The sequence below is a fragment of the Orcinus orca genome, chromosome 6 (genome assembly GCF_937001465.1).
Source record: "Orcinus orca chromosome 6, mOrcOrc1.1, whole genome shotgun sequence".
Taxonomy (NCBI): domain Eukaryota; kingdom Metazoa; phylum Chordata; class Mammalia; order Artiodactyla; family Delphinidae; genus Orcinus; species Orcinus orca.
In genome coordinates this window covers 103,076,263-104,064,559 of record NC_064564.1, presented here as the reverse complement: position 1 = coordinate 104,064,559, position 988,297 = coordinate 103,076,263, and the positions used below count along the sequence as shown (strand labels likewise).

General features: G+C 44.2%; 2 protein-coding genes and 1 pseudogene across 10 annotated transcripts; 2 read left to right on the top strand and 1 right to left on the bottom strand.

Annotated features, from left to right (window-relative positions):
* The first annotated feature begins 37,952 nt into the window (after positions 1-37,952).
* Positions 37,953-955,649, top strand: ASTN2 (astrotactin 2). 6 transcript variants are annotated; one of them, XM_049711016.1, is made up of 24 exons: positions 37,954-38,492; positions 188,441-188,628; positions 265,237-265,621; positions 324,032-324,184; positions 371,346-371,453; positions 419,885-420,031; positions 459,801-459,968; positions 487,919-488,003; positions 488,519-488,593; positions 489,380-489,505; positions 596,757-596,907; positions 628,064-628,230; positions 643,249-643,437; positions 709,489-709,613; positions 712,808-712,912; positions 715,933-716,112; positions 767,985-768,250; positions 798,535-798,668; positions 800,219-800,367; positions 901,393-901,534; positions 938,936-939,036; positions 940,748-940,931; positions 954,821-954,854; positions 954,938-955,649. In XM_049711016.1, the coding sequence occupies exons 1-24, from the start codon at positions 38,060-38,062 to the stop codon at positions 955,154-955,156; spliced, it is 4,014 nt and encodes a 1,337-aa protein (XP_049566973.1). In that variant the 5' UTR covers positions 37,954-38,059; the 3' UTR covers positions 955,157-955,649. The 6 variants fall into 6 exon arrangements, with proteins under 6 accessions (XP_049566974.1, XP_049566973.1, XP_049566972.1 ...); XM_049711015.1 differs by having other exon boundaries at positions 489,368-489,505; XM_049711017.1 differs by lacking the exon at positions 324,032-324,184 and having other exon boundaries at positions 37,953-38,492; positions 489,368-489,505.
* LOC105747966 (40S ribosomal protein S12-like) lies at positions 569,639-570,331 on the top strand (annotated as a pseudogene).
* TRIM32 (tripartite motif containing 32) lies at positions 737,165-748,876 on the bottom strand. Of its 4 annotated transcripts, none has more exons than XM_004269292.3 (2): positions 748,805-748,876; positions 737,165-740,809 (listed from the first exon to the last, which is right to left on the bottom strand). In XM_004269292.3, exon 2 carries the CDS (start codon positions 740,730-740,732, stop codon positions 738,771-738,773), a length of 1,962 nt encoding a protein of 653 aa, XP_004269340.1. In that variant the 5' UTR covers positions 740,733-740,809; positions 748,805-748,876; the 3' UTR covers positions 737,165-738,770. The 4 variants fall into 4 exon arrangements, with proteins under 4 accessions (XP_004269340.1, XP_012388237.1, XP_033283236.1 ...); XM_012532783.3 differs by having other exon boundaries at positions 737,165-740,812; positions 748,805-748,874; XM_033427345.2 differs by lacking the exon at positions 748,805-748,876 and adding an exon at positions 748,509-748,647.
* Positions 955,650-988,297: the final 32,648 nt, after the last annotated feature.

The window sequence follows — 988,297 nt, the reverse complement described above, 5'->3', positions numbered from 1 at the left end:
CACTTCTCTAACTTTGAGTGTGTATTTTCTTACTCCCGTGAACAGGCAGGAGGATGGGTATACAGTGGACCCTTGGCATACCCAAGGATGTGGTACCCATATGGAACAGGTTCAACCAACTACAGATCAAAAATATTTGGGGAAAAAAATTCCAGAAAAACAAAGCTTGAATTTGCTGCACTGACAACTGTTCACATAACATTTGCATTGTGTTTATAAAATTTACATAGTATTTACATTATATTAGGTATTATAAGTAATCTAGAGATGATTTAAAGTACATGGGAGGATGTGCATAGGTTATATGCATAGACTGTGCCATTTTCTATAAGGGACTTAGGCATCCACAGCAGATATTGTGGGACAACTATAATTTGAAAACCTGGAAATGTGATAAAAGAGGATATTCCAAAAGGAGGGAACAATCTGGATATAAAAAGGCATCATCACCTCCAACAGCATCAGTGCCATCATCTACCCTCTACTGGATTTTTCTATGTTTCAAATAATACCACCTTATTTATTCTACACAGAAGACCTACAAGATAAGCATCACTTTAAACATTCTGTAAATGGTGATCCTGAATTTCCAAGAGATTGAGTTCCTTCATTAAGGAAATGCAAATCAAAACCACAATGAGACACCACTTCACAGCTACTAGAATGACTGTAATTTAAAATGTTTAATTAAAAAAAAAGAAAATAGCAAGTGGTGACAAGGACGTGGAGAAGTTGGAACCCTTGTATTACATTGCTAATGGGAATGTAAAACAGTACGGCTGCTGTGGAAAACAGTGTGGTGGCTCCTCAAAGAGCTAAACTTATGGGAATTCCCTGGTGGTCCAGTAGTCAGGACTCCATGCTTCCACTGCAGGGGGCACGGGTTCAATCCCTGGTCAGGGAACTAAGATCCCACAAGCTGCGCGGCACAGCCACCAAAAAAAAAAAAAAAAAAGCTAAACTTAGAATTACCATATGACCCAGCAGTTCCACTTTCCAAGTATATACCCAAAATAATTAAAACAATGACTCAAACAGATACTTGTACACCAGTGTTCATCACAGCATTGTTGGAGGAGGTAATCAAGAGGATGTGACTGCCAGTTGACCCAGGAGCTGGACCCAGGCAATCCTTACCCCCTCCTATCCTCGGAATGTGCATTCTGCACACAGTTCCCACAGTGGGTGCTGCTTTCAAGGATGTAGCCTTGAGAGAGCAACGTGATGTTGAGACCATCTGTACGGTATACATGACTGAACCCCGTTAAGACCTCTATATAAACTTTCAAGAGTCTGGTGGACAGGTGCAGAGATCTACTTGTCTTGCAGCCACTCAAGACAAGCCTTGTATGTAAGTTCCCTTGCACTGCCACCTACCAACCTGGAGGGGTCTGCCTCTTTCTCTGCTCTCTCCCTGCCCTCTGTGTATGGGGGTGAGTTTCAGAATTCACCTGGGAAACTCCTGAGGTTTCAAGCCAACAAGTATCATTGTCAATAGTCAAAAGGTGGAAACGACCCAAATGTCCACCAGCGGATGAATGGATAAACAAACTATGGCAAATTCATACAATGGAATATTACACAATGGAATATTATTCAGTCTTTAGCACATGCCGACACATGGTACAAGATAGATGAATCTTGAAAACGTAGTACTAAGTGGCACAAACCAGACACAAAAAGACAAGTATTGTATCACTTAAAGGGAATAAGGCAAACTCATAGAAACAGAAAATATGTAGATTAGAGGTTACCAGGGGCTGAGGGGAGAATGAATGAGGGGTTATTATTTAATGGGTAGAGAATTTCTGTTTGGGGTGATAATGTTTGGAAATAAATAGTGGTGATGATTGCACAACACTGTGAATGTGATCGATGCCAATGAATCGTACATTTTAAAAATGGTTAAAATGGCAAATTTTATCTTATATATATGTTACTACAATTTTTAAAAAGAAGAGGTAGAGTTACTTACCAAAGTCACACAGTGAGTAGGTAGCAGAGGTGAGAGGCAAAGCCATATCTGTCTAAATCAGATATCTTACATACTAGATTGTTCTACTTTTCTATACTCATGAACTTAGGGAAATTGCAGATTGCAATGGAGACACATACATTAATTCCTTTATTTTGTGTAGAAAAACTCTCTTTAACTCTTGCTTTCTTGTTCCCTGCATCTAGCAACTTGGAACAAATCATCATTTTCCATGACCTTAAATCTTGTAGTTTAAGAATCTTAACCCCCATTCCTCCATCACCCCAACTGCTGAAAATAACAAGGTTTGGATATATTTTCATTCATTTCATAGCCTTACAGGAACAAAGACATTGTACCATGTTAATGACCTTTCTATTTTCTCTGTTTATCTTTTTTAAAAACATCTATCAGTCCTGATTCTGTGGGAGATTTCAATGCTATGTCATTGAAACTTTGCTATTCTTTGAATTTGAAGGGGATAAAATATAAACTTATCAGGCTTTTCTATGTGGTCCTCACTTTAGAATTTAGTATAAAAATAGTAGCAGTTGGAAAACCTAGCCTCTGGCCTATTTTCTCCCACTGACTGGCTGGGGACCTTGGAAAAGTGACTGACAAATATTCAATGCTGAATAAATAACGGTGGTTGTTATTGTTATTACTATGATTATTAAATGTCAGTGATACCTTAGTCGCTGTATCCATAAACTAAAGAAGTTTGATTTGATGATTTCTAAGGACCCTTTCTGCACGTGTTTTCCAGAATTCTAATTTTTTATGAAAAACATTAGGAGAAAATGAATCTGCAAATCTCTCTCTTCTAACCCTCTTCTAGTTCCTCATTGCGGGAACTTTTTTTCTAACTTTCAAAGGTTGCTTTTGTTGTTAACCATAACTTATTGTTTTCCCACACTTGGTCAGATTTTTCTTCCCTGGTCTCATTACCCCTCAGGTGAAATTGACACTTTCAAAGCTTGGTGAGTGGAGTGTGAAATAATTAAATTTGACAAGCCTATTGCTTCAGATTGAGTCCAACTCTCAAAAAGTGGGATTGATTTTCCTCCAACTTAGGATAAGAAATGGGTCTGACAAGTTACCACTCAAAAGGAGGCTTTTCAGAGAATTTCAAGCAGGTGAAAGTTGGGCTTATATTGAAAACTGTCCTCCCTGCTATGATGCAGAGAACAGTGAGTCAACTATGTAACTCATCTACATAGAGCCAGAGCTGTCATTTGTACTAATTAAGGGAAGGCCAGTCTAAACTCCAGAAGTGCATGTTTTAGAATTTAATTCAAGTCCCTATGGGGACATGTTGATGGAAATAGAAAAATATTCATTGGTAACTAGCACATAACGTGCTAGTTATAACACAGTGCTTGAAAATTGTTCTCTTAAGGAGTCTAATCATTCTGTGGACTCTAGATCAGTAAGCTTTAACTTACTTGCAAACTTTGCAGATAATGCAAAGAATTTTATCCACTCTTAGTGGACCCCTGAAATAATAGCATTAAGTGGAATGGCTTTTACTCAGCTTCTCTTGTTTCCATATAAAGGAACTTCCATTAACATATTATTCTTGGTCTTTCTATACCCCCAGGGAAGTGGCTTATCTGATTGGTGAGTTCTGCCCCCAAAATGGGTATGTAAAGCTCCTCAATTTGCATCTTTGTTTGTTTGTATTGTTTTTTTCAGGTCTGCCTGCCTGTAGGGAGGGTGCATGTTCAGCTGCCCTTTGTCATGTGCTGAGCTTAGTTGAGCACTGCCTGGAGGACTGTGATTGCCCACTGTACCAGTGACTGGGCAGGTAAGCTTAACTTATTCAGAGATAAAGTGTTGGTAGGCCCACCTGGGCAACAGACCCAAAGCCACATCGTCTAAGAGCTTCGACAGTAACAGTGGTGATAGACTGATTTTTCTCTTGGTTCCTGTGCCTACCTCTCAATTGGTTCTAAACACGGGTGGAAAATAAGATGTCACTTATTGGAACAAACATTATGTTCCATAGTGATATACAGGGCATGAGCCTAAAATTAGCTCATCGTGTCTCTGTGTGGACGGGGAGAGACTGAATATGTATATTTTGCACACATTTGTGTAAAGGTCACAAAATTAAAGGTTAGGTGATCCAAGTTCAAGTTGAAACTCTATCTAACTAGAAAGGCATCGTGGATGGATTCTGGAGCCAGATCTGCCTGGATTAGCATCCTACACCTGCCAAGTAGTATATAGCTTTGCTAACTTTGGAAACATTCCATGACTTCCCTTTATCTCCTTCCCTCTTCTAAATGGGAGAGAATAATACCTACTATGTGAGGCTGCAGTAAGGATTAGCTGTGACGGTATGTGTAAAGAATGTGACACGTATTTTGCCTTGGAAAAATGGCTTTCCCTCTGACAGCCTCTGTCTCTTCATTTGCAAAAAATAAGTGGCAAGACTCAGATGTTTAAAACGTTTCTGCAAGTCTGATGGTCTATGATTCTGTTCTGAAGACTCTGAGAGTAAAAAATCATGGTGCCTGTGAGTTTGTGTGTATGTGTGAGTATGGGGTTTATGTCTGTGACCCACAAATTCTTGCTTCCTCTCTAGATCTCCAAAATTTTACCATTACTGGAAAACACCAACAGAGGGCATCAGGATTTAATTCTGGGTGAGTTGTTGCTGGAGGCTGAGGTTCTGGTTGCCTGACAGGTCTCTAAGCAGAGCTCTTTCCCCAAAGGCACGATAAAGATCTCACTCTCCTTCTGACACTGCAGCAACCTCAGCCCCTTCCTTCCCATCTGGCGCTGGGGTACATGCTCTGGCTTCTGTTTCTAGAGTTTCTTCCCCAGGGGTATCTGCCTTTGCCTGGTAAGGGTGCTGACGCATTTATGGAAACAGAACAGTGATTAATGACATCTGAGCTCTTTCTGCTGAGTGCTGAACTGAGATATGCGGGTCTACCCAAGGGCTGCTCTCCTGTCTAAAATGACACCAGGGAACCTTCCAGCAGGCATACAGAGTAGGGCGGGCAAAGCAGAGAGGGGAGTAAGGAGGGAACCCAGGCAAACAGGTGGTCCGCTCTGTGCTTCAGTGTACCCTCTTGCTAAAGGTGTAATTACACTTCACTCCGGGGACACTTCCACATCACACTGAAGGAAAAGGGCTACGTTTGGAGCCAAGTGTCCTGGTATGATCTCTGTCACTAAATGTATTCTTACGGCAAGAAACAAATTCCGAGCTTCATTGTCTTAATCTGCAAAATGGGAATAATCCCATCACAACTTCCTTGTGGGATGGTGTTGAGAAGCAACGGGGAGGAGGCATGAAAAGGCATTTTGGAGAAGTGTGAAATGTCTACATAAAGGGTAGCCTATCGAAAGCACCTTTAGGTCTTGCAATGATTCTGGTGGTGGTGGCAGTGGCATTAGTCATGTCAGTTGGGTCGTAACCACACTCAGAGATGCTGGGAGGGGTTGCCATTCAGAGTGCCAGCTGTGGAATCAGATGGTCTGAGTTCACATTTCGTCTTGCCGTTCACCTTGCAAATCACCTGTAATCTATAAAGAGGGAATAATAGTCATAGCACCGACCCCATGTTTTGTGAGAAACATACCAGATGTTGCACGTAAAGCACTTAGTACATGTCCTGGAATTGAGTGAATGCTTAATAAATTGTAGTGATCATTTTTATCATAATTATTGTTTCTTCCTGGTAAGAGGAGACATTCCTGAAGGATGTCCTAATGCCTCACACCTGGAGAACCTTTCCAGATGACTGTGACTCGCAAAGGCTCCCCGTTTCCCTAAACTGCCTTAACACTTAAAATCTGTGCCAGCAGCCCCCAGGCACAATCCCACCTTACATGGCCTGGAACATCTCATAGCAGCTTGTATAATTCTGTCCCCACTTGGCATCCTAGTTCCTGCATGCTGGACACTGTGAACCCCTCTCCTCTCCTTCAGCACCCAAAATATTTATATTCTCATCTAGCATTATAGTTGCATTGGTTTGCAGATATGCAAATACATCCAGGGCCACACACTCACACTGGCTGACTCTCTGCATTTGGTCTCTTTCCAGAGCAGGACCCAGGGGGAGTTTGAGCTGGAGATGCCCTGGGGCCAGGCCTTGGGCCAGTGTAACTGGGAATTAGCCATGCCTTTGCTGCTGTGTCCCTGGACCGTGGGATGGGCCTATGCTCTCAGATGCTCCACACTAGAGGGACTTCGGTGGCAGGTCAGGCCGTGGGGTCTGCTTAGGTGTCTGCAGGCTGACCTGATGGGAGAGGAAAAGAACAAAATGAGATCCGTTGTCACAGCAAGGGAGTTCTTCTGTATAGACATGTACCCGGGGATCAGCTTGTGGTCCAGGAAATGATTTCCTCTAGCAGGGCACAAAAGAAAGAATGGTGAGCAGTCTTGAATCTCACAAAAAAAATTATAAAAGGAAAGAAACAGCCACAACAATGAAAATAATCCGAATTATTTATCCTGCTAGGTTGTAATTACTTGGCCGCTCCCCCGCTCATTAATAAGAGCAAACATTGACTTCGCCAGGCACTGAGCTAAGCACTTTACACTTACAACTTACAGTAGTGCTGTTGGGTCTCTTATTGTGTCTGTTTTTTTAAATATGAAAAACTGGAACTTGGGAAGGCCCAGCGACTCTCCCTGAGCCACAAAGCAAGCACATGGCAGAGTTCAGGCTTTAACCTCTGTCTTCTGCTCCCTCCTCCTCCCCGCCTGTGCTTCCTGCTGCCCAATCTGTAAAATGTGACTGTCATTCCGTTGAATTAGATCAAAGGTGCCTCCAGCTACCTGATCATCAGCATTTCTCAAGGTGCTCTTGAAAAGTGCAAAACCCAGGCCTCTAGAGTCTTAGGTGAGACTCGCAATGTGTGTTTTTTCACAATGCCCCAGATAATTGTGTGGACCGGCCAGGGCCTCATCTAAGGGGATCCCAGAAGACACAACCAGGTTCAAGATTCCATACTTCTTGTGTCTTTTACCTCTCGGCTGGGAAGTAAGAAAAGGGGGTTGGGCCCCATGTAGAGACAGCTGAAATAGGACCTGGAGCCAGTCTCAACCCTTCCCCCATGGGCCTGCCCATAAATATCACCCTTTTGGGACTGGAGCCAATGTAGATCAGAAGCATTTTCCCCTCGAAGCATCTGATGTCTGGATATGTCAGCTAAGTGGAGCAGCAAGACTGTACAGGCTTTGCTGGTTTTTGGATGGCAGCAGCTCGTCTGGACTCACAAGACATTAGCTACCAGCCTTTGCAAAGTCGCTGTGCAAAGATCATTTTCTCTGAGCGCTTATATTTGGCCCATCTAGAGAGTCAGTCGCTGGTATCCTCCTCCTCCTCCCACATCCACTTGGGCCAAACTTATCTTCCTAAATTGTTCTCCCAAAGCAAGATTATCATCTGAGATTAGCTGCAAGATCTGGGATCTAGTTCCAGCTCCGCCTGTGTCTGTGTCCTCCAGACAGGTTTCTTTCCTTGTTCCTAGATCCTCATATGACTTCTTGAACTGCAAAAGGGGTAAGGAAACTAATGCTTGTTCACTCAGCTGAGATGCAGACTCAAGTCACTGTAACCTAGTGTTTAAGGGCAGAGGCTCTGAAATTCACATCTTGAGGTCACATCTTCTCTCTGCCACTAACTGGCTGTGCAAGCTGAGGCTAGTCAGTTTACCTCCCTGGACCTTACTTTTACCATCTGAAAATTAAGGATAATAACAGTACCTAAGTTATAGAGCTGTTGGAAGGATTAGATGAATAACATACATAAAGTGCCTGGCATTTAGCAATTAGTAACTATTATTGTCATTACTATTATTAAATAAGCATATAAACAGATAACTATACTCTAGTGCCATACATATTTGAATAGAAAGTGCAGGGGTCTCTGAGTTCCTGATAAATGATCCAAACCAAGCCCAAGGTCCCAAAAAACTCCTCTGGCAGGGATGTTAGGCTCAAGTTGTTGTAAAGATTGAGTTGTGGCTTTCCAGGCAAACGCCAAAGAGACTTTCCCAGGCAACATGGATTCTCCGTGGCAATACCGCTGAACCCATCCCCAGCATCTCTAGCTTTCTTCCTTTTCCTGGCATGTGCCCAGACGTTCCACCTCAAGGTCATTGTACAGCTGCTTTCCCTCTGCCCACCCCCACTCATCACCAGGTGAGCCCTCTCACTGTCCCTCCCACCTGACACTGCACTGCTGAGGCCTGTTTCTGCCCTCTGCTCCCAGCGCTGGTTTCCCTATTCCCTATGGACTTGCACTCCCCTCTTGAATGCAATGGAAGCCCCTGATACTGAGTTTGCCTGGTAATGAACTTGTCTATTTCTTTAGGTTCAAGCACCTCTGTTTTATTTCTGGCTATTCCGGGCAACTGTCCACTCCCATTTGGATTCTAACCCACTCTCTCAAGATACCCTGGTGTCCACAGACGTGTGCTCTGGGAATAAGGCATCCCGGGTGAAAGCATAGCTGACAGGGGTCTTCCGAAGTCAGAGAATGGTACAAGGCACTTGGAAAAAAATCTTTTTCATTTGTTTGCTTATTTAATCAGTAAATATTTATTTCACCAGGTGTCACAGTAAGAACTGGGATATCATTCTGAAGAAGGTCTATTGGCCCAACCCTGAGGAAATGGATAGGACAAATAGGAGGACAGATAGCCAGATAGAACAACTTATAACATGGAGTGAAGGGGAAGTTCGGGGGCTGTAGGGGCACAGAGGAGGGCGTACTGTCTCATTCAGGGTTCTCAGCTGAAAACAACTCTTTCAGCAGAGAAAGAATTGAGGAAAGGAATGAGTTAATGGTGGCCTGCAGAGAACCAGCCTTGTCCACCACACAGCACCCAAACCACAGTGTGGGGATGTGCCAGCCCCTGACCAAAGATGGCAGCACATCCCACTGGCCCTGGGTGCTGGACACCAGAACTCCCTCTTCCTGTGGCCTGAACCCCAAATGCTTCTACTATCAGCCTCAGCAGGAAAGAGAGTTTGTACAAATCTCCTTCCTCACGTTCCTGACTTTCTACTCAAGGTTTCACTTGGGTGTGCCCAGTTGGTCAGGCTGGGACTGTAACCGATCAAATTGGAATAAGGCAGGACATTGCCCAACCAGGGTGTGTGTGGTGTGTGTGTGCGTACATGTGTGTGTTCCAAAGCTGCTGAGTAGCAGAAAAAGCAAGACAAGGATCCATTACAGATCCCCACAGGAGAGTTTGTGGGGGGCGGATAGAATGTGGAAGGGAACATGACCAATTTCTCAGAGGCATTGATCTCTTAGCTGAGCTCTGAAACAAGGAAAGAAATTAGCCAGGTAAAGACAGGCCTGGGGGAGTGTTCAAGACAGACAGAATAGCAGGTGCGTATGCTTGGAGATGGAGAACAGCAATAGTTCAGTTTATCTGGAATAAATTTGGATGGGGGCATGGTCAAAGTTGAGGTTGGAGAGGTCAGCAGAGCCAAGCTCCTAAAATCTTAAATCTCCTGGGCTGAGAAGCAGAAGCAAAAAACAAGGCAGCAGTGTTCTTTTGAGAGACCAAAAAAAGATGGTTACACATTCCAAGACTATCTCTGTAAGTGTCTCTGATGTTTCATTTCTTCTTTTATTGAAGACTCTTCATTGCAGCTCACTTAAAAACTCCCTGTAAGTAGAAATCCCTCACCATTGTGGAGAATTTCTTCCATAATATCACACAGGCGTGGGCTGTTTATGGAAGCATGAAACATTCCTTGCAGGAGACGTTATTTAGCGTTCATGATGGAAATATTATCAGTCTCCCTTTGGAAATTAACACAAGAGCTGCATTCTTCTGCCTCTGGTCTGCAGGTTCGCCTTGCACCTCTTGACCTGTGCAAGGCACAGTTCATACCCCATCTCCTGCATGCAGACTTCCTCAGCGGCACCCATCCTTTCTCATCTGACTTCCTCTGGCTTTGAGTACCTCATGTTCTCAGGTGCATATATTACTAACTTTTAACCCTCTTGCAATGAAAAGCAAAAGGAACTCTTACTACTTTTCACAAGTTGAGATTCCTTTTTGTGAGTTCTCTCCAGAGGAGGAAGCTGGAGCATAATCTGGGTATCTAGATTTACTGTTTTATGGAAAATAAAAGCTCCTCACCAGAGCTCCTTTGCACACAGTAGGCTTAGTTTCCATGCCAAATTAATATCCAAGCCAATGCAGAGCCCCACAGGGAAGTGTTCTTTCCCTGAGACAGAGTCCACCACAATAAGCAATGCAGGGGTGTGACATCACGCCTGCCTGTCCAGCTATTCATCATGGCAAGTCACGGGATTCAGAGGGGAGAGATCATTGTTCCAGTGCTGTGTAAATCTCTTCTGTTCTTGAACCTGGGCTTTGTAGAAATGAGTGAACAGGCATCTACAGAAGACATCATTTTCTTAGTTATGTCTCTATTTGATACTAGAGAGATTGCATTATCTCTTTAAATCACAATAGGACTGTGTGAAAATCACTTTCTCTAAGCCATTTATTTGCCTGTAAAATAAAGAGATGACAAGGAAAGCATGTTACTTCTTCCATGAAACGCTGCCTCTTAAGAGCTCAAGTCCGGAGCCCTTTCCTCTAGGTAAATATCCCAACATCTGGAAAAGTGATCCTCTGATAACTTTTGATGGTACTTTTGCCTCAGGACCCTTTGAAGTGCACCTTATATTGGTTGAAATCAAAGGATCTGAAACGTCATGGAGACCTGGAAATTCAGAATTGGCTTCGAGTACCCCGAGAAGAGGGACTAAGAAGCCTGTAGGATCCAAAGCTACTTTCTCATTTTTGTTTTATTTTGTTTCTCTTCTCTGCTTCTCTCTTGCTTCTTGTCCTTCCTCCTCAGTCATAGCATCTTCTGCTTTCTGCTTGTCCCTGGCTCCTGGTGGCTGACAAAACCCCCAGCTCTCTATTCCTTTTTCAAAAGCAGCACCCACCTTACTGAGCTGATTCAGCTCAGCTGTGCTCATTCATTAAGCGTTATATAAAGGTAGCTTCTCTAAAATGGGATATGGACAGAGCAGAATTTTCAACCTGCATTAGTCATCTATTGCTGCATAACAAATTACCCTAGAATTCTGTGACTTAAAATAATAGTAAATATTTTTTTTATCTCAGTTTCTGTGGGTCAGGAATTTGGTAGCAGCTTAGCTGAGGTTTTATCTAAAAATCCCTCTTGTGGTTGCAGTCAAGATGTCAGCTAGGGCTACAGTCACCTGAAGGCTTGACCAGGGCTGGAGAATGCACATCCAAGGGGGCTCACTCACATGCCTGAAAGTTGGTGCAGGCTTTGTCCAGCAGGCCTCAGTTCCTTCCCATAGGGGCCTTTTTGTGAGCTTCTTGACTCTCTTCGTGATATGACAGCTGTCTTTCCCCTGTGTAAGCAATTGAAGAAAGACTATGAGGAAGCTGCAATGTCTTTTATGACCTAACCTCAGAAGTAGCACACTGCCGTTTTCTATAGTATCTTATTGGTTACACAGGTCAGCCCTATTCATGGTCGGAGAAGACCATGCAATGACGTAAATACCAGGTGGTAAGAATCACTGGGGACCACCTTGGATGCTGGCTACCACAAGAGCCAGCACTAGAACAGGTTTCCAGGGACAGAGATGCAATATCTTCATTGAATGGCTCATACCGTTGTTTCCCCCTGGGTGACCAAGGAGCTCTCTTTTAGCTACAACCTGAATATTTTTTGCTTTAAATTCTGAATTAAAACCAACTCCTTGTGCCATAGAGTGAGAGATGCTGTACAGCTGGTTAACTACATATTCATGATTTGTAGGACACCGCTCACCCAAGAGATCTGTTCTAATTTCCTTGAAAATGACGTTGCGTGAGCCCCCGCAGAGAGCCATGCCTAGCTCAGTGTGAAGCTCTGAGGAGTGGGTGCCCATATGTATTAATTGATGACACTGATTCATAGGCTGCTGAGTGGAGATGCTCTTTAAATGCTCTTAAAAGAAGGTAGGGGACAAGGCAAGGAAACACATCACTTCCGTGTGGGAAATCTGAACAGTCAATAGCTTTGACATCTGCAACGTTGGCCACTTTCTCAGAATCCAGAGTTGGCAGAAAAAACAAAGAGCTAAATAGAAAATAATAAAAGAAAATTGTATGTGCTCTGTGCCAAAAAAGGAATGCTTCTAGGAAAAAGGTTACATTCTGAACCCTGGGCTGTCACAATAATATGTGCTTCAAAGCCCTTATGAGTGTGGAAAAATATTCTGTGTCAAGACCAGAAGTTGGGAGACCTGGCTCCTAATCTTCAAATCAGGTGCACTGCCTTTGGATTCTCCAATGCAGAGTACACCAGGACTAAAAGCTGAATTTTTTTTTTTTTTTTTTTTTTTGCAGTATGCGGGCCTTTCACTGCTGTGGCCTCTCCCGTTGCGGAGCACAGGCTCTGGATGCACAGGCTCAGCGGCCATGGCCCCCAAAAGGCTTTTTTTTTTTTTTTTTCACACTGTATGTGTATAATTATAAATAGGTTTTTTAGAAGTCCAGATTGGCGTCAGGGCTGGAAACTTGTTGACTTTTCTTCCCATAAGATGAAGCAATGATAAATGACCTTGATTATGTAAAAACTCATTCAATCCTCACAATCCTCTAAGGTAGGTATTATTATTATTTTTTTATCAGCATTTGTCAGATAGAGAAACTGAGTCACAGAGAGGTTAAGGGATTTGTCCAGAGACTTGATCGCAGGTGGCCTGGATCCTGGGTCTAAACTCTCAGTCATCGTGCTTCTATGTTTCTCAACAATACCGTAGTCTTTGCTGCATGAACACCAATATCAATTCTATTGGAATCATAAATTGACACAGATCATTCTTTTTATAAGAATGATATTAGTTAGAACTATTTTGATTCTGAATAAAAGAAATCAGACTCATATTTAACATATGCAAAAGGGGAAATTTATTATAAGGGGGGAGGGGAATGTCTCTTGAGGAAGCCAAGGTCAGGAATGCAGCTGGACATCAGAAACAATGGGAACCAGGAACTGAAACAGCATTAGGACGCTCTCCTTGTCTCTTTTCCTTATTTCTTTCTATTATCACCTACACCTGCTTTCTTCTTCATTCTGTCTGTCTGCAGAGTTACATCTTAAAATCCCTGTTCCTTACAGAGGAGAAGCACATGTCCACAGATTCTGAGCTTTATTTTTGACACACTTGGACCCAAAGAGAGACTAGTCCAGTATTTGCTCCTAATATGTCCATAAAGCCCAATATGAAAGTGATGATTATTATCGTTGTCACGGAGGCCCTTGTGGTGGATAACTCTATTGATTTCTGTGTCTGGTGCTTGGACCAGCTCCTTTGCCCTACCTCCTCAGGTGCCTGAAGTAGGAGCAGCTGCCTTTTAAAGCAAAAGCATTACAAGCGTCCCCAGTCCTTACTGGGCCGGTAAGGAGCTTCCTTGGACCTTTTCAAATCTGTAACTGTCTTCCAGAATTTGATACCTGAAACAGCATCAAGAAGTAGGAAAAGTGGTTATTACTATTCTTTTTCTTTCTTTTTTTTTTTTTTTTTTTTAACAGATGAGGACTCAGGTTCAGAGAGATGACAATACTTATCCAATTTTGCATTGCTCTCAAGTGGTAAAGTCCTTTCTCAACGACTTTTTGTACAATGAAAGCAAAATTCAAAATTCAGCTTTTAGGGCTTCCCTGGTGGCGCAGTGGTTGAGAGTCTGCCTGCCGTTGCAGGGGACATGGGTTTGTGCCCCAGTCCGGGAAGATCCCACATGCCGCGGAGCGGCTGGGCCCGTGAGCCATGGACGCTGAGCCTGCGCGTCCTGAGCCTGTGCTCTGCAGCGGGAGAGGCCACAACAGTGAGAGGCCCGCGTACCGCAAAAAAAAAAAAAAAAAAAAAAAAAAGGAAAAAATGCCTTTTGAGGGTTGAAAGGAGCCATTGTTCCCTGTGATAATGGGATAACTTGAAAGTAATCAAAATTTCATGTTGAAATTGGCTGCCACTGCCACATGGAAGATCGCTGAGACCCCAAGCTTCAGATGGGGAGCCCCTAGTGAAAATGTACGTCTGTGCTCAAAAATCCTGGAAATAGGGATAGATAATTGAGATTCTGGCTAAAGCAGAGTGAACAAAGATGCTCTAATTAAATGCTGCATAGGAGCTAATTAACCCATTTATGTGTTTACTTCCTTTGTGTAATAGGGGAAGCAAATATCAGCGTTCATATATTTGCAGCCTATCAGTATGTTGTGTGGGATTCTTTTCCTCTTGAGTACGGTGGGAGGATGCCCACCATGGGATCTCCAAGCCCTAATTCATCTGTCCCGAGGCTTCCGCTTAGTTTTGACATTAGCTCTGGGAAGCACATGCAGGCTTTGCTCTTTGGGCCAATCACAGAAGTAATCCTGGAGGGTACCACCAGTAATCATAGCTGTCTCCTGACACAGGGTCCTTCAGACCATCCCGGAGCTGGTCTCGGGAGTCACCTTGAGGAAAGGGCCTTGGTGCTGGTAGTCCAGTGTGGGCAGCTCTCCTGACTGCTCAGCGATCAGAGAGGCTCTCCTCACTGTGGTGCTAAACGATTGACAGTTGACAGACAGGGTATTTCAGGATGCAGAGTCCCCCCACCCACTCCAGCTATGTGGCACAGGTATTTGCTTCCTTGGGGAGGAAGTGATTTATCTGTGGGAGAACACTTTTGGCGAAGTTTGCATAGGGACAGCCTCTGTCTCTGCAAGCATGTGCGTGTGTGCGTGTGTGTGTGCGCGCGAGTATGCACGAAGCAGTGAGAGTGAAAGATAAAGACAACATGAACGCCCTAAAAAGGCACTTCTTTATACGAATGCTTGAAAACACATGATGCAGAAAGACATCAGACCACAGAAATGAATTTCACGGCTATACTTTCTTCTTAGCTATACTAATTCAACACAGCTGTACTACTTCTTCAGAATCAGGAGCGTGCAGTGTCACTGGCTTTATTATGAAAACCTTCACAGAGAGGAAATAGTCTTAGAGGGAAATGGGTGGAAGAAAAGAAGAAACAGAAAACAAAGCTGGGTGGGAGGGTTCTGGGTAAGGGAGCAAAGAAAATGCATTTGCTCCAAGTTTGAGTTGAAAATGTTATAAGGACTCCACATAGCAGTGTCATTAGTTGGCGTCTTATAGTTGCGTATGTATGTATGCTTTGCCGTTAGCTAATTACCTAAACATTAACCTTCTGGTTACTTGGCCTAGTGTTTAAATTCAGAGAAGAAACAGTTTCCCTGAAGGATTTTGATCCTTAGTGATTTAATTTTGTTGATTTCATTATAAGCTAGGTATGTAACCAAATGCTTTTAACTTTAGATGAATATAAGTTCATGTTACTCATTTGTTTCTAGCATTACTCATTTGTTTCTAGCAATTACTCATTTGTTACTCATTTGTTTCTAGCATTCACCATTACACATATTAGTAAAGCACAAGGACCCAATTTTTATAATTGAAGAAATTGATTTCTTTGGTCAAGCAGGAAGATATAACAATTAAAAATCATTCACCTATCAAAAGATCATATTTTAAGACTTTATTAAACATTGCACAGCAGGTTGAGTTACTGGCAGTTGTCCTTAACACAAATATGTTTTTTGTGATAAAAATATCTCAAATAGAGAGCTTACCGACACTGGATTGGAAGGGTTTGATTAATTGGCAATTATGACACCTTGGGTCCCATCCTTAGTTGCATAAGGATTGCTGTGTGGCCTTGGACAAGTCATTTGCAATGTGAGCAACATCTGCTATGTGAGCACAACCATGTGTTCCTCACCTGCACGTATTTCCTGTGCAAAGGAAACAAGGTTCGAGTTGTGGAAGTTCTTTGAAAAGTTAAGCCTCTGAGTGAAACGCAAGTTTTTATGGATCCATGTACACATACACTATTCATGATCATGAATACATAAGGGGCGCCCTGCGGAATATGCTATAGGTGTTTTGTGCTTTGAATGCATGCGCCTGGAGATCCCAGCCCGTAACAGCACATAACAGGTGTCCTCCGTGGGATGTAACCTAGGTGACACTCTGCACATTAAGCCGCACCTGTGCTCTGACAGAGACAGCGGTGTGCAGAGAATTTGGAAGATCAACAGGTGCCAAGGCAGAGAGAGAACAGAGCTCTGCATTGGCAGCACCAAGCCTGTCTGTCCCTCAAGGCCAAGCAGAAATACCACTGTATCCACACAGCTTCCCAGGGCTCCTCTCTCTCCCTGAAACAATTAATTTCTCCCAGATCTGTGTAGTTGGTGCACTTTATTGGGGTAGCCCTGACCTTTAAGCACCCATGCCAACCCTCACAGTATTCAACTGGCTCAAATAAATAGGGTGCCCAGCCTGCTCTGAGTTTGCAGCCCTGGTTCTAAAACTCTGACCCTGAACCATTCCTCAGATTAGATTCTACCCTGTTTGGACGCTCCTGGCTTCCAACTCAAGCCAAGTCAATAAATAGGTAGCACGAGCCTGGTATTTGCTAGGCTTGTGCTAAGTCATGGAACACAGCAATGGGCAACAATTCATGTGCTCGCCCTCATGGAGGTTATCATCTAATGGAGCGATAGACAAACAATTCCAATCTCCAGACTGAGGAATCTGTGGAGAAACTTCCAGAAAAGGTGATGTCCAACCTGAGACCTGAAGGCTGAGAGGGTGTTAATCAGATGAAAGGAAGTTGGGAAGGAAGAGAAGGCAGAATATTCCAAGTAGCACATCCAGGAGACAAGAGAGAACCTGTTGCATTTAAGAAACTGAAAGATGTTTAGTCTGGACAAAGGTACGTGGTGAGCAAAAGCCAACTTCTTTATGTCTTTATTTCCAGCTTCCCCTTAGATTTTGCACCTTCACACCTGATGTTAATCTCCACCACCTTCAGCTCCAATCCCTCCCCCACGGACTATTAAGCACCTCCCAGCGTGATTGGGTTTGTATAATATCTTCTGGGTGGAGACCCCATGAGGACATTGGTGCCCTTATAAGGGGATAAGAGACCACAGCTGACCTCTCTCCACCCCGTGAAGACACTGGTGAAGGCAGCCATCTGCAAACTGAGAAGAGAGCTCTCACCAGACATGGAATCTTCCAGCATCCTGATCTTGGATCTCCAGCCTCCAGAACTGTGAGAAATAAGTCTTGTTGTTTAAATCCCCCAGTCTATGGTATTCTGTTATAGCAGCCCACACTGACTAAGCCAGGACTGATTTCCCCCGGCCTTGTAAATGGAAACCAATCTGTCTCAAGTCTTCTTTTACACGTAATTGTATCACAGCTCTCTGACTTTATTTTATTTTGCCTATTAGACTGCCAAGGCACAGATGATCTTGTATTTCCTCTCAAGTACGTGGGACAGTGCCGAGCAACATGTTTTCCTATAACAAATTTCTATTGTGTCGCTTTTTGGTTTAAAAGCCTTCAGCGATTCTGCATTCATCTTCAGACAAAACTCTATCACTAAGCACGGCTCACAAGTCCCAGCCCCTGTTAGCCTGCCAGCCCCACCTCTGCGCCTTTCCCCTTCTCACTCTCCCCTCCAGTTTCACTGACCATTCATGTCCTCAGTGGCTCCGAGCTCTCCTGCCTTTGAGCTCTCACACATGCAGTTCCCCCTGCTTGCCCCGTCCGACCCCTTCACTCGTGCTCATCTCCAGAGTCTCAGCTTATAAACTACTTCTGCACGGAGGCTTCCCCTGACACTAGCTTACTTGCTCCTGCTAGAGCGTGGCACTTACTACGCTTTATTGAAATTGCGTGTTGGAATGTCTGCTCTCCCACTGTCTCAGCCTTGGCACTCTGGATCGTTTGGACCGGGTAACTCTGTGGTGGGGCTGTTCCATGCACGGGAGGATGCCGAGCAACGTGCCTGGCCTCTACCAACTAGATGCCGGGCTCTCTCCCCTCCCCACCCTCTGCCCCCATGGTTAGGACAACCAAGGGTGTCCCAAAGGTCCCCTGGGAACAAAAGTACCCTCATTGGAGAACCACTGTGCCAGACTCTTTCAAAGGTAGAGACTGTGTCTTTTGCACAACTCTGTCCCCAAGCTGGCAGGTATAATAGTAGAAGCCCACTAATCATATGCTGCAAGAATGAACAGAAGTTCCTACTATAAACTCCTCCTGAATGAATGAACGTTGGGAAGGAAGCTGTGTCAGAAGCCCTAGTAGCTCAGAGCCCTGCGTTTCTCTTTAATGAATGGGTAGGACCTGCACAAATGTGGTGGTCTTCTCACTTTGGAACCAGTCTCCTCCCTGCCTGTTACATCTGTCCTGGTAGGCAACAGGTCATCTAGTCTTCCGCCCCCTCCCCACACACACCTCTTTGGGCTGCCCTGTCCACCCATCTCCCCTCTACAGAACAGGAAAAAGGTTCCGGCTCTCTGAGCTTCCTGCATCAAAGATGTTTAAGCTTTTAATGCGAATCCTGATTAATTAACAAGGGCACAGGACTTATAAGCATTTCAAGTTGCTTTTATCTCTGGAAGAAAAGATGCCTTTTGTTAGATACTTTCTGTTCACTGTCTAGTTCAGCATTTCAAAGGGCACGCTTTGATGGGCTGAGCAGGTTACCATTTTTTGTGTGTGAAGGGCAATGACTAGTAATTAAGGTTCAGACCCCTTTATGTCAACTCAGGGAAGAAGAATCAAATTCAATCTCAGCTTCATCCAAAATTGACTTGTGTCAAAGCTGGAGGGCTCTTCCTGGTGGCAGAAGGCAGAAGGAAGAAGGGAAGAGGGTGTGCAATGTGGTAATGGTTGCAGCCTTTTGGATTTCAATTTAAAAAGCTAACATTTGTTGAGCACCTACAGTGTGCTATGTCACCTTTCCCACAAATTCTGTGAAAGAGTAATATTATTTCATTTACAGATTGAAGAAACTAAGTTTTGGAGATGTTAAGTAATTTGTCCAAAATATAACAAGTGGGCCAGCCATGCTTAGAATATGGTGGGTCTGATGGTGGGCTTTCTCTTTGAATTCTGTATCCTTAGTGTTTCACACAGTGACTGGCACAGAGTAGGTTTCAAGAAATAGTTGTTGAATTGAATATTTACTGAGGACCTATAATGATGAGGTTGCTGGTTGCTTCCAACACCTACTTATCCCTTCTTCCTTAATAACATAATACTCATTTTTACCTGGAAGGTCATAACTCCAACTAAATGGCTAAAAAGACATCCCCAGCTCCTTTGCAGTTAGGAGTAACTGTGTAACAAAATCTGGTCCATGAGATATAAGCAGAAGTGTTGTGTTGCACTTCCATGAAGTCTTCTCTTACTGTCTCCTACTATTTAGATCATGCATGTGATGGCTGGAACTCAAGCAGCCGTTTTGGACCAGGAAGATCAGAGCCACACCTTGGGGATTAAGAAGCAAATATATAGAAGCAACCTGGGTACCTTATGGCCAAAGAAATGCTAAAACAGGTCCGTACTGTCTATTTCCAGACTTGTTTTATAAGAGAGATAAATAGACTTCTATCATTAAATTCACTGTTTTTGATTTTTTGTTACTTTCCACTGAACCTAATCCTAGCTGCTCTAACTACTAAGTGCAGAGCACTGTTCTAGGGATTGCGAGGCATGCTGACATGGCTACCCCATGCTTTGTGAAGCTCACAGCCTGTAGGAGAGCTTTGATGTATCCATATCTGATGATTATGTGCCACGCTACACTACAGTCATATAAATTTTCTTCTCAGTCCCCAAATGGTAATCACCACAGAGAAGATAAAATGCTCAGTGGGAGATGAATTGGGAGATGCCGCTTACAGCGGGAGGGACCGTGACAATTTTCATGGAGGAGACACCCCTAGAATCTGGTCTTGAATATTCATGGGAGTTGGGATCTGCAGAGAATGGGATGATGTTGAATACCCCAGGAACAGAAAAAATATAGGCCATGTTTGGCAGAAGGCCAGAGATTCTGTCACATGAAATGCATGAAGCAAGCGTGTTGTGTAGTATTTGTGAGCGTGGGCTCTGGAGTTAGATGTCTTGGCTTTGAATTCTAGCTCTGCTGTTTACTAGCTATGTGACCTTGGCCGATCCACTAAACTTCCATGAACCCTGTTTCTTCATCTGTAAAATGAATGAGGGCAGTAAGTCCTGTCTTCTCAAGTTGTCAGAATTAAGTGAGTTTATATGTATAGAAGGCTCAGAACAGTAGCCATTTCAAATAAACAAGCCCTAAATGTTCTCTCTGCCAGTCATCTCAAAAAGCTGGAAGAGTTAGTTGAAAAACAGCACACAGAGCCACAAACGCCAACTTAAGACTATTATTATGAAGGTACCAAAAAGCTGCTGAAGGTTTGTAAGCCAAATTGTGAGTGACGGGGCTTCCCTGGTGGCGGGTGATTGAGAGTCCGCCTGCCGATGCAGGGGACACGGGTTCGTGCCCCGGTCCGGGAAGACCCACGTGCCACGGAGCAGCTGGGCCCGTGAGCCATGGCCGCTGAGCCTGCGCGTCCGGAGCCTGTGCTCCGCAACGGGAGAGGCCACAACGGTGAGAGGCCCGCGTACCGCAAAAAAAAAAAAAAAAAATGTAGGTGACAGGAGAGCTATTTTGGGGGACGTCTTAATGTGTCAACATTTACCATCTTATCATGCTCTCTCTCCCACTCCCACCCTGTCAGCCTACTGACCCGGGTACCTCCTGGCCCCAGGGCACATCAGTATTCAGCAATTCCCCGAGGCCCTTCTCCAGGAGTCTCTGGGGATCCCAGATCACTGACTTAGACAAACCTGGCTGCTTCTCAGAGCCCTGGGAAAGGAAGCCCTCTGGCTCACAGCTCCTGGGTCTCCTTGTTCCTTTGGGATTTGCTAAAGCATGTGATTCCTGTCTCACTCTTCTGCTTTCTCTGCCCCAAATTCCCCTGCCCCCAACCCCTCAGGTTTGGGGTCATCAATGCTGACATTCTGACTCTCGGCTGTGAAATACAGACCAATGATTACATCAGAGCTCGATAACATGAGCCATTTTTTTCCTCCTTAGGGACAGTGGGAACCATGCCACCTTCACAGAGAAGGTTGACCATACTGTATGCTATGGACTAAATTGTGTCTCCCCCAAATTTACATATTGAAGCCCTACCCCCCAAAGTGATGGTATTTGGAAATAAGGCCTTTAAGATATAATTAAGGTTAAATGAGGTCATGAGTGTGGGACCCTAATTCAATAGGATTAGTAGCCTTATAAGAAGAGGAAGAGCTCTCTTGCTCTCTCGCTCTCTCCACCCCTGGCCACAGGCACACATCAAGGATACAGAGAAAGTAGCCATCTGCAACCCAAGGACAGAGATCTCACCAGACACCAATCCAGCTGCTCTTTTATCTTGGACTTCTAGTCTCCAGAAATGTGAGAAAATACATTTCTGTTGTTTAATCCCCCCAGCCTGTGGTATTTTGCTATGGTAGCCTGAGCAGACTAATAACATTATGTCTACATGTACAGTTCATTGTATGCCTGTTGCTGTACAGACGCTCCTCTGAGCTTGGGAGCCAACTGCAGACCTCTTCCGACAGCAAGTTGCAACCCTCTATTTTTTTTTTTTTTTTTTTTTGCGGTACGCGGGCCTCTCCCATTGCGGAGCATAGGCTCCGGACGCGCAGGCTCAGCGGCCATGGCTCACGGGCCCAGCCGCTCCGCGGCATGTGGGATCTTCCCGGACCGGGGTATGAACCCGTGTCCCCTGCATCGGCAGGCGGACTCTCAACCACTGCGCCACCAGGGAAGCCCGCAACCCTCTATTGGTAGCTTATTAATAGCCTCCTACTCTTCCATGCCAGTTGATGAAAGATGCATTGGATTCCCTTGTCCAGATTCCAGGTTGCCAAGCCCAAAGTCACAATCCTATGCTACCTGTGACCATTTAGCAGCCGCAAAGAGAGTAGCTTCAGCTTTCTCCCCCCACTTCTTCTCAACTTAACATTTTATTGACATTTTAAGCATCTTCCACTTAAGACGTCTGCATGTGGACATCCAGTGAGACACACATCACAGCTACAGAGAATATTACAGTATAGACAATATCAAGTCAGGGGCCTGCCTTGGTCCAGACAAAAATAGAATAAGAAAAGTTAAAAAAAAAAAAAACAACACCCTACATGTGCATTGCTGTTTCACCCAATTTTTATTCCCTCGAAAGATAACATGGAAGATGAATATCCATGGTGAGAAACGTGAGGCTTCAGCCTTGGAAGCATAATTTATCGTTATTTCGAATTTCATTAGCGCTTTACATTTGTAAAACCCATTTGGGGTGAGGCATTTTGTTTCTTTCCTCCCTTGCCTTTTTCTTCCATGCTTCCATCCTTCCCTAAACACCCTGTCTTCTTCCAAGAGCTAAATCAGACACTCACTGTCATTTTTTTTTTAAAACATCTTTATTGGAGTATAATTGCTTTACAGTGGTGTGTTACTCACTATCATTTTTTACAGAAATGAAAAGTCAGGAGTGAAGAGGGGAACTGACTTTGAAACAGAAATAACCAATTGTGGCAATGGAAATAATTACTCTAGAAAACTTGCTCTGAGGCTGTCAGGCCATCGTGTGTGCTGATGGTGGAGCTGCAAGCTCCTGGTACAAGAGGGTCGGTCACATGCTGTCTCTTGCTTCACTTCCCAACCTGAGCAAGGAGCCAAAGTGGAAGGATACAAGGTATCCTTGAGTTTCCTTCCTCCACCTGTGTGACTGAGGATCTTAACATAATTTTGGGACTTTCACTGGCAGGAACTAAAACTTTTCTGATTGATTAAAGAGGTAGGAAAGGGCAATATTTTTTATTCAACAGGAGCTATGTGTCAGACACTGGGCATAAGTATATATGAACATTCTCTGTACTGGTTACCTGTTACTGCTTAATAAACCACCCCAAAATTTAGTGGCTTAAAGCCATTATTTATGATTATAGCTTACATGTCAGTGGGTTGGTTGGAGGTTGGCTCTATGGGCTAGGCTCATCAATGCATCTGTGAGGCAGCAGGGATTCAGCTCTAAGCTGAACTTTGTTGCGGCACCTTAACTGGGAAATCTCTGCTCCATGTGTTTGCCGTCTTCCTTCTGAGACCAGTAGGCTGGCCCAGGCATGTGCTTCTAGCGACTGCAGAAGCATAAGACAGAAATCAAAAACACACAGGGCTGGGAACTGACCCACCATTCACTTCTGCCTCATTCTATTGGTCAAAACAAGTCACATGGACATGTCCTGATTCAAATAGTGCAAAAATAGACTCTGGCTCTTCAGTAAGAGTAAAGACACCTGGCAAAGGTTGCAGACACTGAGAGAGGTAAAGAATTAGGACCATGATATAATCTACTGCATTTCATTTTTCAAATGATTCAGGAAGTACCTTGCCTAGGCTACCACATGGTGAAGTGAGAACCAGGTATTTTGGATTCAACCTTTCCCTTCCTTTTTACTTGTCTCCTATGGTTTGGCCCTGAAGACCACACTTAAACTTGCATCCTTACTTTTCAATCAACCATTTCTTTCAGTAGAAACATTCCAGAAAATACTCTCATGCAGTGACTTTTCTTGTTATGGTACCTAATAATTATGACCATAATAAAATGATGATGATGTTAGCTTTATTCATTGTATGTCTGATCTTGATGATGAAAGGGGATATGAAGTAGTGTTTATAACCAGGAGCTCTAGAGTAAGATGCCTGAGATCAAATCCTGGCCTCATCACTTATTAGGTGTGTGACTCTGGACAAGGAATTTCACATTTCTTAGCTTTAGTTTCTTCACATGACAGACGACGATGCTTACACTTCCTAACTCTTAGAATTGTTGGAAGGGTTAGCTGAGATGAGACCTTCACAGCATTTAGCATACTGCCTGGTACACTATAGGGACTCAATCAATGATACTATTATTATTTTTGTTGTTGCTGTCATACACTAAATAGTGTACTAAATGTCGTAGTGCATTATCATATTTAAATTGCACAGTGATTAGAAAGTAGATCTCTGTTGATATTTGTCTACTTGACCAAAACATTTATTTTCTTATGGCTGCTGTCCCCATTAAGGTCTGCTAGCATATCAAGGTGGCATTTATTGAAGGTAGGAAAAAAATCCAACTTATTCTTTCAGGCTAAGAGATGCCAGTTTTGGAAATAGCCATGCATTTCTTTTGGCGTGTCATTCTCCAAGCCATGCAAAAGTTGCCTTTTCTCTCTCACAGTCCATCTGTACTAGCCACCTGCTCTGTCAAAAACATAGACACAAACAAAAAGCCTTAGGTGATATTAAAGCACGTGCAGGATGAATTTTGCTCCCCAGTGGCTGGTGTCCAAGGCAAGGAAGCTGGACTTAACGCTTGGTTCTGTTGATGCCTTCCATGATGCAGGCATTTTAGCACTCTAATCCTCATTCCTAGAGTTCCTTGTGTTGCAGAATTGAAGTCATCAGCAATAAGCTACTTTAGCCACACCTTTGGGGTGAGTAGGTGGGGTAGGCAGGAGAGTGTGACAGAAATGCTTAATAATCAGGAAAAGCTCTCGGAAAAGGGCATTGAGGTCACACTGTCAAATCTAGACGTCATGGATCCAGGTTTTTGATTTACAGGTGATGATGGCATTTAGGCTCGGCATGCCCAAAGCCTCTCCATGATAGGGGAAAGGGAGAGAGGTGTCACTCAGCAATCAGAAAATGACCCACCAGTACCTGTCCCTACAGATTTCAATTTTACCCTTGGGTCAGCTTCTACGACTCATTTTCTCAAATGGATGCAAATTCCTCCCATCTGTCTGGGGATTTGCTCTTAACCTGAGATAATGGGAATCAGCAGTGAGAGAGGGATCTTCTGCTCTTTTCTATCCATTATCACTTCTCTGATTATTTTGCTGCCCTCGCATGCAATTCAAGGATAATCAGGGTTTGCACGTTGACTGAATTATGAATTCCTGATTCTCGAGCCTTCCCAAGCCACCAAGGAGCATCAAGACTCCAAGTCTGGCTTTTTTGGCACTGAATACTGTTCCTCTAGTACAATGCCTGACACAAAATAAGTATTCAATTAATTCTTGTTGAACTAATGAGTACATTAGTGTTACTGATTCTTGAATCTTGAATTTCTCTCTAGAGTTCTTTAATCATTCATTTATTAATCCATTTATTTGTTCAAAAAATATGTATTAGGATTGTGTTTTGGAATTTTGCATGAGTGAAAAAAGATGGATCAAACTGTCCCTAGCTTCAAGCAATTCAGAGTATAGGAAAGGAGTTAAAACTTTGTATCAGTCAGTGATTGGCACAATAACGCTGTGTAATAAAACTCAGTGGCTTAAAATGGCAACAATTTATTTTCCCTCAGATATCTGAAGGTTGGCTGGGGGGGTCTGCTGATTTGGGTTGGCTTGGCTAGGCTTGTCTCCAAACCATGGCTTACGTACAGATCTTCTATCATATCTGTCACCCTACATGGACCAGTGAGCTAGACAGGGCATATTACTCTCATGACAATGGCAGAAGCACAAAGAGACAGCATCACTACAAAAGCCTTGGCTCATATCATGACTTCCAGTACCTCACTAGCCAATGCAAGTCACATGGCCAAGGTCAACATCAACAAGTTCTGGGGAAGACTCTCTACTCACAGAGGAAGAAGGGAATGACTATTTATTGGACAATAATCTAAAGCATCACAGCATTAAATGCAAATAGGATATGTGATAGAAAATATTAAATGTTATAAATAAGTTATACAAGGAATAAGGACATACAAAGGAAAAAACTATTACTCATAAAGGATATGATGAGAATCAGAAATGGCCCTGAAGGATGGATGCTATCTGTGCATGCAGAGTACTAGTGAGGGAAAAATAATCTAGACAGAGGTAACAGGGAATTTGGAGTGTGTGCAGGGAATAGTAAGGACATGTATTTTGATGAGGGCAGAGATTACAGGAAGAAAAAATAGCAAGACAGTAGATCAGAAAGGTTGTTTAAGAACTTGAATATCATGCTAATGGGTTACATAAGACTTAGAGCAGCAAAAATTAATTAGAGAATAACAGGTGAGAATTAAAGCTAACAACAAAGTGCATGGCTCATTGTCAAGGTAGGTGTTAAGACAATATATTAGTTCCTAAGAATCTCCATAGATGTCAGGGAGAATGAGCTACCCATAGACCGAGGTGATAAATACTAGACATTACACTTTTTCAAGTATTATTTTTTCCCAGTGAATCTTAGTGGGCATCTCAAACCCCAGGCTTAATGCCACGACTGCAGTATATCTCTCCCCGTGCAGCCTCCTCTGCTTTCCCATCCTGTCACCTTGAGGAGAAACCCCTCCTGCCTTCCAAGAAGAGGGTGAGAACCAGCTATTGGCCAGCTGTTCAGACAGAAGCCATGCTACTGAGAGTCCAGAAGACCCAGTGCAGGGCCAAAGGGAGTCCTATCTCTGTGCAGTCTTCCTCGTTCCCCAACCCAACTTCGTTTAAAATGCCACTAACTTTCACAAGAACGTAAAAAGTATAGATTGACCTAGCCATTGTTTTTAAGTTACAAAATAAATTCCATAATTAATAAATGCATGCAATTGTTAATTTTCCATCAAATACTTATTGAGCACCTCCTGTGTGTCAGTGTGTCTCCTAAGGGCTGGATACACAGCAGTGGATGAGAGAGGCAAAATCCCTTTCCTAGTAAAGTTTATATTTGAGTGACGGAGGCAATCCATCAATCAATCCATGAATCAGCTGTGGTGGAGAAAATATCGACATAGAAATGATGGTGAATGGGTGGTACTTGTGGAGTAGGGAGTCGTGAAAGTCCTCTCTCTGGGGATGACATCTCCACTGAGACCTCAACAAGTAGAAGGAAGCAGTGAGTACCCCATCTGTGCCGGCCGTGCAAACTGGGATGCATAATTCAAACCCCCTCTTGCCTCAGTTCCCTGATACACAGAGAATGATAGTACACCTTCCTAGGTTTATAGAAAGATTAAATACATTGTTATTTGTAAAGTGCTTAGAACAGTACCTGGTACATCAAACAGCTCCAGGTTAAAGGTGGAGACAGAAGAGCAGATACTTTTTTTTTTTTTTTGCGGTACGCGGGCCTCTCACTGTTGTGGCCTCTCCAGTTGCGGAGCACAGGCTCCGGACGTGCAGGCTCAGCTGCCACGGCTCACGGGCCCAGCCGCCACGGCTCACGGGCCCAGCCGGAGGAGCGGATACTTTTAATGCAGCATATTCTCTTCTCTGCTCCAGGTTGATGCAAGGTGCTAGAAGCAAAGAAAGGAGGGTGTCTAACTCAGCCTGCGGCATCAGGGAAGCCTTCCTTGGGGGAATGATGTTAAATCAAAGCAAAGATGAGGGAAATTAACATTTATTGAGTACATAGTTCTTGGTGCTAGGTGATTTCTCTTATTAGTTACAGAATTTACTTTTCACAACAATTTTGTAAGCCAGGTATGCTTATGTCCACTTTATAGATGAAGAACCAGCTCACTGATTATATACCTTATCCATGACACTATGGCAGAGTCAATATTCTAAACCCAGATACCTTATATTACACCCAAAGCAACTTTTATTTTACCACTATTGCTTTAGACCAAGATGGTCTAAGATACTATAATAACTAACATCTATTGATTATGTTTATTGATTATTAATGCAGGCTGGACACTTTCATTGTTTCATGCTTTTAATCTATTAGCTCATTTAATGTCATCCAACTCCATGAGGTCATAACTTTTGTTGTTCTCAGATAAAGAAACCAAAGTTCAGAGAGGTTAAATGAATTTTCCAAGGTCACACAGCAAGTATCAGAGTCAGGATTCGAACACAGACAATCAATCTGATACCAGAACAATTGAGCTTATTCTACATCTATGCTGCCTCTCACTCTAGGGTGAAAAGAAGCTTGCACTTGGAGTTGAGGACCTTGATTCAGGACCCAATTCTTCCACTTATTTGTCCAAACTTGGTAAGTCACATCTTTGAATTTTATTCTCACCACTTATAAATTGAGGCTAAAAACTCTTGTCTTGCTGCCTCACAAGGTTATGGAAGTCAAACTTACGGTGATGAATATGGAAGCATTCACTGTAAATGAAAGTTATTGTTAATTTTTATTGTTTTTATTTTCATACCCATACAGAGAATAGTGGAGGTAGCTGACAGGGACAGTCATTTCTTGAAAGGGAGAAGGAGGTAGATGCCTTCAAATACTTGGAGAATTTTTATGCAACTTGCCCCACATAGCTTCTCAAATTTATACAATTTGAATCCATAGTGGTAGATTAAACAAGGAAAAGATGAATCAGTACATTCTATTGGTCAGAACCAACCAAAGAGAGAACCAGTTTTCAATGGAGATAATGAGTACCCACTATCAGTGTGTGAAAGCTATAGGACTTCATGGTGGGGGGATATTGGAATGGAAAAGTCTGCGTCCTAGACAGGTTTACACCTGGGCAGCTGTGATGGACTCCGTGCTAGACTCCTGCTGTTCTGTCTTGTACTATTCAAATCCATCTCTACCTAAAGCCAAAGAAGTATTTTAAAAAATGTCTATGACTATGCCATCTTCTTACCTAAAATTGCCCATGGCTTTCCATTTAAATTAGAATTAAACCCAGACTCCTTGCCATGGCCTACATAGACCTGAACAATTTAAGCCATACTAACTTTCTGAGACTCATTTTATCCTTTTCTTGTCTTCCCTCTCAACTGCCTAGCCACGCTGACCTCAAATGTTTGCCTCCTAGAACTTGCCAAGTTATCTCTCATAGCATTTGGCCCTGCTGCTCCCTCTGCCTGGCTTTCCCCCCTCACTTCCCTTCCCATAACAATGCTATTCATTCTTCCTTGTTTCTAATTAACTGCCATGTTTTCAGAGATGCATCACCTGGTCCTCAAATATAAATCAATACATCTCTCATCATTCCACTTCATAGAACTATGTTCTTTTCTATCACAGAACATTTAAAATCATATATTCTCTTTTTTATTGTAACAAGAGTTAACATGAGATCTACCTTCTTCATAATTGTTTATGAATACAGTATAGTATCGTTAACTATACAATATAGTATTGCACAGTGTTATACAGCAGATCACTAGAACTTGATCATCTTGCAAAACTGAAACTGTATACCAGTTTGTTGAATAGCATCTCCCCATTTTCTCCTCCCATATATTCATTTTCGATTATTTGTTTTTGTCTGTCTCTTGACTAGACTGTAAGCTCTGTAGGGGAGGAAAACCTTTCCCTTCTTCCTTTCTAGTTTGTTTGTCTGGTCTAATAATTAAGTTGACATAAGACCAAAAAAAAAAAAAAAGGAAAAACTAATTTAATTGCATATGTATGGAAGCTCATAAAAGTCTGAGACTCCAAGAAGTGACCAAAGCAGGCAGCTTCTATATCTTTTAGACAAAGAAACAATAAATTTCTAAAGAATTGACAAAACAAAGGAGTTTGGGCTTGGGGCAGCTAATTAGTGAAGAAGTAACAAGTTTGTTTATACAGCCTTCTCTGCCCTGAATTCTCTGTCTCTGGTGATAAGGATGTCTCTCTACCTCCTGGTACAGAGAGGGTACTTTTCACATGGAAGATGTATTTCCTACTTTCAGGGTACAAAGGAGGATCAGAGTTCCTGCACCGGCTGTTTCTTAAGTAACTTGAATTCAAAGCAATCAGTATGCCAAGGTGGCATATTCTGGAGTGGCATATTCTGCTCCCCTTTAGCTCTGGGAGTGCAGGGACCATTTTAGTTTTGATCATCACTGTATCCACATTCCTGGAGCACAGTATTGCATAGTCCTCCATGCATGAGCGATAACAGGAAGAAAGGGAGGGAGGAGGGACAAAGGGAGGGAGGGAGGAAGGAAGGAAGGGCTCTTTTGAGTTTAAATATTTTTTTCTTTTTCCCTCCATAGACCAGAGTCTCAGTAAAAAAAAAATAAAAAAATAAAAAAAAATTTACATGTATATTATATATAGTGCCTAGAGCTGAGATGAGGGACTTTCAATAAATTTCGCTGAAAGCCTCTCTAAATGAGATGGAATGCAGCTGGACTTTCAGGAGACTTAGGGAGCCTGCAGAGCCTCAGCCTTGCTGAGTCTGCATTCTCATACAATAGTCATCAAATATAGCTTGGTAAGTGGGTCAGGAGCCGGGGATGTCCTCTGTATTCCTGAGATACATCCAAGCGGAGGCCCTTGGAGTTATGTTTACATAAAGCTCCTTGAGATAGTGGGAGAAATAGTGAAAGGAGGCCATGGAGTTGGGAGTTCAGGGCAGTGAGATCCCTGGTGTAATAAAATGTGCAGGGGACTTGAAAACAGGCAGTCTTGGGGTTTCACCCCAGATCATCAACCAAACTAGCACTTGTCCTTGAGTATAATAGAGAGACTGCATTATTCTCATTTAATAGATGAAGAAGTGATGCTTGAAGAGATAATTAACTTGCCCAAGGCATCAAAACTGGCAACTGGGAGAGCTGGGATTTGAACCCTGGTTTGCCCGACTCTAAGGGTTGCTAAATAAGATTACTTAAAAATGAAAAAAAAAACTATATGCACACAACAGCATGCGTCAACAAACTTAAAGATATAGACTGAAAGATGTCTGCTGTCTCCCTACTGTGTTCAAGGTCACATGGGTATTAAATGGCAGAGCTGAAATTCAAAACCAGTGTCATCTTATGCAAGAGATTTTTCTTTTAACATTCATTCATTCATTCAACAAATTATCATTGATGACCTAACACATGCCAGGCAGCAGAGAACAAAATTGACAGGATTTCTGCCCTTGTGGTAACTATAATTTAACAGGGAAGACAAATGTCAAATAACACTCTTGCAAAGTGGTTATTATCATCCCTGTTACAAAAGTATGGAAACTCTTAACCCTTAAGCTATACTGTCTTGTTGGAGGAGGTCACAGAGAGGACGTGACTGCCAGTTGACCTGCAAGCTAGACCTGGGTTCGTTACCCTCTCCCGGGTCTTCGAAATGTACATTCCATCCATTGTTCCTGGAACCATGTCAGGAACGCAGTCTTGAGAGAGCAATGTGTTGTTGAGACCATCTGGACGGTGTATGTGACTGAACCCCGTTAAGGCCTCCATACAGAATTTCAGGATTCTGGCAGACAGGTGCAAAGATCTACCTGTCTTGCAGCATCCAAGACAGGCCTTGCATGTAAATTGCTTTCATCTTATTAGCACTGCCACCTGCCAATCTGGAGGGGTCTGTCTCTTTGGTCTCTCCTTGCCCTCCGCCTACAGGGCTTACTTTCGGAATTTCAACCCAAAGAAGTTAGAAGGACTTCATTAGATGTAAATTGCCTAGTATATTACAGGCAGCACATTTTCTATGTGTTCCCAATTGTTTCTATGTAAAGCTGAGATTAACAATTGCAACCTCACAGGTGGTTGTGAGAATTAAATAAGAAAATATGTTTTGTGCCTAACTCATAGTAGACACCCAGAAAATGTTGTAGAAATAGTCACTCTATGCTGCATCACCTTCACCAGTTCAAAATGTAATAGTACAAATAATGTGCTGCAGAAAGGAAGACAACCTAGTACTCGCTAGCAGAGAATAAAGCTTACACTTTTCATTAGTAAAATACATTCTAATGTACCAGGTTAGAAGTTCAGCTTGAATAAATATAAAGAGGATACTGCAAGGCTTTTTTTTTTTTTTTTTAAACTAAAGCAGGGTTCCAAAGAGAAAAATATTCCAGACAGGAAGAGCCAATGGAACGCAGACAGAGGGTCCTGAAAAATACACCAGTAGTAAGATTTGGAAGGAAAAAAGATCCAGAGGAATATCACCTATTGCTATGAGCTAAGGATGAAAGATGACAAGAGTAACAAAGGAAGAAGGAAACACGAATAGGTGAAATGATTAAGTAGGCAAAGAGGTACAGAGATTTGGGCACAAGCAAATGAATGATGGGGATGAATTAAAGATGAGCGAACTTGAAACAGAAAATGCAACAGGATGAATGAGGAAAGAGAGTCTTTCAAGGAGTTTTGCGAGGGTTTTAACTAGATGGTGTAAGAAGGATTTGAAATGACTGTGTAAATCATGGAACAAGAAGGGGTTGATTTAGAGGACCGGGGACAGGGAATGTGGGAGGTAATGAAAGGTATGAGCTGGAGAAAAAAAATAATAAATTTGAGAACTGTTAAGGGAAAAGAGTCAGATAAGTCCTGGGTTGAAGCAGAAATCAGTTAAACGGATGCAAGTAGAAATGAAGAAAGACAACGGTGATTAAAATACTCTTTCATTTTTCATGAAGGAGAAGTTAGAGACAATGGTAAAAGTTTGCTCTAAATGAGATATAGTGGAAATGTTCTGGAAAGGGAGATGAGAAATGGAGGGAGGAAAGCAAAGAGACAGAAAGGTCACAGAAGGACCAAATAAATAGACATTTGGGGTTGGAAACAAGCTAGCGTTACTGAGGACCTACTATGTGCCAGAGAGTACTCAGTGCTTCCACTTATACCTGCTGGCTCATCCAACTTTCCCATCACCCAACTTACAAGAAAGATAATTAAGGCTCAGAGAGGTAGTGAATCACTAAAATTAGCCAACTAGTAAGTGATCGAGAAATGAATTTGAGCTTACGTCAAAGAGAGGTCTGAGTCAAAGAAACAGCAGTAATAGAAATGTTTACAGTGATCTAATTTGGAGACATCAACAGTAAAAGGAAAAGCTTCAAGATTGACCTTCATCTTGTAATTGCTCCTGTACCAACGGAAGGAGTTGGGCTCTGCATGGTTTAAGATGCTGAGGTTGGCAGACCTAAAAGGAGAGTGTCTGTGGGGAGGTGGCTGAAGGGAAGAAAAGGAAACAATATGCTGGGTGATAAATGGATTCAGAGTGCTGCAGGGAGCGAGGCAGGATTAAAAGAACAAGGTGAATTACAGAGAGGGCCATGATTGAAGCAAGAGAAAACAAACGGTGGACAGGTGTGGGTACAAAGAGGACTGATGGAGGATTGAGCTTAGATAGAGTAGAGATGGAGCAAGAGATAACAAGCTCTTCTCCTGAAGTGGAGTTTGTGTTCTAGACATCATTTTGAAGCTTAAAGAAGAAAGACTTTTAAAAAAAATCACTTGAATCATGGAAATCTGGGAAGGGAGAAAAGAAGGAAGGAGGGAAAGAAGGAAAGGAGGAAGGAATAAAAGGAGGGAAGGAGGGACAGACAGATAGACAGAGGGAGGATAATGTACTCATTGTGGAAAACCAAAAGGATGGGTCTCTTTTCTTCACTGCAGAATTATGGCTAGTGCCTAATACAATACCTGTCTTAGACTTAAAAGTCAAGAAAGGCGTGATGATTCATTAACAAAATACTGATTTTGTGTCTCTACCCTATGTCAGACACAGAGCTAGCTTGTACAAACAGGGTGGTAAGCAGGACATACATGGCCTTTGATCTCTTTGAGTTCCCAGTCTAGAGGGGAAGACGCATCAAGGAAATACACTAATAAATGGACAATTATTAAAATATGTAATGAGTGCAATTAAAATATATACGAGGAGATGTGAAAGGAAATAACACGGAAGTCAGAGAGGAGCTAGCTTGAACTGGGGGCTTAGTCATCTTAAAGAAAGTGCTTTATGCACTAAGACTTACATGTAAATGAAAGGTAGCAAGGTGAAGTCTGGAGGGAGATCCCTCCAGGCAGAAGGAAGAGCCTTTGGGAAAACACTGGGGACACAAGAGCTTGAAACATTCCAGGAACAAAAAAGACGTGTATCTGGCCGGAACAGAGTGATGGTGCTGAAGATCTTGTCAAATGGGGCTGGAGAGGAAAACAGGGAGTGAGATACCAGAAGATGTTTGGATTTACTTATAATGTTAATAGAACCCATTATGGGCTAGGCATTTTCACATATGTGATCTCATTAAATTCCCATAATGATCCTGAGAAATGGGTATTACTTTCCTCCTTTCACAAATAAGAAAATGAGGTCTAATAGGGGCATTATTGAGTGATTTGACCCAATAGGTAAATAGCAGAGATGATATCTCAGCCAAGCCTGTCTCTCCCCAATCCTTGCTTCTCCAAATACACTAGGCTGTCTCACTCATGTGGTCTGAATAGATGGAATTTTTTAAAAACAGAATAGCGTAAGGTGGGGGAAGAAGGAAAGGAGAAAAATGTTACAAAACTACCTAGAAAGGCAAATATGAAATATTCAAGATGAAGCAAGAGGAAGCATTTGCTGGGGAGCGGGGGAGCTGGAAGGGGTTAGAAAGAATGAAAAGGAATTTCAGATCAGTGGAGTCAGAGATGGGGGTATGTGGGGACCCTCTAGGAGAATAAATTACATCAATCATGAACTGTAACTAATTAAATCAATAATGAACTGTGACTTAGGAGGAGAGGGGAAGGGTGAGAAGAGTGATACCACTGGCCACAAGACAGGGTATCAGAGTGTGAATAGGGAAGTCCTAGCATCCTGAGGGTAGGTGGGAAGGGTTGGGGCAGAAAGGTGGCGTGATGTGGCAGAGAGAGCAAGGACTTAGGAGTCAGGCAGATGTGTGTTCCAGCACTTGGTTACTGCATGATCAAAGTCAAGTTTCTTAGCTTCCCTGAGCCTCAAACTCCACATCTATCAAATGGGGATAACAAGCCTCCCTCCAGATGTTGCTGGAATTAGACATCAAAACAGCAGTTATAATTTATCGAGCACCTATTTTGTTAAGCACTTTGCGTAATGGTTTCTGAAGCCTCACTACCACCAGGAGGCAGGAATTGTTATCATCATTCATTGATGTTCTGCATAAAGTTTTGAAGCTGCAGAGTATGTGTTCAGAAATATGAGTTCTTTTCCTGTGGTTGTTCCCGATTCGACACTGCCTACTAGATAACGTAGGTCCTCCTTCAAAATGAACAGCAAATTCCTCGCCTGCCTTTTTTGTCTTGTCTTCAATCTCTCCTCTCCCTCTCAATGAACTTCCTCCATTTCCCTTCGTGAGCTTTGCCCTCGCTGCCTTCCATTTGTTTCCACTTTCTGTTCTTAGTCAGGTGTGTTAGTCACAAGCAACAGAGACCAATTCTGATAATTGAAGCAGTAACAGAATTCAGTAGTGATATTACTCAGAATATCCAGGAGGGCACGGTATCTGGGCTGAAAGTCTGTGAAGTTGAGAGCAGCACTCCAAATCACATCACAGAACTGGCTGACGGAGCTATTGTTGTAGCTGCAGCCAGACACCAAGAAGGCATTTCACACTTTTGACACCAAATGACACTGGGCTCTGAGCAGCAGTGTTAGAACGATTTCTACTAGTGATGAAATCAGGATGTAACTGCCCCACCTGTTACCACTTTGGTCCCCAAGTGGATTCTGCCTAATTCCAGCTTCCTTCCCAGAATCTGGGGTGGGTGAATCTGATTGGTGAATTCTGAGTCATGTGCTCAAGTCCTAGATGCAGTGGAGGCTGAAAGTATCTGGAAATTGTAGCCTCTTCATGGGAGGTGGGCTGTGGCTTAGAGAGTAAAGCCCCCTCTAAGGGATTCATCCAGATGCTGAGCAGTTGCCAGGAATGCCAAATGGCAGATTTAACCGCATGCTACTAGGCCTACATGGCTCAATTCCAATGCCACCTCCTCTGGGAAGCTTCCTTTGATTTCTCCAAGCATATGTTTCAGAGCACCTCATAAAAGAAACACATGTCTGTCTGTCTGCCTGCCTGCCTGCCTGGTATCTGAGATATTTCTGTGTTCTCTCATCCCCACACCTCCCTCCACATCGTTATAAACTCTCCAAGGGCAGGAGTTGTGTTTATGCATCTCTGCATCCCCTTATAGTGCCTGGTAGGAGCCCTAGATATTTGGTGGTGAATGAATGAATGAAAGTGTTGGTCTCATTCGACAGGCCTTTGTACCAGGGGTCCATGAAGGACTTGCACAGACTCTGCCTTACATAAGGGAGCCCTTTTTTCCTGGTGTGCACTTCTATAAATGGACTATGTCAGCATATTTGAAGAAAGGGGCATAGAAAATCAGAAAGCCCCGTTGCAGAGGATAGTGGCGGATTGTAAGGGTACAAAGGAGAGACTGAGGGAGCCAGGGCGACATATTTTGGAGGAGTAAATGAACTGGAGCAGGCGTCAGAGAGGCAGGAGACAATTTAGAATCAGAGGACTTGAAAAGCCAGATTTCCACACCCCCGCCCCCTCCCTGGGTTCACAGATTAGTAAACTGAGACAGGAGAAGCATACCTTACAAACCTCAGAGCTGAAAAAGACCCAGATGCACTCATGCGGATGTGCCTTTCACAACATCTTTGATAGGTGGGCTTTTCCAAGGTCACTGAGGACAGTGTGTTTCAGTGGAAACAGCCAAGGCTTTGGAGCTTGGGGTTCAGATCTGAGCTCTTGTGCTCATTAGCTGAGTGACCCTGGGAAGTCCCTTTACCTCCCTGACCTCCTGATCTCAGTTTCCTCATCTGGAAAATGGGAATCATAATACCCATCTCATTGGAGTATGTTTATGTATAAAAGTTAACACAGGTACATGTCTAGCACTTGGAGAATGCTTAATAAACAGTATAATTAAGTCCAACTTCACAAAACAGGTTTTGATTTTTCCTTCTTTTAAGTCCTCTTCCTTTATCCAAAATCATGAAAAAGTAAATAAAATGTGCTGGGAGAGGGAAAAAGGCCTTTCCTATGAAGGGTTAAATACAGAAAGGAGAAAAGAGGCAGAAGAGGGAAGAGCTAAGATGAGAGAAGTTAATGCACGGAGGAGACCACACCAAAGGTGTGCAGATGGGCAAGAAATACCGGGAGATGGGAAATGGCTCACAAATAATAGGTAGGAAGCATTTATAAGATTAAAGTCAAGACAAGGTTAAGAATGAAATCAGTGGAGAGATGAAAGAGAGAACAGAGAGAGGAAAGAGGAAGAAAAGGAGGGGAGTAGAGAAGGCGGGGCCCCTCAAGGCCCAGATTCCTGCAGAGGTGATGGCTCGCTGGGGGATACCAGGTATGTGGGTCAGAGAGAACCGACCCAGGGCCAAAAGGCTGCCCTGTGTCCGAAGACCTAGGTTTAGAGCTCAGCTTGAATCCAGGAGAAAAACGACCAGGCTTGGGGGTGGGGTGGGGCGGGGTTGAAGAGTCGCGAGGGGGGCAGAGGATGTGGGAGCCCGTGGGAGCCAGAAGCAGACAGAGTAGTAGGTCTCTACCTCGCACCCTTTTCAGGAATTTTACACCAGAGCAGCCAAGTAGTGCTGTCCAGGTTGGGAACAGGATCCAGAAAAAAGCGCTGGCTTGCAGGGCGGCAGCTGGGGGCCGGAGCATCCTCCTGGTCAGTGCAGGAGGGTGGGGGCCTTAGAGGGTGGAGTTCGACAACCCTTTGTCCATTAGCTGTTGGTGCAACCTCCGAGGCCTGGGTAGATGGGAGAGGTGGGAGAAGGAATGCCAGAGTTGTGGGCAAGTGGGTGGGCAGGGGTCTCAAAGGCCACGAGGAATTATTTCAGGGACTAGGAAAGGGTACAGGACTTGTTATTAGGCTTGAGGGGAGACAAAGTTGTCTTGACCATCCTCAGGCGCCCCTACCCCCCAGAAGGCGGGGTCTGGAGCAAGGCTGGGCTAAGGCGCGCCCCCAGGTGCAGCCTCTGGGTTGGGCCAGGGGTGGGGTAAAGCTGGGCGAGCTGGGTTGAGCCCAGGGGAATAAGGGGAAGCACCCGGGGTCCCTAAGTCTTAGGAATTTGCAGAGGGGTGCTGTGGCTAAAGAATATTGTGAGGGCGGATTGGGGGATCCTGGGAAAGGAGAGGGGGCGACTGGGATTCGCACGAGGCTGGGCGGAGCCTCCGAGACGCTCGGGGTCTGAGTGGGGAGCCAGAGAAGGGGCGGGCGGCGGGGCCCGGGGAGGTGGCGCGGGGGGGGGGGGGCGGGCCAGGGCCGATCGGGAGGCGGAGCCCGGAGCCGGGGGCTGCTAGCGAGCGGCTCCCACGGCTCCTTAGCTCCGGCGTCCTGGTTCGCTTCGGCGTCCGCCGCCGCCGCCACTGTCTCTTCCTCCTCCTTCGCCACCGCCGCTCGCAGCACCGCAGCCCCTCCCGCCATGGCCGCCGCCGGCGCCCGGCGCAGCCCCGGCCCCAGCTCGGGGCTCCGGGGGCGGCTGAGGCTCGGTTTCCACCCGGCGCCGCCGCCGCTGCTGCTGTTCCTGCTCCTGCTGCCGCCGCCGCCGCTTCTGGCCGGCGCCACCGCCGCCGCCTCGCGGGAGCCCGACAGCCCGTGCCGGCTCAAGACAGTCACGGTGTCCACGCTGCCTGCCCTGCGGGAGAGCGACATTGGCTGGAGCGGCACCCGCGCCGGGGCCGGGAGTGGGACCGGGGCAGGAGCCGCCGCTGCCGCCGCCGCGTCCCCGGGCTCCGCTGGCTCCGCGGGCACCGCCGCCGAGTCGCGCCTCCTGCTCTTTGTGCGTAACGAGCTGCCGGGGCGCATCGCGGTGCAGGACGACCTGGACAACACAGAGCTGCCCTTCTTCACCCTGGGTAAGGCTGGGCGCCGGCACACGCGGGGTCCCAGGGAACCGGGAGCCCCCAAGTGAAGCCAGACGGGTGGGGGCGCCCTGGGGATTCCCGCCCCGGCCTGCCCCGAGCAGGGTTGAGTGAGGGCAGCTGAGGGGCCCGGAGGGCGTACAGGTGGTTGGAATGAGTCCGGGGCAGTATCTGAGCGAGCGCGTGGCGGGAGACCGGAGGCGTGCCAAGCCTCCCGCGGTGGGGACCTGTCCGTCCGTCTCTCAGTGCAGACGTTGAGCTCTGCCGCGATCCGTCGCTGACGCCGAAACCCCAACTGCCTGAGTGTGCTTGAGCTGGGGGCCGTGGTAGTCCCCCGCTCGGGAGCCAGGTCTGGGTCCAGCCGCCCACTGCTCCTGGGGCACGGCCAGTGGCCGCCCGCGGTCACCGCCCCCTCGCTGTCGCCTCGGAGTCGTCGGCTCTGCTCTTCCGGTTCGATTTTCTCGAGAATCGGAGCGGAGTCGCTCCATGTAGAATCCCTTGGTCCGCATAAATTCGGCCTCCCGATGGGTTGGGTGACCTTGGCCAAGTCGCTTCCCCTCTCTGGGCCTCAGTTTTAGCCATCTGTGAAATGGGGCTGGGGAGGATTGAGTGATTTCCGAGCACTGGCGTTCGGAACCCAAGGTCTCCCTCCACTTTCAGATTCTCCCTCCATCCCCGTGGTCGCATTCGCCTTCCTACCCCCCTCCCGGCGGAGAGCAGGTTTGTCCTCGCAGCTCACTCACTGGGCTAATAATACTAACTTAAAGGCATGAAAAAGGAAGGGGAGAGGAAAAGGATGGGGGTGGGGGCTCAAACGTAAAAGTTAATCAGAAAGTTCGCCCGCAGCTTGCTGCCAGCTGGTTCCCAGCGCGATTCCCGGAGGAGTCGGCCCTTCCAGGTAGCTGTGGGAGGCGCAGCTGATTTCCCACCCGGGTAATTGATCGCTTAATCATCTCGGAGAGCGTTTACAAAAATGTTGTTTCCCCTTAGCTCTCCCGCGCTCACCGGTCTCTCTCTCCCCCCTCCCCTCTTGGGGGAGCGGGGTGCGATTGGTTGCCGGAGTCTGGCCAGCAGCAGCTCCAGGAAGGCGCCGGGGGCTCGCCCCAGACTCCAGACCCCGGGATCCGGCTGAGCTCCGGCACCGCGGGGGTGATGGGCCTTCGATGTCCGCGCCTTCGGGGTCCCGGCTTGAACCTCTGAGGTTAACTCCTTGCTCGCCCGAGAAGCCCCAAAGAGTAATCAAGGGACTAGACTCCTCTCTCCTGGGAGCCATAATATTTTTGATGTATTTTTGTGACGCCCCCCTCCCTCCCGCCCGCCCGCCACTTCCCTTTCGTGCTGGCCGCCTTTGGAGCTTTGAGCGAGCGCCAGGCCCTTTCCTGGTCTGAGCATGTGCCTCGGGTTTCTGGCCCCTGGGCTCTCCCCAGCTGGCTGTAACTTGAGCGTGCTGAGCTTTGTGGGGTGCTAGGCAGGAGAGCGCCTTGCAGGTTCCCAGGGGACTTTCCGCGGCGGCACGTCTCCTGTGCCACACACACACGTTCAAGCATACACACGCGTGCGCGGACACACACATACACCAAGAGCCATTCCCACGTGCACTTGTGAGCTGCCCATTTCCAAGTAAGTGGATGGGGGTGAAGATGGGGTTCCTTAGGGCGAAGAGCCAACCTTGGGCTCATGGCCAACTCCTGTGACCCCGCCGCAGGGAAGGGTCCTTCCAGAGAAACGGAGGGTGTCCCTCACCACTTTCAATCCCAACCTTCTCCCTCCACCCTCGAGATCTCTCTACTCCCGGATGTCCGGAGAGGGAGGGAGTGGGGGTCCTTCTAAATGGCTGTTCAGATGAGGGGGAAAGGGGGGGCATCCTTGGGTATGGCATGACTTGGAAGCGAGGACCCCAGAGCGTTCCAGTTTCCCTAGGATGTGGAGGACCTGGTCCAGCCAGCTACAGGAGTCGCTCCAGAATTCCTGGAGCTGGCAATCTCTGCGTTTTTAAACTTTGGCTTTCAAGAGGAAATGGGTACCTGGGAGCTCAGGGCAGGCTGACTGAGGAACTGAGTGAGGAGCTGCAAGTGTCAGATCCCCCAGACCTGTGCTTCAGCGTCAGTCTTCTGGTGCTCTCCACTTGGAGGCTTCCGCCTTCTCTGACGCAGGCGGCTGAGCCTCGGCGGCTGGGGACTGCCTGCTGTGGAGTGGCAGGTGCCGTCCTCCTTGGAAGCCCTGAGCCCTTTGGGGAAGCAGGTTCCTCCTCCTCCTTCCCCGCAGCCCGAGGCACTCCTACCAGGGATTTGGCTAGCGAGGTAGTCGCCAGATGGCCGAGCATAGCAGGATCTGTGTAGGGAGACGTGGGCTTTTTATTTGTGTTGTTCTTCCACTGTTTGTGTGTAAACACAGAGTGCACGATGAGCTCTGGGAGGGCCAGGCTGGCTCAAAATGAGGGCGGAGGGGGGGTACTCTGAGTCATTTATGGCCGTATCTCCCCCAGGGTCCCCAGGCAGCCCCATCCCATCATCCCATCTTCAGACCTTCTAAACATCCTTCCCTAGTGTTTGTCTCTGGAGAGTTGGGTGAGTCTTTCACTACTAGGTCACCAGTTCAAGGGATTTGGAGATGGCATGCGCCGCAGATGCACATGCAAAGTCGGAAAATGCCGAATCCTGCCAATAGCGGGGTGTGTGGAGCCACCACTAGGGGGGGATAGTGTCTACCAAAGCCCTCAGGCTATGCTTTGGGTTGTGGGTCTAGAGTTGGTGGTGGTAAAATGTCCCTGGTGTTAAGGGGCGGTGAACAAACAAATAAAAGGTAAAGTTCCCATTCTACTCCAAGTCCAGTTGGGGAAGCTCAAAATTATTTTGCACACACTGTCTACCATCCCTATTCACCAAAGTCACCGACATACCTGGCCTTTCCTCCCTCCATTGTGCCTGCCTCTCCTGTTTGAATTATCAGCTCTATAATTGGTAGTGCCCAGACTTAAAAGACTTTTCTTCAGGTCTTTTCCTCTTCATGTTTAATCTTCCCTTCATGTTCCAGCCTGCTTTATGTAGGTGGAAGTTTCCCTCAGAGGTGAAATGCCCCCCCAAGTTTCTGTGTCTGGGCCTCTTCTTTAGAATCTAAGTCAGTGGTCCTGATAAAGTGAATTTCCTTGAAATACATCAAGGAATAGCAAATAGTTGTTGAATCCTTACTGTGCTGCTCAGAGCTTTACTCTTGCCTTTTATTATTTACTCACATAAAATATATGAAGTGGGCACTGTTGTAATTTATTCCCATTTTACAGGTAAGGAAACATTCTTTAGAGAGGTCAGGTGCCTAGTCCGAGGTCTCACTTTGAGTAAATGCAGTCCTGGGACTGGAATCTCAGCGCATCGGACACCTACATTCTTGGTAATTGCTAAACAGCCATCCTGAGCCAAACATGCACTGAGGGGCTGGTTACATTTATGTAGGGCATGGTGCAGGGTCCTGGAGAGGAAACATAACAATCATCAGCACGGCAAGAACCTTTCTCAGGGGGACTTTAGCTACATTGGTGCTGAAGTATGAGAGTGTGAGAGTGAGGCAGGAGTTAAATGACCTTCAATGACCCTGCCAACGCGAAGTTCCATGACTCATGGGATGTCAAAGGGCATCCTATGTAGTGGTGCAAGTGAGTGATGGGTATGACACATTCTGTAACATCAGGGAGGGAGATATCTCTTTAGACTTAGAGAAAGCTGGGGACATTTCCTGGACAGGAAAAAAACAAAAGCAAAACCAAAAACTGAGTGAGGTCATGGAGGATGGGCTGGAGGAGAATTTGAATGCTCCAGTACAGCTTGGGGGCTTGATGTTGCTTATGACCTGGAACTCTCAGCTGGGGCCTGCTCTGACCTTGAACAAGTCATTTACCCCGGATCTTCAGTTCTTTGTGTTATAATATGAGTGGGTAGCTGAGCCCTAAAATAATCCTTTGGTGCAAAGATTCTGTGAACTTGAAGTGCCCTGACCCACTCTGTAACTCTGACCAGCTGCTCTTACTTCTCACTGTCTCCTTTCCTTTGCTGGTAACATGGGGGTGTTGGGGAGGACTGACGGAAAAGAAAGAATTTGAATGGGAGCAACTGTCCTTGCAGGGCTTCTGAGGTGAACCCGCACATCACCCAGTGTTCATCTGCCCCCAGGCAGCTCCAGAGTCTGCTTGTGGATTTAGCTTTCATGCCCACCGCTAGGGAAATGGCATCCTTCTTCCTGTGCTTGATAGTGGCCAGGTTGGACTGTTTACCATGAGCCTTGATTCAGCAAAAGGGGGAAAGGGGATAAAACTGAGTAACTACTCGTTGTCAACATCCATTACTAATTTACCTTGTCATATAAATCACACAGGTGAGGAGCGTGCTCTATATTTGGGGGAGGGTGTGTGGAGAAAGAAAAACCATCCAGTAGTATGTTTTTAAATGCATCTGCATGAGCAGATCTGGCAGTGTCCTCAAGATCTGTCCTGAAAGGATGCTGTTTGCAGGAAGCTGATTGGCCTGGGTGGAAGACGAAGATGCTCTGAAATGCCCACTTGGTCAGTCTGCAAAGATTCCTTAAAATACAGGCAAAAATGGACACCAAGAGAGAAGAGCCCCCAGAAGGGGTGAGGGACCAGGCACAAGGTCAGAAAGGTGGCTAGAAGCAGGGAGTTTAGCCTAAGGACAGTCCACAAGGGCTGGAGAAACGTTCTTCAAACATCAACAGGGAATGAGGCATGTGCTTTTTTTTCTGTCTGGTTCTAAAGAATGTCCTAAAGGTGCAAATACTAAGGGGATGGAGTACAACATGACAGGAGGATGTGTCCCTGGGAGCTGTCCACCAGCCAAGCATTCTGACCTCTAATGATGACAGGGTCCACATGGGAGGAGGTCTTCAAGCAGGGACCACACAGCTATTTGGCAGGCATTTGGAGACAGGACCAGAGGCATTGAGGCTATCTGCCCCTTTTGGTTTCTGCCTTGATTCTGAAGGTTGATGACAGTTATTAAGTGGGAGAAAAAAAACAGATACAAACAGTATAAGCTGGGTTTTCTGTAGGGATTTCTGACCACAGAATATTCATTAAAATCAATCCCAGTGTTTTTTCCAGAATGGGTAAGAGGGAGAGATTCCGGGGTGGGTGAGAGGGCGAATTTGATGTCTTCAGACAAAGCTTACAAAATGTTATTTCCTCATTTGGGCTCCAGGTCCCTTATCACTAAAATATTTCAGTAGCACTCAGACTCCAAGGTCCCGTCCTGCTCTGATGGTCCAGGTTTCTGGGATATTGTAAATAAGGGTGTGTGTGTGTGTGTGTGTGTGTGTGTGTGTGTGTGTGTGTGTGTGTGTGTGTGTGTGTGTGTGTGTGTGTGTGTGTGTGTGTGTGTGTGTGTGTGTGTGTGTGTGGCGGTTCAGTGGTCTCTGATCTGAGTTTTTCCCCCTTTTCATTCACTTCCCTTACTCCATCCCCACCCCTTTGCCAGTTCAGGTCTGATGAACTCTAATAATTAGGGCAGAGACAGATATATTATCTGCCCTTAGAAAGTATAATTAGCCCACCGTAGCCGTGGGTTCTACATCCCCAGATTCACCCAACCGTGGGCCGACTGCACTATTGCCATTTTATATAAGGGACTGGCACATCCTTGGACCTTGGAAAGGGGTGGGGTCCTGGAATCAATCTCCTGCAGATACCAAGGGACCATTATACTATGTTACTGAGAGGGTGATGGGGCAGGGTGAGAGGAGGATTCGTTTTAGCTGTTACAGAGGCCCAGGTTGGGTCAAGGCCATCCAGATTTGCTGTTTCTGGGGGTCAGGAACAATAGCTATCAAGACAGCACAGCTCTGCGAGCTTTTGTGACCCAGAGCTTGCTCCTTCTCCTGAATGGGGCCCTCAGGCTGCAAGATCATTCAATAATACTAATTTACAGCAAGTCCAACGGTAGGTTTGCCTAGGCCCCTGGCAGGCAGAGCCTCCTGCTTCTCACCTCCTTGCTTGGCTGTAAACTAGGCGTTGGCTGCCATAGGATGGTGTGAACACATGTGCTGGGGGGAGAGAAGGACAGAGAGTGACAGTGACTTCTTTGGGTAAAGCCATGAAAACTGTGACCATGACCATCAACTCTGATGGCCTTACAGAATCACAGACTCTCAGAGCACATTGAATCTAGCCCTTCCATTTAAATGGTAACACCGCGTCCCAGACAAGGGAGGTAACCTACCTAAGGACCAGCTGGGTTCACACTTAAACCCAGTGGTCTTGAATCCCCATCCACGCTTCTTTCCATCACACTGACTACCAACACGTGGCTCTGGGTTAAATATGTCTCAGGTCTGCAACTTGGTTGAACATCCTAAGGTGCACCAAGTCTCTCCTCCTCTCCCTGCAAAACAAACAAACAAAGAAACAAAAATCTAAGGAGAAAGATATCCCTGGGGAAGTTGAATTTGTTCTCCTGCCCAAGGTATCCACCTGGTTGGCTCCAGTCTCTCCTGAGAGCCTGAGCCAATGGGTTTTGTGCTGGGGAGGAGGGAGCCTCATTGCTTTTCACTCTAGCTGCCCTGAGGGTGAGAAGAAGCCTGCTCTTTTCCAGAAAAAGAAAGAAAGAGTCAGATTTAACCTTGAGGTGCAGCAGCATTACAGGGATGCTTTCTTTGTAGGGCTGATACTTCCCCAAGTTCTCATACTGACCAGCTAGTGGCAACAGAAGATTAACTATAGCGAGAGAGAGCTGGCTTTTCTTTCCTCCCAGCAGAGCTTGCAGTCTCTCGGCCCCAGAGAAGGCAGGCAGCGGTGCTTGGCGGGACTCGCTCTGCTCTCCTCTCACTGGCTCTTCACTGCCGTCTGCAGTTCTTTAGGACAACAGCCCCCAGGAAGACTTTTCCTTGGTTTGGAAGGGGGTTGGGTGGTGACTACCCAATGTAAGATTCAGGACTGGAAGATTTCTAGCTTCCTTATTGGCATACTGGAGCGTGCAGGCAGCCCTTCTGTGAGTCGAAAATTGACAAGGATGTTGTATGTCATAAACCATTAGGGTTTTCACCTGAGAAGAAACCCTTTCTCCATGCCCGTTGTCACGGCCCCCGGCAGGGTCAGATGTCAACACTTCTCTCGACTACGATTTCAGCTGTCAACTCACTGGTATCTCCCTCTAGTCTTATTCTCTCTAGTCCATCGTCTGTACTTGCAGACAGAGGGAGTTCATTAAAAGCCCAAATCTGATCATGGCCATCCTCTCCTAAAGCACTTCACTGGCTCCCCATAATTCTTAGTATGAAGTTCAAGCTCCTTATTGAGCTACAAGGTCCATGATCAGACTCTGCCCAGACTGTCCTATGCTAAGAACCCTTCTTTCTTGTTCTGTAACTCTGCCCCAAAGGCCCTGGGAAAATTCCTTCTTACATTTCAAGGCTGAATTCAACTATGAACTTACCTTTGAAGCCTTTCCTGACCTCTTGGCACTAAAGTTGGACACTCTGAGCCTTGGTACCCACTAGCGATATAAAGACTGGTGTAACAGTGGCTGGTCCCTTAGAACCACTGAGCGCCTACAACATGCTAGGCACTGCTCCAGCCACTTAAGATGTATGGAGAACAAAAGACATAGATTCCTGTGTTCAGAGAGCTCATATCCAGGAGTACGTGTATATATGCATGTGTGTGTGTGCATGTGTATGCGTGTTGGGGAGAAGATGATAAATGTAATAGATAAGAAAATTATGTGGTATGTGAGAAGGTGATAGATTCTATAAAAAAAAAGGGCAAAAAGAAAATGAACATTATTGAGGTGAGGAAATCAGTTTTAATATTAAATAGGGCCAAAGGATTGTTTATTGAGATTATAGGATTGGACCAAGACCTGAAGGCCATGAAGGCCTCACCAGGCAGATGTGTGGAGGAGTATTCCGGGCAGAGAACGGCTCCAGCAAAGACCTGACTCCAGAGCACACCTGGATCGTTCAAGGGCCAGCAAGAAGGCCAGTATGGCCGGAGTGGAGTGAGTGGGGGGTGGACAGGACAGGACAGGATTTAGGCTTTTACCGTGAGTGCCATGGCGAGCCAGGCAGGACGTTAAGCAAAAGAGTATCCGTAACTGACTTCTGTCTCAAAGGAATTACTCAGGCTGCTCTGTAGAGGAGCAAGGATGGGAGAGGAAGGTCTGCAGGAGTCTGTTCAGGTGAGAGATGATGGTGACTTGGGGCAGAGAGCAGAACTTAATGTGTTTCTCTGTCTGTCTTGTGGTACTTGCCTAAGAGCTCCACAGGCAGAGAACATCCCTCCTTTATCTCTGGGGCTGCAGTGATTCACCCTGTGCTTGGCACATCCTAGGTGTTCAGGGCATCTTAGATGACTAGAAACAGGTTTGCCAAGTCTCATCTCAGAATCCATACTGTGCAGAACTGGAGAGGTATTGCAATTCCACTCCTCTGTTAAGGCTGAGCTGGAATGCCACCTCTTCCATGAAACCTTCCCTCTTCTGAGCTTCCACAGCTACTGCCTCTACCTTCTCCTGCCTCCTCATTATTCTGGGGTGTTTGTAGGATGAGGAATGAGACCAGTTTGATTAGAGGAGAAAGAGTTGGGTTTAGGGAAGACCTTTTCTTGAGAATCATGGAAGCCAGATAAGGGATTAGCACCTTTGCATTGTGCCAGACAGAGAGGCACTGAATGTTTGGGGGGAGATGATCCATCCATGGTGTTGGGGTCATCACCTGCCATAAATGGCAAGAATTTAGGACATTTTCTGAATGAAACCCTTTTATATAAAGATGGAGAAGTCAAGGTCACCGTAGCAAGTCAGTGGTGGAGCAGGAACCAGATCCAACCTTTTGACTCCTGGTCTGGTGTACCTTCCTCCCACCTTAGTCCAGGCCACTGGGGGTGGGGGGAGCTGGTGTGCTGGACTTCCCCCTTCTGGTATGGGGTAGGCTATGCAAAAAGCAACCATTCATTGAACGTTTACTATGGCCTGGATGCGGTGCTGGCACGTTTGTTATTGCAGTTCCTTCTTTCCATAGTGCTGAAAGACAGGTCGGATTCATCCCATGTTATAGGTGAGCACGGAAGCTCAGAGGAGTTCAGAAACACACCCAAGATCACTACAGCTGAGCTGGGTCCTGTCCCAGGTGTGCCTGCTTCCAGGCTCCGTGCTCTCTCCGCCTTCCATACTGCACAGAACTAGGGGTGCCCTTGAGTTTTCACCACTTTGACAACCTCTTGTACTTTTTATCTCTTCCTCCTCTCATTAGCAAGAAGTTGCAGACGTTTCTTATAGAGGAACTTCAGGTGTGACAGCCTCACAGGCCTGAGGGACTCAACACCTTATTTCTGGGCTGCCAGGAGCTGACTCAGCCTCTCCCCAGGCCCTGTCGCTCCTTGCTCGTTTGCCAGGAGAGCACCGGGCCTTGTCTCATCTGCTCTAGATGTCACTCGTTAGCCCTGGACTCCTTGACAAGCAGATTCCCATGCTGCCGTGGCTTCTTGATTTTCCTCCTTCCCTTCATCCTTCCTCCTTTCCCTTTCTTCTTCCCTTTCCACTTCCTTCTTCTCCCAGTGCTTAGGGAATTCCCACCTTCTGCTGGGCATACAGTTATACTAGGGAACCTGTTACCTAGACCTTCCAGGAACTTAGAGAAGCTCTGCATTTCTTTTCTAGAAGTTGTCAAGCATCTGTTGTCTGAGATGCAGCCCCTGTTTGATTGGGTGACCTTCCTTGTCACTCCTCCCCTTCAACCTAAGTTGACTTTTGTCGCCTAGTGCTTCTTAGCAGCATTGTGCAGTTTTTATGGTCCTACCTTGAAAACGGAATTTATATTACATTATCTATACATATGGGATATATATAATAATAAATATTTATATATATATATATATTATAATGCTGTAAAAGTCCTAATAAATAGTGTATAGTTCTCCTAGAGTATTAGAGCTGGGTAAAAGAATGCCTTTGAGATCCAGCCCAACTCTCTCATTTACCTAGCAAAAAGAAGTACATTTGTGGGCTTCCCTGGTGGCGCAGTGGTTGAGAGTCCGCCTGCCGTTGCAGGGGGCACGGGTTCGTGCCCCGGTCCGGGAAGATCCCACATGCCGCGGAGAAACTGGGCTCCGTGAGCCATGGCCGCTGAGCCTGCGCGTCCGGAGCCTGTGCTCCACAACGGGAGAGGCCACAACAGTGAGAGGCCCACGTATAGCAAAAGGAGTACATTTGCAAGGTCCCACAGCTAAACCATGGCAAAATCCAGTCTGTAGCCCAGCTCCTCTGACTGGTGTGCCGGCTCTGAAGACCCAAAGCCCTGGGATAGAATCCCGGCTGCACTACTTCCTAACTGTAGACCTCTGTATGCCCATGAAGAAAGTGGAGGTAACACAGCAATCCCTTCTCTGGATTGCTGCGATCATTATTTTTGGAGAGTCCTCCATCTTCAGCTGTCGTCAGTGTCCAACACTGTGCTCAATTTTTACTTACACTAAGCCATGTGATCCTTACGGAGATAGTGTGTGCAGAGCACCTAGCACAGCATCTGGCACCATTTGTGCTCCGTGCCTCTTAGCCACCTGGAATCCTTGTTATGGGAGGAGGTGGAGGTATGAATAACTAATGCATGCAAATTCCCTTTCCCTCCCCCCTCTTTCCACTCCAGCCTGCTGGCTTTGGCCTCTGCCCTCCCTCCCTCTCTCCCCACCAGGAGGAGAAAAAGGATGAAATTGACCATTGATCTCTGCTCTCTCTCCAAGAGCAGGGGGAAGCTGTTGGGGGGGGTGCTCCTAGGGGGCTCCCGGGTTGTCTGAGGACAGTTTGGCCAGAGAAACTCGGAGAGGCTGAGTCTAAGGCAGGCGGGTCTTGGGGGAGGCAATCGGGGCAGAACCCTCTCCCTTCTGGTGGCTGCCTGCTGACAAAGCCTTGCTGTCAGGCACCTGGGAAGTCACGAATGGCTTTGCAAGCAGCCGCAAAGGGAAGGAACATTTCCATTAGCAGAATCAGCAGTAAAGAGATTTCCAGTCACAGTCATAGCTGCATTTGGGGGAATCATTTCGGTGGTGGCTGTGGGCTGAGGAGGGAAGGAGGCAGGGCGGCAACGAGAGGCATGGAGACGTCTGTCTCCTTGCAGGAGCTGAGAGCTCCAATGAGAACCAGGTACCAGATGCCTAGGGACTCTTGGGGAGCTGGGTGGGTCCTTGGACAAACATTCTGGACCACCAGCTTCCATCCAAACGGACAGAACCCCCTTCTCAGGAGTCCCCTTGGGAGGCTGCAGGCTTGTTCTCTGCCACCTTTGTTCTGATTACCTGGGTTACTCTTTTCAAGACTTCACAGCCAGCAGCAACTTCCTAGGCTCCTGGGATTTGTCACTGGGAAAGGTCCCAGATTATTTAGCCCGGTTTTTCCCAAAGTTAGCGACTCCTCAGAATCACCTTAGAGGCCAGGTTTTCCCTTCCAGATCAGTGGAAGCACCTGGGAGGGGCCTGGGTATCTGTACTTTAAGAAGTATACCAAATCCTTGGTGTGTCCCTGGACACCCTGGGTGCACTGGTCCCTGGGTATCTCTTCGGTCTCACCTCCTGACATTCCCCGTGGCACTTGGGGCTCTAGCTTCACTGATTACTGGCAGATCTCTGGGGGGAACCAGGCACATTCCCCCTTCCTGAGTCCTGAATAGAAACACTGTTTTCTCTGCTCATAATGCTTTTCTGGTCTCTCATTCACCTGGCCATCTCCTAGCCTTAGCTCAGCTATTACCTCTTCTGAGGAACCTTCCTTTCTCCTCCAAGGCTACCCCCCTAGTAGGATTGGCATATCTTGTGAACAAAAAATAAATGCAAAAAATAAAATGCCGGATGCCCAGTTGAATTTCAGACAATGAATACTTGCTTAGTATAACTATGTCCCATATGTCCCATGCAATATTTGGGATGTAGTTATGCTAAAAATGACTCTCTGATTATCAGGAATGCAAATTTAGCTGGACAGCCAGTATTTTTTCTGGCAACCTGCAGGGACCCTGTTTCTCTCTCTGCTGTCAGGAATCATATTACCAATGTGTGATTTGTCCCCCAAACCTGCTCTCCCTTCCATCTCAGGAAACCAGACTACCATTCACCCAGTTATTCAAGCAAAGGAATCATCTTTGATATCTCCCTTCCTTTGCCTCTCTCATTCTTTCAGTCAACCAGCCTTGTTGGTTTTACTTCTAAAATGACTGTCAAAATTCTTCACTTCTCATGATGTCCTACTGCCATCACCTTTGTCCAAGCTCACTTGGGCTGTTACCTCAGTCTCCTAACTGGTCTTCCTGCTGCCTCTCCATCCTCCTTATCCTTTCCTTATATTTTTTGATATATAGCACACGGGCCAAATCCAGCTTGCTGCCTGCTTTTGCGTGGCCTGTAAGTCTATTTTCTTGTTTAAATACTTGAAAAAATCAAAAACAGAATAATATTTCATGATATGCGTCAATTATATGAAATTCAAATATCAGTGTCCATAAATAAAAAAAAGATTTATTGGAACACAGTCACACTCATAGCCTTGTGTATGTATTGTCTGTGGTTGCTTTTGCTTTACAACAGCGGAGTTGAGTAGTAGCAACAATGAGTATCTGGCCTACCAAGCTTAATATATTTCCTAATTGTTCCTTTACAGAACAAGTTTGCCAGCCCTGCTGTATACAGTAACCAGAGTGATCTTTTTCAAAAATCAAATTGGATCTTGCCACTCTCTTGTTTAAAGCCTTTAAATGTTTCTCATTGCTCTTAAGATAAAATCTTAATTCCTTTTCACAGTCTAAAAACTTTAAAAAATGTTGCCTTCTTCTCTGGGTTCATATTTCCTTTTCTCATAGAACTCAAGTCACCTCCTCCAAGAAGTCTTCCCTGACCAAAGCCTTCCCTGGTACACCGTCCCCCTCATAGCTTTCTATCCCGTTTATTTAAAAAAAACAAAAAACCCAAAAAACTTTATCTGGCAGCTCCTTGATGGTAGGGAATGTGTCTTGTTCATTTTTTTTGCTCCTCTCAACTATATAATGCATTACACAGCACAGAGTAGGTGCTGAGTAGATGTTTCCTGACCAAATGAATGACACATGGGCAGCGGTAGGGGTGGTAGTTTGTGAACACCATCTTACAAGGTAGCGGCCTCATTGGGTTGTTCTGTTGCTTATCAGGAGATTGCTATCAGGATTCCAAGAGCTAAAGTTTGCAGAGCAGGTAGACCAGTGCCCACCACTCAGCAAATGCCATCTAGGTGTCTGTTAAATAAACAGACCTATACTTTAATCCCTAGGACACATCTCCTCCCCACTTTATTTGCAGTTGGAGCATGTTCAGGGCAATTCACAGGAAGTCCTGTGAGTAAAGACCTCATGGAGCCAGGGGGCAGGGTCATCTGGTGGCTGGAACTAGGAGCCAGGGGTCCTGGGGTTTGGTCCCAGTTCTGCTGGTGTCTGTGGTCAAGTCCCTTCCACTTTCTGGGCTTCCTACCGTTTCTCATGTGATGAGATTAAAACAAGTGATATTTGAGGTTCTTCTCAGCCCCCGCAGCTCAGCAGGAGCCCAGGAGGGAAAGAAAGATTCCCGTTAGGAGCTTCTGAGTCTGGAAGCTCAGCTGCAGCAGGAGAAAGCTGACTCTCTCCCTTCCTTCCTCCATCTCTGCATCCTTTCTCGGGCGTCTGAAGATCAAACCCTCAGCTCTGAACCCAGGTGCAACTCAAATTTTTAAGCCCAGTCTCACACTAATTTGTTCAGGCACCTTCTTCAATTACTTTCTCTCTAGCCTTCCCCAGGGAGGGAGACTGGAAGAAGCTGACAGCCCAAAGTAACCAATTACCTGTCTGCCAATAGGAGGACTCCTACCGTCCCTCCCTCCCTCCCTTCTTTTCTTTCTCCACTTTATTCTCCTGGCCTGTAAACCATCTCCAAACTGCAGAACCCTCCAGGGAATGGCCCCAGTTCACCTGCTCCCAGCTGGGGAAGAGAAGGCAACCCCTCCCCCAAGAGAGACAACAGGTGGGAAGGCTGGTGGCTGAGAAGGGGCAGCTGCGGATCTTGGAAAGCCAAGCAGGTTTTGCAAGCCTGCTAAATACCAAACTGTGCTAGATTGAGAGGCAAGTGCTTTGGGCTCTAGCCCTGTTTCTGCCATCTACTTGCTGTGGCCTCAAATAAATGACAGTTCCTCTTTGGGCCTCAGATAAGATTAAGTGAATATTGTCAGAGCCATCTTTCCTTCAGGTAGGTGGGGAAGATTGGCCTGCATAAGATACTCCATGAGAGAGGAGGAACCTTCCAGTCCTGTCCACTACTGGAATCGCAGGTGTCTAGAGCTGTGCCTGTCACATAGTAGGCACTCAGTAACTATTAGTTGAATGAAGGAATGAATAAATGGAAAATGTGTGTGTTTAGACATTGCTAATGAACTTAATCACAGCTTCAGATGCCTCATCAGTCACTAGGATCAACTGGGGTTTGCATGGGTGATGAATTCTGTTCACGTTCCCTAGACTCAACCAGTTCACCCAAAACCTGTGGTTCACCTTAAGTTCCCCTTGCTTGGAGCTAAGCCCCTTCAGTCATTATTCAGTCGTTCTTCCATCCCAGACATTGTGCTGAGTACCTTGGGGGCACAGAAATGCAGGGAGTTCAAACTATTAGGATAATAACACTTGAACTTTATGATTAAAAAAAAAAACAAACCTCCCTTTCATGGGTATTTTTAGCATCTCCATATTACTGATGAAGATGTGGCCATTCAAAGAAATCAAGTCAATTGCACAAGGTCACATAGTAAATGGGATTAGCTGTATTTATTTTTTAAAAGGAATCTTTGTATCACTCTCAAAATGGAACACCAGAATAACTTGCTATAAATGGAAGGTAGCCTGTAAAAGTTAGCGTAGTGTCCACGTGCCGTCTAAACTCATCTCTCATACCACAGTTCGGGAAACATGGATTTAACCCAACTGCTGAGATAAAGATATTCATTTAAAATTTAAATTTTGCCCACTTAATTGTGAGATTTCCCTTAACGTGTACATTTAAATAATATCTTTCCTGCCTCATAACTCCTACCCGTATTTTAAGATCCAGCTTGAATGTGCCTTTGCTACTTCCAAGATGACTTCCCTGGCTCCCCCGAGAACAGTTATCTCGCAAGCACTTTGTATATTCACTGCAGTCCGTGTTTTCATGAAAATATGGTGATTGTTTAATTGTCTGTCTCTCTTGCTAGCCTTGTAAGCTTCCTGAGTTAAACATCATGTCTCTTTAATATCTGTAACTCCAGCAATGAGTGCATACATACTTAGTAAATTTTTAACCTTAATTTTAGGTTTCAACAAAAGGAATGCAAGCTTGTTGTAGTAACAAATTCAGGCAATTCAGGAATGTTATACGGGAAAAGGTGAAAGTCTCTCCCCCGCCCAATCTCATTCCCCAGAAGTGATCATGATGAAGAGCTTGCTGGGATCCTAGTGAAATGTAGAGTAAGTATGTGCCTGACCAGCCACCTTTGGTGATGGGACAGAGAGGAAGTGACTTGTCCGAGGTCATCCGGAACCATCTTTTGTTAGGGCATTGGTTTTTCAAACTGGGTTCCATGATAGATCTGGGGAGGATGAGTCGCTCTGGGCTCCAGCTAAAGAGACACTCCAATGTTAAGCCAGCTCCGGGTCCCAGCATCTACTTGCATACTTGCAGACTTCTTCCAGACCACAGGCAGGGAGTCCTCTTCTTGACTGACCCTATGTGAATGTGTGTATATACACACACACACACACACACACACACACACACACACACACACATAATGTGTGTTTATATATGTATATGTACAAATGTGTGTATGTATATACACACACACACATATATATACACGTATGTGTGTACATACATATAGATACATATGAGAGATAGAGAATAGGATAATGATTCTCCTCTCTGCAGAACTAAAAGAAGAAACTGAAGCCAGCAGGGGAGGAGCCAGAAAGGAAACAATGATCACAAGTCTGGGGTGGGTGTCTCTTTCTGGCACAGTATTTGACATGATGGGTAAAGCAGTTCTTCTTTTCTTCCTTAAATTATTTTCTCACTTGAATGGGGAGACAGACTATTCAGGAGAGGGTTACCTGTGCTTAGGTTGAGTTGCTTCCTTTAGAAGCCCTCATTTGTGAAGCCATGTAGATTGGCAGCTGGTCAGTTAATAGAAGAAGCCTATTAAAGCAAGGAATCATAAAAAAAATAATAATGCACATTAAACGTTTCCTTTTTAACTTAAAATTCGTAAATGTGTATACGTTTGCCAGTGATTTGATGTAGGCCCAGGGCCTCTTCTTCGAGTCTGGGTCAACTGATTGGAGTTCCATGTCATCTTTCTTGTATAAGCCATGCTCGTAATATTCCGAATATGATCTCCAATGTTGGTCTCATTAAAGGGGACTGAGAACTTAAAGATGTTTGCCAGGTAATTCTTCTAGAGTTTGATGATTCCTTTCTAAATTTTTATAGTTGTCACACCTGACCTAACTCAATAGCAATGTTTAAGTGACTTTATTTTTATCGTAAGATTAGCTCAGTCCTCCTAGAAGCCACTTTCTTTTGATGCTCATAAATTTTTAATCTGCACAACATTTCATTAAATTTTAGAGTTATGAGAAACACAACAGGCATAAACAGGTTTGGGAAACTGGCTCTGTAAAAACGCATCTGGCGGTCAGTGCAGAGAAGCCTAGCTGAAAGCTTTTTAAAAAAAATAATTAATTTTTGGCTGAGTTCGGTTTTTGTTGATGTGTGTGGGCTTTCTCTAGTTGCGGCGAGCAGGGGCTACTCTTCATTGCGGTGCGCAGGCTTCTCATTGTGGTGGCTTCTCTTGTCGCAGAGCACGGGCCCTAGGCGTGCGGGCCTCAGTAGTCGAGGCTCACGGGCTCTAGAGCGCAGGCTCAGTAGTTGTGGCGCACGGGCTTAGCTGCTCTGCGGCATGTGGGATCTTCCTGGACCAGGGCTAAAACCTGTGTCCCCTGCACTGGCAGGCGGATTCTTAACCGCTGTGCCACCAGGGAAGCCCACTGAAAGCTTTTGAAACTTATACATGTTTCAGGTTGACAGAGGCATTAATGTCACAGAAATTTTAGCGGTTGAGCCATTAGATAGCATTTTGCCCCAAACCCTTATTTAAAGAAGAAGAAAAGGGGACCCACTTGCACTTTTGGGGGGAATGTAAATCTTTGCAGCCACTATGGAAAAAGGCGTGGAAATTCCTCAGAAAATTAAAAATAGAACTACTGTATGATCCAGCAATTTCACTTTGGGCTGCTTATCTGAAGAAAATGAAAAACAGTAATTTGAAAAGGTATATGCACTCCTATGTTGATTGCAGCATTATTTACAAGAGCTGAGATATGAAAGCAACCTAAGTGTCCATCTCAGGATGAATGGATAAAGAGGATGTGGTTTATACATATAATAGAATATTATTCAGCCATAAGAAAGAAGGAAATCCTTTCATTTGCAACAATGTTGGATGGACCTCCAGGGCATTATGCTAAGTGAATAGTGTATGATAGCACTGATATGTGGAATCTAAAAACGCCAAACTCATAGAAACAGAGACTAGCATGGTGGTTCCTGGGGGGTGGGAGAAATGGGGAGATGTTGATCGAAGAGTACGAATTTCCAGTTATAAGATGAATACATTCTGGGGATCTAATGTACAACATGGTGGCCACAGTTCACAATACTGTATTATGGTCTTGAAAGTTGCTAAGAGAGTAGCTCTTAAATGTTCTCACCACAAAAACAAAATGGTAATTATGTGACGAGATGAAGGTGTTAGCAAGTGCTCTGGTGGTAATCATTTTGCAATATATAGTTGTATCAAATCAACACATTGTGTAGCTTAAACTTACACAGTGTTATGTGTCAGTTGTATCTCAGTAAAACTAGAAACTTTTTTTTTTTTTTTTAAAGATGGGAAAACTGAACCCCAGACCTGTGTCAGGAACCCAGGTCAATTAGACTCTTGGAGTTCATGGCCCCCCCTGGGACTCCACAGCAATTGTCATGATGCCCCCTTCCTTTTGGGTGGCCTCTTAAAGGAGGCACCCCAACACTTCCGTTTTACAGATGAGGAAACTGTGGTTCAAATACTGAAGTGACCTAGCATGGGATGCAGAGCGAGATGGAGCTGCAGTTCAATTCCCAGATCAGGCCAACTTCCTGCATGCCATGCCAAATATCCCTGTGCTCAAGGGTAGTTTTTCAATATCTTTTAAAATAATTAGGTCTTATCAACTATTTTTTTTTCCACCTATGACCACACCTTATCTTTCCTTCACTTCAGGAGGGAATGCGAACAGGGATTCCACTTCAAGTCCCTTTGTCCTCACCCCAGATCTTTCTATAAAGGCACAGCTTTTCAGGGGATCTTTGTGCATCCCTGAGCCCACATTGCAGGCCATCCAGATTCAGAACTCTCAGGGCCCTCAGGCCTATCCAGACCAGCCCTCTCATTGCACAGAGGGAGACCCAGGGCCAGAGGAGGCCAGTACCTTACTAACGTCAAGGGGCTGGGGCTGCTTCTGAGTGCAGACCCCAGTCCCTTCACCTCCACTGGGCTGCCTGCATGGCCCTGGGCCTTCCAGCGTGCCTACCTGCTGGGGAGGGTTGGTCAGGTAACGAGAGGGCAGTGTGTGTGCGTGCAGGCTGCCAGGGGTTTCTGTGCTTTATGAGGTGCACAGTATAATTCAGTATAAAAACCCATTTTGGGGATGTCTTGCCCCATAAAATCTCCTCCAGCAGGAATGGCTGGAAATTTGTTTTGACTTCCCTAGCACATGTTTTTTTAAAAAATACCTTCTCCATCTCATTTTGCTCTTTGCTTCCTTTTTTCCACCCAGTTCTCTTTGGATGATATGCCCGTAGTGGCTTATGAGGGGACACGGTGGGGATGACACTGGGGGAAGGGACCCTGCAGTATAGGTTAATGGGCTGGCAAATCGTTGTGAAAAAGCTCACCTTTCTTGAATGATTCTTCCTCTGCAAAGACTGTGGCTCAGGGCATGACTTCAGGGAACTGCCTTCAAGAATTATAATCAGACTTCTGGATGTCATTCTTTTTTTTTTTTTTTTAATTTATTTATTTTTAAAATTTTTGGCTGCGTTGGGTCTTTGTTGCTGCACACGGGCTTTTCTCTAGTTGCGGCGAGCGGGGGCTACTCTTTGTTGTGGTGCGCGGGCTTCTCATTGGGTGGCTTCTCATGTTGCTGAGCACAGGTTCTAGGTGCGCGGGCTTCAGAATTGTGGCACGTGGACTTCAGTAGTTGTGGCTCGCAGGCTCTAGAATGCAGGCTCAGTAGTTGTGGCACACGGGCTTAGTTGCTCCGTGGCATGTGGGATCTTCCCGGAGCAGGGCTCGAACCTGTGTTCCCTGCATTGGCAGGCGGATTCTTAACCACTGCACCACCAGGGAAGCCCCTAGATGTCATTCTTATTTGGGGCAAAATAAGGCTTCCGTACAACCCTCTCTCTTGTAATCCAATAGCAGCTACTCCTCCCTCATTTCCCACCTTCTTCGTGTCACATCATCTCTTTCCCAGTCTCTTGCAATACTGCTTCAGTTTCTTCCTTTGAGTAGATACTTCATATGCTGCCTGAAGGGTCATTCCCATAGGTCATTTCTCCCTCACTTAGAATCCTCAGTGGCTCCCTACTGTGTACAGGATTAACAGCAAACTCCTTGGCATCTGAGCTCTCCACCTAAGGACCAAACCCACCTAAATTATCCTTCTCTCTCACCATTCCTCTGCCTACACTTCAGATAAACTGGGTTTTTTTTTATTGCTCTCAGAAAACAAGCTCTACTAAAGTCGCATTTCAGCGACTTGACTCAGGCTGGTCCTCTACCGTGGATGGCCTGCTTCTCCTCCATTTCTGTTGGTGGAACCCTATCTACCCTTCTTAAACTGCTTTCTTTATGGAAACTTCCATCCTTATTCTTTCCTCCTCTTTCCTCCCTCCCCTAATTCAGATTGAATAACTTTATTCAGAAACGTTTTTTTGTATCTCTTAGGCCACCCACCTCACTTATAATGAAACGTTTATGTCCGTGTCTTATCCTCTGCCTGCGTAGTACAGTACAGAAGTCACTAGCCGCATGTGGCTATTGAACACTTGAAATGTGGCTGAAGGACTCAATTTTAAATTTTACTTAATGGTAATTAGTTTGCATTTAAGGATTGATAATAGCCGCATGTGGGTAGTGGCTACCCTCTTGAATAGCACAGATATAGAACATGCCCACCATTGCAGAAAATTCTGTTGGACAGAACTGCTTATGAGGTCTTTGAGGACAGGCATGGAGCCTTGTCTCTTCTGTACCCTGTTCCTAGTACAGGGCCTGTTATTGAATGAGTGTCAATAAATGCTGGTAGAACTGACATTCGGGCAAGACTGTGTAAGCACTGACCCCAAAGAGATTCGGTTTTTAAAATTAATTAATTAATTAATTAATTAATTGGCTGTGTTGGGTCTTCATCGCTGCACGCGGGCTTTCTCTAGTTGTGGTGAGCAGGGACTACTCTTCGTTGCGGTGCGAGGGCTTCTCATTGCAGTGGCTTCTCTTGTTGCGGAGCACGGGCTCTAGTCATGCGGGCTTCAGTAGTTGTGGCTCGCAGGCTCAGTAGTTGTGGCTTGGGGGCTCTAGAGTGCAGGTTCAGCAGTTGTGGTGCATGGGCTCAGTTGATCCACGGCATGTGGGATCTTCCTGGACCAGGGCTCGAACCTGTGTCCCCTGCATTGGCAGGATTCTTAACCACTGCGCCACCAGGGAAGTCCCAAGATTCAGTTTTAAAGAAAGAAATTCACAGAAATTTACTTAAGACCAAGGTTTGTTAATAAAAGTATTGCTTTGTAGGCTTTGCAAAGCCTGATACATCTTATAGTCTGGGATGTCTTAGGTTAATCCATTAATGACACTTACTGGTAGGAATTCCGGGTCCTTGATGGGTCATTTCTCAACCGTGCCTTTTCTTCCCATCTTAATCCCCTCCCTCCCTTCCCAGAGCAGGTCCGTCCCATAGCTGGGACTTAGAAAGAGCAGTCCCAGGAGTTCTCATTTCCTGGGAGACAGGTGTGGACAGACCTGTCTGACACGAATGCTCAGGTTTGCGCTTCCATTGTTGCTTCATGGAAGATTTACGAGTGTTTCTTCGAGAGAGAATTCCTGAAAACTCTGCCCTATGACTGATGGGATGAGAATGGGATACAAGGGTCTCTCCCCTTTTTTCTCCTGCCCCCCATCCTTTTTCCTTCTTCTCTTTTCCTCCTAAGTTTCTCTTCATGTCCACTTTCTCTTTTCTCTCTTTAACCTCTTCTCTTCTCTCTTCTTTGTCTTTCTCTCCTTTGTTCTCTTTACTGCTCTTAATGTCTCTTTCCTTTTTTCTCCCTGCCGTGCTGTGTGTGTGTGTGTCTTCCTCCTTGTATCTCCATGCCTCCCTTAACCTTTCTGTCTGCTCCCCATAGCCTTGAGTTCTCGTAAGAATTCCTGAGCACAAGTCGCTCCTGTCTGCCTACCCTGATCAAGCCCCTTGTTGACCAGCATGGAGCCATGCACGGCTCAGAACTGGCTACCTCTGGTCTTCACCTCTAGCCCAGGATGGTATTTGGAGTGAAGGAGACCAGAGGTGCGGGAGGTATTGCAGGGTGCAGGTCTACCTTGCTTCTAGTGTCAGGGCCTCCCTCCTCCTCACAGGGCTGCCTCCTTGCCTGGCCCTGTTGTCAAATGTGATTCCAAATGTCCTGAATGAGTTTAGAGGCCTCGATGACCATTTGGTCCATATTGGACACATTTGACTGTGACCTTGATTTTCAGTGTGAGGTGAGTTTTTGAGAGCAGCTGGTACAAAGCATCTGAGTGTCTTAAAATTTCTGTTTTGCTAAATATTCAAAGCTCTTTTTCTGCAACTCTGGTGGGCTCCTTTTTCTCAACCCCCTCTGCTGCTCTAGCACTATTCATCAGCTCTCTTTTCCCTCAAGGCATTAGAAACATCTGTTGGAGAGTTTCAGAAGAAAAGTTGCAAGAACGATAAACCTTTTTTTTTTTTGCGGTACGCGGGCCTCTCACTGTTGTGGCCTCTCCCGTTGCGGAGCACAGGCTCCGGACACACAGGCTCAGCGGCCATGGCTCACGGGCCCAGCCGCTCTGCGGCATGTGGGATCCTCCCAGACTGCGGCACGAACCCGTGTCCCCTGCATCGGCGGCGGACTTTCAACCACTGTGCCACCAGGGAAGCCCCTGATAAACCTTCTTAAGAGATCATTTCTTCTGAAATGTCAACCCTTGGCTGTAACTGACAACAAAAGGCATCTGAGCCAAGTTACCTTATCCCCCAAATATCATGTGCCCTTTTGAGATTGACCTTAAGGGCATATGCTCAATTATGAAACTTGCAAGAGTTTCTTAACTTTAAAATAGCAGTTGGTCCTGAGTCAACAGGATTTCTTGTTCCAAAAATACAAAGCAAACAAAAGAACAAAATAAAGAAAATGGTGAAGAAGAAGGACAGGAAGAGGAAGAAGAGGTGGAGGGAGAGAAGACAGAAAATAAAGTAGAGTTTAAGTCATCTCATGTGTCTATCCATAGGGTAGACTTAAGTTTGCTGCTGGAGCAGAAGTGGAAGTATCTTTTTACAATCATTGCATTTCTCTTTGTTTCCTCCCATTTCAATATGTAACCTGTAACCACAGCTTATTAGTTTTTCCCCCAACATTTGTTTTGAATGCATCCATTTCTTTCTGTCGTTATCCTGGTACAAGTTCCTTTCATCTCTGACCTGTAATTCAGTAGACTCCTAACCGGTCTCTCAGATTCATTCCTGCTCTTACTCCCCTCCCAGCCCTTCCCAGTCCATTCTCAGACGCGACCAGAAGGACTTCGTAAACGTGTGCACCAGATCACACCTCTGCTCTGCTTAAATTCATAATGACTTCCCATTGTGCTTATAATGAAATACATAGTCCCCAACCAAGGCCTACATGATCTTCAACCATAGCTGCACATTAGAATGCATGGGAAGCTTTTAAAAATGCCAGGGCCTGGAATCTACCCTAGACTAATTAAAGCAGTATAACTGGGAGTTAGACAGTTCAGCAGTTCCTTGCAAAACTAAACATGCTTTTACATATGACCCAGCAATTGCATTCCTTGGTGTTTACTCAGATGAGTTGAAAACTTACATCCATGTAAAACCCTGACTGCGAATGTTTATAGCAGCTTTATTCAAAACTGCTAGAACTTAGCAGCAACCAAGATGTCCATCAATAGATGATAGATAAATAAACTATGGTATATCCAGACAGTGGAATATTATTTTGTTTGTTATCTTCCCAGGTGACTTAGGGGTTCTAATACACAGCTGGGGTTGATGGCCACGACCCAGGGGGACCCTGCCAACCTCTGCCTCCACCCATGCTGCTTCTCTCTTACTTGCCAAACCCCACAGAATCCCTCCCTGCCCTCCCGATCTAAACTGTACTTGGCTATCTGTCCGTGTTTATTGTCTGTTGGCTTCTCTAGACTGCAGACATTTTGAGGACAGGGGCTGTGTTTAGCACTGTGCTTCTCAAAACATGTGTTTCATAGTTAGTCCTTAGTAAATGTTACTGAGCAAATGAACAGATGAATGGCTAGGTCTGAAAGTTTAATAGATCCCTCCTTGTTGCCCCCATAATGGCAAGCAGAGGAGACTATCAGGGAAAGCGGTGATATCTGGAGCTGGGTAAGATGAAATGTACACATACCCTCCTTCCACTCCTGAAGGGACCTACAGAACACAGAATAATTTCTTTAATCACCCATGGGCATTCCCCTCTGCTCTTTTTGCCCTCCAGCTGATGGCCTGGCTCTCCCACGTTTAAGTTAGGGAATGGATGAGATAAACTTGTCTCTGTCATTTCCGTTTTCTTTCTCTGCAATAAAGTTAGTGATTGCTTGGTCAAACTGCAGTATAATGCAGTTAGGCTCGTGTGTTCCTATCTCCTTCAGGTGCCTTGGGAGTGACTTCTGCTACTGTAGGAAACAGCTCTGTAGTCAGTGAGCAAGCTGAAAGAAGAAAACCCAAAAGCCCTACCCTTGGCCTTCCAATGCCAGCCCCCTTTGCTGCTTCTTTCATACAAGGAAATTAAATTGCCTTTAGATTGTGAGCAAAGGGAAGAGTGATGTAGAAACAGGATATTCACAGGTGCTTTCTGAAGCAGGGATAATTGCAAAGGATTCCTTTAATCCTTGCTTAGTTGGGAGAGAGACACACATATACTGTTGGAGAAGCAGAGTCAGGAAGCAGTTAAGGATGTTTCTTGTCTCTGTTTGGCTTGAGTTCTAGCTCCCGGCATAATATCTGTACTTGTTTCCCTGCACATTCAGCAAATTATCTTCTAGCCAATGAGGAGTGACTGATGTCAGATTTATGGTGACGGACCCCGAGGGCAGGATAGCCTGTGAGCTCTGTTGAAGGATATAGAGAGGAAGGTAGGCAACTATATTTTTTATCCTCATGAGACTTAGGAAAAGAGGCTGGGAAGACAAGGCAGAATACTAGGAATTAAGGACCCAGTTAAAGTGGAGCTGCAAATAGTTACCAGCCCAGGGAGCCCCAGGCTGTGGTTGAAGAGCTCTGATTTCTAATCTTGGGTAAACTTCTAACTCTCCGAGTGCCCTGAGCAAGTCATCCATACAACCTCCAACTGTATGGGGGGGTGGGGGTGGCAAGCAACGGAAAGCAGCTCTGTTTACTTAAGCATAGAGACTTTATGGGATGACTCAGGAGGATGGAAGAGCTGAAGACACAGGCTCAGAAAGGACAGCTCTGGGGATCTTGAGCAGTAACCTACCCACAGTCTCATCCGAGCATCCGCATCAGGACAGAAGGGCTCCAAGTGTTCGTCCGTCCTTTCCTCTCTCACTTTGACATCCATTGCCTCAAAGTGGCCTCGTATGTACCCCTCATCTAGGGAAGAAGAGGACACGCGGATTGACATTCCCTCCAGGCTGCACATGTTGGAGAGAGAGCTATATTTTGCAAGTGAGTCTAGGGGCTGATACCAATATGGTTTCTGGGTAGCAAAAAACAGCACATGTCCTCATCAGGGACCTCGGTATTCTCATCTGTAAGATGATTGTGGTTTTCCAAATCCTCTTTTAGCATCTGAAGCTTTCCTTCAGATAGAACCTTGGGCAACCCACTGTAAACACCAGAGGAAAGCAGTATTGTTCGGTTGAAGTAGGGGTGAGGAGGCCCAAAGCCCTGCCCTTTAGGCTTTCTCTTCCTCCTCCCCTGAAGTGGTCCTTGAAATATCTATTTAGAACCTAGAGATCCATGAATTGCAGTTAGGTACCAGTGGACTATATGATCTCCAGGACCGTTTTCAGCCCTGGCCTTTGCAGCGAAACAGAGCATCTAAGTCAAGGGCTCTATAAAGACTTGTGTAGAGGAGAGGGGGGTTCAAGGAAGTAGTAACAGGGCTGAGCAGCCTCTGGTTTGCCTGACAAAGATGATGACCTTCGTGTGACCTGCTGCACTCATGCCCCAAAGCGTGCCCAGAAGAGTCAGGACTTAGCATCTCTAGAGAGAAAGGCTTTGCCTTAGGGAAATGATGCTAGGCAGGAGGTGTGTGGAACTTCTGGTTCGAGCCCTGTTTACATCTTGCCAGTCTCCCTGTGTTCTCTGTTTCTCCATCTCTGCTGGGCTTCTTTCAATTCCTCTAATGTAACAATCCCCCTTCTGCCTCTGGGCCTTTGCACAGGCTGTTTCCGTTACTTCTTTTGTCTGTCTGACTCCTACCAATTTTTCAGATCCTCAATTAATATCACTCCTTCAGAGAAGCCCTTCTGAATTCTCAGGTTAGAGCTGGTCTCCCTGTTTTATATATAAGCTTCTGTTATTGGTAGCACTTAGTCACAGATTGTAATTATACATTTATTTCTTTTTGGTATTTATCTTTTCCAGTATAAGCTCAGTAAAGGCAGGAATCAAACCTTATTAGATACCAAAAGATGTATGGGGAATGAAGAACTAAATATAGAGCATCATACGATTTTCAGAGTGTTGATTCAGTTCAGTATTTACTGAACTGAACACCTTCTGTATACCAGGTCCTCTCATAGGTACTGGAATGGATCTCTAAATAAAGACATAGATCCAACCCCTGAGTTGCTCACTCTCTTGGTCAGGAAAATTTTGCTGTTTCTCATTTAATCCCCAGCCTACCCCCAGGAAGTCAAGAGGTATAGACTGTAAGGCCCAGAGAGGTCAAGTGACCTGACCAGTGTCACACAGTGAGTTGGTGGCTATGCCAGGATTGAAGCCTGAACTTCCTGACTCCTGGTCTGGTGCTTCTCTGTTTCTCCCATTCTTATGGAGAATAATGTAATTAGTGGAAATGGACTTTTTAAAATTTAATTTTTATTTTATATTGAAGTATAGTTGATTTACAATGTTGTGTTTCAGGTAAAACAGCTAAGTGATTCAGTTATACAAATACATATATCCATTCTTTTTCAGGTTCTTTTCCCATATAGGTTATTACAGAATATTGAGTAGAGTTCCCTGTGCTATACAGTAGGTCCTTGTTCTTTTAGTTTTTGGGTTTTGTTTTTGTTTTTTCTTTTTTAAAAAAATTTTATGGGAGTATAGTTGATCCACAATGTTGTGTCAGTCTCAGGTGTACAGCAAACCGAGTCAGTTATACATATTCATAGATCCACTCTTTAGGAGGTCCTTGTTGATTACCTATTTTATATATAGTAGTGTGTATGTTAATCCCAAATGCCTAATTTATCCCTCCCTGCCATATTTCCCCTTTGGTAACCGTAAGTTTGTTTTCAAAGTCTGTGAGTCTGTTTCTGTTTTGTAAATAAGTTCATTTGTATCATTTTTTTTTAGATTCTACATATAAGTGATACCATATGATATTTGTCTTTGTCTGACTTACTTCACTTAGTATGATAATCTCTAGGCCCATCCATGTTGCTGAAAATGGCATTAATTAATTCTTTTTTATGGCTGAGTAATATTCTATTGTATATATACACCACATCTTCTTTATCGATACCTCTGTCAGTGGACATCTAGGTTGCTTCCATGTCTTGGCTATTGTAAATAGTGCTACAGTGAACATTGGGGTGCATGTATCTTTTTGAATTATGGTCATCAAAAAGTCTCCAGACAATAAATGCTGGAGAGGGTGTGGAGAAAAGGGAACCTTCCTACACTGTTGGTGGGAATGAAAGTTGGTACAACCACTGTGAAGAGCAGTATAGAAGTTCCTGAAAAAACTAAAAATAGGGCTTCCCTGGTGGCACAGTGGTTGAGAGTCCGCCTGCCGATGCAGGGGACACGGGTTCGTGCCCCGGTCCGTGAAGATCCCACATGCCTCGGAGTGGCTGGGCCCGTGAGCCATGGCCGCTGAGCCTGCACGTCCGGAGCCTGTGCTCCGCAACGGGAGAGGCCACAACAGTGAGAGCCCTGCGTACTAAAAAGAAAAAAACAAAAAACAAAAAACACCTAAAAATAGAATTATCATATGATCCAGCAATCCCACTCCTTGTCATACATCTGGAGAAAACCATAATTCGGAAATGGACTTCTTAGCACACAACCGAAAGTGCTTTCCCCCAGGGAGAAAGTAGTCTTGGCTAGACAAGGATGAGGTGTGTGGGTGCAGAAAGAGGAAATAAGGGCAGGGGCTTAGCAAAGGAGGGTGCAGCAGCACATGTGGGTTTCTGCAGTCCAGATGCTCCCCGTGGTACCCAAGGCAGCTGAGGAATTGAGCTGGCATCTTAGAGTGCCATGCCCTCTGCTGTCAGAGAGAGAGAGAGATGTTCATTCTGTGACCTCAGGGAGCTTGCCTTCTCCTTTGCATCCCAGGTCCCTACCTGCTCTGCCTCACTTCCCCGTCTCTTTCCCAGCTCTCTCCTCCAGAAATGTACTCTGAAAGCAGCTCATGCTCCATCATGGTCCCAGTAGTGTTGTCCCCAAAACAGTGGGTCCTGATGTGGTACAAAGGCTGCATCAGTTCATTTTAGCCCTGCTGGTCAAAAAGAGCACCATGTTTCTGGGTCATTGAGACTCACCAGATCACGGCAGCAAAATGGGTAAAAATCCCCCTTCTTCTCGTCTTGCCTCTCTTACACCCCATTTAACCTTGCTGGAGGCGTCAGCAGCTCCCTACTAATTGGAAATAGCTGCTCATTCCCAGCTCTCTCTAAGCTGGTGACAGAGGGTGGTCCTGGTGAAGGCAGAGTCTTCTTTGACTGCAGGCAGAGTTTCTATGATTGTGGAGCTAGTTGTATTATCTTCTTCTTGTCTAAGTGTATGAAATGTCTGCTTTCATTTTTTCCCCCTTCCCTCTTGATCTTTGTCAAAGAGTGACAGCTTCTCTAATTAGGCGGTTGAGAAGGTAACCGTAGCAACTCAGAGCTGGCAGTGGAGAAAGAGACAGGGTTCCAGGTGCCCCCCTTGCCCAAGCACTGAGCGCTCTGGGCTAGGCACGATTGCTCCCTGCAGACATTAGCGAACTCCAGACCTTCCCCACCAGAAGGCTCCAGAGCTGCCTGGCCATTCTCTGCTGCCTCTCTGCTGCCGCAGGAAATTCAGCCTCATCCTCGTCCTTTTTCAATCGGGGATTAAAACTCCTGGATGCAGGGAATTCCCTGCGTTTCCCAGGGCAGGCAGAAGACTAGAGATTCATGCACTCTCGGTTGGCACTTCGCTTGCTGAGCTCCTCCCAACACTCCAGGACGCTCCTGCCCCCGTGGTCTTGATCAAGCAGTTGTCAATATCCCCATCCTCTCATCCTTGCATCTCCCCAGTCTGCTCTGTGCTCATCCCCTGCTCTGTGCTCATCCCCTGAACAGCATTCCCTGTGCTTTCCATCTTCCAAAGCTCTTTCTTGAGAAATCTAGTTACCTGCACTCCCCATTCACACATATTTCTCTCTGCCTAAAACTCCTTATTTAATGCTTATCGTCTGGACCACATAATCTAGAAACAGTTTGTTTAAAAAAATTAATTCTTTTATTCTTTGCACGACGTGGTTTTCTGGATCTGAGTTATGCTTTCCCATAGGTGAAGGGCTCACATATTCCCTTATATTCTTTTCACAGTTAGCATATTAATAGGCACCATGTGTGCTTATAATTCATGTGCTTACTGTGAAACAAAAGGAATGTTATGGTCTGTTTCCTGAAGAGGGGGCTTCAGAAAGCTTTGGAAGTTACGAGAATTTATATAATGGGATTTATCACAGTGGGTACTCCGTGTACTGGGACTGAGCTATGGTAGTAAAGGAGGTGCTGAGATATTGTCTGTGGATGTCTTTCTTCCCATTTCTCTGTTCTCCAATATTCCCCAATTGCCTGTCATCCATTTTTCCATCTTGTCATCATACCACTGATTAATCCATCAGCCATCTACCCATCCACCCTTCTGCCTCTTCACCTACCATCCATCCATCCATTCTCTGTGCTAAGAATTATGGGATTAGTATCCTTAGGGAGCTTTCAGGGCAGGAAAGGTTGGGGTAGGAGGGATGACGTATGCTCAACTGTAATCCAAGGTGCAGTCTAATGAGAGCAATGAGATGAATGCCCTGAGTCTTCTGAGCAGGCAAGAGCAGAAGACTCCAAATGTGGGAGGGTCTTTAGGGATTTGTCCCCTTCAGCCCTCTAAGTGTATAATGTGGCGCCCAAGGTTCAGAGGAAGTGACTTGCTCAGCGTCACCTGTCAAGCTGGAGAACCAAGGTTGAATGGAAAGAACTGTAGAGCTGAAACGGATTGCTGACTTTGCTCTTCCCTTCTCACAGATGGGGAAAACAAGGCTCAGAGGTGGGAAGGGACTGGTACCATATTACTAGTACCATTCATCTGGCAGCAAAACTGACATTTGAGCAGAAATCCCTTGACATGGTTAGGCTCAGTTGTGTGTTATGCTGAGAAAGGACCAGTGATTTGCTTAGGTGAAGGTTATACTGGGATTCACTTTTGTGTTTGAATCACCAGTCCACTTCAGTACTTTCTCCAATGAACCACACCACTCTATCCCCAGATCCCCCAAGACACCTTGAGTTCTAGGTAAAACTGGACTCCACAATCCATCCCTTTGCATGCAACCCAGCCTTGTCCTGTGTGACCACGCTGTCTGCTCACCTTGCAAGGACCACCACTTTTACCCAGTCCAGCCCTGCCTGGTGGCCCAATTTTACTACCCAGATGTGGACTCCTCTCCAGATATTCCTAGGCTTCCCTGAAGCTGGCAGCTGAAGCCAGGTCCCAGGTGCCGAGGAGACAAGGTTCTTGGCTGTCAACGGGAGGTAAGTGGAGACGTAAAAGGTGATTTTCTGGCCTGTGAGCCCCTGTTTGTGGATTTCATCTTTGAATGGAAGTGCAGTAAATAAAAGCCGTTTTCACAATATGCCAAGCAACAGGTCAGAAACATCTGAGCCGCTGGAATTGATAGAAGGGAGCTGAGCGTGACAAATCTCCCCAAATTGCACCTGGCTCCACTTGTATCAGCTTCCAGACTGCATCCCCCAGTTATGTGCAAGGCAGTTACTTCTGAGCTGGAGCTTAAGGCATGTGGATGGGGTATACTCTCACTGCTTCTCGCCAAACAGAATCATTCACCCCATTTTTTGGTTAGTGTTTGCGCGCTGATTGAATCTTATCCCTACTCCCCTTCAACAGTTTCTTCCCCACCTTGGAAGCTGAATTCATTCTTCAAGCCTCATTCAAATGGCACCTCTTCCATGCAGCCACTTCCTACCCGTCCCCCCCACCCCCCCACCCCCACCCCAGTGTTTCAGTTCAAAGCAATAGTGTTACATTGAAGCTAAATTTACATGCAATGAAATGCTGAGCTCTCTGTGTACATTTCAGTGAGTTGTGACAAAGGTCTACATCCATGTAACTAAGAACATTTCCATTGGGATTGACATATATACAATACTATGTATAAAATAGATCACTAATGAGAACATACTGTATAGCACAGGGAACTCTACTCAATGCTTTGTGGTGACCTAAATGGGAAGGAAATGCAAAAAAGAGGGGACATATATATATGTACAGCTTATTCACTTTGTGGTACAGCAGACACTAACACAACATTGTAAAGCAATGATATTCCAATAAAAATTAAAAAAAATAAAAATGAACATTTCCATCACTCTAGAAAGTTCCCTTGTGATCCCTTCCAGTCAGCCTTCATCCACCCATAGGCAGCTACTGGGCTAATACGTATCATTATTAGTTAATTTTGTCTGTTCTTGATCTCTTATAAACGGATACATATAATACAGGGAACAGAACACTATGGCCTATGGTCCAAATATAAGCCATCACTTCTTTTTTTGTTTGTTTGTTTTTTGCTGTATGTGGGCCTCCCACTGCTGTGGCCTCTCCCGTTGCGGAGCACGGGCTCCGGACGCGCAGGCTCAGCGGCCATGGCTCACGGGCGCAGCCGCTCCGCGGCATGTGGGATCTTCCCAGACCGGGACACGAACCCGTGTCCCCTGCATCGGCAGGCGGACTCTCAACCACTGCGCCACCAGGGAAGCCCGATTACTTCTTTTTGTATGACTTATGAGTGAATTTTTTTTTTTTAGGGAATATAATAAACTTTTTTTTTTTTTTTTGGCCCACAGAACAATATAATTTATGTAAATTAAAGTTAGTCATAGGAAGCAATTTGTGTTTTGCAAGAGCACAAATAAATGGAAGGAGCTACACTGTGATAGTTTCCTAGGGATGCTAGGAAATATCACAAACTAGGTGATTTAAAACAACAGAAATGTATTCTCTCACAGTTCTGGAGTCTAGAAGTTAAAATCAAAGAGTCAGCAAGGCTGATTTCTTCTGGAGGCTCTGAAGAAGAATCTGCTTTGTGACTCTCCAACTTCTGGTGGTTGCTGGCAGTCCTTGGTGTTCCTTGGCTTGTAGACACATCACTCCAGACTCTGCCTCCGTCTTCCTTCTCTTTGTATCTGTGTCCAAATTTATTTCTTCTTTTTTTTTAATCTTTTTTTAAATTTATTTTTTATTGAAGTATAGTTGAATTACAATGTTATGTTAATTACTGCAGTACAGCAAAGTGACTCTGTTATACATATATATATATATATATCACTACATTCTTTTTCATATTCTTTTCCATTATGGTTTATCACAGGATATTAAATCTAGTTCCCTGTAAGAATGGTTTTTACATTTTTAAATAGTTGGCAAGAAAATCAAAAGAAGAATGATATTTAATGATACATAAAAAATATATACAATTCCAATTCCGGTGTTCATATATAGTTTTATTAGCACCAGCCATGCCCGTTGGTTTGTGTATTGTCTATAGCTGCTTTCAGGCTGCAATGGCAGGGTTGAGTGGTTGTGACAGATTATCTGGCCAAGGCCTAACCTGTTGATTATCTGACCCTTCACTCAAAAAGTTTCTCCTTGATCTATTATACACTCTTCTTTCTGACACCTTTGCTCAAGTTACTGTTTTTGTGATTCATCTATTGTTGTGTATAAGGTTACTTTACCAGTGGCTATTTCTAATTCCTTTAGCTAGAACGTTGTGTCTTATTCTTTGAACTCCCAGAGCGGTGATGGCAAATACGGTGTGCTTTCACCTCTTTCTGTGCCTATGGCTTCGATTCCTGATCACTCATGGTCTGTTTTCCTGCTGGCCTGAATTTGGGATCAGAATTCATCTCAAGCCAGTGCCACAGGCAGTCACTGCGAAAAGATCAGAGTTGAGTATCTGTTGAAGGTCATTTGCCATCCTGCTCTAGGAGCATTATAGTGTTGAGCAAAGGTGCAAAGAACTTTGGCATCAGACAAAACTGGATTTGAATTCCTGTGCCGCCACTTACCACTTCTTTGTATTTGGGCAACTTACTTAGCTGCTCTGAGCCTCAGCTCTCCTCCCTAAACAATGGGAGAATAATAAAACCAATCTCATTGGTTTCTTGCTAACATTAAAAGAAGTACAGATATAAAACACCTTGTTCAGTTCTGACACATAGTAGATGTGTAGATGCTAACTAAATGTCACTGTGGAACAGACTTGTTCTACTTGCCCAAACCTGCTATTCCTCCTGGTTGGTGAACTCAGAATCCTCCCCATCATCCACTCGCAAAACATCAGACTCATAGCCTGTCCCCTCCATGTACACACGCCCACCCCCATCACCCTCTCTTGACCTGACACCTTCTCTTACTTTGACCTGTGCAACTGGTCACCCTCTACACCCTCTCTGTGACTCCATCCAATTTATGCTGCCTAATACAGGCAAAGTGAATGTATGACACACATACAGCTCCCCACCAATAGCCCATTATTCTAAGGATAAAGACTAAGCTATTTAAAGTGGCCTAAAAGTACCCATGGTAAACCCCTGTCTACATTTCTAGTCTTAGGTACCATCATTCTCCCTTGCTCCCAACAGCCAGCCACATTGACCTTGACCAGTTCTCCTATGAACCACAGGACCACATCTCCCCGCCCACGGTGATCAATATATTTTCTCCTCTCTCTTGGGAATGCTAATCACTCCCATCATTTGGGGTGATGAAATTTTCTAAAAGTTCAAAACAGCTGTACCACTGTATAATCCTACCAGCAGTCATGAGGGTTCTGAGTTCTCCACAGTCTTAACAAAACTTTTTAAAAAATAATTAATTAATTTATTAATTAATTTATTTTTGGCTGAGTTGGGTCGTTGTTGCTGCGCACGCGCTTTCTGTAGTTGCGGCGAGCGGGGGCTATTCTTCGTTACAGTGCCTGGGTTTCTCACTGCGGTGGCTTCTCTTGTTGCGGAGCACGGGCTCTAGGCGTGCAGGCTTCAGTAGTCGCGGCTCGCCGGCTCTGGAGTGTAGGCTCAGTAGTCGGGGCGCACAGGCTTAGTTGCTCTGCGGCATGTGGGATCTTCCCGGACCAGGGCTCAAACCCGTGTCCGCTGCGTTGGCAGGCGAATTCTTAACCACTGCGCCACCAGGGGAGCCCCCAAAACTTCTTACTGTTTGTCTTTTTGATTATAGCCATCCTAGTGGGATGAAGGTGGTATTTTATTCACCTAGTTTTTTCTTCCTTGTCCTTTAGATCCAAATCAAATATCAACCCCTTAAGGAAGACTTCCCCCAATGGCATCACCCCTAACTAGAACAGGCCTTACCGTTCTTTCATAGCTTCCTGTGACCTTTTCCTCCAGAATCCTTATCATGCTTTTTGAATCGTATATGTATTTTTATGATGTTGGATTATTCTGTGACCCCCACAGTCAACACTGAGCTCAAGGAGGGTAGAACTCATCTGTTGTATTTTGAGGGTCCCGCACACTGCCTTGCATGTAGTAAGTGCCCTACCCCCAAAAAAATCTGTTGAAAAAAACCATGGCTCGATTCCTTCATCTTCTACTGTATACTCTCATGACCTGTGGTTTCTTGTTTTCTAAAATCTTTCACATTAACTTCTCATCTTTTTTTCGGCCCCTAGCCTTGCCATTTTTACCCATCATCCACAGAACTGTCAGATTGATCTTCGTAAAATACTTTAAAAAATCATGCCACTCGGAAAATATCCATGGCTACCTATTCTATTTCAAATAAAGTACAAAATGCTGAGCCATTTTGATGAAAGCCCCCCAAGGTGATATGTACTGTAGTTGAGCTCTTGATGAAATATACAGAAGAAAGGGCAGTTATGGAACTTCCTTTCTTCTTTACCTTATTTTTGAGTTTTCTCCCTTGTTTTAAGTTTGGTTGGCACACAGCTTACTGCTCTAATGAGCTATAAGCTCCTGGAAGACAGGAAAGTATCCTATTCATCTTTGGATGTCCCACTATGCCTCACAAGTGCCTGGTTTAAAGGAACTGTCAGTAAATGCTTGTTCACTTGGATTAAATTTTATTATTCCTCCCAAGAGAAACATTTACATGCTAACAAAGGCCTTGGAAGATTTAACTGGAAGGACTAATGATGGAATTCCAGGCATCTAACGCAGGCTGGTTGGGGAGATATTCTTGGAGCCTGCCAATCACCACCGCCTCATGTTGTCAAGGCCACGTCTTTACATGAACTTGAAGCTAGTTCTCCCTGAGTCAGGTTAGTGACTCTCCTTCTTGCAAGCTGCAGAGCCCTGGGTGCCTTCTTTTCCTCCAAGGGGTGTCTAGCCTCACATGCCCCTTCCTGTGCAGACCCTCTGGCTCCAGACCCCAGAGATGGAGAAGCACATGGAACCCTTTGTTCCTGATGACAGCATTTTGACCCAAAGACGTATTTATTTTTTCCTCCTGATAAGTAGGAAGGATCCAAAGGCATTCAGAGAATTGTGGGGTAGGGGGTAGAGATAGAGGTGCACACTAACATATAGAGAATGTTTTAATGCTGGAGAAAAGGGAACCCTCTTGTACTGTTGGTGGGAATGTAAATTGATACAGCCCCTATGGAGAACAGTATGGAGGTTCATTAAAAAACTAAAAATAGAACTACCATACGAGCCAGCAATCCCACTACTGGGCATATACCCTGAGAAAACTATAATTCAAAAAGAGTCATGTACCACAGTGTTCACTGCAGCTCTATTTACAATAGCCGGGACATGGAAGCAACCTAAGTGTCCATCGGCAGATGAATGGATAAAGAAGTTGTGGCACATATATACAATGGAATGTTACTCAGCCATAAAAAGAAACAAAATTGAGTTATTTGTAGTGAGGTGGATGGACCTAGAGTCTGTCATACAGAGTGAAGTAAGTCAGAAAGACAAATACCGTATGCTAACACATATATGTGGAATCTAAGAAAACAAACAAACAAAAAAAAAACAATGGTTCTGAAGAACCTAGGGGCAGGACAGGAGTAAACACGCAGACGTAGAGAATGGACTTGAAGACATGGGGAGGGGGAAGGGTAAGCTGAGACGAAGTGAGAGTGGCATGGACATATATACACTACCAAATGTAAAATAGATAGCTAGTGGGAAGCAGCCGCATAGCACAGGGAGATCAGCTGGGTGCTTTGTGACCACCTAGAGGGGTGGGATGGGGAGGGTGAGAGGGAGACGCAAGAGGGAGGAGACATGGGGATATATGTATATGTATAGCTGATTCACTTTGTTATAAAGCAGAAAATAACACACCGTTGTAGAGCAATTATACTCCAATAAAGATGTTAAAAAAAAAAAAAAAGAAGGAGAATGTTTCAGACTTTCTCAGATGCTACCAGATGGGTCTAGGGTGGAGCACAAATTCAAACCCTGAGTTTTGAGACGCACTCAACCTAGTTGTCCCTGACCTTTTCCAGGAGAGATATCTCTCTGATAAAAGAAGGGGAGGGCATGAGTGAAACTGTGCACCTTAGATTGGGACTCCAACCCAGCTTAAACCTAGATTGAGACTTGAACCCACCGTCTTTTAATTAGAATCACTCATCTGCTGTCTGGACTTACTGAGGCTCAGGTTCTTTGTGTCTCAGCGCAGAAGGAATTCAGCGAGAGGCAAAGTGATAGGCAAGAAGTAGATTTATTAACATAGGACACTTCTGAGAGATGTAAGTGGGCAGGTGAGTAGGCTCTGCCTCGAGGATTAAGTGGGCTACAATTTTGTGATCAAAGGAAAGTGGGGCCATTCTTACTGGTGTGAGATGATATCTCATTGTAGTTTTGATTTGCATTTCTCTAATGATTAATGTTGTTGAGCATTCTTTCATGTGTTTGTTGGCAGTCTGTATATCTTCTTTGGAGAAATGTCTATTTAGGTCTTCTGCCCATTTTTGGATTGGGTTGTTTGTTTTTTTGTTATTGAGCTGCATGAGCTGCTTATAAATTTTGCAGATTAATCCTTTGTCAGTTGCTTCATTTGCAAATATTTTCTCCCATTCTGAGGGTTGTCCTTTGGTCTTGTTTATGGTTTCCTTTGCTGTACAAAAGCTTTTAAGTTTCATTAGGTCCCATTTGTTTTTTTTTTGTTTTTATTTCCATTTCTCTAGGAGGTGGGTCAAAAAGGATCTTGCTGTGATTTATGTCATAGAGTGTTCTGCCTATGTTTTCCTCTAAGAGTTTGATAGTTTCTGGCCTTATATTTAGGTCTTTAATCCATTTTGAGCTTATTTTTGTGTATGGTGTTAGGGAGTGATCTAATCTCATACTTTAACATGTACCTGTCCAGTTTTCCCAGCACCACTTATTGAAGAGGCTGTCCTTTCTCTAGTGTACATTCCTGCCTCCTTTATCAAAGATAAGGTGACCATATGTGTGTGGGTTTATCTCTGGGATTTCTATCCTGTTCCATTGATCTATCTTTCTGTTTTTGTGCCAGTACCGTACTGTCTTGATTACTGTAGTTTTGTAGTATAGTCTGAAGTCAGGGAGCCTGATTCCTCCAGCTTCATTATTCGTTCTCAAGATTGCTTTGGCTATTCGGGGTCTTTTGTGTTTCCATACAAATTGTGAAATTTTTTGTTCTAGTTCTGTGAAAAATGCCAGTAGTAGTTTGATAGGGATTGCATTGAATCTGTAGATTGCTTTGGGTAGTATGGTCATTTTCACAATGTTGATTCTTCCAATCCAAGAACGTGGTATATCTCTCCACCTATTTGTATCATCTTTAATTTCTTTCATCAGTGTCTTATAATTTTCTGCATACAGGTCTTTTGTCTCCTTAGGTAGGTTTATTCCTAGATATTTTATTCTTTTTGTTGCAATGGTAAATGGGAGTGTTTTCTTGATTTCACTTTCAGATTTTTCGTCATTAGTGTATAGGAATGCCAGAGATTTCTGTGCATTAATTTTGTATCCTGCTACTTTACCAAATTCATTGATTAGCTCTATTAGTTTTCTGGTAGCATCTTTAGGATTCTCTATGTATAGTATCATGTCATCTGCAAACAGTGACAGCTTTACTTCTCCTTTTCCGATTTGGATTCCTTTTATTTCCTTTTCTTCTCTGATTGCTGTGGCTAAAACTTCCAAAACTGTGTTGGATAATAGTGGTGAGAGTGGGCAGCCTTGTCTTGTTCCATCATCAAAAAATCTAGAAACAATAAATGCTGGAGAGGGTGTGGAGAAAAGGGAACCCTCTTGCACTGTTGGTGGGAATGTAAATTGATACAGCCACTGTGGAGAACAGTATGGAGGTTCCTTAAAAAACTAAAAATAGAACTACCATATGACCCAGCAATCCCACTACTGAGCATATACCCTGAGAAAAGCATAATTCAAAAAGAGTCATGTACCAAAATGTTCATTGCAGCTCTATTTACAATAGCCAGGACATGGAAGCAACCTAAGTGTCCATCACCGGATGAATGGATAAAGAAGATGTGGCACATATATACAATGGAATAGTACTCAGCCATAAAAAGAAACAAAATTGAGCTATTTGTAATGAGGTGGATAGACCTAGAGTCTGTCAAGCAGAGTGAAGTAAGTCAGAAAGAGAAAGACAAATACCGTATGCTAACACATATATATGGAATTTAAGGAAAAAAAAAATGTCCTGAAGAACCTAGGGGTAAGACAGGAATAAAGACACAGACATACTAGAGAATGGACTTGAGGATATGGGGAGGGGGAAGGGTAAGCTGTGACACAGCGAGAGAGAGGCATGGACATATATACACTACCAAATGTAAGGTAGATAGCTAGTGGGAAGCAGCCACATAGCACAGGGAGATCAGGTCAGTGCTTTGTGACCGCCTGGAAGGGTGGGATAGGGAGGGTGGGAGGGAGGGAGACACAAGAGGGAAGGGATATGGGAACATATGTATATGTATAACTGATTCACTTTGTTATAAAGAAGAAACTAAGACACCATTGTAAAGCAATTATACTTCAATAAAGATGTTAAAAAAAAAAGAAAGTGGGGGAGGGGGAAAGACCGCCTTCTTCCAGTAGACGTCAGGCTTACGACACCAGCTCCTCCTTTGTATCAGGCATGAGAGTGTCTGATCCTATTAGGTCAAACTAGGACTGTCATAGCGCTTATTCAAATCAGTAGAAGGGTGGTAACATTTTTCTCTCACCTAATGAAGTGGGGCATATGTCGTGCTTTTATTTATGGCCTTATAGTTAAGGAAGGCCGCTTCGTTCCACGATGTTCTAATAACTTTTTTTTTTTTTTTGGCGGTACGCGGGCCTCTCACTGTTGTGGCCTCCCCCGTTGCGGAGCACAGGCTCCGGACACGCAGGCCCAATGGCTATGGCTCACGGGCCCAGCCGCTCCGCGGCTTGTGGGATCTTCCTGGACCGGGGCACGAACCCGTGTCCCCCGCATTGGCAGGCGGACTCTCAACCACTGCGCCACCAGTGAAGCCCTCCAGTAGCTTTCTTGAGCGATCATTAACTTACAGTGGTCTCCCAAAGTTTCCTTGGTTTCTCTCTCTATCTGTAATCCCCTACTGGGACTTCTACAACTACCTGTATAACTCTCCTCTTCTATCCCCATCAGTGCCAGAGATAACATCCTGATTCAGGCCACTTACAGCACGCGTTCCCCGGGAGTCTCATAATAATTAAAGTTCTCCTGCTATCTAGTGGGAATGTTCCTTCATAACACGGATACCCAAGGAATCCAGACCTTGAAGGTGGTGGGAACAGCTCTGGATTGGGGTCCAGGAGGCCTGAGTCTACTCTCTGAACCCACCAAGTGACCTTGGACAGATCACTCCCTCAGTCTCTGCTCTCCCCATCCAAGAAATACAGGACTTGAATCCACCTGTCGAGCCTCTTCCCACTCTCATCAGCTGTTGAAATGGGCTTCATTTTTTAAATGTACACTTTTCTAAATTACATAAATAATATATAAAGCCATTCTTTTTGTAAAAATATAAACAAAATAAAATCAAACGGAGTAAAAAGTAACAGTCTGCCCTTGGCATCCCCCATCTCCCTTCCTACCTAGAGATAATCACCGTTTGTTTGGTATATATCCATCCCAATTACTTTTTTCTTTATTTACATCCACATATGTGAGTAAGTTCAAGTATGTATCTGTGCTTTTACTATATGCAGGATTATGGCTCTTTTTTTCTGAGACTTGCCTGTGTGTGTTTTTCACTGAGAGATAATAGGAAATTTTTCAATATCGGAACATTTGGATCGACCTCATTTCTAATGACCCCATTTGGTAGTATGGATATACTACGATTTATCCAGTGCGTTTTCCTATTGATGGACATTTATGTTGTTTCTAATCTTTCAGTATCAAAAGCATGCTACAGTGAACTCTTTGTATAGAAAGCTTTCTACTGTATATGAGTATTTCTGTAGGTTAGATGCCTAGGACTAGTATTGCTACGTCAAAGACTATGAGCATTTTCAATTTGAATAGATACTGCTGAATTGCCCTCCAAAATAGCTGTACCCGTTCACACTCAGATTGTCGAAGTGGAATTTTAAGGGTATCTTTGTGGGTCCAGGATGCTGTCCATCACCTTTCAAAACACCCTCTGCAAGCTATTAGTGATTCCGTTTACAGGTCAGGCGGGTCCTGCCCCGAGTGCCTTCTGCGTCTGGTTTCCTGCAATTCAGCGCTTGCATGGCTTTCAAACAGGGTTTTAGAATAGGCTTTCCAGAATGGGGAGGTGGCTTGATTAACCTCCTGCCCAGCTCAGAGCCCTGCATTTCCTGAGAAGGCCCCAGTGGATGGCCAAGGGCTGGCAAATAGCTGACTAATAGGGGCTGCGGCATCTGGCCTCGCTCAGAGATCGGCCAAGTCCCGAGGAGTTCAAAGGACCTCTCCAGCTCCCTCGCCCCTTCCTGACAAAGGCCCACCACCCAACGCCCTGAATAATGCATTGTGTTCATCCTCGCTTGGTCAGATGGATGGCTGCATTCTTCCCTCCACCTGCCTGCTTTTCCTCCTTTGTCTGCCTTGTGTCTCTTAAGCCTTCATCCACGCCTGGAGCTCAGGCAAGAGGAAGGAGTGGCTGTTTTTTTAAAGATTACTTGCACGGCTAGCGGTCTTTCTTCGAACAAAGCCCACTTGTCTTTGTTTCTTACTCTGAATCCTGAGTCAGGACAGAGAAAGAGAGAAAATTAAAATGCCCACGTTTATTCAACTCCTACTCTGTGTTCGATATAACATTGGGGAGGCACGTCATCAGCTCTTCCCAAGAAGACCTTGTTGTCACTATTTTCAAACGAGGAAACTGAGCCCAGAGCCATGACATAACCTACTTATAGCTGGAGTCAGGAGCTGAGACTTCAATCTGCAGCTGTCTGACTGCCTAGCCCAGGTTTTTTTCCCCCACTGTGCGTGACTGCTGAGAGGAGGACTTTAAAAAAAATATATTTATTTTAGTTTGTTTTATTTTATTTATTTTGTTACCTTTAGCTACAGGCATCAGCATTCAACTAACCCCCAAACATGTATTTCTCGGTATTTCCAAAGATGCAAAGCATCAGATCCTCCACAGCCACTTCCTGCCAACCCAGAGAATCACTGAGTCTGTCTTGAAACCTTCCCTGATGATTATTCATTGGGATTTGGCTGCCTCTCTGTTTGACTGTGCCAAATGGTTTATCTAGCTTTGACATTTTCCTGGAGGCTGTGTCATGGGAAGGGGGGGAAAATGGACTTGGAAGTTAGACCGATCTGGGTTCAGACTTCCTTTACCTTTGCCACTTGCACACATGTCCCAAAAGCCTCGCTTTACCTCTGTGAACTCCGGTGTCTTCTTTAGGACAGTGGACTTACTATTTATAGTTTCTACTATAGTCATGTGTGTGTCTGCTGTCCTGTGGTGTGCTGAATAACTCCCCCTCCCAGGATGTCTACATCTGAATCTCCTGACCTATGAGTGTGGTATGGCCTATGGCAAAAGTGACTTTGTATTAGATTGATTAACTCAAGAACCTTGGGATGGGAAGATTATCCTGGATTATCAAGATGAGTCCAATATAATCCTTTTTTTTTTTTTTTTTTTTTTTTTTTGTGGTACGCGGGCCTCTCACTGTTGTGGAGCACAGGCTCCGGACGCGCAGGCTCAGCGGCCATGGCTCACGGGCCCAGCCGCTCTGCGGCATGTGGGATCTTCCCGGACCGGGGCACGAACCCGTGTTCCCTGCATCGGCAGGCGGACTCTCAACCACTGCGTCACCAGGGAAGCCCCAATATAATCCTTTTAAGAGTGAAGCACTAGCCTGAGAGTCTGAGAAGGAGATGTGGAGAGAGAGGCAGAGAGAGACTTTTATGGGGGAGGAAGGGGCCAGGAGCCAAGGTATGCAGCTGTAGGAACTGGAAAAGGCAAGGAAGTGGGATTTTTCCTAGAGCCTCCAGAAAGGAAGGCACCCCTGCCAACACCTTGATTTTGGCCCAGTGAAACCTGTTTTGGACTTCTGACCTCCAGAACTGTAAAATCATAAATTTGTGTTGTTTCATGTCCCTAAGTTTGTGGTGATTTGTTACAGCAGTGATAGGAAACTGATACATATGCTCACTAAATGGTGGGCTTCTTACCGTCTATAGGCAGACAAGACAAAATGGAGCTTGAATCTCTCACTTCTGTACTTACAAGCTGTGGGTGACTTTATGCATCTCGGAGCCTCCCTTTCCTCACGTGCAGTATGAGGTTAGTGATGACTCTTCATTAGGATTTGTGAAATTTGCACAAGACCATGTGCTAAGCAATACGCCTGGCACCAAACAGATGCTCAGTCATGAAAATGATTAATTTCCTTGACCTATGACCTAATTTCCTTGACCTATGACCTAATTTCCTAGCCGTGAACTGGTGGTACAGATATCGGCGGTGGATGATTGTGGTGAGCTGTGTGGTAGAGTGGAGAATACTTGGGCTTTTGTGCCGAAGAGATTTGAATGCCAGCTCTAGTATTTGCCAACTCTGTGATCTTGGACAATATGCCTAAACCTCTATGAAGGACAATGAATCTCCTGAACCTAAATTCAAGCAAGTTTCAATGAATACACTGTGCAAACCCTAGCTCAAACATCCTTGTCTAGCTTGAGCTTCTGGAAGGCGAGGCAAAGACTCCTGCCTTGTCCATCTCTCTATCTTTATGATCTAATGCAGTGTATGTCACGTAATTGTTCATGGAGATTCTTGTTGCATAAACTGAACTGTGATGGGAGGGAGTTTGGTTTAGTATGATCAGAGTAAATCCCACACCTTACAGATGAGTCTGGGTAAGGACTAGAGCTCAGGGAGATCCATCAGCAGGAAGAATTGGTTCTAAATATCAGCCTGCTGGTCAACTGGAAAGGGCAGGGTGGGGACCACAGTGGTTAGGCAGGACCTGACATAATGGGCCTCCAATTCTGGGTTAGTGGTATTTGGTACATCCAGATATTCAGGCTTCTGTCCCGCCTAATTCCTCCTTTATGCCATGCCCACAGCTCCTCTTTTGTAGGTGCTAATGGTAAGAAAGGAAATATCCTTATCTGGACCTTACTTCTTCTATTAACCCCAGGCCTCAAATGAGGCTCCGTTCAACAAGATTCCTTCACCCAGTCCTGCTGTGCATTACTAACCAGACAGGAGGATTCATAGAATGACATTGTGGGGGGCTCCGAGCTCCCCTGGCTTAGTGCCTTCCCTTGTATTTGAATTACTTCCACCATTATCCTTTGTTTATTGCCTTTGAGCTAATTTTTGAGTCTTGCAGTTATACAGCCTCTCCCAGTCCATTTGAATTAATTTTGCGGGAAATGTTTTTGAGTTATTGTGGTCCAGATTAAGTCATTTTGTGATCTTTTCATCCACTGTCTTCGTAATTCTGTTGAAAAGCTATCATGTTTATGGGCTGTGATGGGTGCTTTTTTGTTTTTTTTTTTGTAACCCCAGCCTTATGCAGTCTCATAATTCCTTTGTTTCCAAACTGGGCTGTGTCCAATTTGTTAATCCTTGGTGTAGAAGGGCAATAAAAATGGTAAGACATGGGCCCCGCCAGAGTAAGGCAGAGACTGGGGTTGAATTCCAGCTCAGGCAGGGACGAGCGGCTGCCCTTGGGCAATTTGCTTCCGCCTCTTGAGGTCTGGTTTCCTGGTCTGGAAGATGGGAAGACCCCAAGCCTGGCTTGCAAGTGGATGATTGAATGAGATGCTCTGTCTGACAATGCCTGTCACATACCAGCTGCAGGTATTTCCCTCTCCTCTTAGTTCTTAAAACTCCTACTTCATGTATTTTTCCCTTCTGCCTAAAAGATCAACATGATATTTGATATTTTAAAAAAAATCAGTGTATGTTCTGTTGCTCTTCTACAGTGACTTTTCAGAAATAATTGTTAAGTGCTTCACTAACTATACTAGCTCTTCTCTGGAACACCTTAGGATACATGCTGTCCAACCTGCTGATTTGTGTTTTCCCCCAAATCGCTAAGTATCCCCTTAACTGCGTTCTGTCATAGCTGTTTCTGTGAGAACTTAATTACTTCCTAATTGTCCACATTTCTTCTCTTTCCTTTTTTTTTTTTTTCTTTTTCTGGCAAAAGACAGATTATCAAAGACGGGTTCAGGATCTTTGCCACCTTAGAGTCATCGTTAATTTCCTTTCTTCCTCATTATGAAGGCAGGGATATGTTCCAGTTCGCTTTCTGATTTCCCACCTGGATTCCTTCTAAGAACTCTTGATAATCTCAGCCTCTCTGAAATCACATTTCCCCTTCAAAAGAGACCTTTCTGAGCAGATGCTTCTCACACTGTACCAGCACATTTCACTGGTCTGCATCCCATCCTTTGACCTTATGGTTTTTCACTGCAGTGGGCAATAATTTACTCATGTCTATTAAATGCAAGGCACCATGTGAGATACCAGGGAGGCAGAAGTGAAGATAGCTCTGTCCTTGGTTTGAGCACTTCGTGTAGATAAACACATGCTCAAATAACAAACAGTAAAATGTTAAAGATCGCATTAGCAGCTAAGGGAATGCAAGCCAGACTGACAGTTTGAGCAAGTGGACATCAGAGAAGACTACAGAAGTGAGAGTTTAACTAGGTATTTTATAAGATGTAAATTTCCACATCTATAAAATGGAATGATTAACACTAACTGTTCAGTTTGCACGTAAAACCGGGTAAATTTTTAAATGCATTACTTATGCTTAGCATTCGATAATTATGAATATGCTCCTTCACTAATAATAATAACAATAATAATAATGCTAGTGACAGCAACAAAAATGTGTATATCACCTTTTCCCACACTCATTTTATGGTGGCAGATCAGGAAATGCCATCATCCCCAGTAGGGAGATGAGGAAACTGAGTCTCAGAGAAATTCAGTGACTTACCAGACATAATGCTACAACTTAGAAGGGTTAGAACCATGGGAACTGAGTGGAAATCTGTCTCCACATTCAAATTTTCACTTTATGCTTCTACCTTCCAGTGTGCTTGCAGACAGGAACCTGCCAGATGAATTTGCAAAGTATTCCTCCAGACAGCCAACATCAGCCAGGAGATAGCAGGGAAGGGGTGGTGAGCTGCAAAACCTTGGGATTTTGAGCATACATTAGCCAGAATGTATTTTTAAAAAATATTTTTTAATAATAGATAAAACTTATTCATTACCTACTGTATATCAGGCATTGTGCTGTGTGTTTTGCATTTATCATCTCATGTAATTCTTGCAGTCTTTTGAAGTAGATACTACTGTTCTTCCCAGTTTTCAGATGGAAAGACTGAGGCTTAGTGAGCTAAAGGGAGTTGCCTACATTTCATGGCTAACCAGTGGCAGCACTAAGGATTTGCACCCTCCAAATCCAGGATCCTAGTTTGCGACTGTGGAAACACCCCTCAACTCTCAAATGTCCATATGAATGGGGTGCGTGTTACAGCCATTGCACTGGAAGCCTTGGTGAGGGTTGCTAACTAGTACCAGTGTTTGATCAGCCACTCAGAAGCTCTCCCCTCCCCTCCTCGCCCCCTAGGGGGACAGAGTCAATGAGCCATGAAATGACCAAGGGGCATCTGAAAGAGAGAGGAAAAGCCAGGCACATGGCTACTCCACCAAGGACATGATCAGCCTTCGAGTCATTGCATTGGCTGGAAGTTAATGTGCCCACACTTGCCCTGGGGACTGCAGTCTGGCCTCGTGCAGCTCTTGGATCGAGGGTGTTCAACAAGACGTTGGACATATCAGTAGCTGCTTTGCCAAGCAGCATTAAGGATTCCCTGAAAACTCCACTCGGCCAAGGCCAGCCCACCACTTCTCACAAGCAAGAGAGGGACGCTCTTTGCAGGCGAGCGGTCCTGTGGGAATAGGAGACTGAGAAAAGTGTGCATTTGCAGCCAAAGACCCCCATCTGGGCACAGGAAGCCATCCCTGGTTCTCGGAGTGTTCTGGAGCTGAGGTGGGAGGAGGGGCTTCCTCTCTCCAAACCTCAGTTTTCTCCTCTGCAGAATAAGAAAATTAGACGAGAAGACTCTGCAGGGGCCTCCCTGACTTTGCATCCTATGATGCAGCAGTGCTTTGACATCTAGCGATGATAATAACAAAATTTTATGAAATGCTTTCCATCTTCCAGACACTGTCTAAGTGCTTCAGGTATTATCTCATTAATCCTTACAACTCCGAGGGGTGAGGTGCACTGTGATGCTGGTTTCCGGATCAAGAAACTGGGGCACAAGGGGGTCACGGGTCTTGCTCAACGTCATACAGCTATTCAGGGTGAACTGGGATTCGAATTCACATCGTCTGGCTACTGAGTTTGCATTTTTAACCACTGTGCCTCGTTGCCTTTCAGTCAGTCCTCCTTGAAAACATGGCTCCCCACCTCCCTGTCTGCAGGTGACAGGACACTTTTACGGGAACGGTACTAAGGGAACTTAAAGCGTTGCTATTTTTGTTCAAGTTTTGCTTGGAGGGGACAGGCAAGGCAGCGGGTGACATTACCATATTAAAATATACATAGGCCCTTTTAATCCCTCTGCTGGGATGAGCTTGCATTGGAATAAACAGAATGCCCCCAGCTGGGCATGTGGTACTTGCAGCTGGATTTAGTCTTGGCTCTCCCTTGGGTCATGAGGGCCATTTGCTAACGTGGAGTTTAAGAGTTTGGCCTACGGGGTTCAAGGGACCTGGGTTCATATCCCAGCCACTTGCTGGTTGTTTGATATTGAGCACATTACTTAATTATTCCCGTTCCATTTCTTATTTATAAAGTAGGAATTCTAGTAGTACCTACTTCCAAAGGTGTTTGTGAGAATCAAATGACCGAATGTAGTTAAAATGGTTTCTAAACTGTAGAGGTTCCTTCGGATGATTGAACATGGACCGGACTGCAGTTAACCTTTTGGGTTTTTTTTGTTTTTTTTGTTTTTGCGGTATGCGGACCTCTCGCTGTTGTGGCCTTTCTCGTTGCGGAGCACAGGTTCCAGATGTGCAGGCTCAGCGGCCATGGCTCACGGGCCCAGCCGCTCCGCGGCATGTGAGTTCCTCCCGGACCGGGGCACGAACCCGTGTCCCCTGCATCGGCAGGCGGACTCTCAACCACTGCGCCACCAGGGAAGCCCTGCAGTTAACCCTTTGTGGGTCTGTTTCCCATCCTGTTCCTTCTCTCTCCCACTGCTGCCACCCTGAGGACTGGCCTGCAGCTCAGGGGCCCTGGGCCTTTGGTGTTCACCGAGGCATTGCTGGGGCCCGGGAGAAAGAGTGGGATTGATTTGCTTTGCATTGACTGCGCAGGCTGAAAAGTGTTTTTTTTTTTTTTTTTTTTTTCTTCTCCTTTCTTCTTTAGTCCTGGGAATTCTATTTTTCTTAGAGTGTTTTTAATGGAAAGCACTGAACCAAATTCCCTCAAATTGAATTTGGCTGCCTAAACTGTCAGCTCTCCATCTACTACCCTCTGCATCCTCATCCACCCCCAAGCAGGAGCCTCCACGTTTATACCCACAATCACTCGTGGGCTTCCAGCCTGGGCTGAGAAAGAGACGGGGGTGTGGAGGGAGGTGGACAGTATACCTAGGCTTACGGCTGGCCTGCAGCTCCTGCCTACTGCTTGTCAACCAATGTTTCATGACACAGCAGATAGACATGTTTTTGATGCTATCAGGTGGCAGCCTGGCCCTGCGGATGGCCAATCACACCAAGAGTCAGAGGATTGAGGGTGGGGTCCTGGCACCAAGCACTTAACAGCTCTGTGCCCTTGGGGAGGTCGCTTCACCTCTTAAGTTTCAACATCCCTGTTTATTAACAGAGAACATATCAAGTAATCTCCTTGCCTCAGAAGAGATGTAAGAATTCACTCATTTGCTCATGTGTTCATTCATTCTTTTAGCAAATATTGGTCAAGTGCCTACAGTGTTCCAAGCTTTGTGCTAGGTAATGATGTTAGGACTCTGAATAAGATACGTTTCCTGCCTTCCAAGAGTGTTTAGTCTAAGAGGATGACAGATAATAGTTAACAAGTAACTTGAAGGTCACATGAAATGCCATATTTAGAGTGAAAATGGCCTGGATCTTGGGGTCAGGCAGGCAGGAGTTTCAGTCCCATCTCAGCCACTTATGAGCTGTGTCATCTTAGGCTGGTTATTTGACCTCTAAGGGCCTTGGTTTCCTCCCATATAGAACTAGTGTTACAACCTCCTTGTAGGGTTATTGTAAAGATTAGAGATATTGTGTTTACTGTTCACTGAACAGTGCCTGGACCCTAAAACGCTCACAATAAATGGTAGCTATTATTAGTAGTAATGATAATACTAATAATGGATGGAAAAGTGCTTTCCAAGCTGCAAAACCGTACACAAATATAATGAATCTTTATAATCACGTTACATAGAGACTCATTTCCCAAGGGATTCCAAGAGCAATCAGGATCACTGGTGCCTAGAAAAATAAAATAATATTATTAACAAGAAGAAGAATGCTTTACGTTTGAATAGCACTCTTCCAGTTTTAACAAATAGCGGTGGCAGGGAAGAACACTTAGAGAATTCATTAATCCCAGCTGGCCTCTACTTTTGTTGGCAAGTATTATCCTGTGTGTGTTGTAAGATTTTCTGTCTTCGTGAGCAGCACTTTCGTTTCCCCCTAAGTAAACGATGGTTTATATAGATTTGCCCCATTTTACTTGACCTAAATTCAGCCAGGACTCTTCTGTGCCGACACCTGCCATCAAGGTTTGGGGCATTTCTTAAGCCTGCAGCTGATTATGCTTCCTCCCGTGCTAAATGCACAGTAATCCCTGGAGACTTGGCTGACTGTGCCTTTGTGATAATGGGGTTTTATATTTATAAACCAACATGTTAAAAACCTGCGTTATTTTTATGTACAAGTTTTTCAGATCAGAACTCTTAAACAGCACATGACAATCATTACGGTCCCTGGGGAACCAAACAGTTCTATGGATTAGTGTAGACAAAAGAGAGCTGTTTACTTTCCTTTTCAACAGAGGGTTAGGATACTATCTCCCACCCACTTGTGCCCTGAACCCAGTGATCATGTGAAAACCTTATCTGTTACATACATTGGGAAGATTAATAAGGGAGATGGAAGGTATAATCATATACTTTCCTTCCAAAATACGTGGCATTAGTTTAGTCTAAACCCTCTGGAATGAGGTGCAGGCTCCTAATGGAAACCATGTATGAGAATCTCCTTTGGCAGTTCTCACCACCAGGTGAAAAGAGGTCATTATTTAGTATATTGGCTACTTTTAGCAGGTTAAAAAAAAAAAAAAAAAAACTCCTATGACTCTTGTTTTGTTTTTGTTTCAATGGATGCCTTCTTTAGTTTGTATTGGGTGTGATATTCATAACTGTGAATGCGCGTGTGTTTGTGTGTGCATATGCTCATGGTATATTTTTTCAAACCCCTAAGAAGAATTCTAAATCTCTCAGATCTATTCTTGTCAATTCTTGTACTTTTCCAAAGTCAATGAAGAGTTACTACATAAATATTACACTCCTTGTGTGAATTCCTGATCCTTAGTTTCTGCTTAAGCCATGTCCATTCCCAGATGGTTAGCTACAGGAAAGCCATTTTTGATTCATTTTTCTTGTGGTCAGGTTGCTATCTGTTTTACAAGTGAGAAACTGAAGAGTTACAAGTGGAAGTTGTTTGTTAAAAGAGCACATACTGCACGCTGTGTAGAGGGATACTGTACAGAGTTCATCGTATGGAAATAAGACAGGGCATTTTGTAGAGATGACTTTTGCAAGTGGATGGGGCTGGCTTAGAGTCCTTTCTTCCTCAAGGTTTCTGTGATTCTCACTGAACCTAAAAATAGCATTAGGTGAAAGCTAGCCAAGTTCTGTGTGTCTGAGAAGCAAGAGTGTCAGTGACTTGATAGATAAATATCTATGTGCACTCCATCAAGTCCCATAATCATTTCAAGAGTTGATGAGCAGTGACCATAACCCAGGCCCTGTGTTACATTCTGGGGAATCGGCTGTGAACAAGCAGAGAGGACTTCAGCCTTTAGGAACTTCCCATCTAGAGGGAAGGCAGACAGGAGGAAATGACTCACGCACTCATTGTTTACCGTGAGGAGGGCCTGTGCAAGAGCTTCATATGCATCCTCTCGTTTATCTTTACAGCAGCCAGAAGAGGATGGGGAAAATGCCCCTCCTTTTGCAGAGAAGGAATTTGAGACTTAGAGGTGTCAGCGAGGAGCTGAAGGTCACAGGGCTCGTAAGTGGCAGAGCCAGACCTAGAACCAGATCGAGCTGACTCGTAGGCCTCAGGCTCACAAATTGTCACCAGACCGCCTTTCCCATTGCTTAATGTCTACAAACCTCATCGATGAAATGGGTGGCCCTGCTTCATCGAAAGCACTCTTCCAGGAGATGGTCCAGAGAAGCCTGTACAGTAATATGACTTGTTTTTATTGTAGTTGCTTTGTGTTTATCATTGTTGCTCTGAAACACACAAAATGGAGAGGTAGTGAAGTCTGTGTAAGCCCGTGCCTCCATTCTGCTCTGGTAATGTCCCCACTCATTACAGAACTCACGGAAGAAGATGTAGTTGATGCTATTTGTAGTTCAGAGCAGGTGTTCCCAGAGAGTGGGGGTTGCTGGAGCAGGAAGGCAAAGCCGGTGGCTGTGGTGGGGGCAGGGAGTTCACACACCAAGATCAAGGCCAAGGTCATAAGGATGGCTCAGGTGTCTAATCTGCGCGATGCAGGGAAAGACTGAGTCCACTTATAACAGTAAGGGCTTATTCCCTTGTTATGGGAGGAGTTAGGGAGAGGAGAAAAATTCTTACGGAAAGATCATGGGCAAAAAGTGCCCAGCTCTAGCTTAACGAGCTAGATGACCTTGGGGAAAGTCCCATTCCCTCTTGGGAACCTCAGTTTCCTCATCTTTAAGATGCTGATGACAGTTTCTGCTCTGCTTTCCGCACAAGGTTAATGAAAACATCAAAAGAGAGAATAAAGGTGAAAAGGATCTGTAAATTGGAAAGCGCTCCATACATGTTATTTTCTTCTTAATGTTTATCATTAATATTATTAGCTGATCACTGACATCGTCAGTATTATCATTGTATGCATTCATTGGGACATCCACAGAGTTGGCTGGGCTGAGTCCTGGAAGTCATTGTTTTTTGGAAATTTTAATCCGTTCGTTTATTAAACAAACATGCGATGAGCGCCTCCAGTATGTAAAGAAGTATGCTAGGTTTTGCAAGATGAGTCAGACAAGGCCTCTGCCCTCAAGGAGTTTGCAAGGGGAAATGAGCAGAGGCCTGGGATAACTGCAGAACAGGGCTAATAAGTTATGTAACGCATCAGGAGCACAGAGCAAACAGAATGCCGTGTTAACTTGTCACATCCCGCCGAGGTGACTCTGTGTGCTGGGAGAGCGCTGAGAAGGAGCTCAGAGAGCATCACACACGCGCAGCAGGGAGGGGATACCTACCAACTCCCAGGCTGGTGCCTTCCGCCAGGGATTCAAGCTGCCTTCTCCCTGTGCTAGAAAGCTCAGCCTCGCATATCATCAGGACACGGCAGGCTTCCTGAGAGGTTCTGTTGGCCAGCCTCTGAGTACTGTTTTGTCAAGGCTTTCTGATGCTTCTCCTTTCTGAGTTCATGCTAGGCTTGCCTGTCCTCCTGGCTTACTGTTCTTTGCAAGTCTCCAGTAACTACATTGTGAGTAGAAGTGATCGGTGCCACTTTTGGGCCAGAGCCCATTTTACCTGCCAGGGGAAGCCCTGCAGAGCTCCCTTTCCTTCTCATGTGGAGATTGGCAACATTTGACCTGGTGGCTGCCCGCTCCGCCTGGGTCATTGAGAGCCTAGTGAGTGGAGGTCCCCTGTTGACATGGGATGGACGTATAGTATAGCATGAGTAGAACATCCATCGTGATCCCTGAGGTTTGGGGCTGAAACAGGCTGTAGCTAATGTTAACTGGTATAGGAGCAATGGCATAACAGAGGTGGGGAGAGTCCAGTGATGCCGGTTTTCTCATTTATCGAGCCTCTTCACAGGGTCCTTGATGCTGCGGTGTGGGGACTCAGAGTTCCTGAGGCACCTTGTAATCCAAGTTTGAGCCCGGCCACGTCTGTTAGTCTAGGGTGATTTTCTTGCGCTTCTCCAACTAGCATTTTTTTTCTTCTTCGAAGCTGCCAGAACTTCATTCCCTGAGGCTTCACTGCCTCCTGTTCTGCACCCCATCCCCTGGCTGTTTATCTTCTGTAGTCTTTTAGGAGGTACCTCGTCAACAGCGTTTGGAAAAACTAAGTAAATCATCCTGCCTTTTATTCCACACTTGATTAAACTTGTCGGAGAATTCAAACAAGTTTATAAGGCTCGTGTTTTCCTCTGCTCACAGAAAGGAAGACCCACCTGATCTGTTTCTTGGTTTAACCTCCCATGTGTGATAGCAGATAAGAGTCAGCAAACTGTGCCCTGTGGCCTGCAACACAAGCCCTTGGGGATGAATTTTTGGTGGTTGTTGTCGTATATTTTTTATTGATTAATTTATTTTTAAATTATATATGTATATATTATTGAATGAAAGTCTTTAAATTCTATAGTGCTTTACAATTTTCAGAAGTTTCACACTCATGATTTCATATAATCCTGTAATAACCCTTTTTTTCCCTTATCCCTGTATTGCCCCTCCTCCCTTCCCTCTCCTCACTGGTAAACTCTAGTTTGTTCTCTATATATGGAAGTTGGCTTCTTTTTGTTTTATTCATTAGTTTGTTGTATTCTTTTAGATGCCACATGTAAGTGATATCATACAGTATTTGTCTTTCTCTGTGTGACTTACTTCACTTAGCATACTGCGCTCCCAGTCCATTCATGTTGCTGCAAATGGCAAAATTTGATTCTTTTTTATGACTGAGTAGTATTCCATTGTGTGTGTGTGTATATCTATATATGTCTATCTACATCTTTATCTATACCACCTCCTCTTTGTCCATTCATCTGTTGATGGTCATTTAGGCAATTATAAATAATGCTGCAGTGAACACTGGGGTGCATGTTTTTTTTTTTTAAATGAGCACTTTTGTTTTTTTTGGATATATACCCAGAAGTGGAATCGCTGATCCACTTCTGGACCACTATATATGGTAACTCAAGTTTTAGTTTTTCGAGAAATCTCCATACTGTTTTCCACAGTGGCTGCTGTAAGGCCATCTGCCCCTCAGACCCAGTGTAACTTGCACAAGTAGGTGATGAACAGATGTTTGATGAGTGAACGTGCTCCTGGACCTTCAGTGTTATTTATTTATTTAATTTATTTTTGCTGCATCAGGTCTTAGTTGCGGCATGCAGGATCTTCGTTGAGGCATGCGGGATCTTTCCTTGCGGCACGCGGGCTTCTCTCTAGTTGTGGCGTGCAGGCTCCAGAGCACCTGGGCTCTGTAGTTTGCGCGCAAGCTCAGTAGTTGTGGCACGTGGGCTTAGTTGCCCCGCAGCATGCGGGATCTTAGTTTCCCGACCAGGGATCGAACCCGTGTCCCCTGCATTGGAAGGCGGATTCTTTACCACTGGACCACCAGGGAAGTCCCTGGACCTTCGGTGTTATATCATTCAGGGCCCAGGAAGGAAACAGACAGCTCCCTTCTGAACACACTCAGAAGAGGGTAGAGAGTTTCATGGAGGGTGTGGCACGGGTAAGGGGACTGACCCGGGGTCATGAGGCATTCTAGATTAGCATCTGGGGTGCCTCGGTCTCCTGGCAAAGCAGGAGGGATTGCCACCCAAATCTGGTTTAGGTGTTGAGTCCGATGATCACACACACACACACACACACACACACACACACACACACACACACACACACACACACACACACACACACACACACACACACACACTATGATAGGGTCAAAAGGGACTGGCCTCAGTTTTGATTGTGGTTCGAGGTGGGGCTGGGGTGAGAGATCCCATGCATGGGCAGAGGCTTGCAGAGTTTGAATCTCCAGCCAGTGCCAAAAGGAGGGAGCATTCAGGCGTTCTTGTGAGCTTGTTCAGATATAAAGCACAGAGGCGAGACGGAAAGGTGAGGCTTAAAAACTGTCTGTGGTCAAACATCAAAAATAGGAGCCAGACTGCTCTTTTCGAGGGGAAAGATCCTGCCGCCCCAAAGGAGCCAGAAGAGGGACCTCGCTTACAGGGACCGGCCATATGGGGTCCGCACTCGCTGTGTTGAGAACACAGTTCAACAGGGAGCAAGTGAGGATGATTAATACTCTGACCTGCTGCTCACCAATCTCCTGCCAGTGTGTCTCCTGAGCAGAACCCACCTGGAAGCAGAGGGCAAGAGAACCTGGGTGATATGGTCTGGAGAGGTCAGTCAGCATCCTGGGGTTAAGGGCATCACAGAAAATGGTTTGGGGATGGGGCAGAGCACATGGAGGATACCCAGCAGATAGGGATCAAATAGAAACCAGTGAGATTCTGAATCTTTGCTAGCCACCATTTACTGCGCACACTTCATGTGCCAGGTGTCATACTTGATATGCAACATTTTTTTTTTTTTTTTTTTTTCTGCGGTACGCGGGCCTCTCACTGCTGTGGCCTCTCCTGTTGCGGAGCAACAGGCTCCGGACGCGCAGGCTCAGCGGCCATGGCTCACGGGCCCAGCCGCTCCGCGGCATGTGGGATCTTCCCGGACCGGGGCACGAACCCATGTCCCCTGCATCGGCAGGCGGACTCTCAACCACTGCGCCACCAGGGAAGCCCATGCAGCATCTTTTTTAATCCTCACAACCTTAAGTAGATACTACTTTTCACAGATGAGGAATCTGAGGCTCAGAGGGGTTAGAGTCTTAAAGATGGGTGGAGCTAAAATTTACACCCAACACTGTGTAACTCCATTGCCGGTATGCTTTACGCTGTACTGTGCTGTCCCTTCTCTTCTTGGGCGCTGGAGAAGTCCCCACGTGAGGTGTCTGGCACCAGAGAGGTGGGAGCCACAGACACTTCCTGCCAGCTTTCCACAGAGCCCCACCTTGCTTTAGCTTCAGCTACTCTTCATTATGCGGCTTCGTTTTACCCTTATGGTGATTCCTTGAGGAAATGATAGTGGTTTCACTTTCCAGCAGGGGAAACCAAGTCTCAGAGCAAATGAAATCACTGGCCTGAAATCACACAGCTTTGAATGGGGTGGGGCTCCAGGTCAGCTCTGCATGGCCCCAGGTTTTGGGAATTCCTGCTCTGCCTGGCTTTGCTGGCTCCTTCCTTTTGAGAATGAGAAACAGAGATCCAAACTTCAGTTCCCTCAATATGCTGGGGGCCTTTGAGATGTATCCAGAGGGAAGCTGTTTCTTTTGTCTGTTTGCAAATGCCCTACTTTACGTGTCTTTCTTTCCTTTTTTTTTTTTTTTTTTTGTTTTGTTTCCTGCTTGCCTCCAGCCTGACTTGGTACAACATTTTCCTTGGGGCCGTGGAGGAGCCAGATCCCTGATGGAGGTCACAGGAGTGGCAGCCCCCGTTTATCTCCATGCCCCTGGGACTGAGAATTTATTTATGATGGCAGGCCAGGGCAAGATTTAGAATAATTGAGGGATTTAAGTCCTGAGGATATGAGAAATAAATAATGTCACCCATTCCACATAAAGGGGCCTAATGTAGAAGAAGAAGAAGAAAAAAAAAAAACAACAACTATGATTCTATGAGAAGTTAAGAACAAATCCTAAAAATCGCTAAGTCATTCTGGAGCATAGCATTTTCAGTGTAGAAAGGTGTAGATGGTGGTCTGGAATAGTCCCCTCTTTTAAAGATGGGTGAGTGTGGCCAGAGAGGGGAGTGCCTTGTTCATGGTCACACAAAGGCTACTAATAAAGCCAAGCCTTGAAATGAGGTGGGCTGCTTGGTCTCAGTGTCTGCTGCATTATACCCTGCCCACCGTGGATGCAGAGTCATGAGGTGGGAAGGAACTTTGTGTGATTCCGGTTGTTTGTACAGCTCAGACTACACTCTGTCCACTAGACTGGCAGTGTCATGAGGGCAGGAATCACATCTTACTTAACTGTGTGTCTCCAGCACACTTGCTATTTCCTTTCTCTGGTATAGTTTCCACTCTTCTTTAACTGACTACCTTTGATTCATCCTTCAGTTCTAACTTGCACAGTGTTTCAGATGGGAAATGCTCTCTGACTCCTGGCTAGGTTAGATGCCCCCTGTTGTATATTCCCATATTCCCTGGACTCTTTCCTGATTTCTACATTATGCTTCATTTTTGTTACCTGTTTAATTCTCTTACCCACTAGACCAGAAGCTTTGTGAGAGCAGGGATTATTTACTCGTATTCATTTCAGTAAGTATGCTTAGCACAGGGCCAGACATACTCCATAAATGTTTGACAGATACGTGAAGGATGAAATTAAGAGGGTCCTAACCTCAGAGTGTAATCCAAGGATCTCCGAGTGCTGGACAACTGCCCACATGTCCTGGGACTCAATGAGTCATAAAGACACTCATCAATTTCTACTACTTCGTGTTTAGCAATCAGTAGGAGCCAATGGGTTTGCATCCACTTTCTCTTTTCCCCTGGTTTATCCCTGCTGAGAAAAGCTGCCGTCCACCCTTATTGACTTCCTAATTCCTGCTTCTATATTTTGTTCTTCATCGAGTTGTCCTTGGTTTATATAGTCATTGCATCCTTCCCTCCTGACTTTCAGGGAAACTGAGGCTCAGAGAAGTAAAGTTACTTATACAGGCTCATATCAAGACAGGGAGGCCAGGTCAGAATTGAGTCTGTAATCCCTGAGTTCACTCCTCTCTCCTGCCTCTGATAGTTTAGGTCTAAGTTCCTGTCTTCCTTTTTCAACTTATTTTGCTCTCATCAGAGAACCTGGCCCAAATCTGTACTGCCGTACTAAAGTTTCTGTTCAATATTCATGCAGTAATTTCACAAATACTGACTACATACTGACACTGTGCTGGCTGTTAACCAAAAGACTCCCACTTTCCAGACAGGGACCCGTAGCTTTTAAGAACCATAGGATTCAGCAGTGTTAAGCCATATAGGCCAGTTCTTCGTATGGCGTTTTGATGGCATTCTAACTCTGGAACCTCGATGGGTGTGTAGGTATTTAATGGTTATCTTTTAACTCACAGCTGAATGACTAAACCCTTATCTCAGCATATAATAGGTACACCTGGAAGACAGCGTTTGCCTTTCTTGAGTCACAGAAAAGGGAGGAATATCGGCTTTGTTACTTTCTTTAACACACCGATTGTTCCTTTTGGAGTGGTAGTAATATCATTCCTGGCATTTATATTGCATTATCATTGCCTGCAGTCATATTTTGCTTTCTTTTCAAAACAACCCATCAAGGTTTAAGCACTTTCTTCCCATTTTACAGATGGGGAATCTGAGGCTCGGTAGCAGGAAGGGGCTTGACCAAGGGCACAGCATTAGGGAAGGGGCAGAACCGGAACAATAACCAAGGGGTCCAGAATATAAGATTGATCCTCTTACAGTAGCCAGTGTTTATCATTGAGTCTGTGCCTTGCGTTACGTGGAAAAAAGGGCTCTGAACGACATCAGGGACCAACCAGGGTTTACTCATAGAGTAACTGTATTTGGGTTGAACTCAAAGCATGCTTAACTCCCCACTCCCCTCCCAGTTCACAGGTAGTGGAAATTGACTTGTCAGGAGCAGAGGAGTGGGAGGTGAGTTGGGGTAGGCAGGTTCTTGGAGAAAAGTGGGATTTATGAAGGGAAGTTCTGAAGGATGGGTAGAACTTCAACAGCAGGTATAGAGAGAGGCATGACAGGATGAGGGAAGCAGAGGAAGGAGATCTGTTTGAGGAATGTGGGGGGAGGCTGTTGAAGTGTTGGATGCAACTGGAGGAGATTACGGTTCTCCAGCAGCCCCGAGAGCTTTCTTCATTCCCCTGCTCTTGGGACTACTAGAGAGCAGATGCTGAAAAACCACTTTCAGGCACTTCCTGTTGCAAATTACATGATAATTTCCACACTCCATGTCAGTGCCACCAGAGGCGGGTGGCCCGCAAGTTTGTGATTAGAGGTGGTGCCCGGGGTGATGTAAAGACAATTGCCCTCAGTTTAATATTGGCCCCTTTCTCATTCAAATGATGGGAAAGGAAATGGAATTTCTTATTCAGCTGTCATGCCCAGGAGAGTTTTCAACTCTGGGTTGGAGGTATTTGTAATATGACAACTCAAGCAGGGGATATAGCCATGCCCGCACCCCTATACTGTCCCCAGGTCTTGAACCTTGCATTGCCCCTGATTTACTCTGTGTGTGTGTGTGTGTGTGTGTGTACATGTGTGTATGTATTTGAGTGTGTGTATGTGTATTACCTAATCTGTCTGACCTTTACTGTCTCTCTGCAAATTCTTAGAAATGATACTGTCTGTGCAGAAACTAACAGGCATATCCTGACTTTTGGACAAACTAGATAGAAGAAGGCTTCTTAAACACCAAACATGATAGATCCTTACTATAACACTGATTTTACTATAAGTGGATCTGTGATAGGATCATCCATGATATCCTAAATGTTCAGTATTAAAAGGTCTTTCAAATTTATATATGCCTGTCACTCTCCTTTTTCTGATAGGGGAAACCAAGGCCCAGCAGGGGAAGTGACTTGCCCAGATCACACACACATTTACGACGGAATTGTTACTACAGTCTGTGTCTTCTCACTGCCATTCAAGTGTTCTGCCATTCAAGTGTTCTGTCCATTCAAGAGGTTATATACTCAAGCTTCCAGAAGGACGTTATTAGAAGGAAATCCTTGCAACAATGCCAGGAAAGCAACACTTGCAGATTTTCACTCTTAAAAAGCAAAATTAAGGACTGTAGCTAGAATAGGCAGAGTTTGGGTTAGGCGTCAAAGGCCTGCTTAGCCATTGATTGGGTATTGGTTTCAACCTCCAGAATCCCATTAGGTTCCAAGGACCCATAATAAGTGTGATTCTTGAAATGGAGAAAATGATAAAGCCAAAGGTAACTTTAATTTAGCCTCTTCTCAGCTTGGCATAGCCAAAGGCGAAGTGCCGACATGAACCCAGGGGCCCGATTCCAATCCTCTTGGTAATGCTAGAACCTCAGCTCTGCCCATGGTAATTCCATGCAAGTGCCCATCAGAACACAGCTGAAAGCACTCTTCCCCAATCCCATGAATCCTCATCAGCTCAGTTTGGCTCCACATTCAATGGCCAAGGTTGTATAGTAACAAAGTCAGCATACAGGCAGCTTTATGACATTTGAGGGACTAGGCACTTTTGCCTTTGGGGGCTGTTCCTCTATAACATTTAAAAAAAAATCTTATTATCATTTACTTTAAAAATTGTACAATTGTGTTTGTATAAAGATGAGGATATTAACATCACAAATGGAGACATTTTCTTTGAACTAAACATTATTTTTGCTTCTGGTTTCAAGAAAAGTTAAAACATTTTTGTTGGTTCCTAAAAGGTCTGTAGGCTCCAGACACAGTGCCTGACGGATAATCCACCCTGCCAGGACATGCTTCATATTCAATTCTTTATCTTTGCTGAGATGATATGAAGAGGGTTTTTTTACCTTCTTTCATCTTTTCTCTGAATGCCCCTTTCCTAACCATTCTTGACATACTTCAACTTTGTTTTATTTTTTGAGCAACAATACTTACATGAAGCCCATAAAAATGGGAAATCAGATTGAACAGACATGGTACCACCATTTCATTGTACTGCAGAGCCAGTCCCGGCATATTTCTTGAGAAAAGGTAAAGGAGCTGGCTTCCTGCATTGCTGTTGCTTCTCATGTTCTCAGAGTGAAGTCTAAAGACCTTGGTGTGTTTTAACTGCTGGCCCTGCCTCTTGCAGTAAATGGCTTTGCCTCTCAGAACCTCACTCAGTTTCATCATATCAAACATGAAATAATAGTGTCGTCCGCACAGGTTGTAAGTGATGGCCCATATGGAGTGCCTGCTGGCACATAGTAGGTATACAAGAAGAATCAGATCCATGATCATCTTCCTGGGAAAATCCAACCCCTCTCAGTATTTAAAAATTTTGACTTTACGTTGGAGACTCGTGCTTTGGATTGATCACAGGGTACTTGGAGACAGACTAGGGCAGACTTGTAACTCTTGTCTCAGCCTTACCTTTATACCCTATAACTTTGAGCATGACATTTCCCCTCTACCAGCCTAGGTGTGTGCATCTATAAAGTGGGCATTATAACACTGATTTCAGTAGGGTTTGGGGGACGACCTAATGAGACTAGAAGTTATATTACTTTGGAACCTGTTGCACACTCTGCAGTTGTAAGGGGTTGTTTCCATTACTCCTCTGTCCCCTGACCCCCAGGACAGGCTGCTCCCCTTCTCTGGGTTCTTGGGGGAAGCATTTTTTATTAGCAATGCTGTGAATGGGTAAATCTGTCATCCACCACTTTAGCTGTAGCCTGAAGCTGTGGTGCTCCTGTGTCCCCCAGCCTGTCCCCCAACAGCAGGCCAGCCTCTGCCTCCAAATTTCCAATTCCAGCTGCTCAGAGGTAGCCAGAGGGTGTTTGATTGCCCACAGACTCTGGCATTACAGCACAATCCAATCAACTCTCTTTCAGAGAAGAATCCCCCTCAGATTGTAATCAGGGTCCATTCTGTCTCTCCCCATCTGGCTCTGGTCCCCAGGAATCAAGAGGGCTCATTTGCTTCTCTGTCGTGGCAGCTTCTCAGCCTCTGTTCTCACCCTGGGAGCCAGCAGCCTGGCATCTGGTTGGCGCCTCACTCACTACGTTATACGTGGCAGGTCAGGTTCTCTCTGTGAACTCCATTACCCATTTCTAGATGTGGGTTTCTATCACCCAACACTGACATTACTGAAAGAATAAGGTGAGAGAGCATGCTTGAAAAATATTTGGTAAATGAAAAGAACTGTTGTCATCGTACTCATAACATTATTTTTGCATACGCTTGCAGTGGCGTCTTCAGTCAGAAATGCGAATGGTGCTCAAGAGTTTCTACCATGAAGGAATGGAATAATTCATTTATGCAAGGATTTCTGAACTTCTCATTCATTCGTTCATGCAACAAATACTGAATTTGCTGACCACTCATTCTGTGTCAGAGACTGTCCTAGACCCTGGAGATAAAAGAAATAGAGTCATTTTACAAATAATAATTATCATCCACCCGGACCCTAGAGGGGTCTCTGGAGGATAGAGAAATGAATCCATTTATTCACATATATACTGGTAATGTCTGATATGGCAGGAACCATGGGTACAACTGTGGGGGGAAGAAAAAGAAGGACAACAGGGTAAGAAGCTGGTAAGAAGGTAAGAAGCCTGAAGAAGGAGATAAGAATTAAACAATTTTTAAAATTTTTTTTATATATTTTTTTGCGGTACGCGGGTCTCTCACTGTTGTGGCCTCTCCCGTTGCGGAGCGCAGGCTCCGGACGCGCAGGCTCAGCGGCCATGGCTCACGGGCCCAGCCGCTCCGCGGCATGTGGGATCTTCCCGGACCGGGGCACGAACCCATGTCCCCTGCATCGGCAGGCGGACTCTCAACCACTGCGCCACCAGGGAAGCCCTAAACAAATACTTTCATAAGTAATTATTGAGACACATTTTTAGTAAATGCCTTGAAGGAGAAAGCATTGAATATTTTGAGAATGTATAACTGGGTGGTTTATTTTAGGCTGGGAAAGCAGGGAAGGCTTCCTCAAGAGGTGGAGTCTGAGGTCAGTTTGCTGAGGTTTAGCTGGGGAGTGGGTTCCAAGCAGAGGGAAGAGAGCCAGCAGCCAGAGGAGTTCTGGTGTTCTAGGATGGTGAGAAGGCCAGTGCTTGGCTGGAGGGAGGGGGGCGTGATGGGGCCTTAAGAGATTGCCTGCGGCCAGGTCATGCAAGATCTGGTGGGGAGGAATAAGACCTACCCTGGAACAACTGAGAGGTTGTTAAAAGAGAACATCAGTAACAAAGCAAGGATAAAAACTGTGATATTTATTCAGTGCATGACCGGCAAAGGAAGGGGGTGTTAACTCAGTCTTCATGGCTCAGCGAAGTATTCAAAGAGGGGGATTCTGGTTTTTAAAAGATATGAGGGAGTCTACCGAGCAGCTCTAGTAGAGAGATGAGGAACATTCAACTCTGAGGGAATAGCATGTGCGAACATGGTCTGCGGGAGAAGTCGCTGGTGAGTTTAGGGAACTGGCACGTGGCGTGAATCTCCAGAGCAATGAGAAAGGGACTGGAGGAGAGGCAGGAGCCAGACGACGAGTGAATTTTAGCGGTATTTTACCTTTCAGTGGTTTTTTCTTAATTGACTTTACTTTTTAGAATAGTTTTAGGTTCATAGCAAAACTGAGCAGAAAGTACAGAGTTCCATTGACCCCCTGCCCCCACTCCCAGGATCTCCCAATAGCAACTCCCCCCACGAGAGCAGTACATTTGCAACTGAGGAACCTGCACTGACACACCATTATCACCCAGTGTCCATAGTGTACGTTAAGATTCACTCTTGGTCTTGTAAGTTGTGTGGCTTTTGACAAAACATGTATCAACCATTATTATTCATACAGAGTAGTTTTACTGCCCTAAAAATCCTCTGTGTTCTACCTATTCATCCCTCCCTCCTTCCCTGAACCCCTGGTAACCACTGATCTTTTTACTGTCTCCATAGTTTTGCCTTTTCCAGAATGTCATGTAGTTGGAATCATACAGTGTGTAGCCTTTTCAGATTGGCTTCTTTCACTTATATGTGTTGAAGGTTCCTATTTAGTGCAGATTTTGGAAAGCAGATGACATGGTCGGGTCTGCTGTTACTAAGGCTGCTTTTCCTGATGGATTGGAGGTAGACGTGGACCAAAATCAAGGAGACAGGTTGGAGGCTGTGCTGGTTATCTTCGGAGCTTAAGTGGCTAGTATTTAGATTAATTAAATTAAATTAAGTTTTTAGTTGCTCAGGCACATTACCCACATTCCAAGTACTCAGTAACCATATGTGGTTAGTGAGTACCGTATTAGATAGTGCAGATGTAGAACATTTCACTGTGGAAGAAAGTGCTGGATTAAATGGATTAAAACAGCAATGGATTAAATCTTTGAGGACCTCTTTATGGTTTTCTGGAAAGATTACAGACTTCAGAATCATAATAGGTTTTGAGTTGTCAAAACATTCAGTAGTGATGCAGTTTTTTAAATCAGCGTATGTATATGTACACATATATAACATAAAATTTGCCATTTTAACCATTTTTTCAGTGTACAGTTAATTAAGTGGCATTAATTGCATTCACATTGTTATGCAACCATCACCACTATCTGTTTCCAAAATCTTTTCATCACCCCAGACAGACACTCTGCAACCACTAAGCAGTAACTCCCCATCTCTCTCTCTCTCTCTCTCTCTCTCTCTCTCTCTCAACCACCACCCCACCCCGCCCAACCCCTGCTATTCTCAATCCACTTTCTGTCTCTATGAATTTGCCTCTTCTGGACATTTAATATAAGTAGAACCATTCGATATCTGACCTTTCATGTCTGGTTTCTTTAATGTAGCATAATGTCTGTAAACTTCATCCAAGTTGTAGCATGTATGAGAACTTAATACCTTTATGGCTGAATGGTATTCCATTTTAGGGATATACCATGTTTTGTTCACCCACTCATCTACTGATGGACCTTTGGATTGTTTCCACCTTTTGGTTCAGTGTTGGGATTTTGAATCGTCTACTTAATTTCTGAGCTTCATTTCAATAAAGTGGGTGTATTAATACTTAAATCCTAGGATTATGCTGAGAATTAGAAGACTCGCCCAAGATAAAGCTCTTGGGATGAGGTTTCCTGTTCGGCAGTGTTAATTTTCTTGCCCCTCTTCCTTCATCTCTGTCAACCACCCTCTCGGTGCCCGGATCCTTGTGCGTTAGAAGCTCAGCAACTGTTTGCCAGTCGTTGATTCTCTCTGGGCCCATTAGCTCAGCTCTGATTCTTGGACTGTGGAATGTGAGCAGAATCTTTTATTTGACCTCTGCCTGTTTAATGTGTGGGAGGTTCCAGGTCGGTGGAGATAATGCCTCTCAAGTGTCGCAACTCCTAGGATGCGGACGCCGGCCTGTGCTCCTCATTAAACTAATAATTCCTCTCGGGAAGTGTGGCGAAAATCAGCACTTGACATTTAAAAGTAGATGAAGTCATAAGGAGATTATGACTTGGCCTTGGATAGCATATCTTGGGCCAGATTAGAAATTCACATGAGAGAGTAATTGTTTTCTGGGGTCATACTCTGTGTTCTCTCCTTCCAGGGCTGGAGGCATAGATTCTGAGTCACAAGGGACTGTTTCTCTCTGAAGGAGGTACATTGAGAAGTCCGGGTTTTCCTCTTAAAGGGACTCAAATGATAGGGAATTCTCACATTCAGTTCAATTAAAAAGATATTAGTCAGTGTCTTACTTAGGATACTTTTACCTGTATCCCAGAGGCTTAGACAGTGAGGACATTTAATCATCTCATGTGACAAAAGGTTTGTAGATTGGTGACTTTGCAGCTGAAGACTGCAGTACCCAGGGTTGGAATCTCTCTGTCGTAGCCTTCTCCTTGGGGTTCCCAGTTCCCAGGTGGCTTTAGAGCCCCAAGATTCATGAACTAACGTATGATCTAAAGCAGGGATGAGGGTAGGGCAGGCAGAAAGCAGCTTTCCTTGTGAGCTTTTCCCTTTATTAGAAGAAAAGCCTTTTCCAGAAGTGCCTTCAAAGGTTTCACCTTATGGTTCATTAGCCAAAAGTGAGTCACATGGCCACCTCTGTTTGCAGTGAAGTCTGGGAAAGTGAGCTTTTTCATTCTTTACAGAGAGAAGACGTGGCTAGGAATTGAGCACTGGGTAGCCAGCCGACACTATTTACCTAAACACCTGTGTGCAAGGTGCAATGGAAATATAGATACTGATAAGGTATGGACATGCATGCTCCCAGCAAACCAAAACCATAGTAAATGGAATACATCCTAAAACAGATACATAAGAAAGCTGGGATGTAGAAAATTGAAGGGAGGAACAGTTTATACTGTCTGTGTGGTCAGGGAAGCCTTCACGGATGCAGTGACATGTGCATGAAGTATTAGGATCTGGACTCAAGGCAGCTCAGGCTGAGAGAACAACTTACACAAACGTACAAGAATTGGAAATTTAAGTTTTTATTTTTATAGGATGTAGAGTTGAAATATCTGTAGTAAAGCAACAAGGAAGAAAGTGAGATATAAAGGTAGTTTATTGCAAATATAATAGGTGTTGAATGCCAGGCTTAGGTGTTTGGACTTTACTCTGGAGACATTAGGTAGCTATTAAGGTTTTTGAGTTGGGTTTGCCATGATCAGTTTCCCCAAAGCCTACTACTTCTTCATTATCTAGTGATAGATTTGCCATCGTGACTTTATCTTAATGTTTGTGACTCCATTTCTCAGTTGTATCCAGTTACCCATATCCTTCCCCCAATTCTCTGAGTAGCAGTGTAGACATGGGTGCTGCAAGCAGAACAAACAGGCTTCCACGTTCGTGGTCTTTACGCTTTCAAGTCAAAAGCATGAAAAACATTTCACTTTCTCCCATCTGCCACTCAACACAGAAGTCACATCAGAGCAGGGCCCACATAGGATGGCTTCATTGTGATTTTATTATACTTGCTGTTTTCCCCATTTTGCTGCTTCCATATTAAACAGGACTTGCTGGTTGTCTTTGCCAACTCCTCTGACTTCTAGACACTTTGCTCCTATCTGACAGGCTTTCTCTGCTCTAAAACATTCATCGACTCACTAACATCCTTCACCTCAATTAGTAGATTCTTTGCGCTGTTGTCTCTGATACTCAGTCTCTTTCCCTCTGCCCAGCAAGCCCTCCTGCCATAGCAGGTACACAAAGTGCTCTGAACACATCATCATGCTGTACACGTTTCCCTCTGATGACAGTGTCTTCCTATGGTTTTTATTTCTCCCTCCCCCAGACTGCTTTGCAGGAGTAATTAATCTCTCAAAACCCTTCTTAAGCACCATATCTTTTTATCTTCTTATATATATATTTTTAAAATTTTGGAATAGTTTTCTAAATATATAGAAAATTGGCACAGACAGCACAGAGATGTTCCATATATCCTTTACCCAGCTTCCCCTAAAGTTGACATCTTACATTTGTACATGTACAAATGTAAGATGTCAACCTTTGGTATATTTGTCAAAATAAGAGATCAAGACTCCCTCTCGCAAGAGCACCAGAATCGCAACTAACTACTGAACAGTCATCGACAGGAAGATACTGGAACTCCCCAAAAAAGATAGCCCACATCCAAAGACAAAGGAGAAGCCGCCTACCAGTGAGATTGTGGTAGGGGCGCAATCACAATAAAATGAAGTCGCATAACCACTGGGTGGGTGACTCACAAACTGGAGAACAATTATATCACAGAAGTCCACCCACTGGAGTGGAGGTTCTGAGCCCCATGTCAGGCTTTCCAAACTAGGGGTCCGGCAATGGGAGGAGGAATTCCCAGAGGATCAGACTTTGAAGGCTAGTGGGATTTGATTGCAGGATTTTGACAGGAATGGGGGAAACAGAGACTCCACTCTTGGAGGGCACACACAAAGTAGTGTGTGCACCATGACCCAGGGGAAGGAGCAGTGACCCCATAGGAGACTGAACGAGAGCTACCTGCTAGTGTTGGAGGGTCTCCTGTAGAGGCAGGGATGTGGCTGTGGCTTACTGCAGGGACAAGGACACTGACAGCAGAAGTTGTGGGAAGTACTCCCTGGCGTGAGCCCTCCAGGAGTCTGCCATTAGCCCCACCAAAGAGCCTGTAGGCTCCAGTGCTGGGTTGCCTGAGGCCAAACAACCAAAGAGAGGGAACTCAGCCCCATCAGCAGACAAGCGACTGAAGTTTTATTAAGCTCTGCCCACCAGAGCAACAGCCAGTTCTACCCACCACCAGTTCCTGCCATCAAGAAACTTGCACAAGCCTCTTAGATAGCTTCATCCACTAGAGGACAGACAGAAGAAGTAAAAAAAGAACTACAGTCCTGCAGCCTGTGGAATGAAAACCACATTCACAGAAAGAAAGACAAAATGAAAAGGCAGAGGACTATGTACCAGATGAAGGAACAAGATGAAACAGCAGAAAAACAACTAAATGAAGTGGAGATAGGAAACCTTCCAGAAATAGAATTCAGAATAATGATCCTGAAAATGATCCAGGACCTTGGAAAAAGAATGGAGGCAAAGATCGAGAAGATGCAAGAAATGTTTAACAAAGACCTAGAAGAATTAAAGAAAAAAATAGAGATGAACAATACAATAACTGAAATGAAAAATACACGAGAAAGAATCAATAGCAGAATAACTGAGGCAGAAGAACGGATAAGTGACCTGGAAGACAGAATGGTGGAAATCACTGCCAGGGAACAGAATAAAGAAAAAGGAATGAAAAGAAATGAAGACAGCCTAAGAGACCTCTGGGACAACGTTAAATGCACCAACATTCACATTATAGGGGTCCCAGAAGAAGAAGAGAAAAAGAAAGGGTCTGAGGAAATATTTGAAGAGATTATAGTCGAAAACTTTCTTAATATGGGAAAGGAAATAGTCAAGCAAGTCCAGGAAGTGCAGAGAGTCCCAGGCAGGATAAACCCAAGGAGAAACATGCCAAGACACATAGTAATCAAAGTAACAAAAATTAAAGACAAAGAAAAATTATTAAAAGCAAGAAGGGAAAAACGACAAATAACGTACAAGGGAACTCCCATAAGGTTAACAGCTGATTTCTCAGCAGAAACTCTGCAAGCCAAAAGGGAGCATGATATATTTAAAGTGATGAAAGGGAAGAACCTACAACCAAGATTACCTGGCAAGGATCTCATTCAGATTTGACGTAGAAATCAAAAGCTTTACAGACAAACAAAAGCTAAGAGAATTCAGCACCACCAAACCAGCTCTACAACAAATGGTAAAGGAACTTCTCTAAGTGTGAAACACAAGAGAAGAAAACGACCTACGAAAACAAACCGAAAACAATTAAGAAAATGGTGATAGTAAGATACATATCAATAATTACCTTAAATGTGAATGGATTAAATGCTCCAACCAAAAAGACACAGGCTCGCTGAATGGATACAAAAACAAGACCTATATGTATGCTGTCTACAGGAGACCCACTTCAGACCTAGGGACACATTCAGACTGAAAGTGAGGGGATGGAAAAAGATATTCCATGCAAAAGGAAATCAAAAGAAAGCTGAAGTTTCACTACTCATAGCAGATAAAATAGACTTTAAAATAAAGAATGTTGCAAGAGACAAGGAAGAACACTACATAATGATCAAGGGATCAATCTGAGAAGAAGATATAACAATTATAAATATACATGCGCCCAACATAGGAGCACCTCAGTACATAAGGTAAATGCTAACAGCTGTGAAAGAGGAAATTGACAGTAACACAGTAATAGTGGGGAACTTTAACACCTCACTTACACCAATGGACAGATCATCCAGACAGAAAATTAATAAAGAAACACAAGCTTTAAATGACACAATAGACCAGATAGATTTAATTGATATTTATAAGACATTCCATCTGAAAACAACAGATTACACTATCTTCTCAAGTGCACACGGAATATTCTCCAGAATAGATCACATCTTGGGTCACGAATCAAGCCTTGGTAGACTTAAGAAAATTAAAATCATATCAAACATCTTTCTAACTACAGTGCTATGAGATCAGATATCAGTTACAGGGAAAAAAAAAACATAAAAAACACAAAGACCTGGAGGCTAAACAATACGTTACTAAATAACCAAGAGATCACTGAAGAAATCAAAGGGGAAATCAAAAAAAAAAAAACCTAGAGATAAATGACAATGAAAACACGATGATCCAAAACCTATGGGATGCAGCAAAAGCAGTTCTAAAAGAGAAGTTAATAGCAATACAATCCTACCTCAAGAAACAAGAAAAATCTTAAATAAACAACCTAACCTTACACCTAAAGTAACCAGAAAAAGAAGAACAAACAACCCAAAGTTAGTAGAAGGAAAGAAATCATAAAGATAGAGCAGAAATAAATGAAATAGAAACAAAGAAAGCAATAGCAAAGATCAATAAAACTAAAAGCTGGTTCTTTGAGAAGATAAACAAAATTGATAAACCTTTAGCTAGACTAATCAAGAAAATGAGGGAGATGACTCAAATCAATAAAATTAGAAATGAAAAAGGAGAAGTTACAGCGGACACTGCAGAAATACAAAGCATTGTAAGAGACTACTGCAAGCAACTCTGTGCCAATAAAATGGACAACCTGGAAGAAATGGACAAATTGGTAGAAAGGTATAACCTTCCAAGACTGAACCAGGAAGAAATAGAAAATATGAACAGACCAATCACAAGTAATGAAAATGAAACTGTGATTAGAAATCTTCCAACAAGCAAAAGTCCAGGACCAGATGGCTTCACAGGCGAATTCTATCAAACATTTAGACAAGAGCTAACACCCATCCTTCTCAAACTCTTCCAAAAAATTGTGGAGGAAGGAACACTCCCAAACTCATTCTATGAGGCCACCATCACCCTGATACCAAAACCAGACAAAGATACTACAAAAAAAGAAAATGACACACCAATATCACTGATGAATATAGATGCAAAAATCCTCCACAAAATACTAGCAAACAGAATCCAACAACACATTAAAAGGATCATACACCATGATCAAGTGGGTTTTATTCCAGGCATGCAAGGCTTCTTCATTATAGTCAAATCAATCAGTGTGATACACCATATTAACATATTGAAGAATAAAATCCATATGATCATCTCAATAGATGGAGAAAAAGCTTTTGACAAAATTCAACACCCTTTATGATAAAAACTCACCAGAAAGTGGGCATAGAGGGAACATACCTCAATATAATAAAGGCCATATATGACAAACCCACAGCAAACATCATTCCCAATGATGAAAAACTGAAACCATTTCCTCTAAGATGAGGAACAAGACAAGCATGTCCACTCTTGCCACTATTATTCAACATAGTTTTGGAAGTTCTAGCCACTGCAATCAGAGAATAAAAAGAAATAAAAGAAGTACAAACTGGAAAAGAAGAAGTAAAACTGTCCTTGTTTGCAGATGACATGATACTGTACATAGATAATCCTAAAGATGCCACCAGAAAACTACTAGAACTAATCAATGAATCTGGGAAATTTTCAGAATACAAAATTAATGCACAGAAATCTCTTGCATTCCTGTATACTAACAATGAAAGATCAGAAAGAGAAATTAAGGAAACAATCCCATTCATCATTGCAACAAAAAGAATAAAATACCTAAGAATAAACCTACCTCAGGAGGTAAAAAACCTGTACTCAGAAAACTATAAGATGAAAGAAATCAAAGATGACACAAAGAGGTGGAGAGATATGCCATGTTCTCGGATTGGAAGAATCAATATTGTGAAAATGACTATACTACCCAAAGCATTCTACAGATTCAGTGCAATCCCTATCAAGTTACCAATGGCATTTTTTATAGAACTAGAACAAAAAATCTTAAAATTTGTGTGAAGCCACAAAAGTTCCTGAATAGCCCAAGCAATCTTGAGAAAGAAAAACGTAGCTGGAGGAATCAGACTCCCTGACTTCAGACTATACTTGAAAGCTACAGTAATCAAGACAATGTGGTACTGGCACAAAAACAGAAATATAGATCAGTGGAACAGGATAGAAAGCCCAGAGATAAACCCATGCACCTATGGTCAACTAATCTATGACACAGGAGCCAAGGACATACAATGGATAAAAGACCAGTCTCTTCAATAAGTGGTGCTGGGAAAACTGGACAGCTACATGTAAAGTATGAAACTAGAACATTCCCTAACACAATACACAAAAATAAACTCAAAATGGATTGAACCCTAAATGTAAGACCAGACACTATAAAACTCTTAGAGGAAAACAAAGAACACTCTTTGACATAAATCACAGCAAGATCTTTCTTGACCCACCTCCTAGAGTAATGGAAATAAAACCAAAAATAAACAAATTTGTACCTAATGAAACTTAAAAGCTTTTGCACAGCAGAGGAAACTATAGTAAGACGAAAAGGCAACCCTCAGAATGGGAGAAAATATTTGCAAATGAATCAACGGACAAAGGATTAAAATCCAAAATATATAAACAGCTCATGCAGCTCAATATTAAGAAAATAAACAACAGAATCCAAAAATGGACAGAACACCTAAATAGACATTTCTCCAAAGAAGACATACAGATGGCAAGAGGCACATGAAAAGCTGCTCAACATCACTAATCATTAGAGAAATGCAAATCAAAAGTACAATGAGGTATCACCTCACACCAGTTAGAATGGGCATCATCAGAAAATCTACAAATAACAACTGTCTGAGAGGATGTGGAGAAAAGGGAAACCTCTTGCAGTGTTGGTGGGAATGTAAATTGATGCAGCCACTATGGAGAACAGTATGGAGGTTCCTTAAAAAGCTAAAAATAGAATTACTATATGACCCACAATCCCACTACTGGCATATACCCAGAGAAAACCGTAATTCAAAAAGAGTCATGTACCACAGTGTTCACTGTAGCTCTATTTACAATAGACAGGACATGGAAGCAACCTACGTGTCCATCGGCAGATGAATGGATAAAGAAATTGTGGTACATATATACAATGGAATATTACTCAGTCATAAAAAGGAACGAAATTGGGTCATTTGTAGAGATGTGGATGGACCTAGGGACTGTCATACAGAGTGAAGTAAGTCAGAAGGAGAAAAACAAGTATCGTATGTTAACACATATATGTGGAATCTAGAAAAATGGTACAGATGAACTGGTTTGCAGGGCAGAAATAGAGACACAGATGTAGAGAACAAAAGTATGGACACCAAGGGGTGAGAGGGGGTGGGGGGGTGGTGCGATGAATTGAGAGATTGGGATTGACATAGATACACTAATATGTATATAATAGATAACTAATAGAAAAATACGTCTCAAAAAAGAAAAAAAGAGAAAAACTAAGAAATCAACCCTTGTACATTACCATTAACTAAACTTACAGACATTATTCAGATTTCACGTGATTTCCACTAATGTCCTTTTTTCACTCCCAGAACCCAATTCATGTTTCTGTGTTGCTTTTAATCATTGTGTCTCCTTGGTTTCCTCTGATATGTGATGGTTTCTTAGTTTTCCCTCCCTTCCTCCCTTCCTTCCTTCTTTCCATTCTTTCTTCTTCTTTTATTTTTTTTAATTATCTTAACAGTTGTTCAAGAAACTGGTCACGTATTTTATAGAATGTCCCGCATTTTGGTTTGGTATGTTTTTTCATGATCAGACCGAGGTCATGTGGGTATGGAGAAGCACACTGCAGAGGTCATTGTATCGTACCAGAGAGTATATGATCTCAACCTGATGTTCCCCGGATCACCTGGTTAAGGTGGTATCCACCAGGTTTCTCCACTGCAAAGTTACTATTCTTCATATTCTTTATTCTGTTCCTTAGAAGCAAGTCATTAAGTGCGGTCTACATTGAGGGAGAGGGGAATCAACCTCTACCTCCTGTAGGGGGGCATAACCATCTCCTTTTTTGAGCCTTCCTAGCCCCTTAAGAACCAGGGAGCTATTTCCTTTCAGTACTTCTTCTGATCCATTGGCAGTCACTTGTCTGCCATCCCTCCCCCCACCCTCCATTAAGCAGTGGACTGCTGAAGCCAGGGGTCATGTCCCATTTGTCTGTCTCCTCAGAATTTAGTCCATGACAGATGCTCAGCAATAAATATGACCCCAAGTTAACTTCTCCCAAATTGGGTGCTTTTACTCTGCTCTGACCTTGGAGACCTCTTCATGGGCGGTGCTCGCGAGGGGGGGACGGAGTCTCTGCCAGTGCCCTTAGCCCCTGTCTGCTGCATCTGTGTTTGAGCTTGCCATTTAGATTTGAGGACAGAAGATAAAATCCCTTTTGACCCATGTGCCTGATGATCAATGGCCTTCCCGACATGCTTCACTGCCCCCGCCTAGCTCTCTGTGGCACCAGTTGTCACTCGATAAATCCATAAAGAGACAACTCAATTGTTTTGACTTTCGTCCACCTTTTCCACTGGTTCTTCTTTTCCAAGTTAATGGGGCAGAGGGAGGGGAGGCAAACGATTAGAAGCTACACACGCTTTCATTTTTGGCAGAGACAAATGCCTCTATATGCTGACAGGGTCGTAAAACATGAATTAAGAAATCAGTTATTAATGAAATACTCCAACCTAATATCATAGCAATGAAGCCCTTGGCTTTACACAAAGTGTCTGGCACTTGTAACGTAAAAGCTTCGAGTTCTTTTCCTTGCCTCTCTTTTTTCCACAGTAGAATACAGCTGGAACAATCAAAACCAGAATTTTCAAGTTCTGGTCTAGGATACATGTGGGCCAATGGCTCTCTACACCCAAACACACACATATACAGACACATTAGAGGTTCATAGTACAAATCAGTGTATCAAGGAAGTCCGCTCTGAGCAGCTTTACAGGAAATAGATGCATTTCTCTTTGCTCGTCTCAGTATTTCCTAAGTTTATTTGACCATAGAAGACTCTATTTCCTATTAATGTCTAACAAATGTAGGGTTCCACAGAACATATTTTGAGAAACAAGAATGTAAGTGACATCGCCCAGCACCTCCTGGATCACATGGATGCAGAAGAGTGGTGAATTGAAATAAGAATGTGTAGAGTTAAAAGGGAGATACAGCAAATCACCAATATTTTTTGTGTTCAGTTGTGTTGCTTCTTCAGTCAGAGTGAGAAATTTTAGATTGAAGTGGCTGGAAAATTGCCTTGAATCCCTGCTTCATTTTTCCTTTGGCCAAATTGTTTAATCTTCCCCATCCTGGGAGCAGGGTTGACCTGAACTCTCAGGCCCAGGCTGAGCAGGTCCCCCCAGTTACCTACCTACTTACTTATAAATAGATTGTGCTCCTTCCTGATTTTAAGCTTGGTGCAGTGTTGGTTAGAAACACTAAAAATAATGAGAATGTAGATTAAGTGTAATCTTCTGATCTGGTAATAGACTCTGATTAGCATTTTTTCATTTCCTCTAGATTCCAGCTAAGCGGCACGCACAGGGCTTTGGAATCTAAATGACTATGACAGTTTAGTTTTCAGAAAGCTGGACATGTAGCACCCAGGTCCCTGGGCCTTCTCTGCCCTTGTCATCTGGTGCTGAGTGCTTTGCCCAAGAGGCGTGAGGTCAAATGCACCTTTTTGTTCCCTTTTAGCAATTCACACTTTCTCTGCCCTTGAGAACCTGCTTCTGTCTTTGTGTGGTTATAGCCATCATCTTCTCACTTTTTGTTTATTACCTACTTTTTTTTATTTCCAGAAAGACATATGTATATATGAAGGACAGAGCATTGAGTGTAGTGGAAAAAGGGAATTGCACTACACAAAGCAGAAGACCTTACTAAACAGCTGTGTGATTCTGAGCAAATTGTTAACCTCTCTGAACCATGGTTTTCTCATTGATACAATCTTGGATAACAGGGACAACCTCCCAGGGTGGTGGTGAGAGCAAATGAGATACTGAACTAGGAAGTGCCTCTCTGATTACTGAGAGCCATTTACAAGTGAGCTCTCAGTATAATGTGTTTAGGTAGTAATTTCTAAAGTGTCACATTCAAAAAATTCACCTCTCCCTGAAGTCTGTCATTGTAGAGAATGCTTCCTAACCGGGAGCCCCTTAATGATTTTGGAGCCATGTTGCATGTGCCTTTTCTCCTTGACAGCACCTCCATTAAATATTCCACAATTTCCACTCCAAAATCTGCTCCTCGGATGTCCATGGGTACCAGATATACCAGGTCACCCTGCCTCAGGTAACACACACCACTGAAGCAGCAGGATACCCTTCAGGTTGTAGGTTGGTGGTAGAGGAGTAAGCGCCGCCCAGTTTGATGATACTTACCTGCATCTCTGGCTCTGGTCAGTTACCTTGCATTTCATTTTCCCCAGATGTTAAAAGGGAATGCATCTGTATTGAGCACAGATTATTTGTCACCATCATTTCCAGTTCTTCTCATGACTCCCCATTTAATCCTCATCCCAACCTTAAATATGTAGGTGTGAGTGTCCCCATTTTACAGACAATGAAAGTTAAGCTCAGAGAAATTAAGTAAATTGGTCAGAGTTGGCAGTGATAGAGTTTGAACCCAAATCTGTGTGATTTCAATACTGATGTAGTAGGTACATCCCCTTGAGAATACAGAGATGGCTTCGGGCAGATTCATTCACATTCCTGGCAAGAGAAGGAGATGGAGGAGAAAATCTAAGGCACTTATATTCCTCCTTAACATATGAGGGCAGTTTAATGGTTTATTTCTGCTTAATGATTTACCAGTAAACTGAGCTTCTCTTCTTCCTTGGTTTCAGTTTCTGTGTCTGCAAAATGAGAGAACTGGGCAACCCTTCCTGCACTAAGAGAACAGGATTCTAGAGGGTGAGTGCAGGTGAACGTGTTAGTTTGGTTGATGGGTGGACAAATGCTGTGTAAATAGGCGGTCAAGTTCAGAGCTTGGTAGGATGTGCAGTTCTGGGTGCTACCTGAGAAACTAATCCATGCTATATTGGTCATACTCAGTTTCCTAGTTTTCTATGCTGTGCCTTGATTTGATATCTGCAAATGCTTTTGAAAAGTAACCAGAACACTGGTGGAATAGCGTATTGCACTGGACAGAGAATCAGTGCACACAAGTTTAGTCTTGACTGACACCCACGGGCCATGTAGCTTTGGGCAAATGTCATAACGCCCCTGAGTCTCCACGGGGGATTAGACAAGATAAAATCTAGAAGATGCCTGGTGTCATCATGCCCTCTCCTCCTTTCCTTTCTCTGCCCGTCAGTTTGCCTAACTGCGAAGTGAAGGTTAAAATTATAGGCCAGAGTGGGAGCCACAAGAAGACCTGCAGAGTGGGTGCAGGGAACTAATTAATGGGACTAGGAAGGTGTTAGAGGGGAGAGAGAAAACTACAGAATGGAGAATGTTAGTAATGGAGGAGCCAGAGTACAGGGATAGGGTAGAAGAGAGAAAGAAGAAGAGATAAAAGAGAATGGGCTAAGGAAGGGTGCGTGTTTTCTTGAAATCAACTTCTTTCCTGCTTTCCTCATGGCCAGTTTCTTCTCATCTGTCACCTCCTTCGGTTTCAATGTCACCTCCTCTGAGAAGCCCTCCCTGACTGTCCTGTCTAAAAAAGTATCTGCCTCGGTTATTCTCTATTGTTGCAGGCTGTTCATTTAACTCTGGCACTTAACACCCATTGTAACCATGCACTTAAAAAAGTTATTTTTAAATTTTTATTGAAGTTTAGTTGATTTACAATATTTCATGTGTACAGCAAAGTGATTCAGTTATACGTATATATGTATATACTTTTTCAGATTATTTTTCATTATAGGCTATTACAAGATATTGAGAATAGTTCCAGGTGTTGTACAGTAGGTCCTTGTTTTGTTTTGTTGTGATTTTTGGATAAAGGCCAGACTGCTTGGGTTTGAAAACCCAGCTCTACCACGTCCCAGCTGTGCGACCTTAGGCAAGTTCATAGTCTGTGAGTCACAGTTTCCTCATCTCCCATCCAGGGATTTTGTAAGGATTAAATGATTTACTATGTCTTAAGCACTTAGAATTGTGCGAGGTACATGGAGAGCTCTCAAAGCAGCTGTGGCTGTGATTCACACTTGGTTATGTTCTACATACATCCATAAGGGCAAGGATTTTGTCTGTTTCTTCTCCACTGAACACCCGGAACCTAGTCTATGTCTGACACATATTAGGTACTCAGCATATACTGGTTGCATGACTAAAATTAATGTAAAATATAATAATAACTAAAAAAAAAAAAAAAAGATAAAAGAGTGAGCATTAAGGGCAAGCCTTGCAGGCCGGGGCATTCACCAGACACAGGCTTGGTTCCAGGCACTCCCTGCCTGGGCTCCTTTGTGCTGCGGCAAACACAGTTCCAAGGCAGAATGTTGGGGTGGCTTCTTTTATTCTGATGGACCCTCCCACCTGTCACCCTGGCTCCCTTAGGATCCTGGGTCTCTTCATTCAGCCACAACCTGTCCGTGCCCCGGGAGGGGAGGTGATGGGGGATGTCCTCCACTCTTGTGCAGGCCGCATGTGTCAGCATTGCTTTCCACATTCTGGAGAAAAAAATAAATAAGTAAAAGTAATTTATGTTTGGGTGAAAAATGCATTGGGGCCCTTAGGAGAAATGAGCCATGGGAGGTCAGCGCTGGCATTAGCATTGCTCACAATACTTCCGCCGGCTGTTCCCCTCCCCGCCACTCTTGCCTCACGCTTTTCATTACTCTTAGGTCTAGAGCTGAAACCCATGTTCATTCTTTCCTCTTCCCTTAGCTTCAGGCTTGTGGGCTGAAGAAATGAAAACAAAATAAATCATCAAGAAACAGGGGGAACTGCAAGAAGGAAACAGGGCTTCGAAGCAGGGAGAGGTGTTACCTGTGTGTCTGTGTCACTCTGCGGGGTGTGTGAGCCTGGGGTGTGTGTACACACAAATTAATATGGCCGCCCCTGGGCACTGCTGTGCTCCAGAATCCAGATAGCTTCCCCAGATGTCTGTGGGGCTCAGAGTTAACATGGCCCTTTTCCTTGTGGGACTCCCGGGGTCCTGGGGGTGAACGAAGCTGGGGAGGGACGGGGTCTCTGGGGTTCGGGGCTCATTAAGGCTTTGGCATCTCCACTCTGCCTCTGCTTTCATCACCCTCAGCACAAAGCGTCCTAGCTCCCAACCTGCCTGAAGGATTCATTTCTGTATGCAGAGGGCTTTGAAGTCTTATTAGCTGTGCCATGGTGTAGGGTTTAATTTTCTCTTGTTAATGTTGCTTTTGGGAATGGGTTTTCCCTCCACGTGTTTGGGTAGACGGTTGTGTAGTTTCTCTGGCTTCTTTTCTCAGTCGTGCTATGCTGGAGCTCTGTCTCCTCCCTCCCTCCCTCTCTCTCTCTCTCTCTCTCTCTCTCTCTCTCTCTCTCTCTCTCTCCCCCCCTCCCCCTCCCCCTCCCCCTCCTTCTCTTCCTCCCTTTCCCCCTCTTTCCATATGTCTCTCTACTAGAACTAATGGTGGGGCCACCTTGGGAGTTGGCTTCTCCTGCTTCAGGAATTTTTGGAGTAACATCTAAGTGGCAGACTCTCCGGGTGATGCTTTCTGAGTAGTTCTAGCCCTTCACCCCTCCTCCTTCCCTTTTCTCTTCTCCTATTCTCCATACCTTCCTTGATCTCTTCTTCCTTAATTTTCTTTTATTTATTTTTCCCTTATTCATTTATTCATGGCACCAAGGATTAGGCCAGTGGTAGGAGGGGTACAAATCTGCAGAAAGTGCTAGCTCAGCCTTTAAGAAAGGCACAGTTTAGGAGGAAAGAGAAAGTTGGTAGAGAACTAATTAATGCAGGATAGAATGGGCTTGGGAGGTGGGCAGTGAGCAGGGAGTAGACACTATAGATTGTGTTGAGAGCTGCGCTTCTGGAACCATACATGTGGGTGGGGCTGGAATCTCTTTCCACGCCTGGTTGGTTAATCCATCTTGGGCAAGTTAAGTTACTTAACCTCTCCAGGTCTCAGTGTTCCCGTCTCTGTAAATGGGGATGGAAATAAGAAGATGTACCTCACAGGGTATTTGTGAGGATGCAATGATGTTATTCATTGAAGCATCAGCCCTATGCCTGAGTTTTAGTGCTACACAAACATCATCTGTCAATACCACTTTTCAATGAGATCATGACAGTTCAGCTAATGTTTTCTGTGAGTCTCTCCCAGGAAAAGTGAGTTCAGGCACTGGGGTGATCTGAGAAATCGTCTTGGATGAGTTATTTTCATATCAATTCTTCAGGGTGAGTAGACTGTGTACAAGTGTATTTGTATTTGGGGTGAGAGCTGAGTGTAGTTCTCACAAAAGGAACAGATGAGCAAAGTGACAAAGGGGCCCTGGAGATTTTCTCTTTGCAGAGTTTAAAAAGCTTCCAAGGTGAGTTATCGGGTGTACTTGTTTGCATTCTTAAAGTTTGCATTGTGACTATAAATAAAGAACAACAATATGGTGGACTGAATAATGCCCCACCACCAAAAAAAAAAAATCACATCCTAATCCCTGGAACCTGAGAATGCCACCTTATAAGGAAGAAAGGTCTTTGCAGATGTGATTAAGTTGGTGCTCTTGAGATAGAGAGATTACACTGTATTATCCAAGTGGGACCTAAAAGTAATCACAAACATCCTGATCAGAGGGAGGCAGGAGGAGATTTGACTTTAGACAGAAGTGGAGAAGGCAGAGATTGGAGTGACGTGGCCATAAGCCAAGGAATGCCGGCAGCCACCAGAAGCTGGAAGACACGAACAGATTCTCCCCTAGAGCCTCCAGAGGGTGCACAGCCTCCCCGACACCTTGCTTTTTGGCCCAGTTAAACTGATGTTGGATTTTTTGGCCTCCGGAAATGTGAGAGAATAAATTCCTGTTGGCTTAAGCCATCAGATTTGTGGTAATGTGTTACAGCAGTCAGAGGAAACAAATACAAACAATAATGATATTTGCGTGTGTTTCCAGCCCAGCACGGGGATGGCCTCTTAGTAGATACGCTGTCCCTGTGTGGGAATGAAATGGCAGTGGACAGGATTCCTTTTGGCTGCCTCTTCTTTCCTAAAGCTTTGCTTCTCTTATCAGCTCTCCCTGTCTTGGTTTTTTGTTTTGTTTTTTTTTTTTTGGTGATGAGGGTGAAAGAGCAAGCATGACCAGTAGCCATCCTGATCAGAAGCCAGCTTTGGAAGCTGGTCAGGAAAGAGCTGTCCAGCAAACCAAGCTCCTGAAATTCCCACGGCACCTGGCCTCTGTGGTCTCACAGAATGTCCTTAGGATCGCAGAGTCATATGCTACTGAAGGTAGTCAGGGGCAGGGGCAGGGGTATAAGTGGGGCTCATGGCCCCCATGCCCACGAAAATATCCACTCTCATTTGCTAGGCATGTTCTGCTTGTACTTCTGTAATAAAGCTGTGTTTGAAGAAATGATTCTGTTCTAAAAACACAGTTTGAAAATTGCTAAATTACATGTCAAGTCCACCCCCCTCATTTTATATGTGAAGAAACAGGGACTCAACCAGGGGAGACAAATGACCAGATGTTCCTGGTGAATCAGCGACAGCGCAAAGAGTTAAACAGGAGGTCCCTGAGCTCCTCTTCTGGCACTGAAAATCCAACTGTAAGTCCACATAGTGGAGGGGGATCCAGAGATAGCACTCAGTTTGGGAAGCTCCAATTCACTGCAAACTAGCCTTTCCCAAATTCTCTATGCTTCCCACAGACTTTCTGCCGTTCTTGCCACATTAAGTTGAATTATCTCGCCCAGCACGTATCTTTTTGTTTTAGTTTTCACCTGATAATACTGAGTTTCAGGAGGACTAAGTGACTTGCCAACAGTCAAGCAGCTAGAGGTGGCAGGATGGGGGATTCAGACTCCTGACCATCTGGCACTTTAGCTTATGTGTTCTTGCAGCTCTGAACCTGATTGTGCCATTCACAGAATGGAGATGCCTTGGTGGGTGTGGACCTTTCAGGGATCTGTGTTTGGTTAACGACAGTTAATGAATAGCTCTGTGCTGCTTTGTAATAGATGCCGTGAAATGGAGATGTTAAAGATTACCTCTTCAGCCATGGGGAGAGGTGATGTTTGACCAGGTGTCCACCTAGCCAACCATAGCAGAAAATAGCCATGGCTATCACTGCAAACTCGGGTCCACACTTCCACTTGAGTCAAACAGCTCATATATTCTTGTTTCCCTAAATGAAGGATGCACTCAAGCAATTGAAAACAACTTCTGGGACAATCTTGTTCCATTATGTCTAATGGAATTGAGTGTCTGTGGCGCACAGTGTGTGCTATTTTGCAGACACAAGGCGGGATTTTCCCATTACTATCAGGATGGATGAGACGTGAAATGAACTCCTCAGAGACCTCTCACTTTGTCACAATAGAGCTAGTGAGTCACATTAGGAGATTTGGGGAACAGAATGCATTTTTGGTTCCTGCTTTGTATCCTCCCCTACACTCTATGCCTTCGTTCCCGTGCATTTCTCTTTCTGCTAATAAATTGGGTGGCAAGAGACCCATATGAAAAAAGCCTATATAAAAGGATTCATCTTGCTGTTTAAAGAAATGTCACTGCTGTTTGGAATACAGAGACCCTGCTCTGAACATGGCATTGTCTTTGTCAATGATTGTTTGCTACTTTACATTTTTTTCTTTCCTTTTCTTCCTCATTTTGTTTTCTTTATCTTCGGCTCACGAAGATGAGGAAAGTCACTGCCTCTAGCTTGGAGGCTGTCTCTGCCTCTGTCTCTCACCATCCGTCTGTGTATCTCTGTCTCTCACCATCCGTCTGTGTATCTCTGTCTCTTGTGTGTAAAAATGTTTTGGCAGCTCACTCCTATCTCAGTGAATAAAGTGCCCGTAACAGAGCAAAAGGCAGCGACCAGAAAAGAAACTATTGGATTCATGAACATATACTCTCTCTGGGGTCCATTTCTACCTGGACTATTTCCTTGTTTCTTTCTGTCCTCACTTATATTAAGTTGTTTTCTCCTCAGAGAATGACATGAGATTTCCTTGCCCAAGGAATTTAAGAGACACAAAATGTCCCATCTCACAAAATGTGAGAGCGGCAGTAGTTCTGAAAGACCATCCTCCCTCCCTCCCTCCCTCCCTCCCTCTCTCTCTCTCTCTCTCTCCCTCTCTCTCTCTCTCTCTCTCTCTCTCTCTCTCTCTCTCTCTCTCTCTCTCTCCCCCCCCCCCCACTCCAGCCTTAACCAAGGGTAGTCTTGGGTCTGTAGAGAAGCCAGCACCATGACCAGCCTCCTCCTGAAGTCTCCTCTGCGTTGTCATAGGCACGAGGCTGTGCAAAGGTCCTGAGGGGTGTTCTAGCAGTGGTCCAGGCTGGCTGTGCTGCTGATGGCCAAGCTGAGGCCCAGAGGGATGAAAGTCCCATGTGATAGCTGCTCAAGGTCACATGTAATAGCTGGCAGAGCTGGGACTGCTGGCCTGGCTCCCTTTGCTTTTACTTTCTAACTCATCACATAGACATAAAGGGATGGGGATCTCTTCCAAAAGCAACATTGTCATGCCTTTTGTGGTACTTTACAGTTTATATTAAGGGTCCCCTGTCGGTAACCTCATTTGACCCTGGAGGCAGCGATTCTATGAGATAGGCTAAGGCTGCTGTTAGCATCGCCTTTTTACAGAGGCAGGAAGTGAGGAGAGCTGTCCAAGGTAGCAGTCAAGAAAGGGGCAGAACCAGACTCTTCCGCTCTGTGGGTTGGGACCACACATTTCTGCTGCTGTTTGGGCTTCACTCCCCCAAAGGGCTTAGCATGGGAGAGACTGGTAGCCATGAGGCACTGACTGATCCTTTGGGTGCGGGTATTTAGCAGGGCACACAGGCATTTCTCTTTTACAGCCTCTCTTCCTGCCAGGCTAATGTCTCTCCCCACGTGGTCACACCTTCCCTCTTTTCCATGTATCTTTCTCTTGGCCTGGAGGGGTATGGGTGAGGGAGGGGGTATGCTGTCTCAGGAGAAGAGACATCTGTCCTTCCCGTGCAGGGAACAGAGGTTTCTATTCGGGCCCCACCTTTTCCTCCACAAGCCTCAGTTCCCATCTCAACAGTGCTTCAGCATCAAGATGAGTCTTCTTTGTCTGTCTTCAAAAAAATTACTTTTTGGTAAGAGTGAATATTTCCAGACTTAACAGATCAGTGCATTAAAATCCATAAATATTTGATCAGCATGTGGTCTTCAGAGGTTCTTGTCCGAACAGCTGAGTGCGTGTGTGTGCCTCTCTCCCCCTTTCTCTTTCTTCTTTCACCCCCTTCCTGCCCTCACCCCAAACATTTGGGTAATCTATTTACTAATGAACTCAATATTAATGTATCCATTTTTCTCCATTAGTGTCAGATTTCATTAGGAAACATGGGAGGCCTGACATTAATTGTATGAAAAATGGGTCTCAGGGAAGCTGCTGGGTTCTTGCTTCTTAACAGAGAAAAAAGTTTCTCCAGGAGAAAACATGGTGTTTCTCTGCTGCTCTGATGACATTGGAGACGTGGCAGCAACAGATTATGTGCGTGTGTGTGTGTGAGAGAGAGAGGCGTATCTCAGTGGACCTTTGGGATTGTGAGTCTGTTACCATGCCTCCTCTTGCCTCTGCAATATACAAGGATCATCTGTACCTTTCAAATCTCAGCTCCAGTGTGGTAGAAATATCAGTCATTGTGGAGTTAGACTCCTTTACATTCCTATCCTGACCCTATTCCTTGAAAGTTCTGTGACCTGGAACGCTCGGAGCCCTGGTTTCCTCATTGGCAAAATGGGAAGTACTAATACCAGTTGCTAAGAGCAAAATGAGGGGATTGGCAGTGTTGTAGCCAGGAACCCAGCAATGCCTGGATCCTGCCATGCCTATCAACTCTCCTTCTCCTGAGGGATCCAAGATCACCTGGAGGGATACTTTGCAATGCTTCAGGGAAGGCTGGGATGAAACCAGCAGCTTAACAGCAGCCCAAATGGGGTCTACACGTCCTCCATCATCACCTCTCAGCCAGTCCAGACTGTGAGGTCTAAATATCTCTGGATAGCTGCATGAACTCTCATGGTTGATGAGAGAGAGCCATCACAGCTGGGTGATTGAATTTATCCATGAATTTATCCACCCATCTGTGGGGTCAGGAGAGGTAGAAAAGGGAGGGATGTGCTGTTTGATTTCAGTGACCCAGCCTGAAAGTGAAGGTGACCCAAACATTTTCATAGGTCTCACCAATCCATTTAAGAGCTAAAGCTTGGGAGATTAGTGGTTGTGATGGGGGTGGGGGAGAGAAGACACTCCTCCCTTTATATTTATCTTATATAATTGATTTATTGTTAAAAGAAAGTAAGATGATAAATGAAATGTGCCTAGCGTGATGCCTGACACATATTGGGTGCAGACTGAGAGCGCCCCTCTGCGGTGAGGTCTGTCCTGCTCTCCCCCTCTCCTTTACCTGCATTTGCACAGAGACAGATCTTCGTCTTTCTTACCCTAGTGCATTTATCACTTTCTTCTGTGTCTCAGAGTATGTTACAAATGTCATCTATATTTACAATTAGCTGCTAAGCCCTTTAGGGCAAGGACCCTGTCTTATGAGTGCCCATCACAAGGTACTCCATCTGAAAAAGTTTTCGGACAGATTTTCAGATGCCTGGTTGGATGGATGGATGAACAGATAAATGGAGAAGAGCTTGGGCTTGAGTGCTTGTCTGCTTAAAGAAGTGAGTCTTTAGGTGTAGATCTAGAAGGAATAAGTAGGCATGTTTTATTTGGGGAACTAAAAGATTGGGGGGGAGACACATCTGTTAAGATTATGTTCAATGTGACTCAGGATGTTAGGGTGTCCTAAAGGCTAATGTGAGTAGAAAATAATAATTTAAAAAGAAAGTCAGCTATTACACAGAGTACTGGTAGCTTCACTTTCTTATTTGCAAAATGGGAACCTTTCCTAACCCTCCTGTTCTCTCCAGGTAGTCTGTGAAGATGAAAGGATGATTAGAAAGTATTACACACTGTAAAATTATAGATAGATAAATGATAGTCAGTGGCTCCGTATTTGCTCTGTTTTTCGTATGAATAAGAACAGAATTAGATTCAGATGGATACTTGGCAACACTTCAGCTGCACGAGGGAAAATGAGCTGACTTACTATTTCCACTAGATGGGCTTGCCCAAGGTCATGAGCACTGGTCAGCCCATTGCCCTTGATCCTCCTTGGATACTAGGTTAGTTGTGTGTGCTTCTGCTTCTCCCCTTGATTCTGAGCTTACTCAGCGTGCCCTACACAGCGTTTTCACTTAAAACAGAGTCGCTACTTGTTGGTTATTTGTGGAGAATTCTCCACTTTTCCCCCCGTTGTGATGCCTCATTACCTGATAACCTGCTTCTTTAAGAGGGAATCTCAACAGTGAAAACAACAACGGTTGGAGTTAGACATATGTACTGACTAGGTTTAAAAGCTGTTCTGTCTCCAGAAAGTCACTTTCTCTCTCTCAATATCCTCAGTATCCTTATCTGAACAATGGGTGTACTGTACTACTTTTACTTCATGGTGTTTTTAAGATAATGGAATGAACTATAGTAATGCTTGCAAACCACTCTGTCTAGTGCCAGGCATGATTGTTCACATGGTCTTGTGCAACATATGGTGCATAATAAACACATGAAAATGACCTCTCTTTTCATTGCTCTCTGTTATAACTTCTCTAGGATTGGTAGCTTGGACAAAATCCAGAGATTTTGATCTCTGGAACCCAGAAGTCACAGGTCATTGCCCTGCAACTAAACAATTTTAATTCCTTGAAGAAGCCATTTAATTTCTGGCTGCCTTTCTTCCATTGCGCTCTGTGGACCCATCTGTACCGTAGGAACTCATGTAGGAATTCACGGTAATTTGTTGCATGGGGCAGAGGTGCAGGGGGGATGTGTATGATTCCTTGGAAGCCTCACATTAAGTGTGATTTGCATATGGTATTTTTAAGATCCGTCTTCATTCATTCAGCGTTACCACTCTTCTTATGTACGTGTTTATCTATGTTGCTCCTCTTTCCAAAAATAATGTTACATGGCTTATTGATTCATACAAATAGTGGCAACAAACAGATACACAGCTAAGGGGGAAAATGGAAGGTCTACACTTTTGAGTATGGACCTAGTGTTGTTTTGCATTTCTTTTTTTTTTTAACATCTTTATTGGAGTATAATAGCTTTACAGTGGTGTGTTAGTTTCTGCTTTATAACAAAGTGAATCAGGTAAACGTATACATACGTTGCCATGTCTCTTCCCTCTGGTGTCTACCTCCCTCCCATCCTCCCTATCCCACCCCTCTAGGTTGTCACAAAGCACCGAGCTGATCACCCTGTGCTATGCAGCTGCTTCCCACTAGCTATCCATTTTACATTTGGTAGTGTATATATGTCCATGCCTCTCTCTCGCTGTGTCACAGCTTACCCTTATCCCTCCCCATATCCTCAAGTCAATTCTCTAGTAGGTCTGCGTCTTTATTCCCATCTTGCTACTAGGTTCTTCATGACTTTTTTTTTTCCTTAGATTCCATATAGATGTGTTAGCATACGGTATTTGTTTTTCTCTTTCTGACTTACTTCATTCTGTATGACAGACTCTAGGTTCATCCACATCAATACAAATAACTCAGTTTCCTTTCTTTTTATGGCTGAGTAATATTCCATTGTATATATGTGCCACATCGTCTTTATCCATTCATCTGTTGATGGACACTTAGGTTGCTTCCATGTCCTGGCTATTATAAATAGAGCTGCAATGAACATTGTGGTACATGACTCTTTTGGAATTATGGTTTTCTTAGGGTATATGCCCAGTAGTTGGATTGCTGGGTCGTATGGTAGTTCTATTTGTAGTTTTTTAAGGAACCTCCATACTGTTCAACATAGTGGCTGTATCAATTTACATTCGCACCAACAGTGCAAGAGTGTTCCCTTTTCTCCACACCCTCTCCAGCATTTATTGTTTCTAGATTTTTTGATGATGGCCATTCTGACTGGTGTGAGATGATATCTCATTGTAGTTTTGATTTGCATTTCTCTAATGATTAATGATGTTGAACATTCTTTCATGTGTTTGTTGGCAATCTGTATATCTTCTTTGGAGAAATGTCTATTTAGGTCTTCTGCCCACTTTTGGATTGTTTTTTTTTGTTTGTTTTTTTTGATGTTGAGCTGCATGAGCTGCTTGTAAATTTTGGAGATTAATCCTCTGTCAGTTTCTTCATTTGCAAATACTTTCTCCCATTCTGAGGGTTGCCTTTTCGTCTTTTTTATGGTTTCCTTTGCTGTGCAAAAGCTTTTAAGTTTCATTTACAAATGTTTCTTTGTTTGTTTTTTATTTTGTTTTTATTTCCATTTCTCTAGGAGGTGGGTCAAAAAGGATCTTGTTGTGATTTATATCATGGAGTGTTCTGCCTATGTTTTCCTCTAAGAGTTTAATAGTGTCTGGCCTTACATTTAGGTCTTTAATCCATTTTGAGTTTATTTTTCTGTATGGTGTTAGGGAGTGTTCTAATTTCATTCTTTTACATGTAGCTGACCAGTTTTCCCACCACCACTTAGTGAAGAGGCTGTCTTTTCTCCAATGTATATTCTTGCCTCCTTTATCAATGATAAGGTGACCATATGTGCATGGCTTTATCTCTGGGCTTTCTAACCTATTCCACTGATCTATACTTCTGTTTTTCTGCTAGTACCATACTGTCTTGATTACTGTAGCTTTGTGGTATAGTCTGAAGTCAGGGAGCCTGATTCCTCCAGCTGCATTTTTCTTTCTCAAGATTGCTTTGGCTGTTGGGGTTTTTTTTGTGTTTCCATACAAATTGTGAGATTTTTTGTTCTAGTTCTGTGAAAAATGCCAGTGGTAGTTTGATAGGGATTGCATTGAATTTGGAGATTGCTTTGGGTAGTATAGTCATTTTCACAATGTTGATTCTTCCAATCCAAGAACATGGTATATCTCTCCATCTGTTTGTATCATCTTTAATTTCTCTCATCAGTGTCTTATAATTTTCTGCATGCAGGTCTTTTGTCTCCTTAGGTAGGTTTATTCCTAGGTATTTTATTCTTTTTGTTGCAATGGTAAATGGGAGTGTTTTCTTAATTTCACTTTCAGATTTTTCATCATTAATGTATAGGAATGCAAGAGATTTCTGGGCATTGATTTTGTATCCTGCTACTTTACCAAATTCATTGATTAACTCTAGTAATTTTCTGGTAGCATCTTTAGGATTCTCTATGTATAGTATCATGTCATCTGCAAACAGTGACAGCTTTACTTCTTCTTTTCTGATTTGGATTCCTTTTATTTCTTTTTCTTCTCTGATTGCTGTGGCTAAAACTTCCAAAACTATGTTGAAGAATAGTGGTGAGAGTGGACAACCTTGTCTTGTTCCTGATCTTAGTGAAAATGGTTTCACTTTTTCACCATTGAGGATGAAGTTGGCTGTGGATTTGTCATATATGCCTTTTATTAGTTTGAAGTAAGTTCCCTCTATGCCTACTTTCTGGAGGGGTTTTATTATAAATGGCTGTTGAATTTTGTTGAAAGCTTTCTCTGCATCTATTGAGAGGATCATATGGTTTTTCTCCTTCAGTTTGTTAATATGCTGTATCATATTGATTGATTTGCATATATTGAAGAATCCTTGCATTCCTGGGATAAACCCCACTTGATCATGGTGTATGATCCTTTTCATGTGCTGTTGGATTCTGTTTGCCAGTATTTTGTTGAGCATTTTTGCATCTATGTTCTTCAGTGATATTGGCCTGTAGTTTTCTTTCCTTGTGACATCTTTGTTTGGTTTTGGTATCAAGGTGATGGTGGCCTTGTAGAATGAGTTTGGGAGTGTTCTTCCCTCTGCTATATTTTGGAAGAGTTTGAGAACGATAGGTGTTAGCTCTTCTCTAAATGTTTGATAGAATTCGCCTGTGAAGCTATCTGGTCCTGGGCTTTTGTTTGGTGGAAGATTTTTAATCACTGTTTCAATTTCAGTGCTTGTGATTGGTCTGTTCATATTTTCTATTTTTTCCTGGTTCAGTCTCGGCAGGTTGTGCATTTCTAAGAATTTGTCCATTTCTTCCAGGTTGTCCATTTTATTGGCATAGAGTTGCTTGTAGTAATCTCTCATGATCTTTTGTATTTCTGCAGTGTTAGTTGTTACTTCTCCTTTTTCATTTCTAATTCTATTGATTTGAGGCTTCTCCCTTTTTTTCTTGATGAGTCTGGCTAATGGTTTATCAATTTAGTTTATCTTCTCAAAGAACCAGCTTTTGGTTTTATTGATCTTTGCTATTGTTTCCTTCATTTCTTTTTCATTTATTTCTGATCTGATCTTTATGATTTCTTTCCTTCTGCTAACTTTGGGGTTTTTTTTGTTCTTCTTTCTCTAATTGCTTTAGGTATAAGGTTAGGTTGTTTATTTGAGATGTTTCTTGTTTCTTAATGTAGGATTGTATTGCTATAAACTCCCCTCTTAGAACTCCCTTTGCTGCATCCCATAGGTTTTGGGTCTTCGTGTTTTCATTGTCATTTGTTTCTAGGTATTTTTTGATTTCCTCTTTGATTTCTCCAGTGATCTCTTTGATATTAAGTAGTGTATTGTTTAGCCTCCATGTGTTTTTATTTTTTTTTCCTGTAATTGATATCTAGTCTCATAGCGTTGTGGTTGGAAAGATAGTTGATACGATTGCAATTTTCTTAAATTAACCAAGGCTTGATTTGTGACCCAAGATATGATCTGTCCTGGAGAATGTTCCATGAGCACCTGAGAAGAAAGTGTATTCGGTTGTTTTTGGATGGAATGTCCTAAAATATCAATTAAGTCCACCTTGTCTAATGTATCATTTAAAGCTTGTGTTTCCTTATTTATTTTCATTTTGGATGATCTGTCCATTGGTCAAAGTGGGGTGTCAAAGTCCCATACTATGATTGTGTTACTGTTGATTTCCCCTTTTATGGCTGTTAGTGTTTGCCTTGTGTATTGAGGTGCTCCTATGTTGGGTGCATAAATATTTACAATTGTTATTTCTTCTTCCTGGATTGATCCCTTGATCCTTATGTAGTGTCCTTCTTTGTCTCTTGTAATAGTCTTTGTTTTAAAGTCTGTTTTGTCTGATAAGAGTATTGTTACTCCATCTTTCTTTAGATTTCCATTTGCATGGAATATCTTTTTCCATCCCCTCACTTTCAGTCTGTATGTGTCCCTAGGTCTGAAGTGGGTCTCTTGTACCCAGCATATATACGGGTCTTGTTTTTGTATCCATTCATCCAGTCTATGTCTTTTGGTTGGAGCATTTAATCCATTTACATTTAAGGTAATTATCAATATGTATATTCATATTCCCATTTTCTTAATTGTTTTGGGTTTGTTATTGTAGGTCTTTTCTTTTTCTTGTGTTTCCTGCCTAGAGAAGTTCCTTTAGAATTTGTTGTAAAGCTGGTTTGGTGGTGCTGAATTCTCTTAGCTTTTGCTTGTCTGTAAAAGTTTTAATTTCTCCATCAAATGTGAATGAGATCCTTACTGGGTAGAGTAATCTTGGTTGTAGGTTTTTCAGCTTCATCACTTTAAATATGTCCTGGCAGTCTCTTCTGGCTTGCAGAGTTTCTGCGGAAAGATAAGCTGTTAATCTTATGTGTCTTCCCTTGTCTGTTGTTTGTTGTTTTTCCCTTGCTGCTTTTAATGTTTTTTCTTTGTATTTAGTTTTTGATAGTTTGATTAATATGTGTCTTGGCGTGTTTCTCCTTGGATTTATCCTATATGGGACTCTCTGTGCTTCCTGGACTTCATTAACTATTTCCTTTCCCATATTAGGGAAGTTTTCAACTATAATCTCTTCAAATATTTTCTCAGTCCCTTTAATTTTCTCTTCTTCTTCTGGGACCCCTATAGTTCGAATGTTGGTGCATTTAATGTTGTCCCAGAGGTCTCTGAGACTGTCCTCAATTCTTTTCATTTTTTTTTCTTTATTCTGTTCTGCAGTATTTATTTCCACTGTTTTATCTTCCAGGTCACTTATCTGTTCTTCTGCCTCAGTTATTCTGATATTGGTCCCTTCTAGAGAATTTTTAATTTCATTTATTGTGTTGTTCATCACTGTTTGCTCTTTAGTTCTTCTGGGTCCTTGTTAAATGTTTCTTGTATTTTCTCCATTCTATTTCCAAGATTTGAGATCATTTTTACTATCATTTTTCTGAATTCTTTTTCAGGTAGACTGCCTATTTCCTCTTCATTTGTTTGGTCAGGTGGGTTTTTTCCTTGCTCCTTCATGTGCTGTGTTTCTCTGTCATCTCATTTTGCTTAACTTTCTGTGTTTGGGGTCTCCATTTCGCAGGCTGCAGGTTCGTAGTTCCCATTGTTTTTGGTGTCTGCTCCCAGTGGCTAAGGTTGGTTCAGTGGGTTGTGTAGGCTTCCTAGTGGAGAGGACTGGTGCCTGTATTCTGGTGGATGACGCTGGATCTTGTCTTTCTGGTCGGCAGGTCCACGTCTGGTGGTGTGTTTTGTGGGTGTCTGTGGCCTTATTATGATTTTAGGCAGCTTCTCTGCTAATGAGTGGGGTTGTGTTCCTGTCTTGCTAGTTGTTTGGCATAGGGTGTCCAGCACTGTAGCTTCCTGGTTGTTGAGTGGAGCTGGGTGTTGGTGTTGAGATCTAGATCTCTGGGAGATTTTCACTGTTTGATATTATGTGGAGCCGAAAGGGCTCTTGTGGACCAGTGTCCTGAAGTTGGCTCTCGCACCTGAGAGGCACAGCCCTGACGCCTGGCTGGAGTACCAAGAGCCTGTCATCCACATGGCTCAGAATAAAAGGGAGAAAAAAACAGAAAGAAAGAAGGAAGATAAAATAAAATAGAATAAAATACAATAAAGTAGAATAAAATTAAAAATAATTATTAAAAAAATTAAAAATAAAAAAAGAAGAGGCAATCAAACCAAAAAACAAATCCACCAGTGATAACAATTGCTAAAACTATACTAAAAAAACAAAGAAATGGACAGACAGAACCCTAGGACAAGTGGTAAAAGCGAAGCTCTACAGACAAAATCTCACACAGAAGCATACACATACACACTCACAAAAAATGAAAAAGAGAATAAAAATATATATTGTTGCTCACAACGTCCACCTCCTAAATTTGGGGATGGTTCATTGTGTATTCAGGTATTCCACAGATGCAGGGTACATCATGTTGATTGTGGAGCTTTAATCCGCTGCTCCTGAGGCTGCTGGGAGAGATTTCCCTTTCTCTTCTTTGTTCGCACAGTTCGTGGAGTTCAGCTTTGGATTTGGACCCGCCTCTGCGTGTAGGTCACCGGAGGGTGTCTGTTCTTTGCTCAGACAGGACGGGCTTAAAGGAGCCGCTGATTAGGGGGCTCTGGCTCACTCAGGCCGGGGGGAAGGAGGGGCACGCAGTGCGGGGCGAGCCTGTGGCGGCAGAGGCCAGCGTGACGTTGCAGCAACCTGCGGCGCGCCTGCATTCTCCGGGGGAGTTGTTCCTGGATCCCGGGACCCTGGCAGTGGCGGGCTGCACAGGCTCCCCGGAAGCGGGGTGTGGAGAGTGACCTCTGCTCACACACAGGCTTCTTGGTGGCAGCAGCAGCAGCAGCAGCCTTAGCGTCTCATAACCGTTTCTGGGGTCCGCGCTCTTAGCCGCGGCTCGCGCCCGTCTCTGGAGCTCCTTTAAGCAGCGCTCCCAATCCCCTCTCCTCGCGCACCGGGAAACAAAGAGGGAAGAAAAAGTCTCTTGCCTCTTCGGCAGGTCCACATTTTTCCCCGGACTCCCTCCTGGCTAGCCGTGGCGCACTAATCCCCTGCAGGCTGCGTTCACGCGCCAACCCCAGTCCTCTCCCTGCGCTCCGACCGAAGCCCGAGCCGCAGCTCCCAGCCCCCGCCCGCCCCGGCAGGGGAGCAGACAAGCCTCTCGGGCTGGTGAGTGCTGGTCGGCACCGACCCTCTGTGCGGGATTCTCTCCGCTTTGCCCCCCGCACCCCTGTTGCTGCGCTCTCCTCCGCGGCTCTGAAGCTCCCCCCCTCCGCCACCTGCAGTCTCCGCCCGCGAAGGGGCTCCTAGTGTGTGGAAACCTTTCCTCCTTCACAGCTCCCTCCCACTGGTGCAGGTCCCGTCCCTATTCTTTTGTCTCTGTGTTTTCTTTTTTCTTTTGCCCTACCCAGGTACGTGGGGACTTTCTTGCCGTTTGGCAGGTCTGAGGTCTTCTGCCAGCGTTCAGTAGGTGTTCTGTAGGAGTTGTTCCACGTGTAGATGTATTTCTGATGTATTTGTAGGGAGGAGGGTGATCTCCACTTCTTACTCTTCCGCCATCTTGAAGCTCTGCATTTCTTTTTAAATTCACCCTTTATAGCAGAACTTGTCACAGCAGCTCAGCCTTCCACTTGGGGGAAATTGACATGATGTAGTCCAATGAAGGCACAGACACACGGGGACCTGGGACTTCTGAGTACAGAACAAAGGAATGAGAAACCACCTGGGAAGTGGGAGGAGTGATGGGGATGGTCCCTTACTACAGGAAGCCAGTTGGCCCGGAGGGTGAATAATCAAACGTCCTCAGTGAGGTCGGGGACACTGTAGAAGACTGAGCTGGCTGGACGGTGATAGCAGTCAGCTGGTGGGAGTTGGTAAGGTGCTTGCAAGTCAGTCAACACACACGAGGCACAGAGTAGCTATGAGATAGTGTTATTACTTACCGGGATCTGGAGACAGGATGGAGCAAATAAGGACGAAGGCAAGCTTCGTCCTTGTCCCCGTGGGGAAGCAGGGCGGCAGGTGCTAATTGCCCAGGCTTCTAGGGCCCCGAAGCCCTGACTTCCCCTTTTCACCTCTTGAAGAACTTTCTTTAATTCTCCACTGATCTCCCCAGCTGAATGTCAAGGAAACAAAGAGCAAATTAATCCCGGCATGAGGGGGTTGGAGGTTAATTTGTATAACAGATGAGTGACATCTTACGAATGGATTATTACCCATGCAGTCTCTTGGGAGCTGTGTGAGCATGCGTGCACACACACGTCATGTATGCAACTCTTTCAAACTCTCACCATACCCCAGTGCCTCTGGTTTGAGCCCTTGTCTTATAGACAGACTTCGAAAAGATCAGAATGGGAAGGTTTCTATGTGCCTTCTTGTCTTTTCTTTCTTTCTTTCTTTTTTTCCCCAGACCTCTTGCCTCCTTAAGCTGCCTACACTGGCTGCCAATTTGTTCAACAAAGCTGTCGTGTGTTGTTAATATTGTCAGGATTTATGGGCATTGCTCAATGTGTGCCTGGAATAATTTATTTTCCTTTTCTTTCTTTTCTGTTTCTCTCCAAAGAGCAGCATGGAGGGTGGAACTCTGGGTACAGACAGACACGGGTTCTAGTCTTAATTCTGCCACTGACATGCTGTGTGATCTTGGGCGAGTCCATTTTTCTCTCTTGCCCTGAGTTCTCCATCTGTATTATCAGATGGGGTGATATTGAAAGGACCTTATGGCACTATGGTTTTATGACTTGACTGATTTAAGTGGTTCCTCATTCAGTGAAGAGGAAGACTGTGAGAAAGTCCATTCTCCTTTCTGAGCCTCAGTTTCTCTATCAGCAAAATGTAAGTAGGGAGGGAGTTCAAGGATGCTTGAAGGTCTAATTTAATACGGAGATTAATGAAATGGCCTTTCTGCAACCTGGGTGCAATGCCAGCTCTTGGCAATTAATGTCATTAGAGACCCAGATCATTCCAAACAGTGTATCTGAGTTCCAAGTAAGTCTGTGCCTAACTGAGGGGTATATCATTAGATTGACCTTCCTAACATGGAGGTGTTTATATTATATTCAAGCCCAGTACTCCCCAAACACAGGAGCTTAAGGTGGAGAAGTCAATTCAGAAAATTGTAGCAGTGGGGGGGGGGGGAATCATTATTCCTTTTTTTTTTCTTTCAACAAATATTTACTGAGTGCCTACTATGTTCCAGCCAGCATTTTGATTCTAGGAAACCAGAAGAATCCAGTAAGATCTTTATGGAGCATAGAGAGAAACAGACAATAAACAAGTAAATAAATACATAAGTGTTGGCATTTAAGGTAGCGGGAAGGGCTATGAAGAAAGTAAATCAGGGTGATGTGATAGAGTGCCTGGAGGTACAGGGTAAAATGGGGGTTGTTGATTTAGATAGTGTCATCAGGAAAACTCTGCCAGGAAGTAGCAATTGAGCGGAAATTAGGAAAATGACAAGAATGAGCTGTAGGAAGGTCTGGGGGAAGGCATTCCAGGGAGAGGCACCTGTGAGCGTAAAGCAGCAGAGTGTGTAAAAGGAACTTAGCAAGGTAGGCAGTGTGGCTGGTTCTGCGTGAGTACAGGGAGACAGTCGGGTAGAAGCAGAACGATGAGAGATGAAGGCGGAAAGTGGGAATGGCTTTGCTGATCATCATTATTCTCCGCACTGTTAAAGGCAGCCCTGATTTACCGCTTCTGTGTAATCCTTGCCACATCCCCTAGGGCGAACACTGTTGTCGCCATGTTGCAAGTAAAAGAAAGGGCTCAAAGAGGTGGCTGATTTAGTCTTGTCTCAGAGGTAAGGGGCTGGATATCTGGACCTGAAAATCTGCCTGACTCCAGGTACAGGGCTTTCCACCCAACCACACTGCCACCTGAGGCAGTTCTAACAAAGGCATTGAGGAGGGGCCACTTCTCTCATCATATGCTGCCCCTTCTATCCCTGGGGAGAGACATGAGTGACAGTGAGGGCTCTGTTCAGGGCAGGAGTCAGCAAACTGTGCCCTCCTCCCCGATCTGTTTTATTGAAACACAGCCACACCCCTTTTTATGTATTGTCTGTGGCTGCTTTTGTACTACAATGGCCAAGTGAATTGCTAAAGAGACCAGGGCAGGCAAAGCCCAAAATATTTACCATCTGGCCCTTTACAGAAAGGTTTGCTGACCTCTGGTTTGGAACATGAGTTGGTGAATGGAACCAAGTTCTCCAACCTCGTCGTCTTGCTCCAGGCCATTAATCTGGGCTAAGAGGAACCTGTGATTTGGAGGGGGAGGAAAACTAGCCCTCTGCCCAGCCCTAATATTAACTCACCACGTGACTCAAAAGAGACCTTTTTTCTCTCGTGTGTAAATTATCTTATGTTTAAAATGAGCAAATTGGACGAGATCTGTGGCTTCCAAACTATCTTATCCGTATTTTCCATAAAAATCTTATATGGAAGCCTAGCATGTAAAGTAGAATTTAAAAACTGCTCTGTTGAACGTCCCAATCCCCCTGCAATCCCCCTGGAGACCTTCATGGGCGTCTTTAGGGGATGACACTTTGGGGCCATTTGAAAATCACTGGATTAGATCATTTTAGGATCTGTTCTGGCTCAGATTCTCTGTTTATAATGAACACAGGTGGGTACCTCCTGTATGGAGATGTTGAGAAAATCAGTTTTCTTTTCTGTAAATTAAAATTGCCTTTGGAAAGAGAACACATTATTTTTCCACTCTGTCTCTCAGTTTCCTCATTTATGGAATGAGAACAGTCATCCACACCTCACAGAACCATCCTGAGAACTCAGTGAGGTGGCACATGCCAAGGGCAAGGTGATGAGGTGGAATGAACAGGAACTGGAAACCTTCCAGACATGGTTTCAGGCATCAGCTTAAAAAAAAAAAAAGGTTTATTGAGCTATGTCACGTACTATATTTCACCCATTTAACGTATACGGTTCAATGGATTTTAGTGTATTCACCAGTGCAGTCATCACTGGTCAGTCTTAGAACATTGCATCACTTCAAAAAGAAACCCCATGCCCTTTAGTGAATACCTCCGTAAGGAATCACGAATCTACTCCCTGGACACTTTGCATATATGGAATCATATAATGTGTGGTATAATATGTGGTATTTTACGACTGGCTTCTTTACTTAGCATGATGCTTTCAAAGTTCATCCATGTTGTAACATGTGTCAGTAAATTCCTTTTTAAGACCATCTAATATTCCACTGTATGAATATAGCATATTTAGTTGATCATTCGTCAGTTGATGGGCATTTGGGTAGCCTTTTGGCCATTGTGAATAATGCGATTGTAAATATTCATACACCATTCTGTGTGTGGGCAGGCATCAGCTCTTGCCTTGGGTGAGCAGCTTAAGCTCCCTGAACCTCCATTTTCTCCATTTTTTCATCCGTTAAACAGGCTGAGCCTGCATACGTGTGGGCTTGTGAGGGTTATAAAAGAACCCATGGTAGGACATCTAGCATAGAGCCTGCCATAGCACAGATGTCTGATAAGTAGTTGTTTACTCTTATTATGAGACAAAGCAAGTTCTCAAAAAGCAAAAAGGAGTTTGTTTCTTCCTCTCTTTACTTTTTGTGTTAAGTCTACAGGCTCCTTGGTGGCAGGGAGCTGACCCACTCCCTCACAGTGGGCCTTATATTTTCTAGATTTGGGGGTTCTGTCCCTTTCAGGCAGAAGCCGAGGAGCCTGCCTGGTGAAGTCAGAAAGAAAATTAGCATCTTAGAATATCTGTGAAAATTAAATGAAGCATAAATGGAGCAGTTGTTGAGGAGAAATGTTCTTGGAAGGTTGTAGAGAGAGGAAGGTAATTATCCTTCAGCTTTCCAACTTTAAAAGGGCAAAGAGACCCTTCCTAAGTGTTTTTGCAGCAAAACTCAGACATTTAACTCACAGACCGAGCTTTTTTTTTTTTTTCTCCCGTGTTCGATAGTCTTTTGGTTTATATTCAAAAGATCCAATGGGGAAGGTATATTCGTACTGTGTTGGTGATTAACAGTGTTCCGAGTGCACCCACGATGGGCCACGTGCTTGGTGCACCCTGCCCATTTATTCATCAGTTCTTTATCCAGCATTCACCACGTACCAATAACATTTTGCTAGCGTTGCTGGATAGATATGCCAGTGATCAAGACAGACACAGCCCTTCCTCCATCGGGGTATAGCTTATCTCATTTAACCCTCAGAGCCCCATTTAATGGATGAGAACATTGAGGCTTGGTAAGTTAAGCTGTCTAGTAAGTGGTAGAAACCTATTGGAATTCTAGTCTGTCTCCCAAGACTTTGTTCTTTCTATTAACCTGCACTGTTTGGGGATAAACACATGACATAGGAAATGTGACTCCTGCAGTCAAGACATTCATAGTCTTCACCGTCTAATCCCTTCTCTCTGTGTAAGTATTGATTAAGCTACAAGTAACAGGAAATCCAGCACTCCAGTGGCTTACACAAGAGAGATGTTTGCCTCTCTCATAGGTGTTTCTGATGTAGGACACTGTGTTGGGTCCTTTTACCTTGTTGCTTTGTTGCACGTGGCCTGCATTCTCAAATTCACCTCCTAGACCAACACGGTTGTCCCAGCAGCATCCACTGTGTCCAAAATTTAGCCATGTGAAGGACAAGAGTCCAGGAGAAGGGCGTGTCCTCTTCATTTCATTTCGGGGTTAGGGTTAAACTAATTAGGTCAAGTTCAACTAATTTCCATTTACATCCCTGTAGCCAGCACTCAGATGTATGGTCACAGTCAGTTCCAAGGGAAGGTGGAAATTGCCCAGCTAAACTTGGGGGATTCTCTTCCTGCTGAGAGGGGAGGATTGTGTTTTCAGGGTGTGGGGTGGAGCATGAACCATCTCTGCTGTGTTCTCTGTCCCTCCCTACTTGTTCTTGGAGGCTGACACGCAGGAGGGGCGTGGTGAGGAGGGGGCAGAAAAGGTTATTTGGGTGGAGGCAGGATCTTGCACCAAAGGTCAAGCTGAAGTGTTGAAGTCCAGATGGGGGGCTGTGAGCCATTGGCTGCTTTCATTCCCGGAGTCCAAGGTGTGACGCCTTTCTCTCTTCCCTTCTGTTCTCTCATTGGCATCGGTCCCCAGGGAGTCCTCCAGGAACCCACCTAGAGGGCCTTTGGAGAGGGGCTCAGGGTGAAAAACTCTGCTCTGTGTTTCCATCCGTCCCCAACATCTGGCTAAGCTTTCTTACTCTGTGTCTCAGATGGACTCATTCTTAACCATGTCAGGTGGGTTTCCTGCAGGCTTAGGCAGAGGCTGTAAAAAAAAAAAAAAAAAAAAAAAAAAAAGGTGAAGGAGTTCTTTACCACCTTTATTCCCTCTTGGAAACTGGCTGGAGTGACCTAGCGGGAGGGTGTGATGGGGGCAGCCAGGCTCCCTTGGGGATCTCTCCTTCAGGGTCTCTGGCCTCATCAGCTTATTTCCCTGGTAATGGAGAAGCTGTAGGTGCAGACAAGTAAGTGCTCAAATGGGTGCATAGAGGTTAGGAGCAAGGGCTGTGGGGCTGCGAAGTCCTGGGCTTGAGTCCCTGCTCTGCCGTCACTGGTGACCTTAGGGAAACTACATAACCCCTCTGAGTCCCAGTTTCTTTGCTTAGATTTAACAGTGATTAACAGTTCATACTTCACAGGGCAGGTTAAGGATTAAAAGAGCTAGTGTACAGGAAGCGCCAAGTGCAGGCTCCCAGGACAGTGTGTGCTTAAAAACGGTCATCATGTCCATTATTCTTCACGTGTCCAGCTCCATTCCTGGAACACAGTAAACAATAAGTGGAAGTTATTATCATTACAGTCTCCTGGCTTTCCTGGGCCCTGCATTTATGACCTCAGCGGCAACCGAGCACAGCCCGCTTTACGTGGAGTCCTGAGAGCTTGCACCTCTTGCCAAGTGATCGTGGAGAAGTAAATGCACGTGGCCCCTCTTTTCACCTTCACTCCATGCTCCTCTCCTTCATCATTTAGTTGATTAAAAACAGCAGGCTTTCTTTTTCCTCCCCCTTTCTGGGTGGTTCTCCTCCCCTCTGTTCCTTTAAAACCCTATCCTAGTTCATCCTCACCCATCAGTGACAGGGACCCGGAATGCATGTTAAAAAATGAGAGACTTGGGAGCAGCGAGTTGGACAAATTAACCGCCTGTCCTGAAGAGGGCGCTGCAGCTGCGGCTTGCTCAGAGCTGTGACAGTAGCTTCCCATGTCTGCTCTTTTTTTTTTTTTTTTTGACCTGTAGTTCTTTAAGGGCAATCAACTCAAATATCTCTTCTTTTTGTAAGTCTTCTCTGCCCTCCTATAGAAGGTTACCCATCCCTGGTCCTCCCAACTAGAGGTAAACCTGCTATGATCCTCTTACCAGAGGTTACCTTTCTCTGGGGAGACATCTCCTATAGGCCCAGACTCCTTGGGATGGTACCCAAGCCTTCAGTTTCCCTTTCAGTCTCCAAAGAGCATCCACTCTTCTTTTTCTCTCCATGAGACTCCTATTCATCACCCACTCTGTGAAGGGTTCGCCATCGCTTTCTTCTTGCAGTGACTCGTTGCTTATTCACTCAATCACTTTGTGCCTCTCTGGCTGCATTAACCCTGGGGCTGGTGATGAATGGCTGTAGAAAGACCCCAGGTTCCAGTCTTGACTCAGCCTCAGCCTGACTGAGTGACCCTTCAGCCCCTTTCTGTGCCCATTTCCCTGGGATGAAAAATGAGGCTTCTCAGCAGTCTCTGCCTGCCCAGGGGTGGTGAGGGATTAATTAACAGTCATCAGGAAAGTGCTTTTCTTCAATGTATGGAATACCTAGAGAAGACCAATGAACTCAGTAATTATAATAATGCAAGTGATGGGAAACAGCACTGGCCATTCAACCTGAGGTCTTTACAGGGGCAGGTCAAGGTAGAGAGGTGATTCTGGAAGCTGGCAGATATGCAGCTCCACAGCTCTGAGTAGCCCCAAAGCTTCCCGAATCTAGCTTTCCTCTCCTTCCTCTTTGCGGCACTCTATTTTTCCAGACTCAGAGATTTTGCACATATTATACTCTCTTCCTCCGTCTCAGTCTACCCCATTTTACCATGATTTCAATTTCACATATGACTTTTGGGACATAGAAGCTTGGAACTTCCCCAAGCTCCTCTATTTTGTAGATGTGGAAACTGACCCCCAGGCTGGGAAAGGGAATCGTTTAGGGTTGTATAACAATTACAAAGACTCAAGAGAAATCCAGAATCCTGATCTCGGAATCAGAGATCTTTTCTCCCACCGTGCATCTTCTCTCTCAACCATGCCTTTGAGCTCTGCTGGAATTACTCAAACTTGGTCCTTCGATTTATCCTTTGGACCTGTCCGCTTAGATGGAGCAAACCATCACTGAGCACTTACTCTGTGTCAAGCTCTGTGCTTCGCTGTCAAGAGAAGAGGCTGAAACCCTCTTCTCAAAGGGTGCTTTGTACATGCTGGGTGTGCAAGACATGTATTGAATGGTTGCTTTCTTCATCACTGGATCGCCAGCTCTTAGCATAGTGCCTGGAACATGAGAGTTGTTCAACAAATAAATAGTCATTGAACGAGGACTTTTGAGTTCTTAGCAACCTTTCAAGAGGCTTCTGCATCAGGTTTTTACCCTCTGGTTCACTCTATACATGACTCTTCCCCAGACGCAGCGCCTATAGTGTCATCACCTCTGGTCTTTGTTCACAAACTTTCAGCAGCTGTCCATTTCCTGCCTAACATATACATATTTCTTTGCTTGGCACACTCGGCCTTGTCAGGTGTGGGCTTGACTCCCCTCTTCAGCCCTGCCACTCAAGGCTATCATCTTGAACAAATACTGTAGCTAAAATGACCTCTGCTTCTCAGCTACATATACTCCCCCTGCATTTACATCTCAGGACCATGTTTGTATGCTCCCATTGCCTAAAATCCATGCTCTCCACTCAGTTTCAAATGTCCCAGTCCTTGAGAGTTAACCTATAAGTCATTGCTCCTCTCCATGGTAAACTAATTACCCTTCAAACTCCATCTTAAGTGTCATTTTATTTTTGAGAATCTTCTTGTCATCATCACTTCCACATAGATTAGACACCCCTTTTTTTGACCCTGTTTCTTTGAAGATTCTTTCTTGGCACCTGCACCGCTTTATCTCCCCTATCAATTTATGGGTCTACTTGCCCCCGCTCCAGTCTACCAGCTGCTTAAAGGGTTGGGATTGTGCCCATGTCCCCAGTCTCAACCCCCTAACACAGAAGTGGGTGCTCCGAGATTCTCATACGGAAGCAATCCATGGTTCAGTCTCTTGCATATGAAGCCTTTTGTCTACCCTTCCTCCTTCCTCCACAACCACCACTGGAAGTGATTTCTTCATTTCCCGCTGTAGAATTTTCTTTGTGCAGTTGGATATCTCTGCTCGCACTCATTAGTAGTATTTACATGCCTGTTTGATTCCTGTGATCTGTGATCAGCCTCCAGTGTTTAGTGTTGTGGAAAGCGGGAGGGTGGGACATCAAGAAAGCTTGCTTGAGTCTTGGCCGACCATAAACTTGCTCCGTGACCATGGGCAAGGCCCTCTTTGACTCTGAATGCCTGTGTAGTCTCCACGTCTGTAAAGAAGGTGTTGGATTAAAATAGCCATCTCAAACTGGCTGCCCGCAGGCCACATCTCGCATGCAGATATCATTTTGCTTGGTTCGTAAAATATTTTACTTTAAAAAAAGTGGATAGGTTTCTAGAATGAAAAAAAAAAATTACATGAGAAATTTTACACAACAGCTGGATTTCTAGCTTCTCTGGAAAAATTAGAAGAGCTGCCCAAACTGGGCCTCCTTCCTGCACGGCAGTGCGCTGCTGGGGCTCCATTGTGTTGATTCTTCTGAAAGGGATATGAAGTCCCCGTCCCTCCCCCCGCCCCCCGTAACTCCCTGCGTCAGAGGCCAAGTGTCAGTTGTCATTTATCATCATGTATGTGCTGCTGATTTTCCCCCATCCATTCTGTGCCCCTCATTTAACTACCAGCCTGGTGTCTGAAAGGCTTTGACATTGGGACTCCTGAATTGGGTGAGAGTTCAGGGCTCCTTTCGTGCATTTCCACCCCCTTCCTCCATTCCATTTCCTTGACTCCCCTTCCAGCTTCTCCATCTCTAAAAATACCCCAATCCTGTTCAGTCATTTGTCAGGGAAGGGGGTGGTGGGAAAGTGGCCTTATCTTGACAGTGGAATATTTTGCCTTCCTGTAATCCCTGCATGTCCATCCTAATTACTTCCTTATCAGTCTCTGTGAGGATATACAGCAGGTAATTAGGAGGGGAATTGATAAGCCAGTCTTCATCATTAAAGAGTCTGGTAGGAAAGGGAGAAGGGAAGAGGAGCCTCTGAATCCAGGAAGGACAGTGGGGTTCCAGCCCCAAGTGCCCAGCTCTTGGTCACATGATCAGTCTGGGTCAGCCTAGCTCAGACTCGGCACCGGCCGGGCTGGCTGCTCTCACAGACATCAGAGAGGGGGTGACTGGAGAACCCACGGCGACAGAGGAGATGGGAGGAGGCTGTGCTGTCTGTGTCTGTGTTGTAGGGCCAGGAGGTGAGAGGTGAGCCCTTGCACTCTGACCCAGACCCCTCCTGTGGACAATCCGGAACAGTCTAGTGCTTTCTGGAAGGGCAGGCCAGTCTGTGCTGGACCTGCAAGAGTCTGGCCTGTCATCAGCCTCTCCCTCAGGGACCAGGGCCAAGAATCTCCACTTCAGATGGCGTCTCTTGTCTGCCTGCTTTATTATTAAATAAGTTACATGGGCGATGCCACAGTCTCTCGCCAGCCAGCTGCTCCGGCAACATCTCACTCCCGCCCTCTCAAGTTTATTGCTCCTGAAACACAACATGCAGTGTGCTCGGCCCCTTATTTCCCCTTATGCCCAGGCCACCCTTGCTTCTCCAGCTGTAGGTCACCCAGGACAGGTCCTGCCTGCTGCAGTAAGTTTCCCTCAATACCACTCTTAACCCCCTCCAACTGCCTTCAGATCTGATCTCTTCCTTTTGCAGTAGAGTAGGAGGAGGGCCAGCCTACCAGTCTCATCTCTTTTTAAGGTGCTTAAATCTCTGGAGAGGCTCCTTTTGGATATCAGGGGAAATCCCACCTCCTGAGCATGGCCTGCAAGGCCTGGCGTGATCCAGCCTGCAGTCCGTCTCTCCAGCCTCATTACCCACCATGGTCATGTTCCTGCTTCCTCAAATCTAGATATCAGCTAGGCTGCATTTTTTTCCAGTTTTTTGAAGGATCCATATTCACCATTTTTTCCTGTATATTCACATGTGCTTCCTCTGGATGGAATGCTTTGGTTCACCTTGTTCTCCTTGAAAACTCAACTGACCCTATAGCTCTCAATGGAGGCGTTACCTCCTCCCATGAGCCTATAAGACCGTGCTAGGGTTGGGTCTCCTCCTTCAACTCCCATAGCCCCGCTGTGCTCAACTCACTGAGTACTTTCCACATGGCTGTGGGTACCATATGGCTAATTGGCACATATTTCTTCCCAGCTAGGAGGGCACATGGCCATGTTTATCTTGTTTCTCTTTATGTCCCCTGAGTCTAGAATGGTGTCCAGCTGATAGTTAGGCAGTTAGTAAAATATTGGTTGATTGATTACATGAATTGAGTTAAATACAATTAGATGCAACTCAGTTTTACTTTGAGCCTTTATTTCCTCATCTGCAAAGTGTGTTATGTCATATATTTACCTTCTTACAATAAAGATGAAAAGCAAAAATGTACAGGAAGAAAGAAAAACAATTAGAATGTCTGCTACGTGATTCCATACGAGGGACATAAATAATATTGGGATGAGAGTCAATCCTGGACATAGTTCATACTAAAAGGATGTTGACTTTTTTTTTTTAATTTAATTTATTTTTGGCTGCGTTGGGTATTCATTGCCGCGCACAGCCTTTCTCTCGTTGAGGTGAGCAGGGGCTACTCTTTGTTGGGGTGCGCGGGCTTCTTATTGCGGTGGCTTTTCTTGTTGCAGAGCACGGGCTCTAGGCGAGTGGGCTTCGGTAGTTGTGGCGCGTGGGCTCAGTAGTTGTGGCTTGTGGGCTCTAGACCGCAGGCTCAGTAGTCGTGGTGCACAGACTTACTTGCTCCGCGGCATGTGGGATCTTCCTGGATTGAACCCATGTCCGCTGCATTGGCAGGTGGATTCTCAGCCACTGCGCCACCAGGGAAGTCCCAAAAGCATGTTGTTGACTTCCAATACTGAAGGTTTCTTTGTGGTCATGGAATCTTCCCCCACCCCTCCCAACTTCTTTTCATGAATACAGTGTTGGTGATTCAGGATGAAGCAGGGGGTGGGATGGTATTAGGTCTTTAGTTGGTAAAGCCATAAAGCTTTTCGGAAGATAATGTTCATGTTCCCCGAAGAGACTCTATCTGGGAAGGCCCAGAACCAAGAAGTCAAGTACAGACACTGAGTGAAAGCAGGTAGGATCAAATGTGTGCTGCTTGGCCAGAGCGAAGGTCTTTTTTTTTTTTTTTTTAAGAACCTACAACTTTTGACATACATACATTTATTTATTTATTTATTTACATCTTTATTGGAGTATAATTGCTTTACAATGCTGTGTTAGCTTCTGCTTTATAACAAAGTGAATCAGAACAAAGGTCTTAATTGATTGCCTGGAATGTCAGTTTACATTTAAGAACGTGCCTTCAGGAATCAGAGATGGGGCAGACAGACTGTGCCCAGATCAGTTTATTGCAGCTCATTTTTTGTTTTTGTTAAAGAAGTTGTTCTTTTCAAGCTGTGTGTGTGCGTGTGTGTGTGTGTGTGTGTGTGTGTGTGCATAAAAATGGCTCACTCTATGTCTGCACCAGACCCGTTATGGGAATGGATAAACTTCAGCCCTCAGGACTGTCAATCTAACATCATGACTAAAACTAAATTAAAAAAACCAGAAACAAAAAACAGAGAGAGGAGGAATTGGAATACCTTAGTGTATATATATATATATATATATATATATTTTTTTTACCTTTATTAAATTCTGGTCTTGACTCTAGGAGAGGGGGAAAAAATCATTGTTTCTATTCTAGCCCCCGAAGGTTCCCATTACTGGGCAGGTTGAAGGAGTGTAATAACACCACCAGAGACAGGAGAGTGTGTTGAGAATGCCCGCATATTCTGCTCAGGAAGCAGAGCTGGGGAGGAGCCTGACTGCTGAGCTGGAGCCCACCTGTGCCTGTGCTGTGCTGGGGGCAAGACCCACCATCGACACCACCCGCACTGCCCTGCCTGCTGCTCCACTGCCCAGAGCCAGCAGGGTCGGGAGCCCTGGTGAGAGGAAGCAGTGGGGTCACCTTGGAGCCCCAGGGCCCTAAGGCAGAGGGCTCTGCCATCCGGCTATGGTAGGAAGCAAGGCAGGTGAGCCCATGAGTGGAAAGCCAGGAGGGCAGGCTGGCAGAGCGGGAGCCCACAGACTTAAGTGTACAACACCCCATTGTGCTATTTGCTGCCTGTGTGACACTGGTGAGTCCTCCCTGCTCTCTGGGAGTCTGTTACTCACTAGAAACATGTGGTGATAACAGCCCATGATGCTCATGGACAGCGGCATGACGGCATGCGGACATAAGATGCCCGGTGGGCCTGACGTGTCCCAGGCAATCATTAAGGGTTAGTGTTAGTGTTCCATTCCTGCATTTATTTACTCAATCCTAGGCCACAGTAGCCACAGTATTAGGAGCTTGGGATTTAAACACGAATAAGGTAGGGACCCTGCCCTCCAAGAATGCAAGGTTTCCTTCAAGGGTGCAGAGAAATAACCACGGTGTGACCAAGCGAGCATAACTTGCTTGTAGACGTGGAAAGCATCTCTCTGCTGTCCCAGTTTCAGGAGGCCCTGGAAGGCTTGGCAGAGGAAATGGCCCAGGAGTTGGGGAGCAGTAGAGACTTGCCAGGTGGTGAGGTGCGGACAGGCAGGGAGAGAAGATTCCGGACGGAGGGAACAGAATGTGCAGGTGGGAAGAGATACCATGGTGTATTCAAGACCCTGGGATTGATTAGTTTTGTATTACTGGGTTAGTACATTTTTATTATTTTTACTCTAGACCAGTGGTTCTCACCAGGAGGCAATTTTGCCCCGTTGGGGACATTTGGCCATGTTTGGAGACGTTTTTGTTTGTCCCAACTGGTGGAGGCAGAGATGCTACTGGCATTTAGTAGATAGAAGCCAGAGATGCTGCCCAGTATCCCAACCAGCACAGGAGAATCCCCACAACAAAGAATTATCTAACCCCAAATGTTCATAGTTCCAAGGTGGAGAAACCCGGCTCTGGTACATCAGAACCTGGCCTGGTAGAGAAGGTGGTTCCTTAGGTGTTGCCTCTTTGATTTTAGTCAAAGACTCATCCCCCATCCCTGTCCCAAATATCCCCTAATGTTGTCATGGTGCCGGCCACTCCCCTCTTAGAACTGAATATTCATGACAGTGACTGAAATGCACATGGGATCTATGACTTGATTCCATCCATCCGAATTCGTCATTAGCAGCCATTTGCACCTTAGCCTGAATCATTTCATCAGATTATTCAGTCATTTAGCAGGGAACACAGCTTTGGATGTGGGGGGCATGGGGGCTGTAAAGTTCTGGAACTGGGTTGCTTGGAGGGCCAGGAAAGCCACATCAGGTTCTGTAGCTAGAGAGGTATAAGTGGTTTTCCCAGCATCACAACTATTCCGTTGATCATCTGCTCTTGGCCCAGTACTGATCTAGGTGTGTCACTGAATCATTTCTTAGGCACTCATCAGTTCCTCCATTTGGTCTATAAGTATTCACTGAGCATCCACTCCATGCCAGACACCTTGTGAAGTGCTGGACCTCGTGGTTTGGGTATTACCACTCCATTTCACAGATGAGGAAACAGAGGCCCAGAGAGGGGAGGCCACTGCTAAAGGCCACAGAACCAGGACTCACATCCAAGGTGCCTTTTAACAGCCAGGTCGCCTTCCCATGGATTGAAGTGGCCGTGTCCGTCTCACCAGCTGGGCTAGGACTTTGGTTTCGGTCTGTGTCTGACAACATTAAGTGAAAGAAACTTGATGGAGTGTAGTACGTAGTACTCATCCCTGCTTGACAGAGTGGTGGAGGAGATATGCCTTTTCGTGCATCAGGAATGTGTGCTAGCGGACAAGGAGCTGGAAAATTAGACTGCCCATCAGCCTGGGCCACCTCTGCATGCTTCACATTTTAATTTCCAGAGGCTTTCTTTGATTCTTGCTGTTATGTTTGTCCCAGGCAGGGAAGCAAAGAGGAAATGGGTTGCTGTTCTTTGGGCTGCATGATGAGGTGTTAGTGGGTGGCCCTTATGGGGAGCTTGGGGTGGAGGAGGGACTGTCTGACTTCTTGGTTAGGCTCTAGGTCAGGAAAGCAAAGAGCTATGAGAGGGGCACTTACTTAGTACACCTGACTGAGCTGTCCAGAGTCTGAGAACACAGCAGAGGTTCTGCTCTTCCACGTGCCTTGAAAGGAAGCAGAAGGTGCTGGTTCTGGTCAGTAAGGAGGGGCAGAGTGACAATATGGGGTCAACATAGACTTTAAATGTAGACCTTCATGGAGTACAAAGTCCAGAGCTACCACTTCCTAGCTCTGTGACCCTGGGCAAGTTACTCAACCTCTCTGGGCCTGTTTCTTAATCGGTTGATTCTAAGAAGTAAATATGGTCCTATATGCAAAGGTCTTTCCATCTTCTCCTCTGAAAGGCACACAGAACAGCCTTGTTTGATGATTCTCAAACTTGGGCACAAAGTCATCCCAGGCAGAAGCTGATGAAAATGCATATGCCTTGGCTCCTGCCACATTCCTGTATGAGTCCAGTGAATGTGGGCCCTGGGAATATGCATTTCAAGGAGCATCCCAGTCATCCTTACTGGGGATAAATAAGCAGGGGAAACAAACCTTTGTGATCTCTTAAATCAATGCATCTCTCCCCTGCCGGCAAAACAAGCTCACTTGGTGGCTTGCTTTGGTTCTCCCTGCTGCCTGGTAAAGTAGATATTTTCACTATCTTCATTTTGTGGACGAGACAAGAGGACCAAAAGGCTTATTTAAAACAGTTTCTACCTTTACATCAGCTTTCAATGTGTCAGTTCCAATGTTATGAACTCGAACCCAGGGCATAGTAGAGAAATTGTGGGGCTGGGAATTGGGCAGCCTGCCTCTCCCACTAAGTGTCTTGTGGGTCTTGGGCATTTTTACCTCCATGTCCAGATCTCTTGGCCTCAGCTTCCTAATATGTGAAATTGGGACCACTGACAGGGAATGAACTCAGACTCCTCACTTCTTTTTTTTTAACCTCTTTATTGGAGTATAATTGCTTTACAATGGTGTGTTAGTTTCTGCTGCATAACAAAGTGAATCAGCTATACATATACATATATGCCCATATCTCCTCCCTCTTGCGTCTCCCTCCCTCCCACCCTCCCTATCCCACCCCTCTAAGTGCTCACAAAGCACCGAGCTGATCTCCCTGTGCTATGTGGCTGCTTCCCACTAGCTATCTATTCTACATTTGGTAGTGTATATAGGCCCTTGCCACTCTCTCACTTCGTCCCAGCTTACCCTTCCCCCCACCATGTTCTCAAGTCCATTTTGGGATGAATTTCTTATTCCCATTTTACAGGGCAGTAAAGTAACTTGTCTGAGGTTTTACAGTTATAAAGTGGGAGAATCCAGGTTTTATTTTTTTCCTACTGGGCTGGAGGCCTCGCTGTGCTGCCGGGAGAAAGCACTGGATTAAAATATAGGTGGAATCGCGTTGAGTATTAGTCTGTCACGTGAGGGTGCAACTATAGATCTGCATGAAGCAACTCATTATGGGGCCCCACTACATATAGAATAAAAAAGCATGTTCAGAGCGGAGCACGACCCTTAATGATTACTTTGATCTTATCAGAATAAATGGTTCCTTTAGAGCAAAAGGCTCACTCCTTGGAAGAGAAGGGATTATTCCCAGGAGCCTTTGGAAGAAGCAGTTTTCTGAGTGGTGCCCTGTATGAAACACATGTGCCTTCATTTGCCTCTCACAGTGACTAGTTGAGTCCCCTCCCCTCAGAGCGGGAGAACCAGCGTCGGGTTTGGTCCTTCTGGAGTACTGTATGTTCACAGAGTGCTTTATAACAGTTAGGTCTGGTACCCTCTGTAACCCCAGGCCTTTCTCAGGGCAGCCCTGCGTGGGAAAAGTGGCAGCCAGTGGCTGAGACGCAGGACTTGGTTATCATCCAGCTTGGGCACCTCCTGGGTGACCGTGGGCACACCTTTTCCACTGGGGGCCCCAGGTTTCCATCACAAAATGAGGGCATTGCATGCGTGCATTCTGAACCCCCTCCGGAGTCATGCTCCACATTTGAGTTAGCTCTCTTATACTTGGAGCCCCAAGCTGGGAAAGGGGTGACACATCCCTCAGAGAGCACAACACCACTGAATCAGCCCTGACCTTGGATTCCTGGCCTCCCTTATACCAGAGGCTCTTCAATGTCTGCTGATTCTCCCAAGTGTCTTCTTCCTTCAGCCAGGAAGAAGGAAAGTCTAAGATGGACCAAGCCTGGAGCAGGGGCCTGGGGACTTTGGGGTAACCTACACTGTGAGACGGCTGTGGTCGCATTATATTCAGATGCACGATGATAATAATAATAGCTAGCATTTATAAAATGTAGATTTTCCTGCCACAGTTGTAAGCGTGTTACACATTATAACATATCTAATCCTCACAAAATTCAGGGATAGAGGCATTATTATATCCCCATTTTATAGATGGGAACACTGAGGCCTAGAGAACATGAGCAACTATTGAAAGGCCTACACATCAGCGAGTGGAAGAGGAGGGATTTGGACTCAGTCAGGCTGACCCCCAAGACCATGCCCTTACCCTGGGCCGCACAGCCTCACTACTGAGCATCTTGTAACTTGGCAGGACAGTTCCATTCTGCCTGCACTCCAGTGTGGCTCCAACAGGGATCCAAAAGAAAGCAGAGACATTCTGGGCCACCTTGGATCTGGTACCTTGCTGAGCCGCCAGCATCTCTGACCAGGGGTTCAACTACCCTCCACACACCCAGTCCTGCTGGTTCTCTGCCCTGGCTCCCGGCCCCTCTCTGGACTGGGCAGCTAGGGCCTGGCACTTGGCCTGCCTTCACCGAGTGTCAGAGCCCTGCCAGTACTGTAGCCGGGAGGGCTGCTCCTGTATCCAGGACCCAGCTCTCTGGGGACTCCTCCCTTCAGTTCTCCCAAGGCTGGGGGGTGGTCTCTGCAGCGGTGTTAATAGCTGGCAATGGATGGAATCACAGGGGTACCTTCAGTGCCTTAAATCAAAGGCCTGGGTTTGACAATCCCAATAGTTGGGGGGGTAAGAAATGAGATGTGAGGCAAAAGCTTGGTTCTACTGTTAACTCACAGTGTGATCCTGGGAAGGAGACTCAGCTGTCTTGGAACCTTGGTTTCCCCACCTGTAAAACTGGGGTCAAGAACTTACATTTCATTACTTTATTCATTCAACATCTGTATTGAGTGCCTGCTATTTCCCGGGCATGTTTTAGGCTCTCCTAACTCAGCAGTGAATAACAGCTGAGTAAAGCCAGCCCCAAGTTCCTTTTCAGTCCTGGCATTCGATGGGCCCATGAACTTACGGTGGGTGGGTGTGGAGGCGTATATGGGGCAGAGATGCGGAGATGCTTCCTGAGGCTCTGAAACCTCATCTAGGGGTGCAAGGCTCCAAAGGTGTTTCGTTTCTGCGTCCTGAGGGAGAAGAGATTGTGCGTGAGTGTGTGTGAATGAGAGAGAGAGAGGAGGGGAGGAGAGAGAGAAGAGACAGTGTGGTGACGGATAGAGGAGGGACAGTAGACAGAAAGGAGAAAGCAGAAGGAACAGCGAATAGAGGAGGAGGCAACAAAGGGAAGAGGTGAGAAGAGGGATGAATACACAGAGCCAGAGGGTTCTCTGTTTATGTTCCTGGAGCCCAGATAGACCCACAGAATGTACCCTCCTGAGCTCCACTCCGCTTCCCTCCGTCTTTCATGGATTCTGGCATAGCTTCTCACCTCCCCCGGCCTCAGAGGCAAAAGGATCCCGAGACTCGAGTCCGCACTACACTAGGATCCCACCAGCTGTCTGTGTGTCTGTCAGGAAGCTGCTGGCCGCACACTGGTCTGTGGTTTGTTCTCCTCCCCACAGTGCCCACTAGGAAACCTGAAAGTGGAAGGCCCAGCAGTATTCAGATTTTAGGGAGTCCGAGTCCAGCTCTTCTTGGGGACAGGGAGGCAAATCGTGGGGGTGATGCCCTCAGATAGAGGGCATGTGCAGACGGAGAGTGTCATCCTGTACGTATCCCTCCAGGCTAGGGCTCCGGGCTCCTTCCTGACCACATAGAGTACTATGGCCCAGGAATCTACAGCTTCATCCCTTTCAGTGCCTCTCCTCCCTCCAGCCCCTCAAGAGGCTCTTGTAAGGGAGAGAGTAAAGATGCTGCTATAGAGAGAAAGCCTACCGTACCTCCTTCCTTCCTTTCTTTTTCTCTCCCTCCCTCCCTCCTTCCCTCCTTCCTTCCTTCCCTTCCTTTCTTCCTCCCTCCCTCCCTCCCTTCCCTCCTTCCTTCCTTGCTTCCTTCTTTCCTTCCTTCCTTCCCTCCCTCCCTCCCTCCCTCCTTCCTTCTTTCCTTCCTTCCTTCTCCTTCTCCTTCTCCTTCCCGCCCCCCCCACCCCGTTCATTGAATTATCAGTACTGTTTGGCAAGTTATGCTTACTTTTTAATTACCCCTAGTTTATGGATGAGATCCCCAAGCACAGAGAGAGGAACTGGCTTACCTGGAGGTACTCAGGTAATCCGTGTTGGACCCTACACACTTCACAATGCTGCCTGATTCCAAAGCCCACAGTCAGGGAAGCCACCACAGAGGAGTGGTTAATTGCATGGGCTGGATTGCCAGAGAGTGTGTGATTTGCAATCAGTGATCAAATCTTTCAGCACTTCATGTTTGTCGTTCGTTTTTTTCATCTGCATGATAGGATTGGTGTGAATATCTACCTCCTAATATTGTCGTGAAGGTGACACGAAATAGTTCATTTAGATCACTTAAAGTTCTGGGCACACAGCAAGCCCTCAACTGATATTACCTATTATTACCATCTGACCACAATGAGTGGCAGATTCAAATTAAGATCCTCCAGCAAAGATGTATCTTAAGAGGTCAGAGTTAGGGAAAGCTGGCTCACTCCATCCTGGACTGAATTTAGGGAACTGAAACTTAACACAATGAAAAGTGCTGCTCAAGTGTTCAAAGAAACAACTGCAAAGTTTTGAAGAAAGAAACGAGGGAACAAATATTTGCAGAGAACTTCTGTTTGCCAGATGTTGGATGGATCACAGAAGCCCTGGTGAGGAAGGTGATATGATCCTATTTTTTTAGACAAGGAATCTGAGTTTTAGAGAGTTAGAAGGATTTGTCTAAGCTCACATGTCTGGTAAGAAGTCCAGGTGGGATTGTAATCCAGGCTGGCTTCAGAGACACATGCTTGTCAGTCTCCCAGCTGTGGGCCGAGCTTGGCAATTGCGGGAAAGCTGGTGAAGCAATTGACCTTCAGTGTCTTAGCAACTCAGCTGAGTACATAGACAGTGTCTCTGGGTTGTTATTCTTAAAGAAAACTGGAAAACGGGCTCGACCCTTTCACTGCTGAGGATTCTGTAAGGACTTCTTAAATATTGCTGTGCTTATTCTTTGAAATAAAAGGGGAGAAAACTACCCTGTATAATATTTAAAAGTTCCTAAAACATTGTGAAGTACCTAGGTCATTTAGGAAGGTGTGACCACTTATGGTTCTAGCAAGGCTAGAGGTTCTAAATTCAGGGGATTTTGATGGAAAACATCAGAGTATATTGGACTAAATATTTGTTATTCGTGTCATGGATTTGTTTTGAAGGAGGCAGTCCAAAGGTACCCTGCTGAGCAGTTCTCTTGTGGTCCTGCTGTAGTATCTCAATTTCAGATCATTCTCGGTTCCTTCTATGTGGAAACACTTCCCAAGGGTTTTCTTTACTGACATAGGTGGCCTTAGGGAACAATCTCAGGTACACTATGAAACACAAGAATCTGAGCGTTCACCTATAAAAATATGAAAGGATAGGACACAGCAAGGGCAGGTTTTGGTGATCAGTAAAGATCTGAAAGAATTTGTCCTTAAATAAGCACACTCAGGTCAGAGCTGGGTAGGGGATGATCCAGAAAACCCTGGAAGCTAAGAGGACAACTGTAGGGCCACAGGGCCTTGTCTTGGAGTTGATAAAGTGGGGAGCGATATTTAGATCTCGGCAAAAGAGATCTGAATTGTGTTTTGGGAGATGGAAGTGAGCTTCAGGTTTGGCCACTGACGCCTGTTCTCTGAACCCTGTATCTTCATTGCTAACGCAGACCCTGGTTGTCCTGGGATGCTCTTTGTTCTAAATGAAATTAGGCTTCAATCTATAAGTCACTTCACTTAAACATTCAGGATGGGGGTAGGCAGACTCGCTCTGTGTGTGTCTGCCTGTGAGTGAAACAGACATGTTCTTAGCAGTGTTTTATGAAAACAATAAAGTCCAAAGCCCCAATAACTACAGATTCTCTCTCCTTTTCAGCTAGGTGTCCTTTGGGGATTCAAGCCTTAAGGTGTTGTCTTGCAGTGCATTAGAAACCTGTTAAAAGCCTCTGCCTGTTAGTTAGGCAAGTGATACATAGTGTTTTTGCTTTGTTCCTGAGAAGAAGGGGATTTGCAGGAAGAGAGGGATGGAAGGAATGCTTAGGAAGCAGCGACATAAGTGTCAAAGCACAAAGGAAGAAAAGAAAGTTCCAGAGAACACTTAGAAGGTTGAGACAGGTCTCGTCTGGTCTGGCTTTCAAAGCCTCTGTACCCTTTTCCAAATTGCCATGAGACACGGAGGTCCTGGTCTTCAGTGCGCATCCGTGACTGTATCCTGAGCCATCTCATCACAGATGGACCACATGTCTTACGTGTGAGATCATCCCCAGTGTCTGACACCTGTCGGGACTGGCTGGTGCTGGAGACTCATGTCTCAGAGAGGTTTGGTGACTTTGCAAGGTCACCCAGCAGGCAGTGGCCCCAACGTTGTGAGTCAGGGACACCCAAGGCCTTGTTTATCTTCAGCATGGGGTTTTGCACTTTCTTGCACAGAAAGCTTTTAGAAAACTTTTCCCATCTTCACTTGACAAACATTTGACCACTCCTCATGGCTGTGCTGGGACACCGTCTGCCCAGGAAACCTTCCATCGTTGCCCTTTAAGGTAAAGTTAATCATCGCCTCCTGTGCATTAGTTCTCTGTCACATGATTCCGGAGCTGTATTTCTCACTCCCGTGTGTTGAGGAGCTGAATGCTCATCCCACCAATGTGAGGCCTCACTGAAGCAGGAGGAGACCTGGTCTGATTCCTCCCTGTCTCTTGGCCATCTCACGCTCACAGGCTCCTTGGAGCTGGAGCTCAGTAAATACAAAATAATCCAAACAGAAGAGCCAGGTCAGAACCAAAGCCCTGGGTTGCAGTGTCCTAAGGGTCTGCCGTAACTACACATGTGTCCTCCCCAAGACCCTTTCCATCAAAACCCCACACAGAGGACCTCAGTGCAGACAGTGAGGGGCGAAGGAGATAAAGTAGCACCCGGTGCTGTGTGTCAACAAAGGGGGGCTGCAATGAGTCAGGTTTCTAAACAAGGAGTCTTAATGCTGGCTTTATTTACTTTGTCAGGAGTTGGGCAGGGAGGGGGGAAGCAACATAAAAAGTGAAACCACGTTAGTAAACAAAGGGATGCCACAGTCTGTGGAGTCTGTAAACTTTCATCGGGGAGTGAGACATCATGAAGATAGGCGCGGTGGCCACATGGCTTTGATGCATTTTCCACGGGTTTGTTCCAGTTTTGATCGCAGTCCTGAAAGGATTTAATACATTTCAAAAATGTTCAGAAGACTTGGACTTCTGAGCCCTTCATTTTAGGGGTGGGAGGATGGAGGCTCCAGGAGGGGAATGGGTCTGTTCAAAGTCATAGCACATAAGTGAATGGCAGGGTTGGGTCTGGAGCCCTGGACCCCATGTGCCTATTCTAGGGAGACTTATGAGCCAAGTCTAGACCGGAACTCCCAAACCTTCATCATCTCAGGGATATCATCATCATTTTGGCCATATCTGCATTTTCTTTTTTACTTCTTTTTTTCCTTACAGTAATATGTGCGTTGTAAATGGAAACTTTAATATCATGATGATAAATGGAAAACTAGCGTCACTTACGAAAATTAGAAGAGGCCGCTATAAAAATGAGTACAATGAAAGCAAAGCAGTGCTATTACATTCTGGCCCCTGGTGCTACCAGCCAGGGGGATTTGAGCCTGAGGGCTGCTCTCTCTGGCTTGTTAGGGACCTTGTAGCCCCTCACCGATACTTTCTCCTTGAGGTTAGCGGAAGGGCCAAAAGACACTGGAGAGGTTATAGCTTTCTCACGTTGTTATTCTCTCTTCATTAATTTGATGAAAATGGACTGCGTGCAGTCATCCTCTGCGCCAGCATCCGTGCATCTCCCTGTACTTTGGAAAATTTCCCCTAATATATTAGCAGCAAGAGAGAAGCCTTAGGGGCAAGAGGGCTTTTCTTGTTACCTTCGTGATAGCTAATCTGTACTAAGTGCTTACTCTGGGGTTCGTGGTTTACCTACTCTACTTCCTTGGATAGATACGCTCAACTGCCCTATTTAAAGATGGGGAGACTGAGGGTCAGTAACGTGCCCAAGGTCTCATAAAGGCTAACTCGCAGTGGACCCAGGGGTCACCTTGGCCATCTGGCTCCAGATCCCCATTTTACCATGCTATTCTGATCATAATGGGGGGACAGCTCAGAGGCCCTTTGGAATTGTTTCCGCCAAGGAAGGCCAGAAAGAGCTTCAGCAGGGATATACTATGGGTACCATGAGAAGAGCATTTGCTCAGTTAATACATACTAATGAGCACTTAATATGTGCCAGGCACTGCACTAGGCTCCTGGGGGACACAGCAGTGAACAACACAGGCAAAAATCCTTGTAGCTGTGGAGCTTACTTTCCAGTATGTATGCATAGGGCAACTAAAAAGAAATAATAAATCATAAATGATGTTTATTAGGCAGGCCACCTGATTTCTTCTTTTGAACTTGCCCTTTATGCATTAGTTTGGCCTATTTGGGCATGTTTCTGTCTGTCAGTTTCTGAATCTGTAAAACAAAGGGTAGACAAGATGTTCAGTTTCTAGGCTCTGAGATTCTGGGTGGGTTTGTGCTTCCCTTTTGCTGCTGAGTCCAGGAAGGGAGTGGTTGGTGATTCCTTGAGCTTTCACTTGGGGTTGGGTCCTAGGAGCCACAATGACTGGCATCTGCCTCTGGTGGGAAGTGGGGCCCTGAAAATCAGTCCTGACTGGTCATGAGCAGGGTCTGCGGACATGATTTCACTAGGAGGATAAATTTAAAAATTTATCTAGTTAAATTTATTTAACTACGTTCTGTAGTCTTCCTCATGTCTTCTCATGAAGCAGCTTTTCTTTGGTGGGGGGAGGGTAAGCCTACCATTTATTGAGAGCTCATGTCTATGCCTGATGCTTTATTAAGCACTTTACATGCATTATCTTAATGAAGCTCACAGCAGCTCTGTCTTAAATTAGGTTCCTCTAGAAGCAGACCCTGGGAAAGGAGATGAGTGCAAGTAATGTATTTGGCAGTTGGTCCCAGTAAGCCCCAATAGGGCAAATGAGGCAGGCCTAGGCAGGGAGCCAGTGAAGGGTGTATAGCTGAGCAGGGGGCTCTTGTGGGCATCAGAGAGGGGCTCAGTCCCACTGAGGAACTCTGGGCGACAGTCTAGAACATGCCACGGACCATCCCAAGCTGGGGCATTTATTCCCCACCTCCCATCTGTCATTGGCTAAGGGCTATGACATTGAGGGATGGGGGGAAACAGGTGGAGGACATTAAAACTCCTTGGCATTTCTGGCCTCTTCACGAGGGTTAGGAAGGGCCTGGGTGGAGTGCAGGTACCTACAGGAGAAATCGCTATCGCCTGTACAGGGAAGGTGTGTCCCAGGGAGGATGTGGGTAAGGCACAGATGGTGTTGGCTACACACCCTGCCAAGTTAGCACCTAAGTTAGTCACTAACTCACTCAGAGTTGAGGACACTGAGGCTCCGAAAGGGGAAGTGTCGAAGACAGGACCAGGGATGGAATTGCGGGGCCCATCCAAGATGAGAACGTGGGGCACCTTGTTCACAAATTATTAACACTTTCAAGGTGGTGACAGCGAAGCCTTAACTAAGCCCTGTGTGACCTCACAAGTCATACACCAGGAGCTGGCTCTGGTCAAGGATCTCAGAGGTATAAATGACACCTCTGAAGCCACTGGTGTGCCTGTCACCACCCGTTGTCTTTTTAACGTCAAAACTCAGTGGCTTCCAGTGCAGGTCAGAGTAGATGCTATGGGAAAGGAGCCTGGATTTTGTTGAAGCCTGCTCCATTTTTTTCTCAGGCAAATCCTTTCCTCTCCATGGGCCTCAGTTGGCTCATTTGTTTAAAAAAAAAAAAAAAAAGGTAATCCTGTTGCCTCTGGGATGGAGGGATTACTTCCCCTCCAGCTCTTTCACCCTCATCTAGGAGAGGAGAGCTCTCTCATATCTGTTCCTGCTTTTGGGTCAGTGACCTCAGGGTCAGGATTTCTCATCTTGAAAATGCACTGCCTGCCACAGAGCACATTCGGAAAAGAGCATTGATCTGGGGGGGTCAGAAGGGCAGGCCCTAGTCCCCGTCCAGACGTTTATTGTACAGTGACCTTGGCCAAGACACTTCACCTCTTCCAACCTCAGTGTTGCTAACTCTGTATTATCTCCCAGGGATCATCCAGCGGTGCTTTCCTCTGCTAAATAGCCAATATTATCGAGATTAGCCAGCCACCTCAGGTAGTACATGCAGCTGCAGGAGGGCCAGTAAGAGGAGTGAATACTGTACGGTGAGGACCATGGACTTAGGTTGTGTGGGTCTGAATGCTACCTCTGCTGTTGAAATCCCCTGTGATCTTTGCGTAGCGTCATTTCTCTGACCCAAATGTGCATGTATGTATGTGTGTGTGTATATACAGATATATGCATCCATACACACACACAGACATCTATGAATACATAATGGGTTGTAATAACTGTCCTGAAAGGTGGTTGTGAGGATTATGTGGGAAAGTGTGTGTGAAAGGGTTGGTGGGTGGTTAATGCTTCTCATTGTGGCAAGGGGCAGAGGGGTATATTAAGGTAATTTTGCATCTCTCTTTCCTTGCTGCTTTGGAAAATAGTTGTGCAAATATTTTTAAAACATCTAGTCCAGATCCCAGGGGGAAGACTGGGGTTGGCTGCGTGAACACAGCCTAAGGGGGCTAGTGCGCCACAGCTAGCCGGGAGGGAGTCCGGGAAAAAGTCTGGACCTGCCTAAGAGGCAACAGACCATTGTTTCGGGGTGCGCGAGGAGAGGGGATTCAGAGCGCTGCCTAAATGAGCTCCAGAGACGGGCGCGAGCCGCGGCTAAAAGCGCGGACCCCAGGGACGGGCATGAGACGCTGAGGCTGCTGCTGCTGCCACCGAGAAGCCTGTGTGCGAGCACAGGTCACTCTCCACACCTCCCCTCCTGAGAGCCTGTGCAGCCCGCCACTGCCAGGGTCCCGGGATCCAGGGACAACTTCCCCAGGAGAACACATGACGTGCCTCAGGCTGGTGCAACGTCATGCTGGCCTCTGCCGCCGCAGGCTCGCCACGCACTCCATACCCCTCCCTCCCCCAGCCTGAGTGAGCCAGAGCCCCCAAATCGGCTGCTACTTTAACCACGTCCTGTCTGAGCAAAGAGCAGATGCCCTCAGGCGACCTACACGCAGAGGCGGGGCCAAATCCAAAGCTGAACCCCAGGAGCTGTGCGAACAAAGAAGAGAAAGGGAAATCTCTCCCAGCAGCCTCAGGAGCAGCGGATTAAATCTCCACAATCAACTTGATGTACCCTGCATCTGTGGAATACCTGAATAGACAATGAATCATCCCAAAATTGACGGGGTGGACTTTGGAAGCAACTGTAGACTTGGGGTTTGCTTTCTGCATCTAATTTGTTTCTGGTTTTATGTTTATCTTAGTTTAGTTTTAGGGCTTATTATCATTGGTAGATATGTTTAGTGATTTGGTTGCTCTCTTCCTTTTATATATATATATATTTTTTTTTCTCCTCTTTGTGAGTGTGTATGTGTATGCTTCTTTGTGTGATTTTCTGTGTATAGGTTTGCTTTTACCATTTATCCTAGGGTTCTGTCTGTCCTTTTTCTTTGTTTTTTTTGGTACAGTTTTTAGTGCTTGTTATCATTGGTGGATTTTTTTGGTTTAGTTGCTCTCTTCATTCTTTCTTTTTTTAAATAACTTTTTAAATTTTTAATAATATATATATTTATTTTAATAACTTTATTTTATTTTATTTTATTTTTTTTTCCCCTCCCTTTTCTTCTGAGCTGTGTGGCTGACAGGGTCATGGTGCTCCATCCGGGTGCCAGGCCTGAGCCTCTGAGGTGGGAGAGCTGAGTTCAGGACAGTGGTCCACCGGAGACCTCCCGGCCCTACGTAATATCAGATGGCGAAAGCTCTCCCAGAGATCTCCATCTCAATGCTAAGACCCAGATCCACTCAATGACCAGCAAGCTGGACAGCCTGTGCCAAACTAGCAAGACAGGAACACAACCCCACCCATTAGCAGAAAGGGTCCTTAAAATCATACTAAGTTCACAGATACCCCAAAACACACAACCAGACGTGGTCTTGCCCACCAGAAAGACAAGATCCAGCCTCATACACCAGAATACAGGCACCAGTGGCCTTCACCAGGAAGCCTACACGACCCACTGAACCAAACTTACCCACTGGCAGCAGACACCAAAAACAACGGGAACTATGAACATACAGCCTGTGAAAAGGAGACCCCAAACACAGTAAGTTAAGCAAAATGAGAAGACAGAGAAACACACAGCAGATGAAGGAGCAAGGTAAAAACCAATCAGACCAAATAAATGAAGAGGAAATAGGCAGTCTGCCGGAAAAAGAATTCGGAGTAATGATAGTAAAGATGATCCAGAATCTTGGAAATAGAATGGAGAAAATACAAGAAATGTTTAACAAGGACCTAGAAGAACTAAAGAGCAAACAAACAATGATCAACAACACAATAAATGAAATTTAAAATACTCTAGAAGGAATCAATAGCAGAATAACTGAGGCAGAAGAACGGATAAGTGACCTTGAAGATAAAATAGTGGAAATAACTACTGCAGAGCAGAATAAATAAAAAAGAATGAAAAGAATTGAAGAGAGTCTCAGAGACCTCTGGGACATTAAACGCACCAACATTCTAATTATAGAGGTCGCAGAAGAGGAAGAGAAAAAAAAGGGACTGAGAAAATATTTGAAGAGATTATAGTTGAAAACTTCCCTAATATGGGAAAGGAAAGAGTTAATCAAGTCCAAGAAGCACAGAGAGTCTCATATAGGATAAATCCAAGGAGAAACATGCCAAGAAACATATTAATCAAACTATAAAAAATTAAATACAAAGAAAAAATATTAAAATCAGCAAGGGAAAAGTGACAACAAATAGCATAAAAGGGAATCCCCATAAGGTTAACAGCTGATCTTTCAGCAAAAACTCTGCAAGCCAGAAGGGAGAGGCAGGACATATTTAAAATGATGAAAGGGAAGGACCTACAACCAAGATTACTCTACCCAGCAAGGATCTCATTCAGATTCAACACAGAAATTAAAACCTTTACAGACAAGGAGAAGCTAAGAGAATTCAGCACCACCAAACCAGCTTTACAACAAATTCTAAAGGAACTTCTCTGGGCAGGAAACACAAGAGAAGGAAAAGACCTACAGTAACAAACCCCAGGCAATTAAGAAAATGGTAATAAGAACAAACATATCGATAACTACCTTAAATGTAAATGGATTAAATGCTCCAACCAAAAGACATAGACTGGCTGAATGTATACAGAAACAAGACCCGTATATATGTTGTCTACAAGAGACCCACATCAGACCTAGGGACACATACAGAGTGAAAGTGAGGGGATAGAAAAAGATATTCCATGCAAATGGAAATCAAAAGAAAGCTGAAGTAGCAGTTCTCATAACAGACAAAATAGACTTTAAAATAAAGACTATTACAAGAGACAAAGAAGGACACTACATAATGATCAAGGGATCAATCCAAGAAGAAGATATAACAATTGTAAATATTTGTGCACCCAATATAGGAGCACCTCGATACATAAGGCAAACGCTAACAGCCATAAAAGGGGAAATCAACAGTAATACAATAATAGTAGGGGACTTTATCACCCCACTTTCACCAATGGACAGATCATCCAAAATGAAAATAAGTAAGGAAACACAAGCTTTAAGTGATATATTAAATAAGATGGACTTAATTGATATTTATAGGACATTCCATCCAAAAACAACAGAATACACTTTCTTCTCAAGTGCTCATGGAACATTCTCCAGGATAGATCATATCTTGGGTCACAAATCAAGCCTCGGTAAATTTAAGAACATTGAAATCGTATCAAGTATCTTTTCCGACCACAATGCTGTGAGACTAGATATCAATTACAGGAAAAAAACTGTAAAGAATACAAACACATGGAGGCTAAACCATATGCTACTTAATAACCAAGAGATCACTGAAGAAATCAAAGAGGAAATCAAAAAATACCTAGAAACAAATGACAATGAAAACACGATGACCCTAAACCTATGGGATGCAGCAAAAGCAGTTCTAGGAAGTAAGTTTATAGCAATACAGTCCTACCTGAAGAAATAAGAAACATCTCAAATAAACAACCTAACCTTACACCTAAACCAATTAGAGACAGAAGAATAAAGAAACCCCAAAGTTAGCATAAGGAAAGAAATCATAAAGATTAGATCAGAAATAAATGAAAAAGAAATGAAGGAAACAGTAACAAAGATCAATAAAACTAAAAGCTGGTTCTTTGAGAAGATTAACAAAATTCATAAACCAATTGCCAGACTCATCAAGAAAAAAAGGGAGAAGTCTCAAATCAACAGAATTAGAAATGAAAAAGGAGAAGTAACAGGTGACCCTGCAGAAATACAAAGCATCATGAAAGATTACTACAAGCAACTATATGCCAATAAAATGGACAACCTGGAAGAAGTGGACAAATTCTTACAAAAGCACAACCTTCTGAAACTGAACCAGGAAGAAATAGAACATATAAACCGAGCAATCACAAGCACTGAAATTGAAACTGTGATTAAAAATCTTCCAACAAAGATAAGCCCAGGACCATATGGATTCACAGGCAAATTCTATCAAACATTTAGAGAAGAGCTAACACCTATCGTTCTCAAACTCTTCCAAAATATAGCAGAGGGAGGAACACTGTCAACCTCATTCTACAAGGCCACCATGACCCTAATACCAAAACCAGAGGGGGTAAAAAAAAAAACCCAAAAACTACAGGCCAGTATACTGATGAACATAGATGCAAAAATCCTCAACAAAATACTAGGAAATAGAATCCAACAGCACATTAAAAGGATCATACACCATGATCAAGTGGGATTCTTAGTATATGCAAATCAGTGTGATAAACCATGTTAACAAATTGAAGGAGAAAAAACTATATGATCCTCTCAATAGATGCAGAAAAAGCCTTCGACAAAATCCAACAGCTATTTATGGTTAAAAAAAAAAAAAAAAAAAAAAAAAAACTCCCCAGAAAGCAGGCATAGGGGGAACTTACCTCAACGTAATAAAGGGCATATATGACAGAGCCACAGCCCACATTGTTCTCAATGCTGAAAAACTGAAACCATTTCCACTAAGATCAGGAAGAAGGCAAGGTTGCCCAATCTCCCCACTATTATTCAACATAGTTTTGGAAGTTTTAGCCACAGCAATCAGAGAAGAAAAAGAAATAAAAGGAATACAAATTGGAAAAGAAGAAGTTAAACTGTCACTGTGTGCAGATGACATGATGCTATACATACAGAATCCTAAAGATGCAACCAGAAAACTACTAGAGCTAATCAATGAATACGGTAAAGTAGAAGGATACAAAATTGATGCACAGAGATCTCTTGCATTCCTATACATTAATGATGAAAAATCTGAAGGAGAAATTAAGGAAACACCCCCATCTACCACTGCAACAAAAAGAGTAAAATACCTAGGAATAAACCTACTTAGGGAGACAAAAGACCTGTATGCAGAAAACTATAAGACACTGATGAAAGAAATTAAAGATGATACAAACAGATGGAGAGATATACCATTTTCGTGGATTGGAAGAATCAACATTGTGAAAATGGCTATAGTACCCAAAGCTACCTACAGATTCGATGCAATCCCTATCAAATTCCCAATGGCATTTTTCACAGAACTAGAACAAAAAATTTCACTAGTTGTGTGGAAACACAAAAGACCCCAAATAGCCAAAGCAATCTTGAGAAAGAAGAATGGAGCTGGAGGAATCAGGTTTCCTGACTTCAGAATATACTACAAAGCTGCAGTAATCAAGACAGTATGGTACTGGCACAACAACAGCAATATAGATCAGTGGAACAGGATAGAAAGCCCAGAGGTAAACCCACACACATATGGTTACCTTATCTTTGACAAAGGAGGCAAGAATATACAATGGAGAAAAGACAGCCTCTTCAGTAAGTGGTGCTGGGAAAATTGGACAGCTTCTCATAAAAGAATGAAATTAGAACACTCCCTAATACCTCACACAAAAATAAAGTCAAAATGGATTAAAGACCTAAATGTAATGCCAGATACTGTAAAACTCTTAGAGGAAAATATAGGCAGAACACTCTATGACATAAACCACAGCAAGATCCTTTTTGACCCACCTCCTAGAGAAATGGAAATAAAAATAAAATGAACAAATGGGACCTAATGAAACTTAAAAACTTTTGCACAGCAAAGGAAACCATAAACATGACAAAAAGTCAACCCTCAGAATGGGAGAAAATATTTCCAAATGAAGCAACTGACAACGGATTAATCTCCAAAATATACAAGCAGCTCATGCAGCTCAATATCGAAAAAACAAACAACCCAATCCCAAAATGGACAGAAGGCCTAAGTAGATATTTCTTCAAAGAAGATATCCAGATTGCCAACAAAAACATGAAAGGATGCTTAACATCACTAATCATTAGAGAAATGCAAATCAAAACTACAATGGGGCTTCCCTGGTGGCGCAGTGGTTGAGAGTCCGCCTGCCGATGCAGGGGACATGGGTTCGTGCCCCGGTCCGGGAAGTTCCCACATGCCACGGAGCGGCTAGGCCCATGAGCCATGGCCGCTGAGCCTGTGTGTCTGGAGCCTGTGCTCCGCAACAGGAGAGGCCACAACAGTGAAAGGCCCGTGTACCTAAAACAAAACAAAACAAAACAAACACACAAACTACAATGAAGTAACACCTCACACCAGTCAGAATGGCCATCATCAAAAAATCTACAAACAATATATGCTGGAGAGGGTGTGGAGAAAAGGGAACCCTCTTGAAGTATTGGTGGAAATGTAAATTGATACAGCCACTATGGAGAACAGTATGGACGTTCCTTAAAAAACTAAAAATAAAACTACCATATGAGCCAGCAATCCCACTACTGGCTATATACCCTGAGAAAACCATAATTCAAAAAGTGTCATGCACCACAATGCTCATTGAAGCTCTACAATAGCTTTACAATAGCCAGGACATGGAAGCAACGTAAGTGTCCATCGACAGATGAATGGATAAAGAAGATGTGGCACATATATACAATGGAATATTACTCAGCCAAAAAAAGCCATGAGTTATTTTTAGTGAGGTGGATGGACCTAGAGACTGCCATACAGAATTAAGTAAGGCAGAAAGAGAAAAACAAATACTGTATGCTAACACATATATATGGAATCTAAGAAAAAAGAAAATGGTCATGAAGAACCTAGGGGCAAGATAGGAATAAAGATGCAGACTTACTAGAGAATGGAATTGTGGACACGGGGAGGGGGAAGGGTAAGCTGGGACAAAGTGAGAGAGTGGCATGGACTTATATATACTACCAAATGTAAAATAGATAGCTAGTGGGAAGCAGCCGCATGGCACAGGGAGATCAGCTCGGTGCTTTGTGACCACCTAGAGGGGTGGGATAGGGAGGGTGGCAGGGAGACACAAGAGGAAGGTGGTATGGGGATATATGCGTACTTATAGCTGATTCATTTTGTTATACAGTAGCAACTAACAGAAATTGTAAAGCAATTATACTACATTAAAGGTTAAAAAATAAAAATCTGGTCCAGCTTTAAGATGGAACAGACCGTGGCCCCACTAGTCTGGGAGTTCCCCAGTGGAAAATCCCGGCGGCACCTCTCGCGGGACTCAGCAGCGAGAAGGGGCTCAGCGCACATTATCAGATGAAAGATGGACTCTACCACCTCTTCAGCTGTTTCCCTTCGTCCCTATCTTCACTTCCCCCCTCTCTTCCCAACACTGTCCTGTTCTCCTTCCTGACTCCTTCCCTTCCTTTTTCCCCCCAAACGTATTCTCCTTGCTCATCTTCTTATTCAGTTCCCTGTTGGCTGGGAAAGCACCTCTGCAGTGTACCAAGTGCTCTTCTCTGGAAGGAAACACCTGAAGTCAGGAAGATTCCAGAGGCCAGGCAGTAAGCCAGGGCTGGCCAGCATGCTTCCAGATCCCCCTGAGTCCAGAAAGTGCTCCGGGGCAAGAGGAGCCACGTTCCCATTCCTCCTCATTCGCTGCCGTAGCACTTTAGCAAGTGCCTTCACCTCGTGGAAGCCCAGTCTCCTCCCTGTAAAATGGGCTTGCTTATAGCTCCCTGGAGAATGTTCTGAGGATCAACTGAATTCACTGTGTGACGATGCTGAGCATCCTGTGTGGCCATCAGAAGAGCGTGCAGAGGATTAGGAGCGTGTTATTTCTGCTCCGGACTCTCCAGCCCCTGCATCCAGGGCGCTGCTCTGGCTTTCCAGCCAAGCTGCCTGCACAGTACATGGAGTCAGAGCCTCACAGGAATGTCACTGGGGCCACCGGGGGCCCGGCATCAGCGGGTCTCTTTCTACCTCATGTGAGTCTTTCTCTTTCAAGGACATCAGCCTGTGGGCTGAAGTAGGAATTTTTTTCCCCCGTAACAGAATCAGAAAGCATTGAGTGGATGGACAGGCAGGGAACAGAGACTGTTCTGTTCTTCTTTGCTCCACGATGGCCTGTCAGTCATGCTAGGAAAGAGGAAACAGCTTTCAGAGACTGTGGGGGAGAGGATTTGCTCTTCCTCCTTGGGTACAAAACCAGGCCTCTTGGAGGACAGATCCAGAGATATTCCTATGGCAGAGAGGGGCTTTTCCTGATGTCGGTTATATGAGGACATAAATGAGTGCTTGGGTGTATCCTTAGGCTGGATATAGTCCTAGCTGTAGGTGTGTGCACGCCTGAGCACATCTGTGAATTTCTACCCATGAATGTGGCCATCTGCACCTATGTGTAAAGATACCAGTGCACATACATGTGAATTTGGATATGCAGGATAGAGCATGCACGGCAGTGTGCAAATGGGGTGAACACACGGTGAGAGTGTGCATGTGTGAGGATCCTGCATACGCCTGTGGTTGCTGTGTTGTCAGTGTGCACGTATGTATGTGGATATGTACATGGAGATGCCTGTTTACATGTGTCGGGGGATGCATGAATGTGCGTGCACGCACAGCTACTCGCGATGCTAGTGTGAGGAAGGGAGCAGTTTTGAAAGATGGACATGTGAGTCTACACGCAGCCACACATATTCTGTAGCACTGGTGTCTGTATCGTACATAAATGCTTCGATCCGTGTATTCATGCATGTGCATGAGAAAATGACTGCGTGTGAACACGTGTATTTGTGTGTGCAAGGAGATGTGGATGCCTTCCAGGAAGTAATGTAGACATTCGTGAGGAGGTGCCCATGTCTGTGAGCACACTTGTGCTTTGGGAGCACAGACAGATGAATGTGTATGCTCACCTGCTGGGCATCTCTGCAGGTACTTTGAGGTTGTGCAAACTTGACTTCCTGCTTACCTCTAACTCCCCTGGGCTAATTCCCTTATATATTCTCTAGAGATGATTTCTCTAACTTTGTCCTCACTTCCAGTGCCAGCGCACTGCCCGGTTGCCCCTGTGATGGGCACACCTGCCAATCACAAGAGCATTCTGGTAACATGTTTTTTTCTAGTGTGTTCCACATCACTCTGTGGACAAGAACCTGGGTGGTGATGATGGTGGTAGGAGTTAAACCACCAAGTGGTCATTAAAGAGCAGAATTCAGAAAAGATAAAAAGCCTGTCAGGAAGGTGTATGGGATGAGTGCATGGGGCACCACGTTGGGGGGGCCCTCTGCTCCCCGTTTCCATTTGTAACTATCATGCGATAGAACTGATGATGAGAGTCCCCATGAGACTGTGAAGTGGGAGACATGGTCCTCTATGTTCTCTGGTAGCAGTAAGATACAGAATAGGGTCCAAGAACCTTTCCCACTAATGACATTCTCTAGTAAATCCTCTGAACAGCATCTGAAGATGGCATGGCTGTTCCCATTTTACAGGTGAGAAAAGTGAGGTTCGGAAAGGGAAGCAGGTCATTGGTGGAGCCAGGAGGCCACTTAGAATCTGGCAGATGGAATATAAGAGTCTGTCCTTGAGGTCAAGAGGCTGGATTCTTGCCGACCCAATCCCTGATTTACTAGGTAATCTGGGACCACCCCCTGTCCTCTCTGAGTTTCAGTTTTCTTGTCTCTAAATGAGAAGTGGAGATTCAGGAAAATGATGCCTAAAAACTCCAGCACAGGGCCTGGCATGGCAAAGGCTGAGTGGGCTGCATTGGCTCAGTCTACTGTGGTTCCGGACATGGAGCCGGCAGGTGGTGTGAGGGTGGGGGAGGTGTGACACTTCAGAGATCACGGTTCCTAATCCCATGCCCCAAGGATATTCCAGGTGGTAACCAGAGTGCCCTGAAGGGGTAATTGGACAGATGTGATTCTTATTCTCCAGAAATTTACAATCAAAGACAAGCCCCGGAGCCTCAGAGCACACAATCCCCAAACTCCACATTAACTGGCATAAAAACAATGAATCTGTGTAGCCCAGAAGAGGTGGAGGGAGAAGCAGCACACTCTGTTACAGACCTCACTGAGCCAGTGCTGGTGCCAGGTCTCGTGCTGACACATTATCTCAACGCTGCACACGTGTGGATTTGTTATGATTTGTAAGCCATAGCGATGTTGGGAGGATGAAATGAGATGAAACATGCAAACAGCTAGGAACAGAGCTTTAGCACATCATAAGCATTTAATAAGTGTCAATCATTCCATTCTTTCAGGGTAAGTGGCTACGTTATAGCAGGTGCTGTTCTAGGCGCTGGGACACAGGGATGAAGAAGACAGTACAGTCTGTGCCTTCCTGGAACTCACACTCCAGTGATTATTATGACATTATTCCCCCCAGTTTATGAGGAAAATGAGACCTTGGGAAGTTAGGTGACTTCTGCAAGGTTACTCAACAAATAAAGAGAGTGGCAGGGGTGAGAACCCAGGTGGCTGGTTTCAGAGACCAAGCACTGCCCCTGTGCTGTATTAGGGAAGCTGATAAATAGGGAGCAGTCAGAGCCAGGGAGCTGGGGTATTAACACGGGGGAAGGAATTGTGGCCTTTCTCATTGAGCCTCTTGGTTTCAGTTTTCCAGACATCTTCCATCAGGTTGAATAGTATTAATCATAACTATGAATTTGGCACAGACAACATTTTATTCAAAGTATCTTCTCATGAATTTCTCCCTTTACTTATTCCAGTCTTCTAGTGAAGGTGTCAGGGGGAGGGATCAGTCCTCCCATGTGACAGGTGAGGGGACTGAGGTCTCACCTAGGGTCACAGAGGCAAGATGAGAGTGGAATTCGTCTTTCCTGACTGCTAGCGTGGCAATATGGGAACCACATTCTGTCCGCTTACCGGGGAGCCTGGAACTTAAATCAAATGAAAAGGTGTCCAGCAACGGGTCACAGGAGTCCTTGGACCTGAGCCTGTCGGAGAAATCCATGATTTGCCATCATTAAGGCCTCACTGCCCTGGTCCAGAAGGATATTGGACATCCCGAGCCTTTTTCTCCTTCTGCTCTGACGTAGTCAGAAAATCAAGAGGGTCCTTTCACCTTCCCCATCCCCAGCCTGGCATCCTCTTATCCTCCCTTTCCTGCCACAGGGCACCATCTGTAGCAGGTTTAAATTGGACTGAATGGTGTGGAATTGCAAGTCAAAAGGATCCTGTGATCATTCTGCCGAAGGCCCGGGGCTCTGTGCTCTGCCGCGTTATAAATAAGAGTAATGGAGTAACGGCTGAATGACAATCAAGGCTGCTGTGAACACACCGAACAGGCACGGGGCTTATTTAAGGAACGTAGAGGCAGATTATGCTCCCGAAGCTATGCCGTCAGAGCCAGTCAGCACCTGCTCACTCTTTCAAATCAGGGCCACGGAGATTTTGATTAGGAGGAAGAGAGGCTGGGGGGATATGGTAGGATCCCGAACTCTGGGAAGTTTTCAGAATCCATTTGTCCTGTTCTACACATGCCCACTGAGAACCTATTCTGAGCTAGGTTTTAGGGAGAGAGAAGGCATTAAGGGAGTCTAAGCCTTCTTAAAGAAGCTGGGAGACTTGGGGAGCAGAGGGGTAGGTGAACTGTGAAATAACTAAATTGATAATTATAATACAATGTGATAAACACAGCAGTGAAAGGAAGCAGAGAGCAGGGGCCCCAACGCAGCTCTGGAGGGAGAGAGGCTTCGTGAAGGAGGAGAAGTCTGCGTTATTCTTCCAATTAGCTATTGCTGTGCAACAAACACCCCTGAAACTTAGTGCTTAGAGCAGTTTTTAAGCTCGTAATTTTGTGGGCTGGGAGTTTAGGCTGAGCTTAGGTGGGCACTTCTGCTGGTGTTGGAAGATATCCTCCGGGCTCTCTCATGTTCTTGTGGTCAGCCGGAAGTTCTGCTGGGAGCTGGATGATCTGGGATGGGTTCTCTGGCGTGTCTGGTGGTTAGCAGCAGGCTTCGTCTGGGGGTGCTGTGGGCAAATGGGCCATGTTTCTCATCATTCAGCAGTCTAGCCTGGGCTTCTTGCCATGGACGTTTCAGAGTTTTCAAGAGCAGCAAGAGGAGAAAGCAAGACCCTGGTTCACAAACACTTTTCAAGCTTGTGTCATTTTTGGCGTTGCCCCTTTGGCCAAAGAAAGTCATGTAGCCGACTCTGATTCAAAGGGAGAAGAAACAGACTCGTCTCTTGATGGGAGGGGTGGAGATCTGCACTGTCACATTACACTGGTGTGGAGGTAAGGAGGAGAAGAATTGTTGATGGTTTAGTTTACTTACAGCTGAATTCTGAAGATTAGGCGAGCAAAAAACAGTGAGAAGAACAGCCTAGGGAGAGAGAACAGTGTGAACAAGAGCATGGAGGTACGCTTCTAAAGGCAGGGAGACAGGGAGGGAGTGACACACCTGGAGACACAGACAAGGCACAGGAGGGTCACTGTCATGATTTGACCTTCAAATGCCGTAGGATCCAGGTTGGTCCTGTTTTGATAGATGCTGCAGAGGCTATAGAGTGTGATGGGGGCGAGGGTGGGGGACAGGTGGACCCATAGGCTCTTAGGATAAGGGACTTTACCTGGTTTCTTCTACTTCTGGGTCTCCATCTCTCTAAGTACCTTTGGCACCCACTGTGCCTTAACATTACCATCTGTGAATTGGACCAGGGAGTCTCACCCTCTTGGACCTCTATTTTAATCTTGTATCAGCCTGTATTTATCAAGCAGCTGTTATTGCAAAAAATGCTGAGCTACCATGAGGGGGTCAGAGGAGGCAATAGGGATTCCTGGCTCAAAAGGATCTCATGATCTAGCAAAGGAAATGAGAATCATGGACAGGTGAGGTTGGTGAATCATGAGAGGGAGTAGAAACCTGGCAGAGGAGTTCAGAGCTCAGAGGAGGGAGAGGGCATTTTGGGGAGGGCTCTTCAGAGGGGTCGGTTCAGCTGGGTTTTGCAGGGTAGGTAATGTCTGTGTGCAGAAGAAGAGGTTAGAGCGTCCCAGGAAGGAGGCAGCGTGAACCAAGATTGGGAGGTGGGGCTGTGCTTGGGGCCTGTGGGCTGTGGCTTGGAGCACAGACGCAATGGGCTTAGTCCAGAGCATGGCCCTGGAATGAATCCATCATGTGAAGGCATTCCTCCTGGTCCAGCCCCTCACCCCTTGCTGCAGATAGTTGGTAGTCAGTGGCAGATGTGTTCACTCTCTTCATCTGCTCGTTGCTGGGTTTTAAGGTGTCATTCTTCCTCTCGCAGCACCCACAGCACTGCACGGTGCCATGCTCTCCTGACTCATCACATTTTGTGACCTGTCAGGTCGCAATCCAAGCACGTGACACTCCCACGTGGAACCCTGTGGGCTGAGGTGAAGGTGCTGGAGGTTGACAAGTCAGACTCAGCCACAGACATAAGGAGCCTTCCTGGTAGCATCTTCAGGAGGGGCTGAGGGAGACCTGGAGTTATGAGGGAATTCTACACACTCCCCCATTGCTGCAAAATCCCTTTTAGGCATCAGAGAGGTTCCACATCTCACCTCTGTCCTGGTCCCTGTACATCCGTGTCTCCTCCCCCTCACCCCACCCCTGTGATAAATCCTTGTTTCTGGCACCCCTGTAATCCGTGAATGGCACTGGATTATGAAGCTGTGTGTCTTTGGGCAAATTGCTATCTCTCTCTGGTCCTCATGTTCCCAGTCAGTACAGTGGTAGACTAGATCATTGATCACCATACCTTTACACTCTTTTCCTGTTGTGATTTTATGTGATTCCAAGTCAGAGCCAATAGGAGTGACTTAAAAAGGGTGGAGGGCACTGGGAACCAGAGAGAAGGGCCTTGAAGACTTTCCAAGTGAAACGGGAAGTTTTATCTCTGTGACCTCTGCCTCCTTTTTCTCTATATTTGATACCGTGTCATCCTCCACTGCTCTCAAAACAACCTGATTGTTCTTGTCTTGCCAGTAGCGAGTTAGAGAAAGAGTGAAGAGAAGGCAGACAACTTACAGGGAACGTGCATACGCTAAATGCTGCGCTGGCTCCTCCAAACACTTTATCTCCCTTAATTCTCACAAGATCACAAGGCATTGCTTTCATGATTCCCATTTCCCATGTGAGGCAAGTGAAGCTTAGAGAGGTGAACTTAATTTGTGAAAGATCACCCAGTGAAATATAGGAAGGAGCAAAGTGGTCCTAAAAAAAAAAAAAACTTCACTCACTGTAAGACAGAATGCTTCCTATTTCTCTTTCCCAGGGGAGATTTGCATCCCAAAAAAAAAAAAAAAGGGCACACCACTTAACCCTGGCAAATGACTTATAAGAAGGGATGTATAGACAGAGCATCTGACTCACCCAGGTGGATGCCTGCCTGGGTACTTTTATCACACCTGCAGTGTGGACTTGAGCCCTCAGTCTGTTTACTCCTTTTCTCAGCCCTAATCCAGAAAACACTGGATTTGGAATCAGGAAACCAGAGCTTGAATTCATGCTCTGCCCCTTGCTTAGATGGAAGATCTTGGGAAAGTCCAGTCACCCTTTGGGGCCTCAGATATCTCAGGTGAAAAATGGGCATTCTTCTACCTACTGTATCCATGTGGGTTTCTCATGAGGGCTACCAAGGCAGTGAATGAAAGCTCCGAGCTTACTGCCTGGCACACAAGTAGGCACTGGTGAAAGACCCTGTCTTCCTTCTGCATCAGTTTGTGGAATGGCAGAGAGGGGCGGGGAGAAAAACTCATTGACTGTTTGGATGTAATTTTTTAAAAAAAAGGAAAAAATAAAAGAAACAGCAAACCCACAAAGAAACCAAGGGTGCATAGCGAAAGCTAAATGACAAAAACAGGCAAAAAAATGCAACAAGGAGGGTGGAAAATGGTTCAGGAGAGAATAGCTAAGGGTAATGAGAATCAATTCCATCAACCCTCCATCTGTTTTCAAATCTAATCTGAAATGATATGTTCTTCTCTCTTGCCAATATCTCTTTTTTAAAATTTATTTTTTTATACAACAGGTCCTTCTTAGTCATCAGTTTTATACACATCACTGTATACGTGTCAATCCCAATCGCCCAATTCATCACACTACCACCCCCACCCCCCTGCCGCTTTCCACCCTTGGTGTCCATACGTTTTTCCTCTACTTCTGTGTCTCAGTTTCTGCTCTGCAAACAAGTTCATCTGTACCATTTTCTAGGTTCCACGTATATGCATTAATATACAATATTTGTTTTTCTCTTTCTGACTTACTTCACTCTGTATGACAGTCTCTAGATGCATCCACGTCTCTACAAATGACCCAGTTTTGTTCCTTTTTATGGCTGAGTAATATTCCATTGTATATATGTACCACATCTTCTTTATCCATTCGTCTGTCGATGAGTATTTAGGTTGCTTCCATGTTCTGGCTATTGAAAATAGTGTTGCAATGAACATTGGGGTGCATGTGTCTTTTTGAATTATGGTTTTCTCTGGATATACGCCCAGTAGTGGGATTGCTGGGTCATGTGGTAATTCTTTTTTTAGTTTTTTAAGGCACCTCCATAGTGTTCTCCATAGTGGCTGTATCAATTTACATTCTCACCAACAGTGCAAGAGGGTTCCCTTTTCTCCACACCCTCTCCAGCATTTGTTGTTTGTAGATTTTCTGATGATGTCCATTCTAACCGGTGTGAGGTGATACCTTACTGTAGTTTTGATTTGCATTTCTCTAATAATTAGTGATGTTGAGCAGCTTTTCATGTGCTTCTTGGCCATCTGTTTGTCTTCTTTGGAGAAATGTCTATTTAGGTCTTCTGCCCATTTTTGGATTGGGTTGTTTGTTTTTTAAATATTGAGCTGCATGAGCTGTTTATATATTTTGGAGATTAATCCTTTATCCATTGATAAAAAAAAAATTTGCAAATATCTTCTCCCATTCTGAGGGTTGTCTTTTCATCTTGTTTATGGTTTCCTTTGCTGTGCAACAGCTTTTAAGTTTCATTAGGTCCCATTTGTTTATTTTTGTTTTCAGTTCCATTACTCTAGGAGATGGATCAAAAAAAACCTTGCTGTGATTTATGTCAAACAGTGTTTTTCCTATGTTTTCCTGTAAGAGTTTTATAGTGCCTGGTCTTACATTTAGGCCTCTAATCCATTTTGAGTTTATTTTTGTGTACGGTTTTAGGGAGTGTTCTAATTTCATTCTTTTACATGTAGTTGTCCAGTTTTCCCAGCACCACTTATTGAAGAGACTGTCTTTTTTCTATTGTATATCCTTGCCTCCTTTGTCATAGATTAGTTGACCATGGGTGCGTGGGTTTATCTCTCAGCTTTCTATCCTGCTCCATTGATCTATATTTCTGTTTTTATGCCAGTACCATATTGTCTTGATTACTGTAGTTTTGTAGTATAGTCTGAAGTCAGGGAGTCTGATTCCTCCAGCTCTGTTTTTTCCCCTCAAGACTGCTTTGGCTATTTGGGGTCTTTTGTGTCTCCATACAAATTTTAAGATTTTTTGTTCTAGTTCTGTAAAAAACTAGTGTCATTGGTAATTTGATAGGGATTGCATTGAATCTGGAGATTGCTTTGGGTAGTATAGTCATTTTCACAATATTGATTCTTCTAATCCGAGAACATTGTATATCTCTCCGTCTGTTGGTATCATCTTTAATTTCTTTCATCAGTGTCTTATAGTTTTCTGCATACAGGTCTTTTGTCTTCTTAGGTAGGTTTATTCCTAGATATATTCTTCTTCTTGTTGCAATGGTAAATGGGAGTTTCCTTAATCTCTCTTTCAGATTTTTCATCATTAGTGTATAGGAATGCAAGAGATTTCTGTGCATTAATTTTGTATCCTGAAACTTTACCAAATTTATTGATTAGCTCTAGTAGTTTTCTCGTGGCATCTTTATGATTCTCCAAGTATAGCAGCATGTCATCTGCAAACAGTGACAGTTTTACTTCTTCTTTTCCAATCTGTATTCCTTTTATTTCTTTTTCTTCTCTGATTGTCATGGCTAGGACTCCCAAAACTATGTTGAATAATAGTGGTGAGAGTGGACATCCTTGTCTTGTTCCTGATCTTACAGGAAATGCTTTCAATTTTTCACCATTGAGAATGATGTTTGCTGTGGGTTTGTCATATATGGCCTTTATTATGTTGAAGTAGGTTCCCTCTGTGCCCACTGTCTGGAGAGTTTTTATCATAAAGAGATGTTGAATTTTGTCAAAAGCTTTTTCTGCATCTATTGAGGTGATCATATGTCTTTTATTCTTCAGTTTGTTAATATGGTGTATCACATTGATTTGCATATATTGAAGAATCCTTGCATCCCTGGGATAAATCCCACTTGATCATGGTGTATGATGCTTTTAATGTGTTGTTGGATCCTGTTCGCTAATATTTTGTGGAGGATTTTTGCATGTGTATTCATCAGTGATATTGGTGTGTAATTTTCATTTTTGGTAGTATCTTTGTCTGGTTTTGATATCAGGGTGATGGTGGCCTCATAGAATGAGTTTGGGCGTTTTCCTTCCTCTGCAATTTTTTGGAAGAGTTTGAGAAGGGTTGGTTTTAGCTCTTCTCTAAATGTTTGATAGAATTTGCCTGTGAAGCCATCTGGTCCTGCACTTTTGTTTGTTGGAAGATTTTTAATCACAGTTTCAATTTCATTACTTGTGATTGATCTGTTCATATTTTCTATTTCTTCCTGGTTCAGTCTTGGAAGGTTATACCTTTCTAAGAATTTGTCCATTTCTTTCAGGTTGTCCATTTTATTGGCATAGAGTTGCTTGTAGTAGTTTCTTAGGATGCTTTGTATTTCTGTGGTGTCTGTTGTAACTTCTCCTGTTTTCTTTCTAATTTTATTGACTTGAGTCCTCTCCCTCGTTTTCTTGATCATTCTGGCTAAGCTTTATCAATTTTGTTTATCTTCTCAAAGAACCAGCTTTTAGTTTTATTGATCTTTGCTATTGTTTTCTTTGTTTCTATTTCATTTATTTCTTCTCTGACATTGATGATTCCTTTCCTTCTGCTAACTTTGGGTTTTGTTTGTTCTTCTTTCTCTAGTTCCTTTAGCTGTAACGTTAGATTGTTTATTTGAGATTTTTCTTGTTTCTTGAGGTAGGCTTGTATAGCTGTAACCTTCCCTCTTAGAACTGCTTTTGCTGCATCCCATAGGTTTTGGATCATCGTGTTTTCATTGTCATTTGTCTCTAGGTATTTTTTGATTTCCTCTTTGATTTTTTCAGTGATCTCTCGGTTATTTAGTAACGTATTGTTTAGCCTCCATGTGTTTGTGTTTTTTACATTTTTTCCCCTGTAATTAATTTCTAATCTCATAGTGTTGTGGTCAGAAAAGATGCTTGATAATGATTTCAATTTTCTTAAATTTACTGAGGTTTATTTTGTGACCCATGATATGATCTATCCTGGATAATGTTCCATGCACACTTGAGAAGAAAGTATAATCTGCTGTTTTTGGATGGAATGTCCTATAAATATCAATTAAATCTATCTGGTCTATAGTGTCATTTAAAGTTTGTGTTTCCTTATCAATTTTCTGTTTGGATGATCTGTCCATTGGTGTAAGTGAGGTGTTAAAGTCCCCCACTATTATTGTGTTACTGTCGATTTCATCTTTTATAGCTGTTAGCAGTTGCCTTATGTATTGAGGTGCTCCTATGTTGGGTGTGTATATATTTATAATTATTATATCTTCTTCTTAGATTGATCCCTTGACCATTATGTAGTCTCTTCCTTGTCTCTTGTAACATTCTTTATTTTAAAGTCTATTGTATCTGATATGAGTTTTGCTACTCCAGCTTTCTTCTGATTTCCATTTGCACGGAATATCTTTTTCCATCCCCTCACTTTCAGTCTTTTTGTGTGCCTAGGTATGAAGTGGGTCTCTTGTAGACAGCATATAGATGGGTCTTATTTTTGTATCCATTCAGCAAGCCTGTGTCTTTTGGTTGGAACATTTAATCCATTCACGTTTTAGGTAATTATCAATATGTATGTTCCTATGACCATTTTCTTAATTGTCTTGGGTTTGTTTTTGTAGGTCCTTTTCTTCTCTTGTGTTTCCCACTTAGAGAAGTTCCTTTAGCTTTTTTTGTAGGGCTGGTTTGGTGGTGCTGAATTCTCTTAGCTTTTGGTTGTCCGTAAAGCTTTTGATTTCTCCATTGAATCTGAATGAGATCCTTGCCGGGTAGAGTAATCTTGGTTGTAGGTTCTTCCCTTTCATCACTTTAAGTGTATCATGCCACTCCCTTCTGGCCTGTAGAGTTTCTGCTGAGAAATCAGCTGTTAACCTTATGGGAGTTCCCTTGTATGTTATTTGTTGTTTTTCCTTTGCTGCTTTCAATAATTTTCTTTGTCTTTAATTTTTGCCATATTGATTGCTATGTGTCTCGTCGTGTTTCTCCTTGGGTTTATCCTGTATGGGACTCTCGTGATTCCTGGACTTGGGTGGCCATTTCCTTTCCCATCTTAGGGAATTTTTCGACTATAATCTGTTTGAATATTTTCTCGGGTCATTTATCTGTCTCTTCTCCTTCTGGGACCCCTATGACAGGAATGTCGTTGCGTTTCATGTTGTCCCAGAGGTCTCTTAGGCTGTCTTCATTTCTTTTCATTCTTTTCTCTTTATTCTGTTCCGCAGCAGTGAATTCCACCATTCTGTCTTCCAGGTCACTTATCCGTTCTCCTGCCTCAGTTATTCTGCTATTGATTCCTTCTAGTGTAGTTTTCATTTCAGTTATTGTATTGTTCATCTCTGTTTGTTCTTTAATTCTTCTAGTTCTTTGTTAAACATTTCTTGCATCTCCTCGATCTTTGCCTCTATTGTTTTTCCAAAGTCCTGGATCATCTTCACTATCATTTTTCTCAATTCTCTTTCTGGAACATTGCCTATCTCTGTTTCATTTAGTCGTTTTTCTGGGGTTTTATCTTTTTCCTTCATCTGGCACATAGCCCTCTGCCTTTTCATCTTGTCTTTCTGTGAATGTCTTTTTTGTTCCACAGGCTGCAGGATTGTAGTTCTTCTTGCTTCTGCCGTCTGCCCTCTCGCCAATATCTCTTAATTCTCTCCTCCCCTCCCTTATTTAACCAGGTATAACTATATTAGTTATCTCCACCATGTGGCTGGGGAAAACAGTTTTGTGTAAAAGATGCATTTCTAAAGGGTGGGAATGGACAGATTGGAGGCAAAGGCAGAGATGAATGCTGACAGATGGGGGCTGGGAAGGAGGGGGTCTGAGGTTCTTCTGGGACTTTCTCTTCCAGTTGCTGCTGCTGGGCCTGGCTGTGTTACTGCCCCTGCCATCTCTCCACCTTCTGTCTCTGCCCTCCCTAGGGGGCTTCCTAAACCTAGCACCACTGTGATGCCATCATGCAGGCATTTAACCTCAGCATACATCAGGATCTCGACTTATAAAATGTCCAGCTTATAAGCTCTGCCTGCTGGCCTCATCCAAACCTTTGATAAACAAGGAGCGTTAACTCAACTCTCTTGCGTGTTCTCGTGACATCCTGTGCATACTCTCTTATGGCACCAGACGGTGGTCTCTGTTGATTTCCCTTTTCTGCTCTCCTAGGTTATAATTTACTTGAGGACAGGAAACTTATAAAATGTGTATCGAGTGGTATGTTTATTCAACAAGTATTTATTGAACACCTGCTGTATGCTAAGCACTGAGAATAGCAATTACCTAGACAGACACAATTCTCTGCCATGAATGAATGAATGAATAAGTGGATGAATGAATGAATGAATGGAAGCAAGAGGAAATGGTGCTGCTGTTGCTTAGTGGGAACAGAGGAGAATTCAGACTAGAATGGAAGGTCTGTGAAGGCAGCAATGAAATGCATCTTTTTCTCCAATCTATCCACAAAACCTCACATTGTGCCTGGAACATTTTAGACAGTCAATAAATATTCATGGTAAGGTACATTGTTGAATGATGGGAATCATGATTGTATTTGCTTTCAGGACTAGCCATGGGACTTTGCAGATTTCTAAGCACATTGCTAGGTATGACCTTATTTTCTCTCAGTTCTACATTAGATGTGATGTAAGTAGGACAGATCGTGACACTCCCCCCACCACCGGCCACACACACTTTCCAAAGAAAGAAAGAAAATCAGAGAAGCTTTGTGATTTGTCCTCAGGTAAACTGTCCAGTTGGTGCAGAGGTATCACACAAACCTACGCTTCCAACTCCAAATTTAGTGTTTCTTTCAGTAACCCAGGCTGTGTGATTATTGATGAAATCAGAAACATAGGAATATATCCATCCATCCATCCATCCATCCATCCATCCATCCATCCATCCACCCACCCATCCATCCATCCATCCGTCCATCCAACCGTCCACCCATCCATATATCCAGCCATACATCCATCTGTCCATTCATCTGTCCATCTTTGTCTATCCATTTGTCTATCCGTCCGTCAGTCCATCCATCCATCCATCCATCCATCCATCCATCCATCCATCCATCCATCCTTTTCATTTATAGCAGTTGAAGAGATTCATTAGCCTCTGAAGTAGGACTTGGTCTGATTGCATGAGGGAGTCCCAAGTTGGACTTAACACTTTTTATTCTGCTGGCAGATTGTCCATAGGTATAGCATGGTAACCCCCATTTTACTTTCCTCTCTACAGAACGCTGTATCAGTCTCTCTGTGTTTCCTCTGCAATGATGAGCTTCCATATTTTCTACTGGCTTCCTCCCACTTCACTCCTCTGCTCACGTGCAACCTTCCTGCCTTCTTGTCCTTGTGCCACTCCTCCATCCGAAATATCCTTTACTACGTGGGTACCTGTTGAAATTTTGTCCATCCTTTAAGACTCCTCTCTGAATACTTTCTAGATTCAGCCAGATGTTCTCTCCTCTGCTCTAAGCTTCCTGTTTTGATTTATAGCTACTTATAGCCTGATTTTTTTTTTCCATTCCTTGGACTGAGCTCCTGAGGATAGAGTTTCTTTATGCCAGACCTCAGAAAAGGTTGGTTGACTAAGTGAATTTTAAGGTGAGCACATATTTGTATCTGCTACAGAGGTAATATATATTCAGTGTAGAAAATGTAGAGAAAAATGAATCATGATTAAAATCACCTCTGATCCCCCCAATCTTGATGTTCCAGTGTTTTTCTTCCCAGCTGTATATGCATATACTTATCTCTAAACAGAATCATAGGACTGTGTATTTTCTATATAAACTTCCTCTGCTGCTCCATAAGAATGCAACCTCCTTGAAAGTTAAAGTTCTGTCTTTCTCTTCATTTGCATTCTTCAGGGTGCTTAAACTTGAGCCAGTTGTTGAATACATTTCTGTAGAGTGGTTATATGGGCATCAAGCCGTCATTAGCCTCCTGAGTTGCCATCTCCTTTCTCTGTCTTCTGGGGATGCGCATCTGAATTCAGATATGAGGACAGCTCAGTTCAACTCACTAAAGATTTATGGAAGCTTCTTCTCTGTATTCGACTACCGTGTCAGGCATGAGGGCACACGAATGGCTCTGATGTATCCCTGCACTGGAGCCCAGTGAGAGAAGTCAGCTGTATAAACAGACCATTTTAACATAGATAAATACCATGTTACAATAAGATGCTATCACCTGTGTATATGAAGTAATATGTAACAAATGGAACTGTGGAATGCTCACTGAGGATCAAGATTAATGTTAAAAGCTAATTTGTTTGTATTATCTCATTTAATTCTCACGACAACCCTACTAAGCAGGTGCTGTTAATATTATTCTCATTTGATAGATGGGGAAACTGAAGCATGAAGAAGCCAAAAAGCTTGTCCAAAGACATACAACTTGAACACAGGGGAACTGGGGTTCAAAATCCAGCAGTTGGTCTCCAGTCTATAATGTTATGCAGCAGGCAGTATTTCCTCTTAATGGAAGCATAAAGAGGGGGTCATACGGGGGTCAAGGAAGTCTTCCAGAGCGAGGGGTGGGGTTTGGTAGGAAAGGTTATACCAAGCTCTGAGAAAATGTCTTCAAAGATGTTGAAGTAAGAAACAGGATAGTGTGTATGGAAGATTACGTAAGTATTTGATCAGATTTAACATACAAGTGCAAAGGAAGGAGTGAAATAAGGTAAGGCGTGGAGAAATGCAGGTGCCAGGTTGGCGAAATTAGGTTTTATCCTAAGGGAAATCAAGAGCCATTGAAAGGTTTTCAGCAAAGGAGTGACATGAGCATATTTATAAGTTAGACATGTAATCGTGGTAGCCCTTTAAAGGATGGCTGGAAGGAAAGAAGCCTGGGAGCAAGGATAATAGTTGGGGCTACTCGGTAGTCTCCATTTGCCCCCTGAGATCCACTCTCCATGCTTTTCCCCCCTGCTGTGTGCCTTGGAAGGCTGACCCGTATGATTTGCTTCACTGGAGCACCCTTGGGTGCTTGGTTGAGGTTTGTCCATGTTAGGCACCTGCAAGAGATTAGCAGGTACAAAGAGGGTGAGGTTGAAGCATTTATTACCCTATCACCTCCATGCTTGGTCATGCCTTGTCAGAGTTAGGTTATTCTGCTGGATTATACTGAGGTAGGAGATAGCTGGGCCCCAGGCTGAGCAGCTACAACCAGTCTCCTGCTGACACTTTGAGATAAGATACTAGCAGGTGCATTGGGCCCTGATTGGGTGGGTGCAAAGAGACCATTTTCCTCATTCTTGTGGTCAAGGGGATTTCCCAGCCCGACACATGTGCAGAGAGTCTAGGGGGGAGCCCAAGGAGCGAGGCGACACCAGCCCTTAATATGTCCTGCCAGCCTCCCAGAAACCTTCGCGTTGGAATCCATCTTGGCTGGGAGATGTGCACACCCACCAGGAAGGACCCTGAGTCAGGCCAAATATGGGCACAAGCAAGATGATTGGCCAGAGACCACCTGGAAGACTGCCTCCCCCGTAAGCGACCTTCGTTGCCCCTCTTCGGGGCAACTCCCTCTGAGTTCACCTGTGTGCTCTTCCACATGCACACTGCTTCTAATAAATGCTTTATCTGTTTCACAGTCTTGATCTCTTTGCTAAATTCTTTCTTCAAAGAAGACAAGGACTGAGGTCCTTCTTCCAGCCGCCTCACCCCTGAATTCAATACTACCTGAAAGCCACAGCAGCTGACTAGCAGCCCTTTCCTACAGCTATGGCTCTTTCAGGGTGATAGAACCCTCCCTTCCTTTGCCCCTTCAGGCCTAGGATGGTGACAGCTCCTTGCTGTTGCCGGCTTTGAGATGCTTCATCATTGGTTGGCCTTAACCCTGCCTGTGATGATTAATTTCATATGTCAACTTGACTGGGCTAAGGGATTTCCAGAGAGCTGGCAAAACATTACTTCTGAGCTTGTCTGTGAGGGTGTTTCTGGAAGAGATTAGCATCTGAATGGGTAGACTAAGTAAAGGATAAAGGCCTTTGTCAGTGCAGGTGGGCATCATCTTGTCCCTCTAGGGCCTGAATAGAACGGAAAGGTGGAGGAAGGGGAGATTTGCTCTCTGCCTGAGCCAGGACACATCTGTTCCTGCCCCCTGAAATTAGTCCTCGATTCTCAGGCCTTTGGCTCAGACTGGGACTTACACCATTGGCTCCCCTGGTTCTCAGTCCTTTGGGTTTGGACTGGAACCACACCACTGGCTCTCCTGGGCCTGCAGCTTGAAGATGGCAGACTGTAGGACTTCTTAGTCTCCGTGGTCATGTGGGCGAGCCCCTCATAATAAGTCTCTTTCTATATATCTATATATGTTCTGTCGCTTCTGCGTCTCTGAGAACCCTAAGACACTTCCAAAGCCTTTGTAAATGGTCCCATTATTAAACACTTCTCAGTCACCTTACTGAGTGTGTCTTCTCTTTTCTGATGAGACACTGACTGGCACAGAGCCATTTAAAGCAGTCCACAAGAGAGATGATAAAGGTTTGCAGTAAGGCAACCACTTAGAGATAACAATGTAGAGATTGATATTGTAGAGATGATAAGGAAGGGTGTGTATTTGAGATGTATTTCCCAAGCCCACTCCTCATGACTTACTGTGTAGAGGCTGGAACAGCTAATGTCAGGGGTGCGTGAAGTCAATGTCACTACCTTTCCCAGCTCTCCTTCTACCTAGGCTGTGAGTTCATCTCACAGAACGTCTGCTTTCCCCCTCATGGCGAGGCAAAGACCATTTGCAAACTCATCAGAAGAGCTCTCTGGCCTTAACGTGAATAATCTGCAGGAGGGTCAGCTGGTGCTGTGGAATCTGAAGACGGGTTAGTTAGCCACTTGGGAGACGTTACCAAGATGGCTGGTGAACAGAAGAGCTGCTTATTTTCATAATGACCTTCAGGAATTAAATAAAAATACAATGAATGCCATAGATTAGGGAGAACAAGCCAATTAAAACCACAACACGCCTTTGGGATTTTTTATTTCTTTTCCAGGAGGCTGAAAGGCATCCGTGGCTGCTGAGGCAGGGTGGAGGTCTTTCCAGAATCACTGATGAAGGCTGATCCCCTTGCTTGGCTTTAGCGGGCAGTGGAGGGGATTTGAGCCTATTGAATATTTCACGAGTTGCAGCCCATGTGGGGAGAACAGTGAAAGGTGAAGAGGCAATGCCTGGGTTTCTTTACGATTCCAATATAAAACTAAGCTCTTCGGGGTGGGAGGGAGGCAGGCATTGGAGTCAGTCTACCGCCGGAAGGCATGGTGCACCAATTCTCCCACTTTAATATCTGCTGTTTCATTTTATATTCATCATGTCAGCATAATCTGCCTTTATGGGAATCATCTTTGTTGCCAACCAAATGCATTTAGTCCCCCTTTTGCTTTAAGTTTGATTGTAATATGACTTGAAGACTTCAATGAAATGTTTATATGCAGGGGCTAGGGGAAGAGGAGAGGGAAAATGCAATTGGAAAATCAATCATCAGGGAATTTCAAGAACCTAGCCTTGGTTGTGCTACTATTTATTTGACCTGTTTTTAACGGACCCAGGACCGGCTCTCGGAGTAAATCTACCTGCTGATTCCCTACTGCATGCTGAAAAAAGTATACTCTGTTGCCGGACACCCAAAGCTCTTAACTCTGTGTCTGAACCATATTCCCGCCCTGACATTCTACTGCCCTCCTTCTGGTGCATGTGGCTTCACTGCCCTGAGATACCCAGCCGCCCAGCCCATCTCTCTGCCTCCTTCTCTCCTCCGAGGGCTAACAAGATGCCCATCCTCTGCAACACTCATGTTACCACGTTTTGGGAGTGGTTCTTGGTCTCAAAGCTAGGAAAGTCCTGTCCCACCCTCGAGTTCCCCGTGGACCTTTACTTCTTCTTTATTTCCCTAATGAACCTCAACACTGCTTTCATCATCTTATTACGGATATGTATAAACACATGTATGTATGAGTGTATATCTGTGTGTGTATTCATCATTCAGCAATTCAGTTTTTTTTTTTTTAATTGATCACTTATATGTGCCAAAGTACTTGAAATGTGGCAGGAATAAGACACACGGGGTCCCTGCCGTCCTGGAGAGACAGGTATTAAATGCATGTTCTAGAAAATACATGAAGTAAAATTCTAAGAGTGATAAGTTCCATAGAAAGTGTTTGTAAAGGTGGTACAGTAGAGAGTGCATGTATATGGAGAGAAGTACTTTATTCTTTTTAATCTTTTTTTAATTGAAGTATAGTTGATTTACAATGTCATGTTAGTTTCATGTCTGCAGCACAGTGATTCAGTTTTGTATATATTTTTCAGATTCTTTTCCCTTATAGGTTATTAAAAAACATTGAGTATATTTCCCTGTGCTATACAGTAAGTCCTTGTTGTGTATCTATTTTATATATAGTAGTGTGTATATGTTAATCCTAAACTCCTAATTTATCCCTCCCCCTCTTCCCCTTTGGTAACCACAGTTTGTTTTCTATATCTATGGATCTATTTCTGTTTTGTAAGTAAGTTAATTTGTATCTTTTTAAATTTTAGATTCCATATATAAGCAGTGCTGTATGATATTTGTCTTTGGCTCACTTCAGTTAGTATGATAATCGCTATGTCCATCCATGTTGCTGCAAATGGCATTATTTCCTTCTTTTAATGGCTGAGTAATATTCCTTTGTGGATATGTACCACATCTTCTTTATCCATTCATCTATCGATGGACACTTAGATTTCTTCCACGTCTTGGCTATTGTAAAGAATGCTGCTATGAACATAGGGGTGCATGGATCTTTTCGAATTATAGTTTTGGAGAGGAGTACTTTAGGTAAGAGTGGCATGGCCTCTCTGAGTAGGTGTTAGTTGGACTGAGAGACAAAGGCTGAGAAGAAGCCAGCTTGCAGGCTTTGGGTGGAGAGTTCCAGAGACACTGGACAGAAAGTCTGTATGTGCTGAGACAAGAGGAAGCCTGGCCTGTGTGAGGAGTAGTTGTAATTCCTGTAGAGCTGGGGTATGCTATGAGCAGATGATGTGAGAGGTGGATCAGGATGCCGCATGGTGTCCTGGGTCACATTAAATGGAAAGTGTGCACATGTGTGGACAGTGACATGGGGCAGGGGTAGAATTTCTGCCATTAAAGGACTGTGGGCTTCCCGAAGGCAAAGCTATGTCTCATTTCACTCCAGATTCCAAGCTACTAAGCCACCTGCTATTGAGTAAGTCCTCGGTAAGGTGTGTTGAGTGTCTAAACAAAGAAACACATGAATAAATGAATGAATGAGAGAACAAATGACCAACACCTTCTGCTTCCGCTGAGGCAGTTTTCCCTCTGAGGTTTCATGCCCCATCTCCCCTCCCAGCAATAGTTTGTTTTTTTTTTCCCCTCTTTGTAATAGAGTAAGGCCAGAGCTGTTCTTGTGATTCAATATTTACTGTGTTTCACACACTGCTATTATCATTTAGCGTTTACTGTCTGCTGACTGTGCACTCATCGCCGTAGCAAACAAAGAGCTCAATTGGTTTATGGGCTAATTTAGTCAAGGAAAAGGAGATGTTATAAGAGCAACTGGCATAGTAGAAATTACATAGTCTGGAAATCCACTGGGTCCAGCTGGGTACCAGTTCACCAGTGACCTTAAGCAAGTGACTAACCCTGCGTGACCCTCTGTTTTCTAATCTGAACACGGGGATGGCGGCAAGCTCCTTTAATGGTGGGGTTGCAGGCACAGGTGGGGAGAGCTCCAGAAGTAAGGGGTGCAGATTTCAGGAAGGATTCCTCCGCTTCCTCTGCCTGCTTCTGTACCAGGCTGTGTCAACCAGATGTGGCCTGCCTTGGGGCTCTCTGCCGGTGCCATTTCAGGGACTCTTAGCACAGTAAGTGCCTGCCCAGCTGACAGCACACAGATCCTCCTTCTTGAGCTGCTTAATGAGAGACAACAATTTCCAGAGGCAAATCCCAGCGCTGGGTTCCCTGGACGTCTGGTTCTGGCTTTGATGCACAGAGAGAAAAACGAGCAAAGGCACTGAGCAAGGCCATTCACCATAACGTCTTCACGTTGCCTTGGCCCAGCTGGCTGGCTGCCAGAGAAGCTTCTGCCACGTCCTCCGATGCTGAGGCTGGGAGGCTGGGGAGAGGAGGTGCTGGGGAGAGACGTGCTTCATAGACTAGGCTCCCAGCCAGTCTCCTCCCCGGGGCCACACAGTGTGCTCTGGGGGGCCCCTTGGGGCCTACGTTCTAGGAGCCGATGTACTCCTGAGATGATCTCAGCCCTCCTCCACTCTTACTGCAGCAAGGGAAGCCCAAGCAGGTTTTCACTTGGACTCATAACTTACTATATTCCAGCCACTTTGTCTTTGCCTTGGGATGAGGTGGGAGGCTGTTGGTTTAGAGCAGAGTGGTGACGTGAGCTGACTTATGCTGTGGCAGGATTCTTCTGACTTCTGGTTGAGCGTAGACAGAAGAGGCAAGGGTGGAAGAAAAGAGTCAAGTTGAAGAGCCCTTGCAGGAAGGCAGGCAAGAGAGGAGGGTGGGTGTCTTGGCCCAGGTGGCTTGCGGTAGAGGAGCTGAGAAGGGTTGCATTGCGGATGCCTTTTGAAGGATTTCCTGATGGACTGGATGAAGAGTGGGAGAGAAAGCAGGCAATCAGGAATGTCTCAAGAGCGTCTGAAGGGTGCATTAGATCCTGTCCCTATTAATAATAATAATAATGATCATAAATGTTAATAGCTAACTTTTTATAGCACTTATTAAGGGCCAGATGCTCTTCCCCTAAGGACTTTTTTTTTTTCGAAGAACATGAGTAACCTTTTTTTTTTTTTTTTTTTAATTATTTTTGGCTGTGTTGGGTCCTCGTTCCTGTGCGAGGGCTTTCTCTAGTTGCAGCAAGCGGGGGCCACTCTTCATCGCGGTGCGCGGGCCTCTCACTGTCGCGGCCTCTCTTGTTGTGGAGCACAGGCTCCAGACGCACAGGCTCAGTAGTTGGGGCTCACGGGCCCAGTTGCTCCGCGGCATGTGGGATCGTCCCAGACCAGGGCTCGAACCCGTGTCCCCTGCATCGGCAGGCGGATTCTCAACCACTGCGCCACCAGGGAAGCCACCCTAAGGACTTTTGATTGTGAAATTGAAGGAGTTAGAGTCTACTGGGAATGGACATATAAGAATAATTCAGTAGAATTTGGTGAGCAAATATCATCATCTCATCTCAAGGTGACTCTTTCATTCAGTGTCAGCAGGTGTGATGGGGGCTGCCGTGGGCATGGGTTGAGCTGACTAGATAAGAAGTTCTAACTCGTCTTCCTCATCAGTCCTCCCCAAGCTCATGTCTGTGTGCATGTACATGAGGTCTTTGGGGACCGTAGAAATACTGTCTCTAGGTCAGCTCTGTAGCTCCGTCCAGAGGTCCAAGCGTTAGACGCTGTTAAGGCCACTTGTCTATTGATGGATTGATTGCCTCTGTTTCCTACAGTAACTCTCACTTGAGGGAAGATCTGATAATTCACCAACCCCATCACCCTTCCCCTTCATTCACAGGACACACTGATAGGCCTTGCCCTTCAAAATATTTTCAGGGACACATCCCTTTAGCAGACAGCACTAGGAAAAGGTTGTATGATCCCACTGCAAGGATGCTTTTGGTACTGTATGCTCTCACCCTTCTTAATAAGAAGCTATATTGGTACAATTACATTGACTGGAAGTACTATTAAAGGGATACTTACTATTTTTAAAGCATTTTCAGAGGGAAAAACAGCATAGAGGCAAGAGTTAGGAAGTTCAAGTCAGGTGACCTTACAATTGACTAGAAAGTCCTAACTTCCCATTGGTTATATGAGAACATTGAAGTAGGAAAGAGGGTTTTGAAGTATTTTTAAGCCATGGAAACCTTTGTGCCAGTACTTCCTGGCTTGAGAGTACAGTATATACAATATGAGGGAAAAAATGGAGTGGCTCTGACTGAAGCAGGAGAAATGGCTCAGAACAACCCACTTGCCAGGCTCCTTTCCCTTAAAGGATGATCCCGAGGCACCTCAGCTGGGCCAGATGTTCTTTTGGGCCTTCCCGGCTCTGAGGTTCTGCGTTTCTGCCATGAGCATTTCCAACTCATCTTCTGAAGAGTTCGCACTCTGAGCTCCCACTCTTCAGAGATGTCCTTCCTTCACCTTCTTATAGTTCCGTGGCCTCAGAAGAACGTAAGCACGTCCACCTCTTGCTTAGTTCGCCTCCACTGTTGGAGTAGAATGAATACCTTATCATGCATGCTGGTATCAAAAGGGCACCAGGCAGACCTGGGTTCAAATCCTGCCTCTGCCATTCTGTTGTTTGGGGATAACCTTGGCTACAGTTGACTCATCTGTAAATGGAAGTGATGATCTCTGGCTCAGAGATTCCATGTGGGGAGAGGCATCCTGGTACAGGTAGGTGCCTTCAGAGCTCCTGAATACATGTGGCCCCTCTCCTCCCTGGAGCGCTGAGGCCAGACCTGCCGCTCACCCAGCACCTTGGGTCTTGTCTTGCAGAGATGTCAGGCACGGCAGCGGACATCTCGCTGGTGCACTGGAGACAGCAGTGGCTGGAGAACGGCACCTTGTACTTCCACGTCTCCATGAGCAGCTCCGGGCAGCTGGCCCGGGCCACCGCCCCCACCCTCCAGGAGCCCTCAGAGATTGTAGAGGAGCAGATGCACATCCTCCACATTTCTGTGATGGTGAGTGAGTGGGAATGCAGTGGGGGCTTTGAGGGGTGGGTAGAGGGAAGGGCGAGTGGAGAGACTGTGGCAGGAGGCAGGGGATGGCCAGCAGGTGGAGGGAAGGAGCTGGCCAAGTGTGAGAGGTTAGAATGATAAACAGAAGGTCGGATGGATCCCACGGTGTCACTTGGACTGATGCATACTCGTCCATCATCTGTCAGCTGTGACAAACTAATTGTGCTTCAGAGGAGAAAATAAAGGGTCTCCAACTCCTTGGCCTTTTGGCCGACATCTCTGGGAACAACTGTTTAACATCTGTCACGTGCTTGACCTGCTTTGCCGAGGGCTGAGATTCAGCGCTCCACAACCGGCCGTTCCAAGAATGACAGAACAAACAAAATTGGAACGGGGCTGTCCTTCCCCAAGTGCCCTTGATGTGCCAGGTGCTTTAACTCTCACAACACCCCCTGCAGTGTAGACCGTGCATGGTGGTCCCTGGAGCTGGACTGGGCATAGCCGGGGCTGTCACACACCAAAGCCCCCCCCCCCCCCCATTACCCTCACTTTATAGCTGTGAATACTGAGTCAGAGGGGTAGAGAAACTTACCCAAGGTCACATAGCTAGGAAGAGATGGAGCTGCTCTTGGGTATTTGAACCCATGTGTATCTGGCTACAAAAACTGAACTATGCCCTTTACACTCTCTCTCTCAATGCAAGAATTTTTTGACTATCCACCATGTGTGAAGCATTGTACCAGGCACATTCATGGACATGATTTCATTGCATTCTCACCAAGAAGTCAGACATGTCACTTCCATGTTAGACATGAAGTTATGGACACATAGAGATCTGTTGCCTGTTGGCCCCAGGGTCTGGAACACTCCGAGGCTGCTGCCTCCCCAGAAAAGCGTGCTAGGACAGAAATCACCTGAATGGTAAAGTGTATGTAGAGTCACATTAATGATGTATTAGAAAAGCTGTAATTAATGGCTTTGCACAGTAGATAGAAAAAAATGCAGTGTGCAGAATGTACGGGGTCTAACTGGCTCAAGAAGAGATCAGGTAATAGCTACAGCTGACATCCCTCTAGTGCTTTCACTCCTGAAGCCGTTCTTACGTTATTTTCCCCTTTTTACCTTTAGCACAGCTCTGCCAGATGCAAGAGGGTAGGAAAAGTTATTCCCAACCTATGTGTGAGAAAGGTAGGGCTCAGAGAGGTAGAGTGATTGACCTAAGGCCACTCAGCAAAATAGGGCTCTAACCCAGCCCTTCATTTTTTCCTTCCATTCAATAGTCAACAGTACTTACCAGGAGCCTACAATGGAGCAGATCTTGCCTTTTAGTCTCTGTTCTCCTGGTCCCTCTTCAACCTGCACTGTGCATTAGACATTCTCATTAGGGCTGAGTAAGTGCCTGGAAATGTTCTCTTTTTGGAAAAACACACACATACCCCAGCCAGACAGCGACGTTAAATTTGGACCTAACGCATGCTCGTCACGTGGAGGAACAAATCAAGGCCTTTGTGTTATTCATGGAATGAGTGTGATAGACTTTTCCCATTTTTATATTTAGCGAGTGATGCAGCCACACGCCAAGCCAAGTGGATGCCTGCATGCTAAGTTTGGGTTGCAAGTTTGTAAGCACCCTCTCAGGGTACTTGCTGAGTTCCTCAGAGGGCCCGGGGCACCAGCTGACGGGCACGACAGCTCTTCTTTTAGTCTGAGTGAGACTCGGTTTGAACTAATATTTATTAAGCATTTTCTGTTCGGCATGGCGTTTACTCACCTACGTCCTTCCCATAACCCAGTGACCCAGACAGTATTATCTCAATGATCAGTGAGTCCTGCATGGCCTTTCTCTGCTTCCATGCCCAGTGTTAGTGTTAGTGAAATCAGACCTCTCCCCAAAGACTGAAGGCGTTTCTCACTTTTTTCTGCTCAGTGAGTTTATCTTGGAAAGAAGAACTCACTAAAACCCAGATGTCGCTCCAGTTCCCTGTAATTCAGGATGTGGCTGGTGGAGTAGGTGGTGTGGAGGTTGCCAGTCTCTAGACCCTCCCTGCCCGCAAGCTGGAGTGGCCCAAGGCTACCACCTTGTGGTCCCACCCATTCTTTCCCCCTTCAGTGCTCCCAAATCTTGATCTTTCCTGTCCTCACCTTACCCTCAGCAGACAGTCCTGTCCAGGAAACTTTGGTCCCCTTTGCATCCGTTGATGGCAGCCCAGCCTCTCAGAGGTGGGACATGCCTCAGAGAACCCTGCCCTCTACATAGAGGTAGGACGACATGGCTATAAGCATAGATACCTGAGCCCGAGTGCCTGGGTGTAAAGTTTCACTCTGCCACTTAGCACTCTGGGTGATGTTGGGTAAAGTATTTAACCCATCTATGCCATGTTTTGTCATCTGTAAAAATGAGGATTATACGAATACTTACTGTGTATCAGAGCACTTGTATCAGAGGAGCTTGGCATACAAGGGCATTAGCTTTTATTATTAGGCACACTTTTATTATGGAGACGTGCTGATGTATTATACCCATTCATTTCACAGATGGATAAACTGAGGTCCAAATACAGACTAAGACTTGTCCAGGACCCCCAGCCAGACAGTGGGGCTTGGCCAGGAGGACAGACCTCTCCGTGGCTCAGACTCTGTCCTTGCCGTTCTGGCCACAGATAATTCAGCAAGAACAAAAAGAGTGTTTGGTTCTCCCCACTCCCGCCTTACCAATCTTTTTAATTTTTAAGACAAATCTTGAATCTTTTAGATTTTTAAATCCTAAACATTTAAAATGGCATTCATGGTGGCTGGGACCTGCCTTCCCATTTCACAGATGAAAAATCTGAGATTCAGTGAGTTTAACTGACTTGCCTAAGGCTGCGTGGCTAACAAGAAAGCACTTCTGGGCCCAGGCTTTTCCAAGATTCCAAACTCATTTCACGGGGCTACTCAGGACACCGTGACTCTCCCTCTGTCAGACTTTGCATTGTTATCATCTTCGGTGAAGATCGGAGATGGTTTTGTGAGAAGACCAAATCATCCAGTCAAATCTCAAAGAAACCTGGAGGTCAGAGTCAATGTTTTCCATCCACTTTCCTGAGCATAAATATCCTGCCCACCCATGCAGGGCAACCAGTTCCAGCTCAGTCACTGGAACCTGCTACAATCCGTGCCTACTGGAGTGGAACCAGCATGCCCTTTTGGGCTTGTTAAGCCCTGAGTTGAGCATCTACTTTATCCCAGAAGGTTACATCATCTGACTATTAATATCCCAAGAGTCAGGCAACAAAGAGGTACTCGGTGAAACCCTGGGCAGAGGAAGAAAGTAGTGGGTCATTCATCTAGTCTGCAGCCCCGACTTCAGCTACTCAGAGCAGTCCCATGCCTGCCTCAGCCATGCAGGGGGCACGGTGGATGCAGAGAACAGAGCAGAGGTTCGGAAGGCATGGTCTTTCTTGCTTCCTGCTTCCTGATGGTTTTACTCTTGGGAGTTCCATCACCTCTTTGAGTCTCAGTTTACCTATGAAACAACTGATCATACCAGTCTCACAGGGTTATTGAGAAGAGTGGAAGAAATATATAAATCGTACCTAGTATCTAGTCTGGCACATTGTGGGTATACAGTAAAGGTGGCTATTACTACTACCGGTGCAGCAATTTTAAAGGACTCTAATGTAGGAGTAAGGAGACATTGGATTGAGTCTTCTTTTTGCTGCTATCTTGCTATCTGATCTAGAGAAATATTCACAATACCTGACATTTACTGAGTATTCACTACATCCCAGCTAGTGTTCCAAATTTTGTTTTACATGCATTATTAAATTTAATCCTTACAACAGATCTTAAGGTGGATACTCTTGTTATGTTTACTTCATAGATGTGGAACCTGAGATGTTAATGATATCAATAGCTATTGGTGTGAGTTGGTTAAGGTTAAATGGTAAAACCAATATTTAGTTCTATAGCGGCAGACTCCAGATCCTCTGCTCTTTTTTTTTTTTTTTTTTAACATCTTTATTGGGGTATAATTGCTTTACAATGGTGTGGTAGTTTCTGCTTTATAACAAAGTGAATCAGTTATACATATACATATGTTCCCATATGTCTTCCCTCTTGCATCTCCCTCCCTCCAGACCCTCTGCTCTTAATCTGTAAAGCAGACCATCATTTCTCTTCTCCCTGAATTAGTTGCTGACTTAAATTATAAAATGTTATGGACAAATTAATACAAAGACTCCCACCTTATGTGGAATCTATGGGTGTGTTAAGGGGGGTTATGACTTGGGCGTCAACTCCAAGGTTAAACAGCATCTCTGTTGCTGGCTTTATGACCTTGGCCAAATCAACCTCATCATTCGTAAAATAGGAATAATATTTCCTAATTCTCAGATTTGTTTCTAAGTACTGAATGAGGTCACACACGCATAATAAAAACAATGGCTACCCTCACTGAGGACTTTCTGAATGCCAGGCACAGTCTAGGTGTGGTACATGCACATTCCATTTAATTGTTCTGGTTCCTCTATAAGATAGATACTGTTTCTGTCCCTCATTTACAGATGAAGAACCTGAGAGCTAGTGAGATTTTATAACCTGCTGAAGTTCACATCACTAATGAGTACCAAAGCTGAGATTCCAACTCCAGTCTGCACAAATTAATAAGAATCTTTGCTCTTGGGCATGATTCTGCATGGTGCAGTGCCTGAAATTCAGTAAGTGCTCACGAAGTGGTAGCTGTCATTACAATGTTAGCTGTAGTGACAACAGTGATGAATATTGTTGCCACAATGTTTTGAGCAAAGGGATGAAAGGAAATGTTTGATTTGATGAGTGAGAAGAGAAGACCTTGAGGACATGTTTCTTTCAAAGGGACCATTCCACAGAAAATGCCACAGATTTGTACTGGTGGGCCCCAGTGAGGAGGGCTTATAAAGGACCAAGCTTCCAAAGTGTTTGAGCTCTCCAGAAATGGAGGGGACTGAGTCAGGGGGTAGTGAGGTCCTTGTCTTTGGGGGTATGCAAGCAAAGGCTAGAAGCCATATTTGTCAGGACTTTGAGAGGAATAATAGTTAAATTAGATGACTATTGTATTCCTTCAAACTTGAAGATCTATGATTCTATGGCATAATATATAGAAAAACACTTTGAGGATTATAAACGGCCCCATAAATCTAAGAAATTATTATTACCATTCTCAATCAGTAGCTTTGTCTGAAGGATCTGTGTGATATGGGGATAGTACATTTTAAAGCTTTCTGTGAAAAATGGCTTTAGATCATTTCCCCAGTCATTGCATTTATTCATTCACAGCATATCATGCATTCCTTAGTTTATTGATTTAATCACTCAATCATGCAATGCTTTACTTGCCCACTAAACCCAACAATGAAAATCCTATCTGGTAGAAAAAAATAAAAAAGTAAAAGGCTCTAAAAAGTCAACCACAGGCTCAGAACACGCCAGCTCTGTGGGATTTGATCATTAAAAGGGGTCCTACGTTTTAAGTTGTATTCATGAAAAATGAGTTTTCCGAGCAACTAGTTTTAGAAGGTTCTAGGTGAGACTTGAAATATTGTGTTTACTTTTGGGGATCATATGTTAAGATAAACAATAACTGACTAGAAAATGTATGAGAAAATAGTCAAGACAGCGAAGAGTCAAAATAATGCTCACAAGCACTGTTATAATGCTTAGTTAGTGTTATAGTCATTGACAGATTGTTAACTCATTTAATCCTTACGATAATCCTAAATCAATAGATGTCATTATTACTCCTGTTCTACTTTTGAGAACATGTAGGCATAGAGAATGTAACTACCACGCAAGCCCTGTGGACCTGGTATCCCAAGGTTCGTCACTGACTTACCGGCCATGTGACTTGGGCATGGTCCTTCCCTCTGCTTCTTCCATTTCCTCATCTACAATGGAGTGAGGGTGGAAATACCTGACAAAGAATGCTGTTGTGAGGATCACCTGAGATGATACACATAAAGCACATATGCTAGAGCCTGACACAGAGTCAGGTCATCATAAGTGTTCAGACTCTGCTTTTTACAAGTGTATGTTTCCTAGGGCTGCCGTCACAATGCACCATAAACTGAGGGACTTAAACAACAGAACTTTACTGCCTCACCGTCCTGTAGGCTAGAAACCTGAGATCAAGCTGTGGGCAGGCCAAGATGTGGATCTGTTCCAGACCCCTCCCCTAGCTTCTTATAGCACCTGGGCTTGTGGCAAGATAACCCTGTTCTTCCTGGCATTCTCCCTGTGTGGGTGTCTATCTCTGTGTCCAAATTTTCTCCTTTTTATAGAACACTGGTTACATTGGATTGAGGCCCACCGTAATGACACCATCATAACTTGATTACCTCTATATGTAAAGATCCAGTCTCCATGTAAGGTCACATTCTGAGGTACTGGGGATTTGGAGTCCAACATATCTTTTTTGGGGAGACACAATTCAAGAAATAACAATAAGTGCTATTGCTGTGTTATTTATAAGTGATATTAATGAGGGATGCCCAGGGCCACCAAGTGCAGGCAGAGTAGAAGGGGAAACATCTTGACTAAGAGGAATATTTTTAAAAGGTGGCAACAGTGGTAGGAAAATCATGTGATACACATAGCACAAAAAACTCTGGCCTGGGACTCAGCTGTTGCAGCCCTGCCCCTCATGTGCTCTATGACCTTGAGCAGGTCACACTCCCTTCTTAGCCTTAATATCCCCATCTGTAAGTTGAGATCCTCAAGCTTATATCTGTTGCCAAGACATGCTGAAGTTTGGACGTACAAATATCCCAAGTACATTTTATATGTATGCCATACCTCGTGAATCCCATTTACTTTTTTTGTTTCCCCAGAAAGTGAAATTTTTAAAATCACAAATGCATTTTTTAGTTTTTAAAAATGTAAATCATATGTACCTTGAAGCTTGGCCATGGCTTGCCTCAACAACAAGGATTAAAATCCCACAGAGTCTCTAGCTAGGCTAATGGGAAGATGAGGAGAATAAGCCATGGCTTCTGTCCTAAAGGAAATATGGCTTATCTCCCACGACATTTAGGGATGCAGCTTAGGGAAGTATTGATGGAATGAGCCTGAGGTGGTGTCGGGAGGCCTGGTTTCACGTTAAAGACTGTACCTTGTACCAGCTGCAGAGATTTGGACAAACCTTCACCTCTCTGAGCTTCTTGGTTGGTCATCTGCCAAATGGAAATAAAATTAGAATCAAAACATTGAACTGAGATAGTGCACATGAAAGCATTTGGCTAGGTTCCCCCCCAAAGCAGCAGAACTATACAGTTTGGTTGGAACGTTGGAGCTGAAAACACCTTAGACCTTGCAGAATCCAGTTCTTGAGATGTCAGCTTTTGCTTGCCTTTTCTGTGAACAGATCACTCTGAACCTCAGTGACTGACCAAACAATGCTTTATTTCTCATGCACGTTACGTGTCAGCAGCTGCAGTCACGGTGGCCCAGATCTGCTTGTCTTCGCATGCTGGGACTGTGGCTGAGGGGAGCCCCAGTCTGAGACATTTGGTTTTCATGGCAATGAGCAAGACAGCAGGCAGAAATCTAGGATGGCTCTTAAAGCAAATGCTTAGACATGGGTTCTCGCACATTCTGTGGGCCAGAGCACATCGTGTGGCCAAGCCATTGGCAGGGGTGTACGGTCCTATATGGAGAATGGGCACGCGAATGATTGCAGATAGCAGTTAGATGAGACCACGCCTCATGTTACAGATGGAGAAGAATGAGGCCAGAAAATGGACCTTCTCCATCCCTACTCCATTCTTCTGGGCCAACAATCAAGCCCAGCTGGAGAAGGCTGACAAAGGCATCCTGGATATACATCTCAGGAAGGGGGCCTGGAGGCCATTCCTTTGAGCCTTCTGGTCAAAAAGAAATGCAAGATGGGAATGTATATAAGAAAAAAATCTGCATAAGGGGGAGGAGCAAAGAGATAGACAGGAAAAACAGACATCCACCAGTATTTATTGAGCAACTGTTGTATACTAGGTGTGTAGAAACTACCAGCGGCAGAGAGAAATCAAAGGAAACCGAAAGAGGGAGCCAAGGACAATGAGAGAGATGTAGAAAAATAAAGGGAAATTGGCAGGAACAGACAGAAAAGGATTTAGCAATAGAAGCAGAGGTGGGGAAAGAGGAAACAGAGAATAAAAGCCATGGAGGAAACCACACAGAGACAAGTAAACAGGGAAAGAGAAACAGCTGAGTGAGAGGGACCAGAAAGATTGGGATCCCCAGAAAGAGCTTTGGAGGGTGGACTGACAGGGTGAAGGGTGGGGTGCTAGGAGCAAGGCAGAGGCTGAGGAGGAAGTCCGGAAGATGGGGCAACATCCAGCAGAGATGGGGAGGCTCTGAGGCGGGACTTCGGGACCAGCGGATCTGAGAAGAGGCAGGGGAGGTTGAGGTGGGTGAAGCTGCAGTGCCGAGTCCTGGAGGGTGGGGGGGATCCAGAGACTGCAGAGGGGCAACACGGGGAGGGGCCAGATGGGTTGGCAGAAAAGTCAAGGAGAATGTCCTCTCCATGGCCACGCCCCACCTGCTTTCCTCCAGCCTCTTGTCCACATTTCATCTTCCTTCAAGAACCCAGGGCTTTCGTATGGTGTTCTAGCAACAGGGAATGAATGAATGGGGTGTGTGTACAAGTGGGGTGCCATGTTCCCACTGTTTACTCCCCTTCCCGCATGTTCTGAGTCTATCCTCAGTGAAGATCAAGGTGGGCTTCCCTTGGGTTCATTAGTGGGCTTCCACTTCCTGCTTCACTTAACTCCCCTTTGTCCCCTCTCCCCATCTTCAGGAGGCAGCTTGGTTTGGTGGAAGTAATGTGTGTTTGGAGACAGACAGCTGTGCATTCAAATCGTACTCTTTCCCGTATTGCTGTTTGACCTCAGATATATTCCTGAACTTCTCTGATTCTTACTTTCCCCTGAGGCTTATTTTCCAGTGAGGCTGTGAATCTCTCATTCATGGGGCTCAGGGGAGAAATAAATGATAAAAGACACATGAAGTGTCCTAGAACAGTGCTCAGAGAAGATCCCTTTCTTTTCCTTTTGCCTCCTAAAAATTCCTTTCTAATTCACTGTTGGGCTTGGCCTTGGAAAACATCCTTAGAGCTAAGCTGGGCAAGAGTTATTAAGAATATTGACTCTAAAATACTGATATAAATAATTGACTAATAAATAAATGGGATAGAAGAGAGAGCTCTTTCTTACAGTGGAATTCCAATTAATAAATGTAGAGGAAAGAGGGAACTAGAAAGTCACCATTAGACCATCACCACTGTAATAATTACTACCAACAAGATCCACCCATGTATACTAAAATTAATGGGTGAAACTTCAAGAAGCAGCAGGACATTTGCAGTCTCAAGGAATTACACCACCACCCACCCCCTCGGATGTGTATTAATTACAAAAAGAAAATGGTGACTTTACAGTGGGACAGTCTGGCAGATACCACTTGCATTAACTTCCTAGGGCTGCTATAACCAATTACCAAACACTGAGGGGCTTCAAACAACAGAAACTGATGTTGATGCTTTTCCAGTTTTGGAGACCAGAAGTCCAAAATCAAGGGGTCGGCAGGGCTGCGTGCTCTCCGGGGCTCTAGGGGAGGATCCATTCCTTTCGCCTCTTCTAGTTTATGGTGGCTCCATGCTTCCTTGACTTGTGGCTACTTGACTCCAATTTCTGCTTTCATCTGCCTCTCACCTTCTCCTCTGTGTCCTTTCTTCTATGTCTCTCGTAAGGACATGTGTCAGTGGATCGAGGATCCACCTGGATAATTCAAGACGATCTCCCCCTTGCAAGACCCCTAGCTTACTTACATCTGCAAAATAAGGTCATATTCACAGGTTCTGGGCACTGGGATATGGATATATCTTTTTGGGGGGTCCACCATTCAACCCACTGCATCACCTTAACCAAGTGACCCAAGTTAGCTTCACCAGGAATAAGACATACGGACAGCCTGAATCAGCTGATAGGATGCAGTGAGAAGATCACAATGCCGTTTCTTTGGTTTTCTTGCCAAAAAATGGTGTAACTTGATTCTAATCATGAGAAAACATTAGAGATAAACTCAAAGTGAGGGACATGCTACAGAATAGCTGACCAGTGTTCTTCAAAGGTATTAAGATCATGAAAGACAGGGAAGACTGAGAAATTGTCACAAATAAGAGAAGACAAGGGAGACTCGAAAATTAAATGCCACGTAGGATCCTGGGTTACACCTGGCCCCCACCTTCCCCCTCCCCCCCAAAAAGAAACGTTGGTGGAAAACCTAGTGAAATCCAAATAGGTCTGTAGTTTAGCTGATGGGATCGTATTGTTAACTTCCAGGTTTTCATTATTCTACGGTTGTCTCTCAGTATCCATGGGAGGTTGGTTATAGGACCCCCACAGAGACAAAAATTCATGGATGCTCAAGTTCTTTAGATAAAATAATGTAGTGCAGTTGGTCCTCCGTATCCATGGGTTCTGCATATGTGGATTCAACTAACAGAAGGTCGGTTGAACCCATGGATACAGAACCCGCAGATAAGGAGGACCAACTGTATTTTGTTATGAGAAATGTTACCTTTAGGGGGAAGTGAGTGAAGACTATGCAGGAACTCTCTGTAGTAACGTTGCAACTTCTGGTGAGTCTATAATTATTTCAGTATAAAAGAGTTAAAAACAGAAAGACTATTGCATCTGGAGCAGGACTGTTTGGGTTAGATCCTGGACTCATGGCTGACCTCCCAGTGTGACATGGTTAAGTTACTCCCTCGTGCCTCAGTTTCCTCCACTGTAAAATGTGATAATAATAGTTTCTACCTGCTGGAATTAAAATGAGGTCACACATGTAAACTCTACGCAAATGTTGTATCATCAATTTCATTAATATTGCTACTGTCATTGTTCCTCTTTCACCAATGATAAAACCAAGGCCTCGACAGTTAAAACTACTGTTTTCTAAGATCACACAGCCAGTGCCCGACCCCAGAATTAAAGTTAAGTTTCTGATTCCAAGTGATCTCTCTCCTCTATAGTATTTCTTCTCTTACAGGGGCAAGGATGGGTAAAGATCTTTTAGGGACCCATCTTCATAATCATCTAGTTAATACTTGACTCTGTGTTGTTAATGCAGGTCTGCCCTTGGACTGTGGAAGGAGGTAGCGTATCCTCTTTAGAAGTGATGAGAGCAGACATTTCTGACTTAGATTCCCCCCAAAAAACAAAAGCAGCTACTTTGAAACTCCTCTAGTCCAACTCCTTCATTTTAGAGCGAAAACAAATACAGAAACCAAGGCTGTAGGTCTCAAAGAGTGATGTGGTCAATGTCATGTGGCAGGTCAATGACAGAGCTGGCCTTCCCATTTGGATCTCATGACTCTGTGTGTGTGTGTGTGTGTGGCCCCCACTGAACCACACTTTCTAAACCTCCCCCAGCTGTGATCTGCACTCAGTAGATGGCCCCTCACTCTGTGCTGTGGGAGCCGTAAACATATAGGTTCAGCACAATGATATTTCACTTCATTGTGGTAATCATGCTGTCTGCAAATCTACCAATACAGTCAAACAATCACCCAATTCAGACTTCTGCTGCTAATGTCCCCCAGCTCAAGGGTGTCTTTAATAGCAAAATAATACTTGTTTTTTCTTCCTTCCCTCTGTGTTTTTCCTAATCTCTCCCCAATGAGACATAACATTAATTACAGCAGTTAACAGAAATTCTGTCTCCATTACTGCCTGCCACCTTCTCCATCTTGACTTCTGCCTCCAAAATCTCTCTCCTGAATGAAGGGAGGGGAGTTTATGCAGATGTGTGATTGTCTGTATTTACCTTTTCTCTGCCACCTCCTTGGTGCTGAATTTTAAGTCAAGGAGGATCGATATTTTCACTGGGGGGGGGTGTGTGTGCGTGAGTGTGAATGTGTATGCATTGTTTGTGTGTGCCTGCTTTGTAATCTAGCTGTCATTTTGGGCTAATTGTGTTGTTTCCTCTTGTGTGGAAGGAAATCTTATCTGTTTTGGATTAAAATTCAATGAAGGTCATAGCGGCTGGAAAACTTACCAGACTGCTGCAATTAATGTTCATTTGGCTTTGATAAATTGGTACGTTCCCCTCAATAGGACTGGAGTGGATTTCAGAGGCAATAATTCTTCCATTAACTCAATGATTCTGCCTGTGATGGAGGACCTTGTCCTGCTTTTGTTTGTCATCTGTCACTTGGAGGAGCTGGGCATATGTCGGAGATGATTTATCATGATTGCAGCGCCTGCTGCTTGTATCAAAGCATTTAAAACCACAAATTATTTTTGCCCCCTGTAAATTGCTTGATTAAACAAACGTGAGGTTGAAATTAAGGTAGAAAGAAATTTTTGTGCCTCTGTTCCCACCCCTGGGTTTCCACAGTTATGGGGTTATTGCAAGTTCCTTTCAAGCTCAAGGTGAAAACGCGTTTGTAGAGGAATAATACTGAGCGCTAACTGTATGCCAGGGATTGTGCTGGGAGCTTTACGTGCATTATTTTACTTAATTCTTAAAATAATTCTGTAGGGTAGTTTGTCTTTATTACCTGGGAAGAGGTTGAAATCCATAGATCATAAGCGTTTCATCCAATATAAGCAACATAAGATTGGAAACCAAGTGTCTTGATTCTAAAGCCCTTGCATTACCACTCTGTGCATTAGGATCTTTAAAAATTGCCTAATATTATTAAGTTCTACTGTTTACTTCTGGTATTTCACTAGATGTGGAGCCAGATCTCTCGTCTATACATAAGAATTACCTCAGGTGTTTGTTTAAAAGGCAATTTCCTGGGCCCTGCCCCAGGTCTGCCAGAGCTGAACACCTGGTGTGGGGTTCTGGGGAATCTGCACTATGGCAGGCTCTGCCCCTAATGTTTGCCGATAGCAAAGGTGGAGAATCACTCACCTGCAGCTCATTGAGACCAGCAGTGGGAAAACCACAGCCTCAGCCCACTAAGTTTTTAAATTATTATTTAGTTCTCACGAAACCCCGCCATGCAGGCATTGGTATCACCATCTTACAGATTGAAATGTTGAAGTACATCAAGTTAAGTGGGTTTGGTCAAGGTCACACAGCTAGGGAGAGCCCAAGCTGGGGTCTAGACCCTGCATCTGCCTCACTGGCTGTAAAGCTCTTAATCAGCATCCCCATCTCACCCTCTCCTGCCCTTGACCCTCTATGTCCCCAGCCCTCCCTCCCTTCTCTCAAATTCTGCAGGGGCACCAGCAAGAGTGGCTCTCTGTGCTCTCCCCATGGACACTCTCTTCAGCTCCTGGTTTACTGAAGTCCATATGTGTCCTGATGTTCCCCTAATGAAGCGTCTAGAGGCCTGCCCTGTCTCCGCCTCCCTTAATAGGGAGTGAAATATGTTGGTTTCTGTGCCAGGGGCTTTATTGAGATGGTTCAAGAGCCCCCGGGAGGAGATGTGGGGGGAGACGAGACCCCCTTCCCCTCATTGCAGATGATCTCAGGTAAAGGAAACTCATGCAGGGCAGGTCTGTGCCATTACAGTAATTATAGAAGCATGGCTGAGAGGGGAAGCTGATCAGCTGGACCTGGGTCTGACAACCTTTTGCTGACTTTGTGGTCTTGGGCTAGCTACTTGCCCTCTCTGAACCTTGATTTCCTCAAATGGAAAATAGGTGTAACAATAGTACCTCCTCTGATAAAAACACTGCCAGATGTGGGAGTCCATGGTGAGTGCAGGCTTGGTATATGATACGTAGAAGTTTCTCAGGACTTTGTAGCTGTTCTTAAAGCTCTAACACTGGTGACCCACTAATGTTAATAGAACATGCCATTTAACATCTCCTGAAAGCTTGACAATCTATTAAGTAGGTGTCCATTTTAACACCCTTTTATAGCAGGTCAGGCCAAGCCTCAGAGAAGGGGCTTGCTCAGGGTCACACAGTTGGTCAGCACCAGAACAAGAAGTCTCTGGATCCCTGACAGAACTGGGTAGGTGGGGCCGTTGGTGGACGGTTGCCTGAAGTCCCGTAGCAGGTAATTTAAGGTCCATGGTAAAATTGGGGCTGGGTACCCTGCCTGCCCTTCATTTTTGAGATTGAGTGGCAGGTGTTATGAACTGAGCCTTGTCCTCCTCCCCCCAAAAAATCCTATGCTGAAGTCCTAACCTCCAATGTGACTGTATTTGGAGATAGGGCCTTTAAGAGGCTAATTAAGGTTAAATGAAGTCATAAGAGTGAGGTCCTAATTTAATAGGACTGGTGTCCTTATAAGGAGAGGATGCTGGAACATAGTGGAAAGACCATGTGAGGACACAGTGAGAAGGTGGCCGTCTATAAGGAACCCTTACCAGAAACCACCCCTGTCAGCACCTTATCTCCGATTTCCAGCCTCAGAGCTGTAGGACAATACGGTTCTGTTGTTCAGTCCACCCTGTCTGTGGAGTTCTGCTATGGCAGCTTGAGCAAACTAATACAGAAGAGAGTTGTGGTTAGTGCCTCCCTAGCCGACAACGGCTGAGGGATGACAGAAGCTGGAATACATATTTCCCTTTTCCTGCGTTCTTATTCCTGGGACAAAGGGGAAAAAGAAAGAGGGGAGGAAATGATCACAAAGCAGAAAGGGGACAGGATGGAAAGGGGAGAGAAGAGGGGAAAGAGGTTTTTAGAGTGTCTGGCATATACTAGCAGCTCAGTAAACTGTTAGATGAATGGCTTGGGAGATAGATGATTGGATCCTGTCACGTGTTACAGTTTTTAACTTTTTGCAACATTGTAATACTGGGTGCAGATTCCCAGGTTGCAGGGAGAGGGGCTGATGGTAACAGCTTCCACTTAGTTACTGCAACAGTTATTTGAGAGTGCCTTTTATATGCTTGCATGGTCTTCCTCACACACTACTTCATTAGAATTTACAAAACTGCCTGTTAGTGATTATTCACAGATGAGATGTGTAAGACTATGCCCATTTGATGGATGAGGAAACTGAGGTTGCCCAAGGTCACACGCAGCCAGAGACCTGGACTCTTAGTCTCAAGCCCATGCTCTCCCTGTTGGCACGTTGAGGCCAGTGAAACTGGAAGAACGGTTCACTCAGAGGAGAGACCCACACATTGTTAGGTTTCTCTTTACCCAGTTACTACCTGTGCGACCTAGAAAAAGTTGTCTAGCCTGACAGAGATCCTCACAGTGGTGGAGGGAGGCTTCAACGAGGGAGCCCAGTGAAGTGCTCAGTGCCTTGTCGGTAGGAAGTGCTCTGTAACAGGCAGCTCTGAAGTCGTGCAAACCTTCCTTCTTATCTCCAATATCCTGTTTCCTGGACCTTAAATTAAGAACAGCAACTCATACCTTAAAAGACTGTGTTGAATGAAATGAGATAACCCAGGTAGAATGCCGGGATAGTGCCTCGCACGTAAAAGATGCCCAGTTCATGGTGACTCTGATTATGATTACCTGTAGTCTCCCAGACCCCATGCAGATTAGGGAGTCCTCACCTTGGGAATCGCCTAGAAAAAGCAAAGACAAAGATGATGTTTTTCTGGCCTATCCCACCCCAGGTTGCTAGTGGGAGGCCCCTGAGTGGAGGAAAGCCCGCAGCCATGGGAGGTGACAGCTGGGGTCTCGGACCCACGCTGGGGACCACCTCCTGCTCCTTGGAAGGTGGAGACATGGCTGGCCTGCCCAAGTGGCGCAGAGTGACAAATGAGGTTGTGAAGCAGCAACAACATCTGTGTCATCATTTCCGCACCAGGAGGTCAACTGGCTTCATAAACCGTGTTGCTGCTGGAGCAGTCTTTGTTTAGGAATTAATTAGGAGAAGCGAAGAACTGCTGCCCATGCAGATTTTGGTCTCTGGAAGTTATAAAAAGCAGATGGATTTTATAAGCAAATGCGGTTTTCACCCTTTAACATCAGGTGAAAGGGTACGTATTAGAGCAGGGGCACCCGGGAAGCAGGCATTGAAAAGAACACCTGAGCCCTCTTCCTAATCCACTTCCGTGTGCCCACGCGCATGGCACCATTCTTTTGGCTACTGCAGTTTGTGCATTGATACCACTTTGGTATTAATAATAGCAGAGTCTGCTGAGTCTTTTTTTTTTTTTTTTTTTTTTGCAGTACGCAGGCCTCTCATTGTTGTGGCCTCTCCCGTTGCGGAGCACAGGCTCAATGGCCATGGCTCACGGCCCAGACACTCCGCGGCACGTGGGATCTTCCCGGACCGGGGCACGAACCCGCGTCCCCTGCATCGGCAGGCGGATTCTCAACCACTGCGCCACCAGGGGGAAGCCCTGCTGAGTCTTTTTATGTGCCAGGAACACTGCTAGATGCTTTCCACACTCTTATCTAATCTCCATGAGAGTCCAGTGAGGAGGCTTTTGGTTACTGCCTTTTACATGTGAGAAACCCGAGGCTAAGAGCAGCAGATTCTTTTCTTAGAAGTGATGGAGCTCAGGCTTGAACCCAGGCTTGTAGAAGTCCAAGGTCGATGCCTGTAGCTGCTGTGCTATAGTAGAAGCTCCTCACCTTCTCCATGAAATGCTCTGAGTATCCATTTGTAACAGATATCCTAGTATCTGTTAAAAGCTGAGTGAGGGGGCTTCCCTGGTGGCACAGTGGTTGGGAGTCCGCCTGCCAATGCAGGGGACACGGGTTCGTGCCCCGGTCTGGGAAGATCCCACATGCCGCGGAGCAGCTGGGCCCGTGAGCCATGGCTGCTGAGCCTGCGCGTCCGGAGCCTGTGCTCCGCAACGGGAGAGGCCACAACAGTGAGAGGCCCGCGTACCGCAAAAAAAAAAAAAAGCTGAGTGAGGAATTTTGAAGAGCAGATCTTGTAAAGCACAGGGATTCTCATGTGAGGGCCAGTGAGGACCATTTACACTTTCATGCATCACCTCTATTTGGATTTGGAAGTTAATTATCCTCAAAGAACGCATTTTACCCTAGCAGTCATGACACTGTTGATGATAACTAACATTCGTACAGTGCTTTTGGCAGTTTCAAGGCAATGTTCACAGCATCTTCTATTGCCTTTTATCTTCAAAAACCATCCTTGGGTATTTAGACATTGAAGCTATTATTATTATTATTAGCTCTGCTTGAAGCTTAGAAGGGTTCATCCTGTCGAAAATCACAGTGAGTCCATGGTAAAGACCAATCTCCTTTTACCAAATATCTCAGCATCCCCTGGGGATAATTGGAAGGTTAGGGTTGCCCTGTAGAGGCAAATGGGGAAGAACTCGTGTTGGAGAAGCACATACAATTATGATATATTAGAGGCACAAGGAACCTTTAAATCTCTGCTTATAAGCATTTCATTTTTAAAAGGAAGTAAACCAACGGCCAGTGAAAGAAATTCCCTTCTTCAGAGTCACACAGTAAGTTAGTGTGACATCGAGGATAAAAGATGGACACATTTGAGTTTAAACCCCAAACTTTCTTTCCCCTCTACTTATGACTTTGGGCAGGTTAATTTATTTGAGCCTTAGTTTTCTCTTCTGTAAAATAGAGAGAAAGTACTACCAAACAGGATAAGGATTCAGTGAGATGATGTATGTGAAACGGGTGATACAATGCATGTCCACAGAGCATGTGCCCACTGAGTGAGAGTCTCTGGGATGGTCGATGAGGAAGAAAACACATGGGCTGGGGACCAGTTAAGGCTGAGTGCAGCTCTAAGATCCTCCGTCATCAGCTCTGTGATCTTGGAATCCCTCCAATCCTCTAAACCTCGGTTTTCTTCTAGAAAAATTAGAATGGTGGTTATACCTACACCATTTTGTTTGCTGTGTGGGTTAAAACTAATTTATGACAAAGATCAGCCCAGGGCTTTGCCCACAGTGAACTTGAACTCTCCTGGGTCCCAGTGTGTTCTGCTCTTCCCATCCCACGATTTTCTTTCTCAGCTCCATGCTCCTCAGGCAAACAAAGAAAGCCCATGGCTCCTTCCCTGAAGCACCACTGTTGATATTCTTCCTTTGGACACAGGAGCTGGGAAGCAGTTTTGGATTCCAGCCATTTCTATAAAAATCTTCCCAAATTTGTGGAGTGATGTGTCCCCTCCATGCACAGAGCTAGAGGAAAAAGATAGCATTAAGTGTGATTAAATATGCACTCCTGCACTTGGGGAATGCACTGGGGGATTTGTCTTTAAAGTGTCATTCTTTTTGCAAAGGCACCTGTTATGCTAATGGTGCTGCGTTAGTCTCTCAACTGGGGGCCTGGATGCTTTCTTTGCAGACCTACTGTGCATACATTACACCCCACGCTGCACTCCATGGTCTAGCATGTTTTGCTTTTTCTCAAATGTTAGCACCTTGGATTCTTAATTTGGCCTCCATAATGAAGCGCATGGCTGGGAGAAGTGCTTAAGTGAGTCCCCCCATTGGAGAGAATGCCTGATGGGAAAAGACTAGAAGAGAAACAAACATTTGTTGGGCAATTGCCATGCACCAGGCGTGCTCAATGTACGACCATTCTCTGCTATTTAATCTCACCACAGAGATGCCAGGTAGATATTTGTATCGTTACTTTACAGATAAAGAAACAGAAACTCAAAGAGGCTACAATTTAGTATTTATACAACTCATATTTCTTGAACAACCACCCACTGGATGTCAAGTACTGTGTCAGACCCCTGGGCTTGTGTGATCTGGTCTATAGGGTTTAGGACACGGGGAGGGGGAAGGGTAAGCTGGGACAAAGTGAGAGAGTGGCATGGACATGTATACACTACCAAATGTAAAACCGATAGCTAGTGGGAAGCAGCCACATAGCACAGGGAGATCAGCTCGGTCCTTTGTGACCACCTAGAGCGGTGGGATAGGGAGGATGGGAGGGAGGGAGGTGCAAGAAGGAGGAGATATGGGGATATATGTATATGTATAACTGATTCACTTTGTAATAAAGCAGAAACAAACACACCATTGTAAAGCAATTATACTCCAATAAAGATGTTAAAAATATATATATATATATGTATAGGGTTTATTAACAGCACTAACCAGAGGCTGACTTGAAATTGAGGCCCCCAAGGACATTAAGCAACTTTTCTAAGGTCACACTCTAGGAATTGGCAGAGCTGGAATTCAAACCTAGATCTCCTGGAGTCTTGTTTAGTTTCCTTTGAACCAGGAGGCCTGGAGCTTGTTCCTTCACTTCTTCGACTTCCATGGAGCATCTCATATGCACAAGGCACTGTGTTAAGCATGGCACTGGGTTCTGAGATGAAGGTTTCATATCTTTGGGTAGGGATGTTGAGTCAAGTATTCAAGGAAGACAGGGTAGTACCATGTCAGGGGCCAGATCAAAGACAGTGGGAAAACAGAGGAGGAAGAGGTAACTTCTAGCTGGAGGGATCAAGGGAAGCTTCCTGGGGAAAGGGAAAATTCATCCAGGTCTTAAACTGTGGCATGGATTTGGACATCAGTCAGTAATTGACAACTTCTGCCTCTTTGTCAAGATCTCTTTGCAGTAGCTGGTATTAGCAAGACTTTGGGGTCAGGGATGTGTTCCTCACTCATTCTCTTTCTCAGAGGTTATTAGACTCTTAGCTTCCTATTCAGCACAGATTCACGTGGTATTGACTACTCTGTCCCAAGACAAGGGCAGGGGACTGATCAACCTAGGTAAACAGACATGGCTCCTCCTATGAAAAACTCCCAGACTAGAGAAGGAAGGGAGTGTTTAAGTCCTTTTTAGTTCATTCAGGAAAGTCTTGGCAGGGGAAGGTGAGCGTAAGTTTAGAAAAGAACCATATCAGTGATCGATTCCAGTACTTCTCAACATTTTACATCAGAAACCTTCCATCTAAATGAAATGTTGTGTAGATACCTAATATGTAACAGACAAAAATGGATCTGTTTTGGCTGGAAATTTGGAAGAGTTAGTGGTAGGTGAGGGTAGACAGGACTTGTGTGGCATAGCCACACACCACTAAGGCTGTGCCACGTGAACATGACTTGAGCATGACTAAAACACCCTCCACTCCCCGTCGTGTAACAGACAGAGGAGCTGCCCTGAGAGGGGAACTTACTCAAGGCCGGAGTCAATGAGCCAGCCAGCACCAGGTGCAAGCTCTCTAGTATCCTACCCCAAGGCTTTCTACAACACCATTGAGAGAAGGGATGGTTTTGGTTTTGGGGTTTTTTTTTGGGTGGTGGTGGTGGTGTTTTTTCACTTCTTATTTTGAAATTTCACTTATTTATTTTGATTTACAGAAGAATTGCAAAGAAAGCACAGATAATTCCCATATACCTTTAAGCTAGCTTCCCCTAATGTCAACATCTTTCATGACCATGGTATATTTGTCAAAACCGAGAAGTTAACATTGATGCCACATTGTTAACTAAAGACTTTATTTCCCCAGTTTTTCCACTGATGTCCTTGTTCTGTTCCAGGACCCAATCCCGGGTACCATATTACATTTAGTTGTTCTGTCTCCTGAGTCTCCTTCTCCTCAGTCTTTCTTGCTTATAACCTTGACCTTTTTGAAGAGTATTGGGTCAGGTATTTTGCAGGATGTCCCTGCATTTGGGTCTGTCTGGTGCTTTCTCATAATTAGACTGGGATTATAGACTTGGAGGAAGAATACCACAAAGACCAAGTGGCCTTCTCGTCACATCATATCATCAGATGTGTGACACCAACAGGATTTATTACTGATGATGTTAACCTTGAGCACTTATGTGAGGGGGTGTCTGCCAGGTTTCTCCACTGTAAAGTTTATATCTTTCTCTTTCCATACTCAATTATTTGAAGCAAGTTTACAAAGTCCAGCACACACAAGGAGAGGGGGATTAAGGGCCACCTCCTGGAGAGAGAGGTGTCAAAGAATGTGTGGGTATTTGTTAAAACCACCGCCATAATTAATAAATATGGGGGATAGATACTTTGAGACTCTACAAATACCCTGTTTCTCCATGAGGTCTTTTCCCACTAATTTTAGCATTCCTCAGTGGATCTTACCTGCAGTGATTTATTACTGCAGTGGAAAAAAGGAATTTTAAAGCAAAATAAAAACAAAAATGTAAGGGGAAAAAAAGGAGACAAGAAAGGAAGAAGAAAAAGGGTTCACACTTATTAACGCCAACCTCTTTCCTAGGTGGTAGACCTGGGTCAGGGCAGGTGTCATGGAGAAAGAAGCTGCGGTATCCTCACCGGCTTCGCTGACCTCCTCTCAACATGGAGTGTTCTAATTGGCATCACCATGGCACTGTCAGTAACCATCACACTCTGAGGCCGAGGGAGGCTCTTTTAACTCTGTTAGGAAAAGGTCAGCGTGGAACAATATAATAGCACCTACCTTGCGTATTTCTTTCTCCAGATTTCATTTTAAAATACACCTGGTTGAGGAAGCAGGAACCTGGCAGACACTCCCTCACTTAAGTGCTCAAGGTTAGCATCATAAGTAATAAATCCTGTTGATGTCACGTACCTGCTGATATGATGTGATGAGAAGGCCACTTGGTCTTTCTGGCGTTCTTCTACCAAGTCTATAATCCCAGTCTAATTATGAGAAAGCATCAGACAGTTTCTATGCTTTCACGTGTATGTGTGTTGTATGTGTGTTGTATGTGTGCTTCTTGTTTTTCTCTGTACGTGTGTTTACTACTGGGTCCCCTGGGATTTAGGGAGGAAGGGAATAACAGATCCTTCCTTTGCCTGTATCTTAGCTTTGGGCAGTCACTTAGAGCAGCTTGAATCCTTGGCGAGGTTCCATAAGATCTAGATGATAAAATACAGCTGACTCGAAGCTCAAGGATGGGGAAGCACAGGAATGTATATAAACTGCCCATGCCTGGCACGTCGTGGGTGTATCTGGTGCAGGTCACTGAGTTAAGTATGTCAGATCATCTTGTTTAGCCCTTGGAGCAAATCTAATGGAAGAGGTGACCTTTGAGATGGTCCTTGAAGGGATGAGGGTGGCAGGAATTATTCCAAACAGAAAACAGCATGCAAGAGCTTAAGGACCTTAGGGAATTCCCTACCCATGAAAATACTGGGGGGCTTCCTACTCATTTTGCCTGGAATTATCTCTGATCCTGAGGAACTGGTGTGTAGGGATGTGGCTACTTGCATCAGAAGAGTGATCAAGCACTTGAACGTTCCCTCTCTAACATCTTGCAATAGTCACACAGTATTAATGATTGTTTCTTAATTGATTAGTGGGTTGCTCGGTCTGCTGGTTGGTAGCTTTAGGCTCATTCAGAGACTCTGCCTCGTTACCCTTTGAACTTTGGAGCAGACGCTATTGGTGTCCAGCTCAGATCCCCTGAGCACTAACCCTTTCCGTGCATGCTGGCTTGACCAGTTGCCAGCTCATGTGCCTCTGGCTAGAGGCTCTCTGGCAGCTCAGTAGCCCTCTGCCCAGGCTTGAGGCAGGCTGGAGTGCCTGGGAGTCATCAGCTCTTCAGCGGCAGCCCTTAACTGATGATTGCTGGACGATGGTTAATACATACCCCCCTGCCCCTGTCACCCCAGCAGGATAGACCTCCTGTGGTCCACTATGCTATCTGGCTTAATAAACCATCCTTTACTGGACTCTTTCCCTTCCCCGCCTCATTTCCCCACTTCTCTATGAACGTTTCCTGGAATCACTTTCCAAATAACCACGTGCACTCAGATCCTTTTCTGAATTTCTTCTGGAGACAGACAGACTTCAGTGGGCTTCCTCTGTGGCCTCTTTGACCAGGATGTTTGGGCCCAGAGGAGGAAAAACAAAAAGATGACCTTGACTTCCAGTGACTCTGAAACTGATTTGCTGGTTGAAATAGAGCCAAACACTGTCACTCTCTGAGGCTACATCCCTTACTTGTAAGGGGAGACATTGGCTCAGGTGTTGCCAAAGCCCTTCCTGAAGTTTTTGTTCTGAGGTTTCAACTTCCAGACACTTTCATTTCCCCCTATGGGTGTGATTTCCAGGAATTTATTTAATTTGCTTTAAGGAAATGTGTATGCTTCCTGCCTACCAAGTCCCATTTTCAAAACAAACTCTTTAACACTTTACCGGGGGTAGGGAAGTTTGGCTATCCCGTCTTCTAGGAGTACTTGTCTTGACTTTGGATGTAAACCCAGAATATGGAGAAGGATAGTCGTATTTCCTCTTCCCCCTCCTCCTCTTTCTCTGTCCCTCTACCTGCACTAACTTTTCCATTTGCACACATGGAAGAAAACAATCCTGAGCTTGAAAGAGCTGACTTTTATTTTATTTTATTTTTCCTGATTGAATATAATAGTAGGTACCGTTTTTTAAGAGCTTAGTACATGCCAGGCACTGTGCCAAGCACTTTCCATACATTATCTTGTTTATTTCTACAATGGCCCTGTAAGGAAGGTACTATTATTATGTTATCATTAGGAAGCTAAGATTGGGAGAGATTATGCAGTTGTTCAAGGTCATATAACTGTCAGTGGTAAAGCCAGGGTTTGAATCCAGGCTCATCTTAATTGAAATGCTGTATTTTACCTATTCCCTGCTTCTCTGCATGATGAAATGCGATAGGCATAACTTTAAAGACCTCTGTGTACTTCAGAACATTAATCATAAGAACCGGGTGAATGTAGAGGGAGGGGCAGAGAAATGACCCAGCAGCACCTTGGAAAAACACAGGTAGGTTTTATTGGACAATAAGCTGAGGGAAGTAATAGTGTTCAACAACAAAATATTTTTTTTTTTCAATTTAGATTTCATCAGTATAAGTTCTTACCTAGAACAGGGATATTCTGATCTGCTTAGTCATTTCTTGGAATATTGTGCATAGTTGTGGTATTATCTTTAAAAAAATAAAAAGCATAATCAGAATCGAGTGTGTCTGAGGAAGATTAACCACAGGGTAGTGAAAGCATTCAGAACCATATTACCAAAGTTCTGAAGACGGCTGGGAGGATTTAGCCTGGAGGAGAGAAGACTAGGGGATCTTGGTGGGGATTACTATTTAAAATCCTAAATATCTCTCAAGGGGAGGTGGGAGTTAAATTTGTCCTGTGTGGCCTTCAGACATAAGAAGCAGTGGGGGGAAGCCACACGGCAGCCGATTCCAGCTCTATTTTAAAAAGAAACAGTAACAAAAGTATCCAAAATTGGAATAGGATATTTCAAGAGGTGGTATTCACTCCACCATGCCTGTGTTAGGATTTTTTTTTCTCTTTTGCAAGTGATATAAATCCAACTCAAACTGACTAAAGGCTAAATAAGGTCTTCGCTTCCTCAAGGAATGAAGTATCTAAGTGTAGCTTTAGTGCAGGGATTGTTAGATCAAAATGTCCATATAGAGTCTTTAGGAATATGTCTCTGTTCCTTCACTCTGGTTTCCTTTGGGTAGGCTTCATTCTTGGACGAACTCTCCCCAGGTCACGATAAGATTACTTTATACTTAGCACCAGCAGGAAGGAAAGAAAGTGCTTCTTATTTTTAAGTTAAGTGCCCGGACAAACTATCATTTGCTCATGTGTGTATCCCTGTGTTAGTTTTCTATTGATGCTGTAACAACTTACCACAAATTTAGTGGCTTAAGACAATACACCTTTAGAGAACACATGTATGGATACCAAGGGGGAAAGGGGTGGGGTGGGAAGAATTGGGAGACTGGGATTGACACAAATACATTATTGATACTATGTGTAAAATAGACAACTGATGGAAACATACTGTACAGCACAGGGAACTCTACCTAATGCACTGTGGTAACCTGAATGGGAGGGAAGGCCAAAAGGGAGGGGATATATGTATGTGTATGGCTGATTCATTTTGCTGTGCAGTGGAGGCTAACACAACATTGTAAAGCAACCATACTCCAATAAAAATTAATTTAAAAATACACCTTTATTATCTTATAGTTCTGCAGTTCCTAAATTTGAAATGGTCCTCGCTGAGTTACTTTCATGCTGTTGGTGGCAGGACTGTGTTCCTTCTGAAGGCTCCAGGGGAGACTCTGTCTCCTTGCCCCTTCCAGCTTGTAGAGGCTGCACACAGTCTTTGACTTGCACCCACTTCTTCTATCTACAAAGCTAACGAAATGGAGTCAAGTTCTTCTCGCACCACATCACTCCGACCTCCTCTGTTGCTTCCCTCTTCCATTGATAGGGACCCTTGTGATCATATTGGGCCCGTTTGTATAATCAAGGACACCCTACCCTTCAAAAAGCCAGCTGCTTGGCAGCCTTAATTCCATCTGCAACCTTAATTCTCCCTTGCCATGTAACCTGACATTTTCACAGGTTACAGGGATAAAGACGTAGGCCGATTGGGGACATTCTTCTGACTACCACAAACCCTAAATAAGTTACTGTGATGCTCTACTGGTCAACTCTGGGTCAGGCGGCCACTCCTAGACTTAGATTCCAGTAAGCCAGAGCCAGACCATGTCGATGGAGAGTTTTGAAGGGGTATCATGTAGTCTCTCAAGGAAAAACTAGGTCCTTGTTACAAAAGGAGAGGAAAGAGATACTAAGGGGTTACAAAAATCAACCACAGTGTGGGGTGGGATATTCGGTATTAGGTAGGGGATGAAATTAGTGATTTCAAAGATTTTTTTTTCATATTCTGATGTTTGAATACCATATCTGATGGCTGTGCTTAACCACAAAGAAAGGGAAATAGCTTATTTCTTTCAATAGATAAGAATTCTATTCTCTATTCCTAGATAAGGCCCTGGGGATTCCTAAGCCCAGACTTACTCTCTTGTTTATATGATTTCCTGGTTCCTAGATGAGAGAATCAACTAGTGAGAGTCATGGGAGACATTTTAGGAGAAATGGAGTTGTATTAATTAATTTTTTTCATACTTTAGAGTCCCAAATGGTCAAGCAGGATTCTTGACCACTGGAATAATGCTAATCAAAAACGTTTTGGTATCATACGTATTTTTTTTAAGAAATGAAGAACACTGTCTTCCTCACCCGAGAAGGATATTTTTAAGGACATATTCTAAAAGATGCCATGCAAGTCTCCAGCAAAATAATTCCAAAGGGACAACAACAACAACCTTTCTTTCCAAACTTTGCCTTAAGAAAAGCAAAAAGTATAGGTCTGCCCATAACTGAACATTTTCCCCTCCTTGCCTGATGCTAGCTGAAATAGGATGGGACCATGAAATCCTAACCAGTTTCACTCCACTGCAGGTGCCCTGAGTGATACATTTCCAGTCATATGCACACTTTAGGGCTACAGATGGTGGAAAATATAGAAAGCAGAGGTAAGAATGAGAAGCGAGTCATCAGAGGTGTTTTAGGAGAAATGATGTGCTATTAAATTTTTTTCTGACTTTTGAGTCTGCAGTGTTTAAGCAGGAAGCTTGGCTGGGGCACTTATTGGGGAAACCTTTAGTGATATAGGCAATTTAGGCATAGCTATGGAAGTGGAATCAGGTCCTGCATACAAAACACATGCACTTTGAGGATCTGTAAAGGTCTTTTAAGCCAAAGTCAGATTGAACAGATCAGCTGCCCCAGCAATGCCCAAGGCATAGCTACTAGATAGGGTGCTGTCCTGGGTGCTGAATAAGTACATGTCCAAACTTCTGCTTGGTCTGATTTCTGCTGAACACAGCCTCAACTTGTCCTGGCTTCTGTTTGTGACCAAAACCCCACCTCTAATTATACCTCCATAACTGGGTGAAAAAGCCCAGGGCTCCTTCTTTTCCCCCTCAGATGTGACATTTTCATCCATAGAATGTAAGCTTTATGAAAGCAGAGAATCGATTATATTCACTGTTCTGTCTGCAGGGTCTCAAATCTCATTCATACAAAACACTTGCTGAGTTTGGGTCAGAGGGATTTACTAATCATATTGTCCTCACTTTCCACTCATTCACTGGAATAATGCATACCTACATATGTACATGCATACACACACACACAATCAAAAGAGCTGCAGTCTTCCTGTAGCACACCTTGTAATGTACGGAATTCATCATGTATGGAATACTTCCAAATTCAGTCTTCCTAATCAGTTTAAGCTATATGTTATTTGCCTCTGTATCTGTGTCTAGCTCCATGTCTGGAAGGCACATGGTAGGTATGCAGCATTTTTGTTGAACTGAACTAGGTTAATTTTACAGACCAAAAAACTAAAGTTCAGAGAGAAATGAATGGCCCAAGGTCATACAGTAAATGGAGAACAGTGACATTTCCCTTACCTCCTCTTACACAGTGTCAGTCTCCAGACCTTTCAGTTCCCCCACTTTGGTGACTAAATTTAAAGACCATATGAAGGAATCACGATTCCTGACCTTTTAATTCTCTCAAAAATATTCATGTTTTCCTAACACCAGGTATGGTGTGGATCCCTGTCATTTATATACACACACACACACACACACTTTTATGCATATATATGTATACACACACACACACACACACACACACACACATATATATATACAGCAGGTTTGGGGGGGATTTATGTGTAAAAGTTATGAAGTGTGTTACCAAGATGTAAGTTTTAGAACTGAAATCACATTGCTTCAGATCTTCCCTCAATCTTGGCACCTGTTTACTAGGAAGTGGACTGGAATGATGAGGTTTGCATCTAAAGATGGGTCCTCAGTAGAATAGCAGGAATTCTCAATTCCTTTAATTAATAATAACCCTCTCACCCTCTGTTCACGTGGTAGCTTGCTCAGTGGAGCTCAAAGCGCAGTGCAGGGGCAGAACACTGCCATCTCACTGCTCTGCATTCGCGTGTCCCGCTGAAGGGGTAGAGAGCTTTGAAGTTGTATCACGGTCCTCAGGGATAACGCTGGGCTGTGCCTAACCCCTTCACCCAAGGCCACGAGAATTCCAAAATCATACTTCGGGGAAGAAGGAAGGTGTGAGGGGCTAGTAAGAGAAGAAATGAAGGAAGGCAGGAAGAGAGGGAAGGATGAAAGTAGAAGCGGATATGAGACAGTGAGCTAGAAAGCTTTTATTGAGCTTCCACTCTGTACCTCATCCTACGAAAGTCACTTTAGCATTCATCATTTCAATGATTTGCATCTGACGTACATACTGAAAGCAGGGGTGAATGAATGAATGTGTTTAATCTCCCCAGCCCTCTAGAGTTTAGTGCATACACTTCACATATGAAGAAACTGAGCTGCAGAGAAGTGAAGCACAGGGGCAGCTAAGAGGAGGGTTTTGGAGAACAAGAACCTACGTTGATACTTTCACCCAAGGGGAGCTCTGAAAGGCACTGGGAAGGTGGGAGGGCTGAAAAGGAAAACATCCTTTATGAGCAGTCACACTAATATCTGCGAAGGATGTCGTTTTATTTATATCTGAGAAAACAAGAGGATTGGAAACTTGAAATGTCTTGTCCAAAGCTACTCTCTCATTCATTCATAGATTCTACTTTTTTTGAGCCATCTACACTGGACAAAGGGTGAAACAGACAGTCCCTGCCCCTCAAGGCTCTGTTAGTTCGGTGTGTGGCTTTTTCTGTGGCCAGGGTCCTCTGGATTAAAGGAAGGTAGATGGAGGTGAGGTGGAGAATGGAGAGGAGCAAATAAGGCGTGTTCCATGCAGAGGGCATAGCACGTGCAGACACACAGAGGCTTCAAGGTGTGAGAACACGGCACTTTTTCAGGAGCGGAAGTGAGTTGTTGTGACTGAGGTACAGGTTGCTTGGGGAAGCGTGATGGGTGGTAAGGCTAGAGCAGTCTGATGGTAGAGACTTGAGTTTTATCCTGCAGCTGTGGAGAGACAGCAAGTCTTCATAAGCGAGCACAGCATAGACTTGAGAAATGAGAGTACAGAGCGGTGGAGCGGGGGTGTCGGCTTGGGGCTTGGCATGGCCCTGTGTGAATTCTTGCCACTGTAGTCTAGCCACCTCCCCTGCTGCAAGCCGTAGGGCAGACCATGACCAGGCAGGTGCTTCCAAAGGAGCAGGGAAAGGGAACAAATGAGTAACCCAGTTTGAGTCTGAGTTGAGCTGTTGAGAGCCTGAGCTGCGTGGTAACAATTTGCAACATTAAATTGAAATTGGGTCTGATTGGCTGGAAAGCACTTGGCCTACATTACTGCCTGGGGAGACTCTCTGGGTCTGATTAAGCTGCATCTCCTGGTGATCCATCATTATTCATGTCAGCACCAGGCCTGTCAGCCTCCCTCCACCACCGAAATTAATGAATTGAACTCCATGACCCACCCGTTTGATGGGATGAGACTCTCCAAGTCAGCACAAGGCCATGGGGATGGACCACAATTGTTCGTTACTTCTTTCCTCCAAAGGAGAGGCTAAGCTACACCCTACTCTTCCCTTCACCTTCTTTAGCTGCTGAGCCGGCCTCGTGAGTGGTGACAGGGAACCCAGGAATAAGGCAACAGGAATACCTAGAACCTGAGACCAGAAATAGTCCTTGGAGATATAGTTCAACTGTATACCCCCACTGCTTAGCTGTGAAGAGTGAGGCTGTGTCCCACAATGAGAAAAGAACAGAAGAGGGAGTAAAACAAATCTCTCCTGTTCTTTGATTTCCTGTCGTCTTTTATACCTTCACTTGCCCCCTAGACTGCTGCTTTTTTCCTCATTCCCCCTATTTTCTGAGAATGGAGAGAGGTGTGTTAACATTTCCCATTTTGCCAGTGGAACGGAAATTCAGCATCTCTGTTTCTCCTCTGTGTCCTCTCTGACATCAAAGCCAAATTTTCTGTGATGGCTGCTGCCATAGGGAGAAAAATGAGAAAAGCAGACATTAAATTGTATCTCTAGCCTAGAAAGAAACTTGGGGGTCACCTTCAGTTCTATCTACAGCATCCCTGCCAAGTGATCTTCAAGCTTCTGCTTGTATGGCTCTAGTGCCAGGGAGCTCACTACTTCCCAAGGTGATCTTTCTTTTCTGGACAGTGTTACCTATTTAGAAAGACATCTTTATGTTGACCTAAAATTTGTGTTCATTTTCCACTCTTTGGTCATAGTTCTGCCATCTCTAGCAGTGAAGCGTGAATCTATTTTTTCTTCCATGTGGGAGTCCTTCGGATCCTTTGAGCTGGTTCATGCTTTCGTGCTCTGAAAGTCCATGGTTCATTCTCAGACTCCTGTGTTGGACTCATTAGTAAGCTATTCAATCCATTTAATGAGTCAGGACCATCACTGTCTGCAACAAAATAGAATGGAATAGAATAGAATGCAATGGAGAGTATCAGGATTGATTGTAGAAAGTAAGGACCAGTCTTGTTCCTGAAATTTTGTTGTTTGCATGTGTGTGTGTGTATGTGTGAATATGTTGAGTGGGTCCCCTTGAAGAATGTTTTCTTCCATGTCTTGGCTATTGTGAATAATGCTGCAATGAATATGGGAGTGCAGATACTTCTTCAGCTTAGTGATTTCATTTCCTTCAGATGTATAGTCAGAAGGGGGATTGATGGATCCTATGGTAGTTATGTTTGTAATTTTTTTGAGAAATTTCCATACTGCTTTCCATAATGGCTGTACCAATTTTCATTCCCACCAACAGGGTATAAGGGCTCTTAAATTTATACAATATTGCTTCTCAATTATATCTCAGTAAAGCTGGAGAAAAAAAAAATTTCTTACCATGAGTAGTGCTATAAAAACATTGCAAGGAATATTGCTCGGTCTTCCCTTTTTCAGGCTAAACTTTTTTTGAATTGGGTATCATTCCAGCTTTGTAACCGACTATCTTTCAACAATTATTTAACCTTTCTGGACCCCAGTCTCACCATCTTTCAGATGCAGAGAAAGTGCCGTGCATCTTTCCTCTCATCATTTTTGTGAGGATCAAGTATGGAGTTGAATGTGAAACTAACTTGGAAAGTGAGAGGGTCTGAGTTACAATAGTAGTGGTGGAATGGTAGTACTCATGGGAGGAAGAGTAGTGATAATTTCTCTGATTCCTTCTTTTTTTCCCCCTCCTCTTCTTCCTTTCATGTTTTCTCCTCTTTAGTGCTAGTTTAGCACAGTCTGGATTTCCCATTATTGTTTCTTTAATCAAGAGACATCATGATATGGTGAGATGAACCTGGGCTTTGTGAACACACAGACCCAAGCTGCAACCCAGCCTTTTGCACGGTTGTATGATCTTGACAAGTCTTCTAACCTCTCTAAGCCTCAGTTGCTTTACCTTTAAGGTGGGAATCCCAGCCTGTAAAAACGATAAGGTTTCATGATTGAACAAGTTATCCAATGTGCGTGACACATCATAGAACTTGATAAATAATAGGTTGCTTTCTCCTGTCCCACCCACTCCCAAATCCCCATCCTCAGAAAGACTCATATTCTCATAGGTTGAAGTCAGTCTTCTCACCCAGGATTGGGGTGAGCCCAGATCCACTAACAGGGAAGGGAGATATGTATGAATCTCTCCAAGAGGTTTCTTGGCGATGAAGTTGCTCTCTAATAACCTTCTGGAAATAGTGGCATTTCTGAGGCTTGTGCCAGAAGCAGATGCCTCAGGATTCCAGGAATCAGTGTTTGTGCTGCCTCACTTTGGCAGCAGCCTCTGCACAAGGAAAGGAGATTGGGTTCCCTGGAAAGCATGGGAAGAGGAAGCATAGAGCTATAACAGGAGTCCTAGGTGAGGCTACACCAAGCCCTGAGTCTTGACACCTGAGTCTCCATTTCCCCATCACCGCGCAGAGAAAACGATCATCTCTGCCTACCGACCTCACAGGCTGGGTGGCAGCATCAAATGAAATTGAAAATGAGGCGGTGGTTTTCAGTGATCCAAATGGGAGAATTTTATTTTTGTCTACGTAATTTTAATTCAGACCAAGTCTGTCTTTTTCCCGTGGAGAGATGGCCAGTTCTGGACACGTGCTTCTAAAGAATTAATTTGTTCCTGCCATGAGCTGTGCCCTTCCCACATCAGGGCTGAAGCTTAACCTCTGCCAGAGGCCTGTCAACCCTGCCCTTCAGCCTGGGACTTGGCCTGGAGGGCCCCCACCAGACAGCCCAGCCTCCTTGCCTTTCCCCTCCCCCCCCCCCGCTCTGTGTAGCTTCCAAGCACCACTGAAATCCTCTCTCTCTCTCATGCAGTCTGTACCCCAGCCAAATTTGACTTCTCCATGTTCTCGCAAAATGCTTTGTAGCTCCAGCCTTCTTCCTGTATTTTGCTCACACTATTCTTTTCTTTTTTTTTTTGAGAGGCAGAGGAAAGGCTTTCCTTTGCCTCTAAAGATAGAGTCATCTCAGAAAGCACCTCCTCTGAGAACCTTTCTTAGATTGCTCTAGCTAGAACTAAAGAATCTGAGATTTAAACAACCTGGGTTTAAATCCCAGCTCTAATATGTAGCACTGTATGACCATGGGCTACTTCTGAGCCTGTTTCTTCATCTGTAAAATGGGTCCAACGCCAATAGTCTCTCAAGGGAACAGTGGGGGTTTAATGTGCGGCTGTGTGTAAAGTACTTTAGTACTTGGTGGGCGTTTGATAAATCCTCATAAGGGTAAGAATCATCTTATTCAAGCCCAGCTCTAGCACTTGGCATGGCACACATAAGCGTCTGATAAGTATATACACATGAACTGAATTAACCAACAATTTAAATCATCTCCCTCCCATCCTTTCTCTGAAAGCCTAAGAGGGGGCTCTTTATCATCAATATCAGCCCTAAGTCATCCTCACCAATTGTTAGGGGTCTAGAAAGGTGGAAATGGCCAGTTAATTCTGGGCCCTCACCCTTTCAGCCAGAGTAACTCCAATTATTTGTTTAATAATTATTAAGATATTAGTATTAGCTAGGATTTAATTTCAAGAGAGTATCTCAGATATAGATAACTGGAACAAACAGCTTCTTTATACTAGTGATTTTTGAAAGATAGGTCAAAACCATGTAATGGGCCATAAAATTTTGAGTGGCTTGCAACAAACATTTTTAAGAGATATCAAAGAGAATATAAAAGCGTAGAATGGAACAAAATAGATAATAATAGAACAGAATGCAATGGAAAGGAATTACACAGATCAGAATAGAATGAAATAGAATAGAAAAGGATAGAAGATGACAGATGAGAATATAAAAGGATAGAGTGGAATGGAAGAGAACAGAATGGAATAGAATAGAGTTGAATGGAATAGAATAGAACAGAACAGACATTTTGGCATTCATCCATTATACTAAAGGCCAGTAGTTTTTAGTGTGTGAAACTTTTTTTGGGTCAGTTACATACATACATACACATATGTAAAACTATGTATGTCTTATTGCAAGCTTTAATGGAAAATAAGTTAAATTCACTACTTTATGGTTTGGTAGTCAGCTATGCCTTTGTTTTACCGCTTAAGTTAATGATAAGCTCCCTGACCAGGAACTGTAACTAATCCCCATCTGGGTCTCCCCATCCTCTAAACATGGGCCTGGCCATTTAGAGAAGCTCAAGATCTATTGGTCAAATTAAATGGCCAAGAAAACATCGAGCTTTGTGGCAGTCATCCCTATAAAAACATGGAAGCTGAAGTGTATAGTGGATTTAAGGAAATATATCAGTAATAACAATACGTTCTACTTAGGGATATCAGTCACTGCTCACATGTTTCGAACAGGGTCTGGCACGTAGTAAATGCTCAATGAATGAGCATTATCTTCAGTATCACCCCGCCTCCTCAACTACCACCATTTATCTAATGCTTACTAGGCGCTTCAATGCCTCTTGTCCTGTATTCCTCACACCATCCTTTGGAGGTAGCTGTTAATGTCCCCATTTGACAGACGAAAAAATTTGAGGCTCGAAGAGACAGAGCGATTTGCCAAAGGAGGTAAATCCCAATAGAAGCAGAGCTGGCATGAGAACCCCTACCCCACCCTCTCTGTCAGGTTCAAGAGTTCCGTGCTCTCTAAGCACTTCAGAGGCCACTCAAGGTAGGTGAAGTAGACCGGCCACAACAGTTCAGACCTGGCAAGGCTTCCCGAGGCTGGCCACCCATGCAGATAAAAAACCTCTGGGTATGTGGCTGGCGAGACTGCCAAACAGAAGGCACAGGGAGGGATCAGGTAACTGGGTTTTCCAGGCCAGGTGTCCCCGAGGTGAGTTCAGCCTTATTTTAGGACAGGAGGCTGGCAGGGGGAGTCGGGATCATTCCAGACCCACTCGCTCCCCCATTGTGCCCTGAATCCCCCTTCATGGCTCTGAGTCTGCTACTGGTAACCACCCAATGGGCCAGGCAGCAAAGGGGACACAGTGTACACCACCTCTTTAAATGTTTGTAATCCTCATTAAACTCTGCGATGCATTAGTGTTCCCATTTCACAGAGGAGGACGCTGTGACTCAGAGCTGAAGTAACTTGCCTATTAGTAATAATAACATCGACATCAGATACCCTCATATAGCACTCACCGAGAGGCAGGTGCTGTTCTGAGCACCTCCAGGGCTGTCTGACTTCACAGCCCGACTTCTGCAAAGGCATGAGGCTGCCCAGGACCGTAGAAGGGCTTTGGCCAAAAACCTGACATGGGTTTAAATCTGTGCTCCCACATCCCAGGCTGCCTGCTCTCTGGCACATTCCTAAACCTCTCTGAGCTTCTGCTTCCTTGTTTGACAGATGAGAGTGATGCTAATGGACTTACAGAGTTGCTGATTAAAGGGTACAAGACATGTCTAGTCCCTGACAAATATAAAACACTCTAATGAGGTAGCGATGATTTGATTTTTGTAATGGCCTTGTGCAAAGAATGTAGTCAGGAAACACTGGGCTATTCAAACCAAGTGGACACAGACTAGGCTCTGTCCTGCTGCTTGTTTTGTTCTCCATGGCAGTGCTGTGTCTTTGAGGGTATCAGAAGCGTTAGTTGATGATTGACTAAATGAATGAATGAACAAGTAAATGAATGCAGTTGACTTAGATATGTACAGCATCTTCTTGATTTCTTTCCAGGTTTTGTTGGAAGGAAAACCACCACCTTTTAGTTCTGCCTCTCCATTCTTGGCCGCCGATGGCCAGGTGTATGCAGAGAGTAGGGAGGCTAGAAGTGCTGTCCAGGGGGTCAGCCTGCTACCCTTCAGGTATCAGGCTCTGCCTTAGGTATCTACCTCACTGACTATTAGGTGAGCCTGGCCTCGACTTCCACACGATTTAGACATTCATCTCCATCATTATTAGGCAGAACAATTTTTTTTTTTCCTTTTCTAAAGACACCTCTCCTCCAACCCATAGACAGTGTAATTTTATCAGAGGCTGTTCTGGAAATATTTAATCTGAGAGACTGTTCTTGCCACTTTTATGTTTAATCTCCAGAAATGGGAAGAGCTCTGCCTTCCTGGAGATGTGACCTTCCTTCTCTGGCCTCTTTTATTAGTGGGCGGCAAGTCTTGGGCTGACGGTCTGCCTGAGGCTTCAGGTCCTTTGCGGGGGGGTCTTTCCTCTTCATCCCTCTTACTACTCCCTGGTCTAGACCATCATCTTCCCTGGCAAACAATAGCGCACTGCCTCTTCTCTGTTCTCCTGGCCCCCAAGAGTGTCTTTGTCGAATTCATCCTCTACATTGCTACCAGCATGGACTTTCTAAAGCCACATCCTGTCGTATTCTTTTCCTGGCAATAGTAACTAAAAGGTCACAGGCTCCCTGTCAGTCATGGGAGTGTAATACAGCATTGAGTATCAGAGCAAGGATTTTAAATTGAATGAATGAATGAGTGAATTTCATTCATTTAACATTTATTGCATTCCTTCTGTGTGCCGGGTACTGTTATGACTACCAGGTATATAGTATGAGTAGAAACAAGTCCTTATCCTCATGGAGCTTACATTTTTGTGAGAAGAAGGTAATGCACAAACACATACATTTATATTATATTATCAGACTGTAATAAGTGTCATGAGGAAAGATGAAGCGGGGTCATGGGCTAGACAATGACAGGTGGTTCTGTTTTACATAAGGTGACCAGGAGACAGTTCTCTGAGAAGATTTCATTGGCTTGGTTCTGTGAATGAGGCAAGAGGGTAAACAAGCCGCTCAGGCATCTGGGGGAGTAGAGTTTCAGGCAGAGGGACAGACCTGGGTTGACAGTCTACCTCCAGTTGCTTCCCATTTGCGACCTTGGACGGATCATTTCATCTCTGTTGTTCTCACTTTCTTCTCTAAGATAATTTATCTGGGATAGTTCTGACCTCTTAGTTTTACTTACAGCACCATTCAGGCTTTGACCTGTGCTTATTCCTGACCCAGCCTCATCCCTTACGCCTCCCTGCCTGGTGCAGCCACACTGAACCCCTAGAGCCCCCTTCCACCTGCTCTTCTCTCCATCTGGGTGGTCCTCTGCTTCCCTCTCTCATCTTCATCCCATTCCCTTTTCCTGGATTACTGCAAGTCCGCCTTCAGATATCAGCTTAGGCATTACTTCTTCCTGGATGCCTTTGGTGACTCTCCCGCCCCAAGGCTGGGGTATGTGCCACTAAGTGCTTCCATGACTCTGTTTCCTCCATTCCACCACTGCCCACAGGATCACCAGTGTCTGTGCCCCTCATGAGACTGTGAGCTTTGTAAGGCCGACAGAGCCAGTGTTTGCTACATAGTAGGTGCTCCTGAGTGTTTGTTGAATGAATGAATTAATTAATTAATAAACTGTTTGGGTAGAAGTCTGGATCAAATAATGACTAGAAAGGTCTTTTTAAAAAAGAGTCCATTCAAAGGATTAATCTCCAAAATTTACAAGCAGCTCATGCAGCTCAATAACAAAAAAACAAACAACCCAATCCAAAAATGGGCAGAAGACCTAAATAGACATTTCTCCAAAGAAGATATCCAGATTGCCAACAAACACATGAAAGAATGCTCAACATCATTAATCATTAGAGAAATGCAAATCAAAACTACAATGAGATATCATCTCACATCGGTCAGAATGGCCATCATCAAAAAATCCAGAAACAATAAACGCTGGAGAGGGTGTGAAGAAAAGGGAACACTCTTGCACTGCTGGTGGGAATGTAAATTGATACAGCCACTATGGAGAACAGTATGGAGGTTCCTTAAAAAACTACAAATAGAACTACCATACGACCCAGCAATCCCACTACTGGGCATATACCCTGAGAAAACCATAATTCAAAAAGAGTCATGTACCAAAATGTTCATTGCAGCTCTATTTACAATAGCCAGGACATGGAAGCAACCTAAGTGTCCATCGTAGGATGAATGGATAAAGAAGATGTGGTACATATATACAATGGAATATTACTCAACCATAAAAAGAAACGAAATTGACTTATTGTAGTGAGGTGGTTGGACCTAGAGTCTGTCATACAGAGTGAAGTAAGTCAGAAAGGGAAAAACAAATACCGTATGCTAACACATATATATGGAATCTAAGAAAAAAAAAAAGGTCATGAAGAACCTAGGGGTAAGACAGGAATAAAGACACAGACCTACTAGAGAATGGACTTGAGGATATGGGGAGGGGGAAGGGTAAGCTGTGACAAGGTGAGAGAGTGGCATGGACATATATACACTACCAAACGTAAAATAGATAGCTAGTGGGAAGCAGCCGCATAGCACAGGGAGGTCAGCTCGGTGACCACCTAGAGGGGTGGGATAGGGAGGGTTGGAGGGAGGGAGATGCAAGAGGGAAGAGATATAGGAACATATGTATATGTGCAACTGATTCACTTTGTTATAAAGCAGAAACTAACACACATTGTAAAGCAATTATACTCCAATAAAGATGTTAAAAAAAGAGTCCATTAATAAATTAATGAACAAATGGAAATACTTGTAAAATATTAACTGAAATTGATGAAAATGTCCTAAGGAAAATGATGGAAAATATACCAAATAAAATTATTCCTTGCATGTGTGAAGTACTTTACAGCTTATCAATCCTTCCACCTTCATTATCTCACTTGATTGTCAAACAAACTAGTAAGGTAGTGAGGGAAGTGTGAAGACCTCAAGGGGCAAAGAAGCTTGTGTCAGACAAGATCAGCCAGGTTGAAAAGCACGGGACCAGATCTCAAACTCAGTCTTCTGATTCTTTGCCCACTGCAAGCTTTGCCAACTCCTAGGACTGCAGCATTAAAGCCTCTGTGGGAGTGTGCAGGCGTGTGAGGGTGCAGGCGTGTGTGTGGTGTTTCCTACGAAGCCTCCTGCTCCCACCCGGACTCAGAAGTCCCAGCATGGGCAGCAAGCACAGGAAAAGCCCGAGGCTCTGAGAATATGTCTGCCAGGTCAGGGGAGGCTGATACAGCTGCTTCCAAAAAGCAGAGTTGGCACTGAGTGTGGGCGGTTAGTGAGTTGACTCTCCAAGGAAAGGGAAAAAGGAGGTGAGGAGGCAGTGGCATTCTGGAGAGAAGATCCCTTTGAGGGCCCCTGTGGCTGTTGTCTCAACTGGCTGGGGCAAAGAAGGCAAGTAGGACAGTGGCATACATGTGGGTGTGGAGTCCCAGAGACCGGGGTTCTGGTTCCAGCTCTGTTACTGCATAGTGTCGCAGCTCGAGCAAGTGCCGCCTTTAGTCTGGGTCTCAGTCTCTTTATTTAAAAAATAATAGTAAAGATTAGGTCAGTGGTTTTTAAATCGTGCTTCTTGGGACTTCAGGGGTTCGTGGCTGTGCTTCTGGGCCAAGAAGGAAAGTGGTGGAGAGTAGGGAAAGGTACAACATGCCCCCTCATTCTTACGGAAACATTCCTCTTATAGGTTTTGTATGTGGGATTTTGAGTATAAAGTTTCATTTGAACAAAATGTTCTGCTACAAAATGAAGTTTGAAAACCACTGGCCAAAATGATCTGAAGTGGTTTTCCAGTTCGGGCAATCTGTGAAAGGTGAATCAGAGGGAAAATAAAGCCTTCGATTTCAAGTACTCCTTCAAGGAAAGAAAGCGGGCAGGCTGCAGGGAGGCAGCTATGGGATTAAATGGGGACGAAAAGAAGCTACCATCATTGTCTGTGACTTTGTGATTTAAGACTGGAGAGAGTGGCTTCCCATGAACCTTTGCTTTCCCTCACGATTTTGTTACCCTTTTCCCTTCTCTTTCTGTCCAAATAGCTACTTGAAGAACTTAATAGGACTTCAGCAGTTGTGTGTTATCAAGCCACAACTTGATCAGATCATCTTTGTTCTCTTACAAGCGTGACTTGCAGAAGTTGGCCATGAGAACGGATGTTGTCAATACTCATTGAAAAGTTTGTTGTCTCTAATTCAAAAGCATATATGCACCCAGATGTTCACTGCAGTACTATTTACAATAGCCAAGACATGGAAGCAACATAAGTGTCCATTGACAGATGATGTGGTATATACATAAAATGAAATATTACTCACCCATAAAAAGGACTGAAATAAAGTTAAGCAAAATGAGAAGACAGAGAAATATGCAGCAGATGAAGGAGCAAGGTAAAACCCCAACAGACAAAACAAATGAAGAGGAAATAGGCAGTTTACCTGAAAAAGAATTCAGAGTAATGATAGTAAAGATGATCCAAAATCTTGGAAATAGAATGGACAAATACAAGAAACTTTTAACAAGGACCTAGGAGAACTAGAGAGCAAACAATGATGAACAAAACAATAAATGAAATTAAAAATTCTCTAGAGGGAATCAATAGCAGAATAACTGAGGCAGAAGAACGGATAAGTGACCTGAAAGATAAAATAGTGGAAATAACTACCACAGAGCAGAATAAAGAAAAAATAATGAAAAGAATACAGGACAGTCTCAGAGACTTCTGGGACAACATTAAATGCACCAACATTCGAATTATAGGGGTCCCAGAAGAAGAAGAGAAAAAGAAAGGGACTGAGAAAATACTTGAAGAGATTATAGTAGAAAACTTCCCTACTATGGGAAAGGAAATAGTCAGTGGAGGCCAGGAAGTGCAGAGTCCAATACAGGATAAATCCAAGGAGAGTAACGCCAAGACACATATTAATCAAACTATCAAAAATTAAATACAAAGAAAAAATATTAAAATCAGTAAAGGAAAAACAACAAATAACATACAATAACAACAAATAACATACAAGGGAATCTCCATAAGGTTAACAGCTGATATTTCAGCAAAAACTCTGCAAGCCAGAAGGGAGTGGCAGGACATATTTAAAGTGATGAAAGGGAAAGACCTACAACCAAGATTACTCTACCCAGCAAGGATCTCACTCAGATTCAACAGAGAAATTAGAACATTTACAGACAAGCAAAAGCTAAGAGAATTCAGCACCACCAAACCAGCTTTACAACAAATGCTAAAGGAAATTCTTTAAGCTAGAAACACAAGAGAAGGAAAAGACCTACAGTAACAAACCCAGAACAATTAAGAAAATGGTAATAGGAACATGCATATGGATAATTACCTTAAATGTAAATGGATTAAATGTTCCAACCCAAAGACATAGATTTGCTGAATGGATACAAAAACAAGAAATGTATATATGCTGGGTACAAGAGACCCACTTCAGACTTAGGGACACATCCAGATTGAAAGTGAGGGGATGGAAAAGATATTCCATACAAATGGAAATCAAAAGAAAGCTGGAGGAGCAATTCTCATGTCAGACAAAATAGACTTTAAAATAAAGACTATTACAAGAGACAAAAAAGGACACTACATAATGATCAAGGGATCAACCCAAGAAGAAGATATAACAATTGTAAATATTTATGCACCCAACATCGAAGCACCTCAATACATAGGAAAATGCTAACAGCCATAAAAGGGGAAACTGACAGTAACACAATCATAGTAGGGGACTTTAACACCCCCCTTTCACCAATGGACAGATCATCCAAAATGAAAATAAATAAGGAAACACAAGCTTTAAATGATACATTAAACAAGATGGACTTAATTGATACTTATAGGACATTCAATCCAAAAACAACAGAATACACTTTCTTCTCGAGTGCTCATGGAACATTCTCCAGGGTAGATCATATCTTGGGTCACAAATCAAGCCATGGTAAATTTAAGAAAATTGAAATCATATTAAGTGTCTTTTCTGACCACAATGCTGTGAGACTAGATATCAATTACAGGAAAAAATCTGTAAAAAATACAAACACATGGAGGCTAAAGAATACACTACTAAATATCCAAGAGATCACTGAAGAAATCAAAGAGGAAATCAGAAAATACCTAGGAACAAATGACAATGAAGACACAATGACCAAAAACCTATGGGATGCAGCAAAAGCAGTTCTAAGAGGGAAGTTTATAGCCATACAATCCTACCTCAGGAAACAAGAAACATTTCAAGTAAACAACCCAACCTTGCACCTAAAGCAATTAGAGACAGAAGAACAAAAAAACCCCGAAGTTAGCCGAAGGAAAGAAATCATAAAGATCAGATCAGAAATAAATGAATAAGAAGTGAAGGAAATGATAGCAAAGATTAATAAAACTAAAAGCTGGTGCTTTGAGAAGATAAAAAAAATTGATAAACCATTAGCCAGACTTATCAAGAAAAAAGGGAGAAGACTTAACAGAATTAGAAATGAAAAAGGAGAGGTAACAACTGACACTGCAGAAATACAAAATATCATGAGAGATTACTACAAGCAACTATATGCCCATAAAATGGACACCAGGAAGAAATGGACAAAATCTTAGAAAAGCACAACCTTCCAAGACTGAACCAGGAAGAAATGGAAATATAAACAGATCAATCACAAGTAATGAAGTTGAGACTGGGATTAAAAAGCTTCCAACAGACAAAAGCCCAGGACCAGATGGCTTCACAGGTAAATTCTATCAAACATTTAGAGAAGAGCTAACACCTATCCTTCTCAAATTCTTCCAAAATATAACAGAGGGAGGAAAACTCCCAAACTCATTCTACACAGCCACCATCACCCTGATACCAAAACCAGAAAAAGATGTGACAAAAAAAGAAAACTATAGGCCACTATCACTGATGAATATGGATACAACAATCCTCAACAAAATAGTAGCAAACAGAATCCAGCAGCACATGAAAAGGATGATACACCATGATCAAGTGGTGTTTATCCCAGGAATGCAAGGATTCTTCAATATATGCAAATCAATCAATGTGATACACCATATTAACAAAATGAATTACTAAAAACCATATGACAATCTCAATAGATGCAGAAAAAGCTTTTGACAAAATTCAACACCGATTTGTGATAAAAACTCTCTAGAAAGTAGGCATAGAGGGAACTTACCTCAACATAACAAAGGCCATATATGACAAACCCCCAGCCAACATCATTCTCAATGGTGAAAAACTGAAAGCATTTCCACTAAGATCAGGAACAAGACAAGGTTGCCCACTCTCACCGCTGTTATTCAACATAGTTCTGGAAGTTTTAGCCACAGCAGTCAGAGATGAAAAATAAATAAATAAATAAAAGGAATCCAAATCAGAAAAGAAGAAATAAAACTGGCATTGTTTGCAGGTGACATGATACTATACATAAAGAATCCTAAAGATGCTACCAGAAAATTACTACAGCTAATCAATGAATTTGGTTAAATATCAGGATACAAAATTAATGCACAAAAATCTCTTGCATTCCTATACACTAATAATGAAAAATCTGAAAGATAAATTAAGGAAACACTCCCATTGACCATTGCAATGAAAGGAATAAAATACCTAGGAATAAACCTAAGTAAGGAGACAAAAGACCTCTATGCAGAAAACTGTAAGACACTGATGGAAGAAATTAAAGATGATACAAGCAGATGGAGAGATATACCATGTTCTTGGATTGGAAGATCAACATTGTGAAAATGACTATACTACCCAAAGCAATCTATAGATTCAGTGCAATTCCTATCAAACTACCGATGGCATTTTCCACAGAACTGGAACAAAAAATTTCACAAGTTGTATGGAAACACAAAAGATCCCGGGTAGCTAAAGCAATCTTGAGAAAGAAAAACAGAGCTCGAGGAATCAGGCTCGAGTACAAAAACAGAAATATAGATCAGTGGAACAGGATAGAAAGCCCAGAGATAAACCTACGCATATATGATCACTTTATCTTTGTTAAAGGAGGCAAGAATATACAATGGAGAAAAGACAGTCTCTTCAATAAGTGGTGCTGGGAAAACTGGACAGCTACATGTGAAAGAATGAAATTAGAACACTTCCTAACACCATACACAAAAATAAACTCGGAATGGATTAAAGACCTAAATGTAAGGCCAGAGACTATCAAACTCTTAGAGGAAAACATAGGCAGAACACTCTATGACATAATCACAGCAAGATCCTTCTTGACCCACTTCCTAGAGAAATGGAAATAAAAACAAAAATAAACAAATGGGGCCTAATGAAACTTAAAAGCTTTTGCACAGCAAAGGAAACCATAAACAAGATGAAAAGACAACCCTCAGAATGGGAGAAAATATTTGCAAACGAAACAACTGACAAAGGATTAATCTCCAAAATATACAAGCGGCTCATGCAGCTCAATAACAAAAAAAGAAACAACCCAATCCAAAAATGGGCAGAAGACCTAAATTGACATTTCTCCAAAGAAGATATACAGATGGCCAACAAACACATGAAAGGATGCTCAACATCACTAATCATTAGGGAAATGCAAATCAAAACCACAATGAGGTATCACCTCACACCAGTCAGAATGGTCATCATCAAAAATCTACAAACAATAAATGCTGAACAGAGTGTGGAGAAAAGGGAACCCTCTTGCACTTTTGGTGGGAATGTAAATTGATACAGCCACTATGGAGAACAGTATGGAGGTTCCTCAAAAAACTAAAAATAGAGCTCCCGTATGACCCAGGAATCCCACTACTGGGCATATACCCTGAGAAAACCATAATTCAAAAAGAGTCATGTACCACAATGTTCATTGCAGCACTGTTTACAATAGCCAGGGCACGGAAGCAACCTAAGTGTCCACTGACAGATGAATGGATAAAGAAGGTGTGGCACATATATACAATGGAATATTACTCAGCCATAAAAAGAAACGAAATTGAGGTATTTTTAGTGAGGTAGATTTACCTAGAGTCTGTCATACAGAGTGAAGTAAGTCAGAAAGAGAAAAACAAATACTGTATGATAACACATATATATGGAATCTTAAAGAAAAAATGTTTTGAAGAACCTAGGGGCTGGACAGGAATAAAGACGCAGATCTAAGAGAATGGACTTGAGAACATGGGGAGGGGGAAGGGTAAGCTGAGATGAAGTGAGAGAGTGGCATGGACATATATACACTACCAAATGTAAAATAGATAGCTAGTGGGAAGCAGCTGCATAGCACAGGGTGATCAGCTCAGTGCTTTGTGTCCACCTAGTGGGGTGGGATAGGGAGGGTGGAGGGAGACACGAGAGGGAGGGGATATGGGGATATGTGTATGTGTATAGCTGATTCACTTTGTTATACAGCAGCAACTAACACAGCAAGGTAAAGCAATTATACTCCAATAAAGATGTTAAAAAGTAACAAATACATATATGGTGCTTACAAAAAACAAAAAAAGGACTGAAGTAATGCCATTTGCAGCAACATGGATGGACATATAGATTATCATGCTAAGTGAAGTAAGCCAGACAGAGAAAGACAAATACCATCTGATATCAGTTATGTGTGGAATCTAAAGTATGATACAAATGAACTAATTTACAAACCAGAAACAGACTCACAGATATAGAAACGAAACTTATGGTAATGAAAGGAGAAAGGGGCTAGGGAAGGGATAAATTATGAGTTTGGGATTAGCAAAAACAAACTACTCTGTATAAAATAAACAAGTTCCTACTGTATCGCACAGGGAAATATATTCAATATCCTGTAATAAACCATAATGGGAAAAGAATATGTAAAAATATATATGTATGTATACACATATATATATATATGAATCACTTTGCTATACATCAGAAGCTAACACAGCATTGTAAATCAACTATATTTCAATTAAAAAACTAAAGAATATTTTCTCAGAAAGTAAAACTCATTACATACCTGGGGTAGACGCAACCATAGTGAGCTTCTGGTTCCGTTGCTCATTGCACAGATGGGAAATGGAGACCTGAGGAGGGAAGAACCTTGCCCAAAGTCACAGCATCAGCAGTGAGGCAGCCGATAGTCTAGCTATAAGGGGTGCAGTCACTGATGGAGGGACACAACACACAGAGTTGTTCAGAGGCACTGTGGGAGTTGCTGAGCTTGAATTTATTTATTTATTTATTTAAATTTTATTTTTTTTGGCTTCGTTGGGTCTTCTTTGCTGCGCATGGGCTTTCTCCAGTTGCGGTGAGCGGGGGCTACTCTTCGTTGTGGTGCGCAGGCTTTTCCTTGTGGTGTCTTCTCTTGTTGCGGAGCACGGGCTCTAGGGCCTGCGGGCCTCAGTAGTTGTGGTGCGTGGGCCCAGTAGCTGTGGCTCGCGGGCTATAGAGCGCAGGCTCAGTAGTTGTGGCACACGGGCTTAGCTGTTCCGCGACATGTGGGATCTTCCTGAATCAGGGATCGAACCCTTGTCCCCTGCATTGGCAGGCGGATTCTTAACCATTGTGCCACCAGGGAGGTCCCTGACCTTGAAATTAAATGCAGATTATTGACATTATATCTTTGGGGTCGGTTTGGGGTCTGTACTACATGCTACCTTTCTGCTTTTTCATCAAATACACGATTGTGTAATAATGCAGGAACTACACGTACTCTGCTCCCATCTCTAGAAAGGTACAGTCAACATAGATCTTATTTTGTTTATGTTCAAGATCGTGGGACAAGAGCCGAGGGCCCAACCCTGTCACTGGACACACATCTTCCCCCCTGCTTGCAATGTTCCATTGCTCTCATTCCCTTCAGGATTAAGTCCTAGCTCCCTGGCCTTGTATCTAGGGCAACTAGGGCATCCCCTGCCACTCCCAACCTCACATTTATGTCTGGACTAGACATTGTGAAGTTCTTATAGCATCTAAAACGCTCCATGATGTTTTAACCAGAAGGCCTTTGCTTCTACGATTCCCTCCACCTGGAACACTGACTCCTCTTTTTATTTCATTCTACTTAAGTCAGAGTCAATATTCCTCATTTATAAGTCAGTTCAAGTGTCAGCTTCTCCACGAGACCAGCCTGGCTTTCATCCTCAGTGTCTGAATTGCAAAACTGTCCTAAGTGTGGGCAAGTCATCTTAAGCTCACTTCGACCATAACACTTTATTGAATATGGTAAAGAGCCCCTCCTCCTTTCTGAAGTCCTGCAGGACAGGGGACAGTGTGAGATCAGAGCCTCCATCCAATTCTCCGGTTAAGTGTTAGGTAAATAGATCTGCATGTGTCTGTTTACCTGAATACACCTGAGCCCCTTTGAATTTCACTTTCTTTGTCTGAGTGATTCAGAGACTAAGGCTATTGGACAGCGGTCTGTGAGAGGAAACATTTGACTGTATATATATATATGTGTGTGTATATATATATATATATATTTATTTATTTATTTATTTATTTATTTATTTATATAAAGGGCTTCGTAAGCCATGCCTCATATGGATAAGCAAGTTGTCGCTTTAACACTCACACACCTGGATCGTGTCTCAGGATCTCCTGCTGCACCCAGAGCCTTGTGCCAGGCCGCTGAGAGATCTAGGAAAAGAGAATGACACAGCCTTCTACCTCTCCTCGTCCTTCAGAAATGAGGCTTTATTTCTAGAAGGGCAGCTCAGCTAGGTCTTGGGGCCAGTCCTTTAGAGGTGTGGGCAGCTGCTGGCCTGTAACTGCAGCCCTGCCTCTGCTGTGAGGATGGAGCTTCTGCCCTGGGTACGCGCACTGACTTCCTTCCTCTGCACACATCAGAAACCCAGACTAGCTCCAGGACCGTGACAGGACAAACTGTTCCATACCTGAGACCCTCACACATTGCTTTTCATGCCTTGAAACTTGTCTATTTACCTTTTCATCCAAACAGGCTTTAAAAAAAGGAAAGCATTGTAGGTCAACTATACTTCAATGAAAAATAAAATTAAATTAAAAAAGGAAATAAGAATTCAGGGAGTTTAAGGGAGAAGAAGCTAGCTCACCATTTCACCTACACTCAAAACTCCCCAAGGAAGCAGAACATGCACTACAGAGAGGGAAGGTTATTTCATTAGCGACATCCTCTCACTCTTTGGCCAGTGAAAACAAAACAAAACAAAACAAAAACCTGAGGGACAGAGTATAAGGGTTTTTCCCGAAAGCATGCATGAATGTAGGATCAGAGGAAGGACCAGTGCCTGGGACCCTCCAGCCCAGGGTGCATTTCCCTGAGCCACAGGGGTTTTACTGCTTGGCCACTTATTCACTGTTACCCTCGGACCAGTGCCCCTTCCCATCCCTTTACCTCGTTTGCCCTTTCTATAGAGTCTATTTACCTTCTCTGTGAGATTCTTTCCAGCCGGGAGGTGTGTGTCTGTATATAGTCGTCACTTGGTATCCACAGGGGACTGGTTACAGGACCACTGTGAATACCAAAATCCCCAGATGCTTGAGTTCTTTATATAAAATGGTATAATATAGTTGGTCCTCTGTATCTGTAGATGTGGAACCTGCAGTTATGGAGGGATGACTCCACACACATATACTGTATACACTTCATTTCATGATATAATAGAGTTTTGAAGTTAAAATATGTCCCTTTTCATTCATCCATCCATCCATCCATTAATCTATCCATACTTAATTCAATTCATTCATTCATATCTTATTGATTATCTACTATTAGGCACCTTATTCAGGTTGGAGTCTCTGCTGTCATGAGACTTAAGCTCTGGCAGACTCCAGCAGGCATTTTAGATCCAAAGAAAATTAAGATGCTCTTAAAAACCTTGACAGTCAAGAGAACAATATTTATTTTATTTTAATTGAAGTATAGTTGATTTACAATGTTGTATTAATTTTTGCTGTACAGCAAAGTGACTCAGTTATACACATATATGCATTCTTTTTTATATTCTTTTCCATTACTGTTTATCCCAGGATATTGGATATACTTCCCTGTGCTATACAGTAGGACCTTGTTGTTTATTCATTCTGTATGTAATAGTTTGCATCTACTGACCCTGAGCTCCCGGTGCATTCCTTCCCTCATCCCCCTCTCCCCCTTAGCAACCACAAGTCTGTTTAAGAGAACAAAATTTTTTTGTGTTTCTGGTTAAAAGTAGTCTTGCCAAAAGTATCATGTTTATACATGATGCTTTCACGTATATTCTCATATATGATTTTAATAGTGGCCCCTTGTGAATTCAGCAGGATTAGGGAGGATTTTCCCACTTTGCAGATGAGGAAACCAAGGTCTAAAAGGATGAAGTCATTTTCCTTAGGTTCCCACAGACGGTTCTTTGCAGAAGAGGCATAAACATAAATTGCCGGGGTTTTTGTCCAGGTGTTGATGACAGGGCAAGAGAGAGGAACCTTGTAGTGGGCCACCAGGCTTTAGAAACAGGACTACACAGTAGGGCTCTGCTTACATCTGCTCGCACTGGGAAGAGGCTCTTCTGAGACATAGGGTCCACCTCTGATCACTGTGCGCAGACCTAGCTGTAACTGGGGTAAAAGAGGTTGGGGTTAGTTCAAAGATCCAAGCTCTGGGCAGAGATGGCCTCTTCCCTTCATTTGGCTTCAGGCCCTATGTCTGCACAATAAGGATGATGCTTACCTAGCTACTTCACAGCAATTCTGAGTGCCCAGTGAGACATGGTACATTCCTTGAGCAGACCCCAGGCAAGGCATCGTCTTCCTCCACGCCTGGTACACAGTGGGTGCTCAGTGTTGTTTGGTGATCTTGGGTCTGGAGTGAGGCAAAGGTTGGATGAAGGGGAAGGACATGAATGCACTCCTTTGTTCTAGGAACTATATTAGGTGTCTTTCATGTAGCCTTTCCTTTGACGCTCTCATCACTCTGTGATGTAGGTGCTGCAGATGAAGGGACTGCAGATCAGAGAGGTTAAGTAACTTCCCTACCTCACTCAATGCAGGTGGGCCAGAACTGGGATCAGAATCCGTGCCTCTGTTGTGCCTCTGTTTTCCCTCTGTTTCTTGCATCTCCTTCAGTGATAGAGAGTCCGTTTGGGTAGGTTTCTGTCCTGTAGCCAGGAGTGCAGCCTGAGTGATGAACAGCATAGGCAGTGGATGGCCTCAGAAATCCTTAAGATAAGGAGGCAAGCCATTAATCCTTGCTTTTTCTGTCTTTGTCTTTACAAGTTTCTTATTAGGCATTCTCTCCTCACATTTTCAATTAACATTTCTTTCTGATTCTCTCTTATTTTTCCCTCCCGTTCCGCTACAGTTTTTCTTTCTCCATTTTTCTCTCCGAAGTTCTGAGAAGACTCCTGTCATGGTTTCCTTTATTGGTGCTTTTGCCTCTTTGCCTGTTTCCAGAATGTTCTTTCGACTGCTAAGTCTGACCTGGTCATTTTCATGTTCAAAATCCCTCACAAGATAGAATCCAGGCACCTTCACCTATTCCAGAAGTTCCTTCAGGATCAGGTCCGAACAGTTGTGTCAGTGTCAATGCCTACCGTCCCTCTGTTCCTGCAGCTCACAGCTTTGCAGAGACACCTGCCATATAGTAACCATTTCTTCACCCACCTGCGCCCCTCACCCCCACCCACCAGGGTGGAAGGTCCTTGAGGGAAGGGCATGCTTTGCTCACCTCTTACACCCCAGTTTCTAGAATAGCACTTTGCTCAGCACATAGTAGATGCTCAGTACATCTGCTTAGTAAACTTAGTAAAGAAGTGCATCAGACACCCCACACTCTCCTTTACCTCTGTCCTCTTCCCCAGGATTTAGAGATCGGAAATCCAAATTCCAATATCCACTGTCTGTTTGCTAGAGACACCAGCAGGAAGCTATTAAAGTGACACTTCCATAGCATTTTGCAGACTACAAGCCATTTTATACAGATTAACTGTTTGATTTTCACGAAAACCCATGAGCTCGAGGGTGGAGATTTTCATTCCGTCGCACAGGAGAGGACAGCAAGACCCAGAGCAGCTGCAGGACTTGTCCAGGGCCACACAGTCGTTGTGCCACGTGCCAGGATTTACATCCTGCATGATCGCTTGCTGCCGTGGACCTTGGCTTCTCCACTAACAAAGACACTCTGTCTTAATTACAACGAATGAGGGAAGGAAAAGCCAGGGTAATTATTGGTGACACATTGAGCAAGTGTGAAGCTCTTAAAGAATTGAAATGCTTTCTTTCTGTACCTTCAAGGACTTTTTCATTACTCCTAATTCCTTAACATTTGTATATCAATTTGGAGGTTTGCAACGTGTTTTTTTTTTTTTTTTTCCCCCTCAATCCTACATTCCATTTGCTTGCCTCTTACTCTGTTTAGTGACATGGGCAGAACACAGCTTTAACACACACATTTTTGTCTTATCTCTGTTCCATGCACTATGCCAGGCACCAGGGACATAATTGTGGGCCATCAGACGTTGCCTCTGCCCTCAGGGAGCTAGTAAGCACACAGTTGTGAGGATGCCAGGAACACAGGATGCTGTGTAATATAGAGAGCCCTAGGTAAGTGGCGGCTGGAGAAGGTTTTCCAGAAGGAAGCAGTGATCTAAAGGATAGGAAGAAATTAACTAGGCAGACAGTGGTGGGAAAGGATGTACCAGGCAGGGAGAGTATGTGCAAATTCCAGGAGGCAAAGTAAGTCTGGTTCAAGATTATTGCAGCCCTGTTCATAATCATGATCGCCGAGATGCAGAAACAACCTAAATTTCCATTGACAGATGAATGGATAAAGCAAATGTGATATATAGGTATAGAATGGAATGTGTGTGTGTGTGTGTGTGTGTGATGGAATATTATTCAGCCTTGAAAAAGAAGGACATCCTACCATAGGCAACAACATGGATGAACCTTGAGAACCTTATGTTATAAGTGAAATAAGCCAGACACAGAAGGACAAATATTGCCTGATTCCACTTACATGCAGTCTCTAAAATTGTCAAACACATAGACGCAGAGAGTAGAATGGTGGTTGCCAGTGGCTGGCGGGGAGGGGAAATGAGGCATTACTATTCAACAGGTATATATGTTTAGTCGTGCAAGATGAATAAGTTCTAGAAATCAGCTGCACGGATCTCATTAACAGTACTGCATTGTACACTTAAAAGTTTGTTAAGAGGGTAGGTGTCAGGTTAAGTGTTATTACCTTGATTTAAAAAAATGATTGTGAGTCATTCAGATGAGTTAATTGAAAGCCACAGAGAGGGAGGGACTTGCTTGAGTGGCCCAGTGGACTCAGGGAGGATTGGAAGCCATGGCAGAGACCGCCCGCCTCCCCGCCTGTGTCCAGACTCCTTGGACGCCTTTGCCGGCCTCTGCTTTTCAGGAGGCAGAAGGGCAGTTGGGGGGAAAGCCTGGGCCACGTGGGTTCAAACACAGATGCCGAGGACTAGCCGGAGCCGGCGCCAGCTGCTGAGACCGTGGTGCCCTGAGCCCCGGCCCTCTGCTGCCCTGCAGACTGGGCCTCCCGCCACTCAAAGATTAGTCACAGATGCTGCAAACACATCCCCAATATTATGTCAGAAAAAGGCGTGAGGCAGCATTCATATAGCAGGCTCATTAGCCTGTGGGTATCCGTTCACCCAAATATTCCCACTAATCAGCCTTCAGATGGGCAGGATTAATTGGTTACAATCCTAGCACTGGGCAGAAATGAATGCGTTTGCCTTTCAGAATAGACAGCTTATCCATTGCCATTACACAGAGCACGCCCTAGCCCATGGGTTTTGCTATCAGGGCCATGACAGCAGAGCCCACGGGAGATGAATGGAACCGTTTTCTCACCTTTGTTTGGGGCTGGAGCCCCCTTCTTGTATCTTGGTGATCAGTTTGCTGCATGTCCATCTTCCCTACAGGACTGGGAGCTACTTGAGGGCAGATCTGTATCAATTAGCATCGGGTCTGACTACATATAACAAGAAAGCCATAATAATAGTGCCGTAACTAGGTGAAATGTATTCCTTCCCTCTTTCCTTCCGTATTTTCCCATCATCCTAAGGCGTAGCTACATCCTCATGGTCCAAGATGGCTGCAGGAAAGTCAGCCATCATATCTGAGCCTCAAGCAGCAGGAAGGGGAAAAAAGAAAGGGAAAATGAGGCACACCTCCTAGCTGAAGCAGCTCCCTTTAAGTAGCTTTTGGAAATCCCTCACAACACTTACATTTAATATCTCATTGACCAGAACTTATTCACCTGACAGATGCAGTTGTTAGCTGGAAGTGTAGCCATTTAAATAAAACCAGGGCCTGTCACTAAGGAAGAAAAGGAGAATACATATTGGACAGGCACCTTGAAGTCTTTGACAAAGTGTCTGGGTCTGATTCAGCTTTGATATCCCTCACAAGGCCTTCCTTGTACATCATGGGTGTGGTTAAGAATTCAGGTCAGAAAAACCTTGGTATCAGTGCTGGCTCTGCTCTTTGCTAGCTGTGTAGTGTAGGCAAGCATCGTTTACTTTTCTGAGCCCAGTTTCTTTGTTATGGTAATAGTCACACTGACTCTATAGGGTGGTTATGAGGATTAAATGAGTCTGTTCTATTCAAGTGCTTAGTAGGACTTCTGGCACACAGTGAAGCATGAGTAATTGACAGCTTCCAGGGTTACGAATGATTGTCATTCCCACCGTACAGGTGGGTATTATGTCCTGTTTTAAAGAATTCTGGGCTTGGAGGGAGAAGACATATGTTTCAGACCCACACAATGGCTGTGTGGCTCTGGCAAGTCATTTAAACTGTCTGAGACTCATTCTCATTTCTGGAAAATGAATATAATTCGATCCACTCCCAGTTATGAGAATCAAAGGATTTCTTTCCAACACACTATAAAATGTTATACTATTAACAAAGGTAGTGTATTGCAATGAGAAAACCACAATTTTAGCGGAGTGGGGGGGTCAGACAACTTAGTTGCACGCCCCAGCTCTGTCACTTCATAGATATGTGACTTTGGCATATCACGTGACCTGGCTGGCCCTTGGTTTCCTTACTAGTAAAATGGAATAGCAATACTTTCCTTGCAGATTTCTTATAGAATTGAAGAGAATTATCTATGCAGATGCAAAGTGCCTGAAAAATAGAAGACTCCAAATAGATGACATTGATGTTTCTGGTGATCATGGTGACAGTGATGGTGATGAATCACTCAATATTTATAGAATGAATGAATAAGTGAAAGAATGAATGAGTCAGCAGGCAAACTAGAAGCTTGGAGTTGGTGTCCTCCATCTGCAGGGCCACATAGAGGGGACACACAAAAATCCCTGTGGCATTCGGGTACCAGGTTTTGCTCTGGGCAGCCTCCGCCTTGCATGGCGGGTTCCACACGCCAACAGGGCCCACATGACATGTGTCGAGGAACCCCCCTACGGACGTCTTCTTATCATGTTCCAGGGAGAGAAGGTTTACCAGCCAAACATCACCTCCAGTCATCCTTGGGCCCACCTGCCTCCTACTGAGAATCAACTCCTGGCAGCGGCCGCGTCCTCATCCATGTCTCCAGGCCACCTGTATATATGTATATACATATACATATATGTATATATATGTATATACATGTATATATGTATATACATATATATACAGCCCAGCTGTATATATGTAGCTGGGCAGGGTAGCATAAAGCCTTGATTTTGCAGAGAGTGAAGTGATAACATTACTTATGCTTTTCTCTTCTAACAAGAGGCGACGAAACCTTTATGATACCCCCAGCCCACATATCCCTGTTACACTTCCACGTTATTCTTGCTTTTTCAGACTCCTCCTGACTTTCCTCCATTAAGTACATCGAGTACTAAGAACGCGGAGCTCATCTGGTACAGAGAGAAACTCAATTATATCCACCAGCAGAGTGTCAAAGAAATGGAGGTTTGAGATCTATTTATAGGTTACAGCCTCTAGGTGGAAACTTGCCCGTTTTCAGTCCAGCAGTCTATAGGAATGCTCAGGAGGACGTCAGCTGAGTCCAGGGGAGCCAGTCCACATAGGAAGCACTCTCCAAGAGGATCTATAGTAATGTGAATGTCAAAGTTAGCCCCAAGTTCAGTGAAACTAATTGGACCCTGTAGAACAGTTTGTAAACTGGGAGCCCAAGAGCATCTCTAAGCCACAGATGAGTCTCATTTTGTCCACAGTTAAAAAAAAAAAAAAATCGGTTGTCCAAAATTTGAAAATCAGATTTCAAACGAAATTATAGAATATGTGTGTGTGCGTGTGCAAAACTGCGTGCTCTACGTACAGTGGATCCCCATTCTTGATGGTAACGATTGGCTGGATTTCAGTAGCAGATACCCCTTTGGAAAGATCACATGTGCTGTAGTTTGCCATTGTCCCCACCACTCCCTGTTGTCTCTTTTATTGTATTGTCTTCCCTTCCCTATGTACGTTCTCTGTAGGTATTTGTGTTTAGGCCCCTTCTTCACAAGACACTCACTGCTTGAAGTGATACACAAGTCAGAATGACCTCTAGTGTGAATGAAACCAGATGGATCCTTTAGAAGGTACTCCTGGCTTGTAGGAGTGCAGCTGTCAAAGTTTCTTCTAGCTGAAAATGTACCCAAACGAATCCATTAGAGAGAACTCGTGAGTCATGCAGGCTCTGAGGAGCTGCAGTGTCAACTCTGAAAAGCATCATAAGGACAAATTTAACCAGGACTCAGGTAGTCGGGGAGTGAATGTGAACCTTGTGCTACAGCCTCATGATATGCAGAAAATGAGGTTGAGAGTATGGTGTCGAGGGCTGGAGAGTGTCTGCCAGGGAAGCAGAAAGCCAGGGTTCCATCCTGAGTTACATCCCTGATGTGCTAAGTGAGTCTGTACAAAGCCCTTCCGTCTCTGGACTTTGGACCCCCATTTGCAAAACTGGGATTGGACTAGATAAGTTCTAGAAACCCTTTCAAAGATTGTTATCCTGGAGAAAGACCTGACAAACGTTACAGAAGGGCGAGTCTGTAAGAAGGACCATCTGAGGGCAGCTCGAGCGTCTGCTCCGAATTTACGACGACTGCCCTGGATTATTGTCACTGCCTGGTCTCTTGGTCCTCTGCTCTCTGTCTTCATGATATGTCCCCACCTCAGCTCCTCTCCCCCTCCTCACTCTGCTCCAGCTGTAGCAACCTCATGTTCTGGGAGCATGCCAAGCACAAGACATTGCTTCAGCCTGTGACGCCCTTTTCTTTATTCTCGCAGAATCCTACTTCTCAAGACTCAGTCCCTCCTCCTTGAAACCTTCCCAGTCCCCTTCCACTATCACACACACAGTCACACCCAAAGTCGACTGGCTTTGGGAGTCAAAGTCCGGCTCTGCCTCTTGCCAAGAGTGTCACACGGTTTGCAAGGATGGCAGGGCCGGGAACCCAGTGTCCCCAGCCCTTCCCACCAAGTCCCTGGACCTTCTAGTCGCCACTGTGACCACAGGTAGGTCACTTGACCTCTCTGCGTCTCAACGTCTGCATCCAAAAAGGAAGGATCCAAAAAGTAACATTTATCTCATAACGTTGAGAGAATTCACGAGTAAGCGTACTACCCACGTGATCCTGTGCCGGGCACCTAGTACGCGCTCACTTTCTTTAAATATAGAGAGAGGGCTGCGTTCACTTTTGTGCTCACTTGCAGCCCATGCCTGAGCCGAGCGCAGAGAAGGAGTACTGTTCTGGGAGTCACAGGGCTTTGTGTTCGGGCCCTAGCTGCCTTATTAGCTCTGTGATTTGGGGCAGGAAGCTTAACTTCTGTGAGCCTCGGTTTTGCCTTCTAAGCAGTGGAAATGGCCCTGCCTGGCTTTGAGACAGCTGCTGTGTGCAGCACTCACTGGGGCTAATGAACGGGAGTGAGAAGGATTGGGGATGTTTCTTGAAACCGGAGAGAACACTCCGCAAACGTGAGCTCTTGATTATCATTCCTCACACCAGCGGTGTCTTTTCTCCAGTGGGAGCTGAGAGCCACTTGCTGCCTGACAACGGCGGCCCAGATGTTGTCAACATCTGTCTGCTCCGCTGGGCCTTTTACAGAGAGAGGAGGAAAAAAGGAGTGAGGGAGGATTATATTCCGGAAACTGTGTGGACAGGTTTCCCTAACTCCTCTGCCGTCCCTCCCCCACTTGTAGCCCCCCTGGGAGGAGGGGCCACTTCTCATTCCTCTCTGGACTCCAAGTGTCCTGCCCAGTGTCTGGCTTCGGAAACACGGGCTGACTTGATTGTGGGGACTCAGTGCTGCCTTTTGTCTCTGGGGGGATGCTGTTAGCCAAGGATGACAGGGCCTCTTGGTTACCCCAGTAGAGTATATGATGACTTTGGGATTCAGGAATCCTGCGTCTGCTGCTGCCTTGCTGTGTGACCTTGGGCAGGGCAGATGCACCCTCTGGGCCTCAGTTTTCACACTGATAAAGTGACGCACCTCAGGTTCTAGGAAGAAACATTCCCTGCCTGATGGATCCTTGAGTATTGTGGAATATCTTCCAGCAGGGAAAGGCTGGAAGTTTAGTATCTGCATGTGAGTAGACCATTTTTTCCCCTTTTTGTTTGTTTCTACTTGGGAGAGTGGCAGCTTGGCAACTTGGAGAATAATAGCCAATGCTACTGGGTACCAGGAACTTCGCTCACGTTAGCTCATTTAATCCTTACAGCAATCCTTCCAGGTGGGCACCAGCATCCTTGTTTCTCTACTGATTAAACTGAGACTCAGAGAAGAGAATTCATTCTCTTATGTCACACAGTTCATCAGAGAGTCATTCAAAATTTCTTCCAGGGTGCTATGCTTTCCAAGAAGTAATGAGTCTCGGGCTTCCCTGGTGGTGCAGTCGTTGAGAGTCCGCCTGCCGACGCAGGGGACACGGGTTCGTGCCATGGTCTGGGAGGATCCCACATGCCGCGGAGCGGCTGGGCCTGTGAGCCATGGCTGCTGAGCCTGCGCGTCCGGAGCCTGTGCTCCGCAACGGGAGAGGCCATAACAGTGAGAGGCTCGCGTACCACACACACACAAAAAAGAAGTAATGAGTCTCTCATCACTGAAGGGTGTTGTGGAAGAGATTCAGTTATGGGCTGGGCCAGAGCCGGAGATGCTGGTTGTGACCTTATCGATGCATACACTCATAAGATGTTCTGCGCTGGGAGGACCCTTGCAGACCACCTGGTACAAGCTCCTTTCATAAATGAGGCTCTGAGAGGAGCAAGGACTTGACCAGCATCGCTCACCAGCCTCCCAGAGTCAGGCCGGTCTGGGTTGGAACTCTGTCACCTACATCCCTGACATCCCACTGTCCCTCAGTGAGAGCCTACAAAGGGAGCCCAGCCTCTGTTCCCCTGCCATGGATACACAGGGCTGGGCCAAGGGACCTGAGGGAATACCTGCAAACCAGTGGGTCCTCTTGCCCAGAGCCTCCGGGGATACACCTCTGCCCTTCCTTCCTGCACTGGATGGGGGTGGGAGTGTCTTTATTAAACACCTCTTTCCTCCCTCCAGGGAGTGGGGTGGTAATTGCAGCTCTGTAAGGTGGTGGGGTTTCACTTTGCCACCTTCCCAAAACCATGGCCGGTGGCAGCCCTCACCCTGGGCTCCTTGGGAAACACGACTGCATGTTTCCGAGGAGACTGGCTAGCCTGTATCCACTAAGTGTTGGAGGCAGGAGGCCTCGCACCAGTATCTCCTCTCTGACTTCCTGCTTGCAGATGGGTGCACAGAGAGGAAGAGTGAGGTGTGCCAGAACGTGGCACAGTGGCCATTGGAACTTGACCTTCAGAGCTACTTGGCCTCATTGACCAGCCCTTCTAACAACCTTGAACAAATTACCTCCTCTCTCTCAGGCTCAATCTGGGAAAAGGGGATAATAATAGAGCCTACTTCACAAACTTGTAAGGATTAAGTAGAATAATGTTGGTAAAGTGGGGAGGGCCGGGACTGGTGGGCAGAAGGTGTCTCCCTCCCTCCATGGTTCAGGCCTTGCTCTGCATTCTCTCCTCTGAGGCCAGCAGTGGAGCCTGAACCAGTGTCAGACACAAAAAGAAAATATCAGCTACCTCTATTCTGTTTGCTTTTGGGGGCTAAATTTCTTATTATCTTTTTTTTTTTTTTTGCGGTACATGGGCCTCTCACTGTTGTGACCTCTCCCGTTGCGGACGCAGGGTCAGCGGCCATGGCTTACGGACCTAGCTGCTCCGTGGCATGTGGGATCTTCCCGGACCGGGGCACGAACCCGTGTCCCCAGCATCGGCAGGCGAACTCTCAACCACTGCGCCACCAGGGAAGCCCTCTTATTATTCTTTTGCCTCATTTATGTAGCGCTTATGAGGTGCCAGACACTGTGCCTAGAGCTTGACCTATATTAACTCACCTTTCTCTTCCAGCATACCCATGAGGTATGTTGTATTTATTTTACAGGTGAGGACGTTGAGGCAGAGAGAGGTTGCCCATTGCGTGGGAGCAGTGGAAGAACTCAGAGTCTAGGGCTCATTGTACCCAACTGAATCTCAAAGTCTGAGATTTGTCCATTATCTTGTCTATTATCAAGCCCCTGCTATGTGTTAGGCATTGTTTCAGGCACCGAAGATACCAAGCATTGAACAGATAACACCCCTGCTCTCACAGAGCGTACAGCTCAATACGGAGGGAGACTCAAATGTCAGAGCCAGCCCCCGGGATCCCACATCCTGCCCTGAGTACTCTCTCCTTTGCTCATGACATTCTTTGGACAAGTCTCCAACCAACCAACAGGCTGGTGTTTCTTCCACTGCTTGCCCACTGCCCCACTGTCTCCAGCTCACTGCCTGCAGCCCAGGACAGCCTCCTTGGCATTTCCCCAGGATGGTAGGAAGCACAGAGCCCAGTTACCACTGCTTCAGAATGGTGGCCATCTGCAGGCTCTCTCAGAGCCTTCACGTTTCTGCATCTTATTCACAATAATCCTCATGTTTTGGTAATGATGGAAGGCTGTGTGGACTGTGGGATCCTATCAGAACTGAGTTTATTACTGAGCTCTGCCACACCGTAACCCTGGGTTTCTGCACAACTCATTTGGCTACTGTGTGCTTTGGTTTCGGGGTATGTGTAATGGGACTCAGCTCTACCCTTACCCCATCACACCGACATCACTGGATTCCCAGGGCTGAGAGGCCCACAGCTGGCCTAAGAGGAGCTTAAGGCCTGGAGTCAGAAGGACCTGCCTTTAGTTCCCTGGAAATGTTATTTAATCACCTTCCTCATAGTAAAATAGTACAATAATACATTTCCTCCCCATTTCAGGGATCTTCAGACTGTAGGGCTGGGGCTAGAGTAGGGGAATGAATGCTTCACTCATCTTGGGCACGGAATTGAAAGGGTTGTCAGAACACTCAGGAATGCATTCATTTTGATTTTTTAAAGTAGTGTTTTAAAATATTATTTATCTTGATTACTAAGTTTTTGGCATCCCTTTACGTTTTGTATACAAGATGAGCACCTCCCTCGCCTCTCCCTGGTCCCAGCCGTGTAATGCAGAGCTAGCTGCTCAAATGAGGGAGTGCTGCAGGGAAAGGCTTTTAAACCTAAGTGCTGTGCAAATGATGCTGTTTTGTTGCAGTGGTGGTGGTTTATATTGTTTGCTTGTAGTTACAGTAATACGCTTTTAGATGGGAGGAGATTTTTCCGGAGGGGAGAAGAAACCCTCCCAGAGTTTCTACTGAGTCTTACAGGTCTGGGTTCTGATCATGGGTCTGATACAGATTCATTTTGGGACCTGGAGCAAATGACATAACTTCTTTGAGTTTTCTTACCTGCAAAATGGGTATATTAGCACCAACCTGATTCCCTGTGAAGATTGATTCAGTTAGCGCAATTAATTTGTCAGTGCCGATGAATGTCTTGATATTCCCCTTGGCAAAATGAAAGAGTACATTTTTTTCTAGTTCTGTTCCATGGAACCCTAGAAATTTCAGACTCCCAATCTTCACTTGAACTGGAAATTTTTTATGTTGTTTTTTTATTCCAGAAATTGGTACCCAATCAAGATTTTTTAAAAAGGAAAGCGTTCACAAACTAATAATCATAACAGTGTTGGCTAGCCTGAAGAGCTCTGAGTTCCTTTCTCTTCTGACAGTTGGAAAGGGAGATTTTAGTTTAGAAAGATGAATGTGTCTGTCTGCTCCCACCAGGTTTCTCTCCAGCCCCTGCCAAGCATGGCATGAGCGTGGTATGAGACACGTGGACTGATCAGGAGAGCTTAGCTGGCACTGGAGGGCCGGGAAGAGAAAGAGGAAGCGGGGTCATGGGGCAGTGGTCTGGACCCCAGGCACGTCTGTTTGGTCTCTGCTGAGTTTAACTAGTCTCACTCTGCATCCCAGACACCATCTATCCCTGCCCACAGCTTCCTTTGCAGCCTGGTTGCGGGCAGCTGGGTACCACTGCTGCCTTCTCTGATCTGGGGAGAGAAGGTTGGCTCTGCCTCTAGCCCTCTGCCAGTTACTTCTCCTGTAACTCCCCTTCCTGCTGCCCAGCCCTTGTACACAGCATTGCAAAGATCCCCTTCTGTTACAGCGAGAGTCCATCAACATTTTAGTGGGGAGTCCAAATGGAATCTTACAGGGAGGGATCTCCAATTCCTAAGACAGATACAAGAAGCGTTTTATAACAGTGGAGTCCTATCATATGCACATTTAATTTGCGTGAATTAACCTATATATGTTTTTATGACAAGAGATACAGAGACAGAAATTTAAGAAGTTGGGTCATTTTCTCTCTGCTACACTCAGTGAGCATTTATAATCCAGAGGGAAAATGGGATGGGAAACACGAAACTACTGTCTTCCTTGGTCAGTCTGAATGTCCACTGCTCACAGTTGGTGCTGCTGTGCCCTGTGTGCAGTTCTCTTGTTTAAATATATCCTTTTCTTTCTTGCTTTTTTTAAGTGTGGTTCTAAATTCAAGCCAATTATTTCAGGTGCTGAGTCAAATAAATAGGAACAGGGACATTTCAACCGGATCTTGAAGGATGAGCAGAAATGTAGGTTTTCAGTATTTATAATGCAGTGAGAGTTTTGAGAGCATATTTTAATTTCATGCATGTGTATTGCTTACATACATACACATGTATGTAAATAACACTTAGTGAATTTCAAAACCTCTTCGCCTGCATCCTCTCATTTGCTTCTCCCAACCACCCTGGGAGTCAGGGAAGGTAAATCATCATTGCCACTTGACTGGTGAGGAAGGAAGCTTGAGTGACTTGCCTGAAAATCTCATTAAGAGAGTTAAGTTCTGAACTCCTGACTTCCACTGAGCCTGATACTGATTTAGGTCCAGCAATTTTCCACGATATCCTCCTTTTGAGTGAGGACCAATTGCTTGAGGGAAACTGCAGACAGGGCATCCTTCCAGAATCCGGCCCCTCCCTGATTTCCTCAGGAGTTCCACTGCCAGCCTGCTCTCTGCCTCCTGGAAGGGCCATGCAGCCCTGCATCCAGGGAGGCTTCACGAACGGGAGACCCTGGCTAAGCCGCTCGAAAACTCGCTTGTTGACAGCAAAGGGGGAGGAACCCCAGAAACCAGTCACAGACAATAGGAGGGAGGGAATCATGTCAAAATTCCTCCCTGTGCAGAAAAAAGAAACAAATATTCAAATTGAAAGTGTCCACTGAGAACAAAAAGGGGAGGAAAAACCCACACCTAGTTGCATTGTGGTGCAATTTCAGAACAGTATGGATAAAAGGCAGGGGGATGTAAAAGCTTTCAGAGAGAGAGAGAGAAATGCAAAAAAAAAAAAAAATGTTCCCTATAAAGGAAAGAGAGACAATGCAGTTGTTGGTGAATATGATAGTAGTAACAGAACAATTTGCTGAGAACATCTATGGACCAAGTAGTGGGTATCGAGCCACCCAGTTTGTGGTGACTTTTATGGCAGCCTTGGAAATGAATATCCCCAGCTTCCTTGGGGGCTCAGGATTAAGATGAGGATATGGGGAGGGGGAAGGGTAAGCTGTGACAAAGCGAGAGAGTGGCATGGACATATATACACTACCAAACGTAAAATAGATAGCTAGTGGGAAGCAGCCGCATAGCACAGGGAGATCAGCTCGGTGCTTTGTGACCGCCTAGAGGGGTGGGATAGGGAGGGTGGAAGGGAGGGAGACACAAGAGGGAAGAGATATGGGAACATATGTATATGTATAACTGATTCACTTTGTTGTAAAGCAGAAACTAGCACACCATTGTAAAGCAATTATACTCCAATAAAGATGTAAAAAAAAAAAAAATGAGATTCAGAAACAGGGACTTTCTCTGGGGCAGTCCTATCCCACCTCCACCTGTTCCTCCAGGGTGTTCTGGTTGGTTCAGAATCCACAGGGCTCTGGAGGGGCCAGGAACCCAAGCTAGTTGTCCTTGATTGAGCTCAACCCGTCACCAACATGGGAAGGAGGTGATTCTATGACGTGGTCATTTAGTTGAGCTGCATCTAATTCCTCTTTAATTGACACAGTTCCTGGGCTCTCCCACACCTCATCCTTCCAGCCTCAGGCTCTAGTGGCCCCTGAATGATATGTCTTCTTGGGTGGCTGGTTTGGGGGAGCTATCACTGACCCCTTTAGGCTATGAAGTGCTGAGGTTTGGGGTTCCTGTACTTCACCCTGGACTTGAGCTAAGGACAATGTACAGTCTTGGAAGCCCATCTGGGGCTGGATCTGAGGGAGGTCCGTGGAAGGATATAGATGCAGAATCTTAGGGAGAGATTGGGGAAGCAGAACTTGGAGAGCTGCCTTGGAGCAGCCCAGCTTGTGACAGCAAGGCCTCAGGGAACACGTTCTGAGGTGCTTAGCGCTCATGGCGAGGGTAGGGGCTTAACCGTGTTTCAGTTGGGATGTTCCCTGAACAAGGAAGGAAAGCATCGCATACCAGCGCCCCCTGCAGCCTGTGCCCTGGGTTGCCAGAGGTGTTCCCCAGGGTGGAGGGCATCGCCGAGGTAAGAAGAGTTACTAAGAATAAGGCGGTAGGTGGCTGGCAGTTCTCTCCGCTAACTTGGGGGACTCAGGAAATGCTGAATTCTGTGTTTTTGAAAACTCAGGAGGCAAGGAGCAAGCAGGTAAAGAGGAAAGGGTGAATCGTACCAGGTCAGCCGTGATGGTTGCAAGGAGGGCACTGAGCGATTTTTGCTTCCCGCCTCTGTCATTGCTCAAATCTGCCTCCCCTTGAGTCCCCTCCCTTCTCCGTTCTCATTGGTTGTCATCTTGTGCTTGACCCTCTGCCCTTAGTAACTACCTTTCCCGGGGTTTTCCTGATCAGACCCAGTAGGGGAGGCCCCCCCAGGCTGTCACAACACGCCTTCCAGACAACTGACAGCTCCATCACCGGTGCTGGGAAATGGCAGCAAAGCACTGCCTCCTAAAGACCCCTAGTGTGTGACTTGTGATACGTTTTGCAGAAACTTGATGGGTAGAATGAAGGCATTGGAGATGCTGGAAAGCCTCTGGGTTTGCATCTTTGCTTTCTGTGACTGCAGTGACTCTCTGCCCGAGTTGCTGCTGGTGTCGGGTTTCTTCTTTCTTTTTCAACACTTACTTTACTAAACATTGCTCTGTGTCAATCACTTTGCAACAGAGAAAGTTCTCTTATAAACATGAGTCTCAAGATGGGTCCTTACATAAAGAGGAAAAGGTACCTGTTATCATGGTCTTTTTAAAGATGGGGAAACTGAGGCTCAGAAAGGTGAAGTGGCTGGCCCAGGGCTGTACGGCCGATCAGTGACAGCCAGGACTTGATGCTGCATCATGGATGTCCCCTTTCACTTAAAGTCCTATTATTTCCATCCAGGTCTAGGACTAGGAATAGCAAATAGATATAGCTATCAATTTGCTTTCTGTGGAAGGTGATTGTGCATGAATAATTGGGTCGGACATCACCTCACCTCTTCGCTTTCTGGTTCATTGTCTCCTGAGCATTTACAAGTAAGTAAATGATTAAACAGGCTTGGAATGCAGACCAACTTCTCCTCTTTGCCCTCAAAGCAAGGAGAAGTAGCCTGACTGTTGTCCTGTTTGCCTTTTAATTATCCACAGTGCCCTTTCCCTGGCCCTAGGAGGGAACTAACAGCAGTGTGTGTGTGTGTGTGTGTGTGTGTGTGTGTGTGTGTGTGTGTGTGTGTGTGTGAATTCACTAAGTATCTTCCAGACTTCTAGCCCTAGGACAGGACTCAAGGATGCTTCAGACTCAGCCCTTTCCCTTTTGGGACTTCCAGGCCATTTGTAGAGACATCTATCTGCCCACTCATTTATCCGCTTATCCACTTATCCATCCATCCATCCATCCAAAAGATATATAGTAAGCACCAACAAAGCACCTAGTGCTACTCTCAGCACTGACAATAAAGTAATGAACAAAATGGAGGTCCTATCTTATGGAAGTTCTATTCCATTAGAGCCATAAACAAAGTTAACACATGAATGTATAATATAACAGCAGGGAGAGGTAAGTTCCCTTTGAAAACAGTTAAATCAAGGAAAAGAGATAGAGATGCTGTGATGGACACAAGAGTGAGGAGCACCATTCACCAGGGATGCAAAAGGAGGTCTTCACTGATGAGGCTGTGTCTTGTTTGCAGACCAGCACCGCTACCAAACCTCCTTTCCCCACCCAAGATTTCTCAAGAAGCCAGCTCACGTGCGAAGCTCCCTGCCTGTATGAAAGTTATTTTGAGTGTATTAAGTGTTGACCAGCTTCTCCATAGCCTCCTTGAGAGTCTGAGCTCTCTTTTCTGTCTCAGAAGGCTGGGTTGTTGGCACAGTGGTGTAAGGTTGGCACAGTATTAGGGATCTCTCCATGGACCGTGTGTGTCTGCAACACATTCCCTGAGAATGATGCCCTGAGCAAAGGCCACAGAGTCCGGATACCGCCGACTCTAGGGACAAACTGAGAGCTTCAGGATTCTCATGGACTTTGGATTCTGGAACCAAATGTGTGCCCTGCCTCTAACTGACTCTGCGACCTTGGGCAAAGTCACTTCTAGGAGGCTGTCTTTCCTTGTCTGTTAAATGAAGAACACTTCACTCACAGGGCTGCTACGGCCACCTCGTTAAAAAATTACACATGAGGACCAGTGAACTTTCTGCAAACTTCTTCAGTTTATAAGGGGGCAGGGCCAGGGCTAGGACATAAGTTTTCTGATTTCTTTCTCAAGGCAGTTTTCCTCTGTCTGAATTTTTTAAACCGCCATTTACTGACCACTGGCTTTGTTCTAAACATCATCTTGAATGCTTTGTGCATTGACTTGTTTAATACTCACAATAGCCCCATTCTGTGAAGACTGCTCTCCTCAACTTCCCAATGAGAAAACGGAGGCTTAGAGAAGGGCAGCGACCCACCCAAAGCTGCACAGCTGGTACACGATAGCTCAGGTATTGGAACTCGGGACCATCACCTCCTGCATGGTTAGCCAGGCTGTTTAGTTGGTTATCCAGCCTTTCTGTCACATTTGGGGTATGAGTATACTTGGTAAGATGGGCCAGCCTACTCCGCTACCTTTGAACTTAACTGTAATTGGAATGACAGGGAAGTCCTTTTTATTCCCAATTCTTCTATGTTTTGCATTTAGAAGCTATCAGAACCTTTGCTTCTTACTATGTTTCGTTCTGGCATAGAGCTTATCAAACTGGGCATTGCAGTCATTATCTGCTTACTTATCTATTTCTCCAGACTGACTGCAAGTTCTTGAGGCCTTATCTGGGTATTCCTAAATCTAGGCAGAAGGTTTGGCACAGGGACGGGGCATGACAGTAATAGCAGTAACAGTCAAGCCAGTAACGGCCATGTATTGAATGTTTTTTTATAGGTCAGGGGCTGTATGACATATTTTACATACATCATCTTATCTAATCCTCACAACAGCCCATTTTGGTTAATGGTTTTATTCCATGTTGGGACTGCAGAAGCTGAGCTTCACAGAGAGAAGGTCACACCACTGGAAAGAACAAGAACTTGAACTTGGACCTGCCTGGTTCCAGGCATGCCCTTAATCTGGTGAATGAGTGAATCAGTGAATGAGTGCAAGGCTCCTCCATAGTCACTTGGGTTCATCTGTTTATCTTCATGACTCAAAGAATAGGAAAAAAATCAATCCTCTCAAGGATGCTCCCCCCGCCCATCCATCTTCAGAGTGGGGTTTCTGACAGAACTGAGAGGCCACCTGAGGATGTGGAGAGGATGCTGATTTGCGCTAAGTGCCTCCTGTGAATTGTTTTCAGCTCTCTCTCCCACACAGATGGAGAATTGCCAGACAGATGTAGGTATATGTCAGTCACCTACCCTCAAAGAGGCATTTATAATGGATTCATTCGTTAATTCTTCCAAGAAGTAATTGAGGATCTACTATGTACCATGTACCATTCAAATTTATTCAGAAATAAATAAAACCCTGCCCTTCCCTTCACTGCCTCTCACTGTAGAAATACAATCAATGCATAACGAGATCTACTCATTATTGGACCCTGGGCTTGGTCTTGGGTACATGGAGTTGATTAAGGATGCCCTCCAGGGGCACTCAGGGTGATGAGAGGGTAGTTGGAAGACAGAAGCATGAGTCACTGAGGGTCCTAACAGGTGAGTACTTAACCAGCCAGAGACAGCAGGTTTCACAAAGGCTTGCTGAGAACTCATGACCCAAGAGCTGAGGTTTAAAGGACTAGACAGAGAAGTGGGGGAAGGACATTTCAGGCAGAGTGAGTGGCATGAGCGAAAGCACAGCTGCGTGAGATGGTGCGAGGGATACAGGATGTTTCACTGGTGGTGTTAGTTCATGCTTATACAACTGAAATGCGAGGCGGGATGTCATGAAAATATATATATTTCATCTGTTCGAAAATGCTTTCACGTTTGCCTTTGCTTTTCTGATCTGGAATATTGGAGCTGGAAGGACTGTTAGAAACCAGCCAATTTTATCTACTCGCCCTGAAGAGGGGAAGGGCCATGGCCAAGGTCACACAGCTTGGAATCTGTAGGAGGAGAGCAGGGTAATCAGGGGAATGTTTTGGGAGACGGTACAGAGAATATCTCATACTTCAATGGAGGGAGTTTGGTGGCTCCACCATTACCTTGTATCTAACTTTTCAGGAAACAAGGCCTTGCATCAATAACAAGGATGCTGACATTTCCTGAGATCTACTACTTGCAAGCCATTATGCTCAGTGTTCTATAATGCAATCTCATTTGATCCTCCCCAAACCCTCTCAGTTACGTGTTAGTGACCCAGTTTATAGCTGAGAAAACTGAAGAAGCACAAGGGATATACCAGTGACACCCAAAGGAAAGATAGTACAGCCATGACTCACGTCCACGTCTTCCTGACTCAACGTGCGTTAGCTTTCCTCTTGATGAACTGCTGTAGCGTTCAGAATGATCGCCCAGGATTTGGCCCCCATTCTCATCTGATCTAAAGATGATTAAGAAAGTTTGAGCTGGATGGGGAGTGAGTATGTCTCAAAGAATTTCTGCATTTTTACTTTATTCCCTTGACATCATCTTGGGAAATAAAATAGGGTCGCTAAAAGATACATTATAAGTAGATGATTACTTTAAAAGAAAAAAGGTTTCATTTTCTATAATGGGACCTCCTTAAATAGGTCACCCTACATCTGTCTAGTGACAAAGAGATAACTATAGATAAATATAGCCAGCCATATATATATATATATATATATATATATATAAAAAGATGTGAATATATTTTTATACACATGAATACATACATACATGTATATAATATATATTATATACATGCACATCTTTGTTGTGCATTTATCCGCTCCTCATTGTTCATACTTATGAACAAAGTATGTAAGTATAAGTTCAAACTTATCTCTTCATTTGATTCTGTGCTGGGATCTTCCATGACCTTCTGGGAGCTTACCTAGGAAAAGAATTAACACATAGGTAGAGTCACCTCTAATCCAGCGACAGAATCCACACCTCACTGTCATGCTGGTACTTTCTTTCTCTCCCCTTCCTGCCAATCAAACACCAGTTCTTTCCACCCCGTGGTGTGTCTTATTTCTACCCCATTAGCTAACTACTCACTTCAACTGCCCTAATCTCAGGTCTCATCTTCTCTCTCTTAGACCAGGGCTTCCTCAACCTCTGTACTATTGAAAGAAATCATTATTTGTTGTTCCTGGCTATCCTGTACATGTAAGATGCTTACAGATTTCCTGGCCTCTACCCATGAAATGCCAGTAACACCTCTTCCCTAGTTGTGACAACCAAAAATGTCTCCATGACCAAATGTCTCCTGCGGGGCAAAATTGCCCCCAAGTCGAGAAGTGCTGTCCTAGACGATTGTGAATAGCGACCTCACTGGTCTCGCAGTTTCCAGTCTCCTCACCACATACATCCAGTGTGATCTCACCACTCTATGGCTTAAAAAAAAAAAGTCTCAGATCCTTAATGCCTAAAGAATGGTCATGCCATTTGCACTATGTTTCTGACCTGTGTTATCATCTTATTCTCCTGCAGCTCCAGTGGCCATTCCCAGTCTGTGAGAGAGTGGGCCTGCAGTTTTACTGGAAATAGCCCCAGGTGGGAGGTCTTATCCCCTGTATTTGCCACTGTGTTGTGTATTCTTAAGCAGTTTATCTTCCGAGCCTCCGCTTTTCCATCTGAGCAATGGGTATAATCATCTAACCAGCTGGGGAGCTTGAGCATCACTAGCTCTAATACAAGGTAGAAAGTGCTAAAGCTCCTGAAGTAAGGGTTGAGATGAACTATTCTGGGAATTCAGAGGATAAAGCGATATCCTTCTGGCTGAGGCTGCAGACGGGGAGATCCCAGAGGAGTTCACCAAGGAGATGGCAGTGAAGGTAGCCGTGAAGTCTGCCTGATATTTCAGCTTACAGATGTGGGGGTGAGGAATAACAAGGAGGGCAGCATTCCAGGCAGAGGAAATCTCAGGACATTAAATAGGAACAGTGAGTTCCCATGTGGTTGAATACTTAGCGTGGTGCCCTATCGCAGGCGCACAGTAGGGTTGGTGGCATGGATGGGGGAAGCATATATTTTGAGAAGATTATCTCAGAGGCATACATTTTGAGATATAAGTTAAGCAATTGATGAACATGAACTGTCAAACTGCAGAACTTTCCAGCTTACTCAGTGGGGAGGGGCTTTGTTTCCTGCTGTGCATTATTTATGATAGAAGATGGGTTGAGAACAGTGAAGGAGATGGAATAAAGCCTGGGAGATGGTTCAGAGTGTATTCAAATTATCATGGTGAAAGGTAATTGTGACTGGGACATAGGATGGAGAGAAAGAAAGGTTGGGGAAAGAAACTATTTTGTAGATCAAAGTGTCAGGATTCATGATTTCTCAGCAACTTTGGGGAGTGTGGACTATATAGTCTGCCTCCAAAACCATTTCAGGATGTTCTGTGATCTTGGTCAAGTCACTTCCACTCTCTGTGCCTGTTTCCTTACCTGTAGCACCAAGGGTTTGGACTATTTTCTAATAATCCCTCCAGCTTACACATAGTCTGAGGCCTGAAAGAAGATGTCCCAGAGAACTTGAAGACCCAGCCCCTTTCCCTGCTAGCTGTCACTCAGCAAACGGCCAGGAGAACACCCAGTGGATCATCAGGGCTCAGCTGTCCTGGGGCTGGCTGTCGGGACCAGACACAAGTGACGAGAAGGGAAGGACATTACTTGGGAGAATATGCATGTTCACAGCTCTGAGGATTAAAGGCCCATGTTCTTATCACTGCCTAACAGAGTATTATAAATCCATTCTTAGAATCCCAAATCCTTTTGTGGCTTGGCCGTCGTGAGGGAATATTAAAAAGGCCAAAGACAGAAATAATCAGTTTCCGAATGACACGTTGTCACATAAAAGCGTTTCTTGCATTACCCCTTTCTTTCCTTTCTCTGGCTCCTTCTCCTGTGCCTGGATATTTTAACCAGAAAAATAGATTAAAATGGAGCCAGGCTGAATGGAGTTCTAACCTTGACTTTTCAGAAGGCTCTCTCGGTGTGGTGGTTTGGGAGGTGCTTTCTGTTTTCCAGCTCTGTGTGTTTTTCAGCGTTCGATATTGTGTGTGTAAGCGAGCCAGCTGGAGGCACGAGCATTGCGATAAAGGCAGAGCAGCAAAGAGGGGCCCTGCAGGGTCTGATCAGGTGCCCTCGGGGTGCTGGGGTCAGATTTACATTCCTCTGGCAAAGTCCGGGCAAGGTTTTAGGTTTCTGGATGTTTACTAAGCGCCTTCCTGGGCCAAGCACCATGTTTTAGGCTGGATAAATGAAAGCTCAGAAACTAGAGTGGGAAGATGGTCAACCAGATGATCAGGTGGTAGCAGTGTAGCCGGATAACTGACAACCATGGGGTTCGTGAGGGAAGAGAGCACAGCCTCCTCCCAACACGCAGAGGCAAAGGTGCCCCCTGAGGAAGCCATGTCCAAGCTGAGATGGCTGGGTGACTTGAGATGAGCAGATGAAGGGGAGGATATTAGCTTCCTAGGGCTGTCATGGCAAATTATCACAAACTGGGGGGCTTAAAACAACAGGAGTTTATTCTCTCACAGTTCAGGAGGCCAGAAGCCCCAGATCAAGATGTCAGCAGGATTTGCTCGTTTGGAGGCTCTGAGGGAGAATCTGTCGCATGCCTCCCAGTAGCTTTTGACGGTTGCCGGCAATCCTTGGTTTTCGTTAGCTTGTAAATGCATCAATCTAGTCTCTGTCTTCACATGATTTGTGTGTGTGTGTGTGTGTGTGTGTGTGTGTGTGTGTGTGTGCGCGCGCGCGCACACGTGTACATCCTCTATTCCTTTTTTTTTAAGTTTTTGTTTTGTTTTGTTTTTAGTATATTTTCTTGGCCGCGCTGTGGGACATGTGGAATCTTAGTTCCCCGACCAAGGATAGAACCCGCTCCCCTTGCGTTGGAAGCGCAGAGTCTTAACCGCTGGACCGCCAGGGAAGTCCCCTCTATTCTTCTTTTAAGGACACCAGTCCTTGGATTTGGGGCCCACCCAACCCAGTATGACCTCATCTTAATCAATTACAACTGCAAAGACCCTATTTCCAAATAAGAGCACCTTCTGAGGTTCTGGTTGGACATGATTTTGGGGGTGGGTATTATTCGAACCACTACGGGGAGGGAATGGATGAGTGCTCTGGGCTGAGGAAGAAGCCACTGGGGAAGTGCTCAGAGCATCACACTTTGGGAAGATGCTGATCACACAGTGCGACTCCAGGACAGGGTATGAGGTAGGACTTGCAGGGAAGGGAGGCATGAGAAGGAAGCAGAGACCTAGGCATGAAGGGGCTTAGGTGCCAGGCTAGGGATCTGGACATAATTCTGAGGGTGGGGGAAGGGTATGAAAGGATTTGATTTGGGATGGAGGAATAGAGAGGCTGAGGGACTGAGGCTGGTGGTGGTGACATTTGTGGAGCCAGACTTGTATCTAGATCTTTCATTGTCTTGTTTAATCCTTAGCTTAATCCTTCACATTGAGACCAATCAGCACATTTTATAGGTGAGTCTGTTGTAGCACAAGGAGGTAGAATGTCGCAGCCAACTTGTCATGGCCAACAGCAAGCAGGGACAGGGGCTCCCATGCTGGCCTGTGTGCCCCCAGGATACCTGCTTACCCCATCACATCACTCTGCCCTTGACATCGCCCACGCTCACCCTTGCCTGGCTCCACTGAGGGATCTGAGACCAGTAATAGAAGGAGTGAGCTTCTGTTATTAGAGAGGCTTCTAGTAGGGAAGGTTCCAGGACGGATGGGAACACATATTCCATCTCCTGTCTCTTTCCCACTTCCTGCCTGACAGCTCAGTGAAATCCTCAGACCCGTAAGAAGGTAAAACTAGTCACCCGAGGCTTGCAGTCTCACAGAAACCCACCCCTAACCAACAGACTGAGATTTTTATTTCTGCAACTCCTGGCCACATCTCCAACCTTGTTTGTCTCGGGCTGCCTAGAGGAAACACAGTCCACACCAGATTGGGCTTCGGGTTGTCCCTGAGGCCAGCAGGACCTCAGCTTGCCACCCCTTGAGCCTTGGCCTCTTCTTAACTTGCTTTCTAAACATTCACAGCCTTCTCCTTACATCCTCTTTTCCCTCCTGGGCTCCCTGCTTGCCCTGCAGCATTTTCTCCACCGCTGGGGTCTGTGTTTGCCCCTGGCGGGTAGCCTCAGTGGCTGGACACTCTGCCCCGCTCACCTTTCCAGAGACAGTTCCTGCTTTTCTGTTTCCTTGCCCTGGTGAAGGAAGACTGCAGAGAAGAGGGGGCTCAGCTCTGCAGGAGTGGAGCGGCACAGCAGCCTGGACCGATCCAGGTAGATGCAGATCGTAGTTTCTTCTTGACTTCGAGGTACTCATCTGCTTTCTTTGGGTGAAATGTTCCACTAGGACAGAGGTGGCTATGTGGTCCTCTTGAGCTCCTTTGCTCGTGCACAGCACCCTTCAGTTTGTGAGGACCGTCACAACGGTGTTTAGATTTCATTTGCACAACAACCTTGCAGATACCATGAATGAGAATCACGCCCATCACGGGTTTACCATGTGCCAGGCACTGAGCACAACACTCCGTGTCCAGGAACTCACATCTAACCTCCCTCTATAAGGACGCTTTTTACACGGTTTTGTGAATGAAAAAATTGTGATTCAGAGAGGTTCAGCCCTTTGTCCGTGATTGCCCCATTTTTATGTGACAGCATGAGATTTTAAAGACGTCTTTCTGACCCCCAGCCTTTGGCCCTATGTGCTATACTATTCCAAGTATTACCAAGTTGATTTTACAGATGAGTGAACTGAGGGTCTCTAGGGCATCTGGGAAATTTGAGATCACATAGTGAGTAAACTTGAATTCAGAACCTTTTCCTGCATGCTCTGAGCCTACCTCTGAAGGTAGGGCTGGTCAGTGGTGCTTGAAACATCACCCGAGCTGCTACTATGTCTTGGGTAAGGCCCCCTGAGCCCTTTAGGAGCCCAGCCTGGGGCTGTCTGTTTCCATTGGTCAGTGGCACTGTGAGACCTTGATGACTGGAATTCTCTTTTGGCCCAGTTTTCACAGTGAAACCCTGATCTGTAATGGCAGCTGTGTGGTCATTGGCTTAGCTGAGCTGGTGGGAGCAGAGGTCAGAGCAGGCTGGGGAGTGAGGGAAGGGAGCCTGGGCCCCAGTAGGAGGGCTGGAGCCACTGGCCTGGGGTCCTATCCAATGAATCAGCAGATCATTGAGCTAAAGGGACTCCCAAGCTCAGCTTCCATCAAAGTGGATGGTCTTCCTCTGCCACCTCCTTCTGGAAGCTCCCTAGGCTGGGAAATCTGTGCCTGAAGTTGCCGAGGTAATTTGAGGAGGCAGAGGTGAGGCTGGGCAGGGGCTGTTACACCTCGGGTGCGCCTGTCCCTTCCCACCACAAGCAAAATTGGGAAGCCATGATGCAGTGAGTCTGAATCTCAGCAGCACTACCTGGGTAAACAGCCTCCTGTCTCTGGGCCTCTTTCCTCATGTAACATAGGATAACGATGCCTTATGTGCACAGGTGTAAAGGTAAATGACAGAGCGTGTGTAAGCGTTTGGTCCAGACTGAGAACGGTTTAGGGACCCAAGACAGGTTTTGCAGAATGAGCATTCAGGGGCAGAAGGTCATTCATTCATTCATTCATTTATTCATTCAACATTAAATATCCACTAGCTGAATGCCATTGGCAATAGCAATAGCTAACAGTCTGTGAGCAGTTACATGTGTCCCACACGGCACTAAATATTCTGCAGGCATCTCACTTAGCCTCACAATGATCCATTGAGGAGACCTTGAATACTGCCCTTATTTAACCAATGAAGAAACCAAGGATCTGAAAAGTAGTGACCTAGTCAAGGTCACACAGCCTCTTAAGCAGTAGAACCTGGACTAAAACTGTGTCAGTCTGAGGTCAGCTCTTAGCCTCTATGCCAGATATAGCTAGAGGGCTCTGGAAGCAAAGGACAGGGCTTCCTGCCTTCCAGGAGCTCCCTGGGGGTGCTTTATGAGCTGATCCAGGACTGCATGGGAATCCAGGGAGGCTTGTCAGGATACAGTGCGGGGAGAGAGGAGTGGTGGTGGTTACCTGTGGACAGATTGGTTAAGCCTCATCTTTCCCAGGTCAGTTTTGGTCCTGGGTCTGACCACAGGGTCAAACACCCATAATCAGGGTGGGCAGAAGGGGCCGGGGATGAAGGACTCTGGAACCAGGCAAGGTCTGCCCCTCACAGCGAATGAAACACCCAAAGGGGAGAAGATAGAGGGCTGAGTCAGGGATAGCAATTTCCCGAAGGGTATCCATGGACCAAAATTAAAAGCTTCTCTGAAGAGTTTGCCTCGAGATGTGCCCCCTGAATCCTGGATTTGAAAACAATGTTTTCCTTTTCCTTCTCGGGATTCCCTTTTACTTTGTACACTCTCACCATTTTTCCCACTTTTCCTTTCCCTTCCTTTGCTCTGTAGAATCACTATGCTGTCAAATAGCCACTGGCTATGCCGTGAAGAACTGGGTTCAAGTCCCTGCCTTACTACCTCCTGGCCTTTTATTCCCAGTTGGACCTAGGATCAAAACCTCTGTGACTTTAAGCAAGTTACTTAACCTCTCTGAACCACCTTTCCCTCATCTCATTTATGGAACAGAAACTATTACAGAGGATTGCCTTAAAGATTAAATAAAATAACATTAAGTAAAAGTAGTAAGGAGAGGGCCTGCTACTGTTATATTGAGTGACAGTGTTCTTCCTGCCTCCTTTTTCTCTTCACTTATCTTTCTTATTATCTCTTCTGTCCACACTCCCCCCTCTGTCTCTTTCCTTTCTTATCTCTGGTGTAAAAAACTGACAAGTAATACCACGTCACACATGATTTCTAGACGTAGAGCAATCTCTGTTGTATGTTTTGTGGAGGGAAAAAAGGGTTTGTTCTTGTTTTTCTAGGGCTCCAGAGGCACTAAACTGTGCACACACACACACATTATTTTTTTGAATTGTATTTATTTTTTTATGCAGCAGGTTCTTATTAGTTATCCATTTTATACATATTAATGTATATATGTCAAGCCCAATCACACACACACATTTTACATACACTTGACAGATCGTACACACACACACACATATACATAAATACGCATACTTATAGCTTTTTTTTTTTTTTTAGTATATTTATTTTTGAGTTCTGACATCCAGAGAAACCTGGGGATCCCACAGTAACTCACCGCCAGAGTCAAGACGGGGCTGTCAGCCATACCTGCAACCCTGGTCACCTCTTAGCCCACTTACCACCCACTACCCATCCCCCGTGGAGGTGATGAATTCCAGCTTAGTGAGTTGAAGGACTTGCAAAAGAAAATCATTATTTTTTTAATGGAGCCAGCAGGACAGCGGAATCATTTTAGTAAATAATGTTCTTCTTGGCCTAAACAGGTATCCTTTCCAGCAGTCACACCCCCACCCAAGATAATCTATTCAGGGTTAGTTAACATCTGTCATCTTTGCTAGATGTTATACAAGTAGTTTTCAGAAATTGTCCTTTGCCTGCAATGTGATTATAATTAAGGAAGAACAATCAGCCACATGGGTGTGGTTGAAAGAATACAGGCTTTAGAGCTAAACACCAAACCAAACACACGCACACACAGTGAGGCTCAGAGCCTGCTCTGCCATGCACCGTCCGAGTTCTAGAGCCTCTTGATTCATTTGCCTCCTTCCCCCTAAACCACAAGCGTGATCCTCCCCAAGTGTAGGGATTACACATCAGGGACTCAACAAAGTGGCCCCGAATCTCCCAGGCAGAAAGCACAATGTATAATGAAGTCAAGCAAGGTAACTGAAGGGGCTACACCTGTTCACTGGAGATGCTTCTGGCACAGAGTGAAAGCAGGGAGGCGAGGAGAATACAAACCTTCCACCTCCAGCCCTTGACCAGTTCTGTGGGGAGCAGCACGGACGTGCTTTGGAAATACCCCTGCCCTTGAGGAGTTCACAGAGCAGGATAGTTCATGAGTCTCATGAATCATGCAAGAGCCATTCGTAAACACTTTAGCCCGTTTCAATTTAATGTGTGGTGTGCAGACTCAACCAAATATTTACTGGCTGGATGTGTTAAAGAAAAATAAACTTCAGTATGCCTTACATTTCTGATTAAGGGAGCCCTAGAACAGTGCATTTGTTCATTCATTCATTCAACAAATATTTATGAAGCGCCTGGTTTGTCCCAGGCCCCCTGCTGGGAATCAGTGTTTATGATAATAAAAATATACATTATGCAGAAATTGTTTGACTTGACAACACTATTGTATATTCCCAGCAGGATGGAACAAAGGCTGCTATCTCTTGAGCCCTCAGTGGACTCATTCTAGACATGAGGAAGCAAGGCTGACAGGGTGTGAGCAAATGTCCTGGGGTCACTCAGCTGGTGGAAGGCAGATTCAGGACTCAGACACTCTGTGTGTGAAGCCACAGCCCTGACTCATCCCATTAGCAGTCTGCATCACTCTGGCGTGACCGTTATCCATCTCATTTGCTCCTCGTGGCGACTTTCTGAAGAAGGAAGGGCAGGGGTTCTTACTCACCCTTATACAAGTGAAAAACAAGGTTCAGAGAGGTGAAGCAGTTTGTCCAAGGTCACACAGCTTTTTGGTGAGAAAGCCAGGTTTGGAAACGGTGTCGCTCTGAGGCTCTGAGAGTCAAACCCAGGGATCTGGGCTGAGTGTGGTGGACGGAAGACCTCCTCTGGCACTCCGGCCCAAAGAACAGTGGCCCATTTGCTTGTCCTTCTTCCCTCCCGCTCCAGGGTGGCCTCATCGCACTGCTGCTGCTGCTGCTGGTGTTCACTGTGGCACTGTATGCCCAGCGGCGCTGGCAGAAGCGTCGCCGCATCCCCCAGAAGAGCGCCAGCACGGAAGCCACTCACGAGATCCACTACATCCCCTCTGTGCTGCTGGGTCCCCAGGCCCGGGAAAGCTTCCGCTCCTCCCGGCTGCAGGCCCACAATTCCGTCATCGGCGTGCCCATCCGGGAGACCCCCATCCTGGATGACTATGACTACGAGGAGGATGAGGACCCACCCCGGCGGGCCAACCACGACTCCCGTGAGGATGAGTTTGGCAGTCAGGTGACCCACACCCTGGACAGCCTGGGCCGACCAGGGGAAGAGAAAGGGGACTTTGAGAAGAAAGGTGAGTCTTCCTTGTTGCATCCCACCTTCCAGGGGGCGTTTTGGGGAGCTGGGAAGAGGCGCGGGAGCTGGGCGGTTGGGGACACAGGAACTGTCTTCTGGGCTAAGCCATTTTTGATTTATGGCCAACTTCCATTGGGTTTTCAGAGTTTATTTTCTCAGATTCTTCAGTGTTGATGGGAGGAAAAAAAGAGAGTGTCAGTGTGCTTGGAATTGGAGTTTTGAGGAGCATCAGAAGTTATGTAGTCCAACATCTCTCCAGTGTCTCTTGATTACCTCCCTTGATGGCCTTCTCACTACTCAGGAAAGCTCTCATATCATTTCCAGACACTACTATTGGAAGGTTTTTCCTTAAACTGAGTTGCAGTCTGTTTCCCTGGCCCTCTATGTCAGAAAGTGAATCTGAATTTTTCTTCTCCAAGGCAGCTCTTGGGAAATGTAACAAAAGGAAAAGAAAAAAATAAAAGGCACCCTGTAACTTTTAGAAATCAACCTCAATAAACAATCCCAGTTTCTTCAGCTACTCTGATGTGACATATTTTGAGACATTTCACCCTTTTGATCACTGTCCTCTAGATGAAGATTGTAATTTGTCATGTCCTGGAGTGTAACACCAGAACTGACAGACGCTCCACTTCCTCAAGGTGGGAATGCACCTGTGCTGAGAAAAAAGCAATTTTCACCTCCCTCTTGCTAGCTGTTATGCTTCTGTTGATGCAGTTTGAAGATCACATTTTTTTTTTTTTTTTTTTTTTTTGCGGTTAATACTGGCCCATAGTTGGCTTTTTGATGACTAAAACCTCTCACTCTTTTTCATGTATGCTGTTGCAAAGACCCATTCCCTTTGTTCTGTTGGAGGACAATTGATTATTTGGACATACGTGCAGGATGTGTTTGTATTTGTCTTTATTAAGTGTTATGGCTCCAGCTGGTTTATAGCAGGGATTTGGGTATTTTTTCCTTTAGATAAATACTATAAAAGTACTGTTCTGCTTTTTTCCCATATTGTCTTTGTGATGCTGGTGGTGGGTTAAAGGTTTGGCCTTGAGGCCCCAGTGTTAGAACTACTCTTCTTTGTGAGCCATGAGGAACCATCATCACTGCTTGGCCCAGTCCTGGAGCTGTGAACTCGACATTCTTTTCTTCCGCATCTAAGATCTTTCCTCTCAGATCCATGTTTCCGTGATACTCAGTGGGCAAATAGGAACACTGGGGGCTTCTTAAAAAGGAGGCATTTCTGTTAAATTTAGAAACCCAGGGAGGGAAAGGAGCGGTAAACAAGCGAAAGTACAGGTTTTGGCGCTGTCTGGGCCTGGGTTCAAATCTCGTCTCCTTTGTTTGCTGGGTGACCTTGGAAAAACGGGGATTCAATCCTCCAAGTCTCAGCTTCCTCACTGAAGGATTTTTGAAAGGATTAAATATAAAAATAAAATGTGTGTAAAGTACCTAAGGCAGGGCCTAATATCTGGTATGTGTTGAATCCCTGAGAGCTGTATTTGTAGACCTCAGGCCCTTGGTCTTTCCTGGGCCTCTAAGACGCTCCCTAATCCAGCTCCCTATGCTTCGCCAGTCTCGCTCTAAGTGCCAGCCACCACGCTCTGCTCAGTGCTCTGGAATGTCTGCGTCATTTCCCTTCTCCGCCACCATCTCTTCTGTCTTTGAACTGTTGGTTTACTGACAGTTTCCTCAATCTTTGCTTTCTCAAGCATTATTTATCTTTCTTCATGTGACTTCTCATCTTGGCACAAGAACAGTCTGCATTTATTTCATATCTCCACATCTTGTAGTACCTGCCTAGCACAGTGCCTCACGTGTCAAGAATGTCCAGTGAGTGTTGGGCAAGAAAGATGGCCGTAGAGAGTGAGGTGGTTTGGGAGCAATGCTGTCAGGCCAGAGCATCGTGCCTCTCTTGTCTAATGTAGAAAGTCGCTTGGGTAAGACACAAAGCATCTTCCCGTTTGCTTAGATTTGGACTTCTGCAGCCTAATTTACTGAGCCTCGCTGTGTTTATGTGGAAAATGGGTGAATTAGCAGCCAGTCCGCCCCCCTTATAGCTTACCTGTGGGGATCAAATGATAATGATCATTTGATCATTATCTTCAGCGCACGGGAAGCGCTGAAGAAGTTTTCCCAGAAAACTTCTAGGAAAGTTGTGGGATTTGTTCTCCACACCAGAATCTTCCCCAGCCTAGCTAAGAGGAATGCTTCATGTCTCCTTCAGTTCCTGGAGCAGGTTGTGATTACTTTGAGCTCATTACTTATCACTGTTCAATAATAATCCATTTCTCTTTCTGTTTTCGACACTACCTAGACTTGGAGATTTTTATTTATTTATTTATTTTTATTGAGATATAATTAACATATAACGTTGTGTTAGTTTCAGGTATACAGTGTAATGATTCAGTATTTGTGTATATTGAGAAATGATCCCCACAATGTCTAGTTAACATCCGTGGCCTTACATCATGACGATTTTTTTCTTGTGATGAGAACTTTATGCTCTTGGCAACTTCCAGATATACAATAGGGTATTATTAACTCTAGTCACCATGATGTACATTCCTTCCCCATGATTTACTCATAAGACCTGGAGATTTTTGAGAGCAAGGGCAGTGTTCCTTATTTTTGTTTCACTAGCATCTGGCGCAGTGGGTAACACTTAATAGATGCTCTGAAAATACTGGTTGACTGGATGATTAACACAACCCCTCAATCATTTGGTCGATCGGATAAATCCAGGCATTGGTTAGACTCCAGAATTCTCAGTTCCAGACCTCAAATTATCTCATTGACCTCAGATCTGGGGACCAAAGTGTTGGCAGAGGCCATCAGTAGTGATGACCAGAACCCAGAAAAGAGTAGTCACTGGTTGGGGGTGAAAACCCAGGAAGAATCACTGATGACAGATGAGTAACCACCAAGGAGCAGAGCCAAGAAGCCGCCAACAGAGGCAAATTCTTTCCCCCCAGCCCCCATCCCCACGCCCGCTGCCTCCACCAAGCTCCGTATGGAGAACGGAAAGCATCTTCAAAATGGGGAAGCGGGTCACTGCCCATAATCCTGTCTGACTTCTTTTCCTTCCTTTCTTCCTTCTCTCCCCACTCCCTCCGCCCTCCCCTCCCTCTCCCTCCTTCCCCCCACAACCTGGAAGGTGATACAGTATGGAGATAAACACTCTGCCCTCAGGAGGCGGAACAGTAGAGAAATTAAGTTTACCACCCAGCTTACTAGCTCTGTGACCTTGGATAAGTCACCTACTCCTCTCCCGTCAAAGGGGCATGATACTAGTATTCTACCTCCAGGGTGATTGGGAAACGTAAACGAGGTAACACAGGTAGAGGCTCTGGTACAGTAAACATTCAGTACACATTTCTGTCATTGTTATTCATACCATCAGTCCTCATAGTTGGCCCACTGTGCCAGAGGCCATGATAGACTCTGGAATAGAGGTGAGGAAAGGAGAACCTTTGCCCTTAAAGAGCATGGAAACCGAAGCTGAAGCTCGAATAGTCCTGGGTCTCTCTGTGCCACACAGCAAGGGGGTGGCAGAGTCGAGGTAAGAGCTCCAGCCTTCCTGGCCAGAGAGCACCCTTACTGTATAGATAGCTGTCGTGCTCAGAATGGCCTACATGGCATCATGATGACGGCCCATTTCATTGGGGTTGGGGCCTGCCAGGTCTTGTGTTCCTTAAAGAGAACCCTCAGGCTTGCCATTCTAGCTGCTGGACATTCCAGTTATTCACACGCACAAAGCGTAGACCTGACTCTTGAATGACAGAGACAGCACAGGGGGACAGAATGGTGCTGGATCCAGAGGATACAGAGGACTAACTCCTGAGAGAGGGGCAGGGGCTCTGGCCTCCTCTCCCCACGGGGTCCTCTAGAGTCTGCACACTCTCAGGCTTACCACTGCGTCGTGGCTTAAAGATGCCCCTGTCCCTTGCGTTTTCTTTCAAGCAGAACTCTATCTAAACAATAACAAAAGCAGACTCTTGTTTTCTGAAATCTCAACTTTAGATGAGAAGCATACAAGAGAGATCTAAAGAGGATGAGTATGAATGCATGAGAAACAAGACCCAGTCCTTGCAAGGCAGCCTGGTGGAGTGGGGGTGAACAGATGGGCTTGGCACCCCACTCTTGAGTGCGCTGGCTGCGTGGCCCTGGCGAACCTCTTAGCCACCGGCAAATCCATGCCTTTGTCTCACCTGTTTTCACCTGGCCACGTTATTTTTTTTCACATTCCTCTGAGCTGGTTTTAAAACAAAGTACGATTTGGAATAAAACCAAGCACTTCATTTAATTCTGTATCCCAGCAGCCCTTAGATCTGATAAGGGTAAGAAAGGAGGAAACCTGGGCGAGAAGAAAGTAGAAGACACACTTTTCCTGAGTCCAGACAGGATACTGGACACCCTCACCGTGGGGAGGTGGTGGCTGGGGACTGTGCTTGCAGCATTGTGGCCCCTGAGCTCCTGTTCCCCCTTTCCTGGACAGAAGAGGGATGATTCTGCCGGCAGATTGTGCAAGTTATAACAGCAGCAGCTCAGACCACACGTGCTTTCTGTTGCCTCAGGTGGCTCTTGGAGAGAACCATGAGACTCTTTCTTTTATGGGGGAACCTGGGGACAGCTATGCATTTTGTCCAGAGTGGGCAGGTATCAGAGGCTAGGCGATCCCTATAAAAGTAATCCCAAAGGCCTTTGAAATTACATTGCCAAGGGCTGGTCCCACCTGCCCCTCTCACACTTAGAATTTGCCCGTAGGTTCAAACTGCTTCATCATACTTGAGCACCGTCAGCCTGCTTTGCAGCTTGGACCTGAAAATGATAGAGGGACCATCTGGAGGCAGAGGGAGAAAGTTTCATTACCAAGAGACAACAGCTTGGGTTCCCAGACCCCAAGAGCACTGTACTGATCGGGCTGACTTGCAGCTGATACACACTCATGTGGACGTACATACCCTTTGTTCAACACTGCAGTTCTTCTGTGCCAGTCAGTAAGAAGCTTGCTGCCCTGCGTGACCCTCCCCATGCCCTCCTGCTGCCTAGCCATCCCACCCCCTCCCAGGGACCCTCCTGAAGCCCCCACTGTCCAGAACAGGGTGGCTTTAGACTGCTTCCCCAGGATTATGGCTGGCATCCCGTCTTGGCGGTTAGTGCCTGTGCCTTAGACATTCTCAGGTATTGCGAGTGTCACCCTTGATATCACCTTAGCCAGTTGCTAGGAATTTAATCATGTCAGTATGTGACCGCTCAGCACTGCGTTGGGTCCGTGACAGAAACTTGATGCATTTTAATTCCAGTTCTCCTTATCCGTCCTCAAATTTATGTTTCCCTTTCCTGAATATTATGCATGGAAGCTCAAGGAAATTAAAATAACAAATTTATCACTTTATCAAGGGATAGGGTAGGGGATGGCTGAATGGATATTGGGTTTTCTTAATTTTGGTTTATTATCGTGAAAGAAATGCATACTATTTGTAATGGAAGGGTGTGAGAGAGGGTGGGACAGAAGGAGAGAGAGGGGGAAGGGAGCGAGAAAGAGAAAAAGAGAAAGAAAGAAAAGGAAGAAAGAAGACAGGGAGGGAGCAAGGAAGGAATAGGTCTGAGTTGTATAAAGCAAGAACTAAAAGCTCTGCCACTGTCTCTCCATCCCATCCCATTAATGGGACCCAAAGGCTAATCTTTGATAATAGTTTGATTTATATTCTTCTACAAAATTTTTCCTATATATATATATATATATATATATATATATGGAATGTATGTGTTATATATGTATGGTATAGATATAAATATATGCATTTTCACCCAGATATACACTAATAGGGCCATCTCAGCCACATTCATCATTCTGCAGCAACTTCACAGTTTACCAAACAATGTGTGAAAAGCATCTTTCCACGTCAGCCCTGCACACCTATCTTCTTCTTTTTGAAAGCTCTGTAGGATCCCATCATGGGAACACACCAAACACTCCAACATTTGCTTTTCTGCCCCGTTTTGTGGATCATTATCTCAATTTGCTGCACTTACAATGAGTCAGTAAACATCCATGCGCACACGCACACACACACACACACACACACGTATATATTTTTGCAAAGTTTGACTGTTTCTGTAAAACAGATGCCTAAAAGCAGAATCTCTGCCTTAAAGGGTGCACATTACACACTTGTAATTACAAATTACACATTTACAATTTGGGAAGTACTGCCATATTTATTCACTTTAAAATTTGTTTTGTACTCTCTTGGGAGCCAGTATATCCTCTCACACACAGATCTGCCCAGACCACCCACTACCCCATCACATTGACTATTCATATATTAGCATGGACCCTTCTGGTCTTTATCTATATAGTAGCCATCATTTTAACTGTGCAATTTTCTCTTTTGATTTTTTTTTTTTTTTTTCTGATTAACTTTGGTCCAAATTCTTTTTTTTTTTTTTTTTTTTTTTTTTGGTCAGAAGTCAGTCCTCATGGTTACCCTGAGCAATGATTCTTTGGTGAAATGATGCCACATAAAGGCTTTTCTCTGCTGTCCCACTTCAGTTCAGGACTTAGGGTGGAAAAAGGAAAGAGAAATGGCATCAAATACCAGCAGCGGCCCACAGTGATAGATGTGGAGGGGTCACTGTCTCTCTGACATGGACCAGTAGGCTAATCCTTACTGTTGCTCAAGATGGCAGGCCAGAAAGTTTCAGGGTGAATGGGACCTTTGTTGAGAGGATGGGGGGGGCAGGACTTTATTGAATCCCTATAGGAGCCCAGCTGCTGTCCTATACATTATCTCAGTGAGCCCTTTGTAATTAACCCTGAGGGGAAGGCAGATGGAAGAATTGGCTAGGAAAGCAGTACTGCTGCTACTGGTGATAAAGATGACAGCTAACTTCCACTTAGTGATAATCAGTGTCTGGGAACATTCCAGAAATTATGTCATTTACACCTCACATCAACCCTATGAGTTACCTACTAATATTGCCCCACCTTACAAAGCAGGAGACTGAAGCTAAGAAGGGTTGAATAATATGTCCAAAGTGACACAGGAGAAAGTGACTGAGCCAGGTTAAAACTCTGGCATGAGAGCTACCATGCTAAGGGGCCGAGCTGGAATGTGAACACATGACACCACACTGAATTACATGATCCTTGGGAAGGCGCTGAGCTCCTGCAGTCCCAGGGATAGAGCTGAAGCATAGTGCCCATGAGCTTGCGTCCCTCACAAATATGGCAAGAAAAATAGGTAACTAACATCTGTTCTCCAAGGCAGGATGCTGCTACAGAGTAATTCTGAGCTTCCAAATCGGCAGAAGGGACTTTGCAACAGGAAGACCCCAGTTTTTTTTAGAGTGTTTTGAGTGGTCCCCAGGGGTGCAGGGAACTCATGTTTGGTGTCAATAAAGCACTCTAGGGTGACAGAGAACTGAGGAGCTGTTTATTAACTCACCCTTCTGACGTCCCCTGTGAATGCCATGTAAATGTCCCCCAGTGCAGCGTTTTCTAAAATTTCAGAGCTCTTTCATAGTCAACACCTTATTCAGTGCCTCATCTTGGTGTTCAGACTTCTTTACACAGAGACTCTAGCCTGTTTCCACCTCCCTCATCTTCACCTCTACTCATCCATCCCCTCTTCAAGCCACATCAGTCTTCCTGATGTCTCCAAAACACCTCATTCTCACATACCTTCCTGCTTGCGTGCCTACCCTCCCCTTCCATTCTCTACACAGCTTTCACTCTGTTGTGACCACAGTTCCATGCTTAAAGTTTTGCAGAGTTCTCACTGCTCTTGATCCTCATCCACTATGCTCCAGCCACAGTGACCACCTTTCTGTTCTTCAAACTTGCTAGGCTTCTTCCACCACAGGCTATTTGCATTTGCCATGATTACCATTGTCTGCAAAAATCCCTCTCTTTCCTTCCCCGATCTGTCATGGCTGATTCCTTCTCATCATTCTGGTCTCAGCTTAAATCCTACTTCATCCGACAAAGCTCTTTTCCCTATGAGTTCTCCCCTTCTGTCTTCTGTAACAGCACTTTTTTTATTATTTTGATTAATCTATTAAATATTTTACTTCTTCCTAGACTCAGGGTTCCATGAGATCATGTCCAAGGTCTATTTGCATTGTTCTGTGACTGTCAGAGTGACTGGTACATAAAAGATGTTACAATATGTGTTGGGTCAATAGATGGAGGAGTGGATATGTGAATGAATGGATAGGGGGATATCTTAGTGTCTTTCCACAAGCTGGTAACCTCTGCATAGACTCTTTATCCTTTTTGTGAACTGTATGAACTGTGTTTAGTATTTTCAAATCAATGATTTGCTGAATCTTCCCATCCATCTCACAAGGCAGAAATTATCCTTATCAAAATTTAGAGATCATCCCAAAGTTATACAGTTAAAAGTAATGGAATCATAATTTGAACCCAGCTTTGTCTAATTCCCAAACCCAAGCATGTTCTGAAGGTTACACAGCATAATCCTGTCCATTTATTTGATCAGGAGAGGTAAGACATGGGTTTAGATGAGTTGTGTTTCTCAAGTGTTGAATACCAACCACAATGAGAGATATATTTTGCTATGGCCACACACACATTCTTTTTTAAATTACAGTTGATTTACAATGTTTCAAGTATAGAGCAAAGTGATCCAGTTATATATACCTATATATGTCTATTCTTTTTTACATTCTTTTCCATTATAGGTTATTACAAGTTATTGAATGTAATTCCCTGTGCTATATAGTAGGTGCTTGTTGTTTGTCTATTTTATATATAGTAGTGTGTATCTGTTAATCCCAAATTCCTAGTTTATCCCCCCCGCATCCTTCCCCTTTGGTAACCATAAGTTTGTTTTCTGTGTCTTTGAGTTTTGTAAGTAGGTTCATTTTTATCATTTTTTTTAGATTCCACATATAAGTGATATTATTTGATATTTGTCTTTCTCTCACTTACTTCACTTAATATGATAATCTCTAAGTCCATCCATGTTGCTGCAAGTGGGCATTATTTCATTCTTTTTTATGGCTGAGTAATATTCCATTGTATATATGTGTGTATTCCACATCTTCTTTATCCATTCATCTGTCGATGGACACAGGTTGCTTCCATGTCTTGTAAATATTGCTGCTATTGTAGATAGTACTTCTATGAACATTGGGGTGCACGTATCTTTTCAAATTAGAGTTTTCATCTTTTCCAGATATATGCCCAGGAGTGGGATTCCTGGATCATATGGTAACTCTACCTTTAGTTTTTTAAGGAACCTCCATACTGTTCTCCAAAGCGGCTGTACCAATTTACATTCCCACCAACAGTGCAAGAGGGTTCCCTTTTCTCCACACCCACTCCAGCATTTATTATTCGTAGACTTTTTGATGATGGCCATTCTAACCAGTTGAGGTGATTCCTTATTGTAGTTTTGATTTGCATTTCTCTAATAGTTAGTGATATTGAGCATCTTTTCATGTGCCTGTTGGCCATCTGTAGATGGCCTTCTTGGAGACATGTTCTTGTGAATGTGTGTCTTCTTTGGAGACATGTGTTCTTGTGACTGTGTGTCTATGTGTCTCTAAAAGAAGTTTGGCAAAAGCATCCTTCCCCTGTTACCTGTGGCATGCTCTGATATTTTCTATTATTTTTTGTCATCTCTTTGATGCTGGTGTGAACCACTGAATTGATTTCACAGTTTATGAGGAGGTCATAACCTAAAGTTCAAAGACCTTTCAGCCTCAGAGAGGCTGCATTGTGCTGGGATATCCACAGGGGGACAGATCCCTGGTCACTGGGTCTGTGATAGCTTCCTGGAGGTGTTCCTTACCTGGAGAGCTGAAGGATGAAGATAATTAGACTCAAGGTAAGGGGTTGGTAGAGGAACTAGGAATGGTGCTTGAGACAGGCAAGGCCCGCATGATGGCTTTATGTCTTACACCACTGTCCCTGTGGCCAACCCACTGGGGTTTTTCACCCAACCCTCTGGCCCGCTGGTCCCATCGTCTCCATACTTTCTCTTGAAACTGCTCAACCTGCCCTCCCAAAGGATCCTTTGTATCACCTTTATCTTGTTTCCTTGTATATTTTCTCTTCTGCCCTCACCCCCCACCCCCAAAGTTCTCCACTTCCGCTCGCTGCTTAGAAAACTGCACCCATCCATTAAGGTGCAGCTCAACAGCTCCCTCTTCCCAGTTGTCCTGGAGCCCAGAAGGAGCTTCTCAAAGAGCTTGCGGAAACTCCTTCCTAACTGCAACTCCCATTTTGACAGTGCCTTCAGGGTGCTGCCTGGGCTACCCGGGGACAAGAGGAAAGCAGAATGGGCAGCATCGTTTTCAACTGGTTTACACACTGGGATTCCACTTAAGATTATTTTTGAAAGATGGGCAATCCAGCATAAAAAGAAGAAAGGTTTGGATATGACTTTCTTCCTCCAAACTCCCCTGATGTCCTTATACCAAACTGCCTTTCCCCTCTCGTTGTTCAAAACACCTTTTGAAGTCTGCGTTGGAAACTGTTCCAGGGGCTGTTTGGTGGTCCTTCTGTCTCCTGTGCACCTCCATCAGCCATCTGAAGAAAGCTGACAATTTAGTCCCTGCATCTTCTCTTTGGGTACACCTCCCCCTCACTACTCAGTCATTCATTCATTTAACAGATCTTTACTGGGCATCTACTATGTGCAAGGCACTGTGTTTAAGGCAGAAGATACAAAGCAAAAATGGAAAATAGTTTTCTCCTAGAAGCTCACAGTTTAGAGGGGTATAAAACAGTAATAGCTGCTTTCTTTTATATAGTCCTTTAACATTTATAGAATGGTTTCATAAACATTATATGATAAACCCTGTGTGTTACCGAATCCTTTTGAGAGACAAAGGACCTTACTCGGGCTCAGAGAAGTTAAATCACATCCCACAGTACTTAAACCTGCATCTCTTAAGTTCAGGTTCACTACTGTCTTCATTTATCCCTGCAGCATCCTGAATATCAAATTGTTTAACTTGTTACATCCACATTGCCTTCCCACTCTTAATTTTGAAGGTCATAAACTCCTAGTGTTCGGAAGTATTCACACAGGATGGGGTAGCCATTTGTCAAGGACGGGGTAGCACGGTTGGAGCTTTAGACGCAATTTAAGTCATCCCTCTAATTCTCAGATTGTAAAAGGGGCTGAGATGTGTTTGAAAATATAGGTTCCTTAAAACTAGTTAGCCTGGAAAGTGTCCAGAATTGAGTCTTTTTTATTTTCTTTCTCTTTGAACTGCAACTGATCACTTGTAGAATGGTAGAAAGTTCATTTTTGCTCCAGTTAATCATACCACATAGTGGAGTTAACAGGGCTATGGAAGACCAGGCCCTGACTCTACGACAGAGCTTTTGGACTTGATTTCTAAGCCCCTCCCCTCCTGGACCTTGGTCCTGGTGCCTAAAAGCCTAGGCTGGCAAAGTGGGAGCCAGCAGTGTCTCCAAAAGACAGGAGCTCAGCATCCCCAGACAGCCATCCTCTGAGCTGTCTCCACACTCTCTAAAATAAGATAGAGATAGAGATTTGTTATGGAATCACAAACAGGAATGTCACCAAAGCTGTCACCAGAGTCCCTTAAAATGTCACTTCCCGGCATTAATTGCACAATAGCAAAACAAACGGGTGTGCTCTGAACATTTGCTCTCCCCCTCCTGCCTCGTGATCCTCTCCCTACCTCCCTGTCTCCCCTCTCTCCCGACTCCCTCAGACCCCGCCCCCCTCCTCTTGGTCTCCGGGGACCCTTGGGGCATTCTAATTTGATTAGACTGTGCCCCGGGAGGCAGCCCCACCGCACACTGACAGATGAGGGTGAAGGAGGTTTGATAAATGTCAGGGGCTGAAGAGACTGTTCCCTGATTGATCAGAGCTGGAGCAATTTCCCAGTAGTCAGGGGACTCTCTGCCTCCCATCCTGGCCTCCCTTGAAATGGCTGGAAATCACCCAGTGGGGGCCTGACTGTCACACAGGGAGTCCAGGCAGCTCAGCTGCAAGTCCCCACGGGGACCCAGCCTGCCTTTTGCTTCCGTACCCTCGTCCACCTTGGGGAGGCAATAAAATGCCATCCTTGTCCACAATTATGATTCGTCCTTATTTTTCCTAATACTTCCTGGTTATAAAAGTTATATATGCTTAATTTAGAAAACTTAAAAAAATAAAGTATAGATTATCACTTTTCAGAATACCTCAGTAAATTGCCACAGTAACTTCTTACCATTTTTTCCTTTTCTCATCTTTTCTTCTTTTACATATTGAAAGCAAAAACCTATATTATTTTACATGTTATACTTTTATTAAATATCATATTTCAATATGTTTATCTTTCTGTTGTAAAACTATCTCACAGTTGATTTATTGATGAACATTTCAGTTGCTTTTTTTTTTCCCCTTGCTATTTTGTTTTCATCAGCAACAAACATTTTTGTACTTAAATTTGTTTTTCACCATTCTGGTTTATTTCTTCAGGGTATATTTCCAGGAGTAGAATTACTGGGTAAAATGGTCTGAATGTTTTAAAGTTCTTGATATATGTTTAGCTCAACAGCCCTGGTGTCAGGAAGTCTCAGTAAATATTTCTGAAATAGGGAAACATTTGTTCATCCACATTTTCATTCATTAATTCAACAAGCTTTAATGAAGTACCTACTATATGTCAGGCACTAATTAGGGTGAGGATAAAGCAGTGAATAAAATATATACAAATCTATTTCTATTGAGCTTTTTATTGCGTGTGGAAAGACCATAAACAGATGAACAAATATATAGAATATATAAATACAAAATATAAATATTTTATAAATGTATATTTTGTAAGAATAAATAATATGTAAGTATATAAAATATATATTACATACATAATATCAAATCATGACAGTTACGGTGGGGAAGAAACAAAAGTAGGAATGGAATTAGGACCCTCAGGAAAGGTCTCACTGATGAGGCGCTATTTGAGAACTAATCTGTAGTAGATGAAGAAGTAAGCACTTTGGATATTTGAGGAAAGAGCTTTTCAGGCAGTGGGAGAAGCAAGTGTAAAGACCCTGTGCTAGGAGCACAGCATGCTGGGAGCATTCAGGAATAGGAAGGAGCAGTATGAAGAAGACAGTGGTAGAATGCATTGGGTCACAGAGACATTGAAAAGCAGGGCAGAATCTAACCTTATCTGTTCACACTAATTTTGATATCTTGGACCAGTCGCTTCATTTTGCTAACCCAGTGGTTCTCAACCAGGGGTGATTTTTGTCACCTCCCCCCCCCCCTTAATGGGGACATTTGACAATGTCTGGAGACATTTTGGTTTGTCATGACTGGGAAAGGGTGGAGAATGCTACCGGCATCTAGTCCTGGACCCCAGGGATGCTGGTAAACACCCTACCATGCGCAGGAAAGCTCCTCACAGTAAAGGATTGTGCAGCTCAAAACGTCAGGAGTGCCAAGATTGAGAAACCCTGCTCCAAGCTGTAGTTGTCACATTGGTAAAATGGAGAAGCCAATTTCACAAGAATGTTGGAGAAACAAGCAATTGTAGAGGTGAATCCATTTTGTAAACTAACACACTAGACACACATAGTGCGGTGGTAACGTTGTTGCATTGTTATTTTTTTTATCATCTTCTGTAAGGTTTTGTTTTGAGGGAGCTACCTCAGGGCCTTTGCATCGCGGAACAGTTCTTCCCCCAGGTATCTGCATGGTTTATTCCGCAGGTACCTCCAGGCAAATCTTTCCTTATATCTCACCTTGTCACTGAGGCCATCTCTGGCCACCCCATATGAAACAGCACAATATACACGATCACACGTACACATGCCATACTCTCTATTCTCCTGTACTTCCTCTTCATAGCCTTTGTCACCCTTTGATCCATCATAAATATTTGTGTGTTTGTTGTCTGCCTCCCCCAGGTATTTTGTCTGTTTTGTTCAATGCTGTTCACTTGTTTAGAACAGTGCCTGGCACAGAGCAGACAACAAATAAATAACTTCTTGAATGAATGGATAAATTGAATGAGTAAATGAGTCAGTGCATGGCTGACAGTGAGCGTTTTCTTCAGCTTGCTTAGGATTCAAAGAATGGACTGTGTGGTTTAGCTAATGCAGGTTTATTTTTAGTTGCAATAGGAGTAATATTAGCTAGCCTGTATGGACCAAGCTCTGTGATCAGCACTCAATAAATATTTATACATTTAATCCTCAAAAAATTTGGTGTGGTCAGTACCTCTAATTGCCCCCTTTTTCAGATGAGCCAGCTGGGACTGGGAGAGCTCAGGTAATTTGCCCCAGATCACGTGCCAGAATTTGTACCTAGATCTGCGTGACCTTGAAATGCTCATTTCTCACCAGTACTCTGCTGCCTTTACTACTGGAGAACACAGGGTCCAGGGATAATGTAAAACAGTCTCGGGCTTCATGGAGAAGGAGCCATTGTTAGGATATAATAAAAATTGGCACATTGTTTCTGCCATTGTTTAGCTCTGCTAAATTCATGAATGGGTGTCTCTCTCTGCGACCCATTTGCCTCCATCTGGTAATGACCTCTCTTTATCTCCTAGGCTGTACATGCCCACTGCTTGCTTTTACTGCCTCACAGCTTCTGCTCCTGGCTCCTCTGTGTTCCTTGTGAGATATGCACTCTTTGTCTCTATCTTCTTGTGTTTCCTATTCAAATAGCCCATGAAAGAATCTGTCACATTCGATATTGAAAGTCCTAATGGGCAAATTCTCACACCAGGCCACACCACCACCCACCCGTGAATCTGGGGCCGTCTGCATCTGCTCAGATGTGGAGCTCTGGTCCCCTGAGCTTTGCCAAGATGGTGGAGTCTTGGAGTCCCCAGCAGGGCACCCTCTGGGTGATGAAGCACCTACATCTACTTTTCACTAAAGCAGGCATCTGTGAGTATGATGCCTCAGACCATCATATCCTCTCCAGAACAATGGGGAGTACATCTGCTTAGAGCTGGGCTGGTGTGTTTGCTCCAAAAGAGCCTGGTTTGTGAGTAACTCAGCTTAGTGAAGAGGTAAATCAGAGAGTGACAGATTATTTTCCTAAATGGTTCTTTATTTTACGAAAGCATTCACCACAGAATCCCTTTCGGTACATAGCACCCCACCAGTGCATGGAAAAGAAGGTAGGATTTAACCAACTTTTTTTTTTTTTAAATAAATTTATTTATTTATTTATTTTTGGCCGTGTTGGGTCTTCGTTGCTGCACGTGGGCTTTCTCTAGTTGCAGTGAGGGGGCGACTCTTTCTTGCGGTGCGCGGGCTTCTCATTGTGGTGGCTTCTCTTCTTCTGTTATAGAGCATGGGCTCTAGGCACGCAGGCTTCAGTAGTTCTGGCACGTGGGCTCAGTAGTTGTGGCTTGTGGGCTCTAGAGCGCAGGCTCAGTAGTTGTGGTGCACGGGCTTAGTTGCTCCGCGGCTTGTGGGATCTTCCCGGACCAGGGATCGAACCCGTGTCCCCTGCATTGGCAGGCGGATTCTTAACCCCTGTGCCACCAGGGAAGTCCCTTAACCTACTTTTAGCCTACCAAAATGTTGAAATGTTTAAACCAAAGCAAAACCATAACGGCATGGCTTTCCAAGAAATAGTCAGCAGCAGGGTGATGGGTTTGGAATGGGGCAGATGTGGGTGTGAATCATGTCCCCACATAACACCTCGATCTTGGACAAGTTAACTAACCACTTTAAGTCTCAGATTCCTCCTCTGTGAAACTGATTTAATAATTGTGTCAGATCCCTAGGGTTGTTTCGAGAATGAAATTCAGTAATATATGAATAGCTCTGTGCAGAGGCCATCTGCCATAAATATTCATGGTCTTGGAAAAATCTTATTTCCTTCCTGAACCTCAGTCTTGCCATCTGTATAATGAGCAGCTTGGACCTTTGCTGTTCAATTTCTACCCCTTTTGATACTGACCAGGGTTCTTGGCCTTCCCCGATCAATAGGAATTGATAAGAGGCAAGACAAGAAATTCAGGCAAGGCTTTATTGGGCCCCTGCTGTAGTAGGGGGGAGCAAAAACAAGTGACACGTTCCCTTGCTCACTTCCCGAGAGGGGGCAAGGTGGTTCCTTATATGGTTTGAGGGTAGGGGCGGGTCCAGGGGTCGGGCCAGAGCGGGGGCTTAGGTGATCTGCCCACCGCCTTGGTGGTGGTGTGTGCAGGGGCCATGCGCAGTACCCTGCTTTTGCTCCTGACCCCCTGTTTTTGCTCCCAGCTCTTCAGAAGTGGCAGTTGGTTTTCAGCCTTTTTGTATCTTGTTGTCGATAATTTGCCCCAACTGTGCATGCACGCAGTTATTTTTAGTCCCTTATAGTTTCTTTGTATTCTGTTGCTGGAGAAGACTCTTGTCCAGGTTCAAGCCCTGTGGCAAATGGTCCCAGGTCCCAGCCTGTCTCACTTTCACCAGAATTCTGAGGCTGTGGATTCATGGGACCAGTGGAAACTGAGCTAGAACTCAGTGCCACATGGCTCGTTGGCACGACTTATGGTGTGTGAGTAGGTTGGAGAGGGTATTAGAAAAACCAGGAGGTCTCTAAGAGGAAGACTTTCTCTCATGCAAACCCTTATCTCCTCATACTTCCTTGGACAGAAATGATGCAGAAAGAAAAGGGGCACCAGTCACTTGCATTCTAGCTGGGCTAATAGGTGGCAGAGGCCAGTCTCAAGCTTCTTTTTATAGCCTCCTGGCTCCAGGACTCTTCCCTAAGTGTCCCAAGGAAGTTGGCAGAGAGAGATATTACTTCCTCATCATTTCCCTTGTGAATGAAGCCTTCCGAGACCAGATGCATCCACTTCATTATAATTATGTTAAGTGCCGCCTGATTGGCGCAGTTCGTACCCCTCTGGAAAGCAGCCTCACCAGTGGACAAAAAGGCAGCCTGCTTGGGCTCAGCACAGCTCCCTCTCATTCAGCTGTGTCCTCGGCAATGACTTCTTGTGGTACCCAAGGATCTCCTCTGGAGAAGAGGAAACAGTGGGGAGCGGAGGGGAGGGCACTGGCTTTAGCGGGGCGTGTGGCCTGAGCTGAGTCTTCCCCGCTGGGCCTCTCAGCCTGATGATCAGATGAGACCTCTACACCCTCATCCAGCTCTTAACCTGTCAGTATCTCAGGAGGCAGGTGACCTTGATATCCTTACAGGGGATGCTGCTGGGACTATAGGTTAATTTGGTCCTGGGGGTTCTGAATGTGTGGGACCCTGTGTCCTCACCTTGTAAGAAAATGAGGTTTGCCTCACCCTTCAGAAGGGCCAGAGCAGGGTAGAAACTATTCTGATACCAAGGGCTACCTCTTGTAACCTCAGTTTTCTGTGCATGGGTTTGTGGAAGGGGGATGTGAGGTTCCAGAATTAAGAGAGTGTGGCTGCTAAGCCAGCAAAGACGCCACGGGAGTATTTAAGGCTGAGAAAAATCCAAGAGGGAAGGTGTAGGGATGGAGCTGAGATGTCTCTGAAGTCTGGTGCGTAGGCATGTGGCCCTGGAGCTAGGCTGCCCCAGTTGACTCCTGATACTTTCTGAGAGTTACTAGGTGTGCGTAACATTGACATAGGAGTAAATGTCCCCGTCTCTCACTGTCCTCATCTTTAAAATCGGGGAAGTCAGAGTTGTATCCATGAGGTTTCAGACTAAATGACTTAAAACATGTCACAGGGCTTAGAAGAGTGCTTTCTACAAAGAAAAGCCTCCATTCATGTTACTTATTATCATGTTGAGAATCTTCTGCAAGTAGATTAGGCATTTTGTAAAGCTGCTTCATTTAGTTCTCACAGCTACTCAGCAATTCATTTGTTCATTCATTTACCAAAGACTCATTAGGACAGAGCAGCAAAAGTGACCGGCATGACCCTGCCCTGAGAGACATTGTCCTTTAATGGGAACCCAGGCTTGAGACCTGAACTGAATTATCACAGTTACTAATTTAACCAACACGAAGCCGCCAGGAAAAACATGTGCTGAGCGTTCTTGGGGAGGAGAGGGGGTACTTGGCCTCAGTTTGGCTGTTCAGGAAGTCCTTTCTGAGAAAGGAGGAATTAAGGTGAAGTCAGAAGGAGGCACAGTGTTTGGCCAGATGGACTGAAGAACAGCAGAAGAACTTTTGCAAAGAAAAAGCCTGGCCCGTTCCGTGACCTGGTGGGCCAGTGTGACTAGAACACAATGAGGGACTGGGCCAGAGTGCTCTATTACACATAGATGGGGAAACTGAGGCACAAAAAGTTCAGTATCTTTCCAGAGGTGACCTACCTGGCATGGAAGGGTTGGGTTGTGCCTGAGATGGAAGCTTTCCTTCCTGCTTCATTAGGGAGGATACCGGGGAGGCTGGTTCTGGCTTGCTTGTACAGGGAATGGAGAGCAGCTGTGTCTGAGCTGAGGGATGTTGTGGACAGAGGGCAGTGACTTAGAAGGTGGTGGGGTGGGCCTCGAGTTTCCCAGCTGAGTTTGGACCTTATCTGTTCTAATTCCCTTAGGGTTACAGGCTAGAACTGGATTAATTTCTGAATAACCTTATCCATGCTCCAGGGTTTAATACCTCCTGTGTCCCCTGGGTCATCCTTGGCATGAGAATCCCCTGCTCAGATCAGCGGTATAAAGTGTTTTCAGTTTTTCATAGGGGGTGTGTGTGTGTGTGTGTGTGTGTGTGTGTGTGTGTGTGTGTGTGTGTGGTTTTCTGCCCCAGAGCTTGCTGACTTCACTGAGGGAAGCGCATGGGACGTGGGTGAAATCTGATTTATTTTTTGGGAAGGCATGCAGTACAAAGTCATTTCTCTCCCTGCATAAATATGCATGAGGCTGGCCTGCACTCTCCTCCTCAGGAAGCATGGGTTGTGTTGGGGCAGAGGGAGAGCCCCACGTGACTGGTGTCTCGGCCCTGCCCATGGCTGCTGGCACCCCATTAATCACGGGGGAGCACAGCCTCATGAACTGTGAAATTGGCAGCCCCCTGACAGCTCTGGGGCCAGCGGAGCAGGGACTCTGTTTCACAGCTGGAAGGCGGCAGTGTGGAGTGGGCAAGGAGGGTGCCGGGCTTAGTGGGCCAGTGCAGCCATGCTTCCCTCCTGGCCTTCCCAGACCCCAAATGAGCCTTGCTGTTGATTAAGGGGAGACACGGGGAGAAAGAGAGAGAGAGGAGTAGGCAAGAGAAGGAACACCCTGAATGATAATGGCCATCATAACACATGCTTATTGAGTACCTGCTGTCTACTGAGGTCCAGGCACTCACTATGCTATGCACTTTTGATGCATTTCTTTATTTAATCCCCACAAATATCCTACATGGTATCATTGTGAGCTCCATTTTACAGACCAGGAAAAATGGGGCTCAGAGAGATGAACTGTTGGGTCTTCCCTGGCAGTCTGGTGGTTAAGGCTCCGTGCTTCCAATGCAGGGGGCACAGGTTTGATCCCTGGTTGGGGAACTAAGATTCTACATGCCAAAAAATTTGGTGTGGCCAAAAAAGAAGAGAGAGAGAGAGAGAGATGAACTGTTTCAAGCTGAAAGATGTAATAGATCTAGGATTGAGACCTATGTCTGTATGTCTGTCTGGCTTCAGAGTCTGCATTTGTAGCCACTGCACCATCCTGTACTCTAGTATGCTTTTAAAACAAAAAAAGCAAGAGAGAAGTGTCTTATTCATTCAGTGGCCACCTGCAGAGTGTACACTCCATGCAGAGACTCGAGTCACTGTGCCAAGTGCTGGGGTTCTCTGGGGATGAACATCTTTGACAGTTCATGGTGTGTGAGAGATTTGGTTCAACAGGTTTGCACAGCAGTATGACATATATTTGAGAGTGGAGCCCGTGTATAATCTTAGCTCTGGCATTTACCAGCTCTGTGGCCTGGGGCAAGTTATTTAACCTCTCTGGGCTGCAGTTTCCCCATCTCTAAAACAGTTATACCGGAAAACCCAGATTAAAAAATTGCTTTGAGGATTGAATGAGGTGTGCCATGTAAGGTATTTAGAACAGTGCTTGGTGCCTGGTGAGAAGCCCATAAACTACTGCTGGCAAGGTGCTGGAACGTGGCAATGAACAGATATTCTAGGAGCGCACAGGAAACAGCATTTAAATATGCCGAGGGGGCTAGGGAAGGCTTCCCTCTGGAGGTGACATCTTGTAGATAAGAAGCTCATCAGTTAACCCAAGGGGCAAGGGGAGGGGATGTGCAAAGTCCCTGAGGCACCCAAGAAGGAAGGGCACATTCTAGGAGCTGCAAGAAGTCCACAGTGGCTGGAGCAAGGGGACATGCTCAGGAATAGCAGACTGGAGAGGAACACAGGGGCCAGACCGCAGGGGCCTTGGACTTTATCTGGAAGGGACTGGGCAGTCATAAAAAACTTTTGAATAGGGAGTGTCATGCCCAGATATTTTCCTTCTCAGAAAGATGGCTGAAGAGGCAGGATAAGCATAGATAAGAATAAGGGCAGGGAGACTGGTGTCAGACTGCCTCTGTGATTCAAATGAGACATGAGGAGTTGGGATGCCTCAGTAGGTGCCACGGTGTTTATGTGGGAATGGACCTCCCTGAGTTTGACTCAGAGCTCTTCTGCAGATGTGCCATGTGAGTTGACTTAGCCACCCTGCTGTGGACCTCAGTTCTCCCATCTGTTAAATGAGACCCAGTGATCTCTGAGGGGACATCCACCTCCAACTTCTTTTTTGTTTTTGTTTTTTTTTTTGCGGTACACGGGCCTCTCACTGTTGTGGCCTCTCCCATTGCGGAGCGCAGGCTCAGCGGCCATGGCTCACGGGCCCAGCTGCTCCGCGGCATGTGGGATCTTCTCGGACCGGGGCACGAACCCGTGTCCCCTGCATCGGCAGGCGGACTCTCGACCACTGCGCCACCAGGGAAGCCCCACCTCCAACTTCTTATATCGTTGGGAGGAAAGGTAAAGAGGATGGAGATGTCTGAAGTGAGAAGATGGCTAAATAAAAGGAAGAGAGAGTAAGATAAGTCCCTAACCACAGATTTTGCACAGATCTGAGTGACAGATCTGCAGTAGGGCAGGGAGGGAAACCTGGGGTTGGAGACACAAGAGTCAGACAGAAACACCATGCCGCCGCCCTTCCCCAGCAAGCCTGGATTGCAGCAGGCAGTCAGGGAGGGGCCATCCCTGGTGTCCTTATGTTGCACCTTGATTTATTGAGGGAAAGAAGGAAATAGAGGGCAAAGGAGAGATGCAAGAATGGAAGGCAACTGAGAAAAAGATGAGAGACTTCCCTTTAGAAGAAGGGAGAATATCCCCCATCTCTCTTTCTTTTTTTTTTTTTAAATAAATTTATTTATTCATTTATATTTGGCTGCGTTGGGTCTTCGTTGCTGCACGCGGGCTTTCTCTAGTTGCAGTGAGCGGGGGCTGCTCTTTGTTGCGGTGCGCAGGCTTGTCATTGCGGTGGCTTCTCTTGTTGCGGAGCATGGGCTCTAGGCACACGGGCTTCAGTAGGGCTCTAGAGCGCAGGCTCAGTAGTTGTGGCACACGGGCTTAGTTGCTCTGCGGCATGTGGGATCTTCCTGGACCAGGGATGGAACCCGTGTCCCCTGCATTGGCAGGCGGATTCTTAACTACTGCGCCACCAGGGAAGCCGCCCCCTCCGACCCCCTCGTCTCTTTCCTATCGCTATAAACCATGGGGTCTTGTATTAGGATGACATCTCACAGTACATAGTCCATTTTACCTCTTGGAAAGACTGTTCCAGCATGTTGGAGACCCCAGAGAGTTGGAATCTGAGATCTGTCCCAGCACTTGGAATACTTCCTGGCATATAGTAAGTCCTCAATACATATTGGTTAAATAAATAAAATAAATGAGCTAATGGAGTCAATGTAGACTGTAAAGGGTTGTGCACATGTGAATTAATCTGTTACTGCTCTTACTGGGGACTCTCCATATTGTCTACCATGTTGACAAAAAGTAAAGGGAGGAGAAGGCTGAAAGGGCTGTGAGAGCACAGGAGGCAGCTCAGCCTGCATCCTCAGCCGTTAGCCTCCCGCCCAGCCAGCCCTGTCTGCGGGTGGCGGCCCAGGAGCAGCCCGGCCACGGTGGTGTGGATCTAACAACTTAATTAGAGCTGGTGCCACTGGCGCAGCCCAGCTGGGCCCAGCCCTCTCCCCCTGCGGGTGACATGTTGTCAGTGTTCGGTGCTCTGATTCCTTGTGGGCTCCTTCTCTGGGGCCTTGTTAATTAGATCTAAGTGCAAGGGGTCTGGTGCCAGGCTGGGTAGACCTTGAGGACCCCATTCCTGGGACCCAAGAACCTTACCCTTTCAGAACATAAGTGACATCACTTCTCTGCTTGCCCCGAGCAGATAGTTATGGGCGTTGGGGAAATTGCTGTCACTTTTTCTCTGTGATGTCCCCTGGCATTGCACACACACTGTTTTTTTCTTGTCCTTAGGAGCCCAGAGTGAAGCCAATCTACCCTATGATGCTGTCAGGGTTGGGCACACGGACATGTCTAAAAGAGTGTCCAGGAGTCACAATCATAAATCCCAACTAAATTCTCTCCCTCCCTTCCTTTTCTTCTGTTCACCAACACTCACTGAGCACCTCCTGTGTGCCAGGCATGTTTCCGATGGTGGGGACAGAGCAGTCCTCAAAGTAGACACAAGTCTTTGTGCTCAGGAGCTAACGTTCTAATGGGGCGGTGGGGGAAAAGACAGACATTCTACAAGAATCCACTTGTAGAAACTTCAATGCAGGGCCGTGGTAAGTGAATGATGGGTAGGGGCATAAAGAGTGAGAAGAGTTGGATTCGGCTATTACAGAGAAGATGGCCAATCTGAGAACATAACTCCCAAGGCTATGAGATGGGTTCCAACAATGGGAGACACAGTGGGGATGGAGCAGAATGAGAAAGGGGGAGAATTATAGGCTGTGAGATTGGAAACTTCACGAGGGGCCAGATCACCCCAGGCCTTAGGGGTGATAATGAAGAGCTGGGATTTTCTAGGTGTGATTTGCAGGCACTGGAGGGTGTAGAACAAGGCAGCGGCAAGTTCAAATTCCTGTTGCTGATTGGAGTATAGAGACTGTAGGGCACCAGGAGCGTGGAAGCTGGGAGAACAGTTAGGCGATTGCTGCATATAACAATAACAATAGTCAATGCCATGCACACAACTGGTACTTATTGTGTGCTCTGTGTTAATTACATTAACAGTCCTCCCAAATTAAGAATACTCAGTGCTGAGAATTTATATCCATGGTTCACTGAATGAGAATATACAGTTTGTTCACTCCTTTCCAAAGTAGGGGGATTTTAATGTTTGAGTTGTTTCATGTTTCAGTTTCCCCCTAAAATTATTTGCAAAATTGGGGATATCTTCAATTTTGTGACAAAAAGGATCCACAGCTTTGTCACTCGATGAAAAAGCTCCCAGACATAAGCAGGAGTCAGGAGCTCATTTCAGTTGCTGGAAAAGTCAGACCTTCAGGCAGCTACACACCCGGACCACTTTACCTTAAGATCATAAAACAACTTTTATGTAACTGGCTTTGCTATAATGACATTAAAACAGGGTAATGGAGAGCCAGACTGTCTAAGTTCTCTTCCAGGCTTTTCCACTTCATAGCTATGGGATTGAGGTAAACTGTTTACCTCTTTTCCCCTCAATTTCCTTATACATGAAATGGCGATCATAAAATCAGGCTAGTTTTAAGTATTAAATAAGCTATAAAGCATGAACTGTTTAGAACCGTGGCTTGGCCTACACAGGGACTGCTTTTGTCATTAGCCCTTGCTGCAGTTCACTCGGAGAAGGTCTAGTTGAGTATATTGTTTAATAACTTACACAGGGCAGCAAATAATGAACTTTGACCTCAGGAATCAGAACCCAGATCCCCGTGTTCCCTGGCCAGGTGATTATTTTAATGTTATGGACATTCGAGTCTTGTAACCAGTTTTCCGTCTCTGTGCTGTCCGCTGGGGTGCTCAGAGTATCACGTGAAACTGAAACTCTAGGAAGTTGTTAATTTTTATGTGTTAATTCTGAGTACTGCTCTTTCCCTTGGGTTCTTCTTTATATCGTTATATCTATTGTTTTTTTCGTGGATTACATCTTTTTTTAAAATCCTCCTAGAATATATTTTATTATAGAACAATGAACTACTTTAACCATGCAATAAAGTAAGTGTATAATATACAATGCATGTACATACATAATATATATAAATATATACATTATATATACAGTATATATATTCTTACCACTGAATTAGAACAAATATAAATATTTTGTAGTATCCATCAGATATATTTTTATAAATAAAATACTAAATTACACGGCTAAATCATTTCCTCCACTGATTACATGCCTCGCTACCCCAGAGTTTGTGTTTCCCTCTATTTGAATGTTTATACTTTGACTTCTTGATCATATCTGGGCTGGTCTCCCATGCTTTTAAATTTTCTATTTTATCACACTCCCACCAGCAGTGTATAAAATCTACTGTTTTCCCAAATTCTTAACAACACTTATTATCAGACAGTTTATACTTTGCCTGTCTGTAAGATATGAAATTATGATTTCAGTGGTGATTTAATTTTCATGTCAGAGATTCCTAGAGGTTAAAGTATATTTTCTTATATTAAGTTTTATTTTTCTGTCAATTTACTCATTTATATCTACTGCACATTTTTCTAGTGGGTTGTTTTTTTTCTTATTGATAATAATAAAATTAGCAAAAATAAGTAGCCCTTTGTCATTTGAAAATATCTTCTTCCAATTTATGCCTTAACATATTGATTTTGTTAGGAGAAACATTTCCTCATTTTGACAATTTTCATTATAATGCTATAAAATTATTATTTCTAGTTTATAATTCTTGTGAATGATGGAAAAATATCTTTCACTCTCTTAATGTCTTAATGATGTTCCTGTATTTCCTTCTAAATTATTAAGATTTGGCTTGCTACATATGGGTCTTTAGACATGGGTTTGTTTGTATATGGTATAATTTAGAGGCCTAATGGCTTTATTTTTCACATGGATAGCTAGTTTTTCTGCCCACTCCCCTAAGAGTCCATCTTTACATCTTTACTCCACTGGTTCATAATATTGCTGTCATGTAATAACAAGTTCATGTATGTGGAGGACAGTTTCTGAGCTCTCTCTTCTTTTTCACTGGCTTACTTACTGATCCGTGCTCTAGTAACATGCTGCTTTTAATTATTAGAGTTCTGTAATGTCTTGGTATCAGATAGGGCAGTGCCCCCTCACTGTTCTCACTTAAGTATCTTGGCTGTTCTTTTCTCTTGACGCTTCTGTGTGAATTTTAAGATAAATTTCTTCTATTTTAGGAAATGTCTTGCTGTGATTGGTATAATGATTGCATTGAATTTACAGATCGATTTGCAAAATTCATAAAACTCAGACTTCCTATCCATGAAATAACAGGTCTCTTTCTTTAGGTCTTCTTTTATGTCTTTGAATAGAGTTTTAGAAACTTATCTATTCACCTATCATACCCTTTTTATTATATTTAATTTCTAGGAGCATCCCCACTTTCTATTATTATTGCAAATTGTATCTTTTCATTTTTATTACATTTCTTAATTGTTGCTTTCTTGTGTATAGATATACTAGGTTTTCATTGATCTTGAATCCGGAAAATATGATTAATTATTTTATTACTTTTTGCCTATAGATTTTTCTGTGTAAAAAAATCATATAATATACCATTAACAGTCATTTTGCAGATCTGTATGTCTTGTATTTGTTTTCTCTTGTCTTACTGCACTTACAGTCATTTCTGTTCCTGACTTTAAAGGGAAGAATCCTAAAACTCTTCCATTACGTATTATGTGTCTGTAGGTTTTCCATAGATAATCAAATAGTAAAAGCTAGTAAGCTTTTAATAATAAGGAAATTTCTCTTCTATTCCTAGTATATTAAGAATTTAAAAAATCATGATTGAAGGTTACATGTCACTAAACAGTCTTTCTGCATCAAGTGAGATGATCATATTTTCTCTTTTAACCTGATTGTGTAGTATCTGTATATACATGCACATTCTACATATATACATATATATTCTATTAGTAAACCATCCTTATATTTTCTAACATCTTTGACAAGTTTCAATACCAACATTATTCTAGCTTCATAAAATATGAGATTAAGCAGCTTTCCCTTTTATTCTATCATGCTGTTATATATAACTATTCAAATGTACAACTATATGAAATGAGAGCTATCTCATTCTAACATTTGTTAGAATTAATGCTTCAATCTATCTGGGCCTGACATTTGTCCGTCTGTATGCTAGATGGTAAGTTCTGTCTACTGATTCAAATACTTACATGGCTATTTCAGTTGTCTATTTCTTCTTAAGTCAATTTTGGATACTCTTCCTTAGAGTCATTGGTTTTTGTCTACATTGTCCCATTTATGGACGTAATGTTTTGTGTTTTCAGTCTTATGTGTTAAATATTTAGCAATAGTATTATATATGTATGTATGTATGTGTGTGTGTGTGTGTGTGTGTGTGTGTGTGTGTGAGATAAGTATGAGTGCATATGCATATCTCCCAAATATTTACCATACCTATAATTATATCCTCATTTTAATTCCAGACGTGGGTTTATTTGGGCCTCTTCTCTCAATCTTTTTGGTGTTATATCTATATTATTAATATTTTTTTTAAATTAGGCCACAGTTTGTTGAAACTCTATGCTATTTCTTTTCTATATTATTAATTTCTGCTATCTTAATTATTTTCTTTATATCCTTTATTATTACTCCATTATTCTTTTGTAAACTATTGAATTAAAAGCCTAGGTCATTAATTTTCAAATTTCACTCACTAATATTTGCATTAGATATTTAACTTTATTCTATGTATTGTTTTAATCTCTAGGGGTCAGGTTTTGCTATATAATGTGCCTGCCGTTATTTAGTCCTAAATATTTTTTAAATTTCTTTTTCTTTGAACAATTAACTATATCAAATGTTTTTTGTTTAAATCTCTAAATATACATTTTAAAAGCTTTTTCTGTTATTGACGCTAATTTTATTATACTTTGTCAGAAAATATGACCTGGATACTATCCTTGCTTATTTGTTGAGACTTGCTTTGTACCCTGGGACATGGCTACTTTTTATAAATGATTCCTATGTATTTGAGAAGCATCATGTATTTTCTAATGGTCAGACAAAATATTCATGTATAACCATTAGATCCTGCCTCTTAATTTTATTGACCAAAATGTCCATGTCCAAATTTTTGTCTGCTTTATATATATATTTTGGTTCTTCTTGTTTCTGAGACAGATGTGCTAAAATCTCCCAATCAAAATCTAGGCAGGTAGGCTGGTTAATTTCACTTATTTCTGACAATTTGTATTCTTTTATGTTTTAGGACTACATTGCTAAGTGAATAAAGTTTTGGATCGCTAATGTTTTGTAGGGAGTTGATCTTTTATCATTAAATCATTAATATCTTTATTGCTGTTGGTGCTTATTGATTTTCTTTTAGTTAGTATTTCTCTAGGATATATTCTTTCATCCCTTGTCTTATAAATGAAGGAGCTAGGACTTGGAAAACAAGTAACTTAGTCAGCTCATAAGAGAATCGGGAATAAAATCTAGGATTATCTGGCAGGAAATAGATAACTGGTAGATGTTTAGCTGAGTCTGATTTTACACTATTTGGTCCGTGGTCAGATCACTTCAGGTCAGAGGCTCTGTAATGGTGGCCAGAGTGAGGTGAGCAAGGATTTCTAATATCAGTTCCAGGAAAGCCAGGACTTATCCCTGCTTTGTCCACTGCTTCATTCCAAGCACCTAGAACACTGCCTGGCACTTAGCAGGTGCTCAAAAAATATGTATTGAATGAATGAGTTGTTGAATGGAATCTTCTCAGCAGGTCATTTTGTGATGCCTTTTGCCCATTTGTGAAAGGCTTGGATGGGCTTGCCCCCTACCCTGCCATTTACAAGCTACAGGACCCCTCACAAATCGTGACCACCTTTCTGAGCATCAGTGTAGCCACTGCAGAAATGGACACCATAGGGATTTTCCTCCCTACGTTGCCTCAAGCTGCTTGTGAGGACCATATGATGTAGTGCAAGTAATAAATTAATAGTCCTAGCTAATGTTTGAAGGATAAAGCAGTTAAAGTCTGTAAACTGCACAAATCTTAAGTATATCCTTGATACTTTTTCTTTTAACATATGCATATATTCATGTTACCACCATCCAGGTGAAGATTTAGATTGTAGCTGCCAAAACATGGGCCACTAGCCACATGTAGCCATTTAAATTTAAGGTAGTTAAAACTGATTAAACTCAAACAACCAGTTCCTTGGTCACACAGACCACATTTCAGATACTGAGCAGTCACCTGTACCTTTGGTTTTATACGGTGCCTACTGCCTTGCACAACACAGAATGTGAACAACATTATTATCACAGAAAGTTCTACTGGGCAGCTGTATGATAGGCTTTCAAAAGTAACCAATATTCTGACTTTTACCATCAGTTGGTTTTTCCTATTCTATATGTATATGGGATCCTACACTGTTCACTCTTTTGTGTCCAGCTTTTTTTTAGTCAACATATCATGTGCAAGATTCATGCAGAGATACTCGTCTCCCTTGTCTTGTAGTTTGGTGTTTACCTCCCTCCTCCCTCCTTTGGCTGGGAGCTCCCTCCCTTCCCTGGGAGGTGCATTAAAACTGTCTCATTCATCTTTGACATCTTTGTCCCCCACTAGGGCTGGCACAGCCCCCATGTGACACATAGCAGGTGTCCTCAGATTGTTTGTTAAAATGTTCTTTGCTAAGGGTTGGCTCTATGAGAAAGCATGTGCTGGCAATGCTAAGCCCATCTTTCTGGTGGCTCCCTTCTGCTGCATCATCCTGTCAATGTTTGGGGAGCAGCCTGGTTGTTTTTTCCTGGTCTGTGTTTTAATAATTAATACCTTCTGCTTGGAAGTGAAGTTCATCCAAGAACAATCACAAGCAAATGAAAGCTAAGCTATGAAATCATGGTGGAGAGAGAAAACAGGGAGTCACTATAAATAACCCCCAAGCCCACATGCCTTTTTTTTTTTTTTTTGACTCTCACACACAACTATAAATGTTTGATGAAGCACTTTACTTATTTATAAATCCTGTCACAGCAAACAGAGGCATTTGCACCAAGTTCCCCTCCCCACAGCAAATAGCTACATTTGGAAGACAGAAAGACCCCCTGGGTAGAAAATGAATGAGATTTTTCTTCTTCTTCTTCTTCTTCCTTTTTCTTCCCCCTGAGACAAAAGGGATTTAACTATGCTCTAATACTCCCATTAGCAGCCTCTATTTATAATCAGTACCGTTTATTGAACACCTATTCTGTGCCAGGAAATCTATGTAGTGATTTCCCAGGGTATTACCTTAATTCTCCCAGCTCTTAAAGTAGGCATTATTATCCCCATTTCACAGTTGAGGGAATTGAGGCTCCAAGAGGATGTGTATTGTCCGAGATCACATCAGCAATTAACTGACAGAGGCAAAACTCAGAAGCATGCTTGCCGTTCTTTAAACAGTTTTCTAAACTGCAGTTAGGTTCAATTTATTGAGTCGTGGTCAGCATTTAAACATATGGAAAAACAAAACTGCAATGAAATAAGAGGACAGTAGGGTAAGAGAGAATAAAAAACCAGTATAGTATATCATATTAGTATTGCTTCATGCAGCTTTTGTTCAGTTGGGTCGCAATTTAAAATGCATGTTTTACTATGGGTTCCATTCTGACAAGTTAGAAAGGAGCTGCTGTGATGACTGAATGCTTCCTCTGCCCTGAAGGTACGAGCCTGATGTCTAAGGATGGACTTCAGGGCATGTGTACCCAGAAACCAGTGGGGTTATAGACCAATGTCTTCCACCGAGCGTTTTTCTAAGGAAAGGACTCTAACTTACACTAGATTCCCTAGGATGTTGCGTTCCCACCTCCAAGTATAAGTTAAGAATCCCCACGTGAGGGACTGTACCCACAGGCTGTCACACTACGCTTTTTCTTGTGGAAATGAAGATATTGATAAAGCAACTTTTATTCCCATTAATTTAACATGCACAAGTTGTGAAGCATTTGCACACTCACCTCTTCTTAGCTTCCCCATCATCCTCAGAGCTCCTCCCACTATCATTTTAGCCCCTCCTCCCTCTTCTTAGCCCCTCCTACTATCCTCTTAACTCTTCCCTGCAAGTCTGAATGTGAGGCAGAAGAAGGTTTGAACCAAGGACCTACTGCATAAAACAGGGAACTGTACTCAATATTTTGTTATAACCTATAAGGGAAAATAATCTGAAAAACTGTTTATATAGTTGGACCCTGAAAACTCCATATACATGTCCAACTATATATATAGTTTTTCAGATTATTTTCCCTTATAGGTTTTATATATATATATATATATATATATATATATATATATATATATATATATATAGCTGAATCACTTTGCTGTACACCTGAAACTAACACAACATTGTAAATCAACTATACTTCAATAAAATAAAATTAAAAAAACAAAAAAACTTCCAGTTATAAGATAAATAAGTTCTGGGGATGTAAAGTATAGAGCATGGTGACTATAGTTAACAATACTGTGTTGTATATTTGAAAGTTGCTAGATCTTAAAAGTTCTCATCACAAGGAAAAAAAATGTAACTATGTGAGGTGATGGATGTTAATTAGACTTATTGTGATGATCATCTTGCAATATACACATATATCAGCATTATGTTGTACACTTTAAACTTATATAGTATATCAGTATCTCAATAAAACTGGAAAAAATATATGAAATAAAAGAAAAAATATTCCTAAAAAAAGAAAAAAAAGGTTGATAACCCCCATTTTATTTTATTTTTATTTTTTTAAACATCTTTATTGTAGTATAATTGCTTTACAGTGTTGTGTTAGTTTCTGCTCTAAAACAAAGTGAATCAGCGATATGCATACGTATATCCGCATATCCCCTCCCTCTTGTGTCTCCCTCCCACCCTCCTTATCCCACCCCTCTAGGTGGTCAGAAAGCACAGAGCTGATCTCCCTGTGCCATGCGGCTGCTTCCCACTAGCTATCTATTTTACATTTCGTAGTGTGTATATGTCCATGCCACTCTCTCACTTGGTCCCAGCTTACCCTTCCCCCTCCTCGTGTCCTCAAATCCATTCTCTACGTCTGTGTCTTTATTCCTGTCCTGCCGCTAGGTTCATCAGAGCCACTTTTTTTTTAGATTCCATATATATGTGTTCTCATACAGTATTTGTTTTTCTCTTTCTGACTTACTTCACTCTGTATGACAGTCTCTAGGTCCATCCACCTCACTACAAATAACTCAATTTCATTTCTTTTTATGGCTGAGTAATATTCCATTGTATATATGTGACACATCTTCTTTACCCATTCATCTGTCGATGGACACTTAGGTTGCTTCTGCGTCCTGGCTATTGTAAATAGAGCTGCAGTGAACACTGTGGTACATGACTCTTTTTGAATTACGGTTTTCTCAGGGTATATGCCCAGTAGTGGGATTGCTCTGTAACCCTCATTTCAGAGGTAAGGGAATTGAGTCTCAAAGAAGCTGACTTGCTTAGTGGTCCCTGTTAATGGTCTTCACCTTGCCATACTGCCCACTGCCCTGTGGTCCTTTCTCCTCAAAGCTACTCAGCTAATATTTCTAAATTGTAGATAAGTCCTTATTACTCTCATGACTAAAATCCAGTGCTTTTAGGATAAAGACCAAGTCAGATGCCAGCTAAAATATTCTTTCCTCAGGAGAAAGTTTGCTGACCACCCAGATCACATCAGATTTCCCTGTTGTATGCTCAGACAGCCTCCTATGCAGGACCTGCCACTCATGAAATTACTTGAATTGACGTCTAGCTCCCTTTCCAGAATATAAGTCCCATCAGAATAGGGTCAATGTCTTCTTTGTTCAGAGCCTAGTATATAATAGGTGCTTAATATTTACTGAATGGATGATTTTGTTTTGTTTTTCTGACTCACAGTCTGTTTTGTCCACTACATACAGGTTCAAGAGAGACAGTAATTTAATATTTCTGCTAAATTTTCAAATCCTCAGAAAGTCTTTCCTTGATATTATGTTCAGCATGTGCTGTAAATTGATTTGGGCCCTTGTTCCTTTCCTTGGTGTCATGTCGTATGTGGGGAAAAATGGTTAAAATAAAGGGAGGAAAACAATGGTTTACGGAATTTATTTAAGTCACTCCAAAATTTCCAAGACACTAAAATATGTAATTGCTAAATAGTGTTTTAATGATTTAATTGTAGATGACTCAGAACTATACGGATTTCATTTCTCTTTAAACTCACAAGAATTTAGCAATTAAGGAAAGATGTTTTCAGGAAAAGAAAAACATAATGTGATCAAAACAAGATAGATAGATAGGCAGATATAGAGAAAGATGTAGATAGTATATTGCGCTTGTCATGAAATTTGGGGATTTTTCAGGGTCCAACTGGTAGTACTTTTCTCTATTTGTCAATCCTACCTCTCCAAATCTCCTTTTGATTTAGTTTGGTTTTACCTTTTTAGCTTCTCTTTCTTTTTTAAAAAACATATTTTATTTGTTTATGTTTTCTTTTAATTTTCTATAATTTTAAAGGTTACTTTCCATTTACAGTTATTACCAAATATTGGCTGTATTCCTCGTGTTGTACAGCAGATCCTTGAGCGCATCTTACACCCAGTAGTTTGAGTTCTCACTCTCCCACCCCTGTAATGCCCCCCCACACACACTGGTAACTTCTAGTTTGTGCTCTATGTCTATGTGTCTGCTTCCTTTTCTGTTACATTCACTAGTTTGCTGTATATTTTTTAGATCCACAAGCAGGTGATGTCACACAGTATCTGTCTGTCTCTGACTTCTTTCACTTAGCATAATACCCTCCACGTATGTCCATGTTGCTACATATGGCATTATTTCATTCTTTGCTTATGGCCGAGTAATAGTCCTGTGTGTGTGTGTGTACACACACACACACATACACACACACACCCCCCACATCTTCTTTACCTGTTCTTCTGTTGTTGGACACTTAGGTTGCTTCCATATCTTGGCAATTGTAAATAATGCTGGTGTGAACATTGGGGTGCATGTATCAAAAATAGGTTATCCTTCTAAATGAAAAAAAAAATAAAAGAAGTATCTACTATGTGCATCGTGATTGGAAGTTTTAACAGGAATCTCTCATATGTGACCTTTTATCTTCTCACCAGTCCACTGTAGCAGAAAGAATGGATGTTTTCAACATCACTTGGCCTTTGAGGAAAATGAGGCCCAGAGGGGAGGAGTCGAACATCAGATTACGTGCCTGGTACTGGGTTGGGCTTTTAGACTTGGGCTGTCTTCTTTGATTCTTGGGAAGTTCGCAGTTTGTGGAAAAGATCTTGAACCATAAGCATATTCTATGAGAGGAGAATTAGGTGGTGCTATTCTGTTTAAAAGGGGGACCCACCTGGTTCAGAGGGTCAGCAAAGATTTTTCTAAATAGCAGAGAGCTTACTGAAGAGCTGAAGGACAAGTAGTACTTAGCTAGGGGAAACCAGGGCATGGGAAGATGCTGCGAGAACTTGGGTTTGGCTGGGTGTGGCTCACAAAGGAGCACAGAACAGCGAATGGTGAGGAGGCTGTTGTGGGTGAGGTTATAAAGGGCTTTCCCTGCAAACCATGTACGAGCACTTGACTTTGTTCTCAGGTCTTTCTGGAGCCGTGAAAGGTCTTTAAACTGCTGAGTCAAAAGATCCCATTTGCATTCTGCAGATCAGATGGACTACGGTGGGGAGGGTGGGTTGGAGAGGGTGAGACTAGGGAGGGAGAGGCAGTGGAAGCAGCCAGAGGATTCGCAGGGCAAGAGGAACAGCCCCGTAGGCCCTGGGCTCCTCCACGTGACTTGACCCTTCAGACTCCATATCTGCATCTTTGTCTTCCTCTTTCCAGCCCACTGTTTCTAAATGAACACACTCTAAAGCCGTAGAGTGTTATGCATTTGATATTATCATCAGCACCATTATTTATCTTATTGATAAGACCCAATGCCCGTGCATTGGGGAACCAGTTACCTGAGTAAGTTAAGAACTATTCGTTATAAGTGCTAAAAAGATGATTTTTAGTCCATGATTATGTTCCCGAGGTTTAGAAACCTCAAATAATCAGTGCTTCTTCCAGTGCAGATGTTCCTATAATAATAGCTTTTCCTTAAAAAAACAGAAACAAAAACTGGATCTTATTTTGTGTTAGGCAGCATACTGATGCTTCTACATCTAGTTTCTTATTTCATCTTCCAACCAATTTTATGGGGAGGTGGTATTATCCCATTTTGATAGACATGGAGAGTAGCGTTCAAGAAGTGTGAAGTGACTTGTTCAGCAAATCACAGCTGAATGTGTGGAGAAAAGGGACCGTGTTTTGCCACTGGAATTTCAAGTATCTGTGGTGAGCAGGGTTTTGGGCAAAGGGTTTGTGGGGAATATACAGTGAACATGCATGGTCCTTGCTCTTGGGAGCCCGCAGCCTCCTGGCACAAATGGTTCATTCCTGGGAGTAACTGTCGAACATCCATGCTGTAGAGGGCTGTGTTCCATGAGAGAGGGGCCAGGACATGCCAGCTGAGAGGCGAGGGAATCTCTTCTTTGAGTTGGGACAGCCAGGCAGAGCTATACTGGGGCACTTGGAAAGGAGCCCAGGCCTCCCACTCAGAATCATAGCCTTGCCTCTTGCTGGTACAGCTGTTATTCCACCTCCCTGAGCCTCTGTTTGCTCATCTGTGAGACAAGGGTAACAATACCTACTTTGCAGAGGTTGAAGTAAAGTGTTGAGTGTAATGTACCCAAGTCATGTAAGACGTGTGGTAGGTGTTCAGCGAATCACACATGCCCTCTGTGTGAGTACAAATGCATATGGCAGGACAGATGTGGAACAGCAGGGCAGCAGAGGGGAGGAACTTGGAGGAGGCGGCCATGACCCCCCCCAAGCTATTGCACGGGCACCATGTAGGCAGTGGGAGTTATGAAGCTTAGTGGTCTTCCTCTACCCTACGCTGGCCCTGTGACCTTCGGAGACTTAGTGAAACCTTCCTGAGTCTCACTTTCTTCATCTGTAAAATGGCTATGATAAGAAGTTATTTAGCTCACAGGATTATCATGGGAAGTCAAAGACAGTCCATATATGTGCTGAGTTCAGTGCCAATGTAGGGGAGGCAACGAGTCGACCTTGGCCATCACCATTTGTCCTCCTGAGAATAAGATGCCCAGTGGGGCAGGGGGGAGGATCCCAGCAGAGTTCACACAAGAGGTGTGAGGACAATTCTACCAAAGCCTGACACCCGATGGCAGAGTCTCATCCCTGTGTCTTGCGCTTGAAGGAACCTCCCCTGCTTGGGCTCAGACCCATGCCTCATAAAGACGTTGCGTTCAAACCCAGCATGAGTAGCACATTTCAGGGCCCACTGGCTGCCTAGAAGAGATGGGGGCGGAGGTCTAGGGAGACCTGGAGGCTGAAGATCTGTTTTGACTTGATGTCTGTTGATCTTTCCCCAAATTTCATGCAACATTAGCCTGGGATTTTGCTGCCCGTTCATTAATGCCAGAATGGAAGCTTCCTCCAGGCTTCTGTTCACTTTTCATTTACACCCAGTGACAGTCTCACCGGGTGATGCCGTGAAGTGTGAATCCATAAAAACAATCACCTGAAAAGGGCCAGAGGGTTCTTCAGCCAGCTCGGTGCAGCAGAAAGAGCTCTGGACGAAGAGGTGAACACCTACCTGCCTTCCCATCCTGACCCTGCCTCAGGGGTCATCCCCAATCTCTGGGACCTTGTTCTGCCATCTGTAAATGATATTTTGAAGGTTTTGTGCCCTTCCAAATGGTGATACTTCTAAAACTGATTTTAAAACCTAATCAAGTGATATATTAGTTGGGAAGGTATTTTAAGACAGAACTATATATATTAAACCCATTGTTTTGAAGCCAGTGCTTTGAAACTCAGAATAAAAGTGGTGAGTCCCTGTTACTTAATCCATTCATTCATTCACTTACCTGACATGCACCAAATACCTACTCTGTGACGCACTGTGCACTGGAGAAACACTGGACAAACAGTAGTAAATTATACCAACATGGTTTTGCCAGTGTGGAGCTCATTTCCAACTGGGAGAGATAACAAGCATACATCATTGCAAATATGAGAAGTGTTACAAGAGCTAGGACTCTATGATAAGATGGGAAAATATAGAAAAAGTACCTAATCCAATGGAAGAAAGACTTAATGGTTAACCCAAGTTTGAGCTAAGGAAAAAAGTGCATCATTTAGAGCCATAAATTATATATATCGATTGTCTCCTGGTATGAAGAATGATTCATGAATTGGGAGATACAGACTCAAGTCAAATTTCCCCACTTCCCTGCTAAGTAATTTTTATCTGGATATGTTTTGATGATTTTATTAAATTAAAAACAAAAAGGAAGTCCCATTTAGAGTGGAAAAGCTGTATTAAAATAATAAACTAGGGGCTTCCCTGGTGGTGCAGTGGTTGAGAGTCCGCCTGCCGATGCAGGGGACACGGGTTCGTGCCCCGGTCCGGGAAGATCCCACATGCCGCGGAGCGGCTGGGCCCGTGAGCCATGGCCGCTGAGCCTGCGCATTCGGAGCCTGTGCTCCGCAACGGGAGAGGCCACAGCAGTGAGAAGCCCGCGTACCACAAAAAATAAATAAATAACTAAAATAATAAACTAGTGTGTAACAAAAATAGTACAGTAAGTCCCCTACATATGAACGAGTTCCATTCCAAAAGTGTGTTCCTAAGTCCAGTTTGTTCCTAAGTCCAATGAAGTTAGCCTAGGTACCCAACTAACACAATCGGCTATACAGTAGTGTACTGTAATAGGTTTATACTACTTTTCACACAAATAGTACAGAAGAAACAAACAAACAGAAAATAAAGAAAACATTTTTAATCTTACAGTATAGTACCTTGAAAAGTACAGCAGTACTAGCTACATCACTGCTGCTTTTATGCTTGCTTCTGGACATCCTGGGCTTGAAATAAAGATTCTGTACTACTGTACTCTATACAGTACTATACAGTAAAGTATCAATACCTAAAAGCACAACCACTTGTAGAGGATGCACACACATGACAATGTACGCCAGACACGTGAATTAACTTACGTGATCGGACGTGCAAACGCATATTCTCATCTTTGAAAGTTCGCAACTTGAAGGTTCATATGTAGGGGACTACTGTATTAGAGAGTTGTAACCTAGTGTGCTGCCTGGCTATGTCTCATAGAATACAGTCACAGAGCATCTTTAGTTTTGTCTTCTATCACTGCTTTGTACTTGTTGAGTAGTATCATGGTATTAGTTTCTTCTCTGCCCCTGAAATAAAAGCACAGTGACTTTTCTGAGGAGCATTAGGTGATAAAAGGCTGACATTTACTTAACGTAGCAAAACACAGTCTCAATTCAGGGCTGTCCAGTGTCTTGGAATAACCAACCCTTCAGTCTCCGCTGAAAGGAACGTCTCTCTGCTGCTCCCCCAGTTAGGGCCGAAGTTATCTTGGCAGCTGAAGAAGGTCGATGAAACTTGCTTGCTTTCTCTTTCTCACTTACCTCCTCTCCTACTTTTTAGCTGTTGTTTCCAACAACAGTGGGGCTGGGGTGTGGCTGAGGAGGGAGGAAACATAGGAAGGCCGGGGAAGGTCCGGCTTGATTGGCATTGTCATAACATGACTTCAACTTCAGTGATCCGGGTAGAGTTAGAGCTGGCTCTCTGTCTGAAGGCATTTTCATGATCTGCTCGCAGACCAGCCCCCATTCCTAACGGCCCCTCCTCTGAGGTCCCTTTATGTGGTTGGATGCATCCCTATTTCCATGTGTTGCTTCACTCATTCTGTTACTCTCATAGTTTCTCCAGCTTCCCTCTGGTGAGATCTGTTCACCCTTCCAGGCAGCCTTGTTCCTCAGAATTTAAGATAATTTCGGTAGCTAACACTTGTGTGGCACTTACAATGTGCTAAATATTTTACCTATGTTTACAGTATCTATTATTACGTGATTATCATCCCTATTTTACAGATAAAGAAACTGAGCCTTAGGAAGCTTAAAGAATGTGCCTAAGATCTCACAGCTGGAATGTGGAAGGGCCAGGATTTGAGCTCACATAGTCTGTCTTAGAGTCCTTCTTTGAACAGCTATTTTGTACTTCAGCCCCATGCTAGTTTTTCTCTGGCTCATAATCCTGGGCCACGGAGAAACTTTAATTTGAAAAGATACCCACACCCCGTTGTTCATAGCAGCACTGTTTACAGTAGCTAAGATATGGAAGCAACCCAAGTGTCCATAAGAGACGAATGGATTAAGAAGACATGGTATAGATATATCATGGAATACTACTCATTAAAAAGGAATGAAACAATGCCATTTGCAGCCACAAGGATGGACCTAGAGATCATCATACTAAGTGAAGTAAGTCAGAAAGAGGAAGACAAATAATATATGATATCACTTATTTGTGGAATCTAAAAAAATGATACAAATGAATTTATTTGCAAAACATAAATAGATGCACAGACATAGGAAACAAATTTATGGTTACCAAAGGAGAAATTGGGGGAGGGACTGATAAATTAGGAGTTTGGGATTAACAGACACACATTACTATATATAAAATAGATAATCAACAAGGACCTACGGTATAGCACAGGGAACTATATTCAATATCTTGTAATAACCTATAACAGAAAATAATCTGAAAAAATATATAAACGTATATACATATATTTATATAGATAAATATAACTTACGTTTTATATATATATATAACTAAATCACTTTGCTGTACACCCGAAACTAACACAACATTGTAAATAAACTATACTTCAATAAAAACCAAAAAACCTTAAAAAAAAGTAATTTGTCATTCCCTTGATAGAACTGAGGGGTTAAGCAGTTCACTCCCTGGTTCCTAGCTACCCACTTTTCACATGAGCTACTGGAGTGATCTATCTGTAACTCATTTTGATGTCTGAAATGTGTCACTTTGGGGTCTCAGCTAAACTTTCCATTTCTCATCCAGCTGCCAAGTTAAATGATGCACTCTCTTTGAGCCTCTGTTTCTTCATCTATAGCATAGTGATGATAACTCTTCTATATATCATACATGGTTACTATAGAGATCAACTTATATAATAAATCCGGAATTGCTTAGGTAAACCTAAAATTTTTAAAAGAAGTGTGAAAATTGATTGGACAGTTGTAACTGTTACCTCTGCCCTTTTCTCCCTCTGGAAATTTTCTTGTGTTGTTTTCCTTTTCTGGGATTTTGCTCTTCCATCTCCCCGTATATGGATCAAATGTGGTCTTTAAGAGTCAGTTCGGGAGCCTCTTGTCCTCTGAAGATTTCTTCAACTTTTAATCCCCATCCCTTTGCTATACCTGTTGTGGAGTTTAATTCTGCCAGCTTTTTCAACAGTTAGTTTTATATACCTTTTTCAGGAAAAACTACAAGTTAAGAGGACGCTCATCATCATGACCATCACCATCCGCATCTTCATCCTGTTAGCTACCTAGTTTGTACCAGACACTTTAATAGATTATCACAGAGACTTGAGAGATTCTGGCAAAGTCTGTATATGTAAAACAGTTACATAGATGAGATCGCTGTGAATTGCTGAGGTTAGGAGGCCTTCCAAAGCAGCACAGCTGGAAAGATATGAAACTGAGTCATCAGTATTTTTTTTTATTCCAAGCCCAGTGATATTTTAAATATGTATTATTTTAATTTCTGTTATATTTAGTACCAGCATCACACCACAACCACCACTGTCATCATCATTACCATTCTACTGTACCTCTCAAAAAACCCTTGTCCCCCTTCAGAGCTCAAGATAGTACCTAGACTGGCACAGGTTGAGTTTGTTGTGTTGCATGCAAAGAGTATTTATAAAGTTGGGTTTATAACATTGTATTTCATTTACTAAAAAAAAAAAAAAATATTGAGTGTGTACTACATTTTAGTCAGTACCTTAGGTGCTGGTGATATGATAGTTAATGAAATAGACAATATCTTTTCATTTATTTAACTTACATTTGGAATGGTTAAGGGGGGAAAAATAATAAAATAAATATATAACACAATGTCAGTAGTGATACGTTTGATGAAGAAAAATAAAGCAGAGCAGTGCAGCAGAGCATGAACATACGAAGAAGCATCCTGTTTTTAAAACTGTATCTCAGTCACCTTCCAATAGCCTTCTTAGGAAGATTGGCCAATATTATTGCCTTTTATACAGATGAGAAAAGCTCCAGGTCATGTACTCACTACCACTTCTGTGTCCCCATGGCCACCTCCCTTTGACATGAGCCCCTACAGTCCAGAAACTTAGACCCTCAGTGGTATGGTTTTCTTGGTGTTACGGAAACTTGAAAGATTTTGGGGTGTGCTAGCTTAGATGATTGTTCAGCACATATTCACTTTCCATCTGCCACTGTGAGTCGGACCTATTTTCTTTTCCTGTTGACATTGAGCTTGGCCATGTGGCCTACTTGACCAGTGAGATATTAGTAGGTGTAACACAAGCAAAAGCTTGATATGTGCTCTCACAGAGGAGTTTCCTTCTTGTGCTTTCTGAAATGTCCATGGGAATGTGTCCCATACAGCCTGCTGGTCCAAAGAGGATGATAGGCATGTGAAGCAGACCTGAACTCAACCTGCAGTTTGCAGCCGAGCTAATCCCAGCCTGAGTAATCTCATCCTCATGTGGCCCATAGGCACGTGAATGAATACAATCTTGAATGAAAAAAAAAAAAAAGGAGTGGATCTTAATGGCAGTAACTGGCTGATACTAGAATCGAGGATTAAATCTCACCTAGCCCATTCTAGCTCTTCACTTTAGCCAACTTCCCTAACTTATAGACTCCGTTCCTTTGTCTCTAAAATGGTACTAAAATACGAACTCCGTGGAGTTGACGTGATGAGTAAATCAGATGATATATGTGAAGCACCCAGCATAGAAGATGCTTGATATGATTTTTCTCAGTGTTCAGAAGTTTTGAGCACGCTTCCTGGTTGCCTTCTAGAAATATCCAAGTAAACTCAGCTCCCCCGATGTGGACTCTGGCCAGGTTTTCTGGACTACTCCGGCTTGTTCCTACCGGCTTCACCAGTCTTCATTCTTCTCACTCCACAGTGACTCCAACCCTTTTTCCTTTTTGCTTGAGAAATTTCAGTAAGCACGTAGCACCGGCTGGACGGTCCGTGCTGGCATCTGAGCTTCCAGTATGTGTTTATAACTATGCTGCATTATCTTAATTACAATGATACAAAGGAAGGGAGTACGGGGGAGGATTTGAAAAGAAAATTGTTCAGAAAAATGCTTCAAGAAAAATAACCCACAGATAGTGAACAACAGGCCTGCAATTGTGGTTGTAACTGAAGATGGCACTATTAATGCAATACTTATTCATTCTGTATAATAAAAAAAGGAAGCTCTTTTCACAGTTACCCTGTTCCAGATGAAATTAACATCCTGTGGCATTTCCCATAAACGGTTGTTTTGTACACATTGATGGAAACAATTAGGTTGGAAGTGCATGAGAGCTGTGGCTGGAGGATAAGGTAGGGAGGGTCAGGTACATCCAGAAGGACAAGGGTGAGCAAGGGAATTCAGACTTTGCTGAGGATGGGAAAACAGTGAAGCTCAGAGCAGGCAGTATACTTGGTATCCAGGAGGAACAGTGAGACTTTAAGAATCGGACTTATCTTATGGGTCAGAGCCACAGAGACATTCATGGTAAGTCTGTAGAACAGGTGAGTGTAAATATTTGCATGAGTTGTGTTTACTTAAGTTTCAAGTTCAGTCACCCACAAACCCTCCTGCTTATGAGACCAGTGCCATCCTTGGCTGTCTGCCTGAACCCTTAGTCCTGCCCAAATTCCAGAGTCTGGTCATGGTCTTACCCAACGATCTCTGCCCTTCTGCCATCCCTCATTGAGGATGATGGTGAGATGAAGAAATTTTTTCATGCCGTGACTTTGTTTTTTTCTTTTCTGTAATGAATGTTTTAATTTAGTTCTGTAGACAAGCTGATCATGGTAAGTAAAGCATCAATGGCAAGTCATCCTTTTATAATTGAAAAGGGGAACATTCAGGCAACCTTTGGCTGTATTGGGGTATAGTTAACCCTGAAACCATATAATTATATATCATTCCCAAGGGGAATAACTAGAATGCATCTCAACTTCTCTTATATCCTCCAATTCAGATCTAAGTCCTATCATTCCTGTCCATTCTAACCCCTAAATATATATGTTTTCAAATATAAACCTTGTTTTCTATTTCCTTTGACATTGTTATAGTCAAGATTTGTATCTTCTTTTGTCTGGACTTATAGAGACTTCTTGACTAAGTGCACAGTCACTAGAATTGGACCTGGGTTAGTATCTTGACTCCATCAACGTTAAGTATTGGGGTCTTGAACACAATTTGAGTTCTAAGCTTAATTTTTTTCTTCTACGAAAAGCAGTTTATTGAAATGCTTACCCCGTATGATTGTTGTGAGTATTAAATTGGAAAATTCAGGTAAAATGCTTAGCACAGTTACTGGCACATGCTGAATGGCTGAATACATTTCAGCTCTTTTTATCATTATTATCATTATGTGTTATTTTCCCTAGGAACCCTCTTCCACACTGACATCACATTGAACTTTCTTAAGTATTTCTCTGACATGCCACTCTTCTGATCAAAATCCATATATATATATATCTTACAATGCATGCCCATATAATCTTCCCTGCCGTACAGACTAAAGTTCAGATGCTTAGCTTGGCATTCAAGTCCCTTCCTGATGTGGTCACAAGCTCTTTCTCACCTCATCTGTAGCAGCATCCCTCTAGAGACACTGAACTCTAGCCATACTAAGTGGCTCATCATTTTTTTTTAATTAATTAATTTATTTTTGCTGTGTTGGGTCTTTGTTTCTGTGCGAGGGCCATCTCTAGTTGTGGCAAGCGGGGGCCACTCTTCATCGCGGTGCGCGGGCCTCTCACTGTCGCGGCCTCTCTTATTGCAGAGCACAGGCTCCAGACGCGCAGGCTCAGTAGTTGTGGCTCATGGGCCCAGCCGCTCCGCGGCATGTGGGATCTTCCCGGACCGGGGCACGAACCCATGTCCCCTGCACTAGCAGGCAGACTCTCAACCAGTGCACCACCAGGGAAGACCAGCTCATCATTTTTTGAACTGAAGATGTCTTTGGACTTGAGCTCTTTCTATATGCCACCTGGGAAAACCCTCTCATCCTTCTTTGATATACTGCACGCAGCATCAAAGTGTTGCTTCAGTCCCTGTGCTTTGCAAGGGAGCGCTAAAATCATCAGCCATTAGCCATCTCTCCCTACTTGGCCTTCTGGACATGAACTCCACATCCTCCTCCTGTCATTTTTTTTTTTTAGTGCTTGAGTCACCAGTTAATTGAATAATTCTTTTTGCTGTCCAGTCCAACTTAGTCCAGCTTTAACTTAACTTCATCTTGGTGTAATGTATTGCATCGTCAGGCTCTATGGGAATGGTCTCTAAAATGTCACCTAGACGATTGGCTTCCAGCAGGTTTGCTCCTGACTTAGATCCATGCACCTTTGCTCATACCAGTCTCTAATTGATAGAGATGTACACGTCTTTCCTCCACTTTCCTCCTCTGTGTTCAAACACAGCTCAGGAGGTAGATGTCTTGGCCATGAAGAGAGGCAGGTGGGAGGCTGTGGGCTTCCCTCTTGTCAATGTCTTCCTTTCTCAGGCGCCATTAATTTATTACACACCAGTGGAGACTTGCCAATTCGCCCCACAGCTAATGACTTGCTAGATTGTATCTCAGTTTCTTCTGCTTAGAACCAGATAATGGACCAATTGTTTCTGAGCCCAGATGCATGGGCAAGAGGGTTTGTATCTGTGTGTGTGTTGGAGGGATGAAGAAAGGAAGTTAGGCATGGCATCTTCCCAGTCTCCTAAGTATAAGAGCAAGGCAAATTTCTTTGGGTTTCTACTAAGGATAAGACAATTCAAATTATGATTTGTTTCTTCCTCTGTAATTATTGAAAGGCACTTAAAATTAAAATTAAAGCGTCGAGTTGTAAATTCACAGAATAATGGATTTTTAGGGTTATCATTGGTCGAGCTGTCTTTTAGTCCATCTTTTCTATTTAAGCCTTGAATCTCCTCTGTGTTATTTTTGGAATGTGGCACCTTTGCCTACTTACTTCCAGTTTCAGAGGACTTAACTAGCCCCACGAGCTCTTCTTTCCATAGTTAGAAAGCTCTGTCATGTAGTGTGCTCGTAAGTAATCAATATTACTATCACGATTGTTATTGATATTCTTATTCTTAAGATCATGGTTCTTCATACCAGACAGATCTGAGTTTGAATTCCAGCCGTCCCACTTACCACCTAGGCTACCTTACTCTGGAGGTTCCCAACCGAGGTGATGTGGCCCCTCAAGGGGTATTGGGAAATGCCTGGAGATACTTTTGGTTATCACAACTCAAGGAGGAGGCTAACAGCATCTAATTGGCAGAGGCCAGGACCATACCCACAACAGAGAATTATCCAGACCCAAATGTCAGTAACGCTAAGATTGAGAAATCTTGCCTTAGTCAAGAACCTTAACTGTCTCAGGGTCAGTTTTCCCATCTGTAAGAGAGAGATGAGTAGAGATTGCTTCACAGCATCATTGAGAATTACGTGAACTTATATCTGCAAAGCACTTTAGCAGGTACCTGGCCCAGTGTAAGCACTGGAAGAAATAGCTCTTGGAATTATAACATATATAATGCATGTATCATGGTGCGTGGGACATAGTTACAGTAATAAGAATATTAAACATCGGTATTATAAGTACTAATAATACTACAGCCCTTCAAATAGTCGAAGGCAGGTGAGTTTACTTTTTATAGTGTCTTTATTGTTTCTTATGATTCCATTACAAGCTTTCATATTAATCTATCTTCTCATCTCTGGATCTGCTCTGTTTTGCTAATAATATTCTTAATGTGACACTCAGATCTCAACACAGTTCTCTAGGTGTGGTCTGAACAATGCGCAGTAGAGATGTCCCGTTCTTCGTTCCAAGATTTTATGCTTCTTTTAATGTAGCCCCAAAATATGTTACCTTCTCAATGGTCACCTTACTGTTAACTTACATTGAGATCTCTAATGCCCAAATTATTGAATGGAAATGATGGGTAAGGAGAGAGGAATAACGCCCAGCTGAACATGTGTTTATAAAATCTATGTTAGTGGTGAGGACTCCAAAAAAACCTACTTGGACACCCACATCTAATCCAGGCATGCAAGGTCCAAATTCTAGACATTTACATCAGGAGATGAGTGATGAGAAATAAAAGGTGAAGAAGGAGAGGCAGACTCAGAAGAGAAATAGCATGTGTTGTTTCTAATCCTGGAATACCCGTTATCAGGACAGTAGCTGGAGCGTGAGCCCCCTTCCAGGCCATCAGAATCTCCAGTGTTGCTACTGGACGAGCTGAGTTTGGAGGTTCTATCACAGCCTCTATGCCTCTCTCTCTGTCTCTTTTTTTTTTTTTTTTTTTTTTAATCACATTTCTCTACATCATTGTGCACATCTAGCAAAATGAGAGCATTCCTCAAGACCCATCTGCCCGTGCACGCAGGCTCCCTGAACAAATGGCTCCCTAGGATGGATCTCTATTATTTCACCAAAAAACATCAGAGGAGGAATTTGTTCTGCTCCACTAAAGACATGATTTCCAGTCCTGTCTCCTGCCTTAGCTCAGTTTTTTTTTTTTTTTTTTTTTTTTTTTTGGCTTCTCCCTGGGAAAAGGATAGAGAGAAAAAGAGGTATCCATAATACTTAGCTGGGCCAGTTTAACCAGGCTAAATAAGGAAAAAGAAGATAATTCAGGATTATCTAGCTTTGGAATAAAAATAGTTCCTAAGATGCCTATGTGAGCCCGGACAGCCCCACCATTCCACAGGCTGATCCCTTCTCTGCTTCTCCCACATCCTTCTTTTGTTTCTCCTCCTATTTGCATCATATCAGCAGTGGTTAAGATCAGAGAGTCAGGCCAACTTGGGCTCCAGGTCAGGCTCTGCTCCCATATGGGGATACTAATGTCACCCACTTTCCAGGCTGGTGGTGAGTGGCATATGAGGCAGCAGTGCCTGGCATAGAGTAGATACTCAACAGGTCAACAAGTATGAGTTTATAGTATAACTGGTGTGCTTATTTAAATCTTTCTTGTAGATACCCTCATCTCCATTTAGTAAATGAACAGAATAACCAAGGTTCAGAGAGGCACTGCCATTGTACCTTGCCATCTTCAAGGGTGAGCAGATGCTAGGAGGCAGATCCAGGATTTGAACCTCAGTGCAACAGTAAAATCATTGTGCATCGAGTTTTTACCATGTAGTTTTGTCTTACCTCTTTGTTTGTATACTGACTGTCTCACATGAATCTCACAGGCATTTTTATTTTCTGTGGCTCAGAGCAGCCTAGTGAGGGGTTCAAAGTCACACAGCAGCTGAGCTGAAACTGAAGATCTGGTCTTCTTTCTCCACATCTGCTGAGTTTTCAGTTCAGCATTCCCTGCTGTCCCCTCCCCCCACTGTTGCTCTCTAGCCTTCTGCTTGCATTTTTGTGTTGTGGTGGCATGTAATCGCACATAATAAAGCAAGGCTGCTCTAACTGTCATGCGGAAATGGGAAATTGAAATTGTGAAGTCATTAAATGGAAAATCCCAAGCCTTATAGTAATGCCAACTCAGCCTCAATCCATTATTGTCTATATATTTAGCCAGTCTATTTTTAAGGGTTTAATATTGAGAAATAGGACATATTTATAATGCAGCTGCATTCATTTCACTCTAAAATCCCTGCCATTTGCTATAGTTGACTTACATGTGTTTAAATTTATAACCACTTTCTTGTGCTGGGAAAATTTGCCCTTAGTTTAAAGGAACATGGAAAAAAAAAAAGGAACATGGGTGGAAAATCTGCCAGTTGAAGAGGTGAGAACTTTCCAGTTTCCGTGTTCTTCTCCCCAGCATCAGCATGGTCAGGAATGCACCTATGTCACCATGTATATTTTTCACACCTTTCATTTGGTGCCCAGTCGTATACAATGTGAAACATTTTTTTTTCATTCATTCAGCAAAGACAGCCCAGCCCCAAAAGCTCTGAATAGATGTGCTAGCAGTCTTAATGCCACTGAAGAGAGACATCTCGGTTTCAGATGGTTGCTATTTCTGGGATTATTCTTATAATTATCATTCATGTGGTCTAAAGGGAAGCTGGCTAAGAGGGGTTCCTTTCATCCACTCCGGTGTGGAAGTCAATTCATTAAACCGTGTTTATCGGTCCCATTCCAAAACAAGCCATGGTGAGGTATATGAAGCTATTTGTCTAGCTGTGCTATTTATAGGCTATATGACCCTTGAAAAATTAATCTTGTTGTGCCTCCCTTACCCAGTTGTAAGATGGAAATTTATCAGTCAATCATTGCCACAATAATGCTACATAATAAAAAACTATGGGGCTTCCCTGGTGGCGCAGTGGTTGAAAGTCCGCCTGCCGAGGCAGGGGACGTGGGTTCGTGCCCCGGTCCGGGAAGATCCCACATGCCGCGGAGCGGCTGGGCCCGTGGGCCGTGGCCACTAAGCCTGCGTGTCCGGAGCCTGTGCTCCACAACGGTAGAGGCCACAACAGTGAGAGGCCCGCGTACGACCAAAAAAAAAAAAAAAAAAAAAAAAAAACTATGAAATATCAGCGGCATCCAGTAATAAACATTGACTTTCCAAGTGTCTGCAGATTAGATGGAGTGTTGTGCTCATCTAAGGTGGATTGCTTATCATCTGCAGATTGGCTGGTGTCAGTGACCTAGGCTGTAGGATTAGGCTGACTCCACTCCATGCTGAAGAGCTGTGAGTTCACTATGTGTCCGTCATCCTCCTTGGACCTGTAGGCTCCTCATGGTGGTGGCAGGTATAAATGTGTGAGCAGACATATGTGTTGCCTCTTGAAGCCTGTGTTCATAAGTGGCGCACACTGACTTCTACCCACATACCACTGGACAAAACAAGTCACATAGCCAAGAACAAATCAAGGGGCAATGAAGTCCACTCCATCCCCAGTGAAGCTATAGCAAGAGGTGGGTGCAAGGAGTGGCGAAGACGCTAAAAGTTTCAGGTACCGTAGTCATTATGAGAATTACATTCAACCATGGCTTGTTTACTTTAAAATACTACGTGTTACATTATAAACACTCCATAAATGGTAAATATTATTATTCTTGTGATTACATGACTAATGAGGTGTTCTTGGCAAATTAGAAAGCTACATTTAGGTGAACCTCCGTAACAGATCAACCAGAAACATCTAAGCTTACTTTCTGGGGGGAGAAGTGAAACCAGGAGGAGGTGAAATTTCTGGGAAGGAAGAGAGTAGGGGTTAGAGAGTGGGCTTCTCCCTTCCCTGCCAACCAGATGCCAGAGAAGCAATGTCCTCTGGCTCAAAATGATGGAGCTAGATCTTCATAAGCAACAGATCTCTCTCTCTCTCTCTCTCTCTCCCCCTCTCTCCCTCCTTTTCCCTCTCTCCCTCCCTCTCCCTCTCCCTCTCCCCCTCCCCCCTCCCCCTCCCCCTCCCCCTCTCCCTCTCCCTCTCCCTTTCTATATACATATATATAATCCCACATGTTTGCCACAGTGTGCCTTACATTCAGGACCTGGTGATCTCTTAGAGGTCACAGCACAAACTTGATGAGAATGAAAGGGCAAGATATGAGAGTGGACAGGGGGCTATGAGCAGAAGATCAATTTCCAGGCTTAGTGTAACAGCCATACCCAGGTCCCAGGTTAGGCTAGATCCACGGTGTAACCATGGGGGTTGGCTGACGTAGAGTGCAAGCCCTGTGTGTCCCTGGGGTCAGGGAAGAGATTTATACATGAGAGCACAATAGGGAGTTAGAGTCCTTAGTCAAAGGCACTGAGTTACCCAAAAGGGAAATGGAGAACCTAGTCTGTATTAAGCTTTGACTCAGTGCAAGGCCTTCTGCAAGCTTATGTCACTTAAACTTACTAACAGGAATGATAATAAAGGCTATTACTTTGTTGCGTGTTTAACCCATTTTACATACTGTGCTAAGCACTTTGCATATATTACTGCTTTGAATCTTAACCAAACCAAGTAAACAAACAAACAGAACCCCACAATTCTTGAGAGAGATTTATGCTCAAGGTTTTACATGGAGAACTGAGGCTTAGAGAAGTTAAGTCCCATAATGAATAAGTGATAGAATGAAGGTTAAACCCAGGTCTGTCAGATTCCTAAACCACATGCACTTGCTAAACCCAGGGTATCTGAGATAAATATAAAAGGCACAGGAAAGGGTAGTAAGGCTGGATAGCAGAGCTCTCAAAAGAGGTGGACATTTTGAACTGTGGTCTGGGAAAGGAGCTAGGAGTCCGCAGAAAGAGCCAGACCAGGCTTCATAGCTCAAAAGATGGATTTTCTTTATAATAAAATCATCGCTCATGTCAAGCTCTTGAAAAACCGAACTGTGTGGGATTTTCCCTACAATTCTTGCCCCTTTTTTCTGCTGATGCTACTCTTTATGTCATCCTCTTCACCTGGTTCTGCATTCTTTAAGGGTCGGGCAAGTTCACATCTCCTCTGAGGATTTTCTATAGCTTTTCCACATGCAGAAGGAATTAGAGGACACATTTTCAGCCGTCTCATCACCGGGCATTTAGCACACTGTGTTTTTCTTATCTTTATCTGTCTCTTCCACTAAGCAGTGTTGTGTTTTAAAGAAGGCTCAACATTCAGTTCATCGCTGTGTCCCCAGTGCCCATCTCTGGATACAGCACCCGGTAACGGTGTTGGGTGAAGAATTCCAGTTGTAGAATATGGGTGGCCCTCTAGTCACAGGGAGTGCTGAGCCATATACATAGCCTTCCTGTGCAGTTATAGAAAGGATGAATCTAGGAAAAGAATCTGACTAGTGACTGCGAGTTCCATCAGATTCTGGGCACGCACATGCCACCCGGGGTTGGGTAGAAGACCTGTATTTGCTATGTCTGACGGTTTAAGATCTTTTTGGCAGTAACAGTATTAACTCTCATCTTTAAAATGCTTACTCTGTATCAGCATTTGTGATAAGCATTTTAACATCTCATTTAATCCAAAAACAGCTTTATGAATTTGGAATTGCAAGCCCCCTTTTAACACTTGGTGAAGCAGAGACTCTGAGTGGTTAAGTGATTTGCCCACGTTTTGCAGCTGGTAAGACACATAGCTCACATTCCAAACTATGGCCGATTCCAAAGCCTTTCCATAGCCATGCCTTGCCACCAAGGTCGTAATAAAGTGACCAAGAAGTCTTTGGCCCAGCCTGTCTAGTTACTTGACCTTTTCTCCCTTGAATAGCACTTGTTGATTTGTGGTATCAACTCCAGCCCACCCTTTGGAAATCTCCTTTGCCTCTATGGTCTCTATAAAATGGGAGGTGGTAAAGACAGCATCAGCTGAGAGAGGTGCAAGTGCTTTGCAGACTGAAGCAAGCAGTGTCTGTGGTTATTGCCTTCATCTTGTTAAAAGCACGTTTCATTGACATTTATAACTACAAGGCCATGGAGCTGGAAGGAACCTTCAAGACCATCTGTGTCCTGGCTAGGAACTGTGGAAACCGGCTCCACAGAACCTGGATAGTATTGTGTTTCTAACGGAGCAGAGGAAAATATCGCTACGTTTAATTCAGTCATTCAAACTCAATGCAGTTTTCCAGCGGAAATTATGATCAGTCTACAAGTCTGCAGTATGAACTGACACACCCAAGGTAGTGTATGTAAGCAAAGGCCCGTCCCAAGTTTTCCGGTTTATGTTTGTTGCTGTTTGTGCATTTGTCTTGTCTGCTGGCACTCGTTTGAAGATAAGCTGTGCCAGGCACCAAAGGTTTAAGAAAATATATGGAAGAAAAAACTAAAAGGGAAGAAAATTCTATCCATCAAGTTTACCCCTGAGAATTGGGAAGAGCTGGCCATGTTTAAAAAATGCGTACATGGGTTTTAAATGTACTCTAGTCATGCAGCATTCTCATCTGGCTAGGGAACACTGGCTGGCTGTTGTCTTTGCTACTTTTTGCTTCTTTCATGAGAAGATGACTCCTATATGAAGTGGAATGTCGGGTTCTGGAACTGGATTCTCACAACTTCCAAATTCGCTGGTTCTTTGCATTTATACCAGGTCTTCCCAGCTGAGGTGTTCTTTAGGGCTGGGATGTCTTCTCTTATTACCTAATCCCCCCACAAACCTGACATTTGAGTGTGCCCAGCCCAAAGCCTGGATATGAAAATTGAGGTCTATATTAGGGTTCTCCAGAGAAACAGTCAATAGGAGATGTAAATATAGACACGTGTGGATACATCATCTTTTGGTTATATACATCCCATCTGTCTATCTGTCTATCTATCTATTGATATCTAGAGAGATTTAAAGAATCATCTCATGTGACTGTGGAAACTGACAAGTCCAAAATTTTCAAGGTAGGCTAGGAGGCTAGAAATCCAGGGAAGAGTTGTTACAGCTCAAGTCTGAAGGTAGCCTGCTAGCAGAGTTCCTTTCTCCTTGCGGGAGGTCAGTCTTTTCTCTGTTAAGGCCTTCAATTGGATGAAGCCCACCCAGATTATGGAGGGTTGTTTTATTCAAAAGCTACTAATTTAAATACTAATGTCACCTAAAAAATACTTACACAGAAACATCTAGGAAGATATTTGACTAAACATCTGGGTACCACAGCTTTGCGAAGATGACACGTAAAATTAATCATCATAAGATCTGAGGTTAAAACGATCCTAGAATTTGGGGAAATGGGGTGGGGAAGTAGAAATAGGAGACTTGAGTGCTGGACCTTGGTCCGCTGCTGACTTTTATCATGACTTTGTCTCATGGTGCCTCTGTTTTCACATCTGTGTAAAAGGGAAAATGTATATTCTCTAAAATAATTTTGAAAGTGAATATCTTACAATGCAGATGCCTTTCACAATGAATGAATGAATGAATGAATGGATTGAGCAATCATAAAGCTGAAGAGGGAGAGAAAGTTGGGTTGTGGCCACTCTCGATCACTTACTGTGTTCCAGGAGCTCTGTTAGACAATTATGTACATAATTATGTTTAATCCTCCCAACAACCCTGCAGGCATTCAGGGAAACTGAGAGTTGTAAAAGAGGAGGGAGTGGCTCTAGGTCACACAATGGCAGAGCTGACATTGGAACTCGGGTGGGCTTTCTCACACTTTGCACTAGGCAGTATGGCCAAGTAATACCCACCTGTTGCTTTGTTCTCTGAACATAGTTCTGTAGTGAGACAAAACTGACAACACGGGGCATGAGCTGAGCCTAGGACCTCCAGGCTGGACAGTCTTGACCATCGACACTGAACAAGGTTCCTTGGAAGAGCAGGTCAGACTCCAGTCAAGTTGAGCCCCTGGCTCCAGCCAGGACCAGATTGCCAGGGGCTCCTTGCCCAGATGAGTTAAGAGGGGCTGAGCTTTTAGAGTCACTTTCCAGGCCCAGAGAAGGCACATCCAAACTCAAAGACTGGGATATCCATGTCCATCCACCAGGAAGGACAGAAAGAGTATGTGTACGGGGGTGTGGTGAATGGAGCCCGGTCATCAGAGTTCTCATAACCTGAGTCTAAATCCCAGCTCTGCCATTGTTAAGGGTGTGACCCCCGGAGCTTATTTAGCTTCTCTGAGCCTCAATTTCCTCATTTTTAAACGGCTAATGACACTTAGCTTTCAAAGTTGTTAGGAGGAATAAATGAGAAAACATAAAGAAATGCCAGCTTTCTTGCCTGGCAGAGAATTGGTGAAGTTTTCAAGAACTGTGAATTTTCTTCCTATGTAGGCTGGGTGAGTCTAGAAAAATGAAAGAGGGTGATGATAAAGGTGATATAGGAACTTGAACCCAAACCCATACAAGTTACAGTGATAGAACATCCCAGGCTGTGCCGGGGAGAGAACAGCGCATGAGCGTTTGAATGTGGACTTGGTGAATGCCAGTGTAGACAGGGCATGTAGTGCCTGTTCTTCAGGGTCGAGTATCAGGCTGAAGCTTGCCTGGTGGCTGGAAACAAACACGACCCTTATGCCTTTGCAGTGGTACTCGGGGTCTGCCTTCTCCTTTCCCTTCTCTTGCTGTCTCTGTCTCCTCTTGTGTCCTTCCTACCCTTCCCTTTCTGTTCCCTCTTTATTATTTTCCAGATCTCTCCCCTCCTTTCCACTCTTCTTTGCTTCCCTTTTCACCCCCTGCCCTTGATTACTGAGCACGGTTTTCCTTTCCATTCTTGTTTTCTCTCCCTCCTCCTTTTTTCTCTCCTCTTTTCTCTCTCTGTCTTGGCTTGGGGGCCGGGGCCTCTCTCCTTGGCCCCCAGTGCTTCATTTCCATTAAGCTTGACAGTCTCTCATATGTCAATTAGAAAGGGCTGCTTCCCCCTCTTCACCCTCCCTTTCCTGGGCCTGCTGTGATGCTCAGATCAAGCACCATCTGTTGCATTCATCTAGGCGACGGGTGAGCATTTTGCTGCTCTGGGGAGGCAGAGCTCAGCGGGTACCAGGAGGTAACGTGGCTTGTTTGGACAACTTGATATATTGATATTGATAGAGCTACCGAATGGGATTGAGAGGGATGGGGGCAGGAGAGAGTGGTACAGAGGATGAAATAGGCTGTGGATGGCTTTGCATAAGCACCTCCCCCTCTAAGCCTGTCTGGGTTCTTGGCACTGTCGCCAAGGCGAGAGCAGCCAAACAGATGGATGGGATTTGCCACAGTCGGGATCAGAAACCCTTGCAGCTCCCTTGCAGCTCAGGGGAGCAAACCTTGCCTCTCTGAGTGTCTTCCTCTCCTCCCCGCTGGTCAGATCTGCATCAGCTTAGGAGAAAGTAAAGCAGAAATAACAGGATGGGCAGGGGCTGACCTTTAGGAATTGCTGAATGTCAGAGCCTCGATGAAAAGGGAGGATGTATCAGTCAAGGTTCCAGCTGGGCAAAGAAGGCGCCCTCCAATGGGATTTTTAGGTGAAGTTCAACGAAGCTACTATTTATAGAGGTGTAGACAGAGTGAAGAGAATCAATGGAGAGGGGGTATTGAGGCACCAGGAAAAATAACTATCAGGAAGCCACCACTAATTCCTAGAACTGAAGGAACAGGGAGAGGACATGGTTTTACTGGAGTCTGGGAAAAATGGATTTGTGGAAAAGGGGCCCTGGCAGAAGCTGTGACTGTTGAGTGTCCCCGTCTCTATCAGAAATATGCAGAAACAGGAAAGGAGTAAGGGAAGACATCCCCTCAAATTCCCTCCTCCCATATCCTGCCAGAGCATCTCCCTGGGCAAACTCACCTAGTAGCCAGATAAGAAGGATCTGTGAAATAGCCCATTGAGGGTCTGCTCCAGGCCACAGAGTGGGGCAGAATGAGCCTGTGGGTGGAAGATGGATCTGGGGGTGCGAAGGGAGATCAGGCAGTGCAGATCAGGAATGGTCACGTGTTCCATCGCCTCCACTGTGCCAGAAGCTAACGTGCTTCACCACTACACACACTCCCTCTCTGCCTGTTCCGAAGAACACGTGAGCAGAGCCTCCACAGGGTCCAGTTGTCTCTTGTGAGTGCGAGACCCACATAACTTGCTGTCTGCTCAACACCTCTCCATGTAGACATCTGGGAGGCACCAAGTGCGCTCACCTAAAACCAAACTCAGTTCACTCCTCTTTCAGTGTCCCTCCTCTCACTGAGAGGTACCATCGTTCTGCCTCTGTGGATGCCAGAAGGCCAGGAGTCATCCTCTCTACCTCGCTCTCCCTTATCCCCCTTTTCCAATAAATCACCACATTCTCAGGGAGGGGTACCTACAAAGTAACTCTCAAATGTGCTCCCTGCTCTATCTCCACTGCTCCAACATCTCTGTCGCTACTCTCTCTCCTGCTCTATCCCTATCTCCACCTCTACTACCTGGCATCTCCTACATGGACTTCTGTAATATGGTACCACCTTCCTAGTTGGTCTTCTCACTTCCATTTCTGTCCTTCCCCAATGCATCCTTTCTACTGCCAGAGCGATCTTCTCTAAGTGAAGATCTGATCAAGCCACTCTCCTATCTAGAACCTTCCGTATGCTCTATTCTTAACAAGGCCCAGAAGAGTTAGGGTCAGGGTGGGGGTTAGGGTGAGGGTCAAGGTTAGCGTTAGTATTAGGATTTCCTGCCTCTCTAGCATTATCTCACACCGCTCGCTTTCAGCATTTCAGCCGCAGTGGTGACGGCAGCCCCTTGCATATTCCCTCCCCCGCAGCTCCCTTGTCACCTGATTTTCTCATACTCTTTCCAGATCTTAGTCACACTGGTCACTTCCTTGAAGCAAGTTTCCATGGTTTTCCTAGACAAGGTCATATTCCTCTACTAGAGCCTCTTAGATCATCTTTCACCTCTCCTTTATTGTATACATCAGTTGTAAATTTTACATTTCTCTGTCATCTATTTCATTACTATTGGTTTTCCTGTCTACATGGTGAGCATCACGAGGGGGTTTTGTTTGTTGTTGTTTTCACCATCTTACCCTGCTATGGACTGAAAGTAAGCCTTATTAACCCCCAATGTGACTGTGACTTTGTCTACTAGACCCGCCAGAGCAAAATGCCAGACTGTGTGGCTTAAACAACAGACATTTACTTTCTCACAGTTCTGGAGGCTAGAAGACCGAGATCAGGGTGTCAGCATGGTTGGGTTCTAGTGAGGGCTCTCTTTTTGCCTTGTAGATGGCTACCTTCTCTTGGTGTCCTCATGGGGAGATCTTTCTGTTCTTCTAAGGCCACAGTGCCATAAGATTAGGGCCCCGATTTTATGATCTCATTTACTCTTAATTACCTCCTAAAGATCCCGTCTCCAAATGTAGTCTGCTATAGACTGAATTGTGTACTCCAAAATTCACATGTTGAAACCCTAACCTCCATTGTGACTGTATTTGGAGATAGAGTTTTTGATAGGTAATTAAAATTAAATGAGAACATATGGGTAGGATCCTAATTTGATAGGATTGGTGTCCCTATAAGAAGAGAAAGACTTCTCTCTCCCTCTCTCCCTCTCTTTCCCTTTCTTTCCCTCCCTCCCCCTCTCTCCCTCTCTCCCTCTCCTCCCCCAACATGGGTGCACCAAGGAAAGACCACGTGAGCAGACAGTAAGAAGTCAGCCATCTTCAAACCAGAATCTGACCTGTTTATGTTACCGAGTCTATGATTTTTGTTATGCAAGTCCAAGCAGACGAAGACATATTTTCTGAAAATACTGTAGAGTGAATGAATGAGTGAGGAGACGAATGAATGCGTGAATTTTCACAGATGTGTGTGGGTCCCTCTCTTGGAGGATTCCAGACAGTGGCTTGCTCTGGACTTTTGACCCCCGTTTAGCCCAACTCTTTCAATTTTGTGCAAATCGCTCTCCTCTCTGGGTTTAAAGCATCTGGATTGGGTATGACAGTGCTTCTCAGAATTAGACTGTAGCCTCTTGCTGGGGGGTTCTTTATCATAGGCTTGGAGTAGGGGGCCCATGTTTGGGATTTTCTTCTTGGCTTCTAGACCTAACTGAGATACCTGTGGAGACAGATAGCAAGAGAGGCAGGTACGTTACACTACTACAGTGTCATTTGTATTGTCAGTTATCTTTTCCTTAGCAAACGCAGATGCCCCTCTGTGTCCCTAGAGATGAGGCTTCTCACAGAGCCCAGTACCCAAACCAGCCCTCTGGGTATGACCTACCCTGCAGACACATGTGTGTCTAAGCTGATAAACTTTCCTGGGAAAACAGGATCTCCTTGAAGTTGGTGTTGGGATGTTCAGAAGCCTTCTTTGTCTACTCTGGGAAAAGCTCATCAAAGAAACAGGAATCTTTACCACATCCCATTCCTTGTCATCAGACAGCAAGTAGCTTAAACTGAAGAACTTTCCCAGCCTCTTGAGGCATAGGTGGAGGGAGGGTTGAGTCTGAAGATTTCAAAGTCAGGGCTGTCTTTGGGGATTTCTCAGAACAAAGACACTGTGATCATTCAGCCAATCTTCTTTTCTTCTTTCTCATTTCCCCTCCTTTTCTTTTATGTTGGCTCTCTCCTTCTTTCTCGTTTGTCTGCTTTTTTTTTTTTTTTTAATTTTATCTTCTACCTTTTTTCCCTCTGCCCTTCTGCCATCACTCTCTCCATTCTCTATAACTTTCTACCAGTCTCAATTTTGAAATTTCTGAAAATGTGGGTACCAGCAGCTCCTTAGAGGATATTGAAACGAAAGGAATGTTGGAGTAGGATTTAGAAGGCTTGACTCTACTGCTTGCTAGCTTGGAGCTAGTTGTATGCCTTGTTTGGGGTGGGGGGGGACTTCAGTTTCCCCTAGTAAAAGGGGGCTCTTGTACCAAGTGATCTATGTATCACTGCACTGCAGTTTTGTCTCCTGAAACATTGTTTGACCCATGTACTGCCGTCTACCTTTATTGTCACTGTTCTGGTTCAGGCAATATTGTCTCTGGCTGGCTTCTGCAAAAGCCTCTGTACAGCCCTTTGTCCTTGCTTCTGTGTGTATTCTCCATACTCTGGTTAGTAATTGTTATCACAGGGGCTTAATTGGAACATGCCAGTTTCCTGTTTAAAACCTTTCAATGATCATCTTTTGCCTTTGGGATAAAATCCAAGCTCCGCAAGGTGGCTTACAAGGTGTTCTGCCCTCTGCAGCCTCATCTGCTCTTCCCAGCCTCCACTGCAGCCACACTGAACTCCTTTCAGTTACTCAAGCACCGTGTTCTTTCTGGCTTCAGATCTTTGCACATGCCTCTCCTTCCACCCAGGGCACTCTCTTATCCCAAATCTTTTCAACAACTCCACTCTGATTCTATCTTCTTTGCTAATTCCTACTCCTGTTTAAGGTCTCAGTGGAGGTATTGCCTCCTCCTCCAGGAAGCCTGCCTTGACTCCCAGGACGGGTGAGCTGACCCTTCTTGGTGCTCCTCTGGTACTCTGTACTCCACTGTCACAGAAGTATTGCACAGTGTTGGAAATGCCTGGATATGTGGGCTACCAGGCATGGATTCCTTGAATCATGGATTGTGTCAAACTTTCACCATCGTATCTCAAGGGCTTGGGGCAGTACCCTTGAGAACACAGTCGGTGTTGAAGAAATAAATGCGTTAAGCCAGTAGATTCATCTCTACTGGCCCCTGTGGCTTCTGCATCACCACTGGGTCCGGGAGGGAACTCCGGGGGGCCAGGCCCAGTCCTCCAGGGGCTGAGGGTGGGCCGAACCCTAACCTCAGCCCCGTTGCCCACCCCGTAGCGGCAGCTGAGGCGACGCAGGAGCCAGTGGAGTCCCTGATGCAGAAGTTCAAGGAGAGTTTCCGTGCGAACACGCCCATCGAGATCGGTCAGCTGCAGCCAGCACTGCGCAGTGCCTCGGCAGGGAGGCGGAAGAGGAGGAGCAGGTCCAGAGGTAGGTCCTCCCAGAGGCTCTGGCCAGGATGTCTGCCCACTGTGCCCAGGTTCTTAAGGTGCCGGGAAGAGCTATGCCCTCTTCCCCCTGCTTCCCTGTGCTCACAGAACCCACGCCACTGTCCCCCTGATAAGTCGTCTCAGCTGAGGCCTTGGAGCGAGAGGACCTGTGTCCCTGGGTGGAAAGCTAACCTCTCTGAGCCCCAGCCGCCTCATCTGAGAACGGGAATGAATTGCCCACCTTCCAGAGAGGTTGAGAAGGTTAGCAACAATCTATGGAAAGTGCCCAGCACAGGACCAGGGTACAGCAGATGCTCTTCAAGTCGTAGCTGGTGTCACTTTGGAGAGTGTGAGAAAGCCAGGATGTTCTTGTGGAAAACATCCTCAGACTGGGATCACAGCACAGCGTTTGGACCCACTCTTTAATAGCCTGAGTAATCTAGTGGTCAAAGCAGGAGTGCTGTGTATTAGACAGAACTGGATTCAAATTTTGGTTTTGCTGTTACCTAACCCTGTCACCTTGGGCAGTCCCTCCACTTCCCCAAGCCACTCCTCTCTGCCCAGCTTCCTGTAACATCTCAGCGCAGTGCCCAGCCAGTGGGCAATCAAAAGTAGATTTTCCCCTCTTCCTCCTTCCTCATCCTTCTCCCTGTCTCTCCTCCCAACGTTACCATCATCATCATCATCATCGTCTCCTTTCTCTGACCTTCTCGTGACCTTGTGTCTGGGACGAACCCCCTCCCCATTTCACCATTGCCTGATTTCCCAATGTCGTCTTTATCCTTCCATGCACTCAGTGGTCTCCAGCCAGTCACTCTTCCTCTTGACTTTTACTCCTCTAGTTCCTGTAACTTGATTTTGATTATGTCATTTCCCTTCTCCTGTAACTTCAGTGGTTGTCCAGGGTCTTCAGAAGTGTTCGTGCTTATGAAAATGGCATTTGAGGCCCCCAAAGAGCTCCAGTCTCTCTGCTGACTCTTCTAAATCCATGTGCCCCCACTTCCACGTTTCTTTCCCGGCCAGTTTCTCTGCGTGAAAACCCCTATCTAGCCCCTATGAATAGTTACTGGCACTTATTGACAGGTACTCCAGGCAGCAGGCTAAATGCTGTGCATATCTTATCTCATTTGATCCTCAGCAACCCTATGAAACAGGTACAGTGATGACGCCCATTTTACAGATGGTATCACTAAGGCACAGAAAGCTGCAGCCACCTGCCCGAAGGAACATCCTAGCAATTATCAGAGCCAGAAAGAACTAAGCAGTCTGAGTCCCAGACTTTTTTAAAAAATCAACCATTGGTGAAGTCCTACCTTTCTTTCCAAGCTTAACGTGCATGACATATATTGGCAAACACATCACTGACTGTCACCATCACAGTTCACCCTGAATTCTCCCATGTGTGAATTCTCCCACATCTTTATCTATGTGTTAAGCACTGATTTCACTTTTGTGTAATATCATTTGCTTTTGTCTGTCTCTCTCTTTAGCTAGACAGTGTTCTTTGAAGGCGGGAAATATCTTATTTGAATTTCTGGGTCTAAATCAATGTCTGCACACGTAGTAGACACTTGTTATTTGCTGAGACGTCTAGGTCTTAATCCTGTGAATTCCTGTATCCGGTGAAAAACCGAGATCTACACATTTAGGTGAGATCGTAAATCGAGGCAGAGTTTGATGACGGAGTTCCTTTTTGGAACTCGTGGTAAACCCCAGGGTGAACCATTGTATAATGATAAAGAATAGTTGTTTCGAGGTCGGCAATGTCTGAGTGCTAATCCAGCCCTATCAGTTTCAACTTGCTTAGCTTTGGAAGAGTCACTGGGTGTCTCTGAGCCTGAGTTTCCTCTTCTGTAGAATAGGGTTGCCAATCCCTACATCAGAGGACTGCTGTCAGGATCTGATGAAATGATGGATATAGACTACCTTGGAGTGCTGAGCTAATGTGTATTAGGAACTGAAAAAATGCTATCTCATGTTTGTCATGGCTTGGACATTCAGGATCACTTGTGATTTCACTCAGCTTTAACTAGCCATCTTTATTGCTCCAGTATTCACCAAGAATCTCCTTCCCATATCCTCTCTACAAATACGGCCCCCATAAATACACTCGACTCCAAGTCCATAGCCTCCCTCCTCTTCACTATCAATCTGAATTTCTTTCCTTAGTGTCATATCCTAAACATTTTTATGTCAATGAATTCTTCCAAAAACAATCTCTTTTATGTACCGTAACTGTCTTAATGAGGCCACCACTGTAAGGCATTTGGGCTGTTTCTAATTATTTGCCCATTATAAACAATGTCATGTAGAACCTTTTTTTTGCATAAAACTTGACCTTCACTTTGGAGTCTGTTTTCCCCTCTTGAATTGCAGAATTAGATTATTCATGAAATCTATTGTTTGACAGACTCTAATTGAATATCAAGTTATTTTAATTTATACGTTAGGTGGGAACTAAGAGAACTGATACAGGAAGAAATTCATTTTGTCCTCCCTTTCTTTGTCACCGTTATGACCACTGCCACCTTTTATCTCCTGCTTCTGACTATACCCTCCTTGAGATTCTCCCCAAGGCAAGCCAGAGTAACCTTTTTAGAAATATAAACAAGATAAGGTCGCTGTTCAGCTTAAAATTTTTCAGTGCTTTCCTGTTATCTTCAGATCACAGTCCAAAGTCTTTGCCATGGCCTGTAGCTTCTGTTCCATCTGAATCTGTTCCTGCCTTATTCGCTCACTTGGCATTTCCTGTGCTCCAGGCACAATGCCTTTCTTCATGTCCCAGGAACACAGCGAATGGAGCCCCAGTGTAGGGTCTGAGAACTTGCTGCACTTCTCCTTGCCATGTCTCTTTTTGTCCCCCAGATTCTCTCCTGGCTGGCCCCTTCTCACCTTTCAGCTCTTAACTCAAATGTCAGCTCCTCAGAACCATTGTCCATGACTACCCAAACATGGGTACCCAAACTTTTACGCCTTTCCATCCCCAACCTGCTACTATCTGTTACATAACCATTTTTCGCTCCTTCCCTAATATTAGGGTCTAAAATCACTTTTATTTGTTTGCTTGTTTACTGTTTTCCTCTCTAAAATGTAAGCTTCATATTCATAAACCTAATACGTAGAAAGCGCTTAATAAATATTTGTTGAATAAATGAGTGCATTAACCTCAAAGATTGTGGAAAAGTGGCTTAGTTTTATAACTTTCAAATTGTTGGTAGAAGAGGGATCCAGGATAAAATAAAACCTCCCAGTACAGATCTCCAGGGAATCTTGTTTCCCCTAGAGATAGACTCATTGATGGATAGCACATGAAACGTGCTCAAGTGGGTGCTGTCAAAGCAGTTTTCAAAATGGCTTAATAACGTTGTGCTCACGGTTTTGCTGCCACTATTGGGTAAGGTTTTTGCAAGAGAGAGAAAGGCTAGTACGTGCCAGTCCCAGACTTCCCAACTCACACCCTTTCCACCACATGTCCTCAAGATTTTCTTGGACAGAAGAAATCCATGGTCAGTAACTGTTTTGGAAATTCCGCACACTCCCTCTTTCTCTTGGAAATTCCCAAATGCATCTTCATCTGTGAAAGACCCTGGGAAATCCTGCCGTGCAGAGAGCTGGGCAGATTTGTTTAGTTCATCATCTGTAAAACCATCTTGACCGCAGACTCTGTTCTTCCCCTCGGAACATGTATGAACATCTTGCAGCACAGAGAAGTTTTGGAAGTGCTTTTGGAAGTGCTCCATTGGCTTCCACTGACCATCAAACATCCCAGATATCACAGTCAAAATCCCCAGTCTTTCACTGTCTCTTCCCCCTGCCGCTGAAGTGGCCGTGGGCCTTCTGACCCAGAGTGGGAACACCTGGCCTCTCTCTGCTTCATTAGGCTCTGCGCCCGGCCCATGGTGCTCAGCGGGTCCCAGCAGATGGAATGGTAGCAGAGAACCGGTGTCATGAAACTGAGCACATGCTTGAAATCAGCTCCAATGCGGTTTTGTAGTTAGGGCTTCCTCCTGAGAGACCTGGCAGGTGCTGACGTGAATTGTCCTCAGGCAGACAGAGGAAAGTGGTGGAGGTCCCAGTGCTGTCCTCTTGGCTGTGACAGCGTTTTATGAGGCAGCTGTTGGGTAGTCAGGTCCACAGGTAGTGAAGAGGGGGTGTTGGCTCTCAAATAAAGCAGAGGAAGATTTCTCTGGATGTGAGGGAAGGCTGCTGAGTTTCATGCAGTCTAGGTAGTGGTCTTTAAAAAGTGGGACTTTATATTTGAAATTGAATTCCACCACTGGCTAACTGATGGATCTTAAATAAGCAATGAATTTGTTTTCAGCCTCAGTTTTCTTATCTGTAAAATAGTGCTAATAATGCTGAAATCACATGTAGGATGTGAGATAATACCTGCAAAATGCTTAGTCCAGTGTCTGGCTCATGGTTGACCCTCAATAAAGAGTAGCTAAGTTTATCATTGTCATCAGGGTCCCACTCATCTGGCCTCCAGGGGCTCACAAATGTATCCCTCCTCCCCGGGCCGTTGTCTCTGACTTGGTTAAGGTTTCATCATCCCTCATCCAGATTCCCGTAACAGCCTCTTCATCCCCAAATCCACTCCACCCTGGTGGGTGAAGTGATCTTTTGAAAACACACTAAATCAGACCATGTCACTCTCCCGCCTAGAACATTTTCCTGATATTCTGTCACTTGCACTGGGGGCTTTTGAAGCTTTTGCAGTGAAGTCTTCCTGGAGGCAGACGAAAATCAACACACCCCCAAACAGTCTGCAGCTGTACTCACAAAACGTCAACATAAGCCCCTAATTCCCGATTCTGTCTAAAAAAAAATCCATGCCATTCTATTTTGTAATATGTGCATATTTATTTTAGTTTAGATTATATTATTTGTCAGTTAAATTATTTAACATTTTCTCAAGTCTTTAGGTAATGTCGATGTCCCGAGAAGAAGAATCCTATTTTCGCTGATTATACTAGGATAGTACGGTACCATCTTCAGTAGGTTTCCATAGGATCCAGTGAGATAATGCCTGTAAAGCCCTGAGCACAGAGACAGGCAAAAGGTGCGCACTGAACATGTGTTCTATTATTTTCTTATTTACTACTCTTATGGCTACTGTTTTATTATTACTTTTGCGTTTGTCAGTATCACTGTCATGACAGTGAGAATGTCAACATCATTGTATTTTTCAATGTCCCATTAAGGATACACCTACCCAGTTTTAGAAGGAAGAGTCTGTAGGATTTAGGGCACACTGTTTAATAGGATCAGAAAGTTGCCAGAGCTGGCTACACAAGGCTCCTTCCTAGCCTGGACTCCAGCCTACCTCTGAACCCCCCCAAGCCACTGGATTCTGCAGCCTCCAGCACACTGTCCATTTTCCTCTTCTCCCCAAATGACTTGGTTTCCAAATCCGTGTAACGATCATCCTTTACCTGAAAGCCCCTTCCTCTCTTCTCTAGGCAGAAAATTGCTACTCATGTTTCAAATTCTGGTCTCAAGATTTTCTCTATGAAGACCCCACCCCCCAGCCCACCCTCAGCCCTAATCCAGGCTGAGTGAGCTGCTGCTTTGGGCACTTGTAGCCCCCGTGCTGCTCTCTATCACAGCCCTCATTACAGGACACATCTGCTTCCCTCATCATCTCTGACAGTCCCGTGATGGAAAGGACAGTGATTTTTGTCTCTCTGCAGACCAAATGCCTAACATAGAACTGGCATAGAATAGCAATTGGCTGAATGGGAGAATATACGAATAGGTGGATGGATGCATGAATGCATGGATGAATAAAAGAAGATAGTTGGGAGCTTCATGGAATACAGAGGGTTAAGAAGACGTGGTTCCACTAGCACTTACTGAGGACTTAGTGTGTTCTAAATACTATACTCATCATATATTATCTCATTTAAAAGCTCCCCACACCCCATAAGGTAAGGACTATAATTATCCCCATTCTACAAAACAGGAAATTTCAAGCTTAGGTAAGTTACGTGACTTGCCCAAGTATACCCAGCTAATAGACTGTGGAATTGTGAATTCAAAGCCTAGACAGAGCCCATATTTCAGTTCCCAGATGACTATAGTTTTTGTCTTAGCTAGCCTGGCTAAGATCTTTGAGCTGTGAAATTGTATCAGCCTAGTCTAGATACTGGAAGGAAGAGGTGGTAGTTCTCTTAAATTGGTAGGTGTTTCTGTATCATCAGAGCGTCTGTGAGGGTGATCAGGAGCTACAAGGTTCCGGAAAGTGAGGTCTCTCTCTTTCTTAGAGTCAGGACTGCCCCCCTACAATCTCCCTCTGGCCCCAGAGAGCCAGTTCTGTGACCTGAGGGGCAGCAAACCCAGTGGTTATGCCATTGTCCAGTGTTCTCTGCATTTGAAAGGCACTCACCCACCTTTTTTCGCTAAGTCGTACAAATGTAGGATGTGCCGCCCAGATCCCTGCCAGCCAGCACTTCATCATTTAGTGAATGAAGCAGGTGATTAGACATTTGCACCACAAGGAATGCATAGGAAGGTGGTGTGAGCTGGCCTGGGGTGTTTACAAAACTGGGAGAATAATTAAAGAAGGGTTCACTGTGGAAGTAGCCCTTGAAGAATGCATTGGTATCAACTGAGGAGAGAGATTGGGAAGGTATTGCTAGTAGAAGAAAGAAACATGCAAAGGTACATGTGAGTGACACTCTGCAGGGCATTATGGGAATATCTGGGGAAAACTGTGAACAGAGCCAGGCTCCGGATATCACTCCCACAATCCCCAGCTGCGTCCCCACGCTGGGAAGAGAGGCACATTCTGGCTTCTTTATCCTCCCTGATAGATAAGCCCTGATGTGCTGTTTTATTGGGGGACACTGTCCTTTAGAATGCGGGTTTATGTGGTGTGTGTGTGAACTCTTTACTAGTAAGTAGCAATGGATTGTTCACTTAGTTGGAGAAAAATATTCATAAATATTAAGGGCTTTAAATTATTTGCCTTATTGGATTGTTGCTGTGCTTAAACATTAAAACGACAGCCAATCAGATATGTCTTTATTTCTTTGGTTTCCGTCTTTGTTACCCAGCCCCTGTGCCCCCTTAATAGCATCCCCTTCCTACCAAGGAGTTTTGGGTGGAGCTCACTCCTCCTTTTGCCAAAGGTAGTTTTTGTTTGTTTGTTTGTTTGTTTGTTTTTTTGTGGTACGCGGGCCTCTCACTGTTGTGGCCTCTCCCGTTGCGGAGCACAGGCTCCAGACGCACAGGCTCAGCGGCCGTAGCTCACGGGTGCAGCCGCTTCACGGTATGTGGGATCCTCCCGGACCGGGGCACGAACCCGTGTCCCCTGCATGGGCAGGCGGACTCCCAACCACTGCGCCACCAGGGAAGCCCCCAAAGGTAGTTTTGAAACTGCATAATCAAAATGGCATTCAACTTGAAACCATGAGATAGTTACAGGGATAGAAAGAAGACTGGATAGACCCCAGCTACCTAGAGTCTAGCGCTAAATCTGTGATGAAATAACCCCTTGTCTCTCTACCTCTGTGACATTTCTCCTACTTGATTTTCCTCCCCGTCTCCATTGCCGCATGTCCCAAAGCCTGCTCTTCCTTCCAAATAAAACCTTAAAGCTACTTTCTTCGGGAAGTCTTTCCAAATTTTTCCCACATGAGAGTCATGCATACTTCCTCCAAACTTCAATAACCTCTTCTCTATCTTTCTTATGATATTTGTCACTTATTACCTTTTATGAGAGTAATTTAAGGCCACTTCTCTTCTCCCTTAATTAATCTCCTGAAGCACAGTGACTATGTACAGGTCATGCCTGTGTTTCCAGTGACTAGACTAGTCCTGACACGTAGCAGACACTCAGTTAATGCTTGATGAATTAATAGACTAGGCTAATCACAAGGGCTGTGTGATCTTGGACACGACTTTCCACTCTCCAGGCATCATCGTCCCCATCTAAGAAGCTGTGTGGCTCTGTGGAAACGAGCTCAGGTTCTGGAATCAGATAGATGAGAATCGACAGCACAGTTCTGCCTCTGACTCCCTCAGCTTTTGGAAATAACTTGTGCTAAATCGTCATTACCTAATTTGTAAATCGTACACTCGGCCACCTCATAGGGAGGCTGGTAGGATTAGACTTAATGTATGTAAAGTGCTCAGCAGGCCACACTAAACCTAGTAAGTACGTAATAAATCTTTGTTGTTGTTAATTTGGAAAGCAAAGGTGATGGGCTAGATAATTTCCACAGGTCTCCTCCACCTCAAATGACCTTTGACTGTAAATCTGATTGGCAAGCATTGTTGTCGAGTGAAAAGTCCAGTATTTGGAGTCAGAAAACCCTGATTTGAACCCCAGCTCTTAAGTGCAGTGGGTCCTCAGAGAAATTAATCAATTTTCTCTGGATTCCGTCCACAGCACCTGGAGATGTGGTAATATCTGCTATTCTTGTTTCTCAAGGCTGTTGTGAGAATGTGCTAGAATACTTATTGAAATCCTTTTTTAAAGCACACTATAGATTACCAGCATCCTGGAATCGTAGCCTTGGCACCTTCAAAGACAGGGGATAACACGCAGATTTGAACAGGAAGCCTTTCCTCTGGGGCTCTGGCTTCCCTTTTCTGGACCACATGCCCCTTCCAGGAGGCGCTGCCAGGGCCAGTACTACCACAGCCCAGTGATCCCAGGTCAGGTTGGACTGAGGCCCGGGAGAGCTGATTTATAGTCAGAGCACATAGCTGCCTCCATAAATCTTCCCTGATGTGTCTTTCAGAGAAGTTTGCATTCCTAAAAGTGCATGTCTCCTCCAGGCGGTTTTCCTTGTCTGTCTGAAATATGTCACGGGGCCCTCAGTCAATTCTGTCTGGTCTGGCTGGGTGGAGAGGCAACTGCAGGCAGCCTTAAGAGAAGGCTCTGGACCAGGGCTTGGCGGGGCCTGGGGATATAACTCTAGGATATTTCTTTCATCAGAATGGTACAATACCACGTCAGAGTTGTAGCATAATAAACACCCTGAAACTTGGTGACTTAAAACAGAAACCACTTATTTGTCTCTTAATTCAAGGCAAGCATTTGGCCCTGGACTCAGCTGGGCAGTTCTTCTGGTCTGGATCGGGCAGGCTCAGCTGACCTCAGTCAGGTACCTGTGGTCAGCCAGCTCTCCAAGTCTGGCTCACATGGGTTCCAAAAGCAGAAAGGACAAGAGCTGCAAGGCCTTTTGAGGCTTACGCTCAGAAGACACACTTCATCCTTCCCACTTCATTCACTTGCTCAAAACCAAGTTGTGAGGCCATCTTAGACACAGAAGGTAGAGAAACAGAGTTCATCCCTTGAAGAAGGGTCAAAATATTAGGGTGACTTTTGTAACCTACAAGTACTCATATTTTATGAAGCCTCTGTTTTATGCTAACGTCTGAGCTGATCCTCACAACCTCAGCATAATTACTTCTAATTTGCTGATGGAAAAGTTGAGACTCAGACATATGAAGGAAACTTGATGATGGGGCACAGCTGGTCATGGCAGAACCAGATCCCTGATTCTAATCCTTGTAATAGCTGATCTAAAGACCATATATATATATATATATATATATATATATATATATTTTTTTTTTTTTTTTTAACCTCTGCTACTTTGTCCCTCTTTAACAGTGCTAAAGACTTCATGATATCAAGCCATTGTTAGATACAGCCTGGCTTGTGGTGTATCGAAGGGCAGTAGATTTGCATCCTGGCTCCATCCTTTCAAGGGCCTATGGTCTATTGCAAGGTCAGTAAAATGCTTTAGTAAAGCGCCAGATAGAAAATATTTTAGGCCTTTCTGACCAAGAGACAAACTTCAAGATAGTATGTAGGCACCTGTACGATGAGAAAATTTTTTCCACAGATTTTTATTGATGAAATTTAAAATATAATAATAATCAAGTACCATTTTTTGTAACAAAGTTCTGCTAACGAGAAGAATGGAATTTATTTGATACTAAAATGTGAATTTCATATCATTTTCACATCTTAATATATTCTTCTTTTGATTTGTTGTTACCACTTAAAGATGTAAAAAAAAACAGGCAGTGGGCCACATTTGGCCCACAATCCCTGGCATAAGGGAGCATCTCACATTTGGACTCAGAGAATCCTAGATCCAGCCCCCCCATGACTATCTAATTGCTCTGTGGTTTGTGATTTGAGGCGAATCCTTAATGTCCCAGAGCCGCTGTTGCCCCAGGCTCCTAGGCACACAACAGAGGGGAAACAATTCCTTATGTTCTCTTAGTCCCCCAAAGATGGAAGTGAATCTCAAGTTCATCTGATCCAGCTTGCTTGTAGATGTGGAAAATGGTGGAGCGGGAGACCTGTCTCTCTGCCGTAGAGAGAAACTAGCAGACCCAGAGATGGAATGCCACAAAATTGCCCTTGTTTCATGCCATTTGAACATGTAAAATTATGTAGGCCATATTACATACATAAGGATTGACTACTGGGGAATTTGGATAAAACACGTAGTTAGAAGCTGACAGATTGTTCTCTGTTCTAATTCAACTGCAATCAAATGAGTAAATCATTTAGAAGGTTACAAAGAGAAGGCTTTGTGTTTTCCTATGTTTGAGAAAGACATGGTGAACCAGAGTGAGGATATGGGGTAGAGTTCACAAGCCATTAGCAGGAGTTTTTGGGTTTTTTTGTTTTTGTTTTTTAACTTATTTTATTTTTGGCTGTGTTGGGTCTTCATGGCTGCGTGCGGGCTTTCTCTAGTTGCGGCGAGCGGGGGCTACTCTTTGTTGCAGTGCGTAGTCTTCTCGTTGTGGTGGCTTCTCTTGTTGCGGAGCATGGGCTCTAGGCGCGCGGGCTTCAGTAGTTGTGGCTTGGAGGTTCTAGAGCACAGGCTCAGTAGTTGTGGCGCACGGGCTTAGTTGCTCCGTGGCATGTGGGATCTTCCCGGCCCAGGGCTTGAACCGGTGTCCCCTGCATTGGCAGGCGGATTCTTAACCACTGCACCACCAGGGAAGCCCAGCAGGACTTTTTAGGCTGTGCTCCAAATAGGTGCTCAGGGGACGAGCAGGCATAGAGGGATATCGCTGTGCAGGCAGGGCTCTTTCATCAAGCTCCTTGTCTAGATTTATGTATCGGGCTTCAACATTTTTGGAGAAAAGCCCCAATTCTAGCATATACGCTTTTAAGAACAAATGTTTTTATGACAGAAGCTCCCATTCCTATATGGAAAGAAAGCCAGCAAGGGCCTTCTTCCTGTTACACACACACACACACACACACACACACACACACGCACGCATGCACGCACACGCACACACACATAGACACACACACAGGTTGGGTAAAATATAACATTTTCTTTTAAACACAAATTTATGTCAGAAATGAAGAAAGGCAACTCCTCAGTTGTAAGGAATAAGGAGGAAATGCAAAAACCTAAGCTTTGAGTTTAGAAGCTGATGTCTTGGTGACTCCAGGTGGGCAGTGGGATGGGATGGGATAAAAATAAAAAGAAAGCAGGAGCAAGGAAGAAATGAAAGATAACTTGGTAGAAAAAAGCCCTAAAGCATGAGTAATCATAATAACTATAATTTGCATATTAAAATTCAGAGCTAGATTATACTACACAAAATCTATTTATGTGCTGTTTACCAAAGAACTTCTTAAAACATAAAGACACAAAAAGTTTGACAGTGAAGGAAAAGAAAAATATATACTAGGCAAATACTAATCAAATGAAAGCTTTGGGAGAAGTATAAGTATATGACAAAATAAAATTTACAACAAGAAGAAAGAAAAAATTGAAGTAGAACAAGAAGTAGATGGATACCTAATCAAAGAGGGAGATTTTTTTATAGAAATCTTCCTATTAGATCAAGTAAGCAAAATGCTACTAATAATACGGACAAATTGAACTGTACTATTAAAAATACAATAAAATGGGCGTATTTAAAATCCTGTCCCTAAGAATTAGAGTTTAAAGATTTTTCTCAAGAAGTGAGAAATTCTCTTAATGGTCTTGACGTCTTATGACCCGAATGTTCTGGCTTTGGCCCAATTTCCTGAAATTTCATTTTATTTTCAATGATAACTCTTTGCAACATTTATGACTACATGTGGATTCATTTTTATGCCTCTGAAAGACATATCTCTCAATCAGGGGTGCAAGCAGGGAGTAGCAATCTATGTGTACTGATTTTCTTTTGCTTTTGCTTTTGGCGGGGGAATAGCGTATAGGGGAGGTTGTGGTTGAAGGAGAACGCTTCCAGAAAGATAGTCGCCGTCAAAACAAAGCAGTAGTATTTTGTTTCAATCCATATTCCTCATATTTTTCCTCAGGCCAGAGAAATAGTCCATTTTGTCAGGATAGCTTCTGGAACCAGAAGGGCTTTCTCTAGATTACCTGTATATGATCTGGTTGTGAAGGTTTGCAGGAAATAACTGTAGTGTCTGACTGCCGGGGACCAGCCCCAGCTGAACAGGTTTCACCGAAAGGGGAGACGGAGTCGGCGTGGACAGAACACAAGACACCTCAGAGGATGCAAGGATCTGCCAAATTTATTTTCATAATTCCGAAGCTTTTATACTGTGAGGCAATCTCACTTTCAATCTTAACAATCTAGTTCCCTCGCCAAAAACCCCTTACAAGCCATAAAACAAAGATCAAAAACAAAGGTACAAAGCCATAAAACAAAGGTCGTTTTCGTCAGCAGATTACATCAACAGGTTAAACAGGTTTTTATGGTCAAGTAGTCTTCTGATCTCTATAGTCTCTTTCATCCCCTGTGGTTAGGTACATCTTGGTCACATCTAGGTCAGGAACTTTATCTGCGGTTCCATTATTCTTCCCAGAAGTAAATGTTCTTATACCTGTATGTTCTGTTTAGTTAGCTGGTTACACAAAACACAAACTCAAACACATTACTCTTTTACAATCTATAAATGCCTTCAGGCCGTAACATTTTACCTTTAACATCAAAACAAGGTGCTATAAACGTACTAACCCTAGGGGGTCTTTGTGGAGGGCATTGTACCTTAAATCTATCACCAAGGTCCTTTGCAAAATATTTACAAAATATAATTTGTCCCTTATATCTATTCTTATAAAAAGAGCAGTAAAGCTTATATATATTTGCCTTAAAGCTTACCCTATCTAATTTCGCATATACCCATTGTAATAAAAACCTTCCCCGCCACCAAACCCAAGAATTTCCTAGTATATCTTTAACTCCCCAGGGAGGCCATAACTCATCCAATTTACTTTGTAAAGTAGGTTCTTGCCACAAAAACATTCCTGTCGTACTTCCCCGAGCCCAATGCCCTGGCCTGGGAGTGGGGATCTCAGGTGTAGTCATCAAGGGAGCCGGAGTGATTACAATCCTTCTTGGCTTTTCCCTAGTTGGGATCTTTCCTCAAACCCTCCATCGGAACTGGGAATGTTTCCCAACCCCAATAGCAATCCCACAAAATCACTTTAGGCAAAGGCAGGGGAAGACAAGGGGAACCACACAGAGCAAAGCCTTGCTACCACACAGAGGAAAGCTGTGGTCCACGGAGGAAATGGGAAACAAAGCCCTGCTGCGGCGGGAGAGCAGTTGCCATTGGCCAGGTCTCTTGTCTGCTACCTGGGTTCCCATCTGAGCTGGGCGTGGGAAGCGAAGCAGCCATGGGGACAGGGTTCAGGCTCCTGCAAAGTTGGGGGGTGAGGGTCTATGCCCCACCTCTGTTGGCCCCCAAGTTCTCTCCTGATGGCCCCTCTGCGACTGTGCCTGTCTTAGGTTGTTCCTTCCCTGAGGAATCTTACCCGTCTCTGGCTAACCAGCCATCCTCCGGGGCCAAGCAGGGAGATGTGAGGTGTGCGAGGTGCAGTGCCCCCAGAGAAGGTCAGTTCTCTGTCACCTTGGTAGCCTATGCCCCCGTGGCCTCCACGCCCAGCACCTGCCCTGGGATTCCCTCGCCAACTGGCGGGGCCCCGGCTCTGGTCACATGACTTCGGGAACCCAGGTTTCTCCTCCAGGGAGGGCCCAGCTTACAACACTGGGCAAGAGAGACCGATTGCAAGGCACCAGCCACCAGGAGGCCTCAACAGGGTAGGGGGAGTGTAAAAAACCCTATGTTCAGGAAGCTTTGCTTTTCCATATATGTGTCTGACAGCATCAGCTTTGCAGAGGAGAACTTTGCCTCTCCATATTTGTACCCGATAGCATCAACTTTGCTTGACACTACGGGTCTCGTCTGTGCTGTAACTCAAAGGCACTTCCTATGTGGCTCCCGACATCTGACCTCCTATATCTGTGTCAGTCTGGTTACCTTGCCCAAGGAGTTGCCTGAGAAGGGTCAGTGTGATCCCCTTCATGGAATCATGTGACATTAGCAGTAACCTTTATAGATTCCAAGATGGGAAAGGGTCTTGAAGTCGTTTCCCTTTTAAGCAGGACTGCATGGCAGTAACTCTGCAAGATCTTGAGAACTTAAGACTAGATAATTACACTGGTAATTAATATTATAAATAATATCTTATTTATTTTATACGTAATAGTCTGTACCTCTTATTTCCCTACCCCTGTCTTGCCCCTCCTCCCATCCCTGTCCCCACTGGTAACGACTAGTTTGTTCTCTATATCTGTCAGTCTGTTTCTTTTTCGTTATAGTCACTGGTGTGTTGTCTTTTTTTTTAGGTTTCACGTATAAGTGATATCATGCAGTACTTGTCTTTCTCTGCCTGACTTATCTCTGGCCTCATTCTGATGTAGATCGTCTTCTTTGGTCCCAAAACAGCCAGAGAAGTCAGATCATCACTATGACATCATCATTCCTGCCATAGGATGAGACTCTTCCTAACCGCTCCCTAGAAATTCCCATTTCTTGGATTCTAGCCCCTCCTGCTATTATCCTGCCCAGGGCCTCCAACCTTACTGTCATCATTCTTTCAACTGAGTGCCTACCAAGTATGAGACACCATGCAGAGTCCTGAGACTTCAGCAGAAAACTGGGTATACGAGGTCCCTACCCCTGTGGGGGTCAAGGTATGTAGGAGGAAACAGACAGGTTATCGATCAAGCAAGGAAGCATACAAGTACAATGATTGCAGACCGTTGTAAGTGCACTGGAGGAAATGACCTTGGTGTTGGCCATCACAGTTGTCCACCAAGCCTAAGGTAAAACCAGCCAGGCTTCTCCTTCCTTGCCTTGGCTAGAAACCATCATCCCTGCCTGTGACTTCCCCAGCCACGTCCAGAGGAGCAGATCCTGAGGTTGCAGTTTGCTTTTATTCTATTTCCTACCTTAGGACGTATATCTGGTAGGAAACAGTAGCAATAATTGGCCACCTGCCTTGTGCCAGTCACTGGTCCAGGTGCTTTCAAATGTATTCTTGTAACCACCTTTCTTTAACCCTTATTTTGCAAAAGAAATCGATGTTCAGAGACGTGAAGTATGTTGCCCAAGCTCATGTGGTCAAGTCGGTGATGGAGCCTGGATGTCAACTTAGATCTGTCTGCTTCCAGCACTGATGTCCTTTCTCCCATGTAGTAGCTCTCTCTCTTTTCAGTGCCTGCCTCCAAACCTGCTTTCACATCACCTGTGTGGGGTCTCTGCACATACACAGGCCTCAGAGGTTAGACTGAAATTTGGCAGAAATAAAGTCAGCCACAAAAACAGACCCTTTTGAATCCCCTAATCACCCTAGTGGGATTTTCATTCATTTTCTTGCCTGATTATTATTAAGAATATGCCATCTGTGTCAGTTAGATTTCATGATTTTGTTGTAAACTTTTGCACAGTGCAACTTAAAAAATCTAGCCTTTTATCTCATTTCAGGATGGAAAATGTTGGTTTGATGTACAAGGTCTAATTGTCCTCACCACGTGTTAGAAATCCAAGTGCAGCTAAACATTAAGGTTAAATGATGATACCACAACTTACTCAGTTTGCATTTTACATCCAATTGAAAACACAAACCACTCGCCTCATTAATCCTTTGCAATCCAGTTCTCCCACCCCCAAATGAAATGATCCTTTTGGGACACATTTATATCCTTTTAACAGCCTCCTGACAGTTCTGCTGATGGAGTTTGTATCCAACTTTGTTACTGGGTAGAGACAACTTGCCCTGATGGCTATGTGTACATAATTATTCTCTCACAGTTAGATTTAATTAATGCTTACCCTCATCATGATCTTGCAGCTAGCAAGCTTGCTTTGCTTAATGGCAAAAGGATTTCCTTTTTAGCCAAGAGAGACTCCAAAGGGCTTTGTAAAACTCTTCTACTTTTTTTTTAAGAAGAAAAAAAAAAAATTGCACCTGAGCCTGGTTCATTTCTTCCCTCCCTCATATTAATGCCACATTGTGAATGGATGTGACACTACATATGGGGATGGGTTATGAAACTTAATTTTATACTAAGTATCGCTAATGTGAACAGCTCTGACAGACCTACAAAGAAGATGTATAATTTTCAATGTCTTAGTTTAGAATTGAAGTGTCCTGGCTTCATTTTGTTTGTCTCTCTACAATATATGTATATGTGTATTTTTCTAACCACCTCCCCAAATGGGACCCAGAGTTCAGTAATAAATAGCTATGAAAGTAAGGAGACATTACGAAATGATGGGAGAGACAAAGGGAGTTTGAAGATAAGTTTGGAAAGAGATTATTAGAAAGTTCGTAATAAGGAGAGGGTGTGTGTACTTATAAAACCCCATAAGATGGGAATACTTTACAAATAATCTGTCCCAGTCCATGCTTGTGAAATATTCATGTGTTCTTTGCTTTTTGTTCCCATAATGGCAATGCCTTGTGTTTGCAGAGAGCTTAACAGTTTACAACAAATTTTCACATCCATTATCTTAGGTGATCTTTTACAACAGCCATGTGATGTAAGCAGAGAAGAATTCACAGATGAGGAGACGGAGGCTCAGGGAGGTTGAGACACTGGCCCATAGTCACATACCTGTTCAAATAGCAGTCCCTCTTTGCCTTCATTTGTCTTGCTAAAACATCAGCAGACTCTTAGCTAAAAGATAACATCTGGGGCTTCCCTGGTGGCGCAGTGGTTGAGAGTCCATCTGTCAATGCAGGGGACACGGGTTCGTGCCCCGGTCCGGGAAGATCCCACATGCCGCGGAGCGGCTGGGCCCGTGAGCCATGGCTGCTGAGCCTGCGCATCCGGAGCCTGTGCTCCGCAGCGGGAGAGGCCACAACAGTGGGAGGCCCGCGTACCGGAAAAAAAAAAATAAATAAATAACATCTGGAGGCAGCAGAACCACTATAATCCTACAGCCTGTGGAACAAAAACCACATTCACAGAAAGGTAGACAAGATGAAAAGGCAGAGAGCTATGTACCAGACAAAGGAACAAGATAAAACCCCAGAAAAACAACTAAATTAAGTGGAGATAGGAAACCTTCCAGAAAAAGAATTCAGAATAATGACAGTGAAGATGATCCAGGACCTCGGAAAAAGAATGGAGGCAAAGATCAAGAAGATGCAAGAAATGTTTAACAAAGATCTAGAAGAATTAAAGAACAAACAAACAGATGAACAATGCAATAACTGAAATGAAAACTACACTAGAAGGAATCAATAGCAGAATAACTGAGGCAGAAGAACGGATAAGTGACCTGGAAGACAGAATGGTGGAATTCACTGCCGTGGAACAGAATAAAGAAAAAAGAATGAAAAGAAATGAAGACAGCCTAAGAGACGTTGGGACAACATTAAACACAACAGCATTCACATTATAGGGGTCTCAGAAGGAGAATAGACAGAGAAAGTACCCAAGAAAATATTTGCAGAGATTATAGTCGAAAACTTCCCTAAGATGGGAAGGGAAATAGCCACCCAAGTCCAGGAAGCACAAAGAGTCCCATACAGGATAAACCCAAGGAGAAACATGCCAAGACACATAGTAATCAAATTGGCAAAAATTAAAGACAAAGACAAATTATTGAAAGCAACAAGGGAAAAACAACAAATAACATACAAGGGAACTCCCATAAGGTTAACAGCTGATTTCTCAGCAGAAACTCTACAAGCCAGAAGGGAGTGTCATGAGATACTTAAAGTGATGAAAGGGAAGAACCTACAACCAAGATTACTCTACCCGGAAAGGATCTCATTCAGATTCGATGGAGAAATCAAAAGCTTTACAGACAATCAAAAGTTGAGAGAATTCTTAGCACCACCAAACCAGCTCTACAACAAATGCTAAAGGAACTTCTCTAAGTGGGAAACACAAGAGAAGAAAAGGACCTACAAAAACAAACCCAAGACAATTAAGAAAATGGTCATAGGAACATACATATCAATAATTACCTTAAACATGAATGGATTAAATGCTCCAACCAAAAGACACAGGCTTGCTGAATGGATACAAAAACAAGACCCATCTATATGCTGTCGACAAGAGACCCACTTCAGACCTAGGGACACATACAAGACTGAAAGTGAGGGGATGGAAAAAGATATTCCATGCAAATGGAAGTCAAAAGAAAGCTGGAGGAGCAATACTCATATCAGATAAAATAGACTTTAAAATAAAGAATGTTAACAAGAGACAAGGTAGGATACTACATAATGATCAAGGGATAAATCCAAGAAGAAGACATACCAATTATAAATATATATGCACCCAACATGGGAGCACCTCAATACATAAGGCAACTGCTAACAGCTCTAAAAGAGGAAATTGACAGTAACACAATAATAGTGGGGGACTTTAACACCTCACTTACACCAATGGACAGATCATCCAGGCAGAAAATTAATAAGGAAACAAAAGCTTTAAATGACACAACAGACCAGATAGATTTAATTAATATTTGTAGGACATTCCATCCAAAGACAGCAGATTACACTTTCTTCTCAAGTGCGCACGGAACATTCTCCAGGATAGATCACATCTTGGGTCACAAATCAAGCCTCAGTAAATTTAAGAAAATTGAAATCATATCAGGCTTCTTTTCTGACCCCAATGCTATGAGATTAGAAATGAATTACAGGGAAAAAAACGTAAAAAACACAAACACATGGAAGCTAAACAATATGTTACTAAATGACCAAGAGATCACTGAAGAAATCAAAGAGGAAATCAAGAAATACCTAGAGACAAATGACAATGAAAACACGACGAGCCAAAACCTATGGGATGCAGCAAAAGCAGTTCTAAGAGGGAAGGTGACAGCTATACAAGCCTACCTCAAGAAACAAGAAAAATCTCAAATAACCAATCTCACCTTACACCTAAAGGAACTAGAGAAAGAAGAACAAACAAAACCCAAAGTTAGCAGAAGGAAAGAAATCATAAAGATCAGAGAAGAAATAAATGAAATAGAAACAAAGAAAACAATTGCAAAGATCAATAAAACTAAAAAAAAATAATAAAAAATAAAAGATAACATCTGAATCGAGAGTAATATGATGCTACTTACTTCAATGATTACATGCAATATTAGTGATCACTATTACTTTGCATTATTATGGGAGATTTCATCCAGTAAGCTCTGAGAGGCCACCACTGAAGTGTGGCCACTTCAGGATAAGAGGAAACACACTTTTTTCATTACATCGAATACTCCTTAAAGACCTTGACCTTGAACTCCAAATAGACCTACAATAATATATTCTAGAAATTCAGGACTGTAGAATGGGAGCTGGGTACTTACAAATCTTCCCGTAGTACAGGTGAGAAAACTGAGGCACAAAGAGGGGAAATGACTTCTCTACCTTGAGTTAGTGGCAGATCTGAACCCCCAACCCTGCTTTACTGACTCCCAGTACAGACCTCTGTTTACTACACTATAGCTGTAACCTCAAGCTGGAAGAGGCCTGAGAAATCCCCTTTCTGACAAGTGAGAAACTGAGGTTTAGGTGAGAGGAGTAGCTTACCGAAGGCCACGCTGACCCAGAGACAGAACTGGATCCCAAATCCTGTCTCCTTAATTTATATAAATTTAATTCATTTTCAACAAATATTGTTTGTGCAAATGTTATGTGCCAGGCATTGTGCTAACTGCTCTGGCTACATCATCCTACAAAAGCACAGGGAGGCATACTGTGGATGCAAGAATATGACCGCTTACCCTCATGTGGCACTGTGGGTAGGAAGAACATGAAACTGATTTCCAGGGAAGTTCAAGTCTGCTTTTAAACAAGCTGACTTTGGAGAACAGGGCTGAGGAGAGATGGGGTAGAGAAGGTTGGGGAGCGGGGAGCTACTGACCCCATTACAAAGTCTCTTTTCTTTGCTTTCCTCCTAATGTTGTTACCTCTCTGAGTCCCCGAAGATGAAAATTTGAATTGAAGAATAAAGGCTAGATGTCAGTAGAATGTAATCTCTTACATTTGGCCAGCACTTTACAGTTTACAAAACACTAGCATCACCTGTTGACATTGTATCCTCATTTACCAAGGGCTTAACTATGTGCTGAACACCATGCCTAGTTTTTCAATGTATCTGATGAAATCTTCACAATATTCCTGTAAGGTTGAAGGTTGATGTTATCATGGCTCCCATTGTACAGATGGGAAAATTGAGGTTCATAAGATAAAGTTGACTTGCCGTAGCTCACATCTCTGATCAGTGACAGAATATAAATTTCAACCCAGATCAGTTGAACCCCAAAGCCCAGGCTCTTAACTGCAACACACATGGCCTCTGTCATTGAAGCTGGCTGCTAGAGCAGCGGGTGATGGAGCTCACAAGGTTGGCCTCTTGCTCTGGGACAGTGACTCTCAAGGGTGGTTTCTGAATGGGCAGCATCAGCATCTTCTGACAACTTGACAGAGATGCAAATTCTCAGGCCCGCCGCTCCCCCACTCCAGGGTGGAGCCCTGCAATCTGTGTTTTAACAGCTTTCCAGGTGATTCTGATGCCCGAGTAAGTGAGGGAGCCACTGCACTAGGAAACTGTTCCCAGCCTTGGCTCCTTTGTCATGGAATCTGAGGGCCAGAGGGACCCTGCTGGTCACTGATTCCAGCCCCTTTTGGAGCTTTGTATTATTCACCTGGTCTCCATTTTTCGGTGCCACTCTATGTATTTCACATGGGCAGTCAAAGTCAGGTTAAAAGAGATTGAGGGTTGAAAACTTTGCCGACAGGCTCCAAGGAGCTGGGCCAGGTTTAGTGTGAATTGGTGAGCTGTGGCACGTGTCTGAACCTCTGAAAGTGAAGAGACAAGTTCCACAGTCTTCTGTCTGCCTTCTCCTCAGTAAACCACCACCCACTGTTGACCACAGGCAGGAGTGTCTCACTGACTTCTCAAAGACTTTTGTTTAAGTTGGTGTTGAACAAGCAAGTGGGGGAGGGGGGAATCTTCCTGTCTTTCTCTGCCAAGGCCCCTGAACAGCCAATCAAGTCATACATCCACGTATCTCACCTTGAACCTCACCTTTGTCCCCACAAAGTGCACCCCTTGAAGTCTGTCCTTTGTGCAGAAGTGGCTTATTTTGGGCTTGTATCCATATGTACGAAGCTAATATCTCTCCGTGAAATCAGCTTGGCCTTCCACCCCCATGCCTTCCCCCAACCCCCACCGTTTACATAAGCATAAGGAAGGGTGCCAGTGGTGGACGGCGTGGGATCTGGGCCATCCACGTGTGTAGTTTTGTTGCATGAAGGGGGACCCCTTCCAGGGCCCGAGAGTGGACTCTTGTCTAACACTTGGAAATGAACTGTCCGTGAAGACACACGTGCTGACAAAGCAAGTGACTTTATTGGAAAGTGGCGCCCGGGCAGAGAGCAGCAGGGTGAGGGAACCCAGGAGAACTGCTCTGCCACGTGGCTTGCAGTCTCGCGTTTTATGGTAATGGCGTTAGTTTCTGGGTTGTCTCTGGCCAGTCACCTTGCTTGGCCCATAGTCTGACACAGGGTCCTTCCCTGCGGTGCGTGCATCTCTCAGCCAGGATGGATTCCAGCAGGAAGGACTCTGGGAGATTGGTTGTGTCCTCCCTCTTTTGGCCCCTCCCAAATTCTCCAGGTTAGTTTTTGGCAGCAGTACCATGTTCCTTATTGGGACCTCCTGTTGTGGGACAGCTCGGGCAAGTGGGCCTGGCCAGGGCGGGTGGTTTCCATCAGCAGTTCCCTAACAGTTTACCTGCGCCCTCTGAACTTGCTTGGGCCTGATTCTGGTTGTGCCACTTTCGTCTTATGCCATCTCTCCCACATGACTTGGTGGATCTGACAGAATCCAGCTCACGATAGGCAGCTCTGGCTTCCTAGGCTCTTGACAGGACCTTGTAGCATACCAGGTATAGGCCCCACCAGCCCCCTGCAAATGCATAGCTCTGTGCTGCATATGGTATGGCCTTATTCCAGAAGCTTGGGGGGTCTACATTATGAGTCTCCTAATTGGCACCTGCTACAAACTCCACAGAGTATGTATTTCCACCAATGACTCTCATACTTAGAGGACACACTGGATCACATAATGCACATAGCAGGGTTGTTTGTAGCACAGCCTGACCCACTGCAGATCCTTTTCCTGCTCTGTGATCTACGTAGAGCTGGCAGCCTTCCACGCCACCGGGAAAATGGGTCAGGGTAATATCCCCAAGTGTTTCGTATGCTGCTTTCAGAACCCAAAGAGGCCTACCAAGCATTCTGCTTCCTTCCTGGAGTTGTGAAGTGTAAGATGCAGGAATTTCTTCTTTATTTTGGAACAGATAATATAGCATACCGCAGACCACAGAAACCTGCAGTCTTCACTGATGTGGCAAGCCCCTGTTTCTTCATAGGATTTATCTTGTACTTTCTGGAGTACATATATCTCACTAGGCTCTTGAATGTACTTTCCCTTTTTTGTTCTTCTGGTCCAGTTAGCAGGATACATCAACATAGTGGGCCAGTGTGATATTCTACAAAAAGTCCAGGTGGTCCGTGTCTCTTCAGACTGTTATGACAGAGGGTTGGATAGTTAATACAGCCCCAGGTCAGGACTGTAAATATGTAGTGGTGCCCACCCCATGTGAATGGAAACTGCTTCTGATCCTTCTTCGAGAGGGATGGGAAAAAACTTATTTTCCAGATAGATGGCCACAGACTCTATGCCCGAGGTTGTGTTAATTGGCTGTAGCATAGACACCACATCTGGCAGCTGCAATTAAGCCTACAATTTGTTTGAGTGTGTGGTAGCTCACTGCCATCCCCCTGGACCCGTCTGAATTGTTAAAGGACAGGGTTGGTGGATTACATGGCGATGTGATGGAGGCCACCATCCCTGCATCCTCAGGGTCTTTAAGAGGATCGCTTACCACACCTGTTTACCCTCAGGATGTGATCCTGGTTTTGCTTTCCTCTTTGGGCTGGAGATAGAGATGATTGCACTCGCCTTCCCCACTATGATAGTTTACAATAGAGACCAAGGAAACAATGGGAGCAGGGTTCTGCCAACTACTCCATACATCCATGTAAATTATCCACTTGGGGACCGCGGAAATGGTCATCTCACGGTGAAACAGACCTAGGTGAGGACTCCATTTGTTACCTGGCAGTCCATATTTCCCTCACTCTAACCATACCTTGGGTCCCTGGGTATCAACGTCAACTTGTATTCACCTCTCTGAATAGTCTGGATGTTCCTCTTACCTGGGTATCTGATTGCCTAAATGAACGGCCGTAAATCCCCTGAGGAAGACCTGGGGGAACCGTTGCTACGTACACTTGCTGTGCTGTCAGAGCCTTCCTTGCAGGTACCCAGGTTCTCCTTTGGTCAGTGAGTTCAGGTCTGAGAACTGGTTTAGATCCAGAAACAGGAATATAGTAGAAGCTTAGCAAATACTTGCTGTCATAACACGATGACTCACTTTGCCGGAAGTGTTCAGAATGTGCGTGGGAAGGTGGAGTCTTCAGTCCTTCAAAACAGAAATGATAAAATTTTCCTATGAGCCACCACCTTCTTCTATTTCAGGGTTTTTCATCTCTCCCCCATACCCAATAGGAGCCAAAATATTTTATAATCATTCAGCGTTTTACCGTTATGTAATCTTTGAATACAAATAATTTCCGTTAATGTGAAATAATAGTCGGGCTATGTTCAGAAATTACCTTCTCGTGTTCCAGTGCCACCTACCTCCTCACCTCCACTCGGCAACATCTACCCATGGAAAAGATTCTGAAGTCAGGCTCCATCACCTTCTGGGAAAATTCGGGGTAACGGACATGTCACAATGGGAATCCCCTCATTTGTGTCACTCACAAGGACCTTATCTCAAACAAGAGCTAGTGAGGCAGGAATAAGGGTCCCTATTTTTCACATTACACAGCATTTTTAAAAATGCAGAAAAGAGTCAAAGAGGTTAAGTAATTTTCTCAAAGCTCACTCAGCAAGGAAGAGGCTGAGCTCACGTCCTGTGTTCTTTCTAGCACTTGGAAGGGTAGGCTTTGTCATTAACTGTGGAGTGAAAAATTCTGGAACCAGTGGATGAGGGAGTGTGGTGAGGGAGGTGTTGGGAGGGGCAGGGACACTGGAGGCCACTCTACGCTCTCTCCCCATCCCCTGCCCCCAGCACAAGCCCATCTGGTCCTCAGCAGGGGCCTTCCTGTCCCGCTGCACCTCGCCTTGGCACTCTCATCCCCTCAGCCTGAAGGCGTTTCCTGTGAAATCCAGCACAATCTGGGAAATAACACACCATGCCGAGCAAAACAAAATGCGTTTTTCATTTCCTTCATTTCCCCAGACAGTTCCTCACATAGCCAAGCAGGCAAGTTGTTCCTGAAACGTATACATGTTGAAACGTATATGTGTTTACAAGAGATTTCCAAACCTACATGTAAGTCTTTTTCTGTTTGGAGTGGGCAGGGACAGCTATAATGTATAATCTTCCCTTCAGCTGTGCAGCTTTGAACTTTTCCACATGTTTTTACGTGCATTAGCTATTCATTCGTTCCACAAATATTTTATCGAGTGTCTGCTCTATGCCGGCACTGGACTAGGTGCAGAGTATGGTGATGGAAAAACAGAGATCCTAATCTCCTGACAGTTCTATTCTGATGGAAGAGAGAGGCAGCAAACAAAGGTATGGCATCATTTCAGGTATTAATAAATGTTATGAAGAAAAATAAAGTAGAGCATGTGGGAGTAAAAGAAAAATAGTATATCAGATAGGGTAGTCAGGGAAGACTTCTCAGAGGAGGTGACATTTGAGGAGAGGCCTGCACGAAGTAGAAAAAGAACATTCCAGACGAGGAAAGAGCAATGTCATGACCCTGGGGCAAGAACAAGGTTAATGTGTTGGATGAAAAAAGGCCAGGGCGAATGTCAGTGACAAGGAGGACAGAAAGAAATGGGGTTGGATTGTCTTTTCTCTAGGAGAGAAAGAAAGGGCCCAGGGATGGCTGCCATGTTTTGGCCTGAGTAAGTAAGTGCATGACTAGAGATCATTTTTTTATTTAAGATGGGGAGCCTGGGAGAGTAGCAGGTTGGGGAAGACCCATCAAGTTTTCTGACTGGGCCATTTAAGAGTTTCTCATCTGAACTGAATAGTAACTTTGCAAAATCTATGAGGAAGATAACCATTATTTTTCTCTTATAAGAAAATAGGGAAGTTAAATGACTGACCAGAAGCCACATGGCAACTTTGATAGAACCAAGGTGAGGACCCAGGAATCCTAGGTCTTACTTAATGAGTCCGTGTAACTTGCCAGTGAATCCCTATTTGAATGACAGTGAAATTCCCTGGCGCTTGTACCCTTGTAGGAAGTGGAGAGAGGTTGGAAATAATGTGGGTGTTTTTGCATAACAGTGCTTTTTTTTTTTTTTTTTTTTTTTTTTGCGGTTCACGGGCCTCTCACTGTTGTGGCCTCTCCCATTGCGGAGCACAGGCTCTGGACGCACAGGCTCAGCGGCCATGGCCCACAGGCCTAGCCGTTCCGCAGCATGTGGGATCTTCCCGGACCGAGGCACGAGCCCGTGTCCCCTGCATCGGCAGGCGGACTCTCAACCACTGCGTCACCAGGGAAGCCCAACAGTGCTTTTAAAAAGGGATTTCACCTGCCTTCTGCCCAGCTGTTGTAAGATGCAGGAACCTTTGGGTGGAATCTTACAGAGGGATGCAACGTGTGCCCTTAGATGGCCATGTCTGAAGAAAGACTCAGTTGTGGTGTCTGCTTTGAGACGATGCTGTCTTCTTCTGCGATGGAAGTGTGGGAGGGCTGAGGGGGGAATGGTAGCAGAGAGAACTGAAAAAGCAGACTCTCAGGGCATGGTGGAGTATTTCTGTTTGCGACTGAATGGCTAATAACTCAGCAAACAGGATTAAACTGGAGAATGTCTCCTCAGAGCATCTGTAGCATCACACCTTGGGTGTGCTGGTGAGAACACTTCCTCCTGCTTCATTCTTTCTGGCTGGCCCTTGCTAGCACCTGCTGTGTGCCTGGTTCCACACCAAGAACTAAAGGAGGGGGAAAGCCCCTGCCTACATTTTGAGACGTTATGGGAGAACTCTTCCTGCCCCCCAAGAAAGCCCCCAACTCTTTCCTAATACAGCTGTATTGGCACCACTCTGGGTATGACAGCTGCTTGGTCTTTCTTTTTCTTCCTCTTTTTCTAACTTTACTTCCCCGCACCACCACCACCCCCCCACCCAAGCTGTCTAAAAACCGTAAACTTCTCCAAGGGAGAAAAGAAGGAGTGCAAATAGCAAATTGCACTGAGTTCATTTCGCATGGATCTGAGCTCAATAAATTTGGCATTTGTCCAGAGCCCTTCATGTCTCTGCCGCAGAGAGTATTGGACCTTTCCCAATGAAGGGGAGACTGAAGTCCCTCATTCCAAACAGGTCCCCTTCTCTCTCCTCTTCACCTGCCTGAGGCCTTGATTACTCTGAGAACCTCACTGTAGTCACCATCCATCACCATCCTGAAGTGCTAAGTTATCATATTGTCCACAAGAGGTATAGGGAAGAGCCCTGGGTGTAGACACCCAAGAGCTGGTTGTGAATCAGTTGTTCTTCTGTCATCTCCTAGACACCTGCCTTACACATTGGTAGTCACCATTCTGCTTATTCTGCTTATGTCGTGGAGTTGCTAAATGGACCTACTTAAATGACAAATGGGAAGGTGCTGTGTTTTTTTTTAATTTTTGTTTTTTGCTGTTGCTTAGATCCTCCTTGATCCCCCCCTCCCCTACCCCCCCCCCCACTTTGTGAGTATAGTCATGATCATCTGACAATCAAAGAATAGCTCTACTGGCTGGGGCACAGCCATTAGGCCTAAGGCAGGCCTATCCCTGTGTAACTCTGACTTGGAAACAGGGGTTTTGCAAAGATTTTGGAGCCAAGCTTCCATGGTGGCCTCCTGGTCTTGCCATTCTCCGTCCTCGCATTGAGCAGAATGAGAAGTTTCTCTTGAAATCTTGTACCCTCAACCTTACCTCCTGCCTTGCTTGTCCAAAGTGACAAAGATTATTTCAGGGTAGCAATTATGTGAGTCTGTTGTTCTTGATTATTTGTTTGCCTATTTATTGTTTTATTCTCGTGTGCCTAGACAGATGCACGGAAGGCACTCCTCCGTCATGCCACATTGTGAAGTCTTCTTTCACCAAGATGGACATAGGTCACAAGAAACCCCCTTCCTTGTACAACAGTCCACTTTCCTTTTTTAGTCTCGACTCACTGACTATTGGGCTAAGCGGGATGCCCTGCTTCTCTTATGCAGCGGTGTTTCCGCCACTCTCATGCCTCCCCGCACTTCCACACCTCTAATCCGGAATCCTGACCATTCTCTCTGCTGCCCCCAGGATGGTAGGAACGAGCCCCTACCATGTGTTCCACAGTTCCTGCACTGACCCACGTGGTGGCCTTTCCACACTTCAGTCCATCTCCTGGTTTCCTGACCACTTCCTCTATCCGGATCTGAGTTATCTGACTGGAGGGACTGTATCCTGTTAATGGTGATACCCTAGCCTACCACACAGGCTTGACCTACAGTAAGCATTCAATAAGTGTATTAAGTAAACATATACATAAGTAAATAAAATAAAACTACAAGTATTAGCTCAGAACTCCAAGGTTCACAAGATCCTTTTCATCCTTGCAACAGTTCTAACATGATGTTCGGTTAGAGATGTAACACTTCAGAGTTTAAAGATGTCAAGTGACTCACCCATGATCACTGTGTGAGTACAGGTATTATTGCTGCATAATAAATTGCCCCACATGTTGTAGCTAAAAGCAACCACCATTTTATTTTACCCAAAATGTTGTGGGTCAGGAATTGGGGAAGGACTTGGCTGGGCAGCTCTGGCTCGGGATCTTTCCTGTGGTTACAGTCAGACACCAGCTTGGGCTGCGGTCGTCTGAAGAGTCAGCCGGGCAGGGCATCCAAACTGGCCCACGTGCATGGCTGGCAGGTAATGCCAGCTGTTGGCCAGGAGCTCAGCTGGGGCTGTTGACTCGTGCTTCTACAGGTGGCCCCTCCAACGTGGTAGTCTCTGCAGAGTCAGACTTCTTACATGGTCACTGGCTTCTCTCAATGCAACCCTCCCGAGAGAACCAGGAGAAACTTCATGGCCTTTATTGTTGGTGGGGGCGGGGTACGCGGGCCTCTCACTGCTGCGGCCCCTCCCGCCGCGGAGCACAGGCTCCGGATGCGCAGGCCCAGCGGCTACGGCCCACGGGCCCAGCCGCTCCGCGGCATGCGGGATCCTCCCGGACCGGAGTACGAACCCGTGTCCCCTGCATCGGCAGGCGGACTCCCAACCACTGCGCCACCAGGGAAGCCCTCTTTTTCCTTTTTTTAAACTTTTATTGGAGTATAGTTCATTTACAGTGTTGTGTTAGTTTCAGGTATACAGCAAAGTGAATCAGCCATACATATACATATATCCACTCTTTCTTTTCCCACATAGGCCATTACAAAGTATTGAGTAGAGTTCCCTGTGCTATACAGTAGATCCTTATTAGTTATCCATCTTATATATCGTGGGTTGTGTATGTCAATCCCAATCTCCCAATGTATCCCTCCCACCCCTTTCCCCCCGATAACGGTAAGTTTGTTTCCTATTGTTACATCTGTGACTCTATTTCTGTTTTGTAAATAGGTTCATTTGTACCATTTTTTTAGATGCCACATATAAGCAATATCATATGATATCTGTCTTTCTCTGTCTGACTTACTGCACTCAGTATGACAATCTCTAGGTCCATCCATGTCGCTGCAAATGGCATTATTTAGTTCTTTTTTTATAGCTGAGTAATATTCCATTGTATATATGTACCACATCTTCTTTATCCATTCCTTCATGGCCTTTTCTGACTGAGCCTTGGAAGACATACAGCCTCACCTCTGCCATTCTCTGTTAGTCAGAGCAGGAACAAGCCCACCCAGATTCAAAGGTAGGAGATTGTACTTGTCAATGAGAGGTGTGTTAAACAATCTGGGGGCTGTGTTTAAAACCACCACAGTAAAGCAGAATTGATGAACCAAGACTCAAACTCAGGTATCCTGACTCCAAAGTCAAGCGTTCTTGAATCTTCCATGATGGATGGAGATGTGTGTGTGTGTGTGTGTGTGTGTGTGTGTGTAATGAATTTTGAATACACAATACAGTTCAGAGCTAATGCAGTGTATCAGTGAAGGCCTCAGTTCTTCAGATAGGTACAGGAAGACTTATTCTGCTAAAAACATTATTTATGATAAATTATTGAACTGTCTGTGTTCCAGTTTCATGCCTGAAATGTAGATGAGAAGAAGAACACTTATCCCTCTGGGATTACCTCTTTGCCCTTGATTCTGACCAACAAAAAGAATGTTATTTGGAAATAATATGTCTTAGACAAAAATGCATATCTTAATCATACATGGTACCAGGAACAGGAGGCTGCCCTTAATCTAATACATGTCATGAACTTGTTTATTTTTTAAATTTAAAATGATTTATGTTCATTAAAGCAAGTTTCTAACATTCCTAAAAGTGCCACCAGAAAAATAAAAACTTCCTGTAACCCCATTATCTAAATATTACCAACATTTAAATTTTGCTGTAGTTAATTTTCAAGCTTGATTTATATTTTTCTATATGTAATTTAAAACTCAACTAAATTAAGCTATATTTTATGTACAATAAACTGCATACATTTAGAGTACACAATTTAATGAGTTTCGGAGATGTATATAACAGTGAACATTTTCATCACCTCCAAAAGATTCCTTGTCACCTTTTATAATACATCCTTCTTTCCATCCATAACATCAGGCAACCACAGATCCTCTTTTTGTCACTGTAGATGGAATTTGCCTCATCTAGAATTTCATTTAAATGGAATGATACAGTATGTATTCTTTGTGTGTGGTATCTTTCATTCTGCTTCGTTACCTTGAGATCCATCTGTTTTGCATGCATTGGCAGTTCCTTTGAAAATACTGGCTGTTATTCCATTATGTATTCACCTGTTGATGGACTTTGGGCTTGACTGCACTTTTGTGCTACTGTGAGTAAAGCTGCTACGGATATTCATGCACAAGTCTTTGTGTGGCCGTATGATTTCATTTCTCTTTAGTAAATAACTAGGAATGGAATATCTGGGTCATATGGTTGTTGTGGGTTTAACTTTTCGAGAAATATTTTTTTTCAAAGTAAGTGCCTGATGCACATTCTCATCAGCAGTGTATGAGAATTTTGTGTGCTTCAAAACTTTGTCAAAATTGGTAAGGCTGATCTTTTTTTAAACATTAACCATTCTAATGGTCATGTAGTAGTATCTCATTGTGGTTTAATTTGCATTTTCCTGATGAATAAAGAGTTTAAGCATCTTTTTATGTGCTTGTTGCCATTCTGAGATGTGTTTTTTTGTTGAAGTATTTCTTCAAATAACTTGCCAGTTTTTCAACTGAGTTTTTGTTTTCTTTTTCTAGAATTATAAGGAGTCTTTATATATTCTGGATACAAGTCCTTTGTCAGATATATGTATTACAGACAATTTCTCCCATTCTGTGGCTTGTCTTGTCTTAGTGATATCTTTAGAAGAATTGTTTTCATTTTTATAAAGTTCAATTTATGTATATATATTTTTTCTTTTATGGTTCATGCATTTGGTTCCCCATCTAAGATCTTTGCCTACCGCAATGTCACAAAGACATTTTTCCTGTTTTCTACTAGAAGTTTTGGTATTTACTCTTAGTTCTAGGATACATTTTGAGTTAATATATGTATACAGCATGAACTAAGGGTCTGTGCTCATTTTCTCTAGCATATGGCTCTCCAGTTGTTCCAGCACCATTTGTTGAGAAGGTTTTCCTTTGACAACTTTATGAAAAATCAGTTGTGTATATTTCTGAACTCTCTATGCTGTTGCATTAATCTATATGCCTGTCCTTTAGCCCAAAATGCACTATAGCAAACCTTGAAAACAGGCAGTGTTAAATCCTCCAGTTTAGTCCTGTTTTAAAATTGCTTGGCTATTCGAGGTTATTTGCACTTCCATATAAATTTTAGAATCACCTTGTTGATTTCTACCAAAAAAAAAAAAGAGCTGCTGGGATTATAAGTAGTATTTCATTTAATCTATAGATACATCTGGGGGTAAATGGCATCTTAACAATATTAAGTCTTGCAACCCACAAATGTGGTATATTTCTCCATTTATTTAGGTTTTCTTTCATTTCTCTTAGCAGTTTTATGTTGTTTTCATTGAAGAGATCTTGCATGCCTGTTGTTAAACTTATTATTGTGTAGTTTAGATTTTCTTGTACTGTTGGGTGGAATTGTTTTTTAAATTTTATTTTCCAGTTGTTTGCTGCCCATATATAAAGGTACAATTAACTATCTTATATGAAACTTTCATCTTGCAAGCTAAAGTCACTTATTCTAATAGTTGTTTTGTAGATTTCTTATGATTCTTTTTCTAAACAGTCATGTCATCTGCAAAAAATATGGTTTCATTTCCTTTATAATCTGTGTTGTTTATTTCTTTTTCTTGCCATATTGAAATGGCTAGAGCACAGCTGTTTCTGTATGTTTGATTTTCAGCTGTTTGACTATAAGGATAGGCTTTTTTCCCCCTCATATTTATTCTGTTCCCTGAGCTTTACAAATTTGCTAGTTTACATCTTATGCTAAATTTGGTACATTTCAACCATTATTACTTTAATTTTTAAAGTGATTATTCTGTTTTCTCTCTTTGCCTTCTGCAACTCTTTTTATCCATATTTAAAACTTTTGGTATTGTCCCGTAGATCCCTTAAACACTGTTTATTCTTTTTTCAATCTTTCGTTTCTCTCTTCTTCAGATTAGAGAATTTCTATTAATCTGTTTTCAAGGCAATGATTATTTTCTCTGTTATCTCCATTTTATTAAGCCCATACAGTGGTTAAAAAAAAAATCACATATATGTTTATTTTTTTTCGCTTTTAAACCTTCATTTGCTGTATGTATGTTTGTGTATAATTTTCCTGCTCATAATTCTTATATTTTTTATTCATTATAATTATCTTCATCCTTACCCCATTGAGCACAATTATAGTAGTTGTGTTAAGGTCCTCATCCATCTGCATCATCTTAGGTTGACCTTTGCAGATTGTCTTTTCCCTTGGGAATGGATGAAACTTTCCTGGTTCACCATATGTTGAATAATTTTGGATTGAATTCTAGAAGTTGTGAATTTATTGTATGAAGATTCTTGGATTCTGTTTCTCCAAAGAATGTTGAATGTTGTTTTGCAGGCAGTGAACTTGGTTAGACTCCAGCTGTCTTGCCTGTGGTGAGCAGCAGCTTAAATCTCAGTTATTATTATTACTTTTTTCCTCCAGCTGAGCTGGTTGGAGTCTGCCTTAAACATATATAGTTCAGAGGTCAGCCAGAGATGTGGACAGAGACTACAGACAGGTTACAAAACGCTTCTCTAGGTCTCTCCATTTTTTGGGTCTCTCCCTCACTCCCTGGGAGCATTGGTTGATCTGGGATCCGTCTACTGGGTCCTCAGTCCAGAAAAAATCAGTCTTTGTCCTGTTGTTTCTGTTGCCCTGAGCCATACAGAAACTGTGACCTACCCTCAGGACCAACCCTGAAACATAGGAAATTCACCCAATACTTCCTGCTTTCTCCAAGTTTCAACTCCTTCCCAAAACATACCTGCTTTTATTTACTTTCCAGAGCCCTCAGGTAGCATCTTTTTTTTCTTTTTTTTGTCCAAAATTTATTGTTGTTATCTGCAAGAGGGTTGGCCTGCCAATATTTTACTCCTTTATGCCATAAGCAGAATCTCTACTATATTCAATGATTATTATTTTATAATATAGAGTTTATGTTTTTTACCCTCCTTTCTCAAAGTGGATATTGGGCAGACACAAATAATTTCTACAGCATCTCATCCTCATCAAGACCCTTTTAATATTCCAGCATAATTAATTATTCCCCTCAAGTTGGACATTTCCATTTTTCTGTATTTATAACTAACATGGCAGTGAGTGTAACGCTGCATAAAGCCTTTCCTATATTTAGGACGGTTTCCTTCGGGTGAATTCCCAGAAGTGGGTCAAAAGGGATGGAGATTTTTTAAGGCTCTTTTTTATATTGCCAAATTGCTTCCCAAAAGGGCTGTGCAAATTTGCAATGCTTGCAGCAATTTAGGAAAATGATCATTTCATAAAACCCTTGCCAGCGCTGGATATTATTAAACCAAGAAATAACATTTTTCTATTTGAAGAGATGAAAAATTATAACCAGGAATTTATGAACACATATACACATAGTATTTTAATGCCAGAAGATAGATTTTTCTGGTTCTATGACCGGAGACTCTAAAATGAAATAAAGGTTATTACAGAGAGGAAGACTCTGAAAGATGAAATTCTGTACAAATAATCACAAAGAATTACAATGAAGGAGGAATTTGGGAAGCATAGAGGGGGAAGCTATATTTGCACAGGAAACTAATACATGGAAAAAAGGCCGAAATGTGGAACAGTTTAGCCTGAACTTATGAAAATACTCCCAGAAAGGCTGAGACTTCAAATTTGTCAGTGCCTGGTGGGCAAATTTGAAAGAAGACAAATAAAACAAGGTTTTAAAATTGCTTTTGGAACAGTAAGAACAAGAAAATGATTGTCCCATTGCATGAAACAACTGAAACCTTATAACCAGATGAAAGTATAAAACTAAATTCATTCTGAGTCTGTCAGATCTGTCACTTAAATCAAGAAAAAAATCTGAAAACTAGGAAAGGGAGAATAAAGATGTTTCATAAGGAATGGAGTTCTAACACACAGAGGAGGTACTAAGTATTTACTTTGAAGTGTCTTCCTCAAGTTCAGTCTCTAGACCCAAGCAAATTACTTTTCCAGGGCTAAAATAATATGAAGATATGTTTTCAGAACCACAAAGTTACTTACACTCTTGGAGGAATAAAGGTAGGCAGAGAAGCTTCCAAAAATCTGAAACGCACAAATCTTATCCTGATTTCAAGTAAGTTGTGAAGCACTTTTGAAACATGATTTTGATCCTCAAGAATGATAAGATCAGTTGGCCAAATTTACATAGTGAGTGTGTGGGATCAGAAGTTGGGAGCATTAGAAGCCATCTTGGGTTCACTGCAAATAAATCATGCCAGGTGAATTGCAGTTCTACTTTGGATATATTTGTTGCACAGGTAGATCAGGGAGATACCATGAAACAGGATATCTGCATGTCAACAAGGTATTTGACACAGCTTCTCCTAGGTGTATTGCTTTTTACATGTGTTTATCTGAATATTCCATCTTCCCAATTAAGTGCAAATTCTGTGATGGCAGGGAATATTTCTGTTTACTCTCTACTGCATATCCATTACCTGGTGTATTATAGGCTCTCAACAGATATTTATTGAATGAACAACACTTTTTTGTTGGTTTTCAAAGGAGGAAATTGTAGAGTGCTTGATAGTATAGTCAGTTTTATTCAATTTTATGTTTCCAAAGAGTTTTCATTAAGGGACTGATGTCAATTTGAAGAGAGTTCTATAGCCATGAGCTATCAAGTTCTATTCTCCATCTAGTTCTCTTCAGCCCTGATGTCCTTGCCTTAGGTAAGGGGAGGCCTGGCATGGAACTCTGGGAACAGCAAGGACCACAGTTAGACTTCCCAATGCATTCCTTCTCTGTACTGGCTGTATGGCCTTGCCGAAGACAAATAATCTCTGCACGCATCAGTTTCTTAATATTTGAAACAAAGATGCCAGCATCGACTTCATTATACTCTTAAACGTACTATATGATTTTAAGTTACATAAACATCTAATCTATGACTTGACATGTTGTAGACACTCAGTAACCTTTCATTCCTTTTCTTACCTCCTGTTCCTTTTCATATTTATCCAATTCACAAGGGGCATATAGTCAGGGAATAATGAAAACATGAGATCACAGGATTAGGACCAAAAATATCCTGAGATACTAGAAGAAAGGGCTGAAATAGATACAATTTGGTAGTTTAAAATGTTTTTTACTTTGGTTTTAGAAAAATCAATTTTACAAATACATGATGGGAAAGACCAGATTTATTTGCAGTGCATGTGAACAAAGAACTGAGGGCATATTGGACACAGGTCAGCTGCCGGTAAAGCGGAAGCAGTTCTGGACTGCGTTATTATAAGTCTTGTGTTCAGAGAAAGGGAGGTGACAGTCCGTTTCTGCTTGGTGTAGGTCAGAACACACCTGGATTATCATGCCTAGTTCTGGACATCAAAACTCAAAAAGGAGTTGAGCAAATTGGACTATGTTGAAAAGAATCTGACAAAATGAATTTGGAATATGGGATGCACATCACAATCACAAAGACTGGAAAACAGTGATGCAATACCCAGTGTTACAGAGGAAGTAGTGAAATAATCACTCCTATATACAACAGATCAGGATGAAATTAGTATAACCTTTCTGGAGGACATCTTGACAATATGGATCAAAAGCTGTAACTGTGTCAATACCCTTTGACCCAGCGATTCATCTTTTTACTCTCAAGAAAATTCTACACATGGAAGCGTAGGGATGTGCAGAAAGATTTATCTTTAGGAAGGTGTGATGTAATATGACAGTGAAAATTGGAAACAATATAAAATGTAAACAATAGAGAATTGATTTAAAATATACATCGATGGAGTGGAATATATTACAGGCATTAAATGATATTGGAGTCAATACTTAATGATATGGGATAATGTGTGTGACATAGTTTATTTAGCTTTGTCTTAATTCCACAAGCAATCTCAATTCATTAAGAAAAAAAAAAAACAGGAAGGTGAACAAGAAGAAATCTCAGTATTCAGAGAAAACACTATTAACACTTTGGTGGTTTTAGATATCTAAATATGTATAGATGATGATATTGATATACGTATAAATCTAGATATAGATCTGAATGTGTGCATATGCACACACATTTGATATATGTAATTTATGTAATAGCAAAAGCGTGAAGAGTATAGTTGGATCCCAATATGTATTTCTGACATAAGGGAATAAATCAATATATGCTTAGATATTTTTAACAAAACTCACAAGATGTACTCATGTAAAAAGACCATAAAATCTAGTTGTAAAAACATACGCATATAAAAGGTAAAAACCTAGAAGTAAGGAAGGTCAATTGGTAGTGATAGTATTTGACTTGGTTATTACCTTCCTCTTTGTGCTTTCTTATTTTTTTTTCTAATTTTCTACAATAAATAGGCATTGACTCTGTAATCTAAAAAATCATAATCTTGGTAAAATGTGTGATATCAGGAATGGCTGAAGGTATTAGCAGGGATATTTTGCTTGGATGGAAAGATTGTAAATGGGCACAGGAGCAGTCTTCAGACAGCTGAAAGGCCATTGTATGGGGTCATGGAACAGCCTGAGCCCATGATTCTAAAAGGTTGGACAGAATCTCGAGGGGACCTTCATTCTTGGCCAGCCTCACAGACCCGAACCTGCTCTCTTATTCTCTTGTATATACCTTCTGGGCCTGCCACTGTATTCTAGTCTTGGCCATTTACGAGCTTTGTGACCTGGAGTAAGTCATTTGTAGTGTCTTTGATTCAGTCTCCTTATCTTTCAAATGAGGATAACAATAGCTCATGCAATTATTGTGAGGGTCAAATGAATCACTATCTTTGGGAAGAGAGTAAAGTGTTGTTATGTAATACTGGGTTGGCCAAAAAGTTCGTTCGGGTTTTTCCATAATATCGACCTTTTTAGGCCAACCCGGTATTTATTAGATGTTAATGCTTTTTTTTTTTTTTTCAGTCATACAGTATGTTATTAACAGGACAGACTTAGGATGTGGGTCTCTGGACACCCAGTTCATCTTTCCATTGCTCAGGGCTGCCATACGGGGACAGGTTGGAAGGAGTGTGGATGTTTTTGTAGGACTAGACAAAGGGGAGTGTTGTGATTACCTACTACTTCATAGTACCCCACCCCAAACTCAGTGCCTTAAAACAACAGTCTTATTATGCTCATGGATTCTTGAGTCAGGAATCCATAAACAAGAAAGGGAAGATAGACTGTGTCAGCTTTACAATGACTGAGACTCAGCTGGAAATACTCAAACACCTGTGGGTGACTCAGATGTCTGGAGGCTAGAATCAACTAGAAGCTTCTTCTCTTCACATTTTTGCCACCTGGACTGAGATACCTTTTTTTTTTTTTTTAAACCATCTTTACTGGAGTATAATTGCTTGACAGTGTTGTGTTAGTTGCTGCTGTATAACAAAGTGAATCAGCTGTATGCACACATATATCCCTGTATCCCCTCCCTCTTGCATCTCCCTCCCACTCTCCCTATCCCACCCCTCTAGGTGGTCACAAAGCACCGAGCTGATATCCCTGTGCTATGCGGCTGCTTCCCACTAGCTATCTATTTTACATTTGGTATTGTATATATGTCCATGACAGTCTCTCACTTCGTCCCAGGTTACCCTTCCCCCTCCCCACTGGACTGAGATATCTTGAAAGCTGGGCTCAGCTGTGACTGTTGACTGGACCACTTACACTTGGCCTCTCCTTGTGGCTAAGACTTCTCACAGTGAGGGGCAGGTTTCCAAAAATGGAGTAAGTGTCTAGAGAATCAGCATGTCAAGAGAGCCAAGCAGATGCTGTATCGTCTTTTATGACCCAGCCCAAAAGTTATGCAGAGTCATGCCTCTTTATTAAAAATGCACGCCTAGGGGCTTCCCTGGTGGCGCAGTGGTTGAGAGTCCGCCTGCCGATGCAGGGGACACGGGTTCATGTCCCAGGCCGGGAGGATCCCACATGCCGCGGAGCAGCTGGGCCCGTGAGCCATGCATGGCCTCTGAGCCTGCACGTCTGGAGCCTGGGCTCCGCAACGGGAGAGGCCACAACAGTGAGAGGCCCGCGTACCGCAAACAAACAAACAAACAAACAAAAACAAAAACAAAAACAAATGCATGCCTAAGGCAGCCCAGATTCCAGGTGAGAGAAATTAGCCTTCACCTTTGACAAGGGAGTGGGAAAAGTCACATTGCAGAAGAGAATGTGGGATGGGAGATTTTGTTATGGCTATCTTTGGAAAATCCAGCCTCCCACAGGAAGCAATGGAATATCCCAGAAGATAAAGCTTTACTGTCATGAGATACTGCGTTAAGCTTGATCGGAGAGCTTCCCCTCCACAGGCAAGCAGTTCTTTGGGCCAAAATCTAGGGATAAATTGAGATTTGTCCTTTCTTGGATAGTGGAATGATCACCTCTGGGATGGCCATATTACACTAAAGGTCAAGTGAGGAATAGCTTAAGCTGGAGCAATAAAGACAAATCCATTTTTAAAAAATAAACATAACTTTTATTAAGTATGTTTTTTTACAGTAACCAAGCATTAGATATTCACTGGAGGAAAATTATAAAATGCAGATGAAGAACAATAAGAAAAATTTAAAAAATACTCCAAATTTTACTACCCAGGGAATAACCACTAGAGTATCTTCATATATTTCTTTCAGTATCTTTTTGTGTGTGTGCGTATGTGTATATAAGTATATATATATATATATTTATATATATGCATACATTTACATACTTTATGTGTGTGTGTATTTTTAAAACAATAGGATCGTTTTGCACTTACAGTTTTTCAATTTGCTTTTTTAAGCTTGGTTCATAACCCTAGATCATGAATATCTCAGAATGACTTCTACTTTCCTCTTCTTTATTTTTTAAATTAAAATATATTTAATTTTATTACACATACTCAGTGGAATTCACACCACATATCAGCAAATATGTATAAATTTACACACGTGAAATCCCTCTTTGTATTCTTCTCTGTTTACTTTTCCATTCAACAACATACCATGGGGAGGTTTGCATGTCAGTAAATAGAGATTTATGTCACTGTATTTAATGATCTCATAAAAGTCTGTATTAGAGCTATGCCACCTTTTTTTTTTTTTTTTTTTTTTTGCATTATGCGGGCCTCTCACCGTTGTGGCCTCTTCCATTGCGGAGCACAGGCTCCGGACGCGCAGGCTCAGCGGCCATGGCTCACGGGCCCAGCTGCTCCACGGCATGTGGGATCCTCCCGGACCGCGGCACGAACCCGTGTCCCCTGCATCGGCAGGCGGACTCTCAACCACTGCGCCACCAGGGAAGCCCGCCACCATTTTTTTGAGCAGTCCCCTATAAATGGGCCTCTAGGTCATATTTTTTTTTTCCTGAAATTATAAACAATCATGTTTAATTATATTTTACCATAAAGATATTTTTTAACCATAAAGATCAATTTAAAGAAATTCAACATGAATCCCAAGAATGCTGCAGAATCTTCTTCTCTGGCGACCAGATAAACCTGGATTTGAATCCAGGTCCTGCCACCTCCTGGCTTTGTGACTATGGACCAGGAGGGCCATGTCTCCCAAACTCTGTTTCCATGTTGGAGGAAGAGGAATATGTGTAGTCACCTCTGGGTGAAGTGCCTGGCCCTGTGCCTGGCCTATCGTGGTACCTGATGACAGGTGGCACTTGTGGTCAGAGCATCTCCAAATGGTAGATGTGTGTGAACCTCTGTGGTTTAGCCCTAGAGCTCAGAGCAGTTATGAGCTGTCTGGTTTAGGGTGTGGGAAGTTTAGCCACTTTTGTCCTCTTCCCTTGACTGGTACCATTTGTATTCCCTGGACAGCTGGGGGTCAGATGGGTTTTGCATTCCCAAGCTACATATTTCTCTATCTGGCACAGTTCTGGGCAATCTAAAAATGCAGTATCACTGTCACCAGCTCGAGGAAGACACGGAGTCTGAATAATTTAACATGTCACCACCATCCATCATGATACCAAGAGCATGGGAGATGGAGGTGGAGGAGTGGGTCAACTGGGGGCTGCAGAGCAGGTTTGTGGACAGGGCCGCCCAGTAAGAGAAAGTACATTTGCAGTGCGTTAATCCTCAGGCCCAGGATAGACTATACATCCTAACAATTGCTCCAGCCTTTTCCATAATATGGCTTTCAAGTTGTTCAGATGCCCTGATTTGCCCCAGAGCAAACCTGGGGTCAGGTCTCTCCTTGCCACAAAGTATCTGTGCCATCTTGGGGGAGTCTCTATAAACTTCTGAATGTCTCAGTTTACTAATCAGCAGAATTGAGGTAATTCCCACGTAGAGGGCTCGGCATCATGCCTGGAATATTTTAACTGCTTCCTCACCAGGAAGGAAACTCCAGAACGTAGGAAGTTTAGTCTGTTTTATTCACTGCTTTATCCTCCCTCAGTGCCCAGAAACAGTGTTTTGATACAGAGTGGGCATTTGTTCAATAATCGTTGAATGAATGAATGAAAAAATGAGTGTTGTGGTTATTTGAGGTGACCACTGGGTCCGGGACAGACTGACTGGTCACCTTCTGTGACCTCAAACACTGGATCAAGACGCCTTGAGCCTGGACGCTTTCAACAGGGCTCTGTGATGTCTCCACTTTGCTCTGACAGTTCCCCATTATACAGGGTTTTTTGGGGGGATATGCGGGCCTCTCAATGTTGTGGCCTCTCCCGTTGCGGAGCACAGGCTCCGGACGCGCAGGCTCAGCGGCCATGGCTCACGGGCCCAGACGCTCCACCACATGTGGGATCTTCCTGGACGGGGGCACGAACCCGTGCCCCCCGCATCGGCAGGTGGACTCTCAACCACTGCGCCACCAGGGAAGCCCTCATTATACAGTTTTATCATGAGTCTTGTGAGGTTGCAAAGCAAACAGAGGTTCTCTCTTTTTTTTAAACATTTTATTTATTGAGGTAAAATTCACATAACATAAAATTAACGATTATCTATTTAAAAGTGTGTAATTCATTGCCATTTAATACATTCACAAGATGTGCAACCATCACGTCTGTTCCAAGACATTTCCAGTACATCAAGAGGAAACCCCGTACTCGTTAGCAATCACTCCCTATTCTTCTCTTCCCTCTGCACAGCCCTGGCAATCACTATGCCTTACTTATTTCAGATGTGTTCTATAAATAGAGCCATATAACATATGACTTTTTATGTCTGGCTTCTTTCACTTAGCAGAATGTTTTCCTCAGATCCAAAGTGCTGTTTGCAAGGTCCATCCATGTTGTAACAGGTGTCCAGCATTCATTTTTACGGCTGGATAATATTCCATTGTGTGAATATACCCCATTTTGTTTATCTGTTCATCAGCTGATGGACATGTGTCTTTCCGCTTTTGGCTATTGTAAGCAGTGCTGCTGTGAATATTCATGTGCCAGTATTTATTTGAATACCCTCTCCGGTTCTTTTGGATATGCCTAGGGGCAGCATTCCTGGGTCATGTGTAATTTTGTGTTTAACTTCTTGAGGAACCAACTGTCAAACTGTCTTCCACACTTTCTGCACCGTTTTGCCTTCCCACCAGCAATGTATGAGTGTTCCAGTTTCTCTGCATCCTTTCCAACACCTGTTATTTTCTCATTATTTTGATTGTGGCCAACCTAGTGCCTAAGAAGTGGTATCTATCTCATTGTGGCTTTGATTTGCATTGCCCTAATGACCAAGGGGGGTTCTGAATCAGACAAAACCCAGGTTCAAACTGGGGGGCTCCGCGACTTATAATTTGTGTGATCTTAGATAAGCAGTATTGAGGTTCCGAAGGTTGGTTTGCCCCTCAGTAAAGCTGGGGTGATTCTTACCTCTCAGACCCCATGTGAAGTGTGGATGGGATATTGTGTATAAGGTGTCCAGAGTGGTGCTTATCCCACTATGGTATGTGCTTTGCCCGTCTTCTTCATGCTCCATCCCAGACCACTCAGGACCAGAAGGAACAGAGGCCTGTGGAACAAGGGCAAAGGAGCTGCTGCTTCCTCTCCTTTCCTCTTGCCAGCCTCTGCCATTCTCACTTTCTCTTGGCCCCTAAATAGAAATACTTGAGCAGCCCTGTATAATTAATGGCTGTACTTTAGTTCACTGTATCACCAATTTCATATTAAAATGCTAGCAGAGGGGGCCCTTTTCCATTTGTCTGAATCATCTCCAAGTCAGTCTGGAATTGGCCTGTGGCCCCTGCAGGTTCTATGGACACTCAGAGGTTGTTCGCCTTGGGTGGCTGTCACCTCCCTACAATGTCACAGAAGGCAGGGAGTCGCCACTCCCACTCAGTGGCATTTCCATTTCTTCTCCTAAACCCAGGCAAGCACTGAATGAACGAGGAGTGTGCCCTCACTCTCACTTCTCTGATGTTTGTGCTGTTTACATACACCGCATCGTTTTCCTCATAGTGGCCATGTGAGCTGAGAGTTACTGCCCTCTTTTTAAAGATGAATTCAGACAGTTGGGGGGCCTTGCCTAAGCCCACACAGCTAATAAGTGGGACCACGGTTAGAACGCATATCTGACTCCAGTAGCCTGATTTCTTGTGCAGAAGTGCATGACCTTTCATGACTCATGGATTAAACCAATCTAAAAACCTACTAGCCTTTAAGTGCCTGAGGGCAGAGACAATGCTATTGTCTTTTAATGGAATCTGAACTACACTATTTTTTATCCAAATCACATTAAAAAAATTCAGCACCTTAGTGGGGCCCATGGCTCATTCATCTCTCCAGATTCTGGTCCTTAATTATACTCAGGAAATGTCTCATATAAGTGCCTTCAGAACTGTGCTCTCTGATATGATAGGCAATTGAAATGTGGCTAGTCTGTGCTGAGATGTGCTGTGAGCATAAAATATACACTGGATTTTGAAAACTTGTGAAAAATATATTAAATATTTCAGTAATAATAATTTTATGTTAATTACAAGCTAGATGAGAATATTTTGAATATATTGGTTGAATCCAATATATTCTGAAAATTAATTTTATCTGTTTATTTTTTACCTTTTTAATGTGGCTAGTAACATTTAAAATGGCATCTGTGGCTTGCATTATATTTTGGGGTTGATGTAGAGGCAGCCTCTCTGAGCCTCAGTTTCAACTCTGAACATGGTACCTTGGTACTTACAGGAGGGACGTGAGGGCCAGAGTTGTGGGAATGGAGGTGGGACCTGGAGAAGCCAGGGGCTTGGTCTTGGGGTATGGGAACATGTGGAATGCTGGAGGCATCACTAGGATCTAGCTGAGTGTGATGAGACTTCCTATCTATAGTACAATTGCTGAGGTTCCAGGGAGGAGCGGTGAAGAGTGGAAAATGTGCCCTGGTGCTGGGGGCCAGTGACGGACTTGCTAATCCTCAGAGGTCATGATCATCAAGCTTTTGCTACCGCTCTACCTCTGCTCTCACGCACAGACACACACACGTGCACACGCACACACACACACACACTTTCCTTGGTTATCGTAGCCATGAGGCAGGCTTTGCAGGCAGACCTGATTTCAATCCCAGCTCCCTCACTCAGCACCTCTCATCACCTCTCTCTGAGGCACGGCTTATTCATCTGCGAAGCAGGGTTCACAATGCCTTCCTTACAAGGATGGCTGTGGGCATTAAATGAAGTCTTTGCTCATATGTTATTGTACGTCAGCCTCGGGACTAAGGGAATAGAGTGCAGCCACTGTCTGGGTTTGAACTGTGGGTTTATAGCTTATGAGCTGCGTGACCCCGGGCAGGTTACTGACTCTCCTTGTGCCTTCATTTCCTCATCTGTTAAAAGGGGAAGGAAAGTATTAACCTGCTTCTTAGGGTTACTGTAAGGATTAAACAAGGCAATGCAAGCAAAGGGTTTAGAACCATGCCTGGCAGAGGGACAGTGCTATGGGAGGCTTAGCTTTTCTTATTATATTCGAATTGCCTGGTGACTTTGCCATCCCCCCACTCCCCCTCACTCCCTGCCACAGCTAGACTGTCCCAGTAGGGAAAGACTCCTGTCTGAATTCTGTCTTCCACTTTCACCATAATAGGCCATTTGTTTGGGAAAGGAAGGAAGATGAGAAAGAGGAGGAGAGGAAGGAAGGGAGGGTTTCGCTGGAATGTTTAAAAGTACTGCAGTAGCAGTAAAGGGCATGGAGTAGACTCCTGACAGGCAGATCCCTGCCTTTTCCTCTGCCGCCCAAACACAGCAGGAAGTATGACAGATGCTTCCTGTATTTGAGACAGCTATTTCATCACATGCCTTCATTTTCCCCTTGGCCAAAAATTATGTGTAGATGAACAAAAGTCCCTCCCTCCCTCCCTCCCTCCCTTCCTTCCTTCCTTCCTTTTTCTGTAACAGTAAAATATTTTAATGGAAATTTTAAAAGCCTACTGGTCTCTAAGACCTCTGCTCTTCCACTGCTTCCAGAATCTCCACGGGGCGTCTGCCAACTCCATTTCAAAGGAGAGCCTTTAAATGGAGAATTGCATCCGGTAGAATCTGGAGTCTCCTGCCGCCTCCAGGTCCAGCTTTTAGTTGCTGGGGATTGGGGAGATGAGCACCAAGGGACAGGGACAGATAGTGGCTGAAGACACATTTGGGGACAGTGATCAGGTATTGTTGTCCCTTGTCCTCTCCCGTTCATTACAACACACTGTCTCCAGGAAGCAGGAGGCCAAGTATTCATCTTTTCCATTTTACAGAGCATTAAACTGAGAAACAGTGTCATAACGGTTAAAAATTTGAGCTTGGCCGTCGGACACCCTTGGGTACCAAGTCTGACTTCACTCATTGTTCACAAATCACCTTCCTTTCTGAACATTGGTTGCTTCGTCTGTAAAGTTGGCATCATGATACCTCCCTCCCACGAGGACTGAGAGTTTGGAATGAGGTGATGTATGCAAAGCTCATAACACAGCACTTGACACCTTGATGCTTAAAGGACAGTCTTCTTTCCCCAAGGTTCCCTCTTGAGTTGTTTGCAGGGAAAGCAGTTTACATACTGGAGAGCCCAGATTTGGAGCTGGACAGTGTAGCCCTGAGTCAAAACTCTCCTACTCATCAGTTGTGTGACTTTTGGCAAGTAACTTTGCCTATGTGTGTCTTTATATTATTGTCTTGTATGTTAATTACGCCTTCCTTATGAGTATATCACAATGAGGATTGTATGTAATAATGTATAGACATCTTCTAGATACATAGTAGCTTGCTACATGTGTTGCTGGAATGAACGAATGTGTAATAACTGTTATAGAAAGCATGTCTAAGAGTGGGATTTTTGTGGACCGAACATCATTTCAGATGCCCCACCAGAGGAAATGACAAAGTAAATCCTTTCACAACTTGAACGACATTTTCCTCTAATGTATATTTTTCTTTTCTTCAGGTAGAATTTTTGGAATAGGTAATAGGTTTGCACAGTGCCTGATGCAAAAGATACAAAACATTTACAGGGAGAAGTAGTCCTCCTCCAGCGCCATCCTTCAGCCACTTAACGTCTCCACCCAGGACAACCATGTTTACCAGATCCTTGAGTCTCCTCCCAGATGTAGTCTGTTGGTGTAGGTGTCTGAAGCTCCATTCACTAAACAGTCTCCTAAACCAAACTCCCTCTTGTTTCCCACCCCAGCATGCTGTGAGGCTCTCCCATCACCATTTATTCTCTAGGGTAAAGAGTCCACCAGTCCTTTAAGCCCTCTTTTTCCACATCCTGGACTAAAAAGAAATAAATAAATAGAGCACAGAGAAAATAAAAATGACCCATATTTCTCCCTGAAGAATTAACCGTTATTAGTAATTTGGTATATTTCTTCCTAGCCTTTTTTCCTTTATCGGTTTGTAATCAACCATTCCTAGCGTATGAATACATCGCCTTTTTCCCCCTCCACGTTCCTCTGAGTTTCTCTCTGAAGCATCCCTTGCACTCATCTCTTCCGCTCCATCCTCACCACCCCTGGCCTCACCTAGACCCCCATCTCCTCTTACCTGGTGATCGCTGAGACTCCTGGCTGTGCTCCCTCCCTGGCACCCATTCTGAGGTCTGTGAGCCACCGTCATGTCCCTCCTGGCATGCACAGCTGCTGAACTGATGCTCTTGCTTCAGAACCTTCCGTGACATCCAAAATGAAGCCCGCAGTCCTCAGTGTGCCACTTCCCCTGGGACGCTCCCACAGATCCTTGCCAGTCAGCACCCGCACTCCCCCTCCCCAGGGATATCTCCAGCTCTTACCTCTCCTCCCAACTCCATTTTCTACCACTGAAGCGCCCCATCCATCCTTCCATCCCTGACCTAAAATCTCCCTTCCTCCATAAAGCCTTCCCGGGTCCTCCGTGTTGGGATGGATTGCTCTCTTCATATTCCCCGTGTCTCATTGTGTGGGAAACATGGCCATGAGTTAGATTAAAGGCTCCTTAGCATCCCATTTGTCCCCATGACTAGCTTACCATCCCCTGGCTGGCAAGGACCGGGTGGTATCTATCTTTGCTTGTCCTGTGTCTGGCTCTGGGCCTGGCATAGAGGAAGCACTTGACTGAAACATGTGTGTGAAATTAAGTCACCTGGAATGTTTTCTCAGAGGTAGGTTCATCATTCTAAGCAACAATGTACCTATCAATTATCTGGTACCCACCCCGGACCAGGTATTTAAGTATCATATCTCCTTTAATCTTCAAAGCAACCCCACAAGGTTAACAGCTTTTCCCCTGTTTTAGAAAGAAAGAACCCAGGACTCAGAAAGGTGAGGCATCTCCTCAAGGTCACACAGCCCCACGGCTGCCAAGCCATGGTTAGAACCCAGGTCCGGGTCATGGCAGAGCCTGAACGCCTTCTATAAATCATGCCGACTCCAGGGCCACTTGGGATTTACAGAAAGGAGTCTGGGGATGGGGTTGCTCATCTTCGGGGATTTAACAAGCTTCTGGAGGCCTGTGGTGACTGATGGATTGTGATTTTTTGCACAGGGGGAATCAGCTTTGGGAGAACCAAGGGGACGTCGGGTTCAGAGGCAGACGATGAAACGCAGTTGACATTCTACACGGAGCAGTACCGAAGCCGTCGCCGCAGCAAAGGTAACAGAGTCCTTGAGAAGGTTCCAGAACCAGGGTTTGGAGGAAAATCTGGGAAGCAGCTTTTGTGCTTCACAACAAACCCTAAATCTTCTTCAGCCTGGTCCCTATCAAGTTAACACTGAACTTGGTGTCTGATACCCTGAATACCCAGTCTCTGTCTGATTTCTGTCTTACCCCATTCCTCAGAGGATTTAAGTTTATGCAGTTTTTTAAAAATCCATCACAATAGAGAATCGGATTGAAAGGAAAATCGGAGTAAGGAAAATAATTCAAATTCAGCTTAGATGTATGCACGGTAATCCGTGCCATGCTGTGTTGTGTAGTTCTTAGAAGGAGCTGACAGCTTAACTCAGAGATTCTTAGCAACCAAAGTGCAAAAGGACACATACAGCTGGAGAATGCACAGGGTCTAGGGGATAAAACTAGCGTTTGCTCAGGAAATTCTATTTACCTGACACAGAGACCAGGCAGAGAGTTCTCCAGTTGGTTCCAATAAACAGGACTCTGGGAGGGCTTCCTGGAAGTCGAAGCTAGACAATGACCTGGGCCCAAACTTGGCTTTGTCACTGTTCATCCACAGAACAGAAGCAGTAATCCTAACTTCCCCATGTTTAAGATGGGGTAGCAATACCTCCCTCTCAGGGTAATGGTGGGGTTAGATGGAAACATGAGCATCTCCTGTTTTTTTTTGTTTATTAGTTTTCTTAAATTAATTAATTTATTTTTTAAAAAATTTGTATTGGGGTATAATTGATTTACAGTGTTGTTAGTTTCACGTGTACAGCAAAGTGAATCTGTTATACAAATACATACGTCCACTCTTGTTTAGATTTTTTCCCATATAGACCATTACAGAGTATTGAGTAGAGTTCCCTGTGCTTTACAATAGATAACTAGTAAGGACCTACTGTAGAGCATCTCCCGTTTAACTACAACTCCCGGCAACAACTTTTCCCTTTCTCCACGGCCACCATCCTAATGCCTGTCCCCTGCATCCTTTGCTTAAAAACTGTTACAGTCACCTTCTCACTATTCTCACCTACTGTTTCCAACCCCTTTTCAACCCTGCGGCCAGAGTGATCATTTTAATAACGTAAATAGGGATCATGTTGCTTCTTCTGTGCTTAGAAGCTTTAATCCATCCTTTTGCATTTGGGAGAGAATGTGAAGTTCATGCCACACCTACGATCCCATGAGTGGTCTGGCCCTGCACATCTCTCCAGGGCTCTGTCTGCTCTGCTACCCAGCACTCTTCTCCAGCACTTCCCCATCTGTCCCACCAGAAACTTCACAAACATTCTCTCCCAGAACACTTCCCCCGCCCTCTCCGACTCACTCCTACTCACTCTGACATCTCCATTTAAATGGCGTGTCTTAGCTGAGCCATCCTACATACAATTTCCCTGTCTCATTCTACACCAGCTCCTGTGCTGTTCCCTCTGCCGACTTTCACCCCTGGAATTTTACGTTTACCGATACGTTCTCTGGGCAGTGTTTCTACCCTCCACTGAACTGGAAGTTCACGAGAATAGGTACCTCCATTGTCACTTGTATCCAGCTTTCCATCCCTGCGCCAAACACAGGGATGGGTCCATATTTTTGGTTCAACTATAGGTTCATATATTTGAACAAATGAAGGATTAATGAATGAATGAAATAAATTCCTATTCCAGTGTCCGGATTATTACGAACGCTCAGGGTGAATGGTGGTTTTCCATCTGGCCCTCCTTGTTTTCTCTCACTCCATTCCCAGTTACTGGGGAAAAAAAAAAAAAAAAAGGTCTCCTCTCCTTTCCCCTTCTCTTTTCCGCTCCTGGTGAGTAGAGCTAAGGCCTCAGGCCTGCCCATTCTTCCACCTCAAGCCACCGGGGAAGGATGTGCCTGGTAGTCGGAGGAGGGCCTGAGTACTGATGTCGAAAGCCGGTTCTGCCTGGGTTCTTCAAGCACGGTTGGAGCAAGTGCAACCTGAAGGGATGTAACAAGTCTGGGAGGTTCTCTGGCAGATGCGCCCAAGGCTGATGGTAGAGAGAGGACATGAAGTGGGAGGAGAAAAGAGACAGCTCACAGGTGTTTCCTCCCTAGGTCCCTCTCTTTAGCCTGTCCCGTGAGAGAAATAGAAGTGGCACTGGATTCAGCCAGTCCTGGCTGTGAATTCTGACTTCACCTCGTCTGCTTTGTGTGGCCGTGGATGGGGCTTTTCACCTCTGGGTCCTTCTCTCTGTATAAAATCGAGCTATTGATAACTACCTCGCAGAGCCAGCGAGTCTAGAGATGGAAGGTTATGGGACTCCCCCAGAGGTGCTCAAAAATTTTTGTTCTTTCCTCCTGAAACTCCCCTTCCCTTGAAAACAGTCTGCACCCCAAAGTAAATCAGCTAACATCTCAATTTTGGCAATAGGGTCTACTGGAAAAGAGATTTATGATATAGTCTGAAAATCAACCCTTTCTTCCCTGAGCCTCAGGTTCTTTGCCAGGGAAATGGGACTGTTATTCCAAGGTATCTGCTATGGCCAGGCAGAACTCCATCCCAAAGCAAAGAACTGTAGTCATCAATATGGTGAGTGGGTGGAGAGGAAGAAAGACAAAGGGACCGAGAAACAGAGACTGAGAGACATGTGCGTCTGGTGGGATTTCCCTAATCAGAAATCAGCAACCTTTCTCTGTAAATGGTTAATCAGTAAACATTTTCAGCTTTGCAGACCTTACAGTCACGATTGGAACTACTCAACTCTGCCGTCTTACCTTGAAAGCTGACACAGACAGCACATAAAGGAATGAACACAATGTGTCCTAGTCAAACTTTATTTCCAAAAGCAGATGCTGGTTCAGATTTCACCGGTGGCTCACAGTTTGATGACCCCTACCCTAAACCATCCATATCATATCACCTGTAGGACTGATCCAGGAAGCAGGAGTGAAATCTCACAGTGCTTTGTGAAATGAATCTGATCTCAGGGCATACGTGGTCTTGCTGCTGAAAGGAGTTTTTTTGTGAAGCAAAGAGTTTTATGTTTGGGCAAGTGAATACCCATCTACTCCATCATTTGTTTGGGGTGTGCCAATTCTGATGGTATTTGACAGAACTAACTGTTGAGGTAGCTGGATATGGTAGGTTCCCACTTGGCAGAATTCCACCTTTATTAACTAGAGATGACACCGCACACAACAGAAGACTCTGGACTCATAGTCCGGAGATGTGCAGTGAAGTCTGTGGTCCCACCACCAACACACTCAGAGAGGCTTGGCGAGCGTGTGCCCTCTTGGGGCCTCAGTTTTCCTATCTGTGAAACAAGGATATTTACATGTCATGTCATCAAGTCGGAAGCTCATTTTAATCTAACCTACATTTAGGGAATGATGCTGGGCAGTGTTGGGAAACAGGGCCCGGGCCCCCAGCCTCAAGGTGGTTATAACCTCCTTGCAGGGGGAGTGCAGCTCACACAGAGAAGCGATGCTGATCAGGATAAGCTCATGTATGACTGAAGGTCCAGATGAGAACTGCAGATGGCGTGTCCAGCCACAGGCACAGGGCTGAGCAGGAGACAGAGCAGTACAGCTGCTGCTGATTCCAGCAGTGCAAGCACCCAGCATCAACCTCCCAGCCCAGCTCTGCGCGGGTGGCTGTGTGGCCTTGGGCGAGTCTCTCTCACTCTCTGGACCTCTGTTGGTTGCTCAGCCAGCTCTGGAAACTCAGGTTATCTGATTCCCAATCCCATGCACTTTCCTCTAATCTTTGCTGATTAGTTCCCCAGCAAAGAGAACCAGGGCATGAATGCCCCCTGCTTTTGCTTATTTTTTTTTGTTTTAGTTTCTTGTTTTAATGTGATGGTTCTTAAGCTGAGATTTTCTGTAGTAATAAGAACTCTTGAATTTAAGCAAAACTTTGTGTGAAAAAAAAGAATTTTCTCATTAATGAATGAATGAAATAAATTCCTATTCCAGTGTCCGAATTATTACGAGCGCTCAGGGTGAATGGTGGTTTTCCATCTGGCCCTCCTTGTTTTCTCTCACTCCATTCCCAGTTACTGGGGAAAAAAAAAAAAAAGGTCTAAAAAAAAACAAATTCCTTTTGATTCTCCCCCGCCAACACACACACACACACGCACATGCACACACGCGCACACACACAGTTTAATCATGTTTTAGAGGACGTGGACAGGTGAGGGAAAGTTCAAGCCATATCTGCAGAAAAGGAGGCCTTTCGGGATTGAGGGAAGGAGACTGTTCTGAAATTTAATCTGAGAATGCCTGGATGGAGCAGAGACTCCAGGAAATGGGGATGGAGTGGGGCGGAAGCTGAACGTCAACAGAACAGTACCTGCCATGTATGAGGGCAGAGGTACAAGGTGTTCTGAGGGTGGGGATGGGAGAGATCCCAGAAGCTAGGTAGAGCCCAAGGCTATAGCTTTGGGAGTAATGGCAGATTGGCTGGCAGTAATGGCAGCAGGAGCCATGCCTTGACCATTGGGACACCCATCCCATTCTTTATCCAACATTTCTCATCAAGCCACAGCATTTCTTTCAGCCCTAAAGATAATCCATCCAGTTGTCCATTTTATGCACACACAAAAAAACAAGGCTCAGAGAAGGGAAGCATTTTTCCCAAGGTTAAAGTGTCATCTCTTCAAATGACAAAGCAAATGGGGCAAAAGGTTAACAATAGGTGAATCTGGGCAAAGGATGCATGGCTCTTCTCTGTACTCTTCTTATCCTTACAGCTTTTCCATAAATTTGAGATTATTTCTAGACTAAAACAGTAGGTAAACAGTAGTCCTTCTATGTTGATTACAGGTTTTGAAATCAGCACCCAGGGGTCCAAATCCTTGCTCTGCTGTTTCCCAGCTGCATGACCTAGGGCAAGCACTTTCCTTCTCTGAGCCTCAGTTTCCCCTGGGTAAAGAAGGATAAGCCTAGTGTTAATCCTTCTACTCTTCCTTAGGCTTGTTGCAGGGAGTAAAGGAGGGAATGTATGCAAAGGACATGCTTAGTGGAACGTGCCTGCCATGTGATCACTGTTCACTAAATGGTAACCAGTTAAGTACAGCAAATCAGTGTCTGGGCCAGGCATGACTCCATGGCCTTTTTCCAATGTGTTGCTCTGCAAATTGGTCTTGCTTCTAGGGGGAAAAAAAAAAATGGCATTTTAGGTAAGAACATAAACTTGGTGGGCCCGTCCTCTTGGGGACATTGTGCTATGGTTTTCATCTTTGCCATCTTGTCCCTTGGTGAGGTCAGCCTCTTTCACGGGAATTCTTCTAGAATTCCAAACAATACCATGGGAAGGAATTATTTTACCTCTGTTTTACAACTAAGGAAACTGGGACTTAGGTCACTTACCTGAGACTACCATGAGGTAAGGGGAGCTGAGATTTGGACTTAAGCTCTTTGGTTTCAAAATCTGGCCAGACCATTATATGACTGAGATAATATATGTGCAGTGCATACCACAGTACCTGCATAAGATATATACTAAAGAGACAGGAGGGAGGTACCCATGTCTTGCTGGTACAAAAGCCTGATAAGATCCCTGAGAATGTCCTGGTACAAACTCTGTAACCCTTCAGAGAGCATCAGCCCTGGAGGAGCTGGGAGTGGGAACAGGGACGGTCGCAACTAGCTCAGACACTGAGAAGTTAGTTCAGTGTAGAGGGGAAAAGGTAGCATCCATGCGGACCAACCCTCCCAGGGTCCTGGTATTTGGTCAGGGAGGAAAACATATGACAAAGAGATCTTCCAGTGCTCTGCTGGTGCCAACTCATACCAGTTGTGAGAGCCAGTTTTGTTCATCGTTTCCAACTCCGCTGTGAGTGATGTCACAATAGTAGCTTATAAGCAACCATGCTAGAAGTATTTACACCGTGCAAATTAACAAACAATGCAATGGAAGCTTCCCTTTCCTCCTCAGAGCCCATTGTTAAATATTTACTAGCACACCACTGAGAAGAACAGTCAGTAAGAAGTAAGAATTAAGCTACAAACCAGAGTGCAAGGGCTTTTTTCTAGAAATAGAGCAATCCAGAATCTTTCCCAGAGGACAATGCACTGGGCCTGGGACAAAGCAAACTACTAAGTTCAAGGCTTTGGACAGAGGATCTCTTTTCAGAAACAGAAGACAAGGTCAGCTGGGGAGGCTGGATATTTAGGGCCTGCGTAGGAGGTTGGAAACTCTGGTGTTACCCGCTTGAAGGAACAATGAGTCATAGAATCTGGGTCAGGTCAGAGCCAGCAGTGGATCAGGTGTCCTCAGCTGTGTGGTAAGAGGGGCTGTCAGAGACTAGCCAGTTCTCTGACCTCATTGAACCTCAGAATCACTTGGAAAACTTAAAAAAAAAAAAAAAAAAAGCAAAGAAAACAACCCAATTCCAAATACTTATCTCAGACCCATTATATGGCAATGTCTGGCCAAGGGGTCTGGTATAAAATTCTTTTCAGGTTCTAATTTTCAACCAGAGTTGAGATAAACCACTCTACAGTTCCCTTTACATATCAGCTAACAGTACATCCCTGTTCTTATTCTGGCATTGGCTCCCACCGAGTGTATCCCCCTTTCCCAAGCCAGGAACTCGACTCCCAGTTCTAAGAGGGATAACAACTTAGAGCAGCCATTTATTGCCACTTTTGTGCCAGATCTATTGCATATTCGCCCGTCATCCTGTGTGATCTATTACTGTCCTTGTCTCTGTGTGCAAAAGAATGAAGCTAAAACATGGCAGAGTAACTTCCGCAAGGTCATAGAATCAGTAAGTTGCAGGATTGAGTCTAGAACCCCATTCCAGGTGTTTCCAAAATCTATTGTCACCATACCCCAGCATCAGCCCCTTAGAAGAATCTTACAGGTTTTTTTTTTTTTTTTTTTTTTTTAATTATTTATTTTTGGCTGTGTTGGGTCTTCGTTTCAGTGCGAGGGCTTTCTCTAGTTGCGGCGAGCGGGGGCCGCTCTTCATCGCGGTGCGCAGGCTTTTCCCTGTCGTGGCCTCACTTGTTGCGGGGCACAGGCTCCAGACGCACAGGCTCAGTAGTCATGGCTCACGGGCCTAGTTGCTCCGTGGCATGTGGGATCTTCCCAGACGAGGGCTCGAGCCCGTGTCCCCTGCATTGGCAGGCAGACTCTCAACCACTGCGCCACTAGGGAAGCCCGAATCTTACAGGTTTTAACTTCTTCCCTCTTATCATAACTCTTGCCCTGGTCATTAGCTATTTGTTATCTGTAGTAGGTAGATACCTTCCTCCAGAATGTTCCAGCAGCTCCTGAAGGCTGTATAGAGAGATTCTAGTTTCTCTCATGAAGAAATGAGACTGGGAGTTTGGATTTCTCTTACTGAAGGAACAGTAAAATGCAGAAAACTAGGTTTGATCTACGCCTCCATTTGGCCCCATTTAATGAGATGTTAGTGAAGAGAAAATTACGTATTCAGAAATTGTTATAGACTCAAAAACTCCTGTCTGATGTCTCTCTTCTCTCTCTTCCCTCAAACCTCAGAGGAAATAGACATTGCTTTTTGTTGTTGTTTTTCTCTCTTAAAGGTCCCTCCCAGACTACCTGTCCCCAACCTACAAACATCAGGCGGTCTTGGCAGACAAGGGTTCCCTGAATGCAGTGAGAGAGTCAAACAACTTCAAAAGCTCCCTCCCCAAGCTCGTGATGGTCCCTGAAATATTGCTTAAATTGTTCTTTCTCCTCCTCCTTAGCGATGCCAACCAGCTCGGCACCTGACAGCCCGGCATCCAGGGGAGGGAGAGGGCTGTCAGGAATCAAATGGGAGACCAAAGGCAATAAAGCAAACATGTCGTTTTTAGTTGCTTACACTAGCGAGAAGGAATAATCAGTCTCTCTCGCTTTCTTGTTTTTCAACTAGGCTCAGCAGGATTCCCTCACCCCCACCCCTTTTCTTTACACTGAGGGATTGTGACTCTCTGCTTCCCACCCAAGCATCAGCGCTCTGTCATCCCTTTTCTTCACAATCCTGTGGGGTGGCCAGGATTCTCCTACCCTGCTAAACGCTTTCCCAGATAAAGAGGTGAAACTACCTGGCACGATTGCCAACTGTGTGCCAAGTGCCCTGTGAGATGCTTGCACGCATGACCTTTTGTAGCCCTGACTCTTAGTTACTTTCCAGGCTTCAGTTTCCTTTTCTAAAAACTGGAGGTGAGAATCCCAATTTATAGGGTTTATGCGATGATCCAGCAGAGTCTTGTGTCACTAGAATACAAGGTATATGAAGGAAGATAATCCGAACAAAGCTGGGAAGGGTGAATTGACCCAGATCGGGAAAGAATTTGATTGTCAAGTTCATTCACCTGTTCATTCATTGATTCAACTAATGTTGACTAAGTATCTAACTCTGTTGAGACTATATGCTAAGGCTCAGGTCTAGAGTCGCAAACAGACCAATCATGGGACTGACCTCATGAATCTTATAGTCTTGCCAGGGAGAAATGGGGAGGGAGAGAGGGTCTCACAAACAAACATGTAAAGAAATATATCATTTCCGACTGTGAGAAGTGCCGCTGAAGAAAATACAGAGGGAAACTCATATCATGGGGAGAGTCATGAAAGACATCTTTTTTTTTTTCTTTAAACAACTGTTTGAGATATCATTTGCATACCATACAATTCAATGTTTTTTGCTATATTCACAGAGTTGTGCCACCATCACCACAATCTAATTTTAGAGCATTTTTGTCTCCCCTAAAAGAAACCCTGTACCGATAGCAGTGAGTCCCGAGTTCCCCTTCCCTCCAGCCCCTGGAAACCACAAATCTCCTTTCTGTTTGTACCGCTTGGCTTATTCTATACCTTTCATATAAATAGAATCATACAGTGCTATCTTTAGGGACTGGCTTCCATTTAGCATCACATTTTCAAGGTTCATCCACGTTGGAGCATCTACCTGTGCCGCATCTTTCATTGTCATTGCCAAATATTATTTCATTGTATGGATGTGTCACATTTTGTTTATTGACTCATTAGCTGTGGGACATTTGAGCTGTTTCCACCTTTGAGCTATTATGAGTAATGCTGCTGTGAACGTTGGCGCGCTCAAGCAAGTAACATCTAAAATTGCAATTGCACTGATTATCCCACAGCTTCAAACCCTGCATATCTTTCTTCTAACCTAACAGTGTATGAAAACACACTATGCTTTCCATCTTATCTTTTCCTAAAAGAAGGCAGTTTTGTGTGAAGGGATTGTGGCAGCCTATGGGTCGGAATAGTGGAATTTGTGAAGAGACAACACCTGAATTATTTGGAAAAACAAAATTGCTTAGCTAGGCAATGCTTCTTATGTGACAAGTTTGCGATGTGCGTGAATTTGCGCATCTGTACGCTTATGAGACAGGCCATGTGCAAAAGGTGCAAACCTGGGGCCCAGAGGCCAAATTCATCCCCACGGGCATGCTGTGTTGGATAAAATTATTGTATCCAACATTTTAAAAATATGGTAAAAATCTTGATTTCTGCTTTGTCTCGAAAATGTAGGAGCTCCAGCCTCACAAGCACTTGCCCTTTCAGATGGGGTCACCCTACTGCAGTTGCCAACACCCCACGGTTCCCCATGAAAGACATCTTTGAGGAACCAGCAGTAATGCTGAAATCTGAAGGATGAATGGGGGGTGGCTGGCTACTAAGAAAACACATCTCCACATGAGCAGGAGAGAGCTTGAACTTGAACCTATGTGAAATGGGGAGTGCATTACGGTTTTTGAAGAAGAGAGTTGCATCACCCTGTGCTGTTTTCGGATCACTCTCTCCACAGTGGAGGAAGAGCTGGAGGGGGACAGACCAGTTAGGAGGCTGTTGAGGTAGTAGGGGGGCCCTCTGGGAGAGCGTGGGACAGGATGGCTGCTAGGGATATGTTCAAATACAGTTAGAGCTGATGATTGATTGGCTGTGAGGAGGGGAACCCGTGAGCATTGCTGAAGATGAGCGTTGGATTCTGGCGGGGGGCGCTGGAGAGAAGCACAGTGCCAGGGAAGGGAGTAGCAGCAGGCCTTCAGGAGGGGGAGAGATGAGCTCAGCTGTAGAGCTGCTGCCTTTGGGGTGCCTGTAGGCCATCCAGATGGAGACACTGCCAACCAGCTCTGAGCCCAGGAGAGGTCTGACTGGGGAATGGGAGAAAGAGTCAGGACTGCATGGCTGTGCATTCACTTTCTGTTTCTGCTTAACAAATGTCCCCAAACTTAGCAGCTCCAAACAACGTACATTTCTTATCTCACAGTATGTCTGTCATCGAAAAGTCCAGTTATGTCATTGCCAAGCTCTCTGTTCAGCGTCTCAAATCAAGGAGTCGGCTGGGGCTTTGATCTCAGCTGAGGCTCAGGGCCTTCTTCCAAGCACTTGTGGTTGCTGGCAGAATTCACTTCCTTGTAGCTGCATGACTGACATGCCTGCTCTGTTGCTGCTGTCAGCCAGGACCACCCCCGGTTCTTATAGGTTACTCCCTGGCCCTTCTCACAGCCCCCTCCGTGGCAGTTCACAGCACGGCTTCCTCAAGGGCAGCTGGGGAGCACCTCTTACACTTTGACTGTCTTTCTTCAAGGCCCCAGTCTCTCTTAAGACTCATTTGATTTGGCCAGACCTATCCAGGATAAACTCCTATATGATTAACTCAAAGTCAACTGCTTCTGGACCTTAATTTTATCCGAAAAAAATCCCTTCACCTTTCTCAGATAACATCATTTAATCACAGAGTGATATCCCATCATATTCACAGACCCAGCCACATTCAAGAAGAGGGGATGTACAGAGGGTATATAGGGCATGGGAATCTTGGGGGCCGTTTTAGAATTCAGACCCCCCCACACACACACTGGATGGTAAAGCAGGCACAAGAGGAACCAACGCTCCCAGCAGAGCGTGTAGACTGGAAACTGAAGAGTTCCAGGTTGTTCGGCTCAGTCATGGATTCTGGGTTGAAAATGTCCTTCTCTCAGCATCACAGGTACCGTCAAACCACCTGGTGCTCCGTGGGGAGGAAGCAGATGCCATATCCCAGAGGCATTGGTCATGAGAACAGCTTAGGGGCTGTGGGACATAGGGATTCAGGGGAGATCTGTAACTAAAGTTCACTGAGTCGAACCTATCCTGTGTCGGACTGGAAAAGGACTCTTCCTTCATGGCTCCCGTTGAGCAAATTTACTAACCATCTGCCTCTTTTAATTAGAGTAGATTTTGGAAGAAGTGCGGTCAACTCTGGTTCTTGCACTCAAATGCTGGGGAACATTGGGAAAGTCTCTTTGGCTCTCCATCCATTCAGTTGGGGTGTGGTGTTTGAATAAATTACATCTGAGGCCTCTTCCAGCTCTGAAATTCTATGCTTTTATTCATTGGACATACATTGTACATTCCAAGAACAGTATGACTTTTTTGGGAATCGGGGGTTAATAAAACATGGTTCCAGGGAATTTCTTGACAGTCCAGTGGTTAAGACTCTGCACTTTCACTGCCAAGGGCACGGGTCAATCCCTGGCTGGGGAACTAAGATCCCGCAGGCCATGCAGCATGGCCAGAAATAAAAAATAAGATGTGATTCCAGCCTTTAAGAAGCTTCTCTTCTGGCTGCTGTCTGTGGAAAAAGTCAAGACCACTGACTAGCCCAAGCTCATCTCTCCATGGTGAGAACACTCAGGGAACTGAGATATTTCAACAACATTGAGGATGGCATGCTTATTGTTTCTGTCATTTTTCACCAGTCTAAAGTCATGTAATAGTACTACCAGAGGAAAATAGAAACAAACAAAAACCTTCTAGACCAAAGAGCTGATTTCATTTTTCCTCATCCTCATTTACATATATATTTTTCTCATCATTGTAACTGTAATCAACACACACATTTCACTTGCTTGTTTTTTTTACTCAACATTATATTATGACCATATTTTTTCCATGACACTCTAAACCTGAAGATACTCATTGTAGCATAATCTGTAATATTGAAAAAGTAGAATGAGCCTGAATGGCCAACAGTAGGGAAGTGGCTAAGTGAATTACAATGCGTCAACTTGATGGAACATTATGCAGCCAGATAATTGCTGAGAATGATTTTTTAAGAAGGGCGGGATTCACAAACCACAGTGCTTACTTCCGAGGACAGACAGAACAATTCATTTAAAAAATATACTTGGGTGAATCACAGTATGTTATATATGTATGTATTTTTTTATCCTTCTCTTTATCAGTTATACTCTGCTGGTTCTTAAAAGGGATTTCAGGTGAGTGGATTTGCTGGAGGTAATTGCACTGGTGTGCAATGCTTGATTTGTGGTCTTTGGAGGTAAACAGGTGGTTGAAGGGACTTCCCTGGTGGTCCAGGGGCTAAGACTCCGAGCTCCCAATGCAGAGTGCCTGGGTTCGATCCCTGGTCAGGGAACTAGATCCCATATGCTGCAACCAAAAGATCCCGCATGCCGCAACTAAAAAAGACCCCGCGTGCCTCATCGAAGATCTCACGTGCCGCAACTGAGACCCGGTGCAGCCAAATAAATAAATACAGTAAGTCCCCTATATATGGACCTTCAAGTTGAAAACTTTCAAAGATTCAAACGTGCATTCCGTCAGCGTCAGGCGTGAGCGAAACTGCAGCTTGCCCTCCATCTCCTGTTGCGGACGATCCTTCAGCTCTACGATCTCCCACCTCCTCTCCCTCCTCCAGTCAGTAACTCTCCTTGCCTGTTCACTCGTTGCCAGCCCCTGGATGCCAGCTGTTGCACTGTACTACTGTACTTTTCAAGGCACTGTACTGTAAAATTAAACATGTTTAATTTTTTTTTTGCTTGCTTTTTATGTATTGTTTGTGTGAAAAGTATTATAAACCTATTACAGTGCAGTACTATATAGCCGACTGTGTTAGACGGCTACCTGGGCTAACTTTGTTGGACTTAACGAACAAATTGGACTTATGAATGTGATCTCGGAATTGACCTTGTACGTGTATATAGGGGACTTACTGTAAATAAATAAATACTAAAAAACAAACAAAAAAAAACCAAAGGTGGTTGTGAGTCCTAACAGAGTGATCTTGGGAAGACCACTTTAACCCACTGGCTCCTGCTTTCTTCAGCTCCGTAGTACATACTTGGAGTTCCTTCTTCTAAAAGTGGTTTTGAGGTTGAAATGGAATAATACAAGTAAAGCAGTCAGCACAGTTCCTGGCGGATGGTAGGTGATGGATAAATCTGTCCACTTCCCTTTATACCCTAGGGTACTGTGTCTCAGTAGCTAGGTCAGATGATCTCAAAGGTCTATTCTATCTTTAAATTGATTTGGAATCTTGAAAAATGTTGCCTTTCCCTCTTTCATTATTCATTCAAACCCTTGTGTGTCTGGTCTTGGGATCCCTGGAGGCATGAATGCATTTCATCTTTACCTAATGGAAAAAATATAAAAGAAAGAAGATGAAGAAGAATCAAAACTAAGTGTCCAGGTGGAAAGGGTCCTGGACCACGAGAATGATCACCTTGTACTCTGTCCTTGAATGATGTTTTGAGTAAAGTTACTTTCCCCTTTAACATGGTTCCCAACCCTATGTGCATAGGAAACATGTTCAGGTTTAAAAAACAGATACCTACCTTTGGACTTCAACCCAGAGTTTTATTTAATAAGTTTGGGGTGGAGCCTGAGCATTTCTGAGTTTTTATAAAAGCTTTCCAGGTGCAGCCGTGGTTGAGAATCGCTGCCTTAGGGAACCACACCAAAGAAGAGTAAGAGTGGTGGTCCATGTGCTCAAGGCATGTTCAGCCTGGTAGAGCGATACGAGATCCCTCAAATTCAGTGGCTTCCATTTCTCTTTATTATCTCTCTATAATCAAATAGATTATAATTCTAGGATGTCCTCTTGGCTCTGCAATTCTGTGATTCTAATTGAAGGATACCTTTTGTTTTGTTTTTAGCAAATGTAAGAAAATGTAGTCTTAGCCACGTGCTGATAGCCGAGGCGGTTTAGAGTGAGGCGTTGGGGTACATAGGGTCCAAAAATAAAGGATGACGCTTCAGAAAAGGAAAATCTTGAAACACACATCTAACGAAATAATTTTCTTTCTGTTGGAGAAACTAGAAACAAGAAGAGAGACTCCTCCCATTCCAGAAGAGATCTCCAGCAGGCGTTCCACCATTTAAGTCCAAGGTAATTTCAGTTCACAAGACTCGTACTGGAAGCCTGCTGTGTAGGCCCTGGGAATACAGAGACAAGTGAGGCACAGTCTTTGCCCTGTGGGTCACACAGCCTGGTAGGGGCAAGAATCAAATGGGCAATTACAATAGAGTGTGAAAAGGTCTGGGATAGAGGCTGGTGGTGATTTCTGTGCTGGCACAAAAGAAGAGCACCTGACCAGCTTGGTGGGATCAGAGTAGGGATGCTGGCATGGGAAATCTCTAGGCTGAATTCTGAAGAGCAGGGTGGTGGTGTTGAAGGGAAGAAGGTCAGAGAAGACTACTGCATACAGAGGAGACTGTGAATAGAGTGAGATGGAGCAAAATGCCTGGCATACTATAGGGCCTCAAAGTAATTCCTGTTGAAAAAGAAGGAAGAAAAAAAGGAAGGGAAGGAAGGATATGTCTACTTCGTCTCATTGAAATGTAGACTTTGAAGAGCAGAGAGCTAGAGGTGACATTGGCTGAGCGATTTGGACTTTATCATGATGACAATGAGAAGCCATCAAAGGATTTCAACAAAGAAGTGATGTTTTCTGACTTGTGTGGTAGAAAGGTCACTCTGGCTTTTGTAGAAGCTGGGATAGAAGGGGACAAGAATGGGGTGAGAGAGAGCAGGTAGGAGGCTGTTGCCATAATTCAGGTGAAAAATGATACCATCTGGCCTAAGACAGGGATGGTGGGGATGGAGAGCATCTCCTTTATTACAGGATGTAGTCACAAGCCACACCCACTACCTGCCTCATGTGGTCCAGCCCCATCACCATGGCAACATCCTCTTTAAAATCCCTGACCAGAGAGAGTGGTAACAACTCTTATATCTGTTCCTGGAGGTCCTGCCTCTAAGTTTTTTCTTTCTTTTTCTTCTTTTTTCCCCTTTGATTGTATCTGATCCAGCCTCACTGGGTAATTGAGTGTTTGAGAGTAAAAAATTATCTCAGCAGCTTGGCCCTTATCTTGACAGCAAAGCAGTACTTTTAATTTAATTTTGTTCGGAGATGCATGGGTAACAAATTTCACTAATCGCCCGGCTGTCGCCTTCTGCATGGTAACGAGCCGTTTGTTACCAGGCAGCCCAGCGTAAATACATATGGGGGAGCAGTCGGGGGACAGAGACAGGGTCTGGGGAAGAAGGAAGGGACAGCTGCAATCAGTATTAGCCAGGGGCTTCCCTGGTGGTGCAGTGGTTGAGAGTCCGCCTGCCGATGCAGGGGACACGGGTTCGTGCCCCCGTCCAGGAAGATCCCACGTGCCGCGGAGCGGCTGGGCCCGTGAGCCATGGCCGCTGAGCCTGCGCGTCCGGAGCCTGTGCTCCGCAACGGGAGAGGCCACAACAGTGAGAGGCCCGCGTACTGAAAAAAAAAAAAAAAATATATATATATATATTAGCCAGGCTGGGGCTGCCACCAGGTGTAGAATCAGAGATGGGAATCCGGCTGCGTAACAAAAAGAGAGGGGCTTGGGAGTTAGGTTCTTCGGAGCTCCCGGGCTTGCTCTGCCTCCTCCTGTCTGGGTGCACCCTTGAGCAAGTGACTTCACTCTCTGCATCTTGAGTTTCCTGTCTGAAGGTGGGGGTGGATACTCCCTACCCCACTGGGTTATGAGAGTTAAATGAGAAACAGTACAATCAGTTAATATGCCGCTAAGCATTATGCCATGCTATTCAGTGCTGGTGAGGACCTGAATGGAAATACTCTGCCCACCCCCACCCCACCCCCCGCCATCCAATGTTGAAATTTCTTTCAGAACATCAGCTCCAGACTGTTGGCCAGCTTTTACCTGCATTCTCCAGAGAAGGGGAGCTCACTCACTATTGAGGCCACCAATAGTTGTGACTCTCAGAATTGTCTCGGTACACTGGTGTGAAATATGCATCTTTCAAGATTTCCGCCCTACCTCAGCCCCCACCCTGCCCCTGGACCCCCGCAAGGAGTAAATTTGCAACCTCCTCCCTAAGTAAGCTCCCTCCCGCCAGATTTGGTTAACTCTTCTTGTATCCAGATAAAAATGCCCAGATGAAATCAGTGCTAGAAAAGCCCTTATAGGTCACGTGGCACAACTTTGCATTTTACAGATGGGGAAGCTAAGGCCAAGAGGGAGGGAAATAAATTTAAAAACAGCTGTTATTTACCGAGCATCCATTACGGGCCAAGCACTTTACCTGTGTTCTCCTTTAGTCCTTTCAGTACAAGGTCTTCTCCTGATTTTGTAGATAGGGAAACTGAAGCACAGAGGGAAAAAGCAATTTGCTCAAGTCACATTTTAAGTAAGGATCACAGAATAGAGATTTAAGCTCATGTCTAACTCCAAAACCTGCAAGCTTTTGTGTTGTGATTTTGGTCTCAAACTGCACAGCAACTCAGGAACTAGAAATGAGGTTCCCTGGCTTCTGGTCCTACAGCCACGCTAGAAAAAGGTGCATCCCAGGAATTCCTGTGTAGAAGGTGGCAAAGATGCCCATCTTCTCTGTAGGATCTGGACCAGAAAGCAAGGGAGACTGTGAAAAAGCTAAAGAGGTAGCCAGTCTGTCCCTCCCCCTCCTCCCTGACCCCTGCCAGACTCCAGCCGATGGATCCCTGGTTCTGAATTTATGAGCCTTCTTGGTGTCTCTCTTTCTTTCCGTCCTAGAGGGCTTGACTCTTCCCTCTCTCAGCTAATTAAAAAGCCCAGCCTGGGCTGCCAGCCTTGGATCACGGGCTGCTGGGCAGAGGCACTGATGCTGCTCTGATATATCACTCCCTGGGGCCGTGGGAGGCTGGAGCATTTGTCAGAGGGGCTGAGCTCATCCAGGGTTCCTCTGGGACACTTGGGGACTGCTACAAATGGACCGTGTCCACCCCTGCTTACCCCAGAAGGGGCTTAATTAGGAATAAGCAAGTAGGAACCACCCAAAGCTGATGGGGTACGTGTGACACCAGAGTCATCTTCTGAAAGCATTTGTTAGATCGTGTCATTCCCTCATACACTTTTAACAGCTCCCTCTTGGCCTTCGTAATAAATTCTCCACTTCTTAGCCTGACGTCGGGTGAGGAGTAGCAGAGCATTGGAAAGCATTGCCTTTCGAGATGGGCAGTCCTGAGTGTAGATCCTGGCTCCGCTGTTTCCTTACTTCGGATGTGTTACTGAACCCCTCTGTGTTTCATGTTCTTCACTTATGAAATGGAAATAAAAAACTACGTATTGACAGATAGATATACTTATGCATATGTGTGTATATACACACGTAGGACTCAGTGAGGCATCGTGTACACAGCCCTTAACGTCGTCCTCGGCATTCTGCTCCATCCTTCTGTCCCTGTGGCTGCAGCCATTCCCACTTGCCATTGCTACTTCCACCGTTCTGACTGCTATTACCTGTTGTTAATTTTAGCCAAACCTGCCTGTCTAGCCTGAAATTCCGTTCCGTCTTCTGCCCAAACACCCACAAACACACCTCGTACATCTTCACCTGCTAGTGTTTGCTGGTGTGGTCCCATCAGCTTAGAGGGCATTGTCAACCCCACTCTAATAAAGCCGGACTGTCCTCTGGGTCTGGCTGGAATAAATGTCACCGCCTTTCTGAAGCTCGCCCTGATGCCTCCAGACAAAATGTTCCCGTGGCACGTTACCTATATCTCTCTTATCATCGAGTCCTTGTCTCTTCTTTAAAATCATGGTTAGTCCTGTATGTCTCTACTCCCCTCCTGAGTGGAGACCAGGGGCGGTGGCTTGCTCACACCTGTATTGCTAGTGTCTGAAATCATGTTTGAGGTGGTAGGTATGCAATAAATATTCCCAGTTAGAATAAGAATCCCAGATACGTTCATCCCCTCTTTTCTTCCTGATAGATCAGAATGCTTTATTGCTCATTCATCCTGTTCTTCCTGGCAGGTGGGGGCTGGTGATAATAGCGGCCTCGCCTGGGCTTGGTGTGAATGGAGTGAGCTGTTGCCCTTCCACGATGAGTGATTCCCCAAGCCGCAGAGCTAACCAGTTCCACAGACTAGAGCCCGGTGCTTCTGACTTTCACTGTAGTCTTTAATCCACCAGGGCAGGCTCTGTTCCATTCTCAGCCTCACCTGGTGAAGTCTGAAAGGATTTCTCCAGTTTTGAATTACTCTTCTTTCCTTCTCTGTTTCGCAGAGATGTTTGGTAGAAGGAAATTGTACTCTTGTCTCCTCGCCCAGGGTCCATTGCTGGAGTTACCCAAGAGCGCCTCCCAGTGGTTTTAGAAATAATTTTTCACTCTGAGAGCAGGAGCCCTTTGTGCGATCGTGCATTCATCAGTCAGGCATTCACCAGTCCTGCATTGTGCGTAATTCATGCTTTACCCTGTGGTAGGTGCTGGAGATATAGGATGGATCAAACCTAGTTCCTGGCCCTGGGAAATTTAGCCTACTGGACGAAGCAGGGTAACGTGAAAACAGAGATGTAAAGTCCATTGCGATAAATAATACGATGGAGGTTTATGGGGTGTTACAGGAGCACAGAGGAGAGCCTTCCAGCCCTGTCTGGAATGGAAGGTAGTTAACAGGAAGAGGGGGGAGGAGAATTTCCTGAAGGAAAGGAGAGCTTAAAGATTAGGTGAAATGAACCTAGCAATATCTAGGAATGGAATGGAGGAGAAGGGCAATCAAGGCGGAAGGCAGTCCTGGAGGCAGAAAGCTGGGCTGGGGGTTGAGGGTGGGCGGGAGAGGTCAGCCAAGCTCAATGACAGAAGGCTGGGGACCTGGGTAAGGAGCGAGGACTTGGTGGATGCAAAAGCACGGGGAAGGGTTAGAGCATCTTCATCAGACAGTGACGAAACAGTTATCTGACCCCATATTTTTATTTCTGCCATCTCCCTGTGTGTGAATTTTTCCTGCAGTATATTGTCTTTGGTTTTCCCTGTTTTCTCACACTTTCTCTGCCTCTGTCTTCATGTTCCTCATCCCTCATCTTCTCCTCCTGCATAGATGTCTTCTTGCCTTACTTCCATCCCTCTAATCCTTCTTCCTCTCTTTTCTCCTCAAAAGTCTTAAGGCTGTTTTGCCTTCCCTGCAAAATTCCCTTGGTCTGTACCTCCAGTTTTTTTTTTTTTTTTTGGGGGGGGGTTGTTTGTTTGTTTGTTTGTTTGGATATCTAACTTCCTGTCTACTACAGAACAGCAGTTAAAAGTCAGAGATCCTGGTTCTATTGTTGCCTTGCTGACTGGTTGGAGAAGCCACTTAACTTCTCTCTACCTTGGTTTCATCCACTGTCTAAAAAAATAATGAGTTGCACTGTGTCTGTGCCACCATATTCTACAACTCCAGCAGCCACCTTCAGTTCCTGCGTTCCAGCCCGTAGATTCAGGGGAACTGGGCCACTGGAACTGTGCTATGAGGGCCTTGAACAAGATGAGCTCTAAGCATCTGTTCAAATTGATGGATGCATTGTATTTTTCCTTCCCCTCCATGTCCCCCCATCTCCTTCTCTCCCCATGTCCGTTCTCTTTATTTCTTCCCAGTTCTAACTAGCACCAGACTGCAAGATGCCGGTATCCAAAGGGAAGCGCTTCCAAATGGGGAGAGTGATCTGTAATTGAAAGATGATGGTTTGGGCAGAAGGCATTTGTTTTCATACTCCCTGCATGACGATTCACAGTGTCTCAAACCAGCTGAGACTCGGAAGACTGTCTTAGATACGAATTCAGAGGCCTCCCAAGGAGCCTGAAGACCGAACGAGCTAAATTCAAGGATATGTGCTCTTTGGGGGAAGCTTCATTCTGGGAAACAATAGAATATTCTTTGTCACTCGGCACATGGATTAGGGGGTCTTGTTGGGGTGGTAGAGAGCCTGGGATTCTGTATAATATGTCGTTCAAGAGCATGGACTTGAATGCTAGTCTGAAGTTCATGTCATGCAGCGTCACTTACTGACTGTGCCGCCCTGAACAATCCGCTTCTCTTGGATTCAAGGTCATAATCTGTAAAATGGGAGTGACGATGTTATTGTCTGAAAAGAGTTACTGTCCGGATTAATGGCATTAACCCACTTAGTCTTCTACTTACGTTTCAGAGATGAGGGCTCTGAGGTCCAGAGAGGTTAAGTGACTTACTAAAAAGTGATAGAATCAGGGTGTACACCAGGCTGACCCCAAAGCTGGTGCTTGTATCTTTGACATTATACTGTCTCATGCCTGGTCCTGAAATCCTCTAAGTTTATTTTTAATAGACTTCAGGTAGGGGAGGAGGAAAGGTTAGTAGATGGGCCTGGAGATGCAATAGGTATGGGTTTCTATAATTGGAAAGGAAGGGAGAGAACACAGATTAAGTCATTCATTTGTGCTCACCTTAATTGTATAGGAATTTCCTAAGTACTTGTTTGAGTATAATTAGGTCTGGGGCCCAAAACTGAATCAGATGTAGCGCATTCTGTCTATGCCCCCAGAATTTGGTAGGAGGGAAGGATAAATGACTAAAATGACAAGTTAAAGATGCTGAGATGAACTTTATGGGTATATACACTTAGGGGCACCAAGGAAGTTGGGATCTATTCTAATTGGAGGTGCAGTCAGGAAGGCTCACACGTAGGCTGGGAGCAACATTCAAACTTAATCTCAAAAGAAAAGTAGGTCCTCACTGCACGGAAGAGGTGAGGGAGGACATTCCAGGAGGAGGCTAATAGTAGTTTCCTGTGGCTGCCGTAACACATCACCTCAAACTGGGTGGCTTAAAACAACAGAAGTGCATTCTCTTACAGTTCGCAAGGCCAGAGGTCCAAGATCGAGATGTTGTCCGAATGAACTTCTTCTGGAAGCTCTGAGAGAGAATTCATTCCTTGCCTCTCTCCTAGCTTCTGGTGGCTAATGACAGTCCTTGGCATTTCTTATCTTGTGGCTGCATCATTCCAATCTCTGCCTCCATCTTCACATGGCCTTCTCCTCTGAATGTCTCAAATCTCCCTTTGTCTTTGTCTTAAAAGGACCCTAGTCATTGTATGTAGGGCCCATCCTACATCTAGGATGATGTCATCTTAAGATCCTCAACTTAAATAGTTTTTGTTTTTTTTTTTTCTAAATAAGATCACATTCTGAGGTTCCAGATGGACATATCTTTTGGGAGCTACAGTTCAGCCACTGCAAGTGGAAATCAGAGAAAAGGTTCTTAGGTGTTGGAAAGCAGCCAGATGGGGCCCCATGCCAACAAGAGGGGGTTCTTGGGAACATCTCGAGGACCTTCGATTCTTGATGCTGGCTGAAGCTGGGTCACCCCTTCTCTCTAGACCCCAGTTTCCCCATCTTTAACAACAAGGCTCAGCTGAGATGATCTTTAACATCTTTCCAGTGTTGATATTCTGGGACCTTGGGACTCAGGCAAAGACTGTTTTGCCCAGTAGACCCCAAAATAGCAATGTGGACAAGAGCTGGACCACAGCAGGTTGGAGGAAACACCGGCCGTCCCAGCGGCCCCGGCTGGACCATGATAACAGCTCTCCAATACCGCTGTTAATCTTTAATTGGTATTTGATTTGATTTAACATGATCTTCTGCTTGTAAAACACCCTGAGATGTTTCTGCGTTGTGAGCGTGTCCTGGAAACGCAGGTTTATTGTATTAACAAGTCTCGGCCTGAACATAAAGGGAGATAATTAGAACCAGCAAAGTCCCTTGGCACGCTCAGGGCAGGCAAAAAGCTCTCGGGAAAACAATCCTTTCAGCTGCTTTCATGTATCCGAATGAGAAATCTGTTGGAGCAGCCCCAGTGGATAGGGGAGCATGTTAGGGTCACTCAGCACACTATTTCTAGCTCTGAGCCTGTGCCGCCTTTATACAGCTCTTGTGGTGCACCCCTCGTAAGTTTCGGCTACAACCCCTAGGAGCTCAACCTAGGAGCCCTCTGGGTGGCCAGCAATTTGTTTGTAAGATCTTTTGGCATGCAGAGCGTGCTTTCTCATACAAAACAAATATATCAGCAGCGGCAGAGTTTCCAGGCTAGCCCACAAAAGTTGACTAACCTCCTAGTGGATCAAAAACATTACCATACTATTGAGATGCCTACCAGGTGCCCACATGAGCCCTAAATGGTTCTTTAACCTGAAAAAAATGTACCTTAAGGGTGGCGAGGTTATAAAGTGTGGTTATTTCTAAGAATAGCCCTAGTTGGCACTCTACCATGCAATATATTTGAATTAGAATTATGCCTGACATAGGAAGTATATAATAAAAGTCTGTGCAAACTAAGGTGGTTGGGTTCCAAGGCTATTTCATAAAAAGTGTACTTATGTAGAATGCACTTGAAGTAAGAGAATACACCAAGGTTGGTTAGCTTCTAAGGCTGTATACAGCATTCTGTCTAACCTCTACCCTGGTGTGCCTGAGCTATGGCAATAGTAAAAGTGGCAGTTTGGAGCCAAGGTTGGCCCCTCGAAAAGTTGCATAGTCTTCCTGCAAATTGATAAGATTATGAATATGGATTAAATTTCCAGTCTTGTCTCCAAACCTAATTAATCTGTTATGTATGAAAAATATGAATAGTATCACATTCACTACATATAAATATCCTTTATGAAGTTAATTTTAAAGAAATACGTCTTCTGTGTTTCTATACAGTGTGCTGGAAGAGCATCTGTGGGCGTGGGAGCACGCACGCACACACACAGTCAGACACACACCATCACCATTGCTCTGAAGGCATCCATGGGCACCCAAGGTCATGGCTTGGGGCTTGAGTGTAGATTCCATTGAAGGTATAGCTCATCTCTGTATGTTTTGTGTTTTTTCTTTTCTTTTTCCCTCTGAATATGTGAATTTTAATTTTTGTTTTAATTTTTTGCCATAAAAAGGAACAAAATTGGGTCATTTGTAGAGATGTGGATGGACCTAGAGACTGTCATACAAAGTGAAGTAAGTCAGAAAGAGAAAAACAAATATCGTATAGTAACACATATATGTGGAATCTGAAAAAATTGGTCTAGATGATCTTATTTACAAAGAAGACATAGAAACACAGACATAGAGAACAAACGTATGGATACCAAGTGAGGAAGGGGGGGTTGGGATGTTTTGGGAGCTTGGGACTGACATATATACACAGTTGATACTATGTATAAAATAGAGAACTAATGAGAATCTCTATGGGTTTTTTTATAGGAATATTTTAAAATTAATTTTTAGTGGAGTATAGTTGATTTAATAGTACCTTTCTTTGATTTTCCATCTGCAGGAAAAATGGTGAACAATTCTACGAGGAAAAAAAAAAAGTTTAAATATCAGATTTCTGGACCTCACCCCAGAGAGTCTTGTTCAGTAGGTCTTATCATGGGGCCAGAGCACTGTATTTACAACAAGCCCTGTAGGAGGTTCCGAGCTAGGGAGCAAGCAAAGCTGGATCTGCTCAATAAGGTGAAGATATGATTGAAAGAGAGCTGCTTTCTAGGGTCTAGGTATCGGTTAGTGGTTTAAGAGTGGCTGTCTAGCAGTAGTGGTGGCCCTGTGCTCCTAAAAGGTGAGAAGATGCTCTAATGGTGACTGCATCAGACAGGTAGGCAGGGGTGGATGACACCTTAAGTCCATGAGAATGGCGTTGGGGGCAGGCTGGGCCACTCAGCAGCCTCATTGTGGGGCCAGTCCTGATGGACTTGGCCCCCAAATGGGGTCATGCTCCCTGCTGGGCAGAGTTCCATGTACTGCACAGGGCGGGCTCATCCTCTGAACTTCAACCTGGTGTAAAGTCCCAGCTCCACCCCACTTAGCACCTTCAAGGCTTCGGGCGAGTAATACAGCTTCCCTGATCTGTAGAAGCACTGACAGTGTTATAATGAGATTGAAGCATAATAGTGTGGGTAAAGAAACTATTAGACTAGATGGCTCCTCGCCCAGGGGCAAGAAAGACTTCTGAGGACTGAATTGAGGACCTTCTCCCCCTCTTCATTCTCCCACCGAAAGTTCAAGGATGACAGTATTTATTTTCTCGTTCAGAGAATGTAGACAAGCCACAGCCTGGACTGGCATCAGTAATTTATACAACAAATCACATAATGTGCAGAATACACAATTTTTTAAAAAAATTATTTTATTTATTTATTTTTGGCTGTGTTGGGTGTTTGTTGCTGTGTACAGGCTTTCTCTAGTTGTGGCAAGCGGGGGCCACTCTTTGTTACGGTGCGTGGGCTTCTCATCGCGATGGCTTCTCCTGTTGCGGAGCACAGGCTCTAGGCGCGTGGGCTTCGGTAGTTGTGGCACGTGGGCTCAGTAGTTGTGGCTCGCGGGCTCTAGAGCACAGCCTCAGTAGTTGTGGTGCACGGGCTTAGTTGCTCCGCGGCATGTGGGATCTTCCCAGACCAGGGATTGAACCCGTGTCCCCTGCATTGGCAGGCGGATCCTTAACCACCATGAGACATGTGTAGCTTATATTTATCAGATACTTTTGTAAACATGGAAGACGTGTTGATTAAGTTGATCTTTGACAAATACCTACAGAGTACGAATATACAAATGAGGATATTAAAGCAAAGAGAGGTTACATAATTTGCCCGAAATCACACAGCTATTAAATATCCAGCTGCAATTTAAACCCAGGTCTTCTGGTCCCAGAGCCAGTGGTCTCCTTTTACAAGTTCATCAGCAGAGTAGACGCAATTTATATTGCATTGTGGGTTGTTTTGGTCTATAGCCTTGATGCAACTTGAATAATTTAATGTGGATGTAGCAAATATTTTCATAACACATTCTTAGATAAATGAATACTATTGGTAGAAATTACACTGTCTTCTGTTTACAAAATTATCTTTCTTCTACTCAGAGCTGACTAGAGATGGAATGGGGTGCAGGGAGAGTGGTGAGATTCCTGCTCTAGTGAGTGTATAAGTTAAGGCTGCATGCTACTGAGGATAATCAAGAGGGAAATGGGTTGGGAGAAAAGGCTAGAAAATCATAGGGGAAAAAAAAGAACAATAATAATAATGCATAGCATTCAATGAGTGCTTCCTAAATACCGGGCACTGTGCAAAGCACAAACATATAGCATGTATACATGGTCCCCAATTTAAAGGCAGGGGAATGAAAGTGAAGATGGTAAAGTAGACTGCCCCATCTGGACCTTCAGTAAGTGCTCACAGCAGGATACACACCCAGGTCTGTCTGACTCTAGTCTGTGATCTGGCCCTGAAATGCTTCGAGTTCTTAAAAAGGATTGGTGTGTACTTTGTAACCGTGAACTAGGCTTCTGCACATATTTCTGAATTCTCTGAACTTGGAAGAGGAACCTACAGACTGTCAGTCCCATTGAGGCAACTTGTCCTAACCCAGTGGTATGCTGGCAGGCTGGCTCTCTGAGAAAATGTAAAAAGCCTTACTTATAGCATTTGCTTATTTCTATGGTGTACAATCTCCTACCATGTCATTTCAAGTCATAGATTTAACAACTACCAAGCGGCATCCCTGAATATTTAACAAGTAGCTGTCTTGAGTCAGCTGGAGCCAGTTCCAGTATGCCATTGCTCCAGTTCCACTGACCAACCCGGGATGCATCTCCTAGGAATTGCTATCTTGTCTTTCCCTGCATCTCACATAGTCTGGCCCATAGAGGAAATACAGAAACTCGGTACATATTTGTTGATCAAAGAATAAATAAACAATTGAATGATTCATGAATAATCAAAACTAGAGAGGAGGATGGGAAATACTGTCTTCAGCCCTGAAATAAGAAGAACACAACATCGTCTTACTAGGAGATTCTGCCTGCTTATCTGTACTTCTCTATGACAATGAGATGACCTGTTGAAGAAATTCTGCCTGCAAGTACAGTTTGGGTGGAGATGTCAAAACCCTACTTATCCCTTTCCCTTTCTGAGCCATCACAAGCCAGCAACTCTGCCTTCAGACGTGCTTTGCATTTGATGACGTTTCTCCAGCCCCAGTGTTGCCACCACAGTCAAGTCATGCCCCCTCCTTCTCAGCACCTTTTTAGTTGTTCTCCTGTTCCTTAGGGTTAAGAGCAAACCTCTTAACCTGGCCTTCAGAGCTTTGCATGTTCCTGCCCACCTATCCATCCTCATCTCATGTCACACGTCACTGTTTCCACTGCATTCCACCCTGGAACATCCATCCTGCTGCTTGGAACACCCTTCCTCCCCCTGTCAGGACTGGGCTTAACTGTCCCTTGCTAAAAGAGGTCCCTCATCCCGCCCTGTTCTTCTCCACTCTAGCGTGAAGCAGAGTGCACATGATATATTCACATCTGTCAATGCCCACCCTCACCAGATGGAGAAATTCATGAGAGTGGGGGCCACATCTGTTTCTGTGTTGGCGCCATCTTCCCTGCAGTACTGGAGAGGTAGCCACGTAGGCTTGGGAGGTCTCCTCTCATAGGTCAGAAGGCTGTCACCTGGGAGGCAATGTGACAGAGAGTTTTGGGGGCTTCACTGTGGGGTCAGCCATCTTCAGTTTTAAGTTTTATCAGCTCTGTGATCTCAGGTAGGCAGTTGCATTCATAGGGCTTCAATTTTTTTCCTCTGTAAAATGGGTGTATTAACAGCAATTCCATCACAGAGTGTTATAAAGATTAAATGAAATAACTCCGTGTAAAGCCCTTAGTCCAGGACTCAGCACAGAGTTAAGTGCTTAACCGTGGTAGCTATTATTAGTTTATTGGGAGAAAAAGTGATACTTCATCTGAAACTCATGCTTACCTCATTCTCTTCATCAAGGAGGTAATGCCTGGATTTTGTTTCCTCCTTGGAAAGTACCCGTGAAAGCTGCTCCTCTCTAAAGTAAGTCATTGGTTGGAAACTTTTCTGTTCATTTGTTCATCTGTTTGTTCATTAACCAAATATTAATTTAGCTGCTACTCAGTACCAGGTCCAGTGGTGGAGAGTATAAGGCAGGGTACATGCCTTTGAGCAAGGCGGAGTCTCATGGGGGGAATGGCACGTTTACATTCTTCTCTCTCTAGTTATAGGATTTTGCTAAATAACTTTGCAAATAGCCAGTTGGAGGATTAGTCTATAAAAAACAATGAACTTTCACTGTATCCTATCCTTTGTAGGTTGAAATACGAAGGCAGGGAGAGAAGGAAGGAGGGAGGATCTACTTCCCACACTAAACTTTGAATAGGACTAACCAAGACATTCTTACGCCCATTTGATCATTTGAGGAACCAGACACTACAAAAAAAGAAATGAGCATCCCAAGGTCATGTAGCCAGAAACTGGTGAATCTGGGAATTTGAACTCTGCTGACTTTTGCAATGTTTTTTCTATTCTTTGAGCTGCTGACTACTAGAAAACTAAGAAGAAAGCAGCATTGCTAATGGTGGCCCTGGTTGGTGATTGAGGGGGAAGAAGAAGGTCATAGTTATGATTCCCAGGGCTGCTGTTGCTTCTACTCTAAGCATACATACATCCTAATCTCAATTCTTATACACTTACACATATATTCACATCCTCACACATAGACATAGATTTCTCTGAAATTCAGTAGGGCTTCTATTTTAGCTCTTTAAGATGTTCAGATGTGGACGCTGTATAAATAAATATGTGCTAATGTTGTTACTATGATTGCTGTCCCATAAGTTTAACGGTACATGCAGGAAGCTCCAGGTGTGTGTAGCACCTGAATTACAGTTACTTAGGGAACCACTGCTACTGTGTCCCTGCCATCTCTATCTGAGTGATGCCTCTGCACATCTCCTGCTGCAGAAATAATCTGTGTCCTTCCATCCCAGCACAAGGAACTAAGTGCCCCTGGGGGTGGGCTAGGGAGCATTTGTATAAATACTCAAGGATGTGTGACTTGAGTGCATCATTGCTGGCCAGCCCTTAGTCTCGGAGGAAGCCTGAAAAATCAATGGGTCCAAGGCCTCCGCTAGTAACATTAACAGGTAGAGCAGCTAAGAACACTCAGTAGATATCATACAAGGTGCTGAGAACTTTACATGCATAAAGACACATAAAAAGTTAAGTAACTTTCCCAGCGTTACTCGCTATTATTGCGCCTTTCTTATTATCAGCCACTGTGCTGAAAACTTTTTGTTTTCACTCAAGTAATCTTGTGAAGTAGACATTTTGATTATTCCTGTTTTATGAACGGGGACACTGAAACATAGAAAGATCATATTGAACCAGCAACTTCAAGTAGTAATGGGCAGTGCCGGTGCTTGATCCCAGCTCGGTGCAAAGTTCAGGGCTATGATCTTAATCCTTCTTTTTTATTGACTTCCTAAGTTCACATTGTTGAGAAATTACTGAGTTGGGTTTCAAGCTTAATTGGTCTGGCTGCAAAGCTCATAAGCCTTCCATTTCACCAACTTCACTTCTGGGATCAGTGTGTGAACACAGGATCTTGCAGAGAGAAAGAGAGAGAGAGATGCCTTTATACAGATAAAAGGAGCTTCCTCCCCTGTGCAGCCAGCCCTGGTTTTGTCAAGCACACTTCAGCAGCTCCCTTCCTCTCAGCTCTCACTAGGGTGTGAAGAGTTTAGTAAAACAACCTAGCAGTTATCCAGGCACAGTGCAATGATGTCTTCTCCTAACCTTCTCGTGTACCTGACTGTGCCCCTGCAGGTTTGGGCCGTGCCCGGCTCCCTGGCGAGTCCTGAGACTTGCCCAGGGCATAGCACACACAGGTGCTCAGCAACCTTTTTGCAATGACTGAAGGTCTCTTCTGAACCTGAAGGACCCCGAGTTTCCTGCTAGGGATGTGGACTCTGCAGCCTCTCTCAGTCATTCATTCAAGTGGGCCCCAGGATTAGTTATCTGTTCCTGTGTAACAAAGTATCCCAACGTTAGCAGGTTAAAACAGCAAACGGGTATCCTCTCATTTCTTATCTCAACCAGCATTTATCTATTCACGTTTATTACCTCAACCAACATTTATTCTCTGAGTCAGGGGTCCAGGCACCATGCAACTGGTCCTCCATTTCAGAGTTTCTCTTGAGATTACAGTGATGTTGTCAACCAGGGCTGTGGTCTCCTCTCCAGGCTTCATTGGGGAAGGACCTGCTTCCCAGCTTCCTCATGAGGTTGTTGCAGGATCTGTTCCATGAGCCACCCTCAGCTCCTTGCCTTGTGGGCCTCTCTAGGGGGCAGCTCACAACGTAACATCTGGCTTCAGCAGAGCAAGAAAATGAGAAGAGCCAGAGAGTGTAAGAAAAAAGGAAGGCACAATCTTTTGTACCCACCCTACTGTTGTAAGTGACATACCATAATTTTGCTATAGACCACCTGATGGAAGCAAGTCTGTAGGGGAGGGGATTACACCCGGGTGTGAATACCAGGAGGCGGGAACCACTGGGGACCGTTTTGGGTTTTGTTTTTCTTTATTTATTTATTTATTTTTCGCTGCATTGGGTCTTCGTTGCTATGTGCGGGCTTTCTCTAGTTGCGGCGAGCAGGGGCTTCTCGTTGCGTGCGGGCTTCAGCAGTTGTGGCACACGGGCTTAGTTGCTCCGCTGCATGTGGGATCTTCCCGGACCAGGGCTCGAACCCGTGTCCTCTGCATTGGCAGGCAGATTCCCAACCACTGTGCCACCAGAGAAGCCCCTGGGAGCCATTTTAGAAGCTGCCTCCCTTTGTCCACTTGCCCTCTTTCCTTTTCTGCAAACCAGGTCTTTCTTTGATTTCAGACGACTTATGCTTATGTGCATCCCTACACTTGAAGAACGATTTATCACCAAGCTTCAGGTTCTCAGATTCTATCCAGGATGTTCTTCAGCCTCCTCTGGTGTAAAGGTCCTCTGGTGTGTCACAGAGTGTCTTTGCAGGATAAGTTTTGTGCCTCTAACCCGGTGCCTCTCCGTCTCCTCCACTCCAGAGGTACAGTTGTAGATCTCATCCTTTATCACAAGGTCTTTGGATCCCACCCCTTGAGATTATGAAGTTCCTGCAGCATCTCCAGCACCCAACACAATGTTTGGCACTTAGTAGATACCTAGAACGTCTTTGTGGACAAAGTGAATAAATGAGGACATGTTTTAGCTTTGCACAGTGCCGGGAGAGCTGGCCTGAAAGGACTGACTACATCGTCTCAGATAAAGCCCACTCTCCTGGCAGTGGACCATGACTTTCTTTGTGTGCCCCTTACTACCTCTCTTGCTTCTTCTGCCTGCATTTTATTACAGGTACCTCCTGCCATTCCAGGTTATGTGCAATGCCCTGTTCACCTTTGCTGTTCCATTCTCCTGGACCACAGGCTCTGTTTTCCTACTTGGCTAATAGCTCTCATGTTATAAGCCTCAGCTCTGAGGAATGATTCTCTGACCTCCAAACCTGCACTGACCTCTGCCACCATGGTGATCCCCTTGCATTACTTTCTCTGTTTGGGGACCTGCCTACCCCACTGGGCATTGAGGCCCTTGATGACTCTGATCTCTGGGTCCCCTACTCACAGAGCTCAGTGAAGAATGGACTCTCAGTAAATATTCATTGAAGGAATGGATTTCTCCTGTTATAGGCAGGGAAGACAGAACTCCAGAGAAGGGAGGGATTTTCCGAAGGTTTCATAGTGAATGGTGGCAGAGTGGTGTTCAAGTTTGGTCTCTAGACTTCCAGAGCAGAGCTCTTTGCACAGCACCCTCAGGCCTGCCCTTGTTACTGAAGGACGAGACAGAATGTGGGTCTAGCGTGGCCCTTGGGCAAAGACCACTATTGTTCTGTTGGAGGTGGCATCTTTCAACCAGCAGGTTTGAAAGGTTTAGGCCCGGAATGTCAGCCTGAAATGGGTAGAGGCCACTGTATGGAAATGTATTTGGGCAGAAACGCTTCATGGTAACACTTTTTCCTCTTTTCTTCTTTTATTCTCTTTTATATTCCCTCCTCAAAGGTCTAAAGGCAAAGATGTTTATCTCCAGTTGGCTGTTTAAACACAGTGCCATGTGCTTTTGCTGAAATTTAGTGGTCTGAAGAGACGGTGGATTGGAAAACCAAGGAGGAAAATGCCCCTCTATGTAAAGAGCTGGAGACGAGTGTGTTTTTCCCAGTCAAGTTCCCAGGTGATGAGCAGCCCAACTCCTACACCCAGGAAAGGGCAGAGTCCTCTGTCCCCTCATGGGACCCCAGTTTCTTCCTTTATAAGAGTGAGGTTTTGGGTGTGGAGCAAGACCCTTGGTTTGAGAATCTGCTTCCTCGGGCCAAAGCTCCTTCTAGTTTCTTAGATTTGCAAGAGTCTTATGGTAAACAAGCCCTGGTATGAAGAATAAGGGTATTTCTTGGGTCAGGTAGACCTAGGTTGAATCCGGCTCTGCCTCTGATTGTTTGTGCAGCTTGGGATAAGGGTCTGATCGCTCTGAGCTTCATTTTCCTCATTTATAAAATAGAGATCATGGTACTTAACTCAGAGGGCTGTTTTTTTAACAATACAAGTCAAGCTCCGAGCCTTGGTTCACAGTGGTTGCTCATGTGGAATATCTGTTTCCTTTCCCTTTTGCTACATTTGTGTGTCTTCCACAACATCCTCGTTAAGAGGCCCCTCTGCCTGAATCTTCCTTGTTTCAAGGCTAAATATCCTGTATCCTTCCTCTGGTGTCGTCTCCTGACATAGTCTCCAGTCTAACCCTGGTTACTGTCTTCAGGCCATGGACCACTTGTCTGTGTCTTGCTTAGAGCATCCCACAGACCTGAGTTACATTACCAGCTCTGCAGCTTACTAGACATGTGACTTTGAGCAAACCATTTCTCCTCCCTAAGCTCCACTTCCCTGCTCCATAAAATGGGGACCCAAGGGTTGTTGTGAACGCAAACTGAATAATGGATGCAGAGGGCCCAGGAGAGGCTTAGCACACAGTAGTTACTCTGTATGTGTTTGAACCTTCTCTTAGTAGAAACTCACTGCCCTTCTGACCACATGCTCTTTTTTCCACTTCTGACCCATCCTGACTTTATACAGATAGTTTCCTGGATTCAAAGGTCAGTCTCTACATTTATTGGTCTTATATTTAATGATGATGATGATAAAAGCTACTGTGCATTGAGCACCTACTATGCAATGTATATTTTCCTACCTAATCTTTCTAATGAGCCTGTGGAGTAGATGCCATTCACATTTTATGGATTAGGATAATGAGACTTTTTGAAGGTCAGCCAGAAAATAATGCAGCGGGTTTCTCTAACCTCCAGTGTCCCCATCTTTACTTTAATCTACTGTGCTTTAGGCTTTGCACTTTGGGATCTAGATGTGGATTTGAATTCTTTGGGACTCAATAGCCTTCTAGACTTGGGCTAAACTCAATTTTCTTATTTGTAAAATGAGGAGCTAACAAAACTTTATGATTGATTGACTCAAGTGATATCTGTAAAATATTTTGCACCACATGTCATACATAGTGAGTGCTTTAAGAGAAAAGATTATCATCAGCAGCAGCAATTAAGTGGGTTTTCTTTTGAGCTGATCAGCTCCCCGTTTAGGTGATATTCAAACACAGGTTGGATGACCATGGCGGGGAGCATTGTAGGAAACTACCTGTATTATTGTGTTATATGTTAGGGTCAAAGCCCTTTTAGTCCCCTGTGATCCTGAGTTTCTGTGATTCAAATTAAAGCAGATGATGCGTGTGGCAGGAGTTAAGGGGAATTTGGCGTTCCTGTGAGTTGTGATGCTTAGGGAAGACTTCCAGGAGATGGGAGTTCTCTGGTCTTGAAAAGTTGGTCTCCCTTTGACATGTTAAGAAAAGAAGGCAGGACAACACATAGGTGTAGGGAATGCATGCAGCTTGATACAAGGAAAGGGACAGGCAGATTTACCTGTGGCAGGGGGTTTATGGAACATCAGGCAGAGCCTTATTTCCCGTTACTTCTCAGGTACAATCTGAGAATCGGGAGAAAGAGGTGGGGAGGAAGGTACATGGAGGTTTGAGGAAGCCCCCTTCCTTTAGAGGCAATGTGATGCAATGGAGGAAAGAAACATTGAGTTTGGAGGTCAGTAGGTCTTGGTTCCTATTCCATCTCTGCCCCTAGCTAGTTCTGAGCTGTTGGGCAAGTCAGTTAAACTCTGAGTTTCCATTTCCACCAGTGTCAAATAAGTCTCATTGACAGTAGACATGGGAAATAAAAGGGTTTCTGGTGGTAAAAGCCACCACCACAGACCTAGTAAATATGAAATGCACAATAAACAGCATTCCTCTCCTCCTGCTTTCACAAACCTTGAACCAAAGTTCAGTGACATCTTCTAAGAGAATGGAACAGTGACTTTTTTGGCAAGCTCTGAGAAAAAGCAGCTAGAAATGTGTCTTTCAAGAAGATGGGAGATGATTGGCCCTGATCTTCCTTGGTAGCCATGGAAACCTGTGGCTGCTTTGTGCTCTGTCCGTTTGCACCCACTGCTTGGTCCCTACTCTTCCTTGCCACTCCCCTTTGCATCAGTGATGTGGGCTGAAGGCAGTGGATGCAGTGAAACAGCCTACAGTCTAAGAGGGTGAACCCAGGGGTCAAACACAGGTAGCTTAACTTTTTTTTTTCTTTTGGAAGTCAGTACCAGCTGATGATCACCTGTGAATCTGAAACTCAAGTGTTACCTTTTCTTCCTCCTTTCCCATTTATTTCTGAGCCTTTCTAGAACTTTAGCTCTTTCGAATCATCTCCACGGTTTCTCATTCACACACTGCAATTTCACCTCGGGAGTATAGCATCTTTTTCTTTCCCCTAATGCATTCCATCAGCCTGTTAAATTCCAGTTGAATAGTATTTAACTTTCTACACTGGCCTCTTGTACCTGCCTCTTTTCCTTTCTTGCACATATTTTCCTGTGACTCTGAAGTCCATTTTCCTTAAAAATTATTTTCTAGCTTTGTTGACATATAATTGATGTACATCACAGTATAAGTTTGAGGTGTGCAACAAAATGATTTGACTTACATATTTTATAAAATGATTACTGCAACAAGTTTACTTAGCATCCATCATCTCAGATACAATAAAAAGAAAAAGCAAAAAAGAAGGAAAAAAATGTGTTTTCCTTGTGATAAGCACTTTTACGATTTACCCTCTTAACACTTTCATATATATTATACCTCAGGGTTAACTGCATGTCATCATGTTGATGTCATCATCCCTAGTACTTATTTATCTTATAACTGGAAGTCTGTACCTTTTGTTCACCGGTCTTCCAATTCTCCTTCTTCCCACCCACCAGCCACGGTAACCTGGCTGTTACCGTGATCTATTTTTCCATAGTTTTTTGGTTTTCTAGATTCCATAGATAAGTGAGATCACACAGTCGGGCAAGACTGACTATGAAACTGTCCTCCATCACTTGCCAGTGGTTAAGGCTTGGTTTTCCCACTTTCAGATAGAGACAGTAATCTCCGCCTTGCAAGACTGTTGAAAAGTGTAAGTAGGCAAATGTAAGTAAAATCTTTAACCCAGTGTCTGGCATAGCAGCCACAGTTAATTACTGGGAACTGCTCATATTCCTAACAGTCACCTTTGTATGAACTATTAAAGTAGCTCATTATTTTCCCCACTTTGTTCCACAGAACAATGGTTCTGCAGTATAGCAATACTTTGGGGAAACACTGGGTTAAATTCTGCGAAAGAGAATTTAATGTAGACCTTTTCAGAGAGTTTAATATCAGATATATACTCTCGCACCTTAAGAGTTGATTATAGAATAGAGCATATCCCAGAAATTTTTGAAAATTGATGTCTTTTTTCTTTTAAGATACATTTTTTGTTTTGTGGGCAATACCGCACTGGCTCTGTGGGGCATTTGGATACACTGGTGTGGTCAGTGGTTCTGGAGGTAGGGCTCACAGATTCTAATCCTACCCTCACATTTCACCAGTGAGACCTGGGTCAGGTGTCACGGAAAGAGCAGTAGGCTGCAGGTCAGATGTGGCTCTCAGGCCCCGTTATTCCCTTGGCGCCTAGATGGGAGTTCCCCATTAGGTCTCTTGTTCCTCATTTGTATCCTGGAGATAATAGCAACACCCACTGCATTGGATTTTGGTGAAAAGTGAATGAAATATTTGTGAATAATTTGTAAACTAACAAGAATTGAAAAAATATGGCGTGCCATCCTCATCGCCAGCACCCTTGTCACCACACCACTGTCGTCATCTCGAAGTTGCCTTCACACTTCCAGGAGCAGGTGTCTGCAACCGCCACAGAGAGATCCAGGGAGCGAGCTGTGTGTAGCCCCATTCAGTGTCTGCTGGCAGTGCCTTTCTGGGGTGATCCAAGCCTGCACTACAGACACACTCCTCGTCTACGGGGCAGAGCCAGCCCAGGGGGCTCCCCAGGGGCCTCATGAATAGTGACTGGCCCCAGGCAGCTCAACTGAACTGTTTTCTGGGGCTCAGAGAGGAAAAGAAACAGCCATCTAGCTTGTCCCTCCCACCATCTGCCCTCCTTGTAAGCCTCTCTCTGGTGATGCAGAGGTCCCCTTGAAGACCTGTGGTCAATATGAGGGAGGACAGTGAAGCCACCATGCATCCACCCATAGTCACCATAGGTCCGCAGGGCAAGCTGAGGTCTGTCAGCAGATTGACACTGAGGGTTGGTTCTTCTTGGCTCAGGCCGCATCTAGCATACTGATGGAGAAGTTGTGGAGCATAATGGTTAAGAACTTGGGTTCCGAAGTCAGTTTTTTTAAAAAATTTCAGCCCTATTACCTTTGAGCTTCATGGCCTTTAGCAAGCAGTGACCTCAGTTTCCTCTTGTGTCAAATGTGGGGGAGAGTAGACAGCATCTCATGAGGTTTCTGTGAAGATAAGTGAGATATTATGTGAAAAATGTTTAATTATATTTTCTGGTACAAAAGTGTTTTTTATAAATGTTCCTTATGATGATGAGGATGATATTCTTTGCTAGGAAAGCCACAGTAGAAAAAGCAAATCTATGCAAAGTATAATAAAGAGGCTCAAAATACGACGTCAGAGAAATAAAGTAAAACTAGCAATATTTGGTTTGGAGGAAAGAAAGCTCAAGGCAACTGCATTGCCACCTTGAACTAACTAAATAGCCTGGAGGAGGAGGTCTTGGGTACATCCTATTTGACTTGGACAGCAGAAGTTGGCTCACAGAGTGAGATTCTAGGACTGTTTAGTACAACTGTCTGAATATAGAATTGCTGCTTCGCAGGGGGTGAGTTTGCTGTCTCTGGAAGTATGCAAAGGCTGGATGAGCACTTGCACAGATCTTATAAAGGAAAATCCTAGGGAAGATGGGAGATTTTAAAGGATACTATGGATTTGAGAGCGTCAGGTTCAAAGTGCCAGAGGACACAAGAAACTAGTTCATGGCAGAAATAGAGGGGCAGGGGGTGAGGAGAGACTTGGCCCCTGATGAGCGACAGGGAAAAGGATGCCCCAAAAAGGATGCCCCATATTGACACATCACACTGAAGAAGTGTGTGCAGAATGTATACACGAGGCAGGCTGAGGAAAGGCGGCTGCCTTCCCCAGAGTTCTGAGAAAGCCCCAATTTCAACTATTCTTTCCTTCTGCCTCCAGCGTGACACTTGCACTTGTCAGAGGATGTGTCCCAATTTTAGTTTCCAGAAATACACAGAGAAGCACAGAGGCACTGGAGCTCAGGTGTGGCAGGAATCCCATGAGGTCTTCAGTGAGATTAATGGGGCACCCCACCAATCTGTGGTGGTCACCCTCATATGCAGGAGGCTGGGTGGCCTCTCAAGGGCTTTTTGTATGATTTCTGGCTGGCCGGGGACCAATCTTTGCTAAAGAAAGTGAATGAATACATTTGACTAGAAAAGTACCAATAGCAATATTCCAATACTGACACCTCTTGGTAGAATGAGGAATAACATTTAAGCATTTATTCATTCACTCATTCGTTCAATAGATGTTTATTGAGCACCTAATATATCCAGACATGCTTATAGACACTGGAGCTAATAGGAGGGCATAAAAAATGAGGTCTGACACGTAGTAGATACACATTAAATAATTACCTATTGAATAAATTAATTCCCAGATAAGGACATCGAGACTTAGAGAAGTAAGGTGACTTGTCCATGGGGGCCAGCAGCTAAGGTTAAAAGCCAGAATTCCAGCTTCTACCGGAGTATCACCGGCCTCTTGATATCCATGTAGATGCCAAGTGTTGGGCAGTGGGGTTTTAAGGAATTGAGATGAAAGGAATGACACCAAGAGCGTATATGGATCCCTAAGTATGTGTGCTTGGTGTTGTAACTGTGACCTCTTATTTAATCCACACAGTTCGCCTACCAGTTAGGGATTATCATTGTCATTTTATAGATTAGAATACCGAAGCTCTGAGAGTGTAGGTGACTTGCCAAAAGTTAGAAGCTACTAACAGGAGGAGTTTAGACTTAAATCTCTATGTCCAGAACCTAAAGCGAACCTTTCCTTTGTTCTAAGTGGCATTTCTACCTTTTGGTCTCCTTTACCCTAAAGTCTGGGTTCCTAGAATCTCTGTCCCTCACCCCAATTCCATATGCCATTTAAGGAAAGAAATGAGTTCTCAGCTTAGGTCCAAGCCTCTCCTGCCCCGTGATATCAGGAGGAAGGAATCAGTGGGAGTACAGCAGCTTTTAAGTTTTCCACGCACAGGGGTCTGATGGGGTTAGATCTCTTTTCTTCATTGTAAAATGTGATTGATTCAATTCCAGATTTAACTTAAATTTGATTTTCCTCTCTCAACCTGGCATTTCCAAACTGAGAATTAATCAAACCCCAAATTATAGGCAGCATGTGGATCAACAATGCCGAGTTATTTCCAGTCGAATTTCTCAAGCAATGAATTTTATGCCATTCTCTGCTGCCATGAGAGGAGTTGAGGGGTAAGAGGGAGGGGGAAATGAAGGGGAAATTAGATTATTAACTTTCTCCAGTTCCAGCAATCAATACAACCTGGTGAAATTCTATTCCCACAGCACAGCTCGCCCCCTTGCAAGTGATGGGGAGGGAACTGTAAACTGGGATGTCAACCAGGGATAACCATGACCCTAGCCATCCAACGATGCTCCTGTTACGATATGGAGCTATGATTTATTGTTTTGTTTTGTTTTTACCAATTATGTGCATCATCTTATTTTGTCCTCAAATCAGCCCTGAAAGACCATTGTTCCCATTTATTCAGATGGAGACATTGTGTCTTCTCAGGGTTAGGTCAGTGGGCAAGTGTCACATGAGATTTTGTGGTGAGGCAGGATTTAAACAAAGGCATACCTGTCTCCAAAGGCCATGCTCCTTCAGCAACTACATGATGCCATCCTGGGACACTTATTCTGTGGTGAAGTGGGAGGTAGTATGATATGGGGGAGAGGATGGAAAGAACTGGTTCTAATCCTGACTCTGCTACCTATGGATTAAGTGACCTTAGAAAAGTCGTTTTATCGCTCAGCCCGTCTGTTGCTGTGCAAAACAGAGATAGTAGGAACAGTTTGCTGTAAAAATTAAATGAGATAATTTCCCTCCACTAAAATGTAAGCTTCAAAGACTTTGGCTGTTTTGTTAACTGTCCTTTCCCCTGTGCCTAGAACAGTGTGAGGGAAAAGTTGATGTTCAATAAAAATATGTTGGACGGATGGCAGGAGGGATGGTTGGATATAAGTATTAGGCATAGTTCCTGGATCGTAGTAAGCACACAACAAATGGAGGTTCTCTTCCCCGTCTTTGCTCACTGTGGTACAGTGCGGAGCCTGGGTGAGGAGGGGTTGGGTATTATGGGATAGACAGTTTCTACCTTGCCGCTGTCTCCAGCCCCTCCTCAGAGCTAACTGCTGATGATCAGTTCCCTAGGCCAGGAACTCTTAAAAAGTCACCTCTGTTTGAGTCCCACTGTGAAGTTTCTGCCAGGCCTAGTTGCCATGGAAACCCCCAAGCCCTAGTGGCTGCTCCACGGGCATCTGGCCTGAGTGCAGACTTGACCTGCGTGCTTTCTTCTCCCTGGACTTCAGAGACAGCTGTGGTGTTTCAGGCATTCTCTGAGTAAATGGCTACCTCAGGGTGCTATTAATTTGCATTCTTTCTTCCATTCCCTTTGCTTCTTAAAACTCTCCCTGCACTCCCCACTCTGTGTGTCTTTAGCTTCTGTAAAGAATAATTCAATCCCTAGTATGTTCTGATAATGGGTTGGACAAAGAGATAAATAAGTCCTGGTTTCTGCCATCAGCTAGGAGAGAAATACCAATGTCTGGCTTGGAAAGATCATTTACCAAGGGCCTATCTATGTGCCAGAAACTGTGCTGGTCATTTGACATTTTCTGTCTCATTTAGGTCTTACAACACTCTTGAAGGAAATGTCATTTTATTCCTATTCTCCAGATAAGAAAACAAAGGGCCAACAAGCTAATGTGACTTTACTCCCCACCGTATTGACTCTTAAAGACCTTGGATTACCAGGAAGATTTAAATATAGGGGATGCAATTAGCCCAGCATGAGCCCAGGGAGCTAGTACAAGCAATCCTACTCCTACCCGTCAACCCTCTTCCCCCAACTAGAAATCAGCCTCATGGAGCCTGGGTGGTACGTCTGGTAGTTGTTTAATTAGTGAAAGGAATGTCTTGGTCACATCTGTTTCTGCTGCTGCATGGGCCAGTCTGAGAGATGCCTTCTTGGACACTCACGGGGCACTACTGTCCTTCCAGGGAGTCCACTCCCCAATGCCAGGCGCCTCTAGCCACCTTTCACGTCTCACGCTCTGGACCTGGTTCACCTTCCCAAGAGTTTGTTCCTGCTGGACTCATGTTTACATGTTCTTTCTCTTGAAACAGCCTCCTTAGAGTCGAGACTGGAAACTCAGTGCTGCTGCTATCTGGGAACGGGGGTCGGGGGGTGGGGTGGGATGTTAAATATCTAGATATCTAGGCTAGGAGTCATATGTTGACTTTTTTCTCTTTTTTCTTTTTTTCTTTTTTTTTTTTTGCGGTACGCGGGCCTCTCGCTGTTGTGGCCTCTCCCGTTGCGGAGCACAGGCTCCGGACACACAGACTCAGCGACCATGGCTCACGGGCCCAGCTGCTCCGCGGCATGTGGGATCTTCCCGGACCAGGGCACGAACCCGTGTCCCCTGCATCGGCAGGAGGACTCTCAACCACTGCGCCACCAGGGAAGCCCCATATGTTGACTTTTTAAGGAAAGACCTATGCGAGGCAACAACGCTTAGTCCATACCCTTTCTGGTAGAAAACATCGACGTTAGCTTGCTTCTGCTATTTAGTTATGAAACTGTTGATATTATCAGAGTTTGAAACAGCTTCTTGTGGCTCCCAGATGAGAGAGAAAATGTGTTCCTTTTTTTATGTGGTCCTTTTAAGTTAAGAGATTTTCTGTCCCCTGATACCACAACCATCTTTTTATCTTAACTGCTCTTCTAGTTAACTAATGTTCACCAACTATAGCAACCACAAGTATATGAATCGTCCCTGCCATAGGCTATGCCTTATTCTAAGACTGGCAATAAAGACAAAGCCCCTATTCTTTTATTTAGTTATGTATTTATTTATTTAACATCTTTTTGGGTTTTTTGACATGTTTATGTAAAAAGATGTATACGCCCATGCCACTCTCTCACTTCGTCCCAGCTTACCCTTGCCCCTCCCCATGACCTCAAGTCCATTCTCTCCGTCTGTGTGTTTACTCCTGTCCTGCCCCTAGGTTCTTCAGAACGATTGTGGTTTTTTTTGTTTTTTTTTTTCTTAGATTCCATATATATGTGTTAGCATACGGTATTTGTCTTTCTGACTTACTTCACTCTGTATGACAGACTCTAGGTCCATCCATCTCATTACAAATAGCTCAATTTCGTTTCTTTTTATGGCTGAGTAATATTCCATTGTATATATGTGCCACATCTTCTTTATCCATTCATCCGATGATGGACACTTAGGTTGCTTCCATGTCCCAGCTATTGTAAATAGAGCTGCAACGAACATTGTGGTACATGACTCTTTTGGAATTATGGTCTTCTCAGGGTATATGCCCAGTAGTGGGATTGCTGGGTCGTATGGTAGTTCTATTTTTAGTTTTTTAAGGAACCTCCATACTGTTCTCCATAGTGGCTGTATCAATTTACATTCTCACCAACAGTGCAAGAGAGTTCCCTTTTCTCCACACCCTCTCCAGCATTTATTGTTTGTAGATTTTTGATGACGGCCAATCTGACCGGTGTGAGGTGATACCTCATTGTAGTTTTGAGTTGCATTTCTCTAGTGATTAGTGATGTTGAGCATCCATTCATGTGTTTGTTGACAATGTGGATATCTTCTTTGGAGAAATGTCTATTTAGGTCTCCTGCCCATTTTTGGATTGGGTTGTTTGTTTTTTTCATATTGAGCTGCATGAACTGCTTGTAAATTTTGGAGATTAATCCTTTGTCAGTTGCTTCATTTGCAAATATTTTCTCCCATTCTGGAGGTTGTCTTTTCATCTTGTTTATGTTTTCCTTTGCTGTGCAAAAGCTTTTAAGTTTCATTAGGTCCCACTTGTTTATTTTTGTTTTTATTTCCATTTCTCAGAAAGGATCTTGCTGTGATTTATGTCATAGAATGTTCTGCCTATGTTTTCCTCTAAGAGTTTGATAGTGTCTGGCCTTACATTTAGGTCTTTAATTCATTTTGAGTTTATTTTTGTATATGGTGTGATGGAGTGTTCTAATCTCATTCTTTTACATGTAGCTGTCCAGTTTTCCAAGCACCACTTATTGAAGAGGCTGTCTTTTCTCCACTGTATATTCTTGCCTCCTTTATCAAAGATAAGGTGACCATATGTGCGTGGGTTTATCTCTGGGCTTTCTATCCTGTTCCATTGATCTATATTTCTGTTTTTGTGCCAGTACCATACTGTCTTGATTGCTGTAGCTTTCTAATATAGTCTGAAGTCAGGGAGCCTGATTCTTCCAGCTCCGTTTTTCTTTCTCAAGATTGCTTTGGCTATTCGGGGTCTTTTGTGTTTCCATATGAATTGTGAGATTTTTGTTCTAGTTCTGTGAAAAATGCCATTGGTAGTTTGTTAGGGATTGCACTGAATCTGTAGATTGCTTTGGATAGTATAGTCCTTTCACAATGTTGATTCTGCCAATCCAAGAACATGGTATATCTCTCCATCTCTTTGTATCATCTTTAATTTCTTTCATCAGTGTCTTATAATTTTTTGCATACAGGTCTTGTGTCTCCATAGGTAGATTTATCCCTAGGTATTTTATTCTTTTTGTTGCAGTGGTAAATAGGATTGTTTCCTAAATTTCTCTTTCAGATTTTTCATCATTAGTGTATAGGAATGCCAGAGATTTCTGTGCATTAATTTTGTATCCTGCTACTTTACCAAATTCATTGATTATCTCTAGTAGTTTTCTGGTAGCATCTTTAGGATTCTCTATGTATAGTATCATGTCATCTGCAAACAGTGACAGCTTTACTTCTTCTCTTCTGATTTGGATTCCTTTTATTTCTTTTTCTTCTCTGATTGCTATGGCTAAAACTTTCAAAACTATGTAGAATAATAGTGGTGAGAGTGGGCAACCTTGTCTTGTTACTGATCGTAGTGGAAATGGTTTCAGTTTTTCACCATTGAGAACGATGTTGGCTGTTGGTTTGTCGTATATGGCCTTTATTATGTTGAGGTAGTTTCTCTGTCTGCCTATTTTGTAGAGGGTTTTTATCATAAATGGGTGTTGAATTTTGTCAAAAGCTTTTTCTGCACCTACTGATATTATCATATGGTTTTTATCCTTCAGTTTGTTAATATGGTGTATCACATTGATTGCTTTTCCTATATTGAAGAATCCTTGCATTCCTGGGATAAACCCTACTTGATCATGGTGTATGATCCTTTTCATGTGCTGTTGGATTCTGTTTGCTAGTATTTTGTTGAGGATTTTTGCATCTATGTTTATCAGTGATACTAGCCTGTAGTTATCTTTTTTTGTGACATCTTTGTCTGGTTTTGGTATCAGGGTGATGGTGGCCTCGTAGAATGAGTTTGGGAGTGTTCCTCCCTCTGTTATATTTGGAAGAGTTTCAGAAGGGTAGGTGTTAGCTCTTATCTTAATGTTTGATTAGATTTACCCGTGAAGCCGTCTGGTCCTGGGCTTTTGTGTGTTGGAAGATTTTTAATCACAGTTTTAATTTCATTTCTTGTGATTGGTCTGTTTATATTTTCTATTTCTTCCTGGTTCAGTCTTAGAAGGTTGTGCTTTTCTAAGAATTTGTCCATTACTTCCAGGTTGTCCATTTTATTGGCATATAGTTGCTTGTAGTAATGTCTCATGATCCTTTGTATTTCTGCAGTGTCAGTTGTTACTTCTCCATTTTCATTTCTAATTCTATTGAATTGACTCTTCTCCCTTTTTTTCTTGATGATTCTGGCTAATGGTTTATCAATTTTGTTTATCTTCTCAAAGAACCAGCTTTTAGTTTTATTGATCTTTGCTATAGTTTCCTTCATTTCTTCTTCATTTATTTCTGATCTGATCTTTAGGATTTCTTTCCTTCTGCTAAGTTTGGGGTTCTTTTGTTCTTCTTTCTCTAATTGCTTTAGGTGTAATGTTAGGTTGTTTATTTGAGATGTTTCTTGTTTCTTGAGGTAGAATTGTATTGCTATAAACTTCCCTCTTAGAACTGCTTTTGCTGCATCCCGTAGGTTTTGGGTTTTGGTGTTTTCATTGTCATTTGTCTCTAGGTATTTTTTGATTTCCTCTTTGATTTCTTCAGTGATCTCTTGGTTATTTAGTAGTGTATTGTTTAGCCTCTGTGTGTTTGTAATTTTTACAGATTTTTTCCTGTAATTGATACCTAGTCTCATACCGTTGTGGTCAGAAAGCATACTTGATACGATTTCAACTTTCTTAAATTTACCAAGGCTTGATTTGTGACCCAAGATATGATCTATCCTGGAGAATGTTCCTTGAGCACTTGAGAAAAATGTGTATTCTGTTGTTTTTGGATGGAATGTCCTATATGTATCAATTAAATCCATCTTGTTTAATGTATCATTTAAAGCTTGTGTTTACTGTTTATTTTCGTTTTGGATGATCTGTCCATTGGTGAAAGTGGGGTGTTAAAGTCCCCTACTCTTATTGTGTACTGCCAATTTCCCCTTGTATGGCTGTTAGCATTTGCCTTATGTATTGAGGTGCTCCTATGTTGGGTGCATAAATATTTACAATTGTTATATCTTCTTCTTGGATTGATCCCTTCATCATTATGTAGTGTCCTCCTTGTCTCTTGTAACACTGTCTCTTGTATTTTAAAGTCTATTTTGTCTGATATGAGTATTGCTACTCCAGCTTTCTTTTGATTTTCATTTGCATGGAATATCTTTTTCCATCCCCTCACTTTCAGTCTGTATGTGTCCCTAGGTCTGAAGTGGGTCTCTTGTAGACAGCATATATATGCGTCTTGTTTTTGTATCCATTCAGCAAGCCTGTGTCTTTTGGTTGGAGCATTTAATCCATTCACGTTTAAGGTAATTATTTGTATGTATGTTCCTATGACCATTTTCTTAATCGTTTTGGGTTTGTTTTTATAGGTCCTTTTCTTCTCTTGTGTTTCCCACTTAGAGAAATTCCTTTAGCATTTGTTGTAGAGCTGGTTTGGTGGTGCTGAATTCTCTTAGCTTTTGATTGTCTGTAAAGGTTTTAATTTCTCCGTCAAATCTGAATGAGATCCTTGTTGGGTAGAGTAATCTTGGTTGTAGGTTCTTCCCTTTCATCACTTTATGTATATCATGACACTCCCTTCTGGCTTGTAGAGTTTCTGCTGAGAAATCAGCTGTTAACCTTATGGGAGTTCCCTTGTATGTTATTTGTCGTTTTTCTGTTGCTGCTTTCAATAATTTTTCTTTGTCTTTAATTTTTGCCAGTTTGATTACTATGTGTCTTGGCGTGTTTCTCCTTGGGTTTATCCTGTATGGGACTCTCTGTGCTTCCTGGACTTGGGTGGCTATTTCCTTTCCAATGTTAAGGAAGTTTTCACCAATAATATCTTCAAATATTTTCTCTGGTCCTTTCTCTCTCTCTTCTCCTTCTGGGACACCTATAATGCGAATGTTGTTGCATTTAATGTTGTCCCAGAGGTCCTTTAGGCTGTCTTCATTTCTTTTCATTCTTTTTTGTTTATTCTCTTGTGCAGCAGTGAATTCCACCCTTCTGTCTTCCAGGTCACTTATTCGTTCTTCTGCCTCCGTTATTCTGTTGCTGATTCCTACCAGAGAACTTTTAATTTCATTTATTGTCTTGTCTATCATTGTTTGTTTGCTCTTTAGTTCTTCTAGGTCCTTTTTAAACATTTCTTGTAGTTTCTCCATTCTAGTTCCAAGATTTTGTACCATCCTTGCTATCATTACTCTGAATTCTTTTTCAGGTAGACTGCCTATTTCCTCTTCATTTGTTAGGTCTGGTAGGTTTTTATCTTGCTCCTTCATCTGCTGTGTATTTTTCTGTTTTCTCATTTTTCTTAACTTTCTGTGCCTGGGGTCTCCTTTTTGAAACCTGCAGGTTTGTAGTTCCCATTGTTTTTGGTTTCTGCCCCCAGTGGCTAAGGCTGGTTCAGTGGGTTGTGTAGGCTTCCTGTTGGAGGGTAGTAATGCCTGTGTTCTGGTGGATGCGGCTGGATCTTGTCTTTCTGGTGGGCAGGTCCACGTCTGGTGGTGTATTTTGGGGTGTCTGTGGCCTTATTATGATTTTAGGCAGCCTCTCTGCTAATGGGTGGGGTTGTGTTCTTGTCTTGCTAGTTGTTTGGCATAGGGTGTCCAGCACTGTAGCTTGCTGGTCGTTGAGTGGAGCTGGGTCTTAGCGTTGAGATGGAGATCTCTGGGAAAACTTTTGCCGTTTGATGTTACGTGGGGCTGGGAGGTCTCTGGTTGACCAGTGTCCTCAATTCGGCTCTCCCACCTCAGAAACTCAGGCCTGACACCCGGCTGGAGCACCAAGACCGTGTCAGCCACACGGCCAGACAAAGTTCAACCAAAGTTGTGATACTTATTTCCCTTGTAGGAGTCCACATGATATTAAGAGGCACCATGGGAGGAGTATATTAATAGCTACCATGTCTTGGGCCTTACGATTACCCTTTTTCCCTTAACAACATCACCTCCCGGCAGGTCCTGAGGAGACCAGGCTCCTGTGAGAGAGAACTGGACCCCACAGTTTCCCAAAGCTGAAGCCCCAGTGGGTCCTGAGGAGACCCAACTTCCGTTAGTGTGGACTCGACCCCCGGTTGTCCTGAAGCCCGGGCCGTCAGCATGGACTCAGCCCTGCGTGTTCCAGTAGCCAAAGACCCAGCGGGTCCTGAGGAGACGGGCCTCCTGGCAGCTGTCCACAAAGCCCCTATTCTTAAATTAAGCAATTTAAGGTTCTGAGCAATGAACCTGGCAGGAGAGACATAAAGATGGTAAAGATGGGATCCCTTCCCTCAAGCAGCTCACTGATTATTAAGAAAAATAGGTATCCGTACAAAAATCTGAAAGTGGGCTGTCAGGGGCTCCTGTTCCTCTAGGGTCCATTTATCTGGGAGTGTTGGTTGTCTATGGTTGGCATGATTTTTGACAGTTCCGTGCCTGTGTCTGGTTGCTAATATACTTATTATCCCTTCTGGAAGATATGATGCATTTACTGAGATGCTACCACATTGCAGACACTGTGGTAGGCATTGCGATACAGTGGTGAGCCGAAGACGCAGTGCCTGCCCTGAAGGAATTTACCATCAAGTTATTAGATTCTAGTGTTTGAATAAGATATTTTAAGAAGCATAACAAATGTAGGCAGTCTTTCTCCCTAGAGGGAGAGGGATTTACACTTATGATTAATCTCAGTGAGTGACGGGAAACAAGGAAACAAGTGGATTTCTATGCAAAAGAAATAGCTCCTATGCTAATATTAACATGATGAAGAGCGCTCACTTTGGCATCACTGCAGTGATGCAGCCCTGCCAGCTCGTGGGCTGGGTAGGAGAGAGCAGCAAGGAGGTATGAATGTAGGGACGCACTGTGAAGGCCTCAGATGCCAGGCTAATCAGTGTGGACCACATGCTGTGGCCAGTTGCTCTATAACAGCTCAGGGGGTTCCACCATGGAGTTAGATGGGAAGATGTGCCTACACCTCCCTCATCTCACAAGCAAACAGACAACAGAAGAGATCAGGGGTAAGAGGTGAAAATGCTAAGGACATAGAGTACACAGGACTGCATGCTGTTTAGTTGCTATAAAGGAGGAAGACAGAAGACTGAAAGTTGACATCTAGGTTTCTGGCCAGTTTAAATGGCAGTGCTTTCAATACTTAGGGGAGCCCAGGAGAAGGAGGAAGAAGAGGCTTTAAGGAGATGGTAATGCGTCCAGTTTGAACATGTTGTTTTGTCATACTCATGGGATATTCAGAGAGAGATGGCCGGGAGGTTTGGACATAAAGTTTTGCTCCAAATAAGAGCAGAGTGGATAATAGAAATTTGGGAAGCATTGTTCTAGATGTGTTAATCAAAGCCTTGAAATTAGATGTGAATAGTAAAGCCAAATAATGAGACTCGTTGGGGGCTCAGGATATAGTCCTTAGAATTTCTTTGCTGGTCCAGCACTCTCCTTGCCAGGCAGATCCAATCTACTCATTGTACTGTGACCGTGAAATTGTCTTTAATTTTCCCAGGCAAAACTCCCCTTCTCATCTTGTGCCCTCTCTACTAGCTCTTAGCACAACTTGCCTTGGATTCTAATTAGCTGTGGATAAGTCCGCCTTTGCCCCCTAGCCTGTAAGCTCCTGCAGAGCAAGAACTATTCTTATTCTGCTCTATGTGTGTCTCACCTAGGAGGTCATCAGTAGATGCTTGGGAAATTAACTTGAACTGATCGGCCTCAAAGTCCGTGCAACCCTTCTAGATGGCAGACATTGTATATACCCTATGCCACACACATGATCATCACAACCACCTGTGAGCTGTCTGTTATTATCCTCATCATGCACATAAGAAAACCGAGGTTCAGAAATTGAAACAGGTCACACAGCCAATGAGGGCTGAAGGCCACATTTGAACCCAGATGGTCAAACTCCAAAGCCCATGCTCCTTTCCCTAGGCCCTATGAATTCAACAACACAGTATCTTCTCGGTTGCTTCTAAAGTGAGTAGAAAGTTTAGTATCATCTAAATATTATCAAACAAGACCAACCTAATTGAGAGGGGAAGAGTAAGAATTGCCACAATTTTGAGGAAGTTTTTTTCTTTTCGTCTATACCAAAAGGGATAAATAAGCCCATTTTGCAGAGAGTTAAACAAAGACCCAACAGGGGACCACTGAGCTGTCGCTACAAGCACAGAGGTTGGAAAATGTGGTTTCTTTTTCCAGCTTCTCATTTGGAAAACAACAGAATTCCCAAATTCCATGCTATTCCTGTTTCCTCACCTCATGGACTTATGTATCTTTGTGTGTGTTTATGTTACTAGGTTTGCTGAAAAGCCCAGTGAACAAGACGGCCCTGATGCTGATCGCTGTGAGCTCCTGCATCCTGGCCATGGTGTGTGGCAGTCAGATGTCCTGTCCACTCACTGTGAAGGTGACTCTGCATGTGCCCGAGCACTTCATTGCAGACGGTAAGAGCTGAGCGTCGGAGATGCCCCACATCTCCTCGGCACCTTGCACCCCTGTGTGCTCCAATGTTCCCCATGCGTGGCCCAACCTCAGAATTATATTACTAAAAAAGAGAGAGAGCATCCAAAGACCTTAAGAGGTCCTTATCTCTGAAAATCCTGGATTATTTGAATGGAACTAAAGACTGCTTTTATTCCATGGGCAAGGGTAAGGTTTGTTAATAAAGAAAGAATTCCAATGTGCGTGCAGAAAGATTGAGCTACTTCAGAGAACCTACTGTTTTCTTATCATGCGTGTGCATCCTATGCCTAACTAAAAATACCTCCCCGCCCCCCAAAATAGTCTTTCCTATTTAAAAAATACGACAAAGAAGACTGTATGAGCTTTTTTGGAACTTCCTAAGTGTCCTGGATTATACTCATATCTCTTTCGCTGTAAATGTCCTTTACAAGCATGTTATATCCTACCATTTACTCCTCACCCAATTAGTTTGAATTAATGAGACACTGTAGTTGCTATACTCATTCGCAAAGCATGGTCCAAGAAGCTGATTAAGGTGCTTGATATCTATTGCTAAAGTGCCCTCCAGAAAATTGTTCCAGTTTATATACTCCAGCAGAACGTGATGTGTTTCCCCAAATGCTTGGCATTATTATTTATTATTTATTTTTACAATTTACATATATTATAACTTTTCCTTTACATACATTACAAATGACAGAAATGTATCCATTTTGGGGAAGAATTTTTTTTTTTAATTGACGTGTAGTTGATTTACGATGCTGTGTTAATTTCTGCTGTGCAGCAAAGTGATTCGGTTATACATATATATACATTTTTGTATTCTTTTCCATTACGGTTTATCTTAGGATATTGAATATAGTTTCCTGTGATATATGGTAGGACCTGGTTGTTTATCCATTCTATGTATAATAGCTTACAACTGCTAACCCCAACCTCCCATTCCATCCCTCCCCTCCTCCCCCCTCCCCCTTGGCAACCACCAGTCTGTTCTCTATGTCCATGAGTCTGTTTATGTTTTGTAGATAGGTTCATTTGTGCCATATTTCAGATTCCACATATAAGTGATAACATATGATGTTTGTCTTTCTCTTTCTGACTTCATTTAGTGTGATCATCTCTAGTTTCATCCATGTTGCTACAAATGGCATTATTTCCTTCTTTTTTATGGCTGGGTAGTATTCCGTTGTATATATGTACCACATCTTCTTTTTTATTATTAGTTTTTATTGGAGTACAGTTGATTTACAAAGCTGTGTTAGTTTCAGGTGTACAACAAAGTGAATACATATATACATTATATATATATACACGCACATGCTCATTCTTTTTTCAGATTCTTTTCACATATAGGTTATTACAGAATATTGAGTAGAATTCCCTGTGTTATACAGTAAGTCCTTATTAGTATTATTATTTTTAAATGTATTGAAAGTTATCGTAAATATAATAAAGAAGAAATATTAAGTATGCAGCTTAATGAATTTTTACATGAGTTCACCCAGATCAAACATAAAACATTTCCAACACCTTCAGCTTCCTTATGCCCCCTCCCAGTGAATCCCATCCTAGGGATAACCACCCTTCTAGCACCATATTAGTACCATTATTATTTTTTAAAATCTTTTTCCCATTGGATATGTATCAGGTGTTTTTGAGATCCTTTATATATGTCAGCCATATTTTAATGCAACTTGATTTTATCTCTAATTTTTTAAGATACAATGTTCACAACTTAGCACCAATCCCTTCAGTATGTTCTGTGCAGAGTGGAACTTTCACCTCCTTTCTCTCCTAGACTTATACTAAAGCATCCTGTGTTTACTCCTACTTCACCATAGTGAACTAGCCCCTACTTTAAATTTTTTTTCAATTATATTTTTATTGAGGTATAGTTGATGTGCCATATTATGTAAGTTTCAGGTATACAACGTATTTTGCACAATTTTTAAAGACTATATTCCATTTATAGTTATTGTGAAATACTGGCTGTATTTCCTGTGTCGTACTATATATCCTTGTAGCTCATTTATTTTATATGTAGTAGTTTGTACCTCTTAATCCCCTACCCCAGTCTTGCCCCTCCCACCTTCCCTTTCCCCTCTGGTAAGCACAAGTTTGTTCTCTATATCTGTGAGTCTATTTCTCTTCTGTTATAATCACTAGCTAACTTTATATTTTAATTTTTATTTCCATTTTTCAATTGAACTGCAAGTAAGTTTAGTATTTCTCATCTTATATGCACTCAGTTGATTTTTTTACCAAAGCAGAAGACTTTCGGTTCATCCCTATCAAATCGTATGTGCACATAAGACAGGAAAATATGGGAATATGAAATGGCAGAAGCATAGCAGAAGTAGAAGGGACAAAATTTACTGCAGCACCTAGGCACGTAGGCTCATGGAGCTTGGGGCTGGAAAAATTGCCAGGACCTGGGTGTGGCTGGAACATGGGATGGGAGAGTTAGAGTGATGAAAACCAATAGGGCAAAGTTTGACCATTGTTGGAGGCATGTGAACTTACTTTTTATCACCACCAGTCACTATTCATTAATTGTAGAATGTTAGGTCTTAGAGACATCCACATTTTGAACATTTATTTTCACGCATGTAGAAATGGAGCTCCTAAGAGACTAAGTAACTTGGTCAGGGTCATGATTAATGGCTGAGATCAGAGACTATAGAATAATACAAACAAAATTCAAATACTTGCCCTATTACCTGCCACTTCCGTAGCCAAGTGAATTATTTACCTCTCTGAGTCTCAATCTCGGCGTCTATAAAATGGGAATGATAATGATACCTATCTCATAGGCTTATTGTGAAGCCTACAATTCCGTATTTATCAGATTTTTAGATAGCAAGTAGGTGGGAAATAGCAAAATCAAAGGATTACCCAAGAAAACTGTAAAACTACTGTGGTGGCTTCAAAGGATAGACAAAAATGTGGTAAATTAAAAGGTGCCCTTTCTTATTCTGATCTCTGTCATAAACTTAAAGCTTTATAACTACATGTAGACTTGTCTGCTTCTGCCTCTAGACTGGAATGTCTGTGAGGCAAGAATATCCCTGGTGACAAACACGCCGCATGGCCTGTGATGGATGCTCAATAAGTATGTGTTGAATGAATGAACAGGGCCTAAATTAAAGCAGAATTATGAAAAGTTCTGTGGGATTCTTCTACCAGATGTGTAAGCAGAAAGGGGAGACCGAGTGAAGGAAAACTAAGGCAGAGTATGCACAGAAGTCAAAAAAATTGGAAATAACCATGGAATATAGAAGATTAGAGACGCAACTTAGGGGGATCTTCAGGAATCCAGAAAGCAACCAACACCTGAAGTCAGGTGGACAGCTGTCTAATAGTTCTAGGCAAGCAGACCTTCCACAGCACAGTCCCAGTGCCTCTTGTGGGTGGATAATCTCTGTGCATTGCTCATTCCATTCTCCCAACAGAAAATGGATACCCCTTTTCTAGGAGTAGAGCCCAAGTATTAATATTCTCAATAAGAACTTGAGGTGATCCCTTAACAGAAGTTTGAGAGCTGCATCAGTATCTCTTTACGTGTTACTTTCCTTTCATCTAACAGATTAACAACTCCTTGCGATCTCTTGGAGCCCTGATAGGGGCTTTGGTTTCTTCCATCTTACACTTGATCAATGCTGTATTAATGGAGCTGCCTTATGGCAATTCCAGTGATTGCCTATAGCACTGAATACCATGTGAATGGTCCAATATGAGTTTTATAACAAGGCAGCTCTCATCGCATGGATTTGGGCTTCACCCAAATTGCCCTACAGGTAGCATTATTGATGAATGGTTATTGGTTAACATTAAAAGCTCATATGAGTTGAGATGTTAGTTTCTTCATCCCTCGAGGCTCCCATTGTATAATATGTCAGGACATATTCGCCAAATATCCTGGCCCTATAGTAAGCCAGTAGAAGAGACAACATTTAAAGGAATAAGCTGTCTAGATTAAATGGGTGAAATGGTTCCACTCCAGTGTAGATAGATAACACTATACCTAGAGTTCTCTGTTCCATTTTGTTCTGGTAGTTGTGCTTTAAGAAGCACAGAAGGTCAGTGATATATTGGAAGGCATCCAAAATAAAGGAATTGCAGCCAAGGGATTGGAAAAACATTGTCAATACCTAAAAACCCCTTAAGGAAAGGGTGGAGGAAAATCATTCTATAAGAAGAGTTGAAGGAACTTAGACAAAAAGTGAGCTTAGAATTATTGAGCATATCTGTTATGAATATGGCAGTGTTCAAAACACTTTACATGGAGTTACTAATATAATGCTCATATCAGAACTCTGAGGCAGGATTTAGCATCCTCTTTTTGCATAAATGGAAGGTAGTTTTTGGAGATGTTAAGTGATTTGGCCAGGTTAACACACAGAAGTGAAGCAAGGTATGAAAACCCAAGACTACCTGAACCTCTCATCCAAGTTTTTTCCATGTCCCATGCTTCCACAAAATTGACGATGATAGTTATCATTTGTCTTGAAAAGGGAGCAGGCTTGTTCTGGAAGTCCCCAGGAAGCAAAATTAGAGCCATATGGGTGAGGAGGGTGGTCAGAGATGGGAGAAGATTGAGTCTTAATCTGAAAATGTCTTCCCTTTCTAAGCTTTAGTCTCATGTATAAAGTGGGGGATTATAGCAGTACGTACCTCCTAGAGCTGTTGTGAAGAATAAATGAAATAATGCTCATAAGGCTTTCAGCTCATTACTGAGACCTAGTAATGGCTCAATAAATCATATACATGTTAGTAGTTGTGATAATACTTTTTCAGTATTGGAAGGGGGTCCTTGCAAGGTAATGAGTTCCCCATCATAGGGAATTTCCTGAAAATAGATGACCACATTTATCTCTATGAAGCCATAGAAGAAAAGTGAAGGAATGTGTTTGGCTAGGGTACAAAATATTTTGCATCAGAGCCATTTTATCAGACTATACATTTTTAAAACACTTAAATTTTTAGGACCTTTAGGGTATGTTTGTTTATTCTTTACTTCCTCATCCGTGAGTATCACCCATTCTTTGCCTAGGCTCAGAAATGGAGTGAGACCCAGGAATGAGTTATGGCCAGTGATGTCTCTTGACTAAATACACCCTGCTACCCAAGCACAGACGGTGTTCTTTATGTTGATATGCTCATTGCGTAAACATCTATGCCAAAATATCTGGTTGTTAAGGTCAAGTTAATGTGTTAGCCTTGACTTTTGGGTTGGACTAAGGTGTATTCAAGTCTTCTCTATTCCCTAGGACTAAGGAATTGGGGATTATGGATTCCTTACCAGCCTATGAAATCCTCAAGTGGAAATGTTCATCATTAGGATGGCCTGGTTCATTAATATGCCACATGTGTAGCTGCTTTTGAACACAAAACTATACACGATGAATCTTGTTCTACATTTATTTGCTTGTACCCCTACTTTGTGTCTTTCAACCCAAGAGAGTGAGCTAGTGTGTGGCTGTGCTGTCAATAAGGAATGAGGTTCATAAGTGACTTCAGAGCAAGTTTGCAGTGATTTGAATACACGGGAGGAGTATTTTCAATTCTTAGAAGTGGAAGTGACACCACACTGAAGGTGACTGCTTAGTCACAAACCACCAGGCTACTTGCCCAAAAAGAGTAGCTCCTTGGATATCTTGCTCTCTGGAATCATCCGGAGCTTTGTTTTAAAATGTTCAGTTTTTATTTCAGACTTTTGAGCACCATGGAACATGTTCAGGTATAGAAGTGCTCTACAGTATGACCTCTCCCTTTTCCATTCTTAACTCCTTCGCACGCACTTAATACTATTTAGACAGATAGACTGCCTGGCTTTGTATTACCTCATTTCTATGTATTGCAATCCTACCCATGTCTAAGACCTAACTTAATTTTCTCCTTTCTCCAGAAACCCTTCTTCAACAAAACCCCCAAAACTTCTTCAAAGGAAACGCCCATCAGAAATAATCTCTCCTTCCTTGAAAATTATGTAGAACTGTATTTGTATCTTTCTAATAACCCCACAATCTAATTTCCATCACTGTTATTGTTAGGTATGTGTCACTGGAACAACTGACATAGTCCGAAGAACTGGCCTCCTGCATTAAATCAAGCGCCTCTCCAGTCTTTTCTTGACATTGCAAACAGAACAATCTTTTAAAATGAAAAATCTCAACATGTTGCATCCTCCCATAAATCTGTTCAAATACTTCTTTTTTTTTTTTTTTTGGGTACGCGGGCCTCTCACTGTTGTGGCCTCTCCTGTTGCGGAGCACAGGCTCCGGACGCGCAGGCTCAGCGGCCATGGCTCACAGGCCCAGCTGCTCCGCAGCATGTGGGATCTTCCCGGACCAGGGCACGAACCCGTATCCCCTGCCTCGGCAGGCGGACTCTCAACCACTGCGCCACCAGGGAAGCCCTCAAATACTTCTTATTGTACTTATTATAAAGATTGAACTCTTTAACATGGCCTTTAAGTCCCAGCAAGATCAGGCCCCTGCCTGCCTCTCTAACCTCACCTTATAACAGTTTCTCTACATTGTTTTCTTAAATATCCTTGGCTGTCTCCTGCCTCAGGGCCTCTGCACATGTCCTTCTTACTCTCGGAAAATTTCTCCCCACTTCCTCAGTTTCTTCGGTACAAATTCCATTCACCGTACAGTGGTTGACCTCCCCTTTCATTTCCCAGTCTCTGTTGGGCCCATAACTATTCTTTCTCCTTGAGCCCTGCTCTATTCCTTGATCACACTCATTTCTATTTGTAATTATAGTCTTATCTAGTTAATGTTGAGCTCTCCCACTAGGCTGCGAGCTCCTTAAGGATAGACATAATATTTGTTTGTTTTGAACATTATATTCAGCACTTGGGACAGCACCTAAAACAGAGTGCCCCCAAAGCTTTGGTTGAATGAAAATAAATAAATAAATAAAATGATTTTAATAGCTAGTCTGTAATTTCCTCAAGAGCAAAGCCACAATTTATTCATGCCCTGAACTACTGTGAAGCCTAAGGAAGGTTCTGACTCAGTAGACATATAATAAATTATGACTGTGAAATGAGTGAAGGGACAAAGGGCAGGCAGGTGGATGCAGATGCCCTAAGAAGATACATTCTGGGGAATGACGGTGCAAGAAATCTGAGGCTGCCTCCTCTTCTTATGACTGACTTCACTTCCCAAGGTTTTTGTTCCCATCCCCAAAGATAAGAAACTCCAATCAAACTCACATCTCTCCACCTCCAACACCAAAATGAAACAAGCCTTATCCCAGAGCCCAGGAAGAGGGGAAAATATAAATTGAGCTGAGATTCAGTACACCCAGGGGGGAGTGGCAGTGAAATACCAATAAACCATATTAATATGCTGAAATCAGGAAGAATAGGTTGAACTCCAACCCAGATGTAATAACTATACGTGAGAGAGTGCAGGAGAAGGCAAGCCTAGGTTTCAGTCAGAATTAAAATGAGATCTGTGATGAAACTGGTAATATAATTATAAACTGTGAAAACATGTTCCCTTCTCCCTCTTCTTGTACTTAATGGACAGCTTGCTAAGCAATGGCCTGGAGCTGGTGCTGGGAGCTGTGGAGAGCCCCTAGAGTGGATTCTGTTGGGTTTTTTTCCCCCTCAAATCTCTTCATTAGAAAAGTCTAAGTCCAGAAAACCATGGAAGGAAAAAATGCTTCAAGCTTCCTTAAAGAGTAACTGATCCCCAGGTTAAAAGTGACAGGGGGCTTGAGGGGAGAACAAACCCCGGAAAACCATTCTAAGCAGCTGAACACGTTCAGGCTTTTCAGGATGTCACAGCAGCCGTTTCAGTTGCGATGTTTAACGGCACTTTGTGCTATGGTGTTCACCTGGCTTCCTACCAGGTTGCATTGTTACTAATTTCCCTTCTTAACAAAAGGTATAACTGAGTTTGACATCCAAATTTGGAGACTAATTTCTGTGTTTTGATAGCAGATCAAGTCCAAAAATATATTAGTAGGAACTAGAGGCAGAGGATGGCTGCAGGGGGGTAGGGGAATTTCATTTATTCTCGTTAATAATTCTGCTGTTGTGAACAGAAGCCCACTTTGACTTTTTGACTAGGAGGAGAGAATGGCAGGTGGGAGCTTTGATGGGATGGAGCTCAGGACTATGGAGTTAGATATGCCATCATGGTTGGCTTGGTGTTTGCACAGTGGTGTGGGGTTGAGGCAGTGGTGCAGGGCTGGGATAGAGAAGGGCACGTGGTACAGAGGTCAGGCGCACTGATCTGTGACGCAGCGGGTGTGAGTTCTACTCCCGCTTCTTCTGATTTCTAGTTTTCTGACCTTGGCAATATTAATTCACCCCCCGCTTCTCACTTTTCTTTCCAAAAGCAGTGTTGATACTCCTTGCCTCAGCTGAGTGTGAGTGGGGCTGATGAGTGTGCATGCACTTGGCCAGCTGTGAGAATAGCTCTGATGATGAGAACGTTGTGCTTTTCCCTTTCTGTTTGTTCAGTGTTTTATTATTTTTGAAGACAAAGACGTTGAGAAGAGGTCTTATTGGGTATGGCTAGGTAAGAAGAAGGTACAATTTTAGAGAGGCTTAGCTTGGCCCCAAGGAAGAAATTAAATAGTTAAAAATTCATTAATAATATCACCACTTCTTGATTCATATCTAGTGCCTGTTACTTCCCTTCCTTCCTCCCTCCTTCCTGTGGTCAGCAAATATAGCACATCGCCTTCTCTGTGGCATGCTTTGATGCTCAGGGATGCAGATATGGAAGAAACAGTATCTCTGGCCTCCCCCAGTTTGGTGGTAGTAAGACACTACCAAGCAGATGAAATAGGAAACACAGTGTGGTAAGAGTCTTAACGGGCTGTGCAGTGTGTGCTATGGGAAAATAGGGGAGGAACAGCCAAGTACCCCAAGCTGGAGATGGGTTGTGGTGCTAAGGAGAGGATGTCTTCAGGAGGTGCTACCTGAGTTGGGTCTTAGAGCCACTGGTGCTTCCCTGGAGGTGGGTGAGGATGACACAGGCTTTCCAGAGCGATCATGGACGCTTTTCACTGCATCCCTATAGACCCTGCTGCTCAAGCCTCCTGGTAACTGTGATAATAACAACACTGTGAAGTGGTAACATTTACAGAACATTGCTACGTGCCAGGCCCCATGCTGAGTGCTTTGCAAAGCATTGCCTCATTTAATTCTATTACCACATGTGGTAGATCCAGGCATTTTCCCCATTTTAAGTTTAAGGGAAACTAAAGCTGAGGGAGTTTATTGGACCACCTCAATGTCACACAGGCAGGAACAGGTTGAGCAGAATTATTTCAAATTAGTGGCCACAGGATGTAGTAGACAGAGAATTATTCAATGACAAGATCAGGTTCTACCTCTGCCACAAATTCACCTTGGCTTTGGGCAAATCTCTACTTCTCCAGGCTTTTTCCAGATTTTGTCATTGTAAAATGTGGGCAAGGGAACAAGATGGTCTTAAAATTCCTCCCTGGCCTAACATTCTAACAGTAGAATGAGAAATACTGGGGCTCAGAGTCCCTCTTTACTCATCCCATTAGGTATGTGACCTCCGGAGTATTTATGCCGTCATTCCATTAGCATCCTCAGTCCTCTGCTTTCTGCCTCTCTTGTCTGGGACAGTCCGTGGCTAGGCAGCCCCTGAGCGAGGATCTTGGGAGCAGAGGCAGCTGAGCAAACCTTTCACAGCCCACAAGTTGCCATTTGAAGAATGCTTAGAAGGATCACAGCCAAGCTTGTGCAGGGACCGCAGGCTCCCAGGGCTGCTGGGATGAAACAGAAAGTGGTGGGGAGCTGGGCCATGGTGGGAAAGATGCCTCTCAGTCTTTAACTGCAGCAGCTTCAGCTGCTGAGGGACCTTGAACATCTCGGATGCCAGCAAGAGCACGGGAGGGGGAGGATGCATCATATTCAGAAGGAAGTGATGAGATGGGAGGAATAATTAAAACCTGTGTATCCCTCCTGCTTCTCCACCTCCCCCTGCTCATTCCTCCCCCCTTCCCCCTCCCCACTCCCGGCCTGTGGTACCCAGCAGAGCCTTGCTGTTTGGCTTTCCTCCCTAGCCACGCCTCCGAGTTATCCGACCCAAATATATCTGCAGCTGCACATCCTTGTTTTTTTGTTTTGTTTTGTTTTGTTTTTTGTTTTTTTGGCTGCTGTTGGCAACTTCCTGGAGCTCTGCTAAAGTCCCTGGGCATCTCACCCTTACTTGGAATTATTCCCAGAGCCCGGACCACGCCCTGAACTTTCCATGTCTTCCCTCCCCTGCTTTCACCCTGATTCTCATTTGGACTTTATCAATGAATCCATCCATCAAGACCGTCAGCTGACACTGCTGAGTGTCTGCTCAGTGCCAGGACTCATACTCTAGAACTCACTCAGATACTTATCTGCACTAAGGGAGTGTGAGGTAGGGGAAAGAACAGGAGATTTAGGAGCAGAAAACCTCCAGTACGAATCTGCACTCCTCCACTTACTAACTATGGATCTTGGGTGAGTCACCTCACTTCTCTGAACCATCAATTTCACCATCTATAAAAGTACAGCTCTTCGCCTCTACTTCACAGGGCGTTGATGAGGTTGAAATAGAAAGCGGTATGAAAATAGCCTATAACAGGTGCTCAGTAAATGCTAAGCATGCCCTCAAAGGGATTGCACTTGTTATTTAAAGTGATTGGATACCTATAAAGCAAAAGACAACACTAGAAGGCAGATCATAATCTGGACCAGGAGGGGCATATAGTTAAGAGTCAGCAAAGGCAGAAATAGAGACACAGTTGTAGAGAACAAACGTATGGACACCAAGGGGGGAAAGCCGCGGGGGCTGGGTGGTGGCGGTGGGATGAATTGGGCGATTGGGATTGACATGTATACACTGATGTGTATAAAATGGATGACTAATAAGAACCCGCTGTATAAAAAAATAAATAAAATTAAAAAACAAAAAAAGAGTCAGCAAGATCGCCAGGGAAGCCTGGTATTTTCCACTGGCCAGATCTGGGTAAAGCTTCAAGGAGCTAGAGGCTTTAATTTGCCTTGGATTTGTCCCATCGGAGGAAGCTGGATGGACAGGGATTGGAAGTGAGACTCTCTGCTTTGTTGGAGATGATGAGAGAGAGTGAAGACAAGAAGGATGACCTTCCAGGCAGAAGGGACAGTAAGAGCAAAGGTGCGGCAGGAGCAGACAGCATCCAGAGCATCTGCGGCTCTGTGGGGCTTGAACGGGACTAAAAGGAGGAGCAGATGAGAAGAGCAAGGGTCTCTGTGCTGGGCTTTTACCGTGGAGGTGGTCGGGGGTCACAAAGCCGCTAAAGGGTTGTTGTTTTTTTTTTAAAGAAGATGTTGGGGGTAGGAGTTTATTAATTAATTAATTTATTTTTGCTGTGTTGTGTCTTCGTTTCTGTGCGAGGGCTTTCTCTAGTTGTGGCGAGCGGGGACCACTTTTCATTGCGGTGCGTGGGCCTCTCACTATCGCGGCCTCTCTTGTTGCGGAGCATAGGCTCCAGACACGCAGGCTCAATAGTTGTGGCTCATGGGCCCAGTTGCTCCGCAGCATGTGGGATCCTCCCAGACCAGGGCTCGAACCTGTGTCCCCTGCATTAACAGGCAGACTCTCAACCACTGCGCCACCAGGGAAGCCCCCGCGAAAGGGTGTTAAGCAAGGGAGTATAAGTAAGTTAGTTGCTTAAAAGACAATGCAGTATGGCAATTCAGAGTTCAGGCTGTAGAGTCCGATGTATCTGGGCTCAACTGCTGGTTCCATGACTTACTAATAGTTATTTGATATTACAAATGTTACTTAACCCTCCGGTGTGTTTCTTAATCTGTGGAGTGGACATAATAATAATAGCTCCCTCTTAGGAAATTTAAATGAGATAATATCTCTCTAGTATTTAGTAGAATGTGTGGCAAGCACTAAACACTGGGTAATACTTGTTTTTATTGACATTATCATCTTCATCACTCTCTCCTAGTCTAAGTTAGTCTCCCTCGTAAATGATCCTGAACTTTTCTTTTTTGCACTCAGCACATTCACACTTGCTTATTTGATGTCTAATTTGGTTAAGAGTCTGAGCTGTAGATGCACACTCCCTGAGTTCAATACCTGGCTCTGATATTTCCTAGTCATGAAGCATTGAGCTAGTTATTTAATTTCTAAGCCCTTGTTTACTCATCTTTGAAAGGGGGATGATGACAGTAAACCACGTCAAAGGGCAATCAAATGATTGTACATGAAGCACTTGACAAGGGCTCAGCACATCGTTGAGACTTGGGAAACAGTACCCCTGATAATGCTGCTTTAAACCCCTAAGAGCTAAGACTGTAGCTGTCTTGTTCTTGTGGAGTCTCCAGTACACAGTCAGGGTTCAATACAGATCTGTGGACAGATTGACCACAGTGTAGAAGGTGAGTCTGAGGGCCCAAGACAGAAGGCAAGCAATTTATTAGGGGGCTGTTACATTTAGTCTATATGGTAATGTCTGAACAAGGGCATTAGAAGTGAGAGTGAAGATAAGGGAGTCCTATGGAACGAGAGCAAGGAAACTTAGCAGCTCATTGCAAGGAGAAGCCAAAGAGGGAAAGGAGTCAAAGACTACTTGACATCTGCCTCCTGGGATCCCTTAGAGGCTGGTGACCGCAGACATCAAAATAGAAGTATGTGCCAAGCTGTGAAGTGCATGAACACCAACGGCAGAGTGCATGGGTTCAAGTCCTAACTCCACCTTCCCTATGATGCTACTTCGTCTTCGGAAAAACAGGGATGCTAATGCACCGGGAATCAGACCGGGACCCTGGGGATTAAGTGGTTGTTAAATGCAAGAGCCTGGCCGTGGTAAACACACCCAAAAGCTAGCTATTATTACTATTCTGCTCATGCACCAACTTTCCTATGTGAGATCAAGAATCAGGTGCGCACCTCTTGGTTATGTTTGTAGAAAAGAAGGAAAGAAAAATACAAGGAACTTTGAAGAACACACAGTCTTAGGACCTTTACAAATCCTACCTGGTTGGAAATTATTAGTAAGAGATGTCACTGTGCTCTGTGAGCAAAATTAATTTGCCAGATCTCTTAAGGCTGCGCTCTTGAAGGTTTGAATCATTTGAGTAATATTTCAGGTGAAGTCTCACCACAGTCTTCGGGCCAGGATGGAGAATGGAGAGAGTGATCAGTCCTGGCCCTCACACAGGTGCTGACGTGACCGGAGAGTGTGAAGGCTCCGGGGGTGGCCATTTCCTGAAGAGACTCCAATGCAGCATTAACGTGCTGGGCATGCAGGCTGCCATGGAAGCAGAGGCTGGAAGGGAGGCCCAGGGGCCCAGTGATCGGAGCTGGTGTCACATTTGAAATATGGAAACAATTAACAATGGCAGCTTCTGCCTCAAGAGAGAACGTAGGTGCAGGGGTGAGGGCACACAGTGGCCATGTGGCACATGGCAAAGCAGCCAGCTTGGCAATTTTCTAAATTGTAGAATGTGAGAGCCAAAAAATACTTTCAGCCTCATCTTTGCTCGTTTCCTGTCTCGTTAGCACTCCAGCCAAATGAAATGGCTGTTTCCTGAAGGCCCAGGTTCTCTTTTTTTTCCTCTACAGCCATTCCTTTCCTGTCATCTAAGTCCTCTTTTCCCTTCACTCCACCTAGCTGCTGCTTCCTAGTGCTTAAATGTTCAGCTAAGATGTGACCACCTTGACTTTGCAGGGGAGACAAGGGCCCCAGCTCTGTGCCTCCAAAGCTCCCTGTTTCATCTTCACCACAACCTTGATGATGGTCTGTAGTAACTGTCTAGTTATCCTGCAACACTACTTTCAGGCAGGGTCTCTCTCCTCCACCTTGATAGCCTCCAAATTTTGTCACAGTATCCAACAAGGAGTGGGACCTCTGTATTTTTATTTTTTTTCTTTATTTCTCTGTTTTTAAAAAATTTATTGGAGTATACTTGCATTACAATGTCGTGTTAGTTTCTGCTGTAGAACAAAGTGAATCAACTATATGTATATATACCCTCCGTCTTGAGCCTCCCTCCCAACCCACCCCCATCCCACCTCTGTAGATCATCACAGAGCACTGAGGTGAGCTCCCTGTGCTATACAGCAGCTTCCTACTAGCTATCTATTTTACACGTGGCAGTGTATATATGTAAGTGCTATTCTCTCAATACATCCCAACCTCCCCTTCCCTCCCTGTGTCCACAAGTCCATTCTCTACATCTGCGTCTCTTTTCCTGCCCTGCAAGTAGGTTCATCAGTACAATTTTTCTAGATTCCATATATATGCATTAATATACAATATTTCTTTTTCTCTTCCTCATTTACTTCACTCTGTATGACAGACTCTAGGTTCATCCATATCACTACAAATGACCCAATTTCATTCCTTTTTATGGCTGAGTAATATTCCATTATATATGTATATATGTCATATCTTCTTTATCCATTCATCTGTCGATGGACATTTAGGTTGCTTCTATGCCCTGGCTATTGTTATAGAGCTGCTATGAACATTGGAGTACATGAATCTTTTTGAATTATGTTTTTCTCAGGGTATATGCCCAATAGTGGGATTGCTGGGTCATATGGTAGTTTTGTTTTTAGTTTTTTAAGGAACCTCCATACTGTTCTCCATAGTGGCTGTATCAATTTACATTCCCACCCACAGTGCAAGAGGATTCCCTTTTATCCACACCCTCCCTGGCATTTATTGTTTGTAGATTTTTTGATGGTGGCCATTCTGTCTGGTGTGAGGTGATACCTCATTGTGGTTTTCATTTGCATTTCTCTAATAATTAGTGACGTTGAGCATCTTTTTATGTGTTTCTTGGCCATCTGTATGTCTTCTTTGGAGAAATGTCTATATAGTTCTTCTGCCCATTTTTTGATTGGGTTGTATTTTTTTTTTTTTTTTTGATACTGAGTTGCATGAGCTGCTTGTATATTTTGGAGATTAATATATATGACAAACCCACAGCAAACATTATTCTCAGTGGTGAAAAACTGAAAGCATTTCCTCTTGATCAGGAACAAGACAAGGGTGCCCACTCTCACCACTATTATTCAACATAGTTTTGGAAGTCCTAGCCATGGCACTCAGAGAAGAAAAAGAAATAAAAGGAATCCAAACTGGAAAAGAAGAAGTAAAACTGTCGCTGTTTGCAGATGACATGATACTATGCATAGAAAATCCCAAAGATGCCACCAGAAAACTACTAGAGCTAATCAATGAATTTAGTAAAGTTGCAGGATACAAAATTAATACACAGAAATCTCTTGCATTCCTATACACTAACAACAAAAAATCAGAAAGAGAAATTAAGGGAACAATCCCATTTACCATTGCAACAAAAAGAGTAAAATACCTAGGAATAAAACTACCTAAGGATGCAATAGACCTGTATGCAGAAAACTATAAGACACTGATGAAAGAAATTAAAGACAACACAAACAGATGGAGAGATATACCACATTCTTGGATTGGAAGAATCAACATTGTGAAAATGACTATACTACGCAAAGCAATCTACAGATTCAGTGCAATCCCTATCAAACTACCAATGGCATTTTTCACAGAACTAGAACAAAAATTTTTACAATTTATATGGAAACACAAAAGATCCCGAATAGCCAAAGCAATTTTGAGAAAGAAAAATGGAGCTAGAGGAATCAGGCTTCCTGACTTCAGACTATACTACAAAGCTACAGTAATCAAGACAGTATGGTACTGGCACAAAAACAGAAATACAGATCAATGGAACAGGATAGAAAGCCCAGAGATAAACCCACACACATATAGTCACCTTATCTTTGACAACGTAGGCAAAAATATACAATGGAGAAAAGGCAGCCTCTTCAATAAGTTGTGCTGGGAAAACTGGACAGATACATATAAAAGAATGAAACACTTCCTAACACCATACAAAAAATAAACTCAAAATGGATTAAAGACCTAAATGTAAGGAACTCTGTAGTTTTAGATCTATTTCCCGTTCAAGACATCAAAACAAAACAAAAATAAAAACAGGGCTTCCCTGGTGGCGCAATGGTTGAGAGTCCGCCTGCTGATGCAGCGGACATGGGTTCGTGCCCCGGTCCGGGAAGATCCCACATGCTGCGGAGCGGCTGGGCCTGTGAGCCATGGCCGCTGAGCCTGTGCGTCCGGAGCCTGTGCTCCACAACAGGAGAGGCCACAACAGTGAGAGGCCCATGTACTGGGAAAAAAAAAAAAATCTCAAAAGCCAGTCTGAGACATTTACTATGTTATTTTGATGATGATCCGTATTGCAGTTTTATTTTGAAATCCAGAATTAGATCACATGATCTGACAGTGGGATGGCCTCTTTAACACAAACCTCAAACCCAGGAAACATAAGCTGAGTGGTTTCCAAAGCTACATCAGAAATAGAATGGGGGCTGGAGAAGAGAATTCTCACTGAGGTTGATCTCAAAGGAAGGATTCTTAGAGAAGGGAGAGGTTGAGTTGAACATTAAGGGTGGGTTGGGCTTGAACATTCATCAACCCCCTCAAAGAATTTGTTTGAGGAGAGGATGAGACTGGTTTGTGCAAAAGGAAATTGAGCTCAGCTTTTCCACCTCCCTTATCAAGCTGCTGAGTCAGCCCTCAGCAGCTCCCAGTCTCCTCAGCACCTTCCCCATCCTCACGCTCCCAGTAAGATCCATCTGTACAACAAGCACACACTTATGGCATATCGGGTATTTCAAATATAACGTGAGACAGCAAATTGGCCTTTGGAGCCCTCCAGTCACCTTTTGAATTTCCATCCTTCTGCCCTCCCAGGATCGAGCTCACTATTAGAATCCAGATTAACATAATATTGGTTAATTATAAAAATAACCAACTAAAAGTCATCAATGTGCCCCTGATGTGGCAGGCAGTGTACCAGGTGTTTTACCTACTATGTGTTAATCTTTCCAGAACCTATTCACTCGTGGAACAAATATTTATTTCATGTTCCTTATGTGTCCTGGAGCATTAGAGATGCTGTCTTGGAAAAAAACAACAACAACACACACACACACATTATAAAGACCCTGCCTTCATAATGCTTTCATTCTCAGCAGGAGACACACACCAAAGCAAATTAGCAAAATAATGGAATATGTCGAGGCGATGAAATAAGTGAGAACTGCTGTGAAAATAATTAAAATGGTGTAAAATAATTAAAACAAAGAGGAGAGTTGGGATGTCATCTCAGATAGGGTGGTCAGAGAGACCTCTCTGAGGGAGGTGGCTTTTCAACTGAGATGTGAAGTGAAGAAGGAAGAAAGGGTACTTCAGGTAGAGGGAACAGCAAACCCAAAGCCAGTGACAGAGAAGCTGGGACAGGGTGGGCATGGCTGGGTGGATGGGGTGAAGGGGGGTTGCATAGGTGAGCAGGAACCGGGTCTTCTGTGGCATAGGCATTCTTTTGCCTTTCCATCTGATGCTCAGAAAAGTAGGGCTCTCATGAGCATTCCTTTGTTCAGAGGCACTTCCTGTCTGCCCCAACTTTGTATGTTTAAATTAAGCTGGGCCACCCCATTCCTGGCCTGTCACCATTCATGAAAAGTTTCAGCATCCCTGCTCTGGTCACTTCTCCCCCTGACGTATCGCTTCTTCCCTCATTTATGGCCCTCAGTTCAGTTCTGTGGCTGCCTGCCTCCTGACATAGTTTTTGCTTCTTTTCCTCTGCCTGTCTCCACGCTGCCCTGAGAACCAGGGGCGGATTGACCTCTCTTTGGGACATGCCTCCCAGGTTCATCCCAGACACAGCCCCACTGCCCACTCTGACTCCATGCACAATGGCACCCACAAACCAGCTCCTCTGACCATCCTGACACCCAGTTCCCAATTCCCAATTCCCAATTCCCAATTCCCAACTACTACTTGTCACATCATTATTTGAGGTTCATAATTTGAGAGGGATTAGAATTTGACTAAGCAACCTGAGTATTTGAAATTTCAAAGGATAAATGAATTGGTAAGATGGAATTTCAGGCAGTGAATGACGATTATTATTACTTTCTTTTAAAGAATTTGCCCCCATCTCCCCCTCATTTAAGTCTGTTTTTCAAAACCGTTCTCCGTTGCCATAGAAGATGCTACTTGGGGAATCTCAGGGCACTTTCCCATAATGGAAATGAGAAAGTCGAAAAGAAACACACCAGCAAATAATGTTCCTTTTTGCCCTGGGATACTGTTTGTGATTATTTCTCAGAAGTGATCTTTAATTGTTTCATCTAAAGAGTATGCCGTCTTCTTTCCTCTGACTCTCTTCCTAGACGCTTGTGAATTAGATCCAGCTATTAGTAGCACTTACTAATTTCCTCTGAGTCTTGCTGGCTGAAGCGCTGGGCTTGAAACAACTTTTAATTTTGTTTTTAATTAAATTTCAGTTGTTTCAAATCACTCACTTTTAATGTCCTTTCTTTGCAGCCCTCAGAAGCAACAGGAGCTGTGTGTTCTTGTTGATACGCACACACCGTCTGATGTGCATGTATCCATGGCCTGGCTAATGACTGACTCCTGGCTGAGGTCCAGTGCAAGAGCAGGCAATTAAGAAAACAGAAATGAGTCACAGAATGAGCCTTTGTTTACCCTGTTACATTCAAAGCTTAAGCAGGAGGCTCTGTTATCGTGGGGTTTTTTTGCCAAACTGTATTTGAACAAGGCAACATTCCCTTGTATTTCACAAGAGGGTTATCAAATATATGTAAGTAAAAATAGTATAAGAATAGCTAACACTTATTAAACATTTATTATGTGCTAGGTACTGCTTTAAGGACTTTATGTAGATGACCTCATTTACATTAAAAGTGAGTCATTTAAAACAACGGAAAATTAATTTACATATATTACCTCCCACATTCCTATGAGATTCTTATCCACAGTTTTATAGCTGAGGAACCAAGGCCCATTTAACTGGATCATTTTCTCTGGGTTAGTTCGTGGCTGGGCTGGAACATGAAAACTGGCCGCCTGACTCCATGGTCCTCCTCTTAAACACTGCACTGGACTCTTCGTCTATAAAGAAACAGGAAGGGCTTCATCATCTAAATGAACTTAAAAACAAAAAATAGAGAAAATGGACTACTTCTTTGCAAAAGTGAAATTATGTTCATCTCTATTTGGTCTGTTATGGCCTCCGGTAAAACCCTATCCTATCGTGTAAATTGTAAACTGCACTATGGGGTTGAGTTCAGATTCACAGAATCCTAGTTTGGGTATTTAACTGCTCTTTCAGATGCTTAGCACTGCAGAAAGGACAATTGAGTTTGAAAGCAAAAGCATAAATACACGCCAGATCTTACACATCCCCTAGTTTAGCTAACATCATTTGCTTTACTGCTGGTCCCAACCGAAAATATTTAGAACCCAATGATTTTCCATCTTAGAACTTCACGTACTTTATTTATTTTTGCAAGAAACATTATTTAACTGATATCACCACTTTGCCTTCTCCTCCCCAAATACACACACGCACACACACACATGCACGCACACACACACACACACACACGTGCGCGCGCGCGTGCACGCGCGCGCACACACACACACACACACACACACACACACACACACACACACAGCCTGCTGGGCACTCACAGCAGCTCCTTTCTTCCTCCGCAGCACTCCTTATTTGTAGTCCTGTACCCGTTGGTGCGTTTGCTTGTTTTATGCTCATTTCCTTGTACATTCACTACAGCCAAGTGCTGTAGTGCTGTGTCTTTTGTGTTCCCTGCTGAGTACCCAGTTCTTCCAACCAGGCCTGGCATATGTATGGCGCTCAATAAACATTTGTCAACTATGTGAATAAATATGTTCAGACTTAAACTCAGTAACCAGACTGCTGAGAAGTAAAGTGACAGTTAGATGAGGCACAGGAATGAGGAAATGAGGAAACCGAGTCCCAAAGAAGGTAATAGGTTTGCCCAAGCTTACACAGCTGCTGAACAAGATCTGTCTGACTCCAGGAGCTCTCATATCTCTTGCTGTGAGGATCAAGTGAGATATTGCATGTATAGGTGTTAGCCAGTATCTTAAATGCTGAACAAACATTGCCTGTTACTAAAGCTCATTAGTGAGTCTCCGGTGAAATTTGAAGCACTGTTGGAGAATGCAGGGGGAAAACTGTGTGGTCGCCTTCTTTTGTTCCATTTGATAACATCTACGGTGGTGGTCTTCAAAGAGCTGAAAGCACCGTTTGTCACTTCATCCGTCCGAACATCCATCCATCCATCCAAAATGTTTACTGATTACCTGCTAAGTGCCAGACACCTTGCTAAGGAACCATAATTTGAAGATGAGTTAGATATAGATTGTCCCTCCAAAGCTCAGTCTCTTCCAAGGTAGATAAGACATCAACTTGCCCAAACCCTGCCACGTGGGGGATACTCAGTAAGTTTGTGCTGAACTCAAATCCTTTAATAGTGGCAATCGTATAAGGAGAGAGCTTCATATGCAAGGCCACTGGGGCAGAAGAAGGACAGGCCACTTCCAGGTGAGAGAACCAGGGAGGACAAATTGCCTTTGACAGGGACTGGGGGGATGGGTATGGTTAGGAGGATGCTCCAGGTATGGGAACAACCTGAGCAAAGACAAAAGGACAGGTGGGCTAGAAAGGACGTGCGTGAGACGGGGAGCAGAACCATTTAGTCAGCTGCTGCCTTTTTTATCCAGTGCCTCTCCTAGTCCAAGGGAGAGACAACAATATTCCTTAGTTGCCAGGGACAAAAAAAATAAATAGCAAGCACATTTTGGTCACCAACTATGTGTTTGACTCAATACTATAAATATATGTATGTGTGTGTGTGTGTATTTTATTCTTTACTCCTCCCCAAACCTTCTGAAGTTGTTGGTATGCTAGCAGTAGTAGTAGTAGTAGTAGTAATAGCAGCAGCAGCAGCAGTACTCTTATTATTAAAGTAATACAGGAGTGATTGTAGTAAATATTAAATATGCCCTCATTCATAGTCCTAGTCTGTTGGCTTGGTGACTCTCTCGGTGTATATTCTTCCAGAATTTTTGCTACTCCTACACTGGCACAAATACATACATACACACATGCATGAACACACACACACACCCCTCCTGAATTGCTGCTTGTTTGTTTGTTTCAAACCTGAGATAAGATCCTACATATTCTTAGGCAACTTGCTTTCCTTATCAACCATGGACATCTCAGTACGGTATGTGGAGTATGTGATAGGTATCATTGTCTCCATTTTATAGAAGAGGAGCTAGGACTTTCCTGGTGGCGCAGTGGTTAAGAATCCACCTGCCAATGCAGGGGACATGGGTTCCATCCCTGGTCCAGGAAGATACCACGTGCTGAGGTGCAACTAAGCCAGAGAGCCACAACTACTGAGCCCGCATGCCACAACTACTGAAGCCTGTGCGCCTAGAGCCCGTGCTCTGCAACAAAGAGAAGCCACCACAGTGAGAAGCCCACGCACCACAATGAAGAGTAACCCCCGCTCGCTGCAACTAGAGAAAGCCCATGCACAGCAACGAAAACCCAACGCGGCCATACATAAACAAACAAACAAACAAATAAGTAAAATAAGAGGAGCCCTTAAAGTCAGATAATGGGCATAAAGTTCATCAGCTGGTGAGTGGCAGGCTTGAGGCACCAACCAGTTCTTTCTGATTTCAGAGCCTGGCTCCCGTAAGCTACACCCCCTGAGAACAGAATGAAAGAACTCATCCTTCACATGCCATGTACCAGAAATGTGGATCTCAGTCATCCTATATCCTGTCTGAGCCTCAAGACCTTCATTTGGTCCTCACATAAAAATCTTACCCTTTCTCTCCTCACCTTTCCCAGAATTCATAGTAGGCTCAGCTGGTGCAGGGCTGGTGGCTGTGGACGCTGCAGTGAGCCTAAACTGAGCCTCCTTTGTTATGTTGTCCAGGTACCAGTATTCTGTATTTAGGCAGCTGTTCTCATCTCTGCCAGATGGTGAAATCTGTGTCATCAACATGACTGTTGAAACGTCTGATTTTTGGAAGCCTTGCCTCATGTACTCCTTTGTAGCATCATAAAACAATTAAATGTAGGCTTAACATTAATTTGAATTATTGTCCGGTTTCCAGAAAATATCTTCTGGAAATGTCAAGAGGAGGTATTACATGTCTTTGGAAATATTAAGTATTGAATTACAGTATTGTGTCACTTTCCCCCTGCCATTTCTCTCTCGTTCACACACACTCAGCATGGTCTGATTATGTTTCAGGCACCACCGTGAGAAACTCAGTACGTAGGGAAATAACCAGAGATGAATATTGACAGAGGCCAAACACACACACACACACACACACACACACACACACACACACACACACACATTAGTAGTGTGGATTGGTTTTCCTCAAAGTAAGAAGAATGGGAGGCAGCCTGGTGTTACAGACAGAGCTCTAGACTCAGAGACGGGTGGACTGAGCTCTGATTTGGAATCATCAGCTCTTTAGCCGTGCAGTTTAAAACATGTACCTTTGACATCTTCAGCTTCAATTTCCTTGTCTGTAAAATGGAGGTAAAATTAACATTTGCCCTCCAGAGTTATTTCTAGGATCAATTAGATTAACAGCAGCAGCAGTAATAAAAACTTCCATTTGATAAGTAAGGTACACAGAGTCACATATGATATTCCTTCAAATGCTCCAAGGTAAATATTATTCATCCTCTTTTAGTTGAGGAAGCTGAGGAAAGGAATATTAAGCAGATCCCAAGGTCATTCAAATAAAAAATGGTAAGGACACTTTCTGAATCCAGGTTTGCCAATTCCAAGGTCTGTGCTTTTCCCACTGAATTCAAAAGAGAAGAGAATAGACGGTACGAGATCTAGAGAGAAAGGAACACACACACATGTACATACATGTATGCACGCACGCAATGACAGACACACAAAAGCAGGCAGGTGCCTGGGCCTAATTTGGTCAGTTGGCATTGAACCCACGGTGTGGCAATGAAACAGATCCGGGAGGAATTGCTAATATGGTTATTCTTAGTGCTCACAGTTGTGAGTCGTCCTTGCCAAACAGGCCCTGATGTTTGTGCAGATTGCTTGTGAAAGGCAAAAAGAAGCGTGTTTCATAGAAAAGGGTGGACCAGAAGAAGGGGATGGGGCAAGGAACATAGTTAAACTGCTGGATCTGGAAAATCACAGGGCACGTTCATGCATTTGTTAATTCAGCCAGCCAGTCATGTCCTAGCCACAAATTTTGTATTTTCATTACAAATTTATTGAACCTAATAGGTGCCAGGCATTTCTCCAGGGCCTCTACAATGTTACCTCACTCCTGCGACTTATTTCTTTTTAAATTTTTTTTGGAGTATAATTGATTTACAGTGTTGTGTTAGTTTCTGCTCAACAAAGTGAATCAGTTATAAATATATATATATATATATATATATATATATATATATATATATATCTCCACTCTTTTTAAGATTCTTCTCCCATATAGGTCATTACAGAGTACTGAATAGAGTTCCTGCAACATATCTTAAAATAGTATCCCTTGTTCCTGCCCTAGCCAGCTTGCCCCGGGAAATTGTGAAAATCAGAGATGCTGCTGAGATAAGCCATGAATCCACACAGGGAAAATGACCATTCTTGGGTAGACAGTAAAGGTTTTCTTCTTCTAAATGAAGCTATTGTCTGACTGTTTCCCAGGCAGGGCCTCCATGTTGCAAAGCTCCAGGAGCAACATCTAAATAGGGTAGAGTTATTCACAGAATTATCTGTGTTTCTGTATGTACACATACGCAAGCATATATGCATAGGCACACTCAATTGTCCAATTATATTGTATATATGAAATATACAATAATATATATACCATATATGGTATATATGGATAGACATATGATTATGCATAGCATGATTTTTTTTTTTTGCTATGTAAATTTTGTCCCCGGAATAGTACAACTCAGAGGCCCTAGCCAGGCGCAGTCCTGTTCTTAGGCAATTCACGTGTTTTTCATTTAATGGTCATAGAACCTCTATGAAATAACTATTCCCTTTGTACAGATGTGGAAACTGAGGAGGGTTGCCAAGATTAAGTGATTTGTTCCAGGGTCACACAGTTACTCAGTGGCTGGACTAGGATTTAATCCATGCTTGTTTGACTCCAAAATCCAGACCTCTAACTCCCATTCACGTTCATGTCTTATGTGAGCAACTGACAGAGAGGGAAGTTTTTCAATATTAGTCAGACCTAAAGGATCTTTGCGTTTTGGGAGCAACTGTCCATGTTCATTCAAGAAGCACTGATCTTATTGGATCAAAAAGAAATCCAACATTATTAAGATTGTGTTTGATGCATAAATTCCCACTGAATTAATGAAGAAATTTTTTTTAAAAAGAAAGGAAGAAAAGATAAACGAATTATTAAATTAAAAGTAAATAGCTGCTTTTAATCTTTAACCACAATTCTTCTTTAAAATTTTAAGTAACAAAGAAAAACGGGAAGCATTTTATGACTTTGTTCTTTTCCCCTGTTGCCTAGCTTGATACCAAATTGTTATATCTCTGGGGAGAAAAATAATTTTTTGAAATTTCAACACGTTAAACCTCTTTTGTTCAGACTCAAACACCCCTAACTCAACCTTGAAGCAAGAGCAAGGATACATAAAGGCTTGTGGAATTCTGTGGCAATCTGTTTTAGCTAGACTTTGATCACATTTTGAGGTGGGGAAGATAGAAAGCATAGAAACACAATTGCCTGGAGCAAATATGGGTCTGGCACTACGGGGAAACCTCTATTTGGGGAGAGGGAGCAAGGCTTTGAAACAGCTTTATTTGGAAATAACTCTTTTGCTAACCTAGAACACCAGCGGCCTGTCTATAGCTGTGCTTCCTTTTCTGGGACATCTAGTGATGGATTCTTCCACGTTTCTTCTATGACATGGACCTCACAAGGGTATTAGCATTTCATCTTCCCATCTCCAGCCTCATGACAACTTACTTTCATGGAATCTATTCTTTGATTTTTTATTTTATTGAAGTGTAGTTCATTTACAATGTTGTGTTACTTTCAAGTGTACAGCAAAGTGATTCAGATACATATATATATATATCAGAATATATGTGTATATATATATATATTCTTTTTCAGATTCTTTTCCATTAAAAGTTATTACAAGATACTGAGTATGGTTCCCTGTGCGATACAGTAGGCCCTTGTTTTTGCCTATTTTATACGTAGTAGTGTGTATATGTTAACCCTAAAATGCTAATTTATCTCTCTTCCCCCCCCACTATCCCCTTGGGGGCCCATAAGTTTGTTTTCTATGTCTGTTGAGTCTGTTTCTGTTTTGTAAATAAGCTCATTTGAATCTTTTTTTTAAGATCCCACACATAAGTGATATCATATGATATTTCTCTGACTTACTTCACTTAATATGGTAATCTCTAGGTCCATCCACGTTGCTGCAAATGGCATTATTTCATTCTTTTTTTATAGACGTTCCTTAAAAAACTAAAAATAGGGTTACCATATGACTCTGAAATCTCATTCCTGTGCATATATCCAGAGAAAACTCTAATTCAGAAAGACACATGCACCCCAATGTCCATAGCAGCACTATTTACAGTAGCCAAGACATGGAAGGAACTGAGATGTCCATGGACAGATGAATGGATAAAGAAGATGTGGTGTATATATACAGTATACTACTCAGCAATGGAATTTCTTCTTCATCGTCAGTGTGAAATCCTAGAACAAATACTGAGCTAGAAGTCACAGCACTCAGGTTCTGGTCCAAACTCAACACTTTCCGGCTCTGTTGCCTTGGGAAATTCAGTTCACCTCTTTGACCGTCACCTCCATCACGTTGCTAAGAGGCTGGGAGTCGTAAAATCTAGGTTTTAGTTATGGACATTTCACTAATCCCAGTGGGATCTGGGGCACACCTCTCTCCTTCCTTAGCCCTCAGTTTCTTTATTTCTAAAAGAAGAGGGTCTCCCTGGAGCATCCATTCTCAGTGAGGACAGTAATACTTCCAAAGGGATGAAACTGATTCTTGGGAAGTACAGGGAGGGGGGCACAAAAAATCTTACTCCTTTTATGTACAACAAAAGCACAGTACATAAACAGATATACAGTATATCTGTGGTATTAAAAGTTTATGGGTGGGGGAGTGATTAGGGGAAAAAAGGTCTAAAAAGGTTGTTTAGTGTGTGGTGATAAAAAAAAAATTAAAAGTTGAGAGGGACTTCCCTGGCGGTCCAGTGGTTAAGACTCCGTGCTCCCAATGCAGTGGGTACAGGTTCGGGTTTGATCCCTGGTCGGGGAACTAAGATCCCACAAGCCGCATGGCATGGCCATACACAGAAAAAAAAAAAAAAAAAAAAAAAAAAAAAAAAAAAAATTGAGAAACTCTAGAGTAGAGGAACTGAGAGTTTTCTAACACTTTAGAATTAAACCTGTTAACTTAGCATCAGACAGTTCTGATCTATTGTATGATTGTTCCAAGAAAATTCTGATCTTAACCAAGTTTCTATCTTCCTTAGACCTTAAAAAACAGTATTTTCGGGCTTCCCTGGTGGCGCAGTGGTTGAGAGTCCGTCTGCTGATGCAGGGGACACGGGTTCGTGCCCCAGTCAGGGAAGGTCCCACACGCCGCGGAGCGGCTGGGCCCGTGAGCCATGGCCGCTGAGCCTGCGCGTCCGGAGCCTGTGCTCCACAGCGGGAGAGGCCACAGCAGTGAGAGGCCTGCGTACAGCAAAAAAAAAAAAACAAAACCCAAAAAACAAAAAAAATCCCAGTATTTTCATTTACAATAAACAAAAGGAAAGAGGTAACCCTCTTTCAATTAGCCACTGAACTATCGTAGCGTTTTCTTAGTGTCTTTCTTCTCCTTGTCATATGCATCTCATTCACATACTGCAGCAAGATTACGTATTCATTGCAGCCAAGCTGCCATTCCCTCTGCCCATCCAGTGGTGTTGGGAGGACTTGGAACCAGGTCAGGCAGCAGACTGGGCACCTGTGGAATGAATGAAAATAGCTTAGTTCAGACGAGGGTTTTTATCCTGGACTCTACTAACCCCCAAGGGGGTCCATGGATAGAACTCTAGTTCAGTTACTGGTTTCCTTTGGAATACCATGCATTATGTTTTATACATTTCAAAACTTTATCCTGAGAAGTGATCCACAGGGACCAATGACACAAAATAAAGGTTAATAAATGGAGCAAACGCCAGGCTTAAGAGATAGTTGCTGTCCAGAAAGAGGTAATATATCAGTTTGCTAGGGCGGCCATAACAAAGTACCGCAGACTCTGCGGCTTAAACGACAGACGCTTATTTCCTCACAGTTCTGGAGGCTGGAAGTCTGAGATCAAGGTGTTGGCAGGGTTTCTTTTGAGGACCCCTCTCCTTGGCTTGTCGATGGCTGTCTTATGGCCGTCTTCTCCTTGGTCTTCACACGGTCTTCCCTCTGCGTGTGCTTGCATCCTAATCGCTTCTTCATGGAAGGACACCAGCCCTATTGGACCCACCCTGATGACTTCATTTAACCGTAATTACCTCTTGAAAGATCCTTTCAACAAGTACAGTCATATTCTGAGGTACTGGACATTAGGATTTCAACAAATGCATTTTGGGGTGGACACAAGTCAGCCCATAACAGATAGAGTACAGAGAAATAGGTTGAAGTTGATCCAAGGAAAAGAGAAAGAAATGGCAGAAGGGAAGAGAGCTGGAAGGAGAAAGTCAGGTTAAGGCATCGAGTAGCAGATTCCTCTCTCAGACGCCTGTAAGAGAATCACCCCTCAACCCTGCGACCCTAGAGAGCTGTTGCTCTCTCCCAGAGGCTGAGCACCTCCAGCTACCCACACTGGCTCTGCTTACTCTCCCAAGCCCTCAAACCGTTGTTTTTAACCTCACTTTTGCAGAGTTTGATCACTCCTTAAACAGTGTTTCGTCAATGGCTGGTGGTAGAATGTATTCATTCTACATTGTGTGGGGCTCTGTGGATTGGGGGGTTAGGGGAAGAGGTAGGAGTGGGTGCGTTCTTCAGGGGTCTATTGGGCTGAAGGTAGATGCGCTCCTTATTCCTGCTTCATCACACTTTGTGTTTCCTCCTGTGTCCCGGAAAGACGTTTCTCCCAGGTCCAAGTCAGATGGGATCCTCATGGGGAAACAGATGTAACAGAAAGAAGGAAGCCTGTAATGATTTTGCACCCAAAGAAAGAGGGAACAGGAGAGAGAGAATACGTTGGGCTCAAAAAATTCCCTGACCTTCTATGTGAAGACCATCTTTCAGCCATACAGTCCTTCCCTCCTCTGCTCCCCATTCACCACTGTGACCAGAGCCTTCCTTTGAAATTTTCTATCCATGGTTTTCAGAGGTCTGTGTCATGATTTGAGGTGTAATGAAAGAGATTTGTGCGGCTGTCTGGCTCTCCAGGCGGTTTTGTCTGATGCTACCTCCTTCCGTGGTATTTTTAGTTCTCATCTGTAGCTCTCTGTGTCTTTGGGGGCTGATGTGCCTCTGGCTTTTCCGACTCCACTACGGAGTGTCCTGAGCTCCCCAGCTCACCCCGATCTATGCCACACAGTTAAAGAAGCAGGCTTATAATCAATGTAATTGAAGATCAGAGTTAATGAGTACCTCCGTGCCCAGGCGGTCCCCTGAGCAGCGCCGCACTTCAGATGCAAAATAAGGAAACGATTGGGCTGAACTGAAAATCCATTTGGCTAATTAGATGATGTATATTCCCACAGCCAGTGAGAGAAAAATATGTATATATTTTAAAATAAGGAAACATGACATTTTGAAGTTGAGACTTTGGCAAAGATTCATTTCGGAGTCATTGCACTCTGAGGAAGTTGACTTGAGCACAAAAGAAGACTCTCAGAGCACCCAGAAAAAGGGAATGCATTTGATCCAAAGTCAAGAAGATAAAACAGGGGTCCGCTGGAAAACTAGAGGTATAGGAGACACGTGGAATAAGGCATTTTTATTCCTTTCCTGTGTAAATATTTATTCTCGAAGTACTGGTAGAGTTTACCCAGGGAGAACTGCTTGCTACTCTGGCTTATAACACTTTCTCTCTCCCTTCCCCCACCCTCATTCAACACACACATGCACACATACACAACACACACACACATCTTCTGAACCTCCACTATACTCTAAGCACTGTGGTGATAGCACAGTTACATAAGGCACGGTCTTTGCCTTCAAGAAATACACAGTCTAGATGGGAGAGTAAGAAAAAGAGGATTAAAAACACTCATGCTTTGCCTTAGATTTGCCACTTTGAACTTCCTTCCTTCCTTCCTTCCTGGACTACAAGTTTTCAGTGGATAGACACCATGTTTTGCTCATCCAGAGCATAGGAACAGGGCATGGCACATAGTAGGTGCTTTATTTGTTAAATGAACAGATGTATGAATGCATGGATGAATCTATAACAGGGCATATATAGCTGTTAGTTGAGTGGAATACCTTGTACGTATTAGAGAGATTAAGAGGCATATGAGCCAGGTCTGAAGCCGAGGCTTAAGGGGCAAATTCCGCCTCAGCTTTTGCCTAGTTTGTTGTTCTTTTTTGCATTCTTCAAGGTCTAGCTTAAAGACCAACTCTAATGATTCCTCACCGATTCCCCTTTTTCCTTCCCCTTATATCCACTTAATGCCCATCCCTTTCAGGCAGTTCTTACAACACTCTAGGATGTATTATATCTACGTGTCATACGTTTGATCTCCCTCGTTATTCTACAAATTTCTTGATGGAGTCAGTCTGTTTTTCAATCTTTATGTCTATTTCTTACTCAAGGAGCAGTTTAATAACTGTTCGCTAAATGAGCACATAGATTAAGCCTTGATTAAATTTTGCAGGTACTTCATTTCACTCTCTGGTGTGGCAACTCCCTGCCACACACCTTTGCCCCTTCACACTGAGTCCCTCTGGCATCTCTAGTCATCCACATCACAAGCCCATGGGGTGAACAAGAGCTCAGGAGCCACGATAGCAAACTTCAAGTTTTACTTTGGAACTAGGGAGACACTGAAGGGCTAGTCTTGTGTTCTGGCTCCCACAGGCTGAAAAAAACTAAACTTTGGGATCAATGAGGAAGCATTTCTACTTCACAATTCCATCATAAACTAAGCTGAACTTTCCTCTAGTCAAGCATGGAATTTTTTTTTAATATCTTTATTGGAGTATAATTGCTTTGCAATGGTGTGTTAGTTTCTGCTTTATAACAAAGTGAATCAGTTATACATATACATATGTTCCCATATCTCTTCCCTCTTGCGTCTCCCTCCCTCCGACCCTCCCTATCCCACCCCTCTAGGTGGTCACAAAGCACCGAGCTGATCTCCCTGTGCTATGCGGCTGCTTCCCACTAGCTATCTATTTTACGTTTGGTAGTGTATATATGTCCATGCCACTCTCTCACTTTGTCACAGCTTACCCTTCCCCCTCCCCATATCCTCAAGTCCATTCTCTAGTAGGTCTGTGTCTTTATTCCCATCTTACCCCTAGGTTCTTCATGACCTTTTTCTTTTTTTTTTTTTCCTTAGATTCCATATATATGTGTTAGCTTACAGTATTTGTTTTACTCTTTCTGACTTACTTCACTCTGTATGACAGACTCTAGGTTCATCCACCTCACTACAAATAACTCAATTTTGTTTCTTTTTATGGTTGAGTAATATTCCATTGTATATATGTGCCACATCTTCTTTATCCATTCATCCGGTGATGGACACTTAGGTTGCTTCCATCACCTGGCTATTGTAAATAGAGCTACAATGAACATTTTGGTACATGACTCTTTTTGAATTATGGTTTTCTCAGGGTATATGCCCAGTAGTGGGATTGCTGGGTCGTATGGTAGTTTTATCTGTACTTTTTTAAGGAACCTCCATACTGTTTTCCATAGTGGCTGTATCAATTTATGTTCCCACCAGCAGTGCAAGAGTTCTCTTTTCTCCACACCCTCTCTAGCATTTATTGTTTCTAGATTTTTTGATGATGGCCATTCTGACTGGTGTGAGATGATATCTCATTGTAGTTTTGATTTGCATTTCTCTAATGATTAATGATGTTGAGCATTCTTTCATGTGTTTGTTGGCAATCTGTATATCTTCTTTGGAGAAATGTCTATTTAGGTCTTCTGCCCAGTTTTGGATTGGGTTGTTTGTTGTTTTGTTATTGAGCTGCATGAGCTGCTTATAAATTTTGGAGATTAATCCTTTGTCAGTTGCTTCATTTGCAAATATTTCTCCCATTCTGAGGGTTGTCTTTGGTCTTGTTTATGCTTTCCTTTGCTGTGCAAAAGCTTTGGAGTTTCATTAGGTCCCATTTGTTTATTTTTGTTTTTATTTCCATTTCTGTAAGAGGTGGGTCAAAAAGGATCTTGCTGTGATTTATGTCATAGAGTGTTCTGCCTATGTTTTCCTCTAAGAGTTTGATAGTTTCTGGCCTTACATTTACATCTTTAATCCATTTTGAGCTTATTTTTGTGTATGGTGTTAGGGAATGTTCTAATCTCATACTTTTACATGTACCTGTCCAGTTTTCCCAGCACCACTTATCGAAGAGGCTGTCTTTTCTCCACTGTATATTCTTGCCTCCTTTATCAAAGATAAGGGGACCATACGTGCATGGGTTTATCTCTGGGCTTTCTATCCTGTTCCATTGATCTGTATTTCTGTTTTTGCACCAGTACCATACTGTCTTGATTACTGTAGCTTTCTAGTGTAGTCTGAAGTCAGGGAGCCTGATTCCTCCAGCTCCATTTTTCTTTCTCAAGATTGTGTTGGCTATTCAGGGTCTTTTGTGTTTCCATACATATTGTGAAATTTTTTGTTCTAGTTCTGTGAAAAATGCCAGTGGTAGTTTGATAGGGATTGCATTGAATCTGTAGATTGCTTTGGGTAGTAGAGTCATTTTCACAATGTTGATTCTTCCAATTGAAGAACATGGTATATCTCTCCATCTCTTTGTATCATCTTTAATTTCTTTCATCAGTGTCTTATAATTTTCTGCATACAGGTCTTTTGTCTCCTTAGGTAGATTTATTCCTAGATATTTTATTCTTTTTGTTGCAGTGGTAAATGGGAGTGTTTTCTTAATTTCATTTTCAAATTTTTCATCATTAGTGTATAGGAATGCCAGAGATTTCTGTGCATTAATTCTGTATCCTGCTACTTTACCAAATTCATTGATTATCTTTAGTAGTTTTCTGGTAGCATCTTTGGGATTCTCTATGTATAGTATCATGTCATCTGCAAACAGTGACAGCTTTACTTCTTTTCCAATGTGGATTCCTTTTATTTCTTTTTCTTCCTTGATTGCTGTGGCTAGAACTTCCAAAACTATGTTGAATAATAGTGGAAATAGTGGGCAACCTTGTCCTGTTCCTGATCTTAGTGGAAATGCTTTCAGTTTTTCACCATTGAGGACGATGTTGGCTGTGCGTTTGTCATATATAGCCTTTATTATGTTGAGGAAAGTTCCCTCTATGCCTGCTTTCTGCAGGGTTTTTATCATAAATCGGTGTTGAATTTTGTCGAAAGCTTTCTCTGCATCTATTGAGATGATCATATGGTTTTTCTCCTTCAGTTTGTTAACATGCTGTATCACGTTGAATGATTTTCCTATATTGAAGAATCCTGGCATTCCTGGGATAAACCCCACTTGATCATGGTGTATGATCCTTTTAATGTGGTGTTGGATTCTGTTTGCTAGTATTTTGTTGAGGATTTTTGCATCTATGTTCATCAGTGATATTGGCCTGTAGTTTTCTTTCTTTGTGACATCTTTGTCTGGTTTTGGTATCAGGGTGATGGTGGCCTCGTAGAATCAGTTTGGGGGAGTGTTCCTCTGTCTGCTATATTTTGGAAGAGTTTGAGAAGGATAGGTGTTAGCTCTTCTCTAAATGTTTGGTAGAATTCGCCTGTGAAGACACCTGGTTCTGGGCTTTTGTTTGTTGGAAGATTTTTTAATCACAGTCTCAATTTCAGTGCTTGGAATTGGTCTGTTCATATTTTCTATTTCTTCCTGGTTCAGTCTCGGCAGGTTGTGCATTTCTAAGAATTTGTCCATTTCTTCCAGGTTGTCCATTTTATTGGCATAGAGTTGCTTGTAGTAATCTCTCATGATCTTTTGTATTTCTGCAGTGTCGGTTGTTACTTCTCCTTTTTCATTTCTAATTCTATTGATTTGAGGCTTCTCCCTTTTTTTCTTGATGAGTCTGGCTAATGGTTTATCAATTTTGTTTATCTTCTCAAAGAACCAGCTTTTAGTTTTATTGATCTTTGCTATTGTTTCCTTCATTTCTTTTTTATTTCTAATCTTATCTTTATGATTTCTTTCCTTCTCTGACTTTGGGGGTTTTTTGTTCTTCTTTCTCTAATTGTGTTAGGTGCAAGGTTAGGTTGTTTATTTGAGATATTTCCAGTTTCTTAAGGTAGGATTGTATTGCTATAGAGTTCCCTCTTAGAACTGCTTTTGCTGTATCCCATAGGTTTTGGATCGTCTTGTCTCCATTGTCATTTGTTTCTAGGCATTTTTTTATTTCCTCTTTGATTTCCTCAGTGATCACTTCGTTATTAAGTTGTGTATTGTTTAGCCTCCATGTGTTTGTATTTTTTACAGATTTTTTCCTGTAATTGATATCTAGTCTCATAGCGTTGTGGTCGGAAAAGATACTTGATACAATTTCAATTTTCTTAAATTTACCAAGGCTTGATTTGTGACCCAAGATATGATCTATCCTGGAGAATGTTCCTTGAGCACTTGAGAAAAATGTGTATTCTGTTGTTTTTGGATGGAATGTCTTATAAATATCCCTCTTGTTTAATGTATCATTTAAAGCTTGTGTTTCCTTATTTATTTTCATTTTGGATGATCTGTCCATTGGTGAAAGTGGGGTGTTAAAGTTCCCTACTATGAATGTGTTACTGTCGATTTCCCCTTGTATGGCTGTTAGTATTTGCCTTATGTATTGAGGTGCTCCTGTGTTGGGTGCATAAATATTTACAATTGTTATATCTTCTTCTTGGATCGATCCCTTGATCATTATGTAGTGTCCTTCTTTTTCTCTTGTAATAGTCTTTATTTTAAAGTCTGTTTTGTCTGATATGAGAATTGCTACTCCAGCTTTCTTTTGGTTTCCATTTTCATGGAATATCTTTTTCCATCCCCTCACTTTCAGTCTGTATGTGCCCCTAGGTCTGAAGTGGGTCTCTTGTAGACAGCATATATATGGGTCTTGTTTCTGTATCCATTCAGCCAGTCTGTGTCTTTTGGTGGGAGCATTTAATCCATTTACATTTAAGGTAATTATTGATATGTATGTTCCTATTCCCATTTTCTTAATTGTTTTGTGTTTGTTATCGTAGGTCTTTTCCTTCTCTTGTGTTTCTTGCCTAGAGAAGTTCCTTTAGCGTTTGTTGTAAAGCTGGTTTTGTGGTGCTGAACTCTCTCAGCTTTTGCTTGTCTTTAAAGGTTTTAATTTCTCCATCAAATCTGAATGAGATCCTTGCTGGGTAATCTTGGTCGTAGGTTTTTGTCCTTCATCACTTTAAATGTGTCCTGCCACTCCCTTCTGGCTTGCAGAGTTTCTGCTGAAAGATCAGCTGTTAACCGTATGGGGATTCCCTTGTGTGTTATTTGTTGTTTTTCCCTTGCTGCTTTTAATATTTGTTCTTTGTATTTAATTTTTGATAGTTTGATTAATATGTGTCTTGGTGTGTTTCTCCTTGGATTTATCCTGTATGGGACTCTCTGTGCTTCCTGGACTTGATTAACTATTTCCTTTCCCATATTAGGGAAGTTTTCAACTATAATCTCTTCAAATATTTTCTCAGTCCCTTTCTTTTTCTTTTCTTTTTCTGAGACCCCTATAATTCTAATGTTGGTGCGTTTAATGTTGTCCCAGAGGTCTCTGAGACTGTCCTCAGTTCTTTTCATTCTTTTTTCTTTATTCTGCTCTGCAGTAGTTATTTCCACTATATTATCTTCCAGGTCACTTCTCCGTTCTTCTGCCTCAGTTATTCTGCTATTGATCCCATCTAGAGTATTTTTTAATTCATTTATTGTGTTGTTCATTGTTGCTTGCTTCCTCTTTAGTTCTTCTAGGTCCTTGTTAAATGTTTCTTGCATTTTCTTTATTCTATTTCCAAGGTTTTGGATCATCTTTACTATCATTACTCTGAATTCTTTTTCAGGTAGACTGCCTATTTCCTCTTCATTTGTTAGGTCTGGTGGGTTTTTATCTTGCTCCTTCATCTGCTGTGTGTTTTTCTGTCTTCTCATTTTGCTTATCTTACTGTGTTTGGGGTCTCCTTTTTGCAGGCCGCAGGCTTGTAGTTCCCATTGTTTTTGGTGTCTGTCCCCAGTGGCTAAAGTTGGTTCAGCGGGTTGTGTAGGCTTCCTGGTGGAGGGGACTAGTGCCTGTGTTCAGGTGGATGAGGCTGGATCTTGTCTTTCTGGTGGTCAGGTCCACATCTGGTGGTGTGTTTTGGGGTGTCTGTGGCCTTATTATGATTTTAGACAGCCTCTCTGCTAATGGATGGTGCTGTGTTCCTGTCTTGCTAGTTGTTTGGCATAGGGTGTCCAGCACTGTAGCTTGCTGGTCGTTGGGTGAAGCTGGATCTTGGTGTTGAGATGGAGATCTCTGGGAGATTTTCGCCGTTTGATATTACATGGAGCTGGGAGGTCTCTTGTGGACCAGTGTCCTGAAGTTGACTCTCCCACCTCAGAGGCACAGCACTGACTGACTCCTGGCTGCAGCACCAAGAGCCTTTCATCCACACGGCCTGTCTGTTGTGAAGCAGTTGTACCTTTATTCTGATGACAATGCGAAAGACTTATTAAAGAGTTCCTTCCCTTTGGCACTTATAATAACATCACCTCTGGGAGTTGATTTCTAGTGTATGGACCCTGTTGGCTCCCAAACGTCGATTTGTTGCTCCAACTTTCAAGCTCTGGGGAAGCTGGTGCCACTTTGGGGAATTTTGAAGGGAAAGATCCTCAGGACAAGCTGTCCCGGCAGCTGCTAGGGCCTTACCCCCAAATTCCCCAACCAGGGCCGGCTGGCCACAAGTAGCAAGGCTCCTGGCTGGCTGCGCCAACATTTGTTAAGAGTCCAAGCTCGTGCTGCTCACCGCACTACAGGACAGTAAATCAAGGAATGAGTTGCTGGGGCGAGGAATAGTGACTTTGTTCAGAAATCCAGCAGACCGAGAAGATGGTGGCCTCACGTCCCACAGAACCATCTTGCCTGAGTTAAAATCAGGCTCCTTTTATCAAGCATGGAATTTTGATTTCATTATTTCATTAAGCAGATAGTCACCAAGCTCCTAATATGTGCAAAGCCTTTTTACTGAGAGCTGGATTGCAACGGAGTAACGAACGAATCCTTCCCTGCAGGAGATCACAACCTATTAGAGAAAGCAAAAGCCCTTCAACACTATAGGAACACACTGAAGGGGGATGCACAGACTCCCAGAGGAGGAGGAGAAAGACCAAGGAAGTCACCTCTGCCTGATACCCAACCAAAGCTCCAATTCTCAAGACCGTCTGGAATAATGGGCAGGTCCCAGCTTTGAATGCTGAGAAACCTGGGTTCAGTTTCCCCTTTGGCCACTGAATAGTTGTGCAAGTTTGGCTAAGTCAACATCTCTCTGAACTTCACGTTGTCCTTCTGTAAAAGCAGGGACATACCCATGCTGCAAGGCTCTTGTAAGGATTAAGTGAGCATTCATCCCAGGATCTGGACCAGAGAGTGCGTTCAAAGGATGGTAACTTCCTTGTGTCATTAAACCAACAGTATACCTAGGCGTAGTATCTTTGTAAGGAAGCTGAGGATAACCTGCTCTCGAGTGAGTCACTTCCAATGAGAATCATATTTCTCATGTTTGAAAAGATCTGTTAACCAGTATTGCATTCAGAGCTTCCAAGCTCATAAGAAATCCAAGTAGTAATGAAAATAGCTCCAGCAAGTTGAGATTCCCCCATGTGCCAGGGACTTCACGTACTATAGTGGATGTTGTAATGCTGCTTCCAAATCTCTCATTAGAACAGGGGCACTCATTCCCCCAGCCACCTGGAATGTTGACGGTTGACCGCTCTCTCTCAGTCTTCCTTGGAGAAGTGCCCTCCATTAAAAGGGACCACTTCATCCAAGTTTATGTCCCTTCCCCAGGGATGTCTTATGGCCTATGACTGGCTCTGTGGGGATACGAAGACCTGACACCCTTATCTTGATTTGGAACAACTCAGAAGGACCATCTTAGTTCCAGGGCTTCCCGTGGGATCAGCTGAGGGCTTTGCTACAACGGCATGGCGATCTACCTTCTCCCTCTGCCCAACCCCTCTTTGCTCATGCCCTCACAAGAGAACACCCCAAAAAACCTCCTGCATGTCAGTCTCTGCCATTAAGAGTGATTTCTGGTGCACCTGACCTAAGACAAATGCATTGTCTCATTAAATCCTTATCTTTTTTTAACCCTGTGAAGGGGAAATCAGTATTCACAGCTTTCACAGGATATAACTGAGGATTTGTTTTCCTGTCCAAGTTTACAGAGCTGGTGGGTAGCGGAGTGAAGATCTGAATACATATCTTGCTGACTCTATTCTCTTTATCCCTGTGCTGTGTAGCTTTCCTAAAGTAGTGGGATTAGCCAAACTCAGCCCTGGGACATAATTCAATATCCATCCCTCAGTCTTTAGTGAGAATAAATACAAGAATTATCCACTTAAACAGCATGACTGTGCTTTTTAAAAGAAAAATCTGTAGTTGATACTGACGTTCAGTGCCTTGCACAAGGACCCATGTGACATGTTTCTGCTCGGGCTTAGTTCCAGAGGGGAAAATATGGCTTTGGAGATCGATTTGCATATCTCCCCTTGCCAGAAATTTAAAATATGGAATCCAACAGACTTCTTCTTTTTTTGCTTTAGCTGCCAAGGATTTTAAGGCCAACTTCAAATGTGGTCATTTCCTTTTCTCCCAGCCAGATGCTATCTACTCCCAATGCTTTGCACATAGAGTCCTCTTTCATCCTCACCAAAACCATATCGTCCACTGTGCTTTTATTTAGGAACTCATTCTATACGATGATATAAATCATAACATGTGTACGACTTAGAGAAGATAACATTGCCTGCCATGCCCATATCCTTTCCAGGGAATCTTAGATCCTCAGGGCAGCCAGGTAGGGTTTGATGTGGCCCTGCCTCTCTGACCATTGCCCATTGGACCACAGCTGGGTACCAGAGGCAAGACGAACCCGACCATTGGTTAGCCAGCAGGGTCTGATGGGACCTGACAAAGAGGTTGCTGCCAAACCCACAGGATGTCTATTAATTGAGTCCCTCTTTGGAACATTTAAATTGCCTACATGGAAAGATTTTGTTGCTTGGTAGTGAGGTAGAGAGAAGCAGATGTAGGGAGAGAAGCCAAGTCATGCTAATTTTGAAACAATTTAAGATCTCCTTCTGCTGAGGTCTCTAGATCTGCCATAAATCTAGAACCACTCTCCAAGTCCAGCTTTGAGGAACCTGGTCCTATTTGAACTCCTTTTTTCCATTTCCCTCTGTGAAATTCTACCTTCACTATATTGCGACATATATACACTCAGCATTTACACCCAATATGCAGCCACCCTGAATGGGCTTCTGCTCCTTGACCCCAAAGAATATATGTAATATATGTATGTGTATATATGTATGTAACCCGTATATGACTGTGTAAGTGTGTATGTGCGTGTGTGGAGGGGGGGTGTTTTGTTTGGCCTACACAAGCTTTCAAGAACAAATTTAAACCATCATTTCCAAATTGGTTGATTACAATAAAAATGTAAATTTTCAGCCTCTCCTGATGAAAACCTGAAGTCCTTGCACCACTTACCTTTAGACCCATTTGACAAGAGCTGGCTAGAGCTGAGTTGCACCTGCTTCATTTTCATAGAGCCTTTAGTACCCAGTTCACCCCAAACTCCATCTTTCCTTATTATATCCCAACATTAAGGCATCTTCCATTGCATAAGTGCTGCTTTTCTTTTAAAGGTGCTACAGATTTCTTTGAATCCATCTCTCTCTCTCTCTTTCTTTCTCTCTCTCTCATACAATAAAACAAAACAAAACGCAACCAAGGCCAGGGGGCCAGCATGCTATTTCCCTTATACTCAGCCAGTGCTTCCGAGGGATATAATCTGCCTCCCCCCTGTGGGGTATTAGTGAGTGACCCCTGTTCCAAGGGGGATGCCTGGGTGACAGAAACAAAAGCTTTTTTTATATTTTAAATTTGAATGTTTCATCATTCTTTACTAGGACAAATGAGGCACTGGCTAAGCACTTTATCTACATTGATTTATTTCATTTTCGCAACAATGAGGTGGGTTCCGTTACTATTCCTATTTACCGATGATGTAGCCAAGGCCCAGAGGCATTGAGTGACTTGTCCAAAGTCCATGGCCGGTAAAGGTGGATCCAGGATTTGAACCCAAGTCTCTCTCAGTCCTAAGGGCCTGACCCTTAAGCACTAGGCTGAACTGCCTCTCACGTCTGACTTGTCTGTCTTCACTGGCTGCTGACACCATGACTGGCACATTGTAAATGCTCTGCGAATGTGTGTAGCTAAGCGAGAACAGAGGACCTGGGGTCGCAGGGCGGATGGCTTGTGTGCACCTGTCTCTGTTCCTGCCCTGCAGCATCAGTGGCATGACACCTGTACCCTAAAATCGTGGAGAAAGTAGCTCTCTCTCTGTTTCCCCACAGGGAGCAGCTTTGTGGTGAGTGAAGGGAGCTACCTGGACATCTCCGACTGGTTAAACCCGGCCAAGCTGTCCCTGTATTACCAGATCAACGCCACCTCCCCATGGGTGAGGGACCTCTGCGGACAGAGGACCACAGATGCCTGTGAGCAGCTCTGCGACCCAGAAACCGGTGAGCCATGAGCAGGGATGGGGATAGAGGGAGGGAGGGTGTCGGCTGGAAGATGGTCTGCACTCCTTCTGCCTGAAGAATCATGGCTTCTGAGTGATTGACAAGGGGCTTTATGTAAAGGTCCATCAATCCCACTGGGGGTTAAACTATGTGCTGCCATTGCCGGACAACAAAGCAAATACTTATAAAACCACAGCATCTCAGAAAGGACCACAGAGAACATCTAGTCCAATTTCAGCAAAGCAAAGTGTCTGAATGTCACCAGACATCCCTGAGCTCAGATCCTGTCTATCAGTACCTTTCACTATCTGGGTATTCTTTATCATTTTTTTTTCATCTTTATTGAAATATAATTGACATATAACATTGTATAAGTTTAAGGTGTACAATGTGATGATTTAATACACATATAAATGATTATAGCAATAAGGTTCATTAACACTTCCATCACCTTACTTTTTTTGTGTATGTGGTGATAGCATTTAAGATCTACTCTCTTAGGAGTTTTCCACATGTAATACCATATGGTTAACTGTTCACCATTCTGTACATTAGATCCCCAGAACTTTTTCACCTTAAATGGGGAGATGTTGGCTGTAGGGTACAAACTAGCTGGGCATTCCTTAGCAAGATACTTTCCCTCTCTGAGTACTAGAGAAGGAAAGTAGCATCTAACTCACAAGCCTGTTGTTAGGATTAAATGGGATAATGTATGGAAATCTCCTAGTATACTCATTTATTCATTCATTTGGTAGATATTTATTGAGTAGCCGGGCACTTTTCTAGGCATTGGTGACATAGCAGTGAACAAAAAAGGCAAAATCTCTGTCCTAATTAAGTTCATATTCTACAGAGACATTATATTTACACTGCCTGAGAAGATAGCCACTAGCCACCTGTGGCTGTTTAAATTTAAGTTAATTAAAATTAAATAAAAGTAAACATTTCCTCAGCCACGTTAGCCACATTTCAAGTGCTCCATAGCTAATGTGTCCAGTGGTTACCTCTTGGAGGACTCGGGACATTACCATCACTGCAGAAAGTTCTGTGGGACAGTGCTGCAATAGACAAACAGGTAAATGTGGATATACTGTGTCAGGGGATGATAAATGCTGGGGGGAGAGCACGAAGCATAAGGGATGCTGAGCTGGGAGTAGGGGTGGAGTTGTTATTACAGAAAGAGTGGTCAGGGAAGTCTTCTCCAAGGTGGTAACATTTGAGCCGGCGCTTTAAGATGGAGACGGTGGAAGCCATGCTTAACATCTGGGGGGAAAGCATTCTAGGCAGAGGGAATAGCAAGGGACAGCCTCTGCAGCAGGAGCACAGGAAGATCCCATTGATTCAGCACTAGCAGGAAGACCAGTGTGGTTGGAGGGGAGAGAGAGAGAAGTTAGGGTGCAAACTTGAAAAGAAGCTTGGGAAGGGGGTGGTGATGGGGGGAGGTTGGAAGGCCTTATATAGGAAAAGGACTTTGGATGTTACTCTGAGTGAGATGAGAAGTCATTGGAGGATTCTGAGCAAAGGAGCAACATGATCTGACCTACATTTTAACAGGACTACTCTGACTGTTGTGTGACAAATCAACTTAGAGGGCGTTCAAGGGCACTGTTTTTCCAATGTAGACAGGAGTTGGTAGTGGCTGGGAACACAGGGATTAGGGGAGAAGATGGTGATAAATGATCAAATTCTGGATATATTTAGAGTGTAGACTTGACAGAACTTGTTATTGTATATGGAAGATGAGAAATAAAGAGGAGTCAAAGATGATTCCAAATCATTCAGTCTGAACAGTGACATGACGGACTTATCATTTGTTGAGTCAGAAGCTGCTGTAGGCGGGTCAGGGCTGAGGTGAAGGGGATGGAGACTGCCATTTTGGGTATTAGTTCAAGATGACTCCTAAACATCAGGTAGAGATGAGAAATAGGCATTTGAATCCAAGAGTCTTATTCAAAGAAGAGGTCTTCGCAGGAGATAGAAATTTGTGAGTCAACAACATACGGACACTGTTAACCCCAAAGACACCATCTGATCTACAGTTATTGCTTAGTAAATGGACAGCATCTTACTCATAGCTGCTGCCCAATAGCTACTAATGTCCACAAACAGGGAAATAGGAGTTAGAGAGGAGAAAAGCTTACTGAGATCACAAAGCAAGTTAGAAATGAAGCTGGCATTAGAACCCCAGTTCCCCTTCTCCCCGTCCTGTGCTCTTCCCTACAACTCATACTGGTATATTTTTTTCTGCAATTTCACCTGCCTCTCCATTGACAAGATTCTGGCCATCTTGCCTGAAAATCTCACTGTACTGATGCCGTGAGGAAGGCTCTGTAGAGCTGAGGAGACTCAGTGGCCCAGGCCAAGAGTTTGCTTTCTCTACCCAAATTCTCTTCCGCTTCTCCATGGGGCAAGCAATTCGGGAGTAAGGAGAGGGATTCTCCAGGCTAACCCCTGTGTCTCTGCAGAATCAGGCAGGGACTAGGCTTTCTAACCATCATTCCCTCCTTATCCTTTAGTTGGGAGCCTATATTCAGACACATTTTTCCAGCCTTTACATAGGCCTACTGGGGAAGCTATTCAGAAGATGTGATGCAACTCTAGTGTACCATTGGACCAGACAGCTGAATCTTCTTTCTCTTAATTAAAACATTTAGACTTTAAGGCACTGACACCCTAAGCAGTATCCCCTTACCCCCAACACACACACACAGACACACACACACGCACACGTACACACACACACACACACACACATACGCACGCACTCAGCCCCTTAGAGTTGAAGATGTTGCTAGAATCCACTGGGTTGACCTTCTCAATTTTATCACTGATGATACTGATACCCAGAGAAGAAAGATAAAAGGAACAAAGTCACACACACAGGTGGCAGAGCCAGGATTCAAACCTAGGATCCTGTGCTCCTAACCAATGCTTCTCAAGCCCTCAGTAGGTCTACAGTGAGGCCTGAGATTCTACTTCCCTAAAAGGCCGTCAGCTCTTGCCGATATTTCTGACCCAGGTACTACCCTTGGTACAGCAAGGCTCTAAACTATTCTACCCAAATAGTCCTCTCATGTTCTAAACAAACAGCGAGAGGCCCAGTCACCGTATTTGTTAATTCATTATTTATCTTGACAAAATCATGCTTACTTTTATCACTTTATCTCCTGTCTCTATTTGTCACATACCGTGGGCTCTAGGTCCACTGATACCCGCACTTCGCTGAAGGCACCATGCCTTTTCATGCCTGCGTCCCTTTCATGGGCTGTTTTCCTCCCCCTTGAAATGTCTTTCTCCTCCTTTTACTTGGAGACCAGGGGCTCTTTTTGTTGTTGTTTTGGGTTTTTTTGTTTGTTTGTTTTTTTTTGCGGTACACGGCCCTCTCACTGTTGTGGCCTCTCCCGTTGCGGAGCACAGGCTCCGGACGCGCAGGCTTAGCGGCCATGGCTCACGGGCCCAGCCGCTCCACGGCATGTGGGATCCTCCCGGACCGGGGCACGAACCCGTGTCCCCTGCATCAGCAGGCGGACTCTCAACCACCGTGCCACCAGGGAAGCCCCAGGGCTCTTTTTATTTCCATTTCATGAAGCCCAAACATCCTTCCTCTCAGAGGCATTCATGACTCGCCACCCCCAGCCCTGACCAAATTCAGGGGTCCTCCTCTCTGCTCTCATAGCCTCCGTGCCTCCCTGTGTTATAGTCCTTGCCCCTGGGCGGTCATTGTTCTTTCCTCGTCTGGATCTACCACCAGACTGTAAGCTTTGCTAGGGGCTGGAGAGGGGGATTCAAAGCATGTGTTTTGCTCATCTGTGTATCTTTAAAACTTATCGTTATACTGACATATAAAAAAAAAAAAATGAAAGGGGGAAGGAGGGGGGAAGGAGGGAGGAAGGAAGGAAATTTCCCTTCCCATGCTCCTTGAAAAATTTGTATTCACCAATTTTCAGCTTCTTCCTCCATACCCACTTACATATAAACTCAGATTAAATATTTTCCAGCACTAGAGAAATTGGGTCACCAAGAGCTGTCCAGTAACCACACCAGCTAGAGAGTCTCACCCTCCCATTCAGCTACATACATTCCCAAGAACATTCCCCTTTGCATTCTCCTCTCTGCTCACATTCACCATCCTCCCACCCCCCAAACACCCTATGCAGAGTTTTACCTTCTGACTAGAGTTCAGGCTCTTCCCTCTACCTGAAATTTCTTCTATCCTTTAATTATCTACTTTCCAAAATTCTATTTACTTAATTACCTCTCATTTCCTCTCTGTAGAATGGATGACTTCTACAGTATCACCAGAGTTTTCTGTTGACTAGAAATTTGATTAAAACGTGAGTTATTATTTGGAAACTGCAACGCTAAAATGTAAGCTCCTTCCAGCTTACTGCTGTATCTTATTTATCCTTCAGCAGAGCACCTTGCTGTTGCAAATCACAAGACATAAATGGATGGGGTGATCTACACATAAGGAGTGGAAATAGGAACATAAGTTCCCTGAATATATTTTCATGGAGCTTGATTCAAACCCACTATGTAAAATTTATTTCAGTTTGTTAAATACGTTCAAGCAATATTTTCTTAATTCCACAAATGCATTAAGTCTTGTGTGTCAAGTGCTATGAGAAATCACAGACAAACTGGACAATGTTCCTGCCTTCATGGATTTCACATTTTTGCAGGGATAAAAATAATACGCTCCTCTACAGCTATTATAAAAGACACAATGTAGAATAAATCAAGAACAGGCATTTATAGAGTACCTCATGCCTGGAGAAAAGGGAGAGATGTATTCTAGATGGGAATTTCAGGAGATCCATCATGGAAAAGATGACCTTTTAGCTGAGCCTTGTAGAATCAGTAGGGAGTATGAGTAAAAGGTGCTTGAGCAGAGGAATCTTGATGATGGAGAAAGAGAGGAAGTAAGTCTAGAGTGATTCCCAGAACCAGAGAGCAGCATAGCTGGGCTGGCCTCTGGAGAATGTGCTGCACATGAGGTAGAGGAAGAGAACCAGGGGAGTGGAAGGAGATAAGGTTGGAAAGGTGGGGTGAAGAGAGCTCACAGAAAGATGAGGATCTGAAGATTCTGAGAACCACCAGGGATTTTAGGAAGGCTACATCGGCCACTGAAAAAGGGAAACTTGCCTTCTATCTATCCAGTTGTTTTAGGGAACATCTAACTGCCCAAGGGAATATCTGGGTGTTCTCTCCTCAACCTTCCACCAAGAATTAGAATTTGGGGAAGTCATGGAAAAACTAAACTCCCAAGCCCTGTACATATTCAGATCTTAGAGCTGACAGAAGTGGCTTAGCTTCCCTTAAATGAGCCCTTCCTTCTGTTGGGGGATCTATAGGGCTGAACTAAGTCATGGAGTCTAAGTACGGGTCATCATGCCTTAATGCTTTATTGGATGTGTCAGCAAGAAGGATCATTCTTCCCAGCTGACCAGAAAGGAGAAGGAAATTGGGGAGATAGTGTTGCTGAAGAATATATAATTGCCGTGATGTGTGAAGGAGCCTGGTCAAGGTTTCCTGCCTCTGTGCCGAAGTCCAGCTCAGGTGTGTTTGTCCAGGGATTTCAATAATTAGTACCACCTGCAGGGCCGATTATGGAATTGATTCCAGAGTGTGCTGGAGCTGGCTTGTATGGAGTTAAAATCTGAGTTTATATATAGGTGGATATAGAGGAAGAAACTGAAAGTTGGTGAATTCGATTTTTTCAAGGAGCCTAGGGAGGGAAATTTCCTTCCTTTCTCTCTCCTTCTCTCCCTCCCTCCCTCCCTCCCTTTCTTCCTCCTTTCATTATTTTCTGTGAACTCATGAGAGTCGATTGTTACCATCTCATCCCAGCTCTTTGTTCAGTTCTGTCATGCAGGTAGCTTGGAAATTGGCTGTGATGAGAGTATTTATACCCAACAAAATTGGTAAATGTTACAAATCATGGCTTATTTTCTTTGGAAAGTCAATCATTAAGCATTTGCCACCGTAACAGTGGATGGGATGAGAACAAACTAATCAAGGACCAAGGCAAAGAAGAGTCTCAGTGATGGCTCAGAGAAGGCTTGAAAATGTTGCCGGAGGGCGGCATCATGCTCCCTTCCAGAATAAACTACCGTTACTCTGCAGCTCTCTGAAGACAGGAAGTGAACATTCAAGGACTACGTGCTATGGTGCGATCAAATGCAGCACCACACAGTCCAAATGATCAGGCCTTGACCTTAAGAATGGGGAGAGTGACATGGGTAAAGGGGATCAACTCTATGGTGATGGGTGGAAACTAAATTTTTGGTGGTGAGCATGTTGTAGCGTGTACAGAAATAGAAATACAATGTACACATGAAATGTATAGTGTTACAAACCAGTTACCTCAGTAAAAGTGATTTTAAAAATGTCATCATGGGTGAATCTTAGTGTGAAACAGCTTTGTTAAATTTCAGCAAATGGGTGGGGTATCATGTTACATTCTGTGTACAAAATCATTGACAGTATGGCCCCAACCACATGAGGCAGGTAGCTGCAGAACACTAACTCATCTAGTCACTAATTCTTTCACCTGTTCGTTTATTCATTCAAGCCTTTAGTGAACCAGAGTAGAATTGGAATATCCTTTGGAATCCTACAGAACTGGGTTCAAATGCTTGCCTTTCTGTTTACTGACTTTGGCAGGTCATTTAACATATCCAAGCCTCATTTTTACATATACAAAAAAAGGCAAATAATTCCCATTTTGCACAGTTGTTGTGAGAAGAAGATGAAAAATCACATTTAAAATGCACTTGGTACGGTACCTAATTTATGGTGGGCACTCAAAACATAGTGTCTACTGCTATATTTTATAATCAGTTATTTAGTCCATAGTGTCTTCACTTCATTAATTTAATAAACATTTCAATTAATTTAATAACTATTTTATGAAATACCTTTAGTTCAGCAATGCACAACTGTGCTAGATTATGTGAGAAGAAAGTAAGATACAGCCTCTGGCCTCTAAGACCTGACCACCTAATGAAGAAACTTGCAGTAACCTGGATGTTTCCATCTGCTGGCTTTTCATTTAGTCCTTGTGTGACTTTTAAATGTGTGCAATGAAAAAAGTCATAGGCTCTCAATCCTAGTGCCAGCTTTGCCACAGATTTGTCATTTGACCTTGGGTATGTCACGTATTGTGAACTTCATATTCCTTCTTTTCAACAAGGAGATCAGTGGAAACATAATTTTAATGCTAGAAAGGTCCCTAGCAATCATCTAGTCTGATGTATTGAGGGTCACGGAGGCTAAGCAAGTTGCCTGGTGTCACTCAGTCAATTAGTGGCAAGATACAAATTACAACCCTGAATAATTCCTAAGATATTTTCCAGCTTAAAATTCATGTTTCTATGACCTTTTAAGCACTAATAACTTAGAACATAAGTATGATTGAAACAATTTGTAAATGGCATTCAAAGCAGATTGAATTTTCTTTTCAAATTGATACAGATGTCAGTCATATTTGCCATCATATGCAGTTTATTTTCATGTCTTCAGCAGCCACTTTTCATTGCAATTGGATATGAAATGAGAATACAATGTGTGTAGTTATGTCCTATGTATGTCTTATAATGTACTAAATGTTTCCAGTTGTTTATAGATTGTTTCTGTTATTTGCTGATCCCTGTATTATTAACGTTTAAAGGGACACAAGGACTTCATGAAGTTGTAAAGACCAAGAATGCACAGAGAATAAGAATGTCTCTGCCTTGAAGGGGATTGTAGCATGGGGGGTTTCTAGGTAATATAGTAGATAACATGGGGTTTACGTTGGGTGGTGCTTAGTGAGATGTGCAGTTAAATAAGTTGAGATCTATCCAAAGAGAGCCAACTTTCTGGCAGACCAGAGAGGAGAAATTTATATATGAGAACATAAGTTTTATAAAGAGTTGACCTTTGCTCATCTCGTTTATTGCTGCGTACCAGGTACTGAAACAGTTCCTGCATCAATACATCTTTTCTTGAATGAATAAGTGAGTGAGTGAATGAATGAGTGAATGAATGAATGCATGAGAAGCAAGTTTCAGTTGCTGAAAGGTCAAGAGTTGGTTAGTGGGTTGGGTGTAGGGTTCTGGTGTCAAGACCAGGAGTAGCCCTAAGGGTGCTGACAGTGACATTTTGGCTAAGTGTGTTTTTGCTGAAGATTTTTTATCTGGGACAATTAACTCTCTGCTGAAAGTCACCTTCTCCCTTGATTCTTGACCTCAGAGTAAGCTCTGTCCTTTATCTGGTTAGGATCAGTCCATGTCCAACTATGCTGTTACCCCAGTGGACCTCAACTGGGGAAATCAGTCCTTCATAAAGTGAGCCACCGCTCCTCAGAATCCGTAATGCTGTCCACCTCACCATTCCTTGGTCCCGAACTGTCCTGGGAGATGCATTAAACAAAGCTCATCTAAACTGACTGTAAATTAATGAACCCAATGCCTTATTTTTCAGACATACAAGATAATGTAAACAAACTATCCAACACCATTTCCAACAAAAGACGTTCAAACAACAACAGACCAAGATTTTTCTGCTTAAATTCCGTGAAATGAATGTTAACCATAAAAGCACATTTATCACATCAGACTGATCCATTTGATGCCTTCATTATTTATTTATAGCAGATGAGGGTGTTAGACAGTGACCGAATATAGCTTATAGTTAAAAGAAGGAGGGTAGAATTTGGGTGAGCTATCAAGAGGTACCTGAATACAGGAACAGCATCTACTGTTTATTGTGTACTTGTTGTGTAACAGGTATCATGCTGAGACTGATTTAGGAACTCTCTTGGTCTTCATGAGAACACATCTAGGTGGTTATTATTGCTTCCATTTTCCATACTAGAAGCTGTGTCTTAAAGTAACTGATTGACATTCTCAGGGTCATATACTTACTAAGTGTCTCAGCTGGGATTTGGACCCAGACTGAGTGAGGAGCCTACTGTATTGAGAGTGAGTGTGTGAGCGGGTCTGCTTAGCCCAGAGAAGAGAGAGACATTCTGGCAGTCGCCCTGTGGTAGGTGTTTGCTGAGAATTCTCAGAGGCAGGCATAAATCCTTTGGACAAAGAATTTGCAGAATAAGTTGACCTGGAAAAAAATAAAAGGACCCGTTTAGGTTGGGGGTGAGGGAAACATGCAGAACCAGAGAGGTGAAACTGGGACAGCACTTATGAGTTGTAGGGAAACCATTTTTTATCTCTGTTTGGGAGTCTGGCTTTATCTGGTTTAAATGTGTTGTAAAATGTTATGTTGTGGAAGAGGGTTGAGGTCCTTGGAAAAGAACAATCTGTGTCAAAGATGAGGTCATAAAATTTCAGAGAGCCCATGACAGCAAGCCACAGGACTGCCTGCTCAAGCGCTGGGAAGGATGGGAAGGTTAGAATGGGCTGCAAAAGAGACTTTGAAAACATTTTCTTATTGGGAACATGCCAGTCCCACTGGAAGTTCAAGGCAGCCTTTACTTCTGAACTTGAAAGAAAGAGGTTGTGAGAACCTCATATTGTAAAGTTGCCTGGAGGAAGATAACCTGAGATGCGTCTCTGGTAATTATCTCCAGGAGAATTGTACCAATGAGGAAGAGGGCTCTCAGCTTCTAAAACTAGATTTTATCATCCAGAAAATAATCTACGGTCATTTAAATTAGAGTCTGTGTTTAATTTTAGCCAACAAATGTATTACAAAAATATATTTGCCCCCCCAAGAATGTTCTGTGTCCTACTATTAAAAAAAATAAATTCAGGAAGCTTCTAAATATATTTGTAATATCTTATGACCAATGGATTATAAATAAACAAAAGTATGGGCAAAAGTATAGATTGGAGATGGAAGTGTTATTAGGATACAAAAGCCATGTTGTGAAGTGTCCACACTTGTCAAGGGTGAGGCATTTCCAGTAGCCAGTGTGATAGGTCTTTGCAGGTGTGTTCACTCTGCAGGCTGCAGTCTGCCCTCTACCCACCCCCACTTCATATAAGCCACTTTCTTCATGCATCCTTGTCCTTCTTGTTTCAGTTTAAATGTCACTTCCTCAAGGACGTTTTTGCTGACCTTCTAGACTCAGTTATTCCTCCATGTTTTTTTTTTTTTTTTTTTTTTTTTTGCGGTACGCGGGCCTCTCACTGCTGTGGCCTCTCCCGTTGTGGAGCACAGGCTCCGGACGCACAGGCTCAGCGGCCATGGCTCACGGGCCCAGCCGCTCCACGTCATGTGGGATCTTCCTGGACAGGGGTACGAACCCGCGTCGCCTGCATCGGCAGGGGGACTCCCAACCACTGCGCCACCAGGGAAGCCCCGTCCTCCATGTTTTAAGCTCCATTTGTGCACTCTACTTTTGTCTTTATAGTAAATACAATGATAGTAATAATAATAATGCACATTATATAGCACAAACTCTGTGTCAGCCCTCTTCTAAGCAAGTCACATGTATTATCTCATTTAATCCTCTCAATAACCCTGTGAGGTAGATAGAGTCATATTTTAACTAAACCAAGACACAAACAGATGTATGTACCAATATCTTACATACACACTGTTAAGGAAAAATTGCTGCCACTAATAACCATAAGTTGCTAATAATTACCACATAAGTCCTCATTTTCTGGGATATTGAAATGTGGAAAGTTGTGTGTCTTAGAATTAGTGGAATGCCCTATTACTATCACCATTTTACATGTGAGGAATCTAAATTATGTAAGTGAATGGATTTTCCCAAACTCACACGTCTAAGAAATGGTAGAGTTTAGACTGGAATTTCAGAAGTCTGGCTTCAGAGTTTATCCTCTTAACCGCTAGCCTACGCTACAATGTATAATTAATATACATTTATTTGTGGGGTTCTGTATTCAATTCCTTGTTATCTAACAGACTGTACGCCATAAAAAGGCAAGGATTTTGTCTATATTATTCCCTGCTTTATCCCATTGTACTGATGTTTAATGATGAATAATGGAATGAGTAGATGAAAGAAGAAACACTGGATTTGGAGATAAATTCCATGGGCTTCTCCTAGATCTGCAGTTTTTACTCAAGATGTAACTTTTGACATGCCACTCTGTCTCTGGGCCTCAGTTTCTCTATTTAATATAAGAGGAGTTTACATTAGATTTCTCTAAGTGCTCTCCAGCTCTGAAATTCTGTGTACTGAAAATCTGCACTGAAAGTCAATGCTGTGTCCAACTCTGGCTCTGGAGGATGTAGAAATAGGATCACTCGTGCTTCCTGATTTCTTGAAGGAATGTACAAACAGGAAACTGGGACCACCACACATTTCAACTCTTAATAAACATCTTGTAATGGTCAAGAACTTGAGCTCTGGGTTCCAGTACACTGGGATTCAAATTCCAGCCCCTTCATTTTGGACCTGCACAACTTTGGACACGTTCCCAACCCTTTCTTAACCTCTGTTTTTCTCAGTGGTAAATGGTGGTAGATGATGATGCCAACATAACAATCCTCAGAGAATGATTACGTGGATTGAACTAGGTAAAGCATATTAAGTACTTAGCATAATGCCTGGTACACAACACTTAACAAATGTTAGCTATTATTAGAGCTGTGCTCAAAACGTGAATTGAATAAAATGAGTATTGTAGGACTGTTTAAAAAAAAGGCAGTTTACTATGAGCCTGAGCAGTCAGGGAAGGCTTCTTGTAGGGGGAGAGACCAGAGTTGGACCATGAAGCAAAAGCATGATTGTGATAGACCTACACTGTCCAATGTAGTAGCAAATAGCCATATGTGGCTAAATTAAAATGTGAATTAAGCCACAGTCCCCGTGTTCCAAGTACTCAGTAGCCACACATGGGTAGTGGCTGTGTATTGAAGAGCATTTCTATGATTGCAGCAAGTTCAATTAGACAGCTGTGACAGAGAGTGAAGAGTGAAATTATGTTTCATATATATTTTATTTCATTTAAAATATTTATGAGTGACAGTGCTGTGCTGAGTAATGTTTTAGGAACCAAGATTTAACAGTGAGCAAAACCAGACACATTGCTTGGCCGGGTAGAGCCTGGTCTAGTGCGGGGGTCAGCAAACTACAGCCCACCAGCCAACTGCTGTTTTTCATAAAGTTTTATTGAAACACAGCCATATTCACTAGTTAACATATTGCCTATGACTATTTGTAGCTACAACAGCAGAGTTCAGTAGTCATAACTCTGTGACTTGCGAAACCTAATATATTTGCCATCTGGTCCTTTAAAGAAAAAAAAAAAATGCCAACCCCTGGTCTAGTAGACTGATTTCATGCTTTGGCATCTGAGTTAAAGAACTGGGTTTGGTATTTATTCTTTCATTCGTGGATTTGTTCATTTAACATTCATCCGGTATTTATCAAGCATCTAATTTAAGCAGGATGTCAGGCAGTGACAGAATGAAAAGAACAGATAAAAATTGCGGCCATGATGGAGCTCATACTCTGGTAGGGGCACGGGACAGACAGATGAGTAGAATATAGGTAGTAATTAATAAAGTGTATCCTATGTTAGAAGTTGATGTGTTATTGAAAAAAAGACTACAGGAAGGGGGGCTGTGAATGCGGAAAAGAGGGATGGTTGCACATTTTAGTAGCCTCTTCAAGGTAGGCACTGTTGGGGAGGTGAGGGAGAAACACGCTTTGTGGATATCGGGCGAGAGCAGAGTCCAGGCAGAGGAGATAGTCAGTACAAAGGCTCTGGGAGTGGACTCTGCCTCACATATCTGAGGAAGATCATGGGAGAGTATGTGGCTGGGCTTCTCTGGACACTAGGAGGATATTAGGAGATGGGGTCAGAGAGGGAACAGAGGGCCAGAACCTCAGTAGAACTTTCTTTCTTTTTTTTTTGTTTTTGCGGTACGCAGGCCTCTCACTGTTGTGGCCTCTCCCGTTGCGGAGCACAGGCTCCGGACGCGCAGGCTCAGCGGCCATGGCTCACAGGCCCAGCCTCTCCGCAGCATGTGGGATCTTCCCGGACCGGGGCACGAACCCGTGTCCCCTGCATCGGCAGGCGGACTCTCAACCACCGCGCCACCAGGGAAGCCCTCTCTGTAGAACTTTTTAAGAATATTGGCTTTCAACCTGAATGCAAGGGGGAGCCACAGAACATTCTGAGTAGAGGACTGATGTCATCTAACATATTGTAAGAGAATTACTCTGGCCACTCTGTTGAGAAAAAATCTATAGGGATAGAGACAAGAGTGGTAGCAGAGAAGCTACTTGGAAGACTGATGGAATAACCCAGACCACAGATGCTGGTGGCTTGGGCCAGGGTGGTAGCAGCGGGGGTGGAAAGAAGTGGTCAGAATCTAGATATTGCATTTCATTCATTGCAGTCATTTAGTGAATGCCAATTATATGCCAGGCATCATGCCCAGTACTGGGGATAGTAAGAAAAAAGCTGCCATCTCTGTCCCTTTGAAGCTTTCTCTCTAATGAATTGGTTTCAGGCTTTGACGTCAGAGATGAAGAATCCAATTTTTAGGTCCCCCACGTGTGTATGAGCTCCAGGACCAGTTTTCACACTGTCTTTAAAGAAAAGATCCAGGAGAGGATGACTCTGTCTTGGTCTGCTTGGGCTGTCATGACAAAATATCACAGACTGGGTGGCTTGAGCAATAGAAACTTATTTTTCACAGTTCTAGATGCTGGGAGGCCTAACACTGAGGTACACTGAATTAGTTCCTGGTGAGGGTCCTCTTCCTGGGTTGCAGATGGCCAATGTCTCAACTTGTCACTCTGTCCTTACCTGGCCTTTCCTTGGTGTGTGCATACAGAGAGAAAGCAAGATCTCTCTTTCCTCCACTCCTTATGAGACCACTAACCCCATCACAAGGGTCTCACTCTCATGACCTCATCTAACCCTAATTGCTTCCCAAAGGCCCCATTTCCAAGTACCATCACATTGGGGATTAGGGATCTGACATAGAAATTTGCGGGAGACACAAACATTCAGTCTGTAACAGACACCCATGACCTCGGATAAGAGAAGAAGGAACACAGTGAAACAAATACGTGCTGCAGGTGAGGGGGCTGGACAGAGCTTTCTCAGGCACTCTGCCACACAGGGCTGGGATGAGAGCAGGTGAGCAGAGAGCCTCAGCACAGAACCTAAGGTGTCATTCTCAGGCGGCAACTTTGAACTTGCACAACACTGAGTGCCCCTTTTGGGGGAGGGAAAGTATTAACTCATGACAGTGGCCTCTCCAAACCTTCTCCTGAGAAGCCTTTATAAAGACTCTGCTGCAGGGGCAAGTTTGGAGGCGGGAGTCCAGAACAAAGAGAGGCAGAGCTGGAGGAACCGTGCCAATCATCTAATCCACCCCCTCCTTCTACAGCTGCTGAGGGTGGGTCATCACCCTTGACCACGGGTCAGCGCCTCACCAGAGTCAAGTCAGGGGCAGAGCAGAGGTCTTCTGACTACCCTGCTAATGCTTGATCTCCCTACCTCTTGAGAACATTTAAGCAGTCAAAATATTGCATCCTTGGGAGGTAGGCGCCTGCCTGCAATTTGACCCAATGCCTTCAGGAGTCTTTTACAATGTGTGCAGGTCATACCGGCTCCCAGCAGTGCTTTGCCAGGCTCGTCTTGCATATGCTTGTGATCAGATCCACTCATTCATGCAAGGAAGAGTTTCAGTGTTGGGCATCTGGAGCGTGGCGAGTTCCCCATAAGCTTCATTCATGTCTTTCTTCCACAAACAATGACTGAGCCCCAAGACTGAGTCAGTTCCCAGGGAGGGAAGTGGACCAGACCCTGCCACCACCCTCTCTTCACTCGTAATCAAGCTGCCGTCATGGTAGCTCAGTTTTGTGTTTGGAGAGGCGGTCAGAACAAAATTGTAGGAGTCACGGCTTTGAAGTCAGGCAGACCTGGGTTAAAACCTTGGCTCTGCCTCTAACTACGGTATTGGTACAGTTTTAAGCAAACTGCTTAATTTTCCCCAAGCCTCAATTTCCTGCCTTTTTCATCACAGAAGAAGGTATTCATTCACCTTTGCTAGGTTATTGTAACAATTAGAATCAGCATAGCCGTATAAAGTACCTGCTACATTATATGGCAAATATACATGTTCAGTAAATGGGAATTATTGAATCAAGGGCAAAAAGAACCCCCAGTGTTGGCAGTGCTTAACCCACAAAAGGCTTAATCGTGATGGAATGGAAGGCGTGATGACAGATTTTGGAGCAGAAGAGGTCTCCATGAAACCGTCTAAAACACTGCGCTTAGCAATAGTACTGGCCTCCTCTGGTTATTCGATGCCATCTTTAGGGAGCTAGCCCACTGCATCACACTAGCTTTCTTCTCTTTCTTGACTGAAGGCAGCTTTCATTTCAGTGTAGATGATTAAAGATCTCTGAATAGGAGGGGTGTGTGTGTGTGTGTGTGTGTGTGTGTGTGTGTGTGTGTGTGTTCCTGCCCCAGCCTTTTGGCTACAGTGTTAAGTGATCTTTTCATTAAAACTTCTTCACGGGACTTCCCTGGTGGCGCAGTGGTTAAGAATCCGCCTGCCAATGCAGGGGACACGGGTTCCATCCCTGGTCTGGGAAGATCCCACATGCTGCAGAGCAACTAAGCCTGTGTGCCACAACTACTGAGCCTGCGATCTAGAGCCTGCAAGGCACAACTACTGAGCCCATGCGCTACAACTACTGAATCCCGCGTGCCTGGAGCCCGTGCTCTGCAACAAGAGAAGCCACCGCAATGAGAGAAGCCCGCGCACCGCAACGAAGAGTAGCCCCCGCTCGCCGCAACTAGAGAAAGCCCGCACGCAGCAACGAAGACCCAGTGCAGCCAAAAATAAATAAATAAATTAATTTTTTAAAAAAGGTATAAAAAACTTCACTAGATAAGTGTCTACCGGACCACAGGGAGTGAGGGAGGTGTGTGGATTTTATGCTGAGCACACCAAGACTGTCCATCAGGACGGGACATCCAGGAATTCGAGCTGCTCCTCTCAAGCCACGCAAGGTCAGGTGCCTCGCCCTGTGCACCGTGAAGGGACTGCTGCAATTTCTCGAATGGCCACAAATGGACGTGACAGTGGAGCCTGACCTCCTAGTGAAGCCTGGAGCAGGCCGCCTAGACTCACGTTGCTTAAATTTAATGATTCATGACGAGTCTCCGTCCTGTACCAGTAAAGGTGGCATAAAAAATGTTTGGTAGAAGGATGTGCATCTTAGGAGTGGGAACCGTGCTGTCCTGCAGCTAAGTTGTTGCCAGAAAGTGGGGGCTGCCTGGGACAGGGGTGAGGGGGGCAGAGGCAACAGTGTGTGGGCTTGTGTGAGAGGTGGGCAAAGAGAGCAGGATGGATGGGAAGGGAAGAGAGAAGAGGGAAGGAAGGGAATGAGGAGAATGAGAGAAATCAAGAGAAAGAGGCAGAAAAGGAGGGGACCTGGAATGAGCAGGATATGACTGTAGTTTTTGTTCTAGGCACCTTTACACACCGTATCTTACATAACCTTTATCTTTGCATTAACCCTTGAAGCAGACCAACTGTCCTTTATTACCTCTTATTTGAGGAAGAGGAAACGAAGGTGGGTCTGGGGGGTTAACTTGGGCCTCTGACTCAAGCTTAGTTATTTTCACTGCAGAGTGATACAAAGGAAATGGGACAGACAGACAGACAGTGAGGAATATGAAGGTGCATACAGAGGCAGAGGCCAGGACAGAGAAGCAGAGACTGAAGAGAGACACGGAAGCAGCGAAAAAGACACAAAGACTGGGAAACGAAGAGAGACAAAGATGGGGGAAGAGAGACAGGGAGGAGAAGTGAGAGCTTTAACCAGGAATGAGGGTAGCGGAGTGAAAGTGAGCTGGATTCAGCTGAACATACACTTGATGTAAAACGGTACAATATTCCAGATGGAAGGAACTGGAAATGACAATCCTCCCAGTTCCTGGGAAGCTGGCCTGACCCTGGTCACCTGCCTGTAGCTGAGGCTGGGGTCACTCTGAGGAAGGGACCCCCTCAGAAGCAGAGTGCAGATGTCACATGCCCTCCCCTGGTTCTCTCCATTTCCCCTGATATCCGACTAGAGGAAGGCCAAGGTCCACGCTGGTGGGTGTCTGGACCCCCGTGATTTCTGGCCTGGATGGCATGGGCAGAATGGGCAGGGCACATGCGTGTGGCCCGCTGTACTCTGTGCACATCTGGAAAATCATGACTCTTTGCTTTAATTCTGTAAATGAAATTTGACTTTAAACTCACAAAGATAGCTGATGCTTGGGAAAAAAAGATCAATGCCTCTTTTTCTGTGGAGGGAAGAACTCTTTTGCAAAATGATTAATTACCCTCTGCGTAATTTATTTTGTATATTTCACTTTGCTGTTTCAGGTTTTGTGCAGGCGGCGGGGACAACAGTGTTATTAATCATCATGTGTTCTGAATAGGATGAGTCTGAGTCTGTATTTTATCCTCACAGCATCCTTGTGAATGGGAGAGGACAGGCGTCTGTTCCCCGTCTTCTGGAAGAGAAGGATGAGGCTCAGAGAGATGAAGGGGCTTGAGCAAGGCCACCCATTAAATGGTGGGAAAACAGAGCCGCAGGGTCCCGTGGCATGACTACCCCCAGCACAGGTGTGATAGGCGGCCAGGGAGAGCCACCAACGTGGGTCATTTTGAGTGAGACACAGGGTCATGTTGAACTCCTCCATCTTACCTGGCATCCTGTCAGGGAGCTCTGACTGCAGAGTCATGCAGGACTAGGTTTGAATCCTGACCCTGTTTCTTTCCCACTGTATCATCTGGAGGCCAGTCACTTAGCCCCGGGAGCTTTAGTTTCCTCATCTGTAAAATTAGGACACTAACACCTGATTCACAGAGGGGTTGGGTGGAGTAACACATGCTTAATGAGATCCATACACTTCTTCTAAACTTGTCCTTTCCCCAGATTATAACCAAGGGGTTCAAGATAAAAGCTATGGTCAGGAAAGGACAGTAAGACAACCAACTCCCTAATAATAATCATGGCGATAGCGTGTTATGATCCTGGAGCCCATACTGGGGACAGAGCATTCTTGGTGTTATTCACTGATTAACCTCAGTGTAGAATTGAGGAAACTGAGTCTTGGCCAGAGACAGGAAATTATATTCAATACAAAGTCACAGAGCCGCTGGGTGACGAATGCAGTTTGAAGCCTGTTCTAACCCCAGTTCCTGTCTTCTTTGCTGTAAACTGACTCTCTCCTTGCAGAATGCTTGGATTCAGCATTTGGGAGTGACTGTTTTGGAGAGGGGGTATGGGGGTTCCCAGAGGTTGTTTCCCCACACCTGTGGAATTAGGGTGGAATTTCTCAGTGCCTGATTCAGCTGATCCAGAGAAACAAAAGGGCCTGTGATTTCCCATTTGTGCGCTGACCTACCTTTGCACCCATCATTTCCTCTGTCTGGAAAACTCCTCCTTCCCCTTGAGAGAGAGGTATTGCAGCCTGGGCACGGCAGCACTGTCTCTGGAACCAGGCCCACTGGATTCCTATCCTCTTAGCTTTGTGACTCTAGGTAAGCAAGTTACTTAACCCCTCTGGGCCTCAAGTCTCCTCATTTGTAAGATGGAGTCGAAAATAGAACCTGCCGCATAGGCTTGTAGGGTCACATGAATTACTATAAATAGAGAAATTCCAACACTGCCTGGCAGTTAGGGATCTCAGAGTTCCCTCTTATTATCACCCTCCATCTTCACTGGTGTGAAGGCCACTCAGTCCATAAGTAGTAGACCGAGGATTCAGCCTCAGATTGCTTTGATTCCGGGTTAATGCCATTCACCTTCATAGGTCTATGACCCTTGACTTCCCCCTCAACCCATTCCAGGCTGATCTGAGAAGCTTGGATGAGACAGGCTCTGGGGTGGAGGTCGGGGAGCGGTGGTGGGAGATGGCAGCCCCTTGCCCAGCAGACACAGCTCTGTGCACCCCTGTTAGGAATCGCACGTTGCTTAACTGGAGCCAGATCCTTCCTGGTTATTGGAGATGTCTGCGTCTGTATCTGTTCCACGCTGCTAGTGAGATTTCTTCACCCCTCTCCATCTTCAATCAGCCGTAATTTTAAGGGAGTCTCTTACCCCCATGCGTTCCCCCCAGACACTCATCTGTAGATAATTGTGTGTGGGGTTGCACTCGGGGATGGAGGAGGCTAGGAAGAGAGGGAATGGAGCTGCCTGAGAGGGGTCACCATGGCTGAGACCTTGAAGTCGGGGTCTGGTGTGGCCTGGCCGGTGGCCTTTCAGAGACCAGGCCATCCCACGTGGGCTGCCCACATGAGCTAAGTCAATAGCCAATTAGGCCCCATGTATCCTTGATTAAGGACTGTGATCTCCATCAGACCCAGTCACCAGCCTGTGCCGCCCCAACCTTTTGGCCTCTTTTTTTTTTTCTTCTTGCTCTCAAAGGCCTGATTATGAAAGGCAATGAGGGCCTGGCAACTGAAATGCAGTTATCCAAGTTTGTCTCAGATGCTTTGGGAAGAACAAGGCCAAAACATCTCACGCCAGCAGTGTAAGGAAGAAGGGGACATCAGAGACACGCACACAAGGTTCCTAAAGATGTCATCAAGGCCCACCTCCTCACTATACAGGTAGAGAAACCAAGTCTCAGGGAGGGAGGGGACCTGCCCAGGTCACACAGCATGTTTGGCTGGGTTGACTTCTAAAGAAGTCCTCTTCACTTCCTAAAGGTCTGAATTACATCCTCTTGTTATTTCACTCCAGTCATGTTTCTCTGCCTCCCAAGCCTCTATTTTCAAAACCCCCAACCCTTCCACACATACCCTGCCTCCCCCTCCAATCCCTAGGGAAATGCTGGCTTCAAGACACAAGACCAGAGTATGTTAGAGGTAGAATCAGGGAATCTGAACAAGGTTTGGAAGGCCGTTTGGGGATCTCTGAGTACTAGCTACTCATTTTACAGATGGGAAGACTGAGACCTAGAAAAGTAGAGTGATTTGCCCAAGTTTGCAGGTGGGTCAGCACTGTACAATGTATTCCCTGATGACACTACTGACATTCAAAACTGCCCAAATGATCTCATTCCTTCTCTAAATAATTATGTTGCCACTTAACTTTCCCTTCATTTCATATTCCCTCTCAACCCCTGGTCTCTCTTCTGTTGAATACATCCCTCTCCAATTTTCAGGCTCTGCTTTTCTCAAGAATTAGGATCAGGGCAGACCTACTGCAAGAAGCAGGTCCTGGTCTGCAACTGAGTCTCACACAACCCTGTTCTTATCAGGAAACTCAGGGGCAGTTAGAGCAGGAAAGATACAGAGAGGGAGAGTAATTGATAAGGGGGAAGATTGCCTGGGCCAGTCATGAAGGACTTTGAAGGTTAGACTAAGGCATATGAAGTGTATCGTGAAAGCAACTGAAAGTCCCTGGAGAGTTTTTAGGATGAGCCATGGGTGCAACTGTTCTTTGAAAAGGTAACTGGCCACCACTCAGATTGACGGGCAGACACTGAAAGCAGGTTTCCAGTGATAAGACTTTTTCCGTAGTGCACATGGACAATGTTCAGGGCCTGCCCCAAGGAGAGATGGGAAGGAATGGATCCAAGTGACAAATAAGAGTAGAATTAGTGGGATTCAGGTGCCATTTGGATACTAAGGGTTAAAAAAAAATAGAGTCCAGTCAGAGATTTTTCCAGTTTGGGAAGAGGGAAATAACAGGTTTAAGGTGCATTGGGCAGCTTCTGTTACACTGATGCTGCGTAACAAGAACCACGGTATTTACTGTCCACAGCTCTGAGCAGTTTTCCCCTTTGTCGCACATCCGGGTGGACTGATCCACCTGGGACTCAGCTGCCCTTGGCACCAAGTTCAGGTCGTGTCCACTCTGTTCTATGTAACCCTCGTCCTCCTTGGACCAGCCACTGCTTGGAATGTGGTTTTCTCATGGCAAGAGGAAGGAATGCAGGAGAGCAAGCCCGGCCACAGCACACTTCAAGCTTCAGTTCGCATCATGTCTGCTACCAGCCCACTGGCCGAAGCAAGCCCTAAGCCAAGCCTGGAGACAGGGTAGGGAAGAAATCTCGCTCTTCTCACAATCAGGCATGGCAAGGATGTGAATGCATAATACTGCTCTAGAGAAATGAGGACTTGACACCAATAATTCAGTCTACCACAGGACAAAGTTTCCTTCAGCACCCCCTGATCTCCTATGCCTATCCAGACTCTCTGAAAGCATGTCCTCGTAGAGGGCCATCACATGGCTTGGGAAGGAGTCAGAAAGGTCCCGGACTTGGATGTTTGCTCCTCTGTTCACAATTCTCAGCAGCATACTCACTCTCTCCAAGCCTCAGTTTCATATCATTGAAAGGAGCCAGTGACATCTTCCTCCCAGTGTTGTCATGGATGTCAAAAATCACCTGGGTAAGGTTGGTACATAGTAGATGCTCAATTAACAGAAGGTATGACGCTTCCCTTGAGGCTTACCCCTGCTACCTAGAAATCAGCCCAACCACACTTCATTATGTGGGTACTATTAATTCAATGCAATCCATATATAAAGTATTTACTTTTAGACAGGGCTTATTTGCAAGAGCAATTCTTAACCTTTAGTTATAGTGGAATTTTAGAAATCAGCAGGATGCCAATTTCAATGTGGGTGGGTGGAGCTGCCTCTTCTTCCCTAAACCCTGTGTCTCGCACATGAGAATTGTCAAATTAAAGGCAACTCCCCTTGCTCTTGCCCTTGTGGTTATGTTTCCTGCTGTGATGTTTGTGAGTGTATGAAAGCAGGAGCTTTGAAGACCTGACTCTACAGCCTTGGGCAAGTGACTAGTTGAGTCTGAGCTTCAGTTTCCTTATTTTACAGTGAGGACAGAGTGCCTTCCTCCTGGTACTAGTCATGGGTATGACCTGAGAGATGAGATGCAATAACATATGTCAAGCATCTTCCACCACTCCTAGCACAAAGCACACCCCCCGTCATGTCATGCCCAACCCATGCCTCTCCCACCGCATGCCTGGCCCTGAGCTGGGCTCCAGTGACGCAGAAGTGCAGAGGTGCAAGGGGGCCCAGTTGGAGTCAGAACAGGAAAGGATGCCATGCACACTCACTGTTCTGAGGCCCAGGGTGATGCCTTTTCAAGCTGCAGCGACAAGAAGAGTGAATAGGAAAGTGAACAGCAGCCAGTGTCCCTGGCCTGTGATGATAAGTGACGACTGAGTCGGAAGCAAGTGAAAATGGAATCGTAAGGGGTTAACAGGGTGGGAGGAGGGGAGTCAGACAGCCGGGTGGGATTGGAAAGAAGTTTTTGCACTTATCTGATACTCTCACAGGCAGGCGACGAGCTCTTCTGAGCTGTGGAAGACAGAGGAGGCAAGACCCTCTGGCGACGCCCTTCTTCATACTTGTGTGTCCTTCGCTAGAAGAGGCCATAGACCAAGGCAACAGGTGTTTCTGAGAACAGGGGACCAGCCTGGGAGATTATTTCATTCAAGCTGCCCCAAATGCACAGATAAAGAAACCGAGGTTCCTTTTGCTTTGCTTTGCTTTGCACAGGGCAAACCTCGAAATTGAGACCATCGTTCATCTAGAAAGCACCTTTTCTTTCCAGTAAAACAAGATGCTAAAGTGGCCTCTCCTGTCCAGGGGAAAAAAACCCAAAAAACTGACACAGCTAATGACGTTTTCAGCAAGGAGAAATACGCCATAGACTGTGCTGAGGACTTTTCAAATGCATCACCGATCTTGCAGCAAATAGGTGATATCAGCCTCATTACTGATTAAGAAACAAACTCGGAGAGGTGAAGCAACTTGATGAAGTTCATGCAAGTTCTAAGTGGCAGATCCAGGACAGAACAAGAGGATTCTAGGGCGCACACTCTAAACTATTTCACCAGTCCGCTGGCTTCATACGATTGACACGAAGGCACCGTCTGCTTTGAAGTGGTTTAGGGGAGCCCCACACAAGAGAAACTTAGATTGTTCATTATTGAGGGGTTCCGTTGTTCTCACCCAAGAGTTTATGGAGTGAGAACACATGTAACATAAAATGAGAACTCGATAAATGGGGCTTGAGAGACGTAAAGAGTGAATATTTTAAAACCAATACAACTCATGCATAGCTGATAATATAGAGTTCTAGTGACTAGCACAACGAAAATCCACTTAGGTGAATTCCCTTATGGGAGCCACTTTAACGAAGAGATTAAACTCTTTGTTAAGGTCTACATTATCAATCACTTATAAATGTATGTTTTTAAGGTGTTACGGGTAGTTCAAAATCATTATATTTAAAAAATAATTTCTGGTTTTAAATGTAATACATTATAGGAAACTCAGAAATGTCAGAGGCGTACAAAGAAAAAAAAATGCAAGAAAATGTTGCTGGGTGTATTCAAGTACTGAGACCACTAGTGTAGTGGAAAGGACGCTGAGGTGATGACCAATAGTCCTGGGTGCTAATCCGGACTGGCCAAGAGGCTATTACAGTTATTTGGCTCAATGTCTTCACTTTCTGAGCCAGAGTTTCCCCATCTGAAAAATGAAGCTGGGAAGATTTGAATTAGATGATCTTTATGAGCCTTTTCTACTCTGATGTGAAATAGAAATTCTGTTTTAGCCATTTCATCAGCATTCATGTTTACACTTTCCATTTCCTTGGCAAATACCTGCCATGGATGTAAGAAAGTCTCTTCCAGTCTTCAGCAGAATCATCATCATTCTAAAGGAGCTCAGCCTGAATTCATGATGATTACCGTATATTTATGTATTCACTAATTCACGTATTCACTCACCCATTCATTCTTTCAACAAATGAGTCACCTACCCTTCATCAGGCATGCTACTAACTACTAGGAGATGGAGATGATTAAGAAAAGGTTTCTGCGATCAAGAGACTCCCAGTTTAGTGGGGAAAATAGGCAAAACGTCCCTATCCTATCGGCATAGGCATTACTATTGTGAAGGATACTCCCTCATTTATTTATGTACCGGGTAGGGCAGCAGGTGCTGGATGCAGTGGTGTGCAAGATGGGCCCATCCGTTTTTCCAGGGAGCATCTGCTGTGGTGAGAGAGTCAGGGAGTGCGGGCGGGCATTCACAGTCAGCACAGGGAAAGCGTGTAAACGTATGTCCCTGGAGAGCTGATCTTCAGCAGCCTGGCTGCCCTGGGTATATATACCAAGGCAGGATTGAGGATGGGACTCCTCCGGGGAAGGGGTTAATCCTCAGCTCCCGCTGTCAGAGGCTTGCATCTTGCAAGAAGTAAATGCTTGGTTGTGAATAGTAGAGAGGTCGCTGAGCCAGCAAAATGGAAAGTGGGGGACAGTAAAGCCAACAGTCATGGCGTTGAGGGAAAATCCTGCTGGAGGGACCCAGCCCAACTGCTAAGAGTGATCAGAGTTAAGGTTTTGTTTTTTGGGGTTTTTTTTTGCTGTACGCACGCCTCTCACTGTTGTGGCCTCTCCTGTTGCAGAGCACAGGCTCTGGACGCGCAGGCTCGGCGGCCATGGCTCACGGACCCAGCTGCTCCGCAGCATGTGGGATCTTCCCGGACTGGGGCACGAACCCGTGTCCCCTGCATTGGCAGGTGGACTCTCAACCACTGCGCCACCAGGGAAGCCCCGAGTTAAGGTTAAAACAAAGGGTATTCAGAAAACTAGATATAAGCGATTCGGAAAGGCAATGGAAACGACTGGCTCTCACTGGGGCCCGGAACTCATGAACATCTATTCCAAGCTTCCATTTTGCAGATGGGGAAACTAAGTCCCAGCAAGGAGGAGGTTACCTATCCAGTGTCCGTAGAGTTAATGTGTCAGCATATGTCAGAACCCAGTTGCCATCTTGGAATGAAAGGGAGAGAGGAGGGAATGAATTTGTTGAGCATCTACTCACTTTCTACATGAGCCATGAGCTTTACCCTTCAGTACTTCAGTTTATTCTTATATCATCTCTGAGAGATTGGCAGAACTGTCATTCTCATTCTGTAGATGAGACAACTGAGACCTCTTCAAAAAATGAAGTAACCTCCTCCCCAAGACCACACATCTTAGGGACAGAGGAAGTAAGGATTGGAACCCAGTTCTGTGTGTCTCCAGCACTCATGTGCTTTTCCCTCTGCCTCACTTCCTGTGCTCCACGCAGCCTCCAGGGTGGTTGCTTCTCATTTGCAAAATACATATTTGTTGTACAGTGAGCGGCAGTAATTAATGATCCATTCCAAGGCAGGGGAAACTTGCCTAGTAAGCACACACGAAAAGAGAAAAATACAGCAGCGCCCTTTTTCTGTGTAGATTTCTCATTCTCACTAATATTCGCAAAAGGAGGGAAAGGGGAAAAAATGACCTGTGCCCTGTCCTGAGTCACTGAGAGGAGAGACAGGAACCTCAGCCCTTTCCATGGAGGACAAAGAGCCTCCTTTCCCACCATGCTCCTGGCTCGCCCCAGCCGGACTTCCCGTCCCTTTGCCAGAGGTAACCACTTTACCTCTCCCATTATGAATCATGAAGGCTGTGGCTTGTGGCAGATCATAAATCAGTCCTGGGAGTCTCGAGGACAAATCCCAGGACTTTTAATCTTAGATGTGTTTAAAGTGGTGAATATTTCATGAAGGGGCTGCTGCATTTTAACACATCATTAGTGACTGCTGCCCCTCCCACTTCGGTCGGTGATTCTCATCCAAATCTCAAGGACCTCAACTCTTTCCATCCATTTTCCTTACCTCTGGCAACAATCAATCAGTCCATTAGGTTGCAGGTACTTACAGCCCAGGCGTCCGGTGGAAGACCCTGAGATGTTATTGGAGAGGAGAATTATAGACAGCATCCCTGCCTGCAAGCAGCCCCCTCTTATATACCAGGTATCCGGAGAAGGGGAAAGGTAGCAGCATCCCTGCCTGCAAGCAGCCCCCTCTTATGTACCAGGTATCCGGAGAAGGGGAAAGGTAGATCTCTCTCTTTCCCTTCTCTTTCTCCTTTTAACAGTCTTATCTGAATATTGTGAATATTCTCTCTGACCCATTTTTTTCTCCATATTCTGTCTTACTACTCTTTTAGTTCAACCAACATTTATTAAGCCCAGGCTGTTTGCCAGATACTTGCTGATGCTGGACATACAAAGATTAAGCAGCGTTGGAATGCATAAAACAAATTAAAGTGTTGACACTCGGAATACTTTGTATAAGGTCAAATGTATAACATGTATAGTGAATCAGTGAAAACAATAAGGCTATTCCATAAATACAAGCACTTAGAAATCAGGAGTTGTGGGCGATAGTTGTAGAACCTGTGTTACCCTAGCGTCTTATTCACTGCTGTGTTTTGTTTTTGTTGCACAAGGTTGAGAAAATCCTGATTCATAAGACTTGAAGTTGTACAAAGCATGAGCTTGTTAGCACCTAGACTCACAGTCTCAGGGTCCTCTTCAATGAAACAAAGATGACAGGAGAATTTTTTTTTTTAATGAGGTCTGCGTAAAATCTGTTTACCTGGCAACCAGACTTAAAGTGACAGTGCTCTTCATGTCCTCAATTCTAGCATGTAATATCTGAGTGTTTAGCCATCATTTTTTTTATTATTAAAGAGATTTGAAAATAAAACTTTTTAAGGAACATTAAAATCTAAAAGGTGCAAAGTCCCTAAATCTCCCCCATTGAGCTAGACGTTTCCATGAAACATAATTTGAAAACGCTTGGGTGAAGCCAACCAGAATCACCGTAGGACTGAAGAATTGCAGGTTCATCTGGGTATGTGCATGAGTGTGATTACCAGAAGATGGCAACGTGGCAGCAATAGTCTGGAAATTGATCAAAGCCATAGATAGTTAATTATTCATTCAACTCACAGTGTTGAGCACCTACACTGTTCTATGCAGTGAGTTCAGCCAGGGCACTTCCTACCAGTGTTTCCCAAAGTGTGTTCCACAGGACACTAATCTATGATTTGTTTCACCAGCAAGGCTTCCAAGGTGAAATAAGTTTAGGGGAAACTGTATACATTATCACCCTCATGAAGAATCATACTCTACTGGCACTAAGGAATGGTACAGTATTTCACAAGCTTTTTTTTAATGGAATCTATTTTTGGTTTTTTAATGGAATCTATTTTTGGTAAAGCATCTGGGAACATTCTACAAATACGTCTTAGGAAAATCTAACAACTAATTGAATCAAAAAATACCCCCCAATCTTAAGGAGTGTACAGTGAAGCAAGACTAATAGTAGCAAGGAGGTAGGACCCTTCCAGAGTTTTGAACACTGAAGATACACCAGGAAACAAGACGTGTGCCCCCAGAATGAGCTTGGCTAATGGGAAAATATACTTAAGGCAGTGGGGGATGCTAGTGAGGATGTGTGCAACCAAGTGTAAGGCATGGCCAGAAAACAATGACACATGGATACATGCATGGATGGATGGATAGATGGAAGGGAAGGGACAAGAAGGGAAGTGAGGGGAGGAGGGGAGAGGAGAGGAAACCCATTAAGACAAACAAGCAACAGCAAAACAAAATAAAATCTGGAGATGGTAGATGAAAACAATTTTTCCAAAAGGGGAAATCAGAGGTATTTGGAGGAGGTGGCATTTGTTTTGGGGCTTACAAATGAACATGAATAGTTCATTCAGGTGGAGAGAATTCAATTTCCTGATTACACTTGTCGTGCAAGTGTACTTTATCATAATTTAAATATTTGAAAATAGGACTTCCATGTATAGCCACCAGGTTACTTTCTGTTTGCCTCGTTAGGCCATGAGCTCCTTCAGCATCTGGGTTGTACCTTTGACCTCTGCATCCCCAGGGCTGAGCAGAGAGCCTGGCAGGGAGTGTGGTCAGGGCTCGCTGAGTGAATAAGTGAGTGAATGAACAAATGAATAAACTCTTTATTAACCACAGTGGCAGGTAGACCAGAACACCCTCTTTCCGTGACCTTTTCTACAACTAGCCACCTTGTTTTATTTTCTCAGAAAACAAGGAAACCAGAAAGAAGGGCAGGCAGTATTTCACAAGATCCTTTTCTCTTTTACAGGAGAGTGCAGCTGTCATGAAGGCTACACCCCTGACCCGGTTCACAGACACCTGTGTGTGCGCAGTGACTGGGGACAGAGTGAAGGGTGAGTGGCCAAGGACATCAGGGCAGAGACAGTGGAGGGCCCACCTTCCTTATGGCATTACCAGATGCCCCAAACTGCTCCACAAAGAGGACTCTTCCTCTGCAACAGTTGTGTCCCTGCAAAGCCTGATGGAAAGTGAATCCTATTTCCCACTGAATCACATTTTAGTATTACAGGTACATGATTGATGAATCTTCTAGAGAACAAAGGCTGAAGTTTAGCTCACCCTCCCAAACCATAGGTAATCAAAGACCACTCTCTTGAGTGGGCTAATGGAGAAGAATTGGGTTTTTTATACATAATCTCCAAAATGGACAAAGTGGACTTTGAAGTGTTGAGTCCTTCGGTGAAATGGAGCCTTTTATAATGTAAATAGCCTTATCCAATAATTACCTCTGCAAAATTTGATTGTTTGTAAAGCTACTCCAAGCATTGTCCACATATGTATCCCACCTGCATCTGACTAATAGCATCTTCTATCCCTTTTTCTTTCCCTGTCTCAATTCTTCCCACAGACCCTGGCCTTACACGACACTTGAGAGGGGCTATGATCTGGTGACAGGGGAGCAAGCCCCTGAAAAGATTCTCAGGTGAGTTGACAGTCTGTTGGGGCATGACGCTGGGGTATGGAGAAGGGTCTGATGGGAGGTATAGTTACGCACCTCCTTAGGTTATCGAGCCTGTGCACTTCCGGGATGCAATGGCCCCAGTTGCTATGGGAATCTAATTCCCAATAATTGCTATGGGAATCTAATATCCCATTGTCTGGTATAGACATAAATTGAGATACTTGAACTGGAGGAGACATTACTGATTATCTAGTCCAGTGGTTTAAAAATATTCTATAGCCATAGAACCTCTTCCTGCCACTACCATGAAATCATGTGTGAAACTTCAGTACCTAAGCTGATGAAGACATACAGCAAATTAAGTGGCAGAACTGGGAATCAGATTTTGGGTGAAATTGATTCAGGGTCCATGCCCGTAACCTTTGTGCAGATTGCCCCTGCTGACTTAGCAGTCACTTATGGTCCTCCTGCTGGCTATCAGGACTGCTTGGGAAAGCAGAGCTGAAATAGTTCCTGTCCTCACAAAGCCCACTGGTAAATGGGAATCAGGATTTAAACTCAGGAAAATAAAACTAGCAATAGAGAACAATGCATGGGCTAAATGATTAACAGAGTGAAGAAGTGACCATCCAAGTCTGGGCAAAGTTGGCCAACATTATGCCTTGGAGAATGCAGGGGACTCAGTTGGGTGGGGGAGTGAGAGAAGGTTCTAGAAGGGAAGGGTGGAGGGGCCCCTTTTTTCTGTTTTGTCTCTGCTGCCCAGGGAGTCCCCCAATGGAAACTCTTACATTGCAGGTCTACTTTCAGCTTGGGCCAAGGACTCTGGCTTCCTGTCAGCAAAAGCTTCGTGGTCCCACCCGTGGAGCTGTCCATCAACCCCCTGGCCAGCTGCAAGACCGATGTGCTCGTCACAGAAGACCCTGCAGATGTCAGGTAGGGATGTCATCTCCAGCACCTGTACCACGGGCTTCTTAGAGCCCTGGAAGCCCCTCTGTTTCAGGATCTCAGGAACTCCTGTGGAAAAGTACTCTTCATGTTGTTGAAGTAGGCAGTTGCCTAGTCGATATATAAAACACTGTCCAATATGCCATGCTCCACACTCCTGAAAGTGACTTCCATGGTGGTACTCAGTGCCTTTATATTTCAACATAATTACTTTCCTTTGGGGTTTATATAAAACATGAGAGAGGCGACCACATTCTCTGGCTTATCCTGGGATCTTTAATGATCTTCTCTTATAAAAGACGATTACTTAATAGTATATTGGAGAGTCATGAAGGTAAAAGATTGGAGAATGAGGTGCTTTCTCTCATGACTCAGATACCGGGAACAGATTTTGGGCTGATCCATAGGTCTGAAATGTCCAGGTCAAATGAATTTGTTTTTTACTCATGAAAGGATGGAGATTACATCTTTCCTTACACGTTTTGCACCTTGTACTTAACTTCCTTGTAGACTGACTCTACTGTGTTCTAATTAATTGCTTACATATCATTCTGTCCTATTATGTGGCGAATCTTTCAAGGTCAAAGCAAATAACTCATTTAGCTTTTTAATCCCCAGTTCCCAGTACATATTGGACAGCTACTAAAATGTTTATTGATTTAATTTTACCAGTGGTCTTAGATCTGATCCTAGCACTATTCTGGAGCTTTCTAATGGAGGTTCTTTTTTTCCCCCCTCCCAATTTGATTGAGGGAAGAATTCTAGAATTTAAATGTTACATAAAACAGACTCTGATTTTACTTTGGAACTGGCTTGTACACAGCTTATGAGCTCCTGAACTGGAACATGGAAGCATGGCCCCCATACTTCCAGTGACTGTTATCCTCCTGTCTAGCTGTCTTCGGGTCATTTTGAATTTAAGATGCTATCATATATCCATGACATCTTGATAGGAAGCTCCTAGAACCCACGTCTCTTGCTTTACAATTTATTTATTCTCACCTTCTCAACATTTCATGGAGGGATGAACACAGCATGATTTTTTATTGGTATTTCTCCGAAGAGGTAATTTTAAAAAGGATAGAAAATTAAAGGGATAGCACTTAGAAAATGAAGTGGTAATTACTAAGAACTAAGATGATTTCATGCACACACAAATTGATTCATGGCAAATTACCATTATTTCCATTTTTGATAGAATTAAGGTCAGTGAGAGTTTAGTAAAGCATGTGCTAAGGTTTCTCTGCATTACATATTTTAAAGATGGAGAAAAGACCATCTGGTTGAAGGATTATTCTCAAAGAGACCCTACGACCGTGTCTCAAATCGACTGAACAAACGTCTCTACTAGCTTTCCTCAGAGTTCTGTACTGTTGACATTGAATGTGTGATTTCAGTGAAGTTATAAATGTCAGACTGGCTGATAGTAACACTCCCTCTGGAGTCAGATAGGTCTGGGTTACAGTCCCATCTCTACCATGGATGAACTATATGATTCTGGCCAAATGCAACTTACTAACTTTCCATTTCTTTGCAAAATGAGGATAATAACAGTGCCTACCTCACAGAATATGATGATAATACTACTACTACTACTAATAATAACTCATCTCCATTGATCATTCCCAAACCCTTTACTAACATTATCTCATTACATTCTTATGAGATATCACCCCAAATGTGATGCTAATATTATTTTTATTTTACAAATTAAAAAAAAAATCCGAGGCATAAAGGTGATACCTTCACTAGTAAGTAGTGAAGCCAAGCTTCACCCCGTGATCTCTCCACCTCCTGAACCCATGTTCTTAACTATTTCATTGAAACACCTCCCAAGAATCGTTGTAATAATTAACTGTGTAAATGCTGGTACACAATATACTCCCAAAGGTACAGGATTACCAATTTTAGATAAATTCAATTCCCACTACCATAGAGTTCAAGTAGAAACTGGTGATGGTGGGGAAGGCAGAGTCAGGAAGTTTGAGTACCATGTCATACTGCTGAGAATGACCATGGTCTGTAGGATAATTCAGTTGCCTTTTCTGCTCCAATCTGAATGATTACATTGAACAGCAAACCAGACATGGAAAAGAACAGAATATCAACCTACAGGGACTCTAAAACATCTTTGGAAATAGTAAAACAAAATTGAGAAAAGTATAGTACTAGAATTTATTTCAGTGACAATATTGTTTGTAGTTGGAAGAAATACTGTAATAAATTGAAAGTGGTGAGACCTTTGAAGGGCATGATCCGTAACAATTAGATGCTCTAAGCTGCTAGAAATGCTGTGCCTGGGTACATGGAGGGTGTGCCTTCACCGAGTCGGGACCAGAGCAGAGTGGCTCAGGATAGACCCTTTGAAGAATATTTGAAATGTATTTCAAATATTTGAAGAATGTTGGTTTGATTAGGTCACTAAATTATTATCCTGCTTGGGGTGCCCACACGTCTTTGTCTGGGCTTGGAGCAATTGCAGACAGCCTTTTAAGTCTTACCTTCATCTTACCTCTCACATACCCATTGGTTTCACTGTAAGGGTAGATAAAAGATTGCAATCATTGCCATTCAAAAGAATCTGTGCTATGTAGGTTGAGTTTTCCAAGCTGCACTAATAAACCTTGTTTGACATGACACCACTCAGGCAGGCATATCCTGGGGATTCAAAGAATTAATAAGTTTCAGTCAGATGCTATGTTAGAAATTAATAAATAATAGATCTTAATTATAGATAGCCAATAATATGCCAGAGAATCACAACTGAGAGATTAAAGGAAAAAGCAACGTCAGGAAGGAAGAGATAAACATTCCAGTAGGATTGGGAAGGAAAATGAAAAAGTGCTTTCCTGGTTGTTGTTTTTTTTTTGGTTTTGTTTTTAAGTCTGTGACAGATTACTATGAAAGTATGGAATCTCAAACTAGGGGAGGCAGAGCAAGTTAGAGTCAAAAGTAAAGGCTCAACCCGCCTGGGTGTCTAAATCTAAAACAATTGATGATAGTAAATGTTGGTGAGAATACGGAACAGCTGAACTACCATACCTTTATAGCAGGAACGTAAGTTAGTGTGACCACTGTGTAAATCTACTGGGCAGTATCTACTACAGCTGAACATCTACATATCCTACAAATAGGATACCATAAATAATATGTTCAAGAATACTAATGGTGGTATTCGTTTGTACCGCCAAAAAGCTGGGGGAAAAAAACACAGATGCCCATCAATAACAAGATAGTAGATAAATAAAACAAAACAGCAGAATGTTATTAATGCTCAGTATTAATGAACACAACCACCACACACGTCACCAATGATGAATTTCACAAATATAAGATTGAATTATTGAAGCCAGACACAAATGAATATGTATGTTTAAATGAAGATCAAAAACAGTAAAAACGAATCTGGGATGTTAGAAAAAAGAAGAGGGATTACCTTTGGGTGATGGAGGGGACAGTGATTGAAGGGAAACATGCCAGCATGCTGGTGATATTTGATTTCTTGATCTGGGTGGTGGTTATATGGGTGTGTTCATTCTATACAAATTCATCAAGCTGTACAGATACGATTTGCACACTTTTCTCTATGCATGCCATATGTTGATTAAGCATAAAGTTTATTAGGTAAGGGTGTTCATTTTTTTAAAAAAAATCATAAGCTATAGAGCCCAACTGAACTGCGTCAATTCAAATCCCAACTCCACCACTTGCTTCCTGCGTGAGCTTTCCTGAAGCTCTGTTGGCCCTTGTGGATAATGTGGATAGAAGACTATCTATGCCCTACAGGGTAGTACTGAAAATTAAAAGATATAATACCTGTAAAGTACTGAGTTTGGCACATGGTGAACTCTCTAGAAGCATCAGTTATTATGTTTGTTGTTATTTTTCTCTCTTTCTTTTGCTGAAAGGACACATCCAATCTATGACATACCTTAAAATCGATAGGGTCTTAGTATTGAGAGTTTGCATTAATCCCTTTGTCATGGGGTTTGAGGAAGACTTAAGTGAATATATACCATCTAGTACGGTGTGGTAGTTCTAGTGGCTTTATGCATATGGAAATATTTGCAGAATGAGCAAAGAGGCACACGTGCGGTACACATAGAGTGCCTTGGGGATGGAAAAGGAAGAACGAATTCCTGACCAAAGGAATTAGAAAAGTATTTGCAGGAGAGAGAACATTGGCAATTAACCTTGAATTGAGCATAGGATTTGTCTGTGTGGAATTTAAGGTGGGAGAGAAGGCTTTCAAGTATGAAGGGTTGAAGGGCCAAGGAAAAGAACGCTCCCCTGGACAGCTCCCATTCTTCGGCCCGTTCCAGCAGGAAGCTGCTGGAAATGAGATTTTTAGCATTCGAGACACTAATGATGTCAGCTACAAAGGTGGAGGAGCGAACTCTAGTTAAATTGCGTGCAGATTCCTTTCAATTCTGAAAACCGTAGCTGGGCCCCTCCTGTGTGCCAGGCACTGTGCCAGGTACCATAGGAATACTGTGATGAATAAGACCCACCTTGGCTTTCAGGGATCTCATGGTGTAGCAAGGAGCATGGAACAAGAGACTGACTTGAGAGATGAAATAAAAGATACTCGTAGAGAGACAACATGGCAAACAACACTTATTGCTACACACTGGGCCTGCTTCACAATTTCACCGAGAGCTGATTCTTCTTATAAGACAGATGCAAGAATTGCTGTTATGGCTGGAATAATAATCATCTGCAAAGCCCAGCTTTTGCAGCCCCTGAGTGATTTTTCTGTGATCTCAAATCAATGAAAATGAAATGGTGAAAAACTGTTAATTCCTACACAATGTTGAAAGGATAATGGGGCATCAGGATACAAGCCAGCATCGCTCACTTGGTGACAGTTTTCACACTGAATTAGTTCTGGATAGAATTCAGAAGAGTTCCTTGTTCTTTTGGCCTCTTGATTCCAAGCACTAAGAATTTATTGAACACCTACCATGTGCCAGGCTAGGTATCAGAGACAGAGAAATGTTCAGACAAAGATCTTGGGGCATTGAGACAAAATTGCAAACAAAACAGTGTTGTACTTTGTGACCTTTGCAAAGGTTAGAGGAAACGTTCAAGGCAGAGAAGGGACCCAAGGGAGGAAGGAGGTGGTTAATCTCACCTGGGAGGTAAAGGAAAGGCCTCACAGAGGAGAGGACCTCTGAGCGAAATTGCAAGGTATTAGCAGGAAGTCACTAGGTCACTGGTTCTCAAAGCGTGGTCCCTGGACCAGTAGCCTCAGCATCACCGGGAAACTTGTTAGGAAGGCAGATTCTCAGACTCCATCTCTGGTAGACTGACACTGACCCCCAAGGGTATCAGTTTCCAGTCCCTAGAACCTGTAAATGTTACCTTATTTGGAAAAAGGGTCTTTGCAGATGGGATTAAGTTAAGAATCTTAAAGTAGGTTGATTATCCTGGATTATCTGGATGGGCCCTAAATACCATTACAAGTGCCCTTATAAGAGAGAAGCAGAGGGAAATTGAACACACACAGAGGAGTCGGCAACGTGAAGAGGGAACTAGAGATTGGAGTGACACAACCGCAGCCTAGGAGTGCCAACAGCCACCAGAAGCTGGAAAAGGCGAAAAGCAGATTCTCCCTCTTGCGCCTCATGGGGGCGCGCAGCCTTGCTAACACCTGGATTTTGGCCTCACAATACTGATTTTGGACTTTCGGAGGTTTTAAGCCATCCCAGTTTGTGGTGATTTATTCCTGCAGCTGCAGGAAACGCATACATCACCCAAGACCTGAATCAGATATTTTGGAGGTGGGCCCTGTAATCTTGTTTAGCCAGTAATCTGGTTTAACAAGTCCTCAGATTACTCTAGTGCCCACTAACGTATGCACACTAAAGCACTAGGCAGCCAAAGAAAGGAAGGCTCACCTGGCTGCCACAGAAAACAAAGGATGGAAGGGCTTGCAAACTCCAGGGTGGCAACGGCTTTGGGTCCAGCAGGAGTTATATGCTCTACCGTGTTGTTAGGACTCAGTATTTGTGTCTCTCTTCATCCCTCATCTCTGTCTTCCTCTGGGTTAACGTGCTCTTCGGGCACACTCTCACCAAGAACTCCAATCTTACAGCCTCAGTGGGGCGTTGCCAGAGTAAGGAGATATCCTGTTTCCCCAAGCTTTAAGCAAAAGTCCTGGCACTGAGTGACAGCAGTGAGAGCTCCTCCTTACGTGGCAACTGTCCCAAGTACTTTGCTGAAATGAACTCGTTTAATCTTTACCCATTATTAGCCTTATTACATGCATGAGGAAACTGAGGCACAGCGAATTTTATAACGTGCCCGTGGTCACACAACCAGTAAGTGACACAACCAGGATTTGAATCCTGAGACTCTGACTCCTGACTCCATGCTCTTCATCTCTAAGCTATGATGCTTCTGTTTGGCCTATTTGGGGACATTGGCCAATATCCCAAATCAGTGCCTGAAATTAGCCAGACCTGGGTCACTGACCAACTCTCAAACCAGCAAGGGTAGGGGGATCTTTACCATGTGGATTGAGATTGCAGGTAGGATAGGGGGAAAGCAGGGGGGAATCAGGACAGGCAGCAAACGGGTGCTGAACAACAACAACAAAAGAAGGCAAAACCCACGGATGTCTGCTCCGTGGATGGGGCATGGGGTCTTGAAGTGGCATGCCTGATGCGGGAGCTTCCAGGGTCAAGGTCAGTGTGTCTTGTGGGTAGTGCCAAAGGGCACGTGGCAGAGAATACAGTGAGAAGAGGAGAGGAGACGGAACCTCATGCTATTTCCTTCCTCTCCCCCTCTTTCCTCAGTTCTGGGCCACCTGGCTTAGAGACAGCAAAGACTCTGAGGGCACTTGAGGAGAGTGTATTCACCACTCCAGGGCCCCCAGCAGATGCTCCTGTGCAGATGCTACAGATATCATAATCTGGCTTTTGCCCAGGCAGTACCCCAAGTCAGTTACAGTGTATTCTGGAAACATGGGCCATCCATCTTAAGGTGAAACCCTCAACAAAAGCGCTCTAGGTACTTCCCTGTGTGATGGACACTGTGTAGGCTCTGGAAACATAAAGACCAGAAAGGGAAGAGGGTGTAGGAAAGCGAGCATAGGCTTGTACTCCTGCAGATGTGGATACGAATCCTGGTACCACAGTTGCTCCCTGAACTCCTTGGGCCAAGGCAGTTTACCTCTTCCAACCTCCATTTCCGAACCTGGAAGATAGAGATTGTTGTGCTTCCTTCAGATGGCTGTCGTTAGGATTATGCAACATAGATAGAGTAACTAGCACAGCACCTTACACGTAACTGGTACCCTATCGTGGGAAGTTTTTGAACTTTTAGTCGGCATTTTAGTACAAATAAGGAAATAACTGTATGATGCAGTTGGGTTAAGGTGATAAAAGACGTAGTTCAAGGCCCAGAAGTGGACACAGAAGGGATCCCCTGCATTCCTCTTGATCTCCTTAGGCATCAACAGCAGAAGTAAGGGAGGGTAAGAGCAGCGGGACATCAGGGTGTGTGGGGTGGGCAGGGGTGAGGCTCGGCCAAGGCAAGTGATGTGTTACACTGGGACACCTGGATGGTAAGGCCCGGGGCAGCAGAGCCTCCGGTGGGGGGAGTCCCGTAATGGAGGCCTTGTGTGATTTGATACTCAAGATGCTCCCCCCTATTGGAGGTGAGTAAAACTCAGACGTCTGGCCTTTGCCTTCCCTACAACCTTGACAGCTTTTGCAAATAAGTGACTGTGTGTGTGTGTGTGTGTGTGTGTGTGTGTGTGTGTGTGTGTGTGTGTGTGTGTGTGTGTGTGTGTGTGTGTGTGTGTGTGTGTGTGTGTTTTTGCATGGTAGGCAACCGAGAAGCATACTTCCCTTCCCAGGGAGATGCTGAGACTGGGGTGGGCTTCTGCAGCCCTTATTAGACAGTTTCAGCCCCAAGGAGCTTCCCCCACTTTCCCCTGCTTCGCCAATTACTCACATAGATGTTCTTTTCCAAAAGTGCAAGAGGACTTCAACAGGCAACCCACTTACCTGCTTGAAACACAGAAGAAGGGAGATTTGGGCAAAGAGAATAGTGAAGGCTCTGGAGTCAAACTACCTGAGTTCAAATCCCATCTCCACCACTTACTAGCTGACCTTGGGCAAGGTGTTTAAACTTTCTGAGCCTCAGTTTTCTGTCTGTAAATGGGGATGATCACTGCTATTGTATCTTTGGATGTTTTTGCAAACTGATGAGATAATACATTTAAACTCTTAGCCCCGTACGTAGTCAGATATAATCATGACTCACATGTACTGACTGTTTACTTTGTATCAGGCCCTGTCTAAGCGCTTTACATGCATTAGTTCTGATTCCTCCCAATGACCCAATGATGGAGTTACTACTATTTACAGAGGAGGAAACTGAGGCACAAGAAGTTTAAATCATTCGCCCAACATGTTCCAGGCAATGAGTGGCAGAATCAGGATTTGAATTCAACCCATTAGGTGAGAGCTCAGTAAATGCTGGCTACCGTTGATGCAAGGGGTTCTCTGTGAGATTAAGGGGTAGGCGCATTGGACTTTTTGTCTTCATCTTTGTTGACCATTTAGTCCATTGAGTGTGTGTGGAAGTCCATTCCGTGCTCGTGGAAGATTAAATGGGGGTCAGGGGAGACTTTGGAAGCAACAGGGCATCTGTCTGGCACTCACAGCTGGGCTCATGGGATTTGGGCATTGGAATTTTCCCTGCACCCCTGCACCCCTCCCTTCTTTTAGGAGAATGAAGCCCCTCCGAGAAGCATGAATGTAAAGACCTCCACAGTCCCCACCCAATGGATCTGTCTTCTACTCACATCCCTTCACAGCCTTGCTGCCTGTCATTCAGCCAGTGAGCCCAGCGACATATATATTTCCCCTCATTTTGGTTTCGTGATCTTAATAAAAGTGAAGTCTATTAGGATGAGTTTCTGCCCAGGCTCAGTAAATCTCTTCAAACACCGTTCCGCACCAGATTTCTGTTAGTCTTTGCCCCTGGGGAGGCTGCAGCAGGCGCTGACTGTCGGCTGGAGCAGAGGCCCACGGCACATCCTCTGCTAAATGAAACCCAAATGGAGACTTCGGAATATAAATATTGAAGTGACCCAAGTTGGATAAAGGGGAACCAGTTAGCTAAGCTTCTCTCTTACATGCAGGAGATGCTAAATTATTAAAAGTTTAATAAATGTAATAATAAATATTTGATGTTGAATTATGGAAGGCTTTGCAGATACAGTGAAACTGAGAAACGACTTGGTATATCTGCATTAGAAGTTAAACACTTTTCAAATGGGACTTCTGACGTTGAAACGGGACTGCAGATCTTTCAGTGAAAAGAGAGAGAGACAAGGGAGAAAGACACATAAAAGCATGGTTTTTTGGCGAGTACACTGGGCAGAGAGTTGGGATGTCTGAGTTTCAGTCCTGACTCCACACGGAAGACAGCAATAGAAGCAGCGTTTTGGGCATGCCTGACTGGGCAGAGGCTTTTATATAGCATCTCATATGTGGTCTTTGCAGTCATCTAACGAGGCCAAGGCTATTTTTATACCCCCACCCCCATTTCACAGATGAAGAAGCTGATGTTCTAAGACCCTAAATAGCACAGCTGATAAGAGGATGAATTGGAATTTGAACACAAGGCTTCTGATCTCAAGACCTTTACTCCATCATCAGGACACCATGTCTTCCTCCCACTTGTTGTGTGGAAACCCTTTCTGCTCTATATTAGTCAGGATGTTTTTGGTTTCAGGAGAGAGAAACCCAGTTTAAATTAGCTTAATGGCAACTGCACCGGAAGGCTGCCATGGGAGGGTGAAAGGTCAGCTTAGCCACAGAGATGAGGGGAGTTGAGGGAATTATACAACATTAGGATTCTGACTTTCCTCTCTGCATCATCCCACAGTGTCTTCATTCCTCCCCACTCACACCCCCATAGTGGGGTTGTGTTAGTCATGAGTTTCCAAGACTATTGTACTCCTACCACCAAAGAATGAATGCTTTTCTTCGTTGAGTTGCAGTTTGAAGAATCCTAGAGAAGGAATCTATTGGCCTGGCATGAGTTAGGAGCTGACCTCTCAGTTAGTCACCTGTGATTAGGGGACAGGATCTCAGTGTACAGACACAGCCATAGAAGGAAGTGGGGGGACCATGAGCTGAACATCTACTCCAACCCATGTCTTCAAGATCCCCCCCGGGCTTCTGCGTATCCATCTGCCTGAGAGGTTGGACTAAATCAGAGATGGCAGATAGCAGACATCTCATGTGCCAGCTCAGATAAATGGGCAGGGGCTACCTAGGATGTCAAGTTGGGAGGATTTCTGAGGCTACAGACGGACTCAGATGGGAAGATTGTTATGATCAACTCATGAAGCCTGCCTTCAATATGGGACAGGAGTGGTGACAGATGGGTCAGGTATTTGCCATCGCTGAACTTGGTGGTATCTAGAGGTCCTCCTGGTTTTGCATCTGATGACTTGATGATCATGTGCCTCTGTGAAATGAAGAGAGATTTTCTGGTTGCTGAGATGCAGGAGAAACACAGCCATGTGGATGGAGATATTGAGGATGAATTAGAAACGGGGCTGTCTTACTCCATCTATCTGTTGCTATCCATCTGTCTGTTATCTCAGGAGGTATATTTGGATAATCTCATCTTGCTGCCAGTTAGTTTCCTGAAATAGATTTCTGGCTTGAGACACCGTTGAGGCCTCCATCTAGGTGCTTCCTAGATACAGTCTGGCACTATCACTGTCGCTTGTAATGTATTAAAAACAGAACGCTCTAATTTAAGCTGTAAACAAACCACTCGTAACATAGAGGCCTTGAGCTGCGTCTTAGTTTCAAAGGCAGGTTTAAACAATTATAAACTCACAAACGATGCGACATTTGGAGTCATTTTTTTCCCTTCTCCCTGCCATCACTCGGATGGTTCTAAACTGCTACAGTCCACCTCTGCCTGTTGGTATATCCTACTCTCTGGGTGTATGGTCACATTGCTTCCTTAGAAATCCCTGCTCTGGTCTCAGCTAAGCAGGCCAGGCTTTAGATTCTGCAAGCAGCAACTCTGGGCAGTGGTCATCAAGATGAGCTAAGTTGAGCAATCATTTTCCCTTCTAAGACCACTCATTGGGGGTAGGTAGGACCACCCATTTCCTTTAGTGTGTCTTACTCTGCCCAATAAATACCAATCCCCTCTGTACCCAACACACGCACACGCACGCACGCACGCGCGCGCGCGCACGCACCATACATGCTGGTCAGAAAGATGATTGGATATTTCAGTGAGTCATGAATTGATATTAGGCTTAATTCCTTTTCTTCTCACCAACTAAGGAAACTAATATCAAAGAGCATCCCAACAGGAAGCAGACGGTATGCTCAAGTGGGAAAGGTTTCAAAGGGGGCTCTGCACAAAGTTGGGGGGAAGTCCTAGAAATGGGGTATTCAGTACACTGTGGGTGGTGTCAGTGGGTCCAGATGAGGGTGATGTTACCAGAACATGGAGAGGGAATTCCATGGAGACTCCTGCAGGAGCTGTGACGTTTGGTCAAGGGACAGAGACAGGAAAGAAGCCAGAGGAATAAATGTCCCAACCTTACTCACCCACCTCCTGCCAGACCTTCTGCTGGTGCCCCCCACTGGCTGAGCCAAGGGAACCCAGGCAAGAGAGCCCATTGAGCTGGTCCATCAAAGTCAGCCTTCTGAGGCACAAAGCTGGGTACAGGTGAGCCGAGGGTGGAGGGAGGAAGAGCAAATGGAAGAGATCCAGCAGAAACTCCAGGCCCTTCCATGTTACCTTCAAAATATCCCTCATATGTCATCCCCACCCCGTCCATCTTCCCTGGCACTCCCAGGCTCAGACCCTCCTAAAGAGTCCCACTGCTTTCCGTCCTCTACCCCACACCCCCATGCACATGCCCAATCCAGCTCCTACACAGACCGGGCCACGCCTCTCTTCTGCTAGAACCATTCAGAGCCCCATCACCTGCCCCGCGTAGCCTCAGGATCAAAATCCAAACCATTTCACCTGGTACACATTCCCTCCTAGCACTTCATAATCTGGCTTTCATGCCCTCTGGGATCTCATTTCCCACCATGTCCTCATCTGCCATTTCTTCAAAATGCAAAATACACTTTAGTATCTCCTTGCCTTTGGCAGTGCTGTCCCTCTGCTGAATTGTTCTAATACTCACACAGTCCCCTATGTCCCTGGCAAACTACTCCTCGTCCATCACAGTCTTGCAGAAGTGTCACTTCCTCTGAGCAGCCTTTCCAGAACATTCCCTCCTTCCATCCACCAAAATCGTAGCCTCCTCATTGCTATATTCATGCTGCTAGTATACCTCTTCCTTAATTACAGGACAGCACATTGTCCTTGCATTATGGTTAATTGTAGAAGGGTATCCCTCCTCTGCCCTCAGCTGGTGATCTGTGTCTTCCTGGAGGTTGAGAATTGAATCTTAACCATCTCTGCATTCCTAGTTCTAGGCAAGTAAATGGCTCAGAGGAAGGATATGGAACTTTTTTTTTTTTTTTTTTTTTTTCGGTTACGCGGGCCTCTCACTGTTGTGGCCTCTCCCGTTGCGGAGCACAGGCTCCGGACGCGCAGGCTCAGCGGCCATGGCTCACGGGCCCAGCCGCTCCGCGGCATGTGGGATCTTCCCGGACCGGGGTATGTACCCGTGTCCCCCCATCGGCAGGCGGACTCTCAACCACTGCGCCACCAGGGAAGCCCTATGGAACATTTTGATGCCCCGATTTGATGTGGCTTTGTTGGCACAGTCATGAGGATATTTTGATATTATCAGTAAATTGCTCAAAAAATATATTTATGCAGTCTCCGAGCATCACCCAGTCCCCTTACATGGAAATATTCTATGTATCAAACAGCCTCATCAAAACTTCCTGCCTCCCAGTGTCCATTGTATTGTATTATAAAAACCCGTATTGTCTGAGAGTGCTTCCAAATAACACCTGTATTTTGGGAAGAGTAAATGTAACAAAATAAAAAAGGAGTGTTCCCTAATTTGAAAGGTTTGAGAAATCCTATGATAAAGAAAGTTGCTATGTTGATTTCCTTGGTGGAAGCTTTTCCAAGGACATTAATATACTAATGAATATCATGAATCCTTAGGAAGTGAAGTCTGCACATCACTGTTTCCCCAAGACTATTTTACTAGATGCAGGCTCAGGACCAACGTTCCTTGACACCCCCTCCAAGTAATACCATGTTAGCCCAGTGAGGCTCAGAGGCTACACACATGAAACGAAACATCAGAGAAGGGGGGGATTTGGTTCACATTCCTTGGGAAGAGGGGGAAGCTGGCCTCTATCCTGTTGGCTTATTATTTAGTCCACCCGGCCACTGAGCTCCACGTTCTGTCTCCCTGGCCCTGCAGAAGACACAGGGACCTCATGAGGGGTGCAGCGTTGGGATAGGATGGGCATGCTTGGATACTCCAGAGAGGGAACAAATCCTGGCTGAGTAGAACTCAAAGATCACCTAGAACTGGCAGAGGAAGAAAAGGAAGTAGCAAAGAGAAAAAGTAGTGAGAGAGAGGAAGAACTTTGTGGCCGCCCAGCCTTTTGAAACTCGTAAGCCCGGCCCAGCCTCGTTAGCAGCACCTGCTCTAGCGCCCAAATCCCATTTCAGCCGCACACTGTCTGGGGGAGGGTGAGCAGGTTACTAGACCTTCCTCTGCTTCCACGTGCACATTTGCAAAAACAGATAACTGTACATTCCCTGTAGGGTTGCTGTTGAGAATCAAGTGAATTAACGCATGATGTGTTTGGAACAAAAATAGTGGCAGTTATTGTTATAATTTTACAGTTATTTAGCCCAGACTTAATCCACAGTAGGAATTTCTTATTAGGCTCTTTCTAAACTCTTGCCTCTCAGAAGGGACTGTGATTCACGCCCTTTGTAAATTCCACTTTCCCTTCTTAGTGCTTTGCATTCAGTAAGTACTCAGTCAGTGCATGAGGACTGTTGTTGGAATGTGGCTCAATAATGCTGCAAAAAGAAATCAAAGATGCATAGCAGCATTATTCAGAATAACTACGATGTGGAAGCAACCCAAGTGTCCATGGGTTTTTATTTTACATTATTCACAATAAGAAAAATGTGGTAGATACGTACAGTGGACTATTATTCCGCCTCAGACAGGAAGGGGATTCTGACATGGACCATCCATCCAACCATCCATCCATCCATCCAACATGGATGAACCTTGAGGACATTACACTAAATAAAATAATCCAGTCACCAAAAGACAAATGCTGTATAATTCTACTCGTGTGAGGCACTTGGTCAAAGATCATAGAGACAGAAAGTAGAATGACGGTTGCCAGGGGCTGTGGGGAGGAGAGATGGGGTGTTATTGTTTATTGGGTGCAGAGTTTCAATTTTGCAAGATGAACGGTTCTGGAGATGGGTGGTGGGGATGCTTGTACAACCACACGAATGTACTGACTGTCCCTGATCTGTACCCTTAAAAACGGTTAAGACAGTAAATTTTATGCTATATATATTTTACCACAAAAAAAGGGGGTGGAAAGTAAAGTGAAAAAAATGAGGAATAAGAAGTGGAAGGGAATGGCTTAGGGGGAAACATGAATGGCCAGCCTGGCCAGTCATTGCAAGCCATTCCAGACACCTCAAAGACTATCCGGGTATAGAGTTCCTGGAACAGGGGGTACGCCTCTATAGTGTCTCTCTCCCCACTCCTCCTTTCTAGGGCACCTTCCAGCCCTGCCGCTGTCCTCCTGTGTACAACAGTGACGACTTAAATGCACTGAAGAGCCTGACATGGATCTGGATTTGCACACAAGGTGCACAGGTGCTAGGGGATGGTTGAGTTAGCTGTGAGGGTGTCCATTGCAGCAGCGTGAACACAGCCTCTGGAAGGTATGACAGGAAATAGTCATGGAAGTCTATGGTTCCACATATCCCAGAGGAGCCTGGTCTTCGGGGAGAGAGTTTGGATGCCCAGGAAAGCTGAGGTCCAAAGGAAAAGGCTCACTTCCCTCATCTGTAAAATGGGCTTCAAAAGGGATGATTTTGCCCCCCCAGGGGATGTTTGGCATTCTCTGCGAACATTTTTGGTGGCCACTGGGAATGTGCTGTAGGCATCCAGTGAGTAGAGGCCAGTGATGTTGCTAAACATCCTACAATGCACAGAACAGCCCCGCTAATAAAGAATTATCCAACCCCAAATTTCAGTGGTGCCAAGGTTGAGAAACCCTACCTTAGATGGTTATATTGGCCCCACTGAACATATGAGAAAACTGAGGCTGAAGAGGTATGATTTCACATTCACATTCATTACTAACTTGCACTATGCCCCAGCCCCTTCAAGAGACCCAGTTCTAAAGAGGCTGGTTTATAGTGCAAGCGATTAAGCCAGAAATTGAAGCATGAAGAGAAAAGATGGTGTGCATAGACTTAGCCTGGGGAGACAGGAGGACGATTTGGTCTCAGGAATAAGGCAGTGCCCTGGCTCCAGGAGTGAGCATCCTCCTCAAGCTTCTGGCACCCTTCTCAGTAGGGTTCAGAGAGTCCTGCAGAGCCCAGTTGGGCTGCATAGGTTCAGTGGCATGGCTATGGGGCCAGGAGGAGCATCGCAGGCAGGTCTGACAGCAACCTGCACCTCCAAAGTGAGCAAGAGACACCGTGCCCGCCCTTGCTGTGACGGATTTTGCACATTAAAAAAAAGTTTACAATCCCAGCCAGGCAGGCATAAATCACAGCGCCTCTGTGCAGCAGCAGCAGACATGACTTATGGTCCCATCACCATGGCAACGGGAGCGCAGCCGGCACAGGCACAAAAGCACTGCTCCCGCCTGACAGGCCTGTGAGGGGCCCTGGTGGAGAAGGAAGCGTTCCGGAGAAAGGATGTATTCTCCAGAACTCACTGCCCATTTGTCTTCATTCTGGACTGGAGAGAGCCCCTTGCTCTTTCTCTCTCCTCATCCCCTGCCAACAGGTTGTTTTCCTCCCTCTCTTCTGCTTGGGAAGGGGTTTTCTTCTTTTAATCTGTTCTCCCAAAGGTTTGCAGGAAAGACCCCAATTGGAGCTTGCAAAGACCTGGATGGGTCTGCCTGGTGGTCCTCCCCAAGCTGTGAGTTAGAATGATAGCTTTCACGTGAGGAGCACAGGTCTGTGCCCACACCTTGAAGCTATCTCCTCCACGACGTTGGCAAACCAGCCTCTTAGACTTTCTTCCTGCCTCCCAACCCCTGCCCTCCGAGTCATCCTGTGTGTGCAACTGGAGTGGATGCTTCAAGGTTGCAAACCTGATCTAGACCCCTCCATTGCACCCCTTGCCTGTTGCCAGGAAGGTGAAGACCAAACTTCTAACTGGGACACACAGCCCTTGGTGCTCTAGCCCTGCTTCTCTCTTACATCGCATCCCCATGCTCCCTGCTAGAGGCTTCAACCTTCTTGAGGGCTGTCTTGTTCCATGTGTAGTCTTGTTCCTCCTGCCCCTTCATCCAGCTGCCTTCCACTCAGCAACAGGGATAAGCATATGCCACCTCTTCCAGGAAGCCTTCTCGGATCCCACGAGCCCAGTGTAGAAGTCCATGCGTGTCCACAGTGCCTGACACTCACCCTCACACAGTGCTACTGTATTTGGTGATCCCTACTCCGCCATCCAGGTCACCATTTCCTCTCTCTAGACACTATTACCTCCTCACTGCACTTCCTGCCTTCACTCTGGACACCCTCCAATCAATGCCGCACATGGCAGTCAAAAGAATATTTTTTTTTTCCAACACAAAAACCCGGGTATGTCATTCCTCTGATGAAACCCATTGCATTGTCTCTCCTCGCTCTTATAAGAAGTTCAAACTCCTTGCGTGTCCCCTGCCTGCACCTCCAACCTTCTTCCTACCTTGCACTCTGTGCCCGGCCAGCTGGCCTTGGTTCATTCCTAGATATATTCTATGCTTGTTTGTCCCCGGCCTTATTTTGAATGTAGAACATCTGCACCCCCATACACAGCAGTTTCCAATGAGTACGGCTATTCCTCTGCATCTTTTAGGCCTCAGTGTAAATATCTCCTCTTTCAGGAGGCCAGCTCTTACTTCCTTATATTGGGTTAGGTTGAGCAGCTCTCAAACCTGGCTACATGCATGTAACCTGGTGAGCTTTTAAAATTTGTGGATAGAACTAGTGGGTGAATGTTTGAAGAGGGATAGAATATTCACATCATCTCAGAGTATCTCTCCACAAGAACCTCCTGGTGTGATGCACTGAGAAGGCCATGACAGCATCACTTCTGGGGCACTCCTGCCAAAAACCCATTACCGAGATGTAACCATGAAGAAACATGAGACACACCCAGATTGAGGGGCATTCTGTCAAATAGCTGACCTGTATTTTTAAGAATATCAGGGCCACAGAAGACAAAGCCCAGTGAGGAGCTTTCTGGATTAAAAGAGCCCAAAGAGACTGTGGCAACAGGCTACAGCACATACACTGAGATATTCTTCTCTTTATTTTTTTTCAGCTTCATTGAGGTATAACTAACAAATAAAACTTTTATTATATTTAAAGTGTACAATGTGATGATTTGCTATGCCTATACATGGTGAGAAGATTCCCACCAAGCTGGGCTTTTCTTTTGTTATAAAGAACATTCATAGGACGCTTGCAGGAATATGTTGATTAGATGATAGCTATACTGATACTGATACTACAACTATACTGATGTTAATCTCCTGATGTCAGTAATTGTATTAAAAATGTTATAAAAGACAATATCTCTGTGCTTAGAAAATGCTCACTGAAGTATTTGAGGGTAAAGGGACATCACACCTTTAACTTATTATCAAACAGTTCAGAAAGAAGTGTATGTTTGTATACCACTTAAATACATACAGTTACACCGTGTGTGTGGTGTGTGTACAGACAGCGAGAAACAATGAGGGAGAGGAGGGAGAAAATAGAAAAAATTGGGGCATCTGAGTCCTCCAGCTTTGTTCTTCATTTGTACGATTGTTTTGACTTTTCTGAGTTCCTTATATTTCCATATGAATAGGATGAGCTTATCAATTTCTGCCAAAAATAATTCAACCGGGATTTTATGGGGACTGCACTGAATCTGTAGATCAGTTTGGGGAGTATTTCCATCTTAACAACATGAAATATTTGAATCCATGAACATAGAATGTCTTTCCATTTATTCAGATCTGCTTTAATTTCTTTCAGCATTGTTTTAGCTTTCAGAGTGCAGGTCTTTCACTTCTTTTGTTACATTTATTTTATTCTTTCGGATGCTATGGAAAATGGAATCATTTTCTGAATTTCATTTTCGAATTGTTCGTTGCTAGTATGTAGAAATATAATTTGTTTTTGAACTCAGACCTTGTATCCTGAAGTCTTACTGAACCCATTTATTAGTTCTAATTGTGTGTGTGTGTGTGTATGTGTGTGTGTGTGTGTGTCTGTCTGTATGTATGTATTCCTTAGGATTTTCTATATACAAAATCATGTCATCTGCAAATAGAGATACTGTTATTTATTTTCTAATTTGGATGTCTTTTTTTGTCTTGCCTGATTTCTCTGGCTAGAACCTCCAGTAAAATGTTAAATACAAGTGGCAAGAGTTCATACCTCTTACAACTGTTCTGTAAGTCTGATATTATATTAACTTAAAAAGTAAAAAAAAAATATATATATATATATATATATATATATATATATATATATATATAGTCCCTACCTTCAGGAATTCTTGTTGGCTTGGTCTGAGGTAACACTCAGGCAGTGGCATTTTTTTTTTTTTTAACATCTTTATTGGAGTATAATTGCTTTACAATGGTATGTTAGTTTCTGCTTTATAACAAAATGAATCACCTATACATATATCACCATATATCTTCCCTTTCGCGTCTCCCTCCCACCCTCCCTATCCCAGCTCTCTAGGTGGTCACAAAGCACCAAGCTGATCTCCCTGTGCTATGCGGCTGCTTCCCACTAGCTATCTATTTTACATTTGGTAGGGTATATATGTCCATGACACTCTCTCACTTTGTCCCAGCTTACCCTTCCACCTCCCCGTGTCCTCAAGTCCATTCTCTACGTCCGTGTCTTTATTCCTGTACTGCCCCTAGGTTCTTCAGAACCTTTTTTTTTTCTTTTAGATTCCATATATATGTGTTAGCATATGGTATTTGTTTTTCTCTTTCTGACTTACTTCACTCTGTATGACTGACTCTAGTTCCATCCACCTCACTGCAAATAACTCAATTTTGTTTCTTTTTATGGCTGAGTAATATTGCATTGTATATATGTGCCACATCGTTATCTATTCATCTGTCGATGGACACTTAAGTTGCTTCCATATTCTGGCTATTGTAAATAGAAATGCAAAGAACATTGTGGTACATGACTCTTTTTGAATTATAATTTTCTCAGGGTACATGCCCAGTAGTGGGATTGTTGGGTCATATGGTAATTCTATTTTTTGTTTTTTAAGGAACCTCTATACTGTTATCCATAGTGGCTGTATCAATTTACATTCCCGCCAATAGTGCAAGAGGGGTCCCTTTTCTCCACACCCTCTCCAGCATTGATTGATTTTAGATTTTTTGGTGATGGCCATTCTGACTGGTGTGAGGTGATACCTCATTGTAGTTTTGATTTGCATTTCTCTAAAGATTAGTGATGTTGAGCATCCTTTCATGTGTTTGTTGGCAATCTGGATATCTTCTTTGGAGAAATGTCTATTTAGATCTTCTGCCCATTTCTGGATTCGGTTGTTTGATTTTTTGATATTGAGCTGCATGAGCTGCTTCTATGTTTTGGAGGTGAATCCTTTGTCATTTGCTTCATTGGCTAATATTTTCTCCCATTCTGAGGGCTGTCTTTTCTTCTTGTTTATGGTTTCCTTTGCTGTGAAAAGGCTTTTAAGTTTCATTAGGTCCCATTTGTTTCTTTTTACTTTTTCCATTTCTCTAGGAGATGGGTAAAATGATCTTGCTGTGATTTATGTCATAGAGTGTTCTGCCTATCATTGCCTCTAAGAGTTTTATAGTGTCTTGCCTTACATTTAGGTCATAAATCCATTTTCAGTTTATTTTTGTGTATGGTGTTAAGGAGTGTTCTAATTTCATTCTTTTACATGTAGCTGTCCAGTTTTCCGAGCACCACTTATTGAAGAGGCTGTCTTTTCTCCATTGTATATCCTTGCCTCCTTTGTCATAGATTAGTTGACCATGGGTGCATGGGTTTATCTCTGGGCTTTCTATCCTGTTCCATTGATCTATATTTCTGTTTTTGTGCCAGTACCATACTGTCTTGATTACTGTAGCGCTGTAGCATAGTCTGAAGTCCAGGAGCCTGATTCCTCCAGTTTTGTTTTCCTTTCTCAAGATTGCTTTGGCTATTTGGGGTCATTTATGTTTCCATACAAATCGTGAAAATTTTTGTTCTAGTTCTGTAAAAACTGCCATTGGTAGTTTGATAGGGATTGCATTGAATCTGTAGATTGCTTTGAGTAGTCTAGTCATTTTCACAATGTTGATTCTTCCAATCCAAGAAATGGTATATCTCTCCATCTGTTTGTATCATCTTTAATTTCTTTCATCAGTGTCTTATAGTTTTCTGCGTACAGGTCTTGTGTCTCCATAGGTAGGTTTTTTCCTAGGTATTTTATTCTTTTTGTTGCAATGGTAAATGGGAGTGTTTTCTTAATTTCTCTTTCAGATTTTTCATCATTAGTGTATAAGAATGCAAGAGGGCTTCCCTGGTGGCGCAGTGGTTGAGAGTCCGCCTGCCGATGCAGGGGACGCGGGTTCGTGCCCCGGTCCGGGAAGATCCCACATGCCGCGGAGCAGCTGGGCCCGTAAGCCATGGCTGCTGAGCCTGCGTGTCCGGAGCCTGTGCTCCGCAACGGGAGAGGCCACAACAGTGAGAGGCCCACGTACCGCAAAAAAAAAAAAAAAAAAAAAGAATGCAAGAAATTTCTGTGCATTAATTTTGTATCACTACATTACCAAATTCATTGATTAGCTCTAGTAGTTTTCTGGTAGCATCTTTAGGATTCTCTATGTATAGTATCATGTCATCTGCAAACAGTGACAGCTTTACTTCTTCCTTTTCAATTTGGATTCCTTTTATTTCTTTTTCTTCTCTGATTGCTGTGGCTAAAACTTCCAAAACTGTGTTGAATAATAATGGTGAAAGTGGACAACCTTGTCTTGCTCCTGATCTTAGAGGAAATGGTTTCAGTTTTTCACCATTGAGAATGATGTTGGTTGGGTTTGTTATATATGACCTTTATTATGTTGAGGTAAGTTCACTCTGTGACTACTTTCTGGAGGGTTTTTATCATAAATGGGTGTTGAATTTTGTTCAAAGCTTTTTCTGCATCTGTTGAGATTACCATATGGTTTTTATCCTTCAATTTGTTAATATGCTGTATCATATTGATTGATTTGCATATATTGAAGAATCCTTGCATTCCTGGGATAAACACCACTTGCTTATGCTGTATGATCCTTTTAATGTGCCGTTGGATTCTGCTTGCTAGTATTTTGTTGAGGATTTTTGCATCTGTATTCATCAGTGATATTGGCCTGTAGTTTTCTTTCTTTGTGGCATCTTTGTCTGGTTTTGGGATCAGGGTGATGGTGTCCTCGTAGAATGAGTTTGGGAGTGTTCCTCCCTCTGCTATATTTTGGAAGAGTTTGAGAAGGATAAGTGTTAGCTCTTCTCTAAATGTTTGATAGAATTCATCTGTGAAGCCATCTGGTCCTGGGCTTTTGTTTCTTGGAAGATTTTTAATCACAGTCTCAATTTCAGTGCTTGTGATTGGTCTGTTTATATTTTCTGTTTCTTACTGGTTCAGTCTCGGAAGGTTGTGCTTTTCTACGGATTTTTCCATTTCTTCTTTGTAGTAATCTCTCATGATCCTTTGAGTTTCTGCAGTGTCAGTTGTTACTTCTCCTTTTTTATTCCTAATTCTATTCATTTGAGTCTTCTCCCTTTTTTTCTCAATGATTCTGGCTAATGGTTTATCAATTTTGTTTATCTTCTCAAAGAACCAGGTTTTAGTTTTATTGATCTTTGCTATTGTTTCCTTCATTCCTTTTTCATTTATTTATGCTCTGATCTTTATGATTTCTTCTGCTAACTTTGGGGGTTTTTTTGTTCTTCTTTCTCTAATTGCTTTAGGTGTAAGGTTAGGTTGTTTATTTGAGATGTTTCTTGTTTCTTAAGGTAGGATTGTATTGCTATAAACTTCCCTCTTAGAACTGCTTTTGCTGCATCCCATAGGTTTTGGGTCGTCGTGTTTTCATTATCACTTGTTTCTAGGTATTTTTTGATTTCCTGTTTAATTTCTTCAGTGATCTCTTGGTTATTAGGTAGTGTATTGTTTAGCCTCCATGTGTTTGTATTTTTTACAGAGTTTTTCCTGTAATTGATATCTAGTCTCATAGCGTTGTGGTTGGAAAAGATACTTGGTACAATTTCAATTTTCTTAAATTTACCAAGGCTTGATTTGTGATCCAAGATGTCATCTATCCTGGACAGTGTTCCATGAGCACTTGAGAAGAAAGTGTATTCTGTTGTCTTGGGATGGAATGTCCTATAAATATCAATTAAGTCCATCTTGTTTAATGTATCATTCAAGGCTTGTGTTTCCTTATTTAGTTTCATTTTGGATGATTTGTCCATTGGTGCAAGTGGGGTGTTAAAGTCCCCTCTATGATTGTGTTACTGTCTATTTCCCCTTTTATGGCTGTTAGCATTTGTCTTATGTATTGAGGTGCTCCTATGTTGGGTGCATAAATATTTACAATTGTTATATCTTCTTCTTGGATTGATCCCTTGATCATTATGTAGTGTCCTTCTTTGTCTCTTGTAATAGTCTTTGTTTTAAATTCTATCTTGTCTGATATGAGAATTGCTACTGCAGCTTTCTTTTGATTTCAATTTGCATGGAATATGGTTTTCCATCCCCTCACTTTCAGTGTGGATGTGTCCCTAGGTCTGAAGTGGGTCTCTTGTAGACAACATATATACAGGTCTTATTTTTGTATCCATTCAGCCAGTCTATCTTTGGTCGGAGCATTGAATCCATTTACATTTAAGGTAATTATCAATATGTATGTTCCTATTACCATTTTCTTAACTGTTTTGGGTTTGTTATTGTAGGTCGTTTCCTTTCTTGTATATCCTGCCTGGAGAAGTTCCTTTAGCATTTGTTGTAAAGCTGGTTTGGTAGTGTTAAATTCTCTTAGCTTTTGCTTGTCTGTAAAGGTGTTAATTTCTCTGTCGAATCTGAATGAGATCCTTGCTGGGTAGAGTAATCTTGGTTATAGGGTTTTCCCTTTCATTGCTTTAAATATGTCCTGCCACTCCCTCTGGCTTGCAGAGTTTCTGCTGAAAGATCAGCTCTTAACCTTATGGGGATTCCCTTGTCTGTTGCTTATTGTTTTCTCCCTTGCCGCTTTTAATATTTTTTCTGTGCATTTAATTTTTGATAGTTTGATTAATATGTGTCTTGGCGTGCTTCTCCTTGCATTTATCCTGTACAGGACTTTCTGTGCTTCCTGGACTTGACTATTTCTTTTACCATATTAGGGACGTTTCCATGTATAATCTCTTCAAATATTTTCCCAGTCCCTTTCTTTTTCTCTTCCTCTTCCTCTTCTGGGACCCCTATAATTCGAATGTTGGTGCATTTCATGTTGTCCCAGAGGTCTCTGAGACTGTCTTCAATTCTTTTCATTCTTTTTTCTTTATTCTACTCTGAGGTAGTTATTTCCACTATTTTATCTTCCAGGTCACTTATCCGTTCTTCTGCCTCATTTATTCTGGTTTGATTCCTTCTAGAGAATTTTTAATTTGATTTATTGTGTTGTTCATCATTGTTTATTTCCTCTTTAGTTCTTCTAGGTCCTTGTTAAATGTTTGTTGTATTTTCTCCATTCTATTTCCAAGATTTGGGATCATCTTTACTATCATTACTCTGAATTCTTTTTCAGGTAGACTGCCTATTTCCTCTTCATTTGTTTGGTCTGGTGGGTTTTTATCTTGCTCCTTCATTTGCTGTGTGTTTTTCTGTCTTCTCATTTTGCTTATCTTACTGTGTTTGGGGTCTCCTTTTTGCAGGCTGCAGGTTCTTAGTTCCTGTTGTTTTTGGTGTCTACCCCCAGTGGCTAAGGTTGGTTCACTGGGTTGTGTAGGCTTCCTGGTGGAGGGGACTAGTGCCTGGGTTCTGGTGGATGAGGCTGGATCTTGTCTTCCTGGTGGGCAGAAGCACAACTGGTGGTGTGTTTTGGGGTGTCTGTGGCCTTATTATGATTTTAGGCAGCCCCTCTGCTAATGGGTGGGGTTTTGTTCCTGTCTTGCTAGTTGTTTGGCATAGAGTGTCCAGCACTGTAGCTTGCTGGTCGTTGAGTGGAGCTGGGTCTTGGCGTTGAGATGGAGATCTCTGGGAGAGCTTCTGCCATTTGATATTATGTGGAACCGGGAGGTCTCTGGTGGGCCAATGTCCTGAACTCGTGTCTCTCACCTCAGAGGCACAGACCTGACACCCGGCCGGAGCACCAAGACCCTGTTAGCCACACGGCTCAGAAGAAATGGAGAAAGAAAGAAAGAAAGAAAGAAAATAAATAAAATAAGTTATTAAAATAAAAAGAGTATTAAAAATAAAAAATTGAGAAGTAATTAAAAAGGAAAGAAAGAAGAGAGCAAACCAAACCAAAAAAGAAATCCACGAATGATAGCAAGTGCTAAAAAACTGTACTAAAAACAAAAAACACGGACAGACACAACCCTAGGACAAATGGTAAAAGCAAAGCTATACAGACGAAATCACACAAAGTCCACCTCCTCAATTTGGGATGATTCGTTGTCTATTCAGGTATTCCACAGATGCAGGTACATCAGGTTGATTGTGGAGCTTTAATCCGCTGCTTCTGAGGCTGCTGGGAGAGATTTCCATTTCTCTTCTCTGTTCGCACAGCTCCTGGGGTTCAGCTTTGGATCTGGCCCCGCCTCTGTGTGTAGGTCGCCGGAGGGCGTCTTTTCTTCGCTCAGACAGGACGGGGTTAAAGGAGCCGCTGATTCAGGGGCTCTGGCTCACTCAGGCCAGGAGGGAGGGAGGGGTACAGATGTTGGGCGGGCCTGCGGCGGCAGAGGCCGGCGTGACGTTGCACCGGCTTGAGGCGCGCCGTGCGTTCTCCCGGGGAAGTTGTCCCTGGATCCCAGGACCCTGGCAGTGGCGGGCTGCACAGGCTCCCCGGAAGGGGGGTGTGGATAGTGACCTGTGCTCGCACACAGGCTTCTTGGTGGTGGCAGCCACAGCCTTAGCGTCTCATGCCCATCTCTGGGGTCCGCGCTGATAGCTGCAGCTCGCGCCCGTCCCTGGAGCTCGTTTAGGTGGTGCTCTGAACCCCCTCTCCTTGCGCACCCCCAAACAATGGTCTCTTGCCTCTTCGGCAGCTCCAGACTTTTCCCCGGACTCCCTCCCGGCTAGCTGTGGCGCACTAACCCCTTCAGGCTGTGTTCATGCCGCCAACCCCAGTCCTCTCCCTGGGATCTAAGCTCCGAAGCCCGAGCCCCGCCCGCCCCGGCGAGTGAGCAGACAAGCCTCTTGGACTGGTGAGTGCCGGTCGGCACCGCTCCTCTGTGCGGGAATCTCCCCGCTTTGCCCTCCGCACCCCTGTTGCTGCACTATCCTCCGCGGAACCGAAGCTCTCCCACCCCGCCACCCGCAGTCTCCTCCCGTGAAGGGGCTCCTAGTGTGTGGAAACCTTTCCTCCTTCACAGCTCCCTCCCACTGGTGCAGGTCCCGTCCCTATTCTTTTGTCTCTGTTGTTTCTTTTTTCTTTTGCCCTACTCAGGTACGTGGGGACTTTCTTGCCGTTTGGCAGGTCTGAGGTCTTCTGCCAGCGTTCAGTAGGTGTTCTGTAGGAGTTGTTCCACACGTAGGTGTATTTCTGATGTATTTGTGGGGAGGAAGGTGATCTTCATGTCTTATTCCTCCACCATCTTGAAGGTCTCGGCCGTGGCATTTTTTTAACAGCTCCCAGTTGGTTGGAATGTACTGCAAAGGTTGAGAAGTTCTGGATCAACGTCTCTGGGAAGAAGCCTTTGTCCTTCTCCACCACAGCATGTGTCACAGTTGACTGTGGTTTCCTATGAAGGTTCCCAATTAAACTGCAAATCCTGCCTGAACTGGGATGGTTTCTTTCTTGCTCACCATGATATCCACAACAATAGTGCCTGGTACAGAGAAGACTGGAAAAAAATAAATGTCAAAGTCTGTAATGCTCTCTCCAACCCCATGGGTATGTAACACTGGCCCGTTTTATAGAAGGAAAAATGAGGCTCAGAAAGGTGAAGCAACTCGCCTAGGACCACACCCGTTAGATCGGAGCAGAGGGGAGTTCACATCTCTGCCCATACAGATCCACCTCTATCAGGGCCTCAGTCATACACGTGGGAGGAAATGTGGCCCACCCAGGCTCACAGGGTAGGAAGTCGAGAGTGGATTAGCACAAGGGTCCTGGCTCTGAGCCCATCTCATGGCGTGTTCCACTTCACCAGAATTGCCAGAAATACCCAACAGATGGTTGATGGTTCCTCTGCCATGAATGAGCTTAATGACCTTGGGCAAGTATCTTATCCTCTCTGAGCTTCAGTTTCCCCATTCAAAACTGTGAACAATTAACCTCATCAGGTAGTTATAAGGCCCAGATGATGGAGGATCTTAGCTGGGATCATGCTAAGAGCCCAGCACAGGGCCTGGCACTCAGAACATGCACAACACAGGACACCAAACATGTTTGTTAAGGAAAAATAACAATAATGATATGACTGGCATGTATTCAGCATCCGTGGGTTCTGCATCTGTGAGTTCCACCAACCATGGTTTCTGCCAACCACGGATCAAAAACATTTGAAAAAAAAAAATTCCATAAAGTTTCAGAAAGCAAACTTGAATTGGCTGCATGTGGCAACTATCTGCATAATATTTACATTATATTTACAACTATTTACATAGCATTTACATTGTACTGGGTATTACAAGTAATCTAGAGATGATTTAAAATATGTGGGAGGATGTACAGAGGTTATATGCAAATATTAGACCATTTCATATAAGGGACTTGAGCATCTTCGGATTTTGGTGTCCACGGGAGTCACAGAACTAATCCCCCATGGATACCCAGGGATGGCTGTATCCCAGAAGCAGCAGCTACCCCAGAGGACACTGAAAAGCCTGTCAACATTCTTGCTGACCAGCCAGCTGGACTCCATAACTCGAGTCCTAACCAGGGGCTTGAAAATTCAAACTGGAAATTGGAGAAGCAAAAATTATTGTCTCATCCTGGGCTCCTCTGGGCCTCTCTGCCTTCCTCTGAGCAGGCATCGGGCCCTAGCAGCACCTGGTACCTGCGGTACTATCAGGAAATTGGCTTGGTTAGAGTGTCTTAATGGCCTGCGCTCGAGCCAATTGGATTGCTAGAAGAAAGGGCAAGGGCTTTTGGAGTCAAGCCGATTTGGATTCAATTCTGACTCTAACCCAGCCTGTCTGTGGTTTGGGGCACCTCACTTAACCTTGCTAGGCCTCAGTTTCCTCATCAATAAACGTGATAATTATACCGTCTTTACAGCTGTGAAAAGCCAATGAACCAATTCACCGATGCCAAACAATCAGCAGTTAATAAATATTGTTATTTGCCTCGTTGAATGGGAGAGTTAAAATCACAGGGTGCCCTGCCAGTAACAGATATTTGTGGAGGTCCGAGATGGCGGAGATCTGAGACACAAAGTCCTCCAACACATCCTTTCAGAATAGAGAAGTGGAACGCAGAGATGTCATGCAGCTGTCCCACCATCACACTGTGGGTATCGGAACAGGCCATTTGGGTTCTGTCAAGGGGCCTCTGCATTTCATTGAGCTGCATCTCTGTGGTCCAGGTCAGCACAGAGGTCCTTTTTTCCAGGGTCATCGGTGACAGAGCAGGAATCAGGGCCCTCTTTGGAGGTTGTAATCAAAAGCAGCCTAGAGCCATGAGGATGCAGCTCCAAAGGCTATTGCTTAGCGTGCTGAGGCAGAGGCTTGAGGCCAGTATCAGCGGCCCTGGGATCCTGACAGCAAGTGCAGATGATGAACGAGCAGCTTAAAGTGATGGAGCAAATTGATCGTTGCATCACCGACCACAACTTATTCATTTCTGAATAGAGGGCAGTTCATTACCCTGCATGTCACACTGCCCGTGTCATCGCCAGAGATAAAAGCCTGAAGCCTCACAGCCTGGGTTTCTCATCACATCTCACCTCAACTTAATGGGAGAACAAGGATGCTGAAATAGAGCACCATATGCTCGAGGCTGCTCTGGGGTCCTTCCTAGCTTGGCCAGAACCTGGGAGCCATTACTTCTTCACCAGGAAATGAATAGGAACAAACCTCAAGGGCTTTTAAAGCAATCAACAATAGAAAATAAGTTGCCACTTTCAGGCCCGTCTTGCACTTTCCGCAGCGTGATGTTGAGAAGGATTCTGAGGCTGCATGTGAGCTCAGTAAGAATGAAAGCCAGAATCAATTAGTGATGTCTGCTGTGGGTCAAAAATAAGTAGTCAGACATATACCATCTATAATTTTCCATCCACTGATGGTGATAGTTGGACTATTCCATACAGCTCTGAAGTCCTGTTGTCAAGTGTGCAATAGCATTAAGAATAAAATAAAAGGTAGTTAAAAATAGGGCATGTCATTATAGACAATTAATGAAATGTTTATATCTTACTGTTATTTCAGTCAATGCAGTAGCTTTCAACCACAGTAGCCCTCCCACAGGTTTGTCCAAATAAATTTTGGGGTAAATTACAAAACACGTAACACTAAAAATAGACACATTACTTGTGTTACTCTGGTTTGTAATATTTGCAAGTGCAGGGGCTCAACCCAGAGTTTAGGTACATTGCAAAGTAATAATGATAGTCAAATGATTCAGGTTTGAAAATATTTTCTCTCTGGGAGGGATTTTTTTTTAATGCAGTGTGTTCAAAGTGGTAAGTAAAATAGGAAAAGAATTCTGGAATGCTTTTCTTTGAATAGAAGAGAAAAAAGTGGGATGGTGTATAACCTGCTGGTAACAGCTTGCACACTGACAGAATCTGTGGTACCTCCCTGAGCTTCTGCCACCAAGTAAACAACTGGGCTTCACCTATACCTTCCCCGCTTTCACTGACTTCCAGGATATGGCCCTCTCCTGTCTGAGGCAAATTCTTCTGCCTGAGCTCTGGATCCCAAGCCTCTAGTGTATTGGGGGACCTTACACGATTGCTTATATCCTCCCCTTCCTGTATCTTTGCAATAGAAACCAGACTGTCTTCATGGTAGGTGACAAAAACAACTCTAACCAGCCTCACTGTAAATGCGAACCCGGTGGTTCTCATGATAGAGATGGGCTTACACATGGAAGTATCTGGAAAAACAGAGCTCATGCTCCTCCCTCCCTCCCTCCCCCTCTCTCTCCTTCTCTCTCTCTTTCCCTCCCCCCACTTATCTCACCTCCTGCCTCTGTGTTGACCACATTATTTCCATATTCTCCATAAGGTATTAAGGTATGGGATGTAGGCACCAGGAGCTCTGGAGACATATTTTTACATCTTGAACATAAACGAAACAAACATCTCTTTCTCCCTTTGTCATATAAAATCCCAGGGAAGGATATGTACTGGCCCAGACAAATGCATGTGCCCTTCACTGGGACAGTTATTACTAAAGGGGATAAAGTACTATAATTAGTCGCGTCTGGCATATGCTATGGCCAGGATGGAAGCGTGCTTATATATCTGTCCCTTTCCATCCCCCTCGCCCCGCCACCCCATAGCCATGTGAAGTCAGAAAGAGGTAATTCTGGAAAATAAAGGAAAGGAAAAGAAATGGAGAAAGAAAATTGGGTGATGTTATCAGAATAAGGTAGAAGGGATGCTTACCAAATGAAAACAACTGCCGTGACAATCTTCCGGTATTGACTGATTTTTACCCAGTATTTAAACATGTCCAGCCATGTCTCATTAAAAATAATGATAATTTAAAAAAGCAGTAATCATCCTCTCTTAATCATGTTCTTCCTTCTATCTATCCACTTATATCTCTCCATCACTGAACAGCCGCATTTATTGAATTTTTTTTTTTTTTTTTTTGGTCATTTCCTAGCCACTTCTCAGCTCCCTGGTAAATAGCTTCCTTTAGCCCAGTGGTTCTTAACCAAGGGCACTTTTGCCCCCTTTCCCCACCCCCCAGGACATTTGGCAATGTGCAGGAATAATTTTGGTTGCCACAAATGGGAGGGTGCAACTGGCATCTAGCGGGTGGAGGCCAGGGATACATGCTAAACATCCTATAATACACAGCACAGTCCCTCACAATGAGAAATTGAATAGCCTGAAATGCCGTTAGTGCTGAGATTGAGAAATCTGGGACCCTTCTTCTGGAATTAGCTCCTTCGTTCCTGATTGCCTTGCATATTCTTTTATAGACCTCCCTGAGAGACCATCCAAACTCCCAGCTGATGCTAAAATGACTGCCACCACCAAACAAGGAAGAAGGAAAAAGACCCTGCCGTTTATTGAGCATTTACCATATGCCAGGCAGTGGACCAAGTTCCGTGCAACTGCCGTATCTAATCCTCACAAAGGCGTTATGAGCTAGGTACTGTTATTGTATGTAAAGTCTCACATCCTTCTCAGAGGGAAATCCAAGACCCAGACTTAAATCCGGCTGATGCCATAGTCTGTGCCTTTAATCACTAAGCAATAAAGACTTTGGAACCCTCACTGTATCCACCAAGAAGCTGTGAGGGTAGGCTTCATCCTTCCTCCTCATAGACATTTACACATTCTGGAACTGGGCATGATATGACCCTGCACCCAGCTTCCCTGAGCCTCAAACACCTGCACTGGTTCTGGCACAGTTTCAGTTCATCTTTTCCTCCAGAGGACAAGATTTCAGCATTCTATGAAGCAGGCATGAGAGAGAGACAGAGAGAGAGTGAGAGAGAGAGAGAGAATTAGTATTCCTCTAGTATATTTTCAAACAGTGATGACAAATATGTTATAAAAAACTCAAGTAGAGCATATATATACATATATATATAACAGTTTATATCACTGAGAAGCAATAAAAAATTCTAGACTGGGACTGACATATAAGTAGATGCTATGTACTACATGGCCTTTTTGAATGGTCACCAAGCACAGGAGCATATTCAAACCTCAGGAAAGTCCAATGTTTGCCAGGCTCAGTTGACCTTAGATCTCTTTTTTCACAGAGTATTTATTAACAGTTTACTAGAGTATGTTTTGAGACATGCTAATCAAATATGGTTGTTATAGTACAAATAGAAACCAAATACTTCCGTCTCCCTCTCTGTCTCTCTTTCTCTGTCTCTCTGTCTCTCTGTCTCTCTCCCCACCCCCACACACACACGCACGCGTGTGCGCACATAAATTAAACTCTGCCTACTGAAGGTGAAGGGCCTGGGACCAGCAACCCCTGCTCACCCCCGCCCAACACACAATAGCAATGAACATGCCCGGTGTCAAGATCTTGACTTCTATACACAACTTCCACTGAAAGGAATCCCAGCTCTTTGAAGAAATGGCAGATTTCAGGGCTAAGGCAAGGAAAATAAAACATCTTGAAGTCAGAAGAATGGGGACATGTTCAAGGACACAGGAGCCAGCTTGAAAAAGCTTCCACTGGCCAAATTTGGTGCAATTTGGGCCAAATCAAAGCTATATTATTTGGATCAAAATAAATAGCTATAGTGAGGTATAACCCAGTCAATAACATAGGAAACCACCATTCAATACTAATGTACATTAACAAATGAATGCATTGAGTGATGAGGAAAGGTATATTTGCATAGTTTCAAAGTACCTCTCCACAAGACACTTTATAATTACAGAGGGGAAAGGGTTACTTTACAGTAGAGAAAACTGGCAGACAACACCTTAATCCTCAGATGAATAAAGTGAGGATCACCCTAAATGGGACAAATCAAAATCCTGTGCTACCTGAGAGGATGCCCTGACAAAGAAACATGACTTCTGTGATATTATTTTCTGAAGATGCATTACCTGACTCTGGTCATGAAGAAACAGGCAAACACAAATTGAAAGGGTTTGGTATTCAAAAGCTTCAAGGTTATGAAAGATAAGAAGAAAAACCGAGGGCATGTTCTGGATTGAAGAAGACTTAAAGACATGACAAATAATGGCAACACAGGATTCTGACTTAGATCATTTTCCCGAAAGTCCATTTTGGGACATTTGGCAAGACTTGAATAGGACTCGAGGAGTCTATGGTAGTAACGCATCAGTGTTAATTTCCTGATTTTGATGATTACACTGTTATGTATGTTTTTGTTTGTAGAAAATACCACTACAGTGTTCAAAGTCATGGGCAATCTGGTCAGCCCCTTACTCTCCAGTGGTTCCTAGGAAAAGATTCTTTGGTCTGACCAGGAACATAAAAACACTGACTGAATCAAAATTCCGTTCTTTAAGAATGAGTCTCCTTCTCTGCTGGCTAGATTTGAACCAAAGACATCTCTTTTTGGATGTCTTCAAGAGTAACAAAAAAGATGCAGCCCATCTCTTTAATTTTTTTTAACATCTTTATTGGAGTATAATTGCTTTACAATGTTATGTTAGTTTCTGCTGTACAACAAAGTGAATCAGCTATACGTATACATATAGCCCCATATCCCCTCCCTCTTGAGCCTCCCTCCCTCCCTATCCCACCTCTCTAGGTGGACACAAAGCACCGAGCTGATCTCCCTGTGCTATGCAGCTGCTTCCCACAGCTATCTGTTTTACATTTGGTAGTGTATGTATGTTCATTACACTCTTTCACTTCGTCTCAGATTACCCTTCCCCCTCCCCCTGTCCTCAAGCCCATTCTCTACGTCTGGTCTGCGTCTTTATTCCTGTCCTGCCCCTAGGTTCATGAGAACCTTTTTTTTTTTTTAGATTCCATATATATGTGTTAGCATACGATATTTGTTTTTCTCTTTCTGACTTACTTCACTCTGTATGACAGACTCTGGGTCCATCTACCTCACTACAAATAACTCAATTTCATTTCTTTTTATGGCTGAGTAATATTCCATTGTATATATGTGCCACATCTTCTTTATCCATTCATCTGTCGATGGACATTTAGGTTGCTTCCATGTCCTGGCTATTGTAACTAGTGCTGAAATGAACATTTTTTTTGGCGGTACGCAGGCCTCTCACTGTTGTGGCCTCTCCCTTTGCGGAGCACAGGCTTGGGATGCGCAGGCTTAGCGGCCATGGCTCACGGGCCCAACCGCTCCGCGGCATGTGGGATCTTCCTGGACAGGGACACGAACCCGTGTCCCCTGCATCGGCAGGCGGACTCTCAACCACTGCGCCACCAGGGAAGCCCCATGTCTCTTTTTGAATTATGGTTTTCTCAGGGTATATGCCCATCAGTGGGATTGCTGGGTTGTATGGTAGTTCTATTTTTAGTTTTTTAAGGAACCTCCATACTGTTCTCCATAGTGGCAGCCTATCTCTTTAAGAAGAGAGCCTAGAGATCTGGGATACACAGAGAGAGAGAAAGTAATTGAGATGGAAAATCAAAGTTGTTCACACATTAATGTCTCAGTGAGATCTGTTATGTGGTCCCTTTGGGAAGTATCTTCCCAGAAGAAATAACCTTGTCAACCTAACTCAGACGTCTCCATGAGACTAACACATTCATTATCCCATTTGTTCCTCAAACAGCCCACAGAGGCAGAATGAACACAGGTCAGTCCCATTTCACACAATAAGAAACTATGACAGTAAGAAACTAAGTCCCCCAGAAGTTAAGTGACTTGTTACCAACACCACGCAGCTGGCAAATAATGGTTCAGTGACTCAAATCCAGAACGATCCGATTCCAAAATTCCTCTAAGAGTTCACACACTGCCTTCCTAGATCACATCAGAGATAGCGTCTCCATCAAAGAAACAGCAGCAGTTAGTCTATAACTACTAAAGAGATATCATTCCTCTCCATGACGCATATTCTGCATTGGCTTAAGACATGCTGGAGAACTTTGTCCTGCTTTCTCCCATCTTGAAATGTAAAGGCAATCCTGTTTTGGACAAAATGCATACTTGTGGCCGGTCACTCAGGCCAGTCGAGACTGGGGTCCCAATTTTAGGTACAGAGGTGAGTGTGGGGTGGCAAAAAGCCTTGGCAGATAAAGATGGCACATGAATCCTCTGGTCTGCGGAGGTCGTGGACCACTCACTCCTCTCATGTACCCTCTTCCTGCCCCATAGCCTTTCCACCTCAAGCCCTTGAGGTGAGATCCTTGTCCCTTTCTCAAAGGCTCAATTCTCTGATCTTATCCTGTAGACTGTTTTGATTCCCAGCCCCGCCCCCAGGTGGCCTTCCTCTCCTTCCCTGCTCCTGCTTTATTAACTTCATCCTTCATTCCAGTGCTAACAAATATCGTTATTAGATTTCAAGAAAGTTGCGCGGCTGAGGAGTTTATTAATTTTTCCCTTCGGCTACTAAAAAACCAATAATCATTATCAGAGAATTTAAAAGACAGTGAGAGGAGGAGAGAGGGGTTTAGGTTGCGGGTGAGGGAAATAAACAGACACTGTCTAGTTCTAAGATGCTTTTAATGTCCAGAATCTCCCAGGGGACATCTTCCCATTTTCTCACACTAGGTTCCGACTGAATTGGCAAGCAGCCTCAGGGATGGTGAAAACTCTGGATAGAAGAGAGAGATCGCTGCGGGCTGCAGTGTTCATAAAAGGCTTCATGCAGGAAGAGGGGGCGGGGGGTAAGCTGAAGGGAGACAAAGACTCATGGTCATACAAAATGCAGGAAGGAACCGTGTGTCTTGCTTAGGACCGTGATTCCGGAACTAAGAATAATACTGAACAAATTATAAACCTTGGTAGGTTTGTGTTCAATAGAAGGAAAGTGGAAAGGAGGAAGGAAGGAAGGTGAGAAGGTGGGAGGGAGCGAGGGAGGGAGAAAGGGAGGAAAGGGCCATGAATGCAGGCTAGAGTGGTAAAAGGCAATGGATATATGAATAAAAGATTGCTTCTAACCGTCGTCACTTTGGTTGTGCCTTTACTTTGAATGCCCTCCTCTTCCCCACTCCCCACCACCATCACCTTCAGGAAAAAGGCTGTTTTTCTTTCAGAAACACTGGCTGCGAACTTGACATTCAGTCCTCCTTTCTTTACTCATAAACTGGGTATTTGATACAAATATCTACCCTGTGATTCAGGGAAAAGTAAGCCCCATCCCTTTCTAAGAACTAATCATGATAATCTAAACCAATATGATGGATTCTCCTGGCCAGTTTGATCAAGGTTGGCATGTGAACCTCAGTCCTGGCCAGTGAGATGTAGTGGGTGTGGAGAGGTGGTCTGAGATATGTGCCCTTGCTCCAGAAGCAGACACCATAAGTGATGGTTACTTTCTGACCTTGGACTTTGCCATGTCTGGCCAGGAAGCCTGAAAATGTTCAGCCTTCTGGAGGCCATGAGGCGAGTCCTCATGAGAAATAAGCCAGCACTGAGCTTACTAGAGTGGAGGGATAGAAACCTGGGTCCTGATGACACAGTTGAGCTACTGAATGGCACAACTCTGAAACTCTCCCTATCTCTGAACTTTGTGGTATAAGCAACACTTCATGTCTTTATGGATTAAGCCACTTTCAGTCATGCTTTTCTAGTTCTTGGAGGCAGAAGCACCAAAAAGAAGACAGCACCTCCACCTGCTGTAATTAAGTCCCTCACAACATCTCAAACCTCATCTCTGACCAACATGACCCCTTTCTCTCTATACTCTGGCCACATCAAGTTGTTTATGGTTCCCCAAACACATCCCACTCTATATACATTCACATCTTTGCACCTGTTTTTCATTTGGTCTCCTCTCCCATGTGTCTGTAGGGCAGAGTATATTTCCTCTCCCAAAACTAACTGAGATGTCACCTCCTCTGATCTGTGAGCCTGTAGCATAACAGTCAAGAGCATGGACCCAGAAGACTGGATGCCTGGATTTGAATCCCACCTCTGCCACCTACGACCTTTGTGAGCTTGACCATTTAGCTTAATCCTTTTTTGCTTTAGTTCCTTCCTTTCTAAAATAGAAATAGTAATAGTACCTCCCCTACAGAGTAGTTATAAAAAATGATATGAGCTCGTATATGTAAAAACACTGAGAACAGTGTCCAGCTCATAGTAAGCACTGCACAGATTCACTGTTATGGTTCTATTTGTCTGTTGTATATCGGTCTTCACAATGAACTGGTGAGTCTGTGAATTCTGTGAGGGCATAAATTTGTTTTCTTCATTTGTTTATCCTTCACACCTGTCATAGAGCTGTGCATCGCTAAAGAGAGTGCTTAAAACAAAACAAGACAAACAGAATCTTGTGGGATGGGATGCCATGGGATGAAATAGCACGGAAAGGCATGGAATGCACTGGATGAAATGGAACATACAGGGCCATGTGCAAGGCCAGTGCATTTAAAGCAAAGGGCGCCATACAGAGTTAAGCCTTTCTGCTGCAGTGCTTGTGTTTGGAATGTCAGGCCAGAGGAATGGATTTTATCTTGAACAAATTAAGGAAGCACTGATGATCTTGATCTACAGAACTGCACAGTCACAGGTGTACCCAGAAGATGGATTTGCTTTTTTTTTTTTTTTCTTTGCGGTACACGGGCCTCTCACTGCTCTGGCCTCTCCTGCTGCAGAGCACAGGCTCCGGACGCGCAGGCTCAGCGGCCATGGCTCACGGGCCCAGCCGCTCCGCGGCATGTGGGATCTTCCCGGACCGGGGCACGAACCCGCGTCCCCTGCATCGGCAGGGAGACTCTCAACCACGGCGCCACCAGGGAAGCCCGGATTTGCCTTTTTAAAGAGCTTTTCTGAGATATAAATTACATACCATAATACTCACCCATCTTAAGTGTACATTTCAGCAACTTTTGGTAACTTTACAGAATTGTGTAACCATCACCAGAATCCAGTCTTAGCACGTTTGAATCAGGCTTCTCTAGCAGTGCGGGTTGAACGGTAAACCCTCACGTAAACTGGCCGCTGAGGGGCCCAGTTGTGTAGGTTTGCCCAGAACTGAAGGTGGTGGCAGCAGGAATGAGCATCTGGAATGAGCCTCTCTTTGCTCCTAGCCTTGGCCCTGGAAAGCGTGGACCCTAACCCCCACGTCCCGTGAGGTCTGTCCCCTTCAGTCTTTCCCCTCCCTCCTTAGGCTCGACATTTATGCCTAATTTATTATGTACCTTTTCCGCTTGCGCTGCCCTCTAAGCTGTAAACTCCTTGATGTTTAGGATCATGGCTGATTTAGCATTTTCTCCCCAGTTCGTACCTACTGGCAGCCAGACCTGGCACACAGTAGGTAGAGATTTGACAGTTAAGAAACTCAAGAATGTCACTAGTTATAGTTCTGACTCTCAACTCCCCTATGGAAATGGGCTGACGTTCCTGTAGCGCGTATCCATCCAGGTGAGGGTGTGGACGATGAAGGAGAGAGTTAACGAATATAGAGACTTTGAATTATTACTGCCTCTTTGGCAATTACAGGTCAAGTGCACCAGCCACCTCTGGTCTCCTGCAGTTGTTACCTCTGAGCTAAGCCACCTGGCTGTTCCCTGAGTCCTCGTTTGTGTTGGGCAGAACTTGACCTCTCATTGCTTCTCTCTGCGAGGCACCTGGAAATGTTCTCTGAATGTCACACCCCTTGTCTCTGTCTAGCTTCTCTGGTGCAGAAAGGAGCCTTGCTCAAGGGGAGCCCTCACAAGCTGTCCCCGATGGGCAGAGTGTGTGTGTGCACACGTGCCTCTGGGCAGTAAATCAGTGTCTCAGCTTGTGCAGGAAAGGCAGGGCCTTTATTGCAGGCACACATTCCTAAAATAAGCAGTTTGAAGCTGAAAGCAGTGCAGGGACCCCAGGGACTCTCTGGGTCTAGCATCCAAGGGGTCCAGGGCAAAGGAATTCATGCAAGCTGTCAGGGGGTTGAGAAACCACTGACTCCAAAGGGAGGTTGGAGGTCAAAGATCAGAGAAGAGGGGCAAATCCTACAGGAGGCTCTGTCTTGGGAGATTAGAGGGATGAGTTCAGATGGAGTTCAGGTTGAACGGAGGATGGTTAGCTGTGACCGGAAAAGGGCCAAGGCGTAGACTGAACTTACCAGCACTGAGGGCCTGAGTGGTAGTCATTGTACTCCAAGTTGGCACACTCCACTGGATCAGGAAGGGACCTCAGAGGAGCGGGACCGCATTGGGTCATTTGCGTGTGTGTCCAGGTGGTGCGCGTCTGCAGGTGGTGTGTTCTCCTCCCTAAATCTCTATAGACTCTTAGAGCCTGAGGGGACTTTTGACTTATCTAGTTAGATTTCTTTAATGAAGAATCAGAAAGGTGCTGCAGTGTGCACGGAACCTACAGCCTTTTAGTAGCAAAGCCAGGATTGGAATCCGGGTATTACGTCTACTGGGCTAGTGTTCTCTCTACTCCTCTGTGTTGGGTGACTGAATATCTTGCTCTGTTCCGGCGGCACAGTCCAGTAGTCCCAACTTGGGGGCTTAACTCAGATGCCATTTGATATGCGTAGAGGTTATTCTAATGAATAGGTAATTGGCTTTCAAATAAAGTCTGTCGTCTGTTAACAGTATTGTTTCAATGTTAATCTCTTAGTTTTGATACATGTACATGATTTTATGTCTCAACTGAACTGGGCCATGGGGTGCCCAGATATTTGTTCAAACATTATTCTGGGTGTTTCTATGAGTGTGCTTTTGGATGAGATTAACATTCACGTCGGTAGACTAAGTAAAGCGGATTGCTCTCCTGAATGTGGGTGGGCCTCATCCAATCTGTTGAAGGCCTGAATAGAACAGAAGTCTCCCCAAGTAAGAGAATTCTCCTGCCTGATAGCCTTTGTTTTCTTCTTTTTTTTTTAATTTCATATTTTATTTAATATTGGAGTATAGTTGATTTACAATGTTGTGTTAGTTTTAGGTGTACAGCAAAGTGATTCAGTTATACATACACATATATCCTGCCTGATGGCCTTTGAACTGGGGATCAGCTCTTCCTGGTTCAAACACAACCTCCAGCCTGCAATTCAAACTGGGCCATTGGCTGTGCAGATTTAGGACTTGCCAGCCTCTGGAATCACATAAGCCAATTCTTTATAATAAATCTCTCTATATATACGTATATGTATATATATGAGATTATCTTATATAAGATGTTAACATTAGGCGGAGCTGGGTGAAGGGTATACAGGAATTCTCTGTACTGTCTTTGCAACCCGTCTCTAAATTATTCCAGAATAAAAAGCTTCAAAAAAAAAAAAAAAAAAAAAAAGTCAGACCAGAATCTCAGTATCCTAGATTATCATAATTCCCCAATAAAGGGACTGCAAAGTCCTGAAAGGGCAAAGGGATAAATACAGTGCTAAACAATGTACTGTACCCAAGGCTTCCAGATCCCACACTAGTGCCCTCAGTTTTCTTCCATGTGCTATCACTTTCCATCCGAATCATTAAGAAGAATAAATGTTACTTTTCTTATTTTGTCCCTTCACCCTGGCACCATGAAGCTATGAGATTTATAAGAGCAGAGATAGTGTTTTATTTGTCTCTCTCTCCAGCCCTCCACACATAGGAGGCGTTCACTGATTTTTTTTTTTAATTTAGTCAATTTGAAAAAAAAATACAAAAGAATAACAGGAATAATTTCATTTCTGTCTGTATGACTAAAATATATTTGACTAATTTATTTTTATTTCTATTTTTTATTGAGAGTCAAGTGTGTGATGAGCCTTTGGCTAGATATAAGGGATAGAGAAGTTACAAAGAAGAAAAACATACAATCCCTGTCCTCAAGGAGTTGACAGTCCTGCGGAAGGCCAGAAAGTAAGAAAATAATAATAATAAAACAGTTACTTTTATCGAGCATTTACTATGTGCTAGCTACTATACAGGATTGTCTATATAGTATCTCCTGTCATCCTTAAATAAGACATTGATGCTGGTACTAAAATCAAGACTCTATGAGGTTAAGTCCCTGGCCCAAAGATCTTTTGCCAATTAAGTGGCAGAACTGGGATTGGAACTCGTGACTAGCCTCCAGCAAAGGAGAAGCTTTTTACTAATGTGCTATCCGGTCTTTCTGAGGTAGAACTACTTTTTCACACATCTCTCTTTTTTTAATAGAGTAGGTGACATGAGAGGAAGGGTTCCAATCATGTTTATCTTTGTTCTTGAAATCTTAACACTGCTGGGCACACAGCAATTAAAAAAAAAAAAAAAAAAGTAAATGCTTGTTGAGTTGAATTAAGGAAATAAAACTTCGAGAAACAATGAGGAACAGAGAGAATCCCTTCCTGGTAATGTTCTTTTTCTTTTTTAATGGCAAGAAATATCTCAGAGAGGTGATCAGTTCTTCTCCGGAATTATCCCCCTGTGTACTTATAGTAATGAATTGCTATCAGTCTGAAGAACAATATTGTGATAAAATATTGATACCCAGATAATGTGCTGTGGTTTGGACCAATGTGATGTCCTCAAATGGGGCCAAGAGCTGGCCGTGGTCTCCAGAGCCCTTTCATGTATCAGCTGAGGAGGGGAGCAATGGATAAAGGCCTGAAAGCGAACTTAATGTAAGCACTTCTTGGGGACATGGGGAATTGGTAAGGACCCCCGGGGCCTGTAAAATGCCATCATCCAGCCATAGGGCAGTGCCATTGATCTACCATGAGAAAGAAATGTCAGTGTTTCTTGTGGACAAATGGAGTCACATGTCTGGGGTTGAAGGGGCACGATTTTGGAGGTTGTATTTGTCAGGTGACAAAGAATATGCCCCACGACCTAGAAACCTGTGTTCTGTACCTGTTTGCATTAATATGTGGCTTAGGAGGTTATCATCCAGCCTCACAGGGTCTCAGATTTCCTATCTGTAAATGGAGGATTGTGATAGCATCCTTGTCTCCCTCAGAAAGAGTACTTTGTGAGACTGAAATGAGGTAATATGCCTACAAATGATGGCAAATGTACAAAGTGCTGTTCAAGTGTTTTACAGCAGAATGGAGTATGAATTAAGGGAATATGGCAAGAGAGCACAGGTGTTAAGGAGAGCCAGTTTGTATATCTATCACTGCATTGCATGACTGAACAAAGGAAAGTTACCTAAATTAAGTAAACTGAGCTATGCAAATCTCCCTGCACTTCAGATTCTTCATCTGTAAAAATGGGATAAATACTTGTCTCATAGATTGCTAAGAAAATTAGAAATGGTTTGTGCCAAAAAATGGCTTGGTACAGGCTCAAACAGCCAAAATATATTTTGTGAGTTTTGGTTTGGTGTATCTGCCTCCCCCATTAGACCGTGAGCTTTCTGAGGGCAGAAAAGATATATTTCTCTTTGCAGCTGAGCCTATCATGTAGCTTGACAGTTCAGTAAAAAATAACAAATCTTTGTAAAACGAATGAAATATAGTACCAGGATAAACTAGGAATCAGAGAACCACATTTGTTAATTTGTCTTTAAATTTCAATTCCATTTGCACCTTTACCTTGTCTTAAACCTTAAATATGTTTCTTTCTACCCAGCCTCCGGAAACAAGGGTAGTTGTTGATCCTTGGAAATGCTTGTTTTTGTATTTATTCAACCAATAAATATTTATGAAGGGCTCACCCATTGAGTCACTGACTTACAGGGTGGAAAACTCTTCCCAGTCCCTGGCCTTGTTGGAAAGATAATAGATAGTTCTCGTAAATGAGAGATTAGAGGATGGACAGATTTGAATCATCCAGGCTGGCTTCCCAGAGAAAAGTGGAGTCCCCAGCTGACATCCAAAGGAAGAGCTGGGGAGAAGAGAAAGCGAAGGGAAAACATTACCTAGACATTCTGGGAAAGGCAAGGTGTTCTGGATTACTGCATGAAGGTTGATGGCAGAGGGTGAGGGAGGATGGGGAAGCAGGAAGTGAGGAGAGAGTGGTTGGTCCAGGGACCAACCATGAAGAACCTCATAGATTATATTCAGGGGTCCTGTCTTTTTTCCTGAGAGCACTTGGGAGCCATGGAAGGATTTTAAGGAAGAGAAAGCATTACTGGATTTCCATTCTAGAACCATTATTCTGGCTCAGCGTGGAAGATGGACAGAGAGGGAAACAAGGTCACTGTCGTAGAATCATCTGAGCCCAACATTCTCCTGCGAAATACTAGGCCCGTAAAATTAAACCAAATTAGATATCAGACACACGTGATCCAAACAATGATGGGCTATTCACACCTTCTCTTATGTTCTGGTCCCTAGTGTCTTAGACCTGTGTCCTCACATCCAATGCTTTGTCCCGCCCCTAAGGAGACAGGCAGTGCTCGACCACCCACCTTTGCTGATCAGTCTTCTTTCCAAAGACATAAACAAGGTGCCAGGCCTTGAACAGAGCTGTGCTCAATGAGAGCAAGGTGGAGACGTGTGTGGGTTCATTTGTTATCTGAGATTCACCCTTCAAATCAGACAGGGTGAAAAGATGGATATCCAAGGGCTGTCAGAAAATCCAACCTTTACAGCTTGGAAATTCCTGGAAGAGAGAAATGCCTTCTGGAGACTGTCAGATATGTGCCTGGTGGTGTGCTGGGTGCATTCCCAGTTTCAACAGTTTTGTAAAGTGCCTAGGAGCCTGGGCTTTGGGGCCAGAGAGACTCGAATCAATTGTAAGCACTGGCGCTCGCTAACTCCGTGACTTTGGGCAAGTCCCTTAACGCGTCCCATAAGGGTTGTGGTGAGAATAAAGTGAGGCCGTGCGTGAAAGTGCTTGGGGCCTGTTCAGCACAGGAGAAGTGTGTTGTGCTGGCGAGTGCAGTTGTGATGGTGGTGGCAGCAGTGATGGTGGTGGCCTGCAGCTCGGTGATTAGGAGCATCAACCCCAAAGCCAGAATATCCCCAAGTCTGCCACTCACTAAGATGTGGTCTTGGGCAAGTTACTCAATGTCTCTTTCTTGGTTTCTCATCTGTAAAATGGGGATAATAATAGTACTTACCTCAAAGAGTTGATATGAAGATTAACTTTAATGAGTCACAACTGTAAAGTGTGAACATAGCTTCTGGAACATGATAAGTATAAATAAGCATTAAATAAATATATAAGCTAATTAATGCTCAAAACAATCAGGTGGGACATGGATATCCCCACGTAGAGGAAGAATTGCTTCCTTATCTTGCACATGATGACAATGAAATGACAGGTAATATTAGTGCCCATGTCACCAGCCAGTAAAGGGTGGGGTTGGAATTTGAACCCTGTTTTCCCTGAGGACAAGATGGTACTCTAGATAGTGGGACGAGAAGCTTTATGCTTTTCCTGGCTCGTCCCCAAATCTAGCTGTGACCCAAGGAGGAACATGCTTCTGGAGTGATGGATATCTCTTAAAAAGCTCACATTTACTGAGTGTCTTCTGTTTGCTAGGCCCACACGTTACATTATTTAATTCTTAGAACAATCCTATGAGCTAGGCAGTATTTATTTCTATATTAAAGATGAAGACAGGGACTTCCCTGGTGGTGCAGTGGTTAAGAATCCGCCTGCCAGTGCAGCATACACGGGTTCAAACCCTGGTCCAGGAAGGTCCCACATGCCGCGGAGCAACTAAGCCCGTGCGCCACAACTACTGAGCCTGCGCTCTAGAGCCCACGAGCCACAACTACTGAAGCCCGTGAGCCTACAGCCTGTGCTCCAAAACAAAGAGAAGCCACCAAAATGAGAGGCCCATGAACCACAATGAAGAGTAGCCCCCGGTCGCCACAACTAAGAAAGCCCGAGCGCAGCAATGAAGACCCAACGCAGCCAAAAATAAATTTATTAAAAAAAAAAAAAAAAAAGATGAAGACAGTAAGGCTCAGAGAGGTTAAGTTACTTGCCCAGGATCACATAGCTATTGTAAAACAGCAGGGACAGGACTCAGATTCAGGTATGCAAAACTCTAAAACCCATTCTCTGAAGCCCTGGGCTCTCGCAGCCCTAATTCCCCAGTGTAGTGAACAGTGGGATACCCTTCTTGGAATTCAGTCCAGGTCCTGTTTTATTTAAAGTGTGAGATCTAGCAGTATATGTTCGACCAGCACGGGCCTAAAGACTGCTAAGGGAATTACCATTAACTGATACCTTTTGTAATTACTCTTAACAACAACCTAGCAGGGTGAGTATTATCCCCCAAACTTCTTTATAAATGAGAAAAATAAAAGCTCAGAGAAATTTAAGTAACTTCTTCCAGTTTGCACAGCTAGAACAGGAAAAGAGCTGGAATGTTCATGCATAACAGCCTGACTCTAGAAAACCAAACCTATTTCTCCAACAGTCGCCATATAGGGGGGTGCATCTAAATGTCAACAGAAAATAATGGACCGACCATCATCTGTCTGCATAATGCCTCAGCCTAGGGAGCTAAATGAATTCAAAAGCCATTTTTTTTTTTTACAAGGCCATCGCTTAGGTGCTTACCAGCCTAACTCCATTGCGCTCTGAGGCTTACCTGGGGGTATCGCCTTCCTCATAAGGTTGTCTTAATGGCACACTCAGCTCTGTTAATTGCAGTGTGTTTTGTGTGTATTAGCTGAAGCTGGCACTGATTTTGATGGGTACTCCAGGGCCCTCTATGGGGCTTGGAAGAAAACTTGCAGAACACTGGCATCTCTGCAGCGGTTGAGAAAAGAAACCAGGCTTCTTTGGTCCAAGGCATTGAGGCATCTCTTTGGAGCAGTAGTTTCTCATTTGTGGAAGCGGGGCTGATCTTCGGCAGGTAGGTACCAGTACACAGTGACTGCTGTAAAAATATTGAAATGCATTAGGACCAGTTCTTGAATATCTGCTTCCTGAGCCCCAAGTGCCCCTGGTGACTCCAGCCCCTCTGCTAGGACTCCCCAGCTGTCTCCTTGATCCAGAAAACAAAGGACTAACACTTGACAAAACAGAAGGCTCCGGGATCCTGCCGCGTTCAGATTGGTTCATTGGCAATGCTTTCTGTGTACCCTCTGTTCCATTCTTTGACGGTTACTCCTTCCTGAAGACATTATTTAACTAGAAGACAGAACAGTCCAGAACAGGCAGACCATCTCAGTATTATTTTTTTTCTTTTCTGACATCTTGCACAGATTCATGGGAATTCCAGCATAATTGGTATGTTCCACCTATTGCATTTAAATGGTGATATTTTAGTCAACGGTGACTTTTCCTTGGCTTTTTTAAAAATAACATTCAGGAATGATCTTTGCCAATAAGTCGTAGCTTCCAAAGGGTTGCCATCTCCTGTTAGCTAGGTTCTGTTTGCATCAGGCTTTCCTCCTGCCTTGTGAAATGAATGCCGGTTTAATTGCTGAAGTGCTCTTGTCAGACCTGTCTTGGCCTGCCTGTCTCATAAACAGGAAACAGAATCGCCGGCTTCTCTGCGGGAAGGGACTGCCTCGTGCTCACCTTCACTCTGGCTCCTCTCCTGTCTGCTTGAAATGGGCCTGAGGGTAGGCAAGGAAGCACAGATAAGACCACTGTGAGGTCTCAGAGGCAGCTAGTCTTACCCATTCCTGAAGCACTGAGCTGCAAGGAGAGCAGGTAATGAGAAGAAAATAGGAGGGAAGCTCAGAGTAAATGTGGGCAGTTTGTTTTAAAGGAGCTGGAATTAGCTCCTGTCTCTCTGAAGGCCCATAAAAAATCTCTCCCTACCCCTTTATTAGCACATGTAACTCTTAGTCTGCAATAACAGAGGCCCAAGATAAAACGTGCTTCCACACGGGACGGAGGTGTAAATTTCTCTTGGGTAAAAGTTCAGAGGGAGGAATACATGGCCGCATGGTAGCTCTTTACTCCAGGGGTGCTTAGAGATACAGGCTCCCTCCAGCTTTCTGTTCCTCCACCCCTGAGATCCAGCTCTTTTCCCACGGGCTCCAAGATGGTAGTGCAGCCGTTGCATCCACAGTGTGAGCAGTCGGATGGAGACAGTGTAAAGAAAGGAAATTGTACAACGAATTGCTTCCCAAGGAGGAGCTGCTGTAAGCTACATCCACATATATCGTGGTAGCCACGAAAGAACCCAGAGGTCACACCCAGCCTCAAGGAAGGTTGGGAAATGTGATATTTATTCTGGGAAGCCAGAAACCAAACTAAAATGTCTATGACTAGAGAAGAAAGGAAGAGCAGCCACGGAGGTCCACCTTCAGTCTGTTTGTCCTTACCTTGAATCAGACACCCGGCTGTGTGTCTGTCTCCACCGTTAGAACTCTAAGAAGGCGGTGACCGAATGTACTTGGTTGTTGTATACCCGCCAACCGGATTTCGTCTATAAGGTGCTCACCAGGAATCTTTAAAAAGCACCTGCATGCAGGGGGATTTCCCTGGTGACGCAGTGGATAAGACTCCACGCTCCCACTGCAGGGGACCCAGGTTCGATCCCTGGTCAGGGAACTAGATCCCACATGCATGCCACAACTGAGTTTGCATGCCACAACTAAGGAGCCCACCTGCCACAACTAAGGAATCCTCCTGCCGCAGCTAAGACCCGGCACAACCAAATAAATAAATACATATTTAAAATTTTAAAAAAAGCACCTGCATCCAGTGGTGTCATTCTGCCGCTTAAATCCTACAGAAGGCTTCCCATTGACCTTGGTTCCAAATCCAAGCTCATTACCATGGCCTCTCTAAACTCAAATGCACTGTATCCACCTCCCACCCCTCATTATCATGCTTCGGCCAAACCAGCGTTATTTCTGTTCCTGCAGCTTGCAAGCTATGTTTCTTCTCAGGCCCTTTGTGCGTGCTGTTACCTCTGCCTACGATGCTCTCCCCTGACCACTGTTCATTTAGCTGACTTCTCTTTGCTGACATCTTGGCTCAAATCTACCTCTGGACATTTCCCTAACTGCCCAACCGGACATAGGCCTGGCCCACTATCACTTTCGTGCCGTAAGAGATGCGGTCTTCATATCCCTTATCATTATCTGAAATCGTTGTATGTATGTATGGATGGATTTACTTATCTTCTCTTTGCCTCCCAGGTTAGGATATAAGCTCCTGGTAGGTAGAGATCTTGCCTGTTTTGTCATCCGTAGTATCCTACATGCGTAAAACAGTGTCTGGTACCTAGCAAGCTGTCAGTAAGCATTTGTGGCCTCAACTGTTCCATTAGCGAAGTGGCAAGAGTTTATCTTTAGAAGTTAAATTCCATTCTTTCTCTTTTTGTTAATAATATTACCCCACACAGTTGCAAAGTAAAATCTAGAAATCAGCCTACGTGAATTCACAAACTTCTTGCCCACTGCCTCTCCCAGGTTAGGAATTTGCCTTCGTGCTTTCTCCCATGTGATGGGAGGGGAGTCTCCATTTGAGGGATCAACCCCCCCCACCCCCGGCACCTGTTGCCAGGATGTTGTAGCCTCGAGAGGCCAGGCTCCTCATCCTCATTGTCAACCCATATCTACATCATCATCAAATGAATAGGATCAGAGATGTAGGCAGATGGACCTACGAGTAAAGATTGAACATCAGTTGGGGTGATGCAGTTTAGGAAAGAGAGGCTCAGGGAGATAGAAGCTAGCATGTGTTGACCAGATCCCTTGCCAGATGCCACAGCAAGTCAATGCCCTGTTTCGGAGAGGGTGAAACAAAAGCTCAGAGGGGAGTCAGGAAGCCTGGCTGGTATGTTTGAGGAACAGAGTCAACTGGGAGAGGAGATGAGGTCCAAGAGGCCACAGCAGGAGAGGGTGAGAGAGTGCAGACCCCATAATAACTAGATGGGACAGTAACCAAGCAAGCCATGGACAAGGGAAGGAGAAATGGGGATGAAGAAGAAAAAGAATTCCTGAAGCATTAGTGAAGGAGAACCAGAGCCTTAGGAAGTGGTACAGTGCAGGGGAGGGAGGAGTGGACAGTTGTGAAATAGATGTAAAGGTCAAGGATAATTTCCCAAAAATGCCTGCCCTGGGAGTTAGCACAAGGAGCTTGTCTTTGTCATGCATGCAAAGTGCTTAGTAAATATTTTATGGAATCAAATCCAATTTCTTTCCCTTCTTTGTCCTTCTATGGAGCTTCTGCTTTGTTCCAGACTAAATGTACAGTTTGTGATGCCCAATCTTGGATGGCATCCCCTCTTCGTCACCCCCAGTTTTGCTGAATGAAACCTGACGTCTTTCAGCGCCGAGGCTAGACCATGCTGAGCCCGGATCACAGTCTTGAGATGTGTACCTTCTCCTGACTGCTCAACAGCTACTTCCTCATCCCCAGCAGCTCCCCCGCAAAACTCCAAACACACAGCCGGCCTTGCCAGGCCAGCAGCGATAATTACTGAACACCACCCAAGCCAGCCATCCCAGTGGTGCCCAGCTGGTACCATGAAGCCATTCTGGCTGTCCTCACCTCTGTCTTACTGTCTCCGCCTTTGTACACTCATCACAAGTTTCCATTAGCTCTAGCAGCAGGAAGTCACCACCCTTTCGTGTACAGCCAGCGAAATGGACACCCTGGCCCTCCAGCAAGCATCCTTCCCAGTACATCCCATTGGCCTCCATTAATATTCGGGGACTGACAGCTGAGATTGACTGCCTCATTAGCAGGCGTCGTGTGGAACTCTGACAATAATTAACAACTCAACAGTCTCATTTGCTGGCCTATCAGAGAAGTATTCAATCAAAAATGTAATTTGCCCGATGCCTCCATTTAGCATGGGAAGACTATTCCCTCAAAGTTCTAAATAGTCTAATTAAGAGGGAAGAAATAGAAGGGGGAAAATTATTAACAGTATAGGTTTAATGTGAAATTGCTGGAGCGAATTAATAATGCAATAACCATTTTTAGCAGCTGTCTATCAGTTTGTGGGCCAGAGTAATTCAGTGAGTCAGCAAAGGGCCGTTTGGCTTAGACCGTGGGGAACAAGTGCCATTTTGTCTCTCAGAGGCTCTGTGGACTTTATTTCCCCAGGTTTGGGAGAGATTCGTACAAGACACTCCAGGTCGCTGCACAGAGCCAATGTCCAGGGAGCATTGTGCCTCCTGGTTGGAGCAAATGGATTTGTTTCCTACGGTCCCTTGAAAATAGTCCCAGTGACTCTGCTTGGGGTTAAATTCTTGCAGAGGCAACTCCACAGTGTCAACGCCCTTAATTCAAAGCAAACCGTCTGCCAAAGTCAAGAGTTCTAGCTGGACTCGACAGGATTCTGGCTATGTCCCCTTCCAGCCGCCTAATGCCATAGCCGCACCGGCAGGTAGCCTTTTCTGTTCTCTTCTCCCTGACTGTGATCATGAAGACTTTTCTCTTGAGGATGCCTTCCTAGTGTCTGTTCACTAAATCCTATCAGTCGTTTCAGGGCCAGCTCAAATCTCATCCGCACAAAGCCTTCCTTCTCCCAAACAAAGCCTTCTAGTTTCCAGGTCCTTTCCAACTCTGCCCCTTCCTCTTTTACCTGTTAACACAGATAATATGGCGGATCCAACTGGAAGGTAACGAGGTTCAGGTGAGAAATACCAGAATTGCAGGCAGTAGGTCTAGCAGAAAGAATACAACCTTTGGACCCAGACATATTTGAATTCTAATTTTGCTTCTGCCACTTAATGGCTGCCTATTCTTAGGTACTTTGCTCCACCTCTCTGTGCCTTAATTTCCTCATTTGTAAAATAGTGCTAAGAATAGAGATAGGATTTGCTGGCTTCTTGTAAGGATGATGGAGGACGTATGAAAAGCCCATAGTACATAGTAGGTGCTTTAAAATGGTCACCATTGTTATTAATGCACTTACTACAGTGTCAGGCTTATAGTAAATATTGTTGTTTTTTTTTTTTAACCTTTCCTAACTCATTCCTTTGAACCTCCACAAGTCTTTGTGTGTTTCTGAGAGTATTCTAGTGGTCAATTCTTTTGATATAGTTTTTTTCTTTCTCTTTTTCCCTCATCTCCCTGTTCCTTCGTAAAGTCATCAAGGGTATGATTTATGTCGTATAGAGTTTGTACCAAGCCCCGCCCAGCTCTTGGCCTTACACATGGGAAACTGGAGTAGCTTCTGCAGAAACTGGATGTATGTATAAGGTTAGAAGAGGAAGAGCTGTTGCCATGAAGGTTTGTGAGTAAAAGTGAGTTCAGGGGTATGTGACTACCCATTAGTATTCAAATCTGTATGTGCAACTTTCCTTGAATAGCTAAAAAAATTAATCAGTGTTTCTACATGAAGATAGTTAGACTGCTAGACTTTGGTGTCAGTCACAGCTGAGTTTGCATTTCAGTTATTTCTCTTAGGCTTGTAAAGTCCCTTCTCTGAGCCCCTGTTTTTTTACCTGAAAAATAGGTAGTAATCGACCTACTTAATGGACTGTTGCAAGGATCCAGTGAAGTTTTGCATATAAAACATCTGCCGCATAGTAGCTACTCAGCAAATGCTAGCTGTTTTAGCATTATTTGGAAGAGAGAGGCAGTTGGGAGACCTAGGAAAGTGATAGGGAGGGAAGCTGAGACTAGTTGTAGAATGTCATGGGAAATGCTGAACTATAGCCAATTGAAAGCAAGGAAGAGATATAGTGGGTTGTTGCCCAAGCATGAAAGGGTACGTGGAGAGAATTATGGCCAAAGCTAAACTGGTGTGGTTTCCCAGGGAAGGAAAACACACCACAGGGGGTTGTCAGCACTGAGAGTCCTTTGTATGTAGCAATAGGGCAGTACAATGGTATTTTCAATCACTCACTCATTCAGTCCAAGAACACTCCCTAAGCATCTCCCACAGGTGTGATCGTGGAATAGGGGCTAAAGATGCTTCAGAAAAGACCCCCACCTTGAGATGCTTCTCTCAGAGTGGGAGATAGCACTTGGGTAAACAAGGGGGTTGAACCAGCTGGAGCCCGGGCACCGTTCCTTGGGAGCCCACAGGCATCAAAGGGAGGACGGTCTGGGACAGATTTCTGTCATAACTACATATTCAGTGTGGCCAAGACAATTCTAATAGATGGAGCTGATCAGTCCAAATCGGTACGCTCTATGAATACTCATGAGCATGCTGGTAGGCAAGTGAGTTACCGAAGCTTGCTGAAGAAGGAACCCGAACACAGGCAAAAGCCAGGAGAACAAAACCCACCAGTTTCCCATTGGTAACAATAAATGTAAAGGTAATAAACAGCCCCGTGACTGTGGGCTTAACACAGCTCTACATCTATCACTGTAGGACCATGTGAGAGCTACACATGCTAAGGGCTCCGCATGCATTGTGTCCTTTTAACTGTAGAAATCAATCTTGGGGGAAGTAAGAAGCATTGTGCCCTAAGGAGAGGTTCTGATGAAGAAAGCAGGGGAGACCTGGCCCAACAAAGGCAGAGGAGCTGATGGAAGGGGACAGAGACACCCTGCCACCTACACTTCCCAGCTAAATGCTCAAGGTTTTCTGAACTATCCACAAACAATAAAAACGAGTCTTTGGTATTCGTGTGCAGCCCGCTCAAGGATGGACTGTTCAGGCTAACCTCTTCGCTGTAACACAATTAATTAGTTTACCCCAAACTTGTAAACCACATTTCATTGTTCTCAGACTGCCTGCTCCGACTGTTTCCTCTTTCCTTCCTGCTCTCTTATAAATCCAGGTTTTATTTCTAAATAATGGTCTCGTGGCTGTCTCCCTGTTATATAGTAAACTGCATGTGAGTAAATATCTCTGGGTTATTCTGTGATCCAGAGCTTGGGCTTTGGAGTCAGCTGTGCCTGGGTTCACATCTCAGCTCTGTTACTCTGTGGGTGATGTAACTTGCATGAATGACTTGACTTCTCCAAGACTTGGTTTTCTCATCTATAAAATGGAAATTTAAAAAAATGTGCCAGCTCATCGGTTCTGTGAAAGATTTAAATGAAGCAATCAGTAATCAAATGCCTTATTTAACTTATTATCATCAACATAGTCAGGCATATTGTTACAAGAGTTGATCAAACATTTCTTATGACACTGATGAAAAATAATAGCAATGCAAAGTCACTGCACTTGTTTTTTGAAATGGGACCTAGTAACCTGAAGACAGGGAACAAAGAGAAGAAGAGGTGAGTACAGGTTCCTGTAAGAGCAGATGAAGCTTCCAAGGCTATAGGTGGTACCAAAGGGAAACGTGCACCAAAAATAAATCTCTATGTTGGAGGGCAGGGGATGGGTGGTAGCAGTTCAGGCACCTGCATAAATTGTTGGGATCAATATGTATTTTGAGGCAATTTTTGAAAATGATCCTAAGAGCTCTGATGAGAGAGAGATTATTTACAGCAGGAATCCTAGGAACATCACTGCTGGTTTCATGGACATTGCAGTATTGGAACTGGGCCTTGGCGATTGGACGGGGGATGGCATTCCAGCCAGTGGCACCGTCCGAGAAAGGGCTGAGATGGAGTGCACAGGAGACCACTTTGGATGGAGAATGACAAAAAATGGAGGAAGTAAGGTTAGAAGGAAGCAATGAGGCTTAATCATAAAGGACCTTATTTCTAGGCTAGGGTGTTTCAACTTTATGGACAATAAGGGGACCTTGGACCCTTTTGAATATGAGTGTTCATGCCTGAGTGTGTGGGCGGGAGGTGTGTGTGTGTGTATCCTTGTGTATAGAGGGAGGAAAGAGGGTGGAATAGGGAAGGAGAGATGCATATGATCCAAGCTGGGAAGCAGAAACCATGGTCTTCCTTAATCATTAATCATGACCTGTAATATGTGCAAAACTAAATAACGAGGCGCGGCAGGGCCAGGTTTGGGTCTGTTTGAGAAACTGGGACTGTGGATAATTCCACTTGAGAAGGCAGCTCCTGGAGTCAGCCCCGAGCTCCCTTTTATGTATCTGCGTGTCAGGGACCGGTACATATAAACACGTGTGTGTGTGCACGTACGTGGGCATTTCCTTTTCGGCAGAGGAAAAGCAGCCCCACTCTGATACTAGAAGCCCCAGATGATGAGATCTGGCAGGAGGAAGCACATCTTTTTTTTTTCGTTAAGAAGCTACTGGAAAGACAGCTGTCATGATAGGTGGCCATTCCTTCTGATGGTGGGAGATTCCTTGCCCCTCTCCACAAGGTTCTTAAGAAGCAGCCGCTCAAGGTAAAACACTGGACGGAATCCCTAAGCACACAGTGGACACTCAGTGTATAATCACTATTACCACGATGATGGTGGTGGTGATGATCCAGTAGGGGCTATAGCTCTAAGCAGAGTACTTCAAAAGAAGTGTCCGATATTTTGGTAATTGGGATTGAGGGAATGAGTCCTTATTTCTTTTTATATTAGGAAGCAGAGTATTCTTCTAGCGTTGAACTGAGAGTCAGGAGACTTGGATTTTAATAAAATGTCCACTCTCCGGACTTCATTCTTCCCATCTGTGAAATGAGGGGTTCGATTCTAAGGCATCTCTCAGGCCTCCTAAGTACCTTCAGTGCCTTATCCTGAGATGTACACTAGGCAGGGCCGAAGATTCTGGTCCCTTTACCTCAGAGCCCTGCGGATGAGGGTTCAGGGGAAGCAAGTCTCAGCACTGCCAGCAAGTGCATTATCCTAGTGAGACCTGTTCAACAATGGAGCACACTCCTCTGTGAGGTAGTGAGCTCCCCGTCACTGGAGCAGAGCCTGGTGGTCACTCTGCAGGGAAGACCCAGGGAGATTCCCTCACAAGGGTCAGAAGTTCGGTTGAATCACCTCTGCTAAGGTTCCTCCCAAGTCTGAGTTTTAAGGATTCTAATTTGAATTCTTATTTCCCACCTTCTGACTCCTTCTGAGATGGCCCATCCCCAGTGCAGACCAGCCAGGCATCAAAGACCCTGACGCAATCACCATCCCCAGGAACGAAAGCTGTGGATGTCTCTGCCAAACCTGATCAATGAATGTTGGGTCTAATCACCAAACAGGAACTGTTTCCTACAGCTCCTTCCTGCTCACTCACCTCTTCTGAAAAAATGCAGATGGTACCACTCTTCCCTCCTTGGAAGTCTGCTTTGCAAAGACAACTCAACTCCATCTCTAAAGACAAAAGAGCAAACGAAGCCATGTAAGTGCTGACTTGGACCCTCGAGGAGTGACTATCTCATTGTGGAAGTATGATCAGCTCAGACCTGGGGGCAGAGAAACAAAAGGCAAAGCCCTTGCCCTTGCCCTTGCCCTTGTCCTTGCCCTTGCCCAAGAGCAACTTGGCTGGCTGGGGTGATGACCTCCAGATGAGAAAAGCAATGAGAGGGAAACACAGCACAGGAGGGAGCTTCCTGGCTGCTGACCTCCAGCTGGGTGAAACCGCAGAGGGCTCCACGTCTCCATCCACAAAACGGACTTTGATTAGAATCTTGGTGTTAAGCTCTCGAAGAGGATGAGCTTGAGATTTAGACAGGCTGTGCTTGAGTCTGAACTTTAATGTCCTCATCTATGAAGTGGCACTGCTGATCCTTACCTCTGAGGGTTTGTTATGAGGCTAAGTGAGGAATACAGGCAAAGACCTCAGCCCATCTCTGGCAGATAAATACTCAGTGAGCCCAAGCCCCCTCCTGCCCTGCCTCTGCCAGTCTTCACGTCCTATGCGTCTATTGTTCTGGGTCACCAAAAAAATCTTAAGACGCATTTTCAGAGGAAAAAAGCAGAAATGTTCACTCATCAAACTTACATCCCACTCCAAAAGTAGCCACTGCTTAGCAGTTTGAATGCAGATTCTAGAACGGTTGACACATGTTTATATAGGGAAATTTTAACTATATATTTTTCCTGAAACTTGCTTTTTCCTACTTAATACAATGGTTTAAAGATGACTCCATGTCAGTTCACCCAAATCTACAATATTCCTTTTCATAGCGGATTAATATTCCGTAGCACAGATGTATCATGAGCTAACCATCCACCAGTAATCGGCCTTTAAGTTATTGTTGTTGTTTTTACTAGTATAAACAATGCTACAATGAACAGCCTCATGCATGAATTTTCATGACTATGTTTGAGGATTTGTAAGTTGGAATTATATGATAAAAGAAAAGATATTTTAAATTACGATAGGCAACGCCAAATTGCTCCCTGACACTATGATTCCAAGGCTTAAACTAGTCATTACTGAACACAAATTGATTAAAAACCCATTATGAATCAGGCATTCTTGCAATACACAAAATAAATCATATACAGAGACTTCCTTCAGAAGCTTATAACTTGCTATGGGCACACACTTTGCAAACAATAACAATACCAGGTATCAAGTACTCAGACACTGCTCAGGATAATAATAAGGGGCTTTCTGGGGAAGGTGGCTTTAGACTTGGGAAAGAACAGGAGGGCTGTGGACTATGTCACTCCTAGGGGAGTCCTACCTTCCAAAGAAGTGATCAAGGAGGACTTCCAGAAGGAGGTGGCCCTGGAGCAGTCACATGAAAGAGGAAGGAGCCTTAAATAGGGAGGTAGAGGGGGGTAGGCATGGTTGATGGGCACAGGGACTGAAACAAAGCAGGCTTTGAGGCCAGACAGACCTGAATCCTGGGTCTACTTCCTATCAGCTGCATGACCTTAGACAAGTAACTTAATCTCCAGGAACTCCAATTTATGCTTTGTAGAATGGAGGTCGTAATCCTACTAGCCTCAGAGAGTCATCGTTCATTGTATCACCAAATACTTAATGAACACATACGAGGGACCTTGGTGTTGTCCTAAAAAATGGGGGTGCAACAGCAAACATGCCACATAACCCACCGCTGTCCACGTGGAGCTGACATTCTAGTTGAGGGTGAAATGTGGCCATGCATGATCAAGAGCTTAACATCGTGCACAGGACATAGTGAAGCATTTTCATTTAAGCTGCTAAGGTAAGCAAACGTCATGAGCATGAACAGGGCTTGCAAGAGACCAGTCGGATGTTGACCCAGGATTTTGTAAGAGATCCTGAAAGTTGATTGTTCCCGTTCTTCCCTTTCTTTTTACCTTTCAGTCTTCCTCATGTGCGTTCTCCTCTATAAATTATTCCCAGTTAATCTTCCTCTCATAGGAGGAGCTGGAGAACAACTCTTTGGCTTTTATGCCACCAGATTGTTTAGAGCTTTCGTGTAGAGCAGAGTCAGCTGGTCTGGCTCCTCTGAACATGATGTGTCGACTGGGGTGGGGGGGCTGGGGTTGGGGGAGAGGGGCTACTTCTGGGACAGAGCCGTGTGCTCAGGAGAAAGGTCCTCCTTCATCTATGAAACTGCTGCTGTCCTTGCGAGGAGGAGACTATTGGAGCTCAAAGCCTTTTCTAGAGAAGAATCTGATCCAACCCCCCACCTTCACTGTACAGTGTTGGGAGAAATAGGAGGCAGAATTTGAAACAAGACTTATCAACTTTAAGAACTGAATTGCAAAGAGCAAGGTGATGTGTGCTTGACAGCCGAGATATGGGGACTCCCCACCCTCATTCCTAACATATCAACGTGGCATTTTTTTCATGATTTGTTTTTTAATTTTATTGAAGTATAGTTGATTTACAATGTTGTGTTAATTTCTGATGTACGGCAAAGTGATTCAGTTATATATATATATATATATATATATATATTTCTTTGTTTTTCATATTCTTCTCCATTATGGTTTATCACAGGATATTGAATATAGTTCCTGTATACAGTGGGACCTTGTTGTTTATCCATTCTATATACAATAGTTTACATCTGCTAATCCCAAACTCCCAATCCTTCCCTCCCCACCTCCTCTCCCCGTTGGCAACCACAAGTCTGTTCTCTGTATCTGTGAGTCTGTCTCTGTTTTGTAGATATGTTCATTTGTGTTGTATTTTAGATTCCACATATATATATGGTATTTGTCTTTCTCTGTCTGACTTACTTTGCCTAGTGTGTTAAATCTCTAGGTCCATCCATGTTGCTGCATATGGCATTATTTCATTCTTTTTTATGGCTGAGTAATATTCCAGTGTGTGTGTGTGTGTGTGTGTGTGTGTGTGTGTGTGTGTGTGTGTGTGTGTGTGTGTGTATACCACATCTTCTTTATCCATTTGTCTGTTGATGGACATTTAGGTTGTTTCCATGTCTTGGCTATTGTGAATAATGCTGCTGTGAACATACAGGTGCACGTATCTTTTTGAATTATAGTTTTGTCTAGACATATACCCAGGAGTAGAGGAGTAGGATTGCTGGATCATATGGTAACTCTATTTTTAGGTTTTTGAGGATCCTCCATACTGTTTTCCATAGTGGCTGCACCACTTTACATTCCCACCAATAGTGTAGGCGGGTTCCCTTTTCTCCACACCCTCTCTAGCATTTATAATTTGTAGACGTTTTAATGATGGCCATTCTGACTAGTGTGAGGTGATACCTCGTTGGGGTTTTGATTTGCGTTTCTCTAATAATTAGCAATGTTGAGCATCTTTTCATGGGCCTGTTGGCCATCTATATGTCCTCTTTGGAGAAATGTCTACCTAGATCTTCTGCCCATTTTTTTATTGGGTTGTTTGTTTTTCTGTTATTGAGTTGTATGAGCTGTTTGTATATTTTGGAAATTAAGCTCTTCTTAGTAGCATAATTTGCAAATATTTTCCCCCAGTCTGTTGGTTGTCTTTTCATTTTGTTTATGGTTTCCTTTGCTCTGCAAAAGCTTATAAGTTTGATTAGGTCCCATTTGTTTATTTTTGCTTTTATTTCTATTACCTTGGGAGACTGACCTTAGAAAACATTGTTATGTCAAAGAATGTTTTGCCTATGTTCTCTTCTAGGATTTTTATAATATTATGTCTTATATTTACATCTTTAAGCCATTTTGAGGTTTTTTTTGTGTGTGTGTTTGTGTTTATGTGTGTGTGTATGTGTGTATGGTATGAGTGTGTATTCTAACTTCATTGACTTGCGTGCAGCTGTTCAACATTCTCAACACTACTTGCTGAAGAGACTGTCTTTTCTCCATTGTATATTCTTGCCTCCTTTGTTGAAGATTAATTGACTGTAGATGTGTGGGTTTATTTCTGGGCTCTCTGTTCTGTTGCATTTATCCATGTGTCTGTTTTTGTGCCAGTACCATGCTGTTTTGATTACAGTAGCTTTGTAGTATTGTCTGACATCTGGGAGGGTTATGCCTCCTGCTTTGTTCTTTTTCCTCAAGATAGCTTTCGCAATTCTGGATCTTTTAAGGTTCCGTACAAATTTAAGGATTATTTGTTCTAGGTTCTGTGACAAATGTCATGGGTAATTTGATAGGGATTGCATTAAATCTGTAGATTGCTTTGGGTAGTATGGCCACTTTAACAATATTAATTCTTCCAATCCAAGAGCGTGGGATATCTTTTTCATGATCTTTTAAAAAAAAATTTATTGAAGTATAATTGATTTACAATGTTGTGTTAATTTAATGTGGCATTTTTTAAAAACAATGGACAGAATCTAAGCAACTCTAAGAACTGCTCTGTGGTTAGCAGGGGAGGAGGGGCCTTGTAGCTCTTTGAAAGCAAGTATGAGGCCTCCTGACCTTAACAGAGATGGACCTTTATTCATAGGTCAGCACACCTCAGAGGACTAAGAGACATTTGAAAGAGGTTGCAGTATCTGCCCAACAGAATTTTTAGGACTGTTAAAGCATTCATGGTGTGAATTCCAGGGGAATTGAGATAGTGTCTTTTTGACCTGTAACAGGAAGTTCTGTTGATCATGAAGGCTGTGTTCCTCTTAAACAGTTGGGGAAACAGAAGCCCAGAGATGGTACAGAACTTACCCAGGTCATACAGCCAATTAGGAATAAAATTAATTCCAAAGTTCAGGACTCCCAAACAGTGACCTCCTGTCTCCAACCTCTGTCCCTACCTCATCAGACTTATCCTGTTGTTTGATCCCAACCTGCACTGAACAGTTAAGCTGTGAACTGATCACAACAATGATCCTGCTATGGTTTTAGTCTTTTGTGTCCTGCCAGGCTCAATGAACACTATCTGAAAACACCCCGTGTGGGGAGCACAATTCTTGGCCCCATTTTAGAGATGAGAAAACTGAGGCTCAGGGAAATTAACAAACTTGCCCAAAATGACATAGTAAATAAATGACAGCAGTTTTTAATTTGTGGTATTTATTTACTTTTTATTTATAAAAGACATTCCCAAGTCATAAAAAAATGGAAAATAGAGAAAATTTAAATAAGTATTTTTAAGTCCCCATGCAAACGTAAATATTGGTTGATACTTCTCGAGTTTTGCTTTTTTTTTAACAATACATTGAGTTTTTATTTATTTATTTATTTTTTATTTCTTTTATTTTTTTATTTTTTTTTTAAGCAGTATGCGGGCCTCTCACTGTTGTGGCCTCTCCCGTTGCGGAGCACAGGCTCCGGACGCGCAGGCTCAGCGGCCATGGCTCACGGGCCCAGCCGCTCCACGGCATGTGGGATCTTCCCGGACCGGGGCACGAACCCACGCCCCCTGCATCGGCAGGCGGACTCTCAACCACTGCGCCACCAGGGAAGCCCCATAGTGTTTTTATTTTTATAAGACTTGTAATGATATGCCTATATGGTTTTTCACCCTACTTCCTGTTATAACCTAAGTGTGTTCCGTGTTATCACACAGTCTTTGTAAACATAATTTCTAATGGCTACATTATAGTCCACATAATGGATATATCAGAGGAATGCTAGGAAAAGCATTGGTGGAAGGGGGAAGAAAACATAGAGGGAGTCAAGAAGAAGGTGGGAAATTGACATTTGGAGGCAGAATGTAAATAAGAAAAGAACAGGGGAGGCTCTCATGGGATTTGGCCATTACTTGATTCACAGGTTTTGTAGAAAGGCTTACAGGAGAGAGTGGAGGAGAGACTCCACAGGGGAATAAAGACCAGCTTGCATTTCTAGCCTGGATTACTGCAAGAACCTCCCAAGCCATCTGTCAGCCTCTAGCCTGGTGACATGTGACAAGAAGCTCCACTGAGTATGAGGTTGCCCTCTCTACCCACCACTCCCAGTCACCACCTGCAGGAAGCTCTCCTGCCCCTAGATCAATAAGCATCTCCTCGCTCTGCTTTGGTAGCTCTAGATGCCTTGCCCATCCAGGCAGGTATAAGGTGTTCTCTAAAGGCAGGCATCATATCTACTGTGTTCACGCCAGAGTCACAGGGCCCAGTGTAGTACTAGGCACATGGTTGGCGCTCAGATAATTTTACCAAATTAATTGGTGAACCAATTAACTGATTTATTACCTTGGGCTACCACAGCCTTCCCTTCTACCTTCCTTTCTCCTTCGCAGTGCTGATCAGTCATTAATATGCATAGGAATCATCTGAGGATCATGTTAAAATGCAGATTCTGATTCAGAAAGGTTTGGGATGGAGCCGGAAATTCTGTATTTCTAACTAGCCACAAAGAGAAAGCTATGCCTCTTTAACGCACAAGTTAGGAAATTCTGTTGTCTCCAGACCCAGGCATTTTAGCATCCTGTACTTTAATACATCCATGCATTCGTTCAGAAATGCTCATTGAGCATCTACTATCTTCCAAGCCCTGTGATTGGAATTGAGGACTCAATAGTGATCCAAGTGAATGTGCTCTCTGCCCTCTTAGAGCTTATGGTCTAGTGGATGAGGCTGGCATAAGCCCAATAACTCACCAATTAATCAATACTTGGAAACTGAGCTATGTGCCAGAGAATAAAGCAGTGCAATGCTCTGAGAGTTCATTGGGAGGGGAGGGGGCTGACCTCAACATGGGTTCAGGGCAGCTTCTTGAGAAAGTCACAATAGATCTGAGATCTAAATGGTGAGCAGCGTTAAAGAGGGAAAAGCATTTCAGACAGAGGGAACAGCATGTGCAAAGACTCTGTGGGCGGCAAGAACGTGGTCATCACTGGGGTCTTTGCAATACACAGGAGTCCAAAATTGACATCCTTGTTCCTTAAGCAAAAAATGGCCAGGGAAATATCTTCCAAGAGAAGTTAGCACTTTTGTTGCCCAAATGGCTGGAACAATGGCATTTCCCAAGGTAGTGAGAAATCTTGGATCAATGAGAAAGGTGAGAGTGGAGGTGAGACAGATGAAGGCCAAATCTGTGTTTTCTTAGCATCAGAGGTCATGTGGTACAGCCAAAAAGGCTACAGGTTTTTGATGTCAGAAAAACAAAAGACCTGGATTCAAACCTTGTTTCTATCACTTACCACATGTCTTGGGCAAGTCATTTAATAAACCTTTCTAAATTTAATTTCCTCATCTATGAAATGGGGATAGTAATGCAGTACCTACCTTGCAGGGCTGTGATTGGATATTTTTGAGCTGATTTGTATAAAACAGCTACTCAGTCAACTTCCCCTCCTCCCTCCCAGCTTCCAAGCTCAGATGCCCTAAAGTGATGTCCAGAGAGCTTCACCAGCTCTTTTCATTGGTGGTGGCCCCATCGATAGTGGGGGGAGGTAACAGTATGAAACTCCAGTGTGTAGAAATAAGGTGACCCTCTGAAGAGTATGGTGAAAAATCATCTTCTAAAGCTTGAGTCGACATGCCGGTCTAGTGGTCAAAAGCCTTTTCCCCAAGGAAGAGGTTGGTCACAGCTACAGGGAATCCTTGGCCTTCTAGCAAGTCTAAGGCTGTGGCAGACTTTTGAAGGTATCAGCCCAGATGTCCCCCTTGTGACAATGGCATTGACGTGTCTGCAGAGAGAATGCTTCCCGGGGCAGGAGAGGGCAGTTTGGAAGTTTGGCAGCATGGGGCCTCCTTGAGAAAAAAGTTTGCAAAGAACATCCCAGACTTTGGGGGAAGAGATTGTGGATCTGATCCCTAATTCCAGGCTCCACCTGTGTACATTTGAGCACAGAAACACCTAAGGTAGCATCCAGAGCCTTTATGCAGGGCCCGTGTGAGGCCAGAGCCCCGCTGTGTCACAGGCTGGTTTTATGACATTGGACTAGTGATTTCTTTTTACAGAACCATAGTGTACTCATCTATAGAACAAGGATCCCAGGACCTCCCTTGAAGGGCAGTGCAAAGGATGAAATTAGCCAGTGGACATTAAAGATTTCCACAGTGTTCTTTGCTTTAGGAGGTACCATATTGACATAGCAATGGGACTGGCGAGAATAGGGCAGCTGCCCAGGCAGGCATGACTCTTGGCCCTGCCACTCAGCCCTGGGTGACCCAAGTACGTCCTCTTACCTCTGAGCTCCAGATGTGAGGGGTGACAACCTCTGCGTGGTGGGCTTCTGATGATCAAGACACATAATAAAGAACTTTACAGTGCCTGGCACAAAGTGGGCCCTCAGTAACAGGGAGCCTTATTATCTTATTATTATTATTATTATTATTATAAAACAATAGGGACTGGGATAACCTTAGTTTAAACTTGACCTTCACGGCCAGAAGAGAATAAAGACTCAGGAATTAGTTGTGTCCCGCTGAAGTTCGGAGCTACTGTCCTTCAAGCTACTAAAGACTTTACTTGGATCATCAAAGAATATACTCCCCTTTACAGATGAAGAACGGAGGCCCAAGAAAGATATGTCTTTCCCACGTTCACATAGTTAGTAACAGCCTGAACTGAGCCTGACTCCCAGGCCGGGGCTCTTGGTACCAACCTTAGGGATTCTCATTCAACATTTCTTGGCATTAAGAACCTCATCACCACAGCCCATGGTCTTCTTCCAGCCACATTCCCCACGCCTTCCCTAAAAAGATCTCCACCCCAGCCAGGCTGCTCTTCTTACTAGTAATTGAAAACACCCCCGATTGTCCAGACTCTGCACCTTTGCCCGTGCTGTTCTTCTCCAGAATGCCCACCCCACCTAAGGAAATATTTCCACCAATCTGCTCCTTTTCTTGTCTTCGGGGCCCCGGAGGTAGAGGTGCACCCACAGAGGTATGCTATGAGGGAATGTGGGTATTACCAAAGCACGAACCACCCATAATTTCCCCGATGAATGGATGTGAAGACACTTGGTCCACGTGTCTCCACTCACCTTCCTGCACATGCCAGAGAGTTACAAGCAGTATAGATTATTTTAATGACAGCATTACTTCCAACTGCATCTCTCCCATCTGTTCTTCCCCAATTACGAATGCAGAAACGCAGCATGTGTCTCCATTCTGGCAGTAGAGAATGAAATATAAGTGCTGTAAAGGGGAGTGTATTCGTTGAACAATACAGTTGGCACCTGTGAAGCTTGCCTTGTGTTTCAGACTCTCCTGCATCTTTGAGAGGGAGCCAGAGCCTCCTTAAGAAAACGCCACAGCATGCTCGAATCATCCGTCCCTTCTCCCAAATTTAGGGCAACTGAGAAATGACAAAGCCAGCAGGGTTTTGTCCAGGAAAGAGACTGGGGTTCTCATGGAAATGGCCCAAACCAAAGTGAGAAGAAAAAGGAAAAAATGGGGAGTCTGTTTGTCACATCAAATGCACGAGGCAGGGGCTGAGGCTGGGAAAGATTAGGTAAAGCAGGTTCTATGGGTACAGGCAGAATTTGAAGACCCAGAAGCATGCCAGGCAAAGTAACCAAGAGTGTTGTCATTCCCATTTTTGTACACGAGAAAACAAAGGCACAGAAAGGTTAGGTTACCTGTATGAGCTCACACAGTAAGGACATGGCAAATCTGAGTTCAAACTCAGCTCTAATAAGAAGTCGATTCATAACCACCACACAGGTCCTAATAAGGTGATTCCACCTCCCAAGCCGCAGCCGCAGTTGAATTGATGCCCCTATTTTTTGCATACCCATAGCTACTTAGCAAAACCCAAACTGGCATCTCTCACCCCTGCCACAGCAATAGACAGGATTAGCTGCAGAAGGGAAAGTAAAGAGAGGGCAGCCAAGTCCTAGACTTCAGAAAACATATCATTCTCCGGGAGAAATACATACACTTCAGGGAGGAAAGAAATCCCTAAATGTTTTATTAGAGGAATTCAACAACCACAAATATTAACAGCAAGGCTATGAATTATTTAAAATTCAACTACCTAAACCAGCCTATAAATCAGACATGAAAGGTTCTTGTCAGAAAGAAAGAGGCCGGGTTTGCTCTTGGTTCTGAGCTCTTAAGAAAGAAGCCTGACTTCATGTTTATTGAGCACCTACTGCGTGCCAAGTGTTGTGCTTTTCTCGGTTTCCATTTGGAGTCTCACGTGAAGCCTGGGTCAGGGAGAGATTATGTATGGGCTGCAGTTTACAGATGCAGGAAACCAAAGGTTTGAGGTGGAAAGTGATTTCTCTACAGACACATGGTTAGTTAATAGGGGAGCTGATGCTGAACCAGCTTTTGCCTGGATTCAGAGCCATCCCTTTGCACTGTACCAGGCTGCCTCTCGGCTGGAGGACACATGTCGGCGTAAAAGCAGAAAGCAGAGGCCTTAGACACATCATGGTGAAGACAGGATAACTACCTCCAGCTCCCAGTGGCCGGAACATCACAGACAAGCAAAGCTCCTGGAGTCAGAATGCCTGGGAATTAGTCACATCTTTGTTTTTGTTGCTGCTACTACTGCTACTACTGCTGTTGTTGTTTCTAGGGAAGTTTTTATTTTGAACTCATTTTAGATTTACAGAAAGATTGCAAAGATAATACCGAGAGTGTTCATTGGCACCTCACCTATTTTCCTCTAATGTTAACATCTCACCGTGACACAGTTGTCAGAACTAAGAAACCAACATGGGTACCTTACTCTTCATGAAGCCCGAGACTTCATTTGAATTTCACCAGTTTTTCTAGTAATACCCTCTTTCTGTTCCAGAATCCAATCCAAGATATAACATTGCATTGAGTTATCGTGTCTCCTCAGTCTCCTCTGGTCTGAGACGGTTTCTCGGTCTTTACTTGGGTTTTGTTTTGTATTTTGACCTTGACAGTCATGAGGAATACTGGTCAGGCGTTTTGTAGAATGTTCCTCGATTTGGGTCACACCATCTCTACCAGCTGTGTGACAGTGGATACATGACTCACCCTTTCTAGAATTCTCTTATCTTGCTGAGAGTATTGAATGAGATGAGGCCTGGAGAGCCCCCACTCAGGGCCGGTGTGCTCAGCCATCACAACCGTTATTTATGGGACTGATCTTATGCTCTCGTGAGTGAAGGTGCCGCGGAGTAATTCTGCATGGTAAACTCTAGGGCATCGGGTTGCTTTGCTCTGTAATCACAGAATCCCAGAACTAGAAGGCCTAGTAGGATCATGTGGTCTGTGCAGCTTGAATGCCTATTACAGGGCACATTGCTCTGGCAATGAGGCGTGCACTAACTTAGAAGGCACCCATCCCATCCTCTAGCCGCCAGGACTGGTCTTCTTTCTCTATCCCACTTCCAGTCCGTTACAAGGCTTACAGGAACCCTAGTCCACTCACTCTCTTACTCTGCAGAGTGACTACTTCATTCCTTCCCTTCCTGCAAACCTCTAACACAGCCTCCTGCCATCACGCTCTTAGTGGACGCCCTTGCTTTTCATGGCACTGAGAAAACACAAGTAATGAGAAGATTCAAGTCTATCAGTTTACTGGTATCTATACCCTAAACTCTGTCTTGCCTTCTTTTCTTTTATTTATTTTTTTGCAGATTCAAAACATTTTATTATTAAAATGTAAACATGTATAAATTGCCAAATACCAAATAGTTTGTTATTGAACATTAAAGGAAAGAAACTGGCCTTTATTCTTCAGAAGTGTCACTGGCATGAAAGACAAACACAAACTGAGATTCCAGATAAAAAGAGACTAAAGAAACATGAGAACTACATGTAATATATGGTCTTGGAACAGGTCCTGTGAAACCGTGCACCTCAGATTGGGACTCGAATCCCTGTGCCAGTACTCGAACCCAGCCTAAACCCAGGTTGGGACTTGAACCCATGCGGCCGGGGCTCGAATCCAACCAAAATCCACTGTCTTCCAACTGACATCACATGCCTGGTTTCAGGACTTAACGAAGGTCAGGTTCTTGATGTCTCATCGCAGAAAGAATTCAGTGAGAGACAAAGTGATAGGTAAGAAGTGGATTTATTTAGAGAGAAACACACTCCCCAGACAGAGTGTGGGCCATCTCAGAAGGTGAGAAAGGCACCAGGGTATGGGGTTGTCAGTTTTTATAGGGGTGGGTCATTTCATAGGCTAATGAGTGGGAGGAGTATTCCAGCTATTTCAGGAAGGGGCGGGATTTCCAGGAGTTGGGCCACCGCCCACTTTTTGATCCTTATGGTCGGCCTTGGAACTGTCATGGCACCTGTGGGTGTGTCATTCAACTTGCTGATGTGTTACAGTGAGCATATACTGAGGCTCAAGGTCGGGTGGAAGTTGACTTGTCTGCCATCTTGGACCCATTTGGTTCTAATCAGTTTATGTCATGTCCTCGGGCTATGTCATTCTTTCAGAGGTTGTGCCCTGCCCCCATCCCTCCTGTTTCACCTGTACTGGATGGAAAATGGAAAAGACAATTACAAAGGACATAATTGGGTCAACTGAAAAACATTAGAGTATGGAAGTTAGATTTGATAAAAGTGTCATATCCATGTGCAATTTCCTGAAGTTGACAACTATTCTGAGGCTCTTCTTGTTTGTAGGAAATACACAGTGAAACATTAAGGGTAAAGAGGCATGATGTCTGAAAACTATTGTAATAGCTCAGGAAAATAGATAACAATATGTGTGTGGGGGAGAGAGAGAGAGAGAGAGGGAGGAAGAAAACAAATGTGTCAAGATGTTACAAATTGGTGAATCCGGATAAAGGATGTATTTGCCTTCTTTTATGATGGGTGTTCTCCCTGCTCCAATCTAAGTGCAAGCCCTCAACTCAAGCAGAGGTGGGTTTATCAGAAGCAAAGGGAGCCTAAGCTTCAGAGACCTTTATTTGCCTGGCGCCTGTCAGTGCTAGAGGTTTCTAGGGCTTGTAGATATTTGAGGTGGAGATTGTGACCATGTATACATACTGTTGTATGTAAGCATTTCAGGTAAATTATCTAAAGCATATGGTTCTCAAGGTGGTGGAGGGCAATGTCTCAGACATCGTGAGTTGTCAGACTTGGGGGATGGCTGCTACTGGCATCTAGAGGGTACACACCAGAGATTCTGCTAAACATCCTACAGTGCACAGGACAGCCCCCTCCAACAAAGAATTATCTGGCCCAAAATGTCAATCTTGTGCAGACTGAGAAATCCCGGCCTAAAGAAGTCTCAGAAGAAAGATACGTGCATCTTTAAAGTGTTGTTGATTTGCTATGATTTCTCTTCTCGGACTAAGTAAATATTCATGTCCATAACTGATTTTGAATTCATGATTTTGAATTCTTTTTCTCAAAAGAAGCCTCTTTGGATTGCATCAGCGCAGGTCCCACAGAATTTGGACTGTCCCTGAACTCAGGCACTGGGCTCCCTTTCCGCCATTGTAGGCTTTGCCTTTGCAGTTTCTCCCCTCTCCTGGATCATGTCCATCAATATAAACGTGTTTTCAGATCTCTCATTTTACAAAACAAGACCAAACCCTTTCCTTAACCCCTCCATAGGAATTGGGCTCCACTCCAATTCTCTGCCCTCTTTTTATAGCACAACCCCTCTAAAGAGTTACCTGTATTCACCACCTCCAGTGTCTCACCTTCCTTCTCTCTTGAATCCGCTTCCACTGGTCTCTCACCCCACCCCTTCCCTCCCAGCAACACACTCAAATCTCATTGTCAATGTCCCCAAGTGACCTTCGTCTTGCCAAATTTCAATGACCAATTCTCAGTCTCTATTTCCTGGACCCTTTTGTGTAACATAGCTAGTCACTCCTTCCTGCCAGAAACATCTTCTTTACTCTAAGACAACACTCTCTCCTGATTCTCATAGGCAGCTCTGACTCACTGGCCTCTCCTGGATCCTCCCTGCTTCCCGACCTCTAAATGTTAGAGGTCACCCAGCACACTCCTCAACTTCTCCCTCCCACACTGATTTCATTCAGCGCCCTGGTTTTAAATGCCACATAGCTCAGCCCCAGCCTCATAAATGCCTCCATTTGAATGGTTAATGGGCATCTCAAACGTTGACTGTCTGGAACCGAACTCATTATGTCCTCCACCTGCTCTTCCCACAGTCTGGCCCATCCTGGAAAAGGCACCGACGCCCACGTGCCCTATTACTCAGGCGCAAACACTTGGAGTTATCCTTGAGTAGTTCTGCCTCTCATGTCCACGTCCAAACTGTCAGCAGATCCTGTTTTGAGAATATACCTTGAAAGTACATCTACCTTAAAATATACCCACCTTGAAAATATATCCATTATTCAAAACTGTTTCAACACCCTCAGTTGACCGCCGAGTTCAAGCCAGTATCACCCTTCACCTGGGACACGGCAGAGCCTCAAGACTGGTCTCTGCTCCCCCGCCTTGCTCATCCCCACCAAGTCCATTTTCCACATAACAGCTGAAATTATCATTTAAAATAAAAATCATGTCATACCACACCCTGCTCCAATGCCACCCCCGGTGACATTAACCATCTAAGCATACTTAGAATGAATCCAACATCCTTTCCACTATCAACCCTTTCTGAGCTGGCCTCTGCCGACTTCTGCTATTTCCTACCACGCCCTCACTCCCTCCCTCCATCCCTGGCCTGCTTGTTCTCCTTCTAGCACTCCAAGCTTTTGGCCTCACTATTCCCTATGTGTAGAGTACACATCTCCCAGATGTTTGTGTCTGGTTCCATTACTTCACCCAGGTCTCTTGAATCCACTTTGTACATGCATATGTTATTAATGTGTAATGCATGTATAATATTACACATGATATGATTATGTTGTTTTCAGTTCTATATACCCAGCTGCTAAAACAAGAAACAGTGGCTCCTTTGAACAAGCAGAACAGAGTGTGCCAAGTGTGTGCTAGTTACACGGTGCCTTTTCCCCACGTCCTGTTGATCCTAGCTTCCCTATGGGGCCACAAAGAACAGGGCTCTCCGTCTGCTCTGCGAGAGCCTTTAGAGAAGTGAAACCACCAAAATAAAAAGAGAAAGCTTCCTTATCCAGGCTGAGGATGGCGACGGTGATGATGATGATGATGTTTTTAACGGGGAGGAGGAGTATGTGGGTGATAGCCTCTGTTTATCAAGTCATTTATTTTATTTTATTTTTTTAACGTTTTTATTGGAGTATAATTGCTTTACAATGGTGTGTTAGTTTCTGCTTTATAACAAAGTGAATCAATTATACATATACATATGTTCCCATATCTCCTCCCTCTTGTGTCTCCCTCCCTCCCACCCTCCCTATCCCACCCATCCAGGTGGTCACAAAGCACGGAGCTGATCTCCCTGTGCTATGCTGCTGCTTCCCACTAGCTATCTATTTTATGTTTGGTAGTGTATATATATGTCCATGCCACTCTCTCGCTTTGTCACAGCTTACCCTTCCCCCTCTCCATATCCTCAAGTCCATTTTCTAGTAGGTCTGCATCTTTATTCCCGTCTTGCCCCTAGTTTCTTCTTGACCTTTTTTTTTTTTTTTTTAGATTCCATATATATGTGTTAGCATACGGTATTTGTTTTTCTCTTTCTGACTCACTTCACTCTGTATGACAGACTCTAGGTCCATCCACCTCACTACAAATAACTCAATTTAGTTTCTTTTTATGGCTGAGTAATATTCCATTGTATATATGTGCCACATCTTCTTTATCCATTCATCTGTCGATGGTCACTTAGGTTGCTTCCATGTCCTGGCTATTGTAAATAGAGCTGCAATGAACATTGTGGTGCATGACTCTTTTTGAATTATGGTTTTCTCAGGGTGTATGCCCGGTAGTGGGATTCCTGGGTCATATGGTAATTCTATTTTTAGCTTTTTAAGGAACCTCCATACTGTTCTCCGTAGTGGCTGTATCAATTTACATTCCCAACAACAATGTATGAGGGTTCCCTTTCTCCACACCCTCTCCAGCATTTATTGTTTGTAGATTTTTTGATGATGGCCATTCTGACTGGTGTGAGATGATACCTCATTGTAGTTTTGATTTGCATTTCTCTAATGATTAGTGATGTTGAGCATTCTTTCACGTGTTTGTTGGAAATCTGTATATCTTCTTTGGAGAAATGTCTATTTAGGTCTTCTGCCCATTTTTGGATTGGGTTGTTTGTTTTTTGATACTGAGCTGCATGAGCTGCTTGTAAATTTTGGAGATTAATCCTTTGTCAGTTGCTTCATTTGCAAATATTTTCTCCCATTCTGAGAGTTGTCTTTTTGTCTTGTTTATGGTTTCCTTTGCTATGCAAAAGCTTTTAAGTTTCATTAGGTCCCATTTGTTTATTTTTGTTTTTATTTCTATTTCTCTAAAAATCCTCAACAAAATACTAGCAAACAGAATCCAACAACACATTAAAAGGATCATGCACCATGATTAAGTGGGGTTTATCCCAGGAATGCAAGGATTCTTCAATATATGCAAATCAATCAATGTGATAAACCATATTAACAAATTGAAGGAGAAAAACCGTATGATCATCTCAACAGATGCAGAGAAAGCTTTCGGCAAAATTCAACACCCATTTATGATAAAAACCCTCCAGAATGTAGGCACAGAGGGAACTTACCTCAACATAATAAAGGCCATATATGACAAACCCACAGCCAACATCGTCCTCAATGGTGAAAAACTGAAACCATTTCCACTACGATCAGGAACAGGACAAGGTTGCCCACTTTCACCACTATCATTCAGCATAGTTTTGGAAGTTTTTGCCACAGCAGTCAGAGAAGAAAAAGAAATAAAAGGAATCCAGATCGGAAAAAAAGAAGTAAAGCTGTCACTGTTTGCAGGTGACATGATACTCTACACAGAGAATCCTAAAGATGCTACCAGAAAACTACTAGAGCTAATCAATGAATTTGGTAAAGTAACAGGATACAAAATTAATGCACAGAAATCTCTGGCATTCCTATACACTAATGATGAAAAATCTGAAAGTGAAATTAAGAAAACACTCCCATTTACTATTACAACAAAAACTCATTTATTTTTATGTCGGGCTCTGTGCTAAGAATTTACAAACCGTTAATCCATTTAATATTCGTAATAGCTCTGTGGGGTGGTCTTTATCCCCATCTTCCAGACGAGGAAAGAGGAAAAAGGCCGGCTTGGCGAACTGCGACTTTCCTGAGCTTACAAAGCAAACAAGTGTAGGGGTGGGTACCCCTGCCCTAATCCACTTAACTCTAAAGTCTCTTTTTGTCTTATCCTAGTGCCTTTCATCTTTCTTTCCCTTTTTGAAGTTGTTAACTTCAAATTTATTAACCTAGGGAACTCCCCGGTGGTCCAGTGGTTTGGACTCCATGCTTCCACTGCTGGGGGCACAGGTCCGATCCCTGGTCGGGGAACTAAGACCCGACATGCTGTGAGGCGAGGCCAAAAAAAACAAAGAAAGGCAAATTTATTAACCCACATGATCTGTAGAAACACTGGGATGAAGGTCCATCCAGCCCCATAGCCAGTGTCCGTTCCCTGATCCCGCACGCCTCAGCCTGCACACCTTCATGCTGCAGTTTTGAAGTTCCACAGCCAGAGGTCCCTGCCTCTCAAAAAAGGGGGGTGGGGTGGGGCTGATGCCATCATCACGTGGCTAAGTACTCAGTTCCGGTGTCCTGGAGGCTGAGATCAGCCTAGTCTGTCGTTGGGTGTGGTCGCCTCCAAACAGTGCCTCCTACAGCCTTGGGTATCTGAGCAAGACAAGACCTCTGAGGGGTTTGATGGGGAAACTGAGGCCAGCGAGGGGAAGGCTTGCCCCAACCTTCTGTGTCAGTTCGTGGCAGAGCTGGGGCTTAAGGACCCAGTCCTCTGGACCCAGGGATGAAGCTCCTCCTGCAGCCCAGCATTTTTCCGTAGTGCCTACCTCTTCACCTCGGTGTCACCCTCCTTCTTCCCTCCCCTGCCATTCCTCACCACCTCCACCACATTTTGTTTTCTAGTTCAAATGGTACTGGTCTTGCTCTTCCAAAACTCCTTTCTGCCAAATAGATCCCTGCGCACAGTACAGGTGTTGGTAAAGGATATTGCCCGCCATCCGTCTTTCTGAATCACACTCTGCTCCTGAAATGCAGCCATTTCTAGGGTGAAATACGGCCCCTATTTAGCCGTGTGTAACACCAGTGGGAAAGCCTGTGAAGGCAGGCCTGCTTTTCTAGACGAAGCGCACACTCCCAAACAGAGGTTGGAAGATTTTCCTGGGTGTGGGCTTTGGGCGCCTGTCACTACTTGGAGCCTGCCCAGAGACCTTTGTGTGGGGCTGCAGCCCACTCTCTGGTGCTCTTAGGGACCCAGACTAAAGGCTGAGGTATCTTTTGGGCCCCAAAGAAAGCCTGGAACTTAGGTAACTCCAACCTCCAGGCTCTAAGCGGCAGTGAGAGCAATACATTACCCAGCTCTGTGACCACAGGGCCAAGGAGAAGGGCACTGGTCCTCAAATTACTGAATTTATCACCTACTCTTATGAAACAGTCAGTGAATGCATACCCCGGGTTCCAAGGCACATTTCTCCACTTCGCGGCCGAATGATCGTGAACAAGCCTCTTAACCTCTCTGAGTTCTCAATTTTCTCATTTATGTAAAGGGAATCATAGTGCAGCTGAAAGGGTTGTTCTGAGTGTTAGACGAGAAAATGCAAGCAATGCTCTTAAAGGATGTAAACAATATTTAATAGTTGTTTAGTAATTGTTAGCACTTGTTACTATAAGTCAGTAAGAAGATTAATGAAGAAATGCTAACAGAGAAATGAAATAGAAAAATACCAAGCAGAGAAATTTTCAGGTTTATAGATACTGTTATATTTATTGATATGATAATAAGGCTCTCACTTGAAGGTATTTTTAGCTTCTTACTGATCCTTTTTTCTCTCCAGTTTCTGTCTTTCCTGAGAATTCTCACCTATATTTTTTCGTTACTTTTTTTTTTAACATCTTAATTGGAGTATAATTGCTTTAAAATGGTATGTTAGTTTCTGCTTTATAACAAAATGAATCAGTTATACATATACATATATCCCCATATCTCTTCCCTCTTGCGTCTCGCTCCCTCCCACCCTCCCTATCCCACCCCTCTAGGTGGTCACAAAACACTGAGCTGATCTCCCTGTGCTATGCGGCTGCTTCCCACTAGCTATCTATTTTACATTTGGTAGTGTATATATGTCCATGCCACTCTCTCACTTTGTCCCAGCTTGCCCTTCCCCCTCCCCAAGTCCATTCTCTAGTAGGTCTGCATTTTTATTCCCGTCTTGCCCCTAGGTTCTTCATGACCATATTTTTTTGTTTGCTTTTTAGGTTCCATATATAGGTGTTAGCATACAGTATTTGTTTTTCTCTTTCTGACTTACTTCACTCTGTATGACAGACTCTAGGTTCATCCATATCACTATAAATGACCCAATTTTGTTCCTTTTCATGGCTGAGTAATATTCCATTGTATATATGTGCCTCATCTTCTTTATCCATTCATCTGTCAATGGACACTTAGGTTGCTTCCATGTCCTGGCTATTATAAATAGAGTTGCAATGAACATTGTGGTACATGACTCTTTTTGAATTATAGTTTTCTCAGGGTATATGCCCAGTAGTGGGATTGCTGGGTCGTATGGTAGTTCTATTTTTAGTTTTTTAAGGAACCTCCGTACTGTTCTCCATAGTGGCTGTATCAATTTGCATTCCCACCAACAGTGCAAGAGGCTTCCCTTTTCTCCACACCCTCTCCAGCATTTATTGTTTGTAGATTTTTTGATGATGGCCATTCTGACTGGTGTGAGATGATATCTCATTGTAGTTTTGATTTGCATTTCTCTAATGATTAATGTTGTTGAGCATTCTTTCATGTATTTGTTGGCAATCTGTGTATCTTCTTTGGAGAAATGTGTATTTAGGTCTTCTGCCCATTTTTGGATTGGGTTGTTTGTTTTTTCATATTGAACTGCATGAGCTGCTTGTAAATTTTGGAGATTAGTCTTTTGTCAGTTTCTTCATTTGCAAATATTTTCTCCCATTCTGAGAGTTGTCTTTTCGTCTTGTTTATGGTTTCCTTTGCTGTGCAAAAGCTTTTAAGTTTCATTAGGTCCCATTTGTTTATTTTTGTTTTTATTTCCATTTCTCTAGGAGGTGGGTCAAAAAGGATCTTGCTGTGATTTATGTCATGGAGTATTCTGCCTATGTTTTCCTCTAAGAGTTTGATAGTGTCTGGCCTTACATTTAGGTCTTTAATCCATTTTGAGTTTATTTTTGTGTATGGTGTTAGGGAGTGTTCTAATTTCATTCTTTTACATGTAGCTGTCCAGTTTTCCTAGCACCACTTATTGAAGAGACTGTCTTTTCTCCACTGTATATTCTTGCCTCCTTTATCAAAGATAAGGTGACCATATGTGTGTGGGTTTATCTCTGGGCTTTCTACCCTGTTCCATTGATCCATATTTCTGCTTTTGTGCCAATACCATACTGTCTTGATTACTGTAGCTTTGTAGTATAGTCTGATGTCAGGGAGCCTGATTCCTCCAGGTCTGTTTTTCTTTCTCAAGATTTTCCTTACTTTTCTAAAAAGGATTTCAAGCATCCCACTAACTGAATGACCTCACATAAGACCCTCCACATTCAGATTCTGTGCTGGCATCTCTCCTTTGATCCATTTCAACCACACTCCCTAAGCGACCACTATATGCCAGACTCTGGTGTATAAAAAGGAACAAGGTCCAAGGTGCATCTCCTAGAAGCTGACAGTCTATGGCGGGAAGGGGTGGTGGTGCGGGGAGGGGGGCATGGGGGAGGGATGGGCATGCAAGCAAATCATTCTTCCTGTAAGTGAAGAGGTTGTACTAGAGCAACAGTGTTAAGGATGGGGCTGCCCAGACACCTGATATTGTAAGGTGGAGAGGCAACTGGGGTCCTCTGCTCACCAGAGAGAAAAGAGAGGGAAGAGTCTGGACACATCGATGTCCTGCCCCCACCAGCTTCAATCCAAGAGAGCAGCTCTGCTTTCTTCAGTTTTCTATACCCAGATCCCGGAAAAAATTATAGCTTGAATAGAATGTTTTGCTGCTAGTTTTTTTTTTTTTTTTTTTTTTTTTTAACATTGAACAAAAAGCTTCCTTTTGTCCCTTTGTGGGCTGACATCCCAGGATTTGCTCCCAGATGTGTCTGCTTTACACATCATTCACTTTGCTCCTTATCATGTGTGTTATTGAGTTAGCTCACGTGGGCCTGGCAGGCCGTCTCCTTGTGTCGCCTGTGAGCTCTGTGGGGGCAGGGTCCCTGCAGCCTCCCCTGGTTATCCCCAGCCTCCGAGCAGAGCCAGCCATACAGGAGGTGTCCCCTGGACTTTGGCCGACATCTGAGGGTTGGCTGGTCAGTGGAGAACAGAGATCTGCTTTTTCTGTGTGCCTGTGATGGATGGGAGTGAAAAGCTGTAAAGGATGAAAGAAAGCTCTAGAGAGACAGGTTTAAGTTCAAGGGCAGATAGTATTTCCTGCATGTCTCCTCACGAGGACATGTGATTCCTAGACCCTTAAAGCAAAGAAGACTGGGCACACACTCAGTTCCACGTTCCCTTGCCCACCTCTGGATGCTCTGAGCATTGTGAATGGTGAGGTACCACTTCCTCTTCCAAGGAAGCTGAATTTGAGCCTCACCTCCCAGGTTGTTATGAAGGCACAGGTCTCCCCTGCTGTCCAAAAGTAGAGCATTCCTATGAAACCTTTCATAAGCTGAAATGGTGTAAAGTGAAGAAGCGATCACCTTAGGACACATGTTGCTAACGGATGCAGAGAGTAAATCACAGACACAGTTCAAAGCTCTGGCAGCTTGATGCTGAGATGCTGAGCGTAGTTCCAACGTAAGGAGCTTGGTGGTGCCTGTCTCACTGCTCAGGGTGCGAGTTGCTTCTAGAAGCCTCCCTGCAAAACAAACACTGAACGCTGTTTTTCCTTTTCGCCTTTTGCAAAAATGAAAATCCTCTTCAGATTTCTTTCGATTACTGAAAAGAGGTACGAATGTGGGTCTTTCGTAAAGCAAACTGGCGTAAAGCGAACTTTTGAAAAGCTGGGGACACCTGTATACTTGTCAGTTGAGTAGGATAAAACACATTTATTGAGTGTCTTACTTTAATGTATAACTTTCTAATGCTTCGTCTCATTATGCCCGGGTTTCCAGCTGTCCTCTTGAACATGGGGGTGGGCAGGTCTGCTTAGGAAGACAAGGCGAGCACCTGAGTGGGAGGCCTGGCCTTGCACACCTGCACTCACGCAGAGTTCCCTTCCACACGAGAGGAGGCAGGGGCCCCCGGGAGAGGAGAAAGACTGTGTGTTGGGGTGCGTGAGGGGCCATCCAGCATTCAGGGCGCGTCACTTGCCTGGTGGATTCACGGAGGCTTCGTCTCCTTTTATATGCTGTGCACGTCTTGGTAAAGTGCTAAATGTTTTGTGCCGGCACAAACGCCCCTCTTGTGTCACTCCAGCTCCTGCTGGTGGCTCTTCGCAGCCCACAATAAGTTGTACATTTATTTCCGCTAGGACTTTTCAAAAAGGAACACGCGCTCTGCCGTACAAGAAAAATCTGTCTCTCCCACCTACCCACACCCCCTCCCCCAGAAGTGAAGCCCAAAGATTAGCTCCCTGGGTGGTCTTTTTAGTCTCCTGAAATAACCTGGACTCCGAGGAAGGAGGTGGTGTTAGGTGGCTTCCAAGATGGGGAAGGTTTCCGGACTCCGAGGAAGGAGGTGGTGTTAGGTGGCTTCCAAGATGGGGAAGGTTTCTGAAGGCTGGGCTTCCTCCCCATTTTTTGCAAAAAGAGGGCGTAGAGGGGTCTCTAGAGGGCTGGGCGAGAGTTATCTTGGAGGACAGTGCTGGAGACGTTTGGCTCGGGCCTCGTAGTCTCACTGCAAATACGGAGCTCTGACATTACCTCCAAATTGAGTTCTGGAGCATTTAGTCCCAGAAAAGCACTGGAGGACTGAAAGATGTTCATCACACGGCCTGGATCTCGAGTTTATTTTTATAATCCTGTTTGTTATGTGAATTTCTGAAGAGATGGAAGAGGCCCAGACCTTTCTGCTGTAGAGAATGGATATAGATCCTACTCAACAGGCAGATTGATAACAGATACTCCTTAGCACTTAAACTATGCCAGACCCTGTTCTGAGTGCTTTACACATATTAATTGGTGAAATCTCTGCAATTCCAATGCCTGGGGTAGGTGATGTCATTATTCCCATTTTACAGATGAGGAAACTGAGGCCCAGAGAGCTTAAGTAACTTGTTGGAGGTCCTACAGCTAGTAAGTGACATAGCCAAGATGGAGGAGCAGGCAGTCTGGCCCCCCAGGATGAGGTCTCAGCCACAGCATGGTCTGGCCTCTTGGAGATGAACAGCCTCACCCCCTAACCAGTGTCTGAGTAGAGTCATGCTGTCCCACCTGTCACATCTTGGTTATATCCCAGACTCTCAGGGTCCTAAGAAGAAACCATCATACGGCCACATAAGAGTACCTGCCCCTACAACATAGGAGCCTCATTCAGCCTTAACCTTTGGTGCTCCTGTGTCCTGGAGAGACACAGATTTCCCCCAGTTATTCACATCCTTGTTATGTATGCCAGGCCCTGTGGTAGACACTGGAGCTTCAGCAAAGGCACGAGAATCCCTGTGCCTGTCCTCACCTCGTGCAGGCGAAGGAGAGGGCTGGAAGGCACTCACCTTCTGGTGTGATGCTGGCCAGGATGGTAGAGGGATGGGTGCCCTGGGGCACGCAGCAGAAATCCCACCCATGGGAGGCTGATGGGGGCTTCTAGATGCAATAATAATTAATTACTGAGACTCAAACAATTAGCAGGCACTAGTGAAGCCAAAAGCAGAGGGAGGGAGGGTGGCGAACAGTGTTCCTGGCAGAGACCCGGAGCCAGGTGAGAGCCTGTCCCTTCTTGACTGTCAGCCATGCCTGTCCCCGGTGAGCCCATCCACAGGGGCACCTGCCTGGTCATGCAAGCAAAGAGGCTTTCGAGACTTATTTCCTTTGGGCTCCAGACCTCTGCATGGAAGGAAAAGAATATCAAACTAGTCTTATGACTGTCCCATACCACACCCTGATCTGAACTCTCTAACTGTGTCATCTCATTTAACCCTTCTCACAAGGAACCTGAGGCCCAGAGAGGGAATTTGTCTCCTGTCCAGGAAGAGGAAGAGGTGGGCTTGGCATGGAGGTCGGGATACTGCCAAGCCTGGGCCTCTCACACCAGTGCCCTGACACCTGACCTGCCTTTGAGGAGTGATTTCAATGCTACCAGGAAATCCCTGACTGTAGAATTCCAGTTTAGTCCTGGTGGTCTGGCTGAGGCGACACTGTTGTCCTGATCAGTTATTTTGTTCATTAACCTATATATAACTGGGCAAGGTTCAATGCGAGTGAGTCAGCCATTCTATGCAAGTCAGCTAGAGTGGTTCACCTAGGGCGAGAGGAGCTCCACTTTCAAGATGGCATTCAAGTTGGTGCTCGCTGCCAGCTGGGAGCTCAGATGGGGCTGCAGGTTGAGGGACCCAGTAACTTCAACTGGGCCTCTCCATGGACTGCTTGGGTTCCCACACAGTATGGTGTTCGAGTTCCAAGAGAGCAAGGTGCATGGGATGGCATTTTATGACCTAACCCTGGACGTCACAGAGCATCATTTCTACTGTACTTTATTGGTTGACGCAGTCGTCCACATCAAGCCAGTTTCAAGGAAAAGAGACAGAGAGCCTAGCATTCAATGAAAAGAGTGCCAAGGTCACCTTGGAAGAAGTGCGTGTGGGATGGGAGATAGTGTTGTGGCTATCTTTGGAAAATACAATCTATCACAAACATTTACTGTTTACTAGGCACCGCTCTAGATGCTAAGTATACTCCAGAAAAGGAAACAAAGACCCCTGCCATCACGGACCTTATATTCAAGCAGAGAGGGGTCAGGGGGTGGGGGGAGACAGACAATAACATGACAAATAAATAAAGCATGTAGTAAGTTAGAGGTGATAAGTGCTGTTTAAAAAAGAGCAGGATAAGGGGGTCTGGAGTGTGGGGTGAGAGTAGCAATTTTTTTTATATAGCAAATTCTTATTAGTTACCTCTTTTATACATATTAGTGTATATATGTCAATCCCAATCTCCCAATTCACCCCACCACCATCACCCCCCCACCCCCCTTGGTGTCCATACATTTGTTCTCTACATCTCTGTCTCTATTTCTGCCTTGCAAACTGGTTCATCTGTAGCATTTTTCTAGATTCCACATATATGCGTTAATATATTTGTTATTCTCTTTCTGGCTTACTTCACTCTGTACAACAGTCTCTAGGTCCATCCACGTCTCTACAAGTGACCCAATTACGTTCCTTTTTATGGCTGAGTAATATTCCATTGTATATATGTGCCATGTGTTCTTTATCCATTCATCTGTCGATGGGCTTTAGGTTGCTTCCATGACCTGGCTATTGTAAATAGTGCTGCAGTGAACACTGGGGTGCATGTGTCTTTTTGAATTATAGTTTTCTCTGGGTATACGCCGAGTAGTGGGATTGCTGGGTCATATGGTAAGAGAGTAGCAATTTTAAATAACATAATCAGAGAGGTTTTCCCAAGAATATGTCATTTGAACAATAAAGTGAAATGAGAAGAGAGAATGAGTGTGTATATATCTGGGGAAAGAACATTCCCGGAAGAAGGAACTACCAGTGCAAAGGCCCCGAGGCACAGAATGCCTGAGGTATTTGAAGAATGGTGAGATCAGTGTTCCTGCGGTAGGAAGTGAGAAGAGCTGTAAGAGGGGATGTGAAAGGAGCAGTAGGTGGTCAGGTCATAGAAGAAGTTTAACTTTTACTCTGAAAGAAATGGAAAGCTATTGGAGGATCCTGAAAAAAAGAGAAACACGATCTAACCAAATTTTCAAAGGGAACACTGTGGCTGCTTTGTTGAGAACAGACTGTAGGGGAGGGAGGTCGGAGGTGAGGAGGACAGGTAGAAGACTACTGCAGTAATCCAGGTGAGAGGTGATGGTGGCCTGGGCCGGGTTTAGATTCAGGAAGCATTTTGAAGTTCATATCTCCTTAAAGAGAGAAAGAGATCTTCCCCTGCCGCCGCGGAGTTGCGCGGAGGCGGAGGCTGGGTGCACTCAAGATTCAGCTCCACCCGTAACCCACCGCCCTGGCCGAGGAAGGCATTGCTGCCGGAGGTGTAGTGGACGTTAATACTGCGCTGCAAGAGGTGCTGAAGACCGCCGTCATCCACGATGGCCTAGCACGTGGAATTCGGGAAGCTGCCAGAGCCTTAGACAAGCGCCAAGCGCATCTCTGTGTGCTTGCATCCAACTGCGATGAGCCTATATGTGTCAAGTTGGTGGAGGCCCTTTGTGCCGAGCACCAAATCCACCTAATTAAGATTGATGACCGCAAGAAACTAGGGGAATGGGTAGGCCTCTGTAAGAGTGACGGGGGGGGGGTGGGGGGGGCTTCCCTGGTGGCGCAGTGGTTGAGAGTCCGCCTGCCGATGCAGGGGACACGGGTTCGTGCCCCGGTCTGGGAAGATCCCACATGCCGCGGAGCGGCTGGGCCCGTGAGCCATGGCCGCTGAGCCTGCGCGTCCGGAGCCTGTGCTCTGCAGCGGGAGAGGCCACGACAGTGAGAGGCCCGCGTACCGCCAAAAAAAAAAAAAAAGTGACAGAGGGGGAGACCCCATCAAGCGGCTGGCTGCAGTTGCGCGGTGGTTAAGGACTATGGCAAAGAGGCTCAGGCCAGGGATGCCCCTGAGGGGCACTTCCAGTGCAAGAAATGATCAAATACAAAAACCGGGCTCTTGTTCGTCAAAAAAAAAAAAAAGAGAGAGAGAGAGAAAGGTAGGTGTCAAGCACGATTCCATAGCACACCCTTATCTGTCCTGTGACATTGGCGAGTCTTTGCAGAGGGAAGAAGGTGGACTTCTTGTCTTGGCTCACCCTGAGCCCCCTTTCTTGAGAAACGATTCTTATTCTTTCAGATAATTTCATTGGACTCTTTTTTGTTCCCCACAACTTGTACTTTAAGCAGTTGGGTGCGGCGTCCTACCCACTTCCTGGGGAATGGTAGCCCTATACAATGCTCTGGGACTGTGGTTTCTGTGGTGTATCAATGGGGAAAAGGCCGCCTTTATATTTTTCCCTTTCTGAATATTTACAACGTGCACTTCCTCTGAAAAGTCCTGAAGTAAAGACCTTGTTTAACTTAGTTCAGCACGTCATTTCTCAAATATATTTGACTCCAGGAAGTTTTTCCATTAGCATGCTTCCTCGGAACAATTTGGAAAAAGCTGATCTTATTTCAGTGACCTTCCTCCAAGGAGGAGATCATCAAAGCAGCCAGGTCTCAGTTATCTGCGTGACTTGGAGCTGCCTGTCCCAAACCAGTTTGCCAGGCTGCTCTGGCCTTTCTGGCCTCCTGCCTGCAGTCTCCTCACCTTTGAGGTCCTGCAGAGGCTGCCCTTTGCTGGGACAGTGCTGCCCCATCCACATCGCTGTCTGCTCTGAGATGTCCTGTGCAGGAACGCTTAAGAGTCAGCACCCCGAGGTTGTCCCTGACTCTCCCATTTGTTCCTACAATCATTTATGGGCACTTATTCTATGATGCTGAGCTGTTGGAAGATGCAGAGATGAATCCAAGCTGGGTCTTGCTCTCAAGGTGATTCAGGTACATCAGTAGCAGTCATGTAAGGGGAGCTAAAGTAAGAATTGCTATAGGAATAATGCAGCTTTAAGCATGCACACACACACACGCACACACACACACACACACACACACACACACAATATCAGTAACCAGAAGAGGGTTTGGGATTCAGAACTTGCAAATTATAGCCACTACGTTTGACCTTGGACACATTTTTTCACACTTCTATCATGGTTTTCAAGAAATCCACAAGAAAAATCTTCATTTGATGTAGTAAATGGTTTTACCGCCTGGCCAGCCTAAGGCAAAGAAACCCTAAAGAATAGAACCGGACTGCCGGTTCCCTCACAGTGTGTCGTAAATGTACTGTCCCCTCCCACTTGCTTCCTCTGGAGCCTCAGAACCTAAAGGAGGTGTGGGTGGAGGGGAGAAGAGGAAGGAGAGACGGGGTAGAGGGAGGAGGGGGCAGGCAAGGAACGCTGAGGCTGGTGGTGAGAGACTTTTCCTACTGGAGACTCACCCTTGGGACTTTGTGATGGAAACTATTCTAGAAACTGCTGGAGGCTCCTACCCTCCCCAGCTGGGTGTAGCCTTGAGGGGTTGCACTGGTGGCCAGATGTTCCATCCTCTTCCTCAATCATCTTGTAGGATTAGCTAGTATGAATGGTGAATCTCCTGCCTTAAAGAATGGAGCATTTCACAGGGCTCTATTTTTTTTTTTCTCTGATTGTGTTTAAACTTTCTGTTTCTGAGGATTAAGCCCAAGGAATACAGCCCAGGAAAATCTCTGAAAATGAGTTCTCTCTCTATAAATCAGTAACAAGAAAACGTAGACCCTCAGAAGCCAAGAACATGATAAGGGAGAGAGGTGTCCAAAAGCAGAGCCCCTAGAAAATGGTGACCCCCACCCCTCCCTGTTAACATTCTTCCACACTCACTGAGCCTTGGTTTCTTCATCCATAAAATGGGAATACGGATGCTTAGTTCTCAGGGTTGCCATGAGGATTAGATGAAAACCCAGCATGGTCCCTGGTAATTAATGTTGCTCTGTAAATGGTAGCTGTCATCAGCATCATGGTCATTGTTGTGGAGGGAGGAGGTATCCATGAAGACTACATGGAGAAAATGACATCAAGGAAAATAGGATGTAGGCACGTGAACATTGTGGGAAAAGATGGAATTCCAGGCGGAGGACTAGCCTAGTAGAAGCACAAGGTCCTGAAAGCTTAAGGCACTCTTACAGAAGATGCTCCCCTGCGCTGCCAGCTTCGCCTGTGTGGACTTAACCCCGGCAGTTCTAACTCAGGGTCATTGAATGACACTTTGACTTTGATCCCACTGCTGGTGTTGTCCTTGTGAAGTGGCCCCTCTTTAATACTCATTGATACCCACAAAGCAAGGCAAAGGACGTGTTCCAGTTCAGCTGAAACCTTGCTCAGTTAAAACCCTGACTGACACTATGACAATTAGAAAAACTTTAAAAAAACTCATTAATTCTGAATCCATTAAATCAATTTCCTGACTCCATGGAGACTAGGAAGGGACTTCACCTTTTAATTCATTAAAGGAGTGATTTTTTTTTCAAGTGTAAGAAACAGCAAGAAAATGCATGTCCTGTTTTCCAGGGCGCACGGAACAAATAATATGTGAATGTAAATTATGCCCCAGACAGGACACACTATTGACTACTTTTTGGCGCTCAGCTTTGCAAAGTCCATTTTGCAACTGGGGAGTCAGAGACTCTCAGCAGAGAGGTTATCTGCTAGGATTACTAGGTCTGATTCCATTTTCCAAACTCTTTCCACATTATCACGTTGTCTTCTGTGATAACCAGACTGTGTACTAGACATTTCTCATTTTTAGAGTTGACTGTAAAATGCATGATTCGATTCTGCTTTTGTCAATTAGAGCAATATCACTAAAGCTAAAACCACCCTGACTGTCCCACCCACATTCACCATTGCTAGTCCCATCCTTTCTTTATTTCTGAGTTTCTCTCCTCAAAATTAGCCACTCGTGTAAATGCGGTTTTAATCTTTCCAACATAACTTTAAATGAGTTTGTTGTCGCTTTTCAGTCCTTTAAAAATACTTTTCCATATATGTCACCTACCCAAAGGAAAGCTCTAATGTGTGCATGTTCTCTTAAATGGTGTCATACTATATATAACATTCTGCATCTTGCTTTTTCCCTCAGAAATATTTTTTGAGCTCTACCCATGTTGACACATATAGAGTCAGTCCATTCCTTTTAACTGCAGGAGAACATTCCAGCACATGACTATACCATTTTTATTCCACAGTGCCCTGGCTGAAGGTTATTTAGGTTGTTTCCAATGCTTTGCTGTTACAAACAGCACCTCGGTGATCACCTCGTACACATATATCTATGTGTGTTATGTTTGCACCCTTGAAAAGCTCACACTTAAAAGCTAACAGGTGGAATGCTCGTTCTAGATCATTTTTATCTGTGTGAGAAGCAGTTTCCTGAAGGGCCTCTGATCCTGGGATCTGGGTTGACCATCTGGTTTACAGAGTTACTGACAGTCTTGGAGGGAATGTAAAGATTCAGACTTCTCCTTTGAAAGTTAGGTTCTGATGCCCAGAGAGACGAAGGGACTTGACCGTGGTCGCAGTACCCAGAGCTCCTCCTTGCATGCGCTCAGCGAGCTTTACTGCTTACCTGTGTCCTTCCCATCTCCTCTTGGCTCTCAGCAGCGGTCACCTACGTCTTCAGGTATGCGCTACACCTGACTCTGCCTTCGGGCTTTAGAAGAAACTTGGGAGGGGGCAGTGGTAGGAGTAATACCCTCAAAAAATTGTGCAACCCTCAACAAATGACAGACAGGAAGCTGGCGGAAAAATACCCCAGGTTCCTTGCCCCTTGGTGGAAAGATTCTAGGTGCCTCCTACCCAGCCTCTGACAGACTCCAGCAAGACTGCAACCATTTCCCATATGGTGACCCACTTATTAACACACCCTTGTTAGCTTTCCTCCCTCCCTTGTCTCTCTCACTTCCCAGCCCCTCACCTGCTTCCTGGGATCACCTCCCAAATCAACTACCTGCACCCAAATCCTTGTCTCAAGGTCTGCTCTTCACGGAACTCAAAGACTGCATCTGTATGCCAGGGTCTGTGCCAGGCAGAAGAGGATACAAGAAATGAATAATATATGATTCGCTGCTCTTAACGAGTCACAAGCCAGTGACCCAGGTCTTCTGACTCTCAGTGCAGTGCTCTTTGTGCTGTGCATATCTGTGCATTTTAATTCAATGACATTCTTTAAAAAAAAAAGCAACCAGTCTTCCCAGCAATCAGTCTGACTAAATGAAGTTTTATTGTAATAAGTTAATTCCACTGCTTTTTTTTTTTAATAGTAAAGACCTGACTAAAATATTAATCCTTAAACTCGGACCTTCACTGGATACCAAGCAGTTTCCCCGACGCGCTATCGCCATCTCCATTTTTCTGATATATATGTTTCTCCTTCCTCTGTTCTTAGAAAATGTTGATGTTCAGTTCACCCTGATCAGTGTTTAGCTCTTCTGGTCAATGTATCTTATTTATTGACCTGAGCAGAAAATCAATGTAGTCTTCATTTGCCGTCCTGTTTAATTCGGGAGAATTGGATTCTGTGGAAACTGTGCCCAAACTACTAGAACCTCGATAGGGTACCATCTACTCCAGAGAGCCTTCCAGGGTCCAGCCTTAACTGACCTCCTCTCCTACCCCCTCCCTGTTTCCACTCCCACCCCTTTAAAAACAGAGACAGTCAAGACCAGATTTGCATGCTTAGTAAGTACAAATGGATGTAAAGTTTGCTTTCAGAACGGGCTGGGTCTCCGAGATCTCTGCCCAAAGACTCCCTTCTTGCGGGGCCGCTTTCATAAATGCACAGGGAGGCAAAATGCCTTTGCCATAAATAAATAACGTGACCAAGAACACTTCTGAAAAGCTGGTTGCTTTCACATTCTAACAACTGCTGGGGAGCCTCAGGTCCAAAACTGCTGCAGGAGTTTTCCTTTCAAACAGACCTCGAATCCTAACCCCAGCTCCTCCCTGATAAACTGAGACTTCGGGCGAATTACCTTACCCCTCTGAACTTCTGTTCGCTCACCTGTAAAAGGAGGCATCGAGGATATTGTTGTCAGAATAACAGAAAATACCCCTGACACTCACATCAGGGCACTGGGCTCCTACTGGTTTTTTTTTTGTTTTTGTTTTTGTTTTTTTTTTGCGGTACGCGGGCCTCTCACTGCCGTGGCCTCTCCCGTTGCGGAGCACAGGCTCCGGACGCGCAGGCTCAGCGGCCATGGCTCACGGGCCCAGCTGCTCTGCGGTATGTGGGATCTTCCCGGACCGGGGCACGAACCCGCGTCCCCTGCATCGGCAGGCGGACTCTCAACCACTGCGCCACCAGGGAAGCCCGAGTCATTGTATTTTTAAAAAGAACTTATATTTGTTTTGGTCACCTTCAAATATCAGTGATCATTCAACACATGTTCCTACTTACCATTTTCTTTTGAAAATCAAGAGTAAAGCCCAATTTATCCCCAATTCCTGGGCAGAAAGGGGGCCCACGTGTTTTCTTTCTAGAAACTGGCAGGTAAATGTCTGTCTTGGCATTGGGATCCCGCTTTAGCCTGTGTCTGAGCAGAGCCTGCATGGAAGAGGCTTTTGGTCAGTATCTGACTGAAGTAAGGAAGTAGGGATGGCTGGTTGTTGCTGCCCTGGAGTGAAAAATATGAATTTCTGGAAAACAATGAACAATTGCAATATTTGGGACACATTATACTTTAAAAAAAACAAGGCTGTTTATTTGAAATTCAAATTTACCTGATGTCCTGAATTTTTATTTGCTAAATCTGGCACCCCTAATAGGAGGTGGTCATCCAATGACATTGAGCTGGTGACATTTGAGCCAAGAGGCTGTCTGGGGAAAGAGCATTTGTGCTTGGATCAAAGATAGCACGATAACAATTGTAGCTCTCGAGGCAGCGGGATTAACGGATTTGTTTTTCTTTTTACTTTTCAGTGTTTTCTAAACATCTTAAAACAGCAATGTATGACTTTTCTAATAAAAAAAAAAAAATTGAGGGCTTCCCTGGTGGCGCAGTGGTTGAGAGTCCGCCTGCCGATGCAGGGGACGCGGGTTCGTGCCCCGGTCCGGGAGGGTCCCACATGCCGCGGAGCGGCTGGGCCCGTGAGCCATGGCCGCTGAGCCTGCGCGTCCGGAGCCTGTGCTCCGCAACGGGAGAGGCCACAACAGTGAGAGGCCCGCGTACCGCAAAAAAAAAAAAAAAGAAAAAAAAATAATTGGTTGAAAGTCAGTGAGCTGGATAGGGTATAGCCTGGCCCGACCAGGATTGACATACAGCTTTATCCATCTTCTCTCCTTTGCTTCCTGCAGACCAGGCCCTCAGTCACCCCACCCAGTTTAACCAGCCCCCTACCCTTTGCCTCTTTAACAAACCGTCTACCCTCAGACCACGTAACCGACCGTAACTGCCTGTATATGAGGGCAGCACCTACTCCACAAATTCACCCGACAAAGGAGGCTGTCACCTTGAGTATGGCTTTCTCACACATAAAGGGTATTTTTGCAACTAATTTCTTTTAAACAACAACTGCTTAGGGGAAGATACATTAGACTAGATCAGGAATTATAGGTGAAGAGTTGGAATAAAGTAGTTTTGTTCAAAAAGAGTAGGCAAGAGCAGTAATTCTAAATGTATTATTATGTGCAATAGGAGATTTTAAACAGGTAGGGGTATTACTAAAGTAATACATGAAATACTCTAGATATGTGACTGGTTCATTTACAGTTCTAAGTCAAGTTTATATTTTCAGGCAAATCAAATAACTCTTCTCAGGAAGGTGGTGGTGAATTTCCTTATATTCAGTAATACGTGGGGAAGGGCTTGCTAGACACTGAATACTGCAGACTTTTCCATCTTAGCTGTTACAGTAAATAACAGCTAAGGGACTTCTAGTGGTTAAGACTAGGCGCTTCCACTACGGGAGGCACGGCTTTGATCACTGGTCTGGGAACTAAGATCCTAATTTTTTGCCACATGGTGCAAAAAAAAAAAAATAACAGCTAACATGTCTTGAATACTTACGTTGTAACCAGTTCTAAATGCTTTGTCTGTGTTAATGCATTTTATGCTTAGAGCAACCCCATGTCCAGGGTGATATTGTTACTTCTGTTTCACAGTTAAGATCTTAGGCAGTCTGGTTCCAGAGCCTGCACTTAAAATATATATATATATATATATATATATATGGAATATATCAAACATATACAAAAGTAGCTGGAGTAACCTCACCTCATAGCTCAGAGCCCAGCTGTCAATCAAGTGGTACCATATTGTTCATCCCAGCCTGCATTCAGATTCTAGATCCTCCACTTTCTTGCTGTGGAGCACTGTGCCTGTCCCCAGGCCTCGCTATGCCTCAGTTTCCTCTTCTGTAAAAGGGAGGGAAAGGAGCACAGGTGCTGTTTCATGGGTTTGGGGTAAGATAGCACATTTTGCCCCGCTCCCTTTTGGACACATAGGAGACATAGCATTATGGGGTTAACGTTCATTTCCCGACTGTAACAGAAGCTGCCAGAGGACCAGGCTGACTGAAGACCGCTGACTGCTGAACAGTAGGTACTCAGTAAATGTCTGTCAGGGAAAGTGAAATGTCTTGTCTCAGCCCCAAAGCTCCACCGCATATGGCTCCTTGTCTTTAAGCAGAGAAATTTTCCTTCCCAAGTTAATAGTTAGAACTGCTCAGAACCTTTTCAAAAATAAACAGTCTTTAAGAGAAATTGTATACTAATGCAAATATCAAGGTACCTCTGGCTACTGTTAGCAAAATAAACTGAACAGTGAATACAAATACATTAGATGCAGCAATGCCAGTCGTGTGGATTCTAGGAACTTTGCTCTGATGACTGGAGCCTACAGAATTGTTTCTAGAGAGAGTGGAATTGCTTTGTGTATGTGAAGGCTAGCAGAGAGCTGAGTTCTTCCTAGGCTAACCTCAAGGCCACTGGCACCAAATGGAATTTTAGGCCAGGCAGAGAGGTAAAATCACTAATAAGATTAATGAGAAATAGTCTTTCTTTGAGCAGCTGCGTCAGGCAGAACTAGGTTGGTCTCATACCTCTGCCACTACCAGCTGGGAAAAGGTCACTTCCCTTCTTGGAGACATGATTTGCTTGCCTGTAAAATGGAGATAGCAATCATGGGGCTGACTCATTATGAGACTTAATGAGATAATATTACAAGTGTGTCTCCCCTCTTTAAACATGCTCTTGTCTTCTTTAGCAACAGCGCCATTCACAGTGTATCCACATTTTTCACGCAAGAAAACTGAAGCTCAGAGAGGTTAAGTACCCTACTCAGAGTCACACAGCTTTTACAGGGGATTTAATTTCAAGGTCTGCATGCCAACGAATGATTTTGTAACTAAATGCTTGGGTATCATTTATTTAAAGGTGGGGGGGTGGGAGGGGAAGCAATAAATGAAATCTTCAGTTCTGTGCACTGAGCCCGGGGAATTGGGCCCCCTTGATTATATAATACAGAAATGGGAAGATTTCCTTTAATTACCATGTTGAGCTATTGCTAGCAATTTGAAATGTTTATGTGCGTCCCAGGCAGCCAATCATCTGGGTGGCAGGTGCAGTTAGAAACATGGCATAAGAAGGGAGTTTATTTATAAAGGGCCTGATGAATCCCTAAAATGAACTTGTCAGTCAGCCCAAGAAATGTAACTGTGAAGGAACAGGAAATTAATGATTGCCCCCCTTGGCATAGACAGGCACTCTGCTATCAGGGCTATGATTTGCTGGCTGTCAGCACATTTCTCTCTCCCCCAGCCTAGTTGCTAGTTATTTCTGTCAATAGAAACTCAGAAATGTTGATCAATAAGCTTAGCATTTGCTGTTTGAAATGAGCTTCAGCATTGCCTGGAAAAGAAAGAAAGAATTGTATTCCTTTCTCTCCCTCCTCCCTCCCTCCCTCCCTCCTCCCTCCCTCCCTCCCTTCTTCCTCCCTCCCTCCCTTCCTCTCTCTCTTCCTCCCTCTCTCCCTCTCTCCCTTTCTCTCTTCTGTAGATGTTTTTTACACCAACCGCATCAGAGCCTGTGTTAATCTCTGAGGTTATACAAGTATTGGGTGGGCCGAAATGTTCGCTTGGGTTTTTCTGTAAGAAGTTATGGAAAAACCCAAATGGACTTTTTGGCCAACCCAATAAATGAGAATAATGAACACTGTGAGTAAACATCATACTCATGTGCCCCTCAAGGTGCCTCAGGAGGGATGCATCCGGGATCCAGGAGGGTAGACAGGCAGGGGACAGCAGTTCAGCCCAAGTGGCACGGTGGAGGGAGGGCTCTTGGATTCCAGGAGGCGAAGAGTGAGCTGGGCTCCGGAATGTGAATAGGAGTCCACCAGACAGCAAATGAGAGGACGGTTATATCCGCATATTCAGAGATACAGTGGTGAGAAATGGCACGCCGCTGCTCCCTCGTGCTTATTTCTGCCTCCTCTTTCTTCTTTTTTTTTTTTTTCTTTTGCTGCTCCCTTCTCCTCAAGGATGAGCCTCTGGTGAATTGTAACACTGTCACTTTGGGGGCAAGAGACATAAAAATACGAACGCTGTGCTATTCATATAGTATAATATAATGCAATGTAATGCAATGTAATATATATTAGTTCATATCAAGTGATGATAATTTATGAAGTATTTACACTGTGCCAATAGAACCATCAGAAGGTCCCCAAGGGCAAGAAGTAGTGGCTGTCTCCATCTACACTGCTGTATCTAGCAGCCTACACATAATAGGCATGCAATGAATATGTTACTTTTAGAATGAGTGTCACATCATTTGCCTGTGCTACCTCTGATCTCATGATACACCAAGATGAATAAGATGAATAATGTACACTACACACGGAGAAGTCAGAGTTATGCTTTTAAACTGTAAATCAGATCATCATACTCCTTGTACAAAATCCTCCAGCACCTTTGCTTCGTACCCAGAGTTCAACCCAAAGCCCCTGCTGTCACCTCCAAGATCCACTGGCCCCTGCTGCTCCTTTCAGGGCCAACCCCACCCCTGCCTCTGGGCCTTTGCACCTGCTGTTTCCTCCCGTTGGGACATGCTTTCCCCAGCCCTGTTCTCTCCAGCACTTCCTCCCTGCTTCTGTTCAAAGGTCATCTCCTCGAGCCTTGGAGGTCCTTGGTCTCCCCACACCAGGAATCTTGATCTCGGCCTTTGCCTTCTTTTCCGACCTTCACTCACCACTCTGACTTTATACTATGCATTTATGTGTTTGTTTATGCCAGTCTCCCCTGAAACATGGCTGGCTCTCAATAATCCCTTATGGAATGTGTCATATAAATTTCTTTTTACATATTTCCGAATTTAATCTACTCAGCAACCCTATGAAATAGGCATTGCTGTCCCCACGTTCAGAGAAGGAATTTAGAACGTAATTAACAATAACACTAACAGCAGTAATTCCTTGAGCACTTGCTCTGTACCAGATGCCGTGCTAGTCACTCTGCATTCATTACCCCACAGATTATCTCCATGACCCCACAAGACTTCCCTGGCATCTTAGTAAACCAACACACCACCCCTCAGCCCACCGCCAACACTCCCTAGCCTCGTTCTGTCAGTCACTGTCCAACACTTCAGCCATTTACCTCTTTAATCCTTTTTAATTTGTTTGAAGGTTCTCTTCCTAGTAGAATATAAATACCATGAGGGAAGGGTCTCTTTTTTTATACACCACAGTCTTTACTATATGTAGAATGATGCCCAACATTTGATATTTCTAAAAGAGCAAAGTCTTTCCTCCACCAAAAAAGAAAACACGATTTGCAGAAGCCAGTTCCTTCACATGCTTGTACACCGTCTGCACTTGAGTGCTTTGCGGACCCTGGGACTCGCCCGTAAGCACGGTCTCCACCTCCTTCCTCCCCCGCACTCTGTCTTTCCTATCCACCCAGCCCAGCAGGCCAAATAGTGGCCTTGTCTAGAACAAGACAGGCAACGCGGGCCTGTGGGCGGTAATTGCATCTTCCCCTGTGCTGTACGTCTCTCTGTCAGCGAGTCTGTGGCTCTTTGCTGCCTGATGTACGTCCACCCAGATCCTTAAGAAGTAGAGACAAGGGGATAAATCCAGAAGGGAGCAGCCCACGGCTCCCCCACACTCCCTGAGCAGTACCACCAAGAGCCTCCCCATCCTTTTGACATAAAGAACCAATTTTCCTGCATATATCTAAATTGGTAGTACATGCTAGTTAGTAGACATTCAATAGATATTTGCTGAATGAATGAATGAATTGGTAGTACATGCTAGTTAGTAGACATTCAATAGATATTTGCTGAATGAATGAATGAATGAATGAGCATGCTGCCAAGTGAATGAGCACATTATCCTGAGGCTCGGGAAAAGGAAAGTGCCTGGCCAGGATCTTTCACCTGAGCGGCAGAGCAGAGGACTTGAAACTACTCTCCTGGGTTCCAGGCTCAGTGGCTTCCTCTGTGCTTCATGGCCTCCTAGGTCCCCAGGCTCAGGCCCCGGATTCATAAGAAACAGGGCCTCTAGATAAAGCCTGCCTGACTGGGTGTGAGACTGAATTTAGAAGCAACTCTATTACCATTGGTCTCCAGGTGCCTTCTCTGATTTTCCTCCTTCCCTCCTCCTCCGCGCTCTTCCAGATGGCGGCAGGGCTGTGATTGAGGCCTCCCTTCCCCTGTCTTCTGCCCTCTGCTGGTCTCTGTCTGTCTTAGACATCCCTCCTGGTCGCGACTGCCTGAAGCTCAGTTGTCCTCTCTCAATGCCCTTCTCCAAAAGCCCTGAATCTTCGTCTGGATCTTCTGTTGCCAAAACTCAAGACACACTGAACACACTTAGAAGCTCTGAACTGAAGTGTTCCTTAATTATTTGTAGACACATCTCTATTTATGTCATTCCCCTGTTCAGAAACTTAGAATGGCCGACCATTGCTTGTGACAACAGTCAGCAAACCCAAGTAGACCTGCCACAGAGGGGCACCTTGAAGAACTTCCAAAGGTGCGTGATCATGGGTAGTTTACAAGCAATTGATTTCCACATCCTCAGCCTTCATGACATTCTGCTTAAGATTCAGATTCCCAAGAGTGAGCCTCTGCTTGGCCTAGTTATCAATTCCCTCACTCACCTGTAGGCTAGAAGAATGCAAGCACCTTGACTGATGAATCCACAAGGCTCTACCCATGGTGCATGTGTGTATGGGGGAATGATGTACATTTCTACAACGCTAAGGGGGTGCTTATACCAGAAGGGGGCATAGATATTGTATGAACAAATCTAAGGGCTGTCTACTGCATAGTTTCACCCCTATTATCACACATCCAACCCAGTGAAATACCACAGCCGCCGTGAAGTGTCTCTTTTTGTTAATTATGTATGCATGTGCATTTGTGTATATGTAATGTTTTCTTGATTTGGGGGGAAAAAAAGTTTGTTTTTTTTTTTTAAAGTTTTTCCATATCATTAGCTATACCTGGAAAGCATAATTTTAAATTTTCACATAACTTATTCTATGAATGGATCGTATTGTCACTGTTAGATATTTAGATCATCCCCACTTTTAACCCCATTATGAGTGATACCACGATGAACATCTTTGAACATATCTCTTTATCTGGTTGCTCTTTTTTCCTTTACAATGCACTACTATAATCACTAGGCCAAACTGTATGAACACTTCAGAAGTTTGGTAGATGTTGCCAAATCGCTTTCCATAAATGTTGGCGATTTATACCAGCACAAGTAGAATAGGAAGAATATCATTTCACTCTACCCTCGTCAGCACTGAGAATCATCATTGGACAAAAATATTTGCCAACTTGATTGGTGAGAACTGCTACATTCTTGTCAATGCCTCTTGCGTTACCACCCATGGGGCAAAAGCTCAACTCTAATGACCTATTTTCAGTCCATAATATTTCTCTTCCTCTTCCTCCTCTTCTTTCCTCCTCTTCCTCTTTCTCCAGTTCTCACTTATTTTTTAAAATAAAATATCTCCTTATTTTTGAATAAGCGTATACATGCACACAGTTCAAAATTCCAAAGATACAAGAAAGTAGAAGTCTTTCTTGATCCACACACCCAACTACCACCCACTCCCCTCATCCCAAACTGGAAGTACTCTCCTCCCCTTCTGACTTCCCATGGACCTTTCTGCTGTGTCTTCTCTGTTCTTCAATACTGCTGGCTTTGTGGAGGGCAGAGACCATCGCTTAGTCTTGTCTGTACTTCTGACTCTTCATAGCACAGGGGAGGGTATAGCAGGTGCTCAGTAAGTATCTTTGTAATGGATGGTTAGATGGAACGATGGGTATATGAATGGATGGATGGACGGATGGACGGATGCTTATTTTGTTGATCCTGAAGAAATTAGGAATCGTTGTTTCAGGCTTTGCGTACCTAACAGTCTTGTAATTATGATCAGCCGGCAATTACCTAGCGATTTCCACCACATAAAAACTCCATTCATTAAATTGTGCTACAGGTAAACCTGATGCTTCAAAGTAGCAATATTTATTTTCAGTAAATGAATTAACTAGTGTTTAATTACCATAACTCACTATCCACTACTTTATGTTTTGGCAAGTAGCTGATAGACACAGGCTTTTCCTGCGTGGAATTTACATTTTATAAAGTCATTGTTTGTAGGCTGGTAGAGGTGCCTCGTGTTCTACACAAGCTGGAGTCTCTTGAAAAAATGGCATTTTCTTCTAACCTGTCACTACCATGCAAGGGCAGCAGGCACCCCAGGTGCTGACTGAGAAGGGCAGTAAGAGGGACTTCACAATGGCTGGACTCTTGCTCGGTGCTGGACAACGTCTGGGTGCTTTAGGTGGTTTATCTCATTTCGTTGTCACCTCTGTCCTGAGAGGGAGGTGCTATAATCTCCATTTGACCAATCAGGAAGCTGAGATCAGAGACACCAAGTGACTCTCTTGAAGTCACACAGTGAAGCTTCCAGGCAGAGCTGGGTTTCGGGCTCAGAGTCCTCTCACTGGCATCCCGAATGCTTTCTGATGTTTCAAATTATTCTCTTTTCACATTTCTTTTCTTCTTTTGTTCTAACAATGCTTGGAATGTTATTTCCTCCCTGCACCTATATTATAGAATCGATTTCCCTACTTTATGGGATAGAATTGCACTCTCCAGGCTTCTTTTCCCTTCTCTGGCATGTTGTCTCCCCCACTCCCCACACATATTACCCTCTAACGCCTGTCCTGTCTTTCTTCTCATTTCCTTTTCCTCCTCATCTTTGTCCTCGTCTTCCTTCAAGAGCCAATGTATTGCTACTCCCTCCAAGAATCCTTCCCCAACCGGCCCAGGAAGAATTCCTTGCTTCCTTTTGGAGATCTCATGTATTTTTATGCATCTGTGCTGTGAGTATTCACTCCACTTTATAAACCTTGTCGTCTCTGGCTGCAGTCTATGCACTTCTTGAGAGCGGGGCTTTGTCTGGGCTCCTCTGAGTGCTGAATATCTAGCGGATGGCTTGCTACTCCGTAGGGGCCAGTGCATCCCTGTTGTGGTACATTCAGCAGCTCTTAAGTGTGAGTGGCTGCAAAAATCTTGTCTCACCCTAGAAGGTATAGAAGGGGGGCATTGAGGGGTAGCACTCGCCTCTTTGCACAAGGTGCATTGCCTCGTTTATCTCACCCAGTCCCCCAGGCACTGAGGGAACATTGCCATGATGCATTTATAGAGGAGGAAACTGAAGTTCACAGAGGGAGATCACTTGGGTGAGGACACGCCCTTAAGAGTTTAAAATTTTCTTTTTCTGAAGGCAAAGTCTGTCCCCCTTTCCCCACACCACATATGCCCCACCAGGAAGGAGTGATTTTGGTGTGATCGTAACTGAGTTTTAATTTCCTGTCTCTTCTTATCTGGACCCAAGCTTCTGGTTATATTCACAGATCGACAGATATTCGGGGAGAAGCTTTCTCTATCAAAGTCTAGGCAGAGGCTCTCAATCCAGGGTCTGTGCTGGTCCATGAAATCCCCTAATAATAAATGTTCACTTTCACCAACTTCTCACTGAAATTTAGCATTTCCTTCTATTGCAGACATGGGTGTGTTAATAGCACCTGTGACTTTTTCGCCAAGAGAAATCACATGTAGTTTTATATCATCTTACGTTTGTTGTTTCATTTGTTGCAGATGTCTTAAAACATAGTTTATTCTCTTCACTACTTCCAATTTACGGTCATTATTACATCTGTTCCTAGACCTTTTTATTTAATGTGTCAATAAAGAAGCATATATATCATTATATGCCAGTTGGCTTTTTAAAAAAATGTTTTGATAAATGGTTTCTTATGTAACGCTTTTTGTATCTGATCTTGTGCGTTTAAAAACATTATTCGAAGATGTGGCCCATATGCTTCTCTAGACTGACAAAAGGGTGACAGGTTGAGTTAAGAACGCTTGTTTTCCCAGCTTGGAGTAACTTTCAGGGTTTCAGCCCGAAAAGCAGGCTATTGTCAGTAACAACCACAACAATAATAGCGAGAGTATCCGTGCAGTGGTTCACATACATTTTCATCCATTCACTCACTCATTCGCCCATTCATTCATTCATCTGTCCGACAAAAATCTGGGTACAATGTTCCAGGCACTGGACTGCAGTAAGCATGACAGAGCCCCTGCCTTCACGCAGCTTTTATTACCTCATGTCATCCTCATGTAACCTAAGAGGGTTATTATCCATGATCCATGCATGGGGAAACTGAGTTCAGAGAGGCGGAGTGACCTGTCTTCTCAGCTAATAAGTGGCAGGGTCTGGGTTTCAGCCCAGGGCTTCTTCCTGGTAGCACAGTTGTATTTATTTCTCATTTCCCTGCTGACTGTATACGTCCCTTGATTTCCTTAGATGCAAAACAGTGGAAATATTGGATATGATGGATACAATGGAAACCATGGCTATTCTCTCTCCCTCCCTCCCTCATTCTTACATTTCCACCTGTCCTTCTTGGGAAGTCACATAAGAAATCTGAGCTGGAGGGACCCTTAGCAATCATCCCATCATTGTATAAATGTGGAAGTAGAGGCCCAGAGAGGGTAGAGGGTTACCTGGGGACACATAGCAGTACAAGGTAGAGCTAGACCCAGACCCCAGTCCTCCAGCCTCCAGCCGGAGCCTGTCCTGCTGGAGGATGCAGCCCTGTTTACTCCCTAATGGTGGGCTCTCCTCTGCCCCTCTCAGGCAAGCCCCTCTGCCCTCCCAGGACACCAGGGTCTCCCACCATCGCCGGGCAAGAGGGCTTCTGGAGAACACGGCGCCTTTCTACCTCTCGGAGCCCACCTTAATGAGCTTCCCTATGAAATCAAGACTTAGCATCGTCACTGAACCTTTTTGATTTCTTTTGAATATAATGATGGGATTTGCAAGGGGCAGGAGAAAGGGGGGGGCAGGTTGGCAAGGAGGAGGCTTTCTATGAGTGAGCAGTCAACGCAGGGAGGGGGAGGTAGCTTTTTGCCAAAGAAGGGTGGCCTCAGAGATCAGATGGACTCCAGGGTCATTGTGTGTGTGCATGGGCCACACATTATCCCAGCACCCCTGGGGAAAGCCCAGATGTGACAGAACTTCTCCAGGCCACTGGCTGGTTTTGCTTCAGGGCCTGACACTCCCCGGGGAAATATGCTCCCCCCAACACCCAACGCCCACCCCCAGTTCCCTAGGTTAGCTTGTCCCCTCTGCCATATGCTCTCCTGGTATCCTGTATTTTGTAAGCATCTATCATAATTTGTAATTATAGACACAGATATAGATGTAGATACAGATACGGGTATAGATACAGTGACAGGAACTTGCTGGGTGGCTGTGTTCCATTCACTGAGCTGTAAGTTCCAGGAGAGCAAAGCCTGTGTCTGTTTTGCTCTTTTCTGTATATTTAACCTCCAACCTCCATGGTGGTGAGTGCTGGGTAAATATCTGTGACATGAACAAATGCATTTCCGGGATACAGCAGCCCCTTGTGAAGGTGTCTCTATGGGCCTGATGATGGTGAGGGCCTCCTACATCTTCTCTCTCCTGGAGTCCTCACCACGACCCTGTGAGCTGAATTTTATTGTCCCTATTTCACAGATGGGCAGTGGCCACACAGAATCATTTTCTCTTTGTCCCCAAGACCACACAGCTGAAGGGCCTCATTCATCCCTCCGCCTCTTCCTTGCTTATTCAGTGAACAGCTGCCACATACCCAGCGTGCAGGGGGAAGCGAGTGAGGAGGGTCTCTGCACGCAGGAAGCTGGCAGGCTTCTCAAAGACACAGGCGCTCACAGGAAGCTATGAGACCACTCAGCACAGCGATATGTATTCCTGACCTAAACTAGTGCAAACCATGATTGCTAAGGGAAGGGGAATGATCAGGGTCAGCTGCAACACCAGTCCCAGAATCTCCAGGTGGGAAGGGATCCTTAGGAGGAAGGCAGGACCCTACTGGGATTGGAGACGGACACACCAGAGCAGAGCCACGGTGTGTCACAGGGCAGGTCCCCTCACCTCTGTAAGCGCCAGGTCCTGATCCGAGTGTGTGCATCTGTTTTAATCAACAAAATGGGGATAAGAATGGCACCATCCCATAGGGCTCTAGCAAGCCCTACGATCAGATAGGGACTTCCCTGGTGGTCCAGCGGTTAAGACTCCACGCTTCCAATGCAAGGGACACGGGTTCAATCCCTGGTCGGGGAACTAAGATCCCACATGCATGTGGCCAGAAGAAAAAAATACAAATAAAAAAAAAAAAGAAAGAATGAGATAACCCATGTTAAGTCAAGTTCTCAGGTTGTAAGTTCTCCATAGATAGTAGCCATTGTTGTGACTCTCACTATGATATTGTACTGCCCTCCCCCGGAAGCTTGACTTTCCTCCACCCCAATCCCAGAAAATGGCCATCCCTCCTCAGGTTGCATTCCTGCAGTGACCAGCAGCAGCAGGACCTTGGGAGATAGTGTTCCCATTGCTCAATAGCTCCGACTTTAAAAAAGCCCAAATCTGCTTCCCTGTGCCATATGCCAGCTCACCCCGGCCCAGAAGCCATCTACCAGCTAATCTTGATAAAGCAGATGCCACGTGCCAGCCACTGTCCCAACACTGTTCCTAACATGATCTTCAGCTGGTCTCAAAACCGCTTAGTCCTCAAAACAGGGACTTCCTTCCTTCTTTCCTAAAACGGGGATGAGCATGTCATTTGCATCACTGTGTTTTCATGTGGATTAGGAAGGCGGACACATGTCATGCTTGAAACATTTCCTGGCATATTATGAACGTTCAATAATCATGAACTATCATTACTGCTGTCGTCGTTATTGCCATCATGATTATATAAAATCGTAGTCTGTGTTATTAGTCTAAATAAAAGCAGAAACTGCTTCTAGAACCCTTGGGTGGATGCGTGCTGCTCCCAGGGTGAAGGGAAGAATCGTCGAGGCCTGGCACACGGAACCTTGTCTAGCTTGTCTCCTCGACACTCCAGCTTCCCTGAATTGCTTGAAGTTCCCCCGATCAGGGTACACCCTCTGCTACTTCTGCCTGGAATACCCTTATCTCATGCCACCCTCCTTCATGTGGCTAATTCCTGCTCAGCCTTTCTGCCTCAGGTTCAATACTGCCTCCTCCAAAAAGCCTCGTCTGACCCCCCACTACCAGAGTCTGGGTGGATGCGGAGGCCTCTTTATAGCCCTGTGGCCCCAGTTATGTTGTGAGGTTAATTGCTTTTGTTTTTCCCTTCCTCCTTAGCACATACTATGTCATATCTATCCCTATATCCCCCCTCCCCCCAGGAACCAGCCCAGGGACAAATTAGGTATCAATGAAAAAATTTAAGTGAGTAAATGGATACTGTGAGGCCCCAGGTCTTCCTTTTTTCTCCTGCATTGAGCTCCTTACAGTCTCCAGTCATGGCCTTTGCAATTTTGCAGGACAGTCAGATGATTCTAATTTTAGCTGGCTGTTGGGCACCTTCTGATAATATTTTGCATATATTATCTAATTTATTTCCCTCGCTAACTCTGCCAGCTAGGTATTAATATCCCCATTTTTCAGACAAGAAAATGGAAGCTCAGGGTTTAAGGGACTCACCCCAGGTCTTATGGTGAGTGAAGCTGGGGGACACACCTGCCACGTATCACTGTTCTCCACAGCTGCTCCTGCCGCTGGGGCTGAGGAGCCTCCCTGAACGTGAGGCGGGGGTGGGCAGGGTGGGAAGGCAGCTTGATTCCTGACAAGCCCTGTCCTCGGTGCCTCCCTCTCTGGGAGCTCAGGAAACAAGGCTGCCTGTTGTCATCAGAGAGTGATTAGTCTGCACCCATGGGGGGCTTGTCACTGTCTGGGCCCTAAGTCATCCATTAGCACCTCTCTGTGAGTGACACAGACCTTTCCTGGTGTTTATTAACAGGGGGCCATGTCAGCATCTGTTCCCAGCCGCTGGCATGGGGCTCAGCTGACTCGGCCCACCAAATGGAACCCAGGTGATGCGTTCACACTTAAGGAATCAGCTAGTGAGGGGATGGCAGCCTCACTCAGCCTGGTAGGGTCTGGCTGACTCTGTTTTGAAACCAGTATTATCAGAACAAAAAAAAAAAAAAAAAGAAGAAGAATTAGAGTGTCAGAACTGGAGAGATGCTTGGAAGCATCTTAGACAGCGGCTGGACTTAATAGATGCAGAAATACAGGCAGAGTGAGGCCAATGGAGAGACGTAATGATAACCAGTTCAGTACCGGGCATGCAGTAGGTGCTCAAATATTTGTTGAATGAATGAATGATAAATGTATTTGCATTGGGTTTTTGAGTTTGTAAAACAAGATCCTATGCATCTTGTCATTGCATCCTCACAATAATCCTACATGGTTGGGAGCTAGAAAGATGCTGTTCGCATTTTGCAGATGAGAAGAGTGAGGTTCAGAAGAAAGAGTCTGTAGACAGGGGTCCGCAGCCTGTTAGAAACCGGGTCGTACAGCAGGAGGTGAGAGGCGGGCAGGCGAGCTAGCGAGCAAGCGAGCAAAGCTTCATCTGCGGCTCCCCATCGCTCCCCACCGCTCCCCACCGCTCCCCATCGCTCCCATCGCTCCCCACCGCTCCCCATCACTCCCCACTACTCCCCATCGCTCCCATCACTCCCCATCGCTCCCATCGCTACCCATCACTCCCCACCACTCCCCGTCACTCCCCACCGCTCCCCATCGCTCCCCATCGCTCCCATCGCTCCCCATCACTCCCCACCGCTCCCCATCGCTCCCCATCGCTCCCATCACTCCCATCACTCCCCATCGCTCCCCATCGCTCCCCATCGCTCCCCATCGCTCCCCATCGCTCCCATCGCTCCCCATCACTCCCCACCGCTCCCCATCGCTCCCATCACTCCCCACCACTCCTCATCACTCCCCACCGCTCCCCATCACTCCCCATCGCTCCCATCACTCCCATCGCTCCCCACCGCTCCCCATCGCTCCCATCGCTCCCCATCACTCCCCACCGCTCCCCATCGCTCCCATCACTCCCCACCACTCCTCATCACTCCCCACCGCTCCCCATCACTCCCCATCGCTCCCATCACTCCCATCGCTCCCCACCGCTCCCCATCGCTCCCATCGCTCCCCACCGCTCCCATCGTTTGCATTATCACCTGAACCATTCCCCCCGCCCCCCACCTCCCTGTCCGTGGAAAAATTATCTTCCACAAAACCCGTCCCTGGCGCCAAAAACGTTGGGGACCGCTGATGTAGGAGAAAGAATGTGGGTTCTTGAGTTGGACATACCTCGGTTCAAATCTAAACTCCAACACTGACCTGCAGGTTTTCCCATGTAAAACAGGAAATGGCAGTCCAGTCTGCTGTGTCTTTTTGTAAATACAGTTTTATTGAAACATAGCCGTGCTCATTCACTGCATTTTGCATGTCGTCATCGCATATTTTCTATGGCTGCTTGTGTTCTATAAAAGCAGAACTGAGTAGTTGGAACAGAGACCATATGGCTTGCAAAGCCTAAGATATTGACTATGGATTTCTGTATAGAAAAGTTTGCCAACCTCTGTTCTGCCTGGGGTGTGTTAGGTACTTAATTAATGTTGGTCTTTTCTCCTCTCAGATGAAGGGGAAATGGCTTTACTGGGATCCTTTTTCTAAGACTTTATAGGCCTTGTAAATACCACAGTGTAACATGCAGAACCTGGAGTTGGAAGGTGTGGTGTGAGGAACACTGGTGTTAAGAGTCAAAGACCAGGGTGTTAATCTCGGCTCTGTCCTACCGTCCTACTCAGCTTAAGGACGTGTCTCTGAGCCATGAGTAATGGGTTGAGTAGCATCCTCCCAAAACCCATGTCTACCCAGAACCTCAGAACGTGACCTTATTTGAAAATAGGGTCTTTGCAGATGTAATTAAAATAAGGCCATAATAGATTAGGATGGGCATTAAATCCAATGGGTGGTGTCATTGTGAGAAGAGGAAAAGACACACAGACACAAGGAAGAAGGAAGAAGGCCATGTGACAATGGAGGCAGAGATTAGAGTGACGCAGCTACAACGCCAAGGAATGCCAGGTGTTGCCAGGAGCCACAGGAAGCTGTGAATAGGCCAGGAATGCTTCTCTCCTAGAGCCTGTAGAGGAATCATGGCCTTGCTGACACCTTGATTTTGGACATCCAACCTCCAGAACTGTGAGAGAATACATTTCTGTTGTTTTAAGTCACCTGGTTTATAGTACTTGTTACGGCAGCTCTAGGAAACCAGTACACTGGTGTTGTCCTCTTTTATTCCAATTCAGATTGAGGCTACTGTGACATGTACATAGGCCAGGAGGCGGCACTGGGCAGTGTGCAAAGGTGGCACAGGCTCTGTTCTTCCAGTTCTTCCTCCCCTAAGACACAGAGGGATGGGTATAGATTTCTACCAGCTTTACAGTTAGGAGAGCTCTGACTTGCCCAAGGGCACAGAGCAGGTTGGACAAGCTCAACGGTGGCCTGGAGAAAGCTCACGACCTGACGTCAGGCAGACTTGCATGCAGACCCTGGCCTCAACACTTCACATCCATGCGACCCAAGACAAGTGCCGTCTCTCCCCAATATCCCGTTTCTCCAGCTGTACAGGGGGAGTAAAAATGTATACCTTAAGGCTATGGAGACAGCATGGGAAAGGAGCCTAGCACAGTTCTCCCATAGCAGGTGCTCAGGAAGTCATAGATGATGGAGATGATGTTGGTGATGATGGTGATTTCTGGCAAAGCTAGGACTCTCACCGGGATCTCCCCATCACCCCAGCCCACCTCCACCTCCAGGGCTGTTCCCTCCATCCCTTTGCGCCCTGCTATTGGGGCAGCTCTGAGCTCCAGCAGACCCCAAATCCTGCATTCAGCAGCTGGGATGAGGGATGGAGTCCTGAGTTAAGAAAATGCCAGTGTCTGCCTTAGCTCCCTCTGTCACTTCCCAGACTGACACAATCACTGCTCTCAACTCAGTAACAGCCCCTGTGTCAGGGCTTTGTGTTTTAAATAATGTTCCCCTGGTATAACTGATGTTTATGCAGAATCAGTGCTTTCAAAAGCTAACAGCCTCCTTATTTGTATAGCCTGAGCTGTCGCCAGGTTGCCCTGGAAGGTGAAAATTTTTTCTTGTTTTTCTCCCCTCTTCCTTTGTTTCTCTCTGTTGTTCTGTCTCTGCTCTTTCCACTCATACAGTATCTTTCTCTTCACTTTCATTCTCTGTCTTTCTGTGTCTGTCTCCTTCCCCCATCCCCTTCCTCTCTCCCCCCCTCCCCTCCTTCCCTCCTCTCCACCTTCTCTGTACACTTCCACATTTGTTCTCCTTACCTTGGTAGTTTCTCCTTTTTTAATCTCTGGGTCTTACTCCTGTTTCTCCTTTGCTTTTTCCTGATCTAGCTCTGCATTTTTTCTCTCTTTACACCCTTTGCCTCCGTCTTCCTCTCTTTTAATCTTCCTCTCTATGACACTCCTGGGTGTGTCTCTCTAACTCTCTCTGTCTCTCTGTCTCTCTGTCTCTCTCTCTCTCTCTCTCTGTGTATCTGTCCACTTGTCAGTTCATCCATCCTTCCATCTATCCATCCATCCACTTTCTTCTGGATGAGGGTGTTTCTGCCTCTCAGTTTCTCTTCTTTCTTTCTAGCACATTCTCTATATGTTTATCTCTTTTCTTGCTCTCACACTCTCTCAGATTGTCTCTCCCTCCGTCTTTATCTCCTTCCCTCACTTATCACTTCTTCTCAGGGTATTAATATTTTAATAGCCTTAATGTCTTTCCAGGACCCTCAACCCTTTCCATGATTCAAAAGTGGCGGATCTCCCAAGAGCTTCAGTTCAGGGACTGTTGATTCTCTTCCTCCATCTACCTGTTACCCTGACCTCAGTCTATACAAAGTTAGGAAGTGATGGATAAGTTTGCAGCTCTATTCCTCACATATTCTTTTTTGTCCCTATACAACAGCCCTGAGCATGAAGGATTTGGGATGGGAACCCAGAGTTGGGGGTAGGCAGGGGAGTGTCCTCTTTGGAGACACTCTTGTTAAAATTACTGATTGGTGGCAGTGGCATCCATGCCTTCTGGTGTTTTCTTTGTTTCACTTGAAAAACATTTACTTAACACAAGTTCTTAGCAGGCCTTGTGCTGGCAGCTAAAGTGGAATGACTAAGTCATGAGTCTTTCACTCAAGAAGCTTACAGTCTCTTTGGGAAACCATAGAGTTGGTGATGAAGATCAGTAAGATAATAGATTTAAACAGTGGACTCAAAGGGAAAAGGAATTAATTCTGCTTGGGGGAAGTAGAGAAGGTTTCACAAAGGAGGTCACAGTAAGCTTGGTGGAGGTAAGGACTTTGTCCAATGTCACTACTGCATCCCTAGTACCTAGAATGGTGCCTGGCGCATAGTAAACACTCAATAAACATTTGTAATATATGAATGAATGAATGAATTTGAATATGAACTTGAATTTGAATAATTTTTACGAATTCTTAGGATTTTGCGGGGGAGAAAATTTGGAGATGAGCGTCCCAGGCAGTAAAGCATGGTTAAGGATTCAGAAAGGTAAAGGTACATACTGTCCTCAGATCCCCTCTTCAGGGCTGGCCCACCCATCCTCCAGAATGTGACTGAGGCTCACAGCTCTGTCCCTCACTGGGCACTGCCTTCAGCCATAAGGAACTGCCTCTCCCAAGGATACCCCCTTCCAGATGGCAGCCATACCAATGACTGGCTGGCGTGGTGTTGCAGAGGCCTGGATCCCTTGCCTCCATTCAGTGTGTCCCTAAAGGGCCATCCAAGCTCCAGAGCGCCCCTCAGGACCAGCTGAGGCTTCGGATCTAAATGGCATCAGCCACATGGCAGGACAGCCTCTCCCCTGCCCAGTCCTGCCTTGCTTACTTCCTACAAGTATATCCCAAGAGGGCTCCTTGATAAACCTCGTATATGCAATGCTCTGTTTCAGAGTCTGTTTGCAGTGAACCTGACCTAAGTTTGTGTGTTTAGGGAATGAGAAGAGACCTGGGGGTATCAAATGGAGACTCTGAGGACAAGGTGAAATGTAGCCAGGCGAGTAGGCAGGAACCAGATTATGAAGGACCTTGAATGCCGATGAAACTAATTTAGATTTTCTTCTATAAGTAATGGAGAACTATTGATCCATGGGGTATCTAATTAGAGTGGGGGCTTACTAAGTTCACTGGCAGTCAGTATGAAAGATGGGATAGAAGGGGATAAGGCTGGAGTCAGGGAATAAGCTAGGAGACTGAAACCTGGAGCTCCAAGCCTGAGGAGAGAAAGGATGGGGGAAGGGATGAAGGATGGTCCAGAGACATCCGCAATAGTGCTCACTGGTCTCCTCTTACGACATGTACATGTACCAGCATCTCCCTTCTTTCAAAATTCCAGAGTCCATGAGGCATACAACATGGAAGAATATAGTGCCTCTTTTTATTGCCTGTAGTGTCCCTTTAATAATATCTCCTGCAAGTGTACGCATCATAAATAATCCAGTGCTAGGATATTCCTTATTTGAGGCCCTTTTTCCAGAATCTTCCATTTGTATCTCTCATGTAATAGAATTTTGGCAGATCCATGGACTGTGGTAGCTAGTCTAGTCTTGTCTCTTGTGAACCTCATTTGGGAGGAGTCATGCATTTGCCTAGAGTCTTATCACCTTTACAACAGCTGATGCTACCATTATTGATGGTGTGATTAGTATGCAACGGTCTGAAAAATAAAGTTCTAGGGTACGAGGATCAGGCAGTTCTGTGTTTGTATCTTGGCTCTGCTGTTTATAGGCTGTGTAATAATTTGGAGTAAGCCCCATACCGCCCATAGCTTCAATTTATATCCACTATGTTGGAATAATGGGAATTTTGCAGAGTTGCAGAGTTGTTATGGGGAGGTCTGGACTCTGTAGAAACATGTATGATGCAAGTTAAGAGCTGTGTAGTGGGAAGAACTTTCTCTTTGGACTCAGATGGAGCTTGGCATGGACTTTAGTTCTGCCACAGTACAGGCTTGGTGACCTTACTTCACCTTTCTTTTTTTTCTTTTTTTTCTAAATGAAGTATAGTTGATTTACAATATTGCGTTAGTTTCAGGTGTACGACAAAGTGATTCAATTATATACATTTTTTTTCAGATTCTTGTCCATTGTAGGTTATTACAAGTTATTGAATATAGTTTCCTGTGCTCTACAGTAAATCCTTGTTGTTAATCTACTTTATATATAGTAGTGTGTATCTGTTAATCCCATTCTGCTAATTTATCCCTCCCTCCCTTTCCCCTTTGGTAACCGTAAGTTTGTTTTCCATGTCTGTGAGTCTGTTTCTGTTTTGTGAATAAGTTCATTTGTATCTTTTTTAGATTCCACTTGTAAGTGATATCATATAATATTTGTCTTTCTCTGTCTGACTTGCTTCACTTAGTATGATAATCTCTAGGTCCATCCGTGTTGCTGCAAATGGCACTATTTCATTCCTTTTTACGGCTGAGTAATATTCCATTGCATACATGTACCACCTCTTCTTTATCCATCCCTCTGTTGATGGACACTTAGGTTGCTTCCATGTCTTGGCTTTGTAAATGATACTTCACCTTTCTGAGCCACAGTTCCCTTATTGGTAAAATGGAAATCTCATGCCTACTTTCCAAAATTATGAGGATTAATGAAATAAAGGGTACCAAGTTCCAAATATATTCCTCTTTATCAAAACTAGACAACCATCGGAAATTCCACAGCGGTCCAGTTGTTAGGACTCGGCACTTTCACTGCTGGGGCTGGGGTTCGGTCCCTGGTCAAGGAACTAAGATCCCACAGGCCGTGAGGTGCGGCCAAAAAAAATACAACAACAAAAACCTAGACAACCGTCATGTCATGTGATGATATATCTATTGAATTTATTTCTTTTTGTTTTTCTTTACTTCTTATTTTTTAAATATGTGTTTAACTTTCTTCGTTGTAAGTATAATAAATGATGATCTCAAAAGTAATAAATGCACATTAAAATTATTTTTAACCCAATGATACAGATGTCTCTGGAATTTAACCATCTCCTTTCTCTCCAAGGGAAGAAGCCATGCTGTCCACATACTTTGAAACCATCAATGACCTGCTGTCCTCCTTCGGGCCCGTCCGTGACTGCTCTCGGAACAATGGGGGCTGTACTCGAAACTTCAAGTGTGTGTCTGACCGCCAGGTGGACTCCTCAGGATGTGTGGTAAGTGCTATTGGCCTATGAACATGGTGCTGGCCCAGGTGCCAAGGCTACATACTGGCGGCCCCTCCCTGTGAGGGGCAGCTGGTCAAGGAAGATCATGCTACTCCTAGCACCTACCTCTGTGGCCTTCAACACACCAGGCTGCCTTGGTTTCCTCATCTGCAAAGCGAGATAATGAAACTTACCTCCTGGAAGTGTTGGAGGAATGAAATGAGATATTAGAGCATTAGTACCCAATAGGTAGGTCCTTGAGAGCTCCTGGCCTCTGGTTCACCAACACCCCAGGCCTTGCCCCTGCCCTGCCCCGCCCCACCGGTACGAGATCCGCCAATCCGCTGCAAGCTCTTCATTGGATTAAGGGTCTGAGGGTGTGGTCACTCTCAATCCCCAGGTAGAACAATGAACACCTTTGAAGGAATTCTGTTAACACATCTCCAGAAACACCTCTGGATAGGATCATGTATAAAGGTGCTCAGATGGAAATGAGCTGGGGCCTCAGCCCTCCCCAGTGTTTTCACACTGGGGTTTAGCCTTCCAGGAGGCTTACAGTCCAGTTGAGAGTGAGGTAGGGCCTGCCTTATTTCTGTGCACTCAGTGGGGAACATGTCACCTGTGCAGAAGAGAAGTTTCAGCTGAGACCTCAGGTTTGTAGAAGGCTTCCTGGAGAAGTTGGTGTCTTAACTGTCTTCAAAAGATGGGTCAACGTACATTAGGAGAAGAGTGGGGATGGCCAAGGCAAAGCCATGGAGCGGGGCTGGTGGCCTTGTTGGCAGGGAGCTTTAATATCAAATGTGGGATAAGGACACAGAAGAAGACATGTGAGGATCATTGTTGCTTATAGAAGAGGGTCCTTAACTGGATGATTTGTTTTATAGGAATGACCAAGGGTGCTTGTTTAAAATGCACATTCCAGGTTCCACACTAGAAATTTTGATTCTATAGACGGGTTTCTGTCCCAGGAATCTGAATTTGTAACAATGTAGTGAGTGTGTATATGTGTGAGACATGGGAGTGTGTTGGAAGCACACTTGGGAAACGTCCTACAAGCTGAACAACTTAGCCGGGTATTCAGTGCCTTCTTGATCTGGCCCCTTTCCAGCCTCGCCATCACTTTACTTCATTCTCCACTAGAGCCAAATGGAGCTAATTAGTTGTTGTTCCTGAATATACTTGCCACCAATGTGGGAAGCAGAGTGACTTTCCAAGGTCTCACCACAAGGTGGCAGGATGGAGGCCCAAGAACATGTCTCCAATACTCTCAGTGTTAGAGCCACTTTGGGCTGCTTTCCTGAGGAGCTGAGAAGAGACAGCAGCAGAGAACCTTGGAAAGAAGGCTGGCCTGAGTGAAGTGGGCTTACGCCCTGACTTGGTCATTGGCGTGTTGGTCATTGGTCATCTGTGTTGACCTCATTAGCCTCAGTTTCTTAATCTTTCAAAGAGAGCAATAGCTCTTGAACTCACAGCTTTTCTGAAAAACCAAAGAATGTAACTGGAAATTATTTGAGATTTACCCAGTGCCATTTGTGTGTGATGATATGATGAAAGCCACAGCTACTGATGAATTTATGTAGGCGATATGATATGATATTTGGGGCCACAAAAATTCAAGAGCACCGTGTATTTAATTTCCTATAGTGCTTCTACAACTGAATTTTATTTATTTTCTGCTCCATCCATTGGCAGTGGAAACGTAATTCTAGTCAGTTTAGGTGTGCTGCCTCCTACCCCTTCCTGAATGTCTAAGTTCAAGGGGACTGAGGTACTTGTAAGGCGTGGGAGTGAGGGGATGCTTGATGCTGGACCATAACCTCTCAACTCTAGTACCTGCTGTCTCATCTGGCCCTTGTCCATCACTCTCCTTCCTTTGTGGCATAAGCCAGGATCTCCCTGTTCCACCTGATTTATAGGTGCATGGTCCATCCTGGCATCTGCTGCCGGTTCTCTTCATCCCCACCACTTGTCATTTGAGGCCATCTCGTTTTAACCATTAGATAGCTTACCCACCCTATTGAGGAAATGAGGAACGTCCATCAGCTCTTCTACACAACCCTCAGGACATGAGGGTCTGAGGGGAGCTGGCTGAAGCCCTCTTGATCCAGACAGACCATGAAGGCATTTGTAGATGGAAGCTTTCATGGCAGAGCCCTCGACCACATTTACTATCCAATAGGCAGGTGAGACACAGACCCCACTTTGCCTTCAGAGCCTTCAAACTCACCTGATTTTCTGCAGCCCTCGTCCTTTCCAACCACCCATGTCATTAGCCTGGTGGGAATAGAGACAGGGTCTCTTTAACAAGGTCATCTTGCTTGACTTCCAACATTGCTCTCTTCCCCCCAGATCAAGTAGTCTTTATGGGTGGGAGGGAAGCCACTTCTCTAACAGATCACAGATTCTCCCTATTATTACTATTATCATTATTCCTTCTAATTAGACCTCAACTTCTGAAACCCAAAATTAAAAAAAAAAAAAAGTTTCCTTCTCTTGCTTGGTGTTCCGATTCTGCTGTGCTAACCTGCTCCTGGGATAATGGGTCCTCAGGCATGCAGCTGCCCAAATTGGGGAGGGTCATAGGATGTGTGGTAGGCAGAATAATGGACCCCCAAGGACGTCCACATTCTACCGCCTAGAACCTGTGAATATGTTACTTTCCATGACAAAGGAGAATTCAATTCACATGTGGATTTAGAGGCTAATAAGCTGAATTTTGAAGAGAAAGATTATCTTGAGTTATCAGGATGAGCCCAACGCAACCAAAGTCCTTAAATATGGAAGAGGGAGGCAGCAGAGGCATTCAGAGCTCTGCCGCATTGCTGGCTTTGAAGACGGAGGAAGGGGGTTATAAGTTAAGGAAAGTCTATGAAAGTTGGATGAGGCAAGGAAATGGGTTCCCTCCCCCCAACTAGAGCCTCTAGAAAAGGGATGTGGCCTTGCTGAGACCTTGAATTTAGCACACTAGGCTTTTTTTCCACTTCTAACCTGTAGCACTGCAAGATAAATTTGTGTTTCTTAAACTGCCACGGTCATGGTAATTTGTTACAAGAGCAGTAGAACACTAATGCAGGTGAGCAATAATATGGGAAGGGAGGTTGATCCTGGAGATAATATATAAAAAATTATCCTGTTATTTTGATTTTTAATTATTTGCAGGGAGACCCTCACCTCTTGACCAGGGATAGAGAAAGTAAAAGTGAATGAAGTATCAAAAGAGGGAGGGAGGGAGTCTTGTGTTCCCCTTCAACGTGCTAAAGGGTAAAAAAAAAAAAAAAAAAGTTATCTATCAGAAGTGGTCTAAATGTGACAAACATAATGATGTCAGCAACGCACAGCTTGAAAAGTCAGCTATGGTTCCGTTTATGCTGTGTGGCCGCATAAACATTGCAAAATTCTAATCAAGATAGAGGGCAAAACCAAAGAAAACCGTAAGCACTTAATCATGATGATACCCTGTAGAGGATGCGCCCACCGTCTCTGAGTAGCTGCTGCCCCCTGAAGCGTTTCACTGCCGCTGTTCCCTTGTGGTATCCTGGTTTTCCCAGCTCCAGAAGGAAACTTTTATTGGACTCAACCCCAGACAATCTGGTGATCAAAACGTATCCTCCGTAGCCCCTTTAGAAATGTCAATTCACAGCTCACCGTCAGTGTTCCAATTTTCTGTTATTGTGTAATAAAACTGATTTGCGGCAACAGGGATGGACCTAGAAATTATCATGCTGAGTGAAGTAGGTCAGACAGAGAAAGACAAATATCATATGGTATTATCTATATGTGGAATCTAAAGAAATGATACAAATGAACTTATTTACAAAACAGAAACAGACTCACAGACTTAGAAAACAAATTTATGGTTACCAGAGGGGAAAGGTGGGGCAGGGGAGGGATAAATTAAGAGTTTGGGATTAACATATACACACCACTATATATAAAATAGATGATCAACAAGGATCTACTCTATAACACAGGGAACTCTACTCAATATTCTGTAATAAACTAAATGGGAAAAAAATCTGGAAAAAAATATCATATATATATTGTATATATGACATATATATCATATATATGTCATATATATGACATATATGTCATATATATGGATATCACTTTGCTGTACACCTGAAAATCACACGCTGTAAATCAAATATACTCTGATATAACATAAAAATTAAAAAGAGAAGTTCTATTGAACAGTGGTTATCTAGAACACAGTTTATAGTTCTCATTTTTAAAAACTATGGCTGTATGAAGATCATACCTGATTTTTAGAGAATGTTAGTAATTTGAAAAATTAATTACGTTAAGAAAAGAATGAGTTAAAAAAAACACAAAACTCTGGCTTAAAACAACTAGTTTGTTTTGCTCACAGTGTTGTGGGTCAGGAATATGCAAAGGGCTCCGCTGGGTCATTTGTCTCTGGTCCGTGGCAGGTAGTTTATCTGTAGCTGGAGGATTTCCTTTCCAGAGGACCCCTTCACTTACATGCCTGGTTCTGGGGCTGGTGTGGCTTACACTTGATCCTGGCTCTGTTAGACCTCAGCTGGGTCCATCTCTAGAGCACTTGCCCATGGTGTCTCCATTTGGCTTGGACTTCTCATGCCGTGGAGGCTGGATTTGCAAAGGAAATATCCCAAGATCAAGTGCTCCAAGAGCCTAGGCAGAAGCTGTACATCTTCTTAGCACCTAGCCTCAGAAGTTCCAGGACATCATTTCTACCACAATCTATTGGTCAAACAGGTCATTGATTTCAGCTCAGATTCAAGGGAAATGAACTGGACTTCACTTGTCCATGAGAGGAGTAGCCATCTTTAATCTACCCATTTTCCTGCAGCTTGGACTCACAGACCAGGAAGGGACCCTGGAGATCTTCTAACCAAGCCAGCACCTCTCCCACTATACAGACAGGAAAACAAATGGCTAGAAAGATGCAGGAGTCGCTCAAGTTCATGTAGGGAAGCAGTAATAGCATCAAGATTTGATCACAAAACTCCTTCCATGCAGTTGTACCTTCCTAGGTCATGGTCTTTTAGCATCATCATTGCCACTGTAGCAGTCCAAATATTGACTTGGCAACACTGTATCCAGCACTGTGAATGTAACAGAGGATACAAGAACAACAGCCCTGCCTTGTTTTATAAGCTAGTTCAGAAGGCAAGATGGACTTCGGCAGGGCTGCAGCGTGACCTTCACGCTGCAGCATGACCTTCACGTGAACAGGTCACTTTGTATCTCTGCACAAGAATATCCATCAGGGCTGACATGAGCACCAGAGGGAAGGGAGGGGATGTGGGAGAGAACCAACACTCATTGAGCACCTACTGTGTGCCATTTCACTTATGTTCATGGCAGTTCAGTGCTTATAACCACCCCCTAGATGGGTATTATTGTATCCATTTTACAAAAGAGAAAAACTAGTACTATAAGAGCAACCATCCTCACAGTGACTGTGTGCCAGACATGATTCTAAGTGATTTGCTTATTTTAACCAATTTAATTCTCACAGTCATCCTGTGAGCTAGGTTTTATGATTATCTCCACTTTACACATGAGAAAAATGAAACTGTCTGGTTGGGAATGGGAGTATGGGGAAGAGCACAAAGGAGTGTGGGAAAAAAGGGCAGTGCTAGGAGCCTTCATAGAAATTTAGGACTGAAAGAGGTACAGAGATTTATACACTTGCTAGACCCTATAGAGTGATGGTGTCTTTTAGGAGGTGTGTCTAATGTCAGTTTCCAGCCCTGCCTCTGAATTCCAGACCAATCCCACTCTACCCCACCCCCTGCAAGTCACCCAACCACATTCCCACTTCCTCTTCTCCCTCTTTTTTTTTTTTTTTTTCTCCCCCCACTTTGACCTAAAAATCCATCTGGCCTCCCAGGTATTAGGAAGGACCAGAAGACCCCTGATTGCCCTTGAAATGCTGAGAGGCAACAAAAAAAATGCTGCCTTTTAAAAAGCCAAGATGAGTAAAGTTACAAATTTTCATTTAGTACAGGCCAGGCCCCTCTTTGGCACCACCAGGGAAGCAAAGACTGACATCTGGTTCAGTTAGGGAGAGGGAGGCTGCTTCTTTCCATTCCTCATGTTTTCCCCTTTCAGTGACTCAACTGGACTGTAATGAAAGGAAACAAAACTCAAGAAGAGCGGGGAGCACAAGTGATGGGAATCAGAAGAGTGAGAAATCACTCTGAAACACAGCCCAGGCCCTGCTGACTGGGAAGCCCACCCCAGGGTGCCTAGCTTCCTGCCCTTCTGTACGGGCAGAGCAGGGCTGAGCCTTGGTGGGGTCTGGGCCCTGCCAAGTGGGTCTTCCTCCCCAGAAATGGACTCTCTGTCCCTGCAGGTCAGCGACAAGGGGGTGTGATGGATTCATGGTACAAGCAGGATAGGTTTTGCCAGGGTCCAAAATAGGAGGAATGACACTTGTCACATTTTTCTTATTAAACGTCTTCATAAACATGCAGTCAAGAGGCAAAGCATCTTTATGCAGACTCTTTCAGAGATGCTTGGTCTGGGAAGCAGGATTTAAAGGGTGAAGCGTTTTTTTGTGGTACGCGGGCCTCTCACTGTTGTGGCCTCTCCCGCTGCGGAACCAAGCTCTGGACGCGCAGGCCCAGCGGCCATGGCTCACGGGCCCAGACACTCCGCGGCAATGTGGGATCTTCCCGGACCGGGGCACGAACCCGCATCCCCTGCATCGGCAGACGGACTCTCAACCACTGCACCACCAGGGAAGCCCTGAAGCATCTTTTATATGGTATCCTCATCAAAGTGCCTTCTGCTCAAACAGGTCCATAGACAGATAATTTTCTTTTCTTTTTTTTGTTTGAGAAATCATTTTATTATTGTTTGTCTCAACAATGTACACTGCCCAGAAAGTACCACATGCGTATATGGTGTGGTGCGTGTAAAGAACCTCTTCTTTAATGGCTTCAAGGAGATACTTGCCTTTTTTTTAATCAGTTTTATTAGTTATCTGTTTTATACGTATTAGTGTATACATGTCAATCCCACTCTCCCAATTCATCCCACCACCACCGTCTCCCACCGCTTTCCCCCCTTTGTGTCCATACGTTTGTTCTCTACATCTGTGTCTCTATTTCTCCCTTGCAAACTGGTTCATCTGTAACATTTTTCTAGATTCCACATATATTTATTAATATATGATATTTGTTTTTCTCTTTCTGACTTACTTCACTCTGCATGACAGTCTCTAGGTCCATCCACATCTCTACAAATGACCCAATTTCATTCCTTTTTATGGCTGAGTAATATTCTGTTGTATATATATACCACATCTTCTTTATCCAGACAGAGAATTTTCTATATGCACCTCTATCAGTAATACTAGTACCGATGGCATTAATAAATAAGGAAATCATTGCTATCAAATATATCAATGATAGTCTCACTGATGGAGATGCCTCTAGAGAGTGTCTGAGTGCTGATTACGGACCAGGCCCTGGGATAAGTGCTTAAAATGCATCACCACAGTGAATCCTCATAGCTGCCTGATGAGATGGGCATGATTACTGCTCCTGTCTTGTCTGTGGGAAAAGGGATTCAGAAAGCATGAGAAATTTGACCAGAGCATAAATTCAAACCCAGGTCTATCTAAATCCAGAGCTACTCTCTTACCTCATCAGATGCAATTTCCAGAGGCTGAGGATAGTTCCCCAAGGATAAAGCAAATGTCCCCATGTCAGGGAGCATACAAGGAGGCAACACTTCCTTCTCCCCACGCTCCATCAATGTCCAGGGTTCCTTCTTCCTCGTATGTATCCAGGAGATCTGGAGGAAGAATAAGGGAGTGAGTATTGGAAAAAGGGAGAGGCAGTGAAGGAAGTTTCCAAAGAAGGAAATTGGAGCCATGCCTCTTGACTCAGTGCCTGTACACAAGGCTCAGACTTTGGGAGGTGAAAAGGAAGGGTGTTCTCTTTCAGTTGGGAGCTGTGCCTTTGCATCTTTTCTTTGTGAACTTCAGATAAAGTCCTCCTCCCTTCTGCGTATGGGGGTGAGGGGGATGCGGTTTGGGGTTTCCAAGATTATAATGTGTGGCATTCTCTTAAAGCCTGTGCACCCTTTTATGACATTAAACATTATTCCTCCCATGACATTTGAAGCTGTCTCTATTTTTTCCCCCTCATTTTATTTATTTGGGACCCAGATTTGCTGGGTCTGATGGTATTTCTGGTAAGCTGGTTTTATTGTGTGGAAGTCATTATCTGTTAAAGTCAAGGAACAGCCCCCGCCCTTCCAAGGTGATGGGTTTTACCCTTTGCTTCCCAAAAGGATGGTATGGAGGAAAAGAGCCCCAAATTGGAGGCAGGGGATAGAAGCTTCAGTCCTGGTTCTGCCACCTGTTGGCTGCAAGCTGGAATAAATCCCTTCAGGAAGGCGGTGGCCATCTGTGTGGACCGCATGCTGGACCCAGAGAGGAAGCTTGGGACCAGCCTGGGGAGGGCCCGAGGAATTGCTAAGGGCCCTGAAATCTCATAACATATGTTCCCAGAGGGCAGTGATTCTAGCATTGGAAAGATCTGAGGGCAGGGACAGACAGCATGGGGTGGAGGCCAGGGCTTAACTCATTGGCTAGTGGGGAAAACAAACACAGAGAGAGGGATGGTTGGTGGGGGGGGCATCTCCATCCCTTTGCTTCCCTTTTGTAAGCATCTCTGGAGTCATCATTGACATTTTAATTGTGTTTCATGCACCTGCATCAAACACCTTTTCACCTTAGGAAGGTACCACGAGAGAGAATGTATTTCCTCCATCACCTCTGCCTTCAGGAGATCACAGTTTCTGGCATCAGAGAAACCTGGGCCCAAAACTCGCTCTGTCACTCACTAGCCGTGTGACCTTGGGACAGATTACTTAAGGCCTCTGAGTCTTGGTTTCCTGCTGAGTAAAATGGGATAATAATACCTGGCAAAGCTGCTATGAAGACTCACTGAGATAATGCATACACAGTGGGCCAGCACCTGGCTCTAAGTAGGCATGAAGCATCATCACTTATTATCTGATGTCTCACGTAGGGATGATGAGGATGGTGGTGGCAGTGACGATGAGAGCTCAAATTGTCTGAGTGCTCGCTATGTCCAGAGCCCCTGACATGGTCTCCTTCTTGTCCCTTTCCTTATAGGTGGGAAAACTGAGGCAGGGAGAACATAAATGACTCAGGTTCACACAGCTCTTAAATTCTAGAGCAGAGGATTTCAGCCACGCATCCTGATACCAGAACTCTCATCCTTAACCGAGGCAGATTCTTCATAAACATCATTTGTAGTGGTTGCCTGATTTCTGTGGACAGGAATATTCCATCATTTATTTTTGTCTTATTGTTGGACATTTTGAGTGTTCCAACTTTATTATAAACAATGTGCTCTGAGCATCTTTGGGCAGAAGGCTCCTTCTGTGTTTTATTTTTTTCTAGAAGTCTGTAAGGACGGTTTCAAATTGCATTCTTGCTCCATGATTTTGGTGAAGGTATGGGATGGATTAAAATAAAAAGGAGGAGCTGTCTCTGGTTTTCTAACCTTTTCCTGTTTGGGGTGCTGGTTTTTGTTCTGTATCCAACTCAAGGGTGTTGGGCCGAATGGGCCCTTGAAGAAGGGAGTGATAGAATAAAAGTAATACGTTAGGAAGTAGAGCCTGGTGAATTGTGCAAAAATGCATGTGGAAGAGAGTCCCAAAGCAGAGGAATGGTGCAGACAAGAGTAAATGAGGCAGCAGGGCTGTCATCTCGTTGAGGACATGAAGGGGCTCAGAGGCAGTGACTGCAAAGTTCTTAGTGGCCATGCTGAGTGCTTGTGAGCAAGGATTCCATAGCTGTTGGAATGCTGATAATTAGACAGCTTTTTCTTAGCTCTGAAATGGAAACCTTTAATAATTGTGTTTGTCTTAATTATAGTAATAGAATTTTGGCATTTATAAGGTATTTTACCCCATCCAGTTTTCAATCTTCTTTTTATTTTTTTTTAGTTTTCTTTTAAGTAACTCATGCTTATTGTAAAATCAAATAAAACCAATTCAAACACTGATGAAATGTATAAAGAAAAAAAAACAAAACAAGGTCCTCTTTATCACTTACTTTAGAGATAACTGTGCCACACTTTGGGCTATATATATATCTTCGTATACATTTTCCCCCATGCATATGCAAAAATAAATAAGAATTTATACGTGTAAGTTTTTAAATGGAAGCGTAAAAAGTATACAGTCGTGTCCTTTTGGGGTAACTTTATATGTCAGAACTGCATGTATTTACATATGCTTTTCAAAGAGCATTTCCCTTTCTTCTTTTTAAACTGGCTCCCTAACTTGATCTTAACCGTACGTAAACCCTTTTCCTTATGTCAAAAATTAATATGAGCAGGCTTCCCTGGTGGCGCAGTGGTTGAGAGTCTGCCTGCCGATGCAGGGGACACGGATTTGTGCCCCGGTCCGGGAAGATCCCGCATGCCGCGGAGCAGCTGGGCCCGTGAGCCATGGCCGCTGAGCCTGCGCGTCCGGAACCTGTGCTCCGCAACGGGAGAGGCCACAGCAGTGAGAGGCCTGTGTACCACAAAAAAAAAAAAAAAAAAAAAAATGAGCAAACTGAGGCCAGAAAACATAAGAGCAATGCTTGTCTTGAACCCAGGTGTCCTGAATTCCAATCTAGGACCCTCTCCCTTCCACACATGTAGTATCCTTCTTTTATTTTTTATCATCATTCTTTTATCTTGTATCATGGGTCTTGGGATAAGTGGATGAGAAATGATGTCATCATCATTATTGTTGTCAATTTGAAAAGTTATCTTTGTTTTCCTGTATTCTCCAGCTTCTTCCTGAACCCTGCCTTCATAAGTCTTCCCCCACCAGCCCAGATACTCTTAGAGACCATAAAAGTTGTCCAGGGATGGCAAACTGTTTGGAGCACAGGAAAAAGAATAACTGGACTCCTGCCACCAGCCACGATCATGAAAGCTTTTAGTCTTGAGGGAGCAAACAGTGAGAAAGTTTCATAAAACAATCATTAGCCTTTCTACTCACTGAGAAAATAGCACCCGGATAGAGTTATATATGTTTCTTGGGAAGTGGGCTAGTTAATCAGAATTCCAGTCCAGAGGAAAGAGCAGACTTGGCTGTGATACAGACTCGGGTTCAAATCACATCCCTTTCACTGGGAAGTTGGGTGACTTTGGGCAAATTGCCGAATGTATCTGAGCCTTTGTTATCTTGTCTGTCCGTAAACTAGGAATGGCCCTTGTGCCTTATAATGTTGTTGGCTGAGCCCAGTTTGAATAGCTGGGTACCAGCCAGACACAGTGATGTAACCTCACTTGCCAGGGCCAGTACCAATTGGATAGAGAGGAGCTTGGTGAGCTAGGGACCTGGGATCCTCTTCTGGCTTCCACTGAGTGAAGAACTTTTTTTCAACATCGTTGAAAGGAAAGGTGATTTCAGGAGCCCACTGTCCTGGGGATGGTATAGACCTAGGTTGTAACATGATCCTCTGTCTCAACTTGGCTCTACTTACTGTGCGTTCTTAGCTAAACCCCTTATGCTTTCTACAAACTCAGAGACTTTAACCTGATTCTCTCTGGGGCTCTTTCCTTCCCTGCAACGGTCTGTAAATCAAAGCTGTGCTTGCGTCCCTAGAGGAAACAACCCAAAGATCAGCCTATGCAACAGCCACTGAGACTGGTACCCTTCCCCACCCTCCCTTGGAGAGTTGTTCTTCTGTACACAGTAAACCTTAGGGAGAAGATGGGGTCCTCCACAGGGTGGAATTTCAGGCAGGAGTGTTGTAACCAACCTCCATGATTCTGTTGTTGCCTCGTTTAGATAATGAGGCATCTCAATTAAAAACTTATTTGTTTCAATTATAAAATTATTATATGCACATATTAAGAATGTTTAGAATACAGAGGGAGGAAAATGAAGAAAAATATCACCCATAGTTATACCACCTCCAATAATCACCATTAACATTTCAATATTGCCTTTTAGTAGCTTTTCTACATGATAGAAATTTTAGCATAATAGAAAGTTTTGCATAACAGAAAATTTTGCATAATATAATTTAGCAATTTTATTATGAAATATAATAGAAATGTGGAAAAATGGGTAGAACATTCCATGCCGTTTCATCAGTAGTAATTAAGTAATACCCATCTACCCATCACCCAGGTCAAGAATTAGAATATCGCCTGCATTCCACAAGCCCTCCCCTAACACACCCACTGTTTCTCTATTTCCCGTTTTAGCTCCTCTTCCCCTCTAGACCTTCATGCTAATCAGGCCCTTTATATTTTCTTTATAGTTTTCACACCTGTGTATACATAGAACAATTTATTTTATTCTTCTGATTGTTGGTGGTGGATGACCTAGCATCCAACACACCTCATTAAGCTAGGTAAAACTGATCTTCTTCTTTGGTTGAGGCCAGAATTGGCTATCAGCTGGTTCACAGTTGTATTCAAACTTGAGCTGCATTTACAATGTAACCTCCAAGTACCTACTATATGTAGGACACTCGGTTAGGCTCCAAAGTTACAGCAATGAACTGTGTCTTGGCAGCAAAAAGCTCACCATCTGTTTACCTGGCTAAAAATCGATGCTCTGGTCCTACCATCATGAATCACACGTGGATGCTTCCTTACGGCCCAAACACGCAATATACGTTCTCCTAATGATTCCCTCTACTGTAGACTCTGGCCTAGGCTGTTGCTTCCTGTCCTTTGAATCTTTGGCACCCATATGAACATATTAGTTTTCTTTTTTCCAGCTGGTCCGAAACCTTGCAGGCTTTTCCTAGGGCATACTTTAAAATGTTACATCCTGGGTTCATCCTGGGTGAGAGGAAAAGATTTTAGGCAGGGGATGGGGTTAGAGAGAGAAAAAGAACAAATGTCTCTGAAGCTGCTTGTAAGTGTAACTTTAGATCTTGGAATCCTCACAGCATCCCAGCCAAATGCTAGCACCATCCCCATGCTGAGAGTGTGGAAGCCAGCTCAGGAAAAGAGGTGGCATACCCAGTGTCCCTCAGATGGGCATGGGTGGCATTGGGATCAGAACCTGAATCTGAGGGGCTCTGGTAACCTTGATGGAAAAGTTGAGAGCACTGGTGGGCGGATGGGCTTCCTGGAGCACAGATCCGTGTTGCCGTAGTTGATGACTATTGGACAACGAAATGTCAGTGTTCTCACCTGCACAGCTCTGCACTACAACGTGGGATGAGGGGATAGTTCAGTGGGATTGGACTGGTGTGTGCTTAGCCCAGGGTCTGGGTGATATTTCGTACTCAGTAAATAGTAGCTAGAGGACAGAGTCAGACAGACCATTGGGGAGGTTGTGAAGTTAAAGTCGTGAAGGATGCTGCCGTGGGGCTTAGTGCCCTGCTGTGGGTGGCAGGGATGTGAGAGCATCAGAGCTGATGCTTAGTTCTTAGCGCTTGTAAATTCCCATCCGCCCACCTCCATTCCCGAAACGCTGGATTGGGGAACCTCAGGGTCCAACATATATGACATCTGTCTCCATTCTGGGGTGGATTTTTTTCCTCCTTTCTCTTTTTGCTCTCTGTGACACACACAAAAAAATAAAATATGCAAACTGCCCAAAATTACACTCAACATACGCTGAAAAAATATATACCCACAGAAGCATATGTTCAATGGCTGCTACTCCCTGTGTTTCAAAGCCAACTAGCTTATAAAATCATTCTTCACGCAGAGTCCGGGTGATCAATGAGGAGGTGCAGTGTGAGGACGCAGCCTTTAGCTGCAGATTGAGTTTTTAGTTACAAAGGATGGGGAAGGGAAACCAGCCAGTGAAACCCAGCAGGTACTGAAAAGTCTGCATGTCCAGCCTGTCCTATCAAGGACCTGGCTGTGGCCCTGGGATGTCTTGCTCTTGACGAGGCATGGGGGTGGATAAGAGGGGATTCTTTGGAGTCAAGCCGTGTGGGTTTAAATCCTGACTCTGCCACCTACCGTGTAGTATTGGGACAGGTTGCCTTAAACCTCTTTGTTTTAGTCTCCCAGTATCGAAAAAGGGGTTATGTAATAGTACCTACCTTTCATGGTCATTGTATGAAGAAGTACAACCAAAGGGTTAAAGAAACAGACCCTGGTGCTAGATTTTCTGTCTCTGCCACCCACTTACTGGCGATGTGACCTTGGACAAGTTAACGAACCTCACTGTGCCTCATTTTCCCTATCTAAGTGTGCATGATAATAGCTTCCACCACCGAGGAAGAGATGAGTTAATGCATGTTCACGGCTTAAAATGGGACCCGGCTCCATCCTAAGTGCTCAGATCATGTCCAAGGCCATTTTCCTCAAGTGCCCCCTTGTACACAGGTCTGAAGCAGGCATACCTTGTCAAAATGCCCTTTTGCTCTGTGCCACTCACAGAGGAAAGAGGACAGGAGGCTTCTGAAAACTAAAAGAAATCCAAGCATCTATAGTGTAAACCTGGAAAAAGCCATCTCTCTTCTCCAAGCCTGTTTCCCATTTGTGAGTGGTGAAAATAATAGTACATCCTTTTCTGAGTGGTGGTGGAGATTGGATAAGATACTCTACCCTAGCAATGTGTCTGCCATGTGGGGAGAGCATCATCAATGTCCATTTCCCTCCCTGTGCCCTGAAACCACAAAGTGCCTAAACCCAGGTGTCAGTGATTACAGCCCCGACCTTGACAAGAGGGGCTTCTTCACAGGTGGGAGGGGGGCGTCTCGCTGTCAGCCCAGCAGGCGCAGCGTTGGGATGGTACAAATCTGAGCTCAGTGTGTGAGCTTCCGCTCCACCCCACACCCGCTCACCGTGTGACCTTGGCAAGTCCTCGGACATCTCACACCTCAGGGTCCTCTCCTTCCAACCGGGATCTGAGTCTCTATCTTGCAGTCCCATGAAGTTAAAACAATATAATGAATGGAAAAGTACTTTAGAAACCTTAACGCACATGTGAAAGGCAGCATAGCGTGACTTGATGTCTCAGCTCTGCCACTTACTTGCCCTGTGGCCTTGGGACAAGTGACAAAAGTTGTCTGTGCCTCGGTTTCCTTCTCTGAAAAATAAGGAGAGTCGTGTACCTGCACCATCGGGCTGGGGTTAAGAGTAAGAATTAATATTCATAACACATTGAGAACAGTGCCTGGCACCGGTAAGCACTATTAAGTGTTAGCTATTATTATTATTAATGAGCTATACAAAGGCTATTTATTATCATCACTAGACAGTTACTGAATAGACATTCGTCAGGACTCCTGGCGGATTTTCTTGGGAGAGTGTTCCCTGGACTCCCTTCTGTGAGCTCTCGGTACTTCTCTGTACCATATAGAAAACCTCAAGGACTGTAAGAATGTGTGCACTTATTTCTCTCCCCATGCCCCCAACCCCGCCCTTTGGAATAGATGCTCCTTGAGAGCTGGGGCTAAGGTTTTGTAGATGTGATGGCCTGGAGGACAGCAGGCTTTGAATAAGCATTTGCTGGACTGAACACCCAGTCCACGCAGGGCCCTGGGGGGCTCCAGAGTTGCAGAAGTCTTGATGACTCCCGCCAGAAGGATGCCCAGGCTGTAGGAGTGAGCTGCAAGCTATGTTCTCAAGCCGCTCCCTCTAGAATAACCTTCTCCATGGTTCCCCAGCTCAGGTGCCACTGACTATCAGAACCTATCACCTGACCTTCCTGGGAATCCCTGTCAGCCACTTGCAGAGAACCATAGGATGTCCAAGCTGGAAGGGCCCTTGGAGACCAGCGGCCAGCTTTCTCACTGCATAGATGGGAGGACTGAGGGCCAGAGAAGGCAAGTGCCCAAAGCAGGGACCGTAACCTGTGTCTTCTAACTCCCTGGGCTCCTCTGATGGGAAAGGCAGGCGACCATAAATTCATACAGCCAGCCTTGATCAGCACGTTGTGAGCAAACCCAGCCATGCATTCCGCCACTCCCGGCATTCCGCGTTTCATTGCGCTTTGCTCTATCGCGCTTCGCAGATGCTGCAGTTTTTATGAACTGAAGTGTCGTGGCCCCGCTGCATTGTCAGATGATGGTTAGCATGTTTTAGCAATGAAGTATTTTTAAATTAAAGTATGTACATTGTTCTTTAGACATAATGCCATGGCACACTTAATAGACTACAGTATAGTGTAAGCATAACTTTTATATGCGCTGGAAAACCAAAAAGTTCATCTGGCTCATGTTAGCGGGATATTCACTTTACTGCATTGTTCTGGAACCGAAGCCGCAATGTCTCTGGGGTCTGCTCGTATTGCTATTTCAGAACTGTTCTTTTTTTTTTAAATTTTGTTGACGTGTAGCTGATTTACAATGTGTTAATTTCTGCTGTACAGCAAAGTGACTCAGTTATACATCTATATATATATTCCTTTTCACATTGTTTTCCATTCTGGTTTATCACAGGATATTGAATATAGTTCCCTGTATTTCAGTACTATTCTTGAGCAGAAACCGAGCATAAGCCTCTCAGGGTTTACCCACTTCCTCTGTTGGTCTGGATGCTTCTTTGTGTCTCCACAGGACAGGGGTGGTGTGGTGAGTGGAGAGAGCGTGGGGTTAGAGTCAGACATACCTGTGTTTGCACCCCAGCTCTACTCCTGGAAAGCTGAGTGACCTGGGAAAAGCACTTGTGGTCCTAAAACCTGTTTCCTCTTCTGCAAAATTAGGCTAATGATAGCAGGCTCATAGGGTTGCCGGCTTCAGCAAAGTAGGCTAGTGAAGATACCTCGTGTCGTGCCTGGCCTGCAGTAGGTGCTCAGAGCCTTTGAATTTCCTTTCTCGTGTCTTCAGTAGGAGTGTGTTGAACCTGCACAGATGGCTGGCATGTGGGGAGAATGGCCTGTTGGCATTTCACTGGAACTCAAGCTAAAATGCAACAACATAACCAGACATTTTATTACATTCCAAAAATATTTACCAAGCATTGAATATTGAGTGAGAATAGTCATAATACCTAAACTTTTATAACAGTGGACATTTTACCCCGTACCAGGCACTAGGTAACGGACATTAAATGTCTAACTTTTTATTTCCCCCACAGGCATTCTGTTGAGTAGATATAATTAGGCTCATTTCACACTGAGAATATTGAGAGTCCAAGTGTTAATGAAGTGACTGATATTACACAGCTAGTTAAATGGCAACACCAGGTGGGGTTCCTGCCTGACCCCAGAGTGCACACGGGGTGTCTTCCTCCCCTGTGCTGGGCACTGGGGCGGTGCTGACAGGCGGAAGCTGTGTGTGTTACATTCTCTGCCCTGAAATAGCACGTAGGCTCAGAGGGAGACAGTCTGTGAACCAGCAACCATCCCACCTGGCAGTACGAAGTTTGTACCAGAAGAATAATTAATGTGGGAGAGAAGGAAAAATGATTCTTGCTGACTCCAGGCATCAAAAGGAAGTCAGAACCTCTACACAGGGACGTCTCATGGCACCAGGCGTTCCTAGCAACACCTAGGAGGCCGCTGTTTATTATCAGGTCCATTGTAAAATGGGGAAACCAAGATCAGAAAGGTGTGGTGACTTGCCCGAAGTCACACAGCTAGGAAGTAGCAGCGTCTGGACTAGACTTCCTTTCTTTCTGTCTCCTCGGCATCCTTCTGCTTCTTGAGCTCATGAAGGGATCCACAGAGGGGGGCTGTGTGAGCTGTAACTTAGAGGATACATACGGTTCTTTAGAAAGAGGAGGGCAGGCCCGGAGGAGGGCAGAGCACGGACAGAGGTACTGAGGTCGGACCCTGCCTACAACAGGCAGCGTTGGGCATTGGCCCAGGTGGTTTCCAGATGCGGGTGGAAGGACAGATGAGGCAGGGTGGTGCTTTGGGCAGCGTGCCTGGGAGCTTTCCTCGGGACTGAGGCAGGCGGGCTCTGCCTTCTCCACTCGGGTCCGAGGCCCTCTGGTGGTGCCGGCAGCTGCAGACAGACACTACGCAGGGCTATTATTGATCCCTGGAATCCCTTTTTGCATGCCAGCACCCTCCCTCCATGTCAGCTTTGCAGCCCAGCACAGATTGAGCGGCAGCTGAATTGACATGAGTTGATTAAAACTCCCAGTAATTATGGGCTCTCGACCGGCCCGGTTGTCCAAATCAATGTCAGCAGTAATAGACAGGCCCTGTTGACAGATTGAGGCTGAGCGGGAGGGGGCGGGGGCCGGGGAGCTTTCCCCACTCACTCCCATTCCTGGCGGTGCTCCAGAGGCCTCCTGGGATAAGGAGCAGCGGGCTCACGCAGTCGCTAATCAACGGGGCGGTTCTTAGGAAAGGACTCAGCGCATGGGATGCTCACTAACCTCGCCAGCAAAATGGGTGTATCTCAGAGGCGCCTCTGAGTTTTGTTGTGGGGATTTGTAGAAATAGCATATGGGAAATATGCAGCCCATGGGAGGTGCTCGATAAATAGCCATTTCATTTCCTTCCTTGCTTCCTTCCCTTCCTCTTCCCAGGATTCTGTATCTGATCTGTGCACCCAAGACTATCCTGCCAGCATCCTCTCTGAGTCCCCTCGTTAACTCATCATAGGGACCTTCCCATAAGGTGCTCAGAATCCTTGTGTAGCCCAAGCCAGTCTGAACCGCTTGTGACATCACAGGCAGGCCGCCTCCATGTGGATCAGGGGAAAGAGCACCTCATTGACAATTTAGGGAATCTTCAGTGGTGGGCACAGCCTGCCTCTCCCTTGCTGTGTGACCTTAGGCAAGTCACTTGGCCTCTCTGGGCTTTAGTTTCCTCATCTGAAGTGTGAACAGGATGATATTGGTCCTACCTTAGCGTTGATGGGAAAAGCAAAAGCTGCCTGTGGCGGTGTTCTGCCTCCTCTCCACATGTAATGGGTCTCCTTCCATTGCTTTCAGAATGTATTTCCTATGTGGGGGAAAGTAATGAGCTATCCACAACAGGAGTTACCGCTTTTTGAGCACCTGCCATTGTGGCAGGTCTGGGGCAGGTACCTGATCTAGTTTGGTTCTCTCACAAGCCCAGAGAGGCAGGAGTGACTCTTTCCAGTGGAGAGATGTGGAAACCAAGGCTCAGGGAAGCCAGGGCACACAGCGAGGAAGTGGTTTGGCCGGATTTCACTCGCAGCTGTGGGGATGCTGTGTAGCTGCCAGCGTGCTCAGCCTTTCATTCACGCCTAAGCTCACAGTTGCCGTTGTCTCGTTTAATCTTGACCGTGATCTTATGGGGCAGTGCTACTGTTAGGAAGCAGCGCTCTTCCCAGGAGGTAGTACTATCATTCCGCTTCCATTGGCAATGAGAGAGAAAGCAAACGCTTACAGAGCCCTTGGAGGAGGACAAAGCTTTGCCCGTGGTTAGGCAGGTTTGGAGGCATCCTTGTGATTTCTTAAAGTGCGCTCCCTCAATCAAAGGAAATTCTCCATTTTCTTCTGAAATACTTTAGACCTAGTTCTCCCCTTTTCAAGATCCATAGTGGCTTTGGTACAAACCCAAGCAGCTCAGAGCTAAAAGGCTTCTCCAACTTCCTATTGCCCAATTCCTTCATCTTACAGCAGAGGAAACAGACTCAGAGGGTGGGATGCGCTTGCCTGAAGCCATCCAGCGAGTCAGAGACCGACGCCAGGCAGAACTGGAACTCAGCGCTCTGGAGAGCCTTTCCCATGCATCTAGAGGGCTGGCTAGGATCTCGCTTCTTATCTCCAGCATCCCATCTGCCTCCCGCTTCCACTTTGAGGACAGGCTCAGAGAAGCCTCGCGATGAGCTCAAGGTGACAGCGAGTACGAGGCTGGGTCTAAGCTGGAGCTCTTTCCATTACCCCATGCTTCCTGTCAGGCCCCAGGTTGTAGAGGAGAGTAGAGGTACCACATTCCTGTCTCCCAGGGCCCAGGGAGGGGCAGGGCTCATCCTCCAGCACCACTGGGAAACCCCCCAGGCTTATTCACTACATTTGTCAATCCGGCCCCAGGAAAAGTTACTCTGTTTTGCAAGTTGGTTGTTTTTCCTTCTGCTTAGAACAGCTGGTCCACCTTCTAGACTTGGGGGGTGGGGTGGTAGAACAGCTCATTACAAATTTTGTGCTGGGAGCAATTTGCATTCCATAATTAATGAACATTAAAATGCATAATTACAAACAGAAACAAATGGCTTGGTGCTGATGAAAAGTCAGGCTGGGAAGGAGCCAGAGGCACAGGGGATGGAGGAGGAGGCTGAAGAGAGCAGGGTAGGGCCAGCCTGTGCCGGAAACAGCTGGGAATCCCCCAGTTGCCTCCCCTCCACCTGCTAAGATCCTTAAGGCTTTAAGCCTTAGGGACCCAGGCCCAGGGTCTTCCTGTGGGTTCTCTTCTGAGATGGGGCAGAATGGGGGCTGTGAAGCTCTGGAGCCCAGCGGACCTGAGTTAGATCCCAAGCTCTCTCACCTACTTACTATAAAGCCTCAGGCAAAGGAGCAACACTCCAGGGATTGGGGTTATTCTCAGCTGGACCTGCCCCCTTTCTCCTACCCACTCCTTGTCCCCCAGAGCCCACCTCCCAAGGCTCCTTGTGTGAGCTCTAAGAAAGTACTTGGAGATAACTGAATCCACTTACTTCAGTAATCTCTTCAAAGTAGCAAGTCAAATCACTTATTCCTCTGCCAACAACCCTCCAGTGCCTTCCAGTTATACTTGAATAAGCTTGAGATGCCTTCTCATGACAGAGCCCGGGGTCAGTACCTTTTTTTGTATAAAGGACCACATAGTAAAGATTTTAGGCTTTGCAAGTCACATGTGGTCCTTTTGTGTGTGTGTGTCTCATATTCTTCTTTAAAAATCAAACAAAACAAACAAACAAAACAACTTTAAAAATGTAAAGAGACATTTTTAGCTCTGGGGCTGTGCAAAAATAGGCTGTGGGGGGGAGTGGAGTTCTTTTCTCTGTTCCACTAAAAACAACTAAAAACTCTGCAGGTTATATATAAAACAAACTGTGAGAAGTGGAGAGAGGAGAAGGCGGCAGACCAGTTAGGGATTTTGAGACACGAGGAAGGACATGGTGGTCATTCCCTGGGTTTTATTTTTGCCTCATAGGTCCCAAACTTGGAGCTCAAGGAGACAGCAGCTCAGAAAGGCTGATAGATAAAGACACAAACAAGCGAACAAAAAGAAAAAAAAAAGCCTGCTTTCTTAAGGCAAAGTATCAGGAAAAGGGCAGCTGACCAAGATAGAAAATTTTAGGTGCTAACCATTCTATTCAGGCCAAACATCACAGAAAATTATAATAATACTAACAAGGATAACAACATGCCTCCTCCCCCACCCATGCTAATAAAGGCCAAGGAGGGAACTAGATGCCATCCTTTGCAGGCTGTACTGAGACCATCTGCCAACCCAGTTCCCCCTCCCTGCTGGGGTGGTGTCAGACAAGGTCAAGTAAGGAGCCAGGACTTTAATCCCCACTGAGAGGTAATGAGCAACCCTCCTACCCCCATCCAAGGTCCATCCAGTGTCAGTGGAGACTAAATAAAGAGCCTGGACTTCACCCCAACCTTCAGTAATAGGGTACTCTTCCCCTCCCTGCTGAGGTACTGCCAGAGGAGGCCTAGTAGAAAGTCAGGACCATTGACCATTGATCAGTAGTGATGAAACCAACCCCCACCCCACCAGATGGTGTCAGTGGGGAACAGTAAATCAGCACACCTAACCATTCCCATCCAGGAAACTATCAGTGGAGTCCTAATAGGGAGTCAGCTTCCCACCACCCCCCGGCAGTAATGAGGACCCTTCCCTCTTGGGTATCAGTGGAGGCCAAGTGGGGAAACTGGGATTCTGCCTCCCCCTGACAATAACAAGGTGTGTCTCCCCTTTCACCTGCTGGAGCAGTGTCAGAAAAAGCCAGATGTAGAAATATATATTTAAGATTCAGAATTTTAAAAATAATATAACATAATGTCCCAAATATCTAGGTTTCCATTGGGAATCACTTGTCATACCAAGAATCAGGGAGATCTCAAGCAGAATGAAAAGAGACAACCAGTAAATGCCGCTACCAAGATAACAGAGATATTAGAATTATCTGACAAATATGTTGGAATAGCCATCATAAAAATGCTTAAGCAAGCAATTATACGCACAAATGGAAAAAAAAAATCTCAGCAAAGAAGTAAAAGATATAAAGGAGAAGCAAATGGAAATTATGTAACTGAAAAATACAATAATTGATTTACAAAATGCAGTGGATTGACTCACCAGCAGAATGGAGAGGACAAGGAAATAATCAATGAACTGAAAGATAGTACAGTAGAAATTACCCACTCTGAACATCAAGAGAAAATAGATTGGAAAAGAAAATGAACACAGTCTCATGGGCCTGTGGGACTGTGAAAAAAGATCTAACATTTGTGTCATTGGGGGCCCAGAAGAAGAGAAGAAAGAGAGCAGGACTAAAAAAGTACTCAAAGAAATTATGGCTACAAACTTCTAATTTAGCAAAATGACTCATTCTACAGATTCAAAAAGCTGAGCAAACTCAAGGATAAACACAAAGAAATCCACACCAACACATCATAGTCAAATTTCTGAAAATATCTTTAGTTTTTCAAAAGAAAAAACCTTATTAACAAGGAGAGAGAAATGACATCTATAGGGGAAACACAATTTGAATGATGGTGGAATTCTCATAAGAAATCATGGAGGCCAGAAGGAAGTGGCACAACATTTTTCAAGTGCTAAATGAAAAAGAGCTGTCAATGCAGAATCCTGTGTCCAATAAAATATCCTTTAGAAATGAAGGAGAAATGAAGACATTCTCAGATGAAGGAAAACTAAGAAAATGTTGTCACCTGCAGACTTAGTCTAAATAAATGGCTAATGAAAGTTACCAAACAAAAAGGAAGTCATAAAAGAAGGGATCTTGGAACACTGGGAAGGAAGAAAACACAGTTAGCAAAACTATAGGTAAATGCATTAGACCTTCCTTCTCCTCTTGAGTTATCTTCATTGTGTTTGATGGTTAAAGCCAAAATGATAGCAGTGTCTGATGTGATTCTGAATACAGTCCACCCAATATCCCCAGGTTTCATATCCACGGATTGCACCAACCTCTGATGTAAATTTCCCAGCTGGTTGAATTTGTGGATGGGAAACCTGCAGTTGTGGAGGGCTGAGTGTATTTATTGCACCAGGCCATATGAGGGACGTGAGCGTCGATGGAGGTTGGTATCTGTGTGGACTCCTGGAACCAATCTGCTATGGATACCAAGGGACAACTGTATATTCAGAGGAATATTTAAGAAAATTATGTTATAAATGGGAGAGGATAAAGGGACATAAAGAGAAGTAAGCTTTCTTTTTTAAATAATTTATTTGTTTTTATTTTTGGCTGCATTGGGTCTTCGTTGCTGCATGCTAGCTTTCTCTAGTTACGGTGAGCAGGGGCTACTCTTCATTGCAGTGCACGGGTTTCTCATTGCGGTGGCTTCTCTTGTTGCGGAGCATGGGCTCTAGGTGCGTGGGCTTCAGCAGTTGTGGCATGCAGGCTCAGTAGTTGTGGCTCACGGGCTCTAGAGTGCAGGCTCGGTAGTTGTGGCACATGGGCTCAGTTGCTCTGCGGCATGTGGGATCTTCCCAGACCAGGGCTCGAACCCGTGTCCCCTTCATTGGCAGGCAGATTCTTAACCACTGCACCACCAGGGAACTCCCAAGAGAAGTAAGCTTTCTACACATCACTTAAACTGGTAAAATAATGGCACCAGTACACTATGGTAAGTTATGCATACTAGAACGACCACTAAAAACTTTACAAAGAGATGTACCCCAAAATATTATAGATAAATTAAAAAGAATTTCTAAAAAATGTTCAAGTAACCCACAGGAAGGTAAGGCAAGGAAAGCAGAGAAATGAAAAGCAGAGATGAGAAAACAGAAAGTAAAGCAGTGGACTTAAGTTCTAAGCTATCAATAATCACATTAAATGTAAGTGATCTAAATACACAAATTAAAGACAGAAATTGGCAGAGTGGGTTAAAAATCATGACAAATATATGCTCTCTACAAGACATTCACTTCACATATAATGATTTAGGCAGGTTGAAAGTAAACAGATCAGAGAAGACATATACATAGCAAACAAAAGCTGGAGCAGCTGTATTAATATCATATAAAGTAGGCCTTAGAGCAAAGAAGGTTATCAGAGAAGGACACTGTATAATAATGAAAGGGCTGTCCACCAGGAAGACATAGAAATCATAGATATTTATGCATCAGACAACAGAGCTGCAAAATGTATGAAGCAAAAACTAATTGAACTGAAAGGAAAAGTAGACTAATCCACAGTTATAGTTGGATCCTTCCACACCCCTCCCCCCACAACTGATACAAAACTTAGACAGAAAGTAGCAATGTTATAGATTAGGTTAGTAACACCTCCAACCAAAAGGATCTAGTTGACATTTATAGAACACTCTGTGCCGCAACGACAGAATGCTCATTCTTTTTAAGTACCTATGGGACATGTACTGAAATGGACCATATTCAGGGCCTTGGTAAAAGGCTCAACAAATTTAAAGAATTTAAATCATACAGAGTGTGTTCTCCAGCCACCACAGAATCAAACTAGAAAGCAATAACAGATAACAGAAAAATCTCTAAATACTTGGAAACTACACAACACATTTCTAAATAATGCATGGGTTGAGAGGAAGTCTCAAGGGCAATTAAAAATACATTGAACTGAATGAAATAAAAATAGAGTATATCAAAACGTATGGGACACAGCTAGCACAGTAATTCATCTTTTCCTTAAAGTAAAAGTCTTTATATTTAATGAGGAGGAAATTTATAGCCATAAATGCATACATTAGATAAAAAGTTTCAAATTAATAATCTAAGTTCCCCACCTCGAGAACCTACAAAAAGGAGAACAAAAGAAGCTCAAAGCAAACAGAAGAAAGGAAATCAATGCAATTGAAAACAGAAAAATAGATAAAGTCAATGAAACCAAAAAAAAAAAAAAGAAGATTCTTTGAAAATGTCAAGAAAATTGAAAAAAGATAAACAAAATAGCAAGACTTTTAAAGAAAAGAAGAGGGAAGACACAAGTTACCAATATCAGGAATGAGACAGATAATATCACTATAGACCCTGCAGATGTCAAAAGGATTAATAAAGGAATGTTACAAATAGCTATACACACATATATTTGACAACCTAGATGAAATGGATCAATTCCTTGAACAATGCAAAATATCACGTCACCCAATATGAAATAGATATTTGAATAGCCCTACAACTACTAAGAAAATTGAAATTGTAACTTAAAAACTCCCCCAAAAGAAATCTCTAAGCTTGAGCAGTTTCACTGGAGATGTAAACCTCAGTGTAAGTCTCACGCTTCATACAAAAATTAACTTGAAGTGTATCACAGAATTAACTGTAAAACATAAAGCTATAACACTTCTAGAACACACACATACACACACACGAGAAAATATTTGAGATTTGAGCTTGGCAAAGACTTCTTAGATTCCAAGATATAGATTTTATGATACATAAAAGAGAAAATAACTTGGATTTCATCAAAATTAGAAACATTTGCTCTGTGAAAGCTCAGTTGAAAAAGATGAGAAGACAAATTACAGAGTGGGAGAGAAAATATTTGCAAACTGCAGATTTGACAAAAGTCTAGTGTCTAGACTATATAAGGAACTTCCAAACCTTAACAATTAAAAACAAACAATCCAATTAGAAAATGAAAAAAAGACACTGAGAGACATCTCACTGAAAAGGATATAAAGGTGGAAAATAAACACAAAAGATGTTCAGCATCGTTAACGATTAGAGACATACAAATTAAAACCACAGTGGATGGGCTTCCCTGATGGCACAGTGGTTAAGAATCCGCCTGCCAATGCAGGGGACACCGGTTCGAGCCCTGGTCCGGGAAGATCCCACATGCCGCAGAGCAACTAAGCCCGTGCACCACACCTGCGCTCTAGAGCCTGCACTGTAGAGCCTGCGTGCCACAACTACTGAAGCCCGCGCACCTAGAGCCTGTGCTCCGCAACAAGAGAAACTGCCGCGGTGAGAAGTCTGCACACCTCAACGAAGAGTAGCCCCCACTTGACGCAACTAAAGAAAGCCCACGCACAGCAACGAAGACCCACCACAGCCAAAAATAAATGAATGAATGAGTGAAAAAACACAGTGGAGGTATTATTACACACCTGTCAGGATGTGTAAATAAAATGAAAAATATTGACGACATCAAATGCTGATGAGGATGTGGAGAAACTGGATCGCTCATGTTTTGCTGGTGGGGATTTAAAATAGTACAACTGCCCTGAAAAAGTGTGGCAGCTTCCTAAAAATATTAAACATGTAACGACCGTACAACCCAGAAATTATACTCCATGGCTTTTTTTTCCCCAGAGACATGAAAATGTATGCCCACACAAAAACTTGCACATTAACGTTTGTAGCAACATTATTCATAATAGCCAAGAACTGGAAACAACCCACATGTCCTTCATCAGGCAAACAGTTAAACTATAGTCCATCCATAGCATGGCATAATACTCTGCAATATAAAAGGAACTAAATATTGATACATGAAGACACCTGGATGAATATGAGAATTATGCTAAGTGAAAAAAAACCCTAAAAGGTCACAAACTATATGGTTTTATTTATGTAACATTCTTGAAATGACAACATTATAGAAATGGAGAGCATATTAGTGGTTGCCAAGTATTAAGGAAGGGAGTCAAGTGAGCAGTGGGTATGGCTTTAAAAAGGCAAGAGGAGGAATCTATGTAGTGATGGAAATGTTTTGTATCTTGATTATCAATGTATATATCCTGGTTGTCATATTTTGATATAGTTTTGCAAGATATTACTATTGAGGAAAACTGGTAATAATCTGGATCTCTCTGTATTGTATTATTTCTTACAGTTGCATGTGAATCTATTATAAGCATCTCAAAATTGTGATATATATATAACTAAAAAAAAAAAAAAAGCACAGGCCTCTAACTGGATTTGGCCTAGAGACCATAGTGTGCCAACTTCTGGCTTAAGTGATTTGGTCACTTTCTATGTCTCACCCCTTGCCTTGTGCCAACATTGCTTTCCCCTGTCTCACGGAGCTTCAGCTGCATTGGCTTCCTCTGTTCCATGGACAGGCCAACACTGTTCCTGCCTCAGGACTTTCATACGTGCTGTTCCTTCTTGGATAACTCTTCCCACTTATACTCACCTGGGAGATTCCACTTATTATTCAGGCTTAGTTCAAGTGCTCAATGTATGCCTCCTTTATCCCCGTTCACTTTTTATCATGTTGCACTTTTGTTGTACTTTTTACTCTATGAAATAATCATTTTACTTCTTGTTAATCATTTGTCTTCTCCCTAGAATTTAAGCCCCATGAGAGCAGGGTCTTGCTTGTCTTCTTTACTACTGCATGTCCAGCACCCAGCATCTTTGCTTAGCACTGAGTAGATGTTCAATATACATTTGCTAAATGGTCCAAAGAAGGACTCATATGGATGAGAAAGAAAAGATAAACAGATAGTGCCAGTTAGGTTTTATGGGAGGGAATGGGTTCATTCATTTATCATTTGTTCCACTTACCCATTCATTTATCCTTCATTTATTGAGTGCCTATTGTGTGCCAGGTTCTGAGCCAGATTCTTGGGTGTTTTTTTTTTTGGTTTTTTTTTTGCGGTACGCAGGCCTCTCACTTGTGGCCCCTCCCGTTGCGGAGCACAGGCTCCGGATGCGCAGGCTCAGCGGCCATGGCTCACGGGCCCAGCTGCTCCACGGCATGTGGGATCTTCCCGGACTGGGGCACAAACCCGCGTCCCCCGCATCGGCAGGCGGACTCTCAACCACTGTGCCACCAGGGAAGCCCCAGAGCCAGATTCTTTAGGTTGTTTTCTCATAGGGTCACCAGAAATGCCTCCCAGAGAGGCATTCTTATTTCCGTCTTACAGATGAGAAGCCTGAGGCTGTCTTTGAGGTGAAGCACTTGCCTAGATGCTCAGCGTCAAAGGCCTGTGTGCAATTCAAGACTAACATCAGTCCTACTGGTCCTGTCTTCAAGGTGTTGCCTCCATTTAAGGAAGAAAAGCTGAGGCCCAATTAGGTTCAAGGTCACCGGGCGTGTGAGTGGTGTACCTGAGAAGAGTTCTGATCTTCCTCTCTCTAGTACACCAGAATCTCCGTTTTGCCCCAATGACATTCATCTCTTTCCTCTAAGAAGACATCCCCGACCCAAGCCTGCCTACTCCAATATTCCCCAATCACATTTGCAGAATTTCCATTTTCCCATTCAAGTTATACTGTGCTTCTTCATGTTTGCTTTGTAACTAGTGCTCTGTCTGACAGATATATGTATTTCTCATTTCTCAAACCAGATCCTAAGCTTCTTAATCATACCCAGAACGACAGCTACCATTTGCCAAACACTGTGCGAAGCACTTGTTACATTTATCTCACTTTATTAGTTATCTTTTGCTATGTAACAGATTATCCCCAAATTGGGCATCTTAAAACAAAAAGCGTATATTATCTCACACCATTTTTTTTTTTTTTTTTTTTTTTTTTTGCGGTACGCGGGCCTCTCACTGTTGTGGCCTCTCCCGTTGCGGAGCACAGGCTCCGGACGTGCAGGCTCAGCAGCCATGGTTCACGGGCCCAGCCACTCCACGGCATGTGGGATCTTCCTGGACCGGAGCACGAACCCGTGTCCCCTGCATCGGCAGGCGGACTCTCAACCACTGCGCCACCAGGGAAGACCCTCACACCATTTTTAAGGATTAGAAATTTAGGAGTGGCTTAGCAAACTGGGTGGTTTAAGAAAATAGAAATGTATTTTCTCAAGGTTCTGGAGGCCAGAAATCTGAAATCAAGATTGTCAACAGGGTCTTCCTCCCTCAAAGGGCTCCAGGGGAGAAAGCATCCTTGTCTCTCCAGCTTCTGGTGGCTGCAGCACTTGGTGACTTGTGGCCACATCACTCCAATCTGCGCTCTATCCCCACGTGGTCCTTTGCATGTGTGTAATCTCTCTGTGCCTCTTTTTTATAAGGACATTTGTGACAGCATTTAGAGCTACCTAGATAGATAATCCCCATTAGTCTCCTCATCTCAAGAGCTTCAATATAATTACATCTGCAAAATAACGTTACCATAGAAGGTAACATTCACAGGTTCCGAGGGTTAAGATGGGGACGCATCTTTGGGAGCCATTATTAGCCCTGCCACAACACCTCATAGGTTTGCCATAAGGATTAACTACGTTAAATTAGATACAGTGTTTAGATTATGCCTGGAATATAGAACATATTGTTTTAAAGAATAAAAGTGGTAGGGAATCAGTGGGGGGTGGAAAGAACTGTGAGTAATACCCCGCCCCAGATATCTCCTGTTACCTGGTGAGAAGGTCAGCCCTTCCTTCCAGCACTCACCCCTACATCTCTGCAGACAGATGACCCAGCCCCAGGTACCAGCACACAGCTCCCAATGACCCCATGACTAGGTGCCTTTCTGTCTGACAGTGAGTGTTCTGAGACAAGCAGGGGCCTCCTCTAAGCTTGTATTAATATGTACAGCACTTCACTCCCATAGAAAATTTATTTTTCTTTTTAAGCACAAAATGTAGCCAGTTTTATAACCTTTCTGCAGCTTGACAAAGGCCATTTATAACCAACTCTCTCTGTCACCCTTCCTGGTGCCAGTCTCAAATGTCTTGAAGAACTCTCTCGTGCATCTGTAATTATGAATTCTTCTTAGGCAAAATGTAATTTCTAAGAGAGATGACCTTTTTTGGTTATTGTGGTTTTTGTAAATTAATTTTGGGGTGTGTGTTTTGTTATTGATGTTGTTCAGGATGACGGCTTGGGGAGGGGACGAGGGAGCTGGTTGGGAGGAGAGGAACGTTGGGAGGGCGTTTTAATCAGCGATGTCCAGTGATAGATGAGGAGGGCCGGGCTCTGGGTGTTAATCTTAGTGGACAGGAAATGCCAGCAGGGTGACTGAAATTAAAACCTAGTACCTCATTTTCTCTCCCAAACGCAGGAGAATTGGAACTTCTTCTCCATCTGCTGGACTGGAGATGAGCTCAGCCTCATCAAATGATGGGAAACTAAATTAAATAACTAGGTGGTTCTACCGAGGGTATAAGAGCTTCCATTTACGGAGCACTTAGCAGGTACACCCTTAGCTGGGCACACCAGAAGAGCATTCGACTGAGGTCACTCAAGGTTGGAATTGTTGAGCTTTTAAGGGACCAGAGGGCAACCCGTTTGGTTACCTGGAGGAAAGTTCACATGGCCTGGCAGAGGGTTTGATATCATCTGCAGAGGACCTTGGCTGTCAGCTTTAGGAAGATTCGCTTTGTTGTTGTTTAGAATTCATTTATTTATTTAAGCTGGGGAGTGATGTTACTTAGAAATATCACTCTGGAGACCGTTAGGAGGATGGTATACAGCAGGCCAGACTGCAGGCCAGCAGACTGTGTAGGAGGCCTTTGTGAAGATGCAGGAGTCTCATTTAGGACTTCAGGTACTAGGATGGAGAAGAGGAGACACATTCAAGACAGGAAGGAAGAGAACTCACATTTGATGAGTACCAAATTTCATGCCAAATTCTGAAGTAAGTTATGCAGCCCCTGTGGTCCAGCTTAAGCTTGACAACAAATCCACAGATGCAGGTGCTAGGCTCGTTTAACAGATGAGGAAGTTGAAGCTCAGAGAGGATGAGTAACTTGCCCCAGATCACACAGGGAGAAGGGGAAGATCTGGAACTTAAACTCATATTGGTAAAAGCTCTTTAAAATATATCTGGCTGCCTCCCATGGTGACCCTATTGGACAATAATAATAAACACAATAATGATGATGATCCCAGCAATATTAGTATTCATAGCAGCTCACTTTTGCTGTATGGTTGCCGTATGAGCCACAGGGTTCTAAGTACTTTGCACACACTGTCTCCCTTCATTCTCCTAATTTTACAAGATAGATATTGACAAAAGCTCCATTTTACAGGTGGGCACACTGAGGTTCAGAGAGGTAAAGGAATTTATCCAAGGCCACACAGCTATTAGGGGGTCAAATGAGACTTTGAACCTGTCTCTACAGTCCCGACACCTGCCCCTTTTCAGAAGGTGGGAGGAGAGGGCGTGATGAGACCCTCCACTTCTTCAGCTGTAACCGCCCTTTTGCTGTCTCTCTGAGCAGTGCCCTGAGGAGCTAAGGCCCATGAAGGACGGCTCCGGCTGCTATGACCACTCCAAAGGCATCGACTGCTCCGATGGCTTCAACGGCGGCTGCGAGCAGCTGTGCCTGCAGCAAACACTGCCTTTGCCCTACGATGCCACCTCCAGCACCATCTTCATGTTCTGCGGGTGAGTCTCTGTCCCCGAGGCCCGGCCTCTCCCTTCACAGCAGTGGGAGGGATGCAGGAAAAAGATCAGGAACTACAGCCTGGCCCAGCTGGGACTGACCTTCAATGAAATGGCCTTTCTTCCTCTGCTTTTTCGGCCCAAGAGGAAAAAGGCAACAATATAACCTTTGGTTGGGGGTTGAAAAGAAGAATGGAAGAAGAAAAATAAATAATTGATTAGTGGTTATGACAAATGGAATCCTTGCTCAGGCTACATCCTAGGGTCATGATTTTTTTCTGCAAAAGTCTCTTGCCCCTTCTGCATCACCCTGTAGCCACGGTCAGTGTATTTTGGAGACAAAAGCAGGCACCGTGAAGGTGTCCCTGAGAAACCAGGAGGTGTGGTGCTTAAGAACACGGGCTTAGCCTGGGCTTTCAACTTTCTTTCTGCAGAGATTAAGCAGTGCCAAGTTCAGAGGTTACCCCCTCTTTGTCCTAATGCCCCTATCAATAATGATAATTAATTGGGGGAGCTGAGGTGGAAAAGAAACAATGCAGGCAAAGCTCGAAGTTCTCGCTCATGCTAAGAAATCAGCTGAGTTTTAAACTTAGTATGAGACTGAAAGAGGGGGTCACGTTAGGACCAACTTGCTGGGTGACCTGGGACAAGTCATTGTCCCTCTCTGGGCTGCAGTTTGACGACTTGTGAAATGAGATCTTCGGACAACGACGCCTAATAGTTGTTCCAATTTATCTTGTTCTCCTTGTTGAAAAAGTCTGCAGTGGGAGTTACCTCTGCCATGGAGAGCTTCTAGCATAGCATTTGGTCCTCAGCCGTCACTCAAGAAAATGGCAGCCTTTTTTCTTCTCTTCATTGCCTTTCTGATGATGTCTTCATATTAGAAAATTTGCTCATTTTTTGACATTCTGTGACTCAGAGAAATAATTCTTTGCTTGTGCAAGATGGTTGGTCATTGAAGGGTGCTCAGTGCTTTACTAAGATAGAAAAGCAGAATAAAGTGTAAACAAACTTTTCAGTCCTGCGTATTACGAAAGAGGAGGTGGGGGAATGTGTATGGGTTTAATCTCAGTTTAACAGAAAATTAACTTTACCTGCATGGTTCTAGTCGATGGGGTCTGGTTTTCCTTCTGCGGCTAATTTCAGGGTCTCCCCACCCCAGCCCCAGTTACACTGGGTGCTGCAGGCGCCCTTGAGCCGTTGTTAAAGCAACTTGCCGGAGGCCCTAGATATGTATCAGTCGGATAAATAAGACATAAAGTATTGTATGCAGATGTGAACTTATAGGGTCTCTCCTCAGTTTAAGTGACTGCAGGGCAGTGTTGAATAAATTATGCGTGGGCTTAAATCTGAGACTTGAATAGTAAATCAGCTGTGTTCTTATCATTGTTATTGCACTTGGGGGGAGAAGTGTCCTTCTGTTGCAAATTATAGTAACAGCAGGGGCAACGGCAGTAATGGATTTTGACTTAGAAACTGTTACCACCGTTCATCCCTAGCCCACGGCAGCAGTCCAGGGGAATCAGTAGACTTGGGTTCTAATCCTAACTCTACCTCTAACTTTCTCTTAAACATGAGGCAACTCTCAGGACCCCTGAACTTCAATTTCTCCATCTCTAAAATTTTAATAATATCTACATTAACATACTGATCTTTGTGAAGATTGCAAAGTACATTTATTACTCCGTTCAGGTTAAGTAATGTGCCCAGGGTCACACGGCTGGTAATGTAGCTTACCACCTCTCGCTGTGTGACCTTAAGCAGGGTACTTAACATCTCTATGCTTCAGTTTTCTCATCTGTAGAAAAGATGATAATAGCATCTCTCTATAGAGTTGCTATGAGGATTAAATGCATTACATTAATTACATCACAGTTTACATTACTATTTCTAAAGTCCTTTGGAACAGTGCCCTGCACAGAGTTAGCACTAGTGTGTATTTGTTAAATAAAATAGCTAAAGTGAGTGATAGTAATGACAACAGCCCTCCACTTGCTCAGTGACCTGAGGTGCTCAACCTCTTAGTTTCCGGGTCTGTGAGACACGGACAAACTAACCTTCCCTATCCAGAAAGGTCTCTTAAAGTTTTAAGTTAGACTGAATTGGGAGAGGGTGCTATGAGCTGTTGAAGCTCGTCCAAATGCTGATAAACAGGACAAAAAAAACGAGACTAAAACCCAGGTCTCCTTAAACCAGCTGCAATGTCAACATGCTTTGAAAATTGTCTATTAAGGATGCAAATGAGAAGTTAGCCACACTTGTTAGAAGCACTGTAAACAAAACCATTAGCAGGTACTTGTGTGAAAGTTGGTCTAGAGAAGTGGCAGGCTACTGAATTAAACAAGGAAAACAAACCCTCCTCCAGGGGACTTTGTCGACTTGCTCAGAGCTCTGTGCCTTTTCTGAAAGTTTCCTGGGTAGCACAGGTTTAATAAACCTATTTGCAGGCAGGTTAATAATAGCAGCTAACACTTATTAAGCACTTCCTACATGCCATGACTGTGCTAAGTACTTTGATGACATTAGCCCGTTGAATTCTCATACCAACTCTACAAGGGAGGTACTAGTATTATGATCTCGATTTACTGTCAAGAAAACCAGGCACAGAGGGGCTCAGTGACTTGCTCAAGGTCACACAGCTAAATAAATAGGGGCGTCGAGATTGAAACCCAGTCCACGGGGCTCCAGTATTAGTCAAAACAAATCTGATATCATCCCTGGCCTCTGGCCACTCCCGGCCATGTGGTTTTGAGCAAATCACTAGACATCTCTGAGACTCTTGTTTCATGTAGAATCAGATGTGATTGCAGCAGCATTGTGAGAGTTAATTGAAATCACATGTGCATAGAGGCCAGCACGTGTAAGCACTCACTAAATGGTAGCTATAATTAGTCTGATAGCTATAAAGCCATCTCATTTAATCCTCCAATGACTGAATTGTATGTCCTGTTTCCTGTTCTATCTCCAGCACATTAGAACAGTGCCTGACACATAGTAGGTGCTCAATTAATAATTGTGAAATTAAGTTCCTCAATTGACACGGCTAAGGAAGTTGTTCGCAGTCTGGCCTTTTCAGCTGTATTTCCAGTTACGTCCCTATTCCTGAATTAGGCATCTTGGCTTCAGCTTCTGGAGTGTTCAGCATTGTTTCCTCTGCTTCTCCTCCTCTCTTCCCCCCACTACCCCCCATTTGTCCGTGGCCCTTTAGCTTAAATGCTCTGTTTCATCTTCAAGTCTTGGTATAGATCTTAACCTTCTTCAGCCAGTCTTCTCTGAGTCCCAAGAGAAGTCCAAAAGTGAGATGTGTAGTTACCGTGGAGCTGGGTGTATAATGCCTTGCCCTTTCAAATGGATACCATTTAAATGTTGGCTTAATATTTATCAAATCTTAATATTTAGAGGAAAGACTGTTTTTCTTGTCTTATATTAGTTTGTTTTTTTGTGTGTTTTTTCTTTTCTACCCATAGGGCCTTCTTACCAGGGAAGGGCCATTGACATTTTGTCTCCAATTCTAATTTATCCCAGTGAAATCTTGACACCTCTTGCAGACTGGACCGCTGGCTGGCTGTTCTGGTTGTCAGCCCTAGTCAGGTCAAGTTCCTCAAAACTGAGTAAAGCATCCTTTCTCTGGAGTCACACAGCCCCCCACCCCAAGCTTCTCACTGTCGCAGCCTCACTGCTGTGTTGACTTACCTGCTTTCCTGCCTGGTCCCTGTCACACTGCAAACTCCTCATGAGCAGGGACTAGGTCTTAATCACCTGTGTGTCCCCGTTGTCACTGCTTGCCCAAGAACTTTTTCAAAGCCATAACTGTCGAATTAAAGAATTCATCCACCTAAGATTTGCTGCCCCAACTCTGTGCCTGGTCTTTTGTGGGGTGATAAGAATGCAAAGAAGCATTGAGTACAAGTCCTTGCCCACCAGGGGCAAAGTGGACTCTGAGGACAGGTGTTTGAGCCTCACTTGGTCCTGATTGCTGTTGATAGACTATAGGTAACAGTAGGATAAGAGAAGCAGGTGGATTTGAGATAGATTGAAAAGGTCATTGTATACTAAGATGAAACATTTAGAATGAATCTTATGGGTGAGGAAGCATTTCTTCTCTCCAAGACCCACACAAGTTACCTAGCAACCAAGTTTGTTTCATTTGTACAAGTGTTTACAGCATATACCGCGCATTCTTCCAAGAGAAGTTAATATTATCCACATGAATCCAACCTATAAAAAATGGATAATATAAAGATATGACAGGACGGATCAGAGCCATTTGTAAGGAGAGAAAGGGAAAGGGAGAAAATGGTTTCAGGAGCCTGAAATGGGAGAATTACTCAATGTGAGATAAATTGAGCACTGTTTGTCTTGGCAACCAAAGAAAGCAGAAAAAAACATGGTGGATTATAGAGTTGTCCTTGCTTGAGAAAAGGAAGTTTGCAGTTTTGGGGGGTTTTGCTTTGCTTTGTTTTGTTTTCCAGAGGATGTACTCCTTTTCCTGACATAATTTGCTAAGAGAGATGTTTCCTATATATACCTATATAAGAAGTAGTGAACAATGCCATCAACAGTTTTGAAGTTTCAGTCTTTCTCACATCATTTAGAGGAGAAAACTGAGGCCCAGAAGGGTCTCACAGCCAGTGAGGAGGTGAAATTGGGATAGAAGATGTCCCAGGCTACTCTATTCTAATCTGAATATATTGAATATACTTAAATATAATTTACTTTAAAGTGCAGTGAAAATGTATGTAAAAATACGGACTCAAAGAGCACATCCAGCCTCAATAGTCCTTGCTAGGCTATCTGTTTAATGTCATTTTTATATGATTTTAGGAGGGAGAGGAGATAAATACATGTGTTTAATAGCCATTGTTAACTGGAAGCCTCTTATTTTCATTGCCAAAGCTGAAATTGGCTCTAATAATGGAAAACACTGACCTAGAGAATGCAGACAGAGACTTTAACTTTCACTGTCAGTAACTAGTTGCAGAGGTATGGGGGATATTCACTCACGCACTTGTTTTGTTGTAGTTTCAAGTTTTAGGCTAGGCCTGACCTCTGACCTCTCCGACTGCTAATGGAAAGATGGGGCTTTACCGCTCAGAGTGGACGTAGAATGTGCGCTTGCCAGCTTCTTGTCACAAAAGTACAACCTTGCACTCTCAGCTGTTTGAAACATTTGCAAGAGCTCAGGTGCGAGACATACTCACAGACAACTGATGGAAGCACGCAAGGTCCAGACATTCATTCAGACAGGTGTTTTCATATGTGGGTCCTGTGAAACATTAGTTCCATGAGATGCTCAAAGACAGAAAAAGGGAAGTTCCAGTGGTCAAGCCCACATGGAAGGTCTGCCCTCTAGAACTGGCTCTTGAAGGTTCACAGGGCACCTGAGGATAATAAAAGCTCTAAGTCCTGCAGTGGTCAAACATATCATATTTTGTTGGTTCTAAAGTGCCCAGATTTTTCCACATTTTAACATTTTTGAAATTAGGATGTATTTTACTATCGATGGTTTGACAGAGTTTAATTAAAAATTGTTTTTTCTTTCTTAGTGTTAGGTGAAATGCTAGTGTTTCTTATAGGTGTTGAGGGTCTTAGAGTAGATAAAATATTTTATATAATTTAGCCCAAGGTTCTCCATGGCATTCCCTTCCCTTCCCTTCCTTTTCCTCTCCTTCCTTCTTTTCTGAAGAATACTCTTGAGTATGTTACCTTCAAAATGGCTTTTCTAGAAACTAACTTTTTCCCTTGAGTGAAACCTGCAGACAGAGGCCACTCTGACAAGAGTTTTACTAATCTTCACGCTGGTTAATGTTGGCACAGTCCTGAGAACCTTCATGAGAAACATTAGTGGGGTCCATGTGGCTGAAGGCCTTAACTGCTAGGTCACAGAGGGCCCTGGTCCTGATTGACCCCAGAGTGGGATTTCTTACAGGTGTCAGGAACAGCAAAGCTGAGAAAACGCCTGCTTGCTTCTCTCTTGCCTTGGTGGTAGGATGCTAAGATTCATCCCTAACCTTAGTCCAAGTCCATGTGGTATGCAGTTTCTTGAGCTCTTCTTACCCTTAACTTTGCTCTATTCTTTTTTTTTTTTTTTTCCTGGGATTTGATTCCCTTCCCCATTTAAAAAAAAAGTTTCTAGTCTATGCATTTCATTACATAATTGTATTGATTCCATAGCCATTGAGGAATGAATGAATGTGCAGGTAAATACGTGAATAAATAACTAAATACCCTGCCTTGAGAATGTGTATAAATGCCATTTCTCTTAGGCCCCAGTTTCTGTTTTTTGAAGAACAAGCAGATTGGAAGCAGTCATTTGTGCTGAAGTGGAAGGAGCCCTAGATTTGGAGGAAGAAGAGCCAAGTCCAGGTCCTGGCTTTTCCAAAGCGCTCGTGTGATCTTGGTCAAGGGATTTAAAATGCCAGTCCTCAGGGTCCTTGGTGGCAATGTCAGAATGAAAGTACCCATCTCATGACATTGCTGTAAGGATTAAATAAAACATGCTCTTGGCTAAAAATGTATAAGATTTTGTGGTACGGGCTCTGAATCCCCATCCAATTCTAGTATTCTCTGTAATGTGATGGGTGTGTTCAGGGTAACACATTCACTGCCTTCAGCTAAAATGCCCAGTTTGTATCTCTGTACTTATTTTATGTTTTTCATTTTGGCATATATATAAATATAGTTTCATGCAGATCTTGGCTGGTTTCCTGTGAGCCTACACTCTTTAGAATTTCTGTAAGAAAATCTCCCAGACGACAGAATGTTCTAAAGGAGCTGTATAATTATGTCGCATGGTACAAAAATAAGATTAAAAAAAAAAAAAATAGAAACCAACAACTAAATAGACCTTTGCATAAATCATCCTGTGCCCTGAGGTGGCTTGGGGGAAAGAGTTGCTCACGTTTTAAAACTCAAAGGTTCATTTGCATTTATGAGTTCTCTCTCTCTCTCTCTCTCTCTCTCTCTCTCTCTCTCTCTCTCTCTCTCTCTCTCTCTCCTTCTCTCTCCCCCTACATCTCTAAGGGTCTTACTAAGCGAACCCAGCCTTTTATCTCCCTTCCTTCCTCTCGTGCTGAGCCACAGTCTTTTCTCACCCCCAGGCAAAAGAAAATCACCATGCATCTACAGTTGTAATATGGCTAAAGTCGTACACACACATACACACACATTCATATACACACTTCTTGAAATAGGAACTCCAGGTTTAATTCCTAGCACCACCATTGCCAAGGTATATCTCCATGGGCAAGTCACTTCACTTCTCTAAACTTCAGTTTTCTTATTTGAAAATGGGAGCAACAGCTCCTTGTGAAGGTTGTATATTAGTTTCCTAGTGCTTCTGCAATGCATTACCACAAACTTAGTACCTTAAAACAATACATATTTACTATTTTATGGTTCTGGAGGGCAGAAGTTCTAAAATCTAGGCATCGGCAGAACTTCAAGGCCGGAGACATAGTCTCTGTGTCTGCTTGTCTGTCTGTCTCTTTCCTCTGCTTCCAAGTTATATCTCCTTCTCTGATCCTGTCACTCTTCTCTACCTCATATGCTCCTATAAGGACCCTTTTGATTACATTGAGTCCACCCAGGTAATCCAGAATAATTTTCCCATCTCAAAATTCTTAACTTAGGGCTTCCCTGGTGGCGCAGTGGTTGAGAGTCCGCCGGCCGATGCGGGGGACGCGGGTTCGTGCCCTGGTCCGGGAAGATCCCACATGCCGCGGAGCGGCTGAGCCCGTAAGCCATGGCCGCTGAGCCTGCGCGTCCGGAGCCTGTGCTCCGCAACAGGAGAGGCCACAACAGTGAGAGGCCTGCGTACCGCAAAAAAAAAAAAAAAAAAAAAATCAGAAAAGGGTAACTCTGTTGGCTTTAAGAAATCTGGATCTAGAAAGAGGCCAGCAACTAAGATCTGAGAACCACTGGAAGTAAATGTACATTCTCTGGGAAGTGTAAATTGGCTAATAGATGAAGCAGCAATCATAGGTAATACTAGCATAATCACAGTAACATTAATCATCATCGTCACAGTAGCTGATGCATTAATTGGCCACTACATCAGAGATATTATTTTATCCTTTATGTAAGTTATCTCTAATTCTCACCTCAGCCCTATGATAAGGATCATTATTATCCCCATTTCATCGATAATGACACTGAGGCCCAGGGTAGTTAACAGACTTGATCAGGGTCACACAGCTGGGAAGTGGTACAGCCTCTATTTGATCACAGCTTTAAGTAGATCCAGAATCTGAACTTGACATTTTGTGCCTCCTTTAGGTAAGGGGGCCTGGAATGTCAATAAATTCACCAAAGTAGAAATTATACAAGCTACATTCTCAGACTAGACTGTGATAATATTAGATATTAACAGCAATCTATCTAGCATATGAATCTATATATTTGGGAATTACAAAAAGCAACCTTCTAAATAACACTTGGGTAAATAAAATCAAACTGAAATGATCACCTCTTTAGCAATGAGCAGGAGCTGGAAAGCTGCATATCAAACTCATGGAATAGAGGCAAAGCAGTAGTCAGAAGCTCCATGACATTTACTAAGAAGAAAGAAAGACCGAAAATAAACAAATGAAGCATTCAACTCCAGAAGCCAGAAAAAGAGTTATAAAACAAACTCAGAGAAATCAGCAGGAAGGAATTAATACAAGTAAAAGCTGAAATAAATGAAATAGAAAAAAAAAAGGAGCCTTGCCAATAAAATGCAAAAGCTTCTTCGAAGGAGAGAGAGAGAACACAAACACATTAGTAATGAGCTAGGGGCATAACCATAGAAGCACAGAAGATAAAACAAATTTAATGAGAAGACTGTGTGCAAATTTATGCCAATAAATTTAAAAGTCTTGATAAAATGCATTATTTCCTTAGAAAATATAAGTTACCAAGTTTGAGTCATGATGCTGTAGAAAATCTAAATAGCCAAATATAATAAAGTGATAAGAGAGCTAAATGTCTACAATTAAAAAGAAGACATCAAGCCCAGGTGATTTTATATGCAGGTCTTACCAAATCATCAAGGAACGGATAACCTCTATCTTATGTAAACTGATCCAGAGAAAGAAAATAAAGGACAGTTTTCTAATTTATTCCATAATCCTAGCATAACCTGAATACCCAAACTGGCCAGATATATACTCATTCATCTGGCTGATGTGTTAGAACGGATGGGCTCCTTCTGTGCTAGGATGAAAAATCAACTTTCAAAAATCAAGAATAACTTTCCTCAATATCAGCAAAATAACTAACTAGAAAACACAAGGGAAAACACGCATGAAAACGGATCATATTCCTCAAGTGGAAAATACTGTAATAATGGAAGCTGTCACTCGACTATATCCTTGTGCACGCTGTATTTCAGACACAACTCATTTAATCCTCACAGTGGCTCTGTGCGGTGGGAACTTCTTCATAGATAAGCAAAGGAAGTACAGAGAGGTTAAGCATTTTGTCCAGGGTCACACAGCAAAAAATGGTGGAATCTGGATTTGGACCCTTGTGGTCTGGATCCAAAACACCTGCTCGTAACCTCTACCATAGTGCATTGCATAAATACCTATGAATAAACCCCCACCAGATATGTGCAATATTTTTATGACCTAAAGTCTAAAACTTCAGTGAAGATTTTAAAAGAACACTTGCTAAATGGAGATGCAAACTATGTTTCTGAATTAGAAGACTCCGAACTGTAAAGATGCTGTATCAATCAGCCAGGATAAGATAGGCTATGTTGCTGTAACAAGTGAAGCCTCCCAAACCAGGAGATTGTACACAAAAGTTGATTTCTGGTTCACACAAGGTCCATTGTAATTGAGGCAGCATTCTTCCATCCTGCAGTATTGATCTGGAACACGTGATCTCCAAGCTTGCCGTAGCAAGGGAAGAGAGGGCTTGAGAGTCATGCAACATGTTTGTAAGGGCTGGATCTGCAATGACTTATATCACAGCAACACAGATTCCATCTCTCAGAATCCCTTCACATGGTCCCTTAAACCCAACTGCAAGGGCAGCTTAGATGCGTAGTCTACAGGGTGTCCACAAAGAGGATCCAGTGTGGTGAACATAAGACATCATCTCTGCCACAGTTGTCAACAGTGCTCAGCACAGAGTTGACTCTCAGTGCGTATGTCTTACAGGAAAAAAAAATTAACAACTTTCCCCCATTTAGTCTACAAATTCAATTTAGACAACCCAAAATTCCACTAAAGTTTTACATGAAATTTGACAAAACAACTCTAAACCTTATCTGAAGGGAAAAATGAGTAAGAACAGTGAGGAAATTTTGAAATAGGAAATTAGTGTTCTTGATAGGGAGAAGACTTACCTTGCTACATGCAAAACATGCCATAAAACTCTACTAATGAAAATAGTACTGAATTATTGCAGGAATATACAGATAATTAAATAAAATTTCCAACTGTGTATATGTGGTACATATAAGGATTTAATACATGACAAAAAGGCATTTCACACTACTTAGGGAAGGGATGGCTCCTTCAGATGCTCATCTACCCATTTTAAAAATAATTAAGTTAAAATAACCACTCCCACCACGCACAAAAATAAATGCCACACAGATTAAATAACCAAAGATGAAAAAACTATATAAATACTACAAGAATATAAAGAAAGATTGGGTTTTTTTTTAGCATCTTTGTGGCTTCCTAAGCATCACACAAAATTCAAAAGCAATAAAGGACCAGGATAAAGAGGTTATAAGACATCAAAAGCAATATTAAAATGCAAGTACAGACTGGAAGAAATTTTGGAAGGTGAAAGATAATTACTGAGAAAATATGCAAAAAATATACAAACCAATAAGGAAAAAGACAAGTCTCACAAAACATGGATGGATAATGAGAAATACAAATGACCATGGCATGAAAAGATGAACCTCACCAGTAATCAGGGAAATGCAAAACCAAACAAAAATGATGAATTTTTGACATCCCGGATTGGCAATAATGAACGTGACAGATGTGGAGAAATGAGTTCTGTCATTCATCAGTGATAGGATTGTAAACTGGCAGTGCCTCTACAGATAGCCATTTAGTAGATCTATCAAAATTTAAAAATTCATAAAACATTGATCTAGCAATCCCTCTTTTAAGAATCTGTTTTATAAAAAATAAACTCAAAATGGATTAAAGACCTAAATGTAAGGCCAGACACTATCAAACTCTCAGAGGAAAGCATAGGCAGAACACTCTATGACATAAATCACAGAAAGACCCTTTTAGACCCACCTCCTAGAGAAATGGAAATAAAAACAAAAATAAACAAATGGGACCTAAGGAAACTTCAAAGCTTTTGCACAGCAAAGGAAAACATAAACAAGATGAAAAGACAACCCTCAGAATGGGAGAAAATATTTGCCAATGAAACAACTGACAAAGGATTAATCTCCAAAATTTACAAGCAGCTCATGCAGCTCAATATCAAAAAACAAACAACCCAATCCAAAAATGGGCAGAGACCTAAATAGACATTTCTCCAAAGAAGATATACAGATTGCCAACAAACATATGAAAGGATGCTCAACATCACTAATCATTAGAGAAATGCAAATCAAAACTACAGTGAGGTATCACCTCACACCAGTCAGAATGGCCATCATCAAAAAATCTACAAACAATAAATGCTGGAGAGGGTGTGGAGAAAAGGGAACCCTCTTGCACTGTTGGTGGGAATGTAAATTGATACAGCCACTATGGAGAACAGTATGGAGGTTCCTTAAAAAACTAAAAATAGAACTACCATACAACCCAGCAATTCCACTACTGGGCATACATCCTGAGAAAACCATAATTCAAAAAGAGTCATGTACCACAATGTTCATTGCAGGTCTATTTACAATAGCCAGGACATGGAAGCAACCTAAGTGACCATCGACAGATGAATGGATAAAGAAAGTGTGGCACATATATACAATGGAATATTACTCAGCCATAAAAAGAAACTAAATTGAGTTATTTGTAGTGAGGTGGATGGACCTAGAGACTGTCATACAGAGTGAAGTAAGTCAGAAAGAGAAAAATTAATACCGTATACTAACACGTATATATGGAATCAAAAAAAAAAAAAGGTTCTGAAGAACCTAGGGACAGGACAAGAATAAAGACACAGACATAGAGAATGGACTTGAGGACACAGGGAGGGGGAAGGGTAAGCTGGGACGAAGTGAGACAGTGGCATGGACATATATACACTACCAAATGTAAAATAGATAGCTAGTGGGAAGCAGCCGCATAGCACAGGGAGATCAGCTCGGTGCTTTGTGACCACCTAGAGAGCTGGGATAGGGAGGGTGGGAGGGAGACGCAAGAGGGAGGAGATATGGGGATGTATGTATATGTATAGCTGATTCACTTTGTTATAAAGCAGAAACTAATACACCATTGTAAAGCAATTATGCTCCACTAAAGATGGTTAAAAAAAAATCTGTTTTATAGAAACACACACATGCATAGTGATATATGTACAAAATTCTTCACTGTGGCACCATTTGTAATAACAAACAGCTATAAACAACCAAAATGCCCATCAATAAAGATTAGGTACAATCATTATGGTACATTCATACTGCGCAATGCCAAACAGTCATTAAAAAGATTGATCTGTATGTATACCGATTTGAAAAGATCTCCAAGAAATTAGGTACAATTCCTATCTCACAACAATGTATAGGGTAATTCTGTTTATGAGTTTATTATGAAAATTATAATTTTAAAATATATATGATATAAAAATTAAAAGAATATATTTTATATTATAAAAAGTGTAATATATATATAGTAGATCTCTAAATGCAGTAAAAAACCCTACAGGAATACATAATTATTAACAATGATGACTGCTGGAACAGGAAGTAAGGATATGTGTGGAGTGGAGTGAGAAATGAAGAACTTCTGTGTTTTACTCTATAGACTTTGATAATATCTAATCTTTTACAACAACAATGTATTCATTCATAGGTGTACACGTGTGTGTGTGTGTGTGTGTGTGTATGTATGTGTATGTGTGAGAGAGGCGGGTGGGGTGAGGGAGAGAGAGAAGAGGGTGAGCTCTACCCAGTATGTCATTTCTCGTATTTGCTAGGAACCTTTTGGAATACATGGATGGAAGTATATTTTATTGAGAACTTACCATATACTCTGCACATTTATATAACTCACATTATCTGTACTGCAACTTTATGACGGGAGAGTTGCATGTATTTAATAGATGCAAAAAGAAGACAGGATAGACTTGACCAAGGTACCAAGATAGCCCTCCTTCCAAGAACTTTCCACTGTACTTTGGGCAGGAGCATGTAAACATTGGAAAGACAGTCGGTGCGTCTGTGCAATACACTGGGAGTTAGAGGAAAACAAGGACAGAGTGACAGCTTGCTTCAGACGTAAGGTGTTCCTGAGTTTTCAATAGGAGTGATCTTGGGTCATGTTTTCAGCTCTGCCTGCCTACTTCCTGCCTTCAGTTGGGTTCTGTGTCTCTAGCATCAGCTAGTGGTTCCTGCAGACTGGGTACACTTTCTTCCCAAACCATGTCACAGAGCCCCTCCCTTCTCCCACATGAGCCTTTTTGCAGTCAGATTCAATAGATCTTCACTTCATCCCATGGGAGAAAGGCCGATAGGAGACTGACTACTTTCTACTGACTCCAATTAGCATAGTGTAACCAGGGTCATGTGATGCAAATAAGAACAACTGTATTTGGAAAAGACAAGTGAGGGAAAAGTTACCTTTGTTGCTGGACAGACCTGATACTGAACGCCAGCTTTGCCACTTACTCGTGGTGTGACATGCTTTATTTCATGGCTCTTCCTGTTGCTCTCTGTAAAGCAGGAATGATGATACTACCTTTTTCGTGGTTAGAAAATAAACATACAAAGTGCCTAGTCAGTAGCATATGCTCAATAAGTAAATACCACCATTGCCACCATGACAACCTCTCTATATTTATTTTGTTAAGTACACTTCAATTTCTAACTGTTTATGCAGTCAGTGTATCATGGAACCTCATAGCAGCCTAGTGGATTAATGTAGGATAGTAGTGTCTACCCCCTTTTACAGATGAGGAAACTGGAGACCAAAGATGTAAAATGATTTGCCTGGTTCACATATGTCACAAGGAACAAAGATGACATTTTACAGCTATCTTCAGTCGTACAGCCTGTTCTCTTGTGTGTCTTATTTCTTATGTGCACCCTACCCTCAGTGCCTAGCAAAGGACCATGAACAGATAGACATTCACAGAATTTCAGTTTCTGAATTGATTTTCTCATAGGCTAGGACCTCTGCTTTCTCTTTTCCCCCCATGCCTCTCTAAGAGATTTCTTTCCCACTGTAAACATCCCAAATTGCAAATATTTTTTCCACACCCCATTCACATGCCTGTTTGGGCCATCGTGGAGCCCATCCCAGTTTCAAAGGCGTGTCAAGGGCCCTTCTGCTGTCAGGATTAGGTAGTTAGAGACCAACAGAGGCTGCTAACATTGCTAATTGAACAGAAGCTGTGGCTGCTGCCCCCCTGCCCCCTCCCCCCCCCATGCGCTGTCCATGGTCCTGGAAGGATCACCTCTGAGCTACAAGGGCAATAAAAACCTTGTTTTTGCTACAGTCTTCAACCTTGGCCAGCAGATACACTGGAAATAGGTTCTGGTTTGAGAAGCTAGTTGATAATTCCCTGTGAATTGGTCTCTCATGCTTTTGAAGGTTTGTGTGTTCATGGAAAACAGTTTTTAAATTTGCTTTGTGTATGGAAGTGCTCTCTGACGTCCCCCTCAACTCCTCCAAAATGTCACAGATGACTTTCCTTGAATTTACCAATTTGCAGGATTAATGTGCTTCTCTCTAGACACCTGTGCCCTAGATAGCTTCCAGCCAGAATAGCTGTATGCATTCCTAAATTCTGACCTGTTTTGCAGGCAAGGGAGGCCTTGATTTTAGGTCACCCCCGATGGGGGCATTCAGCATGCGAGCTAACTCTTGGCCCTGTTTTATCATGCAGTTGTGTAGAGGAGTTCAAGCTGGCTCCTGATGGAAAATCCTGCCTAATGCTCTCAGATGTCTGCGAGGGCCCCAAGTGCCTCAAACCTGATTCCAAGTTCAACAACACCCTCTTTGGAGAGATGCTACATGGTTACAACAACCGGACGCAGCATGTGAACCAAGGCCAAGTCTTCCAGATGACCTTTAGGTATGGGACAGACACCTGCACTTCACTCGTCAAGTCACTGACCCAAAATCTGGGCAGGGGGAGGAAGCCATGGGCACCATGGAATAGAGGTCTATTACACTGGTCAGCATCTCCCCCAAATCACTAATGCCTATGCATGAAGTATCAGCAGTCAGCAAAGTCCATTCCCTGAAGTTCTTTTTCCACTCACCTATCCTTTATTTATCCCACCCTCCCATTTTCTAACTCTATCCACATATTTGCGATTCAATCTTAAATCATCCTGTAAGTACAGTTAATGGAATTTCTAATGTGATTAATCTTTCCGTCTATTAAAAATAAGTATCTTATGTAGGCTCTTCAGGCAGTTCAAAAATAAAGACATTTAATGAACGAGAAAATAAATTTTCCATCACCCAGAAATAGCCAGAATTAACATTTTCTTGAACATTCTCAAAACACCTCTCTCTCTCTTTCCCTCTCTATCTGTGTATCAGTGTACACACACACACACACACACACACACACACACACACACACACACCCCACACACAAACACATAAACATGCCAACTCTCAGTAAAGCTGTTTAGGAATTGCTTTTTTTGCTCATCGGTATGTCAAAGACCTCTTTCCCTGTTAATAAATACAGAGGTACATGTGAAATTAAAAGACTGAGACTACTCTCACATAAGAATAAACAGAGGGACTGGGTTGGCCAAATTTTATGAAGATTAGACATGCAGTGTACTTCTGAATGTCTTCTTGGGAGAGTTGAAGAAACTGGGGCTGTTCTATCTGAAGAAGAAAGGCCTTAGGTGGGATTTATTCATGCCTCAAAATCTGAAAGCCATAAGATGGTAGCATGAGAAGAACTGTTCCGTGTATAAGAAATGATTATCTTAAAAAAAAAACTATTCTTTGAGACAATTTTGCATAAAAATGCAATAGGATATTATCACAAAGAAGGGTTCTCCCTACCATTTGAGGTCATGTCCACAAGTCAGAACTGGTAAGAAACATCACCGTTATAATCATCCTCGTCTTCATCCTGTCATCTCACTAATAATAATTGTAAAAATAATAATAATAATTGTGATTGTAGTAGGAGTGGCTACTATTTATCAGGAAATACTCTATATGTCAAGCTCTTTGGTAAGTATTTTAAAAAATAATAATAACCACTAACACGAATTTAGTACATGCAGTGGGCATTCAAAGCACTTTCCATTCCTTAATTTAATGTCATCCTCACAATGGCCCCGTGAAGCAGAGGCTCTTGCCATCCCCTTTATACAGATGAGAAGTGGCAGTGTTAAGTGACTTTCCCAAATCCCCCTTATAGGAAGTAAAAGAGCCAGGGTAGTACCATTTTAGCTTCACAATGAAAACCCTTTGAGATACCACAGCCTCCATTTTACAGTTGAAAAGTCAACACCAGAGAGGTAAACTGACTTTCTCAAAGTCACCATCTACTGAGAGGGGTAGTGAGGATTCAGATGTATATCTGGCTGACTCCAAAGCCCTGCTCTTATCTTGTAATCCAACATACCTTATCACTTCCCATTTTATAGAACTAGAATCAAAATGTGAATTCCATAAAACTATTCATCTATGTAGTTATCACCTGCTCTTTGAGCACCTGCTATGTCCCAGGTACCATGCTTCAGACCCTGTGGTGCTTAGATATTGTGTGTGTGTGTGTGTGTGTGTGTGTGTAATCTTAAGTACTTAATTTGTGGCAGGAATTATGAAGTAAAGATGCAGTGTTCCAGGTAATCAGTTAACAGTGGGATCTAATTTAGTTGGAGTAGAGTGTGTGCGTGGCGGAGGGGGAGTACATCTATTGGATTAGAAAACAGTAAGGCTCACAGTCTACCTTGCAGAGGAAGTGTTATTTAACTAATACCTGGAAGATGAGTTGGAGCTGGCATTGTAAAAGGTTTCAAGCAGAGACAGATATTCTAAGAAGGAAAAGAACTTGGTTGGTTTCAGGAGAGGAAGAATGTGGTGTGGTTGAAGCTGAGTAAATATGGGATGTGAAGCCAGAGGGGTAAGCAGTGACAGATTATGGGGGTCTTGCAGGCAAAGTCTTTATTCTAATAGCAAAGAGGAGAACTCTTAAATGGTTAAAAGAGGGGAATATGTCATGATTTCATTGTATGTTTTGACTTCATGGTAGCTGTGCGGAAGTAGATTGCAATGAGGGTGGAAAGGAAGACAGTGGAATGGGGTCAATTAGGTGTCTGTTGTGGAAGCTACTTGAAAATGTTAGTGGCTTCAACCAGGATGATGGGGACACAATTGAGAAAGGGGATTTGGGGAGATATTTGAAGGGTATAATGGACAAGGGCCAGGGAACAGTTGCAGGCAAAGGGTAAGGTTGAGGGAGGATTCAAGGGTGATAGAAGTACTGGCAGCCACATAGCAACTTAATGGCAGAGTTGAGTCGTCCAACTCCCAGATGCTCAAGCCAAGGCCGATGCTACTTCGGAGCAATTTAAGGGCAATCTGGATGAGCTACTTTTAATTCTAATATTCTACAGTCCTGATTTTCTATAGTTTTAATAGTCTATGAAGCCCTTTGTTGAGTACCATGATGGATAGAACAATGCTGCATGGAATCCAAAGGAAAACATTCATTGTCCCTGGCCTTCAAGAAAGGAATTTACAAGTTTGCAAGAAGACACACACTCAGTTAGGAAACAAATATGTGAACACTTAATTTGCAAAGAAATATTCCAAATGATGCCAGTGGTTTTCAGAGTTCCCATACAAAGACTTTTGAAAGAAATTAGAAGGAATAAGAAAGTGCTTCATAAAGGATGAGGTTTATGAACTGGAGTTTGAAGTGATGGCAAAGAACAGTGCCTCTTGGGAGAGATAAGAGCTATAAAGGCATTTTCCTGTCCAGGAAGGAGCACGCAGAAGCCCAGATATATTGATAAGCGAGGGGAGTGGGAGGGATAGGAAAAAAAGTCTCCAGATAGACCCAGCTCCAAATCCTGGCCCCATCCATGACAAGCATAGTCCTACTGCCTCATCTTTAAAAAGGAGTGTTTAATCATATACTAGTAACTGTAATATGGCAACATTGCTTGTTTTACGTAGTTTGATTTCTCATAGCAACTATCAGAGTGACTGGCATGTGATAAATGATCAAATGCACTTGTTCCCATTCTCAAGTGTGAAGATTAGCCTGGTCCAAAAGAAGGATACAAATTGGGTAGTAAGATGCTAGATCCTGAAGGAACTTCATGGAATCCCAGGATCTCATTTGCATGTGGGGAAGGGACTTGGCTAAGATCACAAGGCAAGTCATTGCAGAGCTAGCCTATAAACTCAGATCTCCTGGTTGTCCAGCATGCTTGCCTTCCCCCTACCAACAGACTGGTTGGTAAGGAGAGCCTGGCTCCTCAAAGGCTGACCTGGAACTCTGCAAGCTCAGACAGAATTTAAGCCCCATCAGGAGTCCTCCTTCTGCCTCAAACACTCTATTTATTGTTCCCAGCCCTTCCATCTTGGGCTGTCTCTGAATAGCTAGGGCCGATCTTCCCTGATTTGCTCAGGAAAAGCAGTATAGTGAAGAGACCACACTGTTATCTTTTGACAACAGCCTCCAGATGTAGGAAACTCCCCAGACTGCCATTATATTAGAGTAGCCCATTTCACTTCAGCTCGCTCATCCTTGGCTTCAGTTAAACTTTCTTTGCAATTATTTCTGTCCCCAGACCATGTCACCTCTCGGAGACACATGCTAAGGCAATTGACTTCCCTCTGTGGGAAGGCGAATGGCTTCTGACGAATCTAAATTCATCTCTTTCAAGTCTCCTTTCCTGAGCCCCAGATAAAAGGGAGGTTGCGGCTCCTTTGTCCTTCAGGTTTCAGAAGGCAGGCCTGTAAGGTTCTCGGCATCAAAGGCTGTTGTCACTTCCCGCCTCCTTCTCCTTCCTTGCTCTCCTCCTGCAAGTAATTTCCAGTCCAGTCCTCCAGAGTAGCTAGCAGGCACCCCACCAGCCCCATATGCCGCATTTCCTGACAACTGCCTGGCCTGGGATTTCAAACTCTCTCCCAGCTAAAGAATCTGCTGTGCGACAGTCACAACTCTGCTTTGTACTCCCCCCTGCCCCTACCTGGATCCCCACACCTAGCAACTGCCGATAGAAGACAGGTCTGCCTCTCATGTCTTCTCTTGAACCTCTGAAAGAGCAACCTGGATTTCTGCTTCCAAAAAGCCTCACGTGGGCTTCCCTGGTGGCGCAGTGGTTGAGAGTCCGCTTGCCGATGCAGGGGACACGGGTTTGTGCCCCGGTCCGGGAGGATCCCACATGCCGCGGAGCGGCTGGGCCCGTGAGCCATGGCCACTGAGCCTGTGCGTCCGGAGCCTGTGCTCCGCAACGGGAGAGGCCACAACACTGAGAGGCCCGCGTACCGCAAAAAAAAAAAAAAGCCTCACGTTTCAAATCTCTGAGCTGGACAAACTCTTAAAGATTAACAAAATTCAGACCTAACCTCTTATCGTATAGCTGGAGAAACTGAGGCCCAGGAAAGGATATTACTTGCCCGGTGCTCACCATGATTTGGGGCCCCGCTGAGACTGAAAGTTTGAGTTTGTGACTCCCAAACCAGTGTTCTCTTGGTTTCCGGTTCTGTTACAGGGGATGTATGTAACTTCTCCATACCCCCATACTAGTGAGTGCTAAGACGAACCACCTGCTTCATCCCTGCTGTCAGCAGAGAGTGAGGACTCAGGTGTCTTGGGGATGCCAAATTCATAACGAAGGGGGCATCTTAGGCAAAGCCCACTTGCACGTACATGATTCTGCAGAAACTTGACCCCATTCCTGGCTATCTCCTCGGGTTGCCGCACGTAGGCTGCAGCCTGTCTCTGAGAGAGGAACGTGTGGAGGCGTTTAGGACCCTGACAAGTCCAGGACTTATCCACTGTGTGGGAAGATGAAGTATGGATCACACTAAGAGACACAGAGAAGGACAGCGGCAGGGTGAGAGTGATAAGGAGAAGCAGAGGGACAAAGCTGAGACATGCGGAGAGACAAGGATGGAGGAGATGTTGAGAGTCAGAGTACAGAAGGAGGGATCGCCAGGCACAGAAAGGGTTAAAGAGATACAGAGTAGTGACAAGGGTTAAAGAGATAAGGAGGTAGATGGTGAAAGGTAGGGGAGTCGGGAAGGAGTGAAAGATGAAAGTCTTGTTCTGTAATTAAGTTCACTTGTATCATTTTTTTAGATTCCATATATAAGCAATACCATATGATATTTGTCTTTCTCTGTATGGCTTACTTCACTTAGTGTGATAATCTCCATCCATCCATGGTGCTGCAAATGGCCTTATTTCATTCTTTTTAATGGCTGAGTAATAGTCCACTGTATATAAGTAAAATGAACTTATTTACAAAACAGAAACAGACTCACAGACTTAGAAAACAAATTTATGGTTAACAAAGGGGAAAGGCAGGGGGAGAGGGATAAATTGGGAGTTTGGGATTGATATATACACACTACTATATATAAAATAGATAATCAACAAGGACCTACTGTATAGCACAGGGAACTCTGCCCAATATTCTGTGATAACATAAATGGGAAAAGAATGTGAAAAAGAATAGATACATGTATATATACATATATGTATATATGTACTGAGAAAAAAAAAAAAAAGAAAGAAAGATGAAAGGCTTGAAGGAGGGACCTAAAGTGATAGAGAAAGAAGGACACAGAGTTTACACTGAAGTCACAATATAATTTATTCCCAGGAGGGAGGAAGGGTTGTTTTAAGAGACTGGGTGGTGCCCGGAGAGAGCTCTGGATTAGGAGTTGTGTTCAGATGGATTATGAATGCACGTAAAAGCCTTTGGTAAAATGCCAAGTTCTGTGCAAATGTGAAAAGTCAAAGATCTCACTTCTGAATTGCCCCCAAACGCAGTAAATGATGTCAGGCTTTGCTGTTTCTAATCCCTTCCTGTGAGCTGTGTTGGTCTTAATGACCCATGCAGGATCACCGTCAGAATTCCCTTCCCTTAACTCTTGATCAAGGGGGGATTGGCACAGACTGTTGGAGTGAGATAAACTCATCAGAGGTTGGTGGTATTTGCTGTTTTGTTTGTTCATTTGGATTTTACTTCCCTCCCTCTCCCATCCTTATCCATCCTACCTCATTTTTATAAGAAGGAAAGGTCAACTTCGCTTATAGATTGTAGAGACTTAAACATAAGTCAAGAACTATTATTGAGCCTGGAGTCTCAGAAATTGCGCTGAGAAGCTGCTTGGGAATGGGGGCTGAGTGAATACAATGGTGGATTTTGCAAAAGCCTCATCAAAAAGAAGACTGTTCTACCAGCCACAGACATTTACTCATAGGCCTTCACAAATGACCTACAAAGAATGTAAGGTGCTCATGGAAAATCTACTAGAAAGGCGCTTGCCAGTCTGGTCTGCTTATCAGATGTGCGTGTTGTAGAGCACAAGAGGACGGTCTTCGGTAAGACGTGGGATTCAGGATGAGGCACCACCAACCCACGCCTGGTGAGACAGAAGGATTCTCTTTAAAGATTTGAGGAAAGCTGGCTTTCACTTGTGGCACCCACTTGTTCCCCCGCTGAAGGTCCTGAGTCACATCTTATTAAGTTGCTCCAAAGCTACTGTTTTTCTGCTGCTTTCCTGGGACGTGGTTAATTGTACACGCTGCTTCTGTATCATTCCGTTTTCTACACTTTAATCATGTGTGTATGTTTTTATGTGCCGGGTCCTATACTACATACTTCGTTTTCTCACTTAGTCTTTCCAAGACCTGTTGCAAAGTAGCTCTTAACAACTGGGTTTTACAAAAAAGGAAATGAATGTGTCAACCAGACTGCATTAAGCTTTGTCTTGATGACACACAACTTCAAAACCACGGTGGCTTCACAGGAAAGTGTGTGTGTTGCTCATACCACATGCTCTGGACAGAATCACAGTGGTTCTGTTCACCCTGGTATTTGGGAATCTGGGCTGACAGAGCGTCATCTTCCATGTGCTTCCGTGAACGCTATCATAGTGGGGAAGGAACTTGACTCTCATTACTTCCTCCTAGAGGTGACATTCTGTTCACATTGCATTGATCAAGTCAAATCTCATGGTCATGGTGCCCCTCCAAGGGTTGAGCTGAGTCATGAAATCCTATTATGTGCAGAGAAGCAGAGACCCAGAAATATGTGGGACATCAATACTGTTTACCACACTGAGGCACAGAGATGTTAGGCTAACTAGCCTGACAGTCATACAGCTAAAAACTGACAGCGCATGGGTCTAACAACAAAGCCCATTTAGCAGTAGTGCCTCCCAGGCTCCCGGGATACTCCTACTTCATATCACCACCTCTGAAAACTGTAATTAGACTTCTGTTCTCTTCTTGTCAGTTTCCTTCATTCAATCCCAAGGAACGATAGACTTTCTAGATGGGAGAACCTTGGAGAACAGTTTGTACAACCCCCTCCATTTGTAGATGAGATGTCCAAGGCTCACAGTTTTTAAGTGAATTACCTAAAATCCCATATAACTAGTAAATAAATAAGGCAGGCCTCCAACCCCCAGTCTATTGGTCTTCTCTGTATCCACTTGGAAGGCTTAGGGAGATAGCATCCAACTCCCACACTGTACAGATGGTAACACCAAAGCCAAGGTTCCATAATTAACAGCAGAGCCAGGCAGGGAAGCTGTTTTTCTAAACTCTTAGGCCTGAGTGTTTTGTAGTATACCACGATCTAATTGTAAAAAAGAAAGCAAAGGAGGCAGGTAGTGGAGAAATTATCAATCAAAAAAAGTAGCATTAGGTTTTGATTTTCAAGGACATTCCCAGCCTCTCTATGTAGTAATATTCCAGCTCTTGGCAAAGTCTTCAACTAACCACCTAGAGGCACAGCTGCATGCTACCTTCTCTGGGGGATCAGTGGTGAGATCTTTGAAGTGGACTGAGCGACAGAAGTTGGAGGCTGGATCACAGGAGTCAGGGGGCAGTTTTCCCTGGGGTCCTGACTCCTGGGCTGACTGTGAAGAGTCTCCTTTCTGTGTGTCCATTTTTCCAAGGTTTCCTAACATCATCCCACAGGAGTCAAACCCAACATGTCCAGTGTACCTTAGGTCCTGGAATCAGAAACTCTTCCTTCCTGTTCTACCACTTCTACCACTCTCGGCCATTCCCCGCTTCTGACTTCTGTTGTCTCTTCTGTATATTAAAGTGAGGGCAGAGCTCAGACAAAGACTGAGGGCTTCTGACCTAGAATACAGCACTCTTTTTACTCAACTGCCATGGCCAGGGGCCTAGTGAAGCCTTTCCTACTTACCTGATCATAAGAATCATCTAGGGCTATGCCAAGACCCACCAATCTTTTTTTTTTTTTTTTTTCCCCCAGTTAAGGGGCCTGGGAAAGTGAATTTCCACTGTTTCCCAGGTGGTTCACATTATCCAGCAATTTGGAGATAGAGTGGCCTGATGTCTAAGATGCAAGGCTCTAGAGTCCGAGTTCTAACTTGCCACTAACCAGTTGTCTGACCTTGGGCACATTAGCTCATTAAGCTCACTTTCCTCATCTCTAAATTAGGAATAATAACAAGACCCACTTCCTGGTGGTGTTGTGGTGATTAAATGAGATTGGCCCCTGTTTCATCCCTATTCTCAGCAGACAGGGAGGATCCTGGTACCATAGCGGGCGGCCAAGTCAATCACTAAGGAGGAATCTTAGGCAAAGGCCATCCTTATGTGCGTGATTCTGCAGGAACTTGCTCCCATTCTTGGCTGTGACCCAACACAAGGTGTCAGGGTGCTACCATCAGAAGTAACAGGGTCCAAATCCCACGTCTGCCATTTCCTAGCTGTATGGGTTTGGACAAATCCCTAATCTCTCTGAACCTCAAGATCTTCAACTGTAAAGTGGGTTTTACCCCAAAATATCCTCAAAGAGCTATGGTAAGGATTTAACAGTCTAATAAGCAAGGATCCTAGATCAGTAGGCTTTCAGTAAACATTGTTTTCTTTTCCTTCAATTGTATTCCTCTCCCCGTAGTTCTAGAATCCACATGGTTAATGAAGATGTATTCTGTTGCATTCCCCCAGATCTCATCTCTGGACTGGAGTCATGGTCATCCTTCCAACTTCCTCCAACTAACACATGTTTTGGTGAATACATTGCTTTGGTGAAATGCCCAGGGTAGAGACAGGAATGTAGCTCTTCTTGCTCTATGGGTCTGTTGGAGGTGGACAGCTCAGCCAGCAATGTGGGATGGGGCAGCAGCCATGGTCACCTTCTTGTGGGAGTATTTATCCCAGCCTTTGGAAAGATATAATCTCGCTGATGTGTTGTATCACCTGTGTCCTATAGGGTAGCCCCCTTCGTCTGAATGACCTGCAGTGAAATACATCTAATTAGCAATGTGACATTTAGATGCTTATGTGGGCTATGTGGAATTTGATAACCTGGGCCCAGATCCAAAAGTTTCAGAACTATATTAATCTACCACCTCTAGGGTGATATTAAAAATATTTAATGATGAGCATAGAAGTGGCATTGACCAATCAAAGAGGATGTCCATCCAAACAGAATGAAGGTTTAGCTGTAGGCCCTTCTGGACCTCACATCAGTCTAGCTCACCTTCCGCCTTTCCTGATTTCCTCCCCCTCTTATCAACTCATCACATCCTCTGGTACATTTCCTCAACACCTTTAAGCGTGACTGATACTGTAAAACTATTTTTTCTTTTCTTTCTAAAGTCTGTTTCTGAGGGGCATAGGCAGATGTTTCTCCCATGACACATGTGGACAGAGCAGATTGCCTATCATACTTCTTACATGAGAAAACTGAAGCTCAGAAAGGTGAGGTGTGGCATCCAAAGTGCCGTGTGCATGTGGTCTAAAACCATATGATCCTCAAAGAGCAGGAAAGCAAATAATAGCTCATCATCATCACTGTACACAAAACCTCTATCTAAAGGTAGGAATTGTCCATACCTCTGCTTAGAGCCAGAACTCAATACACATGAAATACACTAGTGCTTCTTAAACTCTCATGTGCATACAGATCGCCAGGGAATCCTGCTAAAATACAGGCTGTGGTTCAGTGGGTTGTGGGTAAGTCCTGAGACTCTGCATTTCAAATGAAATCCTGGGTCTGAGGACCAGTTTGAATAGCAAAGTGTTAAACTGAACTTTATGCTAGATGTGAGCCCAGGTTGGGCCTGAGAATGGAAAAGGATGGTTTCCCCTCCACGTGCCTGTTTGAAAACAGCAACTGAGTCCCAAGTCCAGTGGCACAAGGGCACCATGGTGTCCCAGAGGAGTCTCCCCTCAGAGTGACCAAGTGCAGAGACGGCTTTGGATTTGCAGCAGCCGGGGCGGACAGTGCTGTCCTGCAATCCAACAGGCCGCTAGTGCATAATGTAGCACAACTCGTTCTCTGCATCCACTCGTCTGCTCGGCTCACTGGGGGGTACAAGAACACTGAGCATCAGTACCGATTGGGGAGGCACCTATCCTGACTCTAGTGTCCTGAAGCTGCAGCTGGGTGCCCAGATCATGGCCTCCTCCATCTGCCCACACTACAGTTCCAGCCATCAGTCGATGCCGTGGAAGGTACTTTGCAGTGGAGAGCTGGGCTACAGTCTGCATTAGATCAAAGGTGGAAGGCAGACTCCTAGAAAATCAGTGAGAAATCCATTTGGGAGGGGACATTGGTCTGGGTGAAGCTTTATTTTTCTTAAGCGCTGAGACCAAAATCTCATACCGACGACGCTCATTAGTTTAATTGGGGACAGAAGGAAAGTAGTAAAATTAAGACCTAGTGAAAGATGCTTTTTATTTATTTATTTTTGCGGGGAGCAGGGAATTGTAATCCATTTTTAAACAAGGACTCTCTAATCTCCCTCCCTAATCATAGTAAGAGAAGAAAGAAAAATAGCTACTTCATTTTTAAAAACATTTTGTTCTCAGTGTTCACATCTCTGAATATACCGAGCATGGTCATTTTATGAGGAAAACAAATTATACACTGCATACTTTGAATGTTCTCCAGCTAACCTAAAGATGTAACTGGAGTCCGCAAAAGGTACTAAAACAACAAGAGTAACCAACCAGGTCCGTTTCACTTCTCTTCTCAGTATTCTACCTAACCCCCGCTCCTTTTGGTTTTGTTTTTAATTTTCTATCTTCAAAATCCCTGACTACATTCTTTCTCTCGGAGTCAGGAGCCTATCGGAATCATGGAGGCATCTGAAGCAGAGACATTTTTTTTAAGGAACCGCAATTTCATTACACTCAAACGCAGGCAGTAACTCACGCAGGTCTAAGCACTCAGAAGGAAGAGTCTGGAGGGAACCTTCGGAGCAGATAAGGATAGATTGTAATTAGCACAGTAATTGTAATTAGCAGAGCAATTGTAATTAGCACAGTGATTGTTTGTTCATAATGGGTGCTTCCAAAGTGACTTCAGGCGGTTTGTCCTCTTAAATATCTTCTGCCATTACCCGCCCCCCCCCACCGTGATCTTGTTTACACTGCTAATGTAATAATGTGCTTAGCAATCTCTTTTATAAATAAACACTCCAAAGGTACAAGCCAGACTAGCCCCTAGCCAAGCATTATACATCTTAATTAATGGAGTCCACAGCACTGAAATTTACCGTATTTGCATTATGCTAAGGCAATGCCTCTATATGACTCTCTGAAGAAATCACACTTCAGAAGTCATTTGTTATTGTTACTGTTGTTCTGTTAATTACAAGAGGGAATGGGATGTCACCATAAGACTGCACTTGAGGTCAGAGATTCCAGGCCTGGCTTTACCACTTATTCTCATTTGTTATTTAACAAGTTTTCATTAAAAAACCCCTCTGATGTATTAAGCATTGAGGATGAAAAAAATGGAGATAGGCAAGGTCCCTACTCTGATGTGGATGGACCACTGGTCCAACCTTGGTGTGGTGAGCAGCAGGGAAGACTTTTTGAAAGAGATGCTGGCTGAAACCTGGAGGATGTGATGAACAGTTAGCTAGGTGGGAGAGTACTCCAGGCAAGTAAGAGCATGAAGATGGTGAGGGGATGGGATTATAGAGATAAACCATGATGAAGGATGGACCTTCAATCAGGAAGGGTTATTTAAGCACCACAGTAATGGGACCATTGCTGGCTGTAAGACTCTGCACGGTCTTCTAATCTTTCTGAGCCCAGTCTGCTCATCACTAAATCAGGGAACGTAATAGTACCAGTCCCATAGGAGAATTATGGTGTGGGGGCGGAGAGGTGATGAGAAAAGTCAGGTTAAAATGCTCTGTAAAGTGTAAAGACATGTGCAAATGTTAGTGACATTTTCCTAACATGAATCTGAGCATCTGTGAGATACCACTTACTCCAAAATTATGTGCTGGAGTGTGCGTCCTGGCACATTTGAGATCATGTGAGATGCAAATTCACCAGCATTACTTTCTTTGTATTCCTTCCAGAGAAATGAAAAAGTAAGTCTATTCTAAGCTCCCATTAATAAGCCTATGCATGTGAATCAAGAAAATTAATTTTTAGGGAAACATTTCCATTTCAGGGAGATGCCCTGAATTGAAATGTATTTAGTAACAATTCTAATGAAAGATATGATCACAGTTTATTAGATGTGAATTTATACAGAAAGCTCCAAGGGCAGTGGCTGGGGTTTTATGTAACATCACCACTGAAAAATTACTATTACTGATAATGTAATGGAACACCTCAAAGGTGGCTTTTAAGAGTCCAAAATGAGCATTTATTTTTATGTCTCATAAGATGCTCAGAGGTGCCCGTTAAGTGGGCAATTAATTAATTAGCAGGCACAAGCCGGGAGCCTATGACGCAGGCATTCAGTGCATCCCTTACCACTGTGAAAGAGCCTTAATCCCTGAATCAGCCAGCCACCTCTCCATCCTCTGCGAGTGTCCTAGTGCTGTGACCTTGAATCTATTTAGCTTGTGTTGAATGCTTTCTAGAGTAAGAGGAAAGAAATAGGATAAAGGGGTTGGTCTTCCTTGCCATCTCATAACTCAGACAACTAAAGTTACACCAAGGGATACCTTTCCAAGTTTCTGTTAATTAGCAAACTACTTCTAAGGAGTTAGTGAGGACCCAGACACCGGAAAGATACAAGCCCAGAAGCTATACAGGCATCTTGCAGCCGTACTTGCAAAGGAGGAAGAAACCTAGCTTGAAATTAAACTAAATTGCAATTAAATTCTCCTTCAGCCTTGTGATTCAACCAATAAATATATATTGAGTGCTTATTATGTGCCAGGTTCTGGAGATGCAAGCTGAACAAGACTCACAGAGTCAAACATTGGTGTAAAGGAGAAAAGAATGTTCTTCTCCTTGGTATTATCTAAGGCTGTGTTTCTTAATTTTTTTCCTTTCTCAAGGACCTGGGAGCCATCTCTTTGAAATGTAATCATCAATGAAGAAAGCAGAGAAATACATTTGCAAGTTCAGACATCACTGCACTGTGTGGGGCATATCCCCTGGTTCACCTCCCCCTTGAAGTCCTCCAGGACTTTTCTGTACGCGGGCCTCTCACTGTTGTGGCCTCTCCCGTTGCGGAGCACAGGCTCCAGACGCGCAGGCTCAGCGGCCATGGCTCACGGGCCCAGCCGCTCCACGGCATGTGGGATCCTCCCGGACCAGGGCACGAACCCGTGTCCCCTGCATCGGCAGGCGGACTGTCAACCACTGCGCCACCAGGGAAGCCCCCTCCAGGACTTTTCTACTTGCTCAGCCCAGCCTTAAAAACCCCTCCTGCTCTCTGTTTCAATGAAATTGAGTTCAGACCTCTCAACCCTATTGCCATAACCTTGAATAAAATCAGTTATTCACGTTAGTTTTTACCCAGTGTCCTTTTTCTCTGTTCCAGGATCTGATCCAGTGCTCTGTTAGAGCAAAATGGCACTGGACAATGTCAAACAGTCAAGCAAGACTTTATTCGAGGCTGTTGCAATAAGGAGAGGGAGGTCTGGACTCAATTCCATTGAAACAAAGGATTTTTAATGCTGGGCTATGGGAGCGGAAAGGTCCTGGAGGACTTCAGGGGGAGGTGGACCAGTGGGATGTGCCCACACAGTGCAGTGATGTCTGAACTTGCAAATGTATTTCTCTGCTTTGTTCATTGATGATTACATTCAAAGAGGTGGCTCCCAGATCCTTGAGAAAGTCATCCCTGGGTTATAAAACTGGCAAGAGGCTTTTAAAAAGATTAACATGTTACAGGGCAGAGAAGGAATTTACAGTGACAAGTTTTCTAAAGGAAATGCTCTAAGAAAAGGGAGGTCAGGGACCTGGAGTCGGGAAGAAGCTTGCCTGAAGTTTGACCAAGCTGGGCAAACCTTAAGCCGGCTTAGTTATTACCTTATCTTTAGTTGTTTGTCTCCTTAGGCTCCTCTCGGCTGTGACATTGGAAGGCTGATTGTTTTACTTGACTCTTTATAGGTATTCCATTTACGAAGTTCAAGAACAAAAGCATATAAGAGACACCCAATGAGGAGCGGTACTCCTCTCCCTGTTTCTCTGTATTCCGTTTCTCCTACCTCCTCTCCAGTTTTATTCATTTACTGGGTATTTTCCCAGTGTTTCTTTATATAAATTCAAGCAAATAAAATTAAATAGCATTCTCCCCTTTCTCTCACAAAAGGTGCATACAATATATTGTTTTTCACCACCCTCACTTATTTATATCTCTTAAAGATCTCTCCACAGACAACAAATTTTTCAGTAATGACACAGAACATTCTAGTGCTGGGGTTTCCATGCCACCATGGAAAAAGTAGGGGCCCCGGGGAGATGGAGCGACCTGGGTTTTGGAGATGGGTGACTCCACCGCTTGGGCCTCACACAGGTGATGTCACTCTTCTTGGCCTAATCTCTTCATAGGTAAAATAAGCATCCTTACATCTCATCACGTTGTTGTGAGAAAACTAAGATAAGAATTGTGCAGAGCCTGGTCCCAATAAAAGTAACAGTAGTGGTAGTAGTAACAATAACAGCAATAACAAACATACACGGTATTTACCTCCCACCAGGTACCACTGTATCTTCATTCAATCAAAAATAGTTATTAAGTACCTATTACATGCCCCTCATGGTTCTAGGGTACCAGGACTACAAAGGTGAACAAAACTCATAAAAACCCTGGCCCCGTGAGTTGTATTCTAGTGTGGAAGACAATCAGTCAATAAATATATACTATGTCAAGTGTATGCACTATGGAGGAAGGCAGAAGGAGGCTAGGCTGGACAGGGAAGACCTCGTTGCTAAGGTGACATCTGTGCAAAGACCTTAACAGGTAAGGCAGGGAGTCTTGCAGATATGCAGGGACAAGCTTCCAGGCAGAGGGCACAGTAAGTTCACAGAACCTTCACATGTTCCGTGGACAAAAAGGAGCCCAGAGGTGGATGGAAAGTAGTGAAAGAACAGGCGAATGGTAGGAGAAAAGGCTCTAAATACAAAGGTAATGGACGTCAAGAGGGGCAGTGTGACAATTTGTACAGGGTCCTATGAGTCACATAGGTACAGTACTTGGATTTTACTCTGAGTGAGAAGAGGAAGAAGCCAGCACATGGACTGAGCAGAAGAGGGCTATAATATCACTCATATTTTTAAAAGACCACTCCATCTGCCGTGTGAAGAATAGACTTCAGCGGGCAGGGTGGGAGCAGGGAAAGCAGTTCTGAGCTTTTGCAGTGGCTCAGGTGAAAGACAACGTAGCCTGGTTGTAGGTGTCCGCATGGTGAGAGGTGGACAGGTTCCGGGTGTATCTTCAAGGTAGAGCAACAGAATTTAGTGATGGGGGAAAGAAAGGAGGGAGGCAAGGGAGGCTCCCTGCTTCTAGCTTGAGCAGTTGGACAGAAGGAAGCACCATTGATGGAGACAGTAGGGACCACAGTAGAAGCGGGCATAAATGAGGGGAGTAGAAATAGAAATTTGTGGGCTTCCCTGGTGGTGCAGTGGTTGAGAGTCCGCCTGCTGATGCAGGGGACACGGGTTCGTGCCCCTGTCTGGGAGGATCCCACATGCCGCGGAGCGGCCGGACCCGAGAGCCATGGCCGCTGAGCCTGCGCGTCCGGAGCCTGTGCTCCGCAACGGGAGAGGCCACAACAGTGAGAAGCCCATGTACCGCAAAAAAAAAAAAAAATAGAAATTTGTTTGTGACCATGTTAAAAAATTAACTTGATTATGAAAAATTCCCATCATTTACAGCAATAGACAATAGTGTAATAAAATCCAAGGTACTCATCACCCTGCTTCAGTCACCATCATCTGGTTATGTCTAACGTATATATCCTTATGGAAAAGTCAGAAAGCCAGTAGGATATACAATCCAGCAGAAGACAGACCAGACTTGAAATGCACATTTCAGATTATTTAGCCTATAGATGGTATAAAAGTAATGAGAAGAGACCAGTTCACCAGGGAGGAGCTAGAGAAGTGGAGAACCGAAGTCCCCAGCCCAGGGGCTCCTGTACTTGGAGGTCAAAGGGATGAAGAGCCACCAGCACAGGAGGCTGGGGAGGAGCCCCCAGTAGCATAAGAGGAGAAGCCGGGATTAGTCCTGCCCGTTTAAACCCGCTCAGTTCTTATAGCAGTGTGACATTCATTTTCTTAATGTCATCCAGCTTGTAAATGGTGGAGCCAGGACTGGGATGTAGGCAGTCTGGCTCCAAACCCGTGCTCAAATATCCATCTCCCCCATCCCTTCCACCACAGAGTCACACACTCCTCTCCCTCCGTAGCACTGTGCTAGACTGAGGGACTTGATGGTGGTGGCACTAGGGGACAGGGAGAATGTTATAAAAACATCCACGTTCAAAGTTAACTAACAATGCAGGACGTTCTTTGTGTGTGATCGACCACCAAATTATCTTAGTCAATAATTCAACACTGCCTAATAATATTAATGATGATAATAATTGCTATTTACTGAGCACGTATCTATGGGTCAGGCACTCTGTGAAGTGCTTCGAATGCTGTATCTTCTTTAATATTGCAACAAGTTTATGGAGATGAACCAGTGTTATATCCATTCTGCATACAAAGACACGGAGGTAACAGAGCTTAGAAAGTGGTGGCAAGGGATCTCTCTGTTCCACTGATGGGTTTATGATTGCGTTATTCGGAAGAAAATGGGGGGAGAAAGGGCAACATAGTGGGTTCAAATCCTAGCTCTCTGCGATGTGGTCTTGGTCTTTCAACCACCCAGCCTCAGTTTCCTTATCTGTGAAAATGTAATGAAAAAAAAAATCCTATGTCTGGTCCTTGTACCCTCTTTTCTCTGAAATACTTGTAGATACCCGAATAAGTTAATATTTGTGTGATTCTTTATTTAATGTCTACCTTCCCTATTGAAATGAGGCCTGGAACCATTGTTGAATGTTCACGCTAAGTCCCCAAGACCTAGCAAAGTGTCTACATGCCTAAGGTCTCAACGAATGGTAGCTGTAACTTACAAGCTAATTTAGTTTTTAAAGTCTATGGGTAAAGTATATGAGATTTGTGGGTCAGAGTAGCTTTTACGCCCACCCAAGACTGGGAACTTCCCTCATTCTTTACACCCTGTACTCCTTTATATTTCCGTTTTCCTCTGTGAAGCTGAGGCCGTAGCATAGTTTAATGATGAGACTGTGGCTTCGGACTCAGGCAGACCTGGAATTGAATTCAGCCTGAATTCAGCCTCTTTTGCTATTAGCTGTGTGACCTTGGTCAAGTCACCTGACCTCTCTGAACTTCATTGTCCTCATTTGTACAAGGTGATTATATTAGCTGCCTCATTGGCCAGGTGGTTAAATAGTATGTGGTGTTTAAATCAACTGACCCATGGTAGATGCTTAGTACTGGCTACTTATTTCTCCTTCTCACCCTCAAGGAAGAAACCATGTTTATTTATTGTATGCCCAGTGATAAAAATAAACAGGCCTTAATGCATAGGAAGTGATTAACAAGTTGGAAGGCAGGAGGAAAGAAAAGAAAGGGAGGGAAGGAAGAGAGGGAGGAAGAGAGGAAAGAAGGAATCAGAAAAGGTTCTGTAAGCTTGTCATTAGGACTAGTTTTTAAAAAGAACCTATTTCATTCATTCATTGAACAGATATCCTGCACTTAATAAATTGTAATCACTGTCCTAAGTGATGGAGATACAGAGAGAGCCAGACAGTGGCCACATGTACCATATTTGTAGCGTGACCATACATTCCATTTTGACTCGGGCAATTCTCGTTTATGCCTGTTGTCCCAGAGTCCTGTCTACTTTAGCATTTATCCCTGGACAAAAGTCACCTGGATTAGATGATAAATTATATAGTCACTCTACCTACTGAGTTCATAGATAACAAAGGAAAGATGCTTATTCAAATGAAATTCAATCAAGCGAGTTGTGCACTGTGACGTTTGGAAGTCAGGGTGCTCTTAGAGCAAACATCTGGGACCCACACGGGGTATTAGGAGTCCAGGTAGGTGCTCCTCAGGAAGTAATGTTTATGATGAAAACTGAAGGGTGAGTAAGCAGTTACTAGGTGAAGGGGAAGAAGGGAACAGACTATGGTGAGCTGATAAGAGTTGGTACAGAGAGCATATTGCTCCAAATATAAAGACTAAAGGGAATTCAACCTGGTGTTCAGAAAGTGGCCAGCATGTGGGGGGGTCTCTTTCCTGGTCTTCATTCACTTAGTAGGTCCCTAAAGGGGGGAAGCACCTCTCTGCCCGTCTTTGCCTTCCTGCTGTGGGTGGCAATCCCCAGAAAGACGGAAGACAAATGGAAGTTTATGGAACTCGCACTCCTGGCTTGGCCCAAAGGGACCTGTCACGGAGGTGCCAAAAAAGGCAAAGAATGCCTGTCTCCCCCAAATTAGCTTTTCTTGGAAAGACAGAGGGGAAGCTTTTGTTCCGACAAAGTTATATTAATATTGTCAAGTTGGTGCACTGGGTCGCTGAACTGGTACTTGGGGACTGTCACAATATTGATGGGGAGTTGGGCAAGTTAATTTTAAATCTGTCACTTCACTCTTCCATGACTTCTGCTCCTTAATAAAACTCCACAGTGATCGAGCTGACAGCCGGAGAGTGATCTTCGAGTCTGAAACTGGCATGGAATGATTCTTTCTCCTCTCCCTCTCTCCTCCTGCCCCCTCCTTCTCTCCCTTCCCCACATCCTAGGTTGCCAACGTGAAGTGAGAAATCCCTCCTCTTAGAAAGGCAGTCCCATTGTTGGGGGCAGCATGAAGTCCCGGAAAGGGTGCAGGCTTCGCAGTTAGAGCAACTGGGGCGTGAATGCTGATTCTGCCACTGACCAGCTGTGTGAACCTGTAAAAGCCACTTGAGGGATCTGATCCTCTGGTTCCTCTGGCTGTTGTAATATAAAATTCTACATGTCAAAACACCTGCTACAATTTACCACCTGCCGGGTCCCTTTCTTCCCTTCAGCAATATGCGGGACGTGAACTGTAGGTATCTGGCCCTGGACTCCATTGACAAGTGAGCCAGAAGCGATCCCTCTCTCCACACCTTTAGTAGATCCAATGCTCAGGCAGTGTCAGGAAACCCATGGAGGAATCAAAAGGAAGACAGTGATTAAAAATGTGCAGCGCTTTTGAGAGCCCCAGTGAGTTTCTAATGAGCTTTTTGGACAACAGACTAACAGTTCTAATAAAACCCACCCTGCTGGAGCTAAAACCTTCATTTTCTCCACACTTGTAAGAGTATCTTTTTTCTGCTGGGGCTCCCGAACCAATGCAAATTGCCAGGAACTTGTGCAAACACCCAAACATTGTAGGCATGTGACATTCGCTCCCTGGCTCTGTTTTCTATGGCCAGCGTCCAGTCTACTCTAAGACAATCCTATGCACCTACTCCAGTCCCCAGCGTTGATCCTGCCCCCTGCTTATACTTGAATTCAATTTTTCCCTGTATTTGAACCTGTACTTTCTTTATCAGTGTTGACTTTGCTTATTTTCCTGGCTCTCACAGTCACTCCCTCTGTATCACCAGTCTTCCAAGACCCAACTGGTTATGCTGACTGTTTGGTGGGCAATCCCACCCAGCTGACCTGCTCTTTCCTCCTCTCTGTAAAGCACAATTCTGGGCAATGTGTGAATCCATTGTTGAGCATTTGACATTCATTGTATAGGTATTAATTTAACAACTGTATTATGGTAAGCCCTATGTGAAGACCTAGTATTTACAGAAGTAAATAGAACAGCTCACAGTCTCACAGTCGTGTTGGGGGCAAGAAGAATGAGGTCACCTAAGGGAAGACAGTGGAAGACACCTGCAGTCATAGCCATGCTTGTCCTGATGAATGAGATTCTTCTGAGGCTCTGTCTAGCACTCACTTCTCAGCCCCTATTCGGTTACACTCTTTCCTCTCCTCCCCTTGAAGGACAGACTATCTTAAGTTTGATAGAAACGTATAGCATACAGTCTCCACGTCCTCACTTTCCAGTTGCTTCTCACACTTTTCTAATTTGATTTTTCCCACATCACTCCCCAGAAACGCTAGTCTAAACTAAGGCCACAGATGGTATTATTAGTGAATGCAGCAGAGTGGTTAAGAGCCTGGGGAGAGGAAAGAGAATGCCTGCACTCAGATCTCAGCTGAGTCTGTGTGCTAAGTAAATTTTGTTTCATCATCTTTTGAAAGGAAGGGAGTATTTAAACCAGGAAATGCATGCAGACTACTAGGTACGTAGTTAATAGCCCAGGCATGTTATTACTTTTCTTCTCAACCTCATGCCTTCCTCTGCCTTCCTTGCACCCCCTGGTCATGCAGTATTTGCAATTATATGTTTGCTTCTTTGTCTTCTTGACTGGCTTGTGAATTTCTCAAGAGCAGAGGCCATATCTTCTATGAATCAATGGCTAAGGCAGATCCTGACCATGTGAACACCCAGTGAATTTTGTGTATGATCAGTAATTGAACGAATGAGTGAATGAATGAGTGTCTGAATGAGAGAACTGATGTGAATGAAAAATGGAATGAATTAGTGGATATATACATGAATATATATGAATATATATTCAAATATGATTAATATATAGATGACTATATGTGAGAATAAATGCATGAATAAACGAATCCATGAATGGATTAGTGAAGTGATGAAAAAAAAAATTGCTGGGATAGATGACGGAATGGCTGAGGGCAGAAATGTTATTGAGGGAATGACTGAATGAAAAGGTAAGCAAATGAATAAATTACGTATTGACCCCAGGTGGATATGGGAGGAACCTGGATTTAATGTTGGCGAAGGGGAGCCATACAAGGCACACGGCTTTGGGGGAAATTTGTGTCATTCTGGGAAAATGGAAAAATGAGGCTGGGAGTTGAGCAAAACTTGTTGTCTTTTCTGGAATTTGAGGAATGTTAAGAAATAAATCAATATTTTAAATTTGGTACTGTGCTAGGCATTGTGGTACGGCCATGGTAGGGAAAACATGAGAAGCAGGTGGGGAGGGCACACAGAGATGATGAGGAGAATGGTAGGAATTAACTGAGGCCAGGAAATTATGTGGGGTGGGGTCTATTTGTTACAAGGTCCTTAAGTATCAGGTTTAAAGTGTAACTAGTGTTTAGTGTATAATAAGAATCACAATCATGAACCATTTCATTCCTATTGTACCTAACAGTCTACAACAGTCCCTTTTGGGTTTCTCTCTTGTGAGCTTGCCAAATGCTTCAAGAGGAGGTTGGGCAAAAAGTCCTCTCTCCTGCGGTGTGAATTCACTTAATCAAGAGTTTAGATTGAAGCCCCTTCTGGTCTCCTACTGGACTTTATTTACTTATTTTTTTTTATAATTTTATTTTATTAAAAAAAAAAATTTAATATGTTTATTGGAGTATAATTGCTTTACAATGGTGTGTTAGTTTCTGCTTTATAAAAAAGTGAATCAACTATACATATACCTATATTGCCATATCTCTTCCCTCTTGCATCTCCCTCCCACCCTCCCTATCCCACCCCTCTAGGTGGACACAAAGCACTGAGCTGATCTCCCTGTGCTATGCAGCTGCTTCCCACTAGCTATCTATTTTACGTTTGGTAGTGTATATAAGTCCATGCCACTCTCACATCGTCCCAGCTTACCCTTCCCGCTACCCGTGTCCTCAAGTCCATTCTCTATGCCTGCATCTTTAATCCTGTCCTGCCCCTAGGTTCTTCAGAATCTTTTTTTTTTTTTTTTAGATTCCATATATGTGTGTTAGCATGCGGTATTTGTTTTTCTCTTTCTGACTTACTTCACTCTGTATGACAGACTCTAGGTCCATCCACCTCACTGCAAATAACTCAGTTTTGTTTCTTTTTATGGCTGAGTAATATTCCATTGTATATATGTGCCACACCTTCTTTATCCATTCATCTGTCGATGGACACTTAGGTGGCTTCCATGTCCTGGCTATTGTAAATAGAGCTGCAATGAACATTGTGTTACGTGACTCTTTTTGAATTATGGTTTTCTCAGGGTATATATGCCCAGTAGTGGGGTTGCTGGGTCGTATGGTAGTTCTATTTTTAGTTTTTTGAGGAACCTCCATACTGTTCTCCATAGTGGCTGTATCAATTTACATTCCCACCCACAGTGCAAGAGGATTCCCTTTTCTCCACACCTTCTCCAGCATTTATTGTTTGTAGATTTTTTGATGATGGCCATCCTGACTGGTGTGAGGTGATACCTCATTGTGGTTTTGATTTGCATTTCTCTAATGATTAGTGATGTTGAGCATCCTTTCACGTGTTTGTTGGCAATCCATATAGCTTCTTTGGAGAAATGTCTATTTAGGTCTTCTGCCCATTTTTGGATCGGATTGTTTGTTTTTTTGATATTGAGCTGCATGAGCTGCTTGTAAATTTTGGAGATTAATCCTTTGTCAGTTGCTTCATTTGCAAATATTTTCTCCCATTCTGAGGGTTGTCTGTTTGTCTTGTTTATGGTTTCCTTTGCTGTGCAAAATCCTACAGGAATTTAGACAAGCAGCAATAAATTGCATACCATAGCGAGATACTTAAAGCAGAGGAGTATATGTTATTTTAAGTTTGATAGTGGAGTGACTCTAGAACTCTCATAACAGTACCATGAATGAGTCCAGGGAAAATTTCGACATTGGAGAGTATACTGGGTTCTACTTGCAGGTGGAAGGAGGGATAGCCAGTCATCAGAGGAGAGAGAGATGAGTTAGCACTGCATCCTGAGAACTCTTTTATCCATGACTTCCCACACAAGAATGTTGGGCAATGCCATGCGGCATGTCTTCCACAATTGTTCTGAGACATCCCCAAATATTTTCCTTATGAATGCTTTTTAATTGACTGTCAGATGAAAGTCTTGGCATTAAAGAATAATAAACATTATAAGAAGAAGATTATTGCTTTAAAAATAAGCAAACTGAAGAAGTTAAAGAAATTCCTCCAATCATAAAGTAAATCAAAGGAAGCCAAGGCCTTCCTTGTCTTTAAATTTAAACTCAGGTCTCCCAAATTATGTCCTTCATTTTCCTCTTTGTTCTGTTTCCTCTACCTTGGATTCCAGAGTAGCTTCTTAAGTTATGGCCCTGTCTCTCTAGATTTCTCATTTCCCAGCATCATGGCATAGGCATATACCACTCAAGGTGTGGTTGCAAACTAGCAACATGGGCATCACCTGGAATATTATTAGAAATGCAGAATCCTCCATCCCCCAGAAGATCCACTGAATCAGAATCTGCAGTTTAGCAAGATCTCCAGGTGAGTCATATGCAAATTAGTATCTGAGAAGAACTGGGTTAGAGCAGTGGTTCTCATAATGTGATCCCTAGACTAATAACCTCAGCATCACCTGGGAACTTGGTGGAAATGCAAACTCCTGGGTCCCACTCCAGGCCTACTGAATCAGAAATTCTGGGAGTGGAACCCAGTGGTCTGTGCTTTAGCAACCTTCCCCCAAGCCTCCTTTCATCCCCCCAGTATCCCTGGTGATTCTGAAGCATGCAAAGTTTGAGAATGACTGAGCATAGAGGAAAGTGCACCAGCCATTAGAATCAGACCCACCTGGACTAGAACCTAGGAACCTCCACTTCCTGTCTATGTGGCCAGCCACTCCCTCTCTGACCATATAAGCAAAATTATGTTGATGACAGTTGATGACAATGAAGATGATGATGGTAATAACATCTGCCCCATAGGGAGGTTGTGATAATCAAATTATCTATAATACAGCCTTTCTTCCTGATGACCCAGAGTCTTCCACTGCTTTAAATATGTCTGTGTTTCTGCCTGGGCTCCCAGTGGCTTTTCTGACACTCCCTTCCAGACCACAGGTGGGGATGAGGAGGTCTCGGCCCTGGCCCTTATAGCAGCACCATCTATCAGCACCTGATGGCTCTGTTCTTCAGCCAGATTCAATAATAGCACTAATCCACACAATGCAGCTTGAATCAGAGGCAATTTGAATTAATTTAGCAAGCTGAATATCACATGTGACGCTATTCAGTATTTTGCTGGGGCTCAGATCCATAACCTTTACTACACTTCCTTCATCCACTAATTCTGTAATTTTGTCAGGAAAAGCTATCAAGTTGTCCAGGATGATTTGTTCTGCATGAACCCCCCAGTGCTCCTTATCACTCACTATTCCATTATCCCTCGAATGCTTACAGATTTCCTCTGGGCACATCTGTCCAATTATTTTACTAAATATGACACCAGGCTTACTAGACAGTGATTTTTCAGGATTCCATCTCATTAGCCTCCTTGGAAGACCAGTTCTGCATTTGGTCAGTTTCACTGCCACCTTTCCCCAACCTCCTGCCTCCTTCTGCACAGACCCACCACTCCTCCTGGGTGGCACTCCCTGTTGCTTGACTTGGAGAATAATAATATTATTCCTCAGTCCCCCACACCCCAATGCTCCAATAACCAAGGCCATCTTACGTATAGAATCACAGGAAGCTAGAGGTGAAACAGCCTTAAAGAGGTGTATTGTGGGGAAAGAGCCCAGCTGCACTTGGACTGCAAGCCTGGCTTCTCCTCCACTCAAGTGTTTCATTACCTGGGGCAGGTGGCCACCTCTCTCTGAGCCTCGGGTTTTTTTCCCTCCATCTGTAAAATGGGACTAAATAAACCTCGAGCGGGACTACCGAAAGGATTAAATAAGACAGATGCTTCATGCCCTCAAGTGTTGTGCCTGCCGGGAAATGGGTGCCTTGTTAATGGTAGTCCCCTTCACCTGTACTTTATCTAATGCCCTCTCTTAAAGAAGGGAATCAATCTAGGAAAGAGACACACAAAAGATCACATAGACCCCCCACAGAAGACATGTCTCAGTGCTTGTTCAGTGTAAGTCCATACATTTACCTCTGGCTCCTCCCCGTTAATTATCTACAGGTGGATGCAACCCCATGCAAAGATCATGGTTTGTCCAGTAGAGCATGGGCTACATCTCAGTCCCCGGTCATCTGTCAGTGAGAACCCTTGCACAGTGCACAACCTGCACAAGTGTGTGTAGAGACCCTGCATCTTCCCCTGTGCCACGAGAGATGAGATTTTAAAAACATTTTTTTTTACAGTTCTGTTTCATTTATTTATTGGCCATGCTGCACGGCATGCAGGATCTTAGTTCCCCGACCAGGGATTGAACCCGTGCCCCCTTCATTGGAAGCACGGAGTCTTAACCATTGGACCGCCAGGGAGGTCCCAAGAGATGAGATTTTAAAGCTTCTTCCAGCCTTGAGATTCTCTGATTTGTCCCTCTTCTTTGAGATGTCACAAAAAAATATGCCTGAAGTCCTGTTTTGTTTTTTTCTGTTTGCTGGATAGGACAGTGGGTGGAGGAAAGATAAGCAGGTGTATAAGGGTATCTCATACAACTGCTGCGGCAAAATAAACATAAAAAATGGGTTCAGGTTAAATTAATTTCATTGATTTTATTTTTTTCCTTCCGGTCCTTTGAAACCTCAGAGTGTGGAGGTTATAACTGGGCCATTTATTATCCGCTGCTGAGGGACTCGCAAGAACCAGCATCTTGGGGGCCTGGAGCTCCTTGTTTACATATCACCTTTCAGAAACGGATAACGGATAGTCCTCCTTGCTGGCCTGAGTCGCATTCCATTCCCTTTTATTATGTGTCCCCACAATTCTATTACCTGTTTGTGGTGTCAGTGACTCAGCCACGGTGGCTACAGTAATGACGGCTTTCAGAGCTCAGCTAATGACGCAGGCACTGAGGTGTCTCCAGACCCAGCAGCCGGCTGAATCTCAATTTCGCAGGATTTGAGACCGTGGCATCATGCATTATGCATGAGCGCACTAGCCGCCTGTGTGTACAGAGCCTGGGAGTTGGTCGGAGGAAGGGTAGCGGGGGGTGCACATTTATACCCAAGACCCTGCATCTTGGCGGTCATGGGAGGAAAATGAGCTGTCTCATCATGCAGAGCGTTTGCTGGGAGATTGGCAGGAGGAGAGGGAAGGAGAGATTGGTAAATATGAACAAATCTAACCTAGGAAGACAGTACAGCAGACTGGTTAAGAGATGGTCCCTGGGGTGAGAAGGCTGGGGATCAAATCCTACCACAGCAGTTTACTGGCTGGGTCACCTAATAGGAATTAAGACTCACCTTCCTTATCTCCATAATGGGATTGTAATCCACTGAGGGGATGAAATGGAATAATGCAAGCAAAGCTCTTTGTTCTGTGCCTAGCAGCACAGAAAGTGCTCAATTAATGTGGGCCACTATTATTAACGATTGCTTCCTCTGCCAGAAGGAAGTTTCTATCTCCAGATCCCACTCCCACACAGCCGGCCTGCATAGACACAGAACACCTTTTCTTCTACTCTGATGGATATGACTTGTCCACTGTATAGAATAGAGAACAGTAGAAACAACAGATGGGGACTCTTGTCCCAGTTCTGCCTCAAGGTCATTGAGTAACCTTGGGTGGGCCCCTTCCTGATCTTGGTCCCCAGCCTTCTTAGCCACAAATGAGGGGGCAAAGTGGATCAGATTGCATTTCATGGAGGAGCACAGGGTCTTCAGAAGAGCTTTGAGAGTCCCTTCCAAAAGAGTACAGATGGGGCTGGAGAAGACTCTACCTAATATCTATGTCATGTGTGGGAGTTCCAAACATAGGTTCTGCTGCACATAAAGAAAATAAATGATTGCAGATGACATGATACTATACATAGAGGATCCTAAAGATGCCACCAGAAAACTACTAGAGCTAATCAATGAATTTGGTAAAGTAGCAGGATACAAAATTAATGCACAGAAATCTCTTGCATTCCTATACACTAAGGATGAAAAATCTGAAAGAGAAATTAAGGAAGTGCTCCTATTTACCACTGCAACAAAAAGAATAAAATACCTAGGAATAAACCTACCTAAGAGACAAAAGACCTGTATGCAGAAAACTAGAACACACTGATGAAAGCAATTAAAGATGATACAAAGAGATGGAGAGATATATACCATGTTCTTGGATTGGAAGAATCAACTTTGTGAAAATGACTATACTACCCAAAGCAATCTACAGATTCAATGCAATCCCTATCAAACTACCAATGGCATTTTTCATAGAACTAGAACAAAAAAAATTTCACAATTTGTATGGAAACACAAAAGACCCCGAATAGCCAAAGCAATCTTGAGAAAGAAAAACAGAGCTGGGGGAATCAGGCTCCCTGACTTCAGACTATACTACAAAGCTACAATAATCAAGACAATATGGTACTGGCACAAAAACAGAAATACAGATCAATGGAACAGGATAGAAAGTAAACCCACGCATATATGTCACCTTATTTTTGATAAGGGAGGCAAGAATATACAATGGAGAAAGGACACCCTCTTCAATAAGTGGTGCTGGGAAAACTGGACAGCTACATGTAAAGAATGAAATTAAAACACTTCCTAACACCATACACAAAAATAAACTCAACATGGATTAAAGATGTAAATGTAAGGCCAGACACTATAAAACTCTTAGAGGAAAACATAGGCAGAATACTCCATGACATAAATCACAGCAAATCCTTTTTGACCCACCTCCTAGAGAAATGGAAATAAAAACAAAAATAAACAAATGGGACCTAATGAAACTTAAAAGCTTTTGCACAGCAAAGGAAACCGTAAACAAGATGAACAGACAACCCTCAGAATGGGAGAAAATATTTGCCAATGAAGCAACTGACAAAGGATTAATCTCCAAAATATACAAGCAGCTCATGCAGCTCAATAACAGAAAAACAAACAACCCAATTCAAAAGTGGGCGGGAGACCTAAATAGACATTTCTCCAAAGAAGATATACAGATTGCCAACAAACACATTAAAGGAAACTCAACATCACTTATCATTAGAGAAATGCAGATGAAAGCCACAATGAGGTATAACCTCACACCAGTCAGAACGGCCATCATCCAAAAATCTACAAACAATAAATGCTGGAGAAGGTGTGGAGAAAAGGGAATCCTCTTGCACTGTGGGTGGGAATGTAAATTGATACAGCCACTATGGAGAACAGTACGGAGGTTCCTTAAAAAACTAAAAATAGAACTACCATTCGACCCAGCAATCCCACTACTGGCCATGTACCCTAAGAAAACCATAATTCAAAAAGAGACCTGTACCACAATGTTCATTGCAGCTCTATTTACAATATGTTCATTGCAGCTCTATTTACAATAGCCAGGACATGGAAGCCACCTAAGTGTCCATCGACAGATGAATGGATAAAGAAGATGTGGCACATATATACAATGGAATATTACTCAGCCCTAAAAATAAATGAAATTGAGTTATGTGTAGTGAGGTGGATGGACCTAGAGTCTGTCATACAGAGTGAAGTAAGTCAGAAAGAGAAAAACAAATACCGTATGCTAACACACATATATGAAATCTAAAACAAAAAATGGTTCTGATGAACCGAGGGGCAGGATAGGAATAAAGACACAGACGTAGAGAATGGACTTGAGGACACAGAAAGGGGGAAAAGTAAGCTGGGATGAAGTGAGAGAGTGGCATGGACTTATATATACTACCAAATGTAAAATAGATAGCTAGTGGGAAGCAGCTGCATAGCACAGGGAGATCAGCTCAGTGCTTTGTGTCCACCTAGAGGGGTGGGATAGGGAGGGTGGGAGGGAGACGCAAGAGAGAGGAGATATGGGGATATATTTATAGTACAGCTGATTCACTTTGTTATAAAGCAGAAACCTAACACACCATTGTAAAGCAATTATACTCCAATAATGATGTTAAAAAAAAAAAGCAAAAAGAAAAGAAATGAAATTGAGTTATTTGTAGTGAGGTAGATGGACCTAGAGATTGTCATACAGAGTGAAGTAAGTCAGAAAGTGAAAAACAAATACCGTATGCTAACACACGTAAATGGAACCTAAAAACAAAATCGTTCTAATGAACCTAGGGGCAGGACAGGAATAAAGACGCAGACGTAGAGAATGGACTTGAGGACACGGGAGGGGGAAGGGTTAGCTGGGAAGAAGTGAGAGAGTAACACTGACATATATATACTACAAAATGTAAAATAGCTAGTGGGAAGCAGCCGCATAGCACAGGGAGATCAGCTCCGTGCTTTGTGACCATCTAGAGGGGTGGGATAGGGAGGGTGGGAGGGAGACGCAAGAAGGAGGAGATATGGGTATATATGTATACATAGAGCTGATTCACTTTGTTATACAGCAGAAACTAACACACCATCGTAAAGCAATTATACTCCAATAAAGATGTTAAAAAAGAAAACAAAAAGAGAAATGAGAAAACCCCTGTTCTCGCAGATACTAATGTTCTTATAGTTTTGATGGCCCATGATTCTACAACTTCTTCATGGAAGGGATGAGGTAAGCAGAGGGAACAGTGGCCACTCTCTTAAACTATGAGATAGTTTTCTTGAGGATGTTGACAAGGCATGTCTTAAAAGTGCAGAGACATCCTGAGTCTGTTTATCTAGACCAGAGATCTGGTTCTTCAGGAGGCAGGAATGGCTTTACAGTTAGAGCTGATTCTATTCTGGACTCTGCCCCTTACCTGCTTGGTGATATTGGGCAAGACTCTTAATTCTCTGAACCTGAGTTTTCTCATCTGTAAAATGGAGGCAGTGGCTTCTACTGCAAGGGGTGATGGGGACCGTAAGTGACATCATATACATAATTTCACAGTTCACGGTGTGTGGTATGCGCTCAGGCCATGTCTTTTTCTCTCCTCTTCCCCACCTGAATTCTGAATTCTGAATTCTGTTTTATTCCTCTACTTCGAGGCCTGCCCTTGGGTCAAGTGCTCTCTTATGAAGAAGACATGGTCCCACCTACCTTTCCTGTCATTAGCTATCTTCGCTGTGACCCCTGTTCTCCCTCATGACATCCCCATTAGGGTACAGCATTTCCTCCTTCAAATCCACAGACCTCTGGGGCAAAGCGTTGGCAGAAGACTCCCGGAAAGGAAAATACTTTACTGTAGCAGGTTGTAAAGTTCAGTACAGGCCCCTGTGGACAGTGCAAGTCGATGGTGGCTCAGAGTTGGGGCCCAGAACTTTGCAATGGGAACTAGGTATGTTCTGAAGAATAACATTTTAGAAATAGAGGTTTAGTTCCTAGAGGGAAAGCATCAAGCATCAGAAGAACATGGCTTGCTGGGCAGGCTATCCAGACAGTTATGGGATGGAGGCTTCATGTCCAAAACTGTTTCCTGAAATGAGAGTAAAACCAGAAGCCAGTCTAATTCTCCCCCTTCCATTCCTTTCTTTATTTCTCCCACCCCCTTTTTAAAACAATGCACTGCTTCTAGGCAAGCCTCAGGCTAGCAGGAAGCACATCTGTAAAGAAATAATGACTCTACCACTGGGTGCATGCGTCACAGACATGAGTAGCACGTGCTAATGTGAAGTTAAGCCTCCTGAGCTCTGACCTGCAGGTTCGTAAATTGCCTTTGACTGGAATCAGGTCCTGGTGACTGCAGCCAAGACGAGGCTGCTGGCTGGAGTCAGGTGGCTCTGCTGTGGGAAGAAAAGAGCTGGAGGGATAATGGTTGAGGGGAAGGCAGTCCTGGGAATAGGGCTGATCATTTTAACCCATAGTGAACTGCTGGCTGGTAGAGTCTTCTCAGGGGGAGCTTACGGAGCAGGGCTCAGATTGCTAATTCATTGACTCAACCCAATGGCTGGCTTTGCCTGGCCTGAACTCTGCTCCTCTGCTCTTAGCTTGCGGCCACCTAAAATCTAGCCTTTGGATCTGCAAACCTCTAATTGAGGTTCTTCATCCCTTACCTCAGTCCTGCTGGGAACCTAGGATCCCTATGTTTCAGAGAAAGGGTAATATCTAATATATTTTGAAAATGTAATGGCATGGATACCAAACAATCAGAATGGACCTGGATGGAGCTCTCGGATTGACTGTCAGCCATAAACAACGAGGAAGGTTGTGTGTATGAGAACTAGTGGAAAGTTCACCCTGAGGCTGAGCCCCCACTGCTCCATGGGACTTGGATCTTCTCTTGTCTGCTTACATGCTTGACTGTCTGGCCTCTGGACTTTGCCACTTCTAGATGGACGTGACTGTATTCCCTTTGGGTATGGCCACCACCACTATCTGTGGTCCTGGACAGAGCTTGGCACTCAATGCACAAATCCCGCCAGCATCCAGCCAGTTCTTGGGGAGGCCTCCTGCCCTGCAGATGAAGAACATATATCTTATCCCTCTACTTCTCTGAAAACATATGGAAATGAAGTAGGTCATTTCAGATAATGTGATTACAAGGACAGTATACAGAGGTGACTTAGATCCATCCATTCATTTGTTCATGAGCCCCTACTGTGTGCTCAACTCTGAATGAGGTGCTAGAGATGGAAACATGAATTAGATGCTCTTCCTGCCTTCTTGGTACTCATAGGCTGGTGGGGTAGATATAAGCATAAACTAAATACGGTATGTTTGACAACTGTTACTAAGTCAAGTGGGGATTCGTTTATTTTAAGGGGATTGGTTTATTTCTTCTTTACAGTAACGCTATGAGGTTGGTGTACACTGTCCTCATCCTACAGCTGAGGAAATGGAGACACTGAGAGGTTAAGTGACACAAGTAGTAAGTGCCTTGAACCAACTCTTATCTAGTCTAATAAGCCCCTCCCCCACTTGTTTCATCATCGTCCTCTGCTTGTTCTGTGTTATGAGAGAAGAAGCGTGAAAGTCAGGGGGCACCTGATATAGCCAGGCCACCCGGGAAGGTTTCTAAAAGGCGATGCCCGAGATGAATCTTGAAGAGTGAGTAGTGGTTAGGAAAGGACAGAGGAAAGGATATTTCAGGTAGAGAGATCAGCAAGTAAAGAAGCACAAAACTTGAAAAGAAAGCACGTAAGACTCCAAATGGTTTGATCTCTGTGGAGCGTGCGGGTCAGTCTTTGGAGAGAGAGGTGGAGAGGTGATCAAGGTCATGGAATGCTGGGCTCTATATCCATGGCTCTTTGAAGGACCTCCTAGTTGGCAAATTTGCTTAGGGAGAAAACTAGATAGAAGCCTGTGAATGTGTCCTTGGGGAAAACCTTCCAGAGAGTCCTTCTCAAGACCTTTTTACTGAGGAGTCTTGGCTTTCCCATAGGGAACTCATTACCGCCTGGAAAAAAGTGCATGCAGGAACACACGTGTTTGGAAACAGGAAACTAACAAACTGGAAGGGGCCGATGGGAGAGTGCGGGGAATGGAAATGAGGTCCCATAAGGAAGTGTTCAAAGCCTGGAGTTGTTTATCCTAGAGAAGCAAACACTCAGGGTGGGGGTGGGTGGAAATGGGAACTACAGTCACATCTCAAAGATTACGACAAGCTATGGAGTAAGGGAGAGAGCCTGGGCTTTGCAGCCAGACAGGCTTGTAAAACCTTAAGAAAATTACATCACTTCTCTGGGAACTGAGTTCCTCAGGGCAAAAGGGGAGAACGCATAATGGTTTTACAGTACTATCCTGAGAATTAGAGATACTGTATGTAAGCCACCTGGCAACTGACCAACACTCAACAAAGTGGTAACTGCTGTTGCTGTCATTGTTGTCCTGCGGAAGAAGTAAGTGAAGGAAGGACTAGTCTTGCATAGATTCCCCAGCCCTGAATCAACCCCACCACTTATCTTCCTTCCAACTTGGGGACAGCCACATGTAGTTTGTTTTTTATTTTTTTATTTTTTATTGGAGTATAGTTGATTTAGCCACAGGTAGTTTGCATCATTCACACCAAAATGCAGATTGGCACCAATACCCATCCATGGTCTCCAGTATCAGCTGGGTCCTCAGCTCTAGTAGGCTGTTCTCTTCCCTTCTCTCCATCCCTGCAGTGGCTTTTTTTTAAACATTCAGAGCCCTTGTTTAAGCCTCTAACACAGCCTCAGCCTTCTTCACTCTCCTGTTATTTTAAAGAAAAAAAATATGAGACCATCAGGCAAGTAAGGACATAACCAAACCTCCTCCACACGTACCCTCATACACACCCACTCCTGTCTTAGGAGAAGTGTTTCTTCTCCTAACTAATACTTATCTCGTCCCCTCCAATCTTTTAAGAAATATATCATCAGTAACCATCCTCTTTCTTCCTTAAATGTCTCCCTCTCCCCTGATCCTTTCCCCTCAGCCCATAAATATGTTCATTTCTCCCATCTCATCCGCTCCCCACACTTTGAGTTGCCGTCAGCTACCACCGTATGGCTTCCATTCACAGCCAGCCTTCTAGAAAGAGAAGTCTATGCAAATGGTCTGTACTCTCTCACTTCCCACTTGCCTCCCCACCTACCACATAGGCGTCTGCTCCTGTCATCCACAGAGACTGCCCCCCCCAAGGCCACCGGGACACCTGCTCATGGGCCCGTCTAATACACCTCTCACTTCTTCCCTCACACCAGCTCTGCTCTTGATTTGACCCCAGTGTTCACTGTCTCTTGAAAACTTCTTCCCTGGTTTCTGTGTACTGCACACCCCTGGTTTCCTTCTCACCTCCGTAGACACTTCCCAACCTTTCTGGCTTGATCCTCAGTACTTTTATCTTCTCTCCCTTCACATGCTCCGTGTATGCTCTCTTCCAAGCCTGCGCGCCAGTTGGGCCTATCTTCAGCTAAAGTCAGGTATATCCAACCTCCCAAGGATATAACTACTTGACGAGCAAACACACCTCTGAGTTGAGTTCTGAACTAACCCATTGGTAGTCACCAGCATGGAGATAATTATTTTTTAAAAGTCCTTTGAGATAAGATTTCCTGGAGAGACTACAGATAGTGAAAAGAGCCAGAACAGATTAGGGGTGGGGACAAGAGAAGGGGCCACCCAAGGTGACAGAGAAGAAGTGGCTGGGGAGGCAGGAGGGGGAAACACCAGAGGGAGGAGGTCATGGGGTCCTCAGAACATGCTTCATGAAGAGAGTTTGGTCATCCATGTCATCTGCTGCTCTGAGGTCCCCTCGATGAAGGTGGAGAGCAGTGGGCTTGTCAAATTGAAGGCCATCGGTAGCCGTGGTAAGGGTGAGGTATGTGGAATGCATGTGACCAAAGGCTTATTGGAATGGGCTGAGTGAGGATGAGAGCTGAGAAATCAGAATCAGTGTGATAACTCCTTTATAAGGAGGACTTTTGGCAGAAAGAGGAGACAAAACACTGGATTTGGGGAGCTTACAATATATTATCGTTATCTTTTTTTTATCTGTATGACTCCCCTACTAGACTACTACATGCTTGAAGACAGGGTCATTGTTTTTCTGCTTTGTTTTGTTTTCATCTTCAATACACGAGGTCTGACCCAACGTAGGTCTTCAGTAACTTTTGTCTTGAAAAGAGAATTAAAACCATCAGCATTTACACAGGTTGTTAATGGAAGTAATGAGCTCTCTTTTCCTATAGACCTGCAATCAGGAACTGGGGGATTTTCTTCCCTCCCTCCCTCCCTCCCTCCTTCTTACTTCCATTCTCCTCCTGCCCTCCTTTCCTTCCTTCCTGAGATATTTGCCGCATGACTCCGTCACCCTGTGGTCCCCACAGCGTTAACCCCAGGGGGGCTCTTGAGGTCAGATCCGACAGTGCTGGCTGCAGGGACCCCTGCTCGCAGAGCGGGCTCTGAGCACAGTTCACCAGGAGTGTGTCCCTCTACTGTGATGCATGGAAGACAGAAGACACCAGAAGAAAGGCCCAGGCATTGCCAACGTGGCTTTGAAGAAGCCTCGTAGTGTCTGTCTCCGGAGCTGCTCAGCCCACAGACACGCTGGTTATTAGTGTCTCCTTGTTACTGTGCTATTAAGAGCTGTCAGCTCCTTCGTCCTAATGCTCTCTTTCGCTTTGAAATGTTTTGTCAGGCCTGCGTTAGCCTAGAGAACAGGGATTCCGAGTTCAGCAGGATGTCTCTTACAGGGCATCCTCCAAGCCTGTCTCTGGGCATCATGCTTAATTAAACTACAGCAATCACCCTCCCCTCTCCCCAGCCACCCTGCCCGCTGTTCGCAGGGAACCGAGCTCTAGGAGCTGGCACAGAAGCAGGCAGCGGGGACGTGACACAGCCGGAGGCGGGCTGTCGGGGGCGGCAGGCAGCCCGATCAGTGGTTAGTTCTGCAGGCTTGGTCCTCTCCCAGCCCTCGCCATGCGTGCCACTGTGGGTGTGCTTGAATATAGATGTGTGTGTGAGTGTGTTTGCTTGTGTTTATATGTATATGTGTGTCTCCAGGTGCCCTATGTATACGTGTATGTGCCTAAGTATTTGTTTGTGTCTGCGTGTGCCTAAGTGTATGTGAATGTGTGCTCGTGTGTGTATGTATGTGTATGTGAGTGTGAATGTGTGTGTTTGTTTGAATGTGTTTGTTGTGTGTGTTTATGGGTATGTGAGTGTGAATGTGTGTGTTTGTGTGTATGTGTGTATGTGAGAATGTGTGCTGGTGTGTGTGTGTTTACGTGTACGTGAGTGTGCATATTTGTGTCGGTATATGAGTGTGTACCGGTGGGTATAGGAGGGATGGCGTTTGGCCCAGATGTCAACACATCTCCTGGTCACAGGTCTAGGCCATTTGTCCATGATGTCTGCCCAATCCCTGCTTCTTTAACTATTACCAGTGATCATTTGAGGCTTGTCTTAGGCTCTGTTTTAAGTGACTTAGGTAAGTTCTAATTGAATACTTAGTAGCCTTATTAGTAGGTAATATTAGTCTTCTTTTCACTAAAGATGGAAAGGGAAAATTATTTGTCCAAGGCCACAGCCTTTATTCTCCACCACCATAAAGTTAATATATATTTCTGTAGAAAATCCAAGCAATATTTGTAGAAAAAAAGAAGTTAAAAATCCCCTGGAGTCTTATCTGCGTGTGACCACCTTCACATTTGTGAACCTCCTGTCAAATGTCCTCCTGTGCTTAGAGTCACGTTTTATATATAGAAAAACGTATATAACTAGGGTGGCACGGTATATGCTCATCATTTTTTTTCACTTAAAAATATCCCCTAAAGCTCTTTCTCTAATTTATAAAGATCAGCTCTATGTTTTTTAATGCCTGCACCTATTCCATTACCCAGACTTATAATGCATTGGATCAATCCCCTATTGATAGACATTTAGATATTTGCCGGCTTTTCACTATCATAAGCTATGTTGTGATAAGCATCTTTGTAAATACAGCTGTGCACATTTGACCGTCTCTTAGGATGAATCCAGGAAGCAAAACCTCTTGGGCAAGAAGCATGCACATTGAACTGTTGATTCCTGATGCCACGTAGCCTCAAGAAAGGTTGAGCAAGTTTACATTTCAAGTCCCAGATGTAGTGTCTTAGCCAGAGGGAAGGCAGCTGGTCCTGATTTAACTCCACTGTTGTGGGGAGGGAGATTTGGACTGCCTCAGGGCTTGGCTGGTCCAGGACTCCGGTTTCCACTGCACGGTGCCTGGAAGACTAACGCAGGGAAAGCGGAACAGGGCTTTCTCTGCAAGGAAAGCTTCATTAGGCTACTCTGCCGCATGCGACGGTGCTCTCAGGTAGAACTTGGCCTCCACTCAGAAGGAACCCTCTTGGGCTGAATTACCCTAATTCAGCCCCATGCTGTCTTGGTCTCACATTTGTCATGAGCAAGCGTACTGTAGAGGCATCTGCATTTCACGCAGCGTCTCTCAAAGATGAAGAGGATCCGTACAGAACTGTGAAGGGAAAAGGCAGACAAAGCCGGAGCGGTGGGGCTCAGTGTGCAGACACACGCAGATGCCGAGGCACAGAGGGGTCTTTCAGAAGAACTGAGGATCCGATAGATGCCTGCATTAGACCATTATTATATTTAAAAATTGACCCTGCCCTCAACTTCCAATTAAAATAACAGGGGGCAGTTAAAATGTTCAGATGCCGGAACTCACATAAAGGTGGAGAGATAGTGATATCAGAAACAGTAAATGTAAGTTTGTTGTACTCCGAGTTCGTGAAGGCAGGGATGAAGGAGGGGATGACAGTTCTCGGAAGATTCAGTGAAGAGTTGAAATGAATGAATGAGTGACTTTCATCTTGAAGTCGTCCACCAAAAGATGTTCCAGTTGAGGACTGAATAGAAGTGGTTCAGATGTTACCTGCATCACTCACTAGCTATCCTTGCAAGTTGGGTTTGCTAAGGATGCAGAATCCAAGTTCAATAAGCAGCATGTGGATTAGGGAGTGGCTTTGGGATTAGTAGGTGTGGAGTGGGACCCAGAAGTCACAGTGCACTGCAGGTTCAACCACAGCCTCAGCGGCCCCCATGGGGAGCTCTGGGCTGAACTGGCCCTTCAGCTTGGCCCGAGTTGGGCCCGGATGTCTAATCCTTTATACGCTTGCAATGAGCAGTCATGGGTGCAGGGTACCCAGGTAGGGGCAGGGTCTTAGGCAAGGTGACTCTCTGTGGCCAAAGCAGTCCCTAAAAGGGCTGCACGCTGACAGCACACCTAGCATCTGGTTCTAGCATCTGGGACGACAGTGAAGGGGGACCTGAGTGGAGCACCACAGTGCCTGCCACGCTAACTGTATGACCTTAGACAGCCATGTAATTTCTCTGATCAGCGTTCTTATCCATGTATAGAGAACCCCCCTTATATAATGGAAAGGCTGGAAGGATTAAAAGGTCCTCTAAGGGGTGTGCCCAGCACTCTATTCCGCCCCAAGGCGTCGTTAGTAAAAGTTATATTCGCATTTCCCTTCTTCCGGGCTCCCTCTGCAGCCCTCTTGCCTTCCCCGCTGCTTAGTTATCTGGTTGTTTCCCCCCATCACCCCACTCCCAAGGGCCTTGCACAGTGCTTTGCATGTTGCAGAAAGGGAACTATAGTAGCACTTACTGAGAATCTACCTTGAGCCTAACACTGCAAGGCGCTTTCTCGTCTATCATATCCTGTCCAGTCCTCTCTGTACCCTGACAGCTGGGTTTTAGCAACCCCACTTTACCTGTAAGGAAACCGAAACTCAGCAGGTGAAGCCTCTTGCCCTGGGCCAGCCATACAGCAACTCACTGCTAGAGTGCGGATGAGATAAGAATTCAGGGCCACCTGCCTGACTCCACAACCCCAAACAAACACAGACGGTGTTTCTTCTCAGCGTTGCACCCTCGGTGGGGATTTTCTTGCCTGTTTTTAGTCGGAGTGATGAGGGTTGCCTGGAGTAGTTGAAGTTCCGGGTCTTTGAAGGTGGCTTTCAGGGGCTCCCAGCCACCGTGCAGCTGCAGGAAGAGACAGGTTGGCGTGGATCACGGAAGCTGCGTGCAACACAGCATTGCAGACACTGACTGCTGGGCTTCTGTCAAGAGATGGTGAACAGAGCATACGCGGACATCTCGAAATCGCTGCACTCAGGGGCAGATTTATACTCATTTTCAAACAGGCAAGGGAGAAAAGGAATCTACCTTATAAATTTGCGGCTGGGGACCGAATGCTGGGTGTGCGTGCCGGAGCGGCGGTGTGATAGCGCGGAATGGCTACTCAGCCAGGTGTCCGAAGTGGCAGCTCTTGTTTATCAGGCACCGACTGTGGTACAGGCACCATGATAGGCGTTGCAGAGAGTGAGGAACACAGCGTCCTCAGCCTTCACCCTCACTTCGTTTGTAGTCTGGTGAAGAAACCAGCCGCTGGACCTGTGAGCAGTGGGCGCGCCTCCAGAGAAGGAGGAAATTAGCTCCATCGGGGAGAATCAGGATGAGGTAAGAAGAGATTCAGCTTTGAAATAAAGTAGTCACGGAATTGAGGCAGTTTTCATCCTGTGATCCAATCTCCCTGAGCCTCAGTTTCTTCATCTGTGAATGGAGAGAAAAAAAAAAATCCTTACCTCATAGGATTGCAATAATTAAATAAGGCAATATAGCTAACCTGCGGGCCAGCAGAGTTTTCTATAAAGGGCCAGAGAGTAAATATCTGAGTCCTTCATAGAAAATGAGTTTGGGGAATTCCCTGGCAGTCCAGTGGTTAGGACTCCACGCCCTCACTGCTGAGTGCCTAGGTTCAATCCCTGGTTGAGGAACTAAAATCCCAAATCCCACCAGCTGCTCGGCGCAGCCAAAACAGACAAACGAACAAAAAGAAAGAAAAAAAAAGAAAATGAGTTTTGCAGCCACCTGATTATTTTTTTTTAATTGAGGTAACATTGATTTATAACATTATATAAGTTTTATGTGTACACTGATATATTGCTACTTCTGTTTACTCTACAGCATACTCACCACCCCAAATGTAGTTTCCATCCGTCACCATACAGTTGATCCTCTTTACCCATTTTACCCTCCCCCCACCCCTCCCCTCTGGTGACCACTACTCTGTTCTCTGTATCTGTGTGTTTGTTTTTAATTAATTAATTTATTTATTTATTTATTTTGGCTGCATTGGGTCTTTGTTGCTGTGCACAGGCTTTCTCTAGTTGTGGTGAGCGGGGGCTACTCTTTGTTGTGGTGCACGGGCTTCTCATTGCGGTGGCTTCTCTTGTTGCAGAGCTCGGGCTCTAGGCTCACGGGCTTCAGTAGTTGTGGCTCGCGGGCTCTAGAGCGCAGGCTCAGTAGCTGTGGTGCACGGGCTTAGTTACTCCGCGGCATGTGGGATCTTCCCGGACCAGGGCTCAAACCCGTGTCCCCTGCATTGGCAGGCGGATTCTTAACCAATGTGCCACGAGGGAAGTCCCCTGTGTGTTTGTTTGGTTTGGTTCATTTATTTTGTTTTTGTTTTTTGTTTATTAGATATTTTTGTATTCCACATGTGTGAAATATGTGGTATTTGTCTTTCTCTTCACTTAGCGTAATTCCCTCAAAGTCTGTGTTGTCATAAATGGCAAGATGTCGTCTGTTTTGTGGCTGAGGACTGTTCCATTGGGTATATATTCCACATCTTCTTTATCCATTCATGCACTGATGGGCACTTAGGTTGTTTCCATATCTTGGCTATTATAAATATATCTTTTCAAATTAGTGGGGGTTTTTTTTTGGTAAGTATCCAGAAGTGGGATAGCTGATTCATGTGGTAGTTCTATTCCTAATTTTTTAGGAATTTCCATTCTGCCTTCCATAGTGGGGGCAACCATGTGATTTTTGTTACAAATAACCAGCTCTGCTGTTGTAGGGGGAAAGCAGCCATAGACAGTGTGTCAATGACTCCATCTCCCCACTCATCCCCTTAGTGTGTTGTGGGTGTATTCCAATAAAACTTTATTTATAGGCGCTAAGTTTTGAATTTCATGTAATTTTTACATGTCACATGAAATATGATTTTTTGATTTTTTTTTTCCCCAGCGATTTAAGAATGTAGAAACAATTCTTAGCTTGTGGCTTGCACAACAAAACAGGCAGGGGGCTAGATTTGGCCATAGTAGTTTGCCAACCACTAAACTGAAATGTGAAGCCTGTGGAGGTGCTCAGTGGATTGGAGTTCACACCCACCCACTTCCCGTTCAAGGTGCTAAAGATTCATGTTTTTCAAAGCAAAGCACTTGCATGTCAGCCATCCAGGTTAGCCCTCCTAAGAACCCTGAAAAATAGGCAAAGAGAAGAATGTTATGCCCATTTCAGAGATGCAGAAACGGAAGCACAGAAATTCAGGGAACAGAAATTCAGGGAACTTTCCAAGTTCACAGACAGTAAGTGTCAAAACTGGAGCCTTTGAGGCTCTAATTTTGTGCTATTTTCTGTTTCTGGATATCAGGGATGGGGAAGAAAGACAGCAGAATGAAGTAATGATTAGATCTAATAGTACTGCTGTAAGTAAATAACTGATAACTAATATTTCTACAGCATCTTACACCTTGTAGGTCACTGTGACACACTATCTCATTTGCTCTTCACTGAAACTATTATTAATAGCTCTTCATGCTCTGCAAAATCACAGAGGCTGCTAAATGGCAAAGCCGTGTCTGTATCTGGGGGGCTCTGCCAGGCCCGAGAGAACAGCCCTCCTCAGTGCTGCACACGAGCCAGGCTGCCTCCAGCTGGAATTCTCATCAGCCCCCTTACTCACCCCCCGGTCTTCCTTCTGAATCTAGTCTCCCTGCTGCAGCCAAAGTGGTCTTCCAACATGCAGGTATGATCATGCCACTCCTCTGCTCAGAACTTGCCAGCAGTTCCTCATTGTGCCCAGGAGAAAGTCTGGCCTCGTTAGCATGGTGGACCAGGCTCTACATAATCAGGTTCAAGCCCACCTGTTAGGCTTCCTCTATCACTGCTCCTGGCCCTTGCCTTGCCTGGTCCCATCCATTTCTACCGAGCTACTTGTGGTTCCCCAAGTTCCGTGGGGTTCCTCTTGCCTCCCTGACTTTGCATATGCTGTTCCCTCTATCTAGAATGCTCTTCCAGTTTCTCTGCATGAAATACTTTAATTCATCCTTGATTTACACCAGGGGTCTATCACCTCCTCCAGGAGTCTTCCTGGAACCTCTTTCCTCCAGAAGAGTTAGGTGGTCCACTGCTCTCACCTCTTATCAGAGCCCTCCTTCACTAGGTACCAGTTCACATATCTGTCTCTCTGACTAGAATGTGAATGCCCAGCACAGAGTAGGCACTTCACGAATAGGCATTTAATAGTCAAGTAAATGAATGAGCTTCTTAAGGGCAAGGGATGTGTATGCCCCTGGAGCCTAGGTTCATTCCTGGCCCCCAGTAGTAAATGTTTGTGGAGTAGGTCAGTGGGCGGGTGGGGGACAGATGCAGCTGCCACTGGATGGATCAGGGAGGGTGGGGCGCTATGAGCAAAGTCCACCCAGGACTGCACGTCAACGCTGAATGAGCAGTGGCCATAGGTTGTGGTCGAGAGTTATCTGTTTCCCACCGTGCCATGTGCAGGAGGCGCCAGCCAGGGCTCCGAGTTCCCCGCCACCCTTCGAGCATCTCAGCACATCTCTTCTTCCCTAAAACTGCTGAGGAGCTGCGTTTCCCCACCTCCGTTTCCTCCCCTCCTCCCCCCACCCCCGAGAGTAGGTTTGGTGTTCCTACAGATGTTTGTATTCTCTGCAGCTGATGAAAATATTCATTATCTTGTTAGCTGCGGCGGGGAAGGAAGTGCAGATTTGCATTTTCCCAGCTAATCAGGGTGGCACAAGCGGTGCCTGTCACCCAGGCCCATTCCCTGCCAGCCCCACTGCCTTCTGATGCTTGGAAAGGGGATTCCTCACCCTGCAGCTTCTACCTCGCTCTTCCCCAGGCACAGTCTAGAATGGAAAAAGGCACCTTGGAGGCCCAGCCTGTGTGTACACACTACCAGATTCCCTCCCCAAAGACCACGTCTTCATGCGTCTCTTTCCTGCTCCAGATCCTCCCATGCTCCCAATTCTCAGTCAGGTCTGAACTGCCCAACCCGGCTTTTCCCCTTAAGGTTAGGGCCCTACATCTGTGAGAAGCTTTACACTTCACAAAGTACTTTCAAAATCATTAGCTTATTCCATCTTAGCAAGTACCCTCTAAGACCTGGTATTACCCTCACTTTGGTTTTGTGTTAAGAAGTAATTGAGACAAAATGACTTCCCCCAAATAATGTTGCCATGAAACAGTGCTACCAAAAAAGCTGCCCCCTGCTTCCCTGTTCAAAAACAGTCTTAAGTCTACCTAACACCAACTTGTCTTAGTGGAGACCTTTGTCCTGGGAATGGCAAAAGTTGGGACTTTGAGGCTGAGCTGTGCGTCCCAGCCCTGGCAAGGTGGGGAGCCTTTGGCAGTGACCTGGACTTTTACCCTTGGGCGGGGCAAAAGGTCTGTGTACACAAGGACGTGCATAGGTGTTTGAGAATAATGATGATGATGATGATATTGCCTATTTTGGCGAGCTCCCAAACTTGTCCTGATGCAGCTTCTCGTACATTCTGGGAGGTGTCAGGTCTGGTATCTGTATCTCGTCTGACAGGTGAAGAAGCCAGAGGCAGAGAATGAGGATTTGAAAGAGAATGTCAGACGGTAAACAGACATTTAAATAATGGGCCCAAGGTCATCCAGCCATCCTTCCAGTCGTTTCATAAATCCATGGCAAGCACCTTTATGTGTCAGGCACCATTCTCGATGTTAGCAGCATAGCAGTTAACAAGGCAGATAAGGCCCTTGCCCTCATCGAGCTCACCCTTCTGGGAGGGACGGGGGCGAGGAGGCAGCCACGAGAAAGCCAACATATATTTCTGGTGGTAGTGAGGGATATGGAGGAAAATAAAGCAGGGTAAGGAATTGGAAAGTCTTCCTTCGTATGAGGTGGCCCCGGCAGGCTTCTCAGAGGAGGTGACAGTAAAGCAGAGGCCTGAATGAAGTGAAGGGGTGAGGACTCAGAAGGCACAGGAGGTCTCCTGATATCTCACAGGCCAACTCACCGACTCAGGGGGCAAGAGCATGGTGGTTAAAAAGGGCACTAGAGGCAACAGAATACAGGTTCCAGCATCAGCGTTACTCCCTAGGAGCCATGTGACCGCAGGCTAATCCCTTAGCCTCGTTAAGCCTCAGGGCCCCGGTGTGTACATCGCACACAGTCATAGTACCTTCCTCACTAGGCTGTTCTGAGATTTTAGGATATCATGCAAATATTATGTCTGTATGAAGTCAGGACTCAATAATTTAGCTACTATTACTCTATGGGGCTTAAAGTCCAGGAAATCATGGTTTTTCTCTCTTCATCCTTCCCCTCCTGCTCCTTCAGTGACACGTTTATCCAGCACGCACTGAGCCCACACCGCACAGCAGGGTCTGTGATAGGTATTAAGAATACAGTGGCTCATTTATTCTACACGTGTCCACCAGTCCAGGCCCCGTCTCAGGTACTAGGGATCGAGACAGACACAGGATCGAGTTAAGGGATCGAGTTAAGACAGACACAGGTCCTGCTCTTGTGAACGTCTGCCTGTGTTCTGAACGTCTGCCTGCTCTTGTGAACGTCTGCCTGTGTTCTGAGGCTTCAGGTTCTGTCTCCAAGCTGTCCTTTGGCCCCAGAGCAAGCGCCAAGCCAACGGCTGCCAATAGGGCACCCGTGTGTGAATCAGAACAGGGAGCCTCCTCTGGGCAGACACCCCCTGCACTGAGCCTGACTTGCAGAGCAAGGCCGGATTTCACCTTCTCTTCGCCCTCTCGGCAGTGGCATGATCTATAGGGTCACGTGTGGTAGTCCTGGAGAGACACCCTACCACCACCCCACACCAACCCAACAATGGACAAGACTCTTCTGACCCAACATAGGTCAGAGCATCCCTGGACTCTGTCTTAATTCTTAGCCTGAGTGGTCCCCAAAGGGGGGACACTCTGTCTCCCTCATTATACCAGTGACCCCTGAGAGTTGGCACACGTCTGTCCCATGAGCAAGCCCTGGGACTCTCAGCATGGCATCAGCCCATTGCTGCTCAGGAAGAAGCAGTATGGGCTGGGAGGAGGAGCCTTGAATTATGGTCCAGGGCGTACCACAGACTGCTGTTGTCTGAGCAGAGCCCTTTCCCTCCCTCACAGCAAGTTTCCACTTTTCATTATCATTCACAACAGCAGCAACAGTGTTTGCTGAGTGCTTACTACCTTCCAGGAACTCTTCTCAAAGATCTGCGTATGTTATTTCTTTCATCCTCAAGCAACCCCATAAGGGAGGTGATTTTCTTGTCCCCATTTTACAGATGTGGAAGCTGAGGCACAGTGGGAGGACTGGACTTGATTTTGACTTCTCAGGCTTCTTCCAGTACTGACATTCACTGGCTCTGTGATTCTGCTATTCATACATTCAACAACTTATTATTGAACACCTATCATTATGTCAGGGACCGTGATAGGAGCTACATGTATTTTTTTATTCATTTAATCCTAACAAACTGGTAGAATATAGCTTTTATGATCCATTCTACAGATGAGGAAACAAAGACTCCGAAGGATCTGTTCGTTCATTTGGCCCATCAGCCTTCTTTATTGGACACCTTCTATGACATGCGCCTTGTCCTGTGTTCTAGGGAGACAGTGGTATGTGCTGGCCAGACAGATATTCTGTAGTAACTAAGGACAGAACTGAATGACAGTGGTGACCAGGGGATGAACCCTACATTCTACCATGCAGGAAGGTTGGCCTCCTTTTGAGGAGGCTTGCCAGCATACACAGATGGGGACCTTGTGATGTTGTATCCCAGTTTCGATACAACCACCATAAAAGCCCCATCCTCAGCTGCTCAGATGGCCCTCTCCATCCTCTATTTCGCAGACCCTCTGTCACCCACACATCCCACTTCCTGAGCCCTGGGCATGCTCTGTGGCCCCCAAGCCCACTGCACTCCCAGTGGGCCAGGAGCCTCCCATGGCTTCAGTAATTAAGTTCACACATGCCAAAAAGAGAAATAGCATCACAGATGCGGTCGCAAATTTCAGCTAATTAACCATATGGTCTGGATTGCTGACAGAGTGGGAAGGCACTCTCCGCGACTGCCGGTTTCCTGGGGGGAGGGAGGACTATGAGGTGTGTCACCTCCTCCTCCAGTGCAAGGCTTCCTGCCACCCACTGGGAGTCCTCCCATCTGTCTCTTCTCTAGGAGCTGCCCTAGGGAAAGAAGTCCCCACAGGATGGAAGGAGGGAGTCTGGCCTTATTTATGGTCAGGAAACACCTGACCCAGTTCAAGAGGCACTGTAGGTGGGAGCACGCTATCTCTGGGTGTAGAATTTGGAGAGACAGGCTTAGCAGGTGAGACACAGTGTGATATAGTGGACAACATATTGAAAACCTGGACTTAAATCCCAAAGTTGTCACTTATTAGCTGTGTGACCTTGGCCAAGTTGCTTAGCCTCTCTGAAGTTAAGCCACTTAGGACTTCTCCTGAGTGTCAGATAGCAGGATTGGGGTCAGTGATGACCATGCTTTTTTTGATTCTGAGCATCTCATAGATAGTTAGAGATGCTAATGGATGAGAGAAGGAAGTCGTTGGTACAAATTAATTTAACTGGTGCCAGAGCTACACCCCCACACCGTGGTTTACAAAGTCCCTGATTGGCTTTGAGAAAAGGAAAGCAGGTACACTCAGAATTACTGCAGAACCTAGCATAGTTAATAATAGCAATTATTACTATTACCTATCGAGAATATTAAAAACCGACTTTATTCCAGAAAATGTGTTCTTCATTTTACCTATATCATTTGAAATCCTCACAACAACTCTGGAAGGCTATCAATTTGATCCCCATACACTGATTAGGAAATTGAAGTTTAAATGGGTTATGTAATATGCCCCAAATCATGTAGATAAGATGTTTTGGAGTGGAGATTCAAATTTCATCCTGGCTGACAGCGAAGCCTTGCCCCTCAGAGTTCCTACAGATGTGGTTATATGAACGCGCTGCTCTTATTTGGGTAGGATGGTGGTTAAGTGGCTGCCTGACTCCTGCTTGAGAGCTAGGTGGCCACGGAGAAGGAGAGTCTGCATACCAAACTAACCCCAAAATGGTATTTATCTGAGAAAGTGTACATATTTGTTTCATCTGGCTGCTGTAACAAACTTTATTATGTACTTAGTAGTTAAAACAACGTACATTTATTCCCTCACTGTTCCAGAGGCCAGAAGTCCAAACTGAGTCACGTGAAGTTAAAATCAAAGTATTAGGAGGTCTTCCTTCTAGAGGCTTTTGGGGGGAATCTGTTGCTGTCTCTTCCAGCTGCTGGCATTCCTTGGCTTGAGGCCACATCACTCCAATCTCCACTCCCATTTCTACCTCCCCTTCTGCCCCTTCTGTGGGCATATCACTCTGCGTCCCTTTTAAAGGGACATGTGTGATGATGCTTAGGGCACACCCTGATAATCCAGAATAATCTCCCCATTTTAAGAACTTTAATTTAAATGTGGATGGAGAGGTTAGACTAGGGAACTCTTCCTCTCAAAAGTCCCTTTAGCCATATAAGGTATAGTGGCTTGCTAGAGCTGCCATAACAAAACACCACAGACTGGGTGGCTTAAACAACAGAAACTTATTGCTTATAGTTCTGGAAGCTGGCAGTCCAAGATCAAGGTGTCAGCAGGTTTGGCTTCCTCTGGGGCCTCTCTCCTTGGCTTTGGAGGGCCACCTTCCCACTGTGTCCTCACATGGTCTTCCTCATGTATCTCCAGTGTCTCCATTTGTCCAAAATTCCTCTTCTGATAAGGACACCAATCATTTTGGATTAAGCCCGCCCTAGTGGCCCCATTTTAACATCATCATGTCTTTAAAGGTTCTATCTTCAAATACAGACATATCCTGAGGTGCTGGAGGATACTGCAAAAATAAATGTTTATGTCAATCCCAATCATCTATATATTGAAGTCACACTACTATATATAAAATAGATAACTAATAAGGACCTACTGTATAGCACAGGGAACTCTACTCAATACTCTATAATGACCTATATGGGAAAAGCATCTAAAAAGAGTGGATATAGGTGTATGTATAACTGATTCGCTTTGCTGTATACCTGAAACTCACACAACATTGTAAACCAACTATACTCCAATAAAAGTATAAAAATTATATTTATATATATATATATATATATATATATATATATTGAGGGGAGACACAGTTCAGTCCATAATTTAAGGTAACATTCACAGGTTGCAGAAATTAGAACCTGGCTATCTCTGGGGGCCATGATTTAGCCTACCACAATACTTTTCAATTTAAACGAAGCCAGAGGAGCCAGGGCCATAGCTGGGGCACTGGGTCAGGCACTGAAACTAGAAATCAGAAGCAGGGGCTGGATGCACAGGTATGAACAGTAAGGTCAATAACCAGAAAGGTATTGGAAGCAGAAGCGATTGGGTCAGGAAGTGTGGTTCAGAATGAAGACTTTGCATGATGAGTACATGCCCAAGTTCTTCTCTGATGTTGTATTTCTGGATGGAAAGAGTGGGCTTGGTGGGTGAAAGGGATAGCAGAGGGAGGAAGAGAGGCTGACTTCTAATAGCAAGGTTAATGTGCAGTTCACACTAGCTGCGGAAGTTAGAGTAGGGAACTGTTCCTTTTGGGATGATAAGATAGTACAGATACCAGAATTTATTAGGTAATTGAACTCAGCAACTTCTAAATGTACTTCCTGGCCTGAAAGCCTCTACTTTAAAACAGGAGTCAGCAAACTTCTTTTCTGAAAGAGCCAGATAGCATATATTTTCAGCTTTGTGGGCCATGTAAGCTCTATGGCGACTACTGAACTCTGCCAGTATAATATGAAAGCAACAACAGACAATAGATAAATAAATGGATGGGTCTGTGTGCTAGCTAAATGTTACTTACAAAACTAGGTGGGGGCCAGGTAGACTAGAAGGCTGTGGTTTGTCAACCTCTATAAGAATACAGTTTCGTAAACAACTATCTGCCTATGCTTATTATCATTATTTTAATGAATAGATTATTTTAGGGCAGTTTTAGATTTATGGAAAAATGAAGTAGGAAGTACTGAGTTCCCATTACCCTCTATAACCCCGAACATACAGTTCCTCCTATTATTAACATCTTGCCCTAGTGTGGTAAATATATTACAACTGATGAGCCGGTATTGATACTATACTGTTAACTACAGCCCATAGTTTATTTTATGTTGTACAGTTCTTGGGTTTTGACAAATGCATAATGTCATGTATTTACCATTACAGTATCGTACAGAATAGTTTCACTGTTCTAAAATACCCTGTAGCATCTATTTATCCCTTCATCTGTCTCCCTGAACTCCTGGCAACTACTGATCTTTTTACTGTCTTCAAAGCTTTACCCTTTACAGAATGTCATGTTGTTGAAATCATACAGCATGTAGCCTTTTCAGACTGCCTCCTCTCTTGCAGAAATATGCATTTAAAGTTCTTCTGTATCTTTTTGTGGCTTGATAACTCATTTATTTTTATTGCTGAGAACTACCCCATTGTATGGACATGCCACAGTTTGTTTGATTGTCTAGTCATCTGTTGAAGGATAGCTTGGTTGCTTCCAAATTTGGCAAATATGAATAAGGTCCCCAACATTCACGTGCAGGGTTTTATATAGACATGACTTTTCCATTCATTTTAGTAAATATCAAGAAGCACAGCAGCTTCGTCAGAAACTAACCACCTTTCAAAGTTGCTGTTCCGTCTTGCGTTCGCACCAGCAATGAACCCTTCCTGTGGCTTCATCCACATCTTCAGCAGCATTTGGTGTCATCACTGTTTTCGATTTTAGACATTCTAATGGTTATGTAGTGGTATTTTATTGTTGTTTAATTTGCAATTCCAGAATGACATGTGTTGTGCATTTCTTCATATGTTTATTTGCTATCTAGATATCTTCTTTGGTGAGGTGTCTATGCAGCTCTTTTGTCATTTCTTAAATCTGGTTGTTTGTTTTCTTATTGTGGAATTTTAAGTGTTTTCTGCATAATTTGGATACAAGTTTTTTTTTTTTTTGAGGGGGAATACAAGTCTTTTATCAGATACATGTTTTACAAATTTTTTCTCCCAGTCCGTAGATTGTCTTTTCATTCTCTTTAACAGTGTCTTTCACAAAGCAGGAGTTTTTAATTTTAATAAAGTGCAACTTATAATTTTTTTTCTTTAATGGATCATACTTGTGATGTTGTATCTAAAAATCTATCACCAAACCCAAGATCACCAAGATTTTCTGCTATGCTATCTTCTAGAAGTTTTATAATTTGGGGTTTTAAATTTAGGTCTATGATTGTTTTGGGGTCAATTTTTGTGAAAAGTGTAAGGTCTGTGTGTAGATTCTTTTTTTTTTTGCATGTGGATGTCTATCTGTTCCAGCACCATTGTTTGAAAAGACTATCCTTTCTCTGCTGAATTGCTTTTGCTCCTTTAACAAATATCAGTTGATAGTTTTGTGTGGATCTATTTCTTTGCTCTCTGTTCTGTTCCCTGATCTATTATTTATCTACTATTTCACCAAAACCACATTGTCTTGATTATTGTAGCTTTATTAGTAATTTATTTAGTAGTTTATTTAATAAAATGTATTTAATAAATAAATTTATTTAATAAGTTAGTAATTTATTTAGTCTTAGAGTTGGGTAATGTCAGTTCTTTGACTTTGTTTTTCTCTTTCAATTTTGTATTGGCTATTCTGGGTCTTTGGCCTTTCCATATAAGATTTAGAATGAGTTTGTCAATCTCTACAAAATAACTTATTGGGATTTTGATTGGGATTGCATTGAATCTATAGATTAACTTGGGAAGAACTGACATTTCAACAACATTGAATATGAACATAAATATCTTCCATTTATTATTCCATTTAGATCTTTGATTTCTTTCATCAACATTTTGTAGTTTTCCTCATATAGATCTTACACATATTAGATTTATACCTAAGTATTTCAGTTTTTGGTGTCAGTGTAAATGGTGTTGTGTTTTTAACTTCAAATTCCAATTGTTCATTGCTGACATATTGGAAATAATTTGACTTTTATATATTAACTTTGTATCCTGTAATTTTGACATAATCACTTATTAGTTCCAGGAATTTTTTGTTGCTGCTCTTGATTCTTTGGGATTTTCTATTGAATATTATTTTAAAAATTACATTCTTATTAATAATGATGATGATGATGGTAGTTAAGAGTGCATAGTAGGAGGTGCCATGTGCATGCCACATGCACCATCTCATTTAATTCCACAACAACTTAGAATCACCAGTATTGTTATTTAGTCCCTATTACAAATGAGGAAACTGAAATTTAGTAAAGTGTGGCAATCTATCCAAAGTTGCAAAAGGCAGAACAAGACTTAAACCTTGTCCTTACTAGGAAACAAATAATAATCATAGCAACAGTAACCACAACTCAGTTAAATGCATACCAGGCTGTTTACATTCATTGCCCCTTTTGATCTTTGTAACTGAGTCTGTCAAAATCGATACTATTATGATCCTCACCTAACAAGTGTGGTAACTGAGGCTCCTGAAATGAAATAACTTTCCCAGGATCACACATCTAGTAAGAGGTGGAGTTTAAGATCCATTCTCAGTGCATGTGGATACAGTTATTATAGGCAAACTTGAGGCTGAGCATGGCCATGTGACTTCATATGACAATGTGGTCAGTAATTAACAAGACTGGAAGCTAGATCCAGGGTCTTAGAAACTGAATTTAATTATATTTTGGTGTCAGATTTTGAAAAGGCCAAATATTGTGTTCATTAATTGGATTTTTGTTTTCCTAGGCCCCTTTAAAGTTTTGACGTCCATTGATTTTAAGGAGCACTTAAAAGCCATTTTCAACTGTCCTATAACAGTATGCACACTTCACCTTGGTTATCATGTAAACTGGCTAATGTCCACACTAGCTGGGCTCTGGATTTGGCTATAGCTGATGTCAGATGTGTTGGAATTGAAAAGGAAGGGATGTGAGAGATGGTCAGGGCTCCTCATTAGCACAATGTTGCAGGAAGTACGTGCAAATAGTGCTGCCTTTTCTACTGCCTATGGGTGTTTTCTTCCTCCATTGCTAATGACTAATAAAAAAAGAGGGAGAGAGAGAGAGCAAAGAAGAAAGCAATTGCTAGTAGATTTTCTTCTACTGCAGTAGGTTTCTCATTTTGCAAAAGCTCATTAGAGACGGCTATATGGGAAGACTTCCAAGATGCCCCAGGGGGAATGGGAAAGATGAAGGGGAAGTAGAAACTTTCAGAGATGTGACCCCAGCCACAAATTCACACCAGAACCAGCTGTTCTGAGGTCACATGTTCAGATTCTAAAATGCACCTCATGGCTTGGATTTAAAAAAAAAAAAAAGGTTTACCTCTCTAACTACTAGCAGGAATAAAGGTTTACCTCTCTAACTACTAGCAGGAATAAAGTTATTATAAGTGCATTGATGCTGTGTGGTCAGTTAAAATGTGGCTCTGGTTTTTCCTATCTGTTGCTTTAAGTTAGAGTTTTGAAGCATCTTTTTTTTTAATTTCTTTTTTTTTATTGGAGTATAGTCGATTTACAATGCTGTGTTATTTTTAGGTGTATAGAAAAGAGATTCAGTTATATACATATATCTATTCTTTTTCACGTTCTTTTCCCATACAGGTTATTACAGAGTACTGAGTAGAGTCCCCTGTGCTATAAAGTAGGTCCTTGTTGATTATCTGTTTTATATATAGTAGTGTGTATATGTTAATCCCAACCTCCTAATTTATCCCTCCCCCAAACTTTCCTCTTTGGTAACCATGTTTATTTTCTAAGTCTGTGAGTCTGTTTCTGTTTTGTAAGTAAGTTCATTTGTATCATTTTTTAGATTCCATATATAACTGATATCATATGATGTTTGTGATAATCTCTAGGTCCATCCATGTTGCTGCAAATGGCATTATTTCATTCTTTTTTATGGCTGAGTAATATTCCATTGTATATATGTGCCGCATCTTTTTTATCCATTCATCTGTAAATGGACATTTAGGTTGCTTCCATGTCTTGGCTATTGTAAGTAGTTCTACAGTGAACACTGGGGTGCCTGTATCTTTTTGAATTATGGTTTTCTCCAGATATATGCCCAGGAGTAGGATTGCTGTATCTTATCATAGCTCTATTTTTAGTTTTTTAAGGAACCTCCATACTGTTCTCTATAGTGGCTGTGTCAATTTACATTCCCACCAACAGTGTAGGAGGGTTCGCTTTTCCCCCCACCCTCTCCCCCATTTATTGTTTGTAGACTTTTTGATGATGGCCATTCTGACTAGAGTGAAGTGATAACCTTATTGTAGTTTTGATTTGTATCTGTCTAATAATTAGCATTGAAACATCTTTTTATTCTTTTAATTTGGAGTCTAACCTACTAGAGGTTCAAGTTCACAAATGTTTTTGAGACTCTTCTGTGTATCTCAGGCTTTGTTGGGAGCTGGAGAAGGAGAAGGAAGACACAATCTCTGCTCTCAATGTAGGGGGAACAGACACCTCACAACAGTTTTTGTGCATGCTGAGGTAGGAAGAGAAGTATTCAACACATGGGGCTGGGGGGCATTGCCTCAAGCATAAATAACTCTCCTAAAAGTCAGGAGTAGGGTATGTGGTTACAAAAAATCAAATCAACCCGCAAAACAAAACCAAAAACAAAACCCATGTTATAAAGAAAAGAATTCCAAATTAGTGGCCACCTGTCCCTGGGTTCTTATTATAGCTCCGTCATGTGACTTGGACAAGCTGTGTATGCTGTGTGGAAAGGAGTAAAACAAAAGAATTTGAGGTCTGTTCCAGCTCTAAAATCTGCGTCTTTCTTATTCATCATCAAGATAGGCTTTTTGAGAACGTTAAATTAGACTGTGCTGGAACAGTGTTCTCTGCAGCAGCAGTAGCTACCATTTATTGAGAGCTTGCTAATCCCTGGCCTTCTGCTAAGCTATTCAGATTATGGACTCTCTTAATCTTTACAGCAAGTATGTGAGGCAGGGATGAATGTTATTCCCATTTTTCTGATGAACAAACAGAGGCCCAGAAAAATGCAATGTTCTGTCCAACCAGAGCCACACAGGAGATGGGAGGTGGAACCAGGATGCAAATCCAGGTGTGTCTGGCTGGTCCCCATGGCTTCCCCCCTTGGGAACTTCCTCTTAGCCCTCTAGAGCCATTTAGGGACATCCATGTTAGTCAAGGAAATGGACCCAGGGCTGAAAGGGTCCCCAGAGATGGGAAGCGACTTGCGAAAGGTCACACAGCAAGTGAATGCACAGCTTCACAGAACTGGTCTCCTCCAGCGCAGGATTGAATGCACACGAGGAACGGTGAGAACACACACTAGGATTCAGGGAGAGTCAATGCCTCAGCCCTTGGAATCATTTGGCAAGTGCTTTTGTGCCCCTGCTCTACGTCTGCTGTTCTGCTAGATCCTTGAGATAGACATGAATAATGGTGTGGGGTGGAGGGGCCCTGAATACCAGAATATGAAGATCCTAATTGCACTTGAAATATCTCTAAAGGTTCAGGGATATTGGCTTCTGCCCTTGACTGTGATAGAATTAGCAGCTAGACCTCTCAGGGAGGGAGATACACTGGAACCTGTAGCTCAGGGCGTGGAGAGAGAGATCTAGGCTGAGTTGCACCCCTCCCGGGGCAGCTGCCACCTCGGACCAGGAGATTCTGCACTTGCACCCTGCAGATCTGTGGGAGGGGGCAGGTTTTAGGCTTGGATCTCATCCGGCTGCATCTGGGCTGTATTTGGAGCAAGGCTAATTTCCCTCTTCAAATCTCATTTATAGCGTCTGAAAAAAAAAAGAGATAATGATAGCACTTGGTTGGAAAAATACAGAGGTTGGACCTAGTGATGTCGAACTTTCCCCACCCGCAGCTCTAAAGTTTTATGCCCGGCTGTCAGGGCCTTGGATCCCTTCTCTTGAGAACTGGAGGGACAGTTCAGGAAGATACTCCGGAGGACCTAGTGACAGCAACTCAGCTTGTTCCCCGTGTTATGACAGGATGAGGAATCCCGGTGCTGACACACAGGCGAGAGATGGAGGGCGAAGCTGCTGAGGAGAAGATAATGTTTCTCTAGCCTGCAATTTCTTTCAATTTCAGGGATCGCAGTTACCAGGACAGGAGTTAGTAACAGCCATGCCTGGAATGCTAAAGTGAGTTTGGTGCCACTGGTGGAAACGGTTTTGCATTTAGAGAGGGAAGCCTTGTGCATTGTGTAACCCAGGCTTCACATTCAGTGTGTGTGTGTGTGAATACACACCTGTGTATGAATGAGGGTAGGGCAGGAGAGAGAAAGACAGGTGTGAGCATGGTCGGAGAGGCGGGTAGAGGGGTGGAGCTGACAGCCCTGATTCAATTGTATGTGACCCTAGGAAAATGACCTCACCTCTCTGCACCCCAGTTTTCTCACGTTCATCATCGAGGTAATAATGCCTACTTTGCAAAGTTGTTGAGAAGTGTTTGAGTTTGTTCAGGCTGCTATAGCAAAATACTGTAGACCGGGTGGGCTAAACAGCAGGCATTTATTTCTCACCATTCTGGAGTCCGGGTAGTCCAAGATCAAGGCACTGACAGATTCAGTGTCTGGTGGAAGCTCACTTCCTGGCTCTCCCCATGTCCTCACATGGCAGAAGGGACAAGTAGCTCTCTGGCGCCTCTCTTATAAGGGTGCTCATCTCAGTCATCAGGGATCCACCCTCATGACCTAAGTACCTCCTAAAGGCCCCACCTTCAAATACCATCACATTGGGGGTTAAGTTTCAACGTATGAATTTGGAGGGAACACAAACGTTCAGTCTGTAGTGAGCAGGTTAGAAACAAATCCTCCAGAGCATCTAACACATGGTATGCACTCAATAAAGGGCAGTTACTGTCATTAATGTGGGGATCCCTCTGGGACGTTCAACCAGCACTGGTATTTTCAGTGACTCAACCTTCATGTTTCAGCATTTCATTTAGGGGGAAACCAAAACATCCCTAGCATATTTTTGCATAGTTTTTTAAGAACACAGAGTTAGACTGTTCAACGTCCAGCTTACTAGCTCTGTGAACTTAATTAACCTCTTTGTACCTCTGTTCTCTCCTTCAAAAAAAATAAAAATTAGAATAAGGGTTCTTACCTTTCAGGATTGTTGTGAGTATGAAATGAGATATGTGCAAAGCCCTTAGAATGACGTCTAGCACATTGTGAGCAATCGATAGTTATTAGCTTTACAAATGATCCTGCTGTTTTGATACTAGCTATCTAGGGAGGAAGGGGCAAGATGGGTAGGGGGGCAGCGATGAGTGAGGCAACGATCCAGGCCTCACAGGAGGGAGATTGCAGTCCCACAGCTGAATGCATTGTTCGCACCCCGCACCCCGTCATTTCCATTCAGCTAGGAGACATTCGTTCATTCACTGAATAAGCATTTATTAAGCCCCTTGTGTGCTTCAGCCACTGTGTCAGGGCTGGATGCATAGAAGTGAATAAGACAGACATGGTCCTTGTGCTACAGTGCCCTTGGTCCAGTGAAAGAGACCGCGAGTGACCAGGACCACAAGTCCAGTGTGAAAATGTTAGGATAGGGTGGTGTGCAAACTCAGGGAAGGGGCATTGAACCCGCAAATGAAGGGAGAGCCATTGACATAATTCTGGAAAAAAAAACCCACAAAACTGGAGTGTGGTAGGCAGAATAACGGCCCCCCAATATGTCCACATTTTAATCCGTGGAATAAATTATCTTACATGGAAAAGGGAGATTAAGGGTGCAGGTACAAATGAGGTTGCCCATAGTTGATCCTGAAACAAAGAGATTACCCTGGATTATCCAGGTGGGCCCAGTGTAATCCCAAGCGTCCTTAAAGTGGAAGAGGGAGGCAAGAGAGGAGCTCAGAGCCGTGTGATTCCAGAAGGATTTGACTTGTCTTGGCTAGCTTTGAAGACGGAGCCAAGGAACGTGGGCAGCCTCAGAAAGCTGAAAAAGGCAAGGAGATGGATTCTCATCTAGAGCCGCCAGGCGGTGTGCAACCCGGCTGACACCTTGGCTTTAGCCCAGAAACCCATGTCAGACATCTGGCTTACAGAGCTCTCAGATAAGAAGTTTATGTCATTCTCAGGCATTAAGGTTGCAGTGATTTGTTATGGCAGCAACAGCACACCATACACGGAGCCAGTGATATCGTTGAGTTAGGACTGTCCTTCTAGAAAATCACTCTGGCCGCAGGACGGTGAACAGGTCGGAGGGGCAAGGCCGGATGCAGAGAGCGCAGTTAACAGGCTGTTGCCACAGGCCCTGGGAGAGGGGATGGTGGCTTAAACCAGAAGAGACAGCTGTTATGTGCTGTGTCTGTACCAGATCCTGGAATCCGAGGGGAATCAGCCGAATAGATCCCTACAGCCGAGACCTACAGGGCCTGGGATGGAGACAGACATGCAGAGAACAGCCATCCCTGGCAGCACTACCCGACTTATCCCATGACTTTTCTTCTACTCCCCGCCACATGCAGTAATGATGGAGACCAGCAGGTTCTACGTCCTGAGTCTCGCTCAAACCTGTGCCTCTCACCTATGTTCTGCCATCCAGCTACTCCATGATGTCTTGGCTGGGTCGCTGCAAAACCTCATACCTGGTCTCCCTCACCCCAGCCTTGTTCCTGTCCCAGCCCATCCTCCACCCTGCATCCAGGCCTTCTTTCTAAAGCTCCAATCAGATGGCATCACTGTCTTGCTTAAAACCTATCATGGGTCTCCTTGCCCTCAGAATAAAGCGCACATTCCTCAGCATCATTTAGCAGATGCGCGCGCGCGCACACACACACACACACACACACACACACACACACCCCTTTGGACTTGGCACATGCTATTACTTCTGCCTGGACCTCACCCCCACCTCCCTTCCTCACTCTCTCCCTGGATGACCCCTCCCAATCGGGCAAGACTCACCTCCTCCAGCGAGCCCTCCTGACCTCCCCAGTCTGTGTTAAGTGCCCCTCCCTGGGTCTCTGAACCTCCTCTATGAATCTTAAACTACCACATTAACCTATAACCGTGTCTTTAAATAGTTAAGGGTTCAAACGTTTTTTTCACTGCAACTCAGTTATGCAAAACACTATAGTCTTCTTAATTTTCTACAGCCGATATAATATTTCCCTCAAGTTTTCATTCCACTGATAGCAAAAAAAGTAGTTCAACTTGCCAGTTAAGGATACAGAACATACTCTTCAGGGTAACTGTTTAGTCTGTTCAAAGGTGAACTCCTCGACAGCCAACCCTGTCTTTCCCTTACCAGGCAGTCTCCCCGACCTCTGCTTGGCCTCAGGGTGCAGATGGGGGCTGGGAAGAATGTGGTCTACTGGATCCTTGCTGGCGTTCACTGTGTGATTTCCTGTGTGAGCTTGGCTCTCAGCCCTTGCACTGGCTTCCATTGTGATATGGATGGTCTTGGGCATTTCTTTTAAGAGGGGCTACATATTGGAATCCACTCCCAAGTCCACAGTCACAAAGTCCCCACCCTCTGTGGGACCCTTGTTCTAATCTCAGGCCTCCTTCCCCATCCCCGCTTCCTTGGGAACAGGAAGCTTCTGCCAAGAAGTCTTGTCATCTTTATTCTCTCTACCCTGCAGGTGCAGGACGTGGGGGGCCGACTTCTGCTGGCCTCTTGCTCACCTACTGATACCCTCTCATGGGACCTTCTGTTGGCTTTTCAGAGAAAGGGGCTCACAACCCCCCCCCAGATTATACCCTGATCTAGGGAAGCAAAGCCCGTCGTTCCTGCTCGCCCCCATCCCCCTTGGATTTTCCCCAAATCCTTGTTGGTATTTAAACATTTGTTGGTACCTCCCTCAAGGCTGGGGTGAGTAAGGACGGGATGTTGACTTCCAAGAAGCCCAGAAAGAGGGTTGGTGACTCTCAAGCCTGAACTCTTGGCCTCTTGGTCTTCTGGGCAATTCCTCCCAGAACTAGTGGCAGAAAAAAAGGGTTTTCACCTTCCTTTTTCTGTCCTGTGGGAACTCCCCTGAGGTCATAGCCTGTACCAACTGTACATTAAAATAAGATATTATGATCTGGGTTGGCCAGGCCTGCCTTTGATGTATAAGGGACCTTCACTCCCAGCACAGGTTGGCTTTCAAAACTATTGTCTAGCTCAAGTCACTACAAAGCCAGCTTTGAGATCTAGCCCAAAGCTGAGTGACGGCTCCCTTTCTCTTCTAGAAGGTATGTGCTCTTCTATCTAAGGACAAATGCCTTTGATTTAGACCAATATGACTCATAGGGAATGAAAAAGGCTTCATTTTAACATTTTCAGCACCATCATCCACCTTGCACACATTTTCACACAATTTATAACATGTGTCTTACGCTAGGCTGTGAGCACCTTGAGAATGAGGAATGTCTATCTTATTGTTTTCCCAATGCCTGGGACACAGTAGTGAAAATTTGTTGAATGAATGAAATGAAAGGTTCAATGAAAGAATGACTAAATTCAGGGTGCTTGAACAAAAAACTTGCATGAAGACTCCTAATTAAGAAGCAAATCACATGAGAGCAGAGTTAGAAACAGAGTTTCTAACTGTACCCAAGAAGGGCAGGGCTTGGGGCGGGCGTGGTTGCTCACCACGAGACCCCATGACTCCAGCACCTACGGCATGGCTACAAAATCTAGCCCAGTGCGTCTCAGTCTGGGCTTCAGAGAAACAAAGATTTTGTACCAGCCGCCCACCCCTCCCGGTTCCAGAGGTAGGGAGTGGCTTTCCAAAACCACCCAGAAAGGCACTGACAGAGTCGAGATGAGAGCAGGGACCCAACTCCTTGATCACAGAGGAAACCACATCCCAGTCAAAGTTGCCTCTCACGTGGCAGAAAGGCTTAGTTTAGCTGGAGGCGAAGGATGGGTCATGGTTCAAACCAGGGGAGGTGTCCTCATTAGTATTGGGCTTTTTTCTTGGCACTGTTTCAGGAGGCTGCAGGCAGCCTAGGGAGAGCCAGGGAGAGCGGCCCCGTCCCTGCAGACTCAACAGCGCGCAGGCCAAGACTCCTATAGTCTTCCCTTGACTAAGGAAAGGCTGCAGACAGTGCTGACTGGCTCTGGGATGATTTACTTCTCTGAAATACCTCCATTTAAATGCTGATTTCCCCAGAACTGAGGGGTGATCGGCTCTTGCATGCTGGTGGCGGTGTATTAGTGTATCCAAAACACTCACACGTATTCTTGAATGGGGACAGGCGGGAGGGAGAACCTTGGGAAGGGTCGGGGGAGCCAGGATGGCCAAGGAGCCCAGCTTCCCTCGCTTGTTGACAAGTTCCTGCCAACACGGCTGATGACAGGGAAGCTACGCAAGGGACTTGCTCTGGGGAAAGGCTCCCTATAGGTTTGTGTCGCTTGGAGGTCATATGCAGGGGGCATGGGAGGTGAAGAAGCCTGCCCCTACTCTGTACACAAATGAACAGATTCCTGGGGGGCTTGTGCTGTAGGAGGCCCCGGGCTGGGCTCTCTGAGGCTCTCAAAGGAATCCAGGGTCTGGTATGAGGTTTAGGAAAAGGAACTAGCACTAAAGAGAACTAGGGGGCAGTTCCCTGGTGGTCCAGCGGTTGCGACTCCGCACTTCACTGCTGAGGGCCCGTGTTCAGTCCCTGGTCGGGGAACTAAGGTCCTGCACGCCGTGTGGTGTGGCCAGAAAAAAAAAAAGCTAACTCTATGTGGAGCCTCTTCCTCAACCCTTGAAGTTCAACTCATTACCCCCATTTTACAGATGACATTAGGAAGGCTGAGTAAAGTGTAAGTGACCTCTCCAAGGTCACACAGCCAGAGTCTGGATCCATGTCTGTATGATGTCTGAGCCCATGCCCTTTCCACCACCAGATCCCAAGGTAACTGCTGGAATTTACGCACAAACAAGAGGCATGAGAGAGAAGTGACAAGAAAGATTTATTCCAAGTGGGGAAAACTGACATGGTTTCTTGGAAGGGGTGGTTTTTCGACTGGTCCTCCTGTTTCCTCCTAGCCTTCCTCACCCCCCACCCTATCCCCTGCACCTCCCCGATGTGAATGCACACGTGTGTTCACGTGCTCACCAAGAGTGGGAGTTCTGGCCAGCCTCTGCTGAGTGAGATCACTTTTTCCCATCTGGTACCCGCTAGCTCTGTGGCCCTGGCCCCTATCTGAGCTCCATGGGAGCCAGGGTGTCTGCATGTTAGGAAGTTAGAGGAAGAAAAAGTAGGGTTTTGAAGCTTCTTATGGAAAGGCTGGCATTTTCGACTAAAATCCCCAATATCCCTTGGAAACTAAAGCATTTGGGTACCCTGTAACAAAACATCAGAAAGGACTCCACACAGGTCATACACACATTACTTTTGTCTCTGGGTTTCCTTCCTCTGCTTCCACAACAAACGTTCATTGAGCACCTACTTTGTATGCAGTTGACACTGGGCTCGGCCCTGGGGAAGGCGGCGGCAAATGGGACAGGCATCGTCTTGGCCCCCGTGGAGCTCACAGTCTAGTGGGAGAGTAGATATCCATCAAGGTCCCGAAGAGCACATCTGGGTTAGGAACTATGAAGCTCTTCCTAGAAGAAAAGAGCAAGATGCTATGAGAGGGTGTAACAGGAGAACTGACCTTGGGAAGGTTTCTGAAGGGCAGAGGAATAATGTGTGGTCTGAGTGACAAGTAGGAGTTGGCCTGCTGCAGGGGGCTGGGGGCCAAGAGCTTTCCAGAGAGGGCAAATCCTTTGTAGGAAGTGAGTATGCCCCATCAGAGGGACTTAGGGCCAATCAGTGCAGCTGGACCGCGGGCAGGGGCACTGGTTCATGAAACAAGGCAGAAGGAGTAGGCAGGGGCTAGATGGTGGAGGCCTTGAGACCTTCACACAGTGCCTGCGTTCTCCACCAGGCACCTCCTCTGAATTCCCACTGCCGTACCCCTAACGTGCATGGGAGACCCCAAAACACATTTGTGGGATGAAAGAGACCTCCCACTCCCAGAGTTCTCCTGAGTCCCCGGAACCCAGGATCTGCTACTTTAAAAATCTTATGAATTGTTTCCATATAATGTCAATTGAGATTGAACTGTTTTCATGGATATTTGCAGGGGGAGATGTTTGTCCAAAGAAACAGTAGCCCTGTCGCCGTTAGAGACACAACTTATGCAGACCCGCACACACACAGATATGCACGTACAGTGACATCCCTGGGCTCAGAAGCACACCCCTCCCTGGCCTGGTCTCAGGTTATCCCGGTGATCAGGAGCACGGGCTCTGGATTGATCCAGTGAATGTGTGCTTACTGAGTACCAGGTTCTCAGCTAGGAGCCCCATTACCACTTCCTAACTGTGGACCTCAGTTGGACAAGTTCCTTAACCTCTCTGAGGATCCATGTCTTCATCTGTAAAATGGGAATAATAATAGTAGTTATAGAATTCTCACATGGTGAAAATGACATACACATTCACATGTATCTTGACACACTACCTAGGACATAGCTGATGATCGACAAATAGGATCAATAAACAAATATTACTTACTCTTCTTCCTATCTGCCTCTTATTAGGATTTGTTAGTTGCCTGGTAGTTTATACCACACACACACCCACGTACACACGAGCTCTGAGAATCTGGATTTGTTTTCGAGCCAACTGAGTTTCAGCCAGCACCCTGCCATCCCCCCCATCACCTCCCCCAGGTGGGTGGATTCTGAAGTTGCTGTCTGGGTTCTGCCTGAGGTTCTTGGCCCAGTGGCACCTTCCCAGCTCTGCTCTTCCCATCCTGTTTTGCCTCCCGGGAGAGCTGACTAATGCAAAGGCCCTGGGCGCCCTCTGCTGGCAGAGGCCATGCAGGACTTGTGGCCGTCGCCCAGGCAGCCGCGAAGGGGCCCAGTCCTGAGGGGCCACCATTGGTCCTTGGTCTTTGCTGCAGCTGTCTTGTCATTCCCTGCTCCACCCCTGCCTCCCTCTCTCCCCGCTCTCCGCACTGGCCTTTGAACTCCCACCCTTCCATGGTCTCCCACCTTCTCACGCTCTTCCTTGAGACCCTCCCTGTGTCCTGCGAAAACCTTCCTCCGAGAAGGGGAGTGTGCGCTGGCCCCCTGCCCTCCTGAGGTCGGCCACTGTGCTGCCACTCCCTGAGGTCAGATTGAGGTCAGATTTGCCCAGAGTCAAGCCCAGCTTAAATAGAAGGCAGAAGGATTAGAGGAGAGGAACGTGGGGCTGGCAAGGGTGTCCCTGTCCCCCTCCTCTGCGATTATAAACGCATAGCCAGAGATGTGAAGTCGTGACCCTGGGTGGTAAAGTGAAAAGTGAGGAGCTTGCCTTCAGATCCCTCTTCCCAAATGCACTTGGTGTGTAAGTCCAGGGAGGTCAGTTCACGTCTCAGAGCCTCCATTTCCCCATCAGTCAAGAGGGGGTGTAATCGCACTCATCTCACAACGTTGGAGTGAGGGTCGTGAAGTCACCTGGAGAGCAGAGCCCCTCGTATGCGGTCAAACTACAATGAGTAACAGACCCCTTCTTTAGGCTGCAGCCTGTCTGGGCTCAGTGCACCCCGGGGTGCTACGGCTCTTCCAGCTTTGACAGCCTGTGACTGTCACAGGCAGCGTCTTCAGTGCCCCGCACCTGTGCAGTGATGTGGAGTGTGGGCTTTGGGGCCAGACCACCTGAGATCTCCCGCTTCCCGGCTGTGCGGTTTTAAGTAGTTACATAACTGCTTTGTGCTTGTGCTTTTCCACCTCCCAGCTAGGGGTCTTAAGGGCACCTAATTCATATGGTTGGGCGAGAACTAATGTAAAGTACTTGGACATCGCCTGGTGCATAGGAGGTACTCAACAGTTTTTGCCATCATTGTTATTGTGATTTCACTAAGACTGGCTGAAGAGCGCTTAGGATCCCCGTTTTACAGATGAGAAAACTGAGGTTTGAGTGGTTTGCTCCAGGTTTCACAGCTAGGATGCAGTGTGGGCAGATCAGGAACTCAATCTTCAGAGCCATCTCAGTCTTGCCCTCTCCTATTCATAAAACAAGTGCTTGGGTCTCGTGGGGAAGGGACCTTTAGCCAAAAGCCTCCAGCCCATCCAGATCCCTGAGAGCTGGCCCTACTGACTGTTCTGTATGGCTCATCCATTGTCTCCCCCACCCAGCTGGGAAGATCTAAAGGACAAAGGGAGAAGCCAGTCTGTCTCTGGATCCTGAGTACCTAGCTCAGGGCTCCACCCCGAGTGTGTGCTCAGTGCATGTTAGTCGAATGACTAGGGCAGGAGGACAGTCTCCACCTCATTGTATGTCTAAGGGAAGGTCTGTATCACAAGAGGCCACCTCATGAGGGGGACAGGAAGAAACTTAGTTCCTTAGGCCCTGGTGGGAGTTACATGCTACCTGGGGGCACCTCCATGACCCCTGGCAGGTTCCCTTTTTCTATTCACGTGGCTGACCCACACGTCCAAGTCTGCAGACAAATCAAAGGCTAGCCACAAACACAGGTGGAACCCACGACAACAGGCACACGTGTAGACATAAGCAGGTACGGCTCTGCAGACAAACACGGGCACAGCCATGCTGCACACAACAGCGTGCTTAACTGTACAAGTGTGGGCCTAGAAACTCAACGTCGTGTGCACGCATGCCCAGCAGACAGTCCAAGGCCCAGCCGCTTACCTCACCAGATGTGCAGTCAGAGAGACCAGGTTCCAATCCCAAATTTACCACCTCTTAACTCTGAACCTCATTTTTCCTTTCGTGTAAAATGAAGATAATGATAACTATCTTGTGGGTCACTGTGAAGACTAAATGATTAAATAGATGCAAAGTGCTTAGCGAGATCCTAGCAAATGAAGGATTCAATCAGGAATTGTCAAAGATGACACTGATGATGATGACGAAGATGCTGGTGATGTTGAAGATGGAGGCAATGGGTCCTCCCCTGGATGCTGACCTGCTCAGGGGTCAGACACCGAGAAGGTGTTCACTAAATGAATGACTAGAGGGTGAGCTTTGAAGGTGCCTGGGGTGGAGTGCATGGGGACGTGCAGTACAGAAAGGAAGGTGACCCAGGTCACAATGCTTGCTTGGCTGCCTTTGAACTGCCCGAGATCCAGGCTTCAAAGGCATTGCTTTGGCATCACAGATTTTTGTTTGCCTCTTTCTGATTTTCATTTCAAGGTTGCCCATTCCAGGTGGCAAAATGAAGCGATAAACCTCCCCTTCCCTTTGTTCTTCAATTCCCCCTCCTCCTCTCCAGATTGTAGTTAGTGTCTCTAACTCTGAGGATTTCTGAATAAGAAGGGACCTCAAAAGTCAGATCTGGATACAGAAATGCCCTGGATACCATCCATGCCAAGTGGCTATCAAGTTCCCTACTTGCATACTCCCAGCTACAGCAAGCTCACCACCTCGCAGTGGCAGGCTGTTCCATTCTTAGGCAGGTCTGTTGTCTGGAAGATTGAAGCCTGCCTCCCTGCAATGCACTATCACCTCATCCCCCACACCTTAAGACTACCTTTGTTCAGGGTTCAGTGCCCCGAGGGCACCCCGAGGCTTGTCTTCTGTTTCCTGGAGTGGCCCTGCAGAGAAGCGACAGAGGTACCTGAAGCATTTAGGGCAAGAAAGAGCACTAGCCTAGGAGTGGGGAGATCTGGTTTTGAGTCTAACACGTTGGTTGTCTGTGAGAAATTTGCTCCCCTTCTCCCGGCCTCAGTTTCCCCATCTCTAAAAGGAGGAGTTTGATCCAAAGGATCTCTTAGGATCCTTCCACTTTAGCACTCCAACACCCATTCTTTCAAGCCTTCCTTTCTCCAGCTCAGTCTCACCCGCTCTTTCTTCAAGCACTCCACACTCTCCTCAGTTCCCTTGCATCCTGGCTCACCGTTGTCACCGCTTATGTAAAGGGACATTTAGCAGCCAAAGAGACAGTTTATAGAATATCAGACTGTGTCTTAGGCAGTTGGCAGCTTTCTCCCATTAAGTGTTTAAAACTACCCTGAGATCTGACTTTCATAGAAAAGGAAACTGAGGTTCTGAGTGGACCAGGAACTTGCTCAAGATCACGCAGCTAGTAAGTGGTGGGCCAGGACTGAAGCCCCAGCCTGCCGGATTCTGGAACCCGTCCTTAGCACCATGGCCTCGGGGCTGGGACTCAGGGAGCCAGAGGCATCCCACCAAGGCCGTCCACAGGCTCACGAGTCAGTCTCTTCTGTGACTACGAGCTCCCTGCCCTCCTTCCCAGCAGCACCTGCAGCCTCCGCTTCCTCCATCTGGCAGCCTCTCTGCTCCTCTCCACAGGGAAAACAACTTCATCAAGGACTTTCCTCAGCTGGCCGACGGGCTGTCAGTGATCCCGCTGCCGGTGGAGGAGCAGTGCCGGGGGGTCCTCTCCGAGCCCCTCCCAGACCTCCAGCTGCTCACCGGTAAGACACACATGCTGGACCCCTCCCCAGCCTCCCTGACCACACACCTGCTCTCCAGTCCATCTCAGCTCTCAGCACATCCAGGATGGGCCCTGCCAAGCCTCTGTGTTTGTGAGGGATGGGATGGGAAAGGGACCTACCTACCATTTCTTGGACTCATGGACTGTGCAGAGCTAGGGGCTTCCCTGAGACTCCAAGCTCTGAGCCGAGGCCAGATTTACTCTCTTAGCAAACTTCAAGTACACAGTGCAGTATTATTAACTACAGTCACCGGGCTGCACGCTAGACCCCAAAACCGCACTCATCTGGTGTAACTGAACCTCTGTACCCTTTACCCAACATCTCCTCATTTTTCCTGCCTCCAGCCATCCTACTCTCTGCTTTTATGAGTCCAACGTTTTTCAATTCCACATAAAAGTGAGATCATGCAGTTCATTTTTAAGTCATTTTAAAATAAAATAAGTGGACCTCCCCCATCCCCACCCCAACCAGGAGCCTCTCTCAGTTGACAGCATCTCAGTTACACAAGCTGTTTTTGAATGTGGGCACTGGGCCATCCTGGGGGGTTGGGTATCATTCCTCTCGTGTTATAAGTGAGGAATCTAGACTCAGAGAGGTGAAGGGACTGATCAAGGTCACACAGTAAATCCGTCAGGACTGGAACCGGGTGCCATGGCTCCAGGTCTTCTGCCCTTTTCACTCCACTCTGCAGTCCGTCCCCCAACCCCCAAGCTCTGTCTCTCCCCTACTGAGAAGCCCTCTTTTGCAGGCTCTCCTGAGGCTTGTATTTTCTGTCCCACTGTGGGATGCCCATCTGTTCCACCTGATCTTCTCCCAGTTCCTCTCTTGCCCTTTTGGGGGACTTTCCCAAGATGTTAGGACCCTGGCTCTGCTTTTGTGTTACAGTACATTGTGGTTCTACATTAGTGGTACAAACCCTTAGGATTATTAGTTTTGATTTGGGGATCCTTGGAGGTGTCCTCATAAAGGAACTGTTATATTTTAAGGATTATTATTTTTTGTTTTTTTTTTACTTACCAGAAAAAATACCCTCCCCCCCAATCCCGGGGCTTCATTTTACCCCTAATCCTTTGGTGGGGATCTAGGATAGAGTCAGGTAAGATGGGGGTCAGAGATTGAGTAGGACCGGGGATGGGTTTTTGGTCAGGAATAGTATGCAAGGAAGTGAGTGAGTCAGTAAATAGGTATTTATTGAGAGCCTACTATATGTCAGGCTCTATTCTGTCTCTGCAGGAGTGGGAATAATATAGACCATGTCCTTGACCTCAAGGAGCTGACATTTCACTGAAGGGGCTTATATTTCAAGCTGGAATCCAGGAGGGACCAGGGGTGGGGAAAGTGAGGGATGGAGTGATGATCACTTATGGGGGTGGCCCAGGGATGGGGTGAGGGGCAGGGAAGATGGTTTGGTAAATTTCTCGATAATCAAAAGAGGCAGCAGCGTTGTTTTGCTTTGTTTTGTTTCCTTTTGGACACCATTCCACCAAGTGCCTAAGCTGCATCAGCAGCCTGCATCAGAATATCTGCCTCCCTCTATTGGGGACGGCCCCTCCAAGCCTGCTCAGAATTAGGGCAAGCAGTCATAGACGGGGCAGAGGCTGCCTGGGTGCTGGTGTCTAGTCTTCCTGTACAGACTGTTTTCTTTGCCCTGACTCAAAACACGGCCCTCTCCTCCTTTCCCACCCTCTCTCCTTCTCTCCCCGGTGTCTGCAGAGGAAGGAAAGAACAGGCAGAGCAGATAAACAGAGAGGACGTATTTGTAACAAAACAACCTCCCTCCAGTGGACATATCTTTGGGGATCATGAATATTTTACTTTAAAATGAAAAGAAAGCCTCTAAGAAATTATATTATTCCTGGGGCTAAGGGGGGAAAAAAAAGTTGATAGTAATGGACAACTTTAATACTGCAGTAATGTCCAGGAAGAAATCATTTGTTCCAGTGAGATTCTCATTTGCATCTTGGTATCAAATGTCTCTTTAAGTGCCTCCTCACCAGGGGACAAGAGAAAAGGACAGAAAATGTGCCTGCCATTTGCAGAGGATACACAACAGTAACAGTAACTGCTGATGTGACTAGCATTTCTTTTTCACGTATTTTTTCCTGATTATAAAAAAGAGAGTCTGCAGTGCTTAGAGCACAAAATTTAGAAAATGGAGATGAATAGAAATCAGAAAACAAGGATCTTTCACACATCCGCCACACTAAGTTAACCACTTGGTAACATTTTGTTGTGTTTTTTTTTTCTTTGTTTATGTTTTGTCTACACTTGTGTTTCACACGATGCATTCTATGAAACATGAGTTCCAGTGAAACCTAAAAACGGGGCTCCTTGGTCAAAAATGTTTGCAAAATGTTATGCACTATCTTCACGTACCTTTAAAATGCATATTAATTTATTCAAGGTGCTGAGAAATTATACAGCTTTTTTTGTTTTAATCTTTTTTAACTTTGTTTAGCCAGCGTTTCTTGGTCTTGTTTGAAATGGTAACCTTTTATGTGTACGCACAGGTATTTTATGAGCTTCCAAAGGACATCTTATGTTTCCATGTTAGGAAACAGACAGTCTGTAGAGGGTGAACAAACATAAATCGTCAGATAGCAAATGTGTTAGGCTTTGCACATGGTCTCTGTCACAACTGCTCAACTCTGCTGTCATCGTGCAAAAGTAGTCTTAGGCCGTATGTGATGAATGGGCTGTGGTTCTCTGGCCCCCAGTCCACACGTAGGACATTTCAAGATTACCAGAGGACTTCCACTGCTATTAATTTATTTGAGTCTCACAATACGCTTGTGAAATAAGATCAGCCCAGGTAGCCATGGTATCAGCTGGGGAAACTGAGGCACCGTGCTATCTAGCACCCCATGGCAAATCGCCACCAGAGTTAGTGGAACCGTAAACCCATTCTTGCTTGTAGGGTAAAGGGGGCCATGTGAGCTGTATAGCAGAGAGAAAAGGCGAGGTTGGGGCTGAGGTCAGAGGCCAGGAAGGAAGAGGCCTGGAGGTGGAGTCCAGATAAAACCGCCAACCCCAGAGAGAGCCCTCACCCTAGGGCCGAGCCTCTGTCCACTTAGAAGAGGTGGCTGTCGCCCAGAGCCCAGGGCCGCAGGGTGGGCTTGTAGGGTGAGGCCTCTACGTGCTGGGCTCACATGAGCTTCTTCTTCCCTCCCCAGGAGACGTCAGGTATGATGAGGCCATGGGTTACCCCATGGTGCAGCAGTGGCGGGTCCGCAGCAACCTGTACCGCGTGAAGCTCAGCACCATCACCCTCTCGGCAGGTGAGGACTGCCGCCCGCAGCCAGGGGGCGTGGCGTGGTTCAGCTCAGGTCCGCCAAGGATGCTGGCCCTGGAGATGCTGAGGGAATGAGGCCACGCCCCACCCCCCCTCCACCACCCCCCCTCCATCAACAATCTCACAGGGAGGGCAGATGGACAAGCAGGCAGGACGGTGGTGTCCACACACTGCAGCAGGTCAATGCAGTAAGGGGGCCGCTGTCCATTCTGGGGAGTCAGAGAGGCTCCTGGAGGAAGGGGTGTCTGAGCAGGGTGTGGGGGATGAATAGGAGAGAGGGGCAAATGATAACCTAGGTCACACTTACATTCTCGAAGCACTTCAGGTGTGTGAATTGTATGAGTTCTTTCAGGAACCGATTCCTCTGGTTTCTCCTGGCTGATTTCTTTTCCTGCCCATTTCCTACTCAGCAGTAATGCAGTCCCTGCTCCCCTCCCCCCACCAACACACACACACACACACGCACGCACGCACGCACACACTGCTCACACTTTGTCCACATGAACCCTGTGCTTCAGCTGATGGGGACAGTTTGTTGTTCTCAAAATGGGACACTTTCTTTCTTGTCTCTGTGACTTTGCGCACGCTGTTTCCTCCGCCTGGATCTCCTCGCACATCCTACGATACTCGGAGATGCCTCCCCCATTATCTCTACCCTTTGGAATAATTCAAGGAACTCCCTGTGCTCAACTGCCTATATTAAGCACTAACAAGTGCTTGATTCACATCAGAATCCTGTCTGTCTCCCCCACTAACCTGAGAACTGTGGGTAGGGCTTGGGTTTTATTTATTCCTGTACCTTACATTCCTGCACGTTACTGGTGCTCCGTTTTGATGAAGGAATAAAAGATAAACGAAAACTGAAAAGTAAGGAAATGAAAACTGAAAAGATGGGGCCTGGCCTTGGGTTTTCTACCCTGACTCTTACTCATAACACTGCCACTGGGTTATTGTCCAAGTATCTTGAAATGGTGGGCGAGCTCTTTTCTCCTCTTTTCTCTTTCAATATCGCTTCGTTCATGAACAACATGGAACTCTTTTAGCCTGGGTATGGGGAAGTATAAATAGTAATTATGGCTGACATCACCCAAGCGCTTTATAATGTTTCATATCTTAGGGCTTACATCAGTCTCGAGGGGAAGGCATTCTTTATCACTTTTTTTTTTTCAGATAAGGAAACTGAGGGTCAGAGAGGTTAAGTAACTTGCCCAAGGTCACACAGCTAGTAAGTGGCAGAACAGGAGCAGGGCAGGGATTTGAAGGCAGTGTTGTCTGCCTGGATAAAGAGCCACAGGGCATCTCCATGGTGTTATTTACTACTTAATACTTAACAGAAACCATCTCATTATTAACTCTGCTGCATTAATTACCCAGCTGCATGGGTTAACAGGTTGATGGGGAGGGGTTGTTCTAATCAAGGACCCATTCTTTGAGCCCTGTTTCTGTTTTTACCACCACCCACACCTTTACACCTGCGCTTGTGAATAACACTGCCGTGTTCCTCCGTGTTCCTGTTAGAACTACAGAGGTGTATCTACTTTAATTAATCAATAATGACGCTCCCGAGAACTCCCTTGTAAATCAGATGTTCGCACATTGGAGCGCATTTTTAATGGCGAAGAAGAGCTTGCTCTTTTACATTCTACTTTGATGTGGCACAGAATCAGCTGTTCGTATAATAATGGCCGTCGGTGTGTCTGCTGTGTCCGGGATCTGTGCCGTGAACCTGGTTGACTTGTGGGTGGGGAAGGATGCATGTGCAGACTCAGAGACAAATAGGACAGACCTTCTGCTTTCAAGGTGATGCCTGTTGAAGGTGCAAAGGGTGGGTGCTCCAGATGGTGGGAAAAGCTTCTTGGGGGAGGGGTGACTTCCTGGGGCCTGAAAGCATGAGTGTGACTTAGGGAGGAAGTGGGTGTCCATTCCAGGTAAATCGTGGGGTGTGTGTTTGTGTGTGTGTGTGTGTGTGTGTGTGTGTGTGTTGAGAGTGTGGGAGGGATATACATAAAGAAAAAATGATGGAAATCCCAGATCACATACAGGAGAAATAAGAAAAGTGATTTGGCCACAGATAAAGCCTGATGTATGTAGCTCATGGGAGATGACCTTGGAGGCCTGGGATACCCAGGTAAGGTCATTGAGCTTTATCCATAGCAGGGAGGAGCCCAGAAGGTCTTAAGGCCCCTGGAAAAATAGCTTGGTGACCTGCCTGTAGGAGGAGAAAGAAGGCAGGGGGGCAGTGGTTACTGAGTGATTGCTGTGCAGGCCCCATGCCAGGCACTGAGGACTCAGGCCCCTTTGGCATAGGACTAAAGGCAATGGAACAGCAAGGAGGCCCTTGACAATGGCAGGAGAAAGGACATAACTGTTGTTTTAGGGAGGCTGAGGCAGGGACAGAAAGGGAAGTGATGTTACAGGAAGCTAAGCCAGGGATCAGATATGAGGACACAGACTGTCTGCTGAGCCTGGGCCAGTGCAGCCCCCAGGCTCCAGCCGTGGACCGCTCAGGCCCTGGATAATTGGGTACATGGGAAGTGCGTGCATCCTGGGGTGAGAAGAGAAGTGGGTTGGAATCCTAGCTCCTCTGGCTGGAGGACCAAAGGCAAATCAGCTCCAGTTTATGACCTTTGACTTGCTCATCCACTCGACAGGGCTTATTATGGGTGGGACTGCCGTGCTGGGCTGTGGTTAAATTAGACAAAGTGTCCGGAACATCTAGCAGTGTGCCTGGAACACGCTAGGTGCTCAGTAGATATCAGCTTTGATTTTTCCTGGTTGTGATGTTCAGGTCGCCAGCTATAGGCCTTCCCCTGCTGTTGATTCCCTGTCAGTCCTAGTGTCTTGTGTGTCCACCAGCGAGAGCAGTCTTTGCAAAATAAGTGAGGGAAAGCTGTGCACATGTGGCTGCCACCATGGTGATGGATAAAGCACCAAATCCAGGCTTGTCATTTGCCGGCCACCAGCCTCCCAAGCCTGACCACCTCTGCGTGCTGCTCCTCTGTCCAGGCTTCACCGACGTCCTCAAGATCCTGACCAAGGAGAGCAGTCGGGAGGAGCTGCTGTCCTTCATCCAGCACTACGGCTCACACTACGTCGCAGAAGCCCTCTATGGCTCCGAGCTCACCTGCGTCATCCACTTCCCCAGCAAGAAGGTCCAGCAGCAGCTGTGGCTCCAGTATCAGAAAGGTAAGCCTGGAGGGCTTGCTGGAGGTGGTGGCCAGATGCAGTGTGGAGGTAAGGCTGCGGGGGAGATAACTGAGCTCCCTGGGAGCTAAATCCTGGCTCTGCCCCACAGAAACTGGGTGGCCTTAGGCAAGTCCCTACCCCTCTCTGGGCTTCTCGTTCACTGTGGATGGAATGAAGGGCTGTGTGATGCTTTCTCAGGAGTCTTTCAGTTCAGGCATTTCCTGAGAACCCGGGGTGGTGTTCCGGACTCCAGAACCCTGGCCTTCTACTGCACGCTCCTTGTTTCCCACTCTCTCCCCTTGAAACAACTGCCAGGGTCGGCGGGTGGAGGAGGCTGTGGGGTGGGAGTGTGTCTCCTTGACACCTTCTTCTCTTCAGGCTCTTGAAAGAACCCAAGAAGAGCTCTGGCTCCTTTGGGAGCAATCACCTCATGTCTGGGGGACAGTTTCAAGCCTCTGCCATGGAGAGACTTTTATCCTCAGGGAGGGTCAGCAGACCTTATTTCCCTCCGATTCTCAGCTATTATCAGAATTGGAATTTCCCAGACGCAGGAGACCAGTCTGTGCCACTCCCCTTGGGAAATCCATTCCCTTCCCACCTCAGTTTTCCCTTCCTGTGAAATGGGTACTTTAGCCATTCCTGTCTCCCTCCTACATTAAAGGAAAGTGGTTTATGCAGTAGCATTTGGAGAAAGATGGAACTATGGCACACACGCATTATGTATTGTAACAGGTCCATGTAGTCACAGCCCCATTTCACAGATGAGAAGATGAATCTCAGATAAGCCAACAAGTGCCCTGCAGACACACATAGCAGGGTGAGGATCACTTCCTGTTACCATTGTTATTATTATTATCAATTAATTTGAAAAGAAAGTCTCTCGATCGACAGAAAGGGTGAGGAGTAGTGTTAAAACGTGCTTGCACCTTCTCCATATGGACCAGCCATCCTATCTCCAAGAACCAGATTGACCGTAACTCCTAAAACCACAGAATGTGGGAGCCACAGGGACCTGGCAGGTCTCACTGGGCTCAGCACTCCCATTGCACACCTGGGAAAACTAAGGCTGAAAGGGAAGAGGAATCTTGCTCAGAGTCACACAGCTCCTCTGGATAGAGCCAAGACACAGCGGGACGCTGCACACTCCCTGTCTAGCTCTTCTCATGCAGCCCCTCATCCCCAACTGGATGAAGCCCTTTGTCTTTCCCCGAACAATTCCCTTTGCACTCTCCACCCTGTCATGGTCTCATCCCTCCCTTTCTCGTGTGTGCGACTGTTTGGGGCACCGGGGGTGGTTTATAGGCGCAGGGGAATAATTGAGTTGTCTGGGAATAGCTCCGGTTTATGGCTGTGACAACAACAGTCTTTAAGGAAGTGCATTAAATCAATAGAAGTCTCATTGTGCTACCCTATAAATAAGGTGACACATCATTAAGCAGGGCAATAAGCTTCCGGACTTTGAAGTAATACAATTAGGTTATGTTTATAAAAACCTTCGCTCACTGTGGCCACTGAACCAATTTGCCTCGTCCGGCGTTTGGGGCCTGGGATGCTGCGCTAGTGCCGAATCCCACCCCAGCTCCACCCTCGGCTGCTTCCAGGCCTTGGACTTTTTCACTCCAGAAAATGCTATTTCTTATATACAATGGATGCATGGAATCTCTGGCAAGTAAGATGGGGACGAGGGCAGACAGAATGCTGAAACAGCAGCTGGGGACCCCCTTCAAGACTCAGAGAACCTTCAAGTTTTCCACAAACTTGCTGGGTGGACTCGGTACAGAAGCTTTTCCTTCTGGGCTTCCAGGGCAAAGGCACCTTTCTTTCTTCCCTCGTCCGTGCTCGCTCCCAGAAGAGCATAGGGATACACTGAGGCCGGCTGATCTGTGTGTGTTTCTTCCTCTCTGTCTCTACCTGATGTGACCACCTGGATGGTACATCAAACACTGTAGTTTTACTTTTAAATTTGCAAGTGACGCTGGGGAGGAGGTGGATGAGAAGCTGGAAATTTGCCCACGAAGGACAGAAAGGACTCTGGACTCAGAGATAGTTGGTGTGTGTCCCTTCTCTCCCCAGCCACCTGTGTATCATTGGCATCTATATGTCAACTGTGTGTCATTGACATCTGTGAAACCAGGGTTCACTGGGGACCAGGTCAGGATGAATCTGGGTTTGGAAGCTGATCACTCTTGGGGCAGAGCTTGTGGGAAGAAGACGGATTAGAACAGTGTCGAAGTGGGACAGACAGGATTTCAAGTCCCGATACCTCTTCTTACATCCCTGCCAGGAAGCCTCAGGCAAAGTAACTTCTAAGTTTCAGTCTCCTTGTTTGGTAAGTGAGGGATAGTAATTTCCTTACAAGGCTTTTGGGAGAATGAAATGAGATAATGCAGGTAAGACACATCGCATGCAATACATACATAAAAAACAGTTGCTTAATGTGAAGTTACGTTATGGACATCAGCTGAGCATTGTAGTCCTGGCCACAGCTCTTGCTAATGTGTGGCCACAGCCCTCATTTCTCCCTGAAAAGCACCTGTGTCACTAGTCCCTGCAAATATCCTTTCAGCCCAGCAAGGGTAGAGGGTGGAGTGCTCCAGGATTCTTTGAAATCTATGTTTAGACCCAGATGGTGGTTTCTTCTTGGTAGGAAAGGCCAAGGCTGAAAGAGCAGGCTGTGAAGAGACCAAACAGGGTGTGGATAAGAACCACGGACATTGTACAGCCCTTCACAGTTTACACACAGCCTTCCTTCGGTCCTCCCACCTACCCCTTGAGGCAGAGAAGGCGCAAATACTCACCCTTTATCTTAGAGAAGGGAAATCTGAACTTAAAAGGGATTGTCGGCTTACCAGGGACACACAGTTTGCTACTGAATGAGCTGGTGTTTAAATTCCAACCTGAGCCCACATCCAGTGTCCCCAGACATTAGAAACAAACGTCCCAGCCTTTCCAGGTTCACTAATCATGGGGCTCTGGCCACTGTTGTGATCCAGCCACTAGAAGTCATGGAAAGTCAAGGGAGTTGGGGTGAATGTGCCTGATTAAAATATCTCCCACGAGTCATTCATTAACCTCTGGTTCACCGGTACTTCCTAAGCGCTTCTTCCCAGCAGACCTCGTGCCACATGCTGGGGCATTGCGGTAGGCAAGACATGGGTGCTGTCCTCACGTGGGTCCAGCCTGTATTAGCCTTCCAACATTTTGTCATTCTTGTGATAGACTTTTTTTTTTTTTTAATCTACTGATAGATGGCTGGAGAAAGGCAGGTGGCTGGGCATGTGGTGGGGAACCCAGTCACTGTCATACGATGGCCCATAACTTGTTTCATGTACCAGTTCTGATTCGCTGGGGAGTGGCTTTTCTAGACCAGTGTGTGGAGGTCACTGGGATCACTGGGAAAGAACGCTGAGATCAATGAACAGTATCTGCTGTTTGCAGAAAGGGAGAGTGGTTGTCCATACCTTTGTATTGTTTCCCTGTAATAGGGCAAAATGAAAGCTTGAACAACAGACCCAGCTTCAGATGATGATTCCAGAGAGGCAGTGGGCATGCCAACAAGAACTAGAAAGATCCAGGCAGGGAGGCGGGGTTTCCTATCACCAAGTGGATATTATGGGCATTCCACCAGTTTAGAAGGGACTGGAGCACTGGACAGGTCAATTAGACGGTACCAGCCAAAGCCAGGAAGAGCTGGACCTTAGAAGGCAACTAGAATAGCTTAAGTCATCCCCAGAAACTCCAGCCCAGGTATGATTAGCTTGGAAGCTGTTCAGCCTGTCAGGTTCCTTTAACCATCACCTCTGCTCCCAGGTCATGCTCCAAGCACCACGTCAAGTTTTTAGTTTCTTGCCGCAGCTTAATATTTTCACTATATGCTACTGTTTTCCTGATGCACCTATATTTTGAAAAGCTACTTTTCTCCTAATTGGGGCTTCACTTCACTCTTTGACTTAATATTCACACATTCTTCCTAGCCATGACCTCAGTGCATGAGTCTTATATCATGATTAAGACTCCCTGTATAAAGTTACCCTTCTTCTGGCTATCTGGGATAAAGACTTCCTCATTTGCAGACAAAACACAGGTTTTGCAGTCGATGGACCTTGGTTCAGATCCCAGCTTCCCTCTTACAAGCTGTGTGATCTTGGGCAAATCGGTTCACACTCTAAGATCTACTTTTCCATATGCAAGGTACGGGATCCAATGACAGCATAGACACATCAATGATGGACTTATTTATCTACCACTGAGCCAGGCATCTAATTACTATCTTGATCCAATCCACTCCCTCCACCCACGGCTGCTGCATACACTCGGGTAACCGTGATCCCAGATGTGTGTGTGTAGGTACACACGTGTATATGTTGGGGCAGGGGGAGACATGGCTGCTACTTTACTCCGCTCTCGTGTCAGTTGACTCAGCACTAAGGACAGGGGTAGACTGGACTCAGGTGGAGAGGGACTGCTGGGGTGGAGCCAGTGAGGGAGGGAGCCTTGGAGCTCTACTAGGGAGGTGTCTGTGACACCTGCACTTCTGTTATCCCTTGTCATTCTCTATTCAGAGGGGATAGTGATGAATGCAGAAATTATGAGTCCGATAGGTTTCCTGAATTTTCAGTTGCTTCTTTTTTCACGGAGAAAGTGACTATGGAAGGTAAAGGATGTGTGCATGTAAAGGAATTGTTCATTCTGTGTGTATGTGAGAGAGAGACAGAGACAGGGACAGAGAGAGATAGAGACAGAGAGAGACGGAGAGAGATTGACTGAGGGAAATAGGAGGAGACAGAAAGACAAAGAGAGATAGACACAGGGAAACCAAAATCCACAAAGAGAAATGAAGAAACAAAAAGTGTAGAAGAGAAAGTGTATGCGATTAATATGTCTTTTCCAAGTTTAGAGACTCGGTGGTGACCCTGATGAAAGGACATTCTCCATGTGAAGGTTGAACTGCTCTTGAGTTTAGATTGGGAGAGCCTATAACATAGAGATGTCCCCACAGATAAATGCCTGTTGCCACCTTTAAGAGATGTTTTATCTCTATTTTAATTTCCCAAGACTGTCCAAAGGAATGAACTTCTGCATTTCCATTTGAATTACGATGCCCTTTTGAATGTCACCTGAAACATTCCTAGATTACTCTTTAAAGGAATTCTGGCTGTTTGAAAGGCACCTCAGGGGTTGGGGAGGGGGGAGGAGAAGGGAAAGATGTAGTCAAGTGTCACCTCCTTTTGTGAGGACAGGTGTAGCCCAGGGGCTGATGTGAGCTGGAGAACTCTCCTGAGCTTTCTGTTTCCTGAGGGAACTTGCTTCAGAGATGCCAACCGGACATGAAAGGAGTCAGTCTCAGAGCTGAGACCTGCATGGGTACTGGTCTGCTTCCCTGGTGAAATCATCTGGGGGCAGTTTTCAGTTCCCATTTGCTTGACCGTTCATTAGTTGATGACGCTGACCACTTCCTGCTTGAGGCACTGTCTACGTTTGCTTCCGCGGTACCAGATCTTCCTGGTTGCCCACCTTCCTTCCTGACTGTTCCTTCTCTGTCTCCTTTGCTGGCTTATTCTCCTCTGCCAAACCAGTCAGTATGGTTTTGCAGGACTGCCCTTGTCTCTGTGGGGACTCTCAGCCACGCTCTCTGTTGCCATCCCTACGCTGATGACTCCCATTTTATAGTTCAGCCTCCAAGCTTTCCTCTGATACGTGCTATCCCGGTAGCTCTCTGCCTGCCCAAGCTCTGCCCCACACAGCCTAGAATTTTTCCACTGTTCTGGTGAAAAGCACCTGTATCTCTTTAGAGGCAGAGCCACAAACCTAGAAATCCTCAACTTTCTCCCTCTCCCTCGCTCCCCCCATTTCCAAACCATCCCAAGTCTTATCAATTTTAATTACCAAATAGCTTTTGAAATTGCCCACTTCTTCCCACCTCACTGCTGCCACCATAATGGCTTGTCTGGACTCTAGCGTTGGCCCCCTACCTGGTCTCCCTGCATCCAGTCCTGTCCCACATCAATCCAGCTACACAGCCCTGAGGACAGTCAGGGTTCTCCAGAGAGAACCAACAGGATAGATGGGTAGATAGATAAAATTCTCTTTATTATATATTATATGAACATATATATGATATATATTTATATGATATTTATGATATGTATAATATATATGAAAGCTATATATATAATCGGTTCTGTATCTCTAGATGTATGTATGTATATATACACACATATCCATACACACACACACACACACACACACACACATATATATATATATATAGAGAGAGAGAGAGAGAGAGGCTTATTATTAGAAATTAGCTCATGTGATTATGGAGGCTGAGAAGGTCCAAGCTAAGATCTCAGCAAACTGGAGACCAAAAGAGCCAGTGGTATGAGATCCAGTTCCAACGCCGGCAGGCTCTAGAACTAAGAAGAACCGATGCTTCTGTTCGAGTCCAAAGGCAGGAAATGATGGACATTCCAGCTCAAATACTCAGGCAGGAGGAACTCCATCTTACTCATGGGAGGGTCAGCCTTTGTTTCTATTCAGGCCTTCAACTGATTGAATGAGGCCCACCACATCAGAAAGAGCCGTCTGCCTTACTCAGTCTGCCGATTATTTTGCCGAAAACACCCTCACAGACACATCCAGAATACTGTTTGTTCAAATATCTGGACACCTCATGGCCCAGTCAAGTCCACATAAAAATGAAGCATCATGGGTTGTCTCTAAAATGGAGATCCCATCATGCCCTTCCTTCCATGAAAACCCCTGGGTGCCTTGTCATGGCCCTGAGGCTAATTTCCACACCCTTCCCCACGGCCTCAGGGCCTTCTCAGATCCGCTGTGTCCCCAGCAACCTCCTTAGCCCCATCTGTCTCCATGCTCTCTGCCTTCCAGTCACATTGAGCCTCGTACTCCTTAACTATCACTTGGGTTAAAGTCTCAGCCTGGACAAGGTCCCAGTGAGCTGATGGGAGGTGGCTGAGTATCCCTTGCCCGTCCCCTGGCCCCTTGGCCTCCGTGCAGCTGTTTGTAGGATAGGTCTAGCTCTGGGCGGGTGTTTTTTCTTGGAGAGGACAGGAGGACGTTAAATACGAGCTGGACACTCTCGAGCCTGCAGCACGCCAAAGGAGACAGCCAACTTATTCTCAGAACCATGCAAAAAGACGATACAGGATGTGGTTCATTCAATACGAATAGGCCCACGAGACTGCTGTTTCTACAGATGAAATGACCAAAAAAAAGCATCTGTTCCCCGGTTTAGACTGAGTCCATCTGGAACGGAACACCCTAGTATTTTTCCTATTGGTGCGTTCCAAGGATAATAATCCTCTGCTTGCGCTCAGCACAGCGCACCTCCCAAAGCACCTCCACATACATTATTTCATCCAATTTCCTCCTCACAACCAGCCTGTGAGGTGGGCATCGTTATCTGCGTTTCACGCTTGAGGAAACCGAGGCTCAGACGGGGGAGATGATTTACGGGAGTTCACCCCAGGGAACTTGGCAGACCAGGGGTTTGAACGCAGGCCGCTTTCAGCACAAAGACCTTGCTTGTCCACCTCTATCACAGCAGCCTCAGAAACCTCTTCAGATGTTGGCATCAGACCCAGGGGAACTGTTTGCTTTCCTGTTCTGTCTCTCTCATCCACAGTTGAAAGAACTGGGGAAAGCTGAGACTCGGAGTTTAGTCCCTCAGCTCAGGCAGGGGTGGAAGGACTCTCGTTATTCACCCCTCTGCACAACATGCTTCTCTAGCGTAACTTAGGAGCAATGTTATAAGGTAAAGCCAAACCCGAAAACATCAGGGCTGAGAGAGGCCTCAGCGGTCATCTAGCCAGACCTGAGTTTCCCTTATGTGTCAGTTATGATCAAACGGTAGTGAAATGCTGCCTGGAATACTGCACTGAAAGAGATTCTGGGTCAGGACCAGGCTTGGTGGGGTCGAATCGCTTAGCAGTATCTGTCGTGAATGTGAGAGTAAGAAATGGTGAGTCATGTGTAAGGTGTTTTCCATCCCCATCTAGGTTAGCTATTCCCACTCTACAGATGGGAAAGTTGAGGTCAGTTTAGGTAATCCATTAGGACCCGCCACTGCAAAGGGGGAAATTTAATAACCAGCTAGAGGCATAATTTGGTCTTTCTTCCCCTGAAAACCTACAGCAAATTCAAAGACTCCTAGTCGCCAAAGCCTCCCACATGCTCATAGATCACGGAGCCATTCATCTGGCAGCGTGCCCATTTTCTTATTTCAGAGTTCCTGCACACACAAAAACACATGCACAGGGCTTCCCTGGTGGCGCAGTGGTTGAGAATCCACCTGCCAATGCAGGGGACACGGGTTCGTGCCCCGGTCCGGGAAGATCCCACATGCCGCAGAGCGGCTGGGCCCGTGAGCCACGGCCGCTGAGCCTGTGCGTCCGGAGCCTGTGCTCCACAACGGGAGAGGCCACAACAGTGAGGCCTGTGTACTGCCAAAAAAAACAAAAAACAAAAACACATGCACAAATAACATTATTTCCTGAACCACTGGAGACTGTCCCCATTGTCCTAGTTAGGGGACGCATTCAGAGATTGACACTCTTGGTTCTCTTCAGACTGGGGCCAGACCATGCTTGTTCCCCTATCACAGTCCCATTCCCAGGAAGGTCTCACAGGGGCTCCGGGAGCAGGATTTTCGACAAGACCCTTCGCTCGCATCAGTCTTGCTCTAAGAATGTGGAATTTCCCTGGAGGTGAATATGGGGCTTTTGTTTTCTTTCTGTCTTCAGCCCCCTTCTGAGAACGAAATGGTCTGGAGGGAACACAGATACCCAGATGGAAGCTTTTGCCTTCCCAAGCCATTATTAGCAGGTGGAACTTTCCACCCTGAGGGCAGCCTCACGCACAGTTTCACACCACAGGGCGCCTTCCCTCCCCTGTCTCGCATGTTCCCTTCGTCCCTTCTCAGCCCCCAACTTTCCACAACAGTGTTCTGAGCCCCTAGTATATGCCAGGGCCTGTGTCCGGTGCTGGGGGTGCCATGGTGAATGAGACATGCTCTCTGCTCTCAAACAGCTCACAGTCAGATGGGAAAGATTTTCAGCAGGTGAACAGATGATTACAGCCCTTTGGATACATGCTGTGACAAGGAAGCATAAGGCGCGTGTGTGTGTGTGTGTGTGTGTGTGTGTGTGTGTGTGTGGTGTAGGGCCAGGGGTGGAGGAGGCAAGGTGGGGAGGTGGGCCCCTAACCACTGGGATGAGCTGGGAATTTCCCTGGAGAAGATTCTAAGCCGAGCCCTGGGGGGTGAGGGCGTTTGCCATCTAGGGAGGTGGAGAGGGATTGCGCAGGAGATGCAGGCTGGGTGTGTGGGGCAGCCTGGCAGGTGCTGAGTCCTCCCAGAGCAGTTGGGAGCAATAGTGCCTGAATCCCCTCCGGCATTCCTGAGGGTTGCCATTGGCTTCTTTGTTAGAGCTTTGTAAGTCTTTGTGCCTCTGCCATTGGCTCTGTCCACAGCAGAGAACTCTCACAAATAGGAGAGGCTGAATCTCCAAATGCCTAAAATTAAATGAAAACAAGGGACCGGTATGGGAGGTACCAGAGGAATCGTTGGAAAAACATCTGGACCTTTCAGGTTGTTATGAAGATGATACGAGATCATGTGATTAATCGGCCCATAGTAGGAGCTCAACATGAAATCAGTCATTCTTACCCGCTCCTTATCAGAGGTTACCTTTCAACAAATAACAACATACAAATCAAGCTGTGTGTGAGTCATCCGTCCCATCTGCCAGATGTGACTTAGGGTTTTCTGAGCCTCAGTCCTTTTATCTTTAAAATGGGCCTCATCATGCTTGCCTCACAGTATAGTTATGAGAATTAAAAGAATCAATGGTTGTAAAGTGATTATTGCTGCACCTGACATATAAGAAGTGCTCAGGAAATGCTAGCTAGTATTATTATCATTTATTACTGTGAGACACAATCAAGTTAGTGGTGATGCTTATTACTAAACAAAAAGCAGAATGATGTAGCTCTTTCCAGCCCTGACTACAGCAGCCTAAGATATAAGCCCTCTTCCTGCCAGACCTTCTAACACCATGGCTGTTTGTCTCTTGTTGGTCTGCCAGCTTGTGAATTTTAGTCCTGCCTGAGCCTGGAGGTGGGAATAGAAGGCAGAGTTATCAGAAAGCACAGCCTGGAGCCCAGCGGTGGAGCACAGGGGAGCGTGTTTGCACAGCCAAACACCAAGCTTATAGTGGTCAAGAATGTGTAGGGGTGTGTTGGGGGGAGGGCGGGGGCCGGGTGACAGAGGAGTGGGCAGCAATGACTGACTTGTTTTCTGTTTCTACTATGAAACAATTAATCACATGATCTCACACTGTGTTTGTAAAATCCCTGTGAGGTCCAGGTTATTATCCTTATCTTCTAAATGAGAAAACTCATGTGCTCAAGGTCATGTGGCTTGGTAATAGACAGAGGCAGGATTCTATCCCAGGACTGTCTGACTCCAGACTCCACATACCCTACTGCCGCCCTGTAATGACGAAAGCCAGTGGTACTGAGAACCACTGAGTGGCAGGAGATTCGCTGGCACCTCACATACATGATCTCATTTAATCCTCCAAACAGTCCTCTAAAGCTAGTATCTTTTTGCCTGGGAAACTGAGACTCAGCGTGGGTAAGATACATAATCCAGAGGTACATAGGTGGTGAAAGGTACTCTCTCTTGCCGTCTCTTTCTTCCATCCTTTCTCCAGTCCTCTCACCATTTACTTTTTACTATTAATTAACCACAATGGGCACTCCAACAAGTGTGTTCTCCCTGAGAGGCCTTTCTCTTCCTCCGAAGCAATTAGAAGTACTTGGTCACGAAGAGTGAGAAAAGAGGCAGATAGACCAACATGATTCCAGCCTGCATGATGTCGGCCCGCTGGCTCCAGATTCTTGTTTCCTAGCAACAACTTGGCTCTGGGTCAGGGTGAAGGCTTTGAGGCAGGCCTTAGAGGCGGACTTGACCAGTGATCCATTGGGTTGGAGCTGGCCTCGGCTGTCTTCATCTGACACACTGGCTCTGTGCCCCAGGGGTGCCTCCCTAGGGTCCTTGGGATCTGCACTTCTGTCTCCTCCCATTCCACAGGTGTCCAGGGAGATGGAAGACTCCTTTTGGAGCTCTTGGCTCAAGAAGTCCCTAAGGTCTGGGGCACCAGAATCACTGACATTTACAACTGAGAAAATCCTTAATTTAATAACTCTATTAATATAGTTAATGAAATGGAGTCCCAGGGAGAATAAGCAACTTGCTCAAAGGAATTATACATTAGTGACAGGATTAGGACTCAAACTAGTTCCTTCTTCTCTCTTCCCCATCAAAGAAAGTGTGTTGAGAGGCCATTCAAGGGACCATGTGTTCAAAGGTACATCTTTTTTGTTTGTTGACAGCTTTATTGAGATATCATTTACATACCACACAATCTAAGGTGTCTTTCTGAGCCTTCTTTGGAAGCACTGGTGACTTTGCACCAAGACAAAGTTTGGGTTGGATTTCCAGAAAGGAACACAACTTTTAATTATTTTATAGCTGAGAAGATTCTCAAAGAAAGTGAAATCTGAGGGAACCACTCCTCCCAGTTTTCAACCACATCCCGTTTTTCTATTGCAACTAACAGTGATTCAGCGAGGCAGCTGGTGGGAGGAGCAGGTGGCATAATCAGCTGGTGCTAAATATGACCCAGAGTGTTCATGTGTATCAACATAGGAGCTAAGCTGACCCCCTGCCCTGGTTTTATCCAGCAACTGTTGTAGTGCCTGCTTTGTTTCAGGTACCGCGCTAGATGCTGCCGATGCAGCGGCAAATTAAAAGTCGCTCTGCCTTCACAGAGCTCAGTCTAGCCTTAGAGAGGGGTAGGCAACAAGGAAATCATAATGCAATGGTCAGTGCTACAAGGCAGAAATACAAAAGGTGGCGTGGACACCTGACTCAAACCGTGTAGTGGACACCTCAGAAGACCCGGAAGAGGTAAGATTTAGGAGACACTGGTGGGTAGGGAGAGGGAAAGTGTTTTAGGTAGCATAAAAGCAAGGACCAAAACGGCCTAGAGAGGGATGGAAGCAGTGGTGAGATAAATCTAGAAAGATAAATAGGTGGGAATAAAATCCTACTGGATATGTAGACCATGTTAAGGAATTTTCCTTTTACCAGGAGCATTTTAAAGTCATTTAAATGTTTTATGTAACATTATTAGCGCTTACGTTTTAAATCTGACTCTGGCTGGTGTGGGATTGGGCTTGATTTGGGATGGGAGGAAGTGTAGTAGGTAGGATGCTAGATTAGATTTAAGATCAGTTAGGAAGTTGTAACAGTGTTTCAAGAGCTTAAATTTAAGGTTAGTGGGAGCTTAAATTTTCATAGTTATGAGAATGAAGAAAAGAATAAAGGGATGTGAAACATATTAAGCTGCTAGTAGGATGAGAACTTTATGATTGTATAGTGGGAGGTGGGAGGTGAGAGGTGAGGGAAGTGATGAGAAATGGTGCCAAAGTTTCAGGCCTACATGCCCGAGTCGATGGTTGTGTTCCTTAAATGGAACAGTAGCAGAACAGCAGGTATTGGAGAGCTGAGTTGTCTTAAATACGCTGAGTGTAAGTTTTCTAAGGGATATCTTCATTGAACACACCAGCCCACAGTTGGCGTGCCAACTGGCAGTATAAAGTGGGCAACTGCATATATACCAGTCAAAAGGAAGAGCTGAAAAATGCAGGTTTGAGACCTAGTTTCATAGGTCATTGAATTCATAGGAAGAAAACATCTCCCAGCATAAAAATAAAGTTCCCCTTTTGTAACTTGTTTCCTTAGGGAGCTGCTTTTCCCCCTACCACACCCAGTATTGTTTCTGATGTTTTATTTAGAGAGGCTTTATCTCATTCAGAGAGAGGCTGTCCAGGCTGCCCATTTTAGGCCACCTTTTACTTGTGTAAGATGTATGGGACATATTTCACCCTATTTGACAGTGTCTAGGTCCATCCACATCTCTACAAATGACCCAACTTCATTCCTTTTTATGCCTGAGTAATATTCCATTGTATATATGTACAACATCTACTTTATCCATTCCTCTGTTGATGGACACTTAAGTTGTTTCCGTGTCCTGGCTATTGTCAGTAGTGCTGCAATGAACATTGGGGTGCATGCATCTTTCTGAATTATGGTTTTCCCTGGGTATATGCCCAGTAGTGGGATTGCTGAGAACCTACTGTATAGCACAGGGAACTCTACTCAGTGCTCTGTGGTGACCTAAATGGGAAGGAAATCCAAAAAAGAGGGGATGTATGTATATGTAGAGCTGATTCACTTTGCTGTACAGTAGAAACTAACACAACATTATAAAGCGACTATTCTCCAATAAAAATTTTAAAAAGTCTACGGGACATTAAGAATAGTCCTGGTACATATTAAGTAGGCTGGAGTTAATATCCCCATTTCATTGAGGAGAAAAACAGGCATATGTGGCAATGGTCACCAGAGCAGAAGAGAAGGATACATACTTTTAGATTGTTTGCCTTTATCATTTCCACCTTTCATTTAGCTAACAATTAATTAACCTTTTTGGAGGATCCAGGGTATATGTGCCATTTGTATGTGCATTGTACATTTCTTCCAGGGTATTAATCAATGAAAGTTTTATTCTCCTAGATCCAGCCCCAGAGTCATGGATCAGGTGAGGTAACACACATGCCTGCTCCCTCTCTACTCTTTGAGTGTAATATTTTTAATGTAACTTTATTTTTAACATTTTTACAGAGTCATTAAATTTGTCAAACAAGTTTCAGATTCCTGGGGCTGAGAGATTTAGAGAGTTATTATTTTTAAGGGTAAATATTAAATGTCATTTCACAAAAGCACATGGTTTTATTCATGTGGTTGCTCAGAAATTAAAATTATACAGTTTTTTTGTTTATCATATTATGACGTTGTTTTTGATATTCAACTCTAAACATTTGTTGTCACTCTGAAGTAGGGGGATGGACTCCCAGCCATTATTTGGTTCAGATGATGAAATGGATGGTGCTACACACACACAAGAGGATTTTAAAAGATTTGTCACCCATGTAATGGAGCTTTCTGGGGAGAGCAAAGATGGCTCTCAAGCAGGTCCAAAAATGGCTTGAGAGAGCAAGGAAAAGAGACTGGCTTGGCTTTTATATAATGGCAAGTGGGGTGGAGTGAGGCTTGCATGGTTTGAACTTCCCTCTGGCACCAGAGGTGGGAGCACTTAGGCTTGCCCAGGTGAGGGGGCCAGTGGGGAAGGGGGAGTAGCGGGGCTTGAAAGCTGGCAGAGAGCAAGCATCAAATATGGAGTCAGAATTTTTTTAACATACAAATTTTTTTTTTTAACATAGGGCAATGGCCCGTCCCTTTTTGTGAGTTATTTTGTGAGTTATTTTGTGAATGTTTGTATGTCCTCAAAGAGCGTGTCAAATTAACGTCTTTGGAAGAGGGTGTGATCAGTGTGATGGCGTTACCATGCTCCTGGAAAAAGTTGGTTGCATTAAGATCTTGTCTGTAAAGATTGTGTGTGAAGGCATGGCTGTTGAGGTACCTCATGGGTAGCCAGGTAAAGGGGAATTGTGTCCCTTTGAAGTTGAAGGCAAACTATGTGTGAGAGGCTGTTAAAATAGGCACTGAACATGACATATTAGCCAAGTCTATGAGTGCAAAGTATTAACCAGTTATTGATTGGGTGGAATTTATTATTTCAATAATTGGTATGGAAGCATTAATGGGCGGGGCCTCAGCATTAAGGTTGCAGTAATCCATTGTGAGGTTTCATTCAGGTTTAAGAACAGGGTAGACTAGGCTGTTAAATAATGAAGCAGTGGGGATAATCACTCTTTTTCTAAATAGGTCTTGTATATGGATTTTAAACCTCAAAGGTTCTGTTTAAAATGGGCCATATTAACTATTTTAACTAATGGGGGAGGGCAGGGTCCATGTGGTCCCATTTTGGTAAGCCAATTGTAAGTACCAAAACTTAATTCAATTTTAATTTATTACTCATTGGGTCAGAGCAGCCATACTCAGTATGGACTATTTCAAGGTAATGAGTGTTATGGCTATGGGGAATTTAGGCAAGGCATTAGTTCTGATGATTAAGGTGAGGTATACCTATTTGTCTTCCTTACATATCCTGAAATGTCCTTAGTAACTCCCTTAAGATTATAGGGCATACCTTGTTTAAATTTAGGGGAATTCCCACATGTAAATCTAATTTGAGCCCCAGTATTGATTAAAGCCATGGGAATTTGGTAATTAGTGCATTTCAGCAGATGTTAAAAGCTAGTTCAGAGTTTAGGTTGTCGAGGCACAGAAACCAATTAGCAATCTTCGAACTTTTTTGTTTTTTGTATAAATTCTTTCAGTAAATTTTGGAATTCTAATTGGGTCAAATTGTGACCTCTATTTGAGTTTTTTGATTGTTTCCTCCTCCTGTATTCATTGTTTGTTTGTTTGTTTTTCTTTTGGTGGTTACTGTATATAGTTTTGTGGTGAGGGGCCGGGGGGAGTCCTCGCTACCCTACTCATAGGTTTCTTCCTCCAGAGTTGCACATCTGTGTCATCAGGATTAGGGTCTCCCTCATGGCAATAACGTTCATAGGGTTTAAGGATCCTGGGCTTAAACTGAATTTGAATTAACCCCTCAGCTATGCGACAAGGGAACCATGGATGCTCTTCTCTATAACCCTGAAGGTCAGGATCTTTTGTTTTGGCCAGCAGTGACATAGCAGCAGCAAAGACATTTTGTAGAGTCCTAATGAGCCATCTGCTTTTAGAGTGTAGACCACAACGGTCCACATGGTGACTGCTCTTCCTGCACATGAAACACCACCAATAGACCCGTAGATTGCATAAGGTAGCAGTATTTCCCTGAGCACTTTATAGAATGGGGGCAATGCCTGGTTGAGACAACCAACCAGTAGTCATAGGGCAAGAGTCATTCCCCTGAAGTCACAGCTTGTGCTGGAATCTAGACACATGATTCCATCTGAGACACAGATAGATCTGGACCAAGACACATGACCCAGGGCCACTTTGCTCTTGCCCCTTAACGCCAATTATCGTATCTTCCAACTCAGTTCAGTTAAACTTATAAGAGAGGCATGGTAGGGCTCAGCAAATGCAGCACAGGCTGCACATCTTAAAGCACAAGGTTGCCAGCGGGCAGTGCCTCAAAAAAGCTAGCCAGTTAGCAAACCAAAGCAAGAGAATAGAGAGCCCCTGGGATGGTGGTCATTGCCTAACACTGCTTATTGTGCCAGTTGTGTGGTTATCCCACAGAGAAGAGGGGGACCCACCCAAAACTTGGTTCAGACGTTGAGATTGATGATGCTGTGTATCCACCAAGTGGGTATGAAAAGATTTCTAACTCACATGATGAGGGTTTCTGGCGAGAGCAATGTGGGCTACCAAGCAGGTCCAGAAAGAGCTTGAGAGCAGGAAAAGGAGGCCACATTGGTTTTTATGGTGGCTTGAAGCTGGGGCTGGGGTGAGGATTCCCATGCAGGGGCTAGGACTTGTGTGGTTGGGACTTCCCACTGGCACTAAAGGTGGAAGTACTTGAACTTTCTTAGCAGCATGTCCAGATATAGGGCAGAAGATAAAGAGAGAATGGTGGGTTTTGAAAGCTGTCAACATCAAACATCAAAAAGGCAGTAAGACTCTAGTACAAAGTTATGTCGCTGTGATTGCAGAACTCATTTGGCTCAGGCTTTTGAGGGGGAGCAACTGGATATTATTTCAGAATTTTATTTTATTATTTTTTTTCTGAGACAGTGTCATCAGGCATTCCCAGTAAGGAGGTATGTTAGAATATTGGGGGGGGGGCGGGGGCGGGGAGGTGTACTTTCAAACTACACCATCTTCCTCCACCTTGGTCTCCCTCAGGTCTCCAAGGAGATTCTCATTCATACCCTACCAGTTCCATAAGAATGAAGCCTCCTTGAGCCATGATCACTGATAGGAGTAAATGATACAGCTTAGGACAGGAAAAAGAGAACCACTTGCATTGTTATTTGAAGGGTCATGGAGAAGTGGACCACTTTTGACCTTTGAATTGCTTTAATGCCCACTCACTCTTGTGGTTTGAACTTCCTGCTGGTACCAGCTTCTCACTCTTCCTTGGTATGTTGTACCTGTGTTCATGACACTCCCTCTACTTGCAAGGCCCTTCAGGAACCAGATCCTCTCAACTAGAAGCAGTCTTTTCTTAAACACTTGGCACTCTATTTCCATCTCGCACCGTTTATCTTATTCTTTTGTATATTTGTATTATCTTTTACATTCCTTATCTCTCCAGCCAGACTACAAGCTACCTGACTGCAGGGTTCATGATCGAGTCATCTTTGCATTCATTACTCATATAATTACGCCTATTAATAAAAAACAGTAGATGTCATATATGTCTGATGAGTAAGTGAATGAATAAATGAAAGAATGAAATCTAAATCTTAATATTCTGTGAAAATATACAGTGGCATTTTAGTTATAGCTAGGTAAACTGAGTAAATCACCAAAAGAAAATCCTGGTTTTATTTTAATAGGGAAGATATGCATTTGACTTGCAGTCACACAAACTCCTTGTGTTTACACTCAGGATTTCAGTGAGTTACTAAATAATTTCCCTTTGAGGGAAATAAATGTTTTCCTCACCAGTTTCATATAATCCTTCTATCACAAAAAATATGGGTAATCTTATCATACATTTAATTTACTGTATTGATACTGAGGACTACTGAAAGTTTATGAAATGTCTGAAAGTCTGCTAAGTGTTTTACATCCATCGTTTCTTCAGAACAATGCAGTAAACAGTATCTTTTTATTATTTGAGGAGACTGAGGCTGAGAGGCTAAATGACTCAGTGGTCATAGAACTACTAAGTGGAGGAACCAAGACTGAACTCGCCACCAACCCATCCCCGCCCCCCCGCCGCCCCATGCTTACAAAGCCCAGTTTTAACTACAATATGTTATATTACCTCCACCTGACAATGAGATTTATGGCTTATTTTAAATTTTGTAATTATTTGGGTTAATGAATGTTGACCGGAGGGAAAAATCCCTTTATGCTGGCCATCTATAGGAATAGCTAAACATGCATGTTTCTGCCAAAAGTCAAGATGCCATCCTAATTACTTTAATCAAATAATTAGCCTTTAGGTTTTATGTGCAGCTTTTCTAGTGGGATACACTGCTGTGAAAGTTTTGCCTCTGCCCCTCCGGCAATCCCACTCTTCTTCCGATAGGCTTTTTAATTAAGAAGCTGAGCAGTGTGGTTGAATCACCAATGCAGGTCTGAAACCTCCCCGAGTGTTAACATGAAAAATTTGCATCAGTTCACCAAGAGGGAAAGGAGGTCTTTGCCCCCTACAGTGGAAATCACATTTTCTGGGCACGTCACATTTTCTGAATTAGGTCCTTTTATATACACTATCCCATTAGTATATTTTAATTCTCACAACAGCCCTTTAAAACATAAACTGTCATTTCCTTTTACAAGATGAGGAAACAGTAGCTCAACAGAGTGGCAGTAGTTCGCAAGTGGCCCAAGGTCACAATAGTTGGGGTAGAGTAAGCAGTTGGACCAAGGTGGGGCTGATTACGAAGTACAGGTTCTTTCTACTACTCTAATGTAAACACGATAAAATTACAGCAAAATTATGCAAAAACATTGGGGGAAAACTCAACCACAATTCTATTTGGTAAAATAATTAAAATCATAGCGCTAGAAAGGATTTTAGTGATGATCTAACCCAACTTTCTTATTTTATAGACAGGGAAACCGACGCAGAGGTAAGGTGATCATCTGAGGCCACATAGCTAGTAGAGTTAGAGCTGTGATTCAGATCCAGACCAAGCCCAGTGGCTTTCCCACTAGAATGCATTGCCAGCCCCAGAGCTGCCTATCTTCAGACTTAGTCAGAGTACCATGAATATTAGTGATATCGACAAGATACAGCCAAAGTTTTGGAGTGTAAGTATTTTGCTAAACACCCTCCTACCTTACCACTGCCTGCTTGTAAAATTCATCCAGGCATCTGCTGTTTCTTACCTGTAATTTGTTTTGTGATCCTTTGAGGAGCTGCACGTCCTGAGTGCAAATCAGCAGCCTAATCAGGTATAAGGTAGAGCCGTGAGTTTCATACTAGACTTTGCCTTCCATTTCCCTCCTATAGAGCTGGTAGCACTTCACTTTTAAGAAGCCATTAATTAGTACTAGAGTAAAAGTACAACTACTTTAAGCATTACTTGTCTTACCCACAGGAACACAGACTCAAGCCAAGTTTATCCTGCTGATTGGAATAATGGAGTGGCCGTCTGTGGACTTATCTCAGGCTGGAGTGCACATTGGGATGGACCCTCACAGTCATCCACATAGTGCCTATTCCTGGCTTTTGAGAAAGCCCAGGGCAATGGAATACAATTCCAAATACTTTAGAAAGACTGTAAAATAACTTACGAGAAAGTAGACACATTAATATTACTTATCATTTTTTAAATTTTTCTGAACACCTGGCGTAGTACTGGGCTCACAGTAGGTACTCAATATTGAATGAATCATTGCTCCAAAACCTTAAATTCTATATAATTACTCAGAAATGATAAAGGAAAGCAGGGAGTTAGTGAACCTATAAGTCATTTGTCTGCCTTTATCTTTTAGCCAATGTGAGGGTGTTACTGGAGGGCCTACCATCACCAAGTCATATAAATAACAGCCAATTAAATAACTGAGGACATACTGTATATTAGGCACCATGCTATGTGCTCTTAGCTAGAGATTAAAGCTAACCCTCAATAAAGCTCAAATATATGGGCAAATAATTGCAACACAGTAAATTATATAATAATAGAAACATGAAATAGGTAGAGTGATAGTAAAAAGGAACAGGTGACCAGATTTATTTGAAGACTTATGGCTAGTGGGAGGAAATGCCTGAGAAAGGTTTTGATTGGCAAATAGGAACCTGTAACAAAAGGAAAGATGGAAGGTATTATTCAGAGTGGTTGGACAACCTAACCCCACTCTTTTGAACAACTCAATAGAAGATAATAGCTCTCACTGATTGAGTATGCCAAGAACTGTAGTGGGTATTTTAACATCTATTATCTCACATCTTACACCCGTCATGGAGACAGGGATCACTTTCATCATTTTCCAGAAGAGGAAGGGGTAAGTGACTTGCCCATGGCCATATGGCTAATAAGATGGAACTGGAAGATAAGCGATGTTGTAGTTTAGTGGTTTTCAGAAAGTGTTCCATAGATTCACGAGTTTTGCAATTGTACACAGGTTAGGTGAGGGGATAAGCCTGTTCTCCAGGCCCACGAGCCTGCTTCAACCAGTGCAGCTGCACTTTGATTTATTACATAATTGACTTGCATTTAAGACTTTATCTGAATAAAGGTATTACTGCTTAAAAAGAGAAAACAACAACAAAAAAACAAAAAACTGCTATAATTGAGCAAATCAGTTTCTTGAGGCTATACTCTGCAATTTAGTCAACTTGGTAGATAACTGAAAAATTGACTGTACTCAGCACAGCCTTAAATATTCACATCAAAGGAACAAAAACATTCAGACCACATTTATTTCCATTCTGAGCCAGCAGATACCTGCTGCATTTGAAGGCCAAGGCATGAGTGTGGTTCAGAGATGGGTTAGACCTAAATGCTGAATGCCAACAGTGACAGCACTTCCTTGCAAAGGCATAGGCAGCTGGAGGTTTCCTGGCATTGTTTATGTCAAGCCAGCCCACAATGTTATATCCATATCTCTGCTGCAAACCTTGTGCCAAAGGCCTCGGTCACCATTATTGCCTCAGCAAGTCCCCCACTGACAGCAAAGATAGATCTCCTGCTTCCAGGTGCTACCACAGATGAAGTGGCTGTAACAACTAGTGGAGTCATTTGTGATGCACTTTTAATTGGATCAATTTCCTCTCAATTATGCAATCTTTAGAAATCGGATGCAATTTCATAATCAGAACATGGGGCTTTCTCCAGATGAAAAGCACGAGACAGACCAGTTCAACATCATTTTAATTAGCTCCTTTCCTATCCTTTGGCAGCTATCACAAGAGAGGCCAAAAAAGCAACACCACCACCAAAAAAAACGATTTGAGTAGCTCGGCTTAGCAGATTTTGCGTCTGTGAAAGCAAGGTAACAGTTTTTTGGCTTGCCATCAGCCCTGCACCCAGAGCACAAGATATGTTGCTTGGTAAACACCAGAGCCTGAGGAACCTTGTCACAAAGTCCCTCACCCACTTCTGGGCTTCCTAAAAGCACAAGTTTCTTCCTTTGTTGAACTGTAATTATAAGGATAAAGCAGATGGTGGAGGCTGAGTTTAGAACAGGGTGTTGGTGGCTATAGACCTTGGGGGCTGATTCTGTACACGTGTATGTGGAAGTAAGTTTTGGATTATCTTTACATAATAGTGCTTTTTTGCTGAATTTTGACCTAGGTAGATTCGTACTACTCTCAAAGAATGCAGCGTCAGACATGGAAGCAAAGCAGCAAGGTACAACTTATCCCTCCCCTCACCTCCCAAATTCCATATTTAATTAAAAGACATGAATACCAGAGATGAAAAGACAATTATCAATTAGTTAATGCTTGATAGAGAGATGGAAATAAATCCCCAAACCAAACATTATTCACTGACTTGAGGAAAACACAGAATAAGGACCAAACAGTTTTGCTTTAGCAATGAAAATGAGATGTGTCCACCTCCCCACTTTGTTGGCCCTGGCCCGTGTTGTACAATTCCACAGACAGCTCCTAGCACAGGTCAGTGGAGAGAGGTAATAGGAAAAATGATGCGCTCTAGAGACTATTCAAGAATGTTTTGCTGACTATATTAGCATTTATTTTTGTTTATTTGCAACTTCCTATGCTTTGGCATAATTCCAATCCACATGCTCCTTTAAGAGGCAAGCGATTTCCAGGCTAAAGCCTTCGACACCAACGAGGGTCAATCCATTCTCTGTCACACCTGCAATTACAGACCAATCCAAGATGGCACAAAACCCCCAGAGCCAAGAGGTACTGCTTCCCAAAGGGACTATATAGCTCCCACGGTGGCACTAAATGAATGGTCTTTCACACTGGTAAAGGTGGTCAGACCTGAGACATCATGCCACAGGAATATGATGTCTGAAGTGTCACTGAAAGGTAGAGGAGATCCCACTACATGCATGCACACTAAATGCAGCAGAGTTGAAGAGGAAGTGTCACAGATGGAGCATGTTATAATAGGAAGGAAATAATGGACCAGAGTTATCAAAGCCAAAAGAGAGGAAAATCAACAAGGGTTCAATACACGGGAAAATTTCAAATACAGGGGAAAGAGGCTCTCTGCTGAAGCCTTAGAAGTGCCTAAGTTCTAATGAAACATCAGCTAATCTCATATCATGTGTCCTGTTTGGGGTAATGCATCTGTTAAAGCTCTAAACCTAGGCGAGGAGATAATGCAAATGAAAAACACTAGAAGACAGAGCTTCTAAACTTCTAGGACTACCCAGCTGAAATCAGGACACAGGCCAAGTCTACACTATAGTACCACCAACAACCAAGGAACAGGGAAGGGAAGCTGCTTGGGGAGCAGAAGAAACTGCTATTTCCCAGCCCCTAAGGGGTAGAATATCTTCTCAGATGGTAGCTGTAAACCTTGATGCAATGATCCCAACAGTCCAAGACCAGCAGCTGCCCCTTAGGTGTGAGGGCGATGCCCACTGGACAGGTGAGCCCCTCTCGAATAAGGACGCTATAGCCGCCACCCTTAGGAAAGTGGAGAATTTCTTTGCGACTACTGTCAGCCACAATGAGATCACCACGGGCATCCACACACATGCCAGCAATGCAGCGGAAATCCTCGTTCTCCGAGAAGAAGTGGCTAATCTGGCGACCCAGCTGCCCGTCGGGGCCCACAGAGCCAATGGAGAAGCCACCCTCCAGGTGGTGCTCATTCTGCCGATTCTCCAGATTGAGGCCCAAGCCCTGGGTGAAGTAGACAGTGCCTTCAGCGTCACAGGTGACAAACTTGGGCCGCACAGCACTGCAGAGGCAGCTGTATTTGACCACCCCTGCTCCTCGGTCAACAGTGAAGCACCAGAGCTTTCCACCTTCCACATCAGTTACCACAAATTGGCCAGATGGAAGGGCTGTGATGCCCCAGGGTTTGCTCAGCTGGCTCCTGTGACAGGCCACGCAGTGGCCATCCAAGGTGTATACCTTGAGGGAGTTGTCATAGCTGTCAGTCACACCAATCAGCCCATGGCAGTTCATGGCAACTGAGAGAGGAGTGAGATTGGGCAAGTCAGCCCCAAGGAAGCTCAGAACAAAGCTATCAATGCCACTGGGGCTGCGGCGGATCTCCTTCAAAAAGCCTTTGCGGGTAAAGACTTGTATACGGTAGTTGCCACGGTCAGCAACCAGCACTTCGCCTTGACTGGTCACGTAGAGACTGACTGGGAGGTTGAACATGCCTGGAGTGCTGCCTTTGGCCCCCATCTTCTTGAGAAAGAGGCACTGCTGGATGCTGGCGGCTGTGTCAGAGCCCCGCTGCTTAGCAGGCGAGGCCCTAGGGCTAGCAGCCACTTCCTCAGGGCTCATGTCCATCTCTCTAAATGTAACGGAGGAAGAGGCAGCAGAGGCTGCAGCCTCCGTGGCCCAGGAGTCTTCCATGTTGACTGTCCGGGGCTTCCTAGCCGCCTGCCCGATTTGGAGGGGGCCGACGTGGCCGACCTTGAGGAGCTCCACGTCCTGCAGGGTGAGCTCCCGGGGCAGGCTGGCAGTGAGCGCTGGCTCCTCCTCGTCGGCTGTCTCTTCCAGTAGTGCTACGTCTGCCTGCTTGATCTTGGCCAAGAAGTAGTCACAGCGAGACACGGCCTGCACCTCGGCGACATTGAGCAGGTAACTCTGCTCCTCTACCACCTGGCTGTTAGACTTCTCAACCTCGGCCAACGAGCCCGTGAAGAACTTCCGGGAGCGAGCCAGCTCCTCCTGGACCCTGCGCTCTTCGTGCCCGTACTCCTGGAGGACTGCTTTATACCTCGCCTGAAGGTCCTTGGAGACTCCTTCCAAGGCTACCTTCCGGCGCTGCAGCTCCCCCATAAGCTCCCGCAGACGGGCCAACTTCTCTCCAAAGTCCCGACGCCGCTCCTCAGCTGCTTCTTTGACAGGGAGTGTACAGTGGCCAGGAGGCTGGTGGTCCGCCTCCCGGCAGGGCTCACACAGCACCACGCTGCAGCTTCGGCAGAACTGCCGGGGCAGCCGCCGCCCGCACGACCGGCACATGAGCAGCCCCATGGCCTCACTGAGCCCAGCCGTGTCAATGATCTTCAGCACCGTCAGGTTGTCCGTCAGCTGGGTCAGGCTGGTTATGCGGGTAATCTTGCTGCAAAAGGGACAGCGGACACCATTGATGCTACTGGCCAGTAGCTTCTCCAGGCACTGGCGGCAGATGGTATGGCCACAGTGCAGGAGCTTGGGCCGCAGCTGCTCCTCTGTGAAGGACTCCATGCAGATGGGGCATTCCAGCACTTCCCGCAGGGCATCCAGGTTCAGGTGAGAAGCTGCTGCTGCAGCCATTGCTGTTGCCTTGAAGGGGCCTGCTAGCACAGCCCAGGACCGAACAGCTTGGTGTTCATGCTCCAGAGGGTTGAATCCTGCTAAAGAGAAAAGGAAGCCATTATTCCACTGCCTCTACGAGTTAAATCACTCAAGAAACATTTAGAGAATGGCTACCATCACTCAGTTCAGTCACTGACTGGTTGGAAAGGTAAACTGGGGAATGATTATAAGAAGTCTTCAGAGCCAAAATGAGACCTCGGAACTTCATTCTGATGAACACAGAGAAACAATGCATGTTTTGGAGCCGGGAACTAATATGACCAAAGCTTGAATGCAGTGGGGGAAAAGGCAGAGAAACTAGTTTGGAAGATACTGCAAAACTGCCTGGCGAAAGTTACAGGGAGGCTGAACTAGGGAGCAGGTGGTGGAAATGGAAAGAAGATGCATTTAAGCAATATTCCATAAGTACGATCACTAAGATTTGTTAGCTGAGTGGATTGGGGTGGGGAAGTGGTAGAGCTAAGACAGCCAAAGACTCAAGCCTGGATGATTTGAGAAATGGTAGTCCCTTATCAGGGACTTAGTTTTGGCCTGAAATACCCCCTCCTACAAGCAGTACATGCCATGAATTCTCCCACCCTCCTCGATCCACATATGCTCATGAAGTAGAACCGCAGAGATCTCAGTGCTCTCTCTGCAGCCTTATGTCAATGTCAATTTGTACCCAAAATAAGAATGAATAGATGTAGCAAGGTGAAGCACAAGGATAAATTCAGCCCTTCTTAAATGCAAATCCTACAGCTGCACCTGTGCAGTCTTGTGATCTGCAGATGGTCAACCATCGAGAAGAAGGAGGAGGAAGACCAGTTAGCTTGGTTTTCAGGGCAATGCAGCAAGCTGGGAAAAGTTTTGCAAATGTCATTAATTCTTTCTCCACCCATAGAGAAGAAGGGGAGTCAGCGCGGAGATACGTGTTACAAATTTCCCCATATTTAGCTTTGTATCACAGTCTGACAGATATTCAGGAGCAGACATGCACAATCTGTCTAAAGTCAATCCAACCTCCCTGAAATCCCACTTTCCTTCTACTGGAAAGGAAAAAGTATACATCTAGTGCTTACTATGTGCTAGATACCATGCTAGATGCTCCATATACTTAATCTCATTTAATACTCATAATGACCCTATGATGTAAGTACTATTTTCATTACCCTATTTTACAGATGAGGAAGCTAAGGCTCAGAAAAACTGGCTCAAGGTCACATGGTGCAAACATGGTAGAACCATGCAGTACAGATATCTTTAACTTGATTTAACCCAACATTACTTCAAGCTTTTTTTTTTCCCGTCATACAACACTTACCATACTCTGAGAAATGCTGCCTAACAGCATAGAATTGTCTCCACAATTAAGAAAGAATCATGAGATTTAGCTGCTCTAGAGTGGGTTAGATTGCTTTATTAGCTGAGTGACCCACTCCCACACACCAGCCTGGCAACCTCTTACGATTCAAATCCATGCCTCAACAAAATAACACATTACCCCATACCATGACCCTAAAAGGTCTCATGGGACTATCCATGTGACTAAGCTGTGAACGCTGAATGCTTAAATGTCATGGGTCTGGCTGCAGTCGTATAGAAACATTGATAGAAACCTCAGCTCAGGACCCATGCAAACCTCCTCAATTCCAAACCAATAGCTTCAGTTCTCTCTTCCATCATCTGGGACAACAGGCTGAGGGCAACATTTGGTATCTGGATCCAGAGCATGTTACTTTACAGTGCCCAGGGACATCTGTTCTTCTCAGAACTGGCACAGCAGATCAGCTAATTAAACAAGTGTGCCAACTTGTAAAAATACCAGCAAATTCTTTCTCCAGTTTTCTGGAATGTCATACCACCTCCTTCAATTTAAAAGCTTCCTGCCTCCCTGTTTAAGCCATCCACTTTAAAAAATGAATTTACTATGCCCGCGTCCATTCCCCAAAATATCTCAGCTGTATGCGGCTTCACGAGGCTCTCTGAGGCAAAAGAGAATGTCAAGGATCCCTTTCCTAAAGCTGCCATGCTTTGCCAGGAAACACGAGGTCCCATCACTAAAGCGTCAGGTGTGGAGATAGCTGCGTATCAGTCTAGGCTCCCGCTGAAAGTGGTGTTCCCAGGTTGTAGAAATGGGAGACATGGTTCAGGCCTTTTCTAGGTCTGAGGCTATGTGACCGGCAGATACAGCCCCTCTCTTCCAGAAGGATACAGCTGGTCATTATTGTTAGCACCGAGAAGCATTCAGGTGGAAGGTCAATTTGAACGCAGTTTCCCTTGAAAAGACGTATGTGTGAAAGGAATTGCCTTATCATCCCAAGTCTTTAAGTTAGCTGCCCATTTTCTGCCATTTATAAAATCTAAAACCAATCAGAATGAACCCCCAACATGTTATTTACAATTTTGGCTGCCTTCCTGATACTTTGAACGTATTTCCTGTTGTGCACTTTGTACTGTCAACTCTTGACCCCCCACCTCAGCTTACTGCCCCCCCCACCAATTTCTTTGATCTCATGATTAGTACTGCACACCCCATACTGATACTAGCCCAGCTCTGGTTCAGCTTCACATGAGAATCTACCCCCTAAGCTGTGTTTGCTCCAGCTGCCCTAAGACTCAGGAAAACTCTATAGTCATACCCTAGCCTGATCTAGCTGCTTCTGGCACCACTAGGCTTTCCCCAGTCTAAGACATAAATAACAAGGGTAGCAGAACAAAAACAAAAACCCGTGAACCTTGAAGTGAGACAGAACTGGGATCAAATCAGCATGTCATTTACAAGTTGTGGGACAGGAAGCAAGTTATTTAATCTCACTAAACCTGTTTTCTTGCTTTATAGAAGATAACTAACTTTATAGTTACTGTGATGATAATTTCTTACTTTATAAAACGGTTAGTGTGATAATAATCCACATAAAGTGCTTAGTCTGGAAACTGGTAGGTACGCAATGAAAAACTGCTATTTATCATAACTTCAGTAACAATCAGGAACAGTATTAACATTATAATAACTAGTACTAGTATTAACAAAGCATTTAGTTTACAAACTGCATTTGAAAGGAAGAAGAATCTTTCCTTTTATGGCATATAAAGGCACATAAAGATTAATAACCTGTCAGCTTTGAAGGAATTTGATTGAGGACACTAGATATCCAGGTTAGAAACTGGCAAATGAATTCACAACTTCTCTTGTTCAGAAAATACCAAGAGGGGCATAAAAGGAATTAGGCAATAAAATATAGATTTTAGTGATAGCAGGAGTAGCAGCAGTGGTGGCGGTGGCGACCACCCGGCCAGTGAGAAGGAATGAACAGGCACTTTTCAAAAGGCAGACAGCACCCAAGATATCAGATAATACACTTCAAAAATTAAAATGCTGAACCTTCCCTGGAGATTGTTTTATCTGTTCTCAAAATCAAAGGATTAGAGATGACCTAAGGTTTCAAATTGCCATCCAGTGGTTGAATCCCCACCATGGGATAGTTCTCTAGATGTCTCTATTCCCTAAACCTGTTAGCCCCTTGGGGGTCTTAAGCTATGAGCAAAACTGCAGGACTTTAAGAAATTAAACAACAAATCTTTACTGAGCACCTACTGTGAGCCCAGCCCCATGAAAACACTGGAGATATAATTTTGAGCAAAAACAGACAGGAACAGAGTTCACATAAAAACTAGACAACATGTGAAACAGCACCTACATTTCCTTTCACAAGACATAAAGGTCCGTCCTACTTCTTATACAGTCCCCTGGTTTGACTGGGTTTTTCGCAAGGCTTATCACATTTCCTTTCATGACAGCTTTCTAAACTTTGTTTATTCCTCCAGCATTTGAATGGAATGCGAAGCAAGTGCATAACCATCTCCCTGCCACCAATGCTCACTCTCCAGGAGTGGCTAGCAGGGCTGATTTTAAGAAAGTCAATGAGGTACTCATCTGACACTCACCCAGTTCTGTGTGTGGGAGAGGATTCTTAATGTTACATTACTCAGGGCATTTAAGGTACCTGCCAACTGCTAAGATGAACTCCGCAAGTAGGGGCTCATTGGGAAACGCAGGCATGACCCCAAAGCTGTACCACTGTGGGACACACAAAACAACCCAGAAGGGCATGTTTGTAGCGAAAAAAAATCTTTAGCTAAAACTCTAAATCAATAATAGTTTGCTGAAAAAAAAAACAAAAACAAAACACTTGTCTGTCCTCTGTCTTCCTCCAAAACTGCAGGACCTAGAAGGGATCCCCTGAATCTTCCACAAACATGTGCAATGCTGCCAATGAGACTCAAAGAATATAGGACAAGGGGAAAATCAGCAGTCTTCTCGGGGGACTTCCAACTGATCTCGACCCACCCTACTCTCAGTTCGTTTCTCTGCATACAGCATATGCACATTTAACCATGAGCTTTTGATTAAAGGATCAGGAAGCAGATCCTGGGAAAGGTACAAGAGGGGATGGGAATTTGGGGGAGACCAGTGGGGGCTGCTTAGGTTCAAGGAAATTTGGCAAAGCAATACTCAGTCCCCTTCCAGCCTCCCCATCCTCTCATAATTGCTACCTCTCATAAAACTGCCATTTGCTGAATGTCAGGCACCTTTTACACATTACCTTTTATTCTCATAATAACTACGTGAAGTATGTTTTATTCCTCTTTATAAATAAGGAAACTAGGCTCAAAGAAAAGCAACCTGTCCAAGGTTTCAAAGCTGCTAAGTAGTAGAAGTGAGATTCAAATCCAGGTGTGTCAACTCCCAGCCATAAAACCACAGCGACGCAAAAGATGTATTATAGTTTCCTAGCTGATTAGGCTACCATTAGCTCTAGGCACTCTGCCTGAGAGGCTGGTAAAGGTACCTAGGAATGGATTTTTAATCTGATTGTTCCACTAGAAGAACCTAATGGAGGTAGTGTCAAAGAGGCAGCACATCCGTGTGCAGGGACAATGAACCACTTCAAGGGCCTTGTAAACTTTTGACCACCAAGCACTCTCCAGACATGAGTGTATGGCTCTTAAGTATTGAAAAAGCCTTTCTACTAAAACTAGTATAATGTAACTTATGAGTCAGACAGATCTGGGCTCACATCCCTGCTTTGCAACTTGCTATGGAGACTTGGGTAAATCATTTAACCTATTAGTTTTCTCATCTGTAAAATGTAGAATAGCACCTAGATTATTAGCAGGATCATTGGCAGGATTAACTGAGATAATGCACACAATAAGCACTCAATAAATGGTAGCTATTCGTGTTTTCAGTAGATTGAAGCTGATAAGGGCAAGTACTTGTCCAAGATCTCCTAGTAAATTAGCAGCAGAGGAAAGGTTTTGAACTTTAAGCCTCTGATTCCCAGGCTGACTCCATTTCCATTACATATCTTCCTTAGGGCTGTGTGTGGATTTTCCAGCTAGGTCTCCGGCCTTCTGATGCAGTCCTACTATGTTTCTGAGCTGGTTTCAGCAATGCTATAGCTAGTCCTGGAGTTGACAGAGCAAATGCTGTCATTCTGTTCCAAGGGAAAGAAGCCCACAGGAGATCATTCAGAACAGGAGTTACTTTCCAGAGTATGGATGCCTTCAGCCTCGGTCCCTGCTGTGAAGTGTTTTTTCAAGCCAATGGCCTCCATACCTCACCCTCTAGTCTCCTGCACCTTATCCTGTCTGCTAACCTCAAGATCCTCTCCTTATCTACCCACTGGTCCTGGTCTAAGAGCAAATTGAGAACAAAGTCCAGGGCTACTCCCTACCTAATCAGATGGATTTATTCCCTTTACAGTTCAATTTGATACTCAGCGATACTCACTGGGTCATCCTTTCATTAGAGGGGAATGAGCTGAGATAGACAGTAAGACCAGGCAGGCCCCAGCAAAGAAGCAGCAAGGGAAGAGAGAATAATACAGGATTACAGAGATCTGAATATGAAGCTACCTTTGCCATCTCTAGCTGTGGAACCTTAGACAAGTCACTGCCTAAGCCTTAGTCTCCTTATATGTAAAACTGGATATTGTAGCACCTACTTAGTAGGGCTGTTATGAAAACGAGTAAGAAAGTAGATATGAAAATGAAATATCACTAAATGTTGAGCATTTACTATGCACCAGACACGAAGCACTCTGATTTACTTCACTGAGTCGTCACAGTAATCTGTGATGTAGGTCCTGTTATTAACCCCATTTTACAGATGAAGAGCCAGGCACAGGAAGGTTAAGTAACTCATTCAAGGCAGAGCCGAGATTGGAATCCAGGATATATCTGACTCGGCAGAGAGTTCAACTTCAGCACTACTGACATGGACCCGATACTTCTTTGTTGTGAGGACCGTTCTGTGTGCTGTAGGGTGTTTCACAGCGTCCCTGGTGTCACCTACGAGAGGCCAGTAGTCCTCCCCACCCCAACTCTAACAGCCAAAAATGGCTCCAGACATTGCCAGATGTCCCCTGGGGGACAAAACCACTGCCAGTTAGGAACCATTTCTTTAGAACTTGGCCCAGGACTAAATGCTCAATGCATCTGAGATCCCCTTTTCTTGTTTCTCTCCCAGTTCAAACACCTCATGTGGGATTAATCCAATCTACTTATATCACTGATGAGGAAAAAAAGACATGAGATCATGTTCCACTCATCCCCTGGAAGTCTCACACACTATCTGTCACCACAGCTTGAAGGGACCAGCAAAGGGGGGCTGGGACAGATGACCTTGAAGAGTCTCCTGCTTTCTGATTCCACTGACCACTCTCTCCCCCCCCCTCCCCGAAGCCTACCACTTTCAGCAGGTCTGGGGTTCAGAGTGGAGTCAGTGGGCGTACCACGGCTGCCTCATGGTAAGAGATCTCTGGCTAATAATTGAGGGAGGTTCTGCCCCTCACAGGCAGTCAGGCTCCTTCAGGAGTCCTGAGCTCAAAGACTTACGACTTTCTTGCTGGACCCCTGAACTCTGCTCAACTTCATACGCTCATATACAGTTTCATACATTACTTCTAGGTCTTTGGGTCCCCAGAACTCCCTTTGCTTCCCATGCAGAGACTTCAGGAAAATTCCTTTAGCAGCCCTAGACACCCATCCACGACTCTATTCAGTCTCTTAATTCTACAGTCCAATCAGTACCTCTCCACCCCACCGTTCAACCATTCCTAAATCCCATTCCCAACTCCTCTACAATACAGAATTCCAGCCTTTTGGGCTCTACCCTGCCAGCCTCACCAGTTGCTCACTCATGTGCCCTGAATCCCTGACACAGATCCTTTAATCTCTGTTTCCAAACCTCTGCAACCTTCAGCCCTGCATCACGGTTTAACACCCCAGTCCCACACCTCAGGTGTGTGCCCTCCCTCAAGCAGAGCCTCCACCCACTGCATGCCATCAGGAATCCTGCCCCGCCCTCAAGCCCTGCTCCTTCCTCTTGCCCACCCGTGTCTTAGCCAGGTCTCTTCTTTCTGCCGACCAGATACTGCTTCCCACTGGTTCCCGCACGAACTCAGCCCCTCATTCTTCCCCAGATTCCCCTCGGGAAAACGCTTCCTCCTCAGCCATGATGATAGCCCCGGACCCTGCTCCCTCTGACCTCAGATCTCGCCCCCCGCCCCAAAGCCTAATGCCCCCAGACTCCCTCAAGCCTCCTGAGATTCTGCACCCCAAACCTCACCAAGGCTCCCCCATTCCTTCATATTTCCGAGACTCTGCACCCCTGGTCCCTCCAGGGCCTTCAGATCCCCTCCCGTCTCCCAGATGCTGCACCCGTCTCTCCTCAGGGCCCCACATTACCTCATACCTCCCGAGATGCTGCACCGCGACTCTTCTGAGAGTCCCTCGCTCCCCTCCCCGGCCGCATTTCCTCCGAGCTCCTCAGCCCCGTCTCGGACCCCCGCCGCTCCCGAGCCTGCCCCCGCGCAGCCCCACCCCCACCCCGATCCCACTCCTCAGATCCGGTCCCCCAGACCCTGCCATTCTGGCGTGGACCGGTCGCTGCACGCCGGCACAGCCCACCGCGCCGCTCGTCAGCCACCGCCCGCGACTCCGGCCTCGGTCCCGGGTCTCCCACCGTCCACCCCGCCCCCTACCTGACCGCCCGCGGCTCCGACGCGTCCACTGCTGCCAGCCCACCCGCCCGCCGCGCTCTGCGCACGCGCCAACGCGCGCCCCTTGGCGGGCGCCAATTCGCAGACCCGCCTGTCCGTCACTTCGCCCCGCCCCCCCACAGGCATGCTGGGGCTTGTAGGCAGCGGCGCCCGAGCTCGCGGCCCAGCGGCAGTGTGGCGGCGAGCCCTCTGGAAAGAACGAGGTGTCTTGGGAACACGTAGTTCAGCTTTCTGTCCCCGTTGTACGGTTAAAGAAACTGAGGCCCAAGTTCACTCAGCAAGTCGGGAGCTAAACCAGAACTCACGTGTCTGACCCCAATCTGTGTCAACCCCTTTGCTAACCCATGGCCTCCGGGAGTGTTCCTCCGCCAAGACTTGGCACCTCTCAGAAAGGCCTCGCTCCACGTCAGCTTTGCCATCTGAGAAATGGGCCAAGGAGACAATACAACATCCACTCCGGGGCAAGCACAGAACCTGGACGCGCTTGGGAAGGTAGCTCTTCGGGCCCCTCAGTTCTCCCTGTGACACACCGCAGCAGCCTAGAGATAAGCTTATCTGATGAACAAATTGCTCTCCTGAAGGATTCTTACTCCTACTCAGCTGGGAGGCCGACAGCGGAGGTAGATATGAGAGCACACTCTCCATCCTCTGTAGAAGCTACCCAGGAACCCAAAGCCAAGTCTAATTTTGGGGGAGCCAGGAGGGGTAAGAGTCTTCACAGGTAAGCGATGGTCTAGCCTGTTGGCAGGGGAGGACCCTGGGTGGTTTGGGGCCAACTACAGGCTCCTGCAGGTGACCGTATAGTATAGCTTAAGAGTAGGAAGGAGTTTGAAGGAGGATGCGCTTGGATTTGACATCCCGGGAAGATAATGTGACCCTTCACAATGATAAAACAACAAACAAAAACAATAACGAAACTGTCTGGCTGCAGCTAAACACTTCACGTGCGTATAGTTCACTTAGTCTTCATAATCACCCTACGAGATAAGCAACTGATGCCCAGGTAATTGAATAACAGGGTCCCAAGTTGATAAGTCCCTCAACCTCTCAGCCCTTTGCGGGGGGGGGGGGGGGGCGGGCGCTGCACCATGGGGCATGAGAGATCTTAGTTCACCGACCCTGGATGGAACCTGTGCCCCCTGCAGTGGAAGCACGGAGTCTTAACCAAGGGACCGCCAGGGAAGTCCCTCTTTATTTCTAAATGGAGATGAGGTTTGCTATAGGATTAACTGAGATTATGTATAGTGGTTTGCATTTAACTAAGGGTATGCTCACTGCATGCCCAGCAAGTACTTGCAATTTGATGATTTCTCACAAAGCATATACCAGGTTGGACTTTAATTACCCACTTCCCTGCAGTTGTCACCAGTGGGCTGTGAACTCCCTGAAGGGCACTGCCTGCTGGTTGTCATATCTGTTAGCACTGTGCGCAGCACGCAGAAGTTGCTGAGTGAGTCAGACTCAGAAATGTGACCTTAGGCAAATCACATCCCCTGTCTAACTTAGAGTTAGTCCAGCTGCGGAATGACTCAGTGGGGTCAATCGAATAAAAGCGGACCATTTTTTGAACACCGGCAATATACCAGACACTCCATAGATACTGTCCTATGTCACAATTAATCTTTTCAGCAATGATTCAAGTAGGCATCAGTAGCTTTATCTTACAAAAGAGGCAACCGAGGCTGAGCAAGATTAAATGGCTTGCCTACAGTCACCTTTTGGGAAGTGGCAGGGCTGGAGTACAAATCCAGGCCAGTTAGGCTCATGACATGCTCCAAACCACCGTCCAAAGACTACCCACATTTTACAACACCAGTATCTTTCTATTGATACTTTATTAAGTAAGGTTTGTTTTTAAGCCTCAGAAGACAAGAGAGATGATATTTAGGAATTCAAGGAAAATGAGGCAAATGGTGCCTGTCATTATGACCACAGATCATGATCCTGTAAGGCAAAGACCCTCAGATGAGCTGTTCTGAGCAGCATTGCCAGCGAAAAAGAGGGACTGCCGTCTGCCCTGGGTTTCTGCCATGTTGGAGACTTAGTGCAGCCTGTTTCACCAGAATGGCAAAGAGCCTCTCTGGACAGAAGCCTGGGGTTCTTCTACCAACCACTGTGTTACAGGTGGGGGAGATGGGACAGTTACTGTCAAACGGTTTATTCCCAGCCTTGAGACCTCACTTATACCCCCTTCTTAGACAAGGTGGGGAGTTAGCACTCTGTTTGATGAAAACCACGGTTACAAGCCCAAAGTCTCAATTCAAGACTCATCATATTTTTTTACTGACCTTTCCCCTATCATAGGGAAGAGCTAATAGTATCCCTGACAGTCTGGGGACATAGTCCAATCATGCTTTCAAAAAACAGCGACAACAACAAACCGTTTCTTTTCTCTTAAAAAAAATCTGTTTGCCTTAAAAAATGTTTAAATTACTTACCAGTTAAATTAATTACCATGCTTCCCACAAAAATCTCAGAGTAAAATAAACACCCTGGGAAAATGCACTTATTTTAATCCTGTGGCTTTGCATACCCTTGACACATTATCAGTTTTCCTCATAGACGGAGACATTTAAAAAATACTCTTTGTGGAGTACTTTATTCTTTATTCAGCATTTTACCATAACTTTTTTTTTTTCATTTAACATTTAAACCACCTGTTTCAGTTTGCTTGTGCTGTAGTAACAAAGTGTCACAGACTGGGTGTTTTAAAACAGAGAAATTTATTCCCTCACAGTTCTGGAGGCTAGAAGTCTGAAATCAAGGTGGCAGTGGGGCAAGACTTTCTCTGAAGTCTCTAGGGAGGATCCTTCCTTCTTCCAGCTTCTGGTGGCCCCAGGTGTTCCTTGGTTTATGGTAGCATAACTCCAATCTCTGCCTCCATGGTCATTTTCTCCCTGTATGTCTCTGTCTTTCCATGGCATCCACTTCTCTTTGTGTGTCTGTGTTGACTGAAAAAAATGCATAACCTAAAAGTTGAGAATTATATTTTATTTGGCGGACAATCTGGGGACTTAAGCCCAGAAGACAGCCTCTCAGATAGCTCTATGGGACTGCTCCCAAGAGGTAAGGGAGGAGCCAGGATACGTAGGAGTTTTGCAACCAAAACCAGGTAATCTGAACATCAAAAGATTACTGTTAGTTAAAGAAAACCAGACTTTTCAAGTTAATGAATTTAGTGTTTTTTTTTAATTTATGAGAAGATGCAAGAGTCTGGGCTGATTGAAATCATTCCTTTGATATGCACCTTAACTATCTGGGGCCAGTATCCTGCTTTTCTCCATCCTGAATCCCCTCAGGGTGCACAGGTTGGGGGTGGCTTCAGTGGCTGCTGGCTTGATGGCGGCAACATTCTTTGTCTCCTGATGTGGCAGGCGACATTTTGCATCCGTACCTGTGTCTTCTTATAAGGACACCGGTCCTATTAGATTATGACCTCTATGTTACCCAATTAAAATTCCAGTATGACTTCATCTTAACTAATTGCATCTGCAGCAACCCTATTTTTAAATAGAGTCACATACTGACATACTGGGGGTTAGGATTTCAGCACATCTTTTGGGGGACACAGTTCAACTGATAACGTCCCCCTATCAGCTAAGCATTGTTTTCTCCATTTACAAATAAGATCTGTAGTTTAACCTCTCTTTCATTCCCTTTAAAATGGTGGTAACAACAGCTAATTCACAGCATCGTTGGGAGCAGAATAAGATACGGGTGTTAAGCACTTACATATTAGGATATTGCCTAACTTGCAGTAATGTCCATTGCATTGCATTTATTATTATTAAGTTTGCTTATTAAGTCCACCATTGTGTGGTAGAGGGCTTCAGAGTCAGACAAACCTGGGTTGGAACCCCAGTTCCACCCACCTGGAAGGTTTGGGGAATAGGTTAGAAGATGATTTGAAGTAATGCTTAGTAACTTGTTGCAGCTGACAAGCTGTGTAACCTTGGACAGCTTACTTAATTAGCCTTTCTGTACTTCACTTTCCACCCCTGCAAAATGGGAATAATAGTAGTTATCTACCTCATAGTAATGTTGTAAATTTCAGATGATTTAATAGATCTAGTTTTTAGAGCACTTCCTGAAAAAGTGTTCTATGAATGATAGCTATTAGTGTCATTATTATTATTATTACTATTTTGACAAAATGTTCTCTTTTCCTTCTCATATTAGCAGCTGAATTCTGAGGAGAAGGATAAAGGTCTTGTTTATGGAAAACAGGGTAGAAAATCTAAGGAGTTAAAACTCGAATGCATCCTAACCAAATCGGTCTGAGTCTGGGGATTTATAACTGCTAGCAATTCCATGAAATCATGGAAAATTATATCTGTCTATCTGTATTACTTATCTATCAGGGAATAACAAATTACCCCCAAACTTTGTGGTTTAAAACAACACACATGTTTTATCTCACAGGTTCTGTGAGTCAGGAATCTGAGCACACCTTAGCTAGATCTGCTTCATCGTCTCTCACGAGGCTGCAGTCAAGTTATTGGCCAGGGCTGGAGTCTCTCCTGAAAGTTGCAGGAAGGAGCGGTTTCCAAGATCTCTTAGGTTGTTGTTGGCAGGTTTCAGTTCTTTAAGAGCTGTCGGACTGAAGGCTTCATTTCCTTGCTGGCTTTTGGCTGGAAACTGCGCTCAGGTCCTTGCCACAGGAGCTATTCCAGGACAGCTTGTTTCAGCAAAACCGGCGAGAGAGAGGTCACAGCCTTTTGTAACCTCATCACAGGAGTGGCATCCCCTCAATGTTGCTGTATTCTGTTGGTTAAAAGCAAGTTACTCAAGTGGAAGAGATTATAACAGTGTGTATCAGGAGGTAAGATTATCACAGGCTGGTTTCGAGGCTCCATCCCTCCCACCCACCTTCCGCCTCTCCCTCTCCCCACTTCGTCCTTCCTTTCTCTTCTCCCTCCCTGGGTCTTTCATTCTGCTTATGTACATATCGGTGTACATCTCACATAGATATCTTACATCTGTCTGTCTGTCATTTGTCTACTTTCTGCTGAAACTCTGACTCCAATCTCTGTATGTCATACTCAATCCCTGTGGGTTTCTCAACCTAGCCTATACTTGATACTTAGTAAGTGCTCAGTAAATGTTTGAATTCTATTTAAATTTACAGCATAAAAGATAATTTGTTTTTTTTGTTTTTTTTTTTGTTTTTTTTTTTGCGGTATGTGGGCCTCTCACCGTTGCGGCCTCTCCCGTTGCGGAGCACAGGCTCCGGACGTGCAGGCTCAGCGGCCATGGCTCACGGGCCCAGCCGCTCCGCGGCATGTGGGATCCTCCCAGACCGGGGCACGAACCCGCGTCCCCTGCATCAACAGGCGGACTCCCAGCCACTGCGCAACCAGGGAAGCCCATAAAAGAGAATTTTTAAAGTCAACTTTATCCATCACCTAATATAACCATTATATTGATTATATTTATGTAAATACTTACCAAGTTTCCTTTTAGTCTGTTCATACATACTTGTGACCATGCTGGGTCTCCAACATTTTTTTTTTTAAATAAATATAAGGTTTTATCTTTTACTTTATGGAAAAATGTTTGAAATCATATTTTTCTGGCCTTTATGGTTGTCAAACTGTCTATATAAGAACTTGTCAAGTTGACAAGCTCATCTTTAAATATTTAACCATCACAAATAAAACTGCATAAATGTCCTTTGTGCTTTCTTTTGTTTGATTTATTTCCTTGTGCTGATATGGAAATAGCTGGTTTAGGATTTTGAACTTTTATTTCAATATCATCACATTTACGTGCATTGGCCAGATCCGGTTTGTAGTGGTTTGAACTAGTGTGGATAGTCAAAGTGTTACCGAACCAAACTTGGGTCCGCTTGACCACGGGCAGTAAAGCCAATCTACTGATGCTGGGTTGCGGTGAAGCAAAGTGCAGCGTTTATTTCAGGGCACCAAGCAAAGGGTCCAGGTAGTTAGTGCTCAGAAGGCCCAAACTCCCCAGTGGGTTTCAGGGAAAGGTTTTTAAAGAAAGGGTGAAGGAGGGGGCTATGGGGTGTGTGATCAGCTTGTGGACAGTTTTCTAATTGGTTGGTGGTGAGGTAATCGGGAGTCAACATTATCAGCCTTCTGGTTCCAACCCACCTGGGGTCTCTGTGCTTCTGGGCAGCATATCGTTAACTTGTTCCACCTGATGGGGGTTTCAGTATCTGCAGAACAGCTCAAAGGATACAGCTCAGAATATTATCTGTAGACCTTGAGGAGGAACTAAAAGTACTGGACTTTGTTTAATGGCTAAATTATTATTATTTTGTCTTGCTTGGCTGTTTTCCTTTCTTTCTGCATTTTCTCACTTCTCTGATTAAATTTACTCTTTGGAACTCGGAGAAGGCCTTAGGAGGCTAAAAATTTTATACAGATAAGAGGCAGGTGGAGGACATGGCGGGGTGGGGATTGAGTGGTGTCTGTTCTGGGAACGCCCCATAGGATCCTGCCTGGTGTCAAAAGGTCAGCGGTAATCAAACACTGACTGAGTAGAGACTTGGTAAACGTGAGTGGCATTGAAGGCTTGCTCGGAGAACATTCCCTGTGCAGTGTCATCAACCTCAACTTGACTCAGTGCGAAGTGAGGGCTACTGGAAGCTTTGCCATGTGCTTCATTTCTCCTAAGCCCCACATATCAACCCCCATCCAGATTTCCCGCCCTCTGGGCTCCAGGATTTCAGCAACTTTCTCTTTATCGTGGCTACCATTACCCTGTCCGTCCGTCGGTGTTTTTTTGTTGTTGTTTTGCCTGCACCATGCACCTTGCGGGATCTTAGTTCCTGGATTGAACCCAGGCCCTCGACAGTGAAAGCATGGAGTCCTAACCACTGGACCGCCAGGGAATTCCCAGTTGATATCTTTTAGGACTGGATGGCAGCAGACTAAGAGACAGTCTCCTTTCCCCAACAGCCTCACCAGCTTTACCCACATATTCTTTTCATGTCACTGCTATCCATTATTCTAATTTAGTTTTCCAAAAGTAGGCAAATATTATTGTTTTTTTAAAAAAATTGATATATAGTTATTTATAATGCATAAAATTGCATTATATGTTCTAAATTGCATTTAGAGGATACTGAAAATAAAGATGTATTTTTTCCCCATATACAAATTTATAGACCATTGAATTCTATCCATGGGCTTAAGAAGCACTGGCTGAAGTATACAGCCTGTCCCATGTACTTCCTATGGCATATATCAAAGGCACTTAATGTCTGATTTTTACTTTTAGTGAAGTTAAAGTTGATCAGCAGATTCAGGTGCAGCGAGTCTGATCCATTCATTAGAATATCTCCCATCAGCCTTTCTACTAATGGTTTTAGCATTCATCGATGATAGCTGTCTACATCTATTATCTTATTAGAGATTACAAAATGGTAATTTTCTAACTGTCATTCTTCCTGCCTGTATTAAATGCAATATTTCCATAAAGTAAATTGTAGTTACCCTGAAATCCAGTTCATGATAAAATCTTGACTACGACTTGATTCTTTTTCCAGTTTTCAGAATAATGAGCTGGTCTCTTAGCCATCCCCAATGATGAGCAATGAGCTTTTGTTTGTTTTTTCCAGTTTGAGTTTTAGCTTTGGTTTTGGGTTTGATTTGAGGAATGTCATGAATTATAGGAAATTTGTTTATCTGATCTATTTTAATCAATCACAGTCATGGTTCATTTTGTTCAATGGTAGGCCAGTGTGAGCCCCTCTAAACTGGTCTGCCTGTCCTTTTGAAATGAACACATTGGTCTTTGGCAACTATCTCGCTTTTGGGCACAGCAAGACTTCCCAGGCTCAGCTTGTACCGTACCTATCCCAGACTTGGAATAAGGAATTTTTCCAAGAATCTTTTGTTCCTTTTAGAGGAAAATGATATTTAAAAACAAGAGTCTGGGTATTAAGGGTATTTATTGCTGTTAGGTTACCATTACTTCTAGGCTTTTTCAGTGGACAGAGCTATGAAATGTTTTTTTTTTTTTAAAAGAGAAAAGCAAATCATTAGTGTATATGATTTCCAATAGAAATTTCAAGGTACAGAATTTTTCTCGACTTCTTTGACTTTATAAACATAAGAGACAAACAATTCAGGAATAATCTTAGTTCCTAATGACGGTAACATGATGGCTTGTCTGCTGGAGCCCACAGTATACACACAATAGTTTCAAAATAGCAATACCAGTATTACAACTAGCAGTGAGTCCATTAAATCTAGTTTAAGATTTATTTACAGAACATTTTTTTTCTTTGGACTGTTTTTCCCTAAGCATGTAAAATCAGAATACTGCATTTTAAAGCCTTTCAACATAATTATTTTCTCTGTGTAGTTATGCCAACACTTTGATATATAGCTGGATATATACATTTAAAATTTGCAGAGATTGTATTGTCTTTTTAAAAAAAAATTATTTTTTGGCTGCGTTGGGTCTTTATTGCTGTGCGTGGGCTTTCTCTAGTTGTGGCGAGCGGGGGCTACTCTTCATCGCAGTGCGTGGGCTTCTCATTGCAGTGGCTTCTCTTGTTGTGGGGCACTGGCTCTAGGCATGCGGGCTTCAGTAGTTGTGGCTCGCGGGCTCAGTAGTTGTGTCATGCGGGCTCTAGAGCGCAGGCTCAGTAGTCATGGTGCACGGGCTTAGCTGCTCCACGGCATGTGGGATCTTCCCGGACTAGGGATCGAACCCGTGTCCCCTACATTGGCAGGTGGATTCCTAACCACTTCACCACCAGGGAAATCCCTCAGTCTTTATTTTTATTTTATGTCTGTTTTCATTTAATTTGATCTTTTGATGGGTAGGCTCATTAGTCCCTTTTCCTGTCCCTAGAAGCACAGCTACGGGGAAGAGGGAAGCTAATGGGAGAAGTAACTCACCCTGAACATGTTCTCCAAAAGCACTACCTATCAGCATGTTTAAAGGTGACCTTTTAACCTGAGTACTGTTAAGATTTCAGTGAATATGAAGACTTAGAAGTGTGACAGCAAACCCTTAAGAAAGTGGTCAGAAGGCGGCGGTTTCTTTTCTGATGGTACCAAAGCCTTCAGCTGAGCCATCCCAAGTTCATACCCTCCCTGACGTTTGAACCTGGCAACCTCTCACCAGCCCCAGGTGGCCTGGTTTGTCTTGTTGGCCTGCTTTGCTGCCTCAAGGTCCTGTCTAAGCAGCATCTGGGAGTCTTCATCTCAAGCAGGCCATTAGCATCTCAGAGGCCTGTCGCTCCCTAAATCCTGTCTAGGAATGATTCCTTCTGGACATTTCCTCCTTGATCCCTAGTCTAAGAAGCTACTGGAAGGAGGGGGAAGGAATTGAGGAGGAACTCTCATTTTGGAATCCTTCCTCAAGGGGATAAGTTTTGAGCAGAGTTTTTAAGAAAGGAGGAATGGGATGCCAGGGAAGAGAAAGCAGGCTTCTTATTAATGACGCTTCTGCACTTCATCAGACAGAAAAGAGGCTTTGAAGTCAAAGCCTGAATGCCTAACGGCCTTTGGCTGCAGTGTGTCACCTCTCAGAACCTCTGTTTCCTTGGTTGTAAAATATGGTTATAAAAATTATCATATTCCTAGGCCAAAGCACTGTTGTGAAGATTCAATGAGATTTACAGTGTCTTGTGTTTGGCAAAGAATAGAAGCTAAGGAAATGTGACTTTCCTTTCTACCCTCTCCCCGTTTCAAGCACTTGTCCCACCACCTCTTAAAAATGAAACGAGGTAGTTATAATAATACTAGTAATAGTAAGAACGGAAATCTCTGGAGAGGCACAGCGTACATTATCTAAATTCTTACGGTAACTTTTATTATTGGTGATAATAGCCTTACTTTATGCATAAACAAGCAGAGGTTCCAAGAGAGGAAATAGCTTGTCCATGGTCACACCCAAGGCCTTAGCCCATAAGTCACATTTTGCATGAATTAGGAAATGGTGCTCCTCTGCTTGGATTCAACCCCGTGGGTACAGGCATGGCCAGTGGAGCTGAGACAGGATTCAGCCCCGCACTCACCCCCTTGCCTTGTCACTGTCGTGCAGTACACAGCTCGCATAACTGTACACAGAAGCTCTGGTCAAATGCATAGTTTTGATCAAACTGAAATTGAAACCCAGATCTGACCGACATTCGGACCACATCCTTTCCAACGCTACCTGGGAGTTCATCTCTTCCTCTTTCCTTTAAGATCCTACTCCATTGTTTATCTCTTCTCACTTCCTTATCTCCATCTCTCCCCTTTCCTTCTCTTATGGCTTTTCCTTCCTAGCTGATACACTCCATCAACTCTCTGCACTTAAGTACTGGTAGGTTTGAAACAAATCATTATTCATAATGTCACCCCCACCCCATACCTAGCTCCAAACCTGGCACTGGTAGGCCTTCTAAGTAATGCTTGTTCAGAACCTCTGTAGTCATTACGCTAGGCTTCCTTGTATCATAGCTAAGCCTTTACTCTCCTTCTTGTTGCCCTCGGTGCCTAGCAAGTTGCTTTGCCCACAGTAATCACGCTTTGGCATGAAAGAACTAAGATTTTTCCCAAGAGCAATTGTCCTAAGCAGGCACTAGGGGGCAGCAGAAGATCACACATGGCCTTTCATTCACCTTCCCGTTGCTGGCCACAGCCCACCTTGTCTCAAGAGGCAGGAGTAAATGATACACTGCAATGCTGACTGCTCCCTGACGTGCAAGAGCGATGTAAGTCAGGGGGAGGTGGGGGCTGAGCATGCTTTAGTCTGTGGGAAGAACCACTTTTGGGCCCACTGAGCTGCACTGGGATTCTTCACTCTGCCCCTTACTTTAGGGCAAATAATACAGCAGGACCACGTGGCTGTTTTTGTGCTTTTTAAAAATATTAAAATAATCCTAATTTGCAAACAAAAGACATCAGCCACTACTGGGCTACTGGGCATTATCCAGGGGTCCCTCTCCCTGCCCCACAGAGGATATGACCTTCCTCAGAGATTGACCTGCCGTCACTTGAAACAAGTATCCTCTCGTAGGCTATACTCTGTCACTCTGAGCCTCGGTTCCCTCCTCTGTAAATGGAGACAACAATTTCTACTTTGTAGGATGATAGCAAAGACTATATGAAATTATAGATGCTGCATCTCTCCTTTGATGCTCAGAGCAGTTCAATGGGGAATTAGTGTCCTCATTTTACAAATGGGAAAACTAAGATTAGAGAGGTGAGGTGACTTACCCAGAATTCAGAATCAGGTAGTCTGACTAAATAGCTTTAGACTTAAGCTTTCAATTCTACCCTTGTCTACTGTGTTCCACCAGGTAGGAAGCGGATAGTTTAAGGAGATTCCTGACAGTGTGGTTAAAGCGCCAGCAGGTTACAAGGGAAGCTTTACAGATTCAGACATGCACGGGAGTGAATAATGCTGAGCTGAAGGCCAAGCACTGGAACAAACGACCTCTGATGATGCTCCTGACACCCTAGAATTTATAAATTCTTCATTGAGTTCTGTTTCTCGTTTATCCTCGAAATAATCCAAGATTTAGGTACTAGCATTGTTGACGTTTTACAGATGAGAAAATGGAGCCTCAGGGAGGTTAAATGACTTGTCCAAGGTCATCCAGCTGGAAATGGAAAAGCTGGAATTTAAACCCAAGCAAGTCACTGTCCTATAGCTTCCCTTCTGCAGTTTGGCATATTACTTGTGTATTTAGGGAAGAAGCTGCAAATCAGGTTAGGACAGGAGATCAGTTGTCCTAGGATTTGGCAGTTTTGTAGACCTGTCCTCTGTTTAGAGTCTGCACCGTTGCTTCCCCTTCCGTTCCTCAAACATGCACACAACACTCACACACACACACACACACACACACACACACTCGGACATACACACCTTAATCAGAAAGCACTCAAGAATGCCCCACAGTTCCTAAGGGTGGGAGTTCACCTGCCTGAACTGTAGTTTGTTGGTTAATCTTAGCATGACCCCAAGTAGGGGCAGGCTTGAGTACTGCAGATAGGGTGTCCAAGAAGCACAAAGTGCATAGCTCTGGGTCTGGGTCTTATGATTAGAATGAGAATTGCAGTTTTTAGATGGCAAGCCAGTCTAGGTTCAACAGAGCTGTCCCATAATGGAACTGGAGGCCTAAAAAGGTAATGAGTTCTGTGTCATAAGAAGCATCCAAAAAGCAGTCGGAGGATCATTTGGTGGTGAATGAAACATTAGATGGAATTTCTGACCAGCTGACCTTTAAAGTGCCTTTTACCCATGAGATCCCTTAGCCCATAGAAAGGGGTGGGGAAGCCTAGAGTTGTTGTCTGGGGGTGGCAGGAACGGGGAAGGCCCAAGTGTTTACAACAGGGATGACTTGTGCAGGAGTAAGAATTAGTGCTGAAAATTTTTCGGCAAGAAATTTGGACAACGAAAGGAGCAGTAGGACCAGGTGCAAAAAACTAAACTAGTTATAAGCTCTGTGGTCTTGGGAAAATTGCTTTACCTCTCTGAGTTGTCATTTGTACATTCATAAAGTAAGGTTAAGACTGTCTGCCTTTGGGGCTATGGTGATAAGATTGAGATAGTGGATTTGAAGTCTGATAAGGGTTACAGGAATAGAGGGGATTAAAGGTAAAAAAGAATCAGAGTACACATTCATCTGTTTATTTATTCAGATAGTCATCTGCAAACTGTCTGCATGACATCAGACATTGAACTCTGTGCTGGGGATGCAAGCGGTCATTGAAAATGGTCATAGTTCTTGCTCTTATGGAGCTCACAGTTGAGTTGGGGAGGCAGATATTAATTTAACATTAACTATTAATCTAACATTATAATGATGATGATGTAAACGGTTCAGTCGATTGTACAAATTGAGAATGATCAAAATATAGTTCTGATCATGAATATATGCATGTTCGAAAGTACATATCATAGTTGGTTCCCACACTCCTTTTAACATATTCACTGGATAACCTTCCTCTGCTCCTAGATGAAAATCTTAGCTAAGCCACATCTAATCTATTATAACTTTTGTGGAACAGACAGTGCTATAGACATTTTAAACTGATAACACAGTTTCACATCAGGAATTAGGATGTCTAGTCCAAGATTTTAATCAAATCTCTAAATCTGACAGGTCAGATCTCCTCTCCCTCCCCAGTGGGGATGTTAGGACGTGGGGCAAGGTTGGCCTTCGTTCTGTTTCTCTCCCTTGCTCTTCTTCTTCCTCTCCCTCTACAGTCAAAGCAGGAGAGAGGAATGGTAAGGATTCGGAAGGTCATACTTGCTCTGATAGCCTTGTATCTGCCTCTGTGTTCTCCGGTCCTGGCAGGTTTTTAAAACCGACCCTCTCTCTTGGTGGGGTGGGGGGCGTTCTGTGGTTTTTCAGTGGTCCTCGTGGCCAGGGCCTTCTCCCAAGACCTGAGACGATGTAGCATCTCTGTGGCTGGCTACTGCTCATCCCTGTCCACCCTCTGTTTCTCTGGCTGCTCACCTTATGGAGACTCTCACCGTGGGGACCCCTCAACCTCTGTTATAATTCCTCCTGGGTAAGACTCAAAACAGATCCAGCCCAGCTCTTTCTCTTATGTGACCCACATCTGGTCCGGGGGAAATACTCAAGCATTTTTCCCACTGGCAACCTCTGGGATTTGGGGCTAATCCCTGTGCTGCCTCTTCTGCCCTGCTGCCATAGGCCACTAGAACTTCTGCAGGTGGGGTATGACCCTAGTCCACTATCTTCCCCATTGCCGAGAAAATGTAGCAGTTTCTCCAAGAGGCACTCTTTTGAGGCTCCTTATCACAAAACTTGGGATTAGAAGGTAATGTGCTCTACATGACCCACCTGGGGTGCTGGGGACTCTAAACATTAGGTAATAGCCGTCTCCAAAGCAAATCTCTCCTATATCCTTCCTGTCTACCCTCTGACCTCATTTTATTTCCTTGTTCTGGCTGAGGTTTCTAGAGTTATGAAACTAGTCAGGATTCGTCTCCTTTGTAAAGTCTGTGTATAGGGGCCTGGCTCTGGGATTTCAATTCTATTCTGTCTTGGTGTCTCAGTAGAAATTTCAGTTTTAACATCTTGTTACAGCAACAGCACAGCAATAATTAAAACAATCACAACAACAACACCGATAACAGCTAGTATCGATTGAGTGCTAAACCTTTGCCTTATTTAATCCCTACAAGTAGTCTTTCAGGACGGTACTATTATTAAGTGCCTACTATTAAGTAGGCACCTTATTTAATCCCTACAAGTAGTCTTTCAGGATGGTACTATTATTAAGTGCCTACTATTAAGTAGGCACCTTATTTAATCCCTACAAGTAGTCTTTCAGGATGGTACTATTATTTATGAAGGGCACGCTGATGATGCTGGAGTTTGACTCTCAGGCTGAGAAGTTCAGAATGCACAGCGCAGAAGTTCAGTCCTTGCCGATGCCATCTCAGCTGGCTACTTTCCCTTTGTTAAGGATATTTCTGTGGGTCCTTGAGTCAGGCTTCAGGGCAATTGCTTTCCTCCAAGAGGAGACAGTAACTCTGCCTAAGAAATGATCCCATTTCAGCAATTCCTGGGAGGCCATTGCTGTAATAAAGGCCATTCTTTATGATATAAAAGTCTCACCCTCTTCCCCCCGCCCCCATCCTTAGCATTTCTAATTTGAGCCCCTCTGGTCCCTGTGGAGTCTTTAAATGCTTCAAGTGCAAGCTTATTGCCAAAGCAAGCCTGTCTGACTCGGGACGCAGCGCCCTGCACTGTTGCCGAATATTGAACAAACATTCACGCGGCTTTGGCTCTCCCAGAAGCCCTTAGTCTGATGCCTTTGTTTTGTTTTCTGGATGAGGGCAAGCGGTACCATCACCTCCTGCCGAAAAGCCCTGGCTGCCCTCCCAACAAGGAGTTGTCACTTCAACTGAGGCTTTTTTTTTTTTTCTTTCTGGTGGCAACAAAATAATACCCAGCAGGAATTTGGGAGGAGAAAAAAGAGAGTTCAGTTGGCAGGTTCTCAAATGAATGGGTTGTAGTGTCATTGGAACTGAATTGGGCTTGAAACCAGACATGATCCTATTTTGGAAGCATTGTTCAGAGGGATGGGAAATGTGAACAGAGGATAAGTCTCTTCAAAAATGTTCTTTATCCTTGGCCTGTTAAAGACAGCCTGTTTTAACTAAACTCTCCCATCCCCTCAATGGCAAGGGCCTATGTGAGAACCTAGAGGAGGTCAGAGCGACTGGCAAATTGATCAGCTATTCATCTGTCAACCTTTCAACTGAGAGAGCTAATTTTACTTTGAGAAGAGCTTACCACTTGATTACAAGCCATCAATTAATTGTCAATCCTGAAATTCACACATCTTCACTCTTAGACTCATCGATGCTTGGATGAGGTGGCACAGGGATCAGGGTATATAAATATACATGTATTCAAATATATTATTGAAAATCGTATTGAAAGCCTACTGCATTCCAGGTAATACGTAAAGTGGATGGGAATCGGCAGAACTAACACTGTCTCTGCCCTCATGGATCTTATAGTCTGGAGACATTAACAGGTGACACATAGAACAGGATGCTGTGAGGATCTTTAGTGTGAAACCCTAATAGAGATTGGAGGCATGGGGATGGAGTTCAGGGAAGGCACTTCTGAGGACCAGAGTCCTGGCCCCTGAACTAAGATCTGAAGGGTGAGTGGGAGTGAGAGCCAAGAGAAGTCAGGGCCAGAGGGTGGGATGGGGAAAGCATTCTGTGCAGAGAGAAGAGCACGTGCCAAGACTGAGTGAGAAAGGACAGGGTGTAGCCGAGAAACAGAAAGGCCTGTGTAGCTGAAAGTAGGAGAATCGGGAGGAACAGGATGACAGATCAGACTGGAGCGGCAGACAGGTGATCTCATTCGCATATTACCTATGTGCCACGGTGAGGATTTTGGTCTTCATCCTAAGAGCAGTGACGTGCCATGCAAGAGTTTTAAGCAGGAGGAGAATATAGAGTTTGCCTTTTGAAAAGATGACTTTAGCCACCGAGTGAAGTTGGATCAGAAGCAATTAGCTTTCGCAATGGTAGTATCTACAGAGGAACAATTAATGGAATGGCTAATGGTCTTCCCTGATGTAACTCTCCTCCTTAGGTATGACACAGTCTTTATGGAAAAGGATCGTTGTTAATAAATGCACGGGACTTAGAGGTAAATCCCTTTTTCCATTTAGGTCTCAGGTTCCTCACTTGTTAAGCCGTCGGTTTGGACCAGATGATACCAAAGTGCCCTCCTTTTGCAAAACAAGCCCTTAAATTCAGCTTGAGTTCTATACTGCTACTAGAATTCAGTTTTCAGCCTGGACTATGGGCTTTTAACCCCATTTTTTTGAACTGATAGATTGTTAAAAAAAAAAAAAAAAAAAAAGGATTTATTGAGAAAAGCAGACCAGCAAAGATCAATAGCTCATTTTGCTGTTAAATAGATAGATCTTTAACCCAATGTCTATGAATGTCCGTTTGATCAAGGGAATGCTTACTCCCAGTACCATGTTACATATTTTTCCCAATTAAATTATGGCAAGGTGCTATGAGGGATGAGGCATCTGTGTTCTAAAAAATGAGATACCACGAGTAGTTTAGTTTAAGTGATGAATTGGTTAACAGACAGCTGGGGTCATGTGCTGAAAGGATCACTAAGTCATCATGTGACCTTGGAAAGTCATTTTCCTTCTTTGGGACACAGTTTCCTCTCATTTTAAATGGGAGGGTTTTACCAGATTAGACTTTTCAAAGGTATGCTTTTTCAATAGTTTTCAAAAGATATTTTATGGAGAAAAGGTGCCCCACTCTATTTTTTCTCCTTGGAGGTTAATAATCCAAGTGTATTGATGGTCTGTTGATTCCAAAGTTTTTCCTGTAACTAATCCATCATACTGCCACATTCCTGTGTAACCTCTCTCTGAAACTCAGTTTCCCCATCTATAGCAAGGGCTGTAGAGCAGAGGTTTCCAAACGTTTTCTGTGAAGGGTCGTATGGTAAATATTTTAGGCTTTGTGGGCCATACAGTCTTTGTTGCAACTACTCAATTCTGGCATTTTAGCCATACACAATATATAAACAAATGAGGGACTGTGTTCCAATAAAACTTTATTTACAAAAACAGGCAGAGGGCTGGATTTGACCCACAGACCATAGTTTAGTGAACTCTGGGTCACAGTGGGGGCTAACTGCTCTCTAATGTCCTCGCAGCTCTGACTTTCCCTGACCTTCTCTCCTGAAGAGTTATTCTCTCCCAAGTTGGAAGTCCCCCTTCTCCAAAATGTATCCCTCTGGCCTGCACTTCCAAAAGTCATCATCATCATCATCTTCTTTTGACATGTCTGTATATAAGACTGTCTCTGTCTCCCCAGCTGCTGAGATGCCTTCTTCACAGCTTTGTTTTGTTTATCTTAGTAACTACCCTTCTTTAATCCCTCTGAAGGATTGGTTAGCTGGAATTTGCCTTGTCTTCTTCCCCCAGAGCCTTTGATCTTGTGCTCATAAGTATTTGCTGACAGCCAGACAGAAAAGGTGGAGCCCAGATCCCAAGCCCGAGGGCCCAGAGAGTAATGAATGAAGACTGCGTTTATTTGTATTTCTAATTGGCAAGCCTATTTCCAGATCAGCTGCATGTCACTGCAAGCAGAGAGCAAAAGCAGGAGACAACCTTCTTTCTCCCAGGCCTCGGTGCCCAGGGCCCCTGTTTTCCACTGAGGCAGGAGCTTGCCCTGATTTCACCAGGCTTGGAAGAAAATGCCATCTGGACCAAGTTTTGTCCCTTAGTACAGGACCACCTTGTTTTGCCACTCAGACTGTACATTGCACAACTTTGAGGACACCATTTACATCATCCGTGATGTAAATGGAACCCTCTGAGTTGTACAAACCACTTTTTCAAGCTTTGAGCCCTTTCTTCTTATGAAATCTTACATCGAAGGCCAGTCTATAAGAGATACAAGTGGAACAACTCTATCTGAAGCTGAGATGCAGGTTTAGAGTCCTGCCTTCTCAGTCTCCCTCTTGCCTTCTTCAAGCAGCTGCTGAGATGGCTGTTGGGATCCCTAGAATTTCTCAGATGAATTTTGGAGCCTCTAGACTAGATCATAAATGTTGTTCTAACCATTCACAGCTATATAATCTCTCTCTTGATAAAGTCTCAAGTATATCCCTAGCACCGTTCTAGGCACTGAATATTGAGGGGACAGGAGTGGGAGACATGGCCCCTGGTCTCCCTGAACTGATTTTATGGTTGGAGAGGTCAACAGAAAATGAGGTGAGAAAATGAGCTTAACAAGATAGGGTCTTACATGCAGAAATACTTATCAGAGAAGAAGGGCTGGGGAAAGGAGGAAAGACTTCCTGAAGAGGGTCACATTGGAACGGAGCGCCGATGGGTGGTAAAGATTTGGGGGGGCAGAGGGGAAACGTAGGGCAGGGAGAGCAAAGGCACGGAGGTGTGAAATGGCACTTGTAGGGATAAAGAAGAACAGCACAGAATGGGGCGTGCGTCCTTCATGCACATGACAGCACACTGAGGAAAAGAAATTTGAATAAGGGGACAGATGAGCACGGAAAGAAAGGGGAAATAATGCCTTCTCCAGACAGGTCCATCTCCTTCTATCTCATTTACCAGTCATAACTGTTTCAGTTGTTATTGTTAACCACACATTATACAATTAATCACTATAAGCTCCTGGACATTCAAAGACTTTCCCAAGGCAACAGAGCTATTATCCAGCAGAAATGAGATTTAAACTGAAATTGACTTGACTCCAAAGCTTGTCTCTCACCCATTACATAGAACTGCATGAAAAATATAGGACTGGAACAAGTTTTTGAAAAAAAGGTAGAATTTATAAAAAGTAACAGTAAACAAAAGAATTTCTTATTGGGAAAAATATGCTTGAGTATTCACATCTTACAAAGGTCCTTGAAGAATCCTCTAGTCCAACCTACTGACTTTAAATATAAAGAAAGTGAGGCCCAGAGAAAGCAAAGGGTTATTTAATATAAATGGTATAACAAGACACCATTCTGGTCTCTGAGCCCTCAGGTCAGTGCTCTTTCCAAAGCATCACGAAGGAACCACTCTATCATCTTTTTTCCCTTTCCAGTGGACGACTGCCTCCTTAGCACATCGTAATGGGTTCAAGAGTCCGACCTTTTGAACAGTACTGAACAATACTGAACTTACATCTCTTTCTCCAGAGACCACGGAGTTGGGCAGCAAGAAGGAGCTCAAGTCCATGCCCTTCATCACCTACCTCTCAGGCCTGCTGACGGCCCAGATGCTGTCTGATGACCAGCTCATCTCAGGTGTGGAGATCCACTGTGAGGAGAAAGGCCGCTGTCCATCTACCTGCCACCTTTGCCGCCGACCGGGCAAGGAGCAGCTGAGCCCCACACCGGTGCTCCTGGAAATCAACCGTGTGGTACCACTTTACACTCTCATTCAGGACAATGGCACCAAAGAGGTGAGGTCCCCTGACACAGCCACTGAGTCAAATCTAAGAACCAACCCTCCTACCCCCTGCCCTTGTGGGCCCTTTGTCCACTGGGATTGTCATCATCGTCAGCAACAGCATGGTGAGGGCTAGCATTTATTGATCCCTTACCATGTTGTAAGCACGTATATAACTTGGTAACACTAGCTGCTGTAACTGGCAAATTCTCCAATCTCAATGGCTTAGTACAATTACGGTTATTTCTTGTTGTGCAGAGTCCTAAATAGAAGTGTTTGATTGATGGGTGGCTTTACTCTGAGAAGTAGTTCAGGGTCCCAGCCTGTTCCATCTTGTGCTCCATTAATCTGATGCTTCCACGGCTGCTGTGGAAGAAGAAAGAACATGGAAGATTGCACATGAGAAGTTGAAATGGGCCACGCCTGAAAATGGCAGATTATCATTTCATCTCCTATTCTGCTAAACTAGAATTCAGCCGCTGGGCACACCTGTCTGCAAATGAAGACAGGGAAATGTATTCTATCTGTTTGCCTAGGAGAAGAAGGTATGGGTTTGGTGAAAACCTAGCAGCCTCTGCCTCTGTACTATACTTGGGTTATCTCATTTAATTTACCCTCCAGATCTATGATTTACTTATAAATATTGAGTTGATTCATATGGAATTTCTGACATTTGACCATTTTTTATTTATAAAGATGGCAATTCCGTATGGTTCATCCTTTTCTCATGCCCACTTTACAAGTGAGGAAATGTAAGATGTTGAATGATTTGCTCCATGTTGGTCTGCTCCAGAGCCTACATGCTTAATCATGAAATTATATCTCCTCTTTTTCCTCTTTCTGTCTCTGTGACTTTCAATTATAGCATGTCAGGGCTTGAGAGGACTGTATGAATGATTTAGTTCACTGGTTTGCACACTTGTGTTCATGGAACATTTTTTTCCAAATGTAGTGTTCAGGACCCCCAATCCATAAAACCAGAAACAGTGATGCCACTGCTTCAGTAAGGAAGAAGGTAGATAAAGCATCTCCCCTTGGTCCCCACTCTTCCCTCTGCAACACCTTCTGGACAGCCCTGGGCCTCCAGAGAAGGCCATCTGGTAGACCACTGACCAAGTCCAATAGGATGCTATGGATTACGTGCCCCTCCCAAAGCATCCTCCTGGGCTGAGTAAGTGCCAGTGCATGGTGAGTGGTCAGGTAGGGTTTCATAGAGGACAGATCAGGGATGAGAATAAGGAAGTGAGGAGAGTATCTTCAGGTAGAAGACCTGAGGCAGAAAAGTACATGGTCTCTACAAAGACCTATAGAAATTTCCCATGACCGAGACCAAGAGATGGAGGGAGGGCAGATATGAGGCCAGAGGGGACAGAAAGCACCTGATTATTTAGGATACTATAAGCTAGGTCCTGGAGTTTGGACACAATCTGGAGGGCAGTGACATGCTGAAGATACATGGTTAGCAGGAAGCTGATAGGATTAGATTTGTGTGGCAGAAAGAGCCCTCTGGAAACAACCCAAATGACCATCGATGGGAGAGCAGTTGAATAAGGTGTCGAATATGCATACAGTGGAACACTGTACTACAGCCAAGATGAATGAACTATAGTGACACTTAATATGAGATGGGTGAACATAATGTTAAATGAAGACAAGAAATCCCAAAGATATGGTTTATATAGCATGATACCCTTCCCTCTATTTTAAGTTAAAACAGACACACAGGGCTTCCCTGGTGGCGCAGTGGTTGAGAGTCCGCCTGCCGATGCAGAAGACGCGGGTTTGTGCCCCGGTCCGGGAAGATCCCACATGCCGCGGAGCGGCTAGGCCCGTGAGCCATGGCCACTGAGCCTGCGCGTCCGGAGCCTGTGCTCCGCAACAGGAGAGGCCACAGCAGTGAGAGACCCGCGTACCGCAAACACAAAACAAAACAAAAAGAAAACCACACACACACACACACACACACACACATACACGCATATCAAATACACGCCTTTTAAAAATAAATACAGATGCAATAGATAGTTTAAAAAAGGAATCAAGGAAATTAGGAACATAGGATCATGGTACTCTTGAGTCAAGCGAGGCAGGTAATGGCACGATGGAGCATTTGTTACATGATGGTAGTCAAGTTTCTAGCTGATGTGTGGGGGCTGGATTTGTGGGGCTTTATGAAAGTGCTAAAAGTAGCTAACCAGCTAACACTAACTGGATGAACACATAAAGCCTAACCACGCATGGTGCAGCAATGAGCTTGAGTCACGAGCCGTGCATCTCAAATCATCTAACTCTGTGCATCAGAGGTCCCCAGACCAACAACAGAAAAGCCAAGAGAGCCAAACGTGTATACGTCTCCAAACCTCTGGTTTCAGGGTGAGAGTCAACTGTGGAAACATAAGAGTGGCAGCAGGGAGACCCCTGAGGAGGCTGTTGAAGCTTCCAGTAAATACCAAGGGTCGTCTGACCAGTGTCGTGTCAGTGCAGACAAAAAAAGCAGCACGTCGGTAGCTCTCCAGGGTTTGGTGAGAGAGGCTATGAATATCCCTATTTAGGGCTCTTTCTGGGCCACGCTCTCCTCATCTTTGAGGTGGTTCGATACTAGCTAAGTCACAGGACTTTTTTTGTGTGTGTGTAATTTATTTTTATTTTTTATTTTTGGCTGTGTTTGGTCTTTGTTGCTGTGCGCGGGCTTTCTCTAGTTGCAGCCAGTGGAGGCTACTCTCTGTTGCACCGTGCGGGCTTCTCATTGCAGTTGCTTCTCTTGTTGTGGAGCATGGGCTCTAGGCACATGGGCTTCAGTAGTTGTGGCTTGCGGGCTCTAGAGCACAGGCTCAGTAGTTGTGGTGCACGGGCGTAGTTGCTCTGTGGCATGTGGGATCTTTCTGAACCAGAGCTTGAACCCGTGTTCCCTGTACTGGCAGGCGGATTCTTAACCACTGGGAAGCCCCAAGTCACAGGACTTTTATGATGTGTTCTTGGCACGTGTGCTGGCAAGACAAGCACTGGTTCCTTTCCTCTTTGCTTAGGAGTCAGGTTCCCCATGTCCAGATGCTATGCCAGCTTCCCTCAGCATCATCAGTTCTGGAAATGGGTCTTCCTGAGGCTGATTCACGTTCTCTCCGATACAGAAGCCCAGGAGTGTGAAAGCAGTCACTAGATGTCACTGTTCTCCTTATGTGGCATCTGCTGCTTTTGAAGCACGAGTCCTTCCTTCGTTAATTCAGTATTTTTGAGCACCTACTATTTGCCATGTATGGTGTCATGCCCCAGGAAGTGAAGAGTGGGACAAATGGACACAAAATGGGCGTGGTCTTTATCTTCATGGAGTTTACAGACTTGTGGGGAAGACAGATATTATTGAAACACTCCCACCAAATAAGTGAGAACAAACTGTGCTGAGTACCAAGAGAAGTTCAGGCCTTTGGGTTAAAATCGGGTGACCGAGGGCTTTGTGGGATGAAGGAAGTCTTCTTTAGGGAAATGAAATTGGAATTAGTTCTTGGGGGTCGGGTGCCTAAAGTGAAAGCAGAGGACTGGATTTGGGGGAGAGGAGGAACCTGAGAGCATTCCGGGTCAAAGGCCTAGCTCCTGCAGAGCCCTGAAGGATGTGCAAACGTGGCCCATTTCCCTGAGGCTGGGATGGGAGCTCCATGGGCAATGCCGAGGAGAGGCGGTGGCCAGGCTAGGCAGAGCTCTGAAGGCTCTGGTGGTGAGGAGTTTGGCCCCTGATAGCGGGGAGCATAGAGGCATTAGAGCAGACAGGTAGGCGCTGTCTTCTCAGCTCCAAGCTCCTCTCCTCTAAGTTATACCTGCAAAGGAACCTTAGAGCTGCTTGACTAGTTTCTTCTCTCCCTCCCCAACCCCCAAGACAGTCCTGTTTAGAGTTTCACAGCAGCCTAGGGGCTGCTGTGCATTAGGCCTTTTCAAAGGAGCCAGGCTGTGGTAGGAGTGGGTAAGACAGGCCCTGTGAAGGTCTGGAAACGATCCTGGAGGAGGGGATCGTGGCCCCTGAGAGAGGCTGGTGTGATGAGAAAGCAGCCACTTTCATCTTGGCCATCATTTCTCCTCTGCCTCTTCCCCAAACCCCCATCACTTCTCCCAAGATTTCTCCATCTCTCTGCATTTCTTTGCAGTCAGAGGCAGGGGCCACATGGGTCAAACATAAAAGGGCCTTGGCCTGGACTCTGACACTGAGTCATAGCGAGGCTGGGGCAAGTCCTTTTTCCTCCCTGGGCCTCTCTTCTCCTACCCTGAAAAAGCAGAGAGGTTGGGTGAGTTTCTTTCTGAGTTTCCTAGAAGAGACTTTGTCAAAGTGGAATCAGATAGTGCAAGATCTGTGCTCCACTCAGGTTGAGTTGGGAACCTGCCTCAATCCCCTACTCCTGTGGTGTGTTGCTGAATGACCTCTCCAAACCTCAGTTTTTATGTCTATAAAATGGACTCTTGTGATCCCTACTTCATGGGGATCAGATGATAATGAATGTATAGTACCTGGCATGTAGCATGTAATGGGCTTATGTTTCCTATGATAATGATAAAAATAACGTTTGCCTAAACTGATTCCTTCCTTTTTCTGTGCTTCCTTTGGTATCTCCTCTTCTAGGTAGCACTCGATAACTTTGCAGATGCCCAAAGTGCTAGGGACATGACGTTCAGAGTAGGGTCTGCATTTTGTATGCAAGAGATTAACCTAAAAGGGCAGATCACAAATGGAAGGATTTCAGGAGCATTTTTCTCACTTTATAAATATTACTGGAACTTGTACTTTATAGGAAAGGATACCATAGGTGGAATCACACGAGTAAAAGGATTTCCTTCTGTAGACCTTCCAACGCAGAATGGAACCATTCTTCTATGTGAGAACACCTGTCTCCTTGAGTTGTTTGAGATGCTAAGTCAACTGCTGAGTCCCGTTATATGGCATGGTCAGGAAGTATCAGAGAGGGGCTGTGACTTGCCTGAGGTTTGTGGGGCTGTTCAGGCCTCTGATTCTGGGCAAGGGCCAGCGTGTGCTCTTCATAGCCTTGGGGACCATTGGACACTAGTTCCTTTGGTGGTTGGGATATCCTTGGTTCCATCTCCTTGAATGCATGGGAAAGGATGATGCCTTCTGCCTCAGCTGGAAAGGAGCCTTTCATTACACTTTGTGCTGTTTTTCTGAATAAGCAAAGCAGGAAAAAAGTCTTAATGATGGAGAATTTGATTAATGCATCAATCTTCTCCCTCCACCTGTTAAATGACCCTTACACAGCCCAAAGCCACAGAGCTTAGCTAAGCACAACTAGTGCTTAAATGACCAAGACTGTGTGTGGCTATTAACTTAGCCTTTGGGTGAATAAGAAGAGGCTCCAAATGCAGGAGAAAAAATTGTGTCATGGTGAAGAGCCAGACTGAGCTGGATTTGAGTCCCATCTCTCCCGTTGATCGTCTGGGTGACCTTTCATTTTACTCATTTATAAAGTAGACATTACAGTATCTACCCCTATCCATTTGGGGGTTGGGAGTTTTCTTTGGAAGAACTGGGACACCTGGAATCTGTACCAGGTTCTGTCCTTGATTGTTATATGGCATTGGGCATGGATACTTCTACTGTCTTGGTCTGTTTCCTTAGCTGTATGACGAAAAGTATGGGCTAACTTTATCCCACAGTCCCTTTTGAAGATCTACGGTCAGATCTAGGTTCTGCCCTGAAAATAAGGGAAATATTTTGATGTTGGATGAGGCACCTTGTGACCTGCAATTTATTTTCCATCCAAAGATATTACCAATTTTACTCCTTAAGTTAATATTGGGAAGAGAAAGATTCACATATCTTGTACTCCATCCCAATGACACAGCATTTATGAGTAGAGATGGGTATTAAAATCATACCCTCTGTATTTTACAGATAGTAAAACTGAGACCTGGAGACGGGAATGACTTGCTCTAGGGCACACAGCCAAGTCTGAATTTGAAGTAGTCAGCCATGGCTTCTGACCTTGGCGATGTCTTTTGTCTCTCTCAGACTCAGTATCCTCATCTGCGAAATGGTGGTAACTTTCCCCATAGGGCTCTCATGTAGAAAAATTAAGAGACTGTTTGCTGGTGTTTTGAAGACTATAAAATACTCTGTAGATCTGGATGCTTTTTTTTTTTTTTTCTACTGCTCGAGTCCCCTGAATTCCAATAATGTGATATATTTTTTTTTCTTTCCATGCTGCCCTAGGAAGAACCATGTGTAATTTTGGTCTTGTTGTGGTTTTCTAATATTCTAGCAGATCCTTTCCCTCTGCCAGAAAGATTTGTTTGCTCAATTTACACTTCTTGGCTCAAACTGAGAAGAGAATTCCAAATGACTGCTCTTTGAAAAGAAATTAACAGCCAAGATGATCCCCCCGCCCCATTATTGCCACCACAGCTGTGCCCACCACTGTGACCACTACCTTTATCATAACCACCATCACCACTGCTGCAGCAGCATCACCACCACAACCTCTCATTGGGTGTGTATAGATACTGTGTGAGGAGAGATAATACAGAGGGAGACACGACACAGATTGTACCTTCAAGGACCTCACAGTCTAGGGGATGAGGCAGAAGAGCCACATAAGTAACTAATTGCTTACACATGCTACATTAATTCATGACTTATTTTCAAACAATACAATAGACATTCCAACAGTGTTAGAAAAGAGGGAGAAAGAAACTCTGGTTGGGGGGAGGTAAATCTGGAAAAGGTTCTTGCAGCAGGGAAGGTGGGTGTGTACAGATGGTGGATATAGCTTGAGACTACTCTGTTGATGATAAAGATAATCCTAGGTACCAGATGTACATTATATGCCAAAAACTGCCATGGGCTTTCTGTGCTTTATCTCATTCAATCATCCAAGAACTTCTGAGGGGAATATTATTATCATCCCTATTTAATAGATGAGGAGACTGAGGTTCAGAGAAGCTTGAACCCAAGTCTGTGAGATTCTGAAGCTAATCTAGGCCTGAGTTGGAAAACTCTGGCCCACAGGTGACATCCAGCCTGCCATCTGTTTTTATAAAGTTTGTGACACACCGCCACACTCATCTGTCTACACATCTCTATGTCTGCTTTCCTGCCATGACGGCTCAGTTGAGCAGTTGCCCCAGAAGACAGTAGGACACGCAAAGCCAAAAATATTTACTGTAGTCCTCTGAAAAAAATTTGACAAACCTTGGTCTAGACTAAGGTATATTGGAAAAGAAGAAAGAAAGTTATGTCAAATGCTGTGTGACAAACATTTAGAATAGAAGAAAAAAAACCAACAAGCATTGAGTGCCAACTGTATGCCTGGCATTTTTTAAGTGCCTTGTGTGTATTCGTATGTGTTCTCTCACTCTATCCCCTGGCACATTTGCATTATGATGCCCATTGCACAAATTAAAAAAATCTGACAACTTAGGTAAATAATTCATCTAACATCACACAGCTAGTGACTCTGACCCAGGAAGTCTGTGTCCAAAATGTATGTTTAGTCAATCATTCTTACTACAGGTGTGAAAAATTTGGGAGATATAAAACGAGAAGTGATGTGCAGAAAACTGGTGTCACAGAAACTTTGAACGTTGTGCTGAGGGATTGGAGTACCATGTGAACTATAGGGAACTCTTGAAGATTGGGGGTCAAGGGAAAGCCATGACCAGACGTGCATTTTTGGGTAATAACTACATCATCAACAGTGGAAGGGTGAATTGTAGGGACCAGGGCTGGTTTTATGTCAAGGGCTATTAATTTCAGGTCCGCAGATCATTGATTTTGAAGGGTTGTTGGATCTCCATCGCCAGAAGGTTTATGCAGAATTATATATTATTGCATTTTTCTTCTGGGGGAAAAGATACATGGCATCAGCAAATTTTCTAAATGTTTTTGACCCGAACGTTGTAGAACACTAAGAGAAGAGGACTAGTGAGTTGGGGTGTCCACTGCAGAAGTCCACATATGGGATGTCTGGGAGGGTGGGGACTCAATTCAAATAATTTTAACAAATATTTATTAAGGGTCTCCCATGGGCTAGGCACTGTTCTGGGCTTTCGGAATACATCAGGGAGCAAAACAGGGATATATTTCAACCATCTGGAGACTTAATTTCTACTGGAGTGTATGTGGGAGATAGAAAGTAAACAATAAAAATAGTGAAAAGTATAGTATATTGAAAGGCAAAGGGGAGGGGAAGTAAAGCAGAATAAGAGGTCAGGAGTGTGGAGTGGAGTGTGGAGACTTGGATCTCAGAACATCACAAAGTCAATCAGGATCACTTAGGTTGAGAATGGGGGAAGTGTTATTTAAAAAATGCAGATTCCTGGCTTCCTCCTACTGATTCTGTTTCTCTAGAGGAGTGAGGCTGAGAATTGTTATTTTCACAGGCTTCCCAGGTGATTCTGATGCACACTGAGCTTGAGAACCACTACTCAAAACCATTGTTCATATGTCTTTCTCATTCTGATATTCCTTCAGGGAATTCCTTGCTTAGGGATTAAGAAAGTCAAGTACTTATAATCTGGAGTAAATCTCTGCTATTGTGGGCCACTTCCTCTCCATCGGTGCATTATGAGAAGGAGGTGAACTGGCCAGGAACCAGGCTGTCAGGCAGTTCTTGGCAAGAGGGAAGATCAAAGAAAAGAGGGGGATATAATCCACATATTACTCAACACGCTCATGGTCAATTACAAAAGAGGAACTTAATGCTTGGCTTGTCTGCTTGCAAAACTGGAAAACATAGCTATTTCATGAGACCAGAAAACTACCAGATTCAGTAGGATATGCAAGACAAACAGACTTAGCAAATGCAAGCATTTTTGCGTGTCAAGAGTGTAGAGCTTTTTTTTTCCCCCATGGGACATTGAATTCAGTTAGCAAATGTAATAAAGAGAATCACAGAATGTCTTTTCCTGGTACTTTTAAGAACAACCACTTACTGAGCACTTCAATTGTGCCAGGAGCTCAGCTCAAACACTTTATGTACTTAGTTCACTGAACTCTCTGATCAACCCCACACGATGGGCACTATTATTATCTTTCTTTTCCCCTTGGGAAAAATTGAGGCACAGAGAAGTTAGATCACTTGTCCCAAGATCCTATAAATAAGAACTGGTGGAGCCAGGGTGTGATCTGAGCAGTTCTGCTTTTTCTCATTTTGCTGTAGTCTCTCTCTTAGCAACTTCCCTTCAACTTTTTAATAAAGTGTAAAAAAATGGAAGTCTACTGAGGACACTATCATTGCCTAATATTACCTTCTCCTGCCACTGTGTCTTCATTTCTTTCACTCAGTGGCCAAAAGATTTGAAAGAATAGACTACCTCTGCTGTCTACACTGATTCACCCCCATTCATTCCAGGGCTGGCTCCCTCCACCCAGTGGAAATACAGTAGCTTCTCTTCATGTGTAACCCATGCAGACACCACATTTGCCATAAATGACTTTGCCTTTCTTTTGATAGGCACCTTTGGATTTCCATCTCAGTTCTTGTAGTCTGGAAACCAGCGAGACAGCCCTGATACCTGTTTGTCCTTCCTCCTGCGCTCACTCCCCACCCCCCACCCCCCCAAACTATAGCTCATTAACAAACCTTGTAGAATTGTCTCCTTAGGAATTTCTCAAATACGCCCACTTTTACCCACTTTGGTCCAAGTCTTGACTGAACTGTTGCAGCAGCTTCCTAACCGGCTAACAGTGACCCTCACCTCCTCTAATTCATTTTCTTCCTGGGAACCAGAGTGATATTTTCAAAGTTAAAACTTGCTCACATCACTTTTCCAATGAAAACCCTTAACTGGCCTCCAGCTGCTCTTGGGATCCAGACCCAGGTGCTTACCGTGGCCTGCAAGGGGCTGCGCTTCTCACTTCTTACAACTTCTGATATTCAACTTTCCGGAACTGTGCTTTGTGATGCCAGAGAGCCTTGGTACATGCTGTTCCCTCTACTTGGAACTTGTTTTACCCTCCCCCTCCTTTCTCCTTTCCACTGACTTGACTGCTGTTCATCCACCAGATTGCTGAGGCTTCTAGATTTGATAAGATCCCCCTGTTTGTTTATTGGTTTACTTTCTTGAGGCTTTTTATCTCTCTTTCATAGCAGTTATCATAATTTCTCATTATACTTTTTTTTTTTTTTTTGCGGTATGGGGGCCTCTCACTGTTGTGGCCTCTCCCATTTGCGGAACACAGGCTCCGGACGCGCAGGCTCAGCGGCCATGGCTCACGGGCCCAGCCGCTCCGCGGCATGTGGGATCTTCCCAGATCGGGGCACGAACCCATGTCCCCTGCATCGGCAGGCGGACTCTCAACCACTGCGCCACCAGGGAAGCCCTCTCATTATACTTTTATGTATGTTTTCTAATTGTTTGATTAATGTCTGTATCTCCTCCTCCTCCACATTTTATTATTTTGTTTTATCACGACAACATTGCCAATGCAGAGGGAAGAGCAGATAAACTCAGGAATGAAGGCGTCTAGTCCAACCCTGGTCTATTTCTTGATTCCTTTCTGCCACACCTCACAAATGTTACAGAGCCTGTGTTTGAACATTCCCAGTAACAGCTTGCTCAGTGACCCCTAAGCATCCTGTTTCCCTCACTTCTGGAATATCCATTCTGATATTGAGTCAAAATATTTTCCTGTACATTAAGAGGTAAACTGCATAAGACCAGGGTCCGGACAAACTTTTGTTCAGCATTGCACCAATAGCTTCTACTATAGTGTCTGACTCATAGTAGAAGTTCAATAAATATATTTTTTATGAGAATAACTAAATGAATGTGTGAAAAATGAATGACCACCTTGCATCCGCACGCTTGCGTGGTGCTTTCACATACACTAACTCCCTTAATTCTTTCAGTAGTCCTATGAAGGTAGCAGTGTTTATTTTCACTTTACAGATTAGGAAACTGAGGCTCACAAAGAGTGGGTACCACCCTCTGAAGCCCCACAGGGCTACCAAATGTCAGAGCTGGGGCTGGAATCCCTTTTCCAGCTGTCCCACAAGCACTCATCCGTCATACAACCATCATTTATCTGGGTGGGTGTTGTGCAAAGCAGCCAGGGTAGTGCTGGGTTTCCAGGAACAGAGCAAGCTGCAGGCCCCATCCCTGCTGGAGCTCATCCCTGTTCACAGGGGGCTCTTCTTGGGTCATTAGGCAACTTCAGTCAGCAGTGATGCTAAGGGCGTAGAGAGAATTCACCACCAATTCAACTCTCTCTGCCTATTTCTCTCTAATCTTAGGAGAAAAAAAAAGTCGTTCCAGATGTGCCTCCCAATTCACCAGGCAGATGCGGTTGAAAGCAGCATGAGTTTGTACCATTACACAGTTGGTAAATCTGTACAGAGCCTTCTCTGGTCAACAGAGTCATGTCATTCCTTGAGTTTCTGAGCAGAAGGGTCCCAGACCATAAATTTAAGTCCCAAGAAGAGGAGAAACCCTCAAGTAATTAGCTTCTTCTTGAAACTACATGTTTCTTTTCTTTTTTAGATTCATCTCCAAATTTTCCCACTTGGGGGAGCATTGTCAAATTCCTGGATTTTCTGCTACCTAACTCCAAACCAATTTAGTTTAGAAAAGTATAGCATGTACAAAGCTAAAGTGACTAGTATAATGAACCTCCATGTACGTATCATCTTCTAGTTTCAATTATAATCAACTTACTGCAGGCCTGCATCCCCGGCTCTGTCCCCTCAAACACTATATAATTTGATATGTAAATGTTAAAGTTCGTATTTCTAAAATATAAGGACTCCAAAAATATCAATATCATTGCCTTGCCTTCCAAACTAACAATTCCTCTACACCATCAAATATCTAGTCATTGTTCATGTTTACTAGATTGTTTTATATTTTTGGTACCAGTTTGTTCAGATTGGGATCTAAATAAGATTCAAACATTATGATTGGCTGATAATTAAGTCTCCTTTAATCTATAGGTTTCTTCCTCCAACTCTTTTTATTTCTTGTGATATTTTATCAAGAAAACTGGGTATAGTTCCCAGGGGATTTTGCTCATTGCAGCCCCATGGTATTATTTAGCATGTTCCTCTACCCCTGTACTTCCTGTAAGTTGGTAGTTAGGTCTAGAGGCTCGACCAGGCTTGATATTTTGGCAGTCCACCACAGCCAGTATTGATAGACTTGTAGACCAAAGTGATCTAAAAGAACAGTTTTGTCTTTGATGCCGGTCAAATCTGTCATCAAGTCCTGGCTGTTCCCTTTCTCCTGTGTGACTTTTGGCAAGAGATTCTGAGCCTTAGTTCCCTCACATGTGTTGTGGGGCTAATAATAATAATAATAATACCTAATTTCTGAGGCTATTGTATTAAATGAGATGGGCATCTAACACGCTTAGCCTTGTGCCTGGTGCATAGCGAGTGCTGAGTATAGACAAGCTCTTACTTGTCTTCTCCTTCCTCCCTGTTCTTCCCCTTTCCCTCCTCCTTCATCTCTCCCACGTTTCATTATTATATTTTATGATCAAAACTGTGTGTTTGAGAAAGAAAGAGAAGACAGACTCAGAATGGAAGAGGTTCTCCAGGCATCTAGTCCAGCCCTAGTCTGTTGCTCGATTCTTTGCACCCATACCCTGAAGGAGCCTGTGTTGGATACTCCCAGAACAGCTTGCTCAGTGATCCCTAAGCAGCCTGTTCTCTCACTACTAGAATATCTTTCTTTATATTGAGTCAAATTATTTTCCTGTACATGCCCTGTCTTTGTTTCCAGTTCCATCCATCAACACTGTACTGAGATGGACTTACCTACTGACTTACCAGACAGAACATATGTTTTGGAATCAGAGAGATGAGGATTCGAATACCAGCTTTGCTACAAAATGTCTTTGTGCCTTTGGGCACAGTACTTACGTTTTTAAGCTTCTTTTTTTTCTCATGAGTAAAATGGGATTAATAACGTCTACCTTATAGAATTGTTTTGCAGATTAACAAATGATCCACGTAAGGTGCTTAGCAGCAACGTTTGGCTTATAGAAGCAGCTCGATGAAAGTTTGTCCGCTCTCCTAGTTCTAAGTGCCAGCCTTCCAGGTGTTTGATGACATCTTTGGGCTCCGTTGGACTTTTCTTCTGGTAATCATGCCCGGTTCCTGAAATTGTTTTTCATCACGAGTCTGTTTCTTATCTCAGACTCAGTCTTATCCCAGCCATTCTGAGTATTAGCCTCTGAAAGTACTCAGTACGCCTGTGTCCTTCTTGATGTACGCTTTATGAAGAAAGAGGTTAGAATACACAGAGACTGCTTTACTTGCCTGCAGAATTAAGGGTAGAATCCAAGTTTCTTGCTTCCCGACTTTGGGATCTGCCCTGGGTCACAATAGCTTCTATCTTTACTGTCATGCTCATAGTATTCAAAATATGATTTTTGGCTCGCTAAAGGAAACGGGAGCTCAGAGGGAAAATCTCGTATCAGTGTCACAAGCCAGTAGTTATGGAACCAGAATTTAAACCCTTGTCTGTGTGGCCCCATAACCTGTGGTCTCAACACGTAAGCTATAGAGACTACCGCATCATTGGTCCTTCCTCTACTCTTGGACATGGACAAGCTATTCCATCATCAAGTAGCTTTTCTTGGAATCTAGAGTCACCTCCTGTCACTATCTTTTTCCTCACCTTTCCTTGATGATAAAACATCTTGCTCCATTCTTACCTTTTGGTCACTTCTCAGCCCTTTTAGAAGCTGACTTTTGTTACACCATCTGCTTGAAGTTCTTGTCTTAAAACTCAACAAGGACCTGTTTACTCAAGCCAACACCCTCTTCTCAAGCCTTTTTTAGACGCATCAATCCATTCTTAAAAGAGCTTGGGCTTGGCTCCTTCACCTTTAGTTTGCCCAACCTGAATCCTTTCCAGAAATTATCGCTTCCCTTCAGAAACTCTGAGGGAATGCCAGGAAGTGGAAGCATGGTAGCTGCTTGGGGGTGGGGGATCATACGTTAGTGAGACTCTGTCCATCCCTCCATGGTGCTTCTCCCATAGTTGTTTCTTGAATATGCGGATCCCATTTTGAATGGAACGGGAGAAAATGGGAATTTAGATATATGTCTAAGGTAGGCATATTGGTATAGCTCTATACTTATATATATATAGATAGCTTTATTTACTATTTTTTTTCTTTTCAGAGAGTTATATTAGTTACATTCAAAGTAAACAGACTTCTTAGTGAGATTTTGAAATTTTAGGTGCTTTAGTGAGCTGTAATTGAAAGGGCCCAAGTTTTGGAGTCGGTCAGATCTAGATTTGAATTCCAAATCTGCTTACCTGTTGGATGTTACCTGCTTACCTGTAGTGAACAGGTGACTTAGCCTACCCAAACTTCATTTTCTTATCTGTCAGATGGGGATGATAAGAAGACTCGCTGCCTAGGTTGCTTCTGCGTATTATATCAGATGACAGATGTAAAGAAGGGCAGTATAAGAATCAGATAGACCTAGGCTTACATTCTCACTTTACCAGATATTCTGGAGCTATAAGTTAAATACTCAGAATCTCAGTGAGGATGGTCACAGTATTTAACTCACAGAGTTGTTGTTAGGTTGCGTAAGATTATATATGCAGAGCACTTATCAATGCCTAGAATAGTTAGAAGCTCAATCAATATGAGTTGCAGCTTCTTTCCTCTACCTTTGTCTTCTTCGTCTTTCTCCTCTTTCTCTTCCTCCTTCTCTCTTCTGCTTCTGCTATTGCTTCTGATTAAAGCATCCAGCACAGAGTAGGTGTACAATAATTGTAATTGCCTTACCTTCAGGCATCAGCCGATTAAAACACTGCAAGGGTAGTCAGTTCACAGAGACGAGGAAAGGCATGCTTCCCCAAAGTAAAGGTAATCTTGCCGTCTCTGATAGTTGGTTCTAATGACATATTTTTCCCCATTGTAAAAATGTTAAAAAGAAGAAAAATAATTCTGAGCATAGATGTGCCTAGAATCACTGTTGCCTGTAAATAACTTTACTACATTCATAATAAACAATAATAATTCATAATAACTATCTTTCTTCCATTTAGAGAATATCCAAGTTTAAAAGCTTTGTCAGTACTCTTTAATTATCAAATATATGTATAAGTGTGAACATATATGTGGTTCTGGCATTATTCTAGGCACTTTATAAATTATTCTTTTGCCATTCTTTATTGAGGTAGGTATTAATACATCTCCATTTTACACATGTGGGAATGAAGCATAGAGAACTGAAGTCACTTCTATCAAGTTTGCTCCGTGATGACACTAAGACTTGAACCCAGGGGTTTGGTTCCAAGGATCGTATTCTTAACCTCCATGCTCTGCCATCCCTCCAGCATTTGTAACATCCTTTGCTAGATTAAGGGATCAAGACTTCTCAGAGTCCAGCTTGTCAGCTTGGAAATATGGCTACAATGAACCTGCTAGGAATCTCCCTTTCCATAATTTTTTAGCCAGATTTCCAAGGCACCTTCTCAAAGGCAAAGATAAACTCAGTATGGGTCTAGACAGCATGTCCCCTCCTCTCCTCCGACCTTTCTTTCCCTGCCCCTACCCACAGGCCCAACCATGGAAGCCCCACCAGCTGGAGAGACCACCTCCCTCAGATGCCTCCTAAGGGAAAATGGATGTACTGGAAAAATGAGGTCACCAGTGGCCACAGAAGGGACATTTTGCAGCCCTTTACTCAGGAACTCACCACTAGCTTCAGCTAGCATTTAGCAACATAAACTCCACAGTCTTGGACAGATCCTCCACTTGAAAGCTTCCCACCTGCCTCTCATCTCCAGATGTTCTCACCACAAGGGGAGAGGAGTTACTGTCAAAGGACAGCAGGCCTTAGAAGACAGGTCTTGTCTATTGGGTGGGGCTGGGATCCTTGGCTAAAGGCTTCCCTTAGGAAAAGTGTGTGAGTTCCATCCAGGTTTCCCCTTCCAGGACTGAGTGGGCCAGGAGCAATGCCTTGTAGGAGACAGGCTGAGAGGAGGAGCCATCCTCTGAAGAACTTGGATTTGTACAGGACTGAGAAGCCCTTGGCAGTTCAAGGTCACAGGGCAAGATGCCTTGGGAAGATGACTCACGATTAGATGTATGAGGCTACTGATATGGCTGTGTCTTCTCTCTAGAGTTATAACTGATGTTTCCTATTGCTCATTCATCACTTTCACAATTGCTATCAGCTCAGTGACAGGCAGGACAAATGGTCTGGAGACAGTTTGGAACAATGTAAGCACAATCTGTTGCCCTGATGACTGAGCAGGTCTACTAGGATAACATAGATTAGACATCCAAAGAGCTCTCAGTCTTCTAGTCCTCAGAATTTACCATTCATTCGTGCAACACTTAGTCATACAACAGACATTTATGGAGTACCTTCTTTGGGCCAGGCCTTGTGTAGGAGCTTCTGATAAAATAAGGCAAAGAACTCAAAGTTCAGTGGAGAGGACAGGTATGCAAATAAATAGTTCTATAAAATATTGTGGTTCACTAACTGATGTGTTGTCCAGGTGCAGTGGAGGCCTTCAGTTCTGTTGGGAAATCAGAAAAGAGTTTCCAGAGAAGATTGCAGTTGTAGTGGGTCTTAAATAATGAGTATGATTTGATCAAAGGTAGAATGGAGTCAAGGCATTATAGGCTGAGGGAAATCATGTGCAAAGACACAGTGGCATCAAAGTGTGTTGCCTATCTGGTCCATGGCAGGTGGTTTAATGTAGATGTTATGTAGGACCAAGGAAGACTATAGTTGTGGGAGATGAGCTAAGGAGATTGTGTGGCATCACTGTGTGAAGGGCCCTGTGTGCCAGGCTAGGAAACAGAACCTTTATACTTGTCTCAGTCATAGCTCTTTTATTGGTGAAAAGAGAAACCCACTGAAACAGTCTAAGCAAAAGATGGAGAAATTATTATAATGATACAGTGATTTCTCATGTAACTCAAGGACAGAGAGCGCAGCTGAGCTACCAGCATCCAGGAAGCCACTGTCAGCAGTAATCCTGGAGCCTGACGTTCTGTTTCCCTCTGCAGTTGATTGGTGTCTGTCTCTCTCCTCTCTCTCCTCTCTCTCCTCTCTCTCCTCTCTCTCCTCTCTCTCCTCTCTCTCCTCTCTCTCCTCTCTCTCCTCTCTCTCCTCTCTCTCCTCTCTCTCCTCTCTCTCCTCCTTTCCTTCCTCCCCTGCCTCCCACGTTTTCTGGTTTCCATCCATGTGGCTCGACATGACAAGCCCAGCCTAGCCAAGCCTAGCCTTGCATCTCATACCAATTCAAGCACTCAGAGAGAGCAATGAACATTTGAATCTAAATTCCCAGGGAAAATATGTGATTGTTCCAGTTTGGGCCAGTTTTGGTCCCACTACTCTTGGCCAAAACAACAGGGTTATTTTTGTTTAGTTCAAATATGCACACCAAACCATCCTTTGTATCTGATAACCTGAAGCATATCTATTAAAAATCCTGTCAGTTTTTATTCTCAAACTGAAGTACCCTGACTCAGAGGAATACACTATGATATGCCAGGATATATCTAAAGCCACAGGATAAAGTGATCAGAGATTCTTGAACTTAATACCTAAGAATTACTTGGGAGTGTATTCAATCATGGGTTCTGTAGCACCTCTCCCAAGATTCCGATTCAGTGGGTTGAGTTTGGCCTGGGAATCTGAATTTCTAATAAGTGTTTCAGGCCATTAATGAGGCAAGAGGGCCAGGAATCATACTATGAGAAACACTTTGGGGAAAACTCCATTGTTTTAATATTAAAAGCAATCAAAGTCTATTGTGGAGTGTAATTTGCATAAATATTTAAGAAAGTCTTCAAAGTAATTTTGCACTTGTTCCTTCTGATCTTTGGGATGCTTTGTACAAAAAGCTCAAAAGCCCTTCCATATTTTACTGGAGGGTGTGGAAGGTTTTTGGGTCAAGAACTTGGGCTCTTAGATCTCCTGGGCTGGTCTCAGGAGTAAAGTGAGCATCTAGGAGGAGCATGGCAGAGGTTAAGAGCCCAGGATTATCCTGAGGCCCCAGGCAAAGGAGAAATCTTCCAAGCTAAGGCCAACAGGAGGCAAAGGGACAGAGATGTGACAGGATTAGGGTTCTTAACATTAATTAACTTATGACAGACTAATTGATTAATCAATTACTGGGCCCCTACTCTGTCGGGCACTAGGGATTAAATGGTAAACAAAGTAGACAGGGCTCCAACCTCAATTTGTACAGTCTGTTAGGAGAGACAGACAAGCAATGACACAGACAATAAAATACAACACAGGAAAATAAGTTTTGTAATAGGGGAAGGTGGGAAGAGATGTGTTACAAAGGAAGGGTTCTATCCCAGGGACCAGGGACTGCAAGAGGTGGTCTCCAAGCTGAGAGCTGATGGACTGGTCAGTGGGGGAAATTATTAGATGGGGGAAGAGTGTTCCAAGGAGAGAAAATAGCATGTAAGACGCGAGAGGTGAGAAAGCATAGCTGGAAAATAGGGTGTAAAAAGCATGGTGGGGCTTCCCTGGTGGCGCAGTGGTTGGGAGTCCGCCTGCTGATGCAGGGGACACGGGTTCGTGCCCCGGTCCGTGAAGATCCCACATGCCGCGGAGCGGCTGGGCCCGTGATCCCTGGCCGCTGAGCCTGCGCGTCCGGAGCCTGTGCTCCGCAAATGGGAGAGGCCACAACAGTGAGAGGCCCGCGTACCGCAAAAAAAAACAAAAAAACCATGGTGGCAGGAGGTGATGTGTTGGAATCTGAGTCACCCTAGGTTGGTGACATTGTGCAAGTCACCTGATCACACGAGCCCAATTAATTAATTAATTTGGCTGCACTGGGTCTTCGTTTCGGCCTGTGGGCTCTTCACTGCGGTGTGCGGGCATCTTTAGTTGCGACATGCATGCGGGATCTAGTTCCCCGACCAGGGATCGAACCCAGGTCCCCTGCATTGGGAGTGTGGAGTCTTAAACATTGGACCACCAGGGAAGTCCCCAGATCTTTTTAAAGTTTCAACTTTTTCAAAGATTGCATGGAGACAATGCAACCTAATATATGGGCTTATTATGAGGATTAAATTAGCTCACAGTGGTAAAACATTCAGGTTTTGGAATTTGACACATTTAAGTTAGAATTTTGCTCTGCCAAATATTGGCTATGTGACATGGGCAAGGAACCCAGACTCCCTGAGGCCTCAGTTTCATCTTCTGTGTAATGGGAGTGATAGAGGTACTGAATCGTGGCATTGCTGTGCAAATGAAATAACTCCTCATGGCAAACACGGAGCACTGTGTGTGGCATATAGGTTTGCTCAGAAATGCTCCCTGTTATTTTTAATGCTTTAAAACCCAGCACTTCATCCTCTACGTGAGATGGATGGGAGCTAAAATATGGAGTGAACTGACAAGCAAAATAGCTCCTTGCCTGAAGATCATATAACCATATCATCCTGTCTCTGTACATCTTGGGAAACAGACAGCTGACAGAGCCCTGTGTAGGAACGTCTCAGTGGGTTGTATATTTATTTCTCTAATATTTTTTCATTAGCAGAGGTAAGCGTGGCAAGAAGGGGTTTGGCTGCCCCTAAACGTCTTCCCCCTGTCGCCCAGATTAACAAGCTGTTCTGTCAGGCTCTCATCATTCAGGTGAGAATGGCTTGAAAAGCAAACTTTATCCTGATAGGGGAAATTAGGTGTCGTTCCTGTGATTTATAGAGCTATAGATTGAGCTGCACAATTTCTCATAAGGAAATGGGTCCTTGCCTATTAGTATTCCTTTACTGTGTGGCCTTGTGAGTGAGGGGATCTAACTCAGAGGCTGAAACTGAGGGGTAGGGTAAGGGAGGTCAGGGGGCAAAGCTTGGGATTCAGTTAGAGGCCCTCTGCTCTGCTGCATTCAATCTGGGGGACCTGGGCTGGTATCTCTTCTCTGATCCTACATTGGCTCATCTGTACGGATTACTGGGAACAGTAAGAGCTGCCGTATCCACAGGTTGCTAGGAGTCTTATAGGAGCTAAGAGACAGATGTCCCAGCACCAGACCTAGAGTAAAGAATGCGTAATAGGGGTGTCTCTCTTCTTCATCCCACTCCCCCCTTTCCTCAAAAACCATCAATGACATGCTCATCGTCTGTGGGCCCTCTTCTACAGAGAAGATGTTAACTGGCAGTTTTTTTTGTTTTTTAACATCTTTATTGGAGTATAATTGCTTTACAATGATGTGTTAGTTTCTGCTTTATAACAAAGTGAACCAGCTATACATATACATATATCCCCATATCTCCTCCCTCTTGCGTCTCCCTCCCTCCCACCCTCCCTATCCCACCCCTCTAGGTGGTCACCAAGCACCAAGCTGATCTCCCTGTGCTATGCGGCTGTTTCCCACTAGCTATCTATTTTACGTTTGGTAGTGTATATATGTCCATGCCACTCTCTCACTTCATCTCAGCTTACCCTTCCCCCTCCCCATGTCCTCAAGTCCATTCTCTTAGATCTGCATCTTTATTCCTGTCCAGCCCCCTGGTTCTTCAGAACATTTTTTCTTTAAGATTCCATATATATGTGTTAGCATACAGTATTTGTTTTTCTCTTTCTGGCTTACTTCACTCTGTATGACAGACTCTATGTCCGTCCACCTCATTACAAATAACTCAGTTTTGTTTCTTGTTATGGCTGAGTAATATTCCATTGTATATATGTGCCACATCTTCTTTATCCATTCATCTCTCAATGGACACTTAGGTTGCTTCCATGTCCTGGCTATTGTAAATAGAGCTGCAATGAACATTGTGGTACATGACTCTTTTTGAATTATGGTTTTCTCAGGGTATATGCCCAGTAGTGGAATTGCAGGGTCATATGGTAGTTCCATTTTTAGGTTTTTAAGGAACCTCCATACTGTTCTCCATAGTGGCTCTATCAATTTACATTCCCACCAACAGTGCAAGAGGGTTCCCTTTTCTCCACACCCTCTCCAGCAGTTATGGTTTGTAGATTTTTTGATGATGGCCATTCAGACTGGTGTGAGGTGATACCTCATTGTAGTTTTGATTTGCATTTCTTTAACAATTAGTGATGTTGAGCATCCTTTCATGTATTTGTTGGCAATCTGTATATCTTCTTTGGAGAAATGTCTATTTAGGTCTTCTGCCCATTTTTGGATTGGGTTGTTTGTTTTTTTTGATATTGAGCTCCATGAGCTGCTTGTAAATTTTGGAGATTAATCCTTTGTCAGTTGCTTCATTTGCAAATATTTTCTCCCATTCTGAGGGTTGTCTGTTTGTCTTGTTTATGGTTTCCTTTGCTGTGCAAAAGCTTTTAAGTTTCATTAGGTCCCATTTGTTTATATTTGTTTTTATTTCCATTTCTCTGGGAGGTGGGTCAAAAAGGATCTTGCTGTGATTTATGTCATAGAGTGTTCCAGCAGGAGTTTTAGAAATAGGCTTTATTTTTAAGAGAAGTTTTAGGTTCCCAGCAAAATCCCAGTGTAAAGTGCAAAGAGTCCCCATACACTCCCTCCCCTGCAGAGAGTCCTCCCACACCACAGTAATGCATTTGTTACAGTCAGTGAACTGACACTGACACATCATTATCACCAAAAGTCCAAAGTTTACATGAAGGTCCACTCTTGGTGTGCACTCTGTGAGTTTTGACAAATGTATAATGGTGTGTATCCACTGTGATAGTATCATACAGAATGGGTTAACTGCCCTAAAATCCTCTGCACTCCCCCTGTTCATCCTTCCCTTCCCCCTACCCCTGCCAACCACTGATCCTTTTACTGTCCCCATGGTTTTGCCTACTGGCATGAATTTTTAAGAATCCCAGGCAGTATATCTGGGATGAGAACTTTTAAAAGGGGTGGGAAAATTGTGGACAGCTTTGAGAAAAAGCAAAATCCAGAACACAAATCAGAAAATGATTAGAACCAGCAATGCTATGGAATGTATGTCCAAGTTGAAGAAAATACAGGTGATAATAAGGCCCAGAGAGGGTAAATGACTTACTGAGGTCACACAGCAAGTTAGGCAGAAAATGTTAGAGTTCCCTGGGATTCTCGTGTCTGAGCTCTGTAGCCTCTTCCTGTGAGACTTTATTCACTCCTGAGGCTTCTGTTACATTGAACTATATAACATTGCTCACGTTTGACTTGAATGTAAATGGCAGTTACCTGTAGCATTTTCATTGGCCCATTCCCTTAGGTACAGTGAAAAATCTCAGTATATGCTAAAGGTGGGGGGAATCAGGAAGATAAATAACATTTTTTTAAAAATGGATTGTGTGTTTGGAGGCTTTGCGTTTTAGAGCACAGGCTCTAGAGCCAGACTCCCTGGGTTCAAATCCTGGCTGTGCCACTCACCAGCCCTAGGCTCTTGGGCATAAATGTAAAATGGAACATAATAATCATGCCTACCTCACAGGTTGTTGGGAGGATTAGATGAGTTAACATGTCTAAAGTACTTAGGGTTGTTGTGAGAAGGAATACATATAAAGTGTTTAAAACAGTGCTTGGCTTGTAGTAAGCACTCAATAAATGTTAAGTGCTGTTACTAATATCCTCTAGTTAGTGAGAATATTGTTCATGATGGTAGGAGCAAATGACCTGTGTTCAAACCCTTGTTCTACCACTTTTTAGCTGGGTGACTTTGAATAGGTTGTTTCACCCCTCAGACCTCAGTTTCCTCACCTGTAAAATGGGGATGGTAACAGCAGAATCTGCTTCATAAGGCTATTGACAGGATTGAATGAGGTAATGTGTCTTAAAATGCTTCTGACACTCTCAGTAAATGTTGCTGTTATGTTTGTTTCCTATCTAAAAGCATAACAGATTAGTGGCTTGAAGCCAGTTCCAAAGGTAAGCAGCCTTATATAGTGAATGTTAGTTGATATGAAAAACTTATTTTATTTTCTGACAGATTCTTGTGGTGTAAACTTGGACAGGTCGCTTTTCCTTTTGGGCCCCTTAGTCTGTGCAAAGTTGTGAAGGCCAGTTTCACCTTTCAGGACTCTTTCAGGTCTGAAATGCCAGGGATCTGGGGCAATGAGTATGTGTGTATGCACTTCAGAGCCCTCTAACTCCTGGGATAAGTATGTAATTTAAGGTGTCTACTTCCCTTTGACCAGCTGCTCCCTAGTTGCTACCTCTTCTAAGTAATCTTTCAGGATTATTCAGAAGTGAATTACTTGCGGTTCCAGTTATTCATTCCTACGCAATCACCAAAACAATGATCATTTTATTATTGTCTTTAATGGTTCTGGGGGTTGACGGGGCTGAGCTGGGCACTTCTGACTTGGTTCCCTCATGTGGCTGCAGTCAGCAGGTGTCTATGGCTCACCCATCTGGCAGATGACCTTGGCTGTTGGCTGGGTCCTCAGCTAGGTCTGTTGCCTGGAATACCTACATGCGGCCTTTCCATGTGGTCTGGGCTTCCTCACAGCATGGTGGTTGGGCTCTAAGAGTGAGCATTCCAAGAAACATGATGTGGAAGCTGCCAGTTTCTTAAGGCCTGAGCCCAGAAATTGAAGCAGCCGTACTTATTTTGATCAAGCAATTGTAGAGCCCAGACTCAAGGGGAGAGAACCTGGATCCCGCCTCACGGTGAGGGAAATGTCAGAGATATTTAGGGTCATGTTTTAAAGTCACCACACCTGCCTTCCTGCTCTGTTTGGGAATAAGAAATCTTAGGTCAACTAACATTACCCACTTCTCTTCCCAAATGTTCTCACACATGCTGCTTAAGTATGCAGTCATTGATTTGTAACGAGATGACCAGTTAATCTCCTCACTGTCAGGACACACCAGCATTACTTATTTTTTTCCCGAAGAATGGGGGCTCCAGCCCCCTGGTCTCCAACTCCTGTAACTGCCAGGGCAATGAGTGATTCGCATCTCCTATGGCCACTCTAGGGGGTGTGCTGATGACTGAATGGCAGGTGGCTCAGGTAGGTCCTATCCGAGGTCCAGGCCAGGTTGTAAACCACTATTTCTGCCTCTGCACAAGCACTGCTATGATGTCCTCGTCAACCCTTCTATGTGTTCATCAATCCTAGTCCCTCCTGACCAATCAAATGTGGTCAGCGTGGGCTCAGGAATTAGTCTTCCTACAAAACTAGAATGTCACCCACTTCCCTTCCTCCCATCTCTCTCTAGGAACATAGGAGCATGTTATTTTAGACCCAAGTACTTCCTGGGCAAAGAACTATCAACCTACTCTCCTCCAAGCAGTAATCCCAAATGCCTCCAAAAGGGATTCTACTTCCATACACCACCCTGACCCCTTTTCAACGATATCAAGGAATTTAGTCTTTTTAAGGTGACCAATTGCACTTCTGTCATCTCTTTTGCTGGAAAAAAAACCCCCAGCAAGTATGCAAGTTTATTCTTTGGCCAAGCATCCTATTACATATATCTGTGGAAGTTAACACATATTTTGGGGACCCTACAATGTGTTGACTCTTTTGGTTGGAGCTGGAGAGAGAGAGACGAATCAAATATATTGCCTTGGCCTGGAGGAGTTCCCAGTCTGATAAGCAAGAAGTACACATAAACAAGCAAATTGCGAGGGACCGTGACGTGCAGAAATTGAACGAGACGAGAGAGACGGAATCTCTCAAGTGACAGGGTCCTGGTGGACAAAAAGTTTCCTGGATTTCAGCAAGGAAACATAAGTGGGGAAAGGGCATTTTAGACAAAGGCACATGAGCAAAGGCTTGGTATGAAGCAGTGCACTCCTATAAGATGGTATGTGCACAGAGTAGGAACAGTAAGGAGAAGATGGGAGAAAAGCCACAGGCTGAACAACAAAGAGGACTTTGCAATCAGATGAAGAAGTAGAGGCTTCAGTCAGAAGGTGGTGGAGTATTTGAAGGGGCGCAAGCAAGGGGGTGGAATAGGCAGTGATGTTTTAGAAAGCTGGGAGAGGATGTGCTGGAAAAGACTGGAGCTGGAAGGCCAGTCCAGGGGCTATGACAATTGCCTAGAGAAGAGGCATTACTAACCTGCACCCAGGAGACAGCCATGGGGCCGGGGGAGAGAAGCTGGTTTGAAACCTGTTATGAGGTAGAGGGGGAAGCCCAGGTAACCCTCAGTTTCTGTCTGGAGGCACCAAATTGATGGGAGTGCCCTTCACTGATGTGGGAGATACAAGTAATCTTGAGGACGGAGAGCATCACACACACACACACACACACACACATTTTCCTGGCTTTATGATGTCATTTATAAACTTGGTTCATTTCATTCAGCATTCCATGTGAATTTTTAATTCAATTTAACAAATATTGGCTGACTTATGCTATCTGCTAGATACTGTGTTAGGTACTAAAAGGAAGCCTGGTGGCAAAAAGGTAATCTGTTTCTTTCTCCAGAGGGCCTTTCATCTCCTCAATTGGTATGGGCTGAGCACCACCTGACCAAGCTTATTAGTACTGAAGATAACATTCATGAAGCTTTGAGTGAGGACTTCAGGGCATCTTTTTGGTTATACAAAGCAGAACCAACTCCGTATCAAAAATAGCAGATTTGGTGTCAGCCCCTGAGTATAATTTTTCAGTGTAAAAAATAGTCATTGTAAGTATAGAGTATGGAATTTAATTCATAGGCTTAGTGACATTCTGTATAGATGGTCCCAAGAATCTATCTTAATCAAATACGGAGTGTTAACTTGAAGTTTAAGATTCCCAAGACATTGTCAAAGTTTTTAGAGCTGGAAAGTCCTCTTCCTTTGTATTCCCATAACCTCCTGCATGTTACTTCACAGCATTTCAACCATATTAATTGTAATTGTGTGCGCCTTCATCACTAGACTGTGAGTCCTTTGAAGTTAGTGACTGGGTCTTGTCCATCATCTTTCTCAGCATCTAGATGGCATGTAGTATGGAGGAGGAAGTTCAGTTAATTAAACCCTCCAAAATAAAACTTCTGTGTCCTCATTTTACAGATGGACAAATTGAGGCTTAACTGGAGAAATAACTTATGCAAAGTTCAATTAGGGAAGTAACAGTGGAGTCAAGAATAAATCCTAGTTTATTTTGATTGCTTAACATTTTTGTGGCTGTTTTCGCATCCTGAGGGGCTTGGTTTGCTAGCTAATTAGCCAGAAGTTGGAAGCATTCACTAGTAGTGGAAATGCAAACTTTCATTGTCATGAAAACCAATGACCATGCAAATGTAGCCCTTAGCCCTGTATTAAGTACAGGATTTGTTTCTTAAGTGCCTTCACTTTTTCAAAAGCTAGGAGTCAACAATGCCTCTAGTGTAAGGTTTCATTTTCCTCTGAGAACACACACAGGCACACACACATGCACACAACAAACAACACATAAGCACGTGATACAAGCAGAACAGCTGAAAAGGATGTTTTGGATGAAATCTTGGCATTTATAGTTCCTGTGCGACCTGGGAAAGTCCAGGGTGCCAGAATTCAGACGAACTTCAGTTCAAATCCTACTCATCCATGTGTCTGTGAATGGGAATAGGACACCCATCTCAAAGGGTAATTTTGAGGATTAAATGGAAGAATAGAGTCATTTCACCACAAAGTTGCTCTATCACCTTGGGCCAGCCAACTAGCATTTCTGGGCCACTGTATGTGCATCTGTAAAACAGATTCACTTAGATGATTTATGGAGTCCCTGGAAGCTGGAACATTCTATGCTGTTCCTCCCTTGGGATCTATTTGGATTCGGGATGGAGTGTTGCAAGGACTGGAGATGTAAGAAAAGAGTGAACCTGAGCTGATGCATGCTGGCTTCTGCTGCCTTGCGAGGGCTCCCTGTTTGATGTAGGCCTTTTATCAGGGTGTGTTTGAGCTCTATCCACGGTTTGCCTGGCCACTGCTGCAGTCCCCGTTCTGTTCCTCAGGGTTTGGGAAAGAGCCAGTGGATGTGGAGACTCACAGGCAATGTTTCTTCCCAAGAGCTGCTTGGATGGTGAAACTCACAAAGTCCAGAGAGATTTCCTGTTTTGTTTTTCACAAGCTCCAGTGACTATTGATTACAAAAACCACACACACACACACGCACACACGCAAAAACAAAAACACGTACACAAAACAGGATGTTCTCTCTCCTCCCCTTGCTGGAGTCCAAGGCAATCTCTTACCATCTGTGTCACTTTCATCCATGGCCCTGGATCTCACCATTATGATAATTAAGCCCTTAGCTCTAGCTGGAGATGTTACAGAATCTTAAACCACGAGCAGTTGTACATGTTAATTTAAATCAGAGGGAGCCGGCAAATGGAGGGAGAAGAAAGTCTGTCAGTCAGCATGACCCATCCCATCTGGTTTCTGCCCTCATGAGAGTGCCCCCTCTGGTGCCAGTAGGAGAACCTATGTTGTTCCTAACCTAGGTTCTAACTTGTAGTAAGAACAGTTCTATCATTGTGTGCCAGACTCTGGCCCACATAATTTATATGCAAACACTGAATGGGATATATTTATACTAAAAAAAGTTGTTTATTTGGAACGTGAGTTTAACTGGGCATCCTGTATTTTTATTTACTGAATCTGGCAATCCTACCTGGAGTCAACCCCACTGTCCTGAGTGGTTAAATAGAAAAGACCTATGCTTGGGAGTCACAGAGATCTGGGTTGGGATTCTGCTTCCATCATTTGCTTGCTATGTGATCTTGGGAATATTTCTTCACTGTTCTGGTTTCTAGTTCTCACCTGTAAATGAAGATCACAGTATCTGTGTCTCAGGACTATTGTGAGAATGACACTTTAATGCCCTTAAAGTACCTTCCACTGCATAATTAGATGCTTCATGAACATTAGCTCTTATAATTCTTTTTATTTCTTTGGGTCACTATTCTTAATTCAGGAGAAATTGGATCATTTGTTCACCCCTTGGAGAGGATATGAGTAAGGACATATGGCAGGAATAATTGGAGCCTTCTCATCAGAGGCACTGAGAGGAATGTGTTGGAGGCTTACACAGTAGTGTCCGTGATACACACGTACTCCTTCTAGATCTGTGTTCTGAGTAGCTAAGGAGGCAGACCCCAGATCCACTTTACACAAACATGCTGTACTTGAGTCTTTTCAACAATGCAAGATGGAGGGCTTCCCTGGTGGCACAGTGGTTAAGAATCCACCTGCCAATGCAGGGGACGTAGGTTCGAGCCCTGGTCTGGGAGGATCCCACATGCTATAGAGCAGCTCAGCCTGTGCACCACAGCTACTGAGCCTGTACTCTAGAGCCCGCGAGTCACAACTACTGAACCTGTGTGCTACAACTACTGAAGCCTACGTGCCTAGAGCTCGTACGCCACAACAAGAGAAGCCACCACAATGAGAAGCCCGCGCACCGCAACAAAGAGTAGCCCCCGCTCGCCACAACTAGAGAAAGCCCACATGCAGCAATAAAGACCCAGTGCAGCCAAAAAATAAAGAAAGAAAGAAAGAACAACCAAAAAAATGCAAGATAGAAAAAGTGTCACCTGCGTAATCAAGTGTCCTTGGTAGTAGGTTTTGTGAAGCTTTAGTTGGAAAAGTAAACAGAAGGTAAAAAAAAAAAAAAGAAAAAAGAAAGCAAGCAGGTAGTCTGTTACCTGGCAAAGGAGTAAGAGATCAACATTCTCTGGAATCCCCAAGTTTGAAAAAGAGCTGTCAAGCATTTTGAATCCCCAGTGCCTTGAAATGTCAGTGTAAATGGAGTGACGAAAGCATAAAGCACATCTGAACCTCAGCCTCATGATCAGTTTTTCAGTGTCTGTTCATTTATTCAGTAAATATTGACTGAATAAGTGTTCTCAGTCCCATGGGAACACTCATGTGAACAAGGCATGGCCTGTGCCCTTTGTGGAATCAAAGTCTGTTGGGTGAGATAGGCAAGGGAATGTGATGATTAGGTGTGGTCTAGTGTGTTGTGGTGTCCAGAAGAGGAGCCTGATTACAGGCTTAAGAAAGTCAAGGTAGGGTTCCCATAGAAAAGAAGGTTTCATCTGAGACCAAAAGAGTGAATTGGATTCCAAGGTGGGGGTGGGGTTGAGTATTCCAGTAGAGAGGACAGGATGTATTTAAAAAAAAAAGAGAGAGAGAGAGAGAGACAATGAAGCACATTGCAATTAAATAGAACATCAGGGGACTTCCCTGGTGGCACAGTGGTTAAGAATCCACCTGCCAATGCAGGGGACACGGGTTCGATCCCTGGTCCGGGAAGATCCCATTTGCTGTGGAGCAACTAACCCCATGCACCACGACTACTGAGCCTGAGCTATAGAGTCCGCGCACCACAACTACTGAGCCCACGCTCTGCAACTTCTGAAGCCCACGCGCCTAGAGACCGTGCTCCGCAACAAGAGAAGCCACCGCAATGAGAAAACCATACACCACAACGAAGAGTAGCCCCCACTCGCTACAGCTAGAGAAAGCCCGCGCAGCAGCAACGAAGACCCAACACAGCCAAAATAATAATAATCAATCAATAAATCATCATTTAGAGCAAGGGTCAGCAAACAATGTACCTCAGAACAAGTCTAGCCTGTTGGCTGTCTTAGTAAATAAAGTTTTATTGGAACACAAACATGCCCATTTATTTATAATTTGTGTCGCTTTCATGCTACAAAGGCAGAGTTGAGTTATTGTGGCAGAGACTGCCTGGCCATAAAGTCAAAAATATTTACTGTCTGGTCCTTTGCAGAAACACTTTGCTGTCTCCTGATTTAGAGCACACTTTTCATAAGCAGGAATTCACTGTTGGTGGAAATGTTAATGGTTGCATGAGGGTGGATGGTAGCATGCAAAGGAAAACCAGAGGAGTGGTGAGAGATGAGACTAAGAAGGTGGTCCGGAGCTAGAGCATGGAGTTTAGACTTTATCCTGAGGGCTATGGGGAGCCTCTGAAGGTTTCAAAGCAGGGTGGTGAGGTGGTCAGATTTCTACAAGAAGCAGTGTGGCAAGGTGTTAAGGAGGGCAGGGTCTGGAGCCAGACTGTCTTGTATCAGATCTCAGTCCCATCACTTAGTAGCTATGAACCTCAGACAAATTACTTACCTTCTGTGTGCCCCAGTTTTCCAGTTTGTAGAATGGGAAATAATGATAATTTTTATTACAGCTATCGTGTAAGGTACTGAAGATGAAATAAGTTAATATACTTAGAGTAGAGTGTCAGGCCCAGGGGAGGTTCTCAGTGGATGCTATTACTATCCTGTCTCAGTGATCCTTCTGGCTTTTGGGTGGAGAATGGCTCAAAATAGAAGAACCTGGTGGTAGAATGCTGGGGCTTTATGCAAGAGATGGTGTCCTGTGCCCAGGAGAGCTCCTCTGAAGCTTGGGTCAGTGACTATCATGGCCACTGGGACCTTCACTCTCCATCTCTCCACCATTGTCATAATCATCTCTTTTGTCCTCCTTTATTCCAGGCCTTCAAGAGTGCACTGATGAGCTCCTACTGGTGCTCAGGGAAAGGGGACGTGATCGATGACTGGTGCAGGTGTGACCTCAGCGCCTTTGATGCCAGTGGGCTCCCCAACTGCAGCCCTCTCCCGCAGCCGGTGTACGTATGTATGGCCCCTCTTCCTCTGGCCACCCCTTTCCATGGACTCATACTCTTGTCCTGCCAGTGCAGGCCATGGCTTGCTTCTGTTCCTAAGGTGCTTCACCAGATGCCTGAAGTCTCTGGGGGCCTACCTCCTTCTTTGAGAAAGCAGGGAGCTTTGGCAGAATGGAATCGTGGCTCGGGGGTAGACACTTACACTGCAGTGTGTGCTATTTTAATAGCACCGAGCCAGCCATCATTACTTTTCTTCACTCATCCATTCGGCAAAGGTTTACTGAGCACTAACTACTGCTTTGCCAGTTCTGTGTTGACCACTGGGACTACTGAGATAAAGAAAGTGTAGGACCTTTTCTAAGAAACTTTATATTATTCATTCATTCAACAAAGAAGTTTTGAACACCTGCTGTGTGTCAGACATTGGGGAATTCATAAATGAGCAAGACAGGCACAGCCTGTGCACTTAGGGAACTGACCGTTTAGTGAGGGGGACAGATGTCAAAGCAAAAACAGGAAAGCATGATACCGTTTAAACATTTAAATAATAAAAATATGAAAGAAAAACAAAGATGTGCTAATGGACAGAACAAAGAGGGGATGCTTTAGTTGGAGGAGAGGGAGATAGTCTGGGAAGCCTTTCTGAGAAGACCTGAATTAGAGTCAGAGTTTTCCAGGCAGCAAATGGCAACAGACATGTTTCAGGAAAAAGACAGAGCCCATGGGAAAGCCCTGACTCAGGAAACTCACCCTTTGAGGAAGTAAAGGAAGATCTTCTTGATTGGGGCAGTGTGATTAAGAGGGAGAGTGGTGTGATGAGTGGAGGAGGTCTGGGCAGGAGCCAATACTGAGGGTCCATTGTAAGACAGTCCTTGCAGAGTTAGTGGATATAGTGGAAAGAGAGAAGGAATCTGGGCTGGGGACAAGCAAAGTCACCATCATGGTTCTGTCCCCAGTTTGCTGTGTGACTTTGTGCAGATCATCCCCTTTTCTGGGCTTTGCTTTCACCTTCCATGAAATGGGGGGATTGCTCTTCCCTCTCTCAGAGGACCCCCCCCCCCCGCCAGTTCTCACCTTCACACATTCTGTTATTTCTTGCTTTGTAAAAGGATTCCCCAGGATCCCTGCCCACTGTGAGGGAGTATTGATATTAAAGCATTGACTGATATACTGGGGGATTGAAGAGAATGGCAGAGAGGTTGGCAGATGACTGTGTTTGAAAGCACTGCCAATTTAATTGACAGTGAAGCATCATTGAGAATATAGTTTAAACAAATGGAAAGCTAATCAACTTGCTGTGAGCACACACTATGTACTTGGATTAATTTACTGGATTCCACATTGATCCAAAAGGTGGCTCTTTCTTGTCCCCATTATGAACAAGGAAACGGAGGCTGAAAGAGGTATAATTAATTGCCTGAGTCTACACAAGGGGTATGGTGGTGGGTTGAAGCCAGACTGAACGCTGTGCTTTTAATCTTGACCTGTGCAAACTCTTGGGGCCCAGACAGTACTGGCTGGCAAACAAACAACCTTCCCTGTCACCCCCCTAGGCTGCGGCTCTCCCCAGCAGTAGAGCCCTCCAGCACCGTGGTCTCCTTGGAGTGGGTAGATGTCCAGCCAGCTATTGGGACCAAGGTCTCTGATTATATTCTGCAGCACAAGAAAGTGGATGAATACACAGATACGGACCTCTACACAGGTAAGTAGAAAGTTCAAGACTTCCTCTTTCGTTGAGATGGTGTGACAGAGGAGGGAAACTGGGATTTTCTAAATACCTTTGGAGACTTGGTGTCCTCTGAACTGGGAAGGCACTGGGAAGTTTCACTGTTCGGTGTTTGTTTCCTAGTTCCCACACCTGTGTGCTTTTTGGTATGATTTTCTACAGGGGGAGGTAGCAAATTGTACTTGTAGAGAATTTCTGATTCTCTAAATTGGATCCACAAAGTCATATACTAAAGTGTTAGTTAATTCAAAAAAGGATTTGTCCGTTTCTACTTGGGAAGGCCTACAGGTTACATTTTTGAAGACCTTGATCTGTAAATATATTATCTCTGGGACTGAGATAAAGAAGTTCAAGGAGTTGTCTTTTCTAGTGAGATGTACTGAGATAGTTGTCTTTCATGCTAAGGAAGAGGATTTGGAAATTATTCAGACATGCAGGAGAAGATGCAGAAAGTGGATCTTAAGGAGTGCTTTAAGTTTACTTAAAGAGTATACAGGAGGCTGTGACATCCTGGAGGTGGGTCTGCAGGGCTGGTCTGGCTTATGGCAGGCGGGGAGCCTGGGTCTGAGGGAGCTGGCCTTGAGGCTGGGCCATGAGGGCAGGCCTGGAGTGCTGGAGTGTCAGGAGCCTGGGAGCCAGCCTGGTTCCAGGGTAGGTCAAAAGCCTGAGCTGGTGGTAGTTGGCCTAGTGCTGGGCCCAGCCGGAAACCCGGGTTCAAGTGTAGATCACCTGGGGGCCTTCGGAGCTGGCAGGTGTCAGGGTGACTTGGAGACCTGGGTTCGTGGGAGCCCACTGGGAGCCTGGTGCCATGGAAGCTGCTGGAGCCCCTGGAGACAGCAGTTGCTGGGATGAGCCAGAGTCCTGGATGCACACAGAAGTCTTCTGGGAGCCACCTACAGCCATGGGAGCTGGCTCTGGAGTGCAAAGTGAAGCTGGTCTCACTTTTCTCTTTCCTTCCACAGGGACGGTTTCTCTCTCTGCACTGGGCTGCTCAGGCTTGGGGGAGAGGTTATAAGAGTAATGTGAATCTATCTTTCCTACCCTCCTCAAAGCATCTTTTCTTAGTTTTGTGCTTCACCCAGGTGCAATGATCCCTCACCTAGAAACCTTAGTTCTTGTGAAGTATTTCTGTGCACGGACAGCTGTTCAAATTGATTTTTCGGTTCAAATTGTCCCCACAATGCCATTACTCCGATTGGCTCAAATTGATTTTTTGATGGAGGTTGTTAGAGGGGTGATGGGGGGGTAGGGGGGTGGGGGTGAAAATTCTTATGCCGCCATGTTGCTAACATTAGTCTCTGAATGATTACCAGGCGCATTTTTATAGATCAAGTAGTGAATCCCAGAGAGGTCTGTGACCTTCCCAAAGTTCCACAGCCAGTCTGTCCTACTCCCAGCACAGTGCTTGAATCTTCATTTGTTATGAATGTTGAATTCTCTGTGTCCATTGAAATGATCATAGTTTATGTTTCTTAGTTTGTTAATACAGTAGATTATATTGATGCATTTTCAAAGGATTTAAAAAAAAACCCCTTGTATTCCTGGAATAAATTAATCCCACATGGTCATGATGCACTATCTTTTTGTGTATATTGTTGGATTTATTGTGTTAAAATTTTGTTTAGATTTTTGCATCCTTATTTGTCAGGTATTTTGATCAGTAGTTTTCTGGTAATGCTTGTGTCTGTTTTGCTGTCAGGATAATTCTGGCCTCTCAAAATAAATTGCAGAATATTTTATCCTTTTTAGTTTTCTGAAAGAGTTTGGGTAGAATTAGTAATGTATTAAAAAAGAATTGTTTGGTAAAATTCACAAGTGAAATAATCTGGGCTTGGAGCTTTTCTTGTAAGAAGGTTTTAATTGCTAATTTAATTCTCTGATAGATATAGGGCTATTCAGGTTACGGATTTCTTCTTAAGTGATTTTGGTACCTTGTGTATTTCAAAGAATTTATCCATTTTGTGTAAGTTATAAAATTTACTGGCAAAAAATTGTGATATTCTGTTATTTTTTTAAATATTTATGGAATTTATAGTGATATCATTCTCATTCTTGATATCGGTAATTTCTGTCATCTCTTTTTTTTTCTGATCAATCTGGAAAGAAGGTTGTGTAATTTATCTTCTCAAAGAATCAGCTTTGATTTCACCTACCTTTGCTATTGTTTTCCATTTCATTGATTTCTACTCTGACCTTTGTTATTTCTTTTCTTTGGCTTATTTTAGATTTAGTTTGTTCCTCTTTTTTCTAGATTTTTAAGGTGGTAGCTGAAGTTGTTGATTTGAGATTTTTCTTGTAAGACAAGTAATTTTCCCTAATTACTGCTTTAGTGGCTTACCACAGATTTTTGATAAATTGTGTTTTCATTTTCATTCAGTTCAAAATACCTTTTAATTTCCCTTTTGTTTTCTTCTTTGACCCATGGATTCTTTAGATGCATGTTACTTAATTTCCAAATATTTGGGGATTTTTCAGATAACTTTCTGTCATTGAGTTTTAATTTGATTCCACTATATCAGAGTATACACTTTTTATGACTTTAATCATTTTTTTTAAAATTTTTATATTATATTGGAGTATAGTTGATTAACAAAGTTGTGTTAGTTTCAGGTGTACAGCAAAGTGATTCAGTTATACGTATTTTCAAGTTCTTTTTCCATTTAGGTTGTTATAGAATATTGAGCAGGGTTCCCTGTGCTGTACAATAGGGCCTTGTTGGTTATCTGTTTTAAATATAGCAGTGTGTATATGTCAATTCCAAACTCCTAATCTATCCCTCCCCGTGACCCTTCCCCCATAACCATAAGTTTGTTCTCTAACTCTGTGAATCTGTTTCTGTTTTGTAAATAAGTTCATTTGTATAATTTTTTTTTAGATTCCACATATTAGTGATATCATATGATATTTGTCTTTGTCTGTCTGACTTCACTTAGTATGATAATCTCCAGGTCCATTCATGTTGCTGCAAATGCATTATTTCATCCTTTTTAATGGCTGAGTAATATTCCATTGTATATATGTACCACATCTTCTTTATCCATTCCTCAGTTGATGGACATTTAGGTTGCTTCCCTGTCTTGGCTATTGTAAACAGTGCTGCAATGAACATTGAGGTTCATGTATCTTCTTGAATTATGATTTTCTCTGGATATATGCCCAGGAGTGGTGTTGCTGGATCATTTTAAATTTATTAAGACTGGTTTTATGGCACAGGATATGGTCTATCATTGTTTTCAGTGTCCAGTTTAAAATCATGTATTTTCTTCTATTTATGGATGAGTTTTTCTATGAGTGCTAGTTAGATCAAATTGGTTGATTGTGTTGTTCAAGTCTTCTAAATCCTTTCTGATTTTCTATCTTCTTGTTGTATCAATACTTGAAAGAATGGTACTGAAACCTCTGATGATGATTGTGGATATATCTGTTTCTCCTTATAGTTCTATCAGTTTTTACTTTATGCATTTTGAAGCTCTGTTATTAAGTGAATAAACATTTGTAATTTTTATATTCTCTTGATGAATCAATCCCTTTATCATTGTGAAATGGTTGTCTGTATACATGTTACATTTTTTGCTCCAAAATCTTTTTTCTGGTATTAATATAACTTTCTCAGCTTTCTTCTGATTAATGTTAGAATGATTTACCATTTTTTATTTTTTTACTCTTATATTACTTGTGCCGTTATATTTAAAATGGGTTTCTTGTAGACAGCATGTATTTAGGTCTTTATTCTTTTCTTTTTCTTTTTTTTTTTCCTAATCCAATCTGACATTGTTATCTTTACATTGGGGTGTTTAGACCATTTATGTTTAATATGATATTGTTGTGGTTAGGTTTAAGTTTATCATTGTGCTATTTGTTTTCTATTGTTTCAGTTTTCTTTGTTTCCTTTCTTCTCTTTTTCTATCTTCTTTTAGATTGAGTGTATTTATAATTCCATTTTATTTCTTTTGTTGGTTTATTATAACTCTTTTGTTAATTTAGTGATTACTTTAGGGTTTATATATTTATATTTAACATATCACAGTGTGCCCTCAAGTGCTATTCTAACACTTCATATACAGTAAAAGAACCTTATATAGTATACTTTTATTTCTCTCCTCCAAGTCTTTATGCTATATTGTCATACATTTTACTCATATACATAAGTTTCATGATTCATTGTTATTTTCCTAAAAGAGTAATTATCCTTTAAGTATATTTAATTAATAGCTTTATTGTTTACTCATGTACTTACATTTTTGGTGTTCTTCATTCTTTTGCATACATCCATATTTTCATCTGATTTCATTATCTTTCTGCCTGAAGGATATATTTTATTATTTCTTATATTTCAGGTTTGTTAATGATGAATTCTTTCTGCTTTTGCTTTTGTAAGCTATTATGGCTGGGTACAGTATTCTAGATTGGCATATTTTTCTTTTAGTAATTTAAAGATGTTGCCCCTGTGTCTTGCTTACATTAGCAATTTATTGTGTTTGAGGTTTATTAAGCTTCTTGGATCTATGGGTTTACTGTTTTAGCCCATCTGGAAAATTTGGGGCCATTATTTTTCTCTCTCTCCATCTTGTTTCTCCTTCAGTGACTCTAAAAGTATATGTATTCAGCCACTTGAAATTGTTCTTTATCTCACTGACAGTCTTTTCATTTTTAAAAATTATTTCTTTTTGTTTGTTTCCTTTTGGATAGTTTCTAGTGCTATGTCTTCATTGCCTTCTGCAGTGTCTAATTTACTGTTAATCTATGCAGTGATTTTTTTTTAACTCAGACATTGTAATTTTCTATTTATTTAGTTTTGGTTGCTTTGGGTCTTTATTGATGTGTGTGGGCTTTTTCTAGTTGTGTCGAGTGGGGGCTACTCTTTGTTGTGGTGCGCCGGCTTCTCATTGCAGTGGCTTCTCTTGTTGTGGAGCACGGGGTCTAGGAGCGCAGGCTTCAGTAGTTGTGGCACGCAGGCTCAGTAGTTGTGGCTCATGGGCTCTAGAGCACAGGCTCAGTAGTTGTGGCACATGGGCTTAGTTGCTCTGGGGCATGTGGGATCTTGCTGGACCAGGGATCGAAACTGTCCCCTGCATTGGCACATTGGCAGGAGGATCCTTAACCACTGTGCCACCAGGGAAGTCTCAGACATTGTAATTTTCATCTTAGGAAGTTCAATTTGTTTTTTTGTTTTTTTAAACATTTATTTTAAATTAATTAATTTATTTATTTTTGGCTGCATTGGGTCTTCATTGCTGCACGTGGGCTTTCCCTAGTTTCATTGAGTGGGGGCTACTCTTCATCATGGTGAGCGGGCTTCTCATTGCAGTGGCTTCTCTTGTTGCGGAGCTCTAAGCTCACGGGCTTCAGTAGTTGTGGCACATGGGCTAAAGTACTTGTGACTCATGGGCTCTAGAGCACAGGCTCAGTAGTTGTGGTGCACGGGCTTTGTTACTCTGCACAGCATGTGGGATCTTCCCGGACCAGAGCTCAAACCCGTGTCCCCTGCATTCGCAGGTGGATTCTTAACCAGTGTGCCACCAGGGAAGTCCCGGGAAGTTCAATTTGGATCTGGCTAGTATATGGCATGTCATAACTTTTTTGATGTATAGAATAGAGTTATAATAATGGTTTTGATGTCCTTGTTTCCTAATTCTAACATCTGTATCAGTTCTGGGTCAGTTTAAGTGGGTTGATTTCTCTCCTCATTATGTGTTGAATTTCCTTCTTCTTTGCATGCCAGGTAAGTTTTGATTAAATGCCAGACATTGTGATGTTTGCCTTGTTGGGTTCTGGGTACTTTTGTATTCCTATAAATATTTTTGAACTCTATTTTGGGCCACAGTTAAGTTATTTGGAAACAGCTTGATTCTTTTGGGTCTTACTTTTAAGATTTCTTAGATGGACCCAGAGCAGTGTTTAGTCTAGGGCTAATTATTCCCTACTACTGAGACAAGACCCTTCAGTGTGTTCTACACAGTGGCCCATGAATTATGAGATTTTCCAGTGTGACTGGGAGGAATGGGCACTATTTCTGGCCCCTATACGAGCAATGGGCATTGTTCTGTCTAATCCTCTTGGGTTGGTAGGCTCCTTACATACATCCATTAACCAGTACTTTGCTGAGTATTGAAAGGGGACCCTACACAGATCTCTTCAATTTTCTCTCTGTACAGCTCTCTCCTCTCCATTACTCTATCCTATAAACTCTAGTCACTTTCATCTCCCTGGACTAAGGACTCTGCCTTCTCAATTTAGGGAATCTTCCAGGCATCTCCCTGCAGTGACCTAGAAACTCTCTGAAGACAGGAAGCTGCAGAAATGTTAGGGCTCACAGAATTTGTTTTCCATATTTCAAGATCTCTGTTGCCAGATTTCCAGTTTGAAAACTTGTTGTATGTTCTTTTCTTTTAAAAAAATCCTTCATGTTTCAGGTAGTAGGGTAAATAAATCTAGTCTCTGTTTCTCTATCCAGTCCAGAAATGGAAATCCAAGATTCTTCCTTCTGATTGTCTAGGAACCAGTGTTCTGATCCAAGAGTTCCTTTTTTTTGATAGAGATGAAACTTCTTTTTAGTTCATGGTCTGGGGACACCCCACAGAGATATTACCCCTTCTTCTTCCTGCTGCCGTTCAGAAGTTTGAAGATAATGACATATCTGCCACCATCTTTACAGGTTCTTCTAATTCTTCCTTGTGCTACTTGACTTTAATTCTCTCCACCATCCACTTCTTGAATTTTTCAGTGGACAATTGTCTTTAAAGAAGCAGGATAATGACTCTTAGGTCTTTATAATTTGGTATCCTTCCACAGTGCCTGACGTACATAAATGTTCAGTGTTCACTGAATTGAATTGTATGTGGGTAGGCATATACATGTTTTAACTTTTCAACTCTGATGTTAATTCTTTGAGAACCGTGTGGTCTTATGAGGTCTTACGTAGTTCTAGAGACTAGCTGAGTATATAGTAAGCCTTCTAAAATGTGTATGACTAATTGATGCTGTAGATGATTGGCAGTGGATATCTGAAGCAGAAACCTCATCTCTTTGCCTCCATGCCACTTTTACTATGTCTCAACAATCTCAAAAGTGAACTTGGACCAAATTTGAAAATTTCAGTCTACTTGACTGAACTTTATCTTAGAGGTTACAGCCGAATTAAGGAGCATGGGCTATTTTTTTTTTCCCCAAAAACCTGGCTTCTGCTTTCAGTTTCTACCACTTCTCGCTGAGAAATCTAGGGCCAGTCGACATCCTTTCTGGGTCTCAGTTTCCCTATCTGTGGAATGGGGAAAATAACACCTATTTCGTTAGCTACTTTGAGAGTCAAATGTAGCACAGTTCTTGAGACATGGTAAGTATTGATAAATGCTAATTGCTTCTAATTTCCATGAATTAAAAAAAGAAAAAGGAAAATTCAATGTTAGGAAGAAAACAAACAATAAAATAAGGTTTAAGACTTGTTTTGTTAGAGAGTTAGGATTGCGCACACATTTGGCCAGGTGAGGCCAGAATAAGGAAATGAGGGCTTTCTCTTTGATCTCTCTGGATTTTTGCTGGCAGCCGAGTGCAGTGCTGTAATTGTTTATTTATTCACAAGCTCACGCATGCGTGTGCACAGATATACATGCATACACACATTCTCTCTCTCTCACACACACATGCTTTATGACTGCCATCTGTTCAACACCCTTTTGAACTAGCTGTTGAAACGCGGACTCTCCCTCCCTGTCTCCTTCTCCTGCCCCCCACCCCTGGGTTTGGCGCCCTCTTTGTTTCCTTCAGAGAAGCTATTGCTCTGTCGGTCCTGGGACTCTATTGGGAAAGCCAAGCATAACTAGCCTCCTGTTCCAGTTGTTTTGAGCAGAGACGGGGCTTGTTTTGGGGGGTGGCTGAATTCCCCGCACGCTAATCTGTCATCGATATTAAAAACAGACGTCTGGTTCTCCCCCGTGGCCTCATCAGAGCAATTGGCATGGGTTTCAGCCTCTTGGGCAGGGCTAGATGCAGGGGGGTGGGAATAAGAAGGCGGGGTGAGGCACAAGAAAATTTAATGAATCCAAATACCATGCTTGACCTACGGAGAAAAAGGCTGAGGAAGACGGGAGCGGGGCTTGTCCCGAGGTTACACACATGAGCTAGTGGGAGAGTCAGTGCTAGAATGGGGGCTCTGGTTTCTTTACCTGCTCTCCCTGCCAAGTCCAAATATCTTTCCACCAGTGATATTACCTCTGGTGTGCTTTGTTCTTGTTGAGAATAAACCAAGAAGCAAATGGAAATTAGGGGATATAGGGTATCTATGTGTCTGGGCAGGATGGAGTATATAGACGTATGATGGCAGCTGGGGGGCTCTTCTAGAGAACGTAGCTCTTCAGACTCATTGCTTCTTTGTCATACATGCCAGCTTCTGAGAATCCCAAAACTTTAGAGTAGCAGGACCTCAGCAGTGAGTCCAACTCCCTCACTGTAAGGATCAGAAAAGGAAAGACAAGAAGTGGAAGGGTCTCACCCAACGTCATAACCTCCTACCACACTCCCCTGAATTTTCTTTGGTCAGCTGCTGGAATATTTTTTAACCTTTTAAAAATCAGAGACTTCTCTCTCTCCCCATGGGATTCCCAGCTTCACTTTGGGTTTTGGTTCAGGACTGGAAGGCCAGCTGGCTCTGTCAGCCCCCGCACGAGACAGCGGGCCCTCTCTACCATCCCCCACATCTGCCCACAAAAGGCAGCAACATCTGGAGCCGGTCAGTGCCCCTTTCTGTCCTGGCATGTGGGAGCCTGATGGGCTGCTCCCCAGCTTATCAGCACCAGGCTCCCCTCCTGCCAACTCTCAGTTCTTATCTCTGTGTCTTCCTTTCTCTATCCTCGCTCTCTCCTTCCTCCCTTCCTTCTTTTCCTCTATTTATGTGTGTCCCTCTTGACATCTTTCTCTCTGTCTCCTCTTTTTCCTTTTTTACTTCATGCCACCTTCTGCCTATGTCTCAGTCTATCTTTTCCTGTCTTTATCTCTTCAAGCTGCTTAGGCATGAGCTGCTCATCTAGATTCATCTAGATCTGGGTCAAGAATAATATCCCGAAGGGTCAGAAGACACCTGTCTCCATCCCCAACACAATTCTCTAAACCCTCCCTCCCTGTTTCCATTAAGTCTAATCTACAACTGAAAGGACACCGCCCACACCCTCTCCCTGCACACTCACCATCCCATCTTAGACCGATGACCTTCTCAAAGGGGAGCAGTTATGGAGGTGGGTTTCTGTGGGGAATAACTCAAAGCAAAGGACAGCAAGGCCTCACATCCCCCAGTAGCTGACAGGATGGTGGCAGCAGCGGCTGTGATGGAGTGATTACATCGGAGCTGTTTATGAAATTCTGTGGAAATTACTCATAGCTCCTCAAGCAGTGCAGGCCATGGCTGAGCCCTACTCTTTGTCTGAGAAGCTAGAATAGCCCTCACCCGCCTGCTGTCTGCCTGCCCTGGACCAACTTGAGGGAGGTGATGTCATTGGAGACGGCCCCACTCCCTCAGCTAGAGTGGAGGAGGGTGAAGGAAATATGTTTTACAGGGTGAGGTACAAACTGACATGCCTGCAAACATCTGGAACTGATCTCAGGTCCTCAGAAAATGTTTCTGTCACTCCAGCTGCTCTTTGGGTGAGAGGTTTCTAAAGTCAAGGGCCTCCAAAGGGAAAAGGTACTTGGAGGGTCTTAATTCTCTCCATTCCCCCATGCCACCCAACCTGCCTTCTATGTCACCGAGTGTTTTGTTTTATTTTGTTTTTTTAACAGTTCACGAAACACGCTCATTTGTTTCATTCATGTATATGGAGCTCTTACTGTGGTCCAGACACTGTAGGGTGTGCTGGGCATGGAATAGGAGCAAGGAAGCCATGAATTCTGCCCTCATGGAGTTTATAAGTCTACTAGGAGGTAAATACAGTTTAGCAAGAAATTACCCTAAAGCATGGTAGGAGATGAGACAACTCAGATACTGTAAGAGCACAGAGTAGAGGTTTCTAACTCAGTCTAGTGGCGTCGGTAAAGGCTATGCAGAGGAAGTGAGGCAATTGTTCAAGATTCTGGTCCCAGTAATTAATCATACTAGTCAAACCTCACTTGAGACTATCAGCACCCCCACGTGGAGCTCGCCCTCTGGTGAGAAAGTTTTCCCTTTCTCCCTGCTGCCACCTGTCACCATGCTTGACCTTCGTAGCAGCTGCCCATTATAGACGCCAAGAGAAGCAAAGCTAGCTTTCCCTCTGTACTCCCCAGAACCTCCTCCTAGGCCAGGGAAGAATTATGGTAGGTAGGTGCCTACCTCCCGTCCAAAGACTTTGGCAGGATTAAAGCCGTCCTTCCTTATGACCCTGAAATGCAGTCATTCCCCAAAAGATAAAGTAAAATAGAGTCCAGCCTTCATCTTCTTGCTGCAACTGGAACTGATGCTCTAAGTATCAAAGCTGCTGGGTTTGAGTTTTCTCTCCATCTGTGCTCTTGTCATCACAGTAGATGTGTTCAGGTCCTCCGGGGTTCCGTGCCCTACCACCCAGTCTCTTACTTCCTTAGCCTGCTCATCTCCATGAACTTGCTTCCGGTCTAGCTCAGCCACCCACTCCTAGTGCACACCCTGGAGTTGTCCTCATGTGATGAGGTCCCGTCAAAATCATTAGCTCCATTATCCCACTCTCTTTTATCCTGTTTGTTTTTTATCTCTCACCCCTACCATATCTGTCTTTTAACTCAATATGATTCCCTGCTCCTAGGTATCACTGCTCTATCTCCATCTATCAGTTCCAACTATTTTTTAGTCATCGCCCTATCCATGTGAAATGGACTGAATGTTTATGTCCCCCTAAAATTCATATGTTGAAATCCTAACCCCCAAGGTGATGGTATTAACAGGTGGGGCACTTGGTCAGTGATAAGGTCATGAGGGCAGGTCTTCATGAATTGGATCAGTGCCCTTTTAAAAGACACCCCAGAGAAATCCCTCACTCTTCTACCTTGTGAAGTTACAGTGAGAAGAAGGCCATCTATGAGGAAGTGGACCCAAAGCCTACTGATGTCTTGATCTTGGACTTTCCAGCCTCCAGAACTATCAGAAATACATTTCTGTTGCTTATAAGCTACCCATCTATGGTATTTTGTTGTAGCAACCCGGAAGGACTGAGACACCATGGTAGAGTTCATGGCTCATATTTTAATCACTGTTCTCAACCACCTCCTGATCTCTCTTGCCTTTCTGTTCTTCCGTTGCCCTGCTTGGCCAAACCCCTACACTGGATACACGCAGCAGCTCTCCATCCTCTCCTCTGCTAGTACATACATCAAACAGCTAGTGAGAAGCACACAGTTGAGAATATTTGGCACAAATATATCATCAGTCACCAATGTCAGCCAGGCTCTTCATGCTACCAGGCAATCCTACTAGACTTCTCCTATCAATTTACTTTCTCTTTGACCAGTCTTCAATTCATGGCACCTTATTCTTCCCCCTCTCTCAGCAAATAATCTTGGGTCCTCATTTTCAGAGAAAATAGTATAGGGAGTAGGTAAACTTTCCTCCTTAACTATTTTAAATCTGTATGTTTCTTTCTGCATATTCTTCCCCTTCCCTCCTGTAGCAATGTAGGAGGTGCCCTTCTTCCTCTGTAAAGTTAATCCTTCTGTTGCACTGTTTCCTATACCCTACTAAATTTCTAGGAAATTTGACATATCAATTATCCCTCTATATTCTATGCTTCCAATCTCTCCTTCTTTAGATTATTTTTACCATCGTTTAAATGTGCTTATATGTTTTTCTTAAAAAAAAAAGCATTCCATCTTACACTCTCATAACTATCTCACTCCTCTTCTTTATAAACACACTTTTGAAAGTAGAGTCTGCAGTGGCTGACTCCATTTCTTCACTTTCCACTGGTTCCTTAACTCCCTCCACTCTGTCTCCTGCTACCTCCAAGTTTACTGAAACATTCTTCTCCACAAACATCTGTAACCTCCATGTCATTAAATCCAATGACATTTTTTTCTGGGGGTGGGGCATAGACTTACTTGATGTCTTCAAGCATTCTACAGGATTCATCATTCTCTTCTGAAACCTTTGCTTTTTTGGTTTCTTTGACACCATGTTCTCCCTCCTGGTTTTACACCCGCCTCTCGGACTCCACCTCAGCCTCCCTTGCAGACTGGGTCCTCCCCATCTGCTCTTTAAATCCTAGAGCAGCTTAGATCTTGGTCTTTTATCTTCATTTTTCAATTTAAACTCTCTCTGGGCTAACATCCACTCCCATAGTTATAATCAGTATAATCACTGCTCTTACATTTGTGTTTCCACCTCATTCTTCTGAACTGTCTGTTCATATCCAGCTGACTAGAAGCATCTGCAACTTGATGTCTCACAAGCAATTCAAACCCAACACATACAAAACTGAACTTGTTAGCATCTCCCCACTAGTGTGCTCCTGTCTACATGCTCATTTACTCTCTCTATAACTGGTACCACTATAAATTCAGTTCCTTGAAGCAAAATCCCAAGGTTTAACTCTTTTCTCTAGTTCATCCTCATATTCAATTTACAACCAAGTTGTTTTGCTTTGATCTCCATTATCTTTTTTCCCCAGTTTTATTGAAATATAATTGACATACAACATTCTCTCTTGAATCTATTCCTTTGTTTCTATTCTCATTGCATGGTCTAAACCACCCATCATCTCTTGCAATGACTTTCTAATTAGTCTTCATATCAGCCACTTTTTATCCCTTTCAGTTATCAATTCTGAAGCCAGAGTTACCCTTCAAAATGCAGCTTTGGATCCTATCCAGTGCCTAGAACAGTGCCTGGCATATCATAAACACTCAATAAATATTTGATGAATATCTGATTTATAAGTATCATTTTCTTAATTTACACCCTTTAAGAGCTTTCCATAACTCTTCTAACTAAATGGAAAAAAAATGTTGACATGGCCTTTAAGGTTATGAATAACTGTTCTTGCCTACTTCTCCAGTCTTCTATCTGCTCTTGATAGCACTGATTTTCTTTCCCACTTAGGTCTATACACTCAGGTCTCAGCTTAAATGTCATTTATCAGAATCTTCAGATTATATTTGGCCCTTTCTTTAATTATGTGAACTTTTAGCATTTAATACTCTTCTTGTAGCACTTACTATAAATATGACGAATGCATTTTGATTTGAGGGAAGAAAGGTTGAGCATTTTCCCTTCTCGCTAGAATACTAGCTCCTCTGAAGTGGAGTTATGTTCATCTTTTTTCATGACTGTAGCCCAGTGCCTAGTAAAATGCCAGACGTATAGGAGGCACCCAATAAGGACCTGAAGTGTGGGCAGGAAGGAATGAGATGAAGTGAAGGTTGAGAAGTACATGAGGATGGAGAGTATTCCAGGTAGAGGGAAAAGCATGTGCAGTGACCTTAAAGTATAAAAGGGTTGCGTGCTCAAGTTTAAATTTTGAGTGGCAGAAATAAAAGAGAAGGGACTATAGCAGGGGTGAAATTACAGGGAGTTGTTTAAGGCATGCTAAAGAGTGAAAGTTTCATCACCCTGGCTGCTCTGTGGAAGATGAGTTGAAGGGCCTTTGAATCCATTATCTCATTTTATCTGCAAATTCTTCCTTCCAAGCGGCAGGGAATTATTATCTCCATTTACAGGTGAGGGAGTTGAAGATAAGGCTTGTGAACTTGATAGTTGAAGGTCAAACTTCTAAGAAGAGTGGGGTCAGGAATTGAATTTGAGTCTCCTGACTGTTTAATCCACATTTCTTTCTCACTGGCAGTGTAGTACTAACCAGAGGCAAGGAGCCCCTGGATTGGGGGAGCAAAGAGAATGGCTGAATGGTCTTTTCCTACAGAACTTTATTGCCCTATAGGAAAGGATTCTGTGTGGCAGTAGGGGTTAGACCAGGTGGCCCAGTCCGTAGAACTAAGACTCAGCTTCTGTTGCCCACCTGGAGAGATGGCCAACATGGAACTGAGAAGAGGCATCAAAGAGATAGCCCTAAGGTGAAAAGAGAGTGTAAGAAAAGGGGTACACCTGTAAGGTCTCTCCATCTTCCACCTGACGTGGGGAGGTGGGAGAGAAGTAGATTTTCCTTCTAAGACATTATTGACTGACTTGAAAGAAAAGCTTAGTTAATTACTTTTCCATTATGCCTCAACTCTTTGTTTTCTTCCCGACTAAGACCACTCTAGATAATTCCAATATAACTTCCTCACCAGGCTCCCCTGCTTCTAGTCTTGTCCCTATATTCAGTCTTCTTCATACTGCCATTCTTATCTGTCTATACCAGTGTTTCCCAAAACACCCCCCCCCATATGCGACTTTCCTAAGGAAAAAAAAATCAGTACTAAACATCAATATTTCTCAGTATCGTTGTGAGCAACCAATGGAATGATATATGATGTGTGTGAGATGCTTGGTGCATCGAAGATATACAGTAATCACTCATCCTCTTCCCTTTGTTCTTACCATCTTTGAAAACATTCATAATGCTCCTACTCATCTGAAATAATTTGCCTTAAACTAGGTAGCAAACCAGTGGCTACATAGCATTCTTTTTTAATATTTGAGTACATTGTCATCATTTGAAATCTGCAAGATTTTTAAATAAAAATCTGGATTCCTGGCTTCTGCTGAAAAAGGGTAGGTTTTGTTAATCTTGGGCTCATATTCCCACATGGCAGCAGTAGACAAGAGAGTTGAGCTTCCCCCTTTAGAGAATGCATGGACACTCTAGTTTGCCATAATCCCCTTCTTCCAGGTTGTCTGACATTCAACCTGCTACATTAATTTGTGTTCTCTGCTTTGCCCCTGTGGATATGCAAATGTGTCATCTCTAACTTAGGCCAGGGACAGGGAGCTCTCTTCCCTTGAGAGTTTTGTATTCGCCACTTCTTGGAATGTTTTTGCCTGCTATTTGCCATACATGGACAGGGGGTTTGAGCCGATTGTCAAATCATAACAGAAATGTCTTATTAAAATTGCTTTTAAAAAGATTGCTTTAATTTTTGAATTTTACTATGTTCCCCACAAGACTTCTAGTTCTGTGAAGGTATCCCTGTAGTTGATCACTGAATTCATTTGTTCATTCTCACCTAGTACAGAGTATGGTTTGCAGTAGAAGCCTAGTGGGTAACCATTAAAGAAATACACTAAATGAATGAAGTAGAGATGCTGTGGTAAACTCATTTAATCTTCAAAATAATTCTATGATGAAGTTACTATTGTTCTAATTTTCACAAAAGCAGAAACTGAGGCACAGAAGTAGTCCACTGCATCATATGCTTTCTAGAATCCTAAAATATCATACTTACAAGATCCTTACAGATCAGTTAAGCCAATCTCCTCAGTTCAGTTGAAGAAGCTGAACTTCAGAAGTCAAGGAACTTCCTCTCAGTCTCCTGGTAAGTTCAGGCTAGCACATAGGCAGGATCTCCTGGCCCCCAGCCCAGCATTGCTTCCCATACCATGTGCCCTTAGGAGTATCCGGGCTTGGATTTGGCCACCAATCGCATTTCCAGTCTTCATAAACTTCCTGTGATTGAATTCCCTCTTCCTGAGTCATCCTGTCCTGTCTCTCAAGGGAGAGATTCTGGGTACATCCCTGGAGCTATGTGAGATCAGGTCAAGGAGTTGTGTTCACCTGACCCCAAACTCCCCAGGAAGAACTCAATTAACCTGCCCTGATCCAGCCTCACCCATCTCCGTGGGAGAAGGTGAGGGTGGAGTACCCTGGAAAGAAGGAATTTGGTTATTAACCAACAAAGAAGATGGGCTTATAAGAGAGTTATTATGGGCCCTATTGTAATTGTCCTTTAATCCATAATTTCCAGGTTTCTCTCCAGGCTTGTGTTTGGAGACTGTTGACCCACTTAAAAGCCTCAGGCACAGCTGACATCAGTGTTGTAGGAGAGCTTTCCAACACATAAGAATTCCCTGGGAGTATTACCTCCATGATTCCAAAGGGCCTTTTAGAATCACAGGAAATCTGAAAGGAACCATAAGAGATCACAGATAAACCTCTACCCGGTGTCCACCACCCACCCTTCACCTCTTACTCAGTCATTACAGATGATGAATAAGACTCAGAGAGGAGAAGTGACTTGACTGAGGTCATTCAAAGTTCATGATTTAATTCTGTAAACCTAGAGGACATAACAAGAGTCCTGGAATAATTACTGCCCTCAACACTGACCATACAGGTGCCAAAGAGTTGGATCACAATACCTATGGATTTGGGTTCACTTACTTATTATTTCAGACCCCAGGCCACAGTCATCTTTTGGGAGTGTCTGAGTTCCGGACAGAAAGCCTTCAAGAAAGGAGCATACCATTTTCAAAGGCCAGAAAAGACAGAGGCCATACATTCTTGTAGGCAAGGACATAAATTCCTTTATATAACCATCCTTGATACATATTTCCTTTATATTTGGAAAAGAGAACAATACAACTCAAACTCTTTCCCTTCTTGAGTTGGCTTTTAGGAAGCTCATAACTAACCTAACGTGTAAGGGCAGAGCTGGGAGTTGTTTGGATTGCTAGCACCTTCATAGCAATTGGTTTTTTCATCCCATTGTCATCTTCACTTAGAGGTCTCTCTGACCACCCAAATGTAAGGTTGCTTCTCTGTCACTCCTGTCACATCCCCCCGTATTACTGCTCTCACATCCCTTATCATTCTCTGAAATCTCATTTATTTATGTTTTTGCCCATTTATTTTTTGTTCCCCTGCTCTTGAATGTAAGCTTTACAAGGGTGAGGACCTTGACTGTCTCAATCCATGCTATATCCCTAGCACCGAAAATACGAATTATGCTGTTATCAGAGCTCATGAAACCAGGCAGTTAAAACCACCATGAGTGAAGAAGCAGAAAGTTATCCAACATAAAGAGAGCCAAAGCGAGGGTGAAGCAAGAGGGGGAGCATCTGTTAAGCACCTGCTCTGTATTAGAACTTCGTAGTCACTATGGAAAGTGTAAAGCTAATGAAAGGGAAAGGGAAGAGAACCAACGTTTATTGAGCGTTTATATACCAGGTGTCTTTATAATATTTAATCATCAGAGTTATTCTGAAAAGTAGTTATTATTATCTTTATTTGACAGCTGGGAAAACCGAGGTTCAGGGGGCAGAGTCACTTGCCAAGGCGCATATAGTTGTCCAGTGACAGTGTTAGGATTTGAACCCAACTCTTTGTCCCTACTCTTGATAGCTCCCAGGGAATCCCTGAAGGGGGCAGAACTAAAAACAAGTTTTTTAAATGAAAAAAAGGAGAGGATTATGTAATTAAAAAGAAACACAATTTTTAAGAGGTGTGTTTTTGATTGGGGGTGTGTAGGAGGTGCTAGGCACTGTTTTCATGGGAGAAATCATGAGGAAACTTAAACTCTGAGTCACTTGTGTCATATCCTGGGTTGGGGCTGCAGGTCCCCGTGTTTCACGCATTGGTGCAGATGTGCTGTCATCAGGTGCGTGATGAATCACACCTTCGGAAGATCACATCTGGCTCTTCCACAGTGGCTGAGCATCTCAGGGGAGTTCTGGGCCTGTAGCATAAGGAGGCAAGGGGTGAGGAAACAGATGCAGTGAGTAATCTCAACTGGCTGAATGTAAAGTGACAGCAAAATCAAATGTCAGTGAGATTGGATTCTCCTAATGTTTGTCACCTAGAGATAGCTACATGGACGCCTGTCTCGATGATTATCTAGTTTATAAGTGGGATTTTCCTCTGCATGCTAAGTTGATACTAGTGGCTCATATTTTTAAATTCATTTCTAGCTGACACACAATGATGGACTATCTACCATGTGAAAAGTTGGTTCCAGACACTGGAGAAATGTTAGAAATGGTTAGGTGGGTTATCTACCTGTAATTCAAAGTAGAGGACATCTATTCATTCTGTTTTTGTTTGTTTTGTTTTGTTTTTCATTTTGGTTAACCTAAAAAGCCTGAGCAAGGATTGGGAGCAGATGGTGTACTTGATAGGAACACACAGGAAACAGTTGTGAGGCAGCTTGGGCAGTGACACCAGAAGGAGAGAAAACCAATACAGGGGTGTGTTCACAGGTAATTACTGAGTGGTACGAGCTTGATTCCACTGGTACCTCCTGAGAAGGAGACAGACACCTCCCAGAATTGCTGCCTGATGATGCAAAGCTGGAGTATGTCTGCTCTGGCTCCCTACCCCTATGATGTTTGAAGATTTTTGTTCCTTTCACTTCTGGGCTGTGCTTACCCTTTTGAACTGAGAACTCCCAGGGCATCAAGGAAGGTCTCAGACCAGAAAGCAGAAAGACGCACCTGGCGTATCTCAAGGTGGAAGTTATTGGAGCAGGACAAAGTGAGTCTGAACTCACGCTGAAACTGTCCACTGCAGTTGAGGCTGAAATCAGAGACTAGGAGTGTGTGGTGACCTCAAGGATGGTCTTATATACTCATTCAGAAAACGTGTATATTGAACAGCTACACATCTCAAGCATATTGGAAACCAGTGGGGAACATGATAAATACTTCTCTTGTGGAGCACTCAATCTACGGAGAGAGAAATGAAAAACAGACAATTGTATGATCATAGAATAAAAATGAAATGTGACTAAATATAGACAAAAACTTCCAATGGAAGAAAAATTAGTTTGGGTTGGGGAACTGGTAATCAAGGAGGCCTTCATGAAGAAAGTGGCCTTGACATCAGCCTAGAAGGATGAGAAGAGTTTCAATAACAGAGATGAGTAAGAGGCAATTCAGACAGAGAAAAGAGCATAAACCAAAAAAGAAAGACGTGAAGACAGAAAAGAAAGGTGCCTGGAGGAACATAGCGTGAGAGGCACTGGGGTTTGTGCTCAAGTGGGTGAGTGCCATGAAGGTCAGGTGAAGATATTTGGACTTCACTCTCTGGGCAGCAGAAAGTGATGGAAGGGGCTAAGTTGTGATTAGAATACACGTCCTCATTCTCAGTTAAGAATGGCTAGAGGCAGGTGAGGTATCATGGGTGGTTGCAGTATAGGGTGAGCCCCCCCAGTCTTGGCTTACATAGGGTCTTGGCAACAGAACAGAGGCTCTAATTTGGACAAGTGGGATCAAGGTAAAGATATAAAGCAGGTTAGCTTCCTCCAGACATTCTCTGCCTTTGATGTCCACATGGAGAATGGCATTTGCATCCCATTCCACCAACCAGGGCAATTTGATCCTTTTTATTAATGTGTGGCCTAGTGAGTATCCTCAGCCTTCATCCATCAAACGCTGCATCATGCCTTCAAGAGCGGCCCACACCCAGTGCCTCGGAAGCCCATAGATCATGCCTCCAGGCAGGGAAGCAGATTCCCTTTTATATCCCTTGCAAAAGCACAAATGTTTGGAATGTCAGTAAATGTACCCAGCCTTCTCTGGGGTTCAGGCACGGCTTCTCCCTGGATGACCTCTTTGGAATCCTCATTCCCAGTGCATTCCAGGCAGACGTGTTCTCCTTTTGTTCCTTTAGAGCTGCCTCTGCCTCACTCTTCCAGCCCATGTGTCATGGGCAACATATTTGTGTGGCCACATCTGCCTTGTCTCGGCTGCCAAGGCCATTTGCAAGGCAGATACTAATCGACGTCTGAACAATTTTATATCTGGATACCCAGATTCACGGCTTATCTTTAGACTTCGCCCGCATCTCCTCTTTATCATCTGAAGAAGGAAAGCAACATTAGGAAGGGCTGGGTTGTAGGAGACCTGATGTGACACTGAGTCCCTGTGTGATCTTGGCACTCTCCTCTGTGGGCCTCATTTTCCCCACCTCTGAAATGAGGTGGCTGAAATGGATCACCTCTGAGGCCTTTCTATCCTTAAGGTTTATGATTTCGAGCCTCTAGAGTATTACAGAAATATACTATCCTCTGTTCTTTTATTCATTTTTGGCAGAGTGCCTTTGTTTTTCGAAATTTCCATGGAAATGTAGCATTCATACACACAATTACACTAATCATAAATGTATTATCTTGACGAATTTTCACAAAGTGAACACAACCCTGAAACCAATACCCAAATCAAGAAACAGGACGTTGCCAGCCTCCCAGATGTCCACTCTGAGCTCCCATTCAGGCATAGACCGCCCCCTCAAGGGTAAATCACTATCCTGACTTCTATTAATATAGATTAATTTTGCCTGCTTTTTAAGCTATATGTAAAAGAAAAAATGTACAAATTCATTCTGTTGCATTCTGGGTTCTTTTGCTCACCATATTGTGAGAGTCATTCATATTGTTGGAGTTGTAGATCATCATCGTCATCATTATTATTGTTATTATCATTTCTCTTGTTCTTAAGGGAAGCTTCCATTTAAAAAGATGGCAGCAGTTTTTATATCTAGAGACAGCAAGTTAGCTTGGAGCTGAGGTTTTTTGTCTGAGAAGTTCTTCTGAATGGCCTCTCTTAGATATAAATATAAAGCTAAGGATGGTAGATAACCTTTAATTGCACTAGGGGAAGGATTTGATGAGGGCATTTGGTGGCTTGAAGAAGGCTACCCTCTCAATGACATTTGATATGCAGAGCTCAAGAGGAGAAGCTATGAAAATTTGATTCTAAATTGAGCTGCTGGGACTTCTCTCACGACGCAGTGGTTGAGAATCCGCCTGCCAATGCACGGGACACGGGTTTGAGCCCCAGTCCAGGAAGATCCCACATGCTGTGGAGCAACTAAGCCCATGCACCACAACTACTGAGCCTGCGCTCTAGAACCCGCGAGCCACAACTACTGAGCCCACGTGCCACAACTACTGAAGCCCATGCACCTAGAGCCCATGCTCTGCAACAAGAGAAGCCACCGCAATGAGAAGCCCGCGCACCACAACGAAGAGTAGCCTCCGCTCACCGCAGCTAGAGAAAGCCCGTGTGCAGCAACGAAGACCCAACGCAGACAAAAATAAAAATAAATAATTTATTTTTTTTTTTAAAAAGTGAGTTGCCACTGGAAACAAATGGGTGGAAGATCCGATCGCTTTCCCTGGTAAAGTCTAGAAACTCTCAGGTGGGTTAAGATCATCTGCACATGGAGGGTGTCTCAACACTTGGGAGGAAGAAGTCTGATTGGTGTATCGGGCTCAAAGCCAAGGCACAGGGACCTTGGCACAGTGGGCATGACCTGGGGATGAGGAATGAAACGTAATCTAAGGAGCTGTATGCTTGGGAGCCTGAGCCTGGGTCTCTTGTGGCCGAGGGAGTGGGGTAGTCTTCCCTTGGAGAGGGGTTGTGGTCTGTGTAAGGCAACTTTCTAATGCCTCTCCCTTCACCACGACCCGGCATACAGAACTCCTGTTTTCCGAAGTGACGTCACGTGGCAGTGGCAGGGGTTACAGGCAAAGAAGGAAAGAGGCACCACTGGAGACCTTGCCACAAGGCACTGGGGAGACTTGCCTGAGAAAACCTCTAGAATTCTTTCACAATTCAAAGGCAGAGGGGTTAACCTCGAGAGAGACACTGGATTCCTCAGCAATGTGTGCATGCGAAACTAAGGGACACCGTTCCAAACATTGAAATAAATGTTTGTGGTCCAAGTTGATGCAGCTGTCTGCAGAGGATACGTTCATTCATTCATTCACTCATTCATTCAGTGATTATTTATGGAGTTTCTGTTAACTGTCTATTCAATATGCTTGGTGCTTTCAGAAGTTATACATCTTCAACTACAATCTGTTCCTCCCTTCAGCATTTTTTCATTCTTCCCATCTTTCTTTTTTTTTTAATTCTCTTTTTTATTGGGGTATTATTTACATGTAGTAAAATGTATGCCTTTTGGTATAGACTTCTACAAGGTTCAACAGAAATGCCCACTGTTGTGTAACCAATGTCATAATCAATACACAGAACTATTCTGTCACCTCCCAAAATTCCTCTGTGCTGTGCTTCTGTAGTCATCTTTTCTCCCCATCCTGACACTCAGTGATCTGTTTTCTGCTCCTGTAATTTTGTCTTTTCCAGAAGGTCATATACATAGAATCATACAGCATATAGCCTTGAGTATTTCTTCTTTCACTAACCATAATGCATCTGAGATTTATCCACATTGTGTGTATTAGTAGTTGATTTCTTTTATTTGCTGAGCAAGGTTCTGTTGTTCATCCATTCATCAGCTGAAAGACATTTAGGTTATTTCCCAATGTGATGATTATGAATTATTCTTTGTAGGTTCTGCTGGATTTGCTTTGATAGTATTTTGCTGAAGCTGTTTGTATTTATTTTCATGAGGAATATTGGACTGTATTTTTTTCTTTTTTTCATTTTTCCCATCTTTCTTACTGTAACAGGTATGTTGACCTATGGTTAAAAGGCTCCATGTTTCTGCACCTCTTTCAGTATGGTTGATAATGAAGCATTTTGTGGGGAGAGTTATCTTCCGGGACATACTAAGCACTGAACAGATCTTTGCTATTTTGGGGGATCATTTTGATCACCGTAGAATTATATGACCTTCCCCACATCCGCCTCCCTAAGTCAATTCTCTAGACCTCAGTTTTCCCAATGAAAGAAAAAGAAAAAAATGTTGTACCAGTTCATGTATAAGTTTCCTTATAAGTCTGTGTTTCCTAGGTGCCAGAGTGATGCCAGAGAACCCAGCCGTTTTTCAAAAACATTGAGTTATGTACTTAAAATCTGTGCATTTTATTGTATATAAATGCTATTCCTCAATTTAAAAAAAAATCGGTGTGAGATGTCAGAGAAGAATATCATTTATTGAGCCCTTTGGCATAGTACTGTTCTGTAGTAAAAATGAAGCAGGAAGTGTACCATTACATTTTACCGATGAGGTCACTCATGTTCTGAGATGCTAATATACCCAAGGTCCAGTGGTGTCCAGTTTTTACCCATCATTGTTCTAAAGCCTACTGCAGTTATAACTGGCTCTACCTTCTCCATGAAGCCTTTCCTGATTCCCACTCCAGGACCAGAAATTCATCTTACAATTCTGGGTTCAGAGATATCTTTCCTCTAGAAATTCTGGCATAGACACCATCTCATCTGTTGCTACCGCTCTCACTGTCTCTACTCAGTGAATAAACAGAGACTTTAAGTTCCCAAGGCTGTCGATCGACTCTATCTTATTAGTCCTAAATTTGCTGCTAAAGTGTTTTACAAGATACAACCAAACAAAAGCATGTCTTTGAACAGAAGGTCACAGTTTTGGAAGGGCCTGTTTGGGTTTTAACAACTAATGCTGGGCATTAAATTCATCTTAAGCAGAGCCGAAATTTCCCTCTGGGTAAGAGGGATGGCTTTTCAATGACCAGTGTCATTTGGGATCCTGGAAAGCAGAAGGTGGATAGTTTTGGCGTGGTTTATGTCCAGTGCCTCATTCTTTAATTGACTCAGGTTTCTGGGTGGAGTTTCAGTTTTGTAGTAAGACTCTGGACCTACGACAACAGTCTGGCCAATTTCCCCTCGGTCACTCTAAATGGCAAGAAAAAATACTGGTAACATTTTCACAGGGCAGAGATGAAACCAGGACCTTGAAATTCTTGTCTACATGGAAGTACAATCACTTTAAGACTGAAATAATAAGAAGGAGATGCTAGAATATTCTCTAGAAAGGCCTGGGCATAGACATGAACAACTCTTGCTTTTGGGTAATCCTTCTACTTTATAAACCCCCTTTCATACATTATCTCATCAATTGCTTACAATAGTCCTACAACATAGAGTATCCTTGGACTCCTTTTCCCGATATGAAAATGGAGACTCAGAGAGGGAAAGTGATTTAACCAAGGACACATAGCTAGGAAGAGGTACAGTTGGGTCTCAGCTATTAAGGACTCTTGCTCTTGTTGCCAACCAGCTACACTGCAAGGGCTTGGGCTTATCACAGTCAATCCTTTCAGCAACTCTAGAAACTTATATCATTATCCTAATATATATGAGAGAAAACTGAAACCTGGGCATGGTAATGTGGATGGCCTAAAATTAATTACATGGCTTGGTACTCAGCAGAAGTTATCCCAGTTTTTCTACCCTTGAATCCATACCCAAGACGTAATAACCCTCCACATGGAAAGAATGATTCCTTCCAAAGCTGGCCTCAGATCTAGATGTTCTGTAACTAGATGTTCTGTATTGCTTTTTAACATGACCAGTTGGTTTTTGGAAATCAGGTTTCACCAGCTGTGAATTAGTGGCCTCTAGGAGACAAGTAGTTGCTTTTGATAGCAGAATCTTTAGCCTGAGAACATGGCTTCTTTCTAAACTCAAAGTCTCTGTCAAGATTTTATCTTAAAGGTCTTGTTCTTAAAATCAGTCATTCATTCGCCAAAGCCCAAAGACCCTCTCAGAATGCTCACTACCATTTGCTGCATATGTCTCTATGCAGACACTTTGCTTAGGACATCAGATGTACTTTCTCAAATCCTTAGAGCAGTTCTGTAAGCTATAAATTGTTAGTCCTTTTTATAAGAAGGGAAAACTGGTGCTCAGTCAGGTGAAATCACTTTTCCAGTGCAGAACTGGGATTTGATCAAGGTCTATCAGAGTCCCTGCCCTTTCTGGTATGCCAGAGTATCTTTTAACTACTGATCATAGACCATCAATGTTGGGGGGCTTTAGATATTATCCAAGTCAATGTCTGTCAACTTTCATTCTAAGGATGTGCAAATTAAGACCTGGAGGAGGAAAGGGTTATTCCTTAAGAGGAATTTTCCCACACTCTGCATTAACCTAATCAAGTAGGTTTTGGAGACTGGCACCTGCCTATAGGATTCTCGGGGCTTAGGCTCATCATTGATACCAGGCCAGGCATCCAGGGAGGAATCAGAATGCACCTGGAGACTACCCAGAGATCTAGGGCAAGGGGAGAAGAGCCTTCTTCACCTTTATGCCTCTCCTAAAGCCAGGACCTTGCCTTCAGCATTGTTTTGGGGACTGGAACATTGAAGTTTGGAGGGCCACACCATTCAGATTCCCCTGGAAAATTCCTGTAATGACGTACCCACCCATTCTCTCTCTGCTCCTCTCCTTCTTCCTGAATGAGACATGATCCTAGCAACTGGGTTATGTCACATTTCACTTTGTTTGGAGAGGATAAGATTTTCCCTCCTCTTAATTGAGTGACTGAGCCTTTGTGAGCTCACAGATCTAATCTCGAGATGCGGGTGGGTTAAATTTGGTTTTTGAGACATAATAGGAAATAGTGTTTTGGAGAGTTTGGGTTAGAGGGAGTGATTGAATCTTTTTCTCAGAGGCCTGGTTTGAGGGCAGGCTAGGTTTTTTCCCATGCAGATGGGCTCCTCTAGCTCTGGAACAGTCCACTCAGTGACTCTCTCTGAGATGAATGCATATACAGCAAAGGCTGGGGAGACTGTACCTGCCTCCAGTCATGTACTGTTTTTCCCCGGAGGCTATAACTTCCTGACCATTTCAGACTCGAGGCTTGTGAATGGTTGTGGTACCCAGGAGTTCTGGACATCAGATTCTCTTTGGTTCTGACTTTAATTGAGCTACCAACTTTCTCTGCAGCCTTTGGAAAGTTGCTTCTCCTTTCAGGCTCTGTTTCCCCATCCTGGAAAAAAAAAAAAAAAAGAGGGAGTGGTAGCAAAAATCTATGTCTGCCACAGTTTCTTTTTGAATTAAGGCTTTAGGGATCATTAAGGATGATTCAGTGTAACCAGCACATGTTCTGAATGTCAACAGTGTGCCAAGCTCTGGGCTAAGTGCTGGATTCCATTGGTGAACATGACTAGGCAAGACCTCTGCCTTCTTGAAATTTAGAGTTGAGTAGGGTAGATAGACAGTAAGCAATTGACTTTAAGCATAGTGACTCCTGTGGAGGGAGGGCATGCCGTTGTGTATACAAGAACTGTTGAAAAACTATCTTGAAACAAAATTTTAAAAATTTTATGCCACCAAGAAAAAAAAAGTCTCTCTTTAGAAGTAGGTATTTCTGCATGATTAGTAGGACAAGTGACATTGTTAAAAGGTCAGCTGATCTTCAAGTGAATCCAACAAGAACTGCATCACTGTAGGCTTCCTGGGCTGGAAGCATCTGATGGGATGGGAGACCCTGCATCTAGAGGGGCTGGACCATGGAAAGCTTAAGGGAATGCCTCCTTCTGTACTGATATGATCATTTGACTAGTATTTGTAAGCTCCAGGAGAGCAGGGCCCAAGCCTTTGTCACTCAACATTGCATTCCAATACTCTAGAACAGAGTCTGGCACATGGTTAATACTTAACAAATGTTGAATGAATGTGGTTGAGAGGAGATGAGACAGGAGCCAGATCACAGAAGGGTTAGAAAACAGGCTAAGCTGTTTGGCCTTCATCCTGCAGGCAAAGGGAAGCCTTGGATGCCTTTCAAGGAGGGTCATAAACATGATCAGAGTGGCACTTTGGAAAGAAATATAACTTTTCTAAACTTCCTGCTCATGATTCTTAGTTTCTTTAGCCCATCTATGAGCTTCCTGATGGACCTTTACTCCTGCTTCCTTGTGTTTTGCTCAGTTCCGTGTACAGAGGAAATACTCAGGGGATGTTTGTAGCATGAATGAATGGATGCATGAACAAACAAAGGCACAACAACAACGGAAATGACTGGATAGGTGGAGAGTAAGGTGTCCAACACGGGCTTGGAATCAGTCAGCGTGAAGTTTGAAATCTCAGTTAACCTTTTTTTTTTTTTCTTCCCTCTTAGTTTTTTTTTTTTCCAGTTGTGGACATTAGTGTGTGGCACATAACGGGTGCTCAATAAATTTCAGCCATTGTTATTTGTATTCTTCCTTTCATGGGGAAGATGCATAATTTTCTAGGAAAGCTATAAAAGACAATCCCTAGACCCTCTCATTCTCTGCATAGTTCATAAAAATTCCTGCAAACATTTGAGCTGCCAGAGCCCGTGTCAGTCATCTAGTACAACCCCTTCATTGTATAGACGAGCGGGTAGAGCCCTGGAGAGTAGAAAGGACTGATCCCAGCGAGTCAGAGGCAGAGCCAGGATTGGAGCCCTGCTCCTCTGGTTCATTACTCTTCATTCATTTTATGGACAGAGCATTTATCCATGAAACTGGCCATATGATCGCCGGTATTCTAGAGGTAGAATGGAGCCCTAGGCCCTTAAACATTCTCAAGGTCAAATGAAATTGTTCTTCTAGCTTATGTAGCACATCACTTTGGCCATTCCTTTTACCTAAAAAGTGTTGTGATAGTTTCTGGTTTCTTTTATCCCCCCCACCCCGCCGCCCCCGCCTTGAAGGATATGAGTCTTCAGAAGGAATGGGATTGGCAATGAGATTCATACCAGAGGCTGCTTTGCTGGGTCCTGTATTGTCTCAATAACTTAAACTACTCCAAGGGCTTCTGGGCCCAGGCTCTGGATGGATCCAGAAATTGTAATAGACTGTAAGTGAGCTGAGTGAGTGAGTAAGAAGAGGAGAGTGGGTGAAGGAAGGAAGTGAGTCGTCGCACAATGTCAGAGCCAAGACATGCTCAGAGATAATCTCACTCAACTTTCCCAATTCGCCCAGAGATGGGGCAAGACTGGCTGAGATCATGCAATGTCAATGCAAAGATAAAGTCAACGGGGTCTGGTGCTGGATCAGATATAGAAGGTGCAGGAGAATGAGGGTCCAGGATAGATGACACGTGTGTAAGTGGGGATGCTCTTCTTTGGGAAGCAGACGTGATTAAGGTAGAAGATCCTGAGTTCTTTTCTGGGTATGTTGTATCTGAGGTACTTGGAAACACTCAAGTAAAGGCATAGCACAGTTGGATATGAGGACCAACCACGAGAGAAGATGGGACCATCCAGTGGAACTTCGAGGGTTAATCAGATGAAAGGTGAAACAATGCATGTGGATACACTGTCTTGATAAAGCCAGTTGACCCAGAGGAGAAGTGGGCTTGGGACTGAGCCTTGAGCAACCCCAAATTCTAGGTAGACAAGGCTGACCCTACAAAAGAGACTAAGCAGGATCAGGCAGATGGGACACTAAGAAGATTGGGGGGATTGAGCAACCCGAAAAAGAGAGCTTCAGGGAGTAAGGAGTGGTCAGGAGATGGCAGACTAGAGTTGCCCAGAGTCATTCTGGTGGTAAATGGCAGAGGCAAAACTTGAACCCACATCTGTGATTCCAAAAGCCATGTCCCTTCCAAAACACTATATTGCAACCCAGCCATGAGACAAACTGGATGGTAAAATGTCTGTGATTGCAAGCAAAACTGTCCACTCCCTCCCTGACTGGCTCCTAGACCCCAAATGCCCTCAGAAAAGACTGAGGCTTAACGGAAGGAAGGTCAACTAGAACTTGAAACTCAGTCAGAACACTAAGGCTCCTTTCTGCCAAACTTTCTCCCCACCCCCATCCCTGGGGAAAGGAGTCCAACAAAACTTCAATTCACTTATAATTGCTCCACTCCCAGAATTAGAAGGATTTCTTTTTTTTTTTTTTTTTTTTTTTGTTATTGGTCTCCTTCTAACACCCTCAACTGATGCTTTTACAAAACTGTTATTTTAGGGCTGTTTGGACTTGTTTTCTACATAGCTCTTGTTTTCTATTATTTCTCTATTTTTCCAGGGTTCAGACTAATTAAAGGAAGTGTAAATCACACCTCGTTTGCACAAAATACCTTTCATGAGGTCTGGAAGCAATTTAGCTTCTGTTTGCCAAAGATCTTTAGGAAAGAAAAAAAAAAATCCCCTTGGTTTAAAAAAGATTAATTTCTCGGTGCCAAAAAAACCCATTAAGTGCACCTCCCATTTCTGGGATCTTTTATGGTTTTCATGTGAAAATAAATGGCAGCCAGGGTAAGAAGAAAGGGAAGACCAGGCTGGCTCTGAAATTGTGTTTGGCTCTCCCGTGCCACCGATCCGGCTGTCCTGCAGCAAAGAGAGGACTTAGAGCATAGCCGGGTCTCAGGGCATCCGGAGTGAAGGGAAGATCTGTCTACTGCCTGTCTTCTGCTCCCCTTCCCCAGTCTCAAATTCTGATTGATATTCTTCCCAGGGCCAAGGGATGAACTTTATCCGTGAGGCTCTAGAGAACAGGGCAGAGCTGTCACCTCGGGATGCCTCTTGCCCCCCGCTCTATTTAAGACCTGTTCCCTATTTCAGTGTTGTTCCCTCTTCTCCACCCTCCCATCTCTGCCTCTTCTGTCCCGTGTATGTTCACCTTTGCTCTGAGAACTGACCCCCTGCACCTCCCCTGAGGTGTTAACATCCTAGAATGTGGAACCATGAAGGGCCTCTTGATACCTTCTAATGTCCTCATTTTTTACGATTGGTGACAATTAGGGCCAGTCAGGGAGACAGTTTGTCTGTGGATCCGCACCCATGGCCCAGCAGAGCCAGGGTTAGACCTGAGGGCAGACTCTCTGTCCAATGCCCTTTCCTGTCTTCATAAAGATGACTCTAATAGTAACCATTTCAGACAGCAAGAGGTGGGGAGAAAAGGCTTGGAGGGATGGTGTGTGCTCAGCTCCTTACATTATACCCCGGTGATGCTGGCATCTGCTCCCTTCTCACAGGGTCAGCCACGGGAAAAGAAAGAGATGAGCTGGGCTCACTATGGAAGTGGACGTGGTAAATTGCAGTAGGAAGAGAAAACCTTTATGACAGATAGATCTTGTATTCAAATCTTAGCCCTTCCATTCTCACCTGGGTGACAATGGACTGCGCCTTTCTAGGCAACAGTAACTCCATCTATAAAATAGGAATAATAGTACCACTGTCCTGCAGTTGTCAGGACAATTAAATGAGCTAGGGCTATAACACACCCATAGTAGGGGGTTAATAATCAGAGGCTGCGGTTTCTCCAGGTGCTTTCCTTCTTGAGAGGGAATCAAAACCTCTGTATGTGGCTACTTTTTGGCCTCCCCGTCCTCCGAGTGTGGAATCTACTTCCTAAGAAAATAAGTAAATAATAATACAAAAATATTTGGAACTTGTTAAAGCATGAAATTTCCAGACTGCTTTTCTGATGATCTGAACCTTCTATAATTCTTCCAAAGGGAAGAAAGTGCCATGGACAAAAATAACTTTGTCCAGGAACGTACTACATACTGTATCTCCTCAGTCGGGATGAAATGAGACAACCATTGCAACTAACCTTGCTCAGCACGGGGCATATACTGAGTGCTTTTCAGAGGGTGTGTCCTCCCTCTTTTTATCCTCGTCACTTGCCTCCTGGACATTGCTTCCAACTCAGACTCTGTCCTCACAGGCTCAGCACACAGCCCTCTCCTGTGTCTTCCTCTTTCACGGCCCTGTGTGTTAGTTCCTGGAGGTTCTGCACGTGGGTTCTGATTTCAGTCCCAGTTCTGTCGCTTAATGTGTGTCCCTTTGCATAACTTAGTCCGAGCCTCAATGCCTCATCTGTATAACGGGGACAGTGACAGCATCTCTCTCACAAGGCTGTTGTTAACGTTAAGTTAGAAAATGCACGTAAAGCACTTAGCAGAGCTCCTGGCACATAAAAAGCACATGGTAGGTGTTTGCTATCGTTGTTGTTGCTTCTGTATACCTAGTGCCTGGCCAGAGAAGATATGATGATTGTTGAAAGGATGAAAGCTCTCTATAAGCAAAGGGGAGTGTGGGATGAGTTTTCTGATGGTTTTCAGAGGAGAGTTGGTAACAGATCCAGGGTGGGGCTTGCTTTGTGCAATTATGGGGTCAGGCCAGGGCAGTCCTGTTCCCTGACTGAGCCCTACTCTCTCGCTCTTTCGTTTGAGAGCTGGGGACGGGATGATAAGGGGAGCGTGCCCAAATGTTCATCATGGGGCAGGCACAGGCACAGTCGCAAGAGAACCAACAGCACGTGAGTCAGCAGGACCGTCCTTGCCAAGGTGCCCTAATCCTGTCCTGAAGCGTTTCCTGCATTCCCACCCCAGCCCAGAATCCTGTCACGCTCCCTCTGCAGCCGTATCTACCAACAGGGCCACCCCTTCTGCAGCAGCCCCGTGCGGGGGGCTACCTAAAGCATCTTGCCTTTTCTGGGTCTGATTGGAAACTCCTTTTGAAAAACTAAAATACCATGGACCCTGGGTGGTAGACCATCCCAAGTTTGAATTCCAGCTTTCCTACTTAGCAGGTTTGTAATTAAGTCCAATGACTCAATATCCCTGAGCCCAGTTTCCTTGTCTGTACAACAGGGATGCTAATCCCCATTCACAAGCTTGTCATGAGGGTTACCTAGAACAATGTAAGTAGTACAGCGAGTCAGCTCCTAACATATACTAAGTCTTCTTAGGGGATTAGTCCCCCTTCCTCTTTTCATTGTCTGCACTCGCATCCTGGAAGCAGCTTCATGCCAGCGTCCTGGACACAGGTTGAGCTAGCTTCCTGTAACTGGGAGTGTTCAAGGCGGGGCCAGATGGCACTCAAATGTGGAGAGAGGGGTCAGGCTCAGAGGGATCGGGCTTTTGGGTTCTTCCAAACTTAGGATTCTGCTACTCTATAAAATACTACCCAGGCTGAGATGATCAGTGTGCAGACAAAGGGGGCTGTTGGTACTGTTCCTCTGCCCCGCCCTGAGCTTCTCTCCTAGCACAGCGCCAGAGTTGCCCTTTAAACGCTTTCCCTCCGAATTTAGCCACTCACATTCTCCTGCCTGTCTGGCTTCGGCACACGTGCCAGTGTAGAGAGGGAGGCGTTCAGTGAATGTTTGGAGGGGGAAATGATTAAGAAATTAGTTTACAGGACCCTCTGCAGAAGCCAGTCCCCCTGAGCTTTCGACGGCAGACTCTGTCTCACCGATGCCTTCCTATGTGAACAATGTTAGGAAATCCCGTTAGAGGTATTTTCTCAGCCTGTACCCCAAGACCAACCTTACGTTAATGTATAAATATGTATTGATCGCCTGCTCTGTGTCAAGCTCGGCACTTGGTGGGGTTATGCCATCTGTTTTCTTGCTTTTTCTCTGGCAATCTATAAATCAAGGTTCAATGAAACCTACAGACTTTAGGATGCTCTGCCCTTGCCATCTTCCCAGCCTCGTCTCTCCTCACTCCTCTGTAGGGACCCTTGATTCAGCCACACCAAAGCGACTACACTTCCTGAAAGACTATGCCGTAGTACCCCTTTCATCTTTTCAGACTTTATCCCCCTTCTGAATGTCTCAATCTCTCTCTCTCTGGTATTATAATTTCTTCTGGAATGGTTGGGTCTTTTAAACAGTAAGTTTGTATTTTTTATACTCTTTAAGAAGTTAGTTTCATTTTGGAAAACAAAGAAAAATTCAGCCAAGGAAAGTGATACTGCTCGTAAGAAACACAGTATCTGGTTGTGGCGATTTAGAGGGGAGAACTGGAGGTCTTCACCACGCAGGACGAATGCAGAGTAGAGTCGTGAAGGTCACAGTAGGACTTGGATGAAAGCAAGGAAGGAGGAGGGCATTCTATGTGCAGGTGCAAAGGCCTGAAGGTCAGAACTTGTAAATCACGCACAGGGACACAGAGACAAATGTGGTTTAGCCAGAGTGGATGCTGAAGTGAATAAGGTTGAGTCTAAGACTGGGGTCGGGTGTACGGCGCCTGGAATGCCAGGCTGGAGCACTTAATGTTGATTCTGTACCAAGTGGAGAGAACTGTAACATCACTGGGCCTGTGCTAGAGACTGAAGAATGGAGACGCTGCTCTGATATATTACATGTGATGAATGCTGGGACTTCTGCAGATGGGCTTGGCTATCTAGTAGATAGAAACAGGGAAGCATTTCCCTTTTCTAAGAGGGAGCTAGGTTTGTTGTCTTCCTCTGCTTTTCCAACAGACTAAATCCAAGTACAAGTTCACAGGCACCTTCCACTTCAGCTTATCTCAAATGCAGGGAGCTTGCTCTTTGCAAAGCTGCAGTAAGCTCACCCTCAGGGTTTAGAACACAGTTGGGGTTGGGGTGGAGTGGGAGACAGAAAGGGAACAGTTATGAGCAGGCCTGGGGCCTGGAACTGGCCTTAGAGTCTATTGCTCAATGCACTTGTGTATAAAGGTTCTCCTAGCCCAGAAAGGTTTCACTCCCCTCCCCGCACCTTGGTCTGCCTCAGGGGTTGGCAAACTAGGGCCCATGGACTACCTGCCTATTTTGCAAATAAAGTTGTATTGCAACACAACCATACATCCTTTCATTTACGTATTATCTATGGCTGTTTTCACACAACGATGGCAATGTCCAGTATTTGCAGCAAAGGCTGGAAGGCTCACATGAAGAAAATATTTGCTATCTGGCCCTTTACATTAAAAAGTTGCTGACACCTGATCTCACTAAGGCGTCTCCACCTTTCAAAGCACAGCTTAAATTCACCTCCTCCAGGAAGCTCTCCCTGACCTTCCCAGTTCTCCCTGAGGGTGCTCACCTCCCATATATGATGCCACTTATTTTCCATGAACTTTTACTACCATATTTCCCCTCTTTTTATGTATACTTTGAAAAAGTCTCTCTAAGTACAATGTACAGCTCTTGTGGGCAGGGACCACATTTTAACCTTTCTGTCAAGTTATGTTCAGTAGTAGTTAGCAAAGTAGAAGTATATGTGTTTTGGAGAGTCAAGTCTTGCTCTGTCCCTGGCCAATGTCATCACTTGGAACAAGGCACCTCACCTCCCTGATCCTCTCTTCCCATCTGTAATCTAGTATGATAACACAAGCACCTACCTATCCAGGTTATTGTCAGACCCAAAGAAACAAAACACACAAAAGAAAAAACAAAGCACATGGTTGCTGTAGTAAGTGGGAATTTAATGGTAGTTGACTTATGCTACTTGGAATTTTGCTTTACCAATGTGTAAATTTAAAATTTTCTCCCATGGCTGTCTGGGAGGGAAAATAAAATTCCAAATACTTCAAGAAACACTGCATGTAGTCATCCCTTTTCTCAGAAATTTATAAAACATATTAAAAGCTGTGAGATAGCCTATGGGAAAGAAATCTGTTTAACTTTATTTAACCCTGTATTTTTCAAATTTATTTGGCCACACCTTGAAATAACTATTAATGTCTCATGAGAGGTAATGTTCTGAAAGACACACTTTAAACTGATTGGGCCAGGTGTTCCTCGGGTCCCCCAGCAACCTTGTCTGAGTTTTTACAGAAACAGCTACTCCTTATCAGCCCCCTCTTTAATCACTAGCAGAAGGAATGCAACGAAAACCCACATTTTTGTATAAAATAGTGCCATTTAGGTCTGTTTGTTCTATAAGTAGAGAAGTAGTCAATGTGCATGCTCCCAGGCCCCAGGGATATTTGCCAAGAAGGCTGTTTGAGAGTTCTGCATTTTGGGGGGGTGTGTGTGTTTGCACTCATGCCCACATATGAGCACACGACTCCTTCCTCCTCCCGATGAGGCTCTTAGAATCACACACCTGGGGCGTTGCAAGTCCTGGTACATCCACGACTATTCCCTTTTCTTCCACTAAATAAAACCCTCTGACAAGGGTGCCTTTGACCTCCTTGCATTCAATCCACTGCAAAAGTTTCAGTGTTCATTTTGCACAGTTGACCCCTCCCTCTTTCTGGAACTGGAACCCTTAGGCCTCAACCTTGGTCTCTGTGGAAGGGGGAAATTGAGGCCTTGAGGAATTATTCGGAGGGTTGTGGGGGGGGGGGCATGCATGAAGTCATTGGGTAGGTGTGGTTTGAGATTCTCAGCTGCATGAATGTAAATTGGGAGAGGCTGTTACTTTGACCAGCCAGGGCCAGCACACACTTCGCAGTCTCTTTCTGCGGGGCTGTGACCCGAGTAGGCGGTCAGGGAAGTCTTCCTTACCCTGCCCTCAGGACGCCCCTGCTGTGTACCCACTGCCTCACTGCAACTGATAACACCCTCTTTCTTCTCAAAAGCATCTTGGTTTGAGCGAGAAATTATATGGTCATTTCCCCTTCTAATGAAGGCCCTTTATTAATGAGGCTGGAAGTCTCAGGGATGATCCAGACAGGGAAGAGGAAACCCCAGTCGCGAGTGTGGGCCACACGGCTGGCAGAGGGCGCTCCCACACCACACAACACTGAAGGCCTGGCTCCCGGCAGGCCCAGGGAGAAGGGGGCCAGCTGACCTTTCTCCAGGCAGTTCTCGGGTTGCCAGAGCAGCGGAGGTGTCAGCTGAGACCGGTCACAGCCTAGGGAGGAGAGGGGCGGGAGGGAGACTGGGGCACCCGAAGGGGAGGAAGAGCCGGCAGGGGAAACACAGACATGCATTTCACAGAGATGGGGACATGGGAGACACGCAGCATACGCACAGCATACCTACAAACAACACATGCAGTATATACCACACAGGCACAGCATACAACCCAGGAATTTTTTAAAAATCATACAGGATGCAGAACCACATGAACGCAACCCGTTGCACAAAGATACATGCCACACGGCCCTCTCACCCAGCTAAGCAACAACAAAGACAACACACAGACGCACACACCCATGTAAACACATCACCCCCAGGCAGATTCAGCCACGTGCAGTATACGAAAGGCAGGTAACAAAGACTCACACGGTAAGCACGCAGGCACACACAGTGGACCCACAACACTGACAGAGACACACAGCCTGGGGATAGCCCACCACACACAACAGACACCCCCAGAGACATATCATAGACAAGCAACAGAAGCACACACGATGTATAAACATAGCCAGCTCCACACAGGCGTACTATAAAGACATATGTTTTGTACCATATGCCACGTTGATCCACCCAACACAGACCGGCGCGCCTATCACACGAGATGTCATCCACTCGCGTAGCACACACCATGTGATGCTCACACCCACTGTATGGGCACAGGTCCACGTGCTTCAGAAGCACTCGGAGCTCAGTAAATGTTTCTATAAGAGAAAAGAGAGGGAAGCCAGATATAGGGTGAGAGAAGAGAAAGAAGGTTGAGAAAGATGGAAAAAAGCATAGGGAGATGAGAGGGAGTGAACAGCGGACCCAGGCAGGAGGGCTGGGGACCAGATCTGGTACTCTGCTCGCCTCTCCTCCCCGGTCACTGGAGCAGAGAGCGAGCTGTTTTCTGGTGGTGCCCTTGGGGAGGCCACACAGACTCAGTGGCTACAGCTGGGGTGGATGGTGCCCCCATGAACGTGAGCCACCAGCCTGGGGCCAGAGCTTGGGCCTCATTCTCAGCAGAGTCAGAGGCACCAAACCATAGCTCCATCTCCCTGGGGCCCTGCAGCTCCAGCGAGGCCCCCCTGACCCACTCATCTCATTTGATGCTGATCTGTGAGAGTCTGGCTGGCCCCAGGCAGCAGTATCACATAGAAACTAGTAAGCAAACTCACAGAATATATTTCAGTCTCCCTTTTAAAAGTATACTTTTTCAAAATAAAAAGGGAAAACTTGAGTGATCCCAAGAGGGGTTGTCCCTCCAGAGAAGACAGAACAGTCAGGGTGGTAAAGGACTCCTCAAAGCTTACTTATTGTGAGGCTGAGTAAATACAACTCACTTCGTGGAATCTCAAGATTTTCAGTGAAACAGATTCAGATCAGCAAATCTTCTTGAGCAACCATCCTGGTCTAGGCCAATGCAGGGTCCTGGGATATAGAAATAAAAGACTCAAAATCTGCCTTCCGAAATGTACAGCCTGGGCTTCCCTGGTGGCGCAGTGGTTGAGAGTCTGCCTGCCGATGCAGGGGACACGGGTTCGTGCCCCGTCCGGGAAGATCCCACATGCCGTGGAGCGGCTAGGCCCGTGAGCCATGGCCGCTGAGCCTGCGCGTCCGGAGCCTGTTCTCCACAACGGGAGAGGCTGCAACAGTGAGAGGCCCGTGTACCACAAAAAAAAAAAAAAAAATGTACAGCCTAAGGGTGGAAAGAGACACAATGTAAAACTTATAAAACAAGGGCAAAGGGTTAAGTAAATACACAGAATTTGGTTTCTTTTATATTGATAAGGAAAGAAGAGGGCAAAGAGGTGAACATTAATTGAAAGCCTACTATGTGTACGGTGCTGGGCACTGTATATCCATTATCTTGGTTAAAGCTCATAAAACAAACTCTGGCAGACAGGGATTAGCAGCTCCATGCTACAGATGAAGAAACCAAGGCTGCAGCTGTGAAGCCACCTGCCCAAAGGCAGCACAGTTAGAAGTCCACCGGGCAGTTTGACTTCAAGCCCCCACCCCTTTTCACTATATGGTACTAATTATTTCCTCTGGCTTTTCAGATCTTGAGCGAAAGCCAGCAGAAAGGGGAGAGAGACAATCACAGCAAAGGGACTTTGAGTTAGATGGCATGAGGGCATACTTTGGACTCTCCCACCAGTAAGAAGACCTATGTCTTCCAGGTTCTGGGCCTGGCATCAGGTCTCAACTTAGGTGCTGACATGTGGTTCCCAAGTTCCTGGTGATGCCCTCTGTCCTTGTGTGCTTCACCCCTCGGCTCCCTCGTGATGCTGCCTACCGTGTGATGTGGGTGTGGGGTTGGATCTCTGGCTTCTTGGATTTCCCAAAGTGTCTGTAGGTCAAGAAAAGAAGAAATGGCAGGAGAACCAGTGAGCCCAAATGTGGATTGAGGCTGAAGAGCCCTGAATTCTATTTTCCAGTTCACGTTGTTGTGGGTTATCAGATAACAGCAGAGGAGGAAGGAACATTTGGAGTCATCTAGTCATTTTATAGGTGGGAAAGCTGAGGTCCGATAACATGCCTTAATTGATTGATATTACTGCTATGCTTTCATTAATAATCATATTAGCAACTATTTATTAAATACTTACTATTATACCAGGAACTATGCTAAGCACTTTGCACTTATTGTCTCATCACACGTCCACAGCACTTCTGTAAGGCAGGTGCTCTATTTGTCGCTTTCACACACAAGCAAATCAAGGCTCAGAGACATGCAGTCGTTTGCCATGGGTTGCACAGCTAGCCAGTGACAGCACTGAGGTGTAAACCAGACATGTCTGACTCTTAGCAATCACTCCTAACTGCTCTGGCCTGTGCCTTCCCTGACCAACCTGGAGACAAGGGCAGGGGCAGTTACCCCCGATTTAGAAAGAAGAGAACACAGGTCAGAGGAGAAAGGGTATGTTCAAGGTCACAGAGCCGATTATCGAGCCCCAGGCTTCCCTGGTGGCACAGTGGTTGAGAGTCCACCTGCCGATGCGGAGGACACGGGCTCATGCCCCGGTCTGGGAAGATCCCACATGCTGTGGAGCGGCTGGGCCCATGAGCCATGGCCGCTGAGCCTGCGCGTCCAGAGCCTGTGCTCCTCAACGGGAGAGGCCACAACAGTGAGAGGCCCGCGTACCGCAAAAAAAAAAAAAAAAAACCCAGAGCCCCTGTCTCTCATCTGCTCCCTGACCCTATCACTTTTCTTGGTGTCAGAGTCATAAAAGGCCTCACTTTGTCTAGAAAGGATCCCTTTGGAATAACTAGAAAGTGGTGTTCTCCCTCTCCTGGGCCCCTTTAGTACATCACACAGTTGTTAACTGTCTTCCAGGTGGTTCCTTTGGGAAGGAGGACCCTCTACCTCTTGACCCCTTGAATGTTGCCTGGCTCAGTTTGGTCAAGTTCCTGCTCCATCTTAGGTGACTTTAGCTCCCTTCATTAAGACCTGGCCCTATCCACGTACAAGCGCTACGTGATAGTTGGCCCTGGGTTCAGAGAGGGGCCACCTTCAGGCTGGTGACATAACCGGCTTCAGGTTTCCTCACCAAGGCCATATGTGTTGAGAATGGAGGGTTAGCTGGTAAAGCCTAGAGGGCATTGTGTTCACATGTTGTTTATTCTGGTGGGATCTGTCTCTTACTCAGCAAGGGGATTTACGCTGGAATTATCCAGCTGTGTCTGCTGAGATTTGGCTACAGACTCAGATTCCCAGGATGGAGAGGTCAATGGCTGCCTTTCTCCTCAAATACATTTAATTTTCTCCCCAGCTATTCTTGGTTATCAGTCTACTTAGGATCCTAATGACTTAGGATAAAGCATCTCCAGAACTCCCTCTGTGTGATGAGTTCACTGTGGGCTGGTCGACTGGTCCAATCGCGGGCTGAAGTTCCAAGCATCCTTGTTCCCACAGGGAAGGCACCGCAGGTTTTCCATCTGCAAAATGGATCTCAGTGTCGTTCCTTTTTACATTGTGTGTTTCCTAATCTCTGTCCTTATTCAGGGAAGGAGAAGTGAAAAAGAGTGTATCCCACATTTGGGGACTTAATCTGAGTTATTAATGGCATCTAGAACAAGATACTTAGACCTTGGTCAAGAGACAAAGTGCTGGGATTATAGTTTCAGCTCCACCATTTGCTAGTAGTTTAATGACATCTTTAAAATGGAACGCTAATAATACCTCATAGGGCCGCTGGGAGGTATCATATACAGTAAAGGCTCAGTGAATTTTAGCTACTATTTTTGCTACCTGTTTCATTTTTGTTATTATTAGAGGCACAGTCTCTCAGAGGCTTAGTTTCCACATCTGTAACATGGAGACAGTAACTCTCACCTTGGTATTTGGGAGGTGGGGTGTGAAATGAGAAAGTGCTTCGTATAGACTCGGCAGGTAGTAAAGGCTCAGTAACTCGTAACTATGGTCTTAATCCCTCCCTCTATCCCTCCTTCCCTCACCTCCTTGATGTCCTTTGTGAAACGCTCTCCACAACACCATCTTTCATTCAGGCTTTGCATCTCTTATTTAAACTGCCTCTTACAGGTCTCATTGTCTTCTGCCTTCTCTCCTTCAATCCGTCTTGCACATCACAGCCAGGTAGTTTACACAAGGCCATTTTGGTATCACAGGCCCTCTCTAAGAAAACAGCAGATGACTGCTCCCCCTAGCAGAGCCTCCATTTCTAGGGACCTTAGAACCCCCATCCACCTCCTAGACTCGTGCAGAAGCCAAAAGTACACAAGGTCTCCAACCTGGTGACCCGACAGAGACTTCCAGGAACAGACTGGCTGCAGGGCCCTCCTGAGAAGAGCACTCAGGAGTGAAGCAGAACTGGGGAGGGCTCTCCAAAGATGCCCAACAGAGAGACAGAAACCTAGGCTTGCAGCCTGACAGAGGTGTGCGGAGCCGGTTTGCACAGGGTCCCGAGAACAGTCACGCATATCTCTTCCCAACTCCATGTTCAGTGATGTCACATTGGCAGCGGTGGAAAATTGTTAAAAAAAAAAAAAAAAAGTGTAAAACTGGCTATGGTGGAAGTATTTACAGCATGGAAATCAGCCAATGCCACAAGTCAGTGCCTCCTCCACTTTTTTTCTTTTTAATCCAGAGAGCCAGTTGTTAAACATTTACCAGCACACCACTGGACCTCAGTCTCATGAATTGTTCACAAGTCATGTGACCTCTCTGACCCTCAGTTCCCTCATATATACATTGAGGATGGTGCGTTATTTCAGGTCCTCTGAGAAGCAGATGCTGAGATGGGATGAGCTATCCAAGGATTGTCTTAGGGGAAACACGTGTTTGGAGATGAGAAGTTGCTCTGAAGACCAGGAGTGTCATCAGACTGTGGTGCAAATCTGACCCTGAGTGAAAGAGAGAGAGAAGGAAGGCTTAAGGAATGTTTGGTGAGGCCGTCGAGGAGTCCTCAAGACAGCCTACCATCCAAGGAGGAGTCCCGTGTCTCAGTATCCCTGCCATGTTCAGTCATTGGTCGGGAGCAGCCTGTTAGGAAGCGTGGCCTCTGTGCAAATGCAGTAATGGAATTCAGAACACTCAGACTAGGGCTCTTGGTTAATTGAGCCTCATATAGTTGAATTTCCAAGATGCATTCTCAAGGCTGCCACAGATATAAACATGTCAAATCCCACTGGATATATCTTATCCAGATCACATCATACAACCTTAAAGATATTTTCTAAGCACCTAAATCTGTGCCAAACACTGTGCCGAGTCTAGAGGATGAAGAGAGGTTTGAAACATGGTCCTTGACCTTAGGGACCCATACAAGCGTGATTGACAAGTAAACAGGCACATGCAGGAAAGTGTGAGAAATAAGCAGGATGGTGAGGAGGCTTGTCATTAAAGGCTGCACAGGAAAATAAGTGGTTCAGTGACCCTTGAATGAGGCCAGTATTGAGTAGAATGGGAATTCTGGACAGAAAAATCTTCAAAAGCAAAGGCTCAGAGACATGAAAGAACACGGAAGATTCAAGTACTAGCAAGCAAATCAACATGGGTTCAGCGTAAGACACGAGAGTGGAGTTAGTGAGAAATGACCCTGGAGAAGGAATCAAGGCGGACAAAGCCAAGGAATTGGATACATTTATTCATCTTGTAGACCGTAGATAAGTGAGGAGTATTACAGACTTTTCATCAAATGCATATCTTAGAATAATCACTGGCTGCAGTTTGGAAGATGGACTGGAGGGGTAAGACAGGAGACAGGAAGTCAGGACAGGAAGCGAGGCCCGTGTGGGAGGGAGATGGCAGGGGCATGAATGTTGAGAAGGAAAGTCAATCGAGAGGCATTTAAGAGACAGAGCCTACTTGAGTAGATGTAGATGGCTGTTGGATTTGGAAGATTATGAGAGTAGAGAGTCTATGATGGTGTCCAGGTAGCTAGCTTGTATTAAACATACTTGTAACCAAGTCTCTCTCTTGACTTTCTAAACCGTAGTTTCCGATTATAACCATTAGTGGGCCATGAAATCAACTTACTGTATTGTGGCCAACATTTAAAATAAATATATAATATAATATATTAGATTATACTGCATATAGCAAGGGTAAATGTTATTTCATAAAGCTTTGCTTAGAACATGTATAATGCATGTGTGTACTAGGTCAGGATGTGGAATCACAGTAAAAAAAAAGCTTGGAAGACCCTTTTCTAGGTTATGAACTCTTATAGGGCAAGGGTTGTATCTTGCACATTGTAAACTCAAGGAATAATAGAATTGGAGGAGGTCTTTCATTCTAACTGACTTAGAAATTTTGTATCATTGAAGCCCCACTGACTTAGAAGTTTTGTATCATTGAGGCCCCCTCACCCCCACCCCTGCCGCTCTACCTCTTTTAGCTGGAAATTGATGTTTGGAGAGGTTAAGTGATTTCTGCAAGATCAGATAATTCTCATAATATCCTATACAATACCTGGTTAAATTAAGAGAATGAGTAGATCGATGTATGCCTTTATGAATGAATACATGAATGGATATGATTATAGATGAATGCAGTAGTAATTCATGAGTAAATGAATGAAGGAGTAGATGAATTCATGAATGAATGAATAAATATATAACTGTATGAAAAACTGAGTGGATGGATTAAGGAAGGAAAGGTGGGAGGGGATACGGGGAGGGAGGGAGGAAGGAAACTCTTGAATCCTCTCACAGACACTGTGAGTCCGTAGATTCCCAGCTAAGGAGTGAAGAATTTCTGAATGACCCCAGGCAGGGGACAATGGCCAGTTGGAATTAATCATGTGGCCAGCACAGAGACCAGCCAAACTTGATGAAGTGATGACAGCCTTACAGTAGACTTTGTTACGCACCCGTTTATAGGGTGAGCTATTAACTGGCCCAGCATGGGAGTAGTCAGGTGCCTGACATCAGAGAATGAATGAGGTGTTTGGGGGTGGGGAGAGATGGTCTCCTTTCCGCACCTGTGGTCTGCTGCGTCATCCCCAGCACCAAGGGCTGCTGTGCTGTTATTCATCAGTCCCATGACTAGGGGCCAACCAGTTCCATGCACTCTGGGCCACTTCAGAAAGCTGCACATTTAGTTCAGGGGAGAAGTGCATTAAGGTGAACAGCAAGAACCCAAAGAGCCACCTGAGATCATTAAAAGTTAACCAAGCCTAAGTCCTTTTAACTATTTGAATCAGGTCTGGGTTTGAATCTGAGCTTCTCTACTTATTTGCTGCGTGGCACTGGGTAAGTCCCTTACCTTTCTGAGCTTCAGTTGACTCATCTATAAAATGCACGTAACATTGAGCTTATAATATTTCTACGATCTGTATGCTTTGCAAAGAGTTTTGCTAAATAAATGCTTATTATCTCCCTCCTTTCTTTGTCCTTCGAATTTCCTATACTTTTTATTCACTCATTAATTCATTTACTCAACATATGCCTATGGAGTGCTCACTGTGTACCAGGAATCAGGTGCAGGGGATGCGTGAGTGAACCAAAGAGACAAAGATGAGGAGCCTGGAGGGAAAGTGTCCCTGGCAGAGGGAAAAACATGTGCAAAGGCCTGAGGTGGTATTTGAGGAGTGGTAGAGGAACTGTGCTCTATTTCAAATTCCTTTTCTTGCCTCTCTGCTGGGAGAATTCTTAATTAACTTTCAGGCCCCACCCTCTTTTTCTTGGGCATCTTGTCAGAGGAATTGCTTTCTGAGGGCCTGCTTACATCTGTACTCCCACTGCAGAATGCAAGTTTCATGAGGCCAAGGTTCATGACTCTCTTGGCTATCTCTGTATTTCCAACACCAAGAATACCCTCTGGCTGAGTGTAGGAACTGAATGAATACTTATCAAATACATTATGGAACAAACAAATGAGCCTTCTGACTTGCCCCCTCTCTTCTCTTCTTTCCCCCCATTCTTCATCCTTCAAGGTCCTGCCTAAACCTTGCATTCTCCAAGAAGCATTCTTTAACTTGTCAAGGTCATGCCCACCTCTTCTTGACCTGAACTTCAGAGTCTACACGGGAGAACACTAGTACTATGGGAGTCTAATAAGTGAGCCATAGAACATAAAAAGAGTCCCGGGATTCGTTAGGGAAATTATTGGTTAATCAAGTCTAAGTGGGTTTCTTTATGCAGTGACTTCTCAGACTTGAATATGGTGATGGTCATTGTGAATCTCAAGGAGAGGGACTGTTAGGGAATGTATCCTAAATGTATCTGACCATATGATCATGGTGCATCTCCCAAAGGAGCAATCTTTAGGATCCCGCTTTAGGAAATACTCGGTTGAACCTTACTTGGGACTCTCCCAGCTTCTGCAATGTTGTTTGGTTTAACCTCAGCTGATGTCTGTCACTCGAGCCTCATGGCCCAAGGTAGCCACCTTGGTTTTGGTTTCTACCTCCTGCTTGTGTGCTGAGAGAAAGGCTGCTCAGGATGGCAAAATGACCTCAGACTTTAAAATTTTCCTGGCCAGTAGGGAACCCCTCAGGAAATATAAGGAGTCACAATTATAAGAATTGGGAGAAAGCCAAGGGAATAAGGGAACACCTGTGACCCAGGCCTGTAGAAGAAGAGGGCATGGCTTTTTTCCTTCTTACCCTCCGTAGTACCTTCTTAAGTAGTCTCAACAATAGAAGTTTGGCAGGTTAGTTCATGCTGTAAAAATTAAATTAGTGGCGGCATGTAATGGATGCAGTGTGATACCCATAGGGATGGGATCTTTATCTTTGCTCCCTGGGGCTTGTGGGAGATGCCGACCTATCCCTCCAGATTTTGACAAGGAGTGCCTTGTTTTTTCTGTCTCGTTGCGTCTGTATCTTTCTCACAGCTGTTCTCTGTTTTTTTTTTCCTCTTTGGTCGCGTCTCCTTTGTCTCATAAGCTTGGTTTGGCTTTTTCTGATCTGGAATCTGATGATCCAGCTAAACTTTAAGAAGTAAAAGATGAGAACTGGTACAGTAGAGAGATAAGAAAAAAGCAACCAATTTTGCCTCAACTTATTTTATTTTACTTCAATTCAGTTTAAATCAATAAACAGTTCTTGAACTTCTACCAGAGCCTTTATACCAGGCTTTGGGGAAAATAAGATGAATAAATCATAGCTATTGATCACAAGAACTTTCCAGCCTAGTAGGGGAGACATACACAGAAAGGTGACCAAATACATCGTGGTACACACTGAATTAGAGGGTGAAAGATAAGAGGGGACCCGGGGGATGTTTGGAAAATCTGTGCTCTCGGGATGAGTTTGAGTTTGAAGCAGGGACTATTGATTGATTGATTGATTTTTTTTTTTTTTGAGCATTGGTTTTCAGCATGTATGATGTCTCCAGACTTACTTCCCCCAAACTCTCTCACCCTCATTTTTATAAACAACCAGGGTTCATCTGGACACCTCTACATTCAGTCCTGCTAGCACGTACACACACTGTTCTTTGCTCCTGTGGTACCTTTCTCTGTCCCTTTGCCTGTCAAACACCTGTCATGATTCTTTGAAATAACTTTCACTTTCTCTGAGAAGCTTCCTTACTATCTTCCTTCTCCATCTTCTATCCAGGCCCAAATATGAATACTTGAATTCTGTGCCTCTAAAATAACCTAACCTAAGTGTCCGGCAATGGATAAATGGATAAAGAAAATGTAGAGTAATATATTAAATGCATAATATAGATTTCCTTCTTTTTATAGAAGGAAATTCTGCCTTTTGTGACAACATAGATGGACTTTCAGGGCATTATGCTATAGGTGAAGTAAGTTAGACAGAAAAAGAGAAATAAAGTGTGTTCTCACTTATGTGTGGAATCTAAAAAAGTTGAACTCAAAGAAATAGCAGAATGGTGGTCGCCAGGTGCTGGGAGGTGGGGGAAATGGGAAGATGTTGGTCAAAGCATACACACTTTCAGTCATAAATTGAGTAAGTTCTGGGAATCTAATGTATAGCCTGGCATCTATAATTAACAGTGCTGAATTACATATTTGAAAGTTATTAAGAGAGTAGCTCTTAAAAGTTATTATCACAGATTAAAAAACAAGTAATTATGAGAGTGGATGCAACTGTTAACTAACCTTATTGTGGTACTCATTTCACAATATTTATGTGTATCAGATCATCACATTGTACACCTTAAACTTACATATGTAATATGTCAATAATTATCTCAATAAATCTCAGGGAACATGAGCAGGAGTTAGCCCCAGGAAACTAAAAATGTTATACAAGAAAATAAATGTCATCATAGTACAGCACTTGGCTCAGCATTAAAAAAAAAAATCTGTGCCTCGAACATAGTATTTCTATCTATACTTATTAAAAAAATGCTACTGAATGCCCTCTGGGTCCCAGAGATGTTTCTAGAGGCTGGAGATACATATGTCAACAAGAAAAGGCATGTGGCACTTACAGTCTACTGGGAGACAAACACGTTAATTGAATTTTTTAAAGTAATGAATGGATAAGGAGATACATTCCTGAAAAGAGAACGTTCACGTGCTAAGGATGTGAGGCTGGAGGGAAGCTGGAACGTTGGACGAACTCACTGATGACTATTGTGAATGGAGGAGAAGTGAGGAGGAGGAAAGGTGGGGAGGGTCAGATCACCTGGGTCTAATGTTACGGCTTTTGGGTTTTATTCTAAATATATTGGAAATATGGGGAAGAGGTTGATGCTCCATAAGGAGCAAGTCTTCATTTTATTCTTCCCCGTCTTCTTAGTGATAAGAAAAGTGCCCGGCATGATGGTACTCAATACATGTTTACTGAATCAATGAATAAGTGAATCAGTGATAGTACCAGATTTTATTTTACAAATATCACTGTGCTTTTACGTAGAGAATGAGTTACAAGGAGTGGAGAGAGGGGATGTACAGAAACTAAAGGAACGTGTAAAGTTATGTGTAAATGGCAGACCATTTTGGACCTCACGGGGCTGTGGCAGTATAATGCAGTCATTAAAAGTAAGCATTGGAGCCAGATGGTCCTGGGTTCAAATCCCAGCCATGCTTCCTGTTAAACAGCATGACCTTAAATATGTTGCTTTCAGCAAGTGTTCCTTCACCCACAAAATATGGACAATAATCGTAGCTATATGTTTGATTGTTGTGAGGATTAAATGAAAAAATAAAAGAAGATAAGTTGCCTGGCAATAATAATAGTTCAGCAAGTAAGAAAGGGAACATAGTATAGAGGCCTGTACGGAGAGTATAGAGAATACACAGTCTTAAATTAGACTTCCAAAATTCAAATCCTGATTCTGGTATTAGAGTGTAACCTTGGACAAATCCCTTAGGTTTCCTGCAGCCCAGCTTCCTTACCTGTAAAATAGAGAAAACAGTACTACAGGCCCACAATCCCTTATCCAGAATCCTTAGTGGTAGGTGTGTTTCTGGACTCAGATGTTCTTTTCTTTTCTTATCTTTTAATTTTTAGAGTGTAATGAAGTGCATATGCCATATACTTTGTTACATTCTCATTGGGTTCTCCGTCAACAACTCCATAATCAAACTTCTTTTTTTCTGCAGCTATACATGTACTTACACAAACACACTAAGTAGAATTAAAGATAAAACACCACAGACAGCTCACAATGAATTCAGATTAGAATTTGCCTCTAAATAAGTTGTGAAAAAAACTGGGTTTGTGCTTCATCTTGTTTCTCAGCACCAGTCACATAGGGCCTGGTGTCGAGATGTATTCAGCATGTGTCTATTGAATTTCTCCTCCCTAAGTTATTTTCTCGTGTATCTGGTCTGATCAGATTTCCAAGGTCTCAGCCTTCTGCGTTGGTCTATGGGCTGGAGTAAGAGTAGGACAAAGGCTTTACGCTGGAACAAAGGCCTAGCATGGAATTTCCAAAGGTCCTTCTGGGCAACATTTGACACCTGAGAGCAGAGGAGAGGAGGTCTCCTCCAGCCCCACAGGGCTCAGGTTTTCCACAGGAGGCACTGGCTGGCAAGAAAGAGGGCAGGGAGTGGGAACTGCTTCCCCAGCTCCCCAGATGTAACCTCTGGAAAGGCAACAAGCTGTCATTTGTTGTTTTGTTTATTTGTTTTGTTGACTGGTCTATTCCAAGCACCTACAAGAATGACTGGCTCACAGTAGATACTCAATAAATATTTACTGAACGAATGAGAGAATGAATAAGAACGAGCATTTATTAAATATCTGCCACGCACCAGGCAATTTTACATGATTTCTTCGACCCTCTTATCAGTCTTATGAAGAAGGTAAAATTCTCATCTCTGTTTTACATCAGAGGAAACGAGGGCTCAGACAAGCTCACATCATCAGGATGTACACCTCAGCTTCAGTTCTGGCTCTTTCTTCTATGCCCCAACAGTCTGGTACCTTATGAAAGACAGGCTAACCTGGTATCTGTCCGGGGTCTCCTGTCAGCCAGAGCAGACCAGGGCAGGGCACGAAGTCTTCATCTCAGTCCCCACCACATATAGGCTGGCTCCTGGTGAGAGCCCAGGGCTCAGTTGCTGAAAGACTGATCACAGCGAGTGGACATGGTCATCTTATTTCTGTGCTTATAGCTCTGTGATGGGACTCCTATAAGAACAAAAATCCAGCAGTGTGTATCCAGTCATAGCCTCTTGGAACATGAACAGTGCTTGAAGCAAATGCAAGTTCAGAGCTGCTACGGAAGCAAAGAACAAAATGAGAGGTGTTTGTGTTGGTTTGTTATAGCATTTTGTTTGTCTGTATTATCACGGTGCCTCTTTCTTCCTCGGGCCTTATAATTGCTCAGAGACATAGAAAATATTGCATTTGTTTATATATACTTAGAAAGAAGGTAGGGGAAATACACACCAAGATGCCAACGGTGGTTATTTTGAAGTGCAGTGACTGCAGGTAATTCATTTTTTTTTTTCTATCTTTGCTCATATATAGTTTCCATTATTCCATTGGAGGGCCATGCATCACTTAAGTAATTTATGTGGGAATGTGAAGGGACTCAGCCTAAGATCCTCCAAATTACAGTCCTTTAACTTCTGTACACACCTGTGGTTTCTTTAAGGACAATTTCCAAGTGGCAGTGTCCCTTTCTGCATTGAGAACAAGAAAGGCACATCAGAAAAATGGTGGCTGTCCATGCCTAGACATATAGGAAGGGGCAAAAAAAGGGGAAGAAAATATCACTTATGAACTTGTATTATGTGCTACTCACCATGCTGAGTGCTGTAATCACACTCTCATATTTAATCCACCCAAGAATACTGCAAAATCAGACATTGTTCTTCCCGTTTCACAGAACAAGAGACTGAGAGACTTGAAGAAGTTAAGTTCCTCCAAATCACATATCCAGAAAGTAGTTGTCATTTTAGACTCAAAACACTGGGCTTTTAACCCCTACATCACTGAATTGAACAGCACTTAGTCACATGCAGTGGTACATCTATTTACATATCTCTTTACCTACATTTCTCTGTCTATATATATAATGCATATACTTTACCTATAATGTGCACATGCATATGTGTGGACACGTACTCCAGTGACTTCCTAGGTGCTTGCAGGAAAACAAATAGATAAAGTGGGTAGAAAATTACTTCAACGTGTGACTGTGGTCCTAGATATATTCTTATCACTCAGAGCTACTGGGTTAAATTTGGGAACATCTGTGTCACCATGGCCCTTGAAAGCCAACCTGGAAGGAATTTGGTGATGACCTAGTTATCAACTTCCTTCTTGATTTTCTTCTTTCTTGATTTCTCAGTTTTTCTTTATTTGTTCCTTCCTCCCTCCCTCCCTTTCTTTTTCTTACTCCTTCCTTCCTTGATTTCTCTCTTTCTCTCTCCCTCTTCCTCTCCCTTTCCCACCCTCTCTCTGTCCCTCCCTTCCTTTTCTCTGTCTCCTTTCCCTCCTTCCTTTAGTATCAGCAGAACCCTTTATTCAAACACAATTTAGAAAGGCCTAACGTTCAAAACAAAATAAAAGCAGGTGGCTTAGGGATCTAGGCTGACGTCTCCTTCTCAGCAGCCCCTGGGCTCTTCTAAAGAGCCCTAGGACTGAAAACCCATGGATCTAGACCCCCATGCTTGTCATCACTGAGGAAAGTTAAGACCAGGGATGCAAAGACATTTCTCCAAGTGTCTCAGAAACTTCTAAGCAGAGGTGAAGCGGGCCTCAAGCATTCCCTCACCTAAGAGCTCTCTTTACACTTTATTGCAATTATTTATTCAGATTTTCTATTTTCCTGCTGGAAGGTAAAGTATTTTGAGGGCAGAGGCAGCGTCTGGACTGTTTTCCACTGCACCCTCAGTACTTGGCTCTGAGCCATGCACCTTGTGGGTGTTAAATACAGTGTTGCTGAATGGACAATCAGCTGGATGAAGGTAGTAGATCCTTGTTGCTCAGCCTGGTGCTGCCATGCTGTGAGTTGATGACTTGTCCACATGATGGATCCATCTACTCACAGAACTAGCAGCCCCTAACTTGAGATGCTAATTATCCTAAGAAATAATCCATCCCTCCCTACACCCTGCCGCCTCTCCCCATTCCACAGCCAACAGCTCCTGTCATTCAGCTATCAGCTCCAGGGTTGGGATTATTCTTTTTAATATAGCCGACCCCATATATTGTCCAGTGAATGTTAAATCCATGGAGGAATCCATCTCCTTTCCCCCACTCCTCCCCACTGCAGAGCTGGGGACCCCCTCCTCCCCCGCTCCTAACCTTACCAGTGTCTTCAGAACACTATTTAATAGCTTTCCCTGAGGTCAGCTTGTCAGAGGTCTTGGTGAGCTCTGATGGCCTGGGGGGGGGTGGAGGAGAGGAGGTGAAGTAGGTGAAGTGTACTAAGTGGGGAGGGAAAAGCCCACCCCCATCCTCCTTAAACCCATTCTCTGCAGTTTTGGGCTGTCCTGGTTTCACCCTCTTGTTCTGTTGTGTTTCAAGCCGAGGTGGCGTGGGGGAGGGTACAGGAGAAGGGCTCTGCATCCAGGCCACGGACTTGCTTTTGGCTCAGAGATCCCAGCTGCGCACGAGTGGGCTGGCCTGTGCAGCTGGCCTTGCCTCTTTTCTTGGCCAGGGAGCAGAGAGGCCCAGGGTGGGGAGCTCAGAGAAATCATAGGGCCTCAGCCTCTTGCGGTGGTGGCCTCTGGGCAGCTCTGGCCATCTTCTGTGGGCTCCAAAGTGAAGGGGCACTTCGCTCTTCCAAGGGCCTCTGTAGACCTGCTTCTCTCCCTTACAGGCAACTGGTGGAAGAAAATAGAATACCCGGGAATCACATTATACAAATTAATTTTCCTGGAAACCAAAACTTGGTTTCCCTGAAAACCAAAGTTCATTTGATCCCCTTAAGAATGTTCTGGCTGGCAGTTTCAGGGTTTGAAGAGCACAGATAATCTGAGTTCCCCTCCTCAAAGGACCCTGGAAAATCATCAAGCACAATTTCTCCTACCCCTCATTTGAGCATCACGTTCCCAATTTTGTCCTACCTGGGATATTATTAACTTAATGTGTTCTTCTTAAAATTGACTCATTTTTATTATTTTTATTTTTGGTTAAATCAATGATTTTTAAATGGAAATTTATATCACTACCAGTAAATGGAAAACCAGGACTACTTGCCATAAATAGAAGATAACTCTAAAAATCAGTACAATGAAAAAAAACAATTTTTTTTTTTTATAATTCTAGACAGACGTTGTTGCCTCTGGAAGGTTCTGAACTGCAGCCTTGTTCTGCCTTTTATAAGAAAGGAAGGCTGGCAAATGTTACAGAATTGTCAAGAGCGTATCAGCGCTAAACCAAGCCATTCTCCAAGACTGAACTGGAAGGACTGAAAGAAAATTAGAAAGTTCTTTTATTTTATTAAATGATTTAATTCTGATATGTCCCACACTTTGGTAAACACGCTGTAACCCAATAGAATGGTTTTTACCAGAGAAGGGACTGGCTCCTAGTCACACAGTAAATCTGTGACAACGGTGGGACTAGACTAGACTGTGGACCCTGGGTTCCAGAGTGGGTTCTCCCCTGCCCTTCAAACACACAACAAATCGCCTCTTTGAATGGAACAATTCATTTTTCAGGAGTAGGGTCTCTTGGGTAAGGATTTTGTCAAGGAAGAGGTTTTTTTTTTTTTTTTTTTTCCTATCACAGCACTCTGTGTCTGTGGTATTGTTAAGAAAGATAATTGAGTTTTTCAGCATTCATTCTGCTTTATTGAGTGAATTAAGTGACTACTATAGTGATAAAGTAATCCGTGCTAAATTATAAAAACTAGAAAGTAAATCGTCTAAAAGCATGCTGAATTTTGACTATTATTAATAGTTTAATCATTCATTCATTTGGTACTCATTGAGTAACTTATACCTTCAGATACATTTACCTATAGCTGGTAGAAGACCCTTTGGAGCCTGCTGTCCTGGTCTTCCATGGCATTTTTCTAAACTTCAACTTCTGTTCAAGGTCGAGGAGTCAATAGACTAGTTCACCCCGAATCTGATTTCCCCAGGTGTTCTAAGAGAGGGAAGAGAGGCTGTAACTTAGTTGAGTATGCACAGTGCGCCAGGGCTGGGCTAGGTAGGAGCTGTTACCACAGCCTCGTTCGTAGAGCAGAGACTCAGCTGAAGCATTTTGCCCAAGTAACACCCTCCGGGGCAGATAGAAATTTGACTTGGGCTCAGGTCTCCCTGATTCCAAACCTAGCACTTTTTCTACTGCAGTTCAGAGCTACATACTTATAAGCATTTTGAGAGCAAACAGTTTTCCTCACGTCTGCTTTCCATTCCATCTCGGGGCCTAACACTGTGCCCTACACTTAGTTCCTGCTCAGTAAATATCTGCTGAGGATAATGGTGATATAACAGATCGGGAAAGTTGAGATCCAGAAGAGAAAAGTGAAGAAAAATAAGCACTGACCCCTGGCTCAGTGTTCTCTGGACTTCATTACCTCACTTAGGGTTCCTTGGAGGTGAATGCTATAAACATCTGAAGTTGCATCTTTTTTATTTATTTTTAATTTGGGAACAGAAATGAAGTGAAGTAAGACTGGTTATTGATCAGTCTTGTTTTAGAGTCAAAGGTGGACTCTCTACCTCTTCCCTTACATGTCTGAAGATTCACAGAATCTTCCTGAAACCAGCAGACCATTAAAAAAGAAAAGAAAAGAAAAGCAATGAAACAAAAAAGCAAAGGGGAGGAGGAAACATTTGCTCTTCAAAAGGGGATTTGCCTGAGCTGGGCTTAGGTATCTCTTAAGACTCTCAACCAGGGGAAACCTTTAACTCTGTCTCACCTGGCCCTGTCCTTTGATGCTGCCTCTGTCTTCTCTGTACGGGGCTTGTTGCCTACAGCCCTACTGCCTCCTCTCCCCCAGAACCTGTCCCATCCTCTTCCTCACACAAATAATTTCATGGATTTCCAAAGGAAGCTATAAAATCCCACCAACAGCTCTTGACTGTCCTACAGAGGTCATTTCTCATTTGCTGTACCCATGGCGGCTTGGTCCAGAGTGTCCAGATTCAAACCTGGTCCAAGGTGATGCCAAGTTTCAGGGCACCGCCCCTTGCATCTTCATCTTTCCTTTGACCCCTGAGTTGGGTTTTTCACACAGGCATGTAAGGTAGAGCCATTTAGCTGGAGGGACACTGTATGAAAGAGTTCAAATCCCAGTTCTACCATGACCTACTGCATAGTCTCCTTCTCTCTGGTTCTCAAAATAAGGAGTTTAGACAAGATTGACAGTTTCTAAAAATATATTATTAGAAACCTAGGTATACTTTGAGACACCCCAAGAGCCACCAAAGAAGGTAAATTAGAGTCAACAGGAGTTTGCACCCACTCACTTTCTGCTACTATCAGAGTGCCTTACCTTTACCTGTTGGGTTTTCCCCTGAGATTTGATTAGGAATAAGTGGTTCTCTGTTTAAATAAAAGAGTTAAAACACCCATTTTCTAAACTTGGTTTCCGTTTAAAAAAAAAAAAAACAACCCCTCTTATATACATACATATACACATAACAATACCCCCAAAGAAATTAAATGAAAACAAGCAAAATGCATTATTTCCCTAGTAATATGCCTATTTTAAATGATAGATTAACTCAGGCATGGGAAGGAAGTTGATTAAGAAAGTGCTTTGCTCACTCACCCACACCTTCACACATACCATGAGGGAAGACTCGGGCTCTTTGGCGTTACGAGTCCAGTGGGCCAACTTTGGCCTCTGGAAACTGCTGGAACAAGGGACCAGATTCTTCATGGATGCTTCTGTTTCTCTGAAGTTTATTACAATCAAGGACATACGTATATATGTACATGTATGTGCATGTGCATATACATGTACGTCCATACACATACACACGTGCACATACATGTGTTGTGTGTGTGTGTACACATACATATGGCAGGCTGTTGCAAAACCTGTTGGCCATATCCTTATGGCTAGAACTCCAAACTTGGTTAGACATCATATTCCCTTTCTCTGACTTGCCCTAATTCTCTACAGCTCTTTCTATTCCCTGAGAATCTGAGACAGCGAGGTCCTGCTTCCTTGCTCTCCAGCACGATTTCTTACTCTTCCTGCCCTACTCTTCAGTCTCATTGAACTGCAGTGCTCCAGGGGGAGGTGGGGACTGAACTAGAGTGATAGCAGTGAGGATGGAGGGGACAGGGGTGCTGAGAAGTAACATCCATAGGACAGTGGTGGTGGTGGTGGTGGTGGGGTGTGTGTGTGTATGTGTGTGTTATATGTATGTGGTGTGTGTACGTGTGTACATGTGTGTTTTGCTGGAGGATCGCTTCAGGAGAAGGCTGAATGGTCAGAGCGGATATAGACTCTGAGGGTTGAGTCAGGACCACTGACTATATGGATGTTGATGCCAGTTTCCCAGTGGAAGGAAATCCAGGAGAAGAAGCAATTCTGGAGAAAGAGAACTGAAGTAGCTGATAGAACTAAGTCGCAAAAAAGTCAGGAAGGGAGGCTTCAGGGACCTGACATTCATGGGCAGGGGCTGCCCTAACAGAGGTGGAGGAGTTCTGTTGCCCTCTCAGATACTCCCCCCCGCCCAGTCTAGGGCCCAGACGAAGCCAGACAGGAGGAAATAGTGGATAATAGCAGAGTGGAATGGGGTGTCCACATCGATTTAGTCAGTGTTCTCAGTAAAAGATGAATTGTGATGGAGGGGCAGGCTAGGCGGGGAGGAGAGAGAGATGATTTAGATCAGGGGCTGGGCTAAAGTATTTGGCAATGTGTGGTCCATTTATATAAGAATCACCAGGGAGAGCATGCTAATAGTGCAAATTACTGTGTTGACCCCAAAGCTACTGAATCAGGATTTCTGGGAAGCTTTATTTTTTACACGTTCCCCGCGTGATTCCATATCTACTAATGTTTGCGAGTCACCGTGATTGAGAAGCTCCTTGGGATGATGAAACCAAATAAATGTTTTCCCAAAGCGTTCTGCAGGCCCTTGGAATGTCCCTTCCCCTCTCCCTGCACCACATCCTGGCTTCTTGTGAAAGGCGGAGCAGGCAGGGCTTCAGTGAGTGTATTCCGTTTCCTTTAGGCCCAAGGTTAGGTCCCTGTGTGCCCAAAGGCTGACATCGGACAATGGGGCCAAGCCTGCTTCTCTTCTTGGCAGGCAACAGAGCCATGGAGCAAGAGCAAGCAAGGCATCTTAAGGGGTCAGGAGAGTCTGAGTTATAATCTGTCCTTGGCCTTGTCCCAAGCTTCCCTATACTGAGTAGGGTATTTTTCCATTTTTAGGGGTGGGAACTCCTGCCCATCTCACAGGACTATTAGGAGGGGGGGATGAGGTCTTTAGTGTAAAGTTGCTTCAGATCTGCCAGCCTCAGTTTCCTTATCAGTGAAAGAGCATAACAGCGTCTATATAGCTGCAGCCTTGCAGGGTTCATTCTTGTTTTCTCTTCCTTCTTCTCTCCTGATCGCCTCCTCACACCCATACTTCTGATGGTGATGCCCACAACTACCCTAGGAGGTAAGAATTGGCAGCCTTGTGTTACAGCCTGCTATACAAAGCACAGGTACAGGTGCCAGGACCTAGACTGAAACCCAGCTCTGTCTGAGTTCACAGCTTATTCTCAGAGACGTTATATGGATGTATGTCTGGTCACCTAGGAACTTTCAATTTTGTGGTCTGATACAGAAGTCCAGAGTGCTAAGTATTGCAGAGGAGAGAAAAGACACTTGATATAGATTTATAGAAGTTGAAAGGAATGATTCTGACTGTGGATATCTTGGAGGCACACTTCATAGAGCTACCATATGATCCAGCAGTCCCACTCCTGGGCATATATCCATAAAAGAAGAAAGCTCTAATTCGAAAAGATACATGCACCCCAATATTCATTGCAGAACTATTTACAGTAGCCAAAACATGGGAACAACCCAAGTGCCCATCAACAGACGATTGGTTTAAGAAGATGTGGTATGTGTGTGTGTGTACACACACACACACACACACACACACACACACACACACACACACACACACAATGGAATATTACTCAGCCATAAAAAAGAATGAAACATTGCCGTTTGTAGCAACATGGATGGACCTAGAGAATATCATACTAAGTGAAGTAAGAGAAAGACAGATATTATATGATATCACTTACATGTGGGATCTAAAAAATAAAACAACTAAATCTGTACAAAACAGAAACAGACTCACAGGCATAGAAAACAAACCTGTGGTTACCAAATGGAAAGGGAGGAGGGATAAATAAGGAGTTTGGGATTAGCAGATACAAACTACTATATATAAAATAGGTAAGCAATAAGGATTTACTGTATAACATAGGGAAAAATATTCAGTATCTTGTAAAAACCTATAATGAAAAATAATCTGAATATATATATATATAACTGAATCACTTTGTTATACACCTGAAACTAACGATATTGTAAATCAACTATACTTCAATTTAAAAGAAAGCAGAAAGGCTACCTCATAGAAAAAAAGGGGGCATTTCATATAGGATTTTTCTGTTTTTTTCATTTTTTTTAGAAAATATTTACTAAGAACCTACTAGGCATACAATTCTAAAGGACAAGTAGGAATTAGCCCAATAGAAAAGATACATGTAACATTCTCTTATTCTTTCAATGCCCCCTATATCTATGGTTGTCATTTTTAATATTAACTCATTTTTGCCTTCCTCCCTCTCCCTCTCCCTCCCCCCACCCTCCCTCTCTCTCTCTCTTTCTTTCTCGTTGGGGTTTTTCTGTTTTATGGGTGTTTCAAAAATCGTTTTACTCATCCTTTTATACTTTTTGGCATTTTTTTTCTGTCATAAAATTCATATAGGATTTTTTTAAGCAGGATTTTGAAGGATGCCTATGGGGTCCATTGGCTAGAAAGTGAGCACATCATAAGCAAAGGTATGGAGGTAGGAAACTTCTACACACATTTGGGGAAGTAAATGGTTTTACAGATAGTGTAAAAAGCATGGAGGGGCGTGGTGATTAAAGAGATGTTGCAGGACCAGATGTCCAATGCCCTGCTGCATAGGGTGTCTGTGGGGAAGGGCACTCCAGTGGAGACGGGCATCAGACAGGGTTCTGGAATAGGCCTGTGTCAGAGCCACCCAGCTGTTCAGCCGGGCCGGAGCACAGGGCCTCCTGAATCATCTGTTCCCTATCTCTAGCACACGTCCTTTCCTAAAGGTTGCAGGGCCCTCTCTGCTGGGATCACCTTGCAAAAGAGCATCCATCCCTCCCGCCTGCTGCCTGGATTGAGCAAGAGGCTGGAAGCAGAGTAAGGAAGCAGCAGCTGTGAGTCAGACCGCCCCCATGCAGGCTCCAGCCCGGGCCTGGGGCCCCAGCTGGGATGGAGCTCCTGCCTGGGTTGCGTTTGCCGAATACGCACTGTACAGCCAAGAGTGGCTCAGGGCTGCCCTGACTCACTGGGAGCTAACCAAGTGGCTCGTGCCCCTGCTGAGGCTTTTCTTTCTCTTTTTCTTTCTCCTCTGCTCACCCCCCCTTCTCTTCCCTTGCCTCCTTTTCTCTCCTCTTACTTCTTTCTCTTCTTCTTCCTTTTTAAATTTGCCCTCCTCTACTTTCTTTTTTCCTTTATTTTCAGCTTCTTCCTCTCCCTTCTTCAAACCCTTTAATTTGTCTACAGTTTGTTATTTGTGATGTGACTCAGGAGACCCAGGTTTAGACCAGGCTGCCAGTGACTCACTAGGAGGCTTTAGACTCATCCCTTTTCTCTGGGCCTCAATTTGCCCATCTGGCCAGTGCGGCAGTTTGATTAGATGGGGTTTTAAAGACAAAGAGCCATTAGGATTTCTCCTTCTAGAATTCTCTGCTTCTGCGCCTCTGCCTCTTTCATAGATTCCTTAAATGATAGTGTTCACAGGGCTCTGAGAACGCATTTAGGGTCATGGATCTAGACCCTGGCTGCCTACCGGAATCACCTGTTGAGCTTCTAACCATTGCTGTTGCCCAGACCCCATACCAGACCAATTCGATGAGAATTTACGGGGTGGGGCTCAGGCATTCATTTTTTAAAAGCTCCCCAGCAGTGACAATTAACTGATTTAGAAGAAGCTGCCTTTTGGTAAAGGTGGGAAAACTGAGGCCCAGTGTGGGGAAAAGGACAGGTCCAGGGTCACATGGTGAGTCAGCCTAGTGAGAACCAGAGCCAAGCCTCCTGCCATCTCTGCCCCCTTGGCCCGTACTTTGAGTCACCTTAAGCAAATGCCACCACCTGCAGGGGGGCCAGGCAGGAGAGTGGGCTTCCGACTCTGCCAGAGCCTGGCTGACAGGCAACACACAGCCCCGTTAAGCCACGCGTGCCTTACGGGAATCGCTCCTGGCTCCGGCTTAGAAAACAGAGTGCTTTGGTTTGCTTTGGCTGTGTCCCCCGGTGGGGTAGCTGGGAGAGCACCTGAGGACGCAGGTTTGCTGCTCTTCTCCTGGGCAAAGTGGAGCTGCCAGAGGGGGAGGACAGGAGACAGGTGGGCAGGCCCACTTGCGGGGTGAGCCGGGGCGCACATGCCTCCCCCAGCTGCAAACTGGCTGCCTGAGAACGCACCCCACAAAGACGCTGATGCCTCAGCTTGGGTGGCAGTTGCAGGTAAACCCTGTGCCTTGACCTGCCTCCAAGCAGACCCTCCTGAGTGTACACAATCTCCATTCCTCCCCTGCAAACAGCGTTTATAGTGGATAGAGGCCTTGGATGGGCTCTTCATTATAGCTGCTGTTTATGGAGAACTCCCTACATGTCAGGCATTATGATAAGTTATTTATATATAATTCTCATGGGGATTCCTCACAGCTCACCGAGATAGGAATGATTAATTTGTCCACTTCACAGATGAAGAAACAGGGTCAGAGAGAGGAAGTCCACCATTCCAGGCTTGCAGCCCTGAAGGTACACAGTAGATGCACAACTCAATCTCAGGTCTGCCTGATTCCTAGGTCCATAGTCCAGAGCCACTATGTAGCACTGCTTTCATGTGAATCAGCAGAACTGAGTTTGAATCCCCACTCCTCTATGCTGGGTCGTGTGTCTTTAAGCAAGTGAATTGACCTCTCTGGGCCTCAGTTTCCTCCTCTGTAAATCGATGCTTTCTCTGTCTATTTCACATGACTGATGTGAGGATCAAATGAAAGAGGTTAGTAAACAACAGAGAGATATACAAATAAGAGATTATTGCTGTTATCGCCAAACGCAGCTGTGTCCACACTCAGGGAACCACCATCACACATACACCTGTCCATACTTGTGACCTTGGCCATTCCTGGCAGCCTCTTTGGTTCCCAAGGACTCAGGTGGAGGAGTGGAAGGGGAGAGAGGCAATAATAAGAACCTGTTTATAAAACACATCACATCTCTCAGATGAAAGCGTCTAGATAGATATCGTAGCACCATATAAAAGAAATAATATTATTCCTGCCCCCTCCATCCAGCATGCCTGCAGATGCTCTCATCCAAGCTCAGGGCGGCTGGGGGAAAGTACGAAGAGCAAGGGCTTTGGTGTCAGAGTGACTGGAGTTCAACACCTGCTCCTCCAACGTACTGTTTGCATGGCCTGGGCGCTGTTCCTAGCATCTCTGAGCTCAGTTTCCTCATTAGAGAGTTGGGAATAAAACACATCTATCACCCGGTTGCTACAGTTATGCAAGCTCCTGTGTGTATCTCTGGTAAAGGACTCATCACACTAGCTACTGTTTACCTCTTGACATGCCTGTCATCCCCATTCTATGGTAAAACTCCACAAGGCAATAACTGGCTTCACTTGCATGTGATGGTATATACTCAAGTAACGTCAACTCCCTTCTTTCATTTTCTTAAAGTCACTCCATCTTCATACTCCCAGGCCTATCTCTAACTTAATCTATTACTCGACTAGAACAGGGGCTCGAGGCTCCTGACTTTTTGAGACGTTCAGGCTCTGCTACTTACCAGTTGTCTGACCTTGTGCAGCTCAGCTCACATCTCTGAGACTCAATTTCTCCATCTGTGAAATGGGGATGATGTCTCTCCTGTGCACCCAAATCCTCAGGAGGAAGATCAAATATGATACTACCAGTGAACGTTTGTAAAGTAGAAGGTAATGTGATCTGTAATGGAAACTCAGTGTCTATCAGATTGATAGAATTAGGTTTGACAGCATCATTTCTCCTAGGTTCTGGGCACCCTACCCATGGAATCCTTTCACACCATCATCTAAGATTCAGTGTCTTCAGCCCTTCACTTTGGGGTCGGAAGACTCAGTCATCACTGCCATTCCTGCTGTTCGCAAGTCATTCTCATCAGTGTCTCCTTGCTGTCTTGTCTCGTGCTTTGCAACCAGGAAATCTGAAACACTGCTCAGTTGGAAGCCTGGGGACCAAAAGCTGAGTCTGGGCCTTGAATCTGATATCCTACTCTTCAACTCAGCTTCTTTTAGTGGAAAATGAAGAGATTCCAGATGACAGTAATCATCACCTCTCACATTGTTAGCACATTTCTCTCCACAGGGACCTAAAACTACAGGGACTCAGAGAGATGCAAGTGGCTTGCCTAAGGCCACTCAGCAGTAAGGTCTATCTGGTATTAGAACTGTGTCATAGTTATCTCTTCATCCCCACTGCCTAGCACAGTGCCTAGCCTGCACCCTATTCAGAAAATGCTAGCACAGTGTTTGGCCTGCACCCTATTCAGAAAATGCTTGTTGAATGAATCCTGACACTGACGACATGTGAATTTGCTTAACATTTTTTTCTGCTAAAAATTAGTGATTTTGAAATTGTATTTTAAGAAAGCTTTAAGTTGTATATAAAAATCCTTAAACCATGATTTTCAAATATGTTTCTCTGAGCTTAAGAGATCCGTGGCTACACCTCAGGGGACAGCAAGCTGTGTGCTAGAATAGCTGATGGGGATGGGTGTGGGGAGGTATTGGATACAATCTCTTAGCCCCTCTCTCATCTGTCTTCATATGGGATGTACGCGTAAAGCTTAGGAAAAGTGGATTCTACTGCTTTGAGATGTTTGAAAAATGAGTGATTTACAGTAATGAGAAGTTATTGGCATATCGCAAATTAAGCAGTCCGCATAGAGTGGAGGGGTGTATGTGGAGACTCCAATCCACAGCTCATTCTCCAATTTTGGGAGAAATACTTTCTACATAAATCTTTAGAACACTTCTGCAGGAACACATGTGAAAGTTACAGAACCTCACTGGCATCTGGCCACAGCTAGGAGCTGAAACTCCAGGCCCTCTCAAACCCTCTGTTTTCTTGAGGATAGCCCATGGCCCCAGGCAGGCGGCCCCCCATGCCAGGTCTGACATCCCTGGCTGCAAGTTGGCACATCTGGGAGCTTGGCCCAACTCTGGGCCAGGAGCTGCTGGGGCAATCCAAGAACATCTCTGGGAAGATGGGAGGAACTGTCCCAGAGGCAGCAGAGGAGCAGGGCCCATCATGTTTGCTCAGGCATCCAGGGAGCAGGTAGCTGGGCCAGGAGCAGGCCATAGGCATTCTCACCAAGGGTCTTCTGGCTCAGATTCCAAAACAAGCTAGGGAGAATGTTTCTGCAGCTGGGAGGAAAGATGGGGGAATCCCTCTGAGGCCTTTTTATGCTTCATGACTTTTTATGTCCATAAGACAGCCACAAAAATGTCTCTCGGCTTCATCTTCTTTGCCATGTTTCCCACTGATTTGGCTCCTGGAAAATTGCTGTTGTGTTTGCTCCTGTGGTCTAGAAGCCTGCCCCCCAGTGCCTAATACAAAGTGTGACCTTTGGTGTCAAAATTATAAGGTCTGTGAACCCTTACTCTGTGCCAGTGTAAGCTTCTATATACCTAAGAACTAATCAAGCAGACAGCCCAGGAACAAAAATGTGAAACTGTCAGAAATGTGATAGAAATGTCAAACGTGCATTGAATCTATGTAAATAGAGGAGTCCAAGTTGTCCTTCCTTTTTATCTGGGATGTGTAAACATAGTGAATCACCCATAAGAAAAAAAAAAAAAAAGGTGGACCATTTCAGGGAAAGACCTACAGCTATCATGTCTAAGATACCTGTTTCCTTTGTCAAGGATAATTTTTGATGATAAACATTTTTTGTGGGGGGGGATGCTGTCCTAAGGTAACTTGATTAGACATGGAGGGCTTCTGAGTTGCTTCCTGTCTCCTCCGCCTAACTATCTTGGGACATTCCATTTTTTATGGCAAATATCTTCCTTCTCCCAAGACACTGCATATTCCTTAGTATGACTGCCTCAGTGCAAGTTTCAGGGTTGATTCATCATTGAACACTAGAATGTCAGCCATAAAGTGCCCTTGGAGAGTTTTGAGTGCAACCCCCTTACTTTGTAAATGAGGTCCTTTTTGGCAGCTCCTTCCCAAGTACTTCCTCAGGGAATATGATATTGCTAACCCATTCCCTGTTCTCTGTGTTACAACCAGACTGTCATTTTCTAATGGAAAAGACAGTGGAGGGTTCAGTCATCCACCCCAGGTCAAACTGGCTTTGCAAGGAGCAAGGACAGAGTCTGAACTCCAAGTTCTCATTAGTGCTTGTCCAGGGGCCCCATGGCTCGGCAGAAGGTACCAACAGGAACCTCAGAGGCATCATTCTGATGTCACAGATAGTTCTAGGGCCAGCGAGTTTGTCAGCAGGTCCCAGCAAGGAGCTGAGAAGCTTCTATCAGGTCCAAATTCACACGAGAGGAAAACAAAATTCCATCATAATGTTGACCATCTGTGGCTGAGGATGATTTTTCAAGAGAGGCCACTAGAGAGGGGGATGAGGAAAATAAAGACTATTGTCTTAAGGGAACACGATATGAAAGGGATCACTGATGCAACTAAGCAGTATCGGCTGTGGCATAGCAATACATTATTCTACCTTCCCAAGCTTCTGTTTTTAAAGTAATTTTAAGCTTCTTTTTGTTCTCTTAACATATTTTTTGGAGTAAAATTGCTTTACAATGGTGTGTTAGTTTCTGCTTTATAACAAAGTGAATCAGCTACACATATACATATATCCCCATACCCCCTCCCTCTTGCGTCTCCCTCCCACCCTTCCTATCCCACCCCTCTAGGTGGTCACAAAGCACTGAACTGATCTCCCTGTGCTATGCGGCTGCTTCCCACTAGCTATCTATTTTACATTTGGTACGATATATAAGTCCATGCCACTCTCTCACTTCGTCCCAGCTTACGCTTCCCCCTCCCCATGTCCTCAAGTCCATTCTCTACATCTGCATCTTTATTCCTGTCCTGGCCCTGGGTTGTTCAGAACCTTTTTTTTTTCCTATTCCATTTATATGTGTTAGCATACAGTATTTGTTTTTCTCTTTCTGACTTACTTCACTCTGTATGACAGTCTCTAGGTCCACCCACCTCCCTACAAATAACTCAATTTTGTTTCTTTTTATGACAGTAATATTCCATTGTATATATGTGCCACATCTTCTTTATCCATTCATCTGTCGATGGACACTTAGGTTGCTTCCATGTCCTGGCTATTGTAAATAGAGCTGTAATGAACATTGTGGTACATGACTCTTTTTGAATTACGGTTTTCTCAGGGTATATGCCCAGTAGTGGGATTGCTGGGTTGTATGGTAGTTCTATTTTTAGTTTTTTAAGGAACCTCCATACTGTTCTCCATAGTGGCTGTATCAATTTATATTCCCACCAACAGTGCAAGAGGGTTCCCTTTTCTCCACAGCCTCTCCAGCATTTATTGTCTGTAGATTTTTGGATGATGGCCATTCTGACTGGCGTGAGGTGGTAGTACAACCTCATTGTAGTTTTGATGTGCATTTCTCTAATGATTAGTGATGTTGAGCATCCTTTCATGTGTTTGTTGGCAATCTGTATATCTTCTTTGGAGAAATGTCTATTTAGGTCTTCTGCCCATTTTTGGATTGGGTTGTTTGTTTTTTGATATTAAGCTGCATGAGCTGCTTGTAAATTTTGGAGATTAATCCTTTGTCAGTTGCTTCATTTGCAAATATTTTCTCCCATTCTGAGGGTTGTCTTTTCGTCTTGTTTATGGTTTCCTTTGCTGTGCAAAGCCTTTTAAGTTTCATTAGGTCCCATTTGTTTATTTTTGTTTTTATTTCCATTTCTCTAGGAGGTGGGTCAAAAAGGATCTTGCTGTGATTTATGTCATAGAGTGTTCTGCCTATGTTTTACTCTAAGAGTTTTATAATGTCTGGCCTTACATTTAGGTCTTCAATCCATTTTGAGTTTATTTTTGTGTATGGTGTTAGTGAGTGTTCTAATTTCATTCTTTTGCACGTAGCTGTCCAATTTTCCCAGTACCACTTGTTGAAGACGCTGTCTTTTCTCCATTGTATGTTCTTGCCTCCTTTATCAAAAATAAGGTGACCATATTTGCATGGGTTCTTCTCCAGGCTTTCTATCCTGTTCCATTGATCTATATTTCTGTTTTTGTGTCAGTACCATACTGTCCTGATTACTGTAGCTTTGTAGTATAGTCTGAAGTCAGGGAGCCTGATTCCTCCAGCTCCATTTTTCTTTCTCAAGATTGCTTTGGCTATTCAGGGTGTTTTGTGTCCATACAAATTGTGAAATTTTTTGTTCTAGTTCTGTGAAAAATGCCATTGGTAGTTTGATAGGGATTGCACTGAATCTGTGATTGCTTTGGGTAGTAGAGTCATTTTCACAATGTTGATTCTTCCAATCCAAGAACAAGGTATATCTCTCCATCTGTTTCTATCAACTTTAATTTCTTTCATCAGTGTCCCATAGTTTTCTGATTACAGGTCTTTTGGCTCCTTAGGTAGATTTATTCCTAGGTATTTTATTCTTTTTGTTGCAGTGGTAAATGGGAGTGTTTCCTTAATTTCCCTTTCTGATTTTTCATTGTTTGTGTATAGGAATGCAGGAGATTTCTGTGCATTGATTTTGTATCCCGCTACTTTACCAAATTCACTGATTAGCTCTAGTAGTTCTCTGGTAGCATCTTTAGGATTCTCTATCTATAGTACCATGCTTTACTCCTTCTTTTTCCAATTTGGATTCCTTTTATTTCTTTTTCTTCTCTGATTGCTCTGCCTAAAAGTTCCAAAACTGTGTTGAATGATAGTGGTGAGAATGGACAACCTTGTCCTGTTCCTGATCTTAGTGGAAATGGTTTCAGTTTTTCACCATTGAGAACGATGCTGGCTGTGGGTTTGTCATATATGGCCTTTATTATGTTGAGGTAAGTTCCCTCTATGCCTACTTTCTGGATGGTTTTTATCATAAATGGGTGTTGAATTTCGTCAGAAGCTTTTTCTGCATCTATTGAAATAATCATATGGTTTTTCTCCTTCAATTTGTTAATATGGTTTATCACATTGATTGATTTGCGTATATTGAGGAATCCTTGCATTCCTGGGATAAACCCCACTTGGTGGTGTATGACCCGTTTAATGTGCTGTTGGATTCTGTTTGCTAGTATTTTGTTGAGGACTTTTGCATCTATGTTCATCAGTGATATTGGCCTGTAGTTTTCTTTCTTTGTGACATCTTTGTCTGATTTTGGTATCAGGGTGATGGTGGCCTCATAGGATGAGCGTGGGAGTGTTCCTCCCTCTGCTATATTTTGTAAGAGTTTGAGAAGGATAGGTGTTAGCTCTTCTCTAAATGTTTGATAGAATACGCCTGTGAAGCCATCTGGTCCTGGGCTTTTGTTTGTTGGAAGATTTTGAATCACAGTCTCAATTTCAGTGCTTGGGATTGGTCTGTTTATATTTTCTATTTCCTCCTGGTTCAGTCTCGGAAGGTTGTGCTTTTCTAAGACTTTGTTCATTTCTTCCTGGTGTCCATTTTATTGGCATATAGTTGCTTGTAGTAATCTCTCATGATCCTTTTTATTTCTGCAGTGTCAGTTGTGTCAGTGTCAGAGGAGAAAGTCTTCTCCCTTTTTTTCTTGATGAGTCTGGCTAATGGTTTATCAATTTTGTTTATCATCTCAAAGAACCAGCTTTTAGTTTTATTGATCTTTGCTATTGTTTCCTTCATTTCTTTTTCATTTATTTCTGATCTGATCTTTATGATTTCTTTCCTTCTGCTAACTTTGGCGTTTTATGGTTCTTCTTTAATTGCTTTAGGTGTAAGGTTAGGTTGTTTATTTGAGATGTTTCTTGTTTCTTGAGGTAGGATTGTACTACTATACACTTCCCTGTTAGAACTGCTTTTGCTTCATCCCATAGGTTTTGGGTTGTCGTGTTTTCATTGTCACTTGTTTCTAGGTTTTTTTTGATTTCTTCTTTGATTTCTTCAGTGATCTCTTAGTTATGTAGTAGCATATTGTTTAGCCTCCATGTGTTTGTATTTTTTACAGATTTTTTCCTGTAATTGATATCTAATCTCATAGCGTTGTGGTCAGAGAAGATACTTGATACGATTTCAGTTTTCTTAAATTTACCAAGGCTTGATTTGTGACCCAAGATGTGTTCTGTCCTGGAGAATGTTCCATGAGCACTTGAGAAGAAAGTGTATTCTGTTTTTTATGGATGGAATGTCCTATAAATATCAATTAAGTCCATCTTGTTTAATGTATCATTTAAAGCTTATGTTTCCTTATTTATTTTCATTTTTGATGATCTGTCCATTGGTGAAAATGGGGTGTTAAAGTTCCCTACTGTGATTGTGTTGCTGTCTATTTACCCTTTTATGGCTGTTAGCATTTGCCTTATGTATTGATGTGCTCCTGTGTTGGATGTATAAATATTTACAATTATTATATCTTCTTCTTGGATTGATCCCTTGATCATTATGTAGTATCCTTCTTTGTCTCTTGTAATAGTCTTTATTTAACATCTATCTTGTCTGATATGAGAGTTGCTACTTCAGCTTTCTTTTGTTTTCCATTTGCATGGAATATCTTTTTCCATCCCCTCACTTTCAGTCTGTATGTGTCCCTAGGTCTGAAGTGGGTCTCTTGTAGACAGCATATATATGGGTCTTGTTTTTGTATCCATTCAGCCAATCTATGTCTTTTGGTTAGAGCACTTAATCCATTTACATTTAAGGTAATTATCGATATGTATGTTCCTGTTACCATTTGCTTAATTGTTTTGAGTTTGTTATTGTAGGTCTTTTCCTTCTCTTGTGTTCCTGCCTGGAGAAGTTCCTTTAGCATTTGTTGTAAAGCTGGTTTGGTGGTACTGAATTCTCTTAGCTTTTGCTTGTCTGTAAAGGTTTTAATTTCTCTGTTGAATCTGAATGAGATCCTTGCTGGGTAGAGTAATCTTAGTTGTAGGTTTTTCCCTTTCATCACTTTAAATATGTCCTTCCACTCCCTTCTGGCTTGCAGAGTTTCTGCTGAAAGATCAGCTGTTAACCTTATGGGGATTCCCTTTTGTGTTGTTTGTTGTTTTTCCTTTGCTGCTTTAATATTTTTTCTTTGTATTTAATTTTTGATAGTTTGATTAATATGTGTCTTGGTGGGTTTCTCCTTGGATTTATCCTGTATGGGACTCTGTGCTTCCTGGACTTGATTAACTATTTCCTTTCCCATATTAGGGAAGTTTTCAATTGTAATCTCTTCAAATATTTTCTCAGTCCCTTTCTTTTTCTCTTCTTCTTCTGGAACCCCTATAATTTGAATGTTGTTGTGTTTTGTATTGTCCCAGAGGTCTCTGAGACTGTCCTCAATTCTTTTCATTCTGTTTTCTTTATTCTGCTCTGTGGTAGTTATTTCCACTATTTTATATTCCAGCTCACTTATCTGCTCTTCTGCCTCAGTTATTCTGCTATTCATTCCTGCTAGAGAATTTTTAATTTCATTTATTGTGTTGTTCATCATTGTTTGTTTGATTTTTAGTTCTTCTAGGTCCTTGTTAAACGTTTCTTGTATTTTCTCCATTCTCTTTCCAAGATTTTGGATCATCTTTACTGTCATTACTCTGAATTCTTTTTCAGGTAGACTGCTTATTTCCTCTTCATTTGTTTGGTCTGGTGGGTTTTTACCTTGCTCCTTCATCTGCTGTGTTTCTCTGTCTTCTCATTTTGCTTAACTTACTGTATTTGGGGTCTCCTTTCTGCATACTGCAGCTTTGTAGTTTCTGTTGTTTTTGATGTCTGCCCCCAGTGGCTAAGGTTGGTTTCAGTGGGTTGTGTAGGCTTCCTGGTGGAGGGGACTAGTGCCTGTGTTCTGGAGGATGAGGCTAGATCTTGTCTTTCTGGTAGGCAGCACCACATCTGGTGGTGTGTTTTGAGGTGTCTGTGACCTTATTATGATTTTAGGCAGCCTCTCTGCTAATGGGTGCGGTTGTGTTCCTGTCTTGCTAGTTGTTTGGCATGGGGCATCCAGCACTGGAGCTTGCTGGCCGTTGAGTGGAGCTGGGTCTTAGCACTGAGACGGGGATCTCTGGGAGAGCTCTCGCCTATTGATATTACATGGGGCCAGGAGGTCTCTGGTGGACCAATGTCCTGAACTCAGCTCTCCCACCTCAGAGTCTCAGGTCTGACACCCGGCCGGAGCACCAAGACCCTGTGAGACACACAGCTCAGAAGAAAAAAGAGAAAAAAAGAAAGAAAAAAATAATAATAAATAAATAAAATTTAAAACATTATTAAAATAAAAAATAGTATAATTATTAAAATAAAAAGTAATAATAATAAAAAAGAGAGCAACCAAACCAATAAACAAATCCACAAATGGTAACAAGCACTAAAAACTATATTAAAAAACAAAACAAAACAAAACAGAAAACGGACAGACAGAACCCTAGGACAAATGGTAAAAGCAAAGTAATGGTAAAAGCAAAGTTACACAAAGAAGCATACACATACCCACAAAAAGAGAAAGGAAAAAATATATATATTAAAAAAAAAAGGAGGAAGAGAGCAACCACATCAATAAACAAATCTACCAATGATAATAAACTCTAAATACCTAAGCTAAGATAAACATAAAACAAGAAACAAATTAGATGCAGAAAGCAAACACCAATTCTACAGTTGTTCCCAAAGTCCACTGCCTCAATTTTGGGATGATTCTTTTTCTATTCAGGTATTCCACAGATGCAGGGTACATCATGTTGATTATGGAGATTTAATCCGCTGCTCCTGAGGCTCTGGGAGAGGTTTCCCTTTCTCTTGTTTGTTCTCACAGCTCCTGGGGTTCAGCTTTGGATTTGGCCCTGCCTCTGCGTGTAGGTTGCCCAAGGGCATCTGTTCTTTCCTCAGACAGGACGGGGTTAAAGGAACAGCTGATTAGGGGGCTCTGGCTCACTCAGGCTGCGGGGAGGGAGGGGTATGGAATGCGGGGTGAGCCTGCAGTGGCAGAGGCCAGTGTGACGTTGCACGAGCCTGCGGCGCACCGTGCGTTCTCCGGGGGAAGTTGTCCCTGGATCCCGGGACCCTGGCAGTGGCGGGCTGCACAGGCTCCCAGGAGGGGAGGTGTGGATACTGACCTGTGCTTGCACATAGGCTTCTTGGTGGCTGCAGCAGCAGCCTTAGCATCTTATGCCCGTCTCTGGGGTCCATGCTGGTAGCCGCGGCTCGCGCCTGTCTCTGGAGCTCGTTTAGGAGGTGCTCTGAATCTCCTCTCTTCGCACCCTGTGAAACAATGGTCTCTTGCCTCTTAGGCAGCTCCAGACCTTTTCCCAGAGTCCCTCCCAGCTAGCTGTGGCTCACTAGCCCCCTTCAGGCTGTGTTTACGCAGCCAACCCCCGTCCTCTCCCTGGGATCCGACCTCCAAAGCCCAAGCCTCAGCTCCCAGCCCTTCCCGGCGGGTGAGCAGACAAGCCTCTCGGGCTGGTGAGTGCTGGTCAGCACCGATCCTCTGTGCGGGAATCTCTCCGCTTTGCCCTCCGTACCCCTGTTGCTGCGCTCTCCTCCGTGGCTCCAAAGCTTCCCCCCCACCCACCTGCCGTTTCTGCCAGTGAATGGTCTCCCTAGTGTGTGGAAACCTTTCCTCCTTCACAGCTCCCTCCCACTGGTGCGGGTCCCATCCCTATCCTTTTGTCTCTGTTTTTTCTTTTTTCTTTTGCCCTACCCAGTTACCTGGGGGAGTTTCTTCCCTTTTGGGGAGTCTGCCAGCATTCAGTAGGTGTTCTGTAGGAGTTGTTCCACGTGTAGATGTATTTCTGATGTATCTGTGGGGAGGAAGGTGATCTCCGCGTCTTAGTCCTCTGCCATCTTGAAGGTCTGCCACTTTTAAGCTTCGTTTTAAAAAAAATTTTTGTTGTGGCTCTTACCACTTAACATGTACTTTATCCTCTTAGCAAGTTTACAAGTTTTTAAGTGTATAATATAGTATTGTTAAATTAGGTACAGCCTTGTACAGCAGATCTCTAGAACTTATTCATCCTGCAAAATTGAAACTTCAGGCCCATGGATTAGCAACTCCTCATTCCCCTCCCCCACCCCCGGCCAACCCCTGGAGACTACCACTCTACACTCTGATTCTATGTGTTTGACTCTTGTAGGTACCTCATATGATTGGAATCATTCATGATTTGTCCTTCTGTGACTGGCTTATTTCATTTAGCATAATGTCCTCAAGTTTCATCCATATCATCACATATTGCACATTTTCTTTTTCTTTTTTTAAGACTGAGTAATATCCCATTGTATGTATATTATACATTTTCTTTGTCCAGTCATCTGGTGATAGGCGTTTAGGTTGTTTCAACATCCTGGCTATTGTGAATCTAAACCACAATGAGACATCACCTCACACCTGTTTGGATGGCTGTTATCAAAAGAACAGAAGTCAATAAATGTTAGCCAGGATGTAGAGAAATCAGAACCCTGTACACTGTTGGTGGGAATGTAAAATGGTACAGCCTCTATGGAAAACAGTATGGAAGCTCCTCAAAAAATTAAAAATAAAACCACCATATTATCCCCAATCCCATTTCTGGGTGTATCTAAAGGAATTGAAATCAGGATCCTGAAGATATATTAACAACTCCTTTGTTCACAAAGCTTCTTTTTTTTCTTTTTGACAGTCTATTTCAAAGCTATGTCATAATCAGCAAAAGTGAGCATCAATTTCCCTTTATGAAACTCGAGTATGAAGAGCTTCCTCATTTCCTTCAAACCTTTTCTATCCATCAAAAAAAACAAAACAAAACTCGACAGATGGTCCTTAGGATCCATATTTAGTAGAGCTAATATTCAATTTAAAATAGTTCCAAAAAAGTTATATTGCTGTCCAGCACACATACTATATGACTTTTTGTTTGGATTGGACACTTTAAAAGAGGAACATCAAGGTTACTCCAAAAATAATACTCTTAAAACAACACTTTGACGAATGGAACTGATGAAGGTCTTTAATAACTCCAAAATGTTACCTGTTTTTCCCAGAATCTATAAGTTGGCTTTGTTCAGGTTTGCCTAAGTTTTTTAAAATTTCACAGTAAACTTACATTCTGGGGGGAGACACCCTTGCAATGATCTTTGACCAAAAGTAAAATACATATTAACTTGAATTGATCTGATTTTAAAATAACTTATTCAATGGAAGTGACAGGGTTTGTTTTTACCCCCTTATAAGACAGTGGACATTTGAGGATCTTATGAACCATCAAAAGTTTACATCACCTTTTTATTTCATTAAAAATCATATAATAATGTTCATTGGACTCTATAATAGTTTGTTGATTGTAATATAAATTAATAAAAGTTTCTTAAAGGAAAATTATCAATATATATCAAAAGACAACATATTTTAGGAAAAAATTTTTCAGAAAAGATTTACATGTGAGGATGTTCATGACAATGTTAACTATAAAGGAAAGAAAAGAAAATCATCTAAATATTACCATTGAAGAAAGCCAGTTACAAAATAGTATATGAGATGTCTTAATTAAAACACTTCAGGCTATAGGGTGTGGGTGTATTTACTGAGAGCTGCAGGGGAAATGTTGTAAATCAAGAAGACACAGGAACTAGGGAGTTATTGTGAACCATGGGTGCTATTGTCTTCATCATTTGGAGGCCCATCACAGGCCTCTGCTCACTGAGTAGAGTCCCTGCCCCAGTCCAGTGTTTCAGCTAACTGCCTCTCTTCCTAGTATCTTGGTATTGCCAGCTTTAATTTCCTGGAGAAAAAATATTATTGGGCCACCTTGGGTTAAGTTTTTACTCTTGGTTCAATCAGCTATGATAAAAGGGATAGGGTTACCTATGAAAACTTTAGCTAAAACAGCCCAGTGTTATGCCTGTTGGCACCAGTTCTCAGAAAGCAGAGCTCCTGTTTGGGTAGACCTCACAGTGGTTCAGACTATTACAGATCTTCTGTGTGCATGAATGTATGTGTGTATGTGTGTACGTGTGTGTACGTGTGTGTGTGTGTGTACGTGTGTGTGTTGTATATGTATTCAAGCAACAATGACTGAGAATATATACTGTTGCTCTTGTGCTTTATAAGTTGTTTCTTTGTGTTCGGTCTGGCAGATTTATACTTTCCTCTTTTTTCCTTCATTTTCTATAATAACCATATTTTATTTTTTATGATAAGAAAATTTTTTAAAGTTATATGGAATTAACTGTCATGATGGAAAAGGGTATTGCACATTCATTAGACAATGGGAATGCAGAAGCAGGAACAGATCACTCAGAACGATACCAGTCTGGGATGATCAGACTTCTGGCATATTTCCTTTCTAGAGAATGCATAGTCCTTATGTCACGGAGAACAAATATATTTTTAAATTTTTTCTACGTTTTTTTGTTAGGTAGTGGAATCCCAACCTTTCCTTATAGTGTTACAAACGTTGCGCAAATACATTAAGGTCTGTATACTGTTTAATAATATGGATATTCCAGATTTTATTTAACATTTCTCCAGTGTTGGACATTTAGGCATTTCCAATTTCTCACTTATTTTGAAGAGTGCTAAAATAAACATAGGCCTTTGCATTGTAGACAAAAATAATCTTATGCGAAGTCTGATAATTAAAAGGAATCTCAAACCTACTAAAATATTTGCATTCTCTGATTGAGCTTACAGGCCATTCTCTTCCTCCATTGTGTTTCTATTCTTTTTGAAAGTCCTGTTTCTGTGTCAGCTCCCTCTGGGGTTAGTGCTTCAGAAGTCCTCGTTGGTGCCTGTATACAGAGCATCAGGAAGCTACCTACAGGCTGGACAATTACACACCAAGGAGAACTCATTCAGGGGCCAAAGCTGCCACCCAAGCAGTTGGCTGCCGTGGTGAACACATTTGACCACAGGCCCAGAGTTTCCCCTTTTAATGTGTTACTCCATTCACTGTCAGATCTTTGAGGATCTGGTGAATGGATAAAGAAGATGTGGCACATATATACAATGGAATATTACTCAGCCATAAAAAGAAACGAAATTGAGTTATTTGTAGTGAGGTGGATAGACCTAGAGTCTGTCATACAGGGTGAAGTAAGTCAGAAAGAGAAAAACAAATACCGTATGCTAACACATATATATGGAATCTAAAAAAAAAAAAATGGTCATGAAGAACCTAGGAGCAGCATAGGAATAAAGACGCAGACCTACTAGAGAATGGACTTGAGGACATGGGAAGGGGAAAGGGTAAGCTGGGACAAAGTGAGAGAGTGGCATGGACATATATACACTACCAAATGTAAAATAGATAGCTAGTGGGAAGCAGCCGCATAGCACAGGGAGATCAGCTCGGTGCTTTGTGACCACCTAGAGAGCTGGGATAGGGAGGGTGGGAGGGAGGGAGACGCAAGAGGGAAGAGATATGGTGATATATGTATATGTATAGCTGATTCACTTTGTTGTAAAGCAGAAACTAACACACCATGGTAAAGCAATTATACTGCAATAAAGATGTTAAAAAAAGAAAAGATCTCTAGGGATCTAGGATTCAGAGAGGATTAAGAAATGAAACTACAGATAATCAAGGGAAAAGTACAAGAAATCATTTTACTTTTCTCTTCTAGCATATTCCTTTCAGGAGATAAATTTAAATGGTTGTGATATTTTCTTCTCTTCCTTATTTGTCAAGCCTGTGGTCTGGTGCAAGACCTAATGAATGGTGAATTTCCCACCAGGCATGAATAAAAATCTAAATTAGATCTAGAACATCTCAGATCCAAGAGGATCCTTAGAAATAAATCCACTATAGAGATTTATAAGCTTAGGAATGGAGAAGGTAATGGATATATCCAGTATTTCATAGCTAGTCATTGACTGGAAAAACCAGCCTCAAGTAGCTGAGACTCAAATACTATATTTCATCACTTCGAGATGCCGTTGATTTTAGGAGCCACTTTATTTTAGGTGCTATTAGGAAAGAAGAGGAAATGCTGCCAACTGAACTATAACCCAATGCTTTCTTATGAATTGAATTTTTAGACTTATTGCAAGAGCTCATTTATTCTGATTCTGCTTTATAATACATCACTCTTGTGATACAAAGGTAAAATCAATGTTCAGATAGTCATAAAACTTTTTCACAGTAAGCTTTCTGCCTTTTCTGAATCACTTTTTGACTCAGGGTCTTTGAACCCCAGGGTTCTCCTTATACTGTCCTGCTCCTTGCCTGCCAGAGGACTGGTTATGCCATATTTCTTCCCCTCTCCCCAATAGTTATTTTAACTCTTGTATTTAGATATAATTTACATACCATATAAGTCACCCATTTAAAGTGTACAATTTAATAGTTTTTAGTACATTCAGAGTTGTGTAACTATCACCCCCCAACCCCGCAAATAAAACCATTACCCAATTAGCAGTCACTCCCTCTATTCCTCTCATTTCCCTAGTCTTATACAGCCACCAGTCTACTTTCTGCCTCCATGGATGTGCCACTTCTGGAGGTTTCACAGAAATGGAATCTTACAATATATGGTCTTCTGTGACTTGCTTCCTTCACTTAGCGTATTGTTTTCAACGTTCACCCATGTTGTGGCATGTGTCAGTACATCATTCATTTTTATTACCTTATTTCTTAAAAGAAGACTCCATTATTCTCTCTGGGATTTTCCCTCAAGTTTTATTGCTGGTGCTTTCTTGACCTTAACAACAGTTGTCAATGAAGCCCATTGAACAACAGTCGGGTTTCATGTTCCTTCCACAATTAGTTCTTAAGTAGTCTGTGGCCTGAAATATTGAGGGTTGTCCGCATCCAGCTGTACCACTAGGAACGACAGCCAAGTTCACACGAGCGCAAGCAGTGACATCTGCTGCCAGGCTGACGGAAGCTGTTTGACGTCATCATCATTTGTCAGTCACAGCTCAATTTCAGACATATTGAAAGATGAAAAAAGGAATGTATTCTAGAATTAATAAAGCATGGAATATATCTTCAGTACTTTTCCTTAGATCACCGTGAAGAGAGTTTGCTCTGAGCGCCAACAAACAGCGAGACTTGGGACACACAGCCCAGGAACTTGAAGGGATATTAGAAGTTCACATGTCACACACCACCCAGAGCAAGAGTCCCCTCCAGATTTGTGGGTCTCTGACCTTGGGAATGAGAGACATCTGGAGAGAGCTTGCAAATATGATGTCACAGGTCACAGCCATGAAGATACTTTTTCAGAAAGGCTGGCAAAGAACCACAATCTTTTCCTCAATCCCTCCATGCCTCCCTCCCTCTTTTTCTTTCTTTCTCTCTTTTTCTTTCTTTCTCTCTTTCTCTTTCTTCCTTCCTTCCTTCCTCTTTCTTTCTTTCTTTCTTTCTTTCTCTCTCACTTTCTTTCTTTCTTTCTCTCTCACTTTCTTTCTTTCTTTCTTCCTCCCTTCCTCCCTTCCTCCCTTCCTTCCTCCCTCCCTTCCTCCCTTCCTTCCTCCCTCCCTCCCTTCCTCCCTTCCTTCCTTCCTCCCTCCCTCCCTCCCTCCCTCCCTCCCTCTCTCCCTCCCTTCCTTCCTTCCTTCCTTCCTTCCTTTCTTTCCTTTTTCTTTCGTGCTTGCTTGCTTTCCCTCCCTCCCTCCCTCTCCCTCCTTCCCTCTCTTTCCTTCCCTCCCTCTCTCCCACTTGGTCTTTTACTCTCTTTCTTTCACTCTTTCTCTTTCTTCCTCTTTCTGTCTTTCTTTTCCTCTTTCACACTTTTTTCTCTTCACTCTCTCAATCCCTCTCTCTTTCCTTCTTTCTTTTTCTTAGAAGCTAGTTCAGAACTAGGAACCACAGCTCAAGCTCATTCCTGGACAGATCAGCCAGAGGTATGCTAAGCATCAATGAGAAGGTGTCACTAGTGAATTTGGAACATGCAGATTTGGTTTCTAATCCTGACATGACCACTTAGGAGTAGTGTGACCTTAGGCAATTTACGAAGCCTCTCTGAGCCTCAGTGCCATCCTCTGTAAAATGATAGCACCCTAGAGGGTTGTTGTGATAACTATGTGAAATCACACATGATAGTGCCTCATGTTTACAGACAATACTTCTTCCAATCCCAGCTGCCCTGGCTCAGGTCTTCTCAGGCTTGAATCGTTACCACCACCCCTCAGTACTGATGACTTGAAATTTGAATTTAATTTTTTGATTCTATGCTGGTATCCTATTACCCATGTATGGCAGCTGTCCCAGCTCTTCTGATTATGTGGTTGTCAATGAAATACTCTGGTTTCACCCATGTGCAGTAGACACTCTTTCCAAAGCCTGTTCTGTCTTTAAAACTTTTCTCCAAAGTACTCTGTTGGGTTTTCTGGCTTTGGAAACTCAAGGTCAGTCAGCTTCCATCAGATCTCAATTATTCACCTCCCAGGACTTCCCTGTGTGTTTGCAGCTCCCAATGACCCTACCACACATACACATTAAACATGTCACTTCTTCTCCTTTATGTCCAGGTCCTAGCTGGACAGAAAATCTGCAGTTGTCAGAAATGTGGTAGAACTGCCAAATGAATGTGAAGTTACCAATGTAAATCGTGGAACCAAAATTTCAGTTCTGTGTTTTCCACCATTGTATAAACCTGGAGACGTTTTGGTGAACAAATAGGCCAAATAGGAGAAAAGAGCAACTATGAGCAAGCAGAGGGACCTTGAACCACATGTCAAACAGAACTTCATAACTGCAGTTGTGCTCTGTTACTGTGTTTCTGCATACATGGCTGTGCGTTTAGGAAATAAAGCAAAATGAAAGGTGGTTCTGTTTCAGAAACCATAGTCTAGTAGGCAAGCAGACAAGGACACGGACACGGACAAATGCAATACAGCCTAAGTGTTTCCATGGAGGAAATGGAGAGACAGTGAGAGTAAAGACTGTGCCCCTAACGCAGACTGGGGGATGGGATGGGAACAAGAAGGTGTCTCTGCTTACATTAATAAACAGTTATTGAATAAAAAGCTACACTATGGCTTCAGCTTTCATCTAGGCATGATTTTCTGTTTTTATAAATAAAATTAAAATATCTATTTATTTACTTAACAGTTATATATTTAGTGGCTCTTGCATGCCATGTACTGTCCTAGGTACTGGATATTCAGTGGACAAAAAGAAATGGTCCCAATCATTGGAGGGCTTTTCAAAAGCAGCTGAGAGATACTAAACCAACATGTATACATAGACATTTCACACTGTGATAGGTTCTATGAAGGGAACTCTTAGGTGTTATGAAAAGGAATATCAGGGGAACTGTAATTTAGTTGATGGGAAAGGGGTCATTCTCATGTCAAAATAAGTCTTCTGTCCTGTTTCCTGATTCTTGTTTGATTGATTCACTCATTTTTTTCATTTGTTCATTCATCAGACATTGTATTTTCTTTTCCATTATACTGTATTACAAGGTATTGAATATAGTTCCCTGTGCTATACAGTAGGACATTGTTGTTTATTTTATATATAGTAGTTTGTATCTGCTAATCCCAAACTCCTAATTTATCCCTCCCCACCTTCCTCTTTGGTAACCATAAGTTTGTTTTCTGTGTCTGTGAGTCTGTTTCTGTTTCGTAAATAAGTTCATTTGTATGATTGTTTAGATTCCACATATAAGTGACATCATATAATATTTGTCTTTCTCTGTCTGACTTACTTCACTTAGTATGATAATTTCTAGGTGCATCCATGTTGCGGCAAATGGCATTATTTCATTCTTTTTTATGGCTGAGTAATATTCCATTGTGTATATGTATACCATTTCTTTTTTATGGCTGAGTAATATTCCATTGTGTATATGTATACCATTTCTTCTTTATCCATTCATATGTCAATGGACATTTAGGTTGCTTCCACATTCATCAAACATTTTCTAATCACTTGCACTATGTTAGAATTGGATCTGATCACTTAGGGTACAGATATCAGTCTGGGCTCACCAGGAAGTTAAAAAACAAAAACCAACTGGGGAGGCATACTGAAAATCACCATGTCATGTTTCCAAAATTAACATTTATTTTTATATTTCTTGTCACATTTGGTACTCATACCAACCTCATAAGGCGAGGATTATAATTATCCCCATACAACAGGTAAGGGAAGAGACGCTTTTAGAGGTCTCCGCCACGTGGCGCCGTGCCTATAGGGAGGCGACAGCATGTATGTAAACCTGAGCCTTCTGACGTCTTAGCCTTTGTGTGGATGAAATTAGCACCAAATAATAGAGGTCAACTGTGGATTAGAGAAGAAGGAATGGATAGGGCTGTAGAGAGGGTTTTGGACCAGGAGGCACGAGAAGATGGCATTTGAGCTGGGCCTTGGAAATGAGTAGGATTTCAGTAAGAGGGACTACGCCGGCAGCAGGCAAGGGGATGGGAGGAAGTGGCCTGCCAAGTTGAGGGAGCAGCTCAGGCAAGAACAAAGAGGCACGAAACTGAGCTGTTTGGGGATGAATCCAGAAGGGATGGTTTGTGCAGAGAGTGGGTCTGGAATGGTGGTTGGGAGTACATTGCTTAGGGTGACTCTGAAGAGCTTGAACTTTCTTCTGAGACCCATGGTGAATAATTAAGGACCTTTCAGTAGGGGAACGGTATGGTTAAGAGCTTTGTTTAAGGCGGGCACCTGTAGGATAAAGGAGCAAGAAGCCTCCCCTGGCCCCTCGGGAATTCTCAGTACTTCTCTCTGCCACAGCTGTTGAACACAGGTGGCTTTATAAATCTCCCGTGCTTGCTTGCTGCCCTGGGCTAACCTTATCACCCAAACCCAAGGACCAGTGGTAGAGATGAGACAAATAGCTTTTGGATGTGGGTTTTAATCTGTTGCTTGATTCATTAACATGTTACAATGGCCGTAGAGGGCAGAAGCTGTCCATGGTGTTTAGGCTATCAGGCTGGACAAGGGTAAACGAGGTGAGGAGACCCCAGCCCCTGCGCTGGGAAGTCTCCTGCACCTGGGCTCGGATGCTTTCTCCTCTGCCACACCTTCCACCCTCCACCCTATGCTCTGCCAGCAGGGCCCCAGGCAGAAGCAAGAGCTACTCCATGTGTTGTCCACAAGTGTTGCAATCATCGCTCTCTTTTAGTTCTCTTTATCCCGGGGCTTATGCCTTTTGGAAGTTGGAGCTTTTGGAGCAGAGACACCTGGGCAGCTTAGAGACCGAAGCGGGCACATCTCCACAGAGAGGCCTGGGACCTTGGCCACAGAGTCCTGAGCAGTGAATTCCCACTTTCATGTAGAAGTTGTGTAGGGGGGCTCACATCCTCACAGACTGGAGAGTTACTAACAACTCTTCAAAATTGCACAGGGGCTTTACGGTTTTCAAAGTGATTCTGCAAACGTTATTTTCCTTTAAGCTCAGAAGAACCCAGAGAAGTAGGAGTTTTCATGCCTGTTTGACAGATAAAGAAACTGAGATTCAGAGAATGACTCCATGGGTCATCCAACTAAGAGATCAGGAAAACTGGGACTGGGACTCATGTCATTTTGCTCTAAATATAGACCTCTTTCCATTATACCATGCTGCCTCACAAAAATCAGTGAAAGGCTGCAAAGGAAAGGTGTTTCTGGCGCCTCAGCATGGAAGGGAACTCTGACCACATTTTCCCATGGAAACATTTTTACCCAAGGTGGTTAAGATCTACAGCTCAAATAGTAAAGCACTGTGTTTCAGCAACTCACTTGCCTTCCCGTCAACTTAGTTACGTTTCACATAGCACCTACTAGGCAAGACTATAGAACAAAATTATAAAAGACATTTTCTTACTCTGGTGAAGAATACAGACATTTGCAGAAGCCACTGAAAAATAGGAGCCTCAATATTTATCCCACCGGACTTCCCTGGTGGCGCACTGGTTGAGAGTCCTCCTGCCGATGCAGGGGACACGGGTTCGTGTCCCGGTCCGGGAAGATCCCACATGCCGCGGAGCCGCTGGGCCCGTGAGCCATGGCCGCTGAGCCTGCGCGTCCGGAGCCTGTGCTCCGCAACGGGAGAGGCCACAACAGTGAGAGGCCCGCATACCGCAAAAAAAAAAAAAAAAAAAAAAAATCCCACCAAGAATCACCTTTCTTCTCCTTCCACCAGGGTGTCCAATCCATGTTAGAAACATCCTGTCAAAGAAATGGGGAGGCAGCATCCGTGAGGGTCCGGGTTTTAGAGCAAGACAGACTTCCGTCCAAATCTGAGCATCTAAGCTTTGTGATTTTTTTTTTTTTTTTTAACGTTTTGGCCTTTCTCTCCCTGCTAAAAATCCAATGAGCACTGACCAAAAAATATATTCCATGTGTCTGCTGCCCCTGAGACAATGCTTTCCTTGTGGAAGTCAGCTCCTATTCTCTGCCTGCTTCATGGAGGACTAGTTCTAGTTATGGGAGGCTCTTGAAACAGGAAAGCAATAATTTGTGAAGTAAGGCCTGTGAACTTCTCGGTTTAGCAAATTACGACTTTAGAAAATAATATTTGAAGCTGGCATCAAAGGCCTGGTTAAGTAGGAAGTGCCCATGTCTACACAAGCCAACCCTGCAAGCCATCCCATCTGAACCATTTCCTGCCACCTGCCTCAAACATGTTCATTCTTAGAACCTCCCTGAATAATCATCAGCATCAAAATCACAAGAGCCTCCTGTTATTCAGGGCCTACTTTGGGCCAAGGACTGTTAGGGTCTTTCTATATGATATTGCCAGTCTTCAGAGTTCTGCAAGGAAGGCGTTATGACCTTGTAAACCTGAGAAGATGGATGCTCAGAGAAGTTTAGTAACCCACCCAAGGTCAACATACTCTTTTCTCTATACCATGCTGTCCCAGTAGGCTAGGTCTGCTCTGCTTCTACAGCGAGAAGTTAGCCTTCTTCTGGAAAGTGAGACAGCCCTAGAGTACCTGAATTTTCTTTTTCTTATCCACAGTTAATACCTGTGCCAACTCACCAAAAAATATCACGGTTTAGTAGAATACAGAACTTAGGCAGACCTGGCTTTGAGTCTTAGCTCAGGAATTTACTTACGGTATGACAGGGACAAGTCATTCAGCCTCAGTTTCCACATCTGTACAGTGGCAGTCAACCTCTTCTTTCCCCTCCTCACCCACCTCCTCTTCTCCCTTGTCTTCCTCATCCTTTTTATAATCATCATGATCTTTTTCATAGTGTTGTTATAAAGGTTAAATGAAATGATGGATGTGAAAGGAATATATAAAGTCTAAATGATGACAACAGAGATATGGATAATGACAATAGTTAGTACCTTTTGAGCTCACAATCATGTTAGCCTTGTGGCAGGGGATGAAGACGAGCATCTTTCTGTGTCATCAATCACTGCACCTATGTCATAGTCTCTCTGAGTCTGAAGCCATGGGCATCTGGAATCTTGTATCTCAACCCTTATTTCCACATGACACATGTAAAGAGTGTAGTCAATGCAAGACACTCTCCCCAAGAGGTTTCCAGGAGTTTGACTTCTCACTCTAGTTCCTCTTCTTTCTTCTCTTGCCGGAGAAATCATATTTATATGCATATAAGTGTGAGGGACATTATTACAAAAATTGTCTAAATCACTTGTTCTCAAAATGTGGTTCTTACCAACAGCAACAGCAGTATCTGGGAACTTGTTAGAAACTTAAATCCTCAAGCCCCACTACAGATTTACTGAATTAGTAACTCTGGGGGCTGAGGGCCCAGCAATCTCTGTTTTAAAAAGAATCTCCCATCATAATAAATGATGCATAATAAAGTTTCAGAACCATTGGTCTAGATTTTCTAAAAAAATCATGTTTTTAAATTGAAGTATAATTGATTTACAATGTTGTGTTAATTTCTGCTGTACAGCAAAGTGCCTCAGTTACAAACATATGTACATTCTTTTTCATATTCTTTTCCATTATGGTTTATCCCAGGATATTGAATATAGTTCCCTGCGCTATACAGTAGGACCTTGTTGTTTATCCAAACATTCTTTTTTTTATAAATTTATTTATTTTATTATTGGGGTCTTCATTGCTGCGCACGGTCTTTCTCTAGTTGCAGTGAGCAGGGGCTACTCTTCGTTGCGGTACACGAGCTTCCCATGGTGGTGGCTTCTCTTTTGCAGAGCACGGGCTCTAGGCGTGCAGGCTTCAGTAGTTGTGGCACGTGGGCTCAGTAGTTGTGGCTCACGGGCTTACTTGCTCCGAGGCATGTGGGATCTTCCCGGACCAGGGCTCGAACCTGTGACCCCTGCATTGGCAGGCGGATTCTTAACCACTGCGCCACCAGGGAAGCCCCAAACATTCCTAAATATTTTATCTTTCTTATTTGTGACTAATAACTTCTGATGACCTGACTCAGTGGGTCACAGCCCCATTACTGAGAACTGCACGGGGTCACAAAACAGGCTGCACATAAGAGCCACCAGGAGGAGTCAGGTGACCTTTGGCTGCACGTAACAATAACTGCAACTCACAGCAAGTTATGCAATAAGGAACTGTATTACCTCGTGTTACCAGAAGTCCAGAGGTCGGGTGGATCCAAGTGTGACCTCTGGGAGATCCAGCCCCAGTTCTCTGTAATGCTCTTGTTTCTTCTCCAAGTTTGTAGCAAGATGGCTGCCTGGCACCAGTCACAGGATCACCACAGGGCTTTGAAGCATTACATTTGGATATGTTCAGAGGAGGAAATGGACTCTCTTCCTGTGTTTCCATCCCAAGAGAGAGAGGAAACCTTTCTCGGGAGCCCTCCAGCACACTTTCCCTACACCTGGCTCACATGCCCACCACCAAAGCAACCATCGACAAATAACTGTTGACTTATGATGTAGGTTTTGCTGTTTTCTGTCTGTGGTGGCAGGGAGGGGGAGGTTGACCCTAATCAAAATCAGCATTCTGTCTCCAGAAGAAGGGAGAAATCAAGATTCATACTGGGCTTCCCTGGTGGCGCAGTCGTTGAGAGTCCGCCTGCCGATGTGGGGGACGCGGGTTCATGCCCCGGTCTGGGAGGATCCCACATGCCGCGGAGCGGCTGGGCCCGTGAGCCATGGCCGCTGAGCCTGCGCGTCCGGAGCCTATGCTCCGCAACGGAAGAGGCCACAACAGTGAGAGGCCCGCGCGCAAAAAAAAAAAAAAGAGAGAGATTCATACTGACATCCAAATGGGAACTGTTTGAAAATTCAGCTTACCAGGGAATTTGTTTGAAAATTCAGAGACGGGGAGAGGTACGGGATGGAAAAGATACTTGCAAAGGCTGAAACCTCTACCCTCACTGCCACCTGGAAAACTGCACCTGGGGGATCTTCTCAACTCCGTCTTGCTCAGGTCTTCCAAACTACCTCTTCCTTGTCCCATAGTCTTGCCTTGTTTTCTTCCCTGTGCTTCCTTCTGTGGAAGCACTCCCCTCTTTGCTCTCTAATCACCCCTTATCTTGTGTGGGGATGCTGAGGAAAGGTCACTTGACAGGAAGTTAGCAGAGCTGCTTCCGGCTCCTAGATCCTTCACAGCAGTTCCACGTCTCACACTTACTGCTGTGACAAGTCAACTCCCTTTTCTGCTCCTCAGCTTTCCTTATCTACAAAGTGAAAGTAAGATCATCTGCTCAGAAGTGTTGCTGTAAGGATCAAAAGAAAGAAAGAAAAGGAAAGCGCCCTGTAAACTGTAAAGTGCTGTGATGCATGTGAGCAAGGGCGTCAGTGATGCCTTCAGGGATGAGGACTTCCCAGTGGGTGTCTTTACCACGCACGTGCACGCGCGCGCGCACACACACACACCCCTACCGCACAGTCTGTTGACTGGTCCTGTTGAAGGGACACGTTGAAAGGGCACTGGAGCTCTAGAAGAGAGCGTGGAGGGTGGTGAAGCTCCTGCAGGTTGTAGAACTGGGTGAGATGATGAGGATGATGCCTGTGTCAGTACCGCCACCATGCAGCCAGTGTCTAATGCCTCCTCCCTGAACTCATCTGCCTCTGCTTTGATGCTGTTGTGTGACCTCAGGCAACTCACTTTCCTTTCTGTGCCGACTTCTCCATCTGGGAAACGGAAGATTCACTTCAGTGGTCCCTAAGGGACCTGGCTCTGACTCTAAGGCTGTCAAATGACAATACCCCAACTCTGCATTTGAAGGGGACACCTTATTTGGAGCCTGGATAGCCCTTGGTTCTGATCCCATTGTGGTTGTTCACCATCTGTATGAGTTGTTGATCTTGTACATCCATTTCTTCAATTGAAAAGTAAGCATAATAATGCCAGCTTCACACGTTTCTGTGAGGATTAAAGCGATCATGTACGTAGAGCACCAAGCGCAGTGCCAGCCTGTTGCATGGGCACGTGACGTGGCACATGTTTTTCTTGACACCATCTCCCCCAAACCAATCCCCAGAGTTCCTCTAGGCCCAAGGATTATTTTAATAGACGAGAGAACTGACATCCAGAGAGGGCAGGTGAGTCACAAAGCAAGTCAAAGCACAGCCCAAGTCCAAGCCCAGGTTCTTTTCCTCTCTAGGGAACTGAGGAGTCCATGAGTCCCTCCCTCCCATGTCAGACTTGGCCATCCCCAGGAGGCAAGTGGAAACCTCGGGGCGATGAAGTAAGTCATCACCTCTTTATAGAGTGGAAATTGCTCTGAAAGGGTGGTTGGCTTTCTCCTGCCTGGCGCTCTGGAGCCTTGGAGAGGCTACAGCAATCCCCGCCTGCCCTCTTCCCACATTCTCCCAACTTGATACCATCCTTTCCGCCAGCTGGCTGCTGCTGGCTGGTCTGCAACACGGATGCTTTGCTGCCTGCTCCCAGCCGAGCACCAGTGCTCTGGTTTGTCCACAGGATGGCCCTGGCAAGGCCCATGTCTGGGTGGAGAACACACGGGGAAATCACTCCTCACACCTCCATCTCCTGCGACATCACCTAAGCAACAGAATCCCAAGTAACACCACTCCCCAGGGTTTACTTGGAGGTGAAGGGGAGCGGTAATGGGAAATACAACTTGGTTGGATAGAAATGACTTTGGATTTAAGTCTGACAGCTCAGCTTGCCAGTCCCTCCTCTGTCATTTACCAGTGGGAGGCCTTTGGAGAAGTTTCTTCACATCCCCAGGCCTGTTTAGTAATGTGTAAAATGGGAATCAGAATGCCAGCTTGGCTAGCCTCTTGGTGTTTTGTGAGGAACCATGAGTTCATTCAATACACACTTGTTGAACACCTACTGTGTACCAAACACTATTCTAGAAGCTGAGGACGTGGCACTGAACAACAACAACAATTGCCTCCCTATCATGAAGTGGGAGAAGAGGGGATGATGATAAAATAATAGATAAAAGAAAGCGGGAGTTGGGGATGGAGGCTGGGGGATGCCATTTTTGTTAAGGTGATCAGGGAATACCTCTGATGACATGACTTCAGAGTCATTGAAGTAGAGTCAGCCAACGGAGAGGGCAAGGGGCTGTAGCTGCAGCAGTAGTGCGGCCCTGGACCACTTAGGTCTTACAGACCGTGGTAAGGAGTTGATGGATATGAGATGACACGTACATTGTAAAGTTCTAGCCCAATATGAGTGCCCCTGGCCCAGAGCCCCTTCTCCTTGCCTTGGAAACATATTTTGTACATCAAGGGCAAGCATTGGGCCAGACACTTTACATCACATTAATTCCTTAAAACCTCCATCAAAGTGGGAGTACTTATTCCCATTTATATAAGAGGACGCTGAAGGCAGGAGACCCAGTCCTGTTGGTGTCCAAAGACAGTGCTTGCTTTGCCTGTAGCAGCAGACTTCTGGCATTGATTTTGTTTGCCTTTTCTTTCCCTCCCTCCCTCCCTCCCTCCCTCCTTCCTTCTTCCTTCTTTCCTTCCTTTCTTCCCTTTTATATTTCTGATGACTCTTCATATCCATTTGCATCATTGGTGAGGGAAGGAAGCAAGGAGGCAAGCCAGGTACCGGGGAAAAGCTGAGTTGGAGCCACTATAGTGTCCACAGAGCAGAGACTCCGTGAACACATCATCCAGATGGCTCCATTCATCAGCAGCCTTGATGTGATTAAAGGAATGGGTAGACTGTCGGACACTGGAAAACACACAGAATGAGGAGTCAGAGAGCTGCTTTCATTCTTTTTTTTTTTGCTGCTCTCATTCTTGGCTGCTGCTTCATGTGATATGACTTGAGGCAAATCCCTTCCCTTTGCTGGTTATTGATGCCCTATATACAAAGTAGGGTCTGCTGTGCTAGGATGATCAGTAGTGACTGAGTGTGGAAAGCATTTCAGTTATCTTCAGAGGATGTAACATGTGACGATATCTCTGCCTCTGTCCTTTCCTTATAAAACCCACATCTCAGCCACACAATTTGCCACGTGACCTTGGCCACCTCTGTGAGTTACTACACCTCTGTGAGTCTTGATATCTTCATCTGAAATGTGGGGAAATAGCTTTGGTTCTTGTGAAGCTGAAATGAGCTGAAGTGCATGAAATATTAAGCATAGTACCTAAAAGATTGTGAATAATATTTGTTATTAATATTAGTTGAGAAGGCATGGAAGAAATGCAAGCAATTGTTAGACATATGCCCTACTCTCAAGGGTTACTGCAAGCATCAGACATGATTAAGTGCTTAATAAACACTAGTTATTATCATTCTCCTGCTAAGCTTTAAGTGAAATGAGTTGTCTTCCTGGACCCCAGCAATCCAGGTTGGTCCCTCCTCATCTGACCTTCCCAACCCTCTCTCCTGCCCTCCTCTCTGCCCTGACCTTGGCTGAGCTCACTCCTAGGAATGCCATATACAGTTGTACAAGTTTTGCAGTGCAGAATGCTACCACATGTAAAAGCCCACCATTCCAATTGTAGACATTGTGGACACGTATTAATGATTGATCAAGTGTCTTGTTCTAAGAAATCAGAATCCTGAGGCAATTTTCAGATGCATAGAAGGAAGGTGTCTTAAGGAAGGGATGCTTGTTTTTTTTCTAATTTGCACAGAGGCACCGTATAGGTTAGCAGCGACTCTCTGAGCTTCAGTCCTCCGGTCTGTGAAATGAAGCCCTGAAACAGGTGATGCCTCAGGCTTGCCTTGGCTTTGCATCCTTCCAGGTCCAGAAGTGGGCACTGCCCGACCTGTGCTCATGAAATCAGTCTGTATGACTGTGGAGAGGGGAACTGTGACCGCTTCGAGACCTGAGGGTCCCTGGAGCCTTTGCCTTAACCACAGGTACCGGTAAACTGGGGGCAATAATCCTACCCTGTCTACCTCCCAGGGTTGTTGTAAGGCTCAAACGAGAGAAAGAGAGGGCTTTGTAAACCCTAAGGAGCTCTACCAATTTGAGGGATTGTTTATGCACGTGTTTACGTATTTATATGTGTGTGTGTTTATGTGTGTACATATAAATATACGTGTATTGTGTATATATATGCACACATGCATATATACAGATACATTTTATGTATGCTATATAAATGCAGATGGTATATATGTATAATATACTTTATATATATTGCAATATACTATATATATATGGCTCTAAACTTGTAGAGTTAGGTGTGAGTTAGTCACTTATAAACTGTGTTTACCCATTCAGTGTAACCTAAGGCATGTATTAAACAGTAGGAAAAACTGACCAGCCAAATTTTCCAAGCTTGAAAACCGTCTTATAGCTTTCCTTGTGGATTGAAGAGGGGACTCGTTTCCCCTTCTCTATTTAAAGGAAAATTTTAATATAAATGGGGAGGCCAGGGAGTCATTTCAGTAGAGAGTGAAAAGAAAATCTGTGTGTGGGAGGGATAGAAGAGGGGATTTAGATGAACATGGCTATTGCCTACTCATTCTCCCTTCTTCACCTTCCAGATCATTTCCCCTGGGGTACGTGGAGCCAGAGGTCACTAAAGTTGCCCTGATCAAATGCTCAAGGGTGCCTATTTCTGGTGGAAGCACTTCTGGCCTCTGAACCTCTTCAGAAAGTCACCTCTCCCTGTGGGGTTTAAGAGGGACCCCAAGGCCCTCCTCCGGTCAGGCTGTGGGAAAATAGGGTCTTTGGCTGTCTTGGTTTAGGGTCCAGAGCTGAAGAGGGGAGGGAGCAGTATCCACCCTCTGGGCCAGGGTCTGTCCCCTGTGTCAGGGCGTTGGGTAAGGCCGTGGAGAATGGGAAGAGGAGAAGGGGCGCTAGCCAGCCCTGGGCAGAGCCACGCACCCTCGTTCCTCGTCTTGCAGCTCTGGACCTCAACATCCAGCTCTCTCGCTCCCCACGTCTCTCTCTGCCTCTGCCCCTGCTGTTTCTTTTTCTGTCTTGTCCTGTTCTCTTTTGGGGTAGTTTCCTTCCTCCCTCCCTTTATGCCTTCCTCCCTTCCTCCCTGTTTCTCTTAATCTTGGCCTCCTTCTGTCTCCATTCCTCTCTGTTTTGATCTCTACCTGTATCTGTCTTTCTCCGACCCTCTCTTCCCGTCTATGACTCTTTCTCCCTTTTCTCTCTCTATTCCATTCTACCACTGTCTGTTTCTATGTCGGTCTCTTTGTCTCTTAGTAGTTCCTGGCTGTGGTTCTCTCTGACTGCCCTTCTCTATTCCTCCCTATTTCCTTCTCTCTGTGTGTCTGTCTCTGCCTTTTTCTCTCTGTGTCTGTCTGTCTGTCTCTCTCATTTGGAAATCTACCTCCTTCTGCCATCTCCCAGGTCCCACCTCCTTCTCAGTGATGCACCTCAGCCTGGTGGAATGGTGTTGCTCTCACAACCAGAAAACCTGACTCATCTTCGCTGGCCTTCGCTCCACCCTCCTGGATGCACCCTGCTGTGGGGCCTGAGCACAGGGATGGGATGAGGAGAGGAGTGCGCATGCCTGAGGGTGGTGAAGAAGCGGGTTGGGTAATGGAATGGACTCAGGATCTCATTCAGTCCTCCCTGGTGCCCTGATGGGGTACCCCTGAGGCCACCTTTGGAGGGTCCTGGTCAGACTGGGTTTGAAGCTTACATTTCCCCGCAGGGGGAAAGAAGAAAGACAAGCAGAGGCTCCCTTATCTACTGAAGATATACCCCAACTATCTGCTCACCCCAGGCTTTGAGGCTTATATTTAGAAAAGGGGAGAAGGTTTGGGCATTCAGCAGTCTTTAATCTCTGGGCACGTAGTTTGTGCAGTTCTGGTCCGGGAGGAGCAAGAGGTGCTAAATTCATGAGGATAATTCACTGTCCCTGGATTGTTGAGTTTCTCTTCTCTACTTACCCCATATGAAATGTTCCGTGAATTGGTGTTGTTCATAACAGTAATAACAGTAAAGCTGCCATTTGTTGAATGTTTACTGTGTGCCAGGCACTGTGCTAATTGTCTAAATTAATTCTCAATATGGTTCCATTGATTCCTTTAATATAGGCATTTTCACATCCATTTTACAGATGAAGAAAATGAGGCTTAGGGAAATTAAGTAACTGGCTTGGAAGAGTCATTTAGCAAAGTCAGTTTTTAAACCCAGGACTGAGTGCAATACTGCCTTTTCTGCTACTTTCCCGCCACCCAGTATTTGATACTGGTGTCTCAGTAAATATAATAGTCTAAGTCAGTAACATGTGGAAGGCTCAGTAAGGGTGAGTGCCTCATACACGTACTTCAGGGCGTGGCTCTGAAGCTGTGTGAGTCGTGGTTGGGCTCACAGTCTGGATGAAGAGACAAGAGCACGTGGTACAGCTGCTAGTGCACTAGATCAGGAGTCAGGAAATGTGTGCTCCAGCCCCAGTACCTCTTTCCCGAGCTTCAGTTTCCCCTTTTGTAGAATGTGATTTTTCACTTCCATCTTGTCTTGCCCACCTCACCGAGCATTTGTGAAGCTTAAATATGATGTGGAGGCCAGGGCATGCAATGCAAACTCTAAAGGGCTTTACAAAGGAGAGGGCTGTAGGAAGAGAAAGCCGTTTCTCGTTGCAGAGACAAGAATCAGAGGGATCATGGACAGCCAGTGCGGATGCCGAGGTGATGCAGCAGAGGGATTGGCTGCATAGAAATGCCAGGGTTGGGCAGAGATCAAGAGGAATAATATTAATGAGGGAAATTGCCTGAGGTGTGTGTCGGGGGCTGACAACTAGACAAAGAGCTCAGGGAAGCTAAGACTGAGGGAGCAAAGTGATAGGCACATATAGAGGAGAATAAAAGGGTCACAGCGTTGGGGTTATAGCTGCGAGATCAGGTCAGATAAGGGATGGGAGGGTGCTTGCTGTCCTTTGTTTTATATCGTGGCCATTTGCATTGGTAGAGAGAGATGAACTGATTTGTACAGAGTCTCACAGAGAGGCACGGGTGCAGCCCGTGTCCTCTTCCTCTGGATTCAGGGCCTTTTCACACGAGATCTGCTGGCCTCATGGGATTGCTCTTTCTGACACAATTCAAAGGCTGTTGCACAAGGAAGCCTTAGCCCGCTGCTCCCCTCGTGGGCCCTCATCCTGCTTGCTCATCAACTCGCTTATTTGGCATATGCCCATCACAGGGCTCAGATGGTGAATAAGGCAGGTACCTTTCCACAGGTCCTCCCAGTCTGCAGGGGAGGGAGACACTGAGTAGGTGATCGCAGGGCAGTGGGTTAAGGGCCACAATGGTGGGAAGCAAGGCCACCGTGGGAGCCCAGAGTAGGAGTCCAACTCTTGCTGGATGGAGGGGTGACCAAGGCAAGGTTTCAGAAAGATATTGGGTATGAGCGAAAACTTAAGTGTCTCAACACATTTACGAAGCCTAGCTGAGTCATCAGTTACTTTCTTCTCCAGCCTCACCTGCCCCCGATTCGGTCAGTGGATCTTTAATGAATGGCTGCTGTGTCCCCCATACTCTGCCAGCCACTGAGGAGACAGTGAACAAGATGGACAAGGCTCCTGAACTCATGGAGCTAACATTTTAGTGATCAAATGAAAATAAAGAGGAAAGCAAACAACTGTAGTAACTAGTTTGTCACTAGTGCGCAGAAGAAAATCACAAGTTCTATGGTGAGGCATAACTGAGAATGGGCAGTATGGGTTCCCTTCAGACAGGGTGGTACAGAAAGCTCTGAGGATGTGGAACTTCAGCTGAAATAAAGGAAGAGAAGCCAGTTCTCCAGAGCTGAGAAGAGTTTGGAAGCTCCAATCCCAGGAAGCTAGCCCTAGATTTCCCTGCGCTATAGCATCCTCATGCCCCCGACCCCTTTCTTCTTTGCTCTGTGTCACCGGCGGTTATGTTTTTGGGCTCGTAAAGGTCCTTCGTCATCACACTTTGTTTTCCCTGGTGTGTCCTTGGGGCTGAACACCGATGTACCTCACTACCCGCCAAAGGATGGTCTCTTCTCCGTCCTTCTAACTCCAGAAGCACCCACCTGACATTTTTATCATCTTACCTGCACTCTGTGGATTTCCCCTAACAACAGTCTTTTACAGATGCATCACTCTTTGCCGATTATAAGGCACATATATATATTTTTAATGGACTTAATTGAATTCACGCCTCATGAGCCCCTTGCAGAGTAGATGCTGACGTCCTCCTTTTAGAGACGAGGAGACTGAGGCCCACAGAGATAGAACAATTAGGAAATGCGTGTTGTGGTGGAAAAACCACAGGCTCTGGCACTGGATCAGCCCAGGTTCAAGTCCCAGACTCGCCGTGTACTCGCTGTATGGCTGGGCAGTGCGCCCCAACTCTCTGAACCTCTCTTCTCCTCTTGACAAAATGTGAATAATAGCCCAGCTCTGCCAGATGACATGCTGTTTCATCACAACTGCGGTCAGAGGGGCTATTAGGGCCCACCGTCAGCACACAAGTTTTCTGCCTTTTTGCCCAGAGAGGGAGACGCTGAATGAAGACTGGGGCCTGCAGAAAGTAGGACGTGTTAGAGGAACCAAGAGTCTGATGAGAAGCACATCGTGTACAGTTGGTTCTTTCCGCTTCACGACAATGTAACGTTTAGGGATATGATTTAAAAAAGGAAGGAAAGAAAAGAAAGCCCTCCGTGGATGAGTGCTGTGATGGCAGTAAACACACACTGTGGCCCTCAAAGAGTGATGGCGAGGGGAATGAGGGTCCTGGCTCTCCTTCCACGCCCCTCCTCTTCCGCAGTCCGGTCCCCAGACCGGCTCTCCTCACACGTGTTAGCAACACCCAGTCTAGCCAAATGTATTGGCATCATTTGTCCTCAAGATGGTGGGGATGACGAGGGCTTTTGCGGCCCTAATGAAGCCAACTGTAGAAAAGGGCAGGCTCTATTGGCAAACTGCGTATTAGTGCTGAGGTTAATATTATTCAATTCTGTATTAATAAGTTGCGAGTCTCTGGAGGGTTGCTCACGAAAGCAGCCATTGCAATTCTGCCTTGTTTAGCTGTGAGCATCACAGGGAGGGGGCTTTGCCTGTGTGGCTCAGGACTGTGCCTGCAGTGCCTCGTCCTCTCCCTGGCGTGGAGTGGGTGTTCGGTAACTGTGGACTGTTTCAGCAGTGGAGCTATCAGGTCTATCCTAGACCTCCGTGAGGAAGGCTCAGCAGTGGATCTTTCTATCAATTCCTCAAAGGCAGAGAGATTGGGTCTTTGTAGCAGATGCCACTGGGGCAGTGACATAGCCTCTTGGCCCAGGGTTATCTCAGCTGCAACTGTGCTGCACACCCAGGCTCCCCTTGTGCTGCCAGTGACCTCAAATGCACACTTGTACTTTCTGTCCCATGGCCTTGTATGAGACTGAGCTCCCTGGGCCTTGGGGGCAAGCCACGTTAAAAAACGTGTGGGGAAATTCACTCTCCCGGGGAGCCTCTCCACCGGTGGCCATCAGGAATCATCGGCAGATATGTGCTCCAGCCCCACAGCTTTCAGCCAAACAGCCCTGGGAGACATCCCGGTCACTCCTCAGAAGGCCGCAGTAGGATCGAGCCCCCATGACTCACAGCGGCAAACTTAGTGATGCACCTCTGCGTTGACCGTTCCTCTTCCCTGCCTCATTCTTCCCATTTCCCCATGCCTGCTCTTGGAGTCACCTTCTAAATAAATCAGCTGCACCCAAGCCCTTCTCTTAGGTTCTGCTCTCCAGGGAATGCAAACTAAGACATTCTTCTTTATGTTGCGTTCACAGCCATCAGCTCTTTTTACAGTACACAGTAAATACACTCATTCCCTAGACAAGTGTTTATGGAGAACACGCTGTGTATAGGCAGCTTGCTAAGTGAAGAAAGTCTCTTCATCAGGGGGCTTACAGGGGGGGATACAGGCAGTCCAGTAATTCATCAGTATAAGAGAGAACGATATGTTTTATGAAGTGAAATAGGGGATAGAGAGGGATTGGATTAGATTGAGTAGCTGGAGAAGTCCTTTCTGAGGAAGTGACATTTAAGCAGTGATCTGGCTAAGGAGAGGGAGTGAATCATGCAAAGCCATGGGGAGGAACTGTCCAGGCATGGAGACCACAGGTGCAAAGGCCCTGTGTTAGGAGCATGGTCTGCATATTAGAGGAGGAGGGGTACCAGCCTGGCTGGAGGGAGGGAGGGAGGGAGCACAGGCAGTGAGGTCAGAGGACAGGGCCAGAGGAAGCAGGACACTGGCGATAACCCGGTGATTTGTTGAATAATAGAATCCTTTTATCCTCTGCCCTAGGCAGTGTTTTATGATGGGAAAGGCTCCGGTGTTGGCGTCTGACAGCTCTGGATTTGAGGTCCAGCCTCGTTATTTAGATGGAGCGCGACCTTGGGCAACTTGCTTAAGACCTGTGACCTTTTTGTTTGTTTGTTTTTCATTTATAAAATGGCAATCATAAAATCTACCTCATAGGATTTGTATCTGGTAGGACTCCTAGTTGCAAGTAATGGAAAACAAACTAGCTTTGTCAGAAAAGGGAAAATACTGAGTCATGTATTTGAAATATCCAAAGGTATATCTAGCTTCAGACACAGCTGATCCAAGGCTTCAAGTGATGTCATCAGGACTTGGTCTGTGTCCCAGATGTTAGTCTGATTGATCAGGCTTGGGTCACTTGTTCATCTCTTGCTGGTCTCTGATATGGGATATCATGCCATTGATCGCATGCCCATCTCTGAAGAAGGGAGGAGGCCATAGCTCCACCTAAATCATATAGACTGAAATTGGGGGAGAGCTGACTCCCCGGTGGAAAACCGGCATGCTATAAGTGGAAGGAGACAGATTTTAGAGCAGGTCAAACCTACAGATGTGGGTTGTATGAGGGCTTGTATGAGGATATGCCGGAAGTCCCTTAGCACAACAGAGGCATATAGGGGCTCTCAGTAGATACTTGCTAGACTGCCGTGGCCTTTTTTGGATCCCTTACGTCTTTGGCAGTCCCTTCTCTCCTGTACCATGGGAGTCCTGTGCACTCCTGAAAGAGATCATGCAGGAGGCAGCCTGATTTCCCAAAAGAAAGTTCTAATGACAAGTGCTAGTGTTGGGGAGATGAGAGTGGATCCAGGCTTCAACCTCTGAAGTTTGGTTTCACAGAATTCCACAAATAACTGCATGGCCAGCCCTATGCTGGGTACTGGTGACACAGAGGTAACCAAAATACAGCTCTCACCAAAAGCATCTTACAGTCTGTAGGCAAATGTGTAGTAGGAAAACCACAGGCTTTGGATGACAAATGTCCTGGTTCTTGCCTTTTCTCTACCATTCTTCCCTGGTGGATCTTGTTAGGCAAGGCATTTAACCTTCTTTGAACCTGATCCCTCATTTGTAAACGTACAATTAACCTAATTCATTAGGTTGTATTGAATATTAATCAAGACAGGCTCGTTTTGAATGTTTAATCAAGATAATTAAGTAAAAATGTCTAGCACGGCTGATGCCATATAATAAGAGCTAAATAAACATTTTATTCCCCTCTCTCCTTGACTGCCTACCTTTCTTCCTTCCTTCTTTTTGAAATTACTTCATTTTGCAAAAACTAGGGAAGGTTTTAGGGAGTTAGGTATTATGTAATGTTTGTAAAAGCAGCTGAATTTGACCACTAAAAATTTTGCCATCAGGCAAACTGATGAGACATGATGGGGATGAGGGAGCACAAACATTGGTGAACCATTCGTGTAGCAGGTATACTGCATATATTACTTACCCCTTGCCCGGTTCTCTGATCATCTACTTTCCAGATGAAGAAGTGATCTCTCAGAGTTTAATCATCCATCCCTATGTTCTATAGTTCATAAGTGGTGGAGCCTGGCTTCAAAACCAGGTGTCACCTGCCCCCCCCAAACACACTCTCTTTTTCGTATCTCATACTGCCTCTCTCAATGGATGTGAGAATCATCACGCACTGGTTCTTCCGATGTAAAATAACATTGTTTTGGAAGAAGTGAACCAACTGCAGCTGAATGGTGTGAGGCCCTCAAAGATGCATTTTGTCACTGACAAGGTCTCAGAATGAATCTTCATTTGTCCAAGTAAAGGAAAGGTGGGGAAATGCAGAGCCCTGCCTCTCCCTGGGCACTGTAGCAAAGAGCATCTGTAGGTTAGAGAGAGGCCAGGCCCAGAGTGGCTCTAAATCCCCTTGGCGTTTCTTGAAAAGAGCGTGGAGTCCCAAGCAGGGACCTTTCTCCCCACCTGGGCTAAATAACTCACAGCTCTGGCCCCTTCCATTTTGGAATTTCTTTGCTGCTTTTCTCCCAACCTGTTTTCAATTTGCTCTTGTGGCCAGCTTTGACTGTGACCTCAACTCAATCAGAATAGAGCGAGAGAGAGAGAGAGAGAGGAGAAGGAGAAGGAAAACAAGGAGGAAGAGGATCGAGGGAGTGATGAAAGGGGAGGGAGAGAGAGAATTGAGGCAGGGGGTGGGGCCTGTAGAAAAATCGCTCTGTGCTTTGTTGGGTTGGTTCTGTAGCTTCAGCAGAATTGTGATTGACCTTTTCTGTGGATGGTAATGAGAGCAAGGCTGGAGTCTGAGTGGATAAAGAAATGTGTGTGAGGGTCTGGCCCAAGCCCACTCGGGTTACAGCCCCAGAAGAGCCATAATGGGGAACAGGCGCATTCCTGTGCAGCGACTCCCAACTCCCTATCTGTTTTCAAGGAAAGAAAAACAGAAAAAGAATGTTAGAGTCTTGGACAGGCATGGGCAAGGCGGCAGTAGCAGCCTGGGTCCAGGAGGGTTCTGCCATGTGGCCATAACGACTTCCTAGAGAGGAGGGGACAGAAGTGGCCGGGGCAGAGTGTCCTAGTGGAAGGCACATGGCGCTCAGAGGCAGAAGAGCTGGATTTGGGTTCTGGCCTCTGCCTGGGAGTAACTTCGAAGCCTTGAATGGGGGTGTAACATTCCTGAGCCTCTATATTTCTATCAGGGAATGTGGCAGAGTTTTAGGATTCAAATATTTTAAGCAATTAAACTTTTTTTTTTTTTTTTTTTTTTTTTTGTGGTACGCGGGCCTCTCACTGCCGTGGCCTCTCCCGTTGCGGAGCACAGGCTCCAGACGCGCAGGCTCAGCGGCCATGGCTCACGGGCCCAGCCGCTCCGCGGCATGTGGGATCCTCCCAGACCGGGGCACGAACCCGTGTCCCCTGCATCGGCAGGCGGACTCTCAACCACTGTGCCACCAGGGAAGCCCAAGCAATAAAACTTTTAAGCCGAGATTTTTAAAAAAGTTTTTATTTTCAACCTAAATAAAACATGGACCATTAGTATATAAATAGATCAAACTGGAGTTGATCTGGTTGAAGGTTAGTATAGGTATAGAGGAGACAGACTTCAGCACCCACCATATCTGCCATTTCTTCTTATCCCCAGACTTCTAAATATTCTAATTCTGAAGCCACTGTTAGAATGTATTACATGTGTGAGACCTGTTGAACATCTTCTGTCTCTCCTGGGCATTCTATCTTTCTCAGAGATTTCAAGTTTAAGAAGATGACAGGGTGGAGCTGTGTACCATGTACATTACAGTGCCCGGCACACAGTAAATACCCAGTAAATAAAGCTCACATTCGTGTTGAATAAAGTTGGTCACAAACTGAGGAGCACAGGCTCCTGGGGCAGCTTTGGAAGCTCTTCAGTTCTCAGTGATTTTATCTCAGTGCGCTGGCTGGTATGAATTATCTCACAGGCCATAGGAGTGAAGAGACCAAGTTTAGTTCCAAGTCTACCTCCCACTTTGTGTATGGCCACAGACATGCCACCTTCTTTATCTGGGCTTTGGTTTCGTCACCTGGAAAAGGAGCCATTTGGATACAAATAACCTCTAAGGGTCCTTATATCTCCTCTGTTATGATGACACAATAATAAAAACAATAATGATAGCTGATATGTTTTTTGAGCTCTTACTGTATACCAGACATTGTACTAATAATTACAAATAGTTATTATTTGTAAACAATATACATTAGACAGCATTATTATACCCATTTAACATATGATAAAATAGATGTAGAGAGTCAAGGAACCTGTCCAAAGCAAGCTGTAAGTGGGGATGTACCAGGATTTAATTCTAGGCAGTGTAAATGCAGGGCCCAACCTCTTAACCACTGCACTTTATTATTGTTCATTCGATTATAATGCTTCCAGATGTGGAACATGGTATACTGTGGAACCACAATACATGTGTTGAATCGCACTGGTTCACCTTTGTACATGGAGAAGCCCCCAGGCCTTTCTTAGTTGCCCCTCCACTGGGAAAGGAAGGACAGTGAGGGTCGCTGCATTCACCTGTCCCCTTCTAGCTTGCATTTAAACCTTCTGGAATAGAGTGCCAAAACAAGCAATCTTACAATTCACTTTATGGGTCTGTATTTAACAACCCTTCCTGTTGTCAGATTACAAGGTATAGAAGGCCTTTTATTGTTTCATTTCCCAAGCCCGTAGAGCTAAGAGAGTGGCTTGAATTCAATCTCAAACTGAAAAGAATTGAGAAAGTTCCCTTCCTAACACTGTCATTTTTTTTTTTTTAAACATTCTCTAGGAGGCAGCATAACATAAAAGAAAAGGTATGGCTTTGGAATTAGGATGATATGGGTTCAAATCTCAGCTCTGTCTCTTCCCAAATTTGTGAGCTTAACTTCAGCTTTATAACAGAGATACTAACATTTAACTCAGTAAGATTGAATGTTGTGAGGATTAAATGGGAAAAACAAAAGTTGGCACTAAGATATCAGTTTCCTTCATATTAACTCTTTTCATTTGAAGGTTATTATGTATATATAGCCCCAAACAGAACTGGACACTAAGTATCCTTATAATGTGCTTATAGGACTATTGATATACTCCACACTCTCCAGTTTCTTCACTTGAACTAAACCTGTAAACCTTAGAACTGTGTGCCGGTCTTACTGACCAGACGTATTTATGGGGCTTTTATCCCTGGTCTAAATTATTCTGAAATGCATGGAAATATCTGGAAAACTATGTCCATTTGAAAATGAATGTCAACCATCTTTTGGCTTGAAGACAGTTAATTAATACAGGCCACAGGCATACTGAATTCCCTCACGAAGGGCCAACTCTTTCAATGGCTATCTGGAAACAAACTGAGAAGCAGACAGACATGTATCCAAGCTCAAAGAAAACAAATGCAAGCAGCCAGACACGGAATCGTGAAAAAACAAGAGAAACAAAGCCCTCACTCCATCCAGTGAATAGGCCCATGTTTTTTCTCCTTTATTTTTCACCCCATACATTATTCTGCTTTGATACCTATTGGAAGACATTGTTGGTTTATGATTTTACTATGGAAGAAGCTTGACATTAGAGACCTATAGAAGAAATAGGGATGGCAAAATTTGAGATAAAAGAAGCGTTAAATTTACCTCTTCATTTTTTAATAGCAAAACCTCTGGTTCTAGACAGACTTTCTTCCTGGACTCAGGCTTTCTTTCTAGATTCCAGACCCGTAAAAGAGTCATTGACCCCTTGCTACAGAAAGGAAAACTGAGACTTGAGAAGTTAAGGGACCTGTGATAAATGGTAGAACTCAAATTCAGTCCCAAGTCTCCCTGGCAATAGCAGCTGAACTTGTATGTCCCTGACATTAGCCTGATTCAGACACTTGTTCTGGCATCTACATATCGAATCTATGAACTGTCTTTGTAAAAAGCAGAAAACAAAAAACACTACTCATCAGATCTGCTTTGTTGGACCACAGGGACAAATACGTTTTAGAACTGTTGTCCGTCTGAATCCCAGGGCCATCTAGACAGTTCAGTCAGACACGTGTCACATGGTTCACTTGTGAGTGAAGGATGAAATTCTTCTTTACGAGACCAAAAGGAAGTGATCTGTAAATTCTGTCCCCTCAGGTCCCTGGTAGAGAAGCACCGTGTCTTCTCAGACCCTCGGCCAACGTTATTGTTTCATGATGGTACCATCACGTTGGATTGTCCTTAATCCCAAGTAGAGAGAAGATAGTTAACAGATGTCCTCCTCTTGTTTATACCAAGAATCTAAGCGAGGAGAGACTACAAGGCCCTCCATATCAGGCATGAAGAAGAACAAGAAATCAACAGTCGGGCGGCCTCATATCCTTTCATATCGTGTGGTATACGATACCTCACGTGCCTCTAAAATCATCCTGTTTTAGAACTGGAAAGGAACTTAGAGGCCATTTAGTCTGGCTCATTTACTTTATTTTTAAGTAATTTTTATTGATTTTTTTTTTCTTGTTACAAAAGCAATACATGTTCCTTGTAGATAATTTTAAAACGAGAGATAAGCAAAAATAAGAGAGAAAAAAATACCCATTATCTAACTTTCCAGACAAAGCCACTGTTATTCATTTACTATATTTTATTCCTTCTTTTTCTAGATAGATAAATGTATAAAATGTCCACCAAAAATTATTCTGTAATAGTGTAACCTATCTTTTTAAACTTACTATGCCATGAATATCCTTTCAAATAACTTCGTATTTTTCCACAATATTATTTTAATGGCTATAAAATATTCCATTGCATCATTGAACTATAATTGATATTACTGTTTTGATATCATTGAACACTTAGTTGTTTTAAAATTCCTGCTAGTTTAAATAGTACCACAATGTTTATCCTCATAACTTAATCTTTGTGCACATCTATGTTATTTTATTTTTTCGGAAATCCTGACAGTGACTCTAGCACCTTCACTCTACAGAGGAGGAAACTAGAGTACAGAGATGGGAATTTAGTTCTCCAAAGCTATACAGCAAATTCTTCACAAAGCTAAGACTAGATCCCAAGATCCCAGATGTTCAGTTATTCTTTCTAGTCTTCATCTCGTCTTCTTTATGAGCCCTATTTCTAGTAAACTTCAGCAGCCCCCTAAAATCCAATGGCTAGACTGACTTTTCGAAATCATGGGGTTCGGGGCACTTTCTCTTCTATTGTCCCTTCCTATCTCATGACCTTCATCACTAATCAGTCATAGAACTCTTTCCCCCTTAGCCAGACCAGTCTCCATCCATCTCAACATGACACTCCATGAATCCAGTACCAGTGCGTAAGAGTGACTGTATGACATGAGACCTATTTTATATCCTTAGTCCAACTCCTTCATTGTACAAGGAAGGAACCAGCAATTCCAAGGAGGCTTCCTTAAGGAGTTAAGAGGAAGTTAGTGGCAGTGACAAGGCCAGAATAGTTATTCTAGACAGAAAGCGCTGTCCTCCTGTTGCATTTTCATGCATTTTTATTACACAATAATTTACCTCATTTGAGCTTTGCTACAATCTTATCAAGGTAGGTATTAGTATCTCCACTTCACAGTTGAGAAAATTCAGGCATAAATTTAAAAACGAATCATCAGGAGTAGACACTGATCTGTGTCATTTTCATATCCTGTGCTTGTTCTGTCCATTAATCCTCTTAATAATGGTATCCAGACATTTGATGGGTTTGGACAATAGCAGGAATGTCTGCTCACCAAGGCCTGAGCTGGGGAGCTCATCTTTCTTTGTCTCCCTCCAGGAGAATTCCTGAGTTTTGCCGATGACTTACTCTCTGGCCTGGGTACATCTTGTGTAGCAGCTGGTCGAAGCCATGGAGAGGTCCCTGAAGTCAGTATCTACTCCGTCATCTTCAAGTGTCTGGAGCCCGACGGTCTCTACAAGTAAGACATACTTTGTGTGTGGGGAGCGTGAAGCAGACAGGACAATTGTAAGTCTGGGAGGCAAGGCACGAGTCATCTGTCCAGACCAGCCTAATGTTTTATAGGCCAGTCTGTATGTGCACCTTAATATGCTAAGGCTTAGAAGTGTCCATTGGAGAAGTATGGCCACAGTGAGTTACAGAATCATACAAGGTTAGTGATAAAGGGTCCAGGGAGGCCAGTAACTTAAAACCGTCCCTCCTACTGATGAAGAATCTGCAGCCCAAAGAGGGAAAGTGGCAAGTTAGCAAGGAAGACTGTGACAGGAGTCCCTGCCTGGTGTTCTTTTCTCAATTCCGTGATATTTCCTCTGAAAAATGTTAGATTAGCATATCAGAAGTGTATACGTATATGTAGTATATATACATATAATTTTTTTTTATTAGTAGATTCATCCAGTCCCTTAGTAATAGTGTCATCATCACGCTTTCACAGAGTAGATTAGAGTCATTGCATCCAAATTTCTGGAGATGCAAAGGAAGTCATTCTGAGACTCATCTGTTCATCTCAGAGGGAAAACGGAGTCATTTTTTCTCTGTTTCCCAACTCAGTGAGTGTTGCCACATTCGGATGCAACCATCATAAGCTATAACATACAGTTCTAGCAACCAGCTCTCTTCATTCTCTAATTATGAAACCATAGGCCGCCTCCCTTACTAATCTAGAAAGCTGCAGTTGTTGACAAGGTGGGCATTGTTTTTTTTTTCTTTTTAACATCTTCGCTGAAGTATAATTGCTTTACAATGGTGTGTTAGTTTCTGCTGTATAACAAAGTGAATCAGCTATACATGTACATATATCCCCATATATCCTCCCTCTTGTGTCTCCGTCCCTCCCACCCTCCCTATCCCACCCCTAGGTGGACACAAAGCACCGAGCTGATCTCCCTGTGCTACGAGGCTGCTTCCCACTAGCTATCGATTTTACATTTGGTAGTGTGTATATGTCCATGCCACTCTCTCACTTCGTCCCAGCTTACCCTTCCCCCTCCCTGTGTCCTCAAGTCCATCTCTATGTCTGCGTCTTTATTCCTGTCCTGCCCCTGGGTTCTTCAGAACCATTTTTTTTTTTCGATTCCATATATATGTGTTAGCATACGGTATTTGTTTTTCTCTTTCTGACTTACTTCACTCTCTATGACAGACTCTAGGTCCATCTACCTCACTACAAATAACTCAATTTTGTTTCTTTTTATGGCTGAGTAATATGCCATTGTATATATGTGCTACATCTTCTTTATCCATTCATCTGTTGATGGACACTTAGGTTGCTTCCATCTCCTGGCTATTGTAAATAGAGCTGCAATGAACATTGTGGTACATGACTGTTTTTGTATTATGGTTTTCTCAGGGTATAAGGTAGGCATTGTTGACCAATTAATTATTCAACTCATTCATTTTTTTTGTTTTATTCATTGATTCATTCACTTATCCATCCATCTATCCAACCATTTATCCATCTCTCCATCCATCCATCCCATTCATCTATTTATTCTCTCTTATACTCCATCATTCATTCATTTATTTATTCATCAATTCTTTCATTCATTCACATTTTTATTTACTCATTTGTAACTCATTTACTTATTCAGCAGACATTGTCTGAAGATTTCCTATGTCTTGGTACTGTGCTAGAATGCAAGTATAAATGTGCCTAAAACAAAGTTTCTATCCTCAGGTAACTTATAACGTAATGGTAGTATGGAAGACCACAGACTGTGGATTCAAATCTGGCTATGACATATTTAGTTGTGTAGCCCTAGATAAGTCGCTTTACCTCTATGAGCCTCCGTAAAAGAGAAATAATAAAACCCAGGTTGCACAGTTGCATGAGAATTAAACCAGGAGCAACCTAGCATAGTATCTAAGTATGTGCTCAGTAAATATTAGCCCCTTCACCATCTGCAAATCTCCCTCCCCTCCAAAACACATCCTATCCCCACTTCCTCTGGAAGACCATGACTTTTCTGAAGACCACGGTGCTCTTTTGAACATGTGACATATTGAGACTCATTGGTAACACCCAGTGCGTTCACGTACCAAACTCAGGAATATCACCGTAAGATGGAAACCAGGGCTTCTGACTCTGGCTTTGCCACTGACTGTCTATCTCATAGATGTTAGGGCCCAGGTTTTATTTCATTCAGTAGGGCAAACTCAGTTGGGGACGGTGAGAGCTGTAGGGATGAAATCCCAAAAGTACAACATGCTATCAGGTGTCTTCCAGTGGGACATGTGTGCAAACTTCACAGAGGCGATAGCATTTACCTCAGGCCTTCAGTAATGATTTGGTATTTAGATCTTGGGAGCGCGAGTCTATAGCCTCTCAGTAAGCTCTGACACCAACCCCTTGGGCTTTAGGGTCACTGCATCTATGAAACACGAGTATGTGACTAGATTATGGGCTGTATGATCCGCTCCAACCCTAAAGACTATGATCGTGTGCAGAAAACAGCATTTTTGCAAGACTGCTTATGGCTGGTTTCTGGATCTTCTGTCGCTCACTGAGGGCATAGACTGCACTGGAGGCGTACAGAGCTGGGTTCAGATCTCCACCCTGTGCTTTCTCAGCTTGGCACTGAGTGAGCTGCTCAACCTTCCAGCCTCCGCTTCCTCCTTCGTGAAGATGTAAGTAATACGGTGTCTGGCTCACTGGGACCCCAAGAGGTTTGATGAGCTCGTAATGCACAGAAGTTCTTCACTTTGTCACAAGCCCCCAGCAGGAGAGTGAGGAGTGTTAGCTGTTACCATCGTTGCTCTTGTTGCCCTTGCTGTAGTAATAATTAATTTCAACTCCCTCCGCCTCCATTCTCCAGCTGCTGGGAGAGACAGCATCTAGCAGAGAGGGACCGAGCCCTGGCAGGTGATTCCTATCTGCTGAGACACAAGTAGTAACCCTGTCTCTGGGTGACACTGTGGGGACTTGGCGTTAGCCAGGCTGGAAGCCTACAGGCCCATTATGTAGAAAGCAGTGAAATGTTTTATGGAACCCCGAAAGCAATTAACACTTAGAGCTGACAAATCAGCCGCCATCCTTTACACACACACACACACACACACACACACACACACGCAGACACACACACACACCCGGCCCCCATCTCCTTCCCACCTTGTGAAGCAGGAACATCCTTTCTTCTCCTGTCCTGGAAATGTGCTTGTCATGAGCCTGTCATCCCTAACTCTGAACACTTATTTATTTTATTTTTGAAATCGATTTTATTAATGGCCCTGGGATCTGGGCGCTCTGACAAGGAGCCAGGGTGTTGTTTGGACTCGTCTCTTATCCCACTGGCGGCTCTCCTTCCCTGAAGTCTGACCGATTCGGTCTCAAGTTTTAAAATAGTTCCAGTGTCAGTTCTTGGGGGTTTTCATTTTCTGCTTGCTTGTTTCTTACCAAAATTAGTTTTCTTCTTCTTGGGCCAAAAAGGCCATGTGTGGCAGTGGAAAGAGCGCAGGCTTTGGAGACAAGCGGAGCTGGGTGCAAATCCTGATTCTGCTGAGTGGTCACGACCTGCCCTGGGTCAAGTCATTTTTTCACTGCTCTATGCAACAGTTTCTCCCACTGGGAAAGGGGGCTGATAATCTTTCCATTCTCGTAGAGTTATAGGGAAGAGCATTAAGTAAGAAACTCCACGAACAGGGTTTTTCAGATTGCATGGCATACGGGAGGTCTGCAGGAAATGTTGGTTACTTTTGCTTCTTCCTGTTTCATTCTCCTTGACTCAGTTGATGGTTTTCAGTGTCTCTTTTTTCCAAGGACAATCCCAGAAGAGCTATTCTCTATGAGGCAGGTTGGGGTCCCACTAGCCCTGAAAAGAATGAGTACCTGGGATCATTTGGGGAGAAATAGGATGAAAAGAGAGCATGGTCCAGACCCCTGAGTTTTAATTAAGCACAACTGGGCACCAAACCGTCCATCCATGCTGCCAGAAGGTGTGATGGAAGGATTCAGGTGACAGAGGCATGGAGGCACAGTCTCTCAGGCAGGAAGTCTGGGTTCACATCCCACTACTGCCACTTCTGCCTCTGGGACCTTGGGCAGAATGTTCACATCCTCTCCTTGTTTCACAAGTTCAGGATCTTCAAAATGAAGATGCATTAGATCCACCCAAGCTTGAGAGTTCTGGGAATGCATACTTCTGCCGTGGGACTTTTTTCTCATTCTCTCTCTTCTCCTCCGGGGCTCTTGCTCTTACAACTTCACCTTTGTTTTACCCTACCATACCTCTCTGCATCTCTGTCCGTCTCCCCTTTCCTTTTTTTTTTTTTTTTTTTTTTTTGCGGTACGCGGGCCTCTCACTGTTGTGGCCTCTCCTGTTGTGGAGCACAGGCTCTGGACGCGCAGGCTCAGCGGCCATGGCTCACGGGCCCAGCCGCTCCGTGGCATGTGGGATCTTCCCGGACCAGGGCACGAACCCGTGTCCCCTGCATCGGCAGGCGGACTCTCAACCACTGCGCCACCAGGGAAGCCCTCCCCTTTCCTTTTATTCCCTCTCTCGTGTGAGTACTCTCTGCATAGCTCACTGTCTTTGTCTGTCTGCCATTCTCCAATCATTCCTTTTTTGCCTTTCTATCTGTTAATCTCTGAATTTCTGTTTCTCTGTCCTGTTTCTTATTTGAGTTTTGGTTCCTCCTTCTCTCTCTCTGAATCAGGCCCCTCTTTATCCCCACTCCCTCTCTGCACCCCACCTAGGAAGGCAAATTGCTTCTGCAGCCCCTCTATCCATGTAATTTTACACAGCACCGCAGTTGAGACCAATTGGAGGAGTGAGAGTCAAGGCTGATTCTCTCGTCCTAAGCTCACCCTGGTGTAACAAAACAGAAACATCAGCACTTGGGCCTGTTTAAATTGAATGTCCTTGTTTGTTTCATTTGTTTTACTTTTGAATGAAAACAAACAAAGAGCAGCAGAGGGAGAGGGTCCCCAGACGTTCTGACAGTGTGACCAGCTCTTGCGTTGTTGGAGTCCGAGGGTAACCCCGAGCAGGAATCTCCACTCAAGGTGGGAGGGTCCGCCCAGGCTGGGCACTCACCATCCCTGCCCTTGCCTGGCTGGAGGCCTAGACACCCTTTTTGTCGCCACTCCCCAATTTCCTATTGTCCAAGGTAATTAGCCTCTGTCTTGTCTTGGCTGCCTTGCTTTCTCTGATCGTGGATGACTGCCAAAGTGTCCTGCGCAAACACACAGCAGCAGCCAGGCCTAATTCCTGGGGTGGGAGCTCATTCCCACACATGCGGAGGCTTGCTCCAGGCCTGCCCTCACCTCCTTGGCCTCAGCTCTGTGAAAGGAATGCCAAGGGAGCCTGCGTCCTGCAACCACGTGCCAACATCCACGGTGGGACCAGAGGCTCAGGGGAAATGTTCCTTCTTATCAGGGGTGGCTGGAGTTGGAGGAGAGGAGTAAAAGGAAAACCAGGGCCCTGGAGGAGGGAAGAGCCTGAGGTCAGGAGTCAGACAGCAGTTCCCACGCTTGTTCCAAGCGAGACCTGGGCCCAGTTCCTCCTGCTGCTCGGGCCTTGATGTTCTCATCTGTGAAATGGAAAAGTTAAACTCAGTGAGCTCTGTGACTTGCACGCTGAGGTAGAGATGGAGACTCCAGACCGGTGTCCTGATTCTCGGTGTCCCCAGTACTTCCTGGATACCAGGAGTGTAGTGATGATAATAGTTTATTGAGCACTCACTATGTGTCAGGAACAGTGCTTTAAGGATGTTACACGTGCTCTCTCATTTCATCCTCGCCATAACCCTGTGGAACTGGTATCATCATCATCATCATGTTTCATTTCACAGAGGGAAAAACTGAGACTTAAAGAAGTAAACATTTTGCCCAAAGTCACATGATAAAAAGAGATAGAGCTGAGAGTCATACCCAAGCTGACCCACCCTTCCCTTCCCCCACATGCTGTCCCTGCCCGTGTCCACTCACACATGGGGAGTTGTCAGAAGTACCTGGTAAGAATAGTGGAAGAGGGCCTTCTAACTGCAAGCAAATGTTTGCAATGGAAAGAACTTTGGGGACAAGAAGACCCCGATCCTCAGGAAAGGTACTTCACACCTCATCTTTCTCATCTGTAAAATGGAGCTTATTAATTCATCCATGAAATGGAGAGAATTAATTATACCTCCCCAAGTTTTTGCAAAGATTAAACTTGATAGTATATGAGAAAGTGCTTTGAATTTGTCCTAAGATTGTGTGAACGTGAAACGTTATGACCACTCTGTCAAAAAAAGCAGCCAAGGGACGGGCAATAGATATTTTGAATCCACATCCCTTCCCACACCCCACCACAATATACATATTTTTAAGTTAGGCCTTTGAAATCAGACAGAGGTGAGTTTTTACCTTGGCTCCAATACCTGCACTGTGTGGCCTTGGGCAAATTTCTTAATCTCTCTGAGTTTCAATTTTGTCGTCTTTAAAATGGAATCATGACAGGACCTATTTCATAGGATTGTGAGGATTCGATGAACTGAAACATGTAAAGAGCACAAGAGAGTGTCTAGCTCATTGTCAGTACTTAATAAATGATGAGAGGGGGAAGGATAACCACTGTTATTACTCATTGTGATTATATACTTTACCTAAGCATCGTGCCTGGGGTTGCCACTGTTGGCCACTGTGTTCTCAGCATTCCAGTGGGGAGAGCAAGTTAATCCTTCATCTGGCACTGATTCCTTTAGTCATCACTCCCTAGGCACACTTGCTAGAATGTATTAGAATGTACCTTCCATAAGGTCTTTGCTTCTACTGTTCTTTCCCCAGGATAGCCTTCTCCTGGCTCTTCCCATGATCAGTACCTTACTCTCCTTCAGGTCTAGGATTAAATGTCACTTCCTTAGAAAGCCCTTCTTTGACCACATTATCTACAACAGATAACACCTGCTATACACACAGACGCATAAAGCCATGGCACTTACTAAAGCTGTAGTGATTCAGTATCTAATTTATTGGTTTGTTGTCTGTCTTTTCACACCAGACCGTCAGCTGCATAGAGCAGGGTCTATGTCGGCCTTTGTCATCCTGTATTCCTGGTGCCTAGAACAGTGTCTGATGCCAGTAAAGAATCCAGTAAATCGTTGTTGAATGATTTGAACAAATTTCGAAGTCAGTGCAGAAATCTGGAGATACTGACTTCTCCCCTTCACTCACTCACCATCTCTAACTCACTTTCTCACCAAATATTCAGGAGACAGCCACTGTGTGTCCGGCTGTGGTCTGGTACCATATCTCTACATCTATCTCTAGGTTTCTATGTCTCTGTATCTATCTATCTACCTATCTATCCATCTATCTACCTATCTTAAATCTTACCTAATTTAATCCTGAAAACAACTCTCTAAGGCAGTGACTGTGATTCTTGTCCAACAGATTAGGCTGTTAAGGCACAGAGAGGTTAGATAAGTTGACCAGAGCCTCAAGGCTAGTAAATGGAGAAGATACAATTTGAATTCAGCCAATTTATTTCCAGAGCTTGAACTTGAAATTACCACACTAGTTTATGAGAAGAATTGGACATGTAGAAGTAGCAAGGTTCAGGGGTGGAAGCTGTTTAAAGGGATCTTTTGTGCAGAGATCCATCCTCAGATGAGCTGGAAACACTATGGAAAACAGATTTTGAGTCCTGACACCAAAAGCTACACGACTCCCACTGAACTCCAGACTTCTCCCTGCCTCTGCAACCCTGGTGATGCCACGTAAACAGTTGAGCCCTGAGTCTGCACAAGGACCCCTGCTCTTCCTAGGAATGTACTCCCAATGCCATTCTTGAGATGCCCAGTATCTCCAGCTCTCATCTGCTGGGTTGTTTCCCAACATCCCCAGGCTGCCATGTGTTTCTGCAAACAAGTCCAGGCTCCCTGCCCCAAGATACTATTCCAAAAGCCCAGGGGGCGTGACACCTTGGATGGAGCATTGCTGGGCCCCCCATCACCTCCAGGAACCCCCCCCACCCCCTGCCCGGGCACAGCCAGGGCAGCACATCGAAGAAGCGGCCAGGGCCACCGCCATGGATACTATAATTACATATTAGATGGAATCCCAAAGTTTCCTTTTATTTACATTCCTACCCTACCCTCTTCATTTCCTCTCTTTGTGCCAAGAATCAGCACAGAATTTACTGGAAAAAGCACGAAAGTCATCAGGAGCCCTTCAGGTCTGGCGTTTATGAATGCTTGCCCAGATGAAGGGAGGCGAGAGACTGGAGGGTCATCCTGCGTCTGGCCCTAAGCGGCTATGAAGCCTTGGACAAGGAGTTTCCATTTTGGAGGCCTGTGTTTCTCCCTTTGTAGAAGAGGGATCGAATGGGGCCAACCCAAAGAATGTTTCATGAATTCAGGTGAATTCGGAGGCTGTGTATCTCAGGAGATAATGGAGGCAAGGATTTGGACTCCAAGCCCTGGCGATCAGAGAGGGAAGGGTTGGAGTCCGGGCGGAAGAGTTTCATTCAGCTTAAGGCTCCATGCTTCTTCCCTCTTCCAGCTTCAGTGACCCTGTCTATGCAGTGGGCCTCTTGAGCCAAGTCCCAGCGTGACCGGGCCAGCTTCTCAGGGGACTTTCAGCTCCTGGGAGGAAGGAGATATGCACAGAGGAAGCCTTCCATGCTGACCGGGGCCTGGGCTGTAGCCTCTGAGAGCTGAGGCTGAGGCCCAAGGTTGATCCAGGACACAGAAGGGAAAGAAGCCAGGACGGGCCTGACAATTCCTGCCTTGCTCTTTACTGGCTTTTTCTCCCCACTGTGAAACTCTCTCAGTCCTTTTTTTCTCTTCAACCCTCTCTCCCTCCCTCCCTTCCTTCCTCTTCTCCCCCCCCTCTTCCTCTCTCCCTTCCTCTCTCCCTGAGTCCTCTCCTGTTTTTCTAACATCTCTCCTCTCCCCCCACCCCCGCCGCCCCTTTTTGTCCATTTCTGGTTGTTTCTGACTCCTCTTTCCCTCTCTTTCTTCCCGTCCCATCCTTGCTCTCTCTCTGCTCCGGGCAGGGATGCTGCCTCTCTCTCAGCACCCTGACTTCTCGTCTGTCTGTCTGTCTCAGTCTTTTGTGTCGGTGTCTCCTTCTCTTATACTTGCTCTCTCTGTATCTGTACATCCTGCCTCTTTCTCCTTTTCTTAGCACTCCTTAGTCTCTCTTGCTTGGTCCCATGATCTCTCTTCTTCCATGTTCCTATGCGTTATCTACCCGCTCCACCCCTCCTACCACAGCCTAGGAACAAAGGTCTGGACCTATTATATGACACTGGGGTGAACAGCCAGTTGGGTGTGGCCAAGGGTCCCAGAGCTCAGCAGGGGCCGGGCGCCTCTGATGTCCCATAACCCAGATGGAATGTGAACTTTCTCTGGCTGTGGTGCCCTGTCCTATTGGTCAGGGGGTGGGGTGAGGGGGGGCAGCCTAGCTACTCAAGACTCAATTCCATCTAGCGTCAGGTCACACTAACCTCTCCAAAGTGTTCAGTTGGGGCCCCAGAGAGGGAAAGAGCTGTCCTCAAGCCAGAAGCAAATACAGCCGTGAGTCCCAAGCCAAGAGAGACTCGTAGAGGAAAAATAACGCTGTTTTTCAGCCGACAGACAGCGAGGCTCCTAAAACCTGCTGGGGACTCTCAGGCAGGCTGTTCTCTCCTCAAGCTGCACCAGGATTTCATCCAGGAATGGGACGCCAGCCAGGCTTCTGGAGGGACAGGGCACAGGCTGCTTGTGCAAACTCGTGGAGGGTGGAGAGATGGGACCTGAGGCCGTGCTGGGGAACTAGGCCTTGAATGCCAGGCATAGGAGCTGAACTTGGTCCTGCAGGCAGTGGGGAACCAAGGAAAGCTGTTGAGCAGGCCCAGGCTGTATTTACACCTGTGTTTTTGGTGACAACCCTGACTGGGGTGTGGAGAACAGGCTGCGTTGAGTTGAGAGACAGTGAGGCCATTTGGTGCAAGTAAAGGCGAGGTCCTCACACATTGGGGATCCAGTGAGTGGTGCCCTGCGTAGGGCATGTGCTGGGTAGAAGTGGAGCAGCATGGGCTCAGCTCAGTTCTGGAAACATCGGAAACAGCTTTTCCTCTTCTTAACAACTGGTGTCTGTGCTGAGCACTCAGGAAAAGGACATATATGTTGGGTATCCACAATGTGCCTTATACTAAGCTAGTCACCTGGGATTCAGAGCTAACCAAGCCAAACAAAGTCTCTGCCCTCATGGAGCTCAGAGTCATGGTGGGGAGGCAGAGGAGACTAGCTCGATGATGCTTCACGTCATGCTCTGATGGGAAAGACTGGGGGCTGTGGAAATATCAAGGAAGGGTCGCTAACCCAGACGAGTCTAGTGCAGGGCCATTTTGCAGACCTGCTGTGAAGTCTTCCTGCAGAAGTAAGAGGAGGTGTTGCCCTGGGTTGAATAGCATCCCCTCAGAATTCATGACTACCTGAAACCTCAGAATGTGACCTTACTTGGAAATAGAGTCTTTGAAAATGTAATGAACTAAGGATCAAGATGAGATTTAACTGTAACTAGGTTGGTTCCTAAGTCCAATATAATATAGTGGCTGGTGTCACTCTAAGAGGAAAAGACACACAGAAGAAGGCCACGTGAAGATAAAGGTGGGGATTAGAGTAATGTTACCACAAGTCAAAGAACACCTGGGGCCCTCAGAAGCCAGAAAAGGCAAGGAAGGATCCTTCCCAAGAGCCCCCGGGGGAGCCTGGCCCTGCCGACACCTTGATTTCAGACTCCTGGCCTCCAGAACTGTGAGATAATATGTTTCTGTTGTTTTAAGCCACTATGTCTGTGGTAATATGTTATGGCAGCTACAGGAAACTAATACAGGGGTTTCAGGCAGAGGATAGATTATGAGAAACCTGGAAACTGAGAGACAGCATGATGAGGCAGAGAGTAGATCTGGAGTCAGGAGGGCAAGGGGAGGTAAGAGAGCTGGGGCTACTGAGCAGGTGAGGGCCTCGCCAGCCGTGTTGGAGCCCCAAGGGCAGCGTGGCAAAGATTCAGTGGAGGATGGTATGAACAAGCCTCACGGCTGCAAGGAGAGTTGGCTTGCAAGGGGAAGACTAAACATCTGAACAACGTCCAGAGGAGAGGAAGCAGGTCAGCAGGGGCCCTAGAAATGATGCCCCTGGAGAACATTTCAGGGGCCTGGACGGTTTGTTCAAGTGAAGAGAGGACCCGGGAGGATGGCCCACCGTCTTCAGCCCTCTGTAGAGCCCCACAGGTATCAGAGGCACAGATGTGCTCACTCTGACCCTGGGGAACAGGATGAGGTGAATGGCTGCGAGGAAGGCAAATTTCAGGTCACTGTCAAGAAACGTTCCAGGGCTGGCCTTCGGTGGGCTGGTAATCTCAGGGGGTGGTAAGCCCCATGCTTGGGGAGCAGGAAGCTGAGGGAGATGGAACAAACCCTCGGCAGGGCTTTATAAGGAGGAACTGGCAAGTGACATGAATGGGTCAGTGTGACCAGATGCTCGATAGCAGGGAGCAGTGGGGACAGTGGTAAACTAGAAATGGAGCAGAGAATCCTTAGCTCCAGCTAACCATTACTATGTGAGAACGTCAGCCATAAACCTAGGCTTAAATGAAATCTCTTAATTAGTACTTGCTGGAAACCAATTTAATACTGGTCATATAAACCAATTTTGAAGGTCACAATTAGCCTGCAGGTTATTAATTTAAAATCTCTAAGTTAACTCTCTCAGTATATAGATAAGGGAGCCGAGGCCCAGAGAGACCCATAGGCTTCACAGTGAAAGCAGAACCAGGATTAGCACACAGGGGTCCTGACACTCAATCCACGGCTCTTACCAGCAGGCCTTGACCCCCTACCTTTTACCTCGGGGGTGCTTTGGTAGGGGGAAAGCACAGGGACATCTCAGTGTGGAGAGGAGTTCCCAGGATGGGGTCACAAGCCACACTCGGCTCTGTGCCCAGCTATACTGCCCATCAACCAGGGGCCTTGGGCAAAGAGCTTCCTCTTTCTGAACCTCAGTTTCTTCCTCATCACAGTGAGAAGACTGGATGGCAAAGTCCCTTCCTTCTCCGACCTTTTAGGACTCTAGGAACTCCTGAAATAGGAATGGACCCACACTCAAAGCCAGGCCTCTCCCTGCTCCCATTATCTTGGCTGTGGGTCCAACACCACATGCTGAGGGCCTCCCCCCGCCACCCACCCACTTCTAAACTCCCACCTCCATCTGTGAAGGAGGCTGTTGCTATGAGCAGTCTTGAGGTCATCACTGGAAAGGTGTTAACAGACTACAGGAGATCACCATGAATGATGTGCAGAAACTCAGAGGCAAGACAGAATCCAGATTTCTGGCATTTTTCCTTTTGCTTTATTCTCCTTTCCCCCAAGGACAGATTCCCCCATGTACCAACAACCCCATTCTGCTTTCACATTTGAATCACAGCACAATAGAGCTTGAGGACTCAGACATCATGGACCTGATCCTTCTCTCTTTATAGAAGAAACTGAAGTTCAGGGAGGGCAAGGGCCTGCCCTTGGTCACTCAGAGAACCAACATCAGAGCTGGGCTGGACCAGGGCTCTAGATTCCACTATAGACCAGCTGCTGCTCTCTGGTCCTAGACCCGAGCACACACGCCCCCTATCATCTTGGGCATCTGAGAGGCTAAGAGTCTAGGATTTTAAGTTAGACTGTCCTAGTGTCAATTCAAATCTCAGTCACTTTCTGGCTGTACCACATACTTATTTTCCTGGGTCTCAATTTCCACATCTGTAAGGTGAGCGTATTGGTACTCCCTACATTAGAGTTTTGCTGTGATACAAATATAGAGTAGTTAACACATGCAAAGCTCCCAGGCATAGCAGGCCCAGCACACAGTAGGTGCTTAATATCAAGTACATACAAGACGTTTCTTTAGTAGGACTTCATCTGGGATGACCATGAAAGAGAATCATGATTGGCTAATTGTCCTGCCCTCTGTGAAGTTGCTTACGTGTCTCTGTTCTCTCTGAGCATCTTCCAGGAGCCCTCTGGACATGATGTGGCAATTTTGGTATCATTTTGCCCAAACATTTGACATAACAAGAGATGCCTTCTCTCCTTTTTTTTTTTTTTTCCTTCTACTGTTCCTTGAGCCCATCCCTAATGTAGTTCTCACAATCATAGAGAAATAAGATTGTCAGCAATCCAAGAGTAGAACAGGTTTTAGAAACCACGTTTAAGAGTCTGTGAATCCCTAACATATGGCCTGGGATTTAGTAGGTACTCAATTTAGAAAACACCAAAGGTCAGGAAGAGGTATAGCGGGTTGAATGGATGGAGTCAGGCCTTCATGTAAACATCTGCAGCTATTAGCCAAGGACATACATAGCAACGCCACAACCACTTCCTACCGATCACTATTGTCATTAACCATTTATCAAGCTCTTACTACCTCTACGCAACGTGCCAAGGTCTTTATGTCCACTAGCTCTCTGAACCTTCACGATATGGTACTTTCTAAGGTAGGTACTCTAATATCCCCACTTTATGTGTAAGGAAGCTAAGACAGAAGGACTAAATGACTTGTTCAAGGTCACTTAATTAGTAGATGGCAGAACCATGAGTCTAACACAAGATATCTGGCTCCAGAGTCCACACGTGGATATTCCTTCGCATTTCTCTCATAGACAGTGGTGCAGCTGAAATTTGAAAACTTATGGCTTAGACCGAAGGAGTTTTGCCCAGTGTTGGGAACAAACTTGTAAGGAGCTAATCATCCTGGGATAGAGGGTGATTTGCCTCATAATAAAGCATGGGCATTCTGAGGAGGCTGTGGTCTCTAATAGTCAGTGTACCTTGGGGGCCTGCAAGACTGGATAGCATTGAGCTGGGTCTGGAAGAGCGGAGAGCATTGACCATTTAGATTTAGGGCCATTATTGCATCACCAGCAGAGGGAACAGCTGAAATAAAGACAAGGAGGTGGGGAATTAAAGGGGCACATAAGAGAACAGCAGAAAGTTCAGGATAGTTGAGATGCATAGTGTAAAAGCTTGGAGAGGCAGGACTTACAGGGCCTTGTTAATGCAGACGAAAGAACCATTGATTCGTTTTGAGTAGCAGTGAGGAGGCCACGTTTGGGTTTTAGAACGATATCTGTGGAGTGTGGGTTAGAGCAGGGAGAGTTAGGGGCCGTGGTAAGAGATACTGAATCTAGAATTAGGATGGCGGCAGAGGGGGATGAGAGGAGTAAGTGGATGAAGAGAGTCCTAGGATGTGAGACTGTTGTGTTCACAGTTTGCTTTGGGAATCTATCAAATGACATAAGCCTCACTGAGAAGACTTGGCACAGGATTTGAAAATTTTAAATCTGGGTTCAAATCCTGACTCTACCATCTTGTAGTTGGGTAGCCTACGAAGAAATGCCTAAGTTTTGAGACCAAGCCTTTACCTGCATCCAAAAAGTGGTAATAATATATTCGACTTCAAAATGTGCATGTGGAATTGAAAATATATGTATTCTGTATGTCAGATTTGGGCACCTAGTAGGCCCTTTATTCCTATCAGTTTCCTCCCATTCTTTCCATCTGCTTTAGTCCTGTTGTGGTGAGCATTCATATTCATTCTCTCTCTCACTCCACCCCCTTACTGCCCAACTTCCCTCTCACTGTCCCTCTTTCCCCAGGATGCCAGAAATGAAATAACATTCTTTGCATGTTTGTTCTAAAGCTCCTGGCCGCCTTCCCGCAGACCCCTGGCTGGGTCAGGACTCATTTGCATTAGCATGTGTGAGGCCAGCATGAAGGGGAGGGAGAGGCCCTGTTTTCAGGGATTTTCATCAGGCGCCCCTGCCAGAAAAAGGAGAAGTTACTATTTCTTTCTGGGAAACATTCACAGACTCAAACAGGCAAGGAAGGCCCAGGGAGCTGCCTCTCTTGTGGAGAGGTTGATGGGTGGGTGAACTGCCTGCCTGACTCCCAAAACTGTATCCAGCTCCTCTCACCCTTATGACAGGCCTGCCCCCAGAAGTCTCTCCTTCAACATGTATAGTATAGTAACTGAAGACCATAACTAGATCTTTCTTAATCCTATCCATGGCCTGTAACAGGGAGAGGAGAGGGAGAGAGAGCACATAGGGGCAAGGAAGACACTCAGAAGCTACAGGATAAATAAACAACAATTTAGCTGGCTTCTAGAGAGGGATATTAAATCCACGGAAGCATCTTTAAAAAAAAGCAGTGGTAATCCCTGGAGTTTTTTGTTTGTTCTTGCCATAATCCTGTTAATTTTTAAAATAATACGATGTCATGGAGTTATACTTTCTCCCAGGACTCCCAGTAACCTTGTCCAAATCCAGACAACCAATGGCCGGCCAAAGGAAGTCCTTTGGAGTTGTCTCAGGAGTGCCATTGGCACCATGACATGTGCTGACTCTAGAGGCGAGGATTATACCATTTATAGAGAAGCAAATTGAGTTCCTGGTATTTTATTAGACAGCCTCCCATTATTTCCCATTATTTTTCTCAGTTCCTAGCCTCATTATGTCTTGTTCAGGCAAGACTTTTGCCTCCTCCTTCATAATACTATCCATATAAATACTTCAGTGGAAAAATGAACAAGTCAGTGATACACATGGTTATTACTTAGAGTGCCTTCAATATGTCAGGCACTGTTCTAAATGCTTTACACAAATTAACTTGTCCAATCCTCTCAATAATCCAATGAGGCCAGTATTTTGTTATTCCCATTCTTAGAGATGAGGAAACCAAAGCCCAGAAAAGTTAAGAAATTTGCTAAAGTCATGCACTAGTCAGTAGCACAGCCAGGATTTAAATTCGGTCAGGTTGGCTCCAGAGCCCAAGTTCCTAACCATTAACTAACCCAGCCTCCCCAGAAGTCACATTAGCATTTAATGAGCCGGTGCACACCAGATCTTGCGCTCTCACCCATCACAGGGCCTGGGTACATGCTACACCTCTTATTCAGTTCTCAGCCTAAATGTCGCTTCCTCAGAATGGCATCCCAAGAACCTGTAATCTCAGCTAGGTTCCCTATCCCTTTCCTTTATTGCAATTATTAAACTTTGCAATGACATGCATTCATGTGTGTTAACGTCTGTCCCGTACTAGACTTGGCAGTCTATGGAGGTAAAGACGGTGTCTGTTTTGTTTCTCTCCATATACTCAAATGCACACATGCAGAAGGCACTCAGTAAATGGTTATTGGATAAAAAATTGAATACATGTAATATTACATTTAATCATAGCTATAATCTTAAGAGACAGACACTTTTTTCCCCTCACTTTAGAGATAAAGAAATAAAGGCTCACAGAGGTTCGATAAATTAGGCAAAGTCACTGAGAGTAAATGGCAGAACCAGTATTTGAAAGCAGGTCTTTTCTGACCTCAGAGCCCATGCTCTGAACCTCTGCACTGTATTCCCTTCTGTGAAGCCGTATAAGGGACACATAGAGGAATGAGACATAGTGTCAGCCCTAAAGGGCTCCCTGTTCTACTGGGAGGAGCCTACCATACCACAAGCCGATTAAAACTGGTGAAGTGGTTCTACAACATCATGCAAATGATGACCTATGGAAAAAAGATGGAGGACAAGGAAGTTTTTGACAGCCAGGAATGACCTCCTGTAGCCTTTCTTAGACGATGTACACTTACTCTCTATGGGCACATTCAAATGTAGCATCCTCCCTATCAGCACTGGTGTTCATTCATTCCATTTGTTTCAGAGTATCTGCTTCTCTGTGGGGCTGTGTACTATATCCTGAAGACCCAGAGATGAACACAGTCGTCCCTGCCACCTTAGAGCTCCCGATAAAATGTGGCCCATGGTATGAGAGCTCAGAGGGGAGAGTGCCTCCTATTCCAGTGAAAGTTGGCCAGAAAGAGTGACATTTTAGTTGAGTGTTAAAGGATGAACAGGATCAGTAAGGTGAAGATAGAAGGGACAGTGGTTTTCCGGGGAGAGGAAATCATATGTACAAAGTTACTGAAGAACAAAGCAACTTAGCAATTTACAAACCCTACTCAAGTCACCATGAGGCAATGGGGCAAATCTGGGTGATGAAGTTGAAGAGGTTGATAAGACTCAAATCCTAAAGGGACGTTATCTCCAGGCTAAGGAGTATAGACTTTATCTTGAGGGGAAGGGGAACCGTTAAGGGTTTTAAGCTGCTCAGAAGACATTGTCAGATTTGCATTTTAGGAAGAGCACTCTGGCTAATATACTGGCAGTAGGGGGGAGGTGGGAAAGAACTGTTGGAAACGAATAAGGAAGCTGTTCCCAAGGCCTGGGGGAGAAGCAGTGAGGTCTGGTATAGACCAGAATTGGAAGAAAGAAGGGTGGTTGAAATCTGCAGTCTCTGATGAACAGGATGAGAGAGGGTGAGTAGTGGGCCAGAAACAACTCATCAGTGTGCACCAGTTTATCCTGCCTGAGGCTTATTGGTAAGAACTCAACTTCAGCCCTTGCTTTCTGGGCTAGCCCAAGATGGAAAGCATTTTCTTTCTTTCTTTCTTTTCTTTTTTTTTTTTCTTTTTAGAAAGCATTTTCTAAGCACCTACTATGAACTATGACTGTCCTCTGGAAGATAAAAAATAAGCAAGCTAAGTAAGCCTATGTGAGTTGGCAACAGTCCCCATTATTCTATGTCTGATTTTTAAGAGTACTTGACTCTCGTCTGCTTCTGAAACAGCAAGAAATGATTTAGAGGTGCCATTACCATGTGAGAGGCTGATGGGGTTAAAAGGAGAATGAGATATGGTTTCTTTCCCTCAGAGAGCTCACATGCCAGGGGGATGACAGTAAGTAAAGGATAGATGAAGACAGTGCTTCCACGGTTTCATGTCCTAGGTAGTAAGACTAAGACACTCAGAGGAAAAAGCAATTAGTCCCATCTGAAGAGGTGTGGGTCTTTCCCAGAGCCTGCAAAAGTGGTTCTGAGCCCAGTAGAGAGAGATCTGACCAAAGTCGCATGACCAGGCAGTGATAGAGCTTTTATTTGCTGGTCACTAAGCTGAGCTGCGGAGCCGAGCACAGGGACAGGCCTCCTTCTGGGACAAGAATCCACTACAGTCCTATCAACGATGACGGCTGTCTCCCCAGCCGCTGCTTGAGCATGTAGAAATGCATCAGATATTATGTTAAGTGTGTGATTAAACAGCATTAGCATGTTTAATCTTCACAATAACTTTCTAAAAGATATTTCAGAACAGTATGTAAGACTCTGAACCCTTGGATACAAGTAACAGAAACTCAAATCAAAATTGCTTATGAAAAAATGGAATTTATCCACTTATATCAACTGGGAAGTTCAACAGGTGTGCTGGCTGCAGCCCCAGAGACATCCAGGAGTTCAGGTGACGTGATATGGACTTTGTAGCTCTGCCCCAACTTTCCTGTGTGTTGGCTGCATTCTGAGGTGGGTTTTCCTTCTGGGAGGACAGAGATGGAGGTGGCAGACCCCACTCAGGTGCAGCAACAAAACTGACAAACGAGGAGAGTCCCTGGAGAATGGCCTGGTGTGAATGTGAAGCAGGGTGCTGTAGAGAACTGCCTAGAAGCCCCAGCCTCACATCCAGGCTTCAGAAAACATTTGCTGAGCCAATGACATCAGGGCTCATTGTTGGAGAGCATAGTGACATGAAGGTATGTAGGCTGGCCGAGAAGCTGGAGATCAGAAGTGTCTTGGTACTGTCTTAGTCCTTGGACCAATCCAAACCTCAGAGATTTTTCCGCAAGACAGAACAGTTTTGTCTTCAAAGTCAAGGTGAATGCAGCAGCCCTCACCCAGCAGTTGATGAAGTGCCAACTCTATCACTCTGCCACTCTGTGTCTGTCCTTGATGGAAAAGCCCCCTCCTCACCCTCCCGGAAAACATCAAATTCTCTGAACGTAAAACGCAGGCAATAAACCCTGCTTTGTCTTGCTTTCAAGGTTATTTGTGTAATAAGCTTTGCAAAGTGTAAATTGATAGGTGTCAGGAATGCATTCATTTGTTCGCTTTAATCATGAAAATGAAAATAAAATGCAGAGAGTATGGAGACAGGACAATAAGCCCCCATGTGCCCACCATGCAGGATTAATACATGTCAGGACTCTGTCACATTTGCTTCAGAGCTCTTTTCTCCTGAAATAAATTAAAATTAAAGATAAACTTGAAGATTATTTTGCCTCCTTGTCACCAGTCTTACTCTGTCCCCTCCTTCCCTGCTAAGCTGTAACCACCGTCCTAAATTTGTATCAGTCTAGTCCAAAGAACAGAGTGAGTTTATGTTTATTTGTTTGCTTCTTCTTTCGGGTTTTACTTTCCACCATCATTCCTAGTCTCATATGTTAGCAAATTAAAACTGCAGCTGCCTCCAACTGACACTTTGCAGCTTTTGTTATTACTTATTATGAATCTTAATTTCATTTCTGTAACAACCATAGTCACAGAAAGTCCCACTGTGTCTTATCTCTCCTGGGAACCTTTTTTTTCCCCCCTTTTTATGTCAATACCTGTAAGAAAATAAATAAATATGTTAATAATGTATTCTTCTAATCTCGTGCTTACGCAAAGGCTTACGTCTCTGAGAGCTTGTCCAGCCGTGGCGAGGTCTTATCAGGGCCGGATGCCCCAACCGTGCCCAGCCAGCCTGTTCCCTTATTCTGGTGGCTCAAGGTTTCCAAGGCCGTCATGTCCAATGGACCAGAGAGGCTTATCTTCGTGGGGCAAAGGGAGCCGGATGGGGCTCTGAGTTGGGGCTCTGAGATATTAGACGAAGGCTGTGTGGGGTTGCCTGAGTTCACAGCAGGGATCAGACCTGCTGGCTGGAGCGAAGAGGGGCAGCATACTGGGGGGTACGTGGCCCTGGTGGCAGAGAGAGACAGACCTGGGTTTTAATCCGGTACTCTGCCACGTCACTACAGGGCCCTAAGCCCCCAGTCTGCTTTTGGCTGATGGAAAGAAGTTGGGCCCTACTGGCAAGCAAAGAGCAGGGCGTGTGGCCCAGAGAGCAATCATCAAAGGAGTGAGAGGAGGAAAAAAGAAAATCAAAACAGCAACAACTGCCCGGTGTAAAGGCTGTCTGGGGACCTCACTGACAGCTCAGGCTCAGTGGGGTAGAGGCAGGGTGGTACCTTTGGGGAATGGCACCCCACTGTCAGCACTGTTCTTAGTCCTCACTGTGAATCTGCTTTACCATTGCTAAGTGCCTGTACAGCATCCTGCCTTGGAGGCAGGGGACCTGGGTTCAAATTCTGGATTTGCTTTGAACTTACTATGTGACCTAGGACAAGTTGATTGCCCTCTCTGAGCCTTAGTTAAACAAAGGGTTTAAATGAACTACTTGATAAGGTGCTACCCTGGTGCTAACAATTGTTCAGCTTATAAGAATGCTTTTGGGTTCTCTTGAGGAACCTGGGGCTGACATAGGCAAGGCTTCCTTCAAGCTTTCTGGGCAGCTGCTTCCAGCCCCTCCGCAGTTCCCACCTCTGTTGAGAATTCTGAGATATCACAAGTCCAAATCCAGGGTGTTTTCATCATCTTTAACCTTTTTACCAGCATTTGGGCTTAGATAGTTGATCTTTAAGTCATACTGTTTGCGCCACCCACCTTTACCCTCTACTGCTTTGGCCTTCCTAAATCGGTGAAGCTAACAGCTTATAACTCTTGCCTAAGGAAAGGCTTTGTCAACCCCTTTTCACCTCTCTGAGTAGTTTTACCAGTGCTTGACTTTCTGTCCTGTCCTGTTCACCACTGGCGCCTGTGGACATGTCTTATCTGTTCAGGGAGGAGGATGAGTGCCTTTTGGATTAGGACTAAAGTGCTGTTGGTTCATGGTGGGGCGCTGTGTAACACAAAGACCACAGATTTGGGGTCAAGTAGCCTCTGGGATGGCACCTGCTCTGAAACTGCTACCCATGGGATTCAGGAATCTCATTTCATTCTCTGAGACTCTGCTTCTGCATCTGAAAATATAGTTAAATATAGATAATATGATCTAGTACTTAAGCTTGTTGTAAGGAGTAAATTAGATAACGTATAGTCAATGATTGGCAAGGACGATATGTATGTGTGAGATTGTGTGTGTGTGTGTATGCGTGTATATATATATCGTCTAGTCGAGTATATCAGGAGCCCCTTGAAGGGCAAGGACTGTGTTTTATAGTATTTCTTTTTAATCTCATCTCACATAGTAGCCACTGGCACATAGGATTGCTGGGCTGCACCTGCTGCACTCAAGGCTCTTGGGTGCACATAGGTTTCTAGAAATACTGTGATGTGAGCAAACAAGTGTTACAGCAGCCACAGAGGGAGTAGCCTTCCTGCGTCTTTGAGCTTTCAAAACCATAATACCTTCTCCTCCTCTCTCTGCACCTCATCCTTTCCCCAGCTTTCCAAGGGCTGAATGTGGGGAAGAAAAGGATCCACCTTTGCCCTGAGCAATGCAAATGTGATTTCTCACATTCTACGCCCCAGTCCACACACACACACACACACACACACACACACACACACACACACACACAACACACACACACACACATTTATGTATATACATTTATTTAATAAACATTTATTGGAGGTCTACCATGTGATCTAGCAGTTTTTGGCACTGGGGATAGCTCAGTGAATAGAACACATTATATCCTTGTTTTTGTGAATTTGATATTCAAGTGGGAGTGACAAACAAAATCAGTAAATGTAACAAACAAGGAAATTATGTATTAGAAGATCACAGATATTATGAAGAAGAACAGGGAGCTAAGTGAATGATATTCTAATAGACTTCTAGGTGCAGCAGTTGGGATGGAGTTGAAATTTAAAAGGGAACCTCATCGAAAAGGAGACATTGGCACAAAGCTTGAAGGAGGTGAGGGAAGGAAGCGGGGAGAGAGAATCCCAGGCAGAGAGAGGAGCCAGCGTGCATTGCTGGGAGTATGCCAGAGGTTCAAGGTGAAGCCCCACTGGATTGAAAACAGTTGTTTATTTTTGTTTATCAAAGAAATAGGAAATGCAGCTGAGGATTATTAAAAATGCTAATTCTAACTATGGATTGAGAATTTGGCTAAAGGCATCTTATCTGCTCTGAGGACTCCTCCTAGCAATCCTGTGAGACAGGTGGAGATGTGTTTGTTTTATTGACAAGAAAATGAAGGTGAGGAAGTAAAGTACTTACCCAGTGTCACATAGCCTGGGAGCAACAGAGAGGATATTTAAACACAGAACTTTCCCTACTTCCAAGTCTATGCCTCTGACCTCGGCATCATACTGAGGTTTTGAACAATTCTGCTGCAGTCCGCAGGCTCCTACCTTCACAGATAAACCAAAGCCATAACTACCCACTTAAGCTTCCATTGAAGGCCCTGTTTCCCCTTTAAGAAACTCTGGGACAGGGGCTGGGGCAGGAGGGCTTGCTCAAATTCAGACCTCAGAAAGCTGCACATATAAGAGACCCAGGCCCCAAATGCCTGCCATGGCCACCATTTGGAGGCAGGATGCTTCTAGGTTGACACCACTGGTTTTGTTTGTTTTTTTTATAGAGTTTTTTTTGGTTTGTTTTTTTTTGTTTGTTTTTTTTAACCCCAGTTCTAATCCACATACCATGAACTTTACCCTTTTAAAGTATATAATTCAGTAGATTTTAGGATATTCACAAATGTGTTCATCCACCACAATAATTCCAGGATATTTTCATCATCTCAAAAAGAAACTCAATACCCATTAACAGTCGCTCCCATTGCCCCCTCCTCCCAGCCCTGGCAGCCACTAATCTACTTTCTGTCTGTAGGAATTGGCCTGCTGTGGACATTTCATATAAATGGAATCATACGATGTGTGGCCTTTTCAGGCTGGATTCCTTCACTCATCATAATGTTTTCAGCTTTCAGTGATATTGTAGTGTGAGTAAGGACTTTATTCCTTTCTGTGGTTGGGTACTATTCAATCGTATGGATATACAACATTTTGTTTACCCATTCATCAGTTGATGGTTATTTGAATTGCTTTCCACTTTTCGGCAATTAAGAATAATACCGCTCTGAAAATTGGTGTACGAGTTTCTCTGCAGACATATGTTTTCAGTTCTCTTGAGTATCTGCCTAGGAATATAATTGCTGGGTCATATGGTCACTCTGGATAGCTTTGAGAGGGATTGCCAAACTCTCTTCCAATATGGCTGCACCATTTTTACATGCCCACCAGTAATATATGAGGGTTGCAGTTTCTTCCATCCTTGCCAACACTTGTTATTTTTGTCCTTTTTATCATAGCCATCTTAATGGATAAGAGGAGATGTCTCATTAGAGTTTTGATTTGCATTCCCTAAATGACTAATGACGTCGAGCCTATCTCCATGTGCTTATTGACCATTTGTATATCTTTTCTGAAGAAATGTCTATTCAAATCCTTTGCCCATTTTTAAATTATTGAGTTGTAAGACTTATTTATATATTCTGAATATTAGACCTGTATCAGATAGATGATTTATAAATATTTTCTCCTATTATTTTGGTTGTCTTTTCACTTTCTTGGTAGTGTCCTTTAAAACACAAAAGTTTTTTGTTTTTTTTTTTCTGGTGAAGTCTAATAATCTATTGTTTTCTTTGGTTGTGCTTCAGGTGTCATATCTAAAAATCATTGCCTAATCCAAGTTCATGAAGGTTTACTCCTATGTTTGTTCCTAAGAGTTTTATAGTTTTTTGTTTTACATTTAGGTCTTTGAGCCATTTTGAATTTTTTTTTTTTTATATGGTGTAAGAATAGGGTCCAATTTCATTCACTTGCGTGTGGCTATCTGATTGTTCCAACATAATTTGCTGAAGAAACTATTATTAAAGAGACCATTCTTTCCCCATTGAATTGTCTTGGCACTCTTGTTGAAAATCAAATGACCATATTAGTTTATTTCTAGACTCTCAATTTTATTCCATTGATCGATATCTATCCTTATACTAGTAGTAGACAGTCTAGATTACTGTAATTTTGTAGTAAATTTTGAAGTCAGGATGTGTGAGTCTTCCAAGTTTGTCCTCTTTTGCAAGATTATTTGGCTATACTGGGTACCTTGTATTCCCATATGAATTTTAGGAGTAGTTTGTCAATTTCTGCAAAAAAAAAATCAGCTAGGATTTTTATACAGATTGTGTTGAATCTATAGATAAATTCGGAAATATTTTCATCTTAACAATGTTAAGTCTTCCCATCCATGAACACAAGATATCTTTCCATTTATTTAGGTCTTCTTTAATTTATTTCAGTGATGTTTTATAGTTCTCAGTGTGTATGTCTTGTACTCCTTTGTTAAATTTATCCCCAAGTGTCTTATTCTGTTTGACAGTACTGTAAATGGAGTTGTTTCCTAATTTTATTTTCTGATCATTCGTTGCTAGTGTATAGGATACAATTGATTTCTTTATATTAGTCTTTTAACCTGTAACCTTAACTGAACTTTTCTTTTAGATCTCTGTGTGTGTGTGTGTCTGTGTGTGTGTAGATTCCTTTGCTTTTCTATATATAAGATCATGTCATCTGCAAAAGAGATAGGTGTTACATTTTCCTTTGTTATCTGGATGACTTATTTTCTTTTTTGTTCTAACTGCCCTGTTAGAATAGCACCTTCAGAACAATGTTGAATAGAAATAGTGAAAGTGGACATCCTTGTCTTGTTCCTGACCTTAGGAGGAAAGCTTTCAGTCTTTACCATTAAGTATGATGTTAACTGTGGGTTTTCTACAGATATCCTTTATCAGATTGGGGAAGTTCCCTTCTATTCAGAGTTTGCTGAGTGTTTTTATCATGGAAGGGTATTGGGTTTTGTGAAAGCTTTTTTCTCTGCCTGTTGAGATGATCATGTAATTTTTGTCTTTTATTCTATTAATGTGATATATTTATATTGGTTGATTTTCATATGCTGCATCAATCTTCTTTTCATGGGATAAATCCCATTTGGTCATGGTATATAGTCCCTTTTATATATGTTACTATACTTGGTTAGTATTTTGTCGTGTCTACATTTATAAGGGATATTGGACTCTGTGCATGTCTGTGCGCGTGTGTTTTCCTTGTGATGTCTTTGTCTGTTTTCGGTATCAGAGTAATACTGGCTTCATACAGTTAGCTGGTAGTGTTACCTCTACTTATATTTCTTTTGGAAGAGTTTGTGAAGGATTGGTGTTAATTGGCGTTAACATTTGGTAGACTTCACCAGTGAAGACATCTCGTGGCCCATTGTTTCATAGGAAAGGAAAGCAAAGTCCACGGGGAAGGACTTCACCCAAGGTCATAGTGTTGATCAGGACAAAGTTGGAGCAGCCCAAGGTTCAGACCAAAGTTTAGCCAGTAGCTCCCTATATGCACTGTCTCTAATTCTGCTACTGCTATTGAAAGCAGGTATTGTTGTCACTATGTAACTGATGAGGAAACAGGCTCAGAGACATAGTATGACTTAGCTACACACCCAGCAGCTGAGCTAGAGCTCTAACCAAACCTTATGAAAAGCAGTGGTATTATTGCTTACAACACCCTCCAGGGTGATTTTCTTTGCCCAGGGGGTTGGTTTTTAAAAAAGCAATATTCCCACTTTATCTCACTTGAGTATCATGAATTAGCAAGGCAAGCAAGATAACATTTACCTTACCAAGCACTGTTTTAGGTGTTTTCCATGTTATTTCATTCTTACAACAATCTTGTCAGGCAGATATTATTGACTCCAATTTACAGGTATGGAAACTGAGGCTCTCAGAGATGACAGGAACAGGAAATAGAGCCATGATCAAATTCAGTCCTTCAGACTCCAAGCACAGGGGTTGGCGTCTTCTCCCCCCATCCATCCATCCACCCGTGGGGAAGCAAAGCTCACACATGTGGTGGAGACTGAGTTCAACCGGAAGTAGATAAGAACCATCCTGCCTATAGTGTTCCCTAACTCAGTGTCCAAAGGTAAATCCAAGTTGGTGACCTCTACTTGGCCTCCTTTCCTCTGCACTTGGCTTTGGCAAAATGCAATCTCAAAAGGCACCACAGAAGAAGAGAAGGACTCTAGGGTCAGATGTGGAAAGAGGAGCACTGTCAGTGTTGAAAGGGTGTGACGGCGATGGTGTTCCCGTACTAAGAGCTCTTCCTTGTCAAAAGTTGGGAACGTGGAGTTCGTCCTCCTAATAAACTCTAACCTCCTCTGAACTGTGACTCAAGACCAAGTTGGGACCAATGAATACCTAATAATTCTATTTGGAAACAGCACTGGACTTTGAGTTAGGAGACCTACACTGGGGCCTGGCTGAACTACTATCTGCACAGCCTTGGGAAAGTCAATTCAAATTTCCATGGTTCACTTGCCTCCTTGTAAATATGAACTTAATAATACATATCCCTTAGACAGTTGTAAAGAGGACAGAAGACAACTGTATAAAAGTTCCCAGCTTTGTGTTTAATGCAGAGTACGTGCCCAAGAAATGTGTGCGGAATCTCTAAGGCACTTTTGCATCCATAATGACTGCTTGGTCCTCACAGCCTCCCTGTGGAGTTATCAGTAGGTACCTGGGACACAGAGAAGTCAAATCATGTGACCAAAGCCACATAGCTAGTTGACAAGGTTAAACCTACAATTCATGTCCTCTGTCTCTCAGATCAACATATTTCCAAGTTATGCTTTCCTGTAAAAAGTTCTATAATGGAAGTCATTTAAAAATTATTGTTTTTATCTGGGTTTCAGAGAGGCTGTCCAGTATGCAATAAAGGTGTAAGAAAAAGGCCACAGTTTGCTTTAAAAATCCCAGGAATACAAGTTGAAGTGGAATTGGGCATTCCATGCATAATTCATTCCTTCACTTGGAACCATAAATTTAGACTGTGTCTGCTTTACCTTAAAGCAACCTATTAAAAGATGAACATCCTCCAACTAAGAGCTGTGGTCAGTCCAACTATGTGTTATCATGTTGTCCACTCCCTGCAAAAAAGAGAAGTAGGAAAAGAGAGGGGATGAGAAGGGGAAGGGACAGAGAAGAAGAAAAGGCAGGAGTAAGGCAGGAACTGCTGCTAAAGCCAAGTCAAGTGTGGACCAGAATTTTTCTTTCAAGAGAGGTCAGGTTATACCTGATGAGTTTAGACAGGCCATGTGCATAGTACTTGTGTATTAAAATCCACTGGCATAGTCACGCCTCTAAGGCTTTCTGAGTGGGGAAGGTAAGGATTGTCCACCATGTTGTTTTGTAGGAGAAAATGAGATTCTTATAGACGGTTGACATTCCCTGTAGGTTGCAGCTGACAGAGGATTCGGGTGGCCCTTGAATGCATTTCCAAGGCTTAGTTCACTGTTTAAAGAAGGGGGAAGGGACACACCTGAAGCAAACGCAGGGGCAAGAATAAATGTTTATTGAACTGCCATAGCACTGCGTCCCATTTCTTGTCCACTTGACCATCTCCCTGCTCTCCTGTGACCTCCTTGAAAGCAGGGCCCACACTCTTCTTATCCATGAGTGGCTCCTCCCCTGCTTGGCACAGTGCCAGGTGTCTATCCAGTGTTCCACCAGCGGCAGGCACACACACAGTGGAGCTGCTGTGATACTCACTCGTTCCTCAGTGGGTTATTGGAGATACACTCGACATGGTTTAATTGTAAATCAGTTCATATCTATTTCATTTTAAATGTCAGTACACGAAGCATTTGTTTCTGAGTTCTGGTATTCTTGGCACCGTGGGTTTTAGGGTAATGCTCATAACCCAGTGAGTTTGGGGGTCTTGGCAGTCAGAGCAGCGCATATCTAGCACTGTTTCTAGATTGTTGTTGCTTCTGCCTGAGCTTAGGCCCACACTGGTTTCCGAACTTGGCCTTCCCCCAGAGCTCTCTCTGCTGGCTTCCCTTTCCCCTGATTCTTTACCCGTTCTCTCATGGAGCTGGAGGGATTGAAAGGAGTGCAAGTGTAGAGGGCTGATGTTTGGAGTCCAACCGCAGACTGCCTCACCTTTGTCCCAAGCAGGGCCTCCCAATCACGGCTCAGACTAGGTTGTTTTGAAAGTAGAAACCTGGGCTAGAGCCCTTAATACCATGACGGTTTCTCTGTGCCAGGCATTGGAGTTAAATATTTATGTTGGGAGAAAGCATGGGTTGTCAGCCGAGTTAGGAGATAAGAAGGTTGGGTTTTGGTGTTGGGGAGTGTAGGTGGGCTGCATGTGGTATCCGTACAGCCCCTGGCTAATCATTCTCAAGTCCTACTTTGATATACCTGGACTAATAGAGATATTTTGCCTGGTGGAAAGCACCCAGCTGGGGGAAACTTCGGACATCTGAATTCTGGCAGCCAGTCCATACCATCTTGCCCAATGCCCTCATTTCATGGGCTGGGAACCTGAGGGCAGGGCATGCTCCAAGGTCACACTGCCCATTCAGTGGGTGAAACTGGAGTCCAGATCTTCAGCAGGCTGCTGAAGATCTGGGGTCAGAATAGCTTTGGACAAGTCACCTGAACGCCTTGTGCCTATCTGTAAAATGGGAATGACCATTTTACAGATCAAATGGGATCAAATGAAATAATGTAAGCAAATGATTTTAATGTTAAGTACTGTCAAAGCTCTAATTCAGGGGTCAGCAAACTTTTCTCTAGAGATCCAGATAGTAAATATTTCAGGCTTTGTGGGCCATATGTTCTCTGTTGCAGTCACTCAGTTCCGTCACTGTAGTGTGAAAGCATCCACAGAAAATAGATTTTAAGAAAACAAGAGTGGCTACGTTCCATTAAAGCTTTATTTACAAAAGCAGGCAGCAGACCAGTTTTGGCTATGCACCATAGTTTGCTGACTCCTGCCCTAGATGCTCGGACATTGTTCTAGTGACTACTGATGACATAACAAATGACCCCAGAATTCAGTGGCTTAAAACAACCATTTGATTATGCTGATGGTTCTGTGGATCGTGCACTCAGACAGGGCACAGCAGGTTGGGCTGTCTTTGCTCCTTTAAGTCTGGAGCCTCAGCTGCAAGGGTTCAAAGGCTGGAGGTGACTCAACTGCTTGAAGGCTCCTTTGCGCATCTTTCTGGGGATTGGCTGGAATGAACTGAACATCGTGCTGCTGAGGTGCCTGACGTAGCCTCTCTGCATGGCATGGCTTCCTCACACCAGGGTAGTTGGATGTCCTGCATGGAGGCTCAGGGCTCCCAGCAAGAATGTTTCAGTGAGCAAGGTGGACGTTGTCTAGCCCTTTATGACCCAGATTCACAAGGTACACAGTGTCCCTTCCGCTGTGCTCTATTACTAAAAGCACTCATGAACCTGCCTCATTCAAGGTGAAGGGACATAGGCTCCTGCCTCTCAATGGGAACAATGTCAAAGAATTGGGGTGGGAGTGGGGCCTCATTTTAAAATCATTATAGAAGAGATTCATAATTTAAACACACACATTGAAAAGTGGTGAAAGCTTATTTCGCACTTACCATGTGCCAGGCGCTCTTTTGAGCTCTTTATTCCTCCAGCATCCCTCTGAAGGGGGTGATATTATCATCCACGCTTTAACGACAAGATCACTGAAGAACAGAGAGGTTAACTAACTTACCCAAGGTCATAAAGATAGTACGGTGTAGAACCAACATTTGAGCTCAGGTAGTCAAGCTCCAAAGTCTGTTCTAATCATGACCTATCCTGCTTCTTTGTGATCAGGAAAATGAGAATTCTCTTTCTACTATTCAAGCAGAACTGGGTTAAGAACCTGAGTCTTGGGAATGTCAGGTGTCTAGCAGATCTTCCTGCCAAGAATCAGTTACAAACATTATTGCATACCTACTCTGGGTTCAGACTGTTCTGAGCACCGTGGGTAGACCAAGGAAAGAGGTACGGTTCTCAATTTCATTCATTTTAATTTGACTGGGGGGATTGAATTTTGATTTAATTCTCACAACCCTGTGAGATGGAACCTTGGTCCCCATTTTACAGATAAGGAAACCAAGGCCCAATGGTTCTTGCCCAGTAGCTGATGGAGTTCAAACTCAAACCCAGAGCCTGATAATGCAAGTCCATACTCTTTGCCATAGACTCCAATGGAGAAAGATCTGGAATGGATCATACCAACTCTTTCAGAGGCAAACATCCTCAGCCCCTAGAAGATCAGATCTAGCCCATCCCTCAGTGCTGATCATCTTGGTTTGGTTCCCTCCTTGCAGAGACGAGGGACTGAGACCCAGAAAAGGGCAGTTAGGTGTCCCTGGCCATCTGACTGCACAGACCCCAAGCTGGAGCCGGGACTCATTGTTTTTCCCACCATCCCTGCCTTCCACATTGTGCTGGGAATGGCAGGGAGGGGAGTGATGGTAGTTGGTGGAGGGGGGTTGTGGGGGAATGAACTAACGGGAAGTTGTTTGCCAAAGCTGTGTGGGGGAAGGAGCATTTTACAAGACCAGGGCCTCTGGCCTGGAAACATCTGTTTCCCTTCAAATCAGAGAGGAGACTTTTGCCTCCCCAGAATGCCTAAATCACGCGGCGGCTGGGGAAGAGCAGGCGTTGGCCTGGAGACTTCAAACGCATTTTCCCGTCCTCTCGGGGACCTAGTTCTGACGTGGGCCTCTGAGCCCCTGTCCCTGCTCTTACCCCCTGTCAGATCCATGAGAAGCTCTCACCGCCAATTAATGTCTTGGTTTCATTCTCTCACCCCTGCTGTGACGGGGTTCCGGGGGTCTTGGATGGGACCAACAACAGCTTCCTTTCTACCTCCCTTCCTCTAATCTCCACTAGGACAACTTATTCTGGGTGTGGGGGGAGGGTGTCAGAGCCTTGGGCTGTGGCCTAACAGTAATAATAGTAATAATAATATTGGTAATGATACCCACAGCTCTCTCTCATTGACTGCTAACGTGCCAGGCATCAATGGTGAGCAGTCTCCTGCCATATCTCATTCTAACAGCTGCCCTATGTAATGGGTTTTAATATTACGATTCCTGTTTTACAGGTGAGTTTACTGAGGCAAGGCCTCACACAGCCAATAAATGGAGGGCCAGAATTTAAAACCAAATTGCCTGATTCCAAAGCCATGCGTTGGGCCACTCTGTTTTTCTATCTCCTTTAATGGCCTTTTAATCTAATCACCTTTTGTTCATTTTAGATGGGGAAACTGATTTCTAGACAAGGGAACTACTACCTTAGAGTTGATTGAGTCCTTCATTCAGTCTGTCATTCATTCTGGAAAGTATTTGCTGAGCACCACGTGCTTTAGGTGTCTGAGCACCAGATGTAGGTGGACAGAGATGGGCAGAGCCATAGTCCAGTCCTGAAGATACTCACATGCTCATGGGGGCACGAGAGAAGTGTCTGGGCACTGACCTAGCCATGCCACATGTGCCGTGACAGGGCACCGTGCAGGGAGAATGGCTTCCCCAGAGGAGATGAGGTTTGATTGCTGCTCCAAGGGCAAGGTGGAGAGGGTCAAGTGGAGAAGGGGTCGGGTGACCCAGATGGAGGGTGCAGCAAGTGTGAAGGCAAAGAGGTGGGATCCATTAGCAGTTGGATGTGGTTCTACTGTGAAACAGAGTAGGAAGCAGAGGTTGTTAAACAAGGCTGGATCTGTGGCCAGAGTTTGAGACTCGGTGACAGAGTCTCAAACCGATAGTGTCAAATGAAGGAACATCAAGGAGTCATGCTGGGGGCGGGGGGTAAGGAGTTTGTCCTGAAGATGGTGAAGAAACATTGAAGAACACTTTGCATTTGAGTAGTCAATCCCAAGGCACTTCCCCACACATTGAAATCCCAATACACCAAGATCCTATAGCTGTAGGCATCTGAGATCTCACAACCCACAGCCTCTGGAAAAGCCGGGATGCAAACTCAAGTTTTCAACCACCTTGGCCAGTGTTCTTTCCCCTGAAACAAAGACAAAGGAGCAGCAAGGGCTTGAGCCTGGGATTCCCCCACTTCATCCTTGGAGTCTCCTCTTATTATAATTAACTTATCCCATAGGTGCAAGTGGAGCTAAGTCAGTCAATTGCACAAGAAGCAGGGTGGTGTCTAGAAGGGGCGCTGGAGGAGGAGGCGGGAAAGCCAATGTCTTTATTCTGAAATTATTGGCAGCGGGTCCTTGTGCAAGTCTGTTTCCTCTCTGGGCCTTGGTTTTCTCACCTGTAAAGTGAGGTTGTAGAGTTTGGGGATGGCTCAGGGGTTCTAGTCCACATTCAGTGGATCTCAGCCTGCCTCAGCAGGTAAAGATGAGAGAACCGAGCTGAGGTAGCCGGCACCCTTCTGAGAAACACAGATCTGACCGTGTCCTCTCTCAATCTCTCCCTCTTTCCCCTTTTCACTCTGTTTTGTGGGTGTGTATGCGTATATCTGTTTCTCAGCCTGCCTCTCTCTTCTCATCCTCTTCTCTTTCCCCACATCAGGGGCTGCTACTTTCTGCCCCTCTCAAAGAGCCCCTCCAAGCCCTGCCTGGTCTGCTAACAGCTTTCAGATGTGTCTCTGGAGCAGTTCTACAATTACAGCTGAGACAGGCAGAAAGCACATGGCCTTGTGGCTTCTGACCCAGGCCCGTAAGGCTGACATCTTCCTCTTTCGGCACCCCTCCACCCCCACTGGCAGGGTGGCCTGAGGACTCATCTATCCTGGGGCCTCTACTGACATGTTGGGTTACTCTAATGACACAAATAGAAACTACCTTTTGGGGAGCAAAGATTGAACCAGGCAATGCTGCAATCAGTATATCATTGAGCCTTGATCCCAAACTTGTGAGATACGGTTAACTTCACCCTGTTTTACAGGTGCAGAGACTGAGGCTCAGAGACAGTGAAGTGACTTTCCAAGAACGCTCAGCCAGCTATTGGGGAAAGCAAGATTCTACCCAGGTTTTATAATTTGAAAACCTAAGACTACTTCTTTCCCAGCATGCTGCTCTTCATGCTGCTTGGCTAAATAGAGAGGTGACCCTGGACCCTCTTGGTGGAGGAAATATATTACAGAAGCATCCTGGAAACATAATTGGCCAGTTTAAAATTTTTTCTAACTCCTCATGTTTGGAGACTCATTCACGTATTTACTACAGCCTTCTATGTTCCCCTCAGTTGAAATGCATCTCCTTCTCTTATACTCCAAGAAAGCATTTTAAAAATGTGTACCCTTGTCCAAATAAGTGCTCTTTATATGGCCTTTATTAAAATTTGCAACTTACAAGCCACTTCTCATACATCACTCTACGTAATTCTTGAGACAGCCATGCACTGTCTCTACAATTAGCCCCATCTTGTTGATGCAGAAACTGAAATTCAGAAATGCGATGTGATATGCTCAAGTTCATTCATTTACTCAAATATTTAAAGTGCCTATCATATGCTTAGTACTGTGTTAAGTGCCAGGGATATAGCTGTACCCAAGCTTCAGGCTAGGGTTTGGATTCTGCCTCTGCCACTTCCTAGATGTCGTGTGGGTAGTAAGTGCTTACACAGTGTTACCCAATACTCTCCTTACCTCCCTCCTTTGCCACTTACTAATTCTCACATCCTGGAGTTTGACTATGATCTTGCCTCCGACCCTTCTTACTGGTCATAACTCACCTTGTATAGCACTTACCTTTCACGTTCATCCACGCTGACCTGTGAAATGGACAGCAGCCTCCCTACCACAGATGCTTGATGCGGAGAGGTGAAATAAGCACAGAGGGGTAAAGTGACTAGTCCAAGGTCACAGAGCCAGGGAATAGAATGGAAAGTGAACGCAAGCCTGGCCATCTCCAAGACCAGACTTCTTCCTCTGTCACCTACTGCTTCCCTTGACTGAGACAATACTGGACGTAGTAAGTGCTAGAACTGAGCTCCACTCACAGTGCTGAGATATGACAGGTGGAGAGAGATAATCCCCACATCGTAATGCTGTTGTTCTCACGCCAAAGGCTGAACCCAAAAGGTCCAGAAAGAAGATGACTAGATTGGCTTGCATCTGAAGATGGGGCCGAAATATTCCGTATTTAGGCTTCTTAGTCACATCTATCAGGTTTAGACCCACACTTGTTTACCCTTGCCAGCACTCCAAGCCAGCTGATGAAAGGTAAAAGGTGAAATGAGATTTGACAAGATAGTATAGTACAATGTAGTTAAGAGTATAATCTTCGGATTTAGACAGACCTAAGTTCTGGTCCCCCACTGCTACTTACTTAATATGTAATAATAGGTCAATTACTTGACCTTCTTGGAACCAACATCCTTACTGATAAAATGCAAACAGTCATGGTACCTGACGCGTACATTATGAAGATTAACTGGAGTAGTGCATACAAAGGACCCAACACCGATGAGCACTTATTAGATGGCAGCCGTGCCTATCATTACATTTAGGAAGTGGGCTAGTTTTCCTGCACTTGGACTGACAATTCTTCAGGGAGGGACTTGTTTCTTTTGTTTCACATTTGGGGAGACTTAGGCTCAGAGAGGCTAATCAACCAGCCAAGGTCATACAGCTAGTGAACCTCAGAGCCAAGGTTTGAATGGATGCTGAATGTCTGCAAGGCTCCTTCTGCTTCTGGGGCTCTGGGTGACCTGTTCCCTGCTTGACCCCTCACCCCAGTTCCCTTTGCAGCATATTGGTGGGACAGCTCAGTGCTTACATTCCTGCAGTGCTAGGAGGTGTCTCCCTGGGTCTGTCACCGGCCTAGCGGCCGTGGCCCATAGCAGTAAAGAGTATGGAGCGTATATGGTTACGAGGCTTGCTGCCCGCCTGGCTCGTGGCGTCAGAAACACACACCTGGCTTGACTGATTGATGAATTCCGATATGCGCCCAAAACACCAGCTTCCCAGTAAAGGCAGGATGGGGCTAAGGTACCGTCTGAGTTACGACAAAACTCAGAATCAATATCAAGGAATAAGCTAAAAACACATTCTTGGGATGGCATGAGTACCTCTTACAGTTCTTCAAAAGAGAAATCGAGTTATTCTTAAAAAGGAGACTTTCACACAAAAAAGACAAATGGTAGTTTCTCCAGAAAGATACTGGCTTCTGCTTACTGTGCCCCTTGTACCAAGAAGTTCTGATTTATAGTGCCTTTAATAAACACAGCCTTTGGACTATCATGTCATGAGGTATTAAAGCTGAGAGGCCCTCTGAGATTTCCAGGTTCAGACCCTCTGAGCTAGTAGTGGTGGAACTGGAGCAGGAAAATGGCAGCTGAGAGTTCAGAGTATGGGTTTTAGAGTGAGACAAACCAGGATACAGGTCTTGGTTTTCTCATTGTCTAACTGTGATTTTGGACAAATTGCCTAATTTTTTGATCTTCAGTTTCCTCTTCTGAAAGATGGAGATAATGAGAGTGATTATTTTAGGAGGTTTTCATAAGATTAGAAAAACATGTGAAATGGCACTGTTTCAACATATTTGGAGTTTGGCAAGTGTACCTAATGGACTTGTATTTGTGCAGAGGTGATATCCACAGACCTTTAGTCAGAGGATAGTAGCTGATAGTGGCTAAATGCATGGGCTTTGGAGTCAGACACACCTAGACTTAACTGCCAGTCTCAGTAATTACTGTGTGGTTCTGGGCAAGCTGCTTTCCCTCTCTGAGCCCCGTATATAAAATAAAGAGAGTAATAGCAGTTATCTTTTAGGATCATCTGGGGGAATTAATAGCAATAATGCAGATAAAACTGCATAGGTCCCTGCTTGACACATATTAAGGACTCAGCACAAATTAATTAATTTGGACAACCAGCTCATATTTATTAACTACCTAATATGTGCAGTCAGTCAGGGTTCATCATTCCACAACTGGCAGTCACAGTGTTATGCCCATTTTATAACATGAGGTAAGTTGAGGTTTTGGAGAAGGGGGAGAGGAAATAGGGCCCCTGGGACTGTAGTTTCTTCTACCTGACCCAGAAAACCCTATTCCCACTCCACGCTACTGCTCTACCCTTGAACGCTGGTGAAAGAGGATGGCATGACAAGGACAGGATGCTGAGACGCTTAGCCCTTCTCCCTTCTATTCAGATTGTCGCTGGCCTCCAAGGATTACCTCTTCTTGAAAGTCTGCTCACTCCTTTGACTTTGTTTAAACTTCAGAACTTGGAGATCTGGAGGTGTGAAGGGTCAGAGAGCCTTCTCAGAGTAGGCCAGACAACCGTGTCTACTCTAGAAAGAATTCTGTGCCCTGGATTGGACCTGAATCCACCAGGTCTGCAGTTTACCAATTCTCTCCGTCGAATACCACACAGGCTGCCTATTCCCCCCAGTACAGCATGGGGCTGCAGGCAACAACGCTGAAAGCTGGGGACATGCCTTGTACCTAGAATAACTCCCAGACTCTATCATGGCCCACAGGGGCCCCACCCACCCATCTTCCCACTCATCTCTCTTTGCTACAGCTGCACAAACCGTCTACTCCTCCAACAGTCTGGATCCTTCTCGCCTCAGGACCTTTGTACTTAACTGCTTTTCCTGCCTGGAATGCTTTTCCTCCCATAAGCTAGTTCCTTCTCATTTTCATGTCTCAGATCAAACCTCTCAACAAGAAGGCCTTTGTGGACACAACTGTCTAAAGCAGCCACATCCCCCTTCACTTTAATCTATTATCATTCACCATTATCTATTTTTTTGCTTACTTTTTGTTTAGCTTTATGCAAGCAGGGGCCTTAACTCTCTTGCTCATCTTTATAATCTTAGCACCTAAAATAATTCCTGGCACACAGTTAATGCTCAACTAAAATTTGTTAAGTAAATGAATGAAAGAATATATAAATGAGTATATAAAGCCATACAAGATAGCATCGGGGTTTACTTCTCAAGTCCTGGATTCAGACTGCTCTGCCCCCACCCCGGTAACTGTGAGACCATGGAAAGATACACAACTAAGTCTCAGTTTTCTCCTTGGTGAAATGCAGGTGAGAATAATCCCTGCCTTCTAGGTTTGCTACTTGTAAATTAAGAGATTATGTGCAAAATGCCCAGCAAGGCAGTTGGTGTTCAATACATGCTTAATAATTTTCTTTTTTTTCTTTCCAAATCATTTTCCTGCAGCCTAAGCATCCCTGAGTTCTTTTTTTTTTTTTTTTTTTTAATTTTGCTTGTGGCCTCTTTTCAAGTTTGTTTATTTATTTATTTATTTTTGGCTGTGTTGGGTCTTCGTTTCTGTACGAGGGCTTTCTCTAGTTGCGGCAAGCGGGGGCCACTCTTCATCGCGGTGCGCGGGCCTCTCACTATCGCGGCCTCTCGTTGCGGAGCACAGGCTCCAGAAGCGCAGGCTCAGCAGTTGTGGCTCACGGGGCCTAGATGCTCCGCGGCATGTGGGATCCTCCCAGACCAGGGCTCGAACCCGTGTCCCCTGCATCGGCAGGCAGGTTCTCGACCACTGCACCACCAGGGAAGCCCCTCATCCCTGAGCTCTTTCAACTATTATTCCTGTGCTATGATTTTGTGTTCCTCTTTGGAACTTCCAGGGCCTTTTCTGAAGTCACAGCCTTGTGCTCTGTTTTCTTGTTGTGCTACAGGTTCACTCTCTATGCAGTGGATACACGAGGGAGGCACTCAGAGCTCAGCACAGTGACCCTGAGGACTGCCTGTCCGCTGGTAGATGACAATAAAGCAGAAGGTAGGTGACCCATTTCTTCACTTCCGAGGTAACGCCCATATTTTCGCTCTCTAAATTCTGCACCCAACAGTCACTAACCACCACTACTTTCCTGCCTCACACACATATTGGCACAGGGAGAAGAAAGCCAAGGGACTAAGGAGGAACATGGAGATAAATTAATCAAAGCCATGAAGGAAATTGAGACGGACCAGCAGTATCTTTGCCAGTAAAAAGACTTGCTCCTCTGTTATAGAATCTGTGTTCTGACTTAGAGGCAAGGAGTGGTGGAGAGTCAGAACCCCATGACTGTGTTCTGCCCCTTGGCCTAGGCTTTTAGGGACCAATCCCTTTCTTCCACTTCAGGCTACGCTAGAGCTGGCAAATCGGTGGCACCTAGAGGACCACTTGGCTTTGCTGCACTCATGGCAGATATCATTAGCTGATCACGGCACACCTTCCCATCTAGCCCAGGGGTGGCCTCAGAATCCTCAGCGTAGAGCTAGAGTCAGTCACTATCAGTCAGAATTAACATGCAAGATGAAACCTTTTCTGCTGTTCCTTGTCCATGGAGTTGTAAACATTAGGCAAAACACCTGTCAAAAAAAATGGAACCAATAAATCAGAGCTACCATATACTTAGTTCTTAGACAATGTGTAGACACAGTTTCTACAAAAACATGATGGTAGCTCATGAGACCTGGTGGTCCACTTCAAGTTGAGCAGATATTTTCTAAGAACCCTGGTACAAGGAATGCAGAAGAGACATGCTCTTCATCTTTCAGGAGTTCACATTCTAGGGGGAGAGAGAGAGAGACGTTTCTTCAAATGGCTCAGTCATAAGCTTGATGACAGATGTTTGTGTGCTACCTACCAGACAAGAGGAGATGGTGAGATACTGAGTCTCAAAAGGGAGAGAATTTGAGATGGTTTCCTCGTAGTTTTTTTAAGTATTTTTATTTTAAAATAACACATGAACATGGTTTAAAAAAATAAGAACAATAAAGATCAGGGTAGAAAACTTTACAAAGTAAATGCTCCTTCCATCCTGAACCCAAGTCCCCCAGACTGTCCTGAAAGCGATTGCCATTAGCAGTGATGTGGGAACATACATAAATTTTGTTCAAAGTCTTCAAAGATGAAAGAATGTGCCTCCTCTTCAAGAGAGCAGCCCATAATGAATTTTAGTTACATCAATTAGTAGGAATGACTGAAGGAGTAGAAATTGCCATGAATGGCAAACAGAAGAGTCTAGATTTTCTTTGAAAGATTTTTGAATGGAGAGCTGTTAGACCTGATCACAGAAATGTGCTGGGAGTATTGCAGAGAGGAGATAGAAGTTGACTATTGAGATGAGCCCAAGACAGTTTATTTAAGCCTCTGCACTTGTTTGGAATTTTCTGTTAAATCATAGGCACAAAACTTATGTTAGTGAGTGCAATTACAAGCACTAACTTTGTGCCAGACCCAGTGTTGAGTGCTTTACATGCATGTTTTAATTTAGTCCTCCCAGTGCCTCTCCAGACTATATATCGTTATCTCCGGTTGATAGATAGGAAAACTGAACACAGCTGGTCAATGACATATTCAGGATGGAATTAAGGTTTGTCTGTCCCCAAAGACCACACTAGTGAACTCCTGCATGAATATGCCTTCCTAGTTGCAAGGCATGCTTTTGTCCTCCCTTTTTCCTACTGTCCGGTGATCTGTGCCTGCAATTCTTCCTCCCCAGAGATAGCTGACAAGATCTACAATCTGTACAATGGGTACACAAGCGGGAAGGAGCAGCAGACTGCCTACAACACACTGATGGAAGTCTCCGCCTCCATGCTGTTTCGAGTCCAGCACCACTACAACTCTCACTATGAGAAGTTTGGTGACTTTGTCTGGAGGAGTGAGGATGAGCTGGGGCCCAGGTACGTGGGCATATGAGCGCGAGTGGGGAGGTAAATTCTTCTTGCTTCCATTTGACTTTACTGGAGCCTTTCTTCCATAGGCTGGGAATGGGCTTTATGAAATAAATAAGAGTGGCAGTCACCCCGGTCATGTCAGGGTTCGAGAGGGGAAGTGGGTAGGGAGAATGAAAGAGTCTTGGAATTTTAGCTTCTTAGACTCCTGGAATGTCAGATCAGAGACCTCAGTGTTCTTTCAGTCAATCTCCCCTTATTCACCTTCCACTTGCAGTTTTAGAGAAGGGAAGCATAGCTTCCTTGAGGGGTTATGTCCTAATCAGCATCGTAGAAGAGCATGGTGAGAAGAGCATGGTGACAGGGTCATGGCCCCTAATCTAGGGCTTCTCCTACTCTTTCATAAGAAATCCGAGGTTTTTTTTTTTTTTCTGGATAAAGCCCATTGGTAACCAAGACTAAATACATTCATAACTTCAACACGTACTAAGGCACAATTTTTTGTCACCAGCACTGACCATGCCAACCACTGTGATAGTTGCCATGGAGGATTCAACCATAACTAACACACAGTCACTATCTTCCGAAGCGTCACAAAGTAGTATCTGAAACGGTGGCTGCATTTCATGCCTTGCACCCAACAATGACATCCATTCATTTATTCAACACAAGCTTAGTAGCCCCTCTTTTAGGTCGGTAGTTGATAATGCAGTGTTAAAAATGTAGAAACAGTCCCTATCTACGCATAGCTTACTGTTGCAGGTAATTAAACAAGCAGTTGCAAAGAACAGGAATAATAAGGGTCAAAAGAATAGACGAAAGGGGCCCTTTGGGGAAGCAAGGCATAGACACTCGGTCTAGGTAACGCAGTGAAGCCCCCATAAAGGCTGAGACTCTGAGGCCTAAAGGGTGAGTTAAGGTCAGACCACTGGCGGGAGAGGAGGATTGGAGGGGTTAGGGCCAAAGGAGTAGCCTGTGAAATGTTCAGAGGAGAAAATACTACATAGGCAGGGGTTTTCCTCTTAAATTTTGGTCATTTGCCTGCCACCTTTATGATTTTTGTCATATCGCCATACCATATGCAGTTCATTTATTTTCTATTTCTTCCTTAGGTCCACTTATTGAAAATACATTTGAAACGAAAACACTGTATCATTTTGTAAAGGGAAAACTAGCACCATCTACCCTTAATAAAGATTAAACTTAAGCATTCAGTACAATGGAAGAAAAACAAAACCAGAAAACAATGTAGTTCAAGCCTAGCTGAGCCTGAGGCTTTCCCTTTAAAAAGGGAGATTAGCAAGTGTTAGAGAAGTACTTAAGACACAGTCCTGAACTAAAACTCTCTTTCTTAAAGTAATCTGGAGGAGGGGAAGAGTGAAAATGGGAATCGAAATGCTTTTCCTCAGTGTGATTCATTGTTGTTTAATACTGGATCTGTGATCTTCCTGAGTACCACCTAAAATCCTTTCTCCTGCCCCAGGGGAACTCCTTCTACACTTTGGTAAACACTGTGTGGAGGAACTGAAAGAATTTCTGTGTAGTTGGAGCCAAGTGTGTGACAGCAGGAGTGGGAAGAGATAAGAAGGGAGAGGTCAGCAAGGGCCAGTTCCGAATGCCCTGTAAGTAGGGTTAAAGAGTTTGGATTATCTCTCTAGGGTAATGGGAAGCTTTTCAAGTGTTTTTCACAGGGGGGAGATGTTATCAGATCTTCAAGGGATAGAGATCCCTCTGACTGCAGTTAGAAGCCTGGACTAGAGGTGTCTAGACCAGAAGGAGGCAGTGAGGCCATAGAGGCTGTTGTAACGCTAATCCAGGAGAGATGGTGCAGTGCCCTGGGTCTGTGCTAGTGTCTGTGGCACTGGAGAGGATTGCGTGACTTCCTGAGATACTCAGTAGCGCAGCGTGTTATGCCTTAAATAGCTTTAAAATTACCCTGTAAACTAGGCAAAGTAGGGTATCCTCCCCATTTTATGAATGAAAAGGAATTGGAGGCCCCACAGGGTTAAATGAGCTGCGCAGAGTTTGCTATGGAGTCCGGTTCTGCCCCGAGCTTTCACCCTGAGCCCTTACAACACTTGCAGTAAACCCCAAGAATTCAAGGCTTGGTTGAGGGATAAAAAGGCTCTTTCCCTGGGGCGGGGCCTTATCTGTTTTGCTGGGTCCTGGATTGTAACTTTCTCCCTTTCACATGAAAGAAATGTTCTTTAGATAAAAGCTAAAAGAGAGCAGACAGACAGAAGCACAGAGCCCCAGATGAAAGCTTCTGCGTGAGTCATCTCGGCTGCCATCTTGCCTGGGGACAGGCAAAGGCATTCTGCTTTATTGGGCTTTCCCACAGGGTTCAGGGATTTTAGGTGGACGCTAAACCAGAGCTTCACTCCTGACTTTGTCTTTATCATCTTCTGGGGTCCTTCCAGGACATAAATCTTCTGGAAAGGCTTTCTGGTCGCCCACAGAGGCAGAACAACCCACTCAGTAATGGACCCGTTCACCTCCGGCCAGCTAGTCACCAGCCACTATATGCCAACACCCACTGTGCCACCCAGCTCCCTCCTTCTTTGGTCTTTCTAGTCTCCTGAGGGAATCTGAGATTCCTCTGGTGTCCCACACTGGCATCAGCAGGAATCAAGGCAGCTGCACCCTAATCCATCCTGGCACTGCTAATAAACTGACTGTGCAACCTTGGCCTGTGGCCCTCTCTGGCACTCAGTCTCTTTATCTATAAAATTGTTGCAGGAAGGGGGTCCCTTTCCAGAGCCCGAGAGTGGGCTCTTGTCTAACACTCAGAAATGAATTGTCCGAGGAGACACATGTGCTGGCAAAGCAAGAGACTTTATTGAAAAGGGGCGCCTGGTCAGAGAGCAGCAGGGTAAGGGAACCCAGGAGAACTGCTCTGCCACGTGGCTTGCAGTCTCGGGTTTTATGGTAATGGGGTTAGTTTATGAGTTGTCTCTGGACAATCATTCTCACTCAGGGTCCTTCCTGGTGGCACTCGAGCATCGCTCAGCCAAGATGGATTCCAGCGAGAAGGATTCTGGGAGGTTTGTAGGACATATGAACTGGCTTCTCCTCTCTCCTTTTCGCCTTTCCCGAATTCTTCCAGTTGGTGGTAGCTTGTTAGTTCTGAGTTCCTTACCAGGACCTCCTGTTGTAAGATAACTCATGCAAGTGGTTACTATAGGGCTTGGCCAGGGCGGTGGTTTTGGTCAGTGGTTCCCCTAACAAGGCGATAGTAGTACTTTTTCTTTTTTCTTAGCAGTGAAAACGCTGTTTTCTAAATAAAACTTGCAAAGAACCCCAGGTCTTAGCTAGAAGTCACCTCCTCAGAGAATCCTCTAAAATTTCTACCCATTCACTTTATCACACCCTCGTGTTTTAATTTTCTGTGTCGTATCTACTAGTTTTAGTATCCTATATTGCTTATGTGTTTACTTCTGAGTTATCTATAAGATATTATCCCCACTACAATGTCAGTTTATGTATAGCTAGTGATCCTTTATGTCCCATTCAACTCTTGTAAGTAGGTGCTAAATGATTACTTATTGAATAATTGAATAATGGGATGAGTAGATGTGTGAACCAGATGACTACAGAGTTGTTCTGGTAGAAGCTAGAGTGGGTGGCCTGGAGCCCCCCTGCTGGGTCTCCTCTTCAACTTCCCCCCTCCAATCCCAAGGGTCCCTGAGGTCTACCTGAGCTATCAAGGATCTATATAGATCACAGTTGGAAACAACTGAATTCCGCAAACTCTAAGGTTTTTCTAGCTTAAAAATAACATTCTAAAAATAAAAAAAATGCATTGTCCTTGCAAATATTAAGAGACTTGAGGATATCCTCACTTATTAATTTATGGATTCATCGATCCATTTAATGTGCTTACTCTGTGCCAGACCCTGTGCTGTGGGCTGGAAACAGATGAGCGAAGAAGACAGCTCCTGCCTCTACCAGGCTCAACATCTAGTGAGAAAAAGACTGGTCAGCAGGCAGGTGCAGTGAAATATGTCACAAGAAACACAGTATAAGGAGGGTGAGCAGTGTGCTTTAGAGTGACGTTTATCAAACTTCAGTGTGCCGGCGAATCACTCAGGGGCCTGGTTAAAATTCAGATCAACTCCGTGGTCTAGGATAGGCCTGAGAGTCTGCATTTCTGACAGGCTCTTCAGTGACGCCAGTGTGGCTTGTTAAAAAGCACCCTTTGGGTGACACGGTTCTGGATGCAGCTGTCGGTGCAGCTAATCCAGACCTGGAGCTCAAGGAAGAATTCCTGGAGAAGAAAGTGAAGTGTATGCTCAGAAGTAAAGGACGAACAGGAGTCCTCCAGGTGGAAGGGGAGGAGTGCTCTCAGTAGAAGGAGCAACCAGGGCAAGGGTGAGGGAGGGTGGGGTAAGAGAATATACCTTGGTCAGGAAGGATAAATCTCAGTGGGGCAGAGAGTTCAAGGTGAGAAGGAAAAGGGAAAAAAACAAGGCTGAAGAGTTCAGCAGAGGTCAGATCATAATGGCTCTAACGAGCCCTGTTCATGAGTTGTTCTTTCTTCCAAAAGCTGGGTAAAGGTTTGAAACAGAGGATCACTGTGGGCAAATGTACCGTGCTTCTTAAGGGTTAGCAAGTATGCAGAACATCAAAGTGTAAAGGAGAGAGAGCGAGACTCTGCCTTGAGTTCATGTCCTAGCTTTGCCACCCACTTGCTGTGTAACCTTGGACAAATTTCATCTCCATTCTGGGCCTCATTTGCAACATGAAAGAACTGGACTCCAAAGTCCCTTCCAGCTGCGAAGCCAAGGAACCAGCAAGCCCTGAAGGTCATAGAGACCAGAGAAGAGGCACACCATGCGTGTCCTTTCACCTCTAGCCCAGCATGGCTTGTTTCTCAGGAACCTAGGATGGCTAGGATAATAAGAGCTTTTCCCAGGAGCCCTCTGAGGTCTGGTATCATGGGATGAGCTCTATTAGGATTTTGTTGGCCTATAATCACCAAACCCCAAAATGTTCTCTACTCCTCTGTGGATTTGTGGTCATGTACCCCCATAAAATGTAGTGACAAAAGGGTGACTCTTGCTGCTACCTAATAAATCCATCAGGCCAATGTCCTCCAGAGCCTGGTTCCCATGGCAACCACAGGTTACTGCAAACAGCTGTTCAGAGAAGACCCGCTGACACCCAGCTGTCCCAGCCATACGGTTCCTATTAGGAGAATTGAAAAACTGAACTTATAGGTGGCCAGGGACCAAAATTTGCTCCAGTCAGAATACCCTTGACCACTCTTGAGCTTCTCATTCCTCTCAGTTATGTCTGATTAAAATGATAGAGTAGGGAGAAGAAAGCAAGCACTTGAAGAGATTTGTTTCAGTGGAATTTATCTGGCTAGATTAGAAATGGTGTATTTCTGATGTCAGCCCCTCTTGCTTCCATGGCAGACATTGCTAATAGCTCACAGAAATCATCCCAGGATTGGTTCATTCTGGGATCTTTCTCAACACAGCCAGACAAGAAGCTTTTCCCATCTGAGAAGGATTAGCACATGCTATGAACTGTCATTGCTTTGTTCTTAGTGAAAATATTCAAGCCTGGGATATCAGTGTACCTTTTTCAGTCCAAGGTTATGTTAGCTCTTTCCTTAGATATCTTGGATTCACTCTCTCGGAATTTCTAGGACGTTGGGAGCAAGAGCAAATTTAGGCTTCTAGAGCCATATTCCTGTCATCTCAGATGCACTTTTATTTTTTCTGCATATTTCGGAAATCATGAAGGATTGTGCACAATAGATTTGCACATTAAGTGTTGTATTCTTTCTTCTTTTCTTGAAAGGCTGTGATTAAATCAATAGCATCTCTTAAAATTGATGATGTCTTAGAATGGATAAATACAAACAAGACAAACTATGACTTTTAACAAATGTCCCACAGAACATTTTCCCCACTGATAATATAGCAATGTACATAATTATCTTGAAGTTTCTGTCAGTTCAAAACTGAAATACTTTTGGGTTCATTGAGACTCAGTTATTCTTACCATCAGTTTAGGAATGAATTCTTGGAAGGTCTCATGGTTTCTTATGAGAGAACAAGGAGGAAACAAAGCCAAATGTAAATATTTTCACTAGTCACCTTACAAATCATATTTCAAACCTGATGTTGAGGAAATATATTTACATGGCAGTACCTGAGCTTCTGGTTTTCTGTTTGGTGGGGGTGGTCTGAGGTTAAACTTGATGTGGATTTATTCTGAAAGTAACCCCAGTGAACCACTGGGAAGCCATAAAACCATGACTTCATTGCACATACTCATCACACCAGCTTTAAAATATGTGTAAGTGTATGCATGTCGTCAAAATGGAAATGCCTTTATTGTATTTTATCCTAAAGTAATTCTTGTTCATTCTGTAACATGTAAATGAGACAGATATATATATATATAAAATGGCAAGCAAAAATGTTGTACCCCTGAACCCCTAATCCCCACCCAGAGATAAAATTAAGTGTGCACGTACTTCTCCAGATATCGATGTGGATGTGACATGGATATGCTTATGAGTAGGGAAACGGGTACAGACTTAAGGATACATTGACATCTACAGACCACAGTTCCATTTCCATCAACTCTGCTATGTTTAAGAAGTACATACATTTTGTTCTGTTTTCTGCCTATTTACACACATGTACAAGCCTTTTCCTATGGATGCATGTGTAAATACGTTGTCTTTTTGAAGGGTCTTTTAGCCAGTTAATTATATGAATGCATCACATATTAATTTAGTCCTCTGCTAAAGACCAACTAGATTTCTTCCAACTTCTTTTCTATTATAAACAAATCTGGGTAAATATTTTGCCCACTTGCCCGATTACTTCCTTAGATCCACGTGATGCTCCTGTGTTGTTTCATTCCCTTTATAAACTCTGCTAGAAAAGTGCTGTATTTTGAAAGCTAAGGACTGAAAATTATTAATCCCTTCTCCTTGCACAATCAGGAGGAGCTAGATACCAGGGGAACTGTATACTGTCCAAGAAGAAGGTGGGAAATATTAGTTGAACATTTATTTTGGCCCAGTCATTTTTATCTCATTTCATCTCCTGAACAATTAATTTTGAAGACGAAGTAACAGAGAATCAGTGGAGTTAAGTAAATTGTTCAAAGTTACACAACTAGTAAGTGTCAGAGCTCAGATTCAAAGTATTGTCTTCCGATGTCAAACTAGTGTCCTATCCAATATAACACATTGCATCCCAAAATATGTGCACAACTAACAGATAATATAGTATGAATCTCAACAGAGAAATGAAATGCTTCAGCAACAAAGAGGAACACGTGACTTAGGGTAGCTGGGAAGATCTGGAAGACCTCCTGAAGATGAAATTTTAGCGTGGCTTTGAAGCATGAGTAGAATCTCAGTGAATGTGCTCCTCTCATCTCAGGAACCCGATGCTATGACAGTTGTCACAGCATGTTCTCTTGTGAACTGCTCGTCAGATGATATTTCTCTGTGAATCAAGAGATTCAAAACAAACAAACAAACAAAAGCAACAGAGATCTGCTCCAGCTCCCACTACCGTTAGATTCTGCTGTGGTCTGAATGTTGGTGCCGTTGCAAAGTTCATATACAGTATTGCAAGCCTAATGCCCAAGGTGATGTAATTAGGAGAAGGGGTCTTTAGGAACTGATTAGGTCATAGGAGTGGTGCCCTAATAAATGGGATTAGTGCTCTCATAAAAGAGGCCTCAGAGAGTCTTTTGTCCCTTCTGCCATGTGAGGGGACAGTGAAAAAGTGCCTTCTGTGAACCAGGATGTGGTTCACCAACCACCACACCAAATCTGCCGCTGCCGAGATCCCAGATTTCCCAGACTCCAGGATATGAGAAAGATATTTCTGTTGTTTGTAAGCTCCCTAGTCTATGGTATTTTGTTATAGCAGCCCAAACAGACTAAGACAGACTCTTTTCTAAGGCATGCTCGATTCGATCATCTCCAGTGAAGGGGAACCCACTGGAGGTATAGAAAGACCCCATCTACATTTAGAAGATTTTAGTTTTAAGGTTTTTTATTGTGTGTGTGTGTGCCTTCTGTTAGTTTTTGAGTGGTTTGTTAACACTTAGCTGCTTTGCTGAAGCGATCTGAGATGCTGTTCTTACTCTGTTAACCCTAGTCAAATCGTATGACCAGCCTGAGGCTTACTTTTACCACCTGAAGACTGGGACTAAAGTATGCACTCTAGAATTGCAGTGAGGATTACACTTAAGATGATGTTGCCTATGTGATGTTTCTGGCACATAGTAGGTCCTCAGTCACCTGTAGTCATTATCATCCCTGACCCTCAGGGTTTCCCCCTCTTGTTTTCAGTTACTAGAACAACATAGCCATCTTCCTAAATCCCCGCTTCAGTGACACTTGATTCCTGCTTCCAGCACTTCCACGGAAGACTTGCTTTTGAGACAACCTTCAGCATCATGATCTGGCTGCAGTTTGCACATGTCCCTCTTACCAAAGTGAGTGGGGCTCTCCAGATGTGGCCTGACAAGGGCAGCGTAAATGGAAGTCATTATTTCCCTTAATCTGCCTTCTCAACTTCCAGAGGTTGTGTTCCAGTTTTTTTGTTTGTTTTGGTTTTTTATTTATTTATTTTTTGTGGTACGCGGGACTCACTGTTGTGGCCTCTCCCATTGTGGAGCACAGGCTCCGGACGCGCAGGCCCAGCGGCCATGGCTCACGGGCCCAGCCGCTCTGCGGCATGTGGGATCCTCCCGGATCGGGGCACGAACCCGTGTCCCCTGCATCGGCAGGCGGACTCTCAACCACCGCGCCACCAGGGAAGCCCTGTGTTCCAGTTTTTTGCAACTACACCATGCCCTTGACTCTCATTAAGCTTGAGGTCGGCTAACACAGAGACTTTTAAGCTCAGCTCAGGAGACAGACAGGAGGGAGAGAGGCCAATGGGGATGTTTCCTTACTGTCTGTCCTCTTTTTCTCCATTCCAAGGCCCCCTTAGAATTAGGTCTGTGTCCGATAACTGTGTCAGCAGTGGATCGGGTAATGGTGATGGGAAGAGAATGGTCACTCCAAGGTTCTACAGTTCCCCGAAGAAGCGGCATCTGAGTCTAGCTGCTGACTCCTTCACAAGCCATTCCTGTCTCAATCTTGCCTTCTGGGACCGTGATAAATGAATGTGTGCTGTCCCTCCTTTACCTCTGACTTCCTATCCCACCAGGCCTGGGTCCTGTCTCCAAGGAGGAAGATTTCATTTCTGGTATTTGAGAAAAGTGGTCCTTCTGACCTGTGATTTCCCCCTCCAGGCAAAGCTTGGTGCATGCCTGGCCTTTGGTTTGTGAATCTCCATTGCCTACAATTTATCACCTAGCACTCTCACCTTTTGTCTCTCACCCATGTCCCCCTCCTCGGCCTTTGAGCACCTCCAACCCTTCTCTTCATGGCTTCACCTTCTGAGTTCTTCTGCCTTTGTTGTCTCATTGCAAACCAGGGTGCTGAGGCCTAGCGTACAGTGGAGAAGGAGCAGGGGACAGTTAGGCAAACTGACCTTGGTTTAGTGCGTATTATATGCAAATTCCTGTGCTAGATGCCTATGGCGGTAACTTCATTCCAGCCTAGCAGCGGCACTGCAAAGTAATGGTCTCTGTCCCCATTTTACAAATGAGGAAACTGAGGCTCACGGAGAAGAAGTGGCTTGCCTTAAGGGGCTCTGGAGTCTATGTCCTATCTACTATAAAATACTACTTTGAATCTTGGCTAACGTTTACTGAGAGCTAAGCAAATTACCCAGGTTATCTCATCTTCCAGAAACATTGTTATTCCCATTTGACTTTGCAGTAACTAAGAGTTAGTGTGAAGAGCTTGCTCATGACCCACATAGCTGAGTTATAGAACTAGGACTTGAATCTGGGTCTCCAGAGCCAAGTAGTTCATCTTAGTTCTGTATACTTAGGGGCCCAGGTTCTAGCTTTGCCTCTGTTACTAACTTAAGGTGTTCCTTTAGGCAAATTATTTTCCAATTTCAAACCTTAGTTTCCCCATCCATACAAAGGCTTGGTCCAGTTGAGTTCCAAGATCCTCTCTTTGGAAATAGCTGGGCCCTTGGAGACAAAGCATTTGGTCATGTTGGAGGACTTGTACTTCCCAACCTCATCTTGTATTTATGACTTAATCAGACAATGACTCTCCATCACCCAAAAAATAGAATACTTTACCATGGCTCAAAAGAGTCTGGATGGTCTGATCTCTACCAAACCGACTTGTCTCTCACCCATTCTGTGCACTTCACCATTTCAAAAGACTGATGCTTTATGCCCTCTTTAGCCCAACTTTGGATGAGCTATCTCCTCTGCCTTCCCATCTACCTGAAAAATTTGTTTCGTCACTGAAGACCTAGCTCAGATGTTATGTCCCCTGGCAAGATTTCTCGGAGCCCCCAAACTAACGATTGGGTGCCCACTTTATATATTCCCGTAGCACCCAGCATGTTTTCCAACCCAGAACTCTCCCCCTAAATTAGAGGCTGTTACTATTTCTGTCTGTCTGTCTCCTGCCACTAACTTACATAAGTGCTCAAAGCTTAAACCAGTACACAAATCCTGATGGTGGAGGTGGTGGTGATGGTGATGTACTTTCTGACATGTATCGGGGCTTAGTATGTGCCAACTACTTTTCTAAGAGAGTTTTACACTTATTAACTTATTTAATCCTCGCTTCAACTCCGTGAGGTGGGCAAATGTTATTCCCTTTTTGTAAATAAGGAAATAGAATAAGTAGCTTTTCAAAAGCAAGGGGAGAAACAAGCTAGCACCCCTGAGTGCGGTGATAGGAAACACGTGACACCTGGCTGCGGCTGTTCGTGGTTCTCGCTGCTGGTCTTGACCTCCCCAGGTTTCATTCTCCTCAATGCAGCTAGAAACGTTTTTAAGCAGTTTGTCTCTGAACCTGCTACTTTGTTGCCTGAAAGTCTTCAGTAACCCCCCACTTACCCCTATTGAGGGCTTACTACAGATTCATTAGTGTTTTGTTTTTTTAAACATCTTTATTGGAGTATAATTGCTTTACAGTGGTGTGTTAGTTTCTGCTTTATAACAAAGTGAATCAGCTATTCGTACACATATATCCCCATATCCCCTCCCTCTTGCGTCTCCCTCCCACCCTCCCTATCCCACCCGTCTAGGTGGTCACAAAGCACCGAGCTGATCTCCCTGTGCTATGCGGCTGCTTCCCACTAGCTATCGATTTTACATTTGGTAGTATATATAAGTCCATGCCACTCTCTCACTTTGTCCCAGCTTATGCTTCCCCCTCCCCGTGTCCTCAAGTCCATTCTCTAGTAGGTATGTGTCTTTATTCCTGTTCTGCCCCTAGGTTCTTCATAAACATTTTTTTTTTTTAGATTCCATATATATGTGTTAACATACAGTATTTGTTTTTCTCTTTCTGACTTACTTCACTCTGTATGACAGACTCCTTAATGTTTCTTTTTTATTTTTAAAACGACCTTTGTGATAGATGTAGTCATTATTCCCATTTTATGGATAAGGAAACTGAGGCATAGCTGGGTAAACAATTTCCTCAATATCACAGAGCTAGTAAGTGGCTGAGGCAGGATTTGAACCTGAGCAACCAGGCTCTAGAGCCTGTGTGGTACACCATTACTCTATACAACAAATGCCCCGGCTTCTAAGCTCCAGTGGCTGGGCTCCTGCCACTTCTCCCGTTTCCCACTGTGAGCCCACTTGCACACCGTATTTCACCATGAAATCCCTTCTCTCTGTGCCTTTACCTAGGCTTCCTGTTATGCCTGTGCCCTCTTCTTTACCTAAACCTTACTCATTAATGAGGCTCAGCACAAGTTCCCCTTCTACAGGAAGTCTTCTTGGATTTCCCAATCCTACCTAGGCACTGTCCTCTGTTTCCCACAGCTCCCACGCCTTCTTTTATCATTGCTTTTGCCACGGGTGTTGCAATTTTACATCTGTCTGTCTTTTCCTACTGAATCGGGAGCTCTGCCGTATAATAAATGCTCTGTAAAGGAGCAACCAATTACTCTGTCTCCTTTAAATTCTCAACTGCCCCATTTGTCAAGTGAAGAAACAGGTTTGGAGACGTTAAGTAAAGTTCCCGAGGACACCGAGCTGCTAAGGAACAGAGCAGGAACTGAAACAAGGAGGACTGAGAGTAAGCTCCTTGGGCTCCCCCTGCGGAGGCGCCTGCTAGAGGTGAAAGAGGCCTGTGGGTCGAGTGGTAACTCGAGTGTGATTATGAAGCTATGAATTCTTGGCACCTCAGGAAATATTCCACCCAAGTGGTGAACTATACAAAGAGGACTTTTTGAAAGGCACCTCATAAATCGTGCCCACAAAAGCTACACGCATAAGCCCAGCCCTTTTCCAGCCGCCTCGCAGGTGCCTGAAACAGTCTCCCATTTGTGGGGTCTGTTGTCGTAAAACACCCTCCCTCCTGGGGTCTCAGAGGGGCATGGAGAGGACAGCAGGAGAGAGCCTCTCATTTAGCCCCTCAGGATCCCTAGGCATCTTGAGGATGCTGAGATGTAGAGAAAAATGGATTCCACAAGGAGATGGACACCTGGACAGCAAAGCTGACTTAGGGTATGGCCCGCGAAAAGGTCATTCCTTTCCCTCTCTAAGCCTCCTCAGTTTCCACATCTTTAATGAGATTAGGTCCGACTAAGTCTCTGGTTCTCAAATGGGGTGATTTTGGTCCCCAGAGGACATCTGGCGATGTCTGGAGGCAATTTTATTGTCATGCCTGGGGCTGCGGGTGCTATTGGTATCTTGGAGGCAGAGGCCTGGTGGTGCTGCTAAATGTCCTGCAAGACTGTCCCCACAGCAGAGGATTATCCAGCCCACGTGTCAGTGGCGCTCCTGTTGAGAAGCCTCGGACTAGGTGATCGCAAAGATGCTTGCTTTCATTTTCTCTGCAGCCTCGGGTCTCCCCGAGGATCTGCTGTCTGGTGCTACAGAAAGAGCTCTAGATAAGTGCCTAATGATGACCCCCACAGTCCAGGGCGCTTCTTGCTGAGACTAGTGTCCAGTATGACCTTGACCCTGAGACATCATCACAGCAATTCTCTATAATAGAAGCTATGATTAATGGGAGCTTACTCAGGGCCAGCCTTTGGGCATTTCTCTTAGTTAATCTCATAGCCAGTTAGGCCACCATCACTATTTTAGAGATAAGAAAAATGAAATAGAGAAGTTCTGATTTGGGTATATACATATAAAGGCTTTCATGAATTTAGAAGCACAGAGGACAAGATTTTATTCTGACTATGAGAAAAGAGTATGAGAGAATTAGAAAAGTAAGAAAGCGGACAGAGGGGGGGACTTGGTGGGTGTTCAGGCCTAGATCCAAATGCCCAGCTCAATGGTCAACCTGATGTTTGACCTTGGTCAAGTAGTGTCACCTCTCTGAAACCTGGGCTCCATGGCCATTGACTATATGTGGAAATAACAATATTTTCAGGGCTGTTGTGAAGATTATATAGAAATTTTTAAATGTATGTAAAGTACTTACCCAGCATCTAGCTCATGGTGTTAATACGTTTTAGTTGTTGTTCTTGTCGTCATTTATCATTGTTATAATAATTTACACTTACTTGGTCAGAGTCCTCAGGCTGCTTACCTTGTAACGCTTGTATCTCAGAAGTGAAAGCGTTAGGTCAAAGGTTATACCGCTCTTCTACTTTTTACACATTGCACAGTTAAAGAGGACAAGTTCCAAGGGAATTTTGAACAGGCGTTCAAAGTACCACATTCAAGTCAGGCACGGCTAGGGGATTGTTGGGACAAGAAGTCCTCATCTGTCTGCTGACATTTACTCACCCCCCTCAAAGGCCTGGTGCTCGATCTAGGCCCCTTCCGTCATTACCGCCTCCTCTGTCTTCCAGGAAGGCCCACCTGATCCTGCGGCGTCTGGAGAAGGTGAGCAGCCACTGTTCCAGCCTCCTCCGAAGCGCCTACATCCAGAGCCGCGTGGACACCGTGCCCTACCTTTTCTGCCGCAGCGAGGAGGTCCGGCCTGTGGGTATGGTGTGGTACAGCGTCCTCAAGGACACCAAAATCACATGCGAGGAGAAGATGGTGTCCATGGCCCGAAACACGTATGGGGAGTCCAAGGGCCGGTGAGGGAGGGTGCTGCCCTCCGTGAGCACAGAGACTCTCCGTGGGAGGGGGAGCGGTGCTCTCGTGGATCCTGGGGCCTGGGTGGGCTGGGGGACAGCTGAGGACGGGCCTGGCGGATGCGGCTTGCCAGCAAGGCCAAAGCAAACTCTTTCTCTTGTGGATAGCCGACAGAGAACTTTGTAACCCCTGGAGTTATTCATTTCCCCCTATCTTTTATTTTTTTCTAAGATCTTATTTGACTCTATCACGGTCTCTCCTTTTTAAACACTTTCTTCTGGATGGTGGTCAGTCCCGAGGCAGGAGCTTTCAGGTGGAGACCAAGAGGCCTTTCCCCTTCTTCCTCCCTCCTGCTACACTCAGCTTCCTTCCTGCCGTGGACCCCAGCAGGAGACCTATGGAGAGACAACTGGACCTCTTGAGCAGCAGGAGGGCATCCCCGAGGATCGTTGCAGTGAGGAAGCTTGGGTCTCTAGGACTTTGTTTTTCGGACACGTTTGAGTCTGCAGGACCCCTGCCTCTTCCTGCTGCCTGTGGGTCTGCCCAGAGTCCCTGCAGGGCTCTCCATGCATTAAAAATTCCTATTGTCTCTCTTTCTGCTCGGGTGCTGTTTCTTACTGATGGGGGACTTCCGTCTGTTCACTCAACAGGTATTTATTTGTTCTCTCCTGTACACTAGGCACGCCACTAAAGACAGAGATGTCCCCTCTCCTCAGGGAGTGTACAGTCCAATGGAAATTATAGAGAGGTAGCCAGTTACTTCAGGCTGTGGTAGGGGAAGAATGGAGGTTCTCTGAGCTCATTGCTGGGTCGTGAGACAGCCTGGAGGGGTTCTGAAAAAGTGATGCCTACGCCCAAAAGATGGGGGGAGGAGAATGGGATTTGCTCCAGGCAGGTGGGACACTGTGAATAAAAGCCCAGAGATAAGAGAAAGTATACTCCTTCGAGGGCTGCAAGCACTTTCATTGAGACTAGAGATCAAAGTAGGAAGAAGCAAGAGGTAAGGCTGGGAGCTAGGCAGAGCGTTGGAAGCCGTGGACAAAAAGTTTGACAGTATTTGAAGTAACTGAAAGCCACTGCGGAACGTTAGCAGAGGAGTCAACTTGCTCTTTAAGAAAAACCATTCCAGCGCCAGAATGGAGGTCGGACCGGAAAAGGCTTTGAAGACGGTGCCTGCTGTCCTTTTCCAGAAGTGACGGCAGTTTGGATCTGAGGTAATGAGGGAAACCTTCCACCATTAAGTCTACTTTTAAATGGTAATTGTTTACTTCCATTGTGTTCCTGGGGAGGGGAATGAATACAAAGAGGCTGTATATGTCCTTAACTTCCTGGCAGTAGCTCAGAGACGCTAGCTTGCTGGAGGAAATGGGATGTAGGTCAGGTGTTTCATGACGTGGGGATGACACCTGTTAGAGTGAAGGGTGCAATGGGAATTCAGAGGGGAAAATGCTGAATATCAGTAGAATAAAAGCAGTTGAAAATAAGCGTATTTCTCGGTTTTGACGAGTGCTGATGAGGTCCATAATCCCCTCCCCCAAAACCTACGTGCTGAGTTCCCACCAAAGGACCGTAATAATCCATATGGAGAAATAAAGCAGAAGGAGATCCTTCCAAACGCCTCAGGTGCCTAAAGATCTGCTCAACCTCCAACAATCTAAGCTCAAAGATGCTCTTTTAAGAAATTTTACTATTATTGGATTTACATTTCTGTAAGTATGAAGGTGGAATTCAGATGAATAAATTCCCACTACACTGTTCATGACTACTCTTCCAAGTATAGTACAGTCAGAGAAGAATAAACGTCTTTCAAAAAAAGGAGGATGAAAAGAAAAGGAATAGAGTTCTTGCCTATCTTAGTCAGTTATGGTATAAAAGAACATCATAGATTAGGTGATTTACAAACAATACAAATTTGTTTTTCACAGTTCTGGAGGCTGGCAAGTCCAAGATCAAGGCATCAGCAGATTTGGTGTCTGGTGAGAGCTGGTGAGTTCATAGGCAGCCATCTTCTTGCTGGGTCCTCACGTGGTGGAAGGGGAGAGGGATCTCTCTGGGGTCTCTTTCATAAGAGCACTAATCCCATTTATGAGGGCTCCACCCTCATGACCTAATCATTTCTTAGAGGCTCCACCTTTGAATACCATCACAATGGGGATTAGGTTCCAACATATGAATTTGGGGAGTGCACAAACATTCAGTCTGCGGTATTGCCACATGCCAGGCCCTACTCTAAATTGCTGTCATGTGTACCATTTCCGGAGGCCTAGGTCCCAGGCCTTTACCGAGTCACCCCATTGCTATAGCTTTCCCCTGTGTTGACACAACCTGAGGAACAGTTTAGCTCAAGAGTTGCATAAAGTTCAATTCCCCAGTGCGCTGGGGCTGTGGTCTGAGCCTGATTAAGTTTGAATCTGCATCTGCCGCTATTCACCAGCTATTGCTCTTGGATGAGTAATTTGATGTCTGAACCCCAGTGTCCCCATCAACAAAATGAGGTAAATGATAGTCTGTCCCCGTGGCGTTATTGTGAGGCGTGAGCGTGATAGCAACTATAACGCACCCAGCGCAATATAGAGTAGGGTCTTTTTTTCCTCCTAATAGACAATGTGCGTAATGTTATTAATCTCGAAGAGATAAGTAGGAAACTGTCTGCGAAAGTCATAGAGAACTCTGATTAAGAGCAGGAATTAATGACTAGCATCCCTGTGAGGTATATGGGTTGTAAATAGTATCAAAAGTTTAACTCAGAGAGCAGTGGCCACGGTGGTGGAACTTAACACAACAGCAAGAGCCCCGAGAAGTATGTGCTTTTCTCTGAGGCTCTCACAGATGGCTGCGGCCTCTGGATAGCTGCCCAGTTTGCCAAAGGTGGCTGGCCCCTGCGAATATCCACCATCAGGCTGTGCCCAGCTCGTTCTCCCGTCCACGCCCCTCCCTGGTTTCAGCCTGCTTTTCCTGGCACTGTGGAGCCTCCTGCCCTTCCCAGCCACCATAAGGCCCTCAGGAGTGGGATTGAGAAGCGTGGAGAGACAGGTGTGTGTGGGGGTGGGGGGGCCTTGCCATCGCAGGCAAGGAAGGTAAACCAGTATTTGTTAAGCTGTTTCATTGGAAAAAGAAAAATTCTTGAGGTACAAATGAAGCTTCTGGGTCCAGTGCACTGTCCTCTGCACAGACAGATTGATTCATGCACTGCCACAACAAATGCCAGGGAAGCTCTTGTCTCACTTTGCTGGCAAAGATGGGACTTTCCATATGGTTTCCACCACTGAATAGAGGAGTCATGAACACACAGAGGTGTGTGTTGGGGCGCACAGGAAATCGCCTCTACATGACTCCCATCCTCTGTATGGTCAAGAAGTGTCTTCTCTAGGCAGGTTTCACGATGGAGAGCGCGTTTCACGGACAAGTGCTGATAGCTACCATTCGGGGAGTTCTCCTCGCAGTGACTGGACATACTTATCACATTTAACCACGTGCAAAACATGCAAAACACTAGCCACGTGCTAGTGTGGTTACCATTTTTCCAATTAAAGAAAGTGAGGTTTAGACAGGTTGAATAACCTGCTTCAAATCCTGTAGTTAGCAATTCGTGATGTTGAGATCCTGAGATCTAAACCTGGACTGACTTTAAGTATTTCAAACTGGTGAGTGCTGTGCTTACTACCTGCTAGGGCAAATGGTGTAATGCCCCCCTTCTCCATCTTAAGTCAGAAACTAAGTCCCTCTAACTTCCAACCAATGCTTGAGTACTAATTTCCAGGTTTGGGGTACTAAGATGAATAGGACCCAGATCCTGCCCTTAAGAAACTCCCAGAACTTAGCTAACTAAATACAGTGTGATAAAATCAGACATTTTGGAATCAAGGCAATCTGAGTTTAACTACTCAGATTATGGTGAGGGAGGGCTGGACCCTGAGAGAAATATATAAAGCAAACTCAACAGGTCTTGCTAATTAAGAGGCTCAGGTTAGCTGATGTTAACTTCTCTAAGCCTCACTTTCTTCATCTATAAAGGGGATGAATGCACTACCTCAAAGTACTGTTGGGAAGATTAAATTAGATAATGTATATAAAGCCTTGAGAATAAGGCTCTCAATAAATAGTTATTACAGTGGCTTATTTACATGAGAGGGGATGGGTGAGATTAACTCTGCATCAGGAAGACAGTCACCAGGAAAGCCTTTACAGTCAAAGGATGTATAAGTTCAGTAAGTAGAGTGGAAGAGAAGGGGCATTATGGGCAGAGAGACCAGCATATTTCTGAGTGTGCCATGATTGAGGGATGGTGAGCAATTGGTGTGGGCTGAGAGGGGAGGGTGTGTTTGGAGAAGTTGGCAGTATAGAGCACACCGGGCATTAGAAGGCATTAGATTGAAAGCAGGAGTGTGACATAGGCAGATAAGCATTTTGAGAACATGCTTCTGGTTGCAAAGTAGGAGACTGGGGAGAAGGGAGAGAGCCAGTGGCACTAGATAGCATAGAGTAGGGTAGGGTAGGGTAGGGTAGGGTAGGATAGGGTAGGGTAGGGTAAGGTAGGGTAGGGTAGGATAGGATAGGGTAGGGTAGGGTAGGGTAGACTAGATAAGTGTTGTTTAGGAAGGAGAAGAGAATGCCTGAGCTAGGGCCATTGCAGTGGTGAGGCTGGATCTGAGGTGAGTCAACAAGACTTGCTAACTAAGAGGCCCAGGGACTTGGGTCTTCCCTTTCTTCTCTGGTGTCTGAGCGTTAGACTGGGCAGAACGTGGGACATGAAGTGGATGACAAATCCACTTGGGCTCAGTGGACAGTGCATGGATGAGGCAGGATTTGTATCATGCAAATATAGTCATTGGAAGGTAAGAGAGCCAAGAATATAATCTAGCTTTATGTGGAAGCCATGCATGGAACCGTGTGTCACTCTGCACAAATGCGTTATGAGTTCCAAATGTCCCCTAGTGAGGGACTATATAAAGCCAGCAAAGAATCTTGTGGAGGAGTTAAGTACTGAACTTATGAAAAGAGTGCTGGATTCTTCATCATCTCCTCCTCTTCCTCTCTGCTTCCCCCTCCCACTCCACCACCACCACCACCACCACCACCACCACCACCACCACCACCACCACCATCACCACCACCATCACCATCATCATCATCATCACCATCATCACCATCATCATCACCATCACTATCCTTATAACCATTATCATTTAATTGATTGATTGCTTACCATATGCCGGATTCTTTACGTATATATTTCATATACTTCTTACAACAACTCTGTGATATATAAATTATCACCCCATTTTATAGATGAAGTGAACCCTAGAGGATTTAAGAAACTCCCTGGTCTCAGGCAGCTAGTAAGTGGCAGAACCAAAATTTCAATCCAGGTATCATCTGACCCCAGAATTTTAACTACTGTTAGAACAACTCTGTTGCCTTCTGAGGTGGGGGGTGGCTCTGGGCTCTAGTCTCGCCTGTGTAGTAGAGCAGCCGGGTGACCTTGAGCAAGCCATTCCCTCTCTGTGGGCCTTGGGTTCTCCGTATGCCCCCACCATAGTGGGGAATATATATGTGCCATGGACCTGAGGAAGTATATTAGATGATGACTCATGCATAAAGAACATTTTCACCTCTCTCTCCCTTTAATCTTCACTACCTCCCTTTGAGGTTGACAGTGGCAGAATGAATGGCTCCATTTGGCCAGTCTAGACAAGCTTAAGGTCCCAGCAGGGCTATAGATCCTGGATCCCCAGCCAACTCTAGTGCCCTAGAACAATCCCAGTCCCACTCGTGGTCATACAACCACCGGTTGCTAAGAGTCCGACAGCCTGGGACAAGCGACAACCTCTCCATGCCTTGGTTTTCTCCTCTGCCCAATTGAGGGAAATAGTAGCACCCCTCATAAGGTTAGAGTGAGGATTAAATGAGTCCACATATGTCAGATATTGAGAATAGTACTTGGCATGTGACGAGTACTATATAAGTGTTAGTTGTTGTTGTCATTCTTGTACTCAACACCCTACTCTGCAGCCACATTGAAAAATCCCCAGAAATGCCCTCTCACACCTTCCTTCTTAGCCTTTGCATATTCTTATCCCCCTCTTAGCAATGCCCTTCCAGCTTGGGCATCTCCAGCTGAAACGTCTTTCACTGTCTCCCTGAGGCCTTTTGCCTCTGCCAGAGGGAGTTGGTAACTCTTTCCTGTGGGGTCTTATGGCGAGGATTCCCTGCCTCCATTCCAGTGTTTTCCTCACTCGGTGTCACTGTCCCCCATAGGACCATGAGGAATGCAAGTGCATGGACTGGGCAGGATTCTCCCTGTACCTTAGAGCCTTTCACTGGGCCTAGTTCAGAGCAAAGTATATGTTCATCCAGCAAAATCGAGCTTGATGCCTAGAATGAGGGGATCCTAAGGGAGGATCCTGGGAAGTACATGAATGCCCAGGACTCCTTGAGAACAGTGGCCCTTACAATCTGCACCATCAGTGCCTCACAGGAAGGTTCTGGAAAGAAGGTCGCAGCCATCCAAAACCCATGGGCTCTGTGTGGGGTGCGCTTTTTAATTGGCGTCTGCCCGTAAACCTGCCAGACCCTGAAAGGCGCCCACTGTCCCTCACTCTCCGTATCCCTTTGGAAACTTTGCTGCGTGTATTTGTACATGTTACAGCTGAAGCCAAGCTGCTCTGTTTTCCTGTTTTACAAGAGTTGGCAGGAGGAGAGGGCGAGGGCCCACAGGTGTGCTCTGCTGGACAAGCGTGTGTGTACGTGTGTGTATGTACGTGTGTGTGTGTGTATGTACGTGTGTGTGTGTGTGTGTGTGTGAGAGAGAGAGAGAGAGAGAGAGAGAGAGAGAGAGAGGAGAGAAAAGAGCGAGGAAGCTGGCGAGGAGGTTGTCAGCAGGTGCCCCAAATTGTAAGAATTCAGTTCTGGACCCAGCTCCAACACTAACAGGCAAGGGGACCCCGGGCTAGTTTCTCCCCAGTCTTGCCTTTGGTGTCTTTTCATAAACACATTGGTAAGAATAGCACTTCACTGACGAACATTCGGCTCTAACATTCTAGGTTCTCAAGCCCTCAGGGCCCACACTGGAAATGGAGAGTAAACAATCCTATGTATTTGTAGAGGATACAGTTGTTTACAAGTCAAACCCCCAGAGGAGAGGTGTTACTTATTCCAAGAAAGCTGCTCTGACCATGACCCCCAAATCCAGAACAGGGGCTCCTCCTTTTGCTTCTCACAATCTCCATACTTCTGTGATGTTTCTACTTAGTCCACTGAGTTCTAATTATGTCTCTAGGATTCTGTTTTCTCCTAACATGTGAACTCCTAGGTCAGACCATGTTTTATGTCTTCTGTGCCCAGGACTGGTCAAACCACAGGGCAGGTGCTCAGAAGATATGTGCTAATGCAGCTCTACGTAGTCTTGAAGGCATTTTTATGTGAGTCTTCCAGGACAGGGCTAGAGATCTGTACTTTTAATTTTATCATTTATTTATTGTCCACGGCATGCGGGATCTTAGTTCCCCGACCAGGGATCAAACCCATGCCCCCTGCAGTGGAAGCTCGGAGTCTTAACCACTGGACCACCAGGGAAGTCCCGATCTGTACTTCTTAGACAAGGAAACTGAGGCTGGATTTGTGGTAACACAGGATCTCCAGGCCAGAACAGGTCTTTGGGCCTCTTACTTCTGACCCCAGAGCCAGCCATCCCCTTTGGGGTATGCCAAGACCTCCTTTGGTGGAGTTGCCGAGGAGCCGCTGGGTGGCTGGAAGACCTCTGTATAGGAGCTGAAGTGTGTTCAAATGTAAGGCCTCAGCACCCTCCCCCTGGGCCAGAGAGGCTGGCCTCTTGGGGATTCAGATGAGAAATGACAAATTTCGATAACAACAAGAGCAATAATTACCATTTGTTGAGCACTTTCCAGGGCCAGGGTCTGTGCAAGTGCATTGCTTGCACTATCTCATTTAGTTGTCACACACCCCCCATGACATGGCTACCAACATCCCCATTTTACAGAACACGTCCTGACGTTCAGGGAGGTTAGGGGATGGGCCTGGGTCACACCGTGGGTAAGGAGCTGGGATGCAGTCTAACTTAAGACGTGGTGACTCTGCAGCTCTGTTCTCATAACCACACCAGAGGCCAATGCTCCCATTCTATAAATGGGAAGACTGAGGGCCAGAAAGGAAGAAGTACCTGTACCAGGTCATGCAGCTGACAGAATCGAGGGTGGAATATTCCGATTTTATCTCCAGTGCTCTTCTGACCCCTTGGTAACCTCAGGCCCATCCTCTTTCCTGACGTCTGGGCAGGTGGGGTGGGGCAAGGAAGAAAGCCTTACCTCTGTTCAGGAGGCAAGGCCAGTGCCAAGTCAGGCCGGCCTCCCCAGGCAGTTCTGCAGTCCAAATACCAGCCTGGTTGCGGCTCACCAGGTTTTATGATCGGGGATGACGTAGTTTCTTCACTTGCTTGCAAGCTATTCAAACTCCACAGTCAACGCACAGCCTTCCATGGGCGGAGCAAGAGCCGGGGTTCAGAGGGACTGTGCGAGGGGATCAGCAAGGCTGGCCCTGCCTGCTTGGAAAGTAAAATGTGACTAGTTGGCTGCGTGGCCTTGGGCAAATGTCTTCCCCTCTTTGCATCTTGATCTCCCACGTAATATAATTTGGAGAATTGGATTGAAACGTCCAAATAGCCTGAGAGCTTAGGAGCAATACAGATTTTTAGTCCCCACTTGTTGAGATTCCAATCGAGTAAATCTTGGGAGAGCCCTGGGAATCTGTATTTTTACATGAGCCAGGCTGACTTCGATGCATGCCACGTTTAAGAACCACAGGTCTAGATGATTTCCAAGAACCTTTCCAACCACAGCACAAAGAGTCTGTGAGCTTACACAGAGAATTCAGAGTCCCAATCTCATCTTTAGATATTGTAATAGGAGGCGTGCAGCTGGAGGAATGGACTCTTCTGTTGGAGCTTAAGAGAATAGAGTAGGGACCAGAGGTTTGCCCAGGGAGGCTGGTTTTGTCTCTGTATGAGGTGCTTACCTTCCCATAACTAGACAGGTACAAATTGAGAGTCAACCAGGTTGAGATTCAAGTCTCTGTGCTGAGGGGTAAATAACTACAGAAAGAGGTGTTAAGGGATAGAGTCATTCTGGGGAATGAATAGGGGTCTTTAGAGTCAGGCAAACTTGGATTTAAATTCCAGCTTCACCAAGCATGGGAATTGTATAGACCTGAAGCTAGACTTTCTCACCAGAAAAACAGGAATCACCAGATTCACCTACCTCACTGGGACATTGTAGGGAACACATTGTAAATAAGAAAGGGCCTGGCACAGAGCTGGGCACACAGTAGGTGCTCAAGAAAGGCCTGTGGTTTGCTTTTGCTTTAGTTTTCACTTGCTCGTTCCTTTGGCATCACTGTTAGTTCCAGGAAAACCTAACTTCAGGGAGAAAGAGCGTCTCCCCCAACCACACGACCTGTTACATAAGAAACTGGGTCTTGTGCTAAAAACAAAATCAGCAAACAAAAACAGAATAAAGGATGATTATTGGACAGCAGAGGTTTCCTTAGTTGGTTGGGGGCTTGGAGCATGGGCCTCCGATGAGAATTGTTTGCCCTCGTTCCTTTTAAGTGTTCAAGTGAAACTTCCAGCTGGGGACGGGTCAAGCTCAGAGCCCGCTCAGCACATCTGTAATTGGGTTAATGGTATTTGGACTTGTTTAATCTATTTGTCCCAGTATCAGTGGGCTGTAACAGTTACAGAACACGCTGCAGTCCTTGACGCTGGGCAAAAACAACGTAATATTTCCAGGCAGCAGGGACACAGGCAAGAGTGGCATTCCCTAGCCTACCTTCATTATCCCAGTCACTCCACGGTGCAATTTCATGTTTAAGCATCACCATGTTGTGCCCCATTCGTACCATTACTTTTTGTCTCATGCCTTATATGTAAGTAACACCAAGCTGCTTGAAATTCCTTGCCCATTCCTTATTTTTCCAGACCTCTGTAACTTTCCTCATCCTGCTTCTGTGAGAGTGTGCGTACTCTGGCCGTCTTTATTCGTCTGCCTGAGTCTGTTAGGTAGTTGCAATGTCTTTTTTGGCTGTTCAGCCACAGTTACTCCTTCTCAGCAACACCCTGATTTTTTTGGAAGGAAAGGGTGGGAACCACCCCACTGGGTATGGTCTTGGTGGAACGTAAATTGCAGTGTTATATTCTCCCACTACTGATGATTCCTCTCCTAAGCCAGGCAGAGGTGCCAGCTAGAGCCTCACTCTCAGGACTCTGAGTCTTGAGCAGAGTGAGGCACGAGAGGAACAGTGCAGGGTTAGCCGTGGAGCCTGGACGAGATTTTTGAGCTCTTCCTGCTGCTGAGCCCCTGACCCCTGACCCCTGACCCCACCTGGCTTTCTAGCTCTTTCAAGTCTTGTTCTCCAGCCTTCTTTTCTGCACAGGTGGAAACCTGTGGACCAAGCTCCCCCAATGCTCATGATGAGTTCTCCTCGTGTCAAATTCTGTTGCTGCCGCTTGCAACCTATGAACCCTGGCACGGATATTCAATCGTGACGCAAGAGTGTTTTCCTTGGGAAGCCTTCCTTGAACTCTCAGATATAGGGCTCATGTATTCATTCATGATATTCCTGTGCAGGACCTACTACGTGCTTGGTCCTGTGCTGGGCTCAGGCAACACAAAAGCTAGGTACCTGCCCACTCCTCTGAGATTCCTCCAGTGCCAGGGATCACATCTACGTTAGCCCTGCCACAGCAGTTCAGAGACCTCCGGGTTTATGACTGTCTCCCCTCCAGGCTGTGTGACCTTCAACAGCTGGGCAGTGCTTCGTTCACGTCGGGGCCTCTGAGGCCCCGCACGGTGCCTGGAGCATCCTTGATGCTAAATAGATTTGTATTGAACAGAGCTGACTTACTCTGGGGGACTCCCTACAAAGCAGTCTCAGCCTTAAATCCAAAACTGCTTTGAGAACTAACCTAGATGGTGGTGTATTTCGGAAGGCAAAGAGGGAAAAAAGGTTGGGGGAAAAAATCGCAATGTTTGTGTGCTTCAATTCAATGAAGCATTCTTTTGCTGTTGGTCTGTTTTTAAAAAATCACATTCTAGCAGTAGCCATGACCCACTGAGGGCTTTGGTGACTGGATGGAAAGATTTAATCCAGGGGTTCTAGTAAAAATACCAGTGAAAGGGATTCCCATTCCCCCTCTCTCTCCACACCCTTCTCTCTTCCCATAAGAAGCCTTAATGGACCTTCATTGCAACTCCAACGTGATGGAAATTACAGAGATGGAATTTCCACGTTGGGCAGAGAACAGAGGAATGATATTCTTCTTGCTCCAACCCTGGAACTGGCAAGCTGCCCCTGGGTGGGAGAAAGGACTTTGTGAGGGCAGGAACTAGAGCAGGAGGGGAAAGGAGGCAGAGGCTGAGATGATGGAATACCAGGCCTACAGATGTCTGCTCCTTGCAGATGTGTCCGTGATGGCATGGCCCACACATCTGGGAGATAATCGTCCCCGTGGCTGTCATCTGGAGAGCACTTTACAGGTTATGAAGCCCTTTCACTGTTGTCTCTAATCAGACTCCCACAGCAAAGTGGGCAGAACAGATATCACTGTCCCCATGTGACCAATGAAGCCCCTAAAGTTGTCACATGCCCCTGCTTAGGCAGTGATGACAGCAGCAGTGACAATGATAATAATGAAAGACGACACTTACAAAGCACTTACTATGGGCCGAGCACTGGTCTGTGCATTCTGCATACACAGTATTCGTTATCGAATCTACATGGCATTTCTGCAAAATGGCTTTGTTTTTTAATCCCCACTTTATAGACAAGGAGAACGAATCACACCAGGTTCTAGCAGTTGACCCAAGATCACACAGAGAGCCAGTGGCAGAGCCAAGATTCAAGCCCAGGAAGTTTGCCTCCAAGATCTATGTTCTGAACCATTATTTCATGTCCGCCTGCCTGTCAAAGCAGGGCATAGAAACAGGTCTGACTCCTAATTTCACTTCAATGTTGATAGCATTGTGTAAAGATAAAAGTGTGATTCTGGGGGGAGACATTCATTCATTCACTCAAACATGTGCTGGGTGACTACAACATGCCTGGCCCTGGGTCGGACAGTGGGGACAGAGTTGAGGGGGAGTGGGCTCACTGCCCATCCCACTGGTTGTAAGTGCCATGAACATCATGACAACTCTGTCTCTAGCTCCTGAAACATGTTGGGTGCTTAATACATAGTGCTGAGTGAATGTGTTGTTCCCTCTCTTGAGTGGTTCACAGTCTAGAGGAGAAAGACTTAGAAGTGAATATATACTCATTTTTATAATATATAATTATAATTGCAGTACACGTGTGTTTATATATACATACACACACACACACACAATGCATATATATATTTATATATATGGGAATGTTGAGAGCTACAGTGTGTACTGGAGATGGAATGGAGGGACACCAGTGTGGGAGGTTACTGGCACTGCCAGTAGTTGAACACACCTGAAACAGAGAGGTATTGTAGGTGGAGCACCGTCAGATAAGGCTGGACAGGTAAGCCGTGATGTGTCCTGAAGAGCTGGGCATTGTTTGATAGGGTTGGGTTCAGCAAACTTTCTTTAAAGGGTCCTGCAGTGAGTATTTTAAGCTTTGTAGGCCGTATGATCTCTGTTGCAACTACTTACCTCTACTTCAAAAGTAGGGCTTCCCTGGTGGTGCAGTGGTTGAGAGTCCGCCTGCCAACGCAGGGGACGCGGGTTCGTGCCCCGGTCCGGGAAGATCCCACATGCCGCGGAGCGGCTGGGCCCGTGAGCCATGGCCGCTGAGCCTGCGCGTCCGGAGCCTGTGCTCCGCAGCGGGAGAGGCCACAACAGTGAGAGGCCCGCGTACCGCAAAAAAAAAAAAGTAGACATAGATGGTATGTCAGTGAATGATGTTCCCCCCCAAAAAATATTTACAAAAATAGGTGGCAGGCTATATTTGTCCTGGGGCTGTAGTTTGCTGAACCCTGTTGCAGGGTGTTGGGTGCTCTTGAGGCAGTATGATCAGATTAGGTGTCCTTCATTCACCCCTTAAGTATTTCTTGAACACCTAATATGTACCAGCTATAGTAGCAGTTCCTTCACTCTTGTTGCTTACAGGCTGTAGGGACAGAAAGAGTTAGTCACCACAGCCTGGCAAGTGCTGTGATAGACTGAAACAGAGGGGGTTGTGAGGTTGCAGAGAGAGGCCCTTAAACCCAAATTTGAAAGGCTGAACACGCACCACACTACTCCAAGTAAATAATATTTGAACTCTGGCCCAAAGGATGAGTAAAAGTAAATGAACTGAAAAAATGTTCCAGCTAAATAAGGACTGGGTAGAGATAGAGGACATTCAAGGCTAGAAGGCCTGGGAGGCGTTCAGTGTACCTGGAGCGTGGATTGTGGTAGGAAGAGCAGCAAGAATTGAGGCTGAATATTAAGTATTCGTTAGATCAGTGACACCCAATAGAAATATAGTGTCAGTCATGCACGTGATTTTAAAATTTCTAGTAGCCACATTAAAAAAGTTCAAAAGAAATGAGTGAAATTAAATTTAATAATGCAGATGGTCCCCGACTTACGATTTTTCGACTTTATGATGGTGCAAAAATGATAGACATTCAGTAGAAATGATACTTCACGTTTTGAATGTTGATCTTCTACTGGGCTAGCGATATGTGGTCTGATCCTCTCTCGTGATGTTGGGCAGTAGAAGCCGCAGTTCCCAGTCAGCCACACGATCATAAGGGAAAACAACCAATACACTTATAATCATTCTGGACGCAATCATTCTGCCTCCCACTTTCAGTACAGCATTCAGTCAATTACATGAGATATTCAACACTTTATTATAAAATAGGCTTTGCGTTAGATGATTCTGCCCACGTGTAGGCTAATGTATCTCTTCTAATCACATTTAAGGTAGGCTCGGCTAAGCTGTGATGTTTGGTAGGTTAGGTGTATTAAATGCATCTTCAACTTACGATGACATTTTCAACTGATGTTGGGTTTATAGGACGTAACCACATCATAACTCAAGGAAGATGTGTATGTTTTATTTAATGCAAAATATTCAAGATATTATCCTTTCAACATGTGATTAATAGAAACAATTATCAAAATTATTAATTTTTCTCGTGCAAAGTCACTAAAATCCAATGTGTATGTTCCACTTGTGGCACATCTCAATTCAAACTCACCATGTTTCAAATGCTCAGTAGCCACATGTGGCTAGTGGCTACTGTGTTGGATGGTGCCAGGCTAGATCACGCAGAGCGATCTGGGCCGTCAATGGAGTCTGGCCTGTAGCATAAGTGCAGTGGGATTTTTATGTATCATTCTGGTAGCAGGATAGCCTGTTATCTTTTGGTTTGCAGCTTCCTTCTGACCAATTGCCTTAGGATAAGAAGCTCAAAAAGAGAAGCAGGAGGGAGGGAGACGCAAGAGGGAAGAGATATGGGAGCATATGTATATGTATAACTGATTCACTTTGTTATAAAGCAGAAACTAACACACCATTGTAAAGCAATTATACCCCAGTAAAGATGTTAAAAAAAAAAAAAAGAAGCAGAGAGCAGAAGGAAGAGGGGGAGCATGGCCACCTCCGGGTGGTAAGGAAAAGGAGAGTGTGTGGCTTTATTAGAATACCTGTGAAAATTGAGAAGAATAGAACCAAATTTCCAACTGACCTAGACAGGTGATGGTCAGGAGGTCAGATGTCTGGGATATCCTGTTCACACAATGAGGAGTCGAAGCCCACACGTCCAGTCAGTCATCAGCTCTGCTAACTACCTGATAACCGGCAACCGTTTCACTGGGAACCTGAGGATGTCAAGAGAGGGAAGGCAGGTCAGTCCAGGAAGCCACCTCATTCCCCTTGCTGCCAGCTGGAGGTCCAGATTGCAGAACCTGCCCCGGCCTGAGGCACAGAAGCTTGGCACTCCCTCACATCTGAGCCTCTGAGGGCTGAGACCCATCTTCCAACTGAAACTCACTAGATGGCCTGGGCGGGTGGGCTAGTCTTGGTTATAACAGTCCCTTCTCAGATGCTCAGATGTCCTTCTGTTTGCCCAGTTCCCCACCTGCCATCAACACTTTAAGCATAGGCTTCTACTTGATTTTCCATACTTGACTCTATTCAAATGCAGGCAATTGGGCTGTGCTAAGTGTTGGAATTACTGATCATTTTTTAAAATCATGTTTCTGTCTCTAACCACATGCTTGTCTTGGTTAAGTCCGAGCAATTGGAGGTCTTCAGGGCGCCTTTTTTAATGAAAAAATGAACAAGGTTGGTAATACAATTTTTGTGTTAGCACACTTCACCGAAGTGCTGAAAATTTTTGTTTTCTCCATTGGTTTAGTTACAACCTGGAGTTTGTATCACTAACTGGGTTAACACGTGTTTTCTTCATGAATGGCACCTAACTCAGGCTCTGTCCATATTTATTCATGTCTTCCTCAAACAACCCCAGAAGACCTATGGTGAGCCAGGAGATACAGGTTGAATGGGAAGCAGCTTGTGTGTTTGGAGAAATGGAAGAAGTAAATGGACAACTAGTGTAGTATGGTTGAGGCAGTTTGGGAGGAAATAGGGGCTGGAGGGGACTCACAGGTCTGCCAGGCTGGGTTGAACTTGGAGAAGGCTTCCAGGAGCATCATTAGGCATAGTTATGTTGGGGGTTCAAACCCAGATTTCACCCCTTAATGGTCTTAAGACCTTGGGAAAGTTAGTTAAAAGTTCTTGCCTCAATTTCCTCATGTATAAAATGAGACTGCTGATAATTGTATCTATTTCAACAGACTGTGTGTGTGCTAAATAAGTGAGTGCATACATAGTACTTAACTCCGTGTCGGGCATGCAGGGAGCCTGCAATCAGTGTAAGCTATAATACTAATTAGTAATACACTTATCTAAGCTGAGACCTGAGGAATGAATAGCAGTGAGCTCTGTGCAGTTAAGGGAGAGTGTTCCGGGTAAAGGGCAGAGCCTGAGTCTGAAGCTCAGATCTAAGAGGACATGGCACTTTACAGTAACCAAAGGAAGTTCAGTTTGGCTGGATCATAAAGTGAGTGGTGGGTAGGTGGTGGCGGGGATGGGAGCAAAAGACCAGCCTTGCAAGGAAGGCAGAATCTAAAACTTTGGGCAGCTGTATCCTTGAGAGGTGAGCCTGTTTCCAAGTCTCAGGCTCTGAGACAAATGTACAGGTGAATGGAGTCCCCATAACTGATGCTTCGTATGTGTTAACATGAGTTACAGGAGAGCTGCAGATGTTTGAGATGAAAGCACTTGGCAGGGAGCTTCATGGAAAATACTTTTAAAGTATCAACACAGAGAAAAATCAGTAACGGCTCGACAGAAAGCTATTCCCCTAGTGGAAGAGAATAGCAAGGTTTGGGGTATGGGTCTGAATGGTGCACTAAATGTCTGGAAACTAAGTTTTCTCCTTGGCTCCTTGGGAAGAGGTTTTGAAATTGGTCCTTGGGAATTCTGCCCCCTGGCCTGTGCTTGGAGAGAGAGAGAGAGAGAGAGAGTGTGTGTGTGTGTACAGATGAATGGATGGATGGACATGCTGTGTCTGTCCAGGAATTGGAGAAAATGAGATGTCTGGTTACTTGTCCTACACGTGGTCTGTGTTACCTCGGTATGTTTTTAATCCTGGAAAGGAATGTGTTTGTTCAGAGCAAATGTATTGAGGAGAATGAGCTGCTGCTTTTCCTTGCAAAGCCCAGACAGGTTCCTGGTAGGAGCCACAGGGGAGGACCCCGCCTCCTAGACTAACTTTGGTCAAAGGACAACATCTGTGTGCTCCCTCATACATTGAAGAAGGAAGAGGAAATGAGGGAGACAGTATAGGGTCCCTGGAGTCAGAGGAACCTGAGGTTTTCTCAGCCAGAATACCCTTCCTTCTCTTTCCTAAAGCCTTACTCATTCTTCAAGGCTCATCTCAAGGCTCCTCGAAGAAGCCTTCTGGGTTCTTCTCCAGCCCCAGCTCCTCTGATTGCTCACGTGTTGACAATATTCTGCCTCAAATTCCTCACCGTGCGTTCTCCCACCAGCATTCTCTTATCCAGGCTCCTCCCTCTGCCTGGAGCCCCCTTCTCTCCCTCCTTGGTCCTCATGTTCGAAGCTCCATTTGATCATCACATCACATTCTTATCCTCAAGCCTGAGTCCCTCTCAGTCTTGGCCTTTGACATTAGAAAACATGTGTTTCCACTCTCATGTCTTTACCAATAGACCGGGAACTCCCTGAGAGCAGGGGCCATGTGGTGTTTATTTTATCCATTTAGAATCCTCGTCACCTAGCAGAGTAGGTGTGTGAGTATATGGACAGTTGAGAGATTGGATCTGTGGTTCTCAAAGTGTGGCCCCTTGATCAGCAGCAACGTGTCTCATGGAAAGTTTTCAGAAATGCACATTCTTGGGCCCTACTCCAGCACTACTGAATCAGAAGCTCTGGAGTGGGGCCCAGAAATATTAATAAGCCTTTCCGGGGATTCTGATGCATGTGAAAGTTTGAGTGCCATGGGTCTAGAAAAAGGGATTGGACCACTGTGCTGAGAACGCCGCAGTTCCTAAGGCATTCTGCTAACACTAGCTTCAGTAGAACTCAGGGACATCATGAACTATGGACAAAAAGTTCTTTACTCTGTGAGGAAGCTAATTTGGGGAACTCTCTGGGCAGTTTTCTGTGGATTTAAACTGTTAAGAGAACTCATGCAACCATCCTTGTCCGTCATGACACATGTCCCTAGCACTCAGTTCTCCCTTTCTAGGAAAAATGAATTGCTGCTGATTTGACCCCTCATGGCCTTTATACCTTTTCTGGCTACATTTGGCCCTGAAAAATCCTGGATTATCCAGTTGTCCATGGCAAGTGTGTACATTCTAAGTAAATCATACCACTTTTTTTCCCCACTAGCCATCAATATCAAAATAATCACCGATGCTATCCTACTATTTCCTACAACTCTCTTGATCCCAGCTGCTTTTTTCCATTATTTCCCATCACAACCAGGTCATTTCTCACCTGTGCCGCTGCTCCAGCCTCCCATTTGGTCTCAGCACATCCTGGTTCTACCCTACAACCCTTGTTCTACACAAAGCGGTCTACCTCAAAATTTAAATTTGTTTCTTACGTCCCTTTCCCTGAAAATGTGCATGTCTGTCCATCACCCTCAGAATAACGTTCAAACTCTTTAGTGCTGTACCAGAGCCCAGTGAATTCCTGCCCGTTTCCCTGAGCTTTGCCACCCTGGAGTATTCAGGTCCAACTTCCCATGGTCAGTATCCACATCTCTTTGCCTGAGAGCCTTTTATGATGGCCTGAATCTATGCTTCCCACCAGCATGAAGTACAAATGTGCTGAAGGATTAATGTTCCAGGGGAATCCCTTGATGGGAGTGACTGGATAAGTACGCCCATTACCTAGCATCTTGGGTGCTCTCCACTGGCTCAGAGTTCCCTAAGGGGATTAAGCTGTAGTTGCTCACAGTAGTAACATGTTAGATGATATATCCTCTCTTGGCTACCTTCCCACGCGTGTTTCACATCTCCTCTCCTCTACTGTAGCTACTGGGATCATTATACAGATAAACCACTTGCACTTAAATACTTGCCTCGGGGTTTGCTTCTGAAGGAACCCAAACTAAGACACACAATTTCAAAGCTCTTGACAAGTTGGTGTCTATATAACTCTGTCATCAGCTGGCACATTTCTTCCCCAGTGTGGTTCTTTGATTATTCTTACACCCAATCCAGATTCCAGGAGCCTGAACACTTGCCATTCCCCAAGCAGGCCATGCCCTATTTCACCCTGTTGGTCTTTGCACATGGTGTTAACTATGCCTGCAACATTTACCATTTTCCCTCTGGGATGGATTCCCCCATTTACGACACTGCACACCAATGAGCTAGTTGCTTGTCTTTCTCTGTATTTGGATAGTACACTCTGTGGGGGCTTTGACTGTGGCTGTCCGTCTTGGCCATCACTCTTACCTGTACTTAGTCTAATGCGTTACACATAGTAGTGCTCAATAAACAGTTGTTCAACATGCAATTGAATAAATAAATATCTTTAAAGGTTAATAAATATATTTTGTGAACTATTAAGTGATGTGCCTATGGAAGGATCTATTTATACTATGATTTCAGCACGGTGACAACCAGAGTTTGTTGAAAGGACTTGTTGGTTACCATCTCTGCAGCCTCTGGGAAGAATTCTGCTTAGCTTGGAGAGCAATGAGTTAAAGAGGGAAGTGAAAGCACTTAGCTAGGCGGGTAGCCTAGGTTGGATGATGCATGGTGCAGCCCCAGAGTAATATGGGGACAAGAAACCTCTCACTCTCAGTGGTGGACCACAGCGGGGTGTGTGTCAAGCAGAGAGAAAACAGAGAATCTCAAAAAACCGTGAGCCTTGACTGCCTCCAGTCCCCCTTTATTTTATCTCTAGGCATGGAGCCCAGTCTTCCAAGACCCCACAGATCATGCCTCTCGTCAAGAGCCCTGTGGGGAGAGCCCAGATACCACGTGGCAGCAAGGCAAGTCAGTCAGCAATGTCACCCTGTCCCCTGCTCAGGGGTTCTGGGCAAGTGACAAGTTCAAGTTCCGACTGACCCTTTGTCAACTTCTCCATCTGTTAAAAAAAAAAAGAAAACAAAACAAAAGATCAGATTAGATCAGTTGCTTTTACATCATGTTCTTTAGAATCCCAAAGCTCTAGGGAGTTGTCACTGGGATGATCCCGGTTTTGTTAGAGGAGATAGAAATAGGCTAACTAGGAGGGTCCCTCATCCCCTCTTTGATTAGAGAAGCTCTTTGACTTTTGATATTTCATATTATATTGCACTTGAAGAATGGATTGCACGGCCAAAGAGTCTGAAAATCATTGACTGACGTAATTACATCTGAGCCAACCTCCCAAGAATATGAAGCCCAGAGAAGTAAAAGGCAGGCATCAAAACCGGATAGTTGGTGGCAGGGGTGCATTATTATTACATGGAAGCTCCTTGGGTAAAGCAGATGACAAACTGCTCCAGCTCTGTTTGGGGTAGAATGTGGTTCCCCAGGGAATGAGCTCCAGTCTTCTGGCTGCTTCTCCAGCCACTTCTCCATGGCACTTTTCACAGTTCCATCACAGCACTCGCTCTGAGAGCAAAAGACCCAGATCAGCTCATTTTATCTGCCTCTTGGTCATCATCATCCCCAGTCTCCAGAGGAGGAATCAGGAGTCTCAGAGGTGAGATAGCTTGTCCCTGGTCCCAGTGCTATAAGGCAGAACAGCAGAACTGGAACCCAGGAACCCTAACTTTTCATTCTTCCACAATACCAGCACACGTTGCTTCTCTTCCCCACGCTTGGGGGAAGAGAAGGGTCAAGCTTTGTTGTATTTTAAAGAATCGTTGCTAATTTGGGGGAAAAATGTAGGTGCCACTTCCTGCTGAAGTGGGGTCTTTTTCCACTTTCAATTATTTTAGAAAAAAAGTCTTCTTTCTGATGGAGCATTTTTGCCAATGGATCTTTTAAAAACCTTTTATGTTGACTTACATTATACATACAGAAAAGTCTGTGCACTTATGGTAAGTGCTTGATGAATTTTCATAAACTGAGTAGACTTGTGTAACCAGTACTCAAATCAAGAAACAGGACATTACCAGCATCCCCAAAGGCCCTTATTGTCCCCTTCCAGTGACTACCCTTTCTACCCTCTGAAGGGTCCCACTATCCTGATGTCTAACAGCATTGAAGTCTTTCTTCGTCCTCTTCTTCTTCTTCTCCTCCTCCTCCTCCCCTCCCCCTCCCCCTTATTATTATTATTATTATTAGTGCTGCTATTCATGTTGAGCTTCTTTCATTCTCTTTTTAAAAGTAATTTGAGTGAAATACACATAACAAAAGGAACCACTTAAAACTGAACAATTCAGTGGTATTTAATATATTTATAATCTTGTGCAATCAGCACCTTTATCTAGTTCCAAAACATTTCCATCACACCAAAGGAAAACCCCTTACCCAGCAATCAGCTTCTCCCCATGTGCCCCTCCCCAAGTCTCTGGCAACCACCAATCTGTGTTATATCTATATGGATTCATCTGTTTTAGGTATTTCATATGAATAGAATCCTGTGTAACATTTTGTGTCTGGCTTCTTTCACTTAGCATAATGTTTTGGATGTTCATTCACTCTGTAGCATGTACCAATACTTCATTCTTTTTTATGGCTGAATAGTATCATTTGTGTATACCACAATTTGTTTATCCGTTCATCTATTGATGGACATTTGGGCTGTTTCGCTTCTTGGCTATTATAAATAGTGCTGCTATAAACATACGTGTACATGTAGTAGTTTGAATATCTGTTTTCAGTAACTTTGGGCATATATCTTGGAGTGGAATTATGGAATCATAAGGTAATTCTACGTTTAACTTTTTGAGGAACCAACAATCTGTTTTCTGCAGCAGCTGAGCCATTTTATGTGACCACCAGCTTATGTACAAGGGTTCAAGTTTCTCCACATCTTTTTTTAACTCTCCCATTTTTAAAAATTAAAATTAAATTTTATCCATCCTATGTCTGCAGTCTTTGGGGAAACATCTATTCAAGTTAATTGCCCATTCTTAATTGGATTCTCTGCCTTTTTGTAGTAGTTCTTTTTTTTTGGCGGTACGCAGGCCTCTCACTGTTGTGGCCTCTCCCGTTGCAGAGCGCAGGCTCAGCGGCCATGGCTCACGGGCCTAGCCGCTCCGCGGCATGTGGGATCTTCCCAGACCGGGGCACGAACCCGTGTCCCCTGCATTGGCAGGTGGACTCTCAACCACTGAGCCACCAGGGAAGCCCTGTAGTAGTTCTTTACATATTCTTGATAAATGATTTGGAAATATTTTCTCCAATTCCTTGGTAATGTTTTTTGATGTACAAAACTTTTTCTTTTCCTTTCAATGAAGTAAATATATTTTTATCTTTTGCTGCTTATTCTTTTACTGTCATATCTAAGCTCCACTGCCAAATCTAAGGACATGAATATTTACTCCTATGTTTTCTTTTAAGAATTTTATGGTTTTAGCTTTTTTTTTTTTTTTTAAATTTATTTTTTATTTATTTTTGGCTGCTTTGGGTCTTTTGTTGCTGCGCGCGGGCTTTCTCTAGTTGCGGCGAGTGGCTGGCTTCTCGTTGCAGAGCACGGGCTTTAGGTGCCCTGGCTCAGTAGTTGTGGTGCACGGGCTCAGTTGCTCCGCGGCATGTGGGATCTTCCCGGACCAGGGCTTGAACCCCTGTCCCCTGCACTGGCAGGCGGACTCCCAACCACCGCGCCACCAGGGAAGTCCTGGTTTTAGCTTTTATATTTAGGTCATTGATACATTTTTAGTTCATTTGTGGATATGGTGTGAGGTAGGAGTCCAACTTCATTGTTTTGCATGTGGATATTCAGTTTTCCCAGTGCCATTAATTGTGCTTTGCTTATTCTTGTACTTCATAAAATGGAAAGCATATAGTATGTATTTTTTGTGTCTTGCTTCTTTTCTTCAATACCATTTTTGTGGGATTCATTCATAAAAAGTTGTAGATCATTTGTTCTTATTGCTGTATAGCATTTCAGTGCATTAAGATGTACCACTTACTTGCCCATGATACTGTTGATGGACATTTGGGGAGTTTCCAACTTTGGTCTCTCGTGAATAGTGCTGCTATAAACATTCTAGAACCTGTCTTTTGGTGAACATACATAAGAATTTCTGTTTGTTGTACTTGTAGAAGTGGAATTCCTGGATTTTAGGACCTGCTTATCTTCAGCATTAGATACTGTCATAGCATCTTTTTAATCAAGAAAATACTAAGAGGTAATTGTTTAAATGTCTCTCTTTATGAATGGGTATTCTACCTATTTTTCTTGAATATGGGAAGTTAGGCAATGGGGCAGGTAGATATGTGGAAATTGAGTGAGCTAGAAATAAAGGTAACATTTCCCTACCGAGTGCTTTAATTGCCAGCCCAAAGGTTCCCTTCACTGTGGACTTCTTCAGTTACAAAATGAAAATTCTATAAATCAACATTGATCCTTTCCAAAAATGGCATAAATGATGCTCTCAAAAGCAGCACCTCTGTGGATAAATTGGAATGGTTTAAACACCCTCCTTCCTTTACCTTAGGTAAATTCTGCCTTTATGTCCAGAACTTTCCAGTCTATCCATCACAGAATCACTAGCCATAAAAAATGAAAAGTTCTTAGAAACCTAAATTTCATACTGTTTTTGCAAATGAGTAAAGGGTGATTTCTCAGTAAATGGAGATTTTCTTTCTTTATCAATTTTTTTTAATTGAAGTATAGTTGATTTACAGTGTTAATTTCTGCTGTACAGCAAAGTGATTCAGTTATATATATATATATATATATACACACATGTTCATTTTTAAAATATTCATTTCCATTATGGTTTATCATAGAATATAGTTCTCTGTGTTAGACAGTAGGACCTTGTTGTTTATCCATTCTATACATAAAATTTTATATCTGCTAACCCCAACTTCCCACTCCATCTCTCCCCCAAGCCCCGCCCCCCCCAACTTGGCAACCACCAATCTATTCTCTATGTCTGTGATTCTGTTTCATAGATAGGTTCATTTGTGTCATATTTTAGATTCCACATATAAGTAATATCATATGGTATTTGTCTTTCTCTTTTCTGACTTAGTTTGCGAATCTCTAGTTGCATCCATGTTGCTACAAATGGCATTATTTTGTTCTTTTTTATGGCCGAGTAGTATTCTGTTGTATATATTGGGTGGGCCAAAAGGTTGGTTTGTTTTTTTCCATAAGATGGCTCTAGTAGCACTTAGTTGTCTTTAACTTCATTTGAAACAATTTTGTTAGACTGCATGTGACAGTTGTCATATCAGTGTGCATTTAAAAAAAGACTCATCAAAATTGGTGGATTTTTGTGTAGCCATTTTAATATTGAATATGGAAGAAAAAAGGCAACGTTTTTGGCACATTATGCTTTAGTATTTCAAGAAAGGTAAAAACACACCTGAAACACAAAAAAAGATTTGTGCAGTGTACGGAGAAGGTGCTGTGACTAATCGAACATGTCAAAAGTGGTTTGCGAAGTTTCATGCTGGAGGTTTCTTGCTGGACGATGCTCCACGGTTGGGTAGACCATTTGAAGTTGATAGCGATTAAATTAAGACATCAGTTGAGAACAATCAATGTTATACCATGTGGGAGAGAGCCAACCTACTCAAAATATCCAAATCAGGCATTGAAAATCATTTGCACCAGCTTGGTTATGTTAATCGCTTTGATGTTTGGGTTCCACATAAGTTAAGCGAAAACAAACTTCTTGACCATATTTCCACATGCGATTCTCTACTCAAACGTAATGAAAGTGTTCTGTTTTTAAAATAAATTGTGATGGGCAATGAAAAGTGGTACAGTACAATAATGTGGAATGGAAAAGACCGGGGGCCAAGTGAAATGAACCACCAGAACCACACCAAAGGCTGGTCTTCATCCAAAGAAGGTGATGTAGTGTATATAGTGGGATTGGAAGGGAGTCCTCTATTATGAGCTCCTTCTGGAAAACCAAACAATTAATTCCAACAAGTACTGCTCCCAGTTAGACCAACTGAAATCAGCACTCGAGGAAAAGCATCTGGAATTAGTCAACAGAAAACGCGTATTCTTCCATCAGGATAACACAAGACCTCACGTTTCTTTGATGACCAGGCAAAAACTGTTACAGCCTGGCTGGGAAGTTCTGATTCATCCAGTGTATTCACCAGACATTGTACCTTCGGATTTCCATTTATTTTGGTCTTTACAAAATTCTCTTAATGGAAAAAAATTCAATTCCCTGGAAGACTGCAAAAGGCACCTGGAACAGTTCTTTGCTCAAAAAGATAAAAAGTTTGGGGAAGATGGAATTATGAAGTTGCCCAAAAAATGGCAGAAGGCAGTGGAACAAAAGGGTGAATACGTTGTTTAATAAAGTTCTTGGTGAAAATGAAAAATGTGTCATTTATTTTTACTTAAAAACCAAAGGCACTTTTTGGCCAATCCAATATATATCGCATCTTCTTTATCCATTCATCTTTTGATGGACATTTAGGTTGTTTCCATGTCTTGGCTATTGTGAATAGTGCTGCTATGAACATAGGGGAGCCATGTATCTTCTGAATTATAGTTTTGTCCAGATATATGCCCAGCAGTGGGATTGCTGGATCATACGGTAACTCTACTTTTCTGAGGAACCTCCGTACTGTTTTCCACAGTGGCTGCACCAACTTACATTCCCACCAGCAGTGTAGGAGGGTTCCCTTTTCTCCACACCCTCTCCAGCATTTGTTATTTGTAGACTTTTTAATGATGGCCATTCTGACCAGTGTGAGGTGGTACCTCATTGTAGTTTTGATTTTCATTTCTCTAATAATTAGAAATGTTGAACATCTTTTCATGTGCCTATTGGCCATCTGTATTTCTTCTTTGGGGAAGTGTCTATTTAGGTCTTGGAGCCTTTTTGTTTTAAAGATTATCATGAGAGTTGTCTTTCCCACACTAACTGGTCAATAGAAGATAGGGTAGTTAGGGAAGTGGACATATTCCGTTCTCCTCATGGGTTTGGAACATGGCCAGTGCTGTGCCCAGAACCAAGATTCTGCTAGTCATGGAAGGCAACTTTTGGCAAAAAATGCTCACTTAGCAGCAGTTATGGTACAAATTGTTAAACTTGTTCAAGGGGGTGAGGATAGTACAAAGACGATGATATCTCTAATCAGGTTAGACAAGAGGCATTCTGGACAAGAAGGAGAGTACTGGTTAGGGAGGCAGACCTGGGCCTCTGTGGCTGCATGATGTGTAACCCTAGAGGATCTCCTCCCCAACCCAATCTTCAGTTTATCGTTTGACAAATAAACTAAACACAGAAAAGCAAATGTAACATTTATACTGACACTGCCCTTTCCATTTCCATGATGGGCAGCTATGGACGAGGAAAGTTCAGAGAGATGACTTTCCCAAGGTCACATTACCTTTTCTCTGGAGCCTGGATGTGTTGTAAAAACCCTTCTCCTCCCAGCACTGCAATCACTACCAGTCAATATGTGTTGAGATTAAGTTAAAACAATTTCCATCCCTGGAGTATTTAAATAATTGGTTTTGGCTTAAACAAACTTAAGATAATCATGAGAAGAGAGAATCAGTGTAATGTAGTGTTTACACTTCAAAGAGATTGGGACTTGATTTGGGGCAACTCACTATGAACAATCACTTAAACACTGAGGCTTAGTTTCTTTCACTTGTAAACATGAGACTCATGATCCCTAGAACAGTATTTTTGTGAGAATTAAAAAGAGAAACTAACCTGCTTCCATGTCTTAAAGAAAGACATCCCTTCCCTACTCCCACTCTTGTTGTTATCCTTTTGAAGTACAAGCTAGAAAGTAGAATAATACTGATTTTGTTTTTTAATTTGTCTTCACCCTGGGCCTGTTCAATTTCATGGGCGACTAACTGAGATTTGTCGTTTCACAGAGATGGAAGCAAGTTTAATGCACTGTACAACCTCAGGCCTGGTGGTGTAAAAGTGATGTACATTTTCTCCATGTAAATACTGGAGAACTAGGCTGAGTGTATTGTATCCGTCCCCTACAACCTCACTTCTCCTGGAGAGTGCTGCCTGCGATGGGAGTCATATTTACCCAAGGAGGGGGTGGAGAGGTATACTGAGTACCTGCTGTGTGACAGCCCCCTGCTGGGTTCTTTACTTAAATTATGATATATTTTCCTTAGGACAGCCCTTTTAGGACAGAAATGATGAATCCATTCTATAGACAAGGCTACTGAAATATAAACAGGTAGAGAACTGCCCAGGATAACGTAGCATATAAATGGCTGTCATCCCAGATCCCATCTGACTCTATTCTGATGACTTCCCCAAAGCCACCTTCTTTGATCTTAAGACATCATCACGACAAAACCACTGAGAGGTCATAAGGAATATTACTTGTATTTCCAGACCTACACACTTGATCACATGGTTTTAGATTTTCAGATTTCGTGAGAGCTGATCCTAGAAAATAGCTAGATTTCCCTGTCCCGATATTTCATTATTTAAAGGGAAATCTAATAGGAACTCTACTTTCTACTCAATTCATCTGTAAACACAAAAATTCTCTAAAAAATGAAGTCTATTGATTGAAAAAAAATTAAAATCAGTGAATAGCAGAGGTGTGTAATGACTTACTAGAATCACAGAATGTTAGACACTGAAGATCATTTTGTCTAATTTCACCATTTAATAGAATGGGTAAAATCCTCTGTCCACCTACTGTCACCACTTTCATCCAAACAGCCATCATTTCTTTCCTGGACTACGCATCGTCCTCTGACTCCCTACATCTGTTCCTAGCTCCCTCCATTTTCTTCTTCACACTGCCACTTGAGGGGTCTTTCTCTATACAGCAGTTCCTTATTAGTTATCTATTTTATATATTGTAGTCTGTATATATCAATCCCAATCTCCTAATTTATCCCGTCCCCCCTTATCCCCTAGTAACCATAAGTTTGTTTTCTACCTCTGTGACTCTATTTCTGTTTTGTAAATAAGTTCATTTGTACCATTTTTTTTAGATTCCACATAAATTATATCATACAATATTTGTCTTTGTCTGACTTACTTAGTATGATAATCTTTAGATCCATCCATGTTGCTGCAAATGGCATTATTCCATTCCTTTTTATGGCTGAGTAATATTCCATTGTATATATGCACCACTTCTTTATCCATTCATCTGTTGATGGATACTTAGGTTGCTTCCATGTCTTGGCAACTGTGAATAGTGCTGCTATGAACACTGGGGTGCATGGATTTTTTGAATTAGAGCTTTCATCTTTTCCAGATATACTCCAAAGAATGGGATTGCTGAATCTATTTTTAGTTTTGTAAGGAACCTCCATACTGTTTTCCATGGTAGCTGCACCAATTTACATTCCCACCAACAGAGTAGAAGGCTTTCCTTTTCTCCACATCTTCTCCAGCATTTATTATTTGTAGACATTTTGATGATGGTCATTCTGAGCAGTGTGAGGTGATACCTCATTGTAGTTTTGATTTGCATTTCTCTAATAATTAGCTATGTTGAGCATCTTTTTTTTTTTTTTTTTTTTTGTGGTACGCAGGCCTCTCACTGTTGTGGCCTCTCCCGTTGTGGAGCACAGGCTCCGGACCTGCAGGCTCAGCGGCCATGGCTCGTGGGCCCAGCCGCTCCGCGACATGTGGGATCTTCCCAGACTGGGGTACAAACCCGCGTCCCCTGCATTGGCAGGTGGACGCTCAACCACTGCGCCACCAGGGAAGCCCTGTTGAGCATCTTTTAATGTGCCTGTTGGTCATCTGTATGTCTTCTTTGGAGAAATGTCTATTTAGGTCTTCTGCCCGTTTTTTGATTGGTTTGTTTTTTTGTTATTGAATTGTATGAGCTGTTTGTATATTTTGGAAATTAAGCCCTTGTCTGTCACATTGTTTGCAAATATTTTGTCCCATTCCATAGGCTGTCTTTTCATTTTGTTTCCTTTGCTGTGCAAAACCTTCTAAGTTTGCTTAGATCCCATTTGTTTATTTTTGCTTTTATTTCTATTGCCTTGGGAGACCGACCTAATAAAACATCACTATATCAGGGAATGTTTTCTCTATGTTCTCTTCTAGGAGTTTTATGGTAGCATGTCTTGTATTTAAGTCTTTAAGTCATTTTGAGTTTATTTTTGTGTATGGTGTGAGGGAGTGTTTTAACTTCATTGATTTACATGTGGCTGTCTAGCTTTCCCAGTACCACTTGCTAAAGAGGTTGTCTTTTCTCCATTGTATATTCTTGCCTCCTTTGTCAGAGATTAATTGACTGTAGGTGGGTGGGTTTATTTCTGGGCTCTATATTCTGTTCCATGGATCTATATGTCTGTTTCTGTGCCAATACCACGCTGTTAGACTTAAGTGATATCTACAGGACACTACATCCAAAAAAAAAAAAAAAGAAAGAAAGAAACTAGAATACACATTCTTTTCAGGCGCACATGGAATTTCCTCTAGGATAGACCACGTACTAGGATGCAAAACAAACTTTAAGAGGACAGAGATTATTCCAAGCATCTTTTCTGACCACAACATCATAAAACTAGAAATTAACCACAAAAAGAGAAATGAGAAAAAAAGATTGCATGGAGACTAAAAAACATGCTACTAAAAAAAAAAACAGGTCACAATGAAATCAAAGAGGAAGTAAAAAGTATCTCAAGATAAATGACAATGAAAACACAACCATACAAAATCTATGGGATGCAGCAAAAGCAGTTCTAAAAGGGAAGTTCATAGCGATACAGGCCTTCCTCAAAAAACAACAAAAATCCCAAATAAATAACCTAACATACAACCTAAAAAACTTAGAAAAAGAACAAACAAAATCTAAAGTCAGCAGAATGAAGGAAATAATAAAGATCAGAAAGGAAATAAATAAAATAGAGATTAAAAAAATAGAAAAAATCAATAAAACCAATAGCTGTTTTTTTGAAAGGATAAACAAAATCAACAAACTTCGGGCCAGGTTCACCAAGAAAAACGAGAGGACCCAAATAAACAAAATAAGAAATGAAAGAGGAGAAATAACAATTGATACTGCAGAAATACAAAATACTACAAGAAAATATGAACAATTATATGCCAACAAAACAGACAACGTAGAAGAAATGGATGAGTTTCTAGAAACATACAGCCTGCCAAAATGGAATCAAGAAGAAACAGATAATTTGAACAGACTAATCACTAGAAGTGAAATAGAATCTGTAATTTAAAAACTTCCTGAAAGCAAAAGTCCAGGACTCGATAGCATCACTGGGGAATTCTAGCAAACCTACAAAGAAGAACTTATACAGATCCTTCTCAAACTCTTCCATAAGACTGAAGAGGAGGGAACACTCCCAAAGTCATTCTGTGAAGCCACCATCACCCTGACACCAAAACTGGACAAAGACATGACCAAAAAAGAAAATTACAGGCTAATATCTTTGATGAATATAGGTGAAAAAATCCTCAACAAAATATTAGCAAACCGAACCCAACAACACATAAAAAGGATCATACACCATGATCAAGTTGGATTTATTCCAGGGTCACAAGAATCGTTCAACATACACAAATCAATCAATGTGATATACCACATCAACCAAAGAAAAACAAACAAACAACAACAACAACAAAAAACCCCATGATTGTCTGAATAGATGCAGAAAAAGCATTTGATAAAATTCAGCATCTATTCACGATAAAACTCTTGCTAAAGTGGGAATAGAGGGAACATTTCTCAACATAATAAAAGCCATTTATGACAAACCCACAACCAACATAATACTAAATGGTGAAAAGCTGAAAACCTTCCCACTTATTTCTGGAATAAGAGAAGGATGCCCACTCTCACCACTTCTATTAAACATAGTATTGGAAGTGCTAGCCACAGCAATCAGACAAGAAAAAGAAATAAATGGTATCCAAATCAGAAGAGAAGATGTAAAATTGTCGCATGGTGATGAAGACTCCACACAAAAACTATTAGAACTGCTAAACGAATTCAGTAAGGTAGCAGACTACATGATTAATGTACTGAAATCAGTTGCATTTCTTTACACCAACAGTGAAATATCAGAAAGAGAAAGTAAATAATAATAATAATCCTCTTTAAAATTGCATCAAAACAAACCCTGGGAATAAATCTAACCAAGGATGTGAAAGACTTATGCAGTGAGAACTATAAAACATTGATAAAGGAAATAGAAGATGATTGAAGCAAATGGAAGGATATCCCATGCTCTTGGATTGGAAGAATTAATATAGTTAAAATGGTTGTACTACCCAAAGCAATCTACAGATTTAATGTGATCCCTATCAAATTACCCATGACATTTTTTTCACAGAACAAATTATCCTAAAATGTATAGGAAACCACAAAAGACCCAGAATTGCCAAAGCAATCCTGAGGAAAAAGAACAAAGCTGGAAGCATCACTCTTCCAGACTTCAGACAATACTACAAAGCTATGGTAATCAAAACAGTGTGGTACTGGCATACACACACACACACACACACACACACACCAAAAGACTTTCTTAATCTTTCTATTTGGGAAATATTTGCCTCTTTTCATAACTTCTTTAAATCTTGTTTCAGTCTTCACAGTGAACTGAATTGAACTGAGTAAAACATTCTCTTTAATAATTTATATAACTTTAGAAATGGCCAGTTACCTGGTAGAATTTAGCAATGACTCTTGTTTTATTATTTGGTGCCCTCCCTCGTGTCTCCCAGTGGCTTGTGTTTGTAAAGAGTCCAAAAAACCTATGGGTAGTTCTTGACTTCTCTCCCCCTGCCCTTTCATGTCATTCACAATGATGTCCCCAAACTACTCTTTTGTGCAGAATTCAACATTTCAAGTATCAGCAGATAAACCTGTATCATGGTGGTACTGCCAGCCCATAGCTCAGTGTACAGTGCATGCAATGCCTGTGCAAGTACTTGAATGCTTTAGTGAATCTTGTTTTTATGCTTCTAAAAAACAAGTCGATATTAGAAAAATTAGTGCATTATTAATACTTGTCATAAGCAGCTGTATCTCATAATAATCATAAAAAGAGTTAATATAATCTGTGTCTGGCACAGTTCTAAAATCTTTGCGTATCTATCTTAGTTCATTTCAACAACAACTTCATGAGATGGGTACTTTTATTTCCATTTTACAGATAAGAAAACTAAATTTTAAAGCAATCAAATAGCTTTCCAAAGATTGCATAGCTACTAAGTGATCTCATGAAAAATGAGATCCAGTGGGCAGCTCAAAAACAGCAATACTTTGGTCTCAGCTGCCAGTTCATTTGATAAACTGGATGACTGAGTGTTCAATTATAGTATGAAGAAAATAAATGAAAATAATGAATATGCTTAAGTTTATCATTGGAGAGAGCATCAAAAATATTAGACATGACTGGAAGTGATATTCGTTTTAGCTCCCTGGAAACTGAACTTTCTTATAACATGTAAGAATGTTTTTCAATTTTTGCACATACAAAGTGTAGATGCCTTCAGGAAGTATTTCTGTAGAAGATTGGGTGTATATTAGTTTCAACTTCCTGCTACCATTGATCTTCTAATTCTAGGCGCTGGGATTCTCTTCCATGTTAGTGTGTATATGTGAGAGTCTTTTAGATTTCCACAAGAGACAAAAACCACACCACTACTTTTGAAGCATACAAGCTATTATATATTTTCATAATATAGAACTTTAAGGTATAGTAATCAACAGTGGCAAAATATTTCTGTCTTTGACATTATTTGTTTGTGAGATCTAACCTGTAATTGAGACCAGAGAAAACAGTATGGAAAAACAAATCCATGAGAACAGGATAAAAATATCATGAACAGCAAAATATGTCTGAGTATTTAAAACCGTATAGAAAAAATAAATTAGATGAACAATTGTGTAAATATAAATTAAAAAAGATGACATTCTTAATAAATAAAGTTTACTATTTACATTTTTATATATTGCTGAAAGACTTAACTTAGATCCATAAAAACACATAAACAGGAAAAAATAAAACCCAAAAAAGGAGCAGCAAATTTATGCGCGTGAGGTACAGAAAAAGGATTGGAATTGTGTTTTGTTTTTGGTGCTTAGATTTTCTTTTTTCTTTTTTTTTTTCTTTTTTATAGTAGGCCAGTAGAATTCTCTTGAGAACAGATTTTAAGCACATCAATGGAAAGTCATTTTTTGGTAGTTTCCAGAAGATGTGAAACAGATTTCAACATCATAATAATTAGAAATACCCATAATAATTATAACAATAATAAAAAGGTATAATATGATACATAAATATGGAAGAGCAGTTTGTAATATGAATACATTTTCTCTAGACGAGATCACAGTTTTATTTTGTAAATATTACATTTAAGTATATATATACACACATATATGTACAACTATATATACATGTGCATATATATGTAAATTTATATTTATATATAATATCTTTATATAGATAGATATCTGCGGACAGGTTATTGATTACAGAGACCCAAGGAAGCAAGTCAATAATTGTTCAAACTTCTCCTCAATGACTGCTGGTGTAGAGTTTAAGAAGCCCCGACTTTGCACTCAGAATGCTGTATCTTTTTCTAATGGAAC

Bases quoted from the DNA above. Each gene is read 5' to 3' on its own strand.
- ASTN2 (XM_049711015.1), top strand. From the start codon at position 38,060: ATGGCCGCCGCCGGCGCCCGGCGCAGCCCCGGCCCCAGCTCGGGGCTC. The intron at 459,969-487,918 runs GTGAGCCATGAG...TCTCTTTTACAG, and splicing joins GCTCTGCGACCCAGAAACCG to GAGAGTGCAGCTGTCATGAA. The intron at 901,535-938,935 runs GTAAGACATACT...GTTGTGCTACAG, and splicing joins GAGCCCGACGGTCTCTACAA to GTTCACTCTCTATGCAGTGG.
- TRIM32 (XM_004269292.3), bottom strand. From the start codon at position 740,732: ATGGCTGCAGCAGCAGCTTCTCACCTGAACCTGGATGCCCTGCGGGAA.